The following is a 1,153,433-nucleotide window of genomic DNA, read 5'->3' as shown; positions in this document are numbered from 1 at the left end:
GCAAGGTGCAGGGTGGGCACTGGAGTGTGTCCCCATGGGGCAGGCATTGGAGACACAGAGCCACAAATGCCAGTGCCTGAACCTGTAACGTATCCCTTTAGTATCCAATGCCACAGAGAAATGCAGAGTGGCAATTTTAGGGCTAGCCATAGTACATTCTCAAAAAATATTTGTTCAGTAAATGAATATGCCAAGCTTTAGGGTGCTGAGGACACATCTCAGGGGCAGCTGTTGAAAGGCAGGCTGGCTGAGCTGAGCAGACACTCCCCCTTCACCAGAGCCCATCTGCTTTGATTTGTTTCATTTTTTTTTTCTGAGTTAGATTTCATTGAACCATAGGATTTTTTTTTGAGTGTAGAAACCACAGATGTGTTCTGATGTTTTCATATTACAGATAAGAGGAAATTGAAACTTAGGAGAGAGAAGGGACTTGACTTGGTCACACACAGTCAGTGAGAGAACAGGTGCTGGGGCCATGGCTGTGTGAGGTCTAGATTTCAGGCTCCCTAAAGCTGTCTGAGGGTGATCTTCACCAGCCCAAGCCTCCCTCACCCAAACTTCTGTTCCTCCATCTTCAGTCTACTTAGATAACCTGGGGACTGGGAAGAAAACATAAGGGAAGGAAAGGAAGGAGGGATGGAGAAGGAAGAGAAGGAAGAAAGGAAGGGTTCCCTGCACTGTGTTTTCTGAAAGAAGGGGAATTTGGGAGCAGAGTATTAGAAAAGCAGGGTTGCCTTGAAGAACAGCATAGCTCTTGGAGGAACTTCCAGAGAAATGCTGTTCTTCAAGGCTGGACTAGAGAGTAAAACAAGGTGAGACTAAGAAAAAAAGAATCAAACTTAATCCTGAAGGGTCCCAGGCTGAACTCCATAATGTCTCAGGGCACTTAGCAGTGCCTCTGCTGTGGTGTGCGAGAGTCAGGAGCCTTGGGCATCTGTGGACAAATAAGTCCATCTGTAGACAGATAAATTGGACTTCATCAAAATTAAACACCTCTGTGCATCAAAGAACATTAACAGGTAAATGAACAGATTCCTTATAGAGTGAGAGAAATAGTTGCAAATTATATATCTGATAAGGATTTAGTATTCAGAATAGAACACTTACAACTCAATGACAAAAAGTCAAATAACCCAATTCAAAAATGGGCAAAGGACGGGAACAGACAAATGGCAAATAAGCTCAGGAAAAGATGTTCAACACCACTGATCACTAAGGAATGTAAATCAAAACCACAGTGAGATACAACTTCACACCCACTAGGATGGCTATAATTTTCTTAAATAGGAAAACAACATGTGTTGACAAGCATGTGGAGAAATAGGAATCCTTGTACACCATTGGTGGGAATGTAAAATGGTGCAGCCTCTATAGAAAACACTTTGTTGCTTCCTCAAAAAGTTAAACACAGCATTAACATATGACTCAACAATTCCACTCCTAGATATATACCCTGAAGAATTAAAACCGGTATTCAAATAAACACTTGTTCACAAATGTTCATGGAAGCACTATTCACAACAGTCAAAAGGTGGAAACAACCCAAATTAACGAATTAACGAATAAAGGAATAAACAAATTGTGGTTTATCCATACAATGAATTACTATTCAGCCATAAAAAGGGAATGAAGTACTGAGCTATCTATCTATCTATCTATCTATCTAGGAAACTTGGATGAACCTTAAAAACATAAGCTGAGTGAAAGAAGCCAGACTAAAATTCACATAATTTATGATTCCTTTTATATGAAACATCCAGAATAGGCAAATCCATAGAGACAGAAAAGAGATTAGCAGTCACCAGGGGATGGAGGGAAGGGTGACTGAGTAGTGACTGTTTAATTGATATGGGATGTTCTTCTGGGGTGATAAAATTTTGAAATGCAAGAGAGGTAGTGGTTGCACAAAACTGTGAATGCACAAAATGACAGAGTTGTACATTTCAAATCGTTAATTGTATATTATGTGAATTTCACCTCAATTAAAAAATCATGAGAGATCACAGCTGTCCTCTGTGAATAGGTGACATGCCATCTGAGCAGTCAATTCCTCAGATCTAGTATTGTGTGGCCTTCTGAAGTCCTGAGCAACACATTTTCTTTTTTTTTTTTTTACATCTTTATTGGAATATAATTGCTTTACAATGGTGTGTTAGTTTCTGCTTTATAACATAGTGGATCAGCTATACATTTACATATATCCCCATATCTCCTCCCTCTTGCATCTCCCTCCCACCCTCCCTATCCCACCCCTCTAGGTGGTCACAAAGCACCCAGCTGAGTAATGACTTGAGGACATAGGGAGGTGGAAGGGTAATCTGGAAAGAAGTGAGAGAGTGGCATGGACTTATACACACTACCAAACGTAAAATAGATAGCTAGTGGAAGCAGCCACATAGCACAGGGAGATCAGCTCAGTGCATTTAGCAACACATTTTCTACACACTCCAAGCTTAGCTTGATAAGCAATAGCAGCTATAAGAGGCAAATAGTGTTCCCTAGTTAACCAATCTGGTTATATCCAATTCAAAGTATGAAAACTAGGGCCACCCGTGCCTTTCTCTTTGTTGTTGGAACCCCAATTTTGTTCACGATAGTCAACCTCCTCTGCATGGTCATGTGCTTCAAGAGATGGTTCTGATTGGTCTAAACCTATCATAGAGGCTTCAACCCCTGACCTATGATTGACTTAGCCATGGGCATGTGACACAGTTCAGACTAATGAGGTACTTGGGGAAGCCTAGTGGGGGCCCTTCTGGGGTTTTCTTGCTTTATAACAGAGCTACATGGGAAAAGATGATCTCTCCTGTCTTCTGTGGGTTGCTATTCTACTGGAAAGGATATCCAGAGCAGTGGCAGCCATCTTGCAACAAGACTCAGGATGAAGGTACCACATGGATCAGAGAGGGGCCAAAGAGAACCACAGGGAGATGAATCCTGAAATCATCTTGATACACACGCTCATCCTCTGTAGTAGACTGAATAATGGCCACCCACAGCTATCAAGTCCTAATCCCTAGACAAAGGATCTTTGCAGATGTAATTAAGTAAAGGATCTTGAGATGAGGAGATTACCCTGGATTATCCAGGTAGGCTCTAAATGCAACCATATGTATTCTCATAAGAGAAAGGCATAGGGAGTTTTGAGAGATACACAGAGGAGAAGGCAATGTGGAGACAGAGGCAGAGGTTGGAGTGATGAGGCCATAGGCTAAGGAACGGCAACATTTGCCTGGAAGTCGCTAGAAGCTAGGAGAGAGGCATGGAACAATTCACCCCCGGAGCCTCAGGAGGGAATGTGGCACTGCCAACACTTTGACTCCAGACTTCTGTCTTCCAGAGAATAAATTTCTGTTGGTTTAAGCAACCCAGTTTGTGGTAATGTATTATGACAGCCCTAAGAAACTAACATCCACCCCCACCCACCCACCCCATACACTCTTTACTTCCCTTGGGCTGATTCTCTACTGACTCATCCCAGCCTGAGTAGAGGTGGCCTCCCCATCAGCCCTGTCCCCTGGGCCAGTTTCCCTGGGGTTGCCTCCCCCAGCTCCTGCACTTCATGGTAAGCTGGACTGTGCCAACCAGGACTGGTGCGGAGGATTGTGGTGAATCCTTCCTGCCCATTCCCCCACCCTTAGCCAACCCGCCCAACCCAGGAGCCCCTGGTGGTTCCACCGTTTTATGTATGTACACACACTTAAGCTCCTGGCCTTCCACGGCCTCCCATTAGCTTCCTGGCACCTGACCCATGGACTATCTCCTTATTTGTTCCAAAAGTCCTGTTCCTCCATTTTCTCCCTCTCCCCACCTTTTGCCTCCCCAGAAACACACCTCACCAAATCCCAAGAACTGATCCTGTCCACCGATTAGAAAGGACTAGACACAAGAAGTGGGTTCTGGGGGTGGGTGGAGGGAATAGGAGTAGTCTGCCTTCGCCAACCAAATCTACCACCTCCCTTCTCTGGATCCCTGGCTCTTCATCAGTCACATGACAACTTTGGAATCAGGCCGATGTGGGGTTTAAATCCCACTTCCCCCATTTAGCAGCTGTGTAATCTTAGGCCAGTTCCCTAATCCCTCAGTGCCTCAGTTTCTTCATCTAAAAATGCGGATAGCAATATTGTTAAAAGATCTTTTATCTGGAGTGGCTGATCCTTCCTTTGCTGCATTAACAATATTTCCAGAGTTGAGAATGTTTACTCCATAACAGAACAATGTTTTTTTTTTTTTTGTAAGTGAAATAGGGAGCATTTTCTTTTTTTTTTTTTTTTTTTAAGGCTGTGTTGGGTCTTCGTTTCTGTGCGAGGGCTTTCTCTAGTTGTGGCAAGCGGGCGCCACTCTTCATCGCGGTGCGCGGGCCTCTCACTATCACGGCCTCTCTTGTTACGGAGCACAGGCTCCAGACGCGCAGGCTCAGTAATTGTGGCTCACGGGCCCAGTTGCTCCGCGGCATGTGGGATCTTCCCAGACCAGGGCTCGAACCCGTGTCCCCTGCATTGGCAGGCAAAGTCTCAACCACTGCGCCACCAGGGAAGCCCCAATGTTTTTTTAAGGAGACATGAAAAAATGTATTTATATATGCATAATTTTTGTTAACTGTGAAAACACATAAAGAACTTTTCACTGTCACCACTAAATATGCATTACCCATGAGACTGCCACTGTGGGATCACTGAGCTTGGGTGCCATCCACACTATTCTGTCTGCATTACATGAACTGGGCCACCGTGATTTTAACCAACATTACACACCATCATCGTGTAATGAATTACAGTGCTCAATAAATCATCATTGGATTATTGTGATGGTGTTGTTTCTTAAGAAAAATCGCTATCCATTAAAAACATCCCCTTATAACAAGTCTTTTGCCATTGGGTTTAGGTTCCAAATTGGTGACCTTCTACAGGGCTCCCTTCCTTCTAGGATGGTATCAAGGTAGAAGATTCAAGTTCCTGTCCATAAAGTCCCCAGTCAAGCACCAGGTCCACGGAGCCCCTTGGCACATGCGAACCCTTACACTGAGGAGGAAGGGAGGATCTGCCTGGGGCTGCCCATTCCCCTCACCCTCAGCGCTCCTCTTTCCTGTCTCCTCCCCAGTGAACAGCAGTGGCTGGTTCCGCCCTTCAGGCTTGATTCACAGAGTGAAGTAAGTATGAAAGTGGGTTATAGAGGACCAGCCATGCAATGAGTAACTCCCAACAGGAAAGGAGCCATAGGCTCACCTTCACCCTTTCCCTGGATGTGATAGTTAATCTTATGTGTCAACTTGACTGGGCCACAGGATGCCCAGATATTTGGTCAAACATTATTGTGGGTGTGTCTGTAAGGGGTCTTCGGACGAGATTAACTTTTGAATCTGTAGACTAAGTAAAGCAGATTGCCCTCCCTAATGTGGGTGGACCTCATCCCATCACTGGAAGGCCTGAATAGACCAAAAAGGTTGCCACACCCCCTCCCCTGCCCTGGGAGTAAAATGGAACTCCTGCTCAAAAGCTTGAGCTGGGACATCAGTCTGTTTTGGCCTTCAGACTTGAACTGGAACATTGGCTCTTCTTGAGTCTCAAGCCTGCCAGCTTTCAGAGTGGCACTTATATCATCAGCTCTCCTGGTTCTCAGGCCTTTGGACTCAGACTAGAACTACCCATTGGCTCTCCTGGGCCTCCATCTTGCTGATGGCAGATCTTGGGACTTCTCAGCCTTCGTAACTGTGTGAGCTAATTCTTTATGATAAATCTATCTACCTATCTATCTATTTATCTACCTATCCTATTGGTTCTGTTTCTTCAGAGAACCCTTACTAATATACCAAGTCCCCCATTTCCTCTAAGACATAGACTCCCTTCCACCTTGGCAGTCCTAGGATTTAGGATCAGGAGATCTGGGTTCAGATTCTGACTGTACCACTATTCTGCTATGGTTACTGGGACAATTCATTTGCTGTCCATCGCTGGCTTCAGTAGATTAGTCTGTAAAAATGGGAATAATAATACCTGCCCTGCCACCTTGGTGGGCTATTGATGCAGCCAGCCATAAGACAATGGCGGATCCACAATAATTGGTCTCATGGAGCCATCTTCCAGGGACTTGGGCCCAGATCTTTCCAAGCTCCAGCTACTAGGACATGATTCTGCACTGGGTTTGCCTAGCAGGCAACTCTGACCCTGTTCTCCAAATCAATTCATCATCTCTCTCTCTCTCCCTCCCTCCTTCCCTTCCCCCACCTCTTCAGAGATTTGCTCAGCCCTGTCACTCTGAGTGGGCCAGGTGGTCCAGCCTCTTGACTCACAAACCTGTGAATGAAGAGTATTTCCAGGCAGCCTATTTGCATTAACCCTCTCAGTAAGATTGTTATTTGCTTCTAATTGCCAAGAATCCTTCCTGGCTGTTTCTTATTAAAGAGACATTATTTGTTTAACACCCAGAAGGATCTGGGTCCAGGGAGCCCTGGAGGTGTTTCTAACACTTTATTCTTCTCCTCTTTCTCTCCATCTCTCTCCCCTTTTCTCCTTTTCCTGGGTCCTCTCTTCTGTTCCTTGTAAAAACCATCCTTGGCATCTGTAAAAAAAATGGCCCAGTGTTGGCAGTGGAGGGAGACTCACCTTGGGGACCTCTCACTAATTACTGCTACCTCTACTCTCTCTGGACTCCTTACACACACTGGTGAGACCCAGTTAATGCTTTGGCCTGTGGGGGGACCTACAGGCCAAAGCATTAACTAGCATTTTTAAAAATTATTTATTTATTTATTTATTTATTTATTTTTGGCTGCATTGGGTCTTCGTTGCTGCATGCATGCTTTCTCTAGTTATGGTGAGCGGGCTTCAGTAGTTGTGGCACACAGGCTTAGTTGCTCTGTGGCATGTGGGATCTTCCTGGACCAGGGATCAAACCTATGTCTCCTGCATTGGCAGGCAGATTCTTTTTTTTTTTTTTTAATTTATTTAATTTATTTATTTTTGGCTGCATTGGGTCTTCATTGCTGTGCGTGGGCTTTCTCTAGTTGTGGCGAGCGGGGGCTATTCTTTGTTGTGGTGCGTGGACTTCCCATTGCCGTGGCTTCTCTTGTTGGGAGCATGGTCTCTAGGTGCATGGGCCTCAGTAGTTGTGGCTTGCAGGCTCAGTAGTTGTGGCACACGGGCTCTAGAGCACAGGCTCAGTAGTTGTGGTGCACGGGCTTAGTTGCTCCGTGGCATGTGGGATCTTCTCGGACCAGGGCTCGAACCCGTGTCCCCTGCATTGGCAGGCGGATTCTTAACCACTGCACCACCAGGGAAGCCCCTTTATTTCCCTTCATTCTCTGCCCTCAGTGTAGATAGAATGTATAGCTAAGGCTTTCCTACAGGTGCATGGATAATAGCAGAGAAATGACATAAAACTGCATTATCTGGCTTACAAAAGAAGCTATCCCTGAGGCCCATGCCAGTCCCATTTCAGCTCCTTGCCTGCCTCCACAACATAGGTGCCACCCAAATGCCCATGGATCTGATAGAGCTAAAGAGGTTATGTCCTGCCAAAGGGCCATCTCTAGCAGTTTGTGTTTCTGTATCAGAATCTGCCACTTCCCCAGATCAATGACCCCAGAAGTGTCTTCTTTCTAGGAGAGAACACACCCACATATGGAGTACCTGAATGCAACACAGTAACCCACGATTCATACATTTAGCACACATTTGGCAGACAGAGGAGCTGTCCTTACATTTCTCTCCTTTTTCTCTCTCCTTTATCCCTCTCCTCACTGCCACCTTTTTACCCAGTATTTACCTTGTTTCTCGCATCTCACCCACAAGAGCAAGATCATTTCTGCTTCTGCCTTCTGATGGCCTTCCCAGTGCTGGGGTGGGAAAGCCTTTCCAAATGTCTTCTGCTGCCCTCACTGGGTGGCCCAGTTCAGGTGGTTGGCTTGCACCCCTTTCTCCAGGGTCACAGATCTGCCCTGTTCAGCTGATATTCCCAGTCATTTGCTCAAAAGCATGTGCTGAGCCCCCACCAGCCCAGGCCTATGCTAAGTGCTGGGGACTTGAGGAACTGAGTCCCAGTTCCTGCCTTTCAACAATCCATAGTTGAGAAGACAGGCACACAAACAGTCAATGAAAATGCAGTATCGCCCGTGTCATGTGAAGGCAACACAGGGGCACCTACCCCAGAATGGCATTGGGAGGAAGACAAAAGAAGGCTTACAGGAGGAAATGAATTCTGACTTGAGATCTGAAGAAGGAATAAGAGTTAGCCAGGAAAAAAGGAAGAAGAAGGGCTTTCCAGGCAGAAGGATCTGCGTATTCAGAGCCAAGGAAGAAAATGAAAGCACGACATATTACAGGAACTGCAAGAGGTCGAATGTGGCCGGAGCAAAGAACATAAAGGAGGGTAGTGATGGAGGAGTAGGCACCTGTGCAGGGGCCAGTTCTCGTATGTCACATCAGAAATCTGAGATTTTATCCTGAAGGCTTGAGGGATCCACTGAAGGACCAACTTCATGGACCCTTGACTTTGGTCCCAAGGCAGAGAGGGTGAGTGACCCAACTGGCCCTGTGCCCTTGAGAGTTGCGCACCCAGCTGACATGGCAGAATGGCCTAGAGATGAAACACCAGGGCTCTGGAACCAGACTGCCTGGATTGGAAAACCTGCTCTGCCACTTAATACATAAGTGACTCTGGGAAATTTCTTAAATCTCTGTAGACCTCAGTTTCTTCATCTATAACATGGGGATAATTATAGTACCAACCTCAGAGGACAGTTGTGAGGGTGAAATGAAATAATACATTTAAAGCACCAGGCACCTACGAAGTACTTGATACATAGTAGCTATGATTTTTGATTTATTACACACATAAATATACTCTCACTATATGCCAGGCACTGTTTTAATTATTAACTAAATATTAACTCTGTTAACCCTCAAAACAACTCTATGATGGCTGGCTAAAATGAACTGCAAAAGCTTCTGGGAAAATAAGACTGACAAGGACAGCAGTTGGCCTGAAACTGAACAGAGTTCCCATAAGGATGGGAAGTCAGGAGCAGTGTGACAGTCCCCTGAGAACAGAAGGTTCTGGCTAGACTGGTGTGACACGTGTGTGTGTGTGTGTGTGTGTGTGTGTGTGTGTGTGTGTGTGTGTGTCAGGGGAATGGCGCTGTCGTGAGAGACAGTGTCCTGTACCAGGCCGATCCCCTTCAGCCCCAGAGCCAGCTTGGCCCGCAAGTAAGAGAACAGCTGTGGAGCTGTGGAAGGGTCTCATGTGAAGAGTTTTAAGCTCTGGAAAGAAGAGGTCGCTTCCCTATATAACCTGGCTGGGCCTGGTCCAAGTGATGGGTGAAAGCATACCCCTAGCCCTGTCCCCTGTCAAATGTGGTCTGTTTAGAAGGCCTAACCTGGGAGCTATCTGGACCAACACCTCATTTCATCCTGGAGAGCACTGCCCTCCTGTCTCCTTCTCCACAGCCCTCAGCTGGCCAGAGGCCCAGGCCCCCTCCCTTCCCTCTCGCAAATAGGCTGCCTCCTTCTCTTACAAGGCAAGTGGCTGAAGACAAGGACGTTGCCAGGGCCCTGCAAGGGGCATGCAAAGCAGCATCCAACGTAAGCCCTGTCACCTCTGTTAGGGGGGCCGACCACATGTGTGATTTACCCCCGGGTTAGGGCTACAGGGTGGTCTGTGTCTGGACCCAGGTCTCCTGCCCTCCTTCAGCCCCACCAGCTCCCAGACAAGCAGTTCAGCCAGTACCCACGTTCTGAAGGGCTGTAAGTGCCTGCCTGCCTCTGCCCTTGCCCTGTGACTGGTGGACTGGTGTGCCCACCATACAATCTGATGCCAGCAGACGCACAACAGGACACACCACAACCCAGAGTTGCATAACCCAGTAAATGAGGAAGGGAAAGGATGTATGTTAGAGACTCCTGTGTGTTTGTGCAGGGACATGTGTGTCTGAGTGTGTGCACCTGTGTATTTGTGTCTGGGGTTGTTTTTCTGAGCCACTGTGTGGACACATGCTTGTGTTGCCCTATGTTTCCATGCATAACCGTAATCAGCACATATTTTCTTTTTCTTTTTTTTCTTAAGTACAGTTGAATCACAATGTTGTGCTAGTTTCAGTGTACAGCAAAGTGATTCATATATATATATATATATATATATATATATATGTGTGTGTGTATATATATATATATTCCTTTTCAGATTCTTTTCCATTATAGGTTATTACAAGATATTGAGTATAGTTCTCTGTGCTATACAGTAGGACCTTGTTGTTTATCTATTTTATATATAGTAGTGTGTACCTGTTAATTCCAAACTCCTAGTTTATCTCTCCCCCTGCTTTCCCCTTTGGTAACCATAAGATTAATTTCTATATGTGTGAGTCTGTTTCTGTACTGCAAATAAGTTCATTTGTATCATTTTTTAATTTTTATTTATTTATTTATTTTTACATCTATATTGGAGTATAATTGCTTTACAATGGTGTGTTAGCTTCTGCTTTATAACAAAGTGAATCAGCTATACATATACATATATCTCCATATCTCCTCCCTCTTGCGTCTCCCTCCCACCCTCCCTATCCCACCCCTCTAGGTGGTCACAAAGCACCGAGCTGATCTCCCTGTGCTATGCGGCTGCTTCCCACTAGCTATCTGTTTTACATGTGGTAGCATACATAAGTCCATGCCACTCTCTCACTTTGTCCCAGCTTACACTTCCCCCTCCCCGTGTCCTCAAGTCCATTCTCTACATCTGTGTCTTTATTCTTGTCCTGCCCCTAGGTTCTTCATAACTTTTTTTTTTTTTTTAGATTCCAAATATATGTGTTAGCATACGGTATTTGTTTTTCTCTTTCTGACTTACTTCACTCTGTATGACAGACTCTAGGTCCATCACCTCACTACAAATAACTCAATTTTATTTCTTTTTATGGCTGAGTAATATCCCATTGTATATATGTGCCACATCTTCTTTATCCATTCATCTGTCGATGGACACTTAGGTTGCTTCCATGTCCTGACTATTGTAAATAGAGCTGCAATGAACATTGCGGTACATGACTCTTTTTTTTTTAAATTTTTTAATTTTATTTTATTTACTTTTTTATACAGCAGGTTCTTATTAGTCATCAACTTTATACACATCAGTGTATACATGTCAATCCCAATCGCCCAATTCATCACACCAGCACCCCCAAACCCCGCGGCTTTCACCCTTCGGTGTCCATACGTTTGTTCTCTACATCTGTGTCTCAACTTCTGCCCTGCAAACCGGTTCATCTGTACCAGTTTTCTAGGTTCCACATACATGCGTTAATATGCGATATTTGTTTCTCTCTTTCTGACTTAGTTCACTCTGTATGAGAGTCTCTAGATCCATCCACGTCTCAACAAATGACCCAATTTTGTTCCTTTTTATGGCTGAGAAATATTCCATTGTATATATGTACCACATCATCTTTATCCATTTGTCTGTTGATGGGCATTTAGGTTGCTTCCATGACCCAGCTATTGTAAATACTGCTGCAATGAACATTGGGGTGCATGCGTCTTTTTGAATTATGGTTTTCTCTGGGTATATGCCCAGTAGTAGGATTGCTGGATCATATGGTAATTCTATTTTTGGTTTTTTAAGGAACCTCCATACTGTTCTCCATAGTGGCTGTATCAATTTACATTCCCACCAACAGTGCAAGAGGGTTCCCTTTTCCCCACACCCTCTCCAGCATTTGTTGTTTGTAGATTTTCTGATGATGCCCATTCTAACTGGTGTGAGGTGAAACCTCACTGTAGTTTTGATTTGCATTTCTCTAATAATTAGTGATGTTGAGCAGCTTTTCATGTGCTTCTTGGCCATCTGTATGTCTTCTTTGGAGAAATGTCTATTTAGGTCTTCTGCCCATGTTTTGATTGGGTTGTTTGTTTTTTAATATTGAGCCACATGAGCTGTTTATATATTTTGGAGATTAATCCTTTGTCCGTTGATTCATTTGCAAATATTTTCTCCCATTCTGAGGGTTGTCTTTTTGTCTTGTTTCCTTTGCTCTGCAAAAGCTTTTAAGTTTCATTAGGTCTCATTTGTTTATTTTTGTTTTTATTTCCATTACTCTAGGAGGTGGATCAAAAAAGATCCTGCTGTGATTTATGTCAAAGAGTGTTCTTCCTATGTTTTTCTCTAAGAGTTTTATAGTGTCTGGTCTTACATTTAGGTCTCTAATCCATTTTGAGTTTATTTTTGTGTATGGTGTTAGGGAGTGTTCTAATTTCATTCTTTTACATGTAGCTGTCCAGTTTTCCCAGCACCACTTATTGAAGAGACTGTCTTTTCTCCATTGTATATCCTTGCCTCATTTGTCATAGATTAGTTGACCATAGGTGCGTGGGTTTACCTCTGGGCTTTCTATCTTGTTCCATTGATCTATGTTTCTGTTTTTGTGCCAGTACCGTATTGTCTTGATTACTGTAGCTTTGTAGTATACTCTGAAGGCAGGGATTCTGATTACTCCAGCTCTGTTTTTTTCCCTCAAGATTGCTTTGGCTATTCGGAGTCTTCTGTGTCTCCATACAAATTTTAACATTTATTGTTCTAGTTACGTTAAAAATGCCATTGGTAATTTAATAGGGATTGCATTGAATCTTCAGATTGCTTTGGGTAGTATAGTCATTTTCACAATATTGATTCTTCCAATCCAAGAACATGGTATATCTCTCCATCTGGTAGTATCATCTTTAATTTCTTTCTTCACTGTCTTATACTCTTCTGTATACAGGTCTTTTGTCTCCCTAGGTAAGTTTATTCCTAGGTATTTTATTCTTTTTGTTGCAATGGTAAATGGGAGTGTTTCCTTAATTTCTCTTTCAGATTTTCATCATTAGTGTATAGGAATGCAAGAGATTTCTGTGCATTACTTTTGTATCCTGCTACTTTACCAAATTCATTGATTAGCTCTAGTAGTTTTCTGGTGGCATCTTTAGGATTCTCTATGTATAGTACCATGTCATCTGCAAACAGTGACAGTTTTACTTCTTCTTTTCCAATTTGTATTCCTTTTGTTTCTTTTTCTTCTCTGATTGCCATGGCTAGGACTTCCAAAACTATGTTGAATAATAGTGGTGAGAGTGGACATCCTTGTGTCATTTCTGATCTTAGAGGAAATGCTTTCAGTTTTTCACCCTTGAGAATGATGTTTGGTGTGTATCACATTGGTTGATATGCGTATATTGAAGGATCCTAGCATCCCTGGGATGAATCCCACTTGATCACAGTGTATGATACTTTTAATGTGTTGTTGGACTCTGTTTGCTAGTATTTTGTTGAGGATTTTTGCATCTATGTTCATCAGTGATATTGGCTTTTATTTTTCTTTCTTTGTGACATCTTTGTCTGGTTTTGGTAACAGGGTGGTGTTGGCCTCATAGAATAAGTTTGGGAGTGTTCCTTCCTCTGCAATTTTTTGGAAGAGTTTGTGAAGGATTTGTGTTAGCTCTTCTGTAAATGTTTTATAGAATTTGCCTGTGAAGCCATCTGGTCCTGGGTTTTTATTTGTCGGAAGATTTTTAGTCACAGTTTCAATTTCAGTGCTTGTGATTGGTCTGTTTGTATTTTCTATTTCTTCCTGGTTCAGTCTCGGAAGGTTGTGGTTTTCTAAGAATTTGTCCATTTCTTCCAGTTTGTCCATTTTATTGGCAAAGAGTTGCTTGTAGTAATCTCTCATGATCCTTTGTATTTCTGCAGTGTCAGTTGTTACTTCTCCTTTTTCATTTCTAATTCTATTGATTTAAGTCTTCTCCCTTTTTTTCTTTATGAGTCTGGCTAATGGTTTATCAATTTTGTTTATCTTCTCAAAGGACCAGCTTTTAGTTTTATTGATTTTTGCTATTGTTTCCTTCATTTCTTTTTCATTTATTTCTGATCTGATCTTTATGATTTCTTTCCTTCAGCTAACTTTGGGGGTTTTTTGTTCTTCATTCTCTAATTGCTTTAGGTGTAAGGTTAGGTTGTTTATTTGAGATGTTTCTTGTTTCTTGAGGTAGGATTGTATTGCAGTAAACTTCCCTCTTATAACTGCTGTTGCTGCATTCCATAGGTTTTGGGTTGTTTTGTTTTCATTGTCATTTCTTTCTAGGTATTTTTTAATTTCGTTTTTGATTTCTTCTGTGGTCTCTTGGTTATTAAGTAGTGTATTGTTTAGCCTCCATGTGTTTGTATTTTTTACAGTTTTTTTTCCTGTAATTGATATGTAGTCTCATAGTATTGTATTCGGAAAAGATACTTGATATGATTTCAATTTTCTTAAATTTACCAAGGCTTGGTTTGTGACCCAAGATATGATCTATCCCGGAGAATGTTCCATGAGCGCTTGAGAAGAATGTGTATTCTGTTGTTTTTGGATGGAATGTCCTATAAATATTAATTAAGTCCATCTTTTTAATGTATCATTTAAAGCTTGTGTTTCCTTATTTATTTTCATTTTGGATGATCTGTCCATTGTTGAAAGTGGGGTGTTAAAGTCCCCTACTATGATTGTGTTACTGTCGATTTCTCCTTTTATGGCAGTTATCATTTTCCTTATGTATTGGGGTGCTCCTATATTGGGTGCATAAATATTTATAATTGTTATATCTTCTTCTTGGATTGATCCCTTGGTCATTATGTATTGTCCTTCTTTGTCTCTTATAATGGTCTTTATTTTAATGTCTATTTTGTCTGATATGAGAATTGCTACTCCAGCTTTCTTTTGATTTTCATTTGCATGGAATATTTTTTTCCATTCCCTCACTTTCAGTCTGTATGTGTCCCTAGGTTTGAAGTGGGTCTCTTGTAGATAGCACATATACGGGTCTTGTTTTTGTATCCATTCAGCCAGTCTATGTCTTTTGGTGGGAGCACTTAATCCATTTACATTTAAGGTAATTATCGATATGTATGTTCCTATTACCATTTTCTCAATTGTTTTGGGTTTGTTATTGTAGGTCTTTTCCTTCCCTTATGTTTCCTGCCTAGAGAAGTTCCTTTAGCATTTGTTGTAAAGCTGGTTTGGTGGTGCTGAATTCTCTTAGCTTTTGCTTGTCTGTAAGCGTTTTAATTTCTCTGTCGAATTTGAATGGTATCCTTGCTGCGTAGAGTAATTTTGGTTGTAGGTTTTTCTCCTTCATCACCTTAAATATGTCCTGCCACTCCCTTCTGGCTTGCAGTGTTGCTGCTGAAAGATCAGCTGTTAGCCTTATGGGGATTCCCTTTTATGTTATTTGTTGTTTTTCCTTTGCTGCTTTTAATATTTTTTCTTTGTTTTTAATTTTTGATAGTTCGATTAATATGTGTCTTAGTGTGTTTCTCCCTGAATTTTTCCTGTAGGAATGGGACTCTCTGTGCTTCCTGGACTTGGCTGACTGTTTCCTTTCCCTTATTAGGGAAGTTTTCAACTATAATCTCTTCAAATATTTTCTCAGTCCCTTTCTTTTTCTCTTTTTCTTCTGGGACCCCTATAATTCGAATGTTGGTGTATTTAATGTTGTCCCAGAGGTCTCTGAAACTGTCCTCAATTCTTTTCATTCTTTTTTCTTTATTCTGCTCTGCAGTAGTTATTTCCACTCTTTTATCCTCCAGGTCACTTATCCGTTCTTCTGCCTCAGTTATTCTGCTATTGATTCCTTCTACAGAATTTTTAATTTCATTTATTGTGCTGTTCATCATTGTTTGTTTGCTCTTCAGTTCTTCTAGGTCTTTTTAAAAAGTTTCTTGTATTTTCTCCCTTCTATTTCCAAGATTTTGGGTCATCTTTACTATCATTATTCTGAATTCTTTTTCAGGTAGACTGCCTATTTCCTCTTCCTTTGTTTGGTCTGGTGAGTTTTTACCTTGCTCCTTCATCTGCTGTGTGTTTCTCTGTCTTCTCGCTTTGCTTAACTTACTGTGTTTGTGGTCTCCTTTTCGCAGGCTCAGTTTCGTAGTTCCCGTTGTTTCTGGTGTCTGACCCCAGTGGCTAAAGTTTGTTCAGTGGGCTGTGTAGGCTTCCTGGTGGAGGGGACTGGTTCCTGTGTTCTGGTAGATGAGGCTGGACTTTTTCTTTCTGGTGGGCAGGTCCACGTCTGGTGGTGTGTTTTGGGGTGTCTGTGGCCTTATTGTGATTTTAGGCAGCCTCTCTGCTAATGAGTGGGGTTGTGTTCCTGTCTTGCTAGCTGTTTGGCATAGGGTGTCTAGCACTGTAGCTTGCTGGTCATTGAGTGTATGTGGGTCTTAGCATTGAGATGGAGATCTCTGGGAGAGCTTTTGCCATTTGATATTACGTGGACCCAGGAGTTCTCTGGTGGACAAATGTCCTGAACTCAGCTATCCCACATCAGAGGCACAGGCCTGACACCCGGCCGGAGCACCACCACCCTGTCAGCCACACAGCTCAGAGTAAACGGGAGGAAAAAAAGAATGAAAGAAAGAAAAAAATAAAATAAAATAAAGTTATTAAAATAAAAAATAATTATTAGAAATAAAAGAATTAAAAAGTAATAAAAAAAGAAAAAAAAAGAAAGAAGAGAGCAACCAAACCAAAAAACAAATCCAACAGTGATAACAAGCACTAAAAAGTATACTAAAAAAATAAATAAATAAACTGACAGACAGAACCCTAGGACAAATGGTGAAAGCAAAGCTATACAGAAAATCACACAAAGAAGCATATACATACACACTCACAATAGGAGAAAAAGGGAAAATATATATATATCGTTGCTCCCATAATCGACTGCCTCAATTTTGGGATGATTCATTGTCTACTCAGGTATTCCAGAGATGCAGCATACATCAAGTTGATTGTGGAGGTTTAATCCGCTGCTCCTGAGGCTGCTGGGAGAGATTTCCCTTTCTCTTCTTTGTTCGTACAGCTCCCAGGGTTCAGCTTTGGATTTGGCCCTGCCTCTGCACATAGGCCACCTGTTCTTCACTCAGACAGGACAGGGTTAAAGTAGCAGCTGATTAGGGGTCTCTGGCTCACTCAGGCCAGGCGAGGTGGTGGAGGGATGGGTATGGAATGCGGGTGAGCCTGCGGCAGCAGAGGCCGACATGACAGTGTGACGTTGCACCAGCCTGAGGCACATCGTGTGTTCTCCCGGGGAAGTTGTCCCTGGATCACGGGACCCTGGCAGTGGCGGGCTGCACAGGCTCCCAGGAGGGCAGGTGTGGATAGTGACGTGTGTTTGCACACAGGCTTCTTGGTGGCTGCAGCATCAGCCTTAGCATTTCATGCCCGTCTCTCGTGTCTGTGCTGATAGCCGTGGCTTGCACCTGTCTCTGGAGCTAGTTTAGGTGGTGCTCTGGATCCCCTCTCCTCATGCACCCCTAAACAATGGTCTCTTGCCTCTTAGGCAGGTCCAGACTCTTTCCTGGACTCCCTCCTGGCTAGCTGTGGCGCACTAGCCCCCTTCAGGCTGTGTTCATGCAGCCAACCCCACTCCTCTCCCTGGGCTCTGACTTCCAAAGCCGGAGCCGCAGCTCCCAGCCCCCACCAGCCCCGGCAGGTGAGCAGACAAACCTCTCAGGCTGGTGAGTGCTGGTCGGCACCAATCCTCTGTGTGGGAATCTCTCCACTTTGCCCTCTGCATCCCTGTTGCTGTGCTCTCCTCCATGGCTCCAAAGCTTCCCCCCAACCACTCCCCCCACCGTCTCCACCAGTGAAGGGGCTTCCTAGTGTGTGGAAACTTTTTCTCCTTCACAGCTCCCTCCCAGTGGTGCAGGTCCCATCCCTATTCTTTTGCCTCTGTTTGTTCCTTTTTCTTTTGCCCTACCCAGGTACATGAGGAGTTTCTTGCCTTTTGGGAAATCTGAGGTCTTCTGCCAGCGTTCAGTAGGCATTCTGTAGGAGTTATTCCACATGTAGATGTATTTCTGATGTATTTGTGGGGAGGAAGGTGATCTCCACGTCTTACTCTTCTGCCATCTTGAAGCTCTCCCCCATATTGTGGTTTTAATTTGCATTTCCTTAATGACTAGTGATGTTGAGTATCCTTTCATGTACCTGTTGGCCTTTCATATATATACTTTGGAAACTGTCTATTCAGGTCCTTTGCACATTTTTTAATTGGATTGTTTGGTTTTTTGCTGTTGAGGTGTATGTGCTCTTTATATATTTTGAATATTTACCCCTTATCTGATATATGGTTTGCAAATATTTTTTCCCATTCTGTAGGTTGTCTTTTCACTTTGTTGATTGTTTCTTTTGATGTATAGAAGCTTTTTAGTTTAATGTAGTCAAAGTAAACAAGTCAAACTTGTTTATTTTTATTTTGTTGCTTGTGCATTAAGCGTCATATCCAAAAAATTGTTACCAAGACCAATGTCAGGATGATTTATTCCTATGTTTTCTTTTAGGAGTTTCACATTTTCAGGTATTACATTTAAGTCTTTAATCCATTTTGAGTTAATTTTTGTGAGTGGTGTAAGTTAGGGGTCCTGTTTCATTCTTTTACATGTGAATATCCAATTATCCTGGTACCATTTCCTGAAGAGACTATCCTTTCTCTATTGGGTATTCTTGGCTCCCTTGTCATATATTAGTTTACCATATATGCTTGGGTTTATTTCTGGCATCTTGATTCTTTTCCCTTTTTTTGGTCTGTTTTTATACCAGTACCATACTGTTTTGATGATTATAGCTTTATAGTACAACTTGAAATCAGGAAGTGTGATGCCTCCAGCTCTGTTCTTCTCTCTCAGGATTTCTTTGGCTATTCGGGGTCTTTTGTGGTTCCATATAAATTTTAGGAGTGTTTTTTCTACTTCTGTAAACAGTGTTATTGGGATCCTGACAGGTATGCATTGAATCTATAGATGACTTTTGGTAGTATTGACATTTTAACTATATTAATTCTTCCAATCCATGAACTCAGGATACCTTCCCATTTATTTGTGTCTTCTTCAATTTCTTTCATTAATGTCTTATAGTTTTCAGAGTAGAGCTCTTTCACCTCCTTGGTTAAATTTATTCCTACGTATTTTAATATTATTGATGTTATTGTAAATGGAGTCAATTTCTTTCTTTTTCAGAAAATATGTTGTTAGTGTATAGAAATGTTACTGATTTTTGTATGTTAATTTTGTATCCTGCCAAAATTATTGAATTCATTGATTAGGTCTAACAGTTTTCTGCATGAGTCTTTAGGATTTTCTATATATAAAATTATGTCATCTGCAAATAGAGGCAATTTTACTTCTTCCTTTCTAATTCTGATAACTTTTATTTCTTTTTTGCCTAATAACTCTAGCTAGGACTTCTCGTAGTATGTTGAATAGGAGTGGTGAGAGTGGACACACTTATCTTGTTCCTGATCTTAGAGGAAGAGCTTTCGACCTTTTACCATTGAGTAGAATGTTAGCTGTGGGCTTTTCATATATGGCCTTTATTATGCTGAGATATACCCCTTTTATGCCTAATTTGTTAAAGATTTTTTATCATGAATGGATATTTTATTTTGTCGAATGCTTTTTCTGCATCTATTGAGATGATCTTATGATTCTTTCATTCTATTAATGTGATATATCACATTGACTGATTTGTGTATGTTGAGCCATTCTTGCATCCCAGGGATAAATCCCATGTGATCATGATGCATGATCCTTTGATGTGTTGCTGAATTTGATTTGCTAGTATTTTATTTAGAATTTTTGTATCTATATTCATCAGGGATATTGGCCTATAGTTTTCTTTTCTAGCAGTGTCCTTTTCTGGTTTTGGTATCAGGATAATGTTGGCCTTGTAAAAGGAGTTTGGGAGTACTTCCTCCTTTTTGGTTTTTTGGAAGAATTTGAAAAAGATTGGTGTTAATTTTTCTTTAATTGTTTGGTAAAATTCACCAATGCAGACATTTGGTCCTGGGCTTTTCTTCATTGGGAGATTTTTGATTACTGATTCAATTGTCTTACTATTAATTAGTCTATTGAAATTTTCTATTTCTTCCTAATTCAATCTTGGTAAGTTGTATGTTTCTAAGTATTTTTCTATTTCTTTTAGGATGGCCAGTGTGTTGGCATATCATTGTTCATAGCAGCCTCCTATGATCCTTTGTATTTCTGTAGTATTAGTTGTAATGTCTCCTTTGTTATTTATAATTTTGTTGATTTGGGTCCTATCCCCTTTTTCCTTGGTTAGTTTAGCTAACAGCTTGTCAATTTTGTTTATCTTTTCAAAGAATCAACTCTTAGTTTGGTTGATCTGTTCTGTTGTTTTTCTGTTCTCTATTTTATTTATTTCTGCTCTCATATATATCAGTTCCTTTCCTCTGCTAACTTTGGGCTCAGTTTTTTTTTTTCTTTTTCTAGTTCCTTAAGGTGTAGGGTTAGGTTATTTATTTCGAATCTTTGTTGCTTCTTAATGTAGGTGTTTAATGCTATGAACTTCCCTCTCAGAATTGCTTTTGCTGTATCCAATAAATTCAGGTCTTTTGTGTTACCACTTTCATTCATCTCAAGAAAGTTTTTCATTTCCCCTTTAATTTCTTCTTTCATCCCTTTTTTATTCAGCGGAGTGTTTAACTTCCATGTATTCATGAATTTTCCAGTTTTCCTCTTATTAACTTCTACTTTCATGCTATTGTGGTCAGAGAAGATACTTGGTATGATTTCAATCTTCTTGAATTTGCTGAGTGGTTTTATGGACTAATATATGTTTTATCCTAGAAAACGTTCTATGTGCACTTGAGAAGAGTGTGTATTCTGATGTTGTTAGATAGAATGTTCTATATATGCATGTTAGATACATTTGGTCCATAGTGCTATTCAAATCTGCTGTTTCCTTATTGATTCCTTATCTGGATGATCTATCCATTGTTGAGAGTGGGGTGTTAAAGTCCCCAATTATTGTTGTATTGTTGTTTATTTCTCCTTTTAGCTCTGTTAGTTTTTGCTTTATATATTTAGGTGCTTTGATGTTGGGCACGTAAATATTTACAATTGTTACATCTTCTTGATGGATTTGACCCCTTTATCATTTTGTAATGACTTTGTCTCTTTTTACTATCTTTAAAGTCTATTTTGTCTGATATAATTAGAGCTACCCTGATTTTCTTTATCACCATTTTCTTGAAATGGCTTTTTCCATTCCTTCACTCTGTCTATTTGCATCTTCAAGGCTAAAGCAAGTCTCTTGTAGGCAGCATATCATTGGATCTTGTTTTTGTTTTTTTTTAATCCATTCAGCCATTCTATGTCTTTTGATTGGAGAATTTAATCCATTTACATTTAAAGTAATTATTGATAGGTAAGGACTTACTGTTGTCATTTTGTTCATCATTTTCTGGTTGTTTTCAAGATTTCTTGTCCTTTATTTCTTGTCCTGCTATCTTTTTTCCATGTTTTGATGTATTTTGGTATTAGTATGCTTTGATTTCTTTATCATGTTCTTTTGTGAAATGTTCTTTTTGTGTAAAAACCTGTAGAGGTTTTTCCCTTGTGGTTACCATGAGGCTTATATAAAACATCTTAAACTTGTAATACCCTATTTTAAGCTGATAATAACTCATGGATAACAACTAGCTATGGTTATACTTACTACATTCATTTTTTAACTTTTAAACTGGAGTTGGAAGAGAATTATGCACCACCATTACCAGTTACAGGATCTAACTTGGGATGTCCTATTCAAATAGAACTTGATAATAATACTCTTTTTTCAAGCTGAAAATGTAATGGTTTGATTTTAGACCTTATAAAAATATCTTTGTGTCAAATACACCCCATTAAAGCAGTCAGAACAAAATATTCCTGGTGTCCAAATGCATTCATCTAAGCAGCCAGGTCAAGATGTTATGTACGTGTGTGTGTGTGTGTGTGTGTGTGTGTGTGTGTGTGTGTGTGTGAGCCTCCGAGTGAGTATATGAGTGTCACTGGCTACATGCTCTCTTTTATGAACATTTGGGCCAGTCCAGGTACCTGTAGGCCTGGGGGCCTTGCTCAGTGTACGCAGAGTGTGTCCATGTGGAGAAAGGTGCCCATTTCCATTGCCTACAGCAATAGCCTGTCAGAGTGCCTCCACACTTGACCAGGGTGTGGAAGTGAGGCTAATTCATGGGAAGAAGAGCTACTATTTGTACCTCCCTCCTCACTGTCCAGCTAGCCTTCCCAACAAAATCCCTCCAGTGGGAGGTCATAAAATGCTTCATAAAAGAAAAGGAAGCCTGGGGCCAGTTGTTCTCAGACTGCAATCCTATTAGGGAGAAATGGAATTGAGGACTGTGGGCCTTGTGGGACCCCAGTCTTCCAAGATTTTGAGACGGAGAGAAGCCAGGAACCCAACCTCCTCGAGTGTCAGCACTGGCATCCTGGTCAGTCTGGAGGAGCTGGGGCTGGGAAGGTAGAATAGGGCTGGTCAGGGAGAGTGCAGGCAGACCTAAGGTAGGACTGGGCTGACAATGAGGGCTCAGTCCTGGGCTGAGGGTTCATGGACTGGGCCAATTCAAAGATGAGACAGGCTCCAATGCCCTTCACCATCCCTGCTGTATCCTTGCTATGGGTGGGACCCTTAATTCTCCTGCCTAGATGATTGCAGTATCTCCCCTGATCTCCCTGCAGCTCTTCTTGCCCTCTCCAGTCCACAACCCATACAAGCATCCAGAGTGAGCCTTCCAAAACACAGGCCCAATCTTGTCACTCCCAGCCTGAAACTCTCTGCTGGTTCCCTTGAGTCTATGGCAGCAGTTCCCAAATTATGTGGCCTGGGATGATCATTGGGATCTGGTGACAAAAGGGGTTCCAAGGGCAAATAAATTAGGAGAATGCTTCCTTCAACAAAGTAAAACAGGTGTCTTTATTGTAGAGCAGATCAGCATCTGTACTATGCTAATGTGTATATCATCTACCACATCTTTCTCATAGGACATAGTGTTCAGCAGAACGCAGTTTGAGAAACACTGGCAAACGCAGTTTGAGAAACACTGGCAAACGCAGTTTGAGAAACAATGCCATATACGACCCGGTGCTTGCATGTACCTCCAGCCCCCTTGTCTTCACTCATGCTGTCCCCTAAACTAGAATGCCTTCCTTGGCCCTCCCATTGCCTAATTCATACTCACCTTTGAAGACTCTTAGACTGTGCCTCCTCCAGGAAGCCTACCCTGGCTTTCCCCACCCACTCCGCATCCTCACTCTCCAGGCTGTGCTTATCTCTGGCTTGTGAATTACTACCATGTATTGAAACAATTTCCATATTTGCCTCCTTCATGGGATTTTGAGCTCCTTGTAGGCAGAGTCTGGGCTTTATTCAACTCTGGGCCCAGAGCCCAGCACAGGGCCTGCCAGTTCTCAGTGAACGCTGGATGGAGAGATGGGACAGAAAGAGCAACAGAGAAAGAGGAGAAAGAGAGCTTAAGAGGAGTAGAAAGAGGGAATGAGGGAGCAAAAGCAAGTATATGAAAGCTTTTGTCAGGAAGCACTCAGAATGCCGCAGGTTCTATGTGCCAAGCTAATGGACTTTAAACAGAAGAACAGTACATTATATAAGATGCTCTATGCAGCTTTGCTAGAAATGGCTGATTGCTCTTGGCTTATTGGCATCCAATGAGGCTGCAGCCCACACACAACCTTTCCACTCAAGCCAGCCCTCACGGGCCCTTCAGCACACCCACTGGCCACGTAAGCCTCAAGCTCAGCCCTGCCCTTGTCCCTGAGTCTGCTCTGGCCTTTGGGGCCTCTTTGGCTCTCCCTCCCTGGTTCTTTCAGGACCTTTCTCTGGAGTGGCTGTGAGTGGTTTCTTTCCTTCTGGATGCGGGAGCAAGACGGAGGGGAGATAAGAAAAGGCTCAGCGAGTGTTAGGAAAGGCAGTCTCCTGCAGCTGTCCGCCTCCCACCCCCACTGGGCCTTGGACCTGGAATACTGTGCTGGGCTTATGGCCTTATGAGGGGCTCTCTCTCTGTTCTGGGCTTGATGTAGATTCCTTTGTTCTGCTTAAGTTCCCACATCAGTGGTCCTCAGGCACGCCCCCAGCTTTCTGTATTTCAGACCCTGGAGAGGGAGAGGGGAAGGATGTTGTCCTTCTGCTACAGCACGAAGTGGGGCGCCTGTAGTCACATTGCATGAGTTGGCTGCAGAACAGAACTTCCGGCCCTGGGGGACCCACACTCTGCAAGTGCCTGGATCTTGTGCAGTGTCTTTCTCCTCTGTTGCTGTAAGTAAAACCTGGTGTGCCTGTCCTCTGTTCTCAGCAATCTGGAATCATGCACTGGCCTCCTCCCCCAGTGGCACTTATTTGCCTTTTAACCTTGGCCGCTCAGCCTGAGCACCCTGCGAACAATGACACAGTGAGACCCCTTCACACATTAGTTGGTGGTTTTCGCCCTTTGTATGTGGACGAACCAGGACAATACAAGGCTGAAGGCCTGGGAAGCCCCCACTCAGAAGGAGATGTCACCTCAGATGTCCACAAAATTCTTGGCTACATTGACAGGGCAAATCTGTGACACTTTCCTGGAGGCTGTCTAGGATGAGGGCTGCAGTCTGGGGAAAGGCTGGCAGGAGACCATGCCTCCGACTGCACCCCACCTGGGAGCTGGGTCTCCTGCCTGGGCAGCACCAGCCTGCTGCACCCCCTTGCTGAGGCTTACCTCCTCGCAGGAGGCTGGTTGGCAGTAAGCTCACGCAGCTGCTCCTGGACACCGTCTTGGGGCTGAGATCCTTGTACGTTCTGTAAGTTCTTGATCTTATCCACCCTTCTCCCCACAATTGCTCCAGCCAGGGAACAAAGAATCTGGAGTGTGTGTGTGTGTGTGTGACTTTGTGTGTGCCCACATGAGTATGTGTGTGCAACGCACATGTCCTTGGGCATGTGTGTGTTTGCACAGGCCTACCTGCACCCAGGAGAGGGCCAGGGTCTTCTTCCCAGGGAACAGGAGCCCAGAAGCCCCCAAGTCTACCCCTGGGACTGGTGGAGGGCGTGGAACACGTACCCTGGTTCAGCTTCCTAGACTCTGTGGGCTTGGAGGAAGAGCCGGGTGTGGGGGTCTTGCTCAGGGTCATATAGTTCAGAGCAGCAGAGCTAAGACCAGACCCCCCTATGGCTCCTGCTTCATGGAGCAGTGGTTTTTTCTACTACCCCAGAGCAGAGAGAAGCATCTTCATCCTGCCTATCCCTGGAGCACTGATGAAGCCCACAGGAGCCAGTGGACAGAGTGAGGCTTGGTTGGATGTAAAGGGCCATGTGGCTGTGAGAGGTGACTCTGAGGCACTGTGTCTCCCTGGGTGTCTGGCAGAGTGTTGAGCCCCAGGAGGGCACTCAGTCCTGTCTACTTGCTTGCCACCTTCTAGGCACCTGCTCGACAAGTCTCTCCCTACATACTGCCCCTTCTCTCTTCACCCAGCTGTCCAAGCTTCACTGTCTGGGAGGGCCGCTCCTTCAGAGCTCTGAGAGCAGGGCTGCAGGGTACAGTCGGTTCCCTACAGCCCTTCTTTTCTTCTCACTTCACCTTCTCACTCTTGATCTCCTGGCTTTACAGACTTTGGTCACACTGGCCTTGGCCAGTTAACCCCAATCACGGCTGGAAGGCTTTGGGTTAGACCAGGAGTTTTCAACCCTGGCACCACTGATATTTCGGGTGGGGAAGTTCTTTGTTGTGGACCGTGTCCCGTGTCCTAAGCAGCAGCATTCATGGCCTCTCATGAGGCCATGGCCTCATGGCCTCACAGCAGCACACGCCTCCCCTCTGCCCCCTAGTTGTGACAACCGAAAGCACTTCCAGATATTGTCAAATGTCCCCTGGGAGGCAAGATTGCCTTCCATTGAGAAGCACTGGGTTAGACTGAAGGCAGCTACTGTGGTTGTGCCTCCCTTTCCTGGGAAGGCCGCCATGTGGGTGGTGGGCTAGCCCAGCTGCAAAGCTCCCAGTACCTCTCTGAGGCCCCTTTCCTGCCACGTTCCTTGCCTGGTTGGCACTAAATCCCATAACTCCAGGGCCAACATTTGGTGGCTAGGCCTGGGCACTCCCATCCATACAAGTCCTGAGGACTCAGAGGTGGCCTGGGGTGAGAGCTGGTAGGGAGGGAAGGGGGCAGAGGCTGGCGGAGGACACTGGGACTCGCCAGTATAGCAGTAGCGAAATTGTATGTGTTTGTAATGCCAAGCCCTAGGCCAATGCACCACTTACTTTTTGTACCCCAGCGGGTGTTTTTAAGACTTTGCCTATCCTGCTAGGTGCTCACACCACGGCCGAGCCCGACAGCTCCTGGCTTTCTCCTCTCGAGGCTCTTTGCCATCACTGTGGGCAAGACCGGTGCCTCTGGGTGTGTCCCTGGGCTCCACCCTCCAACTCCTCTGCCGTCGGGGACCTGGAATGTGACAACGTCAGTGGCCCGAGCAACTCCATTCTCAGCCTCCCTGCCTTTACTGCCCACCCTGCTTTACTACCCCGTGGGCACCTTCACCTTTCCAGTCCTGTGCTCGCGTGGCAGGAGTAGCCAAGGTTTTGAGTTTGTTCTTCCAGGGAATCTTGGAGGGACCTTGGCAAGTCAGAGCTCTGGGATGTTCTGGCCGAAGGGCCCTTGGAGACCTGAAGCCCAAATCCCTTACTGTGCGGATCGAAACGCTGAGGCCGAGAGAAGGGGAGGGACAGAGACTCAGTGGTTGTGCTTTGTCGAGAACTGATGTCTCTTGGCTCCCTGGCCATGACTTTAACCTTCTCTTTCCCGGAGTCTTAGAAACAGCTTTCTCCTCGGGTTTTCTGCCTCCAGACCCTCCCCCTTCTCCCCTCCCCACCACCACGCTGCCAGGTTTATCTTCCTTAGGCACAGCTTTAGTCAGACTCCTCTCCTACTCAAAAACCTTCAGTGGCTCCTAGGGAGTTCAAAGCAAATCTCCCTCTGGGCATGTAGGGGCAAGTCTCTGCTCCAGACCCATCCCCTCCTCTCTCCCTGCCCCCACTGTGTTCTCCTGCGAACCCAGTTCCTCAAGTTCCTCAGGTTCAACCCCATTCCTCAAGTTCACCTCCCGTGCTTTCCTGACTCCAACCCTAGCTCACACTCTTCCCTCCTCCATGGTACCTCCTCCCATCCTCCTGGTATTGTCCCCACCTTTGCAGTTGTACCCACTCTTCTAGCCTCTTCCAAATGCTACCTTGAAATGAGGCCCCCTCTGCACTATTCCATTAGGATGAAACCTTGCCCTCCTCTAAACTCTGCCACTTGGCACGTCTCCTGTGTTTCCTTTCATGTTCTAGTCCTGTCTGAGTCTGTTTCCCTGGCCTGTATGATGGGTCTCTAAGCTCTCAGCACATGGGACTACTGTGAGACTCAGACCAAAGCGGCGTGTGTAGCATGAAAGTGTTTGACCGCGGTCTCCATCATCCTTCCTCATCTCACAATCCCCAGCGGCCCAAGGCCTCAGCTGGTGAGGTGCCTAACTCAGTGATCCTGCAGCTCTGTGCACTGTACCACCGCCCCCATCTCGTGGGGGGACAAGAGCGTGCAAATATTTCCGAGGGGCTGGGCCTCTCAGACCTGGACAGAGTAGGATGTAAGTTTGCCATTCAGGTGTAAACAGTGAGATACACAGTTGGGGACAGACCTGGCCTGGGACGGGGAAGACGGTGAGAGGAATCTGGTGCTTGGGGCTCAGACCCATTTCTTCTCCTTCCACCTGTAACTGGGAGCTGGTCTCCGAAGGAGGAACTCAGCCCTGCTGTTTGAGACAATTTGAGTCCTTGCATGTCTTCCCCAAAGTCTGATTCAATCTCCAAGCCTCAGGGGAATCATTTTAGACAGCCCCTGCTTCCAGGCAAGATGCTGCCAGGTAAGCGGTGCTTTAGTGATCCACAGAATGAGGAAGTGCTTCCCAACATCCAACCCCAATCTCTCCAGCCACTCCCTAGACCTACTTCCTCTCTTTCCTTCTGGAGATGGAAACTTCTAACCACCCCTCTGGGTGAAGAGCAGTCTCTGGCATTTGAGGCTCCTTCTTTGACTGGGCTCCGTCTTCAGCCCTCTCGCTCTGCCAAGTTTATTCCACTGCGTCAACGCCCACTGCCCTGCCCAACCCCAGTTCCTCTTTGGTCTTTAGAGTCTGACAAACCAAGGTTCAAATCCAGGGTCCCTCATTGGCTAGCTCTGTGACCTCAGGGAGGTCCCTTCACCTCTCTGGGTTTCAGTTGTCCTCATCTGTAAAATGGGGCTATTCATCACAGGAGTGTTGTGAAAAGTGAACGAGCAAATACACTTAAAGTACTCAACCCAGTGCCTGTCATAATCAAAGCACACTAAGCACTAGAGGAGGAGAGACATGTAAAGTATGTAAGCGGTGCTTGGCATATAGTAAACATCAGCTACTAGTGTGCTGATACCCACCCCAGAGTATTTTGGAAACAAATCAAGTGTACTTTATGGGAAACAGTGCAGATAAAAGGCTCTCCTGCCTCACTCACCCCCACCTCTCTGCCACCACCGAACTGACTGAGCTCTTCTCACCCACCCAACACTGAATCTCACAGACCCAATTTGTTCAAATCTAAAACTCCACCACTAACAGAGAATCCCTAGTTGAGTATAATGTTGGGCAAGTGCCCTCCTTCACCTCTCTAAGCCTCAGTTTCTGCACCTCAAAAGTGGGGATAAAAGTGTACCTACCTTCAGGGTTTTGTGAACACGTAATGAGAAAACAGGTAGGCGAGCTGTGTCAACCACACTGAAGAGGGAGGGGTTGGGTTTCATTTCTGTAGTTCCCCCTCCTCACCCTGGGCCCTGCCTCCCTTCTCAGCACCTTGCCCCCCCACCCCCCATCTTTCTCTCCCCTCATCTCTGCTTCCCCTCCTCATAAAGCTGTCACAGGCCAAGGCATGACCATTTCCTCTGCCTGCATAAGCAGTGCTTGTTTATGCTGGTGTTTTTCTGTGACCTCTACAACATGTCCCACTCCAGGGACAAGCTGGAGCCATCGGTTCAGCTGACCCCCCGGGGGGCTGGTTGGAAGGAGGCCAGCCTCAGGTTGGGCCCAGCTCTTCCCCGGCCCCTCAGAGGAGAGGAAACTGGGAACCAGGGGCTCTGCCTCCCAGTCAGGAGCCTGGGGCGATAAATCGCTCTCATTTGCCAGCAAGAAGTTGGTCCAAGGCCATAGGAGCCAGTTAGAGGCCCTGACAGGAACGTGCTTGCCTCTCTGGACTAGGAAGCATAGCTGGGGTGGAGCTGGGAAATGAGAAGGGGTGTCCACAGTCACTCGTGTTCAATGCGCCCAAAGTGAAGTGTAAAGACGGCCACCCAGCTGCCCAGGCCTCTGGACCTCTCTCCCCCAGAGCAGAGATGTTTTTACTCATTTATAGCTTCTGCGCTGCCCTCTGCCAGGGCCAGCTTATTGTTAGTTGTGTAGGTCCAGCATCTAGGGCCCAAGAAAATGTTTTAATTTTAATTTATTTTAACATCGGAAGAAAAAAAATGAATATAATAACAGTGAATATATAATGATTAGTTCAGCCCAGAGAATATTTGAGTTTATACCAATGTAGTTGTAAAATATATTTTAAAATATTGTTTAGGAAGGAAGGGCCCACGAAGGCAAAAGTAGGCAGAGCCATGAAAGCTCATATGCGGCCCTGGTCTCTGCTCAATCACAGACCTGCCCCGTTGGCTTGAGACACCATCTGCCTGTCTAGAGGCTGTAGCAGCCCAAGGCCACCCTAGCGCCCTTCCCGGGCAGGGCAGGAATCCTAGGGACAGGGCAGACCAACCCCCAGCAGGCTGCCCCAGGCCACCCCTGCCACTGGATGGCAGTGGGAAGAAGACAAGCTTGGGAGTCTAGGCGGAAGTTCCAGCTCAACTGCTTGCTTGCTGTGGACCCCAGGGCAAGTCTCCTTGCCTCTCAGACTCTCAGATCTCCATCCAGGGAAAGGGGATGCTAACAGCACACAGGGGACTTTTGAGGTTAAAGGATATCCTGCGTGGGAAATACATGGCACAGGGCCTGGTATAGAGTCAGCGCTCAGTATTCACGTGCTCACTCCTGGGTGGCAGGAGTTTGATGCCATCCTCACTCACTCTTTCCCAGGTTCCTTTGAGCTCCAGGGCCCCTTCCCATCCTCACAGCCCCCATCTCATGTTCTCTCATGTGTCCCTGCTCCTACACACAAATATTTAACTGCATTCAGCACACCCTCCCTGAGCTCCCTGACACTGGCTCTTCTAGACCAGATCCGGTGCTGGCCACTGGGGCTACAGAGATACCTCTCACCTGGTCCCTGTCCTGGATGTCGTAACCTAGATGAGATGAGCTTGTACATTTGATGTTAGTTTTATGTGACAAAATTCCACTCAAAAAGTACTTCGTGAGCTCAGGGGCAGGTTGGTTGGGAGAAGCTGGCTGAGCCTGGAAGGGGGCAAACCTAGTTGGTGGAGGGGCTTGTAGCGCAAGGGCTTGGAGTAAAGGAGGCTACACAATAAACAGTGATGACGTGCTCCCTTTCTGCCTAGGACTGTACTGGGCATTGTGCTGGGTATGTGGGTTCCTCGCAACACCCTAGAGAGGTAGGCATTCCTGTACCCATTTTACAGATGAGAAAACTGAGGCTCAGGGAGTCAAGTTCACACTGCCAAGAAGTGGCAGAACCAGGACTTGAACCCACTTCTGTGTCTCCAGATGCCTTCCCTGGGCCTCCCTGCCTCCTCGAGCTGGGCACTATGAAGGACTCAGTGATGAACCCCACCAGGATCCTGATCCCAGGTAATCCCAAACTACTGGGGATACTGGAAATGTGACTGGTGCCCAAAGAACCCTAAGAAGAGGCATCAGCAAGATGGAGGTGTTAGATGCAAAGGGCAATGACATCTCAGAGGAGGGATAGAACAAACCTTGCTGGAAGTTTTGGGAATGACTTCATGGTGGAGACATATTGGAATTGAGTATTATTGCCAGACTGGTGAGGTTGGACGGTGATAGCACTTTGCAATAATCAACCTACCTTGCTAAGTAATTCACACATCTCTCTGAACCTCATTTTAGTTATGTATGGGGAAACTGGGGCCCTGAAAGTTTAAATAACTTGCCCACAGCCCCACAGCTAACAACTGCCAGAGCTGAGACTTGAACCTGGGTCCTCTGAGTCCAAGACAGTCTTACTTTCACTCCTGGCAAAGGGAACTAAGGGAGCATGCCTGGAACACGGCTGGAGAACAGAGGGTAAGGGGGAAGAAACTTGGTGGACAGGTCAAGGCTGCATTGTTGGGGGAGGGGAAGTGGCGGCATTGACAGATTTTGAGTCAGAAAGACAGGGTGACACTCGACTTTAGAAAGATTGACCTGGTACTGGGTATAGGTGGAAAAGGGTGGGAGAGGAGAGACAAGAGATGAGGGCCTCTCCCGAATATCCAGGTGGAAAGGAATGCAGTGTGAACTGGGCTCCTGCAGACATTGGGGCAGGGGCTGGAAGGGGGGACACCGTGCGAGGAGACTCAACAAGACGTGGCTACTTCCCCATTAGGCCCACATGATCTGGCCCTACCTCTCTGACCCCATCTTCTCCCGCTCTCCCCTGCTCCTTGCACCCCAGCCACTCTGACCTGGGAATGCCAACTTTGTCTCCACCTTAAGGTCATTGTACTTGCTCAGTATTTCTTCTGCCCAGAACTCTTTACCTTAGATCTTTGCAGAGCCCATTCATTTTCCCCGGGTCTTGGCTTCCATGTAACCTGCTTAGAAAAGCCGTCTGTGACCACCCTATTGGAGTAAGTGCTCAGTCACTACTACCTCAGCCTGCTTTATTGCTTTCATCACCCTCCCTCCACTCACCCATCTACTAGAATGTGCATTAAAGGCAGGTGAGAATCTTATCAGTCTTGTTCACTGATGTGTTCTCTGTGCCTCAGCAGAGTCTGGCATAAAACAGACGTTCCACAACTACTTGTTGAATAGCAGAATGGGTGAGAATTGGAATGGATGGATGGATGGATGCATTGGTTGAGAAAGAAGGAGGGATCATGGCTGATTTGGGGATCTGAGCTGTGCAGCCAGGAAGATAACATGTACCACGAATTGAGACAGAGCAGGCAGCAGGGAGAAGACTGTGTGTGGGAAGATGGTGAGTTTGGCTTGGGCCTGTTAAGTTTGATATGCAGGTGGGGCCTCCAGGTGGAAAGGTCCATTCATGCAGTGATAAATACTGGCCAGAGCCAAAGGAAGTGATGGGGATCTTGGTAGTGACGGGGCAGGGACGGCATCTGCACGGAGGTGTAAACTGAAACAATGGATGTCAGCGAGGCCCCAGATGAGCAAGGTGAGGCAGAGAGGACAGGATAAGGAAGGAAGGCTTCAAGACGAAAGGTAAGGCCATGGGGCCAAATTCTCAAGGAGGAAGTAGAGTGAAAACCAATCAGTAGTTAGGATGTAAAGAGGTGACTTCTTAGATATTTAGAGCCTGGTGAAGAGGAAGGTGTGTCCAGAATGGTGAAAGCCGAGGTTGTGGTGGTCTGGGAGCCAAAAGGGTAAGTAGGGACTTGGTGCAAATCAGGAAATGATATGCATATGCACCCGACTCCTACCCACCCAAGCCCAAGCCTTCCACAGAGTCTAGCAGGGAGGCAGCAGGACAGGGGAGACTACCATTTATTCATGTCCGCCATGTCCTAGGCACTGTGTAGCCATATTCACAATCGCTTGCTCATTTAACCCTGATGACACGCTTGCAAGATACAAACAATCACTAGCCTTATCTTCTGTGAGGAAAACCAGATCAGAAATGTTACATGTGCCACTTAAGGTCACAGAGCCAGATGATGATATAGCTAGTTCTGAGCCTGGGTTTGTCTACCATCTACCCTCAGCCACTCTGGCAACAGGGCTCTGGAGACTAGAAAATAACAGATTGATGCTCGTGGACAGATCGTTCAGTTCCCATGTGGGATTCACCCACAGCCTGGTTTCACTGGGTCAGGGGAAGCATAAGAGTAGAACGTACAGGCAATGGGGTTGGGAACTTGAGGGTGAGAATTCTCTGGCACCAGGGAAAGGCCAACTCAAGGTGGATCAAGGTACAAGACTGAGGGTTAGAAATGGCCACGGGTGGTGCCTGCCATGTGTGGGAGTGAGCGGCCTGGGCGGCCTCATGATACCCACTCCGATGTCTATAAGCCATGGCAGTCCATTCACAGACTGCATGGTGGGCCAGGCAGAGATGCCAGGATGGAGGGATGGAAGCCTCTGCTTTATGCAGGGGGGTAACACTAAGGCCCAGAGAAGCTCCCCTGCTTGGTACTACCTCTCCTAAAATGCCAATCATAGAGGAGCCACACTGGGCAACTGGTCCAGGGCCTCAGAGTCCAGAGCTGAAACACGGGGAATTCTCTGGCCCTTCCAAGGACCTCCTCCATAACTCTTTTCTGTCTCCTGGCATTTTCATGCCACCCATGGACAGCATGCTCAACCGTATCCTCTGTACCATCACCACGGCCTCCTTCCATGACCAGGTGGGGCAGTACCTGTGCCAGAAGTTCCCCTGGCTGCCTGCCTTGAAAAGCACTGGCTCGAGCTTCACGCCAGTGTCCCCTAACACCAGAGCTGCTTGAGTGATCTCCCATCCTACATCACACACGGGGTGCCTTCGTTGTTTTCCCAAAGTCAAGGGGCTGACAGGTTCTCTGCTCCACCTCACTCCCTTCCAGGTTTAGCCAAGACCCCCAGGCAGCAGCAGTGAGGAAAGGCCAAAGGCATGTAGGTACAGCTGAACCCAGTAGAAGAGATTGGAAGAAGGTGACAGAGAAATGGGACTTGACAGACACCCTGTTCACACTTATTGAGCCAGACTCGTGATGCGGTGATCACTGGACTGTTTGGCCCAAGAGGAAGCTGAGGTTCGGAGAAAGAGAGAGAACAGGACTTGTTTGCCCCAGGCTACTGAACAGCACTCAAAGGATGCAAACAGATTGACTGCAAAGCCTGTACTCTCTCTAGCTGCCCCTCAAAGCTTGGGGATTTTATGGCTACAGCAATGTGGCAAAGAAAGCAGGAAGTCTATATGAGGGGCCTCTCTTTGCCGGCCACTGGAGCCAGACCAGGGGCTGCCTTGAGGCACTGAGACCTGTATCAGGCTGGCTTATGGGTAGAACAGGGTCCCCAAGCCTCTTGAGACTGGGTCTCCATTCTTCATCCTTCAGCTTGAGCCATGTGCAGCAGGGGAAGAAAGGACAGCATAGCGAAGGCATCCCTCCATAGGGCTATCGTCAGGATGCGTGAGGTCGTGTTGGGGGCTGCTCAGATAGGGGACCTGGTCAGGTCAGGGAATAGGGTTTGCGGCTTCTGCCCAAGCTCTGGCTTCTCGGAATCCTGCCTCTCCCAGCCCCAATCATCTCCTGAAGAGAAAGGCTGAGGCCCTTCCCCATTTCTCCTGCGGCCTCCCCCGAGTCCTACGTTGGTAACACTCACAACCTCTGACCCTAACACCGAAACTGCATTGTAATTTGCCCTCTGTCCCTGGCCCATCGTCTCAGCAAAGACAACCACACAGACAGAGTGCATCTGTAGGAATGCTTTATTGTTCCACTAGGGGGGGATCACATGGACCATGCTCTCCACCTCCCCTGTCTCATCTTAAATGCCCTTCCCGCCGAGGCTTTCCAGACCCCTGCCCCCACCCAACAGATTATGGTACACTCATGATAGAATACGTGTGTGTGTGTGTGTGTGTGTGTGTGTGCGTGCGTGTGTGTATATATAGATGTGTGTGTGTGTGTATATATATGTATCTATATATACACAAATACATTTTTTATATTCTGACTGTACAGTATTTACAGGTACAAATAAAATAGATAGGTTTAAACATTACAACTGACTGGCTGGAACCCATCCCACTCCAGTTTATTCAGCCAAAAATAATAATAAAGCACCAGCTGGCGTTTGGCATTTGACTTTGCACGTGAACCAAGATGGTTGGTGGGTGGGATAGGTCAGGTTTGGATCAAGCCCCAGCAGGCTGAGATGACATTATGCCCTTCCATCTGACTGGCTGGCTGCTTGAACCAGGGGCCAGGTCTCTGCTGGAGGAAGGGACTGTCATATCAGCCTGCTACCACAGGCAGGAAGAGCAGGAAAGGCGATGCGGACACAGATAGTGTCTCCTCACCACCATCTGCTTTTGCTCAGCCCGTGTGGTGGGAGCGAGGCTGTTTACCCTCTAGACATGGCAGTGCGTGGCCAATGGCTACACAGGACCCCAGGCAGTGGCAGATAAAGTATGGGGCCCGAGTCAGGGGAGATTGGTTCATTGGTCTCTTGAGATCTGAGAAAGGAAGGTTCCCCCCACTCTCACATCCCAAGCTATCCCAAATCGTCATGTCACCTACTGGGACCCATCAGTGCCCCCTCTTTAAATCAGCCTCATAAAAATCAGCATCATATTTACACAAATCAAACAGCTCATGGTGGCTGGGGCTGCCCTGTGCTCTGCCCCTGTGCCCATCCACTCCAGTCCAAATTCTCTGCAAAAACCAGTTTAGGACCAATGTTGGGCCCAAAGGCACTACCAGAACGTCCTGTCCACACTCAAAGGGACCCTAGCACCGAACAGGATGGCTTGGCCTCTCAGAATGGCAGAGAGCTAGGCGCACACACTACTCTCTGCCTCCTCACCCCGCAGGCGGAGGAGCTGGGAAGGCTTCAGACTGACTGGTGGCTCCTTGGACTTGAAGGGCAGTAGCCGTCTTCCTGCTCCAAAAATGACTCCTCTCTCTCGGGAGGGCAGAACACAGGTTTGCGGGTGGAGGTGGAGTGGAGACAGGACACTGAAATTCGCTTTTCCTTCCCTGTACATGTGGAGGAGCTTCAGGAAGTGAGGGCGACCGCGTGGCCTTGCCTCTACCCTTGGAAGCAGCATCCATCCGGGGGCTGCTCTGCTCCCGTTCCCCCTCACTGCGTTGGTGCCACTCTGGGGCCAGGCCAAGGCTCACAACTTTGTCTCAGGGCCAGCTGCCTGCAGGGTCGGGAAGGAGTCCCGGATCTTTGCCACCTCCATGGCACACAGGTGCCCGAAGACTTTGTTGTACCAGTCAGGAGAACGGCCCCTGGGGAAGTAGAAGCAGGAAGGCATGAGCCGTGGGCTCTTCCCTGGAGCCCTTGCCAGGGACAAGGAAGACAGGACTTGCTCCCCAGGATCAGGGGCACGGGGTAGAGGTTGGGGGGGGGGCGCAGGGCGGAGGTGGCCTGGTACCTGAGGTCAGCGCGGCAGATGTGAGTGAGCCGGGAGCGGCCCAGGCCGCAAGGTTCCATGAGGTACTGGGAGGTGAGCATGAGGGCCCGCACCCCCGACTCTGGCACGGGTTGCTCAGGATCCAGGGACTGAGAGACGAGGAGGCAGCCCCCACGGGGCAGGTCAGAGCGCCACATCCTGTGGGGAAGGGACACGCACATTCAGCTTCGTGGCGCCGGTTCCCACCCCACCTCCCCAGTGCCCCGAGTACAGCAGGGTGACAGCTCAAGCGCCTCACCGGAGCACCACAAAGTCGCGGCAGGGATGGGGTGCCATGCTGTCGGTGACGTAGTGGTACAGCTCCACACCCGGCATCAGGGCTTCCAACACCTGGGCCCGCAGAAGGTCCTCATCCCAGAGGGCCCTCTCCCGCAGGACACGCTGTAGCACCACGGCCGGGGGGGCAGCCACTTCTGCGGATGCCTTCCACACACACAGCGGGTGCCCGTCTGGTGCCTGCGAGCCACAGGAGTGGGGATGGGGGAAGCTGTCAGGGCTGGAGAACCCCCAATCCACCCCTGGGCCCCGGCCTGCCCTCACTCCAGCCCCCAGCAAGGGAAGGCGGCAGGACTGCTCCGCTAACCCCAGCCAGAGCCAGACAGGCCAGCCCTGTGCTCCCTGTCCTCTTTCTCCTTTCCAGATTTCTCTCCTCCGCCTGCGCAAGAGCACAGAGAGATGACAGGACACACATTCTCTGAGGCCTACTAGGCTCTACCAAGCAATGGGCACAGTGCTTGGAATTTCCGGAACTGAATATGGTGGTCATCCTCAAGGAACTCACCATCTAGTGTGGGAAGCGGAACACGTGCGTGGCAACAAAAGCTGCCACTTCCTGAGCCTTTTGCATGTGCCAGGCCCTGTGCAAGCTTCTCACCCTGACCCTGTAAGGAAGCTTTTACTATGACCGGTTTATCCATGGCAAACCTTGGGCTTGCAGTCTTACTTATAATCAGAATCCGAGAAAGAACATGGCTAGTGCCCAGAGAAGGACAGAGAGAAGTCACCTCCAGCCTGGGGCACGACTGGAGGCTCTGAATGGAGGAGGGGCATATCAAGCTGGGGCTGAAAGTGGCTGCGGAAATATAATGCTTGGGGCAGGTCCTTCCAGGCAGGAGGACAGCGACAGCAGGGGCAGAAGCACAAAGGTGGAAATGTGAGGAGCTCAGCGTGACTGCAGTGCAGGTAGGGATGGCAGGTGAGGCTCTAAAAGTAATGACATGTCTGGAGTGGGCTTTTGGGAAGATAATTCCGGTAGGTGCTCCCTGAGAGACAGCCCTAGTCTCATTTGCTTCTCACTTCCTTAAGGTCCTTGCTCTGCTGGCTGACATTCTCCAAGTATCAGGCGGAAGCACAGCGAGACAGGCGGGGGCAGCTCCTTCCTTGAGGATCCCTGCACACAGCCTGCACTCTGCCCTCTCCCGGCCCCATGGCCACCCTGGGCAGTGTGGTCCTCACCTTCTTGCAAGCCAGCTCCGTGTGCTGGGGCCCTGGCACACTCATCCAGCCCTTGAAGCGCTCAGCGGCATCGCGCAGCAGCTCCTGGATGCTCTCTTCCATGTAGAGGCTCAGGCTCATGCCAGAAGCTCGGGCCTGCCGCAGCTCAGCCAGCGCTGGGCCCGGAGGGCTGAGCTCAGCTGCGCTGTAGGAGCCACACAGTTGTAGCACCATGTCCTGGGGCACCTGGGAGAGCACACACACACCAGGCTGGGGGCCATGGGAAGCAGCAGCGTCAGGGACCCCCAGTCCCAGAGCCCACGGGGTCTGCCAGGTTCATTTTAAGGGAGCGGAGAGACCTGGCTACTGCGGTGTGGTAGATGAAAAACTTTGTAGGGGAAGAGCAGAAAGTAGGAGATTGAAGCATATGTGTCAAGATGTGCCCTATCCCTGACTTGGGGCGCAAAGGTCAGGCATGTTGGTTCCGCCGGGTCTGGGAAGTAGGCACCACGGCCTACAGTGACTCACCTGGAAAAGTTTCTTGCAGTCACTGATCATGTGTGACAGGCCCTGGGTGGCAGCCATGTTCTCACTCAAGTCCCTAGGGCCTGGCCGGCCAACCAGGCTGCGTTTGCTCTTGATCCTGGAGGGAAGGGCCAGGAAGAGAGGATGGCACGAGGGCACAAGACAAGCTCCCCAGAAGCCTGTTTGCCAGTCCTGAACACAAAACAACCTGCTGCCCTTTTGAAGACCCTGCTTCACAGCATCCAACCAGCCCAGGGCCCCTGAGGAGTCAGGCTGACCCCTTGTGGTGATGCCTGGGAACTGCAGCGCCAATCATCCAGGGCCCAAAAGCCAATGGGGGCCAAACCCTTCCTGCTTGGCCCTGCCATGCCTTGCCCTGTTTCACCTGGGGGAAGGGTTATCCTTCTTGGAGACGTTGAGGTGGAAGATGGAAGGTGCCAGGCACACAGCCAGGTTACCAGCTGTCATCTGGTTTTCCTCAGCAGAGGCAATGTCGCTTAGGAAATAGAGCAGGGTCTGTAGCACCTCTCGGTTCTCATCGGGGAGCAGCAAGGTGGCGGCTTGCGCGGCTGCCAACCATTGATCCTTGGGGAGGACTGTGAGGAAGGCAGACAGAAGGGCTTCCTTATTCCCCAAGAGCCTCTGGCAGCAAGCTTCCTGCTTCCAGGAATGCAGAAGGCACAGTGGTCCCAAGGGGAAGTTGGTGAGGGGGAAGGTGGACTCTGGGAGGTCTCTGGGTGCTAGATCAAGCCCGGCTGTAATGTGAAGCATGAGCTCGGGGAAGTCCCTGCCATTCCTCAGGGCCTCAGTCCATATAATGGGTTTGGGGAATAGAATGTGGTCTCTCTCTAAGGACCTTTCCAACTCGGCATAGTAAATCTTCCACTGAGCTCATGGGCGCAGCTACACTTGCCTGCACAAGGTTTATCTTCCACAAGCCCTAGGATTCAGGGAGGCCGAGAACCTGGCAGGTTACTGAGGATAGGTGCAGGCGACTCACGCTGGTAGATCTGTAGGAAAGTGGGAGTGAGCTTGCTGGTGAAGATTGGCTCAGGCAGGTCCCGGAAATACTGCTTCAGCAGGTCAGCCACATCATAGGCAGACTGGCCCTCATAGCAGACGTTGTCGGGGGAGGTCTCATTCATTTGACGCAGGTTCTGGATCCTGGACTTCACCCCGGACTTGCGGAAGATGCCCACCTGGCCCATGCAGGGGAGGGAGAGAGGGAGACATGCAGGGGTGGGAGGGAGACTGTGAGGCCAGCCCTAGACCGGGTGTTTTAGGAGTGTAGGCCACCCCAGAGACATCCAAGCCTGGCAAGCTTCCTGCTGGGCAGGGTAGGAGAGAAATGGCAAAACCAAAGAGAAGAGTTTTTATAGCCTTGGGACCAAGGAGAAAGATGGCTTTAGTGGAGATGAGTAGGAAAACAAGGACCTCGGCTAAGGCGGGCCCCTGGAAGGTGGGGGCTAATGCGCCTGGGCCAGAAAAAAGCTGGCACGGCGCCGGGCAGAAGGGAGCTTTGAGTCCATCCTTGTTGGGCCTTCCTGAGGATAGGAAAAGTCTCTGGTGGGCCAGCCCAACCCAGGGGGAAGGCCACAGCAGCTCCCCTCCCTAATCCCTCAGCCTTGGACTTCCTTCCCATCACCATCTCTCTTTGTGCTCCCCAGAAGGCCTCACCTGGTCCAGGCACTGGCTACGCAGGTAGCGCATGGCTTGCTGAATGCTCTGGGGTAGTGGCTGGCCTGTGCGCTGCACATGGATGAGGGGCGGCACCCCAAACACATGCTGACCCCGGTAGTCCGGTGTCTTGTTCCTCTTCATGAACTTGGGCACTGACCTGTTTGGGGGACAGACGAAAGATCAGGAACAAGGATGGGGTAGGCCCAGACACAGCTTGGAGACTCTGTCTGCAGTCTTGGGGGACTCAGGTGTGGGTGAGCAGGGTAAGAAACATGCCATCTCCCCAGAGTCAACATTCATCGAGCACCTGCTCTGGGCCCAGTCCTAGGGAGTCCCAGAGGAACACAGGGAGCTCTCAGTCTGGTCAAGGAGATGACTGCATTAACAGGCAGTGACAATACATGTGGCCAGAAGTGGGCCAAGAACTTAGGGGAGGACCCACGAGGGAGGGGAATTGTATGTACCTAGCGGGTCAGGGAAGGCTTCAGAGAGAAGGTGGAAATTCAGCTGGCTCTTAAGGGATGGGTAGCCCTTGTCCCAGAGGATAAATGGGAAAAAGACATCCCAGGCAGAGAGAACAGCATGGGCAAAGGCAAAGAGGCAGGAACAGGAGCATGGCGCATTCAGAGAAGGGCGACTAGTCTGCTGGCCTGTATGGTGGTGTCGCTTGGGTATGGCAGACTACAGAGCCTGACAGATGACGCGGGGTTGGAACGTGAAAGGATCATGATGGGAAGGAAACTGGACCGTATTCTTTGGCAATGGGGAGCCACAGGAGGGTATTTGTTAGGAGAGTGACCACCAAAGATGCGTGTTAGGACAATCTCCCTGGTGGCAGCATGGAAATTGGGATGGAGGAGGTATAGCTGGGGGGCCTGGGGTCCCGACCCCCACCCCACCCCTCCTCATTCGTGGCACACACTCATGTGAATCCTATGTGCATCCCTCACAGACATACATTTGCCACCCAGAGCCACGCTGACCTCTCCAGCCTCCTGACACATCCCACCACTCCATTGGCCTAGGGGCTCCACCTGCCTGCACCCACCTTCTGAGGGTGACCCTCCCAGGGCCCTGGAGTGGGGGCAGAGAGGGATCCAGGACTTGGATGAGCAGCTGGGCGCCCACCATGGCCCAGGACTCACCAGACCCAGCCCTGTTTGTGGGGGACGGTGTACTTCTCCATGAAGGCGGTGAGCCGCAGCAGTGAGCCCTTGTGCAAGAGGTGGATCTGGCTGGCAAACTGCCGGTTGATCTCCAGCGACTCCGAATTGAGGCTGGGCCGGTGGGAGTTCTGGAAGCTGTGCCAACGGAGCTTCCTGGTGAGGGGTGAGGGGGTAGAGAAGGCCAGAGGAGCAGGTTTCAGTCAACCTTAGTAACATTGTGTTCTTCTGGTCTTTTTATTTTTCCCCAAAAGAAAAAATATACAAGGAGAAGGGACCACTGTCAGCATTGATGCTGGGCCCCAGGGTGGAGAAAGCTTAGTCTTGGTTTCCAGGGCTGCACAGAGGCCAGATGCTGTCAGGAAGGGTGGCACAGAGCTCAGGCCCATCTAGTGCCAGCAAACAGTATCAGTCCCCCTTCCCTTCAAGACTGCAGTGGAGGGGCTGCTCTGAGAAACCCAGAATAGCGAAGCTGGGGATCAGAGACCATCTCCTGTGATGCCCTTGATTTACACATGGGGCAACTGAGACCCAAGAGGAGCCACAGTTTGCGCAAGGCCATAGAAGAGGCAGGTCCTGAACCTCACATCCCAGATTCCTGAGTCCCATTACTCTTTCTATTTCTCTTCTGGGACTGGCTGCCAGCTGGCAATCACTCAGCCCCTAAGAACTTGCCCCTGCGCCTTGTGATGAAGAAACTGGCTTGGGGGTGGGGGTGAGGAGGGAGAGAGGAAGGGAAGAGAGAAAGGGGGTAGGGGGAGAGATGAAGGGAGGGAGGGGACAGGGAGATGGGGGAAAGAGAGAGAGAGGGACAACAGAAGCCCTGCCCCACCCCTACCCTGAACTCCCACCTGCAGGGTCTGGTAAGTGAGGCCCCAACACCTGAATCTCGTCGTTCACGGGGTGCTGATGCCTGGAGTCCAGCCGGGGACCCTGTGGCCTCGGTCTCGTTTGTGGAGTTCCCGCTACTGTCCAGCTCACTGGAGGAGGCCACAGTGTCAGAAATGGAGCGTCCTTCTTCCACAGACAGACTGGAGGCAGAGGTGGGTTCCCCGCCTGAATTTGCCTCCTGCTCATGATCCTGGGCCAAGCCGGGAGCCCCGGCCTCTGCCAGTGCCAGGAGCTCAGCCTCAGCTGGGGCCTGAGCCTGAGCCGGGACTCCTGGCTGGACATCCGCCTGGCCCAGGGCTAAGGACTCCCTGAGGGCTGGAGCCTCTTCCTGGGCCTGAGCCTCATCGGTCTGGCCTTCCACTCCACCGGTGGCTATTTCTACCGATGAGGCGGCTTCCTCCTCTTCTTCCTCTTCCTTATCTCCAGGCCCCAGGTCTGGGTACATGGCCTGAGACCAGAGCTCCACCCGCTGCTGCAGCCCCCACACGTGCTGGAGGATGTCATCCAGGTGCGTGTAGCTGTCCCCACGCTCCTCCTGCTCTTCAGCCTCGGCACCAGCCAGGACAGGCTCAGCTGGGTACAGCTCAGGCATGTTGTCATAGGTGCTGGCGTGGCTGCCCGCGGAGCCACAGGAGCCCCGGCGCCCTTCATAGCCCCAGCAGCTACCTGGCTGCCGATCTGCCAGGTGGTGTCCATCCTCAGGGCACAGGCTCTCAATGGACAGGGAGCGAGGGAACGTGCCTGGTTTGTGGTCCCTGGGCACGTGCACCAGGCAGTCACCCCAGTGTGCCCGCCGAGGATGCTGGAATGTGGCCACAGGCCAGGCCTCCCAGGCCCTCTGAGTCTCAGTGCCACCGCCACTGGCTGAGGTGGCCGCCCGGTTCTTGGCCCTGTAGAGGAAGCCACGGCGACTTCGGAAAGAGGCGGCTTTGGTGGCCTTCTCCGAGGTGGCTGAGCTGCGCTCTGGCTCTGCTTGCCGGCTGCCACCCTTTTCCTTCCGCCTCAGAGACTCAAGGTGCTTGAGGAAGCTCCGGGAACGGTGCTTCTTGGCTTTGTCCTGTGGAGTCTCCCGGTTCTGAGTGGGGCTGAGGAAGGGCCGGCCACTTGGGCTGGGAGCACAGCCTAGCAAGGGCAGGTCCACTGGCCCGGGTGGTAGGCTCACAGTGATGGCTGGCAGGGAGATGGCACTAAGCTCAGTGAGGACGCTCTCACAGCTGGAGGTCACTGGTAAGCCAGGGCTTGGTGGGGCCAGCAGGTCAGAGGAGCCCACGTGAGACCAGCGCTTACTTTCTCGCTGGAAGGCCCAGTGGTTGCTGATGGTACAATGCTCTTCCTCCTCTGAGTCTTCATTCTGGGAAGGGCACCACAGGGTGGGGTCAGAGGTGTCCAGCCCACAAGCCCTTGCTTGGGCTCCACTCTCTGCCTCCAAACTCTTGGGGGACTTTGGGGCAAAGGGCCCTGCTCTCTGGCTGAGAACACGCCCTAGGAAGGGGAACTGGCTCTGGGATTGCCAGAAGAAGCTAGGAGTCATGGAGGAAGCCCAGATGGAGGGTAGTGGTCATCTGATCAATCAAATTCCTCCCCATTTTACAGACAGGGAAACCCAAACAAGTGAGAAGCCACTTGCCCAAGGTCATACAATGTCTGCAGCAAGTCAGTGACAGAGCCAGAGCTAGAATCCAAGCATCTTGACCTCCTGTTCTCAGCAGCCTCCCAGTGAGTCTCTAGGCTATAGTCTTAGATTAGAATCCCAGAATGGCAGAGCTAGAAAGGATATTTTAGATTTTCTAGTTTTCTAATTTGCAAAGTGGGGAAACTGAGGACCAGAGAGGGGAAGAGGCTTGTCCAAGGTCACTGAAAAGTCAGTGCAAAGCTGGGACCAGCCGCCAGGTGTCTCCTGCTTCCCGGGCCAGTGCTCTGGCAACTTGGAGATGGCAGGACTCTGGTAGAAAAAGCTCCAGAGAAAAGCCACAAAGCCTGACCCCAGGGAAGGATGGGTTCATCCGGTCCACATTCCAGGGCTACACGCAGACCAAGAGCCCTCTCCGTTTCTACAATCCCAGATTGGCCGAGTCAGAAAGGCCTTTGGAGGCTATTAATGCCACCCCCAATTCACTGCAGAGATGGAGAAAATGAGGCTCAGTGGGGTAAGACCTTGTGGGGTGAGGTTAGGGATCTTGACTTCTAAGACCATATAGGCCATGATTTTCCATCACATTATTCTGTCTTTGCCCCCTAGTCAAGGAATTTTTGCCATCACAGAGCAGGCAGTGTAAGCAGATGGATTTCCCTGAGGGACAGCCATCACTAGGTCAAGTTATTAGTAAATCCAGGAGGGAGGGGTGGGCTGAGGGGGGTGGGTAAGGCTGCGGGCCAGGGTACTTGTTCTCACACCCCAACTTTGAGACCAGGCTCACCAAAACCCAGCAGCCTCATACAGCCCCCTACACCCCACTCCCAGGCTGGAGCAAGGCACCGCTCCAGACAGCCCAGACTCACAGGACACTGGAGCTAGTTTCATAAGTGGTTTTTGTTTGACCTGGGTTCCCCATGGTACCACAAGACCACAGAGCCTACCCTTGTCCTAACTCACCTGCTTGCATTGAAAATGAACCTCCAGTTTCATCGAGGCACAACTGTTCAAGGTCATCAGCCTCCTGCAAGGAAACAAAGCAGGGTTCACTCAAGGGTCCCAAGCCCCAGAGCCTGCAGGGCATAGCCTGCCAAGACACTCCCAAGATGCCACCCACTGCTTTGCGTGCCCAAGACATCAAAACTTCTCACAAGTCCCCGTGTTCATGAAGGTTTCAGTGCCAGACATGATGCTGTGGAGATTATGGGCTCTGCCCTCTGGGAACATATAGATGTGGAAAAACCCACTACAGAGATGGGACATGTTCAAAAACAGAGTAGGCAGAAGGCACAGCAGGCACACAGAGGGTGGGACAAGGAACTTCCATGAAGGCAGGGGAATGCAGTCAGGGAAGACTTGCTGGAGAACAGAAATAGGATTCAGAGGGACAGAGAAACAGGGACTCCTATACCAGACTTCGATCAGAGCCTGTGACAATGTAGAGAGGGAAACGGTCAGTAAACAGACCAGTGTGTGTGTGAGGGGAGGACTGAGGCTGATAAGGTCAGTCAAAGCCAGGTTGCAAAAGGCCTCAGGTGTCATGCTAAAAAAGCTTTGCACTTCTCCCTGCAGACAGCGAGACATTTGAAGCAGAGGAGCACCCACTGGGAAGCTGACTCTGGTGGCTCTAGGGAGGCTGGATCAGAGCAAGGAGGGGAATGCAGAGCCGGAAGGCAGGAAGGCCAGTTAGGAGGATGAATCCAAGAAGTCGTGGTTTGGCCTCAAACAAGTAGAGAGGGGACAAATCAGAGGAATGTTTGGAGGCTCTAACTGAAGGGAAAAAAGAATCAAGGCTGGACCTTGGCTTTCTAGTGCCTGGGTGGGTGAGGATGTCACAGACACAGTAGACAGAGTGAACAGCGTGACTGCAGCAGATGAGCTTTGTTAATAGGCAGGCTCCTCCTCTGTCAGAGGGGACAAGGATTGCTTTTTCCCATGAGGAAGCCCCAAGCCAGGCCCTTGACCTCCCAGGCCTGGCCCTTAGCACCCCTACCTGCACAAGGCCCCCAAAGAGTCCTCGTCCAGAAAACCGTGGTCCTTCTTCACAGAGCCAATATCCACAGGAAACGAACCTTCTGTATGGCAGAGAAAAGCCAAGATGAGTCGAGGGTGGCAGGTTAGAAACTCAGTGCCAGCGACCCTTGAGCGAGAAGAAGGGGGCCCAGGAAGCGGGGAGGCAGGCAGGTGAGAGCTGAGCAGGAGAAAGGCTGCAGCGAAGGAGGGGCCCAGGGAGCTCATGGCTGGCCGTTGGGGGAAGGTCAAGGAAAGGATAGTAGAGTCAAGCTGGATAAAAGGACCCATCAGTCAGTTTTGGCAGGTCCATGGGGGACAGCAGGCTCGAGGCCCTGGGTGGCTGCCCAGAGCCCATCTGGGCTCCTCCAGTCCCCTCTGCATCTTGGGCTGCTCAGACAGGGAACCTCTTCCCTGACCCAAGGTGAACCGGGGAGACCAGGGAGAGAGCAAGGACAGCATGCAGCCAAACAACACCTCGCTTCCCCTACTGCTCAGAGCAACGGCACCCACTCCCTGGGGTCTGGGAAGAGGATAGGAAAGAGGAAGGAGTGGGGGAAGAGGAAAGAGCATCCCCCAAATCCCACACCTCTCTGCCTTACTGATAAAACAAGCCCATGGACTCATTTACTACTATTAATTGAGCATCGACTTAGTGCCAGGCACTGGGGACACAACAGTGAATGAGACTAAAATGATCCAAGCCTACATGGAGTTTACATTGTCACAGGGGCAACAGACAGTGAACAATATGTGAGAGAAACAAACTATGCAGTTATAAATGCTAGCAAAGACATGAGCCAGGGTGACGGGATAAAGAGAGGCCTTGCTAAGGTGGTGACTTCTGAGCTGAGCCCTGAAGAGCGAGAAGGGGCCAGCCGTGCAAAGAGCCTGGGAGAAAGTCCCAGGCAGGACCGAAACTAAGGCTCCAAGGAGGGCTAGAGCCTGGTGTGAGCAAGTGGTAGAAAGCAGCCCAGACAGTAGTGAGCAAAGCAGAGAGAAGTATGTGGAAGCTGGGTGATGCAGTCTCGTTGGCGGGAACAAAGTGCTGACGCTCACTTCATTCTGGGTGTGCTATGAAGCCAGCGGAGGAGTAACACAGAGCAGAGTAACCGAGTAATGTAGGCAGGCCTGCACTCCCAGGGTCCCTCCAGCTGCTGTGCATTCAGAGTAGAGGACGGAGCACAGAAAGGAGGCTGCAGCACTAGGCCAGGCGAGCGGGTCACACCGATGTGGCAGTGAAGGTGGTAGGAAGTGGATGGATTCAAGATATATTCTGGAGGGAGAAGGGACTTGCTGGAGGGTTAGATAGGTGGACAAAGGAAAAGAGGAACGGAGGATGATGCCTGGATGTGGGGCTTAAGTGGTGGCGGTGCCATCAGGCGGTGACATCTGAGACGTCTGTCAGACAGCTAAGCAGAGATACTGAATTCGGAGTCGAAGAGATGAATCTGGAGCTTGGGGCTGAGGTCTGGACACAGAGGCACTGGGGAGTCATCAGAATATACATGGTACTTGGACAAGGATCTCCTGGGAGAGAAATGTCGAGCGAGAAGAGGGGCCAGGACGGAGCCCTGGGACACCCGAACAACTAGGAGCAGTTAGAGGAAGCCGAGTCAGCTAAGGAGACTGAGAGCGGCAGCCAGAGAGACAGCCGGGAGAAGAGGGCATTCTAGGAGCTGGAGTGGCCAACTGTGCTGAATGCTATTGAGAGACTAAGTCAGGACTGAGAAGCCACCGCTGAATTTGACCACATGGAGATCCCTAGTGAGCTTGACAAGGGCTGTTTTGTTGGCGAGGTAGGGATGAAGCCAGGGTACAGTGGGGGTGTGGGAAGAAGAGGGGAACTGGAAACAGCAAGTATGAACAACTCTAGAGAAAAACAGAAAAATGAAGGAAAGCAAAGAAATAAGGCCATGCGGAGGGAAGGTGAAAGCAGGGCTGCCAGGGTGCACCCTCCATGTTGCATCTATATAAATAGCGTTCTCAGAAACAGTACAAAGCAGATGTGGTGGTACAAAGCAGCGGCCCGGCTTGAGACACGGTACTTTAACACATGGGTGACTGCAGAGCTTGTGAGAGCTGATGAGCATGCAGGAGAGAGGCCAGCATGGTGTAGGAGAGAGGTTGTAACTACGGGAGCAGGGCCAGGGTACGCAGCTTCTTGTGTGGTTGAAGAAAAGATCTGAGGGACCCCATTTTCCAGCTGAAAAATGGAGGGATAAGGCAAGTTTGGGGTGGGGGAGGCGGAGCCATTGAGTGGCCTTACCTTCAAAAAGCTGAGCATACTGAGGGAATCCTGTCGCTCGGAGCCACCTGCATGCTTTTTTGGCCTCAGCTTCTAAAACAGATGAGGGGGAGAGAGACAGAGAAAGGAGATTAGGGGGTGCTGGCGCCAAGCCACCCTGGTGTGCGCCCCTGCACCTCCAGTAGGGAGGTACCTATAGCTCTGGTGACCTAGCAATGACAACAAAAGCACAAAGGGGCTGGCACATTCACTCCATGTCACAGCTACGATTTCCCCTCTGTTCCCCAAACCCTACTCCCGGGATGTGCTGGGACACCGCTCTTATGCTTCATTACCTGCCTGTCCCAATCCCCCTCCCACTCTCCCACCCCTGCCCAAGAACAGGACCACCAGCAGCAGCAACTCCCAGGAACATCTGGGGTCAAGGAATACTGCCAGGGGAAGAAACCATTGCTGTGTCTTCACCTCCCACCACCCCCGGGGAGCTACCCCCTTCCATGACCCAGGCAGACCATCCTAGTACAGCTAGGGATACACAATGTTCAACAGCTATTATTCTCTCCTATCATCATACCTAACATTCCCCAGCACTCTGATAAGCCAATCTCATTTAACACACACCATAAGCTGTGCAGATTTTAATATGCCCATTTTACACATCTCCAAACAGGCTCAGAAAGGAAGGGCTCATCTACAAGTCTCGCACTTGACAAAGTACAGTGCAGGGGCCGGAGACCAAGCTCAGTCTGACTCCTGCTCAGGGTTCCGACCTCTTCTAACATGGCAGCTTCACCAGTGCGCTCCCTCCCCCACCATTCACCAAGTCCCAGCCCTCCCTCCCCACAGGGCCTCCCAGGACTGTTCCGGCACTCTCCCGTGGCTTGGCCTCTCTGTGGCACAACTCAATGCTGCTTGCCAAGCTGACAGTGCTGGCCTATGGGAGTCTTGGAGGGCAACGGCTGGGATAGCCTCCCACCTCTGCTCTGAGAGTGCCTGGCACAGGGTGGGGCACCCCTGCCAGCCTCAGTGGAGACTTGCAGTTGGACTGAAGCCACAAAGGAGGTCCTCCTGGCCATGGTAGGCTGAGTACCTGCAGCAGAGCCCTGGGACTGCCCAGTTCCCTACCCAGGTGGTACCAGGAAGCAGTGGGGCTGGGAACATGGGACGTGGCATTGTGGTTGGGGGCACAGAGAGGCTGCTGGCTCAGCAGAGCTTCTCTGCCCACGGAGTCCTGCCCCCAACATTTCTTCTACTTCCTTAGTGCCTGTGACCAGGAGACTCCAAGGAGACTGGTGGGATTTCTCCAAGACAGGAAGAGCTCTCTCCCCAGTGCTCTCTCACAAGGAAATCCAAGATGAGATTCTGGCAGCCAGGAATCATAAGTTAAAGGACAAGAAGGCATTTCAGAGATGCTAGGTGGGTAGACAAGGGAGGGAACAGCGCGGGAAGGTGGAAGTCGGTCAGAAGAAACAACAGGCTCCTCAAGGGTCGCACACTAATGAGGATTCGATGGGGAGAAGAGAAGGCTCTGAAGCTTCTGGAGCCCCTGAGGGCTTTGGGGGCAAACGGGTGGGGCGGGGATGAACACTTGTGCATTTCTGAAAGCATGTGCATTGGTCGCTGCTGTCCCAGCATCTGTCTCTGCATGTAACTGTAGCCAAGTTTGCTCATGTCCACGATCCACATAGATCAGCATGGGACCATGAACCTGTGCACACTCCCCCACAGGCCCCTCGGTCTGTGCACGCACCTGCACCTGCATCTGTGTACACATGCGTGTGTTTTATGTCACTACAACCTTCTAACCTATGATAGGAATCTAGGAATCACCAGGCCCTCTGAGAGGTACTGGAAAGTGTTTGTTCCCACAGAGCCCAGCTAGCAATACCTCAGCCCCTCTGGCAGGGGGCAATGCAAGCCCAGGAAATGATCCAGGTCTCTAGGCCGGTGATGATCTCGGAATGTGGTAAAAGTAGCTCAAAGGGACTTCACCCAGCCCAGGCAGCATTTGAGGGACATGGCTTTGCTGCTAGGACAGTTGAGCCGGCTGCCACAGCCACTTCCCTGTCTCCTGCTCCTACCATGCCCCCGGGAAAAGGCCCATCCCTGTCCTCAGAGCCCCTCCAGGCAACCAGCTCTGCTTTCCTGTCATTAGGACAAAGGGGAGGTGCCAAAGGAAGGACCAGGTCCGAGTTTCCAGAAAGGCAGACACAGAAGGAGACAGTGACCTCTAAAGGGCCACAGGTCTAGAATGGCCACCCAAGGCAGGGAAGCCAGTCCCCAGGAACAGGTCTGCATGTCAAGAACACACCCTTGAAGACCACTGCAGCCCTCGGTCACTCATGGCTAGAGGCAGAACAAGGAGGACGAGGGGGAGGAGAGAGGCATCTGACTGCCCTTCCTGAGCCTGGAGGTGGCGGAAGAGTGCAGTGATGAAGTCCTGATCTTACACATCTGTGCCTCCTGCCTGAGTCACAAGTCCCGTGGGAGAGGGGCAGGCTGCCCACTCCCCTAATGCTCGGCAGCGGCCCTGGCCAGGGTTGGTGGGAAGGGGACCAGCTCACTCAGGTGGGCGCCAAGTTTTTTCATTGCTATGTAGAGGCCTCTAGCCCCTGCTATTCAAAGCGTGATCCCTGGACCACCAGCACGGGCATCACCTGGGAGCTTGTTAGAAAGGCAGAATCCCAGACCTACTGAATCAGAATCTACACTTAACTAGGTCCTCAGATGACCTGCATGCACATTAAAGTTTGAGAAGCGCTGGCATAAATCACCTAGCTCAGGGCTTTTCACCCTTGGATGCACGTTAGAGTCAGCTAGGAAGCTTTGTAAAAATACCAATCCCCTGGGGCCCCGTCCCCGGAGGCCCGTTTAATTGATCTGTGCTGAGACTCTCCAAATCAGTATTTTGTAAAAGCTACAGTATGGACTGGAAAGGGCCCAAGGGACTTTACCAAGTCACAGAGTTAAGTGTCACAACTGAGACTACGACCCTGATCGTTTAATTCCATGCCCAGCGTTCTTTCCACTGCATTATGGCACCTTCCTTCACATGCCAGATAAACAAAGGGCTTAGACTCAAAGGAACCAACTCCAGGCCCCCAAACTTTTTTCTGCCCCTTCTGGTCTAGTGGAGTTGCAAGTCTGAGTTCCAATCCTGGTTAGTCACTAGCTCTCTGACTAGCCAGTCACTAGCTCTCTGACTTTGGGCAAGTTGTTTAACCTCTCTATGACTCAGTATTCTCCTCTGTAAAATGAGAATAATAGAATCCACTTCTAATAGCTACTGAGACCATTAAATAAAATACCGGAGAGAAAAAGCACCTGGCACATTGTACCAAGCATTCAACAGAGAGCTCCTTCCCCACACTGACTGAAGGGTCCCAAGGAAAAAGAGAAAATGGGAGAAAGAGACTCAGCTAGTGTTCTCTTCTGGGTCTGGAAAGTGGCTGCATCTATATCTCTGTCAGAATTGGAGCCAGATGGCTCAAGGAAGTGAGATTAAGAGGCAGAAGTTTCAAAGAGGCCACAATAGCTCCAAAAGACAAAGGAGCCAAGGAGTTAGAAGCAGGGCTCCGAATGAATCCCCAGCAGCCCTCCCTGGCAGGAATCTGGAGAATGTAGTGGGTTATTACCCAACAGGATGTCAGGGACATTGGCTCCTGACAATACACCACCTCGTGGAAGGCTGAGAGGCCCTGAGGCTCCCTCCCAGATGGAGCAGTCAAGGACGTAGGTCTTGGTGATTAAGGGCTGAGCTAAGGTGCTTTGCTTTGTCCCTCCCGCCCACCCAGCCTGCCCAGGCCGGGGCCAGGAGTGACCACCTACGCCCAGGAGAGTCAATCCACCTGGGGCTGGGGCCCAGGCAGCCCAGACTGAGGATTGCCTTATGTGCCTGGCGGAAAGAGTGACACTGGGCAGGCTGAGGCGAGTGATGGAGGAATGTCTGTGGCCCCTGGTCCTGCCTCTGTGTCCAGATGTGCAGATTCCAGCAGTTTCAACCACTATGTTCTGCAGGCCATGTGCTGGCCAAGGCTAGGGTGATATGCCAGGACAGGTCAGGGACAGCACTCAGCTGGCACAAGCTGGATTCCACTGAGATTTAACCCCAGACTCTCTCCCTGGGGAGGAGCCCAACTGATCCCCTTAAGGGTTGGGGGAGACAACATACTAGAAATCAGGCCTCAAGGGCCACACCCACAGGTCTCCCAGAGGGAGTGACAAAGAAGGAATAGCCGAGCAGCAGCGGATTGTCTCGAGGGTCAATGACAATATCTACACCTACACTTCCACAGGCCACGTCCAGGGATCCTCTTAGCATGGCACATTTTTCTATGCAAAGATGGACAGAATGAGGAGAAATGCAGGGCTTCTGTTTTTGAGAAATGCTACATGAATGAGGGCAGAGTTTATGCACCCAGGAAAAGGGCAGCAATGTTTTCCACTGAGGAAATACAATAATGCTCAAAGATGATAACTGAGTTGGAGAAAAAGCTTTTTCCAATCACACTGACTCCCCCACTTGCTGCCTAAGTCATCTTAGGCAAGTTGCTTTACTCTCTAAGCTTTGGTTTCCAAATCTATAAAATGGGGACTAACAACTTGCCTGCCTACCTCTGAGGTTACTGTGTGCATCTGGTTGGCTTCTGTCTGGTTTTGAAAGCAGCTCTATGAAAGTTATCATCCGAGAGGGCTGTTTTGTTAAGACGACTTGAACTTTGTATTCACAGTCTTTAAAGTCCAGTTCAGATTGTGTCCTAGGTGTAAAGTGAGAAAGTAAGTGAGCTAGAAGGAGAATAAAAGGCAATCGGCAACAAAGCTGCCAGAGCTCAGGCCTCAGCCAGCCACTCTCTTCCCTCACCAATCCCCCCCCACTTCTCTTCACACCACTATTGGGGAACTCAAGCCCTTTACACCTTTTGGTCACTCAGTGGGCTGTGAGACAGCTGCTGCCCAGGGCCCGGTTCAGCCTGCTCCCTCCCAACTCAAAGTCCAGCTCAGGCCTAGGGACCAGGCAAGATACAGGGCCCAGGACAAGCAATGGGCAGATGTCACAGAGGCCCAGATCAAAGTGTCCTTGTTACTGCTGGAGCAGTCACCTCTCGACTCAGGCTACACATTATAATCTGGGGAGATTTAAAATGCAGTGCCTGGGCCCCAATTAAATCATGACCCATTAAATTAGACTCTTTAGGGATAGAGTTAGTTTTTATGTTTTTGAGAGCTCTCCAGGTGATTCGAAAGCACAGCCAGGATCAAGAACCGCTGCCCTAAACAGACATGACCAGCTAAAAAGCCACAGCATAGGTCTTTAGGAAGATTCTAGCTGGAGGCTATACTCAGGCCCGTTCTCATCACTGGCCTGTGTTCTCTCTGGGCCCAGTGAACAGTGATCTTACTTACTCCATGAGGCAGCTTTCAACAAATGTGTTGGTTTCCTTTTCCTTACTTAGTTGCCTATTTAGAAAGGTGTCTCCCCCGTGGCCCTCACCGCAGGATGGGTGTCTCCAGCGTGATCTCTCTCACCTTCAGTGAACCCAGAAGGTAGAGCCAGTGTTCAGAGGGGTAAAGAAAGACCTGGGAGGCAGCTGTCTATGTGACAACCCAAGTTCCGAAGGTGGGCTGTGTGAGGCCAAGCTGGTAGCCAAAGTAGGCAGAGGGGCTGCCTACCACTCCAGGTCCTGCTGCTGCACCTGGGAAATGCCAGGTTCTGGCAAACAGCTTCTCAGATCATTTCTCTTGGTTGATGCAAGTCTCAGTTCCTCTGCCCACCCCCACTCTTAGAGAGGGACCCCGCTTGAGGAGGAGATGTTGGCCTCCCAGCAGAGGGCTCATATCTCAGTTGGCCCCAAGTGCTCACGACCAGCTCCTTCCACCCTCCCATAAGGTTACACTAAGGGGCCTTGGCCACGAGAAGAGTGCCCACCCCGCCCCGAGGTGGTGCTTCATTTGAATTTGCACAAAGGGGTCCTCGAGTTTGGTAGTGACCCTGGCATAGGTGCTGCAACAGGTGACCACCTGGCTATGCCACCTCTCTCTCTGGGAGACTGAAGGAGAGGGGTCTTCACAAGGGCTGGTACTAAGAGCTGTCATGGATGCCACGACTGCCAAGCCTTCCCCTCCTGCCCTTGAAGTGGACATTCAGGGGGGTCTACCATGCACTGTCCGCTGGGAGGTCAGGTGCACCCATCATCTCTCCTGCTCCTGCTGCTCTTAGCTGGAATCACAACTTTAACTAGATTGTTCCAGGGAAGGGAGGGAGAGGGAGGAAGGGAGACTGAGACCAAAATAGCTCTCATCCCACATTCCAACCCTCGCAGGAGGGGAGCCACAGCAAGGGCTGCCGATGTCAAGCGGCCGAGCTAGACAGTGCTGGACACTGACCAGCCTCTGGCTTGTTAGGTCAGAACTCGGGGCCCCTGCTGCACCTGTTCGGATGCAATCCTTGGTCTCTCATCTGGAGCTACGGCAGGATGACAAGGCCCTGGGCCCATGTGAGCAGCACTTTTGGAGCCTCCCCATCACAAGTGGTGCACCACCGAGGCAAAGGGCCCAGGAGAATACAGTACCGTGGGACTGGGTGGCAACAAAATGAAGACATCGAATCTTCTTACTCGCCAGTAGCTGGTTCACACATGCGGCCCTCCCTCCTTAACACTCCATATCCATGCCATGTCCACAGGGCCACAGGGATTCTCAACCAGAGACAATTTTACCCTCCCCCCGGCCCCAGGAGACCTTTGGCAATGTCAGGGGACATTTTTGGTCATCACAACTGGGGGAGGACGCTGCTAGCATCTGCCGAGTAGAAGCCAGGGATGCTGCTAAACATCCCACAATAAAAGAAAGGCTGACTCCAGACCTGAGGTGTGAGACCAGGAGGGGCAGTTTCCTTCCACCTTACCTGGGGGCCTCAGGTACCTCCAGGCATCCCCAGCCCACCTTGGGGATGTCCTGAGGAGTGAGGTGAAGAATGGATACAGTGTTCACTGGAGGTCCCTTGTCTTTGGACACTGTGGACCCCTTGCAGGGTCAGCCAAGGGGAGGTGACAGTTCTCGTTTTTGGAGTTTTTATAAATATGGAAGTGACATAAGGAACCCTCCACTGTGTTCCCACACACACAAACACAAACTGTGGCCTGAGCTCTAGTATGCAGCTGTAAATGGAGGAAGGTCATGAGGGCCCTGTGGCTAACCCAGACCTCTGGCTTGCTGGGGCTGCTTGACAATTTGGGTCCAGGGTTGGCCCAGCCTGTGGTCTCCTAGGCAAGCACTTGATGTAGCAGAGCCAAAGCAGGCAGCTGACATTCCTGCTTGGCCCAGGGCTTCCTTGTGAAAGCGAAGGTCAAAGCTGTCACGTGCTCTGCTGCAGCGGCTCCATTAGCTTTCTTGCCCTCAGGGGATCCTGTCCCAGGTGCTCTGACAAGGTCATGGTGACAAGGAAAGACAGGTGTTTTAATAATCCACGTGCTACTCCATCACTTCCAGTCTGGAGCCTGGAGGCAAGAGATGCCAGCCTAACCGGTCTGGGGCAGATGGAACCGCTCTCCACCGTGGTATGGGTGGAAAGAATATTGGATTGAAGGTCAGGAGAACTACATTCTGGCCTTAGCTCCACTAGGAACTTGTCGGGTGACCTTGGGCAAGCCAGTACCTCTGTCTAAGTTGCAGTTTCCCCATCTTCTAATGGCCACTCACCAAAATCTAGACCCGGAACAGAAGTATGTGTAATTGGCAGTGGCTGGCTCGGTAGAGAGGGGAGCCTCTCCTGCACGATCTCTTCTGGGAGACTCAAGAGAGGACCCTCTGTAGGGACCAAGAACAAACCCATCTTTCCCTCCCAATCCAGCTCTCCTGATTTCCTGCCTCCAAAGGCACCAAACATCGAGGCTTAAACCTCCAGTCAGCCTGGTCTGTCCTCTCTCCACTCGTGTATTTAGCCACCAACTTCTATCAGTTTTTCCATCCAATGGTCACGGTTTCCCATGCCCAACCATGCCCTAGACTCTCATGCCTGGATTACTTCAGCCCTGTAAGTTCCCAGCCTCCAGGCTCTCCTTTCAACAGGTCGTCCTGCCAGCTTCTTCTCCCAAGAGCCCAGCTCTGACCTGGTCACTCTCCTACTCTGCAACCTAATGGGCTCCCCACTGCCCACTGCCCACTGCCCAGGGCAGATGTCAGACTGTTTTGCACCTCCACACTCTAGACCCAGCCTGGCTTGAAGCTGAAAATTCCTATTACTCATCAAGATGGAGGTCAAACACCACCTCCCATGAAGCCTTCGTTCCCTGACCTCTCACCAGCCCCCTACCACCCAATGGCTTAGTTAAATTAAGTGGCCCCCAGGGCATTTCCCGTACCTTCTTGGCAGCATATAACTCTGTCTCCCCCATTCAACTGGAGCTCCACCGCACTGGGGTCCTTTGGGTCTCAGTATCCCCACTGCTGTGTGGTATGGGCTACTGAATATTCTTGCAACACCTAGATAAGAAGTCCTGCTTCCCAACTCAACAGGGTGCAGACCTCTGAATGCACCCCCTCCTCTGGTATCCCCATAGTGAGGACACAGAACTGAGCACACACCTGCGACCCAGCAGACTGGCTGACTGGCAAGCCACCTTGCCCCAGGGCAGAAACCACATAGCCAGGAACCAAGACCCAGAGATGTGAGAAGGGAAAATGAACTCTGCCTGAGGGTGGCGGCATTCTGGCCTCAAGGAGCACTTAGTTCTCCCATCCCAAGCTCCCGTGAGGGCATCCAAGCTCACTTGAGAGAAAGGCTTTGTGCCATCTCCTGCTTCCCTTTCCTGGCCTGCAAAGTCTTGGCGCTCGCCCGTTTTGACCCTGGGCCACCACATCTACATCCCACCCCCACTTCCTAGTCCTACTTCCCTTTCCTTTTGCTGAGGCCAAATATAAACTCCCGTGCAGGAAATGCCTTGGAGGAGCCTGGCCCCACCCTGAGATCCAGAGAAAATTGTCTCTGACAGAAAGGAAATGGGCTTGAGAGAAGTAGCCTCCTCAGGTGGGGCCTGCTCTCCCTCTGGAAGCCAGCAGACACAAGCCCGCCCCCGAGCCCCGCAGCAGCCAAAGGGAGGGCCAGGACGAGGAGCACAAAGGAGAGGGTTGGGGCAGGGGTGATGACAGGCATGCTCAGGCCATGGTGGGGTGAAGGGAAGGAGAACCCAAAACAGTGGTCTAATGGCTGTGTTAAGACCTCGGAGCATAGAGGTTCTGGGGTACAGTGAGTGGGAAGAGTAACAGGCTAGCGATCTGAAGACTTGGCTTTTAGTCTTGGCTCTGCTACTTCTCAGCTGTGGCTGTGATCATTATTGATAACAGTATTTATGATACTAAATGTAATTATTAAGAATAATTCATAATAGACACTAATATTTACTGAGTACTTACTATGTGCCAGACCCTGGGCTAAGGACCTTACACCGATCGTACTGTATAAGACTTAACTTCTCTATGTCTCAGTCTCCTCATCTGTCAAATAGCGTTATGATCATAGTACCGACAATATGAGGTATTTGCAAGTATAAAATGAGATAATAATAATAACAGCCAAAGAGTACAAGTCATCATTATGTCCCAGGCATTACTTTAGGTACTTTTTAGATGATTTACGTTACTGAATCTTTACAACAGCCCTGTGAGGTGAATGCTCTGACAATATCTCTATTTGACCAATGAGAAAATTGAGGCCCACAGCTATCAGGTAATTTGCCCAAGATCAGCAGTGAAGAAGTGGTGGGCCAGGATGCACATCTAGGCAGTCTGGCTCCAGAGTCAGAGCCACTAAGTTAGAATCCTCCTCATTAAATAGGAGAAATCGCCTAGGCTACAGACACAAAAAACATATACCAGGGTTTTTGCAGTATGAACCCTTAACCTGAAGTAAGTTCAGAGTAGTGGAGAAAGCACCTAATCATCCCATATCTCTTTGGTCTCCACAACAGCCCTGTCCAAAGCAGGTCTGCCGCACAAATGGGAAAACTAAGGCTATGGAAAGGTCAAGTGGCTTCTACTGGACTACGGATGGAGCCAGGAGCCTGCCTAAATACCCACCGCCCTCCTGTTGATCTGTTCCCATGTCAGCCTCCCCAGGCTCTCCCCTCCAAATCCACTCCCCCTTGGTTGTGTACTTATTCAACCACTATTACCTGAGCACCTACTCCACACCAGGCCCTATGGTAGGCACCAAGGTCTGAAAACTGGACAAATGTTGAACTCTCCTGGAGTACTTGGCCAGAGCTGCTACCACGCCCATCCTTCTCAGGGAGGCAGAGGCTAAGATGGAATGTCCTCTGAAGCACCCCCTGGAGCTTGTTTGGAGGCAAGTAACAGAGAATGAGCTCGAAAGCAATGGAGCTGGCAACTGGTACAGCCTGAGGGAAGGACGCCTGCAGCACCCAAGAGCCCTGAGGTGGGAACATTGTGGGGAGGACTAGAGTTTCCAGACAAAAGCCCACCACATACATACCCAATTTTAGCACGGGCCACACCAGCTGGAGGGCTCACAGAAGTGAATCCAGACAGCCTCCCGCCTGCCCCTAACCTTCTAAATAATGCAACCTGGTTGTGGAGATAGCTCATTAAAATGTCTCTTCTCCCCTGATGCCACCCAGCAGCCTGCTCTCCACCCTCAGTGCTGGAAAGTGCTAACCAGGCAGGCCTGCTGCTGACATCGGAACAACCCCCAAATCCCTCCTGCACACACTCCCCCACCCCAGTGCAGCTCTGCTTTAGAGCATGGATACCCAGCCCTCAGTGTTTTCTCTCCATCTGTCCACCTCGGGGGTCCGGGAGCAGGCAAGGACCTGGGGACTGTCTGCACAGCAGTGACTGATTGCTGGTGGGTGCGGGGAGCAGTCAGGGGTAGAAGGGAGACCCAAGCTTCAGGTCTTGCCTCCCAGCCAGGCATCTGGGAAAGGGAAGGGGGAAGCATGACACAGTCACTAAGGGTGTGGGTGGTTGACTCAGACTGCCTGTGTCCTGATCCCAGCTCCATCATTCCCGAGCCACTGGAGTGACCTTGAGGAAGTTCTTCTTTTAACCTCTCCTTGCCTCGGTTTCTTCATACATAAAATGGGGGTGACGACAGCAGTACCTACTTTGCTGAATTGTCATGGGAGCTAAGTAAATTCAAATGTGCCAAAAATTGAGAAGAGTTCACTATTATTCTTGGTGTTATCATCATTACTACAGCCTCTTGCAGTGTCATAAATGCCACTAAGGAGGCCAGAGGAAGGGAACCCTGTAGGCGGGCATGGCCAGGAAGAGCTTTTCAGGAGGAGGTGGAATCTGAAGTGACAGAAAAGTCCAGACCTATGCCCAGGACGTGGCAGGTCTGCACACAGCATGTCCCCAGGTCAGTGAGAAACAGCAAAGTGACAAGGTGGCAGAAAGTACTACTAAACAACAATAACAGTGAGAGTACTGTTTATATTATTGGATTTAATATTCAGCAACCCATGAGGTAAGTACATATCTCCATTTTATAGCTGACAAAATGGAGGCTCACAGAGATTACGTAATTTGCCCAAAGTCACCCAGCGCTGCATTATACCAGAGTCCCCACTCTTCACCATGACACTCTCCTTCCCCAGGCACCGTGTGTACAGTTCGGGGGGTGTTTTGCTTCGGCTCCACTCTGGCCACTTTCCCACATGCCCCTCTCTGTTGTTCCCATTTAGAAGGCCCTACTCAGGTGAGGGCGGCTCAGACCAGATGTTTGGGGCAAGGTGCTTCCCAAACTTGCTGCCCCTGTCCCTCCTGACTTGACTTCAGCCTGGAGCAGAAAAGGTGGCTGCAAGTGCCTATCTCACACCTCAGACAGGCCTGCCTTTGGCCAGCCCAGATAAAGGACAGGAAATCCTCAGGCACCTCCCCTGGAGGTCACTCCCTCTACCATGGGAACAGAGTTGCAGCTTGGGCAGAGGTTCCTCTGTGGTGGGGAAGCTGCCAAGTCAGCCCCAGCTGCCCTGGCTGCCGAGTGTGGTTTGGGGGAAACAGGGAGGGCTGAGCGTCAGAGACCTGGGTTCCAAATCCTCCCTCCCTGGAGACTGTGCCCTTCCTCTCTCTGGGCCTCAGGTGGGGATCAGCCAGGATCACACCAGGGGGCTCACACTGTCTATCTGACTGGGCTGCTCTGAGAACAGAATGGGATCGTGGAAGTGAAAGTGCCTTGGAAACTTTAAAGAAATGGGAGGACGTGTCAATGTCATCGTCATCAACTGCTAGAGGCGTGGCTGAGTTGGTGTTTCTCCCCGTCTGATTCACCCTTCTAGGCCCCACTGTGGGCATGGCTCGGACTCATTTCCAGTTTCGATGCTCCTTAAAATATCCCCTTCCTCCACCCCCCGACCAGCTCAAGAGGCAAAAGCAAGTCACAGGAAAGCGGGCTATACGGGCAGCCCCCACACAGTACCATGCAGTCGGCCCATCCCAGTGAGCACCTCCTCCCCTCAGGCTTGCCCTCTGCTGTGGGAGCACTGAGGAGAAGGCCCTACCCTCCCAGGGCACCACAGTCATGGGAGCTGGCTGGACCGGAATGACAAACAAATCAGAGAGAACCGTACGAGGTGTCTGCACCCAGGACTCCTGGGGTTCAGAATCTACCTGAGATTCTGGAGTCAACCAGGAAAAGGTAATGGAGAAGTCTTCTGGAAAAGTTCAGGCTACAGAAAAACAGACGAGAGTGAGGGACTTCCAGAGCCCCATTTCGTGCCCCAGAGGCACAAAGGGTAGCATGTGCAAAGGACAGTAATGAGGCTGGGAAGGGGACTGGTCCCAGGTCCCCTGAGGGGCACTTGGAGAAGCTGAGGCTGTTTGGCCTAGGGAAAACACAGGGGGACTTGGGCTCTGTCCTCAGACATCTACAGATCAGAGAGAACAGATAGGGTCTAAGTGGTCCCAGGGGGCAGAGCTGGGACTCAGGGGTAAAAGACATAGGGAGACAGAGATCAGCTCAACATCAGAAAAAACTTTTGGAGATTACATGGATGTAAGCAACTGCCTTGAAACATTGCACTCCCAGTTATTGAAGATGGGTGACAGGAGCTGCACAAGTACTTGGAGGGGGAAGACCCGAGCTTCAGAAAGAGAGTCAGACCCACTGCCCTCTAAAGGTTCTTCTTCCCCCAGCTCTGCCTGCTTCCTACCTCTGGTGTACTGTGGGAGAAGCATAAAGGTGACTGGAGCTGGCTAGGCCCTCGGCTGATTCCCACAGAGACCTGGGATCTCAGGAGCACCTTGGGCTGGTACTACCCAGGGGGAGCAGGTCACTCATTAACTTGTGGCTGAATGGGTCAGAGGGTGGCCACCTGAGACAGATGGAAACATGAGGAGGGGCGAGAGAGCAAACTGTACAAAAGCCCACGCTCAAGGAAAACCCAAGCTCTGGCAGTTCAAGGCCCGGCCAGCCCTAACTGACCAGCCGGCTAAGAGTATTTAGTGATTGGCCCTGGCAGAATTTGAAGCCAGCTCACCTTTGCCTTGTGGATAAGAAAATGCTCTTGACTGGAAACACATACTCTCATGGCTAAAAGGAAGCCTGGGAGACCACTGAGTCCATGCCATGGGCCCTGCATTTTAAAGATCTAGGCCCAGAGAAAGCAAATGTCTTCTCTGAAGTCACTCATGGAGAGGTAGCTATAGAGAGACACAACCAAAAGCCAGGTTTCCTGACCCTAACATAGGCCCACAGGGTTCACTAAATGTTGGTTCCTTCTCGTCTCACTGAAACTGCAGAAAGCTTCTTGTGGTCTAGAGCTTTCTAAATTGGACCTGGGTCCTAGCTTGACCCTTCCCAACTCCCACTGCTTGTCAAGATACAGGTTCTCTGAGGAAGGTCTCCTCCTCCACTATGGAGGTCTCAGGCCTCATGTCCCAGCCTGGTGTGAAGGGACCTACAGCGGACTGAAAACAAAAACACACAGCTCCACCCCACCCCCAGTAATGGCAAACCCTTTGGGTGGGCATTTCTTGCTCTTTTAGACTTTCAGATTGAATCAGGGAGTCAGCTGCTCCTGGAAACACCCCAACCCCCTTTTGACTCTGATGCCTAAAAAAACCCAAAAACCTCCTATCCCACTGTCCATCTGAATCCCTATTAACTCAACTCCCTGCCCCTCTCTATAATACCACCCAAGTTGCATATGTGTCCTTCAAGCAATGTGAATGACTACTTCTGTTTGCCCAAGGGAAAACAGAGGAGCAGAAGTTTAATTGGCCCCAGAAGTTCCCATGACTGAATGTTCGTTAATGTCCCCTTGGGGGAAGGTAAGGGCTCAGAAATGGGGTCCCTTTAAGGCCTGGGGTGGACAAAGAGTTAGTTAATGGCCATCCCTAGAGGTGACTTTCCAAAGTGGTTATTATGTGGCTCAATCATTAACCAAGCAGTGGCAGGACCCCAGGCTTGTTGGAAAGGAGCCACTCCTTTCCCAAGGACAGCCCAAGAGCAGGAGGCTCTGGGGCAGCGAGGCCTGGATGAGGGAAGCTCTCTCTCAGCTCCACACAGGGGTGGAGGAGGGCTGGCCCGGATATGGAGGAAGTCAGCACACCCTTACTGGAGTGGGAGGGAAAAGCGAGACAGTGAGGGTTTTTATCATGAATGAGAGAGGAAGCTCCAAGCTGGGTCATGGTGATTAGATGACAAGCTGGGAAAGACGCTCATCCTGAATGCATCCTGTTTTGCTCTGAAATGGAACTGGCCTCAGGGGCCAGGGGCAGGGGAGGGGCCAGGAGGCAAGCAGCCTCCCAGGAATTCTCCCAGGCCTGCCGACCTCAAGATCCTGGGTGGCCCTGGAACTGGGGAGGCCAGCAAGCGAGTCAGAACTCTCATTTACCACTAGAGAACCAAGGCACGCATGTACTTTCCACAAGAAGCCTCCACAAGTCAGCCTTGGGAGCCCGAGCCCCAGAGCCAGAGCTTCAGAGATGGCAGCAGGCACTGTAAAACAAGGGGCTAGGGCTCCATAATCCCTCCAGCTCAGACCTTTCCTGGGCCTCTCTTTCAAGGTTCAGCTCAAATGTCACTGCCTCTGTCAGTCACCTTCCCCTCAGTCAAAAGCCACTGCTCCCTGGTCAGGCCTCCCAGGGCAAAATATCCTCCTCAACAATTGGAAATATGAACACTGCTAGGATATTTGATGATATTAAGGGACTGTTTTAAAGTGTGATAGTGGTGCAGTGTCTATCATTTAAGTCCCTATCACTCATATATATATATATATATATATATATGACTATTTAAAGATAAATCAAAAGGTGTCTGGGATTCATGTCAAAATAACAAGAAAGAGAATGAAGTAGATGGAGGCATATACAGGGAAGGATTGGCCATGGGCTAACGGCTGTTGAAGTTGGGTGACGAGCACATGGGACCTTATTACATTAATCATCTCTACTTTTATGTATGTTCGAAATTCTTCATAATAATTTTTTAAAGCCCTCACCGAGGTAAAGACTTAGTGTGTCGTGTATCATTCATGCCACTCACCCCCATCTACTAGATGGTAGGTTCCCTGAAGGTGGAGGTTACACTTTGTGTCCTCCACAAGACCTAGTACCAAGAATTTAATGGCTAATAATTTATATAGCACTTGGTAGTTCACCAAGCACTTAGCCATGGATCCTCTTGTTTAATCCAGTAAAGTGGAAAAAGCGGGGAAAAACCAAGAGACTGAGAGATTGAGTGGTGCAGCAGAGCCTGGATTTAAACCTCCACGAGTCCTGCTCCCAGTCCCCAGTTCTTGGCCCCGCAACATGCTGGACTCCTGAGGAACTTAACCTCCAGTTCTGCAGTCCCTGAGAGGTCGCGGGTAAATAGGGACAGCAACAGTGGGCATGCAAGTTCCCAAGGTGGAAGGCTGGGCAAGAGGAGACTCAACACACAAACACAGCACTTCAGACTGGTGACAAGGGCCCAGACTGGTGCCTCCTGTCCACTGATTCAAATTTACTAGGACCCGCTCCCCCTTAATATACACACATAAACCAAGGCCCCGGGTCACAGATGAATAAAGCCGTAATAAACACTTGACACCAACAACTGTGTTTCCAGCCCTGTGCTCAACTCCTCTGTTTAGGGTTGTAGGGTGGGGGAGTTCACACATCCCATCCTAGAGCCCTTGCATCTTTCAGATCCCCTATCTTTACTTTATCTGATAACAGCCTCCCAAAGGCCCAGGGCCATGACACTCAATCTTACCCAAACTGGGAGTCCAAGAAAAAAGTTCTCCTTATCCTATTCAAGCCAGAGGCAACTCCTTCTTCCAGTGAGAGACCCCACGCCTCACCTTCCCCAAGAAGGTGGAGGCACAGCCTGCCTTTGTTAAACCTGTCATCTGTTGAACCTGAACTTTCCAAGGCTGGAACAGGGAGCTCCAGGAGTCTCCGGGCAGAAAAGCACTGACCGCTGCCACAGCAGCCCCATTAGAGACTCGATCCTCTCCTCCCTTCGGGACTTTCTTGCTTTTGTGTTGCTGCTGTTATCCCTATACCCGGATCCAGGGGTCCTCTGCTCCCTCCTCTCCAATCTATAGCCCTAAGAATGGAATTTTTAAACCTCAAGAAGACAGAGAGTGTCAAAGTTTGGACTTCTCTGTGCCACTTCCTTCACTCCTCTGTTCAAACTCAGGAAGTGTTGTCTTCTGTCTTCCCCGCAAGACTCATGCCACCCGCCCCCCCCCCCCGCCCAGGACTCACACAGGGTACACAGCCCTTTAGTGCAACTTCAGCCTCTCTTCTTGTCCTAAACACCTCCAGATATCATCTCCCTCTCCCCTCCAGATCAGGGAGAGGAGCTGCAGATGCACAGAGAGGTTTAGCATACTGCTCCAAGAATTGCTTACGGAGTGGAGAAAAGGCAAGCAAATAGGGGAAACCAGACTCTATCCATGTGGTGTTTTCTAACTACAGAGGTCCAGGGAGTAGAAATTCCAAATCCCAAATCCAGAAAATAGTTGGACAAAGGCCAAATCCTGGAAATGAGGACCAGCCCAGAATGTCCAGCGATATGGTAGCTGTAGCTTTAGGGTGAAAGAATCTTCCACCCCTAAAACCATCATTCCCATCACATTCTTTCCGTTCACTCCATCAACCACTCAGAAACCACCTGCAGTCACCACCTTCTCTACGCCCTTGGGCTGCCTGCCTTCTCATTCCCCCCACAAGAACTGTCTCTCTTCTATTCCAGGAGGATGAAAGTGAAGGGAAAATTCAGAGAGCAGTAAGACAGACGGTGGGTGGGGACATCAACCCCTAGAGTGGGGGCGGGAACAGGTCCACAGCAGGAGTCAGGGTTTGAAAATAGCCCTGGGTGTGATTCATCACCGTCTCCTTCGGGGTCGGCAGACATGGGTGCTCTGAGTGAGATGGAGACAAGCCAGGGCCCTCCAGCCCAACCTCTGGGGCCCAGGGCTCTGCGTTGGCCCCACCACTCCCCACCAGTCTGGCTGCTGTCCTGCTTGCCCTCCCCACCACCACTAGTTTTCCAGCTGGCTTAGCTGCATAATCACCACAAGGCTCTCCATCTGCATAGCTCCTGTCGCCCCAAGCATCTCAGAAACAACCCTTTACCTGCCAGTTTAAGAGCCTGGACAAGTCACCAGATGTCAGGGTGGAAGAGACTGGCCCTTTAGATACCGAAATCCAGCCCACCACCCAAGGTGCAGTTGAAAACTCTGTGGCCCACAGAAGTAGCATGACTCGCCTAAGGTCACATGAATTAGTGGCTAAGCCTTGGTTCCCTGAATCGTAACTCAGTACTTTAAAGAGTTTGGGAGAAGAGAAATGGAGGAGAGAACCTCAGACTATCTAATTGGGAAATCCCAAAAACTTCCACTAAAAGGCCTTTGCTCAGAGGTTCTCTAATCTAAACCCATTTTGGACTTCATGGGGAAACTGAGCCCTGGAAGAAACGACTTATCCAAAGGTTTTCGCTTGATCCCCGCTGCCACCTCAATACCAGGAAAGTCCGGGCGTTTCTCAGAAGGAAGGCAGTGGCCGAGGGGAAAGCCCATGCTGCCCAACCAGGGGCTTCCTGGAAATGCGCTCAAAGCAAAGGAAGGAGGAGAGGAGAGGAAAAGCGGCGTGACCCGACCGCAAAGCCCAAGCCCCGCCACCCCGCCCAGTTCCAGCCCGTCTCCGAAGCCCCTGAGCTACAGCTCCGGGCTCCAGTCAGGCCCGGGGGTAATGGGCGGACAGCCGCCTTCCACCACCCCACTCCCGAGGCTTCCTAGGGAGAAGCGCGGCTGGCGGGCTCCGGGGGTCCCCCAATTTCGGCTACACCGGCCTCTAATCCTGGGGACGCAAATGTCTCGGCTCGCTCCCTCCGCGTCTCCCGTGGACGCCGCGCAGCCGAACCGCTAAGAGCGGGGGCTGGAGCGCGCCGGAGAGGCGAGGGAGCCCCGGACCCCCGCCGGCCCCGACCTCCCCCGGCCGTCGCCCCAACTCCCACCTGGAGGCCGCGTCCGTCGCTTTGGGTTCGAGACCCCGACGCAGCTGCCAGCGGGCGGGAGGCACGCGCGGAGCCTGGGGTTGGGCGTGGGTAACGGTGCCAGCCAGAGGAGCAGCTGCCGCGGCTGCTTAGCTGTTGTCAACCCGCGGCCACTCTCTGCGCAGGTGGGGAGGGAGCAGCGGCGAGTCGGGTGGCGGGGACGCCCCGCCCACCTACAGGACCTTCGACCAATGAGGGCGCAGTCCGGCCCACCGAACTCCCCAGAGAGCGGCCCAAATTGTGGTGGGCGGGGCTTTGCCTTCGAGTTCTTCCAATCCCCGCGCTGCTGCCACTTCCTCCGGTCACACCAATGCGGGGGGGCTGGGACAAGGCACAAGCCCAGGGCCAGCAATTAAGGGTGAAGGAATGGGGTGACCGGGCACGCAGACTAATATCTATTGAGCTCTGTAAGTGACTGGCACCGTGGGCGGAGGGGGGGGATTTAAATACTTACGTCATGTGCACGGGAAGGTTCAGTGGCTTGCTGAGGATAATTTACAGGGAGTTCAGAAGACACAACTTTGGTGAGATCTCCGATTAGTTGGGGCAACCAAGAGAACATTAGATATTTGAGAAGGAAGTTGCCATTCCCACCTTGTTCAGGCCTCAGCATTCTGCAACTCCCCCACTCTGCCCCGTGTCCAAACTCTACCTCTGCGGAGAAATGCACGGAAAACTTGGGGCATTTGCATTAATCATAGTAGTAGAGGGCTCCCAAGAGTTGTGACAGCAAGTACCACCAGAAAGCCTGTTTAAATTCAGTAAGAAACCGAGTGTTAAGATTTGATTTCTCTCTTGCCTTTCCTCACAAGGGTCCAACACAAGTTCACACTTTGATTTCATTGTTGACTTGGGGACTCCTATTAGCCAGGGATGGAAATATCCAAGACCCCATGCCACTCAATCACCATCCTCCACATTTACAAATGCAGAAACTAAGAAGAGATGACTCACTCAAGTTTTCCCAGCAAATCCATGGCAGTAACAATACCTGCACACCGGTTTTCTAATAGATGGGAGATTTCATACCTAACAGATGGGAGAAATGAAGCTGAGATTCCTAGAAAGCAGGGACTGCATCCAACTTGTTGCCTAGAGTACCCAACACTGAGGAGAGCAAAAATTAATGTTTCTTAGGACTGAAACTTTCTTAAGGTCGTCCGAGGCAATGGCAGAGCCAGACCTAGCCCCAGGTGACCCCTCTTGCCTGGCCTTCAGTACACTTGGCCAAATTGGAATTCTTCCACCTTCCTTCCCTGCCAGCCCTGATGAGAATCAGAGGAGAAATGGTGAAGCAAGGGTACCTCCAGTGTGTACTCCTCTTTTCCTCTCAATGGCATAACCGCACACAGCTGGCACTTTGCTCAAGATGAGCCATGTCCCCTTGGGTCTTGGATGTGGATGAGGCCTGTATGCCAGAACTCACTCCTGGAAACAAAATCCTACCCAAAGTCAGAAACCTTTATGATGGGTGGGAAGAAACCTTTATGATGGGTCACTCAAGATGACCTTCCTGAGACTGGGTTGCTATATTTGTAAGTATCCCTAAGGCTCTGAGTTGGAGCCAAACTTATCTTGCTTCTGGAAAAGGCTAGAAGAATATAAGAGTGTGGGTCCTGCAATGATCCTAGAGCTTCCCTAAGGGCAGGAAACCATGTCAGAGCGGATTCCATCCACGCATGACACCAAGCACAGTGCCTACAGTAGCTTCTCAATAATGTTTGCTAATGGGTGAATGAATGTTAAAAGATACTCAAGGGACAACCATGAATAAATAGGATCAAACAAATGATGAGCAAAAAACCCAATTTACCTTTTTGGTATATACATTTAACTGAATCAGATATGATGGGTTCTGAGATACCCAATTCTTTAAAAAAAAAAAAAGGCAATCAAACCTGAAAACTGCAAAAGGGAAAACTACAGGAAGTACAAAAACTACAAAGAGTACAAAAACTACAAAAGGAGCAATTGCTATAAATAATGAGAACAAGAGCTTCACAGTGCCTGGCATAGACTAGGCACTCAATAAAAACATCTGGTAATGAGTGAACACAATAGTCAGCGAAAGCTACAATCCTAATATTTGCCATGCACATTGTGACATTCTGAAATGGCCCAAGCAATGTCTAGGCTATTTCTCTGCGTGTTTTTTGATCTTTCCCGTATCCCATGAGCTTCAGAAAAGCAAGGAGAGCTCAGCCTCATCAGAAAAACAAAGATAGTTCATCTCCTTCAACCACCAGCAGCCCTTGTTCTCCAAGCCCCCCACCCCCAACCTAAGCCAGAGTCTTGCATAGAACAGATATTCGGTAATGGTGCCTGGAAGATGAGAACATAGTACCTTTTCACAGGTTCCTTTCTGGGCTGCATCTTGAATGACTCTAGAGATAACTGGAGCCTCCAGGTCTTTGCCATCCCTTTTTCCATAAACCCCCCTATTTCCTGTGTGTCCTATAGTGCTGCTGCTGCCCTGGATGTCAGCTCAACCATCAGGCAGAGAAATGTAGAGTCTTCATGGGGGTAGGCTGAGGGCAGGTGAAAAAGCCTCAGGGTGAATGCGTGTGTTTCTATGCCTGAGGCACGGGGCTTCCCTCATTCTACCACTACCACAGCCCAACTGTGTCACACAAAAGGCAGTACAATGGATTCTGGAGGCAGACAACCTGGGTACAAAGTGCAACTCTGCTACTTACTAGCTGTGTGACCTTGGGCAAATTACTTTCCAACTTTCTGTGCCTCAGTCTCCTCATCTGTAAAGTGTGGACGATAATCATAGTCCTGACCTTATTCTGCTGCTAAGCAGATCCACTGGACTAAGTGACACTTAGAACATTGGCTGGCACCTAGACAGTGCTTCTAAGTGTTAGATATGGTGACAGAGGCACTGAGCAATGGTAGAGTGAGCCCTGGATCAGGAAGTAGGAGAGTTGGGTGCTAGTCCCAGTTCTACAGCTTTCTGGCTGTGTCACCCAGGGAAAGTCATTGTGCCACTCCAACCATCAGTTTCTTCATCTGTAAAATGAGGGGAGAGTACAATCCCTAGTGGGCAAAGTTGAGACAATGGATGTGAGGCTGTACTGTAAAGGGTGACAGGTGACAGGATGGCACTGAAGGTGTTGCAGAGCTAAGCTTTTTGCCAGGGCCAATCAGCTCTTTCCTTCTAGGCAGTGGCACAGAGAAACTCTGTATGCCCTTACCCTGAGCCTCATTCTGAGACACTTGCATCCCAATAAGCACCCATCTGAGGACTTACAACAGTCCCTACACCCCTCCCTGCCCAGGATGGGGATTCCTCAGGCTGTTGCAGGTAGACCCATAGCCCCACTCCAGAATGGCCCAGGGTAACATCAGGTAGGAACCCAACAGACTCTTCCACTACTCTTTTCCATGCGGCTAAAGGAGCAGCAGCAAATAATTCCAGGGAACTCAGTTGGGAAGAAAAAAAGAGGAGTAGGAGCTGCGAGGGGAAAATCAATTACACTCAGACCAGCCCTGCCCAGCACAAGACCATGGGTGCCCTGACACACGCACTCACACTTGCACACATATTCCTGCAGGCCTCATGGAAAGCCCACCCATCAGGCCTGGGAGGGTAAAGGACCGCTCCCTGGTGGTTTAGGGCCCCCACCCAGCCTCATGAAAAGGGGCTATTGATCAGGCTGCCACAACGTGGGATTGTGACAGGTTGTAAAAAAAAATAAATTCCTGAGGAGCTGTGGCCACGTCAGGGGGGTGTGCACTAAGGGGGCAGCTGGAGTAGGGCCAGATGTGGGGAGGGGAAAATGTAGTGGTGGGAGGGGCTTGCAAAGGTGAGGGGCACACAGACACCTCACTGAGCACTGCCAAGTGGGGGTGGGGGACAGAGAGCTATGCCCTGGGAGGAGCACAAAGACCCCCTGTCAGCTCACAACCCAGGGGACTGCCGTGGCTGTGCTCACCCCACACCCCAGAGCACTCCGCAGCGGGGAGCTCTGTGCTGGGCTGGGAGCCCTGGGCTGGCTGTGAGGGGAGCTGGAGCACTGGCCAAGCCAGGCACAGGCCAGGGGAGTTTCAAGGGTCACTTTTGCCCTTTCTGGGCTCTCCCTCCTTGAGCTAGGACACAGAGGCACTCATTCCCTCCCGCCTGCCTTCTGCAGCCATCAAGAGGAGTGTTGGGGCAGCTCATGACTGCCTCCAGACATTTGGACTAGGCAGCTGGAGGCAGAAAACCCAGGCCTACTCAGTCCCTGTCCCCGGCTCTTCCTCAGACATCCAAGAGCCTGTCTCCCTGTTCCTAACAAACACCAGATATAGTGTCAGCTTGATGGCATCCTGCAGCATCCACACAACAGACCCAGCGATGGGCCCCTTTCACACCCAGGATAGGACCCCTGCCTGGCTTTACTGGCCTACCTCAAAGGAGCTAGAGGTTTTCTGCTGCAAGCAGATGGTGCACCACCCCACAGCACTCTCCCCACCCCCCACCCCGTTCCCTGGGGGAAGTCGGCCTGCCTTGGGCCAAACGAAATAGGTGGGGTCACACTGGGCACAGACACCCGGAGCAGGATGTCCACCCCCAGCCCCCACACCCCACGCCATTCCTGTCCTTCAGAGGAAGGTCACGGTATGCTGAAGGGAAATGAGCAAAGGCAAGCCCACTTCCAGCTCGAGCCCCTCACCTTGCCCCGCACCCTTCCCATGCACACATACAAGCAGCTGAGGTCAGAGGAAAGTCCCTCTAACCTCCCCAACAGCTCCCTCTGCCTGATCTAGTTTCAGCCCTCAACTTGCTCCTTCCTGTCTAGGCTCAGTTTCCTCATCTGGAAAAACAGGGCTGGGTCCTGGTTTCTATGGTCCCTTCTTTCCAGATTATTCTCTGCTCCTGTGAGCTTCTCTGTGTGTCCCCAAGGGGTGGGGCTCCCAGAAGCCCTACATGCATGGGGCTTCTGCAAAGGAAGGGGTGGTGGGGTGTGAGGGTCCTCTGAGGATGGGGGTTAGCAGGCAGCCAGGTGAGAAAGAGCAGAAGAAAGTGCAACAAAGGAAGGGGTAGGGCTGAGGTGAAATGCAGAGAAAGCGAGGGGGCCGAGGCCAAGCTGGTCCAGATGGCTGGAGACCCGTCCTCTGCCTCCAGTGCTGTCCTCAGCTCACCCTGCAGCAGTAGACACCCAGAGCCCCTGAACAGAGCTCAGGATCCTGCCCCCTTGCCTGGGACCCTTCCACATGTCCCTCCCAGGAAGCAGCTCCCAAGACAAACTCTGGGAGGGTGAGGAGGAGATGAAGGAGGAGGAGAGAGGGGGCTCTTCCTTCCCACCCACAGGCTCCACCACCAGCCCACCACAGCCTGACCTCATGCTGCAGCCCACAAAGTTGGAGGGCTGCTGGGGTGAGGGGGAGGATGGGGGCGGAGAGTAGCTTTTACAGGTCCTGCCCACAGCCTGGCCCAGACCAACCCTGTGATTGTGGGTCTCTGGGGCTTGGCAATCTCAATTCAGACAGACAGTGCCTGTCCCCTGGCCACCCAACCACCCTGCCTCCTTCCCCTGAAGGATAGCCCTTAGAGGCCCCAGGATGACATCAGAGAGGGCATGGGATGTGTGATGTGGCTCGAGGGCCACTCAGCAAAGGGTGTGGGTTCTCCTTGGCCTTGGAGTCCCTATCTCATCTCAGTGGGCCCTTCGGCAAGCACAGCTCTCCCCCTCCTCAATAGCCCTACACACACACACACACACACACACACACACAAATAAAAGTTCTGATCTGACCCTGAGCCAGCACCAGGGCTCCCCTACGCATACACATCAACCTGTCAGTCAACATGGACATCCAGGCACTGACAGGGGCTTGCGTGGGGAACAGGGTAGATAGGCCCAACAAGGGTCCCTACCTTCCTGGAACTCCCATGCCAGTGCGGGAGGCAATAGCAGCCCCAGATGGAGAATGCCCAACCCAGGCAGGTGGGCAGCCAGGTTAGGTCCCAGAGGACAAGGAGACAGGAGAGGACAGCAAGGCTCCCAGGTTGCATATCTGATGTCTCTGGATCAACTGATCCCCAAGAAACACCAGGAAAGCAGCTTCTGGGTCCCACTCTCACCAAGGCTCCTGGATCAGGGGCCAGGACACTGCAACTCTGGCTTCTACCCTGCTTCTACCACAGAGATGCTGTGTGACTGGACTGAGAGTCTTGCCCTCTCTGGGCTTCAGTGTCCACATATATACAATCAGAGGGTCTGATCTGAGGATCTCCATAGCCCCCATCCTTCAATGCATTCAAGTTCCATGACAAATCTAAACCTGGTTTGCTATTCCCTATATGCCTTTTGAGTGGGAGCAAGGGGGAAATTACCAGGGAAAAGGAACAGGCAGAGCCTGGAAGGTTTTTTTCCGTGCTCAAAGAAACATATATTTTTTCCATTTTAAAAAAGACAAAGTGCCAGGCACTCTTGGAGGCCTGTTGGAGTGTTAACAGGCCCTGGGATGGCGCTTTTAGGCTTTACCAGCTGACTAAAAATGTGCTGCCAGGGTGGCTGGGCTGTGTCACACAACTAGGGGACAAAGTGGGGCAGGAAGGGGCCCTTGGGGTGACGGGGAGTGTAGGGAGCTACCGGCTAGGTAGTAAGACATGGAGACAAAACGTGGGCTAGAAGGATGGACAGATATTCGAACGAAGAGGTAAAAATACAGACCGAGGGTCAGACATATAGTGGAACAGGAAAACATAGAGGAGGGTGCAAGCGCCACACCAGAGGCAGCGACAAAGAAAGTGCTGGAGGAATAAGGGGCCAGGAACATACTGTTTATTAAAACTGCCTACTACGTGTTAATAACCATAGCAGCCTGTTTTTGTTCTTTCTGAGAGGAGGATGCCCACACAGGGAGAGAGGTGGGTAGGGACGAAGCCAGTCAGACCATAGGGATCAAAGGATGCTGCACCCAGGGACTGAGAGAGCTGGCTAAGAATTAGAAGCAAGCAGGCTGCGGGGGTGGAACGTCTGAAAAAGGGGGCTGCCAGCCAGGGGCGGGGTTTAGACAAACGGACAGATGAAATCCATGAAAACGGGACTGGAACAACAGACGAGGCGGCGAGGGGGCCGGGAGTGCGGAGCCGGCGGGTGGCAGCACGGGGACTCCGGGCTCAGTGCAGCCGAGCCCCGACCTCCCGCAGGGTCCGCCCGGCTCTGATCACCTGGTTTCCAGCTCGGCGGGTCCCAGCGGGTGTCCTTCACACCCCGCGGCGTCCACGTCCGGAGCTTCGGGAGCCGCAAGGCCTGTCCCCAGCCCTGCGCCTGGGCCATGAGTCCGCGGCGGCTCCGGCGCCTCGGGTGGAGGCCCCAGGACTGAGCCCGCGGCCGGGCAGCGCCGAGGAAGGGAGGGAGGGGCCGACCTAGCCCCGCCCCCCAGGGGCGACTAGAAAGTTCCACGCCCCCACCTTGAGCAGAAACTCCCCCTTCTCTGTCCTACACCAGCCTCAAGTCATTTAGGTCCACTACTCTGCCTCCCCATCGCCATCGGGCCTCCTCTCTGGGGTTGGAGTGCCCCTCCGGCCTTCTCCACCCGGGACCCCTATCTGAGAGGTGTCTCACAAGCCATAACACTTCTCCCACCCCAGTTCGAGATAGCGAGGGTCTTTTTAGTCACCAGGTCAGCCCCTCCGCCTCCTGTCTACTCGACATCTCACCAACCACGTGACATGACGGAAGACCTTGTGCAACATCCAGATGGAGAAGGAAACAATGGCTCCTGCCATCTTGGCCGACTGACTCACTCCTGGGCCTCCTCCACCCCCATAGTTCTCATTACCCCCCAACCCCGTTTTTTGTCTGTCTGACAAGAGCAACGGACCCTGGGTTCCAACAAGGACCCCTTGAAACCCTTCTAGTGCCAAGAATATCCTGGACCTTATGAGCAGAAGCATTCCTTAAAGACGTTCTTGTGTTACAAACCCAAAACTGAGGCCCAAGAATACAAATGACTTGGCCATCATCTAAGCAGGGGACAATTATCTCTCTGTTGCAGGACAGTTATGAGGATGTAAAGGGGCTGATCATGGTACCTGGCACAGAGTACAGTCTCCATAAAGAAAGGTTTGCTTTTATTCTCAAAGAGATCAGCACTGGGCATCCACCACCAAAAAAAGCCTGGACCCAGGACCCTATATTGCATAACCCATTCCCTTACCCCTAACCTCCATCTATTCAAGCAAACTTACATTACCTAACTTGGGAATGGTGGGGAGTCCTATCCCGCTTTGCTGACAATGGAGGGAAGGCAGTAAGATGCCAGCTCTCAGACCTGGCCATTTCCATTCCACTTGTGGTGGTGGCTAGTAAGGGAGTGGAGAGTCTAACAGTGGCAGAATAACCTGGGCCATTTTCCTCTCTGAGCCTCAATTTCCTCATCTGCAACATGAAGATAATAATCCCATGACACATGAGAATAAGGATAAGGGGATACACAGGTGAAGTTCACAGCCCCTCCCTCTACTGTCTCCTTCCCTTGTGCCACAAGACAAGGGCTGAGCAAATCCATTTGTGAGGGACAGGCTGGGAAAAGGAAGAGAGGTTTGTGAATTGATTTGTGCTTATTTGTCTGAAATTTGCGCCCATTTTTTACAGACTCAGTGGCAGAGCTGGAAGGGAATGCGAGATTAACATGTTGATGATCTCCATGTCATTTGCCCTTTCCCAAGGCAGTGCTGGCACACAGTAGGTGTTTACAAAATATTTATTGAATGAATTTATTCTTCACATGGGGAAGAGAACTTGCCCAAGGTCCCACAGTGAATTCATTTCAGAATCGAGACAGATCTCCTGTCTACTCCTTCCACTAGGCCATTCTGCCTCATGGAGTTCTTTTTGTTTTTCTCTCATATGATCACAAATCAGTGGGGAACCCATTCCTCTCTCCTAGCACTCTCTGGCCTATCAGGAGTCCCCATTCTGGATTAGCTCAGCCAGGATAAACAGCCATCAGGAGGCCCCTCTCGGTGCCCAGCTTAGTGCTGCCAAGCCTTTGACTTTTGAGTTTCCAGCAGCCACTACACAGCGCCTGCCACAGGGGCAAGTTCCCTTCTGAGGAAACGGAGGCCCTGGTCGGCTCCTTCCAAGCACAGGAGTTTCCCTTTTGCTCTCTGGTGGGGCGGGAGTGCAGGATACAGCCCCTTGCAGCAGCAGCCTAGAAGGAAGGGTGGCAGCAGCCATTTCCTACCCTGCTAAGGCATCTTCCTCCCTGGCCAGTCCCTCCCCTATTTCCTGAGTTCCACTTCTTGGGCTCCAGCCAGAACAGTAATATGAAAAGGCTCCAAAGTTTAACTTGAATCATAGGACCTGGGAACTGGGAAGGACCCCAGAGGTCATTTATTCCCACCTGCTCCCCACTGCAGTAATGCCCTCTGTTAATAAAGAGGAGGGGGCATCTGACTTAACCTCTTACAGCTTCAACTTCATGCCTCATTACATGGACAGGATGACACCCACCTGACAATGTTGTTGTGGGAGGAAATGTGAGAATGGATTTAATAAAAGCTAATGTGTATTGAGCACTAACTATATGCCTGCCATTGTTCTAAGTGCTTTTTGCATACTAATCTATTTAATTCTTACCACAACCAGATAAAGCAGGTAATCATAATCATCATCATCACCCCCATTTTACAGATGAAGAAACTGAGGGACGACAAAGATAATGTAACTTGCTAAGTTCACACAGCTAATAAGTGGCGATGGTAGAATCTGAACCCTGAACCTCAGTTTTCACCCATATGATGCAGTGATCATCCTTACCCCAGAGAATGATGCATCATAAAGGTCCCGTGAGCTCACATGTGTTTGTGTGGCTGGAACTCTTGTACCCAAGGACCCTTAAGGCTGAGGGGGAAGAATGTGAAGAAACCCCGGGGGCTGAAGATGTAACCTGAAGCTTTGTCTCCAAGCAGGGAATGTCTTTAAAATCCCTGCTCTTAAACATCTACTTGAATTTTCCAGTTAACTCCAGTGTACATCCATATTGTTTTCATATAAAAATGGGTGTTTTTCTCCTTTAAGCCTTTAAGGAAAGTTGACACTCCTGGAAGATGAGCCCCATTGGTCCTGTGCATCCATATGCCTCTAGGCCACTGCCTTTGACCCCAGGGTTGCCAGACACCTGACACATGGTAGCCCCTCAGTCACTGAGAATAGCTAACAACATTTATGAGGCACTTGTTATGTGAGTCAAAGTTCTAAGCACTTTCCACGTACGATTGTGCTTTAATCATCGTGACAACTCTGTGAGGAGGTCAAGTTATTATCGTTGCCCTCATTTTTGGCGGGAAAACTGCAGCACAGAGAGATTAAGTAATCTGCCTGAGGCCGCACAGTTGGGAAGTGACCACTGGGCTTTAAACCAAGACAAGCCTGTCAGCTTTGGCTAGTAATCACTATACATACTGCCTCTCCAGCCACAACAGAGTTTCTCACCCACACATCTCTACAACTTCAAACCAGGAAAATTCAGTTGATTCTTAGCAGAAGCAGACCTTATTCCAATGAGATGAGCAGCTCCTTGAGGGCAAAGATGTAGGGTCTCTCCCCCCAACCCAGCCTTCCCTAGATCGATGCTAAGCCAGGAGCTGGGCTGTGCAAAGGGCTGGCTCTCCATTCATGTGTGGCAGCTGACTGCTTCTTGGCTGGTGGCAGTCTCTTGGACCCAGAACCTGTTGGGCTGGTGAAAGAGCACTAGCATTTCACACAGGAGTCCTCTGCCACCCTCCATAGCAAAGATCCAACTTCAGAAAGGGCTGCCCGTCATCTACAGGGACAAGTTCACACTTCTAAGGTTGACATTCATAGTTCCACACAAGCTCACCCAGCCAAAGCAGCTGGCCTTCCCAGAACACACTAAACGTCATTAACCCTCCCAATGTGTTACATGTGCTCTTCTCTCTCACACACACACACAAAATGCTTATCCTTATTTCCTTGACTCATTTCACAAACGCTTACGTGGTGCTTTCAATGTACCTGGCACTACTCTAAGCTCTTTGCACATTTTAACTCATGGACTCATCACAGAAACCATGTAAGTACTATTATTATCCCATTTTACAGATGAGGAAACTGAGGTACAAAGAGATTAAGGTATTTGCCCTATCTCCTGCACCTGGCAAAGTCCCACAGATCCTTGTAGCCACTCCTATGAATAGCATAAGCCATTCCCTTTCCAATTGCTCCTTCAGCTCAGTTTCATCAGCAATAATTCTATATTGAGTTGAGTTATCTGTATGTCTTCCTGTCCAATAAGAGTTTGGATCCTCTGAGACCAGGGACTGTGTTTTATTATTTATGGCATATCCATTGATCAGGAAGGAGCTTGGCACAGAGTTGGCACTTAGGGAATATTTGTTCAAGGACTGAATGAATGACTCAGAAGTAGCCTTGCCCAAACTCAATGGTGGCAGAAAGATTTGGGGTCTCCTTGCCCAAACTCAATGGTGGCAGAAAGATTTGGGGTCTTCTTTCCCCAACATCACTGGGGTAGAGGAACGTCAAGATGGCTCAGTGACCAAGCATGAAATGCAACCACATTTGGTGAGAGGGGAAGAGAGAGAAGGCCTTTCCACCCTTTCGTGCCCTTTGTGTGGTTGACTCAAACCTGGCACCCTGACCACAAACCCATTTGGGCTGATGGGGCATCTACATCTAGCAAGCCACGAAAGCTGGCAGCTCTGGGGTCTGCTCCAGAGAACTGACCTCACTGGCTTCTGTGTTTCCCTCCCAAGGGCCCCATGACTCTGTGCAATTCGGAGGTTCATATGGAAAAGAGCAAAGGGTTTAAATGTCACCCCAGGGAGTTGGGATTTGCTGCTTTGGGTCTCCAACATTATGCTTCACCCAATTTGCTCTATCCTTCCCATGCTGGCCAAATGCACTCTGTGGACAACTAGAGGGCAGTTTGGGCACAACTCTGGCCTCAAGTCCTGGTTCCACCATTCAGTAGCTGTGTAACCTTTGGCAAGTTATTGAACCTCAGTTTCTTCACCTAGAAAATGGAAATATTTTTTTTTCTGCCCCACAAACCTCGAGATAATGGATCTGAGAGCACTTTTTAAGTGGAAAATGACCAGACGTAGAGAGAATAGCGGTGGAGTGCTGCTTGGAGCAGTGTTCTGCAGCTTCCCAACTGAAGGCAGAAAGGTGAAGGATGGAGTCTCAGTCTTTCCCGTCTCCACCTGGCTGTGTCTGACTATGGCCCAGTCATTAGCCTTTTCTGGGACTCAGTAAAATGGGAAGGATCATTCCTAGGTCCTTGCTGCCAAGTCTTAGAAGAGTTACTGGATGGGCAGCAACAGTGTATATGTTCTACAGATTTTATCAGCTCCAGAGAAGGGGCCCCTAAGAACGGCAACTCTCAAAGCAGCCTGGGGTTTGAACTCCAGCTTCAACACTTACTAGAAGACACATCATATCACTTTTCTGGGCCTCAGTTTCCTCACTATTAAAGGGAGACGGTAGCACCTACTCCCCGAAACTGTCATGTGACCCAAATGAGAAATCACTGATAAGATGCACTTGTCAGTGGCAAACTCACCCCTTAGCCTTTCGCCTGCCTGGCTATTTCCTTCCTGTCCTTGTGTCATGCAGGCTGCTCAATTTAATGTCTACTAATTCTTTTTGCCTTTTTCTGGGAAGTAGTTACAGCACCCACCCACAGCTGCCCCTACTCCCACTCCTGGGCCTTAGCACACACCCCTCACCCTGATGGAACTTGCAGAAAGCCTTCCTCCTCTCCCCATCACCTGGCAAGGTGCAGCACCACCCAACAGGAACACGGACTCTGCAGCCTGGCTCAGGGATCCAGGGCTCGGTCCATTTGAGCAGCTGGCCTGGCCATGAACAAAAGCAGCTTTTGTGTCAGAGAAGGAGTTTGCAATTTGGCGGCGGTGGTGGGGTGGGTCAGTCATCTGCCTCCTGCATCATCACTCTTGTGTGACTTGCCACGAGGGCTGGCAAGCCATGGCAGTGAACAGGCTTTGTCTGCATCTGTCACTTGGTGTGTTCCTTTGGGATTCCGGGCCACTGTGTGACAGAGTGCCCAAGTGGCTGGGACCTCCATAGAAGCCCAGCCTGGAGTTGATGGGCCCTCAGAGAGCATCTGCTCCACCCCCTCATTATACAGATGGAGATCCTGAGGCCTGTGCAGGGAGGGGCAAGCAACTCAGGGCCCTGCACCCAGGTTTTGCCCTTCAGTATTTGCCCCTGCCTTGCCCTGCCCTGCAGATTCAGTCATCTTCCAGAGGTCTTACGGGTCTGACTGGCTCAAACTATCAGGTCAGAAGGGACTCCAGAGAAGTCCCACAGTTCTCTAGGAGGAACATTTCTCCTCTGTGTGGTATCCTCAGGTAACCCATGCCAAAGTCTGAAAACAAAAGCTGGCCATGCGCAGGTTCTTAGATAAACAGTGGTGAGTCTTGAACAGAGGGGGGGCGTCCACACACATAGCGGTGAAAGGGATGGTGAGCCGGGCTGTCCCTCTGTACTTCCCTGACAACAATGCGTTGGAAGCCAGCCTGCTGTCCTGGAACCCTGAAGGAGAAGGAGCCTTGTGAAAATGCTCTCGCCCGCCAAGAGTTCAATCAGAAGGCCTGAATGGCAGGATTTAGCCCCACGTCAGATGCATCCCCCAGACTGGAGAGCTCAGGGGCAGGGACCACGTCCCTTGTCAAAACAGAACCCCAAACCCTCTGTAGTGAGAGGCTCCATGAGGACAGGGCCTTGTCTTGTTGTCTTTTTTTTTTTTTTAATTAATAGCTACTTTATTTATTTATTTATCTTTGGCTGCGTTGGGTCTTTGTTTCTGTGCGAGGGCTTTCTCTAGTTGCGGCAAGTGGGGCCACTCTTCATCGCGGTGCACGGGCCTCTCACTATCGCGGCCTCTCTTGTTGCGGAGCACAGGCTCCAGACGCGCAGGCTCAGTAGTTGTGGCTCACGGGCCCAGTTGCTCCGCGGCATGTGGGATCTTCCCAGACCAGGGCTCGAACCCGTGTCCCCTGCATTGGCAGGCAGATTCTCAACCACTGCACCACCAGGGAAGCCCTGTCTTGTTGTCTTGAAGTCTGGGTTGGTCCCAGCCTGATAGGAGGATCCAGAGGGGCTCTTCACACTCAGGGCCCAGGGGCAGGGCCTCTGGGTCAGGGTCCCCTCCCCTCCTGCTCACCCCTCCTTTCCTGGCTCTTCTCCGCCCAAGCCTGGATGTTCTATGTTCTAGTTTAACCAAGGAGGCTGTTCTCTTTGACCAAGTTATTGTCCTCCATGCCTGGTGGTGCCGCCCATGCCCCCTTCTGCCTTTGATTTGCTGTATAACCTTTGGGCATGTTACTTGCCCTTTCAAGTCTAATGATATCTTCATCTGAACATAAAAAGTTAGATGGACTAGGTTAGCAGGCTTGCAAATTGTGCCTCCCAGTGGCTGGGGAGGAGCCTCAAGGCCTAACTTGGGGATGTTGGGGGAGGGAAGAACAAGGGAAGGCTGAGCCTGGAAGCTCAGGTTCCCATCCCTACTCCACCTTGCTTCAATCAGAGCCATGCTGCTTTTCATATGTTTTATACATTGAGCTTCCACACAGGATTCGGTTTGGGGGAAAAAAAGTCTGCGTCTAAGAAAAAGCAAATGGACTAGACATGTCCTTACACCTGGGCCTCAGTTCCCTTCTGAGTGATCATTACAGGCTATAATACAAGTCAAACCTTTAGAGCAGTGCCCAGCACGTAATGATGATGACAATAATAGCTACCATTTATTGAGCACTGTATGCTGGGCATCGCTTAAAGGCCGTACCAGGGTCAACTCATTTGTTCCTTCCAAATCTTCTCAAGAAGGCACAATTGATATCTTCATTTTACACATAGGACACTGAGACACAGTGAAGTTAAGGAACTTGTCCAAGATCACACAGCTAATGGGGGGTACAACTGGGATTCGAATACAGGCATTTTGGCTCTAGTGCCCTCCTTCTTGATCGGTCCAACTATTGGTTCTCCATACATATTTAGTTATTTTTGTTATTCTTATGGTTATTTCCATTGGTATGTTCTCTTACCCTTCATCTGAAAGTTGCGCTGAGTTCACCTCTCAATGTGACTGTGCACCTAAAACCAGACCGTGGCTGTAGAGTGGGTGCATTCCTGTTCTGGCAGCCAGCCAGGCCAGGCTTCAGGGTGCCCTTGCCCCAAATCTGCAGAGATAAAGCCTATGGTCTGGGGCCACTTCCCCAAACAGTGGGCAGTGGGAAAAGACTGAGTTTGCTAAGAAAATAATGGACTTGAGGATATGGGGAGGGGGAATGGTAAGCTGTGACAAAGTGAGAGAGTGGCATGGACATATATACACTACCAAATGTAAAATAGATAGCTAGTGGGAAGCAGCCGCATAGCACAGGGAGATCAGCTCGGTGCTTTGTGGCCACCTAAAGGGGTGGGATAGGGAGGGTGGGAGGGAGGGAGATGCAAGAGGGAAGAGATATGGGAACATATGTATATGTATAAGTGATTCACTTTTTTATAAAGCAGAAACTAACACACCACTGTAAAGCAATTATACTCCAATAAAGATGTTAAAAAAAAGAAAAGAAGAACTGGGTCGCATGCTCAGAGCCTAGAAGAAGCCAGGGAGCAGACCGGCGGGAACCTGTAAAGTGGCTGGATGTCCCACAGGTGACAAGGCTCTGCTGACTTGCTCAGTTCAGCCCATACTGACCCATCACTCTAAATGTCCTCCATTCGCCCAGGTCAGCCTTCCTTCTTATATTTCTTCTCCTTTTCTGGCCCCCTCTGTTTTTCTCTTCCTCTCCCCTCCCTCTCCTTGCTCTGCAAGGCTGATAATAACTTGCTAAACCACAACCCTCATATTTCTTATATTTCCACTTCCCAGGGAAATTTCTCAGCTGGTCCTGACTGATTCTCCTAATTGATCCTCCCACTCTGGCCACATTCATCTCTTCTCGGGCCCCACCCATCTTCCCCAGGCTGGATCCCCTAACTTGAACCCTTCGGCCCAAAGCCTTGCTCCTTCTCCCTACCTTTACTTGGCTGTCAGAGTCACTAACTCCCTGGGTGAGTCCCTTCCCTTTTCTGGGTCTCAGTTTGTCCATCTGTTAAAGGGTGAAGGGGAGGAGTGATTGGACTAAATGGTATCCGAGGAGTTTTCTAGCTTTAATTTCCAACCCTTTTATATCTGGTCCATTTAGAAAATTGAATCTTCTTAGCCACTTTCCTCTCTCTCTCTCTCTCTCATTTATATCTATGTATATGCACACACACACACACACACACAAATGTGTCTGTGTGTGTGTCTGTGTGTGTGTGTGCTGAGAACTCTGAAAACACTACTTAGGGCCAGAATCCGAGGAACTGGGAGCTGAGGGAGGTAGAGGGTGGGAACAGGAGTTGCTGAATTTTCAAAGTAGAGCAGCATTTTAAAAGCCAAGTGACTTTAGAAAAATGGTCCTCTCGGTTGAGGTTGAGTTTGGCTCCAGAGGAAGCTCAGGGAACTATGTGCCCAGAACCGGGGCAGGAGCAAAGCACTGACTCCGCTGGGTGTGGTGCACCCCCTGGGCTTGAGCTCCATGCCTGCCCCCCGCCCCACCTGACAGTCACCACTTGCCTGTTCCAGACAAATCGTCAGAACTAGGGACAATGGTGACCCAGCCCCAGATGGGTCAAGGTTTCTGTTCTCAAGGTGCTTACAGTCAAATTGCAAAGACAAGCATGGAGATAAATAGAGCATCCCTTAGAGTTTCCAAAATGCTTTCATTTCTTTTGTCTCATTTGGTCCTTACAACAACCCTGTGAGATAGCAGGAGAGGAACTGTTATCCCATTTTACAGAGCAGAGGACTGAGAGTCAAAGAGAAGACAGAATTCACCCTAGCTGATCTGACCGGCAAGTGGAGAGCTGAGACACAGACCCAGGTGTTTAATTTCCAGAGCCAGTGCTCCCTCCAAAGCATCATGTTCTCTCGCATTTTCAATAGCTTTGACAATACAAGCTTTCTGGAAACTACCGGAAAAACTTCCTAACGGTGGCTAATTCTCAAAAGTGGGAGTGAGGAGTTATAGGACTTTGGCTCTCCATTTTATATCCAGATATTCAGGTTAAAGTTTTTTCCTCAGAGAATGTAGTTTATTTCGAATCCTTATGTGAAGGAAATAGCTCCAACGCAAGGCAGAACATGATCCATGCTCTAAGACAGATAAACAGTATGCAGAGGATTTGAAGGTGGTGGGGAGGGGACACTATTTGAACTGGCTGTCAAAGAATGGCAAAGGTCTGAACAGATTGAGATGGGGGTGAGGAGACTCAGAATCCCAGGGACCACAGCAGCTCTCCAGCCCAGCAGCTGTTGCTGACTTCTGCGACAGCAGCCCTGCCTAGAAGGAATTTTTCCTGAACAATTAGGTGCATAGAGTGGGCAGGATTTCCTGTTTTCTTTCCTTTCTTCATTTTATATTGTGAGGTACCTGGCCCTGAGTCCCAGCCTTGGGAAACACCTGCTTCACCCACCCGCCCCTCACCTGGAACGTGATCACAAATTGCCCTGGAGATGGGCCACTCCAGCCAGACCCAGGCAGAAGGAGCCATAGGGACCAGGAGGCTTACAAACAGAAGGGGGCCCAGCCAGGCCTCCCCACACTGCTTTTCACTAAGGTCCAGGATTCAGTATCAAACTCTCAGATGATCAGATTGATCACATTTTTGGAAAAACAAGGTCAAACAACTTTCTGATTAAGGGCCATACAACCACAGTGTGTAGGAGATGGAAGGGCCTTAGAGGTCACTCTATCCAATCCCCTCATTTTAATGATGGGGAAGTTGGGGCCCAGAAAGAGAAGACACTTGCCCAAGGTCACAGAGCTGCTAGCCACCAAGCCATCGTGCCTGATTGTAACTTTAGCCCAGCTGACGTGTGACCCTTGCTGTGTGTGAGCCAGGCCTCCACAGGGCTCATCGGCAGATATGAGAAAGCAAGCACATCTGGTCTTTGGAGACTGGAGGTATACAGAGACACATCTGATACTTCCATCACTCTGCCCGAAGCTGCCTATACACACTGCCTCCCTGGAGTGGGGGTGGGACTCCAGAGCCATCCAACCTGGGCCCTCCCCATCAGAGAGGCCCAGGGGCTCATTCTTGAGGCCTCAGCTCCTGCCTTCTTAATCTCAAGTCAGACTTCTGGACTGGAGAAAACATCTCTCCCTTCCCCCACTCTCCTGCTTGGACTGGTCATGATGGTCACTTTTATAATCATTTAATAACTATTATTTGTGTATTGCCTGGGAGCTTACAGAGCTGTCTCACTCCCACTATCACAGTTAGTTCCCACAACAACCCAGGAATTGGGTGTTTGGATCTTTATTTTCAAACTGAGAAAACTGAGGCTCAGAGAGGTGATCACACAGCTGATAGGTGACAGAGTCAGAATTCAGACCCAGAGCTGTCTGAGTTCTTCAGAAACTGAGCCCTTTTCATCAGCCTAAAGCCACCTTTTTCACTGGTTTCTTCGGAAGGATGGATGGGCTGATAGAAGGATGGAGCAAACAGTTCTTGAGCACTCTCTCTGTTGCTGGCTATGTATTAGGCGTGAGGATACAGAGAGGAATGAGACAAAGTTTCTGCCCTCAGGGAGCCTACCAGTTCAGTGAGTGCTTCTCAAACTTTTGCACCAGGGTTCCCCCAAACGACTGAACAGAATGAACTCATTCCCCACACAGCCCCAAGGAGCCGGGGAGCCCATGTAACCAGCCATAAGTGAGAAATTTCTTGGAAGTCTCCACTTTTATCTTACAAATTCATGTGAATTTTGCATGCTATTCCGTTACATATATTTATGCTTGTTTTAATTTAAAAATGACGTTTTTCCCCCAGATCTTTTAGGGAGAATGAGCTATTCCATACAGATGCTCTTGGAAACATCTGGGAAGAGGTTCTGCTTACCTCTGACCCAAGGGGACACAGAGACCCCTTTGAGAAGCAAGAGAGAGTAGCACGTTTTTGTGCGGTGAAGGTTAAGATTTTGGTGAAGAGGCTATATGTGTGTGTGCATGCATTCACACATGTGACACATATAGAAGCTTCAGAGGTGGCCAGAACTGTTTCCTTTGCAGGACCATGTTTCTTTGGCACCCAGATGATCCACACTTCTACCCTGCCAACTAGCTGTGAACTAGCCATGTTCCTCAGCCCAGAAACCAGAACTGGAAAGGACACTAGGTGTTCTGGAAGGTTTTGCTTTTTTCCAAAAGACCTTTTGCTTTGGCCATTTTGGTAACTGTGGTTGGGAAACAAGATGGCACAACCTCCCAGCAACAGAGAGCTGAGAGGGGAGAAAGTCAGGCAAATTTACAGCAGCTCATGTGGGGCAATGAAGTAATTATCCTGTGAGAGATATTTAGGGACTGGCAAAGTGCTTCCCTGCTTTTGCTGGTTTTCTCAAGACAAGAAGCATGTACTTTGCAAAGTCTGAATGCTGTTCTGCAATTTGCATGTTCTGTTAATGAATTCATTATTCATTCTGGTTTTTTTTTTTGCTTGGTTTTAAAGGAAGGTTCTAAGTGCCAGCCTACTTTGATGATCTTCAGGGAAACAAGAAAAGGTGCTTGGACCTTCTCTTGGGCCATAGGTTAAAGGGAACAGGGCATCTCTGGGGGCCAGATGTGCTGATAACAGCAGTGAGATCAAAGTATGATCAAAGCGCCAAGTGGTGGATGTGGGGGGCGGGGGGTGGTGGCGGGGAGCACTGGAGATTCTGAAACAACTGCCCCTCCCCTCCTTAAGGGTCTCCTTTGGCCGTTTTCTTTTTCCAAACGTTGAAGGGTTTTGTGTTTTGTTTTTAATAAGGAGACCATTCCCTTCCCCTGTGGAATGTATTCCCTGAAATATCCTGCTCCGGGGGCACATGGACACAGAGTTGGAAGCCTCTGTTCTCAGGAGCCCTACTGCCTATGTTTTCATTTTTCTTCTTGAAACGTAAACCAAATCAACTCTTCCTGTTTCTGGTTTGGGGATGTGGAGGGTCACACAGCAGGGACCCTCCAGCAAACAAGTCAGAAGGGGCCTCTGAAAGCTGCCGCTTGGCTGCCCTGCCATAGGAGGAGGGCTATAGGAATGGAATTTAGTCCCATGGAAAGAGGAGGAGAACAGCATCCAGGCTGTGATGAGGAAACAGCTCTGCTTCCGATGCCAGTTTGCTCTCCTTTGCCTTTGCCCTTAGCCCAGGCTGATGAAAGCCTGGACACCACGGAGCTTTCACCAGCTGAGCTGCTGATCTTCAGCACTTGGGTGCTGTCAATTGGGAGTAAGTTTAGGAAAGAATCATCAGGACTGTGAGAAATTCGGAGTGGGAGCTGTTCATTCTGTGGAAAGACAGATTCTGGGAGGACATTATACATGAGTGGGGACTTGGGTTCTGGTCTCAGTTTTACTGCTAAGTGCTGTCTGCTGTTTTGCAGATCACCTACCTTCTCTGAGCTTCAGGTTCACCAACTGCAATGGGAGTATTGGACTGTATGAGCTACAAGGTTCCTTCCATCTCAGACTTTGGGAAATTCTAAATGCCATCAGATTGGTCATAGGGGAAGAAGGAATAGAACAACTTCCATGAGACTCCAAAGGGTGAAAACAAGACCACTGGGTGGAAGTTGTGAGGCAGATTCTGGCTCCATATAAAGAACTTTCAACCAAGTACAGGATGAAAAGGGATGCTTGGCGTACCTGGAGAGCTTGGTCTGAGCCTGACCGGGCACATAGCAGGAATGGTATAAAGGGAGCCTGTTAGCAGGTGAGCACTGGACTAGAGCAGTGGTCTCCAATATCCACTTTTATGTGGCCAATTTCAGTCTCCAAATGAAACCTTTATGGAACTTCCAAGAGGTGAAATAGATTTGGTTGAGTGAAGCAACCCCCCCAAATCTGTCCTCTTCTCACATCTCCCAGTGAATCTCTGGGGACTCTAGAGTTCCTCGGGACTCAGTTTGTAAGCCACTGATTAATATGAATATGGTCCTTAACTGTCCTTCTTGCCTTGAGATGTAGGCAACCTCCAAGTTTCAAGGGTTTGGTGGAAACGTGTTTTACATGAATCTGTACCATTGGCTGCAACTGTTAAACCCCTCAAAGCCCTGTCTCAAGACAATTTGTCATCTGGAGCCAGTGGGGGCTCTGTGTTCATCTGTAATAGCTAGTTCAGAGCTGAAGTGATAGGGAAGAAAGTCTGCTGAGAAAGAAGTCACTAGTCTAATTACCAGAAGTTCCTTTGCTATGCCATCAAAAATAGAAGACAGTCCTTGGCAGATTCGTTGTTTCTGTGAGGCCCTGTGCTTAGTTCTGGGAATACAGAGGTCAGTCAGATATAGTTATTGTACACGAAGAGCTCATGGTCCATGGGAGATACAGGAAAGAAAAGAAGCAAATGCAGAACTGCATGATGTGTTATAATAGAAATATGGACAAGATGGGCTTGTCCAGAGGACCAGAAGACGGCTTGACAAGCCAAGTAGGGGGACTGGCAAAGACACCCACAGTGGAGAGTCCAATATGAGAGTTCATTGTATGCATAGGGAATTCTGAGTTGTCCCATGGGGCTCGGAAATGTGGGGATGTGGTGTGAGATGAAGAAAGACAGGTTATTAACTTGTGAAGAACTTTGATTGCCAACACAAAAAATCTGGACTTTGACCAAAGGCAGGGAACAATCAAAGGTTTTTGAGCATGACCAAATTTTTCTTTTAAAGAGAGAACTCTGGCAGCAGTATGGGAGGTGGATTGGAAGGGAAAGCATGCTGGCAGGGAGACCAGTTAGGAACTGTAGCAACCATCCATGTCAGAGATGCTAAGGGCCGAGATGCAGGGCTACGGCAGCGTGGGTGGAAAAGAAGGGGCAGATTTGAGAAACATTACGGAGAAGTTTCATGGGCATGATTTGGTGACTGCATGGTAGCGAATGAGATAGGGAGAAGCGCAAGCGATTTCCATGATTCTTGATTGAGTGACTGGGTGGATGATGGTACATTAACCATGCAAGAGAATCCTAGAGAAGGAGAAGGTTTCCAGGAGAATGATGAAGAACTATGCTCTTTAGTGTTGAGTTTGAAGGATACATGTGAGCTTCTGGTGGAAGCGTCCAATAACACTTTCCAGACCTGTCATTCCATCTGCAACTCCCATTCCCTCCCCAGCCCCTGGGTAGCTGTCCCATGCCACGCAGCCCTTGCTCTGATCTTCTGGATTGACCCAGGCTGTGAAAATGGCCAACTAAGCTGTGCCTCAGGACATTTGCTTGGCTCGTATCGGTAAGCCTGGGCTTGGCTTTCTGTTTTGTACTCCTGACAGCAAGCATCGGGGACCTGGACTTCCCAGCCCATTTTGACCCTAAAGGAAGCTGTTACTCTCCTCCGTGGGTCTGGAAATCCTTCCCTTATCCAAAAGAACATCTTGAAACTGCCCTTTTCACTGACCCTATCCCTGCCTCTCCCTCCTTTCAGCTTGACTCTGGCAGGGACAGGGGGTGGAGGACGACACAGAGTAGAGTGCAAAGGACCTTGGGACCTTCTAGTTCAACCTTCTCATTTTTCATACAAGGAAACTGAGGTCCAGGCAGGGGAGGCAACTAACTCAAGGTCACAGAAGGAGTTAATGTCAGACTTGGGATTAGATCTTAGAATTTTCAACTCACAGTCCAGTGTTTTTTACCTTGGCTGAATCCACTGCAGACCATGGTTGAAAGATTTCCTGTCTCAAATGATAATCAATTCCAGATACCCCCTAAGTCGGTTTTTATACTATTCCAAGTTGCTGGGTAAAATATCTGTCAAATGCTAGGTAAGCTATGCCCTGCAAGCGTTCTTCATAAAATGGCAAATGTTAAATGGCCAGATCTGTCAAGAATTAGTTACAGTAATGATTTGGTCATTTTCAAAAGAGAGGAAGTTAATTGAATTATTATTATTCTGATGATTTTCATAGACTCAGTGTTTTGGTCTACTGTCCTCTTGAGCCTTAGAAGTGACGTCTAATAGCAACTTAAATAAATGCATTTAAATAAATGTATTAGTTTCTATTTTTTCCCTTTTAAACTAGTCTCTCTGCCCTCTCAGAACTGGAGGGAGGGGTCTGGGCAGCTGATGGACAAAGTCTGGTGCTGAGTCCAAGCCTGCAGCCAGGCTGGAGCCAGTTGGGTTGGGGAGCCAGGGCTCTTGTTACAGGCCAACTATTACCCCACAGGTCGCCTCAGCCACTTCAACAAGAGAGCTTGAAGAGAAGCCCTGAATGGCTCCAGGCAACAAAAGGAGCCTTGTGCACTGGGAGCAAGGGGCCTCAGGGAGGATTTGGTGCAAGGGCAATGGGAGGGAAGGTCAGCCGCCTTCTCACCTCTGTGGACTGCTGGGAAGGGGAGCTAATGAGTTAAACAGAAGTGTAGGGTCTGCAAGTCAAGAAGTCGTTGAATTTCAGAGCAGCAAGATACCTTAGAGGTCATTTAGACCAAACTCTTCATATTATAGTTGGGAACACGAAGGCCCAGAGAGGGGAAGGGACAGGCCCAAAGTCACACAGCTGGTCAGGGGTAGAGCCAAAACTGGAACCTAGAACTTCTGGTGCCCTAGTCAAGTGTTCTCACTTCAGTACCTGTGAGGCAGTTCAGAATTGTGGATTTTGTTTGGAGGGAAGGGGCTCCTTTTAGGTTCCAGAACCTATTTCCATCTCAGGAGCAATTCATCCCTAAGTAACACAACATAAGGAGTATGGAGTGATGCAGGGAGCCCGGGAGCACCGAGTGAGTCTTGGCGTGAGCTCCAAAGGTCTAAAGGCCTTCTTGACCTGCCGGTTTGTGTTACCGCTACCTCTGTGGTTTCCAATGCTGGGTATATATGCATGGGATGGTTTGGAGTGATACACTGATGTTTTGAATTGTGATAGATATATGTTGAATTCAATATGCATTAGGAAAGCTGTAACTACTACCTCAACCCGTCGCTTCATAGATATTTACGGCTTAAAGTGAGGTTATTGTTTAAAATCGGGTTGAGTTAAAGAAACATAATAAGTACATAATGGCACAGGATGAAATAATGGCAAAAATTGTGAAGTTGGTTCACCAATAAGTGAAATTTGGGAAACATTGTGCTAGTAGATTCTTGGGCCATGATAGCAGGACCACCAAAGTTTATTCAGGCTATCCTCCTGGGCCTGGGCAGCATTACATATGTTGAAGCCAGTAGGACGTTCCTAATGTTCTCCTGTGCAGATGGTGCCGAAGGTTTGCTCTGTCGGTGAAATCACTAGGACAAAAGCAGTAGCATGGAGAGAACCCTTTGATTGACTAATCTTAATAGGAAGAAGATTACATATGCAAAGCATACTCAATTATCAGCTTTGAGTCAGTGTGCTGCCTTCTCCTTCTCTAAACTGTCCCTGGGCCGTCCTCCCCTCCACCACTTCTGCTCTACTCTGGTGGAACTTGTAAGAATGGCATATGAGAACACAGCAGGCTCAATGTACAGATAGAACACTGAGAGTTAGAAAGGGGAAGGTTCTTAAGATCATTCAACCATGAGTCATACAGTCAAGACTGGATCCCAGGTCTCTTGATTCCCAAACAAATGCTTATTCCACCAGTGCTCCACATTTCCTGCCCCACAATTCCTTCTCCATTGCCCTTTTTGCACACTCCCCTCAACCCTACTCCCAGCCCAAATCAGGCATCTACAGCCTCTACTGAAGTCTTGGCTAGTACAGCTCACTTCCTTTAGACCTTCAAAATTCATCAAGGGCCCAAGAAGCTGGTAACATTGGTCACATCCAAGAGGATTGCTGGGTGGTGGAGAGACAGAAGTGAGAAGATTTTTATTTTCATACCTCTTGAATTTTAAAACAGGTGAAGTCATTACCTAGTCCAAAAAAAATCAATAACTAAACAAACCAAGAGTTCTCTCCCTCCTTGAGCTATATCTCAAAAATAATCACATTTGCTCAGCACTTTGATGTTTTAACGCACTACCTCTTGCGATCTATGCAAGACCCCCATGCAATAAGCTCCACTTTACAGATGTGGACGTTGGTCCAGAGAGAGGAAGTTTCATGCCTGGGTCCACGCAGTGAATTGGTTATGAAATTTGGTATACAATCCAGGTCCTTTGATTTTCAGTGCCTCGCTGCTTCCACTGCCATATCCACATAAACTCTTAATTTGTGCCAGATTGTCTTTGGATCAGCCTGAGACAATGTGTTCACACTTGCCCTTAAATAGACATTTTCAAACTTTAACCTAAAGAAGTAGCACAAAAATCAGTCCCAGCTCATTTCTGCAGGTGGTAATCTCTTCTGCCTGACCCTGCCCTCTAAAAGACACTCCCCTTTCCTCTAGAAACCACAGGCCACTCAGGCACCTGGTGCCCACCCCCCCCCCCCCGGGATTCAGCACTGGCAACTCAGTCTGGCACAGACATTCTAATGAGGCAACTTGGCAGCCGCTGAGAGTGCTTTTGTCTGGTGGGGGGGTCACTATTTCAGGGCCTGAGGGTTTCTTTTTAGCCTTTGCAGCTGGTGTCTCTGAAATGGAGAAGTTTGTCCTTCCCCCGGTATGGGCAGCCCATAGATCTTGTGCCCCCAGAAGTCTCTGTTGCAAAGCAGGAACTGTGCTCAGCAAGAAGCCCTGGAATGGTGATAGGGGAGGCTTGGGAGGGGGTGTGGCACAGAGAAACAGATGTGTGCTGTATGCTGATCAAAGCAGTGTTCCTGCTCCAAAATAGGTCCCCTCTCATCTGCTGTCATGGCAATGTAAATAAACACCTCGCCCTGCTGGCTCTTCTTCTTTTTCAGCAGCCACCACCCAAGAACTCAGGGTCCTAGGTGGAAAAGTCCTTGAGAGGTAACCAGATCCCCTCTCTGCCTCCTGGTAAGACTGTGTCCAAACCAGCTCCAACAACTTGGGGAGGTGCTCATGAGCGAGGGCTTGGGTTGTCTCTTCCAACATCTTCCCAAGATGCCTCGCACAGGCGCTTAGTATGCCGCTCCTTAATTGGTGTCTTTCTGTTTCCGTGACCCCCCAGCCCTAATTGCTGTCTAGCAGCCATGCTCATTCAAGCCCTGAACTCATCCTGATGAAAACCTGAAGCCAGTGGAAATGGCTGAGATCGGGCTGGAGCCAGGAGGATGACCTAGATGACCTCAGCAGAGCCTGGTTGATGCCAGGAGTCCAGGCTCTGGCAGCAAATTCATTCCTGGCCAGTATCCTTCTTTCTCTTCCTCCCCAAAGAAGTCATCCCCCTCTAGACAACTGTGCCCTCTTCAATGGAAGGGAGTTGCTCCAGAATGCCACCCACTTGTCCACACCCAAGTAGGACACCAGAGGCAGAAGGCAGATAAGAAGCCAACCTCAAAGAAACTTGTTAGAGAGGAAAGGGAAAGATTTTTCTCCCTCAAGGCTATATATATATATATATCCCTTCAGTCCTAACTAACCCTCTTGGTAGACTTCCACACAAGGTAAGCATTGGAAATATCACACACTGAACTCCAAATGCCAAGTCTCTTTCCTTCACCCTCATCTTACCTGTTCCCTTTCCCAACATATCTCCCACCCTAATATACTTCCCAGTAGAAAGAAGGCATCTGAGAACAAGGGAAGCGTATGGGTGGCTGCCACTTGCTGATAGCTCTGTAGGGAGATCCTCCCCTGGCTCCCTGACTGGAGAAAACCTGAGAAATACAGAAGCTCTGCACACCCACTCATTTCCAAAAGACCAGGCTGAGGAGCCCAGGAAATGCCCACTGGAGGGAGACAGAGAACATCTCCAGCTTCAGCATCTAGGACATCGGCTCCACGGTCCAGGGACCCGATCAGCTAGTCTGTGAGGACCACTGAGAAGCTCAGTGCCATTGCATGCCACTTCTGAGCCCTACCTCATGCACTTACCGGCATTCTTCCTCCCCTGCAGCAATGGGAAGCACTGTAAAGGAAACAGAGAAGAAATTAAGGCATTGCAGAGCCCCACACGATATCAGAACTGGAAGGAATCTTTGAAATCAGCAAGTTCAATCTACCCATTTTACAGGAAGACACACGGAGGCCCACAGAAAAGGAAAATGAAGTACAAGTAGGGAGCAAAGTGGAGCTTAGAAGCCCAGACTCCTGACTGCCCACTCCATACTATTTTCTCCCACTCCACTGGCTGACTCCTCTGGTTCATGTCATTCTCATGGAATAAGAGCACCCCCAAGTCAGGAGATCAGAGGCAGTCTGTGCAGGTCACAGTACTGTTCCAATGCCTGACAATAAGAATTATCAAAGAATCAGTCAGCATTTGCTTGGAACATGCCATCCTTGGTATAGCATCAACCAGGTTAGAAGCAAGGTATGTTGGTGGGAAAAGCAGTATTTGGAACTGGAAAGCTGAAGTTCAGGGCCACCTTCCCCTATTTATTGGTTATATAACATTGGACATCACCCATAACCTCTTGAAACTCAGTTTCTGTATCCATAAGCCTAGGATAGTAATAATCCCAACGTCACAGATTTTGTGAGAAATTGATATACACAAAAGCATTTTTAAATGATAAAGAATATTATAAATTAATTCATTCAACAAAAATTTATAGAGCACCGATGCCCTACGAGGCACTATAATAGGATGCTAAGGATATAGCATAGATTTAGACAGATAAGGTCCCTGTCCTCATGGAGCAGGGACAAACAATAAATAGGTAAACAAATAAATCAATAAGGAAATCACAGACATCACTAAGAACCAAGAAGGAGAAACTTTAAAAAACATGATGAAGTAGAGAATGATAGGGTAGACAGAAGAGGCGGGGATTGCTTTAGAAAAGGTGACCAGAGAGCATCTCTCAGGGGAGCTGAACTTTGAGCAAGGCCTGGATGACAAGAAGGAGCCAGCGATGTGACAATCTGGGTGCAGAACATTCCAAACAGAGGTTAAGAGAGTCAAGGGCCAAATTATGCAGGATTTTGAAGGCCAGGGTGAGGATTTTGGCTTCGATTCAAACGATGGTAGGTAGCCATTGGAAGGCATAGAACAGGAGAATGGCAAGATCTGACTTCCATCGTAGAGAGATCACTCTGGCTGCTGTGTGGAGAATGGATTTTGGAGCTACAGAGGAAGCAGGGAGGTCTCTTAGAAGGCTTTTGCAGTGGTGCAGGTAAGCAATGTTGGTGGCTTGGGCTAAAATGATAGTGGTATAGATGTGAATTCAATAGTTAAGGAAAGAAAGAAGGGTTCATCTTAGAGGTAGAAGGGTTGTCTTGCCTATTCTCCTGCCTTCATGCAGCTAGTCTCTAAGCCAACCAAAATATTATAAGGAAAGGGGTTGCCATAGTACTTTTTATCTGTCTTATCCCTGCACAATGATTGCCACACCAGGTGCAGACATTTGACTACAATGATTTCTAGTCCCGGGAGATTAATCTCAGCTCTAGATCACTCTGAAACGACCAAAAGTCAGATCCACCCTTGTAGACCACAAGACAAAATCTGGTGAATCTCCAACCCACAATTGGCCACAAGAGAGTGTAGGGGTAGGAGGTGTCCCCCCTGAGTGTTCATTGGAAAAGTCCTCAAGGGATGTTAGTGTGAGGGAGATGGACAGTTCTAGAACGAGATAGGTGTGAAGAGAGGGGAAAGACCAATCGAGAAAGAAAGATATGAAATTCTCCTACAAACTCCAAAGTGGACCCATGATTAAGCAACTCAATATAATTCTCAGTGGTGGACAAAAGGGGAGTTAAAAAAAAAAAAGGCTGAGGGGGTGGGAGGGAAGGTGGAAGCAGGGCCTTGTGAGGTCCTAAATGTGACAGTTCTGGAAAATTAGGAGACGAACTGATGGGTAGGGCACACTGTTACTCTGCAATCCTGTTCTATTCTTATTAAATTCCCTCCTCTCCCACCCTACCCCCTAACGCACCATAGGTGTAAGAGAATTAAAAATCGTTCAGGAGCTAATTAAGCTTTAAATTTACACAGGGATTTACAGGTTACAAATAAGTAAACGTGTTTGACTATCACAGACATGGTAGGTTTTCTTATACTCATGTGACACATAAAGAACATGAGGCCCAGAGAAGAGAAATGACTTTCCCAAGGCCACACAGCTAGTACATGGCAGAACCAAGTTTACAGTTTAGGCTTATGGGGCTCCCAGTTTTATTGCATCCTATTCTTTTTTTCTCTGGGTCCAGTATAACCTGGCCTAGACCAGGACCATGAAACCCACTCGGCTTTGGGCCCTGATCCTGGTGCCGTTTTGGTAGCTGAGAGGCTTACAGGGGAAACTGAGGTATGAACTTTTACATCAGAGAATTTTGCTACCGGGGGCGAAGGTTCTTTTTGTTTCTGGGTTGTAGAACATATTCCTGTCATGTGGAGATTCTGGACAGAGGAGCCAGGAGTCCAGCAGTTGCAGAAATAGGCACTCTGGAACAAGGCCGGGATTGGTGGTGACAGTCTTCCCATCTAGTGGGTCATTCATTCATTCATCCATTCATTTACTATGAGCCTCTAAGGGCCAGGCCCTTTGATAGGTACCCAGGGATTCAGATAAATTAAACATGTTCCCCGCCCTTGAGGAATTCACAGCCAGGTGGGGGCAAGGGGGTAGGCCACAAGTACAAATCATCACAATTCCATGTAAGTACTGGAAAAGAGCATGGCCGGAAGAGCAGAGAAAAAGTCAAAGAGGTGTGGAAGCGTGAGGTTTAAGGAAATGTGTATAGTCTGGCTGGAGAGCAGAGTGCCAGACAGAGAGTAAGAACTATGTGTGGAGCAGCGGTCGGGGCCAGATCATGAAGAACCTTGTAGGTCAATGTGATAGAACTTGAACTTTATCCAGAGCCCAGTGGGGAGCTCTTGAAGGGGCCTAATCAGGGGAGTAACAGAGTCAGGTTTATGTTTCAGAACGTTACTCTATCTGTTGAGTGAGGAATTCATTGGGAATGGGGGTGGGGAAGGTTAGGCAAAACTTGACATGGGGAGGCTGGAGCAGATAGGGTCAGTGGCCTTTGGGACAGAAAGGAGGGGACCAATATAGGAACTGTCCATATAATGGAACCACAGTAAATGACAGGATGTGGGAGGTGAAGAGAGGAGTCAAGGATGAGTCCAAGCAAGGTTTCTGGCCTGGGCAACCAGGTGGATGGAGGTGCTATTAACTGAGGTCAGGAACAGAGGAAAAGGCCTGGTTGGGGGTAAGTGGCAGGGGAATCTTCCTTTTGTAATGAATCTTGCTCTGAATCTCTTGGATTTGAAGCCTGTGTGCAGCATCTGCTCAGAACTATGCAGTAGGCCCTGTGGTGGGCCTGCAGATACAAACTTGCACAGAAGCAGATATGGGCCTTACGCTTGAGGTGCTTGCCATCTAGTGGGAGACAGAGTGGCTAGACAGAAAGAGACAGATCCAGAGTTTTTGACAGAAAAAGGGAATCCTGTTGAAAGAGTGAAAAAGAGAGAGCCAGAGCCCAAAGGGGGATGGAAACAGGAAGCTGGTTGCTGGGTGAGAAGCTGCGGGATCTGAGAGGGGTGGTTGGAGTAGCAAAGGCTACTGACAGGCTTTGTCCAGACCTGAGGAGTCCTCAGCATCATTGGCGGGTTTGGAGCTTGTTCTCCCAGCATCCTCTATGCCCAGCCCTTACCCTGCTATCTGAGCGCAGGCTGGTGGGGACTTCTCCTCCTTTCCTTGCCTGGCTTCGCTGCTCCCCCTCAACCCCTGGCCAGCCCTGTGCCACAGGCCCCAGCCTGGGGCTGGTCATGAGAGCACGTTCTTGACATTCCAGCCTCCCCCAGCCCTCTCAGCTGGGCCACACAGAGCCCTATTCACAGCCTGACCCCTCCCTCCCTCCTGAGTGGGCTCTCACTGCCCTCAGGCCCAGCCTGTGTGTTCCCAGCACAGACTATGGCCACTGTGGGAGGCAGGCTCCCCTGATCCCTTGGTAGCTGATTCCTCTGTCTCTTGGGTTCTCTCCGCCGGGAGAAGGTGCAGTGGCTTTGGCTACTTGTATGTGCATGAGAGTACATGTATATTCTATGCACTCAGCCAACTTCCTCTAGGCTGGGCCTGAAATAGAGGCTGTGTCGGACTGGACACAGGGGTGGATAAGACACAGGTTGGGTCCTTAAAGGAGCTCACGGTCCAGCTTGAAGGTCGCTGGGTACATGGACTGCAGTGGGCGTGCTGGGGCTGGATTGAGCCTCAGTTGGAGCATTAGTGTCATGGTGTCACTTTTAAACCCCATTCCAGTGGCCTGGGAACATGTGCTCATGTTCAGGGTGTGATATCTGCTGCGAGTGAGGTGCTGCAGCCCTGAGGGATGCCAATCGCTCCCCTGGGAAGGACAGGGGAGACATGGTTTAAAGTGGGACTGAGTGACAGCAGGCATTCTGGGCCTGACCGTATGCCTTTGACGAGTTCTTTGCTGGGCCTCAGACTTGTTGCCTATAATAAGTGGGTCCCTGACCATTCTTATCCTTTCATCACAAGGAAGAGGGTGAGGGACAATCCCAGCTGGGAAAAGACACTGGAAGAAATGACTTCAAGAAGGCCTTTGTAGAACTCAATCTGGGACAGCACTTTGAGGAATCCCCAGAGGGGATTTTTTTCCCTTCTCTGGGGGTGCGAGCTGTCCCAGACTAGCTTGGAATGTGTGAGCCTCTCAGAAGTCCTGACTCTCCTTTCCCACCCACCAGAACTACCATGGTCTAATACCCCACTCACCCACCCCCAAGAGGGGATCTGACCTGTAGCCTTAAGAATGCTGATCTGTATATCATTTTATAACTCACCCTGTGACAGATAGCCTGCTGCCTTGGGCTCTTTTTGCCTTGATTCCTTCCTGCCAGTCCTGGTGGGGTGTCCTTTACTCCTTCCCCACTCCCCACTCCTCACCTGGCCTGCAGGGCCACTCCAGGCCTGGCTCCTTGCCTTTGGGCCCCTTTCCCCCCAGCCTTCTCCAGCCTCGTGCCCTACTGCCCTCCCCTCCTCCACAGCAGGCCGAGAGCCCGGCCAGAGAGAGGAGAGAGAGTGCAGCTGCAACCCCCAGGGGTTCTCTGGATAATCTCAGGAATGTCACATCCCAAAGACTTAACTTTCCCACCAGCCAACAGGGACCCTCCTTCCTGCCCAGAGCTTGGGAGTCCTTCTAGGAGAGGGGCCTTAGATGGGGTGAGTGCAGGAAGGGACTGGAGAGAGGAGACGCAACGATTCCAGGGTGGAATGGGGCCTCTCTTCCAGACTCTGAACTAGTTTGGCCTAGGGTGGGAGTAGGGGTGGGGATAGGAGGAGTGAGGGGAATGGCTTAAACAACTCACTTTCAAAGCCTCAGGGTAGTAACATCAGTGTTTCCTACTGTCTTTATCTCCACAGGATGTCCCCAAATCTAGGCTCTCCTCAGGCAGGTAGAATTTCTCCCTATTCTATGGATGAGGAAACTGAGGGCCCAAGCTATGAGCCCAGGATCACCTAGAGCAACCTGTAGACTATCTTCAAATTTAACTCAGATTTTCTGAGTACCTACTATGCAGCAGGCACTTTCACATATGTCACCCTTGCAATCAGTTTTGAAGTGGAGACTATTATCCCCATGTTGTAGATGAGGAAACTGAGTCTCAGAGAGGGAAAGAAGAGGCCGAAGCTGGGCTTGTGGGTCAGCATTCCATTTCCGGCAGCTACTACATTGTATCATTATACCGCATTCTTCTCTCAACTCTCAGGGGGACCCAAGCCAGAGTAGCTGGAAAGGCCAGGGAATGTCCTCAACCCATGCTCATTTCCAGGGCCTCAAGCCCTATTCCCCAAATGCAGAGCTTCCTTTCCTCTGTCCCTTGGCAGCTGCAGCCTTGGAGCTGCTGGTCTAGCTGGACTCCAAGGTCCCTAGCGGCAGCGGCAGCTCAGGGGTGGGCCAAAGGGATGCAGTAAGGAGCTCCACTCCCCAACCCCACTGTGAAACCTCTGACCCCACATCCCAGCACAGGCTGCCTGAGCCGCTGCTCCCTGTTATTTTTACTAGTGATTTGGAAATGCAGGCCAGGCCTCCAGCTCTTCTCCAGCCCTAGGAGCTGCTGGGAGGACCAGCCTCCAGGGCAGGTTCATTTCTCTGAACCTGGGCTCAGCTCCACTCCCCAGGGACCTTGAGTAGAAATCACTGACATTTGGGAGCAGTTCGTTTTTTCACTTGGCTTAAAGGTTCAGAGAAGAAACGCACAACCTAACAGTTGAGAATTACGTTTTATTTGGCAGTCTTTCTGAGGACTTCAAGCCTGGAAGACAGCCTGGAAGACAGTTCTGAAGGACTGTTCTGAAGAGGTAAGGGAGGACCCTGGATATATGGGGCTTTTGCCACAAAAACCAGGTAGTTGGAACATCAAAGGATTACCGTTAATTAAAGAAAACCAGACATCTCAAGTTAATGCATTTAGCACTTTTCTATGTATGGGAAGATGCAAGAGTCTTGCTTTTTTTTTTTTCAGTCGACAATATTAAATATAATGAGAGTACCGGAGCTGGAAGGACTTTCAGAGATAAATCAATCTAACCCCCTCATTTTATAGGTGGAAGAAACTGAGGCAGAGATTACATAAACATAGTGGATAGAACATGGGTTGTGGACTTCGATTTCCTGCGTTTAAAATCCCAAGTTTATCACATAATAGCTGTGTGACCTTGGATAAGTTTCCTAAAAGTTCTGTGTTTCAGTAAAATGAGGATGATGAGAGTAATAGCACTCACCTTGCAGAGTGATTGTGATGGTGAAATGAGTTAATATATGTCAAGGGCTTGGAACAGTGTCTACCACATACTATGTGCTCTATAAATGTAGCTAATATCAGTTCTAACTTTCTATAGGGCTTTGGGCAGGGAAAAAAAAACCCTGGCACTGCCAATCTGCAGGCTTTTCCACTTCTTCTGCCTCCACCAGCCATATCATCAGGCCTGTCCTCTACCCCCGGCAGCCCCCACTCATACTCCTTTTGGTACCAAAGAAGCTGAAGGCAAAGTAAGAATTTGTGTCCAACACATGAGCCAGAGTCAAAGCCTTGCTTCCTACTCCCCATCTTACCTTGCCAGTGCCCATTGCCACCTCTCCCACTCCCCAGAACAAATATTGTCCAATCTCAGATGGCTCTTGAGCAAACCTCACCAATTGTGCTGAGATGAGGCAACTGGAGAAGAGGGGGCAAGGATTAGGAGTCAAGATCAGGCAAATTCTGGAGGTCCCCACCCCCATCCCCAGGCTGGGCCCACTGTCAAGATTGTTCCAGCTGTGCTGTCGCAGGAAGTACCCTGCTCTCCAGTTTAGCCATCCTTTTGCCTTGAGGACTAGGCGGTTTTGCGCACACAGGAGGGGGTGCTTGAGAGTGTGCCCTTGGGTGAACTCAGGAGAGCCCTTGTGCACATCTGCAGTCATATGCCTGGCTGTGTGAGCACATGACTGGGGAAAAGCATGGTGTCGCTTGTTGGACCATAACTGGGTGGCCAACCTTGACAAAGCTTCCTAGTTTACAAGGGAATTTTCTATCTGTGATTTGCTTTGTCTCCCATAGAAGCAGTTAGGTGAGACAGGGTTATTACCACATGCCTTTATGTGCGTGTGTGTGGCATGTCCCGCTGGTATTGCTGTTATATTCTACCAGAGACGAGCTGTGTTTGGATTTTGCCACAGAGCAGTAGGGAGACTACAGTCTACTACACAGACCGTGTGTGGATCCAGCTATGTCCTGACACCGTGTGTGACCTTGGGCACATCTCTTCCCCTCTTTGAGCCTCAGTTTCCTCATCGGTAGTTTGGAGGGAGGAAAAAGGATGGAGGAACAGATGACCTCTATGGACCTTGCCATCTCTGATATTGTGTGACTATCTACCTCTGTTATAAGGGGAAAGAACTGAGGGCCAGCAGGGAGTATTGTCCCTCTCAAAGTCACCTAGAGGTCATGGCTGAGATGGAGCTCCAGCTGGATTCTCTACCTGTCAGGCCAGTACCCTCCAGGACTTGATAATCCCACCTGATACAAAGAGAGTAATATGAGAGAGTATCCATGCTCTAGGCACTCGTTATATGCATCACACCATGCTAGTTGCTGGAATGGGGCAGAAGGACACATCAGAGAAATGGTCCCGTGTGTATGCGTGAGAGTGTGAGGCTGGGGGGACTCGCATGCATATATGGTGCTCTGCTGAGAAGTCATGGATACCTTCTCAACCCTCATTGGTGTCCAGGGAAGATACATCAGACACGTACGGAACTATTTACACTGGGTTCATCTCACATACAAACGCCTTGCCCCTTGGCTACCCCTAACCCCAGTGCAGCTCAAAGCAGTTCTGGGCCTTGGCCTGACCTCTTGCCACCTTCCCAGTATCACTGAGGTGTCACCCTTCAGCTCCCAAACAGGTTGTTTCTGGTCCTAGAGTCAGACAGGGCCGGAGGAGAGGGCTGAAGGGGAGTTGTGGCAAAGGAGCAGGCAAGACCTGAGACCTTAACCCTGGAGTTGCCAAACATGGAATAACCTTGTTCTTTGCTTTGATGCCCCCGGTGTACAGTTCTGAAATCTGTTTCCAACAAGTCATGTGTGTTGACCACCTATCCCACGCCAGGCACTTTAAAGACACAACCTCCCCGAATTCTCATAGCATCTCTGTGAGGCAGTCCCCGAATAGTGTCATTTTGCAGACAAGGAAGCTGAGGCTCAGAGAGGACTTGCTCAAAAGCACACAGCTAGTATGTGTGCTTGTGTGTATGGGGTGGGGGGCTGGGATTCTAAGTTTCTCTGCTTCCTCCCTCCTCAAACCTCCTCAGCTGATGGAGAGCTCCATGTGGTGCAGGATGCTGGGGGCTTGGTTTCCCTATTAGGACCACAAGAAGGTCGAATGAGACGTCTGAGATGGCCCTTTCAGCTAGAGCAGGCTCGGCCACAGCCATGCCCCTCTCTGCAGGCAGCTCTTGCATTTGCCACAGCTCCCCTCCCGCACAGCCACGCAATTGCTCAGGAGGGGAGCCGGCTCAGAGAGGGAGGGTGGCTTAGAGCAGCCCATGCCCCTGAGGCCTCAAAGCAGCAGCGTTGGAAAAAGAGACACAAAACTCAAGGTGTGCGTTGGTCTGGCAGGCTGCCTCTTACCCCTGAGATCTAACCATGTGTTGATTCGCATCTGCCACAACACTGTGTGTGCACACATGCCTTTCCACTGTGTGCATGCTTCTGTATGCCACCATAATTTTGTGTGTGCCTGCAAGCTCGTGCATGGGAGGGTATGTATTTGTGTGCCTGTGTGCCTACCTCTGTATGTGCATGTGGGCACGTATATGAGTCTACATGCTTGTGGATATGTAATATCTGTGTGTGCATATGTGATTGTGTGTGTGTTTGTCTCTACGTGCATATGTGTGTGTGCACACGCTTGAATGGCATGTCTATGCATATGTGCGTGTAGCTGAGAGTGTGCAGAAACGCATGTGTAGGCTCCATCTTTGCGGACATGCACATGAGTGAATGTGTGCATGTGCGCTAGTGTCTGGGACCTGGGATAGAGGGCCCTGACTTTCTCTTGGGGCTGTCCGACCCCAACAATTTCTAAGAGGCTGACATGGGTTGGGAGCATTTGCTGGGAGTCTGACAGATTGGAGTAATGAGCGCAAAGGGATTTAAATCCATGCCAAGCACCCAGAATGGTTCTCCAGAGAGTGGACAGTGGTGCCAGTCTGGCATCCAACCTCACGGGTACTTTCACTTCCCGCTTGCCCTGTTCTTATCATTAGACCCATCTCTCATCATCCCCTCCCCACCCATCCCCCATCATCCCCTCCCCACCCATCCCCACTGCCATCGCAGCCACCTTCCTGGCCTTCGCATCACTACTTGGGCCCCTCCACACCATTTCCGTCCAAGGCTGCTGGAGTGCTTTTCTTAAAACTGTCCACTTAATTATATCCTTACTTTACTGAAATCCCCCCATTCCCTAAAACAGCAGTCCCCAGACTTTGGAATTTCATGAACGAGGAAGAGAATTTTTAAATAAATAAGGAGGGGAACAGTCAGAGTGTTGCAAACTTTTTTATTTTGCTGAGGACAGGTATTCTAAAAATCTCACACTCCTATTTCATAAAAGAAAGATCATTTGAACCCCATCCCTGTAAGAAGGTCATAATAATCTCTAAATAAAGAATAGTCCTTTGAGTTGAATTAATTTAGCTTTCTGAAAACTGCACTGCATCAGCCCCATTCTTCTCCTGTTTTACTGCAGATGAGTGAAAAGCTCATTTGGGCCCCTCACTAGGTGAGGACCATGAACCCAGAGATCAATTCCAAACTCTGTAGGAGGCAGCCCCTGGTCCCCTCTCTCTAGCTCCTCTCCTCTCGAACCCCGCACTTAAGGCACATGATGAAACCAGCCCCTCCCCCAACCCAGAACTTGACTGCCTCCAGACTCTTGCTTATGAAGTTCCCTCTGCCAGGCATGCCTGGAATGCCCTTCCCCCCTTTTTGGACTGACAAACTTTTCTCTTCCTTCAAGCTTCAAGCTCAGCCCAAATGTGACCTCCTGTGAAACCTTTCCAAGTCCCTCCAAGGATCCCAGCTTGACTTTCATCCTGTCTTCTATACAGTCAGGCTAGTTGTTTAAAAGTCTCCCTACTGAGTTCAGCTGTGGGAAGCCATATACTGTCAAGAAGAGTATGGACTTACTTAGGAGTTCAGATCCCAACTCTGCCAATCATATCTGAGTGACCTTGTAAATATTTCTTAATCATTCACAGTGTCCATTCCCCATCTACAAAAGCAGGAAAACAATGGCTTGTGGTGAAAATCACCACCACAGTTTACGAACTGAAAGTGCCTATGTCTGATACATACCAGATACTAAATAAATATCAGCTCTCTGGTTTTTTAGAGCAGAAATCATGCCCTCCACATCCTCATGGGTGCTGCTGTGCTCGTATGTTCCCCATGTCCAGGATATAGCAGGCACTCAACAAACATTTATTGGCCGACTAACTGTCTACCATAGTGTCTGGCATATGGTAGGTGCCTGATAAAGATTTGTCACTTTTCTTACCTCCTTTCTGAGGACAGAAGCCATGTCCCTTTTGTTTTTTTGTGTAAATCCTATGGTGCCTAGCACAGAGTAGGTACTTAATATATGTTGAAGGAAATTAGTAACAATAATCATAATAATAGTTACCATTACTCATATGGTATGGATGCCACATGCCACGCATTACGCTAGGAACTTTACACATATTATCTCTTATATTTGAATACATTTAATATGTAAACAATAACACCAACCTCACCACCCTATAAGGTTGGTGCCGCTATTGTCTTTATTTTAAAGCTGAGGAAACAGAGGCTCAGAGAGGTTAAGAATCTTGCCTTTGTGACAAGGCCAGGGAAGCAACAGAGGTAGGTTTTAGAAGAAGAGCCAGCTAGCTGACTTATTTTCGTAGGAAAGCAGCAGAAGATCACAGAGCTGGTGACAAACGCAAGACTTGAACCCAAGCCTTTCTAGCTCCAAGGTAGTCTCAGAAGCCCATCTGCCTTCCAGCCAGCACACAGTGGTCCCCAGCTGCCTCCTTCAAACCAGAGCAGTGGGCTGGGCCGGGTCTGCGTAGCCTCTTACCTTCACTTTCCTGAAGCAAGCCCAAAACACGTCCAACAGAGGCATGGTGGGGTGAGGGGAGCTCTCCGGGCCCAGCAGAGCTCTGCTGGGCACAGGCCTCTCCCTCTCTGGGGACCAGGCTACCCGGGACCAGGGGCTCGGCAAGAGCCAGCCCTAGCCCTGCGCTCCATCAGCCAGCTCAGCTCGGAGAGGGAGGAGGCGGAGAGCAGCGGCCTGAGCTCAGCTCGCCTGCACTCCAGGCGCCTCCTGGAGGGCCCGAGGGAGGGAGGAAGAGAGGCTGAGGAGGAGGGACCAGGAGGCGGGTCACTGATTCAAACTCGGCACCGTTAACCAGTTGGCTGGGACTGGACAGCAACGCCAGTTGAAATTCCCCGAACATTACAGTTCCTAAGCTTGGAGCGTCCAGCCCACTGTGGCTCACCCGCCGGTCCCACCACCTGCACGCTGCCTCCTGCGAATGACACAGCAGCCCTTCCTGGGGGCCTCTGGGTAGAACCCAGACTGCACAGGGGCATTGGAAAGAGTGTCAAGGAAAAGGACCCAGGGAGGAGAGCTCTCAACCTGGGCAGGACCCAGGCTGGTGTGGAGACAGTCATAGAAGGGGAAAGTCTGTGGCCTTAGGAAACCTTCTCTGACAGGAGGCTCTGGGCCCTGGATCCCAGGGTCATTCTCCCACCCTGCTCTAACGTCATGAATCATGAGTCACTCTGGCACTTTGGGGAGGCCCCTTCCTTTCTGGACCTCAGTTTTCCCAGCTGTACAATGAGAGGCAGGCTCACAGGTTGCTAAGCGTCAAGTTTGTTGTATGGCTCCTGTTTGGAGTTAGGTACAGGGCAGGTCTGGAAGAAAATCCCTTCTGGACAGCTACTGCTCCTCTCAGAGCTACTGTGCTGCCCCTGGGCATCCATAGGAAGTCAGGGAATGCCCCAAAGAGAATCCCAGCGCTCAAAGGTCATTTCCTCCATCTCCCTGCCTCAGGGCAACACAGCTCTCTCCCAGATCAGATAGCCTGGCTATACATCCTTTTCTGAACATCTTCTAAGGCGATGATGTCTTCCCTTCTTTATCTACTCCCATGCTCAGAACTCTCCATATCCAGTTTAGCCTGGAATCTGATCTTAAACCCTCTGGATGCACTGAAGTCAGCTCTTTCAGTGGAAACAGAGTTAGCACCAGGCACTTCTAGAGGCTTTCTGGGCAGGAAGCCATTAAGAAGCAGTGATCCCCCCTGCCCCCAAGCCTCAGCAGGCAGGGTGCCATGGCTGGCGGCCAGAAGGCTCTCAGGGACCCCATGGCAAAGGGCCAGGCTTGGGTCTCTTGGGGCACATGTCATCACAAGTCCCAGAATAACTTACTCCCTCTGGCCTCGCTTCCCTTTCTAAGACTCTAGCTGGTCAGGCAAAGGGCCAAATCCTGGGGCCCTAGAAGATCTTAAGCCTGCTTTGAGCTAAGCTCTGCCTATGTTTGAGGACTTTCCTCATCTGTGGTTTGGTCCAAAGGTTTGTCTTGAGGGTCTGTAAGGATCCCTCCACCTCTGCTTACAACTTACTCTGTGGCCCTGTGTCCTCATTTGTACCCTGGGGAGGTTGTGATAACGAATCTCTCACCTTCTCTCTAGCCTCTGGGCCGTCTCAGATGTTTGTTCTTTTGGGCCCTGTCAGAATGATAGTCAGTCAGAGGCAAGGCAAGTGGGTCCTTCCCACCTACCTCCAACTGCACACATGCTTATGAGGGGAAGCACCCTGCCTGGGGCAGGCGAGTAACACAAGGACCAAGAGTGGAGCAGTGTTCCCTCTTGGGAAGCGTATCTCCCCTTCCCCCACAGCCAGATGTTTGAGGATGGAGAGCCATGGAGGCTGCATGGCAGGAGCCCAGGCCTCCTAGAATGACCCCCTTCTTTAGATTCAGGCCCCTGGGGGGAGGTGCACCAGCTGTGCCTTTGGACATTCATTCAGGAGGCAATAATGCACAGCATACTGACCTGAGAGACCAGGAGACTTCGGTTTCAGTTCTGGGCCTCTCACACCGGTTCAGCCTTGAGGATGTTAGCATGCAGTGGTTAAGCCCACGAACTGTGGGGGTGGACTGCCTGGATTCAAATCCAAGTTCTGTTACCTTCTAACTGGGTGACCTTGGGCTGCCTTAGTTTCCCCAACTGTAAAATGGGGGATAATAATAGTACCTACCTGGTTGGGAGGTTTAAATTAAATGAATTAGAGCATTTAGTATAGTGCCTGGCATACAGTAAGTTCTCAAGAAATGTTATTTGGTATTATTGAAGAAGCTGAGGCTTTGGAACCAGACAGACTTAGATTTGAATGCTGGTTCTGCTACCTTCTAGCAGTGTGCCCTCAGGAAAGCCACCTCATTTCTGTTTCCTCATCTGTAAACTGTGGATCCCCCTTTTCCTCACCACAGAGGCCAGACACAAAAGACTGGGAATTCCCTATCCATTCCTCTCCCAAAGACAGAATACTACCATTTTAAACGAGGAGTTCTGGCAGATGAAAGGCAGCTAATCATCTCTTTGCTACAAAATGCTCCTTGCCTTGGCAGGAATTTCCTCCTGCCCAAGGGAGGGTCCCAGGGATGGTTGGGAAATGGCATGGACACTAGGGTTCTTTGTGTCACAGGACCATTAAGGGAAGCAGCCAGAGACTGAGGCAGGCCTGAATATGATCTCCAGAAAAGACATTAGATGCCCCTTGGAGAAGTGAAATTCCTGCTGATATATATGGAATCTAAGGAGAAAAAAAAAAAAGGTCATAAAGAATCTAGTGGCAAGATAGGAATAAAGACACAGACCTACTAGAGAATGGACTTGAGGATATGGGGAGGGGGAGGGGTAAGATGTGACAGGGTGAGAGAGTGGCATGGACATATATACACTACCAAATGTAAAATAGCTAGCTAGTGGGAAGCAGCCGCATAGCACAGGGAGATCAGTTCAGTGCTTTGTGACCACCTAGAGGGGTGGGATAGGGAGGGTGGGAGGGAGGCAGACGCAAGAGGGAAGAGATTTGGGAACATATGTATATGTATAACTGATTCACTTTGTTATAAAGCAGAAACTAACACACCATTGTAAAGCAATTATACTCCAATAAAGATGTTAAAAAAAAAAAAAAAGGAAGTCTGGTCTCCCAGTCACCAGGGCCTCGGGTGGGAAATACAGACTTCCCAGCTCAGGAACGCAGTGTCCCTGCCCACTGCCACAGTGGCTCTGCCCATAAGTAGGTCAGCTCGGCACCTCCTAGCTCCTGTGGCCCCTACCCCAGCCAGCTTGATAGGCTGAGAGTCAGAGGCAGGGCAGGGGACATGAAATTCCCCAAGGACCAAGCTCTGCTACATTTCCTAGCCAGGCCCAGCAGACCTCACCTTGGGCCAACACACTCCACCTCTCTGGAGAGGCCTTGGGTTTCATTTCTAAGTGTGATGGCCGCTCAAGGCCCCCACTGGCTTGGCAGGGCCTCACAGGAAATAGTAGCAACCAAGGGCTGAATCCCATGAGCATCTGATTATCAGCAGGGTTGTTGGTTATTATCAGCCCAGCACATGAGCAATTTCCTACATGAAGTAGTGGCTCCAAATGCTCTGACAAAAGGGCTGCTGTCTTGGCCCTCACAGGTCAGAGAGAACCTGGCAGGGCTAAGCACAGGGTGGGAAATTTGGCCAGCAAGGGAGGGGAGGGAAAGGGAGAAGGAGTCACAGATGGGGGTAAGGGGACTGAGAAACAGGGCAGGAGAAAGAAGAAAAGTGGCTTGGAACAAGTTGTGGGCCAATGACACAGCGGAGACCTCCTAGGGTTCCAGGATGGCCCGTGGACATGACTCAGGGAGACCCTGTGTTAGTGGCAGTGAATGCTTTAGAACTTCTTTGCCAGGCTTGGTGGGTGAATGAAATTCTTTGTCATGGGATAATGGCTTCAGCAAACCTGGATGCCCTGAGAGATGGTAGGACCTGGGCAGGCACTACAGGGTAAGCCTTGCTACACTTGCAGGAAGGCAGGCAGAAAGGGCTCTCTGGGGAGCTGAGACGACAACCAGGAGTGGGGACTTTCAGGGGGGCAGTGGAGGTCTTCAGTCTCATACAGTGTCTTGGGGGAGAGCATGGCAACTGACAAGGAGTCCACGGGCAGGTAATGCGAAGTATTCTAGGGGGCGACTAAAGATGTGGCAGCTGGAGTGGGGGGTCTGTCTGCAGTGGCAGGATTCCAGCAGGGGAAAAAGGGCCAGACTCTAGTCCGTGAGGGGACCAGTAAAGGCAAAGCAGGGCTCAGCTCTCAGGTCACCAAGGATGGAACCAGGGATCAAAGTGGGGACTTGGTCACTGTTACTAGTCAGAGCCCTGTGACTTGGACCAGGATGCAGGGCCAGGGCCAGGCCACAGCAAGGCTCTGATGTTGACCCCAGCAGGTGCGCCTGGGGCTGCCCAGTGCCTGGATGAATGCCAGAGATGGGGCTCGGCCTACAGCTGGGATCAAAAGGTCTCAGCTATGCAGGAAGGAGATCAGTAGTGGCCGGGTCCTGGGCAACATTAGATAATAGACCCCACAGCACCAAGTCTAGCCCAGAAGTATCTGTCTCCTTGAGCTTGACATCACTCAGCTTGTGCAGCTTGACCCAGAGTCTGCCACAGTGGCCAAAAGGTCTCCCAAGAGTCCCAGGCTCAGGGAAAGCAAGCCTTGAGCTAAGAAGCTGTGGTCTTCTTGGTAATTTGGTGAACTCTGAGACCTTGGACAAGCCACTGCTGGGCTTCTGGGCCTTCATTTCCCCATCTACCATGCATCCTTAGGGCTGGAGGAAGAAAAATACATGGAAGGAGAAGAAACCAAAATAAAAGTAATAATAATGATGATGAGGATGATGAAATAAAATAAATAACAATAGAAAAATAAGAAGAAAGTATAATGACAAGTTCTAACAAAATAACCACAATCATAGCTAACAATGCATTAAGCACTTACTTTGTGCCAGACACCCCTCCAAATGCTTTTCATGGATTGCTTCATTAACCCTCACAGAACTCCTGAGTGGTAGGTAGAAATGAGGAAACAGAGGCAGTTCAGTGATGTTTGCCTGAGGCCATATAGTTGGCAAATCCTGGCAGGTTGGCACCTGAACCTGCATAAGTAACTCTTATGCTCAGCGGTCTCCCACAAGGAGGCTCATGGGGAGAATAAAAAAAATTAAAAAAAAACCCAGTTCCTCCCTCTAGCCCAGCAGCAGTTAGTAGGTGTGTCTCCACCAGTGGGCATGGCTTGGTTGTCATCCATGTTTATTTGTCAACAATAAACAAGTAAACATGTAATAAAAATAAAATAAAATGCCAGGTAGTGAGAGGGGCTATAAAAATACAACAGGGGAAGAAGATGAAAAATGATAGGGCTGGGAGGGCGGAGAGGTGGTTGTTTTCACTAGGGCGGTCAGGAAAGCAGGGGGAGACGTGGGGATAATGGCCCCTTTAAGGGCTGTTGTTGAGGCTCAAAATATAAAGTGGTTAATGACTGTGGAAGCACTTTGGAAATTGTAAAACTGCCCAAAGGGGAGGAGTGGTTCCTACTTATCCTTAGTGCCAGGAGGGTCTGTTCTTTGCCTTTTACTTTTTGTCTTAACCGAGATCCTTTCTTTCTCCCAGCTCCGGTCTCAGGAATGTTTCCCTTCCCCTTGCCAGTCCTGTGATGGTTCCTTCCCAGATGCCTCCGAAGGTCTCTTTTATAAGAAGGACGCTTCCCAAGGAAGGAGGCAGAGCAGATAGCAGGGACCTGGGGTGTGCTGCCCGTGCGCCGGGGAAGTGGCACTCCAGGGCTTCCATCTGGCAGGGTCAGAGAGTCAGGGTGGGAGCAGGGAGGACAGCGGGGGGAAAGACCCTCCCTAGATAGCCAGCGTGACTCCCGGGAGTAGAGTAGAAGAGCTTGAAGGCAGGTATGCGGTGGGCTTGTCCTTCCCATGGGCAATGGGAGTCCCCTCGCTAGCCATTAGGAACAGAAGCTCAAGTTTGCCTGTCTTTCCCCTCCCTGCTCCCATCACCCTGGGCTCTGGGCTCATGAACAGTAGTACTGACCCCTGGTGGCAAGGCCAAGCAATGGGTAGAGAGACTAATTTTCTCCTAAGTTCCTGGAACTCACTAGCAGTGAGCTCCTCAGCTTACAGATGGGGGTGAATCTGTACCCTATTCAGAACGTCAGGCACTCAGCAATTTTTTGAGCATCAGCCACCGTGGGTTTACCCAAGATGAATAAGACACAATCCTGCCCTCAAAGAGCTTGCAATCTAGTCTCAGGAACAGAACAGACATTTCTATTGGAAGGGAAGGAGCGCTAGGCTGAGAGGCGATACACGTACCTTGTAGTCCTAGCACAGTCCCAAGAAGCTGAGTAATCTTGGGCAAACCTCTGCATCACTCCATGCCTTGGTTTCCACTTCTGAAAATCTGGATGACAATCTGTCTTGCTAGGATTATTTTTAAGATTAAATGATAGGATGGATGTCAAAGTACTGGGGATCTCTAAAGTGCCATGCAAATTGAAGGGGGTATTTATCCTGGTCTGAACAGCTAAGCTGGCTGTAGCTGAGGTTAACTGAGACAAGGAGAGTGTTGTGCTTTTCAACTCATTTACACTTTTTAGAAAAATTAAAATGGAATTCTTTATGAAAGCAGCTTGGCTTTCACAGCAACCTCTACTAAGTTAAACATTTAAATCAAATGCACAACTCACACATGGTTTTTAAATACACAAACAGATACAATTCTGTACTTTTCTCACTGGTCTTCAGCTGTTCTGAATCATGAGGATTAAAGTTAATGCATGTGAAATGTTCTTTGTAAATTGGAAAATGTGATGGAAATGTGCTATTACTATCAAGTGTAGGCTCTGTTACATCTCCTAGACTCCTCTAATTTGAAATTAGGCATTCCAGTAGGGCTTAATTGTCTGGCAGCTCAGGTCATTTTGGCATCAAAGGTGAGCGCATCTTGTCATAGTGTTAGGATGGGATGGGTTCCTTGGACCCCAAGCTGCTACCAAGCTGCAGTTGATTGGGTCATAGTGGGGAGGGGGACTGACTGCTTCCCCACAGACAGAGAGGCCCTCAGGAGGAGAAGGATTTTGATCTGGTAGCATAAAGAATATAAGACCTTCAATTCCCTCCTTGGCATTTGGAGTATAAAGACCAAAGAGTACAGGACCATCAGGCTTTAGAGACAACACACAGCTTCCTGTGTCCATGTCTGTGCGCAGACTTGTCTCTGTTGGGAAAGGATTGGGGAGAAGTGGAAGGAGACAGGTGAACTCTCAGGAGCTCCAAGGCTTCAGGAACTCCTCACTAATCTCTCCTGCTCAATTGTTCTCTCTGCTTGCAACTTCCCCATTTCTTCTGAGAAATTCTTCACCCTCCATTTTTTTAATGAAATCTGCCTAGTTCCAAATTAGAGGATTCTAGAGGGAAATGTAACGGAGTCTACATTTGATAGTAATAACACATTTCTGTCATGTTTTCCAATTTACAAAGAACATTTCACACTCATTAACTTGTTTCGTCTTCACGATTAAGAATAGCTGAAGGCCAGTGAGAAAAGAATAGAATTGTATCTGTTCATTTAAAAATTGTGTGTGAGTTTTGCGTTCTTAGATACCTAGTACTACCACTGCCTCTCAAAACATACTTTCTGACCATAGCTTATCAATCCAGAGATGGGTCTAGGGATGGCTAGCTGACCTAAGCCTGGACCATCTAATTCTACCCTTTAACTTTTCTAACTGGAGCTTGGGAAAGGGATTCAATCACTCTCAGGTTATGTGAGACACAGAGGCCATGTTATCATGTGAAGAGGGCCAGTCTTGTCTTCTGCAGGAGAGACTGAAGATGGCATGCAGAGAGAAGCTGATAAGTGAGATACAGCTAGATTCAGGTCCTGGCAGTGTTCAAGGGCTCTGATCCAGTGGTCCCTGAGGCCCAGCTGTATCCCTGTCTCTCGAGTTTGGTTGTTCAACCCTACATTACACTTTTTTGGCCTAAAGTTACTTTGAATTGAATTGGTCAATTTCTAACAAAATTCTCTGTCCTTGGTTTTTCATCCTCAAATCTTTTATAGGCAGCACTGTCAAAGAGCCCTGAGAGAGAAACCAAGGCAACTCACTTTTTGGTCATTTTCTTATTTGACATGTTTGCTACATTTGACTATTGATTACTTCCTCTCTCTTGAAACACTTCTTATGTTGAAGACTCTTCGTTTTCCTTAATCTCTTCTTCTGTCTCTGGTTCAGCCCTTCCCCATCTCCTTCAGGGAGACATCTTGCTCTGCCTATTCCACAACCACTGCTTTTCCCTAAAGTTCTATCCTAGGTTCACTCTACTCTCCCTAGATGACCTCACTCATTTTCAAGACATCAACCACAATTTATGTGCTGATGACTCCCAACCTTTGTTTTCAGGCCAGATCTCTCCCTCAGCTTCAGACCCATGTATACAGTTGTCTACTCAACACTTCTTCCTGAATGTGTCACAGGCACCTCAAATGCAACACATACAACATTGAACTCCTCATTTTGTACTTTCATTTATTCCTCACCTTAATGAATAGCACCCACACACAAAAACCTGGGAATCCTCCAAGCTTCCTCTAATATCCAATCACCATGTTCCATTGTTCCATCAGTTCCACCTGCTCTCTCAGTTTTTCAGTTGTTTTCCTTTACTTAGTGTTAATGGTAAGGGAGTTATCTGTACCAAATTAGAATTAGAAATGGTCCCCAAAATGCCTCTTCTTACTGACAAAATTGTAACACTTTGTAATTAGCTATCTGAGTTATTATCATGATTGGTCTACCAAACATACTACACACAACTAATTCTAGAATCTTCTCAGCCTCTCAATCCCTACCATCCTTGGGCTGGATCAGGCCTCAGCCTCTACCTGGGGTGGGCAGAAGGGTTCAAAGTGCTCTGATATGGAAGCATATCAGGCCACCATGAGGGGGAGGGAAAGTGTCAGAAGATAGGGCTCTAGACCCCACTCCTGCATCAACAGTGCTGATCAATTAGTTGATTCCTTGATTTATATACTGGGATCCAGGAAAATTTCATGGAGTAAAGAGTTCCTACTGCCCAAGAAAAAAGAGAGAGAGAAAGAAGAAAGGAAGGAAGGGAGGGAGAAGAAAGAAAAATGAAAACCATTGAACTAAATATTGTAACAGCTTCCTAACTGGTCTCTCCACCTCCAGTCTCTACCTTTCCAATCTGCTTTCCAATGTTGCTTATAAATTTTTGTTTATGCAATAATGTTTTTAAACATTTTTAAAGGATAAATACTACAGAATATGGCTCAGCACCATTGACATTTTGGGCTGGATTCTTCTTTGCTGTGGAAGCTGTCCCATGCCTTGTAAGTTGTTTAGCAACATCTCTGCCTCTGTCTGTTAATTGCCAATAGCACTCTCCCAGCTGCAACAACTAAAAAAAAAAAAAAAAATCTGGAGACATTGGCAAATATCCCCTGGGGTGCAAAATCTCCACCTGTTGAGGACCACTGCTAAAGAGTAAAAAGTGCATGTCCCCCTTCACCTCCTCCAATCTTACTCTCCTCCTCAGAGATGATTCTTAGTATCAGTTGATATCTGTCATTCCAGAACTTTTATATATGCAGTTGACCCTTGAACAACAGGGTTTGAACTGCACAAGTCCACTTATTCATAGATATTTTTCAATAGTAAATATTACAATACTACATGATCCACAGTTGGTTGAATCATTGGAACAGCACATATGGAGGAACCATGTATACTGAAGAATCACAAATGTGGAGGACCAACTATAAATTATACTCAGAGTTTCAACTGCATGAGGGTCGGTGCCCCTAACCCCAGCTCCCATGTTGTTCAAACTGTTACCGAACCAATCTTGGGTCTGCTCGCCTGCACCCAGTAAAGCCAATCTACTGATACCAGGTTGTGGTGAAGGAAAGTGCAGCATTTATTGCAGGGCACCAAGCAAGGAGTCCAGGCAGCTAGTGCTCAAAAGACCTGAACTCTCCGATGGCCTTCAGGGAAAGGTTTTTCAAGACAGGGTGAGAGAGGGAGATTGTGGGGTGCATGATCAGCTCATGGACCTTCTTCTGATTGGTTGGTGGTGAGGTAATTGGGAGTCAACATCATCAACCTTCTGGTTCCATTCGGTCTGGGGTCTACATGTTGGTGGGCAGCATACAGTTAACTTCTTCTACTTGTTGGGGCTTTCAGTATCTACAAAATAGTTCATAGGATATGGCTAAGAATATTATCTATCGTCTTTGAGGAGTAACTAAAGGTCCTTGACTTTGTTTAATGGCTAAACTATTATTATTTTGTCTTGCTTGACTGTTTTCCTTTCTGCATTTTTTCACTTCTCTGATTAAATTTATTCTTTGAAACTTGGGGAAGGCCTAAGTGGCTAAAGTTTTTCTACAGACAAGAGGCAGGCAGAGGATATTTGGGGGGTGGTTATTGTCCTGGGAAGGCCCCATAAGGTCCTTCTCAGTTACAAAAGGTCAACTGTGCTTGCGTACATATATATAAACATAGCAATGTGATCGTTCAAAAATGCAGATTTGATTATATTAGTTCTCTGATCCAGTTTCTCCCAAATAGTTTGTAGAAGAAAATGTAAAATACTTAGCCAGACATATAAGACTTTCAGAACCTGGTTTCTTCAGGCTCTTTTCCTGTCACCTCTCCCTGTGGAAGAGCCTCCCACTATAAAGTCTGAAAACTCCATATACTCACCTTCCCCGCCCCCCTTGCATTTAGGGCATGGGCAGGGGACTGGAAGGGGTGTCTGATGGGTAGCTTCAGGGAAAAGATTTCCTGCCTACTAAAAGGACACAAATGGAATGAAGTGGTCCTCCTGTTCTTCACTGGATGTAGCTATGCTTGCATGTGACAAAATAACCATCTTGCAATCCAGAAGAGAAATATTGTTGACAAAGCAAGGATGATAGAGAAGAAGGATAAGAAAGCCTCTGGGTCCTTGATGACAACATTGAACCACTGAACTTACCTGGGAACCACCTTTGGACTTTTTGTCATGTGAGATAATAAACCAACTATTGTTCATGTGTTCACGATACTTTTAGTTGGATATTCACTTACAATGGAAAGCATCCTAACTAATACACACCATACTCAACAATTTATAGTTGCCAGGACACACTAGTACGTGCCTTTGCGCATGCTGGTTCCTCTGCCTGGAGTGCATTCTCTTGTATGTGCATAACAAATACTCACATACCAAATCCCATCTTAAGTGTCACCTTCTTCACTATGAAGCCTTTCTAACCAGCCACCTATACCCAGAAATGGTGAACATCCGTCCTTCATGAATCTATTTAACCTTGCTCATATTTTATTATAAAATGTATCACACTGAATTGCAATTTATTTATGTCTCTCTCCCATTAGACTGAGATCCTTGAGGGATGAGATTATATCTGATTCCTTTCTAAATAAATGTGCTCATCACAAGACTAGGCATAGAGCAAGGTACTTAGTAAATGTTTACTGAGTAGATACATGGTTAGATGAATTAGTGAATGAATGAAGAAACAAATGAACTAACCAGGGAGGGGGGAATGGGGGATGGTAAATAGTCCATTTCTCTGAATTCCTTGCTTCAACCCATGCTGGTTGGGACCCTCAAAAATCAGGAGAGGGGAGGGGTCTATGGATAGGAGAGGTCCTTACAGGACCTCTGTCCGTTCATTCTGCAGCTCTGCCACCACTTCCCTGACCAGAGTAGGTCCCTATCCCTTTTATTCTCACTACCAGGCTCTGACTTTGAATTGAAGTAGAGGGGCATAGCAGTCAGCCCCTTGTTCCAGAAGAAGTAATCATTTCAAGGCACATGATTCCAACGAGGTCATCTAGCCACTTGTTCCTCAAAGTGCCCAGGAGTGTGTTAGAAATGCAGAGTCTCAGTCTCCACCCTTGACATTTGAATCAGAATCTGCATTTTAACAGGGTCCCCAAGTGATTCTTATGCACACTTAAGTTTGAGGAACTTAAGGAACATGGCATTTGCTCAAATGCAAGCAAGTAGGACTTCTCATATTCACCAAGACCTCTGTGGAAAACCATTCCATAACTTGTCTTCATCACAATCTTAAGATGTCTTTTCAACTTCTCTGTTCAAGGTGTTCTTCATAGCCCATCTACCGCCATGGTTTGCCATGCTCCAACCTGGCACTGTTAGGAACCGCCTGATAACTGCAGAGCCCAAAGGAGCGCACATGCCCAGCAATCGCTCTTTACATGTATCTGAACAAGCTGCCCTGGAAAGGAGTGAGCACTGGCTGAGGCATGACTCTCCAGGTCCAGAGAAGGAAAGTCTTCTAGGTTTTTCTAAGAGGATTGGCCTTCTAGAAATCCTGGGTAATACTAATAATAACCACCAGATAGTGATACTCTAAATATTCCACAACTGCTGTGGCACAAGCTCTGACCAATCAGAATGGACCCCATACCAGTGTGAACCCACTGAATATCAGACTTGACCATGAGTGATATTTATGGAGTAGTGAACACTGTTGTAACCCCTTTCACATATCTTCTCTTGCTTGATCTTTACAACATCCCACAAGGCAGAAGATATCCATGCTTTTTGACAAGTAAAGTAAGGCTCAGAAAGGTTATGCGACTTATTTAAAATCACAACAGCTGAAAAATGGTGGAGCCAGAATTTGAATCCATTTGTCTGCCTCTCAATTCTTTCTTTCACCCACCATGCCATAATTCTTCCTCCCTTCCTTGCCTGCACACATATACCTCATTCTTCTAAGGTACTTGCTCAGTTTCAAGGACAGGGCATTCACATGGTGCCTAATTGGGGGAGCTGGAGAAGGGGACAGGTGGGGCAGAAATGTCTCCTCATATCACATACCAAATGGAAGAATTGGAAGAGACCTCCTATTCTGTAACAAAGAGACTATACTCTTGAGAGGAAAGAGGCTGAGCATGGTCCATAGAACCAGAAAGGACTCAAACTGCTTTTAGTGAGTCTCACCAGTGGTTTTACATCTGCGGAGCACTGAAGACTGGGCTGACTTTTGAGAGAATTGAAATTGCTTTATTCTGTGATCCTAAATTTTATATTCACTGTATTCCCTAAAGTATACCTTAATAAATATTTTATGACCAGAAATTTTTAAAAAATCATTTAGTTTAACATCTTTTCCTGTCACTTCCATTTTATAAATAAGAAAACAGTGACCCAGAGAGAAATGACCTGGCTGACAGCGCAGGTTAATGACAGAGCTAGGGCTTAAATCCAGGTCTCCTTATGGATTCGAGTCACGGCTCGCCCTACAATTCCATTCTGATCTCCTAGACATTCATTTCGCATAACAAAACAGGAGACTCCATCTATGCCATAAGAAGTACTTTTAAAAGGAGTCTTGCTCATTGCTCAGCGTTAATTGGAAAGGAATATTGCTGAAAAGGTCCTGGTAGGAGAATAAAAAGAAAGAGAAACACACTTCACAAAGCCTTCCACTTTCTAACCTTTTGGAATTTTAAATCCATTTGAGCCTGCCTCATTTTTATTCCTCATCTGGAATTTTCAAAAGGGCATTTCACATTGCAGTCAATTATGTTACTTTTAATGCCACCTTGTATAGCAATCAGACCATTCCATTTTCCTTACCTGTGGAGAAATGCTGACTTTTGGACAGTTTGCAGCTTTCTTCCTTGAATTGTTTTCCATTCCACCTTTTCTATCCCCCTTTCCTCCCCAGCATGTAAGAGCCAGACCCAGGGCTGATCAAGGGAAGAGAGAGGAAAGGAGGAGAGATACAGACCCACAGCCCCAGCCTGGAGCCTTCTCATAGACCCAAGCCTCCTATTCTACGCCATAGGATAAGAATTCTCATATGGGGAGAGCAGAAGGGGCTCACAGGCAGCTGCAGAAAACCGTGCAGTATCAATCTCCCTCTGGCTCTGGAGCCTGGAATCAGGTTCATATGGCCTTGGAAATAATATCTGAGCTCTGCCACTCACATTCACCTCTCTGAACTTCCATTTCATCATGTATAAAATAAGAGTAAAAATGTGCATGGGGTTGCCATGTTGAGACATGGCAATAGCACATGTGAAAAGTATGTGGTGAATAGTATAAAGGAGTCACACTTCTGTGAGATGTGTCACATCTCTTGGTGTATATGTGTGTCTGCTGGAAGGGAGGTGGGATGGAACTGGGTCAAGGTTAAGTGAATCTCTTAGTCCTGTTCCAGGCTGACATACAAAAGGAGCAGTACCCTGAAACCTCACCTTACTGGGCTCGCTGCTGCCCCTAGGGGACCACTCCTAGTCCTCTGAACCAGCCCTCCTGGGGGGTACATTTATATTTGGAGGGATGGAGGAGGGAGGGACAGTCTGGCTATGAATCCCAGGACCCATTCTGAAACAAACACATACTGGAAAAATGGAGAGAGGCTTTCCCTTGGCTAGGTTGAGGGCAAATGACTTGTGTGAACTTTTTTAGATCTCTCTGCAGCCTTCTTGTTCCAGGAATTCCCTACCACCATTCTCCTTTCCCCCAGTTAGGCAGGAAGGAAACAGCACAGCAGACAACTATATAGAACAGAGTAGAAATGATCTAAATATTATCATCAACATGTCCATGTAAAAGTTAAACTACAGATGGCAAAGTTGGGAAGAAATCTGAAGTAAAAGGTAAGGGAGGATCTTTTTTTTTTAACATCTTTATTGGAGTATAATTGCTTTACAAAGGTGTGTTAGTTTCTGCTTTATAACAAAGTGAATCAGTTATACATATACGTATGTCCCCAGATCTCTTCCCTCTTGCGCCCCCTCCCTCCCACCCTCCCTATCCCACACCTCTAGATGGTCACAAAGCACCGAGCTGATCTCCCTGTGCTATGCAGCTGCTTCCCACTAGCTATCTATTTTACGTTTGGTAGTGTATATATGTCTATGCCACTCTCTCACTTTGTCCCAGCTTACCCTTCCCCCTCCCTGTATCCTCAAGTCCATTGTCTAGTAGGTCTGCATCTTTATCCCCGTCTTGACCCCAGGTTCTTCTGACCATTTTCTTTTTTTTTTTTTTTTTTAGATTCCACATATATGTGATAGCATATGGTATTTGTTTTTCTCTTTCTGACTTACTTCACTCTGTATGACAGTCTCTAGGTCCATCCACCTCACTACAAATAACTCAGTTTCTTCCTTTTTATGGATGAGTAATATTCCATTGTATATATGTGCCACATCTTCTTTATCCATTCATCTATTGATGGACACTTAGGTTGCTTCCATGTCCTGGCTATTGTAAATAGAGCTGCAATGAACATTTTGGTACATGACTCTTTTTGAATTATGGTTTTCTCAGGGTATATGCCCAGTACTGGGATTGCTGGGTCGTATGGTAGTGCTATTTTTAGTCTTTTAAGGAACCTCCACATTGTTCTCCATAGTGGCTGTATCAATTTACATTCCCACCAACAGTGCAAGAGGATTCCCTTTTCTCCACACGCTCTCCAGCATTTATTGTTTGTAGATTTTTTTTTTATTTTTACAAGAGATAAATAGACTGACACCAAGCATTGTACATGGATGACCACAACAAAAGCAACAATGATTGCAATTACCAAACATGAAACACACTCATACTATGTCATAATATTGACATTCAGTCCAGTAATCCTCCACTGTAACAGCTCCTTTACTTTGCAGTGAAAATTGGTTTGTATATTCTTTGCCTCTGAGTCCTTGTGGGATTTTTTTTTAATTCAAACAGAAAGTCACAAAAATTATACTCATCCTCATCAGTTCACTCAGTCCCATGTAATTAATTTCTTTTTTTTCATCTTGATCTTTTGTTAGCACTTTTATGAGTTCATCAGTTTTTCATTAGAGTTCTGAAAATGCTTATTCATTCAGTTCAGCAGTACAGTCAGTTACCAGAAACCTGTACTTGTCAGAGTCTTTTCCATGAATTTCTTGAAGATGAAACCCTTTTATAGGAACATATTTGCAAAATCATCAGAGTACACCCAGAACTGTCTGTAAATGACAAAAGACTTAAAAATGACCATGGTTAAAGATTTGATGAAAGTTCATAATAATGCAGTTGACAAGAAAATTAGTTATTTCTGAGATATACATTTTAAAGTAATAACTAGGATTATTACTTATAACATTATACCAGAACATATAAGATTTTTAGACGTTTCCTGTAATGTCTGAAACATTTATATTAACATATTTCCATACATATTTCCATACAAATACAAATATAAGATTTTTAGAAATTTCATGTAATGTCTGAAACATTTATATTAACATATTTCCATACATATTTCCATACAAATACAAATATAAGATTTTTAGAAATTTCATGTAATGTCTGAAACATTTATATTAACATATTTCCATACATATTTCCATACAAATACAAATATAAGATTTTTAGAAATTTCATGTAATGTCTGAAACATTTATATTAACATATTTCCATACATATTTCCATACAAATATAAGATTTTTAGAAATTTCATGTAATGTCTGAAACATTTATATTAACATATTTCCATACAAATAACCCAATGAAAGTTTAGTATTAGTTGTTTTGTTTGTTTTTTTATACTGCAGGTTCTTATTAGGCATCAGTTTTATACACATCAGTGTATACATGTCAATCCCAATCGCCCAATTCAGCACACCACCATCCCCACCTCATCGCAGCTTTCCCCCCTTGGTGTCCATATGTCCATTCTCTACATCTGTGTCTCAACTTCTGCCCTGCAAACTGGCTCATCTGTACCATTTTTCTAGGTTGCACATACATGCATTAATATACGATATTTGTTTTTCACTTTCTGACTTACTTCACTCTGTATGACAGTCTCTAGATCCATCCACTTCTCAACAAATGACTCAATTTCGTTCCTTTTTATGGCTGAGTAATATTCCATTGTATATATGTACCACATCTTCTTTATCCATTCGTCTGTTGATGGGCATTTAGGTTGCTTCCATGACCTGGCTATTGTAAATAGTGCTGCAATGAACATTCGGGTGCACGTGTCTTTTTGAATTACGGTTTTCTCTGGGTATATGCCCAGTAGTGGGATTGCTGGGTCATATGGTAATTCTATTTTTAGTTTTTTAAGGAACCTCCATATTGTTCTCCATAGTGGCTGTATCAATTTACATTCCCACCAAGAGTGCAAGAGGGTTCCCTTTTCTCCACACCCTCTCCAGCATTTGTTGTTTGTAGATTTTCTGATGATGCCCATTCTAACAGGAGTGAGGTGATACCTCTTTGTAGTTTTGATTTGCGTTTCTCTAATAATTAGTGATGCTGAGCATCTTTTCATGTGCTTCGTGGCCGTCTGTATGTCTTCTTTGGAGAAATGTCTATTTAGGTCTTCTGCCCATTTTTGGATTCGGGTGTTTGTTTCTTTGATATTGAGCTGAATGAGCTGTTTATATATTTTGCAGATTAATCCTTTGTCCGTTGATTCATTTGCAAATATTTTCTCCCATTCTGAGGGTTGTCTTTTCGTCTTGTTTATGGTTTCCTTTGCTGTGCAAAAGCTTTGAAGTTTCATTAGGTCCCACTTGTTTATTTTTGTTTTTATTTCCATTACTCTAGGAGGTGGATCGAAAAAGATCTTGCTGTGATTTATGTCAAAGAGTGTTCTTCCTATGTTTTCCTCTAAGAGTTTTATAGTGGCCAGTCTTATATTTAGGTCTCTAATCCATTTTGAGTTTATTTTTGTGTATGGTGTTAGGGAGTATTCTAATTTCATTCTTTTACATGTGGCTGTCCAGTTTTCCCAGCACCACTTATTGAAGAGACTGTCTTTTCTCCATTGTATATCTTTGCCTCCTTTGTCATAGATTAGTTGACCATAGGTGCGTGGGTTAATCTCTGGGCTTTCTATCTTGTTCCATTGATCTATGTTTCTGTTTTTGTGCCAGTACCATATTGTCTTGATGACTGTAGCTTTGTAGTATAGTCTGAAGTCAGGGAGTCTGATTCCTCCAGCTCCATTTTTTTGCCTCAAGACTGCTTTGGCTATTCGGGGTCTTTTGTGTCTCCATACAAATTTTAAGATGATTTGTTCTAGCTCCGTAAAAAATGCCATTGGTAATTTGATAGGGATTGCATTGAATCTGTAGATTGCTTTGGGTAGTATACTCATTTTCATAATGTTGATTCTTCCAATCCAAGAACATGGTATATCTCTCCATCTGTTGGTATCATCTTTAATTTCTTTCATCAGTGTCTTATAGTTTTCTGCATCCAGGTCTTTTGTCTCCCTAGGTAGGTTTATTCCTAGGTATTTTATTCTTTTTGTTGCAATGGTAAATGGGAGTGTTTCCATAATTTCTCTTTCAGATTTTTCATCATTAGTGTATAGGAATGCAAGAGATTTCTGTGCATTAATTTTGTAACCTGCAACTTTACCATATTCATTAATTAGCTCTAGCAGTTTTCTGGTGGCAGTTTTAGGATTCTCTATGTATAGTATCATGTCATCCGCAAACAGTGACAGTTTTACTTCTTCTTTTCCAATTTGTATTCCTTGTATTTCTTTTTCTTCTCTGATTGCCGTGGCTAGGACTTCCAGAACTATGTTGAATAATAGTGGTGAGAGTGGACATCCTTGTCTCGTTCCTGATCTTAGAGGAAATGCTTTCAATTTTTCACCATTGAGAATGATGTTTGCTGTGGGTTTGTCATATATAGCCTTTATTATGTTGAGGTAGGTTCCCTCTATGCCCACTTTCTGGAGAGTTTTTATCATAAATGGGTGTTGAATTTTGTCAAAAGCTTTTTCTGCATCTATTGAGATGATCATATGGTTTTTATTCTTCAATTTGTTAATATGGTGTATCACATTGATTGATTTGCGTATATTGAAGAATCCTTGCATCCCTGGGATAAATCCCACTTGATCGTGGTGTATGATCCTTTTAATGTGTTGTTGGATTCTGTTTGCTAGTATTTTGTTGAGGATGTTTGCATCTATATTCATCAGTGATATTGGTCTGTAATTTTCTTTTTTTGTAGTGTCTTTGTCTGGTTTTGGTATCAGGGTGATGGTGGCCTCATAGAATGAGTTTGGGAGAGTTCCTTCCTCTGCAATTTTTTGGAAGAGTTTGAGAAGGATGGGTGTTAGCTCTTCTCTAAATGTTTGATAGAATTCACCTGTGAAGCCATCTGGTCCTGGACTTTTGTTTGTTGGAAGATTTTTAATCACAGTTTCAATTTCATTACTTGTGATTGGTCTGTTGATATTTTCTGTTTCTTCCTGATTCAGTCTTGGAAGGTTATACCTTTCTAAGAATTTGTCCATTTCTCCCAGGTTGTCCATTTTATTGGCATAAAGTTGCTTGTAGTAGTCTCTTAGGATGTTTTGTATTTCTGCGGTGTCTGTTGTAACTTCTCCTTTTTCATTTCTGATTTTATTGATTTGAGTCCTCTCCCTCTTTTTCTTGATGAGTCTGGCTAATGGCTTATCAATTTTGTTTATCTTCTCAAAGAACCAACTTTTAGTTTTATTGATCTTTGCTATTGTTTTCTTTGTTTCTATTTCATTTATTTCTGCTCTGATCTTTATGATTTCTTTCCTTCTGCTAACTTTGGGTTTTGTTTGTTCTTCTTTCTCTAGTTTCTTTAGGTGTAATGTTAGATTGTTTACTTGAGATTTTTCTTGTTTCTTTAGGTAGGCTTCTATAGCTATAAACTTCCCTCTTAGAACCGCTTTTGCTGCATCCCATAGGTTTTGGGTCGTCGTGTTTTCATTGTCATTTGTCTCTAGGTATTTTTTTATTTCCTGTTTGATTTCTTCAGTGATCTCTTGGTTATTTAGTAACGTATTGTTTAGCCTCCATGTGTTTGTCTTTTTAACGTTTTTTTCCCTGTAATTCATTTCTAATCTCATAGCGTTGTGGTCAGAAAAGATGCTTGATATGATTTCAATTTTCTTAAATTTACTGAGGCTTGATTTGTGACCCAAGATGTGATCTATCCTGGAGAATGTTCCGTGTGCACTTGAGAAGAACGTGTAATCTGCCGTTTTTGGATGGAATGTCGTATATATATCAATTAAATCTATCTGGTCTATTGTGTCATTTAAAGCTTCTGTTTCCTTATTTATTTTCATTTTGGATGATCTGTCCATTGGTGTAAGTGAGGTGTTAAAGTCCCCCACTATTATTGTGTTACTGTCGATTTCCTCTTTTATAGCTGTTAGCAGTTGCCTTATGTATTGAGGTGCTCCTATGTTGGGTGCATATATATTTATAATTGTTATATCTTCTTCTTGGATTGATCCCTGGATCATTATGTAGTGTCCTTCCTTGTCTCTTGTAACATTCTTTATTTTAAAGTCTATTTTATCTGATATGAGTATAGCTACTCCAGCTTTCTTTTGATTTCCATTTGCATGGAATATCTTTTTCCATCCCCTCACTTTCAGTCTGTATGTGTCCCTAGGTCTAAAGTGGGTCTCTTGTAGACAGCATATATATGGGTCTTGTTTTTGTATCCATTCAGCAAGCCTGTGTCTTTTTTTTTGGAGCATTTAATCCTTTCACGTTTAAGGTAATTTTCGATATGTAAGTTCCTATGACCATTTTCTTAATTGTTTTGAGTTTGTTTTGTAGGTCCTGTTCTTCTCTTGTGTTTCCCACTTAGAGAAGTTCCTTTAGCATTTGTTGTAGAGCTGGTTTGGTGGTGCTGAATTCTCTTAGCTTTTGCTTGTCTGCAAAGCTTTTGATTTCTCCATCAAATCTAAATGAGATCCTTGCCAGGTAGAGTAATCTTGGTTGTAGGTTCTTCCCTTTCATCACTTTAAGTATATCATGCCACTCCCTTCTGGCTTGTAGAGTTTCTGCTGAGAAATCAGCTGTTAACCTTATGGGAGTTCCCTTGTATGTTATTTGTCGTTTTTCCCTTGCTGCTTTCAATAATTTTTCTTTGTCTTTAATTTTTGCCACTTTGATTACTATGTGTCTCAGTGTGTTTCTCCTTGAGTTTATCCTGTATGGGACTTGCTGCGCTTCCTGGACTTGGGTGGCTATTTCCTTTCCCATGTTAGGGAAGTTTTCCACTATAATCTCTTCAAATATTTTCTCTGGTCCTTTCTCTCTCTCTTCTCCTTCTGGGACCCCTATAATGCGAATGTTGTTGCGTTTAATGTTGTCCCAGAGGTCTCTTAGGCTGTCTTCATTTCTTTTCATTCTTTTTTCTTTAGTCTGTTCCGCAGCAGTGCATTCCACCATTCTGTCTTCCAGGTCACTTATCCGTTCTTCTGCCTCAGTTATTCTGCTATTGATTCATTCTAGTGTAGTTTTCATTTCAGTTATTGTATTGGTCATCTCTGTTTGTTTGTTCTTTAATTCTTTTAGGTCTTTGTTAATCATTTCTTGCATCTTCTCAATCTTTGCCTCCATTCTTATTCCGAGGTCCTGGATCATGTTCACTATCATTATTCTGAATTCTTTTTCTGGAAGGTTGCCTATCTCCACTTCATTTAGTTGTTTTTCTGGGGTTTTTTCTTGTTCCTTCATCTGGTATATAGCCCTCTGCCTTTTCATTGTGTCTATCTTTCTGTAAATGTGGTTTTTCTTCCACAGGCTGCAGGACTGTAGTTTTTCTTGCTTCTGCTGTCTTCCCTCTGCTGGTTGAGGCTATCTAAGAGGCTTGATGGGAGGCTCTGGTGCTGGGTAGAGCTGACTGTTGCTGTGGCGGTCAGAGCTCCATAAAACTTTTATCCACTTGACTGTTGATGGGTGGGGCTGGGTTCCCTCCCTGTTGGTTGTTTTGCCTGAGGCAACCCAACACTGGAGCCTACCTGGGCTCTTTGGTGGGGCTAATGGCAGACTCTGGGAGGGCTCCCGCCAAAGAGTACTTCCCAGAACCTCCGCTGCCAGTGTCCTTGTCCCCACAGTGAAACAGAGCCAGCCCCCACCTCTGCAGGAGACCCTCCAACACTAGCAGGTAGGTCTGGTTCAGTCTCCCCCAGGGTCACTGCTCCTTCCCCCGGGTCCCGTTGCGCACACTCTTCCGTGTGCGCCCTCCAAGAGTGGGGTCTCTGTTTCCCCCAGTCCAGGCAAAGTCCTGCAATCAATTCCTACTAGGCTTCAAAGTCTGATTCTCTATGAATTCCTCCTCTCGTTGCCGGACCCCCAGGTTGGGAAGCCTGACGTGGGGCTCAGAAGCTTCACTCCAGTGGGTGGACTTCTGTGGTATAAGTGTTCACCAGTCTGTGAGTCACCCACCCAGCAGTTATGGGATTTGATTTTACTCTGATTGCGCCCCTCCTACGTCTCACTGTGGCTTCTCCTCTGTCCTTGGACGTGGGGTATCCTCCTTGGTGAAGTCCAGTGTCTTCCTGTCGATGATTGCCCAGCAGCCAGTTGTGATTCTGCTGCTCTTGCAAGAGGGAGTGAGAGCACGTCCTTCTACTCCGCCATCTTGGTTAATCCCTCTGTTTGTAGATTTTTGGGTGATGGCCATTCTGAATGGTGTGAGATGATATCCCATTGTAGTTTTGATTTGCATTTCTCTAATGATTAATGATGTTGAGCATTCTTTCATGTGTTTGTTGGCAACCTGTATATCTTCTTTGGAGAAATGTCTATTTAGGTCTTCTGCCCATTTTTGGATTGGGTTGTTTGTTTTTTTGATATTGAGCTGCATGTGTTGCTTGTATGTTTTGGAGATTAATCCTGTGTCAGTTGCTTCATTTGCAAATATTTTCTCCCATTCTGAGGGTTCTCTTTTTGTCTTCTTTATGGTTTCCTTTGCTGTGCAAAAGCTTTTAAGTTTCATTAGGTCCCATTTGTTAATTTTTGTTTTTAATTCCATTTCTCTAGGAGGTGGGTCAAAAAGGATCTTGCTGTGATTTATGTCATAGAGTGTTCTGCCTAGGTTTTCCTCTAAGAGTTTGATGGTGTCTGGCCTTACATTTAGGTCTTTAATCCATTTTGAGTTTATTTTTGTGTATGGTGTTAGGGAGTGTTCTAGTTTCATACTTTTACATGTAGCTATCGAGTTTTTCCAACACCACTAATTGAAGAGGCTGTCTTTTCTCCACTGCACATTCTTGCCTCCTTTATCAAAGATAAGGTGACCATATGTGCGTGGGTTTATCTCTGGCCTTTCTATCCTGTTCCATTGATCTATATTTCTGTTTTTGTGCCAGTACCATACTGTCTTGATTACCGTAGCTTTGTAGTATAGTCTGAAGTCAGGGAGACTGACTCCTCCAGCTCCATTTTTCGTTCTCAAGATTGCTTTGGCTATTCGGGGTCTTTTGTGTTTCCATACAAATTGTGAAATTTTTTATTCTAGTTCTGTGAAAAATGCCAGTGGTAGTTTGATAGGGATTGCATTGAATCTGTAGATTGCTTTGGGTAGTAGAGTCATTTTCACAATGTTGATTCTTCCACTCGAACAACATGGTATATCTCTCCATCTATATATATCATCTTTAATTTCGTTCATCAGTGTCATAATTTTCTGCATACAGGTCTTTTGTCTCCTCAGGTAGGTTTATTCCTATATATTTTATTCTTTTTCGTTGCAATGGTAAATGGGAGTGTTTTCTTAATTTCATTTTCAGATTTTTCATCATTACTGTATAGGAATGCAAGAGATTTCTGTGCATTAATTTTGTATCCTGCTACTTTCCCGAATTCATTGATTAGCTCTAGTAGTTTTCTGGTAGCATCTTTAGGATTCTCTAGGTATAGTATCATGTCATCTGGAAACAGTGACAGCTTTACTTCTTCTTTTCCGATTTGGATTCCTTTTATTTCTTTTTCTTCTTTGATTGCTGTGTCTAAGACTTCCAAAACTATGTTGAATAATAGTGGTGAGTGTGGGCAACCTTGTCTTGTTCCTGATCTTAGTGGAAATGGTTTCAGTTTTTCACTATTGAGGATGATGTTGGCTGTGTGTTTGTCATATATGGCCTTTATTATGTTGAGGAAAGTTCCCTCTATGTCTACTTTCTGGAGGGATTTTATCATAAATGGGTGTTAAATTTTGTTGAAAACTTTCTCTGCATCTACTGAGATGATCATATGGTTTTTCTCCTTCAATTTGTTAATATGGTGTATCACGTTGATTTGAATATATTGAAGAATCCTTGAATTCCTGGGATGAACCCCACTTGATCATAGTGTATGATCATTTTAATGTGCTGTTGGATTCTGTTTGCTAGTATTGTGTTGAGGATTTTTGCATCTATGTTCATCAGTGATATTGGCCTGTAGTTCTCTTTCTTTGTGACATCTTTGTCTGGTGTTGGTATCAGAGGGATGGTAGCTTCGTAGAATGAGTTTGGGAGTGTTCCTCCCTCTGCTATATTTTGGAAGAGTTTGAATAGGATAGGTCTTAGCTCGTCTCTAAATGTTTGATAGAATTTGTCTGTGAAGCCATCTGGTCCTGGGCTTTTGTTTGTTGGAAGATTTTTAATCACAGTTTCAATTTCAGTGCTTCTGATTGGTCTGTTCATATTTTCTATTTCTTCCTGGTTCAGTCTCAGAAGGTTGTGAATTTCTAAGAATTTGTCCTTTTCTTCCAGGTTGTCCATTTTATTGGCATAGAGTTGCTTGTAGTAATTTCTCATGATCCTTTGTATTTCTGCAGTGTCAGTTGTTACTTCTCCTTTTTCATTTCTAATTCTATTGATTTGAGCCTTCTCCTTTTTTTTCTTGATGAGTCTGGCTAGTGGTTTTTCAATTTTGTTTATCTTCTCAAAGAACCAGCTTTTAGTTTTATTGATCTTTGTTATCATTTCCTTCATTACTTTTTCATTTACTTCTGACCTGATCTTTATGATTTCTTTCCATCTGCTAACTTTGGGGGTTTTTTGTTCTTCTTTCTCTAATTGCTTTAGGTGTAAGGTTAGGTTGTTTATTTGAGATGTTTCTTGTTTCTTAAGGTAGGCTTGTATTGCTATAAACTTCCCTCTTAGAACTGCTTTTGCTGCATCCCATAGGTTTTGGGTCGTTGTGTTTTCATTGTCATTTGCTTCTAAGTATTTTTTGATTTCCTCTTTGATTTCTTCAGTGATCTCTTGGTTATTAAGTAGTGTGTTGTTTAGCCTCCATGTGTTTGTATATCTTACAGGTTTTTTCCTGTAATTGATATCTAGTCTCATCGCTTTGTGGTTGGAAAAGATACTTGATATGATTTCAATTTTCTTAAATTTACCAAGGCTTGATTTGTGACCCAAGATATCATCTATCCTGGTGGATGTTCCCTGAGCACTTGAGAAGAATATGTATTCTGTTGTTTTGGGATGGAATGTCCCATACATATCAATTAAGTCCATCTTTTTTAATGTATCATTTAAAGTTTGTATTTCTTTTTTTATTTTCATTTTGGAGGATCTGTCCTTTGGTGAAAGTGGGGTGTTAATGTCTCCTACTATGATTGTGTTGCTGTCGATTTCCCCTTTTATGGCTGTTAGTATTTGCCTTATGTATTGAGGTGCTCCTATGTTGGGTGTGTAAATATTTACAGTTGTTATATCTTCTTTTTGGATCAATCCCTTGCTCATTATGTAGTGTCCTTCTTTGTCTCTTGTAATACTCTTTATTTTAAAGTCTATTTTGTCTGATGTGAGAATTGCTACTCCAGCTTTCTTTTGATTTCCATTTGCATGGAATATCTTTTTCCAACCCCTCACTTTCACTCTGTATGTGTCCCTAGGTCTGAAGTGGGTCTCTTGTAGACAGCATATATATGGGTCTTGTTTTTGTATCCATTCAGCCAATCTATGTCTTTTTGTTGGAGCATTTTATCCATTTACATTTAAGGTTATTATTGATATGTATGTTCCTATTACCATTTTCTTAGTTGTTTTTGATTTGTTATTGTAGGTCTTTTCCTTCTCTTGTGTTTCCTGCCTAGAGAAGTTCCTTTAGCATTTGTTGTAAAGCTGGTTTGGTGGTGCTGAATTCTCTTAGCTTTTGCTTGTCTGTAAAGGTTTTAATTTCTCCATTGAATCTGAATGAGATCCTTGCTGGGTAGAGTAATCTTGGTTGTAGGTTTTTCTCTTTCATCACTTTAAATATGTCCTGCCACTCCCTTCTGGCTTGTAGAGTTTCTGCTGATAGTTCAGCTGTTAATCTTAGGGGGATTCTCTTGTTTGTTATTTGTTGTTTTCCCTTGCTGCTTTTAATATTTGTTCTTTGTATTTAATTTTTGATAGTTTGATTAATATGTGTCTTCACGTCTTTCTCCTTGGATTTATCCTGTATGGGACTCTCTGTGCTTCCTGGACTTGATTAACTATTTCCTTTCCCATATTAGGGAAGTTTTCAACTATAATCTCTTTGAATATTTTCTCAGTCCCTTTCTTTTTCTCTTCTTCTTCTGGGACCTCTATAATTCAAATGTTGGTGTGATTAATGTTGTCCCAGAGGTCTCTCAGACTGTCCTCAATTTTTTTCATTCTTTTTTCTTTATTCTGCTCTGCAGTAGTTATTTCCACTATTTTATCTTCCAGGTCACTTATCCATTCTTCTGTCTCAGTTATTCTGCTATTGATCCTTTCTAGAGAATTTTTAATTTCATTTATTGTGTTATTCACCTCTGTTTGTTTGCTGTTTACTTCTTCTAGGTCCTTCTTAAACGTTTCTTGTACTTTCTCCATTCTATTTCCAAGATTTTGGATCATCCTTACTATCATTATTCTGAATTATTTTTCAGGTAGACTGCTTATTTCCTCTTCATTTGTTAGGTCTGAAGGGTTTTTGCCTTGCTCCTTCATCTGCTGTGTGTTTCTCTGCCTTCTCATTTTGCTTAACTTACTGTGTTTGGGTTCTCCTTTTCGTAGGCTGCAGATTCATAGTTTCCATTGTTTTTGGTGTCTGTCCCCAGTGACTAAGGTTGTTTCAGTTGGTTGTGTAGGCTTCCTGGTGGAGGGGACTAGTGCTTCTATTCTGGTGGATGAGGCTGGATCTTGTCTTTCTGGTGGGCTGGTCCACGTCTGGTAGTGTGTTTTGGGGTGTCTGTGGCCTTATTATGATTTTAGGCAGCCCCTCTGCTAATGGATGGGGTTGTGTTCTTGTCTTGCTAGTTGTTTGGCATAGGGTGTCCTGCACTGTAGCTTGCTGGTCGTTGAGTGAAGCTGGGTCTTGATGTTGAGATGGAGATCTCTGGGAGCTTTTCACCGTTTGGTATTACGTGGAGCTGGGAGGTCTCTTGTGGACCAGTGTCCTGAAGTTGGCTCTCCCACCTCAGTGGCACAGCCCTGACGCCTGGCTGGAGCACCAAGAGCCTGTCCTCCACACGACTCAGAATAAAAGGGAGAAAGAAAGAAAGAAAGAAAGAGAAAGAAAGAAGATAAAATAAAATAAAATAAAGTAAAATAAAATAAAGTTATTATAATAAGAAATAAAAAAATAATTATTAAGAAAAAATTCTTTTAAGTAATTTTAAAAAAGTGAACAGACAGAACCCTAGGACAAATGGTCAAAGCAAAGCTATACAGACAAAATCACACACAGAAGCATACACATACACACTCACAAAAAGAGAAAAAGGGAAAAATATATATATATATCGTTGCTCCCAAAGTCCACCTCCTCAATTTGGGATGATTCGTTGTCTGTTCAGGTATTCCACAGATGCAGGGTACATCAAGTTGACTGTGGAGATTTAATCCACTGCTCCTGAGGCTGCTGGGAGAAATTTCCCTTTCTCTTCTTTGTTCGCACAGCTCCTGGGGTTCAGCTTTGGATTTGGACCCGCCTCTGCCTGTAGGTCGCCTGAGGGCATCTGTTCTTCACTCAGACAGGACGGGGTTAAAGGAGCAGCTGCTTCGGGGGCTCTGGCTCACTCAGGCCGGGGGGATGCATGGGTATGGATGTGGGGTGAGCCTGTGGCGGCAGAGACCTGCATGATGTTGCACCAGCCTGAGGCGTGCCCTGTGTTCTCCCGGGGAAGTTGTCCCTGGATCACAGGACCCTGGCAGTGGCGGGCTGCACAGGCTCCCAGGAGGGGAGGTGTGGATAGTGACCTGTGCTTGCACACAGGCTTGTTGGTGGCGGCAGAAGCAGCCTTAGCATCTCCTGCCCATCTCTGGTGTCCGCACTGATAGCCGCGGCTCTCGCCCCTCTCTGGAGCTCCTTTATATGGCACTATTAATACCCTCTCCTCACGCACCAGGAAACAAAGAGGCAAGAAAAATTCTCTTGTCTCTTCGGCACCTCCAGACTTTTTCCTGGACTCCCTCTGGCCAGCTGTGGTGCACTAGACCCCTTCAGGCTGTGTTCACACAGCGAACCCCAGTCCTCTCCCTGGGATCCGACTGAAGCCGGAGCCTCAGCTCCCAGCCCCCGCCCACCCCAATGGGTGAGCAGAGAAGCCTCTCAGGCTAGTGAGTGCTGGTCGGCACTGATCCTCTGTACGGGAATCCCTCCGCTTTGCCCTCCACACCCCTGTTGCTGTGCTCTCCTTTGTGGCTCTGAAGCTCCCCCCCCCAACTACAACACCCACAGTCTCCGCCCGTGAAGGGGTTTCTAGTGTGTGGAAACCTTTCCTCCTTCACAGCTCCCACCGACTGGTGCAGGTCCCATCCTTATTCTTTGTCTCTTTTTCTCTTTTCTTTTACCCTACCCAGGTATGAGGGGAGTTTCTTGCCTTTTGGGAGGTCTGAGTTCTTCTGTCAGCGTTCAGTAGGTGTTCTGTAGGAGCTGTTCCACATGTAAATGTATTTCTGATGTATTTGTGGGGAGGAAGGTGATCTCCGCATCTTACTCTTCTGCCATCTTGAAGCTCCCCTCTGTCATATCTTAACTTGCCCTATTGCCATACCCCCTTCCCAGTTCCACAGTAGCGTGAAAACCAACAGCCCATTATCACAGTGAAACCAGAAGCCTGGCAGCCAGTGGAAGGGGCAGAACAGAGTTGGAGCTCTAGTCTCTACAGGAGTAACGTTTTTGTATACTATTAAAGTTAAGTAGACATTAATCGGAAATACATTGTTTTAAGTTAAGATGGAACTATAATCCCCAGGGAAAAAAGTAAGAAAATAACCCAAAACTATAATAAAAGAGATTACAAAGGAATTAAAATACTACACTGAAAATATATATTTAATATAAAAGAAGACAGTAATGGAAGACTAGATCCACAAAAAACACACAAGACACATAAGAAACAAATAGCAAAATGACAGATGTAAATCCTACCTTATCAGTACTTACATTGAATGCAAATGTTTAAAACACTTCAATCAAAGGCAGAGATTACAGAATGGATAAAGAGAAACATAATGCAACTATGTGCTGTTTATAAGAGATATATTCTTTGCCCAAAAACATAAATAAGTTGAAAGTAAAATGATGAAAAAGATACACCATACAAAGAGTAATCAAAAGAGAGCTGGAGTGGCTATGTTAATATCAAACAAACTAGAGGAGACAAAAATTGTTACTAAAGACAAATATTTTATAATGATAAAAAAGAGTTACTCTATCAAGAAGATATAATTATTATAAACATATATGCATGTAAAAATGAAGCCCCAAAAATACATGAAGCAAAAACTGATAGAATTGAAGAAATAGACAATTCAACAATACCTGTTGGAGATTTCAATGATCCACTTGCAATTCCATATAGAACAACTAGATAGAAGAGCAACAAGACCATAGAAGACTTGAACAATACTATATACCAGCTATACGTCTTACAGAACACTCCATAGAACAACAGCAGAATACAGGTTTACCTCAAGTGCACATGGAATATTCACCAGGATAGATCATAATGTTATGATATAAAAAGTCTCAATAAATTTAAAAGTATAGAAATCATACATAGCATATTCTATAACCACAATAGAATGAAATTTACAGAAAGAACTTTGGGAAATTCATAAATATGTGCAAATTAAGTAACATGGTTCCAAATAACCAATGTACCAAAGAATAAATCATAAGAGAAATGAGAAAAAAACTTTGAGATGCATGAAAAAAGGACAAAACTTATAAGATATCCTCTCTGGGGTTTCTTTTACAAGGACACTAATAGCATTATTGAGGACTTCACCCTCATGACCTAATCACCTCCTAAAGGTCCCACATCCTAAATAACATCACACTGGGGGTTAGGATTTCAACATATGCATTTTGAGAAGACAGAAATATTCAGTCTATAGCACGAAATGAAGCTAAAGCAGTGCTAAGAGGGAAATTTTTAGCTATACAAATCTATATTAAAAAAATAAAGAATGCAAATCAATAATCTAAATTTCCACCTTAAGAAACTGGAAAAAGAAGAGCAAACTAACCCCTGTCCAACAGAGGAAGAAAATAATAAAGATTAGATAGGAAATAAATGTTATAGAGAATAGAAAAACAATAGAAAAAAATCAGTAAATCCTAAAGTTGATCCTTTACAAACACCAAAAGTATTGACAGACATTCTAGACAGACGAGAGAGAGAGAAACTAAAATTATTCGAATCAGACATGAAAGAGGGGACATTACTACCAGTCTTACACAAATAAAAAGGATTATAAGGGAATACTATGAACAACTGTATGCCAAAAAAATACATAACTTAGATGAAATAGACAAATTCCTACAAAGACACAAACTACCAAAAACAACTGAAGAATAAACAGAAAATCTGAACAGAACTATAACAAAGTGATTGAGTTAGAAATGAAAAAAAAACCTGGCTATGGATGGAATTTTGTCCTCTCAAAATTCATATGTTGAAGCCCTAACCTCCAATGTAACTATATTTGAAGATAGGCTTTTTAGGAGGTAATTAAGTTCAAATGAGGTCATAAGAGAAAGGTCATAATCTGATGGGATTGGTAGCTTTATAAGAAGAGAAAGAGAGAGTGAGAACTATCCCTCTCCCCCTCTCTCTCTCTCTCTCTCATATTCCCCATAAACACACACACACACACACACACACACACACACACACACACGGAGGGAAGGCCATTTGAGCACTTAGCAAGAAGGTGGCCATCTATATGCCAGGAAGAGAACTCTCACCAGAACCTCACCATGTTGGCACCCTGACCTCAGACTTCCAGTTTTCAGAAGCATAAGAAAATTAATTTCTGTTGTTTAAACCAGTCTACAGTATTTTTTCATGGCAGCCCAAGCAGATTAAGACATGAAGACACATCATAGTCAAATTTCTGAAAACTAAAGACAAAGAAATATCTTGATAGCAGGGGGAGAGAAATGACACCTTACCTGTAAAAGGAAAATGATTGGAATGGCAACAGATTTCTCATTAGAAATCTTGGAAACCAGAATTAAGTGGGATAACATTTTTCAAGTGTTGAAGGAAAAGAACTGGCAAACATAAATTCTATCTGCAGCAAAACTATCCTTCAGGAATGAAGGGGAAATTAAGATATTCTCAGATTATGGAAAACTAAGAATATTCACCAGGAAACTTACCCTTAAAGAATTGCTAGAGACAGTTTTCTAAACAAAAAGGATATGATAAATGAAGAAATCTTGGAATATCAGGAAGGAAGAATGAAGAAATGGGAAAGTGAAAATATGGATATATATGATAGAGTTTTCTTTTCCTCTTGTGTTTTCTAATGTGTGATTGATGGTTGAATTGTGTTTAATGACTGAATGTTTCATGATTTAATGATTTGGTGAGGTTCTCCATATATGTAAGGAAATATTTAAGACAAGTATAATATAAATGAGGGAGGGTAAAGAGATTTAAACGGACTTCATTAAAATTGGTATAATGTCAACACCAAAAGCCTGTGCTAACTTAAATATATACAATGTAATATATAGAGCCAGCACTAAAAATGTCTACACAAAAGTATACATTCAAAAACACTAAAGATAAATCAAATGGAATTCTAGAAAAAATTAATAATTAAGAAGCCAAGAAAAATAAAACACTATAATAAAAAACAGGGGAAGCAAACAAAATAAAAAATAAAATAGTAAAATTTTAAAAATAGTACTGAGAGACCTTCAAGATGGCAGAGGAGTAAGACGTGATCACCTTTCTCCCCACAAATACATCAAAAATACATCTACATGTGGAACAACTCCTACAGAACACTTACTGAATGCTGCCAGAAGACCTCAGACTTCCCAAAAGGCAAGAAACTCCATACGAACCTGGGTAGGGCAAAAGAAAAAAACAGAGACAAAAGAATAGAGACAGGACCTGCACCTCTGGGAGGGAGCTGTGAAGGAGGAAAAGTTTCCACACACTAGGAAGCCCCCTCACTGGTGGGGATGGGGGGGCGGAGCCTCTGAGCCTCAGAGGAGAGGGCAACAACAGGGGTGCAGAGGGAAAGCAGAGAGATTCCTGCACAGAGGATCAGTGCCTACTAGCACTCACCAGCCTGAGACGTTTGTCTGCTCACCCGCTGCGGCGGGTGGGGGCTGGGTGCTGAGGCTCAGGCTTCAGAGGTTGGACCCCAGGGAGAGGACTGGGGTTGGCTGCATGAAGGCAGCCTGAGGGGGCTAGCATGCCACTTAGCCAGGAGGGAGTCCAGGAAGAAGCCTGGGCCTGCCAGAGAGGCAAGAGACCATTGTCTTGGGCTGCATGAAGAGAGGGGCGGGCCCACCATAGGAGCTTCCTGCTCTGTGTGTTGACAGATGGCAGGGCACTGCCTACATGAACTCCAGAGGCAGGCGTGAGCCATGGCTGTTATCTCAGACCCCAAAGGTCGGCGCAAAGACTACTGCTGCTGCCACCAAGGGTCCTGGGGGCAAGCACAGGTCACTGCCCACACCTTTCCAGGAGCCTGCACAGTCCACCACTGTCAAGGGTCCCGTAATCCGGGGCCAACTTCCCTGGGAGAAAGCACGGCGTGCCTAGGCTGTGGCAACTTCATGCCAGCCTCTGCTGCTGCAGGCACTCCACACACATCCCAATTGTGACTGCCGTATCCCTCCCTCTCCTTGGCCTGAGTGAGCAAGTGAGCCCTAATCAGCTGCCGCTTTCACCCCTCTCTTGCCGGGGCGGGGAACAGATGCCTGAGGGCAGCCCACATGCAGAGGCAGGGCCCAAACCAAAGCTGAACCCCAGGGGCTGTGTGACCAAAGAAGAGGAAGGGAAAATTCTCCATGCAGCCACAGGAGCAGAGGATTAAACCCCTGCCTGCAGTCAGCTTGGTAAGCCCTGCATCTGTGGAATATCTGAATAGACAAGTGTTCCCACAATTGAGGCTGTGAACTTTGGGGGCAACTGTGGACTTTGGAGGCAAGTACATGAAGTAGTAAGGCCAGCTCAGACTCTGAGCTGGCCCCACAGAGCCCACAGCAGGTCCAGAGACCTACCTAGAAGTATTGGAGGACTTCCTGGGTAGGCAAGGATTGGCTGTGGCTCACTGTGGGGGCAAGGACATTGACAGCTGAGGCAACAGGAAAATATTATTATTATTACTACTTTTTTTCATTTTGTTCTGTTCTTCTTTTATTATGCTTTTAATTTTTATTTTTATTTACTTTTTCTTTTCTTTTTTATGCTTTTATGTTTAATATATTTTTATTTTATTTTCTTCTTATTTCTACTGGACTTTTTTGTTATATTGGTTTTTCCTTGTTTTTGTTTTCTTTCCTTTGTTTTGCTTTGTTTTTATCTTATTTTTAACTATATTCTATATTTTTCTATTTTTACTTTTCTTTGTTGTTTTGTATTTTTTCTTTTGTTTTCATCTTTCTTTTGTCTTTCCTTTTTTTTGTTGAACATTTTTGTATGTTTTATGCTTTCTCTTTGCCTTTTTTTTAGTTTGCTTTCTGCGCTTGATTTGGTTTTGGTTTTATGTTTTTGTTAGTGTAGTTTTTAGTGTCAGCTTTTTTTGCAGTTTGTTTATTGGTTTGGTTGCCCTCTTCTTTTTTGTTTTCTCTTTTTTTCCTTTCTTTTCTTTTTGTGAGTGTATTTGTGTGTTTCTTTGTGTGATTTGCCTGTTTAGTTTTGCTTTTACCATTCGTTTTGGGGTTGTGTCTTTTCGTTTTTCTTGTTGTTTCTCTTTTTTTCTTCCTTTTCTTCCATGCCGGGAGGCTTGCAGACTCTTGGTGCTCCAGCTGGGGGTCAGCCCTGAGTCTCCAAGGTGGGAGAGCTGAGTCCAGAACATTGGACCACCAGAAAACTCCTGGCCCCACAGAATATTAATTGGTGAGAGCTCTCCCAGAGGTCCCTGTCTCAACACTAAGACCCTGCTCCACCCAATGGCCAACAAGTTCTAGTGATGACACCTCACGCCAAACAACTAGCAAGACAGGAAAACAACCCCACCCATTAGCAGACAGGCTGCCTAAAGCCATACTAAGCTCACAGACACCCCAAAACACACCACCGAACACAGCCCTGCCCATCAAAGGGACAAGATCCAGCTCCACCCACCAGAACACAGGAACCAGTCCCCCCCCATGAGGAAGCCTACACAAGCCATTGGACCAACCTCACCCACTGGGGGAAGACACCAGAAGTAAGAGGAACTATGACTCTGCAGCAAAGGAGACCCCAAACACACTAAGTCAAACAAAATGAGAAGACAGAGAAATATACAGCAGATGAAGGAGCAGGGTAAAAACCCTCCAGAACAAATAAATGAAGAGGAAATAGTCAGTCTACCTGAAAAAGAATTCAGAGTAATGTTAGTAAAGATTATCCAAAAATCTCAGAAATAGAATGGAGAAAATATGAGAAACATTTAACAAGGACCTAGAAAAACTAAAGAGCAAACAAATAGTGATGAACAACACAATAAATGAAATTTAAAAAATACTCTAGAAGGAATCAATAGCAGAATAACTGAGGCAGAAGAACGGATAGGTGATCTGGAAGATAAATAGTGGAAATAACTTAACTTCCAAGTAGCAGAATAAAGAAAAAAGAATGAAAAGAATTGAGGACAGTCTCAGAGACCTCTGGGACAACATTAAACGCACCAACATTCGAATTATAAGAGTCCCAGAAGAAGAAGAGAAAAAGAAAGGATCAGAGAAAATCTTTGAAGAGATTATAGTTGAAAACTTCCTTAACATGGGAAAGGAAATAGTCACTCAAGTCCAGGAAGTTCAGAGAGTCCCATACAGGATAAACACAAGGAGAAACATGCCGAGACACATATTAATCAAACTATCGAAAATTAAATACAGGGGGTGGAGTCAAGATGACAGACTGGGAGGATACAGAGTTCGCATCTCCACACAACTAGGGCATCTACCAGGCACTGGTGGGGGACCACGGACATCTAAGGGGATGGGAGGAATGCCAGCGACTGGTTGTTTCAATTATATTTTTATTTTTCATAGCATATGTTTTATCGTTCTAATTTTATTTTGCTTTTTATTCTTAGTTATTGTACACCTCCTTTTTATTCTTTTCTTTTACTGTGCCACATGGTTTATGGGATCTTGGTTCCCAGGCCAGGGTTCGGGCCTGAGTTCCTGTGGTGGGAGAGCTGAGTCCAAACCACTGAACTAACAAACAACCTCAGACCCCAGGGAATATTAATTGGAGTGAGGCCTCCCAGAGGTACTCATCACGGCACCAAGACCCGGCTCTACCGAACTGCCTGCAAACTCCAGGGCTGGACGCCTCAGGCCAAACAACCAGTATGACAGGAATACAGCCCCACCCATCAAAAAAAATGAGACGACAAAAATATATGTTACATACGAAGGAGTGAGGTAAAATCCTACAAAACAAAATAAATGAAGAGAAAATAGGCAGTCTACCTGAAAAGGAATTCAGAGAAAAGATAGTAAAGATGATCCAAAAGCTTGGAAACAGAATGGAGAAAATACAAGAAATGTTTAACAAGGACCTAGAAGAACTAAAGAGCAAACAGTGAAGAACAACATAATAACTGAAATTAAAAATACTCTAGAAGGAATCAATAGCAGAATAACTGAGGCAGAAGAATAAATAAGTGAGCTGGAAGATAGAATGGTGGAAGTAACTGCCACAGAGCAGAATAAAGAAAAAAGAATAAAAAGAATTGAGGACAGTCTCAGAGACATCTGCAACATTAAACGCATGAAAATTCAAATTATAGAAGTCCCAGAAGAAGAAGAAAAAGAGAAAGTGTCTGAGAAAATATTTGAAGAGATTAGAGTCAAAAATTTCCCTAACCTGGGAAAGAAGATAGCCACCCAAGTCCAGGAAGTGCACAGTCCCATACAGCATAAACCTTAGGAGAAACACACAAAGACACACATTAATCAAACTAACAAAAATTAAAATCAACGGAAAAATATTAAAAGCAGCAAGGGAAAAGTGACAAATAACATACAAGGGAATCCCCATAAGGTCATCAGCTGATTTCTCAGCAGAAACACTGCAGGCCAGAAGGCAGTGGCAGGATATATTTAACGTGATGAAAGGGAAAAACTTACAACAAAAATCAGTCTACCCAGCAAGGATCTCATTCAGATTCGACTGAGAAATCAAAAGCTTTACAGAAAAGCTAAGAGAATTCAGCACCAACAAACCACCTTGAATGTAAATGAATTAAGTGCTCCAAGCAAAAGATGCAGACTGGCTGAATGGATACAAAAACAAGACCCATATATGTGTTGTGTACAAGAAACTCACTTCAAACCTAGGGACCCATACAGACTGAAAATGAGGGGATGGAAATAGATATTCCATGCAAATGGAAATCACAAGAAAACTGGAGTAGCAATACTCATATTGCAGAAAATAGACTTTAAAATAAAGACAGTTACAAGAGACAAGGAAGGACACTACATAATGATCAAGGGATCAATCCAAAAAGAAAATATAACAATGATAAATATTTATGTACCCAACATAGGAGCACCTCAATACATAAGGCAAATGCTAACTACAATAAAAGGGGAAATTGACAGTAACACAATAGTAGAGGGGGATTTTAACACCCCACTTACACAAATGGACAGATCATCCAGACAGAAAGTAAATAAGGAAACACAAGCTTTAAATGACACAGTAGACAAGACAGACTTAACTGACATTTATAGGACATTCCATCCGAAAACAGCAGACTATATTTTCTCTCAAGTGCACATGGAACATTCTCCAGGACAGATCACATCTTTGGTCACATATCAAGTCTCGGTAAATTTAAGAAAACTGAAATCATATCAAGCATCTTTTCTGACCACAACGCTATGAGACTAGATAACAATTACAGGAAAAAAACTAAAAAATACAAACACATGGAGGCTAAACAATATGCTACTAAATAACCAAGAGATCACTGAAGAAATAAAAGAGGAAAACAAAAAATACTTAGACAAAAATACCAATGAAAACACGATGAGCCAAAACCTATGGGGTGCAGCAAAAGCAGTTCTATAAGGGACGTTAATAGCAATAAAATCCTACCTCAAGAAACAAGAAAAATATCAAATAAACAATCTAAACTTCTTTCCCTAGGAACTAGAGAAAGAAGAAAAAGAAAAAACTCAAATTTAGTGCAAGGAAAGAAATCATAAAGATCAGAGCAGAAATAAATGAAATAGAAACAAAGAAAACAATAGAAGGATCAATAAAACTACAAGCTAGTTCTTTGAGAAGATGAAGAAAATTGATAAACCTTTAGCCAGACTCATCAAGAAAAAGAGGGAGAGGACTCAAATCAATAAAATTAGAAATGAAAAAGGAGAAGTTACAACAGACACTGCAGAAATACAAAGCATCATAATACACTACTACAAGCAACTATATGCCAAAAAAATGGACGACATGGAAGAAATGGGTAAATTCTGAGAAATGTACAACTTCCAAGACTGAACCAGGAAGAAATAGAAAATATAAACAGATGAATCACAGGTAATGAAATTGAAACTGTGATTTAAAATATTCCAAAAAACAAAAGTCCAGGACCAGATGGCTTCACAGGTGAATTCTAGCAAACATTTACAGAAGAGCTAACACTCATCCTTCTCAAACTCTTCCAAAAAATTGCAGAGGAAGGAACACTCCCAAACCCTTTCTATGAGGCCACCATCACCCAGATACCAAAATCAGACAAAGACACTACAAAAAAAGAAAATTACAGACCAATATCACTGATGAATATAGATGCAAAAATCCTCAACAAAATACTAGCAAACAGAACCCAACAACACATTAAAAGGATCATACACCATAATCAAGTGGGATTTATCCCAGGGATGCAAGGATTCTTCAATATACACTAATCAATCAATGTGATACACTATATTAACAAATTGAAGAATAAAAACTATATAATCATCTCAATAGATGCAGAAAAAGCTTTTGACAAAATTGAACACCCATTTATGATAAAAACTCTCCAGAAAGTGGGCATAGAGGGAACCTACCTCAACATAATAAAGGCCATGTATGACATACCCACCGCAAACATCATTCTCAATTGTGAAAAACTGAAAGCATTTCCTCTAAGATCAGGAACAAGACAAGGATTTCCACTCTCACCACTACTATTCAACATAGTTTTGGAAGTCCTAGCCATGCAGTCAGAGCAAAAAAAGAAATAAAAGGAATACAAATTGGAAAAGAAGAAGTAAAACTGTCACTGTTTGCAGATGACATGATATTATACATAGAAAATCCTTAAGATGCCACCAGAAAAGTTTTAGAGCTAATCAATGAAGTTGGTGACATTGCAGGATGCAAAATTAATGCACAGAAATCTCTTGCATGCCTATACACTAACAACAGAAGATCAGAGAGAGAAATTAAGGAAACAATCCCATTCACCATTGCAACAAAGAGAATAAAAATCTCAGGAATAAACCTACCTAAGGAGGTGAAATATCTGTACTCAGAAAACTATAAGACACTGATGAAAGAAATCAAAGATGACACAAACAGATGGAGAGATATACCATGTTCTTGGATTGGAAGAATCAACATTGTGAAAATGACTCTACTACCCAAAGCGATCTACAGATTCAATGCAATCCCTATCAAATTACCAATGGCATTTTTCACAGAACTAGAACAAAAAAATCTTAAAATTTGTATGGAGACACAAAAGACCCCAAATAGCCAAAGCAATCTTGAGGGGGAAAAAAAGTGGAGTTGGATGAATCAGACTCCCTGATTTCAGACTATACTACAAAGCTACAGTTATCAAGACAGTATGGTACTGGCACAAAAACAGAAACATAGATCAATGGAACAAGATAGAAAGCCCAGACATAAACCCACACACCTATGGTCAACTAATCTATGACAAAGTAGGCAAGGATATAGAATGGAGAAAAGACACTCTCTTCAATAAGTGGTGCTGGGGAAACTGGACAGCTACATGGAAAAGAATGAAATTAGAATACTCCCTAACACCATACACAAAATTAAACTCAAAATGGATTAAAGACCTAAATGTAAGAGCAAATACTATAAAACTCTTAGAGGAAAACATAGGAAGAACACTCTTTCACATAAATCACAGCAAGATCTTTTTTGACCCACCTCCTAGAGAAATGGAAATAAAAACAAAAATAAACAAATGGGACCTAAAGAAACTTTTGCACAGCAAAGGAAACTATAAACAAAATGAAAAGACAACCCTCAGAATGGGAGAAAATATTTTCAAATTAATCAATGGACAAAGAATTAATCTGCAAAATATATAAACAGCTCATGCAGCTCAATATTAAAAAAAGAAACAACAGAATCAAAAAATGGCCAGAAGACCTAAATAGACATTTCTCCAAAGAAGACATACAGTTGGCCAAGAGGCACATGAAAAGCTGCTCAACATCACTAATTATTAGAGGAATGCAAATCAAAACTACAATGAGGTATCACACCACACTGGTTAGAATGGGCCTCATCAGAAAATCTACGAACAGCAAATGCTGGAGAGTGTGTGGAGAAAAGGGAACCCTCTTGCACTGTTGGTGGGAATGTAAATTGATACAGCCACTATGGAGAACAGTATGGAGGTTCCTTAAAAAACGAAAAATAGAATTACTATATGACCCAGCTATCCCACTACTGGGCATATACCCAGAGAAAACCATAATTCAAAAAGACACATGCACCCCAATATTCATTGCAACACTATTTACAATAGCCAGCTCATGGAAGCAATGTAAATGTCCACCGACAGATGAATGAATAAAGAAGATGTGGTCCATATATACAATGGAATATTACTCAGCCATTAAAAGGTACGAAATTGGGTCATTTGTAGAGGCTTGGATAGACCTAGAGAGTGTCATACAGAGTGAAGTAAGTCAGAAAGAGAAAAACAAATATCGTATATTAATGCATACATTTGGAATCTAGAAAAACGGTACAGATGAACCAGTTTGCTAGGCAGCAATAGAGACATAGATGTAGAGAACAAACGTATGGACACTGAGGGGGGAAAGGGGAGAGGGATGAATTGGGAGATTGGGATTGACATACATACACTAATGTGTATAAAATAGATAACTAATGAGATCCTGCTGTATAGCACACAGGGAACTCAACTTCACTGTACAGTAGAAACTAAAACAACATTGTAAAACAACTATACCCCAATTAAAAAAATAAAAATAAAAAATAAATGAATAAAATAAAAAATAATACTAAGCCCTAACATATCACTAATTGCATTGAATGTAACTGTTGTAAATACCCCAACTAAAAGACAGAGATTGGCAGAGTGAGTTATACATGATTCAACATTATGCTGCCTACAAGAAACTCACTTCAGGTACAATCCATAGGTATGTTGAATGTGAATTGATGGGAAAAGATATACTATGGAAACAATTGAAAGGAAGCAGGAGTGACTATATCAATTAAAGATAAATTAAGGACCTACTATATAGTACAGGGAGCTATACTCAATGTTTTGTAATAACCTGTAAGGGAAAAGAATCTGTAAAAGAATATATATATATGTATATGTATAACTGAATCACTGTTCTGTACACCTGAAATGAACACAGCATTGTAAATCAACTCTACTTCAATAAAAAAAAGATAAGTAGACTTGAGCACAATAAAATTACTAGAGATAGAGAGCAACATTACATATGATGAAAGGGTTGATTCACTAAGAAGATATAACAATCCTAAATGTGTATGCACCAAACAGAGCTGAAAAACATTTAAAACTTTCAAAGTAAAAAAGTCATTAACAGACTGATGACAGGAAAATCTCCACTCACTTGAAAACTGAAAAACATACTTCTAAATAGTCAATAGGTCAAAGAGTACGTCTCAAAGGAAATAAATATACTTTGAACTGAATAAAAATGAAAATACAACACTAAAGTTTGTGGGACCCAACTAAGTCAGTCTTGGAAAATTCATAACACTTAATGTTTATATTAGAAAAGAGGAAAAGTCTCAAATAAATAATCTACACTTCTCCCTCAAGAAATTAGAAGAAGTGAAAAATAATTCCAAAGCAGAGCAAAGTAAGGAAATAATAAAGAGTATAAATCAATGAAAGTGAAAACAGAAAAACAATAGAGAAAATTAATAAAACCAAGAGCTGATTTTTTTAACATCTTTATTGGAGTATAATTGCTTTACAATGGTGTGTTAGTTTCTGCTTTATAACAAAGTGAATCAGTTATACATATACATATGTTCCCATATCTCTTCCCTCTTGCATCTCCCTCCCTCCCACACTCCCTATCCCACCCCTCTAGGTGGTCACAAAGCACAGAGCTGATCTCCCTGTGCTATGCGGTTGCTTCCCACTAGCTATCTATTTTACGTTTGGTAGTGTATATATGTCCATGCCACTCTCTCACTTTGTCACATCTTACCCTTCCCCCTCCCCATATCCTCAAGTCCATTCTCTAGTAGGTCTGTGTCTTTATTCCCATCTTGCCACTAGGTTCTTCATGACCTTTTTTTTTCCCCTTAGATGCCATATATATGTGTTAGCATACTGTATTTGTTTTTCTCTTTCTGACTTACTTCACTCTGTATGACAGACTCTAACTCCATCCACCTCATTACAAATAACTCCATTTCGTTTCTTTTTATGGCTGAATAATATTCCATTGTACATATGTGCCACATCTTCTTTATCCATTCATCTGATGATGGACACTTAGGTTGCTTCCATGTCCTGGCTATTGTAAATAGAGATGCAATGAACATTTTGGTACATGACTCTTTTTGAATTATGGTTTTCTCAGGGTATATGCCCAGTAGTGGGATTGCTGGGTCGTATGGTAGTTCTATTTTTAGTTTTTTAAGGAACCTCCATACTGTTCTCCATAGTGGCTGATTTTTTAAAATGTCCAATAAAATTACCAATCCTTTGGCAAGACTGACAAAGAAAAAAAAAAGAGAAAACAAATTACCAGTATCAGGAATGAAACAGAGGGTATTACTACAAACCCTGTGGACATCAAAAGGATTATAAAAGAATACTACAAACAACTCTACACACATCAATTTGACAACTTAGGTAAAATTGATCACGTCCTTGGAAAAGAAATTACTCCAACTCACCTAATATGAAACAGATAATTTGAATCACTCTATAACTATTAAAGTAACTGAATTCATAATTTTAAAATTCCCCCAAATAAAATATGCAAGCCCAGATTATTTAACTTGAGAATTATACCAAGCATTTAAAGAATTAACAATTCTACACAACATCTTCCAGTAAATAGAAGAATTAACAATTCTACACAACATCTTCCAGTAAATAGAAAACACTTCTTAACTCATTTTATGAGGGCAGTATTACCCTGAATACAAAACCAAAGTACAAAAAAAGAAAACTATCGACCAATATTTCTCATAAATACAGACACAAAAATCCTTAATAACATATTAGCAAATAGAATTCAGTGATATATAAAAGAGATTATGCACCATGACTATGTGAGGTTTAATTAAGGACCACAGTGATACAAGACGGGTTCAATATTTGAAAATCAAATAATTTAATTCACCTCTTTAACAGGCTAAAGAAGAAATATCACAGGATCACAACAGTTGATGCATAAAAATCATTTAACAAAATTCAACGTCTATTCATGATTTTTTTAAAAAAAGCTCTCAGAAAAATAGGAATAGAGGGCAACTTCCTTAATTTGATACAGATCATCTACAAAAAACCTATAGCTAACATTATACTTAATGATGAGAGCCTAAATGTTATCCTTCTAAGACCAGGAAAACTCTTACCACTTATTCAACATAGTTCTAGAAGTCCTAGCAGTAAGGCAAGACAGAAATAAAAGGCATATGGATTACAAAGGAGAAATTAAACTGCCCCTATTTTCAGATGGCATGATTGTCTACACAGAAAATCCCACGGTATCTAAAAAATATTCCTAGAACTAATGAGTGAGTTCAGCATGGTCATAGGACATAAGATAAACATAAAAATCAGTTATGCATCTATATACTAGCAATGAATATGTGGAATCCAAAACTGAAAAATACAATACCATTTACAATTACTCAAATATGAAATACATAATTGTAAATCCAACAATGCCTGCCTTTTGTATAAGGCTTTTTTCCCCCCATTCATCATATTTTACAGATTTATCCATGTTGTTACATGTATAATTTTATTCCATTTTGTTGCTGAATAGTGTGTTATTGTATATCACAGTTTGTTAATCAGTTCTCATGTTACGGGCATCTGGATTATTTCCAGATTGGAGCTATATGAATAAAGCTGATGTGAGTATTCATGTTCATGTCTTTGTGTGGATATATGTTTAAATTCTTCTCGAGTACATACTTAGGCGTGGAATTGCTGTGTCATAAGGAATGCATATGTTTAACTCTAAAAGAACTGCCAAACTGTTTTTAAAGTGGTTGTATCATTTTCACTACCCGTTTATGAGATTTACAGTTGCTCTACATCCTTCAAAAGATTTGGTATTGCAGTGCTTTTAATATTAACTATTCTGGAGGGTGTGTAAAGGTATCTCATTGGGTTTCTTTAACTGAGATATAATTGACATAATATAAAATTCACAATTTTAAAGTTTGTACTTCAGTGATTTTTAATATATTCATTATGTGCAACTACCATCACCACCATATATACACGGAACATTTCTTTTACCCCATACGTATTAGCAACTAGTCCCAATTACCCCTCCCCACATCCCTTGGAAACCATTAATCTATGCTCTGTCTCTATGGATTTGCCTATTCTGAACACTTCATATGAATGGATCACATAATATGTGGCCTTTTTATCTGGCTTCATTTACTTGGCATAGTGTTTTCAAGGTTCATCCATGTTGTAGCATGTAACAATACTTCATTTCTTTTTACGGATGAATAACATTCCATTATATGGATTTACCACATTTTGTTTATTCATTCATCAGTTCATGGACTTTTCAATTGTTTCCACTTTTTGGCAGTTATGAATATTGCTGTTATGAACATTTGAGTAAGTTTTTTGTTTGAACATATGTTTTAAATTCTCTTCATATATATCTAGGCATGGAATTGTTAGGTCATGATGTAATTCTGTGTTTAATTTTTGAGGAATTGTCAAACTGTTTTACACAGTGACTACACTATTTTACATTCTTTCCAGCAATGTATGAGGGCTCCAATTTCTCAACATCTTTTCCAACACTTGTTATTGTCTTTATTTTTGATAATAGCTATCCTAATAGATGTGAAGTGGTATCTCATTGTGGTTTTTATTTGCATTTCCCTAATGGCTAATGATGTCAAGCATTTTTTTTAATGTGCTTACTGGTCACTTACATATCTTCTTTGGAGAAATATCTATTCAAATCATTTACTCATTTTTATATTGGGTTATTTGTCTTTTTATTTATTGTTGAGTTGTAAGTTTTCTTTATATATTTTGGTCACTTGATACTGATATATAATTTGCAAGTATTTTCTCCCATTCTGTGGGTTGTCTTTTCACTTCCTTGATAGTTTGCTTTGGCACACAAGTTTTTAATATTGATGAAGTCTAATTTATCTATTTTTTCTTTGATTGCTTTTACTTTTGGAGGCATATCTAAGAAACAGTTGCCTAACTCAAATTCATTCAGATTTGTACCTATGTTTTTTTTCTAAGAGTTTTATAAGCTTTAAATATTACATTTAGGTCTTTGATACATCATGGGTTAAATTTTGTATAGGGCATGAAGTAGGGATCCAAATTCATTCTTTTAAATCTGGATATCCATTTGTGTCAGCATCATTTGTTGAAAATACTATTCTTTCCCATTGATTGATCTTGGAACTCATAAAAAATCAAAATTTATATATTAAAGTCCTAAGCCCCAGTACCTCAGAATGTGACTGCATTTGGGTTTTTAAAGAAGTAATTATGTTAAAATGAGGTCTTAGTGTGGGCCTTAATCCAATATGACTGGTGTCCTTATAAGAAGAGATTTGGATACAGACATACACAGAGAGAAGACCATGTGAGGACATAAGTTGGAGATGGTCACCTACAAGCCAAGGAGAGCAGCCTCAGAAGAAGTCAATCCTGACAACACCTTTATTTCAGACTCCAAGCATCCAGACTCATGAGAAAATAAACTTTGGTTTTCAATCCATGCTTTCTCTGGTACTTTATTATGGCAAACTAATACAAGTATAAATATATAGATTTATTTATGGACTTTCAACTCTATTCCATCAGTCTATATATCTTTCCTTATTCCTGTACCACACTGTCTTGCTTACTACAACTGTGTAGTAAGTTTTGAAATTGGCAAGTCAGTGTCCCCCAACTTTGTCCTTCTCTTTCAAGATTGTTTGTCTATTTGGAATCATTTTCTATTCCATAAAAAGTTTAGCTTTTACAATATTCTATTATATGTATATACAACATTTTCTCTATCTATTCATTTGTCAATGGAGACTTAGGTTGTTTCCACCATTTAGCTATTGTGAATAATGCTTCAGTGAACACGGAAGAACAAATATATCTACAAGATCTTGTTTTCATGTCTTTTGGACAAATACCCAGAAGTAGGATTGTGGGATCATATGCTAGTTCTATTTTTATTTTCTTGAGAAACCTCCAGACTGTTTATCATAGCAGCTGCACCATTTTACATCCTCACCAACCAATTTCTCCATGTCCTCACCAACACTCATTGTTTTCTGTTTTCTGTTTTTTTTTTTAATATAATGGCCAACCTAACAAGTGTGAGGTGACATCTTGTGGTTTTAATTTGCATTTCCCTGGGGATTATTGATATTGAACATTTTTTCATATAACTGTTGGCCATTTGTATATTTTCTTTGGAGAAATGTCTATTTAAGACCTTTGGCCACTTTTTAATTGGGTTATTTGATTCTCTACTATTGAGTTGTAGGAGTTCTTTATGTATTTCAGATACTAACCCCCCATCAGATATATAATTTGCAAATATTTTCTCTCATTTCATGGATTGCCACTCTGTTGATTATTTTCTTTGCTGTGCAGAAGCTTTTTAGTTTCATGCAATCCACCTGTCTTATTTTTGCTTTTGTTGCCTGTGCTTTTGATGCCATATCCAATAAATAATTGCTAAGACCAATGCTATAGAGCTTTTCCCCTTTGTTTCAGAATTTTACAGTTTCACAACTTATGTTTAAGTCTATAACCCATTTTGAGATGTGTCTTAGTGCATTTGGGCTGCTATACCAAAATACTACAGGCTGGGTGGCTTATAAGCAACAGAAATTTATTTCTCACAGTTTTAGAAACTAGAAGTCCAAGATCATGGTGCCAGCATGGTGGAATGAGGGCTTCTTCTGGGTTGCAGACTTCTTGTTGTATCCTTACATGGTGGAAGAGGGCAAGGGAGCCCTCTCAGGCCTCTTTTGTAAGGACATTAATCCCATTCCTGAGGACTCCACACTCACGACCTGAGCACTTCCCAAGGCCCAGCTTCCTAATACCATCACACTGGCTATTAGAATTTCAACATATGAATTTTGAGGGGAAACATTCAGTCCATAACATTCTGTCCCTGTTCCCCATCCCCAAAATTCATGTCCTTATCACATGCCATCAATTCAAAAGTCGAAATACAAAGTCTCATCTAAAGCATCTAAATGAGATATGGGTGAGATTCAAGGTAAAAGTCATTCTGGGGGAAATTCCTATCCAGCTGTGAACCTATGAAATCAAACAAGTTATGTGCTTCCAAAATACAATGATGAGACAGGCATATGATAGACATTTCCATTCTAAAAGGGAGACATAGGAAAGAAGAAAAGGGAAACAGGTTCAAAGCAAGTCCAAAACCGTAAGGACCACTCAGGCAAAGGTACCTTCTGGACACACTTGAGCAGTGGTCCTCCACAGTTTTTAGCAGCCCTGCCCCTACAACTTTGCTGGGCACAGTTCACTCTGCAGCTCTAATGGGTTGGAGTCACATGCCTGTCACTCTCCCGTGCTAGAATCACAGACACACACAGGTCACCTACCAGTTTGCAGTTGCAGGGATAGCCTAGCCCTAGAGTTCCATTAGGAATTGCCTTAGCAGAGTATGTTTGCAGTAGCCCTCTGACTGGGTCTTGCACCTGTGGCTCCAGATGGCTCCATCCTTCAAAATCTAGGTGGAGGTAGCCATGATCCAATAGCTTATGCACTCTGTGCACTGGCAGAGATAGCACCACACCTATGCAGCCAAGTTATACCATCTACCTCCAAAGGGGTAGATGATTTTAGGACAGGAATGGGAGAAGTAGAGTCGTGAAATCATTCTACCCCACAGGCCCTTTCACTATGTGCCTATGATGGGAGAGGCAGTCCCAGTGGCCTCTGAAATGCCTTTGGGGTTATTTTTCTACTGTCTTAGACAACAGTAGATCCTAATTTCTGTTTAGATGTCTGACTAATCTCCCCATTTTCTTGATGAATAACACCTGGCTTGCATTGATATGCTGATGCATACTAATCTTATCAAATTTGGCCACAACCTTTGTGTTCTCTCTTGACAAGCTTTCTAATTCCTTTCAACATGAATAGGGAGATCAGTCTGGGAAGAACCAGCATCTTAATAATATTGAGTCTTCCAATCTGTAAATGTAGTATATATCTCCATTTATTCAGGTCTTCCTTAAGTTTTCTTAGCCATGCCTTGTAGTTTTCAGTGTAGAGATCTTGTATGTCTCTTGTTAAATTTATTCCTAAGGATTTTATGTTTTTGATACTATTGTATACAAAATGGTTTTGTATTTAATTTTCAAATTTTATACAAGTAGTATATAAAAACACATTTGATGTTCTTACATTAACCTTGTATCCTCCAAACTTGTTAAATTCGCTTAATAAGTCTAGTAGTTCTTCTGTAGATTCCTTAGGATTTTCCATGGAAACAATTATGTAATCTGCAGATAAAAACAGTTTAATTTCTTTCTTTATAATCTTTGTTCCCTTTATTTTTCCTGCACTATTGCACTATCTAGGATCTCTAGTGAAATTTTTAAAGGTAGTGGTAGAGTGGCATTGTTGCTTTGTTCCCAGTACTAGAGGGAAGCATTGACTAGTTTTGCTTTCCCTATTAAGCTTTTTGTTTTCACTACTATCATGTTCATTGTAGATTTTTCATAAATGCCCTTTACCAGCTTGAGGAAGTTCCTTCTATTGGTAGTTCGCAAGAGATTTTTATCATTGGTGGATAGTGAATTTTGTAAAACGTTTTATCTACATTTACTGAAATGTTCATGTGCTTTTTCTCCTTTATTCTGTTAATATGGTGAATAAGATTGGTTGATTTTCTAATGTTCAGCCAATGTTGTATTCCTGTGATAAACTCTACTTTGTCACAATGCAAATCCTTCTAATATATTGCTGAATTTGATTTGCTAGTACCTTTTTTTTCAAATGACCAAAACTTTTATGTTAACAGTACACTGAAAAGTTTACATTTACTGCCATATGTTTTGTGAGGAAAATCTCTACTTCTATTTCTATATAGGTGATCTAAAGAAAACTTACAATTTTGTTAGGTAAAGATGTTTCTAACTTCAAGCTGTATAATGGTTCTAGGTATTTAGAGAGAAAAAGAAATTTAAGTAACCTGAGAAACGACCTTTGTGAAAGTCCTGGACCCATTACTTCAACTTTAAACCATCTTTCACCATTATTCACACACTGCCTACAAAGGTGAATCAAATCTCAAACGACTTCATTCCTCCCCCCACTCCTCCCCAATCACAACTTTAGAAATCACTGTGGAAATTTAATCTTTAAAATGTAATAAATAAACCTCAACAGTGCTTTTCCTTCTCCTCTTCCCTTTGAAAGCGTCGAGAAACCTCGTGTTATTATAGACCAAACTCTACTGCCAGCAGTGGATGCCAAGGAGTCACGGAAGCAATGCAGAGGTTTAAGATATTCTTGGACAAAGTGGTTACTTCTTTCCTTTCAGTTCGTCTTTTACCTTCCATAGGACCAGTTCCATGCAGGCGGTTGCATTTTCACTTGAATTGTGACCATCATCCTGAATGATTCTCCTCAGGTAGTCAGGCACTAGACTCTTAAGGGATCTTTTGTGAGGTAAACCTAGCCAATGAGAAAACATAACTGTCGTGTCCACAACTGAAGTATGAGTTTTAAGTGCATAGAGACTATGTTCAAAGCTATGTCCAATTAGTACAGTGTCAGCACTGAACAGGTTCAACAAGATGGCTTGCACATCATGGATTGAGGTTTTTGTGTTCTTCAAGTCGTCTTCAACCACACCAGAAAACCTAGTGTTATAGTCAATGACTTCATCTGGTTTCACAAATGTATCATAGACCACCTGGAGGCTGTGATCAACCACTGTCACTCGAGTAAGTTCCAAACCTTTGACTGTATAGCACATCTCATAATTCACAGCTAATACACTGTGATACCTGTCGGGGTGTGGGAACTTAACAAAAGTCTTCACAAAGCCCTCTAGGTTTTCTTTTTGATCATGAACATGAAGCTTGGCAACCTGACACCTGGGGGATCCAAGGACCCCTTCAAAACAGCTGTACTGCCTTTCTAAGCCACCAAGGACTTTGTGACTCAACACTTGGCCAAAGTGGTAATGACATTCTTCTACCCTGCTGTGTTTGCCTGCGGAAGTCACGCCATAGATCTTCCCACATCGACAGCACATTCATACTAATCTTCTTAGAAGGATCATTTACAAGAATTTTTTGTCATGCCTGGGTTTAAAAGAACACTTCCTGGCTTGTCAGGGTTGGGTTGGGGGTAGCTATTTTCATGTAACTGTTCTTCAGTTAGAAGGTAGTCTTTAAGATGTCTGTAGAGAATAGTTCCTGTGAGCACATTTTTCTTTTCATTCTTTTTCAATCCAGTTGTCTTTTTGTCGTTACTGCTTCCAGACACATCTTGGCCTCTCAGCTTCTTAAGAATATTTATTGCTATGTTCACATATATATTTTGACTGCCACAGTGTTCATAAGTGGCCTTTTCTTCTATTTTAGCCTTGTTAAAAGCCTCATCCTCTGTTTTATAAAGTCTCAAATACTTCCCAAAAAAGGAGGTGGGCAGAGCGTTATCTTACTTCGTCGGGTACTTTGGACGAGGATTCTGATGCTCCTAAAGCCTGCTTCAGATGAGCCACCTTATATTTCAACATCTTTACAGAAAAAGAAGCAATACTTTTCACAGGAAAGTGTGATCTATTTGGCCTTGCAGTTGGATTTTCCTTTGAAGAACTACATCCACATGAGGGCTGTTTGATGTACATGAATTTTCTCCTGAGGCTTTCCTTTGGGTCTGTGAGGCTGGACATGCAAATGTACTTTTCGGGGCTTCCCTGGTGGCGCAGTTGTTGAGAATCTGCCTGCCAATGCAGGGGACACGGGTTCGAGCCCTGGTCTGGGAAGATCCCACATGCCGCAGAGCAACTAGGCCCTTGAGCCACAATTACTGAGCCTGCGCGTCTGGAGCCTGTGCTCTGCAACAAGAGAGGCCGCGATAGTGAGAGGCCCGCACACCATGATGAAGAGTGGCCCCCGCTTGCCGCAACTAGAGAAAGCCCTCGCACAGAAACGAAGACCCAACACAGCCATAAATTAATTAATTTTTAAAAATGTACTTTTCGTCTGTCCTGAAGTGGCAGCAACAAAAGCCTGCTCACCTTTAATGGCAGCCATTATCTGCACTGACTGTTGTTGGGCCTGAAGGATTCCAGTGTGACTAATTAGTGGTGGGACTGGTCCCCTGAATGGGCTAGTGATATCTTTACTGATTGGAACATCAAACTTGGCAGTGTGTGCCATTTCCCTTTTTGGTCCAGAAATTTTCTGGTAATACAGCATATCTAATTCTATTTCCTTTCCTGAAACCTACTTAGCAGTCTCTCCCTTATGAACTTTGCTTTGTGTGAACTCACTGAAAATTCGAAGACATTCCTTCATAGTGTCATCAGAATCAGAGAGAGTGTCATTTTCAGTACATTCTATTTCAAAATCAAATTCAACTAATCTGCTGTCTTCAAAAGTAGTGAAGCCCTTACTATCGTCTTGTATTCTCAGAATTTTGTCTTTCACATGGTTAGCTTGGTGAATATCACCATTCAGTTTCTTCTTTATGAGTATCAATTGTTTTTACACATCTTGTGCTGTTTGGATAACTTTCATTATGACTTTCCTTCTGTATTTCTTTGTCATTAAGAGGTGCATAAGATATACTTTCTTCTGAAATACAGACATACTTTTTCTCACTACCGAAGCTTCCCATCTTAGAAATGTGGTTTCTAACAGAACACAAGTTTTGTTACCTTTAATACCTACCTTTAATACCTTAATCATTCTTTTGGGAGCAGGCTATTTTCAGGAAAACCTTGTCTCACATTTGTGTCACTCAAGGAGGCCACAGGGCTTTGCAATAGCTCTTCAAGTGCTAAAGTAACCTGGAGAGCCTCTTCCACTTTTCTTCAACTTCAGTCTTGACTGACTCCATTTCTTTGTTGATACTTTCCAATTCTTCCATAGTTGTGCCCATGAATTCAACATGGCTCCTCTGCACCCCAAGCACCGCCAAGCTGCTGCAACCACCTGCCCCACTCAGTTCCCACCACATTTCCCGGTGTTTGAACTGGCAGTACAAACGCTAGCACCAATGTCCAGGGCTGTCAAAAGGACATGGAAAATGGCAAAACTAACACTCGGAGGGTAGCATGGGCCATTACTCAAGGCCACCTCCTCTGGCTCCGAAACTGTGCACACTGCTGGCAAAACCAGGCAAAGGTGAACACCCGCCCTGCTGATTTGCTAGTACTTTAATTATTTTTGCATCTATGATAATGAGTGAGATTGGCATCTAATTTTCTTTCAATACTTTAACCTGATTTTGGTATTAGGGTTATGCAATCTCATAAAACAATTTAAGAGTTGTTCCTCCCTCCCCTATTCTCGGAAAGAGTTTGTGTAATATTGGTGTTATTTCTTTCTGAAATGTTTGATAAAATTCAAAATCATCTAGACTTGTAGTTTGCTTTCTGAGATAAATGTTGATCTTTTTTTCATTCAATTTATTCGGAATTGGCAATACCTTTCAATTTAAATATTCATGTCTGTCTTCATTTCTGAGAAATTATCTTCTTTTTAAAATTTATTGCATCACATCTATTTTATCTGTCTTCTTTTTTAGGAATCACTATTTTAAAAAGGTTGAACCCATAGGAGCACCTCAATACATAAGGCAACTGCTAAAAGCTATAAAACAGGAAATCGACAGTAAGACAATAATAGTGGGGGACTTTAACACCTCATTTACAACAATAGACAGATCATCCAAACAGAAAACTAATAAGAAAACACAAGATTTGAATGATACAATAGATCAGATAGATTCAATTGATATTTATCGGACATTCCATCCAAAAACAGCAGATTACACTTTCTTCTCAAGTGTGCATGGAACATTCTCCAGGATAGATCACATCTTGGGTCACAAATCAAGCCTCGGTAAATTTAAGAAAATTGAAATCATATCAAGAATCTTTTCTGACCACAATGCTATGAGATTAGAAATCAATTACAGGGAAAAACAAAAAAAAACACACAAAAAAACTTGGAGGCTAAACAATACGTTACTAAATAACCAAGAGATCACCAAGAAACCAAAGAGGAAATCAAAAAATACCTAGAGACAAATGACAATGAAAACACGATGATCCAAAACCTGTGAGATGCAGCAAAAGCAGTTCTAAAAGGGAAGTTTATAGCAATACAAGCCTACCTCAAGAAACAAGAAAAATCTCAATAAACAATCTAACCTAACACCTAAAGGAACTAGAGGAAGAAGAACAAACAAAACCCAAAGTTAGAAGAAGGAAAGAAATCATAAAGATCAGAGTAGAAATAAATGAAATAGAAACAAAGAAAACAATAGCAAAGATCAATAAAACTAAAAGCTGGTTAGAGAGCCTCATCCACCAGAGGGCAGAGAGCAGAAGCAAGAAGAACTACAATCCTGCAGCCTGCGGAACAAAAACCACATTCACAGAAAGACAGACAAGATGAAAATGCAGAAGGCTATATACCAGATGAAGGAACAAGATAAAACCCCAGAAAAACAACTAAATGAAGTGGAGATAGGCCACCTTCCAGAAAAAGAATTCAGAATTATGATAGTGAACATGATCCAGGACCTCGGAAATAGAATGGAGGCAAAGATCGAGAAGATGCAAGAAATGTTTAACAAAGACCTAGAAGAATTAAAGAACAAACAAACAGAGATGAACAATACAATAACAGAAATGAAAACTACACTAGAAGGAATCAATAGCAGAATAACTGAGGCAGAAGAACGGATAAGTGACCTGGAAGACAGAATGGTGGAATGCACTGCTGCAGAACAGACTAAAGAAAAAAGAATGAAAAGAAATGAAGACAGCCTAAGAGACCTCTGGGACAACATTAAACGCAACAACATTTGCATTATAGGGGTCCCAGAAGGAGAAGAGAGACAGAAAGGACAGAGAAAATATTTGAAGAGATTATAGTGGAAAACTTCCCTAACACGGGAAAGGAAATAGCCACCCAAGTCCAGGAAGCGCAGTGAGTCCCATACAGGATAAATCCAAGGAGAAACACACCGAGACACATAGTAATCAAATTGGCAAAAATTAAAGACAAAGAAAAATTATTGAAAGCAGCAAGGGAAAAACGACAAATAACATACAAGGGAACTCCCATAAGGTTAACAGCTGATTTCTCAGCAGAAACTCTACAAGCCAGAAGGGAGTGGCATGATATACTTGAAGTGATGAAAGGGAAGAACCTACAACCAAGATTACTCTACCCAGCAAGGATCTCATTCAGATTTGATGGAGAAATCAAAAGCTTTACAGACAAGCAAAAGCTAAGAGAATTCAGCACCACCAAACCAGCTCTACAACAAATGCTAAAGGAACTTCTCTAAGTGGGAAACACAAGAGAAGAAAAGGACCTACAAAAACAAACCCAAAACAATTAAGAAGACGGTCTAGGAACATACATATCGATAATTACCTTAAACGTGAATAGATTAAATGCTCCAACCAAAAGACACAGGCTTGCTGAATGGATACAAAAACAAGACCCATATATATGCTGTCTACAAGAGACCCACTTTAGACCTAGGGACACATACAGACTGAAAGTGAGGGGATGGAAAAAGATATTCCATGCAAATGGAAATCAAAAGAAAGCTGGAGTAGCTATACTCATATCAGATAAAATAGACTTTAAAATAAAGAATGTTACAAGAGACAAGGAAGGACACTACATAATGATCAAGGGATCAATCCAAGAAGAAGGTATAACAATTATAAATATATATGCACCCAACATAGGAGCACCTCAATGCATAAGGCAACTGCTAACAGCTGTAAAAGAGGAAATCGACAGTAACACAATAATAGGGGGGACCTTTAACACCTCACTTACACCAATGGACAGTTCATCCAAAATGAAAATAAATAAGGAAAGAGAAGCTTTAAATGACACAATAGACCAGATAGATTTAATTGATATTTATAGGACATTCCATCCAAAAACAGCAGATTACACTTTCTTCTCAAGTGCGCATGGAACATTCTCCATGATAGATCACATCTTGGGTCACAAATCAAGCCTCAGTAAGTTTAAGAAAATTGAAATCATATCAAGTATCTTTTCTGACCACAACGCTATGAGATTAGAAATCAATTACAGGGAAAAAAATGTAAAAAACACAAACACATGGAGGCTAAACAATACATTACTAAATAACCAAGAGATCACTAAACAAATGAAAGAGGAAATCAAAAAATACCTAGAGACAAATGACAATGAAAACACGATGATCCAAAACCTATGGAATGCAGCAAAAGCAGTTCTAAGAGGGAAGTTTATAGCTATACAAGCCTACCTCAAGAAACAAGAAAAATCTCAAGTAAACAATCTAACATTACACCTAAAGGAACTAGAGAAAGAAGAACAAACAAAACCCAAATTTAGCAGGAGGAAAGAAATCGTAAAGATCAGAGCAGAAATAAATGAAATAGAAACAAAGAAAACAATAGCAAAGATCAATAAAACTAAAAGCTGGTTCTTTGAGAAGATAAACAAAATTGATAAGCCATTAGCCAGACTCATCAAGAAAAAGAGGGAGAGGACTCAAATCAATAAAATTAGAAATGAAAAAGGAGAAGTTACAACAGACACCACAGAAATACAAAGCATCCTAAGAGACTACTACAAGCAACTCTATGCCAATATAATGGACAACCTGGAAGAAATGGACAAATTCTTAGAAAGGTATAACCTTCCAAGACTGAACCAGGAAAAAACAGAAAATATGAACAGACCAATCACAAGTTATGAAATTGAAACTGTGATTAAAAATCTTCCAACAAACAAAAGTCCAGGACCAGGTGGCTTCACAGGTGAATTCTATCAAACATTTAGAGAAGAGCTAACACCTATCCTTCTCAAACTCTTCCAAAAAACTGCAGGGGAAGGAACACTCCCAACTCATTCTTTGAGGCCACCATCACCCTGATACCAAAACCAGACAAAGATACTACAAAAAAAGAAAATTACAGACCAATATCACTGATGAATATAGATGCAAAAATCCTCAACAAAATACTAGCAAACAGAATCTAACAACACATTAAAAGGATCATATACCATGATCAAGTGGGATTTATCCCAGGGATGCAAGCATTCTTCAATATACGCAAATCAATCAATGTGATACACCATATTAACAAACTGAAGAATAAAAACCATATGATCATCTCAATAGATGCAGAAAAAGCTTTTGACAAAATTCAACACCCATTTATGATAAAAAGTCTCCAGAAAGTGGGCATAGAGGGAACCTACCTCAACATAATAAAGGCCATATATGACAAATCCACAGCAAACATTCTTCCCAATGGTGAAAAACTGAAAGCATTTCCTCTAAGATCAGGAAAGAGACAAGGATGTCCACTCTCACCACTATTATTCAACATAGTTTTGGAAGTCCTAGCCACGGCAATCAGAGAAGCAAAAGAAATAAAAGGAATACAAATTGGAAAAGAAGAAGTAAAACTGTCACTGTTTGCAGATGACATGATACTATATGTAGATAATCCTAAAGATGCCACGAGAAAGCTAGTAGAGCTAATCAATGAATTTGGTAAAGTTGCAGGATGCAAAGTTAATGCACAGAAATCTCTTGCATCCCTATACACTAATGATGAAAAATCTGAAAGAGAAATTATGGAAACACTCCCATTTACCATTGCAACACAAAGAATAAAATACCTAGGAATAAACCTACCTAGGGAGACAAAAGACCTGGATGCAGAAAACTATAAGACACTGATGAAAGAAATTAGAGATGATACAAACAGCTGGAGAGATATACCATTTTATTGGATTGGAAGAAACAATATTGTGAAAATGACTATACTACCCAAAGCATTCTACAGATTCAATGCAATCCTTATCAAGTTACCAATGGCATTTTTTACATAAGCAGAACAAAAAATCTTAAAATTTGTATGGAGATACAAAATACCGCGATTAGCCAAAGCAGTCTTGAGGGAAAAAAACGGAGCTGGAGGAATCAGACTCCCTGACTTCAGACTATAGTACAAAGCTACAGTAATCAAGACAGTATGGTACTGGCACAAAAATAGAAATATAGATCAATGGAACAAGATAGAAAGCCCAGAGATAAACCCACACACGTATGGTCTAATAATCTATGACAAAGGAGGCAAGGATATACAATGGAGAAAAGAGACTCCTTCGATAAGTGGTGCTGGGAAAACTGGACAGCTACATGGAAAAGAATGAAATTAGAACACTCCCTAACACCATACACAAAAATAAACTCAAAATTTATTAGAGACCTAAATGTAAGACCAGACACTATAAAACTCTTAGAGGAAAACATAGGAAGAACACTCTTTGACGTAAAACACAGCAAGATCTTTTTTGATCCAACTCCTAGAGTAATGGAAATAAAAACAAAAATAAACAAATGGGACCTAATGAAACTTCAAAGCTTTTGCAAAGCAAAGGAAGCTACAAACAACACAAAACGACAGCCCTCAGAATGGGAGAAAATATTTGCAAACGAATCAATAGACAAAGGATTAATCTCCAAAATATATAAACAGCTCATGCAGCTCAATATTAAAAAAACAAACAACCCAATCAAAAAATTGGCAGAAGACCTAAATAGACATTTCTCCAAAGAAGACATACAGATGGCCAAGAAGCATATGAAAATTTTCTCAACATCACTAACTATTAGAGAAATGTAAATCAAAACTACGATGAGGTATCACCTCACACCAGTTAGAATGGGCATCATCAGAAATATCTACAAATAACAAATGCTGGAGAGGGTGTGGAGAAAAGGGAACCCTCTTGCACTGTTGGTGGGAATGTAAATTGATACAGCCACTATGGAGAACAGTATGGAGGTTCCTTAAAAATCTAAAAAATAGAATTACCATATGATCCAACAATCCCACTACTGGGCATATACCCTGAGAAAACCATAATTCAAAAAGACACATGCACCCCAATGTTCATTGCAGCACTATTTACAATAGTCAATTCATGGAAGTAACCTAAATGCCCATCAACAGACCAATGGATAAAGAAGAAGTGGTACATATATACAATGGAATATTACTCAGCCATAAAATGGAATGAAATTGGGTCATTTGTAGAGACGTGGATGGATCTAGAGACTGTCATACAGAGTGAAGTAAGTCAGAAACAGATAAACAAATATTGTATATTAACGCATATATGTGGAACCTAGAAAAATGGTACAGATGAACCGGTTTGCAGGGCAGAAATAGAGACACAGATGTAGAGAACAAACGTATGGACACCAAGGGGGAAAGTGGCGGGGGGGCAGTGTGATGAACTGGGAGATTGGGATTGACATATATACACTAATATGTATAAAGTGGATAACTAATCAGAACATGCTGCATAAAAAAATGAATAAAATAAAATTCAAAAATTCAAAAAAAATTGAAAAGTTTGAACCTACTGGATTGATTCTCCATGTCCTAATTTTTTCTATTTTTTAGCTTTTTGTGGTTTTGCTCTATGCTCCTTGACTTTTTGTTGTAAATTTATAATATAAATAATAAATATTTATATAATTATTTTTAATTTCCAAGAGGTCTGTCTCATCCATAGTTGCTCTTTTGTTGTGTCAGCTTGTTCTTGCTTTATCAATTTAATATACTCCTGAATCTATGAGTGTACAAATTAGAAGGTCATAAATGTTATGTTTCCTGAATGCTCATTCCCTCTCTCTTTCCGCCCCCCCCCCCCAATTTGTTCTGTTTTCTCATTTGAGAACTTCTATTTTGTGTTGATTTTTTTCCTTAAATATCAGGTAATCCTTGGTTGTCCATTCATATTTCTGACTGAAGATCTAAGGTGATTAAAATAGAGAGCAGAGTTTTGTAGGGTACAATCCTCCAAACGCCTCTCTTGAATGGGAGAGAAATCTAAGTTCTATGTATATGTGTGAGGTTTCACCTTTTGCAGGTAAAGAGCAAGCAGACACATCCGAGTCTTTCTAGGTGCCAACATAAGGAAGTCTTTATTCCGGTGCTCTAGTTTCCACTGTAGAAACCCTAGCTCGATTTAAAGGGTTAAATTTCTTTTTTTTTTTTTTTGGCTCTATTTATTTAGCCACCCATTCCAATAAACATGTATTCACTTTGTTAGATCCTTTTTTAAAATTTAAAGTATAGATGATTTATATATTATATTAGTTTCTGATATATAATACAAGAGATTCAATATTTTTAAAGATTATACTCCATTTAAAGTTATTATAAAATATTGGCTATACAATATATTCTTGTAGTTTATTTTATACATAGTAGTTTGTACCTCTCAATCTCCTACTCATATCTGGCCCTTCCCCCCAACCTCTTCCCACTGGTACCCACTAGTTTGTTCTCTATAACTGTGAGTCGGTTTCTGCTTTGTTATATTTATTCATTTGTTATAATTTTTAGGTTTCACATATAATTGATACCAAACAGTACTTGTCCTTCTCTGTCTGAATTATTTCACTAAGCATAATACCCTCCAGATTCATCCATGTTGCTGCAAGTGGCTAAATGTCATTCTTTTTTACGTCTGAGTAATATTCCATTGTGTATATATTTCTTCTTTATACATTCATCTGTTTGATGGACACTTAGGTTGTTTCCGTATCTTGACTATTGTAAGTAATACTGTTATAAACATTGGGGTACAGGTAGCTTTTCAAATTAGTGTTTTCATTTTCACTGGATATATACCCATGAGCAGAATTGCTGGATCATATGGTAGTTCTATTACGAATTTTTGAGGAACCCACGTACGGTTTCCCTTAATGGCTGCATATTAAGTATATCATGCCAGTCCCTTTTGGCCTGCAAAGTTTCTGCAGAAAAATCACCTGATTGCTTTAAGGGGGTTCCTTTGTTTGTGACTCTTTGTTTTTCTCTTGCTGCCTTTAAAATTCTCTTTAACTTTTGCCATTTTAATTATGATATGTCTTGGTATGGATCTCTTTTGGTTTATATTGTTTGGCACTCTGTGCTTTCCGTACCTGGAAATCTGTTTTCTTCTTCAGCTTCAGAAAGTTTTCAGCCATAATTTCATCAAATACTCTTTGGCCTCTTTCTCTCTCTCTTCTTCTTCTTCCAGGACCCTTATAATATGAATGTTGGTATGCCTGATGTTGTCCTAGAGGTTCCTTAAAATACTCTTATTTTTTAAAATTTGTTTTCCTTTTTCCTGTTCTGATTGGGTGATTCCCATTATTCTATCTTTCAGATCACTTATTCATTCCTCTCTTTCACCTAGTCTGCTGTTAATTCCTTCTAAGTGTATTTCTCATTTATTGTATTCTTCAGTTCAGACCAGTTCTTTTTTATATTTTCTAGTCCCATGTTAAAATTCTTATTGTGTCTTTTTTTTTAACTGCTTTATTGGAGTATAATTGCTTTACAATGGTGTGTTAGTTTCTGCTTTATAACAAAGTGAATCAGTTATACATATATATATGTTCCCATATCTCTTCCCTCTTGCATCTCCCTCCCTCCCACCCTCCCTTTCCCACCCCTCTAGATGGTCACAAAGCACCGAGCTGATCTCCCTGTGCTATGCGGCTGCTTCCCACTAGCTACCTATTTTATGTTTGGTAGTGCATATATGTCCATGCCACTCTCTCACTTTGGCACAGCTTACCATACACCCTCCCCATATCCTCAAGTCCATTCTCTAGTAGGTCTGTGTCTTTATTCCCGTCTTGCCCCTAGGTTCTTCATGACCTTTTTTTTTTCTTAGATTCCATATATATGTGTTAGCATATGGTATTTGTTTTTCTCTTTCTGACTTACTTCACTCTGTATGACAGACTCTAGGTCCATCCACCTCACTACAAATAACTCAATTTCGTTTCTTTTTATGGTTGAGTAATATTCCATTGTATATATGTGCCACACCTTCTTTATCCATTCATCTTTTGATGGACACTTAGGTTGCTTCCATGTCTTGGCTATTGTAAATAGAGCTGCAATGAACATTGTGGTACATGACTCTTTTTGAATTATGGTTTTCTCAGGGTATATGCCCAGTAGTGGGATTGCTGGGTCGTATGGTAGTTCTATTTGTAGTTTTTTAAGGAACCTCCATACTGTTCTCCATAGTGGCTGTATCCATTTACATTCCCACCAACAGTGCAAGAGTGTTCCCTTTTCTCCACACCCTCTCCAGCATTTACGGTTTCTAGATTTTTTAATGATGGCCATTCTGACCGGTGTGAGATGATATCTCATTGTAGTTTTGATTTGCATTTCTCTCATGATTAATGATGTTGAGCATTCTTTCATGTGTTTGTTGGCAACCTGTATATCTTCTTTGGAGAAATGTCTATGTAGGTCTTCTGCCCATTTTTGGATTGGGTTGTTTGTTTTATTGATATTGAGCTGCATGAGCTGCTTATAAATTTTGGAGATTAATCCTTTGTCAGTTGCTTCATTTGCAAATATTTTCTCCCATTCTGAGGGTTGTCTTTTGGTCTTGTTTATGGTTTCCTTTGCTGTACAAAAGCTTTTAAGTTTCATTAGGTCCCATTTGTTTATTTTTGTTTTTATTTCCATTACTCTAGGAGGTGGGTCAAAAAGGGTCTTGCTGTGATTTATATCATAGAGTGTTCTGCCTATGTTTTCCTCTAAGAGTTTGATAGTGTCTGGCCTTACATTTAGGTCTTTAATCCATTTTGAGTTTATTTTTGTGTATGGTGTTAGGGAGTGTTCTAATTTCATACTTTTACATGTACCTGTCCAGTTTTCCCAGCACCAATTATTGAAGACACTGTCTTTACTCCACGGTATATTCTTGCCTCCTTTATCAAAGATAAGGTGACCATATGTGCGTGGGTTTACCTCTGGGCTTTCTATCCTGTTCCATTGATCTATATTTCTGTTTTTGTGCCAGTACCATACTGTCTTGATTACTGCAGCTTTGTAGTATATTCTGAAGTCAGGGAGACTGATTCCTCAAGCTCCATTTTTCTTTCTCAAGATTGCTTTGGCTATTCGGGGTCTTTTGCATTTCCATACAAATTGTGAAATTTTTTGTTCTAGTTCTGTGAAAAATGCCAGTGGTAGTTTGATAGGGATTGCATTGAATCTGTAGATTGCTTTGGGTAGTAGTGTCATTTTCACAATGTTGATTCTTCCCAATCCAAGAGCATGGTATATCTCTCCATCAATTTGTATCACCTTTAATTTCTTTCATCAGTGTCTTATAATTTTCTGCATACAGGTCTTTTGTCTCCTTAGGTAGGTTTATTCCTAGAATTTTATTCTTTTTGTTGCAATGGTAAATGGGAGTGTTTTCTTAATTTCACTTTCAGATTTTTCATCATTAGTGTATAGGAATGCTAGAGATTTCTGTGCATTAACTTTGTATCCTGCTACTTTTCCAAATTCATTGATTAGCTCCAGTAGTTTTCTGGTAGCATCTTTAGGATTCTCTATGTATAGTATCATGTCATCTCCAAACAGTGACAGCTTTACTTCTTCTTTTCCCATTTAGATTCTTTTATTTCTTTTTCTTCTCTGACTGCTTTGGCTAAAACTTCGAAAACTATGTTGAATAATAGTGGTGAGTGTGGGCAACCTTGTCTTGTTCCTGATCTTAGTTGAAATGGTTTCAGTTTTTCACCATTGAGGACGATGTTGGCTGTGGGTTTGTCATATATGGCCTTTAGTATGTTGAGGAAAGTTCCCTCTATGCCTATTTTCTGCAGGGTTTTTATCATAAATTGGTGTTGCATTTTGTCGAAAGCTTTCTCTGCATCGATTGAGATGATCATATGGCTTTTCTCCTTCAATTTGTTAATATGGTGTATCACATTGATTGATTTGCGTATATTGAAGAATCCTTGCATTCCTGGGATAAACACCACTTGATCATAGTGTATAATCCTTTTAATGTGCTGTTGGATTCTGTTTGCTAGTAGTTTGTTGAGGATTTTTTCATCTATGTTCATCAGTGATATTGGCTTGTAGTTTTCTTTCTTTGTGACATCTTTGCCTGGTTTTGGTATCAGGGTGATGTTGGCCTCATAGAATGAGTTTGGGAGTGTTCATCCCTCTGCTATATTTTGGAAGAGTTTGAGAAGGATAGGTGTTAGCTCTTCTCTAAATGTTTGATAGAATTCGCCTGTGAAGCCATCTGGTCCTGGGCTTTTGCTTGTTGGAAGACTTTTCATCACAGTTTCAATTTCAGTGCTTGTGATTGGTCTGTTCATATTTTCTATTTCTTACTGGTTCAGTCTCAGAAAGTTGTGCATTTCTAAGAATTTGTCCATTTCTTCCAGGTTGCCCATTTTATTGGCACATAGTTGCTTGTAGTAATCTCTCATGATCCTTTGTATTTCTGCAGTGTCAGTTGTTACTTCTCCTTTTTCATTTCTAATTCTATTGATTTGAGTCTTCTCCCTTCTTTTTGTTATGAGTCTGGCTAATGGTTTATCAATTTTGTTTATCTTCTCAAAGAACCAGCTTTTAGTTTTATTGATCTTTGCTATCATTTCCTTCATTTCTTTTTCATTTATTTCTGATCTGATCTTTATGATTTCTTTCCTTCTGCTAACTTTGGGGTTTTTTTGTTCTTCTTTCTCTAATTGCTTTAGGTGTAATGTTAGGTTGTTTATTTGAGATGTTTGCTTTTTCTTGTGGTAGGATTTTATTGCTATAAACTTCCCTCTTAGAACTGCTTTTGCTGCATCCCATAGGTTTTGGGACGTCGTGTTTTCATTGTCATTTTTTTCTAGGTATTTTTTGATTTCCTCTTTGATTTCTTCAGTGATCTCTTGGTTGTTAAGTAGTGTATTGTTTAGCCTCCATGTGCTTGTATTTTTTACAGATTTTTTCCTGTAATTGATATCTAGTCTCATAGTGTTGTGGTCGGAAAAGATACTTGATACGATTTCAATTTTCTTAAATTTTCTTACCAAGGCTTGATTTGTGACCCAAGATATGATCTATCCTGGAGAATGTTCCATGAGCACTTGAGAAGAATCTGTATTCTGTTGTTTTTGTATGGAATGTCCTATAAATATCAGTTAAGTCCATCTTGTTTAATGTATCATTTAAAGCTTCTGTTTCCATATTTATTTTCATTTTAGATGATCTGTCCATTGGTGAAAGTGGGGTGTTAAAGTCCCCTACTTTGATTGTGTTACTGTCGATTTCCCCTTTTATGGCTGTTAGTATTTGCCTTATATATTGAGGTGCTCCTATGTTGGGTGTATAAATATTTACAACTGTTATATCTTCTTCTTGGATCGATCCCTTGATCATAATGTAGTGTCCTTCTTTGTCTCTTGTAATAGTCTTTATTTTAAAGTCTATTTTGTCTAATATGAGAATTTCTACTCCAGCTTTCTTTTGATTTCCATTTGCATAGAATATCTTTTTCCATCCCCTCACTTTCAGTCTGTATGTGTCCCTAGGTCTGAAGTGGGTCTCTTGTTGACAGCATATGTACGGGTCTTGTTTTTGTATCCATTCAGCCAGTCTATGTCTTTTGGTTAGAGCATTGAATCCATTTACATTTAAGGTAATTATCGATATAGTGTTAAATTTCTTTAGAAAGTAGGCCTCTGATTTTCACTCAGTCACTGACTCTGCAGCTTATATCTGTATGCATGAGGGCATTTACGGGGTGTGGGAGCATTGGGTAGCCCAGTTGTTCCATATATAGTCATTTAATTAATTAAATTAATGATTGGTTCATAAACCACTCATTTTCTGTTGTAGACTGAATGTTTGTACCCCCCACCCCACCAAATCCATATGTTGAATACAAAACCCCCAATGTGTTGGTATTTGGAGGCAGGATCTTTTGGAAGTAATTGGGTTTAGATGAGGTCATGAGAGTGTGGTCCTCATAATGGGATTAGTGTCCTTATAAGAAGAGACCAGGGAGCTTGCTCTCTTTCTTTCCTCCATGTGAGAACACAGAGAGAAGCTGGCCCTCTGCAAGCCAGGAAGAGGGTTCTCACCAGAAACCAAATCTTCTAGCACCTTGATCTTTGAGTTCCAGCCTCCAGCAGTGTGAGAAATAAATGTCTGTTGTTTAAGCTACTCAGGCTATGGTAATTTGTTATAGCAGAATGAGAAGACTAATACATTATCCATACACGCCAAATCAGTCACAATAGGTTAGGTTATACTGCTACAGCCAACCTCCAAATCTCAGTAGTTGAATATAACAAAGGTTGATTTCTTGCTGACACTACATATCCATCATAGGTTGATGGAGGAGGTTACTCTAGTCCTCTCAGTCATTCAGAGACCCAGTCTGAGGAAGCAGCCATCATCTCAAATGATGCTAGTTGTCATGCAAGAGGGGAACAGAAACCCTGAATCTGCTTTATAATAAGAGCAAAGAGAACCTTCATATGGGTGTTAACCACTTGAGATTTCAGAAATCAGGGTTTGACCAGAATACCTTTAATGTATTTCATCTCATGGTTGCTCATTCAAGAACCAGGGTCATATAGTGTATACAGTAAATCCATTCCACTTTCCTCATCCTATAACTGCCTCTGGGTGCTAACCAAAGCAGCTCTTGATGTTAATGAGAGCTCTCACCCACCAAAATAAACTTTCCTAACTCTTAATTTTGTATTATGCAAAAATTTAAACATATACAAACAAAGAATAGTGTAATCATTACCCAGCTTTAACAATTATCAACTCATGTCCAATTTCGTTTATCTTATACCTCCACCAGGATTATTTTGAAGCAAATCCCAAATGTCATAGAACTTCACCCATATTTATTTTAGAATTTTAAAATCATGATCATCATATCTTAAAAATTAACAATTTTAATATCATCAAATATCTTGCCAGTGTTCATGTTTCCAAGTGTCTCATAATATTATATATTTTTAAGGTTTCTTGGAGCAGAATTAAAACTACACACAGTGTATTTCATTAACATGTATCAAGTCTATTTTAATCCATACATTTCCCACTCCATCTGTCTCTTCCCTTTCTTTGAAGTGTATTTGTTGAAGAAACTGAGTCAGTTGTTTCTCACAGCCTCCCTGTCATTTAAAATATTTCTCTGGACTTCCCTGGTGGCACAGTGGTTAAGAATATACCTCCCAATGCAGGGGACATGGGTTTGAGCCCTGGTCCGGGAAGATCCCACATGTCGTGGAGCAACTAAGCCCATGTGCCACAACTCCTGAGCCTGCACACCACAACTACTGAAGCCCGTGCGCCTAGAGCCCATGCTCCACAACAAGAGAAGCCGCCACAATGAGAAGCCTGTGCACCGCAACGAAGAGTAGCCCACGCTTGCCGCAACAAGAGAAAGCCCGTGCACAGCAACGAAGACCCAACGCAGCCAAAAAAAAAAAATGTAAGCAAATAAATAAATTTAAATAAATAAATAAAATATTTCCCTGGCCCTGTATTTCTTGTAAATTGGTAGCTGATCTAAAGGCTTGATAAGATTGGGGTTCAGTTTTCTGTCAAGAATACCTCATTGGTAGTATTGGGTTCTTCAACAGGAGGCACATAATATCTAGTGTCTGAAGTAGAGCTGATATGTGTTGCTGATGGATTAGATTAGGAGTTTGTGGGAAAGAAAGTATTCAAAGATGTCTCTAGTCTGAGAAATTGGATGAATAGTGGCATCATGTGTCATTCGGATAGGCTGGGGAGGAGCAGGTTAAGGGTGGAGAAGTAAGGGTGATTTTCTAAAACACAGTTTGAGATGCCTACTAGATTAGATATCCAAAAGGAGATATCAAGTTAGACGTACAAGTCTGGAGCTTAGTGCAGAGGGTCAGGACTAAAGATAAAAATTTGGGAGTCATCAATGTATAGATATTTAAAGCCAGGAGACTAGTTGAGAGGGAGTGAATGTAGAGAGAAGAGGTCTGGAAACTGAACCCTGAATCACTTTAACATTCTGAGATCAAGAAGAGGATTTGGAGAAATTCAAGGAGACTGAGAAAGGGTGGGCAGTGAGAGGGGAGGAAAACCAGGAGAGTGTGGTTTCTTAGAAACCAAGCAAAGAAAGTGTTTCAAGGTGGGCAGAGTAATGAACTGTGTCAAATGTTTCTAAATCTATTGGATTTAGCAAAATGGTGGTCTTGGGGACCTTAATAAAAGCCTGGGAGGAAAGGGTTTGAAGAAAGAATGAGAGATGAGAAACTGGAGCCAGAAGGTACAGGCGATTCTTTATAGTGCTTCACCATAGGGGATAGCAGAGAATTAGAGAGTAGTTGGAAGTGGATGAGGGTAAAGAGGAGCATATTGGTAAGTGATGGGACTGATTCAACAGACAGGAAAATATTGATGATCACAGGAGAAACAGAGGGTTTATTTACAGGAGCAAAGTCCTTGAGTAGGCTGGAGGGAATGAGGTCCAGTTCACAGTGGAAGAATGGGCCTATGAAAAGGGCATAGGGAGTTCATCCTTTGTGTCAAGAAGGAAGGCATATAGTACAAGCATGGATGTCTGAAGAATGACCAATTTGGTTGTGGGAAGGTGAGCTACTTGTCTTCTGATTGCTTCTGTTTAGACAAAAAATAAGAAGTGACTTTATCACAAAGAGTGGGGAGACAGAAGGATGTTGGAGTTTTGAGGAGAGAGGAAAAGGTGTGAAATAGTGAGCTAGAAGAATGAGAGGGTAAATGGCTAAGAAAATGTATGGTTGTCAGGAAATTAGGGGCACAAATACTGTGGTTACAAACTTAAAGTGAGACTTGTCAACATAGTTTGTTTTTGTTTTTTTTTAATTTTCCCTCCAGCCATGTTCAGCTGTTTGAGTGCAAGCATTGAGAAAGGGGAGAATTTGGTTGAACTAGGGCACAGTGGAGGTTTTGGAGGGTCAGAGAGGGATGGGAGCTGGAGTTGGATTAGAGGGTGTACAGAGCCAAGCAAAGAGAATGGTGCAGGTGATAATGGGAGGTTTGGACTCTCTTCTTGTGGTAATTTAGATTAACCAGGAATGTAAGGCATGAGGGGTCTGATGGTCTTTTGAAGAGAACAGGAAGAAGGTCATTCTGGCCTTCTTCCTGTTCCTCATACACACCACACTTATTCATATCTCAGGCTGTTTGGCTTGTTGTCCCCTGTCCTGGAACACCCTTTCTCTTTGGCTTGCTACCTCACTGCATTCAGGACTTCATTCAAATGTGGGCATCTCAGAGAAGGCTTCCCTGACCACTCTTTTTTAAAAGAGCAACCCTTCTTCTAGCCATTCTCTGTCTCTTCACTCTGCTTTATTTTTCTTCCCAGCACTTACACCCATCTGACACTTCTTTGTTTAATTATTTGTTTATTGTATCTATTATCAGAGTTTCAGCTGCATGAGAGATGAGAGAGGGACTTTGTTTTGTCCACTGTGGTATCCCCAGTGCCTAGCACAGCATCTGCCACATATTTGGTGCTCAGTTAACATTTGTTGAATAAATAAATGAATGATTAGTCCTTATTATAGCCTCCTTCTTTGGCTTGGTCTCTTGAGGTGGGTAGTATTGTGACAGCAAGAAGCCAGAGTGGAAGGAACCCTGTGGACTGCTTTATATCCTGATGTGGGTAGGGTTGAGGCAGTAGGGAGGGTGGTTAATAATTTCAGAAATCTGGAATGGAGCCAGAAACAGGTCCTCTAGTTTCCATCACGGTTGCTTTGGGAAAGGTGAGGTAGGACATGGGGCAGGAGGAAAGCAAGATCAGCTTCCCACCATATCCCTTCCCCCATTCCAGTGAGCAGTATTACTGGTCATAAGCAACCTGAAGTTCTCAAAGGCTATGACCTGGAAGTACTGGGTGGTGCAAGAAAAGAGCAGAGATAGTGTCTTTTGTTACTTAAATGTTTAGGGGTTCTAGGTAGAAGTGTATAAGATGTCAAACTTGGTTATCAGGGAGGTCAAAGGGCTCAAGAGTCCTGTGTGTGGCAGGCAGAATGCCAGAGCATTTGAGGGTGTAGTTCAGCATATTTCATCTGACAATTTATCTGAAGGAGATGAGCAGTGGACAGGTAGAGTGGTAATTGGAGACCCTGGAAAAGGCACAGGATAGATGGGTTCTTGATTTAACAAAGTGTGGCAGTGCAAGTCAAGGAGCTGGGGCATCTCCTGCAGGTACAAATAAGGCAGCAGATAATGGAACTGAAGTGGCAGGGCAGGAAATGGACTATCTTATTCAGGGTGTCTGCCCCACAGCAAATGTGGCACTGTAGCCTTAGGAGGGGAGGGATAAAAGTATAAGATAAAATCTCAGGATTTCCTACTCTATCCTTGGTCCTGTATGTTCTTCTGTGTCATTCAGAACACTGGGCTAGATGCAGGCCCACCAAAAGCCTCAACAAGCAAGTTGATTGTCAGGCTGTCTGCCAGGGTGGCAGTGAGGCCTAGGCAGAATACCCTTGCTGGGATCTCCCAAAGGCTGTGCTGGTGTAGATGTATGCCATGAAATCTACCAAAGCAGAGTGCTCCTGAGGCTCTGCCAGACCCTGATCATCTTGGGTACTGAATTGTTGCTGCCTCCTGACAGAGCCTGTCAGCACAGTAAGAGGCAGGGAATTCAAAATATCACCAAATGAAGAATTTCCTAAGGTGGGAGGGACAGTATCTGATTTCCCTTAGTTTTTTATTTGTACCAGGATTACTCAGACCAGGGGCTCATTGGAAGCCATGTTTGAGTGAAACAGAGTATCTTAGAGATAGACAACCACTCCTTGGTCCAGGAGGTCACAGAGGACAATAGCCACAAGGCCCTAGAATTTGATTGGAGTACTGCACAAGCCAGAGAACATGTATTAATCACTAGCTGCTATAACAAACAACTCTTACATCTCAGGGGTTTAGCACAATAGAAGTTTATTTCTCTTTCAAGTCAATCTGTTGGAGAATCTGTGACTCTTCTCCAAGTGGTGACTCAAGAACCCAGTTGTTTCCATCTTGAGGCTCTACCACATTGTGGCTTCAAGGCCACCCTAGTATTCCAGCAGTAGATGGAGACATGAGAGTGGAGAATCACACACCCATTACTTAACAATATTGGCCCTGAAATGATGCACATCATGCCTACTTATTGCACTGGTCATTTGACCCTGCCTAGAAGTCGGTAGGGCTGAGAAATTGATGGGAAGCCTCCTCCCAGAAACAATTCTACACTATGGAAGGTAAGCCTGGACCTTTGGTCGCCAGCTAGTGCTGTCTGCAACAGGACAGCCCCAGGAACATGAACTGTTCCAGTCCAACTTGAAATGCTGTCTTTCCCTAGTCCTTCTCATGCATACAGATAAATGGCCCACTGAGTTCAAATTTTTCAAATTCCTGGATCTGCTGGAACTGTTCAGCAGGATGCAATTAAGCAGAAGTAGGCAGCAAACCTCCTGTCCTCTTTTTCATAAATAATGGGGCTGCCACCAGGAGAATCTGAGTGCCAGAGGACCCTACACACAAGTTCTGCTTGAGGTACTCCCTGAATCTCAAGATTCTGACTTTGAAATGGTACCTCCTTTTGCGAGGCTCATGACCCTCAAGTGAGATCAATGGCGTAGTTGTGATTACTGTGTGGAACAGCTATTCTCCATCCCTCTCAGGTAGTTCTTTTCCAGGGTGCTTATTTGCTGGGTGAGGCAGACTGGACAGCCATTGATATGACCCACAGTTTGGCCTAGGTGAAGGACATGGCAGGGTCCTTCTGAGCCATGGATGCATGAACGATTGACAGCACCCATGGCCCTGTATAGTCCCTATCCTGACCCGTAAGCGTAAACAGGGTTTCATGGGTTCATTCTAGCAGATGTCTATTTATCTCATCCATTCAGACTTACTGTAGTTTCAGGAAAGTTGCCTAGCTAAGTCTCTTGAAGCAAGGTTTCATTTAAAAAGTTGTAAAATACCACAGAATCCACCCTTGCCTAGATCCACAGGTGGGCCCCAGACAGTGGTATACTGGTACATGTGTAATAAAACAGCTCTCCTAAAAAAAAAAAAGCTTTGATGATTTCCATGGTGCAAATACTCTCACTATGGCTGATAACAAGCTATCAAGGTTATACCATTGAATACAGAGTTGAGGAGAGATGTACAGTAACACCATATGTATGTTTTGTATTTCTACCATACAGATTGAATGGACATAATAACTTAAGGAGTGTAGATAACAGTAAAAGGTAGTAAAATCATTAGGAAGTGTTTAGTTTTGGGTATTTCCTACCTACGTTTTAATATAACATATTTAATAGTAAGTTTATATAATTTAATGTTTAATAATGGCTGTGATTAATAACCAGCAAGCAAAATTTCTGAAAATTTAGCAATCAGCTTTTGTGAACTGCTACAAGCTGGTCTAGCACACGACTGGTCCCAGTGCTCTCACCCCTGTACCATTGTTAGCCAGTCAGAGTAGAGAGAGGAGAGGAAGAGTGAGACTGGAAATGGACAATTTCCTTTCCCAGTGGACTGAGAAATTTCCCATCAGTGATAACAGGGTGCCCAGGACAAAGCACACAACCTGTCCCAGGGATAGGCACAATTGTACATGCTGGTGGCACGTGTGTCTAAAAGCAGACTTTGAGGGAACACAGCCTAAGTAGCTTTGTGAGCTCATTTGCAGCCTTGAGAGTGACTCATGTAAGAGCCTGAGTCATGAGTTGTACTGGATGGCCCCCACACACACATTGAATCATCAGTTTAGTCAGGCTTCCATCCTACTGGTGGAGTGGCTTGGAAACTCCTAGAATTGTCCTTTCTTGGTATCATCATTCTAACACAGGACCTATGCTGGTTAATCTATTCCTTCCCCTAGAAAAGGTAGAAAATATATGTACTGATGCCCTCTACTGAAGGGAGCAGAAGTTTGGCCATCACCTCCCTGCTCCCCACCACCCTCACACACACACAGAGCTGCCAGAAATTGATACTGAGCAGGGCCCTGTGGTGTTCCTGGGCACAAAGCCTTTCTGTGTCCCCCATTTCTTTGATTACAGGAAACAGCCTTCATTCAGCCTCCATCACCTTCCCTGAGTTCCAATGGGCAGATCCAAGCAGGTGTTAATTAGGGAAGGGAGGGGATGCGAGACCAGGGAGAAACAGTCAAGAGCAGCCCTGGGGCAAGGTCCTGTTTCCCCATCAACAATACACACAACAATATCTTTGAGCTATTTTGCAGATACTGAAACCCCCTCCAGATAGGAGGAGTTAACTATTAACGATGGTATGCTGCCCACAAGCATGTAGACCCCAGGCCAGTTGGACCTGAATGTTGATGATACTGACTCCTACATACCTCACCACCAACCCATCAGAAGAATGTCCACGAGCTGATCACGCCCTCTTTGAACAATTACTATAAAACTTCTCATTATCTTCTCCAAGTGGGGACACACAGTTTTTCAAGGCAGGAACCCGCTATGTCCCCCTTTGCTTGGCAAAGTAATAAAGCTATCCTTTTCTACTTCACCCAAAACTCTGTCTCCAAAATTTGCTTCGGCACTGGTGTACAGAGAAGCTGAGCTTTCGGCACCAAAAGCACACAGAATCTTTTAATAAAAGGGTTGCCAGTCTGCCTAGACAGAAGTCTCATCTGTCAAATCTGCCACTTGTTCATCCTTTTGGAGAGTTGTGAGGCCTAGGTGTCCATGAAGCATTTCAACTGTATGAGAAAGCACGCTTCATCTAAAACCACTTGGGCAGAAGCAGTAAGGGTGTGGTGGTAGTGCAAGGGGTGGGGAGAGGGAACCTCCCCTCAATACCATCTTAAGCAGGTATAAGAATTCTCCAATACTGCAAGTTCTTCTATGGCTGTATAGAAGGTACCTTGGGAATCAAGGGCTCGTGGCCTGGCACTCACTTCCTGCTTCTCTACATTTTTGATAGTCTCCCATTCTACCCCACCATCTCAACTCAAAGCCTGCATTAGTTACCTATTACTGGTTAACAAATTACCACCAAAACAACAAACATATTGTCTCATGGTTTCTGTGGGTCAGAAATTAAGGAGCAGCTTATCTGGAAGGTTCTGACTCAGGGTCTCTAATGTAGTTGCAGTCAGGATATTGGCAGGGACTGCAGTCATCTGAAGGCTTGCATAGGGCTGGAGGATCCACTTTCAGGATGGCTCAGTCACTTGGCTTTTGGCAGGAGTCCTCAGTTCCTCACCACGTGGGCCTCACCATATACTACTTAATTGCCATCATAACATGGCAACTGACTTACCACAAAGTGAGTGATCCACTGCAGAGGGAGCTCAGAGGAAGGTGCACTGACTTTTTATGACTAGTCTCTGAAATCACACAGTTACTTCTGCTTTATTCTGTTCATTAGAAGCAAGCCACTAATGAATATTCATCCTATTCATTTGAAGCGAGACATTACAAGTGCTTCACCCTCAAGAGGCAGGAATTAGGCTCTGCCTTTGAAGGGAAGAGTAGCAAAGAATTTGTGGACACATTTCAAAACTACCACAGTTTTCCCTCTGTCCACAAATTATTGATATTCCTCCCACATACAACTTACACTCACCCCTCCCAAGGATCCCCAAAGTCTTATCCAATTAGAGCATCAGCTTGAAGCCCAGAATCTCATCATCTAAATCAGGTCCAGGTATACTTGAAGCTCCCCACTTGTAGTTTTTAAGTATAGCTACTTAAGTACAGTTCCTCTTAACTTGATGACCCGTCAACTAAAGAGACAAGTTATCTGGCCTCTCTACACCCACCCACACCACCTCCCGTCACTCAACATACAATGGTTAGAAAGCACAGGATAACCCATAAAGATATTGCTCTACAAAAAAGGGGGGAAATAGGAGGCACAAAGGAGTCACTGCTTCATAAACAATTCTGAAATCTACCTGTGAAAATGTTGGAAGTTCCTTGATTAGTATTCAGTCCTACTCCTGCCTGGGAATAATTCTCCGTGGCTCTTGGCTCTGCCCAGCTGGGGTCTTGCTTCCACCTTCTGGCTCATCTTTCCTTTTCCTTGAAAGATAGTCTATGTTTACACCTGAATAGTATTCTCAGATTTCTTCCTGCCAGTAGAGTTTTGGAGGTCCAAATGTCTCATTTCACTTTGTACTGTCTCTGTCCTTTTCCGTCCAAGCGGATAGTGTTTCTCTAAATATAATTCTCTTTAAAACTTTGTGAGGCTTCTGTGAATCCTATTAATGTTTACTCTGTTACACCAAAGACTCTCCCCCAAATATCTTTGAGTTAAGCCCTTCCTAGCATTGGGCTTCTGCTGAGACTACTGAGGGGGGGCTCCCTTAAGCTTCTTAGAAGTCCTATTGCTTGACTGAACAGCTCTCTGAGACATGATCTTGGACCTTTCTGAGATCTTAACAAAGGATTTTACAGTCATACCTTAAGCTTTATCTTTAGACCATGCTATCCTGAGAGTGCCCTGGATGTGATGTTTGCTCCAAATCCACTTCTTAATTTTAGCATTATTTACCACTTGGATGATCTAGAAATCTTCAAAACCAGCACATCTGGACTCCTTTTTGTTTAAAAGTCCTTCTTTTAGCTTATCTCTGTCCTTTCACATTCCACTATAAGCAGCATGAAGAAACCAGGCAGTGCCTTCAACACTTTAGCTGGGAGTTATCCTAGCTGGATCATCCAGTTCATTGGATACATTTTCTACTTTCCAAATAATTTCAGGTGACAGTGTTGCTAAACTTTCTGCCACTACATAACAAGAATCCCCTTTCCTTCATTCTCCAATAACATATTCCTTACTTCTATTTAAACCTTTGCTGGAAGACTCCTCAAAGTTTTAGACTTCTACTAACAGGCTGTCCAAGAAATATTAGCCTTTCATGAACACTCTCCTCAAAGTCCTTCCAGTTTTTGCCTGATTCTCAAGCCATTCCCACATTTTTGGATATTTGTTATGATGGCCTCCCACTTCCAGGTACCAAAATCTGTGTTAGTTATCTAATGTTGCACAACAAATTACTCCAAAACCCAATGGTTTAAAACACACAGACACAAAATCTCATAATTTCTGCAAGTCAAGAATTTGGGAGTGGCTTATCTGGGAGCACTGGCTTAGGGTCTCTCACGTGGCTGTAGTCAGGATATAAGCAAGGCTGTAGTCATCTGAAGGCTTAAATGGTGATAGAGGATCTACTTTGAAAATGGCTTACTCACTTGGCTGTTGGCAGAGGCCTCGACTCCTCACCACAAGGGCCTCTCCTTAGGCTGTTTGAGTGTCCTCATGACATGGCAACTAACTTCCCCCAGAGTGACTGAGCCATAAAAGAAAGCTCAGAAGTGGCCACAGTGCCTTTTTGACCTAGTCTCTGAAATTTCACAGTTACTATTGCTTTATGCTATTCATTAGGAGCAAGTCCTAAAGGGGAGGGGACTTAGGTTCCACCTTTTGAAGAGTGTCAAAGAATTGGTAGACACATTTTTAAATCATATTTTAGATCATCATACTCTTTTGTTCCCAGCATGTCATGACTGGGACAGGTGAGCAGAGTACTCTAATTTAAGCAAGAAAATAGAAAGGCTCAGAGAAATTAAGTGGCTTGACTGATACTCCATAATAGTTCTCATGGATTCGCAGGACTTTCAACCCAGCTACACAGAGAGATGGCCAAAATAGGGGTGAAGAGACAAGAATCAGACAATTCTATATCTTCTGAGAATGATGCTGTACATCTTCTGTCTTCTCAGCCAGAAAATATCTCATCTTTACTACATGCCAATTTTTACTATATGCCAGTCACCATGATCAGTGCTTTATATGCATTAGCTTAGTTAAGATTCACAAAACCCCAAGAAGTAAACACTTTTATCATATCAGTTTAGAGGTATGGAATCTGTGGCTCAGATTAAGGAAGAAGGAAGTAATATGATCACAGAGCTACTGGCACAAAAGCCAAGATTCAAACGAAGGTTTATCAAACAACTAGACTGCTTTAAACGGCACACAAGATGAAAATTTTACATCTTAAAGATCCAAGAGAAGTTTGAGTAAAGATGTAGAATACCTGTGATTAGCCTAACTAGCAGTAGTATTATCAATGTATTTTAAGAAAATATGACTTTTAAAGAACAAAAACTATCATTTATTGAGCACCTGTTATTCTCTAGATGCTTGATTCATGAAAGCTCACTTCATCTTTACAACAGATGTGTGGGGTGAGTATAATTAGTCCATTTTACAGAGGATGAGAAAGCACAAAAAGATGAAATGACTTGTTTTAAGTAGCACAAATATAGTCATGTGTGTTTCCAAAGCCTGGGTCCATGCCAGCGACTTTTTATGAGTTCCACATAGGCTCAACGTGGCCACTAAGGCTTAATGAGGCATTGGAAGGTGCTCAACCTCACCTCAACTGAGCTGATCCTCCTGTTTTAATCTAGTTTACATAGTTAGCTTCTGTACATTTTAATCAAGGGCATCTTGGTTTAAAAAGAGGAAAAAAACACAAAGCTATTGTCAAGTACACCATAAGGCTTTTTTTGAGTCTTCAGGCTTATGAAAACCTTACATTTATAGTTCATCCACTCTCTTCACTTCTAACATCGTCTTTATGTAGAACTATGACAAAGATTCCCAAAGGAAAGACATTAAACATGAGTTTAAGGAAGCCCAGGTCTTCAGGGAATAATCCAGATGGTGGTTTGCCAGTAATTTAAGAATTTTTAGTCTGTGTTTATGCAACCATCATTGTCTATTTCTGAAATAATATTAATCATTTTAAGTAATAATCATTTTAAAAAATAATAATTAGGAATTCTAGTTCTGGGTAAGCACATTTTATAATGTCTCTCCCACTGAATGCAGCTATAAAGCATGGTGGCATGAATGGAGCAGATAACTGAGGACTCTGAAAAGTAAATAGTAACAGGAGGATTGGGAAAGAAAACTGGAATTTGAAGTACCACTTCCACTGGCAATGAGTTTACTATTTTCTTCCCTCCAGCATTCCCCAGCCTGAATTCAGTACAGCCCAAAACCCAGAAGTGGGCATTAGTGTAGACAGAGTTCCAGGAGACCACTAGTTCTGGTGCAAGGAGCTGAAAGGGGGTCTCCCTAATGCTCAAAGACAGTGCAAAAATTCCCCATTTTCCTTTTGTGTTTTTTTCCTCCATTCTCTTGTGCTCCAGTCCCCTGTTGCAGTAGTGGTAGTCGTGGCAACTGTAGCCAATAGGAAGCAAAAACAGAGGGAGGGAAATATTCCTCTGGTGAACCTCCTTTGCATGTTTTCCTCTCTGTCCTCCTGCCACTTGGCCCTGAATATGGTTACAGTTGCTGAAAGTACATGGCAGAACAGAGTACCTAAAGTTCCAGCTTAATGGCTGGAGGACCAAAAAGAGGAGCTACAGAAACAGAAAGTAACAGGCAGGATCACGTAGAGGGAGAAATTCAGAAAAGTGATCTTTAAAACTGCTTACGAACTCCTGGGCTTGCATTTCCAATTGTGTGTACACGGATCTGATCCAAAATAACATACATAGATTTTGAAAACTGAATTAAGGGATAAAACACTAGCAAAGCCCTGAATTGGCCACTGGGTGGAACATACTTGGGCAGATCTGATTAGAACTGCAAAACCTTTGAACTAGCAAAAACTAAAAGAATTCAGCAATACTAAACTTACCCTAAAATAAATATCAAAGGGTCTTCTCTAAATAGAAAAGAAGTAAGAATCTATAGAAAAGGTAAAATCATAATAGGAAATGCAAATATATAAAAGGATTGAAGATCACTTAAATAAGCCAGTACGTATTAAAAGATTAAAAGATTAAAAAACAATTTAAAAACTTGTAAAACGATTATAACTACAATTAACAGCAAAAGGATAAGCATGAAGATGTAAAATAGAACATCAAAATTGAAAATGTGGGGGAGGGGAGTATAAAAATGTAGATCTTTTTGAATATGTTTGAACCTGTATGACTATCAGGTTAAAGCTAGTAGATAGAGTTATGGGTCAACATACTTGAATTCCATGGTAACCACAAATCAAAAACATACAATAGATTCACAAAAACCAAAAAGAAAGGAACTCAAGAATATTACAAAACAAAATCATCAGGGACTTCCCCACTGGTCCAGTGGTTAAAAATCCATCTTCCAATGCAGGGGACGTGGGTTCAGTCCCTGGTCAGGGAAATAAGATCCCACATGCCACGGGGCAACTAAGCCCACGCATTCTACAGCCCGTGTGCCACAACTAGAGAGAAGCCCATGCGCCGCAATGAAAGATCCTGCATGCTGCAATGATGATCCCGCGAGCTGCAACTAAGACCCAACACAGCCAAATAAATAAATAAATATTTTTTTTTAAAGAAAATCATCAAACCTCAAAAGGAAAAACAAAGAGTTAAAAAGAACAAAGAAGAGTTATAAAAATGACTGGAAAACAAGATTTAAAATGGCAATAAGTACATGCCTATCAAAAATTACTTTAAATATCAATGGACTAAATGCTATAATCAAAAGACATAGAGTGGCTGAATGGATACAAAAGCAACACCCAAATATATGTTGCTTACAAGACTCTCACTTCAGAGCTAAAGTCATATGCAGACTGAAAGTAAGGGATGGAAAAAGATATTCCATACAAATAGAAACAAAAAGAAAGCTGGAGTAGCAATACTTATATAAGACAAAATAGACTTTAAAACAAAGTCTATAAACAAAGATAAAGAAGGACATTATATAATGATAAAAAGATCAATACAAGCAGAGGATATTACACTTGTTAAAATCACATTTTCAAAAATACCTAGGAATAAACTTAACCAAGGAGGTGAAAGATCTATATGCTGAAAACTATAAAACGTTGATAAAGGAAATTAAAGATGATTCAAAAAAATGGAAAGATATCCCATGCTCTTGGATAGGAAGAATTAATATTGTTAAAATGACCATACTACCCAAAGCAATCTACAGTTTTAATACAATCCCTTTCAAAATACCCATGACATTTTTCACAGAACTAAGACAAATAATCCTAAACTTTATACAGAACTACAAAAGACCCAGAATTGCCAAGGTAATCCTGAGGGAAAAGAACAAAGCTGGAGGCATAACCCCTCCAGACTTCAGACTCTATTACAAAGCTATAGTAATCAAAACAGCATGGTATTGGCCCCAAAACAGACATATAGATCAATGAAACAAAATGAGAGGCCAGAAATAAAACCACACACCTACAGTCAATTAATTTAATGACAAAGGAGGTAAGAATATGCAATGTAGAAAAGACAGTCTCTTCAGCAAGTGATGCTGGGAAAGCTGGACAGCTACATGTAAATCAATGAAATTAGAACACTGCATCACACCATATACAAAAATAAACTCAAAATGGTTTAAACACCTAAATATATAAGACATGACACCATAAAACTCCTAGATGAGAACATAGGCAAAACATTCTGTGACATAAATCTTATCAATGTTTTCTCAGGTCAGTCTCCCAAGGCAATAGAAATAAAAGCAAAAATAAACAAAAGGGACCTAATGAAATTTAAAAACTTTTGCACAGCAAAGGAAACCACCAACAAAACGAAAAGATAACCTATGGAATGGTAGAAAATATTTGCAAATGATGCAACCAATGGTGGGTTAATATCCAAAATATACAAACAGCTCATATAATTAAATAACAAAAAAAACTCAAACAACCCAATCAAAAATTGGACAGAAGACCTAAATAGACATTTCTCCAAAGAAGATATACAGATGGACAACAAACACATGAAAAGATGCTGAATATTGCTAATTACTAGAGAAATGCAAATCAAAACCACATGTGATATCGCCTCACACTAGTCAGAATGGCTATCATCAAAAAACTTACAAATAATAAATGCTGGAGAGGGTGTAGAGAAAAGGGAACCTTCCTACACTGTTGGTGGGAATGAAAATTGGTGCAGCCACTATGGAAAACAGTATGAAGGTTCCTTGAAAAACTAAAAATAGAACTACCCTATGATCTAGCAATCCCACCCCTGTGTATATATCTGGAAAAGATGAAAACTCCAATTCAAAAAGATACATGCACCTGAATGTTCACAGCAGCACTATTTACAATAGGCAAAACATGGAAACAACCCAAGTGCCCATCAACAGACTATTGGCTTAAGAAAATGTGAGAGATATACATCTCATACATATATGCAATGGAATATTACTCAGCCCTTAAAAAAGAATGAAACATTGCCATTTGCAGCAACATGGATGGACCTAGAGAATATTATACTTAGTGAAGTAACTCAAAGAAAGGCAAATATTATATGATATCACTTATATGTGCAATCTAAAAAATAATACAAACGAATCTACATACAAAACAGAAACAGACTCACGGACATAGAAAACAAACTTATGGTTACCGAAGGGGAAATTAGGTGGAGGGAGATAAATTAGGAGTATGGGATTAACAGATACAAACTACTATACATAAAATAGATAAGCAACAAGGATTTACTGTATAGTACATGGAACTATATGCAATATCTTGTAATAACTTATAATGGAAAACCATCTGGAAAAATATATATATAACTGAATAACTCTGCTGTAGACCTGAAACTAACACAATATTGTAAATCAACTATACTTCAATTCAAAAAAAGAAAAAAGAAAATTGAATGCACACTGAAACTGCAACCCATATAAGGCTGGTCAGAATTCAACTAGTCAATTTTGTGCTAAAATAAAAACTATCAACATTTTCCTTAGGGTTTATACAGGATCTAGGATCTCACAAAATAATATTTTAAATGCCCAGGATACAATCCAAAATTACTTGACATATGAAGAGCCAGGAAAATCTCAGCTTGCAAGGGAAAAGAATTAACAGACACCAACACTGAGATATTTCCATAGATATTGGAAATATCTGCCAAATTTAAACCAGCTATTATAAAACTTCTTTATAATAAGTAAATGTAAATACTCTGGAAATTGAAAGCTAGAAATTTCAGCAAAGAAATAGAAGATATAAATGAAAACTAAATGGAAATTATTAGAATTGAAAAATAAAATAACCAAAATTCAAAACTTACTGAATGGGCTCACCAGCAGAATAGAGATGACAGAGGAAAGATTCAGTAAACTTGAAAATAGAATAGATATAAATTATCCAATAGGATCAGGACACAAGTGAGGCCATCACTTCAGGCACAAAGTTTACAGGTGTACAAAAACACTCAGCAATCAAGATAAATGATATTTTTAATTTATTTATTTATTTATTTATTTTTGGCTGTGTTGGGTCTTTGTTTCTGTGCAAGGGCTTTCTCTACTTGAGGCAAGCGGGGGCCACTCTTCATCGTGGTGTGCGGGCCTCTCACTATCGCGGCCTCTTTTGCTGTGGAGCATAGGCTCCAGATGCGCAGGCTCAGTGGTTGTGGCTCACGGGCCCAGTTGCTCTGCAGCATGTGGGATCTTCCCAGACCAGGGCTCGAACCCATGTCCCCTGAATTGGCAGGCGGATTCTCAACCACTGCACCACCAGGGAAGCCCGATAAATGATATTTTAATGCAATAATTTTTAAAAATCAAAATTAGAGCAAAAACTCCATGAACAAAATATCAAGGTTTTAAATAGATGCAGGATTAGCAAGAGTTCTATACTGAGCCATATTGGAGCCTGAGGCAAATATTAAGGAAAAATATTAAATATTAAGGGGAAAAAATCCCCTCAGGCTTCCAGCAGGGGGAGGGATAAAGGAAACATTTTTAAATAGCCAGAGCACTCTAGTCTTAAAAAGACCTACCCTCAAGAAAACTAGAACCTAACCTGCTGGGGCATTATCAGGGCCCAACTGTCACAGGGAAGGGAAATACCCAACTCCAGCTAACTCTAACCATCCTGTCCCACCTAAGGGGGTGGGAAAAAACCTGAGAAACACTTGTGGCATACATAGTTCAGAGGCACAGGCTCACTAAAAGACTGAAGACCTAATCATAAGACTATAGAATGCATCCCCTCTCCCCACACCTCACCACATTACTGAAGGCCTATTTACAGCAATTCCTTTTATACCTGGTACATCATGTCTGGCTATCAAGAAAATGTTATAAGGCATACCAAAAGGTGTAAACACAATTTGAAGAGACAGAGCAAACATCAGAACCAGATATGGAGGGATGTTGGAATCATCAGACGAGGAATTTAAAACAACTATGATTAATATGCTAAGCGTTCTAATGGATAAAATACATAGCATGCAAGAACGGATTGGCAATGTAACCTGAGAGATGGAAATCCTATGAGCCAAAACGATAGCCAAAAAGATAAAAAACACTGTAACAGAAATGAAGAATGACTTTGAGGAACTTATTAGTAGAATGGACATGGGTCAGGAAAGAATCTCTGAGCTAAAGGATATATCAATAGAATCCTTAAATACAGAAAAGCAAAGAGAACAAAGACTGAGAAAAATAGACCACACTATCCAAGGACTGTGGGAAAACTACAAAAGGTGTAACATATATGTAATGGGAATACCAGAAGGAGAAGAAAGAGGAACAGAAGAAATATTTGAAACAATAATGGACTGAGAATTTCAACAAATTAATGTCAGACACCAAACCACAGATCCAAGAAGCTCAGAGAACCCAAGCAAGATAAATGCAACAAACAAACAAGTAAACTATGCCTACACATATCATTTTCACATTACAGAAAATCAAAGATAAATTTTAAAATCCTGAAAGAAGCCAGAGGGAAACAAACAGCTTGACTACAGAAGAACAAAGATAAGAATTACATCCAACTTCTCCTCAGAAACCATGCAAGCAAGAAGAGAGTAGAAATAAAATATTTAAAGTGTTGAGACAGAAAAAAACCAACTTATAATTCTGTATCCTGGAAAATTATCCTTCAAAATGAAAGAGAAATAAAGACTTTCTCAGACAAACAAAAAAATAAGGGAATTTGTTGCCATCAGAAGTGTCATGCAAGAAATGTTAAAAGAAGTTATTTAGAGAGAAAGAAAATAATATGTCAGAAACTCAGATCTGTGTAAAGAAAGGAAGAGCACTGAAGAAGGAATAAGTGAAGGTTAAATAAAACTTTTATTTTTCTTATTTTTAATTGATCTAACGGATAACAGTATGTTCAATATAATAATAGCAACAATGTACTCTATTACATATGCTGATATATATGTCTTATGTACATGTACATACACTTATGTATGCTTATATATAAGTGAAAAAAATGACAGCAATGATACAAGGGATGGAAGAAATTAGGATTATTTTATTATTATAAGGCACTCACACTACCTGTGAAGTGATATAGTGTTATTTGAAAGTGGAGTTGGATTAGTTGTAAACGTATGTTGCAAATTCTAGGGCAACCACTTAAAAAAGTTTAAAAAAAGAAGTATAACTGATATGTTAAGAGAGGAGAGAAAATAGAATCATATAAAATGCCTGATTAAAACCACAAAAAACAGAAAAAAGAGTGGAAGATAATATTAGGAACAAAAAGAAGGGCAACAAATAGAAAACAGTAATGAATATGATAGATATTACTCCAACTACATAAATAATCACTTTGAATGTCAGTGGTCTAAATGCACCAATTAAAAGACAAATTTTCAGAATGGATCAAAAACCACAACCCAACTACATGTTGTCTACAAGAAACCCACTCTATTTTTTAATTTTTAAAAAAATTTTTATTGGCGTATAGTTGCTTTACAATGTTGTGTTAGTTTCTACTGTATAGCAAAGTGAACCAGCTATATATATATATATATATATATATATATATATATATATCCCCTTTTTTTGGATTTCCTTCCCATTTAGGTCACTACAGAGCACTGAGTAGAGTTTCCTGTGCTATCCAGTAGGTTCTCGTTAGTTATCTATTTTATACATAGTATCAATAGTGTATATATGTCAATCCCAATCTCCCAATTCATCCCACCCGCCCTTCCCCCCCGATATCCATACGTTTGTTCTCTACACCTGTGTCTCTATTTCTGCTTTGTAAATAAGACCATCTATACCAAGTTTTTTCAGATTCCACATATATGTGTTAATATACGATATTTGTTTTTCTATTTCTCACTTACTTCACTCTGTATGACAGTCTCTAGGTCCATCCACATCTCTACAAATGACTCAATTTCATTCCTTTTTATGGCTGAGTAATATTCAGTTGTATATATGTACCACATCTTCTTTACCCATTCCTCTGTTGATGGACATTTAGGTTGTTTCCATGTCTTGGCTATTGTAAATAGTGCTGCAATGAACATTGGGGTGCATGTCTCTTTTTGAATTATGGTTTTCTCAGGGTATATGCCCAGTAGTGGGATTGCTAGGTCACATGATAGTTCTGTTTTTAATTTTTTAAGGAACCTCCATACTGTTCTCCATAGTGGCTGTATCAATTTACATTCCCTCCAACAGTGCAAGAGGGTTCCCTTTTCTCCACATCCCCTCCAGCATTTATTTGTAGATTTTGTGATGATGGCCATTCTGACCAGTGTGAGGTGATATCTCAGTGTAGTTTTGATTTGCATTTCTCTAATAATTAGTGATGCTGAGCATCTTTTCATGTGCCTCTTGGCCATCTGTATGTCTTCTTTGGAGAAATGTCTATTTAGGTCTTCTGCCCATTTTTGGATTGGGTTGTTTGTTATTTTGATATTGAGCTGCATAAGCTGTTTGTATATTTTGGAGAAACCCACTTTAAATATAAAGACACATATACATTGAAAGTAAATGGATGGAGAAAAATATGCCACACTAACACTAATGAAAATAAAGCAGGAATAGCTATGTTAATTTCAGACAGAACAGACTTCAAACTAAGGAAAGTTATCAGGGATAAGAAGAGACATTATGTAATGATAAAGGAGTCCATTCTCCAAGAACACATAAAATTCTTTACATGGATGCACCTAACAGAACATCAAACTGTTGAAGCAAAAACTGGTAGAACTGCAAGGAGAAATAGATGAATCCACTATCATAGCTGGAGACTTCAACACACTTCTCTCAGAAATGGACAGATCCAACAGACAAAAATCAGTAAGGACATAGCTGAACTAAACAACACCATCAATCAACTTGATATAACTGACATCTATAGACTACTTCATTCAATACCAGCAGAATATACATACTCTCAAGCTAACATGGAACATTCACTAAAATAGACCACATTCTGGGCCATAAAACACACCTTAAAATTTTTAAGGAATGGAAATCATACAATATCTGTTCTTCAACCACAATGGAATTAAACTAGAAATCAATAACGGAAAAATAACTAGAAAATCCCAAAATAGGTGGAGAGTAAACAACACATTTCTAAACAACACAGGTCAAAGAAGAAATCTCAACAGAAATTAACATATATAACTAAATGAAAAACAAAACACAATTTATCAAAATCTGAGGGATGTAGTGAAAGCAGTGCTTAGAAGGAAATTTATAGTATTGAATATATATATATATATTAGAAAATAATAAAGATCTAAAATTAACAATCTAAATGTTCACCTTAGGAAGCTAGAAAAAGAAGAGCAAATTATATCCAAGGTAAGTAAAAGAAAAGAAATAATAAGAATTAGAGCAACAATCAATCAAATTGAAAACAGAAAATTAATAGAGAAAATAAATGAAGCCAAAACCTGGTTCTTTGAAAAGAGCAGTAAAATCAATAAACCCCTAGCCAGGCTAACAAAAAAAAAAAAAAGAGAGAGAGAGAGAGAGAGAGAGAGAGTGAGAGCATGCACACAAATTACTAACATCAGAAATGAAAGAAGGGACATCAGCACAGATCCTATGGAAATTAAAAGGGTAATAATGTAATACTATGAACAACTCTATGACCACAAATTTGATTACCTAGATGAAATGGACTAATTCGTTGCAAGATATAATCTGCCAAAGCTCACACAAATGGAAATAGAGGTTTAACTAGGCCTATGTCCACTAAAGAAATTGAATCAATAATTAATAACCTTCTAACCCAGAAAGCACTGGGCCCAGATGGGTTCACTAGTGAATTCTACCAAACATTTAAGGAAGACATTATACCAATCCTCTACAATCTCTTTAAGAGGATGGAAGCACTGGGAATACTTCCTAACTCACTTTATGAGGCCAGCATTACCCTAATACCAAAACCAGACAAAGACATTACAAGAAAAGAAAACTACAGACCAATATCTATCATGAGCACAGATGCAAAAATCCTCAACAAAATGTTAGCAAATCAAATAAAAAAGTATAAGAAGAATCATATGCCATAATCAAGTGGAATTTACCCCAGTTTGCAAAGCTGGTTCAACATTCAAAAATCAATTAATGTAATCCATCACATCAACAGACAAAAAAAGAAAAGTCATATGATCATATCAATAGATGCAGAAAAAGCATTTGACAAAATCCAACACCCATTCATGATTAAAAAAAGAAAAAAACCTCTCAGTAAACTAGGAATAGAGGGGAACTTCCTCAACTTGATAAAATAATATCTGCAAAAACCTACAGGTCACATCATACTTAATGGTGAGAAACTCAAAGCTTTCCCACTAAGATCAGGTACAAGACAAGGATATCCCTTCTCACCACATCTTTTCAAAATTGTGCTGGAAGACCTTGCTAATACAGTAAGGCAACAAAAGGAAATAAAAGTTATACAGATTGGAAAAGAAGACATCAAACTATTTTTATTTGCAGTGGCATGCTCATCTATGTAGAAAATCCAAAAGAAACAACAACAACAAACACTCCTGGAACTAATAAGTGATTATAGCAAGAACACAGAATACAAGCTTAATATACGTAAGTCAATTGCTTTCCTATATACCAATAATGAGCAAGTGGAATTTGAAATTAAAAATGCAATACCATTTACATTACCACCCCCAAAATTAAATATTTAGGTATAAATCTAACAAAATATGTACAAGATCTACATCAGGAAAACTATAAATTTCTGATAAATGAAATTTTTTAAAGAATTAAGTAAATGGAGATATATTCCATCTTCATGGGTAGGAGGACTGAATATGGTCAAGATGTCAGTTCTTCCCAACTTGATCTACAGATTTAATGCAATCCCAATCAAAATCCCAGCAAGTTATTTTATGGATATCAACAAACTGATTCTAAAGTTTATATGGAGGGGCAAAAGACCCAGAATAGTCAACACAATACTGAAGAACAAACTTGGAGGACTGACACTTGAAGTCTTGACTGACTTCAAGACTTACCATAAAGATACAGTAATCAAGACAGTGTGGTAGTGGTAAAAGAACAGACAAATCAATGGAACAAAATAAAGAGCCCAGAAACAGACCACCATAAATATAGTCACTGATCTTTGACAAAGGTGTAAAGGCAATACAATGGAGCAAATATTGTCTCTTCAACAAATGTTGCTGGAACAACTGAACATCCACATGCAAAAAAATGAATCTAGAAACAGACCTTACACCCTTCACAAAAATTAACTCAAAATGGATCACAGACCTAAATGTAAAACACAAAACTATAAAACTCCTACAGGATAACATAGGAGAAATTCTAGATGACCTTGGGTATGGTGATGCCTTTTTAGATACAACGTCAAAGACACAATTTATCAAAGAAATAATATTAAGCTGTACTTCATTAAAATTAAAAACTGCTCTGCAAAAGACAATATAAAGAGAATTAGAAGACAAGCCACAGACTGGAAGAAAATATTTGCAAAAAACACATCTGATAAAGGACTATTATCCAAAATATACAAACAACACTTGAAACTCAACAAGTAAACAAACAACCAAATTTTTAAAATGGGCCAAAGACCTTAACAGACACTTTGCCACAGAAGATATGCAAATGACAAATAAGCATATGAAAAAATGCTCCACATCATATGTCATGAGGCAAATGCAAATTAAAACAGCAATGAGATACCTCTACTAGAATGGCCAAAATCTGGTACACTGACAACAGCAAATGCTGGCAAAGATGCAGAGCAACAGGAACTCTCATATATTGCTGGTGGGAATGCAAAATCGTATAGACGGTTTAGAAGACAATTTGGCAGTTTCTTAGAAAACTAAACATGCTCTTACCATATGATGTAGCAATCACACTTCTATGTATTTACTCAAGGGAGTTAAAAACTTATGTCCACACAAAAATCTGGATACTGATGTTTATAGCAGCTTTGTTTATAATTGTCAAAACTTGGAAGCAACCAAGATGTTCTTCTGTAGGTGAATGGATAAATATTATGCAATATTATTCAGCACTAAAAGGAAATGAGCTATGAAGCAATGAAAGACATGGAGGAATCTTAAATGCATATTACTAAGTGAAAGAAGCCAATCTGAAAAGGCTACATATTATATGATTCCAACTATATAACATTCTGGAAAAGGCAAAACTATGTTAATATTAAAATGATCAGTGGTCGCTAGAGGGGTTGGTGGGGGAGGGGGAGAGATGAATAGGTAGAGTACAAAGAATCTTTAAGGCAGTGAAAATATTCTGTGTGATACCATAATGTTGGATACATGTCATCATACATTTGTCCAAACTCACAGAATGTACAACACCAACAGTGAACCATAATGCAAACTGTAGACTGGGTGATTATGATGTGTCAATGTAGGTTCATCAATGGTATCAAATGTAATTCTCTTTGAGTGATGTTGCTAATGGGGGAAGGCTATGTGTGTGTGGGGGCAGGGGGGATATGGGAAATTTCTGTGCCTTCCTCTCAATTTTGTTGTAAACCTAAAACTGCTCTAAAGAATAAAATATATTTAAATGTAAAAAATATAGCTGAAAAGTTCCCAAAATTTGAGAAATACATCAATCTGTAAATTCAAGAAGTTCATCAAACCACAAACAGGATAACCACAAAGAAATCCATGCCCAGACACATAATAATCAAACTGCTTAACACTAACAACAAAGAAAAAATCTTGAAAGCCTGTAGGGTTATAATGATCAAAATGACTGGATTGCTTATCAGAAACAGAGAGGCCAGAAGGAAGTGGAACAATCTTTTTAAAGCACTGAAAAAAAATAAAAATAAAAGTCATCCCAAAATTCTATGTCCAGTAGAAATATCCTCTGGAAATAAAAGTGAAGTAAAAATATTCTCAGATTGAAAAAAAAAAAACTAAGAGAACCCCTTGCCCACAGATGTGCTGTAAAATATTGATAATTACTAAAGAAAGTTCTTTACACAGAAGTAACATTATACCAGAAAGCAACTTAGAACATCAAGAATGAAGGAAGAGCAAGAGAAGTTGTAAATATCTGGCCAAATATAATAGATCATTCCCCTACTGAGTCCTTTGAAATATGTTTGACACTTGAAAGAAAAATTATAACATTATTTGATGGAGTTTTCAATTTATGTAGATGTAATTAATTAGGCAACTACAATATAAATGAGAGAAGATTAAAGGGACCTATGACATTATAAGATTTCTAAATTCCACTTAAAGTGGTAAATATTATTTTTTTTTTTTAATAGCTACTTTATTTATTTATTTATTTTTTTTTTTTTTTGGCTGTGTTGGGTCTTCGGTTCGTGCGAGGGCTTTCTCCAGTTACGGCAAGTGGGGGCCACTCTTCATCGCGGTGCAGGGACCGCTCTTCATCGCGGTGCGCGGGCCTTTCACTATCGCGGCCCCTCCCGTTGCGGGGCACAGGCTCCAGACGCGCAGGCTCAGTAGTTGTGGCTCACGGGCCCAGCTGCTCCGTGGCATGTGGGATCTTCCCAGACCAGGGCTCGAACCCGTGTCCCCTGCATTAGCAGGCAGATTCTCAACCACTGCGCCACCAGGGAAGCCCTAAAGTGGTAAATATTATTTAAAAATAAACTGATAAAAGTTAGGTATGTATATATATATATATATATATATATATTGTAAGGAAACACATGCTTATATATATATTTTTAATTTTTACTGGAGTATAGTTGTCTTACAATGTTGTGTTAGTTTCTACTATGCAGCAAAGTGAATCAGCTATACATATACAAATATCCCCTCTTTTTTGGATTTCCTTCCCATTTAGGTCACCACAGAGCACTGAGTAGAGTTCCCTGTGCTATACAGTAGGTTCTCATTAGTTATCTATTTTATACATAGTATCAAGAGTGTATATATGTCGATCCCAATCTCCCAATTCATCCCACCCCCCCTTTCCCCTTTGGTATCTATATGTTTGTTCTCTACGTCTTGTCTCTATTTCTGCTTTGTAAATAAGATCATCTATACCATTTTTTTCGGATTACACATATATGCATTAATATACAATATTTGTTTTTCTCTTTCTGACAGTTATGTATATTGTAATCACTAGAGAAATCTCTAAACAGTGCAAAGAGATATAGTAAAAAACATGATGTATAAATTAAAATGGAATACTAAAAATATTCAAAAGAAGGCAGGAAACAAAAAACAGAGGAATGAAACATAGAAAACCAGAACATAAATAATTAAATAGTAGTCCTAAACCCAAACAAGTCAATAATTACATTAAATTAAGCATACCAATTAAAAGACATAGAGTGTCAGATGGATAAAATTAATAATAACATGACTCAACTATATGCTTGCTAGAAGAAGCTCAGTTTGAATATAATGATACAGGAAGTTTAAAAGTAAAAAGATATACCATAAAAACACTAACCAAAATAAAGCCGGAGTAGTTACATTATTATCAAAGTACACTTCAGAGCAAAGAAAATTACCAAGGAAAAAGATGGACATTACATAATGATAAAAGAGTCAATTCACCAAGAAAGCATAACAATCCTAAATGTGTATGCGTCAAAAATCATGGTTTCAAAGTACATGAAACAAAAACTAACAGATCTAAAATGAAAAATAGACTAATCCACAATTAGAGTTGGAGACTTGAACACTCTTCTCTCAGTAAAAGGAAGACTAGTAGAAAGAAATCCTCATGGATATAAAAGAGCTGAACAACATCGTCAATCTGAACTTGTTTATTAGCTCAAATAAATTTTTGCTGATTCTTTATAGTTTTACTTCTTCGATTTTAATCTGGATGCCTTTTATTTCTTTTTCTTGCCTGGATTTCCTGGATAGAACCTCCAGTACAATGTTGAATAGAAGTGGCAAGAACAGATATCTTTGTCTTGCTCCTGATCTCGAGGGTGGGGAGATGGGAGGGAGGCATTCAGTCTTTCATCAGTAAGTATGGTATTAGCTGTGGATTTTTTTGTAGATGCCCTTTATCAGGTTGAGGATGTTCCCTTCTATTCCTCACTTATTGGGTTGTCTTTTTTTCTTAATCATGGAGTGTTGGGTATCTTTTTTTTTTGACATCTATTTAGATGATCATGTGATTCATGTGATTTTTGTCCTTTATTCTTTTAATATGGTATATTACATTAATTTTTGTATGTTTTTTTTTAGGCTTACATTTTTTTTTTCAAACATCTTTATTGAAGTATAATTGTCTTACAATAGTGTGTTAGCATCTGCTTTATAACAAAGTGAATCTGTTATACATATACAATATGTTCCCATTTCTCTTCCCTCTTGCATCTCCCTCCCTCCCACCCTCCCCATCCCACCCCTCTAGGTGGTCACAAAGCACCGAGCTGATCTCCCTGTGCTATGCGGCTGCTTCCCACTAGCTATCTATTTTACATTTGGTAGTGTATATATGTCCATGACACTCTCTTACCCTGTCACATCTCACCCCACCCCCTCCCCATATCCTCAAGTCCATTCTCTAGTAGGTCTGTGTCTTTATTCCCGTCTTGCCACTAGGTTCTTCATGGCCTTTTTTTTTTTTCCCTTAGATTCCATATATATGTGTTAGCATACTGTATTTGTTTTTCTCTTTCTGACTTACTTCACTCTGTATGACAGACTCTAACTCCATCCACCTCATTACAAATACCTCCATTTCATTTCTTTTTATGGCTGAGTAATATTCCATTGTATATATGTGCCACATCTTCTTCATCCATTCATCTGTCGATGGACATTTAGGTTGCTTCCATGTCCTGGCTATTGTAAATAGAGCTGCAATGAACATTTTGGTACATGACTCTTTTTGACCTATGGTTTTCTCAGGGTATATGCCCAGTAGTGGGATTGCTGGGTCGTATGGTAGTTCTATTTCTAGTTTTTTAAGGAACCTCCATACTGTTCTCCATAGTGGCTGTATCAATTTACATTCCCACCAACAGTGCAAGAGTGTTCCCTTTCCTCCACACCCTCTCCAGCATTTATTGTTTCTAGATTTTTTGATGATGGCCATTCTGACCGGTGTGAGATGATATCTCATTGTAGTTTTGATTTGCATTTCTCTAATGATTAATGATGTTGAGCATTCTTTCATGTGTCTGTAGGCCATCTGTATATCTCCTTTGGAGAAATGTCTATTTAGATCTTCTGCCCATTTTTGGATTGGGTTGTTCGGTTTTTTGTTATTGAGCTGCATGAGCTGCTTGTAAATCTTGGAGATTAATCCTTTGTCAGTTGCTTCATTTGCAAATATTTTCTCCCATTCTGAGGGTTGTCTTTTGGTCTTGTTTATGGTTTCCTTTGCTGTGCAAAAGCTTTTCAGTTTCATTAGGTCCCATTTGTTTATTTGTGTTCTTATTTCCATTTCTCTGGGAGCTGGGTCAAAAAGAATCTTGCTGTGATGTATGTCATAGAGTGTTCTGCCTATGTTTTCCTCTAAGAGTTTGATAGTGTCTGCCCTTACACTTAGGTCTTTAATCCATTTTGAGTTTATTTTTGTGCATGGTGTCAGGGAGTGTTCTAATTTCATACTTTTACATGTTCCTGTCCAATTTTCCCAGCACCACTTATTGAAGAGGCTGTCTTTTCTCCACTGTATATGCTTGCCTCCTTTATCAAAGATAAGTTGACCATATGTGTGTGGGTTTATCTCTGGGCTTTCTATCCTGTTCCATTGATCTATATTTCTGTTTTTGTGCCAATACCAAACTGTCTTGATTACTGAAGCTTTGTAATATAGTCTGAAGTCAGGGAGCCTGATTCCCCCAGCTCCATTTTTCGTTCTCAAGATTGCTTTGGCTATTCGGGGTCTTTTGTGTTTCCATACAAATTGTGAAATTTTTTGTTCTAGTTCTGTGAAAAATGCCAGTGGTAGTTTGATAGGGATTGCATTGAATCTGTAGATTGCTTTGGGTAGTAGAGACATTTTCACAATGTTGATTCTTCCAATCCAGGAACATGGTATATCTCTCCATCTATTTGTATCATCTTTAATTTCTTTCATCAGTGTCTTATAATTTTCTGCATACAGGTCTTTTGTCTCCTTAGGTAGGTTTATTCCTAGATATTTTATTCTTTTTGTTGCAATGGTAAATGGGAGTGTTTTCTTAATTTCACTTTCAGATTTTTCGTCATTAGTGTATAGAAATGCAAGAGATTTCTGTGCATTAATTTTGTATCCTGCTACTTTACCAAATTCATTGATTAGCTCTAGGAGTTTTCTGGTAGCATCTTTAGGATTCTCTATGTATAGTATCATGTCATCTGCAAATAGTGACAGCTTTACTTCTTCTTTTCCGATTTGGATTCCTTTTATTTCTTTGTCTTCTCTGATTGCTGTGGCTCGGACTTCCAGAACTATGTTGAATAATAGTGGTGAGAGTGGGCAACCTTGTCTTGTTCCTGATCTTAGTGGAAATGGTTTCAGTTTTTCACCATTGAGGACAATGTTGGCTGTGGGTTTGTCATATATGGCCTTTATTATGTTGAGGAAAGTTCCCTCTATGCCTACTTTCTGCAGGGCTTTTATCATAAATGGGTGTTGAATTTTGTCAAAAGCTTTCTCTGCATCTATTGAGATGATCATATGGTTTTTCTCCTTCAATTTGTTAATATGGTGTATCACATTGATTGATTTGCGTATATTGAAGAATCCTTGCATTCCTGGGATAAACCCCACTTGATCATGGTGTATGATCCTTTTAATGTGCTGTTGGATTCTGTTTGCTAGTATTTTGTTGAGGATTTTTGCATCTATGTTCATCAGTGATATTGGCCTCTGGTTTTCTTTCTTTGTGACATCTTTGTCTGGTTTTGGTATCAGGGTGATGGTGGCCTCGTAGAATGAGTTGGGGAGTGTTCCTCCCTCTGCAATATTTTGGAAGAGTTTGAGAAGGATAGGTGTTAGCTCTTCTCTAAATGTTTGATAGAATTCGCCTGTGAAGCCATCTGGTCCTGGGCTTTTGTTTGTTGGAAGGTTTTTAATCACAGTTTCAATTTCAGTGCTTGTGATTGGTCTGTTCATATTTTCTATTTCTTCCTGGTTCAGTCTCGGCAGTTTGTGCATTTCTAAGAATCTGTCCATTTCTTCCAGGTTGTCCATTTTATTGGCATATAGTTGCTTGTAGTAATCTCTCATGATCTTTTGTATTTCTGCAGTGTCAGTGGTTACTTCTCCTTTTTCATTTCTAATTCTATTGATCTGAGTCTTCTCCCTTTTTCTCTTGATGAGTCTGGCTAATGGTTTATCAATTTTGTTTATCTTCTCAAAGAACCAGCTTTTAGTTTCATTGATTTTTGCTATTGTTTCCTTCATTTCTTTTTCATTTATTTCTGACCTGATCTTTATAATTTCTTTCCTTCTGCTGGCTTTGGGGTTTTTTTGTTCTTCTTTCTCTAATTGCTTTAGGTGCAAGGTTAGGTTGTTTATTCGAGATGTTTCCTGTTTCTTGAGGTAGGCTTGTATTGCTATAAACTTCCCTCTTAGCACTGCTTTTGCTGTGTCCCATAGGTTTTGGGTCGTCGTGTCTCCATTGTCATTTGTTTCTAGGTATTTTTTGATTTCCCCTTTGATTTCTTCAGTAATCACTTCGTTATTAAGTAATGTATTGTGTAGCCTCCATGTGTTTGTATTTTTTTACAGATCTTTTCCTGTAATTGATATCTAGTCTCATAGCGTTGTGGTCGGAAAAGATACTTGATACGATTTCAATTTTCTTAAATTTACCAAGGCTTGATTTGTGACCCAAGATATGATCTATCCTGGAGAATGTTCCATGAGCACTTGAGAAAAATGTGTATTCTGTTGTTTTTGGGTGGAATGTCCTATAAATATCAATTAAGTCCATATTGTTTAATGTATCATTTAAAGCTTGTGTTTCCTTATTTATTTTCATTTTGGATGATCTGTCCATTGGTGAAAGTGGGGTGTTAAAGTCCCCTACTATGATTGTGTTGCTGTCAATTTCCCCTTTCATGGCTGTTAGTATTTGCCTTATGTATTGAGGTGCTCCTATGTTGGGTGCATAAATATTTACAATTGTTATACCTTCCTCTTGGATCGATCCCTTGATCATTATATAGTGTCCTTCTTTGTCTCTTGTAATAGTCTTTATTTTAAAGTCTATTTTGTCTGATATGAGAATTGCTACTCCAGCTTTCTTTTGATTTCCATTTGCATGGAATATCTTTTTCCATCCCCTCACTTTCAGTCTGTATGTGTCCCTAGGTCTGAAGTGGGTCTCTTGTAGACAGCATATGTATGGGTCTTGTTTTTGTATCCATTCAGCCAGCCTGTGTCTTTTGGTGGGAGCATTTAATCCATTTACATTCAAGGTAATTATCGATATGTATGTTCCTATTCCCATTTTCTTAAATGTGTTGGGTTTGTTATTGTAGGTGTTTTCCTTCTCTTGTGTTTCTTGCCTAGAGAATTTCCTTTAGCATTTGTTGTAAAGCTGGTTTGGTGGTGCTGAACTCTCTCAGCTTTTGCTTGTCTGTAAAGGTTTTAATTTCTCCATCGAATCTGAATGAGATCCTTGCTGGGTAGAGTAATCTTGGTTGTAGGTTTTTCTCCTTCATGACTTTAAGTATATCCTGCCACTCCCTTCTGGCTTGCAGAGTTTCTGCTGAGAGATCAGATGTTAACCTTATGGGGATTCCCTTGTGTGTTATTTGGTTTTTTTCCCTTGCTGCCTTTAATATGTTTTCCTTATATTTAATTTTTGACAGTTTGATTAATATGTGTCTTGGCGTGTTCCTCCTTGGGTTTATCCTGTATGGGACTCTCTGTGCTTCCAGGACTTGATTAACTATTTCCTTTCCCATATTAGGGAAGTTTTCAACTATAATCTCTTCAAAAATTTTCTCAGTCCCTTTCTTTTTCTCTTCTTCTTCTGGTACCCCTATAATTCGAATGTTGGCACGTTTAATGTTGTCCCAGAGGTCCCTGAGACTGTCCTCAGTTCTTTTCATTCTTTTTTCTTTATCCTGCTCTGTAGTAGTTATTTCCACCATTTTATCTTCCAGGTCACTTATCCTTTCTTCTGCCTCAGTTATTCTACTATTGATCCCATCTAGAGTATTTTTAATTTCATTTATTGTGTTTTTCATCATTGCTTGGTTCCTCTTTAGTTCTTCTACATCCTTGTTAAATGTTTCTTGCATTTTGTCTATTCTATTTCCAAGATTTTGGATCATCCTTACTATCATTATTCTGAATTCTTTTTCAGGTAGACTACCTATTTCCTCTTCATTTGTTAAGTCCAGTGTGTTTTGAGCCTGCTCCTTCATCTGCTGTGTGTTTTTCTGTCGTCTCATTTTGCCTATCTTACTGTGTTTGGGGTCTCCTTTTCACAGGCTGCAGGTTCGTAGTTCCCGTTGTTTTTGGTATCTGTCCCCAGTGGCTGAGGTTGGTTCAGTGGGTTGTGTAGGCTTCCTGGTGGAGGGAACTAGTGCCTGAGTTCTGGTGGATGAGGCTGGATCTTGTCTTTCTGGTGGGCACGTCCACGTCTGGTGGTGTATTTTGTGGTGTCTGTGGCCTTATTATGATTTTAGGCAGCCTCTCTGCCAATGGATGGGGTTGTGTTCCTGTCTAGCTAGTTGTTTGGCATAGGATGTCCAGCACTGTAGCTTGCTGGTCGTTGAGTGAAGCTGGGTCTTGATGTTGAGATGGAGATCTCTGGGAGATTTTTGCCGTTTGGTATTACGTGGAGCTGGGAGGTCTCTTGTGGACCAGTGTTCTGAAGTTGGCTCTCCCACCTCAGAGGCACGGCCCTGATGCCTGGCTGGAGCACCAAGAGCCTTTCGTCCACATGGCTCAGAGTAAAAGGGAGAAAAAGTAGAAAGAAAGAAAGAAAGAGGCTATAATATAGTGAAGTAAAATAAAGCTATTGTAAAGCAAAGCTATACAGACAAAATCTCACCCAGAAGCATATACATATACACTCACAAAAAAAGGAAAAGGGGAAAAATTAATATCTCCTGCTCCCAGAGTCCCCCTCCTGAATTTGGGCTGATTCGTTGTCTGTTCAGGTATTCAGCAGATGCAGGCACATCAAGTTGTTTGTGGAGTTTTAATCCGCTGCTTCTGAGGCTGCTGGGAGAGATTTCCCCTTCTCTTCCCTGTTCGCACAGCTCCCGGGGTTCAGCTTTGGATTTGGACCCGCCTCTGCGTGTAGGTCGCCTGAGGGCGTCTGTTCCCCGCCCAGACAGGACGGGGTTAAAGGAGCAGCTGCTTCGGGGGCTCTGGCTCACCCAGGCCGCGGGGAGGGAGGGGTACGGAGGAGGCGGGGCGAGCCTGCGGCGTCAGAGGCCGGCGTGACGTTGCACCAGCTCGAGGCGCGCAGTGCGTTCTCCCGGGGATGTTGTCCCCGGATCCCGGGACCCTGGCAGTGGCGGGCTGCACAGGCTCCCGGGAGGGGAGGTGTGGAGAGTGACCTGTGCTCACATACAGGCTTTTTGGAGGCGGCAGCAGCAGCCCCAGCGTCTCACGCCCGTCTCTGGGGTCCGCGCTGATCGCCGTGGCTTGCGCCCTTCTCTGGAGTTCGTTTAGGCGGCGCTCTGAATCCCCTCTCCTTGCGCGCAGCGAAACAAAGAGGCAAGAAAAAGTCTCTTGCCTCTTCGGCAGCTGCAGACCTTTTCCCGGTCTCCCTCCCGGCTAGCTGTGGTGCGCCAACCCCTTCAGGCTGTGTTCACGCCGCCAGCCCCAGTCCTCTCCCTGCGATCCGACCGCAGCCCGAGCCTCAGCTCCCAGCCCCGCCCGCCCCGGCGGGGGAGCAGACAAGCCTCTCGGGCTGGTGAGCGCCGCTCGGCGCCGAGCCTCTGTGCGGGAGTCTCTCCGATTTTCCCTCTGCGCCCCTGTTGCTGTGGGATCCGTGCTGATAGCCGCGGCTCGCGCCCTTCTCTGGAGTTCGTTTAGGCGGCGCTCTGAATCCCCTCTCCTTGCCCGCCGCGAAACAAAGAGGCAAGAAAAAGTCTCTTGCCTCTTCGGCAGCTGCAGACTTTTTCCCCGGACTGCCTCCCGGCTAGCTGTGGTGCGCTAACCCCTTCAGGCTGTGTTCACGCTGCCAGCCCCAGTCCTCTCCCTGCGATCCGACCGAAGCCGAGCCTCAGCTCCCAGCCCCGCCCGCCCCGGCGGGGGAGCAGACAAGCCTCTCGGGCTGGTGAGTGCTGCTCGGCGCCGAGCCTCTGTGCGGGAACCTCTCCGCTTTGCCCTCCGCACCTCTGTGGCTGCGCTCTCCTCCGTGGCTCTGAAGCTTCCCCCCTCCGCCCCCCGCAGTCTCCGCCCGCGAAGGGGCTCCTAGTGCGTGGAAACCTTTCCTCCTTCACGGCTCCCTCCCACTGGTGCAGGTGCCGTCCCTATTCTTTTGTCTCTGTTATTTCTTTTTTCTTTTGCCCTACCCAAGTACGGGGGGAGTTTCTTGCCTTTTTGGAGGTCGGACGTTTTCTGCCAGCGTTCAGTGGGTGTTCTGTAGGAGCAGTTCCACGTGTAGGTGTATTTCTACTGTATCTGTGGGAAGGAATGTGATCTCCGCGTCTTACTCTTCCGCCATCTTCTCTATCATCCTAATTTTTGTATGTTGAACCAACTTTGCTGGGATAAATCCCACTTGGTCATGGTCACTCTACTTAATTTCAGGGTTATGGTCGTGAAGATTGTGTTGTATTAGCAAAAGGATAGACATATAAATCAATGGAACTAAACTGAGTCCAGAAGTAGATGACACAAATATGATCGATTAATTTTTGATAATGTTATAACAGCAATTCCATAAAGGGTAGTCTTTTCAACAAATATATTGGAACAATTAGATATCCATATGTGAAAAAATGAAACTTGACCTAAAACTGACACTTTATACAAAATTAATTCATCATTTATAACCCAATAAAGCTGGGAAAAAACAAAATTAATTCAAAATCTGTCAGAGAACTAATCAGAATTTCTTGACCCACACAAAATTGCCCCTGGTTAAGAACCACTGACCTAAATATAAAATGTAAAACTATACAACTTTCAGCAGAAAATACAGGAGTAAATATTCATGACCTGGGGTTATGCAAATAGGTCTTAGACATGTCACCAAAAGTACAATCCATAAAATTAAAAATTGATCATTTGGACTGCATCAAAATTAAAAATCTTTGCTCCATGACAGATACTGTTAACAGGATAAAAAACAGGCTACAGACCAAAAAGAAAACTGACAACTAAAAAATAAAATATCTGTTCCCATTGTCAAATATGCTGGACAAAACAATACACTGTAAAATTTCATAGCACTTTATTACAAAGTGCTTTCACATACATAGTTCACTTAAACCTCATGATGAACTCAGAAATAGGGATACTATATTCCCATTTCACATATGGGGAACATGTGACTTAGTGGAATTGACTCTCTCCAAATTGTTTATATATTATATATACATATAATACAATAAAATAAACAATAATATATGTATATATAGCCAGTCTATATATCATATATATATGATATAGTCAGTGGCCAAAGCCAGGGTGAAACCCATTTTGTCTGATCCACAGTCCAGAGCTTTGTCCACTTTTCATGCTACCTCTTCCAACTCAGACTTCCAACCTTTTAGGTATGTAATCCAGGGCAAGTCACTTCACCTTAGTGTCTTAAATTGTAAAATGAAGATGATAAAGCTCACTTGACAAAGACGTAGCAACGTCTATTATGTTTTTTATTCCTCACGTCTCTTCCTATTGGGACCTGTCCCTCCTCCACTGTGTGATTCCTGACAGGTATCAATCTACAGGAGTCCATCTCCACCACCACAGAGGGATGCACTTAACCCAAAACAATCAATCGGATTGTTGCATTCCCCTGGACACAGAGTTCCAAGAGAGTGCAAATTAGCCAGGCAGGGTTCATCCTTAGGAGAGGAATGTTGCTGTGAGAGAGAAGGTCCCAGTACTTCAGAGAGATTGATTTGAGCCTGAACGTAGCCAGCCCTTTGGACTTCGAGTTAAGTGAATATATGTATAGCTTCAGTTAGTTGTTTTCCAGTTACTTGTAACAAAAAGTTTAAGGATATTGTAAAATTAAAGAGATTAGATATGTAAAATGCCTAGTTCAGTGCCTGGCACATAGTTGCCACTGAATGAATATGAGTCCTTTTTGTTCTCAATCCACCCCAACCACCTCCCCTAAATATACTAAATTAACAAATATAGATCAAAAGTTATGGAATTATTTTTCTCTTGCTATTCACCGAATCTGAGGACCATATTTTGCGTATCATTTTATAACATCTTTTTGGAGTATAATTGCTTTACAATGTTGTGTTAGTTTCTGCTGCATAACAAAGTGAATCAGCTATACATATGCATATATCCCCATATACCCTCCCTCTTCAGTCTCCCTCCAACCCTCCTTATCCCATCCATCTAGGTGGTCACAAAGCACTGAGCTGATCACCCTGTGCTATGCAGCTTCTTCATATTTTACATTTGGTAGTGTATATAGGTCAATGCCACTCTCTCACTTCGTCCCGGCTTACGATACCCCCACCCAATGTCTGCAAGTCCATTCTCTACATCTGCGTCTTTATTCCTGCCCTGCCACTAGGTTCATCAAAACCATTTTTTGTTTTTTAGATACATATATATGTGTTAGCATATGATATTTGTTTTTCTCTTTCTGACTTACCCCACTCTGTATGACAGACTCTAGGTCCATCCACATCTCTACAAATAACACAGTTTCATTTATTCTTAAGGCTGTGTAATATTCCATTGTATATATGTGCCACACCTTCTTTATCCATTTATCTGTTGATGGACACTTAGGTTGCTTCAATGTCCTGCCTATTGTAAATAGTGCTGCAATGAACATTGTGGTACATGTCTCTTTTTGAATTATGGTTTGTTCAGGGTATATGCCCACTAGTGGGATTGCTGTGTCATATGGTAATTCTATTTTTAGTTTTTTAAGGGAGCTCCATACTGTTCTCCATAGTGGCTGTATCAATTTACATTCCCACCAACAGTGCAAGAGGGTTCCCTTTTCTCCACACCCTCTCCAACATTTATTGTTTGTAGATTTTTTGTAGATTCTGACTGGTGTGAGGTGATACCTCATTGTACTTTTGATTTGCATTTCCCTAATGATTAGTGATGTTGAGCATCCTTTATTATATTTGTTGGCAATGTGTATACCTTCTTTGGAGAAATGTCTATTTAGATCTTCTGCCTATTTTTGGATTGGGTTGGCTGGTTTTTTTGATTAGCGGCTTGTATATTTTGGAGACTAATCCTTTGTCAGTTGCTTGGTGTGCAAATATTTTCTCCCATTTTGAGGGTTGTCTTTTCGTCTATTTTATGGTTTCCTTTGCTGTGCAAAAGCTTTTAAGTTTCATTGGGTCGCATTTGTTTATTTTTGGTTTTATTTCCATTTCTCTAGGAGGTGGGTCAAAAAGGATCTTGCTGTGATTTATGTCATACAGTGTTCTGCCTATATTTTCCTCTAAAAGACTTTTATACTGTCTGGCCTTACATTTAGGTCTTTAATCCATTTTGAGTTTCTTTTTGTGTATGGTGTTAAGGAGTGTTCTAATTTCATTTTTTACATGTAGCTGTGCAGTTTTCCCAGCACCACGTATTGAAGAGGTTGTCTATTCTCCATTGTATGTTCTTGCCTCCTTTATCAAAGATAAGGTGACCATATGTGCATCGGTTTATCTCTGGGTTTTCTACCCGGTTCCATTGATCTATATTATTGTTTTTGTGCAGGTACCATGCTGTCTTGATTACTGTAGCTTTGTAGTATAAGCTGAGGTCAGGGAGCCTGATTCCTCCAGCTCTGTTTTTCTTTCTAAAGATTGCTTTTGCTCAGTTCTAGGAGGGAAGTTTATAGCAATAAAATCCTACCTGAAGAAACAGGAAACATCTCAAATAAACAAACTAACCTTACCCCTAAAGCAATTAGAGAATGAAGAACAATAAAAGGACAAAGTTAGCAGAAGGAAAGATATCATAAAGATCAGATCAGAAATAAATGAAAAAGAAATGAAGGAAACAAGAGCCAAGATCAATAAAACTAAAAGCTGGTTCTTTGAGATGATAAACAAAATGAATAAACCATTAGCCAGACTCATCAAGAAAAAAAGGGAGAAGAATGAAAGCAACAGAATTACAAATAAAAAAGGAGAAGTAACAACTGACAGTGCAGAAATACAAAGGATCATGAGAGATTACTACAAGCAACTATATGCCAATAAAATGGACAAATGGGAAGAAATGGAAAAATTCTTGAAAAGCACAACCTTCTGAGACTGAACCAGGAAGTAATAGAAAATATACACAGACCAATAACAAGCAGTGAAACTGAGACTGTGATTTAAAATATTCCAACAAACAAAAGCCCAGGAACAGATGGCTTCACAGGCAAATTCTATCAAGTGTTCATAGAAGAGCTAACACATATCTTTCTCAAACTCTTCCAAAATATAGCACAGGGAGGAACACTCCCAAACCCATTCTACGAGGCCATCTTCACACTGATACCAATACCAGACAAAGATGTCACAGAGAAAGAAAACTACAGACCAATATCACTGATGAACATAGATGCAAAAATCCACAAGAAAATCTGGGCAAACAGAACCAAACAGCACATTAAAAGGATCATACACCATGATCAAGTGGGGTTTATCCCAGAAATGAAAGGATTCTTCAATATATGCAAACCAATCAATGTGATACAACATATTAACAAATTGAAGGATAAAAACCATATGATGATCCCAATAGATTCAAAAAAACCTTTGGCAAAATTCAACACCCATTTATGATAAAAAACCTCCAGAGAGTAGGCATAGAGGGAGCTTACCTCAGCATAATAAAGGCCATATATGACAAACCCGCAGCTAACATCATTCTCAATGGTGAAAAACTGAAACCATTTCCTCTAAGATCAGGAACAAGACAAGGTTCCCCACTCTCACCACTATTATTCAACATAGTTTTGGAAGTCTTAGCCACAGCAATTAGAGAAGAAAAACAAATAAAAGGAATCCAAATCAGAAAAGAAGAAGTAAAGCTGTCACTGTTTGCAGATGACATGATACTATACATAGAGAATCCTAAAGACGCTACCAGGCAACTACTACAGCTAATCAATGAATTTGGTAAAGGACCAGGATACAAAATTAATGCACAGAAATCTCTTGCATTCCTATACACTAATAATGAAAAATCTGAAAGAGAAATTAATGAAACACTCCCATTTACCATTGCAAGAAAAAGAATAAAATACCTATGAATAAACATACCTAAGGAGACAAAAGACCTGTATGCAGAAAACTATAAGACACTGATGAAAGAAATTAAAGATGGAGATATATACCATGTTCTTGGATTGGAAGAATCAACATTGTGAGACTGACTATACTACCCAAAGCAATCTACAGATTCAGTGCAATCCCTACCAAAATACCACTGGCATTTTTCACAGAACTAGAACAAAAATTTCACAATTTGTATAGAAACACAAAATTTCCCAAATAGCCAATACAATCTTGAGAAAGAAAATCGGAGCTGGAGGAATCAGACTCCCTGACTTCAGACTATACTACAAAGCTACAGTAATCAAGACAGTATGGTACTGGCACAATAACAGAAATATAGATCAATGGAACAGCATACAAAGCTCAGAGATAAACCCATGCACATATGGTCACTTTATCTTTGATAAAGGAGGCAAGAATATACAATGGAGAAAAGACAGCCTCTTCAATACGTGGTGCTGGGAAAACTGGACAGCTAAATGGAAAAGAATGAACTTAGAACACTCCCTAACATCATACAAAAAATAAACTCAAAATGGATTAAAGACATAAATGTAAAACCAGACACTTCAAAACTCACAGAGGAAAGCAGAGGCAGAACACTCTATGACATAAATCACAGCAAGATCCTTTTGGACCTACCTCCTAGAGAAATGGAAATAAAAACAAAAATAAACAAAGGGGACCTAATGAAACTTCAAAGTTTTTGCACAGTAAAGGAAACCATAAACAAGACGAAAAGACAACCCTCAGAAAGGGAGAAAATATTTACAAATGAAGCAACTGACAGAAGGTTAATCTCCAAAGTTTACAAGCAGCTCATGCAGCTCAATATCCAAAAAACAAACAATCCAATCCAAAAATGGGCAGAAGACCTAAATAGACATTTCTCCAAAGAATTTACAGATTGCCAACAAACACATGAAAGAATGCTCAACATCATTAATCATTAGAGAAATGTAAATCAAAACTACAATGAGATATTATCTCACGCCAGTCAGAATGGCCATCATCAAAAAATCTACAAACAGTAAATGCTGGAGAGGGTGTGGAGAAAATGGTACCCTCTTGCACTGTTGGTGGGAATGTAAATTGATACAGCCACTATGGAGAACAGTATGGAGCGCCCTTAAAAACCTAAAAATATAACTACCATACAACCCAGCAATCCCCCTACTGGGCACATACCCTGAGAAAACCATAATTCAAAAAGAGTCATGCACCACAAAGTTCATTGCAGCTCTATTTACAATAGCCAGCTCATGGAAGCAACCTATGTTCCCAACGACCGATGAAAGGATAAAGAAGATGTGGCACATATATACAATGGAATATTACTCAGCCATTAAAAGAAACGAAATAGAGTTATTTGTAGTGAGGTGGATGGACCTAGTCTGTCATACAGAGTGAGGTAAGTCAGAAAGAGAAAACCAAATACTGTATGCTGACACACATATATGGAATCTAAAAAAAAAAGGGTCATGAAGGACCTAGGGGCAAGATGGGAATAAAGAAGCAGACATACTAGGGAATGGACTTGAGGACAGGGGGTGGGGGAAGGGTAAGTTGGGACAAAGTGAGAGAGTGGCATGGTCATATATACATTACCAAATATAAAATAGATAGCTAGTGGGAAACAGCCATATAGCACAGAGAGATGAGCTCGGTGCTATGTGACCACCTAGAGGGGTGGGATAGGGAGGGGGGGAGGGAGGGAGATGTAAGAGGGAAGAGATGGGGATATATGTATATGTATAGCTGATTTGCTTTGTTATAAAGCAGCAACTAACACACAATTGTTAAGCAACTATACTCCAATAAAGATGTTAAAAAAATTTTTTTTAAATTAAACAAAAAAAAGAAAGCCCAGAGAAAAACGCAAGCACATATGGTCACTTTATCTTTGATAAAGGAGGCAATAATATACAATGCAGAAAAGATACCCTCTTCAATAAGTGGTGCTGAAAAAACTGGACAACTACATGTAAAAGAATGAAATTAGAACACTCCCTAACACCATACACAAAAATAAACTCAAAATGGATTAAAGATCTAAATGTAAGGCCAGACACTATCAAACTCTTAGAGGAAAGCAGAGGCAGAACACTCTATGACATAAATCACAGAAAGATCCTTTTTGACCCACCTCCTAGAGAAATGGAAATTAAAAAAAATAAAGAAATGGGACCTAATGAAACTTCAAAGCTTTTGCACAGCAAAGGAAACCAAAAACAAGACGAAAAGCCAACCCTCAGAATGGGAGAAAATATTTGCAAATGAAGCAACTGACAAAGGATTAATCTCCAAAATTTACAAGCAGCTCATGCAGCTTAATATCAAAAAAACAAAAAACCAAATCCAAAATTGAATGGAAGACCTAAATAGACATTTCTCTAAAGAAGATATACAGATAGCCAAAAAACACATGAAAGAATACAACATCATTAATCATTAGAGAAATGCATATCAAAACTACAATGAGGTATCACCTCACACCAGTCAGAATGGCCATCATCAAAAAATCTACAAACAATAAATGCTGCAGAGGGTGTGGAGAAAAGGGAACCCTCTTGCACTGTTGGTGGGAATATAAATTGATACAGCCACTATGGAGAACAGTATGGAGGTTCCTTAAAGAACTAAAAATAAAACTACCATACGGCCCAGCAATCCCACTACTGGGCATATACCCTGAGAAAAACATAATTCAAAAAGAGTCATGCACCAAAATGTTAATTGCAGCTCTATTTACAATAGCCAGGATATGGAAGCAACCTAAGTGTCCATCGACAGATGAATGGATAAAAAAGATGTGGCACATATATACAATGGAATATTACTCAGCCGTAAAAAGAAATGAAATTGAGTTATTTGTAGTGAGTTGGATGGACCTAGAGTCTTCTCATACAGAGTGAAGGAAGTCAGAAAGAGAAAAACAAATACTGTATACTAACACATATATATGGAATCTAAAAAAAAATGGTTATGAAGAACCTAGGGGCAGGAAAGGAATAGACAGTGACATAGAGAAAGGACTTGGGGACACTGGGAAGGGGAAGGGTAAGCTGGGACGAAGTGAGAGAGTGGCATGGACTTATATTTACCACCAAATGTAAAACAGATAGCTAGTGGGAATTAGCCCCATAGCATAGAGAGATCAGCTTGGTGCTTTGTGACCACCTAGAGGGGTGGGATAGGGAGGGTGGGAGGGAGACGCCACAGGGAGGAGATATGGGGAGACATGTATATGTATAGCTGATTTAGTTTGTTATAAAGCAGAAACTAACACACCATTGTCAAGCAATTATACTCCAATAAAGATTTTTTAAAAAAACGATTGCTTTGGCTATTCGAGGTCTTTTGTGTTACCATAGAAATTGTGAAATTTTTTGTTCTAGTTCTGTGAAAAACACCATTGGTACTTTGATAGTGATTGCATTGAAGCTGTAGATTGCTTTGGGTAGTATAGTCATTTTCACAATGTTGATTCTTCCAATCCAAGAACATGGTATATCTCTCCATCTGTTTGTATCACCTTTAATTTGTTTCATCAGTGTCTTATAGTTTTCTGCATACAGGTCTTCTGTCTCTTTAGGTAGGTTTATTCATAGGTATTTTATTCTTTTTGTTGCAATGGTAAATGGGAGTGTTTCCTTAATTTCTCTTTCAGATTTTCATCATTGGTGTCTAGGAATGCAAGAGATTTCTGTGCATTAATTTTGTATCCTGCTACTTTACCAAATTCATTCTTTAGCTCTAGTAGTTTTCTTGTAGCATATTTAGGATCCTCTATGTATAGTATCATTTCATCTGCAAACAGTGACAGGTTTTCTTCTCCTTTTCCAATTTGGATTCCTTTCATTTCTTTTTCTTCTCTCATTGCCATGGCTAAAAATTCGAAAACTATGTTGAATAATAGTAGTGAGAGTGGGCAACCTTGTCTTGTTCCTGATCTTAGAGGAAATGGTTTCAGTTTTTCACCATTGAGAACAATGTTGGCTGTGGGTTTGTCATATATGGCCTTTATTATGTTGACGTAGGTTCCCTCTATGCCTACTTTCTGGAGAGTGTTTTTCATAAATGTGGGTTGAATTGTGTCAAAAGTTTTTCTGCATCTATTGAGATGATCATATGGTTTTTATCTTTCAATATTTTAATATGTTTTATCACATTGATTGATATGCATATACTGAAGAATCCTTGTATTCCTGGGATTAACCCCACGTTATCATGGTGTATGATCCTTTTAATGTGCTGTTGGATTCTGTTTGCTAGTATCTCATTGAGGATTTTTGCATCTATGTTCATCAATGATATTGGCCTGTAGTTTACTCTTTTTTTGACATCTTTGCCTGGTTTTGGTATCAGGGTGATGGTGGCTTTGTAGAATGAGTTTGGGAGTGTTCCTCCCTCTGTTATATTTTGGAAGAGTTTGAGGAGGATAGGTGCTAGCTCTTGTCTAAATGTTTGATAGAATTCGCCTGTGAAGCCATCTGGTCCTGGGCTTTTGTTTGTTGGAAGAGTTTTAATTACAATTTCAATTTCAGTTCTTGTGATTGGTGTGTTCATATTTTCTATTTCTTCCTGGTTCAGTCTCGGAAGGTTGTGCTTTTCTAAGAATTTGTCCATTTCTTCCAGGTTGTCCATTTCATTGGCATAGAGTTGCTTGTAATAATCTCTCATGATCCTTTGTATTTCTGCAGTGTCAGTTTTTACTTCTTTTTCGTTTCTAATTCTGTTGATTTCAGTCTTTTCCTTTTTTCCTTGATGAATCTGGCTAACGGTTTATCAATTTTGTTTATGTTCTCAAAGAACCCGCTTTTAGTTTTATTGATCTTTGCTACTGTGTCCTTCATTTCTGTTTTATTTCTTTTTGATCTGATCTTTATGATTTCTTTCCTCCTGCTAACTTTGGGTTTTCCTTGTTCTTCTTTCTCTAATTTCTTTAGGTGTAAGGTTTGGTTGTTTATTTGAGATGTTTCTTGCTTCTTGAGGTGGGATTTTACTGCTAGAAACTTCCCTCTTAGAACTGCTTTTGCTGCATCCCATAGGTTTTGGGTCATCGTGTTTTCATTGTCATTTGTTTCTAGGTATTTTTAATTTCCTCTTTGATTTCTTCTGTGATCTTTTGGTTATTTAGTAGTGTATTGTTTAGCCTCCATGTGTTTTACAATTTTTTTACAGTTTTTTCCTGTAATTGATATCTAGTCTCATAGCATTGTGGTCAGAAAAGATGCTTGATATGATTTCAATTTTCTTAAATGTACCATGGCTTGATTTCTGACCCAAGACATGATCTATCCTGGAGAATGTTCCATGAGCACTTGAGAAGAAATTGTATTCTGTTGTTTTTGGATGGAATGTCCTATAAATATCAATTAAGGACATCTTGTTTAATGTATCATTTAAAGCTTTTTTTCCTTATTTATTTTCATTTTGGATGATCCGTCCATTGTTGAAAGTGGGGTGTTAAAGTCCCCTACTATTATTGTGTTACTCTTGATTCCCCCTTTTAGGGCTGTTATCATTTGCCTTATGTACTGAGGTGCTCCTATGTTGGGTGCATAAATATTTACAACTGTTATATCTTCTCTTTGGATTGATCCCTTGATCACTATGTAGTGTCCTTCTTTGTCTCTTTTAATAGTCTTTATTTTAAAGTCTATTTTGTCTGATATGAGAATAGCTACTCCAGCTTTCTTTTGATTTCCATTTGCATCAAATATCTTTTTCCATCCCCTCACTTTCAGTCTGCATGTGTCCCTAGGTCTGAACTGGGTCTCTTGTAGACAGCACATATACGGGTCTTGTTTTTGTATCCATTCTGCCAGTGTATGTCTTTTGGCTGGAGCATTTATTCCATTTACATTTAAAGTAATTATCGATATGTATATTACTATAACCATTTTCTTAATTGTTTTGGTTTTGTTATCGTAGGTATTTTCCTTCTCTTGTGTTTCCTGCCTAGAGAAGTTCCTTTAGCATTTGTTTTCAAGCTGGTTTGGTGGTGCTGAATTTTCTTAGCTTTTGCTTGTCTGTAAAGCTTTTAATTTCTCCGTCGAATCTGAATGAGATCCTAGCTGCGTAGAGCAATCTTGGTTGTAGGTTCTTCCCTTTCATCACTTTAAATATGTCCTGCTACTCCCGTCTGGCTTGCAGACTTTCTGCTGAAATCTCAGCTGTTAGCCTTATGGGGATTCCCTTTTATGTTATTTGTTGTTTTTCCCTTGCTGCTTTTAATATGTTTTCTTTATATTTAATTTTTGATAGTTTGGTTAATATGTGTCTTGGCATGTTCCTCCTTGGAGTTATCCTGTATGGGACTCTCTGTGCTTTCTGGACTTGATTAACTATTTCCTTTCCCATATTAGGGAAGTTTTCAACTATCATCTCTTCAAATATTTTCTCAGTCCCCTTCTTTTTCTCTTCTTCTTCTGGGACCCCTATAATTCGAATGTTGGTGCATTTAATGTTGTCCCAGAGGTCTCTGAGACTGTCCTCAGTTCTTTTCATTCTTTTTTCTTTATTCTGCTCTGCAGTAGTTATTTCCACTATTTTATCTTCCAGGTCACTTATCCATTCTTCTGCCTCAGTTATTCTGCTATTGGTCCCTTCTAGAGAATTTTTAATTTCATTTATTGTGTTGTTCATCATTGTTTGTTTGCTCTTTCATTCTTCTAGGTACTTGTTAAATGTTTCTTGTATTTTCTCCATAGTATTTCCAAGATTTTGGATCATATTTATTATCATTACCCTGAATTCTTTTTCAGGTAGACTGCCTATTTCCTATTTATTTGTTTGGTCTGGTGCATTTTTACTTTGCTCCTTCACGTGCTGCATATTTCTCTGTCTTCTCATTTTGCTTAACTTACTGTGTTTGGGGTCTCCTTTTCACAGGCTACAGAATTGTAGTTCTAATTGTTTTTGGTGTCTGCCCCCGGTGGGTAAGGTTGGTTCAGTGGGTTGTGTAGGCTTCCTGGTGGAGGGGACTGGTGCCTGTGTTCTGGTGGATGAGGCTGGATCTTGTCTTTCTGGTGGGCAGGACCGCCCCTGGTGGTGTGTTTTGGGGTGTCTGTGAACTTATTATGATTGTAGGCAGCCTCTCTGCTAATGGGTGGGGTTGTGTTCCTGTCTTGCTAGTTATTTGGCATGTGTTGTCCAGCACTGGGGCTTGCTGGTCGTTGAGTGGTGCTGGGTCTTAGCATTGAGATGGAGATCTCTGGCAGAGCCCTCGACGCTTGATATTACATGGGGCTGGGAGGTCCCTGGTTGGCCAATGTTCTGAACTTGGCTCTCACACCTCAGAGGCTGAGGCCTGACACCTGGCCGGAACACTAAGACCCTGTCAGCCACACGTCTCATAAAAGAAAGAAACAAAAATAAATAAAATAAAATAAAAGTTATTAAAATAAAAATAATAATAAATAATTTTTAAAATTTTAAAATAAAAAAAATTTTATAGTAATATAAAAAAGAAGAGAGCATCCAAACCAATAAACCAATCCACCAATGATAACAAGTGCTAAAAACTATAGTAAGAGAAACATAAAAATCAGAAACTAGTCTGTCGCATACAGCAAACCCCAAGCCTACAGTTGCTCCCAAAGTCCATCGCCTCAATTTTGGAATGATTAGTTGTCTATTCAGGTATTCCACAGATGCAGGGTACATCAAGTTGCCTGTGGAGATTTAATCTGCTGCCCCTGAGGCTGCTCGGAGAAATTTCCCTTCCTCTCCTTTGTTCGCACAGCTCCTGGGGTTCAGCTTTGGGTTTGGCCCTGCCTCTGCATGTAGGCCACCCTCAGGCCTCTGTTCCCACACAGACAGGACAGGGTTAAAGGAGCAGCTGATTAGGGGGCTCTGGCTCACTCAAGCTGGGGGGAGGGAGGGGTACGGAATGCGGGGCGAGCCTGCGGTGGCAGAGGCCAGCATGACATTGCAACAGCCTGAGGCATGCCGTGTGTTTTCCCGGGGAAGTTGTCCCTGTATCATGGGACCCTGGCAGTGGCAGGCTGCACAGGTTCCCGGGAGGGGAGGTGTGGATAGTGACCTGTGCTTGCACACAGGCTTCTTGGTGGCTACAGCAGCAGCCTCAGTGTTTCATGCCCGTCTCTGGTGTCCGTGCTGATAGCCGCAGCTCGTGCCCGTCTCTGAAGCTGGTTTAGGCAGTGTTCTGAATCTCCTCTCCTCACGCACCCCGAAACAATGGTCTCTTGACTCTTAGGCAGTTCCAAATTTTTTCCTGGACTCCCTCCCAGTTATCTGTGGTGCACTAGCCCCCTTCAGGCTGTGTTCACCCAGCCAACCCCAGTCTTCTCCCTGGGATCTGACCTTTGTAGCCCGAACCTCAGTTCCCAGCCCCCACCAGTCCCGGCAGGTGAGCAGACAAACGTCTCAGGCTGGTGAGTGCTGGTCGGCACTGATCCTCTGTGCAGGAATCTCTCCGCTTTGCCCTCCACACCCCTGTTGCTGCGCTCTCCTCCGTGGCTCGGAAGCTTCCGCCCCCCACCGCCCACCCCTCGTCTCTGACAGTGAAGGGTCTTCCTAGTGTGTGGAAACTTTTCCTCCTTCACAGCTCCCTCCCAGAGGTGCAGGTCCCATCCCTATTCTTTTGTCTCTGTTTTTTCTTTTTTCTTTTTCCCTACCCAGGTACATGGGTATTTTCTTGCCTTTTGGGAAGTCTGAGGTCTTCTGCCAGCGTTCAGTAGTTGTTCTGTAGGAGTTTTTCCACATGTAGATGTATTTTTGATGTATTTGTAGGGAGGAAGGTGATCTCCACGTCTTACTCCTCTGCCATCCTGAAGGTCCTCCTCCCTTAAAATTTATTTAAACAAATATTTGTTACAGAGATTGCTTGCTGCACTCAATAACTAGTCCCTCTTCTTATTTGGGGCAGCAATTCACTTAGCTGAAAGAATACATTTCTCAGCCTCCCCCACAGCTAGATATGCCTGTGTGACTAAGCTTCCTAGCAAGGAGATATAAGCAGAAGTGCTGTGTTTAAGTTCTAATAAAGTAGCTTAAAGGGAGCTGACTTACCTGGGAAAAAATTACTCTTTTATTTTCCCCTACTTCTAACTGCTGTTCGGTATGCAGATATAATGGATTGGGCTCAGCAGCCATCTTGGACCATGAGGTAACCTTCAGGAAGGAAGCTAATACTGAGGTTGGTGGCACCAAGCAATTGAAGCTTAGGTTCCAGGTAATGCCAGGGAATCACCATACCAACCCCTGACCTCCCACCTTTAGACTTTTTATATGAGAGAGAAATAAGCCTCTATCTTATTTAAACCATTCTTGTCTGGGATTTTTCTGTTATATGCAGTTGAATCTAATTCTAACTGATTATGTTCTCTAGAATCAGAGAGACCTGGGCTCAAGTCCCAGTTCTTCCACTTACTAACTGTGTGACCTTGGGTAAATAATTTCACCTCTGAGTCTCTGCTTTCTCATTATTAAAATGTTGCTGATAATACATAGCTTGCAGGGCTAATATGAGGTAGGAGTCTATGAAAGCATACCCTGAACATCCAGCATATAATCTCTCCCTTATAGAAGAGCAGAAGGCTTCCCCCTTCCAGAGAAGATTGCTAACTTACAGAGTGAATAGCCTCATGGGCCACCAACTTCACCTCAACACACTGCTTGAAAACACCACATCCCTGGGCTCCTATAGCCTCTATTAACGTGCTTTTCACATTGTAGTTAGATTTATCTCTTTATCTATCTTTCTTATCTCTCCTCCCCTGTCCACCTGGGGTCAGACCTAACCCTACTCCTGTTTTCCTCCTACCTGGTCTTCTGGAATGACCCTCCTGAGTCTAAATCATTCAACAAATATTGAGTGCCTATCATGTACCAGTTTTCCAGCCAGGTTCTGCGGGTAAAAAGGTAAATTAGTCATGATTTTTGTCTTTTATATCTCATGATCTAGCAGAAAAGACAGACAAACAGGTAAGTATAATTCAACTTAATTCACTGTAAAGTACAGTGACAGATATGAACTTTACCACAAGAGAAGGCAAGAAAATGTCACCTCCATGAAGGCAGAGACTGTCTTGTCCACTTTAATTGGCACTCAATAAATATTTATTGAAGGAATGAAGGGTATTATGGTAGCACAGAAGAGAATACCTAAACAAGGTGGAATAGGGCAGGGGGTAGGAAGTGGGGAGGGTAGTTGACTTCCTGGATGAGGTGAGGCCTGGCTGATTTTTAAAGGAAAATGTGGGTATAGAGGGCACTGCAGAGGAGACAGCATGAGCAATGGCACAGAGGTGAGAAATAGCACAGTGCATGCTTGGGAACAAGTAGTTCATTGTTGCTGGAGCACAGAATTTAAGGCCAGGGGTCGTGTAAAATGAGGCTAGAGAGGAAATCTAGGGTCAGGTAATAGAAGTCCTTGTAATCCATGTTATAAAGAGTTTCAGCTTTGTCCTGGAGAAGATGGGGAGGCAGTGGAGAGATTTAAACTGAGGAGAGATGTGGTCAAATCTATACTTAAAGTAGGTAACTCTGGCAACAGTGTGACAAATAGATTTGAGCGGGGCAACGTGGAAGCAGGAGATTACATAGGGGTTTGTTGCTATAGTCCAAACAACAAGAGGACTGGAACCAAACTGTGGAAGTGGGGATAGAGAGGAAGAGATGGAGTTGAGCTAGGTTTAGTGAGTAAAACTAGCAGTATTGGTGACAATAAATATAGGGAAGTAAGAAGGGAGTTTAGGGCAAATTCTTAGATTTTTAACTTGGGTAACTGGGTATAATGGTAATTCTGTTCTCTAAAATAAGGAACATAGGAGGAGGAGCAGGCTTTGGGGGGGCCAGTCAAGTCCAGTTAAGACATGATAAGCTTGAAGAGCATATGGGACTTTCAAGTGACCGTCTAGCAGGCAATTATTTCTATATCATGCTAGAAATCATAATCAAAATTCTGGACTGTAGATTTCAGAGTTATCAGAATTCCTGAAACTAATTATTGGCTCATCCATCCAGGAGTACAGCTTGTGCCTTCGGACATAGCTAGATTCAGGGCTCAAACATCCTGATATGTTGCTCAGCTGTCGGATTCTGTTTCTGTGACTCATTCTCTTTTGCTGCCTTCCTCCAGATGGCGAAAAAGTTGGCCACTGACCACCCTAGGCCTGTATCTTTACAACTCATTATCCAAAAGGAAGACAGTCTTTCCTACTAGTTCTAGCAAAAAAGACCTAGGGAGGCCTCTGATTAGGCCAACTTGGACAAATACTCATTCTTTCATCAATTACTGTGTTCAAGAAAAGGAGATAACATGATTGGCTGAGTCTAGGCCCCATGTCTACTCCTGTGGCAGGGAGGGCACAGAGCACCATGGATGACACCTCACCAGGACTGTATGGAGTAAGGGAGGAATTCTTCAAAAGAACTAGAAAGAGGATGGAAATGCACACCGAGCAAGCAAAAGCAATAGTTTGAATAGCCTATTGTGGTAGTTGAAATTATGAGAGTGGGTTTCACTATGTAGGGAGAGTTTGCAGATTGAGAAGAGCAGGAGGAAGAGAGAACATCTACTTTTGAAGGGCAGGTGGAGGAAGAGGAGCCCATTAAGAAGACATAGATGATTATGAGAACCAAGAGAGTTTGATGTCATGGACAACGAGAGGGAAGTGTTTCCAGGAGAGATTAGGAGTGATCGATAGTGTCAATGCAGTAGAGTAAGATAAGGACCTAGCAATTAGGAGTGAGAGCACTGAAGTGCGCATAGAAGCCAGAGTGCAGTTGGTTGAGGAGTTAAATGTGAGTGTACACAAGCTTTTTTGAGAAGTTTGGATGAGAAACTCTAAAGCTTAATCCACTAACTATATTCTGAATCACGGTCCTTTTCATCTCCTTTGGGGTGTTGCTCCCTCAATAAACCCTTTTCCTTGGAGCCTATGACTCTTTCTCAGGTGCTCCTTCCTTTTTCACTGTTAAATATGCCCCTATCCACTGGCCCAAAAAAGTGTTGGTTTTCTTTTCTTTCTTTTTTTCGCATTAGGTTATAGCCCTATTAGATACTCTACTCTCTTATGTTATAGAAAGAGCAGTGGACCAAAACTGAAGAAAGCTAGGTTTTATTCTGCTTCCTTCCAGTAACATTGGATAAATAATTTTCCCTCTCTGGGACACAGCTTTTCATTGGTAAAATGAGCAAACTGAATCAATTACCTCTTAAATTCCTTTCATCTCTAATGTTCTGTGCCTGATATGACTCTACAAATAAGGAACCAATACCCAGTGCCTCTATCTCCTATGTAGTACCTCTGGAAACACCTTTAAAAAGTTTTTTAATGACCTTTTGTATCCAGTTATCTACTGACACTATAATGCTGCATACCAAACCACTCAAAATTCAGTAGCTTAAAAACAGTAAGTATTTAGTTCTTGAGTCTGTGGGTTGGCAACTTAGGCTGGGTACAGCTGAGCAGTTCTTCTAGTCTCAGAGGGCTCACTCATTTGTCTGGCAGTCAGTTGGTAGTGGGCTAATCTAGGATGGCTATGGCTGGGATGAGTGGGCTCTGTTCCCTATGTCCCCCAGGCTAATTCAGGCATGTTCTCATCTCAGAGATGGCAGAGAAATAAGAGAGACAAATGTAAACGTACAAAACCTCAGGTTTCAGGGTCAGGCCTTGCACACCATTACTTTTGCCACATTTTATTAGGCAAAATGAACCATGAGGCCCACCTAGAAACAGAGTTTCTGCCTTTTACTAAGAGGAACTCCAAAGTCTCATGGCAAAGGGCAGGGATACAGAGAGGGTTAAAATATTGGGACCACTAATTCAATTGGTTTACTTTTAGCCAAATTTGGCTAAAAGGTTTGGCTTTTAGCCAAATACATTTTGTCAATTCTTATTTCTTATCATACCCCCCCACACACTTGGCATGTAATACCTATTTACTTACTACACACTTTTCTTTTAACTAATTCAACACATTTCCCCTGAATACCTACTTTGTGCAAGGCACTGGTCCCTAGGCTTTCAGAGTATAAAATTTTTTGCAAAGGTAGCACAGCATAGCGGGAAGTGCATAGGCTTTGGCATTAAGACAGAGCTGTGTTCACATTTCAGCTCTGCCACTAACTGAATCTAAACTGTTTCCTCCTCTACAAAAATGAAGGTAACTACCTCATATGGATAGTGTAAGACGAAGGTAGCATGTGGAGATCCATGGCACAGAAGGTATAGCTTCATTCATTCCTTCCTTCTCATCTTTCTTTCTACAGCTCTGCCCTCTAGCAACTATGGTTGTCATCAAGACTGAGACAACACATTCTCTCAACATGCATCACATCTGTCAGTTCAAATCTACATGTCTAGGTATGACTTATACCACTCTCCAGACTGCTATTTCCAGTTGTCTCCAAGATATGACAACTTTGATAGCCAAACTCAGCACCTCCACAACTGTTCTCAGAAACACACCATTTTTCCAGACCTATGGGGAGAATCTATTGGCATTCCTTTCTTCCCTCTACCCTTCTCCCAATCCAATTTCTCACGTTCTCACTTATTCCTGTGAAGTCACTTTCATCAAGATATTCCCCTGCTCCAGAACTTTTGGAGATGACCTATTTCTTACCGTAATAAGACCTAGTTTACAATTTCCTAGTTTTCAATACTTCAAATACTTTGGTCTCGCCTTATCCAACTAACTTCATTTCCCCAATTCAGTTGAATTCACTTCGGTATGTTAGTTGTTAGAAAAATAATTGTATTAACACAAAGAACACCTTTCCAATTGTGTTCTTGAGACTGGCTTTGTAACTCAAGGCATATTACTTCACTTCTCTGAGCCTATTTCCTTAACTACAAAATAAGCTTAGAAGTTTTACCTACCTCACAGAGTGAAATAAGATGTATAAAGGCAGCTAGAAAAGTGTCACAAAGCACTGTGATTGTGTACAGGAAAATGTGCTACACTCTCACACGTGCACACAAATGGCTTTACAGGCTTGCCTGCTCCCTCTCAGCTTTGCTCATGAGTATTCTCTGCCATTTGGAGTGCCCTTCCTCCTCTCCTCTTGGAAGATACAAACATTCCTAATATTTCAAAGACTTTCTCCTGTTCTTACTGATCACTCTGGCATCTTATGTGGTACCAAAAATAAGAACCACGATGTATTTCAACTATTATGTGTGTCAGGGGAGTAGGGAATATGGTATCTCCATGTAGATCGTAAACTGAGAGTGGGAGCAGGTAGTCTCCAGCACAAAGCTGAAAACCCAGTTTCCCACCATACTCTTAAGCTGCCTGATTGACCTGGCTTAGTTTCATTTGAGTGAGTAGACATTTTTAGTTGGACAAGAAACTGATATAGGAGACTATGGAGTCATAGAACCTGAGTTTCAATCCTGGTTGCACCACTATGTCACTTTGAGCAAATTTTTTAACCTCCCTGAGTCTCAGGTTCCTTGACTGTGAGATAGGGATAATACCACCAACCTCAAAAGGCTGCTGTGATTAGAGATACTGTTACAGCAGGCAGGTAGCTAGATATGAGCAGAGAAATGGGGGCAGGGGCCAGGTGGTAGGAAGTCACGCATCTTGTAAACAGCGAGGGCCCATGGGCAGACAAAGAAAAGCAGGAACCTCCAGACTGACAGGAAACCACACCTTTTAGGTGATAAGTGTCTTGGAAGCAGACAAAGAAAGGTGGGGAAAGACAGGAATCTCCTATGTCTGAATGTGACCTGTTGCTCATTATGCTCTCATTACAATAAAATTAGCCTTACAGATAAGAAGTACCCATCATGCACTGACATCATGATACTTCTGACCTCAGCTAAATAAGGACAAAAATCCCTCCTACCCTTGGGAAGATGGAGCTGAGACGAAAATCAGGGAATATGACCCCCAAACCCCTCCTTCCCCAGTGAATATTCTGCCCCTTCATTTGTATGCCCCTCATAACCAGCTCACCAGAGAAACCCAGGACAGCAGCTCCTCACCTGTGTGCTCGCTCTCCCTCTGAGAGCATATTCTTGCTTAAATAAATTCTCACTTTACTTTCTTAACCTTCCTGCTTCATCTCCAAATTTTTTCACAACGAGGCAAGAACCTTAAATTCACCAGGAATATATTGGCGAGCCAGCTAGGAGAACTCGGTAAGCCTTAGCCTCTTTCCTCCCTTGCGCTTGAGAGGCGTTAACTTACTTCCCGCCATTACTCTCCCACTCTCTCCTACTCGCTCCCTTACTCTCTCTCTCTTTTGCTTTCTTACTCTCTGTCGCCTTTTCAGACTTAGCCTCTCGCCTCCCTTGGGCTTGAGAGACACTGCCTTACTTCCCACTGTTACTCTCAAGAGGGAGAGGCATGGCCTTACTTCCAGCCATCTCCATCTCTCTTCCCCACTCTGTCTCTCTCCCTCTCTTTCTTATAGTTTGTCTCATCTTCAGACCTATTGCCGCAAAAATGTGGGTGCAAGACGAGTAGTTAAAAGCCATCAGGGTGCTCGCGATGAAAAAGAAGTCTCCTGTGAGAGGAAAAGTGGGTCATGGAACAGACTAGAGAGATGCTACGTCTGCCTGCCCACCTCAAGGCAATTTCCATGCAATGATTTCAGGCACACAGTTAAAAGCATAACACCACCTCCTCCTCGCGGCTACCCTCATAGGCTTATTATTGGTCCACCTATGCCTATCCATCCTTATCTCAACTCTGCATCCGTACCTCACTCTTAATTTCCACTCTAATCTCATGCCTTATTCTGCTGGAAATGGGGAAAAAGAAATCTGCCAGGCATTTTCCAACCTTGCTGCTAGGTCTTCCATTTCTTATTGTTACATATGCACAGGGCATGTCAGGGAAAGTTTCCAGCCATCCTCACAGGCAGCTAGGGACCTGAACCATAGGATCTTTGCCCTCTGGGTTTGCCTTATCCACCATTTAATTAACTGCCAACAGATCCAATTGTGTAAAAATATGAAATACAACCTTACTTAGAGTTTGTGCCATGGTTATGGTGGCTGCAATCTCTTTGGGAGCTCCCTCACATTGTAGGTGGTCTGTGCACATACCCCCGGGTGTTAGGAGGGGCATGGTCCTGCGTCACGTGGTTGGGACTCATGGTGGTGGGACCATTGTTCACCATCCGCCTCCTGGTGTTTGGCCAGCCCCCTCCAGGGTCTGCCCTGACCCCACCCCCACCCTGCCCTGTTAGGGCAGGGCAGGCAACTCAAGCTGGGTGGGTCATGCATGTGGCCGTGCCCTGGGGATACAGGCCCGAGCAATGACCTCCATTTGCTGTGCTTGCCTCCGCCAGGGTCACGCAATTGGGAGTGTCCTTCCAGGGTCGCGGGGTCCTCCATCCCCCTAACTACAGTCATGGTGCCTCCACCTCAGCTGCCATATCCACCCCTGCACCCAGCCGCACTGCCCGCTGGTCGGAGCATGTGTGGGAAGGGGTGAGGGTGAGAATGGCACCAAGGCCCCAGGGGTGCCACCCACAAAAAGGAAGGGTAAAGAGAGGGGTTTTTTTCTTTTTCACAAACCATCTCCCTTAATGGCCAGTGCCTGTTTTCTGAAACTTACCACCTTTTTAGAGAAAAAGTCTGGGACTTAGATAGGTCCTAGAACCATGAGGATGTCCGTTCCAGGGGAACATATCCCGGAACACAGGGATTAATCTACAGAGAAACCTTCAGGAAGGTCACTCATCCTGGGTACCACAGATGCCAGGATAGGACACAGGCCCCACGACGCTGGGGCCAACAGGACTGCCACATGGGGGAGTAGCTAACCCCCATTGTGGATAAAGTCGACAGGGCTAGGTGGACGGGGACGCTTGGAACCAGTCCTGTCTTAGAGCGCCCCCACAGGACCTCCTAATGCTAGTGCTCCTCTCTGTTACAGGAGCGCCCTCTCCCTGAAGGAATGATGGGAAACACCTCCTCCATCCCCAAGGACTCACCCCTTGGGTACATTTTGAGTCACTGGGACAAGTTTTCTCTAGATTCTTTAAAACGAAAAAAGCTCATTTTCTTTTGTAATGAAGCCTGGCCCCAGGATAAACTTGAGGACAATGAGGCCTGGACAGAAAATGGGAGCCTCAACTATAGTTAGACATCTTTTGCAAAAGGCAGGGGAAATGGACAGAAGTTCCTTATGTACAGGCTTTTATGGTCCTAAGAGAAAACTTGGAGCTATGCAAGTCCTATGTTAGGGAACCTTGCTGGCTGGGACCCATTCGGGCTGCACAAAAGCCCCTCTCTAGTGGCACCCCTGGAAGAACAGGAGCCCCAGACAGAAGACACAAGCCCCAACACTATTCCACCATCTTCAGCCTCTCCCCCGCCCTATAAGCCTCTTTACCCTTCCTTACCAGAAATGCAGCCAGAGCCTCTTTGCCCCCTTCAGGAAGTAGTAGGTGGGCCTTAGGGAATTACCAGAGTCCACACCCCTTTTTCCTTGTCTGACAATGCTGCACCTGCTTAGGCAGATTCTCGGAGGACCCTAGCCAGTTCACCAAAGAATTCTAGGTACTGACTCTTTCCTTTGACCTTACCTGGAAGGATGTAAATATTGTCATTTCTCACTGCTGCACCAGTGAGGAAAAGCCCCATATTTGAGCACAAGCTCAAACATATGCTGATGGATTACATGTTGCCCAAACACATTGACACCTTGTGGGCCTGACAGCAGTGCCTCTAATGGATCCCAATTAGGACTACCAACAAGGCCAAGCTGGTATCACTAGTAAGGATCACATGATCCTTTGCCTCATTGAATGGATAAAACAATGCATGATTAAACCTGTTAACTATGATAAGGTTAAAGAGATCACCCAAGGCCTAGATGAGAATCCAGCCCTATTTCAGGCCTGATTGGTAGATGCCCTCAGAAAATATACGAACATAGACCCAAATACTTTCAAGGGACACATTGTATTTGCAACCCACTGTATTAGCCAATCAGCCCCTGACATTCATTGGAAGCTTCAAAAGCATGCCAAGGGGCCCCAAACCCCTCTCAACCTTCTCACTGACACAGCCTTCAGTGTTTTTAACAATAGAGACCAGGTTGAGGAGGAAAAGAAGGAACAGCATGACTTAAGGAAGGAACGATGGCAAGCCAGGCTTTTGGCAGCTGTCATGACAAGACCTAACCCACCTCCTCGTCACTCCAAAAGTACTCCCAGACCTCCACCAAGGAAGGGAGCCTGTTTCAGCTGTGGGAGTCCCAGACACTGGAGCAAGGAATACTCAGGAAACAGGTCCCAGCCTACATCCAAAACACCATGCCCACTCTGCAAGAAGATGGGCCACTGGAAGAAGTAAAGCCCCCAGCTCCGAAGGGAGCAAGGAAATTCCCCTATGCCAGTCATGGCAGTGGCTGACTGACGGGACCCGGGGTCTCCCAAGGCTCCTGAGAAGACAGTCATCATCACACGGGAGGAACCGCAGGTGACCACTGACGTGGCAGGTAAGCTTGTCCAATTTCTAGTGGACACGGGAGCCACTTACTCTGTCCTGACTTCTCATGCTGGGCCCCTTGCCCCTGAAACCTGCTCTATTGTCGGGGTCAAAGGAAAGCCAAAACACAAACATTTCACCACCCCTCTAACTTGCACCTGGGGAAAGACTCGTATGACTCACAAGTTTCTTGTCATGCCTGAATGCTCCAGCCCATTATTCGGGAGGGATTTTCTCTCAGCCTTGGGGGCAACTCTTACTCTCCCTGAAGACCAAAGCCAAGGAGCGTTTTTGGCTGAACTATGTATTATACAAGACATGAACAGTCCAACCCCAAATATTCCCCCAGAAATTGAAAAACTTATAGATCCGCAGGCCTGGGGTCAAGGAATCCCAGGGAAGGCAAAGTTTGTCACTCTTATAAAATCACCTTAAAGGAAACTAATAACTGCCCTTCCAGGTGGCAATATCCCATAAAACCAGAGGCTCGATGAGGTCTCCAACCCCTAATCTCAAAATTCATTAGATAAGCGCTTTTGGTGCCATGCCAATCTCCCTGTAATACTCCAGTCCTACCTGTCCTCAAACCAAGTGTGGAATATTGAATGGTCCAAGATCTTCAAATCATAAATAAAGCTGTAATTCTCCTCCATCCAATTGTTCCCAATCCTTACAATCCTTACACAATCCTTACTCAGATTCCTGAGGACACAGCCTGGTTTAGAGTCCTTGATCTTAAAGATGATTTCTTCTGTATAAGTGTTCACTCTGATTCTCAATTCTTTTTTGCTTTTGAATGCACTGACCCAGACACTAATGAAACCAAATAATATACCTGGACTGTTCTTCCTCAGGTGTTCCGGGACAGCCCACACCTGTTTGGCAATGCCCTAGCTAAGGAACTAAGGGAACTAAAATTAGAGACAGGGGCATTATTACAATATGTAGATGACTTCCTTATCTGCAGCCCCTCAAAGGAAGCCTCAGACCAAAACACTGTACAGATCCTTAATTTCCTGGGCTCAAGGGGATAGAAAGTATCCCCATGGAAAGCCCAAATTTCCTCCCAGAGAGTCACTTACGTGGGACACGTTCTAAGCCCAGGGAAGCCAGCATAAGCAAGCAATCCTCAATTTACAACCACCACGTACAAAGAAACAGCTCAGAACCTTCTTAGGAATGGCTGGGTTTTGCAGGATTTGGATCCCCGCGTTTGGTCTCATGGCAAAACCATTATATGAGGCTTTGAAGGGAACAGACATGGAACCTCTAGGTTGGACAGGAAATTTACAAAGAGCATTTGATCAGATTAAGACTGCCCTGACTAGCACCCCAGCCTTAGGGATCCCAGATCTTAACAAGCCCTTTACTCTATTCACCTCAGGAAAACAGGGAATAGCCCTGAGAGTTCTCACCCAAAAAGTAGGGCCAATTCCATGGCCACTGGCATGTCTCTCAAAGCAACTGGACTCAGTGGCCTCAGGATGGCCAGACTGTCTGAGAGCTGTGGCAGTCACAGCCCTGCTAGTTGAAGAGGCCACAAAACTCACCATGGGTCAAGCCCTGGAAGTATTAACCCCACAACAGGTACAGGGGTTATTGGGAATTAAGGGACATCAATGGCTGACTGGAGGCCACCTCACAAAATATCAGGCCCTCCTTCTCAACTCTCCTGAAGTAACCGTTAAAGTATGTCAGACCTTAAATCCAGCCACCCTTATGCCAATAGAAAACCCAGAGGTATTATCTCATTCTTGTACTGAGACTATCGAACAGGTATACTCTAGCAGACCTGACCTTAGGGACCAGCCCCTCGAGGACCCTGATGCTGTCCGGTTTATGGACAGAAGTAGTTACATACATGACGGCATCCGGAAAGCAGGGTATGCCATAGTAGATTTACATGGGATCATAGAGGCTGGTGCCCTGCCTCCCCAGACCCTGGCATAAAAAGCTGAGCTTATAGCCCTAGCTCGAGTTCTAAGGCTAGGAAAAGACAAGAGGATCATTATCTATACGGATTCTAAGTATGCATTTTTGGTGTTACATGCACATGCTGCCATTTGGAAACACAGGGGACTCCTGACAGCACAGGGCTCCCCAATCCAGCACTGCCAGGAGATCTTAGAACTCCTGGAGAGAGTACAAGACCCTTGTACTGGGACGTGGCAGTTATCCAATGTAAGGAACATCAGAAGGGGAATTTGGACACAGTAAAAGGAAATAACCTGGCCAACAAAACGGCAAAGAGTGCAGCTCTTAAAACCCCTTCAACTCAGGCTGCCTTTCTTCCCCAGGTACCAACCCCCAGCCTGCTTTCGCCACCCCAGTATACAAACAAAGAAGTAAAGTGGGCTAAAACTAAGGGATATCAAAAGGGCCCCATTGGATGGTGGATTAAGGAACAAACAGTAACGCTGCCCAGAGCATTACAATGGAAAAGTTCAAAATCACTCCATGACTCTTCTCATCTGGGGAGGGATGCTTTGACAAGCCTGGTGGAAAAAGTTTTTTCTGGCCTAGGCCTTTCTCAAACTATCTTAGAAATCCCGAATGCCTGTAATATATGCTACCATAACAACCCAGGGGGAAAACTTAGGCCCCCACCCCTCCTTCAGCCCATCCAAAGAAGAGGAACTTATCCGGGAGAAGACTGGCAAAAAGACTACCCAGATGCCATCCTCCCAGGGACATAAATACCTCCTGGTTTTTATAGACACTTTCACCAGGTGGGGAGAAACCTTTCCAACAAGGACTGAGAGAGCTCAGGAAGTAATAAAGGCATTATTAAAAGAAATAAACCCTCAGTTTGGGCTTCCACGGTCTTTACAAAGTGATAATGGCCCCTCTTTTGTGGCTAAGGTAACACAACATATCTCTACTGCCCTAGGCATTTGCTACCATCTCCACGCTGCCTGGAGGCCTCAATCATCAGGAAAAGTAGAAAGGGCAAATCAAACTTTAAAAAGAATTCTGGCTAAGCTTTGTCAAGAGACATCAGAACCTTGGACAAAGCTTTTACCCGTAGCCCTCCTGAGAATCAGGGTGGCACCTAAAACAGGAATAAAGCTCAGCCCCTTTGAAATGACTTATGGCAGGCCCTTTTTATCCTTTGATATTCTAGTGGACACCGAAAACAGTGTGCTTATTAAGTACCTAATTAAGCTGGGACTAGTCCAAAAGGCAATTGCAGAATATGGAAATCAGGTTTTGCTGGCCTCCAGCCAGAAAACGGGCCCCATTCAGGTTCGGCCAGGAGATGTGTCCTCTGAAAACATGGAGGGAAGTGTCCCCCTCTGATCAATTACTGCCTAAGTGGAAGGGGCCTTACCAGGTCCTTCTCAGCTCTACTACTTCAGTAAAACTACAGGAGATCACTAGTTGGGTAAACCTTTCTAGAATTAAACCTCCCCCTCCCCCTGAGTCTTCACAGGGCACAGAGGACCTTGGACAGCCAGAAGAGTCTTACCATTCAGGGTACTTGGGGACCAGCTCACCCGCCAGTGGACCAGACCTCAGCGGCCGCAACCAAGACCATTTTGTCCCTGGTCTCCTCCTGATGCGGACGACTGGCCAGAGTGCCCCGACTGGGTAAGGAACAAGAGACTTTATTGACCTCTTTCCCATTCCCTCTCTCTTTCCTCTTTTCAACCCCTCCTATCTTACCCTTTTTTCTTCTGTCCTGGTCCTGGACACAGGAGTCTGGTTGAAGGGCCTCAGCCTGATCTGAGGGTCAGAGCCTGATCACCTCCAGTGAGCAGAGAATTCGAATTCTGCTCTGGTATCTGGTATCTGGTTTCTGGTTTCTGGTAGGCCAAGTTCCCATCCTCCCTTCCTGGAAGCCCAGGGAAATGTCCCCGTAGTGCCTGGGCATCTGCAGGTGGCAGGAGACGTCCGTAAGGCCACCCCTTTTGTCCCTCCTCCTTCCCCTCTTCTTTCAACCTGGCCTCGTTTCCTCCCTTTGAAAGCTTTGAAGACCTGAGATATTTCTGTTTACTCTGTTAGTACTCAGATCTGAAGTTTTGTGTCTCTGTAGGAGGTTTTCTGAGAGACTGCAATCTTGTATTTAAGGGAGTGCCTGATTAGGACAGCCAGGGCTGTGTGTGTTTTATACTTTGTGTTCTGTGTTGTGATTTGTGATGGCCATTCTGCCTTGTGAAATGGGAAATTCTGGTTCTGTTAAGCTATGAGATCTCTGGTTGTGTTTGTCTGTATGTCTGTGTGCATTATATATATGTCCTTACCTTATGGTAAGGTATTATCAAATACCTTTATCAAAGGTATTATCAAATACCTTTGATAATACCTTTAGGATGGTATTATCAAAATTTGTCAGTGAGCTCTACTTAATTGGCTTAGAGGAAGTTAAGTGCTTATATAAATTCTGGAAAATATACAATATAACTGGCCAGAATGAATTTCATGTTCACGTGAACGGGAAAACATTCAGCAATAAATTAATACCTGGTATTAATGTTTAAGTTTGTTGATCTAATTAATATAGACATGTCTTTTTTTTTTTTTAAACATCTTTATTGAAGTATAATTGCCTTACAATAGTGTGTTAGCTTCTGCTTTATAACAAAGTGAATCAGTTATACATATACAATATGTTCCCATTTCTCTTCCCTCTTGCATCTCCCTCCCTCCCACCCTCCCCATCCCACCCCTCTAGGTGGTCACAAAGCACCGAGCTGATCTCCCTGTGCTGTGCGGCTGCTTCCCACTAGTTATCTATTTTACATTTGGTAGTGTATATATGTCCATGACACTCTCTTACCCTGTCACATCTCACCCCATCCCCTCCCCATATCCTCAAGTCCATTCTCTAGTAGGTCTGTGTCTTTATTCCCGTCTTGCCACTAGGTTCTTCATGGCCTTTTTTTTTTTTTTTCCCTTAGATTCCGTATATATGTGTTAGCATACTGTATTTGTTTTTCTCTTTCTGACTTACTTCACTCTGTATGACAGACTCTAACTCCATCCACCTATAGACATGTCTTTATAGAGTCATCAACATTAACTGTAATACCTTTATTGTGCCTAGGTTTAATATAAGCTAAATAAAATCCTGTTATATCTGTTATAAATTTGTCAGCAAGGAAAGTAACTCAGTGTGAAGAAACTTTTAAGGAAAGAAAATGCAAATGAGATAAGAGCTTTGGGTGAACTTTTTAGGAATAATTATGTTTTAGGAATTGTCTATCTAAAAATAATCTCTCCAGATATTTGACAACTTGAAAGTTAGAATTGTGCTAAAAGAAGTTAAGTGATGGAAGGTTTGTGGAAAGTGGACCCCAAGAAAAGAGTTTTGTGCATGGTCAGAACTGGATAAGTTTAGAATAAATTTAATTGAGTAAATGAATTTTAAAAGTAAACTGGTACAAAACTTGAATTTGGCTTTTCTTTCTGTTAAGAGGACAAGTTTTCTTAAAATGTTGAACTGCCTTTGATAACGATTTTAAGTTTCTTTAAAGTAATCTGTTCTGCATTTGCCTTTGAAATCTCTTGTTACTTTGGCTAAGTAGAATAAATATTGTTTCACGGTGACCTATGATCCTATCAGACTGAGTGTTCTAAACCCTTTTGATATTTTTCTGACAAATTTCCCAAATATCAAATTTTAATTACAGCTCCTTTGACCTCCAGCTAACTTTGAGATGCTTTAGAAGGCCCATGAGGCATCTCAGAGAGAAATATTTAATTAGTATGTTAAATTACATGCAGAGCATTATTACATGAGTGATAATAAACCTTTTAAAAATATTGTATGGTAAATGTTATTAATATAGATAGTCTAGAATTTATACGGAGTTCCTAAAAATCTGATATGTCCCGGTAAAATGTTATTAGTCATAATTCTAGTTATTATCTGAAAGTGTTGTATGTCACAGCAGTAACCAAGTTACTTTGTCAATTGCATTGTAATTAGACTTAAACGTGCCTTCTTAAGTGTTTTGTCATTGTAGACAGTTATGGTTTCACTCTGATGCCTTTGCAAAAATGCTTCCTCTTCAAGAAGTTTTATAGAAAGGACTTTTGGATAAATACAGGTTTCTGACTTTCAGACCATAATGCTGAATTGGGTAAGAAATTAAAGAATCTTAACGAAAAACCTGATGGCTTCATAAAAAGTTAACAAGAGGATTAGTTACTGAGTGAACTGGTGAATATGGTTATAACTTTATGGTTTCTATCTGAAACATTACTAGCTTTTAACCTGTGTTTTCCAGATATAAAGAATCCCTTCCCCTCAAACTAATTATGACTTACAGCAATTTGGTAAATTACACCTTTATAAGCAGAATTGAAACATTTCTCTTTTCTCTCTACCTGACCCCTCCAGAGATTGGAAACTCTTAAGATTCCCAGTAGCTTTACCAGATGAATTAGGAAGGCCCCCTCCTAACAGGTGCAGGAATCTGAAGGTATTTTGTGGACCTCAAAAAGGGAGGAAATCACTTAAACCTGTAAGGCAAAATCTGTGACAAGCCCTTGGCATGGCTTTCCTGGTCCAGGGAAGCCTTTTATGAATTAATCAGACTTACTTTGCAGACAAATTAATCTTGATTTGACTATATTTAATAAAATGAGGGTAATTTTATTTTATTTTTTATTTTTTTTATTTTTTTAATTTTTTAATTTAATTTTATTTATTTTTTTATACAGCAGATTCTTATTAGTCATCAATTTTATACACATCACTGTATACATGTCAATCCCAATCGCCCAATTCAGCACACCACCATCCCCATCCCCCCGTGGCTTTCCCCCCTTGGTGCCCATACATTTGTTCTCTACATCTGTGTCAATGAGGGTAATTTTAGACAGAAAGAGATGTTTCAGTGGACATCAAAATCTAATTCTGTCTGTATTCACTAAGACTCACTTCTCAGATGGTTCCTTGCTGTTATGTTATATTGTTGTAAAGTTTAATTGAACTATTAAAAGGACACTCTAAGTTTGTTTCTGAAGCTTATCTCAGTAATCTATCTTTGGATAAAAATCAAATGTCCCATGACCTGCAACCAGGAGAATGTGCATACTGGAAAAGACATAAGTTAAAGGACTATCTCCAACCTGGATGGAAAGACCCTTATCAGGTAATCTTAACTAGCTCATGCACAGTGAAGCTGAAGGGAATTGACTCTTGGATTAATTTCCACTCACAAAGGGCCCCTGCACTGGACTGGCCTATGGAGTGGGTGGCTGACCTCAAAATCACCTCAAAACAATGCTCAAACAAAGGAGAAACTACACTCACACCAGGGCGAGAAGAAGACAACAGCAGAAGTAGACAGCTTGCCCAAGATCTTGCACCTGACTCATATGATCATTTATAATGTTTTCTTGACTTCTTGGACCCTTGCATATGAATCAAATGTTTTCCCATCATGGGCACGATCCTATGCTTGTTTTAAAAAATCAATCCAATTGTTGGGTTTGTGGCCAATTACCTGTGTCTAGTACTTCTGTGTTACCTTGGTGATTTCTCCACTTGAATGCTCTAATTGGTTGGCTCTTAGAAAATTTATTCTAGAAGAAAGAAATTATAGTCCTGTTTAGGCAACTAGTGATATTACTAGGTGGGATCCCTTCACCTAGCCAATTAATAATACCTGCTCCAACTCTGGCCATAAATATGAATTTTCCTCTATTACTCAGGCTCAATCAGAGCAACAAACAAAATTTCAGCCAAGGAATAATACCTCCCACAATTATGGGATGGATTTATGTAGTTAACACCAGGCTATGGTAATTTAAGTTTAAAGGCTCCTCTATATTGGGGACAATTAAACCCATACTAGGGATAACCAGCCTAGTAACACTAGGAAACTGGGTTGGGTGCCTTATGGACAATGCCAATATATAATTTCCCTTAAAGATAAGGATCGGTACAGAACAGAGTAAGTCAGACGACCTGGGATATACTGGGTTGCACCTAATGGAAGTTCTCGACTTATATTCTTACTTATGACCTTACTAATCTGCTAGCTATATTGTTTTTTATATTGCCTGTTTTACAGAATTGTTGTTTCTTACATTACCAAATGTGTGACTGAGCCTCTGATAAAATGATGATATATAGTTTCATGTAAGATCAATGATGGTAATGATGTAACTCTAAATATGGGAAGAAGCGACAACAGCAAATATTTTCCTGGACCATAAGAGACTAGTAAGACAGGTGGTCCAGAGACTTTTGGCTACTGTGAATAAGGCTTAGTCCAGTAATAGCACATTGAGTGACCCAGCAGCGAAATCTTCTCCAGACCTGGGAATGAGCATTCCTGGCACCATGGGATGAAATGGTCATGAAATGCCCCCCAAACCATGGTCAAGTTTATGACCCTGAAGGGGCCCCACCAACCGAAAATTGACACTTGCCATCTGCCTCTGCAAGGATTAGGTCAATGGGCACGGCAGCCACTGACCTTCAACACCCCCTGAAAGGAGCTCAGGGTGTAGATCAGGAATGAGGCACTCTGTGCTCTGGGAAAAACTGGCAGAACAGGTCTTCAGATAGTTGTTAGATACTTTCAGGAGAAGCTTTTATGACCCCAAGTTCTTGCATCTTCTCATATCTAAAAAAGCACTAAAATCATTAACGGTGACATCTGCTTTGGCCATTAAGGAGAGAAATGCAACTGAAAGTCAAAATGGAGTAGCTGTGGTTCAGACATCCAAGGAAATAACTAGGTGACACTATGGGTGTGATTTCAGACAAGTCAAGTCCTTGTATTGCTAAGAACTTGAGTTTTCTGAGCTGTGTCAGACTTGGATGCCACCTGCCAATCTCAAAACAATGTCCGCTGGCAGCTGGTAACTGCAACCTTACTTTTTAAAGGTGTCCTCTTGTAACTATTACATTTTTAGACAATGAAATTGCTTTAGATCATACATTAACAAAAAGAAGAAACATGTATGATGACCAATAGCACCTGTTATCTATGTGTAAATACCACATTAAAAGTTAAAACCTACTTAGATAAAACTAGACAACTGGTCACCTGGCTACAAGGCTCCCCAAAGCGCCAGGTCCAGACTGGGTTTCAGGCTTATTCTCCTGAAAAGAAATGAGATTTATTTTGTCTATTAAAATTCCAGTTGTCACTCCTCCAACTACTTTTAATTTGGTCTGTTACACCAAAATGGCAGACCAAGGGATTGAGATTTTAATCATATGAGACTAAGATCCAGGACTTGGAACTCAGAAATATTTCCAATTCAGTGTCTATTCTCCAAACTGAGGCAGCACTATGCCCCATTTTAGCAGGAAGATGCCAGAGCCGTCATTGCCCAGTTCCCTGAATTAAAACCGAGCAGGACTTTGTGGGGCTCCAGAGTACAAACCCTTTCTCTGTCCCCTGTTTTCTGTTTGTAGGATATAGACTTCATTCAGCCTCCTAGACCTTCCCTGAGTTCCAAAGGGCAGATTCAAACAGTTTCTAATCAGGGAAGGGAAGGGATGCAGAAACGGGAGGAGCAGTCAAATGGTGGTGCAGCCTTGGGGCAGGATCCTGGTTCCTCCTCAAGAAATATGCATAACAATACCTTTGAGTTCTTCTGCAGAACTGGGACCCCCACTCAGGTGGAGGATGGTAACTTCAGGCTGAGCACAAGATTCCTGGAGCACCACCCTGTTACCATGCCACAAACCAATCAGAAGAAGGTCACACACCCTGCAGTCCACATCCCAAATTTTGCCTTCCTTTTCTGGGCCTGGTGATGACCATCCTGTTAGGCCTCTTGTTTGGCCCCTGTCTGTTTCAACTGCTTACAAGGTTCATCTCCAACAGGGTCCAACAGTTTCAAGCTAAATTGTTACTACAAGGGTGAATGCCGGTTCCCCTGGTTTCGGGCACAGAATAACTCGATTTAGATCAGGTGGAGAGAGACTTCTACTCTACTAGGCAGGACTATGCCCACTCTCAGCAGGAAGTAGTTACAGAAGAAACAGACCTCCGTCCCAATTCCCAAGAAGTATCTTGAGTATGAAGTCTCAGGGGGGAGTTGTTAGAGGAAACACTGACTGAAACCGCCCACCCTGGCCAGCACTACAATAACCATTTGCATGAGTTATTTTATGACAGGAGGTCCTGGTAAGGAACATGGAACTAACAAGCCACCACCAACAGGAAGAATTCTGGAAACGTCAAAAGGAGACACCAGTCCATATGTCCTACCAACTTCCCAGAATCCGCCTCACTGGAATTCAGCTTGGCTGACTGATGTGTGCGCCACCAGGAAGGACCCTGAATCAGAATGATTGGCCAGAGACAACCTGAAAACTAACCCCACCATCATAAAACCTGAGACTGTGAGCCACGTGGAAGAGCAGTCCTCCTGGGTTCCCTTACCTTCCTGGTCTCCACCCAAGTGCCCCTTCCCAATAAAGTCTCCTGCTTTGTCAGCACGGTGTCTCCTTGGACAATTCATTTCCGAGTGTTAGACAAGCCCACTCTCAGGCCCTGGAAGGGGTCCCCCTTCCTGCAACAAGTCCAGATGGATGATCAAGCCTCTTCAGGACCTGAAGCTTTTATTCAACAAGGACAAAGAAACATCACAGATCCAAGAATGCAACAACTCCAGCTTCAAATGATGCTACGCCAGGGATTTCAACCCATCCCACCTGACGAAGGGGACCATCAACACCTGCTGGACAAGGTTGCTGCTTCCTTCTACTCCCCACTCTCCACCTCTGTCAACAATCCCAAGATCCCTATCTCTGACAGATAGTAAGGAGATCTGGACCCACAGGTAGGGACAACACCCATGCTCAGCTTGAAGCAGTTACATAAGATGGACCGTTGGTCCCTCTGCCTCTTAAAAGATTTTAAGGGTCCCAGACTCCTTGAGAGGGGAATGTTACAGCAGGCAGTAGCTAGATATGAGCAGAGAAATGGAGGCAGGGGCCTGATGGCAGGAAATCACACATCTTGTAAACAGTGAGGGTCCATGGGCAGACACCACAAGTACATACAATGGAGAAAAGACAGCCTCTTCAATAATTGGTGCTGGGAAAACTGGACAGCTACATGGAAAAGAATGAAATTAGAACACTCCCTAACATCATACACAAAAATAAACTCAAAATGGATTAAAGACCTAAATGTAAGGCCAGACACTATAAAACTCTTAGAGGAAAACACAGGCAGAACACTCTATGACATAAATCACAGCAAGATCCTTTTTGACCCAGCTCCTAGAGAAATGGAAATAAAAATAAAATTAAACAAACGGGGCCTAATGAAACTTAAAAGCTTTTGCACAGCAAAGGAAACCATAAACAAGACGGAAAGACAACCCTCAGAATGGAAGAAAATATTTGCAAATGAAGCAACTGACAAAGGATTAAACTCCAAAATTTACAAGTAGCTCATGCAGCTCAATATTAAAAAAACAAACAACCCAATCCAAAATGGGCACAGACCTACATAGACATTCCTCCAAAGAAGATATACTGATTGCCAACAAACACATGAAAGAATGCTCAACATCACTAATCATTAGAGAAATGCAAATCAAAACTACAATGAGGTATCACCTCACACCACTCAGAATGACTACCATCAAAAAATCTACAAACAAATGCTGGAGAGGGTCTGGAGAAAAGGGAACCCTCTTGCACTGTTGGTGGGAATGTAAATTGATACAGCCACTATGGAGAACAGTATGGAGGTTCCCTAAAAAACTAAAAATAGAACTACCATACGACCCAGCAATCCCACTACTGGGCATATACCCTGAGAAAACCATAATTCAAAAAGAGTCATGTACCACAATGTTCATTGCAGCTCTATTTACAATAGCCAGGACATGGAAGCAACCTAAGTGTCCATCGACAGATGAGTGGATAAAGAAGATGTGGCACATATATACAATGGAATATTACTCAGCCATAAAAAGAAACGAAATTGAGTTATTTGTAGTGAGGTGGATGGACCTGGAGTCTGTCATACAGAGTGAGGTACGTCAGAAAGAGAAAAACAAATCCCGTATGTTAACACATATATATGGAATCAAAAAAATAGTTCTGAAGAATCTAGGGGCAGGACAGGAATAAAGACGCAGACGTAGAGAATGGACCTGAGGACACGGGGAGGGGGAAGGGTAAGCTGGGACGAAGTGAGAGAGTGGCATGGACTTATAAATACTACCAAACGTAAAATAGATAGCTAGTGGGAAGCAGCCGCATAGCAGAGGGAGATCAGCTCAGTGCTTTGTGACCACCTAGAGGGGTGGGATAGAGAGGGTGGGAGGGAGATGCAAGAGGGAGGAGATATGGGGATATATGTATATGTATAGCTGATTCACTTTGTTGTACAGCAGAAACTAACACACCAATGTGGAGCAATTATACTCCAATAAAGATGTTAAAAAAAAAAAAGCAGGAACCTCCAGACTGACAGGAAACCACACGTTTTGGGTGATAAGTGTCCTGGAAGCAGACAAAGAAAGGTGGGGAAAGACAGGAATCTCCTATGTCTGAATGTGACCTGTTGCTCATTATGCTCTCATTACAATAAAATTAGCCTTACAGATGAGAAGTACCCATCATGCACTGACACCATGATACTTCTGATCTAAGCCAAATAAGAACAGAAATCCCTCCTCCCCTCAGGAAGATGGAGCTGGGATGAAAATCAGGGAATACGACCCCCAAACCCCTCCTTCCCCCGTGAATATTCTGCCCCTTCATTTGTATGCCCCTCATAACCGGCTTGCCAGAGAAACCCAGGGCAGCAGCTTCTCACCTGTCTGTCTGCTCTCCCTGTGAGAGCGTATTCTTGCTTAAATAAATCCTCACTTTACTTTCTTAACTCCCTGCTTGTCTCCGAATTCTTTCGCGACAAGGCAAGAACCTTAAATTCACCGGGAACAGTACTGTTTATAAAACGGCTATTATAGCATCTGGTAAATGTTATTTGCTCAGTAAATGTGACTTCCTAACTTGCTACCTGTGCAATCCTACACAGCATTCAATATTTTCTGATGACAATATATCTGAAAACAGTATGCAGGAAATATCCCATGCCTTTCAGCACAAGAACAGGCACATGCAAATTCTCCTTTTCCAGTGTTTTTTATTTGCACATTTAATATTCACAAATCATTTTACAGATTTATTCTTTTCACAGGTTCTTTATTTACAGGAAAGATCAGGATTAAAACAGCATCGAAGAGGACCAAGAAATTACCAGCAGAGATGGTGCAGAATACAAAGGCTCTAAAAGAGAACAGAGTGAACAAGAGCAGTGTGTAGCCACTTTCTACCAGGCTGGAACACTGACTTCATTAAGGCAAAGCCTTTATTTACTGTGTTATTTCTTCACCCCACCTAGTTTAACCCAAATAGAAAGGCATTCTATTTTCACACTACTGCTCTCTGAGGTCTTAGGAATATAGCTGGTACTACATGTGACCAGAGGCATCCCTTGACTATAAACACCTGAATAGACACGTTAAATTTTGATGTGTTAACCATCCCTCTGGGAGAATCTTAATGAAAGAGGCAGAAGCTGCTTGATTCTTAAGACTTTGAGAAAAAGGGGAGGGGTGTATGTGTCTGGTGGTGGGAGGAGGGGAAAGAACAGGGGCTCAAGGAGGAGTGAAGGCAGCAAACCTAACTCTTCCCAATGTACAACCACTCTTGTGTCTTTCTCAGATGCTACTAATATAGTATTCTAGTACTCAGAAAAAAACGAGTTATTGACCTCCAGTGAGCTGTACGTTGTAATGGCTAGTAACAGGGAACATACCCTGGGGAGGAGGTGTATTCATTTCATGCGTATAACAATGCAATTCAAAACTGTGTCCTACTATGATCTCAGTTAATGTGTTTTCCTATTTTAAATCAATTCACTGTGTGACCCTGGGCAATTTACTTAACCTTTCTGTGCCTCAATTTTCTACCAGTGAAATGAGGATTGTACCACTTTATGTTGAAGATTGGAGGAGATGCATGAAAAGCACTTAAGAATAGTGCCTGGCCAAATCCATAGAGACAGAAAGCAGACTGATGGTTGCCAGGGGCTGAGGAAAAGGGAAAAAGGGGATGACTGCTAATGGATATGGGGTTTCTCTGTGGAGTGATGGGAATGTTCTAAAATGAGACAGTGGTGATAGTTGCACAATTACATGAATTACACTGAATTATATATTACTTTAAAAGGGTGAATTTTATGGTAAAGTGTATCCCAATAAAGCTGTTACAAAAAATTCTTAAAAAAATAGAATAGTGTCTGGCACACAGTAAGTGCCCAATAAATGTTAGCTATTATTTGTAGTAATATTATTGTCACATTATTATTTAGCCATCTTATGACCTAAGTAAATCCCTAGAAATTCTTTATTTTTCATAAAAGCCCACAGAATCTAAAAAAGTATTTCTAATTTACATATATGCATTAACATTCACGCATTTATTTCTATCCAAATTGTCTCAGAAATGAACAGTTTAATTAAGAAGCATAATTTCAGTATTTTACTCTGGAATAAAACAACTGCATGCAATGGTTGTCTGATCATATCATGATAGGCTTTAGATAAATTCCAATGACTTGATGTTATCCAAGAATTGGAAATGATGGGAGATTTTCATTTTCATCTCCAGGAATAAACAGGAAGTTCAAATACAGTAAGTACCTAGATTATATAACGTACACAATTAAACCTTCAAATATAGGCTTGTTAGCCTTCTAATCACATTTTGGGGGACACTTTATAAAAAGACAAATACAGTAAACAGTAAAATGCTTACTAGCCCCATGCCCTGTGATCCCCTCACCTTGCCCAAAAGAAAATCCCCACCACGATGAAAAGATACAACTCAACTCATGTAATAAACCACTTAAGAGGCAAAAGACTTGACGATTAATGATTGACTTTTAAGACTACACTGCAAAAAGATGTTCACATCAATTGAGTATTTATAATCTGAACAGCAATTAAATCCAGTCTTCGCCTTTCCTATTGCTAAAGAATATGACAACGGAGTCTCAATCTCAGAAGCAGGAGCAGCAAGTGATAAGCCACGATGGCAGTAATGCACATTAGGCAATGATGCTCACATGCTTGAATTTCATCTAAAGTGTGAAACCTTCCAATTCCCGGAACAGGGTTTCCTTTGTTGGAGTCCCCTTCCCTTCTAGTCTTCCTTTCTATAATTAGCCACGTGCCTCTGTAGCAAATCAGGGAAAGCTGCGTTGAGGGTTACAACTTCCAGATACTCAGGTCTTCCATGACAGAAAGCAATGCACATTTTTGCATATAATAAGAAAATATTTATTTATACCCTCAAATTGACCACTCATTTTCAGAAAGATAATTAAATCTCCATTTTACCCGCCTTCATTTAAATCAAATAAAACCATTCCCTAAGTCACCCAAAAGCAACAGATTAAAACACAGAACAAGTTGCCTTAACACCCAATATGTATAACACCCCCCTCACACACACACAAACCCCACCAAAGTTGTGGCCTTAGGAATTTCTGACCAAATATTTAGCCTGAGTAAAATTCAGTGAAGATTTAATTCCCTTTTGAGAAGCATGATTACTTCTTTAATTTTACATTATAATCATTGGGATAGATTACAAAACAACTTTGGAAGAGAGATGTTTTTAGTGGGAAGTTAGAAAATTTCAGACAATGGAAATGGATGATAATTTAGGACCAATTTTAAAATCAGAACCAGTTTCAAAATATTTTCTTTATCAATTCAAGACTGAAACATTGGCTTTGTCCTAACAGGGTTTATTTTGAAATTTAAAAGGGAAATTGAAACAAATACAAATACATAACCAAAATATCTAGACAACGCTGGGACAGAGGGGACCAATTTTGTAATGCTCTGTAACTGAATATCATTCCAAGTACTCATTTGTCCTAGTATTGTTCATTTGGTTAACCTGGGGATGGAGAAAGTATATTTTAAAAATTATATATCTATGTGTAGGTCATCTTTAAATACCAGTGAATAAATATTTAAATTCCATGATAAAGAAAAAATGTGGAGTAAGAAATTCCTATCTTTATAAGTAACTATATTTACAATGAATGTTTTCTGCCTGACTCCTAATCTTTGTCTATTAAGAGTTTTTCACTGTGCAATTTATAGAAGGCAGCAGCTCATATTACCTTAAAAGAACCCTGATTAGCTCAGAATCAGCCTGTCCCAGACACTCTGCTCCCTGAAAAGCCTTCACACTTGTGTGCATAAATAGCTGAGAATACAAGTAGGTGCACATGTGCAAAAAAGTACTTCTCTAAAGGAGAGCTAATTGGCTTTACAAATAAAGTCTAAAACCAAGAAAATAAATTGCTATCCCCAACCCGAAAAACACACCTAATGAAAAAACTGCTAAGCCCACTATGAAAAGGCAGCAGCTGTAAACTCAACTCATCCTACCTCATGCTCTTAAGCATCTAGTTGTTCTGTGAAATCAGCCATTAGAACACTAAATCCCTCCATGTTTACATGGTTAAATGCAGCCTTTGATTTAACTTTACTTTTTAGTTAGAGGCCAGACTACACAGAACAGCAAGAAATTCCTTACAGCTATGCTGTATCCAAACTGCCTCATTCTACCCTTAAGAGAAGGTGCCCACATGATAATATGCATTAGGGACCTACCAATCTAAATTTCTGAGGTCTTCTACTTGGGTAAGTTCAAGCATTGGTCCACTGAGAGCTTCAGTCAAAGGAAAATTACAAGTTGACTGCTAACACCTTAGCTTGCATATGCAGAACTGGGGAGTAAGATTAAAAATTAAGAGCGTCCAGCCATAAAAATGAAACGAAATTGAGTTATTTGTAGTGAGGTGGATGGACCTAGAGTCTGTCATACAGAGTGAAGTAAGTCAGAAAGAGAAAAACAAATACCGTATGCTAACACATATATATGGAATCTAAGAAAAAAAAAAAAAGGTCATGAAGAACCTAGGGGTAAGATGGGAATAAAGACGCAGACTTACTAGAGAATGGACTTGAGGATATGGGGAGGGGGAAGGGTAAGCTGTGACAAAGTGAGAGAGTGGCATGGACATATATACACTACCAAACGTAAAATAGATAGCTAGTGGGAAGCAGCCGCATAGCACAGGGAGATCAGCTCGGTGCTTTGTGACCACCTAGAGGGGTGGGACGGGAGGGAGACGCAAGAGGGAAGAGATATGGGAACATATGTATATGTATAACTGATTCACTTTGTTATAAAGCAGAAACTAACACACCATTGTAAAGCAATTATACTCCAATAAAGATGTTAAAAAAAAATTAAGAGTGTCACTGAGGTGCTATTAAGCATGGCAGAAAGGTGACTATACAGAAAGACTAAAAAAGCCTATGTTTTAGATGTCCTTTGCTTTTTTTTAAGCAACAAGTGCAGAATTTTCTCTAATCAAAATCTGAATCTTGCTTAGTAGATGTTTTCTCCTCCCACATCTATGAACCCCTTTCCCAACCTCTGTCATTGTCTTTTTAAGCTTAAGAGAAGTAAAATAGACTATCCCTTATTATTTATGAAAAGAGAGGCATATTCTAATAGTCATAAGGCAATATGTTTAAGAGCTGCACCTGAACTGGTATTCTCAAAACTGAAAATATAGTTACCAACTCTATTCAACTTGTAGGATGTATCCATGTGCTTCCCGAGTCATTGGTTGTCACCCAAATGGACCACAGTGACCCCATCATGCCTTAAGGAGGCATTATACTGTGTGTACTATGCACACATATTTTAAAGAAATAACATTAAGAAGGAAAGGACGGCCTTTCAAACATCAGTTCCTTACATAAATGGTGATGGTGCTTTATTGTTCCCTTTTAATCTCCTCATATACCCAGTTACCAAATACCTCCAAAATTAGACAAAAGAGGGCCAGAGGCAAAACTCCACGGTGAATTGCATCTTTGAAATGAGCTTTGAATTCCCTGGTTTTTAATTTCCATTTCCTGATTTACTGAGGAGTGAAGGTGAGAATCATCCAACTGATGACAAAGTAAAACAAGAAAACAGGATAAACAGCAAGGGCTTTGCGGTTTGGAGGCTGGCTATCAGCAAGGAAAGCTGTAGAGGCTAAACAAAGCAAAACAAGACAACAAAAAGGAATATTTAATACAATAAGACTGTCACAACTACTAACATTTACTAAACTTGAAGGGGCCTGGCATAGTCTGGGACACAGAATTATATACTATAAGTTCAGTTACATTTGTGATCCTCAGAGAAAAAGGCATTTGGCAGCAGAGTTTTCCAGACAGCTGAGGGCTACCTGTTTCAAGTATGAAAGCTTTGAAAGGTTTCAACCATTTAAGATGGAAACCTTTCTAAAAGGGGTTTCTTACCCTTTTCTGAGAAGTTACTGAACTGTGCTAAATAGGCATTGTTCTTAATAAGTTATCAGCTCTTTTAGATGCCAATCCTCTTGTCTGTCCAGGAAACACCTACTCATCTTTTTACTCATCGATAATCACCCTTCAAGGAAATCTTTCCTGAACAACCATCTGGTATCCTGCCACCCCAGGTAGAACTGCCCACTTACCTCTTCTGTGTCCCCACTATACCCTGCATAGAGTTCCATTGCCCACCTGGAAAACTTTATTGCCCTTAAGTGTTTACATGCCTAGATTGTGAACTCGGAGGATAGAGACCATGCCTAGCACAATGCCTGACACACAGTCTGTGCTTAATACATATTTGCTGAATTACAGGAACTTCTCTCTCATCTAAGATTCTACTTGCTGAACCGCTGTGGGCCTGGACACTTGATAACTAAGCTATTCAGAACTACATGGATGTGTATGGTAAATTATCAGACTCTAAGTGAGGGAATGAGGGGCTCTTCCATGGGTAGTTAAAGCGCCCAAGCTTAATACAGTCCTTGGAATATCAATTCTGGCATTCTCAGACCTTACTTTTGGATTACTTCTTGGCTTTTAACCATGTTCCAGAGCAAAGAGATGTTATTGCACATAAAAATATTAGGCAGTCTGTCTATCCCATTAAAAAGAAGCTAGTGAACACTTCCAGTTTAAGGTGGAATTTTAAGAGAATTTTAGGAAAGTACAAACAATGAGCAAATAGCATTCATTGCCACTGCAACAGGCTCTCACTAATCTTTAGCAGAATTTTCTACTGAAGCAGACAAGTACTATGATACTTAACAACCTATACTGGGAGGTAGTATAGTACATTTCTAGACAGGTACGTGATCTGCTTGGGTTTGAAATTTGATTCCCCTATTCACTAGTTATGTGTCCTAGGGCAAGTTGCTTAACCTCTCTGGGTCCGTTCCTCATCTATAAAAATGGGACCAATAATAACTGTTTTTATTTATTAGGGTTGTTGTGAGGGTTAAATGAGATAATATATATGAAGTACTTATGACAGTGCCTGGCCTACAGTAAGCAATTGGTAAATGCTGGCTATTATGATTAATTTGTCAGGAAAAGGCTCAAGTCATTTCTCAAGTCACCTATGCCTCCTATATGCCAGGACTAAGCTAGGTCTAGTGTAATCTCCTTTTTCAACCCTATCCATTATTTAAGGATTGAAAAAAAAAAAAAGACGTGACTCTCCACATCTCGGAAGTCCAGATAGCCAACTCAGATAAGATGAACATTATCCCTACTGAGAGAAGACGGTTCTATGGATGACACTGGCAAGAATCATATCACTCACATGTAACTTATAAGTTACACTGCTCCTCATCTGATCTTCATCTCTAACTCATGTTTCGGTCTGCTCTGTTACTGTAGAGATAAGTACGTTCTTACCTACTATAGACCAGGCAAACATCACGATCACCACAAAAAGCCGGACCATGAAGTTTATTGGTCCTGGCTCGGCCAAAAGTACCAGCCGGCAAACCAGCATTGCCACCGTCAGGGGAAGTATACAGTAACCCAGCACACAGAGGCTCTGAAAAAAAGATCTTAAAAACAACATACATCCATAAAGATCATAAATATAGCTGATCTGTATCATGATACAGTTTATTACACAGATTTCTATGTATCACGGATCGTTACCTTCCTTCAGATACATAATACCTATACCCTAATGTTGATTTTATGAGGATAGGCCTCTGTATTAAACATGTGCTTTAGTTTTGCTCTCCCCATACTCTCCTCCTCTCTGCTTAAACTCCTTAAGAGTCAGCCATCTAGGATCTAGATGATCTGCTCTAATTCCTAGAGACCTCCTTCTCCCACTGAACCTCTAAGAATGGTGTTTCTTAATCTTTTCTGGTTTACAGACCTATTTCAGAATTTGTTGAAAACTATGGACCATCTGTTCCCAAAGACAGACATAATCTTCTAACACAAAAAATTCTGCCTACGATTTCAGGGGCTGGAGAGAGAGCACTGAAGCTTATCAAAGGACCCCAGATAATTTAAGGTAATTTAATTCAACTAGGTTATCTCTGTTCAGTGGTTTTAAGAGAACTTTCTTTTTGGCTCTCATTTATTTTGATTTTTCTTTTTGAAAAATACATAACTAGCCAGACTTCCTTAAAAATCTAAGATATGCAACCTGGCAAGGGAAAAATGATGCATTTTAATAATACTCACATGTTTCCTCCAAGAAGTTTTGAGTTGAGGGTGATGGTAACTGCACCAAACCAGACAATGACAAACACTTCTGCAAACTGGGGCCCTCCATCTTTTTCGCTATCTACAGAGCCTCTCTGAAGCATTCTGTGAAAAGGAAATGGCATGAGAATTGCCTAATCTTTTATTTAGAGCAACAAAGTTACGGCATGGGTTCTCAAACTTTGAATCAGGGAGCTGCCCTAAACCTCACCTGAAGATCTATAATATGTAGGCTGTACAAAAGGAAAATGCCTGAAGTATATGGCAAGGCTCCCTTATTTCAAATTCCAAATGCCTCAGGACTAAAAGAGGTGCTCCATTTGACCTCATGGGAATGCTTAAATGGATTACCAAAGACCTTTTTTGGTTAAGCAGAGGGTATAAACTGAAGGGCTAAATGTGGCTCACAGACATGAGGTTGTTGGTCCATGCAATACTTAAAATGGTCTTAAATTCAAGTTGATGTTATTTTAAAATTGGGAGGTATTTCTGGATTTTCTTGAAAAATCATAAGAGTTTCTAACACTGGACCTGCATTCCTACATGGCAACTCTCAGGTGCAGTTGACACAGCAGCAGATTCCTTCACGAGGGCTTCTGGTAACCAATTCGCAATGCATGCATGTACACATTTGAATTTGTAATCCTTGGGTTAAGGTTCTAGTTCTGGCATTTAAAAATGGAAACAGTCTATAAACCTATTTAGTTGTTGATTTTTAAAAATCAAAACATACAGATTATCACGAAAAGGCTTTGCTTTGAAACTGAGTAATTGAACAGTCACTTATATCCTCTCTAAAAATTTTACAGATGTAAACTGTTTTGAATTTTGGACTCAGAACACTTGTACTCTGTGTCATTTTTTCCAGTAACAGAATAAGTAACATCAAACTCACAACCTCTTCTTATCACAAAGTATAGAGAAGTCACACAGTAAGTCTTGCCCTGCTATGCTATTTGCCAGTACAGGCTTTTGTATTCTATGGTTCTGCATACTCCATTCCAAGTCCTGACAATCTAGTGCAAAGAATGCTGGCCCTCATCACTTGTTGTCTGGAACTCCTATTGCTTCAGCACGGTATGACGGAAAGAACATTAACTGGCCTGAAAGGCAGGAGACTCAGATATTGATCCTAATTCTGTCACTAGATATGGAAACTAGATATGGAGCAGATCACTTGATGTCCTGGGACTCCAATTTTCTTCTCTGCAAATAAGTGGGATTAAACTCCATAATCTCTAAGGTTAATCTTTCAAAACTAAAAAAGTATATGCTCAGAGCTTCTAATATAAACCCTTTCATCAAGGCACTGGATTGTTTCCCTTGATATGGTTATTAAAGGCATAAGATAGAGCACTCCACGTTTTTACCTAAATTACCATGTGCTTGACTTACATTTAAAAATGGGTAAAGAAGCCAGTAAGAAACTTGAATTTAAAATCATAAAAGGTTCGGCCTGGAAAGGACCCTCAACCATCTCCTTTTATAGATATGGAAAAGGAGACCCAGAGAGGTTAGGTGGGAAGAGATGTGTAATAATTGCAGAGGTAGAGAATGGGCAGTCAAGGAAATCTGAGGTTGAATTCCAGGTCTACCACTGAATATGTGACCTTGGTTCAGTCCTCAATCTCTTTGAACCTGAGCTTGTTTGTCAAAAGAGGAAAAATATTCACTTCTTGTTATGAGGATAAGAGAAGGTATTTAAAAGTTTTCTGTAAGCTGAGAAAAATCATTATACAAATTTTGGTTATTAGCGGCCGAAAGTCACTCTGCTGATAGCAAAGTTAGGATGAGAACTCAGAACTGAATCCTAGTGCAGTATTTTTTCCACTCTACCAGTGGTTATATTCCCCTCTCCAGCGGAACTATGCTTTCCTTCTTCTGTCCTTTCCCTTTACATACAATGCATATGGAAAACATAACACTTTGAAACATGATCTTGCTTTGAACTCTACCACTTCTACTCTAATTTACTCACTTATACTTTTAGTAAATTTTAAAAGAATTATGTTTGCAAATAAACAGTGCTTAAACCTACAGATACTTAATTCACTTAGCTTAATGAGGTACATGAGTGTGAATAAATGTTGAACAGAAATGGCTAAAACAGGATAAGAAGTCATTGGTAAATGAAGGTGGGCATAATTTTCACATCTTTAAATTCCATCACTCTTTGAATTGATCTAGAAAACTACTTGACTTTTTAGATTTAAATACATAAGGAGTACAATATGTCATAGAAGTCCTAAATGAAATATTCAGTCAAAATCCCCTTCAATTTTGAAACTCCATGAAAAAAGTCTAATCTATCTCAAATGACAAAGAAAGGAAATATAAGTACTTACAATGCAAGCGTCACACAAAGGATCAAAGGGCCCCATAAATCCCCTACAAGAAAAGACAGAAGACTGTTAAGACACAACCATGTATAGTGTTTTCTGTCTTTATTCCAATATGTACCTCTCCCACTCTTGGAATTCAGACATCAAGGCTCTCCCTGTCTGCCCAAGCCTTCCCACCTCTGCTATCCCTCTGCTGGCCCTCCCTGCTCCCCAATTCTGAATGCCCTTCTTCATATATCCTTTAAATTTTGTTCACTTCACATCCCACAAATCACCCCTCTCCCCACCTACTAAGCCACATTCCAGCATGCTATAGTTAAAGACCAACGAGCAAGGAATCAAAAGACTTAAGTGCCCTACCCTACACCGTCAAAAAGAAGACTAAAGCCAAGTCACTTTACCTATCTGAGACTACATTAGACAAGGCAAGTATAATCAGGTTTACCTCACAAATATGAAAAACAAAGCTGGGAAGAAGTGACGTGCCCAAGTTTCCGTAAACAGTTAAGTGTGGGGGTGGGACCAGAACCTAGAACCAAAACCAGAATCTTCTGATTCCTACTACAAAGTCCTTTCCACTCTGCAACTGTTTCCCTTTCATAATTACTACATTGAACTAGCACAGAATTGCTGTTCTTACAGGTGAAAAAACAGCCCAACACTGGTAATTTCATAGGGTTAAATGTTAACAAACAACATGAAAACCTTCTGAAAACTATAAAGGCTCTGTCAACATTAGGTCTAATCACTGTGGTTCTCAATCAATAGCTGTTGGGTGATTAATAAACCAACAGTTCAGTAACATACAGCTTAAAGCACAATTATCTTCCTCAAGTAATATGAAAAAAGGTACATATACCACTTCTAACTTTAACCTCACTTGTACATAACTTTACTTGAAAGAAGTGTGCATATGTACATACTTACGTCTTTTTCTTTTAAATTGTTTATTAAATAAACAATAAATTGTTAAAATTTATCAACTGAAAAGCTGAATTCAAGTACAATTGACATTAATATGCTGTTTTTTTTAAATGCAGTGAAGATTGTTTTTAATTTGTAAAAGATTCATAACAGTATTTTAAAACTATTCTTATTCTTGTGAAATACATAAAACACAAAATTTACCATTTTAGTCACTTTTAACTGTACAGGCACGGAGTATATTCATTGTTGTGCAAGCACCAAACCATCCATCTCCAGAACTTTTTCATCTCCCAAACTGAAACTCCAACCCATTAAACAATAACTCCTCAATACCCCCTCAGTCCCTGACAACCATCATTTAACTTTATGTCTCTATAACTCTGACTACTCTAGGTACCTAACAGAAGTGGAATCATATATGTCCTTTTGTGTCTGGCTTATTTTACTTAGCATAATGTCTTCAAGGTTCATCCATGTTGTAGCATGTATCAGGAATTTCACTCCTTTTTAAGGATGAATAATAACCCATTCATATATGGCATATACCATGGTGTATATAACACACTTCGTTTACCCATCCAACCACTGATAGACGTAAGAGTTGTTTTCACCTGCTGCTATGCACATGGGTGTGCAAATACCTGTCTGAGTCCGTGCTTTCAATTCTTTTGGGTATATACCCAGAAGGAGACGTGCTGAATCATGTGATAGTTCTATACTATAAATTTTATATACTATAAAGTTATGTGGTAATTTTTTGAGGAACCACCATGTTGTTTTCCACAGTGGCTGTACCATTTTACATTCCCACCAGCAATGCACAAGAGTTCCAATTTCTCCACATCCTCACCAACACTTGTTATTTTCTGTTTCTTTGACAATAGCCATCCTAATGGATCTGAAGTGGTATCTCATTGGATAAGACAGCTTTTCTGAGGAAGAAACTTCAACCTCAGAAAAGTTAACTGTCTTATCCAAGATCACACACTATTCAAACACTGATTTGCCCATGCTCTTTCCACTATATACGAGCTGTAGCAAATCATGTGTCAGCTTCAACCCACAATGTACTATGTTGAAAAAGATTCTGACGCTGCATCCAATTGCCACACAGTGATGGCACATTTGCCACATATTTGACATCCTTATATTACAGCTGAAATGCTGCCAAAGTAGAACATACACTCATGTACAACATCATTGTTACTATTCTCAAACAACAGATTCAATTTTTTTCTGACAAAGGGTACTAAGAAAAACCAAGAATGCTTGAAAAGAAAAGGTCTAACAATTTTAAGAATAAAATCTAAATAACAGCATAATTTTCTGCAAACACTGTTTTGGAACTCCTGAAGAAAGCAGTCAACAGACTAAATGATCATTCTGAAAATAGAAATGTCAATAAAATACTATTAATTTGTTAAACCTTTAATGGGTATTAGCTATTATTCTAATTTAACATTTACACATTTTGCCTTTCCCTTGGAAATCATTAGCTCTTTGGTTGAACAAAGTCCCTATGTCTTTGCCACTTCCAGAAATATTCTTTGCAGTGTCTATTATAGCAGGTGAGAATATACAGTCTATATTTATTGATGAGGACAATATATTCAGCAAAATCTTCCAATCTCTGAAATTCCATCCTAAATTTTTAACTTTTTTCAAAAACTTCATTTATATATTTTTTCATCCTGCAAAATGACATCAGTTTTATTACCACAGAGCCTTTGCCTTATAAAATACTTATGATAAGGTATAGCAAAGCCTCAAAATCCTTATATACTTACAATCTCTCAAAAGAGTATTGCTTTTCCTTGGGTACAAAACATGCATGAATTTTTTCCCAACAGCTTTTAGATCACGCATCTGAAAGACATAAACAACTTGTACTGTGATGACCAAGGTTGCCAAGCAGCTCCCTCACTTAATTTGCTAAAATTTCTTATATTTCAATCTCCTGGGAGCCCTTCATTGAATTTTAGAGCTATAACTCCAGTTTAATTCCTTCACTATACAAACAAACCAGAAAGGTGGGGTTTTTCTATTAACTCCTTTTTCTATTAACTTTTCCTATTAACTCCTTAAGCCAACATCTAACTCTTTACCACATTCATCAGTTCTGTTTTGATTTTTTAAACTCCACAAAAGAGAAATATAGCCCTCCTAATATGTTACTTAAAGAAACGAAAATAATAGCACTAGTAAAATCTCCTCTGCAAAACACAGCACCTAACTTTCAGTTCATACATGATGAGGTCACAAGGGGCAATCAGCCTGCTCCCAAGCTAACACATTCTTCACAATATGTAAAGTCAATTAATTTTCAACATTCCCATACATTCTGGCAAATGAATCCTAGAAGCCAGATTTTTAAAAATCAAGACATTTAAAGAAGGGTGCAGTCATATAAACATGACCTCTCAAAATATAGTTGAGGTAATTCTGTCCTAATTTTTTCAACCTAGAAATTTCTTCATGTCATTAATAGTTCTTCGTAAACATGACTTTTAATGGTTGTTTACCATTCTACCACATAGGTGTAACATAATTTACTTAACAGATTACTCTTCTTTGCAACTTTCTCCCATTATAAATATTGCTGTAACAAACATCTTTGTATAAATATTTTTCTGTATTTTTAAAAATATTTTTGTATTAAAATTTTTTCCTTATACCTAGAGAAGCGGAATTATCACCTCAAAAAGACTGGACATTTTAAGTTCCTTAATATCAATTACAGCCAAACTGCTTTCCAAAAAGGCTGTACCAAATTATTCTCTAGGGGAGAACCTTAAATTTCAATAAATAAAATACACTGAAAACCAGGGAACCAAACAAAAATATTACAAAGTGCTATTAGCTATTTAGCCCCATGACACTGAACAGAAGTTCTCTCAACTCGTCTAACTTACAATGGTATTCTGAACAGATTCATTCAATGTGGAGCTGTCAAATTCCCGAATGCGAGATCTCATGGGAATGGTGATTTCTCCTTCCACAGGGATGTCTTGTGAGATAGATATATCTGAAAGGCCTGCAAACTGAGAAGAGTTAGGGACAAAAATTTAAAGCCTGTAATAAACTGTAGGATTCCCCCAAAGACATCATCATTTCCCAGAAAGCAGGACTATGTCTTTTTGTAGGATTTTATACAGTTTTTAAAATAAGGTGTTAGCTCACCAGACGTCGAACAATGCAGTTAGCTAAAATTCTCAAATGCTTATTCCTTTTAACTTAAAGAAGGAGATGGCGAACAATGGAAAAAATTATAAAGTAAATGGCATAGACTTTCTTGCCCTCAAATATTTGGTTTCTTTCAAGCATGAAATCTTTTTTTTTATATCTTTATTGGAGTATAATTGCTTTACAATGTTGTGTTAGTTTCTGCTGTACAACGAAGTGAATCAGCTATATGTATACATATATCCTCATATCCCCTCCCTCTTAAGCCTCTCTCCCACCCTCCTATCCCACCCCTCTAGGTCATCACAAAGCATCAAGCTAATCTCCCTGTGCTATACAGCAGCTTCCCACTAGCTATCTATTTTACATTTGGTAGTGTATATACGTCGATGCTACTCTTTCACTTCGTCCCAGCTTCCCCATCCCCCACACCCGTGTCCTCAAGTCCATTCTCTATGTCTGCGTCTTTATTCCTGTCCTGCCCCTAGGTTCATCAGAACCTTTTTTTTTTTTTTAGATTCCATATATATGTGTTAGCATGCGGTATTTGTTTTTCTCTTTCTGACTTACTTCACTCTGTATGACAGACTCTAGGTCCATCCACCTCATTACAAATAACTCAATTTCACTCATTTTTATGGTTGAGTAATATTCCATTGTATATATGTGCCACATCTTCTTTATCCATTCATCTGTCGATGGACATTTAGGTTCCTTCCATGTCCTGGCTATTGTAAATAGTGCTGCAATGAACATTGGGGTGCATGTCTCTTTTTGAATTATGGTTTTCTCAGGGTATATGCCCAGTAGTGGGATTGCTGGGTCATAGGGTAGTTCTATTTTTAGTTTTTTAAGGAACCTCCATACTATTCTCCACAGTGGCTGTATCAATTTACATTCCCATCAACAGTGCAGGAGGGTTCCCTTTTCTGTACACCCTCTCCAGCATTTATTGTGTCTGGATTTTTTGATGATGGCCATTCTGACCAGTGTGAGGTGATACCTCATTGTGGTTTTGATTTGCATTTCTCTAATGATTAGTGATGTTGAGCATCTTTTCATGTGTTTGTTGGCAATCTATATGTCTTCTTTGAAGAAATGTCTATTTAGGTCTTCTGCCCATTTTTGGATTGGGTTGTTTGTTTTATTGATATTGAGCTGCATGAGCTGTCAAGCATGAAATCTTAACAGGATATAAGCTAGTAAGATTGCAGAACTTTTAGTGACCTTTCAGTGATCACATCTTAGCACAGCCACAATTCTGTTGCACTTCTGCTCCTTAGTGGGCTCCAGTCGCCTCTGCTGGCTAAAAAGGAGCATTATGTGAAATCTAAAGGGGAACTGGGAAGAACATGGCAATAGCAAAACACATCATTATTTACACTCTTTTTACCAGATTACTGGCAACCACAGATCAAATAACATTTCCAAAGTGAACTGCAAGACTGCAAACTTTTAAACTCTTACGTTCATGTGCCAAATTTGATTACTGTGACTGAAACTCTAGAATCTTCAAGTTCCTAAGAAAACAGAAGCAATCCCTTCTCATATGGTTTTTGGCCCAATGTTTAGTGGGCAATAGTTACAAGTAAATGAAATACAAGACAGTATACTAAAATTTTAGGAAGAATAAGGTTGTTCAAAGAACTTATGAAAAGCAGCTTGTCAATCACACTCTTAATAAGGGAAATGCAAATTAAAGCTACTTGAAAATTCTTCACCTGTTAGACAGGCAAAAATCCAAGTTTGACAACACATTCTGCAAGTGAAGCTGAGGGGTAAAAGCACTCACACACTGCTGGTGGGGAGGCAAAATGGTACTAGGCCCTATTGAAGATGAATCTGGCAATATCTAGTAAATTTATATATGGATTGCTCACCACTTTTAGGAGTCTAAAGTGGTAAAAATACAAAAAGACATATATATATACATATATATATATATATATGTATATATATACATACACATACACACAAGCCTCTTCATTACAACACTACCTGTAAAAGTGAAAAACCTGAGAATAGCCCAAATACCCATCAACAGAGAACCAGTTGAATAAAGCATGGTATGTCCACATAATGGAGTGCTATGCAGCTGTAAGAAGGAATGGGGATATCTCTAAAGAACTATTATGGAGTGTTAAATTAAAAAATAATGTTGAGGAAAGTCTGTATACATGCTACCACTTATCTGAGAAAAGAGGGGATACAAATATATATACATATCTGAATATCTTTTAAATATAAGAAATAAGTCATGTAATGTGACCTGTCACATGTAATGTAAGAAATGTCATAGATTTTTTTTAAAAGAGGCTTCCTAATTAGGAAAGGAGGGAATAAGGTGGAGGAAACAAGTAGAGAAGTTAGTCTTCTTGGAACACACATTGTTCTGTATATATAACTTGAAATCATATAAATACTTCACAGAATTATGAGACAAAATTAAAATTTAAAAGCAGTCCCAAAAACTGAAAGAATAATGAAACAAATAAACCTACTGAATTAAATACACAACGACACAGAGAGCAACTATTTCAAGTGACTTTACAACACTGTAATTTGACTTCCTATTAGGATGCAGAAAGCTGGAATGAGCATCCCATCCACTAGAACAATGAGAAAAAGCTAGATTAACTACAAAATCATAACTTTCCTTGAACCCATCAGAGAGCTGAGGTTGTAGGGCAACCAAGCAGCATGAATGAAATCTAAGGAAAGACAGGCACTTACTTCCAAGAAGAGATGGGACATGAGCAATGGCTCATCTGTGGCAAAGCACGAGAAGACAACACTGGGCATCACACAGATGGTTAAGAATTCAGCTAAAATTTAAAATGAATTGCTAAAGACCAAGTGTTGACTGGTATGAGAGTACAGCGTCCCTGGAAGCATTAGACACAAGAGGCATTCACACCCACTTGCAGGCTCTTCTCCACAGACTTCCATTGGTCCAGGTGTGAGGGGAGTAGCTGCCTCTTCTGAGAAAAGCACAGAGACCGGCTCAGACCCTTCTCCCGTACAGAAAAAGAGCCTTAAAGCTGCTGGGGGAAGATCAGCAAACTCTGTTGTCTCCAGAGCACATGTGAAAACCCACTGTGGCTGGGGAAAGGGAAAAGACAAACCTCACTACTCCTGGGGAGGGGTGGGAAATCATCCTGAGGCCAGACTATCAGAGTCTCCCTTCAGCTGGGGGAGAGACAGGATCACTGAGAAAAGTCTCACCCAGGAAGAGTCAGGGACACATGACCTACCTAAGGCAGAGGCTGGACCAAAACAACAAAGAATCTCCACCTCCCAGGTACCCACCACAAGGCTAGCAAGTATGCAGTAACAAGCAATAGCAGTCTAGTGCTAAGGGAGGGGCTAGAGCTTGGAGAGAAACCCACTATTTTACGCAGGGGCAAAGGGAATGCAGAAAACTAAGCATGGAGGAGGAACATTAAGAAAAACACTGGGAAAACCTAGTGCCCACCCTAAGCACAAGGTAATAGGAGAGGAATTTGAAGCTGATAATGCATTGAAGGTTCCCATATCAAGTACAAAACCCAAATACAGTTCAACTCCTTACTATATTGACTTAACCCCCATAGTAACAACTTAGCAGAAAAGATGTGCCATTTCCAGGCAGTCTCTACTGTTACACATGATGGGCAGCGATCAATAAAAAAATCACCCCTTCCCCATAAACACACACACACACACACACACACGGGAAAACAACCTTCTGTGACAAGACAAAGCAATTAAACCAGACTCTGAGGTGACCCAGATGTTAGAATTTCAGAAGAAAAAATTACCATGAATACAATTAATATGTTAAAAAGGCTCTAGTAGAAAAGATATATGCATGAATGATGGTGAATTTCTGCCAAGAGATGGAAACTCTAAGAGTCAAATAGTAATAATGCTAGAAGTAAGTGAATATAGTAACAGATGAAGAATGCCTTTGACAGCCTTATCAGCAGACTCAACAGAACCAAATAAAGAAATCGGTGATAGGTCAGTGAAAATTATCTAAACAAAAACAAAAAGAGAAAAGTTAGAAAAGAAAAAAATTACACACATCAAATCATTGTATTGTACACCTTAAACTTGTACAATGTTATATGTCAATAGTATCTCAATAAAACTAGAAAAAAACAAAAAAAGAACACCCCAAAACAGAACAGAGCATGCAAGAACTGTGGGTCGATATTAAACAGTCTAATTTGTATATTATTGAAATCCCACAAGAGGAGAGAGATAATGGATCTGAAAAAAATATTTGAAAAGATAACAACTGAATTGTTTTCCAAAAATAATGAAGACATCAAATGACAGATCCAAGCCCAGAAAACCCCAATCAAGATAAATACCTAAAGACAAAAGCAAAAATCCACAAACCTAGACACATTCACACGACTGAAAACCAAAGATAAAGAGGAAAACCTTAAAGGCAGCCAGAGAAAAAAGACATTGCAATCAGAGGAAACAGGTAACAGACATCTCACCCAAAACTACATAAGGCAGAAGAAAATGGACACACCTTTAGAGTGCTGAACAAATAAAACTGTCAACCCAGAATTCTAAACCCAGCAAAAATAGCTATTAAAAATGAAGGCAAAACAATGACTTTTTTCAGATGAGCAAAAGCTGAAACATGCACTACAAGAAATGTTAAAGGATGATCTTCAGAAAGGAATATGATATCAGAAGGAGATTTGGATTTACACAAGGAAATGAAGATATCCAGAAGTGGTTTAAATGAAGGTAAATATAAAAAATATTTTTTTATTTTTAATTATTCTAAAAGATGATTGCCTAAAGCAGAGGTCACCAAACTTCTTCTGTGAAGAACCCAAATAGTAAATATTTTAGGTTTTGAGAGCCAAATGGTTTCTGTTGCAACTGCTCAACTCTGCCACTGTAGCATGAAAGCAATCAAAGACAATACACAAAAAATTATGTTTGGCTGTGTTCCAATGAAACCTTATTTACAAAAATAGGTAGTGGGCCAGACTTTAAATTATAAAAATATAACATTTAGGAGACAACTGGAAATTTGAACACTGACAAGATATTTGATATTAGGGAATTATTGATTTTTTAGATGTACTAATGATATTGTGGTTATGTTCTTTAAAAACAGAATCCTTATCTTTTAAAGATACATATCAAATATTTACTAATGTAATGATGCTGGGGATTTGCTTCAAAATAGTATAGAGGGAAGTGGGTAGGGCTATAGAAGAAAGAAGATTGGCCATAAACTGGTAATTATTATTGAAGGTTGGGTACCTGAGGGTCCACTTTACTATTCTACTTTTGTGTGTTTGAAATTTTTCTTAATAAAAAGTGAAAAAATAAACAAAAAATTCCTAATTTTAGGGACCATCTAAGTTCTTTATTCTTTTTGCCTCCCCTCCCCAAGCCAAAATGAATCTAAATATAATCAAGCCTCTAGATCTTAGAGTTTACAGGAAATATGTGGACAGAGGCACATACTAAAAATACCACAAGGATACAATCAGCCAAATACAGAAAGTGGAGAATTCTACAAGAGAAATGACTGAATTTAAACAAATAAATTACATTAAAAAGAGGAGAACACATATATTAAAAGAGACTTATTGGGACTTTCCTGGTGGCTCAGTGGTTAAGAATCTGCCTGCCAACACAAGGGACACGGGTTGGAGCCCTGGTCTGGGAAGATCCCACATGCCGCAGAGCAACTAAGCCCATGCACCACAACTACTGAGCCTGCACAAGCCACACCTACTGAGCCTGCGTGCCACAACTACTGAAGCCCATGCGCCTAGAGCCCGTGCTCCGCAACAAAAGAAGCCACCACAATGAGAAGCCTGCATACTGCAACAAAGAGTAGCCCCTGCTCGCCGCAACTAAAGCCTGCACGCAGCAACAAAAACCCAACACAGCCAAAAATAAAATAAATTAAAAAAAAAAAAGGAAAAGAAATGTTCCTTTAAAAAAAAGAGAGACTTACTAACCAAATGCAATTTGTTGACCTTGTTTGGATCCTGATTTGGACAAATTGTAAAAACACATTTTTTCTTTTAGAAAATTGGGAGGTGAACAGAGATTAGATGATATTAAGGAGTGATTATTATTATGCTATGTGTGATAACAAAAAAAAGTCCTTACCTATTAGGGAAACATACTGAAGTATTATGGGTAAAGTGATATGTCTGGGATTTGCTTTAAAACACTCACAAAAGATCATGAAAGACAAGGAAAGACGGAAGAACGATTACAAACTGAAGGAAACTAAGGAAAAATAACAGCTAAAGGCAATGCGAGATCCTGGATAAGATCCTGGAACAAAAAAGGACATTCGTGGAAATCCTGATAAAATTTAAATAAGATCTGTAGTTTAATAGTGTTGTACCAACATTAACTTCCTGGTTCTGATCACTGTACTATGGTTATATACAATGTTAACACTAGAGGAAGCTGGGTGAGGGGTATACAGGAATTCTCTGTACCATTTTTGCAACTTTTCTATATGTCTAAAATTAGTTCAAAATAAAAAGGTTAAAATAATACTCCAGAAAAAAAATATGGTGGGGAAATAAATGAAATAAGAATAGCAGAATGTTGATAGATATATGGGATTCGTTATACTACTCTTTATTTTATTTACATATTTGAAAGCTTCCGTAATAAAATGGTAAAATACATCACTTCCTTGTTTCTGCCATTCCCTCAAACTACTCTCCTTCCTCTCCTCTTCTCTGATCAAACTGCTCTTCACTCTCCCACTCTCTTAATCCTTTGTAGTCTACACTAGTCTTCCCACAACTTTACTGACATTGCTAATAGTGACCTCATAATCAAGAAATACAAGAATCTGGGGACTTCCCTGGCAGTCCAGTGGTTAAGACTCCATGCTTCCAATGCAGGGGGTGCGGGTTCGATCCCTGGTGGGGGAACTAAGATCCCACATGCCGTGGGGCATGGCCAAAAAAATATAAAATAAATAAATGAAAGAAAACCTGCAAGCAAAAAAAAGAAAAACAAAAGAAATACAAGAATCTTTCCTCAGTTTCACCCTTTGAATATTCTTCAGCACTTAATGTGTAAACCAACCTGTTTTGAAATCATTATTCTCCCTTTACTAGTATGACACTGCCCTTTCAAGCTCCAGGATTGCTTGTTTTGAGCTTTCTTGCTGCCTGCTACTGCTAGGGTAGACAGGGCAGTGCAGAAGGAATGGGCTTTGAAGCCAAATGGGCCTTTGCCCTCCCTCGGAAACAACACTGCTACAAGAATTAGGTAACACCTGCATGTCACCTAGCACATAGTCAATGCTCAACATGTGGTATCTGGAGAGCCTTGGTTAAGAGTGCAAGCTCCTGGAGGCAGGCAGCCTGAGTTCAAATCCTAGCTCCATCACTTACTACCTGTGTGACAATGAGCAGGTTCCTTTTCCTCTCTGTGCCTCAGTTTCCTCATCTGTAAAATTGAGATAATCGTACTATCATCACAGGGTTGTCCTGAGGAAGAAATATATTAATACAAGTAAACCACTTAGTAGCAGGCTCACAGAAGGGGATAGATACATGTCAAGAGCTCAGGTTCAAGATTCCCAGGGAGTCAATTCAGGTTCTGTCACTGCTGTAGAATAAAGTATTTGGCTAGCCTTTGTCCTTTGCTCCTGGGAGGCAGCCTCTAAACTCCTGGGATTTCCTAAATGATAGTAATATTTTTGTTATTCATAGTGGGCCCTAATAGTTTAGCTAACAGGTGAGCCCTGGTACACCGCTAGTTTATGTTAATGAGATGACAGCATGGTGGCTAACCACTGCTAAAAGACCAAACACAAGATTAGAGGATTGGGGGTTTGAGTCCTGTGATACAAACCTGGCCTCTTGGAAGCGGAGGAGGCAATGATCCAGTCAACCACACCTACATAATGAAACCTCAATAAAAACTCTAGATATGTGGGTGAGCTTCCCTGGTTGGCAATACTCTGCATATTGTCACACATCGATGTATCAGGAGGGTAACAGTGTCCTGTCCTGACTCCACAGAGAGAAGACAAGGACGCTTTCTGTTAGGGACCATCTCAGACTTCAACCTACGCATCTCCCCCTTTTGCTGGTTTCTGTTGTATCCTTTTGCTATAATAAAAGTGTAATTTTAAGTACAGCATTGTCCTGAGTTCTGTGAGTCATTCTAGTGAATTACAGAGCCTGAGGGGATCACGGGAACTCCTGAATTTGTAGCCAGTAGGTCAGAAGTGAGGGTGGTCTTGGTCCTGCAGCTGGTATCTGAAGTGAGGACATTCTTATGGAAGACTGTGCCCTTAACTGGGGAAGTTTGGCCTAACTCCAGCTACTTGGTTTCAGAAGTCACTGCAGTCACTAAAGTGCCATGTGATTCCCACTCATCCCCCATCCCAACCCTTCCTCAGTATCTCTTCTCCAGAGAATCAGTGACATTGCTCAGCGAACTGAGCCAGGATCTGTGGCTCTCTAGCCCCATATATGAGACAATACCACCAGGACCTCAGCTAGTGGACCCTGCTCTCTGACTAGCCCCTCAGTGGGGATGAAAGGTGACTTGGACCCCATGTCCCTCCCCTTCCTCTGTGCAGGCAGCCTTGTGCACATACATACACATGTGTGCACATAAACACATGTGCACACTTTGCTGCCTGACTTGGGCCAATGAGGGGAGGAGATAGAGGCAGGGCCAAAAACACACAGTAAAAGCAGGGACTGCAGCCTTAAGAAAGTGGCTGGGAGCAGATGGCTCATACTATTGACCAAAATCCTGAAGAGAGAAAGGAGTCAACAAGGTGGAGGGAGGGGTGGGGTGGATCAAGCAGGAAACAGCTCAGTCCAAGAGGTGGGGGTGGGGGCTTAGTGGCATGGTCTCTAGCCAGCACCTTCACCTGGGACCAGCTTCCTTCCAGACCCCAGGCTACAGCGATTATTATGGCTCTTTTTCCTGCTCCTTAAACAGACAGGCAATAGACAGGCATTACCCAAGATTCTGTATTTTCAACTCTATGCAGATGACTCCTAAATCAACCTTTCTAGTCCTGACCTCTCGTGAGCCCTGAAGTCCAGATTTCAGTGTCCAACTACCTGTTGGATATCTATTGGATGGCCTGCCAATATCTCAAACTAAACATTTCCAAAAGTGAATTAATCAACTTTTAGGGCCCTCATTCTCCTCTTCTGTATTTCTGTTCAGGGTATCACTTCCTCCCATTTGTCTATAGCCTTGTTTTTCAAAATGTGATACTGGGAGGAGCAGCAGCAGCACCATCTGAGAGCTTATTAGAAATGCAGAATCTTAGGCCTCATCCCAGACCTACTAAATCAGAATCTGCAATTTAACAAAATACCCCAGATGACTGCTATGCACGTTAAAGTTTGAAAAGCACTATGTAAGACACATGCTCCCTAGCACTGCAAACCCTCGAGGATTCCACCTTACTCAAATCTTCACATCTGCCACTGCTGTAGTCCAGACAGTCATCACTTCTTCCTGGAACTACCGCAACAGTTGCACTGGTATCCTAGATTCCAGATACTCCCCATGGTAACTCTTCCTCTGTTATGTTGTCAAATTCATGATTTAAAACCCTTCCCTCCTCAAAACTTTCCAGTGGCTCCTTGTTGCCTATTAAACCTCCTGGCATAGTAGTCAATAAGAAGAAATAACACTACATGATTAGTATGTGCCAGGCACTCTACCAAGTGTTTTATGTGTTTTAACTCATTTAATCCACCAAACAACCCTGTATTACTTTATCTCCATTTTACAGACAGGGAAGCTGAGGCATGGAGGGGTTTGGTAATTTCCCCAATATCCCAGTTAGTTAAATGACAGAGCATAGAACCAAACCTAGACAACTTGACCCCAGAGCACACATCCATAACCACTGTTCCATATTGCCTCCCTAATTTAGTAGCCTTATCTTTTAAGGTTTACCTCCTAATACTTCCCTGTGCTTCAGCCAAAGTAATCTCTCTGTTGTTCTACAAATGCATTAGCACCTCCTAACCTCTGTACCTTCACCAATGAGAGGCTGTGTAGCATTACTAGAAACAGTCTTGGTTTCAGAAGCAGACCTAAGTTCAATTTTCAGCCTAGCCACCCTAGGGAAATCATCAGATCTCTCTGAGTCTCATCTCCTCACCTGCAAGTAAAACATAGTTCAAAAACCACCTAACTGAAATAGTTGCTGTGAAGTTTAGAAAATATACAGAGGATGTTTAGCACAATCCTGGCACATAGCAGGTGGTCAATCACTGATAGCTCTTATGCTCACCTGCAATTCAAATCCCACCCATCCTCTGAGGCCCCCTCAAATATAACTTCTACCATGTAGCTTGCTTCATCACCCCAACTAGACATGACAGCATCTTCTTTTAAATTTTGTTAATATTTTATGTGTAACTTTCTTATATAGTGTCTTATTTTAGCATTGTACATTTGTCTTATCCCTACAAATTAGACTGTAAGCACCATAAGGACAGGCCATTTGTATTTCCTAAAGCAAGTAGCATAGTGTATTACACACTGTGGGAGTTCAATAAACATTGTTGAATAGAAGTGGACTGGATACTGAGTAATGAGTAACCAGAACCACTAAAATTAATTGGGGGAAAGCTTCATAAAAGAGGAGTGGGGCAGTTTAGATGAAAGACAGGAACTAAAAACACCTAAGCACCTGTAACTACGTCATACCAGGCACTATGCATATATTAGTTCATTTAGTACTCTAATGCTGTGGTGACTTACTAGCCTCATTTTCCAAATAAGAAACTGGGGTTCAGAGTGACTTCCTCAAGGTCAGAAGTCTTCCATGAGAACTTGGACCTACTCACTCTCTTTCACTGTTGTATCTTCAGTGCCTAAAAGAGTGCCTGGAACATAGTGGATACTCAATAAATATCTGTCAAATGAATGAAGTGATGAACAGATAGAGCTAGTAAGCAGAACCAAAACTAGAATCAGTTTCACCGGACTCCCAGGTCAGTCCTCTACGATGTTAAGTTGCCAATTTAAAACAGAGAAAAGGGATGTACCATTTATTGAGCAACTACTATATAACTAAACACTATTTGGTATATAACTAAACGTTGTTTGGGAGGAGGGATTGGGGGACAGAATGTTGAGCTGACTACACTCAGTTATGGCACTGATTGTATTAGACACTTCACATAATTTGTCATTTCAACTTTGTAAAAACTCTTTGAGGCAGGTATTTTTATCTCCATTTTACAGATGAAAAAACACTCTCCATGAAATGACTTGCCCAAATTCACACAAGCGGCAGAGTGGGTGATAACTTTAACTCCAAGTTAACTTTAACTCCAAAGCCTGTGTTCTTAAATACTTGTCCAGGCTTTGGAATTGTAGTATTTGCAGTAGAAATCCTATCCTCTGCAGAGACAGGAGCAAGAGAGCATCATGAAGAGGACTGCAAGGAGCTGCGACAGGGAGGGCAGGGATAAAACCAAGACGACTGGGGGTCACTAAGCAAATCAATAGTCAAGTTATAACGTCCCATGGGAAGTAATCTCTCATTAATCCCAGAATGCTGCTACTCCAACAAGGGCTAGTGACAAGTCTCCATAAAATGAGGGGACAGCAGATGCAAAGATACTTAAATCGCCTAAAGCTCAGCATTTAACAAAATGCAGGGGACGAGGATGAAAAGGAAAGTGAATGAAAGTTTCCCAAGAAGGCGTGGAAACAACGCGGGTGGGGGGAAGCGGTTAGCCCAAAGAACAGGCGCAGTGTTGGGACCTGTTCTGGCATCGGGTACAGGAAGGACCTGCCGTGAGAAAGGGCTTCCGGCTCTTTCACGCCACGAGCCCGTCGCCCGACTTCCTTAAGGGGCATCTGCCTCACCCTCGGTCCCTTCTGTCGCAGAACCCAAGCTCACCAGGGGCCTGGGCGTTGCTGTCCCCGGGTCTCCTGGAGACTCCGCCGCTTCCGCCATCTTGGCCCTCCTTCTGCCGGGTCGCTCCCACAGGCCTTTGCGGAACCTGAGACGTGGAGGCCGCGGCCCGTCAGCGCGTCTGCGCGTGGAGGCTGCGTCACCGAAAAGCGCCTAGCAGCTGCTAGCGGCCCCGGCCCTCCTCCGTCGTCCTCTGGGTGTTGGGTAGGGGTCCGCGTCGCCTCGCTTCCCTTCTTCGGGGCCACGGGTCTCGCTAGACACGCTCCCTTTTTAACACTCCACCCCGATTCTCAGCGCACTCCCGTCGGCTGCGGGGCCGCCGCTTCCTTCTCTCCCCCCTTCCACCTCTTCGCGCCCCCCGCCCCCGCCAGCGTCTGCTTCCGGCTCTCTGCAGGAGGATCGGGGTGCCGCCTCCCACCCCAGCACTGCACCTTAGGGAAAAAGCCTGCGCCTCCCCCCAGCGGCCGAGAGATTTCCTTTCCCAGTTGCTGAATAAAGGGATGAAGCCCACCTTAACAACTGCTCCCTCCACTGTCACCCTCGCCTGGATGATTCCCTGCGCTTCTCATTCCGCTACCTAGCAGCTTCCCACTTACTGGACTGTTACAAGCTTTCATACTGTCTCCACAGCGACCTCCAAAATTGCTTTTCTCCCTCACCCCCTTGGGGGCGGGGTGGGGGGGAACTTCTCTGTATACATTGGCCAACATTTTAATCCCACCACAATTTACCACAGTTTACCAAGTTGCTAAGCGATTTAGGGCAAGTACTGAAGATGTTCAAGGCTGAAAGAGGGCAATTATTGTAAGAATAACTTTTTAAAGAAAACTCCTGCATGCCCCTGTCTCGTTTTCCTGTCCTATCTCGGGACTTTCTCTGTGTTTCAGACTCCAGTTCACCTCACCTCAGGCTAAAATGAGCTCAGGCAATACATCCATTGTTGATGCAAGCAATATGCAGGGTACTGAGTGCCCACTGGGGCAAGTAATTACCAGTTTTCCACTTTTAACAAACAGGGTAGGGGATGATGTGAACTAGCCTTATTTTTTTGGATGGGCAATCTAGGAAAGCACACAAGTAGTAAAATTAAGAAGAAAGAATGTGGCTGTGGTGTGAAGAAATTCCCAAACTAATGAGATGTGTGTGTGTGTGTTTGTTGTTCTGTTTTGTTTAAATATTCTTATAATTCTCCTTCTCAGAGCAAGCACAGTTTCAGTACTTGTTCAAATACTGATGGGAATAATATTAACATTTAGGCCAATAGATATGAAACTTTTTTTAATGTTACAAGAGATTATTATGTATTGAATACAATTCCCCAGGCCCAGCCTCAGCTTCCCACACCTGCTCCACCCCTCCCACTACCATTCCCACCCTCAATGCCACCCCTACCCATGTCCTGACCTCAGCACTCATTATCAGATTACCAAATCCGTTCCGGCTTCCCTGAGGCCATTAATAACCTCTTCTATTTCCTTGCCAACCTCCAAAATTAGTTATCTCTCCCCAACTGAAAACCACAACTTATACCACCCAGCCTCATCTCTTGGCCTCTTTACCACTCATTTCAAGATGGCCTTGATGCTGGCTTCAGAGGAGGACAGGCCATAAAACAATTGTTGAGGCAGTCAGTATTTGGCTTACCTAGGCATTATTTCAGTCTAAAAATGCCAGTTTTCCTTATTTAACTAATAGGGTACAGGTTGAGTGTGAGTTAATATGTTATGAAGAGAAACTCAGGAAGGAAGGTTATAGAGGAAGGGGTGGCATAGGGCTAAGCCCCTAAAATAGTAATTATTTTATGTTTTTAGTTGCAAGTATATCTCAGAAAATTGCCAAACTCACTCATCATTCTTTAATACACTACAATCATTACCCTCTGTTAGACTATGAACATTTACCACATAGCACGACTCACGGGACTTGCCCAAAATTGCTTAGAAAGTTTGTGTTAGAAGAGGGATTAACATTTAGACCAATAGGTATGAAGAACTTTGTTAGTTGTTCTAAATTACAAGACAATATAACGTACAACTCTGAAAACAACTGGAAAATATTGAGGAAACAGGCAGTTTCCTGGAGAAATGTTCAAAATTAACTCAAAAAGGAAGCAGGGTATTTCGTTAGGACAAAATTTTGGAAGAAAACAGTATATAAAAAGCAAGGTGCAGAACAGTTTATATTGTATGCTACCATCTATGTAAAAAAGTAGAAGGGAATATATATCCATATACTTGAATATTCACAGACTACGTCCCAATGACTACACAAGAAGCTGGTAACAGTGGTTGCCTCTGGGGGAGAAACTGAGGGACTAGCAATAAGAGATGAGAGGGACTATTTATTGACTTTCAAGGGAGGGCTATTCATTGTATGACCTTTCATGCAGTTTTAAATTTTTACTATATACATGTGTTACTTTAAAAAAAATTTGCCAAAGAGCTATCCTCCCCTCCCACCCCCAAGGTACTGGATGGTTTCCAAGGCTATCGTCAAGGAAGAAGAAATTTTCCTCTACCCATCTACATTCTTTTGGCTTGTCTAAGAATTAAATTGACATGAGAAAGATTAACAGGAGAAAATCAAACAAGATTTAATAACGTATACATGGAAGAGACCCAGGAAAACTGAGTAACTCACCAAAATGGCCAAAGCCCTCACCTTAAATACTATCCTCAGCTAAAGACAAAAGAGGATTTTGAGGGTGGGGAGCGTCAGTTATGGGAAGTTACCAGGAAAAGCACAGTAAGCAAGGGTGATTATGATGCAGATTTAAGTCATTCATATTTATGACCATGGTCAGAAGAAGTATGATTGATTGGCCAAGTGAAGGGGTCCCATCTAGCAATAACAAAAGTGGCTCGAACAAAACTATAACTTCTTTCTTCTAGAATAATTTTCCTAAGGACCATCCAATTAGAGCCTTGGAGAAATCCACCAAGAAGTACTTGACATAGGTAATTGACCATAAATCCAACAATTGGATTAATTTTTAAAGTCTACATGGGACTTGTGCCAATGATAGAAAAACATTTGAGTTATGTGCAGAAGTCAAAGAAATGAAAAAACACAATAAATAATCATATGGGTCAGGTCCAGCATCTTGGGATAGCTGTCTCGTTCTGATGTCTTCTTCTCATCCTGGGGTGGGAGTAGTTTCTCCTCTGTTTGAGCATGGTTTTAAGGTGAGTTTGAGGTGAGCAGTCCTCTCTATGGACCAGTCCAGTGCAGGGGCCCTTTCAAGTGGGAAATACGAATCCAAGAATCAATTCCCTTCAGTTATGCTGTGCAAGAGCTAATTAAGAGTATCTGACAAGGGTCCTGTAATCTAGGTAGGAGAGAGTCCTTTCAATGATGTCTTTTCCAGTGTACATCATCTCCTGGTTGCAGGCCATAGGTCACCTGATCTTCATCCAAAGATAAATCGATGTGATAAGCTTCAGAAACAATCTTAGTATGTCCTTTTAATAATTCAATTAAACTTTTGTCATAATGCAACATAGTAACAAGAAGCCATCCAGGAAGTGAGTCTTAGGCAGTAAATACAAAACCTCAAAGACAACAACACTAGAACCCAACATCTACAGAAACAATCTTTTTCTCTCTAAAATTACCCTAATTTCTACAAAATATAGCCAAGTTGACTAATTTGCCTGCAAAATAAGTCTGGTTTCAATAAACTTTGCCTGATTATTTGCATAAGGGTAATCGATCATACAAGCTCTTTTAAATTGGCTGTGCTGGAACGTTTCATAAGGAATCTCAGATTGAGCTTTAAAAGGCCTCTCAAGGCCAGTAAAGCCACGCCAAGGGCTTGTCATCAGATTCGCCTGTACTACCTATATATAGATTGGGTGAATGCCTCCCTTCTCAAGGTCCTCAAAATATTTCGAGGTTCCTGGCCCACCAGGAAGTGACCTCTCTTATTTACCTGGTAAGGCTGCTGGGCTCCTTGTAAGCAAGGTACCAGATTGTTTTTCCAAGGGGGTTTATGGCTCCATAAAGTTCACCTTAGTTCTTTAAAGCTATCTGGTCATATCTGATTCTGTGCAATTTCTCAAATATGACATTCCAGTCAAAAACATGGTAATATAACCAATGTTTCCAATATGTCCTGTTATAAGAACAGACTCTTATCGAACTTATGCAAATAACTACATTGCCATAAAAATAAGAATACTCACTGAGTTCCCAAATTCTGGAGGAATCAAGTAGTGAGAAAAGATGAATGTTACAATTCTGCTTACAAAGTTATAATTTACCAAATTGCTGTAAGTCATAATTAACTTAAGGTGAAGGGTTTCCTTATATTTGGGCAACCAAGATTAAAAACTAGTAATATTTCAGACAAAAAGTTATACAAACTAACATTCAGCCCTATGTAACTAATTCTTGTTGATCATGATCTTCTGTTAACAGTTTTATGAAGTCATCAGGGTTTCCATTAGAATTCTTTAATTTCTTTTTTTTAATTGGTGTATAATTGTTTTACAATGTTGTGTAGGTTTCTACTGTACAGTGAAACAAAGTAGAGTTCCCTGTCCTATACAGCAGATTTTCATTTGTTATCTATTTGTTATCTATTTTATACATATTAGTGTATATATGTCAATCCCAATCTCCCAATTCATCCCACCCCCCCTTCCCCCCTGGCATCCATACGTATGTTCTCTATGTCTGTGTCTCTATTTCTGCCCTGCAAACAGGTTCATCTGTACCATTTTTCTAGATTCCACATATATGCGTTAATATACGATATTTGTTTATCTGCTTCTGACTTACTTCACTCTGTATGACAGTCTCTAGATCCATCCACATCTCTACAAATGACCCAATTTCGTTCTGTTTTATGGCTGAGTAATATTCCATTGTATATATGTACCACATCTTCTTTATCCATTGGTCTGTCGATGGGCATTTAGGTTGCTTCCATGAGCTGGCTATTGTAAGTAGTGCTGCAGTGAACATTGGGTTGCATGTGCCTTTTTGAATTATGGTTTTCCCTGGGTATACACCCAGGAGTGGGATTGCTGGGTCATATGGTAATTCTATTTTTAGTTTTTTAAGGAACCTCCATACTGTTCTCCATCGTGGCTGTATCAATTTACATTCCCACAAACAGTGCAAGGAGGTTCCCTTTTTTCCACACTAGGAAAACTGGACAGCTACATGTAAAAGAATGGAATTAGAATACTCCCTAACACCATACACAAAAATAAACTCAAAATGGATTAAAGACCTAAATGTAAGACTGCACACTATAAAACTCTTAGAGGAAAACATAGAAAGAACACTCTTTGACATAAATCACAGCAAGATCCTTTTTGATCCACCTCCTAGAGTAATGGAAATAAAAACAAAAATAAACAAATGGGACCTAATGAAACTTAAAAGCTTTTACACAGCAAAGGAAACCATAAACAAGAAGAAAAGACAACCCTCAGAATGGGAGAAAATATTTGCAAATGAATCAACGGATAAAGGATTAATCTCCAAAATATATAAACAGCTCATGCAGCTCAATATCAAAAAAACAAACAACCCAATCAAAAAATGGGCGGAAGGCCTAAATAGACATTTCTCCAAAGAAGACATACAGATGGCCAAGAGGCACATGAAAAGATGCTCAACATCACTAATTATTAGAGAAATGCAAATCAAAACTACAATGAGGTATCACCTCACACCAGTTAGAATGGGCATCATCAAAAAATCTACAAACAATAAATGCTGGAGAATTCTTTAATTTCTTAACCAGTTCACTGGTATGAGCTGAAAGTTATCAGAAACCTGTATCTGTCAAAAGGTCCTTTCTATGAATCTTCTGGAAGATGAAGCATTTTTACAGAAGCATCAGAGTACAAAAATAACTGTCTATAAAAGACAAAAGACTTAAAAAGCAAGGTTAAAGACCTGTTTACAAAGCAATTGTCAAAGAAATTTGTTGTTTTAGTGGCATACAATCTTAAAACAATTTTTAGAATTATGACTGATGACATTACACGAGGACACATTTAAATTTTAGAAATTGCACATAATTTTTAGAACATTTATATTAATGACATTTATCTATACTATACAACCTAAGAAGGTTTATCACCACTCATTTAACAATGCTTCCCATGTAATTTAACATACCAAATAAGCCTAATTAGTTTAACGTCTTTCTTTGATAAGGAGAGAAAACAAATCTTGAGGTGCTGGGGGGGGGGCATTCTGGAAAACCTCAATGTTATCTACAGATCAAAAGAACTTCATTTAGAATTTGATTTTGGGGAAGTTTGTCAAATATATTAAAAAGGTTTTAAAACACTTGGTCAAATAGGATCATAGGTCACTATGTAACAGTACTTAGTTATCCACCCAAGCAAAGTGACAAAAGATTTCAAAGGCAAAATACAGAAAGTTACAACAGTTTACTTAAAAGGTAAAAAATCTTTACTACCTCTTATCAAGAGCCTATCAATATCCCATTAAAACTTTGTGCTCTTAACAGAGAGAAAACCAAATTCAGGTTTTGCACCATCTTACAATTTATTCTAATCTTAGCCAGTCTTGATCACATACAGAACTCTATTCTCAAGGTTTCTTTTCCACAAAACTTCTATAACTTACTTTTTTTTAACCTTTAGATTTTTGTCCTATGTTTTCCTTTTCTCTCTCTCTTTTTATAAGATTTCATTTTACTTTAATTTTTTATTTTAAAAAATTTATTGTATTCAAGTATAGTTGATTTACAATGTTGTGTTAATTTCTGCTAAACAGCAAAGTGATCCAGTTTTATATATAGTCTTTTTCATATTCTTTTCCATTATGGTTTATCAGAGGATATTGAATATAGTTCCCTGCGCTAGATAGTAGGACCTTGTTGTTTATCCATTCTATATATAATAGTTTGCATCTGCTAATAAAAATATAGAACGCTTCACAAATTTGTGTGTCATTCTTGCGCAGGGGTCATGCTAATCTTCTCTGTGTCGTTCCAATTTTAGTATATGTGCTGCGGAAGCCATCATTCTCTCTCTCTTTTAAACCTATCTTTAGGACAAAATTACTTTCTCTTCCCTGAACTAAGTGTATTTCCATTCCTTATACCTTCATTTTCCTTGCATACAAAGATGTTTTCCTTATTAATTTTTAGTGGTTTTAATTACATATTTTAATTAGAATTCTCAACTCTTAAAAGCCTTCATTTGTAGCAAAAACTAAGAAGTAAGCAATTATGAACTGTCTTTTACATTAGCATTCTGTAGATTGGCAAACTTCTAAATACTATTTATAATTTTTTTAAAATATGTGCTTTCTTGTAGAAAATATCTCCATGTGGAACCAAACATATTTATTAATAGTCCTAAATATCTTTAGTTTCTCTGTAAAAGGAAGCCTATGTTTAGTAATTAATGTTTCAGTATCTTATTTTATTTGGGAATGATCTAGATATTCAATAAAATTCCATCATTTAATTTAATTTAGCAAAACCCTAAAGTTTGAAGTTGCCAAAAAGATTTGGAGAAACTATTTCTAAGTAGACACACCATAAAACATGATTATTCTTAAAGAGTTCACCTAAAAAGTCTTAACCCACTTACATTTAATTTACTTATAAAAATTTTATTATATCAAGTCATCTTTCTGGCTGACAAATTTTGCAACAGATATAAGATCTTATTTAACTTCTAGTAAATCTAGGTACAATAAAAGTATTATATTTAATGCTGATGACTCTAAAGACATGTCTGTGTTAATTAATAAACTAACTTTAATACCAAATATTAACTCAGTACTGAATATTTCCCAGTTCATGTGAACCTGAAATTCATTTTAGTTTCTTTTATATTTCTGAGGATTTATCTAGGTGCTTAATTTTCTTTAAACCAACTAAATAGGACTCTTTTACAAATTAATTTTGGCTATACCACACGTCTACAACACACACATATATGTAGACACACACAAACATACAGAGACCCCTTAGTTCCCATTCCAAATTTTCAGCCTTAAATCAGGTACAATAACACAAAACCCATCAGTTACAGAAAAGGCTGGGTTCAAATTGGGTTTCTGGCAGATGGAACAAATCAAGGTCACTTATTTAGATGGCTAAACGTTTTCTTACTAATATTTATGGAGAAGACACTGAAGATTTATGTTTGTCCTTGACACGTCAAGTTCCAAATGATCTATCCCCCTTTTCAGTTTCTTTTGATAGGAGTTACCTTCCTGAAATTTGCATTTTAAAAAGATGGCCTAGAGAAGAGTTCCTCAAGAAGACTAGGTAGAACATTTACATCTCAAAGGCTCAGGGAGAGAAATGCAAGTGCCTCCTAGGAGGACTTTTGTTCCCATAAGGCCAGAATTTTTTTTCAATGCTTACAAGCCTCTTAAGATAAATAGGGGGAGGTTTCGGGGAGTGGAAAAAAAGATTGATGGGCTTTGAATTGTTTCTGGAGCTACATCTCTGGTCCTGGAAAGAGTAGACTGCTGTTTTTAATTCCTCAAGGAACTGGGTAGCCACATAAATGATATCAAAGGATGGACATACTGATCCACCTATGTTGGAATGTTTTTCCTCCCTCTGGGTATATTTAGCTTGGGGGAGAAAGCCAAAAAAATTCCTATCAGGTTCTGAATATCAGCTATGGTCACTTGTTTAGTCAGACCAATGGCCTCCCATCTTGGTAATCCATTTACAAAAACTTTTGAGGATCCTCTCTGGGTTTAAGAAATTCTTTAACTATGGCCCTCAGTTCAGCCTTTGACCTAAAGAGGATTGCCTACAGCCTCAAGTGGTCCCATTTCTAAAGGTAACTGTTTAATAGTCTCTTCAGAGTGGAAAAACAATTCATACAGAGGATTACAAGAATGAGTACTCAAATAAAGGAGGATAGAGGGGAGCATTAGGAACTATGTCAATCTTATAGTCTTTTGTTTTAGGTACCTTTTATATCTTTAATCTTTCATTAGCCTTCTACAACAAATCCGTCATTTAAGCTATTTTGGAAATTAGAAGCCTTTGGTTGTTTTGCATACCAACTAAAATAGGTACAAGTGTTTAAGATGAACCCTTTCTAAAATTTTAACAATTTTGAAGTCTTTCCAATTCAGAGGACTCATCATTTGTCTATTGATGAGTAGGATCCTAATAGTGACTCAAACCAATAAACCTTTTTATGGTTAAACCAAGTATGTAAGAGGTATCCTTCAAGAGAGTGCAAAGGATGCAGCCCTCATAAGATGCAGAAATTTCACTCCCAAGGACATTCTAAAGAAGTAGAGAACTTCATTGTACACATGGAAACAACAAAGGTTGAGATGACCAAGGCCCCTTATGGACTGAGATCCCTTATGATGACAAACTCCCCTGAGAGCTGACACTGTCAGACAAAGAACACTCAGTTTATCTGACTGACTGCCAAATGTACGCCAGTATATGTACCTTCTGTATGGTGGAGACCAGAAAGAATATTCTCATTGGTCAACAAGTCAAGTTCTCAGGATACCTAACAAGACTAAAGGAAAACCTAACCAGACCAAGCAGGACTGGTTTTCCTCCTTATGACCAAAGACACAAAAGACAGAAACAACAACAACAAAAATCAGTGACCATCTCTGGGAGGAAAAAGATTAACAAATCTAGAATACTCTTCCAAATTTCAAACCAAAAGTCACTGAGTCCAAGGAGCTAGCCCTACAGAAATTTATTCTCACTAATCTAATTTTAGAAAAAAGAAAAACTCTTACCACTCTAATTTCCAGCAGACCCTGCAGGCAGAGATCAAGGAAACTGACTGACATGGTAAGAATTCTTACCTTCTGAGAGGTTTCTCTAACTGTATGCACAGAAACCAGTTTTGGAATGTCGAAAGAGGCCCATCTTGGCCATTTCAGGGCAAGAGTTCCTTTAATTCACAATTTAAAAGGACTTGCAAGTATAAGTTCCAAATATACATAAACTCAGCTGGGGTGCTAAGTCAGAAGTTTTCTGACTCCCCTCATTTCTCTGTTTGGGAAACTCTTCCCCATTTTAAAGTTGGTTTGTTGGAATGAAATTGCTAATGAAATTATGTGGTGGACCCATGTGCTGTTTGTGAGTTTAAGTCCTCTAGGTGTCACCCTAGAGTCATTTCAGCTCTTTTATGTGTCTCAGCTTCTCCCTCTGTCAATCTAAAATCACATGGGTGCTCAGAGTACTGCTTGGCCAACACTTATATTGTGTGTCCCTGGGCGAGCAAGTTTTTAATTAATGAGTGGATATCCCTATTGGACCACTGCATGGTATGAGGACTTGCCTTCACCACTCCCATAAATTTCTCAGTTGTCTGAGAAAGCCATAACTGGCCAGGAGAAGTTGTGTCTCTTTTCTTTGGAGCAGAGAACTCCCATATGTATCTTCACTGTTATTCTGACAAATTCTGTTAAGGTAGCCAAATTGAGATAAGACATCAGACCAGTCTCCTACCTAATCACCCAGTCCAAACCACTCAGTGTCTTTCAACTGAGCAAATCTTCCCAGTGTTTCTCAACCAGGCCCTTTTCCCAGTGTCTCTCAACTGGGAAAATCCTCCTCAGTGTCTCTCAACTGAGGAGTCAGGTACCTTTCTATCCACAGCCAAATAAAACTCAGGATTGTCAACCAATAATCGGAAGATCTGAGACCAAGAGACACTTACTCAAATTCATCTGGACTTGCTAAGGCAGAGGATGGGCACAGGACCAAGGCTCCAAGTCCTCATAGAGTTCAGGTGAAGGAGAGAAATCTGCTCTGGGTCCCTTCATGGTTGCCAAAACTGTCAACAACAAAAAAACCCTGAACAATGTGAGAACTGTAAATTTCAGTTTTATTTTGGGACTTACTGAGGACTATAGCCTGGGAGACAGCCTTCCAGATAGCTGTAAGGAACTGCTCCAAAGAGGTAGGGGAGGAGCCAATATATATATATGATTGGGGGGTGTGCTGAGAAATACATGTAGTCAAGCATACATCTTGGTAAAAGGTTACTGCTAGTCACAAGCATCAGATATCTCAGTTAATGATTTTAGTGCTTCTCTAACTATGGGAAGATGCAAGAATCTGAGGTCATTGAAATTCTTCCTTAGATATGCATTTAACTGTCTAGGGGCCCATTCAAAACAAGGAATGCTTCATCCTGAATTCCTTTCAGTGTGTGCTGTAGGTCAGCCATTGCAACAGCTAATGACTTGATCCTTGTAGAACTCGAATGGTGGACAATATTTTTTGTTTACAAAATAAGTATATTAATAAAGTGTGAATAGAAGTGTACTTACTTAACATGGTAAAGAAATCTGTATCAAACCAGAAGCCAACCTCACGCTATACCTGGCATTCCCATTAAACCCAAGAAGAGGAGAAGAATGCTTATTATCACTATTTGACATTCTTTTGGAAGTGCTAGGCAATGCAATTAAGACTTTCCTCCCTTTGGGGCTAAGGCCAGCCTTGCTCATTCTCTCTGAGGCCATTGGTCCCCCTGGATATCCTCACCCATTAACCCCATCTTAACCCTCTCTCTCTAATATACAAACAAACTTCCAGCTGTATAAACTTCAGGCATGTTTCCCACTTTCAATATTTCCCTTTCTCGGCACTTGCCTCTCCCAAAGTATAGCATTTCTCTGTATAAACATTCCACCCTTCCTGATGTAAACATAGTTTCTCTCTTCTCCTGTTGTAAAGAATTAGTGATAAACCCCTCCTTAACCTCTCTATTTACCTCTACCTCTTTCCCTGTTGTTGTCCTGGCCCAGCCCTTCCCTTATTCCATTCTCTAATCCTCTTCCACTTCCCTGAGGTTTTTATAACTTTTATCACTACACCAGTCTCCAAAATAAATTCTCTCTCTAACTCCTCCACCATGTACTTTATCCCTGGGCTTTCTCAGAGCTTCTGACAATGGGCTAGGGAGAGGTCAGGTTATAATGCAATTGTAGATTCAGTCAGTATTCAGGTTACCTGGAGGCCCTTTCAGGCTACACACACCTGTTCCCTGTTTAACAAACAAGGTAGAAGATTGGTATAAGACGAACTAGAGTGCTTTATATTTTTGTATAGGTGATCCTTAAAAACTCCAAAGTTACTCTTAAGATAAAAAATGTGAAGACATGAACAAACTTACAGAATAGTAATTGCCATGATATCTTTTTTCAGTTAGAAGTATATCCAGCAACATTTATAAACGTGTATACCTACATTAATTATTCTGTTTCAAACCATGATATTTTCAGTAGAGCAGTTGACATTTGCTCCTTTAATCCATAAAATTACATTCAGACACTTAGTATGTGTCCTAATTGTAATTTTATAGCAAAAGATATTATTTCCAATTTATTTTTTAATACTTACACATTTGTACATATTATTCAATTTGACTAATACTTTCACCAGCATTTTACTATGAATATGTTCAAATATATAAAAATGTTCAAAGCATAGTAGACTAAAGTGTGAAAAAGTAGTGCAGTGATCAACCATATACACACCACCTGGATTCTACAATTCACATTTTGCTGTTTCTGCTTTATCACATCTCAATCCATATGTCCATTCATGCATCATTTGTTTTGTTTTTTATATGTTTCAAAGTAAGTTTCAGACATTAGTATACTTCATGCTTAAACATTTCAGCTTGCAGTTTTGAAAGGATAAGATAGATATTTCTGTACTGACATATAAAGATGTCCATGTTATAGTAAATGAAAAAAAACAGATTATAAAAAACACCATTTATGTTAAATGTAAGTATTATGTAGACATAAGAATTTAATTGCCTAAACAATATACATTTACATCTTATTCCTTCTTATCAGGACCCCACTTTAGTTCAGTGTGGCAATGTGCCCAGGCCCAAGTATTGAATTATAACTGATTCAAGTCAATCACGGCAATCTTATTTTCTAATTTTCCAGCTTCTTTCCCTACAGGAATGGCCATATGGCTACTGAGAACAAAAAAGAAGTCATCCAGGGAGGCTTCTTGGAAAGTGTTTGCTTGATTAGATAAAAGAGACAAATTCAGCTTGCATGGCTTGCCCCTTCCCACCAATCTTCTTGCCTTGAATGCAGACATCATATGTGGAGGTGCAACAAACATCTTGCAACCATGAGAAGAGAAAGATAAGGACAAAAGCCCATGAACTAAGGATGGTCTTCTCATACTCTTTGTAATATTTTTAAAGCAATCATTCACATGTATTATTGTAATATATGAACAAGAATATCTTCTTTAAAATGGGGATACAATATCAGCACTTACTTAATTCAAAGCAAATTTTGGAGGTTTAAATGAGGAAGTGTGTGAGAAAGTAGCAAGGTGTGAAAAATAAAGTTAAATACATCTTATTGGATTAGTAGTCTGTCTTATAGCAGAGCCTGAGACAAGGACTTTCATATACATGTTGATGTTGGGAAGTGATCCCAGGCAACAGGAGTAGGATACTGGGAAGAATGAAGCAGAAATGGAAGGAAAGTTATTAGAAGGGTGTTTTCAAGCTGCAAAACTGGGGGTAGATCCCACCGAGGAGCCACATAGAATGTACATGCAGAATCGTCCTTTGGAGGGACATGAGAGTGGGATGTTTCTCTACCACTGCCATATCCCATTGGTCAAGGGTCACTACATGGAGTGTTCAACCCCTTGCACTTCCAAACTTATGCATGCTTCAAAATGGCAGAACAGATTCCTACAGGCCTATGACAGAAAGTGAGATATATCACAGTGTAGACAAGTGATGCCAGGTTCAACCTGCTTGCAGAATGTTAGGGTTGAGAGGATGTGAGGCGGGGCATGAAAGGTGTTTGATGCCCAGTCCACACACAAGATGATAGACATCTGGAAAATAGTGGTGACAGTAGCAGTGCCAAGGAAGAAAATTTGCTTTCATTTTTCTTTAGTTTTAATATTTACATTTATAAAAAGAGAGGCAACTTTGTGAAGTAAATAGGCACTCAAACTCTGGAACCAGAATACCTGGGTATGAAATTCAACTCCAACATTTACTTTTCACTTGACTTTTATCAAGTTACAAAACTTCTCTGTGCCTCTGTTTCATCATCTGTAAAATGGATACAATAACAATAGTTACCTTATACAGTTGTGAGGATTAAACAAGTTAAATGTTAGCTACTAATATTTATAATAGAAATACAGTTTTGCTATAAAGAATCAGAATATATAGATATATAAAATACAAAGTTCTGTCCTTTATCTGTTAGAATTCTTTTGTTTTCAAGTAAGAGAAAATAAACCTGCACTGCCAGTGAGGGGTTGGAGAGAAAGGCCCATGAAAGGGATATTGAGATGGGACGCTTTGGGCTCACACAGTTGGAAGGGGACATAAAGCTATTCTGTCAGCAAAGTAAGGTCAAGAGATTAAGGGAAGCTGAGGAGTGAAATGGAACTCAGACAAATCGAGAGGTGAATGTTAGTATCTAGCTACCCAAGGGGAGATGTTCCTTCCCTTACCTCCTTCTGTTATTACTTCTGCCTCTTTTTCTGGTGCTTCACTATCTTGCTTCTTAGCAGCAATACCTCCTCTTTTGTAACAAGGACAATGGAGAATGTAGGGCTACTGTGGAAGAATTTATTGGCTCAGTTGACAAAAAGAACTAAAAAAAGTAGGATGTCTAGTCAATGTTTGCTCTGAATAATTTCATCTGAAAAATGCACTTTTGAAAAGAAAACAAAACCTATGCAATTAGATTGCCATTAAATTACAACAGAACAAAAAGAAATATGCGTGTAGGACTATGCATTTCTTCCCACCTTTCCCCAACATCTCTTTCTCAGAAAGGAAGATTGTGAATAAGGAAAGAAGGAGGAAGAAAAGAAAAGGATACATTGAGTAGTATGAAGCCACACCTCTTCTCTTACTTTAAGTAAACTACAATATGAAAAACACCATATAGGAATCATTTTAAAGTAGGTTCCCTCTATATCAAGGTTGAGAGAAGAGAATGGTGTGAGTGGACATAACAAAGGGGGACAGAGGCCACTGTTTTTCCTAGACTTTGTTGTCCCTTAGGATGAATACATGATTCACTAATATCTGACCTAGTGTATGTAAATTTAAAATATAGTTAATTCTTCACTCCAGCCCTCTAAATTATTTCCTACCTCTGTTTGTATGTGAATTATTATAAAAGGTCACTTCCCTAATGTATATGAAATGAGCAAGAAATTAAAGCTCAGGGAGAAACAAGACCAGCTCATTTCTTCTATTCTTTGATCCTGTTGGGAACTACAAATCATTGAACTACCAATATTTTACTGTCCTTCATCCAACTGATGTCCTCTCTTCCCTCCTTATTCAGTTTAAGTTCCATTGATAATTGCTACAGTCACTCCTTCGCAACACTCTCAACTCCTTTGCCTCACTTCTGCTTTATGACACTTACTTGGCAAAAGTCCAAACCTGGTTAAACCCAACACCTGCAAAGTCAGCTAAATGTGACTGAAACAAAGCGAAACTATATGGCCTGGTCTCACTTTAAATGGCTGCAAAGCTTCAGGGACCCTTAATGCTGCCTGGTGATCACACATATTTCTTATGTCCATTCACCAACCCACTCGCCTAGATCATACCTTCTTTCTCCTTAAAACTTCAACAATTCAAGAAGCAAGAAGAACTACAATCCTGCAGCCTGTGGAACAAAAACCACATTCACAGAAAGATAGACAAGATGAAAAGGCAGAAGGCTATGTACTAGACGAAGGAACAAGATAAAACCCCAGAAAAACAACTAAATGAAGTGGAGATAGGAAACCTTCCAAAAAAAGAATTCAGAATAATGATAGTGAAGATGATCCAGGACCTCGGAAAAAGAATGTAGGCAAAGATCAAGAAGATGCAAGAAATGTTTAACAAAGACCTAGAAGAATTAAAGAACAAACACCTAGAAGAATTAAAGAACACACAAACAGAGATGAACAATAAAATTACTGAAATGAAAAACACACTAGACGGAATCAATAGCAGAATAACGGAGGCAGAAGAACGGATAAGTGACCTGGAAGACAGAATGGTGGAATTCACTGTAATGGAACAGAATAAACAAAAAAGAATGAAAAGAAATGAAGAGAGCCTAAGAGACCTCTGGGACAACATCAAATGCAACAATATTCGCATTATGAGGTCCCAGAAGGAGAAGAGAGAGAGAAAGCACCCAAGAAAATATTTGAAAAGATTATAATTGAAAAATTCCCTAACATGGGAAAGGAAATAACCATCCAAGTCCAGGAAGCACAGAGAGTCCCAGGCAGGATAAACCCAAGGAGAAACACACTGAGACACATAGTAATCAAATTGACAAAAATTGAAGACAAAGAAAAATTATTGAAAGCAACAAGGGAAAAACGACAAATAACATACAAGGGAACTCCTATAAGGTTAACAGCAGATTTCTCAGCAGAACCTCTACAGGCCAGAAGGGGGTGGCATGATATATTTAAAGTGATGCAAGGGAAGAACCTACAGCCAAGATTACTGTACCCGGCAAGGATATCATTCAGATTCAAGGGAGAAATCAAAAACTTTACAGACAAGCAAAAGCTAAGAGAATTCAACACCACCAAACGAGCTCTACAACAAATGCTAAAGGAACTTCTCTAAGTGGGAAGCACAAGAGGAGAAAAGGACCTACAAAAAGAAACCCATAACAATTAAGAAAATGGTAATAGGAACATACATATCGATAACTACCTTAAATGTGAATGCATTAAATGCTCCAACGAAAGACACAAGCTCACTGAATAGATACAAAAACAAGACCCATATACATGCTGTCTACAAGAGACCCACCTCAGAACTAGGGACACATACAGACTGAAAGTGAACGGATGAAAAAAGATATTCCATGCAAACGGAAATCAAAAGAAAGCTAGAGTAGCAATTCTCATATCAGATAAAATAGACTTTAAAATAAAGAATGTTACAAGAGACAAGGATGGAACTACATAAATATCAAGGGATCAATCCAAGAAGAACATATAACAATTAGAAATATATAAGCACCCAACATAGGAGCACCTCAGTATATAAGGCAACTGCTAAAAGCTATAAAAGAGGAAATCGACATTAACACAATATAAGTGGGGGACTGTAACACCTCACTTACACCAATGGACAGATCATCCAAACAGAAAATTAATAAGGAAAGAGAAGCTTTAAATGACACAAGAGACCAGATAGATTTAATTGATATTTATAGGACATTCCATCCAAAAACAGCAGATTACATTTTCTTCTCAAGTACACACGGAACATTCTCCAGGATAGATCATATCTTGGGTCACAAATCAAGCCACAGTAAATTTAAGAAAATTGAAATCATATCAAGCATCTTTTCTGACCACAACACTATGAGATTAGAAATCAATTACAGGGAAAAAACCGTAAAAAACACAAACACATGGAGGCTAAAGAATACGTTACTAAATAACGAAGAGATCACTGAAGAAATCAAAGAAGACATCAAAAACTACCTAGAGACAAATGACAATGAAAACACGAGGACCCAAAACCTATGGGATGCAGCAAAAGCAGTTCTATGAGGGAAGTTTATAGCAGTACAAGTCTACCTCAAGAAACAAGAAACATCTCAAATAAACAACCTAACCTTACACCTAAAAGAACTAGAGAAAGAAGAACAAACAAAATCAAAAGTTAGTAGAAGGAAAGAAATCATAAAAATCAGAGCAGAAATAAATGAAATAGAAACAAAGAAAACAATAGCAAAGATCAATAAAACTAAAAGCTGGTTCTTAAAGAAGATAAACAAAGTTGATAAACCATTAGCCAGACTCGTCAAGAAAAAGAGGGAGAGGACTCAAATCAATAAAATTAGAAATGAAAAAGGATAAGTTACAACAGACACTGCAGAAATACAAAGCATCCTAAGAGACTACTACAGGCAACTCTATGACAATAAAATGGACAACCAGGAAGATATGCACAAATTCCTAGAAAGTTATAACCTTCAAAGACTGAACCAGGAAGAAATAGAAAATATGAACAGGCCAATCACAAGTAATGAAATTGAAACTGTGATTAAAAATTTTCCAACAGAGCGGGGAGCTTCAAGATGGCGGATGAGTAAGATGTGGAGATCACCTTCCTTCCCACAAATACATCAGAAATACATCTACATGTGGAACAACCCCTACAGAACACCTACTGAACGCTGGCAGAAGATTTCAGACCTCACAAAAGACAAAATCTCCCCACGTACATGGGTAGGTCAAAAGAAAAAAGAAAAAACAGAGACAAAAGAATAGGGACGGGACCTGCACCTCTGGGAGGGAGCTGTGAAGGAGGAAAAGTTTTCACACACTAGGACGCCCTTTGTGGGCAGAGACTGCGGGTGGCAGAGGGGGGACGCTTTGTAGCCACGGAGCAGAGCACAGCAACAGGGGTGCAGAGGGCAAATCGGAGAGATTCCCACACAGAGGATCGGAGCCGACCAGCACTCACCAGCCTGAGAGGCTTGTCTGCTCACCCACCAGGACAGGTGGCAGCTGGGAGCTGAGGCTCAGGCTTCAGAGGTCAGATCCCAGGGAAAAGACTGGGGTTGTCTGAGTGAACACAGCCTGAAGGGGGCTAGTGCACCACAGGTAGCCGGGAGGGAGTCTGGGAAAAGGTCTGGAGCTGCCGAAGAGGCAAGAGACTTTTTCTTGCCTCTTCGTTTCATGCTGCTCAAGGAGAGGGGATTAACAGCGCCACTTAAAGGAGCTTCAGAGATGGGTGGGAGTCGCGGCTATCAGCAAGGACCCCAGAGACGGACATGAGACGCTAAGGCTGCTGCTGCAGCCAACAAGAAGCCAGTGAGCAAGCACAGGTCACTATCCACACCTCCCCTCCTGGGAGCCTGTGCAGCCCGCCACTGCCAGGGTCCCGTGATCCAGGGACAACTTCCCCAGAACACATGGCGCTCCTCAGGCTAGTGAAACATCACGTTGGCCTCTGCCGCTGAAGGCTCTCCCAGCACTCCGTACCACTCCCTCGCCCCGGCCTGAGTGAGCCAGAGCCCCCAAATGAGCTTCTCCTTTAATCCTGTCCTGTCTGAGAGAAGAACTGACACCCTCAGGTGACCTACACGCAGAGGTGGGGCCAAATCCAAAGCTGAACCCCAAGAGCTGTGCAAACAAAGAAGACAAAGGGAAATCTCTCCTAGCAGCCTCAGGAGCAGCAGATTAAATCTCCACAACCAACTTGATGTACCCTGCATCTCTGGAATACCTGAATAGACAACGAATCATCACAAACTGGGGAGGTGGACTTTGGGAGCAATGATATATATATTTTTTCCCTTTTTCTCTTTTTGTGAGTGTGGATGTGTATGGTTCTGTGTGTGATTTTTTCTGTATAGCTTTGCTTTTACCATTTGTCCTAGGTTTCTGTCTTTCCTTTTTTTTTTGTAGTATAGTTTTTTGTGCTTGTTATCATTGATGGATTTGTTTTTTGGTTTGGTTGCTCTCTTCTTTATTTCTTTCTTTTTTGATTACTTTTTAATTTTTTAAAATAATTTTCTTATTTTTTACTTTAATAACCTTATTTAATTGCATTTTATTTTATTTTACTTTATTTTATTTTATCTTTTTCTTTCATTCTTTTTTTTTTCTCCATTTTATTCTGAGCTGTGTGGATAACAGGCTCTTGGTGCTCCACCCAGGGGTCAGGGTTGTGCCTCTGAGGTAGGAAAGCCAAGTTCAGGACATTGGTCCAGCAGAGATCTCCCAGCTCCACATAATATCAAACAGCAAAAATCTCCCAGAGATCTCCATCTCAACCCCAAGACCCAGCTCCACTCAACAACCACCAATCTACACTGCTGCACACCCTATGCCAAACAACGAGCAAGACATGAACACGACGCCACCCATTAGCATAGAGGCTGCCTAAAATCATAATAAGGTCACAGGCACCCCAAAACACACTACCAGACGTGGACATTCCCAACAGAAAGAAAAGGATCCAGCCTCATACACCAGAACACAGGCACTAGTCCCATCCACCAGGAAGCCTACACAACACACTGAACCAACCTAAGCCACTTGGGGCACACACCAAAAACAACAGGAACTACGAACCTGCAGCCTGTGAAAAGGAGACCCCAAACACAGTAATTTAAGCAAAATGAGAAAACAGAAAAGCACACAGCAGATGAAGGAGCAACGTAAAAACCCGCCAGACCAAACAAATGAAGAGGAAATAGGCAGTCTACTTAAAAAAGAATTCAGAATAATGATAGTAAAGATGATCCAAAATCTTGGAAATAGAATGGAGAAAATACAAGAAACTTTTAACAAGGACCTAGAAGAACTAAAGAACAAACAAACACTGATGAACAACACAATAAATGAAATTATAAATTCTCTAGAAGGGATCAATAGCAAAATACTGAGGCAGAAGAATGGATAAGTGACCTGGAAGATAAAATAGTGGAAATAACTACTGCAGAGCAGAATAAAGAAAAAAGAATGAAAAGAATTGAGCACAGTCTCAGAGACCTCTGGGACAATATTAAATGCACCAACATTCGAATTATAGGGGTCCCAGAAGAAGAAGAGAAAGAGAAAGGGTCTGAGAAAATATTTGAAGGGATTATAGTTGAAAACTTCCCTAATATGGGAAAGGAAATAGTTAATCAAGTCCAGGAAGCACAGAGAGTCCCATACAGGATAAATCCAAGGAGAAACACGCCAGGACACATATTAATCAAACTATCAAAAATTAAATACAAAGAAAAAATATTAAAAGCAGCAAGGGAAAAACAACAAATAACACACAAGGGAATCCGCATAAGGTTAACAGCTGATCTTTCAGCAGAAACTCTGCAAGCCAGAAGGGAGTGTCAGGAAATATTTAAAGTGATAAAGGAGAAAAACCTACAACCAAGATTACTCTACCCAGCAAGGATCTCATTCAGATTCGATGGAGAAATTAAAACCTTTACAGACAAGCAAAAGCTAAGAGAATTCAGCACCACCAAACCAGCTCTACAACAAATGCTAAAGGAACTTCTCTAAGTGGGAAGCACAAGAGGAGAAAAGGACCTACAAAAAGAAACCCATAACAATTAAGAAAATGGTAATAGGAACATACATATCGATAATAACCTTAAATGTAAATGGATTAAATGCTCCAACCAAAAGAAATAGACTGGCTGAACGGATACAAAAACAAGACCCATATATAGGCTGTCTACAAGAGACCCACTTCAAACCTAGGGACACATACAGACTGAAATTGAGGGGATGGAAAAAGATATTCGATGCAAATGGAAACCAAAAGAAAGCTGGATTAGCAATTCTCATATCAGACAAAATAGACTTCAAAACAAACACTATTACAACAGACAAAGAAGGACACCACATAATGATCAAGGGATCAATCCAAGAAAAAGATATAACAATTGCAAATATTTATGTACCCAACAAAGGAAGACCTCAATACATAAGGCAAATACTAAGAGCCATAAAGGGGGAAATTGGCAGTAACACAATCACAGTAGGGGACTTTAACACCCCTCTTTCACCAATGGACAGATCATCCAAAAGGAAAATAAATAAGGAAACACAAGCTTTAAATGACACATTAAACAAGATGGACTTAATTGATATTTATAGGACATTCCATCCAAAAACAACAGAACACACTTTCTTCTCAAGTGCTCATAGAATATTCTCCAGGATAGACCATACCTTGGGTCACAAATCAAGCCTTGGTAAATTTAAGAAAACAGAAATCGTATCAAGTATCCTTTCTGACCACAACGCTATGAGACTAGATATCAATTACAGGAAAAAGTCTGTAAAAAATACAAACACATGGAGGCTAAACAATACACTACTAAATAACGAAGAGATCACTGAAGAAATCAAAGAGGAAATAAAAGAATACCTAGAAACAAATGACAATGAAAACATGATGACCCAAAACCTATGGGATGCAGCAAAAGCAGTTCTAAGAGGGAAGTTTATAGCAATACAATCTTACCTTTAGAAGCAAGAAACATCTCAAATAAACAACGTAACCTTACACCTAAAAGAATTAGAGAAAGAAGAACAAAAAACCCCCAAAGTTAGCAGAAGGAAAGAAATCATAAAGCTCAGATAAGAAATAAATGAAAAAGAAACAAAGAAAACGACAGCAAAGATCAATAAAACTAAAAGCTGGTTCTTTGAGAAAATAAACAAAATTGATAAACCAGTAGCAAGATTCATCAAGGATAAAAGGGAGAAGACTCAAATCAATACAATTAGAAATGAAAAAGGAGAAGTAACAACTGACACTGTAGAAATACAAATGACCATGAGACATTACTAAAAGCAGCTATATGCCAATAAAATGGACAAATTCTTAGAAAAGTATAACCTTCCAAGACAGAACCAGGAAGAAATAGAAAATATAAACAGACCAATCAAAAGTAATGAAATTTAAACTGCGATTGAAAATCTTCCAATAAACAAAAGCCCAGGACCAGATGGCTTCACAGGAGAATTCTATCAAGCATTTAGAGAAGAGTTAACACCTATCCTTTTCAAATTCTTCCAAAATATAGGAGAGGGAGGAACACTCCCATACTCATTCTACACGGCCACCATCGCCCTGATAACAAAACCAGGCAAAGATGTCACAAAGAAAGAAAACTACAGGCCAATATCACTGATGAACATAGATGCAAAAATCCTCAACAAAATACTAGCAAACAGAATCCAACAGCACATTAAAAAGATCATACACAATGATCAAGTGGGGTTTATCCAAGGATTGCAAGCATTCTTCAATATATGCAAATCAATCAATGTGATACACCATATTAACAAATTGAAGTAGAAAAACTGTATGATCATGTCAATAGATGCAGAGAAAGCATTTGACAAAATTCAACACCCATTTATGAAAAAAAAACCATCCAGAAAGTAGGCACAGAGTTAACTTACCTCAACATAATAAAGGCCATATAGGACAAACCCACAGCCAACATCGTCCTCAATGGTGAAAAACTGAAACCATTTCCACTAAGATCAAGAACAAGACAAGGTTGCCCACTCTCACCACTATTATTCAACATAGTTTTGGAAGTGTTAGCCACAGCAATCAGAGAAGAAAAAGAAATAAAGGAATCCAAATCTGAAAAGAAGAAGTAAAGCTGTCACTGTTTGCAGATGACATGATACTATACATAGAGATTCCTAAAGATGCTACCAGAAACCTACTAGAGCTAATCAATGAATTTGGTAAAGTAGCAGGATACAAAATTAATGCACAGAAATCTCTTGCATTCCTATACACTAATGATGAAAGTGAAATTAAGAAAACACTCCCATTTACCATTGCAACAAAAAGAATAAAATATCTAGGAATAAACCTACCTAAGGAGACAAAAGACCTGTATGCAGAAAATTGTAAGACACTGATGAAAGAAATTAAAGATGATACAAATAGATGGAGAGATATACCATGTTCTTGGATTGGTTGAATCAACATTGTGAAAATGACTCTACTACCTAAAGCAATCTACAGATTCAATGCAATCCCTATCAAATTACCAGTGGCATTTTAACAGAAGTAGAACAAAAATCTTAAAATTTGTATGGAGACACAAAAGACCCCAAATAGCCAAAGCAGTCTTGAGGGAAGAAAAGGGAGCTGAGGAATCAGAGTCCCTGACTTCAGACTATACTACAAAGCTACAGTAATCAAGACAGTATGGTACTGGCAGAAAACTCTACAAGCCAGAAGGGAGTGGCAGGACATATTAAAAGTGATGAAGGAGAAAAACCTACAACCAAGATTACTCTACCCAGCAAGGATCTCATTCAGATTTGACAGAGAAAGTAAAACCTTTACAGACAACCAAAAGTTAAGAGAATTCAGCACCAACAAACCAACTTTACAACAAATGCTAAGGGAACTTCTCTAGGCAAGAAACACAAGAGAAGAAAAAGACCTACAATAATAAACCCAAAACAATTAAGAAAATGGTAATAGGAACATACATATCGATAATAACCTTAAATGTAAATGGATTAAATGATCCAACCAAAAGACATAGACTGGCTGACTGGATAAAAAAAGAAGACCCATATATATGCTGTCTACAAGAGACCCACCTCAGACCTAGGGACACATACAGAATGAAAGTGAGGGGATGGAAAAAGATATTCCATGCAAATGGAAATCAAAAGAAAGCTGGAGTAGCAATTCTCATATCAGACAAAATAGACTTTAAAATAAAGACTATTACAAGAGACAAAGAAGGACACTACATAATGATCAAGGGATCAATCCAAGAAGAAGATATAACAATTGTAAATATTTATGCACCCAATATAGGAGCACCTCAATATATAAAGCAAATACTAACTGCAAGAAAAGGGGAAATCAACAGTAACACAATCATAGTAGGGGACTTTAACACCCCACTTTCACCAGTGGACAGATCATCCAAAAGGAAAATAAATAAGGAAACACAAGCTTTAAATGATATATTAAAAAAGATAGACTTAATTGATATTTATAGGACATTGCATCCAAAAAAAACAGAATACACTTTCTTCTCAAGTGCTCATGGAACATTCTCCAGGATCGCTCATACCTTGGGTCACAAAACAAGCCTTGGTAAATTTAAGAAAATTGAAATCGTATCAAGTATCTGTTCCGACCACAACGCTATGAGACTAGATATCAATTACAGGAAAAAAATCTGTTAGAAATACAAACACATGGAGGCTAAACAACACAATACTTAATAACCAAGAAATCACTGAGGAAATCAAAGAGGAAATCAAAAAATACCTAGAAAAAAATGACAATGAAAACACAACAACCCAAAACCTATGGGATGTAGCAAGAGCAGTTCAAAGAGAGAAGTTTAAAGCAATATAATCCTACCTTAAGAAACAAGAAAAATGTCAAATAAACAACCTAACCTTACACCTAAAGCAATTATAGAAAGAAGAACAAAGAAACCCCCAAAGTTAGCAGGAGGACAGAAATCATAAAGATCAGATCAGAAATAAATGAAAGAGAACTGAAGGAAACGGTAGAATAGGTCAATAAATCTAAAAGCTGGTTCTTTGAGAATATAAACAAAGTTGATAAACCATTAGCCAGACTTATCAAGAAAAAAAGCGAGAAGATTCAAATCAATAGAATTAGAAATGAAAAAGGAGAAATAACAACTGACACTGCAGAAATACAAAGGATCATGAGAGATTACTACAAGCAACTCTATGCCAATAAAATGGACAACCTGGAAGAAATGGACAAATTCTTAGAAATGCACAACCTACTGAGACTGAACCAGGAAGAAATAGAAAATATGAACAAACCAATCATAAGTAATGAAATTTAAACTGTGATTACAAATCTTCCAATAAACAAAAGCCCAGGACCAGATGGCTTCACAGGCAAATTCTGTCAAACATTTAGAGAAGAGCTAACACCTATCCTTCTCAAACCCTTCCAAAATATAGCAGAGGGAGGAACACTCCCAAACTCATTCTACGAGGCCACAATCACCCTGATTCCAAAACCAGGCAAATATGCCACAAAGAACGAAAACTACAGGCCAATATCACTGATGAACATAGATGCAAAAATCCTCAACAAAATACTAGCAAACAGAATCCAACAGCACATTAAAAGGATCATACACTATGATCAAGTGGGGTTTACCCCAGGAATGCAAGGATTCTTCAATATATGCAAATCAATCAGCGTGATACACCATATTAACAAACTGAAGGAGAAAAACCATATGATCATCTCAATAGATGCAGAGAAAGCTTTTGACAAAATTCATCACCCATTTATGCTAAAAACCCTCCAGAAAGTAGGCATAGAGGCAACTTTCCTCAACATAATAAAGGCCATATATGACAAACCCACAGACAACATCGTCCTCAATGGTGAAAAACTGAAACCATTTCCACTAAGATCAGGAACAAGACAAGGTTTCCCACTCTCACCAGTTTTATTCAACATAGATTTCGAAGTTTTAGCCATGGCAATTAGAGAAGAAAAAGAAATAAAGATATCCAAATTGGAAAAGGAGAAGAAAACATGTCACTGTTTGCAGATGTCAGGATACTATACATAGAGAATCCTAAATATGCTACAAGAAAACTCCTAGAGCTAAAGAATGAATTTGGTAAAGTAGCAGGATACAAAATTAATGCACAGAAATCTCTTGCATTCTTAGACACCAATGATGAAAATCTGAAAGAGAAATTAAGGAAACCCTCCCATTTACCATTGCAACAAAAAGAATAAAATACCTATGAATAAACCTACCTGAAGAGACAAAAGACCTGTATGCAGAAAACTATAAGACACTGATGAAACAAATTAAACATGATACAAACAGATGGAGAGACATACCATGTTCCTGGATTGGAAGAATCAATATTGTGAAAATGACTATACTACCCAAAGCAATCTACAGATTCAATGCAATCCGTATCAAATTACCACTGGCGTTTTTCACAGAACTAGAACAAAACATTTCACAATTTGTATGGAAACACAAATGATTGTGAATAGCAAAAGCAATCTTGAGAAAGAAAAACAGAGCTGTAGGAATCAGGCTCCCTGACTTCAGACTATACTACAAAGCTACAGTAATCAAGACAGTATGATACTGGCAGAAAAACAGAAATATAGGTCAATGGAACAGGATAGAAAGCTATGAGGTAAACCCATGCACATATGGTCACCTTATCTTTGATAAAGGAGGCAAGAATATACAGTGGAGAAAAGACAGTCTCTTCAGTAAGTGTTGCTGGGAAAACTGGACAGTTACATGTAAAGGAATGAAATTAGAACACTCCTTAACCCTGTACACAAAGATAAACTCAAAATGGATTAAGGACCTAAATGTAGAGCCAGATACCATCAAACTCTTAGAGGAAAACATAGGCAGAACACTCTATGACATAAATCACAGCAAGATCCTTTTTGACCCACCTCCTCGAGAAATGGAAATAAAAACAAAAATAAACAAATGGGACCTAATGAAACTTAAAAGCTTTTGCACAGCAAAGGAAACCAAAAAGAAGACAAAAAGACAGCCCTCAGAATGGGGGAAAATATTTGCAAATGAAGCAACTGACAAAGGATTCATCTCCAAAACATACAAGCAACTCATGCAGCTCAATATCAAAAAAACAAACAACCCAATCCAAAAATGGGCAGAAGACCTAAATAGACATTTCTCCAAAGAAGATATACAGATTGCCAACAAACACATGAAAGAATGCTCAACACCAATAATCATTAGAGAAATGCAAATCAAAACTACAATGAGATATTTTCTGACACTGATCAGAATGGCCATCATCAAAAAATCTACAAACAATAAATGCAGGAGAGGGTGTGGAGAAAAGGGAACCCTCTTGCACTGTTGGTGGGAATGTAAAATGATACAGCCACTATGCAGAACAGTATGGTGGTTCCTTGAAAAGCTAAAAATAGAACTACCATATGACCCAGCAATTCCACTAGTGGGCGTATACCCTGAGAAAACCATAATTCAAAAAGTCATGTATCAAAATGTTCATTGCAGCTCTATTTACAATAGCCAGGACATGGAAGCAACCTAAGTGTCCATCACCAGATGAAAAGATAAAGAAGATGTGGCACATATATACAGTGGAATATTACTCAGCCATAAAAAGGAACGAAACTGAGTTATTTGTAGTGAGGTGGATGGACCTATAGACTGTCATACTGAGTGAAGTAAGTCAGTAGGAGAAGAACAAATACCGTATGGTAACACATATATATGGAATCTAAAAAAAAAAAAAGTGGTCAGAAGAACCTAGGGGCAAGACGGAAATAAAAATGCAGACATACTAGAGAATGGATTTGAGGATACAGGGAGGGGGAAGGGTAAGCTGGGACAAAGTGAGAGAGTGGCATGGACATATATACACTACCAAACGTAAAATAGATAACTAGTGGGAAGCAGCTGCATAGCACAGGGAGATCAGCTCGGTGCTTTGTGACCACCTAGAGGGGTGGGATAGGGAGGGTGGGTGGGAGGGAGTTGCAAGAGGGAAGAGATATGGGGACATATGTATATGTATAACTGATCCACTTTGTTATAAAGTAGAAACTAACACACCACTGTAAAGCAATTATATTCCAGTAAAGATGTTAAAAAATAAAAATAAAGAAAACCAGAAAACAAATCCTTGGCCCATTTAAAAATAAGTTATTTGTAATTTTTATTGTTGAGTTGTGTTATATATATATATATATATATATATATATATATATATATATATATATATATTTTTTTTTTTTTTTTGGCTGCACTATGTGGCATGCAGGATCTTAGCTCCCTGACCAGGGATCGAACCCGTGCCCCCTGCATTGGCAGTGTGGAGTCTTAACCACTGGGCTACCAGCTAAATCCTTATATATTATTGATACATGTTCCCTATCAGACATATGATTTGCAAATATTTTCTCCTATTCTGTGGGTTTTCTTTTCACTTTCTTTTTTTTTTTTTTTTTTTTTTTTTTTTTTTTTTTATTTTTGGCTGTGCTGGGTCTTCGGTTCGTGCGAGGGCTTTCTCTAGTTGCGGCAAGCGGGGGCCACTCTTCATCGCGGTGCGGGGACCGCTCTTCATCGCGGTGCGCGGGCCTCTCACTATCGCGGCCCCTCCCGCTGCGGGGCACAGGCTCCAGACGCGCAGGCTCAGCAGCTGTGGCCCACGGGCCCAGCCGCTCCGCGGCACGTGGGATCTTCCCAGACCAGGGCTCGAACCCGTGTCTCCTGCATTAGCAGGCGGATTCTCAACCACTGCGCCACCAGGGAAGCCCCTCTTTTCACTTTCTTGATAGTACTATTTGATGTACAAAACGTTTATATTTTGATAACATCTGATTTATATTTTATATTTTGTTGTTTGTGCATTTTGTGTCATAGCTAACCCAAAGTCAGGAAGATTTGCTTTTATATTTACCTTTAACAATTTTATAGTTTTAGCTCTTACTTTTAGTACTATGATCTATTTTACGTTAAATTTTCTGCATGATGTAGATATTTATTTTTCCACATTTAAATCTCACTTTTCTAAAGCCATTTGTTAAGTTCTGCCTTTTCCCATTGAATCACCATGCACCTTAGTAAAAGACCATTGACAAAAGATGTATGGATCTATTTCTGTGCTCTCTATTTTGTTCTATTTATCTATGTTTCTATTTTTTAATCAATACCAATTGTTTTTATTACTGTATGTTTATATTTAATCTTGAAACCATTACAGGTAAGTCCACCAACTTTGTCCTTTTTAAAAATGTGTTTGGTTATTCTAAGTGTTTTGCATTTCCATATAAATTTTAGAATTGTATGAATTTCTAAAAAATAAAAAGCCTGTGAAATTTTTGATTGGGATCTCACAAATTTATAGATCAATTTGGGAAGACTTACCATCTTAACAATATTGAGTCTTCTAATCCATGAATATCATATTTAGATCTTCTTTAATTTATCTTATCAATATTTTAAAGTTTCTACTGTACATATCTTAGGTGTCTTTTATTAGATTTATTCCTAGCCGCTAAATATTTAATATATTTGCATTTTGATAAAAACTTTCACTTTCAATTTGTTATTATATAGAATACAATTAATTTTTCTATTAATCTGGTATTCTATGACCTTACTAAATTCATTCATGTGAATTATTATTCTAATAGTTTTTAAATTTTTATTAGACTTTTTCCACTCTCATGGGTATGTAGCAGTATCTCACTGAAGTTTTGATTTACATTTTTGATAATTAATAATGCTGTGTACTTTTAAAATTTTACTTTCCTTTTATTTGTATATATTATGATTCATATTTATAATAAGCTTTTTTCTTCAGTTTTCTTTTCCAGTTTTATTGACATAAAATTGAGATACATCACTGTATAAGTTTAAGGTGTACAGCATAATAATTTGACTTACATATGCAGTGAAATAATTACCTCAATAAGTTTATTTAGCATCCATATTCTCATATAGATGCCAAAAAGAGAAAAAGAAAAAAATTTCCCTTGTGATGAGAACTCAAAATTTACAGTTTAAACAACTTTCATATATATCATACAATAGCTTTAGATATAATCATGATTTTGTACATTACATCCCATTCATAGATTTTTAAAAATTGAAGTATAATTGACATACAATGTTATATTAGTTTCATTTGTGTGACATAGTGATTGGACATTTATATGCACTATGAAATGATCACCAGGATAAGCCTAATTACCATCTGTCACCATTTAAAGTTATTATGATATTGTTGGCAATATTCCATATTCTGTATAGCATATTCCCATGAAATTTATTTTATAATTGGAAGATTGTGCCTTTTAATCCCCTTCACCTACTTCACCAGTCCCCCAACTCCCCTCCTCTCTGGCACCCACCAGTTTGTTCCCTGTATCTATTAATCTGTTTCTGTTTACTTCTGTTTGTTCATTTGCTATACTCTTCAGATTCCACATATAAGTGAAATCATATGGTATTTGTCTTTCTCTGTCTGACTTATTTCACTTAGCACATACCCTTAGGTCCATCCATGTTATTTCAAGTGGCAAGATTTCATTCATTTTTATGGCTGAGTAATATCCCATGAGTAATATATGTATATACATATCTTTAGCCATTCTTGTATCAATGGACACTTTGGTTGTTTCCATATCTTGACTATTGTAAATAATGCTGCAGTGAACAAAGGGGCACATATATCTTTTTGAATTAGTGTTTTCATTTTCATTGGGTAAACACCCAGAAGTGGAATTGCTGGATCATACAGTAGTTCTATTTTTAATCATTTGAGGAACCTCCATAACATTTTCCATAGTGACTGCACCAATTTACATTCCACCAAGAGTGAACAAGAGTTCCTTCTTCTCCACAACCTTGCAAACATTGGCTATTTTTGTCTTATTGACAATAGCCATTCTGACAGGTATGAGGTGATATCTCATTGTGGTTTTGATTTGCATTTGTTTGTTTTTGTATTAAAGTATAACTGATTTAAATATTATATTAATTTCAGGTGTACTGCATAGTGATTAAATATTTTTATAGATTATACTCCATTTAAAGCTATTACAAAATAATGGCTATATTTCCCTGTGTTATACAATATATCCTTGTTGCTTATCTATTTTATACACTAGTTTCTACCTCTTAATCCCATACCCCTATCTTGCCCCTCTCTCCTTCCCTTTCCCCACTTGTATCCACTTGTTGTTTTTCTATATCCACGAGTCTGTTTCTGTTTTGTTATTATGCACTTGTTCGTTTTATTTTTTAGATACCACATATAAGTGATAAAATACAGTATTTGTCTTCTTGTCTGATTGATTTCATTAAGCGTAATACTCTCTAGGTCCATCCACATTGTTGCAAATGGCAGAATTTTATTCTTTTTATGGCTGAATAATATTCCATTTTATATATAAAATATGTATATACATACACACATATATAATACATATATATAGCAGCATTATTTACAATATCTCATTGTGTTTTGATTTGCATTTCTCTATTAATTAGCGATGTTGAGCATCTTTTCATGTGCCTGTTAGCCATCTGTCTTCTTTGGAAAATGTCTATTCAGGTATTCTGCCCATTTTTTAATCAGGTTGGGTTTTTTTTTTTGATATTTATTTATAAGAGTTTTTTATATATTTTCGATATTAACCCCTTATCAGTCATATCATTTGCAAATATTTTCTCCTATTCAATAGGCTTTCTTTTGATTTTGTCATTGGTTTCCTTTGTTGTGCAAAAGCTTCTAAGTTTAATTAGATCTCATTTGTTTATTTTTGCTTTTATTTCTTTTGCTTTAGGAGACAGATCCAAAAAATACATTGCTACAATTTATGTCAAAGAATGTTCTGCCTATGTTCTCTTCTAGGAGTTTTATAGTTTCAGGTCTTACATTTAGGTCTTTAATTCGTTTTGGGGTTATTTTTGTATGTGGGTGTGAGGAAGTGTTCTAATCTCATTCTTTTACATGTAGCTGTACAGTTTTCCCAGCACCACTTACAGAAGAGACAGTCTTTTCCCCATTGTATATTCTTGCCTCCTTTGTCGTAGACTATTTGTAAGTGTTGGCTTATTTCTGGGCTCTCTATTCTATTCCCCTGATCTATTTGTCTGTTTTTGTGCCAGTACCATACTGTTTTGATTACTGTAGCTTTATGTTATACTCTGAAGTCAGGGAGGGTGATACTTCCAGCTTTGCTCCTTTTGCTCAAGATTGCTTTGGCTATTTGGAGTCTTTTGAGATTTCATAAAAAGTTTAGAATTATTTGTTTTTGTTCTGTGAGAAATTTCATAGGTATTTTGATAGGGAGTGCATTAAATCTGTAGGTCGTTTTGGGTAGTATAGACATTTTAACAATATTAGTTCTTCCACTCCAAGAACATGAGATATCTTTCCATTTCATCAATGTTTTATAGTTTTCAGAGTATAGATCTTTCACCTCCTTGGTTAAGTTTATTCCTAGGTATTTAATTCTTTATGATGTGTTTTCTTGCTTTCTCTTTCTGATATCTCATTACTAATGTATAATAAAGCAACACATTTCTGTATATTAATCTTGTATCCTGAAACTTTACTGAATTCATTTATTAGTTCTAACAGTTTTTGGTGGAGACTTGAGGGTTTTCTATATATGATATCATGCCATCTGCGAATAGTGTCAGTTTTACTTATTCCCTTCCAATTTGGATGCTTTTTGTTTCTTTTTCTTCTCTGACACCTGTGGCTAGGACTTCCAATACTATGTTAAATAGAAGGGGTGAGAGTGGGCATCTGTGTCTTGTTTCTGATTCTAAAGGGAAGGTTTTCAGATTTTCACCATTGAGTATGATGTAAGCTGTGAGTGTGTCATAAATGACCTTTATTTAGGTTGAGATATGTGCCCCCTATACCATCTTTGTTGAGAGTTTTTCATGAATGGATGTGGAATTTCTCAGATGCTTTTTCTGCATCTGTTGAGATGATCATGTGATTTTTATCCTTCTTATTGTTAATGTGCTGTATCACATTGATTGATTTGCAAATACTGAGTGATCCTTGAGTCCCTGGAATGAATCCCATTTGATCATGATGTATGATTCCTTTTACATATTGCTGGATTTGGTTTGCTAATATTTTGTTGAAGATTTTTGCATCCATATTATCAAAGATACTGATCTGTATTTTTAATTTTTGTAGTGTCTTTGTCTAGTTTTAGTATCAGGGTAATTACAGACTCATAGAATGAATTGGAGAGTGTTCCGTCATCTTCAGTTTCTTGGAATAGTTTGAGATTGCTGGGTATTATCTTTTCTTTATATGTTTGGTAGAATTTCCCTGTGAGGACTTCTGGTCCTGGACTTTTGTTTACTTAGAGTTTTTTAAATTAAAATTCAATTTCACTACTAGTGATCAGTCTGTTCAGATTGTCTGTTTTTTCATAATTCTGTCTTGGCAGGTTGTATGCTTCTAGAAATTTGTCCATTTCATATAAGTTGTCCAATTTGTTGGCATATAACTGTTCATAGTATTCTCTTATGATTTTTTTTATCTGTGGTATCAGTTGTTATTTATCTCCTCTTTCATTTCTTATTTTGTTTATTTGGGTCCTCTTTCTCTTCTTCTTGATAAGCCTGGCTAAAGTTTTATCAACTTTGTTTATTGTTTCAAAAAGCTGCTCTTGGTTTCATTAATCATTTGTATTGGTTTTTTTCTTTTGTCCCTATTTATTTCCTCTATGATTTTTATGACTTCCTTCCTTCTGGTGACTTTGGGCTTTGTTTGTTCTTCTTTTTCTAATTCCTTTAGGTGGTAGTTTAGATTGTTTATTTGAGATTTTTCTTGTTTTTTGAGGAAGGCCTGTATCGCTATCAACTTCCCTCTTAGAACTGCTTTTGCTCTATCCCGTAGATTTTGGAACATTTTGTTTCCATCTTCATTTGTCTCAAGGTAATTTCTGATTTCCTCTTTGATTTTTATTGATCCATTGGTTTTTAGCAGCATCTTGTTTGGTCCCCACATGTTTGTGCTTTTCCCTTTTTCCTTCCTGTAATGAATTTCTAGTTTCATATAGGTGTTGTTGGAAAAAATGCTTGATATAATTTCTATCCTCTTAAATTTGTTGAGTCTTGTTTTGTGGCCTAGTAAGTAATGTATCCTGGAGGACGTTCCGTGTGCACTTGAAAAAATGTGTATTCTGCTGTCTTTGGACGGAATGTCCTGTAAACATGTTAGATATCTATTAAGTTCAACTGGTATATTGTGTCATTTAAGACCACTGATTCCTTATTGATTTTCTGTCTGGATGATCTGTCCATTGATGTAAGTGGAGTGTTAAAGTCCCCTAATATTATTATATATTGTCAATTTCTCCCTTTATGTCTGTTGATATTTGCTTTATATATTTGGGTGCTTCTATATTGGTTGCATATATACTAATGAGTGAAATATCCTCTTCTTGTATTGATCCATTCGTCATTATATACTGCCTCTCTTTGTCTTTTGTTACAGACTTTGTTTTATTTATTTATTTATTTATTTATTTATATATTTTTTGGCTGTGTTGGGTCTTCATTTCTATGCGAGGGCTTTCTCTAGTTGCGGTGAGCGGGGGCCACTCTTCATCACGGTGCCTGGGCCTCTCACTATCACGGCCTCTCTTGTTGTGGAGCACAAGCTCCAGACACGCAGGCTCAGTAGCTGTGGTTCACGGGCCTAGCTGCTCCGTGGCATGTGGGATCTTCCAGACCAGGGCTCGAACCCGTGTCCCCTGCATTGGCAGGCAGATTCTCAACCACTGCGCCACCAGGGAAGCCCCTAGACTTTGTTTTAAAGTCTAATTTTCTGATATGAGTATTGCTACCCCTGTTTTCTTGTTGTTTACATTTGCATATAAATGAAATATATTTTTGAAATATATTTTTCCATCCTCTCTTTTTCAGTCTGTGTGTTTTAACTCTGGAGTGAGTCACTTGTAAGCAGCATATAGACAGGTCTTGTTTTTTTAAACAATCAGCCACCCTATGTCTTTTGATTGGAGCATTTAGTCCATCGACATTTAAAGTAATTATTGATAGGTATGTACTTATTGCTATTTTGTTACTTGTTTTCCAGTTGTTTTTGAGTTCTTCTCTGTTCATTTCTTCTTCTTTTTATTTCTTCCCTTGTAGTTTGATTATCTGCTTTAGTGCTATGCTTGTTTTCCTTTCTTTCTAGATTTTGTGTATCTATTGCAGGTTTTTTATTTGTGGTTACCATGGGGTTCATATATCTTGACCCATATCTATATCTACTAGTTTTAAATTGGTAGTCATTTACATTCAAACACATTCTAAAAGATCTACATTTTTTACTTCCTTCATCCACATTTTGTGTTTTTGATGTCATATTTTACATCTTCATGTTTATCCCTTCACTGTTTATTCTAGTTATAGTTACAGTGACAACTTTTTGTTTTTCAAGCTTTGTACTAGCTTAAGTGGTTGATCCTCAGCCTTTACTATATATTTGCCTTTCCTAGTGGGATTTTCCCTTTCCTATAGATTCTTCTTGTTATAGCCTTTTCTTTTCCACTTAGAGAAGATTCTTTATCATTTCATTTAGGGTAGGTTTAGTGTTGCTGAACTCTTAGTTTTTGCTTGTCTGAGAAGTTCTTTATTTCTCCTTCAATTCTAAATGATACTCTTGCTGGGTCTAGTATCCTAGTTTGCACGTTTTTCCTTTTCATCACTTTGAATATATCATGGCACTCCCTTCTGGCCTGAAAAGTTTCTGCTGAGAAATCAGCACATAGTTTTATGGAGTTTCCCTTGTATATGACTCTTTGTTTTTCTCTTGTTGCCTTTAGAATTTCTCTTTATCTGTAAATTTTGCCATTTAATTATGATATGTCTTTTTGTGGGTCTGTTTGGGTGCATCTTGTTTGGGACCATCTGTGCTTTCTGTATTTGGATATGTTTCCTTCTTCGGGTTTGGGAAGTTTATAACCATAATTTCATCCAATACAGTTTGACCCTCTTTTCTCTCTCTCTTTTCCTTCTGGGACCCTTATAATGTGAATGTTTGTATGCTTCATGTTATTCTAAAGGTTTGTTAAACTGCTCTCATTTTCTAAAATTTGTTTTTCTTCTTGCTGTTCTGATTGGGTAATTTCTATTATTCTATCTTACCGATCACTTATGTGTTCTTCTGTATCATTTAGCTTACTACTAACTCCTTCTAGTGTGTTTTTCATTTCAGTTATTTTATTCTTCATTTCTAACTCGTTCTTTTATTTTCTATTTACTTTTAAAATTCTTACTGTATTCATCTATTCTTTTCCCTAATTCAAATATCATTCATATTACTAATGCTTTGAATTTTTTATCTGGTTGTTTATTTCTGCTTCATTATTTATTTTTTCAGGGATTTTCTCTTCTTTTTTCAGTTGAGACCAGTTCCTCTGTCTTCTCATTTTGCTTAACTTTCTCCGTCTCTATGAATTTAGGTGAAACGGTTACCTATTGTGGTCTTGAAGGGGTGTCCTTAGGTGGGAGCATCCCTATGCAGACTGCTTGTGCCCAGTGCCTTTGGTGGGAGAGCTGCATTTGATGTGAACACAAATCATATCTTTCCTCATGGTGTGCTGGCAGCTATCACCTCGGTAGTAAGTTGGGCTGGAGATGAAGGGGTTTGTGCTAGAATCAGGTGTGAGGCAGAGCTTCCCCTCTGCCCAGTGGCTGTCACCATCCTATCAGGGGTGGGGTGAATCCCAAGTTGCTGGAGCAGAGGCCCTGAGTGTTGGGTCTAAGCTGGCTCTGTTCCCTTTAAGTGTATGCTCTAACCTTTTCCAGCACCAGCACCCTACAAGGAAGCAGTGGTGGAACAAGAGGGGCCTGAGTGGGCTCTTGGCATGGTCTGTGGCCAGCCAGCTACAGACAGAGGTCTGGGCTGCTTCCAATTTGTCACCTGTGTAAGTGACAGCAAAGGCTGCACCCGCTCTGCTAAGACATGGCTTCTGGACTGGGTCTTCTTTGTCTCTCACAGCCAATGACTCCCCCCAGCCTCTGCCACCACCCTTCCCCCCCACAATGTAGAGCCATGCCACAGGGCTGACGGGGTCCATGTGGGCCCTCAGCATGTATTAGGGCACTGATTGTGGAAGTCCAGCTGCCCTCAGAGATAAGGACTGTCCCTGATGCACTGCCTGTGTGAGCAACAATCGCTCTGCCTCAGGAGCAAGCCAGCATGCACTGCTCCTCAGAAGCGGAGTCCAGCCAAGGTGGAGATGCTGTGTGCTTTTTAATGTGCTTATCTCCCATTTCTATATCTGCATTTATAAGTTATCTGTTAAAATATTTTGTACATTTTAAGTTAAGTTGTTTTTCCTTTATTATTGAGGTTATTACTCCTCATATATTCCAGACATCATTCCTTTGGAAGGTATATGTTTTGTACATATTTTTTCCCAGTCTGTGGCTTGTTTTTTAATTTTCTAATATCTTTTGATGACACTTCTGTATTCTCACTATCATGGCTCTTGTTAAGTATTTATTTATTTTCCCTATTTGGGATTTGTGAGGCCTCTTGAATCTGTTCATTGACATACTCATCAATTCTGGAAGATCTCAACTATTATGTCTTTATAGTCCCAGTCTCTCTGTGTCGTCCCCATTTGTCGTCAAATTAAGCATAAGCTAATTTGACAACATTTAGTTCTCCATGTTTCTTACTTTCCCTTCTGCCTGATCTTTATGTACCACTTCCTTTTATTTTTATTTATTTATTTATTTATTTAATTTATTTTTGGCTGTGTTGGGTCTTCATTGCTGCGCACAGGCTTTCTCTAGTTGCCGCGAGCAGGGGCTACTCTTCATTGCAGTGTGCAGGCTTCTCATTGTGGTGGCTTCTCTCGTTGTGGAGCACGGGCTCTAGGTGCGTGGGCTTCAGTAGTTGCAGCATGCGGGCTCAGTAGTTGTGGCTCACGGGCTCTAGAGCACAGGCTTAGTAGTTGTGGCGCATGGGCTTAGTTGCTCCACGGCATGTGGGATCTTCCCAGACCAGGGATCGAACCTGTGTCCCCTGCATTGGCAGGTGGATTCTGAATGACTGCGCCACCAGGGAAGCCCTATGTGCCACTTTCTGTATAGTTTCTTCTAATTTGCTTCCAGATTACTGATTTTTTTCTTAACTCCTTAATCCGTTGTTAAGCCTGTTCATTGAGTTATTTTTTTCCCTTTCCCTTTTATTTTGAAACAATCTCAATCTTATATAAAGTTGAAATTACCGTAAAAGCTGTTTTTTCTGACCTATTTGAGGTCAAGTTGCCAACAAGATGCTCAACCAGCTGTCAGTGTTTTAGTGTGTTTTCATAAAAACAAGGACATTCTCTTACACAACCATAGTATAACCATTAAAATGCAGAAATCATCATTGATACATTACTACCATCTAATCCCCAGACCCATTTCAAATTTCTCCAGTTTCCTAATATTGTTCCTTAGAGCTAAATGATTCAGTGCAGAATCATGTGCTACATTATTTGTTTCTTTAGGTTTTTTTTTTTTCAGTCTGGAACAGTTTCCCAGTCTCTCCTTGATTTTCATAAGCTTGATAAGTTTGAAGGTTAATGAATGGTTATGGTATAGAATGTTCCCCGATATGGGGTTTTCTATTTTTTTTCATGATTAGATGTTTATTATGCATCTTTGGCAGTAATATCACAGAGATAATGCTATATTCTTATTGAATCCTATCAAGGGTCACTTGATTTTGAATTATTCCACTACTAATGATTAAAAAACTGAAAATAGAGTTACCATATGATCCAACAATCCCATTCCTGGGCATATATCCAGAAAAGATGAAAACTCTAATTCAAAAAGATTCATGCACCCCAATGTTCAGAACAGCACTATTTACAGTAGCCAAGACATGGAAGCCACTTAAATGTCCACTGACAGATGAATGGATAAAGAAGATGTGGTATATATACATGGTGTAGTACTACTCAGCCATAAAAAAGAATGAAATAATGCCATTTGCAGCAACATGGATGGACCTAGAGACTATCATACTAAGTGAAATAAGCCAGACAAAGACAACTACCATATGATATCACTTATATGTGGAATCTAAAAAATGATACAAATGAACTTATTTACAAAACAGAAATAGACTCACAGGTATAGAAAACAAATTTATGGTTACCAAAGGGGATAGCAGAAATGGGGGAGAGATAAATTAGGAGTTTGGGATTAGCATATACACACTACTATATATAAAATAGGTAAACAGTAAGGACCCACTGTATAGCACAGGAAACTACACTCAATATCTTGTAACAACCTATAATGGAAAAGAATCTGAAAAATAACATATATATGTATATATATATATATGTATAACTGAATCACTTTGTTGTACACTTGAAAGTAAGACTACATTGTAAATTAACTATACTTTAATTTTAAAAAAGATACCTTACAAAACTCTCCTGTATTTCTAATAACTGGTCAGTAGATACTTCAAAGTTTTTTTTATAGAGACAAATCATCTGCAAATAATAACAGTTTTATGTATTCTTTTGTAATCCTTAGCAATTCATTGATTTTTCTTGTCTTCTTTTGCTGGTTCGAACTACGAATAGGAAGTGGTGACTGTGGGCCTCATCGGCATTTTTCTAATTTTAGAGGCAATACTCCCAACATTTCTCCTTTTAAGACACTGTTTGTTGCATGATTTTTGTTGATTCCCGTTGTTCAGATTAAGAAAGTTCCCTTCTATTCCTGGTTTGCTAGAAGTTTTCAAGTAAAAAAAAAATGTGCTGAATTTTTATCAAATACTCTTGTATTTATAATCTTATGGCTTTTCTCATTTATTCTAACATGTAGTAAATGTCATTGAGAGATTTCTTATTATGAGTTTATCTTTGCATTGCTGGAATAAGCCCTGCTTGCCAATGGCATATTGTACTTTTAGACACTGTAAGATTTAGTTTTCTAAAATTTCATTTAGACTTGATGTATCTATATTCATAAGTTAAATAGGCTTTTGCTTTTCCTTTCTTGTACTGTTCCATTGTGGTTGTGATATCAAAACTATTCTAGTCTCATAAAATGAGAAACTGGAAGATTTTACATAAAATTGGAATGATCTTTTCCTTAAATGTTAGGAAGAACTGTCCTATAAAACTATCTAGTTTTGTGTTTTCTTTGTGGGACGATTTTAAATTCCTGCTTCAAATTTTAAATGGCTCTATAGATCTAGTTGGAATTTCTGTTTTTTTCTAGAGTGAGTTCCATTAATTTCTAAAAAGTGTTCCACTTCATGTGAGTTTTCAAATTTAACTGTAGTTAATCCCCTTTCTCATTCATATTATTATTTCTTCATGTCTCCTTTTTAATCTTTATTTTTTCAAAAAGTTTACATTCTTGGTTAATTTGTTTAAAAACCAAAATTTGGCTTTGTGTTTTTCTCTTTTATTACTTGTTTGCTGGCAGTTATTTAAAACATAAATTAGTCTAGAACTTTATTAAATGTATTATTAGAGTCATATGAGTTAACTCATTTAGACTATTAATACGTTAAATTGTATAGACAGGTTTCATGATATTGAATCATCCTTCTATTCCTGGGAAAACTCATAGCTGATCATAGTGAATGATTTTTAAAATATATACTCTGGTTGGTTAATTAATAATTTATTTTAAAATTTTGCATCTATACTCAGTGAATTGGGCTAACACTTTTTCTTACTTTGGTTATAGTTTTGGAATCTATAATATTAGTGCCTTATAAAATGAACTGGGCAGATTTTGCTCCATTTTAGTGGAACGACTTGTATATAATAGGAATTTAGAGATCTACAAAGCTTGGTGGAACTTGCTTGTAAAACAATATGGACCTGGAGATTTATGAGAGGGAAAATTTTTACTACCACTTCAGTTTTGTATGTGTTAGTTATCTTTCTTTTTGTGCCTATTTTGGCATTTTATAGATTTCTATGAGCTTATCTATTTCCTTTGTGTTTTCAAATCTATTAGCATGTAATTGTTCACAGTACATTTTTATTGTTTTTAATCTCTGTTGTATCTTATTTAATCCTCATTTTATTTACTTGAGCCTAATTTTTAAAAAAATTAGTTTTGCCAATTTCTATCTTCTTTTTTAAGAACCAATTTTCATTTTGTAAATCTTATATGTTGCTTTTCTCTATTTCATGTTTTTATTCTTATTATTTTTTCTTTTTATTTTCTTTATGCACTTTTTTCCAGTTTGTGAGTTGAATGTTCAACTTTTTTTTGTTTTTAACATTTCTTGTTTCCTGATCAAATAATTTAATACCATAAATTTTGACCTATATACCTATATAACATTTTCAAGTGTGGCCCCCAAATTTTGGCATGTACAGTTTTATTATCATTCTATTCTAGCATTTCTTAATTTTCTTTGTTTCCTTTTTAAACAAAGGGGTTATTTATTAATATGTAATTTTATTCCCAAATATATATGAAGCTATTTGCTATCTTTTAAAATTAATTTCTAATTTTAGTGCATGAATTTTCATAGCAGCATTACTCATAATAACCCCAAAGAGGAAGCAATCCAAATGACCATTAACTGATGAATGGATAAACAAAATGTGATATGTCTATACAATGGATTTTATTTGGCAGTAAAAAGGAATGAAGTACTGATTCATACTATAAAATAGATGAACCTTGAAAACATTATGCTATGTGAAAGAGGCCAGACAGAAAAGGTCACATATTATATGATTTTACTTATAGGCAATGTCCAGTATAGGCAAATCTATAGAAGCACAGTAGATTTATGGTTGACAGAAGCTGGGAGGTGGTGGGTTTAGAGGGAAATGGAGAATGACTGCTAATGAGTACAGGGTAATTTTTTTGAGGTGATGAAAATATTCTAAAATTTATTGTGGTGATAGTTGCTCAGTTTTGTGAATATACTAAAAACCATTGAATTGTACATTGTAAATGTATGGTATGTGAGCTATACATCAATAAAGTTGTTACATAAAAAAAGCCTAGGGTTGTTGCAGCAAAGTATTGGTTAGACATGAGAATGACAGAAGTTTTCAGTTATCTCAAAATGGTTATTTAAGGATCTGAAGAATGCACTGTTTCATATTTGTTTAAAGTTAAATTGTTCCAATTTACTGCTTATTGATAAAAGCAGGATAAAAACATTAAATATCAATGTTTTGTATTTTTCTTAATGTTTTATTGATTTATTTTTTGTTTTACTAATATAGTTTAACAAGGCAGTTTTACATAAGCTCACATGAACCACAAAAAGTAGTAAGAATTTTCTTAGACACATGGTGTAAAATTTTATATTTGGTTCCACTTAAATAGTCTAATGCCTCTTCCTAAATTTCCTGATCAACCAAACTCTCCCCACATTTTTGGGTTCAGTGAGTTTTTTTTAATGTTATTGCTGGCTACAGAAAAGCTTGGTTTTGCTTTGCACAATCTCAAAATAAATAAATCAGGAATATGAAAATTATTGTTTGAGTAGGGCAAATAAAAATTTAATTATGTGAACTAGTAGTTCATTGGGAATAAAACAGAAAAGTTGTATTAAAACGAATGAGCAAGAGACCCAACTTTTTTTTTAGTTCCCTAGTGAATTAGATCAGTTTTTGTCAAACTACAGATCATAAATCATTACTGGTTTGTTAAATTAAAAAATAAAGAGCAAAAACTGAGTGAAAAAGTTTTACTGCCAAGCAGGGAACCCAATTCAGTATAGTCTAGGTAGGTTCTGGGATATGAGGCTGGGAATAGGAAGAACGGGATAAATCTTTTAAAGTCAAAAAATCATAGACTGTATCATCTGTCCTATTTTAGGAAAGCAAAATCTCTGAGTGGTGTTGATTGGCTGGGAGTATCTGAGTTTGTGGGTTAGGTAAACACTGGACTGGCTGGAGATGGTCTGTTTGTATAAGTAGGCCCCCATCTGGATTATGGTGCTTAATGGGGTCTGTGCCCATGTCCGCAGGACAAGTCGAGGTTTACTTTGGGATGTGAAATCATTTTAGTGGGTAGTGATGAAAGATTTTTTAAAAAATGAAATAGAGTAGAATAGAAAATAGTAGAGCACAGTGTATGCAGTATTTTGTGAAACTTGTTTTAGTTATTTGTATGTATGTTCTGGTCTATGATGTACTGTATTTCTTACTATGTTCATGGTCTAAAAAGTTCTAATGGTACTGAATTAAATGATGCTTCTTGAGTTTTTGTTTTTGTTTCTTGTCTTAATTTCATTCTTAATAAGATATGCTCATAGTAACAATTCAAACTGTTCGGAAGGTGTAAAATGAAAAGTCCCACCCCCCCGATCCCATTTCCACTTCCCCAAATCAAGACCATTAAAATTATTTGTGAATAAATACATATACAAATGTACCCATTCCCATTTTTATTGATACAATTTATATATATTACAAATTATAATATATAATATAAAACACACAAAATGATCATACTCTAGATACTAATGTGAAACTAGTTTTCAACCAGTTTTATTCACTTACATACCTTGGACCATACTAATTCATTCTCTTTATGTGTGCATAATCTCCCATTGCATGGGTGTACATTATTTGTATATTCAGTCCCATAATGGTCATTTCAGGGATTTCCAGATTGGCTACTACAAAATAATGCTATAGTGAATATGCTTGTCCATATCTTTTCATGTTTCTGTGGTGAAATCTATAGCACAAATTCCTAAAAGTAGAACAGCTGGGTCAAGGGGAATATGCATTTAAAATTCTGGTAGATCTTTCCAAATTGCCTTCCAAAATGTTCATACCAGTTTCCATTCCCACAATCCGTCTACGAGAACGCCTGTCTCTCCTTGTCAGCACCAGTGTTTAGCAAGATTTTAAAGTTTGCCCAATGTAATGAAAATGATATATCAGCACAGAGGCAGGCTAACATGATAGTTAAGAGTGAGATGCTGGGGTCCCAGCAGCTAGATTTGATTCCCAGCTCAACCACTTACAAGCTGTGTGACTTTGGACAAATTACTTCATCTTTCTAAGCTTCAGTTTCCTCATCTGAAGAATGAGGAATGACATTCCTGCCTCAAAGGATGATTGTAGTTAGAATGGTTAAGTAGGTGTCTTGGACATAGTAAATGTTAATGTTTTCTCTACCTTTCAGTATTTAACATTAACTTAAAATTCAAAGTTGTTCTTCTTAAGACTAAGAAGTAGAGTAACATAGTGGCCTAATCAAGACTTTTGAAGGTTGAAATGTGAATTCACCCACAATTCATTTTTAGTAAGTTTCTGAAACCACTTTCCTTCCTGTGGTAATGTTGGTTTAACAAAGAGAGAAAATGAATGATTGGCATGTACTGGGTCCTTGCCGAGTATTGTCACCATACTGTTGCCTTCTTTAGACAACCACCTTGGTGTCCATTGTGTGCTGTGTCCATTTATAAAATTACTAACGTTAAATTACTCCTAATTTTGGGAAAAGAACAAATTTACATTGTTCTAGAGCACTTTATTAAAATATTTTATATCTTAATATTTTACTTTAAGTATGAATGCATATTCACTTGCAGTCAGTGACATGTTATTCTGAACATTTGTCTACTGCTTCTTTTATTGACGAAAAAAAGGAAGAGATTTAAAGATTCAAAAGAATTGCGTGTTTTATCTCATGTTGTTTACTTAAAGAGAAACTAAAAGAACTTTGCTAGGCTCAATTGTCTGAAGGCTTCTTCATGGCTTACCACCCTCGAGACCTGAAACCCGTTGGAAAATATTTTGATTGTTTCATTTTCCTCAAGTTATCATTCTAGCAATTCTGTTAAAAAGTATGTAAGGTAATATGTGCTATGAGTAAAAATGACCACATATAAAATGTTACACACACACAAAAAATATGTTACACAAATGCCACAGTTATTTAATCACGTTAATTTAAGTATTAGCTTAGAATCAGATGTAAGATGAACTAATATGGAAGGCAGAAAGCCTAACTGCTGCCAAAATGAGGAGTGGAAACTTCTACTCATGTTATTAATCAAAATCACTGTTGTATGAGGACTCTCATTTCTCAATCAGTGCTTAATAGATAAAACCCTATATCAATGCATAAGACTGGATGATTGGGTTGTGGACTCCCTTCATCAGAATCATGTGTGGTATTTGTTTAAAATTAAGATTTCCTAAGGACTCACCTAAGTTCCCCTTACCCCCATTTTCTTATTCCTTATTATTTCTAGGCCTCAGTCCATATTACCTGGCCTCAGCCCATACCTGAATCCATATCATATCATCAGACTCACTGTGAGAGACGGGTGTAGGAGAATCTACATTTTCAACAAGCACCTTAGGTGATTCTTATGCAAACCAAAATTCAAGGATCATTAGTAGAACATTATGATTTAGGTTCCACTATTCAGTAGGAGCTTCCAGGAATGGTTGGTAAGTTTCTGGCCCCTCAGAAGATCATACTACCTTCTAAGATGCTGGAAAATGGGATGTACAGCAGGCTGTACTAGGATGGCAGTATAAAAATAAAAGTATAGAAGTTTCTGGGAGTATAAAAGTATTCAGCCATGTTTTCACCATCCTTATAATGTAGCTAATTGGGAATCAAAATGGACACAGAAAATGGCCACAAGGAGAAAATCTCCAGGTTCTTACCAACAGACAGCTTTGATATGGACTTGCTAATATGAAAGTGTGATGAAAACAGTGAATCCTATGAATAAAAATTTTGGTGGATAATCACATAGATTAAAATAGATTACATTATTAAAGCTAAAATTGATGGATTTTTTTCACCAAAAAACATCATAAGGGGAGACCTGAAGGGGGAGGATAAGTGGAGAGTTGCATGTACAGAAACTATGAAAAAGAATTTTCCCCTCCTTCAACCATTTGTCACTTATAGCTCCTAAAATCTTGGCTTAGGCTAAGGAAAGAAACTAGGCCAAGTCTAGTCAAAGCAGAGAAAGGGCCAGAGTCAAGATTGGGGCTGGGAATGGGGCCAATAGTAGTACAGGATTTAGGCGAGGCTAGAACTAGGGGCAAGGCTAGCCATGTGGTGGGGTTGGGGGGAGCTGATATGCACATTGTCTTATGTTCTATGCATTGCAAGTCTGGAAATTCTAGAGGGTTGGACATATATAGCATGAGAGCCAGAAGTGACAGCTAGCTCTTCAGAGACGTTAAACATAATGCCCTTGTTAACTTTAAACCTGGGATAACTTAAAATAATTTGCTGCAATTATCAATGACCCTGAACTATTTTTTCCGTATTGTGGTACTAAGTACATAAGCAGGAGGGAATAGAGTCACATAAGCAGGAGGGAATAGAGATTAGATATTGATGTATTAGACTGGAAGGCATTATAATGCAATGGCAAAAATGGCTTCAGATTCAGACCTGGATTTAAATCTCTGGGATATCATATATTTTCTGGGTGACCTTAGCCAAGCAGCTTACTTTCTCTGAGTTTCAGTTGCCTCGTCTGTAAAATGAAGGTGACAGTAGAACCTTCCTCACTGAGTTGTTATGCAAAGTAAGCAAGATCATGTATGTAACATGCCTGGTTTAAGAGAAATCATCCATCCATGCTGCCCCCTCTCCCTCTACTTCTCATCCCTATTTCCCCTCAGTCTCTCTTCTTGTTACTGACATAGGCCAATTAACTTCTGTATCTTCTCTACTTTTTTGTGAAAGAAGGATTGTAACATCTTAGGACAAAAACCTTCAGGATTTGTTATAAGAAACACAGGGGTTATAATATATTACTTTGTGTCTTTAGGATAAAACTCTTTTTAAACACATCTCGTAAATTACTAAAGCCTAAAAAATGTCGTTTGGAAAATTACCTTTCTTTGCAGGCTCCCAGACCCTTTTAAAAAGAACTCATTTTAATTTTTCATGTGTGGAGAAGAGCAAATGATTAATGAGCACTGTAAAGAAATGTTTTAATGAAGCTAGCTGTGGTCTCAGATGGGAGAGATGAAACAGAAACCGGCATATTAAGTTAATATTGGATATTTATTTGGTTTTCTTGGGCAAGTACATTGCCTTTCCTAAAAATCTATAACATCTGGTTTCTTTACTTTCCCTCACTTCTGATTCCCTCTGGTTCTGATTCCAGCATGAAGGATGGACAGACAGACACATGAAGCTGATAAGCTCCTATCCTGGATGACCTGAGCTGAACATTGTTGAGACTTTCAGCTGTCCTGCAACTCCACCTCAGAGTAACCCACTAAAATGATTAACTCCAGGATTTCAGGTTCTAGTTCTTAAACCCTGAGAGTCTTGGCCATGTTGCAAAGCTGCAGGCCCCATGAGTGGCCTGAAAGTTGAGATAGCATATTAACTATACCACAAACTAGAGTAGAGTTTCTATGTGAGTTGAAATGTAAATTACTCTGGGGGACTTCGCTGGTGGCGCAGTGGTTAAGAATCTGCCTGCCAGTACAGGGGACGTGGGTTCGATCCCTGGTCTGGGAAGATCCCACATGCCGCAGAGCCCATGCACCACAACTACTCAGCCTGTGTTCTAGAGCCTGCAAGCCACAACCACTGAGCCCTCGTGCCATACCTACTGAAGCCCGCGTGTCTAGAGCCCATGGTCCGCAACAAGAGAAGCCACCGCAATGAGAAGCCTGCACAGCGCAACAAAGCGTAGCCCCCGCTCGCCGCAACTAGAGAAAGCCCACGCGCAGCAACGAAGACCTAACGCAGCCAAAAATAAATAAATAAAAGCAATAAATTTATTTAAAAAAAAGTAAATTACTCTGAACATGGCTTTTTAGTTTCCTATGATGATAATGAACAGGGATCAAGTTCTGCTATCATATACATAGTAATGTTTTTCTAGGAATATCATTGTGAGTAATCTGACTCCTCCGTGCCTCTGGTGCTGTCCATCAGAACAAGCACAATGAGAAAGCATTAGATTCAACCAACATTTATTGAGGAGTTATTATGTGCCAGGCACTTCCACATACATCATCTATGGTTAATCCTTAGAAAAATTTGTGAAGAAGACACTATTCCAAGCAGAGTTTACATGACTTGCTCCAGGTCACAGAGCTTCTAAAGGGTGGAGTCAGACTCAACTTCAGGTCTGTATTACCTGTATTTCTTCAAACTCAGTATTCTTTCCACAGCATCACAGCTTAAATAGAATGATTCTTTAGGGAAGAGATGTTTGTCCTGAATTAAGACTGTGGAGGTGGTGTTACCTTGACATACAAGAAGCAGGGGAAATAGAATTTCTGTCCCTCCACAAAATTTTAAAGTCTTTATTTTTGGAGCAGTTTTAGGGTTACAAAAATTGAGAGGGAGGTACAGAGATTTCCCATATACCCCTGCCTCCAACACATGCATAACTTCATCTCATTATCAAGATCCCCCACCAGAGTGGCACATTTGATGACCTACAATGAAACTACATCATAATCACTCAAAGTCCATAGTTTACATTAGGGTTCACTATTGGTGTTGTACATTCTATGGGTTGGACAAATGTATAATGAAATGTATCCACCATTATAATATCATACAGAGCATTTTCACTGCTGTAAAAATCCTCTGGGACTCCACCTATTCATTTCTCTCTCCCCTCCCCACAATCCTGGCAACCACTGATCTTTTTTCTTTTTTTAATTTTTCTTTTAACATCTTTATTGGAGTATAATTGCTTTACAATGGTATGTTAGTTTCTGCTTTATAACAAAGTGGATCAGCTATACATATACATATATCCCCATATCTCCTCCCTCTTGCGTCTCCCTCCCTCCTGCCCTCCCTATCCCACCCTCTAGGTGGTCACAAAGCACCGAGCTGATCTCCCTGTGCTATGCGGCTGCTTCCCACTAGCTATCTATTTTACATTTGGTAGTGTATATATGTCAGTGTTACTCTCTCACTTTGTCACAGCTTACCCTTCCCCCTCCCAATGTCCTCAAGTCCATCCTCTACGTCTGCATCTTTATTCCTGTCCTGCCCCTAGGTTCTTCATAACCATTTTTTTTTTTTTTTTAGATTCCATATATATGTGTTAGCATCCAGTATATGTTTTTCTCTTTCTGGCTTACTTCACTCTGTATGACAGACTCTAGGTCCATCCACCTCACTACAGATAACTCCATTTCATTTCCTTTTATGGCTGAGTAATATTCCATTGTATATATGTGCCACGTCTTCTTTATCCATTCATCTGCTGATGGACACTTAGGTTGCTTGCATGTCCTGGCTAATGTAAATAGAGCTGCAATGAACATTGGCAACCACTGATCTTTTTACTGTCTCTGTAGTTTTGCCTTTTTCAGAATATCACATAGTTGGCATCACACAGTATGTAGTCTTTTCAGATTGGCTTCTTTCACTTAGTAATATGTGCATTTAAGTTTCCTCCATGTTTTTTCATGTCTTGATAGCTCATTTCTTTTTTTAAAAAAAATTTTTACTGGAGTATAGTTGATTTACAATGTTGTGTTAGTTTCTGCTGTACAGCAAAGTGAATCAGTTATACATATACATATATCCACTCTTTTTTAGATTCTTTTCCCATATAGGTCATTACAGAGTATTGAGTAGAGTTCCCTGTGCTATACAGTAGGTCCTTATTAGTTATCTATTTTATATAGAGTAGTGTGTATATGTCAATCCCAATATCCCAATTTAACCTTTCCCCCATTTCCCCTGTGATAAGCATAAGTTTGTTTTCTACATCTGTGACTCTATTTCTGTTTTGTAAATAAGTTCATTTGTACCATTTTTTTTTAGATTCCACATATAAGCGGTATCATGATAGCTTATTTCTTTTTAGTGCTGAATGATATCCCATTCCAGGGATGTACCACAGTTTATTTATCTATTCACCTACTGAAGGATATCTTGGTTCCTTCCAAGTTTTGGTAATTATGAATAAAGCTGAAAGGTAACCAGTTTCCAAATCATCAAATTCCTTTAGTACTATTTGCTAAAAATGATTTGCCTTTCCCACCTCTTTTTCCCAGTCTCTAAAAAGAAAAGCATACTTTTCAAAGGTCAGGAATCTTACTGTGATACTTTGACCCAGCCTGTAAAAACCCTTGGGTCTAAATAAAGTAACAATTTCAAATATTCGTGTCCAGAAATCTTCTTTAACTAAAGGCCCTGTAACCTACCTCTTCTTCATCCATCTCACTAACAGATGTATTTCAAATAAAATTTTATGTTTTATGTTTAATAATAATCACAATGTATAATATCTTCATGCTATTTTTACCCATTATGTATGCATAATAGTTGCAACTATAACTCAATCCAGAGGACTTTTTATACGTGGAGACTTATGGTCACGAGGAAATAAAAATAATTCAATTTCTATTTATGGACATATTTTGTTGCAGAGAAATTCAATATGGAGATCAATAGAGGACTTTCAAGTATAAAAATATTATAGACTATGATTCTGTAGGGAGAATGTAATGGATATTTGATTTCAAGATGAAGAAAGAAACAATGTATATTTTCTGAAGGTTAAAGAAAAGTTTACACTTTTGTGTTTAATGTTTGATGGTGGGCATCAAATTGCCTTGGTTTCTAGAATCCAATGAATATCTTTAAACATGTAATATAACAGTTTTATTTTAAATTGTCAATATGTATAGTATGCTGGAAATTATACCTCTTGCAACTGTTTAAACAAGATGAAAAAAATCTAGATGTCAACTTAACATATGAGGGAGTACATAGCTTCTCAAAAAACCTTTAGGAGTTATGTGAATAAAAATTTGAAGACCCCAGTCCTATCATGTTGTCAGGTGTTGGGTATAACGTGTGCAAAGCATCTAGAATAACACTCAATTAATGCTGCTATTATCTGAAGGACTGAGTTCTAATTTTAACCCTCTTTCTTCCTTGGTATTTGGTCCAGGGCACTTGTGTTCCTCTGCACTTTAGTTTCATTGTCTAGATAAAGGATAACACGGATGACTGTAAAACACTTTTGAGTATAGGGAGGTAGATGATACCTAACATCGATAATGTCAATGATAATGTTCAGCATGATGAAAATATAGGCATAGGCTGTATAAGTCAAGGCATATAGCAGGTGTTCAATAAATGTTTGTTGAATTAGTTAATGAATGCTATAGGGAACTTTCCTAGAATGAAAGACCATGTACCCATTCATTGGGCATCTTCCCTTAGTACCTGCATTGGTGTTTATAAAGAAAATGGACATTTTCTCTTAAAGATAAAAGAGTAGGAAATAAAATCCTTTCCTGGTATGTGGCTGCCTACTAATGCTCAGAGATTGTCTCCTCATTGGACTCTTGACCATTACTGTGATATAGTGTAGTGGTTAAGAGCAGGGTTGGCTCAAGTTCAAACTAGCTGTGTATCCTCGGGCAAGTCACTTAACCTCTCTTCAACTCAGCTATCTCATCTTTAAATGGGTATAATAATAATAATAATAACCTGATAAGATTGTTTTGAGGAATAGTGAGGTGGGTTATGGGATTATAGATTGTGTGGAAGGTAAAGAATGTTACCCCCATAGTTGTCCATGTCCTAATCCGTAGAACCTGTGACTCTGTTATCTTACATGACAGAAGGACTTTGAAGATACAAGTTAAGGATCTTGAGATGGGGAAGATTATCTTGGGTTATTCGGTGGGTCGTTATAAGAGAAAGAGGGAGGCAGGAGAGTCAGTGTCAAAGTGATGCAGTGGGAGAGAGACTTGATAGGCCATTGCTGGCTTTGAAGATGGAGGAAGGGGGCTATGAACCAGGGGATGTGGACAACTTCCTGAAGCTGGAAAAGGCAGGGAAATCGGTTCTCCCCTAGAGCTTCCAGAAAGGAACACAGCCCTTCTGACATCTTGATTTTGGCCTACAGAGGTCTATTTTTAATTTCTGACTTCCAGCACTGTAAGATAATACATCTGTGCTATTTCAAGTCATCAAGGTTGTGGTAATTTGTTACAGCAGCAATAGGATACTAACACAGGTGGGGTAGCCATTAGTACTCTGTTTACAATCCCCTTCAGTTCTGGCTTTTCTTGGCTTTCTTCACAGGGCAATGTAATCTAAACACTTCTCCAAAATTAAAATGAATCTTTTTGCCCATGTACACACTATTTCCCAGCCCCTAGCTACTCTTAATCTCAAGGCATCCACCTGTAAAAGTAGCCCCAGTTCTCCTACAATAGACAATGGACAAGAGGCCTCTCAGGGAAGCTGCAAGACAATTTATAACATCCTCTTCATAGCTTTTTCACTTACATATGGAAAATCATGTGCTTTAATCAACAGCCGATGAGATGAGTTGGATCACAAAAACCACGCTCTGAGGTCCTATTCAGGGAAAATGAACTAGTTATGGCCTCCCTTTCTCTGGCAGGAGGTTCTGAGCTTAACATGGAGATCCAAGGGCAGGAGTCAACCCTTCAGGTAGAAGGCCCATGGGAATTAGAGCTCTAGGACCCGTAAAAATGGGAAAGGGAAGAGGAAAAGAAGTGGGTTGGTCAGAGGGAGTCTGGAAAGAGAGGAAGGAAAAACCACAAACAGTCCAGCCAAACAATGAGAAGTGAGAGACAGCCTCCCACAGTCGATCCCTCCCGGGTTCTTGCTCGCTCCAGTTTTGGAAGCTTTCCAGGTAGACTCTAGTGCGGTGCACCTGCCCCTTGATGCTGGGCCGGGACAGCTATTAGCTGGGGCGGGCTGGGAATGCCTTTCGGCGAGAGCCACCGCCCTGGCGGGGTGGTGGGGAGATCGCAGGGAGGAGTCACCGGGCGTGAAACGGAAAGACTACATCTCCCAGGCCGCCACGCTTTCCAGCTGGAGTCTAGGGCGCTGACTGCTCCCCAGTTTCCGTAGGGAAGCGTCGGGCTACTGCAGCTATTGTGCGTCGCGCCGTTGCCCTCCTCTTCCCGCTTGGGCGTCTTTGGAGGAAGGCTACGTTTCATTGCCGTCCCGGCTTAACCCTTCCGGAGCTTAACAGGACAGCAGGCCGGCTCCCTTGGACCAGGAAGAATTTTGGGAGACGGAGGACTCTGGTAACGAGACCCTAGGGTGCAAGTAAGATACAGTTGAAGGAACCCGAGTCCCCAGGCTCGGTACGAGGGCTTCACCGGGGCAGGGCGGAGGCGCTGGCTTTAAGAAGGGGGAGGGGACAGTGCAATTAGGGTTGCCCGCGGAGTTCGGCAAAGGAAATCTTCAGCTGGCTCCGCAGCTGGGAGCAGGGAGAGGCACCTCCCACCCCCGGCGCTCACCCCCGCCCACACCCTGGGCGGGCTGAAGTGTCACGTTTGCAATTGCTCAGGAAGGATCTGGCCGGTCTCCGGAGGAGAGCTGAGCTGCAGTTTCTGTCGCTGGTCAGGGGGGCGATGACTAGGGGGCCAGCTGCTTGCTAGGCAGCACCCCGCCGGGATCCGACTGCGTTAGTTAGCCCTCCCAGTCACCTGAAGCAATCGCCAGGCCGCCCGTTTCCGGTACAGACCAGCCAGCTGTCCGCAGGAATCTCATCTGAACAGGTACCTGTCCTCCAAAGGGAGGGAGGCTACAGCTTCCTGAGCGGGTCCTGCACTCTGCGCACCCCATCTTCTCCCTGTACTGTGCCACTGATGCTCTTGGTCTTTGTGTCTTTCCTCTCTCCTTCCAATCCCCGCCATCAGAACCATGGGGCACCCCCCGCTGGAGTTCAGCGACTGCTACCTGGACAGCCCTGATTTCCGCGAGAGGCTCAAGTGTTATGAGCAGGAACTGGAGAGGACCAATAAATTCATCAAAGACGTGATCAAAGACGGCAACGCGCTTATCAGCGCAATGAGAAGTAAGTGGAAGGCTTCGATGAGCAGTTTCCTCGAGTCGGTGGCTCTGGCCTTTGAGCTCTTCCACACCACGGGGAAAGGGGGGATTTAGGGTGATTCCCAGCCCAGGTGTCTGAGGCGAATGGGTTTCCGGACACTTTGGAGTGGGGTCAGTAGAAGTGAAAGGTGGTGGCTGCAACTAGAATTGGGGCTTTTCCCTTTAGTGTCCTTGGCTTTATAAGACAGGATCTGTAGCTGTCCCAGGGACCGTCTTGTTCTGCAACTATCCTTTCTTGTCAGACTGTTGTTCCGAAGGGACAGTCTGCTTGTACTGTCAGACATGTTTCTACCCATGTATGAGGCAGAGGGACATCCAAGCTGACTGAGGAACTGCCCTAGGACCTCCTAAAGAATTGGGAATTCAGGCCAGCAGCTTGAGTCAGGGTTTTGTTCCTGCCTGGCCTCTGGTTGCTATAGGTAAGTATGGGGGCAGTAAAAAAATTTCAGATGGCAAGTTATTTTCTAAGGAAAGCACCTTTGCCCCAGTGATTTTTTTTCTTTAAGTTACTGAGTTATGGTTCTGGTCAAGGTCGGTGTAAGTTCAGAATTATTAAATGACATCACATGCCACTGAATTCTCCTCGAGGGTGGAACAAAGACCTGCCTAGTCCCTGGCAGGAGGAACCCGGTCCCCTGGGAGCATAGTAGAGAGCTCAGGTTGGGAGTCATCTGGTTGAAGGAAACTCACCTAGCTTGGCTTTCCCAGTGGTCACGGTTAACAGCTGTGGGACCCTCCCCTGCTTCCCCACTGTGTATGGAGTTTTTATTTCTGCTAGTTGGCAGAAGGCTTGGAGTAGGAGAAAGAATAATAAACATCCCCAACAAGAGTGCAGGCAAACCAATCCATTGTGCCAAAGTATATACCCAGAAGAATGGAGGTTAGTGAATGGGTGGATATAATTCATTTTTTCTCTTCTTGGTTGAAAGATGATTATGAAAAATAAAGTCAAAGTCACTGGCAAATATATTCTGTATGCCTATAACTTTTTTCTGAGTGGATTTATCCCACAAATACTGTGTCTGGTCCAGCGTGGGGACCTTAAGGCAAATGCAGCCAACCAAGAGCAGAGAGAAAGGCTTGGGAGCCGCAGCGCAGGGGTGTTTGTTGTGTAGCTCTCCTGATTTGCCCCTTGGAGTCTGTGCTTTCCCTGCATATGTTGTCTGCCCACTTTGGTCAGAATAGAAGTTTTCCAAGTTCCTGCTGGTTGTTTGACTGAATTTGATCATATAATGGTTTGTCTTATTGCAATCTGAACAAGAGTAAACTCTTGGCAGCACCTGAAAGATGGGGTATTTGAAATGCTGATCCTTAGAAACTTTAGGCCAGGCTTTGGGGTGTGTTGCCACTTAATAGAGTTCATTGAGAGGTTAAAGATATGCAGGTTGTGCCACAAAAGTAGTTATAAAGGTGGGGGTTCCTGAAAGGAAAAGGGGGAATGTTTGGATTTTCTTTTTATTTACTTGTTTCAGTAAACTGCTTGGTGCAGTATTCATAGTCAAATGAAGCTCATCTAAGCCCCTGGAAGGGACTGGCTTTGTGAAGTGTAGGGTAAGCTGAAAGTGTTTGTGCTAAAAAATGAGCAGCTGAGGAATATCAGAGAGATTAGGATTCTTAAGAGAAAATAAACAGTTCAATAAAATGTTTGAGGAGGGGCAAAAGTTTTCTAACGAGGGGCAAGTTGCGGTTTTTATTCTTTCCTTTTCTGAGATGAAACGTGGTAAGAGTCAACAATTATGCAGGCTTAAACCTTTGCATATGGGCAAAAGATCCAAGAGTTATTTTGGTTCAGGGGGCTTCTTGATATTTATGGTGGTTTTCCCTTTCTGAGTATACATAGAAAGTCAAAAATAGGACAGTTAGGAAGTAAAACCCAGCAGCTAACCCACACTCCATTTCTTTCCTTTAAGTTGCATGATTCTAAAAATGTGATTAGCTAGAGGCAAAGGCGGGATGTTTCCCACTGTCTTGACCACAGTAATGTTTATACTCCCACTCTGTTTCCTCACACTGGGCTAGCTGGGCGACATTTTGAGAGTAAGTGAGGTAGATGCAAAACAAAGGTATACTTTTGCTTTGTGTGGAGGAAAAAGGAAGAGAGAGCACTGGAAGTGGATTTAGAAGACCTGGGCTACAATCTTGGCTTCACCATTTTGGGATAAGAAGGCACAAATCATTTACTTCATATATAAAATGGGGGTAATTATACGCACCTCACAGAGTTGCTATGAGGCTCAAAGGAGTTAATGGATTATGAAAGTATTTTGTAAATGGAAATGGCTAAAAATTGTAAGTTGTTGATAATACATCTTCAGGTTAATAATGTATCTGCTGGTGAATGTGTACTTTTCGGTAGATTTCTAAAGGGAAATACATAAGCAGAAGTAGTTGGAAACATATTTTTTGCTGTCATCTTGTTGGAAAATGGCATTCCCTACATTGGTGTGTCTCAGCAATTAATTTTGTATATATGTGTGTGGATTCATTTTGTCATTTGGAGTCTGGCATTAAAAGTAAAGAAGAATTATTGGCACCTTTTTATTTAACTTATTAAATTGATCATCAAATCAACTGGCTAGTGTTTCTAGGAACCAGTGAAACCTAGTGCATCATGCCACAAAAACCAGCTGCAGTCTTTGTTAAAGTTGTTAAGCTAGTTGGAACTTGATTTCCTGCTTGTGTCTGATTTTGTACAGAGCTCTGGATAAGGTTTTAGTCACAACTGTGTATGATGATTAACTTATTAAATATAGGTCCTGTTTGGATATTTAGATTTTCTTAGATCTGTGCTCAGAGGTAAGTGATGTTATGAATGATATTCAATATGTCTTCCTTGGGAAAGTGATTCATTCCCTCCCCCCCTTAAATGTGATCTATTCATAATTGTTGGAGTACAAAATGGTGATTATAACTTAAGCCAGTGTCAAATAAAAACACTGGCATTCTGAAAGGTGAATATACTGCACACTTTTCTGTTTGTTCTTTGTTTTTATATAGGCAGCTTTGGTCCCTGGTGTTGTTTGAATATTTTCTACACACTTAGGCTAGGTATTATTTAGAACAAGTGATATAGTCTCTGCTTATATCCCAACACAACATGATACACCTAATAAATGTTATATAGTTCAGTGAACACATATCATTCATTCCATAAATACTCATGCACATACTAAATTCAAGCCATTGTTCTCAGGGCTGTCACAGATGTGACAGAGTAAGTCACAGATGGGATCCTGCCCTCAAGGAGGTCCCAGACTAGTAGGGGAGGTAAGATATATGTAGAGATCACCATCATATAAGGTAGTAGATATGGATCAGAGCCATAGAGTGAGACCGGTGGACACCATGGTATACGACATTAGAGGGAGAGGTCATTTCCCTGTGGAAGGACAAGGAAAAGCAAAGGAGGAAGTAGCATTGTAATTGGACAGAATTAATAACACTTATCACTTGTTTAGTTGTTCCTATATGCCAGGAATTAAAATCTTGTAAGAGCCTTATGAGGCAAGGATTATTATTCCCACTTTATATATGAGAAAACTGAAGTTCAGAGGCGTTAAGTAACTTTCTCAACTGATAAGGGCAAGAGTGAATTAGAGCCCAGACCTGACTCTAAAAGCCCTGCTTATTTTACTGCATGGAACTGTATTCAGGACAGGGCATTTCATGTAGTAGGAATGACATAGAGAATGTAAAAGAATAGCAAATAATTCAAGTCATCTGGGATATATGGTACAGGAAGAGAAGTTTGGGAGATAAGGTTGGAATAGAAGGTTGAGGTCTTGACTGTGCAGGACCTGTTAAGTACTTCAGACTTTTCTTTATAGGCAGGGAGTATTAAAAACATTTTTGGTAGGAGAGAGACATGGTCTGAGCTGTGTTTTAGGAAGATTCATCTGAGAGTGATGTGTAAGATGTTCCAATTCTAAACAAATATTTGTGACTTTTTAGCAGTTTATTAGGAACTTTAAATTTTCTTTGATATAGCTCAGGGGTCAGCAGACCTCTTCTGTAAAGGGCAATATTTTAGGCTTTGAGGGCCATTCAGTCTCTGTGGCAATTACTTAACTGCCGTTGTTGTGAGAAAGCAGCCATAGGTAATACGCACATGAAATGAGAGTGGCTGTGTTCTAATAAAACTTTATTTATTGACATTGAAAAGTGAATTTCACATAATTTTCACATCACAAAAATATTGTTCTTCCTTTGAATTTTTCAACTGTTTATAAATATAAAAACCATTCTCAGCTCATCTGGGGCGGGGGCATACAGAAATGGCTGTGGGCTGGGTTTGATTCATTGGTTGTAGTTTGCAGACCTCTGATATGAGTAGTTAACCTAAATGGATTTTTTTATTGGTAAGGCAGTGAATATAGTTATTGCTAAAACATAATGCCATATTTCACATTTTCCATCAACTAATTTTACTCTGGTGTGCTGCTACTTATGCCTGTTCTGGATTCAGGGTTTGCAGGCCCAAATGCTGTCAGTGGCCAAGGAGAAAACAGAAAAGCATGAAGCTATTGGAAGTGGGTTAATAGGGCTGGAGTGATTGGGGTAAAATACAGCAGCCTCATCCCATGTAAAAAAGCCTTCGCTTTCTTTAAAAATGTGATAGCTAAATGAAATATATTTACAGCCTGGATTCAATCAGGTTGCAACTCCTGAGCTAGATGATCTATTTCTAACAGTCTAGGAGTCTTGGATTCTAATGGGCTAGGAAAATAGAAGGTGATAGTCTCCAGACAGAGCTTTCTCTAGGGAAGCACACTAGATGCTGCAAATGAACAGAGGCAGAATGATGGTATAGTGGGAAAAAACCCTAGACATGATGGGTATGGTGATGGTTCTGCTACTAATGGGGTCTGTGACCTTGGTAAGTCATTTGCTGGGGCCCTTGGTGAGGAGCCCAAAGGTAAGGGTGGGTAGGGGATCTATAAGCCCACTTTCAGATCTAACATTCCATGATTTTTTTTCATGCATATTGTAGTTTAACCATTTGGGAAAGGAATGAGTAACCTCATTATAGGATCTTAATTTATACCTACATAAATTTTTACATTATATTAGTATATTGACAACATTAATTAAATATAAAAATTTAAACAAAATTTTAAAATAGCCTTTCAAAAACCAAGGATAACATACTTTATATGTATGTATGTTTATATGTATAAAACAGATGTCAGAAAAAAGGAATTTTATCATTAAGCCCACACATACACATGCACAACCACAAATACACAGGCTGTCTTGGACTAATGAAAACTTATGTCTTAAAAGAATGCAAAAATGTCACTTTCTTACATTCTATACTTTTAAAGACAAGAGTTTTAGGTGTTTATGTTAAGGTTACTTTTTAGGGTACCTTTTCAGCTCTTGCTTTGGCAACCGGAGCACCTATTTGGTAAGTAATTGCTTTCCTGAAAGGATGGGTCAATTCCATCTTTGAGGCAAATTTGATATTGAATATATTTAGTGGAGCCATCTCTAGCTTTGCACACAGGGAACCTGGGTACTAGTTCCAACTGTGCCACTTCCTAGCTGTATGACTCTGAGTAAGTCTTTAGTTTTGCAAACCTAAGTTTTCCCATTTCTAAAATTAGAAGTTTGGTCAGTGAGCTTTAGGGTTCCTCCTGGCTTTCTCATTCTGTTTTCTGGGCTGCCACTGTCTTGCACAAATAGTCAAGCAACCTAAATTGATTCCATCGTAAACTTTGGAGCCAGTTCATCTTTACTCTGGGAGAGCGGGCAAAGGGAAAATCCAACTGATATGTCCAGTGTGAGTAGATGACTTGAATCATGCTAGCCTATTTGATTATCTGCTTGGTGAATGCTTCTTGAGAGGTGCCAACCTGGTGCCCTTCAGTTCTGTCCTGAATAGCTCTATAGTGAGGGAGACCAAAGCTTTTAATCCCTTTGGACTGAGTGTAGTGCTATGGTGTGCAGGGAGGAGTTGGTGATATAATATACATTCTCAGTCAACAGATATCCTGTCATTATCCTGGTGATAGTTAATCAGTGACTTGGAGGACATGAAGTTGCAATCGGCTCTCTGTATCTGCAGGTTCTGCATCTCTGGATTTAACCAATGGGGGATCGAAAATTCCAGAAAGTTCCCAAAGCAAAACTTGATTTACCACATGCTGGCAACTGTTTACATAGCATTTACATTATATTAGGTATTATAAGTAATAGGAGGATGTGGGTAGGTTATATGCAAATACTACACCATTTTATATAAGGGACTTGAATATTTGTGGATTTTGGTATCTGCAGGGGTCCTGGAACCAGTTCCCCACACATAATGAGGGAAGACTGTATTTTAGATATTCTGTAGAGTCGCTCAGATCAATGTAATGAGTATGTCGTATGGTACTGCTGTTAGTAGATATGAAGCAGTGTCAAATGGAATTTGGTGGAGGCAATATTACCATATTCATAGAAGGTCCTCAGAAGACTGGATTCCATAGTAGCTGGACTGGAGTGCTGTGGGGACTAGGGTGGAAAAGTGAACCAAGCCAGCCTTTCAGTGTGACCATTTACGAGAAGCTGGTAGGTTTTTTTCTTTTTTTTTTTTTATGGATGGTGAATGGTATAGGGTTAGGGTAGGGAAGATTATGGCTTGATCTTCTTATTAAGAAAAGTTTTTCAGAGTTAAGAATTATGAAGGAAAATTACTTTTCAGCTTCATTTTTATAGCATCATTTTTTAAAAGCATAACCCAAAACTTCTGTTTAATCTGGCACCTGCTTCTCTAATCAGTAACTGTAGAAATTTCCTAAAAGCCCACGATGATCTGGAAAGATACATGCTTTTCCAGGAGAGTATCCTGGAAATCTTGAGCTGATTTTTTTTCTAGTGGGGTGGAGGGCCCTCATGATACGTTATTGGGCTTGCATCAAGTGCTAAAGCCCTACACGATGTAAAAATAATTAATTTTAATTCAACAAGGATTTATGAAGCACCCACTATGTGTCAGACAACTGGGCAACTGGAGATATAATGGTGAATAAGGCTTATATGGACTCTGCCCTCTTGGAGCGTACGTTAAACATCTGATTACCCACTTAAATAATTTAATTACAGTTGTGAGAAGAGCTATGAAGAAGTTCAGGATATGATATATATTCTATCACATGTTATAAAGTGGGTCTTTGTGGGGGGAAAAATGAGCTAGACTGTGAGGATGCAACTGTCCATAGGAAAAAAAAATAAACTGAGAAGGAAGAGTTCCTAAGTCAAAGCTATCTGTTTTACTACTGTGGTAGTTAATGGCCCTGATAATGAGCAAGATTCTTTAAGTGAATGGAGAGTTTGTCAGAAATAGGGTGTAGTATATCTCCTGGGGTCTTTGGCTGTGCTGTGTGGCTTGCAGGATCTCAGTTCCCCAATCAGGGACTGAACCCAGGCCACAGCAGTGAAAGCCCAGGATCTAACAACTAGGCCACCAGGGAACTCCCCTCCTTCTTCTTTTATAAGTATATTAAAAACGTCTTTTGAGTAAGTAACACATGAACATGGTACAAAATTCAAAAGGTCCTCCTCCTGTGTCCCAGTTCCGCAGTTCTTCACACTAGAGGCAACAACTGGCAACTTTTTGCTTATCTTTTAAAAAGACTTTTCTTGGTGCTTTTTTCAACTTCTGCTTCCACAGGAATGTGTTCATTGTGGGCAAATTCTCAGCCACACTGGGGCAAGATTTCTTTAGGATTGTACTTGGAGCGAATGGTAAAGACCTCATAAAATCAGCTCCTCCATAAAAGCAAAAAGGACACTGGCAAAAATTGTCAAAATCAACTTTTTCAGAACTCTGTAAATTAACCAAAAGGCTTGCAACAATCTGAAGAATGTTTATTGATGGAAACATGTTGAACCTTTGTAACAGCAGGTTTTGTGGCATTTTAACTTACCCTGCCTCCCATTCCCTTCTCCAGAGCTTTGTGGTAGCCTTGAAAACCCACAGCCCCATAACCATAGTAGCTGTGGAAACCAGTAGCCTTTAGCATCTGAGGGAGAAGAATGGGTTTGTAGTTCCTCAAAAACTCACAGACCTATAGTCTTGTCACTATCTAACCTGTCTCAAAGCTACCTAGGAAAGCCCCATTCACACAGCTTCTCATTACTTCATCTGATTTAGAGCTAGCTCAGTGGGAAAAGTTCTGACCCCGAGGTGTTTAACATCACAGGTGACTGAGACTGAGACCAGTCAGGGCAAGCAAAAGCCTGGCCAAAAACATAAAAGGGGAATGAGATGTCTACTGGGGGCTTTGAAAAGCTCTGACATATTCCAGCAGATCTAGAAGGCCATGTGCATGCCCAGGGCTGTGCATGTGCCTAGAAAATACCTGAGAGGGCCCCAGTTTCTCTCCTATGGCTGAACTTGAGGCAGAGTTATAAACTGCTTGGCTGAGTGTTGAAGAAATGACCCAACATGCACACAGAACCCCTCAGAAAAAAGTGGAAGACTTAATGGTTCAAGACATTTAAGGAGATCTCTGAACAGCTACCAGCTGGCTACTAAACTAACCAAGCAGAGACTTTAGGGGCCACATACTACAAGGAATACAGACATTATAGAATTTGTCCAAGAAATATGATAAACAGCAACAAAAACAATGACAAAAACAACAATAACAACAGAACCTGGGGGAATCTGATTTCCAGAAGTACCACATTACATTGTCTAAAATGTCCCATTTTCTACAAAAAATGATCAGATATGCAAAGAAACAGAAAAGTATGGTTCATACACAAGAAAAAAGATGTCAGTAGAAACTGTCCCTGATGGAGCCTAAATGTTGGAATTTAGACAAAAAATTAAATCAGCTAATATAAATATATTCAAAGAACTAAAGGAAGCCATGTCTAAAGATTTAAAGGAAAGCCTGAGAACAATATTTCACCAAAGAGACAAGGAAAGCCTGAGAACAATGTTTCACGAAAGAGACAATATAAAAAGCTAAAAATTATAAAGAAGAGCCAGATAGAAATTCTAGAGTTGAAAAATAAAATAACTAAAATGAAAAATCCATTAGAGAGGTTCAACAGCAGATTTGAGCTAGCAGAAGAGTCATAGAACTTGAAGATAATCCAGTCGGGGATTATCCAATCTAAGCAAAAGAAAGATAAAAAATGAAGAAAAATGAACAGAATCCCAGAAATCGTGTGACACCATCAAGTGTATCAACATATGCATAATGAGAGTCCCAGAAGGAGAAGATAGAAAAAAGCAGATAGAATATTTGAAGAAATAATGGCCAAAACTCCCCCAATTTGATGTGCAACACTAATCCAGATCCAAGAAGCTCAAAAAACTCCAAGTAGGATAAACTGAAGAAATCCATACCTAGATACATTATAGTCAAACTGATGAAAACCAAAGACAAAGAGAGAATCTTGAAAGAAGGAAGAGAAAAACAACTCATCAGGTGAACAGAACCCTCAATAGGATTAAGAGCTGATTTCCCATCAGAAACCATGGAGACTGGAAGGCAGTGGACTGACATATTCAAAGTGCTGCAAGAAAAATAATGTCAATCAAGAATTCTTTATTCATCAAAACTATTCTTTTAAAACAAGGGAGGGACTTCCCTGGTGGTTCAGCAGTTAAGACTCCATGCTCCCAATGCAGGGGGCCCGGGTTCGATCCCTGGTCAGGGAACTAGATCCTGCATGCCCACAGCTAAGAGCCTGCATGCTGCAACTAAAAGATCCTGCATGCTGCAACTAAAGATTCCACGTGCTGCAACTGAAGATCCCACATGCCGCAACTAAAAGTTCCTGCATACCACAACTGAAAAGATCCCACATGCTGCAACTAGAGATCCCACATGTCACAACTACAAAAGATCCCACATGCCGCAACGAAGATCCCGCATGCCGCAGCTAAGACCTGGTGCAGCCAAATAAGTAAATAAATAAATATTTTTTTAAAAAAAGGGAGAATTAAGACATTCTCAGAATTAAAACAAAACAAAACAAAACTGAGAATTGGTCACTAGCAGAACTGCCTTACAGGAAATACTAATGAGAGTCCTTCAGGATGAAATGAAAGAATGATGTATGGTAATTTAAATCTGCACCAGTAAATGTAACTACATAGGTATATATGAAAGACACTATAACTCTTTGTTTTTTAGTAACTCATTTCTTCTCTAGTTGGTTTAAATGACAGCTGTGTTGTGTAATAGTTATAAAACTGTTGATCTTATGATATATAAAAATGCAATATACATGCAATACAGCACAAAGGATGTGGAGGAAACAATTATATTGTAACAATGTTTCTGTATGCTTTCTAAGTTAAGTTAAAATTAATCTGAACCATATTGTAATTTTAATCTTGAGGTCAGCCACTAAGAAAATAACTAAAAAATATATAGTGAATGAAATAACATGAGAATCAAAACAGTACATTAGACAATATCTACTTAACACAAAAGGTAGTAATGGAAAAATAGAGGGAAAAGATGACAGCTAGAAAACAAAGTAAATGGCAGACATAAATCCTATCTTATCAGTAATAGTAAATGTAAATGGAATACACACTTCAGCAGAAAGGCAGAGATTGGCAAAGTGGATAAATTGATCAAAAATGGATTAATTGATTGAAATATGTGCTGTCTTTTAAGAGCCACATTTTGTGTTCAAAGACATAAATAGGTTGAAAGTAGAAGGATGGAAAAATATACCAGGCAAATAGTAACCAAAGAGACTTAGGATGGCTATATAAACATCAGACAAATTATATTTTAAGACAAAATTTTTATGACATTCAAACAAAAACATTTTATAATGGTAAAACTGTCAATATATCAGCAAGATATCAAGTTATAAACATATACACCTAACAACAGTGCCCCAAAATACATGAAGCAAAAGTGGGCAGAATTGAAGGGAGCAATAGGTAATATAACAGTAATAGTTGGAGACTTCAATACTGTACTTTCAATAATGGGTAGAACTACTAGACAGAGCTCAGTGAGTAAATAGAGGAATTGAACAACACTATAAACCAAGTAGATCTTCTACAGACATCTGTAGAACACTCCACACAACAGCAGAATACACATTCTTCTTAAGTGCACATGGAACATTTTCCAAGACAGACCCTCTGATAGGCCACAAAACTTGCCTGAATATATTTATTTATACAAATTATGTTCTGTAGCCACAGTGGGATGAAATTACAAATCAATAGCAGAAGGATATTTAGGCAGTTCATAAATATGTGGAAATTAAATATCACACTCCTAAGTAACCAGTGGGTCAAAGAAGAAATCACAAGGGAAATTAGAAAATACTTTGGAATGAATAAAAATGAAAACACAATGTGCCAAAACTGATGGGATGCAGCAAAAGCAGTGCTTAGGGGAAAATGTATAGCTTTAAACACCTATGTTAGAAAAGAAGATCATAATTCAATAAGCTGACCATCCACATTAAGAAACTAGAAAAAGAACAAACGAATCCCAAAGCAAATAGAAGGAAAGAAATGATAAAGTTAGAGTAGAACTAAATGAAATAAAGAATAGGAAAATCTATTTTCTCTATTTAAAATAAAGAAAATTTAAAAAAAATCAAGATTTGTTTTTTAAAAATAACAACATTGAGAAACCATTAGCTAGACTGACAAAGACAAGAGAGAAAAGACTCAAAATATTAAAAGCATGAATGAAGGAGGAGACACTACTACCAAACTTACAAAAGTAAAAAATGAATAAATGGGAATACTATGAAAACTGTATGCTGATAAATTATATAATTTAGATGGAATGGACAAATATCTAGGAAGACACAAACTACCAAAATTGACTCCACAATAAATGGAAAGTCTGTGTAGACCTATAACAAATAAAGGCATTGAATTAGTAATCAAAATACTACCCACAAAGAAAAGCCCAGGCCTAGATGGCTTCACTGGTGAATTCTTCCAACCTTTAAAGAAAAATTAATACCCATCCTTCTCAAACTTCCAAAAGTTAGAAGAGAACACTTCTTAACACATTTTCTGAGGCCAGTAGTATCCTGATACCAAAACCAAAGATATCACAAGTAAACTATTGACCAAATTCCCTTAAGAATGTAGATGCAAAAATCCTCAACAAAATACTAGCAAAACCAAATCAAGCAACATATAAAAAGAGTTATACACCATAACCAAGTGGAATTTATTCCAGGAATGCAAAGTTAGTTTAACATCTAAAAATCTGTCAGTGTAATAGTATATATAATATACCAAATAACTAGAATAAGGGAAAAAACATTATTATATCAATAGATGCAGATATTTTTAAAAGTCCGCTACTTTATTATGCTAAAAACACTAAGCGAACTAGGTATGTCAGGTTAGTGATTGTCTAAGTTTGGGGGAGAGGATCGGGACATGTTGTGACTACTAATGGGCAAAGGATTTCTTTTTGGGGTTGTAAAATTTTTCTAAAATTAGATTGTGATGTTAGTTGCACAACTCTGTGAGTATACTAAAAACCACTTAATTGTACACTTTAATAAGTGAATTTTATGGTATGATTGTGCTTGGAGAAACAGAGGTGCTTGGTTTATGTACTGATACCTTCCTTTGGCTCTTCCTTATAGAACAACAGAACTGGGAAGTTGTTTAGAAAGCTTCACATCCACTCTGTTGAGTTTATATCCAGGGAAAGGAAGCCAAGAGAGAGAACTGACTCTTCCAGGGATCTAGAGCTAGAGTCTGAATTGGGACCAGAATCAGATTTTCTGGTTTCCCATTCCAAGGCTCTTTCTGCACTGTACTCTAAAGCAGGTACCTTGCATTAAAACCGTGTGGATGTTCTTTATTGGGGCTGGGGGTTCTTTTGTTTGAAGTGGCCCAGTTGGCAGTGAAGAACTGTGCTAGTGGAAAGTTTCCTTTCATTCTCTTTCCTCCATTATCATGGCTGGGATCAGGTGGTTTCCGTGTTGAGCAATCTAGCCCCATTTTAATTAGGGCCTGGTTATGTTTTATTTTTGTCACAGAAGAATGACAGTATATTACATCTTGGTGGTGTGCCACCTGTCCTCTTTGTTTCCTGCTCCAAGAACCTACACCAGCTGGTTGGGCAGTTCCAGAGGCCTCCCCTCTTCTCTGCTCATCTGTTGACTTCTTACGGCAAATGCAGCTGCTTTTCACATAGTGGATAGTGTATATTGGGAAATATGTGGCGTTACTAAAGGGTGACAAAGTCCTCCCCCCATATTATTTTTATCCCTAGGCACCATGGAATTTCTCACTAGTGGCAAGCAGTAGGCCTAGCACTATAGTACCGTATTAGGAACGTCAAGGCTGTTCTTTGCAAGAGGTTTTCATTAAGGACTTCCCAGAAGCAGGAGGGCCACATTTCAGCTTCCAACTCTCTTTCCAGCACCAGGCTCTCGTGGAAAAGCCTTTCCCTGTGATTGGAAAAGTATGTATTATGCATGTGGCAGTTGACAGATGGAGACTAATCCTGAATTCATCCATCCTGAATTCATTAGGTGGGGGGAGGAGGGTGGGTAGCAAGCCAGCGAGGTGTTTTATAGCTGCCCCTTACAACTTTTGCTTAAAGCAGGAAAAAAAAAAACTGGAAAGAGAGTTCTGAAGAGAATGTCTCTGTCACCATTATCACCATGCTGAATTTCTCTTGTTCTTAACATGGGAAATATTGATATCTTTCCATATTTGGTTTATCTGGAGTGATTTGTCTTCTAGAATCCAAGCCCAGTGTTTCAGGGTTTTTGGAAGGGGTACCAGTGTGCTAATTGGGTAACAGCTCAGCCAGGGAGTGTATGGCTGCACCAGCAGAATGAAAGGGGAGGGAAAGCTGGGGTTTCTTGGCATTTTGTTTGCGTTTTCTTTGTGAAAAGCAGATGCTGTTTAACTGTTCCCTTTTCTTTTTGATTAATGGGCAGTATCTTGCTGGGAATGGACTCATAGAGTTCTAAGGGACTTAAGAGGACATTTTGTTTAACTCTTCCATATTTCAGATGAGGAAACAAACCTAAGAGGGGTTGTTCCTTGTCCAAGGTCACTGAGACAGTTAATCACAGAGCCAGTACGGGAACCCAGTAATCAGTCCCACTCTTGGGCTCTGTGCAATGTCACTGTGCCTTACGAAAACAGTCTCTACCCTTCACCAATCTCTTTTTGCTGAGCCAGTGATTTTTTTCAGAATCACTTTCAGCTTGTGAAAGAAAAGAATTGTTTTCTCTTCACTGCCTCTGGCCAAGAATGCACCTCCAGTGTTGGTCTGAAGGCAGCCAAGCATTTCACAGACCTGCAGGAATGGAGTAGGGGAAGGTCAGGAAATCTGAAGTCACTGCTGTACTTTTTCTGGTTGGCCCTTGCCTAGTAGGAACTTGATGAAATAGAAGATCAAGAGACAGACCTTCTATAATAGAACACTTAACCCTAGATATGTGGAATTTAGAGAATGCAATTATGAATGAGGAAGAAGCAACTCTAATACAAATTGAGTTGGGATTTAGGTTTGGTACTGTTTGTGCTGGGCAACAGCAAGGCTGGGATCTGTGAACATGATCTCACTCAGGTTGACCAATTACCTGGATGCGGGCATAGATATAGATATGGGCATAAGCTAATATTTACAGAGCCCTTTATAATATACAAGGCACTTTCACATACATTATATAACTTAATCTGGGAAGAAAAGTGTTATCTCTATTTTATAGATGAGGAAACTAAGGCTTACAGAGTTTAAGAACTTTCATGCTACTAGTCAATAGTAGAGCTAAGACTTAGATTTTCTGAATATTTCCACTGTTCCACTTTGATTTTATTTCCTTTAATGATGAAAGAGAATATAAGTGCTGTTCAGAGGAACAGGTAGTTCAGAAAGTAGGGTTAATGAAGAAGAGATATGGGGTCTTCTGTAGAGAAATGGGAACAGCCATTAGTACGCATCTCCACAGGAAGTGGCCATTAGGAAAGGTTTGAAAGCTGGAGAACAGCAGTAGAGGAGTGGGTAGCTAACAGGACCGATACACCAGAGCTTGTGGTAGAGTTTCTGGCGTCATCAATCTTGGGCTATTCTGTGAGCTCCTGTGGAGAAGACTGTCTAGACCAAGGTAGAAGCCTTAAAAGCAGAATTCTCTGAAGCCAACGGAGGTGGCTAAAAGGAATTAGGGAAGCTTCATATTGTGATGAGGGAGAGGGTGACCCTAGGCCTTTTTAATTACATCTTTAGGATGGAGAATAAACCTAAAAATTGTAAATTAGTTAACAAGGAAGAAAAATAGGGGCATATTTTAATAGGCTGCTCGGTTTTTGATTCTGAAAGTTTCATAGGTGGTACAGACATTATTTAGCCCAAGTTATCTGTGAATGTTGAATTTTGGGGCTAATACACATCTTGTTTAAAACCAGTTTCATTCTTAGATGGAGTTATGTGTTTGCACTGATGCCATACATAATACTGCTTCATAAAAATAATGAAAGTATAACATCTTTCTTAGTATTTTTCAGTTCACCAAACAGTTTGACCTACAATCTCAATTTGATCTTTAACAACAACCCTATGAGCCAATCAGGCAGGGTACTATTAGCGTTCCTCTTATGTAGGTGAAGTAACAAAGGGCAGATAATGGTTTCACAGTTTTACAGATGAGGAAATTGAAAATCAGAAGTTAAGTGATTTGCTCAGAGTTACTCAGCAGTGTGTGGCAAATAGGGGTCAATACCCAGATCTTCTGGCTCCTAAGGGCAGCAAATTTTCTACTGTATTCTGTTGTATGCTCTGTTGAAGGGGGTCAGTGCTTATGCCTTGCAGGGTGAGTATGGGAGGTCTGTGCCTCTGGGCTTTCCTGTATGGTCCCTTCCTGTGGTAGTTACCTGATTCTTCCCGATGTCTGGCTCAGCTCTGACCTGGCTTTGCGCTCAGCCCTCTTCTGCTCCTTGAGCCTTTCCTCCTAACACCATCTCCTGTGCAGCTCACTCTCTGTAAAACCCTCTGTGTTGCCTGTTGCCAGTTGCCATCTCCTTCTCCCTCCCTCTCAGAAACCTTGCCTTAATGTGCCTTGTTTTTTTGCCTGGTCACCTGTCCTTGCTCTGATGACTCACCTGCCATTCTCCAAATTGTGATTTAAATTCTTTTGGACCCCCTCATGCCATGTGTTAGGCAGCCCCCATTCAAAGGAGCTCATAAATACTGGTGTGCCACGGCGATATTTAGGACCAATCCTTTTGCCTTTCTCTTACCCCTGTGCCTTTAATCAGCTTCTGCTCCCCTGCCAGTATGGAGATAATTGTCATGTTTCTTAGGCAGAGCCCATTATATAGATTTCCTTTACAGCAGGCAATTTTGCCCTAGTCCATATCTGGCATTATTACCAAAGCTATTGCTGTTGTTTTGTCAGGTCTAACAAGTCCAGCAGGATCTGGCTGATTGAAGCCTTGAACCAACCACTGGGTAAGGAGGCACTTGCTTGGCAAGTCTCTCCAGAGAGAATTCTTTTCTTTTGGTAATGGTCTCACCCTCAAGGAGTTAGTAGCCCCCTTCAGGACTGACTTTCCCAAAGTGTGGCCCTCCAGGAGCTTCTAGGTGTTCTGAAGGCTGCTGGCCAATTGTGGCTTTGATGTTTTTTATGGGATGCTGTCTGAGTTTCTGCACCAGGCAGGAATTAATAGCATGATGTTTAATAGAAACCATGTGTCATCCCACTGGCACACCAGAGAAAGTATCTCTGGTCTCTCCATTGGACAAGTAAAGATTTTTATTTTCTAATGGTGACAAGTACAAGTAAGTAGAATGGATATTCGCAGGTCTTGTTTACTTTGAAGTGTTTTGTAGCCTCTAATTTTGAGAATAAGTGATTGAAGGAAACTTTCTAGCCTTGCACCTTTGCTCTTTGTTCCTTCTCAGGAGTCCTGGGCAGGAGGGCGAGGGAAAAAGGAATAGTAACTTGGTTTCTCAAAGGGGTCTCCTTGCGTTATATGAACTACAGCAGGGGTCAGCATACTAGGGCTCATGGGCCAAATCCTGCCCACCATCTGTTTCTGTAAGTAATGTCTGTTTTTGTAAATAACATTTTATTGGCACTTAGCCACACCTACTTGTTTATATATTGTCTACAGCTGCTTTTGCCCTAAAATGGAGGAGTTGACAGCGAGTATAGCCCTTAAAGACTAGACTAGGCTGTTCATTAATTGGCTATTGTTGAGTACAGCAGGACATTGAGTTCCTTGAGTGTTCCTTGGACCTTCTTGTTGTCCAGCTTCAGCTGAGTGTGTGTAGAGAGGTATGCAAGGAAGTGGTTTTGGAAATAGCCTACTTCCTCATACATAATGAAGATTTTAGAATCCATATGGTGCTACTAGGTGTTTTCCTGTTTGAATGGGCAAAGTCTCCATTACCAGTGTTGCATCCCTTGTACCTACCCCAGGGCCTGACACAATTTCAGCTCTGGTATCAAGAAGCTATCATCCAGGGCTTGCGCTTTCCCCAGTGGCCAGTCAGAAACACACTGCTTTTCCAGTGCAGAAACAGTTTGCCCTTTTTGATTGTCTTTTGATATTTGGTCATGAACCCCTGTTTCTTTCCCATTGTAGACAGTCATTGGGATTTTTTACAAAGCCCTTGAATAGTTTATAAGCATTTGTTGATTTTGAATTTTGAACTGGTATATTAAGCCCTAAGGTATATGGTACAACTAAGTAATACATAAGTAATGTATGGCTCTGCTGGAAGGGAAACCCATGATTTCTGACGTTATTATTTATCATAAGAGATAAATAAGATAACAGGAATCTCTTTCTCTCTGCCAGATTTGGGAACTTCTGGTTCATTAAAGGGGCCAGACCAGCATTTCCCTTTATAGTTACCGATGATGTAATATACCAAGTGGTGAAGGCCACAGGACAGGAACCACAAAAGTCACAACAGGCCATGCTGTCCAGTCAGGCTTTCTCCAACTGGTCAGATATTTCACTGAGGTCTAAAGAAATGAAATGTTATGAACAGGAGTGCCTCTCAGCTTTCCTGGTTCTTATTTATTCCTTGTGATTGATTGGTATGATTCTGGTATTTTGCTATGATTATTTTGGTATGATTTAAAAGGAATTTTTAAAACGTGGCAGTTGTTAGATACAATTTCATGTTATTGGTGGTACTTTTACTAAAATGGATTAATTTGGCATCTAAAACCTAGTTTTATAGTTTTACAGGTTCTCCTATATAAGTAGGGCAAAGAGAATAAGAACTATAGTGTTAGAGGGGGTCTGGGAGTTCATGGAGTCAACTGCTTTGTTTTCCAGCCATCTAAACCAGCCAAGATAGGTAAGAACTAGAGAAAGAATGGAATTAGATTGTTGCCTTGGGGATGTTTTTCATCATTAACTTCTGTCCTTTGGGAGCACTAGAAACTAGTTAGGGAAAATATAACTTTTGGACCCCAGGGCTTTAATTAAGTCTCCTATTTTTTTTGTTTTCAATCTAACCTACATGACACTTGGGACTAAGTGGTTAAAGATATAGTCTTGGTTGAAGCTATGTTACTGAGTTTAGGTTTCAGCATATTCTCTATCTAGGAAGGAGAGCTCATCAGCAAGGCAGTATGGTGAAGCTTAGCACAGTGGTTGCTGCTGTGGGAATAAGTGTTGTCATTGGAGGAATACAGACCTGGTTTCGAATTCCATATCTGCCATTGACTAGTTGGGTGACATTTGGCAAGCTACCAGCCTCTTAAAGTCTCAGTTTCCTCAACTATAATTGGAGACGGTAATACCAACATTGGTCATTAAGTGTATTAATAAAATAACATATTTAAAAGTAACATGCCTTTAATAAGTCTCTGTTATCTAAGAGTTTTCTTAAAAAAACATATTTTTTATTAAAGTATAGTTGATTTACAATATCATGTTAGTTTCAGGGGGAAAGCACAGCAATTTGGTTTTTTATATATATATATATATATACACACACACACGTATATACACACACACACACACATAAATATACATATATATATATTCCTTTTCAGATTCTTTTCCCTTATAGGTTACTGCAAAATATTGAGTATCGTTCTCTGTGCTATACAGTTAAAAAACATATTTATGGCAATACTTGTGCCATAAATAAATTTTATCAGTAGTAATCAGCAACTTGGTTGGAGTTGCGACGTGGGTGATTTCTTGAGAATTCAAGAATACGTTTTACAAAGAGAAGAGCAAAGAATGCGTCACATTGCTTTCTGTCATACAGCTCTGCAGATACTCTAAATGTAGTAAAGTAGGGACTGATCAGAAAGCCTTCTAGGCTGGCTTATGAAAGCAGTTTCACTCACGAAGAAAATATCGGTGTGCCTGGTCTTGGTCTCTTTTTCTTTTTTTTTCTTTTTTTTTTTTTTAAACATCTTTATTGAAGTATAATTGCCTTACAATGGTGTGTTAGCTTCTGCTTTATAACAAAGTGAATCAGTTATACTCTTTTTCTATAATAACCATTTGAGAAAGATTAGCATTGTTATTTGTAGTGTCCTTCAGTGTGATGTTGTATCTTTGCTTTGATTCTACTGGCACTGAGAAAGGGAATACTAGTTAGGTCTGGTCAAAGTACCTAACACAGTGCCTGGCCCTCAGTATTCTCTAAGTATTTTATTTGAATTGAATAATGAGATCTTATTTTATAGCAGATAAATTGAGACACAGAACAGTTAAGTGGCTTATCCAGGGATTAACCTTGTGGCCTTGTCCATATGGGACCTGGTCTCCTGCCTTGGTTTCTTAACACAAATCCTTCCCTTTCCAGCCTTTCTCTTGCTCCAAGCATATTGTGCAGTGTAATGTAAAGACTTCCTTCCCCCTTACCAGCTGGTGATATGCTTCTACCTAAATTAGGAGAGTGGGTTAAAAATGCAGTGAGAGTGCCATATGGCAATTCAAATGTTTTATCTAGGATTTCAATAGTTGTTGAAATTACAACAAATAGGGAGGACTCTTTTTTTTTTTTTGTCTGTTTCATCAGAGCTGAAGTTGAACAAAGGGGCTTGGGTTGGGGTGTGGGGAAGGATGGATGGCCATGGCATAAATTTTATAGGCAGATGGTGTTGGCTTGGAGGAAAAACAAACTAACAGTGATGTGTGGGTGTGGGTATAGAGAATGTATCTCCTTCTACAGCCTGAATCTTTGAATCTGATTACATTCCCCAGGGACTTCACATTGATTAACAAAGTTCATTATTCTGATAGAGAAAGTCAGGGGGCAAGGCTAATGTACATTAGTGGAGCTGTGTGTGGAAATCTCTCCCTGAATATACAGACATCCACTGTCTCTAGAAAGCTGGCCTCTGTTTGAACTTCTCACTATGCCCCAGTTGTTGCAGAAGTAATATAGAAACCCCAGAAGAAATACGTAAACAAGGTCTATTACACACTGGGCTTAAACAAGTTGGAGAGGAATAATTTCACATTTAATGGCAGGCTGTTTGGTTTGTTTGTCTTTCCTCTCCTTTTGCTTCCTGTCTGGCGTTGAGTCACTGCAACAGCTCTTTATGATTGTAGGGAGCCTTGGCCAAGGAGGGAATAGAGCCCAGGTATTTTGATTCCTGATCTGACATCTGGACTACCTTTAGAATGCTTCTGGAACTTGTATAAATGAAGAAATGCTTTTAAGATTAATACTAGACAAAAAATAAACACTTCCACATGAAAAGCCAGCTTTAGTCGCTTAGTTGTTTTCTCCCCTTTTCAGGTCCCAAGTGCACAGCTGAGATGAGCTTATTATCTTTCTTTCTATGTACTGTTTTAGACAAGTTCTTCTCTGTTTATAAAATTTCCTTCTGATTATCAATACTCCTTGTGAGGTCAGGAAAGAGGTATGTTTAATAGAGCCTGAAAAATAATTTGAAAATTATTTTTAATTGTGGTAAAATATATATAACATAAAATTTACCATTGTAACCATTTTAAGGATACAATTCAGTGGTATTAAATAAATTCACATTGTTGTGCAACCATCACCACCATCCATCTCCAGAACTCTTTGCATCTTCAAAAACTGAAGGTCTATACCTATTAAATAGTAACTCCCATTCCTCATTGCCTCAGCCCCTGGCAACCACCATTCTACTTTCTGTCTCTATGAATTTGACTATTCCAGGTACTTCATATTATGGACTTATACAGTATTTGTCTTTTTGTGACTGGCTTATTTCACTTAGCACAATGTCCTTAAGGTTTATCCATGTTGTAACATGGATCAGAATTCCCTTTCTTTTTTAATTGAAGTATAATTGAATTACAGTATTATATTAGTTTCAGGTATATAGCACGGTGATTCGATATTTTTACACATTACAAAATCATCACCACAGTAAGTCTAGTTGCCATCTGTGACCATAGAAAGTTATCACAATGTTATTGACTATATTCTCTATGCCATACATTAATTACATCTCTGTGACTTATTTATTTTATAAGTGGAAATTTCTGCTTCTTAATTTCCCTCACCTATTTCATTCATCCCCCCACCCCACTCTCCTCTGTCAACTACCAGTTTGTTCCATGTATCTATTAGTCTTTTGTTTTGTTTTATTATGTTTGTTCATTAGTTTTGTTTTTTAGATTCCACATATAGGTGAAATCATATGGCATTTGTCTTTCTCTGTCTAACTTATTCCACTTAGTATACTACCCTCTAGGTCCATCCATGTTGTTGCAGATGGCGAGATTTCATTCATTTTTATGAGTGAGTAATACTCCACTGTATATATATTCCACATCTTCTTTATCCATTTGTCTGTTGATAGGCACTTAGGTTGCTTCCACATCTTGGCTATTGTACATAATGCTGCGATAAACATAGGGGTGCATATAGCTTTTGAAATCAGTGTTCTGTTTTTTTTTTGGAAAAATAGTGAGAAGTGGAATTTATGTATAGTATGGTAGTGCATTTTTAATTTTTTGAGGACCCTTCATATTATTTTCCACAGTGACTGCACCAATTTACATTCCCACCAAAAGTGCACGAGGGTTCCTTTTTCTCCACATCCTCGCCAACACTTATTTGTTGTCTTTTCGACAGTAGCCATTCTGACAGGTGTGAGGTGATATCTCATTGTGGTGTTGAATTGCATTTCTCTGATGATTAGTGATGTTGAGCATCTTTACATGCATCTGTTGGCAATCTGTATGTCTTCTTTGGAAAAATGTCTTTTCAGGTCCTCTGCCCATTTTTTAATTGTGTTGTTTGTAGTTTTGATGTTGAGTTGTATGAGTTTTTTGTTTATTTTAGATATTAACCCCTTATCAGGTATATTGTTTTCAGATATCTTCTCTCATTCACTAGATGGCCTTTTCATTTTGTTGTTTCCTTCACTGTGCAAAAGCCTTTTAGTTTGATGTAGTCCCATGTGTTTATTTTTGTTTTTGTTGCCCTTGCTTGAGGAGACAGATCTAAAAAAATATTGCCAAGAATGATGTAACAAAGCTGCCCATGCTTTCTTCTAGTTTTATGGTCTCAGGTCTTAAGTTTTTAATCCATTTTGAGTTTATTTTTGTAAAGTTTTATTTTGTGTATGGTGTAAGATAGTGGTCCAGATTCATTCTTTTGCATGTAGCTGTCCATTTTTCCCAACACCATTTATTGAAGAGACTGCCTTTCACCATTGTATATTCTTGTCTCCTTTGTCATAGATTGACCATATATGTGTGGGTGTAATTTTGGGCTCTCTATTCTGTTCCACTGGTCTATGTGTCTGTTTTTGTGCCAGTACCATAGTGTTTTCATTATTATAACTTGGTAGTACAGTTTGAAGTGATTCCTCCAGTTTTGTTCTTCTTTCTCAAGATAACTTTGGCTATTCAAGTTTTCTTTTGTGGTTCCATACAAATTTTAGGATTATTTGTTCCAGTTCTTTGAAAAATGCTATTAGTATTTTGATAGGGATCACATTGAATCTGTAGATTGCTTTGGGTAGTATGGACATATTAACAATATTAATCCTTCCAGTCCATGTGCATGGGATATATTTCCATTTCTTTGTATCTTATTTAATTTCTTTCATCAATGTCTTATAGTTTTCAGAGTACAGGACTTTTACCTCCTTGGTTAAATTTTTTTTCTTGAGGTATAGTTGATTTACAATGTTTCTTCAGGTGTACAGCAAGGTGATTCAGTTATACATATAAGTATGTATTTGGTTTCAGATTCTTTTCCATTATAGGTTATTACAAGATATTTAATATAGTTCCCTCTGCTATACAGTAGGTCCTTGTTGTTTATACAAACTTATTCTTTTTATGTAAAGAATTAGAAACAGTAAAAAAGAATTGTGATATAATCTAATTTATATATTTCTGCTTTGTACTATTATTTAAATGTTTCCAAACATCACCTCCTTGGTTAAATTTATTCCTCGGTATTTTATTCTTTTTGATGCAATTGTAAATGGGATTGATTTCTTAATTTCTCTTTCTGATAATTTGTTGTTAGTATATAGAAATTCAATAGATTTCTGTATATTAATTTTGTATGCTACAGCTTTGCCAAGTTCGTTGATGAGTTCTAGTAGTTTTTTTTTGTGGTATATTTAGGATTTTCTATGTAAGGTATGGTGTCATCTGCAAACGGAGACAGTTTTACTTCTTCCTTTCCAGTTTGGATTCCTTTTCTTTTTCTTGTCTGACTGCTGTGTCTGATTGATAGGACTTCCAATACTATGTTGAATAAAAGTGGCGAGGGTGGTCATCCTTGTCTTATTTTTGATTTTAGAGGAAATACTTTCTTCAGCTTTTCACCATTGAGTATGATGTTTCATGTAGGTTTGTCATATATGGCCTTTATTGTGTTGAGATATGTTTCTTCTATACCAAATTTGTGAAGAGCATTTATCATGAAAGGGTATTAAATTTTGTCAAATGCTTTATTATGCATCTATCAATAGGATCATATGATTTTTATCCCTTATTCTATTAATGTGTTATATCAGGTTCATTGATTTGCAGGTGTTGAGCCATCCTTACATCCCTGGAATAAATCCCACTTGATCATAGTGTGTGATCCTTTTAATATATTGTTGAATTCATTTTGCTAATATTTTGTTGAGGATTTTTGCATCTATGTTCATCAGGGATATTGGCCTGTAATTTTCTTGTAGTAATTGGCCTGTGGTGTCCTAGTCTGGTTTTGGTATCAGGGTAATGCTGGCCTCATAAAATGAGTTTGGAAGTGTTCCCTTCTCTTCAATATTTTGGAAGAGTTTGAGAAGGACTGGTATTGTTTCTTCTTTAGATGTTGGGTAGAATTTACCAGTGAAGCCATTTAGTCCTGCACTTTTGTTTGCTGGGAGGTTTTTGATTGCTGATTCAATCTCCTTACTAATAATCAATCTATTTAGATTTTCTGTTTCTTCAAGGTTCAATCTTGGAAGGTCCTCTGTGTCTAGGAACTTAAGACACTTCTTTTGGGTTGTTCAATTTTTTGGCATATAATTGTTTATAGTAGCCTCTTATGATCTGTGTATGTCTGTGGTGTCAGTTTTAATGTCTCCTTTTTCATTTCTGATTTTATTTATTTGAGCCCTCTCTTTTTTTCTTGGTGAGTCTAGACAAAGGTTTGTCAATTTTGTTTATCTTTTCAGGTCTCAGTTTCATTGATATTTTCTGTTGTCTTTTTAGTCTGTATTTCATTTACTTCCACTCTGTTCTTTGTTATTTCCTTTCTTCTACTGACTTTGGGCTTTGCTTGTTGTTCCTTTTCTAATTCCTTGAGGTGTAAAGTTAGGCTGTTTATTTGAGATTTTTTCTTCCTTCTTGAGGTAGGCATGTATCGCTATGAACTTCCTTCTTAGAACTGCTTTTGTTGTATCCCATAAAATTTCATATATTGTATTTCCATTTTCACTATTCTCAAGGTATTTTTTGATTTCCTTGTTGACACATTGGTTGTTTATTAGCATTTTGTTTAGCTCTGCATGTTTGCATTTTTTCCATTTCTCTTCTTGTAATTAATTTCTAGTTTCATGCTGTTGTGGTTGGAAAAGATGCTTGGTAAGATTTTAATCTTTTAAAATTTTATTGAGACTTGTTTTGTGGCTTAGCATGTGATCTGTCTTGGAGGTGCATTTGAAAAGAATTTGTATTCTTCTGTTTTTGCATGGAATGTCCTGTACACATCTCTTAAGTCCATCTGGTTAATGTGGTGTTTAAGGCCAATGTTTCCTTATAGATTTTCTGCCTGGATGATCTATCCATTGATGTAAGTGGGGTATTAAAGTCCCCTACTATTATTGTGTTATTGTCTGTTTCTCCCTTTAGGTCTGTTAATATTTGTTTTATATATTTAGGTGCTCCTATGTTGGGTGCATATATAATTACAATTGTTATATTTTCTTCTTGGATCGATGCTTTTATCATTATCTAATGTCCCTCCTTGTCTCTTGTTACAGTCTTTGTTCTGAAGTCTATTTTGTCTGATATATGTATCGTGACCCCAACTTTCTTTTGGTTTCCATTTGCATGGAATATCTTTTTTCCATCCCTTTACTTCAGTCTGTGTGTGTCCTTACCTCTGAAGTGAGTCTTTTGTAAGCAGCATATAGATGGGTCTTGTTTTTTGTATCTATTCAGCCACTCTGTCTCTTGATTGAAGGGTTTAGTTCATTTACACTTAAATTAATTATTGATCTGTATGTACTTATTACCATTTTGTGTATTGTTTCCTGGCTATTTTGTAGTTCCTTTCTTTTATTTTATCCTTTTCTTGCTCCCTTCCTTTGTGGTTTGATGACTTTCTTTAGTGGTATGCTTAGATTCCTTTCTCATTTTTTTTTTTTATATATACTATAGGTTTTTGTTTTATGGTTATCAGGAAGCTTACATAGAACAATCTGTTTTTATAACGGTCTGTTTTAAGTTGATAACATTAACTTTGAACACATTCTAAAACTACATGTTTACTCCCCTAACATTTTGTGTTTGTGATGTCACATTTTACATCTTTTTATCTTGTGTATCCTTTAACTATTTATTGTACTTACAGTTATTGATATTTTTACTACTTTTGTCCTTTAAGCTTCATACTGGCTTTATAAATGATTAATCCACTACCATGACCATGTTTATCTTTACCAGAGAGATTTATATTTTCATATATTTTCTTGTTAGTAATTAGCACCCTTTTTTTCCTCTTAAAGAAGTTCCTTTAAAATTTCTTGTAAGGCCAGTTTAGTGGTGATGAACTCCTTTAGCTTGCTACCACCATTTGACTATTGTGAATAACACTGCTATGAACATAGATATACAGATATCTCTTTCAGACCCCACTTTCAGTTCTTTTGGTTATATACCCAAAAGTGGGATTTCAGAATTATATGGTAATTCTATTTTTATTTTTTTGAGGAACCTGATAAATAATTTAAATATTTTCTTCAGGATCCATAATATTTTCATGAACTGAGTCATAAAAGCATTAGTAACACCACTTTGATTCAGACCCATGATCTGTTCAGCCAGAGGTTTCCGGACATTGGACATTTGTTTTGGGCATTAAGAGATGGTTTATGGGATGAGTGACATCACCTCACAGTTGTTAGATACTAAAAAAATCTAATTTCTCTATGTCTTGATCCCGTATTAATTTTTTCTTATAATTGCATTCCACATAACTTGGAGTAAAGAGTTCCCTAAGTCTACCACATGAAAATATTGATATGACATTCTTTAATTAGTCCATAAATTGATTATTTGAAACTTCAAGAGGATACCTCCTTAACTTTTGGGTTTTTAGACTTGCTAAGACACAGATATTAACATTTCCTTACCTTGTGTGACTCTAAAGATTTCTATTTTCAGCCATCAGCCCATATCTTTTCTGACAAAAGAATTGTAATTTTTCTATTAGCACCTCATTTTAAAACATATTAGTTGCTTGGTCAGTTTTTTGTCCTCTTTCTGGATCCTCTCCAGCTCTCATATGACATTCTGAACATTGTCCTTAGCATTCCAGCTCATTGCCAAAGCCTAGGGAAGAGATTTTGGTCTGCAAAGTTTATAATCCTCTGCCTGGTGATGATCACCATTTTGTTTGGCTTGTATTTTGGGGGAAAGAGTCCATACGTCCTCCCCTCCAGGATTGTAGCTGATAAAATGTTCTTCAGAGATACTGCACTTACAGATATGCTCCAGTGCGTTTATAAGAGTCAGCAGCATGAACACTGGCCTGGGATTCCTAGAACTGGGATTCAAGTCCCAAATCTTTGCTAACCAGATTTTAGGTACAGCTAATCTTTTAGAGCCTCAGTTTCCTTATATGTGAAACGGGATTTAGAACACTTGCACTGTTCACCCCTCGAGATTATTCTGAGAATCAAGTGAGATCATAGAAGTTAAAGTATTTTCTTATTAAGTGCTGTATGCTTGTAGGAAGTGTTGATTAACTGAGACTTAAATACTGTAGGGTGTATCAAATAATTTTGCTTTCCTGGCTTAATTTATTCTTATTTGTAAGCCCATGGACCAGTTGCTAATTAGAATAACAAATTTATTATGCATAACACTGCTCATTGCCTCATTACAGTAATAGTACTACGCATTTGAAGGTCATTTTTCTAACCTCAACATCCAGAATATAACTGGGAATCTACAGAGGTTAGCCCAAAAAGGTCTCAAATAGCTAAAGTGGTTTTCAATTGGCACTCTACTCCATGGTAGAGGATGTGGTTTCCTACCCCTGAGAAATTTAGAAGCAGAAACTAGGGATGTGAAGGTGAAGTGGGAAGAAGTCTAGAAATAGAACTTTGATATGAAAAATGATTGGCAATTGAAGTGAAGTTAGGGAGGAGACTGGAAATACCTGAAAAACAGATATAAAGTCTATAAAGCCTTGTGCTTTGGGCCCATTTTGTGTAGGAGTCAGTAGTTCTACATACCTGAACATTCAACAAGTATATGACAAACTCAGATTAATTGACGGTGTCATTTGATGAAATTGAGTTATCTAAAAGTCATTTAAGAAGGTAGGAGAGTATTAAATGTTAGCTTTCCATTAAAGTGGTTAAAATAAAAAAAAATTCTCAGTGCTTAAAAGGATAAGCTTTATTTAAGTTGAAAATTAATTTTCTTTAATGGTTTATTATCTCATAATGCTGAATAAATAGGCTATCACTATACTAATATTTTATTAATCATTATATTATAAAAGTATTTTTATTTCCCGCAGTTGGATAGTTTTGTATCATTTTACCTAACGTATAGGTAGAGGACATTGACGAGGTATTGTTATGCCAAATTTATAGCATCATTTATAGAGGAACACATGGTTCTTATCTCTAATGGTATGTTACCAAACTATAAATTGGATAGAGCTTTCCTATAGGCATAGTCTCATTTTACCTCCACAGCAATCCACTGGGGTACATATTGTTACTCCCATTTTACAAATGGGAATACTGAGGCTTATAAGATCAAAGCAATCTGATCGTATAAGTGGTAAAGCACCGGATTTAAATCTTGTCTTTTGACTCTATAGCATTTGTTTTTACCAAGTCTTCCACATGTGTACCATCTTTATGCTTTGTATTTTCGAACGCTTCTGGAAAGGAAGTAGGGCTTATAGGCATCATTACTCTCATTTTACCATCTGAGGAGATTGAATGGAAAGATGCCATGTGAATTGCCCAAGGGTCACATGATGGCTAGAATCCAGGTCTACTGATTTCTGGGCCATTAAGTATTTAAAAAAATAGTTTATTTTGAATTATTTTCAAACTTACAGGGAAGTTTCAAAATAGGACAAGAACTTCAGTATATCGTTCACTCAGATTCACTGATTGTTAACATGTTGCTAATTCTATCTCTGAATATTTTCATATTATTATTTTTTCTGAACCATTTGAGAGTAAGTTGCATGCATCATGACCCTTTCCCTTGAACCCTACAGCATGTATTTCCTAATAACAAGGACATTTATTACATACCCACAGTATACTTATTAAAATCAGGATATTTAACACTGATATAATACTGTTATCTAATCTAAAGTCCATACTCAAATTTCTCTAATTGTCCTAATAATGTCCTTTATGGCTATTTGGTTTCTGGTCCAGGACCCAGTCCAGGATTATGAATTGCATTTATTTATCACTGGATTATTATTCTTTATATAATATCTTGTTGCTTCCCTTAGCCCATTATGTCCTAAAAGTTTAGGAAAAATTTCTTGGATGAAAGACATACATAAAATGAATTAAAGGACAAAGGTGGGAATGTGGACACTCTTTCCTTTGCACTCATGCACTCACCTCAGGTTGCTTGCATCCTCTGTGAAACCTCACCTACCATCTAGATCTGATGAAGATAGAGATCAGTTATTCTACAGCAGCCTCTGCTTTCAACAAGGTCGGGATTTGGGCCCCTCCCAGCTCTTCTGCTGACATCTAGGAAATCCCAGGCATGTACAGTTCTGATCTCAGCTATAGTATAGGAGTGTGGCTGTGCCAAGATAGAGAAGAAAGAAAAGAATCTCAGAGACTGTAATGAGTGCAATAGGGGGATAGATGGTGGATAAGCAAATACTATTCATTTATGTACAACTTTATTATTTCAAACTAAATAATATGTATTACTTTTATGATCATGTTTGCATCTCATACCAATTCTTTGAAATAGGTATGGTTGTTATCATTAACCCTGTTGTACAGATAAAGAATCAAAATGACTTAAATATACACAGTTACCCAGTGGTGGAGCTGAGACTTAAATCCAGGTCTTCTGACTCTGCATTCAGTATCTTATTTCCTCCTTTTTAGTCCCCTGCTTGTGCCATCCCTTCAGTGCTCTTGAGATGTGATTATGGCACTTCCCTTTCAGAATTTTCCTTGATCCTACGTGGCACAGCTGTACCCTTTGCTCAAGAAATGCCCCACCCATCAGGCATTGTGTCTGGTACAGTTCCTGACTTTGTAGAGGTCAGAATGCTGCTGCAGTTGAGATTCATCACTGCTCCTTTGCCTTACGCTCTTGAGCCTGGGATTGCGTACAGGGCATATATAAGGAAGCAGCCAATTGGCATAGCTCTTTCAGCAATAGGGAGTTTTCCTTTTTTAGAGTTGAAAGGCACAATTGGTCTTTGATTTAGCTGCTGAGCACTGAGTCTCCCCTTAGATTTCTGCAGATTTAAAGCAGATATCATTTCAACATCAGTTCCTCCAAAAATATCTTACGTCTGCACTCATGCAAAGTGATTGCTGATCTGGAGGGAAGAGTGACAGTTTGAAAAAAAAAAAGCAAATGATTTTTATATTTCAATTTAATAATAAACACTATCCTTCTCTCTGGGAATGCTTCCTATGAGGAGTTGTGTCTCCCTGAGTTGAGTTTTTTAGATTTGGTTTTCATTTTATTTGGTGCCTTTTTCTCCTTCTATAAGGATCATCTCAGTAACCTATTGTGCTAAGGTTAAAGGCACTTGACACTGGTTCTGTATCTGGGCTCTGAGGCAGTGGTGTGAAAGCTTCTAAGATAAGACCTCTGAGTCATAGATTCCTGAATAAAGTGTCCTACTGGAGTCCACAAACTTGAAACATTTGGTGCTGTGCTCCTTTTCCTATTCAGCACACAGGAACAGTTGGCAGCTTGGATTGTATCTTAATTCTCTGTCCTAGACTTTGTTTTCTTCATCATCTTTCCACCTCACCCACTTCATGCTGGCCTGTTCAAGTTCCATCTTCTAGGAAACTGTCATTTTTCTAGGCAGGCTATCAAAATGTTGAATCTTTAGAATTTTGTGGAAATCCCCCAATTTTATATTTTAATGTGTGAATATGTGCTAATGTATGTTTTTCTCAGGGAGCAAGTCTATAGTGTTCAATCAATTTCCAAAGTTTAAAAACTACTGGCCATATTCAGAAGGGAGTGGTATGATATATGTAAAGGGATGAGAGGAAAAAAACCTACAACCAAGAATATGTACCCGGCAAGGTTTACATTCACATTTGAAGGAGAGATCAAGAGTTTTACAGACAAGCAAAAATTTTAAAAGGTCAGTACCACAAAACCAGCTTTATAAGAAATGTTAAAGAAATTTCTCTAAGCAGAAATGAACAGGCCACAACGAGAAGTATGAAAATTATGAAAGGAAAAATCTTCTTGGTAAAGGCAAATATACAGTAAAGGTAGGGCATCAACCACTCATAAAGCTAGAAGGAAGGTTAAAAGACAAAAGTGGTAAAGTCATCTATATCCACAATAAGTAGTTAAGGGATTCATAAAACAAAAAGATGTGAAATATGATGTCAAAAACATTAAACAGGGCTTCCCTGGTGGCGCAGTGGTTGAGAGTCTGCCTGCCAATGCAGGGGACATGGGTTCGAGCCCTGGCCTGGGAAGATCCCACATGCCGCGGAGCAACTGGGCCCGTGGGCCACAACTACTGAGCCTGCGTGTCCTGAGCCTGTGCGTCTGGAGCCTGTGCTCCGCAACAAGAGAGGCTGAGACAGTGAGAGGCCTGCGCACCGCGATGAAGAGTGGCCCCCGCTTGCCGCAACTAGAGAAAGCCCTCGCACAGCAACGAAGACCCAACACAGCCAAAAATAAACAAACAAAGAAACAAACAAACAAACAAACATTAAACATAGTTGGGGGGGCAGTAAGAATGCATTTGAACTTAAGAGATCAGCAATTTAAAATAATCACATATACATACAGATTGGTATATGCAAACCTCATGGTGACCACAAACCAAAAATGTATAATAGATACACACACACAAAAAGAGTAAGGATTTTAAAAATAACACTAAAGATAGTCATGAAATCACAAGGGAAGAGTGCAAAAGAAGAAGAGAGGAACAAAAAAGAAGTACAAAAACAACCCCAAAACAAGTAACAAAATGACAATAAGTACATACCTATCAATAATTACTTTAAATGTAAGTAGACTAAATGCTATAATCAAAAGACTGAATGGATACAAAAGCAAGACCCATCTATGTGCTGCCTACAAGAGACTCACTTCAGAGCCAAAGACACACACAGACTGAAGTAAAAAGATGGAAAAAAGACATTCCATGCAAATGGAAACCAAGAGAATGTTGGGGCAGCAATACTTATATAAGACAAAATAGACTTTAAACAAAGACTGTAGCAAGAGACAAAGAGGGTCATTACATAACAATAAAAGGATCAATCCAAGAAGATATGACAGTTGTAAATATATATACACCCAATGTAGGAGCACCTAAATGCATAAAGCAAATATTAGCAGACATAAAGGGAGAAACTGACAGTAACACAATAATAGTAGGGGACTTTAACATCCCACTTACATCAATGGACAGATAATTGAGACAGAAAATCAATAAGGAAATACTGGCCTTAAATGACACACTAGATGAGATGGACTTTTTATTTTTATGTATAAAACATTCCATCCCAAAGCAGCAGAATACACATTCTTTTCAAGTGCACATTGAACTTTCTGAAGAATAGATCCCATGCTAGGCCACAGAACAAGGCTCAATAAATTTAAGGGATTGAAATCATATTAAGCATCTTTTCTGACCACATTATGAGACCAGAAATCAATTTCAAGAAAAAAATTCCAAAAACACAAACGTGGAGGCTAAACAATATGCTATTAAACATCCAATGGGTCACTGAAGAAATCAAAGAAGAAATAAAAAAAATACCTGGAGACAAATGAAAATGAAAACACAATGATCCAACATCTAATGGATGCAGCAAAAACAGCTCTGAGAGGGCAGTTTATGGTGATGGAAGCCTAACTCAGAAAACAAGAAAAATTTCAAATAAATAACCTAAACTTACATCTAAAGGAACTAGAAAAAGAAGAACAAACAAAGCCCAAAGTTAGTAGAAGGAAATCAATAATAAGATCACAGCAGAAACAAATGAAATAGAGACTAAAGAAAACAGTAGTAAAGATGAATGAAGCTAAAAGCTTGCTCTTTGAAAGATAAAATTAAAAATATTTAGCCAGATTCATCAAGGAAAAAAAGAGAGTGGGCACAAATCATAAAATCAGACATGAAATAGGTGAAGTTACAACTGACACAACAGAAATACAAATGATCATGGGATTACTATGAATAATTATATGCCAATCAAATGGACAATGTAGAAGAAATGGACAAATTCCTAGAAATGTATGATCTCCTAAAACTGAACCAGGAAGTAATAGAAAATATGAACACACCAATTACCAGTGTGAAATTGAATCAGTAATAAAACAGCTCTCCAAAACAAATGTCGAGGACTTGATGACTTCACAGGTGAATTCAGAGAAGAGTTAGCACCCATCTTTCTCAAATTATTTCAAAAAACTGCAGAGGAAGTAATGCTTTTGAACTCATTCTGTGAGGCCAGCATTACCCTAATACCAAAACCAGAGAAAGATATCACAAAAAAGAAATTTACAGACCAATATCACTAATGAACATAGAGGCAAAAATCTTTAACAAAATACTAGCAAACCAAATTCAACAATACATTAAAGGGATCATACACCATAATCAAGTGGGATTTATCCCAGGGATGCAAGGATGGTTCAATAGCTGCAAATCAGTCAAAGTGATACACCACATCAACAAGTTGAAGAATAAAAATCATACGATCATCTCAATAGATGCAGAAAAATTTTTTGAGACAATTTGACATCCACTTAGGACAAAAACTCTCACAAAGTCAGTATACAAGGAACATATCTCAACATAATAAAAGCCATATATTCATTGCAGCTCTATTTACAATAGCCAGGACATGGAAGCAACCTAAATGTCCATCATTGGATGAATGGATAAAGAAGATGTGGCACATATATACAATGGAATATTACTCAGCCATAAAAAGAAATGAAATGGAGTTATTTGTAGTGAGGTGGATGGAGTTAGAGTCTGTCATACAGAGTGAAGTAAGTCAGAAAGAGAAAAACAAATATAGTATGCTAACACATACATATGGAATCTAAGGGGGAAAAAAAGGTCATGAAGAGCCTAGTGGCAAGACGGGAATAAAGATACAGACCTACTAGAGAATGGACTTGAGGATATGGGGAGGGGGAGGGGTAAGATGTGACAGGGTGAGAGAGTGGCATGGACATATATACACTACCAAACGTAAAATAGATAGCTAGTGGGAAGCAACCGCATAGCACAGGGAGATCAGCTCTGTGCTTTGTGACCACCTAGAGGGGTGGGATAGGGAGGGTGGGAGGGAGGGAGATGCAAGAAGGAAGAGATATGGGAACATATGTATATGTATAACTGATTCACTTTGTTATAAAGCAGAAACTAACACACCATTGTAAAGCAATTATACTCCAATAAAGATGTTAAAAAAAAGCCATATATTACAAGCCCACAGCTAACATACTCAACTATGAAAAGCTGAAAGCATTTCCTCTAAGATCAAGAACAAGACAAGGATACCCTCTCTAGCCACTTTTATTCAACATAGTATTGGAGGTCCTAGCAATCAGACACAGCAGTCAGACAAGAAAAAGAAAGAAAAGGAATCCAAATTGGAAAGGAAGAAATAAAACTGTCACTGTCTGCAGATGACACTATACTATATATAGAAAATCCTAAAGACGCCATCAAAAAACTTCTAGAAGTCATCAATGAATTTGGTAAAGTTGCAGGATACAAAATTAATATACAGAAATCTGTTAGTTTCTATGCACTAACAATGAAGTATCAGAAAAAGAAATTAAGAAAAAATTATCATTTACAATCACATTGAAAAGAATAAAATACCTAGGAATAAGTCTAACTAAGGAGGTAAAAGACCCATACGTGGATTACTGTAAGACACTGATGAAAGAAACTGAAGGCGACACAGATGGAAAGAAGTGATGTGCTCATGGATTGTAAGAATTAATGTTAAAATGACTATACTACCCAACACAATTACAGATTCAGTGCGATCCCTATCAAAATACCAATGACAATTTTAAGAGAACTAGAAAAAATAATTCTAAAATTTGTATGGAAACACAAAAGCTGCAAATAACCAAAATAATCTTGAGAAAAAAGAACAAACCTGAAGATATCATGCTCCCAGACTTCAAACTACATTACAAATCTACGTAATCAGAACAGTATTGTACTGGCACAAACACAGAGACATAGATCAATGGAACAGAATAGAGAACCCAGAAATGAACCCACACTTATGTGGGCAATTAATCTATAACAATGTAAGCAATAATATACAGTTGGGAAAAGACAGCCTCTTCTATAAGCAGTTTTGGGGAAACTGGACAGCTACATGCAAAGGAATGGATCTCAAACACTGTCTTACACCATATACAAAAATAAACTCAAAATGGATTAAAAACTTAAATGTAATAAATGAAATCATAAAACTCCTAGAAGGAAGCATAGGCAGTCAATTCTTTAAAATCAGTTTTACCAATACTTCTTATGATCTGTGTCCTCAGGTAAGGGCAACAAAAGCAAAAATAAACACATGGAACTACATCAAACTCAAAGGCTTTTTCACAGCAAAAGAAAATATGAACGAAATGAAAAGGCTCTCTACTGAATGGGAGAAGATATTTTCAAATGATATATTTGATAATGGGTTAACATCCAAAATATACAAAAATCTCATGCAACTCAACATTAGAAAGCAAACAACCTAATTAAAAATGGGCAGAAGAATTGAATAGACATTATCCCATAGAAGACATACATATCGTCAACAAACACATGAAAATATGCTTAACATCACTAATTATCAGGGAAATGGGAATCAAAAGCACAATGAGACATCACCTCACACCTGTTAGAATGGCTATCATCAAAAAGAAAACAAAAATCAAGTGTTGGCAAGGATGTGATGAAAAGAGAACCCTCATGATCTTTTGGTGGGAATGTAAATTGTTACAGCAATTATAGAAAAGAATATGGAGAATCATCGGAAAATTGAAAATGAACTACCATACTCTCCAGCAATTACACTTATGAGTATTTTTCCCAAAGAAAACAAAAAACACTAATTGGAAAAGATATATGCACTCCTATTTTCCTTGCAGCATTATTTACAATAGCCAAGATATGGAAGCAACATAAGTGCTCAATGATAGACAGATGGATAAAAAAGATGTGATAGGGAATTCTCTGGTGGTCCAGTGGCTAGGAGTCCACGCTTTCACTGCTCAGGGCCTGGGTTCAATCCCTGGTTGGGGAACTAAGATCCTGCAAGATGCACGGTGTGGCCAAAAGCAAAGAAAAGAAAAAGGATTAAGAAAAAGAAGATGTGATAAATGTATACAATGGAGTGTTACTTAGCCATAAAAAAGAATGAAATCTTGCTATTTGTGACAACATGGATGGACCTAGAGGGAATTATGCTTAATGAAATAAGTCAGACAGAGAAAGGCAAATACCATATATTTCACTTACATGTGAAATTTGAAAAAACAAAAGAGCTGAACAAGCATAACAAAACAGAAACAGAAAACAAACTGATGGTAGCCAGAGGGGAGCAGGATGGTAGAGGAGGTAAGTAGGCGAGGGAGGTTAAGAGGTACAAACTTTCTGTTGCAAAATACATGAGTCACAGGCGTGAAATGTACAACATAGGGAATATAGTCAATCATAATTGGAATATCTTTGTATGGTGACATGGTAACTAGACTTATCATGGTGATTATTTTGAAATGTATAGAAATATCAAATCACTATGTTGTGTAACAGGAACTAACATAGTGTTGTAGGTCAATTATACTTCAAAAACAAACAAACAAATTCATAGAAAAGAGATCAGATTTTTGGCTACCAGAGGCGGGATGAGGGGGAGGGGGAATTAGATGAAGGTAGTCAAAAGGTACAAACTTCCAGTTAAAAGATTAGTAAGTACTAGGGATGTAATATACTGAATGAGAAATATAGTTAACACGGCTGTTTGTTATATATGAAAGTTAAGAGGGTAAATCCTAATAGTTATCGCAAGGAAAAATACTTTTTTCCATTTCTTTAATTTTCTATCTGTATGAGATGATTGATATTCATTAAACTTATTATGGTTATCATTTTGTGATGTATAAGTCAAATCATTTTGCTGTACCCCTTAAAATTATACAGTGCTGAATATCAATTATATCTCAATAAAACTGGAAGGAAGAACCATAATACTAACCCCCCCACCCCCACTGGCTGTATGTGGAACCTATCTTGGCCCTTTTCATTATGAAAATGTGTGGAATTATTTGCAAACGTGATCTTACAAGAACTCATCTGAATATCTTATCAGGGCTTATTTCTTTGGTCTCTAGTTCTTGGTGTAGCACTATCTATAACTCTTATTGGGCTGTTTGAAGAGAACAGATCATGATGCCTGTCGACATAAGGTATGCAACAGGATTTATTTATACCTGGGGTTTAACGTTCTGATTTATGCTGACATTTACTCATCATTTACTTTGAGTTAAAACCCAGCTATGCATTTTCCCCACATCCTGCTGACTTCCTTATTTTGGTTCATGGCATCCCCAATCCTGCGAGTTGGCCAGATTTGAAACCTTAGACAGCTGCTCTTTCTTTCTCCCATGAACCTCACATCCAATAAATGGCAAAGCCTGGGAGGTTTATTTTCAGCAGTGTCTTTTGCATTTATCTCCACCTTTCTCTTGCCTTCCCCCTCACACCACATTTCAAACCCCTTTTTCTTTTTGCCTGAGCAAAAACTGGTCCCCAGCTGTTTATCTCTTTTTCGTTTAGTTCATCCTATAGCAGTTCCAGATGAATAATTCCAAAACAAAGCACCCATCATGCCGTTTCCTGTGCAGATACATTAAGTGGCTTCTCATTCTGTGAACTTCTTTTTTTTTTTTTTAAAAAAAAAGGAATGTTCAACCTGACCTTCAGGGTTTTCCAGATTATGCACTCAACTGTCTTTTTCAGCCTCATCTGCTACTTCCATTTCTATCCTTTGCTTTCAAGCTAAATTGGACTCCTCCGTGTTCTACAAACCTGTGCTCAGCTGTGTTCCACTTCAGTCCTTTTTGTTCAGGCCATTTATTTTTCCTGGAATGCTGTTACCTCCATCCATCTCTGTTGTAATCCTTCCATTGCAAGGCCCATCTCAAATCTCACCTTTTTGTATTCCTCCCAGGTACTCCCAACTGAATGTGATTTTTTCCTCATTTGAATTGACTCTCTATGTCACATGATGCTTGTGTGAGCCTTGATGTTAGGTATTTATATACTCATCTTCATTGCTACATTGGTTACTGTCCTTGGAAGACAAGAGTTATTTCTTAATAATCTTTGTATTACTGAACAGTATGAGGCCTAGACCTTGCATATATCCAGCTTTCAGAAATTATTTGTGCTACTGAGTAGAGTTTTCTTTATTGTTTCAATAGTCTACCTCGAGTCTTTGTAGACCAGTCCCCAATACCACCTTCCCAGTTGGAATAACCACTCCCCCCTTGATGGTCACTTATATGTTGTTTATACAGTCATCTATCTTGTTAGCCATATTTGTGAATATCTTCCCTACCTTCCTGCGGGGGGGGGTGGTTCTGACTAAATTTTGTATATCTCATGCCACTTAGCACAGTACCTGGCTCACAGAAAACATTCAGTGACTTAGTTGAATTGAGTAACTCAATACAATTATCTTAAAGTTTCTATTTTGTTCTCACGTTTCTTTTCAACATAGGTATTCTTGTGACCAATAAATTTAGGTGAAACAGTTACCTATTGCAGTCTTGATGGTTTGTCCTTAGGTGGGAGCATCCCTGTGCAGACTGCATGTGCCCAGTGCTTTTGGTGGGAGAGCTGGATTTGATGTGGACATAAGTCATGTCTTTCTTCAGGGTGTGCTCGCAGCGATCACCTTTGTAGGGGATGGGGCTGAAGATGGAGGGGCTGTAGCTGGATCTAGGTGTGAGGTGGGACTTCCCCTCTTCGCAGTGGCCATCACCACCCTATCAGGGTGTAATCTGATCCCAAGTTGCTGGAGCAGCAGTCCTGAGGGCCAGGCCCGAGCTGGCTCAGTTTCCTTTAAGTGTGTGCTTTCCCCTCTCCCAGTACTGTGACCCTTGCCCCAGAGTGAGTAGTGCTGAAGCAAAGGTGGCCCATGTGGGCTCTCCACTCATGTTGGCTGTAGACAGAGTTCCAAGCTGTCTCTGATGTGCTGCCTGTACAGGTGCCAGCAGTTGTTTCCCTCACTCTGTTCAGGTGCAGCCTTGTGTCCAAGTCCCCTTTGTCCCTCACAGCCAATCACTCCCCCCAGCCTCTGCCACCCCTGCCCTGTTTTGGAGCCGAACCACAAGGCAGGTGGGCCCCACGTGGACTCTCGGCATATAATGGGTCATGAACTGTGGTGACCGGCCACCATCAGTGTTCTGGGCTGTTGTTAGCTCTGCTTTGAGTATGTGCCAACAATGGCGGCTGCCTCCTCACCCAGATGCTACCCCAGTACTGAGTCGCCTCTGTGTTCCACAGCTGAGATTTTTCCTTGGTCATTGCAGTCCTAGATCCAGTGCTGTGCTGTGTTGTTAAGTAAGCAGAACTGGGGTGTGCTCCGAGGCAGTCACAGGTACCCTGGCAGCCACTAGAGCAGTCTTCAATCTGCCCTGTCTGCCCTGCTTCAGGGGGAAAGCTAGCACGTTTATGCTCCTCACAAGTGGACTCCAGCCTTCCACAGCCCTTCTGGTAGTCCCGGTGGCCCTCCAACCAGCCCAGGGAGCTCATCTCCCCTGTGTAGGACCACAGAACTGGGGCGCCCAATTTGTGGCTCGAACCAGTCACACCCCAGGGCGTGTCTCTGCCCGTGTAATCTCCCTTTTCCTCTGAGTCCCCTCCAGACAGAGCACAGGTGCCAACTTAATTGCTTTCCTTCTCTTCCTACCCGATTACTTGTGGATTTTTCTTGCAGCCTTGGTTGTACAGGAGTCCTTCTGCCAATTTCCAGTTAGTTTTCAGTGAGAATTGTTCCACATGCAGATGTATTTTTTTGATGTGTTTGTGGAAGGAGGTGAGTTCCATGTCCTCCTACTCTGCCATCTTGATCAATTTCCCCAAAGGTTTATTATTTTTTTTTATCATGATGCATGTCCTTGGAGGTTTGGCTGGGCACTCTGCTTATCAGGGACTGAGGCTGATGAAGCTCCATTTTTATACATGCTTTCATGATTACTGGGGCAGAGGAAAAAGAACATGAGGGTTTGCTTTGTGGCTCTTAAAGCTTCTACTAGAAATGACACATAATCACTTCTGCTCATATTTCATTGGCCAAAGTAAGTCACATGACCATATCTGCCTTCATAGGAGGTGGGGAAGTGCAACCCTAGCAGATGCCTTGATGGAGGAATCAGCAATATTTGGTGAATAGCACTAATATCTACCACATATGGTAATAACTTCATGAAAGGAATATCACGAAAACCTAATTCAGGATGCTTGGGAAGGGCAGGGGAGACAGATAAGAAGTGTTTAGCTCAGTCAGAACTAAGTCCTTAAGAAGTACTTATCGAGCACCTTTTATATACTAGGCGCTGGATAGTGTGGTGAACAAGACTAACATGGTCTCTGCCTTCAGGGAATTTATATTCCAGAGGCAGGTAAACAACAAATAAGCAAACAAATAAAATAATAGTAAGTTGTGATAAAATTGTGAGGGGAATAAACAAAGCCTGAGAGAATAACAGAGGGAGGCTTTCTTTTCATAGTGTGGTCAGGGAAGGCATCTTAGAAGAGGTGATGTATTTTTTAAAAAATATATTTATTTATTTTAAAATTTTGTCTATTTTAACCTTTCTTTTTCTTTTTTTAATATCTTTATTGGAGTATAATTGCTTTACAATGTTGTGTTAGTTTCTGCTGTATAACAAAGTGAATCAGCTATATGTATACATATATCCCCATATCCCCTCCCTCTTGCGTCTCCCTCCCTCCCACCCTCCCCATCCCACCCCTCTAGGTGGTCACAAAGCACCGAGCTGATCTCCCTGTGCTATGCGGCTGCTTCCCACTAGCTATCTATTTTACATTTGGTAGTGTATATATGTCCATGCCACTCTCTCACTTTGTCCCAGCTTACCCTTCCCCCTCCCTGCGTCCTCAAGTCCATTCAGAAGAGGTGATACTTAAGTTGAGAAATGAATGATAAGAAGGCACCAACCACACAAAGATCTGGGCAGGGTATTAGGAAGAACATTCCAAGCAGAGGGAACAGTGTATGCAGAGACTCTGAGGCTGCAAAGAGCTTGGGTTTTTTCCCTCTTCAAGATACTAAAAGAAAAGCAGTATGGTTGGAAGGGTAGGCCAGGTAGGGAGATATAGTATGATCCCATCAGAGGGTTTAAAGCAGGAATATTCAAGTGATGTCATTTATATTTTGAGCTTACTCTGGTTGCACTGTGGAGAGTGACTTTAGGATGGGCAAGAATGGATGAGGGGAGACTGTTTATTAGGTGGTAGTTGCAGTAGTACGTATGAGAGATGATGATGTCTTAGATTAGGGTGGAAATGGAGAAAAGTGTATTAGAGATATACTTATGAGTTTAAATCAATGGGATTTGCTGATGGATTGGATATGGAAGGTGAGGGAGAGGGAGATATCATGGATGACTACCTGGTTTCTAGATGGATGGTGGGGCCATTCTATGAGATGAGAGATTCCTAGAGAGGACCAGTTTTGTGAGGAAGATTGGACATTTGATTTTATATATATTGAGGAGTCTTCCCAAATCACAGTCTGAGGCAGAACACTGTCTCTTGGTTAGCACTGTAGCTCTCTGATACTGCATAAATGTTACCCTCATTCAAGGCAGGGGTACCAGAGCAAGTTACGTCTTTACAAGCCTGGCAGCCCTGTGTTCCTATGTGGTTTCTTTTCTACCATTAAATGCATCATCACCACAGGAATGGAACACATAGAAAGAGTTGGAGAACATTTTTGTGGGTTTGAAAATTTCAAGTGAAAAATGTTTTGGCTTGAAATATTTGGAAACCATTCCATAAGGTTATAGCTGCAGCTGACATCAATTAATGGAGCAGCAGATGAAAATCCAACACATCTAAAGATTGTTCAAGCACTGGGGCCCTGTTGAAGAGGGTGATCTTTAGGTGGACCTTTCTCCCATTGGATAGAGCATAAGTTGAGGAAAATGTATACACATGCAGTCATGAGCAACTGTAAAAGTATATCCTAAAAATAATAGCAAATAAAAGCTAGTAAATGGAGATGGAGAGAAAAGGCAGGAGGCAACATAAGATCAAAGTCAGCTCCAGTTTCTTTGCAGTACCTTGTGCCCCAATCTGGTAATTTTCGTGCACATGCTATATAGTCTGGAAACAGCTGGCTTCTCAGTCTTTCTTCAGATGCCCGCCTCCCCCTGCAACCCCAAGCAAAATCATTGAATTATAGTTTTGTTAATGTTACAGTGTAGAAGGAGCCTGATCTGAGAAGAAGAAAAAAAAAGTAGCAAGCAAGAGCAATGTTAGATATACCAGTGCTAAAAGAAAGATGGTGGTGATAAAGAAAAAAAAAGCCCTGGGAATTACGAAAGGGTTAACTAGTTAACCTAACATAGAAAAATAAAAAGCCAAAAGAAACAGGCTCTCAGGCTGTGTTGAGGCCATAGTGTGGAAATTTGTCAGGTTACCTGAAAACCTGCAGATTTGCAGTGAAATGTAATTGGCTTCACTGATAAGAGGCCTGGGGCACTGGGGGAAGCCTATTTTGTAAACTTGTTGGGAATCCTTTAGCAAAAACCTGTGGTCCCTAGTTTACAGCCAATTAGAAGTTAGAAGCAAAAAACCAAAAAATGAAGGTTGTTGACCTTGCTATGATTTTGTCTAAATAGAACTTGCATTACAGGTAGAGAGAAGATTAAAGAAATCTGGGTGAACTGTGCTGGAGGCTGTTCTAACACAGCTTTTGCTAAGCAGTCTTGGTATTGTGCCCAAGGTGAGAGCTACTCACAATGGGAAGATAGTTTTCACTAGCCACACAGAGAAGATTAACCACAGGATGGAGTTATTTGCACTTTCCATGAGCCCTTCAGTCTAGAGACAGTTACATGCCTCTGGGGGCAAGTTCCCCTGAGAAGGTGGGGAGTGATGGGTAACCTTCTAGCCAGTTACTATTGACCGGGTGCTCAACCTGCAAGACAAGGGTGTTCATTAGTATTTAGAGTCAGGAACTCCCTAGCAGTCCCTCACACAAAGTCTCAAGCCCTAGATATGAGGAGAAGGCATGTGGATTTACCTAGCCTCCCCAGCCTTGATGCTTATTGGCTGTACAGGGAAGTCCTGTCTTATCCTGTCTCAGGGAGGAATGGCAGAGGGTCCTACCAGCCAACCTCCACCCTCAGTAATCTTTTGGTTGAATCCTTGAAATGCCTTCAAAGAAGGACCCTAGACTCCTCAGGTATCCTGAAATCATCCTGAAATTGCCTTCATATAAAAGAGTAACAATCAGAACATATAATGGAAGGAAAGACCCCATTTAATTAGCAACAGACAGGAGAAAATACCTAAGAATAAACTTAACAAACAATATACAAGTTCTACATGAAGGAAAAAAATATTAGTGAGGAACACCAAAGAAAACTTAGACTAATAGAAAGATAACATCATATTCTTAAATGGAAAGATAATATAAAAATATCAATTCACTTAAGTAAATAGGATAAATTAAACTCAGTTCAAATAAAGATACATATTTTTGTTAATATGGTTGTAAAATTCATATGTAAAAACAAGCATGAAAACCTAGAGAAATTAGGAACAGGGGAGTAGTTAAGGGAAATTAGTTTTATCAGAGATTAAGAATAAAATGTCATTAAGCTGCAATAGTTAAAACAGTGTGGTACTGGTACATCTGATAAAGATGGCATTTCAGATTAGTGGGGAAAAATGAATTATTTAATAAAGGTTGTTGGGACACCTTGGTAGACATTTGGGAAGAAGAGTTATTTCCATACCTCATACTTAACACCCAAGTAAGTTACAGATAAATCAAATAATTAAATGTGAAATACAGGGCCATAAAACTACAAAACATGGGAATGGTTAAAATTAATTTTAGAGTGGGGAAGGATTTTTAAAATATGTTATAAAATTAGGAAGCAATAAAAGGAAAAGATGTCTCAGAGCATGAAACTCAAACTTCTGTATGGAAAAAGAGCATTATGAGTAAAGTCAAAATTGAAATGAGTGTCATTCATACATTGCTGCAGTAGAAATTGGCACAACCTCTGGGGAGGGAGTTTGGCAGTTTAAGTCAAAATTTAAAATGCACATACCTTAACCCAGGAATTCTACTCATTTGATTTTATTCTATAGCTATACCCAATATATCCATACATGTGCAAAAATATATATATGCAAAGATCATCTCCATTGCCACTGTAACAAATTACCACAAATTTAGTGCCCTAAAACAACACAGATTTATTATCTCATAGTTCTGGAGGTCCTAAGTCCAAAATTAGTTTCACTGGACTAAAGTCAAGGCATGAGCAGGACTGGAACTTTTTGGAGACTCTAAGGGGAGAATCTGCTTCCTTGCCTTTTTCAGCTTCTAATGGATGCCTGTATTCCTTGGCTTGTGGGCCCTACCTCCATCTTTAAAGAGCATCACTCCATTCTCTACTTCTGTTGTCACATCGCTGCCTTCTCTCCCATTAACCCTCCTGCCTCCCTCTTAAAAAGATCCTTCTGATTATATCTGGGCTCATCAATCAGTGACAATCAGTGATAAATGCCCCATCCCCAGATCATTGAATTAATCACATCTGCGAAGTCCCTTTTGGCATGTAAGGTAAGATATTAATAGGTTCTGGGGATTAGGACATGAACATCTTTGAGGGAACATTATTCAACCTACCATAGGCATGTTCTTGCATACCCTATCTCTAGAAGAAGAAGAAATTGCTAATGATAAATGCCTTTTGGAAAGAGGAACCTGGGGACTGAGGGACAAGAGTGAGACAAAGACACTTTACTGCATACCCCTTGTACTTTTTGTGTTTATGTATTTGTATTCTCTATTTTTAAAAAAGTGACATATGCTCATTGTAGAAATTGTAGAAATTGCAAAAAAAAGAAAAGCATAAAATATTAATCATAATCCAACCATACAGGCTGAACAACTGTTAATATTTTTGGTATATTTCCTTCTATCATTTTTTTCTATTCATAATTATGTCTGTGGTAAACAGAATAAATGGCTTCCCAAAGATGTCCAAGCCCTAATCTCCAGAATCTGTGAATATGCTGCTACACATGGCAAAAAGGACTTTTGTAGTTGTAAGTAGGGATTGTGAGGTAGGGAGATACTCCTGGATTATCTGTGTGGGCTTAATGTAATCACAAGGATCCTTATAAGGGTGGGGGCAGGAGGGTAAGAGAGGGAGAGAAGGTGATGTGTAAAGGGAACCAGTGGTCCAGTTATGCATCCAGGAGCCAAGGAATGTGCACAGCGTGTAGTAGATGAAAAATGGAAGGACTGAATTCTTGGACTTCTGACCTCTTTAAATGATAAGCATTTCCCCACGTGCTTTAATGTTTTTTGTGCACACTTTAATGACTCCTTACTTTAATGTTATTACTTATTTATTTATTAGCCTTCTTTTCTAGACTATAAGTTATACAAGGGCAAGGACCATTTATGTCTTTTCCCCCAGCTTTATTGAGATATTATTGACATATATGTATGTTTAAGGTGTACAACATGATGATTTGATACATGTATATATTGTGAAATGATTACCACAATAAGGTTAGTTAACACCTCCATCTTCTCACATATTTTTTTTTGGTGTGTGGTGATAACATTTAAGATCTACTCTGCTCACGGCTTTCAAGTATATAATACAGTACTGTTAATTACAGTCACCAGGCTGTCCATTAGATCCCCAGAATTTATTCATCTTATATCTGGAAGTTTGTAGTCTTTGACCAACATGTCCTCATTTCCCCAGCTCCTAACCCCTAGTGACCACCAATCTACTCTCTCATCCTTTTTTTAAGTGACACATCCAGCTGTATTAAGTCAGTAACAGGTGAATTCATATTCTGACACTTTTTTTATACCTAGTAGTTTGTACCTCTTAATCCCTTTCCCCTATTTTGTCCCTCCCCTCACATCTAAACCCACTGGTAACCATTAGTTTGTTCTCTATATTTGTGAGTCTGTTTCTGTTCTGTTGTATTCATTCATTTGTTGTATTTTTTTTTATGTTCCACATATAAGTGAAAACAAAGTATTTGTCTTTCTCTGTCTGACTTACTTTGCTAAGCATAATACCATCCAGGTCCATCAATGTTGTTGCAGATGGCAAAATTTTATTTTTTATGGCTGAGTACTATTCCATTGTGTGTGTGTGTCTGTGTGTGTGTGTGTGTGTGTATCACATCTTCCTTATTCATTCGACTGTTGATGGACACTTAGTTTGCTTCCATATCTTGGCTATTGTAAATAATGCTGCTATGAACATTGGGGTGCATATATCTTTTTAAATTTGTGTTTTCATTTTCTTTGGATATATACCCAGGAGTAGAATTGCTGGATCATATGGTACTTTTAGATTTTTGAGGGACCTCCATACTGTTTTCCACAGTGGCTGTACCAAGTTACATTCCCACCAACAGTGTACTAGGGTTCCCTTTTCTCCACATCCTTGCCAACATTTATTGTTTGTTGTCTTTTTGATAATAGCCATTCTGACAGATGTGAGGTGATATCTCATTGTGGTATTGATTTGCATTTTCCTGATGATCAGTGATGTTGAGCATCTTTTCACGTGCCTGTTAGCCATCTGTATTTATTCTTCGGAGAAATGTCTATTCAGGTCCTCTGCCCATTTTTTAATTGTGTTGTTTGTTTTTTGATATTGAGTTGTATGAGTTCTTTATATATTTTGGATATTGACCACTTATTAGACATATCATTTGTAAATAGTTTCTCCCATTCAGTAGGTTGTCTTTTCATTTGTTGATGGTTCCTTCACTATGCAAAAGCTTTTAAGTTCGTTAGGTTCTATTTACTTATGTTTGAATTGACTGAGGAGACAGATCCAAAAAAAATATTGTTAAGACTTAATGTCAAAGAGTGTGCTGCCTATATTTTCTTCTATGAGTTTTATGGTTTCTGGTCTTACATTTAGGTCTTTAATCCATTTTCAATTTATTTTGTATATGGTGTGAGAAAATATTCTAATTTCATTCTTTTACATGTAGCTGTCCAGTTTTCTGAACACCACTTATTGAAGAAAATGTCTTTTCCCTGTTGTATATTTTTGCCTCCTTTGTCATAGGTTAATTGATCATATATATGTGGGTATATTTATGGGCTGCCTATTCTGTTCCATTGATCTTTTGTAGGTATTTTATTCTTTTGATGTGATTTTAAATGGGATTGTTTTCTTGCTTTCTCTTTCTTATAGTTCGTTATTAGTGTATAGAAAAACAACAGATTTATGTATATTAATCTTGTATCCCACAGCTCTACTGAATTGGTTTATTAGTTCTAATAGGTTTTTGGTGGATACTTTAGGGTTTTATATATATATATATATATATATATATATATATATATATGTATATATAATCATGTCCTCTGCAAGTAGTGACAGTTTTACTTCTTCCCTTCCAATGTAGATGCCTTTTATTTCTTTTTCTTGTCTGATTGCTGTGGCTAGGACTTCCAATACTATATTGAATAGAAGTGGTGAAAGTGGGCATCCTTATCTTGTTCGTGATTTTAGAGGAAAAGCTTTCACCTTGTCACCATTGAATATGATGTTAGCTGTGGGTTTGTCATAAATGGTCTTCAGTATGTTGAGATATGTTCCCTCTTTTACCACTTTTGTTGAGAGTTTTTATCATGAATGGATGTTGAATTTTGTCGTGTGCTTTTTCTGCATTTATTATCATGTGATTTTTATCCTTCCTTTTGTTAATGTGGTGTATCACATTGATTGATTTGTGAATATTGAACTATCCTTGTGTCCCTGGAATAAATCCCACATGATCATGGTGTATGATCCTTTTTGTATATTGTTGAATTTGGTTTGCTAATATTTTGTGAAGATTTTTACTGCTATATTCATCAGAGATATTGGCCTCTAATTTTCTTTTTTGGTAATGTCTTTGTTTGGTTTTGGTGTCACGGTAATAGTGGCCTCATAAAATGAATTTAGGAGTGTTTCCTTTTCAATTTTTTTGCAATAGTTTAAGAAGGAGAGGTATTATGTTTTCTTTATATGCTTGGTATAATTCCCCTATAAAGACTTCTGGTCCTGGACTTTTGTGTTTTGGGAGTTTTTGGATTACTGATTCAATTTCAATCCTAGTAATTGGCCTGTTCAGATTATGTCTTTCTTTTTGATTCAGTTTTGGAAGATTGTATGTTTCTAGGAATTTATCCATATCTTGTAGGTTGTCCCATTTGTTAGCATGTAACTTCATAGTATTCTCTTATGATTGTTTGTACCTTTGTGATATCTGTTGTAATTTCTCCTCTTCCATTTATTATTTTGTTTATTTGGTTCCTCTCTCTTTTTTTCTTAATGAGCCTAGTTAAAAGCTTATCAGTTTTTTTTGTTTTTCAAAAAACCAGCTCTTGGTTTCACAGATTTTTTTTTTTACATCTTTATTGGAGTATAATTGCTTTACAATGGTGTGTTAGTTTCTGCTTTATAACAAAGTGAATCAGTTATACATATACATATGTTCCCATATCTCTTCCCTCTTGCATCTCCCTCCCTCCCACCCTCCCTATCCCACCCCTCTAGGTGGTCACAAAGCACAGAGCTGATCTCCCTGTGCTATGCAGTTGCTATACACTACCAAACGTAAAATAGATAGCTAAAGTGAATCAGTTATACATATACATATGTTCCCATATCTCTTCCCTCTTGCATCTCCCTCCCTCCCACCCTCCCTATCCCACCCCTCTAGGTGGTCACAAAGCACAGAGCTGATCTCCCTGTGCTATGCAGTTGCTATACACTACCAAACGTAAAATAGATAGCTAGTGGGAAGCAACTGCATAGCACAGATCTTTTTTGTTTTTTGTTTTGTTTTTTTTTTCTTTTGGTCTCTTTTATTTATTTCCACTCTGGTGTTATGTCCTTTCTTCTGCTGACTTTGAGCTTTGTTCTTCTTTGTTAATTCCTTTGGATGGTAGGTTAGGTTGTTTATTTGAGATAGGCATGTACTTATTGCTATTTTGTTACTTGTTTTCTTGTTGTTTTTGTAGTTCTTCTTTGTTTTGTTCTTCTTCTTTTAGTGTCGGTCCCTTGTGGTTTGATGATTTTCCTTTGTGTTATGTTTGTGTTTCTTCCTCTCTAGTTTTTGTGTATCTATTGTACATTTTTGATTTGTGGTTACCATGGGGTTTTAAACTGAAAATCCTTTAAGTTCAAACACATTCCAAAAGATCTACATTTTTTAGTCCTGCCCCACATTTTGTGCTTTTAATGCCATATTTTACATTCTCATGTCTATCCCTTAACTGTTTATTGTAGTTATAGTTGATTTTACAATTTTTGTCTTTTAACCTTTGTACTAGCTTATTTAAGTGATCGATCCACAGTTTTTACTATATATTTGCCTTTACCTGTGGGTTTTTTCCTTTCTTATAATTTATTTCTTGTAACCTTTTCCTTTTCACTTAAAGAAGACCCTTTAACACTTCTTGTGAGGTGGTTTAGTGTTGATGAACTCTTTTAGTTTTTGCTTGTCTGAGAAGCTCTTTATCTCTTTTTCAATTCTAAATCATAATCTTGCTGGGTAGATTATCCTGGGTTGTACATTTTTTTCCATTCAGCACTTTAAATATATCATGCACTCCCTTCTGGTCTGCAAAGTTTCTGCTGAAAATTCAGCTGATAGCCTTATGGGGGTTCCCTTGTATGTGACTTTCTGTTTGTCTCTTGCTGCCTTTAAAATTCTCTCTTTATCTTTATCTTTTGCCATTTAAATTATGATATGTCTTGGTGTGGGTCTCTTTGGGTTCATCTTGTTTTGGACTGTCTGTGCTTCCTGTACCTGGATATCTGTTTCTTTCTTCATGTTTGGGAAGTATCCAGCCTTAATTTCATTAAGTACATTTTCTATCCCTTTCTCTCATCTTCTTTAGGGACTTCTATAATATGAATGTTAGTGTGCTTGATGTTGTCCCAGAGGTCCCTTAAATTATCCTTCTTCAAAAATTTATTTTTCTTTTGCTGTTTTGATTGGGTCATTTCAAATATTCTATCTTCCAGTTCACTTATGCATTCTTCACTATTACCTAATCTGCTATTAATTCCTTCTTATGAATTTTTTAATTCAGTTGTTGTATTCTTCAGCTCTGACTGGTTGTTTTTTATATTTTCTAATTCTTTGTTAAAATTCTCACTGTGTTCATCTATTCTTTTCCTCAGTTCAGTTAGCTTTCTTATTGCTATTGCTTTGAACTCTTTATCAGGTAAATTATGTATCTGTTTCATTAGGGTTTTTTTCACGTATTTTCTTGTTCTTTTGTCTGAAATTATTCCTCTGTCTTTTCATTTTGTTTAACTTTCTCTGTCTCTATGATGTTAGGTGAAACAGTTACCTATCCTAGTCTTGAAAGGTGTTCTTTTGTGGGAGCATCCCTATGTAGTCTACATGTGCCCAGTGGCTTTGGTGGGAGAGCTGGATCTTAAGTGGGCACAGACTGCATCTTTTCCTGGGGTGTGCTGGCAGCAGGTAGGGCTGGAGTTGGAGCAGCCAGAGCCAGAGGCAGAGCCAGGTGTGAGTCAGAGCTTCTCCTATTCTCAATGGCCATTATTGCCATATTGGGGAAAGTGGCAGGGCCTGAGAGGCTGGAACAGGAGCCCTGAGGGAGTTGGGTTTCTCCTGGGTGTGATGGTAGTCTCTGCCTTGGTTGAGGTCCTGGTTGGGGCTTGAGGGCTTGGGGCTGCACTTTTGTGCTGGTTTCACTTTTTCTCTGGTGTGTGTGCCTTGGTTAGAGACTGGGTTGGGGCCAGAAGAGTTGGTGCCACACTAATGAGCTGGTTTCCCTCCTGCTGAAGATGGCGGTCTCTACCCTGGAGCTAGGTTTGTTTCTCTGTAATCTTGGTAGGGACACGTGCACTGGCAGTGGCTGCCTCTGCCCTGGTTAGAGGCAAGGCTGGGGTCTAAGCTGGCTGCATTCCCTTTAAGTGTGTGCACACTCATTGGCAAAGGCAGCCTCTGCCTTAGTTGGTAGCAACATCGGAGAAAGAGGGCTGGGGCAGGATCCTGGTGTGGGTTGGGTGTGTGTAGTGGGACAGTCCTAGCAAGCTGCCAGAGCCCCAGGCAGTTTTCAGCCTGCTGCCTCTGTGTGCACGTTCTTCAAGAGTGGAGTCTTAGTTTCTTCCAGCCTTTTGGTAAGCCTCACTGGTTTTCAAACCAGCTAAGGGGGCTCGCCTTCCCAATGTTGGATCCCAGGGCTGGGGTGCCTAATATTTGGCTCAAACCCCTCACTTCCCAGGGAGGATCACAGAGCCTGTGATATCCCCTTCCTCTTCTGTGTCTTCCACCATGGGTGCATGTCCTGACCAGATCACTTTTCTTCCCTTCTTACCTGTATGGATCTTCCTTTACAGTCTTAGTTGTAGAAGAGCTGTTCTGCCAGTACCCAGGTCAATTTCACATGTAGTTGTATTTTGGATGTGTTTGTGAGGGGAGGTGAGCTCAGCCTCCTCTTGCTCAGCCATCTTGATCTCTCTCCCCTACTCTCTATTTCTGAGTTCGCCTTTTTTAGATTCAGCATATAAGTGAGAGTATATAGTATTTGTCTTACTCTTTCTGACTTATTTCACTTAGCATAATGCCTTCAAGGTCCATCAATATCGCTGCAAAATGCAGGATTTCATTCTTTTTAAATGGCTGATTAATATTACATTATATTTATCCAGGCAACATTAGGTTGTTTCCATGTCTTGGCTATTGTGAATGAAATGAACATGGGGGTGCAGATATCTCTTTGAGATAGTGATTTCATTACCTTTGGAAAAATACCCAGGAGTTGAATTGCTGGATTGTATAGTAGTTCTATTTTTAATATTTTGAGGAATTAAATAATGTTTTCCTAAGTTGCTGCACCAATTTACATTCCCACAAACAGTGCACAGGGGTTTCCTTTTCTCTACATCCTCTCCAACACTTGTTGTATTTTGTCTTTTTTATAATCGCCATTCTAATAAGCATGAGGTGATATTTTATTGTGGTTTTGATTACATTCCATGATTAGAGATATTAAGCAGTTTTTTCATGAACATGTTGGGTATTTGTATGTCTTCTTTGGAAAAATATCTGTTCAGGTCCTTTGCTAATTTTTTAAGCAGGTAACTTTTTTTGCCTATTGAGTTGTTTGAATTCATTATACATTTTGGATATTAACTTACCAGATGTATACTTTGCAGATATTTTCTCCCATGCTATAGGTTGTCTCTTCACTTTTTTTGATTGTTTCCCTTGCTTTTGCTTTGCAAAACTCTTTTAGTTTGATTCAGTCACATTTGTCTAGTTTGCTTTTTTTGCTTTCAGTTTTATTGTCATATCAAAAAAATGTTTTTAAGACCAATGTCAAGAAGCTTTTCCCCTCTGTTTACTTCTAGTAGTTTTACAGTTTCAAGTTTACATTCAAGTCTTTAAGCCATTTTGAGTTAATTTTTGTGAGTGGTATAAGATAGGGGCCTAATTTCATTCCTTTGCATGTATATATTGTTTTCCCAGCACCATTTATTGAAGAGACTATCCTTTCCCCATTGAGTATTCTTGGCTCCTTTGTCAAATATTAGTTAACCACATATATGCATGGGTTTATTTCTGGGCTCTCAATTCTGTTCCATTGGTCTATGTGTCTGTTTTTATGCCAGTACCGTTCTGTTCTGATTACTATAGCTTTGTAATAAAGTTTGAAATCCGGTATTGTGATGCCTCCAGCTTTTTTCTTTTATCTCAGGTTGCTTTGGTTATGGGGATCTTCTGTTGTTCCATAGCCTAAAAACAATTTTAGGATTGTTTTTTTCTATGACTCTGTTTATGACTTTGGGTAGTATGGACATTTTAATAATACTAATTCTTCCAATCCATGAACAGGAGATATATTTCCATTTATTTGTGTTTGTCAGTTTTTTCATCAGTGTCTATAATTTTCAGTTTAGAGGTCTTTCATCTTCTTGGTTAAATTTATTCCTAATTATTTTATTCCTTTTGATGCTATTGTAAATGGGATTGTTTTCTTTATTTCTTTTTCAGTAGTTCATTGTTAGTGTATAGAGATGTAACTGACTTTTATGTAGTGGTGCACACAGCTGCCTTCTGTTTATGTCTTGATCAGCATTATAGTTCCACTGTCTTTTCCACAGTGGGCCCTTAATAGCTGTTCATTTAATAAGTCAATGAATTTGTCATATCTTACCATTATTTTAGATATTAAGATATTAGATATTTTTTCCAATGTTTTGCTTTTTTTAAGTAGCTCTAGCCAAATACAGCTGATACTACTACTACTACTATTATTATTAATCTCTTTAGTGCTTTAATTATTTTATTTCAACTTAATCTTTACAAAATCTCATGGGGGTAGACGCTATTATTCTCTCCCTTGTCCTGGGTCACAGAGTTAGTAAGTGGCAGAAACCTAGTTCTGTCAGACTCCAGATCTAGCACTATTGATTGCTCCATCCTACAGCCTGTACAAAAAATTGGATCATACTGTATATGCTCATTTTGATAACTTGCTTTTTTACTAAATTACACATCATAAATATCTCCCCATATCATTACAAAATTTTTACCATCATGTAAAAATGTTGCTTAATATTCCATTGTATGTATCTACTATAGTTTATAGGTCCAAGATCTTATTACGAAATATTTTAGATTTTTCCATTGCAAATGTAATGAAATTTGTTTCCAGTTTTAACACGGAAAATTTTTAATATACACAAAAGTAGAGAGGATAACATAAAGAACACCTATGTACCCATCAATCAGCTTCAACGATTACTAACATATGGCCTATCTATTTTATCTATAACCCTCACCCAGTACTTTCCCCCAGACCTGGATTACTTTGAATCAAATTTGCAGGCTGTTATTTCATCTGTAAATACTTTAGCATTAAACACAGTTTTTATACTATACAATTATAGTGATAGTATCCTAGTAGCTTACTAATTTAAGTTACCCTAGAAATGAGTATTCAGAGACAACCTGGAAAATGAGTAGAGCTAATGATCTCACTTGGGTTGGGAAAAGCACAGCTGGATGTCCATCATCAGTGATCTGCAAATTATAATTCTGTGTATTCCAAGAGGGGAAAAAGTCCAGATCTACGGTTCTTAAACTTGGCTGAACATTGGAAATACCTGAGGTACTTTCAAGGTACTGATGACTGAGCCACTCCCAGAGATTCTGATGGAATTGGTCTAGGATGGGGGCCTGGCACTGAGAATTTTTTGTAATTTTGGTAGAATATACATAACATAAAATGTATCATTTTAACCATATTTAAGTGTACAATTCAGTGGCATTTAGTATATTCACAATGTCATGCAACCATCACCAACCCACATTTCCAGAACTTTTCATTATCTCAAACAGAAACTCTGTACCCATCAAATAATAACTCCTTGTTTCCCTGTCCCCTCAGCCCCTTGCAATCACCATTATTCTTTTTGTCTCTATGAATTTGCCTATTTTAGGTATCTAATATAAACTGGAATCATACAGTATTTGTCCATTCGTGTTAGGCTTGTTTCACTTAGCATAATATTTTCAAGGTTCATTCACATTGTAGCATGCATCAGAATTTCATTCCTTTTTGAGGTTGAGTAATATTTCATTTATGTATCACCACATTTTGTATATCTGTTCATCTGTTGATGGACATTTAAATTTTTTCTGCCTTTTGGTTATTGTGAATAATGCTTCTTTGAATATTGGTGTACAGTTATCTGCTTGAATTCCTGCTTTCAGTTCTTTTGAGTATGAACCCAGAGTGGAATTGCTGGATCATATGGTAATTCAATGTTTAGTTTTTTGAGGAACTGTCATACTGTTTTCTACAGTGACTGCACCACTTAATTTTCCCACCAGTAATACACAGTGTTCCAGTTTCTCCACATCCCTGGCAATGCTTGTTCTTTTCTTTTCTTTTTTTGATAGTAGCCATCTTAATGGGTATGAGGTGGTATATCTGGTTTTGATTTGTATTTCCATAAATGGCTAGTGATGTCCAGAGTCTTTTCATGTAGTTATTAGCTATTTCCTATATCATTTTGAAGAAATATCTATTCAAGTCCTGGGCCCATTTATGAATTGGATTGTTACGTTTTTAAAAAATTTTTATTGGAATATAGTTGGTTTACAATGTTGTGTTAGTTTCAGGTGTACAGCAAAGTGAATCAGTTATACACATACATATATCCACTCTTTTTTTAAGATTATTTTCCCATATACACCATTACATAGTATTCAGTAGAGTTCCCTGTACTATACAGTGGGTTCTTATTAGTTATCTATTTTATATATAGTACTGTGTATATGTCAATCCCAATCTCCCGATTTATCCCTTCCCTCCTTATCTCCTCGTAACCATAAGTTTGTTTTCTGCATCTGTGACTCTACTTCTGTTTTATAAAAAAAGTTCATTTGTGCCCTTTTTTTAGATTCCACATATAAGTGATAACGCATGATATTTGTTGTTCTGTGTCTGACTTACTTCACTCAGTATGACAATCTCTAGGTCCATCCATGTTGCTGCAAATGGCATTATTTTGTTCTCTTTTATGACTGAATAATATTCCATTGCATACATGTACCACATCTTCTTTATCCATTCCTCTGTTGATAGAGATTAAGGTTGCTTCCATGTCCTGGTTATTGTAAATAGTGCTGCAATGAACATTGGGGTGCATGTATCTTTTAAAATTATGGTTTTCTCCAGGTATATGGCTAAGAGTGGGATTGCTAGGTCATATGGTACTTCTATTTTTAGTTTTTTAAGGAGCCTCCATACTGTTTTCCATAGTGGCTGTATCAATTTACATTCCCCCCGACGGTGTAAGAGGGTTCCCTTTTCTCCACACCCTCTCCAGCATTTATTGTTTGTTGACTTTTTGGTGATGGCCATTCTGACCGGCGTGAGGTGATACCTCATTGTAGTTTTGATTTGCATTTCTCTAATAATTAGTGATGTTGAGCATCTTTTCATGTGTTTGTTGGCCTTCTGTATGTCTTCTTTGGAGAAATGTCTATTTAGGTCTTCTGCCCATTTTTTGATTGGGTTGTTTGTTTTTTTTATATTGAGCTGCATAAGCTGCTTGTATATTTTGGAGATTAATCCTTTGTCAGTTGCTTCATTTGCAAATATTTTCCCCCATTCTGAGTGCTGTCTTTTCATCTTGTTTATGGTTTCCTTTGCTGTTCAGAAGCTTTTAAGTTTCATTAGGTCCCATTTGTTTATTTTTGTTTTTGTTTTCATTACTCTAGGAGGTGGGTTATAAAAGATCTTGCTGCGATTTATGTCAAAGAGTGTTCTGCCTATGTTTTCCTCTAAGAGTTTTACAGTGTCTGGCCTTACATTTAGGTCTTTAATCCATTTTGAGTTTATTTTTGTGTATGGTGTTAGAGAGTGTTGTAGTTTCATTGTTTTACATGTAGATATCTAGTTTTCCCAGCACCACTTATTGAAGAGGCTGTCTTTTCTCCATTGTATATGCTTGCCTCCTTTGTCATAGATTAGATGGCCATAGATGTGTGGGTTTATCTCTGGGCTTTCTATCCTGTTCCATTGACCTGTAGTTCTGTTTTTGTGACAGTACCATACTGTCTTGATTACTGTAGCTTTGTAGTATAGTCTTAAGTCAGGAGCCTGATTCCTCCAGCTCCGTTTTTCTTTCTCATGATTGCTTTGGCTCTTCTGGGTCTTTCATGTTTCCATAAAACTGTAAACATTTTTTGTTCTAATTCTGTGAAAAACGCCATTGGTAATTTGATAGGGATTTCACTGAATCTGTAGATTGCTTTGGGTAGTATAGTCATTTTCCCAGTATTGATTCTTCTAATCCAGGAACATGGTATATCTCTCCATCTGTTTGGTCACCTTTGATTTCTTTCATCAGTGTCTTATAGATTTCTGATTACAGGTCTTTTGCCTCCTTAGGTAGGTTTATTCCTAGGTATTTTATTCTTTTTGATGCGATGGTAAATGGGATTGTTTCCTTAATTTCTCTTTCGTTTTTAGTGTATAGGATGCAAGAGATTTCTGTGTATTAATTTTGTATCCTGCAACTTTACCAAATTCATTGATGAGCTCTAGTAGTTTTCTGGTAGCATCTTTACGATTTTGTATGTATAGTATCATGTCATCTGCAAACAGTGACAATTTTTACTTCTTCTTTTCCAATTTGGATTTTTTTAAAATTTCTTTTTCTTCTCTGACTGCCATGGCTAGGACTTCCAAAACCATGTTGAATAATAGTGGTGAGAATGGACATCCTTGTCTTGTTCCTGATCTTAGAAGAAATGCTTTCAGGTTTTCACCATTGAGAATGATGTTTGCTGTGGGTTTGTCATATATGGCCTTTATTATGTTGAGGTAGGTTCCCTGTATGCCCACTTTCTGGAGAGTTTTTTTTATCATAAATGGGTGTTGAATTTTGTTAAAAGCTTTTTCTCCATCTATTGAAATGATCATATGGTTTTTATTCTTCAATTTGTTAATATGGTTTATCACGTTGATTGATTTGCATATGTTGAAGAATCCTTGCATCCCTGGGATAAATTCCACTTGTGTTATTTTTTGTTGTTATTGTTGTTTTTGTTCTTGTCATTAAATTGTAGGAGCTTTTTATATATTCTGGATATTAATCACTTATCAGATAAATGATTTGCAAACAGTTTCTTTCATCCTATGGGTTGCCTTTTCAATATCTTGATAGTGTCTTTTAATATACAAAAGTTTTAAATTTTGATGAACTCTGTTTTATCTATTTTTTCTTTTGTTGCCTGTATTTTCTGTGTCATATGCAGGAAATTGTTGCCAAATCCAGTGTCATAAAGATTTCCCCCTGTGTTTTCTTCTAAGAATTTTATGATTTACGTTCTTACCTTTAGGTCTTTGATCCATTTTGATATAATTTTGTATATAGTGTAAGGTAAGGGTCTATCTTCATTCTTTTGTATGTGGATATCCAGTTTACCCAGCACCATACGTTGAAAAGACTGTTCTTTCCCCATTTAATGCTCTTGGCATTTATATTGAAAATCAGTTGACCATATATGCAAAGGTTTATTTCTGGGATCTGTATTCTGTTCCATTGGCCTATTTGTCTGTCCTTATGCATGTACCAGATGGTTTTGATTACTATACGTTTGTAGTACGTTTTGGAAACAGTAATTATGAGTCCTCCACATTTATTCTTCTCTTTCAAGAATTATTTGGCCATTTTGGGTTCCAAATTGAGGCCATTCAGATCTGTTATGGGATTTTTCTGTTTCTGCAAAAAAAAAACACTATTGGGATTTTGATGGGTCTTGCATTAAATCTGTAGATTGCTTTGGCTAGTATTGCTATCTTAGCAATACTACATCTTTCAATCCATAAGACTTATTGGTCTTCTTTAATCTCTTTCAGCAAGGTTTTATAGTTTTCAGTGTAGAAGTCTTTTACCTCCTTGGTTAGGTTTATTCCTAAGTATTTGATTTTTTTTGATGTTATTGTAAGTGGAATTGTTTTCTTAATTTCCTTTTCATCTTGTTCATCACTAGTATTTAGAAATGCAACTGATTTTTGCATGTAGATTTTGTATCCTGCAACTTTGATGAATTTGTTTATTAGGTCTAACATTTTCTTGTGTGGAATCTTAGGATTCTCTAGATATAAGATCATGCCATCTGTGAACAAAGATAATTTTACTTCTTCTTTTCCAATTTGGATGCTTTTAATTTCTTTTTATTCCCTAAATGCTCTGGCTAGAGCTTCCAGCATTACTTTGAATGGAAGTGGTGAAAGGAGACATCCTGGTCTTCTTCCTGATCTTAGAGGAAAAGCCTTCAGTGTTTCATGACTGAGTGTGACGTTAGCTGTGGGCTTTTCATATATGCCCTTTATCATGATGAGGAAGTTTTTTTCTACTCCTAGTTCTTTGAGTATTCTTATCATGAAAGGGTGTTGAATTTTGTCAAACTTTTTGCATCAATTGAGATGATCATGTGTTTTATTTCTTCATTCTGTTAATGTGGTGCATTGCACTGATCGATTTTTATGTGTGTTTAGATATCCTTGCATTCCAGGAATAAAACTTATTTGGTCATGGTGTATAATCCTTTTAATATGCTGTTGAATTTGGTTTGCTTGTGTTTTGTTGAGGAGTTTTGCATCAATATTCATAAAGGATATTGGCCTGTAGTTTTCTTGTAGTGTTTTTATCTGAGTTTGGTATCAGGTTAATGTTGGCCTCATAAAATCAGTTAGGAAGTGTTATCTCCTTTTCTGTTTTTTGAAGAGCTTAAAACGGATTGGTCAATGAGCATTTTAAAAGCTCCCCATGTGATTCTAATAGGCAGCCAGGGTTGATAACCAGTGCTCAGCAAAGTGTGGTCCCTGTGCCATTTGCATTGACATAACATGGGAGCTTATTAGAAATGTAGAATATTGGGTCCCACCCCACACCTACTGAGTCAGAATCAGTAATTTAAACAAAATCCCCAGGTGACTTCTATGCATATTAAAGTTTGGGATGCTGGTGTTTATTAGGATTGTGACAGGTGTCTCAGATTACCTGATAAGACTCATCGGGGTAATTGTTTCCCAGGCCAAGATAAGATTCACTGAATCAGATTCTGGAGAGGAGGAGCCTGCGAAGCTCTCTTTTAAAATATTTTAAAAAGCACCGCAGGCAATTCTTATTTTCTGTGAAATTTTGGAAAAACTGCCTAGGTGATGGAGCTTAGCAGTGCAGTGATTTTCAACCTTGGGCATTCTGGAGCAAAGGGACATAGTTGAGGGCAGGGTGGTGGGAGGTAGTGGGGGAGTGGTTGTAGTTCTTGATGCAGGAGATGGGAAGAGAGACATGCTTTTAACTCATACCCTTCTGTACAGGTTGAGTATTTTTTTCCCCCATGAACATGTATTGCTTTCAAAGTAAAAAAAAACACAAAACCTAAAAGATAGTTTTTTTGACTTATATTCTGAGAGGTTTAGATTCAATAGTTCTGGGGTGGAGCTAGAACTCTATGGTGTTTAAAAAAAAATCTCGCAACTGAATTGGTAGCAGTTTTCAATTGTTCTGCCTACCTCCAGTTTCTTCCCCACTTTAGTGCACTCTTGCCCCTGTTGCCTGGGTTAACTTCCTAAAAAACAAATCTGATCAGACACTCAATAGATATTTCTTGAATGGATGAATCCCTTTTACTCTTTGCTTGCAGTTGACTCCCCATTGTCTATAAGAATTAATACCATACTTTTTTTTTTTAAGGATTTTTTAAAAAATTTATTTATTTATTTATTCTTATTTTTGGCTGTGTTGGGTCTTCACTTCTGTGCAAGGGCTTTCTCCAGTTGCGGCAAGCGGGGGCCACTCTTCATCGCGGTGCACGGGCCTCACCACCGCGGCCTCTCTTGTTGCGGAGCACAGGCTCCAGACGCGCAGGCTCAGTAATTGTGGCTCACGGGCCTAGCCGCTCCGCGGCATGTGGGATCCTCCCAGACCAGGGCTCGAACCCGGGTCCCCTGCATTGGCAGGCAGACTCCCAACCACTGCGCCACCAGGGAAGCCCCAATACCATACTTTTTAATAAGGCATGTAAGACCCTTTATAATCTGGCTGCAGCCCACATCTTCAAACTTCTTTTCCTATCATTTTCTCATCTCTTTCTATATATTTTCTATTCCACCTACCAAACTATTTACTGTTTCCTGAACATAGCTAGAATTCTTGTGCCCCATGTCCTTGCTTAAGACTCCATTCTTTGCCTGTGCTGTTCTCTTTTCCTGCCATGCTACATCACACATTTTCTCAGTCTGGAAAATGCACTCACTCTTCAAGTTACAGCTCAAGTTTATTCTCACCTGTGTAGCTTTCTGCATCTCACCCAAACACAGTCAGGAGACTACTTTATTCTTCCAGTGCCTTCCAGTGATCTATCCTTTTTTTATTGCATTCACAGCATTCTACTGTAATTATTTAATGTCTATGTCCCTCCTATGAGCTCCTCCAGGTCATGGACCATGTCTTCTTTGTCTCCATCACACATAGCACCTAGCACAGTTTTGTCAGACAAGTGTTCACTGACAGTTTATAGAATAATCATTTATTCATTCATACTGAAAATATTTATTGAACATCTCCTGTATGCCAGGCACTGTTCTAGTTGTTGTAGATACAGTGGTGAAAGAGACAGATCAAGTCCTTTCTCTGTGGAGCTTGAATTTTAAAGGGGAGAGACATAAAATACACTAGTAAAAAATTAAGATATTTTCTGATAGTTATTAGTTCTATGAAGAAAATACAACAGGATAATGGGATAGGGAATATGATATATTTTATATTTTTAAAAGATAATTCTGGCTTCTGAGAGTTTAATGGATTATAGGAGTAAGAATAGAAGCAGGGAAATCAGTTCCAAGGCTATTGCAATAATCTGGACAGGAGGTGATGACGGCCTGGACTAAAATGCTGGTGGAGGTGGTGAGAAGTGCCTCGGGATTCAGGATGTACTTAGAAAGTGGAGCTATCATTGCTTATTACTTGCCAATGTATTAGATCGGGGGGTGGGGGGAAGGGGAGGGGGAGGGGGAGAGGAATCAAGGATGAGTCATAAGTTTATTTGGCTTGAGCACCTGGATCGTGTGTGTGTGTGTGTGTGTGTGTGTGTGTGTGTGTTTGTGTTTGAGAGAGAGAGAGAGGGAGAGAAGAAATATTGAGAGTTCTGTTTTAAAATTTGAGATGCCTATTTGAAATGAATAAAACAATGTTACCTTTTGTCAGTCTAAAATTTCTATCAGCTGTGTAGCATGAGCAAAACTTCATTCCCCTTTGCTTATTGTTCTCTGATTTGTGAGAGCAGAGGTGAGCGAAGTAAGCATATTGACAGTTAAAAATCAGTTTGCTGAGGCATGAAAGTTGCTAGAGTTTACCTAGGTTTTTCTTATATCGTACCCTTTGCAAATATTAGGTGGAGACAAGATGTTGTTTGCCCCTCCCCTTCCTTATTCGGTTTACAAAATAACCTGACCCACACAACTAGCCTTTAACAAGGGCTATGTATCAATAAGTCTGTGAAGGTTAATAACAGATGTGGATAGTATTAACTAGGATAGGTTAACTGGTGTGTGGCAAGGAAAATAGCTGAATTGTCAGAGTCAAATATGGGTATTATATAGTTACCCCAGTATAGATGAGAATTTACTGGTAGCAAAATATTCTTAGAAGTTAGACACTGCTAAACAGTAATGATGATTGTCCAGTATTGGGTTTGGCCTTATTTGAAACATTAGACCCTAGAGTTTGGATACCAGCCCAGTGAGGCCACTGGCAAAAACTACTAGCACAGACTCAGGAGTTTTAAATTTCTGGGACTCGAGGCTATATTCTAGGAGACTGCTGCCAAGGTGGGGCTGGCCACAGAGGTCTGCTTTTCCTACCACAGAAAATAACTGCTTTTTGAAATACATCCTTAAAAGGAAAGGATGGATTTTTTCACTATAACCTCTTGACTAGTTTCAGGAAGGGGTTAAATTTGGCTTAGATAAGCAATGGGTTTGGATGGAGTTACTACAATTTGTGTCCAGAAAAATCAGAAGACCTATTTTTTCTCAAAGCCATCTTCTCAAAAGATTCTGTTTAGCACTTGGCCCTTCTATTGGGGTGTGAGAGGCTTTGATGTTCTCTCTCTGGCTGCTGGTATTGTATCAGTGAGTTAATTGCCAGTTTACAACAGTTTGTAGTTAAGATCCTGGGATTAGAATTTTTATTCCAACTGATTTACTGTCAGATTGATAAGAATGAGACACAAAGAGTTCATTGTTTCTAATCCATAAGGCAGAGTACACTATGCAGATTTGTGGGAAGAATTTCAGAGCAGGCATTAAAAATAGTAAATTATATTAATAAGCAAAGCTTCTTCAACTCCACCCTCTTGACTCTTGGGATGAAGCTGATAAACAACCACTCACACTTTTTTTTTTTTCTGAAATTGGACTGAAACACATGGATCCAGCAGGGTGAACATTTTGCTGTTTTATGAATAATTTTCCAAACTTCTCTTACTTGCCCCTAACTCAGACTCACTTGGATTTCAAATGTGAACAAGAGTCTAATGGAATTCACTGTTTGTGTTTTTTTTAAACAAATGGTTGTTAAGGAACATCTGGTTACAGTTAATAAAGTTCCTTGTGTATGTGTGTGTGTGTAATATGTCTCCAGTTGTAAGGTTCATTTCATTGCCAGACTCAGATCTTCTTATTGCACTGGGTTCTAGAAAAGGTTTTGTTAGTTACACATTTTAGAGCATGATGAAATGCAGAGTAAAATTTTCTTTTTCTTTTCTTCTTCTTTACCAAGCAAAAGATGACTGATGTTTCCCCATTCTTCAGACTTAATAGGACAATCACAATGTAGCGGTATTCTTTGTTACCTTGGCCAATGGGACAAAGGATTTTAGGGGTTGATGAGATCTTAAATTATTTTATCCAGTTATTTCTGGGAGGGGGCGAGTAATATACTCTTGACATTTTGGGCAGCATAGTTCTTCATTGTGTTCGTCTATGTTCTGTACATTGCTAGCTGTCTAGTATCCTAGCTGTCCCTCCCTCCCCTGCAAAAAATGCCAGTAGTGTTCTCTGAGTCAGGATGCCAAACCAAATCACCTCCACACCTTTCCAGATGCCCCCTGGGAGTAATGCTACCTAGAGATTGAGAACTACTGCTCTACTTTAAACCCCTCATATTTCAGAGGAGGAGACTGAGGACCAGAGAGACCTGCTTAAGGTATACAGCTATTGACAAAACTGGACTGAAGCCCAGCTCCCCTGAATCCTCGCCTAGTGTCCTTTCTTGCAATGTATTTTGTAGGGCTCACTTGAATACTTTCATGCCGATGCCTTTAGTGGATTTAGGGAGTTTTGACTGGTGGTAAGGTATTCCTAGGCATACATATTGTCAAAGGACAGTAGAATCTGGAATTTAATTAAAGAATAATATACTCTAATTTTATTCATCAAAGAAATTTTGTGCATGTCTGTTGTGTGACAGTTTGGAAAAATGGTACCTCTCATAAGTCTCTACTCTTGAAATAATATAAATGGGAAGGGATGGTGATATGAAGAAAATTCCTGAAGCATCTAGACAGTGATCTATTTTAAGTTAATATGCAATGAAATGCTTACAATCCATTTTCTCCTTTCCTCTCCATAGGTCCTTCCCAGTATTCACTAGGAATCACTAGCATTTTTTCTTCAGTTATTCCTCCCCCATAAGTTGTAGATGATGTACAGATTTCTCCTCATTTTCTAGTTATTTAGTCCAGGTCAGAGTGTGGACTGATCAGGTGCCTGGCAAAGACTGTGGTTTCTGGGTCCTGGCTTTTTCACCAGTAAAACTGAGGCAAAAGGACTTCCCTGGTGGTGCAGTGGTTAAGAATCTGCCTGCCAATGCGAGGGACACAGGTTTGATGCCTGGCCTGGGAAGATCCCACATGCTGTGGAGCAACTAAGCCCAGCACCACAACTACTGAAACCTGCATGCCCTAGAGCCTGCACGCTGCAACTACTGAGCCCACGTGCTGCAACTACTGAAGCCTGCACTCCTAGAGCCCATGCTCTGCAACAAGAAAGAAGCCACTATAATGAGAGAGCCCATGCACCACAACGAAAAGTAGCCCCCGCTCGCCACAACTAGAGAAAGCCCACGTGCAGCAACGAAAACCCAACACAGCCAAAAAACAAAACAAAGAAACAAACAAACAAAAAAATTGAGGCAAAGAAGTAAACACAGAACAGTCTTCTGTATCATGAGGTTTCTGCCTGAGATTATTAAATGTGTTTAGATCTCTCATGGAGGAGAGAAAGAATTGAAAGTACAAGTTGGAGCTTTCTGAGGATCCCTGGGGACTTATCCTCTTCTGGACAGCCTGCTGTTTTTCTGTTTCTTTTTTCCTTGTTTTCCATGTTCAGCTTCCCTTTGGAGGATTTTTCTCTAACACTTCCTGTTTAATTCCTTTTTGATCATGCTGAAACTTTTCCTGAATGGACTTAGGCAGTCTGTATTTGGTCTGAGATGAGAGGTGATCTGTTTCTCCCCCTTCATCTCTGATCCCATTCAGGAGCATTTTCAATGTAAGTTCCAGACCATCATATGTTCCATAAGTTCCATCATACTTCAATGTAAGTATGATGACCCTCCCTCTTCCTAGGTGGGCCAAACACTACAAAGATCTTGCCTGCCACGAGAAAGGAGAGTAAACCTCATGGATTCTATAGGCTTTGAGCAAATAGTGTTAATAACTTGATTTTGAGGAGAGACCTTTTTATGTTCTACCTTCTGTTCCAACTCATCAATAGCTCCAAGGCCTATTCTTTTTTGGGGGTTAATTTTAAAATAGCTTTATTTAGATATAATTCACATATCATATAATTCATCTACTTATTGTATACCATTCAGTGGCTTTTAGTATATTCATAGAGTTGTGCAACCATCACCAATCTTAAAATATTTTCATCTGTCCAAAAAGAAACTTTGTACCCATTACAAAGGCCTACTTTTTAACCTAGGTCAGTGTCAATAGTAATAGCTAATATTTGGTGAGAGCTTATTCTGTGCACTGGGCTGAGTATGTGCATGTGTTATTTCATTTAATACTTGACACAACCCTGCAAGGTAGGGACTGATATTACCCCCATTTTACAGATGAAGAAACTGAGGCACAGAGACATTTAAAACAGTTTATAAGAATTCAAACCCAGGCCATCTGACTCCATAGGTTTTTTAAAAAAATAATTAATTAATTAATTAATTTTTGGCTGTGTTGTATCTTCATTGCTGTGCACGGGCTTTCTCTAGTTTTGGCGAGCGGGGGCTACTCCTCGTTGCGGTGCACGGGCTTCTCATTGCAGTGGGGCTCTAGGCGCGCAGGCTTCAGTAGTTGGGGCGCATGAGCTTAGTTGCTTCATGGCATGTGGGATCATCCTGGACCAGGGCTCGAGCCCGTGTGCCTTGCATTGGCAGGCGGATTTTTAACCAGTGCGCCACCAGGGAAGTCCTGACTCCACAGCTTTTAACAACTCATCACACTGTCACGTTTTGGTCATGTGATAGGACCAAGCACAGTTCTCCCTCCTTTTCATCAATATGAACTATGATTTGAGATGTTCTATCATAAACAGGTAAGTGATTCATTATTTATTGATTAGGCACTGTGACAGAAGCAATGTGGCATGCAGAGAGGACTAAGACAGAGATTGTGTCCTCAAGAAGCTTGACTGTTTTTATAACGTAGGGCCACACTTGAGAGATGCCATATATGCACCACAGATGGTCGATATTGTTAAGCTCAGTGGAAGGAGATATTAATGTGGACCGGAATGATTAAAGAAGACTTCCAGAAAGAAGTAGGTTCTAGCTGAATCTGGATGGGAATAAGATCAAAGGCATAGGGTTAGGAATGCCATGAAGCATGTTGGGAGGACCTTGAGATAGGTTGGAGATGGGGGAGGAGGGGGAGACCATTGTAGAAGTCAGACTATGAAGGGCCTTGTATGTCAGGCAAAGGGTTCATTCATTTATTTAACAGTTGTTTTCTGAGCACTTATTATTTACCAAGCACTCATATAGACACTGAGGGTAGAGCAGTGAGCAAAAGACAAAAAATCCCTGTCTTAAAGAACTTGAACTCTATTTGGGGAAGTAGATGAAAAACGAGTCAGTTTTATGACCAGATGGTGTGATCAATCAAAGAAAGGGGGATAGGGAGTGTCAGGTATAGTGGATGGTGGCTGCAGATTTAAAGAGTTTGAACTTTTTCCTTTAGGTAGCAAGCAACCATTGACAAACTTCACACCTCATATTTTGGCATAGCATTTATCCTTGGGATTGCCTAAGAGGAGAGTGCTTTAGAAGTGAGATGTGAGAGGCCTGGAGGCAGGTAGGAATGTCAAGGGCAAGTGGGAGCTAGGCCTGACTTCTCTGAGTCTAGCAGCTGTGGTATAGTGGAAAAAGCACTGGATTTGGATCCATATGGTTTAGACTCTGCTGGTAACTTTAGGTCACTTCACTTTTCTAAGCTTTTTTCCCCTTCGGTATTTTAGGGACAGAAATACCTAACTAACAAGAGTGTTATTAGGATTACTTGAGGTAATATGAATGAAAACTTCGTTAGTTGTATAATACTTTACAAATGTGAAGAGTTACTATTATGGATAGTGCCTGTGAAAACTGCATTTTTGTTCTTTTCAGTCATTCCAGGATTCTGATAGCAATTTAATTTTTTGTGTCAACTAAATCATAAATTAGGATTTAAAATAACAAAGTACAGTTTGTGCCAGGCGTTCTATAAGAGGTACTGTGCTAGACACTGGGAGTGCAGTGGTAACCACAACTGCGTTTACCCCAGAAAGTTTTCTTTCTGCTTTGTTCAAGACTGCCAGCATGAAAGAAGGGAAACTTCCCTGTGGAGGAGGTACTACATGTAGAACTGGCCACATTTCTCCTGCAGCCTTGCCCTGTATAGCAACCAGCCCTCCCACCACACACTAAACCGTGTATCACTGAACCCTGATATCTCTTTCAGTCTCTGTCTCTCAGTATTTGTCTCTCTCTGTCTCTCTCATTCATTCATTTGCACATATATTTCCTTCTGCCTGAAGTGCCCTTCCCTGCCACATTTTCCTGACAGACTCTTAATTCCACATCCTCAACTCATGTCTCTCCTCCTCTAGGAAGACTTCACTGATGTCTTTCACACTGTCAGTTACTGCGCTGAATTGCAGTTGTTCCATGTGAGTGTCCATCACCAGAATGAGCTCTTTGAAGCCAGGATTATGCTTTGTCTCTCTCTGGGTCGCTGGTGCATAGTACTGGGAGTAACATTAAGGAAATGCTTACTGACTGAATCATAACTATATAGATACTTAAACCTGACCTAGGAAATCCTTCAAGAGGTCTGTGTTTTAAAAAAAGTTTCCAAAGTGGTTGTATTATTTTATATTTCCACCAAAAATATATGGGAATTACAGTTGCTCCACATCTTCAAATTTACACTTGTTATTGTCAGTCTTTTTTATTTTAATTGAATACAATATTATATTAGTTTCAGATGTTCAACATAGAGATTTGATATTTATATACATTACAAATTGATAACTACAAAAAGTCAACTAGCCATACACTATACAAGTTATTATAATATTATTGACTGTATTCCCTATCCTGTACATTATGTTCCTGTGACTTATTTATTTTATAACTGGAAGTTTGTACCCCTTAATCCCCTTCACACACCCTCTTGCCCCCTTCCCCTCTGATGACCACCAATTTTTTCTCTGTACCAGTGGGTCTGTTTCTGTTTCTGTTTTGTTTTGTTTTTTAGATTGCACATGTAAGTGAAATCATATGGTATTTGTGTATCTCTGCCTGACTTATTTTATTCACTTAGCATAATATCCTCTAGGTCGATCCATGTTGTTGCAAATGGCAATATTTCATTCTTTTTTTCATGGCCGAGTAATATTCCATTGTATACATAAATACATAAATATCTTCTTTATCCATGCATCTGTTGATGGACAGTTAGGTTGCTTCCATATCTTGGCAATTGTATTGGGTTGGCGAAAAAGTTTGTTTGGGTTTCCCGTAAGATGCTATGAAAAACCCGAACGAACTTTTTGGCCAACCCAACAAATACTGCTACTATGAACATTGGGGTGCATGTATCTTTTCCACATTTTTCTGGATATGTACCTAGAAGTGGAATTTCTGGGTCATATGGTAGTTCTAGTTTTAGTTTTTTGAAGAACCTCCATACTGTTTTCTGTAGTGGCTGCACCAATTTACATTCCTACCAACAGTGTACAAGGGTTCCCTTTTCTCTACATCCTTGCAAACATTTGTTGTTTGTAGACTTTTTGATAATAGCCATTCTGACAGGGGTGAGGTGGTATCTCATTGTTGTTCTGATTTGCATTTCTCTAATAATTAGTGATGTTGAGCATCAATTAGTGATGTTGAGCACCTTTTCATGTGCCTGTTAGCCATCTGTATGTCTTCTTTGGAAAAATGTCTATTCAGGTCTTTTCTCCATTTTTTGATTGGGTTGTTTGTTTTGTTGATCTTATGAGCTGTTTATATATTTTAGATATTAACCCCTTTCTGGTGACATTATTTGTAAATATTTTCTCCCATTTAGTAGGTTGTCTTTTGAGGTTTATATATAGCAGTGCGTATACATGTAATATGTATATATAATCATATATGTACATACATGATTATTTTAAGTTGCTGATCTCTTAAGTTCAAATGCATTTTAACAACCCTACAGTTTTACTCTCCTCCCCTCAACAATTACCGGCATCATATTTTATATCTAATTTTTTTTTATCCCTTAACTCTTATTGTAGATATAGATGATTTCACTACATTTGTCTTTTAACCTTCCTACTAGCTTTATATGTGGTTGATGGAGATGGAGGGGATAGTGCCAGTGCCAGTGCCAGGTGTGAGCCAGGGCTTCCCCTCTTCTCAGGGGCCATTGCTACCCTATAGGGGCAGAGTAAGGTCCTAAGTTGCTGGAGCAGAAGCCCTAAATGGTCTGGTCTGAGCTGGCTCAGTTCCCTTCAAGTGTATGCCCTTCCCCTTCCCAGCACTGGCACCCTTGCCCCAGAGGGGCGCAGCAGTGGAGCAAGAGGGGCTGGTGTGGGTATTCACCATGGGTCAGGGCACATGCTGTGGCACTCTGGCAATAGCCAGTATTGCCCTCCTCCTCCCTGCTCAGATGCCACTTAGGGTTTAGCTTGGGTGATTTGCACTACTCTCTCTTCCAGATGGCTTATTTGCTTTCTGTATTATCTAATCTACCTTTGGTTCCCCTAGTTTCTTTTTCTTTTTCAGTTATTGCATTCTTCAACTCTGATTCTTTTTTATGTATAACTCATTTTTGAAGTTTTCACTGTGTTCATGCCTTCTCCTGAATTTGGTGAACATCTTTATGATCATTATGTTAAACTTTTTATCAGGTAGATTTATTTTCTTCAATTTGTTTAGGTCTGTTTCTGAGATTTTGTCTAGTTCTTTCGTTTGAAACATATTCCTGTCTCCTCATTTTGCCTAATTCTCTGTGTTTATTTTTATGTACCTGGTAGGTCTGTTATATCTCTCGATCTTGTAGACGTGGCCTTATATAGGAGACGTCATGTGGGGCCCAGCAGTATACTTCCTTCTGGCCACCAGAGCCATGTCCCCTATGTTGGCTGTGTGTGCCCTTCTGTTGTGGTGAGGCTGACTGCTGCAGGTATGCTGATAGGTGGGGCTGGCCTCTGGCCGAGGGTTGTGAGGCCCTCCTTTGCACAGTTGCTGCAGGCATGCTGGTGGGTGTTGCAGGCCCCTGGCATGACTGAATGTGATGCGTGGTGGCACACAACTCTCATGGGTGTGCTGGTGGGTGAGGAAGGCCCCTAGCGCAGCTGGTTGCATGACCTGGTGGTGCACGAGTGCCACAGGCATGCCGTTTGGTGGGCTACACTTCTGGCGCATCTAGCTATGCAGCCTGGTGGTGCGTGCGTGTTGTGGGTGTGCTCGGTAGGTGGAGCAAGCCCCCAGTACAGCTGATTGTGTGGCCTGACTGTTTGCAACTACTTTTTGTGCACTGGTGGACAGGGTAGGCCCTCGGTGCTCCTGGTTGCGAGTCCCAGCAGTGCGTGATTGTTGCAGGCATGCTGGTGGGTGAGGCAGGCCCCCAGTTCTAATAGATTAGAGAGAAGATTCCTAAATAGTGCCTACCAGTGCCAGTATGGTAGAATGAGATCAAAAAATGGCTGCTGCCAGCATCTTAGTCCCCAAGGGTAGTAGCAGCTGCCTCTTGTCTCTTTGGGAGGCTCCCCCAAATCAGCAAGTGGTTCTGACCCAGGTGCCTTTCAAACTGCTGCCTCTGTGTTGGGAGTTGGAACATGTGAGATTTGGGGTGGCCCTTTAAGAGTGGAGTCTCAGTTTTCCTACAGCTTTCCCAGACATAAGCACCACTGGTTTTCAAAGTGAGACGTTCTGGGGACTCATCTTCCCTGTGCAGAACCTCTGGGCTAGGGAGCCCAATATGGGGCTCAGATCCCTCCCTCCTCAGAGAGGACCTCCGCAGTTTGTGATATCCCTCTCTCTCTTGGGTTGCTGCACCGGGATTGCGGATCCAGAGTAGACCGCGTCTCCACCCCTCCTATTCATATTGTGTTTCCTTCTTTATAACTTTAGTTGTGGAAAATAGTTTCTACTTGTGTTCAGGTCATTCTCACAGATAGTTGTTCTGTAAGTAGTTGTAATTTTGGTGTTCCCATGGGAGGGGGTGAGCTCAGCATCTTCCTACTCTGCCATCTTGATCTCTTTCTCTATATTTATATGTCTTTAATGAATTTATACATAAATCAAAGGCTTAATAACTGAAAAACATATCATAGAGATGCTGTAGAATATAGTATTAAGGCTATATAACAGTGATCAGAACATAATTCTAGAGTCAGACTACACTATATCGCCTTCACCTGCTAGAGGTGGGACCTGGAAGCAAGTTCTTTAATCTCTCTCTGTCTCAATTTTCTCATCTGTAAAATGAAGATCATAATAGTCCCTACCTCATAGAGTTGTTCTGAGAATTACATGAATCATATATATAAAATGCGTAAGACAGATCCTTGTACATAATAAGCACTCTGTAAACATTAGCTCTTTTTACCTGAATCAAATAATCAGGCATATCATGGATAAGGCAGTTTGGGATAAGGCTGATGATCTCTTTAATTTCAATATTACTGAAAACAAACAATTCCTGAGTGCCCGCCATGTGCTAGGTACTAACGCAGAGTTGGATAAAACTTGCTGTGTGACGCCTTCAGGGGCCTTTCCTTCATGTTTTAAAAGATTTTCCTGGAGAAAGTCCTTGACATTTTAAGATTGTAGTCACACATCATATTAGCATCTCTACTAAGAGTTTCTTGTAAAAGTCTCAATAGTTCACTCAAAAAAGAATTCCTGTTATCTTTGCGCATATAGCTACAAGCATATTTCTAGGTTTTCCTTAGACAGGTCTCAATTTCAAAACCTTTCACCCCAGACAACTGATCTATTCTCTATCTCTAAATTAGAGAATACTATATAGATGGAATCATGTAGTATGTGACTTTTTGAGATTGGCTTTTTTTTCCACTTTTTTTAAAATGCCCTTTCGATCGATCCAAGTGTAGCAATAGTTTATTCCTTTTTATTGCTGACTAGTGTTACCTTGTAAGGATGTACCAGTTCGTTTATTCATTCTCCAATTGAGGGATGTTTGGATTGTTTCTCATTTTTGGTGATTACAAATACAGCTGCTTTAATCGTTATAATACAAGTTTTCTTATGAACAGAAGTTTTCTTTTCTAGAGGATAAATGCCCAGAAAGGGACTGTGGGCTCATATATATACATGTTTAATTTTGTAAGAAAATGCCTAGCCATTTTCCAGTGTGGCTGTTCCAATTTATATTCCCACTAGCAATGTATGATAATTCCAGTTTCTCTATATCCTTGCCAGAACTGGGTACTGTTAACTATATTTTATTGTAACCATGCTAATAAGTGTGTAGTGGTATCTCATCTGGGCCTTAATTTGCTTTTCCTTAATGGCTAATGAGGTTGAACAACTTTTCATGTGTTTGACATCTGTATATTTTCTTTGGTCAAATATCTGATCAAGTATTTTGCCCATTATCTATTGGGTTGTTTGTTTTCTTACTTTTTGGCTTAGTGTATCCTTTATATATTCTGGATATGATTCCTTTGTCAGATAGGTAATTTGCAAATATTTTCTTCCAGTCTGTAGCTTATCTTTTTAAAAATCCTCTTATTAGGGTCTTTCACAGAGCAAAAGTTTTTACTTTTATGTAGTCCAATTTATTTACTTTTTCTTTATGGATCATGCTTATGGAGTCATGTGTAAGAAGATGTCACATAACCCCATGTCACTAAGATGTTATGTTTTCTTGTAGAAGTTTTATAATTTTAGGTTTTACATTTAGATCTATGATCTATTTTGAGTTTATTTTTGTATAAGGTGCGAGGTTTAAGTTGAGCTTTTATTTTTATTTATTTGGGTTTTTTTGACCTATGGGTGTCCAATTGCTCTACACCATTTTTTGAAAACCTCTGCCACTTCTTAACTGTGACCTTTTGGGAAATGACTTAACCTCTCATGGCCTCAATTTTCTTTTCTCAAAAATGGGGATAATAATAGGTCCTACCTCCTAAGGTTGAAGTGAGGATTTCAGACTATATGTTTAACTGCCTAGTACACAGTAGATAGTAGTAGCCATTATTATTATTTATTTTATAGAGTTTCAAATTTTGAGATTTTACTTTATGATTTATAAAATTTGAGAACATATAATACATTATTCCTTTTAATCCCTTCAAAGGATGTTAGGGTGCATGGGTCAGTGCTGAGGTAGGGTTCTGGCAGATGGGTTCTATTGAGGTGATGACTGAAATCACTTATAGTCAGGAAGTGATAGCAATTTCCAGTTGGGAGGGGAGCTGAGCCCAAGGCCAGTTCAATACTGTATAAGGCAAGAGTGTGTAGTAAAAAACAGGAAATGAAAAGTGAATTCAGATGTTGTGGAAGTCAGGAGGAATTCAAGAAGTTCTTCCTGATTAAATACGTAAGGGCAAAGGAGTTTTGGACCCCGAGTATGACCAAAGCAGGATACTGAGGTACCCTCTTGTGGAGTGCTTGCCTCATAGCTTAGTTTAAGTGTGTTGGCCTTGGTTTTTCACTTTAGGATGGTTTTCACTAGCTATGTAGGAAGCATTTTGCCCTCTGTTCTCGAAACGAATCTAGTCCAAGACTGCATTTTGCTGTGAGCACAGTTTTGGTGCCAATAGCCTGGTGATGTGCATTTCTAAAACATACTGCTCAGGAGAGCTGAAAAGGCTGAAGAACCCTCTCAGGAAGCTGATTGTGCCTGTGGTAGGTCTTGGTCTGAGAGCCATTTCAAAAGCTGCATACCACTGCCACTTTGTTGATCCTTACTATGGTCTCTGGCACTCCATGCCATGTTGGCCCCCCAGGAAGTCTCCTTAGTCTCCCTGAGAAAGAGCTGGCAGCTTCAGTGTTTGTTTGTGTGTGTATGTGTGTGTGTGTATTTTACTTCCTCTTTGATCAGTGTTATGAGATCCTTAGGTGAATTAATCTTTTGTGACAAGCATGTGCAAGATGCCTTGAAAGAAAGTATGCTCTTAAATGGAAAAGTTGTAGTCACAACCAGTCTGACCAGAGATCCTTATCAGTCTGGTCAAGTGTAAAGTTTTACCGCTTGGAGTGGTGTCATTGGAAACTGACAGTGCTATTGAAATTACCTCTGAGCCCCAGGATATGACAAAACACATATGTTTTATTGCACAGTGCTGAAGACCAGCTTAATGTAATGGTTTATGTATGAATCTCCAAGATAATAGTAGCACTTGACTTTAGCCCTTTGCCATTTAGAAAGCCCTGTACTGTTCTTTATTTAATTTGATCCTTACAACAAGTATGAGAGAGGGAGGACAGGGATTATTATTTATATTTTACAGATACAGTGCTGTCAGTGTGTTCCAACTGGAGGGGCCTGGGATATCATCCACAGTTGTCAAGAGCATAGGCTCTCAGGCAGATTGCTTATTTAAAACATTTTAAAAATTTTGGTAAAATATATATATAACATAAAATTTACAATTTTGAACATAAGTGTACAATTCAGTGGCATTAATTACATTTGACATGTTGCATAACTATCACCACTGTTTCCAAATTTTTTTCATCACCTCAGACAGAAACTCTGTAACCATTAAACAACTTCCCATTGCCCTGTCCCCTCAGCTCATAGTAACTTCTGATCCACTATCTGTATGAATTTGCCTCTTCTATATATTTCATATAAGAGGAATCATATACTATTTGTTTTTTTAATATATGGCTTATTTCACTTAGCATAATGTCTTCAGGGTTCATCCATTTTGTAGCACACTTCTTCTTATTGCCAAATAATGGATATTTTATACACACATACCCATGCACCACATATTGTTTACCCATTCATCCATTGATAGGCATTTAGGTTGTTCTACATATTGGCTTTTGTGAATAGTGCTGCTATAAACATTCCTGTACAAGTTTTTGTTTGAATATGTTTTCAGTCCTTTTGGGTATATACCTAGCAGTATATTTGCTGGGTCATATGGTAATTCTATGTTTATGGTTCCTTAGCAGCTACAGCATTTTACATTCCCACCACCAATGTACAAGGTTTCCGACTTCTCAATATCCTCACCAACATTTATTATTCATTTATTTGATAATTACTGTAGTAGTTATGAGGGGGTATATTATTATAGTTTTAATTCTCATTTCCCTAATGATTAAGGATGAGCAGCTTTTCATATGTTTATTGGCCATTTGTATATCTTTTTTGGAGAAATGTCTATTCAAATCCTTTGCCCATTTTAAAATTGAGTTACCTACCTATTTGTTGTTGGGTTGTAGGAGTTCTTTACGTATTCTGGGTATTGACCCTTACCAGAATCATGATTTCCAAATATTTTCTCCCATTCTGTAGGTTTCCTTTGTACTTTTCTTCACAAGAAAATCACATTTTGTTTATTAATTTCCATTATTGATATAAAAGAAATGATTCATTGGCTTTTTTTTTTGGCACTTTCTTGATGATGTTCTTTTGTTACTGAGTCCAAACACATTCTGCTCACTGCACAACAGGCCAATAAATCGGGAGATGAGGTGTTGTGGCAAGGAATAACAACTTTATTCAGAAAGCCAGCAGACTGAGAAGATGGTGGACTAATGTCCTAGAGAATCATCTTACCCAAGTCAGAATTTAGGCTTCTTTTATATACTAAAAGGGGAGGGGGTGTGGTTGGTTGTTGCAAACTCCTTGGTGTCAGAATCCTTTGTTCTTGCAACTGTCCATGTAGGTCAGCTCAGGATGTTCCTGCAAACCTTCAACAAGACAAATGTTATTCTCTGTTCTGCAACTTTTTATCTCTATATGAATGGAAAAGTGTTACACCTCTAAAGGTCAGAGCCATGAGAATGGACTATCCTGTATATTTCAGGCTATAGGCAACATTCTTAACTGGAAGCAAAAGTGTTAGAATACAAAGGTTAAAGTAAAAGAAACAGATCCAATATGGAGTTCTTCCCTATTATACTTTGATGCATGAAAGTTTTAAAATGTGATGGAGTACAGTATATATATTTTAATTTTTTGCTCATAATTTTGTTACCATATTATTCATTTTTATGGATGAATAGATAGATCCATTGTAGATATATACCATGTCTTCTTTATGCATTCATCCATCAAAGGACACTTAGATTTTTTCCACATATTGGCTATCATAAACAATTTTGCAATGAACATGTGGTGCAGATATCTTTTGAATTAGTCTTTTCATTTTCTTCAGGTAAATACCCATAAGTGGAATTTGCTGGATCATATGGTAGTTCTATTCTTAATTTTTTACGGAACCTCCATACTGTTTTCCCTAGTGGCTGCACCAATGTACATTCCCAGCAACAGCACATAAGGGTTCCCTTTTTTTCACATCCTCACCAACACTTGTTATTTCTTGTCTTTTTGATAATAGCCATTGTAACAGTGTGAGGTGATATCTCATTGTGGTTTTGATTTGCGTTTTTCTGATCATTAGTGTTGTTGAGCATCTTTCCATTTGCCTGTTAACCATCTGTATGTCTTTAGAAAAATGGTTATTTAGATCTTCTGACCATTTTTTAATCAGATTGTTTGTTTTGTTTTTTTGCTGTTGAGTTATATGAATTCTTTATGTATTTTGGATATTAACCCCTTATCAGATATATGATTTGCAAATATTTTCTCCCAGTCAGTAGGGTGCCTTTTCATTTTGTTGATGATTTCCTTTGCTGTGCAGAAGTTTTTTAGTTTGATATAGTCCCACTTGTTTATTTTTCCTTTTGTTGTCTTTACTTTTAGCGTCAGATCCCAAAAATCATTTCCAAGATCAATGTCAAGGAACTTACTTCTAGGAATTTTATGGTTTCAGATCTTACATTCAAATCTTTAATTCATTTTGAGTTAATTTTTGTGAATGGTGTAAGGTAGTGGTTCAGTTTCCTTCCATCACATGTGGTGGTGCAGTTTTCCCAGCACCATTTATTGAAGAGACTGTCCTTTCCCCATTGTATATTCTGGGCTCCTTTGTCATAAATTAATTGGCCATAGATGGATGGGTGTATTTCTGGGTTCTCTATTCTGCTCCATTGATCTATGTGTCTGTTTTCATGCCAATATCATACTCTTTTGATTACCATTTACATGAATAACTTTTTTCCATTCTTTTTATTTCAATGGATCTATTTCTGTCTTTGGATTTAAAGGGAGTCGGTTGTGGATAGGATATAGCTGGATCCTGTTTTTCAATCCTTTCTATGAAGCTCTGCCTTTTTATTGGGGTGTTTAATCCATTTATACTTAAAAAATTTTTTTTTAATTTTTAAAAATTAAAAAAATTTGTATTGGAGTATAGTTGATTTACATTATGTCAGTTTCAGATGTACAGCAAAGTGAATCAGTTATACGTATACATATATCCACTCTTTTTTAGATTCTTTTCCCATATAGGCCACTACAGAGTATTGAGTAGAGTTCCCTGGGCTATACAGTAGGTCCTTATTAGTTATCTATTTTATATATAGTAGTGTGTATATGTCAATCCCAATCTTCCAGTTTATTCCTCCTGCTTAATCCATTTACACTTGAGTAATTATTGATAGGTAAGGACTTACTTCTGCCATTTTGATATTTATTTTCTGTATGTCTTACACGTTTTTGTCCCTCATTGTCTCCATTACTTCCTTCTTTTGTGTTTAGTTGATTTTTTGTAGTGAACCATTTTTATTCCTGTCTCGTTTCCTTTTATGTATATTTTTTACATATTTTATTTGTGGATACCATGGGAATTACATTTAACATCCTTAATTTATAACAAACAAGCTTGAATTGATACCACCTTAACTCCAGTGGCATACAAATTTCTGCTTTAAAGTTCTGTTCCTCCTCTGTGTATTGCTGTTGTCACAAATTACATCTGTATACACTGTGTATCCAATAACATACATTTATAATTATTTTTATGCATTTATCTTTTAAATTACATAGGTCATAAAAAGGTGGAGTTACAAATCAAAAATACCATAATTGTAGCTTTTATATTTTCATATAGTTACATTTACAGGACATCTTTATATCTTCAAATGATTTTGAGTTACTGTCTAGTGTCCTTTCATTTCATCCTAAAGCAGGGGTCCCTAACCCTTGGGCCATGGACTGGTACTGGTCTGCGGCCTCTTAGGAACTGGGCTGTGCAGCAAAAGGTGAGCAGCAGGCAAGCAAGCCGCTCCCCATCACTCCCTATCGCTCGCATTACTGCCTGAACCATCCCCCCGCCTCACCCCCCTCCCTGTTGGTGGAAAAATTGTCTTCCACGAAACCAGTCCCTGGTGCCAAAAAGGTTGGGGACTGCTGTCCTACAGGACTCCCTTTGGCATTTCTTATAGAGGAGGTATAGCGGTGATGAACTCCCTCAGCTTTTGTTTATCTGGGAATGTTTTATTTCTCCATCAGTTTTGAAAGATAGCTTTGATGAATGTAGAATTCTTGGTTGACAGTTTTCTTTTTGTTTTAATACTTTGTGTCATCCCACTGTCTTCTGACCTCCCTGGTTTCTGATGGGAAATTGGATGTTAATCATAATGAGGATCCCTTCTACATGACCAGTCAATTCTCTCTTGCTGCTGTCAAGATTCTCTCTATATTTTTGGCTTTCAGAAGTTTGATTACAATGTATCTCACTGTGAATCTCTTTGAGTTTATCCTTCTTGGAGTTTGTTGAGCTTCTTGGACGTACAGATTTATGTCTTTGATCAAATTTGCCATGTTTTTGGCTATTACTTATTCAAATATTCTTTCTGTACTTTTCTGTCTTTACCTTCTGGCGGTCCCATAATGCATATTCTCCTCTGCTTGATCATGTCCCACACATCTCTTAGACTCTGTTCATGCTTTAATTTCTGTATCTTTAATGTATTATCATTTTGTTCATACATCATACTCCTGATTTTCTTTAGTTCTGTATGTTTTCCTTTAGCATATTTAAGACAGTTGTTGTTTTGAAGTCTCTGTCTGGTAAATCTGATATGTGGATATCCTCAGGGACAATTTCTGTTGGTTAATTTTGTTCCTTTAAATGGGCAATACTTTTATGTTTCTTTGTTTTCCCTGAGATGTTTTTGTTGTTGTTGTTGTTGTAAACTGAATGTTTGAATATTATAAGGCAGTATCTCTGGAAATAAGTTTCTCTCCCTTCCACAAAATTTTCTTTTTCCATTTTTATTACTACTTTGGCAAAGACTATATCCTTTGTCCTTCTCCCGTGTGGTCACTGAAGTCTCTGTTTCTTAGCTTATGTTCAGCTAGCATTTTGATACAGATTTTCTTGTCTGCCAGGAGCTAAAAACAAATAAACAAACACCTCTCCAAGTCTTTCCATATTGGTTCTGTGCCTGGATCATCCTTCAGTGGTTAGGGAGGCTTCCACTGAGACTAGGGATTGGTCCAAGGTGAAAGCTTAGGGTCTTCTCAGTTTTTTTCTGAGTATGCATCTTACCCTGGGCACGCATGTGGTTTCTTAAATTCCTCATATACACAGTCGCTTTTAAATATCCTAATTTTCTTTTTTTTATACAGCAGGTTTTTATTAGTTATCTATTTTATACATATTAGTGTATATATGTCAATCCCAATCTCCCAATTCATCCCAACCCCCCCCACCCCCCAATTTCCCCCTTTGGTGTCCATACGTTTGTCCTCTACATCTGTGTCTCTATTTCTCCCTTGCAAACCGGTTCATCTGTACCATTTTTCTAGATTCCACATATATGGAATCTCTCTTCCCTTAATCTCTCTTTCTGATCTTTCATTGTTAGCATATAGGAATGCAAGAGAGTTCTGTGTATTAATTTTGTATCCTGCAACTCTACCAAATTCACTGATGAGCTCTAGTAGTTTTCTGGTGGCATCTTTAGGATTTTCTATGTATAGTATCATGTCATCTGCAATCAATGACAGTTTTACTTCTTCTCTTCCAATTTGGATTCCTTTTATTTGTTTTTCTTTTCTGATAGCCATGGCTAGGACTTCTAAAACTATGTTGAATAAAAGTGGCAAGAGTATACATCCTTGTCTTGTTTATGATCTTAAAGGAAATGCTTTCAGCTTTTCACCATTGACACCAATGAGTATGATGTTAGCTGTACGTTTAGTCATATATGACCTTTATTATGTTGAGGTAGCTTTCCTCTAAGCCCACTTTCTGGAGAGTTTTTATCATAAATGGGTGTTGACCTTTTTGTTTTACTGGAGTATAGTTGCTTTACAATGATTTGTTAGTTTCTGCTGTACAGCAAAGTGAATCAGCCTTACGTATACAGATATCCCCTCTTCCTTGGATTTCCTTTCCAGTAAGGTCACCATAGAGGATTGAGTAGAGTTCCCTGTGCTATACAATCTGTTCTCATTAGTTACCTATTTTATACATAGTATCGATAGTGTATATATGACAATCCCAATATACTAATCCATCCCACCCCTGGTAGCCTTCCCCCCTTGGTAGCCATATGTTTGTTCTCTACGTCTGTGTCTCTATTTCTGCTTTACAAATAAGTTCATCTATAGCATTTTTCTAGATTTCACAGATGTGCGTTAATATACGATTTTTGTTCTTCTCTTTCTGACTTCACTCTGTATGACAGACTCTAGGTCCATCCATGACTCTACAAGTGACCCAATTTTGTTCCTTTTTATGGCCGAGTAATATTCCATTGTATATATGTACCACATCTTCTTTATCCATTCTTCTGTTGATGGACAATTAGGTTTCTTCCATGTCCTAGCTATTGTAAATAGTGCTGCAATGAACATAGGGGTGCATGTATCTTTTTGAATTATGGTTTTCTCTGGGTATATGCCTAGAAGTGGGATTGCTGGGTCATATGGTAGGTCTATTTTAGTTTTTCAAGGAACTTTGATACTGTTCTCCATAGTGGCTGTATCAGTTTACATTCCCACCCACAGTGTAAGAGGTTTCCCTTTACTACACATCCTCTCCAGCATTTATTGTTTGTATATTTTTTGATGGTGGTCATTGTGATCAGTGTGAGGTGATACCTCATTGTAGTTTTGATTTGCGTTTCTCTTATAATTAGTGACGTTGAGCATCTTTTCATGTGTTTGTTGGCCATCTGAATGTCTTTTTGGAGAAATGTTTATTTAGGTCTTCTGCCCATTGTTTGTTTTACTAGTATTGAGCTGCATGAGCTGTTTGTATGTTTTGGAGATTAATCCTTTGTCAGTTGCTTCGTTTGCAAATATTTTTTGCCATTCTGAGGGTTGTCTTTTTGTCTTGTTTATGGTTTCCTTTGCTGTGCAAAGGCTTTTAAGTTTCATTAGGTCCCATTTGTTTATTTTTGTTTTTATTTTCATTACTCTAGGAGGTGGGTCAAAAAAGATCTTGCTGCATGATTTATGTCAGAGTGTTCTGCCTATATTTTCCTCTAAGAGTTTTATAGTGTCTGGCCTTCCATTTAGGTCTTTAATGCATTTTGAGTTTATTTTTTGTGTATGGTGTTAGGGAGTGTTGTAGTTTCCTATTTTTTACATGTAGCTGTCCAGTTTTTCCAGCACCACTTATTGAAGAGGCTGTCTTTTCTCCTCTGTATATGCTTGCCTCCTTTATCGAAGATTAAGTGAGCATAGGTGCGTGGGTTTATCTCTGGGCTTTCTATGATGTTCCATTGATCTATATTTCTGTTTTTGTGCCAGTACCATGCTGTCTTGATTACTGTAGCTTTGTAGTATAGTGTGAAATCAGGGAGCCTGTTTTTCCCAGCTTCATTTTTCTTTCTCAAGATTGCTTTGGCTCTTTGGGGTCTTTTGTGTTTCCATACAAATTGTGAAATTTTTTGTTCTAGTTCTGTGAAAAATGCCAGTGGTAGTTTGATAGGGATTGCATTGAATCTGTAGATTGCTTTGGGTAGTAGAGTCATTTTCACAATGTTGATTCTTCCAATCCAAGAACATGGGATATCTCTCCATCTATTTGTATCATCTTTAATTTCTTTCATCAGTGTCTTATAATTTTCTGCATACAGGTCTTTTGTCTCCTTAGGTAGGTTTATTCCTAGACATTTTATTCTTTTTGTTGCAGTGGTAAATGGGAGTGTTTTCTTAATTTCAATTTCAGATTTTTCATCATTAGTGTATAGGAATGCAAGAGATTTCTGTGCATTAACTTTGTATCCTGCTACTTTACCAAATTCATTGATTAGCTCCAGTAGTTTTCTGGTAGCATCTTTAGGATTCTTTATGTATAGTATCATGTCATCTCCAAACAGTGACAGCTTTACTTCTTCTTTTCCCATTTAGATTCCTTTTATTTCTTTTTCTTCTCTGACTGCTGTGGCTAAAACTTCGAAAACTATTTTGAATAATAGTGGTGAGAGTGGGCAACCTTGTCTTGTTCCTGATCTTAGTGGAAATGGTTTCAGTTTTTCAACATTGAGGACGATGTTTGCTGTGGGTTTGTCATGTATGGCCTTTATTATGTTGAGGAAAGTTCCCTCTATGCCTACCTTCTAGAGGGCTTTTATCATAAATGGGTGTTGAATTGTGTTGAAAGCTTTCTCTGCATGTATTGAGATGATCATATGGTTTTTCTCCTTCAATTTGTTAATATGGTGTATCACGTTGATTGATTTGTGTATATTGAAGAATCCTTGCATTCCTGGAATAATCCCCAATTGATCATGGTGTATGATCCTTTTAATGTGCTGTTGGATTCTGTTTGCTAGTATTTTGTTGAGGATTTTTGCATCTATGTTCATCAGTGATATTGGCCTGTAGTTTTCTTTCTTGGTGACATCTTTGTCTGGTTTTGGTATCAGGGTGATGGTGGCCTCGTACAATGAGTTGGGGAGTGTTCCTCCCTCTGCAATATTTTGGAAGAATTTGAGAAGGATAGGTGTTAGTTCTTCTCTAAATGTTTGATAGAATTCGCCAGTGAAGCCATCTGGTCATGGACTTTTGTTTGTTGGAAAATTTTTAATCACAGTTTCAATTTCAGTGCTTGTGATTGGTCTGTTCATATTTTCTATTTCTTCCTGGTTCAGTCTCGGCAGGTTGTGCATTTCTAAGAATCTGTCCATTTCTTCCAGGTTGTCCATTTTATTGGCATAGAGTCGCTTGCTGTAATCTCTCATGATTGTTTGTATTTCTGCAGTGTCAGTTGTTACTTCTTCTTTTTCATTTCTAATTCTATTGATTTGAGTCTTTTCCCTTTTTTTCTTGATGAGTCTGGCTAATGGTTTATCATTTTTGTTTATCTTCTCAAAGAACTAGCTTTTAGTTTTATTGATCTTTGCTATTGTTTCCTTCATTTCTTTTTCATTTATTTCTGATCTGATCTTTATGATTTCTTTCCTTCTGGTAACTTTGGGGTTTTTTGTTCTTCTTTCTCTAATTGCTTTAGGTGTAAGGTTAGGTTGTGTATTCGAGATGTTTCCTGTTTGTTGAGGTAGGCTTGTACTGCTATAAACTTCCCTCTTAGAACTGCTTTTGCTGCATCCCATAGGTTTTGCGTCATCGTGTCTCCATTGTTATTTGTTTCTAGGTATTTTTTAAATAATGTGATTTTTTAAAAATATTATTTATTTATTTATTTATGGCTGTGTTAGGTCTTCGTTTCTGTGCGAGGGCTTTCTGTAGTTGCGGCAAGTGGGGGCCACTCTTCATCACGGTGCGCGGGCCTCTCACTATTGCGGCCTCTCTTGTTGCGGAGCACAGGCTCCAGATGCGCAGGCTCAGTAACTGTGGCTCACAGGCCTAGTTGCTCCGCGGCATGTGGGATCTTCCCAGACCAGGGCTCGAACCCGTGTCCCCTGTATTGGCAGGCAGATTCTCAACCACTGCACCACCAGGGAAGCCCCTCTAGGTATTTTTTGATTTCCCCTTTGATTTCTTCAGTGATCACTCCGTTATTAGGTAGTGTGTTGTGTAGCCTCCATGTGTTTGTATTTTTTACAGATCCTTTCCTGTAGTTGATATCTAGTCTCATAGCGTTGTGGTCGGAAAAGATACTTGACACGATTTCAATTTTCTTAAATTTACCAAGGCTTGATTTGTGACCCAAGATATGATCTATCCTGGAGAATGTTTCATGAGCACATGAGAAAAATGTGTATTCTGTTGTTTTTGGGTGGAATGTCCTATAAATATCAATTAAGTCCATCCTGTTTAATGTATCATTTAAGGCTTGTGTTTCCTTATTTATTTTCATTTTGGATGATCTGTCCATTGGTGAAAGTGGGGTGTTAATGTCCCCTACTATGATTGTGTTACTGTCGATTTCCCCTTTTATGGCTGTTAGTATTTGCCTTATGTATTGAGGTGCTCCTATGTTGGGTGCATAAATATTTACAATTGTTATATCTTCTTCTTGAATTGATCCCTTGATCATTATATAGTGTCCTTCTTTGTCTCTTGTAATAGTCTTTATTTTAAAGACTATTTTGTCTGATATGAGAATTGCTCCTCCAGCTTTCTTTTGATTTCCATTTGCATGGAATATCTTTTTCCATCCCCTCTCTTTCAGTCTGTATGTGTCCCTAGGTCTGAAGTGGGTCTCTTGCAGACAGCATATATACGAGTCTTGTTTTTATATCCATTCAGCCAGTCTGTGTCTTTTGGTGGGAGCATTTAATCCATTTATATTTAAGGTAATTATCGATATGTATGTTCCTATTCCCATTTTCTTAAATATTTTGGGTTTGTTATTGTAGGTGTTTTCCTTCTCTTGTGTTTCTTGCCTAGAGAAGTTCCTTTAGCATTTATTGTAAAGCTGGTTTGGTGGTGCTGAAGTCTCTCAGCTTTTGCTTGTCTGTAAAGGTTTTAATTTCTCCATCAAATCTGAAAGAGATCCTTGCTGGGTAGAGTAATCTTGGTTGTAGGTTTTTCTCCTTTATCACTTTAAATATGTGCTGCCACTCCCTTCTGGCTTGCAGAGTTTCTGCTGAAAGAACAGCTGTTAACCTTATGGGGATTCCCTTGTGTGTTATTTGTTGTTTTTCCCTTGCTGCTTTTAATATGTTTTCTTTATATTTAATTTTTGATAGTTTGATTAATATGTGTCTTGGCGTGTTTCTCCTTGGATTTATCCTGTATGGGACTGTCTGTGCTTCCAGGACTTGATTAACTATTTCCTTTCCCATATTAGGGAAGTTTTCAACTATAATCTCTTCGAATATTTTCTCAGTCCCTTTCTTTTTCTCTTCTTCTCCTGGGACCCCTATAATTCGAATGTTGGTGCATTTAATGTTGTCCTAGAGGTCTCTGAGACTGTCCTCAGTTCTTTTCATTCTTTTTTCTTTATTCTGCTCTGCAGTAGTTACTTCCAGTATTTTATCTTCCAGGTCACTTATCCATTCTTCTGCCTCAGTTATTCTGCTATTGATCCCTTCTAGAGTATTTTTAACTTCATTTATTGTGTTTTTCATCGTTGCTTGGTTCCTCTTTAGTTCTTCTAGGTCCTTGTTAAATGTTTCTTGCATTTTGTCTATTCTATTTCCAAGATTTTGGATCATCTTTACTATCATTTTTCTGAATTATTTTTCAGGTAGACTGCCTATTTCCTCTTCATTTGTTAGGTCTGGTGTGTTTTTATCTTGCTTCTTCATCTGCTGTGTGTTTTTCTGTCTTCTCATTTTGCTTATCTTACCGTGATTGGGGTCTCCTTTTTGCAGGCTGCAGGTTCGTAGTTCCTGTTGTTTTTGGTATCTGTCCCCAGTGGCTAAGGTTGGTTCAGTGGGTTGTGTAGGCTTCCTGGTTGTGGGGACTAGTGCCTGTGTTCTGGTGGATGAGGCTGTATCTTGTCTTTCTGGTTGGCAGGTCCACGTGTGGTGGTGTGTTTTGGGGTGTCTGTGGCCTTATTATGATTTTAGGCAGCCTCTCTGCTAATGGATGGGTCTGTGTTCCTGTCTTGCTAGTTGTTTGGCATAGGGTGTCCAGCACTATAGCTTGCTGGTCGTTGAGTGAAGCTGGGTCTTGGTGTTGAGATGGAGATCTCTGGGAGATTTATGTTGTTTGGTATTACGTGGAGCTGGGAGGTCTCTTGTGGACCAGTGTCCTGAAGTTGGCTCTCCCACCTCAGAGGCACAGCCCTGATGCCTGGCTGGAGCACCAAGAGCCTTTCATCCACACGGCTCAGAATACAAGGGAGAAAAAAATAGAAAGAAAAAAAGAAAGAGGATAAAATATAATAAAGTAAGATAAATTAAAATAAAGTTATTAAAATAAAAAATAAAAAATAATTATTAAGAAAAAAAGAGAAAAAAAAATTTTTTTAAGTAAAAAAAAAACAAAAAACAAAGAAAAATGGACAGACAGAACCCTAGGACAAATGGTGAAAGCAAAGCTATACAGACAAAATTTCCCACAGAAGCATACACATACACACTCACAAAAAGCGAAAAAGGGAAAAAAATAATATATCTTGCTCCCAAAGTCCACCTCCTCAGTTTGGGATGATTCGTTGTCTATTCAGGTATTCCATAGATGCAGGTACATCAAGTTGTTTGTGGAGCTTTACTCCGCTGCTTCTGAGGCTGCTGGGAGAAATTTCCCTTTCTCTTCTTTGTTCACACAGCTCCCGGGTTTCAGCTTTGTATTTGGATCCGCCTCTGCATGTAGGTCGCCTGAGGGCGTCTGTTCTTTGCTCACCCAGGACGGGGTTAAAGGAGCAGCTGCTTCCGGGGCTCTGGCTCACTCAGGCCGGGGGGAGGGAAGGGTACAGATGTGGGGCGAGCCTGCAGCGGCAGAGGCCAGTGTGACGTTGCGACAGCCTGAGGCGCGCTGTGTGTTCTCCCGGGGAAGTTGTCCCTGGATCACGGGACCCTGGCAGTGGTGGGCTGCACAGGCTCCTGGTAGAGGCGGTGTGGATAGTGACCTGTGCTTGCTCACAGGCTTCTTGGTGGTGGCAGCAGCAGCCTTAGCGTTTCATGCCCGTCTCTGTGGTCCGCGCTGATAGCCGCAGCTCGCGCCCATCTCTGGAGCTCATTTAGGCGGCGCTCTGAATCCCGTGTCCTCGCGCACCAGGAAACAAAGAGGCAAGAAAAAGTCTCTTGCCTGTTCGGCCGCTCCAGACCTTTTCCCGGACTCCCTCCCGGCTAGCTTTGGTGCACTAGCCCCTTCAGGCTGTGTTCACACCGCCAACCCCAGTCCTCTCCCTGGGATCTGACCTCTGAAGCCGGAGCCTCAGCTCCCAGCCCCCGCCCACCCCGGCGGGTGGGCAGACAAGCCTCTCGGGCTGGTGAGTGCTGGTCGGCTCCGATCCTCTGTGCGGGAATCTCTCCGATTTGTCCTCTGCACCCCTGTTGCTGCGCTCTGCTCCGTGGCTACGAAGCTTCTCCCCTCCGCCACCCGCAGTCTCTGCCCACAAAGGGCGTCCTAGTGTGTGAAAACTTTTGCTCCTTCACAGCTCCCTCCCAGAGGTGCAGGTCCCGTCCCTATTCTTTTGTCTCTGTTGTTTCTTTTTTCTTTTGCCCTACCCAGGTACGTGGGGAGTTTCTTGCCTTTTGGGAGGTCTGACGTCTTATGCCAGCGTTCAGTGGGTGTTCTATAGGAGCAGTTCCACGTGTAGATGTATTTCTGATGTATCTTTGGGGAGGAAGGTGATCTCCGCGTCTTACTCTTCCACCATCTTCTCCTCTCTCCTTGATGCTTTTTTGGTGCATACACATTAAGGATTGTCATGCCTTCTTGGATAATTGACCACTCTATCATTATGTAGTACCCCTCTTTATCCCAGATAATTTTCCTTGCTTTCGAAGTCAACTTTGTCTGAAATTAATATAGCCATTCAGCTTTCTATTGATTAGTGTCAGCATAGCATATCTTTCTCCACACCTTTACTTTTAATCTATTTGTGTTTTTACATTTAAAGTGGCCTTCTTATAGACATGCATTGCGGACTCGTTTTTTGTTTTTCTATTTTTTAATCCACTCTTACACACTCTCTCTCTTTCTCTCTCTCTCCTGTGCAGCCTTCTCTGTCTTTTAATTGGTGAATTTACACCCTTGATGTTCAGTGTGATTATTTCGCTGGACTAATATCTACCATATTTGTTACTCTTTTCTGTTCTTCATTTCATTTTTGTCTTATACTTTTTCTGCCTCCTCTGGTTATAATTGAGCATTTTGTATGATTCCATTTTCTCTTCTCTCTTACCATATAAATTATACTTATTTTAAAACTTTATTTCAGTGGTTTCCCTGGAGTTTGCAATATATATTTATAAATAATCCAAGTCTACTTTAAAATAACACTATGGTTTCATATACAGTGCAAGTATATTATAGCAGAGTATTCCTAATTCCTCCCTCTGGTCCCTTATGGCATTGCTATGATTCATTTCACTTATACAGTATAACCACTTATACATTGTTCCAATTATTATTTTGAACAAACTGTTATGTTATATTAAGTACGAATAAGAAAAATAAGTTTTTATTTTATCATCATTTATTTGTTCTCTAATGTTTTTCCTTTCTCTTTTTAGACCCATGTTTTTAACCTATATCATTTTTTTTTCTTTCATTAGCTTCTTTTAACATTTCTTACAAGTCAGGTGTACTGGCAACAAATTCCCTCAGTTTTTGTTTTTCTGAGTAAGTCTTTATTCCTCCTTTACTTTTGAAGTATAATTTCACAGGGTACTGAATTTTAGGTTGGTGGGGTCTTTTCCCCCTCAACACGGTAAATATTTCACTGTAGTCTCTTCCTGCTTGCATGATTTCTAAGGAGAATTTGGATGTAATTTTTTTTCTTAAATTTTTATTGGTGTATACTTGATTTACAGTATTGTGTTAGTTTCAGGTGAATCAGTTATACATACACATATATCCATTGTTTTTTTAGATTCTTTTCCCATATTGGCCATTACAGAGTGTTGAGTAGAGTTCCCTGTGCTATACAGTAGGTTCTTATTAGTTATCTATTTTATACATAATAGTGTATATATGTCAATCCCAATCTCCCAATTTATCCCCTCCCCATCCCCCGGTAACCATAAGTTTGTTTTCTACATCTGTAACTCTACTTCTGTTTTGTAAATAAGTTATTTTGTACCATTTTTTTAGATTCCACATATAAGTGATATCATATGATATTCGTCTTTCTGTGTCTGACTTACTTCACTCAGTATGACAATCTCTATGTCCATCCATGTTGCTGTAAATGGCATTATTTTGTTCTTTTTTATGGCTGAAGTAATATACCATTGTATATATGTACCACATCTTCTTTATCCATTCCTCTGTTAATGGACATTTAGGTTGTTTCCATGTCCTGGTTATTGGAAATAGTGCTGCAGTGAACATTGTGGTGCATGAGTCTTTTCGAATTATGGTTTTCTCTGGCTATATGTCTAGGAGTGGGATCGCTGGGTTTGGATGTAATTCTTATCTTTGCTCTTCCATAAGTAAGATATTTTTATCCTCTGGCCCCTTCCTTCCTTCCTTCCTTATTCCCTCCCTCCCTCCCTTCTTCTTTCTTTCTTTCTTTCTTTCTTTCTTTCTTTCTTTCTTTCTTTCTTTCTTTCTTTCTTTCTTTCTTCCTTTCTTTCTCTCTCTCTCTCTCTTTCTTTCTTTCCCTTTATTTTGACTTTCTGTAGTTAATATGATTTGTCTAGGTGTGAAGTTTTTCTGGGTTTTTTTTTTTTCATTCATCCTGCTTGGTATTCATTAAGCTTCCGGCTGGATCTGTGGTTTGATGTCTGACAATAGTTCTGGGAAATTATCAATTATTGCTTCAAATATTTCGTATGTTCCTTTCTCTCTTTATTCTCCTTATGATATTCTCATTATGCATATGTCACACCATTTGTAATTGTCCTCAAATTCTTGGATTTTCTGTTTCTTTTTGTTTTTTTAATAAATTTTTCTCTTTTCATTTCAGTTTTGGAAATTTCTGTTGACATATCTTCAGGCTCACTGAAGACCTTTGCTTGGCCTATTCCAGTCTATTGAAGATTATTTAGGACTCTATTGAAGAGTCCATCAAAGGCATTCTTCATTTTTGTTTTTGATTTCTAGCATTCCCTTTTGATTCTTTCTGTGGTTTATATCTCTCTGTTTACATTATTCCTCCATTCTTACATACTGTCCACTTTTTCCATTAGAACTCTTGTTGTATTAATCATACTTGTTTTACATTCCTGGTCTAATAATTCCAACATTTCTGCAATTTCTGAATCTGGTTCTGATGCTTGCTGTGTCTCTTAAAACTGTTTTTTTTTTCTTTTAGTATGGCTTGTAATTTTTTGTCAAAAGCCAGACATGATGTACTGTATAAAAAGAACTGAAGTAAATATACTTTTAGTGTGAGGCTTTATGTTTATCTGGCTAGGAGCTAGTTTGTATTACTGTTTCCTGTTGCTGTAGGTGTAAGAGGCTAAATTTCCTCTCGTGTCCTTGTTTTAGTCTCCTCTTTTGTCTTTGGGTTTCCTTAGAGGCTTCTTCTTAAATTGGATTTGAAAGGTACAGTAATTTCAGTTGTATTTTCCTGGTATTATACATGAGCCCTATTGATGTGGTGGTAAGTGTTAGGGGGAGGGGCAGCTGAGAAGCATTCAGTAGTCATATGATTAGGTCTTAGTGTTTTAGTGAGCCTGTGTCCTTGGGCTGTGACCTTTGCAAGTCCTTCTCAGTTCCCCTACCTTAGGTTAGACAGGAAAAGTAGTAGAGCCTGGAATTGAGTATTTCCATTCCCCCATGTGGAAGACTAAAGGCAGCTGGAGTGGGGAATTTTCTTTTCTCCACATTGCTTGCTTAAGCTTCGGTAAATCCCTAGTCAATTAGGCTCTGATAAAATAGGTTTCTTTGAGTGCTGGTCTTGTGAAGAACACAGAATGCTCTGGATGTATTTCAAAATGGCTATTTTTCCCCTTCCCCCACTGGAATCATGAGGGGTTTTTTCTTTGATATTCATTGTGAGGACCTGGCAGGGTCCCTGGTGGTAAAACTCACAGAACTGTTGGGGGGCTCTCTACGACTGCCGCTCAGGCCTTTTAAATCTCAAACTTGTCCACACTGATCTTCCAGAAACTCATCAATTATAATTTTAAGTTTTCTTACTCTGATACTGGCTCCACTGGGGGTTTGTGCTCCTGAGCTTCTGCTCCACTAAGATGTGATTCTCTGTATTCACCTGTCTATCTCTCCAAATTTGGGGCAACAGTTTGCCCTGTAACCTCAATTTTCTAGTGAATCTAATAACTGTTGATTTCAGTTTGTTCAGCTTTTTTCTTGTTGTGAGAATTGTAGTGACAACTTTCAAGCTCCTCACACGTCTGACTGGAAACTAGGAAGTCCTCTCACATTGTCTTTTTTATAGCTTGAGACATTCATTTTAAGAGAGTTGATATGATTTACTCATGTCCCCCAAATAGATTGCAAGTTACAAGCACTTATTATATGCCAGGCACTGTTCTAAGCACTTTACACATATTAACTCATTTAATCCTCACCAAAAAACCTATAAGGTTAGTGCTAACATGATGCTCATTTTGCAGAAGAGGAGGCTGAAGAATGGAGAAGTTAAGTAACTTGCCTAAGGCCACACAGCTATTACCTTTCAGAGAGGAGATTTGAATTTAGGCAGTCTGGCTCTTCTCCTCTTTTAGATGATTCCTAGAGGATGAGGGTAGATATGCCATTTCTTGAGCCTGTCTGTAAATTATTCCAGGAGGCTTATGCCTCAAGGGTATTTCCTTTCAAGTCATCTCTTATATTTCCCTTCTATTATCTCTTGTGCTTCCTCACAAAAATAGAAAGCCACCCTGTTCCAAAAAAGCCATAAGACCTATGGGTATGAGCACCCTGGAGGCTTGCTTTTATTGTGAAGCATCTACAAATCCATATGTACTCCAGACTGTTTCTGCAGAATAATAGTGTGAGCACTATTTTAAAAGTTTATATAAATAATAAAATGACAATGTACTTGCATTTTCTTACTTGGCGGATATTATAAGTTACAACTACAATTACATGAGAAGGTCCAAAATTTGGGGGGCATCAAATATGGTTTTTCATACTTAAAGGGGGAGTAACCGTTGCTGAAGAGAGGGTGAATATGCGTGAAATAATAAAGCAGAGATAAGTAGAAAACAAAACCTTAGGTTAAAAAGGGAAACCCAAGCCCCATTGGCTCTTCCAGATGAGAAAACGGCTTCCAAATTGCAGACCAGGGCTGCCATTTGCGGGGAATAGGTGGTAATCAGAGCACTAACCCTGGGGTTTTTTTGCATCAGTATTCTTGGATTTGAATCACATTTCCACTATATAATAGTTGTATGATTTGGGAGAGATTACTCAATCTGAGTCTTAGCTTCCTTGTCTGAAAAATTTAATTCTTAACCTACAAGTTAAATCACAAAATAGATAAGGCAGCAAATAAAGTGGCTTAGAACTCAGGTTTTGATAGCATGAAATTGGATGGACTGGGATTCAAATCCTGGCTCTGCCACTTACCATCTCTTTGACCTTGAAGAAGTTACCTCACCTCTCTGAGCCTCAGTTTCTTCAAATGGAAGTAACAGTGGCTCCTATCACAAGGTGGTTGTGAGGAGTAATGTAGAGAATCCCTGTAAGCCACTTAACTTAGTGCTTGATGCGTAATAAGTGCTCAGGAAAATGATGGCTCTAGTCTTGATGATAATTATTATATTATTAACATGGATAAAGGCTGCCTAACATGTATTTGTAATTCTGCAAATATTTGTTTAAAGTTGAGAAATGATGGTTGTTTGTGGTTTCGTTGTAGGCCATTTATTTCTAAACTTATATACCTCTATCATGACCTCCTTTGACTTTGGGCTACCTCTAGCATGGGTTTTGGACTCCTTTTTGCTTTTACCTCTGACCTGGGATTTGATGGTAGAGACTATCACTTGTCTCCACTAAACCCCCTATAGCAAACCCTTTGTTTAGGGCCGTACCCTGGAAGACATATCTTTTTCCCTTCAACTGATCTACCTGTCAAGGGAGACAGCTGTTTGAGTAAGCCTCCTAGAAGCAGTAGTTCTTAATGTTGGCTATACATTGGAATCAGCAAGGGAATTAACAAATATTGATGCCTGGGCTCCACAACTAGAATTTCTGACTTAATTGGTCAAGGGTACAGCCCAGGCACTGGATATTTTAAAGCTCCCCAAGTGATTCTAATGTGCAGCCAGGGTTGAGAACCATTGCTCTAATGCATCCTTCTCCTCTGTTAAAACCTTCAGTGACTCCATTACTTACTCAATAAATGTGGACACCTGAGGCCGGTGTTCAAGCACCTCCATGAACTTGGCCTGTCCTGGTCAGCTTTTCTGAGCATTATTTTCCATTACTCCCCAACATTAGCCTGCTCTTGTTAATCTTGAAGACTCATTACTCCTTGAAAGTTGTATTTTTCCACATCTATTCTTTGGCTAATATATTTCCTTCTGCTGAGGACACCCTCCCCATTATTTAGCTGTTGAAATTTTACGGATCTTTAAAGCCCAACTCAAAAGGCACCTCCTCCATTAAGCCTCTTGTGATTACCCCAGTAGAAACAATCCCCCCTTTCTCTGCCTGCCCTTTGGCAGCATGCATGTTGCACTTACCCTATACTGCCTTGCATTTTAGATTAAATTTAATAGAAATTTGCAGTATAGTATACAATAAAATACAATACAATCTAGTTTATTTTATAAGACTTAGAGAGTATAGAATAATAGTAATATTAACAATAACTCAATAAATATTAGTTGCTATTATTGCATTCTAGGTACTATATTAAGTATTTTCTATAATATTAATTTACTTAATCCTCAGAACAATTGTAAGAGATAGGTATAATTATTCCCATTTTACAGATGAGGAAACTGAAGCAAAGAGAACTTAAAGAGCTTTCTTTGAAGTCAAAATGCCTGTAATGGGTAGAGCTGAAACCTAGACAAGCTATTTCTAGAGTCTACGCTATTAAGCTCTACACTATACTATCTGTTTAAAGAGAGCCTAAAGATGGTTTAATGGCAGTCTCCTAAGTGGTGAGTCTGTCTTTAGCGTAAGGGGTAGAGTGGGATTTGCATCCAGGCAGTCTTACATACTATTGTATGTCTAGATCTGCCCTGTGTATTATGGTAGCCACTGGCCACATGTGGTTGTTGGGCAGTTGAAATGTGGCTAGACTGAAATGAGATGTGTTATAAGCATGAAATATACACTGGCTTTCAAACAATTAGTATGATAAAATTAAAATAGAATATCTCATTTTTATACCTATAGGTATAGAATATCACCTTCTTATATTGACTACATGTTGAAATAATATTTTGGATATATTGGGTTAAAATAGAATGTATGAAAATTAATTTATCTGTTTACTTCACTTTTTTAGTGTGGCTACTAGAAAATTTAAAATTATGTATGTGGCTTGCATTTGTAGCACACATTATATTTATATTGGGCAGCATTGATCTAGAACGTGTGTTCATGAATGAGGTCATTTTAATCCTTAAGAAAGAATCATAAAGCAATAAGTCAGATGCTTTTATCCCCATTTACAATTTTTTGTACATTAGAAAACAGGCTTATAATGATTAAATGATTTGCCTAAGGTCATACATATGGAAAGTGCTGGTGATGGGACTTGAATGAAGGTCATCTTTCCAATCATGGGTACACTAAATGATGTTTGAATTTCATTTTATGTCATATTTCTTCATTTATGTAACTCTTTAGTGTATTATAGGATATACACATTTGGGTCTTGTGAACTTGATTCCTGATCACAATTTTAAATGGCTTTAAACCGTCTGACAAATTACGGTTGTATGTGGTAGGCAGAGATGTTTTAATTTGCAGTATTACTCATTCTTGTATCTCTATCATGTTATCAAACCAGATTTTGATTGAGAATGAGTTTTCCAGATCTATTTTTTGTTGTGTCCAAGAAAGCAATAAGGTATAGTATAAAATTGAATCCAGACCTTTGCTGTGTGTGAAATTTATTCCAGTGATGAGAACTCATGTCTGAGCCTCAGTTTCCTCATTTGTAAAATAGGATAATATCAACTTTCACATAAGATTGTTAGGATGATATGAGATGATGATATGAAGTACCCAGGACAGGACCTAATACATAATAGGAAATTAGTTAACAATAGTTCCTTTCCTCCCTTCAGATGGGCCACTTCCAAACCGGAAGTTTTTCATGAGCTACCCAGGCCAAGTTCATTATTCCTTTCTAGGTACTACCATAAAACATCTATCTTATAACCCTGATTTCATTCAGGATTGTGGTGGTCTCTGCTTTACTCCACTCTCTTTATTGTAAACTTCCCAGTGGCCAGAATCACATTTTATTCATCTTGTATCCCTGCATCCCCTGGCCCAGGGTAGGTGCTCATGACCAGCCTAGAAGTTAGGAATGGAGCTTATGACCTGGTGGTTAGAATGGGGTTCTGGGGTTACTCTTAGTCTGCATTGTTTATATCAATAATAGGTACCTGTTTGAAAATGAAAATGTTAAAATATTTATCATATATAAAGTCTCAAAAAGATTATGAAACACCTAAAATGCAAGTATTATACATATATATGTAGGACTTCTCCTTCTGGAAAGATGGAGGTACATTTTTCCTTATTCTTCCTGCTAAGTATAACTAAGAACCCTCGGCATTATATATAAAACAAATCTAAGAAGACTGTGAAAAGTGGAGACAAGTAGACAGACTGACTAGGAACCTTGACCTGAGGAACAAGATGGTTGTGAGTTTCCTGGATATTCTCTGGGCACCATATATCCCAGTCTGGGAGCTGTAGAAACTGGCAACCTCATAATGCCAATGGACACAAATAAAAAAAGCCCCAGGAAAATTCTGCTCTTTCTAGGGGAAGCCTAGCCAGAGAGAAAACTTTTAGACAGTAACCATTCTACTCAAGTCAGACATCTCAGAAAAGAGCTAGGGCTCTACTTCCATCACTACCAACAAAGAGCAAGTAGGGAATCTAGATCACCCTTGCCAGAATATAATGAACAAAGTACCCTACCTGCCTCTTCCAGCTACAGTGGTGTCAGTGGAGGCCTAGTGAAGCTCTGAGAAACCTGAACTCCCACCTGTATGTAGCGGTGAGAAAGAACCCTTCCTCTACGAGGTGTCAATGAAGGCTGACTAGGGATCCTTTATTTGCCCCCACACCTGGCAGTAATGGCACTTCCCTTCACCCATCAGACAAATGTCAGAAGAGTCCTGCTAAAACACAAACTTTAAATGAGATCAAGTGTCTCATAACAGAATACCCAAAATGTCCAGGATATAATAGAAAATAATCTGTTATATGAAGAATCATTAAAATCTTGTTTTAGTTTGCTAGGATTGTCATAACGAAATACCAAGGAATGGATGGCTTAAGCCATTAATTGATTTCCCCATCATTCTGGAGGCCAGAAGTCTAAGAGCAAGGTGTCAGCAGGTTTGGTTTCTCCTGGAGCCTCTCTCCTTGGTTTGTAGGTAGCCACCTTCTTGCTGTGTCCTCATATGACCTTTCCTCTGTGTACAGACGTCTCTGGTGTCCTAATCTCCTGTTCTTATAAGGACACAAATCAAATTGGAATACGGTAACCTAATGGCCTCATTTTAACTTAATTACCTCTTTAAAAGCCTATCTCCAAATACATTCTGAGGTACTAGGGGTTAGGGCTTTAACATATGGATTTTGGGAGAACACAATTCAAAACAAATCACAACTTGCTAAATAAGAAAAGACAATAGATGACACCACTAAGATAAGATGTTAGAATTATCTGAGAAGGACTTTAAAGCATCCATCATAAAAATGTTTTAATAAGCGATTATGAATATTCTTGAAACAAAGGAAAAATAGAAATTCTCAGTAAAAAATAGACAATATAATGAAAAATCAATGGAAATTTTAAAATTGAAAAATCAAATAGCTGATACTAAATACTCAATAGATAGAGCCAACAACAGAATGGAGAAGACAGGGGAAAGAATCAGTGAATTTGAAAATAAGACAATAGAAATTAGCCAATGTGAATAACAGAGAGAAAAAAAATGGACAAAAAAAAAAAAAAGAACTGAGCCTAAGGGCCCTTTGTGATGATAACAAAATGTTTAATATTTGTGTCATTAGAGTGGAGGGGAAAAAAGGACAGTGAGAGTGGGGCTGAAAAGTGGAATGTAAACCAGTAAAACCTGAACATAATCCTGACATTTGAATATTTGAGTTTCCAGCTGATAAATGTGGCTAAATCCCTCCCTCCCTTCCTTTCTTCCTTCCATTTAGCATAATGTTTTCAAGGTTCATCCATGTTACAGTGCCCATTCTTAGAAACTGTGTTTGGAGGCGAGACCTTGGTGTATTAGTCAGGGTTCTTCAGAGAAGTAGAACCAATAAGATGTGTATACGTATAGAAAGAGATTTATTTTAAGGAATTGGCTCACACTATTGTGGAGGCTTGGCAAGTCCAAAATCTGATGGGTGAGGCCAGCAGGCTGAAGACTCAGGGAAGAGTCACATTTTCAAGTGCAAAGGCAGTCTGCTGTAGAACCAGTATTGTAGTCTGTTAAGGCTGCTATAACAAAAATACCATAAGCTTGGTAGCTTATAAACAACAGATATTTATTTCTCCCAGTTTTGGAAGCTGGGAAGACCAATATCATGGTGCTGGCAGATTCAGTGTCTGGTGAGGGCCCGATTTCTGGTTCATAGATGTCACACGGCAGCAGGGGTTATGGGAGATCTCTAAGGCCTCTTTTATAAGGGCACTCAATAATCTCATTCATGAGGGTTCTGCCCTGATGATCTAAGCACCTCCCAAAGGCCCCACCTACTAACATCATTACACTGGGCACTAGGTTTCAACATATGAATTTTGGAGGGACATAAACATTTGATCTATAGTAACCAGGAAGAGACAATGTTGAAAATAAAGTCTGAAGGCAGTCTACTGGAGAATTCCTTCTTGCTTAAGGTGGGATGGGAGGGTCAGCCTTTTGTTCTATTCAGGCCTTCAACCTATTGGATGAGTCCCACCCTCATTATGGAGGGCAGTTTGCTTTACTTAGTGTCTACCAATTTAAATGTAAATCTCATGCAAAAACACTCTCACCAAGATATCTAGAAAAATATTTGACCAAATATCTGGGGACTGTGGCCCAGCGAAGTTGACATATAAAATTATCCCTTACATTTGGTCAGTCTATTTTGATCTGGGAAATAAGGTAAACAAACCTAATATTGAGGGTTGTCTTCATTTGAAGCATATACAATTCAAAATTAGCACCAGAAATTGCTGTATTTTGAATCTCTTTCTGTAACCAACTACCCTGAGATAAGACATGACTTTTGAAATGGCCCAGAAAGAAGAATATTGTTCTTCACAGCAGCCTCAAAGCTCAGCTAAGAAAGGACTTTTCCCCCCATCTCTTTGAAATAGGAAAATATTTCATCTTGAAAACATCTGGGCCTTTCTTCCTGCCATTGATAGCCTACTTCCAAATAAAACTGGAGAGGCAGAGATTAAGCCACATTTACTAGCTGGAAACTCAAATTATCAAGTGTCAGGACCATGTCCAGGTTTTATTGGTCTATGTTCCACAGCAGACATTAATCTTCCCCACTGGACAGATATAATATATTATGTACTTCTGTATTTTTATCCCTGCCTCTGTCTTATGCAGTTCCCTTTATTGGTTTCTTAAAACGAATCAATTTTTTTGCAGGTTCTAGATGCAGTTACTAGGTTTCCTGACACAGCTAGAAAGATTTTCCTTTGTCTCTGCATTTCAAAAGGAAGCTCTTGCAGTTACACTCATGTAAAATGTGAAACTCTTCAGGGTCTACAGATAAGGAGTTCTGTGGAGGTTGAATAAATATAGGCTGAATAATATGTAAGGAAACTAGTCTACTCCCTCAAATTCTCCAGTCTGATGCTGCTGACTTATGAGTACACTCCTGGGCCCAACAGTGTGTGTGTGGAGAAAGGGTTTGGCTGTCCATGGCTGAGAGGTAGGAATTATTAGGGATGAAGACAGCCTCAAGGTCACACATATGGTAAGAGGTATGGCCAGAATTTGAACCACGAAATCAGGGTTCTTTTTACCTCATCATGGCTTTTCTAACACTGCTCAACAGTGCCTTGTCCAGAGACATTACTAATGGCTAAGATGATTGCAGTGTTGTTTTGTCAAAATAGATATACTGAGTTTGCATAAATTATTGTGGATTCAAAATGTATATCTGTGAATCAGAAGCCTCATTCTTTGAAATAATGTACTTTCTCTTACTTTTTGGATTTGAACATCCATTTTGCTGATTCTTCATCACTGTAGTCTTGGATGTTGCCTTGATATCATTGAAAGATCTGGCTGCCTATTTTGCTTCAGGGCTAACTTTTTACAAGATTATATTTTATGAAGAAAAAGAGACTTACTGCATACCTTGTGGTATAGCTGTTGAGTGTATTTTAAAACAATTATGTACCTTGCCTTGAAGATGATGTACAATGAAAATTATTAGAGTAGAATAGAATCTTACAAATAATTTAGTTAGAGGGGGAATTATGAGTAATTATCATTTTGACATTATTTGATGATGTTATGCTTTAATGTTCCCACAAAATAGTGTAATTTGTTTTTAACTAGGAAACAAAAACAACATACATTTACTTTTTACACTTTAAATGGGTAAATTTTATTGTATGTGAAGTATATCTCAATAAAGGTGTTTTAAAAAGGCTACACTTAATCTTCCTTTTATTCTGGTTTTTCTTTATGTGCCTTTCTAATGCAGAAACTTTTCTTTCCCTCTATCAACAATCTTCTCTGTCCTTATCTCAAAGCATTGAGAAGCTCCTCCTGCCCTTGGATGCTGCTCTTTCCTATAACTAGTTTTAAAACATACTCTCTCTCTCTAATTTGTATTAAAACCCTAAGTCTGACATTGAAAGGACTTTATGAAATATTTTATACTTCAGTTTCATTAAAACCCCCAGTGAACCCCAAGTTGCTTTCCATTTTAGGCCTTGTGTTTATTTTAATGACTGTTTTCACATAGCTGGGGGAAGTGTCTAGGCCTCGTCCTCATCTTTTTGCTAGTAAATACTCACATTATAATTGCAGCCCTGGTGATATTATTTCTTTACATAGAGGTTAAATCTTATGAGAAATGCATGCATAGCAATTGAGTGGGCTCTACTGATAATCTAGTTTCTATCAAATGGTGATGTGGTTTGGAGAGGCCTTTTTTTATTTCATTTCTTTGATCATCTTCATTCAGTTTCCTTTATCAATGTTTTATAGTTTTCAGTGTATAGACCTTTCACTTCCTTGGTTAAATTTATTCCGAGGTATTTCTTTTTGACACGATTTTAAATGGGATTGTTTTTTGTTTCTGCTTTTTACTTTCTGATATTTCATTGCTACTGTAAAGAAATGCATGTTATTTCTGTATATTAATCTTGTATCCTGCTACCTTGCTGAATTCATTTATTAGTTCTAATAGTTTTTGTGTGGAGTCTATAGGGTTCTCTTATAGAGTATTATGCCATCTGCAAATAATGACAATTTTACCTCTTCCCTTCCAATTGGGATGCCTTTTATTTCTTCTTCTGATTGCTATGGCTAGGACTTCCAATACTATGTTGAAGGGAAGTGGTGAGAGTGGGTATCCTTCCTTTTCTTGTTCCTGAATTTAGCGGGAAGGCTTTCAGCTTTTCACCATTGAGTATTATGTTGGCTGTGGGTTTGTCATAAATGGCTTTTATTATGTTGAGATATATTCCCTCTATACCTACTTTAGGGAGAGTTTTTATCATGAATGGATGTTGAATTTTATCAAATGCTTTTTCTGTGCCTGTTGAGATGATCAAATGTTTTTTTGTCTTTTCTTTTGTTAATGTGATGTAGCACATTGATTGATTTGTGTATGTTGAACTGTCCTTACAACCCTGCAATAAATCCAGCTTGATCATGGTGTATGATATCGTTGGATTTGGTTTGCTAATATTCTGTTGAGGATTTTTGCATCTATATTTATCAAAGACGTTGGCCTGTAATTTTCTTTTTTGTAGTGTCTTTGTCTGGTTTTTGGTATCAGGGTGATGGTGGCTTCATAGAATGAATTTGGGAGTGTTCCCTCCTCTTACATCTTTTGGAATAGCTTGAGAAAGATTGGTATAAGTTCTTTGTATATTTGGTAGAATTCCCCCATGAAGCTGTCTGGCCCTGGATGTTTGTTTCCAGGGAGTGTTTTAAAAAAAATTATTATTACAGATTCTATTTCACTTCTAGTGATCGGTCTGTTCAAATTATCTGCTTTTCTTGACCCCATTTTGGCAGACTGAATGTTTCTAGAAACTTGTCCATTTCTTCTAAGTTGTCCAATTTGTTGGCATATAACTGCTCATATTATTTCTTATGATATTTTGTATTTCTGTAGGGATGGAATATTTTAAATTGGTGCTTTTTCATATTTTCTGGGACTATATACAGATAAATTGGAATTTTGCAATTCTATTTTGAGAGCACTCCTGAATGTACAGTCAGTGGTGAGAAAAGAGAAAATAATGCTACTGACTTCCTAGCCTCTATCTTCTCCCTCCTGTGACATATTCATGTGGTTGAAATCTGGTTGAGGGAACATGGAAAGAATCTCTGATAAATAAAGAAGTCAGTAAAATATAATATGTGGGCTAAGGGATATGAAAATATGGCAGAGGCAATCTTACACCTAGGTAACACTTCGCATGTTAATGGCTCTTCTACCATGAAAATATGATTTGGTTATTCTTTGGTTCATAAAAGCTTTTGTAGTTTGAAATTTAAATTTCTTTGTGTGGCATTCAAGGCTGTTCACAATTTTTCTTCTATTTATAATACTTCTCCAGTTTTATTTCCTGCTACTCCTCCCCATACCCCCTACTTGCCAACTGTGTTAAGTTCTCAGAATATTTCTAATTTTTTCCCCAGATTCCTTGTCTCTTTATTTGCTATTTTCTCTGCCTGTAATTTTGTCCTCCCAGATTCATTGTCTCTTTATTTGCTATTTTCCCTGCCTGTAATTTTGTCCTCCCTTTTCACCTGGGTGAATATCTCTTTATCCTTGAAGTCACAGCCAAATATAAATCACTCTTTTGTGAAGTCTCTCCTGTGCCAAAACAGTTGCCCTCTTGTTTATCTTTGCAGCCCTATTACCTGTCACAGTTCCTGACACAAAATAGATGCTGAGTAAATAAACATTTTGCATGAGGTATATTCTTTTTCCCACTATAATAATAATATTAATATATGCTCACTAAGAAAATTTGAAAAATACACAGGAGTATAAATAAGAAAGCAACAGTCATGGACAGTCTCAGTAAAAACCACTTTTTTGACATTTTCTTTCAGTCTTTTTCTCTATGCATATCATATATTTTGTAGACAGTTGGTGGTGATTATTTTGGTAAATGTTTAATAAACTGCTCCTTCTATTATTTCTTTTCAGTCTCATGTTTCATTATTCCCCTAATAGGTTTCTTGCTCTGGTCATGTTCATATAGCTACTTTCTTTCTTTCCTCTCTGTCTTCCACTTTCACATTTTCTAGTTCCCTCCTCAAAACTTAGTTAGATGCTCTTCTTTCTGCCAGCTATGCCCTCCACCTTAACTAGCCTTATTTTTCTTTAAAACCGGTTATAAAACCAACACTCAGAATAAGTTTTGCATGATTGAATCCATCTGCTTCTCTACCTTGTTCTGATAGAGATTAAATTTGGATGTTTTAGCTGGAAAAAATTTGGGGGAAAATAGTTCTCCCCTGACATTTTAGATAACTCATGTGCCTGGCACATAGTAGATGCTCAGTGAATGTTAGTGCCCTCCCTAATTCTAGCCTCTTGTTCCTATTAAGGTCACACAGCTGGTAATTGGCAGCCTCAGGACTAGATTCCAGGTCTACTGACTCCCAGGCCAACGTATTTCTTGACCGGTTACTCTGTTAAAGTGTTGTTTGGTTGTTTAAGATCTCTTTTATCTCCAAAATTCACGTGCCTTTTCCCTCACCAAAATTCCTTGCAAAATTAGTGTTCCCACATCTTAGCTTGACTGATCAACTGACCCAGTGTAGAATGGCTCCTTCCTTTGGAACTTCCTCAGGCACATCCAGAGAACTTTTTAGCAGCGCTAGTAATAGAGTTCATAACTTTGTACTCCTAGATTTTGAATTTAGGCCATGAGGGCCAGCTGCTTGCTCTGAGGAGGGTTCCTAATTTTCTCATAAGGAAATACACATTTGATTATGGAGGTGTTGAAGGTTTGATTATGGCAGTGTTAATTTAGTGTTCACAGAATGTGCAGCCCCCTCGTTTACTGATAAAGGAAATGGGGTGCAAGGTTACTTAGCTATGAATGGCAGAGACAGTACTAGGAGGTCAGGCCTCATGCCATTTGTACTAAAAGACACTAGAGAATATGTCTAGGTAGGAGCCAGGGGGTAGGTAAAAGACATGGGCTTTGGATATATGTCCTTCCTCTGACATATTATAGCAACTATCATATTGACAAATGTGAAGTGGTCCACAATTCTGCATTTGCTTCTTATACTCTGGTCCTATCTTGTATATACATATGAGAAATTATTGCAAGGTAAAGAAATTAGATTGTTTTCCCAGAAGAATTCTCTGGAGAGAAACTGAGATTACATTGCCAGATTTTTGTAATGAACACAATTTGGAGTATAATGGTTTGAGGGCTTTAGATATCCCTTGTAAAAATAGTAACATTCTCAGCATACAGCACTTTGGGGAAAGCAGCTGGTGTTTGTGGAAGAGATCTGGCCTGGTATTAGGTTTTAGAACTCATTAAGCCAGAACTCACTGTGGACTTTTCATAAGGCCCTTCCTCTTTTCTGGGCCTTGGTTTCCAATTGTGTACAATCAGAGGTTACATTAGTTACTCTCATGGGTCTTCCTGTGCTGATATTCTAGGTTTTAAGGGCATTTTTAGCATTCTGCTGAAGCAGCCACTTCTCCCAGCCACCTGCTGCATTCCAGTAAAGGCCCCCATTCTCTCCTTATTGCCTAACTTGATTGTTTCATGTTACAGACTATTGGACATGTTGTGCTTGTCATTTCTACAGATCCCTTTGTTTTCTCTTGAATTTCACAGTTGTTTCTTTGCTTGTTCATTTCTCTTCGGAGTCTATTGTTCTCCTATTAATAGTGGTTTGTCTTCTTGGTCACCTCTCTCTTCAGCTCATCAGTTCTGAGAACTATGCCTTTCATTCAGTGCTCAGGGTACTCCACTCCTTTTTCATTTCAGCTGGGATGGTTCCAAATATAACAATATGTGTGTTTCAGGGTCATGCAGTTTGCACCTCTGCTGATAATAGTCTCTGTGGTTTCTTTAAAAGGGGTATTTATTTATTTACTATTAAAATACTCGCAATAACAATGAAAACTATTTTTACCCATAAGATTAGCTTTTTTAAATTTTTTATGTTCTTATCTAATTTTACTCATATGTGTTTTATTATTTGTTTTTGAATGCTTTTTTCCCCCAAATAAGGTAATGTAGCTACATAAAAATTCTTGGAATTAAGAGGAGGAAAAGAAATCACCTCCGAATGCCACCACTCTAATTTAAACACTCTTGATATTATGGTATACCAAAAAAAAAAAAAAAAAAACAAACCCCAGTTAGATTAAAAAATGGGCAGAGGATCTGAAATAGACATTTTTCCAAAGAAGATATACAAATGGCCAATAGGTACATGAAAAGATGGACAACATCATTAATCATCAGAGAAATGCAATGCAAAACCACAATGAGATATCACCTCATGCCTCATAGAATAACCTTCATAAAAAAGACAAGAGATAAATGCTGCTGAGGGTGTGGAAAAAAGGGAACCCTTGTGTGCTGTTGGTGGGAATGTAAGTTGGTGCAGCCACTATGCAAAACATTATGGAGGCTCCTAAAAAATGAAAAGTAGAACTACCATAGGATCTGGAAATCCCACGTCTGAGTATTTATCCAAAGAAAACTAAATCACTATCTCAAAGAGATAGCTGCACCCTCCTGTTCATAGCAGCATTATTTACAATAGCAAAGGCATGGAAACAAACTAAGTATTCATTGGTGAAAGAATGGATAAAGAAGTTGGGGTGTGTGTGTATATATATATATATATATATATATATATATGTATGTATACACACAATAGAATATTATTCAGCCATGAAAAAGAAGAAAATTCTGATAGAGATTGGCCAAAATGGTAGAGTAGAAAGACACTGAGCTCACCTCCTCTCATGGGCACACCAAAATCACAACTATCTGCAGGACAATCATTGATGAAAAAGACCAAAAGCTACCAAAAAAGATCTTCTACAACTAAAGACATAAAGAAGGAAACACAATGAGACAGGTAGGAGGGGCGGACTCATGAAATAGTCAAGTGCCATACCCCCCGGGCAGGTGACCCACAGACTGTAGAATAATTACATTGCAGAGGTTCTTCCAAAGGAGTGAAAGGTCTGAGCACCATGTTAGGCTCTCTAGCCCAGGCGTACAGCACTGAAAATATGAGCCCCCAGAGCATCTGGATCTGAAGGCCAGCAGGTCTTACTTTTGGGAGTCCCAGAAGGTTGAGGGAAATAGAGATTTCACTCTTAAAGGGTGCACACAAAATTTCATACACTCCGTGACCCAGGGCAGAAGCAGTAATTTTAGAGGAGACTGGTTCAGACCTACCTGCTGATCTTGGAGAATCTCCTGGAGAGGCAGGAGGCAAGCTCACCTTGGAAACAGACACTGGTGGCAGCCATTACTGGGAGCTCCTTCTACCATGTGGACACTGGTGCTACAAGCACAATTGTGGAATCCTCCCTCTAACTCATTAGTGCCAAGACCTGGCCCCATGCAACAGCATGTAGGCACGAGTGCTGGGATGCCTCAGGCCAAGAAAATAAATGGCCAGGGACACAGCTCCACCAATCAGCAGACAGGCTGTCTTAAGACCCTCTGAGCCCACAGCCACCTATGGACTCAGTCCTGCCCATCAGAGGGTGCAGGACCCAGCCCCATCCACCAGTGAGCAGGCATGAGTCCGAGAATCCCCTGGGCCCTGACCCTGCCCTTCAGGGAGCCTGCTGAAGCCTCTGGACCAGCATCACCCACAAGGGAGCAGACACAAGACTGAAGAAAACCACAATCCTGCAGCCTGCCTGTCAGCAGGGCAGACCCTGCCCTGGGGCCAGCTGGGTCCTGGCCCTGCCCATTAGCAGGCCAACACAAACTTCAGGACACACTGGACCCTGTACCTCACTGTGTTGGCAGTCAGCCCCCCAGAGCAATGATCCAGCTCTTGGACCCCCGGATTCTGCAACCAGACTCCAGGACCCAGCTCTGCTGCCAGTAGACCAGTACTGAACCCAAGACGTGGCTTCACCCACCAGTGGGCGGGCAACAGCCTTGGAGTCTTGGGGTCTTGACTCTGCTCACCCGTGAGCCAGCATAAGCCCTGGGGCCCCCTGGGGTTTGGCAGTCACCTGCTTCGTGACCTGGTCCCATCAACCAGTGGCTGGCAGCCTCCGCACAAGGCAGGGCCTGGCAAACAACTGGACCGGGGGCCAAACAAGCCTACCAGACTGCCCACATAGCCTTTCACAAGAGAAGGATACGTGCAGCCCTCATAGGGGGAACCCCTACAGCATATAGCTCAGATGACGAGTGGGGAATGTGCTGCCGGGACGTATAGGATGTCTCCTACAAAAGGCCACTTCTTCAATGTGGATAATGTAACCAAACTACCAGATACATAAAAATAAAAACAGCATGTTCAGCAAAATGAGGTGACAGAGGAATACGTTAAAAGGAAGGAACAAGATAAAACCCCAGAAGAAGAACTAAGTGAAGTGGAGCTGGGCAATCTAACTGAGAAGGAGTTCAGGATAGTGATCATAAAGATGATCAAAGAACTTGGGAGAAGAATGTATGCACAGAGCAAGAAGTTAGAAGTTTTTAACAGAGTTAGAAAATATTAAAGAACGATGAAACACAGATGAAGAATACAATAACTGAAATGAAAAATACACTCGAAGTAATCACCAGTAGACTAAATGGTACAGAGGAATGAATCAGCGAGCTAGAAGACAGAGTAATGGAAATCGCTGATGCTGAACAGAAAAAAGAAAAAAGAATGAAAAGAATTGAGGACAGTTTGTGACCTCTGTGACAATATCAGGACTTATTTATATAAATAAAAGTAATCCAATAGCAATATTTTATAATAACTATAAATGGAGTAGAACCTTTAAAATTGTGAATCACTATGTTATATACCTGTAAATTATATAATACTGTACATCAACTATATCTCAATAAAATTAAAAAAAGAAGGAGTTACTGCCATTTGCAACAACATGGATGGATCTTGAGGCCATTGTGCTTAACGAAATAAGTCAGACAGAGAAAGACAAATGCTGTATGATCTTGCTTACGTATGGAATCTAAAAACCTGAATTCATCGGAATAGAGAATAGATTCGTGGTTGCCAGAGGTGAGGGTGAGGAGTGGGGAAATTGATGAAGATGGTCAAAAGGTACAAACAAATATATGGTGTGTTTCATTCCAGTTTTTTTAAAAAATTATGTAGTCATTGTAGAAATAAAATTTTGAGATTTTTCATGAATTTCACATTTAAAAAAATATATTTATTTTATTTATTTATTTTTGGCTGTGTTGGGTCTTTGTTGCTGCGCACGGGCTTTCTCTAGTTGTGGCAAGCAGGGGCTACTCTTCGTTGCGGTGCGCGGGCTTCTCATTGAGGTGGCTTCTCATTGCTGAGCATAGTCTCTAGGCACACAGGCTCAGTAGTTGTGGCTCACGGGCTCTAGAGCACAGGCTCAGTAGTTGTGGCACACGGACTTACTTGCTCCACGGCATGTGGGGTCTTCCTGGACCAGGGCTCGAACCCATGTCCCCTGCATTGGCAGGCGGATTCTTAAGCACTGCGCCACCAGGGAAGCCCCATGAATTTCACATTTTTAAGTAGTTGCAGATTTATAGAATATTTGCAAAAATCATACAAAGAATTCCTGTATAAACTTCTTACTCTTTACCTAGGTTCTTCAAGTGGTGACATTTCCCACACTTGTTAAAAATCATTCTCTCTCTCTTTTCTGAAACATTTGAGAGAAATTGCAGACATATTATGCCTCTTTGCCTCTAAATACTTCAGTGTGCATGTCCTAAAAACAATGACATTTTCCTATGTAACCACAGTATAATTATCAAAATCAGGAAATTATCATTGATACTATTATCTAATATACAGATTTTCTTCGAGTTTCCCAATTTTGAGTTATTTAAAACAAATTATTCTCATTTTGAAAACCCATCTCTGCTGAGATTATTTCTGAATTAATCTGTGTTTTTGGACATTTAGATTGCTTTTCATTTTTCATTTTGCTATTATGAGTAATGCTGTGATCAGTTTTGAATATATAGATTTATAATCTCCTTTCAAATTATTTCCTTAAGATGAAAATTGCCACTGAGTTTTATTGGGCCAAAGGATATAGACATTTTGGAGGTATTTGCTAAGCAGAACTTCACTGTCTTTAGAGGAAATTTGCCTAGTGGTTGGATGCAGGAGTGTTGTAGTGTAATATACCAGGGTTAGAGTCCTGGCTGTACCACTTACTAGCTCTGGGGCCCATGTCAAATGTTTCCCTTTTCTGAGCCCTACTTTCTAAATATTGATATTTATTTCATGAATGAATGTCATAGGTTATGATAATTCATAGTACCAGCGTTGATTTGAGTGTATATGTATTTTCCTGCAGTCTTGTAAGCATTGGATTTCCTTATTAAAAGAAAAACTGCTATTTCAGTGTGTTCTTAACTAATCTATATTTTATGTGCTTATTTATTATTTCTTATGTAAATTGTTCATACACTTCGCTTGCAGCTTTTTTAAAGTGTGCAGCTGAGGAAACAGCCATTGTTTGGTCAGCAAAAGGGGCTGGATTTTCATAGAAGTTCTGTCTTTCCATCCTTAGAATGATTTTTAAACAGGTGCAGTGTCACATAAATTAGACTACAAATTTTACCTTTCTATAATTAAGGTTAACCTGGCCACAACTTTGGAGAGTCGTCACATTCCTATGCTCTTGCCTCGACTTTCTCCACAACGATGAGCTGGCTATATCAGTGCTTTTTAAGCTTGAAGGCGTATACTAAACACCTGAGAACTGTTAAAATGAAGACTGATTCAGTAGGTCTGGGGACCACATGTTGAGTGAAGATATAGATCACTCTTAAAGGTGAAAAGGTGAGAAAGATCAACAGCTATAATAGGTTAAGGGTTAAGGGTTCTTTTTTTTTAGGATGAGAAATACTTAAGTATGTTTATTGGTCTGAAGAGGTGATAACTATGCTGTTGGTCCTCGAGTTACAAGAGCTAAATGATGTGGCAAATAGTGCTTCTCTATATACAAAGCACTTTCATAGCCATTGTCTGAGTCAGTGTTTCATAACCTTTTCTTCATTAGCATCCCCCTAAGGAGCCATGAATTTGTTTTAATATTACAGCTTTATTGAGATAAATTCACATACCATACAATTCACCTGTTTAAAGTGCACAATTCAATGGTTTATAGTATATCTAGATTTGCACAACTATCACCACAATCAATTTTAGAGCATTTTTATCTCCCCGAGCAGAAACTTCATACTCATTAGCAGTCCCTCTCTTTCTCTTCAACCCCCACAACCCTAGACCACCACTAATTTATTTTCTATCTCTATAGATTTGCATATTCTGGATATTTCATATAAATGTAATCAAACATTATGTAATCTTTGTAACTACCTTAATTTTTTTACTCCAACTTTAAAAATTTTTTATATATTTACATTCATTTATTTCAAAAAATTTTATTGTGGAAAAATTCAGACATATTCAAGTAGAGTTCACATATAGTGAACCCAATGTGCCCATCATCCATGTTCCATAAGTATCAACTCGTGGCCACTTTCATTTGTTGTACACTCAATTTTCCTTTCCCAACTGGATTATTTTGAAGCAAGTTTCAAGACAACATATTATATTTTAGTATTTACCTCACAAAATAAGAATTAAAAAAAACATAACTACAATCCCTTATCACACCTAAAATAATTAAAAATATTTCTTTAATATCATCAAATAAAGAGTAAATATCCACATTTCCTGATTGTCTTCTAAATTGTTTTTTTATAGCTAGCTTATCAAGACTCAAACAAGGCCCATACATTGCACTGAGTTGGTATGTCTCTTAATTATGTTTTTAAAATTCCCCTTTTTTTTCACTTACAGTTTACTTGTTGAAGAAATTGGTTGTTTGACCTCTAGCCTTTCTCATATTCTGATTCCATGGACTTTACTGATTCCATCACCATGCTGTTATTTAACATATTCCTCTAGGAATTCCTGTAGGCTTGCAGTTAGATCTAGATGTTTGATCAGATTTAGGTTCATTTTTTTGGGTGTATTGTATTTTCTGTTGCCTTACATCAGGAGGTACATAACATCTGGTTGCCCTTTTGTGTGTGTATAATTTTAAGGTTGTGTGTACAGGGGTTTTTCAGCTTGATACTTCCATTATAAAATTTATTATCAGCTTGTTCCTCACCCAATGGTTTTAGCAGCCATTGCCTAGATCTGTTATTTAATAATGGTTTGAAAAATGGTGATATTTTAATTGTCAGTCCCTCAATTTTTTTAGTTAGAATTTTTCTATAAAGAATAACTCGTTCTCATCACTATTTGGTTATCCTGAAATATATTTGTATTGAAAAGGCAGAAAAAGTGCTTGATTTTTTTCCCCTTTATTTACCAGTTTTCAGATAATGACTTGATTCTCTAGCATCCTGCAAAGGTGACCAATTAGGAGGATGGGCATTATAGAACTCATTATAGAACTCATGGATTTTCGTATTTGATGAGTTTCAATTCATTGAGATTATTATACCTTATAATGTTCAAATTGCCTTGCCTTTGGTTAGGGGGAACCCATTCAAGTTATTTCAACTTTGTTTTATAGAAGAACCAAATCTCAAAAAGTTGTAATTTAGTTAAAGAACTCTTTGGTGTACTTTGCCCTATCCTCCGTTTTTAAATCTGAAAGTCTTTTGGACTTTTCCACCTTTAGACCTTTGTTCACACTATTTTACCTATTAAAATCCAAGGCCTAATGAATTAGGTAATTATTGAATTTGGGGAAGTGAGGGCACATGGGGGTTTGTCATTCTAGTCTATTCACCGTTTAATAGCTTTATTGATATATGTCACATACTATAAAACTCAGCCATTAAATGTGTATAATTCATTGGTTTTTAGTATATTCCTGAGTGTATAACCAACTTTACAACATTTTCATCAACCCAAAAAGAAACCCCATACCATTTAGCATTCATCCCATGGCCCTAACCCTAGGTAACCACTAAGCTTAATTTCTGTCTCTAGATATTGGCCTATTCTGGATATTTCATATAAGTAGAATTATAAAATAAGTGACCTTTTGCCACTGAGTTCTTTCCTTTAGCCTAATGTTTTCAAGGTTTATCCATACTTTAGCATGTATCAGTACTTCATTTCCTTATATTGGTGAATAATATTCCATAGTATGGATAGACCACATTTTATTTATTCATTAGTTGATGGACATTTGGGGTGTTTCCATTTTTTACCTGTTATGGACAATGCTCCTATGAACATTCATGTACGAGTTTTTGAGTGACATACATTTTCATTTCTCATAGATATATATTTATATATACCTAACAGTAGAATTGTTGAGTCATATGGTAACACTATGTTTAACATTTTAAGGAACCGCTAGGCTGTTTTCCAAAGTGGCTGCATCATGTTATACTCCTACCAACAGCATATGAAGGTTTCAGTTTCTCCGCATCCCCACCAATGCATGTTATTATCTGTCTTTTTACTATAACCATACTAGTGGGTGTGAAGTGGTATCTCATTATGGTTCTGATTTACATTTCCCCATTGGTTTTTGATGTGAAGCATGTTTTCATTTTGTTATTGGTCCTTTTAATATATTCTTTGGAGAAACGTTTATTCAGATCCTTTGTTCATTTGTAAATTATTTTCCTTTTTATTACAGAGTTAGATAAAAGTTCCCTATCAGATACAGGATTTGCAAATAAATATTCTTTTCCATCATGTAGGTTGTGTTTTTACCTTTTTTGATGGTGAGCTTTGAAGCACAAAGGTTTTTAATTTTGATGATTTCAGCTTATCTATTTTTTCTTTTTTTGCTTGTGCTTTGAGTGTCATATCTAAGAATTCATTGCCTAATCCAAGGCCATGAAGATTTATGCATATGTTTTCTTTTAAGAGATTTGTAGACAGTTACAGAAAGACAGAGAAGATGAAAAGGCAGAGGGCTATGTACCAGATGAAGGAACAAGAAAAACCCCCAGAAAAACAACTAAATGAAGTGGAGATAGGCAACCTTCCAGAAAAAGAATTCAGAATAATGATAGTGAAGATGATCCAGGACCTCGGAATAAGAATGGAGGCAAAGATTGAGAAGATGCAAGAAATGATTAACAAAGACCTAGAAGAATTAAAGAACAAACAAACAGAGATGACCAATACAATAACTGAAATGAAAACTACACTAGAAGGAATCAATAGCAGAATAACTGAGGCAGAAGAACGGATAAGTGACCTGGAAGACAGAATGGTGGAATTCACTGCTGCGGAACAGACTAAAGAAAAAAGAATGGAAAGAAATGAAGACAGCCTAAGAGACCTCTGGGACAACATTAAACTCAACAACATTCGCATTATAGGGGTCCCAGAAGGAGAAGAGAGAGAGAAAGGACCAGAGAAAATATTTGAAGAGATTATAATCGAAAACTTCCCTAACATGGGAAAGGAAATAGCCACCCAAGTCCAGGAAGCGCAGAGAGTCCCATACAGAATAAACCCAAGGAGAAACACGCCGAGACACATAGTAATCAAAGTGGCAAAAATTAAAGACAAAGAAAAATTATTGAAAGCAGCAAGGGAAAAACAACAAATAACATACAAGGGAACCCCCATAAGGTTAACAGCTGATTTCTCAGCAGAAACTCTGCAAGCCAGAAGGGAGTGGCATGAAATACTTAAAGTGATGAAAGGGAAGAACCTACAACCAAGATTACTCTACCCAGCAAGGATCTCATTTAGATTTGATGGAGAAATCAAAAGCTTTACAGACAAGCAAAAGCTAAGAGAATTCAGCACCACCAAACCAGCTCTACAACAAATGCTAAAGGAACTTCTCTAAGTGGGAAACACAAGAGAAGAAAAGGACCTACAAAAACAAACCCAAAACAATTAAGAAAATGGTCATAGGAACATACATATCGATAATTACCTTAAACGTGAATGGATTAAATGCCCCAACCAAAAGACATAGACTGGCTGAATGGATACAAAAACAAGACCCATATATATGCTGTCTACAAGAGACCCACTTCAGACCTAGGGACACATACAGACTGAAAGTGAGGGGATGGAAAAAGATATTCCATGCAAATGGAAATCAAAAGAAAGCTGGAGTAGCTATACTCATATCAGATAAAATAGACTTTAAAATAAAGAATGTTACAAGAGACAAGGAAGGACACTACATAATGATCCAGGGATCAATCCAAGAAGAAGATATAACAATTATAAATATATATGCACCCAACATAGGAGCACCTCAATACATAAGGCAACTGCTAACAGCTATAAAAGAGGAAATCGACAGTAACACAATAATAGTGGGGGACTTTAACACCTCACTTACACCAATGGACAGATCATCCAAAATGAAAATAAATAAGGAAACAGAAGCTTTAAATGACACAATAGACCAGATAGATTTAATTGATATATATAGGACATTCCATCCAAAAACGGCAGATTACACGTTCTTCTCAAGTGCACACGGAACATTCTCCAGGATAGATCACATCTTGGGTCACAAATCAAGCCTCAGTAAATTTAAGAAAATTGAAATCATATCAAGCATCTTTTCTGACCACAACGCTATGAGATTAGAAATGAATTACAGGGAAAAAAACGTAAAAAAGACAAACACATGGAGGCTAAACAATACGTTACTAAATAACCAAGAGATCACTGAAGAAATCAAACAGGAAATAAAAAAATACCTAGAGACAAATGACAATGAAAACACGACGACCCAAAACCTATGGGATGCAGCAAAAGCGGTTCTAAGAGGGAAGTTTATAGCTATACAAGCCTACCTAAAGAAACAAGAAAAATCTCAAGTAAACAATCTAACTTTACACCTAAAGAAACTAGAGAAAGAAGAACAAACAAAACCCAAAGTTAGCAGAAGGAAAGAAATCATAAAGATCAGAGCAGAAATAAATGAAATAGAAACAAAGAAAACAATAGCAAAGATCAATAAAACTAAAAGTTGGTTCTTTGAGAAGATAAACAAAATTGATAAGCCATTAGCCAGACTCATCAAGAAAAAGAGGGAGAGGACTCAAATCAATAAAATCAGAAATGAAAAAGGAGAAGTTACAACAGACACCGCAGAAATACAAAACATCCTAAGAGACTACTACAAGCAACTTTATGCCAATAAAATGGACAACCTGGAAGAAATGGACAAATTCTTAGAAAGGTATAACCTTCCAAGACTGAATCAGGAAGAAACAGAAAATATCAACAGACCAATCACAAGTAATGAAATTGAAACTGTGATTAAAAATCTTCCAACAAACAAAAGTCCAGGAACAGATGGCTTCACAGGTGAATTCTATCAAACATTTAGAGAAGAGCTAACACCCATCCTTCTCAAACTCTTCCAGAAAATTGCAGAGGAAGGAACTCTCCCAAACTCATTCTATGAGGCCACCATCACCCTGATACCAAAACCAGACAAAGACACTACAAAAAAAGAAAATTACAGACCAATATCACTGATGAATATAGATGCAAAAATCCTCAACAAAATACTAGCAAACAGAATCCAACAACACATTAAAAGGATCATACACCACGATCAAGTGGGATTTATCCCAGGGATGCAAGGATTCTTCAATATACGCAAATCAATCAATGTGATACACCATATTAACAAATTGAAGAATAAAAACCATATGATCATCTCAATAGATGCAGAAAAAGCTTTTGACAAAATTCAACACCCATTTATGATAAAAACTCTCCAGAAAGTGGGCATAGAGGGAACCTACCTCAACATAATAAAGGCCATATATGACAAACCCACAGCAAACATCATTCTCAATGGTGAAAAACTGAAAGCATTTCCTCTAAGATCAGGAACGAGACAAGGATGTCCACTCTCACCACTATTATTCAACATAGTTCTGGAAGTCCTAGCCACGGCAATCAGAGAAGAAAAAGAAATAAAAGGAATACAAATTGGAAAAGAAGAAGTAAAACTGTCACTGTTTGCGGATGACATGATACTATACATAGAGAATCCTAAAACTGCCACCAGAAAACTGCTAGAGCTAATTAATGAATATGGTAAAGTTGCAGGTTACAAAATTAATGCACAGAAATCTCTTGCATTCCTATACACTAATGATGAAAAATCTGAAAGAGAAATTATGGAAACACTCCCATTTACCATTGCAACAAAAAGAATAAAATACCTAGGAATAAAACTACCTAAGGAGACAAAAGACCTGTATGCAGAAAACTATAAGACACTGATGAAAGAAATTAAAGATGATACCAACAGATGGAGAGATATACCATGTTCTTGGATTGGAAGAATCAACATTTTGAAAATGAGTATACTACCCAAAGCAATCTACAGATTCAATGCAATCCCTATCAAATTACCAATGGCATTTTTTACGGAGCTAGAACAAATCATCTTAAAATTTGTATGGAGACACAAAAGACCCCGAATAGCCAAAGCAGTCTTGAGGCAAAAAAATGGAGCTGGAGGAATCAGACTCCCTGACTTCAGACTATACTACAAAGCTACAGTAATCAAGACAATATGGTACTGGCACAAAAACAGAAACATAGATCAATGGAACAAGATAGAAAGCCCAGAGATTAACCCACTCACCTATGGTCAACTAATCTATGACAAAGGAGGCAAAGATATACAATGGAGAAAAGACAGTCTCTTCAATAAGTGGTGCTGGGAAAACTGGACAGCCACATGTAAAAGAATGAAATTAGAATACTCCCTAACACCATACACAAAAATAAACTCAAAATGGATTAGAGACCTAAATATAAGACTGGACACTATAAAACTCTTAGAGGAAAACATAGGAAGAACACTCTTTGACATAAATCACAGCAAGATCTTTTTCGATCCACCTCCTAGAGTAATGGAAATAAAAACAAAAATAAACAAGTGGGACCTAATGAAACTTCAAAGCTTTTGCACAGCAAAGGAAACCATAAACAAGACGAAAAGACAACCCTCAGAATGGGAGAAAATATTTGCAAATGAATCAACGGACAAAGGATTAATCTCCAAAATATATAAACAGCTCATTCAGCTCAATATCAAAGAAACAAACACCCCAATCCAAAAATGGGCAGAAGACCTAAATAGACATTTCTCCAAAGAAGACATACAGACGGCCACGAAGCACATGAAAAGATGCTCAACATCACTAATTATTAGAGAAATGCAAATCAAAACTACAATGAGGTATCACCTCACTCCTGTTAGAATGGGCATCATCAGAAAATCTACAAACAACAAATGCTGGAGAGGGTGTGGAGAAAAGGGAACCCTCTTGCACTGTTGGTGGGAATGTAAATTGATACAGCCACTATGGAGAACAATATGGAGGTTCCTTAAAAAACTAAAAATAGAATTACCATATGACCCAGCAATCCCACTACTGGGCATATACCCAGAGAAAACCGTAATTCAAAAAGACACGTGCACCCGAATGTTCATTGCAGCACTATTTACAATAGCCAGGTCATGGAAGCAACCTAAATGCCCATCAACAGACGAATGGATAAAGAAGATGTGGTACATATATACGATGGAATATTATTCAGCCATAAAAAGGAACGAAATTGAGTCATTTGTTGAGACGTGGATGGATCTAGAGACTGTCATACAGAGTGAAGTAAGTCAGAAAGAGAAAAACAAATATCGTATGTTAATGCATGTATGTGGAACGTAGAAAAATGGTACAGATGAGCCAGTTTGCAGGGCAGAAGTTGAGACACAGATGTAGAGAATGGACATATGGACACCAAGGGGGGAAAACTGCGATGAGGTGGGGATGGTGATGTGCTGAATTGGGCGATTGGGATTGACATGTATACACTGATGTGTATAAAACTGATGCCTAATAAGAACCTGCAGTATAAAAAAACAAACAAAACAACTAATACTAAACTTTCATTGGGTTATTTGTATGGAAATATGTTAATATAAATGTTTCAGACATTACATGAAATTTCTAAAAATCTTATATTTGTATTTGTATGGAAATATGTATGGAAATATGTTAATATAAATGTTTCAGACATTACATGAAATTTCTAAAAATCTTATATTTGTATTTGTATGGAAATATGTATGGAAATATGTTAATATAAATGTTTCAGACATTACATGAAATTTCTAAAAATCTTATATTTGTATTTGTATGGAAATATGTATGGAAATATGTTAATATAAATGTTTCAGACATTACAGGAAACGTCTAAAAATCTTATATGTTCTGGTATAATGTTATAAGTAATAATCCTAGTTATTACTTTAAAATGTATATCTCAGAAATAACTAATTTTCTTGTCAACTGCATTATTATGAACTTTCATCAAATCTTTAACCATGGTCATTTTTAAGTCTTTTGTCATTTACAGACAGTTCTGGGTGTACTCTGATGATTTTGCAAATATGTTCCTATAAAAGAGTTTCATCTTCAAGAAATTCATGGAAAAGACTCTGACAAGTACAGGTTTCTGGTAACTGACTGTACTGCTGAACTGAATGAATAAGCATTTTCAGAACTCTAATGAAAAACTGATGAACTCATAAAAGTGCTAACAAAAGATCAAGATGAAAAAAAAAGAAATTAATTACATGGGACTGAGTGAACTGATGAGGATGAGTATAATTTTTGTGACTTTCTGTCTGAATTAAAAAAAAAAATCCCACAAGGACTCAGAGGAAAAGAATATACAAATCAATTTTCACTGCAAAGTAAAGGAGCTGTTACAGTGGAGGATTACTGGACTGAATGTCAATATTATGACATAGTATAAGTGTGTTTCATGTTTGGTAATTGCAATCATTGTTGCTTTTGTTGTGGTCATCCATGTACAATGCTTGGTGTCAGTCTATCTATCTCTTGTAAAAATAAAATACAGTGTGTGTGTGTGGAAAAAAAAAATTAAATAATCTAAGAGAAGTCATTAAAAAAAAAAAAGAGATTTGTAGTTTTACATCTTGCATTTGGGTCTGTGATCCATTTTGACTTAACTTTTGTGTATGCTGTGAAGTGGGGGTCCAACTTCATATTTTTGCAGGTGATATCCATTTGTGCCAGTAGTATTTGTTGAAGAGACTATTTTTTCCGCATTGTGTTGTCTTGAGACCTTTGTTGAAAATCAGTTGACCACAAATGTGAGGGTTTATTTCTGGACTCTCAATTCTGTTTTATTCATGTTTATGTCTGTCTTTATGGCAAGACCACACAGTCTTGATTACTGTAGCTTTGTAGTAAGGTTTTAAACCTAGTATGTGAATCCCCAAACTTTGTTTTTCATTTTCAAGATTGTTTTGAATATTCTTGGTTTCTTGAATTTCCATATGAATTTTTGGATCAGCTTGTCAATTTCTGTAGGAAAGGAAATTTTGATAGAGATTGCAATGAATCTGTAGAACAATGTAAATATTTCCGTCTTAACAGTATTAAGTTTTCTGAACATAAACATGGACTGTCTTTCTACTTATTTAGTTCCTCTTTAATTTCTTTCAGCAATGTTTTGTAGTTTCCAGCATATAAATTGCATGTTAATTTGTTAAATTTAGTTCTAAGTATTGTTTTTGAGGCTATTTGTGATATTGTGATTTATAAGGAATATATAATTAGTTGGTCATTCAGATAACCAAAATATATTTATCACACATGTATTTGGTCTTCATGTGTGGTTCCTGGTTCACAGCTCCCCAAATCCTTCAAATTTCCTGAGTAATAAGAGCACTGGGAGCTTCTTTTGTTATAGTTTGTCTCTTATTCACAGTTCCTGAAATGCATGTCTTGTTATTCATAACAAAACCCTTTCCACCCAGTTGTGGAACATAAACATAACTGGGTTTATGTTAATGAGGTGACTTTTGGAAAGCACCTGAGGATGAGGTCTGGTTGCCAGGGGAACCTTCCATGATTAGAGCCTTAGAACTTTCAGTTTGATTTCTGGAGAGGGAAGAAAGGCTGGAGGTTGAATCAATCATAAATGGCCAATGATTTAATCAATTGTGCCTATGTAATGAAGCCTCCATAAAAACACAAAATGACAGATTTAGAGAGCTTCCAGGTTAGTGAACCAGAACACTTCCACATGGGGCACTTGTTGGGTCCCAACTTCCACCATGATAGAGGCTCCTTTGTTCAGGACCCCGCCCTATGTATCTCTTCATCTGGCTGTTGATTCATGTCCTTTAATATCCTCTGTAATAAACCAGTAGTCTAGTGAGTAAATGGGTTTCCTGATTTCTGTGAGCTGCTCTCGCAAATTAATCAAACTCAAGAAGGGGGTCATGGGAACATTTGATTTATAGCCAGTTGATCAGAAGTACAGATAACAACCTGGGCTTTGTTATTGGCATCAGAAGTGGAGAGTAGTCTTCTGGACTGAGCCCTTAGCCTGTGGAATATGATGCTATCTCCGGGTAGATAGTGTCATAATTAAATTCTTGTTGATGTGGGAAACCCCTCCAACACACACACACACACACACACACACACACACACTGAAGTTGGGTCCAGATTCCTTTACTCTTGTAAATTAAACTGTTTTCTTAATTCCATTTTTGGATTGTTCATTGCTAGTGTATAGAAATACAATTTGTTTCTATATATTGATTTTGAATCTTGCAGCCTTGCTGAACTTGTTTATTGGTTCTAATTTTTTTTTTTTACTGGATTTCATTGAATTTTTTGTATACAAGATCATGTCATCTGCAAATACAGATCATTTTAATTCTTCTTTTGCAATCTGGATGCCTTTTATTTCTTTTCTTTGCCAAAAATGCCCTGGCTAGAATCTACAGTTCAGCGTTGAATAGAACTGGTGAGAGTAGATATCCTTGTCTCATTCTTGAAATTAGGGGAAAGTATTTAGTTTTTCACTATTAGGTATGAAGTTAACTGTATGTTTTTCATAGATGCCCTTTATCAGGTTGAGGAAATTCCCTTTATTTCTAGTTTGTTGAATGGTTTAATAATGAAAGTTGTTGGAATTTGTTACTTACTTTATCTGAATCTACTGAGATGATCATGTGATTTTTTTCCCCCTTTATTCTATTGACATAATGTATTACAGTGATTTTCATATGTTGAACCAACCTTGCATTTCTGGGGTAAATCCCACTTAGTCATGATGTATAATATATTTTATATATTGCTGGAATCAGTTTGCTGTTTGTTGTTGTTACAGGGGTTTGGTTTTGTATTTATAAAGGGTTTTTTTGGTGGTTTTATATTTATAGAGGTTTCTTTTCTGGTGATGACTTTGTTTTGTTTTTATGCCATGGTAATATTGGTATTAGAGAAAGGGTTGGAAAGTGTTCTCTTTTCTTCAATTTTTGGGAACAGTTTAGTTAAGAATTTTTATGAATTATTCTTTAAGTGTTTGGTAGAATTTACCAGTAAAGCCATCTGGATCTGGGCTTTTCTCTATGGGAAATTTTAAAATTATAAATTTAATTTCTGAATATATCTGTTGTAGGTATATTCAGATTTTTAAATTTATTCTTGAGTTAGCTTTAACAGTATGTAATTTTCAATAAATTTGTGTGTTTCATGTAAGTTATCTAATTTTTGGCATACAGTTGTTCATAGTACTCATTAATAATTATTTTTTATTTCCATAAGATTGTAGTAATGTTCTTTCTTTTGTTCTTATTTTGGTTACTTGAACTTTCCTTTTCCTTGGTTAGTCTAGCAAAAGTTTTGTCAATTTTGTTGATTTCTTCAGAAAACTAACTTTTGGTTTTGTTGTTTTTCTCTATTGTTTTCTAATTATTTCATTAATTTCTGCTCTATTATTTAATACTTATTTGCTTCTACTTGCTTTAGGTTTGTTTTGTTCTTCTTTTCCAGTATCTTAGGAGGGAAGGTTAGTTTAAAAATTTGAGATCTTTCTTCTTTTTTAATATAAGCATTTGTAGCTACACATTTTACTGTAAGCACTGCTTTAACTACATGCCCTAAGTTTTTGTATGTTGTGTCTTCGTTCACAAAGTATTTTCATTCATCTCAAAGTATTTTCTAATTTCCCTTGTGATTTCTTATTTTACCCATTCACAGCTTAGTAGTGTGTTGTTTATTTTCCACATATTTTGTTAATTTCTCAACTTTATTTACATTATTAATTTCTAATATCATTCCATGTTGTCAAAGACATGATGCCTATTATTTCAGCTCTTTCAAATTTATTAAGGATAGTTTTATTCACTGGCATATAGTTTATCTAGGGGAATATTGTATGTGCACTTGAGAAGAATGTGTATTCTATTGTCATTGAATGGAGTATTCTATAGATGTTTGTTAGGTATAATTAGTTTGTGATATTGTCCAAGGCTTATATTTCCTTATTGATTGTCATTCTATTTCTAATCATTATTGAGAGTGAGTTATTGAATTCTCCAACTATTATTGTTGAATTGTTTATTTCTCCCTTCAATTTTGTCATTATTTGCTCCATGTATTTTGACGGCTCTATTGTTAGGTAAATATAGGTTTATAATTTTTATACCTTCATGATGGATTAGACCTTTTGTCATTTTATTTACTTATTTATTTATTTGGCTGTGCTGGGTCTTAGTTGCGGCACTCGGGATCTTCGTTGCGGCATGTGGGATCTTTAGTTGCGGCATGTGGGATCTTTAGTTGCGGCATGCGGGATCTTTTGTTGCGGCATGCAGGATCTTTTATTTGTGGCATGGGACCTATTAGTTGCAGCATGCGAACTCTTAGTTGCGTCATGTGGGATCTTTAGTTGCAACATGCGAACTCTTAGTTGTGGCATGCAAACTCTTAGTTGCGGCATGTGGGATCTAGTTCCTGGACCAGGGATCAAACCCAGGCCCCTGGCATTGGGAGCACGGAGTCTTAGCCACTGGACCACCAGGGAGGTCCCAGACCTTTTATCATTATAAAATGTCCCTCTTTATTTCCAGTATCATATTTTTTTGCTTTGAAATCTATTTTATCTGATGCTTATATAGCCACTAAGGCTTTCTCATATCTATTACATCTTTTTACTTTTGACTTACTTATATCTTTTAATGTAATATGTGTCTCCTGTAAACAGCATACAGTTGGATTTTTAAAATAATATCCAGTTTGTCACTCACTATCTTTTTTTATTTTTTTAATTTTATTTTTTTATTGACGTGTAGTTGATTTACAATGTTGTGCCAATCTATGCTGTACAGCACAGTGACTCAATTATACACATATATTCTTTTTTATATATCATTCACTATCTTTTGATTCAGTTATTTAATCAATTCACATTTAATGTTATTATTGATATAGTTGGATTTATATCTGCCATTTTACTTTTTTTATATATCTCATGTCTTTTTTGTTCATATATTCCTCACTTACTGCTTTTTATGTATTAAATGCTAGTATTGATATTATAGTTATACATGTTATATTTGTATATTTAGAAAACTAACAATACATTGTTATAATTACTTCTAAGATTTAATTAATGTCTTTTAAAGAAGTTGAGAGAAGAAAGGAGAATAGGCATAAATTTATGGAGCTTGTTATATTAATCATCTTGGGTGCAATTTCTGATTCTCTTCGTTTGTTTTTTTGGATTTAAGTTACCATTTTGTGTCACTTACTCTATTAAGGCTTTGCTTTCACCCTCCTTCTTTGTGATTTTATTCTAAAAGAGATGTTTCCTTATGTTACGGGTCCCAAAATGCAATTATATACATATAGTTTTATACAGTTGTGTTTTTATATCAGTTAAGAGAAGAAAGGAAAATAAATTATAAATGCATAATCATTTAAAATTACAGAATTACTATTGCAAGAGATCTCAGTTTTTCAAGTGAATTTGAATTACCTTTGATGGCCCATTGCCTTTTTTTAACTTTAATTTTAAAAATTCATCTAAAGATAAATATATATATATATTTTTTTCTTCCAGTTTTATGAGATGTAATGGACATACAGCACTCTTAAGTTTAAGGTGTACAGCATAATGATTTCACTTGCATACATCATGAAGTGATTATCACAGTATGTTTAGTGAATATTCATCATATCATATAGTTGCAAAACTAAAGAAATAGAAAGAAAACTATTTTCTTTGTGATGAAAACTCTTAGGATTTGCTCTTTTAACAACTTTCATATATAACATACAGCAGTGTTAAATATATTTATCATGTTGTACATTACATCCCTAATGCTTATTTTTGTGTGTCTGTTTATAATTAAAACTTTATTTGTAGAACAATCATGGTTTTATTTCAGTGACAAAGCATGCAGCAAATAGTATTGATTATAGACTAATACATAAAGTGTCACTTTATGTATTAGATATAAAGCATCTCCTTGGCATATTGTAGAAACTGGCCATGAATCACTTCCCATGAACATCAGAGATTAAGTCCACATTTATTTATTTTTTTAAGTAGTTGCTTAGTTACAGTATAGTTGATTTACAATGTTGTGTTACTTTCTGCTATACAGCAAAGTGAATCAGTTATACATATACATATATACTCTTTTTTATGGATTCTTTTCCCATATAGGTCATTACAGAGTATTGAGTACAGTTCCCTTTGCTATGCAGTAGGTCCTTATTAGTTATCTATTTTATATATAGTAGTGTGTGTACGTCAATCCCAATCTCCCATTTAACCCTCCCCCCCTTCCCCCAGTAACCATAAAATTGTTTTCTACACCTTTAACTCTATTTCTGTTTTGTAAATAAGTTCATTTGTACCACTTTTTTTTAGATTCCACATATAAGTGATATTATGCGATATTTGTCCTTCTCTATCTGACTTACTTCACTCATTGTGACAATCTCTAGGTCCATCCATGTTGCTGCAAATGGCATTATTTCATTCTTTTTTATGGCTGAGTAATATTCCATTATATATATACCACATCTTCTTTATCTGTTTCTCTGCTGATGGACATTTAGGTTGCTTCCGGGTCCTGGCTATTGTAAATAGTGCTGCAGTGAACACTGGGGTGCATGTATCTTTTCAAATTATGGTTTTCTTTCGGTATATGCCCAGGAGTGGGATTGCTGGATCATATGGTAGCTCTATTTTTAGCTTTTTAGGAACCTCCATAATGTTCTCCATAGTAACTGTACCAATTTACATTCCTACCAATGGTGTAGGAGTGGCAACCACCGTTTTGTTCTCTGAGTCTATGACTGTTTCTGTTTTGTTTTGTAGATTCCACATATAAGTGAAATCATACAGTATTTGTCTTTCTCTGACTTATTTCCTTTAGCATAATACCTTCTAGGTGCATCCATGTTATTGCAAATTGCAAGATTTCATTATTTTTGTGGCTGAGCAATATTCCATTGGATATATGTACCACATCTTCTTTATCCATTTATTTATTGATGGGCACTTAGGTTGCTTCTATATCTGGGCTATAGTAAATAATGCTGCAATGAACATAGGGGTACATATATCTTTTTGAATTAGTGTTTTGTTTTCTCCAGATAAATACCCAGGAGTGGAAGTGGATCATATAGTAGTTTCATTTTTAATTTTTTGAGGAATGCCCATACTGTTTTCCATAATGACTGCACCAATTTACATTTCCACTGACAGTGCACAAGGGTTCCATTTTCTCCACATCATTGCCAACATTTGTTGTCTTTTTGAAAATAGCCATTCTGACAGGTGTGAGGTGATATCTCAATTTGGTTTTGAATTGAATTTCCCTGATGATTAGTTATGTTGAGCATCTTTTCATGTGCTTGTTGGCTATCTATATGTCTTCTTTGGAAAGATGTCTACTCTTCTTCCCCTTTTTAAATTGGGTTTTTTAATTTGATGTTGAGTTGTATGAGTTCTTTGTATATTTTGGATGTTAACCGCCAAATTGGTGAGAATGGGCATCTCTGTCTTGTTCTTGATCTTAGAGGAAATGTTTTCAGCTTTTCACCATTCTTTATGATGTTATCTGTGGGCATATCATATATGACCTTTCTCATGTTGAGTTATGTTCCTTCTATACCCACTTTGTTGAGAGTTTTTATCATAAATCGATGTTGAACTTTGTCAAAAGCTCTTTCTTTATCCTTTGAGATGACCATATGATTTTTATTCTTCAATTTGTTAACGTAGTTATAAATCAAATCATAAAGGAAGAGAGTGAAAGAAGAAAGGAACAAAAAACAAGTTCAGAAACAACTCAAAAACAATCAACAAAATGGCAATAAGAACATACTTATCAATAATAACTTTAAATGTAAATGGACTAAATGCTCAAATCAAAAGATATAGAGTACCTTGAATGGATATAAATAACAAGGCCCATCTATATGGATACAAAAACGAGACCTGTATATATGCTGCCTAAAAGAGACTCGCTTCAGATCCAGCAACACACAGACTAAAAGTGAGGAGATGGAAAAAGAAATTTCATGCAACTAGAAAAGAAAAATAAAGCCGGAGTAGCAGTACTGCTATCAGAAAAAAAATAGACTTTTAAACAAAGAATGTAACAACAGCCAAAGAAGGACATTGCATAATAATCAAGGGATCAATCCAAGAAAAAGATACAACAATTATAAATATATATGCACCCATCATAGGAGCACCTCAATACATAAAACAAATATTAACAGACATTAAGGGAGAAATTGATAGTAATTGATAGATATTAACAGACATTAAGGGAGAAATTGATAGTAACACAATAATAATAGGAGATTTAAACACCCCACACATATAGATGTAGATATAGATACAGAAATGTGTACAGATTGATATACCCCACTTACATCAATGAATAAATAATCCAGACAGAAAATGACAGACATTAAGGGAGAAATTGATAGTAACACAACAATAATAGGAGATTTTAACACCCCACATATATAGATGTAGATATAGATATAGATACAGATATGCATACAGTTTGATATATCCCACTTACATCAATGGACAGGTAATCCAGACAGAAAATGAGCAGGGTGCTGATCTTTTAAATTCAAGTGCATATTAATAACCCTGTATTTTTGTTCCACCACCCCATTTACTGTTTTTGACATCATATTTTACATCTTCTTTTTTTGCGTATCCCTTATCAACTTATTGTGGATGTAGATTATTTTAATACTTTTGTCCTGGAACCCTCCTACTAAGCTTTATACATCCTTGATTTACAACCTTTACTGTGTATTTGCCTTTACCAATGAGATTTTTCCTTTCATAATTTTCATATTTCAAGTTGTGGCTTTTTGGTGTTGCTTGTAGACGTTCCTTTAGCATATGTTGTAAAGCTGGTTTGGTGGTGCTGAAGTATTTTAGCTTTTGCTTGTCTGTAAAATTTTTTTATGTCTCTGTCAAATCTGAATGAAAGCCTTGCTGGGTAGAGTGTTCTTGGTTGTAGATTTTCCCCTTTCATCCCTTTAAATGTATTGTGTTTCTTCCTTCTGGCCTGCGAGATTCTGCTTAAAAGTCAGCTGATACCCTTATGGGAGTTCCCTTGTATGTAATGTGTTGCTTTTCCTTTGCTAATTTTAATATTTTCCCTTTAATTTTTGCAATTTTATTTAGAATGTGTTTTGATTAGGTCACCTTTGGGTTGATCATGTTTTGGACTCTGTGATTCCTGGAACTGGATGTCTGTTTCCTTTCCCAGGTTTAGGAATTTTTCAGCTACTATGTCTTCAAATATGTTCTCTGCCCCCCTTCTCTTTCTGGGACCCATATAATGCAGACATTAGTAAACTTGATGTTGTCACAGAAGTGTCTTAAGTTGTCCTCATTTCTTTGCATTCTTTTTTCTTTTTCCTCTTCAGCTTCAGTGGTTTCCAGTACTTTGTCTTCCAGGTCACTGGTCAGTTCCTCTGTATCATTTAGTCTACTGTTTATTCTTTCTAGTGTATATTTTTAAAATGTCCATTATTATATTCTTCATTTCTGTTTGGTTCCTCTTTATATTTTCTAGCTCTTTGTTAAAACTTCTAACTTTCCCTCTGTTCCTCCCATCTTCTCCTGAATTCTTTGGATATCTTTATTTTCATTACCTTAAACTCTTTATCAGGTAGTTTGCCTATCTCCACTTCACTTAGTTCTTCTTCTGGGGTTTTATCTTGTTCCTTCCTTTTAACATATTCCTCCGTCACCTCATTTTGCCAAACTTGCTGTTTTTATTTTTATGTATCTGATAGTTTTCCAACCTTGGAGAAGTGGCCTTTTGTAGGAGATGTCCTATGCATCCCAGCAGTGCATTTCCCACTTGTCACCTGAGCTATATGCTGCAGCGATGACTCCTATGTAGGCTGTGTGGGTCCTTCTGTTGTGGTGGGCTGACTACTGTGGGTTGTCTAGTAGATGTGGCTGGCCTCTGGTATAGTTGATGCCAGGCCCCGCCTTGTGCAGAGGCTGCTGGCCACTGGTTGGTGGGGCAGGTCACAAGGTGGCTGGCTGTGGGGTCTTTGGTGGTCCCAGGGCTAGTGCTGGCCCATTTTTGGGTGGAGTTGGGTTCTGGGGTGGGTGGTTGTGGGTTTGGGGGCTCTGGAACTAGTGCCAGCCTGCTGGTGGGCAGGCTGATTTTTGATACCGCTGGTTGTGGAATTCAGTGTATCCCAAAACTCGTGAGTGGTGCTGGATCCAGGGGCAGATGACTGAGGTTTGCAAGGTGTTTCACAGCTGGTGTTGGCCTGCTGGTGGGCAGTGCTGGTTTCTGGGACCACTGGCTGAGGGTCCCAAGGTGTCCCAGAGCTGGTGTTTGCCTGCTGGTGCGTGGGGCCTGGGCTTGGTGAGTCCCTGGGCTGATGCCTGACTGGTGGTAGGTGAGACCACAGCTCAGTGGATCCTGGTGCTGATGCCCATCCAGTGGTATGTGAAGCTAGTCCTGGGGCTAGTGCCAACCCACTCATGGGTGGAGTCGGGTGCCAGGGTCTCTGGTTGCAGGACCCTTGGTTTCCCGGAGTTGGTGTCAGTCTACTTGTGGGTGGGTCCATGTCCCAGTACCTGACTGCAGATCCTAGGTGGTTCCAGGGCTGTTGCTTGTGCACTGCTCTGTGGGGCTGGGTCCTGGACCCTCTGGTCAACAGGGCTGGCTCCTAGTGTGACTGTGGGCTAAAAGGATCTTCAGGTTGGTGGACTGCTGGAGAGTTGTGCTGTGTCCCTGTCTGGATAGCTGCTTGGCCTCAGGTGGCCCACTACTCATGTTGACACACTAGTAGGCAGAGCCTTTTTCTTTTGCTAATAAGCTAGAGAAAGGATTTCAAAATGGTGATTGCCAGCACCAGTGTTCTCATGGTAGAACGAGCTCCCCAAAATGGCTGTCATCAGTGTCTCTGTTCCCAAGGTTAGCTCCAGTTTCCACCTTCTTATCCAGGAGGCTCTCCAAGATCAGCAGTTGGGTTTGACCCAGGCTTCTTTCACATTACTGCTTTTACCCTGGGTCCCAGAGCAGTGTGAGATTTTGTGTGCTCCCTTTAAGAGGGGAATCTCTATTTACTACAGTCCTCAGAATCTCCCAAAAGTATGTCCTGCTGGCCTTCAAAGCAAAACATTCTGGACGTTTTAACCTCCCCTGCAGGACACCTGTGTTGGGGAACCTGACATGGGGTTTGGTTTGGACCCCTTGCTCCTTGGGGAGAACATCTGTAATTTAGTTATCTTCCAATTGTTGGTAGCCTATCCAGGGATGTGGTTCTTGATCATACCCTGTCTCTGCCCCTCCTACCCATCTCCTTGTGGTTCTTTCTTTATATCTTTAGTTGCGGAAGATATTTTCTGCTAGTCTTCGGGTCGTTCTCATGGTTAGTTGGTCTGTAAATAATTGTAATTTTGGTGTGCCCATGGGAGGAGGCGACCTTAGGGGCTTCCTACTTCACCATCTTGGCCACCCCTCTCCTATGGTCAATTGCTTTTAGCCTGAAGAAACCCTTTAGTATTTCTTGTAAGGTGTGTCTGCCAGCAAAGGATTCTCTCAGTAGAACTTAAGTGTGCTCCTATGCAATTGAAATCACAATCTCTGAGGGTAGAGCCAGGCAAAGGTAATTTTTAGAAAATTGTATCATGTTATTCTAATAATAAACCAGGGGCCATAACCATTGGGCTAGATGATTTCTAGTTTTCCTTGTAGCTCTGACATTCTGTGATACTGTGGGCAAGAGAGATGTTTCCCATGAGATTCTTTACCCATGTTAGATCACATCTTCTTAACTTGTCAGTATGGCATAGAACTGTAGTTTTCAAAGTGTGGTCCCTAGACCAGCACCATTAGCATCACTTGGCAGTATGTTAGAAATGTGAATTCTCAGGCACCACCCCACATATACTGTATCAGAAACTGTTGGGGTGGGGCAGAGTAGACTGTGTTTTAACAAGCTCCATCTTTCCAGTTGATTCTGATGCACTTTGAAGTTTGAGAACCACTGGCATAGGGAGAAAACACTGTGGGCTTTGAGGTCTGAGGACTTCCTGTGAGTCTTGTAGCTGTCACTGGGCAGCTCTGGGCGATGCTTGGCAGCTTACTTATCTCCTCTGAGCCTCCTTTACCTTTTTTTTTTTTAAGGAAAATAAGAATATTTATTCTATCTAATTCACACAGTTGTCATGAGACTAATCAGAGAATTTATGTCAGTGCTGAAGCCAAATCCGACCTCTGTACCCTGACACCAAATTAAATCTTGGAGGCAGAATTTAGGGTGAAGTAGAAAAGAATAGCTTTATTGCTTTGCCAGGCAAACGGGGCCACAACAAGCTAGTGCCCTCAAAACTGTGTGTCCCAACCTGGAGGAGGTAGTGAGAAGTTTTATAGTAAGGTTCAAAGAGGGCGTAATCAGCTTGTGGGCATTCTTCAGACTGGTAGGTGGTGAGGTAAGTGGGAGCCAGCACCATCAACCTTCTGGTTCCAACCGGCCTGGGGTCTATATGCTTGTGGGCAGCATATAACTGTTAACTTCTTCCACCTGGTGGGAGTTTCAGTATCTGCAAAACAGCTCGAAGATATTGTTGTGTGTATCCCTTGATGGGGAACAAGGACCTTGCTCCAAGGCTGCACTATTGTTTCTCTTGACTGTTCCTCCCTTGTCTCCCCTCCCTTCCCTAATTAACAACTGTTGGTACTTGGTCTTTGGAACTCAGGGAAGGTCATGGAGGCTGAATGCAGCCTATTTCCTGTAATCAAAAAATGGGGGACACAGGAAGACTTTTGTACCCAGGAGCCCCGCAGAGTCCTGCTTGGTATCAATGCCCCTTTGTAAACTATTAAGCCTGTATACATATGTAAGACATCATTATGAACAAGAGAAAGTACAATTTATTGAGCATTTCTTCTGAGCCAGGAACCCTGTACATGTTATCTCATTTAGTCCTTAACCGCTTTATAAGTAGTGATAGAGTTATTTAGCAATCCAATTTATTTATCAACTGCATTGGAATTCCAATATTAAAATCCAATTATATCAACTACAACTGAAATCCATCTATATCAAAATCTAACTACATAAAAATTCAATTATATTAAAATCCAATAAGAGAGGTAGATGAGGAATGGTGTTTATTAAAATACTAAGAGCGTTAGTATTTTAATAATACTAACTACAACTGAATACCAAAAAATTCAATTATATTAAAATCCAATAGGAGAGGTAGATGAGGAATGGTGTTTATTAAAATACTAAGAGCGTTTTGTTGTGTTCTCCCACCTCCTCACCAAGAAAAGCACAAAATCATTTGCCTTAGCCTGTTAAAATTTAGCTCTGATACTACACTAATTATTTTTGTGATTTAGGGGAAATCGTGCTTCCTTCCTGGACTTCAGTCTTTTCATTTTAAAATAAGCAGTTTTACCAAAAAATCTTTAAAATATCCTTTATAATTTCATCTGTTAGTTTAAGATGTGCTGTTAGGTGTGAAATTTAGTGATTATTAAAAGCTATAAGAACTGCTTTCCTAGTGAACTTTAAGAATTAGAGAAGCAAGTATCTTTCTGGAATGGATTAACTATCAGCATCAATGTCAGATTAAGACTTATTGGATTGTATTGGACTGGAGTAGAAAATGACAGTTGAATTAGAGAAAATTTCCCTGTCGATACTGGTCCTTAGGAGTATGATTGGAGGCCCTTAAGAGTCAGAGGAGGTGGTTAGTCTCAAATTAATGATACTTGTTTTTTGATATAGAGTTACTCACTAGGAATTTACTGTCAATGTGAAGGTGCTTATTTTATATATTTTATCACAGCCCTTTCATATATAGGGTTGTGAGTGTGTGTACACGTGTGTTGTCGACTTAAAAAATTATTCACAACCTAAAAGTTGGGAGTTATGTTTTATTCAGCAGGAATTTTTAGGACTTCAAGCCCGGGAGGTAGCATCTCAAGTAACCCTGAGAGAACTGCTCCAAGGAGGTGAGGGGGGGAGCCAGGTTATATAGAAGTTTTGCAACAAAGGGAAGGTAGTCTAAACATCAAAATATTATTTTTAAAGGAAAACCAGATATCTCAAGTTAAGGAATTTACTGCTTTATTATGTATAGGAAGATGCAGCAGTCTGGGCTCACTGAAATCATTCCTTTGATATGCGCCTCAGCTATCTGGGGCCAGTATCCCCTGTTTTCACATCCTGAGTTTCCTCAGGGCCTACTGTATGGAGTGGCTGCACTCTGATGGCTGCTAGATGGCAGGTATTCTTTCCTTCCTTAGTTTCCTCAGGGATCACTGGGTCACGTTGCAGGGCTGCAGTCGCTGATGACTGTGACATCCTTTGTTTACTGATGTGGCAGGAAATATTCCATTTCTCTGTGTGTACACATGGATATATGCTTTGAGGTACCAGTCTTATTGGCTATATATTACTACTACATTATATGTAGTACTTTATGCATTTCTTGGCTACCATTATATATATGTAATGTAATTGTGATTTAACAGGGGCTAGAGTGTAAACTTGAAGTTTTAGCATTTTGGTTCCTTTCTCTGTAAGTTTGAATGGACTAGCTGATGATGGAGTGGTCAGTCGCTGAAGAATATTGTCTTCCTGTGTTAAAGAAACAAATTTGGCCTCAAGGGACATTTTCTATTGTTTCTGCATCCAGGCAGCAGAATCTGTTCACTTTACCTCCTATAGATCTGTATATAGGCATAGCAGCAGCCTATGTACTCATGATTTGAAGGGTTTAATCTTTCTGCTTTTTAAAAACAATTCTACAAGTGACCAATTAGAGTAGGAAAAATGGTAGCGTGGTTATAAAGATTTCCCCTGTCCTTTTTGGCCCAGAGGTCTACTGCTTTGTTTTCTCAAAGGCTGAGTCTTTTGCAGAGGCTCTGCTGAGGAGAATTGGAGTTTTCCCTTGGGAATCAGAAAAGGGACCAGTACTCAATAAATCTGAAAAAAGGAAAGCTTTTCAAATGTTAATAAGTCTAAGCAGGACCGAGGAAGCTCTGCATTCTGGGGGGGCAGATTAAATACACAGGCAATATAACCTTTCCCTGGCCTGTAGCCAGGTTCTTACTAGTGTTGGTGATAACTGTAAGAAAGGATCACAAAGGTAGAATTCCCCCCGAGGGCATCACTCTGAACTTGGAATTCAGTGCAACTCCCAGAAGGTCCCAGTGAGTGAAAAAGCACTGACAACAACAGGCACTTATTTGGGTGCCAAGTTTTCACATTTTCTTTGGTTTTCTCTGTGTCCCTAACCTTGGCTGTTAGTGAGTGCTGAACGGCCAATTGCTGCCACAAACATTATGTAGGAAACTTGGGAGAAAAAAATCTGCTTTGGAAAGAGCACAGGAGCCACAGGGAAAACCAAATTACTTATTTTATTATTATTATCACTACTTCTATTAATGCAAATTTTTTTTTTTTACTATCACATCCCTTTTGTTTATTTATTTTTAACATCTTTATTGGAGTATAATTGTTTACAATGGTGTGTTAGTTTCTGCTGTATAACAAAGTGAATCAGCTATACAGATACATATATCCCCATATCTCCTCCCTCTTGTGTCTCCCTCCCACATTCACTATCCCACACCTCTAGGTAGTAACAGAGCACTGAGCTGATCTCACTGTGCTAGGCAGCTGCTTCCTACTAGCTATCTATTTTACATTTGGTAGTGTATATATGTCCATGCCACTATGTTACTTCATCCCAGCTTACCCTTCCCACTCCCCGTGTCCTCAAGTCCATTCTCTACGTCTGCGTCTTTATTCCTGTCCTGCCTCTAGGTTCTTCAGAACCATTTTTTTTTTAGATTACATATATATGTGTTAGCATATGGTATTTGTTTTTCTCTTTCTGACTTACCTCACTCTGTATGAAAGACTCTAGGTCCATCCACTTCACTGCAAATGACTCAATTTCGTTTCGTTTTATGGCTGAGTAATATTCTATTGTATATATGTGCCACATCTTCTTTATCCATTCATCCGATGATGGACACTTAGGTTGCTTCCATGTCCTGGCTACTGTAAATAGAGCTGCAATGAACATTGTGGTACATGACTCTTTTTGAATTATGGTTTTCTCAGGGTATATGCCCAGTAGTGGGATTGCTGGGTCGTATGGTAGTTCTATTTTTAGGTTTTTAAGGAAATTCCATACTGTTCTCCATAGTGGCTGTATCAATATACATTCCCACCAACAGTGCAAGAGAGTTCCCTTTTCTCCACACACTCTCCAGCATATACTGTTTGAAGATTTTTTGATGATGGCCATTCTGACTGGTGTGAGATAATACCTCATTGTACTTTTGATTTGCATTTCTCTAATGATTAGTGATGTTGAGCATTCTTTCATCTGTTTGTTGGAAATCTGTATATCTTCTTTGGAGAAAAGTCTATTTAGGTCTTCTGCCCATTTTTGGATGGAGTTGTTCATTTTTTTGATATTGAGCTGTATGAGCTGCTTGTAAATTTTGGAGATTAATCCTTTGTCAGTTGCTTTATTTGCAAATATTTTCTCCCATTCTGAGGGTGTCTTTTCATCTCGTTTATGGTATTCTTTGCTGTGCAAAAGCTTTTAAGTTTCATTAGGTCCCATTTGTTTATTTTTGTTTTGATTTCCATTTCTCTAGGAGGTGGGTCAAAAAGGATCTTGCTGTGATTTATGTCATAGAGTGTTCTGCCTATGTTTTCCTCTAAGAGTTTGCTAGTGTCTGGCCTTACATTTATGTCTTTAATCCATTTTGAGTTTATTTTTGTGTATGGTATTAGGGAGTATTCTAATTTCATTCTTTTACATGTAGCTGTCCAGTTTTCCCAGCACCACTTACTGAAGAGGCTGTCTTTTCTCCACTGTATATTCTTGCCTCCTTTATCAAAGATAAGGTGACCATATGTGCGTGGGTTTATCTCTGGGCTTTCTATCCTGTTCAATTGATTTATATTTCTGTTTGTGTGCCAGTACCATACTGTCTTGATTACTGTACCTTTGTAGTATAGTCTGAAGGCAGGGAGCCTGATTCCTTCAGCTCCGTTTTTCTTTCTCAACATTTCTTTGGCTATTCGGGATCTTTTGTGTTTCCATACAAATTGTGAAATTTTTTGTTCTAGTTCTGTGAAAAATGCCATTGGTAGTTTGATAGAGATTGCATTGAATCTGTAGATTGCTTTGGGTAGTACAGTCATTTTCACAATGTTGATTCTTCCAATGCAAGAACATGGTATATCTCTCCATCTATTTGTATCATCTTTAATTTCTTTCATCACCGTCTTATGATTTTCTGCATACAGGTCTTTTGTCTCCTTAGGTAGGTTTATTCCTAGATACTTTATTCTGTTTGTTGCAGTGGTAAATGGGAGCGTTTTCTTAATTTCACTTTCAGATTTTTCATCCTTAGTGTATAGGAATGCAAGAGATTTCTGTGCATTAATCTTGTATCCTGCTAATTTACCATATTCATTGATTAGCTCTAGGAGTTTTCTGGTAGCATCTTTAGGATTCTTTATGTATAGTATCATGTCATCTCCCAACAGTGACAGCTTTACTTCTTCTTTTCCGATTTGGATTGCTTTTATTTCTTTTTCTTCTCTGATTGCTGTGGCTAAAACTTCAAAAACTACGTTGAATAATAGTGGTGAGAGTGGGCAACCTTGTCTTGTTCCTGATCTTAGTGGAAATGGCTTCAGTTTTCCACCATTGAGGACGATGTTGGCTGTGGGTTTGTCATATATGACCTTTATTATGTTGAGGAAAGTTCCCTCTATGCCCACTTTCTGGAGGGTTTTTATCATAAATCGATGTTGAATTTTGTCGTAAGTTTTCTCTGCATCGATTGAGATGATCATATGGTTTTTCCCCTTCAATTTGTTAATATGGTGTATCACATTGATGGATTTGTATATATTGAAGAATCCTTGCATTCCTGGGATAAACCCCACTTGATCATGGTGTATGATCCTTTTAATGTGCTGTTGGATTCTATGTGCTAGTATTTTGCTGAGGATTTTTGCATCTATATTCATCAGTGATATTGGCCTCTAGTTCTCTTTTTTTGTTACATTTTTGTCTGGTTTTGGTATCAGCGTGATGGTCACCTCGTGGAATGAGTTTGGGAGTGTTTCTCCCTCTGATATATTTTGGAAGAGTTTGAGAAGTGTAGGTGTTAGCTCTTCTCTAAATGTTTGGTAAAATTCGCCTGTGAAGCCATCTGGTCCTGGACTTTTGTTTGTTGGAAGATTTTAAATCACGGTTTCAATTTCAGTGCTTGTGATTGGTCTGTTCATATTTTCTATTCCTGGTTCAGTGTGAAACAGTTATGCATTTCTAAGAATTTCTCCATTTCTTCCAGGTTGTCCATTTTATTGGCATAGAGTTGCTTGTAGTAATCTCTCATGATCCTTCGTTTTTCTGGAGTGTCAGTTGTTACTTCTCCTTTTTCATTTCTAATTCTATTGATTTGAGTCTTCTCCCTTTTTTTCTTGATTAGTCTGGCTAATGGTTTATCTATTTTGTTTATCTTCTCAAAGAACCAGCTTTTAGTTTTATTGATCATGGCTACTGTTTCCTTCATTTCTTTTTCATTTATTTCTGATCTGATCTTTATGATTTCTGTCCTTCTGCTAAAGTTGGGTTGTTTTTGTTCTTCTTTCTCTAATTGCTTTAGATGTAAGGTTAGGTGGTTTATTTGAGATGTTTCTTGTTTCTTGAGGTAGGATTGTATTGCTTTAAACTTCCCTCTTAGAACTGCTTTTGCTGCATCCCATAGGTTTTGGGTCATTGTGTTTTCATTGTCATTTCTTTCTAGGTATTTTTTGCTTTCCTCTTTGATTTCTTCAGTGATCTATTGGTTATTAAGTAATGTATTGTTTAGCCTCCATGTGTTTGTATCTTTTACAGTTTTTTTTTTCCCTGTAACTGATATCTAGTCTCATAGCATTGTGGTCGGAAAATATACTTGATATGATTTCAATTTTCTTAAATTTCCCAAGGCTTGATTTGTGACCCAAGATATGATCTATCCTGGAGAATATTCCATGAGTACTAGAGAAGAAAGTATATTCTGTTATTTATGGATGGAATGTCCTATAAATATCAATTAATTCCATCTTGTTTAATGTATCATTTAAAGCTTGTGTTTCCTTATTTATTTTCATTTTGGATGATCTGTCCATTGGTGAAAGTGGAGTGTTAAAGTCCCCTACTATGATTGTGTTACTGTTGATTTCCCCTTTTATGGCTGTTAGCATTTGCCTTACGCATTGAGGTGCTCTTATGTTGGGTGCATAAATATTTACAATTGTTATATCTTCTTCCTGGATTGATCCCTTGATCATTATATAGTGTCCTTCTTTGTCTCTTGTAATAGTCTTTATTTTAAAGTCTATTTTCTCTGATATGAGAATTGCTCCTCCAGCTTTCTTTTGATTTCCATTTGCATGGAATATCTTTTTGTATCCCCTCACTTTCAGTCTATATGTGTCCCTAGGTCTGAAGTTGGTCTGTTGTAGACAGCATATATACGAGTCTTGTTTTTGTATCCATTCAGCCAGTCTGTGACTTTTGGTTGGAGCATTGAATCCATTTAAATTTGTAGTAATTATTGATATGTATGTTCCTATTACCATTTTCTTAATTGTTTTGGGTTTGTTATTTTAGGTCTTTTCCTTCCCTTGTGTTTTCTGCCTAGAGAAGTTCCTTTAGCATTTGTTTTAAAGCTGTTTTGGTGGTGCTGAATTCTCTTAGCTTTTGGTTGTCTGTAAAGGTTTTAACTTCTCTGTCAAATCTGAATGAGATCCTTGCTGGGTAGAGTAATCTTGGTTGTAGGTTTTCCCCTTTCATCACTTTAAATATGTCCTGCCACTCCTTTCTTGCTTGCAGAGTTTCTGCTGAAAGAACAGCTGTTAACCTTATGGGGATTCCCTTGTATGTTATTTGTTGTTTTTCCCTTGCGGCTTTTAATATGTTTTCTTTATATTTAATTTTTGATAGTTTGATTAATATGTGTTTTGGCATTTTTCTCCTTGGATTTATCCTGTATGGGACTCTGCAATTCCTGGTCTTGATTTAGTGTTTCCTTTCCCATATTAGGGAAGTTTTCAAGTGTAATCTCTTCAAATATTTTTTTGGACCCTTTCTTTTTCTCTTCTTCTTCTGGGACCCCTATAATTCCAATGTTGGTGTGTTTAATGTTGTCCCAGATGTCTCTGAGACTGTCCTCAATTCTTTTCATTCTGTTTTCTTTATTCTGCTCTGCAGCAGTTATTTCCATTATTTTAACTTTCAGGTCACTTATCCCTTCTTCTGCTTCAGTTATTCTGATATTGATTCCTTCTAGAGAATTTTTAATTTCATTTATTGTGTTGTTCATCATTGTTTGTTTCCTCTTTTGTTCTTCTATGTCCTTGTTAAACGTTTCTTGTATTTTCTCCATTCTATTTCCAAGATCTTGGATCATCTTTTCTATCATTTCTCTGAATTCTTTTTCAAGTAGACTGCATATTTCCTCTTCATTTGTTTCGTTTTGTGGGTTTTTACCTTGCTTCTTCATCTGCTGTGTGTTTCTCTGTCTTCTCACCTTGCTTCACTTTACTGTGTTTGGGGTCTCCTTTTTGTAGGCCGCAGGTTCGTAGTTTCTGTTGTTTTTGGTGTCTGCCCCCAGTGGGTGAGGTTGTGTCAGTGGCTTGTGTAGGCTTCCTGGTGGAGCGCACTATTGCCTGTGTTCTGGTGGATGAGGCTGGATCTTGGATTTCTGGTGGGCAGGACTGTGTCCGGTGGTGTGTTTTGGGCTGTCTGTGACCTTGTTATGATTTTAGGCAGCCTCTCTGCTAATGGGTGGGATTGTGTTCCTTTCTTGCTTGTTGTTTGGCATAGGGTGTCCAGCACTGCAGCTTGCTGCTCGTTGAGTGGAGCTGTGTCTTAGCGTTGAGATGGAGATCTGTAGGAGAGCTTTCGCCATTTGATAGTACGTGGAGCCGGGAGGTCTCTGGTGGACCAATGTCGTGAACTCGGCTCTCCCACCTCAGAGGCACAGGCCTGATCTGCAGCTGGGACACCAAACCCTGTCTGCCACATGGCTGAGAAGAAAAGGGAGAAAAAAGGAAAGAAAACAAAATAAAATAAAGTTATTAAAATAAAAAATGTTTATTAAAAATAAAAAAATTAAAAAGTAATAAAAAAAGAAAGAAAAAAAAAGAAAGAAAGAAGAGAGCAACCAAACCAAAAAACAAATCCACCAATGATAACAAGCCCTAAAAACTATACTTAAAATAAAAAAAACAAAAACAAAAACGGACAGACAGAACCCTAGGACAAATGGTAAAAGCAAAGCTATATAGACAAAATCACACAAAGAAGCATACCCATATACACTCACAAAAAGAGAAGAAGGAAAAAAAAAATTATCATTGCTCCCAAAGTCCACTGCCTCTCTTTTGGGATGATTTGTTGTCTATTCAGGTATTCCACAGATGCAGGGTACATCAAGTTGGTTGTGGAGATTTAATCTGCTGCTCCTGAGGTTGCTGGAGAAAATTTTCCTTTCTGTTCTTTGTTCACACAGCTCCGGAGGTTCAGCTTTGAATTTGGCCCCGCCTCTGCATGTAGGTCGCCTGAGGGCATCTCTTCCCTCCCAGACAGGAAGGGGTTAAAGGAGCAGCTGATTCCGGGGCTCTGGCTCACTCAGGCAGGGGGGAGGGTGGGGTACAGTATGTGGGGTGAGCCTGTGGCGGCAGAGGTTGGCGGGATGTTGCAGCAGCCTGAGGCATGCCATGTGTTCTACCTGGGAAGTTGTCCCTGGATCACAGGACCCTGGCAGTGGCGGGCTGCACAGGCTTCCGGGAGGGGAGGTGTGGATAGTGACCTGTGCTTGCACACAGGCTTCTTGGTGGCTGCAGCAGCAGCCTTAGCGTTTCATACCCGTCTCTGGTGTCTGCACTGGTACCTGCAGCTCGCGCCCATCTCTGGAGCTTGTTTAGGCCGTGCTCTGAATCCCCTCTCCTCCCACACCCTGAAACAGTGGCCTCTTGCCTCTTAGGTAGGTCCAGTCTTTTTCTCTGACTCCCTCCCGGCTATCTGTGGTGCACTAGCCCCCTTCAGGCTGTGTTCACACAGCCAACCCCAGTCCTCTCCCTGGGATCTGACCTCCGAAGCCCGAGCCTGAGCTCCCAGCCGCCATCAGCCCTGGCAGGTCAGCAGACAAGCCTCTCGGGCTGGTGAGTGCTGGTCGGCACCGATCCTCTGTGCGGGAATATCTCTACTTTGCCCTCTGCACCCCTGTTGCTGCGCTCTCCTTTGTGGCTCCAAAGCTTCCCCCCCTGCCACCCCTGTCTCCTCCTGTGAAGGGGCTTCCTAGTGTGTGGAAACTTTTCCTCCTTCACAGCTCCCTCCCAGTGGTGCAGGTCCCGTCCCTATTCTTTTGTCTCTGTTTTTTCTTTTTTCTTTTGCCCTAACTGGGTACATGGGGAGTTTCTTGCCTTTTCAGAAGTCTGAGGTCTTCTGCCAGCATTCAGTAGGTGTTCTGTAGGAGTTTTTCCACATTTAGATGTATTTCTGATGTATTTGTGAGGAGGAAGTTGATCTCCACATCTTACTCTTCCGCCATTTTGAACGTCTCTTATTAATGCAAATTTAAAAGTACAGAGGGTCATATAAAATACATTGTTGGACCTACCCCTGAAGATGAACATTTTGTCATATTTGCTTCATTGCTCTTGTTCACTTAAAAAAAAATGCACAACGTGAGAGTTACAAGTTAAGTTTTATTTGGGACAAAATGAGGACTGCAGCCCAGGAGACAGCATTTCAGATAGCTCTGAGAAACTGCTCCAAGGAGGTGAGCGGCAGGGAGTCTGGTTATATAGAAATTTTGTAACAAAGGGCAGGTAGTCTAAATATCAAAAGATTATTGTTAATTAAAGAAAACCAGATATCTCAAGTTAAGGAATTTAGTGCTTTTTCTATGTATGGGAAGATGCAAGGGTCTGGGCTCACTGAAATCATTCCTTTGATATGCACCTCAGCTATCTGGGTCCAGTATCCTGTGTTTTCACATCCTGAATTTCCTCAAGGCTCACTGTAGGGACTGGCTGCAGTCTGATGGCTGCTAGATGGCAGGTATTATTTTTGGCCTTGTGTTTCCTCAGGGCTTACCAGCTCACACTGGAGGGGTGCAATCGTTGATGACTGTGACATCCTTTGTTTAAATATTCCATTTATCAGTCCCTTCTCTTGGTTGGAAATTCAACCAATGTTTGGGAGACATTTCATGACCAAATTTTGTCCCACGGTACTGGGAGGCTCATCCTAGATCAGGCAAAAATTCTTGTTGATATCCCACACCAGGTGTTAATTTCTGGATTAGGCCCTGTTGACAATTAAAGATTCTCTGGATCCTCTGTCTTACTAGTCTACTATGACGTAGGAAATATTTTCCTTTGTTGCTTCTTCCCATATCTAGAATCACACTATTACAATTATTTTATGAGTCACAAATGTGATCTATTTTCTCAAGATGTTTAGCCATGATCAAATTTGTTGGAGGCCTGGTTACACATTGAGTACTGTAAGAGACAACCATCTTATAAAATAGACAGGCTATACGTAATGCAGTTAGTAATATTGACAAAGTCATAGTGCAGGAGGGAGACACAAATCATCAACAATTTGGAAACAAAGAGCAAATTAAAACAATGATTAGGGGACTTCCCTGGTTGCACAGTGGTTAAGAATCTGCCTGCCAGTGCAGGGGACAGGGGTTCAATCCCTGGTCTGGTAAGATCCCACGTGCTGCGGAGCAACTAAGTCTGTGTGCCACAATTACTGAGCCTGTGCTCTAGAGCCCATGAGACACAACTACTGAGCCCACACGGCACAACTACTGAAGCCCACACATCTAGGGCTCGCCTGCCACAACTACTGAGCCCACATGCTGCAACTACTGAAGCCTGCATGCCTAGAGCCCATGTTCCACAACAAGAGAAGCCACCAGAATGAGAAGCGTGAACACCTCAATGAAGAGTAGCCCCCCACTCGCCGCACCCAGAGAAAGCCCGCATGCGGCAACGAAGACCCAACACAGCCAAGAAAAAAGAAAAAAAAAGAAAAAAACCAATTAGTTGTAAATCAGTTGCAATAAACCATCAAGTCCATAGGAGAGCCAGGTGGAGAAACCAAATTCTGGCAGGGTCAGGTTGAGAGAAAAAGATAAATGTTTTATCTTTGTTTTACTTGTAGGTCATAGCGTAAGAGAAAAGGTTCTTCTGAAAAACAAACAAAAGATTAAAGCTAGTATATTTCCCAAAGTCATAAAGTTATAAATCATATTCATCAGTTCATTCAGTTCCATGTAATTGATTCCTGTTGTTCTGGATGAAGTATTCAGGTCTTCTGTCATTTGTTATACAGATCAGTGGTATTATCTAAAGGCCATCAGAAACTTATGTTTGTTACAAAAAAGTTCTTTTTATGAGTCTTCTTGAAAATCTTCATTTTGTAAAAGCATCAGGACAAAACTTAAAATAGCAAGGTTTAAAGATTAGAGTACAATGCAATTAGTAGGAAACCTGGATATTTCTGTGACATATAACATTTTAGAATAAATAGAATTATGACTGATAACATTATATCAGGGCATATCAAATGTTAGGAATTCCATATCAATTTTGGAATATCTATATTAATGACATTTATCCATACACTACAACCTAAGTTTCATCTCCAATCACTTGACAAATTTTCTGAAGCAATTAAACATACCAAATAAACTTAGTTTAACATTCCTCTTTAAGATGTCTCAGAGATGTTCCTTCAAAGCAGCCCAGAGTCAGCTGAAGGCTAAAAGAGCTTTAGTTGGATTTTAATATTTGGTAAGTTTGTTAAAAATATCAAAACGGTTTTAAAACACAACAGGTCACTCTGAAACAATACTTATTCATTTAACCAAAGTCTCAAAAACATTACATAAGGGTACAGAAACTCACAAAATCTGTTATCAAAAAGGAGCACTCTAAGAAACTCTGTTCAAATCCCAGTCTTGTACCAGCTTACTTAACAACAAAATCTATTTACTTAGTTAACTTCAATCTAAATTTAGTTAATCCTGACCATGCATAAAACTTTTTTTTCCCCTCATGGTTTCTTTCCACAATCTTTCATCACTTTCTGTATTCATATCAGCCTGTCCCTTGTTTTTCTATCCAAATAAACCAAGACATGCTTTCTTTCTTTTCCCTCAGTAAAATGTAATTCCATTCCTCATACCTTCTTTACTAAAAACACACATTCTCTTTTCCTACTGTACACTGAAATGTTTCCATATTATTCCTATTAACTTTAATTACGTGTTTAAATTAGAATCCTCAACTCTTAAAAACCTTAATTTCTAGTGAAAGTTAAGAAGTAAGCAATTATGAACTATCTTTTACATTAGTATTCTGTACATTGATGAACATAAATACCAGTGATAATTTCTAAAAACATTTGTTTTCTTATAGGGGCCATCTCAGGGTGGCACCAAACATTGTCATTAATAGTCCTAAATACCTTTAGTTTCTCTACTTAGTAATTGATGTCTCAGTATCTCATTTTTTTGGAAATTATCTAGCTATTCAATAAACTTTCAGCACTTAAATTAGCACAACTCTAGAAGTTATCAGATATCTGAAGAGATAATTTTAAGTAGACATTTCTAAAATCTATTTTTAAAGAGTTTACCCAAAAGCTCTTATCTCATTTACATTCAGAGTCTCATCATATCAAGTTATTTTTCTTGCAACAGATATAAGGTCTTATTTGACTTCTATTAAACCTAGGTACAATAAAGTATTATATTTAATATTGATGACTCTAATGGCATGTCTATATTAATTAGATCAACAAACTTTAATACCGGATGTCAACTTAATATTGAGTATTTCCCAGTTCACGTGAACCTGAAAGTCATTTTGTCCGGTTTCTTTATTCGTAAGTGCTTTTTAAAAAATATTAAATAGAGCTCTTATAAATTCAGTTTTCATAATACTTTCCAGAGGTAGAGATATCTCATATGTATAATGTGTACACAGACATAAACAGGCAAAACTAGAGATCTCATGGCTTCATTAAAAAAAAAACACTTAGTTATGAATCAGGTATTACAATAAAACTTACTAGTTTACAAAGAACAGTTGGAACACATTAAAGTTGCTTGCTTAGATGACTAAGGCTTTACTATTTGTAAAGATTGGCTGAGGGAGCATTCCCAGTGGTTTGAATTTTAAAAGTGCCACTTTGCCATTTTTTCCCCCTTGGTTTCAGGTCTTGCCAGATTGAGCTAATTAGGCTCAGTCTCAGGTCCTTGTGGCCTGTATTTACATTTCTGGTTTGTAGAGATTTGCAAGAGAAAGATGGTTGCTTTTAGTTTCCCAAAGAACAGGTCTGTCACCCATAAGATACTAAAAGATTTTGTCAGTGACAAGATTTCTAACTTATTTTTTGAGTTCTATGTTCTAGAACTTTAGAGTTTAATTTATCATGCCTTCAAAGGTTTGTATAAGGCATTCAGCAAAGACCTTTCTGAGTTTACAAGTTAAACCCAGAGCAAAATCACTATTTTTATTTTTATTAGCTCTTTAATGTTAGTTCCCAGTTTTCCTTATTTGTATGGCTCAAGTAACCCTACTGGTGTCTTTTAGTTCGTTCAATTAATATTTCCTGAGGGGAAGATTTATATGCCTTGTCTTATAATTCCATGCAGGGGAAGTATTTCCCAGTGAAACATGCCTATCCCCCAATATAATTAAACAAAAAAGATGTGTTCGTCTTATATAAAGCTCATTTAAATATACCAATTTTATATACTTTCATCTCATTTCCGTCAACTTTATACCTTTAACTTTACTTTTCATTAGGGTCCAATCAACAAGCTTACAGGAGGAGTTCTAGAAGTTTTTCTTCTTTTTGTTCCCTGTCCATTTTATCTATTTTTTTTTTTAAAGGCAAAGAGACATTTAATTAATTAATTTATTTATTTATTTTTGGCTGTGTTGGGTCTTCGTTTCTGTGCGAGGGCTTTCTCTAGTTGTGGCAAGCGGGGGCCACTCTTCATCGCGGTGCGCGGGCCTCTCACTGTCACGGCCTCTCTTGCTGCGGAGCACGGGCTCCAGACGCGCAGGCTCAGTAGTTGTGGCTCACGGGCCCAGTTGCTCCGCGGCATGTGGGATCTTCCCAGACCAGGGCTTGAACCCGTGTCCCCTGCATTAGCAGGCAGATTCTCAACCACTGCGCCACCAGGGAAGCCCCCATTTTATCTATTTTTATATAAAAGGCTTGTTACCGAGTCCTAGCTCGCTTTGCTTGTTGGCCTGGCACAACAGGCCAATAAATCAGGAGACGAGGTGTTGAGGCAAGGAATAGCAACTTTATTTGGAAAGCCGGCAGACTGAGAAGACGGCGGACTAGTGTACCCAAAAAAACCATCTTATCAGGGTCTGGATGCCAGTTTCTTTTATACAACAGAGAGGGAATGGAGGTGAGGCAGTAAAGTAAAAAGGCCATTTATCTTGCAAGATATCTCCTTGCTGGGTCTACACTGGTGAAGGGATATGTTAATTCCTTCTTTTCTGCAGCCATTCACAGGTGGGCAGGGTCAGAATGTCTCTCTGAGAGCTGAACAAAGGCCTTTTAGTTTAACAGTCAGGCAGGAGGGGCAAGGTTCCCTGTGGCAGGCCATTATGTATGCTGACAGCTATAGACAGTGATTATAATAATAACAAAAGCAACAAAAAGCAAAGGTTAAAGTAAAAGAAACAGAACCAACATGGACTCAGAATTTGCTCTTCCCCAGAGTGGGCTTGAGCCAATGAACTCAGACCCTTTGGCCTAACTGTTGTCCCAAATAATCGTTGGTCAGGTATCTTGGTGTAGAGAAAAAAATTTTTTCTAGCCCCTTAAATATATTTTAAAACTGGGATAAATAGAACAGACTTGTTTGGCTTTTAATGTTGGGGACCAGTATGGGGTTCCTTTTGGCCCATTTAACCTTAGGTAATGTAGTAATATCAAAACCTTGTGTTTTAATCACATAAATGTCCATTTTATTTATCCCATTTTAAATAACCATCTAAATATTTCTTTATTCATTTGAGATAATTCCTTTAAAATTTCTATCTTGTTGGAAATAGTATCTAGATTTTCCTTACAGGATTTTTCCTGTTAACATTAATTATTGTAATGCTTTTATTAGCATCTGTAAGACCCATTGAGGGAAAGCACAGACCACAAATGAAGCTTTCCAAACCAGTTTTTCTTACTTGTTTTAAACTAAAGAAGTTGTTAGGTTAATCATTAGATATATTTCTTTTTTCCACCTTTAATTTGATTTTTTTTTGTTTTTATAGGTACCAATAAAACAGCTGTTTATAATGAGAGCACTCTAGATTCACCAATTTGTTAGTTTCTCCAATTTTAAAAGGATCCATCATTTGGCCATTAATAAAGTATATATATTTATAGTGATTCAAACTATTAAGATGCAAGAGGCTTCCCCATAAGAGAGTGGGGAAGGATGTAACCTAAGTAAAATCTGGAGAGTTTACTCTCAAACAGTATGGCAGAGGTCAAGTTTTCAAAGCACATACATAAACACACACACACACACACACACAGGGAACGTATTAGGAAGATCAGGTAGAACATTTACATCTGAAAGACACAGGAAGAGAAATGCAAGTTTCCCCCTAGAAGGCCTTTGCTTATCAAGCCAGCTTTTTAACCTTAATTTAACTTAACTGTGTATGCAATAAAAGAGCCTCCTCATTTTTAGGGCGAGATTTCCTTTAATTTCCAATTAAGTAAATACCAATTGATATAAATTTGAAAACCCAGGCTTATAGGTCTGGATGGTTAACTCACATTCCTTAACAAATTCCACTGGATCCTGACTCAGATCGGGAAATTCTTTAGCCAAGGCTCTAGGCTCTGCTCGGGTCCATGGTGTGTACATAAGCACCGAGGATGGCTCACCTCTCCCTGTAATAGGTTTCTCCTTAAAGGGAGCTATAATCACCTCTGACTTTTTTATCTTCCTTTGTTGGGGAAGAGGGAGCAGCAGGAGGTGGAAGAGTTGGAAGAGAAAAAGAGATAGCATCTGGGCCAGGGAATTCTGATAGAAGAGGATATATGGGAGGAGCAGAGGGAGAGAGAGTCAGAGACAGGGTGCTAGCAGCCTTTTTTAGTTCTGATATAGCTGCAAAAAGTGACTCTATCATTTCCTCTATTAGAAGCTTCTAGGTATCAATCAAAATAAGCATTCCATTCAGTCTGTTTGATCTTGTGGCAGGCTTTTTTTAACTGTGTGCGCAAAAATAGCAATTTTGGAATATCAGAAGAACCCCAATTTGGCCATTTTAGGTTCAGATCTCCTTTAGTATAACTTCCCCAATTAACTAGGTACTTACAAGTATGAGATCCATACAGTGTTATACATGAATCTGTCTGGGGTGTTAGTTGGAGGTTGGTTTTCTGCCGCCCCTCGTTTCTGCGTTTGAGAGATTCTATTTCCCATTTTAAGTTGAATTTGTCAGGGATAATATTTACTAATGAAGTTGTGTGGTGGGCCAGTGTGCTGCTTGTGAGCTTGAGTCCTCTAGGTATCACCCTAGAGTCGTTTCAGCGCTCTTACGTGTCTCAGTATCTCCCTTCAGTGGTCTAAAACCACTGTGGGTACTCGGATTTCTGAATGGCCAATTCTTATCTGCAGCCCCTGGATGAGCAAGTGTTTTAATTAATGAGGGGGTTTCCCTATGGGACCACTGCATGGTATGAGGACTCTGCCTCCACCACTCCCATAAATTTCTCAGTTGCCTGAGAAAGCCGTAACCGGCTGGGAGGAGTCTTGTCCCTTTACTTTGGAGCATTGCTTTCATGTTATATCTTCATTTTTATCTTGACAAATTCTATTAAGGCAGCTGAACTGAGGAAAAGTGTCAGATCAGCCTCTTACCTAACCACTCAGCCAAGACCACTCAGTCTCTTACAACTAAGCAAACCCTGGTATCTTTCAACCAGCCCCCCCTCCCCAGTATCTTTCACCTGGGTGGGTATTCCCTGGTATCTTTCAGCTGCTCTCCCCCCAGCCCAGTATCTTTCAACTGGGCAGGGGCAGGTACCTGCTATATACCACCAAATAAAACTCAGGATCATCAACCAACATTGGAGATCTGAGAACCAGGAGAGACGTACCCAAATTCGTCTGGACTCTCCAAGTAGGCCGATGGGTGCAAGGGGCCTCTGCTGGTACCAAGGCTTTGGTTCCTCGTAGAGTTCAGGTGAAGGAGAGAAGGCCACTCTGGGTCCCTTCGGGGTTGCCAGAATTGTTGACAAAAAAATGCACAACGTGAGGGTTGTGAGTTAAGGTTTATTCAGGGCAAAATGAGGACTGCAGCCTGGGAGACAGCATTTCAGAGAGCTCTGAGAAACTGCTCCGAGGAGGCTAGAGGGGGGAGCCAGGTTATATAGAAGTTGTGCAACAAAGGGCAGGTAGACTAAACATCAAAAGATTATTGTTAATTAAAGAAAATCAGATATCTCAAGTTAAGGAATTTAGTGCTTTTTCTATGTATGGGAAGGTGCAAGAGTCTGGGCTCACTGAAATCATTCCTTTGTTATGCACCTCAGCTATCTGGGGCAAGTTTTCACATCCTGAGTTTCCTCAGGGCTCACTGGCTCACATTGGAGGGCTGCAATCGTTGATGACTGTGACATTCTTTGTTTACTGATATGGCACGAAATACTCCATTTATCACTTTCTTTCTCTCAATAAAACATTACAGAGATAGTGAAATCTGCTTTTACTCCTCTCTCCAGTATTCAGTATTCAATAGAGGCAACCACAATCCTGAATTTGGTGTTTGTCCTTCTTGGTCATATTCTAGGATGGATATATATATATATATTTATTTATTTATTTCTAGGATACACATGCATACACATATATCTCCTAGAATTATTTTATATATATGTAGATTTTTTTCACAAGAGGAATCATCAACATGTACCATTGAACTTACTTTTTTTTACTCAGCATTATTCCTTTTAGATATTTAGACATTTCCACATTGGTGTGTGTGTGTATATATAGATATGTAATTCCTTCACTTTTAATACTGATTAGTACTTCTGTTATGAATATTGTTAGGGAAAAATTTTAAAAAATAAAATTTCCTGCTAACCCAGGAAATCTTTTTCATAAATGTAGAAAAGAAAGAAAACCATTTTATGATTAAATAAGCATTAAACCAAACTGGGATGTAAGTGACAGGCAGTCCACTGAGATTGCCAAGACAGAAAGAAATCTTACCCTATTATATAGCTAACCAGATATAATCCATTATGTAGATGTTCCAAGATAAACCATAAATTGTCCTCAAGTAAAATGACTTGACAACACTATTTGCTATACATAGTTCATCCAAAATTCACCTGGCAATTGAGGTGGCCATGGATTAGTTAATTGCCTTTGTCCAAAGGAAAAAATGATACTTTTCTTATCTCTATGACAAGCAGGCAATTAAGGCTTAGCTAGGGGCCTAGGTTAAACTTCCAGGGTAACAGGGAAATAGGACCTATATTCCTGGATGTTAATATTTCAAAAAGATTGCTCCTGGGCTCTTAAGAAAAATATTCCTGGGTTGTAACATTGGCAAGAGGCTTGTCTAGCTTTTACAGAGATTTGCATACATATCAAAGGGGTAGAAGGCAGCTTTACAATTACAAATTTTCTTAAGGAAATAACTAAGAAAAGGGAGAGAGGAAAAGGTCTTTCCCTTGTGGCAACCAGGAACCTTCAATCCTATAATATACCACATATTTATCTATTCATTTTCTTATTAATGGGAATGTAGGCTGTTTCTTATTTTTCATCATTGCCAATCAACTGCCACCAATCAAGTGCCAATGAACATTCTCATATATGCCTTCCTGGGAAATGTGCAAGAGTTTCTCAGGTAATGAGCATTTTTAAAATTGCCAGATAATTTCTAAGTTGTACTCCTAATTGGTTATGCTCCTTTGTACTTCCACCAACAAATATGAAATTCTCTGTTTATCCACATCATCATTAACACTTGATATTGTCGTACCTTAAAAATTTTGCCAATCTGATGAGTATGAAATGGAATCTCATTATTGTTTAATTTTTATTTTCTTGAGAATTTTACAATATGTTTATTGGCTATTCATATTTCCTCTTTTGTGAATTGCCTATTTTTGTATCATTATCCCATTTTTCTTTTGGGTTGTTGGCCTTTATTATTGATTTATAAGTGTTATTTGTATACTCCAGAAGTTAATCCTTTATTCATGAAATATGTTACAATTTATTTCTCCTTATTCCTAGCCTCCTTTATTGCCAAAGATGACCACTTTGTTGACCTTCCTTTTCATTTTGTTTATGGTGTCTTTTGTCATACAGAAGTCTTAAACTGTTAAATATTTGGTATTTTCTTTATTATTTGTTCTTTTTGTATATTACTTAAGAAATTTTTTCGTACACTGAAGTTAGAAAGATATTTTCTTGTTTTTTATATAAGTTTTAAAGTTTTGCTTTTCACGTTTAGGTCAGAATCCATCTAGTTTTATTTTTGTGTATGGTGTGAATAGGTATCTAAATTTTTATATGTATAGACAATTGTCCCAATATCTTTTATGTAATAATATATCCTTTTTGCACTGATTTGTAGTGTCTCCTCTGTAATATACTGCTTTTCCATATATATGTGGATCATTTTCTGGAATTTCTATTTCTATTCCATCTAGTTATTTTCCTCTCCTTGCACTTATATTATCTTAATTATTATAGCTTGTAACGAGTCTAGCCTCTTGATAGGGAGAGTCTGACCGACTTGTCCTTAAATACTCTCCTAACTATTCTTGGATTGGGACTGCTGTATTGAATGACTGAGTTTATCAAGTTCCATAAAAATTCTACTGATTAGAATTGCATCGAACTTATAGACTGACCCCTTATGATATCATGTTTTCCCATGTATGGAAATGGATAATTATTTCCTTAATCAGGGGCTATTTGTGTCTTTCAATATTGTTAAAAAATTAAACATAAAATTTATGCACATCTTTTCTTAGATGTATTTCAAGGTAGCTTATTCTTTTAGTTGCTACAATCAATCCCTTTAAACTATATTTTCTAATCGTTTATTTTTGACATATAGGAATTCTATTGATTTTTTTGTGTTTATTTTTTAAATTTCTATTGAAGTATAGTTGATTTACAATATTATATTAGTTTCAGATATACAGCATAGTGATTCAGTATTTTTAGCTTATATGCCATTAAAAGTTATTATAAGTTAGCAGCTGTAATTCCCTGTGCTATACAATATACAGTATCCTGTTATTTTCTACATAGTAGTTTGTATCTCTCCCTCACATACCTCTAACCGGCCCCTCCCCCTTCCTCTTCCCACTGGTAACCACTAGTATGTTTTCTATAACTGTGAGTCTGTTTCTGTTTTACTGTATATTCATTTGTATTATTATTTTTACATTCCATGTATAGTGATATCACACAGTATTTGTCTTCTCTATCTGATTTATTTCACTAAGTATAATATTCCCTAGGTTCATCCACATTGCTGCAAATGGCAGAATTTCTTTTTTTTATGGTTGAGTAATATTCCATTGTATGTATGTATGTTTATATGTACCATGTCTTCTTTATCCATTTGTCTGTTGACGGACACTTGGGTGCTTCCGTATCTTGGCTGTTGGTGCTATGAACATTGGGGTGCATGTATCTTTTTGAATTGGTGTTTTAGTTTTTTTCAGATATATACCCAGAAGTGGAATTGCTGAGTCTTATGGTACTTCTATTTTTAGATTTTTGAGGAACCTCCATACTGTTTTCTGTAGTGGTTACACCAAATTACATTCCCACCAACAGTATACAAGGGTTCCCTTTTCTCCACATCCTCTCCAACATTTGTTATTTGTATATGTTTTGATGATAGCCATTCTGATAGGCATGAGGTGATATCTCATTGTGGTTTTGATTTACATTTCTCTAATAGCGACAATGAGCATCTTTTCATGTGCCTGTTAGCCATCTGTATTCCTTCTTTGAAAAAATGTCTATTCAGGTCTTCTGCCCATTTTTTAATTTGGTTGTTTGGGTTTTTTGGATATTGAATTGTATGAAATGTTTATATATTTTAGATATTAACCCCTTGCCAGTCACATCATTTGCAAATATTTTCTTCCGTTCAGTAAGCAGTCTTTTTATTTTGTCAGTGGTTTCCTTTGCTGTGAAAAAGCTTCGAATTTTAATTAGGTGCCATTTGTTTATTTTTGCTTTTATTTATTTTGCCTTAGGAGACAGGTCCAAAAAATATATTGCTACAGTTTATGTCAAAGACTGTTCTGCTTATCTTCTCTTCAAGTAGTTTTATGGTTTCAGGTATTACATTTAGGCCTTTAATCCTTTTTGAGTGTATTTGTGTATATAGTGTGAGGAATGTTCTAGTATTATTCTTTTATGTGGAGCTGTCCAGTTTTTCCAGCACCACTTACTGAAGAGACTGTCTTTTCTCCATTGTATATTCTTGTCTACTTTGTTATAGATTGATTGACCATAGGTGCATGAGTTTATTTCTGGGCTCGCTATTCTGTTCCATTGACCTATGTGTCTGTTTTTGTGCCAGCACCATGCTGCTTTGATTACTGCAGCTTTGTAATATAGTTTGAAGTCTGGGAAGTTTATATATGCAGCTTTGTTCTTTTTTTCTGAAGATTGCTTGTCAGTTGCAGTCTTTTGTGGTTCCATATGAATTTCAGGATTATCTGTTCTAGTTCTGTGAAAAATGTCATGGGTATTTTGAAAATGATTGCATTGACTCTGTAGATTGCATTGGGTAATATGGCCATTTTAACAATAGCCTTCCAATCCAAGGGTACAAGATATCTTTCCATTCCTTTGTATGATCTTCAATTTCCTTTATCAGTGTTTTATAGTTTTCAGATTATAAGTCTTTGTCTTCCCTGGTTAAGTTTATTTCTAGGTATTTTATTAGTTTTGATTCAATTTGTTTTTTCAGGTTTTCTTTCTGATAGTTCTATATTAGGGTATAGAAAATCAACACATTTCTGTATAATAAAATTGTATCTTGCAACTTTACTGAATTCATTTATTAGTTCTAGTAGTTTTTTTTTTAAACATCTTTATTGGAGTATAATTGTCTTACAATGGTGTGTTAGCTTCTGCTTTATAACAAAGTGAATCAGTTATACATATACAATATGTTCCCATATCTCTTCCCTCTTGCATCTCCCTCCCTCCCACCCTCCCCATTCCACCCCTCTAGGTGGTCACAAAGCACTGAGCTGATCTCCCTGTGTGCTATGCGGCTGCTTCCCACTAGCTATCTATTTTACATTTGGTACTGTATATATGTCCATGCCACTCTCTCACCCTGTCACATCTCACCCCACCCCCTCCCCATATCCTCAAGTCCATTCTCTAGTAGGTCTGTGTCTTTATTCCCGTCTTGCCACTAGGTTCTTCATGGCCTTTTTTTCCCTTAGATTCCGTATATATGTGTTAGCATACTGTATTTGTTTTTCTCTTTCTGACTTACTTCACTCTGTATGACAGACTCTAACTCCATCCACCTCATTACAAATACCTCCATTTCATTTCTTTTTATGGCTGAGTAATATTCCATTGTGTATATGTGCCACATCTTCTTTATCCATTCATCTGTCGATGGACATTTAGGTTGCTTCCATGTCCTGGCTATTGTAAATAGAGCTGCAATGGACATTTTGGTACATGACTCTTTTTGAACTATGGTTTTCTCAGGGTATATGCCCAGTAGTGGGATTGCTGGGTCGTATGGTAGTTCTATTTGTAGTTTTTTAAGGAACCTCCATACCGTTCTCCATAGTGGGTGTATCAATTTACATTCCCACCAACAGTGCAAGAGTGTTCCCTTTCCTCCGCACCCTCTCCAGCATTTATTGTTTGTAGATTTTTTGATGATGGCCATTCTGACCGGTGTGAGATGATATCTCATTGTAGTTTTGATTTGCATTTCTCTAATGATTAATGATGTTGAGCATTCTTTCATGTGTCTGTTGGCAATCTGTATATCTTCTTTGGAGAAATGTCTATTTAGGTCTTCTGCCCATTTTTGGATTGGGTTGTTCGTTTTTTTGTTATTGAGCTGCATGAGCTGCTTGTAAATCTTGGAGATTAATCCTTTGTCAGTTAATTCATTTGCAAATATTTTCTCCCATTCTGCTGGTTGTCTTTTGGTCTTGTTTATGGTTTCCTTTGCTGTGCAAAAGCTTTTAAGTTTCATTAGGTCCCATTTGTTTATTTGTGTTCTTATTTCCATTTCTCTGGGAGCTGGGTCAAAAAGAATCTTGCTGTGATTTATGTCATGGAGTGTTCTGCCTATGTTTTCCTCTAAGAGTTTGATAGTGCCTGGCCTTACACTTAGGTCTTTAATCCATTTTGAGTTTATTTTTGTGCTGGTTGCAGAGGGAGGAACACTCCCAAACTCATTCTACGAGGCCACCATCACCCTGATACCAAAACCAGACAAAGATGTCACAAAGAAGGAAAACTACAGGCCAATATCACTGATGAACATAGATGTAAAAATCCTCAAAAAAATACTAGCAAACAGAATCCAACAGCACATTTAAAGGATCATCCACCATGATCAAGTGGGGTTTATCCCAGGAATGCAAGTTCTAGTAGTTTTTAGTAGAAGACTTTAGGATTTTCTGTATATAGTATCATGTCATCTGCAAATAGTGACAGTTGTACTTCTTCCCTCCCAACTTGGATGGCTTTTGTTTCTTTTAATTGTCTGACTGCTGTGGTTAGGATTTCCAATATTATATTAAGTAGAAGTGGCAAGAGTCAGCATCCTTCTCGTTTTGCTGAATTTAGAGGAGCGGCTTTTCATTTTTCACCGTTGAGTAAGATTTCAGCTGTGGGTTTGTCATGGCCTTTATTATGTTGAGACATTTTTTCCCCTATACTCACTGTGATAAGAGTTTTTAACAGGAATGGGCGTTGATTTTTTTTTTTGGCGTTGAATTTTGTCCAATGCTTTTTCTGCTTCTGTTGAGATGATCAAGCAATTTTTATTCTTTCGTTTTTTTTTTTTTACTGATAATTATTGAAAAAATTTTATTCTCTCTGCCTGAAAGCCTTCCCTCTTACCTGTCAGTTATTCCAATGACTGTTCACTAACCTCCTTCACGGCTTCTTTTCCAATGTCATTTTATCATTGATGTCTTTCCTGAACTCTCAGCTTAAAATAGCAAACTTACTTATATGATGAAGTGTTCTCACAAGATGTCTGTTTTCCGTGGTTTTCTTTATTTTCCTTCTATTTTATTTGTTTATTTTTTAAGCAGCAGGTTCTTATTTGTTATCTATTTTATACACATTAGTGTATATATGTCAATCCCAATCTCCCAATTCATCCCACCACCACCACCTCCCACCACTTTCCCCCCTTGGTGTCCATACGTTTGTTCTCTACATCTGTGTCTCTATGTCAGCCTTGCAAACCAGTTCATCAATACCATTTCTAGATTCCACATATATGCCTTAATGTACTATATTTGTTTTTCACTTTCTGACTTACTTCACTCTGTATGACAGTGTCTAGATCCATCCGCATCTCTTCAAATGATGCCATTTCGTTCCTTTCCATGGCTGAGTAATATTCCATTGTATATATGTACCACATCTTCTTTATCCATTCGTCTGTCGATGGGCATTTAGGTGTCTTCCATGAGCTGGCTATTGTAAATAGTGCTGCAATGAACATTGGGGTGCATATGTCTTTTTGAATTATGGTTTCCTCTGGGTATATGCCCAGTAGTGGGAGTGCTGGCTCACATGGTAATACTATTTTTGTTTTTTAAGGAACCTCCATACTCTTCTCCATAGTGGCTGTATCAATTTATATTCCCACGGATAGTGCAAGAGGGTTCCCTTTTCTCCACACCCTCTCCAGCATTTGTTGTTTGTAGATTTTCTGATGATGCCCATTCTAACTGGTGTGACATGATACTTCATTGTAGTTTTGATTTGCATTTCTCTAATAATTAGTGATGTTGAGCAGTTTTTCATGTGCCTCTTGGCCATCTGTATGTCTTCTTTGGAGAAATGTCTATGTAGGTCTTCTGCCCATTTTTTAATTGGGTTGTTAGTTTTTTTAATATTGAGCTGCATGCGCTGTTTATATATTTTGGAGATTAATCCTGTGTCCATTCATTCATTTGCAAATATTTTCTCCCATTCTGAGGGTTGTCCTTACGTCTTGTTTGTAGTTTCCTTTGCTGGGCAAAAGGTTTTAAGTTTCATTAGGTCTCATTTGTTTATTTTTGTTTTTATTTCCATTACTCTAGGAGGTGGGTCAAAAAAGATTTTGCTGTGATTTATGTCAAAGAGTGTTCTTCCTATGTTTTCCTCTAGGAGTTTTATAGTGTCCGGTCTTACATTTAGGTCTTTAATCCATTTTGAGTTTATTTTTGTGTATGGTGTTAGGGAGTTTTCTAATTTCATTCTTTTCCATGTAGCTGTCCAGTTTTCCCAGCACCACTTATTGAAGAGACTGTCTTTTCTCCATTGTACATCCTTGCCTCCTTTGGCATAGATTAGTTGACCATAGGTGTGTGGGTTTATCTCTGGGCTTTCCATCCTGTTCCATTGTTCTGTATTTCTGTTTTTGTGCCAGTACCATATTGTCTTGAATACTGTAGCTTTGTAGTATAGTCTGAAGTCAGGGAGCCTGATTCCTCCAGCTCTGTTGTTTTCCCTCAAGACTGCTTTGGCTCTTTGGGGTCTTTTGTGTCTCCATACAAATTTTAAGATTTTTTGTTCTAGTTCTGTAAAAAATGCCATTGGTAATTTGATAGGGATTGCATTGAATCCATAGATTGCTTTGGGTAGTATAGTCATTTTCACAATATTGGTTCTTCCAATCCAAGAACATGGTATATCTCTCCATCTGTTTGTATCATCTTTAATTTCTTTCATCAGTGTCTTATAGTTTTCTGCATACAGGTCTTTTATCTCCCTAGGTAGGTTTATTCCTAGGTATTTTATTCTTTTTGTTGCAATGGTAAATGGGAGTGTTTCCATAATTTCTCTTTCAGATTTTTCATCATTAGTGTATAGCAATGTAAGAGATTGCTGTGCATTAATTTTGCATCCTGCAACTTTACCAAATTCATTGATTAGCTCTAGTAGTTTTCTGGTGGCATCTTTAGGATTCTCTATATAGTATGTCATCTGCAAACAGTGACAGTTTTACTTCTTTTCCAGTTTGTGTTACATTTATTCCTTTTTCTTCTCTGATTGCCATGGCTAGGACTTCCAAAACTATGTTGAATAATAGAGGCAAGAGTGGGCATCCTTGTCTTCCTGATCTTAGAGAAAATGCTTTCAGTTTTTCAGCATTGAGAAAGATGTTTTCTATGGGTTTGTCATATAAGGCCTTTATTTTTTTGAGGTAGGTTCCCACTGTGCCCACGTTCTGGAGAGTTTTTGTCATAAATTGATGTTGAATTTTGTCAAAAGCTTTTTCTGCATCTATTGAGATGATCATATGGATTTTATCCTTCAATTTGTTAATATTGTGTGTCACATTGCTTGATTTGCATGTATTGAAGAATCCTTGCATCCTTGGGTTAAATCCCACTTGGTCATGGTGGATGATCCTTTTAATGTGTTGTTGGATTCTGTTTGCTAGTATTTTGTTGAAGATTTTTGCATCTATATTCATCAGTGATACTGGTGTGAAATTTTCTTTTTTTGTAGTATCTGTCTGGGTTTGCTATCAGGGTGATGGTGGCCTTGTAGATTGAGTTTGGGAGTGTTTCTTCCTTGGCAATTTTTTGGACAAGTTTGAGATGGATGGGTGTTAGCTCTTCTGTATATGTTTGATAGAATTCACCTATGAAGCCATCTGGTCCTGGACTTTCTTTTGTTGGAAGAGTTTTAATCACAGTTTCAATTTCATTAATTGTGATTGGCCTGTTCATATTTTCTATTTTTTCCTGGTTCTGTCTTGGAAGGTTATACCTTTCTAAGAATTTCTCTGTTTCTTCCCGGTTGTCCATTTTATTGACATAGAGTTGCTTATAGTAGTCTCTTACGATAGTTTGTATTTCTGCAGTGTCCGTTGTAAATTCTCCTTTTTCATTTGTAATTATATTGATTTCAATCCTCTCCCTCTTTTTCTTGATTAGTCTGGCTAAAGGTTTATCAATTTTGTTTATCTTCTGAAATTACCAGCTTTTAGTTTTACTGATCTTTGCTGCTGTTTTCTTTGTGTCTATTTCATTTATTTTTGCTCTGATCTTTATGATTTCTTTCCTTCAATAACTTTGGGTTTTGTTTGTTCTTCTTTCTCTAGTTCCTTTAGGTGTAAGATTAGATTGTTTATTTGACATTTTTCTTGTTTCTTGAGGTACGATTGTATTCCTATAAACTTCCCTTTTATAACTGCTTTTGCTGCTTCCCTTGCATATTGGATTGTCTCGTTTGCATTGTAATTTGTCTCTAGGTATTTTTTGTTTTCCTCTTTGTTTTCTTCAGTGATCTCTTGGTTATGTATTGGTATTGTTTAGCCTCCATGTGTTTGTGTTTTTTACGTTTTTTTCCCTGTAATTGATTTCTAATCTCACAGTGTTGTGGTCGCAAAGGATGCTTGATATGATTTCAATTCTCTTAAATTTACCAAGGCTTGATTTGTGACCCAATATGTGATCTATCCTCAGAATGTTCCGTGCGCACTTGAGAAGAACATGTAATCTGCTGTTTTTGAATGGAATGTCTTATAAATATCAGTTAAATCTATCTAGTTTATTGTTTTATTTAAAGCTTGTGTGTCCTTATTAATTTTTTGTCTGGATGATCTGTCCGTTGGTGTAAGTGAGGTGTTAAAGTCCCCCACTATTATTGTGTTAGTGTCAATTTCCCTTTTTATAGCTGTTAGCAGTTGCCTTATGTATTGAGGTGCTCCTATGTTGGGTTCATATACATTTATAATTGTTATATCTTCTTCTCTTCTTATATGCTGTCCTTCCTTGTCTATTGTCACATTTTTTAAAGTCTATTTTATCTGATGTGAGTATTGCCACTCCAGGTTTCTTTTGATTTACTTTTGCATGGAATATCTTTTTTCATCCGTTCACTTTCAGTCTCTATGTGTCCCTAGGGCTGAAGTGGATTTCTTGTAGACAGCCTATATTTGGGTCTTGTTTTTGTATCCATTCAGTGAGCCTGTGTCTTTTGGTTGGAGCATTTAATACATTCAAGTTTAAAGTAATTATCCATAAGTATGTTCCTATTGCCATTTTCTTAATTGTTATGCATTTGTTTTTGTAAGTGCTTTTCTTTTCTTGTGTTTCCCACTTAGAAAAGTTCCTTTAGAATTTGCTGTAGAGCTGGTTTGGTGGTGCTGAATTCTCTTAGCTTTTGCTTGTTTGTAAAGCTTTTAAATTGTCCGTCGAATGTGAATGAGATCCTTGCTGGGTAGAGTAATCTTGGTTGTAGGTTCTTCCCTTTCATCTCTTTAAATATATCATGCCACTCCCTTCTGGTTTATAGAGTTTCTGCTGAGAAATCAGCTGTTAACCTTATGGGAGTTCCCTTGTATGTTATTTGTCATTTTTCCCTTGTTGCTTTCAGTAAGTTTTCTTTGTCTTTAATTTTTATCAATTTGATTACTATGTGTCTTGCTGTGTTTCTCCTTGGGTTTATCCTGCCTGGGACTCTACACTTCCTGCACTTGGGTGGCTATTTCCTTTCCCATGTTAGGGAAGTTTTTGACTATAATCGCTTAAAATATTTTCTCAGGTCTTTTCTCCCTCTCTTCTCCTTCTGGGACCCCTATAGTGCGAATGTTGGTGCATTTAATGTTGTCCCAGTGGTCTCTTAGGCTGTCTTCACTTCTTTTTGTTCTTTTTTCTTTATTCTGTTCCATGGCAGTGAATTCCACCATTCTGTCTTCCAGGTCACTTATCCGTCCTTCTACCTCAGTTATTCTGCTATGGATTCTTTCTAGTGTATTTTTCATTTCAGTTATTTTATTGTTCACTCTGTTTGTTTGTTCTTTATTTCTCCTAGGTGTCTGTTCTTTAATTCTTCTAGGTCTTTGTTAAACATTTCTTGCATGTTCTCGATCTTTGCCTCCATTCATTTTCCGAGGTTCTGGATCATCTTCACTATCATTATTCTGAATTCTTTTTCTGGAAGGTTGCCTGTCTCCACTTCATTTAGTTGTTTTCCTATGGTTTTTATCGTGTTGCTTTATCTGGTACATCGCCCTCTGCATTTTCATTTTGTCTGTCTTTCTGTGAATTTGTCTTTTGTTCCACAGGCTGCAGGATTGTAGTTCTTCTTGCTTTTGCTGTCTGCCTTCTGGTGGATACGGCTCTCTTAGAGGCTTGTGCAAGCTTCTTGATGGGAGGGACTGGTGGTGGGTAGAGCTGTGTGTTGCTCTTGTGGGCAGAGCTCAGTAAAACTTTAATCCACTTGTCTTCTGATGCGTGGGGCTGGTTTTCCTCCCTGTTGGTTGTTTGGACTGAGGTGACCCAGCACTGGTTCCTACAGGCTCTTTGGTGGGGCTAATGGCACACTCCGTGAGGCCTCACAGCAAGGAGTACTTCCCAGAACTTCTGCTGCCAGTGTCCTTGTCCCCATGGTGAGCCACATCCTCCCCCTGCCTCTGCAGGAGACCATCCAACACCAGCAGGTAGGTCTAGTTCTGTCTCCTATTGGGTCACTGTTCCTTCACCCGGGTCGTGATGCACAGACAACTTTGTGTGTGCCCTCCAAGAGTGGAGTCTCTGTTTCTCACTCCTGTCGAATTCCTGGAATCAAATTCCACTAGCCTTCAAAGTCTGATTCTCTAGGAATTCCTCCTTCCATTGCTGGACCCCCAGTTTGGGAATCCTGGCGTGGGGCTCAGGACCTTCAGTCCAGTGGGTGGACATCTGTGGTGTAAGTGTTCTCCAGTTTGTGAGTCACCCGCCCATCATTTATGGGATTTGATTTTCTTGTGATTTCACCCCTCCTACCATCTTATTATGGCGTCTCCTTTGTCTTTGATGTGGGGTACCTTTTTTGGTGAGTTCCAGTGTCTTACTGTCGATGATTGTTCAGCAGTTAGTTGTGATTCCAGTTCTCTCGCAAGAGGGAGTGGGTGCACGTTCTACTCCGCCATCTTGAACCAATCTCTTTATTCTTTCTTCTGTTAATGTGGCGTATCATGTGGATTGATTTGCGAATGTTGGACCATTCTTTCATTCCTTGAATAAATCCGACTTGATCATGATGTATAATCCTTTTGATATATTGGAATCAGTTTTCTAATATTTTGTGAGGATTGTTACGTCTATATTCATCAGAGATGTCGGCCTGTAATTTTCCTTTTCTGTACTATTTTTGTCTGGTTTTGGTATCAGGGTGATGGTGACCTCTTAGAATGAATTTGGGAGTGTTCCCTTCTCTTCAGTTTTTTGGGAATAATTTGAGAAGGGTAGGTATTTGTTTTTCTGTATATGTTTCATAGAATTCACCAGTGAAGCTGTCTGATCCTGGACCATTGTTTGCTGGACCATTGTTTGATGGAAGTTTTTTATTACAAATTCAATTTCACTACTAATGATTGGTCTGTTCCAATTCACTATTCCTCTTGACTTAGGCTTGGCAGGCTGTGTGTTTTTGGAATTTTTTCCATTTTTTCTAGATTTTCCAAATTGTTGATATATAACTTTATAGTATTCTTTCATGAATTTTTGTATTTCTGTGATATCAGTTCTTACTTCTCCTCTTTCATTTCTCATTTTGTTTAATTGGGTCCTCTCTTTTCTTGTTGGTCAGTCTGGATAACGTTTTATCAGTTTTGTTTTTCAAAAAACCAGGTCTTGGTGTCATTGATCTTTTCTATTTTTTAATCTTTATTTTCTTTACTTACTCACTGATCTTTATTACTTCCTTTCTCCTAACTTTGGGCTTCGTTTTTCTTCTTTTTCTGTTTCCTTTAGGTGGTAGGTTATGTTGTTTATTGAAGATTCTTGTTTCTTGAGGAAGGCCTCTTTCACTATGAACTTCCTTCTTAAAACTGCTTTTGCTACATCCCATAGATTTTGGGTGTTGTGTTTCCATTTTCATTTGTCTTGAGATATTTTTTTCATTTCCTCTTTGATTTCTTCATTGGCCCAGTCATCTTTTAGCATGTTTTTAGTCTCAAAGTGTTTGTGCTTTTCCATTTTTCTTTCTGTAATTGACTTCTAGGTTCACATTGTTGTGGTCGGAAAAGATCTTGATATAATTCCTATCCTCTTAAATTTGTTGGGAATTGCTTTGTGGCCTAGCATGTGATCTATCTTGGACGATGTTTCATGTGCAGTTGAAAACTGTGTATTCTGCTGTGTTTGGATGTAATGGCCTGTAGAAATATTTTAAGTCCAACTGGTCTTTTGTGTCATTTAAAACCACAGACAGAGACCTGATGCACTGCCTGTGCAGGCTCCTGCATCTCCCTTCAGAAGCAGCCTCTGATGCAACTCACCCCAGCCTAGGCAGTTGCTGCCTTGTTGTGGAATTGCTCTGCAGTCCAGACAGGGCCCGTGTCACCTCTCTGTGTTTGTTGGTGGTGGGTGAGCTGTTGTGTAGCCTCTGTCATAGATATTGGTTGCTTCTGAGGCACCGCTTGAGTGAGCAACAGCAATGGCTTTTGCTGACCTGTCCATGCTCTGCCCTGATTCCTAGCCACATGTTTGTCCCATGGTTGAGTCTTTTTCACAGTCATGTCCATCCCACCTCCCGTGCCATGCCGTGATGTGGAGTGACTGGGGCTTGTGCATTTGCTTGGCTTGGGCTAGGGGCGGTGAGGTTGTTGCAGGGAACCCAGGAGCCACCAGCACAGACCTCTCTTTCCCCTGCCTCAGGGGTAGGCATTCATGTGTATGCTCCTCATGAGCAGAGTCTGGGCTTCCAACAGCCCTTCTATTAATTTCAGCAGTCCCCCAACCAACCAATAGGGCTCATCACCCCCTGTGTAGGACCCCAGAATGAGAACATCCAATCTATGGCTCATACTGCTTATTCCCCTAGGTGGGTCTCTGCCTGTGTAAACTCCCTTTTCCTCTGAGTACCCTCCCAGGGGCACAGGACCCAACCTGATCTCTTCCTACCTGATTACATGTGTATCTTTCTTACAGTGTTGTTTGTACAGGAGTCCTTCTGCCAGTTTCCAGTTAGTTTTCAGTGAGAGTTGTTCTGCATGTAGATGTATTATTGATGTGTTCATTGGGGGGAGGTGAGCTCCATGTTCTCTTACTCCACCATCTTGATCATAACCCTGAATTCTATTGATTATTATATGTTGATCTTGTATGTCATAACCTTGATGAACTCTTATTAGTTCTATTTTATCATTTTTTTTTTGGCCACACCACACAGCATGTTGGATCTTAGTTCCGTGACCAGGGATCAAACCCACACCCCCTGCATTGGAAGTGTGGAGTCCTAACCACTGGACCACCAGGGAAGTCCCTATTATTAATTCTAATGGTTTGCCTGTAGGTTTGCTTGAATTTTCTATGTAGTAAACCATGTCACCTACAAACATTCACAATTTTAAGACTTCCCTTCCAACCTTTATACTTCATTTTCTTTTTTCTTGTCTAACTGCAATGGCTAGGATCACCATACAGTGTTTATTAGTAAGAGCTGTAGTGGCACCCTGCACTTGATCCACACTTATATGGTAATGCTTCTAAAATTTAACTATTAGGTCTGGTGTTTAATGCATTTGGTAAATAGTGGTTTTAAGGTTAAGGAAGTTCCTTTCTAGTCTGAGGCTGCCTTTTTTTCCCTTTTTGGTAATAATGATCATGAATGAGTGTTGCATGTTTATCAAATGCTTTTTTGTATCCATGGTCTTTAAATGTGGTAAATTACACTAATAGATTTTATGTTTAATTATTCTTGAAATCTTAGAATAAACCCTACTTGAACATAATATATAGTGACTTTCTTTTTTTCTTTTTCTTTCACTTTTATTGAGATGTAATTGATATACAGCACTGTATAAATTTAAGGTATACAGCATAATTACTTGACATACATATATTGTGAAATGAATATAGCAATAAGTTTAGTTAACATCCATCACCTTCTATATGTATACCACAAGATGAGAAACATACTCCTTTTGTGATGAGAGCTTTTATGATCTATTCTTTTAACAATTCTCAATTATACCATACAGCAGTGTTAACTATAGTCATCATGTTGTACATTATATCCCCAGTACTTATTTATCTTATAACTGGAGGTTTGTGTCTTTTGACCATGTTCATTCAGTTCCTCCACCCCTTACCTTTGCCTTTGGTAACCACAAATTTAATCTCTTTTTCTACGAGTTTTTTATTTTATTTTATTTTTTTATTCCACGTATAAGTGAGACCATACAGTATTTGTCTTTCTCTGTCTGACTTATTTCACTTTGTGTAATGCCCGCAAGTTCCATCCATATTATCACAAATGGCAAGTTTTCCTTCTTGTAGTGACTTTCTTATACATTGCTTATTCACCCATATTTTGTTTTGTTTAGGATTTTTGCATCTATATCCATGAGTGAGATTATTCTATAGTTTTTCTTTCCTTGTACATTTTATCATTCACTCATTTGACAAGTATTTATTGAGTATATACTGTGTTCCATGTACTTTTCTAATAAATTGGGTATAGTTGTAAATAAAATAGGTAAAAATCCTTGCTCTTTTGAAACTTGTAGTCTACTGGGAGGAGACAGACCATAAACAATTAATTAAATATATATTATGTTGCATGTTGGCAATAAGAAATAAGTAGGAAGGGGATAGGATGTGTATATGTGTGGGCATAGGAGATACGCAATCTTAGATAAGGATTTACAGAGAAGGCTCTCTGAGAAGGTGACATTTCAGTAAAGACATCTGGGGGAAAGAGAAGTTATAATGGCCCTGAAGTGAGCATGTTTCTGGTGGATTCAAGTAACAGAAAGGAAGCCATTGTAGCTAGAACTAGTTTTGCTATCAGGACAATAAATAATTGGAAAGCTTTCCCTCTTTTTAGAAATGTGTTAGTTTGAAATAATTATGGATTCACAGGAAATTGCAAAGATAGTACAGAAATATCTTTTGTACCTTTCATTCAGTTTATCCCAATGGTTACATCTTATATAATTATAGTGCAATAGCAAAATCTGAAAAATGATACTTGTACAATGTGTATGTATAATTCTATGCATTTTATCACATGTAGATTTGTGTGACTATAACCTCAATCAAGATTTATAATTAGTCCATTACCACAAAGCTCTCTTTCATGCTACCTCTTTATATTCACACCCAATCACCTCCCTGCCAACATGTTTATCTCCTGGCACCCAAGAATAAATTCTTTATCTCTATATTTTTTGTCATTTTGCGAATGCTACATGAATGGAATCATACAGTATAAAATCTTTTGAAATTGGCTTTTTTTTAATACTCAGCACAATTTTCTGGAAATGCTTCCTAGTTGTTGCATGTGTCAATACTTCATCTCTCTTTATTGCTGAGAAGTATTCCATGCTATGAATGTCCCACTTTTTGTTTAACCATTCATCTGATGAAAGATATTTGGGTTGTTTTCAGTTTTGGCTATAATAATGCTGCTATGAACATTCATGTAGAGAATTTTGGGCAGGTATGTGTTTTCATTTCTCTGGGATAAATGTCCAGTAATGTAATTGCTGGGTTGTATGGTAAGTTTTAAAGAAACCATCAAAATATTTTCCAGAGTGGTATTAAAATTTTACATTTGCAAGAACAATGTATGTGACATTCAGTTTTTCTGCATCCTCACCAGCATTTGGTATTGTCAGTATTTTTTATTTTAGCCTTTCTGATAGGTACAGTGTTATCTCATTGTAGTCTTAATTTGCATTTCCCCAATAGCTGATGATGTTGAGAATCCTTTCTTGTGCTGATTTGCCATCCATATAGTCTCTTCAGCGAAACTTCTCTTTATTTCTATTGTCCATTTTCTGATTGGACTGTTATATTTAATTTTCAATTTTGTCTATTCTTTATATATTCTAGATATGAGTCCTTTGTGAGATATGTGGTTTGTAAATATTTTCTCCCAGTCTATAGCTTATCTTTGCATCCTCTTAACAAGGACTTTTTGCAAAGCAAAATTTTAAAGTTTTGATGAAGTTCATTTTAAACATATTTTTCTCTTATAGATTGTGCTTTTGTTATCAAGCCTAAGAACTCATAAACAAGGACTAGGACCTAAAGATTTTCTCCAAGCTTTTTTCTAAAAATTTTACTGTTTTAGGTCTAAGTCTGTGATCCATTTTGAGTTACTTTTTGTATAAGGTATGAGGTCTGTGTTGAGGTTCATTTTTATGCATCATTTTCAATAGCTTCAGCACTATTTGTCGAAAAAGCTATCCTTCTTTCATTCAATTGCTTTTACACTTTTGATAAAAATTGGTTGGACAATAACTTATATAGATACCTTACCCTCAAGCAGGTGAAGCAGAACTCACCTCTACTTAAATGTGGGCTGCACGTAGTGATTTTTTTTCTAAAGATACAGTATGGAATGGAGGAAAGAAAGAGGAACTTTAGAGTGAAGAATTCTGACAAACACTGCCTCATCCAGGTTATTTATGTCAACATGAATGTTAACATCTGTGATAAGTCATGTTGATAGTGCGTACCCATGATATGATGTGATGAGGGTGGCACTTTACTTCTATGTCTTCCTCCCAGAAGCCTATAACCCTAAGCTAATCATTAGAAAAACCTCAGAAAATTCCAACTGGAGGATATGCCACAAAATAGCTGACTAGTACTTCTTAAAACTCTCAAGGTCATCAAAAAAAAGGAAAGACTGAGAAACTGTCAGAGGAACCTAAGGAGATTTGACTACAAATGTAATGTGATAGCCTCTGTGGTATCTTGGAAAATAAAAAGGACATTAGGTAAAAACTAAGGAAATCCGAATAAAATATGGACTTTAGTTAATAATCTTGTATGATGGTTGGCTCATTAATTGTAATACATGTACCATATAGTATACAATGTTAGTGATGGAGAATTGGGTGTAAAGTATATGGGAACTCTGTAGTATCTTTGCAATTTTTCTTTAAATCTAAAATTGTTCTAAAGAAATTTATTTTTAAAAGTTAGACATATTTATTTGGGTCTTTTTCTGGGTTATCTTTTATATGTCATTGATCTATGAATAATAACATACATTCTTGATTACTGTTGCTATATAATAAATTCTAAAATCAGGCAAAGTGATTCCTACCAGTTTATTGTTTTCCAAAATATTTTAACTATTTTATTCTCTTTGTCCTTCCATGTAAATTTTAGAATTATTTTATATATCTATTGAAAAATGTCTTGGTGGGAATTTTAATAAGAATTGCCTTAAACCTGTATATCAACTTGGGGATAATTGACATCTTTACTATGCTGAGTCTTCCAATCCATAAACATGGTAAGTTCCTTCATTTATCAGATATTTGATTTCTTTCATCACCCTTTTGTTTTCAGCATACAAATCATGTATATGTTTTGTTAAACTTATACCTAAGTATTTTTTTGAGCAGTTGTAAATAAAAATTATATTTTTAATTTTAGTATCTGCATATTCATTGCTAGTATATGGAAATACAATTGATTTTTGTATGTTGATCTTGTATCGGGAACCTTGCTGAATTCACTTAAAGTTCTAGGGTTGTTATTTTAGAGTACTTGCTGTTTTCTACATAGGCCTTCAGTTATCTGTCAATAGGAACAGTTTTGGTATGTTGTAATTTCATTTTCATTTGGTTAAATGCATTTTTTATTCCTTTTGAGATTTCCTCTTTGACCCATAAATTATATCAGAGTGTGTTGTTTAGTTTCTAAGTGTTTAGAAAATTTTCTGATATCTTTCTACTATTAATTTCTAGTTTGAGTCTGTTGTGACTAGACAACACTCTCTATAGAATTACAAATCATTTAAATTTTCTGAAGTTGGTTTTATGGCCCAGAATATGGTTGTGGTAGGCAGAATAATAACCCTCCAAACATGTCCATACCCTAATCCCTGAAATGTGTGAATATGTTATATTACATTGCCAAGGGGAGTTAGGTTGCAAATGGAGGTAAGATTGCTAATGGGATGACCTTGAGATGGGGGGGTATCCTGTATTATCCAGGTGCACCCAGTGTTTTTATAAGGGTCTTTATAACTTGAAGAAGAAGCAGGAAAGAAAGAGAGATATGGCAGTATCCAAAAGACTTGATGACTTGATGTGACATTGCTGACTTTGAAGGTGGAGAAATTGGGCCACAAGCTAAGGAATGTGGGTAGATGAAAAAGACAAGGAAAGAGATTCCCTCCTATAGTGTCCAGAAAGAATGCAGCCCTGCCAACACTTTGATTCTAGCCTGGTGAGACCTGTTTTAATCTTTTGACCACCCCTACTGTAAGATGATATATTTGTATTGTTTTAAGCCACTAAATTTGTGGTAATTTTTTATGGCAGCAAATAGAAAATGAATACAATGTTATAATATCAGTACATGTTTTATGGCTGTTTGAAAAGGATATGTGCTCTGCTGTTGTTGGGAGAAGTGTTTAATACTGTTGATTAGATCCTGTAGGTTGATGGTATTATTGAGTTCTTTTATATCTTTGCTGATTTTCTGTACAGTTCTATCAATTGTTGAGAGAGGGGTGATTTATCTTTTTCTTCTTAAGGTTCTATCAGTTTTTGCTTCATGTATGTTGAACATCTTGTGCATTCACATTTAGGAATTCTGTGTCTTCTTGGTGCATTTCTTTATCATTATTTAATGTCCTTCTCTGTCCCTGGTTTTTGAAAGTTAATGTTTGCATAGTATATCTTTTTACATCCCTTTACTTTCAACCTACTTACATATTTCAAATGAATTTCTTATAGATATCATATTCTTGCATTGTGTTATTTTCTTATTATATTCCACCAGTCTCTGTCTTTTCACTGGCATATTTAGATCATTTACATTAAATATAATTGTTTATATGTTAGGGTGTAAATCTGTCATTTTATTGTTTGTTTTCTATTTGTTCTTTCTGTTTCTGTTTCTATATATTTTCTTTTTCCTGCAATTCTCTGGGTTACTTGAACTTACTTTAGAATTCCATTTTGATTTATTTGCAGTGTTTTTCAGTGTATCTCTTTTTTAAAATTTAATTGTGATACAATTCACATAACATAAAATTTACCACCTTATTTTAAGTTCAGTAGTGTTAAGTATATGCACATTGTTGTGTAACCAATCTTGATAACTTTCATCTTGCAAAACCAAACTTTATACCCATTACCCAACAACTCATTTCCCCCTCTCCAAGCCCCTGGCAGCTACTATTCTACTTCTTGTTTCTGTGAGTTTGACTACTCTTGATACCTCATATGAGTGAAATCAAATATTGTCTTTTTGTGACTGATTTATTTTACTTAGCATAACGTCCTCAAAGTTCTTCCATGTTGTAGCATGTCAGAATTTCCTTCCTATTTAAGGCTGACCACTATTCCATTGTACATATATGTACTATATTTTCTTTATCCATTAATCTGTTGATGGACACTTTGGTTGCTTCTACCTTTTGGCTATTATGAATAATACTAATATGAGCATGGATATACAGATATCTCTTTGAGACTCTGCTTGAGTGTATCTCTGTATAGATTTCTTAGTGGTTGCTCTTGGAATTATATTTGTAAATATATATTTCCATATATACATATGTTTGTAAAATATTATGTGTATATAACATTTGTATATATACACTCATACTTTCTCACAGTCTATAGGTGTCCACATTTTACCATTTCTAGTGAAGTGTAGAAACCTTCCCACTTTTAGGTCCCTTTCCCTATTCCCATTTACAATATGATAATATGTACTAAATATACATTGAGATCTATAATAGACAGTGTTATAATTTTTGCTTCAACTGTCAAAAATAATTTAGAAAACTTAAGAGGAGAGGTAAATTTACTGTATTTAACCATATTTTTGCCATTACCACTATTCTTTCCTTCTTCATGTTCAAAGATTTCTTCGTTTTGCATTTCCTTTCTGTTTAAAGAACTTCCTCTACCCATTCTTTTAGTATAGGTCTGGTGACAAAATCTCTTAGTTTTATTTCATCTGCAAATGTCTTGATTTTGCAATGATATAGACTTCTGGGTTTACAGTTCTTTTCTTTTGTGCTTGCAAAATGTTGTGCCACTTTCTTCTTGCCTTCAATTTCTGAATGAGAAATCTGCTATCATTAGAGTTTTTTCCCTTATAGGTAAGGCGTCATTTCTCTCTTCCTGCTTTTGAGATTTTTTCTTAGTCTTTTATTTTCAGTGGTTTGGTTATGATATGTCTTGGCATGTATTTTGGGGGTTTATCTGGTTTGAGGTTCACTTCTTGAATCTGTAGGTTTTTGTTGTCAGATTTTTAAAAATTTCAGCTATTATTTCTTTGAGTACTGTTTCATTGCTCTCCTCTTTCTCCTCTATTTTTAGGACTATGATGTCATGAATGTGTGGTCTTTTGTTTTAGTTTCACAGGTCTCTAAGTACCCACCCTTCCCAGTTTTTCAAATTGAGTAAATTTTATTGTTCTATTTTCAAGTTCACTGATTCTTCCTTTGTCCTCTCTATTTTGCTGTTGAGCCTATCCACTGAGTTTTTAAAATCTTAGTTATTGTATTTTTCCACTTAATTATTTTTAAAATATCTTCTATTTCTTTATTGGCACTTTATTTCTTTGCTGAGACTTTCTATTTTTTTTAATTTGTTTCAAACATGTTTGTGATTGTTTATTTTTATGATTGATGGTTTACAGTCATTGTCAGATAATCCTAGCATCTGTATCATCTCTGTGTCTATTGATTGTCTTTTCTCATACAGCTTGAAATCTTCTCTGTTTCTGATATTACAAGTTCTTTTCAATTGAATTCTGGACATTTTGGGTATTATGAGAATTTGAATCTTATTTAAATCTTGTGTTTTAGCACACCATCATGACACCACTCTTCTGGGTGACACACACTACCTCATTACTGCCAGATGGGGGCAGAAGTCCAGTTTTCCTACTCTTCATCTTTTGTGGCCCAGAGATACTATACTCCTTTCTGCTGGGGTGGGGGGATAGATATTCAGGTTCCCACTAGGCCTTCACTAGTACTGTCTTTTCTGGGATGGGCAGGAGTGGCTCAGTACTGCTTCCCATGGGCCTCCATTTACATTATGGGGACGGGATGGCCTTGTTATTACTGGGTGAGTGTGGAAGTCCAGTCTTGGCTCTCCATTAGGTCTCCTCTCACACTACCCTAATGGGGAGGGTGATAGGTACAGTACTGCTGGGTGAGAGTGGATGTCCGGGCACATCTTTAGTCTACAATGATACCATGTGGAGTAGGTGGCTTGTTACATCCCTGCAGGGATGAGAGTCCCACTTGGCCTTCTCTGACATTGCCATGATGATGTGATTGGGGTTGGGGTACTATGTTACAGGCTCTCAGTTCAGCCTTTGGTGCTGTGGGGAGGGGGGCATGATTTTTTTTCTGTGGTGTTTCCTGGTATAGACTGGTTATTGTCTAAAGGTTTTCTGTCTTGCTAGGCTGCTTCTTTTCTGGTCCTTGGTCTAGAGAGAGCAGGTTTTTCATGGCCTGTATTTTGCTTGAATCCTTTGGCATTTCCAGATTGCTGGCTTCTTCAGCACCTAGGCTGGGATATATGAAGCCAAAATGTAACCCAGAGAACTCAACCCAGGGTCCTTTGTTGTAGTTGATAGAGTTTTTTTTTTTAATTTTATTTAATTTTTTTTTATACAGCAGGTTCTTATTGGTTTTCCATTTTATACATATTAGTGTATATATGTCAATTCCAATCTCCCAATTTATCACACCACCACCACCCCTCCTGCCACTTTCCCCCCTTGGTGTCCATACGTTTGTTCTCTACATCTGTGTCTCTATTTCTGCCCTGCAAACTGGTTCATCTGTACCATTTTTCTAGGTTCCACATATATGCGTTAATATACGATATTTGTTTTTCTCTTTCTTTCTTCACTCTGTATAACAGTCTCAGTTTTCTAATAGAGTTTCTATCAGGGTTTCTTGTTCTATCTTTTTTTTCTCTCTCTCTCTCTTTTAATATGTATTTTCCAGCTGTTTTTCTCTCTCTGTTGTACTCTGGGTAATTTCCTCAGATCTGTTTTCTAATTTACTACTAGCAGGTTGCTAGCTTTTCTCTTTCAGTACTTTAAACCTAGTACTATTACTTTTTTCTCTACTTTTCAGAGTCTTATGTTTGTTTCACATATAATATCCATGGTTTTTAACTTTACTTAGCAGGAGGAATAGGGAAAAGTATGTCTACTTTGTCATTCTAGAGACAGAAATCCTTTCCTCTTTTATTTTTTTAGTTCTCTGAAACAACTTGTAAAACATTTAGATTATTTGATTCTTGAAGTCTTGTTAACATTCACCTGTAAAACTGCCTGAATTTTCTGTCTTTGTTACAGGAAAATGGTAAAGGTGCCAGTGGGGTGACTAGTTTATACTGAATATTTAACTATTTTAGTGTTTATTTGTCCTATTCAGATTTCCTGGTTTTTGTTGTTGTTGTTGTTGTTAGTTTACATAATGATGATGTTGAATTTTCCTGTCTGTGAAAATGATTTACCTCAATGTTTATTAAAGTGAAGCTTTTTTTGAAAATTATTTTAGAATTTGTAAATGTATTTACCCCACTTTTGTCTGACTTATTCCTAGTTACTTTACATTTTTACTGCGATTGTTTGTCCTGATGTAAATAATTCTGTAAACAATTTTTAAGTGATTGCCCATTTTACTATTTTTGAAAGTATTTGCATAACTTTTTATATAATTATCTTATGCTTTTAAAAGCTCCCCTACATCTGTAGCTATATCCCCCTTTCATTTCTAATCTTGCTTATTTGTATTTTCTTGATCATTCTTGCTAGATGTTTGTATTTTTAGTCTTTTCAAAAACTAGTTTGTAATTTTGTTGGTCCTTCATATCTCTTTTCTTTTTCATTATTTTCTGCTTCTATATGTATTATTCCATTTCTTTTGCATTCTTTTGAAGACTAGTTTCTTTTCCTAGTATTTAAAATGGGATGCCAGTCTTTTCACTTATTTCTAATACATCCATTTAAGGTATAAATCTCTCATAAAAATCAGTTCAGCTGCATACTGCAACTTTTGGTATGTAGTGTTTTTGTCATTCATTGTATTTTGCAATTTTCATTTTTTAATTTTATTTTTTAAAGATTTATTTATTATGTATTTATTTATTTTATTTATTTTTGGCTGCATCAGGTCTTAGTTGCAGCATGTGGGATCTTTGTTGAGGCATGTGGGATCTTTCGTTGCCACATGTGGGCTCTTCGTTGCAGTGCATGGGCTTCTCTCCAGTTGTGGAGTGTGGGTTTTCTCTTCTCTAATTGTGGCATGAAGGCTCTAGGGCACGTGGGCTCTGTAGTTATGGTGCAGGTTCCAGAGTGCATGGGCTCTGTAGTGTGTGGCATGCAGGCTCTAGCTGAGGCACGTGAGCTCAGTTGTTGTGGTGTGTCGGCTTAGTTGCCCCATGGCATGTGGGATCTTAGTTCCCTGACCAGGGATTGAACCCACGTCCCCTGCATTGTAAGGTGGATTCTTTACCGCTGGACCACCAGGGAAGTCCCTGTATTTTGCAGTTTTTAAAATGATTTCTTCTTTAATGTATAAATTATTTAGAAGTTTATCTTTCTTATGTTGTATCTTTTTGCTATCTTTATTATTGCTTTCTGAATTTGTTACTTTGTGGTCCCAAATTTGCCTGGTAGTTTTGGGATCCTGTTGAGACTTTTCTGTGGTCTCTTATGTGGTCAGTTTTTGTTAATGTTACAAATACATTAAAAAAATAGAATGTTGGGCACAGATATGTATATATATCACACCAAAACAATATATGTATTTATTATTTAGATTTTGCTTGTCTTCGTGTTCAAATCTTTAAATATTCATAGAAATAATTTTTCTTTTTGATCTATCAACACAGTTAAATTCTCACATTATGATCATGAATTTGTCAATTCTTTTAATTCTGTCAAATATCTATATGTATATATATATATATATATATATATATACACGAGGACATTTTATTAGGTATATATAGATTTTAGACATATATTCTTGGTTCATTATTCCTTTTACTGAGTAAAATCTATATTTAGCCTTTTTAATATATTTATTTGCTTTATTTTTGTCTGATTCTATATTGCTATTTAAGCTTTCTTTTGGTTGGTATTTTCCTGGTATATTTATTTTCCATTATACTATTTTCAACCATTTTTAGTGTTTATGTTTAGTTGTACTTCCTATAAACAGGATATAGCCAGACTGTAACAAAAAAATATTTCTATCTCTGTTTCATTACGTGAGTTTACATTTATTGCCCTTTTTATATAGTTAGATTTACTTTTACCATTTTATTTTATTTTTATCCTATTGACCATACTTTTTATTTCCTTTTCTCTGACTCCTGCCTTCAATCTTATTGTATCTTATTTTTTTCCCACCAATTCCACTTGTTTCCTTTTAATGGATACACTTAAATATTTTATGACTAGACAAGGACATTAGAACACCTTAAATTGAGCTACCGTTTCCCATCTTCTGTTTCACTGATGACTGGTATTTTAGTTTCACTTTACCATTTACTCCCCCCATTAGATACTATTTATAATTATTAGAGTTAATTTTGTTTACAGTTAACATAACATCCTTGAATATTTTCTTGCCCTATTCTCTTTTATTGTGATAAAATATGTAAAATAAAATTTACCATTTTGATAATTTTTAGCGTACAAGTACATTCATAATGCGGTGCAATCTTTACCACTATTCATTTACAGAACGTTTTCATCATACCTGTTGAAACTCTGTACCCATTAAACAGTAACTCCTCATTGCCTTCTACCTTCAATGACTGGTAGCCTATATTCTATATTCTGTCTTTATGAATTTGCCTATTCTAGATACCTCATATAAGTAGAATCATACAATATTTGTCCTTTGGTTTATTTCACTTAACATTACGTTTTCAAGGTTTATCTATTTTGTAGCATGTATCAGAAGTTCATTGTGTGTTGTCAGGAATAATTATGTTACTAAAAATGTTTTTTTCCCTTACATCAGTCAGGTGCAAACGTGGAATAACACCAAGGAGAGTTGTATGAAAGTGAAAGAGATTTATTATCCTCACAGGACCTGGAATAGGGAGGCACTGTCCTCCATGGAGGGGCCATGTGAGAGTAGCTTCAAGTGAATGGGCTCAACCAAGCAGATGGGGAGCTGAGAGAGAGAAGGGAGGAGAGGAGAAGAGAAGAAAAACTAAGAGAAAAGTGGCAAATGACTTTATTAGGTTTAAGGTACAGTACACAAACAAAAGGCATGATGGGATTTCATTGATGTGACTGAACATTGCTAAGTCACAATCAGGGGAGAGCAAAAAGGGAAACTTGTGGTGGGGACCAGCTTTATAACACTGCGCCACCTTGTTGCATGGTCAGGGGGCTCACGGTTTGTGGGGATGTTGAGGCAGCAGGAAAATATGAAGTTTTAAAAATTTATAATATGCATTCCTTTTTTTCCCAGTTCTATTGAGATACAAGTGACATAACACATATAAATTTAAGATGTACATCATAATGATTTGATATATGTATATATTACAAAGTGATTACCACAATAAGCTTTGTTAGCATCCATCACCTCACGTATTTTAAATTTTTTTTTCTTGTGATGAGAAATTTTAGCATCTACTCTCTTAGCAACTTTTGAATATACAGTATGGTATTGTTAACCATATTATGTTGTACATTGCATCTTCCGAACTTAATTATCTTGTAACTGAAAGTTTGTTCTTTTTGACCACCTTCACCCAAATGATAGTTTCTAAATAACTTTTCCAATTAAAAAAAAATGTTTAAGACCAATTTAAGCATTTTTCCATCTCAGTTAGAATTATTGGCCAATCCTGTATCTTTTTTTTTTTAACATCTTTATTGGAGTATAATTGCTTTACAATGTTGTGTTAGTTTCTGCTGTATAACAAAGTGGATCAGCTATATGTATACATATATCCCCATATCCCCTCCCTCTTGCATCTCCCTCCCACCCTCCCTATCCTACCCCTCTAGGTGGTCACAAAGTAAATATTTTCTCCCATTCAGTAGGTTGTATTTTCGTTTTGCCAAAGGTTTCCTTTTCTGTGCAAAAGCTTTGAAGTTTAATTAGGTCCCATTTGTTTATTATTGCTTTTGTTTCTTTGGCCTTAGGAGACAGATCCAAGAAAATATTGTTGTGATTTATGTCAAAGAGTGTTCTGCCTATGTTCTCTTCTAGGAGTTTTATGGTTTCCATTATTACACTTAGGTCTTTAAACCATTTTCAATTTATTTTTGTACATGGTGTGAGGGAATGTTCTAATCTCATTGTTTTACATGCGGCTGGCCAGTTTTCCCAGCACCACTTTTTGAAGAGACTGTCTTTTCTCCATTGTATATTCTTGCCTCCTTTGTTATAGATTACTTGATCATACGTGTGTGGGTTTATTTCTGGGCTCTCTTTTCTGTTTCATTGATCTATGTGTTTGTGTTTGTGCTAGCAACATGCTGTTTTGATTACTATAGCTTTTCAATATAGTCTGAACTCTTGGAGGTTTATATATCCAGCTTTGTTTTTTTTTTTTCTCAAGATTGCTGTGTCACTTGGGGTCTTTTATGGTTCCCTATGAATTTTAGGATTATTTGTTGTAGTTCTGTGAAAAATGTCATGAGTATTTTGATAAAGATTGCATTGAATCTGTAGATTGCTTTGGGTAATATGGCCATTTTAACAATATTCATCCAATCCAAAGGTACAGAATATCTTTCCATTTCTTTGTATCATCTTCAATTTCCTTCATCAATGTTTTATAATTTTCAGAGAATTTGTCTTTCACCTCCTTGGTTAAGTTTATTCCTAGGTATTTTATTCTTTTTGATAAAATTTTAAGTGATATTTTCTTGACTCTCCCTTTCTGATACAGCATTATTAGTATATAGAAATAACAGTTTTCTGTATATTAATCTTGTATCCTGTAACCTTCCTGAATTTATTTATTAGTTCTAATTTTTTTGGTGTGGGCACTTTAGGGTTCTCTATATAAAGTATCATGTCCTCCTCAAATAGTGAGAATTGTAGCTCTTCCCTTCCAATTTGGATACCTTTTATTTTTTTTTTCTTCTTTGATTGCAGTGGGTAGGACTTCCAGTTAAGATAATTTTTCTTGATTCGGCCTTTGCTTGGTTGCAGTAAACCTTTGTTTTCCAGAGCTCCTTCAAAGTTGGTTTAGACAGATTCTGGTTATTTTTTTTTGTTTTTAATTTTTTAAATTTATTTATTTTTGGCTGCGTTGGGTCTTTGTTGCTGTTCACGGGCTTTCTCTAGTTGTGGCGAGTGGGGGCTACTCTTCGTTGTGGTGTGCAGGCTTCTCTGTCATTGTGGTGGCTTCACTTGTTACGAAGCATGGGCTCTAGGCAGGCGGGCTTCAGTAGTTGTGGTACACAGGCTCAGTAGTTGTGGCTCACGGGCTCTAGAGCGCAGGCTCAGTAGTTGTGGTGCACGGACTTAGTTGCTCTGCGGCATGTGGGATCTTCCCGGACCAGGGCTCAAACCCGTGTCCCCTGCGTTGGTAGGCGGATTCTTAACGACTGCGCCACCAGGGAAGACCCTGGTTATTTTTTGTTTGTTTGTTTGTTTTGATGTTCCTGTGGGGAACTAAGAGCTTGGAGCTTCCTAGGTTGCCATTTTACTGACCTCTACCCCTATGTCTTTTACTCCCTTCTTTTGTTATTCCTATTAGGGCCTCTTGTCCTTCTGTCTCTTTTATTTTCTTTTATGTTTTCTCATTGCTTATTTCTCTGTGCTGTTCTGGGGGTGATATCCTCAGATCTGTTTTCCAATTCAGTACCAGTAGGTTGATTGTTATTTTATCTCAGTATGTTAAAATTAATACTTCATTTTATTAACATTGGTTATTGCTGATGAGAAAATGTATGTCTGTTTATTGTCCCTTCTTAGATGATTGGATTTTTACTTCATCTCTGAATATTGTAAATATACCTATTAAAATACCTTTTGGATTGCACTGTAATTCTCATTCTCAAAGAAAGGAATCCACTCATTTATTTTGGCTCTCATGTTACCTTCCTAGTATTATTTGTAATTTCTGACTATTAAGTTCTCCTGGGTGGGAGTTGTTTCTTTGAGATTTCCTCATGTACCCTGGTTTGTGGAGGCATCCTTAGGGGGCAGTTTTTCTTTTACTTCCTCTTGAGCTTGCTGGTGCTGGTTCAGGATCAGTTTTGAAGTTAATTTCTTTTAACCTATGTGTGCAGTACAATTTTGAACTTTAATCAACAAAAGCTTGTGGTTCTGGGTCACTGTTGATTATAGCTCAGTGTGAGACTGACTGTCTGCTATATTCCCTGCAGCATCCTATGTCAGTGGGTTTCATGCAGGAACCTCATTCTAGCTCCCAACTCCAACAGAATGTTCCCCCTGCTTGTTGATAAAATCCCTACTCCTACATGCAGTCACTTCATTTTATTCATGGTAATTATATTTTTAAAGTCATTAGAAACACTGAATTTGTGAATACTGAACCATTGCTCCTTGAGGGAATACAGAGGTTTCTTTAAGCTTCTTGTCACAACATATTCATCAACTGATCAATACATAACCTTGTTTTTTGTGTTCCTTTTTAAAGACATTGAACTCATGACCAATAGTACTATAATGCATGCCTGATCTAAGCTTATCTAATGTATGAAATTCCTCTGTAAGGCACAGAGGAACAAGGCACAACCTTCTTATTTTTCAAACATGAGACAGCACTTAAGCAGTATGCTTAGGGGCAATATTAAACAGCTCAATCACCAACAAAAAGCACAAAAAATATGAAAATCATGACAATAAACAGACCACAAAAAGGACACTTGTTTAAAGTATGAGAGTTGAAACAAGAAAGCAGTGTTGATTTTCATGACCTCTGCTGGGAAAATATATGTCAGTGAGTAGGCAAATTCACAGACACAGAATCTGCAAATGATGAGAATCAGCTGTATCTAGTTCTCATACCCTTCCACTGGCTACTTGGTCTCAGCTACTGCTCTCTCCTCTGGTTTTGAATTTCCTCTTCTCCTCTTCATTTCTGGTAGTTGAGAGTCCCCCACCCAAAAATTTATTTATTTATTTATTTATTTTTGGCTGTGTTGGGTCTTAGTTGCAGCACATGGGATCTTTCATTGCTTTGTGTGGGCTTCTCTCTAGTTGTGGTGCATGGGCTCCCTAGTTGTGGTGTGCAGGCTCTAGAGCACGTGGGCTCTGTAGTTGCGGCATGTGGGCTTAGTTGCCCCACGGCATGTGGGATCTTAGTTCCCTGACCAGGGATCGAATGCACGTCCTCTGCATTGGAAGGTGGATTCTTAACCACTGGACCACCGGGGAAGTCCCGAGAGTTTTGCTTGCTTTCTAGGTCTGTTGGATATTTTAAAAGGCACACACACACACACACACACACACAACCACTCACTCACTTGTTGCATTTTACTTAACATTTCTATGTGTTTGGATTAGGAGGAGGGTTTATTGGTTGAATCAATCTGACTTATTGAGTGGGTACTTTAAAAGAGTCAAAGTCATACACTCAAGGCTGAGAGAGCTAGGAGAGACCTTAAAGATTTTCTTGTTGGAGAGTTCTTAAGTTGGACATCACGGCTTCTTGGAACTTGAGATTTTACAGATGTGTATATATATACATTTTTCTGGGAAGAAAATCTGTATATTTTATCATACTCTCAACAAGTCTTTAAAATGCAAGAGCCACTGTTTGTCTAATTCTATTTTAATTTTTATAGGACATTTTCATTAGATGTTTATAGCAGTCTTATTAATAGTAACAATAGCCCAATTTTAAAATAAAAATAGTTGGCATTTATAAAGTGATCTCTAGTTTTTAAAGTATGACATCTTAATCTCCCCAATAACCCTTTGAGGTAGACGATATTATAATTTTACATATAAACTGAAGGCAATCATAGTAGCTAGTAAGTAGTAAGGATTCTTTTAAATCAAGGCCCAGAGAGGCGAAGTAACTTGCCCATACCCACAAAGCTGATTAGTTCCAGAGCCAAGACTTAGAACTGCAGTCTTAGTGATCCTTCCACTACCTCATTCTGCCTTGGCAAAACACACAGCCCTACCAGGTGTTAATATGAGGATTCATTTAAGCTAATAAATTGTTGAGTGTAAAGGGATGATTATATTAAGGGAACAACTTTTTTTTTAACTGAAAGCAGCAAAAACCATCAAGCCTGGCAATCCCTTGGGCATTCCACTGTTTAATATGCTTAAGAAGTAGAATTGCATCCATCAGGTTTTGAGTCATAATGAAATTTGGCTACTTGAGTTTCATCCCAATTAAAATATGGGTGCAGTCTCTATTTCATTTATTTCTGCTCTGATTTTTTTTCCTTCTACTAACTTTGTGATTTGTTCTATTTTTCTAATTCCTTTAGGTGTAAGCTTAGGTTGTTTATTTGAGATTTTTCTTGTTTCCTGAGGTAAGCTTGTATTGCTATAAACTTCCCTCTTAGAACTGTTTTTTGCTACATCCCATAGATTTTGGATCATTGTATTTTTTGTTTTAATTTATACATCTATTTTACCACTCCCTGGCTTTGATTGGAATTTTTAGTACATTCATGTTTAATTTAATATTGACAAGGTGGGATTTACATCTACCATTTTGCTATTTATTTTTGGTGTGCCTTGTATCTCACTTATTCTTCTATTCTTCCACTATTGTCTTCTTTTGTGTAAAAAAATTTTTTCTAGTACACGATTTTAGTTAGTTTGTTGTTTATTTTACTATATATTTTCAGCTGTTTACTTATTGGTTGTCCTGGGAAATACAATTGATATCTAACCTTAATAATGTAGGACAGATTAGTACCAATTCTGTAATATATAAAAACTTTTCTCCAATATAGCTATGTTACCTCCCCTTTCTTTTGTGCTAGTATTTTCATACAAATTACACTTTATACATTATAATTTCATCAACATAGTTTTATAACTATTGCTATGCACAGTTTTCTCTTGACTCATACATAAAGAGAAAAGAGTAACAAACAAAATACATTTACTCTATCTTCTATATTTGCATATATTTCTTTTGCTGGTGCCATTCACTTCCTCATGTGCATCAAGTTACTGTTTAGTGTCCTTCGATTTTCACTTGGAAGACTCCCTTTAGTATTTATCATAATGCACTTTTGCTAACAACAGATTCTTTCAGTTTCTGTTTATATGGGAATATCTTAATTTTCTCTTCATTTTTGAAGGTTAATTTTGACAGATATGGAGTATTTTTGATACTTTTTATTCCCCCAGAACTTTGAGTATGTCACTTCACTGTTTTTGGGCCTTCGTGCTTTCTGATGAAAAGTCAGCTGTTAATCTTATTGAGGCTCTCTCTTGTACATAATGAGTCAATTTTTCTTGCTTCTTTTTAAGCTTCTCTTTCTTTTTCTTTCAGTAGTTTGTGATGTTTCTAGGTGTGTGTGTTTTTCAGTTTGTCTTCCTTAAAGTGTGTTGAGCTTGTTGGGAGTGCAGATTAATGTTTTTCATCAAATGTGGCAAATTTTATTTCTTTCCCTTTCTTTCTCTCCTCTTCTGGGATTCCCACTATGTGTGTAGCATCACTCTTGTTGGTGTCCCACAGGTCTCTGAGGCTCTGTTGATGTTTCTTCATTCTCTTTTCTTTCTGTTTCATAGACTGGATTATCTCAATTGACCTGTCTTCAAGTTCACTGACTCTTGTGCCTGCTCAAATTTAATCTTAAGCCATTGTAGTAAAATTTTTATTTCAGTTATTGTACTTTTTAAAAATATCTTTATTGGAGTATAATTGCTTTACAAAAATGTTGTGTTAGCTTCTGCTGTACAACAAAGTGAATCAGCTATATGTATACATATATTCCCATATGCCCTCCCTCTTGCGTCTCCCTCCCACCCTCCCTATCCCACCACTGGAGGTTGTCAGAAAGCATCGAGCTGATCTCCCTGTGCTAAGCAGCAGCTTCCCACTAGCCATCCACTTTACATTTGGTAGTGTATATATATATCAGTGCTACTCTCTCACTTTGTCCCAGCTTCCCCTTCCCCTGCGTGTCCTGAAGTCCGCTCTCTACATCTGCATCTTTATTCCTGCCCCGCCACTAGGTTCATCAGTACCGTTTTTTTAGATTCCATGTATGTGCGTTAGCATACGGTATTTGTTTTTTCTTTCTGACTTACTTCACTCTGTATGACAGAGTCTAGGTCCATTCACCTCATTACAAATAACTCAATTACTTTCCTTTCTATGGCTGAGTAATATTCCATTGTATATATGTACCACATCTTCTTTATCCATTCATCTGTCGATGGACATTTAGGTTGCTTCCATGTACTGGCTATTGTAAATAGTGCTGCAATGAACATTGTGGTACGTGACTCTTTTTTAATTATGGTATTCTCAGGATATATGCCCAGTAGTGGGATTGCTGGGTCATATGGTAGTTCTATTTTTAGTTTTTTAAGGAACCTCCATACTGTTTTCCATAGTGGCTGTATCAATTTACATTCTCACCAACAGTGCAAGAGGGTTCCCTTTTCTGCATACCCTCTCCAGCATTTATTGTTTGTAGATTTTTTGATGATGGCCATTCTGACTGGTGTGAGGTGATACCTCATTGTGGTTTTGATTTGCATTTCTTTAATGATTAGTGATGTTGAGCATCTGTTCATGTGTTTGTTGGCAATCTGTATGTCTTCTTTGGAGAAATGTCTCTTTAGTTCTTCCACCCATTTCTGGATTGGGTTGTTTGCTTTTTGATACTGAGCTGCATGAGCTGCTTGTATATTTTGGAGATTAATCCTTTGTCAGTTGCTTCATTTTCAAATATTTTCTCCCATTCTGAGGGTTGTCTTTTCGTCTTGTTTAGGGTTTCCTTTGCTGTGCAAAAGCTTTTAAGTTTCATTAGGTCCCATTTGTTTATTTGTGTTTTTATTTCCATTTCTCTAGGTGCTGGGTCAAAAAGGATCTTGCTGTGATTTATGTCATAGAGTGTTCTGTCTATGTTTTCCTCTGAGAGTTTGATAGTGTCTGGCCTTACATTTAGGTCTTTAATCCATTTTGAGTTTATTTTTGTGTATGGTGTTAGGAAGTGTTCTAATTTCATACTTTTACATGTAGCTGTCCAGTTTTGCCAGCACCACTTATTGAAGAGGCTGTCTTTTCTCCACTGTATATGCTTGCCTCCTTTATCAAAGATAAGGTGACCATATGTGCATGGGTTTATCTCTGGACTTTCTATCCTGTACCATTGATCTATATTTCTGTTTTTGTGGCAGTACCATACTATCTTGAATACTGTAGCTTTGTAGTATAGTCTGAAGACCGGGAGCCTAATTCCTCCAGCTCTGTTTTTCTTTTTCAAGATTGCTTTGGCTATTCAGGATCTTTTGTGTTTCCATATGAGTTGTAAAATATTTTGTTCTAGTTCTGTGAAAAATGGCATTGGTAATTTGACAGAGATTGCATTGAATCTGTAGATTGCTTTGGGTAGTATAGTCATTTTCACAATATTGATTCTTCCAATCCAAGAACATGGTATATCTCTCCATTTGTTTGTATCGTGTTTTATTTCTTTCATCAGTGTCTTATAGTTTTCTGCATACATGTTTTTGCCTCCTTAGGTAGGTTTATTCCTAGGTAATTTATTCTTTTTGTTGCAATGGTAAATGGGAGTGTTTCTTTAATTTATCTTTCTGATTTTTCTTTGTTAGTATATAGGAATGCATATATACTAACAATGTGCATTAATTTTGTATACTGCTACTTTTCCAAATTCATTGATTAGCTCTAGTAGTTTTCTGGTGGCACCTTTAGGATTTTCTATATATAGTATCATGTCATCTGCAAACAGTGACAGTTTTACTTCTTCTTTTCCAATTTTGATTCTTTTATTTCTTTTTCTTCTCTGATTGCTGTGGCTAAGACTTCCAAAACTATGTTGAATAATATTGGCGAGAGTGTGCACCCTTGTCTTGTTCCTGATCTTAGAGGAAATGGTTTCAGTTTTTCACCATTGAGAATGACGTTGGCTGTGGGTTTGTCATATATGGCCTTTATTATGTTGAGTTTGGTTCCCTCTGTGCCCAGTTTCTGGAGAGTTTTTTTCACAAATGGGTATTGAATTTTGTTGAAAGCTTTTTCTGCATCTATTGAGATTGTCATGTGGTTTTTATCCTTCAGTTTTGTTAATATGGTATTTCACATTGATTGATTTGCATATATTGAAGAATCCTTGCATTCTTGGGGGAATCCCCTCTTGCTCATGGTATATGATCCTTTTAATGTGCTGTTGGATTCTGTTTGTCAGTATTTTGTTGAGGATTTTTGCATCTGTGTTTATCAGTGATAGTGTTCTGTAATTTTCTTTTTTCATGACGTCTTTGTCTGGTTTTGGTATTGGGGTGATGGTGGCTTCATAGAATGAGCTTGGGAGTGGTCGTCCATCTGTATTTTGGAAGAGTTTGAGAAGGATGGGTACTAACTCTTCTTTAAATGTTTAATAGAATTTGTCTGTGAAGCCATCTGGTCCTGTGCTTTTGTTTGTTGGAAGATTTCTAATCACAGTTGCAATTTCAGTGCTTGTGATTGGTCTGTTTGTATTTTCTATTTCTTCCTGATTTAGTCGTGGAAAGTTTTGCTTTTCTAAGAATTTGTCCATTTCTTCCAGGTTGTCCATTTTATTGGCACATAGTTGCTTGTAGTAATCTCTCATGATCCTTTGTATTTCTGCAGTGTCAGTTGTTACTTCTCCTTTTTCATTTCTAATTCTGTTGATTTGAGTCTTCTCCCTTTTTTCCCTGATGAGTGCAGCTAATGGTTTATCAATTTTGTTTATCTTCTCAAAGAACCAGCTTTTAGTTTTATTGGTCTTTGCTATTGATTCCTTGTACTTTTTAACTACAGAACTTTGAATTGTTTCTTTTAAAAATATCTCCAGGGGCTTCCCTGGTGGCGCAGTGGTTGAGAATCTGCCTGCTAATGCAGGGGACACGGGTTCGAGCCCTGGCTTGGGAAGATCCCACATGCCGCGGAGCGGCTGGGCCCGTGAGCCACAACTGCTGAGCCTGCGCGTCTGGAGCCTGTGCTCCGCAACGAGAGAGGCCGCGACGGTGAGAGGCCCGCGCATCGCGATGAAGAGTGGCCCCCGCTTGCCACAACTGGAGAAAGCCCTCGCACAGAAACGAAGACCCAACACAGCCAAAATCAATCAATCAATCAATCAATCAAAAAACATACGCATCTGATTCAAGATCCTCATTAAAAAAAAAAAAAAAAAAAAAAAAATTATATAAAAATATCTCCAACCCTCTATTGTTGTTGTTTATTTGGTGACACATCATTCTCATTCTCTCCTTTAGTTATTAGTCGTGGTTTACTTTAATTATTTGAACATATTTAAAATAGCTAATTCAAAATCTTTTTTTTTTGAAAGTCCAGTGTCTGGGCTTCCTCCTGAATAGTTTCTATTGGTAACCCTTTTTTTCTTGAGTATGGGGAAGTATTCTCTGTGTGTCTCATAATTTCTTTTTGGAAAGGGTACATTTAAAATAATATAATGTGACAACTCTGAAAATTAGATCCTGTCTCCCTCCCAGGGTTTGTTATAAGTGACTGTTATTGTTCTTTGTTTTTTGACCTCTTGGACTAAATCTGTATTAAAGTCTACTTTTTGTTGTGTGAAGCCACTGAAGTCTTTGATAGGTTAGCTTAGTGTTCTGCTAATGATTGGACAGTGATTTTATTAAATAATTTTAACCAGTAAGTCTCCCAGCTTTTGCTGAAAGGCTTTGTGTGTGTTTTAAGGCATGCCTTCAACATTTGGGCAGTAAATTTACAACGCTGCCTTACTGTTCTCTCCCTGCTTGGGCAGGGCCTCAAATTCAGGCAGAAGAGAAAGATTAAGGCCTTTTCAAGTCTTCTGTGGGCAAACACACAACCCAGAGTGTGCATACATTTCTTTGCATGTATGTGTCTTTCTAGATTTCTTGGAATGGTTTTCAGCTTTGCAAAGACCCCTATGGGTATGTCATTCTCTAATTTGTCATTCTTTTTTTTTCTTAGCAGGTGTTTTGTTCAGCCACTTTATAAGTCCAATTTGTACATCACCTCAGGTCACCACAATCTTAAACAATTTCAGACGATTGTTTTTGTAAATGCTCCAATGGCAGCATACTTTACACAGAATGAACTTTGCGTTAAGAGAAGCAAAGACAAACTCTAAGAATGGAGCTTTCTGTACCTGTCAGACTGGACAAATAGTAATCATTCTCTGAGAGTGGGGCCTTGTGATCCTCCAACCCGCTCTGCCCTCTCCAGTGGCTGCTAAACTGTTGGTTTTCATAGATACTGTAGTTGTGAGGCTGTTGGTTTTTAGCGTTATTGCAGAGATTGCAGAGCTGGTGAGAAGGTGATTTGATTAGGATAACGTAATATGTCACAAAATTCACTGTTTTTATAGAGATTCACTCTTTTGTCTTGAATATACAGCCCTTAGATTGTTAAGCTTTAATTTAGATAGTACTTGATATATATATATATGAGAGAAAAAACTTGTATCCAGAATATATAAAGAAATTTTATAGCTCAATAATAAGAAAATAAACAACTCAACCATAGAACAAGCAAAAATTTGAACAGACCCTTTATAAGAAAAGTTATTACAAATGTCCAATAAGTACATGATAAGATACTCAGCACCATTAGTCATCAGGAAAATGCAAATTAAAACTATAGTGAAATACCACTACACACCCATTAGAATGGCTAAAATTAAAATTAAGAAGTAAATAACCAGATGCTGGAAAGTATGTGGATCAACTGAAATTCTCATACATTGTTGATAAGAACACAAAATGGTACAATGGCTTTGGAAGACAGTTTAACCTTTTCTTACATAGTTTAATATACATTTACCAACTAACCATAAAACGCATTCATTGAGCTCCTAGGGTGTACTCCTTGGGAGAAGTGAAAACATATGTCTCAGAAAGAATTTTACATGAGTGTTTATAGCAGTTTTTATTCATAATAGTGAAAAGCTAGGAACATCAGAAAAGTCCCTGAATAGGTGAATGAATGAATTATGGTATATTTACACAATAGGATACTACTTAGCAACAAAAAGAATGAATTACTGATTCATGAATTACCAAGACATCCTGCAGACTTAAATAAGTTGGAAATAAAAGAGGATATTCCGTATGATTCTGTAGAAAACTATAGTGATAGAAACCAAATTGGGATCTATATAATATGGATTAGTTAACTAATCGATCCCGTTTATATTCTGCCTCATTCCCCGGAAGCTTCAATTGCCCAAAAGGCACTATCCAACTACGTTCTAAAATGAGTTAGGAAAAGATGAGGGAAAAACATCATAGAAGACACACGAATAAATAAGAAGGGGATTGAGGGAGGACTGACAAAGATAGCTTGAAAAATTATGAGAGAGTGGCTTTGTGGGCGGGGGTGGGGCAGTATCAGGGAGGATATACGGATGAATTTACATGGTTTGGAGTGGTGCAGCGAATTTTAGGATGATAAGGAAATAAATGTCCCATCCATGATAAGCATTTCTAGGTTATCTGTTGATTCTTTGTAGTCAAGAAGTCACCCAACACATTTATCTAAAATATATGAGTCTTTCCTGGCATTTCCCTCAGTGCAGAGGCCAAATAAATGAGACCTTCTTTCCATGAAGAGCTGTTAATTTGTGTTTGTATTTTTGTGCATGTGATTTGCTTCATGGTCTCATTTTTTGGGTTTGTTTATAAGGTGAGGATAGTAATACCTACCTTTAGATACTTGGGAAGAGTAAATGAAAAGTGTTTGTGCAAAGTCCTTCATAAACATTTTCAAGCTCTGTGCAGATGTAAGGTAGTGTTTTGAAGTCCAAGAAATCTGGAGAAGAGTGTTGGTGCAAATAATGAGAAAGGGAATGAATATAACTCCTTTCTCACTCCATGCCTTTACTTACAAAATACTATAAGTGTTGAAAATCATAATATTTGTGGTTTCTAAAATGTTCATATAATTCTAAATGAGGAGTGATTTATAACTGTACCTTGCTCAGCTCAATTTACGAAATCCTGGTATTTGTGAAAGGACAGTACAATGAATATTATATTTAATTTCCCTGAGTAAAACAGTGCACATGGGAAACTCTGGCCTTGTTTTTTTTTTTTTTTTTGCTGCTGGCCAAAGAGTCCAGAGAAAAGTTTTCCAGATATGGAGCCAGTTTTGTGTTCTCTTTGTTGATGAAATGTGGAAGGCAGGGTGTGCATGCTCCTCTCACATTTATGTGGCCTGATTTGAAGTGGAAAATGTGATTCTAAAATGTGGAAATTTGAAAAGGAATGGTAACCTGGTCTGCAGTCTCCAATCTCTGTAAAGTATTATTATCATTGTTATTGTTGTTATTATTGCCAATGATGTGTTCAGAGGGTCAAGGATCTAAATACTAAAAATAAGTACTTCTGATAATGGGACATAGGCAAGAAGGTAATAAAATTCTTGGCATGTTTATGTGCTCCAGACAAACGCCTAAGCATGTTTTACTGTCTTTAACCATGATAACTTTTCATTGAAAGGACTATTGTTTGCATTGTCTCCCTTTCTGTTAGGGTGAGAGCAAAAACTTTAAGTAGTTTGTATATCTGATAGATATAAAGGTGGAGGATGGTGAAACTAAGGAGTGAAAGAAGAAATAGGAAAAGGGGACCAAAAATTACCAAGAAGCTTGATGTTTCCTAGAATATGGTCTTAATGTGTTACTTTAGTTGGTGAGAGCAGTGCTCCTCAAACTCTAAAGAGCATGTGAATCCCCTAGGGATTATATAAAAATGCAGTTTCTGATTTTGTAGGTCTGGGGTGTGACCTGGGAATGTGTATTTCTATCAAGCTCCCAGGTGATGACGATACTGCTGGCCTGAGAACCACTCTTGGCATAGCAAGATTGGAGGTTTGGCTGGATATACTGGTGAAAGTCATATTTTAAAAATTTCAATAAGGATAATTTGTCAAAAGGGTAACTAATTGTGATTTAATTTTATATTATCATTAAACTTCTGTGTAATAAAATTCAAAATCATTGACCAAAAATAAAAACATCTGTCTGGCCATACCACCCTCAATTTTTCATCAATTATCTCCTTATTTTAGGTCCCTTAGTGAATACTCTGTGAGCAAGTTAAATTTGTCCCTCTGCCAGATAGTATCTTAACCCAGGCTGCCATGTGGTTAATGTGTAAAATGTCCAGCTGTTACCTATGTTGTCATGGGAAATGCCCTAGAGATGCAGACAGACCACTGGACTTCTAGTTCCAGCTCTTCCAGATAGCTCTGGAACCTGGAGCTATTTTTTTCTTTGTACAATGATTGTGAATGTTTGTTTGGTAGAGGTAAGAAAGCATCTAGTCCATTGTCCATAATAGGCACTCAATAAAGCTTAAGGAGACTCTCTTAGGAGTACAACTAAGTAGCTTTAGGTCTTACAGGCTTTGGGTAGAACAGGTCATATAGGACAGGGATTGAAGATAAAACATGTACCATGACTTAAACGAAGGACTTCACTAAGCTGCCCTACTTCATCTTTAATGTGTGGTTTTAGTTGCTCAAATTTTCTACTGAAGGTCTGGTCTTTGGTTTAATGTCTTGTAATGCAATTTGCTACCTGCTAGGAGCACTTCCCTTTGTTTTTCTCCTGTCTGCTCTAACAGAGATGAGGAAATCAGACAAAAGGCAGCAGTATTGACCATTTCTCCTGTTTCCCTTCCTTTACAGATTACTCCTCTGCTGTTCAGAAATTTTCCCAAACGTTGCAGTCCTTTCAGTTTGATTTCATTGGAGACACTCTGACTGATGACGAGATTAACATTGGTAAGTCTTCAGCTACAGCTACATATGGCCATGTGCCTCTCATAGCAGGTCTGAAAAAAAGCAGCCTCCTTGGTCTGTGGGTATAGAAAACTTGGGCATCTTTATTCCCTGTTGTCCCCTGTTGTGCCAAGCTCCTGGGAGGCTGCTTAAGAAACATAAAGAAACATTCCCTCGTAGTCCCATTTCATCCTCACACAAAAGCAATCAAAAGATATCCCTTAAACCTCCATTGAGGTCTTTGACTCAGTCTGCAGGGGAATTTTTCTTTAAAGAATCCAACACACGAAAATAGATGTTTTTGTGAAGGATAAAGAGTGATTTTGTTTTGTTTTTTTTTCGCAAAATAATTCAGAGTAAGGTTCTTCTAAGGAACAAATTCCCCGAAAAAGTTTTAAATTAGCATTTATATATGTACAGCTTTTAAGGCAACAGGAGATTTGGCATCTCTCTTGGGAGCTGGATTTAATAACTCGCTTTGTGAGCTGCATGATGTTGGACAAGATATTTCCTCTCTCTGAGCCTTAGTCTTGTCCTCTGTAAAATGTGGTTAATATTTATCTCTCACGGATGTTACAATTAGGAGATTGAACAGTGGAAGTAAGAACTTTGTGTTTGTTATGAAGTTAATTATGGCCCTTGGGCCAATCTTCTCTGCCACATTTTTTTTGTAAATAAAGTTTTGTTGGAACACAGACTTAACTGCAACACAGTTAAATATTGTCTGTGGGTGATTTTGTAGTACAACGGCAGCATTGAGTAGTAGTGGCAGAGACTGAATGACTTTCAAAGCCTCAAATATTTGCCCTCTGGCCATTGAAAAAAAAAGTTTGGTAACCACTGAGTTAATTGTCGTGGTCTGAACGCGGGTTGGAAAAGAATTTCCAGACACAAGGCAGAATGTAAAGAAGGTAGAATTTATTAGAGGGAAAGGTCGCTGCCAGAACGGCAGGCTGACTTCCTAGTAGTCTGGGAGAGTCGAGCCGGAACATGTGCTATTGATCAGTTTTTATAGCCAGAAAACAAAGGAATGGTCCGAGGTGAAAATTTCATTTACTTATTGGTCGAGGCACATATACCTTCCTTCTATAGGGTGGGAGTGGGGCAGGGCATATGCCTTTCCTTATTTGGGACAGGTCCAGTTGCCCAGGTGGGCGTCGCCCAGGTGGGCTCAGGAATTTTGTAACCATCGTGACATGGTGGGGAGGGAAATTAAGAGTCAGGTAGGGGGTGTAACGCTGAAACTTTTTCAGGCAGTGTTGTCCTTTGTCCTTGAAGCACCATTGTCCTTGGAGCACCACATTAAAGAGTTAGTGTAAAGCATTTGCTAGATGAGAGCACAGAAGTAGTGTGAACGATCTAATTAATGTCACCAAAGCAATTATATTTATGAGCCCAAGAACTAAAATATAAAATGTATTACTATTATATTAAATGCTCTTTGCAGTAAGTATGAATAATATATAAAAGTATAAAGATACCTGTAATAATAAGATATTTCAGCACAGAAGCAATGTATTGGATGTATTGGCATATTGTCTTTTAACTCTCTTTTGTACATGTATCTGTTTTGTGTATGTGTAATTTAGTTCATACTAAATACATAATTTTATCTAATTTTAACCTAACATTTCATCAAGTATTTTCTCATGTCATTTAAAAATTTTCATAAGCTTCATTGGATGGGGCAAGGACATTGTTTTGTTCATTACTATTTCCCTAGCATGTAGAGGAGTACCTAGCATATAGTAGGTGCTCAATACATGTTTGTTGAATGAATGAGTAATGGATGCATTTGAGTTTCATTATTATAGGAGCTATACTTTATATACTCTTCAACTGTTGTTAGAAACTTAGCTTATTTCCGATTTTTCATGATTATAAATAATACTGCAATGAGTATTTTTATGAGGTTGATGACGAATGTTTTAGATAAATGTGGCAGTGTAACTAGTGAGGCAGACATTTGCATTTGGATTATTTCTTTATTCACTCCACTTCATTCTACTTCTGCAAATCTATCTTGGTCTAAGGGCATGGCTTATTTAAAAGTTAATAATGTGAGAGTCAGATAGTCCAAGTTTGAACACTAGCTTTGCAACTTATTAGCTGTGTAACCTTGGCAAGTGACTTCACCTCTCTGAGTGTTGCATTTCTCATCTGTAATACGGGGATGAGGTGATCAATGCCACGTGTGCACAGTGCCTAAATAAATGTTAACTATTTAATCTTTATTAATATAAGGTTTGGTTACTTTGTACCTTGCAATGGACTGAATGTTTTTGTGTCTTCCACAAATTCATATGTTGAAATTCTAACCTCCAATGTGACGGTATTAGGAGGTGGGGCCTTTGGGAGGTAATTAGGTCATGAAAGTGGAGCCCTCATGGATGGGATTAGTACCCTTATAAAAGAGACTCCAGAAAGCTCTCTCACCCTCTTTCCATCATGTGAGGATACAATGAGAAGTTGGCAGTCTGAAACCTGGAAGAGAGCTCTCAGGAGAACCTGACCTTGATCTCAGACTTCTAGCCTCCAGAACTGTGCAAAATTAATTTCTGTTGTTTATAAGCCACACAGTCTATGGTATTTTGCTATAGCGTCCTGAACTCAGTTAAACACGAATTGGTACTGAGAAGTCCGGGGTGCTGCTATAACAAATACCTAAAAATGTGGAAGTGGCTTTGGAACTGGGTAATGGGCAGAGGCTGAAATAATTTTGAGGTGCATGACAGAAAGCCTAGATTTCCGTGAGTGGAATTTTAAAGGTGATTCTGGCGAGAGCTCTGAAAGAAGAAAGAGTGGTAGAGAAAGCTACAGTCTTCTTGGAGAATACCTAAGTAATCATGGACAGAATATTGGTAGAAATATAGATGGTAGAGTCCATTTTGAGGAGGTCTCAGACAGAGATGAGGAACATGTTATGGGACAATGGAGAAAAGTGATCCTTGTTATAGAGAGGGAAATAATTAGGCTGCATTGTTTGTGTTCTGGTGTTTTTTGGAAGGTGAAACTTCCAAGCAATGAAATTGGATATTTGGCTGATGCGGTTTCTAAGCAAGTGTTAAAGGAGTGGCTTGGTTTACCCTGACTGCTTATACTAAAATGTCAGAGGAGAGAAATGAAGAGAAGGTGAAATTTTTAAGCAAAAAGGAACCAGAACTTAAAGATTCATCCATATTACAAAAAATGAGAAAGTGTATTTGGAAGAAAACACTAAAGGTATGGTAGTCGTACCATTTGATAAGGAGATTAATGTGGGTGTGAACCATGGATTTAATCAACCATCTCAACAAAAGCTAAGAATAGAGATGGGATTATACCAGCAGAAACACTGCCAGCTAGGACTAAAGGAAACAGAGAAAACAAGACAAAATGAAGGAAAACTTATTAGATCCTATAGGACCAGACCATAGAGCAATGTGAACCTGCACTATTCTTCTTCAAAACAAGGGAAGAAGGACCCTGAAGGTGATTCAGAGATCATCAGGGCTGCCACTCCCACCCCAGGCGTAGGGGTGGGGCCGCTCTGCAGAACCCTGAGGATACACACAAACCTCTCTCCCCATGCCTCCTCCAGACAGAGAACCAAAATGTGTGGGGCCACTGCAGAGAGCCACAGTGTGGGCAGCCCTCCACCAAACTGTGGGGGTGATGTTGCTACTCCAGTGGGTCCAGAAGGCTAGACTGCTGCCCCAGTGGGTCTAGAAAGCAGAGCATCAAGCCAAAGAGCATTATTCTCAAGACTTAAGATCATATGGAACTTACTTGCCTTGCTAGATTTTGGGCTTGCTTGGGACCTATCACTCCTTCCTTCTTTCTTTTTGGAGTGGGAATGTCTATCTTATGCATGTCCCATCATTGTATTTTGGAAGCACATAAGTTGTTTGTTTTCACAGGTTCACAGCTAGAGAGGAATTTTGCCTCAGTATAATTTGTACCTTGAGTCTCACCCATATTTGATTTAGATATTTAGATGAAATTTTGGACTTTAGACCTAAGAGTTGATACTGGAATGAGTTAAGACTTGTAGGGCTGTTGGAATGGAATTAATATATTTTACATGTGAGAAGGACATGAATTTTATGGAGCAGGGGATGGACTGCAACAGACTGAATGTTTGTCTCTCCCCCAAATTCATGTTAAAAGCCTGTTTCCAAAGTGATGGTACCAGGAGGTGGAGCCTTTGGGGAGCGATTAGATCATGAGAGTGGAACCCTCATGAATGGTTTTAGTGCCCTCGTGAAAGGGGCCCCAGAGAGCTCTCTAGCCCTCTTTCCATCATGTTAGGATACAGCAAGAAATCAGCAGTCTATAAGCTGGAAGAGGGCACGCTCCAGAACCCAGCCATGCTGGCACTCTGATATTGGACTTCCAGCCTCCAGAACTGTGAGAAATTTCTATTGTTTATACACCACCCAATCTATGGTATTTTGTTACAGCATCCCAAACTAAATACATTTCTTTCTTAAAAATAACTACTACTTGCCTATCAATTGGTAACCTTGAAGATTGCAGATGCATGGTATGTGGAATTTCGTAAATATGTCTTTTTTCTACTAAAAAAAGTCAGACTTTGAACAGATGCCCATTTTCCCTAAAGCCAACCAACAGATCTGAGATGTGTCCCATATCTTCTTTTATGTTGAACTTTGTGTTTCAACTCTCTCACCCCTCTGAAACCCACCATAATTGTCAACTAGTACCAGCAGCATAAAAGAGTGTGTGAGCTTGAGCATAATGGCTTATAAACAAAAATAAAAATGACGCCCTGGTGCTGCCAGGTTCTTGTGGATGTCTGCTGGCTGTGACACATTTGCTTCTTAATGTATGCTTTACAGTAACCCTTTGACTCAGTTGTCATTTGCCTGCCAATTCCAGAAACTCCTAGTTATCATCTGACCATTGCTCTTAGTGATGCTGACTCATGAACTGACCTTTATTGATGGGGACTGAAAAGAGATTTTGAGAATTTCAATGGCCTGTCATAGTCATTGGCTTTGTTGATTTTGTCATTTTGAAAGCTGGGACGTGTGGTGTTAGTGAGGCGAACAACCGATGCTCCACCGGCTGAGGTTGAAGCTCCTTAGAGGCTCTGAGAAGCAATCTTCGAGATCCTACTGGGAGGCTATTGTTGGGAAAGAACAGTTGCTTTGGAAGTGGAAAGAACAGAGTGTGCCATGCCCTCCAATTGCCAGCACTACTGGCCCTTCTGTTTCACTGGAAAAAGTGGTAAAGGTACAGTTAGGATGGAATTTTGGGCTGAGCTTTTAGATTTCACATTACATGTGAAGAGGGCCTTGCAGTTCTCCCCATAATAGATTTTTCATGGTTGCTGCAAGAGGTAATCAGTAGCATTAACCCCATTGTAGATTCCAGTTGTGTAACAGAGATGGTAGTGATTCCCAGAGGATGTAAGGGAAAGCCTGAAGCTTCTCTGAAGAATTCCTTCCCTTGATGGTCAGCTCTTGGACCTCACAGTGTGTGTACAACAGAGATAAGTGGGAGGAAGTATCTCACTGCCCTGACCATGACATTTGTCACTGCTTTAGAATGCGATATCTATGCTTTCAATTGGCATTGCCTGGCCTTTTCTCTACCTCTATGGCCCAGTAAGAAAAGGAAATTCAAGTGTTTAGGTAGTGTTGTATCTCCTTCAGATTTGAGTTTTATTTATTGGCTATGAGATCTTGGCAAAATTACTTGAGCTTGTTGGGTCTCTGTTTTCCTCATTTGTAAAGTAGGCAGTATAACCTACTTCCCAGAATTGTGAGGAATAAATCAGATAAATACATGTATCAGAGGGTGTATATAAATCATTTGTCTCAGTGCCTGGTGATCCTACTAGGAAGGTGGTAGAACCTAATTTTTGGAGAAAGATGTTAGTTTGAAACTATATTTCCCGAGTTAACTACAAGAAGAAAATGTAAAATGAGATGTCGGTGTTTACAGGGATCTAGTTCAGTTATTCCTAATATAGCTTTGTATCAGAATTACCTGGAGAGCTTGTTGATCCAGAGTCTCAGGACCTGTGTTAGGTGAAATGAATCAGTTTGTTTGTTTATGCCTGGAGAAAGAAAATGCTGTGTTTTTAGATCTCAGACTGCAAATCAAATTTCTAGTCTAGTCATCATAACATATTTGAAGAAACTCCTTTGTGGACCCAGCAGATTGATTTAAGGTCAAACTTGCAGGTAGAAAGTTCCATCAGCCACCCATTACTGCTTTATAGGAGCAGAGGACTCAGGTAAAGTTCTTCATTATCTATTCCCCCCAGCCCCCACACTTGTATTTAACATGAATATTATTCATTGCTGATAGCTCACAGGCAATCATAAACCTGATTGGGATACAGCAGGGCTTAAGAAATAGTCGCTTGAGGCCTTTTGTTGGTGTTTTTCTGACCACCTTTTGAGGTTGCAAAGGTCAGTTGTTTTAGGGTCCTGAAAATCAGACATCCTAAAAGAAGAGGTATACCCTAAATGAAAAAGAAAAATATTAATATAAAAGTTAAAAAATTTTTAAAAATTTAATTTATTTTTTATTGAAGTATAGTTGATTTACAATGTTGTGTTAGTTTCTGGTGTACAGCAAAGTGATTCAGTTTTATATATATATATATATATATATATATATATATATATATACACACACACACACACACATATATATATATATATTCTTTTTCATATTCTTTTCCGTTATGGTTTATTACAAGAAATTGAATATGATTCCCTGTGCTATAGAGTAGGACCTTGTTGTTTAACACAAAAGTTTGTATTAAAGAAAAGAGCCAGGAGTTGAACCCTGAGGATCCAGTGATTTCGAAGAGGTCAGTGGTGGAAATTTTTTTGATTATGTAGTGCCACTCATTGGAGTTTCTTGAAGCTCTCAAGGTGGGATGTCAGTCCTCTTTGTGACATTGTCCACAGTCCTGGCAATCTTTCATATAAGGGCATATATGAATTGAGCATTTCACCCAACTTCCTTAGTCCAGACAGTGGTTTGTCCAGGGAAAATTCTAGCCCAATGCATGGTCTGCTGTGGTGGTGAGCACTTAGAGGTTTATATCAAGTCATAAGGTTTCAGTTCACAGGTCTTCTTCATATCATGGGGAAAGGGTCAGTTACAAGGTGACCTGGAATCCTTATAGGGATCTGGATCATCAGGTCTTAGTTCTGCATTACTCCAGATCATATGGGAAGGGGAAAATTGGAATTGCTAGTTTGGAGGATTATAACTAGATATTGGAAAAAAAATAGAAGGGATTGAAAATTTGCTAAATATTTACAAATTGGGAAAGGTGGCTGGATCCAGTTCAATTTACAGATAGATACCAAAACTGTTTTTTTGACAGAAGGGGAGGAAGTCGTTTAAATCTCAACCAGACAAGACAGGGTGTGCATGTTTATAAGTTACCCTCAATTAACAAGAGATGCAAAAGTTCAACTAGCTCAAAGACAAAGAACAGGGCAAAACTCTGATAATCCAAAAGGGTGTGCTATAGACAATGCATCATTTTCCATTGAAACACAAAAATTCTCCCTTTTGATGAAAGTTAATCTCAAAGAAAAGATATTCTTGATTAAAAAAATAAGGCTGGGGGCTTCCCTGGTGGCGCAGTGGTTGAGAATCTGCCTGCTAATGCAGGGAACACGGGTTCGAGCCCTGGTCTGGGAGGATCCCACATGCCGCGGAGCGGCTGGGCCCGTGAGCCACAATTACTGAGCCTGCGTGTCTGGAGCCTGTGCTCCGCAACAAGAGAGGCCGCGATAGTGAGAGGCCCGCGCACAGCGATGAAGAGTGGCCCCCACTTGCCACAACTAGTGAAAGCCCTCGCACAGAAACGAAGACCCAACATAGCCATAAACTAAAATAAATAAATAAATAAATAAAAATTAAGAAAAAAAAAAGTTTAAAAAAAAATAAGGCTGGTCTCATGAGATTTGGCCTAATTATTTGTACTCACAACAAGGATAATTATTTGCCATATGGGTCTATTTAAGTTTGCTTTGCTGGAAGTTTTCAAAAAGATTCTGAGATTGGACTTTTAAAAGCCCTTTGAGGCTAAGAAGCCAAACCAAGAATTATCCACCAGATTTCACCTGCAGTACCTAAAAATTTGGGTGAATTCTTCTCTAGATGCCCAGCATATCCTAAAGATTTTGGGTCTGCCAGGAAGAGACTTTCCTTATTCACCTATAAGGCCAAGAACTCTGTAAGCCAGGTGTCAGCCTGGTTTTTCCATGAGGGCTTTGTAAGCATTGTTGGCTCCATAAAGTCAACCTTGCTCCTTAAAAGTATCTGGTCATATCTGATTCAATGAGCATCATTTTCATACATGTCATTCCAGGTAAGGCCTTGGTGCAAAAACCAATGTTCCAACCCTTTCCTGATAATAAAGAGGGCAGACTCTAATTAAACCTATGTAAATAATTATATTGTTATGGAAATAAGAATAATATGAGTTTCTGAATCCTAGATGGGATTAGGCAGAGATAATGTCACTTACAAATGTCATTTACAAATGAATGTCATTTCATTTCAAGTTACAAAAGCATAATCTTGAAAATTGTTATGAGTTATAGATAACTTACAAAATAAGAGAAATGGGTTCCTTATATATTCAAAACATAGAACATTATAACATCAATAATATTCCAAACAAAACCCTCAATCATCCTTCATTAGTTCATTCAGTCCTAAGTAGTTCTTGTTTTACTAGACCTTGCATTAGCAAACTCATGAATTCATCTGATTCTCAGAGTTCTCAGAATCCTGGCTCAATTCACTGGTATGATCTCAAAGGTCTTTAAAGGGTGCCGTCAGAAATCAGTACACAAAAGGATTGGTACAGTCCTATTCTCTGGGGTTCTGAGAAAGTCCTTCTTTGTTAACAATGAAGTACTCTGGCCTGTAGACAATTGCAAGTGCTTTCAGGGATGCATTAGAATAAAACATAAAGTATCTATAGATGAGGAAGAGATTTACATAGCTGTGACTAACTTACTACTGGTAATTTTCGAAAGTGAAAGATATGATGAGAGTTCATTATAAGAATAATAATGCAACTGACAAGGACATGTGGCTGTTTCTGTGGTACGCAGAACAAGATAAAAATTAATCCAAAAAAGGTTTGGGACAAAATATTTGTAAACATAATGATGTCTATGTCCAAAGAAGAGTGGATATTACATCTAATTTATAAAAATGGATGAATACAATCTTTACAAAAATCTTCAGATATACGGTAATTATACTGGCATAATATGCCAACCATATAGTTAGAATATACCAAGAATACATTAAGAATATTATGTAATGAGAAACAATAATCTGGAGTAGTCCTAAATATCTCTATATTAATAAGATTCCAAAGGTAAGAGAAATGAGTGCCCAATTAAAACCACTGATTTGAAGATGCTGATTTCAAGTTAAAGAATTAATATTACAATTAAGTTAACATTTAAAAAATAAATTGCAACTGATGACACTATACTGTTTTGTAATATCAGGCAAGGTAACACCAGGACTCTGATAAATAGAAACATATCATGGACAGTGAGGGCATTGACAATTTTCTAGGAGCTTCCTGTACAGCACATAGTATCTGAAATATGTGTATTAAAACATTTTACCTATACAGATTTAACCCAGGGAAGACTAAGAATTTCTTTTGATTTGACAGTGCTTCCTGTGCAACTCAAATGATAAAATCCAAAGTACCAAAACTGTGCATTAGCTAGTTTAAGGAGGTCATTGTATTCAGACTGTTACCATAGGGAAAACCTTCATTAATGAGGAATATTTTAAAGAAAAGGAAGGAAACTTGGGGCTATTATAGAGGCAGGTAAACAAGGAAGTCATCTGTGAGTCTTACGGGAGTCATGAGGGAGGATGGAGATGGTCCTTTGTGGTTTAGTTGTTTTTCAGAACATGAAAGGGTGTTTCTTAATAGTCTCTGCTGTCCTGGAGCCCAGGGTTCAAAGTAAGTTCAACATTGTCAGTGATCTAGGATTCACAAAGCAGGGCATAACCCAGAGTGCTTTCACAGGGAAGTGCCAGCTCCCAGGGCCCTCTGAGTTCTTCCCATGGAGGTGTTGATTGAAAAGATGACACCCATGCAGAATGAGGAGACTGCAAGGCATGAGTGTCACCATCTCCAGTTCTCATGGACTTTTCATACCCTCCTGCCATGCCTCCCATCTAACTTATCTGTAGACTGCTGCTTAGGTGCCAGCTAGCATTGAGTAAGTGGTCTAAAACAATCCCAACACATTCCTGATTGTGGACTGGGAGATTAGGTGAAGTGAATGTCAGTTTCCCAGGAACGTCCTTCAAGAGGCTCAGGCTTCAGGCCTACCTGCCATTCACTCCTGCCCCATCATAAAGGTCACATAGACTCTTGTAATTGCACACTCTGACCTTTCCTCTCTATCTTGTCTTTGCCACTATCTTATATCCCTGGTAATGACCCTTCTAACACCTTGGCTCACTGGTTCTCTATGGAGAGTTGATAGGAGTTAGGCACATGGTCTTTTAGGTGGCTGGATCTGGGTACAGATTTTGACCTATCCATTTGTTAGCTATGTGATCTTAGTTTTCATTTAAAAAAATAAATATTGAGTTTATTGGAATTTCTGCATTATAATAAAAATATGGAAAAAGAGAAAACATAATATTAAAAGTTTCATTTGCTGAGTACCTACTATGTGCAAAATGGTTTGCATGCATTATCTAATATTCAGAGCAATTCTTAAGAGGTTGACTGAGGCTAAGAAAGGTTAAGGAACTGTTTGCAGATGACATAGAAAGTCCTAAAGATGCCACCAGAAAACTAGTAGAGCTCATCAATGAATTCAGCAAAGTTGCAGGATACAAAATTAATATACAGAAATCTGTTACATTTCAATACACTAACAATAAATTATCAGAAAGAGAAATGAAGGAAACAATCCCATTTACCATTGCATCAGAAAGAATAAAATACCTATGAATAAACCTGTCTAAGGAGGTAAAACACCTGTACTCGGAAGACTATAACACACTGATGAAAGAAATTGAAGATGGCACAAACAGTTGGAAGTATATGGATTGGAAGAATTAATACTGTCAAAATGCCTATACTACCTGAGACAATATACAGATTCAATGCCATTGCTATCAAAATACCAGGGACATTTTTCACAGAACTAGAACAAATAATTTTAAAATTTGTATGGAAACACAAATAGCCAAAGCAATCTTGAGAAAGAAGGACAGATCTGGAGGAATCATGCCTCCTGACTTAAGACTATACTACAAAACTACAGTCATTGGCACAGTATGGTACTGGCACAAAAACAGACAAATAGATCAATGGAACAGTATAGAAAGCCCTGAAATAAAACCACGTACTTATGGTCAATGAATATATGACAAAGGAGACAAGAATATACAATGGAGAAAAGACAATCTCTTTAATAAGTTGTGCTGGGAAAACTGGACAGCTACATGTAAAAGAATGAAATTAGAACATTCTCATAACACCATATACAAAAATAAACTGAAAATGGGTTAAAGACCTAAATGTAAGACCGAAACCATAAAACTCCTAGAGGAAAACATAGGCAGACCACTCTTTGACATAAATCATAGCAATATTTTTTGGATCTATCAACTCCAGCAAAGGAAATAAAAGCAAGAAAAACAAATGGTCCTTAATTAAACTTAAAAGCTTTTGCATAGCAAAGGAAACCATTGACAACATGGAAAGTCAACCTACTGAATGGGATAATGTATTTACAAATGATATGCCTGATTAGGGATTAATATCTAACATATATAAACAGTTCATACAACCCAACATAAAAAAAAAATAAAAAATGGGTGGAAGAACTGAATAGACATTTTTCCGAAGAGGAAATGCAGATGGCCAAGAGGCACATGAAACAATCTCAGCATCACTTACCATCAGGGTAATGGAAATCAAAACCACAATGAGATATCACCTCACACCTCTCAGAATGACTATCATCCAAAAGAACACACATAACAAATGTTGGCAAGGATGTGGAGAAAAGAGAACCCTTGTACACTGTTGGTGGGAATGTAAATTGATGCACCACTTTGGAAAACATTATGGAGGTTTCTTTAAAAAATGAAAAGTAGAACTACCATATGACTCAACAATTCGATTCATGGGTATATATCTGAATAAAAAGAAAACACTAATTTGAAAAAGTACATGCACTGCAGAGTTCATAGCAGCATAATTTACAATTGCCAAGTTGTCGAAGCAACCTAAGTGTCCATCAACAGATAAATGGGTAAAGAAGATGTGGTGTGTGTGTGTACACACACAGAAACACACACACACAAAAAATGGAATACTACTCAGACATAAAAAGAATGAAATTTTGCCATATGCAGCAACATGGATGGACCTGGAGGATATTACGCTAAGTGAAATGAGTCAGAGAGAGAAAAACAAACACTATGTGATATTACTTATATGTGGAAGCTAAAAAATACAACAAATTAGTGAATATAACAAAAAAGAAGCAGACAGATATTGAGAACAAATTAGTGGTTACCAGTGGGGAAATGGAAGGGGGGGGCAATATAAGTGTAAGAGATTAAGAGGTACACATTATTAGGTATAAAATAAGCTACAAAGTTATATTGTACAACACAGGGAATATAGCCAATATTTTATAATAACTATAAATGGCGTATAACCATTAAAAATTGTGAATCACTGTATCCTACACCTGTAACTTATGTATTGTACATCAACTATACTTTAATTTAAAAAAAAGAAAAAGAAACTTGCACAGGATAATATAACTAGTAATTAGCTTAAGTGGGATTTTAAATCAGTTCTTCTTGCATCTAAAGTTTATATATATATATATATATATATATATATATATATATATATATATATAAACTTATGTTTTCCACTCAAAGAACCACAGTTGTGGTCTGAAGGAACAGCTGCGAGGCCTCTTCACATGGCTCCCTATGAGCAAGTGAAACTAGACTAAGAGCAAAGGAATAAAAGGACATCAGAGAGTCCAGGAGTCTATGTGACCTGGTGGGACCCCTTGCCCAGGAGCTCCCTTGCCTTGCTTATGCCTGAGAGAGGCTGGGTGCAGCACTTCTCCACACGGCTGCCCACAGAGCTGAGGTGTCAGCACAGCCATTTCACCGTGCTAGGAACTATGGTCTAAAGTTCCAGGGGCAAGGCTTCTGCACATAGCACTCTATAGGCAAGTGAAACTAGACGAAACACAAAGAAGAGAGGCCTTGGAAGTGACTGTCCTCACTCCTGTTTCCTGTGGAGAATCCCAGGATTTAACCAGCCCTCTGGCCAACTAAGCCTCTCCATGCAGAACAAGTGAACAACTGCAGGAGAAGCTGGTTATTTGGACCATCTGGATGTTTCACCTGAAGAGCAGTCAGATCAAGTTGGCCAAGGTCCATCTGAGTATAACAAGTCAGCTGACTGGGCCAAGCAAATCCTTCAGTTCAATTTTGCTTTCTGCATTTGATTTGTTTCTGGTTTTATGTATTTGTTAGTTTAGTTTTTAGTGTTTGTTTTTCTTTTTGGGTTTCTTTATTGGTTTGGTTGCTCTCTTCTTTGTTTTCTCTTTTTCTTTTCTTTCTGTGAGTGTGTGTATGTTTGTCTTGGAGTTTTGTCTCTGTTTATTTTTTTTCTTCTTCCTTTTATTCCACGCCGTGCAGCTTGCAGGGTCTTGGTGCCCCAGCTGGGGAAAAGGCTTGAGGTTCCGAGCTGGAAGAGCTGAGTACAAGATGTTGGGCTACCAGAGAACTCCTGGCCCCATGGATATTAATCATTGAGAACTCTCCTAGAGATCTCTGTCTCAACACTAAGACCCGGCTCCACCCAAGGGCTGGCAAGCTCCAGTGCTGGACGCCTCATGCGAAACAACTAGCAAGACAGGACCACAACGCCACCATTAGCACACAGGCTACCTAAAGTCATACTAAGCTCACAGACACCCCAAAATACACCAATGGATGTGGCCCTACCCATCAGAGGGAAAAGATCCAGCCCCACCCACCAAAACAAAGGCACCAATCCCTCTCACCAGGAAGCCTACACAAGCTTCTGGACCAACTTCACCCACTGGGGACAGTCAACAGAAGTAAGAGGAACTATGACCCTGCAGCCTGTGGAAAGGAGACACCAAACACAGTAAGCTAAACAAGATGAGAAGACAGAGAAATATGCAGCAGATGAAGGAGCAAGGTAAAAACCCACAAGACCAAACAAATGAAGAGGAAATAGGCAGTCTACCTGAAAAAGAATTCAGGATCATGATAGTAAAGATGATCCAAAATCTTGGAAATAGAATGGAGAAAAAGCAAGAAATGTTTAACAAGTTCCTAGAAGAACTAAAGAGCAAACAAACAATGATGAACAACACAAGAAATGAAATTGAAAATTCTCTAGAAGGAATCAATAGCAGAATAATGGAGGCAGAAGAATGGACAAGTGAGCTGGAAGATACAATGGTGGAAATAACTGCCACGGAGCAGAATAAAGAAAAAAGAATGGAAAGAATTGAGGACAGTCTCAATTGAGGACAACATTAAATGCAAAAACAATCGAATTATAGGGGTCTCAGAAGAAGAAAAGAGAAAGAAAGGATCTGAGAAAATATTTGAAGAGATTATACTAGAAAACTTCCCTAACATAGGAAAGGAAATAGTCAAATCAAGTCCAGGAAGTGCAGAGAGTCCAATACAGGACAAACCCAAGGAGAAATACACCGAGACACATATTAATCAAACTATCAAAAATAAAATACAAAGAAAAAATATTAAGAGCAACAAGGGAAAAGCAAGAAATAACATACAAGAGAATCCCCATAAGGTTATCAGCTGATTTTTCAGCAGAAACTCTGCAGGCCAGAAGGGAGTGGTAGGACATATTTAATGTGATGAAAGGGAAAAACGTACAATCAAGATTACTCTACCCAGCAAGGATCTCATTCAGATTAGACAGAGAAATCAAACGCTTTACAGACAGGTGAAAGCTAAGAGAATTCAGCACCACCAAAACAGCTTTACAAGAAATGCTAAAGGAACTTCTCTAAGTGGGAAACACAAGAGAAGAAAAAGAGCCATAGAAACAAACCCACAACAATTAAGAAAATGGCAATAGGAACATACGTATTGATAATTACCTTAAATGTGAATGGATTAAATGCTCCAACCAAAAGACACAGACTGGCTGGCTGAATACATATAAAAACAGGACCTGTATTTATGCTGTCTACAAGAGACCCACTTCAGGCCTAGGTACACATACACACTGAAGGTGAGAGGATGGAAAAAGATATTCCATGCAAATAGAAATCAAAAGAAAGCTGGAGTAGCAATACTCATATCAGACAAAATAGACTTTAAAATAAAGACTATTACAAGAGACAAGGAAGGACACTACATAATGCTCAAGGGATCAATCCAAGAAGATATAACAGTTGTAAATATTTATGGAAGCAACACAGGAGCACCTCAATACATAAGACAAATGCTAACAGCCATAAAAGAGGAAATCGACAGTAACACAATAATAGTAGGAGACTTTAACACCCCACTTACACCAATGGACAGATCTTCCAAACAAAAAATAAATAAAGAAACACAAACTTTAAATGACACATTAGACCAGATAAACTTGATTGATAGGACATTCCATCCAAAAACAACAGAATACATTTTCTTCTCAAGTGCTCACAGAACTTCTCCAGGATAGATCACATCTTGGGTCCCAAATCAAGCCTCAGTAAATTTAAGAAAATTGAAATCACATCAAGCACCTTTTCCGACCACCATGCTATGAGACTAGATATCAATTACAGGAAAAAAAACTGTAAAAAATACAAACCCATGGAGGCTAAACAAAATGCTACTAAATAACCAAGAGATCACTGAAAAAATCAGAGAGGAAATCAAAAAATGCCTGGAAACAAAAGACAATGAAAACACGATGATCCAAAACCTCTGGGATGCAGCAAAAGCTGTTCTCAGAGAGAAGTTTATAGCAATAGAATCCTACCTCAAGAAACAAGAAAAATCTCAAATAAACAAACTAAACTTACACCTAAAGCAATTAGAGAAAGAAGCACAAAAAAAAGCCCCCAAAATGCTAGCAGAAGGAAAGTAATCATAAAGATTGGATAAGAAATAAATGAAAAAGCAATGAAGGAAACAAGAGCAAAGATCAATAAAACTAAAAGCTGGTTCTTTGAGAAGATAAACAAAATTGGTAAACCATTAGCCAGACTCATCAGGAAAAAAGGGAGAATGCTCAATTCAACAGAATTAGAAATGAACAAGGAGAAGTAACAACTGATGCCTCAGAAATACAAAGAATCATGAGAGACTACTACAAGCAACTATGTGCCAATAAAATGGACAACATGGAAGAAATGGAAAAATTCTTAGAAAAGTACAACTTTCCTCTACTGAACCAGGAAGAAATAGAAAATATGAACAGACCAATCACAAGCAGAAAAATTGAAACTGTGATTAAAAATCTTCCAGGAAACAAAAGCCCAGGGCCAGATGACTTCATAGGCGAATGCTATCAAGCATTTAGAGAAGAGTTAACACCTGTCCTTCTCAAACTCTTCCAAAATGTAGCTGAGGAAGGAACACTTCCAAACTCATTCAACGAGGCCACCATCAGCCTGATATCAAAACTAGACAAAGATGTCACAAAAAAAGAAAATTAGAGGCCAATATCACTGATGAATACAGATGCAAAAATCCTCAACAAAATACTAGCAGACAGAATCCAACAGCACATTAAAAGGATCTTACACCAAGAACCAGTGGGATTATCCCGAAGAATGCAAGGATTCTTCAATATACACAAATCAGTCAATGTGATACACCATATTAAGAAACTGAAGGATAAAAACCCTATGATAATCTCAATAGATGCAGAAAAAGCTTTTGACATAATTCAACACCGATTTATGATAAAAACCCTCCAGAAAGTAGGTATAGAGGGAACTTAACTCAACATAATAAAGGCCATATATGACAAACCCACAGCTAACATCATGCTCAATGGTGAAAAACTAAAACCATTTCCTCTAAGATCAGGAACAACAGTGGGTGCCCACACTCACCAATATTATTCAACATAGTTTTGGAACTTTTACCCACAGCAATCAGAGAACAAAAAGAAATAAAAGGAATCCAAATTAGCAAAGAGGAAGTAAAACTGTCACTGTTTGTGGATGACATGATACTATACATAGAAAATCCTAAAGATGCCATCAGAAAACGATTAGAGCTAATCAATGAATTTGGTAGAGTAGCAGGATATAAAATTAATGCACAGAAATCTCTTCATTCCTATACACTAATGATGAAAAATCTGAAAGAGAAATTAAGGAAACACTACCATTTACCACTGCAACAAAAAGAATAAAATACCTAGGAATAAACCTACCTAAGGAGACCAAAGACCTGTATGCAGAAAAGTATAAGACACTGATGAAAGAAATCAAAGACGATACAAACAGTTGGAGAGATATACCATGTTCTTGGATTGGAAGAATCAGCATTGTGAAAATGTCTATACTACCCAAAGCAATCTACAGATTCAATGCAATCCTCATCAAATTACTAATGAAATTTTTCACAGAACTAGAACACACAATTTCACAATTTGTATGGAAACACAAAAGACCCCGAATAGCCAAAGCAAACTGGAGGTTAAAAAACGGAGCTGGAGGAGTCAGGCTTGGTGACTTCAGACTATACTACAAAGCTACACTCAACAAGACAGTATGGTACTGGCACAAATAAAGAAATATTGATCAATTGAACAGGAGAGAAAGCCCACAGATAAACCCATGCACATTTGGTCACCTTATCTTTGACAAAGATGGCAAGAATATACAGTTGAGAAAAGACGGCCTCTTTAATAAGTGGTGCTGGGAGAACTGGACAGCTACATGGAAAAGAATGAAATTAGAACACTTCCTAACACCATACACAAAAATAAACTCAAAACAGATTAAAGGCTTAAATGTAAGGCCAGATCCTATAAAACTCTCAGAGGAAGACAGAGGTTGAACATGCTGTGACATCCATGACACCAAGATTCTTTTTCACCCACCTCCTAGATTAATGAAATAGAAACAAAAATAAACAAATGGGACCTAATGAAACTTAAAAGTTTTTGCACAGCAAAGGAAACCATAAACAAGATGAAAAGACAACCCTCAGAATGGGAAAAGATATTTGCAAATGAAGCAACTGACAATGGATTAATATCCAAAATTTACAAGCAGCTCATGCACCTCAATATCAAAAAACCACACAACCCAATCCAAAAATGGGTGGAAGACCTCAATAGACATTTCTCCAAAGAAGATATACAGATTGCCAACAAACACATGAAAGGATGCTCAACGTCACTAATCATTAGAGAAATTCAAATCAATACTAAAATGAGGTATCACCTCACCCTGGTCAGAATGGCCATCATCAAAAAATCTACAAGCAATAAATGCTGGATAGGGTGTGGAGAATAGGGAACCCTGTTACACTGTTGATCGGAATGTAAATTGATACAGCCACTCTGGAGAACAGTATTGAGGTTCCTCAAAAAACTAAAAATCGAACTACCATATGACCCAGCAATCCCACTAATGGGCATATACCCTGAAAAAACCATAATTCAAAAAGAGTCATGTACCACAATGTTCATTGCAGCTCTATTTACAATAGTCAGGACATGGAAGCAACCTAAGTGTCCATCGACAGATGAATGGATAAAGAAGATGTGGCACATATATACAATGGAATATTACTCAGCCATAAAAAGAATTGAAATTGAGTTATTTGTAGTGAGGTGGATGGACCTAGAGACTATCATACAGAGTGAAGTAATTCACAAAGAGAAAAACAAATACTGTATGCTAACACATATATATGGAATCTAAAAAAATAAAATGGTTCTGAAGAACCTAAGGGCAGGACAGCAATAAAGATGGAGACGTAGAGAATGGACTTGAGGACACAGTGAGGGGGAAGGGTAAGCTGGGACAAAGTGAGAGAGTGGCATGGACATATATACACTACCAAATGTAAAATAGATAGCTAGTGGGAAGCAGCCGCATAGCACAGGGAGATCAGTTCGGTGCTTCGTGACCACCTAGAGGGGTTGGATAGAGAGGGTGGGAGGGAGTTGCAAGGGGGAGGAGACATGGGGATATATGTATACATATAGCTGATTCACTTTGTTGTACAGCAGAAATTATGACAACATTGTAAAGCAATTATACTCCAATAAAGTTGTATTAAAAAAAAAGAAATCAAACAATAGGAAATACCACACACACAGATAAAATAACCTGAACTATTTTGATGTATTTCCTTCCAGTGCTTTTTTGGGGGCCTGAACATAATTTTCTATACGTATTTGTAGTTATGTATACTTTTTGTGTACCTTTTTTTATTCTACTTTTTCATATAATTTTTCACCAGAGGCATTCTACTTTGTTCATAAAAGTTTGTGTACTGCTCCTTTTTGATGGCTGTAATAAAATCCATTAAATTGGTGTACTTAAGCTTTCCCCAGTCATTGGACATTTTATTTGTTTTCAATTATTCATTATCATTAATACTGTTGAATGCTTATCTTCGGGCATAAAGTTTTTCCCCTGTATCCAGGATTATTTTTCAGACATGGATTCCCAGAAGTGAGTTTACTGGCTAAAAGGAGATAAACAATAGTAACTGTTTTGGTCAGTATTGTTAGCCTTCATTGGAAATTTACAGCTCCTTTCAAAGACACTGTATTATTTGACCTTGCTGAACCTCAGTTTTCTCTTTAATAAAGTGATAATGATAAATAATAGAAGACTTGAGAAGCATCTACTGTAGTGCCTTTCCCTTCCTCTCCCCTTTCTTAAGTTTTTGCTCTTTTCTCCCTTGAAATTTTCTGAAGATAGTTAATTCTTGCTGGGCTCTCTTTTTAATGCTATAGGACTGCTAGACATTATTGAAGAGCATCGCATTCAGTTTTCTAAGCCATGCTTTTTAGTGCTGGTAGTGCAGGCAGTGTTCTTGTTGATGGTCGTGGTGATGACAGTGGTGGTTTTGCAGGCCTGTTTTCTTCCTTCTCTAGCCAGGTTTCTTAGTTACCCTTCCTGTCATCTGAAGAGAGGGCAAGCGTTCAACTCCTTCTCCCTGCTCTTTATTCTCTCCCACAGCACTCTAATGGATAGTTTGATCTTACTAAAGCTTTTGTTTTTATTCCATTGACTCTAGAGAGCCATTTGCAGGGCTGTCTCTCAGAAGGGGATGGAATAATCCATGAGTTTAGTTAAAAATATACCAGTAAGAGGTATTACAGGACTCCATGACTCTAAGGTATAAGTAACTATGGTCCAAACTTCTTGATTTAGCCCTTGAAGCATTTCTCAACTCACTATATATATGAGCAAAGAAGAATGAATATGAGACCTTTCGGGTAAGGAAAACACTATTTGTGGTGCAATTAGATAAGGAAAAGTATATCACAGAGGTACTTTGGTTGTGACTGGAGACACATTGTTATCTTAAGGCAGTTAGAGCAAGCATTGATTTAAGGTTCCTTTATGACTGTACAGCTAGTTGTGTGACCTCGGGCAAGTCAGTTCCCATCTCTGGACCCCAGTCTCCTTACAAATAAAATGAAGTAGGTAGAAAAAGGTAGAGGATCTGTAAAAGTCTGAGCCTTTTAGATAGTAGGGGACCAGAAGGCAGAAACTACCTTGACTTTGCAAATCCTTCTTGCCTGTTGTGATATACCTCAATGAGCTTTTTAAAATCTTCTGATCATCAATATTTGGCCTTATATTAAGGCCTTTTAGAAACCAGATATTGAACAATGATATTTTCCTTGACTCAGTAACTTAATTGATTTAACAATTATTGAAGTTCTTGTTAATTGAAAGTAAGGATCAAAAAGCTCTGACCTCAGTGGAATTGGTTAAGACATGACCTCTGAAAAGCTGCTCCTACATAAAAGCACTCAAAACACTGGCATAAATTGCCCCAAACAACTTTTTAAGACCTCTAGAAATTAACAGAAATTTGCAACAATATAAGGTGTGTTTATTCAGGAAAAATGCTAGATAATTGAAAGAACAGTGAACTCTGTGATGTTTTAATTTCCTTTATTCCCACCCCCTCTCTCCAGCTCCACAGCACCCTTGAAACTAACAGCTGCATAGTCATGGAAGCTGTAAAACCCATCACTCTAGCAGCCATTGGAGAGCGCAGAATGGGTTTGAAGTTCCTCTAAAGCTGAAAAGTATGATTGTAGGTCTTGTGTTATTTGAAATAACTCAGAGATGACTAACTGCAAACAGATTTTTTTCAGGGCATTTTCAAAAACGATTAGTGATAATTGTTTATCACCGCAGCTGCCTCAGGCAGCAAAAAGAATAGTAGCAAACATGAAGCTGAAAAATAAACCTGTCAGGAAAAACTGGAGAATGAGATGTCCATAGAGAGCTTGGAAAGTTGCAACATATTTCTGGAAATATAGAAAGTCATGCACACGTGTAGGGCTTTGCTCATGTACAAAGAGACTTGAGAAGGCTCTAATCTTTGACCTCTGGCTGACCTTGAAGCTCTGTACAAGCTGGAAGTTAAAACTAATGCAGTTATAAACCAACTGGGTAACTATTGAAGGTGTACAGCAACACACACACAGAGCCCTTCAACAAAGGCTGGGATCCTTATTGGTTTAAACCATTTTAATAAAACTCTGTCCAATCATTAGCTGACCACTAAGCCATCTGACTAGAGATTTCAGTGGCTTTACATGACAAAGAACACAGATTTTATAGAATTAGTGCACAAAGTCAGTAAGTGAACAGCAACAACAAGGAAGGAGGGGTGTTCTGATTTCTAAAGTTGTCACATTGTATTATTTAAAATGCTCACTTTTCAACAACAAAAACATGAGACATGCAAAGAAATACATCATGACCTATCAACACAGAAAAAAAATTAAATAGAGACTGTCCCTGAGGAAACAAAATCATTGGACTTCATAGAAAAAGATTTTCTTTCTTTTTTTAAAATTTTTTAATTTAATTTTATTTATTGTTTTATGCAGCAGGTTCTTACTAGTTATCCATTTTATACATATTAGTGTATATATGTCAATCCAAATCTCCCATTTCATCACCATCCCCCCCAACACTTTGCCCCCTTGGTGTCCATACGTTTGTTCTCTACATCTGTGTCTCCAGTTCTGCCCTGCAAACTGGTTCATCTATACCATTTTTCTAGATTCCACATATATGCATTAATATACAATATTTGTTTGTCTCTTTCTGACTTACTTCACTCTGTATGACAGTCTCTAGATGCATCCACGTCTCTACAAATGACCCAATTTCGTTCCTCTTTATGGATGAATAATATTCCATTGTATATATGTACCATATCTTCTTTATCCATCCGTCTGTCGATGGACATTTAAGTTGCTTCCATGATCTGGCTATTGTAAATAGTGCTGCAATGAACATTAGGGTGCATGTCTCATTTTGAATTATGGTTTTCTCAGGGTATATGCCCAGTAGTGGGATTGTTGGATCATATGGTAATTCTATTTTCAGTTTTTTAAGGACCCTCCATACTGTTCTCCAAAGTGGCTGTATCAGTTTACATTCCCACCAACAGTGCAAGAGGGTTCCCTTTTCTCCACACCCTCTCCAGCATTTGTTTGTAGATTTTCTAATGAAGCCTATTCTAACTGGTGTGAGGTGATACCTCACTGCATTTTTGATTTTCATTTCTCTAATAATTAGTGATGTTGAGCAGCTTTTCATGTGCTTCTTGGCCATCTGTAGGTCTTCTTTGGAGAAATGTCTATTTAGGTCTTCTGCCCATTTTTGCATTGCGTTGTTTGTTTCTTTAATATTGAGCTGCATGAGCTGTTTATATATTTTGGAGATTAATCCTTTGTCCGTTGATTCGTTTGCAAATATTTTCTCCCATTCTGAGGGTTGTTTTTTCGTCTTGTTTATGGATTCCTTTGCTGTGCAAAAGCTTTTAAGTTTCATTAGGTCCCATTTGTTTATTTTTGTTTTTATTTCCATTACTCTAGGAGGTGGATCAAAAAAGACCTTGTTGTGATTTATGTCAAAGAGTGTTCTTCCTCTGTTTTCCTCTAAGAGTTTTATAGTGTCTGATCTTACATTTAGATCTCTAATCCATTTTGAGTTTATTTTTGTGTATGGTGTTAGGGAGTATTCTAATTTCATTCTTTTACATGTAGCTGTCCAGTTTTCCCAGCACCACTTATTGAAGAGACTGTCTTTTCTCCATTATATATCTTTGCCTCCATTGTCATAGATTAGTTGACCATAGGTGTGTGGGTTTACCTCTGGGCTTTCTATCTTGTTCCATTGATCTATGTTTCTGTTTTTGTGCCAGTACCATATTGTCTTGATTACTGTAGCTTTGTAGTATAGTCTGAAGTCAGGGAGTCTGATTCCTCCAGCTCCGTTTTTTTCCCTCAAGACTGCTTTGGCTATTTGGGGTCTTTTGTGTCTCCATACAAATTTTAAGATGATTTGTTCTAGTTTGGTAAAAAATGCCACTGGTAGTTTGATAGGGATTGCATTGAATCTGTAGATTGCTTTGGGTAGTATACTCATTTTTACAATATTGACTCTTCCAAACCAAGAACATGGTATATCTCTCCAACTGTTTGTATCATCTTTAATTTCTTTCATCAGTGTCTTATCGTTTTCTGGATAGAGGTCTTTTGTCTCCCTGGGTAGGTTTATTCCTAGGTATTTTATTCTTTTTGTTGCAGTGGTAAATGGGAGTGTTTCTTTAATTTCTCTTTCAGATTTCTTATCATTAGTGTGTAGGAATGCAAGAGATTTCTGTGCATTAATTTTGTATCCTTCAACTTTACCAAATTAATTTATTGCTCTAGTAGTTTTCTGGTGGCAGTTTTAGGATTCTCTATGTATAGTATCATATCATCTGCAAACAGTGACAGTTTTATTTCTTTTCCAATTTGTATTCCTTTTACTTCTTTTTCTTCTGATTGCCATGGCTAGGACTTCCAAAACTGTGTTGAATAATAGTGGTGACAGTGGACATCCTTGTGTTATTCCTGATCATAGAGGAAATGCTTTCAGTTTTTCAGCACTGAGAATGATGTTTCCTGTGGGTTTGTCATATATGGCCTTTATTATGTTGAGGTAGGTTCCCTCTATGCCCACTTTCTGGAGAGTTTTTATCATAAATGGGTTTTGAATTTTGTCAAAAGCTTTTTCTGAAACTATTGAGATGATCATATTGTTTTTATTCTTCAATTTGTTAATATGGTGTATCACATTGATTGATTTGCATATATTGAAGAATCCATGCATCGCTGGGATAAATCCCAGTTGACATTGGCAGATGATCCTTTTAATGTGTTGTTGGATTCTGTCTGCTAGTATTTTGTTGAGAATTTTTGCATCTATATTCATCAGTGATATTGGTCTGTAATTTTCTTTTTTTTTAGTGTCTTTGATTTTGGTAACAGGGTGATGGTGGCCTCATAGAATGAGTTCGGGAGTGTTCCTTCCTCTGCAATTTTTTGGAAGAGTTTGAGAAGGATGGGTGTTAGCTCTTCTCTAAACGTTTGATAGAATTCACCTGTGAAGCCATCTGGTCCTGGACTTTTGTTTGTTGGAAGATTTTTAATCACAATTTCAATTTCATTACTTGTGATTGGTCTGTTCATATTTTCTCTTTCTTCCTGGTTCAGTCTTGGAAGGTTATACCTTTCTAAGAATTTGTCCATTTCTTCCAGGTTGTCCACTCTTTTGGCAGTCGCTTGTAGTATTCTCTTAGGATGCTTTGTGTTTCTGTGGTGTCTGTTGTAACATCTCTTTGTTCCTTTCTAATTTTATTAATTTGATCCTCTCCCTCATTTTCTTGATGAGTTTGGCCAATCGTTTATCAATTTTGTTTATCTTCTCAAAGAAATAGCTCTTAGTTTTATTGATCTTTGCTATTGTTTTCTTTGTTTCTATTTCATTTATTTCCGCTCTGATCTTTAAGATTTCTTTCCTCTGCTAACTTTGGGTTTTGTGTTTTCTTCTTTCTCTAGTTCCTTTAGGTGTATGGTTAGACTGTTTATTTGAGGTTTTTTTTTTTGTTTCTTGAGGTAGGCTTGTATTGCTATAAACTTCCCTCTTAGAATTGCTTTTGCTGCATTCCATAGGTTTTGGATCATCGTGTTTCATTGTCATTTGTCTCTAGGTATTTTTTGACTTTCCCTTTCATTTCCTCAGTGATCTCTTGGTTATTTACTAACGTATTGTTTAGGCTCCTTGTGTTTGTGTTTTTTACGTTTTTTTCCCTGAAATTGATTTCTAATCTCATAGCATTGTGATCAGAAAAGACGCTTGATATGATTTAAGTTTTCTTAAATTTTCTGACGCTTGATTTGTGACCCAAGATGTGATCTATCCTGGAGAATGTTCCATGCACACTGGAGAAGAAAGTGTAATCTGCTGTTTTCGCATGGAATTTCCTATAAATATCAATTAAATCATCTGGTCTATTTTGCAATTTAAAGCTTATGTTTTCTTATTAATTTTCTTTCTGGATGATCTTTCCATTGGAGTACGTGAGGTGTTAAAGTCCCCTAGTATTCTTGTGTTACTGTCGATTTCCTCTTTCATAGCTGTTAGCATTTGCCTTATATATTGTGGTGCTCTTCTAGTGGGTCCATATATATTTATAATTGTTATATCTTCTTCTTGGATTGATCCCTTGATCATTATGTAGTGTCCTTCCTTGTCTCTTGTAACATTCTTTATTTTAAAATCTCTTTTATCTGGTATGAGTATTGCTACTCCAGCTTTCTATGACATCTGTTTGCACAGAATATCTTTTTCTCTCCCCTCACTTTCAATCTGTATGTGTCCCTAGGTCTGAAGTGGGTGTCCTGTAGACAGCATATATATGGGTCTTGTTTTTGTATCCATTCAGCAAGCCTGTGTCTTTTGGTTGGAGCATTTAATACATTCACGTTCAAGGCAATTACTGACATGTATGTTCCTATTACCATTTTCTTAATTGTTTTGGGTTTGTTTTTGTAGGTCCTTTTCTTCTCTTGTGTTTCCCACTTAGTGATGTTTCTTTAACATTTGCTGTAGAGCTGTTTTGGTGGTGCTGAATTCTCTTAGCTTTTGCTTGTCTGTAAAGCTTTTGATTTCTCCATCGAACCTGAATGAGACCCTTGCCGGGTAGAGTAATCTTGGTTGTAGGTTCTTCCCTTTCATCACTTTAAATATGTCATGCCACTCCCTTCCAGCTTTTAGAGTTTCTGCTGAGAAATCAGCTGTTAACCTTATGGGAGTTCCCTTGTATGTTATTTGTCGTTTTTCCCTTGCTGCTTTCAATAATTTTTCTTTGTCTTTATTTTTTTCCAATTTGATTACTATGTGTCTCAGCGTGTTTCTCTTTGGGTTTATCCTGTATGGGACTCTCTGCGCTTCCTGGACTTGGGTGGATATTTCTTTCCCATATTAGTGAAGTTTTCGAGTATAATCTCTTCAAATATTTTCTCTGGTCCTTTCTCTCTGTCTTCTCCTTCTGGGACCCCTATAATGCAAATGTTGGTGCATTTAATGTTGTCCCAGAGGTGTTTTAGGCTGTCTTTATTTGTTTTCATTCTTTTTTTTTTTTCTGTTCCACAGCATTGAAATCCACCATTCTGTCTTCCTGGTCACTTATACATTCTTCTGCCTCAGTTATTCTCCTGTTGATTCCATCTAGTGTATTTTTCATTTCAGTTATTGCAGTTTTCATCTCTGTTTGTTTGTTCTTTAATTCTTCTAGGTGTTTGTTAAACATTTATTGCATCTTCTCGATCTGTTTCTGAGGTCCTGGATCATCTTCACTCTCATTATTGTGAATTCTTTTTCTGGAAGTTTGCCTCTCTCCACTTCATTTAGTTGTTTTTCTGGGGTTTTATCTTGTTCCTTCATCTGGTACGTAGCCCTCTGCCTTTCATCTTGTCTGTGTTTCTGTGAATGTGTTTTTTGTTCCACAGCCTGCAGGATTGTAGTCCTTCTTGCTTCTGCTGTCTGCCCTCTGGTGGATGAGGCTATCTAAGAGGATTTTGCAAGTTTCCTGATGGGAGAGAGTGGTGGTGGGTAGAGCTGGCTGTTGCTCTGGTGGGCAGAGCTCAGTAAAACTTTAATCCACTTGACTGTTAATGGGTGTGGCTGGGTTCCCTCCCTATTGGTCATTTGGCCTGAGGCAACCCAACACTGGAGCCTACATGGGCTCTTTGGTGGGTCCAATGGTGGACTGTGGGTGGGCTCATGCTAGTGAGTACTTCCCGGAACTTTTGCTGCCAGTGTCCTTGTCCTCTTGGTGAGCCACAGCCAGCCCCCACCTGTGTAGGAGACCCTCCAACAGTAGCACGTAGGTCTGGTTCAGTCTCCTATGGGGTCATTGCTCCTTCCCCTGGGTCCCGATGGGCACACTAGTTTGTGTGTGCCCTCCAAGAGTGGAGTCTCTCTTTCCCCCAGTCCTGTCACAGTCCTGCAATCAAATCACACTAGCCTTCAAAGTCTGATTCTCTAGGAATTCCTCTTCTCATTGCCGGACCCCGATGTTGGGAAGCCTGACTTGGGGCTCAGATCCTTCACTCCAGTGGGTGGACTTCTGTGGTGTAAGTGTTCTCCAGTTTGTGAATCACCCACCCAGCAGTTATGGGATTTGATTTTATTGTGATTGTGCCCCTTGTACCGTCTCTTTGTGGCTTCTCCTTTGTCTTTGAATGTGGGCTATCTTTTTTGGTGAGTTCCAGTGTCTTCCTGTCGATGATTGTTCAGCAGTTAGTTGTGATTCCGGTGCTGTCGCAAGAGGGAGTGACAGCACATCCTTCTACCCCACCATGTTAAACCAATCTTGAAAAAGATTTTCAATTAGCTAGTTTAAATATATAAATATATTTATATAAAAATTAAATTGTAATTTATTTAATTAGTAAAAAGGAACCACCACTGAAAAATTGTGTGGTTGAAAAGTACAGTAACTGAAATGAAAAATTCACTACAGGGTATGGGGAGAAAAGAGAATTGGTGCACTTATACACAGATGAATTGAGAATATTCATTCTGAGGTAAAGAAAGAAAAAATAATTAAGAAAATGAACAGAATTTCAGAGGTCATGGAATACCGTTAAACATAACAGCACATGTATAATGGGAGTACCAGAAGAAGCAGAGAGCGTGTAAGGGTACCAATGATTATTTGAAGAAGCAATGACCAAAAGCTTGCAAAATATGGTTCAAAAACATTAATATTCTCGTCCAACAAGTTCAGCAAACTCAAAGGAAGACAAACTGTGAGAGATACATGCTTACAGCCACCACAACCAAAATGTCAACAGACAGCAACAAAGAGAGAATCTTTTTAAAATTTTTTTATTTATTTAAAGAAATTTTATTTTATATTGGATTATAATTGATTTACAATGTTGTGTTAGTTGCAGGTGTACAGCAAAGTGAGTCAGTTTTACATATACATATATCTATTCTTTTTCAGATTCTTTTCCCATATAGGTTATTACATAGTATTGGGTAGAGTTCCCTGTGTTATACAGTAGGTCCTTGTTGATTACCTATTTCGTATAGAGTAGTGTGTATATGTTAATCCCAACCTCCTAATTTATCCCTCCCCCCACCTTTCCCCTTTGGTAAGCATAAGTTTGTATTCTATGTCTGTGACTCTGTTTCTGTTTTGTAAATAAGTTTATTTGTATCATTTTTTTAGATTCCCTATTTACGTGATATCATATGATATTTGTCTTTCTGTATCTGACTTACTTCACTTAGTATGATAATCCATAGGTCCATCCATTTTGCTGCAAATGGCATTATTTCATTTTTTTATGGCTGAGTAATATTCCATTGTATATATGTACCACATCTTCTTTATCCATTCTTCTGTTTATGGACATTTAGGTTGCTTCCATGTCTTGGCTATTGTAAATAGTGCTGCAATGAATACTGGCCTACATATACCTTCCTGAAGTATGTTTTTCTCCAGATACATGCCCAGGAGTGGGATTGCTGGATTGTATAGTAGTTCTATATTTAGTTTCTTTAAGGAACCTCCGTACTGTCCTCCATAGTGGCTGTACATTCCCACGAACAGTGTAGGAGGGTTTCCTTTTCTCCACACCTTCTCCAGCGTTTACTGTTTGTAGACTTTTTGACCAGTGTGAGGTGATACCTCATTACAGTTTTGATTTGCATTTCTCTAATAATTAGAGATGTTCAGCATCTTTTCATGTGCTCTTTGGCCATGTGTATGTCTTCTTTGTAGAAATGTTTATTTAGATCTTCTGCCCATTTTTTGATTGGGTTGCTTGTTTTTTTGATATTGAGCTGCATGAGCTTTTTGTATATTTTGGACATCAACCCCTTGTCAGTTACATCATTTGGAAATCTTTTCTCCCATTCTGTGGGTTGTTTTTTCATTTTCTTTATGGTTTCCTTTTCTGTGCAACAGCTTTTGAGTTGAGTTAGGTCCCCTTTGTTTATTTTTTTGTATGGTGTTAGAGTGTTCTGATTTCATTCTTTTACATGTGGCTTTCAAGTTTTCCCAGCACCTCTTATTGATGAGACTGTCATTTCTCCATTCTGTATTCTTGCCTCCTTTGTCATAGAGTAATTGCCTCTAGGTGTGTTGTTTTATTTCTGGGCTTTCTATCTTGTTCCATTGATCTAGAAGTCTTTCTTTGTGCCAGTATCATCCTCTTTTGATTCTTTTAGCTGTATAGTGTAGCATGAAGTCAGGGCGCCTGATTCCTCCAGCTTGGTTTTTGTTTCTTAAGATTGCTTTGGCTATTCGGGGTCTTTTGTGTTTCCATACAACCTTTAAGATTTTTTTGTTGTTGTTCTAGATCTGCAAAAAATGCCATTGGTAATTTGGTAGGGATTGCATTGAACCTGTAGATTACCTTGGGTAGTATAGTCATTTTGACCAAATAGATTCTTCCAATCAAAGAACATGGTATATCTTTTCATCTGTTTGTGTCATGTTCAATGCTGCTGGGTCGTATGGTAGTTCTATTTTTAGTTTGTTTGTTTTTTTTAAACATCTTTATTGAAGTATAATTGCTTTACAACAGTGTGTTAGTTTCTGCTTTATAACAAAGTGAATCAGTGAATTTGTCCATTTCTTTTTGGTTGTCCATTTTAATGGCATATATTTGCTTGTAGTTGTCTCTTATGTTACTTTGCATTTATGAGGTTTCAGTTGTAACTTTTTTTTCAATTCTACTTTTATTGATTTTAGTCCTCTCCCTGTTTTTCTTGATGAGTCTGGCTAAAGATTTATCAATTTTGTTTATCTTTTCAAAGAATCAGCTTTTAGTTTCATTGATCTTTTCTATTATTTTCTTCATCTCTAGTTCATTTATTTCTTCTCTGGTCTTTATGATTTCTTTCCTTCTACTAACTTTGGCTATTTTTTTTCTTCTTTGGTTGCTTTAGGTGTAAATTTACCTTGTTTATTTGGGATTTTTTTGTTTCCATAGGTAAGATATTATTGCTGTAAACTTCCCTCTTAGAACTGCTTTTGCTGGTGCCATAGGTTTTGGATTGTTGTGTTTTCATTGTCATTTGTCTCTAGGTATATTTTGATTTCCTCTTTGATTTCTTCAGTGATCCATCGGTTGTGAAGTAGCATATTTTTTAGCCTCCATATGTTTGTGTTTTTTACAGTTTTTTTATTGTAGTTGATTTCTGATCTCATAGCATTGTGATCTGAAAAGATGCTTGATATGATGTCAATTTTCTTAAATTTACTGAGGCTTGCTTTATGGCCCGTCATGTGATGTATCCTGTAGAGTGTTTCATGTGCACTTGTAAAGAATGTGCATTCTGCTGCTTTCAGATGGAATGCTCTATAAATATCAATTATGTCCATCTGGTCTAATGTGTTATTTAAGGTCTGTCTTTCCTTATTGATTTTTTGTCTGGATGATCTGTCCATTGGTGTAAGTGGGGTGTTAAATTCCCACACAATTATTGTTTTAGTGTGTGTTTCTCCTTTTATGGCTGTTAGCATTTGCCTTATATACTGAGGTGTTCCTATGTTGATTGCATATATATTTATAATCTTTATATCTTCTTCTTCTTGGACTGATCCATTGATCATTATGTAGTGTCCTTCTTTGTCTGTTTTAACAGTCTATATTTTAAAGCCTATTTTGTCAGAGATGAGTATTGCTCCTCCAGCTTTCTTTTGATTTATTTTTGCATGGAATACCTTTTTCCATCCCCTCAATTTCAGTATGTGCCCCTAGATCTGAAATGGGTGTCGTATAGACAGCATATATATGGGTATTGTTTTTGTATCCATTCTGTCACTCTATGTCTTATGGTTAGAGCATTTAATCCATTCACATTTAAGTTAATTACTGTTATATATGTTCTTATTGCCATTTTGTTAATTATTTTGGATTTGTTTTTGTAGGTTTTTTTCTTCCCTTCCTCTTTTTCTCTTCTCTTGTGATTTGATGACTATCTTTATTGTTGTGTTTGGATTGCTTTTTCTTTTTTGTGTGTATATCTATTATAGAATCTTTTTTGAAAGATAAATGTTTGTGTTTATTATAAATATTTAACTTTAGGTAAGAGACTGGATGTTTTTTAATGAAAGGTAGTCATGCAAGTTTCATTCTTAGTATCTTACATCCTTATTTTAAAAATAAAGGAAAGCTAGTCTTAAGGTGATTGTCAATTAATAGTTCATACACAGAAGATGAATGTTTTAGTTGTTCTTTTGTCATGAAGATCTTGAATATCAATTGATGTATAAAAACTTTATAGCATAAAAATGCAGCTCCCCTTCCCTTGGTAGCACTCTCTTTTCATCCTTTGTTTTTTTTTTTTAACATCTTTATTGGAGTATAATTGCTTTACAATGGTGTGTTAATTTCTACTTTATAACAAAGTAAATCAGTTATACATATACATATGTTCCCATATCTCTTCCCTCTTGCATCTCCCTGCCTCCCACCCTCCCTCTCCCACCCCTCTAGATGGTCACAAAGCACCGAGCTGATCTCCCTGTGCTATGTGGTTGCTTCCCATTAGCTATCTATTTTACATTTGGTAGTGTATATATGTCTATGCCACTCACTCACCCTGTCACATCTTACCCCTCCCCCTCCCCATATCCTCAAGTCCATTCTCTAGTAGGTCTGTGTCTTTATTCCCGTCTTGCCATTAGGTTCTTCATGACCCTTTTTTTTCCCCTTGGATTCCATATATATGTGTTAGCATACTGTATTTGTTTTTCTCTTTCTGGCTTACTTCACTCTGTATGACAGACTCTAGGTCCATCCACCTCACTACAGATAACTCCATTTCATTTCTTTTTATGGCTGAGTAATATTCCATTGTATATATGTGCCACATCTTCTTTATCCATGCATCCAATGATGGACACTTAGGTTGCTTCCATGTCTTGGCTATTGTAAATAGAGCTGCAATGAACATTGTGGTACATGACTCTTTTTTTTAAATTTTTTTTAATTTTTAAAATTTTTTAAAACATCTTTATTGGAGTATAATTGCTTTACAATGGTGTGTTAGTTTCTGCTTTATAACAAAGTGAGTCAGTTATACATATACATATGTTCCCATATCTCTTCCCTCTTGCATCTCCCTCCCTCCCACCCTCCCTATCCCACCCCTCTAGGTGGTCACAAAGCACCAAGCTGATCTCCCTGTGCTATGCGGTTGCTTCCCACTAGCTATCTATTTTACATTTGGTAGTGTATATATGTCTATGCCACTCTCTCAGCTCCCCCCCTCTGCCACCTGCAATCTCTGCCTGTGAAGGGACTTCTTAGTGTGTGGAAACCTTTCCTCCTTCACAGCTCCCTCCCACTGGTGCAGGTCCCATCCCTATTCTTTTGTCTCTGTTGTTTCTTTTTTCTTTTGCCCTACCCAGGTACGTGGGGAGTTTCTTGCCTTTTAAGAGGTCTGACGTCTTCTGCCAGCGTTCAGTGGGTGTTCTATAGCAGCAGTTCCACGTGTGGATGTATTTCTGATGTATCTTTGGGGAGGAAGGTGATCTCCACGTCTTACTCTTCCACCATCTTCTCCTCTCCATCCCTATTATAGAATTTTGTTTTGTTGTTACCATTAGGTTTTGGTATTGCAGTCTATATATATATACTGGATTTTTTAATGTTGTTGGTCTCTTAATTTCAAATTCATTTCCAGTGTCCTGCATTTGTACTCTCCTCATGATCGCTGGTTTTGATATCTTATTTGTGTGTGGATGATTTGCTACCTTTACTGTATGTTTTCCTTTACCTGTAAGCTTTCCCATTAATAATTTTCTTCTTTCTAGTTTGGCCTTTTCTTTTCTGCCTTGAGAAGTTCCTTTAGCATTTGTTTTAAAGATGGTGTAGTGGTGCTGAATTGCGTTAGCTTTTGTTTCTCTGGAAAGTTTTTCATTTCTCTGTAAAATCTGAATGAGAGCCTTCCATCCCTCCTGGCCTGCAAATTTTCTGCTAAAAATCAGCTGATAACCTTATGGGGCAATCCCTTGTATGTTATTTGTTGCCTTTCCCTTGTTTCTTTTAATATTTTCACACTTTCATTAAGTTTTTTCAGTTTGATTCCTATGTGTCTCAGCATGTTCCTCCTTGGGTTTATCCTGCCTGGGACTCTCTGTGCTACCTGAACTTGGGTGACTATTTCCTTTCCCATGTTATTGACGTTTTCAGCTATTATCTCTTCAATTATTTTCTCAGGCCTTTTCTCTCTCTCTTCTCCTTATGGGACCCCTATAATGGTGGGGGAGAACTTGTGCCTGTCCACTGGTTGGTAGAGCTGGGTCTTGTCCCTTTGGTGAGCAGGGCCATGTAATGGGGTGTGTTTAGATGCTGCTGTGGGCTCAGGAAGACCTAATGCAGCCTGTCTGCTGATGGGTGGGGCTGTGTTCCTACCCTGCTGGTTCTTTGGCCTGTTGCATCTCAGCACTGGAGCCTACAGCATGTTTGGTAGGATCAGGTCTTGCTGACAAAATTTTGGCCTCCTCAGGAGAGCTCACTCCAATGAGTACTCCCTGGTGCTTCCACCACCAGTGTCCTTTTCCCCCACAGCCACCCCCAAGCTCCCCAGGAAACCCTCCAAGACTAGCTGGTAGGTCTGGCCCAGGCTCCTACGAAGTCACTGCTTTTTTCCTGGGTCCCTGCACACACAAGACCTTGTGTGTGCCCTCCAAGGGTGGAATTTCTGTTTCACCCAGTCCTGTGGTGTTCCTGTGATTCAGCTCTACTGGCCTTCAAATAAATGCTCTGGTGGCTCTCTTCCTGATGCCTGACCCCCAGACTTGGGAGACTGATGTGGGGCTCCAAACTCTCACTCTTGTGGGAGAACCTCTGCTGTATATTTATTTTCCAGTTTGTCGGTTACCCACCCAGTTGGTATGGGATTTGATTGTATAGTGAGTGTGCCCTTTCTACCATCTCGTGGTTTCTTCTTTGTCTTTATATGTAGAATATCTTTTTTGGTAAGTTCCAGTCTTTTTATCTTGTTGTTCAGCAGTTAGTTGTGATTTTGGTGTTTTCATGAGAGGAAGTAAGCTCAAGTCCTTCTACTCTGCCATCTTGTCTCCAATCTTTATATCTTTTATTGTGTTAATGCTAGTCATTCTAAGAAGCATGAGTTGATATCTCATCATGGTTTTGATTTGCTTTTTCCTAATGATTAGTGACTCCAAGCATCTTTTCATATACCTGTTGGCTGTTTCAATATCTTCTTTGGGAAAATGTCTATTCAGCTCCTTCATACATTGTTAATTGAATTATTTGTTTGTTTTTGGTATTGAGTCGATGAATTCTTTATATATCCTGGATATTACTCCCTTATTAGATATAGGATTTGCAGATGTTACCTCCCATTCCACAGGTTGCCTTTTCATTTCGTTAGTCATTTCTTTTGTTGTGCAGAAGCTTTTTAGTTTGATGTAGTCTCACTTGTGAATTTTTTTAATTTTGTTGTTTGTGTTTTAGGTGTCACATCCAAAAACTCATTGCCAAGACCAATGTTGAGAAGTTTTCCCCCTATATTTTCTTCTAGGAGATTTGTGGCTTCAGTCTCACATTTAGATATTTAATCCATTACAGATTAAATTTTGTGAGTGGTGTAAGATAAGGTCTAGTTTCATTCTTTTACATGTGAATATCCAATTTTCCCATCACCATTTATTGGAGAAACTCTTTTCTCCATTGAGTATTCTTGGCTCTCTCGTCCAGTGTTGGCGTGGGTTCATTTATGGGCTTTCAAATTTGTCCCATAGGTGTCTGTTTTTAATGCCGTGTTGTTTTTATTACTATAGATTTAAAATATAGTTTGAAATCAGGAAGTGTGATGTCTTCAGCTTCGTTCCTCTTTCTCAGGATTACTTTGGCTATTTGTGGTCTTTTGTGGTGCCACACAAATTTTAGAACTGATTTTTCTACTGCTGTAAAAAAATGCCAGTGGGATCTTGATAGGGATTACATTGAGTCTATAGATGTCTCTAGGTAGTATTGTCATTTTAACAATATTAATTTTTCCAATCCCTGAACACAGGATGTCCTTCCATTTATTTGTGTCTTTTTCTTTTTTTTTTTGCAGTTTCTTTTAGTTTTCAGTGTAGAGATTTTTTACTTTCTCGGTTAAATTTATTCCTTCGTATTTTATTGTTTGATATTATTGTAAATGGGATCATTTTCTTTATTTCTTTTTCAGATAACTCATTGTTAGTGTATGGAAATTCTTCTGAATTTTGTGTGTTGGTTTCTATCCAGTAACTTTACTGGATTTGTTGATTATATCTAACAGTTTTTTTGTGGAATCTTTAGGATTTTCTATATATAAAATCATGTCATCTGCAAATAAAGACAACTTAACTTCCTCCTTTCCAATTCTGATGCCATTTATTTCTTTTCCTTGCCTGATTGCTCTGGCTAGGACTTTCAGACTGTGTTTAATAGGAGTGGTGAGAGTGGGCACCCTTGTCTTGTTCCTCATCCTAGAAGAAAAGTTTCAGACTTTCACGATGGAGTATGATGTTAGCAGTGGGCATGCTATACATGGCCTTTATTATGTTGAGGTATGTTCCTTCTGTACCTAATTTATTGAGAGTTTTTAATGACAAACAGATGTTGTACTTTGTCAAATTCTTTTTCTGTACCTATTGAGAGGAACATAATTTTTGTCTTTCATTCTATTAATGTGATATATCAGTTTTATTGATATTCATATGTAAAACTACTCTGGCATCCCAGAGATGAATCCCACTTGATCATGGTGTATTATGCATTTAATGTACTGCTGAATTCTGCTTACTAGTATTTTTTTTGAGAATTTTTGCATCTATATACATCAGGGATATTGGCCTGTAGTTTTCTGAGAGTTCTTTCATATCTGATATTTCATTTAATCCTCACAGCCACCCTTAGGAGTAGCTAGGATTTCTCCCATTTCATAGACAAGCAAAGATTGGGGGAGGTGTAATGGATGTGCTTTGTAAAGAAAAATGGTTCAAGAATCCTGGGAACTGAGTTTGGTTCCCTATTCCACACTACTCACCAACCTAGACAAATTACTCTCAATTTATCCATTTAATGCCTCAATTTCCTCACCCATAAAATGAGGATATTACTAATTGTTACTTCAGAGTGGTTATGGATATAGAATGAAAAAATTAGTTTCCAGCAGATTTTATAAAGTGTTAAGTGTCATTTTCCTTGTGTTAGAAGCACTGTGTTTGAATAAAAAGCACATATGACTTACTAGCTCTGTGACCTTTGGCAAGTTACTCAAATTCTCTGAGTCCCACTTTCCTTACCTAGAAATAATAATTCCTATTTCACAGGATTGTTTCATGATTAAATAAGATAATACATGCACAGCTCCAAGCACACAGAAAAGCCTTTTAAAAAATGTTAGTTTTGTTCCTTCTTGAATGTAAGGCAGATATACTCAACCCTGGCTACACGTTAGAATAATCTAGGGAACTTAAATAACAATGCTTCATCCCTCCTCATAACAATTAAACCCAGATTCACCTGCTAAGTGTCAAAAAGCCTAGTTGTTGTGACACAATACAATTGTTGAAGTGCACACCCAGAGGTTGAGTTAGGAAATAAAGCTTAAGTACCTGAGAGCGTGTTCTTATATTGAACAAAAAAAATGGTTGAACAAAGAAAATGACAACAACAAAACTATGTTTTTGTAGTACAGAGAGCAGTAAACCCCAGCTAGTCTCTTGTTATTACTTTTTTAAATTTTTAATTTTTTAACTTTAAATATTTAAAAAAAAATATTGACTTTTGTCCTTTTCTTATTATATTTCACTACCAGTTCCTTGACCCAGTTTTATCAGGATTTGGACAATAGGTCCAAAAACAAAAACAACAATATATATATATTGGTCCATAGTAACAGAGGGGACTCAGATGGTCGTAAACAACTCTTCATGCAACAGCCACCATTAGCAGCCATCCTGCTCACACACCTCTAGTGACAATAGTGGTAACCAACTTGTCTAGGTGTGCCCAGGGCTATCACAGTTATAAAACTGAACAACCCACATTCCAGGAAAACCTCCAGTACCTGTTTGCCCAGGACTGTTAGTCACCCTAAATGACAGGGGCGCACTCTCTCCTGAGGCAGGCCATTTCTCACTTTCAGTATCCATTAAAACCTGTTCCTTCATATTAATCCTAAAATCATCTCCCTGCATTCTGGTTTTGTTTCTCCTTGGGTTCCTGAAGAGCTTTTGTGGGACTGTAGATACGAAAGGCATGTGGTATGTTAGAAAGAACAATAGATGTGCTAAGAGATGAGGAGGATTCTAGTTTAGGGGACAGGATAGAGAAATATAAGGAGTATGACTTTTAGAGAGAGAAAGACCCGGATTTTTAGCCTCATTCTATCATCTTCCTGCTATGTGATATTTGATGAGTGACTTGACCCCTTTGGGCTTCAGTTGCCTAACTTGTCAGGTAGGCATGATGATATACCTGAGAGTGTTGTTGTAAGGACTAAATCTTTAAGAAGGTAAATGTAGAGTGCCAACACATAGTAGATAATAAGCATTATCCCTTCTCCCCCATCGCAAATTTCTGTTCTTCTAGTGTCAGTTCTGCCACTTACTGGAAAGGTGACTGGACAAGTCACTTCTTCCTCCTTGGACTTCAATTTATACATATATAGATAAGCTAAATATTCTTTTGTATCCCTTCAAACTCTAATAACTACTATTTTGAAGTCCCTAACATTTTACCACAAATAGGAAGTATATTCTCAAATGGTATATGAATTAAAGAGAAGATATTGAAAGCCTAGAAAAACAAATGCATTCATATTACTATTTTAAATCAAAAATAGGTTTTTCTTCCTAAGAGAACTAGACAACTAATCCAGCATTCCTAGTACCAAGGAAGCTAAGTTCACGATCAATACAGGGCATCAGACAATGGCATTTCTTTCTTCTGAGGATTAAGTTGCTGCACACACTCAGGAAAGTCACTGTTGCAAACACGGCAAATTAAAAGCTCAAACTCAGCATAAGGAAGAAAAATACCCTAATCAGAAAGAGTAAATAGGAAAAGATGAAAATATTCACTGATCTCCTGTCTCTAAATACTTTATCCTACAAAAGGAGTCAGAGGTATATTTTTGTTATTCTGGCACTTTTCCGGGGAAGATCAGTTTGCCTCTAAAGGAAATGTCACAAGTGCACATAATATAGGTACATTTAAAGGAAAAGTTTGACTTCGTGAAATATAAGCCTTTTGACTCAGGGTTTAATCCTCACAATAAATTTGTTAGGAACATGTAATTATCCCTAATTTGAATAGGAGAAAACTAAGGCTCAGAAGAGGCTAAGCAACGTGTTCAAGGTCACACAGAAAATAAATGGCAGAACTAGGTTTCAAATTCAGATCCATCTTGCTGCCAGAGCTAAGGTCTTGCCACTCTCACACTGCCCACACCTCTAGGTGGAGGTAACCAAAGAATAAGTTACTAAATAACATCTGAATAGATGATCAAACAGAGATGGGAGGAGCTGCTGCTACCGGAATCTAGGATCTTAAAATGAATCAGGCTTCATTATTCATGAGGTAAAAAAATTCAAAATTCAACAATACTAAGGATGCCTCTCAGTGAGCTTTGGCTAAATGATTACATTATTTTATAAATTGAGATATTATTTACACATAAAATGCACCATTTAAAAGTGTGCAACTCAGTGGCTTTTAGTATATTCACAGAGTTGTGCAAGCATTGCTGCAATACAATTCCAGATCATTTTCACACCCCCAAAAGAAACCACAAACCCATTAGCATCAATCCCCATTCCTACCTTCCCCCTACATTCAGTGAACCACTTGATTTACTTCTTGTCTCTCTGGATTTGCCTAGTCTAGACATTTCATTTAAACAAAATCATACAATATGTGGCTTTTTGTGACTGGCTTCTTTCACTGAGCATAATGTTTTCAAAGTTATTCTGTGTTGTACTGAGTATCAATCCTTTGTTTCTTTTCATTGCCACACATTGTTCTATTGTATAGCTGTATCACAACTGTTTAACCATTCAGCGATTGAAGAACACTTTCATTCTTTCCATTTACTGGCTATTACGAATAATGCAGTCAACAACACTTGTATATAATTGTTTGTGTGGATATGTTTTCAGTTCTTTAAGGAATATACCTAGGCATGGAATTGCTGAATCATGTGGTAACTCTATGTTTAACTTTTTTAAAATCTTATGCTCATTTATTTTTTTTTTAGCGTTTTCCAAAGTCACCTTAAACTTATACAGTGTTATATGTTGATTATATCTCAGTACAACTGGAGGAAAAAAATTGGGGTAGGAGCATTAGCAAAACAAAAACAAGAACAAAAACAAAAGAAGAAAAAGGAAATAAATATGCAGCAGGTACTGAACTCCTTCTTCTGTTGTCCTTAGATTTGACACCTTCCTCTAGTGCCCACATCGTCTTGGGGCACTGGTCTCTACCTCTTGTCCCATAGATTTCTGCCCACTTGCCTATTAAGTACCATGATTAATTTGGTTTATCTTTTATTCTGTCATTTCAGCCGAATCCTTCAAGGAATTTGCCGAATTGCTCAACGAAGTAGAAAACGAGAGGATGATGATGGTAGGTCATTAACACTGGGCCTAGAACCAAGATCATCTCTGATCTTGGGAATTTTTCTTGTCCTCATTGGTTGGAGTGACACTATGTTGTTTCAGTTTCTGTCTCATCATTACCTGGGTACTGTAAAGACAGGGAATCGATCTGGTTATTCTATCTCAAGTTCCCATCCTGAGAGTTTAGCATTAGGTAGAGGGAAATTAGTCTATTCATTTCAGTGAGATAAGATTTCAGAGGACATTAAATTCGACTGTTGAACATGTTGACAAAAATTGTGGTCTTTAGTGTTCTTAAACAAATTATCTATTTATTATTGTGTTTATGTGCTTTTAGAATTAATAATGTGGGCTTTATATTTGACATATGGTTGCTTTATTTAAATCTATGTGAAAACTTTTTTCCTTACATTTAAAGTCTAATTTATTAATATTAATAGACTTTAATATTTAGAGCAGTGTTCGTTTTACAGAAAAATTGAGTGGAAAGTGCAGAGAGATTTCATATACAGTTGTCCTTTGAACAACACAGGTTTGATCTGTGTGTGTCCACTTATATGTGGGTGCTTTTCAACGAATACTACAGTACTACATGATCTGAGTTCAGTTGAATCTATTGTTGTGGAACCTCAGATACTGAAAGACTGACTGTAAAGTTATATGCAGACTTTTCACTGCACAGTGTGTGTGGGGGGGTCAGTGCCCTTGACCTTTGCACTGTTCAAGGGTAAACTGTACTCCCTTTCTTCCCCCACCCCTCCCCATACAGTTTCCTCTATTATTATCTTGCATGTGTGGTACATTTGTTTCAGTTAATGAACCAACATCAACGCAATATTATTAAGTCCATAGTTACATTAGGGTTCACTCTTTATTGAATATTTTATGGGTTTTGACAAATGCTTAATGACATATATTCACCTTCAAAGGTTCATCATAAAGAATATTTTCATGGCCCTAAAAATCCCCTGTGATTCCCCCTTCCTTCTCTGACATCCAAACCCCTGGCAAACACTGATCTTTTTACTGTGTTTTGCCTCTTCTAGAATATCATACAGTTGGAGTCATACAGTATATAGCCTTTTCAGATTGGCTCCTTTGACTTAGCAATATGCATTTAAAGTTCCTCTGTGTCTTTTCATGGCTTGATAGCTCATTTCATTTTGCCATTGAATAATATATACGCATATATTATAATATATATTCCATCATATGGATGTACCACAGTTTGTTCATCCCTACACCTATTGAAGGATATCTTGGTTACTCCCAAGTTTTGGCAATTATGAAAAACCTACCATACACATTTGTGTGCAGATTTTTGTGTGGATGTAAATTTTCAACTCTTTTGATTAATTTCCAAGGAATCCAATTGCTAGATTGTGTGATATTTCTAGATTTGTAAGAAACTGCCAAACTGTCTTCCAAAGTGACTGCCATTTTGCATTCTCACCAGCCTTGAATGAGTTATTCTTTCTCCACATGCTCACCAGCATTTGATGTTGGCTGTGTTTTGGATTTTACCCATTTTAATATGTATGTGTAATGGTATATCTTTGCTGTTGTAATTTGTGTTTTCCTGATGACATTTGATTTGGAACATCTTTCCATATGCTTATTTGCCACCTGTAGATCATCTTTGGTGAGGTGTCTGTTCAGGTCTTTTGCCTAGTTTTTAATTGGTTTGTTTGTTTTCTTATTGTTCAGTTTTAAGATTTCTTTGTATATTTTGGATGCCAGTCCTTTATCAGAAATGTGCTTTGCGGCCACAGCAACAGTCAGCTCTACCCAGCACCAGAGCCTCCCATCAAGCCTCTGAGATAGCCTCAACCACCAGAGGGCAGACAGCAGAAGCAAGAAAAACTACAATCCTGCAGCCTGTGGAACAAAAACCACATTTACAGAAAGATAGACAAGATGAAAAGGCAGAGGGCTATATACCAGATGAAGGAACAAGAAAAAACCCCAGAAAAACAACTAAATGAAGTGGAGATAGGCAACCTTCCAGAAAGAGAATGCAGAATAATGGTAGTGAAGATGATCCAGGACCTTGGAATAAGAACGGAGGCAAAGATTGAGAAGATGCAAGAAATGATTAGCAAAGACCTAGAAGAATAAAAGAACAAACAAACGGAGATGACCAATACAATAACTGAAATGAAAACTACACTAGAAGGAATCAATAGCAGAATAACTGAGGCAGAAGAACGGATAAGTGACCCGGAAGACAGAATGGTGGAATTCACTGCTGTGGAACAGACTAAAGAAAAAAGAATGAAAAGAAATGAAGACAGCCTAAGAGACCTCTGGGACAACATTAAACACAACAACATTCGCATTATAGGGGTCCCAGAAGGAGAAGAGAGAGACAAAGGACCAGAGAAAATATTTGAAGAGAATGTAGTCGAAAACTTCCCTATCATGGGAAAGGAAATAGTCACCGAAGTCCAGGAAGCACAGAGAGTCCCATACAGGATAAACCCAAGGAGAAACACACTGAGACACATAGTATTCAAATTGACAAAAATTAAAGACAAAGAAAAATTATTGAAAGCAGCAAGGGAAAAACGACAAATAACATGCAAGGGAACTCCCATAAGGTTAACAGCTGATTTCTCAGCAGAAACTCTGCAAGCCAGAAGGGAGTGGCATGATATACTTAAAGTGATGAAAGGGAAGAACCTACAACCAAGATTACTCTACCCAGCAAGGATCTCATTTAGATTTGATGGAGAAATCAAAAGCTTTACAGACAAGCAAAAGCTAAGAGAATTCAGCCCCACCAAACCAGCTCTACAACAAATGCTAAAGGAACTTCTCTAAGTGGGAAACACAAGAGAAGAAAAGGACCTACAAAAACAAACCCAAAACAATTAAGAAAATGGTCATACGAACATACATATCGATAATTACCTTAAACGTGAATAGATTAAATACTCCAACCAAAAGACACAGGCTTGCTGAATAGATACAAAAACAAGACCCATATATATGCTGTCTACAAGAGACCCACTTTAGACCTAGGGACACATACAGACTGAAAGTGAGGGGATGGAAAGATATTCCATGCAAATGAAAATCAAAAGAAAGCTGGAGTAGCTATACTCATATCAGATAAAATAGACTTTAAAATAAAGAATGTTACAAGAGACAAGGAAGGACAATACATAATGATCAAGGGATCAATCCAAGAAGAAGATATAACCATTAAAAATATATATGCATGCAACATAGGAGCACCTCAATACATAAGGTAACTGCTAACAGCTATAAAAGAGGAAATCGAGAAGTAACACAATAATAGTGGGGGACTTTAACACCTCACTTACACCAATGGACAGATCATCCAAAATGAAAATAAATAAGGAAACAGAAGCTTTAAATGACACAATAGACCAGATAGTTTTAATTGATATTTATAGGACATTCCATCCCAAAACAGCAGATTACACTTTCTTCTCAAGTGCGCACGGAACATTCTCCAGATTAGATCACATCTTGGGTCACAAATCAAGCCTCAGTAAATTTAAGAAAATTGAAATCATATCAAGCATCTTTTCTGACCACAACACTATGAGATCAGAAATGAATTACAGGGAAAAAACGTAAAAAACACAAACACATGGAGGCTAAACAACACGTTACTAAATAACCAAGAGATAACTGAAGAAATCAAAGAGGAAATAAAAAAATACCTAGAGACAAATGACAATGAAAACACGACGACCCAAAACCTATGGGATGCAGCAAAAGCAGTTCTAAGAGGGAAGTTTATAGCTAGACAAGCCTACCTCAAGAAACAAGAAAAATCTCAAGTAAACAATCTAACTTTACACCTAAAGAAACTAGAGAAAGAAGAACAAACAAAACCCAAAGTTAGCAGAAGGAAAGAAATCATAAAGATCAGAGCGGAAATAAATGAAATACAAACAAAGAAAACAGTAGCAAAGATCAATAAAATTAAAAGCTGGTTCTTTGAGAAGATAAACAACATTGATAAGCCATTAGACTCATCAAGGAAAAGAGGGAGAGGACTCAAATCAATAAAATCAGAAATGAAAAAGAAGTTACAACAGACACCGCAGAAATACAAAGCATCCTAAGAGACTACTACAAGCAACTCTATGCCAATAAAATGGACAACCTGGAAGAAATGGACAAATTCTTAGAAAGATATAACCTTCCAAGACTGAACCAGGAAGAAACAGAAAATATGAACAGACCAATCACAAGTAATGAAATTGAAACTGTGATTAAAATCTTCGAACAAACAAAAGTCCAGGACCAGATGGCTTCACAGGTGAATTCTATCAAACATTTAGAGAAGAGCTAACACCCATCCTTCTCAAACTCTTCCAAAAAATTGCAGAGGAAGGAACACTCCCAAAGTCATTCTATGAGGCCACCATCACCCTGATACCAAAACCAGACAAAGACACTACAAAAAAAGAAAATTACAGACCAGTATCACTGATGAATATAGATGCAAAAATCCTCAACAAAATACTAGCAAACAGAATCCAACAACACATTAAAAGGATCATACACCACGATCAAGTGGGATTTATCCCAGGGATGCAAGGATTCTTCAATATATGCAAATCAATCAATGTGATACACCATATTAACAAATTGACGAATAAAAACCATATGATCATCTCAATAGATGCAGAAAAAGCTTTTGACAAAATTGAACACCCATTTATGATAAAAACTCTCCAGAAAGTGGGCATAGAGGGAACCTACCTCAATATAATAAAGGCCATATATGATAAACCCACCGCAAACATCATTCTCAATGGTGAAAAACTGAAAGCATTTCCTCTAAGATCAGGAACAAGACAAGGATGTCCACTCTCACCACTATTATTAAGCATAGTTCTGGAAGTCCTAGCCACGGCAATCAGAGAAGATAAAGAAAGAAAAGGAATACAAATTGGAAAAGAAGAAGTAAAACTGTCACTGTTTGCAGATGATATGATACTATACATAGAGAATCCTAAAACTGCCACCAGAAAAGTACTAGAGCTAATTAATGAATTTGGTAAAGTTGCAGGATACAAAATTAATGCACAGAAATCCCTTGCATTCCCATACACTAATGATGAAAAATCTGAAAGAGAAATTATGGAAACACTCCCATTTACCATTGCAACAAAAAGAATAAAATACCTAGGAATAAACCTACCTAGGGAGACAAAAGACCTGGATGCAGAAAACTATAAGACACTGATGAAAGAAATGAAAGATGATACCAACAGATGGAGAGATATACCATGTTCTTGGATTGGAAGAATCAATATTGTGAAAATGACTATACTACCCAAAGCAATATACAGATTCAATGCAATCCCTATCAAATTACCAATGGCATTTTTTATGGAACTAGAAGAAATCATCTTAAAATTTGTATGGAGACACAAAAGACCCCGCCTAGCCAAAGCAGTCTGAGGGAAAAAAACGGAGCTGGAGGAATCAGACTGCCTGACTTCAGACTATACTACAAAGCTACAGTAATCAAGACAATATGGTACTGGCACAAAAACAGAAACATAGATCAATGGAACAGGATAGAAAGCCCAGAGATAAACCCACGCATGTATGGTCAACCAATCTATGACAAAGGAGACAAAGATATACAATGGAGAAAAGACAGTCTCTTCAATAAGTGGTGCTGGGAAAACTGGACAGCTACATGTAAAAGAATGAAATTAGAATACTCCCTAACACCATACACAAAAATAAACTCAAAATGGATTAGAGACCTAAATGTAAGACTGGACACCATAAACTCTTAGAGGAAAACATAGGAAGAACACTCTTTGACATAAATCACAACAAGGTCCTTTTTGATCCACCTCCTAGAGTAATGGAAATAAAATCAAAAATAAACAAATGGGACCTAATGAAACTTCAAAGGTTTTGCACAGCAAAGGAAACCATAAACAAGATGAAAAGGCAACCCTCAGAATGGGAGAAAATATTTGCAAACGAATCAACGGACAAAGGGTTAATCTCCAAAATATATAAACAGCTCATTCAGCTCAATATTAAAGAAACAAACACCCCAATCCAAAAATGGGCAGAAGACCTAAATAGACCTTTCTCCAAAGAAGACATACAGAAGGCCACAAAGCACATGAAAAGATGCTCAACATCACTAATTGTTAGAGAAATGCAAATCAAAAGTACAAGGAGGTATCACCTCACACCAGTTAGGATGGGCATCATCAGAAAATCTGCAAACAACAAATGCTGGAAAGGGTGCAGAGAAAAGGGAACCCTCTTGCACTGTTGGTGGGAATGTAAATCGATACAGCCACTATGGAGAGCAATATGGAGATTCCTTAAAAAAGTAAAAATAGAATTACCATATGACCCAGCAGTCCCACTACTGGGCATATTCCCAGAGAAAACCATAATTCAAAAAGACACATGCACCCCAATGTTCATTGCAGCACTATTTACAATAGCCAGGTCATGGAAGCAACGTAAATGCCCATCGACAGACGAATGGATAAAGAAGATGTGGTACATATATACAATGGAATATTACTCAGCCATAAAAAGGAATGAAATTGAGTCATTTGTTGAGACGTGGATGGATCTAGAGACTGTCATACAGAGTGAAGTAAGTCAGAAAGAGAAAAACAAATATCGTATATTAACGCATGTATGTGGAACCTAGAAAAATGATCCAGATGAACCGGGTTGCAGGGCAGAAGTTGAGACACAGATGTAGAGAACAAACGTATGGACACCAAGGGGGAAAAACTGCAGTGGGGTGGGGATGGTGGTGTGCTGAATTAGGCGATTGGGATTGACATGTATACAGTGATGTGTATAAAATTGATGACTGATTAAAAAAAAAATAAATAAATAAATGAAAAAGAAAGAAATGTGCTTTGCAAAGAATTTTCCAGTCTGTGGCTTATTTTTTCATTTTCTTAACAATGTCTTTTGTGGAGCAGAAGTTTTAAATTTTAATGAATTCCAGATTATCATTTCTTTCATAGATCGTGCTTTTGGGGTTGCATCTAAAAAATCAGCACCAAACCAAAGGTCATTTAGATTTTCTCGTATGTTATCTTCTAGGAGTTTTATAATTCTATGTTATACCTTTAGGTCTATGACCCCTTTTGAGCTAATTTTTGAGAAAGTGTAAGGATTGTCTCTGGATTCTTTTTTTTTTTTTTTTCATGAGGATGTCTGGTTGTTTCATCACCATTTCTGAAAAGGGTGTCCTTTTTGCATTGAGTTACCTTTGCTTCTTTGGCAAAGACCAATGGACTATATTTGTGTGGATCTATATCTGGGCTCTCTATTCTGTTCCATTGATCTGTTTGTCTATTTGTTCAGCAATATTACAGAATTTTTTTTTACAAAATTTAAAAAATTATTGAAGTATAGTTGATTTAAATATTTTGTTAGTTTCAGGTGTAACAGTAAAGTGATTCATGTATATATATATATATATATATATATATATATATATATATATATATTTTCAAATTATTTTCCATTATCAGGTATTACAAGATGCTGCATATAGCTCCCTGTGCTATACAATAAATCCTTGTTGCTTATCTATTGTATATATAGTAGCTTGTATCTGTTAATCCTATATTCCTAATTTATCCCTCCTCCACTCCCATTCCCCTTTGGTAACTGTAAGTTTATTTTCTATGTCTGTGAGTCTGTTTCTATTTTGTATATAGATTCATTTGTCTTATTTTATAGCTTCCACATGTAAGTGATATCATATGATATTTGTCTTTCTCTGTCTGACTTAATTCACTTAGTATGACAATCTCTAGGTCCATCCCTGTTGCTGCAAATGGCAATATTGCATTCTTTTTTATGGCTGATTAATATTCCATTATGTGTATGTTTATATATTAAATATATGTGTGTGTGTATATATATTGATATGTGTGTATATATATATATATATATGTATCACATCTTCATCATCTGTTGATGTGCACTTGGGTTGTTTTCATGTCTTGGCTATTGTAAATAGTGCTGCTGTGAACCTTGGGGTGCATGTATCTTTTCAAATTAAAGTCTTAATTTTTGTCTGGATATATGCGCAGGAGTGTGATTGCTGGATCTTATGGTAGCTCTATTTTTAGTTTTTTAAGGAACCTCCATACTGTTTTCCATGGTGACTGCACCAATTTGCATTCCCACCAACAGTGTGTGAGGGTTCCCTTTTCTCACATCCTCTCCAGCATTTATTATTTGTAGACTTTTTAATGATGGCCATTCTGACCAGTGTGAGGTGATACCTCATTGTGGTTTTGATTTGCATACCTCTAATAATTTGTGATGTTGAGCATCTCTTCTTGTGACTATTGGCCATCTGTATGTCTTTGGAGAAATGTCTATTTAGGTCTTTTGTTCAGTTTTTAATTTTTTTTTTTGTATTAAGTTGTATGAGCTGTTTGTATAATTTGGATGTTAACTCCTTGTTGGTCACATTGTTTGCAAATATTTTCTGCTATTCCATAGGTTGTCTTTTCATTTTGCCAATGGTTTCCTTTGCTGTGCAAAAACTTTTACGTTTCTTTAGATCCCATTTGTTTATTTTTGCTTTTATTTCTTTTGCTTTGGGAGATTGATCTACGAAAATATCGCTATGATTCATGTCCAAGAATGTTTTGCCTATGTTCTCATCTGGAAATTTTATGGTGCCATGTCTTATATTTAGGTCTTTAAACCACTTTGTGTTTATTTTTGTATATGGTGTCAGGGAGTGTTCTAATTTAATTGATTTACATAGCTGTCCAGTTTTCCCAACACCACTTGTTGAAGAGACTGTATTTTCTCCATTGTATATTCTTGCATCCTTTGTCATAGATTAATTGACCATATGTCTGTGGATTTATTTCTGGGCTCTCTGTTCTTTTCCATTGATCTATATATCTGCTTTTGTGCCAATACCATGGTGCTTTGATTACTGTAGGTTTGTAATGTTGTCTGAAGTCTGGATGGTTTATACCTCCAGCTTTGTTCTTTTTCCTCAGGATTACTTTGGCAATTCTGGGTCTTTTGTGGGTCCATATAAACTTTAGGATTATTTGTTCTAGTTCTGTGGAAAATGTTAAGGGCCAATACCACACTATCTTGATTACTGTAACTTTGTAGTAAGTGTTGAAGTAGGTTATGAACTTCAGAACCTGTTTATCAATATCCACAAAACAAATTGCTTGAATTTTGATTGGAATTGCATTGAATCTATAGATGGGACAAACTGACATCTTAAAAATATTAAGTCTTACTATTCATGAATATGGGTTATCTCTCCATTTATTTAGACCTTCTTTGATTTCTTTCATCAGAGTTTTATAGTTTCCTCATGATGATCTTATAGATATTTTGTTAGATTTATTCTTAAGTATTTATATTTTTTTGTGAACTCTATTTCAACAGTTGAATAAATAATCTTTTTGTGTGGTCCCTAGACCTGTACCACCAGTGTCACCTGGGAAATTGTTAAAAATGAAGGTCCTTGGCCACACACCAGAGCTGAGACTTAAATGTAGAAGTACCTATGTTGGTCAATATTTATTTTTATTAGGAGCATGTGGGTCAAGTGGAAACAAGGACAACAAAGTGGTCTATCTTCCCTTTCTCTCGTTGGATGACTTTGTATTGGCAGCTCAGTTTTGTTAAACCCATTTATTCCAATAGCAAGAGTTCTTTAATCTGTAATCACTCTTCCTTTTCAACAGGGTGGTACTGGCTTCTCAGAATACTGCTACCGTTTCATCTCAGCTCCTAGAGAGTTAGGATTGAAGGTAGGGCCCTTAAATCTGGGAAATTAGATCTTTAGGTGCTAATAGTGGCTGTGCCACTAACTTATTTGTGACTTCACACTAATCACTTTATTTCTTCTAGTCTCTCTCCCTTTATATGTAGAATGAGAAAAAATTCCCACCTTCCAAGTTTGTTGTAAGTACTCCAAATGATAAAATGAATATGGTAGGGTTTTATAATAGCAAAAAGCACTGATTATATAAATGTTCCTAGTTATCTTTTGTTGCCCCCAAGATTTGGCTTGTGGAAATTTGACTTGGGAATTTTCTTCATTTAAGAGATTTGCTTCTAATGATAGTTAAGAGAGGCCAATATGGGTAGTTTTCCCAGAGCCTGTTAGATGCCCCACTAGCTAATCCACACTCTACTAAATATTTTCTTCTGTCATAAGAGTTTGTGGACTGCTACCGATGTTGATCTCAAAGGCATTCACCCCTATTTCATTCAGATACCACTAGAAATGTCAGCTGTACAACTCTTCAGCCCTAGTTGTTTCTTGATCTCTTTTATTTACCCAATTACAAAACTCTAAAATATTGAAGAAGGATTCACCTTTTGAGATGTTTTTCTCACCATACTTGCTGGCTGTTTTCCACAGGACTGACTCATTTTCTTCTGTCTTTAATTATGTTGTGCCCTTTTGTTCCCTCAATTCTTCAGTCATGTCTTGAGTATTGGCTCCCCATTTCCCATTTAATTACAGGAATGCTGTGTAGGTTAGGCTCAATGAAGGCCTTTTACAACATGCCAGGAATCATTGCTTGACTGCACCTCTCTCATTTCCTGGAACTGTGGTAGAAGGACTCCTGTACCTCAATATGGTAGATGTTAAATAGCTTTTTATCATTTCTATAAAAAGAGGCCCAAAGAAGCTTTAGTAGAACATGAAGGAAGTTCATAGCCCTAGCATGTGACAACTGCAGATGTCTAGTCATTCTCATAAATGAATTTTAAATTGTTGAGGAAACTATGGAGGGAATAAATGAAGAGGAGCATCCCTGCTTTTATTTCTTAAAAAGTACAGTGGGGGAGGTTGTAGTACCTCTGAAAGTGACCTTTAAAAGTCTGGATAACAGACTTTCTGTATGATTAACGATAGGAGACTTGCCTAGATGCCTTTCTAACTCTGAAGGGGACTCTGTTGGCAATGGTAAGGTCTTTCTTTGAGGATTGCCAAGAATGACCTAAAACAGTGTACCCTCAATGCCTTCTTTTGGTAATTGGTTAACCATAAAAGATTCCTGAGCAATTCTTCACTACTGGATTGAATGCCATCTCTATTTTAGTAAGTGGCCTATCTAGTTTGGTTTTATTCATTCGGAACCATATTTTAGATAAACTCACTAATGTGTTTAGAATGTCACTTATGCTGGGGCTTCTACTGTGATATAGTAGGCAGGAGCTTTTGTCCTAGAGAGCTCACAAAATGAATGCAGTGATCAGAAAGGGAATAAAGGCCAAGTTTACTTAAAAGGGCTTTTCTGAGTAATTATTATATTTCTAAGGAGTTTAAAGGTAAAGCTGAATGGGAAAGAAAGAAGAGCCAATCCTCAGTGTGACATTTCCCTACATTTCTAGCTCTATGTTCTGGCAGAAATTAGTATAATAACCAATGAATGTTAAAGAGAGGAAAAGGTTCAGAGTATCTATTTGTGTTGTAGGAGACAGGGAGCAGTATTGCCAATGCGATTAAGGAAAACTCTCGACTCCAATTTAAGTGAACCATGTACTACTTTTCTAGACTGGGACAGGGCCAAACGTAAAAATAGTAGCCTTATGAACACTGTGAGAAGTTACTGGCACACTTACTTATGCAAGAAAATCCCCCACGGAACATGAAAAACTGGCACCTGTACCATCCTTGGGGTGCCTGCATATGCAAGGGCTCAGCTGAATATCCATACAGAGGCTTGACACATATTACTCTCTTTAGAAGTGGCATGTTCACTTCTTATTCAAAGACAAACTTCCTCAATGTTTCCCAATTGGCTACTTTTGTGTTATCTTTGTGAAACTGGAAATAGTTTTTCTAATTACCTATTGCTACTTAACACCCTATTCCAAAACGTGGTGACTTAAACTAAAACTATTTAATTTTATCTCATGGTTTTGTGGGTCAGGAATTCATGCAGGGGTCAGCTCAGAGATTCTTCTGCTCTATGTGGTGGTATTCACCTTGGAGGTGGGGTGATATGGAGAGTCCAAAATAGCTTCACTCACATATCTGGCACCTTAGTGAGATGACTGGAAGGCTGGGCTCAGCGGGTCTTTTGACGAGAATGTCTACATTTGGCCTCTCTAGCTTGGTAGTCCCAGGGTAGTCCAACTTTTTACATTGTGGCTCAGGGCTCATGGGGAGTGTTCCAAGGGAACCAGGTGGAAGTTACTGGCCTTTTATGACCTAGCCTGGGATGTCATGTAGTATCCCTTCTGCTGTACTGTGTTTGTTCAAAGCAGTAACAAACCCATTCATATTCAAGGTAGAGGGGATGGAGACCTTCCTTCTCAATGTGAGGAGTATCATAGAATTTGTGGCCATGTTTTAAAACTTCCACAATAGTAAAGAAGAAAAATTATTCCCTGTATGTAATCTATGACACCAATAACTTAGTTTATTTCCAGGTGGGTACACAAAGTTGATATCACATAATTCACAATCCATGGAAATGTAGAGTGTATTGGGCAAAGGAGACAGGCTGGTACTTTTAGTAAGATAATTATTGTTTTCAATCAAGGATAGTCACTGGTGTCTATTTTTGACATCATGGAGCTTTGATTGGATGAGAGTTTGCCCATTTAGTTGAACGTTGAATCATACCTGGATAGAAAATAAGTGGTCCAAAGTGCCTGTAGGACTTGGATACAATATGTATTAATGCCTCAATTTGTGTTGCTTTTTGTTGGTAGTTTAAAAATTGCTTCTTACTCTGGAGAATACAGAACTGGTCAAAACTGGCTTTCTACTCTCTATTCTATTTTTGTTATAAAGACATATCTTGTCTTACTGACACTTTGTCTCATCTGATAACGAAGCCAGTCCCTCATTTTCTTGTCTTGTAATGGGTCCAAATTAAAGTGCAGCTAATTTGCACCTCTGAAGAAACAAACCCCACTTGTTGCATTGGATAGATGAAATCTCCCAAGAGGTTTACATGAAGACAAAGCTTTGTATATCTCTACCTGTCCACTGTGCAAGGGATTCAATTTGGATATGATATTTTTATTTTTCCAACACCATATTAATGCCAGTATTTTTAGTACCTGGACAGGCTGTTCCTGTCAGGTTCTGAACTTACAGTTAGGTTGTTAGAAGGCCTGGTCCAGTATTCTCTGTGATGCTGTAATACACTCCTAGTTCTGAGGGAAATGTTCTGGTTTTATGACACACCAGGGCAGGGCTGGAAACAATTTATACTGGGATTTTTCCTGATGCTATTCCTGCTAACTCATTTGCCTCCCATGAAATGATTTGCACTTGGTGCAATTGGACTTTTCATGTATTTTCCATTCCCTTTCTCTTCTCTTTTCCACATATACTTCAGGCTTCCTGTGTCTGTTTCTGGGCATGACCCTGGATATTTATCGATTAAAAACTCAGATCAGACTACCAGTAAAGTTACAGAGAAATGCCCCTAATGTTTCTTCTTTCATTTCCTCTCACAGCATTTGATTATTTTTTTAGGAGAAAAAGTTTATTTTTTCAAATTAAAACTTGATTCCACACCTCTCCAACTTTGGTATTAATATTATCTCTGATTTTCACAGATTTTGATTTCCATGTACAGTTATATTAATTCCCAGATACATCATAAACATTGAAAGATTTGAAAGCATCAACTTAATCCCAATTTGCCATTATATGTTTAATGACAGAATAAAGTTTTGGTGAGTAGTTAAGGAAATGAATCCAAATGTCTAATTATACCAATAGCTCCAACTTAAAACAAATTAAACAAAAAGCTAGAACAGTGCTTTTAAAACTTGAGTGTACACACAAATTACCTAGGGCCCTTGTTAAAATAAGGATTCTTATTTGATAGGTCTGGGGTGGAGGCTGAGATTCTGCATTTCTAACAAGATCCCAGGTGATGCTGCTGCTGCTGGTTAGTGGGCCATATTTTGAGTAGCAAGGACCCAGAAGATTTTTTGAAACCCTTGTTAATTTAAGCGAAATGTTCACTTTAACATTTCTTCATAAACCAGTTTGCATAAAGCTAGGTCAGTTACTCAACTGCTCCAGGGTTAGGGAGTAATTCCCTCATTAAATCCAAGATGTCATTGATTGTTAGATGAGTCATTATTTTATGTGCTGCTAAGAAGGGAAAACACTGACAAACTATGATGCATGGTGATTTCAGAAATGTTAAAATATGAATCTTAGAATTCAAGAGATCAGGTGGTTTCTCTGACTCCTTCCCAGTTTCCACAATGAGTGTTTACTCTGTGCTAGGTACTTTGTCTACAAGATAGGTGCTGTGATGATCCTATTTGACAAAGGTTTGGAGTGGCAAATTACTTTAAGTGGCACAGCTGGAATTTGAACCCTGGTTTCTATGACTGGAGAACCCACACTCTCATCTTCTCCCCCACAGGAAGGGCTCTTGTCCTTGAGAAAAATGCTCCCCTGTGCTGTCTCCCATGGTATTCACTTAAGGTAATCGTCAAAGCATTTGTTTTTAAAAGACCAATATGGGAAAAACAGTAACAAAACCCAACAAACCAGCAAACTAGTTAACATTTTGCAGGATGGTGTATTACAAGGAAATACCCTAGTAACGATGAATGTTGAATCTGAACCTTGCTAATCTACAAGTTATTTTGCGTGTTCTTTCTTTTTCTCTAGGTACACAATGCTAGTGATTTGCTGATCAAGCCCCTGGAAAATTTCCGGAAGGAACAAATAGGCTTCACAAAGGTACATTTTCTCTACATGTATAAGATATTTTTTATAGCAGTTGAGTAGTTGTTTGGGCCACCACCCTTCACTCTTCAGGGGTGAGGAGGATTCGTCTCTATAGGAAAACTCATTATCAAAAAAAGTGAGACAATCTGGATTTGGCTCCTGACTGTGCTTCCAACTAGCTCTGTAACTGTGGACAAGACACTTCTTTTGGAGCTTCAGTTTCTCCATATGGAAAATGGGGAGCTTGATAAACAGCTATTATTTAAAGGTGACTTATCATGTGATGAGCCCCGGGCTAGGTGTTTTACATTCATTCTCTAATCACAACAACCCTGTGAGGTTCTGGTATTAACCGCATTTTACAAATCACGCAACTGAGGTTTGAACAAGATAAAGAACATGATCAAAGTTATAGCTATATAGTTAGGAATTAACAGTTGACAAGATTTAAACCTGAGGATCTATTTAGCTTCAAATCCCACATTCTTTCCATTAAACTATTCTGTCTAGATCTATGCTGTCCAATATGGTAGAGACAAGCTATATAAAGAAAATAAAATTAACAACTCAGTTTCTCAGTCATGCTAGTCACATTTCAAATGCTCAGTGAGTCACATGTGGCTAGTGGCTACTGTATTGGACAGGGCAGCATTGTACCAGATAATGTCAGATTCCCATGGATCTCTCTGATTCCCCAGTGTCTCATGAAGGGGTATGAATAATTGTCAAGTTTATTCTTTACATCTAGGTGTAGGCCTATCTTGTGAGCTCCAATATGTATGTAACATGTGACCAAGACAGCCTACCAGAACTAAATGTAGATTCTTGACCAAGCATCTGGCCCTTTTAGGACTAAGAACACACTGCACAGTGGTTATCATATGGAATACCTTGACAAGCATTTTGGATGAGGCTATGAAAGTAGCAAGTTATGAGAAGAAAGAGCAGACTAGTGGATGTGCTTTCCATTGCCTGGTATCATCAGTCAGGTTGACATGGCATTATGTGAGTAACTGGCATTCAAGCAAAGTGAGTTCTCTGGATAGGCCAGCAATTCTGGATTCCACTAAGTTCATCATTAAATACTTAATTGGGAAAATGTATAATTGAAGGAAAAAAGAGCCTTTAAAATCACAAGTGTGGTATGAAAATAATTAGCTACTTGTTAAGTGACATGACAGTTGTTAACATAACACTGATTAAGGGGATGAAGAAGGACAGATGATGGGAAAACCCTTACATCTGGTTTTCTTTCATTCCCGGTGACAATAGGAAAAATGAAAGTAAGAATATGCTTCAGTGGTTGGCTTCATGTCATCTAAGGGAAAGGAAAAAAATTTCTGTTATGTAATTCCTATGTCCCATGCCTGGGCTGGGGATTTTACATATTCAGTCTTCCTTAATTCTTACAGTAAACCTGTGAGGTAGGATGTATATTATTCACTATCCCAATGAAGAAACTGAGCCTCAGAAAGGTGAAATTCCTATTAGTCTTTTTTTTTTTAAAGTGGCTACATACAATATAATATTCCATTAAATAGCTGCACTTCTCAATTGTTGGTCATTTAGGCTTTTTCTGTCTTTTTTTTTTACTATCATAAAAAAACATTGTAGTGAACATCCTTTTACATACAGATTTCCAAACTTGTCTAATCATCTCCTTAAGATACATTCCTGAAGTGATATTGATGGATCATATGAATGTTTCTATTTGTTTTTTCAAAATGCACCGTTTAAAAAAAATTTTTTATACAGCAGGTTCTTATTAGCTATTTCATACATGTTAGTGTATATATGTCAACCCCAATCTCCCAATTCATCCCCCCACATTCCCCCCTTGGTTTCCATACGTTTGTTCTCTACATCTGTGTCTCTATTTCTGCCTTGCAGTGCAGTTCATCTGTACCATTTTTCTAGATTCCATATATATGTGTTAATGTACGATATTTGTTTTTCTCTTTCTGAATTGCTTCACTCTGTATGACAGTCTCTAGCTCCATCCACGTCTCTACAAATGACCCAGTTTCGTTCCTATTTGTGGCTGAGTAATATTCCATTGTATATATTTACCACAACTTCTTTATCCATTCGTCCGTCAATGGGCATTTAGGTTGCTTCCATGACCTGGCTATTGTAAATAGTGCTGCAATGAACAATGAACATGTGTGTTTTTGAATTGTGGTTTTCTTGGGGTATATGCCCAGTAGTGGAATTGCTGGGTCATATGGTAATTCTATATTTAGATTTTTAAGGAACCTCCATACTGTTCTCCATAGGGGCTGTATCAATTTACTTTCCCACCAACAATGCAAGAGGGTTCCCTTTTCTTCACACCCTCTCCAGCATTCGTTGTTTATATATTTTCTGATGATGCCTATTCTAACTGGTGTGAGGTGATACCTCATTGTAATTTTGATTTGCATTTCTCTAATAATTAGTGATGTTGAGCAGCTTTTCACGTGCCTCTTGGCCATCTGTATGTTTTCTTTGGACAAATGTCTATTTAGATCTCCTATCCATTTTTTGATTGGGTTGTATATTTCTTTAATATTGAGCTGCATGAGCTGTTTATATATTTTGGAGATTAATCCTTTGTCTGTTGATTCATTTGCAAATATTATCTCCCATTCTGAAGGTTGTCTTTTTGCCTTGTTTATAGTTTCCTTTGCTGTGCAAAAGCTTTTAAGTTTCATTAGGTCCCATTTGTTTATATTTGTTTTTATTTCCATTTTACTCCAGGAGGTGGGTCAATAAAGATCTTGCTGTGATTTATGTCCAGCAGTGTTCTTTCTATGTTTTCCTCTATGAGTTTTAAAGTGTCCGGTCTTATATTTAGGTCTTTAATCCATTTTGAGTTTATTTTTGTTTATGGTGTTGGGGAGTGTTCTGACTTAATTCTTTTCCATGTAGCTGTCCATTTTCCCAGCAACAGTTATTGAAGAAACTGTCTTTTCTCCATTGTATATACTTGCCACCTTTGTCATAGATTAATTGATCATAGGTTTGTGGGTTTATCTCTACACTTTCTATCCTGTTCCATTGATCTATATTTCTATGTGTGTGCCAGTACCATATTGTCTTTATTACTGTAGCTTTGTAGTATAGTCTGAGGTCAGGGAGCCTGATTCCTCCACCTCCGTTTTTTTCCCTAAAGCTTGCTTTGGCTATTTGGGGTCTTTTGTGTCTCCATATAAATTTTAAGATTTTTTGTTCTAGTTCTGTAAAAAAATGGCATTGATAATTTGATAGGGATTGCATTGAATCTGGAGATTGCTTTGGGTAGTATAGTCATTTCTCAGTATTGATTCTTTCAATCCAAGAACATGGTATTCCTCTCCATCTGTTTGTGTCATCTTTGATTTCTTTCATCAGTATCGTATAGTTTTCTGAGTACAGGTCTTTTACCTCTTTAGGTAGGTTTATTACTAGGTATTTTATTCTTTTTGTTGCAATGGTGAATGGGATTGTTTCCTTAATGTCTCTTTCTGACCTTTGGTTGTTAGTGTATAGGAATGAAAGAGATTTCTGTGTATTAATTTTGTATCCTGCAACTTTACCAAATTCACTGATTAGCTCTAGTAGTTTTCTGGTGGCATCTTTAGGATTCTTTATGTATAGTGTCATGTCATCTGCAGTGACAGTTTTAGTTCTTCTTTTCCAATTTGGATTCCTTTTATTTATCTTTTTTCTCTGACTGCTGTGGCTAAGACTTCCAAAACTATGTTGAATAATAGTGGCAAGAGTGGATATCCTTGTCTTGTTCCTGATCTTAGAGGAAACACCTTCAGTGTTTCACCGTTGAGAATGATACTTGCTGTGGGTTTGTCGTATATGGCCTTTATTATGTTGAGGTAGGTTTCCTTTATGCCCACTTTCTGGAGAGCTTTTATCATAAATGGGTGTTGAATTTTTTCCAAAGCTTTTTCTGCATCTATTGAGATTATCATATGGTTTTTATACTTCAATTTGTTATTATGGTGTATCACATTGATTGATTAACGTATACTGAAGAATTCTTGCATCCCTGGGATAAATCCCAATTGAAATTGGTGTATGGCCCTTTTAAAGTGTTGTTGGATTCTGTTTGCTAGTATTTTGTTGAGGATTTTGGCATCTATATTCATCAGTGATACTGGTCTGTAATTTTGTTTTTTTGCAGTATCTCTGTCTGGTTTTGGTATGAGGGGGATGGTGGCCTCGTAGAATCAGTTTGGGAGTGTTCCTTCCTCTGCAATTTTTTGGAAGAGTTTGAGAAGGATGGGTGTTATCTCTTCTCTAAATGTTTGATAGAATTCACCTGTGAAGCCATCTGGTCCTGGACTTTTGTTTGTTGGAAGAGTTTTAATCACAGTTTCATTTTCATTACTTTTGATGGGTCCGTTCATATTTTTTGTTTCTTCCTGGTTCAGTCTTGGAAGGTTATACCCTTCTAAAAATTTGTCCATTTCTTCCAGGTTGTCCATTTTATTGGCATAGAGTTGCTTGTAGTAGTCTCTTAGGATGCTTTGTATTTCTGCGGTGTCTGTTGTAACTTCTCCTTTTTCATTTCTATTTTATTGATTTGAGTCCTCTCCCTCTTTTTCTTGATGAGTCTGGCTAATGGTTTATCAATTTTGTTTATCTTCTGAAGGAACCAGCTTTTAGTTTCATTGATCTTTGCTATTGTTTTCTTTGTTTCTATTTCATTTATTTCTGCTCTGGTCTTTATGATTTCTTTCCTTCTGCTAACTTTGGGTTTTGTTTGTTCTTCTTTCTCTAGTTCCTTTTGATGTAAGGTTAGATTGTTTGAGTTTTTTTTCTTTGTTTCTTGAGGTAGGATTGTATTTGCTATCAGCTTCCCTCTTAGAACTGCTTTTGCTGCATTCCATAGGTTTTGGATCATCGTGTTTTCATTGTCCTTTGTCTCTAGGTATTTTTTGATTTCTTCAGTGATCTCTTGGTTATTTAGTAACATATTGTTTAGCCTCTATGTGTTTGTGTTTTTTACGGTTTTTTCCCTGTGATTGATTTCTAATCTCATAGAGTTGCGGTCAGAAAAGATACTTGATACAATTTCAATTTTCTTAAATTTACCGAGGCTTGATTAGTGACCCAAGATGTGATCAATCCTGGATAAGGTTCTGTGTGCACCTGAGAAGAAAGTGTAATCTGCTGTTTTCAGATGGAATGTCCTATAAGTATCAATTAAATCATCTGGTCTATTTTGTAATTTAAAGCCTGTGTTTCCTTATTAATTTTCTTTCTGGATGATCTGTCCTTTGGTGTAAGTGAGGTGTTAAAGTCCCCTAGTATTCCTGTGCTACTCTCGATTTCCTCTTTCATAGCTGTTAGCATTTGCCTTATGTATTGAGGTGCTCCTATGTTAGGTGCATATATATTTATAATTGTTATATCTTCTTGGATTGATCCCTTGATCATTATGTAGTGTCCTTCCTTGTCTCGTAACGTTCTTTATTTTAAAGTCTCTTTTATCTGGTATGAGTATTGCTATTCCAGCTTTCTTGTGATATCCATTTGCACAGAATTTTTTTCCATCCCCTCACTTTCAGTCTGTATGTGTCCCTAGGTCTGAAGTGGGTCTCTTGTAGACAGCATATATACGGGTCTTGTTTTTGTATCCATTCAGCCAGTCTATGTCTTTTGGTTGGCACATTTAATCCACTTACATTTAAGGTAATTTTCGATATGTATGTTCCTATTGCCTTTTTGTTAATTGTTCTGGGTTTGTTTTGTAGGTCCTTTTCTTCTCTTGTGTTTCCCTCTTAGAGAAGTTCCTGTAGCATTTGTTGTAGAGCTGGTTTGGTGGTACTGAATTCTCTTAGCTTTTGCTTGTCTGTAAAGCTTTTGATTCCTCTGTCGAATCTGAATGAGATCCTTGCCAGGTAGAATAATCTTAGCTGTCGGTACTTCCCTTTCATCACTTTAAATATATCATGCCATTCCCTTCTGGCTTTTAGAGTTTCTGCTGAGAAATGAACTGTTAACCTTATGGGAGTTCCCTTGTATATTATTTGTCATTTTTCCCTTGTTGCTTTCAATAATTTTTCTTTGTCAAGTTTTGTCAATTTGATTACTATGTTTCTCGGTGTGTTTCTCTTTGGGTTTTTCCTGCCTGGGACTCTCTACGTTTCCTGGACTTGGGTGGCTATTTCCTTTCCCATGTTAGGGAAGTTTTTGATTATAATGTCTTCAAATATTTTCTCGGGTCCTTTCTCCCTCTCTTCTCCTTCTGGGGCCCCTATAATGCGAATGTTGGTGTGTTTAATGTTGTCCCAGTGGTCTCTTAGGCTGTCTTCACTTATTTTCGTTCTTTTTTCTTTATTCTGTTCCACAGCATGAATTCCACCATTCTGTCTTCCAGGTCACTTATCCATTCTTCTGCTTCCGTTATTCTGCTATGGATTCCTTCTAGTCTATTTTTCTTTTCAGTTACTGTATTGTTCGTCTCTGTTTGTTTGTTCTTTACTTCTTCTAGGTCTTTTTTAAACATTTCTTGAATCTTCTCGATCTTTGCCTCCATTCTTTTTTCGAGGTCCTGGATCATCTTCACTATCATTATTCTGCATTCTTTTTCTGGAAGGTTGCCTATCTCCACTTCATTTAGTTGTTTTTCTGGGATTTTATCATGTTCCTTCATCTGGTACATAGCCCTCTGCCTTTTCATTTTGTCTATCTTTCTGTGAATGTGGTTTTCGTTCCACAGGCTGCAGGATTGTAGTTCTTCTTGCCTCTGCTGTCTGCCCTCTGGTAGATGAGGCTATCTAAGAGGCTTGTGCAAGCTTTCTGATGGGAGGGCCTCGTGGTGGGTAGACCTGGGTGTTACTCTGGTGGGCCGAGCTCAGTAAAACTTTAATCTACTTGTCTGCTTATGGGTGGGACTGGTTTCCCTCCCTGTTAGTTTTTTGGCCTGAGGCAGCCCAGCACTGGAGGCTACAGGCTCCCTGGTGGGGCCATTGGCAGACTCGGTGAAGGCTCACGCCAAGGAGCACCCCCAGAACCCCTGTTGCCAGTGTTCCGTCCCTGTGGTGAACCACAGCCATCCCCCGCCTCGGCAGGAGAACCCACAACACTAGCAGGTTGTTCTGGTTCAGTCTCCTGCTTCTTCCCTCTGGGTCCTGATGCGTACACTACTTTGTGTGTGCCCTCCAAGAGTTGAGTCTCTGTTTCCCCCAGTCCTGTTGAAATCCTGCAGTCAAATCCCACTAGCCTTCAAAGTCTGATTCTCTGGGAATTCCTCCTCCTGTTGCCTGATCCCCAGGTTGGCAAGGCTGATGTGGGGCTCAGAACCTTCACTCCAGTGGGTGGACTTCTGTGGTATAATTGTTCTCTGGTTTGTGAGTCACCCACCCAGTAGTTATGGGATTTGATTTTCTTGTGACTGTGCCCCTCCTACCATCTTATTGCGGCTTCTCCTTTGTCTTTGCACATGGGGAATCTTTTTTGGTGAGTTCCAGTGTCTTCCTGTCAATGATTGTTCAGCAGTTAGTTGTGATTCTGGTGCTCTTCCAAGAGGGAGTGAGCGCCTGTCCTTCTACTCTGCCATCTTGAACCAATCCCATCTTCCTATCAGTCTTTTTTCCTACTTCTCTAACAGTGGGACCACCCTGCACACCTATAAGGAAGGTAAACAGCTCAGTGTGAGAGTAGTTTTCAAGAAACTGTCTAGAATTCTCCCAGTAGTGAAATTTAAGATAGTAGAAACAGCACTGAGGTAAGTACTAGAAACTGTAGCTTAGCTTCCAGTCTACCACTGTATGTTATCAATTTATGGCCTCTTAGCTCCAACCCTCTTCAATACCTGTTCTGTTAAAATGGACAGAAATCCTTTAAGCATCTCTCCTTTACTATAAGCAAGATATTAAGCATTCTCAGTAGAGGGTGCTGGAGGGATATTGCAGGAGGAGGGATTGTCCTGTAGTTTCTAGCTGCTGCATAGGTGGGTTGGTAGAGAGGGAGTGAGATATCCTGTGGGGCTCTGATCCAGGCATATACCCACAGTACAGGGTCCCTCAATGACCTTGAAACCTCCACCTGGCCTGGTGATAACCTTTCTATAGGTTTTTCAGTATATGTCTTTCCCTCAAGGCCTTTCCACTCATGCTATCCTCGAGCTTCCTTCTGTAGGACCAGCACATAGCCTACCTGCTGACTGAAGGTTTATAACAGAGGTGCTGGTCTCCACTTCCTCTGCCAGCCCCCATTACCGCCTGCTTGTGCTCTGGAAGGTTCCTACTGGCCCTATGAATCTTTCCTGAAACCTAGAGTGTTCCCATCCTCTCTGTCTGCTTCACTGGTTGCTGATTCTCTGCCTCCCACCCACACTCTGGACTTGCCTCCTGCTTATTTACTTAGTGACTGTGGACTACCAGGCCAAAACAGCAAACTTCTCTGCTGTTCAGTGGCTTCGATTATACCTCTTCCAGTGAGATCTGAACCCCTTCCAAATTTGTCCTTCTTTGAGTACCTTACTTCAGCCTTAGGGTACCATATATAGTTTCCTTATATCTTATGGTTAGTTTATTTTAGTTTAATAAGTTTGTAGCTCAGTAATTCTTTGTACTGGTTTCTACCTCTTGACTAGGCCTAGACTGATGCCCCCAGACTGATACACTGCTGCTAGCTGGCTCTGTGATTTTACTGGTACGTGCTTTATTAGGTCCTTACAAATATAATTATATGTTCTCATTTGAAGCCCCGGATAACCCTGTAAAGTACAGGTTATTATCCCTTGTTTATAGATGAGGAAACTAAGGTTCAGTGACCTGTGGCGTCTAAGGTCACTCGACAAGGAAGTGGCAGAGCTTGGATATGAATTCAGTTCTCCTGGTTGTAAGTCTATGTCTCCTTTCAGTGTATGAGAGATATCACTTCTCCCTGGGCCTCAGTTTTCTCATATGTACAATAAGAACAATGGACAAATAACTCATAATCTAATATTCTGTTTGAGATTCTAAAGGTAATTAACTAAATGTGCATCTATTGAGATGTACAAATTAGCTAGTCAGAATTTGGTGTGCCATAAATGTAAAATACACAGTCGATTTTTAAAAATAAAATTTTATTGGAGTATAGTTAATTTACAATGCTGTGTTACTTTCTGCTATATAGTGAAATGAATCAGTTATACATATACATATATCCACTCTTTTTTAGATTCTTTTCCCATATAGCTCATTACAGAGTATTGAGTAGAGTTTCCTGTGCTATACAGTACACCCTTATTCGTTATCTATTTTATGTATAGTAGCGTGCATATGTCAATCTCAATCTCCTAATTTGTCCCTCTCCCTCTTTCACCGGTGATAACCCTATGATTGTTTTCTACATCTGTAACTCTATTTCTGTTTTGTAAAAAAGTTCATTTGTACCATTTTTTTTAAATTCCACGTATAAGAAATATCATATGATATTTGTCCTTCTCTGTCTGACTTACTTCACTCAATATGACAGTCTCTGGGTCCATCCATGTTGCTGCAAATGGCATTATTTTGTTTTTTTTTTTACGGCTGAGTTATATTCTATAGTATAAATGTACCACATCTTCTTTATCCATTTCTCTGTCAATGGGCATTTAGGTTGCTTCCATGTCCTGGCTATTGTATATAGTGCTGCAGTGAACATCGGAGTGCATGCATCTTTTCGAATTATGGTTTTCTCCGTGGATTTGCCTCGGAGTGGGATTGCTGGGTCATATGGTAGTTCTATTTTTAGTTTTTTAAGGAACCTCCATAATGTTCACCATAGTGGCTGTACCAATTTACATCCCCGCGAACAGTGCAAGAGGGTTCCTTTTCTCCACACCCTCTCCAGCATTTATTGTTAGTAGATTTTTTGATGATGACCATTCTGACCACTGTGTGGTGATACCTCATTGTAGTTTTTATTTGCATTTCTCTAATAATTAGTGACGTTGAGCATTTTTCATATGCCTCTTGGCCATCTGTATGTCTTCTTTGGAGAAATGTTTAATTAGTTCTCTGGCCCATTTTTTGATTTGTGTTATTGTTTTTTTGATATTGAGCTGCATGAGCTGTTTGTATATTCTGAAGATTAATCCCTTCTTAGACACTTCATTTGCAAATATTTTCTCCCATTCTGTGGGTTGTCTTTTCATTTCATTCATGTTTTCCTATTCTTTGCAAAATCTTTTGGTTTTAATTAGGTCCCATTTGTTTATTTTTGTTTTTAATTTCATTATTCTATGAGGTGGGTCAAAAGATCTTGATGATTTATGTCATAGAGCAGGGGTCCCCAACCCCTGGGCCATGGACCAGAAACTAGGTTTATTCCTAGGTATTTTATTCTTTTTGTTGCAATGGTAAATGGGATTGTTTCCTTAATTTATTTTTCTGATCTTTCCATGTTAGTGTATAGGATTGCAAGAGATTTCTGTGTATTAATTTTGTATCCTGCAACTTTACTAAATTCACTGATGAGCTTTAGTAGTTTTCTGTTGGAATCTTTAGGATTTTCTATGTATAGTATCATGTCGTCTGCAAACAGTGACAGTTTTACTTCTTCTTTGTCAATTTGGATTCCTTTTATTTCCTTTTCTTCTCTGATTGCCATGGTTTGGGCTTCCAAAACTATGTTGAATAATAGTGGCGAGAGTGGGGACCCTTGTCTTGATCCTGATTTTAGAGGAAATACTTTGTTTTCACCACTGAGAATAATGTTTGCTGTGGGTTTGTCATATATAGCCTTTATTATGTTGAGGTTGGTTCCCTCTATGCCCACTTTCTGGAGAGTTTTTGTCATAAATCGGTGTTGAATTCTGTCAACATCTTTTTCTGTATCTATTAACATAGTCATATGGTTTTTATTCTTTAATTTGTTAATATAGTATATCACATTGATTGATTTGCATATATTGAAGAATTCTTGCATCCCTGGGATAAGTCCCGCTTGGTCATGGTATATGATCCTTTCAATGTGTTATTGATTCGGTTTGATAGTATTTTGGTGAGGAGTTTTGGATCTATGTTCATCAGTGATACTGGCCCGTAATATTCTTTTTGTGTGATATCTCTGTCTGGTTTTGGTATCAGGGTGATGGTGTCCTCGTAGCATGAGCTTGGGAGTCTTCCTTGCTCTGCAATTTCTTTGGAATAGTTTCAGAAGTATAGGTGTTAACTCTTCTCTAAATGTTTGATAGAATTCGCCTAGTGTCCATTTGGTCCTGGACTTTTGTTTGTTGGAAGTTTTTAAATCACAGTTTCAATTTCAGTATTTGTGACTGATCTGTTCATATTTCCTATTTCTTCCTGGTTCAGTGTTGGAAGGTTGTGCCTCTCTAAGAATATGTTCATTTCTTCTAAGTTGTCCATTTTACTGGCGTATATTTGCTTGTAGTTGTCTTTTAACATCCTTTGAATTTTTGTGGTGTCAGTTGTAACTTCTCCTTTTTCATTTCTATTTTTATTGATTTTAGTCCTCTCTCTTTTTTTCTTGATGAGTCTGGCTAAAGGTTTACCAATTTTTTTTTATCTTCTCAGCGAACCAGATTTTAGTTTCATTGATCCTTGCTATTGTTGTCTTTGTCTCTATTTTATTTATTTCTGCTCTGATTTTTATGATTTCTTTCCTTCTAATAACTTTTGGTTTTGTTTGTTCTTCTTTCTCCAGTTGCTTTAACTGTAAGGTCAGGATGTTTATTTGAGATTTTTCTTTTTTCCTGAGGTAAGATTTTATTGCTGTAAACTTCCCTCTAAGAACTGCTTTTGCTGTGTCTTATAGGTTTTGGATCATCATGTTTTCATTGTCATTTGCCTCTAGGTATTTTTTGAGTTCCTCTTTCAGTTCTTCAGTGATCCATTGGTTGTTTAGTATCATATTTTTTAGACTCCATATTTTTTTTTTATAGTTTTTTTTCCTGTAATTGATTTCTAATCTCATAGTATTGTGGTTGGAATGCACTCGATTTTGAACATAGTATGAAAAATGTAAAATATCTCAATATTTTATATTGATTACATGTTGAAATGAGACTATTTTTGAAATGTTGGGTTAAATAAAATATATTATTAAGTTTGCCATGGAGTGCAGTGTTGGTGCCGGCAATGCAGGTGGTAAAAGTATTTTCTTAGTTAGAAGCGAGTGTAGAAAGTGACATTTTTTGAGTACACTGCAAGGGAGCACCATATGAGACCAAGAGGGGGTTTGCCCCAGGGGAGAGAAACTGGGCTTCTTTTATGTTCCATTCTGGTCACCCTTAGGTTAATATTCCACCCATGTGGTGGTTTGGGCTGCGTGTGTTGTATCTCAATCTTCCTGGAATGCCAACTGCTTTTGACTGCTGGTAATTTCACTTGCGGGGAGGGTGCTATTTTCTTATCTTGAAAGGACCTCCCCAGCCTAAGATGGCTGTTCTATTCTTAAGCGCCACAAGTTAAATTCACCTGTTTTTCCTTTTTTAATGTGACTACTAGAAATTTTAAAATTTATAGATGTGGTTTGCATTTTATTTCTATTTGATAGCACTGAACTAGTCCAAGTAGCTACCTTTGGTAGACAGCTCCTGCCATTGCATAGGCTCTCTGGGTCTAAAATAAACCGGAGGCAGCATTTGAAGAAAATTATATATACATAGATATATAATTAATTAAATTATTTAACATATATAAAGTTCTTAGAACAGCACCTGGCAATAATAAGTGTTAAATAAGTGTTTCCTGTGGTCGTCACCGTCGTCCTCTTCCTCCTCCTCCTTATCATTGTTATTACTGCCCACAAAACAGGGAGAATAGAATATTCCCCATGAAATTATCCCATTGATGATGGATTTACTCTGATTTTAAAAATTCAGAAAAGAAATTTATGAATGAGGCAGAAAGAGAGGGGTAGGGGCAATGACTGTTTCCCAGGTGACTACTGGTATATGGAGAGATTTCATGTCACTAGGTGTTTAGATTTCTGTCTGGCTCCACAGGATGTGGTAGTTGTCTTTTTGTCATAGAAACAAAAAAAAAAAGATGTAGAATAAGAGTTCTGGGAAGTAAGAAGGGACACATTCTGAGTAAACTTATCCTGTCGTTCAAATGGGATTATCCTCTTCAAATGACACTGATGCTACAAACTCTTGAAATAATAAATGTCTTAAGTGTAATTTTTGGAAAAGTGATGGGGCAAGCATAACGGGGAGTAACTTTTGATACTCGATAATCTCCTGTTGCTCCTGTATGGACAGATTTTGAGCTGCTGTTCAGGGATGGTTTTGGTGCCTTATGCAAGTTGCCCTGTTTGCAGAGTTCATTTACAGGCCAGTCACATCTGTTGTTAGTTCAACTTGGGTGATTAGGCCCCAGTAGACAGGCTCTTTCAATAATCTGAATCTCAGAAGGCTATTTTGTAACTGAGTCATTTCATAAAGACAACAGTTCCCATCAGATTAGCCAATCGGTGATACCTTGGGCACTAGCTTCTGTTATACAATAGCTTATAAGTGGCTGTCAGATGGTTCACTTTCCTAGCATGGAATCATGGGCCAGGTGACGTCACAGGTATCATCTCTATCAGAGGGTTTTTCCCAGGGGGAAACTTTTGATTGGAGCTCCTAATTCTCTACTTCAGGCACAGCAGTTTTCTTTTGATCTGTTTTATATAGGGGATTTTTGGGGGTAATATTTCTTTTTAAACAGGACAATATTAGTTAAAAAGTTAGTAAACCACTTCTTTATGCTAAAACTTGATAGAGCTCACTTTTCCAGTTAAATACGATTTGTCTTTCAACTTCTGTGTGGTAGTTTGGGTATTTATGCAATTAGGTGGGCTTTTGTTTTCTTCTAGTTTTAATATGTAATCTACAGTTTTATCAGACTACTATTTTACAGTGCTTAGTTTTTGAAAACGTAGTGTTTGGTTTTTGCATTCTGAAGATTGAAATTATATACAGCATACACACACATATATAATTTAAAGTGAAATAGTATTGCCGACTGAAAAAATGTACCACCTAAAAGTTGAGAATTATGTTTTTTTGATGGACTTTCTAAGGACTCAAGCCCGGGAGGCGACCTCTCAGATAGTTCCGAGGGACTGCTGTGAAGAGGTGAGGGATGAGCCAAGATATACAGGGGTTTTTGCAACAAAAATCAGTAGTTGGAACATCAACAGATTACTGTTAATTAAAGAAAACTAGACATCTCAGGTTAATGAATTTAGAACATGAATTTTCTGTGTATGGGAAGATGCAAGAGCCTGGGCTTATTGAAATCATTCGTTTGACATGCATCTTAACTATCTAGGGCCAGTATCATGTTTTTCTCCATTCTGAAACCCCTCAAGGTACACAGTTGCGGGTGGATGCAGTGGCTGATGGCTGATGGCTTAATGGCAGGCATCCTGCCTGTTTCCATCCTGAGTTCCTTCAGGGCTCAACTTTGGGGTCGGCTGTAGTGGCTGATGGCTTGTTAGCTGCAACAGCCTTTGTTTGCTGATATGGCAGGTGGCATTCTTTGTGCATAGTATAATAGGATCTGTAAAGAAACTCAGCAGTCTCCACTCTTTACCTCCTTCTCACAGGCGTCTTTTTTTTCTTTTCCATTATGGTTTGTTACAGTGTTTTAAATATAGTTCCCAGTGCTATACAATAGGGCCTTGTTGTTTATCCATTCTATATATAATAGTTTGCATCTGCTAGTCCCAAACTCCCAATCCAGCTCTCCCCAACTACCCCTCCCTCCTTGGCAACTATAAGTCTGTTCTCTATGTCTTTGAGTCTATTTCTGTTTTGTATATAAGTTCATTTGTATCATTTTTAAGATTCCACATATAAAGTGATATCATATGGTATTTGTCTTTCTCTGTCTCACTTACTTCAATTAGTATAATAATCTCTAGGTACATCCATGTTGTTGCAAATGGCATTATTTCATTCTTTTTTATGGCCAAATAATACTCCAGTGTGTATGTGTGTGTGTGTGTACTGCATCTTCTTTATCTGTTCATCTGTTGGTGGACAATTAGGTTGTTTCCATGTTTTGGCTATTATAAATAGTGCTGCTATGAACTTAGGATTGCATGTATCTTTTCAAATTATAGTTTTGTCCAGATATATGCCTAGGAGTGGGATTGCTGGCTAAAATGGTAACTATATTTTTAGTTTTTTGAGTACCCTCCGTACCGTTCACCATAGTGGCTACAGGAATTTACATTCCCACCAACAGTGTAGGAGGCTTCCCTTTTCTCTACAGCCTCTCCAGCAGTTGTTATTTGTAGACTTTTTAGTTATGGCCATTCTAACCAGAGTGAGGTGGTACCAAATTATAGTTTTGTTTTGCATTTCTCAGAGGCATCTATTTTTAAACAGTTTAATTTGTATTCTTTAGTGGTTATTTTCCTATTTAAAAATATACTTGTATTGCTATTTCTTGATTTATCCAATTTAGAAATTACTTCTCCATGCTATGAATACAAGACAGCATTGTTCACACCTATCTTTCCCTCCCTTTCTAATTTTTGGAATAATTATAAAATCCTTTTACTTCTTCTATTGCTTAACTCTGTTACTTTATTATTTTTCTAACATGTTTATTGGAGTATAATTGCTTTACAATGTTGTGTTAGTATCTGTTGTATAACAAAGTGAATCAGCTATATGTATACATATATCCCCATATCCCCTCCCTCTTGCATCTCTATCCCACCCTCCCTATCCCTCCCCTCTATGTGGTCAAAAACCACCAACTGATCTCCCCATGCGAAGCAGCTGTTTCCAACTAGCTATCTATTTTACATTTGGTAGTGTATATATGTCAGTGCTACTCTCTCACTTCCTCCCAGCTTATACTTCCCCCTGCCTGTGTCCTCAAGTCCATTCTCTATGGCTACATCTTTCTTCCTGTCCTGCCCCTAGGTTCATCAGAAACTTTTTTTTTTAGATTCCATATATATGTGATAGCATATGGTATTTGTTTTTCTCTTTCTCACTTCTCTCTGTATAACAGACTCTAGGTCCATGCACCTCACTAAAAATACCTCAATTTCATTTCTTTTTATGGCTAATATCCAATTGTATATATGTGCCACATCTTTTTTATCCATTCATCTGTCGATATTCACTTAGGTTGCTTCCATGTCCTGGCTATTGTAAATAGTGCTGCAATGAACATTCTGGTACATGACTCTTTTTGAATTATGGTTTTCTCAGGGTATATGCCCAGTAGTGGAATTGCTGGGTCATATGGTAGTTCGATTTTTAGTTTTTAAAGAAATTTCCATACTGTTCTCCATAGTGTCTGTATCCATTTACATTCCCACCAACAGTGCAAGAGGCTTCCCTTTTCTCCACACCCTCTCCAGCATTTATTGTTTGTAGATTTTTTGATGATGGCCATTCTCACAGGTGTGAGGTGATACCTCATTGTAGTTTTGATTTGAATTTCTCTAATGATTAGTGATGTTGAGCATCCTTTCATTTGTTTGTTGGCAATCTGCTTATCTTCTTTGGAGAAATGTCTGTTTAGATCCTCTGCCCATTTTTGGATTGGATTGTTTGTTTTGTTGATATTGAGCTGCATGAGCTGCTTATATATTTTGGGGATTAATCCTTTGTGAGTTGCTTCATTTGCAAATATTTTCTCCCATTCTGAGGGCTGTCTTTTCGTCTTGTTTATGGTTTCCTTTGCTGTGCAAAAGCTTTTAAGTTTCATTAGGTCCCATTTGTTTATTTTTGTTTTTATTTCCATTTCTCTAGGAGGTGATTCAAAAAGGATCTTGCTGTGATTTATGTCGTAGAGGGTTCTGCCTATGTTTTCCTCTATGAGTTTGGTAGTGTCTGGCCTTACATTTAGGTCTTTAATCCATTTTGAGTTTATTTTTGTGTATGGTGTTAGGGAATGTTCTAATTTCATTATTTTACATGTAGCTGTCCAGTTTTCCCAGCACCACTTATTGAAGAGGCTGTCTTTTCTCCACTGTATATTCTTGCCTCCTTTATCAAAGATAAGGTGAATACTTGTGTGTGGGTTTATCTCTGGGCTTTCTATCCTGTTCCATTGATCTATATTTCTGTTTTTGTGCCAGTACCATACTGCCTTGATGACTGTAGCTTTGCAGTATAGTCTGAAATCTGGAAGCCTGATTCCTCTAGCTCCATTTTTTTCCCTCAAGATTGCTTTGGCTATTTGGGGATTTGTGTTTCCATAGAAATTGTGAAATTTTTTATTCTAGTTCTGTGAAAAATGCCCTTGGTAGTTTGGTAAGGATTTCATTGAATCTGTAGATTGCTTTGGGTTGTATAGTCATTATCAAAACATTGATTCTTCCAATCCAATAACATAGTATATCTCTCCATCACTTTGTATTATCTTTCATTTCTTTCATCAGTGTCTTATAGTTTTCTGCATACAGGTCTTTTGTCTCCTTAGGTAGGTTTATTCCTAGATATTTTATTCTTTTTGTTGCAGTGGTAAATGGGAGTGTTTCCTTAATTTCTCTTTCAGATTTTTCATCATTAGTGTATAGGAATGCAAAAGATTTCTATGCATTAATTTTGTATCCTGCTACTTTACCAAATTCATTGATTAGCTCTAGTAGTTTTCTGGTAGCATCTTTAGGATTCTGTATGTATTGTATCATGTCATCTGCACAGTGACAGCTTTACTTCTTCTTTTCTGATTTGGATTCCTTTTATTTATTTTCCTACTCTGATTGCTGTGGCTAAAACTTCCAAAACTATGTTGAATAATAGTGGTGACAGTGGGCATCCTTGTCTTGTTCCCGATTGTAGAGGAAATGGTTTCAGTTTTTCACCATTGAGAATGATGTTGACTGTGGGTTTTTCATATATGGCCTTTATTATGTTGAGGTAAGTTCCCTCTATGCCTACTTCCTGGAGAGTTTTTATCATAAATCGGTTTTGAATTTTGTTGAAAGCTTTTTCTGCATCTGTTGCGATGATCACATGGTGTTTATCCTTCAGGCTGTTAATATGGTATATCACACTGATTGATTTGCGTATATTGAAGAATCCTTCCATTCCTGGGATAAACCCCATTTGATCATGGTGTACGATCCTTTTAATGAGCTGTTGGCTTCTGTTTGCTAGTATTTTGTTGAGGATTTTTGCATCTATGTTCATCAGTGATATTGGCCTGTAGTTTTCTTTCTTGGTGACATCTTTGTCTGGTTTTAATATTAGGGTGATGGTGGCCTTGCAGAATGAATTTGGGAGTGTTCTTCCCTCTCTTGTATTTTGGAAGAGTTTGAGAAGGTTAGGTATTAGCTCTTCTCTGAATGTTTGATAGAATTCGCCTGTGAAGCCATCTGGTCCTGGGCTATTGTTTGTTGGAAGATTTTTAGTCACTCTTTCTATTTCAGTGCTTGTGATTGATCTGTTTATGTTTTCTATGTCTTCCTGGTTCAGTCTCGGATGGTTGTGCTTTTCTAAGAATTTGTCCATTTCTTCCAGCTTGTCCATTTTATTGGCACATAGTTGCTTGTAGTAATCTCTGATGATTTTTTGTATTTTTGCAGTGTCAGTTGTTAATTCCCCTTTTTCATTTTAGTTGTATCGATTTGAGTCTTTTCTCTTTTTTTCTTGATGAGTCTGGCTAATGGTTTATCTATTTTGTTTATCTTCTCAAAGAACCAGCTTTTATTTTTATTGATCTTTTCTACTGTTTCCTTCATTTCTTTTTAATTTATTTCTGAGCTGATCTTTATGATTTCTTTACATCTGCTAACTTTGGCATTTCTTTGTTCTTCTTTCTCTAATTGCTTTAGGTGTAAGGTTAGGTTGTATATTTGAAATTTTTCTTGTTTCTTCTGGTAAGTTGCACTGATGTAAATGTCCCTCTTAGGACTGCTTTTGGTGCATCCCATAGGTTTAAGGTCATCGTGTTTTCATTGTCATTTATTTCTATGTATTTTTTGATTTCCACTTTGATTTCTTCAGTGATCTCTTGGTTATTTAGTAGCGTATTGTCTAGCCTCCATGTGTTTGTATTTTTTACAGTTTTTTCCTGTAATTGATATCTAGTCTCATTGTTTTATGGTCAGAAAAGATACTTGATATGATTTCAGTTTTCTTAAATTTACCAAGGCTTGATTTGTGACCCAAGATATGATCTGTCCTGGAGAATGTTCCATGAGCACCTGAGAAGAAAGTGTATTCTGTTGTTTTTGGATGGAATGTCATATAAATATCCATTCAGTCCATCTTGTTTAATGTATCATTTAAAGATTGAGTTTACTTGTTTATTTTCATTTTGGATGATCTGTCCATTGGTGTAAGTGAGGCGTTAAAGTCCCCTACTGGTACTGTGTTACTGTCGATTTCCCCTTTTATGGCTGTTAGCTTTTGCCTTATGTATGGAGGTGCTCGTATGTTGGGTGCATAAATATTTACAATTGTTATGTCTTCTTCTTGGATTGATCCCTTGATCATTATGTAGTGTCCTTACTTGTCTTTAGTTGTAGTCTTTATTTTAAAGTCTTTTTTGTTTGATATGAGAATTGCTACTCCAGCTTTATTTTGATTTCCATTAGCATGGAATATCTTTTTCCATCCCCTCTCTTTCAGACAGCATGTGTCCCTAGGACTGAAGTGGTTCCCTTGTAGACAGCATATATATGGGTCTTGTTTTTGTATCCATTCAGCCAGTGTATGTCTTTTGGTTGGATCATTTAATCCATTTACATTCAACGTAATTATCAATATGTATGTTCCTATTACCATTGTCTTAATTGTTTTGGGTTTGTTTTTGTAGGTCTTTTCCTTCTCTTATTTTTCCTGCCTAGAGAATTTCCTTTAGCCTTTGTTGTAAAGCTGCTTTGGTGGTGCTGAATTCTCTTAACTTTTTCTTTTCTGTAAAGGTTTTAATTTCTCCATCAAATCTGAATGAGATCCTTGCTGCATAGAGTAATCTTGGTTGTATGCTTTTCCCTATCACCAGTTTAAATATGTCCTGCCTCTCCCTTCTGGCTTTCAGAGTTTTTGCTGAAGGATCAGCTGTTAATCTTATGGGGATTACCTTCTATGTCATTTGTAGCTTTTTCCTTGCTGCTTTTAATATTTGTTCATTGTATTTAAATTTTGACAGTTTGATTAATATGTGTCTTGGCGTGTTTCTCTTTGGATTTATCCTGTATGGGGCTCTCTGTGCTTCCTGGACTTTATTGACTATTTCCTTTCCCATATTATGGAAGTTTTCAACTATAATCTCTTCAAATATTTTCTCAGACCCTTTCTTTTTCTCTTCTTTTTCTTGGACCCCTATAATTCAAATTTTGGTGCATTTAATGTTGTCCCAGAGGTCACTGAGACTGTCCTCAATTCTTTTCATTCTTATTTTTTTATTCTGCTCTGTGGTCGTTATTTCCACTGTTTTATCTTCCGGGTCACTTATCTGTTTTCCTGCCTCAGTTATTCTATTGATTTCTTCTAGAGCATTTTAAATTTCATTTATTGTGTTGTTCATCATTGTTTGTTTGCTCTTTAGTTTTTCTCATTCCTTGTTAAATGTTTCTTGTATTTTCTCCATTCTATTTCCAAGATTTTGGATCATCTTTACTATCGTTACTCTGAATTGTTTTTCAAGTAGACTGCCGTTTCCTTTACATTTGTTTGTTCTGGTGGGTTTTTACGTAGCTCCTTCATCTGCTGAATATTTTTCTGTCGTCTCATTTTGCTTAACCTACTGTGTTTGGGGGTCTCCTTTTTGCAGGCTGCAGGTTCATAATTCCCCTTGTTTCTGGTGTCTGCCCCTAATGGGTGAAGTTGGTTCAGTGGCTTGTGTCGGCTTCCTGGTGGAGGGGCATGGTTCCTGTATTCTGGTGGGTGGGTCTGGATCTTGTCTTTCTGGTGGGCATTGCCATGTTTGGTGTTGTGTTTTGGTGTGTCTGTGAACTTAGTATGATTTTAGACAGCCTCTGTGCTAATGAATGGGGTTGTGTTCCTTTCTTGCTAGTTGTTTGGCATGGGGCGTCCAGCGCTGGAGCTTTCTGGCCGTTGGGTGGAGCTGGGTCTTAGTGTTGAGATGGAGATCTCTGGGAGAACTCTCGCCAATTGATATTACGTGGGGCTGGGAGGTCTCTGGTGGTCCAATACCCTTAACTCGGCTCTCCCACCTCAGAGTCTCAGGCCTGATACCAGGCCGGAGCCCCAAGACCCTGTCAGCCAGATGGCTCAGAATAAAAGGGAGAATAAAAGAAAGAAAAAGGATAATAAAAAATAAAATAAAATGAAATTATTAAAATAAAAAAAATTAAAAATTATTAAAATAAAAAAATTTTAAAGTAATGAAAATAAAAGAGAGAGCAACCAAACCAATAAACAAATGCACCATTGATAACAAGCACTGAAAACTATATTATGATAAACATAAAAATCAGAAACACGTCAGTCGCAGATAGCAAACCCCAAGTCTACAGTTGCTCCTAAAATCCACTGCCTCAATTTTGGGTTGATTCATTTTCTATTCAGGTATTCCCCAGATGCAGGGTACCTCAAGTTGATTGTAGGGATTTAATCTACTGCTCCTGAGGCTGCACAGAGAAATTTCCCGTTCTCTTCTTATTTTGTATAGCTCCTGGGGTTCAGCTTTTGTTTTGGCCCCACCTCTGCATGTACGTTGCCCTCAGGCTCCTGTTCCTGCCCAGACAGGTTTGGGTTAAAGCAGTGACTGATTAGGGGGCTCTAGCTTACTCATGCCAGGGGAAGGGAGGGGTTCGGTACTTATAACTGTAACGCAGGGCGAGCCTTCAGTTGCAGAGGCCGGCATGACATTGCAACAGCCTGAGACGCACCATGTGTTCTCCCAGGGAAGTTTTCCCTGGATCGTGGGACCCTGGTAGTGGCAGACTGCACAGGTTCCCAGGGGGCTTGGGTGTTTGGATAGTGACCTGTGCTTGCACACAGGATTCTTGGTGGCTGCAGCCGCAATGTTAGCGTTTCATGCCCATCTCTGCCATCCGAGCTGTTAGCCTGGCTTGCGCCTTTCTCTGGAGCTCGTTTTGGTGGTGCTTTGCCTTCTGTGGGCAGACATGGAAGGAATCCCCTCTCCTCACGCACCCTGAAACAATGGTCTCTTGCCTCTTAGGCAGGTCCAGATTTTTTCCCAGACTCTGTCCCAGTTAGTTGTGGTGTACTAGCCCCCTTCAGGCTGTGTTCACGCAGCCAACCCCAGTCCTCTCCCTGGGATATGATCTCTGAAGCCCGAGCCTCAGCTCCCAGGCCCCACCCACCCCGGCAGGTGAGCAGACAAGCCTCTCAGGCTGGTGAGTGCTGGTTGGCACTGATCCTCTGTGCAGGAATCTCTCCACTTTGCCCTTTGCACCCCTGTTGCTGTGCTCTCCTCGGTGGCTCCAAATCTTACCCCCTACTGTCCCCGCCAGTGAAGGGGCTTCCTAGTGTGTGGAAACTTTTCCTCCTTCACAGCTCCCTCTCAGAAGTGCAGGTCCCATCCCTATTCTTTTGTCTCTTTTTTTTTTCTTTTTTCTTTTGCCCTACCCAGGTATGTCGGGATTTTCTTGCCTTTTGGGAAGTCTGAGGTCTTCTGCTAGTGTTCAGTAGGTATTCTGTAGGAGTTGTTCCACATGTAGATGTATTTTTGATGTATGTTTTGGGAGGAAGGTGATCTCCACGTCTTACTCCTCCACCATCTTGAAAGTCCCCTGTTACTTTAAAAAATGTACTTAAACCCCTATTTCCTACTCATCAACTTCTCTTTTGTGTGTGTATCAATATTTATTATTTTTAAAAAAAATTTATTTATTTTTAAAATTTATTTTTGGCCGTGTTGGGTCTTTGTTGCTGTGCGTGGGCTTTCTCTAGTTCTGGTGAGTGGGGGCTACTCCTCATTGCCATGCATGGGCTTCTCATTGCAATGGCTTCTCTTGTTGTGGAGCACAGGTTCTAGGCACGCAGGCTTTGGTAGTTGTGGCATGTTGGCTCAGTAGTTGTGGCTCGCAGGCTGTAGAGCACAAACTCTGTAGTTGTGGAGCACAGGCTTCCTTGCGCCTCGGCATGTGGGGTCTTCGCAGACCAGGGCTAGAACCCGTGTTCCCTGCATTGGCAGGTGGATTCCTAACCAGTGTGCCATCAGGGAAGCCCAGTATTTATTACTTTTTAGTACCATTTTTCTTCCAGTTTTATTAAGATATAATTGACATACAGCACTATATAAGGTGTACAGCATGATTTGACTTAAATCATGAAATGTGTTTCACAGTAAGTTTAGGGAATATCAATCATTTCATATAGATACAAAATTTTAAAAATAGAAAATATTGTTTTCCTTGTGATGAGAACTCCTAGGATTTACTCTCTTAACAATTTTCATATATAACATACAGTAGTGTTAATTATATTTATCATGTAGTACATTACATCCCTACTACTTATTTATCTTATAACTGGAAGCTTGTACATTTTGACTGCCTTCATCCTCCCCGCGCCCCACCCACAGACTCTGGTAGCCACAAACCTGATCTCTTTTTGTATGAGTTTGTTTGTTTATTGGTTAGTTTGTTTTTGAAGTATAATTGACCTACACCATTGTCTTAGTTTGTGCTGGGTATTGATTTGATTTTTCTGTATGTTTCAAAATAATCACCACGTTAAGTCTAGTTGTCATCTCTCACCATACAATGATATTATATAGTTACTGACTATATTCCCCATACTGTACATTTACATGCCCATGACTCATTCATTTTGTAACTGGAAGTTTGTATCTGTTAATCTACCTCACCTATTTCTTTCCTCCTCCCACTTCCCTTCCCTCTAGCAACCATCTGTATGTTCTCCGGATCTATAATTCTTAATTTCTGTTTTCTTATGTTTTTTCATTTGTTTTGATTTTTAGATTCCACATATAAGTAAAATCATACAGAATTTGTCTTTCTTGGTCTGACTTACTTCACTTATTATAATACCTTCTAGTTCCATCCATGTTGTCATAAATAGCAAGAATTCATTCCTTTTTTTAACTAAGTAATATTTCATTGTGTGTATATACCACATCTTGTTTATCTATTTATCTGTTGATGGACACTTAGGTTGCTTTCATATCTAGGCTATTGTATATAACACTGCAAGGAAAATAGTGGTGCATATATCTTTTCTAATTAGTGTTTTCACATTCTTCAGATGGATACCCGGGAATGGAATTGCTGGATCATATTGGAAGCTCTATTTTTAAATTTTTGAGTTATGTCCATTCTGTTTTCCATAGTTGCTGGACCAATTTACGTTCCTACCAACAGTGCTTGAGGGTTCCCTTTTCTCCATGTCCTCACCAACACTTGTTATTTATTGCCTAGAACTCGTCAATGAATTTGGTAAAGTTGCAGGATACAAAAAATAATGTACAAAAATCTGTTGCATTTCTATACATTAACAGTGAACTATCAGAAAGAGAAATAAAGGAAATAATCTTATTTATAATCACACCAGAAAGAATAAAATACCTAGGAGTAAGTCTAACTGAGGAGGTAAAAGACCTATCCTGCAAAAACTATAAGAAGCTGATGAAAGAAATTGAAGATGATGCCAACAGAGGGAAAGATATTCTATGTTCTTGGATGGGAAGAATTAATATTGTTAAAATGTCCATACTATCCAAACCAATCTACAGATTCAGTGCAACCCCTATCAAAATACCAATGGTATTTTTCACAGAACTAGAAAAAATAATTCCAAAATTTGTTTGGAACCACATAAGACCTCTATAGCCAAAGTAATACTGAGAAAGAAGAATAAAGCTGGAGGCATCAGACTTCATGTTTTCACACTATACTACAAAGCTATGGAAATCAAAACAGTATGGTACAGGCACTAAAACAGACACAGATCAATGGAACAGAATAGAGAGCTCAGAAATGAACTCACACTTATATGGTCAATTAATCTATGACAAAGGAGGCAAGAATATAAAATGGGGAATAGACAGCATCTTCAATAAATGGTGTTGGGAAAACTGGGCAGCTACATGCAAAAGAATCAAACTGGAGTACTCTCTCACACCATGCAGAAAAATAAATAAATTCAAAATGGATTAAAGACTTAAATGTCACACCTGCAACTATAAAAGTTCTAGAAGAAAACATAGGCTGTAAGCTCTTTGGCATCAGTCTTAGTAATATTTTTTTGCATATGTCTCCTTAGGCAAGGGAAACAAAAGCAAAACATAAACAAATGGGACTACATCAATTTAAAAAACCACTATCCATCAGGGAAATGCAAATCAAACGACAATGAGATATCACCTCACACCTGTCAGAATGGCTATCATCAAAAAGACTACAAATAACAAGTGTTGCCAAGGATGTTCCATCAACTTTTGACTTGTGGCTTTATAAGATGAAGATATTAGCACTTCTCTCTTCCCTTAATACCTTTTAACTCTCAACTTCTGTCAGCCACACCTTCGCTTTTCACTTGGGGTTGATAACATTATTATTTTAGTCTGAACTTTAATTAAATCTTGTTGGTGGTTATTATTAGGCTCATTTTATAGTGGCAAAAGCAAGTAATAAATCCAAGATTTGAACTCAAGTTTCTTGCCTCTGAGTCAATGAAGTTTGACATTTCTTGCATTGGGTTAATGTCAGTATTAATTTCTCGTGGCTGAGACAGATCAAGAACGATCCCCTTCTTTACCTTTTTCTCCTAATTTCTTGTCTGCTAGGCTCAGAGTTCTTTGTCCACCTTCTCTAGACTCCTGTTTCGTTAACTCCTTCTATCCTTCTCACCTCTCAAAACTCCCAGCACATGCAAAGTTTGTGAGTCCTCCACCATGTCTATATTTTAGCTATTACTTGATTGGCAGAATCCTTCCCACCAGTATTCCCCTTCTCATCACCATGCAACTTACCCCTGCCCCTCTGCCCCAAGGTCAAGAGAGGACAAACAAGGCTCAGTCCAGCTCTTTTCATAATGGGTCGTTCATCCCACACTGTAGAATGCTGGGCTGTTGATTGGAGAGGACAAAATAAAGACTCAGTCATCCTCCATAGTCACATGACAGGGAGAGTATTTGTACCTTTTGATTCATATCTTTTTGGGTCATGTTAGAGTTGCCCACAGTATGATATTTTCAGTTCTCTTTCAAGTATGCCTTTGCCAGAGAAGAACCGCCATTGAATGGAGCCTTTGTGTACACTCTGGTGGGACCAGGGCCAAACTGTCTAAGATATCTGAGTCTACATTTAACCCATTTTTGGAGGAGTTCGAGCTGGTGTCGAAGCTATGATATAGTGTATTCTCACCCAACAGACAGTAGACAAGAAAGCATCGACAGCAAGACATCGGGTTTTCAGTCTTGTTGCTGTTTCTTCTCCACGAACAGAGATCAAAGAAAGAACTTTAGGAAAAGGGCCTATCCTGGAGGTAGATGGGGTTGAACAAATGCAGAAGATGGAAGAAGGCACAAAGCTGATATTCTGGGTAGATGAAGACAAGGATATTAGTGTGCCCTGCATTCCAAAGGTCAGTGTCCTGGGAGAGAGGGGAAGAAAGCAGCAGCAAATCACCATCAACAGCTGCAAATAAATTGAATTTTAGATGGCCCCTAGTCCAGTTTGGGTCTCAATGGCCACAGGAATACATTAGCAGGAAGGATCTAGTAGTCAGGGTGCCCAAGAGCTAAGCTTTCTGAGAGTAATCCATAAATGATTTTTGAGCCATAATTGAATATTTTACAAGCCTTATCATAATAATTACCACCTACTTGCTACTTGCTATATGTTATCTCAGTTAAGCATTATTATCCACATCCTATAGATGAGAAAGTAAAGACATAATAGTCAAATAGCTTTTCCGAGGACTCACAGTTATTAACAGAAGCAAGCTTCAACCAGATTTGTGTTGCTCCAGAAACTATATTCTTTCCACTATACTGCACTCTGAACCCGGCTTTGTGGGACTGCTATGGATGGATTAAAAAAATGGTCAATAATGTCTTTCAATAATTGAATGGGTGATAAAATTCATATTACTTTAGCCATGAGAATGAATGAACTAGAGTTGTTGTACACCACAATGGATGAATCTAACAAATACAAGGTTGCGAGGGAGAAAAGTCAGTCACAAAAGATTACTTGCTGCATGAACCCGTTTCTGTACAGTTCAAAAACAGACAAAACTAAGTGATGGTGTTGGAAGCCAGGATAAGTGTTCCCTCAGAGTGGGGTATTAGTGGCAAAAATAGGCACAAGGGGGCCTTTACCAGTGTTGATAATGTTTTCTTGATCTGACTGCTGATTACACAGCTGTGTTCAGTTGGTGAACATTTTTATTGAGATTTGTGCAGAGTATTTTTTCAGAGTATATGTTATATTTTTTTAAATTCAAAAACATTTAAAATATTAATATTTCCTGTAGCAAGTTTTCCACTGAAAGTCTTGAGTTGGCCAAAAGGTTCCTTCGGTTTTTAAAGTAAAAATGAAACACATATTTTTCATTTTCACCAAGAACTTTATTGAACAACGTATTCACCCTTTTGTTCTACTACCTTCTGCCATTTTTCAGGCAGCTTCATAATTTCATCTTCCCAAAACTTTTTATCTTTTTGAGCAAAGAACTCTTCCAGGTGCCTTTTACAGTCTTCCAGGGAATTGAAATTTTTCCATTAAGAGAATTTTGTAAAGACTGAAATAAATGGAAATCCAAAGGTGCAATGTTTGTTGAATACAGCAGATGAATCAGAACTTCCCAGCCAAACTGTAACAGTTTTTGCCTGGTCATCAGAGAAACACGGGGTCTTGCGTTATCCTGATGGAAGATTATGCATTTTCTGTTGACTAATTCTGGATGCTTTTTGTCGAGTGCTGCTTTCAGTTGGTCTAACTGGGAGCAGTACTTGTTGGAATGAAGCGTTTGGTTTTCCAGATAAAGCTCATATAATAGAGGACTCCCTTCCAATCCCACCATATACACAACATCACCTTCTTTGGATGAAGACCAGCCTTTGGTGTGGTTGGTGGTGGTTCATTTCGCTTGCCTCACGATCTCTTCTGTTCCACATTATTGTGCAGTATCCACTTTTCATTGCCCATCACAATTTGTTTTAAAAATGGAACATTTTCATTACGTTTAAGTAGAGAATCACATGAGGAAATACAGTCAAGAAGGTTTTTTTCACTTAACTTATGTGGAACCCAAACACCAAAGCGACTCACATAACCAAGCTGGTGCAAATGATTTTCAACGCTTGATTTAGACATTTTGAGTATGTCAGCTATCTCCCGTGTGGTATAGCATTGATTGTTCTCAATTAATGTCTTGATTTGATCGCTATCAACTTCAACTGGTCTACCCGACTGTGGAGCATCGTGCAGTGAGAAGTCTCCAGCATGAACCTTCGCAAACCACTTTTGACATGTTCGATAAGTCACAGCACCTTCTTGTTACACTGCACAAATCTTTCTTTACGTTTCAGTTGTGTTTTTACCTTTCTTGAAATAATAAAGCATAATATGCTGAAAATGTTGCTTTTTTCTTCCATTTTCAGTATTAAAATGGCTACACAAAAATTCACCAATTTTGATAAGTTTTATTTTAAAATGCATGCTGATATGACAGCTGTCACAGTACAGTTTAACAAAATTGTTTTGAATGAAGTTAAAGACAACTAAGCACTGCTAGAGCCATCTTTCGGAAGAATACAAATGAACTTTTTGGCCCACCTAATATATACAAGGAAGCAGTGGTTGAGATAAGCTCTGTGGGTTTATCCTCCTAATTATCTTTACATATGGACCTTTCTACCCTATTATGACTTTCCCTCCCTTTTCTCACATATGTGAATTTCCCTAAGCAACACATAATATTATTTTATATAGTATAATGGTTAAACTGTGGACTGTGGAGCTAAACTACCTGGGTTTGCATCCCAGCTTTTCAATTTACTAGCTCTTGAGCTTATGGAAGTCACTTAACTTCTCTGGGCCTTACTTTCCTTAACTATATGGGATAAGTAATAGTACCTACCTTATAGAATTTCCCTCAGGGCAGAGGTTGAAAGCCAGTGACCCAGTGTGTCTTGGTTGTCTGGGAAGTTGCTGAACTGTGCCATCTCCTTTTCCCTAATTTTTCCTTAATTTAAAGATGGTACTGAATCTGAATTTTGTATGTACTGTTGAAGGTGAATCTTACAGTATAGTTTTGAGTTTTCTAATTTGTTATATTTATTATTTCTTCTCTGAACCCCCAGAAAGAAATTATTAAATCTTTGCTGTTGCCCTTGTGAAGAAGGGCCTGAGTATATTGCTAAATGCCAGAGTCCCATGTCCTGTGGACAGAGTACTCCAGTTCAATTCTGTTGAACTTAGCTGTCCAGTTTTCCCAGTACCATTTATTGAAGAGACTGTCTTATCCCCGTTGTATATTCTTGCCTCCTTTGTTGTAGATTAATTGCCCATATAATTGTGGTGTCATTTCTGGGCTCTCTGTTCCATTCCATTGATCCTACGTATCTGGTGTTTTTTTTTTTTTCCTTCCAAGTGGGTGGAGGAGGTTATATAACTTAGCATCCACTTCCAAGTGGGAGGAGGAGAAGGTCAACAGCTGCCAGCTCCACAGCTGGTCTTGCCAGCCCAAGTAGTCCCAGCCTTATTTGGCCAGAAGAGCCTCCTCAGCATGTAGAGGGAGATTTGCTGAACCAGAACCAATGTCTTAAACCTGGCAATTTATGTTAACTTCCTCTAGCTAGGAAAGAAGATTATTTTGTGTTGATTATGTACCCTGCAACTTTGCTGAATACAGTTACTAGCTATTTTAGCTTTCCAGTGGATTCCTTAGGATTTTGTATATATAGGATCATGTTATCTATGTATAGAGATGGTTTTATTTCTTCCTTTCCAATATGGATGCATTTTATTTCTTTTTCTTGCCTAATTGCCCTGGCTAGAACTTCCAGTACAATGTTGAATAACAGTGGTGAAACCAGGCATCCTTGTCTTGTTCCTGACCTTAGGGGGAAAGCTTTCCGCCTTTTGCCATTTAGTATAATGCAATATAAATGCCCTTTATTATGTTAAGGAATTTCCCTTCTATTCCTAGTTTTCAGAGTGTTTTTATCATGAAAGGATTTTGAATTTTTTCAGATGACTTTTCCACATCAATCGAAATGATCATGTGTTTTGTTTTTCCCTTTCATTCTATTAATGTGGTGTATTACATTGATTTTCTTATGTTGAACCACCCTTGCGGTCCTGGGGAAACACCCACTTGGCCATGGTGTATAATCCTTTTAGTATTCTCTTAGCTTCAGTTTGTTAGTATATTGTTGAGGGTTTTTACATCTATATTCATAACTGATATTGGTCTATAATTTTATTTTCTTGTGATGTCTTTATCTGACTTTGGTATCAGGGTAATGTTGGCCTCAGAGAATGAAGTAGAATTCACCAGTGAAGGCCTGGACACTTTTTCATTGGGAGGTTTGTGATTACTGATTCAATCTTTCTACTTCTTATAGGTGTGTTACAATTTTCTATTGCTTCTTGAGGCAGTTTAGGTAATTTGAGTGTTTCCTGCAATTTGTTCATTTCATCTAGGTTGTCCAATTTGTTGGCATATAATTTTTCATAGTATTCTCTTATAATCCTTTTTATTTCTTTAAGGTTGGTAGTAATGTCCCCAGTTTCATTTCTAAATTTAATTTGTCTCGTCTCTATTTCTTTGTCAGTTTGCTTAAAGGTTTGTCAATTTTTTTTTCCAAGGCACCAACATTTTGTTTTTTTGGTTCTCTCTGTTGTTCTTCCTATTATTTCATTCTCTTTGCTCTAAGTGTTATTCCTACATTCTGCTAGCTTTGGGCTTAATTTGCTCTTCTTCTTCTAATTCCTTGAGGTGTATATGAAAGGTTTTTTTTTTTGAGTGGGAAGATGTATTAAATATATATATTAGGACTTTAAGGTATTTTAAATATACAACATGTTTTTACATTGATGTGGTTATGGGTTTTTTTCCTATAGTTTTATAGTTTTATTGAGATATAATTGACACATAGACTATAAGTTGAGGTATAGAACATAATGATTTGACTTATATACATCAGAAGATGATTATCACAATAAGTTTAGTGAACACCTATCATCTCATGCAGATACAAAATTAAAGAAAGAGAAATTTTTTTTTTTGATGAAAACTCGTAGGATTTTCTCTCTTAACAAATTTCAGGTAAAACATCCAGTAGTGTTAATTATATTTAATGTGTTGTACATTATGTTCCTAGTACTTATTTATCTTATAACTGCAACTTTCTATCCTTTGACTACCTTCATTCAGTTCCCCCTCCCCTCACCCCATGTCTCTGGTAACCACAAATCAGATATCTTTTCCTATGACTTTGTTTGTGATGTATAATTGACCTACAACACTATGTTAGTTCCTAGTGAACAACATAGTGATTCCACATTTCTATAGAGTTCAAAATTATCACCACCATAAGTCTAGTTATGATATATCATCATACAATACATTACATACAGAGAAAGCTTTCGACAAAATTCAACATCCATTTATGATAAAAACTCTGCAGAAAGTAGGCATAGAGGGAACTTTCCTCAACATCATAAAGGCCATATATGACAAACCCACAGTCAACGTCGTCCTCAATGGTGAAAAATTGAAACCATTTCCACTAAGATCAGGAACAAGACAAGGTTGCCCACTCTCACCACTATTACTCAACATAGTTTTGGACGTTTTAGCCACAGCAATCAGAGAAGAAAAAGAAATAGAAGGAATCCAGATCGGAAAAGAAGAAATAAAGCAGTCACTGTTTGCAAATGACATGATATTATACATAGAGAATCCTAAAGATGCTACCAGAAAACTACTAGAGCAAATCAGTGAATTTGGCAAAGTAGCAGGATACAAAATTAATGCACAGAAATCTCTGGCATTCCTATACACTAATGATGAAAAATCTGAAAGTGAAATTAAGAAAACGCTCCCATTTACCATTGCAACAAAAAGAATAAAATATCGAGGAATAAACCTACCTGACGAGACAAAAGACCTGTATGCAGAAAATTATAGGACACTGATGAAAGAAATTAAAGATGATACAAATAGATGGAGAGATATCCCATGTTCTTGGATTGGAAGAATCAAAATTGTGAAAATGACTCTACTACCCAAAGCAATCTACAGATTCAATGCAATCCCTATCAAACTACCACTGGCATTTTTCACAGAACTAGAATAAAAAATTTCACAATTTGTATGGAAACACAAAAGACCCCGAATAGCCAAAGCAATCTTGAGAGAGAAAAATGGAGCTGGAGGAATCATGCTCTCTAACTTCAGAATACACTACAAAGCTACAGTAATCAAGACAGTATGCTACTGGCACAGGAACAGAAATATAGATCAATGGAACAGGATAGAAAGCCCAGAGGTAAACCCACACACATTATAGTCACCTTATCTTTGATAAAGGAGGCAAGCATATACAGTGGAGAAAAGACAGCCTCTTCAATAAGTGGTGCTGGCAAAACTGGACAGGTACATGTAAAAGTATGAAATTAGAACACTCCCTAACACCATACACAAAAATAAACTCAAAATGGATTAAAGACCTAAATGTAAGGCCAAACACTATCAAACTCTTAGAGGAAAACATAGGCAGAACACTCCATGACATAAATCACAGCAAGATCCTTTTTGACCCAGCTCCTAGAGAAATGGAAATAAACACAAAAATAAACAAATGGGACCTAATGAAACTTAAAAGCTTTTGCACAGCAAAGGAAACCATAAACAAGACCAAACGACAACCCTCAGAATGGGAGAAAATATTTGCAAATGAAGCAACTGACAAAGGATTAATCTCCAAAATATACAAGCAGCTCATGCAGCTCGATATCAAAAAGACAAACAACCCAATCCAAAAATTGGCAGAACACCTAAATAGACATTTCTCCAAAGAAGATATACAGATTGCCAACAAACACATGAAAGAATGCTCAACATCATTAATCATGAGAGAAATGCAAATCAAAACTACAATGAGATATCATCTCACACCGGTCAGAATGGCCATCATGAAAAAATCTACAAACAATAAATGCTGGAGAGGGCGTGGAGAAAAGGGAACACTCTTGAACTGTTGGTGGGAATGTAAATGGATACAGCCACTATGGAGAACAGTATGGAGGTTCCTTAAAAAACTAAAAATAGAACTACCATACGACCCAGCAGTCCCACTACTGGGCAAATACCCTGAGAAAACCATAATTCAAAAAGAGTCATGTACCGAAGTGTTCATTGCAGCTCTATTTACAGTAGCCAGGACTTGGAAGCAACCTAAGTGTCCATCAACAGATGAATGGATAAAGAAGATGTGGCACATATATAAAATGGAATATTTCTCAGCCCTAAAAAGAAACGAAATTGAGTTATTTGTAGTGAGGTGGATGGACCTAGAGTCTGTCATACAGAGTGAAGTAAGACAGAAAGAAAAAAACAAATACCGTATGCTAACACATATATATGGAATCTAAGAAAAAAAAAAGGTCATGAAGAACCTAGTGGCAAGATGGGAATAAAGACACAGACCTACTAGAGAATGGACTTGAGGATATGGGGAGGAGGAAGGGTAAGCTGTGACAAAGTGAGAGAGTGGCATGGACATATATACACTACCAACCATAAAATAGATAGCTAGTGGGAAGCAGCTGCATAGAACAGGGAGATCAGCTCAGTGCTTTGTGCCCACCTAGAGGGGTGGGATATGGAGGGAGGGTGGGAGGGAGGGCAACGCAAGAGGGAAGAGATATGGAAACATATGTATATGTATAACTGATTCACTTTGTTATAAAGCAGAAACTAACACACCATTGTAAAGCAATTATACTCAATAAAGATGTTAAAAAAATTTTTAAAATAAATAAATAAATAAAAAGAAGACATTACATAGTTATTGACTGTATTCCCCACATTGTTTTTTATACCTGTGACTCATTTATTTTGCAAGGAGGTTTGTGCCTCTTAATCTCATCACCTATTACTTTCTACACTCCACTCCCCTACCTTCTGGCAACCACCTGTTTGTTCTCTGAATCAATGACTCTGTTTCTGTTTAGTTATGTTTGTTCATTTGTTTTGTTATATAGATTCCACATATAAGCAAAATCATACAGTATTTGTCTTTGTCTTATTTCACTTAACATAATACCCTCTAGGTCCACCCATGTTTTCACAAATGGCAAAATTTCTTTTTTTTTTTTATGGCTGAGGTATAGTCTATCGTATGTGTATATATATACAACATCTTCTTTATCCATTCATCTATTGCTAGGCACTTAAATTGCTTTCATATTTTGGGTATTGTAAATAGTACTGCTATGAACATAGGGATGCATATATATCTTTTCTAACTAGTGTTTTCGTTTTCTTCTGACAAATACCCAGGAGTGGAATTGCTGGATTATATGGAAGCTCTATTCTTAAATTTTTGAGGAATGTCCATACTGTTTTCCATAGTTGCTGCACCAATATACATTCCCACCAAAAGTGTACAAGGGTTCACTTTCCTCCACATCCTTACCAACACTTGTTATTTGTTGTCTTTTGACAATAGCCATTCTGACAGGTGTGCGGTGATATTTCATTACAGTTTTGATTTGAATTTTCCTGATGATTAGTGATGTTGAGCATCATTTTATGTGCCTGTAGGCCATCTGTATGCCTTCTTCTTTTTTTTTTAAGTCTTTATTGAATTTGTTACAATATTGCTTCTGTTTTATGTTTTGTTTTTTTGTCCACAAGGCATGTGGGATCGTAGCTCCCTGACCAGGGATCAAACCCCCACCCCCTGCATTAGAAGGCGAAGTCTTAACCACTGGACTGCCAGAGAAGTCCCTGTATGTCTTCTTTGGAAAAATGTCTTTTCAGACCCCCAGCCCATTTTTCAATTGTATTATTTGGTTTTATGATGTTCAGTTGTATGAGCTCTTTGTATATTTAGGATATTAACCATTTATTGGATATATTGTTTGCAAATATCTTTTCCCATGAAAGCAGGTAGCTTTTCATTTTGTTGATAGTTTCCTTTGCTGTGCAAAACCTTTTCAGTTTGATGTAGTTCCGTTTGGCTATTTTTGTTTTTGTCTCCCTTACCTGAGGAAACATATCAAAAAAATATTATTAAGACCAATGCCAAAGAACTTACTGTCTATGTCTTCTAGAAGTTGTATGATTACAGGTCTGACATTTAAGTTTTTAATCCATTTTGAATTTATTTTTGTGCATATTGTGAGAGAGCACTCCAGTTCGATTCTGTTGAACTTAGCTGTCCAGTTTTCCCAGTACCATTTATTGAAGAGGCTGTCTTATCCCCATTGTATATTCTTGCCTCCTTTGTTGTAGATTAATTGCCCATATAAGTGTGGTGTCATTTCTGGGCTGTCTGTTCAATTCTGTTGATCTTACATAACGGGTGTTTTTTTTTTTTCCATTACCATACTATTTTCATTACTGTTACTTGGTACAGGATAGTTTGAAATCAGCGAGCATTAAACCTTCAGTTTTGTTCTTCTTTCTTAAGATTGGCTTGGCTTTTTGGGGTAATTTGTGTTTCCATACACATGTGCAATAATTTGTTCTAATTCTGCGAAAAATGCCATTGATATTTTAATAGTGATTGCATTGACTCTGTAGATTGGCTTAGGTAGTATGTTCTTTTTAACAATATTAATAATTCCACTCCATGAACACAGTATATCTTTCCATCTTTTAACTCCTTAGATTTATTCCTATGTATTTTTTTCTTTTTGATGCAATTTTAAATGGGATTGTTTTCTTAATTTCTCTTTCTGATAGTTAGTTGTTAGTGTATAGAAATGCAATGGGTTTCTGTATATTAATTTTGTATCCTACAACTTCACCAAATTCATTGATCAGTTCTAATAGTTTTTTGGTGGCATTTTTATGATTTCTGTGTATAGTATCATGTCATTTGCAAACAATGACAGTTTTGCTAATTTCTTTCTTTCCACTTTGGATTCCTTTTATTTCTTTTTCTGGTCTGATTGTGGTGGCTAGGACTTCTAATACTGTGTTGAATAAAAGTGGCGAGTGTGAGCATTCTTGTCTTGTTCCTGATATATTGTTGTCCTCCTGGTAGATGGGGCCAGTTCCCAAGGCAGGTGGCTGTGGGACCCAAAGAGTCTCAGAGCTGGTGTTGCCCTGATGCTGTGTGGGCCTGGGTCCCAAGGCGACCTGGGGCTGGTGATGCCTATTGGTGGGTTATCTGGGTCCTGACATCACAGGCTATGTGGCTGGGGTGGTCCTGGGGCTGGTGTCTGCCTGCTGTTGTATGGGGCTGGGGCCCAGGAGATTTCGGGACTGGTTACCCACTCACTGGTGGGCAGAGCTCAGTGTTGGGGACTTTGTCTGTATGGCATAGGTATCCTGGAGTTGGTATTTCTGCTAGCTGGTTGGTGAGGGCAGGTCTCAGGGGATTCTGTCAATGGTGCCTGCCCACTGGTGGGTGAGACTGGCCCAGGTGCTAGTGCCAGCACACTGGTATGTGGGGCCGTGTCCTGGGCCCTCTGGTGGGCAGGGCTGGGTCCTAGAGTGTCTGTGAGCTCAGGGATTCTGTGGCAGCCAGCCTGCTGGTGGGTCAGGGCTGTTTTCCCACACTGCTAGTTGCTTGGCCTGAGCCATCTCAGTACTGGTGCCTAAAGGCTGATGGGCAGGTTTGTTTCCTGGTGCTAATAAGCTAGATGGAGGATTCCAAAGTGGTGCTTGCCAATACCATTTTCCTTGTGGTAGAACAAGCTCCCTAAAATGGTTGCCACCAGTGTATGTGTCCTCAGGATAAAGTCCAGTTACCTCCTACCTTTCTGGGAGGCATTCTCAGATTAGAATGTGGGGCTGACCCAGGCTCCTTTCAAATTGTTCCTTCTGCCCTGGGTCTCAGAGCATGTGAGATATTGTTTGCCCTTTAAGAGTGGAGTCTTTATTTCCCCTAGCTCATTGGCTCTCCCAAAAGTAAACCCCACTGGCCTTCAAAGGCAAACATTCTGAGGACTTGTCCTTCCAGTACCGGACCCCCAGGCTGGGGAACCCAGTCTGGGGCTTGGACGCCTCACTCCTTGGGGATAACCTTTGCAATTTTAATTATCTTCCTGTCTGTGTGTCACCAGGAGTATGGGTCTTGACTATACTGCATCTCTTCCCTCCACCCTTCCTACCTGTCTCATTGTGGTTCTTTATATCTTTAGTTGTAGAAAATCTTAACTGCTATTCTTCCAGTCTTTCTCATCAATAGTTGCTCTGTGAATAGTTGTAATTTTGCTGTGCCCATGGGAACAGGTGAGCTCAGGGTCTCTTACTTTACATTCTTGGCCATTTCTTTGACATCTATTGATTTTACATCTTTCTTCTTTTTTAATATATGCATTTACAACTTAAATTTCACTCTGAAGATGGCCTTTGTTGCATCCCATAAGTTTCTGTATGTTGCATTTTCATTATTATTTATCTCTAAGTATTTTCTAATTCCCCTTGTGATTCCTTTTTTGTTCCATTGATTGTTTAAGAGAGTGTTAATTTCCACATATTTGTGAATTTTACAGTTTTCACTTCTGTTACTGATTTTGAGCTTCATTCCATTGTGGTTGTTTATTTAGACTTATTTTGTGTCCTAACATATTATCTATCCTGGAAAATGTTCTGTGTATACTTGAGAAGAATGTGTTTTTTGCTGTTGTTATGTAGGGTGTTTTATATATGTCTGTTAGATGTAGATGGTTTATAATGTTGTTCAAGTCTTCTGCTTCCTTATTGATCTTCTGTCTAGATGATTTATCCATTATTGAAAGTGGGTATTCAAATCTTCAGCTACTATTGTAGAATTGTGTATTTCTTCCTTCTTTTCTGTCAATATTTGCTTTATACACTTGAGGGCTCTTTTCTTTGGTGCATATTTTGTAGTAATTTTTATATCTTCTTTATGAATGTCTGTTTTATTAATATATAATGTCCTTATTTGTCTCATAACAGTTTTTGACTTAAAGTTTATTTTATCTGGCATTTTACCCAATAAAGTCACCTCAGCTCTTTTTTGGTTTCTATTTGCATGGAGTATCTTTTTCCATTTGTTCACTTCCAACCTATTTGTGTCTTTGAAGCTGAAGTAGAGTCTCTGGTAGACAGCATATAATGGATCATGTTTTTTAAGTTTATTCAGCCAATCCATACCTTTTGATTGGATATTTTAGTCAATTTACATTTAAAGTAATTAATGACATGTAAGGACTTACTTCTGTCATTTTGCTATTTTTTTCTGTGTGTCTTATGTCTTTTTGTTCCTTATTTCCTCATTACTATATTATTTTGTCTTTGTTTGAATTTTGCAGTGAACCATTTTGATTCTCTTGTCATTTCCTTTTGTATTTATACAGGCATATCTCAGAGATATTGCAGGTTCAATTCCAGACCACCACAATAAAGTGAATATCACAATAAAATGAGTCACACAAATTATTGGTTTTCCAGTTCGTATTAAAGTTATGTTTACACTATACTGTAGTCTATTATGTGTACAATAACATTATGTCTAAAAAATCAATGTACATACTTTAAAAATACTTTATTACTAAAAAATGCTAATCATCATCTTGAGCCTTCAGCAAGCCATAATTTTTTTTGCAATAGTAGTATCAATGATCACTGACCACAGATCACTATAACAAATATGATATAGTGAAAAAGTTTGAAATACAGTGAGAATTACCAAAGTGTGACACAGAGACAGTTAAGTGAGCAAATGCTGCTGGAAAAATGGCACTGATAGACTTGTTAAATGCAGGGTTGCCACAAGCCTTCAATTTGTAAAAAAAAAAAAAAAGTGCAATATCTGTGAAGAGCAATAAAGCAAAGTGCCATAAAATGAGGTATACTTGTATTTTAGATATCTTATTGTTGTTACCATGGGGATTACCTTTAACAAAGTAAATTTATAACAGTTGAGGTTGAATTTTTACCCACTTAACTTCAGTAGCATACAAATACTTTGCCCCTTCTATTTGTATTGTCATTTTTAAAAATTACATTTTTTTACATTGTGTGTCCAGTAACATAGATTTATAATTAGTTTATGCATTTGTCTTTTAAATGATATAGTAAATGAATAATTGGAGTTACAAAACAAAAATGCAATAATCCTGGCTTTTATATGCATACATAGTTACTTTTACTGGATAATTTTATATTTTCATATGGCTTAGAATTATTGTCTGTGCCCTTCCATTTCAACTTGAATGGCTCCCGTTATTATTTCTTGTAAGGTAGTTCTACTGATAATGAATTTTCTCAGCTTTTGTTTGATTGGGAATGCTTGAATTTTCCGTAGTTATTGAAGGGGATTTTTGCCATATATCAAATTCTTGGTTGACAGTTTTTTGTTTTGTTTTGTTGTCAGCACTTTAATATGTCATTCCTCTGCTTTCTGGCCTCCATGGTTTCTGATGAGAAATTGACTGTTAATCTTATTGAGGATCTTTTTTACATGACAAATTGCTTCCTTCTTGCTGCTTTCAAGAATGTCTCTCTGTTTTTGGCTTTTGAAAAATTTTTTAAAGTGTGTCTCAGTGTATATATCTTTGAATTTATCCTATTGGAGTTTGTTGAGATTCCTGGATGCATAGATTCATGTCTTTCATCAAATTTAGGAAGTTTTTTGCCCTGAATTCCACATTAAGTGAAACAGAAATGGATGCTTTCATTAGTCCTTCAGGTAGTCCCCAGACAGTTTAGAATAGACATACATAATTATTTGTGAATGAGGTCTGCTCTGCTCCTTCCCTAACCAGGGACCAGGGTCCACCAGTGGCAATGTGGTCTGCCATCTTCAAGATGACCATCAATCTAACTAGCTGCTGTGTGGACAATGTATAGTAGGAGAGCTAAAGTGCTATCAGCTATCCCATTTAGGAAGCTACTACAGTAATATAGGTGAAAGATGATGGCAGTCTTGGCTTGAGTGGTAGCAGTAGAGATGGTGATAATCCTGCCTTTCTATCACTGTAGATGGGAAGTGAATCTATAATGCCTACAATAATTTAGTGATTTAGAAGTCTACCTGCTCAATCCCACCCACTTTCCTTCAAAACTTTTAGTATGAAGCAACTATCCCTTGCTATACTGAAAAAAGTAACTATTGCTAGAATTTTTATATCATATAATCAAATTCCAATGTTGAGAGGTATAGGCACAAAATATTTTAAAAATTATTTCTCTATTTCCTTTTAAAGAAATTTCTGTTTTTAAATGAAATTATATGTACTCACTGTTTAAAGAAAGGGCATATAGTATACTAGAAAATATATATCAGGGAAAAACCTTTTACCTGAAATCCTATTACCTAGAGATAAACAGGTTGACATTTTGGTGAACCTCTGTTTAGGCCTGATGCCCCGACCCCCTTTCTTTAAGTGGCCACTCCTCAGTTGCCTTTGCTTCTTTCTACTGTCTACCTGATAACTAAATGTTAACATAAAGTCTATATGAATTCCCATACACACAAATGCTGGCATATGTGCATAATTCTGTATAATTTTACATAAATAAGATCATATGCCATGCTGCTTTGTAACTTTTTATTCTACTTACCAATCTCATGGACATCGGTCTATGTTAATAAATATAAATAACTTATAATTTTTAATTGCTCGTTATTCTATTATATAAATAAATTATAATTTAGAAAAAAGCTGTTTTCAGGTTTTGTTTTATTTTTCTTATTAATAATGCAATAACAGACATCCTCATGGTAAATGACATTAATGAAATAGATAAGACAGCAACTGCATTGGAAAATTTTACATGTGCCTCTCAGAAATCGATTGTAATAGAGAAAAATAAGCAACAATACCAAAGTCTTAATAATACAGTAATGTTGAGATATTGGATATACATAGAGGATAAACAGAAGATATATATTCTTTTTGAGTATACAGGGAACATTTACAAAAATAGAGTACAAATTAGGCTATAAAGGAATCCTCTAAAATTCCAAAGGATCAATATTATATAAACTGTGTTCTCCAACCATGACAATAAAACTGAAAATTAATAATAAATATTAAAACATTCCATGTTTGGGAACTAGAACATCATGTTTAAAATTCTTTGAGTTAAAAAAAAATACATTTGAGGATGGGATAATGAAGTCACTATACATCAACATTTGTGGAACACACTTTATTTATTGCTTGAAATATATTGGTCATCAAAGACAGAAAACAAAAGTGATGAGGATTTAATTCAAGAAATTGGAAAGAGCAGAGCATACCCAATGTAACAAGACAGGCTCTTAACATATAAGAATTAAGGGTGGAAATTAAATAAATTAAAGGATAACTGTAACAACAATAAAAAATGGTAGAGATTATTAACAAAACCAAAAAATGAAAGACTGAAAAGGTTAACAAGATAAACCACTGGTAGGACTGATGCAGGAAAGAGAAGATGCAAAGAAGCAAAATACAGAATATAGAATAAAATAAATGGAATGTTATGGACACAACAGAGATTTTTTTTAAAGACAAAAGGATTATAAACAGCTATATGCTAATACATTTGAAGAATTAATTTCCTAGAAAATACAAAAGGCCAAAAATGGCATAAGAAAAAAAGATACTCAGTAGACTAATACATTTTATTTTATTTCACATTTATTTTATTTTATTTTTATTTTATTTTACTTTTATTGGAGTATAGTTGCTTTACCTGGTTGTATCAGTTTCTGCTGTACAGCAAAGTAAATCAGCAATACGTATACATAGATCCCCTTTTTTTGGATTTCCTTCCCATTTGGTCCACACCGAGTAGAGTTCCCTGTGCTATACAGTAGGTTCACAATAGTTATCTGTTTTATACATAGTAGTGTATATATGTCAATCCCAATTTCTCAGTTCATCACACCTCCCCTTTCCACCTTGGTATCGATACCTTTGTTCTCTACATCAGTGTCTCTATTTCTGCTTTGCAAATAAGATCATCTTTATTATTTATCTAGATTCCAGATATATGCATTAATATATGATATTTGTTTTTCTATTTATGACTTACCTCATTCTGTATGGTAGTCTCTAGGTCCATCCACATCTCCCACAATTTGGTTCCTTTTTATGGCTGAGTAATATTCCATTGTATATATGGACCACATCTTCTTTATCCATTCTTCTGTTGATGGATATTTAGGTTTCTTCCATGTCCTGGCTACTGTAAATAGTGCTTCAATGAACTTTGGGGTGTATGTGTCTTTTTGAATTATGGTTTTCTCAGGGTATATGCCCGGTAGTAGTATTGCTTCATCATATGGTAGCTATATTTTTAGTTTCTTGAGGAACCTCCATACTGTTCTCCATACGGGCTGTATCAATTTACATTCCCACCAACAGTGTAAGAGGGTTCCTTTTTCTGCACACCCTCTCCAGCATTTATTGTTTGTAGATTTTTTGATGATTGCCATTCTGACTAGTGTGAGGTGATACTTCATTATAGTTTTCATTTGCATTTCTCTAATAATTAGTGATGTTGATCATCTTTTAATGTGCCTCTCAGCCATCTGTGTGTCTTCTTTGGAGAAATGTCTATTTAGGTCTTCTGCCCATTTTTTGATTGTGTTATTTGCTTTTTTGATATTGAGCTGCATAAGCTGCTTGTATACTTTGGAGATTAATCCCTTGTCAGACACTTCATTTAGAAATATTTGCTCCCATTCTGTGGTTTGTCTTTTTGTCTTGTTTGTGGTTTCCTTTGCTGTGCAAAAGCTTTTAAGTTTCAGTAGGTCCCAGTTGTTTATTTTTGTTTTTATTTTCATTACTCTAGGAGGTGTGTCAAAATAGAACTTGATGTGATCTACATCAAAGAGTGTTTCTCCTATGTTTTCCTCTAAGAGTTTTATAGTGTCCGGTCTCTCACTATGGTCTTTAATCCATTGTGAGTTTATTTTTGTGTATGGTGTTAGGGAGTGTTCTAATTTCATTCTTTTACATGTAGCTGTCTAGTTTTCCTAGCACCACTTATTGAAGTGACTGTCTTTTCTCCATTGTATATCCTTGCCTCCCTTGTCATAGATTAGGTGACCATAGGTGTGTGAGTTGACCTCTGGGCTTTGTATCCTTTACCATTGATCTATATTTTTGTTTTTGTGCCAGTACCATACTGTCTTGATTACTATAACTTTATCATATAGTCTCAAGTCAGAGAGCCTGATTCCTCCAGCTCTGTTTTTCTTTCTCATGATTGCTTTGGCTATTTAGGGTCTTTTGTGTTTCCATACAAATCGTAATTTTTTTTTCTAATTCTATGAAAAATGCCATTGGTAATTTGATAGGTATTGCATTGAATCTGTAGATTACTTTGGGTAGTATAGTCATTTTCACAATACTGATGCTTCCAACGAAGAACATGGTATATCTCTCCATCTTTCTGTGTTATCTTTAATTACTTTCATCAGTATTTTATAGTTTTCTGAGTACAGGTCTTTTCCTACTTAGGTAGGTTTATTCCTAGGTATTTTATTCCTTTAGTTGCTATGGTAAATGGGATTGTCTCCTTAATTTCTCTTTCTGATCTTTTGTTGTTAGTATATAGGAATGCAAGAGATTTCTGTGCATTAAATTTGTATCCTTCAACTTTGCCAAACTTATTGATTAGCTCGAGTAGTTTCCGGTGGCATCTTTTGGATTTTCTATGTATAGTATCATGTCATCTACAAACAGTGACAGTTTTACTTCCTTTCCGATTTGGATTCTTTTTATTTCTTTTTCTTCTCTGATTGCCATGGCCAGGACTTCCAAAACTATGTTGAGTTACTAGTGGTGAGATTGGACATCCTTGTCTTGTTCATGATCTTAATGGAAATGGTTTCAGTTTTTCACCACTGAGAATGATGTTTGCTGTGAGTTTGTCATATATGGCCTTTATTATGTTGAGGTAGGTTCCCTCTATGCCCACTTTCTGGATAGTCTTTATCATAAATGGATGTTGAATTTTGTGAAAAGCTTTTTCTGTATCTAGTGAGACTATAATATGGTTTTTATTCTTCAGTTTGTTAATATGGTGTATCACATTGGTTTATTTGCATATATTGAAGAATCCTTGCATCCGTCTGGTAAGTCCCACTTGATCATGGTGTATGATCCTTTTAATGTGTAGTGGGATTCTGTTTGCTAGTATTTTGTTGAGGATTTTTGTGTCTAAGATCATGAGTGATATTGGTGTGTAATTTTTTTGTGTGTGACATCTTTGTCTGGTTCTGGTATTAGGGTGATGATGCCCTCGTAGAACGTGTTTGGGAGTGTTCCTCCCTCTGCAAGTGTTTGGAACAGTTTGAGAAGGATAGGTGTTAACTCTTCTCTTAATGGTTGATAAAATTTGCACGTGAAGCCATCTGGTCCTGGACTTTTGTTTGTTGGAATATTTTTTTTTTGTTTTGGTTTGTCATGTGTGCCATTTATTTGAACATTCAGAGCAGCTCCTGCTTGTCTGTGAGTTGATGGAGGGGACACAGAAACACTGTGGTGTCAGTGTTTTCTGGCTCATTCATGGCTTCATTTGACAATGCTGGTTGCACACCCACCACCTCACAAGGCAGGCATGACACTGGGTGATAGGTGTGCCATCAGACTTGTTCGGCATTTCGTCCATGCATCTAGCCATGCCTTCCACCGTGGCAAGAGTTACCTGTCTTTGAGGACCTTCTCTCCTTCCAGAATATTTTGGGCGATTAATGCCCTGTAATCTTCTTCAGAGCATTCAGCCTTGCAGGTCTGTCTTCCTGGCTGTAAGATCCCCATTGTGGGCCTGGAGCATGCCAGAGAGCAAGAGCAGCACGAGGAGCATGCTGCAACACCCGGTCATCTTCCCCGCTGTGCCGCGCCCTGGAGGCCACTCCCCGCTGCCGCTCCCATCGCGCTGGTCTGATCACCACCGCTGCCGCCACTCGAGCGGGCCCAGTACCTCCAGCCAGGATGTGCCACCTCGAATGCCACCCATCTCCGGGAGTGAGGCCAAGTCCGGCCAGCAGCGTGCTCCCTCAGGCTGGTGAGTCCACCAGCCTCGAAGCTGCCCACGCCTCTCAGTTGGAAGATTTTTAATTACAGTTTCAATTTCATTTCTTATGATTGGTTTGTTTATATTTTCTATTTCTTCCTGGTTCAGTCTTGGAAGGTTGTACATTTCTAAGAATTTGTCCATTTCTTCCAGGTTGTCCATTTTATTGGCATAGAGTTACGTGTGGTAGTCTTTTATCATCCTTTGAATTTTTGTGGTGTCAGTTGTAACTTCTCCTTTTTCATTTCTAATTTTATTGATTTGAGTCCTCTCCCTTTTTTTCCTGATGTGTCTGGCTAAAGTTTTATCAATTTTTTTTTGTCTTCTCAAAAACAGCTTTTATTTTCATTGGTCTTTGCTGTTGTTTTCTTCATTTCTATTTCATTTATTTCTGCTCTGATTTTTATGATTTCCTTCCTTCTACTAACTTTGGTGGTTTAATTTTTGTCCTTTTTCTTTCTCTATTTGCTTTAGGTGTAAGGTTAGGTTGTTTGTTTGAGTTCTTTCTTGTTTCTTGAGGTAGGATTGTATTGCTATAAACTTCCCTCTTAGAATGGATTTTGCTGCATTACATAGGTTTTGGGTCATCGTGTTTTCATTGTCATTTGTTTGTAGGTATTTTTTGATTTCCTCTTTGATTTCTTCAGTGATCTGTTGGTTATTTAGTAGCATATTGTTTAGTCTCCATGTGTTTGTGTTTTTTACAGTTTTCCCCCTGTAATTGGTTTCTAATCTCATAGCATTGTGGTTAGAAAAGATACTTGATACAATTTAGTTTTCTTAAATTTACTGAGGCTTGATTTGTGACCCACAATGTGATCTGTCTTGGAGAATATTCCATGTGCACTTGAGAGGAAAGTGTATTCTCTCACTTTTGGGTGGAATATCCTATAAATATCAATTAAGTCTGTCTGGTCTGTTGTGTTATTTAAAGCTTGTGTTTCCTTATTAATTTTTTGTCTGGATGATATGTCCATTGCTGTAAGTGGGGAGTTAATGTTCCCCACTGTTACTGTATTACTGCTGATTTCCACTTTATGGCTGTTAGCATTTGCCTCATGTATTGAGGTGCTCCTATTTTGAATGCATAAATATTTATAATTATTATATCTTCTTCTTTGATTGATCCCTTGATCATTATGTAGTGTCCTTCCTTGTCTCTTGTAACATTCTTTATTTTAAAGTTTATTTTATCTGATATGAGTATTGCTTCTCCAGCTTTCTTTTGATTTCCGTTTGCTTGGAACATCTTTTTTCTTCCCCTCACTTTCAGTGTGTATGTGTCCCTAGGTCTGAAGTGGGTCTCTTGTAGACAGCATATATGTGGGTCTCGTTTTTGTATCCATTTAGCCATTCTGTGTCTTTTGGTGGGAGCATTTAATCCGTTTACATTTAAGGTAATTATCGATATGTGTGTTCGTATTGCCATTTTCTTAATTGTTTTGGGTTTGTTTTTGTGGGTCTTTTTCTTCTCTTGTGTTTCTCACCAAGAGAAGTTCCTTTAGCATTTGTTGTAAAGCTGATTTGGTGGTGCTGAATTCTCTTAGCTTTTGCTTGTCTGTAAAGCTTTTGATTTCTCCTTCAAATCTGAATGAGATCCTTGCTGGGTAGAGAAATCTTAGTTGTAGTTTTTTCCCTTTCATCACTTTAAATGTATCTAGCCACTGCCTTATGGGCTGCAGAGTTTCTGCTGAAAAATCAGCTGATAACCTTATGGGGATTCCCTTGTATGTTATTTGTTGCTTTTCCCTTGCTGCTTTAAATTTTTTTTGTATTTAATTTTTGATAGTTTGATTAATATGTGTCTTTGTGTGTTTCTCCTTGGGTTTATCCTGTGAGGGGCACTCTGCACTTCCTGGAGTTCTGTGGCTATTTTCTTTCCAATTTTAGGGAAGTTTTCAACTATAATCTCTTCGAATATTGGTTGGTGCCGATAGATTTGCTTAACACAGGGTTGCAACAAAAATTCAATTTGTGAAAAACGTATCTGTGAAGCACAATAAAACAAAGCACAGTAAAACAAGGTATGCCCATAGTGGAGAATCCTCAATACTCAAGAATTGGCAGCAATGGAAACCTCTGGAAATGGGAGTAGTGGTAGGACTAAGGATAAAAAAAAGTTTAAATATTCCAATTTTCCTTAAAAATGGATCAGTGAAATGAAGCCCAGAGTTAACAATCCCCATATATGCAACTTGAACTTTCATTTAGCTATCTAGCTCCCCACTCTTCAGTCATCATGGGAAGTCCCTCACAGTCAAGCAAATTCCTGAACATGAAAGAAAGAGGCGAAAACAGATCAAAGGCAAGTAGAAGACAGTAGAGGGAGAGAAATACTTAAAATGTATAACTTTGCTCAAAATATATAACTTTATAAGTCAGACAGAGAATGACAAATATCATATGATACTGCTTATATGCATAATCTAAAAAAAAATTAAAAATGAACTTACGTACACAACAGAAACAGACTGACAGATGTAGAAGACAAACTTGGGTTACCAAAGGCGAAAGGTGGAGTAGGATAAATTAGGAGTTTGAAATTGACATATACACAGTACTGTATTTAAAATAGTTAATCAACAAGAACCTACTGTATAGCACAGGGAACTCTGCTCAGTAATCTGCAACAACCTAAATAGGAAAAGAATTTGGAAAAGAATAGATACATGTATATGTATAACTGAATCACTTTGCTGTGCACTTGAAGCTAACTCAAAAGGGAGCTTCAAGATGGCGGAAGAGTAAGACGTGGAGGTCACCTTCATCCCCACAAATACATCAGAAATACATCTACATGTGGAACAACAACTTCAAAACACCTACTGAACTCTGGCAGAAGAACTCAGACCTCCCAAAAAGCAAGAAACTCCCCACGTACCTGGATAGGGCAAAAGAAAAAAGAGAAAACAGAGACAAAAGAACAGGGATGGGACCTGCACCAGTGGGAGGGAGCTGTGAAGGAGGAAAGGTTTCCACACACTAGGAAGCCCCTTCACTGGCAGAGACTGTGGGTGGCAGAGGGGGGAAGCTTCAGAGCCACATAGGAGAGCACAGCAACAGGGGTGCAGTGGGGGAAGTGGAGAGTTTCCAGCACAGGGGACCAGTGCCGGCCAGCACTCATCAGCCCAAGAAGCTTGTCTGCTCACCTGCGAGGTGCTTGGGGCTGGGAGGTGAGGCTCTGGCTTCGGAGCTCGGATCGCAGGGAGAGGACTGGGGTAGGCTGCGTGAACACATCCTGAAGGGGGCTAGTGCGCCACAGTTAGGTGAGAGTGTGTCTTGAGAAGGTCTGGAGCGCCAAAGAGGCAAGAGACTTTTTCTTGCCTCTTTGTTTCACAGTGCGCGAGGAGAGGGGATTAAGAGCACCGCTAAAACGAGCTCCAGGGACGGGAGCGAGCCGTGGCTATCAGTGCGGACACCAGAGATGGGGGCATGAGATGCTAAGGCTGCTGCTGCTGCCACCAAGAAGCCTGTGTGCAAGCACAGGTCACTATCCACACCTCCTCAACTGGGAGCCTGTGCAGCCCACCACTACCAGGGTCCCGTGATCCAGGTACAACTTCCCAGGGAGAACACATGGCATGCCTTAGACTGGTGCAACATCACATCAGCCTCTGCCGCTGCAGGCTCACCCCGCATTCCGTGCCCATCCCTCCCCCTGCCTGAGTGAGCAAGAGCCGCCTAATCAGCTGCTACTTTAACCGCCTCCTGTCTGAGCGAAGGACAGACGCCCTCAGGTGACCTACATGCAGAGGCGGGGTCAAATCCAAAGCTGAACCCCAGGAGCTGTGTGAACAAAGAAGAGAAAGGGAGATCTCTCCCAGCAGCCTCAGGAGCAGTGGATTAAATCTCCACAGTCAACTTGATGTACCTGCATCTGTGGAACACCTGAATAGACAACGAATGATCCCAAATTGAGGAAGTGGACTTTGGGAGCAACGATATATATATATTTTCCCCTTTTTCTCTTTTTGTGAGTGTGTGTGTATGCTTCTATGTGTGATTTTGTCTGTATAACTTTGCTTTTACCAGTTGTCCTAGGGTTCTGCCTGTTTTTTTTTTTTTATTTTTTAGTATAGTTTTTAGGGCTTGTTATCATTGGTGGATTTGTTTTTTGGTTTGGTTGCTCTCTTCTTTCTTTCTTTTATTTATTACTTAAATTTTTTTTATTTCTAATAGTTATTTTTTATGTTAATAAGTTTATTTTCTTTACCTTCCTTCCTTCCTTTCTTTCTTTTCTCCCTTTTATTCTGAACCGTGTGGATGACAGGGTCTTGGTGCTCTGGCCAGTCATCAGACCTGTGCCGCTGAGGTTGGAGAGACGAGCTCAGGACTTTAGTCCTACAGGGACCTCTGAGCTCCACATAATATCAAATGGCAAATATCTCCCGGAGCTCTCCACCTCAACATCAAGACCCAGCTCTACTCAACAACCAGCAAGCTACAGTGCTGGATACGCTATGCCAAACAACTAGCAAGAGAGGAACACAACCCCACCCATTAGCAGAGGGGCTGCCTGCAATCATAGCAAGGTCAGAGACACCCAAAAACACCACCAGATGCGGACCTGCCCACCAGAAAAACAAGATCCAGCCTCATCCACCAGAACACAGGCATTAGTCCCCTCCACCAGGAAGCCTAGGCAACCCACTGAATCAACCTTAGCCACTGGGGGCAGACAACGAAAACAATGGGAACTACAGACCTGCAGCCTGTGAAAAGGAGACCCCAAACACAGTGAGTTAAGCAAAATGAGAAGACAGAGAAACACACAGCAGGTGAAGGAGCAAGGTAAAAACCCACCAGACCTAATAAATGAAGAGGAAATAGGCAGTCTACCTGAAAAAGAATTGAGAGTAATGATAGTAAAGAAGATCCAAAATCTTGGAAATAGAATGAAGAAAATACAAGAAACATTTAACAAGGACCTAGAAGAATTAAGAGCAAACAAACAATGATGAACAACACAAGAAATGACATTAAAAATTCTCTAGAGGTAATCAATGGCAGAATAAATGAGGAAGAAGAACGGAGAAGTGAAATGGAAGATTAAACAGTGGAAATAAATACTGCAGAGCAGAATAAACAAAAAAGAATGAAAAGAATTGAGCACAGTCTCAGAGACCTCTTGGACAACATTAAACTCACCAACATTCGAATTATAGGGGTCCCCGAAGAAGAAGTGAAAAAGAAAGGGTCTGAGAAAATATTTGAAGAGATTATAGTTGAAAACTCCCCTAATATGGGAAAGGAAATATTCAATCAAGTCCAGGAAGTGCAGAGAGTCCCATACAGGGCAAATCCAAGGAGAAACCCACCAAGACACATATTAATCAAACTATCAAAAATTAAATACAAAGAAAAAATATTAAAAGCAGCAAGGGAAAAACAACAAATAACATACAAGGGAAACCCCATAAGGTTAACAGCTGATGTGTCAGCAGAAACTCTGCAAGCCAGAAGTCAGTGGCAGGACATATTTAAAGTGATGAAAGGGAAAAACCTACAACCAAGATTACTCTACCCAGCAAGGATCTCATTCAGATTTGATGGAGAAATTAAAAGCTTTATAGACAAGCAAAAGCTAAGAGAATTCAGCACCACCAACCCAGCTGTAAAACAAATGCTAAAGAAACTTCTCTAGGCAGGGCAAACAACAGAAGGAAAAGACCTACAATAACAAACCCAAAACAATTAAGAAAATGGGAATAGGGACATACATATTGATAATTACGTTAAATGTAAATGGATTAAATGCTCCAATTAAAAGACATAGACTGGCTGAATGGATAAAAAAACAAGACCCGTATACATACTGTCTACAAGAGACCCACTTCAGACCTAGGGACACATACAGACTGAAAGTGAGGGGATGGAAAAAGATATTCCATGCAAATGGAAAGCAAAAGAAAGCTGGAGTAGCAATTCTTATATCAGACAAAACAGACCTTAAAACAAAGACTATTACACGAGACAAAGAAGGACAATACATAATGATCAAGGGATCAAACCACGAAGAAGATATAAAAATTGTAATATTTATGCACCCAACATAGGAACACCTCAATACATAAGGAAAATGCTAACAACCATAAAACGGGAAATCAACAGGAACACAATAATAGCAGGGGACTATAACAGCCCACTTTCTCCAATGGACAGATCATCCGAAATGAAAATGAATAAGTAAATAGAAGCTTTAAATGATACATTAAACAAGATGGACTTAATTGATATTTGTAAGACATTCCATCCCAAAACAACAGAATACACTTTCTTCTGAAGTGCTCATGGAACATTCTCCAGGGTAGATCATATCTTGGGTCACAAATCAAGCCTTGGAAAATTTCAGAAAATTGAAATTGTATCAAGGATCTTTTCCAACCAACACGCTATGAGACTAGATATCAATTACAGGAAAAAATCTATAAAATACAAACACATGGAGGCTAAACAATACACTACTTAATAACTAAGAGATCACTGAAGAAATCAAAGAGGAAATCAAAAAATACATAGAAACAAATGACAATGAAAACACGACAACCCAAAACCTATGGGATGCAACAAAAGCAGTTATAAGAGGGAAGTTTATAGCAATACAATCCTACCTTAAGAAAAAAGAAACATCTCAAATAAACAACCTAACCTTACACCTAAAGCAATTATAGAAAGAAGAACAAAAAAGCCCCCAAAGTTAGCAGAAGGAAAGAAATCATAAAGATCAGATCAGAAATAAATGAAAAAGAAATGATGGAAATAATAGTAAAGATCAGTAAAACTAAAAGCTGGTTCTTTGAGAAGATAAACAAAATTGAGAAACCATTAGCCAGATTCATCAAGAAGAAAAGGGAGAAGACTGCAGTCAATAGATCTAGAAATGAAAAAGGAGAAGTAACAACTGACACTGCAGAAATACAAAGGATCATGAGTGAGTAGTACAAGCAACTATATGCCAAAAAAATGGACAACTTGGAAGAAATGGACAAATTCTTAGAAAACCACAACCTGCTGAGACTGAACCAGGATGAAATAGAAAATATGAACAGACCAATCACAAGCACTGAAATTGAAACTGTGATTAAAAATCTTCCAAAAGACAAAAGCCCAGGACCAGCTGGCTTCACAGGCAAATTCTATCAAACATTTAGAGAATAGCAAACACCAGTCCTTCTCAAATTCTTCCAAAATACAGCAGACGGAGGAACAGTCCCAAACTCATTCTACGAGGCCACCATCACCCTGATACCAAAATTAGGCAAAGATGTCACAAAGAATGAAAACTACAGGCCAATATCAATGATGAACATACATGCAAAAATCATCAACAAAATACTAACAAACAGAGTCCAACAGCACATTAAAGGATCATACACCATGATCAAGTGGGGTTTATTCCAGGAATGCAAGGATTCTTCAATATACGCAAATCAATCAACGTGATACACCATATTAACAAATTGAAGGAGAAAATCCATATGATCATCTCAATAGATGCAGAGAAAGCTTTCGACAAAATTCAACACCCATTTATGATAAAATCCCTCCAGAAAGTAGGCATAGAGGGACCTTTCCTCAGCATAATAAAGGCCATATATGACAAACCCACAGCCAACATCGTTGTCAATGGTGAAAGACTGAAACCATTTCCATTATTATCAGGAAGAAGACAAGGTTGCCCACTCTCACCACTATTATTCAATGTAGTTTTGGAAGTTTTAGCCACAGGACTCAGAGAAGAAAAAAAAATAAAAGGAAACCAAATCAGAAAAGAGGAAGTAAAGCTGTCACTGTTTGCAGATGACATGATACTATACATAGAGAATCGTAAAGCTGCCACCAGAAAACCACTAGAGCTAATCAATGAATTTGGTAAAGTAGCAGGATACAAAATTAATGCACAGAAATCTCTAGCATTCCTGTACACTAATGATGAAAAATCTGAAAGTGAAATTAAGAAAACACTCCCATTTACCATTGCAAGAAAAAGAATAAAATATCTAGGAATAAACCTACCTGAGGAGACAAAAGACCTGTGTGCAGAAAATTGTAAGACACTGATGAAAGAAATTAAAGATGGTACAAATAGATGGAGACATATACCATGTTCTTGGATTGGAAGAATCAACATTATGAAAATGACTCTACTACCCAAAGCAATCTACAGATTCATTGCAATCGCTATCAAACTACCACTGGCATTTTTACAGAACTAGAACAAAAAATTTCACAATTTGTAGGGAAACACAAAAGACCCCGAATAGCCAAAGCAATATTGAGAAAGAAAAACGGAGATGGAAGAATCAGGCTCCCTGACTTCAGACTATACTACAAAGCTACAGTAATCAAGACAGTATGGTACTGGCACAAGAACAGAAATATAGATCAATGGAACAGGATAGAAAGCCCAGACATAAACCCATGCACCTATGGTCACCTTATCTTTGATAAAGGAGGCAAGAATATACAGTGGAGAAAAAACAGCCTCTTTAATAAGTGGTGCTGGGAAAACTGGACAGCTACATGTAAAAGAATGAAATTAGAACACTCTGTAACACCATACAGAAAAATAACCTCAAAATGGATTAAAGCCCTAAATGTAGCCCAGACACTGTCAAACTCTTAGAGGAAAACATAGACAGAACACTATGACATAAATCACAGCAAGATCCTTTTTGAACCACCTCCTAGAGAAATGGAAGTAAAAATAAAAATAAATGGGACCTAATGAAAGTTAAAAGCTTTTGCACAACAAAGGAAACCATAAAGATGAAAAGACAACCCTCAGAATGGGAGAAAATATTTGCAAATGAATCAACAGAGAAAGGATTAATATACAAAATATACAAACAGCTCATGCCGCTCAATATCAAAAAAACAACCAACGAAATCCAAAAATGGGCAGAAGACCTACATAGACATTTCTCCAAAGAAGATATACAGATTGCCAACGAACACATGAAAGAACGCTCAACATCACTAATCATTAGAGAAATGTAAATCAAAACTACAATGTGGTATCACCTCACACCTGTGAGAAAGGCCATCATCAAAAAAATCTACAAACAATAAATGCTGGAGAGGGTGTGGAGAACAGGGAACCGTCTTGCACTGTTGGCCGGAATGTAAATTGATACAGCCACTATGGAGAACAGTATGGAGGTTCCTTAAAAAACTAAAAATAGAACTACCATACGAGCCAGCAATCCCACTACTGCGCATATACCCTAAGAAAACCATAATTCAAGAAGAGTCATGTACCACAATGTTCATTTCAGCTCTATTTACAATAGCCAGGACATGGAAGCAACCTAAGTGTCCATTGACAGATGAGTGGATAAAGAAGTGGCACATATATACAATGGAATATTACTCAGCTATAAAAAAAAGAAACTGAATTATTTGTAATGAGGTGGATGGACCTAGCGTCTGTCATACAGAGTGCCGTAAGTTAGAAAGAGAAAAATAAACACTGTATGCTAACACATATGTATGGAGTCTAAAAAAAATAAAAAGAGAAAATGGTCATGAAGAACCAGGGGCAGTACAGGAATAAAGATGCAGACTGACTAGAGGATGGACTTGAGGGCACGGGGGGGGGGGGGAAGGGTAAGCTGGGACAATGTGAGAGAGTGGCATGGACATATATAAACTCCCAAATATAAAAACGACAGCTAGTGGGAAGCAGCTGCATAGCAGAGGGAGATGAGCTCGGTGCTTTGTGACCACCTAGTAGGCTGGGATAGGCAGTGTGGGAGGGAGGGAGATGCAAGAAGGAAGAGATATGTGGATATATTTATATGTATAGCTGATTCACCCCCTTATAAAGCAGAAACTAACACACCATTGTAGAGCAATTATACGCCAATAAAGATGTTTAAAAAAGAAAGAAAAAAAGAGAAACTAAGACAACATTGTTAATCAACTATATTTCAATGTAATATAAAATAATTAAATATATAAATTCAATATTTAATATTTTAATATTTTCAAGTAGATGACTGCATCTTAATCATGAACTTCATGTGTGTAACAGGGAATGAGTAAGAACGTTTAGAAATTTTAAAAAAATGATAGCAAAAATGAATAACTCTCTAGAAAGTTTGGAAGGGAACGTTAAGAAAAAATTTTTAAAGTAGGTCAAAAAGTGGAAGATATGGAGGATTAAAAACAAAATAGAGAAGTAAAAGTCCTGTCTTAGGAGGTCAAAATAAAAGGAAGTGTGTAACGATAAAATAGTGGGGAGGAAGTTATACATGAAACGACTGAAAGGATTTTCTCAGAACTGAAAGAGCTGAATCTGAGGATTTAAAGGGTCCTCCAAGTACCCACCAAGATGGATGGAGATAGACTTTTACTTAAAGACATCTTCAGGAAATCTGACATCATCAAAATCTCTGGAACCAAGACTCAATCCTGCCAATCTATAATTCTATATTTAGCTAAAATACCAATCAAATAGGAGGATAAAGAAATTTTTAGATATTGAAGGTCTCAAAAACTGACATATGTACCCTTTTCTAGAAAGCTACAGGTGAATGGGTTCAACATAACAAGGGAGCAATGAAAGAAAAATGAAAACAGGAAATATTGGGGGAAAAGTATACCAACATATTAGAGGTTCAAATGGAATACACCAGGATGAATGTGGAAGGATGTTCCAAAATGACAACCAGGAACTATGCATAAAAGGCAAAAATTTCAGGTTAGAGCTACCAGAAGGTTCCAGTTGATATTGAAATGAAATGATATGAATGCACATTTTGAGAGGAGATTTAGAGAACTGGAGTAGAATTAGAGATTTAGTTCTAAGTGCATTGAAAATTACCAACCAAATAAAGGAAAACAGAAAAGGTAATAGGCACCTTTAGGTTATATAAAAATTGTACAATAAAGTAAGATTACTCATATTCCACTATATGTATCAGTTATAAATAGTATTTAGATAGTCATAATAATGAATATGAGTACTTAATATGAATCAAACCAAAATTATAATAAGAGTATATTGGAAGTATGAGGAAGTGTGTTTGGGTAGGGGAGCAAAGGTGGTGGTTGTGGTAATGAGATGGTGAGAGGAAAGGGAGCTAAATTCTCATCTTCTTTACTGATAAATATGCTAATAGTTAATGCATAAAACTTAAAAATTAATAACAGCAATAAAACATTTATTTTGAGATACTAGAAATTTGGAAGGAAATTCTAGTATAATTGGCTTAAAGAGATGAAAGTGGTTGCTTCTGGGAAAGAGGAAGTAGGAGAAAGAGGACTGGGGATTGCTGCTTGTCTTAACTTACTACATGGAACTGGATGATTATTTGAATAACAAAAGAGTTTTAAAAAATGTCTTAACCTTGAATGCTACTTAAGTGGTCATGTGAGCATTATGCATGTAATGATGCAATCAAGTTCCCAGGCTCTGTTTCCTCTCTTCTGTCTGTGATTCTGTATAAATTTCTATTCAATATTAGAAGTTAAGAAATTAAACCTAGCATTCAGGGTTGATATGAATATTTCAATTAAATAACGTATATTGAAGAGCATCACATCCTGCTTGGCAAATGTGTCTTTTCAACATAGTAGATCTTTCCCTTATTCATCAGTCCAGAACTGTCTTAATGCAGCATTTTGACCTTAGTATAGAAGTGATTCTTGATTAGAGCCTCTGTTACACTTGGCACTTGCAGTCAAATTGACCCTGAAATGAAAGTTCTTCTTTATTTAACTGAAGTATATTTGAATTACAATATTATATGTTACAGGTGTACAATATAGTGATTCACAATTTTTAAAGGTTATGCCTCATTTATAGTTATTATAAAAATTGGCTATATTTCCAGTGGTGTACAATATATCTGAGTAGCTTACTTTATACATAATAGTTTGTACTTCTTAACCTCATACCCCTATATTACCCCTCCCCCTCCCCTCTCCCCACTGCTAAACACTAGTTTGTTCTCTATATCTGTGAGTCTATTTCCTTTTTGTTATATTCACTACTTTGTTTTATTTTTTACATTCCATGTATAAAGAGTATCATACAGTATTTGTCGTTCTCTGTCTGAAGAGGTAATACTATCTCTATTTGCAGATTACTTTATCTTGTATATAGAAAATCCTAAGGAATACACAGACATACATGCACATGTGCACACACACACAGTTAGAACTAATAAAGGAGTACAACGAGGTTGCAAGATACAAAATCAATATACAAAAATACATTGTATTTCTATACACTATTAATGAATAACCTGAAAACTAAATTAAGAAAACAATCCCATTTACAGTAGTATCAAAAAGAGTAAAGTACTGAGGCATAAATTTAACAAAATAAATTCAAGACTTGTACACTAAAAAGTACAAAACATCATTGGAAGAAATTAAGGAGGACCTCTAAATAGAAAGAAGTTCCATGTTCATGAATTGGAAGACAATATTTTTAAGATGGTAATACAAAAATATCTATAGATTCAATGCAAATCTCTAGTAAAATATCAGCTGACCATTTTGTACAAATTGATATGGTGACCTTAAAATCCACATAGAAAGAACCAAGTGGAAAAAGAAATTTGGGAAAAGATTCACAAGTTTTAATTTTAAAACTTACCACAAACCTATAGTAATCAACACAGTGTGGTGCTAACATAAAGATAGACTTATAGATCAATAGAATAGAACTGAGAGTCCAGAAATAAATGTATACATTTATGGCTAATTGATATTTTACGAGGATGGCAAAACAACTGAATGGGAAAGAATGGTCTTTTGAACAAATGATGCTAAGTCTACTGGATATTGACATGCAAAAGAATGAAGATGGAGCCCTAGATCATACTATGTTAAAAAAATTAGAACTGAAAATTGGAGTAGAGCTTCAAGATGGTGGAAGAGTAAGATATGGAGATCACCTTCCTCCCCACAGATACATCAGAAATACATCTACATGTGGAATTCCTCCTATAGAACACATATTGAACGCTGGCAGAAGACCTCAAACCTCCCAAAAGGCAAGAAACTCCCCCACGTACCTGGGTAGGGCAAAAGAAAAAAGAAAAAACAGAGACAAAAAATAGGGATGGGACCTGCACCAGTGGGAGGGAGCTGTGAAGGAGGAAAGGTTTCCACACACTAGGAAGCCCCTTCGTGGGTGGAGACTGCAGGTGGTGGAGAGGGGAAGCTTCAGAGCCATGGAGGAGAGCCAGCAATAGGGGCGCAGAAGGCAAAGCAGAGAGATTCCCACACAGAGGATCGGCACCGACCACCACTCACCAGCCCGAGAGGCTTGTCGGCTCCCCCACCGGGGCAGGTGGGGGCTGGGAGCTGAGGCTCTGGCTTCAGTCAGATCCCAGGGAGAGGACTGGGGTTAGCTGCATGAACACAGCCTGAAGGGGGCTAATGCGCCACGGCTAGCCGGGAGGGAGTCCGGGAAAAAGTCCGGAGCTGCCAAAGAGGCAAGAGAATTTTTCTTCCCTCTTTGTTTCACAGTGCGCGAGGAGAGGGGATTAAGAGCGCTGCTTAAAGGAGCTCCAGAGACGGGCGCGAGTCGCGGCTATCAGCGCGGACCCCAGAGACGGGCATGAGACGCTAAGGCTGCTTCTGCATCCACCAAGAAGCCTGTGAGCAAACACAGGTCACTATCCACACTGCCCCTCCTGGGAGCCTGTGCAGCCCACCACTACCAGGGTCCCGTGATCCAGGGACAACTTCCCCGGGAGAACGCACGGCGCGCCTCAGACTGGTGCAATGTCATGTTGGCCTCTGCCGCCGCAGGCTTACCCCGCACCGGTACCCCTCCCTCCCCCAGGCATGAGTGAGCCAGAGCCCCCGAATCAGCTGCTCCTTTAACCCTGTCCTGTCTGAGCGAAAACAGACACCCTCAGGCGACCTACATGCAGAGGCGGGTTCAAATTCAAAGCTGAACCCCAGAAGCTGTGCGAACAAAGAAGAGAAAGGGAAATTTCTCAAAGCAGCCTCAGGAGCAGCGGATTAAATCTCCACAGTCAACTTGATGTACCCAGCATCTGTGGAATACCTGAATAGACAATGAATCATCCCAAATAGAGGAGGTGGACTTTGGCAGCAAAGATATATTATTTTTTCCCCTTTTTCTCTTTTTGTGAGTGTGTATGTGTATGCTTCTGTGTGTGATTTTGTCTGTATAGCTTTGCTTTCATCATTTGTCTTAGGGTTCTGTCCATCCGTTTTTGTTTTTTTTTTTTGCTTTAAAATTTTTTTTTCTTAATAATTATTTTTCATTTTAATAACTTTGTTTTATTTTATTTTACTTTCTTTTATTTTACCCTCTTTCTTTCTTTCTTTCTTTCTATTTTTCTCCCTTTTATTCTGAGCCGTGTGGATGAAAGGCTCTTGGTGCTCCAGCCAGGAGTCATTGCTGTGCCTCTGAGGTGGGAGAGCCAACTTCAGGACACTGGTCCACAAGAGACCTCCCAGCTCCATGTAATATCAAATGGCGAAAATCTCCCAGAGATCTCCATCTCAATGCCAAGACCCAGCTTCACTCAACGACCAGCAAGCTACAGTGCTGGACACGCTATGCCAAACAACTAGCAAGAGAGGAACACAGCCCCATCCATTAGCAGAGGGGCTGCCTAAAATCATAATAAGGCCACAGACACCCCAAAACACACCAACAGACGTGGACCTGCCCACCAGAAAGACAAGATCCAGCCTCATCCACCAGAACACAGGCACTAGTCCCCTCCACCAGGAAGCCTACACAACCCACTGAACCAACCTTAGCCACTAGGGACAGACACCAAAAACAATGGAAACTATGAACCTGCAGCCTACGAAAAGGAGACCCCAAACACAGTAAGTTAAGCAAAATGAGAAGACAGAGAAACACACAGCAGATGAAGGAGCAAGGTAAAAACCCACCAGACCTAATAAATGAAGAGGAAATAGGCAGTCTACCTGAAAAAAAATTCAGAATAATGATAGTAAAGATGATCCAAAATCTTAGAAATAGAATAGAGAAAATACAAGAAACGTTTAACAAGCACCTAGGAGAACTAAAGAGCAAACAAACAATGATGAAGAACACAATAAATGAAATTAAAAATTCTCTAGAAGGGATCAATAGCAGAATAACTGAGGCAAAAGAATGGAGAAGTGATCTGGAAGATAAAATAGTGGAAATAACTACTGCAGAGCAGAATAAAGAAAAAAAAATGAAAAGAACTGAGGACAGTCTCAGAGACCGCTGGGACAACATTAAACGCACCAACATTCAAATTATAGGGGTCCCTGAAGAAGAGAAAAAGAAAGAGGCTGAGAAAATATTTGAAGAGATTATACTTGAAAACTTCCCTAATATGGGAAAGGAAATAATTAAGTCCAGGAAGCACAGAGAGACCCATACAGGATAAGTCCAAGGAAAAACATGCGAAGACACATATTAATCAAACTATCAAAAATTAAATACAAAGAAAACATATTAAAAGCAGCAAGGAAAAAACAACAAATAACACACAAGGGAATCCCCAGCTGATCTTTCAGCTGAAAGTCTGCAAGCCAGAAGAGAGTGGCAGGACATATTTAAAGTGATGAAGGAGAAAAACCTACATCCTAGATTACTCTACCCAGCAAGGATCTCATTCAGATTTGATGGAGAAATTTAAACCTTTACAGACAAGCAAAAGCTGAGAGAGTTCAGCACCACCAATCCAGCTTTACAACAAATGCTAAAGGAACTTCTCTAGGCAGGAAACACAAGAGAAGAAAAAGACCTACAATAACAGTCCCCAAAGAATTGAGAAAATGGGAATAGGAACATACATATCGATAATTACCTTAAATGCAAATGGATTAAATGCTCCCATGAAAAACACAGACTCGCTGAATGGATACAAAAACAAGACCCGTATATATGCTGTCCACAAGAGACCTACTTCAGACCTAGGGACACATAGAGACTGAAAGTGAGGGGATGGAAAAAGATATTCCATGCAAATGGAAATCAAAAGAAAGCTGGAGTAGCAATTCTCATATCAGACAAAATAGACTTTAAAATAAAGACTATTACAAGAGACAAAGAAGGACACTACACAATGATCGAGGGGTCGATCCAAGAAGAAGATATAACAATTTTAAATTTTTACGCACCCAACATAGGAGCACCTCATTACATAAGGCAAATACTAACAGCCATAAAAGAGGAAATCGACAGTAACACAATCATAGTAGGGGACTTTGACACCCCACTTTCACCAATGGACAGATCATGCAAAATGAAAATAAATAAGGACACACAAGCTTTAAATGATACATTAAACAAGATAGACTTAATTGATATTTATAGGACAGTCCATCCAAAAACAAAGGAATACACATTCTTCTCAAGTGCTCATGGAATATTCTCCAGGAGAGATAATATCTAGGGTCACAAATCAAGCCTTGGTAAATTTAAGAAAATTGAAATCATTTCAAGTATCTTTTCTGACCACAATGCTATGAGACTAGATATCAATTACAGGAATAGATCTGTAAAAAATACAAACACATAGAGGCTAAACAATACACTGCGTAATAACCAACTGATCACTGAAGAAATCAAAAAGGAAATCAAAAAATACCTAGAAACAAAGGACAATGGAGACACGATGACCCAAAACCTATGGGATGCAACAAAAGCAGTTCTAAGAGGGAAGTTTATAGCAATACAATCCTACCTTAATAAACAGGACACATCTCATATAAACAACCTAACTTTCCACCTAAAGCAATTAGAGAAAGAAGAACAAAGAAACCCCAAAGTTAGCAGAAGGAAAAAAATCATAAAGATCAGATCAGAAATAAATGAAAAAGAAATGAAGGAAACGATAGCAAAGATCAATAAAACTTAAAGCTGGTTGTTTGAGAAGATAAACAAAATTGATAAACCATTAGCCAGACTCATCAAGAAAAAAGGGAGAAGACTCAATAGAATTAGAAATGAAAAAGGAGAAGTAACAACTGACACTGCAGAAATACAAAGGATCATGAGAGATTCCTACAAGCAACTCTATGCCAATAAACTTGACAACCTGGAAGACATGGACATGTTCTTAGAAATGCACAACCTGCCAAGACGGAACCAGGAAGAAATAGAAAATATGAACAGACCAATCACAAGCACTGAAATTGAAACTGTGATTAAAAATCTTCCAACAAACAAAAGCCCAGGACCAGATGGCTTCACAGGCAAATACTATCAAACATTTAGAGAGGAGCTAACACCTATCCTTCTCAAACTCTTCCAAAATATAGCAGAAGAGGAACAGTCCCAAGCTCATTGTACAAGGCCACCATCACCCTGATACCAAAACCAGACAAAGATGTCACAAAGAAGGAAAAGTACAGGCCAATATCAATGATGAACATAGATGCAAAAATCCTCACCAAAATACTAGCAAACAGAATCCAACAACACATTAAAAGGATCATACACCACGATCAAGTGGCGTTTATTCCAGGAATATAAGAATTATTCAATATACGCAAATCAATCAATGTGATACAGCATGTTAACAAACTGAAGGAGAAAACCCATATGATCATCTCAATCGATGAAGACAAAGCTTTTGACACAATTCAACACCCATTTACGATAAAAACCCTGCAGAAAGTAGGCATAGAAGGAACTTTGCTCAACATAATAAAGGCTATATATGACAAACCCACAGCCAACATTGTCCTCAATGGTGAAAAAATGAAACCAATTCAACTAAGATCAGGAACAAGAGAAGGTTGCGCACTCTCAGCACTATTATTCAACATGGTTTTGGAAGTTTTAGCCACAGCAATCAGAGAAGAAAAAGAAATAAAAGGAATCCAAATCGGAAAAGAAGAAGTAAAGCTGTCAGTATTTGTAGATGACATGATACTATACATAAAGAATCCCAAAGACGGCTCCAGAAAACTACTAGACCTAATCAATGAATTTGGTAAAGTAGCAGGATACAAAATTAATGCACAGAAATCTCTTGCATTCCTATACACTAATGATGAAAAATCTGAAAGTGAAATTAAGAAAACACTCCCATTTACCATTGCAACAAAAAGAATAAAATATCGAGGAATAAACCTACCTAAGGACACAAAAGACCTGTATGCAGAAAATTATAAGACACTGATGAAAGAAATTAAAGATGATACACATAGATGGAGAGATATACCATGTTCTTGGATTGGAAGAATCAACATTGTGAAAATGACTCTACTACCCAAAGCAATTTACAGATTCAATGCAATGCCTATCAAACTACCACTGGCATTTTTCACAGAACTAGAACAAAACATTTCACAATTTGTATGGAAACACAACAGACCCTGAATAGCCAAAGCAATCTTGAGAACGAAAAATGGAGCTGGAGGAATAAGGCTCCCTGACTTCAGACTATACTACAAAGCTACAGTCATCAAGACAGCATGGTACTGGCACAGACACAGAAATATAGATCAATGGAACAGATTAGAAAGCCCAGAGATAAACCCACGGACATATGGTAAACTAATGTATGACAAAGAGTCAAGGATATACAATGGAGAAAAGACAGCCCTTCAATAAGTGGTGCTGGGAAAACTGGACAGGTACATGTAAAAGTATGAAATTAGAACATTCCCTAACACCATACGCAAAAATAAACTCAAAATGGATTAAGGACCTAAATGTAAGGCCAGACACTATAAAAAGTCTCAGAGGAATACATAAGCAGAACACTCCATGACATAAATCACAGCAAGATCCTTTTTGACCCAGCACCTAGAGAAATGGAAATAAAAATGAAAGTAAACAAATGGGACCTAATGAACCTTAAAAGCTTTTGCACAGCAAAGGAAACCATAAACAAGACCAAGAGAAAACCCTCAGAATGGGAGAAAATATTTGCAAATGAAGCAACTGACAAAGGATTAATCTCCAAAATTTACAAGCAGCTAATGCAGCTCAATATTACGAAAACGAACAACCCAATCCAAAAATTGGCAGAAGACCTAAATAGATATTTCTCCAAAGAAGATATACAGATTGCGAACAAACACATGAAAGAATGCTCAACATCATTAATCATTAGAGAAATGCAAATCAAAACTACAATGAGATATCATCTCACACCGGTTAGAATGGCCATCATTAAAAAATCTAGAAACAATAAATGCTGGAGAGGGTGTGGAGGAAAGGGAAGCCTCTTGCACTGTTGGTGGGAATGTAAATTGATACAGCCACTTGGAGAACAGTATGGAGGTTCCTTAAAAAACTAAAAATAGAACTACCATACGACCCAGCAATCCCAGTACTGGGTAAATGCCCTGAGAAAACCATAATTCAAAAAGAGTCATGTACCAAAATGTTCATTGCAGCTCTATTTACAATAGCCAAGACATGGAAGCAACCTAAGTGTCCATCAACAGATGAATGGATGAAGAAGATGTGGTACATATATGCAATGGAATATTAGTCAGCCATAAAAAGAAATGAAATGGAGGTATTTGTAGTGAGGTGGATGGAGTTAGAGTCTGTCATACAGAGTGAAGTAAATCAGAAAGAGAAAAACAAATACCGTATGCTAACACATATATATGGAATCTAAGAAAAAAAGAAAAGGTCATGAAGAACCTGGGGCAAGATGTGAATAAAGACACAGACCTAGTAGAGAATGGACTTGATTATATGGGGAGGGGGTAGGGTAAGCTGTGACAAAGTGAGAGAGTGGCATGGACATTTATACACTACCAAACGTAAAATAGATAGCTAGTGGGAAGCAGCCGCATAACATAGCGAGATCAGCTCGGTGCTTTGTGACCACCTTGAGGGGTGGGATAAGGAGGGTGGGAGAGAGGGAGTCACAAGAGGGAAGAGATATGGGAACATATGTATATGTATAGCTGATTCACTGTGTTATAAAGCAGAAACTAACACACCATTGTAAAGCAATTATACTCCCATAAATATGTTTAAAAAAAGAAATGAAAATTATAAAACTCTTAGACGAAAATATAGGTGTAAACCTTCATGACCTTAGATCAGCCAAGTTTCTGAGATATGACACCAAAACACAAGTAACCATAGAATAAAGTAGGCCAGTTAGATAGAGTTCACAAATTTAAAAATGTTTATGCTTCAACGGACACTACCAAGAAAGTGCCAAGACAACCCAAATAATCTTTTCATGTGCTTTTGTACATCTGTATGTCTTCTTTGGACAAGTAGATATAAAACCAAATTTAAAAATGGGCAAAATAATTCAATAAACATTTCTCCAAAGAATATACAGTTGACCCTTCAACAACATTGGTTTGAACTGCATGGGTCTACTTATACGTGGATTTTTTCAATAGTTAGTATTACAGTACTATGCAATCTGTGGTTGGTTGAATCTGCAGATGCAGAACTGTGGATATGGTGGATCCATGTGTACGGACATTGGACTTTAAATTATATGCAGATTTTCAACAATACGGAGGTTTGGCGTCCCTAACCCCCATGTTATTCAAGGGTCAATTGTATATGCAAAGGGTCAATAAACAGGGATAAATGTTGAAAACATTATTTTTAGTGTAAGAAGAGAGTCACCAAAGGCCACATATTGTATGATTCCAGTTATATGAAATGTTTAGAATAGGCAAATTCACAGAGACACAAAGTAAATCGTGGTTATTGAGGGGAAGGAGGGAGGAACAGGGAATGATTAGTAATAGGTATGTGTTTTTTTTTTTTTGAGGTGATGGAAATACTCTGGAATTAGATAGCAGTGATGGTTGTCCAACTTAATATACTAAAAAATGAATTATCCACTTTAAAATGGTGAATTTTATGATACATGAATTCTATCTCATAGTTTTTATTTTAAAAATGGAAGTGGAGGAGAAAGCGACCCACAGAACTTTATTCCTAGAGAAGTCACTGACATTTTCTGGCTCCCATGCTTTCTTCAAACAGTTGCTACTTTAAATAGATTCAGTACCTGAAGGAACAGTTTCCCCTACTATCTTTTGTGTGAAATTTTCTATCTCCAGTGTTCTGGTATCTGAGTTGGGGCTAAGGCTATAGCCAAGGCTCCCTGATTATTCATAAGCCTCCTGAGTATAATTTCTTGCATGATCATCTGGGCCCTATTTGACTATGTAGAATAAATCAGACCTATATGCTATATGACCTTCAGCAAGTTAGTTCATCATTTTTGAACCTTAATTTCCTTTACAGTATGTACTTCTCAGGGTTGTGAATACTAAATGAGACATAGATTTTAAGTACCTAACATGGGAGATTGGTTCAAGATGGCGGAGTAGAAGGACGTGCGCTCACTCCCTCTTGCGAAATCACCCGAATCACAGGTAACTGCTGAACAATCATTGACAGGAAAACACTGGAACTCACCAAAAAAGATACCCCACATCCAACGACAAAGGAGAAGCCACAGTGAGACGGTAGGAGGGGTGCAATCAGAGTAAAAGCAAATCCCATAACTGCTGGGTGGGTGACTCACAAACTGGTGAACACTTATACCACAGAAGTCCACCCACTGGAGTGAAGGTTCTGAGCCCCATATCAGGCTTCCCAACCTGGGGGTCCGGCAATGGGAGGAGGAATTCCTAGAAGATCAAACTTTGAAGGCTAGCGGGATTTGATTGCAGGACTTCAACAGGACTGGGGGAAACAGAGACTCCACTCTTGGAGGGCACAGACAAAGTAGTGTGTGCATCGGGACCCAGGATAAGGAGCAGTGACCCCATAGGAGACTGAACCAGACCTACCTGCTGGTGTTGGAGGGTTTCCTGCAGAGGCGAGAGGTGGCTGTGTGTCACCTTGAGGACAAAGACACTGGAAGGAGAAGTTCTGGGAAGTACTCCTTAGTGTGAGCCCACCCAGACTCCACCACTAGCCCCACCAAAGAGCCCAGGTAGGTTACTGTGTTGGGTTGCCTCAGGCCAAACAATCAACAGGGAGGGAACCCAGCACCGCCCATCAGCAGACAAGCAGATTAAAGTTTTACTGAGCTCTGCCCACCAGAGCAAGACCCAGCTCTACCCACCACCAGTCCCTCCCATCAGAAAACTTGCACAAGCCTCTTAGATAGCCTCATCCACCACAGAGCAGACAGCAGAAGCAAGAAGAAATACAATCCTGCAGCCTGTGGAACAAAAAATACATTCACAGAAAGACAGGATGAAACGGCAGAGGGCTATGTACCAGATGAAGGAACAAGTTAAAACCCCAGAAAAACAACTAACTGAAGTGGAGATAGGAAACCTTCCAGAAGAAAAATTCAGAATAATGATAGTGAATATGATCCAGGACCTCGGAAAAAGAATGGAGGCAGAGATCGAGAAGATGCAAGAAATGTTTAACAAAGACCTAGAAGAATAAAAGAGCAAAGAAACAGAGATGAACAATACAATAACTGAAATGAAAAATACACTAGAAGGAATCAGTAGCAGAATAACTGAGGCAGAACGGATTAATGACCTGGAAGACAGAATGGTGGAATTCACTGCTATAGAACAGAATAAAGAAAAAAGAATGAAAAGAAATGAAGAAAGCCTAAGAGACCTCTGGGACAACATTAAATGCAACAACATTCACATAATAGGGGTCCCAGAAGGAGAAGAGAGAGAGAAAGGACATGAGAAAATATTAGAAGAGATTATAGTCAAAAACATCCCTAACATGGGATCGGAAATAGTCAATCAAGTCCAGGAAGCACAGAGAGTCCCAGGCAGGATAAACCCAAGGGGAAATACGCTGAGACACATAGTAATCAAATTGACAAAAATTAAAGTCTCTTCAATAAGTGGTGCTGGGAAAATGGACAGCTACATGGAAAAGAATTAAGTTAGAACACTCCCTAGCACCATACACAAAAATAAACTCAAAATGGATAAGAGGCCTAAATGTAAGATCAGACACTATAAAACTCTTAGAGGAAAATATAGGAAGAACACTCTTTGACATAAATAACAGCAAGGTCTTTTTTGATCCACCTCATAGAGTAATGGAAATAAAAACAAAAAATAAACAAATGGGACCTAATGAAACTTCAAAGCTTTTGCAGAGCAAAGGAAACCGTAAACAAGACGAAAAGACAACCCTCAGAATAGGAGACAATATTTGCAAACGAATCAACGGACAAAGGATTAATCTCCAAAATATATAAACAGCTCATTCAGCTCAATATTAAAGAAACAAACAACCCAATCCAAAAATGGGCAGCAGACCTAAATAGACATTTCTCCAAAGAAGACATACAGATGGCCAAGAAACACATGAAAAGCTGCTCAACATCACTAATTATTAGAGAAATGCAAATCAAAACAACAATGAGATATCACCTCACACTAGTTAGAATGGGCATCATCAGAAAATCTACAAACAACAAATGCTGGAGAGGGTGTGGAGAAAAGGGAACCCTCTTGCACTGTTGGTGGGAATGTATATTGATACAGCCACTATGGAGAACAGTATGGAGCTTCCTTAAAAGACTTAAAATAGAATTACCATATGACCCAGCAATCCCACTACTGGGCATATACCCAGAGAAAACCATAATTCAAAAAGACACATGCACCCCAATATTCATTGCAGTACTATTTACAATAGCCAGGTCCTGAAAGCAACCTAAATGCCCATCGACAGATGAATGGATAAAGAAGATGTGGTACATATATACAATGGAATATTACTCAGCAATAAAAAGGAACAATATTGGGTCATTTGTAGAGATGTGGATGGATCTAGAGACTGTCATACAGTGTTAAGTAAGTCAGAGAGACAGAAACAAATATTGTGTATTAACGCATATTTTTGGAACCTAGAAAAATGGTACAGATGAACCGGTTTGCAGGGCAGAAATAGAGGCACAGATGTAGAGAACAAACTTATGGACGCCAAGGGGGGAAAGTGACTGGGGGGTGTTGGTGTGGTGAATTGGGAGATTGGGATTGACATATATACAGTAATATGTATAAAATTGATAACTAATAAGAACCTGCTGTAGAAAAATTAAATATATAAATTCAAAAATTCAAAAAAATAGTACGTACCTAATGTACTGCCTGGCCTGATGTATGCCTCAGTTAATGTTAGCTTTTCTTTTACTTTTTTCCCTCTGGTAAAAAGCACATTCCTTACAGATCAGAGGTCCCTCAGTTCTGTGCTGGCTTCTTGCCCAGCAACAGATTGCCTCTAGAAATAAACCATGGGTGAGGTATTTTTTTCTTTTTGTCTGTGTGTTCCCTGTGCTGCTTCTTCTAATACCTGGCACACTGTAAGGGCTCAGTGAGTTTAGATTTCCTATGTGACAACACAAGCCTTTTACGTGAATTTCCCAACGTGGTGCTGAGAAGATTGCAGAATGTTAACCTTAATCTGTGACAAGCTAGTATTCTTAGTGCTCCTTTGGAGACTGTGTGATTTCTCGTCGTGCTGAGAGGCAGAGAGCCTAATTAAATTTCATACTTGAAGAGAGTGACGACTGAGTACTCCATCCTTCATAAGGCTTTTCAGCTCTTTATTTTCAGTTAAACCTTCTGGGATTTTTTCCTCATCTTTAACATCATCTTTTAATATGCAATACTCAAATGCTTGAACAATATCAAAGAACTCATCATTCACAGAGGCAGTCTTAGGTTCCAATTGCGTTGGAGATATTTTACTTATTATTTGGCTGTCTAAATGCATTGTAGATTAACATTTAAAAGGTATATTCACTGTTCACTATTGTGTTCCTTCTTTCTCCTTTAAAAAATTAATGTACTTAATACATGTGAAAAATACTGAGGAGAAGAAAAGGTAACCTGCACACAGGTGCGTTTTAAGTGCCATTCTCTGAGCAGCAGGTCCCAGAGCCTTTAGCTATACCAGTAGAAACTACCCTTTGTGTAGGTGGAATTTTTCAAGTTTATGTTTGAGGAAGCCGAAATTACTGAGACCAATGCAGAAATTAATTCTCTCTTGCTTTTTTTTTTCCTTCCTGGGAACTAGAGAGATTGACCACATGAAACCTGACACTGTGTTATTCATTCTCATTTCTGAGCAGACTGAATTAAAATCGTAGACATGTTAATCTGTGCCTTCTCTCCCACCTCTAGGAGCGGAAAAAGAAATTTGAAAAGGATGGAGAGAGGTTTTATTCCTTGCTGGATCGGCACTTACATTTGTCTTCCAAAAAGAAAGAATCTCAGTTACAAGAGGTATGTTCAAACAGCCTGCCCTGCCTTCTATTGCCAGCTATGCCTTGGTACGTGGCAGCTTCCTATTGCAAGGTTTTCCTCATACCCTGCCTCAGCAGAGAACCATGTATAATAGTTGTGTTTGCAGATAAAACCATGGCCAATGACTCAGGAGCCCTGAGTTCTCAAGCCACCTCCTCCACAAACTCACAGTGTGACTTTGGATAAGATATTTCTTTCTTGTCCTCAGTTTCTCTATCTATCAAAGGAAGAGTGGTACTCAAAGATCCCTAGAGTCCTTTTCAGTTCTAAGTTTCTGATTCTAGATTACATATTAGGATAGAGTTAAACTAGCGCTGTATTTGATAGATCAGGAGTAGATCTACTTTTTTCCCATGAGGTGTTCCAACGGTAGGGTTTTTTTTTTCTTTTTGGTCCCACACTGGGACTACAGCTTATATGGCACTTCCACTGACTTCAGTTCAAAGAAGCCACTATTCAGTGAGCGCCTACCACATGCCAGGCACTATGCTGGTTGCAACAGGACTACAAAGACAGTAAGACGTACTTCCTGCTCTTCTGCAGCTTACAGTTGGGATGCTAAAATGAGAACACACATGACTCTTATACAAGTAGAATTTTTTTTTTACATAATGTAATGTGTATGTGGTGTCCTTGTAGGGATAGGAAGGTATTTGGAGAATAAAAAACTTACATTTGGACGTGGAGAATTGCCTTTGTGGAAGAATGTTGCCCTTCTAAATTTGAGGTGGTAATATGATTATATGTAAAGTGTTTGACAGATAGAAATATAGAAATGGACCTTTCAAGTGGAGGGCAGTGGCCCCAAGGATGGAAAACAATGTTTGGCTAAAGGTTTGACCGGAATTTGCATTACTGTTAGAGGATAGTGAAAGACAGGAAAGGATCAGGCAGGTTGTAGACATATTGTGGTGTAATAGGCTCAGGAGTTTGCTTTAATTCTGTTGACCCTGGAAGAATTATTGAAGGCCTTTGGTTGTGCAAGCAATATGAGTAGAATTCTATTTTAGGAATCTTAAACTGGCTGAAGTTGTAGGATGAATTAAATTCAGGAGAGATGTGAAGCAAGAAAACCAGTTTAGGAAACTATTGCGATGATCTAGGGGAGAAGTTCTGAGTCAGAAAAAGTGGCACTGGGGAAGGGAAAAACAGGAATTAACTGATTAAGACTTATTTCCTGGTAGAATGGATCTATGTTTTGGATAAAAGATCCAGTAAGAGAGAGAGATATTGAAGGTTCAAGTATAAAAAGAGATACCCAACTGAATAAAGTCATAGACACGAGCTTAGAAATCATCTTGTCCACGGTCACACAGACTGTGGCAAAGCTGAAACTCATCTCCTGACACCTGATTTAGTGAGTATCCATCACAGAATGTGAGGTACTTGAAGGTGATGAGTCAAGAGACTCAGTGGTAGATGGAGTTAGTGTTGAAAGGTGAAGGACTACTTCTCTTCCATAAACTGGAATGAAGTACTAGTCTGGGGTCATCTGCCATTTTCCTCTTGCACAATTTTGCTTTCTTCCTTTTCCTTCTATTCTGTGCCAGGGTTCCTATGCAGAAAAGAGTTAACATAACTGGCCCAAGACTTCTATGCTTAGAAAAGTCTACTTACAAGATTAGCTCTTGGCTGGTCTCTGGGAACTTGTCTGGTAAACAGTACCCTACACTGATATAAAAATTTCCCTAAGTGGTAAGAGTGACTCATTGTGCCTAGACTGCCTGTACAAACAATGTGGTTTATGCTAAACACCTTATTTTCTTCTAGGAGTCGAGAAGTTTGGTACATGCTCAGCAGAGGGAGCCTGTGTACAGCAACCAATATAAAACCTAGGGCACTCAGTATCTAATGAGCTTCCCTGGTACACAACATTTCATATGTGTTGTCATAACTTGTTGCTGGAGGAATTAAGTATTTCCTGTGTGACTGCACTAAGAGAGAACTCTTGAAAGCTTGCCCCTAGCTTTAGCTGGACTTCATCCCATGCATCTTTTCCCTTTGCTGATTTTGCTTTGTATCCTTTCACAGAAATAAATCTTAACCATGCGTATGACTATATGCGGAGTCCTTTGAGTCCTCCTAGAGAATTACTGAACCTGTGGGTTTTAGAAGCCCAGACACAGTCCAAACTTTATTCTTTTAGAGGCTTTTGCAATGAAAGCTTCTAGAGTGTCCTAGCAGTTTGGTGCTGTATCTAGATGTCCCTGGTGGCTTTCCTAATGAGCAAGAATGCAGCCTTTGTGTTTGTCTAATCAAAACAAAGCTGGGGGACCTTGGATCACTCACTTCTTTTTTAATATTGGGACTATTTTTAGAGCAGTTTTAGATTTAAAGAAAAATTGAATGATAAGTACAGAGAGTTCTCATATATTCTTAATCCCCTGCATACAGTTACCCCTATTATTAACATTTGCATTTATGAGATACATTTGATACAGTTGAAGAGCCAATGCGTTGCACATTCTATAGATTTTGATAAATGTATAATGACATGAATCCATCATTACACTATCACACAACATAGTTTCACTGCCCTAAAGATCCCTAGGCACCACCTATTCATCACTTCCTCGTTCCATACCCCCGCTGACCCCTGGCAACCAGTGATCTCTTTATGGTTTCCATATTATTGCTTATTCCAGAATGTCATATAGTTGGAATTATATAGCATGTAGCCTTTTCAGATTGGCTTCTTTCACTTAGAAATGTGCATTTAAGGTTCTTCTGTGTCTTTTCACAGCTTGATAGCTCATTTCTTTTTAGCACTGAATAATATTTCATTGTGTGGATGTATTACAATTTGTTTACCTATTCACCTATCAAAGGACATCTTGGAATCCTCCAAATTTTGTCAACTACTATTAAAGCTGCTATAAACATTTGTGTGCAGGTTTTGTGTATATAACTTTTCAAATAATTCAGTTAAATACCAAAGACCACAATTACTGAACTGCATGGTAAAAGTATATTTAGTTTTTTAAGAAACTGCCAAATTATCTTCCAAGGTGGCTGTACTATTTTTTTTATTTCTGCCATCAGTGAATGAGAGTTCTTCTCGCTCCACACCTTAGCCAGCATTTGATGTTGTCTATGTTTTGGATTCTAGCCATTCTAGTAGGTGTGTAGTGATACCTCATTACTTTTGTAATTTGCATTTTCTTAATGCCATGTGTTGCAGAACATCTTTTTATATGCCATCTGTAGATCTTCTTTGGTGAGGTGTCTGTTCAAATCTTTTGCCCGTTTTCAATTGGGTTGTGTGTTTTCATATTATTGTATCTTAAAAGCTGTTTGCATATTTTAGATACCTGTCCTTTATCAGATATATGTTTTACAAAGATTTTTTTTCCAGTCTGTGGCTTGTCTTTTCACTCAACAGAATTTTCACGGAGCAGAAGTTTGTAATTTTAATGAAATTAAACTTATCAATATTTTCTTTCATGGATCATGCTTTTGGTGTTATATCTAAAAAGTCATCACAAAATCCAAGGTCACCTAAAATTTCTCTTATGTTATTTTCTAGGAGTTTTATAGTTTTGTGTTTTACATTTACTTCTATAATCCATTTTGAGTTAATTATTATGAAAGGTGTAAGGTCTGTCTCTAGATTCTTTTTTTTTTTTTTTTTGGCATGGGGATATACAGTTGTTCCAGCAACATTTTTTGAAAAGACTATCATTTCTCTATTGAATTTTCCTAGATCCTTTGTCAAAGATCAGTTGAATATGTTTATTTATTTTAGGCTCTCACTTCCATTCCATTGATCTATTTGTTTTTTCTTTCACCAATACCATACTGTTCTGATTACTATAACTTACCGGTACTTTTGAAGTCAGATAGTGTCAATATTTTGATTTGTTTTTCTCCCCCAGTATTGTGTTGGCTATTCTGGATATTTTTGCCTCTCCATATAAATTTTAGAATCACTTTGTTGATATCTAGAAAATAGCTTGCAGGGATTTTGAATTGGACTGCATTGAATCTATAGATCAAGTTGTGAAGAACAGACATATTGATAATATTGTCTTCCTATCTGTATACATGGAATATCTCTCCATTTATTTAGATCTTTGATTTATTTCATTAGAGTTTTGTAGTATTCATCAATATATCTTGTACATATTTTTTGATTTATACCTAAATACTTCAATTTTTTTCTTCTAATGTAAATGGTATTGTGTTTTAAATTTCAAATTCTGAATGTTCACTGTTAGCATATAAGAAAACAATTGACTTTTGTATATTAACCTTGTATCCTGAAATTGTGCTATCGTTCATTAATAGTTCCAGGAGATTTTTGTATATTCTTTAGGGTTTTCTACATACATAATTGTGTCATGTGCAAAAAAAGACAGTTTTATTTCTTCCTTCCCAATGTATATACCTTTTATTTCATTTTCTTGTCTTATTGCAATAGCTTGGAATTCCAATATGATTTTAATAGTTGTTCCTGATCTTAGAGGCAAAGCACCTAGTGTCTCACCATTAGGTATGATGTTAGCTGCAGGATTTTTGCAGATGTCCTTTGTCAAGTTGAGGAAATTCCCATATATTCCTAGTTTGCTGAGAGTTTTTATCATGAATGAATGTGTGTTGGATTTTGTCAGACGCTTTTTCTACACCTCTTCGATCATATGATTTTTATTCTTTAACCTCTTGATGTGATGAATTACATCAATTGATTTTTGAATGTTGAACCAGCCTTGCATTCCTGGAATAAATCCCACGTGGTCCTGGTCTATAATTATTTTACACCTTGTTGCATTTGATTTGCTAATATTTTGTTGAGAATATTTGCCTCTATGTTCATGAGAGAGATTGGTTGTACTTCTCTTGTATTGTAATATCTTTGTCTGGTTTTGATAACAGGGTCATATTGGCCTCAGAGAATGAGTTAGGAAATATTCCCTCTGCTTCTGTTTTCTGGAAGAGAGTGTAGAATTTAGTATCATTTCTTCCTTAAAATGTCAGGTAGAATTCACCAGTGAACCCAACTGGGCCTAGTGCTTTGTTTTTTTGGAAGGCTATTAATTATTGATTCAGTTCCTATGTGCTGCTTTCACTGCATCCCACAAATATTAAATTGTATTTTCATTTTCATTTGAAAATACTTTTTAATTTTTCTTAAGGACTCCTCCTTGACCCATGTGTCATTTAGAAATGTGCTGATTAATCTCCAAGTATTTTGGTGCATTCCAGCTATTTCTGGTTCTTGATTTCTGTGTAATTTAACTGTGGTCTGAGAGCATACTTTGTATGATTCCTATTCTTTTAAATTTTTTCAGATGTATGTCCCAGAATGTGATTGATCTTGGCGATTGTTTTGTGTTAGCTTGAAAATAAGCTGTTGTTGGATGAAGTGTTCTATAGATGTTGATTACATCTACTTGCTGATGGGGTGTTCAGTTCAATTATGTCTTCACAAGCATACCTCAGAAATATTGTGGGTTTGGCTACAGACCACTGCAATAAAGTGAATATTGCAATATAGTGAGTCACATGAGTTTTTTGGTTTCCCAATGCATGTAAAAATTATCTGTACATTATCCTGTAGTCTGTTGAGTGAGCAATAGCATTATATTTTTAAAAATGTACATACCTTAATTTAAAAATATTTTATTGCTAAAAATTGCTAACTATCATCAGGCAATGCAGGGTTGCCATAAACCTTCAGTTTGTAAAAAACACAATATTTGCAAAGCACAGTAAAATGAAGCACAATAAAATGAGGTATACCTGTACTGATTTTCTGCTTCTTGGATCTGTCAATTATTGGTAAAGGAATGGTGAAGTCTCCAACTCTTAATAGTAGACTCATCTATTTATCCTTGCAGTTCTATCAGATTTTGCCTCACGTGTTTTGATGTTCTGTTATACATAATAAGGGTTGATATATATTCTTTCAGAATTGACCTATTTATTATTATGTTATGCCCCTCTATTTTCCTGATAGCTTTCAATGCTCTGAAGTCTCCTTTTTTGGAAGTTAATATAGCTACTCCAGCTTTCTTTTGATTTTTGTTGGCATGGAATATTTCTTCATACCTTTACTCTGAAAAATGTTTAAATTTTTAAAATTATTTTTTAATTGAAGTATGGTTGATTTACAATATTATATTAGTTTCTGGTGTACAACATAATGATTCAGAAATTTTAAAGTTCTACTCCATTTAAAGTCATTACAAAATAATGGCTATATTTCCCTGTGATGTACAGTATATCCTTGTTGCTTATTTATTTTATACATAGCAGTTTGTATCTCTTAATTCCATACCCCTATATTGCCCCTCCCCCTTTCCTGCTCCCCACTGGTAACCACTAGTTTGTTCTCTATATTAGTGAGTTTGTTTCTGTATTGTTACATACATCCGTTTATTTTATTTTTTAGATTCCACATATAAGTGATAACATAGAGTATTTGTCCTTCTCTGACTTATTTCACTAAGCATAAAACTGTCTAGGTCCATCCATGTTGTTGCAAATGGCAGAATTTCATTCTTTTTTTATGGCTGAGTAATATTCCATTGTGTGTGTGCGTGCGTGTGTGTGTGTGTGTATCACATCTTCTTTATTATTTCTTCTTCTGTTGATGGACACTCAGTTTGCTTCCATATCTTGATGGTTGTAAATAATGTTGTTATGAACATTGTGGTAGATGTATCTTTTCGAATTAGTGTTTTTGTTTTCGTTAGGTATATACCCTGCAATGGAATTGCTGGATCATATGGTAGTGGCAGCCTTCGGTCCAGTGTGGAGCTGTGACTTGAGGCAAATGATGCTGGAGTGTTCTCTTGGTTCAGGCTGGTGTGTGCACCTAGGTAGTCACAGGAAACTAGTCAGTGAGAAACACAGTTTCAGTCGGCCCTTTCTGCCTTGCTTTAGGAGCAAGCAAGCATTCATGTGCTCCTCAGGAGCAGAATCCAGGCTTGCTGCAGCCTTTCTGATAGTCCCACTGGTCATCTGACCAGCTAAGGGGGCTCGTCTTCCCTTTGTTGAGCTCCAGGGCTGTGGGGCCCAGTATGTGGCTTGAACCACTCACTCCCCAAAGAGAATCCCCACCAGTGTAATCTCCCTTTTCCTCTGAGTCCCCTCCCAGGGGCATCAGTCCTGACCTGATTGCTTCTTTTCCCTATCTACCAAGTTCTGTGTGTGTCTTTCTTATAGCCTTAGTTGTACAGGCGTTTTTATGCTAGTCTCCAGTTAGTTTTCAGTGAGAATTATAGATGTATTTTTGATGTGTTTATGGTGGGATGAACATACTCCTACTGTGCCATCTTGATTCAAGTCTCTTCATAACTTTACTTTTAATCTATCTTTGTCTTTTATATTTAAAGTGATGTCTTATACATAACGTATAATTAACTCTTATTTTTTATGTGCCCTCACAGTCTCAGCCTTTTAATTGGTGTGTTTAAAGTGATTATTGATATAGTTGGATAGATGTCTACCATGGTTTTTACTGTTTTCTATTCATTGCCTCTGTTCTTTGTTCCTTTTTTTGTCTTCCATTCTTGTTCTGCATTCTCTTTTTTTAAATTGAAAATTGTAATATGATTCCATTTTTTGTCCTTTCTTAGCATATCAATTGTACTTTTTTAAAAAAAACTTTCTTCCAGGTTATCCTAGTGTTTTCAATATGCATTTACAGTTAAGCCATGTCTACTTTCAAATAACATTATTCTACTTCATTGGTAGTACAGGAACTTTATAACAGAGTATTTCCAATTTCTCCCTTGAGTCCCTGATAATATTGCTGTCGTTCATTTCACTTATTCATAATCTCTAATCACCAAATACATTGTTGCAATTATTATTTTGGACAAACTCTTATTTGTAAGATCAGTTAAGAATAAGAAAAATATAAGATGTTATTTTACCTTCATTCATTCCTTCTCTAGTGCTCTTCTTTATGTTGGTACACATTTCTGACCTATATCATCTTCTTTCTTAAGAACTGTAACACTTCTTGGACTCAGAGTCTACTGGCAACCGAATCCTTCAGTTTTTGTGTTTTTTTGAAATTGTTTAATTTTCCTTCACTTCTGAAGGATAATGTCACTGGATACAGAATTCTAAGTTTGTGATTTTTAAAAATTTCAACCCCTTAAACATTTTACTCTACTCTCCTCTTTTTGCATTTTTTTTAAAAAAGAGAAGTCTTATCCTTACTCCTCTTTGAGTAAGGTGTTTTTTTTCTCTTGCTTCTTTCAAGATTTACTCTGTGCCTTTTACTTTCTACACTTCCAATATGTCTGCATGTAGATTTTTTGGTATTTATCCTGCTATTATTCTCTGAGCTTCCTCAATCTGTTGTTTGTATCTGTGTTTAACTTTAGAAGGTTTTCAGTCATCATTACTTTAAATATTTCTTCTGTTTCTCTCCTTCATTTCCTTCTGGCATTCCTAGTATGCATATCTTACACCTTTTATAATTGTCCAACATTTCTTGAATAATCTACTCTATCTTCTTTATTCCGTTTTGTCTGCCTTTCAGTTTTTGAAATTTCTATTGGCATATATTCAGTTCACTGATTCTTTCCTTAGCCTTGCCCAGTCTGTTGGTGAGCCCATTAAAGGCATTCTTTATTTCTGCTAGTGTTTTTGATTGCTATCATTTCCCTTTGATTATTTCTTCAAATTTTCATATGTCTGCTTATATTATCCATCTGTTCTTATGTATTGTCCTCTTTTCCATAACAGCCTTTAGCTGTAATCCCTGGATGTATGATTTCACCATCCACCCTCTCTGCCTCCTTTGAGTCTGATTCTGAGGCTGGTTCTTCAGACTGTGTTTGTTGGTTTGTTTTGCCTTTTTGCATGCCTCATAATATTTTGTTGAAAGCTGAACATGATGCCCTGGGTAAAAGGACCTGAGGTAAAAAGGCCGTTATTATGAGGTTTTATGCTTGTCTGACTAGGATTTAGGCTGTGCTTAGTTTGCTATAGCTGTTCTTGTCAGAGGCCAAAATTTCCTCTGGTATCTTTGTTTTTTGTCTTCCCTATTGTCTTTGGATTTCTTTAGAGAGATCTTCTTAAATAAGGTTTGATACTGGTTGCAGCGACAGGCTTCTGCTTCTGGGCTTCTGCTCTGGCAAGCTTGTATTCTCCATATTCAACTATCTATCCAATTTTTGAGGCAGTGGTTTTTCCTCTGACTTCAGTGCTCTGTTGATTCTAAGAAGAGTTGTTGATTCTCATCTTAGCTTTTCCTTGTATGAGGATGGGCACAATAGCTTCCAGGCTTCTTGCTTGTTAGGCCAGAAACTGGAAATCTTGCATCAGTCACTTTTTCTATCTTGGCTTCATGTTCCCTATCTGTAAAATAAAGGGATAAGATCACTGCTTGGTGGCATAATTCTCCTCCAGCCCTAACATTCTGTTGAATCCATAAGCACTGAATTGCATGAATGACTATGCTGTTATGTGACATTTGTTACCCTTCTTCTACAGGCAGACCTCCAGGTGGACAAGGAGAGACACAGTTTCTTCGAGTCATCCCTTGATTATGTTTATCAAATCCAGGAAGTTCAGGAGTCTAAGAAGTTCAATATTGTGGAGCCAGTAAGTTCTATCTGTTGTTGAATGGTCTAAAAATATTTACCAAATCTCAGGTAAATGTGGAGAACTTTGATTATAAAATTGGAGTCTCCAAGAATATGAAGGATAGTCAATGCTTAGTAATGAATGTCAAAGAAGTAGACACACTGGCTTATGTTATTCTTGCTCTCTCACTAATATTCTCTCTCTCACTCTTCCTTTCCCTCCCCCACACTCCTTCCTCCCCCATTTCTCTCTATAGCTATGATTTTTTCTTTATCTTTCTTTTCCTCCTCTCCTTCTTTCCCTTCCTTGATTTCTCTGTCACCTTTCATTTTACCTTGTTCTCCTCCCTTCCTTCCTCTCATACTTTCATAAGGTTTCTGAATGTACTCATCATATCCCAGACACTGTTCTAGGAACTCATGTTCCTTGCATTCAGTGACTTCCCATTCTACTATTTTTACTTCCATCTTTTGAAAATTTTTCTAATTAAATAACCTTAATTTATTATAAAAGATGACGGGCTGTGGTTTGACAACTATGTTGAATTTTAACAACTTTCTTTTTTATTATAAAATAATGTAGAAAACAATGTAAAAAACAATTGCAGAAAAGCTATAAAAACTTATATGTAGAACAAAAAAAATACAACAAATCTCCCATACAGAGATGATCACTGTTAATATTGTGGCATTTTTCCTCCTAAATTCCCTGTGTATCTGTTATAGTCCTTTCTCTGTTGTGCATGTGTACTTGTAGATGTGTGTACACATGTGCATGTGTGTGTACACATATTACACATGAACATGTATATATCTATGTACATGTGTATCTGTGCTCACAGTTGTATATATCTGCATATGTATATGTGCAAACAAGTATTTATTAATTTATCCAATAAGCATTTATTGAGCTTCTGTTATGTGCCAGGCACAGTGCTAAACACTGGGTATCCTATAGTGAAAAAGACAGACTCAGTTTCTTTCTTTATGAAGACTATACTTTCATGGGGTAGACAGAAGGGAAAGAAGGATACACATAAATAAAATAACTATAAGTTGTGATAAGGACTAAAAGGAAGAACAAGAACAGACAGCTACTTTAGATCAAGTGGTTAAGGGGCACCTCTGAAAGTGTCATTTAAAATGAGATCTAAAGAAAGAGAAGATGAGGCAATGTGAATAATCGGGAAAGGACATTCCAGGCACAGAAAAACACATGTGTACAGTCCTTAACCCACGCACATATGGTCACCTTATCTTTGATAAAGGAGGCAAGCATATACAGTGGAGAAAAGACAGCCTCTTCAATAAGTGGTGCTGGGAAAACTGGACAGGTACATGTAAAAGTATGAAATTAGAACACTCCCTAACACCATACACAAAAATAAACTCAAAATGGGTCAATGACCTAAATGTAAGGCCAGACACTATAAATATCTTAGAGGAAAACATAGGCAGAACACTCTATGACATAAATCACAGCAAGATCCTTTTTGACCCAGCACCTAGAGAAATGGAAATAAAAACAAAAATAAACAAATGGGACCTAATGAAACTTAAAAGCTTTTGAACAGCAAAGGAAACCATAAACAAGACCAAATGACAACCCTCAGAATGGGAGAAAATATTTTCAAATGAAGCAACTGACAAAGGATTAATCTCCAAAATTTACAAGTAGCTCATGCAGCTCAATAACAAAAAACACAAACAACCCAATCCAAAAATGGGCAGAAGACCTAAATAGACATTTCTCCAAACCAGATATACAGATTGCCAACAAACACATGAAAGAATGCTCAACATCATTAATCATTAGAGAAATGCAAATCAAAACTAAAATGAGATATCATCTCACACCGGTCAGAATGGCCATCATCAAAAAATCTACAAACAATAAATGCTGGAGAGGGTGTGGAGAAAAGGGAACACTCTTGCACTGTTGATGGGAATGTAAATTGATACAGCCACTATGGAGAACAGTATGGAGATTCCTTAAAAAACTAACAATAGAACTACCATACGACCCAGCAATCCCACTACTGGGCATATACCCTGAGCAAACCATAATTCAAAAAGAGTCATGTACCAAAATGTTCATTGCAGCTCTATTTACAATAGCCAGGACATGAAAGCAACCTAAGTGTCCATCATCGGATGAATGGATAAAGAAGATGTGGCACATATATACAATGGAATATTACTCAGCCATTAAAAGAAACGAAATTGAGTTTTTTGTAGTGAGGTGGATGGAGTTACAGTCTGTCATACAGAGTGAAGTAAGTCAGAAAGAGAAAAAAAATACTGTATGCTAACACATATATATGGAATCTAAGGGGGAAAAAAAAGGTCATGAAGAACCTAGTGGCAAGATGGGAATGAAGACACAGACCTACTAGAGAATGGACTTGAGGATATGGGGAGGGGGAAGGGTAAGATGTGACAAAGTGAGAGAGTGGCATGGACATATATACACTACCAAATGTAAAGTAGATAGCTAGTGGGAAGCAGCCACATAGCACAGGGAGATCAGCTCGGTGCTTTGTGACCACCTAGAGGGGTGGGATAGGGAGGGTGGGAGGGAGGGAGATGCAAGAGGGAAGAGATATGGGAACATATGTATATGTATAACTGATTCACTTTGTTATAAAGCAGAAACTAACACACCATTGTAAAGCAATTATACTCCAATAAAGATGTTAAAAAGAAAAGATAAGAAAAGAAAAGAATGATGTGCTCAAGGAATGAAAAGTTTAGTGCCTTTAGATACTGGTGAGAGAAAAGGAGAGTGGCAGGAAATAATATCTGACAGGAAGGCATAGGATCTGTAAGCATGGTGAAGGGGTTAGGTTTTAGTCTAAGTATAGTAGAAAAATCACTGACGGGTATTAAATAGGATATGACGTGCTGATTTTGTTGTGTGGAGAAGGGCTTGGAAGGGGGCAACAGTGGGAGTGAGGAAACCAGTTAGGAGGCTACTGCAGTGGTCTAGGCAAGCAAAGATGTTGCTTTGGGTTCGGATGGTGGTAGTAGAAACAGAAAAGAATGATTGGATTAGAGATATATTTTAGAAGCAAAACTGACAGGAATTACTGATTGATTAGGTTGAGATGTGAGTGAAAGAAATCAGAATTCTTTACTTTCTGGCTTGATTGAGTGAGTGGGTGGTGGTGTCATTTCCTGAGATGGGAAAGCTTGGAGAGAAACAGGAAGAATGTCTGTATAACTGTGTGTGTGGTACACACACTCATATGCATTTATATATATGTGTACATATATATGTACATATATATAACTATATATGTATATATACATATACACGTGTATAGTACATAAGTGTGTACATAGTTTTTATATGTTTATGTATATATACATATATATAGTTTGTGTTTATGTACATATATACACACATATTTATGTGTTTGTATTTATATATGTGTGTGCATATTTATATGTACTCACCTGTTTACTTTCTAAAAAGAACAGGGCAGTTTTTACTACTTCCTATTACACTTTACTATTGCCAGCATTGAGCATTGCTTTTAAAATGTTTGTATTTGATAGATGAAAATTGTATTTTCTTTTGTTTTTATTTGTGTATATTTGATTTTTATTGGGGTTGAACATTTTAAACATTAAAAATATATTTTATTGATCATTTCTATGTCTTCTTCTGCAATGTCCCAACCCCTCCCTGAAACATTTCTAACTTGAAAATTGGTTTTAAAAAAAAAAGATCCTTGGATCTTTTAGCATTATGGCAGTCTTCATTATGGTCATTTAGCCATTTAAATTTATTGAGTACCTATTCTGTGCCATTCCTGAGGATATAAAGACACAGTCTATTCCCACATTATGTCCATACTGTCCACATTATGAATGGTTTTATATGCTATCTGAAAAGGGTATTGATGAATACATTTGGTAATAGTTCTTATTTTGTAGATCTGAGTCCAGTGTTAATGTTTAACCTAATAAAAGAATAGCTATGTGTAGACCTGTTTGTGTTTGTGTTACTGCTTTTAACACTATACTCCACGGTGTGGAGTTTCTTTTTATGCATCTATTTCCTTTATTTGATTAATGAGAAGGTGCTGGTGATAAAGTTATTTTTATACATTTTCCCTAGGTCTTGGCCTTTCTTCATAGCCTCTTCATTTCCAACAGCTTGACCGTGGAGCTCACACAGGATTTCCTCCCATATAAACAGCAACTCCAGCTCAGTTTACAGAATGTGAGTTTACATGTGGGTTTCTTCACCTGTCTCTGCATTCCAATTGGATTTCAGCTCCAATATCTTGACCTTGGAGTTCTAGGTTATTACATCCCAGATAATTTGTCAGGACAGACTGGTATGGATCACAAATGTTTTAGTGTACTAGATTGTTCTTACTCTTCCAGTTTCAGCTCTTCCCTGTGTTTGAGGCTGACTGTTGTTCAAACCCACCCTTCTACCCACTGACGTGTCTATCTATCCAATATTTATTAAATGTTGCTAATTTGCTATATCTCTCCCAGATCAGAACCCACCTATGGGCTTTTTAAAGCACAGGTCTTATGCTACTTCCCTGCTAGTTAGTCAGGACACTCTCTTTGTAGGTTTTATTACCACAAATGCCCATTTTCCCCTCTTTTCCTTTTCTCACTACTTTTCTCATTACATTACTAGAGTTGAATAAATTATTTTTAAAGGTTGTCTCCACCTTCTTTCCCATGCTGTTTCTTATAGATGGGCATAGGCACACCCTTCCCTTCCTTGTCACACATATTATTTTTCTCATTTACTTATTTAACCCACATTTAACAAATACTTAGGGATATAATGAACATATACTCTGTGCTGGGCATTGTAAAATGCACTGGATATACCATAATGAGGCATGTTAGTTTTTGCCTTCAAGGAATATACAGTCTCTTGGAGCCGAGAGATATAAACAGAGATACATCATGATTACTTATGAAAAGTGCTAAAATACAGTTAAGACCAAAAAAGTTAAAGAAGCACAGAGAGTGGAATAATTGACTGTCTGGTACAGTAAAAGAAGGCATCACTGAGGTAGTGACTTTGGACTTGTTACATTGCATAAAATTTATAGTTGTATTTTTAGATGAAAACACTTGGTAAGTTGCAGTGGAAATAAACTTTACTTGGTTGTTTAGGAGAATCCTGATTTACAGGTATTGTTTTTATTGTTGTTTTTCTTTCTGGGTACTCTCCTTCACCAGAATGTGAGAGCCCCTCTCTTCTGCTGATTTACAAAATATTCCTATAACCAGGAATATTTCGTTGTGTACTTTTAAATATATTACTTCTTAACATTAGCTTTTGCTATTCATGAGCATGAAAACATAGGTTTTCTGTTAACCTATGTTCAAAGAGAGCACCCTGTCATATCCTTTATTCTAATGGCCTGGATTTGATTCAGAGTCAAGTAGGCAGTAGCTTTACTTGAGGCAGAATGTAGAAGTTGCCGTGATAATATTATCTTTGGGAACCTTCTTTATAGCCTCCCTTTTTGTAAGGCAGGGGTCAGTCTGATGCTCAGAATTCTTAGAGCCTTTATTTATTGGAGGCTTTTGTGATTTCCATTAGAAAATGTCTCCCAGATGTGGTTTTATGGGTACATTGGTATTTATGTTTCCCTCTCCCTTTTAGACTTTAGTACTGTTAAACTCCACTAAACTGTTCTCTAATTACTATGCCATTCAACATTTGTTTTTTTACTATGTTGTAGCACATGGTGAAAGCCAAGAAAACTCTGCACTGGGTCTCTGACCAGTGAATGCTTATTCATGATGATGGTGATGATGATAATGATTATGATGATAATGTCTTGACAGACAAGAAATCATTTCTCCAGTACCCGAGAAGAGATGGAAGAACTTAAGAAAAGGATGAAAGAAGCTCCGCAGACATGCAAACTTCCAGGACAGCCAACCATCGAAGGCTATCTCTATACACAAGAGAAATGTGTGTGGGAATACAGGGATAGCTACTCGGTTTCAGTAGGCTGACACCAGCTGCCACTTGGCTTCTCCAAACTCCAGGCACCCATATAGTTCATAGACCCCTGCCAGCTATACCTATTTGGAGAGTAGTGTGGGAATAGAGAAAATGAAAAGGAGGGAGAAATTGGAGGAGGAGGTTAAGGATTTGTCTTACAAAGGCTGTGGGATGATAAGACCTAAGGTTTTCTCTGAGATTCAAAATGGGGATTGTTAATTGCTTAATCCTTTCAATGACTCTTTGGGGCTAAAAGGGAGGTAGGGGAAAGGAGACATAAAATAATACTTATTATACCTACTATGTTCCAGGCATGGTGTTACGTGCTTTAAATATACTACTTCATGTAATCTTTGAAACCACCTTATCATACCCATTTTACACATGAAGCCACTGAGGCTTAGAGAGATGACTAGTTGAAAGTCACCCAACTATCATGTAGCAGGGCTAAGTGTAAACTCAGGTTTGTGAAATGCCAAAACCTATGCTCCTACAACTATACCCTATATCTTCCACTGCCTTAGGATCATAAACTTGCCCTTAAAGCACTACACAACCATTGCGATTTCAGTGAGCAACACAGTTGTTCATTGCCAACCAAGGAAAATGGGTTAACTTATCTGGTCACTGAATATTGCAGAGGGTTCAAGCTTTTCTACCTCCTAAATAACATTATGTAAACCTGTATGTGCTATTTGATTTTCCTTTTGAACTATGACCCAATGTCCCCAAAGCCTGTGATTTCATTTCCTGACCAGAATTATTCTACCTGGTGAGTAGGCAGATGAGACTACCCAGAGGTTACCAGTGGCAAAACCCACTGAAATCCACAAAACATGGTATTTCAGCAGTGATATTATCATGCTTTTCATCCCTTAGAGCAACTCACTTTGATGGTTTTCAAAGATGTGTTCTTCTATTTGCCAGGTTCATCTCTTCAACTCTCCATTGCAGGAACTCTCCGTCTCAGTGGTATTGACATTTCAGGCTGGCTAATTCTTTGTTTCGAGTGGTTATCCTATGCATTATAGGGTGTTTAGAAGCATCTATAGCCTCTCCCCACTTTATTCTAATAGCACTTCCCAGGTGTGATAACCTAAAATGTCTCTAGGCATTGCCAAATGTCCCCTGAGAGGCAAAATTGCCCCTACTTGAGAACCACTGCTATATTATAAGAGAGGCACAGAGTAATGAGTATGTAATCTTGGCTCTAATATTAACTAACTGTGATCCTTCTATGCCCTAGTTTTCTAATTTGTTAAATGGATATGACATTCCTGCTCAGTTGAATGTACGCTTACTAAGAATCCTTTTTGCCAGACAATATGCAATGCACTGGAGGTACAAAAAATGGATCAAACTTGGTTTTTGCCCTCAAGAAGTTCACAGTCTGATTAAGACACAAGTATATCAAGAACTATAATGAAATGTGTTGAGCACTGCATTTGGGGCATATATCTAAGGGCTTCACTGAGGAAGTGATATATGAACTGAAACTTGAATTATGACTGGGAGTTTGACAGGTAAAGAAAATGGCAAAGAAAATTCCAGGTGTATACCACTGCATGAATAAAGGCACAGAGGTGTGTGAGGTTATAGTTTGTTTGTAGGGTCTTAGTTTTCCAAGGACAGTCCTGGTTTATACTTGTTGTCCTGATATAATTAGTGATAGTGCCCTATCCACTCTTAAATATGTCTTGAGCTTGGTCTATATATTATATTGCCACCTATTTTTTTGGTAACTGAATATAATTCCATGAGACGAGCATAGAGGTGAGGGTGGCAAAAGACAAAGTTGGAAAGGTAAATACGATCACATTATAAAAGGCTTTGTGAGCCAACCTAAGGAGTTTGGAGAGAGTGGGAAAGCCATGGGTGGTTTATAATAAAAAGAATGATATAAATAAACCTATAATCTAAAAAAGTATTTCTCTAGCAAAAGAGTAGAGAATGGGCTAGAAAGGAGTGATCACAGATGGGGGAAACCAAAGAGAAGGCCACTGAAAGAATTAATTGGAGAAATAGTGAATTTTTATTTTGTTTGAAATAGCTCATAAAACATTTTTTTAAAAAAGTCAGAAATAGGGTCCTGAATGAATTCAGTTCTAAAAGGGGTGAAAGGAGAGACATGTAGGGGATAGAAGGGCAGGTTACAGGGAAGGAGGAGCAGAAGATTACAGATGTTTCCAGATCATACAATAGGATATATAATGGGAGCATTCACAGGGAACATGGCAAGGAGAGTGGTTTGGAGCAAGCCAGAGCAGATGTGGAAAGCAGTTGATGATGATTAGGCTATCCATCTGTGTAGTGGGCAGGTGGTACTGCACGGCTGGAGCTCAGGGGAAAGGTAGCACTAGATCTGGATCATGACCATGAAGAATAATCTGTACACAGCTTCTGTCTTAGGGGTGGACTGACCATGCAGCCAAAATACTTATTCTATCAGCTCACTGTTGCCTATCTTTGTAGGGGCTTTGGGAATATCCTGGGTGAAATACTACTGCCAATATGAGAAAGAGACCAAAACGCTCACCATGACACCTATGGAGCAGAAGCCAGGTGCTAAGCAGCAGGTCAGTTCTTTTATGGGCCACATTTTTTTGAAATGCATCTGTGACTGCATCTCAGAAAAGAGTATATGTTGACTTCGTGTCAAAGAATCAAGTCCACCACTGTTGTGTGAAGCCATGACTTCATATGTTCTCCGTGGCCTAAGTTTGCATTGGGCCAGGTACTACTCAGTTGAGTGAAAAATCTCTGTTAATGATTCCAGGCCTTCTGAAAGTGCCTGTACTCTTTTAGATCATTATTACAAGAGTCTATCACATTGTACAAAGAAAATTTGCAAAAAAATATGGATAAATTGGAGGAGAGTATTACTTGCTTTTAAGAGGGCTCTACTATAGGATTCCTTTAAATAGTTAAGAGTTTAAAATACAAAACATTTTCCAAAATTCCATTTTTAAAGGGGTATTCTGGTGCCTAAAGTTGGAATAATCTATACCCCACATTGTATGTAATGCTCAAATATCTTTAAGCAGTTAATGCCTCTTCTTCTGCCCTCCAAACTTTCCCCTACTCCCCAAATGGCAAGATGAGTTTAACACACTGAGAAGGTAGTTCACTTACCTGGAGGAACCTGATCTTATATATATATGTTATATTATGTTATACATTATATATTATTTTTTATGTATGACCACCCAGCTAAAAAGATTATTCTGTTATCACACTTTTGCCTATCTTTGTAGGGGCTTTGGGAACACATACACACACACACACACACACACACACACACACACACACACACACACACACACACACACACACACACACCTGAAGGTTTCTTAAGATAAAAGCTGATAGACTGACTATTCATATTCTAAAAGTAGTTCAGTGTGTCCCTTTAACTGTCTCTCAGACAGGGTCTTAGGGCATAATTTTTAAGGATTTCCCTTATTTACAAATTATTTATAAAGTGAAAAAAAGGTTTACTTGTTAGCATTGAAAGTTGTGGTGCATGAAGACCCAATTTCAATAGGCAGAAATTTGGAGACTTTTGGGGGCATTTTTTCTCCATTGCTGGTGCTTTCCATGGAAGATCTCTCTTATGTGGCTTGTTCATAGGAAATTAGTGATGATTGAGATTTGGTGGCAGGCTGTTGAAAAACTGCTTTTCTTTTTTGTCATTAACCACAAGTTTTGCCACTCTGCTTTGAATGTGGATTAGACATGGGATGCACCGCGAACAGAGCATACCAAATTGGGTCTCCACAACCCTCATCCATGTTTCTATGTGGGCCAGTTATTCATCCATGAATCCAAAACTCTCCTTAGTTTCCAGTCTGCCAATTGCCAAAGAACCTTTCAATGTGGTTCCAATAAATTGCGCTGTAGCACAGAATTTGTCCCATTTCTGTCAGAACTTAGCTTATGTATCTGACTGGCAAGTGCTTTTAAGTAACACTGTCCTGTAGTCTCTTTCTTTTCTTTTTCTACACACATTACTTTCCGAACTTTGGACTTCAAAGTTCCTTTCTTAGGCAGGTCCTACTGCAAAGCTGAGGCCAGAGGCAGCAGATACCACTTTCATAGCTTCTTAGCAGATGAGAGCAAGCCCTTCTTTTAGTTATTCTTTCCCCCTGCCCTTTTAATTGAGTGGCTACTTGCAAAACTGCAGTAAGTGTCAGCCTAAGCAATTTAAATATGGGACTCTTTATGGAATGGAAAGAGGAACTTGGTTGTCCATTTACAGCAAAGGGGAGGTGGAAGTAGTTACTTTAATTTCCTTAAACTGAATTGGAAATGGTTTCTTCTTATCATTTCTCTCAGTTCCTTTTACTAGTTTGTGTTTTATAAAGGTAAATAATACAAATAAGTGAGACTATAATAATGATAACACCATAAAAGCCACTATTTATTCAGTGTTTGCTGTGCACCAGGCTCTGAGCTAGACATTTGCTGTCATGTGCCTCATTTACTTTCCCAGCAGCACTGTGAAGTATCATTAGCCCAATTTGGAGATGGGAGAATTAGCTCTCTTTCTGACTGTGGTACTTACCAGTGTACTCTAGTAGTTCAGCCTATCAACTTCCATTTGGGTTGTACTGCTTACTTTACAGAGCACAATCCCAAATACTATTTTATAAGATTCTCATCCCTTCCCTTTCAGGTAGTTGTAAGAGGCAAGAGAGCTACATTTTGAATCACAATAACTAGTTTTACCTATTTATTCATTTACTTATTCATTCATTCATTCATTCTTCATATCAAATATTTTTCCATTCCAGTTATACTGAGATATAACTGACATACAGCACTGTATAAGTTTAAGGTGTACAGCATAATGATCTGACTTACATACAATATGAAAGTATTATCACAATAAGTTTAGTGAACACCCATTGTCTTATACAGGTACAAAATTAAAGAAAAAATTTTTTTCTTGTGATGAGTACTCTTAGGATTTACTCTCTTAACAATTTTCATATATAACATACAGAAGTGTTAATTATATTAATCATGTTATACATAACATCCCTAGTATTTATTTATCTTATAACGGGAAATTAGTACCTTTAGATGCCTTCGTCCAATTCCCTATTCCCCCAGCTTCCACCTCTGGTAAGCACAAATCCGATCTCTTTTTTCTATGAGTTACTTTGTTTGTTTGTTTTTCAAGTATAATTGACCTGTAACACTATGTTAGTTCCTGATGAACAACATAGTGATTTGGGATTTCTATGTATTATAAAAGGATCGCCGTGATAAGTCTAGTTATGATCTGTCACCATATAAAGATAGTACATAATTATTGATTATATTCTCCACACTGTACATTTCATATCCGTGATTCATTTATTTTGTAACTGGAAATTTATACCTCTTAATCTTTCTCACCTATTTTTCACATCCCACCCCCCCTTCCCCTCTGGCAACCACCTGTTTGTTCTCTGTACCTATGACTCTATTTCTGTTTCATTATGTTGGTTCATTTGTTTTGTTTTCTAGATTTAACATATAAGTGAAATCATATGGTATTTGTCTTTCTCTGTCTGACTTGTTTCACTTAGCATAATACTCTTGAGTTCCATCCATGTTGACGCAAATGGCAAGATTTCATTCCCTTGTATGGCTGAGTAATATTCCATGGTTTTTATATACCACATGTTTTTTAATCCAATTATCTACTGGTGTGCACTTAGATTGCTTCCATATCTTGGCTATTGTAAGTAATGCTGAACATAGGGGTGCATATATCTTTTCTAATTGGTGTGTTTGTTTTCTTCCGACAAATACCCAGGAGTGGAATTGCTGGATCATATGGAAGCTCTATGTTTAAATTTTTGAGGAATCTCCATACTGCTTCCCACAGTCGCTGCACCAATTTACATTCCCACCAAGAGTGTACTAGGGTTTCCTTTTCTCTACATCCTCACCAATATTTGTTATTTGTGGTCTTTTTGATGATAGCCATTCAGTCAGATGTGAGGTGACATCTCATTGTGGTTTTGATTTGCATTTCCCCAATGATTAGTGATGCTAAGCATCTTTTAATGTTCCTGTTGGCCATTTGTTTGTCTTCTTTCAAAAAATTCAGGCCCTCTGTCTATTCTTTAAATTGTTTTTTTTTAATTTTGAATTTTATGAGTTCTCTGTATATTTTGGATATTAACCCTTTATCAGATATATCATTTACAAATATTGTCTCCCATTCAGTAGGTGGCCTTTTCATTTTGTTTATAGTTTCCTTCGCTGTGCAAAAGCTTTTTAGGTTGAGGAAGTCCCATTTGTTTATTTTTGCTGTTGTTGCCATTGCCTGAGAAGACAGATCCAATAAAATATTGCTAGGCCTGATGTCACAGAGAGAACTACCTATGTTTTCTTCTAGGAGTTTTATGCTTTCAAATCCTACACTTAAGTCTTTAATTCATTGTGAGTTTATTTTTGTATATGATGTGAGAAACTAGTCCAGTTTGATTCTTTTGCATGTAGCTGTCTAGTTTCCCAACATCATTTATTGAAGAGACTGTCTTTTCCCCATTGTATATTCTTGCATCCTTTGTCATAGATTAATGGACTACATAAGTGTGGGTTCATTATTGGTCTCTCTGTTCTGTTGCATTGATTTATGTGGCTGTTTTTGTGCCAGAACCATAATGTTTTGATTACTGTATCTTTGTAGTATAGTTTGAAATCAGGGAGCATGTTAACTTTGGCTTTGTTCATCCTTCTCAAGATTGTTTTGGCTACTCAGGGTCTATGCATTTACATACAGATATTAGAATTACTTGTTCTAGTTCTGTGAAAAATGCCATTGCTAGTTTTCTAGTGATTACATAGAATCTGTAGATTACCTTGGGTAGTACGGTCATTTTAACAATATTAATTCTTCTAATCCACAAGCATGGAGTATCTTTCCATTTGTTTGTATCATCTTCAGTTTCTTTCATTAGCATCTTATAGCTTTCTGAGTACAGGCATTTTACCTCCTTAGATTATTCCTAGGTATTTTATTTTTTTATGGGATTATAAATGGGATTATTTTATTAATTTCTCTTTCTGATAGTTTGTTGTCAGTGTGTACAAGTGCCACAGATTTCTGTATATTAATTTTGTATCCTGCAACTTTACTGAATTCTTCAATGAGTTCTAATAGTTTTTTGGTAGCATCTTTAGGATTTTGTATATGTGGTATCATGTCATCTGCAAACATTGACACTTTTACTTCTTCCTTTCCAATTAGGATTTGGTTTATTTTTTTTTTTCTTGTCTGATTGCTGTGGCCTGCAATGCCAATACTATGTTCATTAAAACTGGTAAGAGTGGGTATCCTTGTTTTGTTTCTGGTCATAGAGGAAATGCTTTCAGCTTTGCACCATTGACTGTGATGTTAGCTGTGGGCTCATCATATTTGGCCTTTATTATGTTGAGGCATGTTCCCTGTATATCAATTTTGTTAAGAATTTTTTTATCATAATGGATGTTGCATTTTGTCAAAAGCTCTTTCTGCATCTCTTGAGATGATCATATGGTTTTTTAGTCTTCAGTTTATTAAGTGGTGTATCACATTGATTTGTGGATATTGAACCATCCTTGCATCCCTGGGATAAATCCCAGTTGATTATGGTGTATGATCCTTTTAATGTACTGTTGAATTGGCTTTGCTAAAGTTTTGTTGAGGATTTTTTTCATGTATGTTCATCAGTGATATTGGCCTGTAATTTTCTGTTTTTGTGGTGTCTTTGTCTGATTTTGATATCAATGTGATGCAGGCCTTACAGAATGAATTCAGAAGTGTATTGCCACTGTAATTTTTTGAAATAGTTTGAGAGGAATAGGTGTTAGTATTCTTTAAATGTTTGGTAGAATTTACCTGTGAAGCCATCTGGTTCTGTACTTTTGTGTGTTGGGAGTATTTCTTTTAATTACTCATTCAGTTTCATTACTGATAATTGGTCTGTTTGTATTTTCTATTTCTTCTTGATTCAGTTTTGAAAGATTGTACATTTATTTCTAGGAATTTCTCTTAAGTTGTCCATTTTATTGGTGTTTGATCATAGTAATCACTTACGATCTTTGGTATTTCTGTGTTGTTGGTTGTAACTTCTTTTTTATTTCTGATTTTATTGATTTGGGCCCTCTCTCTTTTTTCTCGATGACTCTGGGTAAAGATCTATCAATTTTGTTTATGTTTTCAACCAGCTCTTAGTTTAATCTATCTTTTCTATTTTTTGTTTTTTAGTCTCTATTTCATTTATTTCTGCTCTGATCTTATGATTTCTTTTCTTGTAGTGACACTGGCTTTTGTTTGTTCTTCTTCTAGTTACTTTATGTGTAAGGTTACGTTGTTTATTTGAGATTTTTCTTGTTTCCTGAGGTAAGCTTGTATTGGTGTAACATTCACTTTTAGAATTGCTTTTGTTGCATTCCACAAATTTTGGATTGTTTTGTTTTCATTTTCATTTGTCTCCAGGTATTTTTGATTTCCTCTTTGATTTCTTCAGTGATCCTTTGGTTGTTTGGTAACACATTGTTTATCCTCTACATATTTATGAGTTTTTTTGCAGTTTTTTTCTTGTAGTTGATTTCTAGTCATAGTGTTGTGGTTAGAAAAGATACTTGATATGATTTCTATCTCCTTAAATTTACTGACACTTGTTTTGCGTCCTAGCTTGTGATCTATCTTGGAGAGTGTTATGTGCACTTGAAAAGAATGTATATTCTGCAGCTAGCTTTTGAATAGAATGTCTTATATATAAAAAGAGGCTCCTCTTTTGGTGGGGCCTACTATTATGGGCACACTGGTGGGCACCCCCCCCCCCGTGGTTGGTTGCCAGGCCCTGCCTACTGCTGAAGCTACCACCTGCTGGTGGGCTGGTCTGAGTTCCATTGCAGTTGGCTGTGGGGCCCAGGGAGTCCTGGAACTGGTTATTGCCCCATGGTAGTTTAGGCTGTGTCCTGGTCCTTACCCACTGGTGGGCTTGGCCAAGTCACTGGTTGGCTTCTTGTGAAGCCCAAGGAAGGGTCCCAGAGCAGGTGTCAAGCTGCTGCTGGGTCAAGCTGGGGTCTGGGGGCTGGTTTCAGCCTGCTGTTTGGTGGGGCTGGATCCTGGGTAAGCTGGTTGTGGGGCACAGTATGTCTCAAAGCTAGTTTCAGCACACTGCTGGGCAGTGTTGGAGCCCAGTGTATCCTCGGGCTGTTGCCTGCCTGCTACAGGGTAAGGCCAGTTCCTGGAGCTTTTTCCCACTTACTGGTGAGCAGGGCTGAGCCCTGTGCTTTCTGTTAGATGGCACTGGGTCCTGGAGTGGCTGGGTAGTCCAGGGGGACCTATTGCTGCTGCTAGCCTGCTGGTGGATGGGGCTGTATCCCTCTGTGGCTGGCTGCTTGGCCTAGCATGTCCTAGGACTTTTGCCAACTAGCTGGTGGGTGGGGCCAGGTCTGACATTAATAAGCTACAAGGGGGACTCCAAAATGGTGCTTTCCAGCACCTGTTTCCTCATGGTAGAATTAGCTCCTCAAAATGGCTTCCACCAGTGTCTGTGTCCCTAGGGTGAGTTCCAGTTGTCTCCTGTCTCTCTGGGTGGGTCTCTAATACCAGCAGGTTGATTTGACCCAGGTGCCTTTCAAATTACTGCTTTTGTCCTAGTTCTCAGAGCATGTGAGATTTTGTGTGCACCCTTTAAAAATAGAATGTCTATTTCATACAGCCCTCTGGCCCTCCTGAAAGGAAGCCCTGGCTTTCAAAGCCAGATGTTCTGAGGCCTTGTCTTCCCGGGTCAGGACCCCTTGACTAGGAATCCCATATGGGGGTCAGTTTATCCCTTGCCCCTTAGGGATAAACTCTGCAATTGTAATTATCTTCCTGTTTGTGGATCATGTACCCAGGGTTGTGTGCCTTGACTATACCATGCCTGTGCCCCTCCTACCTGTCTAGTTGTGGTTCCTTCCTTATACCTTTAGCTGTAGAGGATCTTGTCTGCTAGCCTTCAGGTGATTCTCATCATTGATCATCACTCCATAAATAGTTGTAATATTGGTGTGCCCATGGGAGGAAGTGAGCTAAGGGTCGTCCTACTCCACCTCTTGGACACTCTTGTCTCAAGAACTAGTCTTAAATCCTAGTTCTGTGGCCTAGTAAACTGTGATCTTGAGTAAATTACTTAATGTTGCTCAGTATCATTTTTCTCAGAAAAAAATGGCAAGGATGATAATATAGTTTATATTTATTGAGCACTAACTCTTTACTAGGTACTAGAGATATAAAGATAAATAAGACACTGCCCACATCCTTGAGGAGATCTGTCAAGTGGGGAAATCAGACATGAAAAAAAGAAGCTTTAATACAATGCAGAAAACACATAGCAGACAGTATATTGTATTCGGGAAGGATTTTTGAGTAAATGAAAGCTGAACTACAAGTTGCAGAACAAGTTAAGAGTTTAGCCAATCAAAGAATATAGATAAAGTCACTTTGGGTGGAGGAAACAGTATATGCAAAGTTGGAGTTATGAAAGGGCATGATACATGTGTGAAATAAGAGTACTTTTGCACTGATGGGACATAAACTAGATGACGGTAGCTGGAGGTGAACCTGGAGTGGTGTTGTCCCCCAAGCTTTGACATCACCTCACCAAATCTGAAGGAGTTGAGAGTTTAAAGAGGGGGGGGTGAGTACATGATACTGTTAATTACTCTCATCTTGCAAGGCTAACAATGCTTGATATCCTAAGTGTTGGGGTTGGGAAGGCAGATTGAAAGGTGAATATAGAGTTTTGTTTCTATAGTGCAGGAACAGGTAAAAGGATAGACCTGCAAAGGGCTTGAGTGTGACAATGAGAGGGAAGTACTGGATGATCAGCTGTATGGACCAGTTTGGATGGTATAGTGCTTAGGCACAAACCTGGCACTTGGGCAGTATTTCTGAATTCGAGACAGCAAGGAGGATAGTATTATTCCTATTTAATAGGTTGTGAAGTTTATATTCAGAGAGGAAGAATATTTACCCTGGGCCACATAGCTAGTAAATGGCATAACTGAGACAAGACCCAAGGTTTTAAACTTCTTAGTTTATTACTATTTCTGCTATACTGACTTGGGTGACTTTGGGTAAGCCATTTTACCTCTCTGAGGTTCACTTCCCTCTGAGTGTTGTTATGAAGAAAAGTGGTTTAAAAATACCTAGCATAATATGTGGCACATAGTAGGTGATCAATAAACATTACTTCTCTTTCCTATACCCCACTGTCTCTGTTGAGATAATAGAGGGGAACTGAACTATGTTGGGATTTGGGGAATTTTAATCTGTGGACACAGTGGATTTCTATGGCCTTCTTACGTGCCCACAAGACAGGTGGGCCACACTATCCTGCACATATGAAATACCAAATGCCACCTTGACCATTACACAAATATGCCTATTTTCCCTACTCCTGCCCTATCTTTGGAGATATTGCTTTTGTAATTCCCATCATCTTAAAGACTCTGGAAGTGGGGAACCAAAAATGTTTTTCTTCCCCTCTTCTATCTGCCACTGTAATGGAAGGAAGATTGCAGAAAGCCACTTACCCATTGCAACCTCCCTACCTAGAAGCCTCACGAAATTTTATTTTGTACACTTAATGGCATTTGGGCATCCCATTTCTCCTAAATTCCCCTTTACATGTTGTATAATGAGTTTCCTATTTAATATATCATGCTTGGAAAAGAGCAATGTCTTATCCTGAGCATTTTCTCCTGAACTCAGCCATTGATTTTTGGAGCAGAGAGAAACCATCTGCCACCTTGCTGCAACTACCATTTGAGGGGACAAGGTTCTCAGTGAGGCTAAACATTGTTCCTGCTGCCCTGAGAGATGCCTTCCAAGTGACACTGAGGATGCTGCGGTAGGCAGAAGAAGCTTCTATGTATTTTTTTTCAAGCTGGCTATTAATCCTTTTCTTATATCAGGGACCCTTGGACTTAACCCTGAAGTACTGCGTGAGGAGGAAGACGGAGTCTATCGACAAGAGATTCTGTTTTGATATAGAAACTAATGAAAGGTAAGCTGTGCTGATATGAATTGACAATGTCCCCATGTGCCAGATGCTGAGCCTGGGTAGGTATTTTATTTTCCTCTGTCATCTCTTGTTGATAAAAATGAGCAAAATTATTCATGACATCATTGTCTTGGCTCTTCTGACTGCCCTTTCAGGGACCCCTGTTAGAGCTGGCCCAGAGCTAGTTCTCTCTATTCAAGGTTCAGTCAGCTTTGCCTCACTTGCTTTAGGCAGAACAAGTTACTCCTATGATTTAATTTGCTATTATATATGCAAAAGGTCAACATTTGGTGATGCTACAAAAGGACAAGGTAACAAAAATTCTTTTTTATTTCCTAATATATAAGAACAAATGAATTGGAACACATATTTAAGGGGAGGTAGATTGGATGGAGGGTGGTAGTGGTATTAGGGATTCTTTTTTCCCCATTTGGTACAAACATGATACAGATTTTCCTACTTTGCAGATATTTATGTAAAGTGGAAATAGTTTGGTTATCAACTTTCTATTTCAGCAAAAGCTTGCAAACTTTGGACTTCGTTGCATTTGTTTCTCTCCAGTGCCCTCTTTTTGTTTTTTCAACCTGGGCAATTTTATCAGAGGGGAATTTAACTTTTAAATTTTAAAATGAGAACATTTGGAGTTACTTTGGAAAAAGGCATGTTATATAGTTGGGAGGTTGATCCAAAGTTCAGTGAGTAAATGTGTTTATTTTATTTCAGTCCATTATTTCCATGTATTAGGCACTAAGTAATACAGTAGAATTTAACAAAATGATCAGATTACTAGAAAGGAACTTGAAGGTTGAATTACAATATCATATGAACAAAACTATTAGTGACTGGAATCATATAGATCAGATTAAGAAAATAAGGCATTTTTTTGTCTGGGAATAAGTAACTATTAGTCCATTTCCCCATTTTAAATTTCTGTTTGTGGAAGGGTAAGCTGGGACGAAGTTGAGAGAGTGACATGGACATATATACACTACCGAATGTAAAATAGATAGCTAGTGGGAAGCAGCCGCATAGCACAGGGAGATCAGCTCAGTGGTTTGTGACCACCTAGAGGGGTGGGATAGGGAGGGTGGGAGGGAGACGCAAGAGGGAGGGGATATGGGGATATATGTATACGTATAGCTGATTCACTTTGTTATACAGCAGAAACGAACACAACTTTGTAAAGCAATTATACTCCAATAAAGATGTTAAAAAATTCTGTTTGTGAATCTATATGCTTTCTTTGTTAAGCATGGATGGTCCTGGGCTTCCCTGGTGGCACAGTGGTTAAGAATCCGCCTGCCAATGCAGGGGACACGGGTTCAAGCCCCGGTCCAGGAAGAGCCCACATGCCGTGGAGCAACTAAGCCCGTGTGCTACAACTACTGAGCCTGCATACCACAGCTACTGAAGCCCGTGTTCCTAGAGCCCTTGCTCCGCAACAAGAGAAGCCACCACAACGAGAAGCCCACGCACCACAACAAAGCATAGCCCCCGCTCTCCACAACTAGAGAAAGCCCGCGCGCAGCAACAGACCCAACACAGCCAAAAAAAAAAAAAAAAAAATGGATGGCCTCAATCAAAGACGGCTGTAATTGTAAACATTGTTACTGATAACCATAAGGCTGTCACTCATTTTCCCCCACAGCTTCAGGCCCAGTAGGAAGGGGAAAGTGACTGTTGGCTGTGTCTTCCTTTTCATGAACCTTTAGTGTCTGGCTATGCAGCATCAATGTACATAAATGAAATTAAAATTTTCTGTGTCTAGTTCCATTCTGATTCACTTTTCAGCTTAAATTTGCCACCCACTTGCAAGTAATATTCCCATAGACTCAAAGCATTTGCAAACAGTTTGGCCCTAAGGTTAGGGGCTAAGACCAACTCATCTTTATATATCTTGCATCTAGTGCTATGTATAGCTCATGGTAGATACTGAATTTGGTATTCATTTTTAAATGTGTTTTTCCCTAACCAAGAATGCTGAGGAATTCTGAGAACAGAACCCAGGAATTAAAGTTACAGTGTATCTATGATTTTACTTGCCACATATTGGGCACTTTAAAAAACATTCCCTCATTTAACAGGTGAGGAGACTATTAACTTGTATATATTTAACTGCCTTGCCTAATCAAAGTCACATAGTAGCAAGGCTGTGCTCAAACCCTGGTCTGTAGGTCTCCAAACCCCATGTTCTTTTTAATTTTATTCCATTGTCTATTATAAGGAGAATAAATATGTTGTGAAATAGAGGGTCAAATATAATAATGAATAGATGCTGAGGTACCTCTGTGCATGTGGAGTTTTCTGAGTGATGTGACATCTGCATTTGCTTTCCTGGCTGGTCAATCAGATATAAGGGGCAGAGACAGGCCTCCCAGTAGACATCAGGCACCTTTACTCATGTTCCCTGTGGGATAGAACAAAGGAGTCTTTGAGTCCCTTTTTCTATTTCCAGAATAGAGGATAACTTTTCTATTAGTGTTCCTACCAATATTTGAAGCCACAGGCTCATAGGCCATCAGAACTTGAAGGGCAATAATAATAGTAATAATGACAACAGTGACGATGATGATGACAACAACAACTGCTAACATTCTCTGAGTACCTCTATGTGCCAGGCACCATTCTCAGCCTTTTAAGTGTATAATTTCCTTTAGTCTTCATCAGTCACATGAAGTAGGGGATGTTACTATCCCAATTTCACAAAGACAAGGAGACAGAAAGAAGTTAAGCACTTAGGTTATACAGCTATTAAATGTTAGAGCTAGGATCCAAATCCAGGAATACTAGTTTCCAAGTCATACTCTTAACCACTGAACTCTACAACAAATATGCTGTATATGCCTTTTTGTTTTAGATGAGTGACTCAGACCTCAGGGTGGGCAAAGGATTTGTCTAAAGTCATAATGGAAAAGCCTGGACTAGAAGTCATATTCTCTACTTTGTCATCTTGTTCTTAGCAGTATTTTTCTTTGAATTTGACTTTTGGTAGCACCCAAGAATCTCCAAATGCTTATTGAATAGTCACTTATTTATTCTTTCAGCTTCTCCATATGGTCAAGAGAGGACACATACCAGCTTATTGGTTTCCCAAGTAGGGAAACTGAGTCTAGAATGGGCTTAACATCCTATCTAGTCTACAGCATCTGCTTTTATGTTTGTTGCCCATTTGCTTGCTCTCCTTCCTTCTGGCTTCAGGATTCAGCTGCGTAGCTGTTTTTACAAAGATTTCTAGACTTTCTAGCCCCATAAGATATATCCAAAAGGTTGGATGTTTCTTAGAAAAAGTTAAACTTGAAAGAATCCAGTGCCCAAAGCCAAGTCCTGGTTTTCAATTGATTCTGGCTTAAAGATCATTTGGGGGGCTTTCCTTTTTTTTTTTTTTTACTTAAGGGTTTAGTCTTATTGAATAGTATAAATTGAGTCTGTGAGGAAAAAATTGGCATGGGTCGATAGGTGGTCACAATGCTTATAAGCTCCCGAGGACACCTAGAATTCAGAATTCCTTTTCATTAACTGATGACGATGTTAGCTAATATCCCTAGTTCAGTAGCAAATCCTGTAAAGTGTAATTGTGCCCAAACAGCTAAAGAGCAGAAAAAAGAACGATTCATTCTAGTTAATGACTTGCTTTTTCTTTTTTTTTTTCTTTCCTTTTTTAAGGAGTACTTTAATGGAATAAGAGACAGAAGGACAGGTAGAACAGGAATCTCATGATATCAGAACTGGAAAGGACCTCCCAGCTTGTCTGCTCCAACATTTTTATGGATAAAGAAACTGAGGCACAGTGACTTTTCCACTGAACTCTCTTGTAATTGCTCTTATCATTTCATGACTCTGAGAGAGGGTCTCATCTTAACGTAGAAGGAGTGAGAGTAACAAGCATCTCATGATGGCACAACTACGCAGAGAATGGAAGAGACCTTATACCTGCAACATTATGGTCAATCCCCAAATTCCAGTTTGGTTTTGAAGGTCTAAAAAGAACAGAGTATACCAAATTGGGGTATCTCTGGGTATGTAGTTATAGTTACTGCAAGTAAATAAAATAAAATTAGATTTGAAGTCATCTGCCATGCAGAAGAGGCCTTATAGTGTATTAGTTAAGAAAGAACATGGCTGCTGGACCAAAATTCCTAAATTGAAATCCTGGCTCTATATTTAACCACTGTGTGAATTTAGGTAACCTCTCTGTGCCTCAGTTTCCCCTTCTATAAAATAAGGATTACTATAGTCCCTGCTTTATAGCCTTCCTGTGTAGATTAAATGAATTAATACCTATAAAGTACTTAGAAAAGAACCTGGCACCTGGTGAGCATTCAATAACTATTAGTTGTCATTGTTATTCATAAGCTTGCTTAAATCGGCCAAAAGGCCTCCTCCCTGTGGCTGAGCCATTGTGCATGTTGTTGACTTATTTCCAACTGAAATGCTCCTTGGACATCCTAGGTGGTAGAAGTAGCAAGCCATTTTCCTGATAGATGAACGTGCCCGTAATGAACATGCTCAGAACCCCTAGAGCCCAGACCAAATGGCTGGCTTCCAAGAGAGAGAGGCAGGGTGAGCCTCAGTTTGGCTCAAGCACAGTGGGGCCAGTTTAAGTGTGTATTATGGTTAGGTGTCAGTATCTGCCTTCCTATTTCCTTGTCCAATTCTGGCATGAGGCCACCAAGATACCACCTCCACCAGTGTTTCCAAAGTTACTGTTCTCTAAGTTCCATTGTTTTTCTGAGTAAAACAGATTATGAGAAGTTGGAAATCTATATGCCTGTGCCTGCTCAGTTTGATATCTCCCAGGGCTGAGAGGGACCCTAGATCACAAGACTTCAATCTCTCAGGTGACTTTTCTGCTCTCAACTTGTCATTTTTTCCTTAGGCCAGGAACCATCACTCTGCAAGCCCTTTCAGAAGCTAACAGAAGACTGTGGATGGAGGCCATGGATGGGAAAGAACCTGTAAGTTATCCTGGGGAAACCTCAGCAACAGAATCCAGTATATGTGTCGCTCTAGTGGTAGCAGTGGGTCCAGAATAATTAAATGGTGATAGATCTTTGATACTCAAAATTTTAGAGGTAGAAGGAATTGTTGAGTTGACATTTCTTTTTTAACAAGTTAGGCAACTTGAGTTCCAGAGAGGGTGAAAGACTTCTCTAGGATCACTCTCAGAAAGGCATCACAATGGGCCTAGAATCCAGGTCTCTCAGCTTCTTGCTCTGATCTTAGATTATGCAGCCATGCCCACAAAATCTTAAGAAAGAAAATTAAGCCTTTTTGCAGTTTATAACATTAATATGTGTTCATATATAAGGATGGAAAATAATTTCCATGGTTGTGAACAAGGATTTATTAAGATTTTATTCAAAATGGTTTTGCTGCCCCTCCCTTACATCCCCAAGTCAGCTTGTTCTCTTTAAGGGCAGGAGATGGCATTGCCATCCTATATCCCAGGATGCACCACTCCATTTAGAACACTGTTACATATGATGACAAATAATACTTTTAAAAGGCTAGTGATTATCATAGAAAGACCAATATGAACAGTCAGAGGTCACTGAAAAGCATTTTCTCTCTTCAGTATCTTCTGCGTAGGTTTCTTCTCGTGGCATATGAAATAATATCAGCTTCCTAGTCTTGGAATCCCAAAAGGTTAGATTTGGATCTGGTTCTGCCATTCAATGATTGTGTGATCTTGAGATAGTTATTTAATCTCCGAGACTGTTCTCTTCTCTTAAGTAAAATGGCTTTAATAATGTCTGTTCTACCTACCTCACAGAGTTGATTTGAAAAATCAGTTGAAAACCAGTTTGTCAACCATAATGTACTATATTAGGTTGAGGTGCTTCTGACTGGTCTGAAGGTTGGGTACAAACCTGCTGAAATTCAACAGTGTTTGGATACAGTCCAATCTTCTTGCTTTATGCAAGGCAAAAACTTGCTAAGAGGGGAAATATATCACAGGGCTTTCTTTCTGTGTGTTTTCAGTGCCTTGGAGACTAAAGAGGAGTGCCCAGATGCCAGATTGCATTAATAGCAACCAAGATGGTAGCAGGAGAGAAGTGGTGTTGTGAGGACTGTCATCCAGAAAATAGGCCAGGGCCTTTCTCCCCTTCCTCCCCTCCCAGAAACCTGGAGCTTAACTATTACATGCCTGTGATATTTCTTTAGGAGGATAGTAGGAAGCTCAGCAAGGCATTTTATTCTTTTTTGTTGTTCATATTTCTTTCTTCTTACTTTTTAAAATTGATGTATAGTTAATTTACGATATTGTAAATCATTTTACTCTTAATTCCCTCTCTTGAAATTGCTCTTCCTTTAGGGTTTTAAAAATCAAAGGATACAGATGGCTTTTTGTGGAGAATGATGTTAGAACATGGGCCCACTGCATGTGGATCCTTACCAACTTGATTATGAGAGACGTTTCACAAATATCTTGTTTATAGCAGTGGTGAAAAGGGGCTGGCCAAGCACAGAAACCTCTCTCACTGAAATATCCATTGGCATACACACATAGGGAGAAAATTTTCTTTTAAAAGGAGAGATTGTTAAAGCAAACTATACAGATGGCATATAGAGGATTTATTTCCTGCAGCCTCACATTACTAATGTTGTCACTACTTTATTAACCCCCCCAATTCATTGATCTTATACATAGTATGCTTGCCTTTGCTTAAAGTGTCAAAGAAGATCAGGACTTGAAGGAACATCTACTCCAACCCTGATCATTTTAGAGATATGAATTTTGAAGTCTAGAGAATGAAAAGGACACGCCTAAGTTTCATAATGAGGTAGAGGTAGAGGTAGAGCCAAGACTAGGCTTCAAGGGTCAAGGATCTCCTCTTTGGTCTCTCACATAGATATCACAATGCATACTTCAAGATGGCTCAGAGAAATCTTGGTGAATGCATGGATCTCTTTCAGATGGGCACTTGCCTTTCTACAGGGAAACACCCATTAATGTCTCTGGGCGGGGAGGTTGGTATTAGGAATATTTAAATTTTACCATCAATGCCAATTACCCAGGTATCCATGAGAAAATCACTTTCTTTCTCTCATGCTCTCTTGCTCCATCAGAAAAATTCTCTAAGCTTTACATAAGTAAATGTCTAAGATGAGTAGGCTACAAGTGCAGTGAACTGTATGAAATCCAGTGTAATCTTCAGGGATTGTTAATCCAAGTGTTCCTAGGGACCTAGGCAAAGATGATTCTGTTTAGCCTACTTTCTTTCTTGTTAAAGCCTTAAAGTCGCTAATGGTTTTGATGGCTTATTTGGGGAAAGATATTTAGTATTTGCTGTACTTACCTATAGTGATTCACAATAACCATGGTTCTTTCTGTCTCTTTTTTTGTAGATCTATCACAGCCCTATAACGAAACAGGAAGAAAGTGAGTCAAATTTCTGATCTACTGACATTATGAACTGTTAGCTGTCCTAATCACAGTAAATGCTATCATCAATGATATGCAATATTGATGCAAGTGTATTTGTGGATACCTCTCTATATGGAATGAAATTCAGGCCTATTTTTTTTAAAAGGTGTTTATTGATTGAATTAAGGAAGTCACTTTATCTTAGCTTATGGGTGGGGTAGTAGTAGTAATATAGAGAAACACATTATATCCTTCTTTTTCTAGACACATGATAGAAATTGTGTGCATTTCCGGCCTCACATTTCACATTTGATGTAGCTCATGCCTAAAGCAGACATAATGCAAAGGGTCAAGTAAAAGCATTTTGTGTTATAAGAGTAAAAACTCTAACCACCCTCTCCCCTGAATGAGGAATCTTTCCACCTAAGGGTGATTGAAGAAGAGCAACCAAACCCCTAGTTTTCTCACTGCGGTCTCTTAGCAAGATCATTGAATGCTTGGTAGGTGAGGTTTATTACAGCAGAATCTAACTCTGCTTTCTTTTGCTTGAAACAGTGGAGCTGAACGAAGTGGGGTTCAAGTTTGTTAGGAAGTGCATCAATGTCATTGAGACCAAAGGTAAGATATGAACCATAGCCTTAGCAGTGTTTGAATCTGGTCATTCTTTTTATTATTTATTTATTTAATTTTTATTGATGTACAGTTGATGTACAATATTATATGTTACAGGTATACAACATAGTGATTCACAATTTTTAAAGGTTATACTCCATTTATAGTTATTATAAAATATTGGCTGTATTCCGTGTTGTACAATATATTCTTGTAGCTTATTTATTTTATACATAATAGTTTGTACCTCTTAATTCCCACCTCTATTTTGCCCCTCCCCTCCCCCCAACCCCACTGGTAGCCACTAGTTTGTTCTCTATATCTGTCTGTTTCTTTTTTGTTATGTTCACCAGTTTTATTTTATCTTTTAGATTCTACCTGTAAATGATATCATACAGTATTTGTCTTTGTCTGATTTATTTCACTTAGCATAATACCCTCCAGGTCCATCCACATTGCTGCAAATGGCAAAATCTGGTCATTCTGAATTTTTCCTGGGCAATTTCTCTAAAGGAACAATGATATCATCTATTAGTCAGGACCCATTTTAGGAAAGGAGACTGTTTATAAACCTTGAGTACTAGACACAATTTTTAAAATTTCCACAAATTGCCAATCAGTGGTATTTAACCATGTTTGGATAATTTGTGGTTTCCTGCTTTTAAAGATAAAGAGCTTCAAATGGCTTATAAAATATTCTCAAATACTATCTGGCACTCTTCAAGTAGTGTTATGATAGTTCCATCCTAAATAAACAAGAGTTCAGTTTCTGCCACAATACATATTGATTTGAAAATTTTGGTGGGCAAAGTTAAATTCAGGCAAATGTGGCATCAGCATTTTTCCAGGTTGACAATACTCTCTTGTTTCTCTCTGAGAATATTTTGAATGTAGGCAAGTGTAGTGTATGAGCCAGGCCTCTTTTTTTTTTTTTTTTTTTAAGTTACTTCAATCTTTCTTCATGTAAAAAATGGCTGTTTGCTTCACATCTGCCACACTGTAGGCCTCTCTTACTTTATACCACTGCTCAGGGGCAATTTGAAGGTTCATATTTCCTCCTTTTTCAACTAAACCCTAGTTCCTTGACAAGATGGTAACACCATTCTCAGCCATCCGCTGCTACTCAACTGAGCATTTTCTTCTATTTACTATAGAGTGTGTTCTTTTCTGTTCAGGTTAATGAGGGCTTGGTACAATCCAAATGAAAGTATGAAAAGAATAATTTGCAGAGATGTTTCAGGACTGTTCCCCTATTGCAGGGGAGGGCTGGAGAGATTGGAGAGAGTAGGGAGACCCTTTCATGTTTGAACTGACTCCATTGTGTAAGTACCTACTTTCTCTACCCTGAGGGAGATGAGAGCTCTAGCTATATAAATAAAACTGACTTGGTTTTCTTTCCCTAGGGATCAAGACAGAGGGATTGTACCGTACCGTGGGCAGCAATATTCAGGTTCAGAAGTTGCTGAATGCCTTTTTTGGTAACAATTTTTATTTCATAATTCTTTTTTGGAGTTGTCTGTGTATTGGGAAGAAATGTGGCTATAAGAGAAAGGAGACATTGCTAAAGAAGGTTGTAGAATATATTTTTAAAAATATTTTCAAACATAAAATGTACACTTATTTGCCTATCCTGAGTCAGAGGCCATCTTGCCTTGAAACATCTTATTCACTCCTCAAACCCTTTGCAATCTGGATTCTACCCCAACCTCTCCATTGGAACTACTCTGGCCAGGCTTAGAAGGCACCTTCTTGTGAAATCCAGTGGACTCTTTTCAGTCTCTATCTTGTTTGATATCCTTGTTGACCACTCTCTCTTTTTCGAAACTTTCTCCATACATGACTTCTGTGACTCAATGGTCTCTTGGTTCTTCTAACATCTTGTATTATTCCTTTCAAGTGACTCTTGTCAGGTCCTTTTTCTTTTTCTTACCTTTTAAATCTTGTCTGGGTATTTCCCAGCATGCTATCTTTGCCCCCCTTCATTTCTTCTTCTACATGTTTTCTTAATGATTGATTTTTATCCTGGCTATGGATCACATTTTTCTTTTATACATATGTCTAGTCATTTTTGTTGGATACTGGACATCATGACTTGAGTGTTTCAATTTCGTTGACTTCTTTGTAAGAGTGTTGAATTTTGTATTGCAGGCAGTTATTTGTGGAGCAGCTTGATCCATTTGAGGATTATTTTTAAGCTTGTTAGGATAGATATAAAGTATCCTTTCCTGGCTAGTTTAGCCTTATATCTAAGGTCTGACTTCTTTTGTCTCTTCATTCTTAGTTATTGGAACTTAAACATTTGCCAGCTTTGTGTGAGTTCTTGGTATTTCTTTGCCTAGACTCATGGATTTTCATCCTAGGCACTAGGATTTATATTCAATAACAGACTCAAGGGGACCCATAGCTAGGGGTTTTTCAGTTCTTTTTTTACATAGCTCCCTCTTCTCTGGTACTCTGCCCTGCAAATTCTAGTTTCCTCAGCCTCTCTGAACTTTGAACCTCTCTGAACTCTGAACTTTGATCTTTGTCTCTTCAACTGAGCAAGACTTGCATGCTCAACTTGGACTCTCACTCCCCATGCTACCATCCAGAAAGTGTTTTCAGGTAGCAAGCTATGGCTATGGTAGGGCTTATTCTTGTTTTTTCGCCTCTTTCAGAGTCATAGTCTTATACTGTATGTTAGTCAATGACTACAAACAGCTATTTCATATATTTTGTCCTGTGTTCTAATTGTTACAACAGGAGGGAAGTCTGGTCCCAGTTACTCCAACATGGCCAGGAGTGGAAGTTCCTCTTTGTGGTTTTTACTAGCACCTCTTTGCTTTCAGCACTCAAAAATCACTAGTCCAGACATCATCTCATGAGTTCTAAACTCATGGATTCAGTTTCCCACTGGACCTGTGCTTCTCAAACATACTTAGGTCATGGCACATATTGGAATGATCATATCTGTGTAGCACACTCTGATAAGTGGACAAAACTGATCATGGCTGAGGCAGTAAGCTCCAAAGGCTGAGGAAGTCAGTATTGGAATTTTTGCGCAAGATCTCTGTACATAGATGTTCCACAGGTACCTATGTTTTACATGTCCAAAACTAAACTCATTGTTTATCTCTTCCTGAAAACCTGCTCTTCTTCCTTTTGTGAATGGTGGTGAACTATCTGGTAAGCTCAGTTCTCATAAAGTGTCAGAGAACAAATTGAGTGTGGAAAGCTGCAGTTTGGATAAAGCATATATTTTTGGTCTTTTCTGTAATGCATAGCTTACCTTCCACAAACCTGCAGGCCTGACATCCTAATCTATTAACACTTGAGGGTGCTGCAGCATCCAGTAAGAACAGTTATGGAGATTTTGCATTGTGGATTACATCATTGGTACCTCAATATCTGTTTCTATTTATCATTTTACACTGTTGACTTTTAAAAATTTAAGCTGCGTTATTCATGGCCAATTTACATTGCATTTTATAAGCTAAGGACACTTTTCATATATAAAACAGTTGACAGCATGGCCCAGGATATTTAGTCTCCGAAAAATTATTGAACTATTTAGAATTCTGTTTCCAGTATCACTACATTCTCCTACCTGATGTATAATAAGCTAAAAGAACCGCCATGGTGGGCATCCTACTGATTCTGTTACAGGCTTCAATAGGACTGAAATGGTTCATTCAAATCACACATGACAGTGCAATTCAGTTAAAGTATCATGGAAAGTGGCTGGGCTGGTGTAGTGCATGTGTTCAACATCAACCTCCAAATATCAGTACTCATAAGAATATCTGAAAAATAGTAGTCTATTATATTCAGAATATTTATATTCTGAATAAAAATATTTATAAGTATTTTATAAAACAGTGTTAATTTACTTATGTATGCATAAAACTGGTAAACCCTGATCCCTGCCCCAGATCTAAGAAATTCTAGATCTGGTGATCCTCATTCATTTATTTATTCATTTAGCAAATACTTGAGTATCTACAAAGGGCCAGGCATTACACTCAGGGCTATAGATTAAACACTGAAGACACCACTTGTATTTCCTACCTTTGTGGGACTTACATTCTATGGAGAAGACTGTCTGTCAGCTAGCGTATAATCTGTAAATATGTAAAGAGACCTCCCTTCTAAGCTTCTTTCGTGTTATGTCTTCTGGAGATTCTCACTGGGATACTCAAAATTGCCCTGCTTCTTTTGACCTATCCTGATCTTTTCTCATACCACTACGAATTGGCTGTCTTGGCTTCATGTAGGCTCACCATGATTTATCCAGGAGAAAGAGCATTCATTTCCTTTTGCCAGCATGATATCTTTTCCTTACTTCTTTCCTTAGGTCTCATGCTCCTTGCTAGTCAAAAAGACACTTCCAGCCACTTTTTTAACCCAAACAATCTGCGGACTGCAGACTACTTTCTCTATGGCATCTTCTATAACACTTGACTGTGGGCTTTCTTCTGTTGTTTACTAGAGCCTTCCATACTTCCCCTACCTGAAAATCTGTCTTTTTGGCAAATATAATATAACACTAAGTTAAAGGGGATATATCCACAATTAATAATTATTTTTCAATCAGTCTGTTGGTTGGTCAGTCACAGTTCTCCCCTACCCTAGATTGTTGCATGATGCCCTATGTTAGTAGATCCTACAAACTGTGAGGAATAGTTTTCACTTGTGCTGGATCCATCAAAAACTACCTTGGTCACAGAGAAACTAATTTGATTACCTCAGAGGCAGTTTAGTACCACATCTAAGAGTTCTGCTTCTTCACCCTTTACCAAGTCATAGGCATTTCATTAATGATAATGCCTACTGTTATCCTTGTAATCTTGATAATCATAATTATGCTCATGATAATGCCAATGTACCTAGCACACTGTGGTAACTCAGTAACTGTTCCTTCAATGGAACTCTGAGATCATGTTGTGCTTCAGAGACTAAGTGTTTTACAATGACTGGAGCAGAGGGGTGAGATGGGGCATGGAGGGCAAAGAGACTGGATATATTAACAGAAGTCCTTGATGAAGTTGAACCTGGCTAGGAAACCATACACAGAAAAGCATTGTTCCTACAATACTATTACCATGACAGAGGCCTACTGAACTAAACAGAGGAGAAGTTGGCATGGTGAGTGAAGTAACTAATCACTAAGATGTTATTTAGGTATTTAAATTTCTCCTTTCACATTCATGCTATTAGAAGAAAATACATTTTATTTTCAGAAACCAAGTGGAATATCACCTAATATAATCATATGTAGAGAGTTAAATAGAGTAGAAACGTGCACACATGGATGATAGTAGACATTTTTTATTTCCATACTTAATGCAAAGTACTCAGCACCTGAAAACTTAACTTTAGTATTAAACTCATGTATATTTAGACAAATAGATAATAAGTATATATTAAACAGAAGCAACTTCAAATTATATGAGCTCTTTGGCTGAAGGAGAAAGAAGTCCATTAGAAAATAAAACAAAACCATGTTATACTCCACTTCAGTAGTCCCAGAACTTGAACTCTATGCATTAATCTTTAAAGCAATTCTATATGTTAATAATTTTTATTATACTCTAGAATAGTGTGGAGCTTTAACTTTCAATACATATCAAAATGCTTTATTCCTAAGTCCAGATCTGTGTGTGTACATATATTTAAAAAATTCATGTAGGTTCTATACATTAATAATGACTATACTTACTAACCTAGATACTTTGATTATTCTCAGATTATGCTTGCTTTGAACGAGTACTGCTGAAGGCCGAAAGAATTTACCATATATATGTAATGTTGTCCTTTAAAAATTATTTCTTGTTTTTCTTTAGTTTTGAAGCTGACTTCAAAAACTTTTAGAAATAAAGTTTGTAGACTGAATATTTTTTCTATTGTTTTCTCAAGATCTGAATATCTGAGGTCGAATTCATCTTTAGTTCCCAACGAACATATTGCCCTTTCTTAGCATTTCTGTCAATATATGAAAGGTGGGATAAGAATTTTTGTTTCAGGGGTATTTTAATGTACAGAAAATAAATTAAAGCTGACATATGAATCTGGCAACCCCCTCACCCAACTTGCTCCATGCTGCTGGGTTTCTGATATACGGACGGTCTTTCAGTTATCTCACCATGAGTAAGGAACCAGGGAATTGTTCACATTAGTGTCCTATTGCTGCTGTAACAAATTGCCACAAACATAGTGGCTTAAAACAGCACAGATTTGTTCTCTTACAGTTTAAGAGGTCAGAGGTCTAAAATCAGTCTTATGGAGCTAAAACAAGATATTGGCAGGGTTGGATTCCTTCTGGAGGCTCTGGAAGATAATCTGTTTCCTTGCCTTTTCCAGCTCCTAGAGGATGCCCATTTTCCTTGTCTCCTATGTGCTAAGCACTGTATTAGGTGGTCAGTACACAGCAGAGAACAAGGCAGACAAAAATTCCTTTCCTCACAGAGCTTAGAGTCTTGCAGCAGCTGTAGTTCATGGACATAGTCATACATTTTCCTCTCAGAGTAACCTCTGGAATATCCCAGATACAGGGTCCTGTTGATCTCTACTGGCAGCACAAGGACATAAAACAGTATAAAAGAGAAATCACAGTATTCCCCTTGGAATAAAATAGCCTGTTTCTTGAACCAAGATCTTTCATATATTTCTATGATGCATGTAAGGAAAATATATTAACTTAGGGATAATGTAAAAGTATTCAAAAAGAAAAAGTATTCCTTTTCCTGATGTGGAGTATATACCTCATTTCCTCTGTCTAAACTTCATTTGTTTTCATTTTCTTACAGGTCTTATTGTCTTCTGCCTCCTTCTGTCTTGACTTATCACACTTTTCTCCTTTTCTTTAGACCAGTCTTGCAATTCTCTCCATCTCATTCATTGATTCACCCAGTGTTTATTGAATGCATACTATGTGATAGACACTGGTGATTATGGCTAATGTTTATCTCTCTTTATTTGTTCTTTTATCCCATTCTTCATATATCCCTTGCTTTCTATTCTTTTTTTTATTAAGCAATGCTTTTATTTTTTTTTTGAATTTTTGAATTTTATTTTATTTTTTATACAGCACATTCTTATTAGTTATCTATTTTATACATATTAGTGTATATATTATCACTCCCAATCTCCCAATTCATCCCCCCACCCCCCCCCCACCCACCGCTTTCCCCCTTTGGTGTCCATATGTTTGTTCTCTACATCTGTCTCTCTATTGCTACCCTGCAGACTGGTTCATCTGTACCATATATCTACGTTCCACATATGTGTTAATATATGATATTTGTTTTTCTCTTTCTGACTTACTTCACTCTGTATGACACTCTCTAGATCCATCCATGTCTCTGCAAATGACCCAATCTCATTCCTTTTTATGGCTGAGTAATATTCCATTGTATATATGGACCACATCTTCTTTATCCATTCGTCTGTTGATGGGCATTTAGGTTGCTTCCATGACCTGGCTATTGTAAATAATGCTGCAATGAACATTGGAGTGCATGTGTCTTTTTTTTTTTTTAAACATCTTTACTGGAGTATAATTGCTTTCAATGGTGTGCTAGCTTCTGCTTTATAACAAAGTTAATCAGTTATACATATACATATGTTCCCATATCTCTTCCCTCTTGCATCTCCCTCCCTCCCACCCTCCCACCCTCCCTATCCTACCCCTGTAGGTCGTCAGAAAGCACAGAGCTGATCTCCCTGTGCTATGCGGTTGCTTCCCACTAGCTATCTATTTTACGTTTGGTAGTGTATATATGTCCATGCCACTCTCTCACCTTGTAACATCTTACCATTCCCCCTCCCCATATCCTCAAGTCCATTCTCTAGTAGGTCTGTGTCTTTATTCCCGTCTTGCCACTAGATTCTTCACGACCTTTTTTTTTCCCCTTAGGTTCCATGTATATGTGTTAGCATACTGTATTTGTTTTCCTCTTTTTGACATACTTCACTCTGTATGACAGACTCTAATTCCATCCACCTCAGTACAAATAACTCCATTTCGTTTCTTTTTATGGGTGAGTAATATTCCATTGTATATATGAGCCACATCTTCTTTATCCATTCATCCGATGATGGACACTTAGGTTGCTTTCATGTCCTGGCTATTGTAAATAGAGCTGCAATGAACATTTTGGTACATGACTCTTTTTGAAATATGCTTTTCTCAGGGTATACGCCCTGTAGTGGGATTGCTGGGTTGTATGGTAGTTCTATTTTTAGTTTTTTAAGGAACCTCCATACTGTTCTCCATAGTGGCTGTATCAATTTACATTCCCACCAGCAGTGCAAGAGGGTTCCCTTTTCTCCACACCCTCTCCAGCATTTATTGTTTCTAGATTTTTTGATGATGGCCATTCTGACCGGTGTGAGATGATATCTCATTGTAGTTTTGATTTGCATTTCTCTAATGATTAATGATGTTGAGCATTCTTTCATGTGTTTGTTGGCAATCTGTATATCTTCTTTGGAGAAATGTCTATTTAGGTCTTCTGCCCATTTTCGGATTGGGTTGTTTGTTTTTTTGATATTGAGCTGCATGAGCTGTTTGTAAATTTTGGAGATTAATCCTTTGTCAGTTGCTTCATTTGCAAATATTTTCTCCCATTCTGAGGGTTGTCTTTTGGTCATGTTTATGGTTTCCTTTGCTGTGCAAAAGCTTTTAAGTTTCATTAGGTCCCATTTGTTTATTTGTGTTTTTATTTCCATTTCTCTAGGTGCTGGGTCAAAAAGGATCTTGCTGTGATTTATGTCATAGAGTGTTCTGTCTATGTTTTCCTCTGAGAGTTTGATAGTGTCTGGCCTTACATTTAGGTCTTTAATCTATTTTGAGTTTATTTTTGTGTATGGTGTTAGGAAGTGTTCTAATTTCATACTTTTACATGTAGCTGTCCAGTTTTGCCAGCACCACTTATTGAAGAGGCTGTCTTTTCTCCACTGTATATGCTTGCCTCCTTTATCAAAGATAAGGTGACCATATGTGCGTGGGTTTATCTCTGGACTTTCTATCCTGTTCCATTGATCTATGTTTCTGTTTTTGTGCCAGTACCATGCTATCTTGATTATTGTAGCTTTGTAGTATTGTCTGAAGTCAGGGAGCCTGATTCCTCCATCTCCATTTTTCGTTCTCAAGATTGCTTTGGCTATTCAGGGTCTTCTGTGTTTCCATACAAATTGTGAAATTTTTTGTTCTAGTTCTGTGAAAAATGCCAGTGGTAGTTTGATAGGGATTGCACTGAATCGGTAGATTGCTTTGGGTAGTAGAGTCATTTTCACAATGTTGATTCTTCCAATCCAAGAACATGGTATATCTCTCCATCTGTTTGTATCATCTTTAATTTCTTTCATCAGTGTCTTATAATTTTCTGCATACAGGTCTTTTGTCTCCTTAGGTAGGTTTATTCCTAGATATTTTATTCTATATGTTGCAATGGTAAATAGGAGTGTTTTCTTTTTTTTTAATATATATTTTAATGAGATTCTTGTCTGCTTACATTCTTTTTATTTATGTATGTATGTATGTATGGCTGTGTTGGGTCTTCGTTTCTGTGTGAGGGCTTTCTCTAGTTGTGGCAAGCAGGGGCCACTCTTCATCGTGGTGCGCGGGCCTCTCACTATCGCGGCCTCTCATTGCGGAGCACAGGCTCCAGACGCGCAGGCTCAGTAATTGTGGCTCACGGGCCCAGTTGCTCTGCGGCATGTGGGATCTTCCCAGACCAGGGCTCGAACCCGCATCCCCTGCATTGGCAGGCAGATTCTCAACCACTGCACCACCAGGGAAGCCCCAGGAGTGTTTTCTTAATTTCACTTTCAGATTTTTCATCATTAGTTTATAGGAATGCCAGAGATTTCTGTGCATTAATTTTATATCCTGCTACTTTACCAAATTCATTGATTAGCTCTAGTAGTTTTCTGGTAGCATATTTAGGATTCTCTATGTATAGTATCATGTCATCTGCAAACAGTGACAGCTTTACTTCTTCTTTTCCGACTTGGATTCCTTTTACTGATTTTTCTTCTCTGATTGCTGTGGCTAAAACTTCCAAAAGTATCTTGAATAATAGTGGTGAGAGTGGGCAACCTTGTCTTGTTCCTGATCTTAGTGGAAATGGTTTCAGTTTTTCACCATTGAGGACGATGTTGTCTGTGGGATTGTCATATATGGCCTTTATTATGTTGAGGAAAGTTCCCTTTATGCCTACTTTCTGCAGGGCTTTTATCATAAATGGGTGTTGAATTTTGTCGAAAGCTTTCTCTACATCTATTGAGGTGATCATATGGTTTTTCTCCTTCAATTTGTTAATTTGTTGTATTACGTTGATTGATTTGCGTATATTGAAGAATCCTTGCATTTCTGGATAAACCCCAGTTGATCATGGTGTATGATCCTTTTAATGTGCTGTTGGATTCTTTTTGCTAGTATTTTGTTGAGGATTTTTGCATCTATGTTCATCAGTGATATCGGCCTGTAGTTTTCTTTCTTTGTGACATCTTTGTCTGGTTATGGTATCAGGGTGATGGTGGCCTCCATCTTTCTTTTAATTTCCATTTGCATGGAATATCTTTTTCCATCCCCTCACTTTCAGTCTGTATGTGTCTCTAGGTCTGAAGTGGGTCTCTTGTAGACCGCATATATATGGGTCTTGTTTTTGTATCCATTCAGCCAGTCTGTGTCTTTTGGTGGGAGCATTTAATCCATTTACATTTAAGGTAATTATCGATATGTATGTTCCTATTCCCATTTTCTTAAATGTTTTGAGTTTGCTATTGTAGGTGTTTTCCTTCTCTTGTGTTTCTTGCCTAGAGAAGTTCCTTTAGCATTTGTTGTAAAGCTGGTTTGGTGGTGCTGAACTCTCTCAGCTTTTGCTTGTCTGTAAAGCTTTTAATTTCTCCATCAAATCTGAAAGAGATCCTTGCTGGGTAGAGTAATTTTGGTTGTAGGTTTTTCTCCTTTCATCACTTTAAATATTTCTTGCCACTCCCTTCTGGCTTGCAGAGTTTCTGCTGAAAGATCAGCTGTTAACCTTATGGGGATTCCCTTGTGTGTTATTTGTTGTTTTTCCCTTGCTGCTTTTAATATGTTTTCTTTGTATTTAATTTTTGATAGTTTGATTAATATGTGTCTTGGCGTGTTTCTCCTTGGATTTATCATGTATGGGACTCTCTGTGCTTCCAGCACTTGATTAACTATTTCCTTTCCCATATTAGGGAAGTTTTCATCTATAATCTCTTCAAATATTTTCTCAGTCCCTTTTTCTTTTCTCTTCTTCTTCTGGGACCCCTATAATTTGAATGTTGGTGCATTTAATGTTGTCCCAGAGGTCTCTGAGACGGTCCTCAGTTCTTTTCATTCTTTTTTCTTTATTCTGCTCTGCAGTAATTATTTCCACTATTTTATCTTCCAGGTTAGTTCTCCATTCTTCTGCGTCAGTTATTCTGCTGTTGATCCCGTCTAGAGTATTTTTAATTTCATTTATTGTGTTTTTGTTCGTTGCTTGTTTCCTCTTTAGTTCCTCTAGGTCCTTGTTAAATGTTTCTTGCATTTTGTCTATTCTATTTCCAAGATTTTGTATCATCTTTACTATCATTATTCTGAATTCTTTTTCAGGTAGACTGCCTATTTCCTCTTCATTTGTTAGGTCTGGTGCATTTTTACCTTGATCCTTCATCTGCTGTGTGTTTTCTGTCTTCTCATGTTGCTTATCTTACTGTGTTTTGGGTCTCCTTTTTGCATGCTGCAGGTTCGTAGTTCCAGTTGTTTTTGGTATCTGTCCCCAGTGGCTAAGCCTGGTTCAGTGGGTTGTGTAGGCTTCATGGTCGTGGGGACTAGTGCCTGTGTTCTGGTGGATGAGGCTGGATCTTGTCTTTCTGGTGGGCAGGTCCACGTCTGCTGGTGTGTTTTGGGGTGTCTGTGGCCTTATTATTATTTCAGGAAGCCTCTCTGCTAATGGATGGGGCTGTGTTCCTGTCTTGCTAGTTGTTTGGCATAGGGTGTCCAGCACTATAGCTTGCTGGTTGTTGAGTGAAGCTGGGTCTTGGTGTTTAGATGGAGATCTCTGGGAGATTTTCATCGTTTGGTATTACATGGAGCTGAGAGGTCTCTTGTGGACCAGTGTCCTGAAGTTGGCTCTCCCACCTCAGAGGCACAGCCCTGATACCTGGCTGGAGGACCAAGAGCCTTTCATACACACAGCTCAGAATAAAAGGCAGAAAAAATAGAAAGAAAAAATGAAAGAGGATAAAATAAAATAAAGTAAGATAAAATAAAAGTTATTAAAATAAAAAATAAAAATAATTATGAAGAAAAAAAGAGGGAAAAAAAGTTTTTTTAAAGTAAAAAAACAAACAAACAAAAAAAAACGGACGGACAGAACCCTAGGACAAATGGTGAAAGCAAAGCTATACAGAAAAAATCTCCCACAGAAGCATACAGATCCACACTCAGAAAAAGTCGAAAAGGGGAAAAAATAATATATCTTGCTCCCAAAGTCCACCTCCCCAATTTGGGATGATTCGTTGTCTATTCAGGTATTCCACAGATGCAGGTACATCAAGTTGTTTGTGAAGCTTTAATCCGCTGCTTCTGAGGCTGCTGGGAGAAATTTCCCTTTCTCTTCTTTGTTCACACAGCTCCCGGGTTTCAGCATTGGATTTGGACCCGCCTCTGTGTGTAGGTCGCCTGAGGGCATCTGTTCTTTGCTCAGACAGGACGGGGTTAAAGGAGCAGCTGCTTCGGGGGCTCTGGCTCACTCAGGCTGGGGGGAGGGAGGGGTACAGATGCAGGGCGAGCCTGCAGTGGCAGAGGCCAGCGTGACGTTGCAGCAGCCAGAGGAGCGCTGTGCATTCTCCTGGGGGAAGTTGTCCCTGGATCACGGGACCCTGGCAGTGGCGGGCTGTACAGGCTCCTGGGAGGGGTGGTGTGGAGAGTGACCTGTCCTTGCACACAGGGTTCTTGGTGGCTGCAGCAGTGGACTTAGCATTTCATGCCCTTCTCTGTGGTCCGTGCTGATAGCCACGGCTCGTGCCCGTCTCTGGAGCTCGTTTAGGTGGCACTCTGAATCCCCTCTCCTCGCGCACCAGGAAACAAAGAGGCAAGAAAAAGTCTCTTGCCTGTTCGGCAGCTCGAGACCTTTTCCCGGACTCCCTCCCGGCTAGCTGTGGTGCACTAACCCCTTCAGTCTGTGTTCACGCCGCCAACCCCTGTCTTCTCCCTGCCATCCGATCGAAGCCTGAGTCTCAGCTCCCAGCCCCCGCCCGCCCCGGCGGTTGAGCAGAGAAGCCTCTCAGGCTGGCGAGTGCTGGTCGGCACCGCTCCTCTTTGCGGGAATCTGTCTGCTTTGCTCTCCGCACCCCTTTTGCTGCGCTCTCCTCTGTGGCTCTGAAGCTTCCCCCCTCTGCCACCTGCAGTCTCCGCCCACGAAGAGGCTTCCTAGTGTGTGGAAACCTGTCCTCCTTCACAGCTCCCTCCCACTGGTGCAGGTCCCGTCCCTATTCTTTTGTCTCTGTTGTTTGTTTTTTCTTTTGCCCTACCCAGGTATGTGGGGAGTTTCTTGCCTTTTGGGAGGTCTGAGTTCTTCTGCCAGCGTTCAGTGGGTGTTCTGTAGGAGCAGTTCCACGTGTAGATGTATTTCTGATGTATCTGTGGGGAGGAAGGTGATCTCCGCCTCTTACTCTTCTGCCATCTTCTCCTCTCTCATCGCATGTGTCTTTTTGAATTATGGTTTTCTCTAGGTATATGCCCAGTAGTGGGATTACTGGGTCATATGGTAATTCTATTTTTAGTTTTTTAAGGAAGCTCCATACTGTTCTCCATAGTGACTGTATCAATTTACATTCCCACCAACAGTGCAAGAGGGTTCACTTTTCTCCCTTACTTTCTATTCTAATGTACTATGACTGTTGATTCTCTTCCATAAAATCTCTCCCATCAGCTCATATTGGAAACGCTTCCAGATACAAGTAGCAAAATAATCAGAAATGAAAGATTAGTCTTCCCTAGATCAAACCTAGCTATCATCTGGGAAAATTGCATTTACTGAATGCTCAGGTAGACAGTACATGCTCTAGCATTTTTCTATCTATGTTTCTTCACCAGATGCCTGAATCTCTAGGAATGTAGTATGCAGCACAGTGGCTGACACAGGAAATATTTGTCAAATGAATGAGTGCTGTAGTGAATTAACTAATGATATCCCCAAACTAATGACATAATATAGACCACAGCAAAATCCAGCTATAATTCCATATTTGTATATTCCCCATGTATCCCTAATAATGGTACAAGAAATTAATTGCCATTTACATTGAGCAAAGTTCCACATACTTTTTCAATTAAAAGCAAAACAAAAATTAGAAACCAACACATTTGTAGAATAAGAATCCTCAGCGAGTCCCACTATCATGTGAATACATGTTCTAAATTGATTTCATGAGTTGATCAGTCTATACTTGCACTCACAATTTTGCATTCCATGGTGGGTATATCTACTGTTAAACGGTAAACTGAGTCATATTAAAGTTTATAAAAGTTTATTTGAGCAAAAATTGATTTGAATCAGGCAGCACCCATCTATCAGATAGAAAGGAGTTCCAAGGAGCTGTACAAAATGAAGACTTTTATAGGGAATGGGGAGCAGGAATAAGGAAATATTACTGGTAAAAAAGTGGATTTGCTATTGCAAGGTTACTTTCCTTTAGGGGATAACAGGGATCTATCAGGTAGATTACTTAACTAGTGTTGATCATGTGATTCCTGATTGACCAGATTAAGATTGCATTTCTGGGAGAGCAGAAATTGTAATTATGTCTTATTTTGATGACATGAGGCTTAGCATAAAAGACTCCATTTTGGGCCTGTTGTTTTTTAATAGTACAAGATCCTGTAAAATATTGAGAACAGAACAAATAAGTCATGAACGAAAGCAATAAAACCCATCAATAATGGACAAATTTAGCAATAAGGATTTTTTTATACCTCAGAATTAAAGTAAAACAATAAATGTTTCACTCTTTTATACTAATTCCCTATGTTGAACACATTTTTTGTACCTATCGCCTATCACGTTCTATTGAAATTATTTCTTCATGCATGTCTCTCCCATGATAATTCCTTTTTCTCAGAAACAGGAACCATTCCATATATGGCTTTACTTCATACTCTTGCACAAAGTTCCTACCTTATATAGTTTCACAAATTATAGCTGCTATGAATCTCTACAAAGAGCGTTAGTACCATTAAGTTATTTGAACTGACATGTAATTAATATTTGGGCATAACAGATAGTAATTACCAAGTCATTATTTCTTTTTTCGTATGGAGGCCAGAATTCTCAAAGATGCCTAAATCCCAATCTGAGGCAATTCTTCATTTAAACCATGTAGATGATAATGGGTGAAGGGGAACTGCAGCTCCTTTTCTCTATCTGAGGGCATCTTTTATTTGTTCTTCCTATTGCCCTCATCATTCCCTCATTGCTGTTCCTTTGCTGGCCAGATAATCACATCCAGCTTTCCTGTAGGCTCTTCTTACCTGGGTAGTTAGTTCAGTTTTGATTTTTCTCCCCATCCCATTCATGTTTTTTTCTTTTTTTTTTAAGCATCTTTATTGGAGTATAAATGCTTTACAATGTTGTGTTATTTTCTGCTGTATAACAAAGTGAATCAGCTATATGTATCCATATATCCCCATATCTCCCCCCTCTTGTGTCCCCCTCCCAAACTCCCTATCCCACGCCTCTAGGTGGTCACAAAGCACCAAGCTGATCTCCCTGTGCTATGTAGCTGCTTACCACTAGATATCTGTTTTACACATGGTAGTGTATCTATGTCAATGCTACTCTCTCACTTCTTCCCAGCGTACCCTTCCCTCTCCCCATCTCCTCAAGTCCATTCTATATGTCTGTGTCTTTATTCCTGTCCTGCCCCTAGGTTCATCAGAACCATTTTATTTTTTTTGATTCCATATATACGTGTTAGCATACGGTATTTGTTCTTCTCTTTCTGACTTACTTCACTCTGTATGACAGACTCCAAGTCCACCCACCTTACTACAAATAGCTCAATTTTGTTTCTTTTTATGGCTTAGTAATATTCCATTGCATATGTGTGCCACATCTTCTTTATCCATTCATCTGTCGATGGACACTTAGGTTGCTTCCATGTCCTGGCTATTCTAAATAGTGCTGCAATGAACATTGTGGTACATGTCTCTTTTGCAATTATGGTTTTCTCAAAGTTTATGCCCAGTAGTGGGATTGTTTGGTCATATGGTAGTTCTATTTTTAGTTTTTTAAGGCACCTCCATACTGTTCTCCATAGTGGCTGTATCAATTTACATTCCCACCAGCAGTGCAAGAGGGTTCCCTTTTCTCCACACCCTCTCCAGCATTTACTGTTTGTAGATTTTTTGATGATGGCCATTCTGACTGGTGTGAGGTGATACCTCATTGTAGTTTTGATTTTCATTTCTCAATTAATTAGTGATGTTGAGCATCCTTTCATGTGTTTGTTGGCAATTTGTATATCTTCTTTGGAGAAATGTCTATTTAGGTCTTCTGCCCATTTTTGGATAGGGTTTTTGCTTTTTTGATATTGAGCTGCTTGTATATTTTGGAGATTAATCCTTTGTCAGTTGCTTCATTTGCAAATATTTTCTCCCATTCTGAGGGTTGTCTTTTCGTCTTGTTTATGGTTTCCACTGCTGTACAAAAGTCTTTAAGTTTCATTAGGTCCCATTTATTGATTTTTGGTTTTATTTCCATTTCTCTAGGATGTGAGTCAAAAAGGACCTTGCTGTGATTTATGTCATAGAGTGTTCTGCCTATGTTTTCCTCTAAGAGTTTTATAGTGTCTGGTCTTACATTTAGGTCTTTAATCCATTTTGAGTTTATTGCTGTGTATGATGTTAGCAAGTGTTATAATTTCATTTTTTTACATGTAGCTGTCCAGTTTTGCCAGCACCACTTATTGAAGAGGCTGTCTTTTCTCCATTGTGTATTCTTGCCTCCGTTGTCAAAGATAAGGTGACCATATGTGCGTGGGTTTATCTCTGGGCTTTCTATCCTGTTCCATTGATCTATATTTCTGTTTTTCTGCCAGTACCATAGTGTCTTGATTACTGTAGCTTTGTAGTATACTCTGAAGTCAGGGAGCCTGATTCCCCCAGCTCCGTTTTTGTTTTTCAAGATTGCTTTGGCTATTCGGGGTCTTTTTTGTTTCCATACAAATTGTGGAATTTTTTTTTCTACTTCTGTGATAAATGCCAGTGGTAGTTTGATATGGATTGCATTGAATCTGTAGATTGCTTTGGGTAGTATAGTCATTTTCACAATGTTGATCTTCCAATCCAAGATCATGGTATATCTCTCCATCTGTTTGTGTCATCTTTAATTTTTTTCATGAGTGTCTTATAGTTTTCTGCATACAGGTCTTTTGTCTCCTTAGGTAGATTCATTCCTAGGTATTTTATTCTTTTTGTTGCAGTGGAAATGGGAGTATTTCCTTAATTTCTCTTTCAGATTTTTCGTTGTTAGTGTATAGGAATACAAGAGATTTCTGTGCATTAATTTTGTATCCTGCTACTTTACCAAATTCATTGATGAGCTCTAGTAGTTTTCTGGTAGCATCTTTAGGATTCTCTATGTATAGTATCATGTCATCTGCAGACAGTGATAATTTTGCTTCTTCTTTTACGATTTGAATTCCTTTTATTTCTTTTTCATCTCTGATTGCCGTGGCTAAAACTTCCAAAACTACGTTGAATAATAGTGCTGAGAGTGGGCAACCTTGTCTTGTTCCTGGTCTTAGAGGAAATGTTATCAGTTTTTCACCATTGAGAACGATGTTGGCTGTGGGTTTGTCATATATGGTCTTTATTATGTTAAGGTAAGTTCCCTGTATGCCTACTTTCTGGAGGGTTTTTATCATAAATTCATGTTGAATTTTGTCAAAAGGTTTTTCTGCATCTATTGAGATGATCATATGGTTTTTATTCTTCAGTTTGTTAATATGGTGTATCACATTGTTTGATTTGTGTATATTGAAGAATCCTTGCATTCCTGGGATAAACCCCAGTTGATCATGGTTTATGATCCTTTTAATGTGCTGTTGGATTCTGTTTGCTAGTATTTTGTTGAGGATTTTTCCATCTATGTTCTTCAGTGATATTGGCCTGTAGTTTCCTTTCTTTGTGACATCTTTGTCTGGTTTTGGTATCAGCGTGATGGTGGCCTTGTAGAATTGAGTTTGGGAGTGTTCCTCCCTCTACTATATTTTGGAAGAGTTTGAGAAGGATAGGTGTTAGCTCTTCCCTAAATGTTTGATAGAATTCACCTGTGAAGCCATCTGGTCCTGGGCTTTTGTTTGTTGGAAGGTTTTTAATCACAGTTTCAATTTCAGTGCTTGTGATTGGTCTGTTTCTATTTTCTATTTCTTCCTGGTTCAGTTTCGGAGGGTTGTGCTTTTCTAAGAATTTGTCCATTTCTTTCAGGTTGTCCATTTTATTGGCATATAGTTGCTTGTAGTAATCTCTCATGCTCCTTTGTATTTCTGCAGTGTCATTTGTCACTTCTCCTTTTTCATTTCTAATTCTGTTGATTTGAGTCTACTCTTTTTTTTTTCTTGATATGTCTGGCTAATGGTTTATGAATTTTGTTTATCTTCTCAGTGAACCAGCTTTTAGTTTTATTTATCTTTTCTATTGTTTCCTTCATTTCTTTTTCTTTTACTTCTGATCTGATCTGTATGATTTCTTTCCTTCTGGTAACTTTTGGGGTTTTTTTGTTATTATTTCTTTTTATTTATTTATTGTTTTCTTGTTCTTTTCTAGATTTTTTAAATAGATCATTATTGGAGTATAATTACTTCACAGTATTGTATTAGTTTCTGTTGCAGAACAAAATGAATCAGCCATATGCATAGACATGTCCCCATATCCCCTTCATATTGACCTTCCCTCCCATCCTCCCTATCCCACTCCTTTAGGTCATCGCAAAACAGTGAGCTGATCTCCCTGTGCTGTGCTGCTGCTTCCCAGCAGCCAACTATTTTACATTTGGTAGTGTATGTATGTCAATGCTTCTCTCACTTCTCCCCACCTTTGCCCTCCCACCCCATGTCCTCAAATCCATTTTCTTTGTCTGTCTCATTATCCCTGCCCTGTTACTAGTTCGTTATTACTTTTTTTTTTACATTCCATATATGTGTGTTAGCATATGGTATTTGCTTTTCTCTTTCTGATTTATTTCACTCTGTATGACAGACTCTATGTCCATCCACCTCACTACAAATAACTCAGTTTTGTTTCTTTTTATGGCTGAGTAATATCCCATTTTATATATGTGTCACATCTTCTTTATCCAGTCATCTATCAATGGACATTTAAGTTGCTTCCGTGTCCTGGCTATTGTAAATAGTGCTGCAATGAACATTGGTGAACATTTTCAGGTATTAAGGGTGGGAGGATTCTCTCTAAGCATACTTAACAGGATTCTTGTTAAAACTGAATTCTGCAAGGACAGACACTGAAGCCCAAAGCTGAAGCTTAGTTGAGAAGAGGTCTCAGAAGATCCTGACTAAAGTTTTGTCAAATAGAGAATCCACGGTGGTCCAGTGGTTAAGACTCCATGCTTCCACTGCAGGAGGCATGGGTTCGTTCCCTGATTGGGGTACTAAGATCCCACATGCCACACAGCACAGCCAAAAAAAAAAGATTTAAAAAGAGTCTTTGTCAGTCCCTTCTGTTGATCAAGGAAATAATAGACATTCTTTTATTTTATTTCAAAAATTTATTTTATTGAAGTGTTGTTGATTTACAATGTTGTGTTAATTTCTGCTACATAGCAAAGTGATTCAGTTATATATATATATATATATATATATATATATATATATATATATATATACACATTCTTTTTCATATTCTTTTCCATTATGGTTTATCACAGGACATTGAATATAGTTCCCTGTGTGGAATAGACATTCTTTTCTCCTTTGAAAAATACAGGTCCATTTCCCATTTGGTCACCTTTGGTTCATTAAGGAGTAGCTGAACCATCTGTTGTGATTTAGCAGTAGGGCAGCTAGTTTAGAAGATTCCTAGGTGTTGAACTCAAAGCATTCTGTATGGGATACACAGCAGCAACTCGATGTGAAGATTGCCTATACATCATCTGTTGTGGTGATTTCTTTGATGGTTTTATAAAGCCGCCCACCTTCAGCTTGCAGGACTTTGGGAAGAGAGCAGTTTTAGTCCTAAGTGATGCCAAGTCAGGAGGGTAGGAAAAATTGGAAATGTTAATTTACAGAGTTGTTAGCCAGATATTGAAGGAAGCTAGAAGAATTGAGAATTTGGTATGTACTGACAAAATGTGCATGATGGCAGAATCCAGTCCAAGTTATATAGGCTGATGAAATAGAAAGTAAAATGTAGTTTACCAAGAGGTGAAAAAATAGCTCAAAGATAATGAACAGGACTAGAATCTAATGACTCATATGGGTGTGCAATAATTTTCCATTGAAACATAAAATGTCTCTGTAGAGTCATCCCCCTTTTTGATTCTTGTTTAGAAAATAAGTGTAGTCTCATTAGATTTTGCTTGATTATTTACATAAATGCAGCAAGAATGATAATTGACTACATAGGCCTTTTTAAGTTTGCTTTGCTGGAACTTTCCATAAAGAATCTCATATTATGTGGATATCCAGTTTTCGTAGCACCATTTGTTGAAAAGACTGTCCTTTCCCCATTGAATAGTCTTGATACTCTTGTCAAAAATCATTTTACCACATATAGGAGGATTTATTTCTGGGTTCTCTATTTTTTTCCATTAGTCTATGTCTGTCTTTTTTCAGGTACCACACTGTTTTTTTCCCCAGAGTTATTTTCTTTTCTTGTGATGAGAACTTCTAAAATCGACTCTCTTAGTACCACACTGTTTTGATTACTGTGGCTTTGTCCAAGACAAGATGCACCAGACAATTAAGGGGATGGTTTTATTCAGGCTTTTGCAATAGCCAGAACCTTTATTAATGAGGAACATCTCAAATACATATCTTAGAAGAGGAGAGAAATTTGGGTTTTTGTAGAAGTAGGTAAACAATGGAGTCAGCATGAGTTTTGTGTGAATTCTGCAGGACAGGGATGTGTCTTATATACAAGGGCAGGGTGGTCCTTTGAAGTTAGTTGTTCTCCTGGACACAAAATTGATGAGGGTGATTTCTTAATCATCCCTGTTTCCTTGTATCACAGGGTTCAGGTAAAGTTCAACATTGTCACTGTACTTAACTCCTTTTTCTATGCCAGAATTTGGGTTAAAATACTATCCTGGATTTTGAACAGAAAATGTTTCAGTTTTTAAAGATATTTATTTAGATATTTAAATAGGAAAAACCCTGCTTTGGCTTAAATAGTTACATTTCTTTCTTAATCATGCTATAATTTATTTTTTCCAACCAAATACATTAAACATATAACCAATTATGTACTGAAATAACTGCCTTTCAAAATAATAGTTTGTGTGTGACTCAGAAGACAGTTTGGGTTTTTTTATGTACTTAGGTGACATAATTAGTAGGCTTACAGTATGAAGTTTGTTTTAAAAACTCTCCATTTTAATTGTTGAACCAATCTCACACATAGTGATGCTATTATCTACATTATGCAGGGCAGAATTTCTAATTTTTTCACATGATTCTGAATAGTTTATAGTTTCTTGGGGTTTTAGATGAATCATTCCTAGCAAGACAGAGCTTAATTTTTTCTCATCGTAAATATTAAAGTTCTGTTTTTAGAATAAGTCCAAAGGTAATCTTCATAACACATAAGGCAAAGTCTAATAACAATTTAAATGACAGGGCTATAACAAAAGAATATAACTGCATAGTTAGAAAGTGTGTCTTCAATAGGAAAAAAAGAGTCAGCCACTTCTGATAGTAAGAATGTGGTTTCTATGATTCAGGGATAGGCTTTGGGCTCTTATTCACCCATTTTTAAATTGAGGTACAATTAATGGACAGAAATATACACAGATCTTAAATGTAAATTTTAATGGACACTTTAAAAAATGTCCATTCATGCACTAAAGTGCAGAAATCTCAATAAATTTTCACAAAGTGAATAAACCTGTGTCACTAGTACTGAGATCAAGACAATAGAACATTACCTGCATACAGAAGTCCCCTTCTGACCTTTCGTAGTCACAACCCCATAACAGAGGTTAACCATTATTATGACTTCCAACAGTATAGACTAATATTCTTTATTATTGTTTTTATATAAATAGAATAATACATTATATACTCTTTTGTGCCTGGCTTCTTTCACTCAACATTAAGTTTGAGTGATTCATCTCTATCATTGTTTGTAGTTGTAGTTTGCTGTTTCTCAATATTGTATAGTGTTACAAGGTATTAACATATTATAATATATTTATCCATTCTGTGTTGGTAGACATTAGAGTTGTTTCCAGTTTGCAGTTAGCACTACTCTGATTATTCTTGTACATGCCTTTAGGTGAATACACACATGCATATTGTCACAGATATATCTGGGAATGAAATTGCTGGTTCACAGGGTGTGTATATGTTCAGTTTTTTAAACTCATTGAAGATATTTTTTTTCATATCTTAAAATCACTGATTTCAAGTGTACAATTCAATGGTTTTTACTAACTTTAGCCAGTGGTGCAGCCATACCATAAATCAGTTATAGAACATTTTTATCCCCCCAACAAGATCCCACAGATGCATTTATAGTCGATTCCTGTTCCTAACCTCAGCCCCAGGCAACCAATAAACTTCTTTCTGTCTCTATATATTGGTCTTTTCTGGGCATTTCATAAAAATGGAATCGTATGATATGTTTTCTGTCATGTCTGTTTTCTTTCACTTAAGGTAATGTTTTTGAAATTCATCTGTGATGTACCTATGCATCAGTAGTTCATTCATTTTTATTGCTGAACAGTATTCTATTGTGTGAATATACTACATCTTTCCATTCTTAAGTTGATGAACATTTGAGTTGTTTCTAGTTTTTCAATATTATAAATAATGCTGCTATGATTATTTGTGTCCAAGTATTTGTGTGGACATACATTTTCATTTCTCTTCGGTAGGTGACTAGGAGAGGAATTGCTACATCATACAGTAAATTAGTAAATTTCTATTTAACTTTTTGAGAAACTCTTCCAGCTTCTGTCCATTACCCAGTTCCATGGCCACTTCCATATTTTTCGATACTTGTTACAGCAGCACCCCATTCTTCTTACCAATTTCTGTCATAGTTAATTTGGGCTCCTCTAATGAAAATATCATATACTGGGTGACTTAAACAGCAAACATTTATTTCTAACAGTTCTGGAGGCTAGGAATTCCAAGATCAAGGTGCTGGTAGATGAGATGTCTGGTGAGGACCCACTTCCTGGTTCATAGATAGCTGTCTTCTAACTCTATCTTCACATGGTGAAAAGAAAGCATTCTCTGGGGTTTCTTTAATAAGGACACTATCCCATTCATGAGAGCTCCACCCTCATGACTTAAATGCATCCCAAAGGCCCCACCTCCTAATACTATCACATTGAGGGTTAGGAGTTAAACATGTAAATTTTCGGAGGAACACAAACCTTCAGTCCATAACAGTCTTCCAGTCCATGAAAATGGAATGTTTCTCCATTTATTTAGATCTTCTTAATTTTTTTAACAAAGTTTTGTAATTTTCAGTGTGTTAGTCTTGCACTTCTTTTGTTAAATTTGTTTCTAAATATTTCATTCTTTTTGATACTGTTGTAAATGCAGTTGCATTGTTCATTTTATTTTCATATTGTTCATTATTCATATATAGAAATACAGCTGGTTTCTGGATATTGACCTTGTTTCCTGTGACTTTGTACTGAACTCATGTGTTAGCTCTAATAGTTTTCTTGGGATTTTCTTCTATGTATACAGGACCATGCAGTTGGTGAAAAAAAAAATGGTTTGCTTCTTCCTTTCCAATTTAGATGACTTTTATTTGTATTTCTTGCTGCATAACACTGGCTAGACCCTTCTATCCTATGGTAAATAGAAGAGGCAAAAGTAGATATCCTCATCTTGTTCCCAGTCTGAGGAGGAAAGCATTTAGTCTTTCACCATTACGTCCTTTATTAGGTTGAGAAAGTTTCCTTCTAATCTAAGTTTGTTAATAGCTTTTATTATAAATGGATGTTGGTTTGTGTCAAATGCAGATGATCATATATTTTTTGTCTTTTATCCTATGAATGTGGTTTGTTACATTAATCAATTTTCAAATGTTAAACAAATCTTGCATTCCTTGAATAAATCCCACTTGGTCACAATGTATAATCTTTTAAAACATTTTGGATTTCTTTTCCTAATATTTTGATGAAGATATTTGCATCCATATTTATAAGATATATTGGTATATAGTTTTGTTCTTTCTTCTGATATCTTTTTTCTGGCTTTGCTATGATACTGTCCTTATAGAAAGAGTTGGGAAGTGTTCCATTTTCTGGAAGAACTTTTGTAGTATTGGCATTAATTCTTCTTTATATGTTTGATAAAATTCACCAGTGAAACCATCTGGGCCTGGGCTTTTCTTTATAGCAAAATTTTGAATTACTAATTAAATTTTATAATCTTTTTAACTTCTTAGGGGTCAGTGGTATTGTTTCCTCTTTCATTTCTTATTTTTGTGATCTGTGTCTTCTCTGTTTCTTACATAATCTAGCTAAGGATTTGTTGATATTTTCAAAAATAAACTTTCAGTTTCATGAATTTTCTCTATGATTGTTCTGCTTTTTCTAGTTCTTTAATTTATGCTCTAATTTTTTATTGTTTTATTGCCTTGGCTTGATTCAGTTTGATTTTGTATTCTTTTTTTCTAGATTTCTAGGATAAATGCTTAGATTAATAATTTGAGATTTTTATTATTTTCTAATATAAGCGTTCAAGATTATAAATATCCCTCTAAGCACCAGTTTAACAATGTTCAATAAATGTTGATATGTTGTATTTTTATTTTCATTCAGATATAAGTACTTTCTATTTTCTTTTAATTATTTTTTAACCTACAAATTACTTAAGGATATAGTATATAATTTCCAAATATTTGTGGATTTCCTAAATTTCTATCTTTTTTTTGGTGATGTAACTCCATTGTAGTCATATAATATACCTTTATGATTTAAATTTTATTAAATTTATTAATACTGGTTTTATGGTCTAGTATATGGTCCGTCTTGGAAAATAGTCCATGTGCTCTTAAAAAGAATAGGTAATCTACTGTGATTGGGTTTTTATATAAATGTCTGGTAGGTCAAGGTGCTTGATAGTTTTGTTCAAGTCTTCTATATACTCATTACTTTTCTGTCTAGTTAATCTATCAGTTATTGATGTGTAGTATTAAAGTGTCTAATTATTATTATTATGCTGTCTTATTTCACCCTGTACATCAGTCATGAATGTTAAAAATGTTTCTTGTATTTTGAGGCTCTGTGCTTAGATGCACCTATGTTTACAATTGTTCTCTCTTCCTGGTAAATTGATCTAATTATCATTGTAAAATGTTCCTTTTTGTCTCTAATGACAATTTTAAATCTATTTTGTCTGATATTATTATAACCATTATGGCTCTATATGTTTGCTATTTTTATAGTATTATTCCCATCCCTTTCCTTTTAACCTGTTTGAACATTCGCATCTAAAGTGTGTCTCCTGTAGACAGCATATCATTGGATGATATATTTTTGTACTTCATTCTGCAAGTTTTTGTCTTTGGTATTTAATTTATTTACATTTAATATAATTACTGGTAAGGTACGATTTATGTCTATAATTCTCTTTCAATTAACGGTATCACCAGTCCTTAATATCTATCAGACATTGAACATAGTTCCTCAATTCTATTATACTGTGAGTGCTTTTGGCTGGATTCTCTTACTGTTTGTCCTTGGGCACATTATCTAACATCTCTGAGCATGATCTCCATCCATAAAATGGGAATAAAAGTAATACCATCCTCATAGGGCTGTTGTGAGGATTAAATAACATTTTATATGGAAAACATATGCAGTAGATACTAAGGTAAATCGAAGAAGGAAGGCATATTTTATCTTTTTATAAATTCTATAAGTTTCAGGTGTACAGCATTATAGTTCAACATCTGTATACACTACAGAGTGATGACTACCATACGTCTAGTTACCATATATCACTATAGTTTCACTTTTCGCCCATTTAGCCCACCCCACCCCGCTTCTCCTCTGGTAACCACCAATCTGTTCTTTGCATCTATGAATTTGTTCTTGTTTTATTTTGTTTATTGGTTGATTTTTATTTTTGGTTCCACATATTAGTGAAATTATATGCTATTTGTCTTTCTCTGTCTGAATTATTTCACATAGTATAATACCCTCAAGGGTTATCCATGTCATCACAAATGGCAGGACTTTATTCTTCTTTATGGCTGAGTAGTATTTCATTGTATATATATACACCACACCTTCTTTAGCCATTCATCCATCAGTGAATACTTAGGTTGTTTCCATATCTTGGCTATTGTAAATCATACTGAAATGAATGTAAGGATGCATATATCTTTTCAAATTAGTGTTTTTGTGTTCTTTGGATAAATATCCAGAAGTGGAATAGCTGGATTGTATAGTGGTTCTATTCTTAATTTTTTGAGGATTCCCTTTACTGTTTTCCATAGTGACTATACCAATTTATATTCCCACCAACAATGTACAAGGGTTCCCTCTTCTCTACATCCTCTCCAACATTTGTTATTCCTTGTCTTTTTGATAATATCTATACTAACAGGTGTGAGGTGATATCTCATTGTGGTTTTCATTTACATTTCCCTATTAAATAGTGATGTGGAACATCTTTTCATGTGCCTGTTGGCCTTCTGTGTGTCTTCTTTGGAAAAATCTGTTCAACTCTTCTGTCCATTTTTTAATCATGTTATTTGTTTTTAGTTGTTGAGTTGTATGATTTCATTATATATTTTTTTATAAATTTATTTATTTTTGGCTGCGTTGGGTCTTCAATGCTGTGTGCAGGCTTCCTCTAGTTGCAGCAAGTGGGGGCTACTCTTTGTTGTGGTGTGCAGGCTTCTCATTGCAGTGGCTTCTCTTTGTTGTGGAGCACAGGCTCTAGGTGTGCAGGCTTCAGTAGTTGTGGCACATGGGCTCAGTAATTGTGGCTCCTGGGCTCTAGAGCACAGGCTCAGTAGTTGTGGTGCACAGGCTCAGTTGCTCCACGGCATGTGAGATCTTCGCAGAACAGGGCTCAAAGTTGTGTCCCCTGCATTGGCAGGCAGATTCTTAACCACTGCACCACCAGGGAAGTCCCTCCTTATACTTTTTGGATATTAACCCCTTATCAGATATATGATTTGCAAATGCCTTCTCCCATTCAGTAGGTGGCCGTTTTGCTTTGAAGATTGTTTCATTCACTGTATTGAAGCTTTTTAGTGTGAAGTAGTCCCATTTATTTTTGCTTTTGTTTCTCTTGCCTTTGGAGTCAAATCCACAGAAACACTATGATGACTGGTGTCAGTGAGGTTACTGCCTATGTTTTCTTCTACGAATTCTATGGTTGCAGGTCTTACATTTAAGTATTTAATTCATTTTGAGATAACTTTTGTGTATGGTGTAAGATAGTGGTCTAGTTTTATTATTTTGCATGTGGCTGTCCAGTTTTCTGAACACCATTTATTGAAGAGACTATACTTTCTCAACTGTATGTTCTTTGCTCCATTGTTGTAGATTAATTGCCCATATATTAGGGATTATTTCTGACCTCTAAATTATATACACTTGATCTGTGTGTTTGGTTTTGTGCTGGTACCATACTGTTTTTTTTTCCAGCAGCATTAACTTTTATTGAGCATCTATTATATACAAGGTCCTGATGGGAAATTTCAAATATGTTATCTCAGTTATCCTTATAACATTATGCAGTATTACCACAGTTTTTTTAATTAAGTTTTTAAATTTTATTTTATATTGGAACATAGTTGATTAACAATGTTGTGTTAGTTTCAGGTGTACAGCAAAGTGATTCATTTATACATATACATGTATATATTCTTTTTCAAATTCTTTTCCCATTTAGGTTATTACAGAATATTGAGCAGTGTTCCCTGTGCTACACAGTAGGTCCTCATTGGTAATCTATTTTAAATATATTACTGTGTACATGTCAATTGCTAACTCTCAATCTATTCCCCCCCGAGCTCTTTCCCCCCAGTAATCATAATTTTGTTCTCTAAGTCTGTGACTATGTTTCTGTTTTGTAAATTAGTTTATTTTATCATTTTTTTTAGATTCCACATATAAGTTATATCATATGATATTTGTCTTTCTGTGTGTCTGACTTCACTCAGTATGACAATCTCTAGGTCCATCCATGTTGCTGCAAATGGCATTATTTTGTTCTTTTTATGGCTGAGTAATATTCCATTGTATATATGTACCACATCTTCTTTATCCATTATTCTGTTGATGGACATTTAGGTTGTTTCCATGTCCTGTTTATTGTAAATAATGCTTCAGTGAACATTGGGGTGCATGTATCTTTTTGAATTATGGTTTTCTCTGGGTATATGTGAAGCAGTGGGGTTGCTGGATCATATGGTAGCTCTATTTTTAGTTTTTTAGGAACCTCCATAATGTTCTCTATAGTGACTGTACCAATTTACATTCCCACCAACAGTGTAGGAGGGTTCCCTTTTCTACACAACCTCTCCAGCATTTATTGGTTGTAGTTTTTTGCTGATGGCCACTGTGACTGGTGTGAGGTGATATCTCATCATAGTTTTGATATGCATTTCTCTCATAATTAGCAATGTTGAGCATCTTTTCATGTGCCTCTTGGCCCTCTGTATGTCTTCTTTGGAGAAATGTCCGTTAAGGTCTTCTGCCCATTTTTTGATTGGATTGTTTGGTTTTTTTGATATTGAGCCACGTCACCTGTTTGTAAATTTTGGAGACTAATCCCTTGTTAGTCACATCATTTGCAAATATTTTCTCTCATTCTGTGTGTTGCCTTTTCGTTTTATTTATTGTTTTCTTTGCTGTGTAAAAGCTTTTGAGTTTAATTAGTTTTCATTTCTTTATTTTTGTTTTTATTTCCATTATTCTGGGAGATGACTCGGAAAAGATATTGCTGCAACTTATGTCAAAGAATGTTCTGCCTATATTTTCCTCTAAGAGTTTTATAGTATCCGTGCTTACATTTAGGTCTTTAATCCATTTTGAGTTTATTTTTGTGTATGGTGTTAGGGAGTGATCTAATTTCATTCTTTTATATGTAGCTGTCCAGTTTTGCCAGACCATTTATGAAGAGACTCTCTTTCCTCCATTGTATAGTCTTACCTCTTTGTCGTAGATTAATTGACCATAGGTGCTTGGATTTATTTCTGTACTTTTTATCCTGTTCCATTGATCTATATTTCTGCTTTTGTGCCCTTACCAGACTGTTGTTATGACTGTAGCTTTGTAGTATAGTCTGAAATCAGGGAGCCTGATTCCTCTAGCTCCGTTTTTCTTTTTCAAGATTGCTTTGGCTATTCGGGGTCTTTTGTGTCTCTATACAAATTTTAAGATTTTTTGTTCTAGTTCTGTGACAAGTGCCATTAATAGTTCGATAGGGATTGCATTGAATCTGTAGATTGCCTTGGATAGTATAGCCATTTTGACAATATTGATTCTTCCATCAGGAGCAAGATAAGGATGTCCACTCTCGCCACTTTTGTTCAACATAGTTTTTGAAGTCCTAGCCATGGCAATCAGAGAAGAAAAAGAAATAAAAGGAATACAATTTGGAAAAGAAAAAGTAAAACTGTCACTGTTTGCAGATGACATGATATTATACATAGAAAATGCTAAAGATGCTACCAGAAAACTACTAGAGCTCATCAATGAATTCATTAAAGTTGCAGGATACAAAGTTAATACAGAGAAACCTGTTGCATTTCTATACACTAACAATGAAAAATCAGAAAGAGAAATTAAGGAAACAATTCCATTTACCAACGTATCAAAAAGAATAAAATACCTAGGAATAAACCTACCTAAGGAGACAAAAGACCTGCACTCCAAAAAGTATAAGACGCTGATGAAAGAAATCAAAGATGACACAAACAGATGGAAAGATATACCATGTTCTTGGATTGGAAGAATCAGTATTGTCAAAATGACTGTTTTGATTACTATAGCTTTGTAGGATAGTTAAAAATCAGGGTACATGATACGTTCAGCTTTGGTCTTCTTTCCAAGATTGTTTTGGCTATTCAGAGTCCTTTCTGTTTCCATACAAATTTTTGCATGATTTGTTTTAGTTTTGTGAAATATTCCATTGACATTTTGATAGGGATTTTACAGGATCTGTAAATTTTTTACCTTGGGTACTATGGACAATTTAACAATATCCAACTCATGAGCACAGAATATCTTTCCATTTTTTGTATCTTTATCCATTTATTTTCTCTGTGTCTTTTAGTTTTCAATGTATAGTTCTTTACTTCCTTGGGATAAATTTATTCCTACATATTTTAATCTTTTTGATGTAATTATAAATGGAATTGGTTTCTTAATTGCTCCTTATGACAGCTTATCATTAGTGTATAGAAATACCACAGATTTCTGCATATTGATTTTATGTCCTGCAACTTTCCTAAATTTACATATTAGTTTTAACAGTTTTTTGTGAAATCTTTAGGGTTTTCTATATATAATACCATGTCATCTGCATATAGTGACACTTTTCTTCCTTTCCGAGTTGGATGTGTTATTTCTTTCTCTTGCTTCATTGCTGTGGCTGTGACTTCCAATACTATGTGTATTAAAAGAGGTGAGAGTGGGCATCCTTGTCTTTTTCCTGATCTTAGAGGGAAATCTTTCAGCTTTTGGCCATTGAGTATAAAGTTAGCTGTGCGTTTGTCATATATGGCATTAAATATGTTGTTGTATGTTCCCTCTATACCCACTTTGTTGAGATTTTTTATTATAAATGGATGTTAAATTTTTGTCAAATGCTATTTCTGCATCTATTGAGGTGATAATATGAATTTTTAGCCTTCATTTTTTTAATATGATGTATCACATTGATTGAGTTACAGATGTTGAACCATCCTTGCATCCCTGTCATAAATCCAACTTCATCATGGTGTATGATCCTTTTAATGTATTGTTGAATTTGGCTTCCTAATATTTTGTTGAGGTTGTTTGCATCTATGTTTGCATCAAGGATATTGGCCTGTAATTTTCTTTTTTTGTGGTATCCTTGTCTGGTTTTGGCACCAGGGTAATGCTGGCTTCATAAGATGGGTTTACAAGGTTTTCCTCCTCTTCAGTTTTTTGGAAGAGTTTGAGAAATATAGGTATTAAATCTTCTTTGAATGTTTTGTAAAATTCGCCAGTGAAGCCATCTGGTCCTGGGCTTTTGTTTGTTAGGAGCGTTCTGATTATTATTTTAATCTCATTAATATTCTGTTTTTTCAGATTTTAAGATTTCTTCCTGATTCAGTCTTGGAATATTGTATGTGTGTAGAAATTTTTCTGTTTCCTTTAGGTTGTCCAATTTGTTGGCCTATTAGGATTGTAGTAGTCTCTAATAGTCCTGTGTTTTTCTTTGGTATCAGTTGTCATTTCTCCATTTTCATTTCTGATTTTATTTATTTGAGCCCTCTTTTTTTTCTTTGATAGTCTAGTTAAATTTGCCAATTTTGTTTATCTTTTCAAAGAATCAGCTCTTAGTTTCATTGACCTATTCTATTATCCTTTTAGGCTCTATTTCATTCATTTCCACTTTGATCTTTAATATTTCCTTCCTTTGGGCTTTGCTTCTTCTCCTTTTTCTAGTTTCTTAAGGTGCAAAGTTAGATTGCTTATTTGAGATTTTTCTTTGTTTGTTCCTTGAAGTAGGCCTGTAGTGCTATGAACTTTCCACTCAGAACTGCTTTTGTTGCATTTCATAGATTTTGGTATGTTGCATATCTGTTCTCATTTTTCTCTAGGTATTTTTTATTTCTCCTTTCATTCCTTCAATGACCCATTTGTTATTCAGTAGCATATTGTTTAATCTTCCCATATTTGTAGTTTTTCCCATGTTTTTCTTGTGACTGATTTTTAGTTTTATACCATTGTAGTTAGGGAAGGTGCTTCATATGATTTCAGTCCTCTTGATTATTTTCAGAGTTGTTTTGTGACCTAACCTGTGATCCATATGGAGAATTTTCCATGTGCACTTGAGAAAAAGGTACATTCTGCTGCTTTTGAATGTAATGTTCTATAATATATCTATTAAGTCTATCTGATCTAATGTGTCATTTAAGTCTTTTGATTCTTTATTGATTTTCTATCTGAATGATCTACCTATTGATGAAAGTGAGGTGTTAATGTCCCCTACTATTATTGTATTGCTTTCAATTTCTTAAGTCCATTAATATTTGCTTTGTACATCTTGGTACTTCTATGATGGGTGCACATACATTTATAAATGTTATATCTTCTTGCTAGATTGAACCCTTTATCACTATGTAATGTCTATGTTTTTTATTACATTCTTGGTTTTAAAAATCTATTTTGTCTGATATGACAAATATCAGCCTTCTTTTTATTTCTACTTGTATAGAATATCTTTCTCTATTCCTTTACTTTTAGTCTGTGTGTGTCTTTACTTCTGAAGTGAGTCTCTTGTAGGAAGTATATAGATGGGTCTTCTTCTTTTTATCCATTCAGCCAGTCTCTGTCTTTTAATTGGTGAATTTAGTACTTTTATATTCAAAGTAATTATTGATAGGTACGTACTTACTGCCATTTTGTTGACTGTTTTGTGGCTGTTCTTATGGTTCCTCTCTACTCCTTTCTTTTTCCACTTTCTCTCTTTCCTTGCATTTTGGTGGTTTTCTTTAGTGTTAAGTATAGATTATTTTATCATTTTCTTTTGTGTATTCACTGTAAGTTTTTTCTTGTGGTTACCATAAGATTCCAATATAAAATCCTATTTAAATAGCAGTCTATTTTGAATTGGTAGCAACTTAAATTGGAACACATCCCAAAGCTTTACCATTTTTCCCCCTCATATTTTATACTTTTGATGGCACATTTTACATCTTTTTAATTTTATGTGTCTCTTAACTAATTATTATACTTTTAGTTAATTTTATTACTTTTTTCTTTTAACCTCCATGCTTGCTTTGTAAGTAATTGATCTACTACCTTTATTACAGGTATACTTCAGAGATATTGCAGGTTCAGTCCCAGACCACCACAATAAACAAATATTGCAAAAAAACATGTCACACAAATTTTTTCATTTCCTAGTGCATATAAAAGTCATTTTTACACTAGTCTATTAAATATGCAATAGCATTATGTCTAAAAAAACAATTTTTGTACATTCCTTAATTAAAAATACTTTATTGCTAAAAATTACTAATCATCATCTGAGCTTTCAGGAAGTCATAGTAGCAACATCAAAGATCACTGATCACAGGTACATATATAACAAATATAATAATAATATATAGCAAATATAATAATAATGAAAAACTTTGAAATATTGCAAGAATTACCAAAATTTGACACAGGGACATGAAGTGAGCAAATGCTGTTGTAAAAATGGCACTGAAATATTTGTTGACACAAATATTGAAGGTTGCCACACACCTTCAATTTTTAAAAAATGTAATATCTGCAAAGCACAATAAAATAGATATGCCTGTGTATACCTTTTCCAGTGAGATTTTTACTTTCATATCTTTTCCTATTTTTTATTAATGTCATTTCTTTGCTGATTGAAGAAATCCCTTTAACATTTCTTGTAGTGCCAGTTTAGTGGTGGTGAACTTCTTTAGCTTTTATCTGTGAAACTCTTAATCTCTCATCAAACTCTGAATAATAACCTTGTTGGGTAATGAATTGTTGGTTTGAAGTAATTTTCTTTCAGCATTTTGAATATGTCATGCCACACCTTTCTGGATTGTAAGTTTTGTGCTGAAAAATGTGCTATAACCTGTGTGGTTTTTCCCTGGTATGTCACATGTTGTTTTTCTCTTGCTGCTTTTAGAACTCTCTCTTTATCCTTAACTTTAACCATTTAATTATAATACGTTTTAATTTTTTTCTCTTTGGGTTCATCTCATTTGGAACTCTCTGGGATTCCTTGACCTGAATGTATGTCTCCTTCCCCAGATTAGGGAAGTTTTCAGGCACTATTTCTTCAAATATTTTTTCAAACCTTTTCATTTTCTCTTCTCCTCTGATACTCCTGTAATGTGAATGTTATTCTGTAGATGTTGTTTCAAAGGTCCCTTAAGGTATATTCACTTTGTATTATTTCTTCAGTTTGCTTCTCTGTCTGGGTGAGTTCCATTGCTTTGTCTTCCACCTCACTGATTTGTTCTTCTACATCATCCAATCTCCTGCTGAATCCTTCTAGTGTATTTTTCATATCAGTTATTATCTTCCTCAGCTGTGATTGGTTCTCTTTAATATTGTATATCTATTTGTTGAAGTTCTCCCTGTATTCCTCCATTCTTCTGCATTTGGTGAGCATGTTTATGACCATTACTTTGAAGTATTTTCTGGAAGATTGCTTATCTCCCTTCCATTTAGTTCCTTTTCTGAGGTTTTGTCTTATTCTTTCAATTGGAACATATTTCTCCTCTTCATTTTGCTTAATTCTCTGTGTTTCTTTCTATTTATTAGATAAATATGCTACCTCTCTCCATCTAGATGTAGTAGCCTTATGTAGGAGATGTCTTGTGGGGCTCATAAGCACAATCCTGCCTGGGCTGCAGAGCCAGGCACTCAAGAGGTATTCCTTATATGGGCTGCACCCATCCTCCTGTTGTGGCAGGGCCGTGGCTGCTGCTGCAGTGTGCTAGTGGAAAGGGCTGGTCCCAAAGATGGATGTAGTTCTTGACCGCGGTGGCTGCGTAGTGCTGGGACAGCTGCAGACGTTGGCCACAGTGGCTGCTGTTTGCCAGTGGGTGGGGTTATTGATCCACCAGATGTGAGGCCCAGCCAAGGCACAGGGGTGAGTAGGACTCTCAGTGGGGCTCACCCAATGGTGCTAACAAGTTAGATGAATATTTCCAAAGTGGCACATGCCAGTGCTAGTTTTAGCAAGGTAACATGAGATCACAAAAATGGGTCCTGCTAGTGTGTCAATTATTTGGGAGTGTCCAAACTCTTCCTGCCTTTCTGAGAGAACCTTTAAGATAGTAATTGGGTCCCCTTCACGTATGGTCCATACGCTTTTCAATATGGTATTTGCGCTGGTTTTGGTTTCAAGTGAGTCTGTGCATGAGCTCTTTAAGAGCAGGTTTTCTGTTCCCTGTAGTTCTATAGTTTTCCTGGATATATTTTTCATTGGTTTTCAAAGCCAGGTGTTTTGGGGGCTCATCTCTCCTGTGTAGGCTCCAAGGGTTGGGGTGCCTTATGTGAACTCGAATCCCCAGATGCTCAGGGAAATTAACTATACATTTATGATCATTTCCAATTGTGGATCATCGTGGCTGAAATGTGTTTTTTTCCCTTGATGTGCCTATATCTCTGTTTCTCCTACTCACTTAAGTTATGTCCTTCTACGCTTTGTTGTGAAGATTCTGTTCCTCCAGTTTCAGGTTCCTTTCAGAAGAGTTACTTCATATGTAGTTGTAGATTTGTTGGGACTATGGGAGGAGCGGTGTTCAGCATCTTCCTACACCAATATCTTGCAACCTCCCACTACTTTTTTAATGGAGTTGATAAAACCACCATCATTATCTTTATTATTCATGCGTTATCTCATCTTCCAACTTTATTTTGTGATTTTACCTCAAAACTAGAGCAATAAATCCTAGATTTAATCACACTTTTTAGAACGTAGCTCCATTTTTCTCAATTCCTATGTCATTGATTTTTTTTAATTTTGAATTTTATTTTATTTATTTTTTTATACAGCAGGTACTTGTTAGTCATCCATTTTATACACATTAGTGTATACATGTCAATACAAATCTCCCAATTCGTCACACCACCAGCCCCACCCGCCACTGCTTTCCCCCCTTGGTGACCATACATGTGTTCTCTACATCTGTGTCTCAATTTCTGCCCTGCAAACTGGTTCAGCTGTACCATTTTTCTAGGTTCCACATATATGCGTTAATATATGATATTTGTTTTTCTCCTTCTGACTTCACTCTGTATGATAGTCTCTAGATTCATCCACGTCTCTACAAGTAACCCAGTTTCGTTCCTTTTTATGGCTGAATAATATTCCATAGTATATATGTACCACATCTTCTTTATCCATTGGTCGGTCAATGGGCATTTAGGTTGCTTCCATGACCTGGCTATTGTAAATAGTGCTGCAGTGAACATTGGGGTGCATATGTCTTTTTGAATTATGGTTTTCTCTGTGTATATGCCCAGTAGTGGGATTGCTGGGTCATATGGTAATTCTATTTTTAGTTTTGTAAGGAACCTCCATACTGTTCTCCATCGTGGCTGTATCAATTTACATTCCCACCAACAGTGCAAGAGGGTTCCCTTTTCTCCACACCCTCTCCAGCATTTGTTGTTTGTAGATTTTCTGATGATGCCCATTCTAACTGTTGTGAGGTGATACCTCATTGTAGTTTTGATTTACATTTCTCTAATAATTAGTGATGTTGAGCAGCTTCTCATGTGCTTCGTGGCCATCTGTATGTCTTCTTTGGAGAAATGTCTATTTAGGTCTTCTCCCCATTTTTGGATTGGGTTGTTTGTTTCTTTAATATTGAGCTGCATGAGCTGTTTATACATTTTGGAGATTAATCCTTTGTCTGTTGATTCATTTGCAAATATTTTCTCCCATTCTGAGGGTTGTCTTTTCGTCTTGTTTATGGTTTCCTTTGCTGTGCAAAAGCTTTGAAGTTTCATTAGGTCCCATTTGTTTATTTTTGTTTTTATTTCCATTACTCTAGGAGGTGGATCAAAAAAGATCTTCCTCCTTTATCATAGATTGGTTGACCATAGGTGCGTGGGTTTACCTCTGGGTTTTCTATCCTGTTCCATTGATCTATGTTTCTGTTTTTGTGCCAGTACCATATTGTCTTGATTACTGTAGTTTTGTAGGATAGTCTGAAGTCAGGGAGTCTGATTCCTCCAGGTCCATTTTTCCCCTCAAGATTGCTTTGGCTATTCGGGGTCTTTTGTGTCTCCATACAAATTTTAAGATTCTTTTTTCTGGTTTGGTAAAAAATGCCATTGGTAATTTGATAGGGATTTCATTGAATCTGTAGATTGCTTTGGGTAGTTTGGTCATTTTCACAATATTGATTCTTCCAATCCAAGAACATGGTATATCTCTGCATCTTGGTTGGTATCATCTTTAATTTCGTTCAACCGTGTCTTATAATTTTCTACATACAGGTCTTTTGTCTCCCTAGGTAGGTTTATTCCTAGGTATTTTATTCTTTTTGTGGCAATGGCAGATGCGAGGGTTTTGTTAATCTCTCTTTGAGACTTTTCATCATTAGTGTATAGGAATGCAAGAGATTCTGTGCATTAATTTTGTATCCTGCCACTTTACCAAATTCATTCATTAGCTCTAGTAATTATCTGTTAGCACCTTTAGGATTCTCTATGTATATTATCATATCATCTGCAAACAGTGGCAGTTTTACTTCTTTTCCAATTTGTATTCCTTTTATTTCTTTTTCTTCTGTGATTGCTGTGGCTAGGACTTCCAAAACAATGTTGAATAATAGTGGTGAGAGTAGACATCCTTGTCTTGTTCCTGATCTTAGAGGAAATGCTTTCAGTTTTTCACCATTGAGAATGTTTCCTGTGGGTTTGTCATATATGGCCTTTTTTATGTTGAAGTAGGTTCCCTCTATGCCCACTTTCTGGAGAATTTTTATTATAAATGGGTGTTGAATTTTGTCAAAAGCTTTTTCTTCATCTATTGAGAAGATCATATGGTTTTTCTTCTTCAGTGTTTTAATATGGTGTATCACATTGATTGATTTGCATATATTGAAGAATCCTTGCATTCATGGGATAAATCCCACTTGATCATGGTGTATGATCCTTTTAATGTGTTGTTGGATTCTGTAGAGGATTTTGCATCTATATTCATGAGTGATATTGGTCTGTAATTTTTCTTTTTTGTAGTATCTTTGTCTGGTTTGGGTATCAGGGTGATGTTGGCCTCATAGAATGAGTTTGGGAGTGTTCCTTCCTGTGCATTTTTAAGGAAGAGTTTGAGAAGGATTGGTGTTAGTTCTTCTCTAAACGTTTGATAGAATTCACCTGTGAAGCCATCTGGTCCTGGACTTTGTTGGAAGATTTTTAATCACAGTTTCAATTTCATTACTTGTGATTGGTCTCTTCATATTTTCTAGTTCTTCCTGGTTCAGTCTTGGCAAGTTATACCTTTCTAAGAATTTGTCCATTTCTTCCAGGTTGTCCATTTTATTGGCATAGAGTTGCTTGTAGTAGTCTCTTAGGATGCTATTTATTTCTGTGGTGTGTGTTGTAACTTCTCCTTTTTCATTTCTAAGTTTATTGATTTGAGTCCTCTCTCTCTTTTTCTTGTTTAGTCTGGCTAATGGTTTATCAATTTTGTTTATCTTCTCAAAGAAGCAGCTTTTAGTTTTATTGATCTTTGCTATCATTTCCTTCAGTTCTTTTTCATTTATTTCTGCTCTGATCTTAATGATTTTTTCCCTTCTGTTAACTTTGGATTTTGTTTCTTCTTCTTTCTCTAGTTCATATAGGTGTAAGGATAGATTGTTCATTTGAGATTTTTCTTATTTCTTCAGGTAGGCTTGTATTGCTATAAACTTCCATCTTAAACTGCTTTTGCTGCATCCCATAGGTTTTGGATCGTCGTGTTTTCATTGTCATGTGTCTCTAGGTATTTTTTGATTTCCTCTTTGATTTCTTCAGTGATCTCGTGGTAATATAGTAACGTATTGTTTAGCCTCCGTGTGTTTGTATTTTTTACCTTTTTTTCCCTTTAATTGATTTCTAATCTCATAGCGTTGTGGTCAGAAATGATGCTTGATATGATATCAGTTTTCTGACATTTACTGAGGCTTAATTTGTGACCCAAGATGTGATCTATCCTGGAGAATGTTCCATGTGCACTTGAGAAGAAAGTGTAATCTGCTGTTTTTGGATGGAATGTCCTATAAATGTCAATTAAATCTCTCTGGTCTGTTGTGTCATTTAAAGCTTGTGTTTCCTTATTAAGTTTCTGTTTGGATGATCTGTCCATTGGTGTAAGTGAGGTGTTAAAGTCCCCCACTATTATTGTGCTACTGTTGATTTCCTCTTTTATAGCTGTTAACATTTGCTTTATGTATTGAGGTGCTCCTATGTTGGATGCATATATATTTATAACTGTTATATCTTCTTCTTGGATTAATCCCTTTATCATTATGTAGTGTCCTTCCTTGTCTCTTGTAACATTCTTTATTTTAAAGTCTATTTTATCTTATATGAGTATTGGTACTCCAGCTTTCTTTTGTTTTCCATTTGCATGGAATATCTTTTTCCATCCTCTCTCTTTCAGTCTGTATGTGTCCGTAGGTCGGAAGTGGGACTCTTGTAGACAGCATATATACGAGTTTTGTCTTTGTATCTATTTAGCAAGCCTGTGTCTCTTGGTTGGAGCATTTCATCCATTCACGTTTAACGTAACTATCGATACATATGTTCCTATTACCATTTCCTTAAGTGTTTTGGGTTTGTTATTTTAGGTCCTTTTCTTTTCTTGTTTTTCCCACTTAGAGATGTTCCTTTAACATTTGTTGTAGAGCTGGTTTGGTGGTGCTGCATTCTGTTAGCTTTTGCTTGTTTGTAAGGATTTTGATTTCTCCATCGAATCTGAATGAGATCCTTGCCAGGTAGAGTAATCTTGGTTATAGGTTCTTCCCTTTCGTCACTTTAAATATGTCATGCCACTGCCTTCTGGCTTGTAGGGTTTCTGCTGAGAAATCAGCTGTTAACCTTGTGGGAGTTCCCTTGTATGTTATTTGTTGTTTTTCCCTTGCTGCTTTCCATAATTTTTCTTTGTCTTTAATTTTTGCTTATTGGATTACTTTTTGTCTTGGCGTGTTTCTCCTTAGGTTTCTCCTGTATGGGACTCTCTGTGCTTCCTAGACTTGGATGACTATTTTCTTTCCCATGTTAGGGAATTTCTCAACTATAATATCTTCATATATTTTCTTGGGTCCTTTCTGTCTCTCTTCTCCTTCTGGGACTCCTATAATGTGAATGTTGTTGCGTTTAATGTTGTCCCAGAGGTCTCTTAGGCTGTCTTCATTTCTTTTCTTTCTTTTTTCTTTATTCTGGTATGCCACAGTGAATTCCACCATTCTGTCTTCCAGCTCACTTATCCGTTCTTCTGCCTCAGTTATTCTGCTATTGATTCCTTCTAGTGTATATTTCATTTCAATTATTGTATTGTTCATCTCTGTTTGTTCATTAATTCTTCTAGATCTTTGTTAAACATTTCTTGCATCTTCTCAATTTTCCCTCCATTCTTTTTCCAAGGTCCTGGATCATCTTCACTATCATTATTCTGAATTCTTTTTTTGGAAGGTTGCGTATCTGCACTTCATTTAGTTGCTTTTCTGGGGTATTATCTTGTTCTTTCATCTGGGACATAGCCCTCTGCCTTTTCATCTTGTCTATCTTTCTGTGAATGTGGTTTTTGTTCCACAGGCTGCAGGATTGTAGTTCTCCTTACTTCTGCTCTATTTATATGTTACTTAATACAAAAATAACATATTCTTTAGCTTAAAAAATAAGTTTTATTTTTTAATGACCTCATGTGTTTTCTTTTCAAGGGAAATGACTGGTAAATACAATCAACTATGTGATCAACTCCTTTGTATTCTAAAGTAATAGTTTATGACCTAGGTGTTCATTTGATTAGGGAACTTAATTATCACGTTCACAGTATAAAACACATTTCTAAAACCATTTCCTATGAAAAATTGAAAAGGCACTATTTTCCATATAAGGACCGTTGAATTTACACTTTGGAAGGCATAATTTTAAATTATATGGCTATATTTTAAAAATTCTCGGCAATTAAAGTGTAATACTTTCACGAGAGAGATAATCCTTCCATTCTGCTCAGCTTATATTCTGTAATTGTATTACTTTCTTTTTTCTGTTTTAGCAGTCCTATCTATATCTTTTGTGCCATCTAGAGGGTTTGACTGTTTGGCTTTTAAACATATGCATATTGAATGCTTAATCATATTATTGAATAAAATGTAATTTTATTTTGTTATTTTATTATTAATACTTATTATGAAATTTGTTTTTTTATAAAGTACTTTAGAAACATATACAAAATACAATAAATAAAATAGTGAGCATTCGAGAACTCAGATTAAAAAAAAAAGAACATTACTAATAGAGTGAAAGCTCCCCATATATCCCTCACAGATCACATTCGTTTCCTACTACTTAGTAGATAACCAGTATCTGGAATTTCATATATAGCATTTTGTTCCTTGTTTTATAATTTTTATGGGGGTATAGCCGATTTACAATATTGTGTTAGTTTCAGGTGAACAGCAAAGTGAATCAATTATACATATTCATATATTCACTCTTTTTTAGATTCTTTTCCCATATAGGCCATTACAGAGTATTGAGTAGAGTTCTCTGTGCTATACAGTAAGTTCTTATTAGTTATCTATTTTATATATAGTAGTGTGTATATGTCAATCCCAATCTCCCAATTTATCCTTCCCCCTCTTTCCCCCGTGGTAAGCATAAGTTTGTTTCCTACATCTGTGACTCTGTTTCTGTTTTGTAAATAAGTTCATTTGTACCATTTTTTTAGATTCCACATATAAGCAATATCATATGATATTTTTCTTTTTTTGTCTGAATTACTTTACTTAGTATGATAATCTCTAGTTTCATCCATGTTGCTGCAAATGGCATTTTTTCATTCTGTGTTATGACTGAGTAATATTCCATTGTACCACATCTGCTTTATCCGTTCATCTGTTGATGGACATTTAGGTTGCTTCCATGTCCTGGCTATTGTAAATAGTGCTGCAGTGAACATTGGGGAACATTTTCTTACTTTTTCTTCTTTTCATAAGTGTATTAATTGTTTCAGGTGGTAACTAAATGAAATGGCCACTACTCAACTGTTTTTTTTTTTTTTTTAATTTTTTTTTATAGCTACTTTTATTTATTTATTTATTTATTTTTGGCTGTGTTGGGTCTTCGGTTCGTGCGAGGGCTTTCTCTAGTTGCGGCAAGTGGGGGCCACTCTTCATCGCGGTGTGGGGGCCACTCTTCATCGCGGTGTGGGGACCGCTCTTCATCGCGGTGCACGGGCCTTTCACTATTGCGGCCCCTCCCGTTGCGGGGCACAGGCTCCAGACGCGCAGGCTCAGTAGTTGTGGCTCACGGGCCCAGCTGCTCCGTGGCATGTGGGATCTTCCCAGACCAGGGCTCGAACCCGTGTCCCCTGCATTAGCAGGCAGATTCTCAACCACTGCGCCACCAGGGAAGCCCTCAACTGTTTTTGACCTACAAGTACAGCCATTTCATGTTGTTCAACTGAATACACACACACACACACACACACACACACACGGAGGCTTCTTTTTGAACATTATATAAAGGTTATCATGTAGTATTCTCCCTCCACTTGATTTTTTTCCTCAATTTTATATAATATTTAGATACACCCATGTTGCTATAAAAAGTCCTTTTTAATCCATTTTTGCTGATATATAGTATTCCATTACATGAGTGTTCCACCATACTTTATTCATTCTCTTGTTAATGTACATTTATTGTCACTTCTAATAGTTTTAATTTTTGACTTTTTTTACTTTCATGAATAATGCTACTATACTCATTCTTGCACATGTCCCCACAAGATTCTCTAGTTAAGTATATGTAGAAGTTGCAGAGAATTAGAGTATACATACATTTAATTTTTCTAGACAGTAGTAATTTTTTCCAAAGTAATAGACCACTAATATACTCTTACCAGAGTGTAAAGAGTTCCTTTAAACTATATCCTTACCAGCACTTTTTGTCATTTTCAGATTTTTAATTTTCCCCCATTTAGTGGATATAACGTGTTTTCTATTTGAGGTTTTAATTTGCATGTTCCTAATTATGAACAAAGTAAAGAATTGAAACTATTATTGCATTTATTTTCCATTCACTTTTCCTCCATTGTGATGTACCTGCTCATTGTCTGCATATGGTGTTAGGGTAATAGTGGCTTCATAAAATTAATTGGGAAGTGTTTCCTGTTTTTCAGTTTTTTGGAAGAGTTTGTGGAAGATTTGTATTCATTCTTCATGAAGTATATGGTAAAATTCACCAAATGATTAATTTTAATTAATAATTCAGTCTCTTTACTCATTATGGGATTTTTCAGATTTTTCTGTTTAGTTTTTAGTCAGTTTCAGTAGTTTGTATATTCTCTAGGAATTGTCCATTTCATCCTGTTTATCTAATTCGGTGTCATATGATTGTTCATAGTATCCCTTTATAATCCTTTTCACTTCTCCAAGGTCAGTAATAATGACCCCTCTTTCATTCCTCATTGTACTAAATTGTCTCTTTTTTCATGATCAGTGCAGCTGGAGGTTTGTCAATTTTGTTGAAATTTTCAAAGAACAAACTTTTGGGTTCATTGATTATCTCTATTTTTCTATTCTCTATTTCATTAATTTGCTCTAAAATCTTTATTATTTCTTTCTGTATCTTTGCATTTGGGTTTAATTTTTCTCTCTCCTGTGTCTTAAGGTAGAAGGTTAGGCTATTGAGTTGAGATCTTTCTTCTTTTGTAAGATTGGCATGTGCATCTATAAACTTAGCTCTAAACAGTGCTTTAGTGGTAGCCAAAATGTTTTTATATGTTGTGTTTTCATTTTTATTCATCTTCAGGTATTTTCCAAAATTTTGTGTGACTTATTCTTTGAGTCATGGGCTGTTTAGGAGTGTGTTGTTTAATTTACACATATTTGTGAAGTTTCAAAATTTCTTGGGTATTGATTTCTAATTTTATTCCATTGAAGTCATAGAACATACTTTGTATGATCCCAATCCTTTAAAGTTTTTTGAGGTTTGTTCTATGGCCTGGCATATGGTCTACTCTGGTGAATGTTCCTGGTGTGTTTGAGAAAAATGTGTATTTTGCTGTTTTTGACTGGAATGTCCTATGGATGTCTTTTCTGTCTGATTGGTTTATAATGTTGTTCAAGTCTTCTGTTTCCTTGTTGATCTTCTGCTTAGTTGTTTTATCTAATATTTAAAGTGCGGTGTTGAAGTATTCAACTATTATTGTTGAATCATCTATTTCTCCTTTCAGTTCTGTCAGTTTTGCTTTATACACTTTGGCACTCTGACATTAGGTGCATATATGTTTACAATTTTTGTATCTTCCTGATGGATTGATCTTTTATTGTTATAAAATGTCCCTGTTAGTCTCGAGAAGTATTTTTTTTAAAATATATTTTGTATGCTATCGGTATAGCATGCAACTTTCTTTTGGTTGTTATTTGCATACTATAGCTGTTTCCATCATTTCATATATATATTCCTAATTGAGGTTTTATTGGCATATAACATTATATGTTTCCATCTTTTTACATTTATTCTAATTGTATCTTAGAATTTAAAGTGTGTTCTGGCCTTGGTAAATTTAAGAAAATTGAAATCGTATCAAGTATCTTTTCTGACCACAATGCTATGAGACTAGATATCAATTACAGGAAAAGACCTGTAAAAAATACAAACACATGGAGGCTACACAATACACTACTTAATAACGAAGTGATCACTGCAGAAATCAAAGGGGAAATCAAAAAATACCTAGAAACAAATGACAATGGAGACACGACGACCCAAAACCTATGGGACGCAGCAAAAGCAGTTCTAAGAGGGAAGTTTATAGCAATACAATCCTACCTCAAGAAACAGGAAACATCTCGAATAAACAACCTAACCTTGCACCTAAAGCAATTAGAGAAAGAAGAACAAAAAAACCCCAAAGGTAGCAGAAGGAAAAAAATCATAAAGATCAGATCAGAAATAAATGCAAAAGAAATGAAGGAAACAATAGCAAAGATCAATAAAACTAAACGCTGGTTCTTTGAGAAGATAAACAAAATTGATAAACCATTAGCCACACTCATCAAGAAAAAAAGGGAGAAGACTCAAATCAATAAAATTAGAAATGAAAAAGGAGAAGTAACCACTGACACTGCAGAAATACAAACGATCATGAGCGATTACTACAAGCAACTCTATGCCAATAAAATGGACAACCTGAAAGAAATGGACAAATTCTTAGAAATGCACAACCTGCTGAGACTGAACCAGGAAGAAATAGAAAATATGAACAGACCAATCACACGCACTGAAATTGAAACTGTGATCAAAAATCTTCCAACAAACAAAAGCCCAGGACCAGATGGCTTCACAGGCGAATTCTATCAAACATTTCGAGAAGAGCTAACAACTATCCTTCTCAAACTCTTCCAAAATATTGCAGAGGGAGGAACACTCCAAACTCATTCTACAAGGCCACCATCACCCTGATACCAAAACCAGACAAAGATGTCACCAAGAAAGAAAACTACAGGCCAATATCACTGATGAACATAGATGCAAAAATCCTCAACAAAATACTAGCAAACAGAATCCAACAGCACATTAAAAGGATCATACACCATGATCAAGTGGGTTTTATCCCAGGAATGCAAGGATTCTTCAATATACGCAAATCAATCAACGTGATACATCATATTAACAAACTGAAGGAGAAAAACCATATGATCATCTCAATAGATGCAGAGAAAGCTTTTGACAAAATTCAACACCCATTTATGATAAAAGCCCTACAGAAAGTAGGCATAGAGGGAACTTTCCTCAACATAATAAAGGCCATATATGACAAACCCACAGCCAACATTGTCCTCAATGCTGAAAAACTGAAACCATTTCCACTAAGATCAGGAGCAAGACAAGGTTGCCCAGTCTCACCACTATTTTTCAACATAGTTTTGGAAGTTTTAGCCACAGCAATCAGAGAAGAAAAAGCAATAAAAGGAATCCACATCGGAAAAGAAGAAGTAAAGCTGTCACTGTTTGCAGATGACATGATACTATGCATAGAGAATCCTAAAGATGCTACCAGAAAACTACTAGAGCTAATCAATGAATTCGGTAAAGTAGCAGGATACAAAATTAATACACAGAAATCTCTTGCATTCCTATACACTAATGATGAAAAATCTGAAAGTGAAATTAAGAAAACACTCCCGTTTACCATTGCAACAAAAAGAATAAAATATCTAGGAATAAACCTACCTAAGGAGACAAAAGACCTGTATGCAGAAAATTATAAGACACTGATGAAAGACATTAAAGATGATACAAATAGATGGAGAGATATACCGTGTTCTTGGATTGGGAGAATCAACATTGTGAAAATGACTCTACTACCCAAAGCAATCTACAGATTCAATGCAATCCCTATCAAACTACCACTGGCATTTTTCACAAAACTAGAACAAAAAATTTCACAATTTGTATGGAAACACAAAAGACCCCGAATAGCCAAAGCAATCTTGAGAACGAAAAATGGAGCTGGAGGAATCAGGCTTCCTGACTTCAGACTATATTACAAAGCTACAGTAATCAAGACAGTATGGTACTTGGACAAAAACAGAAACATAGATCAATGGAACAGGATAGAAAGCCCAGAGATAAACCCACGCACATATGGTCACCTTATCTTTGATAAAGGATGCAAGCATATACAGTGGAGGAAAGACAGCCTCTTCAATAAGTGGTGCTGGGAAAGCTGGGCAGGTCCATGTAAAAGAATGAAATTAGAACACTTCCTAACACCATACACAAAAATAAACTCAAAATGGATTAAAGACCTAAATGTAAGGCCAGACACTATCAAACTCTTAGAGGAAAACATAGGCAGAACACTCTATGACATAAATCACAGCAAGACCCTTTTTCACCCAGCTCCTAGTGAAATGGAAATAAAAACAAAAATAAACAAATGGGACCTAATGAAACTTAAAAGCTTTTGCACAGCAAAGGAAACCATAAACAAGACCAAAAGACAACCCTCAGAATAGGAGAAGGTATTTGCAAACAAAGCAACTGACAAAGGATTAATCTCCAAAATATACAAGCAGCTCATGCAGCTCAAGAAGAAAAAAAACAAACAATCCAAACCCAATCCAAAAATGGGCAGAAGACCTAAATAGACATTTCTCCAAAGAAGATATACAGATTGCCAACAAACACATGAAAGAATGCTCAACATCATTAATCATTAGAGAAATGCAAATCAAAACTACAATGAGATATCATCTCACACTCGTCAGAATGGCCATCATCAAAAAATCTACAAACAGTAAATGATGGAGAGGGTGTGGAGAAAGGGGAACACTCTTACACTGTTGGTGGGAATGTAAATTGATACAGCCACTATGGAGAACAGTATGGAGGTTCCTTAAAAAACTACAAATAGAACTACCATACGACCCAGCAATCCCACTACGGGGCATATACCCTGAGCAAACCATAATTCAAAAAGAGTCATGTACCAATATGTTCATTGCAGCTCTATTTACAATAGCCAGGACATGGAAGCAACCTAAATTTCCATCAGTGGATGAATGGATAAAGAAGATGTGGCACATATATACAATGGAATATTACTCAGCCATAAAAAGAAACGAAATGGAGTTATTTGTAGTGAGGTGGATGGAATTAGAGTCTGTCATACAGAGTGAAGTATGTCAGAAAGAGAAAAACAAATACAGTATGCTAACACATATATATGGAATCTAAGGGGGAAAAAAAGGTCATGATGAACCTAGTGGCAAGACGGGAATAAAGACACAGACCTACTAGAGAATGGATTTGAGGATATGGGGAGGGGGAAGGGTAAGATGTGACAAAGTGAGAGAGTGGCATGGATATATATACACTACCAAACGTAAAATAGATAGCTAGTGGGAAGCAACCGCATAGCACAGGGAGATCAGCTCGGTGCTTTGTGACCACCTAGAGGGGTGGGATAGGGAGGGTGGGAGGGAAGGAGATGCAAGAGGGAAGAGATATGGGAACATATGTATATGTATAACTGATTCACTTTGTTATAAAGCAGAAACTAACACACCATTGTAAAGCAATTATACGCCAATAAAGATGTCAAAAAATAATAAAATGTGTTCTGTAAAAAGCATATCATTGTATCCTTTTTAAATGCAGTCTGAAAATCTTTTCCTTTTGATAAATTTGTTTAATCAATTCTCATTTAGTGTTACTTCTAATGTGGTTGTGTTTACATCTATGTTTTTTTCTTTTAAGCCGCAATGCTACTACTTCTTTTAAAATTAATTAATTAATTTTTATTTTTGGCTGTGTTGGGTCTTCGTTTCTGTGCGAGAGCTTCCTCTAGTTGTGGCAAGCGGGGGCCACTCTTCATCGTGGTGCACGGGCCTCTCACTTTCGTGGCCTCCCTTGTTGCGGGGCACAGGCTCCAGACGCGCAGGCTCAGTCATTGTGGCTCACGGGCCTAGTTGCTCCGCGGCATGTGGGATCTTCCCAGACCAGGGCTCGAACCCGTGTCCCGTCCATCGGCAGGCAGATTCTTAACCACTGCACCACCAGGGAAGCCCCCTACATCTATTATTTTCATTTTTGCTTTCTATATACCTCATTTCTTTGCTTTTCTCTTACTGTTACTGCTTTCTTTTACCTTAAGTTAATATTTTCTATTGTAACATTGTAATCTTTTAATGACTTTTTTCTCAATATATTTTATTTTTATTAGCTGTTGCTCCAGGGCTTACAATATACATCTGAATTTACCAGACTCTGTTTGATATTTATACTAACTTAATTCCAGTGAGATATAGAAATGGCCACTCTTATTCCTTCTATTCATATTTCCTCTTCCTTTTTTGTTGTATTATTATAATACCTATTAAGTCTAAATCCGATACAGCTTTGTACCAAGTGCATCCTTGTGCTGTTTTTGTGAAATGTAGTGCATTTCTGTTTGTTATAGATCTGAAAATATAATATTTTATACAATTGGTTTTTAAATCAGCTATGAGAAAAACAAAGAAATGCAGTTATACTGCTTTTAATAATTGTCTAATTACCTTTATTGGTGCTGTTTGTGTGTGTGTGTGTGTGTGTGTGTGTGTGTGTATTCAAATTATTGTCTTATGTCACTTGTATCATTCTCAAGAGGTTTCTTTGCCGTTTCTTGCAAGTTGGGTCTTCCGGTAAAGAATTCTTTCAGTTTTTAAAAAATCCTGGAATGTCGTTATTCCATCTTCATTTTCATAAGACAGATTGGCTCAGTGTAAAATTTGTGATTGAAGTTTTTTAAAACATTCCTTTCTGCACTTAAAATATATCATCTCATTGCTTTCTGTCCTGCATTGTTCCAAAAATGACATGAGCTGTTGATCTTTTTAGAGTCCCTTTGTACATGATAAGTCACTTTTCTCTTGCTGCTTTAAAGATTCTCTTTGCCTTTGTCTTGTGGCATTTTTGGTGTGATGTGTCTGGGTTTAGATCTCTTTCAAATTATCCTACTTCAAACTCACTGGGCTTCTTGGATGTGTAGATCAATAGTTTTCATCAAATATGGGATATTTTCAGGCATTATTTTTTAATATATTTTTCCTACTCCTCTCTTTCTCTTCTTTTTCTGATACTGCCATTTCATATATGTTAATGTGCTTAATGGTGTCTCATATTTCTTTGAATTTGTTTATTTTTCTTTGTTATATTTTATATATTTTTTCATTATATTTTTCTCTCTTCAGATTGCGTAATTTCTATTAGTCTATCTTCAAGTGTGCTAATTTTTCCTTCTGCCAACTTAAATCTGCTGTTGAAGCCCTCTAGTGAATTTTTTGGTACTTTTCACCTCCCAAGTTTGAATTTAATTATTTTAAAAATAATTTATTTTGCTTTACTGACATTCTCTATTTGAGGAGGCATTGCTGTCATATCTTCCTTTACTTTTTTTAAAGCAGGTTTTTCCTTAGTTCTTTGAAAATAATAAAAATATTTTCCTGCAAATTCAATATCCAGGCCTTTTCAAAGGCTATTTTCCCTGTGAATCAGCCACACTTTCTTTTTCCTTTGCATCTTATAATTTTTTGGTCTATAACCTGACATTTTAGATAATATATTATAGCAACTCTGAATTCTGATTTACTATCCCCTCCCTACATACACAGCTTGCTGGCTTTATTTTGCTGTTTATTGGTTTGTTTAGTGCCTTGTCTGTACTGTTTCAGTGAAGGCCATCTCCCCTGTAGTGTACAGCCTCTGATGTTGCTCTTCAAGGGCACTGCCTTGGGCATGTGCTCATTCACCCTGACACTAATAATAGTTTTACCAAGGCTATCTTTAGCTATCTCTTTCCCTGATCTCTCTGTTAAATTATCTGCCTTTTTTGGTATCAAACTAAGCTGTTAGCCCTGAGTAATTGTTAGCTGATTGCTACATTGACTTTAACAATACCCAGAGACATAAGTTGTTTCACAGTGATTCAATTTAATTTGGGTCCCTTTCAGTGGTAGTCTTTGGCACCAGTGTTTCAGCCTTGCTCCATCCTTCCATGGTGTCTTCTTAGCCACCTCTTTCCTTGTTTTTTTTGTGTTAAACTGGCTGTCCTATGGTTTAGAGAGCTCATGAAGATACCACCTTCCTCTTAATCGGTTACCATCAAAAACTCAATTATATTTGAGAATATCCTTAGGCTTGAACTTTCTCATACTCTCTTTTATTTTTATTTTTTTTATTTTTAAATTTATTTATTTATTTTTTTATGGCTGTGTTGGGTCTTAGTTTCTGTGCGAGGGCTTTCTCTAGTTGCGGCAAGCGGGGGCCACTTTTCATCGCGGTGCGCGGGCCTCTCACTATCGCGGCCTCTCTTGTTGCGGAGCACAGGCTCCAGACGTGCAGGCTCAGTAATTGTGGCGCACGGGCCTATTTGCTCCACGGCATGTGGGATCTTCCCAGACCAGGGCTCGAACCGGTGTGCCCTGCATTGGCAGGCAGATTCTCAACCACTGCGCCACCAGGGAAGCCCTCATACTCTCTTTTAAATAAAGTCAGTTCCTTTGGGGATAGATTTGGAACTCTGTTCTTATGGCCTGCTCCTCCCGCTTGGTAAAACCTCTGCACAAATGACCTGGGAGCTGGGGATGGGGTCAGTGACATGCTTCTCTCAGAATCACACCCATGCTTTAGGAACAGGGCATTCAGTGGAAGTAGAATCCCCTGGTCTTCTCAGCTTTTCTCTCCCTGCATGGAACCATTGCACTATGTGTGAGCAGGCACAGAGATGATTTGCGACCATTATTCTAGTGCCTGCTGTTTCTAGAGTCGAGATTCTGCTGTGTGAGTAGGGACTGTGTTGAGAGAGAGAGCTCCAGAACTCTTCGACATGCTTTCCTGGATAAAGCTTCTGCAACCTGGTGCTGAGTGTTGGATGAGAAATGCTGAAGACCTTCTTGGGGAGAGAGAGACCTATCTTCTTGGCTGCATCTGGCAGTAGCAGGGCTTCTATCTTGCTGAATTGGCAAGAAAAGATGCAAAGTGGCAGACTGTCGCTCAAATGCCCTAGACTTGCACTGTTCTCACTGACATTTATTAGATTTTACTAAATGTGTTTATCCATTTATGACATCAGGAGAGTTTCTAGAGATCATAAGTGGATGTGTTTTTGTTTCAATGATTTTCTCTATTTAAGGTTGTTTTGCTGGGGAGAGGATCCATGGAGTTCCTCTTGCTCTGATTTCACATCTCTCTCCTAACTCAGAGAATCACTTGATATATGAAAAATATACTGTATTAATAACAATCTAACCAAACTTTCTGAACACCATTAAGCCTTTTTCCTCTAAATCTATATTTCCTACACTATATTTTGGTCTTGCTCTTTTATATGTCACTGTCCTTTAGTCACAATAGCTGCCATGAAGTAGGAACCAGATGACTGATAAAGTTCATCAGTAGAAATCCCCATAAGTTATGGGCCCGGAGTGAGAAGAGGGGTACCCGCTGAGCGAGTTGATGGTTTCACATGGCCTGGTGATTAAGCTTATGGTCTAATGGACAGGATATGCATGTCGACTAGGACTGATTTGACTTAATGTACTATGTACGATTAATAATCTATATGTACTATGCAATATTTATAATAATATGTACATGCTTATAAGCATGGGGTAGATAATGTAATGCACGATTATACATATAATGTGATGTGTACGTATAAGATGTATGTACTTATTAATGTGATAATACAAATATGCACGATGTACATAGTAGTTTGTGATAAAATGGGCTGTTTTGATACTGACATAATACTTAATAATTCTGTAAATGTCTTATAATATAATTTCAGGGAATAGTTTAAGTAGAATTTCAGCTTTGGATGCTGGTGGCGAAGCTTGGGGCTTATTCCTTGAGTCTTAGGGAGGTGTATTGTTCTCCTCTTCTGGTTTACAAGACCAGGATACTGTGATATACTACTAAGACTCTTCATTTCAGGAGATTGTTTTCAATGATGCTAGTTACTGGTATTAGCACTAAAATCAAAAGAAAGTATAAAATAGATGCGAGTTGTCTGATAATGATGAAGGGAAGTTCTACAGGTTGTCCTCCAGTCCACGTTAGTGTTAGTAGGTCTGCCACTAACACTCAAAATAAGAACCGGCTAAGGAGTCAGAATGTTATGCTTTGTTGTTTGGATGTGTGGAGTACTGGGATAAATGCTAGATTTAGGATTGAGAATAATAGGGCTAAGTATCCTCCTAGTTTTTTGGGGATTGATCTCAGAATTGCATATGTGAATGGAAAATACCACTCTAGTTTAATATGTGGTGGTGTGTTGAGTGGGTTTGCTGAGGTGTAGTTGTCAGGGTCTCCTAGAAAGTCAGGTGAAAATAGGACTAGTATTAGTGAGGCTAGGATTAGTAGTAGAGCACCTAGAATGTCTTTTATTGTATAATAGGGGTGGAATGGAATTTTGTCTGTGTCAGATGGGTTTCCTGTGGGGTTGTTGGATCCTGTTTCGTGGAGAAATAGTAGGTGGACAGCTGCTAGTGCTGTAATGATGGAGGGGAGAATAAAATGAAAAGTGAAGAATCATGTGAGTGTTGCTTTGTCTATGGAAAAGCCACCTCAGATCCATTCAACAAGAGTGGTGCCAATGTATGGGATTGCTGAGAGCAGGTTTGTAATAACTGTTGCCCTCAGAATGACATTTGTCCTCATGGTAGTACATAGCTGAAGCATGCTTAGCCTATACTTGCTTCAAGCCTTTGCTCTACCTATTTTCTCTTTCTGCAATGCTTTCATATTCATAAGGCTCACTCCGTATTTTCTTCAGATCTCTATACAAGCATCACTTAATCATTGAGATTTTCCCAGACCGTTGTATCTAAAATACCATCTCCTCTTCTCGTTCCCTCACATTTTTCCATTTTATCACCATTTAATATATTCTGTGTAATATATTTTATTTATTTGTTTATCCTCTCTTTCCCACAATTGCACACAGTAGACTTTTCATTATTATTGTTTGAAGGAATGAATGGGTCATACTATGACAGTTTTATCTATCTCTAGAGCAGCATTGTCTAATAGAATTTTCTGCAATGATGGAAATGTTCTCTGTATGCATTGTCCAATATGATAGCTGCTCGCTACATTTGGCCATTGAAGATTTGAAATGTGGCTAGTGCAACTGTAGAACTATGTTTTAAATTTTAGTTAATTTAAATTTAGATTAAAATAGCCAAATGTGGGTATGGCTGCTTGCCAGCCCAGGTTCAGAGAGTCATATGCCTTGCTATGGGGTCTTTGCAAGGCTTATTTTTAATCTTCTGTTTTCATTCATAATGTTAATTCCACCATTCCTGACACTGTTATCATTTATCCTACATACTGTTATAATAGCTGTTAATAAACAAGGGTGGGAATTCTGTAAAATTGTCTACAAATGAAATCAAGTCCTCAGTTATGCTTGATTTTGGAAATGAGCATCTAATTTTCTCCTCATTGCTTTTTTCATATGAAATAATTATTTAAGATGCACAATTTTGTATACATATTCAATACCATATTTTCTGCAATTAAATGGGATAAATTACTGATACATGTTACAACATGGATAAATCTCAAAAACATACTAATTGACTGGGAACGCACTTCCTGGGATGCAGAGAGGGAGATGCTCTAAGAGGTTCTTCAGTGTGGGCGAGTAAAATGCCCTGGATGTGAGAAACAGGTCCAGATAATCTGTGCTGTGTGTTCAGATGTGCATATATTTCTTCTAAGTTGATTAAAGTTGTTTTAGAACTATCAAGTACCTCAAAGAAACTCAATTCTACATTGACGTAAGACCACACACAATTTACATTCCTTGTGGGACTGCTCCTGTGTGTAATGAATAGATAACTAAAAAGCTAGATCGTCCAAGAGAGAAGAAGGAAGTTCTTCAATGTTGTGTGGCTGACAGGGTCTTCGTACTCCAGCCGGGTGTCAGGCCTGTGCCTCTGAGGTGCGAGAGCCGAGTCCAGGACATTAGTCCGCCAGAGACCTCTCAGCTCCACGTAATATCAAATGGCGAAAGTTCCCCCAGAGATCTCCATCTCAATGCTAAGACCCACTGAGCTCCACTCAACGACCAGCAAGCTGCAGTGCTGGACACCCTATGCCAAACAACTAGCAAGACAGGAACACAACCCCACCCATTAGCAGAGAGGCTGCCAAAAATCATAATAAGGTCAAAGACACACCACCAGACATGGTCCTTCCCAACGAAAGAAAAGATCCAGCCTCAACAACCAGAACACAGGCACCAGTCCCCTCCACCAGGAAACCTACACAACCCACTGAAAAAACCTTAGCCACTGGGGGCAGACACCAAAAACAATGGGAACTAAGAACCTGCAGCCTGAGAAAAGGAGACCCCAAACACAGTAAGTTAAGCAAAATGAGAAGACAGAGAAACACAGGAGATGAAGGAGCAATGTAAAAACCCACCAGACCAAACAAATGAAGAGGAAATAGGCAGTCTACCTGAAAAGGAATTAAAATAATGATAGCAAAGATGATCCAAAATCTTGAAAATAGAATGGAGGAAATACAAGAAATGTTTAACAAGGACCTAGAAGAACTAAAGAGCAAACAAACAATGATGAACAACACAATAAATGAAATTAAAAATTCTCTAGAAGGAATCAATAGCAGAAGAACTGAGGCAGAAGAACAGATAAGTGACCTGGAAGATAAAATAGTGGAAATAACTACTGCAGAGCAGAATAAAGAAAAAAGATTGAAAACAATGGAGCACAGTCTCAGAGACATCTGGGACAACATTAAACGCACCAACATTCAAATTATAGGGGTCCCAGAAGTAGAAGAGAAAAAGAAAGGGACTGAGAAAATATTTGAAGAGATTATAGTTGAAAACTTCACTAATATGGGAAAGGAAATACTCAATCATTTCCAGGAGGCACAGAGAGTCCCATGCAGGATATATCCAAGGAGAAACATGCCAAGACACATATTAATCAAACTATCAAAACTAAACACAACGAAAAAATATTAAAAGCAGCAAGGGAAAAACAACAAATAACATACAAGAGAATGCCCATAAGGTTAACAGCTGATCTTTCAGCAGAAACTCTGCAAGCGAGAAGGGAGTGGCAGAACATATTTAAAGTGATGAAAGGGAAAAACCTAAAACCAAAATTACTCATTCAGCATCTCATTCAGATACGATGGAGAAATTAAAACCTTTATAGACAAACAAAAGCTAAGAGAATTCAGCAGCACCAAACCAGCTTAACAACAAATGCTAAAGGAACTTCTCTAGGCAGGAGACACAAGAGAAGGAAAAGGCCTACAATAACAAACCCAAAACAATTAAGAAAATGGTAATAGGAACATACATATCGATAATTACCTTAAATGTAAATTGATTAAATGCTCCCACCAAAAGACATATACTGGCCGAATGGATACAAAAACAAGACCCGTATATATGCTGTGTACAAGAGACCCACTTCAGACCTAGGGACACATACAGACTGAAAGTGAGGGTATGGAAAAAGATATTCCATGCAAATGGAAATCAAAGAAAGCTGGAGTAGCAATTCTCATATCAGACAAAATAGACTTTAAAATAAATACTATTACAAGAGACAAAGAAGGACACTACATAATGATCAAGGGATCAATCCAAGAAGATGATACAACAATTGTAATTATTTATGCACCCAACATAGGAGCACCTCAATACATAAGGAAAATGCTAACAGCCATAAAAGGGGAAATCGACAGTAACACAATCATAGTAGGGGACTTTAACACCACGCTTTCAGCCATGGACAGATCATCCAAAATGAAAATAAATAAGGAAACACAAGCTTAAAATGATACATTAAACAAGATGGACTTAATTGATATATATATATAGGGCGTTCCATCCAAAAACAACAGAATACACATTTTTCTCAAGTGCTCATGGAACATTCTGCAGGATTAATCATATCCTGGGTCACAAATCAAGCCTTGGTAAATTTAAGAAAATTGAAATCATATCAAGTATCTTTTCTGACCACAGCTCTATGAGACTAGATATCAATTACAAGAAAAAATTCTGTAAAAAATACCATCACATGTAGGCTAAACAATACACTACTTGATAACCAAGAGATCAATGAAGAAATCAAAGAGGAAATCAAAAAATACCTAGAAACAAATGACAATGGAAACACGACGACCCAAAACCTATAGGATGCAGCAAAAGCAGTTCTAAGAGGGAAGTTTATAGCAATACAATCCTAACTCAAGAAACAAGAAACATCTCAAATAAACAAGCTCACCTTACACCTAAAGCAATTAGAGAAAGAAGAACAAAAAACCCCCAAAGTTAGCAGAATAAAAGTAATCAAAATGATCAGATCAGTAATAAATGAAAAAGAAATGAAGGAAACAATAGCAAAGATCAATAAAACTAAAAGCTGGTTCTTTGAGAAGATAAGCAAAATTGATAAAGCGTTAGCCGGACTCATCAGGAAAAAAAGGAAGAAGACTCAAATCAATAGAACTAGAAATGAAAAAGGAGAAGTAACAACTGACACTGCAGAAATACAAAGGATTATGAGAGATTAGTACAAGCAGGTATATGCTAGTAAAATGCACAACCTGGAAGAAATGGACAAATTCTTAGAAAAGCACAACCTTCCGAATCTGAACCAGGAAGAAATAGAAAATATAAACAAACCAATCACAAGCACTGAAATTGAGACTGTGATTAAAAATCTTCCAACAAATAAAAGCCCAGGACCGGATGGCTTCACAGGGGAATTCTATCAAACATTTAGAGAAGAGCTAACACCTATCCTTCTCAAAATCTTCCAAAATATACCAGAGGGAGGAACACTCCCAAACTCATACCATGAGGCCACCATCACCCTGATACCAAAACCAGACAAAGATGTCACAAAGAAGGAAAACTACAGGCTAATATCACTGATGAACATAGATGCAAAAATTCTCAACAAAATACTAGCAAACACAATGCAACAGCACATTAAAAGGATCATACAGCATGATCAAGGGGGTTTATTCTAGGAATGCAAGGATTCTTCAGTATACCCAAATCAATCACCGTGATATACCATATTAACAAATTGAAGGATAAAAACCTTATGATCATTTCAATAGATGCAGAAAAATCTTTTGACAAAATTCAACACCCATTTATGATAAAAACCCTCCAGAAAGTAGGCATAGTAGGAACTTGCCTCAACATAATAAAGGCCATATATGACAAACCCACAGCCAACATTGTTCTCAATGGTGAAAAGCTGAAACCATTCCCACTAAAATCAGGAACAAGACAAGGTTATGCACTCTCACCACTGTTATTCAACATAGTTTTGAAAGTTTTAACCACAGCAATCAGAGAAGAAAAAGAAATAAAAGGAATCCAAATCAGAAAGAAGAAATAAAGCTGTCACTGTTTGCAGATGACATGATACTATACAAAGAGAATTCTAAAGATGCTACCAGAAAACCACTAGAGCTCATCAATGAATTTGGTAAAGTAGCAGGACACAAAATTAATGCATAGAATCTCTTGGATTCCTATACACTAATGATGAAAAATCTGAAAGAGAAATTAAGGAAACACTCCCATTTACCACTGCAACAAAAAGAATAAAATACCTAGGAATAAACCTATCTAAGGAGACCAAAGACCTGTATGCAGAAAACTATAAGACACTGATGAAAAAAATTAAAGGTGATAGAAACAGATGGAGAGATATACCATGTTCTTGGATTGGAAGAATGGACATTGTGAAAACAACTATACTACCCAAAGCAATCTACAGATTCAATGCAATCCCTATCAAACTACCAATGGCATTTTTCACAGAACTAGAACAAAACATTTCACAATTTGTATGGAAACACAAAAGACCCAGAATAGCCAAAGCAATCTTGAGAAAGAAAAACGGAGCTGGAGGAATAAGGCTCCCAGACTTCAGACTATACTGCAAAGCTACAGTAATCAAGACAGTATGGTACTGACACAAAAACAGAAATATAGATCAATGGAACAAGATAGAAAGCCCAGAGATAAACCCACACACATATGGTCACCTTATCTTTGATAAAGGAGGCAAGAATATACAATGGAGAAAAGACAGCCTCTTCAATAAGTTGTTGTGGGAAAAGTGGACAGGTCCATGTAAAAGAATGAAATTAGAACACTCCCTAACACCATACACAAAACTAAACTCAAAATGGATTAAAGACCTACATGTAGGGGCAGACACTAAAACTCTTAGTGGAAAACATAGGCAGAATATCTATGACATAAATCACAGCAAGATCCTTTTTGACCCACCTCCTAGAGAAATGGAAATAAAAACAAAAATAAAGAAAGGAGACCTAATGAAACTTAAAGTCTTTTGCACAGCAAAGGAAACCATAAACAAGATGAAAAGACAACCCTCAGAATGGGAGAAAATTTTTGCAAACGAAGCAACTGACAAAGGATTAATCTCCAAAATTTACAAGGAGCTCATGCAACTCAATATCAAAACAAACAACCCAATCCATAAATGGGCAGAAGACCTAAATAGACATTTCTCCAAAGAAGATACACAGGTTTCCAACAAACACATGAAGGAATGCTCAACATCACTAATCATTAAAGAGATGCAAATCAAAACTATAATGAAGTATCATCTCACCTCTGTCAGAATAGCCATCATCGAAAAATCTACAAACAATGAATTCTGGAGACGGTGTGGAGAAAAGGGAACCCTCTTGCCCTGTTGGTGGGAATGTAAATTGATACAGCCACTGTGGAGAACAGTATGGAGGTTCCTTAAAAATCTAAAAATAGAACTACCATACGACCCCGCAATCCCACTACTGGGCATATACCCTGAGAAAACCATAATTCAAAAAGAGTCATGTACCAAAATGTTCATTGCAGCTCTATTTACAATAGCCAGGACATGGAAGCAACCTAAGTGTCCATCAGCGGATGAATGGATAAAGAAGATGTGGCACATATATACAATGGAATATTACTCAGCCATAAAAGGAAACGAAATTGAGTTATTTGAAGTGAGGTGGATGGACCTAGAGTCTGTCATACAGAGTGAAGTAAGTCAGAAAGAGAAAAACAAATACCATTGCTAACACATATATATGGAATCTAAAAAAAAAAAAGTTTTGAAGAACCTAGGGGCAGGACAGGAATAAAGACACAGACGTGGAGAGTGCACCTGAGGACATGGGGAGGTGGAGGGGTGGGCTGGGATGAGGTGAGAGCGTGGCATGGTCATATATACACTACCAAGTTTAGAATGGATGGCTGGTGGGAAGCAACCACATAGAACAGGGAGATCAGCTTGGTGCTTTGTGACCATCTAAATGGGTGGGATAGGGTGGGTGGGAGGCAGACGCAAGAGTGAGGAGTTATGGGGATAGTTGTATATGTATAACTGATTCACTTTGTTGTAAAGCAGAAACTAACACACCATTGTAAAGCAATTGTACTCCAATAAAGATGTTAAAAAAAACATACTAATTAAAAGAAGGCAGTAATAAAAGAACATGTGTATATGATTGATTTTATATAGAATTTCTGTAATAAACCAATCCATAGAGAAAGAAAGTAGATTAGCATTTGCCTAGGGTGGTGGGGGGAAGGGGAAAGAAGGAATTGGGTAGTGACTACTAAAGGGTATGGGGTTTCTTCTACAAATAATAAAAATATTCTATAATTAATTGTGGTGATGGTTGTACAATTCTGTGAATCGACTAAAAGTCACTGAATTGTACAGTTAAATATTTATATATGTGTGTGCATGCAAGTACTTCTGTATGTTTTTTTCTTGGCTTCTTCCCTCAGATATTCTGATTTAGTAGACCTAAGATGGGAGTCTGCATTTTAAACAAGGAACCAATTTGATTCTAATGCAGGTGGCCAAAAATTATTAGTTGAGAGACACTGTCTTAGGCAAGATTGTATTCCTTATTTCACTTTGTTCAAGAAATTTGTGATGAAGTACAGAGGATGCATATCTTTATCCTAGGTATATGCTAATACCTTGGCCTCCTTTATACCATGGTTATATTTTGAGCTAAAATTTTCAGATCATGGTGATGTTGACACATTTTCTTTGTATGACAGGCCATTGCTACTGTAGGCAGATTATGACAGTTGCAGTGGGGTACTCAGATGGCTTTATCTTCTCAGTTGAAATTTTTTTTTGCATTTTTTTTCAAAAATAGAATTGGTATTTTCCATAGTATTCCCTCTGCCATAGGTTTCAAAGTAATTGTAAAACCTCTTTCTCTACATTATCCTACTCCTCCTATTTCATGATATACATCTCAGATGGTTGGTTGGCTTATCTAGTGAGATATTTGAAAGATAGCCTACATAGGCCAGTGTATGTCTACATGTGGTGGTAGGCAACCTGTGTCTGAATCGTCTGGAATGTTTGTTAAACTTCCTGGGGCCCAAGATTCAAAGTCTCTGAATGTGGAGCCTAAGAATCTGGATGAATATTATGCATACTAAAGTTTGAGAACCACTGACTTATGTAGTGATCTTTGTCTTTGAATTTTCTAATATACAACTTGAGAACAGTTTTAAATTTCTTCTAATTTTTCTTATATTATTTATTATATTTGTTATTCCTGGAAAGGTTAGAATTTTGCTTCCGCACTTGAAACTCCTGGGGTTTTTTTTCGACTTGATCTTTCTGTTTCAATAAAAACTGTACTTTGCACTTTCTAGCTATGCTTTTGGTCCTTCCCACTCCCTTGCCCTGATTTCCACACTGATTAACTTGGTCAGTATGTAATTCATCTTGTTCTATGGACAAAAAGTCTATAGTGTGTGTGTGTGTGTGTGTGTGTGTGTGTGTGTGTGTTTGTGTGCACTATTGTTGCTGCTAAATTTTTACTCATCTTTGGTTGTTCCTGGAAAGCCCTAAAACTATAGGGATAGCAATATTAGAATTTTAAGAATCTGTAATACCTGGTCTTTCATAGACTATGTGCAAGTTATAGTAATACTGACCTGAACATATCTAAATTGCTATGAATTCTGACAACTCCCAAGAATCTGAAAAGGTATGGGACTTTTTATGGCATTTGTAAAGCAGTGACTAAGAGCTGTGATTTCAAAATAAGAATTGTAATAGACTGATTACAAAATGTACACTCTGAAAAGCTAGGCATCATAATTATGGTCACACTATGTGCATTCTCTATCAAATGTTAAATATGAGAAAATTGCCCTAAAAGAGATGAAAAAGAATTGATATAATTTTAACCAGTAGAGTATACTAATATAACTGTTTATTGCTCCTAACAATGGTGTACTGTCCTCTAGTTGTTATATTTATTTGGATGCTATTTTTATTTATATTATTAAAATAATAATAATCATTCATGAAGTGATTCTATGAGTGAAGGGATTTTATAAGCACTTAACATATAGCATCTCATTTAATCATCAGAAATTCATTAATCATATCAATTTTATAGACAAGGACACCAAGCTTCAGAATGATTACATAACTTGACAAAGATTAATAGGTAGTAAGTGGCAGTGCAGACATCAGGCACCTGGTTTGCCTTAAAGAAAATCCTGTGCTGTTTTTTTCTTCCAGTTTTATTGAGATATAATTGACATACAGCACTGTATAAGTTTAAGGTGTATAGTGTAATGATTTGACTTAAGTACATCATGAAGTGATTATCACAATAAGTTTGTTGAACATCCATCATCTCATACAGATACAAAATTTAAGAAATAGAAAAAATATTTTCCTTCTGATGAGAACTTTTAGGGTTTATTCTCTTGACATCTTTCATCTATAAAATACAGCCATGTTAATTACATTTATCATGTTGTACATTACATCCCTAGTACTTATTTATTCCATAACTGGAAGTTTGTACCTTTTGAGTGCCTTCATCCAATTCCCCCTCCCCCAACCTCCCACCTCTGGTAACCTAAAATGTAATCTCTTTTACTATGAGTTTCTTTGTTTGTTTATATGTTTTTGAAGTATAATGACCTATAACACTATGTTAGTTACGGTACAACATAGTGATTTGATATTTCTGTACATTTTTAAAATGATCACCATGGTAAGTCAGTTAACACACATCACCATACAAAGATAATACATAAATACTGACTATATTCCTCACACTGTATTTTTCATACCCATGAAGTATTTATTTTGTAACTTGAAGCTTACACCTCTTAATCTCCCTCACCTATTTCTCTTCCACCCCCACTCCCTCCCCTCAGGCCATCAACTGTTATCTGTATCTATGACTCTTTCTATTTTGTTATGTTTATTTGTTTTTTGGATTCCACATATAAGTGAAATCATGTAGTATTGTTTTTCTCTGTCTGACTTATTTCACTTATCATAATACCCTCTAGGTCCATTCATGTTGTTGCATATGTTAAGATTTCATCTTTCATGGCTGAGTAATATTCCATTGTGTGTGTGTATACATATATATATATATCCCATCTTCTTTATTCATTCAATTATTGATGAGAACTTAGGTTGCTTCCATATCTTGGCTATTGTATCAATACGTACAGCTGCAATGAACATAAGATTGCATATACCTCTTCTATTTAGTATTTCTGATTTCTTAGGATAGTAACCAGGAGTGGAATTGCTGGACCATATGATAGGTCTATTTTTAGTTTTTTTGAGGAATCCCCATTGTTTTCCACAGTGGCTGCACCAATTTACATTCACGCCAACAGTGTACGAGGGTTCTCTTTTCTTGGCATCCTTGCCAACATTTGTTATTTGTAGACTTTTTGATGATAGCCATTCTGACAGGTGTGAGGTGATATCTCATTGCGGTTTTGACTTGCATTTCTCTAATAATTAACAGTGTTGAGCATCTTTTCATATGCCTCTTAGCCACCTGTGTGTGTTCTTGGAAAAATGTCTATTCAGATCCTCTGTCCATTTGTAAATCAGTTTGTTTGTTCTTTTGATGTTGAGTTGTATGAGTCCTTTGTATATTAACACCTTATCAGATATATTGTTTGCAAATATTTTCTCCCATTCAATAGGTGGCCCTTTCATTTTGTTGATAGTTTCCTTCACTGTGTAAAGGGTTTTTAGTTTGATGTATTCCCATTTGTTTATGTTTGCTTTTCTTAGTTTCTTTTGCTTGAGGAGACATATTAAAACACATATATTACTAAGACTGATGTGAAAGAATATACTGCCTCAGTTTTCTGCTAGAAGTTTTGTGGTTTCAAATCTTAAATTTAAGCCTTTAATTCATTTTGTATTTATTTTTCTGCATGATGTTAGAGAGTGGTCCAGTTTGATTCTATTGCATGCAACTGTCCAGTCTTTCCAACACCAGTTATGAAAAAAGACTGATTTTTCCCCACTGTATATTCTCACCTCCTTTGTCATAGATTAATTTCCCATTGGTTCTGGTGCTAGTGCCTGCTCACTGGTGGGCAGATCCGTGTCCTGGGGTCTCTGGTTGCAGGGCCCTGGGGCTCATGGAGTTGGTGTCAGCCCACTGGTGGGCAGGGCTGGGTAACCATGTCTGGCTGCAGTACCCCAGGGTGTCCTGGGGCTAGTGTTAGTGCACTGGTTTTCAGAGCCAAGTTCTGGGCCCTCTGGTGGATAGGCTGGTCCCAGGGCAGCTGTGGGCTCAGGGCGTCTTAAGCCTAGCTGCTTGGCCTGAGGCATCCCAGTACTGGTACCAACAGTCTGTTGGGTGGGGCTGGGTTCCAGCACTAATCAGCTAGAGGGAGGATACCAAAATGAAGCTTGTCAGCACCAGTCTTCTCCTGGTATGAGGTCTCCAAAACAGCTGCTGCCATTGTCCTTGTCCCTAGGGTGAGGTCCAGTTGCCTCTTGCCTCTCCAGGAGGCTCTTCAATATCAGCAGGTGAGTCTGACCCAGGTTCCTATCAAATTACTGCTTCTGCCCTATGTTCTGGAGCATGTGGGATTTTGTGTGCACCCTTTAAGAGTGGAGTCTCTATTTCCCAGAGCCCTCTGGTTCCCCTGAAAGTAAGCCCCGTTGACCTTCAAAGCCAAATGTTCTGGGAGTTTATCTTTCCAGTACAGGATATCCAAGCTGTGGAGCCAAGTGTGGGCTTCAGATTCCTTGCTTTTGGGGAAGAATATCTTCAATTGTAATTATCCTCCTGTTAGTGGGTTGCCCACCCAGGGGTATGGGTCTTGACTCTGCCACATCTCTATCCTGCCTACCCATCTTGTTGTGGTTCCTTCTTTGTATCTGTAGTTGTAGAAAAATATTTTCTCCTATTCCTATCTTTCTCATCAGTAGTTGCTCTGTAAATAGCTGTAATTTTGATGTGCCTGTGGGACAAAGTGAGCTCAGCGTCTTCCTACTTTGCCATCTTGGCAACTCCTCGAAAATCCTGTGCTTTTAAACATTATTATAGCTTGACACCAAGTTTAATGAATAAACCTGTGGTGTGTGAATAAACACCCACTTCATAACACCTTTTAGTTATAACATTAGATATTAGCTGGTAAGGATATAAACCCTATTATCTCCAATTATCTGTATGAAGTTAGAGATGACAAAGCACATTAGGTAATGGAGGACTGTGCCCTGGAAAGAACAGTGAGCTTGACTACTAGCTAGCACAATGAAATAATAAAATTAAATAAAAAGTAAAACGGGGAATAATGAAACATTTTGTCATAATTTACAATACTATCCTGAGATCAAATCATTTTTTAATTAATATTTTATTGTGGTATGAACACTTCACATGTGATCCATTGACTTAAATTTTTAGGCGTACAGTGCAGTATTGTTAATTATAAGTACTGTGCTGTACAAGCAGATTTTAAACACATACTCATCATGTAAAGTTGAAACTCTATAGCCATTGAACAATGACTCCCCATTTCCACTTCTTCCTAGCCCCTGGCAACCACCATTCTACTTTCTGCTTCTATGAGTTTGATTATTTTAGATACCTCATATAAGAAGGATCATGCAGTGTTTGTCTTTCTGTGTATAGCTTATTTCATTTTGCAAAGTGTGCTCTAGGTTCATCCATGTTGTCACTTACGGTGGGATTTCCTCTTTTTTTAAAGGCTAAATAATATCCCATTGTGAGTATATACCACATTTTCTTAATTCATTCATCTGTTAATGTACATTTAGGCTGTTTCCATATCTTGGATACTGTGAATAATACAGCAACGAAAATGGAAATAAAAATATATCTTTGAGAGTTCCCTGGTGGCCTCATGGTTAGGATTCTGGGCTTTCACTGCCATGGCCCAGGTTCAATCCCTGGTTGGGAAACTGAGATCCCACAAGCCATGCAGTGCAGCCACAAAAAAAAAAAAATCTCTTTGAGCTTTTGATTCAAATCTTTGAGATATATATCTATAAGTGGGATTGCTGGATCCTATAGAAGTTCTATTTTTAATTTTTTGTGGAACCTCCATATTGTCTTCCATAGTGGCTTAACCATTTTATATTCTCACCAATACTATATAAGGGTTACAATTTCTCCACACCCTTACCAACATTTGTAATCTTTTTTTTTTTTGTAGTAGTCATCTCAACACGTGTGAAGTGATAACTCATTGTGATCTTGATTTGCATTTTCCTGAGAATTAATCATGTTGAGCACCTTTTGTATACTTGTTGGCCATTTGTATATATTCTTTGGAAAAATGTCCAGTCAAGCCTGTTGCCCATTTTTTAATTAGGTTATATGGTTTTTGCTATGGACTCAGAGGACTTCCTTATTATTTTGGATATTAACCCCTTATCAGATATAGGGTTTGCAAATATTTTCTCCCATTTCATAGGTTCCCTTTTCATTTTGTTGTTTTTTTTTCCTTTGCTGTGCAAAAGCATTTTAGTTTGATGTTGTCCCACTTATCTATTTCTGTTTTCATTACTTGTGCTTCTGGTGTTATATTCATACAATCATTGCCAATACTAATGTCAAGAAGCTTTTCCCTTATGTCTTCTTCTGGAAGTTTTAAGATTTCAGGTCTTTGGTTTAAGTCTCTATTGCATTTTTTTTTCAAATTTGAAATAATCTATGTATTTTATTTTATTTTTTTAACATCTTCATTGGAGTATAATTGCTTTTCAATGGTGTGTTAGTTTCTGCTTTATAACAAAGTGAATCAGCCGTACGTATACATATATCCCCATATCTCCTTCCTCTTGCATCTCCCTCCCACCCTCCCTATCCCACCCCTCTAGGTGGTCACAAAGCACCGAGCTGATCTCCCTGTGCTATGTGGAGACAATTCTTTGCCTGTTGTGTATTCTTGGCTCATTCATTGAAGATCAGTTGACTATATATATGTGGGTTTATTTCTGAGCTCTCTATTCTGTTGCATTAGTCTGTATGTCTATCTTTATGTCAGCACCATACTGTTTAATTACTGTAGATTTGTAATATATTTTGAAATCAGGAAGTGTAATGCCTCCAGCTTTGTTCTTTCTCAAGATTGCTTTGGCTATTTGGGGCCTTTTATGGTTCCATTTGAATTTTAAGATTGTTTTTTCTGTTTCTTTAAAAACTGCCACTGGGACTTTGATGAGGATAACATTGAATCTGTAGATCACTTTGGGTATTATGGACATTTTAACAATATTAGGTCTTCAAATCCATGAAAAATATGTCTTTCCACATATTTGTGGCTTTAATTTTTTTCATTTTTTAAAAATTTTCCGTGTTCAAGTCTTTTACCTCTTTTGTTAAGTTTACTCCTAAGTACTTTAAATACTTTATTCTTTTTGGTGGTATAGTAAAGGAGATTGTTTTCTTTATTTTTTGAAGTATAGTAGCTGTACAATATTATATAAGTTAGAGATGCACAATATAGTGACTCACAATTTTTAAAGGTTATGCTCCATTTATAGTTATTATAAAATATTGGCTATATTCCCCATGTTGTACAATATCTCCTTGTACCTTATTTATTTTATACCTAATAGTTTGTACCTCTTACTCCCCTACCACTATATTGCCCCTCCCACTTCCCTCTCCCCACTGGTAACCACTAGTTTGTTCTCTATATCTGTGAGTCAGCTTCTTTTTTGTTATATTCACTAGTTTTTTGTACTTTGTAGATTCCACATATAAGTGATATCATACAGTATTTGTCTTTCTCTGTCTGACTTATTTCACTTAGCATAATGCCCTCCAATTCCATCCATGTTGCTGCAAATGGCAAAATTTCGTTCTTTTTTATGGATGTGTAGCATTCTATTGTGTGTGTGTGTGTCTGTGTGTGTATCTCACATCTTCTTTATCCATTCATCTGTTGATGGACACTTAAGTTGCTTCCATATCCTGACAATTGTAAACAATGCTGCTATGAACATTAGGGTACATGTAAGTTTTCGAATTAGTGGGTTTTTTTTTTTGGATATATACTGAGGAGTAGAATTGCTGGGTCATATGGTAGTTCTATTTTTAGCTTTTTGAGAAACCTCCATACTGTTTTCCACAGTGGCTGCAGACCAATTTACATTTCCACCAACAGTGTACAAGGATTCCCTGTTCACCACATTCTCACCAACATTTATTATTTGTGTTCTTTTTGGTGACAGCCTTTCTGGCAGGTGGGAGGTGATATCTCATTGTGGTTTTGATTTGCATTTTCCTGATGATTAGTGATGTTAAGCATCTTTTCATGTGCCTGTCAGCCATCTGCATTTCCTCTTTGGAAAAATGTCTATTTAGTTCTTCTGTCCATTTTTTAATTGGGTTGTGTGGGTTTTTTGATGTTGAGTTCTATGAGCTGTTTATATATGTTGGATATTAATCCCTTATCAGTCATGTCATTTGCAAATATTTTCTCCCATTCAGTAGGTTGTCTTTTCATTTTTTCAGTGGATTCTTTTGTTGTGCAAAAGCTTTTAAGTTTATTTTGGTCCCATTTGTTTATTTTTGCTTTAATTTCCTTTACTTTAGGAGATAGATCCAAAAAAAATAGTGCTGTGATTTATGTTGTAGAGTGTTCTGCCTGTTTTCCTCTTGGAGTTTTATAATATCCAGTCTAATATTTAGGTCTTTAATCCATTTTGAGTTTATTTTTGTATATAGTGTTAGAGAATGTTCTAGTTTCATCCTTTTACATGTAGCTGTCCAATTTTCCCAGCACCACTTATTGAAGAGACTGTATTTTCTCCACTGTGTATTCTTGCCTCCTTCATCTTAGATTAATTGACCAGAATTGCATGGGTTTATCTCTGGACTTTCTATCCTGTTCCATTGATCTATATTTCTGTTTTTGTGTCAGTACCGTCCTGTTTTGATTACTGTAGCATTGTAGTATAGTCTGAAGTCAGGGAGCATGATTCCTCCAGCTCTGTTCTTCCTTCTCAAGATTTTTTTTTTGGCTATTCAGGTTCTTTTGTGTTTCCATACAAATTTAAAATTATTTTTTCTAATTCTGTGAACAATGCCATTTGTATTCTGATAGGGATTGCATTGAATCTATAGATTTCCTTGAGCAGTATAGTCATTTTAACAATATTGATTCTTCCAATCCAAGAACATGGTATATCTTTCCATCTGTTTGGGTTTTTTGCCTCCTTAGGTAGGTTTATTCCTAGGTATTTTATTCATTTTGATGTGATGGTAAATGAGACTGTTTCCTTAATTTCTCTTTCTGATCTTTCATTGATAGTGTATAGGAATGCAACAGATTTCTGTATATTAATTTTGTATCCTGCAACCTTACTGAGTTCATTGATGAGCTCTAGTAGTTTTCTGGCAGCATCTTTAGGATTTTCTATGTATAGTATCATGTCACTGTAAACAGTGACAGTTTTACTTCTTGCTTTCCAATTTGGATTAAAGGAGGTTGTTTTATTAATTTCCTTTTCAGATAGTTCCTTGTTAGTGTAGAGAAATTCAGCTGATATGTTTATTTGTATGTTGATTTTGTATCCTACAACTTCGCTGAATTAGTTTATCAGTTCTAACAGTTTTTTGGTGGAGTCTTTAGGTTTTCTGCACATAAGAAGATGTCATCTGCAGAGATAGTTTTTCTACTTCCTATCTGTTTTGGATGCTATGAATTTCTTTTTCTTGCCTAATTGCTCATCTAGGACTTAGAGTACTATTTTGAATAGAAGTGGTAAGAGTTGGCATCCTTGTCTTTTTCCAGATCTTAGAGAAAAAACTTTCAGATTTTCAGCATTGAGTATGATGTTAGCTGTGGGATTTTCCTATATGGCCTTTATTTTGTTGAGTTACTTTCTATACCTAGTTTCTTAAGAGTTTTTAATCATGAAGGTGTGTTGAGTTTTGTCCAGTGCTTTTTCTCTGCATGTATTGAAATGATAATATGATTTTCATCTTTTATTTTGTTAACATGGTGTATCACATTTATTGATTTGTGTTATATTGAACCATCCTTGCATACCAAGGATAAGTTCCATGTCCATCACAACTGAAGGGAGCAAGGTGCATTCACATAGAGAGATTATAAGAAAAATTATACTGGTCGAAAATTGTGAGCCTTCAGGTCACTGGCTTCATACCTGCCATGAACAATACGACTGGAGGTTAATTTCATGCATGTTGGCTACAATTTTGGTATAGCCTCTCATAAGTTGGTTTCTTCTACATTCATTAGAGCCTACCACTCAAGGATATAATAATAATTATTTTGACTATTTGCAAGGGATTTGGAAAGGTAAGCATATGTGGTGATTTTTCATTTGGCTGAATCAATTATTTCAATTGTATGGGTTCCAAGGCTGAAGCTGTAGGAGCAAGGAATTATTTAGTGGCGTGAGTCTGGCAGTGTCTTAATCATCAATCTCAAATGTGGTTTTGTTAGTCTTCATAATAATATTCCTAAATTTGGGAATTTTCACAAAGTATCTGCAGGGCCAAATTATGGTTTCCAATGCCCGTATGTACTTTTGCTTTAATAAGCCACTTCTTCCATACAAATATTAAAAGTTCTATTTTATGACTGTTTTAGTATCAAGACAAATATTATACAGACTGGATTATATTAATGTTTTATTTTCATTTTAAAAGAAATTAAAACATTTCATGAGCCCCCAAAAGTATCATGAGCCCTAGACATAATGCTTACTGTGTGTAGTGGATGTCAGCCCTGGGTATTTGGACACATTCCTCAGGATATTTTATAGCCCTTTCGGATTTTTATTGTCATTGACTTATGAATTCTTAACAGTTACAGTGATTACTTCCTCGTAATAATATTCTTTACAACTACTTTGAATTGTCTACCTTTTATAGGTCATATTAAACTTGCCTTTTTTCATCAGTTTCATCATGGACTCAAAACTATTTTACAGTCTCAGCTAGTTCTATTTCATTTTCATTTTCTATTTAATACCCTGCTTGTCACCATTTGAGCTCTCAGAAGTTGGGAAGACCTTCTCAGATCAGGCCTTTGGGTTAGCATATTACTTTTTGGTTAAATATATTTCAAAGGATTAAGTTCAGTGTTCATTTGATGTCCACTGGCAGCACTGAGGAGACATGACAACACAGGCTGGAAAAGAAAAATTCACACAAGGTTTTTTAAAATAGTGAAAAAATGGAAGAAATAAAAATGTCTATCAGTATGTTATAAATTCACACAATGAAATACTATGCAGTGATTACAGTGAATGAACTGTTACAAGAGTTGGCAAACTCTATAAAGGGCCAGAGAGTAATAGTTTAGTTATTTACAGCCATATCATCTCTGTCTCAACTACTCAACTGTGCTGCTGTAGTTAGAAAGCAGCCGTAAACAATATGTCAGCTAATGAGAGTGGCTGTGTTCCAATAAAACGTTATTTACAAAAACAAGCAGCAGGCTGGTTTTGGCCCAAGGATAATAATTTGCTGACCCTTAAACTAAAGCAGGATATATCAACATGTATAAATATCAGAACTGTAATTTAAGTAAACAAAGTAAGTTGTAGAAGGATTCATATATTTTATTGCCATTTGGATAAAGTTTAAAGACCTGCAAAATATTATGTTTATAGATGTGTGTGTGTGTGCGAGTGCGTGTGTGCATGCACTTGTGTGTGCACGCATGTGCATGTGCATGGGGATGATGACCATTGTATTCATGACAGCTGTTATTTAGTAAATAGAGTCAATTTAATTAATTTCTTTATAAAAGCTATCTGATGGAAATATAGTATAATATTAAAATATGATTAGTACATGGGTGTTTGCTTTATTTTTTCTTTGTGTTTTCATGTTTGAAATATTTTACAATTAAAAAACAACACTGGCAAAGCCAATCAAAACATGTTTTCAGGCTGAATTTGACTGATATTCCATCACTTTACCACCTCTGCTGTTTATGCATCCAAGCGTTCTAAAGAATATCAACATGGTAGAAAATGATGAGTCTTTATGTTAACACCTTGGAATCTATTCCATATATATCTGGAGGCTTTTAATGCAATAGCAGTTCATGATAGGTGATCTGGATATTAACCAGCATGTAAGCTGCTTTTCCTCAACATCAATATAACCTTTCTCTTTCTTTGCAAAATCGTTGCATAACTTCTTGACCATATATATATATATATATATATATATATATATATATATATATGCCATAATTCCTTTTTTATGATCTTGTTCTCTAGGATAATTCTTATTAGCTTTCCATTTCCTGTGTCATTTTGTGGACTCTTAGACTCAGCTTGTTCCAGTTAGAACTAATTATTTCATAATACAATTGACCAACTCTCCTCATCATGGAAGCCTTTCCTCAGACTTGCCTCTAGACATCCCAGCACTATCCTAGAAAACTTGGAAAGCACTGTGCCTTTTTAACAATATGATGTTCTATAACCTTTCTTTTTCTTGTTTCAAGATCAAGGCTGGCATGCTTTTTTGTTGACCTTGAACTCATTAAGTAAAGAGTCATGAAATGATCTATATATTGAGCTCTATGAGGGCAGAGATTTTGCTTTATTTCCTGCTATCTTCTTAGCACTTTGAAGCAGTATTTGGCACAGAATAACTATTCAATAAACATGTGTTGCATGAAAAAAATTAATGATGTTATTCCTTTCAGAGGATATAGTTCTACATGGTTTCTGGTGGGATGTGGGTTTATTCCAAAGGCAGCTTTAGATACCACAGTGGAAGAGGGAACCTTTCAAAGTCCTGAATTTTTGATTGATTAACTTCAGTTTCACCCCAGTTCCCTAGCTTTTTACTTCTTATTTTAGTATAATTTTATTTCTAAGATCCCAATGTTTCCTTTTTACTTTTTTTCATATACAACATGCATATATCAGATTATATATAGTATGCTATGTGTTACTTCACCCAATTTCATGTATTGAATATGTTTTATAAACCTTAACATGTAAATGCCAACTTGTGGTTTCTTAACTGAAACTTGCTTGTGTGACTACGCAAACTTTCTTTATACTTAATGCTTATATCTGTGATATTGTCATTTCAGTATCATTTTAGTACATTCCTTTCTATAATTGCCACCCATTATGGTACAGTGCACCTAGTCAGTGTCAGTTGAGTTACCTAAAGACTAAAAAGGAAATTCTATCTCTCCCTGAACAAGTCCTGAAAATGTACCACCTATATGCATTAGGGGTCTCAAAAACCACCCCCCGTTTGGTCATTTGCTAGAAGAATTCAGCATACAGTCATACTTGTAGCTATGATTTATTATAGTCAAAGGATATAAAGCAAAATTAGCAAAGGGAAAAGGCACATGGGGTAACGTCTGGAGAAAACTTGGCACAAGGTTCCAAGAGTTCTCTCCCAGTGTAGTCAAACAGTGTGCACTTAATTCCTCCAGTATTGAATTGTGACAATACATGTGAAGTGTTGTCTACCACAGTAGCTCATTAGAGACTGAGTGCCTAAGGTTTTTATTGGTGGCTGATCATGAAGGCAACCTCTGCCCAGCATGTACCAGAATTCTAGATACCCGGAGGAAAGCAGGTGTTCAGCGTAAAGCACAGTGGTTGTACAGGCAGTCTGCACACAATGAGCCACTTTTATCTGTTCTGGAAATGGTGGGAACACTTCCAAAATTCCAAGTTCCCAGACACCAGCCAAGAACACACCCTGCGAGCAGGGCTTTCTAAGGATAGGAGTCTCAGGCCTGCTATGTTAACTTCTTTCTGGACACCATATGAATACAATTCTATATGGGTTTCCCTAGGTGACTAGCATAATAGAATAAGGCTATTTTGGCATACTGCCTACCCCAGCATTCTTGGGACGATAAGTGAAAGGGAGAAGATAGAAACTCATAACACACAAAAATGTTTGTAAGGTAAATGAATATTAAATAACATTGATTGGTTTGTCGGATTATGAATCTATCCAGGCCCTTTCTCCCATGTTTTAAAATTTCAGGGACTTCCCTGGTGGTCCAGTGGTTAAGACTTCACTTTCCAATGCAGGGGGTGTGGGTTCGATCCCTGGTCAAGGAGCTAAGATCCCACATCCCTCGTGGCCAAATAACCAAAACATGAAACAGAAGCAGTATTGTAACAAATTCAATAAAGACTTTGAAAATACAGAGTTGAGGTGCACTCCAGGAACTTTCATTTTAAAAATAAATAAAATTTCAGAAGTGGTGATTATCTGTCAGCTTCCAGTGGCTGAAGATGTAGGTATACTTTAATTTAGATGACACTGATTCTCCCATTTAGGTGCTGTCAGTATGATCCCAGCAATGGTACATTTCCTGACCTTTCTCAGCTGCAGATGGGCCCTTGTCATCACCAAGCACCAGTTTCCCAAAGATGAAGAAATCCAATTTCATTTTGTTGTCACTTAGTGTCTTTTCCTTTCCACCCCCACCACCCCGGATAGCTTCAGCTCTATGCCTTTACCCCTAAGCATAACTTCAAACTTCCTCTAATGAGCATCTGTCTTTAACTAATGTGAAGATTCTTTTTCCTACCTCCTGTCCCAGAATGCAGCTTGTTGGTTTTATATTTAGCACATCATTACATATACAGTATGTTATTTAGAAAGTTTCCACTGAGGCCCAGCATTGAGCAGTTTCTCTCTGCACTCTGGTTATGTACCAGAGATAGGGTACGATTCCAAAAAATATTAACATATCTTGTTTTCTGTAGGTACTCTTGGGGCTTCCAGAATCTTCATTGATAGCCCAGGTTTCCTGAGCAAAAGAGGAGGTTTTTCAAGTTTGAATCCAAGATAAAGGAACTTACAGAGAAGGCTTGTTCTATAGGGGTCTTAATATAGAGAATAACAGGCCACAAACCATGTCCATCAAATAATATGGGGAAGCTAAGCAATTGAAATCTGGCAAGACAGAAAGATCCTTACAGGAGAATGTGTACCAAGAACAGTGCCTAACTCTTCAAGTTTTTGAATGAAGTTTTGAATAATCCTTTCTCATTTCCATTTGTGTAACACCTAAACACCTGTGCAAAAGCCAGCATGCTTTTACAAGAATTTCCCAGGGTATTCGTGACCTGGAAAATTGCTGTTTGTGTCCTAAGTCCTGTGTTAGCACCATCTAAAACATGGACTAGGCACACTTAGAATTCAGTCAGCTGAATAGATGTTTAATCAACATTTGAAAAACCATGGAAGAGAACTAGGGGCAGTGGACAATGTCAGGACTTGAGGTCCTGTTTGCCAGGGGCAAAGTTGTGGGCATCGTCTCCAGGACTGTCCACACTCACAGGCAACTTTCTGCCATTTTTAACTCTTCCGAGCTTGCCTCTCGAATTCCTTTTTTCTGAGCAGCACCATGTTTTCTGCTATTAAATTGTCACCAACTTCATCTTCTCTCCCTCTTTTGGCTTTTCCTTTCCTGGCCAGAATGTTCTTCTGGTTTCTTCTATGGACTTTCTTGTCCAGAATTCTCAGCCTCTGACCCTCTTTATGAGATACTATATCCCCAGAGGGAAAGAATCAGTCCAAACAAACATAAACATCATATTTCATTGAGTCTAAGAATCACACTTTTTTCACATTTTAAATTTGGATTCATCTCGTAATTTGAGGCATGTCACAGTATAATTGGCAGAGTTTTTCTTTCTTAATAGTATAAAAATGATGGTGGAAATTACAATTAGAGGCATCTTAGATTTGAAGTAGCAGTGATTTAAGAAAGTATACAAAGTCACACTGGTAACCTACACACACAAATTTTGTTTGCATGTAGTTTCTATTTTCTTCCCTGACCTCACCACATTGCTTCATGCTGGCCTGTTAAATCAGAATGACAAATAGCCTTCATGCTGGCCTCTAAGTGTTCTCTGTTATATAGGTCTCTCTTGAGTCCGCCAGTTTAATGTTTATTGCATATCTACTACGTGCCAAGCATGGTGGTAAGTGCTAGGGAGAGAAAGATGAGAAAAATCAGACATAGTTTTTGCTTTTTTGATTATAGAGTCTTTTAAGATAGTGTTATCCATTAGCATTATAAATTGGTCTGATCATAGGCCAGATCATTCAGTTGTTCCTGTGGTGTCTAGATTCCTCAATCTTTCCATCTTTCATAAGGAAGGAACTATTCTGGGTGATCATTTCGGACTTGTGTCCAATGAACCTGTAAAGATACAGCAACAGTTTGGGTTGACCACTTCAAGCTGATTTATCTCTTCCATGACATCATCAGTTACCTCTCTAAGGTTTTCTTCCTAGTGTGCAGATACAATCTGTTTCAGCTGTCTTTGTTAAACTTCCAAAGGAAATATAACGAGTTCAAATGAAATTTGCTTAGGGTTTAATTTTTCTGTTTATGCATAATAATTATTTTAAATAGTTCCAAGGAAGATTGCACTGAGAATGTGTCAGCTGGCACTTGCTCTGCCCTACAGGGAAGCTGTTACTTCCTTCTTTGTAGTTAAGTTGTCTTCAAGAGGTTGGTGTCTGTATAGATATACCTCAGTGCCCTACCTGTTTTCTTAGGCTTCTATGCTTGAATGTATTAATATAACCACCTCATCTTGAGACAGCAAGTAGCCAATATGCACTACCTTGGTATGGCCTTACCCTTGATGAAGTTTTGTCTTTTTCATCTTTTTAATTGAGATATAATTAACATATAACATTGTGTTAAGTTTAAGGTGTACATTGGTTTTGATACATTTATGTATCACAATATGATTACTACAGTAACATTAGCTAACAACTTTATCATGTCACATATTTATCATTTCTTTTTGTTGTTGTTGAGAACAGTTAAGATTTAGTCTCTTAGCAACACTGAAGTTTATAATACTGTACTGTTGACTATAATCACTATGTTGTGCATTAGAGCTCCAAAACTTATTTATCTACTAGTTGTAAATTTGTACCCTTAAACATCTCCCCAGTTCCTCCACCCACCAGCCCCTGGTAACTGTCATTCTACTCTCTGTTTTTATAGGTTCCGTTTTTTTAGATTCCTGTTAGGATGGCTTTTATCAGAAAGGCAAGAGATAAATGCTAGTGAGGATATGGAGAAAGTGGAACCCTTATACACTGTTGATGGGAATGTAAATTGGTATAGGTATTATGGAAAAACAGTATGTAGTTCCTCAAAAAATTAAAAATTGAATGACTGTATGATCCAGCTCTCCCACTCCTGTGTATATATCAAAGAAATTGAAATCAGTATCCTGAAGGGATATCTGCACACCCATGTTCATTGCAGCATTATTCAGTATAGCTGAGACATGGAAACAACTTAAGTGTCGTCAACAGGTGAATGGATAAAGAAGATGTGAGATATGTATAATTCAGTCATGAGAAAGAAGGAAATCCTGTCATTTGTGACAACATGGATGGAACTTGAAAGCACTATGCTAAGTGAGATAAGTCAGACAGAGAAGGACAAATACTGTATATCACTTATATGCAGAATCGAAAAACACTGAATATGTTTTTCTTTTAAAAACTACAAAAGGTAAACTGTGTAAAGGAAGTTTCACCCCAGTCTCCAGCCACCTAATTTCCATCCCAGGAAGCAAGTACAGTTACTGATTTCTCTACCTCTCAGTTCTTTTTAAACAATATGGAAAATTTCAAACACATATGGAAGTAAAAAGTACAGTATATTGAACCTCTCTGTATCCAGCACCTTGCTTCAACAAGTATCACCAAGTGGCCAGCCTTGTTTCAGCTATATCCTCACCCACTTTCTCTTCCACCCACTGGATTATTTTGAAACAGATTTTAGATGTCCTATTATTTGATCATAAATATCTCTGTATCACTAAAAGATAAGGAATTTTAACATAGCCACAATACCAATTTCACACTTAAAAAGCAACAATAATTTCTTAATATCATCACATTCAAAAATTTCCCAGTTGTCCCATTTTCTTTTTTACAGTTTGATTGTTTGAATCAGGATCCAAATCAGGTCTACTATATTGTATCATTGCATTTAGTTAAAACTCGTCTCTTTTAACCCATAGCTCCCCCACCCCCAGTTCTTTTTTCTTTCTTTCCATTTATTGTGGAAATAACTGGGTCGTTTATCCTGTAGAATATTCCATATTCTTCAAATTTCATCACCAAATACAGTGTGTCTATAACCAAATACAACCTGCGTTCTATAAACTGGTATTTTGATTTAGAGGTTTGATCAGTGTGGTAGGTTCAATTTATGACATATGCTTTATAAGTGTCTGTATTCAGTTTTAATATTATAGATAAACCAGGCAAATTCCCTGTTTTTGTTTTATTTTTATTTATTTATTTTTTACAACATATTGGTTAAATACGTAGGCTCTGTGACCAAACTGCCTGGGTTTGTATCCCACTGCCACAGCTTAGTGACTGTATAATCTTGGGCAAGCAATTCCACCTCTCATTGCACTTTTCCTCATTTGTAGATTGGGGATAGTAGTAGTACCTAATTCATAGTGTTATTGTGAGGAATAATGAAGTTAAATATGTGTACTGCATTTAGAATAGTGCCTTGCCACAGGATAGATGTTTAATGCATATTAACTATTATGTTATTATATTTTTATTTTGGTATCATCTGATATGGTATAGCCAGGACTTCCATATTGCCACACTCCAGGGATCACCATTTGTGTCCTGGGCATTGTGAATCATGGTCATCCTGGTGGAGTACATTGCACAGTCTGTGTGGCCATATGTGGCAGCCCTAGGTGTACCCTCACATCTTTCAGCTCTTTTATGCTTTTTGGTAGCAAGATTTTGTAAACAGGATTTAGTCTCCATCTGGATTTCCTGTTAGCAAGCATGTATATCACCTACCTCTTTGTTTCTATCCTCCTCTTCCCTGAAATGTGCATGTGTATGCACCCACAGATACATATCACATACACCTTTAAAGTCAGAGCTAAACAGTAGTCCTCATACAACCTCTCTCCCAGTCTAGTGATATTAAGATCAAATGTCTTTTGGTGTATGCCACTTAGCACTCCATAGTACACATCCATGGGGAGTTGAGGATCTCAGTCAGATACCCACAAACCAGAAGTCAGTCAAGTAGCTTTATTCCTGGGGGCCATGTCACTTAGCACTCCATAGTACACATCCATGGGGAGTTGAGGATCTCAGTCAGATACCCACAAACCAGAAGTCAGTCAAGTAGCTTTATTCCTGGGGGCCATGTAGGCATGTTCAGCAATCTCATGATTTTTTTCTGTATCTGTCCTTGGAATCTGGCCAAGGGTGCTTATATTTTAAACAATACAAGATAGATGCCTTCAGAATGAAAACCCTGTGGAGTGACCTATAAAAATCTGGACTCCTTAATTGTTGCCAGGCTTAATAGTTTCTCTGGGAACAATTTCCTTTTTTGTTTTTCCTCAGATCTGGCATGGAAGCCATGAATGGAAAAGTATATCTTTCTAGATTGCTCTCAAGAGGGCGGATGAGAGGGGAGAAGGAATTATTCACTAATAAAATGTTAGTCATATCCTTTCTAATTTAATAAAAAGGCAATATAATTTCCATAGATGTGATACCAAATAATTAAGGAATACAGAATTCTGATTTTTGAAGTTTTCTAATTCACAACTAATTCCTCATGTACACACACATACATACATACATGCCCAACTACCCAAATAATACATAGTTACAATAATCCTTTCATAAATGGTACAGACGAACCAATTTTCAGGACAGGAATAGAGACACAGATGTAAAAAACGGACGTGTGGACACAGTGGGGGAAGGGGGGGATGAATTGGGAGATTGGGATTGACATATATACATTACCATGTGTAAAATTGATAGCTAGTGGGAATCTGCTGTATAGTACAGGGAGCTCAGCTTGGTGCTCTGTGGTGACCTAGGTGGGTGGGATGGGGGGTGGTTGGGAGGGAGGTCCAAGAGGGAGGGGGTATATATATACATATAGTTGATTTGCTTCATTGTACAGCGGAAACTGACACAACATTGTAAATCAACTATACCCCAATTAAAAAAAAAAAGTCAGCTGTGGTCTTAGTTGAGCTAATAGAAGATTTAGCTTATGGGGTGGTTTAGATGGAATGTGCCTAGAAAGGTCCGATTACACAGAGCCTTTAGGAAGAGCCCAAGAAGCCTCTCTGGTGATTTAATTATCCTATTCTGTCTAATTAACATTAACCATCAATCAGTGTCAGATTGGACCAGAATATGCTTGATCTTGAAGTAGGGGTTGTATTTGTTAATCTGTATTCTCTAAGGTCACCAGACTGTTGACTGAGGTCTGCTAGTGGGTCATGAGCCAATCAACTCTTTACCCAAGCTTATCCAGGTAAACAAATGCAAATTCAAATTCTAAGATGCTCTTTATAAATCAGCCCCTGTTGTCTTCCTTTCCCATGATTTAATTCATTTTTTAGTGATATAGGCTTAGTTAGTACTGAATATTACCTATAACCATTCAATCTACCAAAGATTTGCTGTTGTGCTTTGTCAATACAATGGAAATTGACAGTTAGCCCTGGCAAATATAGAAATCACTGTAATGTCTTGGCCCATCCTGCCTCATATTATATCACCCTCCTCCCAATAACACACCTCATATTCATAGTAGATATATTATTACTCAAGAAGTTTTATACAGCATAAAGTTTTTATACATATTTACTCATCCATCATAGCAGTGGCACTGGTACACACATAGACAATATACTGAAAAATTCTGAGCCTCCTTCAAGACATTGGCTTGAAATCTTCCAAGCACATGGTTCTCAGAAACTTGTTGTAAAACATTTATTTCTTTTTATTTATTCATACTCTTTTCCCTGATTCAGGTTCAGTTGTTGGCATCTAGTGACATATTCAAAATATAATCAACCAATTTGCCACTGTGATTTAACAACACAAAGAAATAACACTGATTTAGCACTTACTATATGCAATGATCTGTGCTAAGCATTTTGCAAATGTAAACTCATTTAAACCTCACATCATGTCAACGAATCAGATTTTATTATTATCCCATTTTGTAGATGAAGTAACTAAGGCACAAAGTTTAAGTAGGTTCCAGAAGTTAGAACCAGGATTTGAACCCAGCCTTTCTGAGTCTAGTGTACATGCTTTTAACACTACCTTATATAATATACTGCCGCTTTTACTTCTAAAATTGTGACTTGTTAGGCTTGCCTTTATTTCTTTCTATTACATCTTGGCCAATAGGATCTAGTACAGCATGGTCCAAAAGAACTTTCTGTGCAGATGGAAATGTTTTTTATCTGTTCTGTCCAATATGGAAGCCACTAGGCACATGATGCTATTGAACATTTGAAATATGGCTGGTGAGAATAAGGAACTGAACATTTAACATGCCACATGTGGCTAGTGGTGACCATATTGGACAGCACAGGTTTTAGCACAATACCTGGCATACAGATGACATGCAATAAGCATTTGTTGAATGAAGGAATGACTCCCAGATTTATTTCTCCAGCCCAGATCTCTCCCCTGAAGTTCATACTCATGTATCCAATTTCCTATTTGGCATCTTCCCTGAGTTTCTATTAAACACTTCCAAGCTTATCATGTCTAAAGTTAACTACAGATTTACCCCTCCACATCTATTCTTTCCACAGTTTTCTCCATTTCAATTTCTTTACTCACTCAAGCTAAAATCTTTAGAGTTGTCTTTGACTTCTCTTTTTTTTCTTCTCACATCTAATCCGTGAACAAATTCTGCAGCTCTTACTTCAAAATCTTTCTATAATCTTACCACTTCTAAGCACCTCCACTTTTGTATGGCTGAATAATATTCCATCATATACCCACATTTTGCTTATCTACTCATCAGTTGAGGGACATCCGGTTTGTTTCCACATTTTAGCTATTGTGAACAGTGCTGCTATGAAGCCTGCTGTGATTCTGAAAGGGATCACATTGAATCTGTAGATCAATTTGTGAAGTGATGTCATATTCACAATATTAAGTTTTCCAATTGATGAACATGGCCTGTCTTTCCATTCGTTTGGGTATTATCTTTTGACAATACTTTGCAGTTTTCAGAAATAAGTTTGGTACTTTTTTATATTAAATTCATTCCTAAGGATTATATTCTTTTTGATGCTATCGTAAATGGAATTGTTTTCTTAATTTTTTCAGTTTAATAGTCACTTTTTACTTAAAAATATATTTACATTTTTTTCAATCTTGAAAAAGTATAGATTTCAAAAACAATCTACATTTTTTTCCCTGAAAATTGATACATGATTCTTTTATGTGTTTTAAAGGAATCCTTAATTTAATAACCTTAATTGACTAAGTAATTTCTACCTGATATATAGATGGTTAAAATATTGGGCTTAATTTTGAATAATAAGCATAGTATTCTTCAGTAGGTGAATTTATTCCATTCACATGTATTGTGATTCCTGAAAAGTTCTACCATTTTATTTTTTCAATAAATTGCTTTCTTGTATTCTTTTTCTTTTTCTCACCTTTTGATGGTTTCATTGTCTTCTGTGTTCCATTATTTTTTCCAGGTTTGAAAAATTTACATAATATTCTATTCTGTTAGTGGGAACCCTTATATTTTCCCCAATTTTTATTATATTGGTTGATATTTTGCCACATTTGCAAGTGCTGTCTCTATTTCTGTCATGCTATCTATCTATATTATTTATATGTTTATGCATCTATGTCTTCTTTTATATTAGAGGGAGAGAGAACATATATACATACACACACACACACACACACTTCACTCTTAAATACTTCAGCATGGAACTCCTAAGAATAATTCGCTTACATAACCATAATATCATTAACTGAAAAAATTATTTCCAGAAGATAATCCGATATCAAGTTCATAATCAGATTTACCCAGTTGCACAAAAATTTTTGTTTCATCTGTATCTCTTTTAATCTAGAACAGTCCCTTTACCTTTTTTTCTATGACATTGACTTTTGGCAGAGTCCGAACCAGTTTTCTTGGAGAATGTCCCATGTTCTAGATTTTTCTGATTACTTCATCATTTTATATAACTTGTTCTTATATCACCCATGTTTCCTGCAAATTGGAAGTCAGGTCTAAAAGACGGAATATATCAGCATAAACATTTTTGGCAGGAATGCTTAATGGGTGAGATTGTATACTTCTCATTGTATCATATCAAGAGAAACCTTCTTTTACCTGTATTAGTGATGTAGTTTGATCTCCTGCATGAGGTTGTGATTGCCAGATATCTCCATTGTAAAAGTGCATTTCTCTTTTGTAGTTGGTAATTAATTTATCAGGTGATACTCTGGCATCATATAAATAGTCTGCTTCCCAACAACCTTATTCCCAATAGCCTTATTATCCACTCATGATCCTGGCTTGCCTGAATCAATTATTATATTGGGGGTGGTACTCATATATTCTTAACCCACTTACATAAACTTATATTTTTGATAGGTTTCAAAGAATATTAAGTCCTTTTATCTAAATTACTCAATTGCTCATATTTAAAAATTAACTTCTTCCTAAGGAGTCAGTAAACTTCACCTGTGAGCTGTTGGCTCCTTGGTTACATGGAGATATGTTTTTTTCTTTTACTTTTCTAATAGGTATCCCTTAAATCAGCAGTATACCATAATGATTGAGGGTGCAGATATTTTCAAATCATAGTTCCTCTACTTACTAGTTGTGTGTTCATAGCAAGTAACATAATTTCTCAGAGCCCTGGTTTCTTTATGTGTAAAATGGGACATTTAAGATTACTTGTTTCATAGAGTTTCAAGGATTTAATAAGGTAACATGTAAAATACTCAGCAAATTTTCTATCTTATAGTTAAACTCTCAATACCTGTTAGCTATTAAAAATAATTGGTTATTAGCGTTATGATTTGGATTATAATGAACATTGTAACTCCCTCCTGATCTTCTCTGGCTTGTTTATAATCTTTCCTTTCCCAGAACAGGTATACTTTTTCTTTTCTTTTCTTTTTTTTTTTTCTTAGAGACTCATTTACCTTTACTTTCTGTTTTAGGTCATAGACATGTCTCTTAAATATTTTGAGCTTCTTTATCCTCTGATTCATTCTAGTGATCCAGAATGTAATATATATATTGAAATGTTAAGATTCTGTTGCTAACTCCAGTACTAACTCTGATAACCTCCCTAGGGTCCTGGGCGATGTAGACAAGACTAGTCTGCTTTTTAGTTTCTTAGAAAAATTTACTGACTTCCTGCATGTCTTACAGAAAGGTTTATAGAGCTTATACCTCTGTGTTTATTACAATAACTTTTTTCAGTTCTCTCCCAATTCAACCCCATCTGGCATCATAAGAGTAGCAAAATAAATGGTGATGGAGAGAGGTTGACATCTTTCTTGAGATTCCTCTTATCTTATAGACTTCTTCTATCTTGTGATGTAAGTCATCTGCAGTTAACACTAACAGATGGAACTGAATGCTTCTCAATCTAAGTTCCTAAGGATGTTACTTAGATTCATATCTGTTCTGCATGCAGATATCAGAATGAAGAGTGCCAAGTGACAGGAATTCTTCTGAGAAATTAGTGAAAAATCTAACTAGGTCTAACTATCTAAGTAGAATCAAATGAGGAGCCTGAAAAGATATGGTAAGGCAAAATAGAATATAAGGTCAAGATGGCAGAATAGGAGGACATGGAGTTTGCCTCTCCACACAAATACATCAAGAATACATCTACAAATGGAACAATTCTCACAGAGCACCTGCTGAACACTAGCAGAGGACCTCGGACACCTAAAAGTACAAGAAAAATTCCCTTGAACCAAGTAGGATGAAAGAAAGAAAAAAAGAAAAGAGGAAACGGGACAGGACCTGTACCCCTGGTGGGGGAGCTGAAGGGAGAGGAGAGGTTCCTGCACTCAAGGAAACCCCCTCACCAACTGGAAGATTGGCTGGGATAGAGAGGGATCTTCAGGGCATTGGAGGAAAGTGCAGCAATTGCTCTGTGCCAGGCAGGACAGAGTAAGACCTACGTGGATGGTCTGTGCCACACCCCTGTGCACTCCAGCCTGAGTCATGTGTCTCCTGTTGCAGAGGGAGTCTGGGTGCTGGAATGTGGAGTTTGGAGCATGGACCCAGGGAGGGGACAGCTGTTGGCTGCGAAGAGACAGCCTGAAGGGATGAGACTAAGGAGCTCCACAACTGGGAAAGATTGTGGAAGAAGCCCAGGCCACAATAGAAGCAGGGCACCATTGTGGAGTGGCACAAAAGGTGCAGGGCCACCATTGCAGCCCCCTTCCCTATGTGCCAGCCCCTGCCTCCATGGGCACTAGGAGGGGAACCCACCTGAGCAGGCTCACCTGCCCCTCCAAAGCCTCCTCCACCCAGGCTGGCTGAGGTGCCCATGCGGCACTCCCTGCCAAAGCCTCCTCTAACCACTCTGGCCCTGGGGGTGGCCACGCCCCACACCCATCACCACCTTTACCCCTGCCAGCCCGGGTGGGCGCCTGTGCTCTGGAGCAGACGTGAGTGGGAGGAACACATGGAAAGGTGGGGCTGAAACCACAGCAGAGGGCCATGCAAATAAGGAAGAAGAGCTGAAATCTCTCCTCATGACTGGAGGAACCACGGATTCACACCCCAAATGCTGGCTTTGTAAAATCAGCACCTGCAGAACATCTGAATGGATGAGTGCTCCCACAGCTGAGATGGGTCTAGCTTTAACAGCTGTGGGCTTTGTGGGCATGCACAGGTGGAGATTGAACTAGGTCAGAATCGAGCTGCCTCCATAGCTCACACAGGGAGTTCAGGTACACGATTACTGCAGTCCTGGGACCTGAATTCGGTAGATCTGCACTGGTGGCCTGGTGAAAACAACACCTGAGAGACACCAGGGCCAATTACCAGCATACCCACAGCTAAGGTGGAGCTGAGAGCAGTTCCAACAACAGTGTAATTTGTGGGCCAGCACAACGGGTGAAAAGTGACACAAGAGAGCACAGTCACAGGTGAACAGCTCCAGAGGAGGAAAACTCAGTGGCTTCTCTCAGTGGGAGTGTTCCAGTCCCACCTACCTCACACCGCAGAGCAGAAACACAGCTCTGAAACAGATCTGGGAGCCTCTACCCCAGCAACTAGGGAACAGACCCTGCCCTGACAGGGCTGTAACAACCACAGAACAAAGGGGAGGTCCTGCTCAATATCCAGGGCAGGTTTAGGTCACCACATCATCAGTCGCACCTCCAATCAAGGGTATAACACCCAGCATACACTGAAGAAAGAGGTGTCCGACATCCATACTAAAAACAGCCCTTGTACCAAAAATATAAAACACACAAGGACTACACAGGGATGTTCCCACATAAAAATATCCCTCTAAGACAGTCTGAGGGTCAGGCATGGGGAGAAAGAACCCCAGAGCATGTGCTTTGAAGGCCAGCAGGGCCTGAGTGCAGGAGCTCTGAAGGGCTGGGATAAACAGAGACTCCACTCTTGGAAGGGGCACATAAAACCTCACATGCATTAGGACCTAGCACAAAGAATTACCTCTGTAGGATCCAAGAATAGACCTAACTGGCAGCCTAGGAGGGTCCCTGGGGAGGTGGGGGTAGACTGTAGCTCACTGTGGAGGCAAGGACACTGGTGGCAGAAGCCCCAGACAATACTGATCAGCATAAGCTCTCCCAGAGGCCCCTATTTTGACACCAAGACCAAGCTGCACCCAATAGCCTACAGGCTTCAGAGCTGGAAAGTCTCAGGCCAAACAACCAGCATGATAGAAACACATCCCCACCCAACAGCAGGAAGGCTGCCTAAAGTCATACTGAGCTCACAATTACTGCAAAACATACATCTTGACACAGCCCTGCCCACAAGAGGGACAAGACCCAGCTCCACCCACCAGAGGGAAGGCACCAGTCCTTCCCATCAGGAAGCCTGCAAAAACCCCATGACCAACCTCACCCAACAGGGGGCAGACACCAAAAGCAAGAGGAACTACAATCCTGCAGCCTGTGGAAAGGAGACCACAAACACAAAAAGTGACACAAAATGAAATGACAGAGAAATATGTTGGAAACGAAGGAACAAAATAAAAACTCACAAGAACAACTAAATGAGGAGGAGATAGGCAATCTACCTGCAAAGAATTCAGAGTAATAATAGTAAAGATGACCCAAAATCTCAGAAAAAGAATAGAGGCACTAATGGAGAAAGATACAAGAAATTTTTAACCAGCAGCTAGAAGACTTAAAGAACAAGCAAACAGAAATGAACAATACAGTAACTGAAATGAAAAATACACTAAAAGGAATCAATAGCAGAATAACTGAGGTAGAGGAATGAATAAGCGAGCTAGAAGACAGAGTCATGGAGATTACTGCCACAGAACAGAATAAAGAAAAAAAGAATGAAAAGAAATGAGGGCAGGCTAAGAGACCTCTGATACAACATTGCACACACCAACATTCACAATATACGGGTCCCAGAAGAAGATGAGAAAAAAAAAAAAAAAAGAGGCTGAGAAAATATTTGAAGATATTATAGCCGAAAAATTCCCTAACATGAGAAAGGAAACACTCAAGTACAGGAAGCACAGAGAATCCCATACAGAATAAACCCAAGGAGGAACACACCAAGACGCATATTAGTCAAACCAACAAAAATTAAAGACAAAGAAAAAATATTAAAAGCAACAAGGGAAAAGCAACAAATAATATACAAGAGAATCCCCATAAGGTTATCAGCTGATTTTTTTAAGCTGAAACTCTGCAGGCAAAATGTAGTGACACGATATATTTAAAGTGATGAAAGGGAAAAACCTACAACCCAGAATACTCTACCCAGCAAGGCTCTCATACAGATTTGATGGAGAAATCAAAAGCTTTACAGACAAGCAAAATCTAAGAGAATTCAGCACCAGCAAAATAGTTTTACAACAAATGCTAACAGAACTTCACTAGGTGAGAAAGAGAGCAGCAACTGAAAACAACCTTGTACATATACAAACTGCTATATCAAAACCTCATGGGAAAAGCAAACCAAAGAACTCAATGGATACACATACAAAAAAGAAAAAGCAACCCAGACACAACACCAAAGATAGTTATGAAATCACAAAAGAAGAGAACAAAAGAGGAAAGGAAGAAAAAAGACCTGCAAAGACAAACACAAAACAATTAAGGAAATGTCAGTAGGAGCATACATATTGAAAATTACCTTAAATGTAAATGGATTAAATGCTCCAACCAAAAGACATGGACTGGCTGAATGGATACAAAAACAAGATCCATATATATGCTGTCTACAAGAGACACACTTCATATCTAGGGACAGATACAAACTGAAAGTATGGGGATGGAAAAAGTTATTCCATGCAAATGGAAACCAAATGAAAGCTTGAGTAGCAATACTCACATCAGACAAAATAGATGTCAAAATAAAGACTGTTACAAGAGACAAGAAAGGACACCACATAATGATCAAGGGATCAACCCAAGAAGAAGATATAACAATTATAAATATATATGAACCCAACATGGAGCACCTCAGTATATAAGGCAAATGCTAAGAGTCATAAAACAGGAAATCGACAGTAACACAATAATATTGGAATGGACTTTAACACCCCAGTTACACCAATGGACAGATCATCCAGAAAGAAAATCAATAAGGAAACCCAAGCCTTAAAATGACACATTAGAAAAGAGAGAGTTAATTGATATTTATAGGACATTCCATCTGAAAGCAATAGAAAACACTTCTCAAGTGCACACGGAACATTCTCCATGATAGATCACATTTTGGTCCAAAAATCAAGCCTTGGTAAACTTAGGAAAATTGAAATCATATCAAGCATCTTTTCTGATCACAACACTATGACATTAAAAATCAATTACAAGAAAAAACCTGTAAAAAATACAAACGAATGGAGGCTAAATATGTTACTAAACAGTCAGTGGATCACTGCAGAAATCAAAGCGGAAATGAAAAAATACCTAGAGGAAAATGACAATGAAAACACAATAATCCAAAACCTATGGGACACAGCAAAAGCAGTGCTAAAAGGGAAGTTTATAACAATACAGTCTTAACTCAGGAAACAATAAAAATCTCAATTAAACAACCTAACCTTGCACCTAAAGCAACTAGAGGAACAAGAAGAAACAAAACCCAAAGTTAGTTGAAGGAAAGAAATCACAAAGATCAGAGCAGAAATAAATGAAATATAGATGAAAAAACAATAGCAAAGATCAATGAAACTGAAAGCTGGTTCTTTGAGAAGATAAACAACATTGATAAAGTTTTAGACAAACTCATCAAGAAAAAAAGTGAGAGGACTCAAATCAATAAAAATAGAAATGAAAAAGGAGAAGTTACAACTGACACCACAGAAATTTAAAGGATCATAAAAGAATACTACAAGCAACTGTATGCCAGAGAAATGGACAACCAAGAAGAAATGGACAAATTCTTAGAAAGGTACAATCTTCCAAGACTGAACCATGAATAAACAGAAGATATGAACAGACCAATCACAAGTAGTGAAATTGAAACTGTGATTAAAAATCTTCTGACATACAAAAGTCCAGGACCAGATGGCTTCACAGGCGAATTCTATCAAACATTTAGAGAAGAGTTAACAACTACCCTTCTGAAACTCTTCCAAAAAAATGCAGAGGAAGGATCATTCCCAAGCTCATTCAACGAGGCCACCATCACCCTGATAACAAAACCAGACAGAGATATCACAAAAAAAGAAAATTACAGGCCAATATCAATGACGAACATATTGAGATAATCAAACATCTATTTGATTATCTCAATAGATGAAGAAAAAGCTTTTGACAAAATTCAACATCCATTTATGATAAAAACTCCCCAGAAAGTGGACATAGAGGGAACCTACTTCAACATAATAAGGGCCATACCTATACGACAAACCCACAGCAAACATCATTCTCAATGATGAAAAACTGAAAGCATTTCCTCTAAGATCAGGAAAAAGAAGGATGTCCACTTTCACCACTTTTATTCAACATGGTTTTGGAAGTCCTAGCCACAGCAATTAGAGAAGAGAAATCCAAATTGGAAAAGAAGTGAAACTGTCACTGTTTGCAGATGACATGACATTATACACAGAAAATCCTAAAGATGGCTACCTAAAGGAAACTACTAGAGCTTATCAATGAATTTGGTAAAGTTGCAGGATACAAAATTAATAAACAAAAAACTCTTGCATTCCTATACAGTAGCAATGAAAGATTAGAAAATTAAGGGAACAGTCCCATTTACGATTGCATCAAAAAGAATAAAATAGGAAGGAAGCAAGATGGCAGGCCTTTAAGATTTGTTAGAAAGAATACCCAACTGCAACTGCTGGATTGCTGCAAGGTTGAGGGACGAGAATGAGGCTGGCCACCATTCAGCACCAGACCATCTCAAGATTGTATACTTGCCCTTGCTCCTGTTAAGTAACCATGGGTGGAAGCAGGAGATGGGCTCAGAAGCAGCCAACAAGCCATGATCTAGGAGGCACAGTGAGGGATAGAGCTGCTGCTGTGTGGCTGACAGGGTCTTGGTGTTCCGGCCGGGTGTTAGGCGTGAGCCTCTGAGGTGGGAGATCCGAGTTCAGGACGCTGGACCACTGGAGATCTCCTGGTCCCATGTAATATCAATTGGTGAGAGCTCTCCCAGAGACCTCTGTCTCAATGCTAAGACCCAACTCCACTCAACGACCAGCAAGCTCCAGTGCGGGACACTCCATGCCAAACAATTAGCAAGACAGGAACACAACCCCGCCCATAAGCAAAAAGCTGCCTAAAACCATAATAAGCTTACAGACACCCCAAGACACATCACCAGACACGGTCCTGCCCACCAGAAAGTCAAGATCCAGCCTCTTCCACCAGAACACAGGCACCAGTCCCTTCCACGAGGAAGCCTACACAAGCAACTGAAACAACTTTACCCACTGGGGGCAGACACCAAAAACAAAGAGAACTACAAACCTACAGCCTGCGAAAAGGAGACCCCAAACAGAGTAAGTTAAGCAAAATGAGAAGACAGAGAAATACACAGCAGAAGTAGGAGCAACGTAAAAATACACCAGACCAAACAAATGAAGAAGAAATAGGCAGTCTACCTGAAAAAGAATTCAGAGTAATGATAGTAAAGATGATCCAAAATCTTGGGAACAGAATGGAGAAAATACAAGAAACGTTTAACAAGGAACGAGAAAAACTAAAGAACAAACAAACAATGATGAACAACACAATAAATGAAGTTTAAAAATCACTAGAAGGAATCAATAGCAGAATAACTGAGGCAGAAGACCATATAAGTGACCTGGAAGATAAAATAGTGGAAATAACCACCACCGAGCAGAATAAAGAAAAAAGAATGAAAAGAATTGAGGACAGTCTGAGAGACCTCTGGGACAACATTAAACGCACCAACATTCGAATACTATGGGTCCTAGAAGAAAAAGTGAAAAAGAAAGGGACTGAGAAAATATTTGAAGAGATTATAGGTGAAAACTTCCCTAATATGGGAAAGGAAATAGTCAACTCCAGGAAGTGCAGAGAATCCCATACAGGATAAATCCAAGGAGAAACATGACAAAACACATATTAATCAAAAATTAAATACAAAGAAAAAATAGTAAAAGCAGCAAGGGAAATACAACAAATAACATATAAGGGAATCCCCATAAGGTTAACAGCTGATCCTTCAGCAGAAACTCTGCAAGCCAGAATGGAGAGGCAGGACATATTTAAACTGATGATAGGGAACAGCCTAAAACCAAGATTACTCTATGCATCAAAGATCTCATTCAGATTAGACAGAGAAATTAAAATCTTTACAGACAAGCAACGATTAAGACAATTCAGCAGCACCAAACCAACTTTACAACAAAGGCTAAAAGAACTTCTCTAGGCAAGAAACACAAGAGAAGGAAAAGACCTACAATACCAAACGCAAAACAGTTAAGAAAATGGTAATAGGAACATACATATCCATAACTACCTTAAATGTAAATGGATTAAATGCTCCGACCAAAAGACATAGACTGGCTAAATGGATAAAAATACAAGGCCCATATATATGGTGTCTATAAGAGACCTGCTTCAGACCTAGGGACACATACAGACTGAAAGTGAGGGGATGGAAAAAGATATTCCATGCAAATGGAAATCAAAAGAAAGCTGGAGTTGGGCTTCCCTGCTGGCACAGTGGTTGAGATTCTGCCTGCCAATACAGTGGACACGGGTTCGGGCCCTGGTCTGGGAAGATCCCACATGACGCGGAGCAACTAAGCCCGTGAGCCACAACTACTGAGCATACACGTCTGGAGCTTGTGCTCCGCAACAAGAGAGGCCGCGACAGTGAGAGGCCCTCGCACTGTGATGAAGAGTGGCCCCCGCTTGCCACAACTAGAGAAAGCCCTCGCACAGAAACGAAGACCCAACACAGCCAAAATAAATAAATAAATAAATAAATAATAATAAAAAAAGAAAGCTGGAGTAGCAATTCTAATATCAAAAAAAATAGACTTTAAAATAAAGACTATTACAACAGACAAAGAAGGACACTACATAATGATCAAAGGATCAGTCCAAGAAGATATAACAATTGTAAATATTGATGCACCCAACATAGGAGCACCTCAATACATAATGCAAATGCTAACAGCCATAAAAGGGAAAATCGACAGTAACACAATAATAGTCGGGCACTTTAAACCTCACATTCACCAATGGACAGATCATCCAAACTGAAAATAAATAAGGAAACATAAGCTTTAAATGTTACGTTAAAACAGATGGAATTAATTAATATTTATAGGATATTCCATCCAAAAAAACAGACTACATTTTCTTCTCAAGTGCTCATGGAATATTCTCCAGCATAGATCATTTCTTAGGTCACAAATCAAGCCTTGGTAAATTTAAGAAAATTGAAATCATTTCAAGTATCTTTTCCAACCACAACACTATGAGCCTAGATATCAATTACAGGAAAATAACTGTAAAAAATACAAACACATGGAGTCTAAACAATACACTACTAAATAACCAAGAGACCCCTGAAGAAATCAAAGAGGAAATCAAAAAATACCTAGAAACAAATGACAATGAAAACATGACGACCCAAAACCTATGAGATTCAGCAAAAGCAGTTCTAAAATGGAACCATATAGCAATACAATCCTACCTCAAGAAATAAGAAAAACCTCAAATAAACAACGTAAATTTACGCCTAAAGCAATTAGAGAAAGAAGAAGAAAGAAAACACAAAGTTAGCAGAAGGAAAGAAATCATAAAATTCAGATCAGAAAAAAATGAAAAAGAAATGAAGGAAATGATAGCAAAGATCAATAAAACTAAAAGCTGGTTCTTTCAGAAGTTCAACAAAATTCATAAACCAAAAGCCAGACTCATCAAGAAAGAAGGAAGAAGACTCAAATCATTAGAATTAGAAATGAAAAAGAAGTAACAACTGACACTGCAGAGTTACAAAGGATCATGAAAGATTACTACAAGCAAGTATATGCCAATAAAATGGACAACCTGGAAGAAATGGACAAATTCTTAGAAAAGCACAACCTTCCGAGACTGAACCAGGAAGAAACAAAATATAAACAGACCAATCACAAGCCCTGAAATTGAAACTGTGATAAAAATCTTCAAACAAACAAAAGTCACGGACTAGAGGGCTTCACAGTTGAATTCTATCAAACATAAAGAGAATAGCTAACATCTATACTTCTCCAACTCTTCCAAAATGTAGCAGACGGTGAAACACTCCCAAACTCATTGTACGAGGCCACCATGACCCTGATAGCAACCCAGACAAGGATGTCACACGAAAACTACAGGCCAATATCACTGATGAACATAGATGCAAAAATCCTCACAAAATACTAGCAAACAGAATCCAACAGCACATTAAAAGGATCATACACCATGATCAAGTGGGATTTATCCCAGGAATGCAAGGATTCTTCAATATACGCAAATTAATCAATGTGATACACCATATTAGCCAATTGAAGGGGAAAAACCATATGATCATCTCAATAGATGCAGAAAAAGCTTTTGACAAAATTCAACACCCATTTATGATAAAAACCATCTGGAAAGTAGGCATAGATGGAACTTACCTGAACATAATAAAGGCCATATATGACAAACCTGCAACCAACGTCATTCTCAGTGATGAAAACTGAAACCATTTCCACTAAGATCAGGAGCAAGACAAGGTTGCCCACTCTCACCACAAATTTAACATGATTTTGGAAGTTTTAGCCACAGCAATCAGAGAAGAAAAAGAAATAAATGGAATCCAGTTTGGAAAAGAAGGAGTAAAATTGTCACTGTTTGCACATGACATGATACTATACATAGAGAATCCTAAAAATGCTACCAGAAAACTACTAGAGCTCAACAATGAATCTGGTAAAGTAGCAGGATACAAGATTAATGCACAGAAATCTCTTGCATTCCTATACCCTAATGATGAAAAATCTGAAAGGGAAATTAAGGAAACACTCCCATTTACCACTGTAAAAGAATAAAATACCTAGTAATAAACCTTCCTAAGGAGACAAAAGACCTGTATGCAGAAAACTATAAGACAGTGATGAAAGAAATTAAATATGATACAAACAGATGGAGAGATATACCATGTTCTTGGACTGGAAGAATCAACATTGAAAAAATGACTATATTACCCAAAGCAATCGACAGATTCAGTGCAATCCCTATCAAACTACCAATGGCATTTTTCACAGATCTACAACAAAAAATTGCACAAGTTGTATGTAATGACAGAAGACCCCGAATAGCCAAAGAAATCTTGAAAAAGAAAAACGGAGCTGGAGGAATCGGGCTCCTTGACTTCAGACTATACTACAAAGCTACAGTAATCAACACAGTATGGTACTGGCACAAAAGCAAAAATACAGATCAATATAACAGGATATAAAGCCCAGAGATAAGCCCACGCACATATGGTCACCTTATCTTTGGTAAAGGAGGCAAGAATATACAATGGAGAAAAGACAGCCTCTTCATTAAGTGGTGCTTGGAAAACTAAACAGCTATATGTAAAAGAATGAAATAAGAATACTCCCTAACACTGTATACAAAAATAAGCTCAGAATGGGTTAAAGATATAAATGTAAGGCCTGCTACTATAAAACTCTTAGAGGAAAATGTAGTCAGAACACTTTATGACATAAATCAAAGCAAGATCCTGTTTGACCCACCTCCTAGAGAAATGGGAATAAAAACAAAAATAAACAACTGGGATCTAATGAAACTTAAAGGGTTTTGCACAGCAAAGGAAACCATACACAAGATGAAAAGACAACCCTCAGAATGGGAGAAAATATATGCAAACAAAGCAACTGACAAAGGATTAATCTCCAAAATATACAATCAGTTCATGCAGGTCAATATCAAAAAAACAATCGAATCCAAAAATGGGCAGGAGACCTAAATAGACATTTCTCCAAAGAAAATATACATATTGACAACAAACACATGAAAGGATGCTCAACATCTCTAATCATTAGAGAAATGAAAATCCAAACCACAATGAGGTATCACCTCACACTGGTCAGAATGGCCATTATCAAACAATCTACAAACAATAAATTCTGGAGAGGGTGTGGAGAAAAGGGAACCCTCTTGCACTGTTCGTGGGAATGTAAATTGACACAGCCACTATGGAGAATAGTATGGAGGTTCCTTTAAAAACTAAAAATAAAACTACCATACGTCCCAGCAATCCCACTACTGGGCATATACTCTGAGAAAACTGTAATTCAAAAAGAGTCACGTACCACAATATACATTGGAGCACTATTTACAACAGCCAGGACATGGAAGCAACCTAAGTATCCATTGCCAGATTAATGGATAAAGAAAATGTGGCACATATATACAATGGAATATTACTCAGACCTAAAAAGAAATGAAATTGAGTTATTTGTAGTGAGTTGGATGGGCCTAGAGTCTGTCATACAGAGTGAAGTAACTTAGAGAAAAACAAATACCATATGCTAACACATATATATGGAATCTAAAAAAATATATTGCTCTGAAGAACACAGGGGCAGGACAGGAATAAAGACACAGGCGTTGAGAATGGACTTGAGGACACGGGGAAGGGAAGGGTAAGCTGGGACGAAGTTTGAGCATGGCATTGACATATATACACTACCAAATGTAAAATAAATAGCTAGTGGGAAGCAGCCACATAGCATAGGGAGATCAGCTCTGTGCTTTGTGACCACCGAGAGGGGTTGGATAGGGAGGGTGGGAGGGAAACTCACGAGGGAGGGGATATGGGGATATATGTATATGTATAGCTGATTCACTTTGTTATGCAGCAGACACTAACACAGAATTGTGAGGCAATTATACTCCAATAAATACGTTTATTAAAAAAAGAATATAATACCCAGGATAAATCTGCCTAAGGACGGAATATATCTGTACTTAGAAAACTATAAGATACTGATTAAAGAAATCAAAGATGACACAAACAGATGGAGAGATATACCATGTGCTTGGATTGGAAGAATCAATATTATCAAAATAAACATACTATCCAAAGCTGTCTACAGATTCAATGCAATCCCTATCAAATTACCAATGGTATTTTTCACAGGATTAGAGCAAAAACATTTACAATTTCTATGGAAACACAAAAGACCCTGAATAGCCGAAGCAATCTTGTGAAAGAAAGATGGAGCTGGAGGAATCAGCTCTCCTGGCTTCAGAACATACTACAAAGCTATAGTAATCAAAACAGTATGGTCCTGGCCCAAAAACAGAAATATAGATCAATGGAATAGGAGAGAAAGTCCAGGGATAAACCCACGCACCTATGCTCAACTAATCTATGACAAAGAAGGCAAGAATATACAATAGATAAAAGACTGTCTCTTCAGTAACTGGTGCTGGGGAAATTGGACAGCTAAAGGTTAAAAATGAAATTAGAACACTCCCTAGCACATACAGGAAAGTAAACTCAAAGTGGATTAAAAACCTAAATGTGAGGCTGGATACTATAAAACTCATAGGGGAAAATACAGGCAGAACACTTTCTGACATAAATCACTGGAATATATTTTTTGACCCACCTCATAGAGTAATGGAAATAAAAGCAAAAAGAAACAAATGGGACCTAATTAAACTCAAAAGCGTTTGCACTGCAAAGAAAACCATAGAGAAAACAAAAAGTGAACCCTCAGAATGGGAGGAAATATTTGCAAATGAAGCACCTGGCAAGGGATTTATCTCCAAAATATACAAACAGCTCATGCAACTCAATAACAAAAAAACCAACAACCCAATCAAAAAATGGCTGGAAGACCTAAATAAACATTTTTCCAAAGAAGACATATAGATGGCCAACAAACACATGAAAAGGTGCTCAACATCACTAATTATTAGAGAAGTGCAAATCAAAACTACAATGAGGTATCATCTCCTACCGGTTAGAATGGCCATCATCAAGAAATCTACAAACAATAAATGCTGGAGTGGGTGTGGAGAAAAGGGAACCCTCATACACTGTCCATGGGAATGTAAATTGATACAGCCACTATGGAAAACAGTATGGAGGTTTCTTAAAAAACTAAAAATAAAATTACCATATGACCCAACAATCCCACTACTGGACATATACCCTGAGAAAACCATAATTCAAAAAACACATGTACCCCAGTGTTCAAAGCAGCACTATTTACAATAGCCAGGACATGGAAGCAACTTAAATGTCCATCAACAGAGGAATGGATAAAGAAGATATGGTACATATATACAATGTAATATTAGTCAGCCATAAAAAGGAATGGAATTAGGTCATTTGTAGAGATGTGCATGGACCTAGAGAGTGTCATACTGAGTGAAGTATGTCAGAAAGAGAAAAGCAAATATCGTATAATAATGCATATATGTGGAATCCAGAAAAATGGTATAGATGATCTTATTTGCAAAGCAGAAATAGAGCGATAGATGTAGAGAACAAATGTTTGGATACCAAGAGGGAAGAGGGTGTGGAGGGAGGAAGTGGGGGACTGGGATTGACACATATACATTATTGATACTATGTATAAAATTGACAACTGATGGGAATGTACTGTAAAACCAGGGAACTCTACCTAATGCACTGTGATAACCTAAATGGGAGGGAAGTCCAAAAAGCAAGGGATATCTGTATGTGTATGGCTGATTAATTTTGTTGTGCAGTGGAGGCTAACACATTGTAAAGTGATCATACTCCAATAAAATTTTTTTAAAAATAGAAGAATTAACTCCTTTCCCTCCACCAGTTTGGAAGGTATATATTTTATTCCTTTTGTTTTATTGATCATTCTTAAATTTTATAGTGCATTTTTTGTTTCAAAATTATTTAATGTATTAATTGGGTATAATTAACATACAATAAACTGCACATATTCAAAGTACAAAAAAATGCTTAACATCACTAATTATCAGAGAAATTCAAATCAAAACTACAATGAGATATCACCTGACACATATCAGAATGGCCATCATCAAAAAAATCTACAAACAATAAATGCTAGAGAGGGTGTGGTGAAAAGGGAACCCTCCTACAGTGTTGGTGGGAGTGAAATTGGTACAGCCACTGTGGGGAACAGTATGGAGGCAACTGAAAATAGAGCTAACATATGATCCAGGAATCCCACTCCTGGGTATATACACAGAGAAAACCATAGTTCAAAAGATACATGCACCCCTATATTCATTGCAGCACTATTTACACTAGCCAGGACAGGGAAACAACCTAAATGTCCATTGACAGATGAATGGATAAAAAACAGTTGATACATATATACAATGGAATATTACTCAGCCATGAAAAAGAATGAAATAATGCCATTTGCAGCAACATGGATGGACCTAGAGATTTTCATACTAAGTAAGTCATACAGAGAAGGACAAATATCATATGATATCACTCATATGTGGAATCTAAAAAATATTATAAATGAACTTATTTACAACACAGTAATAGAGTTATAGATGTAGAAAACAATCTTATGGTTACCAGGGGTGAATAATGGGAGGGAAAATTGGAGATTGGGGTTGACATATACACACTATTATATATAAAATAGATAACTAATAAGGACCTATTGTATAGCACAGGGCACTCTACTCAATACTTTGTAATGACCTATATGGGAAAAGAATCTAAAAAATAGTGGATATATGTATATGTATAACTGACTCCCTTTGCTGTAAAGCAGAAAGTAACACAACATTGTATACCAACTATACCCCAATAAATATTAAAATAAAAGATAGAATGTAAAATGCCACCGACTAACCTCATCTCGATGGAAGGGACTATCCATCAAAAGGCATGAATCAGAAAAAGGAAAATAAAGATTATTACAGACAATGTTTTCTCTTCATTAGGCAGCACAGCTTATTCCAGTTCACTTCTGTTTTTTTCAGGCTCCCCTCTCAGATATCTTTTTTTTTTTTTTTTTGAGTGAGGCAGAATATGGAGTAGAGTGTTCACATTCTGATGACATACTGCTTGTCTTTAATCTTGTCTGCAAGCCTTCACTCTTCAGGAGAAGGTTCACACCAGAGTTCAGGGTTCCCTCCTGACTATACGGTATTATGCTGAGTGGAGTGACTGGTTTACAGTGAGAGTATGTCTCCATCTTTCCTACCAAATTCCATGTGGATATTTTCTCATTTGCCCAATATGTAGGAGTCACTTAGCTAGTTTCTGGATTTCTCTCAGAGGGAATTGTTGTGTGTGTCTGTGGGAGGAGGGACATTTAGTAGACTCTTATGTCACCATCTTGGTCTCCTCTAAATCTGTATTTTTTTTTATCTTTATTTTATATTGGAGCACAGTTGATTAACAATGTTTTGTTAGTTTCAGGTGTACAGCAAAGTGATTTAGTTATATATATACATGTAGTTATTCTTTTTCAAATTCTTTTACCATTTAGGTTATTATAGAATATTGAGCAGCATTCCCTATGCTATACAGTAGGTCCTTGTTGGTTATCTATTTTAAATATAGCAGTGTGTACCTGTCAATTCCAAATTCCCAATTTATCCCTGCTCCCCTTTTTTCCCTAGTAACCATAAGTTCGTCTTCTAAGTCTGAGTCTGTTTCTCTTTTTTGTAAATAAGTTCATTTGTATCATTTTTTTTAGACTCTGCATATAAGCGATATATATTTGTCTTTCTCTGTCTGACTTACTTCACTTAGTATGATAATTTCCAGGTCCATCCATGTTGCTGAAATGGCATTATTTCATTCTTTTTTTATGGCTGAATAATATTCCATTGTAAAATTGTACCACATCTTTTTCCATTCATCTGTCAATGGACATTTAGGTTGCTTCCATGTCCTGACTATTGTAAATACTGCTGCAATGAACATTGGGGTACATGTATCTTTTTGAATTATGGTTTCCTCAGGGTATATGCCCAGTAGTGGGATTGCTGGGTCATATGGTAGCTCTATTTTTAGTTTTTTAAGGAACCTCCATACTGTTTGTTCTCCATAGTGGCTGTATCAATTTACATTCCCACCAATAATGCAAGAGAGTTCCCTTTTCTCCACACCCTCTCCAGCATTTATTGTTTGTCGATTGTGTGCTGATGGCCATTCTGACTGGTTTGAGGTAATATCTCATACTTTTGATTTGCATTTCTCTGATAATTAGTGATTTTGAGCATCTTTTCTTGGGCCTCTTGGCCATCTGTATGGCTTCTTTGGAGAAATGGCTATTAAGTCTTCTGCCCATTTTTTGATTGGGTTGTTTGTTTTTTGATATCGAACCACATGAGCTCTTTGTAAATTTTGGAGATGAATCCCTTGTCGGTCGCATCATTTGCAAGTATTTTCTCCCATTCTGTTGGTTTTCTTTTCGTTTTGCTTGTGCTTTCCTTTGCTGTGCAAAAGCTTTTGAATTTAATTAGGTCCCATTTGTTTATTTTGTTATTATTTCAATTAATCTGGGAGACAGATTGAAAAAGATATTGCTGCGAATTGTGTCAAAGAATGCTCTGCCTATGTTTTCCTCTAAGTTTTATAGTATCTGGTCTTACATTTAGGTCTTGCAGTTTTTTTGTTTTTTTTCTTTTTTAAAATTTATTTATTTATTTATTTATTTTTGGCTGTGTTGGGTCTTCGTTTCTGTGCGAGGGCTTTCTCTAGTTGCGGTGAGCGGGGGCCACTCTTCATCACGGTGCGCGGGCCTCTCACTGTCACGGCCTCTCTTGTTGTGGAGCACAGGCTCCAGACGCGCAGGCTCAGTAGTTGTGGCTCACAGGCCCAGTTGCTCCGTGGCATGTGGGATCTTCCCAGACCAGGGCTCGAACCCGTGTCCCCTGCATTGGCAGGCAGATTCTCAACCACTGCGCCACAAGGGAAGCCCAGTCTTGCAGTTTTAAATTGCATTTTCTTACTATGAGAGAGATTGGTCTTCTTTTCATATGCTTAATGGTACACACACATACAGATGTATACATACTATGTATGAGAATTGTCTGTTCATGTCTTTTGACATAAGTTTTTATTTTTTAAACATCCTTATTGGAGTATAATTGCTTCACAATGGTGGGTTAGTTTCTGCTTTATAACAAAGTGAATCAGCTATACATATACATATATCCCCATATGCCCTCCCTCTTGTGTCTCCCTTCCCCCCTCCCTATCCCACCCCCCTAGGTGGTCACAAAACACTGAGCTGATCTCCCTTTGCTATGGTGCTGCTTCCCACCAGCTATCTATTTTAGATTTGGTAGTATATATTAGTCGATGCCACTCTCTCACTTCATCCCAGCTTACCCTTCCTCCCACCCCATGTCCTCAAGTCCATTCTCTACATCTGTGTCTTTATTCCTGTCTTGTCCCTAGGTTCTTCATGACCTTTTTTTTTTTTTAGATTCCATATATATGTGTTAGGATATGGTATTTTTTTCTGACTTATTTCACTCTGAATGACAGAGTCTAGGTCCATCCAACTCACTACAAATAACTCAATTTCATTTCTTTTTATGGCTGAGTAATATTCCATATGTGCCACATTGTCTTTATCCATTCATCTGTCGATGGACACTTAGATTGCTTCCATGTCCTGACTATTGTAAACAGAGCTGCAGTGAACATTGTGGTACATGGCTCTTTTTGAATTATGGTTTTCTCAGGGTATATGCCCAGTAGTGAGATTGCTGGGTTGTATGGTAGTTCTATTTTTAGTTTTTTAAAGAAACTCCATACTGTTCTCCATAGTGGTGATACATTCTTTTTGTATCTCCATAGTGGTGATACATACATTCATACATACATTTACATTCCCACCAACAGTGCAAGAGGGTTCCCTTTCCCCACACCCTCTCCAGCATTTATTCTTTGTAGATTTTTTGATGATGGCCATTCTGATCGGTGTGAGTTGATACCTCATTGTAGTTTTGATTTGCATTTCTCTAATGATCAGTGATGTTGAGCATCCTTTCATGTGTTTGTTGGCAATCTGTATGTCTTCTTTGGAGAAATGTCTATTTAGGTCTTCTGCCCATTTTTGGATTGGGTTGTTTGTTTTTTTGATATTGACCTGCAAAAGCTGCTTGCAAATTTTGCAGATTAATTCCTTGTCAGTTGCTTCATTTGCAAATATTTTCCCCCATTCTGAGAGTTGTCTTTTTGTCTCATTTATGGTTTCCTTTGCTGTGCAAAAGCTTTTAAGTTTCATTAGGTCCCAGATGTTTATTTTCATTTTTATTTCCATTTCTCTATGAGGTGGGTCAAAAAGGATCTTGCTGTGATTTATGTCATAGAGTGTTCTGCCTATATTTTCCACTAAGAGTTTTATAGTGTCTGGCCTTACATTTAGGTCTTTAATCCATTTTGAGTATATTTTTGTGTATGGTATTAGGGAGTGTTCCAATTTCATTCTTTTCCATGTAACTGTCCAGTTTTCCCAGCATCATTCATTGAAGAGGCTCTCTTTTCTCCATTGTATATTATTGCCTCCTTTATGAAAAATAAGGTGACCATATGTGTGTAGGTTTATCTCTGGGCTTTCTATCCTGTTCCCTTGATCGATATTTCTGTTTTTGTGCCAGTACCATACTGTTTTAATTACTGTAGCTTTGTAGTATAGTCTGAGGTGCAGTAGCCTGATTCCGTCAGCTCCATTTTTCTTTCTCAAAATTGCTTTGGCTATTCGGGGTCTTCTGTGTTTTCATACAAATTGTGAAATTTTTTGTTCTTGTTCTGTGGAAAATGCCATTGGTAGTTTGATAGAGATTGCATTGAATCTGTAGATTGCTGTGGGTAGTAGAGTCATTTTCACAATGTTGATTCTTCCTGTCCAAGAACATGGTATATCTCTCCATCTGTTTGTATCATCTTTAATTTCTTTCATCAGTGTCTTATAGTTTTCTGCATACAGGTCCTTTGTCTCCTTAGGTACGTTTACTCCTAGGTATTTTATTCTTTTTCTTGCAATATTAAATGGGAGTGTTTCCTTAGTTTCTCTTTCAGATTCTTCATCATTAATGTACAGGAAAGCAAGAGATTTCTGTGCATTAATTTTGTGTCCTGCTACTTTACCAAATTCATTGATGAGCTCTAATAGTTTTCTGGTAGCACCTTTAGGATTCTCTATGTATAGTATCATGTCCTCTGCAAACAGTGACAACTTTACTTCTTGTTTACCAATTTCGATTTCTTTTATTTCTTTTTCTTCTCTGATTGCTGTGGCTAAAACTTCCAAATCTATGGTGAATAATAGTGGTGAGAGTGGACAACCTTGTCTTGTTCCTGATCTTAGTGGAAATGCTTTCATTTTTCACCATTGAGAATGTTGTTGGCTGTGCGTTTCTCATACATGGCCTTTATTATGTTCAGGTAAGTTCCCCCTATGCCTACTTTCTGGAGGGTTTTATCATAAATGGGTATTGAATTTTGTAGAAAGCTTTTTGTGCATCTATTATGATAATCATATGGTTTTTCTCCCTCAGTTTGTTAATATGGTTTATCACATTGATTGATATGCATATAGTGAAGAATCCTTGCGTTCCTGGGATAAACCCCACTTGGTCATGGTGTATGAACTTTTTAATGTGCTATTGGATTCTGTTTGCCAGTATTTTGTTGTGGATTTTTGCATCTATGTTCATCAGTGATATTGGCCTGTAGTTTTCTTTCTGTGTGACATCTTTGTCTGGTTTTGGTATCAGGGTGATGGTGGCCTCGTAGAATGAGTTTGGGAGTGTTCCTCCCTCTGCTATATATTGGAAGAGTTTGAGAAGGATAGGTGTTAGCTCTTCTCTAAATGTTTTATAGAATTCACCTGTAAAGCCATCTGGTCCTGGGATTTTGTTTGTTGGAAGATTTTTAATCACAGTTTCAATTTCAGTGCTTGTGATTGGTCTGTATATATTTTCTGTTTCTTCCTGGTTCAATCTCAGAAGGTTGTGCTTTTCTAAGAATTTCTTCCAGGTTGTCCATTTTATTGGCATAGAGTTGCCTGTAGTAATCTCTTATTATCCTTTGTATTTCTGCAGTGTCCGTTGTTACTGCTCCTTTTTCATTTCTAATTCTATTTTTTTTTAATTTTTTAATTTATTTGTTTATTTATTTATGGCTTGTGTTGGGTCTTCGTTTCTGTGCGAGGGCTTTCTCTAGTTGTGGTAAGCGGGGGCCACTCTTCATCGCAGTGCACGGGCCTCTCACTGTCGTGGCCTCTCTTGTTGCGGAGCACAGGCTCCAGACGCGCAGGCTCAGTAATTGTGGCTCACGGGCCTAGCTGCTCCGCGGCATGTGGGATCTTCCCAGACCAGGACTCGAACCTGTGTCCCCTGCATTGGCAGGCAGATTCTCAACCACTGCGCCACCAGGGAAGCCCTCTAATTCTATTGATTTGAGTCTTTTCCCTTTTTTCCTTGATGAGTCTGGCTAATGGTTTATCAATTTTGCTTATCTTCTCAAAGAACCAGCTTTTAATTTTGTTCGTCTGTGCTATTATTTCCTTCATTTCTCTTTCATTTATTTCTGATCTTTATGATTTCTTTCCCTCTGCTCACTTTGGGGCTTTTCTGTTCATCTTTCTCTAGTTGCTTTAGGTGTAAAGTTAGGTTGTTTATTTGAGATGTTTCTTGTTTCTTGAGGTAGTATTGTATTTCTATAAACTTCCCTCTTAGAACTGCTTTTGTTGCATCGCATAGGTTTTGGGTCATCATGTTTTCAATGTCATTTGTTTCTTGGTATTTTTTTATTTCCTCTTTGAATTCTTCAGTGATCTCTTGGTTATTTAGTAATGTATTGTTTAGGTTCCATGTGTTTGTAGTTTTTACAGAGTTTTTCCTGTAATTGATATCTAGTCTCATAGCGTTCTGGTCAGAAAAGGTACTTGATACGATTTCAATTTTCTGAAATTTACCAAGGCTTGATTTGTGACCCAAGATATGATCTATCCTGGAGAATGTTCCATAAGCACTTGAGAAGAAAGTATAGTCTGTTGTTTTTGGATGAAATGTCCTATAAATATTAATTATGTCCATCTTGTTTAATGTATCATTTAAAGTTTCTGTTTCCTGATTTATTTTCATTTTTGATCATCTGTCCATTGGTGAAAGTGGGGTGTTAACGTCACCTACTTTGATTGTGTTACTGCCAATTTCCCCTTTGATGGCTGTTAGCATTTGCCTTATGTATTGTGGTTTTCCTATGTTGGGTTCATCAATATTTACAATTGTTATATCTTGTTCTTGGGTTGATCCCTTGATCATTATGTAGTGTACTTCTTTGTCTCTCGTAATAGGCTTTATTTTAAAGTCTATTTTGTGTGATATGAGAATTGCCACTCCAGCTTTCTTTTGATTTCCATTTGCATGGAACATTTTTCCATCCCCTCACTTCCAGTCTGTATGTGTCCCTAGGTCTGAAATGGGTCTCTTGTAGATAGCATATATATGGCTCTTGTTGTGCTGTCCATTTAACCAGTCTCTGTCTTTTGTTTGGAGCATTTAATCCATTTACAGTTAAGGTAGTTATGGATATGTATGTTCCTATTACCATTTTCTTAATTGTTTTGAGTTTTTTATTGTAGGTTTTTTCCTTCTCTTGTGTTTCCTCCCTAGAGAAGTTCCTTTAGCATTTGTTTTAAAGCTGGTTTGCTAGTGCTGAATTCTCTTAGCTTTTGTTGGTCTGTAAAGTTATTAATTTCTCCCTCGAATATGAGTGAGATGCTTGCTGGGTAGAGTAATCTTGGTTGTAGGTTTTTCCCTTTCATCACTTTAAAATTGTTTTGCCACTCCCTTCTGACTTGCAAAGTTTCTGCTGAAAGATCAGTGGTTAACCTTATGGCGATTCCCTTATAAGTTACTTGTTGTTTTCCCTTGCTGCCTTTACTATTTTTTCTTTGTATTTAGTTTTTGATAGTTTGATTACTATGTGTCTTGGCATGTTTCTCCTTGGATTTATCCTGTATGGGACTCTCTGCGTTTCCTGGATTTGACTATTTCCTTTCCCATATTAGGGAAGTTTTCAACTATAATCTCTTCAAATATTTTCTCAGTCCCTTTGTTTTTCACTTTTTCTTCTGGGAACCTATAGTTCGAATGTTGGTGCATGTATTGTTCCCAGAGATCTCTGAGACTGTCCTCAATTCTTTTCATTCTTTTCTCTTTATTCTGCTCTGTGGTAGTTATTTTCACTATTTTATCTTCCAGGTCACTTATCTGTTCTTCTCCCTCAGTTATTCTGCTATTGATTCCTTCTAGAGAATTTTTAATATCATTTCTTGTGTTGTTCATCATTGTTTGTTTGCTCTTTAGTTCTTCTAGGTCCTTGTTAAACGTTTTTTGTATTTTCTCTGTTCAGTTTCCAAGATTTTGGATCATTTTACTATCATTACTCTGAATTCTTTTTCAGGTAGACTGCTTATTTCCTCTTCATTTGTTTGGTCTGGTGGATTTTTACCTTGCTCCTTCATCTACTGTTTGCTTCTCTTTCTTCTCATTTTGCTTCACTTACTGTGTTTGGGATCTCCTTTTCACAGGCTGCATGTTCGTAGTTCCCATTGTTTTTGGTCTTTGCCCCTAGTGACTCATGTTGGTTCAGTGGGTTGTGTAGGGTTCCTGGTGGAGGGGACTGGTGCCTGTGTTCTGGTGGATGAGCCTCGGTCTTGTCTTTCTGGTGGCAGGACTGCGTCTGGTGGTGTGTTTTGGGGTGTCTGTGACCTTATTATGATATTAGGCAGCCTCTGTGCTAGTGGGTGGGGTTGTGTTCCTGTCTTGCTAGTTGTTTGGCATAGTGTGTCCAGCACTGTAGCTTGCTGGTCGTTGAGTGGAGCTGGGTCTTAGCGTTGAGATGGAGATCTCTGGGAGATCTTTTTCCGGTTGATATTACATGGAGCTGGGAGGTCTCTGGTGGACCAATGTCCTGAGCTCAGGTCTCCCACCTAAGAGGTAAAGGCCTGACAGCTGGCCACAGCACCAACACTCTGTCAGCCACATGGCTCAGAAGAAAAGGGAAAAAGAGAGAAAGAAAAAAATTAAATAAAATAAAGTTATTAAAATAAAAAAAATTTTAATTATTAAAAGTAAAAAAATTAAATATTAATAAAGAAAGAAAACAAAGAAAGAAAGAAGAGAGCAACCAAACGAAAAAACAAATCCACTAATGATAACAAACACTAAAAACTATACAAAAAAAACCCCAAACAAACAAAACTGGACAGACAGAACCCTAGGACAAATGGTAAAAGCAAAGCTATACAGACAAAATTACACAAAGAAGCATACACATACACACTCACAAAAAGAGAAAAAGGAAAAAAATGTATATATCTATATATATAAAAAAAGGAAGAGAGTGACCATATCAATAAACAAATCTACCAGTGATAATAAACTCTAAATTCTAAACTAAGATAAACATAAGACCAGACACAAATTAGATGGAGAAAGCAAACCCAAAGTCTACAGTCGCTCCCAAAGTCCACTGCCTCAATTTTGGGATGATTCATTGTCTATTCAGGTGTTCCAGAGATGCAGGGTATATGAAGTTGATTGTAGATGTTTAATCCACTGCTCCTGAGGCTGCTGGGAAAAATTTCCCTTTTGCTTCTTTGTTCGCAGAGCTCCTGGGGTTCAGCTGTGGATTTGACCCCGCCTCTGCCTGTAGGTCTCCTGAGGGCATCTGTTCTCCGCCCACACAGGACAGGGTTAAAGTAGCAGCTGATTAGGGGGCACTGGCTCACTCAGACCAGCGGAAGGGAGGGGTACAGAATACGAGGTGAGCCTGCAGTGGCAGAGGCTGGTGTGACGTTGCAACAGCCTGAGGCACGCTGTTTTTTCTCCCAGGGAAGTTGTCCCTGGATCACAGAACCCTGGCAGTGGCAGGCTGCACAGGCTCCCGGGAGGGGAGGTGTGGATAGTGACCTGTGCTTGCACACAGGCTTCTTGGTGGCTGCATCAGCAGCCTTAGCATGTCATGCCCATCTCTGGTGTCCACGCTGATAGCTACGGCTCGCGCCTGCCTCTGGATGCTCATTTAGTTGGTGCTCTGAATCCCCTCTCCTCACGCACCCTAAAACAATGGTCTCTTGCCTCTTAGGCAGTTCCAGACACTTTCCCGGACTCCCTCCCGGCTAGCTGTGGCACACTAGCCCCCTTCAGGCTGTGTTCACACAGCCAACCCCAGTCCTCTCCCTGGGATCTGACCTCCGAAGCCCAAGCCTCAGCTCCCAGCCTCCACCCGCCCTGTCGGGTGAGCAGACAAGCCTCTCAAGCTGGTGAATGCTGGTCAGCACTGATCCTCTGTGCAGGAATCTGTCTGCTTTGCCCTCTGCACGCCTTTTTGCGCTCTCCTCCGTGGCTCCAAAGCTTCCCCCCACACCCCTCTGTCACCGCCAGTGAAGGGGCTTCCTAGTGTGTGGAAACTTTTCCTCCTTCACAGCTCCCTCCAACAGGTGCAGGTCCTGTCCGTATTCTTTTGTCTCTGTTTTTTCTTTTTTCTTTTTGCCCTACCCAGGTACGTGGGGAGTTTCTTGCCTTTTGGGAAGTCTGAGGTCTTCTGCCAGCATTCAGTAAGTGTTCCGTAGGAGTTGTTCCACATGTAGATGTATTTCTGGTGTATTTGTGGGGAGGAAGGTGATCTCTACGTCTCACTCCTCCATCCATCTTGAAGGTCTCTCTCAAGACTGCCTTTTGAAGACTGCTTAGAACACCTTTCGCTAAGTGCTCTGGTCTACCCTGACTGTTTTTCAGTATTTTTACACTTTGTGTAGACTTTGTCTTTCTGGTGCTAGCTTTAGATTAATCTTAGACCTCTAGTCCTCTTTGTTTCTCATGAATGAACTTTTCCCAGCATTGCCCTTGCTTCCTGCGAAGGTTTGTGGAGGGGGACTATGAGTGATACCTCACTGGGATTTGGTGTTTATTTTCCTACTTACAATTAATTTGGAATTTGGGTGTTCTCTGTGTTTTCATGTGGAGGGCATGGCTTTGTGTACTTTTGTGTTTCTAGTGGTTCTGTGTTGTTTTATGGAGGATGTGTAGGGAGATTTAGATTTTACATGGCCACAATTACCTCAACATAAGCATTTCCCATATGATTAAAAATGCTTTGCAAATATTTAATGGCTGCATAATATTATGATAGACAAAAGAACCAAAATTTATCAGATCATTTCCTTCTTATTGAGCATTTCATTTGTCTCCTTTTTTGTGATTACATAATTTGTGGATGAATTCGTTCTAATGTTTACTTTGCATAGATTTGCCGAAGTAGAATTATTGTCTCAAGGTTATAAATATTATTAATAATCTTGATATAATTTGAATCCAGGGAGAACCAGTAGATCATGTATGGATTTATTTTAATCACCTAACTAAGGTTGCTTCCACCTTTTTTTCAGGTAGCACCCCTGTCTTCTACATATATAGCAGGAACCAGGTCTGAAATAGCTGGGAGGCATCAGTGTGGCTATTTCTGGTGTTTACAACCAGTATCTCTGCCTATTGATGGAACCATGTGCCATTATTGGTTATGAAATATTTGAAGATCTCCTGCAGCCGTAGTTTATAATATTTGTTTTCCTATGAGTGTATTGTCTTTTATCACTCTACTTGGGACACATACATATACAGCAACAACAAAAGGACAAGTGACCTTTATTTCAGCTCTCCTTTCGTCTGCCATCCCTGGGTTTTATAAGTGAAGAAGGGAGATAAGCAAGAGACTGAGCTGGCAAGGCTGTAACTTGGTGAAACTGATCAATCCTCACATTAATCATTACTGCCTTCACGACTTGTGTCAGAGACTGATAGTCTCATTTTTCCTCCACTTTCTGTTAGTGACTTCTCTTTCTTCCTCTCACTCGATCAGTTTTATCAACTGCAAGTAATCAAAGCTTATCTTACTGTTAATGCAACCAGAAATTTCACAGTAATATCATATTACTAATGTTTTCTTCATTAGTTCGTACACTCTGACATGACTCGTGTGTTTTAGAGGAGCCACTATGACCTTCTTGCTGTTGTGGGGGTATTTTTGTTGTTGTGTTTTTGTTTTTGTTTTTCTGCCTCTAAATGTGAGGGAAAAAACATTGTGCCCTCATTTGGAGTGGTGGTTAGAACTTTGACCAAGATATTCCTATGATTATTTTTACTCCCAGTCTTATTATCTATCACATAACAAAACATGACAGGAAAACAGCCTCACCCTAGAATCACATTTGAGAAGTTGTTATTCAAAAACAAAACAAAACAAAACAAAACAAAACTTCCCAGGCCTAATCCTGGACCCAATGAAACAGTCTCTTGTCTTGGGATCCAGGAATTTGTATTTCACAAAACTTCCCTAATGTCTCTGATGCAGTTTGTCAACTGACTATAGGCTCATTTTGGGGATGCATAGTTTCAGTGCATATTCTACATCTGACGATGACCCCAATATAGCTCTCAAATGGTCATCTCTGTTCCAGTTTCTAGAACTTGTTAACCTGGCTATATATTCATGACGTGCTCTAGGGTGCATACAAAACTTCATTTTCTAATATGCTCAGAATGTCATTCCCAAACCAAGAGCCTATAAAAATTCATTTGGTTTTCTGTGAATTGAATGGTTATTTTTTTATATTTTAATTCTTCTGTTAATTTGAAATTGAATATGTTTGGTGTGAAATAGGGATCTAACTGAATTTTTTCCAAATTGTTAATTTTCTATGCTCCATTTATTGAATGTCTTCTTTTTTCACTAATTTATAATGCTGCTTTTATTGTATATTAAGTTCTTATATTTACATGATGATCTTTTTATGAGCTCTTCACTTTTTCCACCTGTTATTCTTGTACGAGTATGACCTTGTTACTGTTGTAGCATCTTTAATCATTTTCCTATCAAGTAGCACAAATTCTCCCCAATTATTCTTCTTTAAAAAAATGTTTAAGCCATTTTTGCCAACTCATTGTCCCATGTAAACTTTTTATCATGTTCCAGAAAACATAAGCTTTTTGACATTTTTATTTGAATCCTATTAAATCTAAAACTTAATTGAAGTCAAGTTGATAACTTTTCAATATTTAGTCTTTCTGTACAGAATCACAGTATATGTTTTCATTTATGCAGTTTTCTTTTTATATTTTGTACTTTTTTCTAGATAAGTCCTAAATGTTTACGCATATTTATTCCTAGGTTTGATTATAAAAATAACATATACACACACACATGCACAGAGTGCCAGTTTTTCCTATTATCAATAAATTTTTGAACTGATTATTGCTAGTATATAAGATGCTTATGATTTTTGTATCTTTATTTTCTGACCAAGGATTTTAACAAGCTTTCCTGTGAGTTTTAACAATTTTTTAATTGTTTATCTTGGGTTTTTCGGGTGGACAGTTATGTCATTGATAAATAATTCTTACTCTATCTCCTTTCCAACAGCTTTAAGTTTCCTGTTCCTTGTTTAATTACATTAAATGTCCTAGCTGTTCACTGCCTTTGCCATTCATTAAAATCACCTGGAGAATTTAAAAAACAACCAAGACTCACCTCCAGAGGTTCTGATTTACTTTACATAGAGAGGAGCCTGGGCATTGTTATTTTCAAAGCTTCTCAGAGATTTCTAGAAGTTAGGTTTGAGAATCATTGTTCAAAACACTCTGATCCAATGATAAGTAGTAGTGGTGAAAGAAGGATTCCTTTCTGGCTTCTGATCTTAAGCTTTAACTATGATATCAACTGATCATTTGAGACAGATTCAATGGTGTACTGGATGCGCTCATACTGGCTCATGAGACCTGACTTTGCACATCTTTTCCCAACTTCAAGTTTATTGACATCATGTGGTAGCTTGGAATTGGCCCCACTCCACAGAATTTGGCAAATGCTGCAAATCAAGGCTCCCCTCCTCTCCCAGCATACCATTGCAAATATTTCCTTCTATTCCTAGTCTAAGGATAATTTTTATCTTCATTACTATTTGAGTTTTATTGAAGCCACCTTTCATCATATTGACAACTTATCACCAAAGTTTTAAAACTTTCTATTTCTTGCAGTAATTTTTTTTTAGAGGGATGCCTGTATTCTGATTCTTCAGAGTGTTTCCCTTCTTTTGAGCTACATTGACTTTTCCTGGCCCTAATAACTTTTCAGTTTGTTGTTTCTATTACATTATAGACAAGGAGGAGTCAAATTTGGGTTTCTAAGATATTGGTTTGAGTTCTTGCTCAAAAGTTTCAGGTCCAAATGATTAGAAAAGCGAAACATTATTCCAACAATCACTGCTGTGGTAAACCTCAGATTCAGAGGGTAGTTCGTTTGGGTGGAAAAGAAAATCTCAGTCACTAACTTAGAGGAATATCTTGACTGCATGTTTCTCCAATAATTCTCTATAAATACTATCTTGTCACAAAGATGTGCATAAGAATTAGGCAATATAAAGCTGAAATTGGCATTCTCTGAGAAGTAATTGGAATTCAGAAACCATAGTCATGTCAGTTACATGCAGACCCATATGTTTTACAATCAAATGAGCTGAAATTTGGGTAGATAGATTCTTTTGAAGATTAAAAAGCCTAAATGCAACACATGGCTAAATTGATGGCCACTTTACTTTCGCTGAGAATGGACAGGCCTTGGGCAGGGCCAAGATTTTACACATATAAGGCTGCAGTAAGCTTCAGAATATACCAATTACCAATTTATATAGGAGGATATTATTCTCAGTCAAGCAATTGAAATGTTGGTTCTATAGCTGGGAATCTTTTGCCTTTACTTAGTGCAAAAGGATGAAGCTTACCTACTTTATGCCAGACACTCTTCTGAGAGAAAAGGATTATATAAGGGGAAGCACAGGCACAGGCTTAAAGTGGTTGCCCCTCTGGAGGGCATAGGCACTAGACCTTGTGGGCATCACTACAGCACCTTCTCTGCCAGCATGCAGAGTGCAAGAGCTATGGAGGTGTGACTACTTCCACATGTATTTTGATGGGTGGAGGCAAAGGGCTGTTGTAAGCCATGGCCACCACAGAGAGTCCCCACTGGTGCAGTGCCCAGTGGAGCTGTGGGAATGGGGCTGCCTCCATTACCCCAGACTAGTAGAACCACATGTACGCAGTTCCAGCCTGGGAGAGTCACCCGCACTGAACTCTGACCCAGGAGAGCTGCAGAATGTGCTGTGCCGACCAAGCCATGGGAGCAGGGCCACCCAAAGCCTTGGGGACAGGACCACTACCCCAGTGTGTCTAGAAGGCAGGATCCCCAACCAAACTGGCCTTAAGATTTGGGACTTGCTCAGTACCAGTACCGCTTTCTATTTTCCTATTTCTTCCTTTTGGAATGGGAGTGTTTGTTCTATACCTGTCCCATATTTGTATTTTGGAAGCACCTAACATGCTTGATTTCGCAGGTTGCCAGCTGGAGAGCAGTTTGCTTCAGGATGAATTATCTCACCAGTATCTGATTTAGTTGATATTTAGATAAGACATTGAACTTAGGCATTTTTTAAATCATAAACTTTATTTAACCCTGTATATTAAGAATATTACCAATTTAATATGTAATATAACAAATTATTACTGAGATATTTTACATTCCTTTTTGTACTAATTCTTCAAAATGTGGTGTCTATTTTATACTTACAGAATATCTCAACTCCAACTAATCACTATTTTTCTTTCCATTTTTATTGAGATATAATTGACATATATATGTTTAAGGTGTACAAAATAATGATTTGACTTACATACATCATGAAATGATTACCACAATAAGCTTAGTAAAAATCCATAGTCTCATATAAATATAGCATAAAAGAAATAGAAAATAAGATTTACTCTCTTAACAACTTTCATATATAACATAGAGCAGTGTTAATTATCTTTGTCATGTTGTAAATTACATATCTAGTACTTACTGATTTTATAACTAGAAACTTGTACCTTTTGACTACCTTCATCTAATTCCCCCTTCCCTCATGCCCTGTCTCTGATAACCACAAAGCTGATCTCTTTTTCTCTGAACTTGTTTGTTTGTTTTTGAAGTATAATTGACCTACAACACTGTGTTAGTTCTTGGTACACAAGATAGTGATTCAATATTTCTGTACATTTGAAAATGATCACCATGATAAGTATAGTTGTCATCTGTCACCTTACAAAGATATTACATAATTATTGACTATATTCCCCACACTGTACATTTCATAATGTAACTAGAAGTTTAATCTCCCTAACCTATTTCTCTCCTCCCCTCAACCACTACTCCACTGACAAGCACCTGTTTATTCTCTTTATCTATGACCCTGTTTGGTTATGTTTACACGTTTGTTTTGTTTTTTTTAGATTCCACATGTAAGTGAAATCATACAGTATTTGTCTTTCTCTGTCTGACTTGTTTCACTTAGCATAATACCCTCTAGGTCCACCCATGCTGTGACAAATAGCAAGATTTCATTCTTTTTTATGGCTGAGTAATATTCCACTGTATATATATACCATATATTCCTTATCCATTCATTTGTCAATGGACACTTAGGTTGAACCTCCTTACCTTGGCTATTGTAAATAATGCTGCAATGAACATATGGGTGCATATATCTTTTCAAATTAGTGTTTTCATTTTCTTTGCATAAATACCCAGAGTGGAGTTTCTGGACTTTATGGTAGTTTTATTTTCAATTTTTTAAGGAATCTTCATATTGTTTTCCATAGGGGCTGCACCAGTGTACATTCCTACCAACAGTGAATGAGGGTTCTTTTCTCTACATCTTCACCAACACTTATTATTTCTTGTCTTTTTGATAATAGCCATTCTGACAGATGTGAGGTGTTAGCTCATTGTAGTTTTGATTTGCATTTCCCTAATGATTTTGAACATCTTTTCATGAGCCTGTGGCTATCTGTATATCTTCTTTGGAAAAATCTCTATTCATGTCCTCTGTCATTTTTTAAATTGGGTTGTTGGTTTCTTTGAAGTGGAATTGTATGATTTCTTTTTTATATTTTGAATATAAAAATAATATATATATATTATCCTTGTTGGATATATCCTTGTTGTGTGTGTGTGTGTGTATATATATATATATATATTCTTGTTGGATATATCATTTGCAAATATCTTCTCGCATTCAGTAAGGTGGCTTTTCATTTTGTTGATAGTTTCCTTTGCTGTGCAAAAGCTTTGTAAGTTGATGTAGTCTCACTTTTTTTTTGCTTTTATTTTCCTTGCCTGAGGAGACATATTCCAAAAAATATTACTAAGACTGATATCAAAGAGCCTACCGCTTATGTTTTCTTCTAGATGTTTTATGGTTTCAGGTCTTGTATTTAAGCCTTTAATTCATTTTGAGTTTATTTTTGTATATGGCATGAGAAAGTAGTCCAGTTTGATTCTTTTGCATGTAGCTAGCTGTCCAGTTTTCCCAAACCATTTATTGGAAAGAGGGTCTTTTCCCCATGGTATATTCTTGCCTCCTTTGTCATAGGTTAATTGACTATATAAACATGGGTTTATTTCTGGACTCTCTATGCTGTTCCATTGATCTATGGGACTGTTTTTGTGCCATTACCATACTATTTTTATTACTGTAGCTTTGTAGTATAGTTTGAAATCAGGCCATGTGATATGTCTACTTCTGTACTTCTTTCTCAAGATTGTTTTGGCTATTTGGGGTCTTGTGTTTCCATACAAATTTTAGAATTTTTTGTTCTACTTTTGTGGAAAATGCCATTTGTATTTTGATAGGGATTTCATTGAATATTACTTATATTACTGTTATTTCTTTCTAGTTCAATTTCATATTGGTGTAAGGTTTTATTCTTTTGAATTTATTAAGGTCTGTTTTATGGCCCAGAATGGGGTCTATCTTAGTGAATGTTCTGGATGAACTTTAGAAGAATGTGTATTCGCTTTTGTTGGATGAAGTAGTCTATAAATGTCAATTAAATCCAGCTGATTGATGATGCTGTTCAGTTCAATTACTTACTGATTTTTTACCCGTTGTATCTGTCAATTACCATAAAGGGGTGTTGAAAAGCACATGTTTCAGTGCTTTTTTGTTGGATGCATATCTTTTAAGGATAGGTATGTATTCTTGGAGAATTAATCCTTCTATTTAATGACCCTCTTTATCCCTGATAATTTCCTTGATCTGAAGTCTGCTTTGTTTGAAATGAATAGAGCTACCTCAGCTTTGTTTTTGATTAATGTTAGCGTGGTATATCATTCTCCATCCCTTTTTTAATCTATATGTCTCTTTATATTTGAAGTTGGTTTCTTGTAGATAATATATAATTAAGTCTTGTTTTATAATACATTCTGACAGTCTATGTATTTTCATTGGTGTATTTATACCATTGACATTTAAAGTGATTATTGATATAGTTGGATTAATACCTACCATACTGGCTACATTTTTCTGGTCATGGTCCTTGTTCTTCGTTTCTTTTTTCATTTTCCACCCTTTTTCGGCCTTCTCTGGGTTTAACTGAGTATTTTTTATGATTCTATTTTTTCTCTTTGTTAACATATAAATTATACTTTTTTAAAACTCTTTTTTAGTGGTTGCCCTTGCATTTGCAACATACATTTACAGTTTATCCAAGTCCTCTTTCAAATAATACCATACCACTGCACTGTTAGTGCCAGTACTTTATAACAGAATGTTTCTAATTCCTCTCTTTAATCCCTTATAACATTTTTGTCATTCATTTCACTATCCATAAGCTATAATCACTGAATACATTGTTGCTATTATTTTAAACTTTTACCTCTTAGACCAGTTAAGAATAAGAGTAATAGTGTTTTGTTTACCATCATTTATTCCTCCTCTAATACTCTTCATTTCTTTATGTAAATATGAATTATTGACATATAGGTTTCTCTGTGAAGAACTTCTTCTAACGTCTCTTGCAAGGGAGATCTACTGGTGACAAATTTTCTCAATGTTTGTTTATTTGAGAAAGTATTTCTCATTCACCTTTGAAAGGTAATTTCTTTCTTTCAGGCTGGTCTTTTTTTTCTTTTAACACTTTAAATATTTCATTCCACTCTCTTCTTGTTTACATGGTTTCTTGAGAAAAGTTGGAATAATTCTTATTGTGCTCTTCCTTCAGTAAGGTGTTTTTTTCTTCTGGCTTCTATCAAGATTTTTTCTTTGTCTTTGGTTTTATTCAGTTTGACTGTGGTATGCTTAGGTGTAGATTCTTTTGATATGTATCCTGATTGGTGTTTTCCAAGATTCCTGGATTTGTGGTTTTGTGTTTATTATTAGTTTTCAGAAATTCTCAGTCATCATTGCTTAAGATATTTCCGCTGTTCCTTTTTCTCTTTCTTCCCCTTCTAGTATTCCCATTGCATGTATGTTACACCTTTTGTTATTGTCCCACAGTTTTTGGATATCCTCTTCTGTCTTTTCCTTTCTTTTTTTTTTTCTCTTTGCATTTTATTTTTGGAAGTTTATACTGACATTTCTTTAAGTTCACTGATTATTTTCTCACCTGTGTCCATCAAAGGAATTCTTCATTTCTGTTATGGTGTTTCTGATTTCTAAAATTTCCTTTTGATTCTTTCTTAAAGCTTCTATCTCTCTGCTTACATTAATCCAACTCCTTTTTTTAATGTTGTCCACTTTACCCATTACAGTCCTTGGTATATTAATCGTAGTTGTTTTAAATTCCTAGTTTGATAATTATAAAGTATCTGCCATATCTGAGTCTTATTCTGATGCTTTCTGTGTTTCTTGAAACTTTTTTTGTCTTTTAGTGTTTTCTTGTAATTTTTGTTGCAAGCCAGACATTATGGGTAAAAGGAACTGAGGTAAATGGGTCTTTAGTGTGAGGTTTTATTTATCTGGCTAGAGTTTAGCCTGTGTTTTTTGGTTGCTGTATCTGTAGGTCTCAGGGGCTAAACTTACCTCTGGTGTCCTTGTTTTTATTTCCTCTACTGTCTTTTGTTTTCCCTAGAGACTTCTTAAATATTGTCTGAGAAGAATAATTCTTTTAGTCATATTCCCTTGTTATTATCCAGGAAGCCTGTTGATATGGTGGTAAGGTGTGAGGGGAGGGGTAGTGTTCTACAATTCTACAATTATGTCTCAGTATTTTAGTGAACCTGTGCTTCTGGCCTGTGACTTTCACAAGTATTTCTCAGTTTTGTTTCAGTTTTCCCCCTTAGAAGAGACAGGAAGGGATTTCATTTCTGGAATTGGGAATTTCCCCCTTCCCAGGTCAGTTAAGCTCTGGTAAAGTAGTTTCTCTTGAGGGTAGGCCTTATTAAGAAGAATGAAATGCTCTGTGCATATTTTTAAATGGCTAATTTTCTTATCTCCTTCTCAGAATTACAGTAACATGAGGGAATTTTTCTCAGATCTTCACTCTGAGGACCTGATAGGGCTCCTGGAGGTAAAACTCACAAAAGCTTGGGAGTCCCCTAGGACTGGGCCTTCTTAAAATTTTTAACTCTCAATCTTGTCCACACTGAGCCGCTAGCAATTTGCCAATTACAGATTGGATTTTCCTAGCCCTGTACTGTTTCCCAAGGAGTTTTCTACCCTTGGGCTTCTGCTCTATAAGTTTTGATTCTCTGTATCTGCCTGTCTGTTTCTTCAGTTTGCCTTATGACCTCAGTTCTCTGATGGAACTAAGAGGAGTTGACTTTCAGTTTGTTCCATTGTTTTTTCTTATTGTGTGAATGAAAGAGGTGGCTTCCAAGCTCCTTACATCCCTAGTTCAATATAAGGGAATTTTTGAGACCTCAAAGACATGTTTGTTGTAAAGTTTTCATCTTTTGAAAACTGGTCAGAGTAACCATCTTTTAATTAATGCACTTTATTTTTCTTTTAAAGGGATAAAATGTAAGATCTTGTGGAATGTTAACTTTTTTATCATTTTTTTCTTCTCAAATAGATCCTAAATGTCCAGGAGATGTTGATTTTCAAAATAGTGACTGGGACATTAAGACAATCACCAGCTCCTTGAAATTCTACCTCAGGTATATCTGATATGATTTAGACCATTCCTTTTCAGAGTTGATGAAATATTTCTGGATGGAGATTGGAGTTAATGTGGTCCCAATTTTGGGAGGTTGGGTAGGATTGCTAAAGAAAATAATAGTGAAAAAAATTTCTGTCAAAGAAGAATGTGCATTAGGAGACTTTTTAAAATTTGGGAATTTAAGCAAGGGAAGCATCAAAATAATAGAATAGTTATTGAAATATGGCTTTTTTGAAGAAAATTGGCTTTAAAAAAGATTATTTAAAAATCACGCCCTTAAAATAATTGAAGTTTTGCCATTGTGCACAGATAGGGTGATGTCACAAATGGGCTCACTAGTAAAATCAGGAGTTGTGACATTTCAAGGTTGTTAACATGTTTTAGTGGATAATAACCATTTTGAAACATTAAATTGCATTTACACAAACATAATTTGTGTATTTGTATGTCTTTTGTTATAATGGAAATAAAAACCAAAAAACTACAACCATAAAAATGTTAGAACTGAATGAAGTGGTGGCAGTCGGGAAAGAAATTAACTTACAAGCAAAATTTGGGGATGCACAATGATGATGAATATATCATTCAGTTTATTGGCATAGATTTATATTACATAAAAATATTTGTGACATATACACTTTTTAAAGTCATTCATTTCTTACCATTTTCTGTGTCCCATGTATGCACCATACTTTATGTGGTAGAATGTCTTCTTTTCAATTACTGTACTCTTTAGACGTTAAGATAGGTACATTAGCTATGGGAAATATCATTAATCCAAAATAGATTGGGTCCCAGATATTGCTATTAAATGACCTTCTGCTGTAGCATCATCTTAGAACTTTAAGTAAACATGAATGCTCTTTCCAGGAGTATTTCTCCTGCATATGCCAAAGAAGAAAAGCACTGGCGTTGGAGGGTTTATTCCGTGCTAGGCTGTGTTCTAGTTGCTTACGTTGACAATATCATTGTTTTTTTCTCACAATAATCTTATAAGATAGGTGTTACCATACTCATTTTACAGATGAAGAAATTAAATCATACCCCTCCCCCATTAAGTAATATTCATGATCATGGCTCATATTATTTGAACCTAAGTATCTCTGACTTATAAGGCCACTGGTATTGGAGCACCTTATTCCCCTATTCCCCACTGCCCAGGGGCTGTGACCTTCTTGGAGTTGCTTGGGTAATTTAAGAAAGACAGAGTAATCTGCTATGCATACTTTCAGGAGACTCGTGATGATGAGAATAGTGCAAGTAAATAACTCTGTGTCTCTAGCCTACTTAAAAGGAGTTATTTTTTTTCAGAGATTTATATAGAGTAAATCCCTCCGACATTACATCTTTCCCAGCTTATCCCATAACAAGCAGTGTAGCTCTTTTGAAAGATGAGAAGATCGAGCCTGAAAGTTTGAGTGGCCTGTAACCCCAATAAGAGATATTTGTTCTTAAGTGTCATATCCATGAACATTTAATATGTACTAGCCAGTCAGCACCCTTTAGATTTCTTAAATGTGTCAGTATTTTCATAGTGGACTTCCTCCATCTGTGTTCTAGGCACCTAACTCACCCCTTGTCTCCAACATTTCTAGAAAATTACTCTAAAAACCATCCCTTCTCTCTTCTGTATCTTTACCCTCTCTCATTCAACAGGCTCTTTCCTCTCAGCATGTAAATATGCTCCAACATTACACATCTCTTTGCATTCATTTATTCTACCATTCACTAAACCATTCAGTAAACATTTCCTGACCTACTCTATGCCTAGCATGGTGTCTGGCAGTAGGCATATAGCTGTGAGTAGATATGACCTTAAAAAGGTTATAGTCCAGTGAAGTGGACAGACAAAAGACAAATAATTATACAAATATAATGTGCTATGATTAGTGCTCTGAAGGAAAAGTGCAAGGTGCTATGCAGTCATATAATAGGAAGGCCTAACTTATTCTGATTTTTAGTTTGGAATGAGGTTTGAATTATAACTTGGAGTCAACTGGGGGTGGGGGGAGGCAGTTCCAGACAGAAATAACTTCATATGCAAAGACCTTGAAGCAAGAGGAAGACCCTTTTAAGAAACTACATGTACCAGTTTATGTGGAGTATTGAGTGTAGACAGGGAGGGAGAGATATGTAGGGGCCAGATCATGCAAGGCCTTTTAGGACATTTTAAGAATTGGGGTATGAATTTATATTAAAAGGAATGAGAATATATTGAAATATTTTTAAGCAGGAGGTTATATGATGAGATTTGCATTTTGAGAAAAACATAGAGAGAGGCAAAATAAGTAGAGGTGGAAACCAATTAGCAAGCTATTGCTGTGGTCCCGGAAAGAGATGATGCTTCTGTGTGGACTAGGGAGTAGTGGTGGGGATAGATAGAAATAAGCATATTCTAGAGATTTAGCGAGTAAACTTGGATATGAAGATGGAGGAGAGGGAGATAAAAGAATGGCTTCCACATTTCCGGCCCATACAACCAAATGATGGTCATACATTTACTGATTTGGGAAACATAAGAAAATGACTAAATTTGAGGGATATGACAAGTTAGGTTTGGATATGTCAAATTTGGGTGTCTGAAGAAATCAGGACAAGAATTTTAAGTAGGCAATTTGATATATAGGAAATATATAGGAATGAAACTCAAGAATTCTGGGCTTGAGCTAAAAAATTGAGAATCATCAACAGTGTAGATGATAATTGGAGGCAGGAGCTTAGATGAGATTGCCTAGTGAGATATTTCACCCCTTCCCAATCTAGCTTCAGTGTATGAAGTAATATACACTCCCTGTCTCTGCTTCTTAATGTCCCAGTTTACTCCTTAACCCACTGCAGTCTGACTCCCGCCCCCTCTGCTCTACTGAAGCTGCTCTTGCCAAGGTCACCAGTGATTCCCTCAATTCTAAACACAATGGACAATTGTCAGCCTTTACCTTATTTGACCTCTTTGTAGCATTTGAAGCTGTTAACAAGCCCTCCTTGAAACTTTTTCTTCTTTTGGATTCTGCTAATCCATTGCTTTTGGATTTTCTCTCACCTCTTTGACCATTTTTAGAAGTCCCTTTTATGGACTTTCTACCTGGTATTTCCTAAGGCTTTCCTCTCTTTTTACTACACTGAGGGGATGGAAAATTCAAATATCCACAAAAGCCAGGACATGAAAATGACTGAAGTAGACTGCTTTCATGTTAAACTTGTTGCATATAAAACCTTTACTTGCATAGCAATCCCTTTGTTTATATATAAACAGCAATATTCTTTACTTCCACAAATAACCATATGGACCCAATATAGACAGATCTTTCAGTTTTTCAATAGAGGCAGACAATATTGATTTTTATGTGAAATACACAATTTTTTCATATTCTGATGACTCATTCAATTCCATTTCTTTTTTACACACTACTCTGGACAGGGAAGAAATGTTGAAAGGTCTCATGTAGCTGTTGGCTGCCAGTTTGTCATCTTTCCTTGAGCAGTGGAATCTGTTCTCATGGTTCTAATCACCCTCCTAGGTTCATGATTTCCACATCTACTTCTCAGATTTAGAAAGGCACTCCATCCATCTTCCTAATAAACATCTGCCTTTGGCTATCCCAGAAACCCTTCTGACATAGCATCTCCACTTCCCTCTCAATCAATTTCTAATCTATTCAGTCACCCAAACCAGATTACTCTCTCCGTCACCAACATATGCAATTGTTGATGGAGCTCTGTCTTTAATGTCTTTCAAATGACTCTCCACATTTTCTTTCTATCCCTAATGGCACTATTTTTGTTTAGGCCTTTATTATTTCTCACCTAGATTACTACAATAATAACAGTGGCAAGCAGTATAACGTAGTGATTAAGAACATGGACTTGAGACAGACTGCTAAATTCTGCCACTTACTAATTGTGTGGTCTAGGATGAATTATTTAACTTTTCTGAAGCTCAGTTTCCTTATCTATAAAATGGAGATAATAACAATATCTACCTTACAGGGTTGTCATGAGAATTAAGTGAGTAAATATATATAAACCACTTAGTGGATAGTTTGTTATTATTATTATTATTAGTGTATTACTTCCTTCCTCTGAGCCATGCATCACCTACATTTTGTATATGGAACTCTCCTCAACTAGACTATTAGCTCCTTGGAGGTCTAGACTTTGTCTAACTCATCTGGATCCCCAATACCTGGCACAATGCCAGTCACAAGTAGGGGCTCAGCCAACATTTTTTTTTTTTTGGCTGCAGCACACAGCAAGCGGGATCTTAGTTCCCCAACCAGGGGTCGAACCCGTTCCCCCTGCAGTGGAAGTACGGAGTGTTAACCACTGGACCACCAGGGAAGTCCCTCAGCCAATATTTTTTGACTAAATAAAGAAACCTATTTGAGGCTCAATTTCCTTCTCCATTAAATGGGGATTTGAATTACTGCTTCACCTCACAGGATCTTTGGAAGGATCAAATGGGAGGACAGATATAAAAGCACTTTGGAAACTGAGGAAGTATCCAACTGTAAGGACTTCATAGTAGCATTCATAGTGGGTCCAATTTGGAATTTTGCAGGACTGATTTGTGCCTCTTTTCACTTTGGGGAACTAATTGGAGACCCTGCACAAGGTCTCAGCTCATACTTTTATAGGTCTTCTGTCGAATTACTAGCAACTAGGATTCCTCTGACCAAGTTTCAGATGAAGAGAGAAATGTATGTAGTCGTTAATCTGTGGAGCTCAGAAACTTCAGGCTTGCTGCTCACAGAACTGCGCATCTAAGGCCTTGCTACTCCCTCCCCAAAGGAACTTACAGTCTTCATTTATTTCAGGAATCTTTCTGAACCTGTCATGACCTATAGACTTCACAAAGAGCTGGTCTCTGCTGCCAGTAAGTATTTATGTTACTTAGTTAATTGTGTTGTCCTCGCTTCTAAGTAATGTTTACAGCAACAAGCCTAGAAGACTGCTTGAGGGAAAGTGAGGGAAAAAACAAACATATACACAGATTTTGTCCACTGTCAAATGAGAGTATTCTTACTTGCTAACTCAAGTGTTGTATTATTTTTCATAAATCAATGTTAGTTGAGTGAATTGGAGAAAACTGGCTAACGAGGGATATGACAGGTCTGAGGACTTTATTGATTGATTTGCCTCTTACATCAGAACAAGATGGCTCACATTGCCAGGGGACAGCAAAATGTTTCCATTACAGTTACTATTTCAGCATTTTTTCAGCACTTTGCCTTTTCAAATACTTTTCAATTGTGTTGTGAATTATTACTCCTAATCTTTTAGTGCTAGCATCACATTTTTTTAGATGATAAGACCGATGGTGAGGGTGGAGGGGTACATAGGAAATAAGGCATCTAGAATCACTCAAAAAGTTGGCAGCTGAAGAAGCATTAAAAGTTTTGGCTGAGGCCACTGTATGAGTATCCCTCCCTACCTTGATGTGACTCTTCTGCATTATGCCTTGTATGGTATTTAGGAAAAAGATTCAGGGGATTTGTCTTCATAATGAATCTTTGTTGAGGCAAGAGAGCTTTGATCTTTACTCTGAGGTCTCTCAGTGATTTTCATAGGAACCTAGAGGCAGAAGCATACCTCCTAGTTCCACAAGGAAAGTGGGTGGGCAAGGGATTCCAGCTGGAAGTTTGCATGTGGAACTTTAGGAGCAACCTGCTGTATCCAGAATTCTGACTTGCTCTGAGACAGTCTCGTCTTCTCTACTCATATTTCTTTTCTCTTCTCTCTTCTATTTCTTCATCTTTCTAGGCCTATTTCTTTGTTTTCAATCTATGTTTTTATCTTTTAGTCAGTCTCTCTCCCTCCCTCTCTTTCTTTCAGTGTCTTTGTTTCTTGGTCTCTCTTTGTCATTGTGTCCCTGTGTCTATATATATCTCTCTCTTTTCATCTCTTTGACTCTATGTGTCTCTGATTGTCTGTGTCTGTGTGTGCACATGTGCGCCTGTGTGTGTGTGCCTGTGTGTATATGTATGAGAGTTTGCTTGATCCAATTGCCCAGAAGGCAAAACTATCTCTCTGTTCTCTCTCAGAGTCTGACAACCTGGATTATCGGCTGGGAGCTATTCATTCCTTGGTATATAAGCTACCAGAAAAGAACCGAGAGATGCTGGAACTTCTTATAAAACACTTGGTCAAGTAAGTAACTTCTAGGTTTTCAGGAAGAGTTCCTATTAGAGGGCTGGCCCACATGGTAGCACTGCAGATAAACTGTCTGTCAGCTCATTAAGTCCCAGCCCCCAACTGCTTCATCCTGGGCAGTCTGAGTGCTCTGTGAGAAAGGCAGTTTTCCCTTTACCCTTATATATATCCTCTCAGGGTCATCATGCATCTTAGTTGAGGGGTTGTCTCAGTTGAATGGTAACACCAGGTAGAATGGTGGCTGAATACAGGCTTTGCTGTCAGATAAACGTGGGTTCAAATCCCAGCTGTGTAATATTAGGAAAACCTCTCTTAACCTGTTTGGTCATCTATAAAATGAGAGTAGTATTCCCTACCACATAAGACTGTTGTGTGGATTTGAATGAACACAGGTGAAGTACGTGGCACATAGGAAGTTCTCAAGACATGTGAACTATGATTATGGTCACCTTCTTTGCTTGGGTGTGGCATGTAGGAACAGATAGCAGCATTCCAGAGAGTAGGTCTGGTGATGGGCTCTAAGATGGGTGGGTGTAAGGGGCATGTGTGCCCGACTGTAGTGCTTCCTGGCATGAAGGTTCAATGTTGTGAATAAAGATGAATTTACTTGACTCATAAGAGGCTAGCTGCTCTAAGGAAACAGTATGGTGCAGCAGAAAATACTCTGTCCAGGAGTCAGCAAACCTGGGTTCTAGTGTCAGTTCTGCTACTAGCTTTCTTGAGGACCATGGGCAGGTCACTCTTAAGACCACTCCTGGTGTATTAAAAAGTAAATAAGTGAGACAACAAGCTTAGAAAAATTGTGATGCATTTTAAGTGTTTGTGTTTAACAAAATAAAGCTATCAGCACACTCATTAATGCATTGATGAGATATTTTAACCTCATTTGGAGAATATCTCAAAACACCTAAAATTGAGGCCCTTAGTGAAGGTTAAATGGCCCTCTTTGCCTCCTGCTGTAATAAATCCTGATCACTCTGCACCTCTGGACCTCAGGTTCCCCTGTGATATGATAATATCTCTCCAAGATCTGACCAACTCTGACATTCTAAGTTTTTTGTTTTTTGGGTTTTTTTTAATACGTCTATAGCCAATATTGCAGACAAATAGGCAGAATTAGCAAGACAATGGCTTTTATACTTATTGCCAATGCTTGTAATTTGGGCTAATAGCAAACATTAAAAAGCATTTTCTTTCCAAAAAATTGTTTATGATAATCTCCGTAAAGTACAAAAATCAGCACATGTTGTTAATTTGAAGTTGCCCAGGGAAAAGGGACTTTGGATCCAAATTTCAGCTTTATTGCTAATTTGCTATGAACCTAAAGAAAGTCCATCCTACTCTCTGGGCCTCAGTTTGGTCATCTATAATATGAGGGGACTGGAATAGCTAATCTCAAAGGGTTCTTCCAGCTCTGACTTTCTAAGAGTCTTAATATGTGACATGAGCTAAGGATTCAGTTGAAGATTCTCCTACTAGCAGTTAGTGAGAGACACCTACCTCCCTCCACCCAAAGGCTAGCCATCTATCTTACTTGAAGAATCTTGCTCCTCAAAATCCTTAGAACAAAAGGAGCAATAGACACAAACACACAAAACACAGAACTAGAAAGACAAATAACCTTAAATATGTGAAAAACTGTGCAAGTTCACTTGTAATAAGAAAAATGCAAATTAAACCTACATTGAGATACCATTTATTGGCAAACCCTAAAGCTTGACCACATTCTGTTTATGAGACTTTGGGGCACAGGGAGTCCAACACATTGCTGGTGTTAATGCAATACAAATACAGACCTACAGGAGGGGAATTTGGCAATATCTAAAAAAATCTGCATCTTCAGTTATCCTTTGACCCAGCAACTCCACTTTTAGGCATCTACTCTGAAGACATACCTCCACAAATACAGAACAACATATGCACAAGTTTGTGTCAGTGCAGTGTAATTTTTAGTAACAAAATATTGGAAACAACATAAATGTCCAACAATAAGTGACTAGTTATGTAAATCATGGTATATTCAAGCAATGTGGTATTATATGGTCATTAAAAAGAATGAGGAAAATATGAATTTTGTTTTTGAAGTGATTTCCAGATGCATTACAAATTTCTGCCAAAAACTTATACACAAATATTCATAGCAGCATTATTCATAATTGTCCAAAGGTGGAAACAGCCCATATGGCCACCAAATGCTGAATGGAAAAAACAAAATGTGGTATAAACATACAATGGAAAATTATTCAGCCATAAAAAGAATCAAGTACATGGATGAACCTTGAAAACATTATGCTAAGTGAAAGAAACCAGACACAAAAGGCTACATATTACATTACTCCATTTTTATGAAATGTCCAGAAAAGACAAATCTATAGAGGCAGAATGTAGGTTAATAGTTGCCTAGGACTGAGACATGGGAAGTAACAGCTAATGGTTACAGGGTTTCTTTCTGGAGTGGTGAAAGTGTTCTGGAACTAGATAGTGATGATTGTTGGACAACTCTGTGAATATATTAAAAACCATTGGGGCTTCCCTGGTGGCGCAGTGGTTGAGAGTCCGCCTGCCAATGCAGGGGACATGGGTTCGAGCCCTGGTCTGGGAAGATCCCACATGCCGCGGAGCGGCTGGGCCCGTGAGCCACAATTGCTGAGCCTGCGCGTCTGGAGCCTGTGCTCCACAACAAGAGAGGCCGCGATAGCGGGAGGCCTACGCACCGCGATGAAGAGTGGCCCCCGCTTGCCACAACTGGAGAAAGCCCTCGCACAGAAGCGAAGACCCAACACAGCCATAAATAAAATAAATTAAAAAAAAAAAAAAAGATGGCTAGCAGGACATCAGAGCCGTTTAGAAAAAAAAAAACCATTGAATTGTACCTTTTAGAAGGGTAAATTTTATGGTATATGAAATATATCTCAATAAAGCTGTTATAAAAACAAACTAATGAAAATGGTTACTAAGGGGTTGTTGACCTGAAATAGACTATCAGATATTTCTTCAGCAAAGATGGGTTTATTTGGGATGAGCAGAGATTTGTAATTTGGAATCTGCAACCATGCCAAACAATGGGCAAGTCCCCACATGATGAGGGAAGGACAACACTTTTATAGAGGGGAAAAGAAAGTTGGGAGGGCTATAGTAAACAAAGAGTCCATGGCTTTTCATTGGCCTGAGTCCTTGTCAGGAAAGAAAAATCTGTTTTCTTCCTGTTGGGCTCTGCTATCATGGCAGGGTATGAGAGCTCCCCCTTCTGGTCTCCTGACTTTATTTAATTGAGGCTTCTCTTTTGTTTTCTTTTTTACAGGGGATAGGTGGTGACTAGGGTGGAAGGGACAAGGATGAGAGCTAGATTCCTCTGAGTCCACCTCCTTCTATGGTTTTGACTTTTGAGCCATATTAATATTTTAGGTATCCAAACAGTAAAATTAAATCAAAAGGAAAACATTACAAACCCTAAAATGGAATGCAAAAAAGCAAATGAATCTAAATGTTTATCAAATTCATAGCATAGTCATACAGAGAAAGCAGTTATTTCATCTAACTTGTCAACACAGCCTCTGATTCATGCTAATGAAATATATTCTAAAAACAGGAAAAACTGCAAAAAAAAGTTGTAAGCATCACCCAGTAGGTTTATTAGTACTAGTAATATTATAATTATAACTTGAAATTATTTTATGTATATGTATCTCATAAGGATAAAGTAAAAAATAGTAAATATATTAATATTTTCAGAAGCCAAGGTTTATGGTGTAAGAAAAAGAGATATGGATACAAAATTCAAGATGTAAAGAAAAAAAATTCTATAATGGTAAAGTTGAATTGAGAATGCCACTATGAACTCATGATTTAAAAACAAAACAAAAAATAAAAAAAATAAAAAATAAAACAAAACAACAAAATCTTCTATTCACTTAACCAGTCTTGAAATGATTCTACCCAAAAAAGCAATAAACACATGTAATGCCCAGATCTTTTGTCTCTAAATAACATTCCCTTCTCAAAAGTGCCAAGTCTTCTTAGAGAACTGGCTGATTCCAGGTCTGGGGCAAGGAAAATACAAGGTGAGCCTTGGATCAAGTATACCTTTGTAAGCAAAGAAGAGCTCATGCACTAATAGGGTCATGTCACAAAGATTCAGAATCTGCTTGAAAAGGCTGACACTGATTACATCTGGAGCAACCGAAACATCAAAAACAATGAGTGCTGTATTTGATAATAACATTTTGAATAAATAAAAATCCATGGGAGGTAGTTAGAGTAAGGAAAGCCCTTTATTACTGAAGAATACCAGCTAATAAATGTGGGAGGAATGATATAATTAGAAAAACTAGTTTTCAAAAAGCTACAGTAATCAAAACAGTGTGTTATTGGCACAAAAACAGACACATGGATCAATGGAACAGAATAGAGAGCCCAGAAATAAACCCACGCACCTATGGTCAGTTAATCTATGACAAAGGAGGCAAGAATATACAATGGAGAAAAGACAATCTCCTCAATAAACGGTGCTGGGAAAACTGGACAGCAACATGTAAAAGAATGAAATTAGAACATTCTCTAACACCATACACAAAAATAAACTCAAAATGGATCAAAGACCTAAATGTAAGAGCCGATACTGTAAAATTCCTAGAGTGAAACATAGGCAAGACACTCTTTGACATAAATTGTAGCAATATTTTTTTGATCTGTTTCCTAAGGCAAAGTAAACAAAAGCAAAAAAAAAAAAAAAGAACAACAACAACAAAAAAAAATGGGACCTGATTAAACATAAAACCTTTCACACAGCGAAGGAAACCATTGACAAAAAGACATTCTACCAAATTGGAGAAAATATTTGTAGAAGATATGACCAATAAGGGGTTAATATCTAAAATATATGATCAGCTCATGCAACTCAATATTGAAAAAACAACCCGATTAAAAAATGGGAAGACTTGAATAGATATTTTTCCAACAAAGGCATACAGATCACCAGACACATGAAAAGATGCTCAACATTGCTAATAATCAGAGAAAGCAAACAAAACCGCATTGAGATATCACCTCACACCTGTCAGAATAACTGTCATCAGAGGGGGGGGGGTGGTGGGATGAATTGGGAGATTGGGATTGACATATATACACTACTATGTATAAAATAGATAACTAATGAGAACCTACTATATAGCACAGGGAACTCTACTCACTGCTCTGTGGTGACCAAATGGGAAGGAAATCCAAAAAAGAGGGGATCTATGTATACGTATAGCTGATTCAGTTTGATGCACAGCAGAAACTAACGCAACACTGTAAAGCAACTATACTACAATGAAAATTAATAAAAAACACATGGACAGCACCGGATTATTTTGATGTTGTAAATGGTAAGGACAAAGTGTCATGCAGTGTTGATTAAGTGAAAGGTACTCATTGCAAAAGCAAGGGTGTAAGGGTGAGTAAGAGGAAAATAATGTTTAATTGATAGCTCAGAAAAGTATTAATTTTATAATCTCATGTTTTGAATCAATCAAATGTGACACATTATAACCTGCTACCACTTTTCATACAGAGAAGGTAGCATTTGGCAGAGTTTAAAAATCAGAATTCAGCTTTTATAGAAAAATAAATAAGGCTTTGGATATGAGTATAAGCTTGACATAACTAAATGTTTTTGAGAAAAATTAATAAAAAGGAATTTTAAATGGATGCTCCAGTTCCTACATCATTTGTAAGTTTTTTTTCCTAAGTTCAACAGTATATCATAAGAATAAGTGGAAACATCCTGGAGCTAAGGGATAATTTTGACGATGCTCTGCAAGTAAACACTACTGATCTGCTACCAAATGAGGCCAACTCCAAGGAAACCTTTGCATTCAAACCAGGAAATATCTCAGAAGAAAATGCAACCCACATATTCATTGCCATTCATTGCCATTCAAAGTGTGGATAAAAGCAATTTGACATCCAAATTGTAATGTTGAAGTATCCAACATTACACAATTTGACATCCAAATTGTAATGTTGAAGTATCCAACATTACACAAGTAGCTTTGTTTATTTCTCAAGCAGATCACAGTCCTGGTGAAAGTCATCCAAATCCCAGAGTTAACATTTCTACCTTGGTATCGTCAGTGGTTGGATCTGTTGCAATTGTTAGTGTTATTTTAAGTGCCACTATTTATATTTTAAAGAAGAAAAGAAATGCAATTAGATCGAGGACTGGATTTTAATAAAATAAACAAAATTGAAGGATACTGTGAATTTTTAAATTCTGTGTGGATCATTAGCTCATGAAAATAATTTTAAGAAGTCTGAATGGATATGTAGATTAAATATAAACACCCAGAGATATTTGAAATACTGTAAATCAATATTAAAAGTATAATTTTATTTACTCATTGTTTCATTTATCATCCATAGTGATAAATAAAACTCTTTTCTTCTTTCTAAACAAACAAATAAACAAAAGAATGACTGTCATCAAAAAGGAACCCTAGTATGCTGCTGGTGAGAATGTAAATTGGTGCAGCCACTATGGAAAATATTTGGAGGTTCCTCAAAAAACTAAAACTAGAATTACCATATAATCCAGCAATTCCACTCCTGGGTATATATACAAAGAAAACAAAACACTAATTCAAAAATATACATGCACCCAAGTGTTCATAGCAGCATTATTTACAAAAGCCAAGATGTGGAAGCCTAAGTGTCCATCAACAGATGAACTGATAAAGCAGCTGGTATATATACATACAATGGAATATTACTCAGCCATAAAAGGAATGAAATTTTGCCATTTGCAACAACATGGATAGACTTGGAGGGTATTATGCTAAGGAAATAAGTCAGGCAGAGAAAGACAAATACTGTATGTTGTCACTTATATGTGGAATCTAAAAAATAAAACAAACGAATGTACATAACAAAACAGAAACAGACTCACAGATGTAGAGAACAAACTAGTAGTTACCAGTGGGGAGAGGGAAGTGGAGAGGGGTAAGAAAGATAGTGGTAGGGGACTAAGGTACAAAGTACTATGTATAAAATAAATAAGCTACAAAGATATATTGTACAACACAGGGAATATAGCCAATATTTTATAACTTTGAATGGAGTATAATCTATAAAGATATTGAATCACTATGTTGTACACCTAAAACTAATATTGTAAATCAACTACACTTAAGAAAGAAAACAAAAAGAAAAACTACGAGTTTGCAACCTCAGCGCCCTGTTTCAGGCATGGATCAAAACCACTGAGTAAAAGATTTTTCAGGAACAAGATACTCATATAGTTTCAAAGTATTACCCACAGATTACTTACTAATTACAAATGGAAACTGTATCTTTACAATGAAGTTATCTGGCAAATACCACCTTAATTAATTGATCAAATTTAGCATCACTAATAATGATACAAACTGACCGTATCTACCTCCTGATGGGATACAGTAAGAAGTATACAACATAAACAAATATTTTTGCCAAGAATGTTTAACCCCAATCAAATTTAGCCTTTTAAGTTTACAGGAAATACAGGGTATAGAAAAATGCAGAATGTTTGACATTCTTTGAGACAACTGGCTTGGAATTTTTATAAAAGTCAATGTCCTGGGGATAAAAGGTAGTGGTACTGTTTTGTATTAAGAGGCTAAAGAAATATAAACAAATGCAGTGTATGAACTTTGGATCTAGATTTGAAACACCCATCTATAAAATAATTTTTTCATGACATTTGAGAAAATTTGAATATGGACCAGATATCGGGTGATATGGAATTATTATAAATTTTCCTTGATATAAAAATATTATTGTGGTTTTGTAGGACAGCATGCTTATTATTTGGAGATGAATACTAAAGTATTTAGGGTTGAAGCAATTTACTTTTAAAGGGCTCAGAAAAAATATATACAGAGAAAAAGCAAATGTAGGAAAATGTTAGTTCCTGAATTTAGGTATAGACAGTATTAATGTTCATAGTACCATTCTTTCAATTTTTTTGTATCTTTATAACCAAGAGTTATAGGGAAAATGCAAATAAAAATAGGCTTAGTTCCAACAGGGAAATTTACACAGGAGAAGAATATCTATGTGCTCTCAAAATTCACATAATTTTCCTGCCTGCCAACCACTGCTTTCATAAGCTATATGATAATTATAACTTATGCCTTCATAGTGTGTTCCCACTGCTGGCCCATTTTCTAGGCTAATAACAGGCAAACACAAACTGACATCAGCCAATTTGAGATTCCCAATTATTCCATTCTTTTTGCTTTTTACCTATTGCTTCCATTAATCTGAAGTAGGAGAATGGTACAGGTTACCTCCCCCACAATCTCACGACCAGTGGCATATACAATGCAAGCAAGCCTCAGGCCTAATTCTGCCACTCATGCAGGTATTTATCTCGAAGCAGATTCAAAACAGTTGTACAACCTGTTCTGTAAACTCAGTGAAGTCTCAGCTCTCTTTCCTTTCAGTTGCTCTGACTGCATCACGCATTAAAGTTTAAATTGAAACAGATGATATAATATTACAGCAATGCAGTTGTAGTCAGGCAATAAAATCCCATGATCTAATGCCCAAATGCAAGACCCCTTTGCAATCCTAGGCTTGGGCTACCATTCTAAAGGGTGTGAGCTCTTAGGCTTATTAGAATCTTCTTATTTTTGTAATAATAGCACTTCTGTTATTTCTGAAGCAATACCATTGCATTGTAGAGATTGGAAAATATAGAAGAGCAAAAAAAGTCAATAAACAAAAATAAAAGCTTTCTATTCTCAGCATCTAAAAATCACTACTATTAATATATTTGTGCTTTTTCTTCTGGATCTTTCTGTGAGTGTGTGTGTGTTTATGTATACACACACACCCCACACAAACACATTTACATTTTTTACCAAATTGAGGTTATGCTGTTCAGTAACACCAAACTTTTTTCAGTTCAACAGTTTCCACCTTTTTTCAGTTCAACAAGTTCTACCTCTCCAGACCATATTAACATTTCCTTAGTTGACCCCAAAATTAGTTGTTCTGTAGAGTCTTTTTTTTTTAACATCTTTATTGTAGTATAATTGCTTTACAATGGTGTGAGTTTCTGCTTTATAACAAAGTGAATCAGTTATACATATACATATGTTCCCATATCTCTTCCCTCTTGCGTCTCCCTCCCTCCCACCCTCCCTATCCCACCCCTCTAGGTGGTCACAAACCACCGAGCTGATCTCCCTGTGCTATGCGGCTGCTTCCCACTAGCTATCTATTTTACGTTTGTTAGTGTATATATGTCCACGCCACTCTCACTAGTTTTGTCTACTTTCTTCATTGTATTTTTCAGCTTGTTCCCCTATTTTCTTTATTTCTTATAAAGTAGAGGTTGTATTTTAAGGCTAGATGGGTTCAAGTTAACTATTGTGGGGGTAGAACACATCATAGGTGATTTTGTGTACCTTATGCTGCATCACATCTGAAGATGAGTAATATTAGTTGACCCACCTTACTGATGTTAAGATTGATCATTGCTCTATTCTAACCTGTCAATGAAAGCTTGAGAATGTCTATACAATATTTCTAGCCAATCCACAATCCATTTATCTTGACACATCTAAGCAATGAGAAGTCAGTTTGCCCCCAACCATGCTAATTAACAGAGCCATTGGTTTTGATTGGAGATGAGGTTAGCTGAAGCTTATAGTAGCCCCTCTGGCTTCTGATTAGAGCCTTTTAAATACTAATTAATCAGCCCTAGAGTATGTAAGTATGCATTTAAAATTAGAATACTACAACCATAACTGACCTGTCCTAGAGTGTGCATGAAAACTAACAAACACATATATCAAATTTCATCCATTCTAAGGGGCACTTGTCTTTTTCAAATTGTAACCTGAATTCTGGATGCATCTTAGAATCAATTGTTTCTTAAAATCACTGTTGTCAGGTAGCAGTTTTTATGTAATTATCATAACCTCTACATGCATGAACATGATGATAGCTGCTCATGTTGTAGTCATTTTAGTTAAATTATATTCATTGTTGAGTTTATTTTCTATTTAAAATGTCTTCAAAAATATTACATAATGATTTGACAGTGAAAGTTTCTTCTTTCTTAGTGGTACATAATAAAATAATGGTGTGATTGCAATTGATGACATTGATGAAATTTAGGACATTGCACTGGCTATGTTGAAGTATTTAAATTATGGATAATATAACACCAATGGATGAAACCAAAGCTGTCTGCCCTTAAGGGCATCATCTTCAGGGATTGGGATGTTACCAAAAGCTCAGCTTCTCTGTACACCAGTGCCGAATCAAACCTTGGAGAGAAAGTTTTGGGTGAATAGAAAAGAATAGCTTTATTACTTTGCTAGGCAAAGGGGGACACAGCCAGCTCCTACCTGAAAAACTATGTGTCCCAACCCCAGAGGATCTGATGAAGTGTTTTATAACAGTGGTTCAAGGGTGGGGTCTCTGACAAGATTAGGGTATGTGTAGGGCCTGCACTCCTCTAATCTGGTCTCAGGTAATCTTCTTGATGAGCTTCTCTGGTTCCTTTAGTCTTTCCTCAGGTGGTTTCCTGGCTGCTTCTCCCTTGATTAGCAGCTGTTCAAATCCGCCCTTTGGAACACAGGGAAAGTCATGCAGGCTGGAGTCTTGCCCCTACAAGAAATGGGGAGTCCTGGGAGCCCCACAGGGCCATGCTCAGTCTCACTCCCCCCTTTTTCTTTGATCCTCCTCAATCTTGAGGAGAACAGATATTAGATGAGAAAGGGAACAATCATTTTGGATAGAGATGTTAATCATAAACTCAGCAGAGGAACTCGGTTTTAGGGGAGCTCGGTTTTAATCCCCACTTTGGTTTTATCTTTACCCAAATCTTTCAGGGAACTGGGTGACGACCATTCTGACTACTTCCTGCTGAGATGGGATGTCTAAATTTTGGGGAGTAGATACCAAATTTACAATATTTGAGCTCCAAGTCCTGGATCCGAGTCTTATGTGATTAATATCTCAATCCCTTTGTCTGCCATTTTGGTGCAACAGGCCCAGTTAGAGGTAAGAGGAATGACAGCTGGAACTTTAGTAGACAGAAAAGATCTCATTTCCTTAGGAATTCAGGGGAATAAGTCTGAAGCCCAGTGTGGAACTGGTACTTCAGAGAGACTTGTTGTAGCCAGTTGTTTCCAAACCATTTCCTGTATGGGGAAAACCCATCAAGGCAATCCTGAAGACCCAGAAATAGGAAGCTGACCACATATCTGGCAGTTAGAATTATCAAAAGGATCAGCATATGGATCTATAGCTTTGTACATAAGAGGTATGAGAAAGGATAAGAAAACAGAACTTTCATTCTGCTTGTCAGAACAAATACTTAAAGTTTCTGAGTAGTAAGAAGAATGTCATAGGATCCCTTCCATTTTTCTTTAAGCTGCTGCTCAGATCCTTGCTCTTTTTTTTTTTTTAAATTTATTTATTATTTTTGGCTGTGTTGGGTCTTCGTTGCTGCACGCAGGCTTTCTCTAGTTGTGGTGAGCAGGGGCTACTCTTTGTTGTGGAGCACAGGCTCTAGAGTACGTGGGCTTCAGTAGATGCGGCACGTGGGCTCAATAGTTGTGGCTCGTGGGCTCTAAAGTTCAGGCTCAGTAGTTGTGGTGCACCGGCTTAGTTGCTCCGCGGTATATGGGATCTTCCCGGAGAAGGGCTCGAACCCATGTCCCCTGCATTGGCAGGCAGATTCTTAACCACTGTGCCACCAGGGATGCCCCCTTGCTCTTTTTTCACACTTTCAGCAGCACTGGGTCTCCTGCTTTAAAGGGACGCAAGGGAGCTTCCAGGTGAGGGGGAGACCTGTAGAACACAAGCTCATGCAGTGGTTAACAATTGACCAATCTGTTGTACATACTGTTTAATTTTTGCCTCCTGTGTTAGAAGTGATGCTCTTTCTTTACTCTTAGGAGGTAAGGGTGGTCTCCTGTATACCTAGCCCACTTCTAGGGGCCACCAGTATACAAAGGAGAGCAATCAGCAAGACCTTGTTCCATTTTAGATGAGTTTCCTGGCATTGCTTGGCAAGCATTTTCTTCAGAGTGTGGTTCATCTTCTTAGCCTTTCTGTAGATTGGGGTCTCCATGCTGAGTGAAGTTTCCATTTTATACCTAAACCTTTATTTGCTGTTTGCATTATTTCTGTGATGCAAGCAGATCCATTGTTGCTCTGAATAGTAGAGGGAAGGCCGTACCTAGGAATAATGTCCTTAAGAAAGGTTTTTGTCACTTCAGATGCTTTTTTCCATTCTGGCTGGAAAGGCCTCTACTCAACCTTGATCCAGGTATAATCCTCTTAAATCTTTAGCCAAAATTTTGTTGAGTAGGGTGGGGGACTTTTTAAATCCTTGTGGCATCCTGAGTCTGAAGGAATAGTATAAGGAACTCTCATGGGCCTATAAGGAACTCTCATGTGCCTATCACCCAGCTTCAACAATTTTCAACATGTAGCAAATCTTGTTTCATCTATATCCCTATTCATTTCCCCTACTCCTATATTATTGTGAAGCAAATCTAAGACATTATTTTATCCATAAATATTTCAGTATGTATATTGAAAAATGAAAATTCTTTGTACATATAAACACAATATAATTATCACATCTGAAAACAAACTGTTAATAATTACTTAATATCATTAAATATTCTGTGTTAAATTTTCCAGTAGTCTCAGATATGTCATATATATATATATATATTTTTTTTTTTTAATAAGGATCCAAATAACGTCCACACATAGGAATCTTTTCAGATGCTTTTTAAGTCTCTTTTAATCTCTAGCAGAGGTCAGCAAATGTTTTCCAGAAAGGATTAGATAATACATATTGAAGGCTTTGTGAGCTATATGGACTCTGTTGCAGCTACTTAGTTCTACCTTTATAATACAAAAACAGCCATTGATGATATGTGAATGAATAAGCATAACAATACTCCAATAAAACTTTATCTACAAAAACAGGTTGGATTTGGCCCAAGGGCCGTAGTTTGGTGATCCCTTATCTATAGCAGTAGGTCTCAATCTTTTGTGTGTATCAGAATCACTTGGAGGGCTAATAAAGAACACAGAGGCCAAAGTTTGATAGGATAGGGCCTCTGTGTTTTTACCATGTTCCCAATCTGTAAGTTTCTTCTTCATCTCTTTCTTTTTTCTTATAATTTATTTGTTAAAGAAAACAGGTCATTTGTCCTTTAAAGTTTCCCATATTTTGAATCAAGAGGCTTGCTCTGATTCAAGTTCTTTTTTTGATTTGTTTTTTTTGGATTTGAGGTGGTTTATTTTGGTTATTTGGGGTTTTTTGGGGGGATCTTTACAGTGGGGAGAGCAAACATACTTAATAAATGGTTCTATGTTCTTCCAACAGTAGACACGTAATGTGTGACTGTTTCTTTTTTCCATTATTTTCAAGGGAAGGACTTCCTTAGAGTCACTGAATGGCAGAGCTGAAAGGCTCTTTAGATTACCCAATAACCACCTCATTTTATAGGTGAGCGAACAGATACCTAGGGATGGAAAAAGATAGCCCCGAAGTCATACAACGCGTTAGTGATGGAACCAGTTTAATGAACTTATTCAGTTTTTATTTTTATTTTTTCATATTTGTTGAGGTATAATTGACAAATAAAAATTATATATATTTATGGTATATTACTTATATACCATAATGATGTTTGGTATATGTATATATTGTGAAAGAATTGCCACAATATAGCTAATTACTATATCTATCACCTCACATAGTTACCATTTTCTCCCTTCCTTCCTTCCTTCCTCCCCTCCCTCCCTCCCTCCCTCCTTTCTTCCTTTCTTCCTTTCTTTCTTTCTTTCTTTCTTTCTTTCTTTCTTTCTTTCTTTCTTTCTTTTCCTTCCTTCCTTCCTTCCTTCCTTCTTTCTTTCTTTCTTTCTATGAAGAACACTTAAGATCTACCCTCTTAGCAAATTTCAAGCACAAAATACAGTATCGTTAACTATATTCATATTGCTATATATTAGATCTCTAAAACTTACTCATCTTATGTAACTGAAAATTTGTACCTCTTGACCAACATCTCCCCCAATTTCCCCTCCCCCAGCCCCTGGCAACTACTATTCTACTCTCTGTGTCTGGCTTATTTCACTTAACATAATGTCCTCCAAGTTCATCCATGTTGTTGCAAAAGGCAGGATATCCTTCTTTTTTAAGGCTTATTGATATTCCATTGTGTGTATATGTTTATCTGTTTTTCCATCTAAGGACACTTAGGCTATTGTGACTAATGCTGCAATGAATATGGGAGTACAGATATTCTCTTTGAGATACTGATTTCATTTCCTTTGAATATATACCTAGAACTGGGGTTGCTGGATCATAAGGTAGTTCTGTTTTTATAGGCATTTTAATTTATGACCTCTGATCTAAACCATCTAATCAAAATTATTTTTTCCTAAACTGGAGGCTTTTTATAACCTCTCTCTAATACCTGTTTCTTTGGTTTAAATTTTGATGTTCAAGAAGTTGTATCCATTGAGGACATGGGGAGGGGGAAGGGTAAGCTGGGATGAAGTGAGAGAGTGGCATGGACTTATATATACTACCAAATATAAAATAGATAGCTAGTGGGAAGCAGCCGCATAGCACAGGGAGATCAACTTGGTGCTTTGTGACCACCTAGAAGGGTGGGATAGGGAGGGTGGGAGGGAGACGCAAGAGGGAGGGGATATGGGGATATATGTATATGTATAGCTGATTCACTTTGTTATAAAGCAGAAACTAACACCATTGTAAAGCAATTATATTCCAATAAAGATGTTAAAAAAAAGAAGTTGTATGTATTTTCTTTAGTCTAAGTGGACTAGAGAATTTAAGATTTCTTTGCTTCCAAATCATATTACAAACTCCCACCTAATTAATTACTCATGATGCCCTTATTTTTGGTTTCATTCATCTTATTAACCTACAATTATGCCTCTTAATGATTTTCAAAATGTATAATAAAAGGAGAGATGTCAAATGGAAAGAAACCTCCCCAAAGAATAGATTACCTTTCAAATCTCATAAGAAGACTAAGAATGAAAAGAGTGTCCTAAATGGAATACCTCGAACCTCCATCAGAGAAATAGAAGGTGGCTTTAGCTTAAAGGGGCCCCCATAGGGGCTGATTTCTTGACAGGAACTAGACAAGCAGGCAGTGGGATGCAATGGGATGACTGTAAGACTTGGACCCCAACAGATATGGGTTTGAATCCCTGTATTGCCATGTATTCACAAACTGTTCGACCTTAACTAAGTTCTTTACCCTCTGTGAAACTAGGCTTCAGCAATAAAATACTCTGCCTTTTGGAGTTATGCAGATTAAGTGAGCTCTGGCATATTCAACCAAAGTCACTTTCTTTCAAAGCTCAAAAAAGGAGATACGCATTTACACATGCTGGAGGCTGTTGTCTCACAAGTGTCCTTGCCTTGTTACTAGTGGTTTAGCCATTCTGGATCTTGGTGGCAGCATGGAGTTGCTTTTCCATTTTAACATCTGAACTATTCTGTCACTAAAGAATAAGGGTTAATTGCAGAAGTATTTAAACTGTTAAAAGGGATCCATCACCAGTCCAGCAATACCAAAGGCCTGTGAATAGTTGCTGTTCATTATCATCTGAATGGCACCCAGCCTTTGTCATGGGCTTAACAGATTTCATTAGGATTTGTCTAAGGATTCTGTCCCTGTCAATTACCTTGTTAGTGACTGGAACCTGCCTCTTAATGGGGTCAGTCTCTCAAGGACCTTGACCTGGGCAGGTTTTGAAAATTAGTGTTTGCGGTGGGCTGTTCCATTCCCTTATCTCCCCACTCCCACAGCCAAACTGACCAAAGGGCTGTACACCTTTTACTTAGCTGCCTCCAGTACTACATGAAAGAGTGCTAGAGGCTCTCAGTTCTATTAAAAATAATTAATTAGTATCTGCTCTGTGTGAGGCACACACACTTGGAAGTTGTTTACCACCTAGTAGGAAAGGCAGATAAGAAACAGAAAATTGCAATATATTCGACTTGCCAATGGTGTCAATCAAGATGAGGACAGTGGGCTGTGAGAGCCCTGAAGGAGATGTCACCTAAAGTGAATCTCAAAGGATAGACATTCTTTGGATCTAGGAGGATGAAGACATTCTAAACAGAGGGAATGGCATGAACAAAGATACGGAGATCTGAAACAGCATGATATAGCCAGAAAACTTTATCTAAGCAGTGTAGTATATAAGAGTGTCAGACATCAGCAGTGCCTAGATGGAGGCTCCTGGAGAGGTCATTATAACAGCAGATACTTCTAATGGAATATTTCCAGGATACCATGCTAAAGCAATTTAGCTCTATTTATTTCACAACCGTCTGAGGTGGATACTATTTTTGCAAGTGGGAAAACTGAAGCCCAGAGAGGTTAGGTCAGCAACATTCACTGTTGCACGGCTAATGGGTGGCAGAGTTGGGATTCAAACCCAGGTCAGCTTCAGAGCCCAAGCTGTGCATTGAGATTGGAAATATGTGTCAAGTTACTGAAGACTTTAATTGCTACTTTGAAGAGAATTGGCAGGGTCCTATAAGTGATAGGAAGCCCCTTAAGGTAATTTAAGTAAGGAAAGTGACCAGGGACCAGAAGATTTGGGATTACAGGCCCTTCTTTAATCAGGCTAACTGACTGTGGCTTCAGCCAAATCTCTTTCCTTCTTTGGACCTCTGTTTTCTCATCTGTAATGTGAGGGCGATGATAAAGTGCTCATCTTAAGGATCTCTTTTGGCTCTTTGAGTTTTTTGCCTCTCTAGCTAGGGCTGGGGAAGAGACTAGATTCCTGACTGGTGAGACTGGTAGGCACTTTCTCTATGTGCTTTGTTCTTCTTTATATATGCTTTATACATGCTGTACCTCTTGCCCTGGAATACCGTCTTGCTTCCCTCCTGTCTTTCCAAATGCTATAGCCATCCACCCCTCTTCTCGTGACTTCTACAGTGCTACAAACTAAGTTAGCTATGGCTCACTTTGGCCCCTAATTATATGCTATCTTGTATTCTTTGCTAGTTGCTTCCTTTATAATCTTTTCTTCCCATATATATTTTGGGCCTCTCCTTTTCTTCTACTTTTTAGTTTCTCTTACCCCCTAAAGCATCTAACACAGTCTTGGTTACAGTGGGGTCTTGGAGAAAATCTTGTTAATCATTTTCTTTCTCTTCTGGCAGTGTGTGTGAGCACAGCAAAGAGAATCTTATGACCCCCTCTAACATGGGGGTGATCTTTGGGCCCACTCTCATGAGAGCTCAGGAGGACACTGTGGCTGCCATGATGAACATCAAATTCCAGAACATTGTGGTGGAAATCCTAATTGAGCACTTTGTCAAGGTATGTATTTCCTATCCTCACCATCACTCCTCCAACCATGTGACACTTTCCCCTAGCCAATTTTTAGAGTTGTGTCTTGTCTCTGGTCCAAGTTATAATGGAAGGAAATTCCATATGACACAATGACATTTAATAGCATTTCTGACCCTGTGAAATTCATTCGTTCAGCAAACATTGCTTGACCATGCAACTATTTTATTATCAGACCCCATGCAAGATGGTATAGAAGAAGAAAAATATCATTGTACATGCCTTTAAGGAGTTAATAGTATAATATGGAGACAACCATGTAAACAAAGGAAAATGATAGGTATAAAAGTGGTATATGTACAAATAAACCATAAAGAAAGCAATACTTATTAAAACCCCATCACATTCTAAAGAATTTAAGGTGTTATATTTATATGGTATGTAAAATATGAAGTAGTGTACATTGTAATTAGGTCAAATGAAAAATGAAAAATCATGATACAGATAGAAAATGAACCCAGGAATGAGACTAGACAAGAAATATTTAATGACAAGTCCTATACACTTGCTACGGATGGCCCTACATTTGACTCTAGGCTTTCTAGCAGCCAATGCCATCCTAGCAGAGCATAATTCAATAAAAACTTTTCTTCAGGGGGAGGGGACTGGTGATATAGTCCAGGTGGTATGCACAGTTCAAATCCAAGCTCTTCCACTTACTAGCTGTATTAGGTAAGATACAGGTTAGGCTGCTAAGATACCACAGTGGCTCCAACACAAGAGACATTTATTTCTTGGTTTGGAACAGTTCAGCAAGGTGGTCCAGGCCTGATACAGTGACTTGACAAAGGCTAGAACCCAGCTTACTTCTTTGTTGTTGTTCCGTCATCCCTAAGGTGCTGCTTCATCTGCATGACCAAATATCTTCTACATTATATCAATTGGGAAGTATGAAAGAAAGAAAGCTGAGGATATAACCCTTTCCTTTAAGGCAATGACCTGGAAGTCACACATATCACTTTTATTTACATACCATTTATCAGAATTTAATCTCATGGTCAGATCTAGCTGTAAGAAAAGCAGGGAAATTTAGTTTTTGTTTGGGGCAGCCATGTGCCTAGCTAAGACTTTAGTTCTTTTACTAAAAGAAGGAGAGAATGGATATTGGAGAACAATTGACATTCTCTGCCATATTATCTGTGTTACATTGAGCAATGTAACTTCTCTGATAGTCATTTTGTTTCAGCTGAAATGTGAAGATGATAATAAACACATGCTATGTGACAGTTACATGCCCAAGGCCATTTAGCTAGTGAGAGAGCTAGAATTTAAATCCATGTACCTGGCTCAGAGTTGAAGTACTTAATCACTATACAGTGCTGCCTTACCAACCATTTTGGTACAGTGATATTATTGGGTATATACAGGGCACTTTGGGATTATCAAGGATGGGTACTTGCAGAGAAGTACAACCTATGTCAATACTTAAAGTGGGAAAGAAAGGGAAATAGGGAAAAGAAATTTCAAGGAGACGGTTCAGCATGAACAAAGGCCCAAGGACCTAAAACCCCAAACCATTTTATATTGTTGGAACATGAAATGGAAATAGGAGTGGCAGGAGATGTGATTGGAGGCAGACGGTGGCCATGTCCTAAAAGGACTAGGCTTTGTCTAATTAAGGAGTTTGGAATGTTTGAAATTGTTCTTGCAGGCTTGGGAAAGCCTTGCTTCAAATTAGAGTAGTATGATGAATAGAGTTACATTTGGGAGACTGTGTGGATGGGGCTCTACTTCATACATATAAGAAATACAGAATGGGAAAATTTTAGAAAGATGGAGAAAAAGCTCAGTTTGGGGCAGATTGGATTTGAGATTTCTGGAATGTATCCAGAGAGCAATATCTAGGAAGTAGTTGACTATGAATCCAAAGCAGGGATTGGCGAACTTTTTATTGAAGAACCATATAATAAATATTCTAGGCTTTGCAGGTCATAGATGTGTGTCACAACTACTCAACTTCACCTTTGTTTTGGGAAAGCAGTCATAGATAACATATAAACAAATGAATGTTCCAGTAAAACTTTATTGACAAAACTGGCAGCAGACCTGTGGGCTGTAATTTTCTGACTCTTGGTCTATAGCCCAGATATCATTTATTGATTAACTGATTGGTTTATTCATTCAGAAAATATGTTTTGAGTATCCACATTTGCCAGGTACTGTTTTAGGCATGGGGATACAGCCCTCGTTTAATTTAGAAAAACAGTATCAATATAACTAAAATATATAATATGTTAAATGGTAATGAGCATTAAGATGAACAGTAAAGCAGAAAAGGGGAATAGGAAGGGTTGAGAAGTGGTTTTCACATTTTAAATACAGTGGCCAGGAAGACCTCATCGAGAAGGACTTTTGAGCAGAGACCCATAGGAAATAAAGGAATTGTTCATTCAGATATCTGGGGGGAAATCATTCTAGGCTGAAGAAATGGTAAGTGGAAAATCCCTGCGGCAGAAATGTGTATATCATGTTCATGGTACAAAAAGGAGGCCAGAAGGATTAATCAAAAGAGGAAACAGAAGAAGATGGTTCAGAGAGGAAATGGAGAGGGAAAGCTAAATAGATCCTATAGGGCCTTAGAACTCATTGGAAGGATTTTGACTTTACTATCTGAGTAGGATAGAATGAGGTTTTTGACTAGAGAAATGACATGATTTGACTTATATTTAATAGGACTATTCTGGATGCTTTGTGGATAATAGCTGTAGGGGAACAAGGGTAGAAGCGAAGAGTCTAATTAAGAGCCTGTTTCAATAATGCAATCAAGAAATGGTTTGTACCTTGGATGACGGTGGTAACAGTGGAGATGGTGAGAAAGTGGTCAGATTCTAAATAATTTTGAAGGCAGAGCTGACAGGACTTGCTAACAAATCATGTGGAATGTGGGAGAGAGAGAGGAGTCATGGATAACTTCAAGGTTTTATATCAGAGCAACTAGAAGGATGAAGTTTCCATTTACTGTGATGGATAGGCTGAGGGAGAAGAAGATTTGAAAAAAAGAGCAGGAGTTCAGTTTGGGACTAGTTAAGATAGATATGCCTATGAGACATCTGAGATCAGAGAATAGAACAGGATTAGGGAAATAAAGTTGGCCTTCCATAGCATAGAGGCAGTGGTTAAAACCATGCGAGTTTTGCCTAGGGATACTTGTAGCAAGACAATAAATGTTAGACCAAAGATTGAAATCTAAGGAGTGCCAATGTTTTAAGGGCCATTAGAAGAGACCACAAAACAGATCAAGAAAGAATGTTCAGTAACATGAGAATGAGGAGATAGGGGAGCCATAGATTCCTGGAGAGGAGATAGTTTTTGGAAGAAAGAGTGGACAGTGGTTTCCGTTTCCCAAGACAAGTCATCTAGGGCAGGAACTGAAAAGTATTTACTGCTTTAAGTGTTTTTTTAATTTTTAAATAAAAGCAATACATATACATGGTAAAAATTTCCAACCATGAAGAAAGTATAGAATGAAAAGTAATTCCACCCTTTACTTATTATCAACTCCTAGTTCCAAACATCATTTCAATAATTTATTCTTTGTCATTCTGGCAAAGAAAAACAATACATATATATACATACACATGCATTAATATAGTTGATAGATTTTAATATGCATATTTTATTTCTCTACTGAGAAAGCCTAAAAACCCTAGACATTATATATAAAAGCAACACAAAACAGAAAAAGACTCACAGACTTAGAGAACGAACTTATGGTTACCGGGGGGAAGGGTGGGGGGACAGGGATAGATTGGGAGTTTAAGATTGACATGTACACACTGCTATATTTAAAATAGATAACCAACAAGGGCCTACTGTATAGCACAGAGAATGCTGCTCAATATTCTGTAATAACCTAAATGGGAGAAGAATTTGAAAAAGAATAGATTACGTGTATATGTATAACTGAATCACTTTGCTATACACCTGAAACTAACGCAACATTATTAATCAAGTATGCTCTGATATAAGATAAAAATATAAAAAAGAAAACTTTAAAAAAAACAAAAAAAGAAGACTCTGAAACATGAAGGGAACAAGGCACACCAGACCATGTACGGACCTTGGGACCTGAGGAATGACATGGCCACAAGTCATCAGGGTTTTGATTTTGCCTCAGGTCTTCCAGATTGGGTAGTGTAGAAGCTGACAACCTAAGAACACCAACGGGTACAGTCAAAAGAGGTCCCAGCAAAAGCCTGCTCTCTCTGTCCAAAGGAACTGGAAAGGAACAGCCTAATGACAAAAAAAAATTAGAAAATAACCCCTTCACCACAAAATGCCACCAAAAACTTGAGGCCTCACCCCCACCCTCAGCAAATGCTGAGTGGAAAGCCTAGACTTCTATCTTTGCCAGTCTGTAACAAGGCACCTCAACCAACCTCTTCCTGCCCCATGTGGTTGTGTCAAGGAGGCCAAGTGGGGAACCAGGCTTTCATCCTCACCTGGTGGTAATGAGATACCTTCCCCCACTCCCAATGGTGTCAGTGGAGACCACATAAAGCACCTGGACTCCCATGACCATTTAGCACTAGAGTAGTGTCAAAGGAGGCCTGGCAGAAATACAGGACTTTACCATTACTCTGTGGTAGTAAGTCCACTACACTGTGGTATCAGTTGAGAGGAGACCATGTGGGGAACCGTAATGAGACACCCTTCTTCTCCAGCCAGAGTGGTATCAGCAGGGCCTAGTGAGGAGCCTAAACTCCTACATTTGCCTAGCAGTAACAAGGTAGTGTTTCCTTCCCTACCTACTCCTAACAAGGAGTCTTTCCTTCCCTTTGGGATGTCAATGGAGGCCAAGGGGAAAAACTGGACTTCCACTCCATCCTCGCAGTAATAAGGTAGTGCACCTCCTCCCCTGCAGTGGCACTGTGAGAAGAGGCCTGCTCTAACAGAAGGTATAAGTAAGAACAAGATTCTCATGATACCCAAAATGTGCAGGCTTCAGTTGAAAATTATTTGTCATACCAAGAACAAGGAAGATCTCAACATGAATGAGAAACAGAGACCATCAAAAGACATCAACATCCAGATGACACAGATGTTAACTATCTGACAAGAATTTTAAAGCAGCCATCATAAAAATGCTATAATGTGCAATTAAGAATACATTTGAAACAGATGGAAAATTTTCAGCAAAGTAATAGAAAATTTCTGCAGAGAAATACAAAGACTCGGCGAAGAAATAGAAGATATAAAGAAGAAACAAGTGAAAAATATAGAACTGAAAAATGCCATAAGTGAAATTTTAAAATTCACTGGATGTACTCAACAATACAATAGAGAGGACAGGAGAAAGAAACAGTGAACTTACAGAATAACACAAATTTTGCAATCCAAGCAACAGACGACTAAGAGAATTTGTTACAGCAGACCTATCCTAAAATAATGGCTAAAGGAAGTTCTTTAAACAAAAAGGGCACAATTAAAGAAGGGATCTTGGAATAGCAGGACAGAAGAAAGAACAACAGAATGAGCAAAATTATGAATAAACTTCATAGACTTTTATTCTCCCATTTCGATTTCTCAATTACATTTCTTTTTTTTAAACATCTTTATTGGAGTATAATTGCTTTACAATGTTGTGTGAGTTGCTGCTCTATAACAAAGTGGATCAGCTATATGTATACATATATCCCCATATCTCCTCCCTCATGCATCTCCCTCCCACACTCCATATCCCACCCCTCTAGGTGGACACAAAGCACTGAGCTGATCTCCCTGTGCTATGCGGCTGCTTCCCACTAGCTAGCTATTTTACATTTGGTATTGTATATATGTCCATGCCACTCTCTCACTTCATCCCAGCTTACCCTTCCCCCTCCCTGTGTCCTCAGGTCCATTCTCTACCTCTGCGTCTTTATTCCTGTCCTGCCCCTAGGTTCATCAGAACCATATATATATATTTTTAGGATTCCATATATATGTGTTAGCATATGGTATTTATTTTTCTCTTTCTGACTTCACTCTGTATGACAGTCTCTAGGTCCATCCACCTCACTACAAATAACTCAATTTCGTTTCTCTTTATGGCTGAGTAATATTCCATTGTATATATGTGTCACATCTTCTTTATCCATTCATCTGTCGATGGACCCTTAGGTTGCTTCCATGTCCTGACTATTGTAAATAGAGCTTCAGTGAATATTGTGGTACATGACTCTTTCTGAATTATGGTTTTCTCAGGGTATATGCCCAGTAGTGGGATTTCTGGGTCGTATGGAAGTTCTATTTTTAGTTTTTTAAGGAACCTTCATACTGTTCTCCATAGTGGCTGTATCAATTTACATTCCCACCAACAGTGCAAGAGGGTTCCCTTTTCTCCACACCCTCTCCAGCATTTACTGTTTGTAGATTTTTTGATGATGGCCATTCTAACTGGTGTGAGATAATATCTCATTGCAGTTTTGATTTGCATTTCTCTAATGATTAATGATGTTGAGCATTCTTTCATGTGTTTGTTGGCAACCTGTATATCTTCTTTGGAGAAATGTCTATTTAGGTCTTCTGCCCATTTTTGGATTGGGTTGTTTTTTGATGTTGAGCTGCATGAGCTGCTTATATATTTTGGAGATTAATCCTTTGTCAGTTGCTTCATTTGCAAATATTTTCTCCCATTCTGAGGGTTGTCTTTTGGTCTTGTTTATGGTTTCCTTTGCTGTGCGAAAGCTTTTAAGTTTCTTTAGGTCCCATTTGTTTATTTTTGTTTTTATTTCCATTTCTCTAGGAGCTGGGTCAAAAAGGATCTTGCTGTGATTTATGTCATAGAGTGTTCTGCTTATGTTTTCCTCTAAGAGTTTGATAGTGTCTGGCCTTACACTTAGGTCTTAAATCCATTTTGAGTTTATTTTTGTGTATAGTGTTAGGGAGTGTTCTAATTTCATTCTTTTCCATGTAGCTGTCCAGTTTTCCCAGCACCATTTATTGAAGAGACTGTCTTTTCTCCACTGTATATTCTTGCCTCCTTTATCAAAGATACGGTGACCATATGTGTGTGGGTTTATCTCTGATCTTTTTATCCTGTTCCATTGATCTATATTTCTGTTTTTGTTCAGTACCATACTGTCTTGATTACTGTAGATTTGTAGCATATAGTCTGAACTCAGGGAGCCTGATTCCTCCAGCTCCGTTTTTCTTTCTCAAGATGGCTTTGGCTATTCGGGGCCTTTTGTGTTTCCATACAAATTGTAAAATTTTTTGTTCTACTTCTGTGAAAAATGCCATTGGTAGTTTGATAGAGATTGCATTGAATCTGTAGATTGTTGTGGGTAGTATAGTCATTTTCACAATGTTGATTCTTCCAATCCAAGAACATGGTATATCTCTCCATCTGTTTGTATCATCTTTAATTTCTTTCATCAGTGTCTTATAGTTCTCTGCATACAGGTCTTTGGTCTCTTTAGGTAGGTTTATTCCTAGGTATCTTATTCTTTTTGTTGCAGTGGTAAATGGGAGTGTTTCCTTAACTTCTCTTTCAGATTTTTCATCATTAGTGTATAGGAATTCAAGAGATATCTGTGCCTTAATTGTGTATCCTGCTACTTTACCAAATTCATTGGTGAACTCCAGTAGTTTTCTGGTAACATCTTTAGGATTCTCTAGGTATAGTATCATGTCATCTGCAGACAGTGACAGTTTTAGTTATTTTCTGATTTGGATTCAGTTTATTTCTTTTTCCTCTCTGATTGCTGTGGCTTAAACTTCCAAAACTATGTTGATTAATACTGGTGAGAGTGGGTAACCTTGTCTTCTTCCTGATCATGATGGAAATGGTTTCAGTTTTTCACCATTGACAACAATGTTGGCTGTTGGTTTCTCATATATGGTCTTTATTATGTTGAGGTAAGTTCCCTCTATGCCTACTTTCTGGAGGTTTTTTATCATAAATGGGTGTTGAATTTTGTCAGAAGCTTTTTCTGCATCTATTGAGATGATCATATGGTTTTTCTCCTTCAACTGGTTAATATGGTGTATCACATTGATTAATTTGCATATATTGAAGAATCCTTGCATTCCTGGGATAAACCCCACTTGATTATGCTGTATGATCCTCTTTATGTGCTGTTGGATTCTGTTTGCTAGTATTTTGTTGAGGATTTTTGCATCTATGTTCATCAGTGATATTGGCCTGTAGTTTTCTTTCTTTGTGACATCTTTGTCTGGTTTTGGTATTAGGGTGATGGTGGCCTCGTAGAATGAGTTGGGGAGTGTTCCTCCCTCTGCAATATTTTGGAAGAGTTTGAGAAGGATAGGTGTTAGCCCTTCTCTAAATGTTTGGTAGAATTCGCCTGTGAAGCCATCTGGTCCTGGGCTTTTGTTTGCTGGAAGATTTTTAATCACAGTCTCAATTTCAATGCTTGTGATTGGTCTGTTTATATTTTCTATTTCTTCCTGGTTCAGTCTCAGAAGGTTGTGCTTTTTGAAGAATTTGTCCATTTCTTCCAGGTTGTCCATTTTATTGGCATACAGTTGCTTGTAGTAATCCGTCATGATCCTTTGTATTTATGCAATGTCAGTTGTTACTTCTCCTTTTTCATTTCTAGTTCTATTGATTTGAGTCTTCTCCCTGTTTTTCTTGATGAGTCTGGCTAATGGTTTATCAGTTTTGTTTATCTTCTCAAAGAACCAGCTTTTAGTTTTATTGACCTTTGCTATCGTTTCCTTCAGTTCTTTTTCATTTATTTCTCATCTGATGTTTTTGATATGTTTCCTTCTGCTAACTTTGGGCGTTTTTTGTTCTTCTTTCTCTGATTGCTTTAAGTGTAAGGTTAGGTTGTTTATTTGAGATGTTTCTTGTTTCTTGTGGTAGGCTTGTATTGCCATAGACTTCCCTGTTAGAACTGCTTTTGCTGCATCCCATAGGTTTTGGGTCGTCGTGTTTTCATTGTCATTTGTTTCTAGGTATTTTTTGATTTCCTCTTTGATTTCTTCCCTGATCTCTTGGTTATCTAGTAGTGTATTGTTTAGCCTCCATGTGTTTGTATTTTTTACAAATTTTTTCCTGTAATTGATATCTAGTCTCATAGTGTTGTGATCGGAAAAGATACTTGATATGATTTCAGTTTTCTTAAATTTACCAAGTCTTGATTTGTGACCCAAGATATGATCTGTCCTGGAGAATGTTCCACACGCACTTGAGAAGAATGTGTATTCTATTGTTTTGGATGGAATGTCCTATAAATATCAATTAAGTCCATCTTGTTTAATGTATCATTTAAATCTTGTGTTTCCTTATTCATTTTCATTTTGGATGATCTGTCCATTGGTGAAAGTGGGGTGTTAAAGTTCTCTACTATTATTGTGTTACTGTTGATTTCTCTTTTTATGGCTGTTAGCATTTGCCTTATGTCTGGAGGTGTTCCTATGTTGGGTGCATAAATAATTACAATTGTTATATCTTCTTCTTGGATTGATCCGTTGATCATTATGTAGTGTCCTTCTTTGTCTCTTGTAATAGTCTTTATTTTAAAGTCTATTTTGTCTGATATGAGAATTACTACTCCAGCTTTCTTTTGATTTCCATTTGCATGGAATATCTTTTTCCATCCCCTCACTCTCAGTCTGTATATGTCCCTGTGTCTCTCTTAGACAGTATATATACGGGTCTTGTTTTTGTATCCATTCAGCCAGTCTATGTCTTTTGGTTGGAGCATTTAGTCCATTTACCTTTAAGGTAGTTATTAATATGTATGTTCCTATTACCATTTTCTTAATTGTTTTGGGTTTGTTATTGTAGGTCTTTTGCTTCTCTTGTGTTTTCTGCCTAGAGAAGTTCCCTTATCATTTGTTGTAAAGCTGGTTTGGTGGTGCTGAATTCCCTTAGCTTTTGCTTGTCTGTAAAGCTTTTAATTTCTCCATCAGATCTGAATGAGATCCTTGCTGGGTAGAGTAATCTTGGTTGTAGATTTTTCTCCTTCATCACTTTCAATATGTCCTGCCACTCCCTTCTGGCTTGCAGAGTTTCTGCTGAAAGATCAGCTTTTAACATTATGGGGATTCCCTTGTATGTTATTTGTTGCTTTTCCCTTGTCTCAATTACGTTTGCTGCTTAAAGCAAAAAATAATTTTTTCCAACTTTATTGAGATGAAGCAAAAATTATGGTATGATCTGATGTGGTTCTCAGTGTATGTGAAGAAAATGCTTAAGACAGTGGTATTAACAGAGCATAAAAAACATCAAGTGAAGAGAGATTTAAATACATTTCACCAATGACATGAAATGTTCACACTAGTAGCCTATGATGTTATGTATATACAATGTAATACCTAAAACAACCACTAAAAACCTATAAAAAGAGATGCACTCAGAACAGATAAATCAAATTGGAATTCCAAGAAATGTTCAAGAAATCATAGCTATCCTAAATGTTTATGCACTAAACCAAAAAAAAAAACTAAATAAACTTCAAATTAGATGATGCAAAAACTTGTGGAACTGATAGGAGAAATATAAAATCCATAATTATACTTGGAGACTTTAACAACCTTCTCTCTCAAGAACTGAAAATGCAACTAGACAGAAAATCAGAAATAGAAGAAATCAAGAGCACCATCAACCAACAGGATCTGATCAACACTGATACAATACTACACCCAACAGCATCAGAATATACATGATTTTTAAGTGGCCATGGGGCACATACCAAGATAGTCAATATTCTAGTCTATAAAATAAACTTCGAGTAATTTTTACAAATTGAAATCATGCATGTGTTTTCTCTGACTGCAATGGAATCAAACTAGAAATCAATAACAGAAAGGCAACATGAAGCTTGGCAGAAAAAATGGTGATGTTAGAGAATCCAGCTTCCCTGTCCCCACACAAGAACAATGATTGGATAGCTATCCATGAACAAAAACACCTCTAGGAGGCTTCTATAGTCTCCTTCGGAAGTTTAGCAACACATTGGAGCAACAACAACAACAACAACAAAAAGAGGATAATTGCACAAGAAAAGAAGGAAGAAATTGCATTTTGTTTTCATCATCCCCATCCTTCAAGTCAACATTGTTTAGTGCCAAGAAGGAACTTCCCAGCTAGGAAAAGTTCCTCTTGCCCAGAAGGGAAGAAGGGAGTGAATGACCATCTTCTCCAGCCTCTCAGGGCACTATGTTAATGTCCCACTTCAGTTTCGCACCACCCAGACCAGCAAAGCTGAGATGTATATAGCTGGCTAGGAACAAAGAAGAAAAGCAGAGGCTATTATTAGCAGACATGCAGTGGGACTGGTCAAAGTCCACAGAGACCTGCTCTGCAGACAGACTCAGCAGATTTCACCACTGATGAAGCCAGTGGCCAGCACAGCTGCTATGAACCCACCGCAGATCTCGACCAGCTTTTTCCCCACAGGTATTCATGTTCCCTAATGGCAGCCAACTGAGTCCATCTCCACTCTCTCTACCCACTCACTCCTGATGGAGCCCAGGAACCACCTGGGCAGCCATCCAAAATCTCTGCAGCTGCACAAGTGTAAAAGACAAGCTGCCCGAGACCCTCCCTACCCCCACTGGAGCCCAAGAGCCATGCCCGCAGGCAGTGTGGGCCTCTGCAGCTGTGTGAGTAAGGCTGGTTTAGGACACCAACCTACAGACACAAGGCTCACCACCACTACTGTGCTAGTAGTGGGCTAGCCTACCCAGCTGTGCACCTGCACACCACTGGCCTGACAACCATCTTTGGCCTCTACCATAGCACACACATCCTCAGGGGAGAGCGTGCAGCCATGGATGACAACCACTTGTGCACCTGGCTCAGGCTCTGCCTTCTGTCACTGGCCAGCACCACTGCCCACCCATAACTAGCCCCTCCAGCTGTGTGCCTGCATGCTCCCAGCCCAACTCCCATCATCAGCCACCACTGCAGTGTGAATGCCCAGGAGGAGAGTATGCAGCTGCAGGAGTGTACACCAACAGCCAGGGACCCCACAGCTGCATATGGGCTCAGATCAGGCCATGCATTCTGTCACTGGTCAACACAACAGCACTCATCCTTCCATCTGTGTGCCTGCACGCCTCTAACAACTCTGTCACCAGCCTCCTTTGAAGTGTGCATACCTGGGGAGAGAGTGTGCAGCCATAGAAGATCATTCTGACATCCAGGGCCTCTGCAGCTGCCAGTGTGCTCATAGTTGGTCCTGACCTTTGCTACCTGCCCTGGTTCCCATCACTATATGTCTGTCTGCAACTAGCCCTTGCTTATAAACAGGCATCTGCAGTTGGCACCTATAGCTGAGTGTGTGTACACCACCAGCTCCAGCCACCACAGCTGCCTGCCCTGGTCCCTAGCTTTTGGGCCTGGAGGTGCCACTTAGGACCCCAACAGCCCTTGCAACTACTGTTGACCCCCCACAGTACCCACCAAGGACCATGCAGTTGATGATACTGTGGACCCCAGTAACCTGAGCCAAAGAGACATCATGCCCCCATGGTGCCTGACACATGCTTCCAAACTTAGCACCCTGTACTACCAGACTGAGGGTTGTAGGGCAACTCAGCATGCCCCCACTCACAGGAGAAAGGCTTCCCTTACTGAAGTCAATCCATAAAGTCTGGAAGTTGTGACTGCTTCTTCAAATGAGCAGACATGTATGAAAGGCTATACAGGATCATGAATCTGAGAAACATGTCTCCACCAAAAGAATATGGTAAACCTCCAAGAGTTGGCCCCAAAGAAATGGAGATCAGGAATTGCCTGACAAAGAATTCAAAATAATTGTTCTATAGTGCCCAGAGAGCTACAAGAGAAAACAGACAAATAATTTAACAAATCAGGGAAACAATATGAGAACAAAATGAGAAGTTCAATGAAGAGATAGAAAACATAAAAAAGAAACACATTTTGGAGCTGAAGAATATAATGACTGAATTGAAGAATTCAATCGAGAGCTTCAACAGCAGACTTGAACATGCAGAAGAGAGAATTAATGAGCTAGAAGACAGACCAATTGAAATTATCCAATCAGAGGAGCAAAATTTTTTTAAAGTATGAAAAGTAATGAAGAAAGCCTACAGGACTTATGAAACAATATCAACAAAAATAATGTACTAATGATTGGAGTCCCAGAAGAAGAGAGGGAGAAATGGATTTAAAGTTTATTTAAAGAAATAATGGCTGAGAACTTCTTACACCTGGGGAGAGATTTGGACATCCACGTTCATGAAGCTAACAGATCACCTCGAAATTTCAATCCACAACAGTATTCTCCAAGACACATAATTAAAAAACTGTCTAAAACCTAAGATAAAGAATTTTAAAAGCAGCAAAAGAAAAGAAATTCTCTCATACAAGGAAATGCCCATAAGGCTGTCAGTGGATTTCTCAGCAGAGGCCAAAAGATAATGGGATGATATATTCACAGTGCTAAAAGAAAGAAACTGCCAACCAAAAATACTTCACTCAAGAAAGTTGTCCTTCAGAATTGAAGGCAAAGTAAAGATTTTTCCTAATAAACAAAAGCTGAGGGAATTCATCATCACTAAGCATGCCTTACATGCTGAAAAGAGTTATTCAAGCTGAAACAAAGGTTGCTAATTGGCAACATAAAGACATTTATATGAAAATATACAATGCACTGGTAAAGGTGAGCATATAATCAGATTCATAATACCCTAACACTGTAATGTGGTGATGTGTGAACTACTTAATTCTAGTACAAAGGTTAAAGGACAAAAGTACTAAAAATATCTATAGCTTCAACAATTTGTTAATGGATACACAATATAAAGAGGTGTAAATGGTGACATCAAAAACATAAAAGGGGGAGGGGAGTAAAAAGTATTTGCGTGAGATCAAACTTAAATTGTTAGTGTAAAATAAACTGTTATATAAGATGATTTATGTAAAATTCATGGGTAACCTTACAAAACAAAAACTTGCAGTAGATTCACAAAAGATAAAGAGAAGGGAATCAAAACATACCACTGTGGAAAATCATCAGTTTACAAAGGAAGGCAGCAAAGAAAGGAAGAAAGAAAAATATAACTAGAAAACAGCCAAAAAACAGTAAGATGGCATTAGTTAAGTCCTTACCGGTCAGTAATTACTCTAAATGATAATAAAATTCTTCAGTCAAAAGGCATAGAGTGGCTGGATGGATTAAAAAAAAATAAGACCCAACCATACACTGGCTAAAAGAGACTCACTTCAGCTTTAAGGACACACACAAGCTCAAAGTGAAAGGAGGATAAAAGATATTCCACGCAAATAGGAACCAAAAGAGAGCATGAGTATCTTATACTTATATCAGACAAAATAGACTTTAAACCAAAAATGGTAAAAAAAAAAAAAGACAAAGATGGTCATTATATAATGATAAGGGGGTCAATTCATCAAGAATATATAACAATTATGAATAAATTTTCACCCAAGAGTGGAACACCTAAATATATTAAGCAAACACTAACAAATCTGAAGAGAGAAACAGACAAAAATACAACAATAGTAGAGGACTTTACCTCACTTTCAACAAAGGATATATCATCCAGGCAGAAAATAAACAAGGAAATGTTGAACTTGAACCATACTTTAGGCCAAATGGAACTAACAGATATTTATAGGCATTCCTTGGAGGTATTGTGGGTTCAGTTACAGACCACTGCAATAAAGTGAATATTGCAATAGTGAGTCACACAAACTTTTTGTTTCCCAGTGCATGTAAGTTATGTTTACACTATACTGTAGTCCATTAAGTGTGCGATAACGTTATGTCTAAAAAAAATGTACATACCTTAATTTAAAAATTATTTATTGCTAAAAAATACTAGCCATCATCTGAGCCTTCAGCAAGTTGTAATCTTTTGGCTAGTGGAAGATCTTGCCTCGATGTTGATAGGTGATGACTGATCAGGGTGTTGGTTGCTGAAGGTTGGGGTGGCTATGGCAATTCCTTAACATTATGACAACAGTGGAGTTTGCCCCATCAATTGACTCTTCCTTTTACAAACGATTTCTCTGTAGCACGAAGTGCTGTTTGATAGCACTTTACTCACCTTAGAACTTCTTTCAAAATTGGAGTCAATCCTCTCAAAATCAGCCACTGCTTCATCAACTAAGCTTATTTGTAATATTCTAAATCCTTTGTGGTCATTTCAACAATATTCACAGCATCTTCACCAGGAGTAGATTCCACCTTCAGAAATTACTTTCTTTGTTCATCCATAAGAAGCAACTCCCATCCATTAAAGTTTTATCATGAGAATGCAGCTATTCAGTCATATCTTCAGGCTCCACTTCTAATTTTAGTTCTCTTGCTATTTCTATCACATTTGCAATTCCTCCTGCACTGAAGTGTTGAACCCCTCAAAGTCATCCATGAGGGTTGGAATGAACTTCTTTCAAACTCCTGTTAATGTTGATATTTTGACCTCTTCTCATGAATCACAAATGTTCTTAATGGCATCTAGAGTGGTGAATTCTTTCCAGAAGGTTTTCATTTACTTTGCCTGGATCCATCAGAGGAATCTCTATCTGTGTCAGCTATAGCCTCATGAAATCTATTTCTTAAATCATGAGACTTGAAAGTTGAAATTACTCTTTAATCCATGGGCTGAAGAATGAAGGTTGTGTTAGCAGGCATGAAAACATTAATGTCATTATACATCTCCATCAGAGCTCTTGGGTGACCAGGTGCATTGTTAATGAGCAGTAATATTTTGAAAGGAATCTTTTATTCTGAGCAGTAGGTCTCAAGAGTAGGCTTAAAATATTCAGTAAACTATGTTGTAAACAGAGAGTAGATTTAGCATAATTCTTAAGAACCCTAGGATTTTCAGAATGGTAATTGAACTTTGGCTTCAACTTAACGTCACCAGCTGCATTCACCCCTAACAAGAGACTCGGCCTGTCCTTTGAAGCTTCAAAGCCAGGCATTGACTTCTCCTTTCTAGCTGTGAAAGTCCTAGATGGCATCTTCTTCCAACATGACTGTTCTGTGTATACTGAAAATCTGTTGTTTAGTGTAACCACCTTCATTCTCTCAGCTATATCTTCTGGATAACTCGCTGCAGCTTCTACATCAGCCCTTGAAACTTGATGTTTCACCTTGCCCTTTTATGTTATGGAAACAGTTTCTTTCCTTAAACCTCACAAACCAAACTCTGATAGCTTCAAACTTTTCTTCTATAGCTTCCTCACCTCTCTTAGCCTTCTCAGAATTGAAGAGTTTGGACTTTGCTTTGGATTAGGCTTTGGCTAAAGGGAATTTTGTGGCTGGTTTGATCTTTTACTTAAACCACTAAAACTTTCTCCATATCAGCGATAAGGCTGTTTCACTTTCTTTTTTAAATTATTATTATTTTTTATATTTAATTTGTATTGAAGTATAGTTGATGTACAATATTATATTAGCTACAGATGTACAATATAGTGGTTCATAATTTTTAAAAGCTATACTCCATTTATAGTTATGATAAAATATTGGCTATATTCCGTGTTGTACAATATGTCTTTGTAACTTATACATAATAGTTTGTACATCTTAATCACCTCCCCCTCCCCCTTCCCTCTCCCACTGGTTACCACTGGTTTGTTCTCTATATCTGTGAGTCTGCCTCTTTTCTGTTATATTCGCTAGTTTGTTGTATTTTTTGGATTCCACATATAAGTGATAGCATACAGTATTTGTCTTTCTTTGTCTGACTTATTTCACTCAGCATAATACCCTCCAAGTCCATTTGTGTTGCTGCAAATGGCAAAATTTCATTCTTTTTATGGCTGAGTAGTATTCTGTTGTGTGTGTGTGTGTGTGTGTGTGTGTGTGTATGTGTATATATATCACATCTTCTTTATCCATTCCTCTGTTGATGGACACTTATTTTGCTTCCATATCTTGGCTATTGTAAATAATTCTGCTATGAGCATTGGGATGTGTATATCTTTTCAAATTAGTGTTTTTTGTTTTGTTTGGATATATACCCAGGAGTGGAATTACTGGATCCACTTTCAATCCTGAGAAACAAGAGCAAAGCTGATGGCATCATACTATTTGATTTCAAACTATACTATTTTAAAGCTATAGTAATCAAAACTCTATGATACTGGCATAAAAATAGACACATAGACAAATGGAACTGAATCAAGAGCCCAGAAATACCCATACGCACATATAGTCAACTAGTATTTGACAAGAATACTCATTGGGGATAGGATAGTTTCTTCCATAAATGGGGTTGAAAAACTGGATTACCACATGCAGAAGAGTGAAATTGGAACCCTATCTTACATTTAACTCAAAATGGAATAAAGACTTAAACATGAGATCTGAAACTGTAAAACTCCTAGAAGAAAACATAGGGAAAATGCTCTTTGACATTGATCTTTGTAGTGATTTCCTGTATATGACACCAAAAGCATAAGCAACAAAAGAAAAGATAAGTGGAAGTACATCAAACTAAAAAGGTTCTGCACAGCAAAAGAAATAGACAATGAAATGAAAAGGCAACATATGGAATAGGAGCAATTGTTTGCAAACCATATATTGGGTAAGGGGTTAATAACCAAAATATATAAATGTACAGTTCAGTGTTTTTCTTTTCTTTTTTGTTTTGTTTTGTTTGATAAATTTATTTATTCATTTATTTTTGGCTGCATTGGGTCTTCATTGCTGCTCACGGGCTTTCTCTAGTTGTGGCAAGGGGGACTACACTTCGTTGCGGTGTGCGGGCTTCTCATTGCAGTGGCTTCTATTGTTGTGGAGCACGGGCTCTAGAGCGCAGGCTCAGTAGTTGTGGCTCACGGGCTTAGTTGCTCCACGGCATGTGGGATCTTCTCGGACCAGGGATTGAACCGGTGTGCCCTGTATTAGCAGACGGATTCTTAACTACTGCACCACCAGGGGAGTCGCTAACCAAAATATATAAAGAACTCATACAACTCATTAGTAAAAAAACAAACAACCCTATTGAAAAATGGGCAGAGGAACTGAATAGACAGTTTTCCAAAGAAGATATACAGTTGGCCAACAGGTACATGAAAAGATATTCAACATCACTAATCATCAGTGAAATGCAGATCAAAACTACAATGAGGTATCACCTCACAACAGTTAGAATGGCTAATATCAAAAAGATAAGAGATAACAAGTGTTAGCAAAGGTGTGGAGAAAAGGGAACCCTTGTGCACTGTTAGTGGGAGTGTAAATTGGTACAGCCACTATGGAAAATAGTATGGCGATTCCTCAAAAAATTAAAAATAAAACTACCTTATGATCCATCAATCTCACTCCTGGGTATATATCCAGAGTAAATAAAAACTGATTTTGAAGGGATAGCCACACCCGCATGTTCATTGCAGCATAATTCACAATAGCCAAGATATAAAAACAACCTAAGTGTCCATCACAGATGAATGAATAAATAAGTTGTGAGATTTTACATAATATGAGTGAATGAAGAAGTTGTGAGATTAAATATAACATATATTCAGCCATGAGAAAGAAGGACATTCTGCTGCTATGCAATAACTGGGTGAACCTTCAGGGCATTATGCTAAGTGAAATAAATAAGACAGAGAAAAACAAATACCATATGATATCACTTATTTGTGGAATCTAAAAAAGCCAAACTCAGAGAAATAGAGAGTAGAGTGGTGATTACCAGGAACTGGGAGGTAAGGGAAATGGGGAAATACTGTCAAGGGGTACAAACTTCCTGTTATAAGATTAAGAAGTTCTGGGGATCTAGTGTACAGTATGGTGATTATAGCTAATAATACTTTATTATATATTGGAAAGTTGTTAAGAGAGTGGATCTTATATGTTCTAACCACAAAAAAGAAATGGTAGTTATGTGATGGGATGGAGGTGTTAGCTAATGCTATGGGGGTAATCATTTGCAGTATACAAATGTATCGAATCAGCACACTGTACACCTTAAATTTACACAATGTTATATGTCAATCATAACTCATGAAGCTGGAAAAAAAGAAGGGCAACGTGAAAAATCTCCAAAGACTTAAATATTAAACACACTTCTCAATAATCTGTGAGTAGGTAAGGAGTCTCAAGAGAAATAAGAAATTACATTGAACTGAATGACAGTATAAATATATCAAAATTTATGGAAAGCAGCTAAATCAGTTTGTTTGAGAGGGAAACTCGTAGGATTGAATGCTTGCCTTAGAAAAGAGGAAAGGTCTGAAGTCGATAAACCAAAATGTCACTTCAGGAACTTAGAAAAATAAGAGCAACATAAATCCAAAGCAAGTAGAAAGAAGGAAATAGTAAATATAAATAATGAAGATAGGATAAAAATCCCTGGAATTGAAACCATAAAGACAAAAGAGAAAATCAATGAAAGAGTTGGTTACAGAGAACCAATATCCAAAGATCAATAAAATTAACAATCTTTTAGAAGGCTAACAAAGCAAAGGAAGAGAGTAGACACAAATTACCAATATCAGGAACAAAATGGAGGATATCATACTAATCCTGTGGATCTGGAAAGGATAATAAGGGAATAATATGAACAAATCTATGTGCATAAATTTGATAACTTAGATGAAATGGACGAGTTCCTTAAAAAGTACAAACTACTAAAACTCACCCAATATGAAATTGATCATTTGAATAGCCCTGAAACTATTAAGGGTATTGAATTCATATTTGAATACTCTCTGAAAAAGAAGTGTTTAGGCCCAGATAGTTTTACTGGAGAATTATACCAAGTGTTTAAAGAAAAATTAACATCAATTTACAAAATCTCTCTTAGAAAACAGAATAGGAGAAAACACTTCCCAACACATTGTATTAAGGCAGTATTTGCCTGACATAAAAACCAGGCAAAGAAGATAATACAGAAAAAGAAAATTATAGACCAATATCCCTCATAAATATAAGTGCAAATATCACTAACAAAAAGTTTGAGGATAGAATTCAGAAAAATTAAAAAAAAAACCACTATACACCATGATCAGATGGGATTTATTCCTGGAATGCAAGGTGGTTCAGTTGATTTTAAAATCAGTGAGAGAGTGGCATGGACATGTATACACTACCAAATGTAAAATAGATAGCTAGTGGGAAGCAGCCGCATAGCACAAGGAGATCAGCGGTGCTTTGTGACCACCTAGAGGGGTGGGATAGGGAGGGTGGGAGGGAGGGAGACGCAAGAGGCAAGAGATATGGGGATATATGTATATGTATAGCTGATTCACTTTGTTATAAAGCAGGAACTAACACACCATTGTAAAGCAATTATACTCCAATAAAGATGTTAAAAAAATTTCCATATTAACAGGCTGAAGAAGCAAAATTACATAAACATATCAATTATATCAATTTATGCAGAATAAGTATTTGAAAAAATCAACACACATTTATAAAAACAAACAAACAAGAAAAACTCAACAAACTAGGAATAGGGAATAATCACCTCAGCTTGGTAAAGAACATCTTTAAAAAAAAAAACCTGTAGCTAACATCATACTTAATGGCAAAATGCTGAATGCTTTTCCTTTAAGAAGACTGAGAATAACACAAGAATGCTTGCTCTTGCCACTGCTATTCAACATAGTAATGGAATTTATGGGAAAGGGTGGGGGAGGGATAAATTAGGAGTTTGGGATTAACATATACACACTACTATATATAAAAAGATAAATAACAAGGACCTACTGTATAGCACAGAGAACTATACTCAATATTTTGTAGTAACCGATAAGGGAAAAGAATCTGAAAAGAGTATATATATATGTGTGTATATTTCATATATAGTACTTCATATATATATATATATATATATATATATATATATATATGAAACTGAATCACTTTGATATATACCTGAAACTAACACAACATAAATAAATCAACTATATACTTCAATCAAAAAATAAAGTAACTTTAGAAAGTTAAAAAAAAAAGGAAATAAAACACATATGGTTCAGATAGGAGGAAATATAACTTTCCCTATTTGCCGATGACATGTTCGTCTGCATAGAAAATCCTAAGGAGGATATAAAAAAAAATTTCCAGAAATAATAAGAGAGTTTATCAAGATTACAGAATACAAGGCCAACATTCAAAAATCAGTTGCATTTTTTATACTAGCAATGAAGGTGTGGAAAATGAAATTAAAAGTACAATACCATCTACAATCTCTCAAAACAACTGAAATGCTTAGGTATATGTCTAATAAAACATTTAGAAGATTTATATGCTGAAAATTACAGAATGCTGATTTAAAAACTCAAAGAAAATCTAAACTAAGAGACATATTGTACTCATGGAGTAGAAAACTCAACATAGTAAAGATTGTAATTTCTTTCCAAACCTATATATATAAGTTTAAGGTAATTAATATCAAAACCCCAGCAAGACTTTTTGTAGATAGGGACAAGATTATACTAACGTAGGTGTATATATACATAGATACACATACATATGTATATATATATGTGTGTGTGTGTGTGTGTGTGTATAATACACACACATACATACACATACACAAAAGAACTAGAAGAGCTAACACAATTTTTAAAATGAAGAATAAATGGGGAGATACTGTTAATGCTTACTATATTGCTTCAGTAGTCAAACAGTGTGATACTGGCAGATGGATAGACACATAGATCAATGGAAGAGAATAGTCTATAAATAGCCTTGCAAAGTATGGCCAAATTGCTTTTGACAAAGGCACAAAAGCATTTCAAGGGAGGAAGGATAATCTTTTCAACAAATGATGGAGGAGAAATTGCATGTCTATAGGCAACGAAAGTGAACATTGACCTAAACCTCACATCTTATACAAAAATTAACTTAAAATCATCATACATATAAATGTAAACTATAAAACTTTTAGAATATAACATAAGGAGAAATATGTGGACCTACTGAAGAATCTTACTGAGCAGTTTTTAGACATTACACCCAAAGCACAAACCATTAAAGAAGTAAATTAATAAATTGAACTTCATCAAAATTAAAAATATTTGCTCTATAAATGACCCTATTAAAAAGATGAAGAAACAAGCTACCAACTTGGAGAAAATATTTGCAAACTATGTATCTGATACAGGACTCATATCTAGAATATACAAAGAACTCTCAAAACTGAACAGTAAAAAAATCAGACAATCCAATTATAAAATGAACAAAAAACATGAAAAGGATGTATGTATGACAAATAAACACATGAAAAGATGTTCAGTATCACTGGCCATTAGGGAAATGCAAATTAAGGCCTCAATGAGATATCACTGCATATCCATTAAAACAATTAAAATAAAAAATAGTGCTAACACCAAATGTTGACCAGGGTACACAGAAATTGGAGCTCTCCTACATTTCTGGTAAGAACATAAGATGATACAGTTACGCTGGAAAAGTTTGGCAGTTTCTTAAAAAAAAAAGAAACGTAACTATGTACTTATTATACAACCTATCATTTACACTCCTGGGCATTTATCCCTGAGATATGAGAACATGTTCACACAAAACCTCTACAGGTATGTACATAGCATTTTTATTTGTAGTAGCCAAAAACTGGATACAACCCAGATGTCCTTCAGTGGGTGAATGGTTAACAAATTACAGTAATTCATATTGTGGAATACTATTCAGTAGTAAAAAAAGAATGAATTATTGATGCACACAACAACTTGGATGGATCTCAAGGGTATTATACTGAGTGAAAAAGCCTATCTCAAAATGTTACATACTGTTTATTCCACTCATATAACATTGTCAAAATGAAAAAATTACAGAGATTTTTAAATAGTAATTTTAAACACTAATCTGTTCTTTTTAAACAGATTAGTGGTTGCAAGTGTTTAGGTGATGATAGGGGTGGAGGGTGGTGGGTATGACTATAAAGGGGTAGCATGAGAGATAATTTGAGTGGTGGAATAGTATCTTGACTGTAGTAGTGGTTACATGAACCTACACATGTGATAAAATGGCATAGCACTATTTATATACATTGTAGTAATGTTATTTTCCTAGTTTAGATATTGTACTATAGTTATGTAAGATGTCCCCTTTTGGGAGAAACTGGGTGAGAGGTATGTGCAACCTCTCTGTGCTATCATCTCTGCAATTTCCTGTGAATCTATTTTATTTCAAAATAAAAATTTGGAATATGTAAACCAACTCAAAATTTTCATACTTATTACATGTGGGAATGATAATGTTTTGGATATTTTGGGTTAAATAAAGTATATTATAAAAATTTTTAAATGAAGATCTCATATGGAATGCTTTCTATTGTATACTCTCAAGTTAAAACAGCAGAGAGCAGAAATGTATCTATACTGTGCTACCCTTATGTAAGGAAGAAGGGGATATAAGGAAATTGAAATGGATCTGCTTATTGTGAAAAAGATATACAGGACAGGTAAACCAGAACCTAATGAATGGGTTACCTATAGGTGTTTGGCAGGTATGGATTGGTAAGGATGGGATAATGACAGTGGTGTAGCAGGAATGAGAGAGGAGCAACTCTTTGAATATACTTTTTTTTTGGCATAGGTCTGACTTACAGAATCATAGTATTGTTTCATGTACTCAAAACTAAATAAATATGTAAGTAAAATCAACCTGACAGTTAGAAGAACCCAAAGTGAAATACAAAGAGTAACAAATGAACCTAATTGTATTACAAATGAGGAACATAGCCATATAGAAGGGGATAGGAAGAAAAGAACTAACAAAAGTAATTTTGGAAAACAGTATTTCTACTGTATATTTTAGGACTAAAAATGAAAAAGAACTTTATACAAACACTACTCTCTTTGGTAAATGTATTGCTCACAGGGGTATGGGTTAGCAACTCTGAAATTAATATACTTATATTGTAGGATTAAATAAATAAGTAAATATATTTTGAATAATGAAAACTAAATTTCTTGCTATTGAAGAAGAACATTACAAATAAGCAAAGGAGGAAGGCTAAAATGATCACTGTGGTATTGGATTGGAATGGAAACAGTCGATGTTTTTAAAACTCATATTTTAAAAATATACAGATAGATACAGAAGTAAATATAGATAAGTGTTTGTGTTTCCATAGAATACCTAGAAGCAGTGCCACTCTAGTAACAATGAGCACACTTAGCACCCAGGCCTTGGTTTCTAAATACCATTCTCCTATAAAATAACGAGGGCTTCTTGGAGAAATAGCCGATTCCAGGGCTGGGACAGGGAAAATACAAGATGAAACTGGAATATCTTATGGTGCCAAAAAGTAAGGAAGGGCTAAAAAAAATTATAGGAATGTGATGAAAGAACGTGGGAGCCAACATGAAACTGATCCCAGTGGTCAAAATGGGAACATTTGAGCAACAAATTAAATAATGATATTATTGGATTATAACCCATAGAATAAAATAAATATCTATGATTCCAGACTGATATAAACCAACAAATGCACACACACAATGGAGAAGGAATAGCTCTTTCTTACAGTAGAAGTTTAATTAACAAATGTAAAAGAAATGAGCAAAATAGAAAATTACTACAGTAAATACTACAGTAATTTGCAGGCAGGAATCATTAACAAATACTAAAATTAGTGGGTGAAAAAATGTGGCAAGAATCAGGATGTCTGCATAACCTCAAATATCTCACCATAAGATATTTATTAATGATAAGGGGAAAATAATATCTTTACAGTGGAAAAGTCTGGCATCACCAGTAATAAGATATAGCAACATCTTGTATCACTAGAATGATGCACTGAGAGGGGTACAGCATCACTTCTTCCTAAAAATGTTTGTTTAACCTAAATCTAATCATGAGAAGACATCAGAAAAACCCAAGCTGACTGAATCCTACAAAATAACTGACAAGTTGTATGTACTTTTGCCGTGTAGTTTAACATGTTTACAGGTTTGGGGGATTAGGACATGGACATCTTCAGGGTCATTATTCTGTCTACCACAGTTCACTCTCTGGCCCCAAAAGATTTACATCTATCCCACATGCAAAATACATCCATCCTATTTCAAGCTCCCCAAAAGTCTCAACTGATTATAGCATCAATTCACGTCCAAAATCTCATCTAATTATCATCTGCTCAAAAGTCCCAAATCTCATCATCTAAATCATCTAAGTTAGGTATGGATGAGTCTCTTGCTGTAATTCATTGTAGGGTAAAATTCCTTACTACCTATTCACCTGCGAATCTAGAAAACAAGTGATTTGCTCACAAAACACAATGGTAGAATAGGTACAGGATAACAGTTATAGATATTTCCATTCCAAAAGGGAGAAAATGGAAGGAAAAAAATGAGTCACCAATACCAAGCAATTTTGAAATCCAACTGGGCAAATTCTATTAGGTCTCAAGGCCTGGAATATCCCTCTTGGCTCAATCCTTTGGGCTTGCACCTCCACTTTCTGAGTCATCCTTCCTTTTTTGTGAAAAGTAGCATGTGTTTGAAGCTGAGTAGTTTTATCAGCCTGTTTCCTGCTTGTAGATTTGTGGAGGTCTGACAGCCTTCTTTTATTTCCTCTTCTCTCTGTCCCTTTTAGGCCAAGCTGACAGTGTTTATATTGGTATAACATCCTCAAAATTTTGTGGGTCTCCCAGGTATGTCACTAAGATTCATTCCGTTAGGCAAGAGGATCCTCCACAAGTCATTCCTAAATAATTGCCTTAACCATCCCATCTCTAATTCTGGCTTCTACTGAGACAGCTAAGGGGATCCATGAGTCACATACCTAATCTCTTTAAAGACCCCCCTGTATAACTGAATACTGTGATCTCTTGATCATTCTGAACCACTAGCAAAAGGCTGTCCAGCCACACCCTTGGATTTCTCTTCAGAGCATGCCTTCCTGACAGTGAATCTCCTAATTTTAGCAATTTTTGCAATCCTCATAGGCTGAGAATTTCCTAAATTAGATAGTCCTAGAAGTCCTAGTTCCTTTTTGCTTAACAGTTCTTTCCTCAATTTATCTCTTTCCCCTCACATTTTATTATAAGCAGCAAGAAGAAACAACTCAATACCTTTAATACTTTGGAAATCTCAGCTAAATAACCAAATTAATTGCTTACAAGTTCTGCTTCCCACCTAACTGTATAACACAATTCAGATGCACTTTCTGCCACTATATAACAAGGATCCCCTTTCCTTCAGTTTCTAATAACATGTTCATTATTTCCTTCTGAGTCTTCATCAGCAGCACCTTTAACATCCATATTTCTACCAACAGTCTGTTATAATGATTTAAGTGTTCCCTAAGACACTATACGTTTTCTCTGCTGTGCTCCTCACTTCCTTCTGAGCCCTCACTAGTGGAATTGTTAATATACACATTTTTACTAACAGTTTGTTCAAAGCAGTCAAGGCTGTTTCTATCACATTCCTCTAAATTCTTCCAGCATCTTCTCACTGCCCATTACAAAGCAACTTCCACAATTGTTTTTAAGTTTTCACTACCACAATTTTTTTTAACATCTTTACTGGAGTATAATTGCTATACAATGGTGTGTTAGTTTCTGCTTTATAACAAAGTGAATCAGTTATACATATACATATGTTCCCATATCTCTTCCCTCTTGCATCTCCCTCCCTCCCACCCTCCCTATCCCACCCCTCTAGGTGGTCACAAAGCACCGAACTGATCTCCCTGTGCTATGCGGCTGCTTCCCACTAGCTATCTATTTTACGTTTGGCAGTGTATATATGTCCATGCCACTCTCTCACTTCGTCCCAACTTACACTTCTCCCTCCCCATGTCCTCAAGTCCATTCTCTACATCTGCTTCTTTATTCCTGTCCTGCCCCTAGGTTCTTCATAAACATTTTTTTTCAGATTCCATATATATGTGTTAGCATATGGTATTTGTTTTTCTCTTTCTGACTTACTTCACTCTGTAGGACAGACTCCAACTCCATCCACCTCACTACAAATAACTCAATTTCGTTTCTTTTTATGGCTGAGTAATATTCCATTGTATATATGTGCCACATCTTCTTTATCCATTCATCTGTCGATGGACACTTAGGTTGCTTCCATGTCCTGGCTATTGTAAATAGAGCTGCAACGAACATTGTGGTACATGACTCTTGAAATTATGGTTTTCTCAGGGTATATGCCCAGTAGTGGGATTGCTGGGTCGTATGGTAGTTCTATTTTCAGTTTTTTAAGGAACCTCCATACTGTTCTCCATAGTGGCTGTATCAATTTACATTCCCACCAACAGTGCAAGAGTGTTCCCTTTTCTCCACACCATCTCCAGCATTTATTGTTTCTAGATTTTTTGATGATGACCATTCTGACCGGTGTGAGATGATATCTCATTGTAGTTTGACTTCCATAATTTTTAAGTATTTCTTACAGCAGCACACTGCTTCCAGGCATCACAATTTATATTAATTTCCTATTGTTGTTGTAACAAATTAGCACAAACTCTGTGGCTTAAAACAAATGCATTATCTTAATAGTTCTGGAGGTCAGAAGTATAAAATTTGTTGGCGGTGCTGCATCTCTCTTTCCTAGTCCTTTCCACCTTCTAGAAGCCTCCTGCATTCCTTGGTTTGTGGACCCTTCCTCCATCTTCAAAGCATATAATCCGCCCCCCCTTATTCTTATTCACACTATTGCTGTCACTGTCTCACTCACTTACTCGCCTTTGCCTCTGTCATCACATTGCCTTTTCTCTCTGAACCTCCTGCCTCCCTCTTATAAGGACCCTTGTTATTACGTTGAGCATATCCAGATAATCCAAGATAATCTTCCAATCTCAAAATCCTTACCTTAATCATATCTGCAAAGTCTCTTTTTCCATGTAAAGTAGCATAATAACAGGTTCTGGGGATTAGCACATGGACATCTTGAGTATCATTAGTCTGTGTACCACACCAGTACTCTTCGAAAGTCTTATAGTCATGAAAGACAGAGAGATTGAAGAACTATCACACAGTGGAAAAGACAAAGGTAACATGACAATTTAATGACATATGGGATCCTGGATTATATCCTAGATAAGAAAAGAAGGACATTAATGTGAAAACTGATAAAATTCAAATAAAACCTATGGATTAGTTAATATTATTGTGCTAATGTTAATTTCCTGGTTTTGATAATTGCACTCTGGTTATATAAGATGTTAACATTAAGGGAATTTGGATGAAGGTTATACAGAAAGTCGTTGTATTATTTTTATTATTTTGCAATTTTTCTGTAAGTCATTTAAAAATAAAACATTAAAAAAAGTTTTATTGATGTATACTGGCACCATCAATATTTGGCATGTTTCCTCACATAGTCAATAAGTTCCATATTCCCAAATATTTTAATATCATTCAGCTCGTAAGTGAATAATTATATTTCCCTTTTTTCAAATAAATTTTTAAAATTATGAATGAGATTGGGTATCTTTTCATACATTTATTGGTTGTTGTATTAGTTTGCTAGGGCTGCAGTAACAAAATGCCGTATATTAGATAGCTTAAACAACAGAAATCTAGTTTTTCAGAGTTCTAGATGCTGGAAGTCCAAAGTCAAAATACTGGGAGGGTTGGTTTCTCTTCAGGCCTCTCTCCTTGATTGATTTCTCACTATGTCCTCATGCAGACTTTCCCCTGTTTGTGTGCCTCCCTACTGTCTCTCCCTTATCTTATTAGGACACCAGTCATATTGGATTAGGGCTCCACCTTTGTGACCTCATTGAACCCTGATTACCTTTTAAAAGTAATTTGGAGCCCCAATCTCCAAATACAGTCACATTAGGGGTAAAGTCTTTAAAATATGAATTTTGAGGGGATACATTTCAGTCCTTAACAGCTGTCCATTTCAGTTGAGAGATGGGGTGGCACACTTTTTATTTGGTTGACATTTGAATGTGTGCCTATCCCTCTGATGCACCCATTTAACCTTCAATCACTGAAAACTCCACTTTAGGATAGTGGATACATCTGTGAGAGGAAAGGGAGTACAATTGGTGAACATTGTTGATCTTAAAGTGAGTGGTAGTTACACAGAATATTTTAATCTTCTTATCTATATGGAATATTTCATAATAAATCATTTAAAATATTTAATGGGAGATGAGGAAATGAACATCAAGTAGTTTGGTTGTAAAGGAAAGAAAAATTGGAGGCAATGGCTTTAGAGGCATTGATTCAAGAGAGAATCGTTTTAGGGCTAGGAAACATGTGCATGTTCATAAACCAGGGACAGTGGAGCTCATATGGAGGAAGAGATTGAAGATCCAAGTGAGAGAGAAAATAATTGATGGAGGAAGGTCCCTGAGGAGTTTTGAGCAGATGGCCTTCAGATTATTTTATGACCATTTAGGGAAAGAGGAAAATAAGAATAGATGCATATAAGATTGCAATCTGTGGGCATAAGGAAGCAATGTCTGTGAAAATTGAGGAGGATAATGATTGCTGCACTCCATTATCTCAAATACAATGTAAGTTTGTCTTATCTGATGAGAATAAAGGAAAATGGGTGTAAGGCTGGAGGCTTGAGGAGAATAAGAGAAGGTTTAGAACAGTCTATGAAGGGAATGGAGAGAGAGGTGACCAAGGACGTGCTAAAGGGCTGTTATTAAAGGACAATGCACACCATAAATCTAGAGTGGTACCATCCCTGGTGGGGCTTCACGCCTCCCCCCAAACACTGCTCAAAACCCAGTGTGTAAATATTTCTCCCATTCTCTGGGTTGTATTTTCATTTGTTTATGGTTTCCTTTGCTGTGCAAAAGCATTTAAGTTTAATTAGGTCCCATTGTTTATATTTGTTTTCATTTTTATTGCTACAGGAAGTGGATCAAAAAAGATTTTGCTGCAATTTCTGTCAGAGAGTGTTTTCTCTATGTTTTCCTCTAATGGTTTTATACTATCCAGGCTTACATTTAGGTCTTTAATCCATTTTGAGTTTATTTTTGTGTACAGTGTTAGGGTGTGTTCTAATTTCATTCTTTTACATGTAGCTGTCCAGTTTTCCCAGCACCACTTATTGAAGAGGCTGTCTTTTCTCCATTGAATATTCTTACCTCCTTTGTCATAGATTAGGTGACAATAGGTGTGTGGGTTTATCTCTGGACTTTCTATCCTGTTCCATTGATCTATATTTCTGTTTTTGTGCCAGGACCATACTGTTTTGATGACCATAGCTTTGTTGTATAGTCTGAAGTCAGGGAACCTGATTGGTCCAGCTCCGTTTTTCTTTCTCAGGATTGCTTTGGCTATTTGGGGTCTTTTGTGTTTCCATACAAATTGTAAAATTTTTTGTTCTAGTTCTGTGAAAAATTCCATTGGTAATTTGATAGGGATTGCCTTGAATCTGTAGACTGCTTTGGATAGTACAGTAATATTTTTTTATTATTGTTTGGCAATAAGCTATTTTATTTTATTTTATTTTTTAAATTTATTTGTTTAAACATCTTTATTGGAGTATAATTGTTTACAATGTTGTGTTAGTTTCTGCTGTATAACAAAGTGAATCAGCTGTATGCATACATATATCCCCATATCCCTTCCCTCTTGCATCTCCCTCCCACCCTCCACATCCCACCCCTCTAGGTGGTCACAAAGCACTGAGCTGATCTCCCTGTGTGATGCAGCTGCTTCCCAGTAGCTATTTATTTTACATTTGGTAGTGTATGTATGTCAACGCTATTCTCTCACTCCATCCCAGCTTGCCGTTCCCCCTCCCTGTGTCTGCAAGTACATTCTCTACATCTGCATCTTTATTCCTGTTCTGCTCCTAGGTTCATCAGAACCATATATATATATATATATATTTTTAGATTCCATATATATGTGTTAGCATACGGTATTCGTTTTTCTCTTTCTGAATTACTTCACTCTGTATGACAGACTCTAGGTCCATCCACCTCACTACAAATAACTCCATTTCATTTCTTTTTATGGCTGAGTAATATTCCATTGTATATATGTGCCACATCTTCTTTATCCATTCATCCGATGATGGACACTTAGGTTGCTTCCATGTCCTGGCTATTGTAAATAGAACTGCAATGAACATTTTGGTACATGACTATTTTTGAATTATGGTTTTCTCAGGGTTTTTGCCCTGTAGTGGGATTGCTGAGTCGTATGGTAGTTCTATTTGTAGTTTTTTAAGGAACCTCCATACTGTTCTCCATAGTGGCTGTATCAATTTACATTCCCACCAACAGTGCAGGAGGGTTCCCTTTTCTCCACACCCTCTCCAGCATTTATTGTTTGTAGATTTTTTGATTATGGCCATTCTGACTGGTGTGAGATGATATCTCATTGTAGTTTTGATTTGCATTTCTCTCATGATTAATGATGTTGAGCATTCTTTCATGTGTTTGTTGGCAATCAGTATATCTTCTTTGGAGAAATGTGTATTTAGGTCTTCTGCCCATTTTTGGATTGGGTTGTTTGTTTTTTTTTTGATATTGAGCTGCATGAGCTGCTTATATATTTTGGAGATTAATCCTCTGTCAGTTGCTTCATTTACAAATACTTTCTCCCATTCTGAGGGTTGCCTTTTCATCTTGTTTAGGGTTTCGTTTGCTGTGCAAAAGCTTTTAAGTTTCATTAGGTCCCATTTGTTTATTTGTGTTTTTATTTCCATTTCTCTAGGAGGTGGGTCAAAAAGGAACTTGCTGTGATTTATGTCAAAGAGTGTTCTTCCTATGTTTTCCTCTAAGAGTTTTATAGTGTCTGGCCTTACATGTAGGTCTTTAATCCATTTTGAGCTTATTTTTGTGTATGGTGTTAGGGAGTGTTCTAATTTCATTCTTTACATGTAGCTGTCCAGTTTTCCCAGGACCATTTATTGAAGAGGCTGTCTTTTCTCCATTGTATATTCTTGCCTCCTTTATCAAAGATAAGGTGACCATCCGTGCATGGGTTTACCTCTGGGCTGTCTATCCTGTTCCATTGGTCTATATTTCTGTTTTTGTTCCAGTACCATACTGTCTTGATTACTGTAGCTTTGTAGTATAGTCTAAAGTTAGGGAGCCTGATTCCTCCAGCTCCATTTTTCTTTCTCAAGATTGCTTTGTCTATTCGGGTTCTTTTGTGTTTCCATACAAATTATAAAATTTCTTGTTTTAGTTCTGTGAAAAATGCCATTCCCAGTTTGGTAGGGATTGCATTGAATCTGTAGATCACTTTGGGTAGTAGAGTCATTTTCACAATGTTAATTCTTCCAATCCAGGAACATGGTATATCTCTCCATCCATTTGTATCATCTTTAATTTCTTTAATCAGTGTCTTATAGTTTTCTGCATACAGATCTTTTGTCTCCTTAGGTAGGTTTATTCCTTGGTATTTTATTCTTTTTGTTGCAATGGTAAGTTGGAGTGTTTCCTTAATTTCTCTTTGAGATTTTTCATCATTAGTGTATAGGAATGCATGATATTTCTGTGAATTAATTTTGTATCCTGCTACTTAGCCAGATTCATTGATTAGCTCTAGTAGTTTTCTTGTAGCATCTTTAGGATTCTCTATGTATAGTATCATGCCATCTGCAAACAGTGACAGCTTTACTTCTTCTTTTCTGATTTGGATTCCTTTTATTTCTTTTACTTCTCTGATTACTGTGGCTAAAACTTCCAAAATTATGTTCAATAATAGTGGTGGGATTGTACACCACTATTGTACAACTGTATTTACAGTTGTATTGCTGTAAACTTCCCTCTTAGAACTGTTTTTGCTGCATCCCGTAGGTTTTGGATCATTGTGTTTTCATTGTAAATTGTCTCTAGGTATTTTTTGATTTCCTCTTTGATTTCTTCAGTGATCCATTGATTGTTTACTACCATATTGTTTAGCCTCCATGTGTTTGTGTTTTTTACAGCTTTTTTCCCTCTAATTGATTTCTAATCTCATAGTGTTGTGGTCAGGAAAGATGGTCTATATGATTTCAATTTTCTTAAATTTACTGAGACTTGATTTGTGACCCAAGATGTGATCTATCCTGGAGAAAGTTCCATGTGCCCTTGAGAAGAAAGTAGATTCTGCTGCTTTCAGATGGAATGTCCTATAAATATCAATTAAGTCTATCTGTTCTAATGTGTCATTTAAGGCTTGTGTTTCCTTATTAATTTTCTGTCTGGATGATTATAAATTGGTGTATGTGGATGTCGAAGTCCCCCACTATTATTGTGTTACTTTTGATTTACCCTTTTATGGCTGTTAGCATTTGCCTTATATGTTGAAGTGCTCCTATGTTGGGTGCATATATATTTACGATTGTTATGTCTTCTTCTTGGATTGATCCCTTGATTGTTATGTAGTGTCCTTCCTTGTCTCTTGTAATAGTCTTTATTTTAAAGTCTATTTTGTCTGATATGAGTATTGCTACTCCAGCTTTCTTTTGATTTCCATTTTCATGGAACATATTTTTCCATCCCCTCACTTTCAGTCTGTATGTGTCCCTACATCTAAAGTGAGTCTCTTGTAGACAGTATATATACAGGTCTTGTTTTTGTATCCATTTATCCAGTCTGTGCCTTTTGGTTGGAACATTTAATCCATTTACATTTAAGGTAATTATCAATATGTATGTTACTATTGCCATTTTCTTGTTTCTTTTGGGTTTGTTGTTGTAGTTCTTTTTATTCTCTTGTGTTTCCTGCCTAGAGAAGTTCCTTTAGCATTTGCTGTAAAGCTGGTTTGGTGATGCTGAATTCTTTTAGCTTTTGCTTGTCTGTAAAGCTTTTGATTTCTCCGTCGTTGCTGGGTAGAGTGTTCTTGGTTTTAGTTTTTTCTCTTTCATCACTTTAAATATATCCTGCCACTCCCTTCTGGCCTGCAGAGTTTCTGCTGACCAATCAGCTGCTAATCTTATTGGAGTTCCCTTGTATGTTATTTGTTGCTTTTCCCCTGCTGCTTTTAATATTTTTCTTTGTATTTAATTTTTGATAGTTTGATTAATATGTGTCTTGCTATGTTTCTCCTTGTGTTTATCCTGTATGGGACTCTCTGTGCTTCTTGGACTTTGGTGAATATTTCCTTTCCCATATTAGGGAAGTTTTCCACTATAATCTCTTCAAATATTTTCTCAGACCCTTTCTCTTTCTCTTCTTCTGTGCCTCCTATAATTCGAATATTGGTGCGTTTCATGTTGTCCCAGAGGTCTCTGAGACTGTCCTCATTTCTTTTCAGTCTTTTTTCTTTATTCTGTTCCATGACAGTGATTTCCACCATTCTATCTTCCAGCTCACTTATTTGTCCTTCTCCCTCAGTTATTCTGCTATTGATTCCTTGTAGTGCATTTTTCTTTGGAGTTATTGTGTTGTTTATCACTGATTGTTTGTTCTTTAGTTCTTCTACGTCCTTGTTAAACATTTCTTGTATCTTCTCAATCTGTACCTCCATTCTATTTCCAAGATCTTGAATCATCTTTACTATCATTGCTCTGAATTCTTTTTTAGGTAGATTGCCTATGTCCTCTTCGTTTAGTTCGTCTGGTAGGTTTTTACCTTGCTCCTTCATCTGCAACATATTTCTCTGTTGTCTCATTTTGTCTAACTTACTGTGTTTGTAGTCTCCTTTCTGCAGGCTGCAAATTCGTAGTTCTTCTTGCTTCTGGTGTCTGCCTCCTGGTGTGTGAAATTGGTCCAGGGGTTTGTGTAGGCTTTCTGGTAAGAGGGACTAGTGTCTGCGTTCTGGTGGGTGGAGCTGGGTCTTGTCCCTCTGGTGTTCCTGGCTTTGTCAACGTGTGTGTTTTAGGGTGTCTATGAGCTTAGTAGGGTTTAGGCAGCCTGTCGGCTGATGGGTGGGGCTGTTTTCCTGTCTTGCTGGTTATTTGGCATGAGGCATCCAGCACTGGAGCTTGCAAGCAGTTGGATGGACCTGGGTCCTTGTGCTGAGATGGGGACCTCTGGGAGAACTCTCATCAGTTAATATTCCCTGGGGCTGGGAATTCTCTGGTGGTCCAGCCGCCAGGACTCAGCGCTTCCACTACAGGGGCTCAGGTTTGACCCCCGGCCGGGGAGCCAAGACTCTGCAAGCCGTGCTGTGCAGCCAACGGAAAAAAAAAAGGAAAATAAAACAAACAGAGAAAGAGAAACCAAGGCAAACAATAAAAACAAAAACATAAACAAAAAAAACACAAAGAAAATAAAAATGAAGAAGACAACCAAACAAAAAAACCCCAAAACCAAAACATACAATAAAAGCAAAACTAACAAAAAACAATAAACAAAACTAAAACAACAAAAAAAGCAAAGAAAGCAAAAAATAAACACAAAAATGACAACAAAACAAAAACAAATAAAAGGAAAAGAAAACAGATAGACAAAAACCAAGACAAATGATAAAAACAAAACTGAACAAGCAAAAACAAACAAAAAATACAAAGAAAAAAAAAGGAAGAAAACATCCAACCAAACAAAAATACCCCAATACCAAAACAAACAATAAAAACAAAACTGGTTATGTGGGGATCATTTCTTTTCATTTTAGGTGTTCAGGGTCCTCTGCTAATGTTCAGTAGGTGCTCTGTGCAAATTGTTCCACTTGCAGATGTATTCTTTATGTACTTGTGGGGAGAAGTGAATGCCAGGTCTTCCTATTCCGCCATCTTGACTGCTTCCTCTTACAACTGGTGGGCAGTACCAGGGGCCAATGGGGTTTCAGCTGGTGAGGTCCCTCCCAAGTATGGCAGAGGTGTGGTTGTGGGCAGGGTCGGGAGTTGCACTGCTCTCCCCTTGGGCTCTGATGCATCTCAGTGATGGTGGAGGGAAAAGACGCTGAGCCAGGAGTTCCAGCTCTTCAGGGACCCATACTCCAAGCCTGGCAGCAGGGCTGGGCTGCTTGGCCCTTAATCACTCGGGGAGGGAGGTGGAGGTGCTATGGACAGAGCTGCCAGGAGTGCAGTGTGCCACCTTGCCCCAAGGATGGTCCTGGAAGGGTGTTCTGGATGGGGTGGGGGCACCCACTGTGACCACAGCTCCAGCCAAACAATACTTAAACATCTGAGTTTGGAGCAGAGAAAGGCTTATTGCAGAGCCATGTAAGGAGAAGTTTGGCTCATGCCCCCCAAAACCCAAAAAAAGTCTTTGTTGTTATTCTTTACAGTTTTTAGGGGAACTGCCAACTTCAATTTTATCAAAAAATCCATTTTTCAATGAATGACCTCAATCCCTACTGAGTTCATAAAAGTGTGATTTTGGCCAGGATATCAAAAGTGTATTCTGTTGGGTAATTTGAAGAGCAATTAAAGTGCTAGTTATATGTTATTCCTCTGATCCAATAGGAGGTTACTTCTGCTAACCTTTGGTCAGCTTTTGAGTGAAGTTGTTATACCCTTGTAACTTATAAATATGTGTTAAGTGATTGAAGTCCTGACCTTTGTATGATACTAGAGATGTACTCTGATCATGTTTTCCAAACAAAGACATGGTAACCAAGGATCTTTTCTGATTTATGAATTTATTCATATGAAACATCTTAGATGGAGATATAAAAAGAAGTACCAATTTATTATACATTTATCAAGTTGTGTGTTTTGAAAAAGAGCCAAATGAAATGTGGATGAGATTGTTCCAGAAATTCTGGACCTTATGTAGGTGTAACCTCATAGGATGGTTGTGGGGATTAAAAGAGATAATATATATGAGAGCTGATGCTGCTTTATAAATATCAGGGATTATATGTTCCTGCCAAGTTGTTCAGTTAATGGGATATGATTTTTCAGTTGACATATATTATAATTTCAGTAATGTGAGTTTTTTTTTCCATTTACACTTGCTCTTTATTAGAAAAGGGCCTAAACACATTGATTTTGAGTTTCTGTCATTCTCTTCCTTTGGCCTCTCTTTTTAAGAACATCCAGGGTCTGTAAATAAAATTTAAGTGCATCAGAAGTATTGATACTTAAAGGAGTCCATTCCTAAGTCTTTCAAAAAGAGTATTCTAAAACAATTTGAATCATCATCTCTAAATTATTGATTTTCTAAGTTGGTACCTAGGTAAATTATGGAACAAGAAGATCTACCTCTACACTGATCCCTAGACAGTGTCAGTGATTCTTAAGTTCTCTCTCTTCCCATCACACTGAGCAGTATCTATCCAGGGTGCCTGAACCTAAGCTGCTGCCTTGAGACACAGAGGCTATTTGGACTGACAGAGGAAAGTTGACTTCTGTTTTCTGAACATTTTGTTTTGGAGAACTGTGGTGAATTACAGGGGAGGAGAGAGAACAGGTCTGAAGGCAGTTCTTAGCAATTTTGTTTTAAGGACAGTGTTTTATTTTGAAGTTAAGGGGACAAAATGTGGGACAGATCCATTTGAATATTAGGACTATAAAGGGACCCTGAAGACCTTCTGGTCGAGGCTCTTCATTTTACATAAAGTCCTTTTGTGCATGCTGCAGTAGTGGTAACAAATTTGCATTTCTCTAACTCCATTCCCACTCATCTGCTCTTTGGAACTTTTGTCCGCCACCACCAACCTATCCCCACAGTTCTTGTTGTCTCACTTGTGCTTTGCAAACTCATCTTCTTAGTTATACAATCTGGCATTGGCCATTTCCCTCCTTTATTACTGCTGAGATCATTGTATTGGGGCTAGAAACAAGCAGGTCTGCCTCTTAAATTTAGATCTGTATTCAGGGAACATGGAATCAGGCTATGTGCCAGTATGGGGCAATGTACTTTTATCTCATTCAGTCATTATTCTAACTCTGTGAATGATGGATATTATTATTTCCATTTTTTTTGGATTAGGAAACAGAGGCACAGAATGTGGTAAGTGACCAAGCTGACACTTAAATCTAGGTCTGTTGGGTTAAGTCTGCACCTCAGGGAATGGGGACCTGTTTTATGTGAGATGTTAAAGACAACAGCAGGTTGTACTTGTCTTTACATCACTGATGTTGACTTAGCTCTTCTAACCTCTCCTGAGTTCCTTTGTTATTGACAATCTTTCCCTTCTACTGGGTGGTAAGCTGCTTTTTAATCCTACAGGATCTTGCTTTACTGCCTTAAGTACAGTTTTCTGGGTGAATAATTATTTTCAAAATAATTGGAAAATCTATTATCAATGTATGTGAAAAGGGATTTTATTCTTATCTTTAAAGATGTATGGTTGGAAACCATGGTTGAGGGAACTGAATGGTACAGTCTTTGCTGAAGATATAGATGGTTAAGGAAAGTTATTCCTGTAAATTGGCCAGAGAAAGCTGGGTTGTTCTCAATGCAGAGTTTGTGGGAACTCAAATGCTGCCTAGGTTCCCAAATGTCCAAATGGGATCTTGTCCAGGAAAAACAATGTAATGGATCTTGTCCATTACATTGTAGCAATGTAATGGATTTGGGGAGGCAAACAAGAGTCCCTTTTAAGGAACAACTCTGATTTATGTATTTTTCAGGCACCCAGTTTAGCAACCCAGAGGAAACCGAACCTTCTAGTCCTGGCCTATGCCTCCTGTTTTCTCTGAAATGTGGCTTCTGTGAATTTTGGGCTGCCACCAGAGGGCAGCAAAGGAATAGATAAATGTTTCCCTCTACCTCTGCTTTCTGGAATGATAGGTAGATAGATAGATAGATAGATAGATAGATAGATGATAGATATTTTAAAATATAAGTAACTATAAATATAGATCTATACTTAACAGATTTATATTTTATATATTTAAAAATATATCTCTATGTATCTATCTACATATATACATATAGGTGCATACACACATGCACGCACACACACAGAGAGAGAGAATCTAATTAAGCCAGGTTTATATGTCATTGCCTTTAAATTCTGAAATGATAGAGTTAAGCTAAAAGTTATTAAAAATAACATTTGTATTAGCCTGTACATGTGAGGATAATTTCAGAGTATAATATCCAGTTAACTGGGGATTTGACAAGCATTTCAAATGAATCTTCAGAAAAAAATATCTTTAAGTAGTGAATATTAAAAGCAAAGTGCAACCTGAAGAAAAATGTCTTTGTGCAAAGAATTATCAGATTGAGAAATTTCAGATATGTTCATTAGTCATAGTGAATCTTTGAAAACATAGATTTAAGCTTTAAGTTTTCAATTGTAGCTAAATCAAGAAGATCTTCACACATTTCCCAAAAGACTAGTTCTCTTCATTTTGAAGTGAGGTCAGGACCTGTTTGAAGTGAATAAGCATGCCCAAGCCTGATGAGATAGTGTGATAAGTGTAGGATACAGCTGTGAGCTGGCGTTTACCCCTCAATGTTCAGAGAGCTGAAACATTCCCCATGAGTCACCCTTTTGATTCTTGTCAACCTAAGAATTATTCTCAAGACTCAGCAAAAGGCGGGAATACCCTCTCCTTTCCTTTTCCTCTTTCCAGCTGGCACTGAAACAAAAATTACAATACAATGAACAATAGTTGGCATTTATCTAGAGCTTGCTATGTGCCACAGACTGTGCTAAATGTTTGACATTCAACATCTTCAACATCTCATTGAATCCTCATAACTTTTATGAGGTATTTCCTCATTTTACTTAGAGGTAACTGAGGTCTAGAGAGATTAGATTTGTTATGGATATCGAAGTCAAATATCTGTTTTTATTGTATTTTTGGAGGCTTCTGATTTGCTTGAGAGAGAGAGAATGAGAATGAGAGAATGAATATAGAATCAGAGTTTTTTGAGAATTTTAAAAGCTCTCCAAAATCATATAGCCCGTTCCCCTCAATGGCCAATGATTTTCTCTTACCATATACTTTTGCCTTTGCTATTCTCCTTTGGGTGTTCTGAGTCTCAGCTTTGAACATCAGAGTCTGGATAATACGGTTAAGACTGGGGCCACTGTGCTAGCGGGTCAGGTATGTGTACTTTGAAGTAGACTGAGTTCCTCAGTCTGGTGATACTGCCTATAGGGATTTTGGGAACGAGGAATCAGTGGAGGAACATTGAGATTGGGTGAACTTTTTCTTTGCTCTGAGATTTTGGGACTGATGGCTGAGTCACTGCTACTTTTTTGGATTAAGACTTTTTAAAATAACCCTGAAAATGCCTAGGCCACTTCTGTAGGTTTTCCAAATATCCCTACAGGTGAGAATATTATAGAAAGAATGGAAAAATAGCTTTGGAAGCAGATGACTCTGAGGTTGAATCCCAGCTCCGTCCTTTGCTAGCCGAGTAGTCTTCAACAAGCCAGTCTACCTCCCTGAGCCTTGTTTCCTTCATTTTAAAAATGGGGCTAATAATTAGGCTTACCTCAGTTGTTGGGAGGGTTCAACGAGATAAATATACCAAGTACTTTGTACATAGTATTGCCCACCAAATTCTAATGCCTTCCCACCCCTTTATTATATTGACAGGAGATTAACTTTATCTTAGTGGTGACATTCTTCCATAATCCCTGGTATATATTAAATCTTCGTAGTCAAAGTGGTGTTTTCTAGAAGTCCTTAGATCATTGTTAATTCATGGTTGTTAGATGATGCAGAACTCTTCACTTCTCCAGCCTGAAAGTGTCCTAAGTAGGTCTAAAAGGAAAACTCCACTTGAAACCTATCATTCCACTCTTAGTAGAAAGCATAAATCCATGCCAAGCAGATGGAGGTGTCCTTAGCAGTATCTGACTTCATTCTTTCCTCAGTATCCTCTTCCCAAGGCAACTGGCCAGAGGAATGGACTGACAGAGCATGGATTATAGACATATTAGATATAATCAGTGGGAGTATAAAAGAGTTTCATATAGGAGGTACTGTGTTTTAAGGGGATAGGACACCAGATTGGGGATTAGAATTCTTGGGTTCTAGTCTAAGTTCTACCACCTACTAGCTTTGGAGCCTTGGGCAAATTGCTTCCTCTCTTTGGACATCAGTTTTCCCTTAAGTATATTGTATGTGTAAGACTAGATAGGATTCTAGAATGTGTCATGTAGAAGAACCTTAAAGTCTACGTGTTGCAGAGACCAAAGACAGGCCTGGTGACAGCCCTCTTTAAAAAATGTTGGCTCTTAGTAACAACAGACATGACATTTTCAAAGTTCTGTGCATACTCTAAGATAACTTGGTGACACACTTGATGTTTAAAGTGGTCTCTGCCAAATGCTAAGAGCTCATTATTTTTGACCCCATCACCAACTTTGTTTCTAATGAAGTTCAGAGTATAGTTTTTCTAATATAACCAGACCTCAGAAAGTGCAACACAGCCTCAGCCAGAGTGTAAATGGAGACTCAGTGGAAAGCTGAGATTCATCGGGGCCAAGTCTTATATCTTTGATTTATAGAAAGGCGAGATGCTTTTTGTACAATCTGATATTTGCAGCCCTGAAGAGGCATCTGGGGAGAATCTGGATAGTTACTCAGTTCTGCCAAAATTTCCAAGAGTTTGGATGACTGTGGATCTCATGGCTTTTGGCAATTGAAAAATGATTGTGTTGCATTAAATTTCTTCTCTTTTTCACGCCTAAAGACTTGACATAGAAGAAACTGGGAGGGGGTTAATATGTGATCAAACTCAGGCAAGAGTTTCATGAACCCCCTTCCCAGTGAAGGTGATACTTCTCCTGTCTGTGCCTCAAAGCCCAACAAATGTTATCGTCCAGCTTTAGTCCTCAGGAACCTTCAGAAGAAGGATTTCCAGGAGTTGGACTCCTGACCACCCCAGACAATAACCAAGGCCCAACGAGTGAAATAGTATCCCTTGGTTATTGAGTTCTCTTAGCCCAGGCCTTTAGAATTCAACTCAGCTAATATCCACTCAGGGCTAACCATGTTCCCAGAAAAAAATATCATTGGTTTTCCCCCAGACTCTGCACTGGCTACCCTCTGTGATTTTTCCTGAAGTCACTATCAAAGACCACAAAATTCTACGTGTTCTTAACCAGTCTACAGAAAGCCAAATCAGTCTGCCCTCTTTCCGGAGATTTGGAAGGTGGGAAAATAAGTTTGGCTTGATACTGTTTCCACCCAAGGAATTATTTTTTAAACTTAAAATGTTTCCTTCTATGTTATATAGTGGAAAGAGTGTTAATCTTGAAGTCAGACAAATCTGAGTTCATACCATAGCCCTGCCACTTATGCCTTCTCCTGCTACTGCTATCACTTCCCCTTTACAATGACTGCATGAGATACAGAGGAGCTAGTTTTGTATCCTGTGCCACCTGGTATTTGGCTCCATCCACCCCTATAAGAAAGCCCCACACATTATGACTGTCCTATTCCTTTAAGATTTATTTCTTCTATCTTCAGAGGGTATATTGTTATTCATTTCTCAGAACATGCTTTTCATGGATACTCAAGAAGTCAAAAGAGAATTAAGTAAAACAGACAGAGTTTCTTTTATTGGGCCTCTCTTAACACCTTTTCATTTCTAAAAGTTTCCCCCTCATTAAAATTGGGTTGTCAAAATTAAGTCCAGAGATCTTGGGCCCATCATCTATTCTTCTTCCTCTCTTAAGAGAAACTGTAGATATTTTGCCAGGTTTTCATTCCCAAGCCACTAGTTATATCTTAGTTTGTAGTCCTCTTTTCAAAGAATTGATGATACAAATTAAGTTTCATAAATACTAAATTCTTTTCACATACTAGGCAAAGTTCTAGGCACTGGGGATACACTTGTAAATAAAGCAAAGGCCTTTATTTCATGGATCTTATATTCTATCGGGGAGGGACAAATGATAAACAAGTCAATATATTTGTCAGGTGGTGATAAGTGCTCTGCAGAAAAAACAAGGTAAGGGATGGATATCTTATAGAAGGTGGTGTTAATATGATAATTAGGCAGAAAATTGAATAAAATAAGGGTATTAGTCATGGTGGATATCTTGGGGAAGAGCAATTCCAAGAATAGTAAACAATGAGTGCAAAGGTCATGAGGCAGAAGTGTGCTTGGCATGTTGAACAGCAAAGAGGCCAAAGTGGCTAAGATTGAATGAGCAAGGAGGACATATTTACTCCATTTCTTTTCCCAAAGGGAATAGCAGTAACACATAGGTTAAAAAGAGATCTGATGTGGGGCATTTGGAGGGTCCACAGAACAGAGAGCGAAGTAAGTGGATTCTTCCTACTATAGTAATTGCCAGTATTTCCGCATTAAATCTTGGCTTACAAGGTTTACATCTGTAGGCCAGCTTTGGGGAGGATGTTGCAATCCATTTTGACTGTAGGGTTATCCAGGCCATGTTTTAATTTTAGAAGGACACACAACAGGAAGTATCCCCTCTGTTTTTCTAGTCTTTTCTCATTTAGAGAGACTGTGGTTTTAAGCCTACTGAGCATCTTCTCTGAACACTGCCTATGGGCCCATTGGCAGAACTGTTCTCAAAATTTTCTCAACCAGTGTCTCAGTCTACCCGGAGGAGACAGAGCCTGTAGCGATGGTACCCTGTTCAGGTGGATTTGGTAGCTCTCATTACAAACCCCCAAAGTTAGTGACCCCTTATCCTTCTTGGGGCCTGGGTAGCTCCTTGAAGATGAGCAGGCTGCAAGGAAGGAGTTTGTCAATGAGAAGCAAATAATTGGTGTAACTAGAGGAGAGAAATAAAATAATTTAATCTGGCAGAGACCTTGAAGAGCCATCACGTCCACAACTTTTGATTTGCATAGCACATAACCACTTCATCCCTTATTGCTTTAATCTCAACCTCCCTCTGTCCCCCAATTTCTTCCCCTTCCATCTCGCCTCTCCCTCCCTCTCTCCCTGCTTCTCTCCAAGGAAATGTGAGTTTAAGTCCTTTTTAGGGTTGCAATAGTTACCATTTATAGAATGCTTAATATGTTCCAGACTAGGCTCTTTACATACATCGTCTCATTCAATCATCACAACAACCCTATGAGGTAGATGGTATTATTATCACTATTTTGCAACTGAGATTTACAAAATGCAAACTGAGCCTCAAGTTTGAGGTTCATATAGTTTAAGTACTTTGCCCAAGGTTGCATAGGTAGTAAGTGGCAAAGCCTCTACACAGCTGATTCTGACTCAAAGCTAGTTCTTTAATCTCTATATTATACTCTATTTCCCCAATTCCAGTTGGAGAAGAAGCAAGTGAGAAAAGTCTCTATTGTTTAATAGGCCTTGAGGTGCCTGGCAGCCAAGATCCATCCATTCATTCTAAAAAATATCATTGAGCTGCTTCCTCTTGCCTGGTGTCCTAGTAAGGGCCTAGCTTGTAGAGATGAATGAGACAAAAATCTCCAGTGGCAGGAAGCTCATGATACTGGCAGGGAATTTGGAGCAACTAACACTCAGGGTACAGTGTAATAACTACTGTGATGAAGATGTACATCAGATGCTATGGGAGCAAATGGAAGTGGAACATATCTCTGTCATGGGAGTCAGCTAAGGCTTCACACAGTGTTAATGAATGAGTTGAGACCCAAAAGTTAAAAGGGAATGAATTAATTAAGGTACAGGCTAACTTCGTGTAACAAAGACCACAGCAAATTCAGTGGCTTAAATAAGAGAGAAGTTCATCTTGCTTTCATGTAAAAGTCCAGAGGTGAACAGTCCAAAATCGGTGGAGTAGCTCTGCCGTCCTTACCACTTGGCCTTAATGTTTGGGTCCTACATACCTGTTCCATTGGTCTTCACCAAAAGGAAGGGGAAAAGAGACAATGGAATGCAGACAATTTCTTTATAAAAACATGATCCAGAAGTTTGCATACATCACTTCCACTTATATTTTATTGTTTAAAACTAAAATGCATGGCCTTACCTAGCTATAAGGGAAGCTGGGAAATGTAGGTATGGGTATTCAGCTAAAACTCAGTGACTTCTATTATTAAAAGGAAGAAGGGCAAATGGATACTGTAGTATAGGGTGAAGGTAGGAATAAATGGAAGATGAGACTGGAGATTGTAGGCAGTGGCCAGATTATAGAGCACCTTGTATACTAACAACAGAGTTTGGACTTTGTCCCAACAATATTGTGGGGTCACTAAAATATTATAAGCAGAGGAGTAAGACAATTATATTTTGAGTTTAGTTATTGATACTTTGGTAGACAGATTAAAGAAAAGAGTGACATGAGGCACAGAGAACAGTTAGAAGACCACTGTAGTAATATTAGAGAGACATAATGAGACTCTGAACTGAGGCAGTGGCAGGGAACAGAGAAAACAAATTAGAGAGATATTAAGGAAGTATAATTGATGGAACTTATTGACTTAATGGATATGGGATGTGAGACAGAGGGAGGATGCTAGGATAATAATGCCCAGATTTCTGGCTTGGACATCAGCATTATTTTAAGAAATAAACAGTTACAAGAAAAGAGTTAAATATATTTAATTTTAGAAATGTTGAGGTTGAGGTACCTCTGGGATATCCAGATGGCAGTATTGAGTAGGCAATTATATATATCGGTATAGAAACTATTAGAGAAAACTGATAGTGTAAGCCATGAGAGTACATGAAATTGTTGAGAGAGAATGAGTCTAGATTAGTGAGATCATTAGAGGACTGAGAATACAATACTGGGGAAGATCAACATTTAGGAAGAGCCAGTAAAAGAGACTGGGCAGTGTTCAGAGATGTAGAAATATAGTTATTCAGAAAGGTAAACAAGGATAAAGAAGATGTGGTACATATATACAATGGAATATTACTCAGCCATAAAAAGAAATGAAATTGAGTTATTTGTAGCAAGGTGGATGGACCTAGAGACTGTCATACAGAGTGAAGTAAGTCAGAAAGAGAAAAACAAATACCATATGCAAACACATATATATGGAATCTAAAAAAAAAAAAGGTTCTGAAGAACCTAGGGGCAGGACAGGAATAAAGACACAGACATAAAGAATGGACTTGAGGACACAGGGAGGGGGAAGGGTAAGCTGGGACGAAGTGAGAGAGTGACATGGACATATACACTACCAAATGTAAAATAGATAGCTAGTGGGAAGCAGCCACATAGTACAGGGAGACCAAATTGTTGCTTTGTGTCCACCTAGAGGGGTGGGATACAGAGGGTGGGCGGGAGACGCAAGAGGGAGGAGATATGGGGATGTATGTATATGTATAGCTGATTCACTTTGTTATACAGCAGAAACTAACACACCCTTGTAAAGCAATTATACTCCAATAAAGATGTTTAAAAAATAAATAAATAAAATCACCCAGTTAGTTCTCCCTTCTCACTTGGGAGAAGGGAGAACTAACACAATTTAACACATCATTTTATTCAGATATGATTTAGACACAGCATGAACATTAGCTCGAAAATTTTATTATTCCTGTATTTTTTCCAAATGACAAGTATTTAAAAATAAAATCACTCAGTTAGTTCTCCCTTAAAAAAAAAAAAGAAAGGTAAACAATAAAGCATTCTTAGATCAGGAATGTCAGCTTGTATCAAGTGCTGCAGCAAAGTAAAAGTAAGGATTGAAAAGTGCCCATAGATTTGGGAATTAGGAGGTTAGTGGTGATTGTTACGAAAACAGTTACAGAAGAGCAGTGTGGACAGAGACCAGGTTGAACAGCAAATGGGATACAAAGAAGTGGAGGCTGGGGGATTGTGGAATAACATCAACAAGATGGCAGTGTAGGAATTTCTAGCACGGCTCCCCTTCCCAAAATAACAATTTGAACAACTATCTGCACACAAAAGTATCTTCACAATAGCTAAGGAATCCAGGTGAGGGATTATAACACCTGGTGAAGCACAGAAATAAGAAAAACAATGAGGAAGAAAGATAGAGTCACCTGTCTTTCACCCCTCTCCCAAGCTCCAGCAGCCCATTATGGAGAGGTACACTCATGGGAGAGGAGAGTGAAGTGAGCATCTGATTTCACTGTTAACCCCAGTACTGGCCGGCCCCAGCATCAGACCTACTACTGCAGACTTAGGTGTCTCCCATGGCCCCAGGCTCCCAGTGGGCTCCTGCAAACCCAGGCCCCTAGCCCACCCAGTTATCCACCAGCTTCTGTGGCCCCAGGCAGTTCCCACAGTCTCAGACAGCTTCTGTAGCACCAGGCTCCCAGCAGGTTCCTGCAAACCCAAGCTCCCAAAACACCCAACATCACCCAGCACCTATATTCCCAGGCAGCTCCCAAGGCATGAGGCAAAAAGTGGGCTCCCACAAACCCAGGCTCCTGGCCCACCCCATTGTCAGCCAGCTCTGATGTCACCAGGCTACTGGTGAGTTCCTATGAATGCAGATTCCTGGTCCATTCCAGAATGGGTCAGCCCCCATAGACCTAGCTTCTAGACCAGCTCACATAGACCAAGGCTCCCAGCCTAACTCTATGCCAGGATTGCTCCTATGTCTCAGGGTCCAGGCAGGCTCCTGTCGACCCAGGCTTCTGGCCCACCTCAGTGCCAGGCAAGCACCTGTGGCCTCAGCTTATAGGCTGGCTCCCAGAGAACCAGACTTCTGGCCTGAACTAGCAACAGGCTGACCTCCATAGACTTAATCTCCAGGCTGGCCCTTGAGACCCCAGATTATAGGCCACCTTCCATGGAGCTAGGCTCCAGGTTTGCCCAAAGGGCAGGCTAGCCCCCATCGCCCTAGGTTTTAGTCCAGTCCCTATGAAATCAGCCTCCTGGCCCATCTGGCACCAGAATAGTCCCCGTGGACCCAGATGGTAGGCCCACCCCAGTGATCCCCTGAGCCTGGTCAGCCCCCATGGACCCAGATCCAGATTCATCCACATGAACCCAGATCACAGGCCCATCACTGCAGACTCAAGTGTCAGGCCTACCTCAGTGAATCCAAGCCCCACATCCATACCCTCGGATCAAAACACCAGGCCTGCCTGCCTGCTGACCAAGGCGCCAGACCTGCCTGCCCAAGAACTCAAGCAGTAAGTCTCCTGCTGGACACCACCATATGGCCCACCCAGAATCTCAGGATGAGAATGTGGAGAAAAGGGAACCCTAGTACATTGTTGGTGGGAATGTAAACTGGTGCAGCCAATATAGAAGGCAGTATGGATGTTTCTTTAAAAAACTAAAAATAGGACTACCATATGATCCAGCAATTCCACTCCTGGGTATATATCTGAAGAAAATGAAAACATCAATTTGAAAAGATACATGCACCCCAATGTTCTTCACAGCATTATTTACAATAACCAAGATATGGAAGCAACCTAAGTGTCCATCAATAGATGAATGAATAAAGTGGCTGTATATATATATATATATATATACACACAATGGACTATTAGCCATAAAAAAGACTGAAAATTTGCCATTTACAACAACATGGATAGATTTAGAGGGTATTACACTAAGTGAAATAAGTCAGACAAAGACAAATGGTGTATGTTATCACTTATATGTGGAATCTAAAAAATAAAACAATTGAATAAAATATAACAAAACAGAAACACTCACAGATATAGAGAACAAACTAATGGTTATCAGTGGGGTGAGGGAAACGGGGAGGAGCAATATAGGGGTAGGTGATTAAGAGGCATGTATGTATACTATATATAAAATAAATAAGCTACAAGGATATATTGTATAACACACAGAATATAGCCAATATTTTATAATAACTTTAAATGGAGTATAATATGTAAAAATATTGAATCACTATGTTGTATACCCGAAAATAATATAATATTGTAAATCAATTATACTTTCATTAAAAAAAAGAAATTCAATGGACTATAAGAAAATAAAGATAAACAAGTAAATGAAATTAGGAAAGCAATGCATGAACAAAATGAGAAGTTCAACAAATGAACAGAAACCATTAAAAAAAAAACCCCAGAAATCCTAGAGTTCAAAAAACAATGACTGGACTGAAGAATTCAATAGAGAGCTTCAATATCACACTCTACCAAATAGAAGAAAGAATTAGTAAATTAGAAGTCATTTGAGATCATCCATTCAGAGGAGCAAAAAGAAAAGAGAATGAAAAAGAGTGGAGAGAGTCTATGTGAATTATGGGGTCCATTAAAAGAAAAAAATCGATGCATTATTGGAGTCCCAGAAGTCCGAGAAGGAGAAGAATGGGAGAAAGCTTATTTAAAGAAATAATGGCTGAGAACTTCTTAAATCTAGGGATACACTTATGAAGCTAACTATCTCAAAATGTCAACCCAAAACAGTCTTCTCCAAGACACATTATGATGAAACAGTCTAAAATCAAAGACAGAATTTTAAAAGCAGCCAGAGGGAAAAAAACCGTCACATATGAAGGAACCATTATAAGGCTATCAGCAGATTCCTCAGCAGACACCTTGCAGGTCAGGAGAGAGTTGGATGATATATGCAAAATGCTGAAAGAAAAAAAAACCTTCCAACCATGAATATTTTACCCGGTAAAGTCATCTTTCAGAAATGAAGGAGAGATAAAGACTTTACCAAACAAACAAAAGCTGAAGGAGTTTATCAACACTAGACCTGCCTTTCAAGAATACTGAAAGGAGTTCTTCAAGCTGAAATGAAAGGACACTAATTAGTAATGCAAAAATATATAAAAATATAAAACCTACTGGTAGAGGTAAGTATATAGTGAAATTCAGAATACTCTAATACTGCAATATGGTGGTGTGTTAATTATGTAACTCTAATATAAACTCATTCTTCTCAAATGCACATGGAACTTTCTCTAGGATAGATAATAAGTTAGGTCATAAAATAAATGTAAGCAAATGTAAGAAGATTGAAATCATACCAAGTATTTTTCTGATCACAATGGTATGAAACTGGAAATCAATTACAGGAAGAAAACTGGAAAATTTACAAATATGTGGGAAACAACACACTTCTGAACAACCAATGGGTCAAGCAAGAAATCAAAAGGGAGGTCAAAAAATATCTTGAAAGACATGACAATAGAAAAACAACCAATCAAAACTTATGGGATGCAGGAAAGGCAGTTCTAAGAGGGGAATTTTACAGTGATGATAAACACTTACATTAGACAAAAGAAAGATCACAAATAAACGTTCTAATTTAACACCTCAAGAAACTGGAAAAAGAACAAACTCAGCCCAACGTTTGCAGAAGGAAGGACATAAAAAAGATCAGAGCAGAAATAAGTGAAATAGAGACCAGATAAACAATAGAAAGATAAATGAAACTAAGGTGAGTTTTTTAAAAGATAAATAAAACTGAAAACCTTTAGCTGGACTAAGAAATAAAGAGAGAAGATGCAAGTGTATAAAATCAGAAATGAAAAGGGATACACGACAGAAATACAAAGGATAATAAGAGACTACTATGAATAATCATATGTCAACAAATTGGAAAACCTGGAAAAATGGATAAATTCCTAGAAATATACAAGCTACCAAGACTGAATCATGAAGAAATAGAAAATCTGAGCAGACTAATAGTGAGTGAGGAGATTGAATCAGTATTCAGAAGTCTGCCAAAAAAGAAAAGCTAAGGTCCAGATTGTTTCATTGGTGAATTCTACCAAACATTAAAAGAAGAATTAATGCCAATTATTCTCAATTCAAAAAATTCGAAAAGAAAGAAACACTCCCAAACTCATTTTATGAGGCCAACATTACCCTGATGCCAAAGCCAGATAAGGACTCTACAAAAAAAAAGAAGGAGGAGGAGGGGGAAAGAAAGAAAACTATAAGCCATAGGCCAATATACCTGATGAATATAGAAGCATAAATTCTCCACAAAATACTAGCATACTTAATTGAACAGCACTTTAAAAGAGTCATAGACCATAATCAAGTGGAATTTACCCCTGGGATGCAAGGATGGTTCAACATATGCAAATCAAAAACTGTGATACACCACATTAATAGAATGGAAAATTAAAATCTCAATATATGCAGAAAATGCATTTGCCAAAATTCAGCATCCTTTCATGATAAACACTCTCAGCAAATTGGGTATGGAAAGAATAAACTTCAACATTACCAAGACCATACAGGAAAAGCCCACAGCTAACATCATACTCGATGACCAAAGGTGGACAGCTGTCCTTCTAAGATCAAGAACAAGATAAGGATGCTCATTGTGACCACTCCTATTCAACACAGAACTGGAATCCTAGCCAGAGCAATTGAGCAAGAAACAGAAATAAAATACATCAAAATTAGAAAGGGCTATGAATTTCTGATAATTCTTTATTGGATGCAAGACATTGTTAATTTTACCTTCTTGTATGATGGCCATTTTTTATTGCTATAAATAATGTTCTTGAGCTTGTTTCTGGGGTGCAGGTAAGTAGCCCAAGAACAGCTTGATGCTTTCAAATATTTCCCTTAGGCTTTTTTAGGCAGAAAATGAATAGGATTTAGTCTAGGGTTAATTTTTCTTCATTAATGAGGCAAAATTTGTCTGCGTACTGTACTCAGTGCCCTATGAATTATTTAATAATCCACTGTGGCTGGTGAGAACAGGAATTCTTCCAGCCACTCTGTGATCTTAGGTAATTGCTTCCTCTAATTCTTTCATGTGGTTCTTGCCTCACACATAAGTATTGATTAGTAAGCAGCTAAATTCGTTTGTTTTTTTTTTAACATCTTTATTGGAGTATAATTGCCTTACAATGGTGTGTTAGTTTCTGCTTTAGAACAAAGTGAATCAGCTATACATATACATATATCCCCATATCTCCTCCCTCTTGTGTCTCCCTCCCACCCTCCCTATCCCACCCCTCTAGGTGGTCACAAAGCACCGAGCTGATCTCCCTGTCCTATGCAGCTGCTTCCCACTAGCTATCTATTTTACATTTGGTGGTGTATATAGGTCCATGCCACTCTCTCACTTTCTCCCAGCTTACCCTTCCCCCTCCACATGTCCTCAAATCCATTCTCTACGTCTGAATCTTTATTCCTGTCCTGCCCCTAGGTTCTTCAGAACCGTTTTTTTTTTTTTTTTTTAGATTCCATATATATGTGTTAGCATATGGTATTTGTTTTTATCTTTCTGACTTCACTCTGTATGACAGACTCTAGGTCCATCCACCTCACTACAAATAACTCAATTTCAATTCTTTTTATGGACGAGTAATATTCCATTGTATATATATACCACATCTTCTTTATCCATTCATCTGTCAATGGACACTTCGGTTGCTTCCATGTCCTGGCTATTGTAAATAGAGCTGCAATGAACATTGTGGTACATGACTCTTTTTGAATTATGCTTTTCTCAGGGTATATGCCCAGTAGTGGGATTGCTGGGTCATATTATAGTTCTATTTTAAGTTTTTTAAGGAACCTCCATACTGTTCTCCATAGTGGCTGTATCAATTTACATTCCCACCAACAGTGCAGGAGGGTTCCCTTTTCTCCACACCCTCTCCAGCATTTATTGTTTATACATATTTTGATGATGGCCATTCTGACTGGTGTGAGGTGATATCTCATTGTAGTTTTGATTTGCATTTCTCTAATGATTAGTGATGTTGAGCATCCTTTCATGTGTTTGTTGGCAATCTGTATATCTTCTTTGGAGAAATGTGTATTTAGGTCTTCTGCCCATTTTTGGATTGGGTTGTTTGTTTTTTTGGTATTGAGCTCCATGAGCTGCTTGTAAATTTTGGAGATTGATCCTTTGTCAGTTTCTTCATTTGCAAATATTTTCTCCCATTCTGAGGGTTGTCTTTTCATCTTGTTTATGGTTTCCTTTGCTGTGCAAAAGCTTTTAAGTTTCATTAGGTCCCATTTGTTTATTTTTGGTTTTATTTCCATTTCTCTAGGAGGTGGGTCAAAAAGGATTTTGCTGTGATTTATGTCATAGAGTGTTCTGCCTATATTTTCCTCTAAGAGTTTTAGAGTGTCTGGCCTTACGTTTAGGTGTTTAGTCCATCTTGAGTTTATTTTTGTGTATGTTGTTAGGGAGTGTTCTAATTTCATTCTTTTACATGTAGCTGTCCAGTTTTCCCAGCACCACTTACTGAAGAGGCTGTCTTTTCTCCATTGTATATTCTTGCCTCCTTTATCAAAAATAAGGTGACCATATGTGCGTGGATTTATCTCTGGGCTTTCTCTCCTGTTCCATGTATCTATATTTCTGTTTTTGTGCCAGTACTATATTGTCTTGATTACTGTAGCTTTGTAGTGTAGTCTGAAGTCCGGGAGCCTGATTCCTGCAGCTTCGTTTTTCTTTCTCAAGATTGCTTTGGCTATGGTGTTTCCATACAAATTGTGAATTTTTTTATTCTAGTTCTGTAAAAAATGCCATTGGTAGTTTGATAGGGATTGCATTGAATCTCTAGATTGCTTTGGGTAGTAGAGTTATTTTCACAATGTTGATTCTTCCAGTCCAAGAACATGGTATATCTCTCCATCTGTTTGTATCATCTTTAATTTCTTTCATCAATGTCTTATAGTTTTCTGCATACAGGTCTTTTGTCTCCTTAGGTAGGTTTATTCCTAGGTATTTTATTCTTTTTGTTGCAATGGTAAATGGGAATGTTTCCTTAATTTCACTTTCAGATTTTTCATCATTAGTGTATAGGAATGCAAGAGATTTCTGTGCATTAATTTTGTATGCTGCTACTTTACCAAATTCATTGATTAGCTCTAGTAGTTCCTGGTAGCATCTTTAGGATTCTCTATGTATAGTATCATGTCATCTGCAAATAGTGACGGCTTTACGTCTTCTTTTCCGATTTGGATTCCTTTTATTTCTTTTTCTTCTCTGATTGCTTTGGCTAAAACTTCCAAAACTATGTTGAATAATAGTGGTGAGAGTGGACAACCTTGTCTTGTTCCTGATCTTAGAAGAAATGGTTTCAGTTTTTCACCATTGAGAATGATGTTTGCTGTGTGTTTGTCATATATGGCCTTTATTATGTTGAGGTAAGTTCCCTCTATGCCTACTTTCTGGAGGATTTTTATCATAAATGGGTGTTGAATTTTGTTGAAAGCTTTTTCTGCATCTTTTGAGATGATCATATGGTTTTTCTTCTTCAATTTGCTAATATGGTTTATCACATTGATTGATTTTACACAGCTATATTCTTAAAAAGGACCCCTGCAAATCTTCAGAGCTCTCTGTGCAGCTATCTTCTTTCTGGTACCCTGCCCTGAAAACTCTCTTTTCCTTGCCCTCCTCATACCTGCAACACAGTGTCTTCAGCTAATGGAGACTGCTGGGCTGCTCTGGGTTCTTCTTCCTGTATTATGGCCCAAAGAATCTTTCCAGGCTATAACATGGGACAGTCATGGGGCTCACCTCACCTCATTTATTTTTCCTGTCTCTCATGGATCACTGTCCTTAATTGCCAGATTTCAAATGCCTTCAGAATCATTGTTACATTTTTTCTAGTTTTTTAATTGTTTCATGTTGAAGATGTAAATCTAATTTCTTTTGCCGTATTTTGGCTTGAAGTGAAAGTAGCTGTTATGGTCTTTTCAGAGGATAATTTGGCCTTTTATACCAGAATTTTAAATGTGTTTGTTTTTTGGTCCAGCAATCCTAGTCACTCTTCTAGTTGCTGGAGTTACAGCAGTGAACACGATGATATACTTCAGTATAGTATACAATCGAGTGGAGAGACAGAAAACAAAAAACTGAATAAGTATTGAATACAATATACTATGTTAGAAAGTGATAGGAAAAAATGTTAAATAGGGACGGGGGATAGGAAGCACTTGGTAGAGGGAAGCATGTCAAAGTTCTGATACATTTGCCTGGAAGGACTCACTGAGAGGGGTATATTTGATCGTTAATCCTACTGGAATCAAGAGAGCAAGCTATATGGATATCTGGAGGAAGAGCACTTCAGGTAGAAAAACACTCAGTGCAAAGTCCCTGGTGTGTTTGATGAATAGCAAGGAATATTTGTAATAGCTACTATAGTGCCTAAGCAGATGCTCACAAAATGGTAGCTATTTAGAATATTATTACTAATGGTGGTGGAACCAGAAATATGACCTAAAAGTATATGACCTCAAAGCTCATCTGCTTGCTACTATGTCATATTCTGTTTTCCATATACCATGAGACATTGAGACATATACTGCCTTATGATTCTTCTTACCTTGTTCTCTATCATTGTGCAGCTTTTACACAGGCTTGCCTTGTGTTCCCATTCATGTAAGTTTTGTGACTGTGCAATCTATGTTGACTCTTGCCTGATAGAATGTTGGGCTGTGACATTTCTCTTTGCACTAATCATTGGGGTTGCTTTCATTATTGCAGTGGACACTGGCCCCCTTCCTCCATCACCACATATGTGTGTCTTCCCAAAATATTTTCACTCTGCCCAAAAGGTCATTCTCCCCAGGGACAGGAAGATCTTAAGTACATATGAGACATTATATACAAATTCTAATCACAGCTCCTCCCTCACTTATCCAGCACTTTTTACATCTTCCAAGGCACTTTGTTTTTGCCCTGTCTTTTTTGAATAAGTAATGCATACATGGTATGAACATTTTAAAGATCAAAGTGATATAGGGGTGAAAAATAAGTTTCCTCCATCCTTCCCTTAGCCACTCATTAGTCCTGTCTTGGGGCAAACAATGTAACCAGGATTTTTTTTTGGAGGGGGTATCTTTTCAGAAATATTGAATGAATGTGGGTGTTTTTAATCATTCTTCACACCCCACCCCTACCCATACAATGTACCTTGACTACCCTTTTCACTTGATTCTCACTCACCACACCCTGTGATAGGTGGTGTTCCCTGCAATTTACAGATGAGGAAGCTAAGGCTCAGAGATGTGAGATGACCTTTTTATGGGTTTTGTTGGCGGGAGTAGTGACTTTTTTACAGTTTCCCAGGCAGTAAGTGGCAAATCCAGGACTGATGTTGCAGGTTTTTTAAAATAATGATCTAATTGGTTTTATTCAATGATCCATGTATTGGGCAGCATCCCATCTAATAAATAGAAGGGTGCTCTCCTGATGTTGCAGTTTTTGTCTGCATTCTTTCCTCCACACTGAGAAGTACCAGGTCCTGCACCTCAAACATGATAGGAGATCTCTAAACACTTGCTGGTAGCTAGAGTGATTAAGAAAATCCCCACAATTCCTTTAGTCATATTAGAATTGCTATGGCAGACTTTAGGTGTAATGCTGATGGGCATCAACTGGTAGTTAGCATTAGGGATACAAAAAGTTGATCTTTCTAATTGTTTTCTGGAAATATTCCCCCTCTACAGATTTATTCAGGTCCACCTGAGGAAAGTACTGCACCCCCAGTGCCTCCACCTCGAGTGACAGCAAGAAGGCACAAACCAATCACAATTTCGAAGCGCTTGCTGAGGGAAAGGACAGTTTTCTATACTTCTTCCCTGGATGAAAGTGAAGGTCAGTACTAAAGTTTACCCTTAGCTTCTTAATAGTGATTGGAGACAAAGAGGATATTGAAAGGCAGACGTGGAGGCATAACCATCTTTTCTGGAAAGGTAAACTTTTTCTGGGTCCTGGGCCAGGCAAGCCAAGGTTTGTAAAATTTGTGCCCAGAGAGTGAATTATTCTTTTGGCAGTGGATAGGACAGAGATGAACCTGTAAAATCAGCTACCATTTTCCCTTAGCAGACCAGTGAAGGATACAAGGTGTTCTTAGATCTGTACCTCAGTACATTGAGATGGGTGAGCAATGTGTTTTCTGAATGTTCTGAGATTTTAAATATAAATTCAGCTAACATAGAGAACTGATGGCTGAATAGGAGTTTCTAGTGCTTGTCCCTTCACAGTAATATGAATTCAAACAACCATCCATGCATGAAAATCCCTTCATGAAAGCTATGGAATCCAGATGAGAGGTCAGAGCACCTGGGTTGAGTACAGAAATAAGAAAAGGTACATTGCAGATGCTAGAAAGGACATTTTCATATTACCCACGTCACCCTTCCCCCAAGCTCACACAGTGTAGTTCAGGGAGAAATCCCCTCCACGTGGAGGAAGGAGAGTGAGATGAGCACCCAACTTTACCTTGGACCCCAGCAACAGGCCCACCCCAGTAAACCCCAGCACCAACCCATCCCCCATTTTTCCAGACTCCAGGCCAGCCTCCACCAACCCAAGCTCCAGACCTGCCCCAGCACTAGGCCATTCTCTGCAGCCCCAGGCTCCAGGCCTGCCCTTGAAGACCCAGAATCCAGGCCCATTACATGCCAAGCTGGCCTCTGTGGCTCTAGTCTCCAAGATGTAACCACAACTCAGCATCCAGTCCAGCTTCCTGTGGATCCCACCTCCAGGTCTGCCTCAGCGCCAGGCTAGCCCCCTGGATCCAGGCTTCAAGCTCTCCCCTGTAGATCCAGGATGAAAGCTTGCCCATCCACTGACCCAGGCACCAGACCACCCTACCCAAGGACTCCAGCAGCAAGCCCACTTCTGGAGCATGCCAGGTGGCCTAACCAGAATCTCTGGTTGTGCTGCCTGATCAAAGGCTTTCCTTGCCAAAGCCAGGAAGATGTGCCTGCTTCTTCAAATAGGTAAACACCCACTCAAGGCCACAAGGATCAGAAATAATCAGGGAAGCTTAACACCACCAAAGGAACAAAATAAAGCACAATGAACTGATCCTAATGAAATGGAGATCTATGAACTGTCTGAAAAGGAATTCCAAATAATCATCTTAAAGAAGCTCAGTGAGCTACAAGAGAACTCAGACAACTAAACAAAATCAGGAAAATAATACATGAGAAGTTCAAGAAAGTCATAGAAATCATAAAAAAAAGAGAACCAAAAAGAAATTCTGGAGCTGAAGAACACAATGACTGCATAGAAAAATTCAGTAGAGAGCTTCAACATCAAACTCGAACAAGCAGAAGAAAGAATCAGTGCAGTCAAAGACAGGTCACTTAAAATTATCCAGTCAGAGGAACAAAAAGAAAAAAGCTTGTAAAAGTGAAGAAAACCTAAGAGACCTATGGGACACCGTATACAAACCAATATACATATATGGGAGTCTCAGAAGGAGCACAGAAAGAGAAAGGGGCACAAAGCTTATTTAAAGAAATAATGACAGAAAAATTCCTAAATCTGGAGAAGGAAATGAACATCTGGATCCATGAAGCCCAAAGAAACCCAAATAAGTTAAACATAAAGAGATTTTAACCAAGACACATTGTTATAAAATTCTCAAAATTCAAAGACAAAGAGAATTTTGAATGCAGCAAGAAAAAAGTAAATCATCAAATAAAAGGAAACCCCCATAATACTGTGAGCAGATTTCCCAGCAGAAACCTTGCAGGCCAGGAGAGAATGGGTTGATATATTCAAAATACTGAAAGGAAAAAAACTGCCAACCAGGAATACTATACTGGACAAAGCAGTCCTTCAGAAATGAAGGAGAGATAAAATGAAGGAGTTGACTACTATTAGACTTGGTTTAAAAGAAATGTTAAAAGATATCATACTAAGTGAAGTAAGCCAGACAGTGAAAGACAAATATCATATGAAATCGCTTATATGTGGCATCTAACAAAAAAAGATACAAATGAATCTATATACAAAACTGAAATAGACCCACAGACATAGAAAACAAACTTATGGTTACCAAAGGGGAAAGTGGGGGAGGGATAAATTAGGAGGTTGGAATTAACACATATACACTACTATATATAAAATAGATAGCCAATAAGGACCTACTGTATAACACAGGGAAATATACTCAATATTTTTAATAACCTATAAGGGAAAAAAATCTGAAAAAGAGTATATGTATATATGTGTATATTATATATATAGATATATAGATATATATAACTGAATCACTGTACTGTATATATAACTGAATCACTGTGCTGTACTCCTAAAAATAACAGGACATTGTAAATCAACTGTACTTCAATTAAATAAATAAGTAAGACATGCTAAAAGAGGGTATTCAAGTTGAAATAAATGGACAGTAACAACATGAAAACATATGAAAGTATAAAACAAATTGGTAAACATAATATAGCCCAATTCAGAATATTCTAATACTGTAATAGTGATGTGTAAACCACTTGTAATTCTAGTATGAAAGTGAAAATACAAAAGTATTAAAAATAACTATAGCTACAATAATTTGTTAATGGATACACAATCTAAAAAGTTATAAATTATGACATCAATAACATAAAATGTAGGTGTAGGAGTCGTTAAAATGTACAGTTATTGTATGTAGTCAATGTTACTTTGCTAGCTTTAAACAGACTGCTATAACTATGTTTTATGTAAACTTCATAATAAAAGACCCCAAATAGACAAAGCAATCTTGAGAAAGAAGAACAAAGTTGAAGGCTTTATGATTTCAAAATATACTACAAAGCAATAGTAACCAAAAGAGTATAGTACTGGCATAAAAACAGACATATAGACAAATGAAACAGAATAATGAGCCCAGAAAAAGTACACACATTTATGATCAATTGACCTTTGATAAAGGTGTCAAGAATACACAGTGGGAAAGTATAGTCCTTTCAGTACATGGTGTTGGGAAAAATGGATATCCACATGCAGAGAAATTTTATCCTTATCTCACACAATGTACAAAGATCAACTCAAAATGGGTTAAAGACATACATGTAAGACCTATAGCTGTAAAACTACAGGAAGAAAATGTGGGGGGAAAGCTACTTGGCATTGTCTGGTCTGGGCAGTGATTTTTTCAGATATGGCCCCAAAAGTATAGGCAACAAAAGCAGAACGGACAAATGTGATTGCATCATGCTAAAGAGTTTCTGCACAGCAAAGGAAACAATCAAGAAAGTGAGGAGACAACCTACAGAATAGAAGATATTTGCAAATCATATGTCTGTTAAGGGGTTAATATTCCAAAATACATAAGGAACTCATACTACTCAATAATAAGAAAAGAAATAACCCAATTTTTAAAGGTCAAAGGACCTAAATAGACATTTCTCAGAACAAGGCAAATAAATGTCCAATAGGTATATGGAAAGTTGTTCAACATCACTGATCATCAGGGAAATGCAAATCAAAACCATAAGATATCATCTCACACCTATTACAGATAGTTATTACAAAAAAATGACAAAAGATAACAAGTGTTGACAAGAATGTGGAGAAAAGGGAACCCTTGTACATTGTTGGTGGTAAGGTAAATTAGTACAGCCATTATGGAAAGCTGTGTGTAGGTTTCTCAAAAAATTAAAAATAAACTACCATATAGAGTTGTCAACTGCCTGGCTGAGTGTTCAAGGCATGCTCAAACATTCATACAGAGCCCCTTTGCAAAGACTGGGAGTCATATTGGTTCTTAGTGTTTTAAGGCAATCTCTGTCTAATCATTAGCTGACCACAAAGCTAACTAAGCAGTGTCTTTAGTGGCCACACTCAACAAAGAATACAGATTTAACATAAATGGGTGAAAAAAGTCAGTAAACAAACTAACAATAATAACTAAAATAAACAGCAACAACAACAAACCTTGGGGAGAAGAGAGAATCTGAATTTCAGAGTTGCTATATTACTTAAACTGTCCAGTTTTCAATAAAGAATTATGAGATATCTAAAGAAACAAGAAAGCATGACCCATACACAGGAACAAAAACAAAAAGCAATCAAGTAATTGCTACCACATAACCCAGCAACTCCACTCTTAAGTATGTACCCAAGAGAAATGAAAACACAGCTTCACAAAGACTTACATTTGAATATTTATAGCAGCTTTTTTCATATCAGCCAAAAACTGTGAGCAACCTAAATGTTCATCAACTGATGAATGAACAAATTGTGGTATATGCGTACAATGGAGTACTACTCAACAACACATAGGAATGAACTACTGATACATGCATCATGCCCATCCTCCAGGTATATCAGGTTCTTTCAGGACCTCAAGCATGCCCTCATAATCCAGGTCTTTGCACCTGCTATCCCCTTTGCTGGACACTCTCCCTCGGCACCTTCACATGGCTGGGTCATTCTCATGCTTCAGGTCTCAGATAAATGCCACCTCCTCCAAAAGGCCCTCCTTAACCACACCCAAAGTGGCTCTCCTTGGTTGTTTGCCTCTGCCCCTAGTTTGTTTCACTCATACCACTTATTAACAGTCCTTCATATTTTGTGATCTTGTTACTTCTTTTTGGTTGCCCACAGAATAAAAGTTACCAACTGTGTCAATGAAAAAATATAAATTACCATATGATCCAGTAATTCCACTTCTGGGAATATATCCAAAGGAAATGAAGTTAATATCTCAAAAAGATATCTGCAATCTCATGTTCATTGCAGCATTATTTACAGTAGCTAAGATATGGAAGTACCAAAGTGTTCATCAACAGATGAATGGATAAAGAAAATGTGAGCGATATATAGACACACACCCAGAAACACACACATGCACGCACACACACACACACACAAAAAAAATGGAATATTATTCAGCCTTAGGTACAAAAGAAGGAAAGCTTGTAATTTGTGACAACATGGATGAACCTGAAGGACCTTATGCTAAGTGAGATGAGATAAGGGCAGAGAGATAAATGCTGCATGATTTCACTTATATGTGGAATCTAAAAAAGTCAAACTCATAGAAGCATAAAGTAGGATGGTGGCTGCCAGGGAATTAGGGGAGAGCGAAATGGGGAGGTGTTTGATCAAAGGGTGCAAAGGTTCAGTTATTCAGGATGAATATGTTCTGGAGATATGATACAGCATTGTGACTGTAGTTAATAATACTCTATTTGTATACTTGAAGTTTGTGAAAAGAGTAGATCTTAAATATTCTTACCACACACAAAATTGGAAACTATGTGAGGTGATGGATATGTTAATTAGATTGATTGTGGTACTCATTTTACAATGTATTCATATATGAAAACATCACATTGTATACCTTAAATATATACAATTTTTATTTGTCAATTATATCCTGATAAAGCTGGGGAGAAAATCAGCTCACATGGATTAAGTACCATGCTAGGTGGAATTAAGACACAGTTCCTGGCCTCAAGGAGTTTATAGGCTAAATGGAGATAGATAGATAGATAGATAGATACATAGATAGATACATAGATACAGATAGATAAACAAATAAATGCCATTTAGTTGAATAATTGCTTAGTATGGATCCTGCACCCATTCTAAATGGGCCTCTCTCCTCACTACTCTGTTGAGACCTTTTTTGTCAAGATTACCAACAATATCCATGTGCCACTCCACTATTCTTATCATTCTCAGCCTGTGAGAAGCATTTCATTTTACTGACTCTTCCTTCTTGAAACACTTATTCACTTGGCTTTCAGGACACCAAACTCTCCTTCTACCTCACTAGACATTCCATTTCAGTCTCCTCTTGGTTTTCCTTCTCTTCTCAATTTCTACATGTTGGAAGGTCCCAGAGTTTTGTTTTGTTTTGTTCTGTTTTGTTTTTCTCAGTCCACTTCTCTGTCTATATTTTTTTCCTGCGTGATCTCATTCAGTCTAATGGTTTTAAATATCTTTTCAATATGAGGATGATTTGCAAATTTATATATCTAGGAGTGCTATCTCCCCTCTTCCCATCTCAAACTCCCTGTTCAACAGCTCTCCTTAGATGACTCATGGACATTTCCAATTCAAAATGTACAAATACTCTTGATTCCCTATTCCTCCTCAATCTGCTCTTACTCTGGTCTCCCTCATCTAAGTAATTGGCAGTACCAGTCACCCAGTTGCTAAGGTCAAGAACTTTGGGATGATCCTTGATTACTCTCTTTTCCTTTTACCTTACACCTAATCCATCAGCAATTCCTCTTAGCTCTCCATGCACATTGTATGTTGAACCTACTAATTCCTACTGCTACCTTCCTGGTAGAGCCACCATCATCTCTTACTTGGGTGGCTACAGGAGCTTCCAAACTATTATCCTTGCTTTTCTTCTTGCCTGACTATAATTTGTTCTCCACAGCAGCCAGTAAGATGTATATTCTTTTAAAAATGTAAATCAGATCATATCATTCCCTCTGGTCCAAATTTCCAGTGACTTCATTTTTAGAAGAAAATTTACATTTTATTCTGCATTGTATGATCCTCACTTACCTTTCTGATCTCATTTTTGAACTTCACTGTCTCTCTGTACCCTTTGTTCTCTCTGCTCTAATCTCATTGGTTTTGCCATTCCTTATACATGTCAAACTTACCCAAGGGCCTTTATATTTGCTGTTCTCTTGGTCCTAAACATTCTTCCTCCAGAACTTTGCAAACTTTACTCCTTCATTCAGATCTCAGCTAAATGACATCTCTTCATAGACACCTTCTCTGAGTACTCTATTTAAATAGATCTTTCTCCTTCTCCATTACTCTCTATCCTTTTACACTGCTTTATTTTATTCCTATCACTTGCTACTATTTGTTCACATGTTTATTATCTGTCTTTCCCATTAGAATGTCAGAGCCACTTTTATCACCAGCCTCTAGAACAATTCCTATATATTCCATGTGTTCAGTAAATACTTGTAGAATAAATGGCTGGGTGTATAGGGAATAATGAAGGGAAAGAGATCACCCAGTTTAAGGGATCATCTCCTTAGGAGGTGATCTGGCATTTAGGAGAAAGTAGAAGGGAACACTGAATGCCTACTCTGTTGTTCCATACTCTCATTTTAATTGGATAAACTCATTTATTTGTCTATTTACAATCTCCCCAAATACACACCAGAAAATATAATCTCTATGCCAGCAGAAATTTTTCACTCTGTATCCCTAGTGCCAGTATGGTATCTAGCATATCATAAATCCTCAATAAATGTGTGTAATAAATGAATGAACTGGGTGTTAGTAGACCTGAGATATAATTTCATCTTGGCCACTAGCTTACTGAATAACTTGGGCTAGTCACTTCCCTATTCTGGGTCTTAATTTGCCCCCTCTGTGTGATGAGTTCTTTGTGCCAGAAGATCACCAATGGGATCACCCACTCTAGACAATTTTCTAACTTTTTTTTAAACTGAGATATAATTCATATGACATAAAATTCACCCCTTTCAAGTGTAGGTCAGTGGTTTTTAGTATATTCACAAGCTTGTGCAAACATCTAATTCCAGAACATCTTCTTCATGCTTTTTCTGCGTCTATTGAGATGATCATATGTTTTTTCTCCTTTCGTTTGTTAATATGGTGTATCACATTGATTGATTTGCGTTTTTTGAAGAATCCTTGCCACATGCCCAATCTTGTTTCATCTATACCCCTACCCATTGCCCCAACTCAGACATCATGTCATTTCATCCATAAATGTTTCAGTATGTACCTGTAAAAGATAAGAACACTATTTTAACCAAAATCTCAATTCCATCATCATACGTAAAAGAAAAGAACACTAAACAAAATAGTAATTCCTTAAGATCACTATCTAGTCAGTATTCAAATTCTCCTATTTTTACATTTTTTTTGAAAAAAATCAGGATCCAAATAAGACCCATATATTACAACTGGTTGACATATCTCTCAGGTCTCATTTAGCTGACCAGAACCTCTGTTCTTAACCACTACACTCTGATCTAGGTTTTCTATTACCAAGGAAGGTGATAATTTCCTTAGAGCAGGAGTTCTCAATCGGGGGTTCATTAACAGCTTCAGGGGGTTCCATGAATCTCTTAAAATTAGTTTTCAAAATTTTACATGTATTTGTGTAGGTTAATTTTTCTAGGGAGAATATCCTTGGCTCTCATTAGAGACTCAAAGCTTTAATTAAGAAACAGGACAACTGAAAAGCATATACTATTGTCACAGGAAATTGTAGACCACAAGAGCTAAGGGAAAGCCATAAAGTGGTGAGTTGAGGATGTCTTTATGAGGATGGAGAAAGAAGTTAAATTCTGTTAAGTGTATTACCTTGAAATTTGAGAGATCTTTATAAATTACTTTTGAGAGAAATAGAAATAGTTAATGATTAAATGGTGCCTTATTTAAAAGTAATATAATGTACAATTGATTGGGGGCTCTTAAGTCCCTTTTTTACATATCCCTTTAAATAAAGTATCTTGGCATATTGTGGTTTTGCTGAATTGTGGTCATGAAAATAATACTCAGATCTTAAATTGAATTCCCTGTTTTATGAGACTTGTGACTCCACGTGAACTGCAATGGGTAGAGACTGATTTTGTGGGATATCATTGATTTGTTCCATGACAGTAGCTCCTTTGAATATGTGTATAACTTTGCAATATTATGTATACAAAGGTTATCATTAATCTTTCCTCTTTGCACCATCTTTTCCTAGATGAAATCCAACACAGAACACCAAATGGTACTATCATCAGCAGTATAGAACCCTCCAAGATGCCACAACACCCAAAAATGCCTATGCAGAGAAGTGGGGAAGCAGATCATGGGAGGAAATCCCCAAGCAGGCCTGTTTCAGACGGCAAGTTGGAGTCCTGCCTCGAGGTGGATGTGGGGAAGTTGGTATCTAGGCTGCAGGATGGAGGGACCAAGGCCATACCAAAGGCCACCAATGGACCTGTGCCAGGCCCTGGGCCCACTAAGGCCTCCTCTTTCCATGTAAAGAGACCAGCTCCTCGACCCCTGGCTCACCACAAGGAGGGTAAGTGCTTGGGTATCCCACGGGGAAGAGAAATTACCTCAACTATTTTGTTTTTAATATTTCCCTAGAAATTGTTCACTTTAATAATTTCATTATAATAACATAGAATTATGCATAGGATCTTACCAATTAAAAATATTCTCCATTGAATGGACTTTGTAATCTCTTACTTAGGTTTCATTTTTTTTTTAATCCCACCACCACCCCGCCACTCCCTTTCCCCCCTTGGTGTCCATAAGTTTGTTCTCTACATCTGTGTCTCTATTTCTGCCTTGCAAACCAGATCATCTGTACCATTTTTCTAGATTCCACATATATGCATTAATATACGATATTTGTTTTTCTCTTTCTGACTTACTTCACTCTGTATGGCACTCTCTAGGTCCATCCACGTCTCTACAAATGACCGAATTTCGTTCCTATTTATGACTGACTAATATTCCATTGTATATATGGACCACATCTTCTGTATCTATTCGTCTGTCAGTGGGCATTTAGGTTGCTTCCATGACCTGGGTATTGTAAACAGTGATGCAATGAACATTGGGGTGCATGTGTCTTTCTGATTTATGGTTTTCTCTGGGTATATGCCCAGTAGTGGGATTGCTGGGTCATAGGGTAGTTCTATTTTTAGTTTTTTTTTTTTTTAATTTATTTATTATTTATTTATTATTTATTTTTGGCTGTGTTGGGTCTTCGTTTCTGTGCCAGGGCTTTCTCCAGTTGCGGCAAGTGGGGGCCACTCTTCATCGCGGTGCGCGGGCCTCTCACTGTCGCGGCCTCTCTTGTTGCGGAGCACAGGCTCCAGACGCGCAGGCTCAGTAGTTGTGGCTTACGGGCCTAGTTGCTCCGTGGCATGTGGGATCTTCCCAGACCAGGGCTCGAACCCGTGTCCCCTGCATTGGCAGGCAGATTCTCAACCACTGCGCCACCAGGGAAGCCCTATTTTTAGTTTTTTAATGACCCTCCATACTGTTCTCCATACTGGCTGTACCAATTTACTTTCCCACCAACAGTGCAAGAGGGTTCCCTTTTCTCCACACCCTTTCCAGCATTTGTTGTTTGTAGATTTTCTGATGATGCCCATTCTAACCAGTGAGAGGTGATACCTCATTGTAGTTTTGATTTGCATTTCTCTAATAATTAGTGATGTTGAGCAGCTTTTCATGTGCCTCTTGGTCATCTGTATGTCTTCTTTAGAGAAATGTCTATTTAGGTCTTCTGCCTGTTTTTTGATTGGGTTGTTTGTTTTTTTAATACTGAGCTGCAGGAGCTGTTTGTATGTTTTGGAGATTAATCCTTTGTTCATTGATTCATTTGCAAATATTTTCTCCCATTCTGAGGATTGTCTTTTCGTCTTGTTTATGGTTTCCTTTGATGTGCAAAAGCTTTTAAGTTTCATTAGGTCCCATTTCTTTATTTTTGCTTTTATGTCCATTACTCTAGGAGGTGGGTCAAAAAAGAAATTGCTGTGATGTATGTCAAAGAGTTCTTTACATAGTTCTTCCTATGTTTTCCTCTAAGTTTTATAGTGTCCAGTTTTACATTTAGGTATTTAATCCATTTTATTTTTCTGTATGGTGTTAGGGAGTTTTCTAATTCATTCTTTTACATGTAGCTGTCCAGTTTTCCCAGTACCACCTTATTGAAGAGACTACCTTTTCTCCATTGTATATCCTTGCCTCTTTTGTCATACATTAGTTGACCATAAGTGCATGGGTTTATCTCTGGGCTTTCTATCCTGTTCCATTTATCTATATTTCTGCTTTTGTGCCAGTACCATATTGTCTTGATTACCGTAGCTTTGTAGTATAGTCTGAAGTCAGTCTCATTCCTCCAGCTCCATTTTTTTTCCCCTAAAGATTGCTTTGGTTATTTGGGGTTTTTTGTGTCTCCATACCAATTTTAAAATTTTTGTTCTAGTTCTGTAAAAAATGCCATTGGTAATTTGATAGGGATTGCATTGAATCTGTAGATTGCTTTGGGTAGTATAGTCATTTTCATAATATTGATTCTTCCAATCCAAGAACGTGGTATAGCTCTCCATCTGTTTGTGTCATCTTTGATTCCTTTCATCAATATCTTACAGTTTTCTGAGTACAGGTGTTTTACCTCCTTAGGCAAGTTTATTCCTAAGTATTTTATTCTTTTTGTTGCAATGGTGAATGGGAGTGTTTCCTTAATTTCTCTTTCTGATGTTTCATTATTAGTGTATACGAATGCAAGAGATTTATGTGCATTAATTTTGTATCCTGCAACTTTACCAAATTTACTGATTAGCTCTAGTAGTTTACTGGTGGCATCTTTAGGATTATCTATGTATATTACCATGTCATCTGCAAACAGTGACAGTTTTACTTCTTCTTTTCCAATTTGTATTCCTTTTATTTCTTTTTCTTCTCTGATTGCCATGGCTACGACTTCCAGAACTATGTTGAATAATAGTGGCGAGAGTGGACATCATTGTCTTGTTCCTGACCTTAGTGGAAATGCTTTCAGTTTTTCACCATTGAGAATGATGTTTGCTGTGGGTTTGTTGTACATGGCTTTATTATGCTGAGGTAGGTTCCCTCTATGCCCACTCTCTGGCGAGTATTTTATCATAAATAGGTGTTGAATTTTGTCAGAAGTTCTTTCAGTATCTATTGAAATGATCATATCATTTTTATTCTTCAATTTGTTAATATGGTGTATCACATTGATTTATTTGCATATATTGAAGAATCCTTGCATCCCTGGGATAAATCCCACTTGATCATAGTGTATGATCCTTTTAATGTGTTACTGGATTCTGTTTGCTAGTATTTTGTGGAGGATTTTTGCATCTATCTTCATCAGTGATATTGGTCTGTAATTTTCTTTTTTTGTAGTATCTTTGGTTTTGGTATCAGGGTGATGGTGGCCTCGTAGAATGAGTTTGGGTGTGTTCCTTCCTCTGCAAATTTTTGGAAGAGTTTGAAAAGGATGGGTATTAGCTCTTCTCTGAATGTTTGATAGAATTCACCTGTGAAGCCATCGCATCCTTAACTTTTGTTTGTTGGAAAATTTTTAATCACAGTTTCAATTTCATTACTTGCGATTTATCTGTTCATAGTTTCTATTTATTCTTGGTTCAGTCTTGGAAGGTTATACCTTTCTAAGAATTTGTCCATTTCTTCCAGGTTGTCCATTTTATTGGCATACAGTTGCTTGTAGTAGTCTCTCTTAGGATGTTTTGTATTTCTATGGAGTCCTTTCTAACTTCTCCTTTTTCATTTCTAATTTTATTGATTTGAGTCCTCTCCCTCTTTTTCTTGATGAGTCTGGCTAAAGGTTAATCAATTTTGTTTATCTTCTCAAAGAACCAGCTTTTAGTTTTATTGATCTTTGCTCTTGTTCTCCTTGTTTCTATTTCATTTATTTCTGCTCTGATCTTTATGATTTCTTTCCTTCTACTATCTTTGGGTTTTGTTTGTTCTTCTTTCTCCAGTTACTTTAGGTGTAAGGTTAGATTGTTTATTTGAGATTTTTCTTGTTTCTTGAGGTAGGATTGTATTGCTGTAAACTTCCTTCTTTGAACTGCCTTTGCTGCATCCATAGGTTTTGGATCATCGTGTTTTTGTTGTCATTTGTCTCTAGGTATTTTTTGATTTCCTCTTTGATTTCTTCAGTGATCTCTTGGATATTTAGTAATGTACTGTTTAGCTGCCATGCGTGGTTTTTTTTTTACGTCTTTTTCCCCGTTAATTTATTTCTAATCTCATAGCCTTGTGGTCGGAAAAGATGCTTGATATGATTTCAATTTTCTTAAATTTACCAAGGCTTGATTTGTGACCAAAGATGTGATCTATCCTGGACAGTGTTCCGTGTTCACTTAAGAAGAAAGTGTAATCTGCTGTTTTCAGATGGAATGTCCTATAAATATCAGTTATATCTATCTGGTCTATTTTGTCATTTAAAGCTTGTGTTTCCTTATTAATTTTCTGTCTGGTTGATCTGTCCATTGGTGTAAGTGAGGTGTTAAATTCCCCCACTAGTATTGTGTTACTGTTGGTTTCCTCTTTTATAGCTGTTAGCATTTGCCTTATGTATTGACGTGCTCCTATATTGGGTGCGTATATATTTATAATTGTTATCTCTTCTTCTTGGACTGATCCCCTGATCATTATGTAGTGTCCTTCCATGTCTCTTGTAACATTCTTTATTTTAAAGTCTATTTTTTCTGATATGAGTATTGGTACTCCAGCTTTCTTTTGATTTCCATTTGCATGGAATATCTTTTTCCATCCCCTCCCTTTCAGTCTGTATGTGTCCCTAGGTCTGAAGTGGGTCTCTTGTAGACAGCATATATATGGGTCTTGTTTTTGTATCCATTCAGCAAGCCTTTGTCTTTTGGTTGGAGCATTTAATCCATTCATATTTAAGGTAATTATCGATATGTATGTTCCTATTACCATTTTCTTAATTGTTTTGGGTTTGTTTTTGTAGGTTCTTTTCTTATCTTGTGTTTCCCACTTAGAGAAGTTCCTTTAGCATTTGTTGTAGAGCTGGTTTGGTGGTGCTAAATTCTCTTAGCTTTTGCTTGTCTGTAAAGCTTTTGATTTCTCCATCGAATCTGAATGGTATCCTTGCTGTGTAGATTAATCCTGGTTGTAGGTTCTTCCCTTTCATCACTTTAAGTATATTATGCCACTCACTTCTGGCTTGTAGAGTTTCTTTTGAGAAATCAGCTGTTAACCTTATGGGAGTACCCTTGTATGTTATTTGTCATTTTTCCCTTGTTGCTTTTAATAATTTTTCTTTTTCTTTAATTTTTGTCAGTTTTATTACTGTGTGTCTTGGGGTGTTTCTCTTTGGGTTTATCCTGTATGGGACTCTCTGCGCTTCCTGGACTTGGGTAGCTATTTCTTTTCCCATGTTAGGGAAATTTTCAACTATAATCTCTTCAAATATTTTCTTGGTTCCTTTCACTCCCCCTTCTCCTTCTGGGACCCCTGTAATGCAAATGTTGGTGTGTTTAAGGTTGTCCCAGAGGTCTCTTAGGTTGTCTTCATTTCTTTTCATTTTTTTTTCTTTACTCTGTTCTGCGGCAGTGAATCCCACCATTCTGTCTTCCAGGTCACTTATCAGTTCTTCTGCCTCCCTTATTCTGCTATTGATTTCTTCTAGTGTATTTTTCATTTCAGTTATTGTTTTGTTCGTCTCTCTTTTTTGTTCTTTAATTCTTCTAGGTGTTTGATCTTTAATTCTTCTAGGTCTTTGTTAAACCTTTCTTGCATCTTCTAGATATTTGCCTCCATTCTTTTCCCGACGTCCTGGATCATCTTCACTGTCATTATTCTGAATTCTTTTTCTGCATGGTTGCCTATCTCCACTTCATTTAGTTGTTTTTCTGGAGTTTTATCTTGTTCCTTCATCTGGTACATCGTCCTCTGCCTTTTCATTTTGTCTGTCTTTCTGTGAATGTGGTTTTTGTTTCACAGGCTGCAGGATTGTAGTTCTTCTTGCTTCTGTTGTCTGCCCTCTGGTGGATGATGGTATCTAAGAGGCTTGTGCAAACTTCCTGATGGGAGGGACTGGTGGTGGGTAGAGCTGGGTGTTGCTCTGGTGGACAGAGCTCAGTAAAACTTTAATCTGCTTGTCTGCTGATGGGTGGGGCTGGGTTCCCTCCTGTTGGCTGTTTGGCCTGAGGTGACCCAACACTGGAGCATACCCAGCTCTTTGCTGAGGCTAATGGCAGACACTGGGTGGGGTCACGCCAAGGAGTACTTCCCAGAATTTCTGCTGCCAGTGTCCTTGTCCCCATGGTGAGCCACAGCTGCCCCCCGCCTCTGCAGGAGACCCTCCAACACTAGCAGGTAGGTCTGGTTCAGTCTCCTATGGGGTCACTGCTCGTTCCCCCTGGGTCCTGATGTGCACACCACTTTGTGTGTGCCCTCCAAGAGTGGAGTCTCTGTTTCCTGCAGTCCTATTGAAGTCCTGCAGTCAAATCCCACTAGCCTTCAAAGTCTGATTCTCTGGGAATTCCTCCTCCCGTTGCCAGACCCTCAGGTTGGAAAGCTTTACGTGGGGCTCAGAACCTTCACTCCAGTGGATGGACTTCTGTGGTATAATTGTTCTCCAGTTTGTGAGTCACCCACCCAGCAGTTATGGGATTTGATTTTATTATGATTGCGCCCCTCCTACCATCTCATTGCAGCTTCTCCTTTGTCTTTGTATGTCAGGTATCTTTTTTGATGAGTTCCAGTGTTTCCTGTCAATGATTGTTCACCAGTTAGTTGTGATTCCAGTGCTCTTGTAAGAGGGAATTAGCGCACGTCCTTCTACTCTGCCATCTTGAACCCATCTCCACCTCAACTACTTTGTACCTTGAGATCTTTCTGAAATTGTAGATATTTAAGTAGAAATCTGTTCCAGTTTATTACCACTAATATTGGAATGGTGGGCAAGAACATAAAAACCATTCATAATAATCATGGCTCTTCTCTTACCTACATTTCCTGTTTTGGTTTGTTCATTTATTTTGGTTTTTGGTTCTTTGATTTTTTTTTTGTCTGTTTGTTTTTTTCCACATGAGTTAAGTCACTTGGTATTTGTTTTTCTCCATCTGACTTCTTTCACTTAGCATAATACACTCAAGGTTCATCCATGTTGTTGAGAATGGCAGTATTTCATCTTTTTATGGCAGAATAGTATTCCTTTGCATATATCACATCTTTATTCATCCATTGCTGAGCACTTAGGTTTTTTCCATATCTTAACTATTATAAATAATGCTGTGATGAACATAGGGGTGCATATATTTTTTTGAATTAGTGTTTTCATGTTATTTATATAAATGCCCAGTAGTAGAATACATGGATCATATGGTAGTTCTATTCTTAATTTTTTGAGGAATCTCCATACTGTTTTCCAAGGTGCTGTACCAAGTCACATTCCCACCAACAGTGCATGAGGGTTCCCTTTTCTCCACACCCTCTCTAACATCTGTTATTTCTTGTCTTTTAAAAAATAGCCCTTCTAATGGGCATGATGTGCTATCTCACTGGGGCTTTGATTTGCATTTCCCTAATAATTAATGATGTTGAACACTTTTTAATGTTCCTGTTGGCCATCAGTATATCTTCTTTGGAAAAATGTCCACACAGCTACTCTTTCCATTTTTAAATTAGGTTGTTTGGGTTTTTTTGTTGTTGAGTTTTATGAGTTCTCTAAATATTTTGGACATTAACCCCTTATCAGTTATATGATTTGAAAATATCTTCTCCCATTCAGTAGGTTGTCTTTTCATTTTTTTTAAAGTACAAACAGATTATTTTTAAATTTTATTTATTTATTTATTTTTGGCTGTGTTGGGTCTTCGTTTCTGTGCGAGGGCTTTCTCTAGTTGTGGCAAGCGGGGGCCACTCTTCATCGAGGTGCGCGGGCCTCTCACTATCGCGGCCTCTCTTGTTGCGGAGCACAGGCTCCAGACGCGCAGGCTCAGAAATTGTGGCTCACAGGCCTAGTCGCTCCGCGGCATGTGGGATCTTCCCAGACCAGGGCTCGAACCCATGTCCCCTGCATTGGTAGGCAGATTCTCAACCACTGTGCCACCAGGGAAGCCCTGTCTTTTCATTTTTTGTGGAAGTTTTCCTTTGCTGTGCAGAAGCTTTTTAGTTTGATGTAGTCCTATTTGCTTATTTTTGCTTTTGTTTCTCTTGCCCAAGGAGAATATTCAAGAAGATATTACTAAGATCAATGTCAAAGAATGTACTCCCTATGTTTTCTTCTAGGAGTGTTATTATTTCAGGCTTTACACTCAAGTATTTATTTTTTTTAAAATATTTATTTATCTATTTATTTGGCTGTGCTGGGTCTTAGTTGCAGCACGTGGGATCTTTTTTTTCTTTTTTTTAAACTTTTTTTGGATTTATTTATTTATTTAATTTATTTATTTATGGCTGTGTTGGGTCTTCGTTTCTGTGCGAGGGCTTCCTCTAGTTGTGGCAAGTGGGGGCCACTCTTCATCGCGGTGCGTGGGCCTCTCATTATCATGGCCTCTCTTGTTGCGGAGCACAGGCTCCAGACGCGCAGGCTCAGTAATTGTGGCTCATGGGCCTAGTTGCTCCGCGGCACGTGGGATCTTCCCAGACCAGGGCTCGAACCCGTGTACCCTGCATTGGCAGGCAGATTCTTAACCACTGTGCCACCAGGGAAGCCCCTCAAGTATTTATTTTGAGTTGATTTTTTTGTATGTTGTGAGATAGTGGTCTAGTTTCTTTCTTTCTTTTCTTTGTGGCTGTCCAGTTTTCCCAGCACCATTTATTGAAGAAAATATCTTTCTGCATTCTGTGATCTTTGCTCCTTTGTCATTAATTAATTTTCCATGTGTGCATGGGTTTATTTCAGGGCCCTCAATTCTCTTTTTTTGATATATGTGTCTGTTCTACCAATACCATGCTGTTCCATTACAGTAGCTTTGTAATATAGTTTAAGATCAGGGAATGTAATACCTCCAGCTTTGTTCTTTTTTTTCTAAGAATTGCTTTGACTTTTCAGCTTGTTTTTTGGTTCCATATAAAGTTTAGAGTTTTTTGTTCTATTTCTGTGAAAGCTGTCCTTGGGATTTTGATAGGGATTGCACAAAAACTTTAGATTGCTTTTGGTAATATGAGCATTTTAACAATGGCAATTCTTCCAACCCATGAGCATGGAATAACTTTCCATTTATTTGTGTCTTCTTCAATTTCTTTTAACAATGCCTTATACTTTTCAGTGTACGGGTTTTTCACCTTCTTAGTTAAATTTATTCCTAGGTATTTTGTTATTTTTGCTGCAATTGTAAATGGTATTATTTTCTTAATTTTTCTTTCTGGTAGTTCATTGTTAGCATATAGAAACACATCATATTTTTGTGTGTTGATTTTGTACCCTTTAACTTTACTGTATTTGTTTATTATTTCTAATAGTTCTTTGATGGAGCCTTTAGGGTTTTCTATATATAAAATAATACTATCTGCAAATAGTGACAGTTTTACTTCTTCCTTTCCAATTTAGATTCATTTTATTTCTTTTTACTGCCTAATTGCTCTGGCTAGGGCTTCCAATTCTATGTTTAATAAGAGTGGTGAGAGTGTGCACCCTTGTCTTGTTCCTGATCTTAGAGGGATAACTTTCAGTTTTTCACCATTGCGTATGATGTTGCCTGTGAGTTTGTAATATATGGCCTTTATTATGTTGAGGTACTTCCTTCTATACCCATTTTATTGAGAATTTTTATCATATGTGGGTATTGAATCTTGTCAAATGCTTTTTCTACATCTATTGAGATGATACATTTTTTAGTTTTCATTTTGTTAATGTGTGGTGTATACATTGATTGATTTGTACATATTGAACCATCCTTGCATCCCTGGAGTAAATCTCACTTGATCACGATGTATGATCCTTTTAATGTATTGTACTGTATTTGCTAATATTTTGTTGAGGATTTTTGCATCCATGTTCATCAGAGATATTGGTCTGTAACTGTGTGTGTGTGTGTGTGTGTGTGTGTGTGTGTGTGTGTGTGTGTGTTGTCCTTGTCTGGTTTTGGTATCAGGATAATGTTGGCCTTGTGAAATCAGTTAGGAAGTTTTTCCTCCTCTTTAAGTTTTTAGAAAAGTTTGAGAAGGATAGGTGTTAAATCTTCTTTGAATGTTTGGTAGAATTCACTTACAAAGCCGTATCGTCCTGGACTTTTGTTTGGTAGAGGTTTTTGTTTACTGTTTTAACTTCCTTGTTAGTGATCAGTCTATTCAGATTTTCTTTCTTCACGACTTAGTCTTGGAAGGTTGGGATTCAAGAATTTGTCCATTTCTTCTAGGTTGGCCGATTTGTTGGCATATAGCTGTTCATAACATTTTTTTATAATTATTTGTATTTCTGTGGTATCTGTTATTATGTCTGTTCTTTCATTTCTGATTTTACTTATCAGAGACTTTTCTCTTTTTTCTTAGTGTCTAGCTAAAGTTTTGTTAATTTTGTTTATCTTTTCAAAGAACCAGCTCTTAGCTTCATTGATCTTTTCTATTGTCTTTTTGGTCTCTATTTCATTTATTTCCACTCTGATCTTTATTATTTCCTTTCTTGTACTGACTTTGAGCTTCATTTTTTCCTTTTTTTTCTAGTTCATTTAGGTGTAAGGTTAGATTGTTTCTTTGAGATTTGTTTCTTGTTTCTTGAGGTAGGCCTGTGTTCCTATAAACTTCCCTCTTAGTACCACTTTTGTTGCATTCCATAAATTTAAGTATGTCGTATTTTCATTTTCATTTTTCTTCAGGTAATTTTCGATTTCTCCTTTGATTTCTTTGTTGTCCCAATAGTTTTTCAGTAGTATGTTGTTCATTCTCCACGTATTTGTAATTCTTGTAAATTCTTGTAGTTGATTACTAGTTTCATTCCATTGTGATTGGAAAAGTTGCCTGATATGATTTCAATCTTCTTAAATTTACTGAGACTTGTTTTGTGTCCCAACATATGGTCTATCCTTGAGAATGTTCCATGTGCACTTGAGGAGAATATGTATTTTGCTACTTTTGGATGGAATGCTCTGTACAAATCTATCAAATCCATCTGGTCTAATGTTTCATTTAAGACTGCTATTTCCTTGTTGACTTTCTGTATGGATGATCTATCCATTGATGTAAATTGGGTGTTAAAATCCCCTACTATTATTGTGTTGCTATCAGTTTCTTCCTTTAAGTCTGTTAATAATTGCCTTATATATTTTGGTGCTTCTATGTTAGGTGCATTATATTTACCATTTATTAAGTGTCTGCTATGTTTCTGGCACTGTACTAGGTACTAGCATAATATTTCTGATCCTCACAAACTTACTGTGAATAATATATTATTATTATTATTATTTTATTTCTACTAGAAAACTGAGGCTCCCAAAGGTGTTAATTGCCAAAGGTTCATAGTGAGTAACTGACAGATCTGGGATCTAAGTCTTAGTAAGTCTGGCAGGCATCAAAGTCTGTGTTCTTTCCAGTAAGGCAGAACTATCACTTTACCTTCCTATAAGAAGCTTTGAACCTGTGAACTATTGTTTTCTCATTCTTACTTTCCAGTATAGTAGAAATAGGGACAAGAGGGCACAACTTCAGCAAAACTATGGGCTTTTTAAGTTACAAATTACAAATTCAAAATGTGGCTGACTTCTGCAAATTTAATTGGCTACTGGATGTGGAGACTCATGTTGGGAGGTTGTGACTAATCTAGAGGGGACTAGGGGGAATATAATTCTATGAAAAAAGAGACTTTGATATCACAAAGGCTTAGATCCAAATCCTGACTCTTTTATTTTCTAGCTAGATAGCCTTTTAAAAATGTGCCTTATGTTTTATATCATGTCCTGTTCCAAAAAAGATTTAAGGCATTTCACAATATAGAAAAATATAAGAACTTAAAAATAGTAAGAATAATTGCTGTGTACCTGGCCCCTTTCTAGGTGTTGAAGACATAAGAATGAATAAGACATACAGGGTCCCTACCCTCTTTAGGCTTTTATAAGGACTTAGCAAACCTAAGCCTTAATTTGTTGAAAAAAAAATCAAAAGAAAAATATGACATGACACGAAAATTATATGAAATTCAATTTTCCATGTCCATAAACAGAAACATGCTCCTTCATTTACATATTGTCTAGAGCTACTTTCATGATGTGGATTGTTGCATGTAACAACCTCATTATGGGTTGATGGCATTGTCTCAGAGCACAATTCAGTAAAGCTATTCTATGGAACTCTGATAAGATTTCTACTGAGTAACTGACTATGAATTCTGTAGCTTGACACTGATGCATCTGTATGATTACAGTTAAGTTATTTAACCTCTTTGCACCTTGGTTTCCTTATCTGTAAATGGGAGAAACAGTTCCTCCCTCAGAATTATTGCTAAGGTTAAAGGGAATAACAAATAAAGTATCTGCTATATAATCAATATGCAGAATATGTTCTTAATTCCTTCCCCTTTTCGTCCCCTTCATAAGATTTGCCTCTTCTCGGAAGTAGCAAGTTAGGCCAGACTTCTATGTAGACAACTGCTTCAATTTATAAGTCGTATGTTGACCTTCACATCAATCTGGTGGATAATTGAATAACTCAACTTACATTCATCACAGTAAAGTTTGTCTTGCCTGTCGCCAAGCCTTGGGGTCAGTCAGATCTTATCAGCTCAGCCCACACAGTAACTTAGCCCTCCCTATCAGTTCCACTTTCACCATCTTCTGCTGCAAAGCTAAATCCCAACGACATTCCACTCTTCCCCTTCCTCCACAGTCCTGCCTCAGGCTGCTGGCGGCAGCTGCTCTGATCTAATGGTTTCAGTTAATGTGAGTACTCATTTGACTGTCCAGTATCAGTCAGACTATCTAAATCTGGGCCACAGCACTCCCTGGCTTTGCTTTCTGCCTTAAATCAGTTAGCAACAGGCCAGTGTGATGCAGGTTTTTTCAAAGACCCATGCCTCCAGCCTTGGCTACAGGAAGTAGAACTGAGGTAGTACTCCTGCCCTTGGTGAAGAATTAGCCAAACCTCTGGTGTAGTTGCCTCTTTGAACTTTCCCTACTCCCACCTCCTCACGTCTTATTACCTCCCTTCCTCCCCATTTGGTTGTCACTCCAGTGACAGATTTCGGGCATCAGAACAAATATCAACTAAACAAAAACTGCAAACAGCTCTAACCCCAAGCTATAACTAATAGTTGTTAGCCACAGGTTCTAGCCCACAGCCTGAAATGGCAGTGTCAGAGGGAGAGAGCTGTCACCTTATCTTACCCACTCTGCATCTTGTCGTTGTCACTTCAATTCAGCTCCTTCTTCAGAGCTTTGCCTGCCATCCTGAGGATCAATGCATAGGTCTCTTTGCTTTAGTGATACAACTGTGCCACTGTCCTATCCACCATCTTCACTCCTTGCATTGATCCAACATTTGAATGGACTGGATGTGCTCCACATATTTTCTTAGTAATTAAAGATCGCAAAAACAAGGTGCATGTTAAATTGCTTTGTTCCATGACACTCAACTTGATAACGTAACCAATATTGTTTGCTGATGTAATTTTGTCAAGGGCCCTTTTCTGTTCCACACATGGAACTGGACACGTCTCTTCTTCTATTGCATCTAATCATTCTGATAGGCCTTTGAGATAGGTTTTATTTTCCCCATTTCACAGATGGAGAAACTGAGGCTCAGAGAAGTGAAACAGCTTGCCCAGAGTCACCCACATTGTAAGATGTGGAGATGGGGGTTGAACCTCGGCTCCCTGGGTATCACATTCTTATTTCTTAAGCGGCTTTAGCTACCTTCCCCTTTCTGTTTTCTAAGAAGCATTCACTTTTAGAGGAACAAAATTATACAAGCCAAATTTCCTGCCTTCCTTTGATGTTGCTGCCTCTTCCCAGACCTGGCTTTGGAAAGGGCATTTTTGTAGCTTCTACAAAGGGACTTAGGACTTTCCTTTGGGGAACGGAGAGGAAGGGCATCTACTTACATGTATTTGTTCATTTATTCAGGCACAATGCTGTGCAATTAGAGAGACAAAGATGAAAGGCCATGTTCCCTGCCCTCCAAAGGTTCATGGCGAGGCTGGCATGTAAGCAACCAGTCCCAGTCCAGTGTCATCCATGTTCTAGTGGGAGTTAGATATACATTCCAGTAGGAGCATGGGGTAAAGAGCCCTTCACGGTGCCAGAGGTTCTGAGATAAAAATGGAGAATACATCCACACTGAGACCCTATGACATATGGGCTTAGGAGCCTCTGTCTTGACTGGAGAGAGAAGACTGCATTCTGGTAGCATGCTTTTGGGCTTGGGGAAAGGGTGCTTGTAAGGCCCTGCTCAGCCACAGGGCCATCAATTCTCCACTGGGGTGACTAATGCTATGAGTAGCATTTGCATCTGCTCTAAAAGTATTAGGCACAGACTTGCTCTTGCAGTAATGAGCTTTATGGCCATTATCCACATTTTCTTGTTTGGACTCATTACCCTTTTAATAATGTACTGTGTTTAGTTATCATTCTCTGGATTTCCTGGAGCCTAACTCCAAGTTGATCCACAGGGGTCAGAGGCTTTAAGGTGATCATGGGGGAATGTCGTAGAAAGAAATAGATGATTCTAGAAGGTTGAGGGTATCTACAAGTCAAAACAGCCTCCCTTTACTCTGTGCTCTTGGGTAAGGTGTAGATGGATGTAAAAAAAGGTGGAAGAAATTGGCTTAAGGTTGAATACTGATGTTCATCAAGTCCTAAGAAATCTATAAATGCTAAAATTCTTTAGTTATGGTCATTTGATAGAGAATGGGGAGGGAGGGAACAGGTTGGGCTGGAGAGGGAGGTCCAGAGAGTCAAGTTGTGGACCGAGGTTAAAAATAAATTAAAAGGAAGTACAATTTGGTAGAAATACCAATAAGCTCAAAAGGCTTAGTGGAGTCTCAGATATGACTTAGGCTCCAGAGTCACTGAGATGTGAGTTTGAATCCTGGCTCTGCCTCATCCTAGTTGTGGGACCTTGGGCAAGTCACAACCTCTCTGAGCCTTAGTTTTCTAATTTGTAAAATGAAGATATTTGTGCCTATAGGATTGCTGTAATGATGAAATGAGATACCAATGTACTTGGCACATAATGAGTACTACGTAAAAGGTAGCAGTTGTTTTGCTTTTACAGGAGGCTAATTACTAACTACACAATCCTAATTAGGTAAACTTCACTTCTCTGAGCCAGTTTTCTCAACTGTAAGTGGGGACAATGCCTATATTGCAGTAAGGTTTTTGTGGGGATTAAGTAAGGTTAGGTATACAGAACATCTGGTAGTATAATAGAAGTTCAAAAAATGATAGTGGTACTGGTTGGGTAATGACCTCTCAGGAAATGGCAGGCATGGAAGATGGTAGATATTTACTCTTCTATATTCTAGAGCCTATGAGAAGCCTCAAGCTTCAAATGTAGGTGTCATAAAAGAGCTCAGAACTACTCTTTCCACCCTCAACCTATCTCTGACCATGCCAAACACTCAGAAATAGGAGGACTGTTGATAAGGGGAAGGGGCAAGGAAGGATTCTTAGCCACCCCTCAAAGTCCAGCTAAAGTCCTATTGCCTCCATGAAGCCTTTTGACAATCCTACCCCAGGGAACTCTCCCTTACCTCACTTCTTTTGGCACCCAAGTTTGACCCTTTAATTGTGGATGCTGAGTTACTGTATTCATGCTTTTTCCCCATGAGTATGACTTCATTCTTCAACTCAGTTTTAAGCCCCTGGATGGCAAAGTCAATGTCAAATCATTTGTCTGCATCTGTTGTGAGAGCATAAGGCCGGGCACAAAAGCCCTCAAGAAACACTCAGTCTATTGAACACCTTTCAACTTAGATTTTAGAATAGCCCTGAAATTTGGGTATATCATGTTTGTGTGTGTCATAGATGGCACAAATGGGGACTTCAAAAGGGAAAGCTTTTCCTGTTGTCCTTCTAATGGGCTGAACTACGTTTTTCTTTTCTCAATGAGTATTTATTGAATACCAGTTACATGCAAAGCAATTTACTTGGGCCCCTGGTGAATACACAGAGGAATCCCACTTAGATCTAGCTCTCAGGTTGCTCCATTCTAATAGGGGAGATAGAGCCACCAAAACAAAGAGCCCTGATTCAAAGTACAAGGTGGTTGGTGCCGTAAGACTAAGAGAAAGGAACTTGGAGCATATTAGGCTTCTAAGAGCTGTGGCACTTAAGCTGAATCTTAATAGATGATGCAAATTTGGGCATATTAGATGGGGTAAAGGGCATCTAGGAGAGATGATTAATTGTAGGATGTGTACATGGAACAAGAAATAATACTGTTTCTGTGGACTATGGGATATGTAAAGAGGAAGGGTAGAAAGTTAGACCAGAAACATCAGTTGAAGCCAGGTGGAAGAAGGTAGTGAATTCCAGGTTAAAAAATGTTTGAATTTATTCTGCAGGCAACAGGGAGCTGTGAAATCTAAATCTAACTATTATCTATCTATCTATCTGGAGATTTTTTTCAAGCTGGTTAGATACATGATCAGAACTGGCTTCTAGAGTATTCCACTGTAGCATATAATAGTCAGCGGGGAGAGATATAGGCCTATAGACTTATATCATGGACCTACTGATCTGGAAAATAGTCCAAGTTCACATTGTACAGGTAGGGAAGTGATCTGCTCAAGGTCACACAGCAAGTTAGTTTTAGTATTAAGACTGGAATCTAGGTCTTTTGACTCCCAGTTATTATTACTCTTCCATCCCTGCCTCCTCAGTTTGACATTGTGGCTATACTGTCGCAAATTAGAGGCAGGAGAGAACAACACTGGGGTCTTTCAAACAAGAAAGTCCTTTGCTACTACTTCAAAGTTTGACTTATAATGAATCATCAATTTGCAGCACACAATAAAGAGCCTAGGAGGATGCAAGGCTGATGACATTTGTTTTCCAAGGCCTTGGGTTGATGTCTATTTGGATGTGGCTGCAACTGGGAAATGAATGGGTTTCATATTTCAGGGGTTGTCATCTGGTTCTCTCACCAAAGGAAACAATAGCCTTAGGGTGGACACAGCTTCAGGTAGAAATGTTTTCTGGCTCTGACTGTAGCATATGCTTCCTATCCAATACCTCCTCCAGTGACCAGTAGAAATGGAACAGCATTGTCAGCTGTTATAATCTGATCTGCAGTGAGCAAGCAGCATCATGTGGCCTAGTGGTTCTCAACTCTGGCTATACATAGCATCACCTGGGAAGCTTTTAAAAATACCCATACCAAGGTGCTACCCCAATCAATTAAACTAGACTCTCTGGGGATGGGTCCCCAGTACTGTATAATTTCAATGTTCCCAATGTATAGCCAAGGTTGAAAACCACTGGTACTTCTGACTACTTGGGCTTTGGAAAGCAGATGGACCTGAATCTATTGCCAATTAACTATGGGGTTATACTTCTCATCTCTGTGTCTCTGTTTCCTCAACTGTAGAACAGACGTAATGCTTCTTGTCTTTCAGAGTTAGGGCCAATGTTAAATGAGAATATATGCATAAAGTACTGAGTATATTATCATAGTACCTGGAACAGAGCAAGTATTCAATAAAAAAGGTAGCTAAAGTTTTTTACCAGTTATTTTATTACCATTACCATTGTTATTGTCATTTATAACTTTTTATATTACTACTAATAACAACAAAACAGCAGACACTGGGAAGAACAGAGGATGCAGAAACAGGAGATATGAGTTTTAGTCCTCACTCTACCACTTACCTAACTGTATGATTGCGGGTGAGTGAGTTCACCTTTCTAAACCTTAGTTTCCTTCTCTATAAAATGGGAAAGATAAGACCCATCTGCTATTCTTTCCTCCCAAGCTTATTGTGAACATCAAATAGTTAATTGGGAGAGTGCTTTGAATATTATAATGTGTTAGAAAAATTGGATTATTGTTATTATTTTGGTCACTCTTTAGCTGCAATTCTGTGTACCCAACCTGGTGCTAAGGGGAATGGCATGTCCAGAAATGTAAGATATAGCCTAGATTGGGAGCCAGAATTTCTATGTGTGTAAATGAATAGTACTTGGTTCATACCTCCATTAGAACACCAATCACACTGTATTATCATTATCTTTTTTCATATCTGTCTCCCTCACCAGAATGACTAGCTGGAGGAATTAAAAAAACCCATGGAGCAATATATAAGTACTTCATGAGTGTTTACATGGATGGAAATTACCAATGCCAGCTCAAGTGTTCAGAGGATTGAGATTTGAGCTGACTGTTTAGGGGTGGTTACAATACAGATAAGACATGAGAACAGGGGCATATATCGGGCAAGAAGCAGGACAGAGTCTAACACTTACTTATCCCTGCTACATGCTAGGTATTCTCTAACAACCATCTAATTTAGTCCTTACAACCACCTTGTGAGGACGGGTTATTACATCCATTTCCCAGATGAATACCTTGATAGTCAAAGAGTTGAAATAACTGCACAGGGTCCCACAGTTTGGAAGTACCAGAACAAGGCCTGAAAGCAGGGTCTGCCCAACTCCAGACTCTTACTTTCCACACTGTACCATACTGTCTCATCTAGAAGAGTCAAGGGCTTGCTGCTTTGATAGGGCCAGTGAAGAGACCCGTTTAACAAAAGTAGAGCTGGTATTTAAAGTCTAGCACTAGTACCTGGTTTAATAATTTGGGACCAGCTCATAGAGGGCCTTGAATTTATGTTAAGGAGTTTGAACTTATCCTGTACATTTTATAGCCACTGAGAAAATCTTTAAGGAGAAGAAATACAGCATGGAAACACTTAAGGTAAATCTTACAACAGTATTATATGGATTAAAGTTAATATTTTTTACATTTACCTTAAAAAGTTTTGTAGCAGAAAGCAATGAATATCAAGGTTTACTGAACAAAAATTAAATGAATATCAAGATCTACTAACACCCTTGCATAGTTGCAAACGTGTCTATTTCCAGATGGTGTTCATCAGGCCATGAACATTTTTTGTGGACTTTTTTTCACTTAATATTATTTTATATGAATACATTTTTTGACCTAGCCTAAATCCTTGTCATTTCATGCATAATATGTATTGGTTAAATGCCTGTAAGAATTGAATTGTTTGCTTATCAGCCTTTGTGGTTGGGTCTGAATTTTTGCTGTTAAGAAGCATGTTTTTGTGCTAGTTGTTTTCCTTATTTTTTGTCTTTTGGGTTAATTTCTTTGGGCCTGTTCCCCAAAGTGGATCAACTGGATCAATGAGCATGAACTGTCTCATATATATCATTTTGCATTTCATTCACATTGTTCCAGAATTCTTTTGTTGTTTTGTTTTGTTTTTTTTGTTGTTGTTTTTTTATACTGCAGGTTCTTCTTAGTCATCAATTTTATACACATCAGCGTATACATGTCAATCCCAATCGCCCAGTTCAGCACACCACCATCCCCACCCCACTGCAGTTTTCCTCCCTTGGTGTCCATACGTCTGTTCTCTACATCTGTGTCTCAACTTCTGCCCTGCAAACGGACTCATCTGTACCATTTTTCTGGGTTCCACATACATGTGTTAATATACGATATTTGTTTTTCTCTTTCTGACTTACTTCACTCTGTATGACACTCTCTAGATCCGTCCACGTCTCAACAAATGACTCTATTTCGTTCCTTTTTATGGCTGAGTAATATTCCATTGTTTATATGTACCACAACTTCTTTATCCATTCGTCTGTTGATGGGCATTTAGGTTGCTTCCATGACCTGGCTATTGTAAATAGTGCTGCAATGAACATTGGGGTGCTTGTGTCTTTTTGAATTATGGTTTTCTCTGGGTATATGCCCAGTACTGGGATTGCTGGATCATATGGTAAATCTATTTTTATTTTTTTAAGGAACCTCCATACTGTTCTCCATAGTGGCTGTATCAATTTACATTCCCACCAATAGTGCAAGAGGGTTCCCTTTTCTCTGCACTCTCTCCAGCATTTGTTGTTTGTAGGTTTTCTGATGATGCCCATTCTAACTGGTGTGAGGTGATATCTCATTGTAGTTTTGATTTGCATTTCTCTAATAATTAGTGATGTTGAGCAGCTTCTCGTGTGCTTCTTGGCCATCTGTATGTCTTCTTTGGAGAAATGTCTATTTAGGTCTTCTCCCCATTTTTGGATTGGGTTGTTTGTTTCTTTAATATTGAGCTGCATGAGCTGTTTATATATTGTGGAGATTAATCCTTTGTCCGCTGATTCGTTTGCAAATATTTTCTCCCATTCTGAGGGTTGTCTTTTCATCTTGTTTATGGTTTCCTTTGCTGTGCAAAAGCTTTTAAGTTTCAATAGGTCCCATTTATTTATTTTTGTTTTTATTTTCATTACTCTAGGAGGGGGATCAAAAAAGATCTTGCTGTTATTTATGTCAGAGTGTTCTTCCTATGTTTTCCTCTAAGAGTTTTATAGTGTCTGGTCTTACATTTAGGTCTCAAATCCATTTTGAGTTTATTTTTGTGTATGGTGTTAGGGAGTGTTCTAATTTCATTCGTTTACATGTAGCTGTCCAGTTTTCCCAGCACCACTTACTGAATAGACTGTTTTTTCTCCATTGTATATCTTTGCCTCCTTTGTCATAGATTAGTTGACCATAGGTGCGTGGGTTTATCTCTGGGCTTTCTATCTTGTTCCATTGATCTATGTTTCTGTTTTTGTGCCAGTACCATACTGTCTTGATTACTGTAGCTTTGTAGTATAGTCTGAAGTCAGGGAGTCTGATTCCTCCAGCTCCGTTATTTTCCCTCAAGACTGCTTTGGATATTCGGGGTCCTTTGTGTCTCCATACAAATTTTAAGATGATTTGTTCTAGTTCCGTAAAAAATACCATTGGTAATTTGATAGAGATTGCATTGAATCTCTAGATTGCTTTGGGCAGTATAGTCATTTTCACAATATTGATTCTTCCAATCCAAGAACATGGTATATCTGTCCATCTGCTGGTATTGTCTTTCATTACTTTCATCAGTGTCTTATAGTTTTCTGCATACAGGTCTTTTGTCTCCTTAGGTAGGTTTATTCCTAAGTATTTTATTCTTTTTGTTGCAGTGGTAAATGGGAGTGTTTCCATAATTTCTCTTTCAGATTTTTCATCATTAGTGTATAGGAATGCAAGAGATTTCTGTGCATTAATTTTGTATCCTGCTACTTTACCAAATTCATTGATTAGCTCTAGTAGTTTTCTGGTGGCATTTTTAGGATTCTTTATGTATAGTATCATGTCATCTGCAAACAGTGACAGTTTTACTTCTTCTTTTCCAATTTATATTCCTTTTATTTCTTTTTCTCCTCTGATTGCTGTGGCTAGGACTTCCAAAACTATGTTGAATAATAGTGGTGAGAGTGGACATCCTTCTCTCGTTCTTGATCTTAGAGGAAATGCTTTCAGTTTTTCACCATTAAGAATGATGTTTGCTATGGGTTTGTCATGTATGGCCTTTATTATGTTGAGGTAGGTTCCCTCTATGCCCACTTTCTGGAGAGTTTTTATCATAAATGGGTGTTGAATTTTGTCAAAAGCTTTTTCTGCCTATATTGGGATGATAATATGGTTTTTATTCTTCAATTTGTTAATATGGTGTATCACATTGATTGATTTGCATATATTGAAGAATCCTTGCATCCCTGGGATAAATCCCAATTGATCATGGTGCATGATCCTTTTCATGTGTTGTTGGATTCTGTTTGCTAGTCTTTTGTTGAGGATTTTTGCATCTATATTCATCAGTGATATTGGTCTGTAATTTTCTTTTTTTATATTATCTTTATCTGGTTTTGGTATCAGGGTGATGGTGGCCTCATAGAATGAGTTTGGGAGTGTTCCTTCCTCTGCAGTTTTTTGGAAGAGTTTGAGAAGGATGGGTGTTAGCTCTTCTCTTAATGTTTGATAGAATTCACCTGTGAAGCCATCTGGTCCTGACTTGTTTGTTAGAAGATTTTTAATCACAGTTTCAATTTCATTACTTGTGATTGGTCTGTTCATATTTTCTGTTTCTTCCTGGTTCAGTCTTGGAAGGTTATACCTTTCTAAGAATTTTTCCATTTCTTCCAGGTTGTCCATTTTATTGGCATAGAGTTGCTTGTAGTAGTCTCTTAGGAGGCTTTGTATTTCTGCACTGTCTGTTGTAACTTCTCCTTTTTCATTTCTAATTTTATTGATTTGAGTCCTCTCCCTCTTTTTCTTGGTGAGTCTGGCTAATGGTTTATCAATTTTGATTATCTTCTCAAAGAACCAGCTTTTACTTTTATTGATCTTTGCTATCGTTTTCTTTGTTTCTATTTCATTTATTTCTGCTCTGAACTTTATGATTTCTTTCCTTCTGCTAACTTTGGGTTTTGTTTGTTCTTCTTTCTCTAGTTGCTTTAGGTGCAATGTTAGATTGTTTACTTGAGATTTTTCTTGTTTCTTGAGGTAGGCTTGTATAGCTATCAACTTCCCTCTTAGAACTGCTTTTGCTGCATTCCATAGGTTTTGGATCGTCGTGTTTTCCTTGTCATTTGTCTCTAGGTATTTTTTGATTTCCTCATTGATTTCTTCAGTGATCTCTTGGTTATTTAGTAACGTACTGTTTAGCCTCCATGTGTTTGTCTTTTTTACGTTTTTTCCCCGGTAATTCATTTCTAATCTCATAGTGTTGTGGTCAGAAAAGATGCTTGATATGATTTCAATTTTCTTATATTTACTGAGGCTTGATTTGTGACCCAAGATGTGATCTATCCTGGAGAATGTTCTGTGCACACTTGAGAAGAAAGTGTAGTCTGCGGTTTTTGGATGGAATTTCCTATAAATATCAATTAAATCTATCTGGTCTATTGTGTCATTTAAACCTTCTGTTTCCTTATTTATTTTCATTTTGGATGATCTGTCCATTGGTGTAAGTGAGGTGTTAAAGTCCCCCACTATGATTGTGTTACTGTCGATTTCCTGTTTTATAGCTGTTAGCTGTTGCCTTATATATTGAGGTGCTCCTATGTTGGGTGCATATATATTTATAATTGTTATATCTTCTTCTTGGATTGATCCCTTGATCATTATGTAGTGTCCTTCCTTGTCTCTTGTAACATTCTTTATTTTAAAGTCTATTTTATCTGATATGAGTATAGCTACTCCAGCTTTCTTTTGATTTCCATTTGCATGGAATATCTTTTTCCGTCCCCTCACTTTCAGTCTGTATGTGTCCCTAGGTCTAAAGTGGGTCTCTTGTAGAAAGTATATATATGGGTCTTGTTTTTGTATCCATTCAGCAAGCCTGTGTCTTTTGATTGGAACATTTAATTCATTCATGTTTAAGGTAATTATCGATATGTATGTTCCTAGGACCATTTGCTTAATTGTTTTCGGTTTGTTTTTGTAGGTCCTTTTCTTCTCTTGTGTTTCCCACTTAGAGAAGTTCCTTTAGCATTTGTTGTAGAGCTGGTTTGGTGGTGCTGAATTCTCTTAGCTTTTGCTTGTCTGTAAAGCTTTTGATTCCTCCATCGAATCTGAATGAGATCCTTGCTGGGTAGAGTAATCTTGGTTGTAGTTTCTTCCCTTTCATCACTTTAAGTATATCATGCCACTTCCTTCTGGCTTGTAGAGTTTCTGCTGAGAAATCAGCTGTTAACTTTATGGGAGTTCCCCTGTATGTTATTTGTCATTTTTCCCTTGCTGCTTTCAATAATTTTTCTTTGTCTTTAATTTTTGCCAGTTTGATTACTATGTGTCTCAGCGTGTTTCTCCTTGGGTTTATCCTGTATGGGACTCTCTGTGCTTCCTGTACTTGGGTGGCTATTTCCTTTCCCATGTTAGGGAAGTTTTCGACTATAATCTTTTCAAATATTTTCTCTGTCCTTTCTGTCTCTCTTCTCCTTCTCGAACCCCTATCATGCGAATGTTGTTGCGTTTAATGTTGTCCCAGAGGTCTCTTAGGCTCTCTTCATTTCTTTTCATTCTTTTTTCTTTAGTCTGTTCTGCAGTAGTGAATTCCACCATTCCGTCTTCCAGTTCACTTATCCGTTCTTCTGCCTCAGTTATTCTGCTATTGATTCCTTCTAGTGTAGTTTTCATTTCAGTTATTGTATTGTTCATCTCTGTTTGTTCTTTAATTCTTCTAGGTCTTTGTTAAACATTTTTTGCATCTTCTCTATCTTTGCCTCCATTCTTTTCCGAGGTCCTGGATCATCTTCACTATCATTATTCTGCATTCTTTTTCTGGAAGTTTGCCTATCTCCACTTCATTTAGTTGTTTTTCTGGGGTTTTATCTTGTTCCTTCATCTGGCATATAGCCCTCTTCCTTTTCATCTTGTCTATCTTTCTGTGAATGTTGTTTTCGTTTCACAGGCTGCAGGACTGTAGTTGTTCTTGCTTCTGCTGTCTGCCCTCTGGTGGATGAGACTCTGTTCCAGAATTCTTGATGGCTATCTGGATAGAATAATCCCAGTGTACAGTGCCACCAGCAATGTGTGCATGCATATGTTTCACCATATTCCATATTCCATGTTTCAAATGATTCCAGAATCATTTTTTTAAAAAATTATGTGTATTTATTTTGTACTGAGTGAGCTGGAAACTAGAGACATAGAGGCAGAAAGGTGAGTTTGGAGACTGCCACAATAGTTAAGGCTTAAGTGAGAAGAGACTAATTTTTTTGATGATGAATATAACAAATTTATCATCAAACGTTGACTAAGCACCTGCTATGTGCCAGTCACAGTACTAAACATATTACTACCTAAGTAAATCCTCTCAATGTCTCTGTAAGATAATATATTATTAGTCTTGATTATATCGTTGAGGAAACTGAGACTGAGCAAATTGATGTGACATACCCTAAGTCACACAAATATGAAGCTCCAGAGCTGAGGTTCAAACATAGACTTTCTGATAGGACAGCTGCTGGAAGAATATTTTTTTTAATCCAGAGTTGTTAGTTACCAAAAAGAAATGGGGACCAAGGGAGGTGGCCAAGATAGCTGCAATATTGGGTACCTGCTGAGGAGTAGTGTTCCATTTGGCTCACTGTCCAAGTTCTTGTTGTTCTCTTTTCCAGGAGACTCTGACAGTTTCAGCATAGTGCGGCCTCCAGGAGAAAAGCCAACCATCATCCGACCCCCAGTGAGGCCTCCAGATCCTCCCTGCCGGGCAACTACTACCCAGAAACCAGAACCAAAGCCAGATATAGTGACTGGCAATGCAGGGGAAATCCCATCGTCTGTGTAAGTAGGGTTGTTTTTCAACCTTGACCTAAAGCCCACCTTAGACCACTAAGAATGCTTTCAGGATCACCGTTATGGTTGTGAAGGGTGTACAATGCACAACTCCAGGGTATCATTCACTTCATAGTGTAGGGGACTGTTGCAGACCAGCTCTGTTCAGAGTGTTCTACTCAACACTTAAAGCTGGGAGATTTTTCCTAAAGCTGAGGTGTTTAAATCTTAGTACCCAATAGGAGACCCATTTTTCTTAGTCGCCCTGATCTCTCTAGGGTGATAAGATTACTGGCTGCTTTCATGCTTCTTTGCCTCTGGAAATTTGTTTTTCTTCTTATTACTACTGGTTTTAAAAGTAATTTAATGAACAGATTTGGTCATTTTACGTGTGCTTTGAGGCTTTTTTTTTTTAAAGAGAGGGTATGATTTTTAAAAATCTTCCAAAATGGCTCAGATTCTCCAGAGAGCCTCTTACAGGATAGTAGCAGAGCTAATATCCAACAGGCCTTCCTGAGGCTAGCCTGTAAGCCAAGGAATCAGGGATAGAGCCGCTAAGGTGGGGCCACAGCACCTCTCAGGGACCAGCTTTTCTTGGCCACAAAACTAGCCCGGCCGGCCTCTCCTCAGCCAGTGCCTGGGATCCCTCTCAGTATCCTGCCTCCTAGTGTTCCTTTTTCTTGTGTCTCTTATTTTCCATAATTGTAAAATTGAGAAAATAAGAAAAACAGAGCCTCTACCGTTTGGACTAATTAGCTAAGTGTATTTACACTTAGCCAAAATTGCCAAAATTACACTTAGCCAAAAATGCCAAAAATTATACTCTGAAACCAAGAACTTGTTTCACTTATTTCTCCCAAGAGTAGTCTGAATGGGCAACATACTTAGACCATTCTGAACCAAGGGGGAGCAAAGGGTATCAGCCATAGCCTTGGGGGTGCCTATGGTCTCTGAGCCATTTCACATTCTGATACTTGGGTTTATCCTCAGAGCGAGATCCTTTGCAAGCTAAGGCAGAGCCTGGCATTGGTGGCCTATCTGGTTCATATTTTCTTTTCCTTTCCATTGGCCATTGGTTCCCACACATATTCCAGAGCAACTCATGGGACTTGGTTGGCTTCTCTTTGCAGGGTGGCTTCCAGGACCAGGTTCTTTGAAACAGCTTCCCGGAAAACAGGAAGGTAAGAGATGCAGGTGACAGAAATGAAACCAAATCACTTTTTAATAAATATATCATGAGCATGTCATTTGCTCTCTTAACATTCTATTTTTCTGTTTCTCTGTAGCTCTGTCTCTTTCTCTCTGTCTGTGTTTGTTCCTTTCTCTCCCCCAACACTGTCTCTCTGTCTCCCTGTCTCTTACCCTGTGTCTCTGTCTTTGTCTCTATACCTGTCTGTCTCTGTGCCTTTGTCACTCTTGTCCATTTGTCTCTTTGAACACTGTTTCTTTCTCTGTCTCTGTAATTCTCAGTCTCTTTATGTCTCTCCTTGTGTTTTTCTACTTATATCTCTGTTTCTTTGTCTCTGTTTCCCTATCTCTTTGACTCTTTTTCTGTCTCTCTCCATGTCTCTCTTTCTTTGTCTATCTCTGTATCTGTTGTCTCTGCCTCTCTGACTCTGTCTTTCCATCTCTTTCTCTCTTTCTCCTCTCTCTCTCACTCACACACACACACATAGAGTACTCACATGCCAAGTGGTATTGCAAAAACTTTATGCTTGATGTAGGTCTAATTTTTTTTGTTAGTTTACTTATTTAGACCCTATTATATTCTAAAAGGGCAGCTGATAGGAATATATAGGAAGCAATATTCTAACATAAACAGCCTTAGAATAAGCATAGCCCTCATTTCAGAGGTAAACATTAGACTTAGGTGGTTGTTTTCGAACTGGCTGAATATATAAATCACCTGGAAAATTTTGAGGGAAAATAAAATGAACACAGATTCCTGCCTTCTGCTCTAGACCCACTAAAACAGAATCTCCAGGAGTAGGGCCTGGGAGTCTGGGTTTTTAAAATTTCCTTCCTTTATTTCTTTCTTCCAGTTAATTTGTTTTTAAAATTCCTCAAGTGCTGGTACAGGCTTTCCAAGGCCTATCATTTGGGACCCTTTAGACTAGAACACCTGGAGAAATGATTGCTTAGCCTTCAGGCACTCTTCTGTGAGTTTATTCAATGTTGCTTATCAGAGAGTTCAAAATTGTGCTTCCTGATGGGTGATAGGCATGTAACTCTTCCAGGTATTCAGTTAAAAGCAGAACAATGTGCCTTTACTAGCACTGGAGCTGGGATAGGTTTGACATCATCTAGTTAAAACTGTGGGACCTGACTCACCAGGACATGATTCTGAACAGCAGGTCACCCTAGTTCTGCTTGGCAGTCAGCCACAGGGAACTCTAGACTAGGCCAAATTCTCCTTAGACAATAATTTACCATTTATTCTACCATAACAAATGAAAGTGAGGTCAAAGCCCCAGATTTCTCTTACTGATAGAATGAAGATAAAGTTTTCACCTAGGACATTTTTAAAGCAGGCTTAATCAGATAGGCTTGAGGGAAAAAAAGAAAAACAGAAAGAGAGAGAATACTTTATATTCTTAATAAAGTATCTGCTTATGAGCAGGACTACTTCCTACTTCCTGGTGGTCCTTCCAAACTCCCTAGGATAAGCCATATGAGAATAAATACCAGGGAAATAGAATGAAGCAAACTAGAATTAACAGAATGAACTGGGCATATCTAAAGGAAAACTTTTTAGAGGAAGTGATATCTGAGATGGGGCTTGAAAGATGGGTAGAATACACTGAAAATGTGAGGGATTGATCTGTAGCTTTGGACAGGGAACCAAGGCATTGAGAGGGATACATACTAGGCATGAACAAAGTCCAACAGAATCTTTAAGGCAGCCTGACGTTTAATAGGGAAACTATAGCCAACCTGGTGTTGAAAGTGTGGAAAGATTGGTAACCACTGCCTGGGCTTTGTCATTTAGTGCTCAGGGAAGTCTTGGACCAACTGCAACATAGGGCACTGTGGTCAAAGCAGACACTTCAGGCTGGAGGACGACCTGACCAATCCTATGTCCAGGCCTCTGGAACCTAAATTTAATCCTGTTCCTTATCCCCAGATTCCATCTTGGCAGGATTGTGGGTAAGACCAAGGTGGGTACACCAGTCCTCCAATATGTAATAAGCCACCTTCCTAGGTACCCACAGGTTCCTCCCACTCAGCATCCACATAAGGAAAGCACCCCTTCTGTCTAGGCCCCGATTCTGTAACCACCACTTGCATCAGTGCACCTACATGCTGGCTACTGGTCAAGATTCTTAGACTAGCCACAGTCAATCCCATCTCATCTCTAATGAAAATGATCTGTTTAACCTTTTCTCTGCCCCTTTTTGCTTCCAGTTTGTACGCCTGACTCTATGTAACCTGACATTTGAATGACCTCACTTCTCATTCATCTCCCTTCTACAATACAACAATTAAAAAAATTAAAAACTCAAAAGAAAATGAGAAGTGGCTCATCAAGAAGAGAAGGGAGGGGAAGACATTTCAGTAAGGCAGAATAGCTTATGCAAGGCAGGTTCACAAAGTGATTAGTGTTCCACTTTGGCTAGAATGTGGGGGTGAGAAGAAGGAAGCTTAGCTAGAGTTGAGGCCAAGAAGATGGATTGGGGCCAGATTGTAAAGGCCTTATATGACATACTAAGGAGTTTGGTCTTTATTCTGTAGTCCATGGGGTGTCATGGAAAACTTTTCAGCATGACAATGCATATTCTAAGCTGCCTGAGTTATTTTAAAACACACACACACACATTCTGCTGGTAATGAGGAAGATAGTTGGGAGAGTAAAACCTGGAGGCAGGGAGACCAGTTAGGAGGCTAATCATCCTGGCAAGAGTTGATGAGGTCCTGATGTATGGCATTGTCAATAGGAATGGAATGAAAGGACAGACTTGAGGTAGACTCAGTAAGACCTTGCTGACTTTTCAAACATGGAGCATTGGAGAAAGATTAAGAGAGAAAAAAGTCTAACTTGGGCAGTTAGGTAGATGGTAGCAATAATTAATCATGGAGGAACAGGTTTTGTGGGAAAGTTTCTCTGCTCAATTTTGGACACAGTGTGTATGAAGACTCTTTGGGACATCAGATAGAGATGTCCAGTGGGTAACTGCAACTTAGACTAGTAATTGGGGCTGGATCTACATAGGTTTAGAGGTAGAACTGTTAAGTACAGCCACTGTACAAAGTTATAGGGGCATTCACATATACTACAATGTGAATAGTAACCTTGTGGGGGGGGGGTTCAGTATTTGATGGGGATTGAAATCATGGATGGGAATAAGATCACTCAGGGAGTAGGTATAAATAGACTTAAGAGAGAAGAGAAAAACAATGTTCAGGATATAGCCCTGGGGCAAGATGTTGTCTGGGATTTTCTGGCCAAATTATAGGGAGCTTGATTCTCCAGAATTGTCTCTTGCCTCCAACCATCCCCAGACAAGGCTACTTTAGGACCAATCTAAGCACATCAAGAGGCTGGTTTGGTCTTCAAGGCAAAGAAAGATTCATGTTTCACAAGGCACTTGCCTTCCCTCTTTGCCCTTTTCCCATTGGAGATAATCACAGAATGTAGTCTTTGGTCTTGGGCCAATTTCTCTGGTCTTCCCTTGCCTCCCATAGTATGGCACTCGAAGGATTGTGCTGGCACCTGAAAGATGTCTTTGTGTCTGGGATACTGGGCTCTCTAAATCTGGCAGAGAGGTAGCCCAACCTATAAGCATGGAGTGAGATGTTTTGAAACATCTGGATGGAATCACTTCCTCGTTTTTCAAATGGCCTAATTGCCACCGTCCTGGAAGGGTCACCCATCCACTTGCTTTCCTTTCCAGTTCTGATTTCTAGAGTCTTAGTGAAATGTCTTTCCTCCTTTACCCACAGTTCTCAAGGCAGACTTCCTGGAGATGAGAGTTGAGGCCTCAGGTATGTAGTATCCATCCCTGATTACAAAACCTTGTTACACATATACCTTCTTTATGAGATCTGAGTTTTTGAGGACTGGAGTGCCATGTAGGTCCAGAGGGTGGGAATTCACCTCCATGCCTCAGTTCACTACCCTGTAATTACTTGACCCTTAAACTTACTGCCTTTTAATTATGAGGCTCTCTGTGTTTTAAGTTTCCTTTCTTTCTTGCTCAGCCAAACTACAGTATAGTTTTACAAATTGCCTTTGAATCAAGGTCATTAGGAATCCTAAATCGTGACATTTTGGGCAATTACATTTCCTTCTCTGGGCCTCAATTTCCCAATATGTAAGATGAAGTGTTTGGAACCTTTTAACTCTGACATCCTTTGGGTCTATAAGAATATCAGTAACCTCTCATTTGATATTATAGCAGGTCCCAAGAGTCTACCTTAGTAACTGTAGGGGAACTTCATTCCTTCAGATCAAATCACAATTTCAGTCTTACCCCTTGAACCTTCATCCTTAGTTCTTTATATTTATCTAATGCAAAGCATTTTCACGTCCATTATATCATTTAGTCCATATCAAATGCCAGAAATAGGGACGTTAATGTGTATTTTCACTCAACAAATAAAGGAACTGAGGTTCAGAGGGGATAAGTAACTTACTGAGATCACCAGAACCATGGAGATCATGGAAATTTCTTTCTCTACTAGGAGTTCTGATTGACAATCAGATTGCTGGCATGACATGAACCAATACACACATAAATCAGATCCAGGTATCTGGAGCAGAGCTTTCCATGTACTCCTCAGCCTTCCTTTTCTTCATATCACTGCCAGTCCTCAGAGGTCTATGGGTAGAAAAGCATTTTCTTATCAGCTCTCATGAAGGTGAAGTCCCAGTAAAAGGAAGTTTGGAGTTATTGTAGGGCCATAAAGGCAGTGGCCATTCAGCAAGGTGGGTAATCTCAGAGGTATCAGGCATCTGTGTCTTCTGTAGACTTTTTGGGGATTAGAGTTCAGGCTTAAGGCACACAGTTTCAGCCCTGATTTTAGCACCGTATTAGGACAGTTTCATGGGATCTGAGTTATAAGGGCCTTTTTCTACCCAGCCGCTATTGCTCGGAAGATTAGCTACCTACCAAGAGAGGGCCTACTGCTCAGTGGCTGTTAAGTGTTTAACCAGTCCTAGCTAATTCCTTACTCTCTTCTTTCCCTTTCAGGTTTTAAAAGCCTTGGCCTCAGGGGACCCTTTCCAGGTTCTAGAAGAGTCTTCTTCAAACCCTTGTGTGCTGAAGAGCAGATCTTTCCTGGCCCTGCACCTTCAGGCTCTGGGATGCTATAAAATAAGGGACACACGTCCTAGACACAAGTTTATTTCTCCTTTGTATTCTGTCTTCATTCCCTCAGAAGGTCTATCTTGAGCTCCTATAAGACTGTGAATGGCTGAACTCCCTCAAGCCAGACTGCAGAAACCAAGCTATCCACCGACCTGAGTCGAAGAGAGGAGCTCAGTTTTCAACTCTGCTCTGAACTTCCTGCCTTCTCAAAAGGCCACCTAGCTCTGAAAGATTTGGGACTAAAGATTTATCTCAGAAGTCTTACCCTGAACCAGAAGTTACTTGAGTTGGGTCCATTGCTTACCTTGGAAGTAGGGGAGTAGGAATGTTTGCTGAACTTTCGAGACTCTTAATATGTCTCTTACTGAGGATATGGACCCTGGTGCCAGTTTGGAGCTTTGGCGCTGTAATATATTGCCAAGAATGTGTCTGCTCTTATGGGACCAGACAGAATGAGTGATGCCCCCACAATCCCTCCAAGTGGACTCAGGCCTTCCTGCTTTTGCATACAGCCGCTTAGGACAAATCTGCAAAGCATGTTTTACATGTCAAAGCCTAGGTCTGTTTGAATTATTCCTCCTCCTGTTTTCTCCTGACAGCTTCCTTTCCAAGCAATCAAGAAAGAAACAAAAGCTGAAGACAGTTCTTTTAAAAAAGGCAGACTGTGTTTGTTCTGCAGGAGTTCCATTTTTGGGTCAAATGCTGGGGAGAATTGTTAAGATGGATTGAGGCCAGGCAGTTGTCACTGTTGCTTCATGTCTGCCTTATGCAGATAAGCTGTTTTATCACCTGAAAGAAACAGTTCTTAACCCAATATCTGTGGATTCAGGAACTTCATAAAGCCTCTGAAATGGTATGCCTTTTCAATGTGCCTTTTCTGAGGAGATGGTCCATAACATTCTAGTGAATTTCAAATTGGGCCTGTGACACAATAAAGGTTAAGAACCACAGCCTTTGAGGTAAAAGACTCTTTTTATGACCTATAAAATATTTGATTAGAAAGGCCTTTCAGAATTATTTAGTCTAACTCCTTAGTTTACCGTTGGGGAAACTGAGGCAGAGCAAGTTAGCAGCCATGTGTAAACAAGATACCACATCCCTGGGCACCTACACAAGGTTCTTTCCATTACACCATGCTTATCTAGCAAGGGGCCTTATGATTGGTCGCTTTAATGGCCATCATTTTGAGGATCTGGCTTTTACCCTCTTTCTTGGGCCACACATATTTGCCACCAAATGGGACTTCCAGACATAAGCTCCTGGTCTTCCTCATTTGCTATTTCAATCATTGGAAAGGAATTAAAACACAGTTAGTGTAGTGAGTCAGAAATCTGACGAGTAGACATTTCTGATTCCTGTTTGTTGAAGAGAAGCTGCTGGAGAAAGTGTCATCTCTTGTTTCCACACAGGTGCCTTGGCTTTAGGGTGGGCTTTAAGATAGCCTGTCTTTAGGGTCTGTGTAATTATAATGTGGTCCAGTGTGAGAGAAAGGACTTTCCTATTGGACTCTTATAGCCAGGCCCCACTAGTGCACTGACTATAGTACTGAGAAAGAAGCATAGACATGGGGAGAGGGGAGGCGAGAGAGAGGGTAAGGGAGAGGGAGGTGAGAAAGAGAATGCACCCATGCCCAAACCAACTCTGAGATGCCTTTGGAACAGTGTTACTGAAAGGCAATAGCTACTTTCAAGATTGAACTCTAAATATGGCTTATTGATGAGTTAGTAACATGTAAGCTAAACACACTGAGAGCCTTTGTGGAAGTAATTGAGTAGCAATTTGATGACATTCTTAATGACGATGTACCCAGGTGGCCATATTGAACTCTCAGCTCTACCCAGTCTCAAAGGCAAAGTTGCTAAAAAAAACCAGGAGAAAGTAAGCCAAGTGGGCACCATTCTACCTGCTGCTCACCCTCAAAGGGAATCTCTGTGAGACCTACTAGCCTCACTCAGGAAGTACTCATTGAGCCACAGTCTCAGAGCTGTGGCCTCTCTGCTCTGTCCCATTAGATGACTAGCTAAACAAAGCAGGTGTGCAGATTTTAGCCACAGAAGCAGTGGCCAATGGGGCCTCAGTACCTTTGAAGATATTAGAGACATGATTTCACTCTGGTTTCCTTGGGGGGAAATTCCACAGTCACCGCTACAAATATTGAGAGGTTATTGAGAACCAGAGAAAGCCACCACAATTCCAGTAGAATATGTGTCCCAGAAATGTGGCTGTGAGATTGCTCTGTGTTTCCTGGGACACAGATCTTTAGGCCTGGCCTAAAGAGTTGGGATCACCAGTCTGACTGGAAGCCAAGGAGCAGTGCCTGGCTGGCTCTACCCCTGCCCTGGGCTATACCCAAAGAATGAACCTCAGCACCTACCCTTTTGTTCTCTGATTTAAAGAGCAAAAGCTTCTGTGGAATGAGACTGGCTTGTCCTAGGCTTGATGGATGGATAGTCATTCAGAAGAGGCTATGGGAAGGGGGTGATAATTGAAGCGTGTCAATTGTAGGAAATTATCTGCATACCTCGGCCAGCAGGTAGGAGAAACTGGCAATGGATGAACTGTAAATGTTGAGCTGTCAGTGATAACATTTATTAAGCACCTACTAAGTGCTAGATGCTTCATATACATTATATCATTTAGTCCCTACAATAATCATGCAAGTGGATGCTATCCTCCTCATTTTACAGATAAAGGATTTATGACCCAGCAGGCTAAAATTAACTGGCTCAAGGTCACACAGAAAGTAAATAACAGAATTATTATTCTAATCCAGCTTTCTCTGACTCTGCACTCCATGTTGTTTTCCCTTTGCCATATAAAGGCCATAATACTGGAGCTGACCTACTTAACAAAATATTAAAAGGCAAGTATTTGAGGGGAAGGAGGGGATGAAGGTCCAGTTTACAGGGGAATAAAAACTGGGCTGAAAGAGATTTCTGAGTTATGTTTTCTCCTCACCTTCAGAATGCCCATTTGATAATGTCTTAAAACGGATCATTTACTTTTACCTTGTGACATGAAGGATTTATATTTTAGTTGGTAGTTGTCAAGTCCTTGGCTTAGCTGTTTTTCAAAGAGAAAAAGGTCCTTGTATATGTCTGTTACTTCACCAAGGTTCTAGCATGTGCAGTTTTACCCCAAGAGACGGGCGGCATCCACACATGGTTTGAGAAATAGAAATGGTCTTGGTGCTTCTGCAGGACTTGATGCCTTGGGATCAAATCCCTATTAAGGGTTTTCTGTGGTGATGATAGCAAAAGTTAAGAAATGATTTAGAATAATAAATATTATTGATGTTTTTGTTTAAAAAAAGATGGAGTGTGTTGCCCAGCCACTGAGGGGCAAAACTCAGCATCCAAATTGAGTAATAAAGTGGTGTCATGTAGAGTATTTCTAAAATAAGTTGCAATTGTGGGAAAGAATCCTTCCCTTTTCAAGAAGTTCCTTAATTCTGTAATAGCTAGAACAAATAAAGTAATAGAAGTATTTCTGTGACTAGAAAAATTGCTTTTGAGAGAATGTAGATCAATGATACTATTTTTAATGTGGCTACAGACAAATGGCCTTGACACATTACAAGCCCAGAAAAAGCTTCAGAAGCATTTAAAAATTTCAGAGAAAAGCAAGATACCTTGAAGAGATGTTTTTGAAGAAAAACCTTCATTTTCATAGGGAAAAGAATCACTTGATACCAAGGACATTAATAGATGCTAGAAAGACACATTTGTGAAATACATATGTAACATCAGAAGAAAAAGAATTAGATCCTGGGGTCCATTAATGTGACTTTTAATAAAGTATGCAGACTGTCTAGTATTAATGGCCTCCACCTACAGTTTTGTCATGGAAACAATCTTTGGGCATATTTTGCATGATCCACTGCTCATGTTGTCTTCTGCAATTCTAAGGAAATGTAGGCCCAGCATCTTTTTGTACCTAGGCATCTCCATCTACAGTCTATTTTGCACCAAGCCCAGTTATTCCCTGAGGCCTCACAACATCATTGTGTGGCAGCTGACAGCCCCATTCTACAGATAAGGAAACTTGAGGCTAAGGAAGATGAGAAATGATTTGCCCAATGTCACACAGTTAGGGATTGATAGAAACCCAGGACTAGAAGCTACAGGGCCGTTCCTGTTTCTAATACACCATACTACCTCCAGTGGTAAAGGAATGTTGACAGTAAATGGAGAAGATGTTTAGAAATGAGACTAACAACATCTGCAAGTCGTGCTACTCCAAATGTGGTCTATAAACAGCCTCAGCATCAGCATTACCTGGGAGCTTATGAGAAATGCAGATTCCTGGGCCCCATCCCAGACATCTGGAATCATAATTTGTATTTTAATAAGGTCTCCAGGAGATAGCTATGCACATTAAAGTCTGAGAAGCACTGATTGTAAGGCATTTAAGACAACAAAGCAGGTTGAGGAAGGAGACCTCTTTGTGAGGCAAAGACCAAAAATGGCAGATAAGGCCAATCTGGTAGGTTGGAAGTGTTTACAAAGATTGTGTCCATAGCTGCCTGCTTCTTACATTGCTTTGTACATGGCATTATACTTTGATGACATATAAATTAAGTTTTTCTACTTCAAAGAATAGTGAAACCAGCCTAGGAAATAAGACTGGAAGTTACTTGACTTTCAAACCTCTGAGCATCAAAGGCAATAGAAAGGCAACATGGAGCACTGGAAAGAGCTCCCTTCAGGAGCGTTTGGGGTCCACACTCACCTCTGTCACTGCCTCTCTGTAATGCTGAGCAAGTCCCTCCCAAGTTGTCTGTCTTTAAACCAAAGGGCCTTTTCAGCTTTGACATTCAGTTATTCTCAGCTATGGCTTTTACTACAGTCAACATTGTAATGAAAACATGGACAATTCTACCGGGTTTTGTCTGGCCAGAGATTAGTATCTTTAGTTCACATGAGAAGGAGTATTCTGGGAGGAAATATCAGTCATAACGAAGCAACATTAATGGGAATTGCAAGGAACTGGGAGGAGCATGACTAGTTAACTGGTTTGAAATTGGCCGGTATTTTAATTGAAGTGTAACAAGGCATCCAGACTCCTTTGAGAACCAGCTGCTTCAAACCACATACTTGGGAATCAACTCCTATATCCTGAATAGGGCATACTTTACATGAAACTCCTACATACTTTAATAAAGCTCCTCTGATTTGGGCTTTGGCGGGGGGATAGTTTATTGGGGGTAGGAGAGACTTGTAAAAAAGAGAAAATTTTTGCTCGTCCTTCATCTGCCATCTCTCCAGGTGATTCTGATGCCCATTAGCTGAAGACAACTGACTATAATCTAAACTTTTAAAATGAAGAAACAGACTCAGAGAGGAGAAGGGACTTGGCTAAAGTCACACACCAGAGCCAATGGCAGAAAACAGGTGCTCAGAGTACCACCCCAAGGGTCTTTCAACTCTACTTTCTTTGGGTGACTAGTTTACCAGAATCAAGATATCTGCTTCCAGCAGTAAGGCACACACTAGGGAGGATGAATAGGCCTTCCATCTGAGTACTTTGTTTCCATGACATGTTCACACTCATTTCTTCAGTTGAGCATCATACAGCCATATCACCTAGGCAGAGCAGGGATGATTACCCACATTTTATTGAAGCTCAGAGAGATGACATAACTTGCCCAAGGTCACACAGATAAGAAATAGACTTGTACCTAGCTTTTCTGATTTCAACTATGCTGCACTACTTCTCCAGGAGAGGAGAATCAGCCCTCCGACCCTCAGCATTTCTCCTGGGAAATGTCAGGCGCTCTAAGCTCTTAATTGCTTCAATCCAATTGTTTCAAAACAGATCGATTTTTTTCCCTATTGGAGAATATCCTAACAGTTTTATAACTTGAAACTCTGCAGAGCACACTTACGTCCATCATTTTGTTCTCATAACAGACCCATAAGGTAGGTAAGACAAGGTATTTTGCCCTCATTTGACATGTACAAAGTGAGGCCCACAAACATTGTATTAGTTTTATATTGCTGCTGTAACAAATGACTACAAATTTAGCGGCTTAAAACAACCTCCATTTATTCTCTCACAGTTTCTGTAGGTCAGAAGTTTGGCATAGTGTGGCTGGATTCTCTTCTTAGGGTCTCACTTAACTAAAATCAAGATATCAGTCAGGGACATAGTTGTCATCTGGGGCTCAGGATCATCTTCCAAGCTAACTGGTTGTTGGCAGAAATCAGTTCCTTGTTGTAGGACTGAGGTCCCCATTTTTTCAACATATGGCCCCCTCTATCTTCAGGCTAAATACTTTTGCTTCCTTTTCTGTATCTAACTTTCTCTTCTGCCTCTGCTCTTCAAGTCTCGCCCTTTCATTGGGGTGATTTCATTGGGCCTGCACAGATAATCCAGGATAGTCTCCCTATTTTAAAGTCAGTAGTAACCTTAATCACATCTTCAACATCTCTTTTGCCATGTAATCACAGTCCTGGAGATTAGGATATGGGATCTTCATGGGGGACCATAATGCTGCCTACAACAAGCACGGAGCAGCTCCCTACAGAAGCACCCCTTTTCAGCATAAAGACACATGGTTGTCCCCCACTAAATCCTGGGGAAGAAAAAAATTACCATTTACATGCCACCTACATGGGAAGTTAAAAATTCGTGTTGTTCAACTTCACCCATTTCTCAAACACACACAGACACAATTAGGCAGCACACCAAAAAAGTGGTAGCTGGAGTGCAAGGGGGACTCTTTGGAAGCTGATGGTATTCCTAGATGGCACATTAATGCTGGTGACCAGTCCCTTAACTAGTAACATTCTACCTAAGATGAGGAGGGGGCAGAAGTAGTTTTCCCAAAGGCCCAAGATAAGACATGTATTCCCCATATCACCTGACCAGAAGAGCTAACACTTACAGCATCTAGTACATGCCAAATGTTTGCCTAAGTGCTTTGCATGGGTCTACTGAATTTGTCCAGATAATATTTCTCTGAGGTAAGTACTGGTATTAGCCTCATTTTACCGATGAGAAAATTCAGGCACAGAATAGTTACATCATTTGCTCACATTCCCACAGCCAGGAAATGGTGAATTCAGGATTCATACCCAGACAAATTCCTAAACTAATCCCCTGTGGCTTCTATCAGACTGGGAAAATTCTCCTAGAGGGGAGATAGAGGCCAAGTTAAAGTCCCTTGCACCTTTGATCCTCTAAGCTTGCCCTCAGAGTCCTGGCATTCTGATAACCCAAGTCAGCACAGCTGAGCATCCTGAAGGAATCAAATTTAGAGACTTGCTGGGTTTTATGGGGCCAATGGAGTGCAAAGTGAAGGTGCCCAACATTTTCTCAGTGGCTGGAAGAAAAGGAGACTGTCAGTCCAGGTAGGTGGGGTCAACATGGGTCGGCCCCAGGAATGCCCTCGCAGAGCAGGCGGGCCTCCCTATTTTGGTTTGCATTCAAGTTGTATCATTACCTCTGAACCTCTGTGAGGTCCATTTCTTGAAGACCCAGGCCCTGAGCATATCCAAAAAAAGTGCCTAAAATTAAGGCTGCAAAAGAGGGTTTTTCTGGTTTTGGAGAACAGGGCTAGGCAATGGCCTTTACTATGTCCTACATTTCCCAGCCTTCGGCAAGCCTGTGAGAACTAAGTTTCCGCTAGTGTTGTCAGCCCTGGATTTATTCCTCTTATTTCTGCTTCCTCAGCTGTTCTCATCTAGGTACCATGATGCTGGCAGGTGCCATCCTACTGTAACTTCCAAAGCCATCAGGATGTGAGGTAGGTGGGGTATGGACAAGCTCAGTCCTAACTGTCACTCGCCTCTTCTCCACCCCTGCTACCATCCTGCAGGACTCAGAATTCTGTCTCCCTTCTGGGGTTGAGATCTAGAGGGACTCAGTAGAGGCTGAGTTCCTCTGTTCTCCATGTCTCCTTTGCTAGCCCTGGCCTCTAACCCCACTGAAAAGAACTCAAACACCGTTATCCATATTCATGCCTCAATCACCATAGGCAAGTTACTTCACCCAAATAACCATGGTTGGCCCTTAATAAGTAAGTGCTCAATTGATATTAACCAGTGGTGGTAGTAGTAGTCGTCGTCGTCGTAGTAGTAGTAGTGGCTGCCTCAGTTACTCTCCAGGAATGGAATCTTCTCTATCCATTCAGGGCTAGTGGATCATGCTCTGCCATTCAAAATCTTCCCAGATGTTATCTATCTACCACCTGATTCTTGGATTCCTCAATACAATGACCTGATTATCTGGAAACTGTCATGTTCCTTGGCCCTGTAACTAGCCACCCTGAACCCCAACACCCTATGGAAGCTGTCCTCATGCATGGCTCAGTCCCCCCCATACTTAGTCTCTCATGCAGGAGTTTCATGCCAATAACCCAGACCCAGCTACTCTGCCCTGTGCAGTTTCCAACAGTATGGTCTGAAGTCATTCCTATGACTTGAGGAATAGGGGATCCTTCCTCCTATGACGGTTAAGCTCCTGGTGATGTCGCTTAGGTACCTTCACCCTCATGAGGACCCTTTATACTATTCTGGGAAGCAGCTGTCTTTCCAACACTCCCTTACTCTCCCTTCCTCCTACATTTTTCACTCCTACTGTCATTACAATAGTGCTTATTGTGTTTCCTCAAAGGTATTCTGTAAGGGGGTACGTAGGTCCTGAAGGGGATATAGAAGAGAAGCACTATTCTGCTGCTGGCTGATTTCACACTTAACTAGAAATTAACCTTGGCTCTTGGCTGTCCAGGGTATATTTATATTCAGTAAGAAATCACATTACTTTCCCTGAAGTGAATAAGACATCACAAAATACCTTTGGAAATGGGTCTAAATATCCTTTACATGAATTTGAAGAGCTCTGGGAAAGAAACATAGGCAGCTAAGTAGCCAAACTGGTCCCACTGTGACAAAGGGGGAAAGGGACTCAGCCCTGACCAAAAGTGAACAATTTATAAGAATCATATCCAGAGCCTTTGCATAATTTGTGCTTCTAGAATTCAGGGCCTTGGAAGTTGAAACAAGCCCCACAATGGAATTGGGGTTCCCCTGGGACCAAGGGAAGGAAATAAACATTGTTGAGCATCTATTGTGTGTCAAGCATAAAGTGGGAGAGACCTGAATCCTTGAGCTTTCCCAGTAGATCTGGCATAAGAGTTAGGGTGGTAACTGGGTAAAATTTTTAAAAAGTACTACCACCTGGCAGGCACATTGTATACGTTTTATATACATTGTCTCATCTGAGCCTCTTAACCACCTCATTTTAGTCCCATTTTACAGATCAAGACTTGAAATTCAGAAAGATTGTTACTTGCGCAAAGTTACATAGAGAGTAAATGGTGAAAGCCTAGATAGGAATGGACTCCTGAGTCTGTACAAGCATAGCATATTTTCATTACTGAAACATTCTCTAACACAGAAGACCCCAATACCCAGTGCTGAACCAGTTTTCTTGTTTTTTTCTTGATAAATTTATTTATTTTGTTTTATTTATTTTTGGCTGCGTTGGGTCTTCGTTGCTGCGCGTGGGTTTTTCTCTAGTTGCTGCGAGCGGGGGCTACTCTTCGTTGCGGTGCACGGGCTTCTCATTGCGGTGGCTTCTCTTGTTGCAGAGCACGGGCTCTAGGCACGTGGGCTTCAGTAGTTGTGGCTCGTGGGCTCTAGAGAGCAGGCTAAGTAGTTGTGGCACACGGGCTTAGTTGCCCCATGGCATGTGGGATCTTCCTGGACCAAGGCTCGAACCTGTGTTCCCTGCATTGGCAGGCGGATTCTTAACCACTGCGCCACCAGGGAAGCCCTGAACTATTGGGAAAGAAACTTCTCATTGTTGTTGCTGTGATGCTGGAGGTGGAGCAAGGGGAGAGTAAATAAGGGTGTGGCCAGTGCCTGAAGCAAGTTGGGATAGGAAAGTTGAAGGACTACTTCTAGCTTATATGGAGCCTTTGTGTGAATTAGAGAAAGCACCCCTTGGTCAAGATACTTTATGACCATCTGCCAGAAAATTGTAATAAATACATAAATGTCTGATTAAAATGTGAGAGGCATCTCTAGATGTGGCCATCTCAACTGCATTCGATGGTCCTGGGGAGGTGACCAGAAGTGCAAAGGAGGTGAAATAATCATGGGACTAACTGAAGCATTAATGGGTGTGCCTCAGATCCATGTAAAGACTAGAAGGTCATTCTACAGATCATGGCCTAAGCAATTCTAAATGAGAAGGAATTATGGAGCTTAGTTATTGGGAAGGAAGGGCTTTGAATTTATAGTATTAACTTACATTTTCAAAGCCCTGAAAGTTTTAGGATGCTGACTGTTAGCTGAGAGAAAGAATTGGGCAATGGAGGAGGGAAAGGCCCTCTGCAAGACATTTTTACACTGAATTTCTCATATATTCCTCACAACAGCCATGGGAGAGATAGTGTTGTCCTAATTTTAGATATGAGAAAACTGAAGCTCTAAGGTTAAATAATTTACCTTAGATCACACAGATATTAATTGGTGGTATTAGGATTTGCCCCTGGGTGTGTCTAACACAAGAAATAGTACATTTCTCCCTTCACAATGTAACTATTGGGCATTTGGGTGTGTGTTCAATCAGCGAGAAGCATTAGGCTGGTGGCAGCCTTAGAGAATAAAGAAGTTGCAAAAACCATGTTAAAGGGCCCATGATCCTTGGCTGAGCAAAGGGTAATAACCAATACCCAGACCATGATGATGAAGGACATACCTATACAGGGCAGCTAGGGTCTCCATGGTTATCATCAACTTTACCCCACTCACACAAGGGTCTTCAGTGGTAAGTGGAGATCATATTTTCCCCCCTTCCCACCCCACACTTCCAGGAAACCCTAAGGCATCCACTGACATATACACATCTATACCTGATATATATCTTTATCAATTCTGGGTCAGGAAGGTATGGCCATGGAACCACCTCCTTGCCCTTGCTAACTTGACAGTAGTGTGAAGGAATCTGAAACATATGTAGGTTTTTTTTTTTGAGCCAGACAGTGTTATGATCCTCAAGCCCAGCTTCCATAACCTATAGTCAAGGTTCCAGTCCTCCAGATGACTATCTGTCCATTCTTGCTATCATCTCAGCAGCCATTTCCAGATCTGAAGGTAAAAGGGAGGTCAGAGAGAGCTGGCCAAGCAACATCCAGCTGCAGTGAGGGAACAAGGGAGGGTGGGCACAGAAATTCACCATAAGACATGGACACCATATACTTTCTCTCAAGTTTTGCAGGTTGGGTCTCTCCAGTTCAGTCAATAGCCTTAGCCTTTCTCCAGCTTTAGTAGAAAATCTGATTTCCTTCTAGGGAAGTCTGCCTCCTGATCTAGTTCCTTTCTTTTCTTCTCCAGGCCTGAGAATGGAAGAATTAAGAGATTTTAAAGGGATAGAAATAGCTCTATATTTATTTTAAAAATATATGACATTGACTCTGTATCAGGCACTCTTCTCAGTGCTTTACAAATATGAATGCATTTAATCCTCACAACAAGACTATGAGGTAGATATTATTATTCCTACGTTAAAGATGAAGAAGCCGAGACACAGAAAGATTAAGTGACTTACCCATGATCATACAGCTAAGAAGTGGTGGAGCTAGGATTCAAAACCAAGTTCTCAATTCTGAGGGGTTTTTTTTTCCTTCCTATTTATTTATTTATTTTGGCTGCATCAGGTCTTAGTTGTGGCACGTGAGATCTTTTGTTGCGGTGGGCGGGCTTCTCTCTGGTTGTGGCACGCAGGCTCCAGAGCACGTGGGCTCTGTAGTTGAGGCGCGCGAGCTTAGTTGCCCTGCAGCATGTGGGATATTAGTTCCCTGACCAGGGATCAAACCCACGTCCTCTGCATTGAAAGGTGGATTCTTAACCATTGGACCACCAGGGAAGTCCTCAATTCTGAGGTTTTAACCAGTATATTGTGCTGGTCACATGATACAGTAGCAAAGAATATTGGCTTTAGAAGTCAAGTAGAGTCTGGATTCTGATGCCTATTCTGACACTTGTCAGCTACCTTACACCCTGGCAAGTTACTTCCCCTCTCTAAGCCTTAGTTTCCTCACCCGTAACATATGGGTCATGACACATGCCTCTCAGGGTTGTAGTGAGGAATCAATGGAAAGTGCCCAGCCTGGAGTAGGTATTCAAAGTTGTTTCCTCTTTTCATTTTCCTAAAGCTTGATACCAAACTATGATTTGATATCCAAACTCAATAGCCACATCAACTTAGACTGTGCCAGTGCTAAATTAAGCAAGCACTGGTTGGCACTACGGGTGGCACTCACTCCTGCTGGAGCGCCAGATTTCCACCAGAGGAGCTGATATAACTAGCATTTCTAAAAATGGAATTCTGTCAGAATTAATTAGCTATATGGTTCTGTTTCTGCCCAGACATGGGGAAGACATGGCCAGCAGGAGGGACATTTGCAGGAAATGAAGGCATTGTGCCCAACCAAGAAGTCTCATTCACACCACTGCATGTACCCCACAAGGTGCCACCTGCACCTTTAGTTAATGGATGGGCCAATGAGCTTAGTTGGAGATGCCTGCTTACCCCATAGAGTATGAAGTCCTAGGGCTGAAAGACACCCTAAAAGTTATATAGACCAATTCACCATCCAACTGGGTCTAGTGAAGAACCTAAACTCTAGACTCAGGCAGGCATAGGTTCAAATCCTTCCTCTTCTACTCATTAGCAATCCAGTAGGCAAGTTACTTCTCTTCTCTGAGACTTAGTTTTTTCACTTGTAAAATTGAGATCAATAAGTGCTCACATTTAGGGGTTGTGAGGATTCAATGAGATAATGAAGATAAAGTGTCTGACAGAAAATATTCAATAAATGGTAACTATTAATTCTGGAATCATTTGTGTAACAGATCAACAAACCTCAGGAGTTCCCAATTGAGAACAAAATTGGTTTGTAAAGGCTCTTCATGACCTACTCACACAAGGTCTTTCATAAAAAAGGGTCATACAAGAGTCTGCCATGTAGACTCTGTCTCATCTTCTTCCCGTCCTCCCTCACCTTACCCACAACTTTACATTCTGTGAAAACTAGACCTGTGGATGTTCTCAGCTGTATTTGCAAGGGTCCCGCAGGAAATGAAACTGACAACTTTCAAAAATGTGGGCAGGGTTAGTGGTATCAACAAGAGATGGTGAAACATACAGGGTCTCAGAATAACAGGAAGCCATTACACCCTTGAACTGGAGGGGTAAATCAATGGAAAATTGTTACCAGCACCTAGTGAGAGCTGGAGCTGTGGAGAAGTCCCTAGTAGGAACTGTAATCAGGGAAAATTCCAGTCAGTGTCAGAAATGAGACCTAAAGCAGAGAAAGAGTGAGGAAGAAATAACAAGACTTTCTTCTTCTCCCACTCTTGATCTGTCAGTGCCAAACCCAGCCAGAAGCCAGCAGACAAGTTGATGCAATTCACGAGGTCAGCCTCTTGGGACACAAGAGGAGGGAAGAGAAGGGCAGAGAATGGATCTGGAGGTGGCAGATGATAGCCAAAATATAACAACTAAGCTCAGCCTTCCTACCTCCATGCCTTTCACATTTGGTTACCTAAAACTGTAATGATCTTTGTGAACAAGTGAATACCTGTTCATCTTAAGGCCCTGCTCACATATCACCTCCCTAAGAAAGCCTTCTCTGTTTCATTATAGTCACTCCTTCTCCAGTCATACTGATTCCAGTACTGATAATACTATGTTGTAACTATGTGTATTTTTGCCTGGCTTCCTGAAGAGAATAAGAACTTTTCAGGGGCAGGGGCTTAGTTTTATTCAACTCTGTATTCCAAGCTCTTAGCACAGCATCTGGCTCAAATGTGCCCCAATAATGTGGGTTAAACTGAATGGATCAACTCCACCCTAAAAACTTTACCATAGGACAGTGTTTTCAAGACATCAGACACCAAGTTAATTTTCATTAACCTTCTCTAGACCCCTGTCCCTGGGGGTAGCCTTTCCTAACCAGCCAGATGCTATAGAACAAGCAGTATCCCTTAGGGTTAGCTTCATTTGGAGCCCTCACAGAAACTATCTCTTGACAGTTACCAAAAGCTTTTAAAACTAATTTTTTTCCAAAGAGAGTATTCCCAATACCTGCCATTTGACAAATTATAGGAAAAGCAAAGTTCTCTGAAACAGGCAATTACATTTTCCACCAAATCCTGAATGTTGCATTAGGCCTTACCTAGAGTTTTTATCCAAGCCTAGGGAGCCAAATAAGGGCAATTGGTGTAGCAGGCAGTGGTGACAGAACAACATCAACTCAAATACTCTTCTTCAGATGGGAGCAGTGTTCTTCAGGTGGCCTCCAGAGTGCCTGCAAGCCCCTCAGACATTCCATTTAAGGATAATGACTGATGTGATGGTTTGGATAGAACTGAAGAAGCTAAAAAGGACAAGGATATTTCCCATGAGTTGCTTTTCATCTGCTGTCAACATAGGTAAAGACTGATTGACTGCTCTTGGACCAGGCCAAAGTCAAGGGTTACTTCCTTTAAGAATGTTCCAACCCAGAACTTTTTTAAAGCTCAGTTTAACTAATTCCCCTTCCTTCCAGAGCCTTCAATACTTTCTGATCTCTGTAGCAGCTTCCATGAAGAGAAGTGTGAAAAGAATGCTGGGAATTTAGGCTGTAGCTCCGCCACTCACTTGCTGTGGAACTTAGTCAAGTCCCCTTCTTTTTCTGGATTTCAGTTTCTTTATTTGCAAAAGTGAGGAAAATGGCAGTTTCGAAATCAACCTCATAAAGTACATTGGAGAAAGTAAGAAGAGATCAGTAAATCTGCCAAGCAGGAAAGGAGAATCCACAGAAAATGTGATCTTTGAATTGGGCTACATGTGCTGGGCATGGAGGTGAGAATGAGCATGGCAGGTTGAAGGACTAGCAAGCTACCTGATGCAGATGCAGCTGATGTGTGGAGGGGAGTGCATGGAGGGGAGTGACATGAAATGAGACTTAAAAGGAAGCTTTAAGCCTGTCTATGAAGGACTTTGAATGCTTGAAGGCCATTGAAGCTTAAGAACCAGGGGGATGACATGGGTAATATAGAGGAATTGTTCTCAAATGTTTTGGTCTCAGGACCATTTTATACTCTTAAAAATTACTGAAGACTTCAAAGAGGTTTTGATATTGTGGTTGATATCTATTGATGTTTACCATACTGCAAGTTAAAAATGGGAAATGTTTAAATTTTTGATTACTTCATTTAAAAATAATAATAATAAACCAATATTTATTAACATATTTTATTAAAAATATTTTTTCTTTTTCTTCATTTTTAAAAATTTTTATTGGAGTATAATTGATTTACAATGTTGTAATAATTTCAGCTGTACAGCAAACTGAATCAGTTATACATATACATATATCCACTCTTTTTTTTTTAGATTATTTTCCCATATAGGCCATTACAGAGTATTGAGTAGAGTTCCCTGTGCTATACAGCAAGTTCTTATTAGTTATCTATTTTATGTACAGTAGTGTGTATATGTCAGTCCCAATCCCCCAGTTTATCCCTCCCCCCCTTACCCCCTGGTAAACACAAGTTTCCTTTCTACATCTGTAACTCTACTTCTGTTTTGTAAATAAGTTCATTTGTACCCCTTTTTTTTTTAAGATTCCACATATAAGTGATATCATATGATATTTGTCTTTCTGTGTCTGACTTACTTCACTCAGTATGACAAACTCTAGGTCCATCCATGTTGCTGCAAATAGCATTATTTCGTTCTTTTTTATGGCTGAGTAATATTCCAGTGTATACATGTACCACATCTTCTTTATCCATTCCTCTGTCGATGGACATTTGGTTGCTTCCATGTCCTGTTTATTGTACATGGTGCTGCAATGAGCACTGGAGTGCACGTATCTTTTCAAATTATGGTTTTCTCTGTGTATATGCCCAGGAGTGGGATTGCTGGATCATACATTAGTCCTATTTTTAGTTTTTTAAGGAAACTCCATACTGTTCTCCATAGTGGCTGTACCAGTTTACATTTTCACCAACAGGGTAGGAGGGTTCGTTTTTCTCCACACCTTCCCCAGAATGTATTGTTTATAGATTTCTTCATGATGGCCACTCTGACCAGTGTGAGGTGATACCTCACTGTAGTTTTTTTGTGTTTTTTTTAAACATCTTTATTGGAGTATAATTGCTTTACAATGGTGTGTTAGTTTCTGCTTTATAACAAAGTGAATCAGTAATACGTATACATATGTCCCCATATCTCTTCCCTCTTGCGTCTCCCTCCCTCCCACCCTCCCTATCCCACCCCTCTAGGTGGTCACAAAGCACCGAGCTGATCTCCCTGTGCTATGCGGTTGCTTCCCACTAGCTATCTATTTTATGTTCGGTAGTGTATATATGTCCATGCCACTCTCTCACTTTGTCCCAGCTTACCCTTCCCCCTCCCGATATCCTCAAGTCCATTCTTTAGTAGGTCTGTGTCTTTACTCCCGTCTTACCCCTAGGTTCTTCATGACCATTTTTTAAAATTCCATATATATGTCTTAGCATATGGTATTTGTTTTTCTCTTTCTGACTTACTTCACTCTGTATGACAGACTCTAGGTCCATCCACCTCACTACAAAAAACTCAATTTTGTTTCTTTTTATGGCTGAGTAATATTCCATTGTATATATGTGCCACATCTTCTTTATCCATTCATCTGTTGATGGACATTTAGGTTGCTTCTATGTCCTGGCTATTGTAAATAGAGCTGCAATGAACATTTTGGTACATGACTCTTTTTGAATTATGGTTTTCTCAGGGTATATGCCCAGTACTGGGATTGCTGGGTCGTATGGTAGTTCTATTTCTAGTTTCTTAAGGAACCTCCATACTGTTCTCCATAATGGCTGTATCAATTTACATTCCCACCAACAGTGCAAGAGTGTTCCCTTTTCTCCACACCCTATCCAGCATGTATTGTTTGTAGCTTTCTTGATGATGGCCATTCTGAAGGGTGTGAGATGATATCTAACTATAGTTTTGATTTGCACTTCTCTAATGATTAATGATGTTGAGCATCCTTTTATGTTAATGTTGGCAATCTGTATATCTTCTTTGGAGAAATGTCTATTTATGTCTTCTGCCCATTTTTGGATTGGGTTGTTTGTTTTTTGATATTGAGCTGCATGAGCTGCTTGTAAATTTTGGAGATTAATCCTTTGTCAGTTGCTTCATTTGCAAATATTTTCTCCCATTCTGAGGGTTGTCTTTTGGTCTTGTTTATGGTTTCCTTTGCTGTGCGAAAGCTTTTAAGTTTCATTAGGTCCCATTTGTTTATTTGTGTTTTTATTTCCATTTCTCTAGGAGGTGGGTCAAAAAGGATCTTGTTGTGATTTATGTCATGGAGTGTTCTGCCTATGTTTTCCTCTAAGAGTTTGATAGTGTCTGGCCTTACATTTAGGTCTTTACTCCATTTTGAGTTTATTTTTGTGTATGGTGTTAGGGAATGTGCTAATTTCATTCTTTTACATGTACCTGTCCAGTTTTCCCAGCACCACTTATTGAAGAGGCTGTCTTTTCTCTACTGTATATACTTGCCTTCTTTATCAAAGATAAGGTGACCATATGTGCGTGAGTTTATCTCTGGGATTTCTATACTGTTCCATTGATTGATGTTTCTGTTTTTGTGCCAGTACCATACTGTCTTGATTATTGTAGCTTTGTAGTGTAGTCTGAAGACAGGGAGCCTGATTCCTCCATCTCCGTTTTCCTTTCTCAAGATTGCTTTGGCTATTCGGGGTCTTTTGTGTTTCCATACAGATTGTGAAATTTTTTGTTCTAGTTCTGTGGAAAATGCCAGTGGTAGTTTGATAGGGATTGCGTTGAATCTGTAAATTGCTTTGGGTAGTAGAGTCATTTTCACAATGTTGATTCTTCCAATCCAAGAACATGGTATATCTCTCCATCTATTTGTATCATCTTTAGTTTCTTTCATCAGTGTCCTATAATTTTCTGCATACAGGTCTTTTGTCTCCTTAGGTAGGTTTATTCCTAGATATTTTATTCTTTTTGTTGCAATGGTAAACGGGAGTGTTTTCTTAATTTCACTTTCAGATTTTTCATCATTAGTGTATAAGAATGCGAGAGATTTCTATGCATTAGTTTTGTATCCTGCTACTTTACCAAATTCCTTGATTAGCTCTAGTAGTTTTCAGGTAGCATCTTTAGGATTCTCTATGTATAGTATCATGTCATCTGCAAACAGTGAAAACTTTACTTCTTCTTTTCCGAGTTGGATTCCTTTTATTTCTTTTTCTTCTCTGATTGCTGCGGCTAAAACTTGCAAAACTATGTAGAATAATAGTGGTGAGAGTGGGCAACCTTGTCTTGTTCCTGATCTTAGTGGAAAGGGTTTCAGTTTTTCACCATTGAGGACAATGTTGGCTGTGGGTTTGTCATATATGACCTTTACTATGTTGAGGAAAGTTCGCTCTAGGCCTACTTTCTGCAGGGCTTTTATCATAAATGGGTGCTGAATTTTGTCGAAAGCTTTCTCTGCATCTATTGAGATGATCATATGGTTTTTCTCCTTCAATTTGTTAATATGATGTATCACGTTGATTGATTTGCGTATATTGAAGAATCCTTGCATTCCTGGAATAATCCCCAATTGATCATGGTGTATAATCCTTTTAATGTGCTGTTGGATTCTGCTTGCTAGTATTTTGTTGAGGATTTTTGCATCTCTGTTCATCAGTGATATTGGCCTGTAGTTTTCTTTCTTGGTGACATCTTTGTCTGGTTTTGGTATCAGGGTGATGGTGGCCTTGTAGAATGAGTTGGGGAGTGTTCCTCCCTCTGCAATATTTTGGAAGAGTTTGAGAAGGATAGGTGTTAGCTCTTCTCTAAATGTTTGATAGAATTCACCTGTGAAGCCATCTGGTCCTGGGCTTTTGTTTGTTGGAAGATTTTTAATCACAGTTTCAATTTCAGTGCTTGTGATTGGTCTGTTCATATTTTCTATTTCTTCCTGGTTCAGTCTTGGCAGGTTGTGCATTTTTAAGAATCTGTCCATTTCTTCCAGGTTGTCCATTTTATTGGCATAGAGTTGCTTTTAGTAATCTCTCATGATCGTTTGTATTTCTGCAGTGTCAGGGTTACGTCTCCTTTTTCATTTCTAATTCTATTGATTTGAGTCTTCTCCCTTTTTCTCTTGATGAGTCTGGCTAATGGTTTATCAATTTTGTTTATCTTCTCAAAGAACCAGCTTTTAGTTTCATTGATTTTTGCTATTGTTTCCTTCATTTCTTTTTCATTTATTTCTGATCTGATCCTTATGATTTCTTTCCTTCTGCTAGCTTTGGGGTTTTTTTCTTCTTCTTTCTTTAATTGCTTTAGGTGCAAGGTTAGGTTGTTTATTCGAGATGTTTCCTGTTTCTTGAGGTAGGCTTGTATTGCTATAAACTTCCCACTTAGCACTGCTTTTGCTGCATCCCTTAGGTTTTGGGTCGTCGTGTCTCCATTGTCATTTTTTTCTAGGTATTTTTTTATTTCCCCTTTGATTTCTTCAGTGATCACTTCGTTATTAAGTAGTGTATTGTGTAGCCTCCATGTGTTTGTATTTTTTGCAGATCTTTTCCTGTAATTGATATCTAGTCTCATAGCGTGTGGTTGGAAAAGATACTTGATACGATTTCAATTTTCTTAAATTTACCAAGGCTTGATTTGTGACCCAAGATATGATCTCTCCTGGAGAATGTTCCATGAGCACTTGAGAAAAATGTGTATTCTGTTGTTTTTGGGTGGAGTGTCCTATAAATATCAATTAAGTCCATCTTGTTTAATGTATCATTTAAAGCTTGTGTTTCCTTATTTATTTTCATTTTGGATGATCTGTCCATTGGTGAAAGTGGGGTGTTAAAATCCCCTACTATGATTGTGTTACTGTCGATTTCCCCTTTTATGGCTGTTAGTATTTGCCTTATATATTGAGGTGCTTCTATGTTGGGTGCATAAATATTTACAATTGTTATACCTTCCTCTTGGATCGATCCCTTGATCATTATATAGTGTCCTTCTTTGTCTCTTGTAATATAGTCTTTATTTTAAAGTCTATTTTGTCTGATATGAGAATTGCTACTCCAGCTTTCTTTTGATTTTCATTTGCATGGAATATCTTTTTCCATCCCCTCACTTTCAGTCTGTATGTGTCTCTAGGTCTGAAGTGGGTCTCTTGTAGACAGCATATATATGGGTCTTGTTTTTGTATCCATTCAGCCAGTCTGTGTCTTTTGGTGGGAGCATTGAATCCATTTTCATTTAAGGTAATTATCGATATGTATATTCCTATTCCCATTTTCTTAAATATTTTGGGTTTGTTATTGTAGGTGTTTTCCTTCTCTTGTGTTTCTTGCCTAGAGAAGTTCCTTTAGCATTTGTTGTAAAGCTGGTTTGGTGGTGCTGAACTCTCTCAGCTTTTGCTTGTCTGTAAAGCTTTTAATTTCTCCATCAAATCGGAATGAGATCCGTGCTGGGTAGAGTAACATTGGTTGTAGGTTTTTCTCCTTCATGACTTTAAGTATATCCTGCCACTCCCTTCTGGCTTGCAGAGTTTCTGCTGAAAGATCAGCTGTTAACCTTATGGGGATTCCCTTGTGTGTTATTTGTTGTTTTTCCCTTGCTGCTTTTAATATGTTTTCTTTATATTTAATTTTTGATCGTTTGATTAATATGTGTCTTGGCGTGTTTCTCCTTGGATTTATCCTGTATGGGACTCTCTGTGCTTCCAGGACTTGATTAACTATTTCCTTTCCCATATTAGGGAAGTTTTCAACTATAATCTCTTCAAATATTTTCTCAGTCCCTTTCTTTTTCTCTTCTTCCTCTGGGACCCCTATAATTCGAATGTTGGTGCATTTAATGTTGTCCCAGAGGTCTCTGAGACTGTCCTCAGTTCTTTTCATTCTTTTTTCTTTATTCTGCTCTGCAGTAGTTATTTCCACTATTTTATCTTCCAGGTCACTTATCCGTTCTTCTGCCTCAGTTATTCTGCTATTGATCCCGTCTAGAGTATTTTTAATTTCACTTATTGTGTTTTTCATCATTGCTTGGTTCCTCTTTAGTTCTTCTGCGTCCTTGTTAAATGTTTGTTGCATTTTGTCTATTCTATTTCCAAGACTTTGGATCATCTTTACTATCATTATTCTGAATTCTTTTTCAGGTAGACTGCCTATTTCCTCTTCATTTGTTAGGTCTGGTGTGTTTTGACCCTGCTCCTTCACCTGCTGTGTGTTTTTCTGTCTTCTCATTTTGCTTATCTTACTGTGTTTGGGGTCTTCTTTTCACAGGCTGCAGGTTCATAGTTCCCGTTGTTTTTGGTATCTGTCCCCAGTGGCTAAGGTTGGTTCAGTGGGTTGTGTAGGCTTCCTGGTGGAGGGGACTAGTGCCTGTGTTCTGCTGGGTGAGGTTGGATCTTGTCTGTCTGGTGGGCACGTCCACGTGTGGTGGTGTGTTTTGGGGTGTCTGTAGCCTTATTATGATTTTAGGCAGCCTCTCTGTTAATGGATGGGGCTGTGTTCCTGTCTTGCTAGTTGTTTGGCATAGGGTGTTCAGCACTGTAGCTTGCTGGTCTTTGAGTGAAGCTGGGTCTTGATGTTGAGATGGAGATCTCTGAGAGATTTACGCCATTTGGTATTACGTGGAGCTGGGAGGTCTCTTGTGGACTAGTGTCCTGAAGTTGGCTCTCCCACCTCAGAGGCACAGCCCTGATGCCTGGCTGGAGCACCAAGAGAGTTTCATCCACATGGCTCAGAATAAAAGGGAGAAAAAATAGAAAGAACGAAAGAAAGAGGATAGAATAAAATAAAATAAAACTATTATAGTAAAAAATACGAAAAAAATTATTAAGAATCAATTTATTAAGAAAAAAATTTTTTAATTTTTCAAAATAAAAAGTATGAAAAAACTTATTTTAAAATTTTTTTAATTTTTAAAAATAGAAAATAAGGAAAAAATTACTAAGAAAACATTTATTAGGAAAAAAAAATTTTAAGTAAAAAAAAAAAAAACAAAAACGGACGGACCTAACCCTAGGACTAATGGTGAAAGAAAGCTATACAGACAAAATCTCACCCAGAAGCATACACATATACACTCACAAAAAAAGGAAAAGGGGAAAAATTAATATATCCTGCTCCCAAAATCCACCTCCTGAATTTGGGATGATTCTTTGTCTATTCAGGTATTCAACAGATGCAGGCACACCAAGTTGTTTGTGGAGCTTTAATCCATTGCTTTTGAGGTTGATGGGAGAGATTTCCCTTTCTCTTCTTTGTTTGCACAGCTCCTGGGGTTCAGCTTTGGATTTGGACCCGCCTCTGCATGCAGGTCGCCTGAGGACGTCTGTTCACCACCCAGACAGTATGGGGTTAGAGGAGCAGCTGACTAGGGGGCTCTGGCTCCCTCAGGCCAGGGGGTGGGAGGGGTATGGATGCAGGGTGAGCCTGAGGCAGCAGAGGCCGGTGTGACATTGCAGCAGCCTGAGGCACGCCATGCGTTCTCCTGGGGAAGTTGTCCCTGGATAACGGGAGCCTGGCCGTGGCGGGCTGCACCGGCTCCCGGGAGGGGTGGTGTGGAGAGTGACCTGTGCTAGCATACAGGCTTCTTGGTGGCGGCAGCAGCAGCCTTAGCATCTCATGCCCGTCTCTGGGATCCGTGCTGATAACCGTGTCTTGCGCCCGTCTCTGGGGTCCGCGCTGATAGTCGCGGCTCGCGCCCGTCTCTGGAGCTCGTTTAGGCGGCGCTCTGAATCCCCTCTCCTTGCGCGCCGCAAAACAAAGAGGCAAGAAAAAGTCTCTTGCCTCTTCGGCGGCTGCAGACTTTTTCACTGGCTCCCTCCTGGCTAGCTGTGGTGCCCTAACCCCTTCAGGCTGTGTTCACGTCGCCAACCCCAGTCCTCTCCCTGGGATCCGACCAAAGCCCGAGCCTCAGCTCCCAGCCCCCGCCCGCCCCGGCGGGTGAGCAAACAAGCCTCTCGGGCTGGTGAGCGCTGCTCGGCGCCGAGCCTCTGTGCGGGAATCTCTCTGCTTTGCCCTCTGCACCCCTGTGGCTGCACTCTACTCCATGGCTCCGAAGCTTCCCCCCTCTGCCTCCCGCAGTCTCTGCCCGCAAAGGGGTTCCTAGTGTGTGGAAACCTTTCCTCCTTCACAGCTCCCTCCCGCTGGTGCAGGTTCCATCCCTATTCTTTTGTCTCTGTTATTTCTTTTTTCTTTTGCCCTACCCAAGTACGGGGGGAGTTTCTTGCCTTTTGGGAGGTCTGACGTTTTCTGCCAGCGTTCAGTGGGTGTTCTGTAGGAGCAGTTCCACGTGTAGATGTATTTCTACTGTATCTGTGGGAAGGAAGGTGATTTCCACGTCTTACTCTTCCGCCATCTTGCCCAGACCCTGGAAGATTTCTTATCTCTATTTTGTTTAATTATTTTTCTTAGGTTTTGTCTTGTACTGTTTTTGAAACATATTCTTTTATCTCTTCACTCTTCCTAACTCTCTTTGTTTTTGTCTGTGTATTAAGTAGATCAGCTATGTCTCCCATTCTTTTTATTTTCACACACACACACTGTATTTTATTTTTACAAGAGATAAATAAACTGACACCAAGCATTGTAAATGGATGACCACAACAAAAGCAACAATGATTGCAATTACCAAACATGAAACACACTTACAGTATGTCATAATATTGACATTCAGTCCAGTAATCCTCCACTGTAATAGCTCTTTTACTTTGCAGTGAAAATTGATTTGTATATTTTTTGTCTCTGAGTCCTTGTGGGATTTTTTTTTATTCAAACAGAAAGTCACAAAAATTATAATCATCCTCATCAGTTGGCTCAGTCCCATGTAATTAATTTCTTTTTCATCTTGATCTTTTGTTAGCACTTTTATGAATTCATCAGTTTTACATTAGAGTTCTGAAAATGCTTATTCATTCAATTCAGCAGTATAGTCAGTTACCAGAAACCTGTGCTTGTCAGAGTCTTTTCCATGAATTCCTTGAAGATGAAACACTTTTATAGGAATATTTTTGCAAAGGCATCAGAGTACACACAGAACTGTCTGTAAATGACAAAAGACTTAAAAATGACCGTGGTTAAAGATTTGATGAAAGTTAATAATAATGCAATTGACAAGGAAATTTAGTTATTTCTGAGATATACATTTTAAAGTAATAACTACAATTATGACATAACATTATACCGGAACATATAAGGTTTTTATAAATTTCATGTAATGTCTGAAACATTTATATTAACATATTTCCATACAAATAACCCAAAGAAAGTTTAGTGTTAGTTGTTTTGTTTGTTTGTTTGTTCTTTTATACTGTAGGTTCTTATTAGTCATCAATTTTATACACATCAGTGTATACATGTCAATTCCAATCGCCCAATTCAGCACACCACCACCCCCACCCCACTGCAGTTTTCCCCCCTTGGTGTCCATACGTCTGTTCTCTACATCTGTGTCTCAACTTCTGCCCTGCAAACGGACTCATCTGTACCATTTTTCTAGGTTCCACATACATGCATTAATATACGATATTTGTTTTTCTCTTTCTGACTTACTTCACTCTGTATGATACTATCTAGATCCGTCCACGTCTCAACAAATGATTCAATTTCGTTCCTTTTTATGGCTGAGTAATATTCCATTGTTTATATGTACCACATCTTCTGTATCCATTCGTCTGTTGATGGGCATTTAGGTTGATTCCATGACCTGGCTATTGTAAATAGTGCTGCAATGAACATTGGGGTGCTTGTGTCTTTTTGAATTATGGTTTTCTCAGGGTATATGCCCAGTAGTGGGATTGCTGGATCACATGGTAATTCTAATTCTATGGAGGTGTTTTAAGGAACCTCCATACTGTTCTCCATAGTGGCTGTATCAATTTACATTCCCACCAACAGTGCAAGAGGGTTCCCTTTTCTCCACACCCTCTCCAGCATTTGTTGTTTGTAGATTTCCTGATGATGCCCATTCTAACTGCTGTGAGGTGATACCTCATTGTAGTTTGATTTGCCTTTCTCTAATAATTAGTGATGTTGAGCAGCTTTTCATGTGCTTCATGCCCATCTGTATGTCTTCTTTGGAGAAATGTCTATTTAGGTCTGCTGCCCATTTTTGGATTGGAATGTTTGTTTTTTTAATATTGAGCTGCATGAGTTGTTTTTATATTTTGGAGATTAATCCTTTGTCCGTTGATTCATTTTCAAATATTTTCTCCCACTCTGAGGGTTGTCTTTTCGTCTTGTTTATGATTTCCTTTGCTGTGAAAAAGCTTTGAAGTTTCATTAGGTCCCATTTGTTTATTTTTATTTCAATTACTCTATGAGGTGGATCAAAAAAGATCTTGCTGTTATTTATGTCAAAGAGTGTTCTTCTTATGTTTTCCTCTAAGAGTTTTATAGTGTCCGGTCTACTTTAGCTCTCGAATCCATTTTGAGTTCATTTTTGTGTATGGTGTTAGGGAGTGTTCTAATTTCATTCTTTTACATGTAGCTGTCCAGTTTTCCCAGCACCACTTATTGAAGAGACTGTCTTTTCTCCATTGTACATCTTTGCCTCCTTTATCATAGATTAGTTGACCATAGGTGTGTGGGTTTATCTCTGCGCTTTCTATCTTGTTCCATTGATCTATGTTTCTGTTTTTGTGCCAGTACCATACTGTCTTGATTACTGTAGCTTTGTAGTATAGTCTGAAGTCAGGGTGTCTGATTCCTCCAGCTCCGTTTTTTTCCCTCAAAACTGCTTTGGCTATTTGGGGTCTTTTGTGTCTCCATAAATTTTAAGATGATTTGTTCTAGTTCCGTAAAAAATGCCATTGATAATTTGATAGGGATTGCATTGAATCTGTAGATTGCTTTGGGTAGTATAATCATTTTCACAATATTGATTCTTCCAATCCAAGAACATGATATATCTCTCCATCTGTTGGTATCATCTTTAATTTCTTTCATGAGTGTCTTATAGTTTTCTGCATACAGTTCTTTTTTCTCCCTAGGTAGGTTTATTCCTAGGTATTTTATTCTTTTTGTTGCAATGGTAAATGGGAGTGTTTCCTTAATTTCTCTTTCAGATTTTTCATCATTAGTGCATAGGAATGCAAGAGATTTCTGTGCATTAATTTTGTATCCTGCAACTTTACCAAATTCATTGATTAGCTCTAGTAGTTTTCTGGTGGCATTTTTAGGGTTCTCTATGTATAGTATCATGTCATCTGCAAACAGTGACAGTTTTACTTCTTCTTTTCTAATTTGTATTCCTTTTATTTCTTTTGCTTCTCTGATTGCCGTGGCTAGGACTTCCAATACTATGTTGAATAATAGTGGTGAGAGGGGACATCGTTGTCTCATTCCTGATCTTAAAGGAAATGCTTTCAGTTTTTCACCATTGAGAATGATGTTTGCTGTGGGTTTGTCGTATATGGCCTTTATTATGTTGAGGTAGGTTCCCTCTATGACCACTTTCTGGCGAGTTTTTATCATAAATGGGTGTTGAATCTTGTCAAAACTTTTTCTGCATCTATTGAGATGCTCATATGGTTTTTATTCTTCAATTTGTTAATATGGTGTATCACATTGATTGATTTGCATATATTGAACAATCCTTGCATCCCTGGGATAAATCCCAATTGATCATGGTGCATGATCCTTTTCATGTGTTGTTGGATTCTGTTTGCTAGTCTTTTGTTGAGGATTTTTGCATCTATATTCATCGGTGATATTGGTCTGTAATTTTCTTTTTTTATATTATCTTTGTCTGGTTTTGGTATCAGGGTGATGGTGGCGTCATAGGATGAGTTTGGGAGTGTTCCTTCCTCTGCAATTTTTTGGAAGAGTTTGAGAAGGATGGGTGTTAGCTCTTCTCTAAATGTTTGATAGAATTCACCTGTGAAGCCATCTGGTCCTGGACTTTTGTTTGTTGGATGCTTTTTAATAAGTTTCAATTTCATTACTTGTGATTGGTCTGTTCATATTTTCTGTTTCTTCCTTGTTCAGTCTTGGAAGGTTATACCTTTCTATGAATTTGTCCATTTCTTCCAGGTTGTCCATTTTATTAGCATAGAGTTGCTTTTAGTAGTTTCTTAGGATGCTTTGTATTTCTGCAGTGTCTGTTGTAACTTCTCCTTTTTCATTTCTAATTTTATTGATTTGAGTCCTCTCCCTCTTTTTCTTGATGAGTCTGGCTAATGGTTTATCAATTTTGTTTATCTCCTCAAAGAACCAGCTTTTAGTTTTATTGATCTTTGTTATTGTTTTCTATGTTTCCATTTCATTTATTTGTGCTCTCATCATTATGATTTCTTTCCTCCTGCTAACTTTGGATTTTGTTTGTTCTTCTTTCTCTAGTTCCTTTAGGTGTAAGGTTAGATTGTTTACTTGAGATTTTTCTTGTTTCTTGAGGTAGGCTTGTATAGCTATAAACTTCCCTCTTAGAATTGCTTTTGCTGCATCCCATAGGTTTTGGATCGTCGTGTTTTCATTGTCATTTGTCTCTAGGTATTTTTTGTTTTCCTCTTTGATTTCTTCAGTGATCTCTTGGTTATTTAGTAACATATTGTTTAGCCTCCATGTGTTTGTGTTTTTTACGTTTTTCCCTATAAGTCATTTCTAATCTCATAGTGTTGTGGTCAGAAAAGATATGATTTCAATTTTCTTAAATTTACTGAGGCTTGATTTGTGACCCAAGATGTGATCTTTCCTGGAGAATGTTCTGTGTGCACTTGAGAAGAAAGTGTAATCTGCTGTTTTGGGGTGGAATGTCCTATAAATATCAATTAAGTTCATCTTGTTTAATGTATCATTTAAAGCTTGTGTTTCCTTATTTATTTTCATTTTGGATGATCTGCCCATTGGTGTAAGTGAGGTGTTAAAGCCCCCCACTATTATTGTGTTACTGTCAGTTTCCTCTTTTAGAGCTTTTAGCCGTTGCCTTATGTATTGTGGTGCTACAATGTTGGGTGCATATATATTTATAATTGTTATATCTTCTTCTTGGATTGATCCCTTGATCATTATGTAGTGTCTTTCCTTGTCTCTTGTAACATTCTTTGTTTTAAAGCCTATTGTATCTTATATGAGTATAGCTATTGCAGCTTTCTTTTGATTTTCATTTACATGGAATATCTTTTTCCATCTTCTCACTATCAGTCTATACGTGTCCCTAGGTCTGAAATGGGTCTCTGGTAGGCAGCATATATATGGGTCTTGTTTTTGTATCCATTCAGCAAGTCTGTGGCTTTTGGTAGGAGTATTTAATCCTTTCACCTTTAAGGTAATTATCGATATGTATGTTCCTAGACCGTCTTCTTAATTGTTTTGGGTTTGTTTTTGTAGGTCCTTTTCTTCTCTTGTGTTTCCCACTTAGAGAAGTTCCTTTAGCATTTGTTGTAGAGCTGGTTTGGTGGTGCTGAATTCTCTTAGCTTTTGCTTGTCTGTAAAGCTTCTGATTTCTCCATCGAATCTGAATGAGATCCTTGCCGGGTAGGGTAATCTTGGTTATAGGTTCTTCCCTTTCTTCACTTTAAGTATATCATGCCACTCTCTTCTGGCTTGTAGAGTTTCTGCTGAGAAATCAGCTGTTTGTTAACCTTCTGGGAGTTCCCTTGTATGTTATTTGTCATTTTTCCCTTGCTGCTTTCAATAATTTTTCTTTGTCTTTAATTTTTGCCAATTTGATTACTATGTGTCTCGGCATCTTACTCCTTGGGTTTATCCTGTATGGGACTCACTGCACTTCCTGGACTTGAGTGGCTATTTCCTTTCCCTTGTTAGGGAAGTTTTTGAGTATAATCCCTTGAAATATTCTCTCTGGTCCTTTCTCTCTCACTTCTCCTTCTGGGACCCCTATAATGCAAATGTTGTTGCGTTTAATGTCATCCCAGAGTTCTCTTAGGCTGTCTTCATTTCTTTTCATTCTTTTTTCTTTAGTCTGTTTCACAGCAGTGAATTCCACCATTCTGTCTTCCAGGTCAGTAATCTTTTCTTCTACCTCAGTTATTCTGCTATTGATTCCTTCTAGTGTAGATTTCATTTCAGTTATTTTATTATTCATCTCTGTTTGTTTGTTCTTTAATTCTTCTAGGTCTTTGTTAAACATTTCTTGCATCTTCTAGATCTTTGCCTCCATTCTTTTTCTGAGGTCCTGGAATGTCTTCACTATCACTATTCTGAATTCTTTTTCTGGAAGATTGCCTATCTCCACTTCATTTAGCTGTTTTTCTGGGGTCTTATCTTGTTCCTTCATCTGGTATATAGCCCTCTGCCTTTTCATCCTGTCTATCTTTCTGTGAATGTGGTTTTTGTTCCACAGGCTGCAGGATTGTAGTTCTTCTTGCTTCTGCTGTCTGCCCTCTGGTGGATGAGGCTATCTACGAGGCTTGATGGGAGGGATTGGTAGTGGGTAGAGCGGACTGTTGCTCTGGTGGGCAGAGCTCAGTAAAACTTTAATCCACTTGACTGTTGATGCGTGGTGCTTGGTTCCCTCCCTGTTGGTTGTTTGGCCTGAGGCAACCTAACACTGGAGCCTACCTGGGCTCTTTGGTGGGGCTAATTGCAGACTCTGGGAGGGCTCACGCCAAGGAGTACTTCCCAGAACTTCTGCTGCCAGCGTCCTTGTCCCCATGGTGAAACAGAGCCATCCCCCGCCTCTGCAGGAGACCCTTCAGCACTAGCCGGTAGGTCTGGTTCAGTCTCCCCCGGGGTCACTGCTCCTTCCCCTGGGTCCTGATGCACACACTACTTTGTGTGTGCCCTCCAAGAGTGGAGTCTCTGTTTCCCCCAGTCCTTTCGAAGTCCTGCAATCAATTCCCACTAGGCTTCAAAGTCTGATTCTTTAGGAATTCCTCCTCCCGTTGCCAGACCAGGTTGGGACGCCTGACGTGGGGCTCAGAACCTTCACTCCAGTGGGTGGACTTCTGTGGCATAAGTGTTCGCCAGTCTGTGAGTCACCCACCCACCAGTTATGGGATTTGATTTTACTGTGATGGCACCCCTCCTACCATCTCATTTTGGCTTCTCCTTTGTCTTTGGATGTGGGGTATCTTTTCTGGTGAGTTCCAGTGTCTTCCTGTTGATGATTGTCCAGCAGCTAGTTGTGATTCTGGTGTTCTCGCAAGAGGGAGTGAGAGCACGTCCTTCTACTCCACCATCTTGGTTCCTCCCTTCCATTCTTGAAACAGTGGCTTTTTATAGAAGGTATCCTGTGGGGCGCGGTAGTGTGTTCCTCCCTTGTTGCCAGATCCAGGTGCACCCAAAGTGTGCTGCACATGCACATGTGCTGCATGTGCCCTCTTTTGTGGATGGGCCATGATTGCTGCAGCCATGCTAATGTGTGGGCCTGGCTTCCTGTGTGGTTGGTGATAAGGCCTGGCTGCAATTGTTGTGGGCAATCTGCTGTGCAAGACTGACCACTGCGAGATGCTTTGGGAGCACAGCAGTGCTAGCTGAGGTCACCTAACAGGTCTGGCAGGGTAGGGGCATGCTTTGGAAAGGCTCTGGTGTTGGCAAGGGGCACCAGGCACCTACTTGGTCTGAAGCAGTGGAAACCACTTTTTCAGGATGACGATGCTGGCCAAAGGCCCTCACAAGGTCTGATGACACAGGGAATGCTGCTTTTGGGTATTGCCAGCTGGGTTGTTCCATGGGTGAACCTGTGGTGGGGCAAGCATTGCTAGCAAATTCAATGGGAAAAGTCAGAAATAACACCTGCCAACCCTGGACCAGGTAGGTAGAGGGTGAGCCAAAAAAAGAAAAAAATCGTGCCCATTATATCTCTGTGTGCAGAGAAAGTTCCAATAGATCTCTACCCTTTGAGCACATGCCCTAAAATTAGTCAATCCGTCTTCTTCATGTATGACCCAAGCTCTTTTCAAACTGTTGCCTCTGTGTTGGGAGTTGGAGTGAATGAGTTTGTACCATGTACCCTGTAAGAGCGGATCCTCAGTTTCATATACTCTTTGGGATCTCTTAGACATAGGCCCTGCTGGCTTTCAAAGCCAGATATTTTGGGGACTCATCTTCCCAGTGTAGATTCCCTGGGCTTGGAAACCCAATGTTGGATTGAAGCCCTCACTCCTCAGGGCAGACCTCTGAGGCTGTGATATTCTTCCTACCTGTGGTTTGCAGCACTGGAGGTATGAGTCCTGGATAGACTGTGTCTCTGTTGCTCCTATCTGTCTCAGTGTGGCTTTTTCTTTTTATCCTTAGTTGCAGAAAACTTTAGGTCATTCTCAGAGATAGTTCATCTATATGTAGTTGTAATTTTAGTGTGTCTGTGGGAGGAGGCAGCCCAGGGTCTTCCTACTCCATCATCTTGTCCCACCCCCCACAGTTGGAGTTAATGGCCAGATTAGTAGTAGAGTAAAGAGACAGGAAAGAGTGTTGAAGTATCAGAAAATTAATACTGTTCCACTGTTTTGGACAAGGGAACAGAGGGAAGCTGTCCCTCTCTGAAGTCAGTAGGTTCCAGGGGATTTCTAAGAATCCTGTTTAGATTTCTAGATAGAATGGACGTTCAGTAGTCAGGAAGAAGGAATGTAGGTATTTTGAGCTGGAAATATGAATGTAAGAATCTACACCTTAAAGTTTTAATTCTGTGTCAGTTGTTAACAGTATCTGATAAGGCCCTTTTCATTAAGCCTCTAAGGCAGTTTTTTTCCGGTGTCTTTTCCAAAAGATTACATCTCAAGGTTGAAGATCATGTAAAGGCTTATTTTCATGCATGTTTTGGAAATGGAGCTCATACTTGTTGATGATAAAGCTGGAGATATCACATGAGTCCCTTGAAGTAATTACATCTGCTTGCAATATAAAATTCATGGGGTGGCCTATTGTTATTTTATAAGGAGATTACCTGCAGATCCCAGAGGGGGTTGATCTTCTATACATTAAAGGTAAGGGCAATACTTTAGGGTATGAGATTTCAAGGATTTCTGAGAATATCTTTAATTTTAGTTTTAGAATTCCGTTAGTCCTCTATTTTTCCTAATGATGGTGGATGAAAAGGCCAGTGACTATTCTGGGTAAAAGTTAAAATTTTACAGATTTTCCTGATAATAGTTCAGTAAAATGAATATCTCTGTTGTAGATAAATGGGAATTCCCTGGGATGGAAAAAGGAAATCAAGCAGATTTGTTGGGGTTGGGGAGCTGTTCACTGTAGCTCTCCAGTAAGGAAAAGATTTAACCAACCCTAAGAATAAACAAAAAACAACTGAATATATTCATAACCTATTGCAGAAAACATTTGTATGAAATCAATTTGGAGGTGTTTAAAGGGGCTTTGAGGCTTTGGTTTCTGTCCATGTCCCACCTTTCCAGTTTTACCAGGATTGAGTTGTTGGCATTAGGACACATTTTGGGTCTTCCTTGGCAATAACTCTAACATTGCCCCACCAATGATGCTTTAATGTTGTTGCCAGGTTATCTCTGCTATTATAAGTAATGACATGAAGCATTTTTACTAAATTCCATTTTAAATTATTTGATGCTATCAGTTGGCCATCCTGAGAGTGCCAATTATTATCTTTGTGCAAAGAGCATCCTGACTTTTCTCATTTCATTTTCTCTAAATCAGGGACTTGTCTCTGACCATTAATATACAGCCTCTTTGAATTTTTCCAAGGTCTCTCTTTTCTGTGTGATTACAGGAGCAATTATCTTGGTTAATGCTACTTGTTTAGCATAGTGGTCCTCTGAAGCATTACCATAAGATTCTGAGTCTTTGTATTTTGAGTGGCCTTTTATTTATTATAGCAATGTCCTTAGGTAACAGCAAAGCATCTAGAAGTTCTTCAAATTGCCATCCTTTTTTTCCTTAGGTTTTTATCAAGGTTAAAAACCTCTTTGTTACCAAATCATCCCAAATTGGTGGACTACCCCAAAAGCACATCTGCTATCAATATAAATATTTGCTTTACTTTCTTCCAGCTGACAGGTTTGGGTAAGGGCAATTATTTAATCATCTAAGATGAATTAATTTCTGGGAGCAGTCTATATTTTGAGTGACTTTAGGTGTGTGATGACATTTTTTAAAATGAACAAGTGAAACTAAGTCAGTGCTATCCAAGGGACTCTCTAATAGAATGATTTAAGACTATGCTCGAAGCACTGAGAGTTAACAGAATAATTTGGTGACAAAAAGGAACCTCTACTAATTTGGGCATTTTAGAGGAAAAATCTAAATTATAATTTTCTTCCTTTGATACATTATTTAACAAATTGTAGTAAAAGCTCTATGAATATAACTTTATTTATATGCATTTAGGCATACACAGGTATAAGAACAAACAAAGTAATAGTGTAAAGCTTTAAGTATAGCTTTAAATTTTAACTAATTAGTTGGTCTACTTAAAGTAATATATGTCATCTTAAATTATCATTTGAATGATCTTTAATAACTTTTATACTAAACAGAAAATCACATCTCTTATTCTGCTCACATACCTCTAACTGCGATTACTGTACCTAGTACAATTGTTTACATTTATTAACATCTTTAATTAAAGTAAACAATTTGCTCTTTTTTCTCGAGACACAAAAAACCCTAGAGAACAGAAAGTTAAAAATCATCCAGTTACTTCTTCCATCTACATTTATCTTATATTGTTCAAAAAATTTGAGAGTCAAGAACAGATATATACACAATATTATCCAAAACCATTTGCATATTTTGTTAATCTACTGACATTTTAAGAAATGGAGAAAAATAAAATTTTAGTTTAGTAACCAGTGTTTTTGTATTTTTTTCTTTTTAGAAATTGTTCAAGCATTTAGAGATTATTTACTAATTTACTTAGTAAGGTTAATTAATCTAGAAATTACAGTTTAGTTAATGCATTAAATCTTTATTAATTGTAGCTTTTAAAAATTAAACCCTTTAAATGACATCCATTACAATTATTTTTAGTTAAATACAATTTTAGAAATATAATTTTTATTTTTAAAGAAGTTATGGAAATAATGAAATATTATTTAACTCATAAAACTAGGTGCAGGCTATTTAGGAAGTTTAAATCATGAGAAATTTAACCTTAGTTCTGAACAAACCAAAATATTATGGTAACATTTTAGTTTTGGTAAACTAATTGTTGATAGCAGAATCATGTGAAAACTTATGTCTTGAAATTGAAGCCTCTTCATATTACTTAATATCTATAGTTAAAATGGTTATTATATAAAAATATACTTTTTATTGTCCACAAAAAAAGCATAATCGTTTTGTTAATAATTTTTCTTTCCTTTGACAAGTTTTACTGCTTATCGGAACTAAATATTCCTAGAGTATGTACATAACAATTAAATAATTTTAATCAGTTAATCTTTAAAGTCTCATAAGAGAGGGAAAGAGGAGAGAAAATGATACAGAAAGATGAAGAGGAGCCAGATTTAGACAAATAGTTATGTTTTCTCTGTAAAGTAAGAGAAGAAAGTTTAGATGTAGAAAAAGATATTTTTGACATGTACACACAATAGAGAGAGTATCATACAAATTTTGATGTAATTTGGGTTCTTGAGAATTTTATCAAGTTATATAACTAAAAAGCCTGCACTTATTAACCCCCAACATATGGAAATGAAGGAGATATTTCCCCTGCTAAACAAAATGACCTATATCTTTTAGACAAACACATTTCTTATGAATTTTTTTATTTCTGGTATGTAAGTTTTCTTTAAAATGTTAAGCCGAATGTTGAAGTTCATGTAACGGGATGACTTTCTAGTCAAATTTTTGTTTACATATCGTATCTGCAATTTTAGGCTTTAAATAATCAACAAAAAGTGGGAAAAACATTAGGAATGTCAACATCAGAAGCTAATCCTAAGTACTATTTAGGAGACAGCCTCTCATATTTTGCAATAGCCTTAGCTAAATAATATTTTAGGGAAGCAGTTTTTGAGTCTGAATTGCATTTAGAAGCCCCTTCATACCAATTAAAGAAAGTAGACTATTGGACAGTCAGAGTTTGGTTTCCTTTTTGTTTTAAGCATCTTTCAAAGAACATTTGTCCATATCAAATTTCTCCCAAAGTGACCACTGTAATTCCAAATTTTCCTTGGTGAGATTGTGCCAGATTGCAAGATATGCATATTAGCATTCTAGTTAGAAAACAAAGGAAGCAGGTGTTTGGCCTGAAGGTGGTGCAGTTTTAGATGGAAAAGGCTCCACAAGAATTACACCATGTCCATAAGAAGGTACTTGTATGACCTGTGTATCCAGAGCTTGGTCAATGACCAGGAGTCATTGATCAAGGGCTGGACAAAACGTCCCGATTTTGGACAGACTGAACTAAATACCAGAAGTTCTCAAGGACACAAAAACAAGACTGAAGAAGTCCTTGTAAGGTTTTGAAATGGTGACCTGGGGTAAAGTTTGTCCAAAGGACACTGGTTTGAGAAAAAATTTTTTTCTGAACTTCTCAGCCCTAAGGCTAGCATGAGGACAGACTTATTGGACCAGTACTCCTCCTCTCCCTATAGACTTTTCCTCTTATAAGCAAGCAACAGCCAAGACACTAGACAAGAATACAGACAGAAAAGGGGGCATTAGACAAACAGATGTTAGATGCTAGAAAATATTTCACAAAAGAACAATACAAATCTAATCAATAACCAAAATCTCAAAGAGGGACTTATTCCTAGGAAAACAAAATAAACCCAATGTTGAAAGGCTTCAGTGAAATAGTGGAGCCCAATTTAGCATGGATTTATCACTCAGTCAACAGCATTTGGAACATTGTTCCGATAGAGACACAAGTGATCTCAAATGTACAGATTGTTATATATCAATACTAAAAGTCTCAGTCCAAGGGAATGAGTATCTCAGGGAAATCTTTATTGGTGCCTCAAATTCTGTCAATGCACTTCAACCAAAGACCACCAGGGACACCTTGTAGTTAAACAAGTTGGATCTGTTACTCACTGGAGCAAGAGAGAACACACACCATGTAGACCCATGGAGTATCTCAGTAAAATGATCTTAGAAAGAAACTATTATAAGATTTGGGTTTTTTGTGTGATTTTGGAGAGGGTCAAAGAAAGTGGAGGTTTGCTTTAGATGTTATTGAAAATATGGGGGGCAATTTTATGATTGGGTATGTTATAGGTGACACAGTCACCTTGATTTTGTCCCAGACAAAATTATGACACAGCCTTGTTTTGCTTCATTTTGCCTTGGTCTCAGAGTAATCTTGTCTGGGATGGTATCCTATAAGATTGTTTATATCCAACAGGAGAACAAAATGGCCTGGCTGTGAGTGTCTGACTAGCTTGTAATAATATTGAGGTTGAATTGTGAATACGAAATCAGTTATGGACATCAGGGGCAGTTTTTTTCTTGATCAGTGTCAAGTATTATTCAATGCGCTGGCACACAGAGGTTAAAGAAAAACAAATAAAAACACCCCGATATTCCCATTTTCATGGAGCCCAAATTCTAGTGGTGGAGATAGGGAGAAAAATAATGCTGGGTAAGGAGAAGAAAGAATGATAAGGTTGGGGTACTATGTTAAACAAGGTAGTCAAGGATGGCCTATTTGACAAGACTACATTTGAGCAGAGATGTGAAGAAATTGAAAGAGACGTATATTAAAGATGATTCTAGGCAGAAGGAAACTGGGATGATCTAGGCAAAGGCTCTGAGGAGGACACACACGTGGTGAGGAAGAGAAAGCATGCCAGTGTGGTTGGAGCACAGTGAGGGGGAAAATAGTAAGAGATGAGGTCAAAGAGTTTCTATGGACATTTTAATGACTTTGGCTTTTCTCCTCAATGAGTTTAGAAGACATTCACGTTTCTGAGCAGAGGAGTGACATGATTTTTGTGTGTAAAGGAATGGAAGACACTTGATTTTGTTTATAGACTGAGGGAAAGGAATAAGTGGAGAGAAAGTCTGGGGATAAAGGAGAGATGGAGAGAATGAGAGAGAGAGAGAGAGGAGCTGTGAAATTTTCAGAGATGCTTTTTTTTTCTAGCTGAGGATGTTCCTTTATATTCCTAGTTTATTGAGTGTTTCTACCATGATAAGGTGGCAGATTTTTGCCAAATGTTTTATCTGTATATATGGAGATGATAATGTGGTTTTTGTTTATTATTCTATTGATATGGTATATTACATTAATTGATTTTGGGGGGATGTTGAACCAACCTTGCGTTCCTGAGATAAATCCCATTTGATCATTTTGTATAGGTTTTTAATGTTTCTGGATTTGGATTGTTAGTATTTTTGCATTTATATTTGAAGGATATAGTGATCTTAGTTTTCTTATCTTGTGATGTATTTGCTTTTGGTATCAGGGTAATACTGGCCTCACAGAATTAGTTGGAAAATGTTCCCACCACATCTATTATCTGGAAATTTATATGTATTATTTTTCAACTTTTGATAGAACTGAATGGTTAAGGTATCTGGGCCTGGGCTTTCCTTTGTAGGTAATTTTTTGATTACCAATTCAATCTCTTTACTTGTTATAGGTCTATTCATGATTTCTATCTCTTCTTGAATGAATGTTGCTAGTTTGTGTCTTCCTAAGAATTTATCCATTTCATTTGGTTTCTAATTTATCGGCACACAATTTTTCATAGCATTCCTACTTTTAATTTCTGTAAGACCATTAGTAACCTCTCTTTCATATCTGGTTCCAGTAATTTGAGCCTTCTCACTTTTTTGGGGGTCAATTTAACTAAAGCTTTGTCAATTTTGTTGATTTTTTTTCAAAGAACCAGATTTTGATTCCATCAATTTTCTCTATTATTTTTGCATGTTCTATTTCATAAATTTCTTTTTTAATCTGTATTATTTGGTCCATCTTGCTTTAGGTTTAATTTTTACCATTATTTTTCCAGTGTCTTATTGTAGAAAATTAGGTTATTGATTTGAAATCATTTTTCTTTCTTAATATAGGCATTTACAGCTATAAATTTCCCTCAAATGCTTTATGGTATTATTCAAGTCTTCTATTCACTTGTTGATATTCTGCCTAGTTGTTCTATCCATTATTGAAAGTGAAGTATTGAAATCTCCAACTATTATTGTTGAATTGTATATTTTTCCCTTCATTTCTATCAGTTTTTGCTACATGCATTTTAGTGTTCTATTGTTAGATGCATATATACTTATAATTGTTATATATTCTTGATGGATTAACCCTTTTATCATTCTAAAATGTCCCCTTTTATGTCTTTAACACTTTGTTTTAAAGTCTGTTTTGTTTGATATTAGTGTAGTCACTTCAGTTTTCTTGTGGTTGCTGTTTGTGTGATATTTCCTTTTCCATTCTTTGACCTTCACTATATTTCATTTTTAAATCTGTAGTATTCCTCCTGTAGAAAGCATATAGTTGGATCTTTTCTTAATCCATTCTAATAATTTTAGTATTTTGAATGGATTATTTAATCCATTCACATTTAATATTATTATTAATATACCTGGATTTACATCTGCCATTTTACTTGTTGTTTCTATGTGTCACATATCTTTATTCTTTCTCTATTCCTCATTTACTGCTTTATTTTGAATTAAGTGAATATTTTCTAATGTATCATTTTAATTTATTTAATGATATTTTTATTATATATTTTTGAATTATTTCCCTAGTGGTTACTGTAGAGCTTAACATATACATTTATACTGATCAGAATCAGCTTCAGATTTTCCTCATTCCAGTGTGATATAGAAATATGCACATATATTTCTATTCCCCATTATCCCTCATTTACGGTATTATTGTAATACATATCACATCTATAAATGTTGCAAATTCAATAAAACATTGTAACAATTATTACTTTATATAATTTTATGTCTTTTAAAGAAATTGAAAGAAGAAAGGAGAATAAGAATATATTTTTATCTTTATGTTAACCTTCTTATTTATTATTTTTGGTTCCGTTCATTTATTCTTTTGTGTTTGAATTGCCATATAGACTCATTTAATTAGCAAAATACTCCTTTTTCTCCACACCCAACCTTCTTTGTGCTGCAATTGGCAAATATGTTACAGTTCTTCATGTTATAGGCACCGAAAATACATTATATACATATTATTTTATACAACTGTTTCCTAAATCAGTAAAGGAAAGAAAGAGGAAATGATATGTATTTATATAATCTTTTATAATTACAAAGTTTCCTTTACTAGTGCTTATCATTTTTTTAAGTGAATTTGAATTACTATCTGGGGTCACTCACTTTCAGACTAAAGAACTTGCTTCAGTAATTTTTTTTTAAAGCATCTTTATTGGAGTATAATTGCTTTACAATGGTGTCTTAGTTTCTGCTTTATAACAAAGTGAATCAGTTATACATATACATATGTTCCCATATCTCTTCCCTCTTGCGTCTCCCTCCCTCCCACCCTCCCTATCCCACCCCTCTAGGTGGTCACAAAGCACCGAGCTGATCTCCCTGTGCTATGCGGTTGCTTCCCACTAGCTATCTATTTTACATTTGGTAGTGTATATATGTCTATGCCACTCTCTCACCCTGTCACATCTTACCCCTCCCCCTCCCCATATCCTCAAGTCCATTCTCTAGTAGGTCTGTGTCTTTATTCCCGTTTTGCCACTAGGTTCTTCATGACCTTTTTTCCCCCTTAGATTCCATATATATGTGTTAGAATACTGTATTTGTTTTTCTCTTTCTGACTTACTTCACTCTGTATGACAGACTCTAACTCCATCCACCTCACTACAAATACCTCCATTTCATTTCTTTTTATGGCTGAGTAATATTCCATTGTATATATGTGCCACATCTTCTTTATCCATTCAGCCGATGACGGACACTCAGGTTTCTTCCATGTCCTGGCTATTGTAAATAGAGCTGCAATGAACATTTTGGTACATGACTCTTTTTGAATTATGGTTTTCTCAGGGTATATGCCCAGTAGTGGGACTGCTGGGTCGTATGGTAGATCTATTTTTAGTATTTTAAGGAACTTCCACACTGTTCTCCATAGTGGCTGTATCAACTTACATTCCCACCAACAGTGCAAGAGGGTTCCCTTTTCTCCACACCCTCTACAACATTTATTGTTTCTAGATTTTTTGATGATGGCCATTCTGAAAGGTGTGAGATGATATCTCATTGTAGTTTTGATTTGCATTTTTTAATGATTAATGATGTTGATCATTCTTTCATGTGTTTGTTGGCAATCTGTTTATCTTCTTTGGAGAGATGTCTATTTAGGTCTTCTGCCCATTTTTGGATTGGGTTGTTTGTTTTTTTGTTATTGAGCTGCATGTAAATCTTGGAGACTGATCTTTTGTCAGTTGCTTCATTTGCAAATATTTTCTCCCATTCTGAGGGTTGTCTTTTGGTCTTGTTTATGGTTTCATTTGCTGCACAAAAGATTTTAAGTTTCATTAGGTCCCATTTTTTAATTTTTGTTTTTATTTCCATTTCTCGAGGAGGTGGGTCAAAAAGGATCTTGCTGTGATTTATGTCATAGAGTGTTCTGCCTATGTTTTCCTCTAAGAGTTTGACAGTGTCAGGACTTACACTTAGGTCTTTAATCCATTTTGAGTTTATTTTTGTGCATGGTGTCAGGGAGTTTTCTAATTTCATACTTTTACATGTATCTGTCCAATTTTCCCAGCACCACTTATTGAAGAGGCTGTCTTTTCTCCACTGTATATGCTTGCCTCCTTTATTAAAGATAAGGTGACCATATGTGCGTGGGTTTATCTCTGGGCTTTCTATCCTGTTCCATTGATCTATATTTCTGTTTTTGTGCCAGTACCATACTGTCTTGATTACTGTAGCTTTGTAATATAGTCTGAAGTCATGGAGCCTGATTCCTCCAGCTCCATTTTTCGTTCTCAAGATTGCTTTGGCTATTCGGGGTCTTTTGTGTTTCCATACAAATTGTGAAATTTTTTGTTCTAGTTCTGTGAAAAATGCCAGTGGTAGTTTGATAGGGATTGCATTGAATCTGTAGATTGCTTTGGGTAGTAGAGTCATTTTCACAATGTTGATTCTTCCAATCCAAGAACATGATATATCTCTCCATCTATTTGTATCATCTTTAATTTCTTTCATCAGTGTCCTATAATTTTCTGCATGCACGTCTTTTGCCTCCTTAGGTAGGTTTATTCCTAGATATTTTATTCTTTATGTTGCAGTGGTAAACGGCAGTGTTTTCTTAATTCACTTTCAGATTTTTCATCATTAGTGTATAGAAATGCAAGAGATTTCTGTGCATTAATTTTGTATCCTGCTACTTTACCAAATTCATTGATTAGCTCTAGTAGTTTTCTGGTAACATCTTTAGGATTCTCTATGTATAGTATCATGTCATCTGCAAACAGTGACAGCTTTACTTCTTCTTTTCCGATTTGGATTCCTTTTATTTATTTTCTTCTCTGATTGCTGTGGCTAACACTTCCAAAACTATGTTGAATAACAGTGGTGAGATTAGGCAAACTTGTCTTGTTCCTGATCTTAGTGGAAAGGGTTTCAGTTTTTCACCATTGAGAACAATGTTGGCTGTGTGTTTGTCATATATGGCCTTTATTATGTTGAGAAAAGTTCCCTCTATGCCTACTTTCTGCAGGGCTTTTATCATAAATGGGTGTTGAATTATGTCAAAAGCTTTCTCTGCATCTATTGAGATGATCATATGGTTTTTCTCCTTCAATTTGTTAATATGATGTATCACGTTGATTGATTTGCATATATTGAAGAATCCTTGCATTCCTGGGATCAACCCCACTTGATCATGGTGTATGATCCTTTTAATGTGCTGTTGGATTCTGTTTGCTAGTATTTTGTTGAGGATTTTTGCATCTATGTTCATCAGTGATATTGGCCTGTAGTTTTCTTTCTTGGTGACATCTTTGTCTGGTTTTGGTATCAGGGTGATGGTGGCCTCGTAGAATGAGTTTGGGAGTGTTCCTCCCTCTGCAATATTTTGGAAGAGTTTGAGAAGGATAGGTGTTAGCTCTTCTCTAAATGTTTGATAGAATTCGCCTGTGAAGCCATCTGGTCCTGGGCTTTTGTTTGTTGGAAGATTTGTAATCACAGTTTCAATTTCAGTGCTTGTGATTGGTCTGTTCATATTTTTTATTTCTTCCTGGTTCAGTCTCGGCAGGTTGTGCATTTCTAAGAATTTGTCCATTTCTTCCACGTTGTCCATTTTATTGGCATAGAGGTGCTTGTAGTAATCTCTCATGATCTTTTGTATATCTGCAGTGTCAGTGGTTACTTCTCCTTTTTCATTTCTCATTCTATTGATTTGAGTCTTCTCCCTTTTTCTCTTGATGAGTCTGGCTAATGGTTTATCAATTTTGCTTATCTTCTCAAAGAACCAGCTTTTAGTTTTATTGATCTTTACTATCGTTTCCTTCATTTCTTTTTCATTTATTTCTGATCTGATCTTTATGATTCCTTTCCTTCTGCTAGCTTTGGGGTTTTTTTGTTCTGCTTTCTCTAATTGCTTTAGGTGCAAGGTTAGGTTGTTTATTTGAGATGTTTCTTGTTTCTTGAGGTAAGCTTGTATTGCTGTAAACTTCCCTCTTAGCACTGCTTTTGCTGCATCCCATAGGTTTTGGGTCGTCGTGTCTCCATTGTCATTTGTTTCCACGTATTTTTTGATTTCCCCTTTGATTTCTTCAGTGATCACTTGGTTATTAAGTAGTGTATTGTGTAGCCTCCATGTGTTTGTATTTTTTGCAGATCTTTTCCTGTAATTGATATCTAGTCTCATAGCATTGTGGTCAGAAAAGATACTTGATATGATTTCAATTTTCTTAAATTTACCAAGGCTTGATTTGTGACCCAAAATATGATCTATCCTGGAGAATGTTCCATGAGCACTTGAGAAAAATGTGTATTCTGTTGTTTTTGGGTGGAATATCCTATAAATATCAATTAAGTCCATCTTGTTTATTGTATCATTTAAAGCTTGTGTTTCCTTATTTATTTTCATTTTGGATGATCAGTTCATTGGTGAAAGTGGGGTGTTAAAGTCCCCTACTATGATTGTGTTACTGTCGATTTCCCCTTTTATGGCTGTTAGTATTTGCCTTATGTATTGAGGTGCTCCTACGTTGGGTTCATAAATTTTTGCAATTGTTATACCTTCCTCTTGGATCGATCCCTTGATCATTATATAGTGTCCTTCTTTGTCTCTTGTAATAGTCTTTATTTTAAAGTCTATTTTGTCTGATATGAGAATTGCTACTCCAGATTTCTTTTGATTTTCATTTGCATGGAATATCTTTTTCCATCCCCTCACTTTCAGTCTGTATGTGTCTCTAGGTCTGAAGTGGGTCTCTTGTAGACAGCATATATATGGGTCTTGTTTTTGTATCCATTCAGCCAGTCTGTGTCTTTTGGTGGGAGCATTTAATCCATTTACATTTAAGGTAATTATCGATATGTATGTTCCTATTCCCATTTTCTTAAATGTTTTGGGTTTGTTATTGTAGGTGTTTTCCTTCTGTTGTGTTTCTTGCCTAGAGAAGTTCCTTTCGCATTTGTTGTAAAGCTGGTTTGGTGGTGCTGAACTCTCTCAGCTTTTGCTTGTCTGTAAAGGTTTTAATTTATCCATCAAATCTGAATGAGATCCTTGCTGGGTAGAGTAATCTTGGTTGTAGGTTTTTCTCCTTCATCACTTTAAATATGTTCTGCCACTCCTTTCTGGCTTGCAGAGTTTCTGCTGAAAGATCAGCTGTTAACCTTATGGGGATTCCCTTGTGTGTTTTTAGTTGTTTTTCCTTTGCTGCTTTTAATATGTTTTCTTTATATTTAATTTTTGATCGTTTGATTAATATGTGTCTTGGTGTGTTTCTCCTTGGATTTATCCTGTATGGGACTCTTTGTGCTTCCTGGACTTGATTAACTATTTCCTTTCCCATATTAGGGAAGTTTTCAACTATAATGTCTTCAAATATTTTCTCAGTCCCTTTCTTTTTCTCTTTTTCCTCTGGGACCCCTATAATTCGAATGTTGGTGCGTTTAATGTTGTCCCAGAGGTCTCTGAGACTGTCCTCAGTTCTTTTCAGTCTTTTTTTTTATTCTGTTGTACAGTAGTTATTTCCACTATTTTATCTTCCAGGTCACTTATCCGTTCTTCTGCCTCAGTTATTCTGCTGTTGATCCCATCTAGAGTTTTTTTAATTTCATTTATTGTGTTGTTCATCGTTGCTTGTTTCCTCTTTAGTTCTTCTACGTCCTTGTTAAATGTTTGTTGCATTTTGTCTATTCTATTTCCAAGATTTTGGAACATCCTTACTATCATTATTCTGAATTCTTTTTCAGTTAGACTACTTATTTCCTCTTCTTTTGTTAGGTCTGGTGTGTTTTGACCCTGCTCCTTTATCTACTGTGTGTTTTTCTGTCTTCTCATTTTGCTTATTTTACTGTGTTTGGGGTCTCCTTTTCACAGGCTGCAGGTTCGTAGTTCCCGTTGTTTTTGGTATCTGTCCCCAGTGGCTAAGGTTGGTTCAGTGGGTTGTGTAGGCTTCCTGGTGGAGGGAACTAGTGCCTGTGTTCTCGTAGATGAGGCTGGATCTTGTCTTTCTGGTGGGCATGTCCACGTCTGGTGGTGTGATTTGGGGTGTCTGTGGCCTTATTATGATTTTCGGCAGCCTCTCTGCTAATGGATGGGGCTGTGTTCCTGTCTTGCTAGTTGTTTGGCATAGGGTGTCCAGCACTGTAGCTTGCTGGTCGTTGAGTGAAGCTGGGTCTTGATGTTGAGATGGAGATCTCTGCGAGATTTTCGCCATTTGGTATTACGTGGAGCTGGGAGGTCTCTTGTGTACCAGTGTTCTGAAGTTGACTATCCCACCTCAGAGACACAGCCCTGATGCCTGGCTGGAGCACCAAGAGCCTTTCATCCACACGGCTTTTGGGAGGTCTGACATCTTGTGCCAGCGTTCAGTGGGTGTTCTGTAGGAGCAGTTCCACATGTTGATGTATTTCTAATGTATCTGTGGGAAGGAAGGTGATCTCCACGTCTTACTCTTCCGCCATCTTGCCCTATCCCTTCAGTAATTTTTGGAAACCAGATTGTTAGAAACAAATTCTCAGTTTTTGTTTATCTGGGAATGCCTTTATTTTGCCTTCAGTTTGAAAGAGTAGTTTTGCTGGGGTAGGTTTCTTGACTGGCTTTTTTTTCCCTTTTGTACTTTGAATGTGTTATCCCACTGCATTTTGGCTTCTATTGTTTTTGATGAGAAGGCAGCTGCCAACCTTACTGAGATTCCCTACACATCCAGGAAGTTCAACTATTCCAAGTAGGATAAACATAAAGATACCCACAAATAGACACATCATATTAAAAATGCTGAAAGCAAAAACCAAGAAGAGAATCTTAAGAGCAGCAAGAGAAGAATGTATCTTATAGTGAAGTCTTCTTTTACACATGGATATCCAGCTTTCACATGTACAAGGGATGCTCAGTTAAACTCGTCAAATTCATTCTTATATTTAGCTGTTACATTTTGCAGTTTTAAGATTTCCTTGTGACTGTTTTTATGAATTTCAAATATCTGAGGAAATTCTCCTTTTATCTATTTTATTCACCTACTCCTCTCTTTTTTTGAACTTAATAATTGTAATCATTTTAGTGTTCTTGTCAGTTAACTCTAATACTTGGACCATCTTTGGGCATATTTTTAATGTCTGTTCTCTCCACTTTTAGTCATGTGCTCCTTTGTTTTACCTTAACGCAATTCTTTTATAGTGAATGCCAGATATGGTATAAAAATATTGTTGAAAGTCAAGTTGGGATTATCTTCCTTTAGAAAAGCTTCAGCCTTCACTCTATTGGGTAGATAGATAGCACTGTGGCTGATGACCTTTATCCAATCAAAAACTATGCTATGTTACCTATGGGTTGCACTTCTCCTGGTAAGGCTCAGTATTCATCGGGTTTGCTGCAGGACTTCAAGGGCTTTCAACACAGTGCCTGGTGTAATTTGTATGGCCACTCTTCTAGTGGATCCTTAACTATAATTTTTGATTAATGTTAGTGCCATAACTCAGTGCTTTACTTTTTAGGATCTCATAGGATTTTGCCTCCTGCCCCAAGTATCCCTAGTATTTATCAGTTATACGAGGGGATACAGGCCATACATTTGAGATCTCTCAGCCTCCACCAAAAACTCTGCTAGTTTCTACATCCCCCAGCAGCAGCCCACACTACTGACAATACTGGATTGCCAGCTTTTCACCCATGCCCAGAATAAGCAAATACTACCAAGGTAAAAGTGGCTATAGAACTTTGCTCACTTCTTTAAGGTAATATTATCTCTGTATTTTTATCCCCCCCTAGTTCTTGTTGCCTCAATAGTTCTCTGTTTCATTCAAATAGAATTTTTTTTTTACCCAGCTTTTCTGGTCATTCTAGATAGAAGTACTAGATTCTATGGTCTGCTGTATGCAGCTATGAATATGACCCAGTGTCTGCTCCATTCTTTTCTCTATATCTTTTCTTTACTACTAACTTTTGCTCCCTAATATACTCTACTCTCTCCTAACTTTGGCTTGCAGTTAGCTTGTCATAGCCCTTCATGGTTCATCCAGGCTTTCTTCATCATGATCTTTCAGCTTTAGTTCCTGTTGCAAACTGATTTCTTCTCTTGGGACATCCTAATTCAAATTTCTGTGAGAGAACTTAGTTGGCTTAGGTCATTTTTTGATGCCAGATTACATCTGTAATGCCTCATCTTTGGCTAGCCTATGTATAGATTGTCTTCCTTTAGTTAGGTGGCCACCTCGGTTCAATTAGTTATGGCTAAGGTGGGGAGGGGGCACATTATGTGATCCAAAGCATGGATACCTAATAGGACTTTGGAAGGGCATCTTCCCTTAGAAAACACTATGTGTGTGTGTGACAGATATTACAATTGACATGTGTAGGACAGAGCCCTAGCCTGCCAGTTTATCCTAGATCCCAATATCCATAGAAAAGGAAACATAGTAGCTTTCCTTTTGAAATGTCCTGATACCAAGACTACAGGGCATCTGTCATGTCAACAAGAGGATCTAGTGCAGGGATGTTGACAGCTGTGTGTAGGTTGGGCTAGATGTGGGAGAAGGGCTAGGAACTAAGCTGCCTTCTGTTGCTCTGAACTGTCATATCACTAGTTTTGGCAAATACTAATGCTCAGTCACCAGACTTGTGTGGGTGAGGAAAGTAGATAAATATGATTCATTTATTCATTCAACAAATACATACTAAGAACCTACTGTGTTCCAGGCACTGTTCAGGTGCTGGAAAACAGCAGTGAATAAAGCAGGCTAAAATTCCCTATATTTATGGAGTCTATATTCCATTAAAAACTCCATAAGTATATATGGTGAATGAGAATAGTAGCAATTATTGAGCACTCACTATGTGTTTGTTATCATTCTAAGCATTTACACGTATTAATTTATTTGTCTCATATTGGATAGATACTAGTATTATCATTATAATTATTATCCCCATTTTAGAGTTGAAAACAACTAGTAAGCAGCAGGGTTGGAATTCATGGTCAGGCATGGTGGCTGCAGATGCTCTACCTTAAGCACAAGGCTCAACTGACTGAATCATAAACTACAATAGCCTGTACCTAGAAGTTCCCCAACTCTTGTCTGTGATGGAGAGGTAAATATATATTTATTCATTCAGTCATTATTTGCCAAATGCTTTATAAGTCCCATTTCATTTGGTCCTCACAACAACCCATGAGTAATGTACTGTAATTCCAATTCTATAAACCTAGAAATGGAAGCTTAATGTCTGGCCCAAGGTCACGCAGCTAGTAAGTGACAGAATTTAGATTTGAACTGAAATCCTATTATCCAAAAGCCAATAATTCTCTTTTCACTAAACAGTGCTACCTTCTATAGCTGTCATTTTACCTGAGAGAGATTGGGAATTAAAACTTTCTGAATTGAATTGAAGCAGCAATTGGAATTGACTGAGTTATCAGGAGGACAGGTGGGAAAGGGACATGTGCTTACTACTCTGACAACAAAAAGGATGAGATGTGTTGTGGAGTGGCTTTGCATCACCAATATTCACAGATATGCTTAAGCCATGTTTTTAGACCAAAGAAAGGTGTATCTTTTTGTCTGTTTCTCTGTGGTCACAGGATGTAAGTAGGGGGGACAAAAGGTATTCTGAATCACATTGACTGCCCTCAGCCACCAAGTTCCCTTTCTCTTCCTTCCCACAGGCCCTAAGTACTTGGCTTGATTTTCTCTCCTCTAAACTGCCCCTACCACTCTGTCCCTCAAGACACCACTCCCCACAGAGTTGGCAGTGTAGTGAGCCTTCCCCTCCTTTGCTGCTCTCCCTTAGAGAAGACCTTTGTGGTTGTAGGATTTTACAGTTATTCATTCCAAGTGTGTGGGTGGGCGGTTGGAAAACAGAGGGTTAGCATGGGAGAACATCATGAGGTGAGGAAAGAAGGAACACTGCAAGGAAACCAGAAGGAAACTATGCAAAGAGGGCCACAACTTCAAGAATCTAATTACCTTGTTTTAACTGGGAGCTCTGCTTTACTCTCCCTGACTCCTTTGCAATACTCATGGTGGCCTTTTTGCATTATAGCCCTTTCTTTTTATATCTCTGAGGGAAAGTTCATCAACCACCCTCCCATCACCCTGTGCCTGCGGTTAAGGTTAACCTCTTTCTCCATGAAACAGAAGGAGAAAGGGTGATGGGAGAACTAGTATTTATTGAGAACATACCATGTTCTAGGCCATTTGATTCTTATATTAGAGGAAGCTAAAGCTCAGAGAACTAAACTTGCCTAATTTCCTATAGCTAGTAAGTGATATAGTCAGGATTTTGATCCAGGACTTTCTTACCCTAAAGTCTCTACTGTCTTTCTAGTGTGCCATAGGGCCTCTCAGTATTTAGACCTACAAATACATACAGACTAGAAGAATGATTGTCAACTAGATGATAGAAATAGTGATCTTACATTTCTTCACATCTTGTGTGAGATATGAGTGACCTCGTTGGTCTTATTGGGAGAGTGAGGAGACAACCTTCTGGTCCCTGGATGTAACTAAGGGCTATTGTCCTCAGAACTTAGCATTCATAAACCTGATTGGTGGGAAGGAAGTGGGTGGGGTGCAATGAGCCAGGATCTGTTTAAGACCAGCCTCCCGGGGTAGAACAAGAGTTGCTGGACCCAGTCACAGATATTAAGTATAGAGAAGCTGTCAAGCGGTTAGCACTAGGGGAAGGAAGGCTTAAATACATATCAGTGATACTTGTTCAACTTTGTTTTTCCTTTAATATTCACATTTTATATATGAGTAAACTGAGGCTCAGAGAAGTTGTCACTTGCTCATAGGCATACGGCTTGTTAGTGGCAGAGACAGATTTTTAACTCAGCTCTTCCTGACTCTAGGGTTATATAGCCACTGCTATACTGTACCGGGGAATGTGAGGTAGGAAAGCTTCAGAAGTCCAGTCAATTATACAGATCACTGGTCACTTTATAAGTGGCCACACCCCGATATAACTTATCTAAAGTTAAACCCTTACAACCCAATCCATCTGAAAAGTAAAAGGGAACTAGCCTGGCAGGAAATACGGTTTCTTAGATTGCAGAAGTTGATTGCCACTGGTGAAGAGAGCCAGAGCAGGTGCTGGAGTTATCAAAATATGGAACCAAGTAAGAAGCAGTGGAGAGGAGGCACTACTAGGAATTGAATGATTCCTTAGAACCAAATGGGGTGATTCTTTGCTTTATGACCTGGTAGGGGTATATGATGTATAGGTAGGTTGGCTCAGATTAAAGGGCTCAGGGAAAAAAGACACCTTCCCCTCCTACCCTTCACTCTCACTCCATTCCTCTGGAGGATCATGTTTGGGGTGTCACTAAATTTGCCTACTAGGAACTTTAAACATTTATCTTGGAGTTATTGAGTTGGTAATTGGCAGCTTCACTCTCCTACTCATATCCAATGAACTGGAGATTTGGCGCAGCCCAACGATACTCACAGAAGTCCAGAAGTCCTTCCACAACATGGTCCAGTGTCTCATATTATATTTATGGGGCTGGGTGTGTCAATATGGAGTAAAAAGCAAAGTCCTTGTTGGGCTAGGCAAAGGAGGAAGTGATTGAAAATGGGATGAATCAGTTGGATATTTAGATCTGAGATCTACAGGATTGAGGACTTCTGAAAACTTTACACAATCCTAAATAATGAATCTCCATGGTTGCATTGAAGAAGGAAGTTTGGTTAAAAGAGAATAGACAGCTACCCTAGGCAAATTCTTCAGTGGGAAAATAGATGAATTCATTATTATGTCTGTAGGAGCTGTAGCAAATATTCATCACAGTGCATCTAGCTGTCAATTTCCACATGATGAGCTGTGGACAGGTGGAACAAGAAGTGGTAGGGATGAGTGTATGTGAAGAGAAATCACAAACACTAGGATATGTATTAAGAATTAGATCATTTTTTAGAATAGAATGGTGCTGGCACAAGCAAATGGGAGTCTAAAGCAGGAGCTAACAAGAATAATTAGGATAAGGTTTCCACCACCAACAGGATGGCATCATGACCCTTGGCAGGTAGCAAGCTCATAATTAAGTTTGTCTTAACCTTCAAGTATGCCAGTGCTGAGTGAATGAGACTCCACCGATAGTCCCCTTTGAACTATAGTTAGGGCTTTTAAAGGGTGGACTAGAACTCTTAATCTCCCAACTTTGTTAATAAAGAGGAGTAATGGGATGAAACTAAATTACATTTAATATAAATGTAAAGAACAGCATTTAAATTCAAATAATCAATTGCTCAAAGACCAATATGGGTAAGACTTGGATTAGTAGTAGCAGATTTGAAAGAGACTTACGAGTTTTCTTTGACTATAGTTATATTTTCTTTAACTTATAAGCTCATTGAATGTTCTGTGGGCAAGGTTGTCAAAAGGGCCAATGCCAACCTAAGCTGCATTAATAGAAAAATAGAATCTAGAGCCAGGGAGGAGATGGTTCTGTTTCCTGTGCCCTGTGCCCTGCTAAGACCAAAGTAGAATATATGTTAAGTTCTGGGCTGTCCACATTTCCCAATTAATTTGTGTTTTCTTTTGAGGTAACAGGAACGCCAAAACCAAGTCAAAGGCAGAATAAAAATTTGTGTGGGAAAACCAAAGTCCAGAAAGCCAGAAGTGTTCCCAAACTGAAAGTATACACGAGAGACAAGGTTTGGAGCTGGAAAATCAGGGCTGGTATGATAAAATCGTGCACAAAGGAGTTGGGAACAATGCCCATTGATGTTTTTATTGATTGACTGAGGCATAGCAAGTGGGTTGTTGAACCTACTTAACTCCAAAGCTATAATAGTCACTAAGCTGGGTTATTTTTTCAGGGAATATGTTGAAATACAAGTAAAAATGGGTAGGTAGAAATTCATAGTAAGGATAAAAGCAGAAGACAGAGCCCATAGATCCACTAAATTGAGAGAAAGGGAAGAGCCTGATGTAGGCACCCATGACTGGCTTTGGGAGATATCCCAGGGGCTCCAGATCTAGCTGGAGGTTAGTATTTGGGGACTATGTAGGAGCCCAGTGCCAACCATTGTGCCAGAAGATACCAGCCTGAGAGGGGAACTTGGGAAACTGCATAGGATTGAGCTTAAAGATGGATCTATCAGAGGGCTCAGATGTTAGGGATCTGGAAAGGTCTGCATTTATGCAGGGGTGGTGATGTCAGTTGTGAAGTTAACTCATTGCTCCTTTCTATACCTGTAAAAGGCGGATATTTGTAAACCCAACGCAGACTATCAGGTCTCAAATTAGTGAGTGTCCTGAGCCCATTACTCTGGAAAGCACACATACCCGGAGGCTGGGATCTTAGACCCAGGACATTTTGCATATATCTTTTGGAATCCTGGGACAATTAGGAACCTGTCTGAGAGCATCTGGGGCCCAAAATAAGAATCTTCAGACTTTACCACCTCTGACCATTTGCATGGAATTGGGAAGTTAAGAGGAATTAAATACATCTGCCAAGGGCTTGTCCTGAATCCTCTGACTCATTCAGTTGCAAGGGAGATGAAAGTGTGTGTTTTGTTTGTATGTGGAGAGGAGGGCTTGTGTAGAACAGAGACCACAATGACAGAGAGATAATCACAATGATTACAACAAAGATATATGCACACTTAGGGCTAATTTTGCCCTATAAAAGCAGGCTTGCATGGAATGGAGGAGAAAGATGAGCCTACATAGAAATGCATATGACCTTTTTATGCATAGCAACAACTCCCACTAGTGAATATGACCCAATCAATGTCATAGGCTTCTTTCACTGATATTAGCATTACCTCCTCTTTGCGGAAGAGAGGGGGCAGAGGATAAGACAAGGGTGGAAACTTTTCCTCTACATAAGTACTCATCTGCACTATTCAATGCTTGAGCATACCAATGTTCAGAGGCATTACGTAAGTTTCTAAGATCAGAGTTAATAGGTATAGTTAGTCTTCAAACACAGGTCTGTGTTATTCTAGACCCCAAAGTCTTAAACATGATGCTATACTTCTTTCATTGGGTCTGAGGGTGTCAGATAGGAAAGAGAAGTCCTGAGAAATCCAGGGGACGACCAAGATTTGCAGTTAGATCAATAAAGGGAGGGGCAGAGATGGTTGTCAGAAAGACCAGAAAACACTCAGAGGTACTAAGGGCTTTACATATGTTATTTCTAAGTTCCACTGCAACACAACAAGGTAGGTGTTAGGATAACTAACTCTTCTTGTGTGCCTGGGATTTATATGGTTTTAGCTCTGAAATTCCTGTGTCAAGGAAACCCCTCAGTCTCAGGTAAACCAAGACTGTTTGTCATCCTGTTAACTCACTTTACAAATGAAGACCATGAGTCTTATAGAGGTGAATAACTCGTTCAATGCCATGAAATTAGTAAGAAACATAGAAAAGACTATCAACTCCAACAGCCAAGTCTTTTGGATTCAATATGCTGTCTCTCCAGTAGTTCAAGAAGGCTAAAGAGGTGGTCTGGTAGAGTTTGGATGGCTTTGGCTTTGACATCATTTATTCATTTAGTAAACACTCATTAAACACCAATCATTATAAAAAGTGCTGGAAATGGCTTCAGGGGAGAGACGGACAGTAAACTGATTATAGTAAATTAAATAAAAACATCACATAATGACTATATGGACAAGATACCCTAGCAACACAGAGGGAAAGTGTGTATTCTTCCTGGAGGGATCAGAAAAAGGCTTCTCAAAGGAAGTAATATTTGAAGTGAGTCTTGAATGATAACTAGGAACTTATCAGGAGGGTGATTCAGTCTTAGGGAATCCTAGAAAGAAGAGGAAAAGGCAAAAAAGAACATGGAAATTTCTGGAATTTTCACAAAACTGAGAGCAGGGTGGGAAAGGAAGTGATAAGAGGAGAAATTGGAGATGTAGGAAAGGATAATTTATCCATTTCACAAATATTTACAGAGTATTTATTGTGTTCCACACACTATTGTGAGCACTAGGAATAGAGTAGTGAGCAAGACAGGCAAAGTCCTTAATCTCATGGAGCTTATGGTCTAGTGTAAGAAGATAAACAATAAACAGACAAGAAAATAACAGATAGTTATGAGTGTTGTGCAAAGAATAAGATTAGGTGATATGATAGGTGGATCTTGACTTGAGTGGTCCAGGAAGGCCTCTCTGAGGAGATGACATTTAAGCTGAGACATAAATCATGAGAAGAAACCAGGCATGAGACATTAAGAAGGAAGAGCATTCTGGGCAGAGGAAACTGCTTAGGGAAAACCCTAAGATGGGAATGAACTTGGCATGTTTGAGTAACAGCAAAGAGAGATAGTAGGGCAAAGGGTTAGCAGGGGGTAGGAACAGATTATTTAGAGTCTTATATGTCATTTTCTTTGAATAAGATAGTAAATCATTGGAGGTACTGAGCAGATGAATACCATGGTCTGATTTGGATTTTAAAATGACTACTATGGCTGTCATGTGGAGAATAGGCTGTAGGGAGGCAATAATGAAGCAGTTAGGAGGTTACTGTAACAGTCTAAGTGACAGATTATGGTGGCTCAGCCAAGTGTGGTAGCTGTAAATGTGGAGCAAAGTGCACAGATTCAAGATGTGTTTCACAGGTCCTTGTAGACAGAATTTACTGATGGACAAAGAGAGTAGAGGAAACAGGAAAAGCAAGGATGAATCCAAGGCTTTGCCCTAAGCAACTGTGTGGTGTCACGAAGTGCCTCATGTTTCATGTTCAGTTTGGACTTCATTCTAAAGACAGTAGGAGTTTTGAAGATGTTTAACAAGGGAAGCAATATGGTCAGATTTGTGTTATAGAAAGAATACTACAACTAGGTGAAGAGTGGATTGGAGAGGCAAGAGACAAGAAGCCAGGAGCTCTTGTCTGGCATATGCAATAGGCAATTGCAATAGTCCAGAAGATAAATTATGCGTCTGAATTAAGACAGTGGCTATGGGAATAGAGAGGAAGGGATGGATTGCATATCTCCTAGCCAAGTGGAAACCAGAGGACTTATCAACTAATGATAAGGGGTTGCTGAGTAAGGCAGAAATAGGTTTGAGTCCCAGATCCACCACTTACCAGTTGTGTGAATCTGTGTTGTATAAATGATGAAGGAATAATTGTGATTTTAGGCAAACTTTACCTCTCTTGCCTTAGTTTTACACCTATAAAGTAAGGATATGCTACATCAACGTGTTGTCATGAGAATTAAAAGTCTATCTATGAACTGGAAAAAAAATGGAAAGAAGAAAATAAAGTGAGCCCCTTGTAGGCAGCATATAGTTGAAAAAACTTTTTGTAATGCCACCTTTGTCCCCCACCTGTGAGCCTAATACATAGTAAGTACTCATAAATGTCTCTATCCAATGTGGGGCAGGATTATGCAGACAACTTATGAGGAGCTCAGTGTCTATTGGACACATACCACAAGGGGAGAGGCAGGTTATGCCCTTGGGATGATTATTTAATGACTATGAACTGGTCCTCAGATATGTCCCTTACCAACTTTTCATGCTGTTGCTTGACTGGGCTTTGCAGAAATCTTCACCTAGTAAATTTATCCTTTGGATAAGCCAACCACACGTGTGCTCATTTTTCTGAGGTGGTTATAGAGAACTTCTACTACTTAATCAAAACATGTTAAGATTAGATTGGTCCTAAAAACTCTTTAGGTAAGTCGTTAAAAACGTTTTTTACTGGTTAATCCCTTTGTTCCAATGCAGTTTTAGTTGGAACCTCCTTATACTACAGATAACAGCAGAGTTGCTCTGGTTGAAGTGAAGTGTGTTGGGCCCAAAGTACTGTAGATCACAGTTAGAAAACCATTTACTTAGAACTTGTTGCTAGATCGCTCTTCTCCATATATCATTTAAGGAAAGTAACTTCAGAGAAGTTAAGTGACTTAATTAGCTAAGATCAGACATCTAGAAAGTGATATAGTCAATTCTATTCATTTGCTCCTCTACCAGCTGACTATTCCTCATTAATATAAAGCTTAGCTTGGCCCTCAGTTTAGCCGGCTGCCTCCCTGAGCCCCAGAGAGCAGATATCTGCTACTAGAAGATTGATTTTTAGGGGTTAGGAAAGATATGGAGGCTAAAGCACTGAGTAGGAAGAGAGAGATAGAATCTTAGCATCTGTCCTAATACTTGGGGATGGTCCTAGAAAGGAAGGAATCTCTATTCAAGACAAGAGTGTATTAACATGTCTCTGTTGTGTGAGAGTGAGAGAGTGAGAGTGAGAAACAGGAGAGGAGAGGAGAGGAGAGAAGAAGGCAGGAGAGAGTCCAGACACAAGACTCTAAAATCCTGTCCTCAATCAGCCTATGAGGTCCCAGAAGGAAATTGCCTAGGGGGAAGTGTGAAAAAAAGGAAGACTTGATGACCAAATCTTACTGTTGAACTCTAGTCCTGTTGAGATAGGCTAGACCTTATAGAGCCAGGAGAGCTCTATTTTTTCTCTAGAGTAGGCAAGTCTATGTGGCCTCCCTGATAGTTCCCACGTGGCTTTCTGAAAGATAGGCAGAGCAATTGATCCTCCAAGTAGATGGCTATATGTTTTTTGAAAGAGGAAGCTGCAAAGCTGGAAGAGTCAAGCTTGATGGGCACTTAAAGCAATACTTCTCAACAGCTGATCTGCAGATTCTCCTTAAAATGATGGCATGTGTTTTAACTCTCTCACATTTTTTTGGATCCATGGGAGGTAATAGAAGTTTCCCTAGATTAATAGGGAAACCAAGGCCTTGGATGATAGAACACTAGTCAGCTGAAGTACGTATCATATTTGGAGAGAAAGTCACTTTCACATTGGGTCAAAAAGAGACACAATGACATGGATTACTTGGGACTCATGCAAAAACAAAACAAAACAAAAGAGTTGAAAATAATAACAAATATTAAGGTTCCCTGTAAGCGAAATACCAGAAATGAAAGTGTGTGGGAACTATAGCCAAACACCTCTGAGATTATCCTTTAGCCTGTCATGACTCCCTAGCTGAAGTGGCCCATAATAAGGAATATGAGCTCTTAAAAATGATGTAATTCAAACGCCTAGGACCACATGAATATTCCTAGGATATTTCAGGCACTGTACTAAGGGGAGGAGACACTAACTGGCTAACACTGATAGGTAGACAGGGTATTATGCAGTATTTGCCATTTTTCCTGTTCATAAGAAACACATGGGAGGCCCTTTAAAGACCCTTTAAGGAATTCCTCCCTGGGGATTCTGATAAAAGAAAACAGGGCTTAGGAATGTGCATCACAATAGGCATCTTGGGTGAAATACTATTGTAGGGAAAAGAGTTTGAGACTGGAAAGTGGGATAGACAGGGATATCAGTTCTGGCTTCATTGCTAACTAGCTGCACATGTCTGAGTAAATAACTTTTCTGAGCTTCAGATTTCTCATCTATAAAGTGGATGTAATTATAATTGCCTTTCCTACCTCACAGAGCTATTAGGAAGATATCATGCAATAATGTAAGTAAAAGCCACTTTACTAGAATTGCTAGAATGAAATGATGATGATGATAATGATAATGACGATGACTGTAGCAGTGGAAAAGATGTCAATAGATCTGTAGCATAATTTGTGTAGGCTCACTAAGTGAGGGGTTTGTTGACAGCAGTGAGAGCCCAGATTGCAGACAAGTCATATTATCAAGGCTCTATCTGACAGGAGTGGGTAAAAAACAGTTGGTAGTAGCCCTGGAGGGCATGACTAGACAGAACGGGGGTCATTCAGAGCAGAGTCTAGATTCAATAAGTAACTGGATTAAAAACTGTCGAAACCAAAGCAGGAAGGAAGACTAATCCCACCCCCTAACCTACTTATTGAATTTTCCTCCCCAGTTCCAGAATTAGGTGAGGCAGGCAGAAGGAATTCATGACTTCAGCTAGAAGTGGCTGGGGGAGGGCGGAAGCTCACAGCTATCAGGATTTGATATTCTCCTTCAAAATATTCACGCTCTATGCTCTGACTGCATTTACTCTGGGAGTTTGATCTTGATTTACTTTCCCAAGTGTGTTTCCCTACTGAGAGGAGAATAAGCTGATATAAGTTCTCATCTTGCTCAGGAGTGAGATATTGCTCATTGAAAATTAATAAATAGACTCTGGCTTATAAATTAGTCTCTGGTGGCTCGGTGAACATAAATCAATTCCTCGGGGTCCGATTCATCCCCAGGAAAGCTGTTGCAATGGTATTTATGAATCTGTAAGTAAGTCTTAAATGGGATCTCTCAAGATAGAATGGGCTATCCAAAGGTAAACTATTGGGTGGGCCAAAAAGTGCCTTCGGTTTTTAAGTAAAAATAAAAGACACATTTTTCATTTTCACCAAGAAATTTATTGAACAATGTATTCACCCTTTTGTTCCACTACTTTCTGCCATTTTTCAGGTAACTTCATAATTTTCCAGGGAATTGAAATTTTTTCCATTAAGAGAATTTTGTAAAGACCGAAATAAATGGAAATCTGAAGGTGTAATGTCTGGTAAATATGGCAGATGAATCAGAACTTCCCAGCCAAGCTGTAACAGTTTTTGCCTGGTCATCAAAGAAAGACGCAGTCTTGTGTTATCCTGATGGAAGACTATGTGTTTTCTGTTGACTAATTCTGGATGCTTTTCATCAAGTGCCACTTTCAGATGGTCAAATTGGGAGCAGTACTTGTTGGAATTAATCGTTTGGTTTTCCAGAAGGAGCTTATAATAGAGGACTCCCTTCCAATCCCACCATACACACAACATCACTTTCTTTGGATGAAGATCGGGCTTTGGTGTGGTTGGTGGTGGTTCTTTTCGCTTGCCCCATGACCTCTTCCATTCCACATTGTTCTAGAGTATCCACTTTTCATCGCCTGTCACAATTTGTTTTAAAACAAATTTAAAATCGCATGAGGAAATATGGTCAAGAAGAGGTTTTTTTCGCTTAACTTATGTGGAACCCAAACATCAAAGCGATTCACATAACCAAGCTGGTGCAAATGATTTTCAGTGCTTGATTTGGATATTTTGAGGATGTTGGCTATCTCCCACGTGGTATAACGTTGATTGTTCTCAATTATTGTTTTGATTTGATCGCTATCAACTTCAACTGGTCTACCCGACCATGGAGCATTGTCCAATGAGAAATCTCCAGCACGAAACTTCACAAACCACTTTTGACATGTTCGATCAGTCACAGCACCCTCTCCATACACTGCACAAATCTTTTTGTGTGTTTCAGTTGTGTTTTTACCTTTCTTGAAATAATAAAGCATAATGTGCCAAAAATATTGTTTTTTTCTTCCATCTTCAATATTACAATGGCTACACAAAAATTCACCAACTTTGATAAGTCTTTTTAAATGCACACTGATATGACAGCTGTCACATACAATATAACAAAATTGTTTTGAATGATGTTAAAGACAACTAAGTGCTACTAGAACCATCTTACAGAAAAAAACGAATGAACCTTTTGGCCTACCCCATAGCTTAGGGTCAGTTCAACCATGGCTTGACCACCATACTGTGCTCAGTGGTAGGCATGTCTCAGAAGCATCTGAGAGGGCATCTGAGAAATTATATCAAACTAGAAGCATCATGAAAATTCACTTGGAAACTCATTTTAGTATCAATGGTGTGTACTCTTTGTGGGTATTGTTTGAAAACTGTTGTACAGTGGAAAATAAGAATTGATTTTGAGGGTAGAATATACCATGTTGTAACTACATGACCTTGGGCATAACGTTTGTTTATAACCATAAATGTTTATTTTAAATTTACACAGTACTTCTTCCTGTGTGGAGGAATACGTTCCTAATAAATCAACCTTCCTGAAGTGACAACAATAAACTCTGGGCCAAATGCAATAAAACAACTACCCAAAGTCTCTGGGGAACAAACAAAAGCAATTATATTCTGTAGGGGAATCTAAACTTGGAGGAAGTGATCAAATGGGGTAGGTTTCCCATTTTTATTACTTTGAACTGAGGGAAGCCAAAATTGTGGCACAGCACAGGATAGAGAAAATTCTTATGAAGGACTGCTGTCTTTCTGGCTAGAAAGACTAGGGGAAGGAGCTCAGGGTATAGGGCTTCCAAAGACTGAGGGGGAACCCAAAAAGAAAAATCCAGAGAAGAATCCACATTCTGTGTAAAAACTCTGCCAAGTCACTGGCTGAACCATGCAGTTTGAAACCGGTCTTAACTGAGATCTTAGCTGCCTCCCACAGCAGGCGTGACAGCTTGAAATTTGACTCTAACCAAATTTGAGTAACCTTCTGATAACTATTAGTAATAATTTGAGTCTAGCCAAGTTAATTGGTGGCCTAAATATTCAACACTATTAAGAGGCATATAAGAGAATCCAGAGCTCTACAATATAACATTTACCATGTCCAGGAAACAAGCCAATATTATTCTACATATAAAGAGCCAGAAAAGTATGAGCCACTTTCAGAAATAAAGGTGGCAATTCCACGATCACCTGTATGTTAGAATTATCAGACAAGGACTTCAGAGCAGCTGTTAAAACTGTGTTTGGTGAGTTAAAAGAAAATAAATGAATGAAAATGTAGGTGGTATTAGCAGGTATTAGACATGTAAGATGAAACTAAATGATAATTTCAATGGAAAAACACAAATTTTGAAATAAGAGTTACTATGGAGCCAATAGCAAATGGAGATGATATAAGAAGAACTGAGTGAACTTGCAGACATATCAATTGGAATGGTCCAATTTGAAAAATAAGAAAAAAATAAACAAATTTAAAAAATGAAGAGATTCTCAGTGACCTGTGGAACAGTACAAAATTTTAACAGATGGGAATGAGAGTACTAGAAAGAGAAGAAAGAGAAAATGGGACAGAAAAAGTTATTTGAAGAGAAAATGGCTGAGAACTTACAAAATTTGGCAAAGGAAATCAAGTTACAGATTCATTCACCACACCAGACCACAAAGAAGATAAATATGAAGAAACCATGCTTAAATACATACGAGTCAAACTTCTACAAATGAAAGATAAAAAGAAATCTTGAAAGTAGCCAGTGCAAAATGACACCTTATATACGGGGGAACAATTCAAATCATGATATACTTCCATCAGAATTCATGAAGGCCAGAAGAGAGTGGAGCAGTATCATTAAAGTGCTGAAAGAAAAGCTGTCAGTTTAGAGTTCTATATCCAGTAAAAATAACCTTCAAGAATGGAGGTAAAATAAAGATATTCTCAGATAAAGGAATTCTGAAATAATTAATTGCTAGACTACATAAAAGCTATATAGGATTCTTTAGGCTGGAGAAAAATCATGCTCGAGGGAAACCCAGATCTTCCAGACTAAATGAAAAACATCACAAGTATAAATAGGTGAATATCAAAAACTATTTTTTCTCTTAATTTTTAAAAATATCTTAATTTCTTTAAAACACACCTTACTGTATATGTATGTGTAACATTGTCTGAAGTGTACAACTTATGTAGATTAATATACATATGGTATAAAAGATTGAGGATTGCTGTGGTGATGTATGTATATGGTTGCAAGTTTTATATTTTCTGTGAGGTGGAAAAATATTAACTCCAAATACATGGTGAAAAGTTAGTTATGCATATCACAGTCCTTTGGGCACCCACTAAAAAAATGCAAATATGAATAGCTAAAAAACCAATAGATACAATAAAATGACTCTCTAAAAGATATTTACATTGAAAAAATTCATAAATCCAAAAAAAAGACAGGAAAAGGAAATAGGACATAAACTAGAAGAGAGAAATAGGAAAAAATAAGAATAAAATAATACACTTAAACCCAACAATTTCAATAATTGCATTAAATGTTGATAGGCTAAGTGCTCCAACTGAAAGATAACGATTATCAAAATGCATTAAAAAAAGCAAACCAAACTACAAGAGGCACACTATAAATGTAAAGACACAGAAATGTTGAAAGTAAATGGATGCAAATGGTTATACCAGGCAAATAATAAGCATATGAAGGCTGACATTGCTATATTAATATCGATAAAATAGACTTCAGAATAAAAAATATTACCCTAAAAGATAGCTATTTCAAAAAGGTAAAAGGGTCTATTCATCAGGAATAAATAAGTATCATAAACATGAATATGATTAATAAGAAAGCCTCAAAGTACATAAAGGAAAAACTGACAGAGTCAATTGGACAAATAGGCAATCAAACCATTGTAGTAAGAGGTTTTAACACTCTTTTCTCAGAAATTTATAGTAAAAAGAAACAAAAAATCAGTAAAGACATAGAGGATCTGAACAACACTATCAAACACCTTGACACTTATATTTATATAATAGACTATGCAAAATCTTCTGACTACATATTCTTTTCAAGTGCTCATTGTGCATTCACCAAGAGAGACCATATACTACTGGTTCATAAAACAGTCTTTATAAATTGAAAGAGATTGAAATCATTTAGAGAATGTTCTGTGACCATAATAGTGTTAAACTACAAATGTTATAAGATAGCTAGAAAGACAATACATAGTTAGAAATTAATCAACATAGTTCTAAATAAAAAAGAAATCACGAAGAAAATTAGAATATAGTTTGAATAGAACAATGAAAATACTGCATATCAAAATGTGTGGGATGCAGCTAAAAGCAGTGCTTATATGGCAATTTATAACTTTATATGCTTAAATTGGAAAATAAGGGATGCCTGAAATTAATGAACTAAATCTTCACATTGAGAATCTAGAAAGAGAGAAACAAAGCAAACCTAAACTAAGAGAAAGAAATGAAATAATAAAAATAAAGACAGAAATAAATAAAATACAATAAAGGCAAATGATAGAACAAATTAAGAAGGCCACTAGTTAGTTCCTTCAAAAAATTCAACAAATTGATAATACCCTAGCTAGACTAAACACGAAAAATGAATATCAGCAATGAAAGCAGGATTACTAATACATTTCTTACAAACACTAGTATAAAATAATATTATGGACAACTTTATTCAAAAAACTCAGCAATTTAGAGGAAATGAAGAAATATATTTTTAAAAAACTCACCAAAATTGATATATTAAACACAAAATCTGAATAGTTTTATGTCTATTAAAGAAAGTGGATTTGCTTTGTAGTATAGTCTGAATACAAGGAGCCTATTTCCTCCGGCTCCGTTTTTCATCCTCAAGATTGCTTTGGCTATTCAGGGTCTTCTGTGTTTCCATACAAATTGTGAAATTTTTTGTTCTAGTTCTGTGAAAATGCTATGAGTAATTTCATAGGGATTGCATTGAATCTGTAGATCGCTCTGGGTAGTATAGTCATTTTCGCAATGTTGATTCTTCCAATCCAAGAACATAGTATATCTCTCCATCTGTTTGTATCATCTTTAATTTCTTTCATTAGTGTCTGATAGTTTTCTGAATACAGGTATTTTGTCTCCCTAGGTAGGTTTATTCCTAGGTATATTATTCTTTTTGTTGCAATGGTAAAAGGGAGTGTTTCCTTAATTTATATTTCAGATATTTTATCATTAGTGTATAGGAATGGAAGAGATTTCTGAGCATTAATTTTGTATCCTGTCACTTTACCAAATTCATTGATTAGCTCTAGTAGTTTACTGGTGGCGTCTTTAGGATTCTTTATGTATAGTTTCATGTCATCTGCAAACAGTGACAGTCTTACTTCTTCTTTTCCGATTTGGATTATTTTTTATTTTTTTTCTTCTCTGATTGCTGAGGCTAAAACTTCCAAAGCTATGTTGAATAATAGTGGTGAGAGTGGGCAAACTTGTCTTGTTCTTCATCTTACAGGAAATGGTTTCAGTTTTTCACCACTGAGAACGATGTTGGCTGTGGGTTTGTCATATATGGCCTTTATTATGTTGAGGTAAGTTCCCTCTATGCTTACTTTCTGAAGGGTTTTTATCATAAATGGGTGTTGAATTTTGTCAAAAGTTTTTCTGCATCTATTGAGATGATCATATGGATTTTCTCTTTCAATTTGTTAATATGGTGTATCACATAGATTGATTTGCATATCTTGAAGAATCTTTGCATTCCTGGGATAAACCCCACTTGATCATGGTGTATGATCCTTTTAATGTGCTGTTGGATTCTGTTCACTAGCATTTTGTTGAGGATTTTTGAATCTATGTTCATCAGTAATATTGGCTTGTAGTTTTTTTTTTTTTTTTTTTTAGTGGCATCTTTGTCTGGTTTTGGTACCAGGGTGATAGTGGCCTCATAGAATGAGTTTGGGAGTGTTCCTCCCTCTGCTATATTTTAGAAGAGTTTGAGAAGGATAGGTGTTATCTCTTCTCTAAATGCTTGATACAATTTGCCTGTGAAGTCCTCTGGTCTTGGGCTTTTGTTTGTTGGAATATTTTTAATCACAGTCTCAATTTCAGTGCTTGTGATTGGTCTGTTTATATTTTCTATTTCTTCCTGGTTCAGTCTCAGAAGGTTGTGCATTTCTAAGAATTTGTCCATTTCTTCCAGGTTGTCCCTTTTATTGGCATAAAGTTGTTTGTAGTAATCTCTCATGATTGTTTGTATTTCTGCAGTGTCAGTGGTTACGTCTCCTTTTTCATTTCTAATTCTATTGATTTGAGTCTTCTCCCTTTTGTTCTTGATGAGTCTGGCTAATGGTTTATCAATTTTTTTTATCTTCTCAAAGAACCAGCTTTTAGTTTTATTGATCTTTGTTATTGTTTCCTTCATTTCTTTTTCATTTATTTTTGATCTGATCTTTATGATTTCTTTCCTTCTGCTAACTTTGGAGTTTTTTGGTGCTTCTTTCTCTAATTGCTTTAGGTGTAAGTCGAGGATGTTTATTTGAGATGTTTCTTGTTTCTTGAGGTAGGATTGTATTGCTATAAACTTACCTTTTAGAACTGCTTTTGCTGCACCCCATAGGTGTTGGGTCGTCGTGTTTTCATTGTCATTTGTTTCTAGGTATTTTTTGATTTCCTCTTTGATATCTTCCCTGATCTCTTGGTTATTTAGTAGTGTATTGTTTAGCATCCATGTGTTTGTATTTTTTAGAGGTATTTTCCTGTAATTGATATATAGTCTCATAGCATTGTGGTCAGAAAAGATACTTGATACGATTTCAATTTTCTTAAATTTACCAAGGCTTGATTTGTGGCCCAAAATATGATCTATCCTGGAGAGTGTTCCATGAGCACGTGAGAAGAAAGTGTATTCTGTCGTTTTTGGATGGAATGTCTTATAAATATAAATTCACTCCATCTTGTTTAATGTATCATTTAAAGCTTGTGTTCCATATTTATTTTCATTTTGGATGATCTGTCCATTGGCAAAAGTGGGGTGTTAAAGTCCCTTACTATTATTGTGTTACTGTCGATTTCCCCTTTCATGGCTGTTAGCATTTGGCATATGTATTGAAGTGCTCCTTTGCTGGGTGCATCAATATTTACAACTGTTATATCTTCTTCGTGGATTGACCCCTTGAACATTATGTAGTGTCCTTCCTTTTCTTTTGTAACAGTCTTTATTTTAAAGTCTATATTGACTGATATGAGTATTGCTACTCCAACTTTCTTTTGCTTTCCATTTGCATGGAATATCTTTTTCCATCCCCTCACTCTCAGTCTGTATGTGTCCCTAGGTCTGAAGTGGGTCTCTTGTAGACAGAATATATATGGATCTTGTTTTGGATCCATTCAGCCAGTCTATGTGTTTTGGTTGCAGCATTTAATCCATTTACATTTAAGGTAGTTATCAATATGTATATTTCTGTTACCATTTTCTTAATTGTTTTGGGTTTGTTATTGTAGGTCTTTTCCTTCTCTTGTGTTTCCTGCCTAGAGAAGTTCCTTCAGCATTTGTTGTAAAGCTGGTTTGGTGGTGCTGAATTCTCTTAGCTTTTGCTTGTCTGTAAAGGTTTTAATTTCTCCGTTGAATCTGAATGAGATCGTTGCTGAGTAGAGTAATCTTGGTTGTAGGTTTTTTGCTTTCATCACTTTAAATATCTCCTGCCACTCCCTTCAGAGTTTCTGCTGAAAATTCAGCTGTTAACCTTATGGGGATTCCCTCGTATGCTATTTGTTGCTTTTCCCTTGCTGCTTTTAATATTTTTTTCTTTATATTTATTTTTTGATAGTTTGATTAATATGTGTCTTGGCCTGTTTCTCCTTGGATTTATCCTGTATTGGACTCTCTGCACTTCCTGGACTTGATTGACTATTTCCTTTCCCATATTAGGGAAGTTTTCAACTATAATCTCTTCAAATATTTTCTCAGTCCCATTCGTTTTCTCTTCTTCTTCTGGAACCCCTATAATTCAAATGTTGGTATGCTTAATGTTGTCCCAGATGTCTCTGAGGCTGTCCTCAATTCTTTTCATTCTTTTATCTTTATTCTGTTCTGCAGCAGTTATTGCCACTATTTTATTTTCCCGGTCACTTATCTGTTCTTCTGCCTAATTTATTCTGCTATTGATTCCTTCTAGCGAATTTTTAATTTCATTTATTGTGTTGTTCATCATTGTTTGTTTGCTGTTTAGTCCTTTTAGGTACTTGTTAAACGTTTCTTGTATTTTTTCCATTCTATTACCACGATTTTGGATCGTCTTTACTATCATTACTCTGAATTCTTTTTCAGGTAGACTGCCTATTTCCTCTTCATTTGTTTGTTCTGGTGGGTTTTTACCTTGCTCCTTCATCTGTTGCATATTTCTCTGTCTTCCCATTTTTGTTTAACTTACTGTGTTTGGGGTCTCCTTTTTGCTGGCTGCAGGTTTGTAGTTCCCATTGTTTTTGGTGTCTGCCCCCAGTAGGTAAGGTTCGTTCAGTGGGTTGTGTAGGCTTCCTGGTGGAGGGGACTGGTGCCTGTTTTCTGGTGGATGAGGCTGCATCTTCTCTTTCTGGTGGGCAGGACCGTGTCCAGTGTTGTGTTTTGAGGTGCCTGTGAACTTATTATGATTTTAGGTAGCCTCTCTGCTAATGGATGGGGTTGTGTTCCTGTCTTGCTATTTGTTTGGCATGGGGTGTCCAGTACTAGATCTTGCTGGTCGTTGCATGCGCTGGGTCTTAATGTTGGGACAGAGATCTCTGGGAGAGCTCTCTCTGATTGATATTACGTGGCACCATGAAGACTCCAGTGGTCCAAGGTCCTGAACTAGGCTCTCCCACATCAGAGGCTCAGGACTGACACCCGGCCAGAGCACCAAGAACCTGTCAGCCACACAGCATAGATAACTGTGGTCAGAGTATACTACAAAGCTACAGTATACAAGATAGTATGGTACTGGCTTAAAAACAGAAATATAGATCAATGGAACAGGATAGAAAGTCCAGAGATCAACCCATGCATATATGGTCACCTTATCTTTTACAAAGGAGGCAAGAATATACAAATGAGAAAAGACAGCCTCTTCAATAAGTGGTGCTGGAAAAACGGGACAGGTGCATGTATAAGAATGAAATTAGAACACTCCCTAACACCATACACAAAAATAAACTCAAAATGAATAAAGACCTAAATGTAATGCCAGACACTGTAAAACTCTTAGGGAAAAAAGATAGGCAGAATACTCTATGACATAAATCACAGCAAGATCCTTTTTGACCCCCCTCCTAGAGAAGTGGAAATAAAAACAAAAATAAGAAATGGGACCTAAAGAAACTTAAAAGCTCTTGCACAGCAAAGGAATCCATAAACAAGACCAAAAGACAACACTCAGAATGGGAGAAAATATTTGCAAATGAAGCAATTGACAAAGGATTAATCTCAAAAATATACAAGCAGCTTATGCAGCTCAATATCAAAAAAACCAACAGCCCAATATAAAAATGGGCAGAAGACCTAAATAGACATTTCTTCCAAGAAGATATACAGATTGCTGACAAACACATGAAAGGATGCTCAACATCACTAATCATTTGAGAAATACAAATCAAAACTACAATGAGGTATCACCTCACCCTGGTCAGAATGGCATCATCAAAAAATCTGCAATTAATGCTGGAGAGGGTGTGGAGAAAAGGGAACCCTCTTGCACTGTTGGTGGGAATGTAAATTGATACAGCCACTATGGAGAACAGTATGGAGGCTCCTTAAAAAACTAAAAATAGAACTACCATATGACCCAGCAATCCCACTACTGGGCATATACCCTGAGAATACCATAATTCAAAAAGAGTCATGTACCACATTGTTCATTGCAGCTTTATATACAATAGCCAGGACATGGAATCAACCTAAATGTCCATTGACAGATGAATGGGTAAAGAAGATGCGGCATGTATATACAGTGGAATATTACTCAGCCATAAAAAGAAACAAAACTGAGTTATTTGTAGTGAGGTGGATGGACCTAGAATCTGTCATACAGAGTGAGGTAAGTCAGAAAGAGAAAAACAAATACTGTATCCTTACACATACATATATATGGAATCTAAAGAAAAATAAACAAGGAATTCTGAAGAACCTAGGGCCAGGACAGGAATAAAGATGCAGACGTAGAGAATGGACTTGAGGACACAGGGAGGGAGAAGGGTAAGCTGAGGCGACGTGAGAGAGTGGCATTGACATGTATACACTACCAAATGTAAAATAGATAGCTAGTGGGAAGCAGCCGCATAGCACAGGGAGATCAGCTCAGTGTTGTGTGACCACCTAGAGGTGTGGGAAAGGGAGGGTGGGAGGGAGACACAAGAGAGAGGGGATATGGAGACATATGTATACGTATAGCTGATTCACTTTGTTATACAGCAGCAACTAACACACAATTTAAAGCAATTATACTCCAATAAAGATGTTTTTAAAAAAAGCGGATTTATCATTAAAAACTCATTCATATATTTTCACTGTTGAATTCTATCAAACATTTAAGGAATAAATAATACCAATTTATTACAGAAAAGTTTTCAGACAATAGAAGATGAGGAAAGATTTCCCAACTCATTTTATGAGCCCACTATAACCCCAATAAGAGAGGTGATAAAGACCTTAGAAAAAGAAAAAAAGAGGAGGAGAGGGGAGGGGGAGGAAAGAAGGGGATGGTGGGAGGAAAGGTGGAAAGGAGGGGAAAAGGGAAATTACAGATCAATAAAACTCGTGAACATAGATCCAAACATCCTTAACAAAAAATTAGCAAATCAAGTCCAACAGTATGCACAATGGCAATACACCTTGACCAAGTGGGGTTTATCCCTGGAATACAGCTGAAATTGACCTGGGGACTAGGAGAACAGCTTTTCTATAATACAACCAAAACTGTAAAGAAAGATCCACGTGGAGTCTGATAGGAAGGGAGGAGAAGCAATCTGGTCAAAACCCAACCTCTTGTGGGAAACACAGAAGAGGAAGGGAATATCACAGGCTTGGGAATACAAGGTTGACTTTGCATTTTAAAATTCAATGTAATTCACTATATTGATAGAATAATGAGAAAAAACATAAAAATTATTTTCATAGAGAAATAGCATTTGACAAAATTCAAGACCCATTCATGATTAAAGTCCCTCAGAAAAATAGGAATAGATGTAACTTCTCCAATCTGAGGGAACTATTAGTGAAACTACAGCTTAGATTATTCATAATGATGAAATACTGAGGACTTCTCTCTTGATATCAGAAAAAAAAAAGAATTTCCACTCTCACCACTTCTCTTCAAGATTGTACTGGAGGTCCTACTCATCATAATAGTGCAGTGGAAAAAAGGCATAAACTTTAAAAAGGAAGAAGTAAATCTTTCCCTGTTTGCAGATGACATAGTGCTTACATAGAAAATCGTAAATAATCTACATTTAGAAAAGCCTAGTAGAACTCATAAGATTTAGCCCTGTCACAGGAAAAAATGCTAATATGCAAAAATGAATCACATTTTCATATAACTGTGTTAAACAATTTGAAAATGAATTATTTTAAAAAGATAAAATTTAAAATAGCACCAAAACCGCAATACACTTAGGACTTAATTGAACATAGGAGGTGCATGAACTCTTACTAAAAATATGCAGTGTTGCTGATAGTAATAAATGAAGGACTAAAGAAATGTGGAGATGTACTATTTTATGAATCGAAAGCCTCAGTATTATTAATATGTTAATTCTTTCCAAATTGTTTTATAGATTCAACATAATTTGAATAAGAATTTCAGTCAGTTTTTGAAGAAATTGTCAAGCTGATTCTAAAATTTATATGGCAATGCAAACAACCTAGAATAATTAATTTCAAAAATGGAAAAACAAAATCAAAGTTGGAGAATTTACATAATCTGATTTCAAAACTTAATCTAAAGCTAAAATAATCAAGGCAGTGTGGTAATGGTGAAAAGATATAGAGATCAATGTAATAGAAGAGAGTCCAGAATACATACGTTCTCTCTCTGTCTCTCTCTCTCTCTCTTTTTTTTTTTTTTTACAAAGGTGCCAAGGCAATTCAATTGGGAAAGTAAAGTCTTACCAACAAATGATTCTGGCGTTCTGGAACAACTGGATATATGTATGGGAAAATGAACCTCAACTCTTCACACTATATACAAAACTTAACTGAAAGTGGATCACAGACCTAAATATAATAACTAAAATTACAAATCATTTAAAAGAAAACATAGAACAAAATCTTTGTGACTTTAGGGTAGGCAAAATTTTCTTAGATACAACACCAATGTATGATCTGTAGAAGAAAAAAACCTGATAATTAGGAGTTCATCAAAAAAAAATTCTCCTGTCTTTGAAAGACACTGTTAAAATGAAAGCCACACACGTGGAAAATATATTCAAAATAGCAAATGACTTGTATCCAAAATATATAAAGAGCTCTTACAACTTAATAATAAGAAATGAAGAAACCAGAAGGAGAGTTCAAAATGGCAGAGTAGGAGGACGCTGGGTTCAACTACCCTCACAAACACATCAAAACTACAACTATATATAGAGCTGAAATTGGCCTGGGGACTAGGAGAACAGCCTTTCTATAATACAACCAAAACTGTAAAGATCCACGCGGAGTCTGGTAGGAAGGGAGGAGAAGCAATCTGGTCAAAACCCAACCTCTTGTGGGAAACACAGAGGAGGAAGGGAATATCACAGGCTTGGGGATCCTTCATGGCAAGTGAGGGGTCCAAGCCACATATTAGGCACCCCAGCCCTTGGGTCCAACATTGGGAAGATGAGCCCTCTTAGCTGGTTTGAAAACCAGTGAGGCTTACTGGAGGGCTGTAAAAATCTAAAACTCTTGTCTTGAAGTGCACTTGCACAGACTTGCTTACTCCTAGTCACAGAAGAGAGGCAGCAGATTGAAAACTACCTGGGGCTCTGGCCAGCTTGCCAGGACCACCCCAGTGCACTCTCCAGCCTGTACTGTGCTCATGCTTCAGACCCAATTGCTCTGGTGCCTCTCTTGACTAAAGTGGAGGCTGTTGTTGCCAACAAAAGTGCACACACTTGGGGCAAATGGAGACAGCACAAATCCCAGCCCTCCCTCTGGCCAGGGTGGAGGCAGCCATTACCAACCATTCTTTGGTACACAAACTCAGAAAGGAATGAGGCTAGCTCCAGGACAGAGACCACCATTGCAAGAGTGTCTTAGTGCACACTTGGGAGGGGATGGGGCCAGCTCAGTGGTGTGGAACCAATGCCTCCAGTCCCAACCCAGCCTCTAACCAAGGCATGCACACTGGGGAAAGTGTCAGACCTGCACAGAAGTGCAGTCCCAAGCCCTCAGACCCTGGCCACATCCCAAACTGAGGGAGAGACTGCCATCACATGCTGGAGAAAATCAAGTCCCTCAGGGATGTTGCTCTAGACCCTTAGGCCCTGCCCCTACCCCAGATAGGACAGTGACAGCCATTGAGCATAGAGGAAGCTCTGGATTACACCTAGCTCTGGTTCTAACCCCTCCAACTCCATCCCTACCTCCCACAAAGGTTGTGGCTGCCACAATACCCCAGGGGAAGATGCAGCCTGTTCTCACTTCATCCAGCTCTCCCAAAAATGCCATTGGGCACCAGCAGACTGCATAGGGTTGCCCCTACAAAGGGACACACCTTTAAGACCAGTAGAGATAACTGTTTCACCTAATTTCATATAGATACAAAAAGTTAAACAAAATGAGAACACAGAGGAATATGTTTCAAAAAAACAACAAGGGAAAAAAACTGAAAAACCCCTAATGAAACAGAGGTAAATAATTTACCTGATAGAGAGTACAAAGCAGTAGTAGTAAGAATGCCAACTGAAATGGGGAAAAGAATAGATGAACACAGTGAGAATTTTAACAAAAAAAATATGTATATATAAAAGAAACAGTCACAGCTAAAGAGTACAATAACTGACATGAAAAACACACACGGAATGAATAATAGATTAAGTAATACAGAAGATCACATAAGTGATTTTGAAGATAGAAATGATAGCTGTTGGGAAGCAGCTGCATAGCACAGGGAGATCAGCTTTGTGCTTTGTGACCACCTAGAGGGGTGGGATAGGGAGGGTGGGAGGGAGGCTCAAGAGGGAGGGGATATGGGGATATATGTATATATATAGCTGATTCACTTTGTTATACAGCAGAAACTAACACAACATTGTAAAGCAATTATACTCCAATAAAGATGTAAAAAAAAAATCTTAAATACGTGATTACAAAAAATAATAAAAAATAATAAAAGGAAGAATATTAAAATAAATGTATCCACATCCTTATGTATATTTCATGAATAGAAACTTTAAATGGGTTCCATTTCTGTCATTTTTAATTTTTTAATTTTATTGGAGTATAGTTGATTTACAATGTTGTGTTAGTTTCTGCTGTTCAGCAAAGTTAATCAGTTATGCATATATGTATATCCACTCTTTTTAGATTATTTTCCCATATAGTTCATTACAGAATATTGAGTAGAATTCCCTGTGCTATACAGTAGATCCTTATTAGTTATCTATATTATATATAGTAGTTTGTATATGTCAATCACAATCTCCAAATTTATCCTCCTCCCCCTTTCCCCCCTGGTAACCATAAGTTTGTTTTCTACATCTGTGACACTATTTCTATTTTGTAAATAAATTCATTTGCACCATTTTTTAGATTCCACATATAAGCGATATCTTGTGATATTTGTCTTTCTCTGTCTGACTTACATCACTCAGTATGACAATCTCTAGGTCCAACCATAGCATTATTTCATTCTTTTTATAGCTAAGTAATATTCCATTGAATATATGTATCACATCTTCTTTATCCATTCCTCTGTCGATGGACGTTTAGGTTGCTTCCATGTCCTGGCTATTGTAAATAGTGCTGCAATGAACATTAGGGTGCATGTATCTTTTCTTTTTTTTTTTTTTTTCTTTTTTTCTATTTATTTATTTATTTATTTATTTATTTATTTATCTATTTTTGACTGTGTTGGGTCTTTGGTTCGTGCGAGGGCTTTCTCCAGTTGCGGCAAGCGGGGGCCACTCTTCATCGCGGTGCGGGGACCGCTCTTCATCGCGGTGCGCGGGCCTTTCTCTATCGCGGCCCCTCCCGTCGCGGGGCACAGGCTCCAGACGCGCAGGCTCAGCAATTGTGGCTCACGGGCCCAGCTGCTCCGTGGCATGTGGGATCTTCCCAGACCAGGGCTCGCACCCGTGTTCCCTGCATTAGCAGGCAGATTCTCAACCACTGCGCCACCAGGGAAGCCCTATCTTTTCGAATTATGGTTTTCTCTGGATATATGTCCAGGAGTTGGATTGCTGGATCATATGGTAGCTCTATTTTTATTTTTTTAAGGAACTTCCATACTGTTCTCCACAGTGGCTGTACCAATTTACATTCCCACAGTGTAGGAGGGTTCTCTTTCCTCCACAGCCTCTCCAGCATTTATTGTTTGTAGATTTTTTGATGATGGCCATTCTGACTGGTGTGAGGTGATATCTCATTGTAGTTTTGATTTGCATTTCTCTAATAATTAGTGATATTGAGTATCTTTTCATTTGCTTTTTGGCCATCTGTATGTCTTTGGAGAAATGTCTATTTAGATCTGCCCATTTTTGGATTGGGTTGTTTGTTGTTTTTGATATTGAGCTGCATAAGCTGTTCATATATTTTGTTGATTAATCCCTTGCTGGTTTCTTCATTTGCAAATATTTTCTCCCATTCTGAAGACACACAGACTTAAAATGAGGGAATGGAAAAAGATATTCCATACAAATTGAAACTAAAAGAAAGCTGGGGTAGCAATACTCATATCAGACAAAGGATACTTTAAAACAAAGTCTATTAAAGACAAAGAGGGGCATTATATAATAAGGGTATCAATATAAGAAAAGGATGTAATGTGCATAAACATATATGCACCTAGTATAGGAGCACCTACATATATAACAGAAATATCAACTGACATAAAGGGAGAAATTAACAATAATGAAATAAAAGTGGGGGACTTTAACACCCCACTTCCATCAATGAACAGATTATCCAGACAGAAAATCAGAAAGGAAACTGTGGTCTTAAATGACACATTATACCTCTTGGACTCAAGGGATATCTACAGGACATTCAATCCAAAAGCAGCAGAATACACATCATTTTCAAGTTCACATGGAAGATTCTCCAGGATATATCACATGCTAGGCCAAAAAATAAGTTTCAATAAATTTAAGAGGATAGAAATTATATCAAGCACTTTTTCCAAAAACAACAATATGAAACTAGAAATTAATAATGGGAAGAAAAATGGGAGAAACACAAACACGTGGAGAATAAACAACGTGCTATTAAAAACCAATGGGTCAACAAAGAAATCAAACAGGAAATCAGGAAACACATCAAGAAAAATAAAAATAGAAACACAACTTTTCAAAATCTATGGGAGATAGCAATGACAGTTGTAAGAGGGAAGTTTGTAGCGATACAGGCCTACCTCAAGACATAAGAAAAATATCAAACATTCTAACCTACCATGTAAAGGAATTAGAACAAAAAGAACAAAAAAAAGCCTAAATTCAGCAGAAGAAAGGAAATAATAAAGATCAGAGAGAAAATAAATAAAACTGAGACAAAAGAAAAAAGACTAGAAAAGATCAATGAAACCAAGAGCTGGTTTTTTTAAAAGATGAAATTGATAAGCCTTTAGCCAGGATCATTAAGAAAAAGAGAGATGACCCAAATAAACAAATATGAAATAAAAGAGGAGAAATTACAACCAATACTACAGAAATACAAAAAGCATAAGAGAATATTATGAACAGTTATATATCAACAAATTGGACAAACTAGAAGAAATGCATAAACTCCTAGAAACATATAACCTTCTAAGGATGAACAGGAAGAAATAGATAATCTGAACAGACTGATACTAGTACTGAAATTGAATTAGTAATCAAAAAACAAACTCAACAACAAAAGTCCCAGAAAACCAAAGTCCAGGACTGGACAGCTTCACAGGGGAATTCTAGCAAACATATGAAAAAGAGTTAATACCTATCCTTCTCAAACTATTCCAAAAAATTAAAAAGGAAGGAGTATTCCCAATTTTATTCGATGAGACCACCATTATCCCTGATACCAAAACCTAAGACACTACAAAAAAGAGAAAATTACTGGCCAGTATCCCTGATGAATATAGATGCAAAACTCCTCAAAAAAAATTTTAGCAAGTCAAATTCAACAGTATATAAAAAGGATCATACAATATGTTCAAGTGAGATTTATTCCAGGGATGCAAATCAATCAATGTGATCCACCACACTAACAAAAGAAAGGATAAAAACCACATGATCATCTCAATAGATGCAGAAAAAAGATTGGACAAAATTTAACACCCATTCATGATAAAAACTCTCAGCAAAGTTGGTCTAGAAGGAACATATCTCAACATAATAAAGGCCAATTATGACAAACCAACAGCTAACATCAAAATCAGGAACAAGAAGAGGATGCTTACTCTTGTCATTCCTATTTAACAGAGTATTGGAAGTCCTAGCCACAGAAATGAGACAAGAAAAAAATAAAATTCATCCAAATTGGAAGGGAAAACTAAAAGTGTTGTCATTTGCAGAAGACATGATACTACATGTAGAAAACCCTAAAGTCTCCACCAAAAACTCTTGGAACTAATAAAGGAACTCAGTAAAGTTGTAGGATACAAGGTTAATGTATATAAATCTGTTGCTGTTCTATACACTAATAATGAACCATTGGAAAGAGAAAGCAAGAAAAAAAATCCCGTGTAAAATTGCATCACAAAGAATAAAATACCTAGGAATAAACTTAACCAAGGAGGTGGAAGACCAATACTCTGAAAACTATGAGACATTGATGAAGGAAATTGAAAATGATACAAAGAAATGGAAAGATATCCAGTGTTCATGAATTGGAAGGATTCATGTTGTTAAAATGTACATGGTGCCCAAAGTAATCTACACATTTAATGCAATCCCTATCAAAATACCCACGACACTTTTCACAGAACTAGAACAAATAATCCTCTAATTTGTTTGGAACCACAAAAGATCCAGAATAGCCAAAGTAATCTTTAGATAAAAGAAGGTTGGAAGTATTACACTCCCTGACTTCAGACTGTACTACAAAGCTAAGTAATTAAAACAGTATGGTACTGGCACAAGAATATACACATAGATCAATGCAACAGAATAGAGAGCCCAGAAATAAACCCATGCACTTATGGTCAATTAATCTACAACAAAGGAGGCAAGAATATACAATGAGGCAAAGACAGTCTCTTTAATAAGTGGTGTTGAAGAAACTGGGCAGCTACACATAAAAGAATGAAATTAGAATGTTTTCTCATACCGTATACAAAAATAAACTCAAAAAAAATAAACAAAAATAAACTCAAAATGGATTAGATACCTAAATATGTCTGGAAGCCATAAAACTCTTAGAATAAAACATAGGTAGTACACTCTTTGACATAAGTTTTAGCAATATTTTTTTGGATCTATCTCCTTAGGCAAGGGGAATAAAACCCAATAATAAACAAATGGGACCTAATTAAGCTTAAGAACTTTTGCACAGCAATGGAAACCATTGACAGAACAAAACGACAACCTACTGAATGGGAGAAGATATTTGCAAACTATATGTCTGATGAGGGGTTAATATATAAAATATATAAATAGCTCTTACATCTCGATATCTAAAAAACAAACAACATGTTTAAAAAAATGGGTAGAAGACTTGAATATTCATTTTTCCATAGAGGACACAAAGATTGCCAACAAGCACGTGAAAAGATGCTCAACTTCACTAAGCATCAGGGAAATGGAAATCAAAACCACAATGAGATATTAACTCACATCTGTCAGAATGGCTATCGTCAAAAAGACAACAAATAATAAATGTTGGTGAGGACGTTCAGAAAAGATACCCTAGTACACTCTTGTGGAAATGTAAATTTGTACAGTCACTGCGGAAAACATTATGGAGGTTCCTCAAAAATTTAAAAATAGAACTATGATAGGATCCTGCAATTCTACTTCTGGGTATATATTTGAAAAAAAAAAACCAAAAAGATTCATTTGAAAAGATAAATGTTCATATGTTCATAGCAGCATTATTTACAATTGCCAAGATATAGAAACAAACTAATTATCCATCAACAGAAGAATGGATAAAAAAAGATGTGATTATATATATATGATATATATATAATATATATATATAATATATATATATATTCCATTGTGTATACACACACACAAAATGGAATGCTACTCAGCTATTAGAAAGTTGTGATTTTATATATATATATTCCATTGTGTATACACACACACACACAGACACACAGACACACACACACACAACGGAATGCTACTCAGCCATAAAAATGAATATAATTTTGCCATTTGTAACAACATGGATGTACTTGGAGGGCACTGTGGTAAATGAAATAAGTCAGACAGAGAAAGACAAATACGGTATGATATCACTTATATGTGGAATCTAAAAAATAAAACAAACTAGTCAGTATAAATAAAAAGAAACAGACCCATTAGTCAATATAACTAAAAAGAAGCAGGCTCACGGATACAGAGAACAAACTTGTGGTTACCAGAGAGGAGAGGGATTACATGATGAGCAAGATAGGGGTAGAGGATTAAGAGGTAAAAACTACTATGTATAAAATAAACAACCTACAATGATATGTTGTATAGCACAGAAAATATAGCCAATATTTTATAATAACTATAAAAGGAATATAACCTTTAAAAATTGTGAATCACTACATTGTACACCTGAAAATTATATAATATGGTACATACTCAATTAAGAAAAAATATATGAAATGCCAATAAACACTTGAAAGGATGCTCATCATCACTCTCTCAGAAAAATGCAAATTAAAACTACTAGTAGATACAGTTTACTCATTAAAATGTCTAAAATTAAAAAGACCAAGTATACCAAGTGTTGGTGATGATGTAGAGGAACTGAAACTCTTATATACTGCTGGTGGGAATTAAAATAGTATAACCACTGTGGAAAACTAGAACTTTTAAAAACTTGTTATTTTTAATAATTTTATACACTCATAAAGTTGCAAAAATAGTACTGAAGATTTCATGTACCCTTCACCCAACTTCTCCCCAGTATACAATTATCAAGGCCAAGAATTGACATTGGTATAATACTATTAACTAACCACAGACCTTATTTGAATTTCACCAGTGTTTTCCTCTTGTGTGTGTGTGTGTAATACTAGTTTTTTTTTTTACCACATGTATAGATTTGTTTAATTACTACCATGATGAAGAACAGAATTTTTTATCACCCCCAAAATCCTCCCTCAAGCTATCCCTTTCCCCTACTTCAATCCCTGGGAACAACTGATCTGTATTTCATCAGTGTAATTCTGTCATTTAGAGAATGTTACATAAATGTCATGAGACAGAATGTAATCTTTTGATACTAGCTTCTTTCACTCAGCATAATTCCAGTGAGATCCATCCAAATTGCATGTATCAATTGTACATTCCTTTTTACTGCTGAGTATTATTACATTGCATGGATGTACTACAGTTTATCAGTACATATTAGATATTATTATCCTTCCAGACCTTTTTCATGCGTTTACAGACATATATATTTACATGTATGTGGCACACATAGAGATTTGTCATACAAATCCCCCTTTGATAGAACTTGCTGCTGGCAGTATATTTGACTGACAGCTCCAGCTGCAGCACCTTTGGATCCAATGCAGCATGAAAACTGAAACCATGCTTCTTCCAGGCTGCTCTAAGCCAAAGATTGCCATGATAGAGATACTAGAGGTGAGCCAGTCCTGTTTGATGTGTGATCTCTCTAACAGACAAGTGTTGCTCAGGGACTTGCCATTGGTCTGGCCAAGACTTTCTCGTATTTTCATTCTCTCTCTCCTTTTACACTTGCCAGACCTGCATAAAGTCTGAAGGCTGTCCCTGACTATTCCTGATACATCTACCTTTATCCTTCACAGGAGTTTCCCTAAATGAATCTCTTGCACATCTAATCGTTTCTTGGCATCTGCTTCTATGAGGACCTGAATGAACACAATCTAGAAATATAATCTTTGGTTCTGTGGGTTTAAAAAAAAAACATAAATGGTGTCATGGTGTACATATTGTTCTATAACTTGGCTTTTCAATCAAAAATATGTTTTTGAATGTTTTCCAAGTTAGTATCTCCTCCTTTTTAACTCTTGAATGATATTCCTTGCTACAGATATGCCATAGTTTATTTTGCCATTTCAGTATGATTGTTTCTAGATTTTCCCTATTACATACAATAGTGAAACCAACATTTTTGTACATGGTTCTTATACATGCTTCTTTATGAACAAATATTTCTCTTTTAGTCATTTAGAAGTGGCATTACTTCATTAAATGGTACATAAAATTTTTATTTTAATAGACACTACCTGCCTTCCAAAAAGGCCTGTATGAATTTATATTTTCATCAACAATGCATGAGAGTATTTTTTCCTACACCTTCATCAGTATTTTATATTATCATTATTTAAAATTTTTGCCATTTTGGTGGGCAAATAGGTCTCATTTTAATTAGATTAGAATTGCCAATATTATAAGTGACACTTGAGCATCATTTCATATGTTTATTGGCCATTTGGATTCCCTGTTCTGTGAATTGCTTATCTTCTTTCTCCATTTCCAAATGGATTGTTTCTCTTTTCTGTTTTGGTTTGTAAGTGTTCTTTTTATATTACAGATATTAATTCTGTGGAAATATTTTTTCCAAATCTATCACGTTTTATTTTGTTTATGTTGTTTTTTGTTGTAAAAAGTTTTTGCATTTTGATGTTGTCAGATTAAGAAATCTCTTCCTTTAAAGTTTTGTACTTTATATCTTATATAAAAAGAAGTTTCATACTCCAAATTTACAAATATTTGCTAAAATAAATAATTGTTTTCCACATTAAACTATTTAGTTAATGTGAAATTTACTTTTGTAACTAATATCAGATAGGGATCTTTCTTTTTTCCAATAATATGACCAATTGTTCCCAATCTATCTATTAAATTCAACCATCATTTCCACACTAATATGAAATACCATCTTTGTCATATATCACTTCATATCTTTATCTATGTTTATGGCTATATATCTATAGTCTGTTCCTAGGCTCCATTTTGTTCCATTGATTTGTCTCTTCTTGTGCTGATTATACTTTTTCAATAATTATAGCTTCATAACACGTTTTGATATCTGGTGGGGAAATTTTTTCTTTGTTACTTTATTTTCAATAATATTTTAGCTATATAGGTGCATTTCTTCTTCAAAATAAATTTTAAAATGAGGTTTTTAATTTCTGTTTAAATGAAACATATTAGATTTCATTGAGATCCCTTTGAATTTACAGAGCAATTTTGAGAGAATGGTCACCTCTTTAATACTGAGTCTTTTTGTCTATGAAATGGACATGTCTCTCCACTTACGTTTTTTATATTCTTAAGTAATGTTTCATTGGTTTTTATTCCATATATGTCTTACACATTTCTGGTCAGGTTTATTCCTAGATATTTTGTAGTTTTGGTTGGCATTATAATCATTATATATTTTTTCTGTCACATTTTCTGATTGGTAACTACTGATGTATGTTTATTTTATATCTGAACTCTATTATTACACAGTGGCTGATCAGGTCTATGTTATGCAGTTTCTTAAACCCTCACATACTCCTCACATACTTGGGAGAATGATGTTCTATCAGTCAACTGGCATGTCAAAATCCTGACTCAGCTCCTTTTAACCCTCTTCTGTAGTAGGCTGGATCCAATTTTCTTTCCTGTGTAAAGAAAACTGAATTTCTGTTTTTTCTGAGAATGGTCAATGGCCAATAGCATCCTCTTCCTACCCTCATTCATGTAGCACTTTACCCCCACTGGATCCCTTTAGATCCCAATGTTTATTATGTTTACATGGACGCTCACTGCCTTGGATTTTTCAGTGCTGGTCTTTTTCTGGGAAGTAGATGCCTACTTCTGCTATTGTTTTATGTTCTCTGTCTCATCCTTATCTGGAATACTCTCAGCTCATTCCATCATGCTGTATGTCTAAAGTTTTTGACACAAAATAGATGCTCTGGAAGTGTTGGTTCTCTTCATATTAAAAAATAAAGTAAAATATAATCCTAAACAGCACTCAAGTACCCAAATGAAGCAGATTTCCTAGTTTCCTGTCTTATAGGACCTCCACATTATGTGAAGAGTAATAGTGGCATTCTCTAACCCCTTGGGGGAGTCCAAAGTGTCTCTTATTTCTCTCTCTTTTTTTTTTTTACCAAAGAGACAACAGCAAAATAGACTCATTTAGGACACAGAAATATTCAGGAAATCAAGGACATATGAATTAACCAGAAACTCTTTGGGCTCAGTGTTCAGGGGCCGAACTAGCAGTTAGAGCAATAAGATCCAGAAGACCACAATCTCTGTAAGATTCTGAGGGCCTTCTGAGGGATAAGGGCATAGGACAGGCTTCTTAGCCCTGTATCTGGTCCCTGACAGCCCAATCTGATTCAGCCTGACCTTGGTGATAGGAAGCAACACTGGGGTTTGGGTCTAGACCCCTGACATGGAATAAAAACTCTATGTTGGCCTAAAGTGTCTGTCTGTCCTCTGAGCATTATGTTCTTTGGGGATTTAGTATGATGGCCTGCAGCTGTTCAAGAATCAGAGTTTTAGAGTCCCAGCCAACATCTCTTCCCATCAGAGACACAACTAGAGTCAGAGCCAGTATCTCTTCTAATTGTTGGCAGATGTGGGCAGATATTCATTTTATTTTTAGTGTTTAACTCGAAGTTCTGAAATGTGAAATGTGTTCACTGTAGCTTGGAAAGGGTCACAGATATTGAGAGCCCAGCTCTTCAGATCCCAGCCCAGTTCATAATAAGCCCCCCAACCCCACACTTACTCTTACCTGTGATTCTCCACTGCCTATGGACAGACGTTCAAGACGTTGCCTGAATCTCTGGGTAAATTCTATTCCAGGTCTCTCCATCACTGTGCTCCATATGTCCACTAACTCTTCCATTACTAACTGCTGGATATTTTGGAATCAGCTGATCATTTGGATCAACACCTGTTGCTGTTCTCTGTATTTTCTGGGTATCATGTACTCTGAAGAACTAGACTTTCTGTTAGTACCTGCCAGAGAGAGGGAGAAAGCAAAAAGAATGGACTTTGAGTTAGATTGACCTCAGTTTAATTAATTGTTGTTATTTCAAAAATATATATTTTATGGGTTTTGGATATGTTTACCTTATGGGAAATTTTTTAAAGTACAGAAAAGTACAAGAAAAATAGAACAAACATCTCTTTATTAATCATGCAGAATTGGCAATTAATATTTAAATAATTAATGTTACTATTTTCCATTTTATCATATTTGTTTCAAGTGTTTTCTGTTTAAAGAAGTATATTATTATAGGTAAAATTAAACCTCCCTTTCTTCCTATCCTCATTCCCATTTCACTCCCTTCCTCCCTAGAAGTAGCTGTGATCATTAGTTTAATGCATGCTTTCCTGGTTTTTTTTTTTTTTTTTACATTTTTCTATATTTACAGCTATGTATCCATGAACAATATATGGTAATGTTTTGTGTGTGCTTTAGAAATGTACATCAATGTTATTATATTATATTATATTATATTATAGAGATCAACTGATATTGATGTGTTTTTATGTTGACTGGTTATATGTGTTTAAAAATGTATAATGCGTTTCTTATTCTATATAGTCTATCAAGTACATATACCACATCTATAAATGAACATTTAGGTTTTCTCCAAATTTTCTCTAATACAAATGTTACTGCAATAAACATCCTTGTATATGTGTCCCTCTGTACAAAAATTAGCTAGGGATTAAAGAAATACAATCACTGGGTCCTAAGGTATGTTGATTTTCAATTTTTCCATCTACAGTCAAATTGATTTCTTAAGTGATTATAGCAGTTTTCACCTCCACCAGGAGTGTATGAAAGTTTCTATTTCCTCACATTCTTGCCAACACTTAAAATGATAGTCTTTACAATTTTTGTCCATCTAATAAGTGAGAAGTAAATCTTACTGTTTTAATTTGTATTTTCCTGACCACTAATGTGGTTGAGTATTTTCTCATATGTTCATTAGACATACAGTTTTATCTTCTGTGAAGTGTTGATTCATTTCCTTTGGTGACTTATTTCACTTTTTGAAAAGTCGATGAACAGAGGAAAAAAAAAACATGGCATAAAATGATATACAATTAAAAGTAATTCTGACTTCTCCCTCTAACCCCAGTCAACCAGTTCCCCTTTCTTGATGCAACTGTTACCAGATTTTGTGTATCCTTCCAGAGATCTATGTATTCACACACATACACAATATTTTTTTCTTTACAAATATTAACTTAATTTTACATTTTTCTATACCTTGTAATTTTAACTTAATATATCTTGAAACTCTTTCTGTGTAAGGCTGCCTTGTGTTTTTTAAATTTAATTTAATTTTTGGAAACTAATTTTTATTGGAGTATAGTTGATTTACAATGTTGTGTCAGTTTCTCCTGTAAAACAAAGTGAATTAGTTATACATATACATACATCCACCCTTTTCAAGATTCTATTCCCATATAGGTCAATACGGAGTACTGAATAGATTTCCCTGTGCTATACAGTAGGTTCTTAATAGTTATCTGTTTTATATAAAGTAGTGTGTATATGTCAATCCCAATCTCCCAACCTATCCCTCTGCCCTTTTCCCCCTTGGTAACCATAAGTTTGTTTTCTACATCTGCGACTCTATTTCTGTTTTGTAAATAGGTACGTTTGTACAATTTTTCAGACTCCACATATAAGCTATATCATATGATATTTGTCTTTCCCTGTCTGACTTTCTTCATGCAGTATGACAATCTCTAGATCCATCCATGTCTCTGCAAATGGCATTACATTGCTCTTTTTATGGCTGAGTAGTATTCCATTGTATATATGTACCACATTTCTTTATCCATTCCTCTGATGATGGACATTTAGGTTGCTTCCATGTCCTGGCTACTGTAAATAGTGTTGCAATGAACATTGGGGTGCATATATCTTTTTGAATTATGGTTTTCTCTGGGTATATGCCCAGGAGTGGAATTGTTGGATCATATGGTGGCTCTATTTTTAGTTTTTCTTTTAAGGAACCTCCATACTGTTCTCCATAGTGGCTGTGTCAATTTACATTCCCACCAAAAGTGCAAGAAGGTTCCCTTTTCTCCACACCCCCTTCAGCATTTATTGTTTTTGTAGACTTTTTGATGATGGCCATCCTGACCAGTGTGAGGTGATACCTCATTGTAGTTTTGATTTGTATTTCTTTGATAATTAGTGATGTTGAACATCTTTTTATGTGCCTACTGGCCACTTGTATGTCTGCTTTGGGGAAATGTCTATTGAGATATTCCACCCATTTTCTGATTGGGTTGTTTGTTTTTTTGATATTGGGCTGCATGAACTCTTTGTATATTTTGGAGATTAATCCCTTGTCAGTCACTTCATTGGCAAATATTTTTTTCCCATTCTGTGGTTTGTCTTTTCATTTTGTTTATGGTTTCCTTTGTTGTGCAAAAGCTTTTAAATTTAATTAGGTCCTATTTGTTTATTTTTGTTTTTATTTGCTTTACTCTAGGAGGTGGATCAAAAAGCCCTTGTACTTTTATAGCTGTTGCATTGTATTTTACTGTATGCTGTGAAGGCATTTTTAACTGATTCTTCAACTAATAGATAATTTTGAGGAATGTTTATGTGATAATTAATAATGTACTTGAACACATAAAACAAAATTTCAGTAGAGATAAAAACTAAGACCTGGAATAGCCAAAGGAATCTTGAGAAAGAAAACGAGCTGGAGGAATCAGGCCTCCCTGAATTCCGACTATACTACAAAGCTACAGTCCTCAAAACAGTATGGTACTGGCACAAAAACAGAAATATAGATCAATGGACCAGGATAGAAAGCCCAGAGATAAACCCATGCACCTGTGGTTACCTAGTCTATGACAAAGGAGGGAAGAATATACAATGGAGAAAAGACAGCCTCTTCAATAAGTGGTGCTGGGAAAACTGGACAGCTACATGTAAAAGAATGAAATTAGAACACTCCCTAACACCATACACAAAAATAAACTCAAAATGGATTAAAGACCTAAATGTAAGACCGGACACTATAAAACTCTTAGAGGAAAACATAAGAAGAACACCCCTCAACATACATCGCAGCAAGATCTTTTATGACCCACCTCCTAGGGTAATGAAAATAAAAACAGAAAAAAATTGGATGTAATTAAACTTAAAAGCTTTTGCACAGCAAAAGAAATCATAAACAAAACAAAAAGACAATCCTCAGAATGGGAGAAAATATTTGCAAATGAAGAGGCTGACAAGGTATTAATCTCCAGAATATACAAACAGCTTATGCAGCTCAATATCAAAACAACAAGCAACCCAATCAAAAAATGGGCAGAAGATCTAAATAGACATTTATCCAAAGAAGACATACAGATGGCCAAAAGGCACATGAAAAGATGCTCAACATCACTAATTATTAGAGAAATGCAAATCAAAACTACAAGGAGGTATTACCTCACACTGGTCAGAATGGCTATCTTCAAAAAATCTACAAATGACAAATGCTGGAGAGGGTGTGGAGAAAAAGGAACATTTTTGCACTGTTAGTGGGAATGTAAATTTATACAGCCACTATGGAGAACAGCATGGAGGTTCCTTAAAAAACTAGAAATAGAACTACCACATGACCCATCAATCCCACTACTGGGCATATACCTTGAGAAAACCATAATTCAAAAAGAGTCATGTACCACAATGTTCACTGCAGCACTATTTACATTAGCCAGGACATGGAAACAACCAAGGTGTCCATCAACAGATGAATGGATAAAGAAGATGTGGCACATATATACAATCGAATATTACTCAGCCATAAAACAAAACGAAATTGAGTTATTAGTAGCGAGGTGGATGGACCTAGAGTCTGTCATACAGAGTGAAGTACGTCAGAAAGAGAAAAACAAATACTGTATGCTAACACATATATATGGAATCTAAAAAAGAAAAAAAAATTGTTCTGAAGAACCTAGGGGCAGGACAGGAATAAAGATTCAGACGTAGAGAATGGACTTGAGGACACGGGGAGGGGGAAGGGTAAGCTGGGACGAAGTGAGAGAGTAGAATTGACATGTATACACTACCAAATGTAAAATAGATAGCTAGTGGGAAGCAGCTACATAGCACAGGGAGATCAGCTTGGTGCTTTGTGACCACCTAGAGGGGTGGGATAGGGAGGGTGGGAGGGAGATGCAAAAGGGAGGGGATATGGGGATATATGTATACATATAGCTGATACACTTTGTTATACAGCAGAAACTAACACAATATTGTAAAGCAATTATACTCCAATAAAGATGTTAAAAAATAAAAGACACATGCACCCCAATGTTCATTGCAGCAGTATTTACAATAGCCAGGAAATGGAAGCAACCTAAATGTAGAAGATGTGGTACGTATATACAATGGAATATTACTCAGCCATAAAAAGGAACAAAATTGAGTCATTTGTAGCGACGTGTGTGGACCAAGAGACTGTCATACAAAGTGGAGTAAGTCAGAAAGACAAAAACATATATGGTATATTAACGCATATATTTGGAATCTAGAAAAATGGTACAGATGAACCTCTTTGCAAAGCAGAAAGAAAGACACAGACGTAGAGAAAAGGTATGGACACCAAGGGGGGAATTGGGAGATTGGCATTGACATATATACACTACTATGTCTAAAATAAGTAATTAATGAGAACCTGCTGTATATCCCAGCGAAGTCTAGTCAATGCTTTGTGGTGACCTAAATGGGAAGGAAATCCAAAAATAAGGGATATATGTATATATATAGCTGATTTATTTTTCTGTACAGCAGAAAGTAACACAACATGGTAAAGCAACTATACCCCAATTAAAAAAAGAATAATGAGAACATTAGGTTAGAGAGGTTAATTAACTTATCCCACACTGCAAGCCTAGTAAGTGGTATAGAGCTGAATTTAGATCGGGCAATCTGCCTTCAATGATGATACTCACAATACCCACTCCGAGAGTTCTTAGTGTGTGTGTGTGTTTGTGTGTGCTATTATACTGAAATGTAGTTATCAAAATGTGCTATGAGGACACACAGTTTGGGGTTTAACTGATTCCGCAGGAATGGGCTCTACCACCAGAAATGCCCAAGTATAGCTAGATATACGTTCTACAGCTTCAGGGATATCTTAGCCAGGTGAAATATCTAAATTGATGCTATAATTTTATGGTTCCAATTTTAACAATTTCCTGAACAGTACCATATCTTCACACAACCATTTCTCATATTTTCATAAATCTATCATATCTCCACATAAACAATTCCCTTATATTTTCATAAATCTGCACAAAGTCTTTCTATAGTTGAAACATTTAATAATGTACTATATATAAAGTAAATAGATAATTGTCACCATTCATTCCCCAGTTAATATTTTTAGTAAATCCAGGTATATAAGAATAAAAAAAGAAGAAATACAAATTTTAATATAATTCAGTTTTTGACGGGTCAAGTAGACAAATGTTATTAAGGCTACAAGGCTTTGTAATTACTAATAACCAGATATTGAAAATTTTACCCCATCAATAGAGACCAAATCTTATTTTCCACCACTCTTTGCACATTCACAAAAATTTTACAAATATGAAGTTTCAAAATTTTCAGAGCAAGTCTGAAAGGTTTTGAAATAACTAACAAATTTGATTTAATTTAAATATAGAATAAGTTTACAATATTTAGTTTACCATTCATTTTTTAAAAATTTTTATTGAAGTATAGTTGATTTACAATGTTGTGTTAGTTTCTTCTGTACAGCAAAGTGAATCAGTTATACATAAACATATTCCACTCTTTTTTTTAGATTCTTTTCCCATATAGTAGTTTACCATTCATGAACATGTTCTATCTCTCCATTTACTTAGGTCATCTCTAGGTGATCACAGTTTTCTCTATAAGAACCATAAGTATTTCTTATACTTATTTCTAAGTACTTTATTTTTATGTTGTTATTGTGATTTTAAGTTATGTTACTCTTTTTTCGTTTTTAATTTGCAATAATGGTTTTTAGGAAAGCGATTATCTTTTACATTTTGTGGCTATATATTGAATATTTTATTAATATGATAGTTGTTCCTCTTAGAACACATCTTTATTCTTTTTGAATCTGTTTATCTCTTATTTGTTTTATTGTGATTTTTGTCAGCGAAAACCTGTGGAATAATGTTGTCTATTAGTGGTGATATTGGACATCTTGGTCTTCCTGACATTAGTGGATATACTTCTAATGTTTCACCACTAAGATTTATCTTTGTTGTAGGTTTACTTGGATATTCTTTCCTGGCTTTGATGAAAATGATTTTATTATTTCAACTTTATGCTTCATATGTCCTGCAAGTTTCTTGAACGACATTTTTTCAACTTATGGAAGTTCTGTTATAATGTTAGATTGCCAAGATTTTTTTCTGTGAAATAATAGATGTGAGATTTTTATCAACCACATTTTCCACATCTGTTGAGATGATCAAATGATATTTTGTCCTTTAATCTGTTATAGATAGACTTCCTCATTTTCTGTCCTTGTATTGCTGAGATAAACCTCACTTAGTTATGCTCTATTATACTCTTAATATGCTACTGGACATAATTTGCAAATATTTTATTTAGATTTTTTTTCCATTTGTGTTAATAAGCAGCAGTATAGCATGTTGGTTAGAAATATGGACTCTGTAGTCAAAATACCTGAATTTGAATTATGGCTTAATCATTTATTAGTCCTGTGATCTTGGACAAATTACTTATTTCCTTTCCTCATTTGTGAAATAGGGATAATAATAGAACTTATTCTGTATGGTTATTAAGAAGATTAAATGTATTCATATATGTTCTAGTTATCTCTTACTGTGTAACAAATCCAATATGTATATGTCTGCATTGGTTAAAACCTATTTAAGTGCCAATTTGTGTTCCTGTTATCTTTTTTTTTTAACATCTTTATTGGAGTATAACTGCTTTACAATGGTGTGTTAGATTCCGCTTTATAACAAAGTGAATCAGCTATACATATACATATGTTCGCATATCTCTTCCCTCTTGCATCTCCCTCCCTCCCACCCTCCCTATCCCACCCCTTTAGGTGGTCACAAACCACCCAGCTAATCTCCCTGTGCTATGTGGCTGCTTCCCACTACCTATCTATTTTACGTTTGGTAGTGTATATATGTCCATGCCACTCTCTCACTTTGTCACAGCTTACCCTTCCCCCTCCCCATATCCTCAAGTCCATGCTCTAGTAGGTCTGTGTCTTTATTCCCGTCTTACCCCTAGGTAATTCATGACCTTTTTTTTTTTTTTCTTAGGCTCCATATATATGTGTTACCATACGGTATTTGTTTTCTCTTTCTGACTTACTTCACTTTGTATGACAGATTCTAGGTCCATCCACCTCACTACAAATAACTCAATTTCGTTTCTTTTTATGGCTGAGTAATATTCCATTGTATATATGTGCCACATCTTCTTTATCCATTCATCTGTTGATGGACACTTAGGTTGCTTCCATGTCCTGGCTATTGTAAATAGAGCTACAATGAACATTTTGGTACATGACCCTTTTTGAATTATGGTTTTCTCAGGGTATATGCCCAGTAGTGGGATTGCTGGGTTGTATGGTAGTTCTATTTTTAGCTTTTTAAGGAACCTCCATACTGTTCTCCATAGTGGCTGTATCAATTTACATTCCCACCAACAGTGCAAGAGGGTTCCCTTTTCTCCACACCCTCTCCAGCATTTATTGTTTCTAGATTTTTTGATGATGGCCATTCTGACCGGTGTGAGATGATATCTCATTGTAGTTTTGATTTGCATTTCTCTAATGATTAATGATGTTGAACATTCTTTCATGTGTTTGTTGGCAATCTGTATATCTTCTTTGGAGAAATGTCTATTTAGGTCTTCTGCCCATTTTTGGATTGGGTTGTTTGTTTTCTTGTTATTGAGCTGCATGAGCTGCTTGTAAATTTTGGAGATTAATCCTTTGTCAGTTGCTTCTTTGCAAATATTTTCTCCCATTTTGAGGGTTGTCTTTTGGTCTTGTTTATGGTTTCCTTTGCTGTGCAAAAGATTTTAAGTGTCATTAGGTCCCATTTGTTTATTTTTGTTTTTATTTCCATTTCTCTAGGAGCTGGGTCAAAAAGGATTTTGCTGTGATTTATGTCATAGAGCTTTCTGCCTATGTTTTCCTCTAAGAGTTTGATAGTGTCTGGCCTTACATTTAGGTCTTTAATCCATTTTGAGTTTATTTTTGTGTATGGTGTTAGGGAGTGTTCTAATTTCATACTTTTACATGTAGCTGTCCAATTTTCCCAGCACCACTTATTGAAGAGGCTGTCTTTTCTCCACTGTATATGCTTGCCTCCTTTATCAAAGATAACGTGACCATATGTGTGTGGGTTTATCTCTGGGTTTTCTATCCTGTTCCACTGATCTATATTTCTGGTTTTGTGCCAGTACCATACTGTCTTGATTACTGTAGCTTTGTAGTATATTCTGAAGTCAGGAAGCCTGATTCCTCCAGCTCCGTTTTTTACCCTCAAAACTGCTTTGGCTATTCGGGGTCTTTTATGTTTCCATACAACTTGTGAAATTTTTTGTTCTAGTTCTGTGAAAAATGCCAGTGGTAGTTTGATAGGGATTGCACTGAATTGGTAAATTGCTTTGGGTAGTAGAGTCATTTTCACAATGTTGATTCTTCCAATCCAAGGACATGGTATATCTCTCCATCTATTTGTATCATCTTTAATTTCTTTCATCAGTGTCATAATTTTCTGCATACAGGTCTTTTGAATCCTTAGGTAGGTTTATTCCTAGATATATATTTTTTAATTAATTTATTTATTTATTTATTTATTTATTTATTGCTGTTGGGTCTTCGTTTCTGTGTGAGGGCTTTCCCTAGCTGCGGCAAGCGGGGGCCATTCTTCATCGCGGTGTGCGGGCCTCTCACTATTGCGGCCTCTTGCTGCGGAGCACAGGCTAGAGACGCGCAGGCTCAGTAGTTGTGGTGCATGGGCCCAGCCACTCCATGGCATGTGGGGTTTTCCCAGACCAGGGCTCGAACCCGTGTCCCCTGCACTGGCAGGCAGACTCTCAACCACTGCGCCACCAGGGAAGCCCTATTCCTAGATATTTTATTCTTTTTGTTGCAATGGTAAATGGGAGTGTTTTCTTAATTTCAGTTTCAGATTTTTCATCATTAGTGTATAAGAATGCCAGAGATTTCTATGCATTAGTTTTGTATCCTGCTACTTTACCAAATTCATTGATTAGCTCTAGTAGTTTTCTGGTAGCATCTTGAGGATTCTCTATGTATAGTATCATGTCATCTGCAAACAGTGACAGCTTAACTTCTTCTTTTCCGATTTGGACTCTTTTTATTTCTTTTTCTTCTCTGTTTGCTGTGGTTAAAACTTGCAAAACTATGTTGAATAATAGTGGTGAGAGTGGGCAACCTTGTCTTGTTCCTGATCTTAGTGGAAATGATTTCAGTTTTTCACTGTTGAGGATGATGTTGGCTGTGGGTTTGTCATATATGGCCTTTATTATGTTGAGGAAAGTTCCATCTATGCCTACTTTCTGCAGGGCTTTTATCATAAATGGGTGTTGAATTTTGTCAAAAGCTTTCTCTGCATCTATTGAGATGATCATATGGTTTTTCTCCTTCAATTTGTTAATATGATGTATCACATTGATTGATTTGCGTATATTGAAGAATCTTTGCATTCCTGGAATAAACCCCAATTGATCATGGTGTATGATCCTTTTAATGTGCTGTTGGATTCTGTTTTTTAGTATTTTTTGAGGATTTTTGCATCTATGTTCATCAGTGATATTGGCCTGTAGTTTTCTTTCTTTGTGACATCTTTGTCTGGTTTTGGTATCAGGGTGATGGTGGCCTCGTAGAATGAGTTTGGCAGTGTTCCTCCCTCTGCAATATTTCGGAAGAGTTTGAGAAGGATAGGTGTTAGCTCTTCTCTAAATGTTTGATAGAATTCGCCTGTGATGCCATCTGGTCCTGGGCTTTTGTTTGTTGTAAGATTTTAATCACAGTTTCAATTTCAGTGCTTGTGACTGGTCTGTTCATATTTTCTATTTCTTCCTGGTTCAGTCTCGGAAGGTTGTGTAGTTCTAAGAATTTGTCCATTTCTTCCAGGTTGTCCATTTTATTGGCATAGGGTTGCTTGTAGTAATCTCTCATGATCCTTGGTATTTCTGCAATGTCAGTTGTTAATTATTTTTCATTTCTAATTCTACTGATTTGAGTCTCTCCCTTTTTTTTTTTCATGAGTCTGGCTAATGGTGTATCAATTTTGTTTATCTTCTCAAAGAACCAGCTTTTAGTTTTATTGATCTTTGCTATCATTTCCATCATTTCTTTTTCATTTATGTCTGATGTGATCTTTATGATTTCTTTCCTTCTGCTAACTTTGGGACTTTTTTGTTCTTCTTTCTCTAATTGCCTTAGGTGCTAGGTTAGGTTGTTTATTTTAGATGTTTCCTGTTTCTTACGGTAGGATTGTTTTGCTATAAACTTCCCTCTTAGAACTGCTTTTGCTGCACCCCATAGATTTTGAGTCGTCATGTCTCCATTGTCATTTGTTTCTAGGTATTTTTTGATTTCCTCTTTGATTTCTTCCGTGTTCACTTCGTTATTAAGTAGTGTATTGTGTAGTCTCCATGTGTTTGTATTTTTTTCAGATCTTTTCCTGTAATTGATATCTAATCTCATAGCGTTGTGGTCAGGGAAGATACTTGATACGATTTCAATTTTCTTAAATTTACCAAGGCTTGATTTGTGACCCAAGATATGATCTATCCTGGTGAATGTTCCATGAGCACTTCAGAAAAATGTGTATTCTGTTGTTTTTGAATGGAATGTCCTATAAATATCAATTAAGTCCATCTAGTTTAATGTATCATTTAAAGCTGTGTTTCCTTATTTATTTTCATTTTGGATGATCTGTCCGTTGGTGAAAGTGGGGTGTTAAAGTCCCCTACTATGATTGTGTTACTGTCGATTTCCCCTTTTATGGCTGTTAGTATTTGCCTTATGTATTGAGGTGCTCCTATGTTGGGTGCATAAATATTTACAATTGTTATATCTTCTTCTTGGATCGATCCCTTGATCATAATGTAGTTTCCTTCTTTGTCTCTTATAATAGTCTTTATTTTAAAGACTATTTTGTCTAATATGAGAATTGCTACTCCAGATTTCTTTTGATTTGCATTTGCAATGGTATATCTTTTTCCATCCCCTCACTTTCAGTCTGTATGTGTCCTTAGGTCTGAAGTGGGTCTCTTGTAGACAGCATATATATGGGTCTTGTTTTTGTATCCATTCAGCCAGTCTGTGGCTTTTGGTGGGAGCATTTAATCCATTTACATTTAAGGTAATTATCGATATGTATGTTCCTATTCCCATTTTCTTAATTGTTTTGGGTTTTTTATTGTAGGTCTTTTCCTTCTTTTGTGTTTCTTGCCTAGAGAAGTTCCTTTAGCTTTTTTTGTAAAGCTGTTTTGGTGGTGCTGAACTCTCTCAGCTTTTGCTTGTCTGTAATGGTTTTAATTTCTCCGTCGAATGTGAATGAGATCCTTGCTGGGTAGAGTAATGCTGGTTGTAGGTTTTTTTCCTTCATCACTTTAAATATGTCCTGCCACTCCGTGCTGGCTTGCAGAGTTTCTCCTGAAAGATCAGCTGTTAACCTAATGGGGATTCCCTTGTGTGTTATTTGTTGTTTTTCCCTTGCTGTTTTTAATATGCTTTCTTTGTATTTAATTTTTGATCGTTTGATTAATATGTGTCTTGGCGTGTTTCTCCTTGGATTTATCCTGTATGGGACTCACTGTGCTTCCTGGACTTGATTAAGTATTTCCTTTCCCATATTAGGGAAATTTTCAACTATAATCTCTGCAAATACTTTCTCAGTCCCTTTCTTCTTCTCTTCTTCTTCTGGGACCCCTATAATTCGAACGTTGGTGCATTTAAAGTTGTCCCAGAAGTCTCTGAGATCGTCCTCAGTTCTTTTCATTCTTTTTTCTTTATTCTGTTGTACAGTAGTTATTTCCAATATTTTATCTTCCAGGTCACTTATCCGTTCTTCTGCCTCAGTTATTCTGCTATTGATCCCTTCTAGAGTATTTTTAATTTCATTTATTGTGTTGTTCATCGTTACTTGTTTCCTCTTTAGTTCTTCTATGTGCTTGTTAAATGTTTCTTCCATTTTGTCTATTCTATTGCCAAGATTTTGGATCATCTTGACTATCATTATTCTGAATTCTTTTTCAGGTAGACTGCCTATTTCCTCTTCATTTGTTAGGTCTGGTGGGTTTTTACCTTGCTCCTTCATCTGCTGTGTGTTTTTCTGTCTTCTCATTTTGTTTATCTTACTGTGTTTGGGGTCTTCTTTTTGCAGGATGCTAGTTCGTAATTCCCGTTGTTTTTGGTGTCTGTCCCCAGTGGCTAAAGTTCGTTCAGTGGGTTGTGTATGCTTCCTGGTCGAGGGGACTAGTGCCTGTGTTCTGGTGGATGAGGCTGGATCTTGTCTTTCTGGTGGGCAGGTCCACGTCTGGTGGTGTGTTTTGGGTTTCTGTGGCCTTAGTTAATTTTAGGCAGCCTCTGTGCTAATGGATGGGTCTGTGTTCCTGTCTTGCTAGTTGTTTGTCATAGGGTGTCCAGCACTGTAGCTTGCTGGTCGTTGAGTGAAGCTGGGTCTTCGTGTTGAGATGGAGATCTCTGGGAGATTTTCATTGTTTGGTATTACGTGGAGCTGGGAGGTCTCTTGTGGAACAGTGCCCTGAACTTGGCTCTCCCACCTCAGAGACACAGCCTTGATGCCTGGCTGGAGCACCAAGAGCCTTTTATGCACATGGCTCTGAATAAAAGGGAGAAAAATAGAAATAAAGAAAGAAAGAGGATAAAATAAAATAAAGTAAGATAAAATAAAGTTATTAAAGTAAAAAATAAAAAATAATTATTAAGAAAAAATTTTTTGAAAAAGCAAAAAAAAAAAAACCAAAACAAACAAACAAACAAAAACAGATGGACAGAATCCTAGGACAAATGGTGAAAGCAAAGCTTTACAGAGAAAATCTCACACAGATGCATAGACATACACACTCACAAGAAGAGGAAAAGGGGAAAAAATAATATATCTTGCTTTCAAAGTCCACCTCCTCAATTTGGGATGATTCGTTGTCTATTCAGGTATTCCACAGATGCAGGGTACATCAAGTTGATTGTGGAGATGTAATCCGCTGCTCCTGAGACTGCTGGGAGAAATTTCCCTTTCTCTTCTTTGTTCACACAGCTCTCTGGGTTCAGCTTTGGATTTGGCCCTGCCTCTGCATGTAGGTCGCCTGAGAGCATCTGTTCTTCGCTCAGACAGGACGGGGATAAAGGAGCAGCTGATTCAAGGGCTCTGGCTCACTCAGGCTGGGGGGAGAGAGGTGTACGGATGTGGGGCGAACCTGTGGTGGCAGAGGCCGGCCTGAAGTTGCACCAGCCTGAGGCGCACCGTGCATTCTCCCGGGGAAGTTGTCCCTGGATCACAATACCCTGGCAATGGTGGGCTGTACTGGCTCCCGGAAAGGGAGGTGTGGATAGTGACCTGTGCTTGCACACAGGCTTCTTGGTGGTGGCAGCAGCAGCCTTAGTGTCTCATGCCCATCTCTGTGGTCTGCGCTGTTAGCGGCGGCTCGAGCCCATCTCTGGAGCTCCTTTAAGCAGTGCTCTGAATCCCCTCTCCTCGTGCACCAGGAAACAAAGAGGGAAGAAAAAGTCTCTTGCCTCTTTGGCAGCTCCAGCCTTTCCCGGACTCCCTCCCGGCTAGCCGTGGCGCACTAGCCCCCTTCAGGCTGTGTTCACGCAGCCATCCCCAGTCCTCTCCCTGGGATCCGACCTCCAAAGCCCTAGCCTCAGCTCCCAGCTCCTGCCCGCCCCGGCGGGTAAGCAGACAAGCCTCTCGGGCTGGTGAGTGCTGGTCGTCAACGATCCTCTGTGCAGGAATCTCTCCACTTTGCCCTCCACACCCTTGTTGCTGTGCTCTCCTTCATGGCTCCGAAGCTTCCCCCCTCCACCACCCAAAGTCTCTGCCCGTGAAGGGGCTTCCTAGTGTGTGGAAACCTTTCCTCCTTCACAGGTCCCTCCCACTGGTGCAGTTCCCATCCCTATTCTTTTGTCTCTATTTTTTCTTTTTTCTTTTGTCCTACCCAGGTACGTGGGGAGTTTCTTGCCTTTTGGGAGGTCTCAGGTCTTCTGCCAGTGTTCACTGGGTATTCTATAGGAGCAGTTCCACGTGTAGAAGTATTTCTGATGTATCTGTGGGGAGGAAGGTGATCTCCACATCTTACTCTTCTGCCATCTTCCTCAACTCCTCCTGTTATCTTTTGTTGCATAACAAATCAAAAAATTTAGTGGCTTAAGAGAGTGATTATTCTTATTATATCTTGTAATTCTCTGGGATCAGCTATGTAGTTCTCCTATATGTGGTATTGGCTGAGATGTCAATCAGCTGGGAGCTCAGTGGGGCTGGAATGTCCAAGATGGCTCACTTGTATGACTCTCAGTTATTCTACAGCTGAGGCTATCTTTGGGAGTTCCTACATGTTATCTAACTATGTGGCTTGGCCTTCTCACAGCCTAGAGCCTGAATCTTGAAGAAGAGTTCAAAAGAGAGCATTTCAAAAGAACCAGATGAAAGCTGCAAAGCTTCTTATACCTTCGATTTTGAGGTCTCAGAATATCACTTCCACTGGAGCTCAAGATTTTCTTCCAAGCTCATGGAGGATATTGGCAGAATTTATTTCCTTTTGGTTGTGGAACTGAGTATCCATATTCTTGCTGTCAACTGGGGAGGGAAGGGTTTCTCTATACTCTTAGAGGCCACCCTCAGGCCTAGGCTATGTGGCCCTCTCATAACATGACAGCTTACTTCTTCAAAGTCAGAAGGAGAATCCTTTTTCAGTATGCTATTTCAAAGTCTTATACATAACATAATCGTGAGATTGAATATCTCATCACCTTGTCATATAGCATAACCTAAGAGTGACTATCCCATCATATTCATAGGTCCTGCCCACACTCTTGTGAAGGGCAGGTACACTAAGGACTGAGAATCTTGGAAATTTTCATTTTAGAAATTTTCCTATCACAAAGGGCAAAAGGCATGAACAGGGAAACAATGAGAAATAGAAATGGCCATTAAAGACAGGGGAAATGATAGTAATAAAATAAGTGGATTTAAAATGTTGCCATTTTTCCCTTTGTCAGATTGGTAAAGAGTTAAAAAGACTGATAACTCAGTATTGGGCAGGATGTGGGGAATTTGTTGTTTCTACATACTCTCCATGACAGTATACATCAGTACAGTCTTTCATAAGGACAATTTGGAAGTTAAAATTATTATTACTTGTATTTTTATAGTTTGGTATTCATTGAGGCCCTGTTTGTAATAGGAAAACAATTGGAAAGCACCTAAGTATACAATAATGTGGGATTAGTTAATTAAATCAGATTTTCAAATAGATAGACTTTGTAACCATATTTAATTACTTAGGGAAATGTTCATTAAAAAGCAGATGAAAATGTCCAGAATTATCTCATTAAAAAACAATAAGTTTCCCATGTGCTGGTGTTAAGGGCTCCTTGGGATTGGGAGTGGTCAGACACAAGGATATTTCATTTCACATAAGATGCAACTGCTCCACACTTCTCCAACCATTCATTCTCTGAGTGTAGGGTTACATGAGGTGTATGTGAAGAAGTTTGAGTGAAATGGCAGTGGTGGCATCATGCCATATAGAACCAGATATGTGTAATTCTTTGAGGGAACTCAGAACTGTACGTGCTTTCTACTTTGAGAAGCTGTGTGGAACACTAGAAAAAGTATGGGATTAGGAATAAGAAGACTTATACTCTAGTTTATTTCACTCACTTGTTATGATATCTTTGACATTTCTTTTCACCTCTGTGAGCCTCAGTTTGCCCACCTATACAATGAAAAGATTGGACTATATCCGTGTTCCTCAACCCTGACTGCACATTAGAATTACCTGGGACTTTTTAAAAATACTGATGCCTGGGGCCCCGCTCATGACCAATTAAATATGAATTTCTGGGGATAAAGCTAAGAGGACTGATATTTTTGTAAAGGTTCACCTCCCTCCCTCGAGATTCTGATGTTTAAGTCAGGGTTGAGAGCCATCCAACTAGCTGATTTCTACAGACCTTCCCAAGTCTGATATTTGAGATCCTATGATTCTTCGAGAGGTCAAGACCTGACATTGAGGTGGTTCTGCCAGTTCTACCCCCAAAAAAGGACACGGAAGTTATACGTGGATCATGGGATTCAATGAGAGAGCTATACAGCCAGCTCCCAAGTACTGGTGGGAGAGCAAACACTGGATAGGATGGAACTGATGTTAATAGGTGTCCTCAACTTTACCTCTCATGGATTTTCACCTCTCTCTGTGCCCAAGTTCTCTAGATTTTTCAAGATGCTAAACTTAGAAAGCTTTGGCCACTTCTGATCTCACCCCTCTCTTTAGGTCAGTTGAAGTGTGACCAAATCCTTTTCCCTTTAGCTCAGCTATAAGTGGGTTGGAATATTTTAAAAGGGATATTTAAGATGAAACAATTACAAAAGCAGAGAGGCCATGGTGTTCATGGAGAACAAGGTTTTTAGTTCTCATGTAACCACTGCACAGACTAGCTGACTCATAGCATATAAGGCATCTGGCCCCAATTCTGACTCTTTACCTCAAAATCGAAATTGATTTGTGTTGTTGCCAAGATGTCCAGACTTTAGCCCAGGTAGGTTCAGGCAGGCTGTTATTCTAGATCTTCAGGTTATCATCCCTGATTCTCAGAGAGTTCCTTTTGTCTGAGGCGTGTGACACCTTCTGGTCCTGAAGCTGCCTTGGACCCAAGACTACCCCTACACCTAGGAGACATGCTTCCCTTACCTGAGAGCTGGGTAGATGACCTCTACTGACTGGGCATCCATATCCTGCTACACTTCCTTTGGAGGGCCCAATGGACTCATTTCACAAAAGTCTGATTATATGCCTGGGACCAGATCTTTCAATGAATATCAATTTGCCTGATGTGCATTCCCTTCCCTGTGTTAAGAATCTGCTGTCCCTCTGTGAAACTGGATTCCACCTGTTGATTGTAGCTGATGCTGGCCTTGTAATCAAGATAACTTTGCATGGAAAGATCCAAACGTTGGTGGGGTCCCTTGAGGAGAGCTAGCCTGCCCATGGTGGTTCTAAAGCTGTCATTCAGAGAAAAGTCACAGAAAAGGCAGCACAAGGTGCATTCTGAAAAGGGTCAGCAGTCAAACCTAGGAGGTCATATTCTTTCATCAGATTCAATGAACAAGAGTGATATCACCAAGATGATGACATAGGTCATTTCTAACTTTATTGACCCTCACACACACACACAAAACCCAGCTAACAACTATTCATGGAAAAGACACCACTGAGAAAATACTAGAACATGGGGGGGAGGACGAAGCATTCCCCCCGTACCACAGAGACCAAGACAGACTACATTAAAAGAGTAAGATGAATGGCTACATGCTGACCACGTTGCCCCTCCCCCAGGCCAGTGCAGCAACACACTGAGAGATCTCCTCTGAGCCTATAATTCCTCCAGTGGGAAAATAGAGCTCAGTGTGGACATCTAGCTTACCCTAGATTGTAGGTTGCTTCCTGGTAGCCCCCACTCTGGTCTCACCCCATGGGGATTATAAGGGAAGCTGAATGACTTGACCACTAGGAATCTGATTGTGACAGAGAAGGGGGAAGGGGCTTGCAACAAGCAGCACTTGGATCTTGGCAGACCAATCTTATACCTGCAGCAATCAAGTAGTAGTCCCAACCAGCAGTTTCTCTCATATGCAGATCCAAGACAGTGGCACAGTCTGAACATGGAACTTGGTGGCATGAAGGTCTGCCTGGTTTGGGTCTTCCCATGAAGAGCCTTGCTAGTCCTGTAGCCTGGTCTTCCCTGACTCATGCAGGATAGTCCAGACCACTGATGAGTGTAGCTCCTGGTGCCACTCAACCAGAAAGCCTGGTTGGAACACCTGAAAATCTGGGTAGCACAGCAGTACTTGAGCAGAGCTGATCATCAGCAGACCAAAATCAGTGGCCCTGTTTGGCCACAGAACTGGGGCTTGAGTAGTCTTGATTTAAGACCACAAACAAAAAATGTTGCTGGACTTGGAGCCAAGTTTCCTGCTATGCCTAGGCAGGGAAACTAATTCATACCCTTGCCTATTGCTAAATACAGACTTCAGTCTATCCAACCAGGGCACCTAACCAAAGCACACGGGTAGCTTCATGGCTCATGCAATGGCTGTGCTTACACTTGAATAGAGAGCATAGCCCATGGCTTTGCCCATGTGCAGAGTAAAACAAGTGGTCTTGTCTGGCCAGGGAATTCAGTGCCTAGTCTTTCCTGATTTGGGGCTCCAAACAACAAGCTGTGCAGCCTTGGGGCCCAAGGCACTTCCCTGCCAGGGCAGGGAAGCTTATTCATAACCCCACCTATTACTAAGTATAATAGAGTCCCAACCACCTAGTAAGCTTAACCAGAGAACCCACGCAACCACAGAGCTCATTCTATAGGTATCTTTGGTAAGAAACCAAGCCAGCAATTCTAATTTCACCCAACTCTTCTCAGCCTGCAGCACTCCCCAAACTCAGAGCTCAGGCAGTGACCTTGCCCCAAAATAGACCCTGATAGCAAGCCCTACTTGCCCAAGAGCATTACCAGCACACACGTCCAGAAGACCAAACTGAGCTAACTGGTGAAGAACTATCTCTGCCAAAGTGAACCTATAAAGTCTGGAAGAGGAGACCACTTACTCAAATGAGCAGATACCAGTCTAAGGAATCAAGGATCACAAAAATATCAAGTAAACATGACACCATAAAAGAAAACTAATGAAGCTCCAATAGCTGGCCCTAAATAAATGGAGATCTATGAACTGTCAGACAAAGAACTTAGAATATATCTCAAAGTTTAGTAAACTACAAGAACACTCAGACAACCAAATCAAATTAAGGAAACAATGCATGAACAAAGCAAGAAGCCCAACAAAGAAATGGAAACCATCACACACACACACACACACACACACACACACACACCAAAGAGAAATTGTAGCATAGAAAAATACAATGACTGAACTAAATAACTCAACAGAAAGCTTCAGAAGCACACTTGACCGTGCAGAGAAAGAATCAATGATCTAGACATAGGACATTGGAAATTATCCAGTTAGAGGAGAAAAATTAAAAAAGATGAAAAAGAATGAAGACAGCCTATGGTATTTATGAGACACAATCAAAAGAACAATATCCACATTTATAGGAATTCCAGAAAAAGAGAAAGGGACAGAAAGTGTATTTAAAGCAGAAATGGCTGAAAATTTCCCAGACTTGGAGAGAGAAATAAACATCAAGGTTCATGAGGCCCAAAGTTTCCCAAATAAACTGAACCTGAACAGAAATACACCAAGACACATTATAAAATACAATTGTCAGAAGTCAAAAAGACAAAGAAAACAATTTTGAAAGCAGTAAGAGAAAAGAGAGAAGCTACATACAAGGGCACCACCATAAGACAATGGGATGATTTCTCAACAGAAACCTTTCATGCCAGAAGATAATAGAATAATATATTCAAAATGTTGAAAGAAAAGATGTCAGCTGAGAATTCTATACCTGGAAAATCAAGCAAATGGAGAGATAAGAATTTCCTGAACAAACAAAAAGGTAAGGGAGTTCATCACCAACAGATATGCCTTACAAGAAATGCTAAAGTGAGTTCTCTGAGTGGAAGTAAAAGGGTGTTAACATCATAAAAACATAAAAAGTAGTGTAAAACTCACTGGTAATGGTAAATATATAGTCAAAGTTAGATTCTGTAATTTGGTAATGGTGGTGCATGATTTACTTACAAATCTAGTTTAAAAGTTAAAAAATAAATGTAGTAAAAATAAACATAACTACAATAATCTGTTATTGGATACAAAATAAAAATATGTAAGCTGTCATATCAATAACATAAATGTGAAGAGGAGGAGAAATAAAAGTGTAAACTCTAGGAATGCTATTAAAGTTAGGTTGTTATCAGTTTAAAATAGGGTGTTATATTTTAAAATATTTTATGTAAGCCTCATGGTAGCCATAAGGGAAACCCCTCTAGTAAGTACACAAAAGAACATGATAAAGAAGTTAAAGCCTACTGATACCAAAAGACATTAAAACACAGACAAAAGAACAGCAGGATAAAGCAAGGAAAAATGGATCTACAAAACATCCACAAAACAATTAACAAAATGGAAATAGTAAATCCTTACTTATAAAATGATTACTTTAAACACAAATGGGTTAAATTCTCCAATCAAAAGACAGAATGGCTGAATGGATTAAAGAATGATCCAGTGAGATGCTGCCTACAAGAGACTCACTTTAGTCTTAAAGACATATATAGACTGAGAGTGAAGGGATGGAAAAAGAGACTTTAAGCAAATGGTAACCAAAAAAAAGTGGGGTAGTTATACCAGGGAAAAGAGACTTTAAACTAAAAATGGTAAAAAGAGACAAAGAAGGTCATTATATAATGATAAAGGGGTTAATCCATCAAGAAGATATAATAATTGTAAATATTTATGCACCCAGCATTGGAGCACACAGACATACAAAGCAAAAACTAACAGAATTAAAAGGAGAAATAAACAGTAACACAATAATAGTTGGGGGAGTTTAATACCCCACACTCAACAATGGATAGATCACCCAGACAAATAATCAATAAGGAAACAGTGGATTTGGACAGTACTCTAGACCAAAAGGACCTAACAGATATGTATGTAGAACATTCAATCTGACAGCAGCAGAATACACAGTCTTATCAAGCACTAATGTAAAATATTCTAGGATAGACCATATGTTAGGCCACAAAACAAGCCTTAGCAAATTCAAAAAGATTGAAATAATACCAAGTATCTTCCCTAACAATTTCTAGTTTCTAGTGTGGAACTATAAATCAATAACTGGAAGAAAACTGGAAAACTCATGAGTACATGGAAATTAAACAACACTTTCTGGAAGAACCAATGGATCAAAGAAGAAATTAAAGGGGAAACAAAAAAGTATCTTGAGACAAACAAAAATGGAAACACAAGGTAACCAAACTTATGAGCTATAGCAAAAGCAGTTCCAGAGGGAAGTTCATAGCAATAAATGCTTACATAAAGAAACCAAAAATATCTCAAACAACCACCTTCTGTGCTTCAAGGAACTAGAAAAAGAAGTACAGCCCAAAGTAAACAGAAGGAAGGAAATAATAAAGATTAGAGCAGAATTAAATAGAGAACAAGAAAACAATAGAAAAGATTAACAAAACTAAGATTTAAAAACATGAACAAATTTGACAAGCCTTAGCTAGACTAACCAAGGAAAAAAGAGATAGGACTCAAATCAACAAAATTATAAATGAAAAAGGAGACATTATACCTAACACCACAGAAATAAAAGGGATCCTAAGAAGATATTACATCTATACACCAACAAGCTGGAAAGCCTAGAAGAAATGGAAACACTCTTAGAAACACAGTATCTACCAAGACTAAATTAGAAGAAATAGAAAAATCTGAAGAGACCAAATGTTAGCAAGGAGATTAAATCAGTAATCAAAAATTTCCCAACAAAGAAAAACCCAGGACCAGATGGCTTCACCAGTGAATTTTACCAAATTTTTAAAGAAGAATCAATGCCAATCCTTCTCAAATTCTTCACAAAAGTTGAACAGGGAGAACACTTCCTAACTCATTTCATGAGGCTAGCATTATCCTGATACCAAAGCCAGAAAAGGGCACTACAAGAAAATAGATCTACAGGCCAATATTCATGATTAATATAGATACAACAATTCCCTATAAAATATTAGCAAATAAATTTAACTGAACATTAAAAGCATAATTCACTATGATCAAGTGGGATTATTGCTGGGATGCAAGGATGGTTCAACATGTGCAAATCAATAAATGTGATACATTGTGTACATAGAATGAAAGAAAAAAATCATATGATCATCTCAATAGAAAAAAAGCATTTGACAAAATTCAATATCTGTTCATGATAAAAAAAAATTAGATAGAGAAGGAACATACCTCAATGAAATAAAGGTCATATATCACAAGCCCACAGCTAACATCATATTCAGTGATGAAAGGTTGAAAGCTTTTCCTTTGAGATCAAGAACAAGACAAGGGTGTCCACTCTCACTACTCCTATTCAACACAGTTCTGGAAGATCTAGTCAGAGCAATCAGGCAAGAAAAAGAAATAAAAGGCATCAGAATTAGAAAGGAGGAAGTAAAATTGGCTCTATTTGCAGATGACATGATTTTTTTTAAAGGAATTCCTTTATTTATTTATTTATTTATTTAATTATTTTTGGCTGTGTTGGGTCTTCGTTTCTGTGCAAGGGCTTTCTCTAGTTGTGGCAAGCGGGGGCCACTCTTCATCGTGGTGCGCAGACCTCTCACTATCGCGGCCTCTCTTGTTGCAGAGCACAAGCTCCAGACGCGCAGGCTCAGTAGTTGTGGCTCATGGGCCTAGTTGCTCCACGGCATGTGGGATTTTCCCAGACCAGGGCTCAAACCCGTGTCCCCTGCACTGGTAGGCAGATTCTCAACCACTGCGCCACGAGGGAAGCCCGACATGATTTTATATAGAGAAAATCTAGAAGACTCCACCAAAAAAACTGTTAGATCTGATCAACAAATTTAGTGAAGTTGCAGGGTACAAAATTGACATACAAAAATCAGTAGTGTTTCTATACAACAAATTATTTGAGAAATAAAGAAAACAATCCATTTTCAATATTATCAAAAACAATAAAATACTTAAGAATGAACTTAACCAAAGGAGAGTTACAAGATACTGATGACAAAAATCTAAGAAGACACAAATAAGTGGAAAGGTATCCTATGTTTGTGGGTTGGAAAATTAATATTTTTTAAATGTCAATACTACCCGAAGCCATCTATAGATTCAGTTCAATGTAATCCCTATAAAGCGTCCAATGTCATTTTTTACAGAAGTAGAAAAAACAATTCTAAAATTTAGATGGAACCACAAAAGGATCCAAATAATCAAAGCAATCTTGAAAGAGAAGAACAAAGTAAGAGGCATTACACTTCCTGATTTCAAGCTTTGTTAGAAAGCTATAGTAATCAAAACAGTATGGTACTGGCATAAAAACAAACACATAGACCAATGGAACAGATTAGAGAGCTCAGAAGTAAACCTATTCACATCTGGTCATACAATATTTGATGGGGGAAGCCCATAATACTCAATGGAGAAAAGACAGTCTCTTCAATAATTAATGCTGGGAAAATTGGATATTCAAATGTAAAAGAATGAATCTAGACTCCATCTTATGCCACTCTCTAAAATCAGCTCAAAATTGTTAAAAGACATAAATGTAATATTGGAAACCATGAACTCCTAAAGAAAACACAGGAAAAACCTCCTTGACATGGGTCTTGGCAATGATTTTTTGGAAATGATACCCAAAGTACAACCAACAAAATTAACCAACAATGTACAACCAACAAAATAAAAAACAAACTAGTGGGGCTTCAACAAACTAAAAAGCTTCTGCACAGTAAAAGAAACTAAGAGAAAAATGAAAAGACAACCTACCTACAACATGGGAAAAAAGTATTTGCAAACCATTTATCCGATAGGGGTTAATATCCAAAATATATAAAGAACACATACAACTCGATAGCCAAAAAAGCACACAATCCAGTTAAAATGTGCAAGTAGATGTTTTCCAAAGAAGACATACAAATGACCAACAGGTACATGAAAAGGTGCTCAAAATCACTAATCATTAAGGAAATGAAAATCAAATACACAATGAGATATCACCGCATGTCTGTTAGAATGGCTATCATCAAAAAGACAAGAGATAATACTAGCAAGGTTGTGAAGAAAAGGGAACACTTTGAATTGTTAGTGGGATTGTAAATTGGTACAGCAACTATGGAAATCTGTATGGAGGTTCTTCAAAAAATTAAAAATAGAACTACAATAGGATTCACCAATTCCACTTCTGGGAATATATCTAGTGGATACAAAAACACTGTACTGAAGAGCTATCTTCATGAATTGACACATGTTCATAGAAGCATATAAGCATTATTTACCATAGTCAAGACATGGAAATTACCTAAGTGTGCATCGATGGATGAATGGATAAAGAAGTTGTGTGTGTGTATATATCTATATATCTATATATCTATATCTATCTATCTATCTATCTATCTATCTATCTATCTATATATATGAATATTATTCAGACACAAAAAGGAAAGAAACCCTGCTATTTACAGCAACATGGATGGACCTTGAGGGCATCATGCTAAGTGAAATAGATCAGAGAAGGACAAATACTGTATGATTTCACTTATACGTGGAGGCTAAAAAATGACATAGGAAAAGATATCATATTTGTGGTTGTCAGAGGCAGGGGGAAGGGGAGGGAGAATTGGAAGAAGGTGGATACAAAAGATACAAACTTCCAGTTATAAGATAAATAAGTACTAGGGATGTAATGTACACTGTGATTACTACAGTTAACACTGCTGTATGGTATATTTGAAAGTTGTTAAGAGAGTAGGTCCTAAGAGTTCCCATCACAAGGAAAAAAACATTTTATTCTTTTTCTTTTTTTTGTATTAATATGAGTTGATAGATGTTAACTAAACTTTTATTGTAATCATTTCAAAATATATGTAAGTCAAATCATTATCCTGTACACCTTAAACTTATACAGTGCTGTATGTCAATTACTATATCTTAATAAAACTGGAAAAAAATCAATGAATGAACACAGTCAAGGATTATAGGAAAAGCCAAAAGGTCAGAAGTATGGTGATTCTGTAATGAAGCCATGAACGAAGATGGCAGCAGTGAAGTAAGAGGGCAAAATAATTACCTTTAATGGGACTGCAGTAGTGACCAAGGCTCATTTTATCTTCTGCTTTGTGGGGGGCTTGGCCTTATTTAGTTTTCTTTTTCTTGGTAGGATGACCTGTTGCAGGCTGAGTTTAAAGCTTCTTCCTCATAATCTTGGTGTCTGCCTTAGAGTTCAAACGCCCTTGACTCTCCTGTCTGAGGGTCACTGACTTCCTGGTCTAGTGAGTGGTCCTGAATAATCCTACATCTTCCCTATCATTACCACCTCCCCCACACCTCTTCCTGGGACTGACTATTCAGAAGCCTAACATCAAAAGATCAAAACTGAAAAATATTTCACATTCCCCGCAACAAAATAAATAATTGGCAAAAATATGAAGAGGAGTTCACTCTCTCCTAGTTGGGAATGGAAGGCAACAGTTGTTGAGCTCTTGGCTGGGAGAGCAACGATAGCAGGACTTGACCTTGTACTTCCTCTGGAATGGAGACAGAGTAACCAACTAGTCTGAGAGGAAAGGCTAAGCACTGGATTTGGAAGGATGGAAGTCTGAATTCCATTCTTAACCTCTCTAATGACAGAGTGATTTTAAGAACATGAGATTTAGAGTTAGGCACACTTTGATGTCCTGATTTAGCAGTTTAGTAGCTGTGTGGCCTTGGGCAAATTACTTCATTTCTCAGAGCTTCAGTGTTCTTATCTGTAAAACTGAGACACTAACTGTACTCATCTTCTAGGATTGTTGTGAGGCTCAAATGAGGTAATGTACATGAAATGTCTGGCAGAGTGTGTGACTTAATAGATGGTAGTTATTATTATTGTCACTTTTTGTTGGAGTCTTGATTCCTGGGCATCAATTCCTTCAACTACAAAATGGGATAACAAGGCCCAGCCTGCCTACCTCACCAGATTGTGGTGAGAACCACAGATGAAAGCATTTACTATCTCCAGTGCACTGCTACACGTTTACATTAACCAAGTATTGTCACAGACTACTGGAATAAGTCAGCATCCAGCCATCTCTCTACATGAAGAACCAATACATAAGGATATTTTCCCTCATGTATTTTCCCTGAGAAACTGGATTCATGAATTTCTGAGTGCGGCTCTATCCAGAGGGCAATTAACTGATTTGTAGAAAGTGGGGATAAATCTCCCCTTTGCAGACAATCAAAAACATTTGAGGAGAGTGAACAAGATTCTGGATGTGATGACAGCCAGAACATGGCTGCAAAAATACTACATAATGAGTTTTTTCTGTTTTCTTCTTAATTTTTATGAGAGAAGGTAAAGTAATATCAGTTATTCTGGCTTGGGTGCTAACATCTAATAGCAGGGAGTCTCTGGCTGTGTACCCAGTAGCCATATCTCTGTAGCCACAGTTCTTGGATGAGTTTCTTTTTGAATGAATGTAACTACAGAGATTCACACCAAGGAGCCTGGACATTTTAATAGAATGTAATAATGGAATTACAAAGTTGTAGCATGTCAGAGTAGGACAGACACTTAGATTAAAAAGAAACTTGTATCTCTCATCTGGGTAGATAAACCATGGTGACATTTGAACTGATCTTTTAGTTCAGTTCCTCAAGAAGCACCTGTTGTGTCCCTACAATGTGGCAGGAATGTGCCAGAACTTGGTGTATATTTGTGAGTACGAAATATCTCTCCCCTCATGGACTTTAGTAGCCTAGTAGGGGGGACAGAGACTATAAAAGTAAATAAATGAATAAATAAAAATATACATACATAATTTGAAATACTATAAAAGATAAAGTGCTTCAGGACTTCCCTCGTGGTGTAGTGGTTAAGAACCCGCCTGCCAATGCAGGGGACACAGGTTTGAGCCCTGGTCGAGGAAGATCCCACATACCGCAGAGCAACTAAGCCTGTGTGCCACAACTACTGAGCCTGTGCTCTAGAGCCCGCAAGCCACAACTACTAAGCCCACGTGCCACAACTACTGCAGCCCGTGTGCCTAGAGCCTGTGCTCTGCAACAAAGAGAAGCCACCGCAATGAGAAGCCCACACACCACAACATAGATAGTAGCCCCCGCTCACCACAACTAGAGAAAACCCGCACACAGCAACGAAGACCCAACACAGCCAATAAATAAATAAATAAATTTATATTAAAAAATTTAAAAAGTGCTGAGAGAATAATGTAGTGGTGGAAGACAGGAAATTTATTAGCATTGTTTGTAGATTGTGTGTTCAGGAGAAACCTCAGAGAGGATTTAACTTTTAAGCTGAGACCTGAAAGACAAAAAGGAGTAAAACTTTTGAGAAAGAGCATCAAGAAACGGTAACAGCATGTTCAAAATTGCTAAAGCTAGGAAGAGTTCAAAGAGCTGAAAACTGGTGGAGCAGAATAAATTAGGGGGAGATATAAAATGAATTTGGAGGGGTAAGCATGGGTTAGTTGATGAAGGACCTTGTTAGCCAAGGTGTAGAATTTGGATTTTATTCCAAGAGCAATGGGAAATCACTGTGGGGTTAAAGCAGAGGAGTAATATCTGATTTATATTTGTAAAAGTTTACTCTGCCTACAGTGTGGTAATTAAGTGGAGAGAGCAGTAAAGGAAGTAGGACCAACTAGTTCAGGCAAGAAATGATGGTAGCCTGGAATAAGGTAGTGGTGGTGGAAATGGAGCCAAGAGCATGGATATGGCATACATTTTGTAAGTAGTATCACAAGAAATTACTCATGAAAATGAAAGCACAGAGAAGGAGAAGTCAAGAGTATTCCCAAATTGCTGCCTTGAGCAACTGATGGATAGTTGTATCATTTACTGAGATTCAGAAGATAACGTAGTTTTGAGGGGGTAGTGGTAATCAAGGGATCCCTTTGGAATATATTAAGATTAACGACATTTGCAAGACTTTCAAGTGGAGGTGTCAAATAGGCGATTGGATATATAATGCCAGAAAAGAAGTATAGGCTAGAGATTTAAATATCGGTGTTGTCCACCTACAGATGGCATTTATAAGGCCATTGGATGAATGAAAGCAACTGGGAAAAACATGTAAAAAGAAAAGAAAAGAAGCCATACTAGGAAATTAAACCCTAAGGAACCCAGGGGGGAAAAGTCAAAAAAGATGTTGATAATGAGTGACCAGAGTGATAAAAGAGAATCCACATGAGGGGTGTTCCAAAAGTCAACTGTTTCTAAGAGGAAGGGTGTAGTCACATGTGCCAAATGCTGCTGGGAAGTGAAGTCAGACGAGGATAGTAACGTGTCCATTGAATTTGACATCTTGAAAATCACTGGTGACCTTCATAAGAGTAGTATCAATAGTTGATAGAAGTGGAAATATGATTGGAGCAGCTGTAAACATCTCTTGCAAAAAGTTTGACTGACTGTGACTTAGAGCAGAGAAATGAGGTAGATAGCTAAAGAAATATGATATCAACTTTTTTATTTCGTTTTGTTTTTAAGATGGGAGATACCAAATAATGTTATGCTGATAGGAATGATCGATGGTCAAGTAGAGTGGAAGAGGTTGGTGATGCAGCAAAATGAGAGAATAACCAAAGATATGGAGTCTTTAACAAGGTGGGAGGATATGGGATCCAATGGGAATTGTAAAGGGATTGACTTTTAACACGATGGATACTTCATCCATTGGGATAAAGGGGGAAAAGGAGAAAGTAGAAGGTGGTTGTAAAATGAAGATAGATTTGCATATTTTGTAATTAGAAGATGTAGGCACTCCCATATGATTATTTCTATTTTCCCAATGAATTTGAGGCTAAATCACTTGCTAAAAGATGGAGGGGTTGGGAGGGTTGGAAGAAGACTTGAAGAGTTTATAGAAATTCACCAGAAGGAGAAGGTGGAGAAAGGAATTCCAAGGAGAGAAGAGTAGAAATTTGTTGTATTTGCTGCCCAGAAAACATTGCTTCTCCTAGTGAGAACACCCCAATTTTACTTTTGGGGGAGGATACTCCCCTCACATTGGATACAGTTTGGTGGGGCTGTCAATAAATGTTTCCTGCTCTCTTCTAGTTAAGGAATGGACAAATGACTGAAGCAAGGCAGACTGCATACAAGTTTTCTGAGTTTTGAATATTGAAGATTTGAAGCAAAGACATAAAAGAGTGGGAGCCGACTCATCACAGATGAACAGCTTTGAACTGCTCCTTCATTTTTGTGAGATATCTCATATCATTCAAGGAAATCCCTTTTTTGCTTAACTTAGATAGAAACTGTTCCAGTAATTCATTCAACAAACATTTATTGAGTGTCTGGTATATGCTACTCACTATTCCAAGAGCTCAAAATACAACAGTGAACAAAACAGAAAAACATATCTGCCTTTATAGAGCTTACATTCTAGTGTGCAGAGAAGACAAAAACAGTAAACTGAATCAATCAGTCAACCAAGCATGTATGCTAGAAAGTGATTATGTGCAATGAGATCACAGTAAGGGGGACTGGGAGTTCTGAGACAAGGGAATATTGTAATTTAAATAAGGTGTTTGAGATAGACCTCACTGAGTAAATGAAATTTGAGCAACAAGAAGGAGGTATGGAAGGCAGACATTTCATTTTCTAAGGGAATTGTCTGCCTCCCAGACATAGGGAATAATCCATGCAGAGGCCTTAAAGCTGCAGTATGTTTGAAGTGTCTGAGAAATAGCAAGGAGACCAGTGTGACTGAAGCAAAGTGAGCAAGGGAGAGAGAATAGGAGAGGAACAAGATCATGCAGACCCTTAAAAGCCATAGTAAGTCATTTGGATTTTCCTCTGAATAAAATGGTGATCCACTGGAGAGTTTTTAGCAGAAGAATGACTTGATTTTACTTATATATTAAAAGAATAACTCTGGCTGCTATAATGTGAAGGTTGTAGCTTACTTTTTCTGCTTACAATCAAAGAACACTAACTAATATAGAGAGACCATAAAAAGAATATTAAAGGCACAGAAATCAGAAATATCATACTTTTTTGGGGGAACACTTTGGAGAAGTAGCAGGGGTCATATGATAGGCAATTTTGCATTTCATGGTTTTCATCTTGTAGGAAATTGGGGGCCATAGGAAGTTTTGAGTCAGGTCATAAAGTGGTTTAATTTGTATCTTTAAAGTGATGCTACTCTAGTGGATGAACTGGAGTAGGAGATCAGAGCCCAGAGCTAAGAATCTTCCTGGACTCTCTCATTTACCCCTTTGGGTGCTTCTGAAAAAATAATATTTCCATGTGCCTGGTCTCCATTTCAGCAGTTGCTACAGTCTATTCCCTCTGTGTCTTGTTCTGTGGAAATGGAGAGCAGCTGGTCCTCTTCAGCTGTATAGCCAGCCTTCAGCTCATCCAAGTACTGTGGGATGTAGGAGGAGCCTTCTAGTTGAGGTAGTAAAAGGAAATTTCAATCCCTCCTGCTTTTTATTTTTTACTTTGGGCCTTGTAACTGGATCTATCAATGGTTCTACTGTGTTTTGAGTTTCCTAAAAGAAACAATCCCTTGCCTTGGAATTGTCTGCTGGCCCCATGCACTCCAGAGGCTCTCTTCATTCAGAAGTGCATGAATCTTACACTACATATTCAGCTGTACAAGAACTGTCACATATACTTGAAGTGAAACCCATTTGGGGTGATGGGAAATTCACCCTCAGTGCTAGAAAGACCCCTTCTCCTCCCTAAGGTCTCACAAAAATCCAGGAAGTATTCATGGTATCTACAAAATGGGTGAAAACATTTCAGTCTTCAGTCCATCATTGGTGGCAAATCTTCATGCTCCAAGCTCACAAAGTCCCTATGCCAGACAGCATGTAAAACCTTACTGAGGCTGAGCATCCTTATATATAAGGTCCAGCCTTCCAGAGTGCTCCATGCCACCATTCACTTATGATGTTCTGCAACAACTGTAAAGCTCAGCCAGCGAGCAAGGTGTAGATCCTCTCTACCTAAGGGAAAACAGACTTAATCCCTTTCCTAGCCTAGGAGGATTTCTCTCTTTCTTAGTGCTTTTACTCTCCCCACACAAGTCACTTATCTCACTCCTCACTTCCCCTACCCAAATCCTTCCCCACTGCAAAGCATTTAGGATGATGAAAACCAGAAAAGTGAATTCTCTGCAGATAACTTCTTTTTGCCCAGGAACACAACTTCCTTTGACACAGGAAAGAACACATGATCATGATACTTCTTGGAGACTATTCAGACTGTAGTTAATCTTCAATATCAATTCTCCCATTTTTCCTTTATTAATAGAATCCCCAAATTTCAGCTGGGCAAATGCCTGCCCAATATAAATGATATATTTCCTAGCCTTCTTGTCAGCTGTGTGTAGATCTCAGGCCAGTAGACTGTGAGCCAAATCAATATGTGCAACCACCAGACCCTCTCTTAAAGGAAAAGAGCATTCCCCTCCTTCTTTCTCCTTCCCCCTCCTCATGGCTGAAATGTAGGTGTGATGATGGAAGCTGGAGCAATCATTGGAACCATAATATGAATACTTGGGCATTTTTAAGAATAGAAGAATAATTATATAGAAAGAGCCTGGGTCTTCAACTGTCCATAATCCAAGTGTTCAACACTATCAAGTGTCCATACGAGCCCTGGACCCCTGACCTGAATTTATAAGAAATGATTCTATTTTTAAGGCATTATATTTTCGGGGTCTCTTTGTTAAATCAACCAAATATGTATACTCACTGATACAGAATTTGGTACCAGAATTGAGGTACTGCCACAGTATTTATCATGAGTAGCGTGCATAGAGAACACAGACAGTGCAATCTAGAAAGCTACTAACCCTAGTCATACCATGGCAAAATACTTGTTAATTATATTACGACAGAGTCCTTGTAAACCAGGTCACATTCTAACAGAGCCTTTAACTGTAGTGGTACTGATTGTAAAATATCATGTTGGTATGTGTTAGTTGCTTCATGCCACTTTTTAGCAAAGTCTTGTGAAAGAGACACGCTTAAGCTGATTTAAATGGTGACTTTGAAGAAGCAGCTTCAGCAGGAGATAATCATGTGGCCCTCAAACTTGCTCAAGCCAGTCCTCTTAAAAATTTTCAGTCAGACAGTGGTAGCCAGCCCAGCACCAAATGTCAGGTTGTTTCAGATAGCTTTGAGGTAACTGACATTAAGATAAGAGGTAGGGGGTATAAACAGAATACATACGCAAATAATTAATTAGAGTAATTAGAGTTTTAAAGTGTAAAAACTATTTCTTGGATGTTGAGAAAAATTACAGATTAGGTACCTCCAAAAATTCTCTGCTCCAAAAAAGTCAATGAGAAAACTGGCAAAATTGCCAACTTCAAGTTTTCCACAACTATGGAAATTAATCAAAGGCTTGTAGCAGTCTGGGGATCATTTATTCAAGAAAAATGGATGAATCTTAGTAACAGTGAACAGTGAGCTTTGCAGCAGTTTGAGTTGGCCTATTCCCATTCCTCTCTTCCCAGCTCTGTTGTAGCCTTAAAAACTAAGAGTCTAAAATCACAGTGAAAACTATCAGGCTGGCAGCTACTGGAGGGGGCAGAATGGGGTATGTGCTCCTTCAAAGTCTCATTCCCAGAGAACTGTCATTATTTGACCTGTATGGTGGTTCTCTGGAAGATCCTACCTGAAAGGATATCTTTATTTGAACTGACACAGCTTGCCCTGTGTGAAAAGACTTTTCACTGAGGGCATCAGTCAAAAATATTTAGAGGTAATTTAACTTCACTCCTGCCTAAGGAGAGGGATAACAGTGAGGGCAAACAATAGGATAACCAAAATTCTTCAAGGAAAAGCTGGTGAATGAGATATCCATAAGGGCTTTGAAAAGCTATGACATATTCCTTGGAACTTAGAAGATCACACACATGTCTAAGGCTGTGTGCATGTACAGGGGGGTGGTGTGCATGCTTACGAAAAACACAAGAAGACCCCAATTTCTCATCCCTGGCTAACCTTGAGGTTCTGCACAAACAAGAAGTGAAGGCTAAGGCACAGCTGTTAGCTACCGGCTGATTGTTGAAGTCATATCCAATACATACATAGATCCTCTTGGCAAAGACTTGGAGACTCATTAATTCCAGATATTTAAGAAAATCTCTGTTCAATCATTACCTGACCACTAATCTAACCAAGCAGAGACATCAATGGCCATAAGAACAAAGAATGCAGAATTAGTTCAAAAACTCACTAAGCAAAAAAACAATTAATTATCACAACAGACATCAACAAGAACAAATCCTGAGGAGGAGGAAAATCTGATTTCCAGAGTTGCCAATATTATTTAAAATGTCAGTTTTCAACAATAAATGTTATAAGACAAAGAAACAAGATAATATGACCTATGTACAGGGGGAAATTAGTAGAAACTCTTCCTGTGAAGGCCCAGATATTGAACTTATTAGCTGAAGACTTTCAATCATCTATTTTAAATATGCTAAACCAAAGAAAAATATGTCTGAAGAGTGATGTCTCACCAAATAGAGAATTTTTAGACAGATGGAAAATTTTAATTTGATAGGGATCACATTGAATCTTTAGAGTGCTTTGGGTAGTATTGCCATTTTAACAATATTAGTTCTTCAAAACCAAGAAAATGGGATATGTTTCCATTTCTTTGAATCTTCTTCAATTTCCTTCATTAATGTTTCATACTTCTCAGTGTATAAGTCTTTCACCTCCTGAGTCAGGTTTATTCCTAGGTATTTTATTTTATTTTATTTTATTTTATTTTATTTTATTTTATTTTATTTTATGGTATGATTGTAAAAGGGATTTTTTTTACATTCCCTTTCTGATATTTCATTGTTAGTGTAAAGGAATGCAACTGATTTCTGAATGTAAATCTTGTATCCTGATACTTTGCTGAATTCCTTTACTAGATCTAATATTTTTTGTGTGCTGTCCTCAGAGTTTTCTCTATATAGTATCATGTCATCTGCATATAGTGTCAATTTTACCTCTTCCCTTCCAATTTGGGTATCTTTTATTTCTTTTTCGTGTCTAATTGCTGTGGTTAGGACTTCCAATACTATGTTGAATAGAAGTGGTGAGAATGGGCATCAGTGTCTTGTTCCAGATTTTAGCAGGAAGGCTTTCAGCTTTTCACTGTTGAGCATTTTATTGGCTGTGGGTTTGTCATAAATGCTTTTATTGTGTTGAGATATGTTCCCTCTTTACCCAATTTGGTAAGAGTTTTTATCATGAAAGGATGTTGAATTTTGTCAAATGCTTTTTGCATCTATTGAGATGATCATGTAGTTTTTGACTTTTGCTTATGTGGTATATTACATTGATTGATTTGTGTATGTTGAACCATCCTAGTGAGCTGGGGATGAATCCCACTTGGTTGTGGTGTATGACCTTTTTTATGTGTTGTTGGATTTGGCTTGCTAATATTTTGTTGAGAATTTTTGCATCTATATTCATCAAAGATATGGCCGGGAATTTTCTTTTTTGGTGGTATCTTTGTCTGGTTTTGGTATCAGGGTGATGGTGGCTTCATAAAATTTCTTTGGGAACATTCCCTCTTCTTCAATCTTTTGGAAGAGTTTGAGAAGGATCGGTATAAGTTCTTCTTTGTATGTTCGGAAGAATTCAACTGTGAAGCCATCTGGTCCTGAACTTTCGTTTGTAGGGAGTTTTTGTTTTTGTTTTTATTACAGATTCTATTTCACTTTTAGTGATCAGTTTCTTCAAATTATCTATTTCTTCTTGATTCATTTTTGGTGGGCTCTATGTTTCTAGAAAGTTTTCCATTTCTTCTAGGTTGTCAAATTTGTTGGCATATAAATGTTCATAGTGTTCATAGTCTCTTTTTTTTGTATTTCTGTGGTATCAGTTGATATTTCTCCTTTTTCATATCTTATTTTGTTTATTTGCATTCTCTCGCTTTTCTTCTTGGTGAGCCTGGTCAAAGGTTTGTCAGTTTTGTTTACCCTTTCAAAGAACCAGCTCATGGTTTTATTGATTTTTTCTATTGTTTTTTAATCGTATTTTATTTATTTTCTCCCTGATCTTTATTATTTCCTTCCTTCTGAGGAATTTAGGTTTTTATTTGTTCTTTAGTTCTAATTCTATTAGGTGGTATGTTAGGTTGTTTATCAGAGATTTTTCTTGTTTTTGAGGAAGGCCTGTATTGCTATGAACTTCCCTCTAAGAACTGCTTTTGCTGCACCAAATAGATTTTGTATGGTTGTGTTTTCATTGTCATTAGTCTCAAGATAATTTTTAATTTCCTTTTTGATTTCCTCATTGACCCATTGTTTTTTTTTCAATTTTCTTACATAGTTTTTTTTAACATCTTTATTGGAGTATAATTGCTTTACAATAGAGTGTTAGTTTCTGTTTATAACAAAGTGAATCAGTTATACAGATACATATGTTCCCATATCTCTTCCCTCTTGCATCTCCCTCCCTCCCACCCTCCCTATCCCACCCCTCTAGGTGGTCACAAAGCACCGAGCTGATATCCCTGTTCTATGCAGCTGCTTCCCACTAGCTATCTATTTTATGTTTGGTAGTGTATATATGTCCCTACCACTCTCTCACGTTGTCACAGCATACCCTTCCCCCTCCCATATCCTCAAGTCATGCTCTAGTAGGTCTGTGTCTTTATTCCCGTCTTGCCCCTAGGTTCTTCATGAACAGTTTTTTTTCTTAGATTACATATATATGTGTTAGCATATAGTATTTGTTTTTCTCTTTATGACTGAACTTCACTCTGTATGAAAGAATCTAGGTCCATCCACCTCACTACAAATAACTCAATTTCATTTATTTTTATGGCTGAGTAATATTCCATTGTATATATGTGCCACATATTCTTTATCCATTCATCTGTCAATGGACACCTAGATTGCTTCCATGTCCTGGCTATTGTAACAAGAGCTGCAATGAACATTTTGGCACATGTCACTTTTAGAATTATGGTTTTCTCAGGGTATATGCCCAGTAGTGGGATTGCTGGGTCATATGGTAGTTCTATTTTTAGTTTTTTAAGGAACCTCCATACTGTTCTCCATAGTGGATGTATCAATGTACGTTCCCACCAACAGTGCAAGGGGGTTCCCTTTTCTTCACACCCTCTCCAGCATTTATTTTTATAGATTTTTTTGATGATGGCCATTCTGACTGGTGTGAGATGATATCTCATTGTAGTTTTGATTTGCATTGCTCTAATGATTAATGATGTTGAGCATTCCTTCATGTGTTTGTTGGCAATCTGTATATCTTCTTTGGAGAAATGTCTATTTAGGTCTTCTGCCCATTTTTGGATTGGGTTGTTTGTTTTTTGATATTGAGCTGCATGAGCTGCTTGTAAATATTGGAGATAATTCCTTTGTCAGTTGCTTCATTTGCAAATATTTTCTCCCATTCTGAGGGTTGTCTTTTGGTCTTGTTTATGGTTTCCTTTGCTGTGCAAAAGCTTTTAAGTTTCATTAGGTCCCATTTGTTTATTTGTGTTCTTATTTCCATTTCTCTAGGAGCTGGGTCAAAAAGGATCTTGTTGTGATTTATGTCATAGAGTGTTCTGCCTATATTTTCCTTTAAGAGTTTGACAGTGTCTGGCCTTACATTTAGGTCTTTATTCATTTTGAGTTTATTTTTGTGTATGGTGTTAGGGAGTGTTCTAATTTCATACTTTTAAATGTAACTGTCCAGTTTTCCCAGCACCACTTATTGAAGAGGCTGTCTTTTCTCCATTGTATATTCTTCCCTCCTTTATCAAAGATAAGGTGACCATATGTGCGTGGGTTTATCTCTGGGCTTTCTATCCTGTTCCATTGATCTATATTTCTGTTTTTGTGCCAGTACCATACTGTCTTGATTACTGTAGCTTTGTAGTATACTCTGAAGTCAGGAAGCCTGATTTCTCCAGCTCCGTTTTTTACCCTCAAAACTGCTTTGGCTATTCGGGGTCTTTTGTGTTTCCATACAAATTGTGAATTTTTTTGTTCTAGTTCTGTGAAAAATGCCAGTGGTAGTTTGATAGGGATTGCATTGAATGTGTAGATAGCTTTGGGTAGTAGAGTCATTTTCACAATGTTGATTCTTCCAATCCAAGAACATGGTATATCTCTCCATCTGTTTGTATCATCTTTAATTTCTTTCATCAGTGTTTTATAATTTTCTGCATACATGTCTTTTGTCTCCTTAGGTAGGTTTATTCCTAGATAGTGTATTCTTTTGGTTGCAATTGTAAACGGGAGTGTTTTCTTAAATTCACTTTCACATTTTTCATCATTAGTGTATAAGAATGCTAGAGACTTCTGTGCATTAATTTTGTATCCTGCTACTTTACCAAAGTCATTAATTAGCTCTAGTAGTTTTCTGGTCGCATCTTTAGGATTCTCTCTATATAGTATCCTGTCATCTGCAAACAGTGATAGCTTTAATTCTTCTTTTCTGATTTGGATTCCTTTTATTTCTTTTTCTTCTCTGATTGCTGTGGCTAAAATTTCCAAAACTATGTTGAATAATAGTGGTGAGATTAGGCAACCTTGTCTTGTTCCTGATCTTAGTGGAAAGGGTTTCAGTTTTTCACCATTGAGAACAATGTTGTCTGTGTGTTTGTCATATATGGCCTTTATTATGTTGCGGAAAGTTCCTTCTATGCCTACTTTCTGGAAGGTTTTTATCATACATTGGTGTTGAATTTTGTCAAAAGTTTTCTCTGCATCTATTGAGATAATCATATGGTTTTTCTACTTCAATTTGTTAATATGGTGTATCACATTGATTGATTTGTGTATATTGAAGAATCTTTGCATTCCTGGAATAAACCCCACTTGATCATGGTGTATGATCCTTTTAATGTGCTGTTGTATTCTCTTTGCTTATTTTGTTGAGGATTCTTGCATCTATGTTCGTCAGTGATATTGGCCTGTAGTTTTCTTTCTTTGTGACATCCTTGTCTGGCTTTGGTATCAGGGTGATGGTGGCCTCGTAGAATGAGTTTGGGAGAGTTCCTCCCTCTGGTAGATTTTGGAAGCGTTTGAGAAAGATAGGTGTTAACTCTTCTCTAAATATTTGACAGAATTCGCCTGTGAAGCCATCTGTTTCTGAGCTTTTGTTTGTTGGAAGATTTTTAATCACAGTTTCAATTTCAGTGCTGGTCATTGGTCTGTTCATATTTTGTATTTCTTCCTGGTTCAGTCTCGGCAGTTTGTGCATTTCTACGAATTTGTCCATTTCTTCCAGGTTGTCCATTTTATTGGCATAGAGTTGCTTGTAGTAATCTCTCATGATCCTTTGTATTTCTGCAGTGTCAGTTGTTACTTCTTTTTCATTTCTAACTCTATTGATTTGAGTCTTCTCCCTTTTTTCTTGATGAGTCTGGCTAATGGTCTATCAATTTTGTTTATCTTCTCAAAGAGTCAGCTTTTAGTTTTATTGATCTTTGCTATCGTTTCCTTCATTTCTTTTTCATTTATTTCTGATCTGATCTGTATGATTTCTTTGCTCCTGCTAACTTTGGGGTTTTTTCTTCTTCTTTCTCTAATTGCTTTAGGTGTAAGGTTAGGTTGTTTATTTGAGATGTTTTTTAAGGTAGCACTGTATTGATACAAACTTCCCTCTTAAACTGCTTTTGCTGCATCCCATACGCTTTGGGTCGTCGTGTTTTCATTGTCATTTGTTTCTAGGTACTTTTTGATTTCCTCTTTGATTTCTTCAGTGATCTCTTGGTTATTAAGTAGTGTATTGTTTAGCCTCTATGTGTTTGTATTTTTTACAGATTTTTTACTGTAATTGATATCTAGTCTCATAGCGGTGTGGTCAGAAAAGATACTTGATACGATTTAAATTTTCTAAAATTTACCAAGGCTTGATTTGTGACCCTAGATATGATCTGTCCTGGAGAATATTCCATGAGCACTGGAGAAGAATGTGTATTCTGATGTTTATGGATGGAATGTCCGGTAAATATCAATTAAGTCCACCTTGTTTAATGTATTATTTAAAGCTTGTGTTTCCTTATTTATTTTCATTTTGGATGATCTGTCCATTGGTGAAATTGGAGTGTTAAAGGCCCCTACTATGACTGTGTAACTGTCGATTTCCCCTTTTATGGCTGTTAGTATTTGATTTATGTATTGAGGTGTTCCTATGTTGGATGCGTAAATATTTACAATTGTTATATCTTCTTCTTGCATTGATCCTTTGATCATTATGTAGTGTCCTCCTTTGTCTCCGGTAGTAGTCTTTATTTTAAAGTCTATTTTGTCTGATATGAGAATTGCTACTCCAGCTTTCTTTTGATTTCCATTTGCATGGAATATCTTTTTCCATCCCCTCACTTTCAGTCTGTATGTGTCTCTAGGTCTGAAGTGGGTCTCTTGTAGACAGCATATATATGGGTCTTGTTTTTTTATCCACTCAGCCAGTCTATGTCTTTTGGGTTGAGCATTTCATCCATTTACATTTAAGGTAATTATTGATATGAATGTTCCTATTCCCATTTTCTTAAATGTTTTGGGTTTGTTATTGTAGGTGTTTTCCTTCTCTTGTGTTTCTTGCCTAGAGAAGTTCCTTTAGCATTTGTTGTAAAGCTGGTTTGGTGGTGCTGAACTCTCTCAGCTTTTGCTTGTCTGTACAGGTTTTAATTTCTCCATCAAATCTGAATGAGATCCTTGTTGGATAGAGTAATCTTGGTTGTATGTTTTTCTCCTTCATCACTTTAAATATGTCCTGCCCCTCCCTTCTGGCTTGCAGAGTTTCTGCTGAAAGATCAGCTGTTAACCTTATGGGGATTCCCTTGTGTGTCGTTTGTTGTTTTTCCCTTGCTGATTTTAATATGTTCTCTTTGTATTTAATTTTTGATAGTTTCATTAATATGTGTCTTGGTGTGTTTCTCCTTGGATTTATCCTGTATGGGACTCTTTGTGCTTCCTGGACTTGATTAACTATTTCCTTTCCCATATTAGGGAAATTTTCAACTATAATCTCTTCAAATATTTTCTCAGTCCCTTTCATTTTCTCTTCTTCTTCTGGGACCCCTATAATTCGAATGTTGGTGTGTTTAATGTTTCCCCAGAAGTCTCTGAGACTGTCCTCAATTCTTTTCATTCTTTTTTGTTTATTCTGCTCTGTAATAGTTTTTTTCCACTATTTTATCTTCCAGGTCACTTATCCATACTTCTGCCTCAGTTATTCTGCTATTGATCCCTTCTAGATAATTTTAAATTTCATTTTTTGTGTTGTTCATCACTGTTTGTTTGCTCTTTAGTTTTACTACATCCTTTTTAAGCCTTTCTTGTATTTTCTCTATTCTATTGCCAAGATTTTGGATCATCTTTACTATCATTATTCTGAATTCTTTTTCAGGTAGACTGCCTATTTCCTCTTCATTTGTTAGGTCTGGTGGGTTTTTACCTTGCTCCTTCAACTGCTGTGTGCTTTTCTGTCTTCTCATTTTGCTTTACTTACTGTGTCTGTGGTCTCCTTTTTGCAGGCTGCAGGTTTGTAGTTCCTGTTGTTTTTTGGTGTCTGTCCCCAGTGGTTAAGTTTGGTTCAGTGGGTTGTGTAGGGTTCCTGGTTGAGGGGACTAGTGCCTGTGTTCTCGCGGATGAGGCTGGATCTTGTCTTTCTGTTAAGCAGGTCCACGTCTGGTGGTGTGTTTGGGGGTGTCTGTGGCCTTAGTATGATTTTAGGCAGCCTCTGTGCTAATGGGTCGGGTTGTGTTCCTGTCTTGCTAGTTGTTTGGCATAGGGTGTCCAGCACTGTAGCTTGCTGGTTGTTGAGTGAAGCTGGGTCTTGGTGTTGAGATGGAGATCTCTAGGAGATTTTCACTGTTTCATATTATGTGGAGCTGGGAGGTCTCTTGTGGACCAGTGTCCTGAACTTGGTTCTCCCACCTCAGAGGCACAGCCCTGATGCCTGGCTGGAGCACCAAGAACCTTTCATCCACATGGCTCAGAATAAAAGGGAGAAAAATTAGAAAGAAAGAAAGAAGATAAAATATAATAAAATAAAGTAAAATAAAATAAAATAATTAAAAAGAAAAATTAAAAAACAATTATGAAGAAAAAATTTTTAAAAAGTAAAAAAAAAAAAAAAAGGACAGAGAGAACCCTAGGACAAACAGTAAAAGCAAAGCTATACAGACAAAATCACACGCAGAAGCTTACACATACACACTCAGAGAAGAGAAAAAGGTAAACACATATATATATCTTTGCTCCCAAAATCCACCTCCTCAATTTGGGATGATTCGTTGTCCCTTCAGGTATTCCACAGATGCAAGGTACATCAAGTTGTTTGTGGAGATTTAATCGTCTGCTCCTGAGGCTGCTGGGAGAAATTTCCCTTTCTCTTCTTTGTTCGCACAGCTCTCTGGGTTCAGCTTTGGATTTGGACCCGCCTCTGCATGTAGGTTGCCTGAGGGCGTATGTTCTTTGCTCTGACATGGCGGGGTTAAAGGAGCAGCTGATTCGGTAACTCTGTCTCACTCAGGCCGGTGGGAGGGAGGGGTATGGATGTGGGGTGAGCCTGCGGCTGCAGAGGCCAGCGTGACATTGCACCAGCCTGAGGCGTGCCGTGTGTTCTCTGGGGGAAGTTGTCCCTGGATCACGGGACCCTGGCAGTGGTGGGCTGCACAGGCTCCTGGTAGAGGCGGTGTGGATAGTGACCTGTGCTTGCTCACAGGCTTTTTGGTGGTGGCAGCAGCAGGCTTAGCATCCCATACCCGTCTCTGAGGTCCGCGCTGATAGCCGCGGCTTGTGCCTGTCTCTGGAGCTCCTTTAAGTGGCACTGTTAATCTCCTCTCCTCGCACACCAGGAAACAAAGAGGCAAGAAAAAGTCTCTTGCCTCTTCGGCAGCTCCAGTCATTTTCCCCGACTCCCTCCCGGCTAGCTGTAGTGCACTAGCCCCTTCAGGCTATGTTCATGCAGCCAACCCCAGTCCTCTCCCTGGGATCCGACCTCCGAAGCCGAAGCCTCAGCTCCCAGCCCCTGTCTGTCCTGGTGGGTGAGCAGACAAGCCTCTTGGGCTGTTGAGTGCTGCTTGGCACCAATCCTCTGTGCGAGAATCTCTCCGCTTTGCCCTCTGCACCCATTATGCTGAGCTCTCCTCTGTGGCTCCGAAGCTCCCCCACTCTGCCACCCACAGTCTCTGCCCTTGAAGGGGCTTCTAGTGTGTGGAAACCTTTCCTCCTTCACGGCTCCCTCCAGCTGGTGCAGGTTCCATCCCTATTCTTTTGTCTCTGTTTTTTTCTTTTTTCTTTTGCCCTACCCAGGTACGTGGGGAGTTTCTTGCCTTTTGGGAGGTCTGAGGTCTTCTGCCAGCGTTCAGTAGGTGTTCTGTAGGAGCTGTTCCACACGTAGATGTGTTTCTGATGTATTTGTGGAGAGGAAGCTGATCTCCGCGTCTTACATTTCCACCATCTTGAAGCTCCTCCGACCCATTGTTTTTTTAATAGAATATTGTTTAGTCTCCATGTAATTGTTTTTTTCTCAATTATTTTCCTGTGCTTGATTTCTAGTTTCAAGACTTTGTGGTCAGAGAAGATGCTTGAAATAATTTCTATACTGTTAAATTTGTTGAGGTTACTTTTGTGCCCTAGAATGTGGTCAATCATAGAGAATGTTCCATGGGCACTTGAAAAGAATGTGTATTCTGTTTTCTTTCTTTTGGATGTAATGTCCTGAAAATATCAGTTAAGCCTAACTGTTCTATTGTACTATTTAGAATCTCTATTGCCTTATTGATTTTTCTGTCTAGAATATCTGTCCATTGATGTGAGTGGGGTGTTATAGTCTCCTACTATAATTGTATTCTCATCAATTTTTCCTTGTATGTCTGTTAGTATTTGTTTTATGTATTTAGGTTTTCCAATATTAGGTGCATATATGTTGATGAGTGTTAAATCCTCCCTTGTATTGATTCTTTTACCATTATATAGTGTCCTTCTGTATCAACTACAACAAATAATCCAAAAATTTATATGGAATCATAAAAGACCCAGATTTGCCAAAGCAATCCTGTGGAAAAGAACAAAGCAGGAGGCATAACTCTCCCAGACTTCAGACAATACTACAAAGCTACAGAAATCAAACGAGTGCGGTATTGGTACAAAAACAGACATATGGATCAATGGAACAGAATAGAGAGCCCAGTAATAAACCCACACACCTTGGGTTAATTAATCTTAGACAAAGGAGGCAAGAATATAAAATGGGAAAAGACACTCTCTTCAGCAGTTAGTGCTGGGAAAGTTGGACAGCTGTATGTAAATCAATGAAATTAGAACACACCCTTACATCATGCACAAAAATAAACTCAAAATATCTTAAAGACTTAAACATAAGACAAGACACCATGATACTCCTAGAAGAGAGCAGAGGAAAAACATTCTCAGGCATAAATCATTCCAAGGTTTTCTTAGGTCAGTCTCCCAAGGCAATAGAAATAAAAACAAAAATAAACAAATGGGACCTAATCAAACTTACAACATTTTACACAGCAAAGGAAACCATACAAAATGAAAAGATAACCTATGGATTGGGGGAAAATATTTGCAAATGATGCAACCAATCAGAGCTTAATCTCCAACATATACAAACAGCTCATACAATTCAACAACAACAACAACAAAAACGAACAACCAAATTGAAAATTGGGCAGAAGACCTTAAGAGACATCCCTCCAAAGAAGATATACAGATAGCCAGTAGGCACATGAAAAGATTCTTAACACCATTAATTATTAGAAAATGCAAATCAAAACTACAATGAGATACCACCTCACAGCAGTTAGAATGTCCATCATTAAAAAGTATACAAATAACAAATGCTGGAGAGAGTGTGGAAAAAAGGGAACCCTCCTATACTTTTGGTGAGAATGTAAGCTGGTGCAGCCACTATGGAAATGAGTATGGAGGTTCCTCAGAAAACTAAAAATAGAGTTACCATATGATCCAGCAATCCCACTTCTGGGCATATACCCAGACAAAACTATAATTCAAAGACATGAATCTTCAAAAAAATACATGCACCCCTATGTTCATAGCAACACTATTTACAATAGCCAAGACATGGATCTAAATTTAGATCCCAGGGATCTAAATTTTCATTGACAGATGAATGGATGAAGATGTGGTACATATATACAATGGAATACTACTCAGCCATAAGAAGAACAAAATAATGCCATTTGAAGCATCATGGATGCTACTAGAGATTTTCATGCTAAGTGAAATGAGTCAGGAAGAGAAAGACATATATCATATGATATCACTTATATGTGGAACCTAAAATATGGCACAAATGAACCTATCTACAAAACATAAACAAACTCACAGACATGGAGAACAGACTTGTGGTTGCCAAGGGGGAGGGGGAGAGGGAGAGGGATGGACTGGGAGTTTGGGGTTAGTAGTTGCACACTATTACATTTAGAATGGATAAACAACAAGGTTCTACTGTACAGCACAGGAAACTATATCCAATCTCCTGGGATAAAACATAATGGAAAAGAATATAAAAAAAGAATGTAAAAAAAAGCAGATGTAAAATTTTAAATGAACAAAATAAAAATTATGAAGCTGAAAAATACAATAAATGAAATGGAAAAATCACTGGAGGGGCTCAGTAGCAGATTAGCTCTTTGAGGTGGCAGCAAAAGAATCAGTGAACTTGAAGGTATTTTGTTTGGTTTGAAATTATCCAGTCTGAGAAGCAAAAATAAAAGGGAATGAAAGAAAGTGAACAGAGCTTAAGGGACTTATGGGACATCATCAAATATACCAACATACATATAATGGGAGTCCCAGAAGGAGAGAAGGGACAAAGGGGGGCAGAAAGAATACTGGCCAAAATGTCCCAAATTTGATTAAAAACATTAATCTACACATCTAGGAAACTCACTGAATCCTTATAAGGCAAACTAAAAGAGTTCCACACATAGATACAAAATAAACTATCAAAAGTCAAAGACAAAGAATGAATTTTGAAAACAACAGGAAAGAAGCAACTCGTCACATACAAGGGATCCTTGATAAGATTAACAACTGTTTTTTCATCAGAAACTATGGAGGACAGAAGGATGTGGAATGACCTGTTCAAAATGCTGAAAAAAAAATTGTCAATTCTATATCCAACATAGCTATACTTCAAAAATCAAGGAGAAATAAGGACATTCCCAGATAAACAAAAACTGAGAAAATTCATTGCTGATAAACCTGCCCTATAAGAAAAACTAGAGGGAGTCTTTCAGGCTGAAATTAAAGGACACTAAAGAGTACCTCAAATCCATATGAAGAAATAAGGAGGAATGGTAAAGGTAACTACATTAATAAATATAAATTTACTATAGATGGTTTTTTTGGTAATTCTTTTTTTCCTCCTGTCTCATTTAAAAGACAACTACATAAAGTAATACTTATAAATCTGTGTTTATGGGCATACAATGTATAAAGGTATAATTTTATGACCATACCACCACAAAGAGGAGGGAGATAATAGTGATATAAGTTTTTGAATGAATTGTATTGCAAAAGGATTCACATCCTGGCTTGCAAAAACCCATTATCATTTAATATCTGAATCAACTATGGATTCCAGAACTGAATCAGGGGGATGACTACAAATGCTGAATAATCCAGAAGAAGGAATACTCTCCAACACCCACTTCAGAACTTACACAGGTAATAATGAACATCGAAGAACCAGAGACTGCAGAGAACAATAGACCAAAGTGTCACTCTCAAGAAATAGCCAGGAACCTCCAGGCTAAACTACAAACTTACTTACACTGCCTTGGCAGGGAAGTTTTCCAGTTCCTGCCCACTGAGACTTGATAATTTCTTTGTACCAGTGACTACTGTGTGTTTCTCATTCTTCCCTTTTCCAAATGAAAAGTGTTATTAAGAGGTAGATAATATATATCATAGTTTATAGATCACTAGACTTTATGAAGATGCACTCAAATCTGATGGAGAGGACTGTGTATCATCCAGAGATTCTGAACTTTGAGCCATATTTAGCAACTGGGGGAAACTTTGGCTTGTCTTCCCTGGGAGAGGGTGATTGTGCTCTCTGTTTTGAAAGAAGAATTTGGGTGTTCAAGTCAAAGGAAAGTATCCCTAAAGAATTTTAGTTGCTTCCCCATTATCCATCTCCCTCTCATGATCTCCCATTTTCCATGGTTGGAACGCAGACATGATGGCAGGAACTGGAGCAGTCATCTAGGACTATAAGATGAAAGTCATGGTTTTTAAAATTGACAGAGAACAAGGTACAAGAAGCTTGGGTACCTGTCACTGTCAAATCCCTATACCTATGATGTCCTGGTATAAATATAAGTAGTGTATCATGTGAGAGATAAATAAATATCTATCTCATTTAAGCCATTGTATTTTGAGGTTCTTTCTGTTAGTCAATCATGCATTCTAAATAATACAGTGTATGTGTGTATGAGGAGTGCAGTTTGGAATCAAGTGGTGAGGGAAATTATACAGTGAACACAAAACACAAAGTAATATCTCAGTCAATCATCCTGCCACAATCCTCCACGGAGTAGGAGATGTACTGAGTTCTGACAAGTCTCTGAGGAGGTTTCCTCTAATGGCTCTTCTCTTTTTTCTGGGATCAAAATGGTTTATTTACCAATTGTTTATCCAGAGTAGGAGTAGAATTGTGGTTTTATTTTGTGCAGTGAGTTTTGGCAATTGGACTTGGAAATTTTAAAGAGGAACCCCACTGTCATCTCCTTTCCTCTGCTCCTCCTTTAGACTGGGTCCTACAGGGCTCAAAGAGATTAAGTTATTTGCTGAAGTTACACATCTAGGGAGACACAGAAGCAGAATTGGAACTCAGGTCTGCCTGATTCCAAATTCTTTTCTCTTAGACTCTATGCTTTCCTAACTTGTGACTGCATTCCACCACTCACTGACAGACTTCCTGGATGGGGGGGCAGCTCTTTCTAAGTAGTGGGCACTGCCTTGCTGGGCTGTCTGCCTGATTGAATCTCAACTGAACCATGACTATGTCTCTTCCCTCTACCATTGTGTTTGGCTTGCCTGACTGCACATCTGGAATTGGCCTCTTTTTTCTTAGCAGGTGGGAATCATGTTAGGTACCTATGCCCTCTTCTGCATTGTTGCAAGAAGATATCATGCCTTGCATTCTGATATCAAGCAACCCTTACATTCTCATATGCCCCAAGCTGTCTGGGCATAGAGGTACAAGCAATGCTTATCTTATAGAAACATATGTAGATTGATATGAAGGGTATAAGGAAGGTCTTCTGCTGTGACATATCAGCTCCCCTTGCTTCTCAGACTGAAGTACAGAATTATCCTGTGAATGTACGATTCCTTTGGTTTAACAATATTATTTTCTTACATATTGTTTTAAAGTAAATATTTTAATAAACTAACATTGAGTATGTCTTATGTGCCAAGCCCTGTGCTTAGGACATTACGTGTGTTATCCATATAGCAGTCCTCTTGTAGCCAAGATTGGTGATTGCTTCTACACTAGCAATTCCCTCCTCCTCTTTGCTGTCAGATCCCTAATGGACTCAGTGGTAAGTTCTGATTTGTCTACATTAAAAGTGGTGTCAGTGAGTGGTTTAAAGATGGGCCTGTAACCCAATTTTGAAACAGGACGAGCCTTCTCAGAAGCATAAGGGAAAGTATAACTCCTTTTCTTTTGCTAGATCAGGGTTTCTGAACAGCTGGGTTAACCAATGACATTTGAGACTAGATAATTCTTTGTTGTTGGGAGCTGTCCTGTGTGTTAGAGGAGGTTTAGCAGCATTCATAGCCTCTAACTTCTAGATGCCAGTAGCAAACCCCCTGATTTGTAACAATTAAATAATGTCTCCAAGCATTGTCAAATATCTCTTGGGGGGGCAGAGTTATCACTGTGTGAGAGCCAATCTTCTGTATGTTATTGGCTCTAAATATGATGCCTGAAAGTGTGGCATCAATTTGATTACTGAAGGGAGTGAAACTAAAGAAGAGCTGACACACTGAGAATGTGATAGTAGAAAGGTGGAAAGAACCTGGGATCTTGTATTTGTAAAGCCACTGAAATACCAACCTTTGAGTTGCCTTACCTAGGACTTCTTGCTATGAAAAATTGTACAGTCCTTACTATTTGCATCAGTTGGGTTAAGATTTTATGGTTAATTGCAGATATTCCCCTCATCTTCCTCTTTAAGTTCTCTCTCTCCAATAGAATATTTCTGAACAAAAGAATTATTAAAGAATACAAATTTTGACTGAAAAAAATTTAGGGGAGATGAAGGAATGAGTTTATATGACACACACCTCAGCAAAGGAATTCAAAATTACCAAAAATGACAATGTTTAATATCTCAAATTCATCTTTTCTCTACTTAGCCATAAATTTCTCTGACATCTCCCTCCTTTTTTTCTTTTACCAACATAGTGTTCAGTGTTCACATGCTCCTTTCTTATGTAATATGCAAAGAAGTTCTGCTCTACCCTAAACTTGAATACTTTCCTCATCTCAATGCTCAGAAAAAAATACTCTTGAGGTTAAATAGACCCATCATCCTCAGATGGATAGAACATTTCTTTTCACTTCAGCATACACCCAGGGGGCTCAGATAATGGGTAGAACAGTTTGGAAGGGAAGTGTTGAAGGGAAAAGCAAATTCTCATGGGTAGAGGGGTTGATGGACAGGCTTCCAGTCTGTCTCAAAACTCTCTATTCTAGTTTTCCATTTCTTTTCTCACATGGTTTAGTGAAAAATAGGACAATAGATTGAGACTCAGGAGATGTTACAGTTCCAGGTCCATCACCACGTCATTGTTTGCCTTTAGGAAAGCTAACTGACTGCTCTAGAGTCTCAGTTTCACCACTTGTAAGATTATCTGAATAATTGATAAGGACTGTAGCACTGATATTCTGTCATCTTATAATGCAAGATGTCTAGTTCCTACACGAGCTATAGGGAAAGATATAGTTCTGTAATTTGAAAGAAGGAGAGAGAGAGCAAGAACTAGAAGAAAAGAGTGAGGAAGGAGATGGAACTTAGCAACAGGCTGAGGAGTTGAGAAGGATACATACAGAGCAGCAAATAAAACATCTTTGGAGAAAACCAAGCTAACATATTCTTGGGACTCCAAAAAGGCCTACTACCAGAAGACCAGCTCAAGGCATTTGTCAGGACTGAAAATGCAGCTGAAGTGCTCATGAATTATTTGGTCTCCACTTCCATCAGCAGGACTTTTTACATTGCTGAACCATTGTCTGTGATTGAGGCAACATAAAGTATAACGATCATTATAAAGGTAATGCTTGAATACAGGACCCTGGGTAGTGTGCTGGTGAGAGTTCTACTGCCCAGGCTGTTTATATAATTACTCTAGAACCCTTGAAAGACCCCAAGGGGGCCCCATGACTCTATCGTTTTTCTCTTAGCATATTCACTTCATTCGATGATTCCTTAGCATCAGTTGGCTTTTAATAAGCTGCATTTTTCACTTTGCCATTATGCAATTCAGTGGTTGTAGTGGAAATGAGAACATTTACATTCTAGCACTGAATATTTTTGGAAATGGATGGGGACTGAATTAGAGCTTAGGGATAGAGGCAGAGAAAGAAGAAAGGTGTTAGAAAGGATTGGGACCTGGGCTTGACGCTGCCATTGAATCTCTGAGGAACTTTGGCTGGTCAAGATCTTCCCCTCCTTGAGTCCCAGTTACCTTAACAATAAAATGGGAGTGCTGGCCTGGACCAGAAGACATGAAAATGTACTCCTAAGATCCTGTAGTTCTGTGGAGTACTTCAGGGAACACCTGGAATAAATATGTCTATGTATATCTGTGTGTTTATATTCTTTGTGAGACTTCATTTTTTTTTAAATAATTTTCTTCTTTAAAAGTTAGAAAACCAGTAAGCCAGATAAGAATTTTGGCTGCTTTGACATTCTAGAATTATCATGTTTTAGCACTGAGCCTCATCTCTCTCTCCCAGAATCCACCTAGCCATAGAAAAGTATAATTAATGGAAGGGGTGGTAGTGGTGAAAGAAAGAGAGTTTATACAATACACTGGATTATGTTGTAATTAGGGAGAAAACATTTCTAAATTCAAGACAGAAGAAAATTAAAAGGAAGAAGGAGACGCTGGAGACAAGGGTAGATTTCCATAACTGTGCATAATATGTTGTTAGATTATCTATTAAGCTATCACAATGAACTAGGAAGCCTCTTTCTTTTTACCACCAGTGTCCTCCCTACCTTTCTTCTTTCTGATACAGCTTGACTACTCGAGAAAAATTCCTTTAGAGGTACTCTATAAGGCTATCCCATTTTTTAAATTTTCTTTTTGTTCTAACTGGAAAAAAAAGTTTTTTCTTATTAAAAAGTAATTCGGAGAGGAGAAGATGGTGGAAGAGTAAGACGCGGAGATCACCTTCCTCCCCACAGATACATCAGAAATACATCTACACGTGGAACTGCTCCTATAGAACACCCACTGAATGCTGGCAGAAGACGTCAGACCTCCCAAAAGGCAAGAAACTCCCCACGTACCTGGGTAGGGCAAAAGAAAAAAGAAACAACAGAGACAAAAGAATAAGGATGGGACCTGCATCAGTGGGAGGGGGCTGTGAAGGAGGAAAGGTTTCCACACATTAGGAAGCCCCTTCACGGGCGGAGACTGTGGGTGGCAGAGGGGGGAGCTTCGGCGCCATGGAGGAGAGTGCAGCAACAAGGGTGCGAAGGGCAAAGTGGAGAGATTCCGGCACAGAGGATCTGTGCTGACCAGCACTCACCAGCCCGAGAGGCTTGTCTGCTCACCCGCCGGGGCGGGCAGGGGCTGAGAGCTGAGGCTTGGGCTTCAGTCGGATTGCAGGGAGAGGACTGGGGTTGGAGGCATGAGCACAGCCTGAAGGGGTTAGCGCACCACAGCTAGCTGGGAGGGAGTCCAGGAAAAGGTCTGGAGCTGAGGAACAGGCAAGAGACTTTTTCTTGCCTCTTTGTTTCCTGGTGTGCGAGGAGAGGGGATTCAGAGTGCTGGCTAAATGAGCTCCAGAGACAGGCGTGAGCCACGGCTATCGGCACGGACCACACAGACGGACATGAAACGCTAAGGCTGCTGCTGCCACCACCAAGAAGCCTGTGTGCAAGCACAGGTCACTCTCCACACCACCCCTCCTGGGAGCCTGTGCAGCCCACCACTGCCAGGGTCCCGTGATCCAGGGACAACTTCCTCGGGAGAACGCGTGGCATGCCTCAGGCTGGTGACACCAGCTTCTGCTGCCGCAGGCTTGCCCTGCATCTGTACCCCTCCCTCCCCCAGCCTGAGTGAACCAGAGCCCCTGAATCAGCTGCTCCTTTAACCCCGTCCTGTCTGAGCAAAGAACAGACGCCCTCAGGCAACCTACACACAGAGGCGGGGCAAAATCCAAAGCTAAACCCCCGGAGCTGTACGCACAAAGAAGAGAAAGGGAAATTTCTCCCAGCAGCCTCAGAAGCAGTGGATTAAAGCTCCACAAACAACTAGATGTAGCTGCATCTGTGGAATACCTGAATAGACAATGAATTATCCCAAATTGAGGAGGTGGACTTTGGGAGCAAGATATATTATTTTCTCCCCTTTTCCTCTTTTTGTGAGTGTGTGTGTGTATGTGTATGCTTCTGTTTGAGATTTTGCCTGTATAGCTTTGCTTTCACCATTTGTCCTAGGGTTCTGTCCGTCCGTTTTTCTTTTTAACTTAAATTTTTTTTTTCTTTTATTCTTAATAATTATGTTTTATTTTCTATTTTAATAACTTTATTTTATTTTATCTTTATTTTATTTTATTTTATCCTCTTTCTTTTTTTCTTTCTATTTTTTCTCCCTTTTATTCTGAGCCATGTGGATGAAAGGCTCTTGGTGCTCCAGCCAGGCGTCAGGGCTGTGCCTCTGAGGTGGGAGAGCCAAGTTCAGGACACTGTTCCACAAGAGACCTCCCAGCTCCACGTAATACCAAACAATGAAAATCTCCCAGAGATCTCCATCTCAACACCAAGACCCAGCTTCACTCAACAACCAGCAAGCTACAGTGCTGGACACCCTATGACAAACAACTAGCAAGACAGGAACACAACCCCATCCATTAGCACAGAGGCTGCCTAAAATCATAATAAGGCCACAGACACCCCAAAACACACCACCAGACGTGGACGTGCCCACCAGAAAGACAAGATCCAGCCTCATCCACCAGAACAAAGGCACTAGCCCCCTCCACCAGGAAGCCTACACAACCCACTGAACCAAACTTAGCCACTGGGGACAGATACCAAAAACAACAGAAACTAGGAACCTGCAGCCTGTGAAAAGGAGACCCCAAACACAGTAAGATAAGCAAAATGAGACGACAGAAAAACACACAGCAGATGAAGGAGCAAGGTAAAAACACACCAGAACTAACAAAGGAAGAGGAAATAGGCAGTCTACCTGAAAAAGAATTCAGAATAATGATAGTAAAGATGATCCAAAATCTTGGAAACAGAATAGACAAAATGGAAGAAACATTTAACAAGGACGTAGAAGAACTAAGAGGAACCAAGCAATGATGAAAAACACAATAAATGGAATTAAAAATACTCTAGAAGGGATCAATAGCAGAATAACTGAGGCAGAAGAATGGATAAGTGACCTGGAAGATAAAATAGTGGAAATAACTACTGCAGAGCAGAATAAAGAAAAAAGAATGAAAAGAACTGAGGACAGTCTCAGAGACCTCTGGGACAACATTAAACGCACCAACATTTGAATTATAGGGGTCCCAGAAGAAGAAGAGAAAAAGAAAGGGACTGAGAAAATATTTGAAGAGATTATAGTTGAAAACTTCCCTAATATGGGAAAGGAAATAGTTAATCAAGTCCAGGAAACACAAAGAGTCCCATACAGGATAAATCCAAGGAGAAACACGCCAAGACACATATTAATCAAACGATCAAAAATTAAATATAAAGAAAACATATTAAAAGCAGCAAGGGAAAAACAACAAATAACACACAAGGGAATCCCCATAAGGTTAACAGCTGATCTTTCAGCAGAAACTCTGCAAGCCAGAAAGGAGTGGCAGAACATATTTAAAGTGACAAAGGAGAAAAACCTACAACCAAGATTACTCTACTCAGCAAGGATCTCATTCAGATTTGATGGAGAAATTAAAAGCTTTACAGACAAACAAAAGCTGAGAGAGTTCAGCACCACCAAACCAGCTTTACAACAAATGATAAAGGAACCTCTCTAGTCAAGAAATAAAAGAGAAGGAAAACACCTACAATAACAAACCCAAAATATTTAAGAAAATGGGAATAGGAACATACATATCGATAATTACCTTAAATGTAAATGGATTAAATGCTCCAACCAAAAGACACAGACTGGCTGAATGGATACAAAAACAAGACCTGTATATCTGCTGTCTACAAGAGACCCACTTCAGACCTAAGGATGCATACAGACTGAAAGTGAGGGGATGGAAAAAGATATTCCATGCAAATGGAAATCAAAAGAAAGCTGAAGTAGCTATACTTATATCAGATAAAATAGACTTTAAAATAAAGAATGTTACAAGAGACAAAGAAGGACACTACATAATGATCAATGGACCAATCCAAGAAGAAGATATAAGAATTATAAATATATATGCACCTAACATAGGAGCACCTCAATACATAAGGCAACTGCTAACAGCCATAAAAGAGGAAATCGACAGTAACACAATAATAGTGGGGGACTTTAACACCTGACTTACACCAATGGACAGATCATCCAAAATGAAAATAAATAAGGACACAGAAGCTTTAAATGACACAATAGACCAGATAGATTTAATTGATACTTAAAGGACATTCCATCCAAAAACAGCAGATTACACTTTCTTCTCAAGTGCGCACAGAACATTCTCCAGGATAGATCACATCTTGGGTCACAAATCAAGCCTTGGTAAATTTAAGAAAATTGAAATCGTATCAAGTATCTTTTCCCACCACAACATTATGAGACTAGATATCAATTACAGGAAAACATCTGTAAAAGATACAAACACATGGAGGCTACACAATACACTACTTAATAACCAAGTGATCACTGAAGAAATCAAAGGGGAAATCAAAAAATACTTAGAAACAAATGACAATGGAGACACGACGACCCAAAATCTATGGGATGCAGCAAAAGCAGTTCGAAGAGGGAAGTTTATAGCAATACAAGCCTACCTCAAGAAACGGGAAACATCTCGAATAAAAAACCTAACCTTGCACCTAAAGCAATTAGAGAAAGAAGAACAAAAAATCCCAAAGTTAGAAGAAGGAAAGAAATCATAAAGATCAGATCAGAAATAAATGAAAAAGAAATGAAGGAAACAATAGCAAACATCAATAAAACTAAAAGCTGGTTCTTTGAGAAGATAAACAAAATTGATAAACCATTAGCCAGACTCATCAAGAAAAAAAGGGAAAAGACTCAAATCAATAGAATTAGGAATGAAAAAGGAGAAGTAACAACGGACACTGCAGAAATACAAGCGATCATGAGCGATTACTACAAGCAACTCTATGCCAATAAAATGGACAACCTGGAAGAAATGGACAGATTCTTAGAAATGCACAAACTGCCGAGACTGAACCAGGAAGAAATAGAAAATATGAACAGACCAATCACAAGCACTGAAATTGAAACTGTGATTAAAAACCTTCCAACAAACAAAAGCCCAGGACCAGATGGCTTCACAGGCGAATTCTATCAAACATTTAGAGAAGAGCTAACACCTATCCTTCTCAAACTCTTCCAAAATATTGCAGAGGGAGGAACACTCCCAAACTCATTCTACGAGGCCACCATCACCCTGATACCAAAACCAGACAAAGATGTCACAAAGAAAGAAAACTACAGGCCAATATCACTGATGAACATAGATGCAAAACTCCTCAACAAAATACTAGCAAACAGAATCCAAAAGCACATTAAAAGGATCATATACCATAAAAAAGTGAGTTTATGCCAGGAATGGAAGGATTCTTCAATATACGCAAATCAATCAACGTGATATACCATATTAACAAATTGAAGGAGAAAAAACATATGATCATCTCAATAGATGCAGAGAAAGCTTTTGACAAAATTCAACACCCACTTATGATAAAAGCCCTGCAGAAAGTAGGCATAGAGGGAAATTTCCTCAACATAATAAAGGCCATATATGACAAACCCACAGCCAACCTCGTCCTCAATGGTGAAAAACTGAAACCATTTCCACTAAGATCAGGAGCAAGACAAGGTTGCCCACTCTCACCACTATTATTCAACATAGTCTTGGAAGTTTTAGCAACAGCAATCAGAGAAGAAAAAGAAATAAAAGGAATCCAAATTGGAAAACAGGAAGTAAAGCTGTCACTGTTTGCAGATGACATGATACTATACATAGAGAATCCTAAAGATGCTACCTGAAAACTACTAGAGCTAATCAAGGAATTTGGTAAAGTAGCAGGATACAAAATTAATGCACAGAAATGTCTTGCATTCCTATACACTAATGATGAAAAATCTGAAAGTGAAATTAAGAAAACACCCCCATTTACCACTGCAACAAAAAGCATAAAATATCTAGGAATAAACCTACCTAAGGAGACAAAAGACCTGTATGCAGAAAATTATAAGACACTGATTAAAGAACTTAAATATGATACAAATAGATGGAGAGATATACCATGTTCTTGGATTGGAAGAATCAACATTGTGAAAATGACTCTACTACCCAAAGCAATCTAGATTCAATGCAATCCCTATCAAACTACCACTGGTATTTTTCACAGAAGTAGAACAAAAAAAATTCACAATTTGTATGGAAACACAAAAGATCCCGAATAGCCAAAGCAATCTTGAGAACGAAAAATGGAGCTGGAGGAAACAGGCTTCCTGACTTCAGGCTATACTGCAAAGTTACAGTAATCAAGACAGTATGGTACTGGCACAAAAACAGAAACATAGATCAATGGAACAGGATAGAAAGCCCAGAGACAAACCCACGCACATATGGTCACCTTATCTTTGATAAAGGAGGCAAGAATATACAGTGGAGAAAAGACTGCCTCCTCAATAAGTGATGCTGGGAAAACTGGACAGGTACATGTAAAATTATGAAACTAGAACTCTCCCTAACACCATACACAAAAATAAACTCAAAATGGATTAAAGACCTAAATGTAAGGCCAGACACTATCAAACTCTTAGAGGAAAACATAGGCAGAACACTCTATGACATAAATCACAGCAAGATCCTTTTTGACCCAGCACCTAGAGAAATGGAAATAAAAACACAAATAAACAAATGGGACCTAATGAAACTTAAAAGCTTTTGCACAGCAAAGGAAACCATAATCAAGACCAAAAGACAACCCTCAGAATGGGGGGAAACATTTTCAAATGAAGCAACTGACAAATGATTAATCTCCAAAATTTACAACAGCTCATGCAGCTCAATAACAAAAAACAATGCAATCCAAAAATGGGCAGAAGACCTAAATAGACATTTATCCAAATAAGATATACAGGTTGCCAACAAACACATGAAAGAATGCTCAACATCATTAATCATTAGAGAAATGCAAATCAAAACTACAATGAGATATCATCTCACACCGGTCAGAATGGCCATCATCAAAAAAATCTAGAAGCAATAAATGCTGGAGAGGGTGTGGAGAAATCGTAACTCTCTTGCACTGTTGGTGGGAATGTAAATTGATACAGCCACTATGGAGAACAGTATGGAGGTTCCTTAAAAAACTAAAAATAGAACTACCATACGACCCAGCAATCCCACTACTGGGCATATACCCTGAGAAAACCATAATTCAAAAAGAGTCATGTACCAAAATGTTCATTGCAGCTCTATCCTCAATAGCCAGAACATGGAAGCAACCTAAATGTCCATCACCAGATGAATGGATAAAGAAGATGTGGCACATATATACAATGGAATATTACTCAGCCATAAAAAGAAACGAAATGGAGTTATTTGTAATGAGGTGTATGGAGTTAGAGTCTGTCATACAGAGTGAAGTAAGTCAGAAAGAGAAAAACAAATACAGTATGCTAACACATATATATGGAATCTAAGGGGGAAAAAAAAGGTCATGAAGAACTTAGTGGCAAGACGGGAATAAAGACACAGACCTACTAGAGAATGGACTTGAGGATATGGGGAGGGGGAAGGGTAAGATGTGACAAAGTGAGAGAGTGGCATGGACATATATACACTACCAAACGTAAAATAGATAGATAGATAGTGGGAAGCAACCGCATAGCACAAGGAGATCAGCTCGGTGCTTTGTGACCACCTAGAGGGGTGGGATAGGGAGGGTGGGAGGGAGGGAGATGCAAGAGGGAAGAGATATGGGAACATATGTATATGTATAACTGATTCACTTTGTTATAAAGCAGAAACTAACACACCATTGTTAAGCAATTAAAAAAAAATAAAAAGAAACTAATTTGGAGAAGTGATGTCAGAAGCAATGGCAAGACCTGGGAAATTCAGAGCTTGTCCTTCCACAGAAACAGTGGAAAAACTGTCATAATCAGCTTATTGGCTGAAACCTAGTAGGAATTCTTTGTGATATTTTACCTTACACTTTCTATATCACTCCCTCCCTGGTTTGGTGGCAGCTTGAAGATGGCATCCTGCATTTCTGATGTTGCTTCTTGGTACCAGAGGGAGCAAAGCCACGCTTATTCTCAAAGAACTGTAGTTCCTTGTTTTGATGTGGTTGGTGGCTCCCTGAAAGACTAATGCAAAGGTCTTACCTTTATTTCACCTGACTTGAAGTCTCTTGGGTTGATAAACACAAAAGGTGTTTGCCAAAAATATTTAGACAAATGAATCAGCCATTGCTGCTTGGAACAAAGATATCAATTGGGGCAAAGAGTAGACACACCAGAAGCCTGAGAGGAAATATGGGGAGTGGGATGCTCTGGGGAATAAGGGCTTTGGAAGCTTCCACATATCCCTGAGCATCTAGAAGTCCACATGCATGTCCAGGCCAGGGCATACACTCAAAAAATACCTAAGAAAGCCCTCAGTTTTTTGTTTTGTTTTTGTTTTTTTACCTCTGTATGACATCCAACCTCTGGACAAATGGGAAATGAAGGTGAAAGCAGTGTTGTAAACAACCAAGCTGAATTTTGAGGCAACCCATGCCTTACAACACATTTAGAGCCCAGCCACAAAACCCGGGAGGTTTTATTTTACTTCAGTCCTTTAAGAAAATCTTTGTCAATTCACTTGCTGACTACTAAGCTGATAGAACAGTAACCTAGTGATCACAGAAGAGAATTAATATAGTAGAAAAAATGTAGAAAAGTCACTAAACAAACAACTACAATCTACAACAAACAACAACAACAAACCCTGGGAAGGGGGAGAACACCATGTTTTTCCACATCATGATATTCAAAATGTCCTGTTTCAAACAAAAACTTAGGAGGCCTGCAAAGAAATAAGAAAGTGCAGTTCATTAACAGAAAAAAAGAAATTAATAGAAATTATCCCTGAGGAGGCCCAGACATAACACTTAATAGATAGACTTTAAATCAGTTATCTTAAATAGGCCCAAAGAGCTACAGAAAACCATGTGCAAAGAAAATAAAGGAAACCAGGAGAATGATGTCTCATGTCTCACCAAATAGATAATATTAAAAAAGACATATAAATTATAAAAAGGAAGCAAATAGATATTCTGGAGCTAAAAGTAAAACAAGTGAAATAAAAATTTTACTAGAATGGTTAAACAGCAAACAGAAGATAGAATCAATAAACTTGAATGTAACTCAATTGAAGTTATCTAGTCTGAGGAGCAGAAAGAAAAACTAATTAAGAAAAATGAACAAAGCCTGAGGGACCTGTGAGACACCATCAAGCGTACCAACATATACAGGATGGGAATTCCAAAAGAGATAGAGAGAAAGGGGAAGAAACAATATTTGGAGAAATAGTGATGCCCAAACTGAACTTCCCAAATTTGATTAAAAACATTAATCTGGGACTTCCCTGGTGGTCCAGCGGTTAAGAATCTGCCTTCCAATGCACGGGACGTGGGTTCGATCCCTGGTCAGGGAACCAAGGTCCCACATGCCGCTGGGCAACTAAGCCCGCGAGCCCTCATGCCACAACTAGAGAGAAGCCCACGAGCCACAATGAAGACCCGACACAGCCAAAAATAAATAAATAAATAAATATTTTTAAAAAAACATTAATCTACATTTCCAAGAAGCTCAATCATCTCCATGCAGGATAAATTCAAAGAAATTCACTCTGAGACACATTATAATCAAATTGTTGACGGCCAATGACTAAGAGAGAATCTTGAAAGCAGCAAGAAAAAGTTGACTCATCACGTACAAATGGTCCTCAGTAAGATTAACAGCTGGTGTTTCATTATAAACAATGGAGGCTAGAGGGCAAACATAGGAAATATTTCAAGTGCTGAATGAAAAGGCTGTCAGCCAAGAATAGTACATCTTGAAAAACTGTCCTTCAAAAATGAAGGAGAAATTTAGATAATTCTGATAAACAAAAGCTGAGGGACTTTATCACTAGTAGGAATGCATTACGAAACATGCTAAAGGTAGTCTTTCTGGCTAAAATGAAAGAATGTCATACAAAGAAATGCAGAACACCAATATATAACAGCAAACATTAGTGTATTTTTTATTTTAAACTCTTTTTTCTATATTATTTAAAAGAAGGTACATAAAACAATAATTATAAATATGTTAGTTGGCACACAATTATAAAGATGTAATTTGTGATGATAATAACAGCACAAAAGAGGAGGGATAGAGCTGAAAAGTAGCAGAGATTTTGTGTACCAATAAAACTACATTGTTATAAATTTAAGATGTTAATTCTAATCGCTGGAGTAACCACAAAAGTAACTAAGAAATATATAGAAAAGGATTTCAGAAAGGAATTGAAATGATACACTATGAAAAACCAACTGAATTACAAAAGAAAGCAGTAATGGGGAAACGGGAGAACCAAAAATATGAGGCGTACAGAAAATAAACCAAAATGGCAGAAATCAGTCCCTTAATAATTACTTTAAACTGTAAATGGATTAAACTCTTAATTTAAAAGGCAAACACTGGAAAAATGGATTTAGGAAAACATGACCCAAGTATATGTGATCTAAAGAAACTCACTTTAGATCTGAAGAAACAGAGAAGTTTAAGGTGAAAGGATGGAAAAGATATTCTATACAAATAGTAACTAAAGGAGAGCTGAGGTAGGTATACTAATATCTGACAAAATAGACATTAAGTAAAAAAATGTTACAGGAGACAAAAAAAAAGAAATTATATGCCAACAAAAAGTTCAATACATCATGAAAATATAACAATTATAAACATACACACAACAAAAAAACTCCTAAGTATGGACAGAATTAAAAGAAGAAATAGAGAATTTTACAGCAGTAGTTGGAATCTTCAATACCCCACTCTCAATAATGGATAGAAACTATAGAGAGGAGATAAATAAGGAAGTATAGAAACTATAGAGAGAAGATAAATAAGGAAGTAGTGGACTTTGAGCAACATTATGAACCAACTAGACCTAACAGATATATATAGAACATTCTAATAAAAAACCAGCAGAATACACATTTTTCTCAAGTGCACATGGAACATTTATCAGGATAAAATGTATATTAAGCTATAAAACTGGCCTAAAATTTTCAAAGATTGATGTCATACCAAGTATCCTTTATGACCAAAATGGAATGAAACTGAAAGTGAGTAAGAAAGAAGCCTGGAAAATCGGAAGGAAAACTGGAAAATTTATAAACATGTGAAAACTAAACAACACACTCTCCAAAAATCAGTGGGTTGAAGGAGAAATCAAATGAGAAAGAAGAAAATATCTTGAGACAAATGCAAATGAAAATGTAGAATATCAAAAATTATGAGATGCAGCAAAAGCAGTATTAAAAAAGAAGTTTATGGCAGTAAATGCCTACAATAAAAAAATGAAGAAAGATCTCAAATAAACAATCTAACTTTACATATAGAAAAAGAAGAACAAACTAATCAGAATGAAGAAAATTATAAAGATTAGAGCAGGAATAAATGAAATAGAGAGTGGAAAAACAATAGAAAATTCAACAAAAAATGAGTGTTTTTAAAATAAAAAATGAACACATCTTAAGCTAAACCAAGAAAAAAGAAGACTCAGATAAATAAAATCAAATTTGAAAGATGAGATTTTAAATTACAGCTGATTCTACAAAAATAAAAAGGATTATAAGAGATTACTACCAATAAATTGGATAACCTAGAAAGATGGACAAATTCCTAGAAACATAAATCTACCAAGACTGAATCATGAAGAAATAGAAAACTTGAACAGATCTATAACTAGTAAGGAGATTGAATCAGTAATCAAAACTTCCCAACAGTGCAAAGCCCAGGACCAGATGGCTTCACTGTGAATTCTAACAAACAGAGAAGAATTAAAGCTAATCCTTCTCAAACTCTTCCAAAAAGTTAAAGAGGAGGGAACACTTCCAAGCCTGTTTTATGAAGTCAGTATTACCCTGATATAAAGCCAAGCAAAAATACTATGAAAAAAGAAAGCTATAGGCCATTCCTTATGAATCTGGTGCAAAAATCCCCAGCAAAACTCAAGCAATCCAAATTCAACAACACACTAAATGGATCATATACCATGGCCAAGTGGGATTTATCCCTGGGATACAAGGATGATTTAGCATATAAAAACCAAAGTAATGTGATCTACAACATTAACAGGATGAAGGATAAAATAAATCTAGAGATCTGTGTTATAAAAATGTGCATATTAACAAAATGTACTGTACACTTAAAAATTTGTTAAGATGGTAGATCTTGCATTATGTGTTTTTTATGACAACAATTAAAAATACTTTACAACAAGGAATTTGAAGAAAAATTAGTGACTCAATCAAACAAGATTCCTTTAATCTTAAAAGTTTTACAATTATACAAGTAAGAATTGTATTATTTTTAAATGAATGAGCCATGTTCTTATCAAAATTATTTAAAAACTCTACTACATATCAGTTTCATTATATAAATTTAAACTTCTCTGGATGAAATCAAATGAAAGTGTTAAAAGAACATGACTACGGAAAAAATAAACCTAAAGGAATTAGAGAACTGCCAAGGTAGCCAGAACTTGAGCATATAAGATCCTGGAGAGACAGAGAAGAAGTAAGTCTGACACACAGAGAAATAAATCTGACATTTATATCTCCTCTTTTCCTCTTAAGGCTACTTTGTAACAGGCACAAATTTGAGAGGTTGAAAAGCTCATCAGAAAGCACAACTAAGAGTTTGAGAAGATGGACTAGAGCTTCAACTGTCTCATAGAGCTGAGGAGACAAAATTTTACCTCAAAACCTATTAAGTTTGAGAGGAGACAACCTGAGGGACAGGAATGAGGAGCTCAACAACTAGGAATGCCCCTGGAAGAAGCCCGGAGCACCATAGAAGCAAAGCAGCATTGTTAAGTGATGTGCAAAGGGTGGGGCCGCCATCACAACCTCTCTCCCCACAAACCAGCCCCTGCTTCCACAGTTACTGGGGGTGGCTTCTGCCAGAGAGAGCGCACATACCCCAGTTGTTGCTGCTTTATCCTCCTCCAGCCTGAGTGAGCACGTGCGCTCCAGTTGGTAGCCGCCTCCTGCCAGGCCCTGCCTCTGCGGGCACTGGGAGGGGCTCCCAGTCAAGTGAGTGTGCATGCCCTTCCTGTCCCACCAGATGAGCCAGATTGCCCCCTGTTGCTGCCTTTGCCCCCTCTCGCCTAGGCTGGGAGTTCATGCCTAAGGATGGCCCACACACAGAGGTGGGGCCCAAACCAAAGCTGAACCCCAGGAGCAGTGTAACTAATGAAGAACTGAAGTCACTCCTTGCAGCTGCACAAGCCGCAGATTAAACACTCGCAATTGGCTTGGTAAACGCAGCACCTGCAGAACATCTGAATGAACAATGAGTGCTCCTGCAACTGAGACGTGTTTAGCTTTTTTTTTTTTTTTTTTTTTTTCAAACATCTTTATTGAAGTATAATTGCCTTACAATAGTGTGTTAGCATCTGCTTTATAACAAAGTGAATCTGTTATACATATACAATATGTTCCCATTTCTCTTCCCTCTTGCATCTCCCTCCCTCCCACCCTCCCCATCCCACCCCTCTAGGTGGTCACAAAGCACCGAGCTGATCTCCCTGTGCTATGCAGCTGCTTCCCACTAGCTATCTATTTTACATTTGGTAGTGTATATATGTCCATGACACTCTCTTACCCTGTCACATCTCACCCCACCCCCTCCCCATATCCTCAAGTTCATTCTCTAGTAGGTCTGTGTCTTTATTCCCGTCTTGCCACTAGGTTCTTCATGGCCTTTTTTTTTTTTTTTTTCCCTTAGATTCCATATATATGTGTTAGCATACTGTATTTGTTTTTCTCTTTCTGACTTACTTCACTCTGTATGACAGACTCTAACTCCATCCACCTCATTACAAATACCTCCATTTCATTTCTTTTTATGGCTGAGTAATATTCCATTGTATATATGTGCCACATCTTCTTTATCCATTCATCTGTCGATGGACATTTAGGTTGCTTCCATGTCCTGGCTATTGTAAATAGAGCTGCAATGAACATTTTGGTACATGACTCTTTTTGACCTATGGTTTTCTCAGGGTATATGCCCAGTAGTGGGATTGCTGGGTCGTATGGTAGTTCTATTTGTAGTTTTTTAAGGAACCTCCATACTGTTCTCCATAGTGGCTGTATCAATTTACATTCCCACCAACAGTGCAAGAGTGTTCCCTTTCCTCCACACCCTCTCCAGCATTTATTGTTTCTAGATTTTTTGATGATGGCCATTCTGACCGGTGTGAGATGATATCTCATTGTAGTTTTGATTTGCATTTCTCTAATGATTAATGATGTTGAGCATTCTTTCATGTGTCTGTAGGCCATCTGTATATCTTCTTTGGAGAAATGTCTATTTAGATCTTCTGCCCATTTTTGGATTGGGTTGTTCGTTTTTTTGTTATTGAGCTGCATGAGCTGCTTGTAAATCTTGGAGATTAATCCTTTGTCAGTTGCTTCATTTGCAAATATTTTCTCCCATTCTGAGGGTTGTCTTTTGGTCTTGTTTATGGTTTCCTTTGCTGTGCAAAAGCTTTTCAGTTTCATTAGGTCCCATTTGTTTATTTGTGTTCTTATTTCCATTTCTCTGGGAGCTGGGTCAAAAAGAATCTTGCTGTGATGTATGTCATAGAGTGTTCTGCCTATGTTTTCCTCTAAGAGTTTGATAGTGTCTGCCCTTACACTTAGGTCTTTAATCCATTTTGAGTTTATTTTTGTGCATGGTGTCAGGGAGTGTTCTAATTTCATACTTTTACATGTTCCTGTCCAATTTTCCCAGCACCACTTATTGAAGAGGCTGTCTTTTCTCCACTGTATATGCTTGCCTCCTTTATCAAAGATAAGTTGACCATATGTGTGTGGGTTTATCTCTGGGCTTTCTATCCTGTTCCATTGATCTATATTTCTGTTTTTGTGCCAATACCAAACTGTCTTGATTACTGAAGCTTTGTAATATAGTCTGAAGTCAGGGAGCCTGATTCCCCCAGCTCCATTTTTCGTTCTCAAGATTGCTTTGGCTATTCGGGGTCTTTTGTGTTTCCATACAAATTGTGAAATTTTTTGTTCTAGTTCTGTGAAAAATGCCAGTGGTAGTTTGATAGGGATTGCATTGAATCTGTAGATTGCTTTGGGTAGTAGAGACATTTTCACAATGTTGATTCTTCCAATCCAGGAACATGGTATATCTCTCCATCTATTTGTATCCTCTTTAATTTCTTTCATCAGTGTCTTATAATTTTCTGCATACAGGTCCTTTGTCTCCTTAGGTAGGTTTATTCCTAGATATTTTATTCTTTTTGTTGCAATGGTAAATGGGAGTGTTTTCTTAATTTCACTTTCAGATTTTTCGTCATTAGTGTATAGAAATGCAAGAGATTTCTGTGCATTAATTTTGTATCCTGCTACTTTACCAAATTCATTGATTAGCTCTAGGAGTTTTCTGGTAGCATCTTTAGGATTCTCTATGTATAGTATCATGTCATCTGCAAATAGTGACAGCTTTACTTCTTCTTTTCCGATTTGGATTCCTTTTATTTCTTTGTCTTCTCTGATTGCTGTGGCTAGGACTTCCAGAACTATGTTGAATAATAGTGGTGAGAGTGGGCAACCTTGTCTTGTTCCTGATCTTAGTGGAAATGGTTTCAGTTTTTCACCATTGAGGACAATGTTGGCTGTGGGTTTGTCATATATGGCCTTTATTATGTTGAGGAAAGTTCCCTCTATGCCTACTTTCTGCAGGGCTTTTATCATAAATGGGTGTTGAATTTTGTCAAAAGCTTTCTCTGCATCTATTGAGATGATCATATGGTTTTTCTCCTTCAATTTGTTAATATGGTGTATCACATTGATTGATTTGCGTATATTGAAGAATCCTTGCATTCCTGGGATAAACCCCACTTGGTCATGGTGTATGATCCTTTTAATGTGCTGTTGGATTCTGTTTGCTAGTATTTTGTTGAGGATTTTTGCATCTATGTTCATCAGTGATATTGGCCTGTAGTTTTCTTTCTTTGTGACATCTTTGTCTGGTTTTGGTATCAGGGTGATGGTGGCCTCGTAGAATGAGTTTGGGAGTGTTCCTCCCTCTGCAATATTTTGGAAGAGTTTGAGAAGGATAGGTGTTAGCTCTTCTCTAAATGTTTGATAGAATTCGCCTGTGAAGCCATCTGGTCCTGGGCTTTTGTTTGTTGGAAGGTTTTTAATCACAGTTTCAATTTCAGTGCTTGTGATTGGTCTGTTCATATTTTCTATTTCTTCCTGGTTCAGTCTCGGCAGTTTGTGCATTTCTAAGAATCTGTCCATTTCTTCCAGGTTGTCCATTTTATTGGCATATAGTTGCTTGTAGTAATCTCTCATGATCTTTTGTATTTCTGCAGTGTCAGTGGTTACTTCTCCTTTTTCATTTCTAATTCTATTGATCTGAGTCTTCTCCCTTTTTCTCTTGATGAGTCTGGCTAATGGTTTATCAATTTTGTTTATCTTCTCAAAGAACCAGCTTTTAGTTTCATTGATTTTTGCTATTGTTTCCTTCATTTCTTTTTCATTTATTTCTGACCTGATCTTTATAATTTCTTTCCTTCTGCTGGCTTTGGGGTTTTTTTGTTCTTCTTTCTCTAATTGCTTTAGGTGCAAGGTTAGGTTGTTTATTCGAGATGTTTCCTGTTTCCTGAGGTAGGCTTGTATTGCTATAAACTTCCCTCTTAGCACTGCTTTTGCTGTGTCCCATAGGTTTTGGGTCGTCGTGTCTCCATTGTCATTTGTTTCTAGGTATTTTTTGATTTCCCCTTTGATTTCTTCAGTAATCACTTCGTTATTAAGTAATGTATTGTGTAGCCTCCATGTGTTTGTATTTTTTACAGATCTTTTCCTGTAATTGATATCTAGTCTCATAGCGTTGTGGTCGGAAAAGATACTTGATACGATTTCAATTTTCTTAAATTTACCAAGGCTTGATTTGTGACCCAAGATATGATCTATCCTGGAGAATGTTCCATGAGCACTTGAGAAAAATGTGTATTCTGTTGTTTTTGGGTGGAATGTCCTATAAATATCAATTAAGTCCATATTGTTTAATGTATCATTTAAAGCTTGTGTTTCCTTATTTATTTTCATTTTGGATGATCTGTCCATTGGTGAAAGTGGGGTGTTAAAGTCCCCTACTATGATTGTGTTGCTGTCAATTTCCCCTTTCATGGCTGTTATTATTTGCCTTATGTATTGAGGTGCTCCTATGTTGGGTGCATAAATATTTACAAATGTTATACCTTCCTCTTGGATCGATCCCTTGATCATTATATAGTGTCCTTCTTTGTCTCTTGTAATAGTCTTTATTTTAAAGTCTATTTTGTCTGATATGAGAATTGCTACTCCAGCTTTCTTTTGATTTCCATTTGCATGGAATATCTTTTTCCATCCCCTCACTTTCAGTCTGTATGTGTCCCTAGGTCTGAAGTGGGTCTCTTGTAGACAGCATATGTATGGGTCTTGTTTTTGTATCCATTCAGCCAGCCTGTGTCTTTTGGTGGGAGCATTTAATCCATTTACATTCAAGGTAATTATCGATATGTATGTTCCTATTCCCATTTTCTTAAATGTATTGGGTTTGTTATTGTAGGTGTTTTCCTTCTCTTGTGTTTCTTGCCTAGAGAATTTCCTTTAGCATTTGTTGTAAAGCTGGTTTGGTGGTGCTGAACTCTCTCAGCTTTTGCTTGTCTGTAAAGGTTTTAATTTCTCCATCGAATCTGAATGAGATCCTTGCTGGGTAGAGTAATCTTGGTTGTAGGTTTTTGTCCTTCATGACTTTAAGTATATCCTGCCACTCCCTTCTGGCTTGCAGAGTTTCTGCTGAGAGATCAGATGTTAACCTTATGGGGATTCCCTTGTGTGTTATTTGTTTTTTTTCCCTTGCTGCCTTTAATATGTTTTCCTTATATTTAATTTTTGACAGTTTGATTAATATGTGTCTTGGCGTGTTCCTCCTTGGGTTTATCCTGTATGGGACTCTCTGTGCTTCCAGGACTTGATTAACTATTTCCTTTCCCATATTAGGGAAGTTTTCAACTATAATCTCTTCAAAAATTTTCTCAGTCCCTTTCTTTTTCTCTTCTTCTTCTGGTACCCCTATAATTCGAATGTTGGAGCGTTTAATGTTGTCCCAGAGGTCCCTGAGACTGTCCTCAGTTCTTTTCATTCTTTTTTCTTTATCCTGGTCTGTAGTAGTTATTTCCACCATTTTATCTTCCAGGTCACTTATCCTTTCTTCTGCCTCAGTTATTCTACTATTGATCCCATCTAGAGTATTTTTAATTTCATTTATTGTGTTTTTCATCATTGCTTGGTTCCTCTTTAGTTCTTCTACATCCTTGTTAAATGTTTCTTGCATTTTGTCTATTCTATTTCCAAGATTTTGGATCATCCTTACTATCATTATTCTGAATTCTTTTTCAGGTAGACTACCTATTTCCTCTTCATTTGTTAAGTCCAGTGTGTTTTGAGCCTGCTCCTTCATCTGCTGTGTGTTTTTCTGTCGTCTCATTTTGCCTATCTTACTGTGTTTGGGGTCTCCTTTTCACAGGCTGCAGGTTCGTAGTTCCCGTTGTTTTTGGTATCTGTCCCCAGCGGCTAAGGTTGGTTCAGTGGGTTGTGTAGGCTTCCTGGTGGAGGGAACTAGTGCCTGACTTCTGGTGGATGAGGCTAGATCTTGTCTTTCTGGTGGGCACGTCCACGTCTGGTGGTGTATTTTGTGGTGTCTGTGGCCTTATTATGATTTTAGGCAGCCTCTCTGCCAATGGATGGGGTTGTGTTCCTGTCTAGCTAGTTGTTTGGCATAGGATGTCCAGCACTGTAGCTTGCTGGTCGTTGAGTGAAGCTGGGTCTTGATGTTGAGATGGAGATCTCTGGGAGATTTTTGCCGTTTGGTATTACGTGGAGCTGGGAGGTCTCTTGTGGACCAGTGTTCTGAAGTTGGCTCTCCCACCTCAGAGGCACGGCCCTGATGCCTGGCTGGAGCACCAAGAGCCTTTCGTCCACACGGCTCAGAGTAAAAGGGAGAAAAAATAGAAAGAAAGAAAGAAAGAGGCTATAATATAGTGAAGTAAAATAAAGCTATTGTAAAGCAAAGCTATACAGACAAAATCTCACCCAGAAGCATATACATATACACTCACAAAAAAAAGGAAAAGGGGAAAAATTAATATCTCCTGCTCCCAGAGTCCCCCTCCTGAATTTGGGATGATTCGTTGTCTATTCAGGTATTCAGCAGATGCAGGCACGTCACGTTGTTTGTGGAGCTTTAATCCGCTGCTTCTGAGGCTGCTGGGAGAGATTTCCCCTTCTCTTCCCTGTTCGCACAGCTCCTGGGGTTCAGCTTTGGATTTGGACCCGCCTCTGCCTGTAGGTCGCCTGAGGGCGTCTGTTCCCCGCCCAGACAGGACGGGGTTAAAGGAGCAGCTGCTTCGGGGGCTCTGGCTCACCCAGGCCGCGGGGAGGGAGGGGTACGGAGGAGGCGGGGCGAGCCTGCGGCGGCCGAGGCCGGCGTGACGTTGCACCAGCCTGAGGCGCGCAGTGCGTTCTCCCGGGGATGTTGTCCCCGGATCACGGGACCCTGGCAGTGGCGGGCTGCACAGGCTCCCGGGAGGGGAGGTGTGGAGAGTGACCTGTGCTCACACACAGGCTTTTTGGAGGCGGCAGCAGCAGCCCCAGCGTCTCACGCCCGTCTCTGGGGTCCGCGCTGATCGCCGTGGCTTGCGCCCTTCTCTGGAGTTCGTTTAGGCGGCGCTCTGAATCCCCTCTCCTTGCGCGCAGCGAAACAAAGAGGCAAGAAAAAGTCTCTTGCCTCTTCGGCAGCTGCAGACCTTTTCCCGGTCTCCCTCCCGGCTAGCTGTGGTGCGCCAACCCCTTCAGGCTGTGTTCACGCTGCCAGCCCCAGTCCTCTCCCTGCGATCCGACCGCAGCCCGAGCCTCAGCTCCTAGCCCTGCCCGCCCCGGCGGGGGAGCAGATAAGCCTCTCGGGCTGGTGAGCGCCGCTCGGCGCCGAGCCTCTGTGCGGGAGTCTCTCCGATTTTCCCTCTGCGCCCCTGTTGCTGTGGGATCCGCGCTGATAGCCACGGCTCGCGCCCTTCTCTGGAGTTCGTTTAGGCGGCGCTCTGAATCCCCTCTCCTTGCCCGCCGCGAAACAAAGAGGCAAGAAAAAGTCTCTTGCCTCTTCGGCAGCTGCAGACTTTTTCCCGGACTTCTTCCGGGCTAGCTGTGGTGCGCTAACCCCTTCAGGCTGTGTTCACGCTGCCAGCCCCAGTCCTCTCCCTGCGATCCGACCGCAGCCCGAGCCTCAGCTCCCAGCCCCGCCCGCCCCGGCGGCTAAGCAGACAAGCCTCTCGGGCTGGTGAGTGCTGCTCGGCGCCGAGCCTCTGTGCGGGAACCTCTCCGCTTTGCCCTCCGCACCTCTGTGGCTGCGCTCTCCTCCGTGGCTCTGAAGCTTCCCCCCTCCGCCCCCCGCAGTCTCCGCCCGCGAAGGGGCTCCTAGTGCGTGGAAACCTTTCCTCCTTCACGGCTCCCTCCCACTGGTGCAGGTGCCGTCCCTATTCTTTTGTCTCTGTTATTTCTTTTTTCTTTTGCCCTACCCAAGTACGGGGGGAGTTTCTTGCCTTTTTGGAGGTCGGACGTTTTCTGCCAGCGTTCAGTGGGTGTTCTGTAGGAGCAGTTCCACGTGTAGGTGTATTTCTACTGTATCTGTGGGAAGGAATGTGATCTCCGCGTCTTACTCTTCCGCCATCTTCCCAATTCCCTAGCTTTAATAGATGTAGACTTTGTGGGCATGTACACGAGGGAGTTTGGCCATTTCAGAGTCTGAGCTACCCCCACAGTGCCCACATCAGGTACAGAGACCTACCTAGAGGTTTTGGGTGGCCTCCTGGGGAGGCAGCATTTGGCTGTAGTTCACCATGGGGGCAAGGATACTGGTAGTGGAGGCTCCAGGGGCATTTTTTGTAGGTGTTGTTGTTTTATTTTTTATTTCATTTTCTTAAAAAAATTAATATATTTTTTATTTTTCTATATTTTTGAAATTTTATTTTGATTTTGAATTTTTTGGGTTTTGTTTTGGGGTTTTTTATTTTTGTTGTTGTTTTTGTTTGCTTTTTGTTTCTTTGATTTTTTTTAAACTTCTTTATTGAAGTATAATTGCCTTACAATGGTGTGTTAGCTTCTGTTTTATAACAAAGTGAATCAGTTATACATATACAATATGTTCCCATTTCTCTTCCCTCTTGCATCTCCCTCCCTCCCACCCTCCCCATCCCACCCCTCTAGGTGGTCACAAAGCACCAAGCTGATCTCCCTGTGCTATGCGGCTGCTTCCCACTAGCTATCTATTTTACATTTGGTAGTGTATATATGTCCATGACACTCTCTTACCCTGTCACATCTCACCCCACCCCCTCCCCATATCCTCAAGTCCATTCTCTGTTAGGTCTGTGTCTTTATTCCCGTCTTGCCACTAGGTTCTTCATGGCCTTTTTTTTCCCCCTTAGATTCCGTATATATGTGTTAGCATACTGTATTTGTTTTTCTCTTTCTGACTTACTTCACTCTGTATGACGGACTCTAACTCCATCCACCTCATTACAAATACCTCCATTTCATTTCTTTTTATGGCTGAGTAATATTTCATTGTATATATGTGCCACATCTTCTTTATCCATTCATCTGTCGATGGACACTTAGGTTGCTTCTATGTCCTGGCTATTGTAAATAGAGCTGCAATGAACATTTTGGTACATGACTCTTTTTGACCTATGGTTTTCTCAGGGTATATGCCCAGTAGTGGGATTGCTGGGTCGTATGGTAGTTCTATTTGTAGTTTTTTAAGGAACCTCCATACTGTTCTCCATAGTGGCTGTATCAATTTACATTCCCACCAACAGTGCAAGAGTGTTCCCTTTCCCCCACACCCTCTCCAGCATTTATTGCTTCTAGATTTTTTGATGATGGCCATTCTGACCGGTGTGAGATGATATCTCATTGTAGTTTTGATTTGCATTTCTCTAATGATTAATGATGTTGAGCATTCTTTCATGTGTCTGTAGGCCATCTGTATATCTTCTTTGGATAAATGTCTATTTAGGTCTTCTGCCCATTTTTGGATTGGGTTGTTCGTTTTTTTGTTATTGAGCTGCATGAGCTGCTTGTAAATCTTGGAGATTAATCCTTTGTCAGTTGCTTCATTTGCAAATATTTTCTCCCATTCTGACGGTTGTCTTTTGGTCTTGTTTATGGTTTCCTTTGCTGTGCAAAAGCTTTTAAGTTTCATTACGTCCCATTTGTTTATTTGTGTTCTTATTTCCATTTCTCTGGGAGCTGGGTAAAAAAGAACCTTGCTGTGATGTATGTCATAGAGTGTTCTGCCTATGTTTTCCTCTAAGAGTTTGATAGTGTCTGGCCTTACACTTAGGTCTTTAATCCATTTTGAGTTTATTTTTGTGCATGGTGTCAGGGAGTGTTCTAATTTCATACTTTTACATGTAGCTGTCCAATTTTCCCAGCACCACTTATTGAAGAGGCTGTCTTTTCTCCACTGTATATGCTTGCCTCCTTTATCAAAGATAAGGTGACTATATGTGTGTGGGTTTATCTCTGGGCTTTCTATCCTGTTCCATCGATCTATATTTCTGTTTTTGTGCCAGTACCAAACTGTCTTGATTACTGAAGCTTTGTAATATAGTCTGAAGTCAGGGAGCCTGATTCCCCCAGCTCCATTTTTCGTTCTCAAGATTGCTTTGGCTATTCGGGGTCTTTTGTGTTTCCATACAAATTGTGAAATGTTTTGTTCTAGTTCTGTGAAAAATGCCCTTGGTAGTTTGATAGGGATTGCATTGAATCTGTAGATTGCTTTGGGTAGTAGAGTCATTTTCACAATGTTGATTCTTCCAATCCAAGAACATGGTATATCTCTCCATCTATTTGTATCATCTTTAATTTCTTTCATCAGTGTCTTATAATTTTCTGTATACAGGTCTTTTGTCTCCTTAGGTAGGTTTATTCCTAGATATTTTATTCTTTTAGTTGCAATGGTAAACGGGAGTGTTTTCTTAATTTCACTTTCAGATTTTTCGTCATTAGTGTATAGGAATGCAAAAGATTTCTGTGCATTAATTTTGTATCCTGCTACTTTACCAAATTCATTGATTAGCTCTAGGAGTTTTCTGGTAGCATCTTTAGGATTCTCTATGTATAGTATCATGTCATCTGCAAATAGTGACAGCTTTACTTCTTCTTTTCCGATTTGGATTCCTTTTATTTCTTTGTCTTCTCTGATTGCTGTGGCTAACACTTCCAAAACTATGTTGAATAATAGTGGTGAGAGTGGGCAAACTTGTCTTGTTCCTGATCTTAGTGGAAATGGTTTCAGTTTTTCACCATTGAGGACAATGTTGGCTGTGTGTTTGTCATATATGGCCTTTATTATGTTGAGGAAAGTTCCCTCTATTCCTACTTTCTGCAGGGCTTTTATCATAAATGGGTGTTGAATTTTGTCGAAAGCTTTCTCTGCATCTATTGAGATGATCATATGGTTTTTCTCCTTCAATTTGTTAATATGGTGTATCACATTGATTGATTTGCGTATGTTGAAGAATCCTTGCATTCCTGGGATAAACCCCACTTGATCATGGTGTATGATCCTTTTAATGTGCTTTTGGATTCTGTTTGCTAGTATTTTGTTGAGGATTTTTGCATCTATGTTCATCAGTGATATTGGCCTGTAGTTTTCTTTCTTTGTGACATCTTTGTCTGGTTTTGGTATCAGGGTGATGGTGGCCTCGTAGAATGAGTTTGGGAGTGTTCCTCCCTCTGCAATATTTTGGAAGAGTTTGAGAAGGATAGGTGTTAGCTCTTCTCTAAATGTTTGATAGAATTCGCCTGTGAAGCCATCTGGTCCTGGGCTTTTGTTTGTTGGAAGGTTTTTAATCACAGTTTCAATTTCAGTGCTTGTGATTGGTCTGTTCATATTTTCTATTTCTTCCTGGTTCAGTCTCGGCAGTTTGTGCATTTCTAAGAATCTGTCCATTTCTTCCAGGTTGTCCATTTTATTGGCATAGAGTTGCTTGTAGTAATCTCTCATGATTGTTTGTATTTCTGCAGTGTCAGTGGTTACGTCTCCTTTTTCATTTCTAATTCTATTGATTTGAGTCTTCTCCCTTTTTCTCTTGATGAGTCTGGCTAATGGTTTATCAATTTTGTTTATCTTCTCAAAGAACCAGCTTTTAGTTTCATTGATTTTTGCTATTGTTTCCTTCATTTCTTTTTCATTTATTTCTGACCTAATCTTTATGATTTCTTTCCTTCTGCTGGCTTTGGGGGTTTTTTGTTCTTCTTTCTCTAATTGCTTTAGGTGCAAGGTTAGGTTGTTTATTCGAGATGTTTCCTGTTTCTTGAGGTAGGCTTGTATTGCTATAATCTTCCCTCTTAGCACTGCTTTTGCTGTGTCCCATAGGTTTTGGGTCGTCGTATCTCCATTGTCATTTGTTTCTAGGTATTTTTTGATTTCCCCTTTGATTTCTTCAGTGATCACTTCGTTATTAAGTAGTGTATTGTGTAGCCTCCATGTGTTTGTATTTTTTGCAGATCTTTTCCTGTAATTGATATCTAGTCTCATAGCGTTGTGGTCAGAAAAGATAGTTGATACGATTTCAATTTTCTTAAATTTACCAAGGCTTGATTTGTGACCCAAGATATGATCTATCCTGGAGAATGTTCCATGAGCACTTGAGAAAAATGTGTATTCTGTTGTTTTTGGGTGGAATGTCCTATAAATATCAATTAAGTCCATCTTGTTTAATGTATCATTTAAAGCTTGTGTTTCCTTATTTATTTTCATTTTGGATGATCTGTCCATTGGTGAAAGTGGGGTGTTAAAGTCCCCTACTATGATTGTGTTGCTGTCGATTTCCCCTTTTATGGCTGTTAGTATTTGCCTTATATATTGAGGTGCTCCTATGTTGGGTGCATGAATATTTACAATTGTAATACCTTCCTCTTGGATCGATCCCTTGATCATTATATAGTGTCCTTCTTTGTCTCTTGTAATAGTCTTTATTTTAAAGTCTATTTTGTCTGATATGAGAATTGCTACTCCAGCTTTCTTTTGATTTCCATTTACATGGAATATCTTTTTCCATCCCCTCACTTTCAGTCTGTATGTGTCTCTAGGTCTGAAGTGGGTCTCTTGTAGACAGCATATATATGGGTCTTGTTTTTGTATCCATTCAGCCAGCCTGTGTCTTTTGGTGGGAGCGTTTAATCCATTTACATTCAAGTTAATTATCGATATGTATGTTCTTATTCCCATTTTCTTAAATGTTTTGGGTTTGTTATTGTAGGTGTTTTCCTTCTCTTGTGTTTCTTGCCTAGAGAAGTTCCTTTAGCATTTGTTGTAAAGCTGGTTTGGTGGTGCTGAACTCTCTCAGCTTTTGCTTGTCTGTAAAGGTTTTAATTTATCCATCAAATCTGAATGAGATCCTTGCTGGGTAGATTAATCTTGGTTGTAGGTTTTTCTCCTTCATCACTTTAAGTATATCCTGCCACTCCCTTCTGGCTTGCAGAGTTTCTGCTGAAAGATCAGATGTTAACCTAATGGGGATTCCCTTGTGTGTTATTTGTTGTTTTTCCCTTGCTGCTTTTAATATGTTTTCCTTATATTTAATTTTTGACAGTTTGATTAATATGTGTCTTGGTGTGTTTCTCCTTGGGTTTATCCTGTATGGGACTCTCTGTGCTTCTAGGACTTGATTAACTATTTCCTTTCCCATATTAGGGAAGTTTTCAACTATAATCTCTTCAAATATTTTCTCAGTCCCTTTCTTTTTCTCTTCTTCTTCTGGGACCCCTATAATTCGAATGTTGGTGCGTTTAATGTTGTCCCAGAGGTCTCTGAGACTGTCCTCAGTTCTTTTCATTCTTTTTTCTTTATCCTGCTCTGCAGTAGTTATTTCCACCATTTTATCTTCCAGGTCACTTATCCTTTCTTCTGCCTCAGTTATTCTGCTATTGATCCCATCTAGAGTATTTTTAATTTCATTTATTTTGTTTTTCATCGTTGCTTGGTTCCTCTTTAGTTCTTCTACGTCCTTGTTAAATGTTTCTTGCATTTTTTCTATTCTATTTCCCGGGTTTTGTATCATCCTTACTATCATTATTCTGAATTCTTTTTCAGGTAGACTACCTATTTCCTCCTCATTTGTTAACTCTGGTGTGTTTTGACTCTGTTCCTTCATCTGCTGTGTGTTTTTCTGTCGTCTCATTTTGCTTATCTTACTGTGTTTGGGTTCTCCTTTTCACAGGCTGCAGGTTCGTAGTTCCCGTTGTTTTTGGTATCTGTCCCCAGTGGCTAAGGTTGGTTCAGTGGGTTGTGAAGGCTTCCTGGTGGAGGGAACTAGTGCCTGAGTTCTGGTGGATGAGGCTGGATCTTGTCTTTCTGGTGGGCACGTCCACGTCTGGTGGTGTATTTTGGGGTGTCTGTGGCCTTATTATGATTTTAGGCAGCCTCTCTGCTAATGGATGGGGCTGTGTTCCTGTCTTGCTAGTTGTTTGGCATAGGGTGTTCAGCACTGTATCTTGCTGGTTATTGAGTGATGCTGGGTCTTGAAGTTGAGATGGAGATCTCTGAGAGATCTTTGCCGTTTGGTATTATGTGGAGCTGGGAGGTCTCTTGTAGACCAGTGTCCTGAACTTGGCTCTCCCACCTCAGAGGCACGGCCCTGATGCCTGGCTGGAGCACCAAGAGCCTTTCGTCCACACGGCTCAGAGTAAAAGGGAGAAAAAATAGAAAGAAAGAAAGAAAGAAAGAGGCTATAATATAGTGAAGTAAAATAAAGCTATTATAAAGCCAAGCTATACAGACAAAATCTCACCCAGAAGCATATACATATACACTCACAAAAAAAAGGAAAAGGGGAAAAATTAATATCTCCTGCTCCCAAAGTCCACCTCCTGAATTTGGGATGATTCGTTGTCTATTCAGGTATTCAACAGATGCAGGCACATCAAGTTTTTTGTGGAGTTTTAATCCACTGCTTCTGATGCTACTGGGAGAGATTTCCCCTTCTCTTCTCTGTTCGCAGAGCTCCCGGGGTTCAGCTTTGGATTTGGACCCGCCTCTGCATGTAGGTCGCCTGAGGGCGTCTGTTCCCCGCCCAGACAGGACAGGGTTAAAGGAGCAGCTGCTTCGGGGGCTCTGGCTCACCCAGGCTGCGGGGAGGGAGGGGTACAGAGGAGGCGGGGCGAGCCTGCGGCATCAGAGGCCAGCGTGACGTTGCAGCAACCTGAGGCGCGCAGTGCGTTCTCCCGGGGAAGTTGTCCCTGGCTCACGGGACCCTGGCAGTGGTGGGCTGCACAGGCTCCCGGGAGGGGCAGTGTGGAGAGTGACCTGTGCTCGCACACAGGATTTTTGGAGGCGGCAGCAGCAGCCCCAGCATCTCACGCCCACCTCTGAGGTCCGCGCTGATAGCCGCGGCTCGTGCCTGTCTCTGGAGTTCGTTTAGGCGGCGCTCTGAATCCCCTCTCCTTGCGCGCCGTGAAACAAAGAAGCAAGAAAAAGTCTCTTGCCTCTTCGGCAGCTGCAGACTTTTTCCCGGTCTCCCTCCCAGCCAGCTGTGGTGCGCTAACCCCTTCAGGCTGTGTTCACGCCGCCAACCCCAGTCCTCTCCCTTTGATCCGACCGAAGCCCGAGCCTCAGCTCCCAGCCCCGCCCGCCCCGGCGGGTGAGCAGACGAGCCTCTCGGGCTGGTGAGTGCTGCTCGGCGCCTATCCTCCATGTGGGAATCTCTCCACTTTGCCCTCCGCACCCCTGTGGCTGCAGTCTCCTCCATGGCTCTGAAGCTTCCCCCCTCTGCCACCCACAGTCTCTGCCCACGAAGGGGCTTCCTATTGCGTGGAAATCTTTCCTCCTTCACAGCTCCCTCCCACTGGTGCAGGTGCCGTCCCTATTCTTTTGTCTCTGTTATTTCTTTTTTCTTTTGCCCTACCCAAGTACGGGGGGGAGTTTCTTGCCTTTTTGGAGGTCGGACGTTTTCTGCCAGCGTTCAGTGGGTGTTCTGTAGGAGCAGTTCCACGTGTAGATGTATTTCTACTGTATCTGTGGGAAGGAAGGTGATCTCCGCATCTTACTCTTCCGCCATCTTCTCCCCAACCCCCCTGATTTTTTTAATTTGATTTTTGTTTCTTGCTAGTTTTGTTTCTATTGTTGGTTATGATTTTGTGTTTGGTTGTTTTCTTGTTTCGTTTCTTTCTTTTATTTTTATTGTTTGTCTCTGTTTTTGTTTTTCTGTTTGTTTTGTGTTGTCTTGTTTCCTTTTTTCTTCTGCCTGTGCTGTGCACCTTGTGAGGTCATGGTTCTGTGGCTGGGGGTCAAGCCCAAGCCCCCATGGTGGGAGAACAGAGTCCCAGACCCAGGCAATATTAATTGGCATGAGCTCACCCAGAGGTCCTCATCTCGGCCCCAAGACCTGGCTCCACCCATTTGCCTGTATGTTCCAAGGCTGAACTCCTCATGGCAAACAAACAGCAAGACAAGAACACAGGCCCACCCATCAGCCGATGGGCTGCCTAAAGTCATACTAAGCTCACAGACACCCCAAAACACATCCCCCAAGGTGGCCCTGCCCATCAGAGAGACGAGACCCAGCTCCATCTACGAGAGGGCAGGCACCAGTCCCTCCCACCAGGACGCCTACACAAATCCCTGGACCAACCTCACCCATTGGGGGCAGACATCAGTGGCAAGAGGAACTTTGACCCTACAGCCTGTGGAAAGAGACCACAAACACAGTAAGTTAGACAAAATGAGATGACAGAGAAATATGTTGGAGACAAAGCAGCAAGGTGAAAACCCACAAGCCCAAATAAATGAAGAGGAGATAGGCAATCTACCTGAAAAACAATTCAGAGTAATGATAGTAAAATTGATCCAGGATCTCGGAAATAGAATGGAGGCACAGATTGAGAAGATACAAGAAATGGTTAACAAGGACCTGGAAGAACTAAAGAACAAACAATCAGTGATGAACAACACAATAACTCCAGTGAAAAATACAGTAGAAGGAATCAAGAGGGGAATAACTGAGGCAGAAGAATGGATAAGTGAGATGGAAAATAGAATGGTGGAAATAACTGTCACAGAGCAGAATAAAGAAAAAAGAATGAAAAAAATGAGGACAGTCTCAGAGACTTCTGGGACAACATTAAATGCACCAACATTCAAATTAAAGGGATCCCAGAAGAAGAGAAAGAGAAAGGGACTGAGAATATATTTGAAGAGATTTTGCTGAGTCACTTGATGCTTCTGTGTGGCAGGTCCTCCTTTGAAAGAACTTGGTGGCAGATCTCCAAGTCCAGCAAAGATAGTCTCATCCACCAGAGGGCAGACAGCAGAAGCAAGAACAATCCTGCACCCTGCAGGACAAAAACCACAATCACAGAAAGTCAGACAAAATGAAAAGGCAGAAGATTATGCCACAGATGAAGGAAAAAGATAAAGCCACAGAAAAACAATTAAATGAAGTGGAGATAGGCAAACTTCCAGAAAAAGAATTCAGAATAATGATAGTGAAGGTGATCTAGGATGTCAGAAAAAATGGAGGGAAAGATTGAGAAGGTGGCAGGAAATATTTAACAAAGACCTAGAAGAACTAAAGAACAAACAAACAGAGATGAACAATACAATAACTGAAATGAAAAATATACTAGAAGGAATCAATAGCAGAATAACTGAAGCAGAAGAACGGATAAGTGACCTGGAAGACAGAATGGTGGAAATCACTGCTGTGGAACAGAATAAGGAAAAAAGAATCTAAAGAAATGAAGACAGCCTAAGAGACTTCTGGGACAACGTTAAATGCAGCAACATTCACAATTTAGGGGTCCCAGGAGGAGAAGAGAGAGAGAAAGGACCTGAGAAAGATTTGAAAAGATAATAGCTGAAAACTTCCCTAAAATGGGAAAGGAAACAGTCAACCAAGTCCAGGAAGTGCAGAGAGTCCCAGGCAGGAGAAACCCAAGGAGGAACATGCTGAGACACATAGTAATCAAACTAACAAAAATTAAATACAAAGAAAAAATGTTAAAAGCAACAAGAGAAAAATGACAAATAACATAAAAGGGAACTTCCATCAGGTTATCAGCTGTTTTCTTTCTGCAAGCCAGAAGGCACAATATATTGAAAGTGAAGATAGGGAATAACCTACAACCAAGAATAATCTACCCAGCTAGGCTCTCATACATATTTGATGGAGGAATCAAAAGCTTTACAGGCAGGGCTTCCCTGGTGGCGCAGTGGTTGAGAATCTGCCTGCTAATGCAGGAGACACGGGTTCGAGCCCTGGTCTGGGAAGATCCCACATGCCACGGAGCAGCTGGGCCCGTGAGCCACAGCTGCTGAGCCTGCGCGTCTGGAGCCTGTGCCCCGCAACGGGAGGGGCCGCGATAGTGAAAGGCCCGCGCACCGCGATGAAGAGCGGTCCCCGCACCGCGATGAAGAGTGGCCCCCACTTGCCGCAACTAGAGAAAGCCCTCGCACGAACCGAAGACCCAGCACAGCCAAAAATAAATAAATAAATAAATAAATAAAATTAAAAAAAAAAAAAAAAAAAAAAAGCTTTACAGGCAAACAAAAGCTAAAAGAATTCAGCACCACCAGATCAGATTTGCAACAAATGCTAAAGGAACTCCTTTAGGAGGGAAAGAGACTAGAAACTTAAAAAACTTGTACATATATAGGCTGTTATCTCAAAACCTCATGGGAACAGAAAACCCCAAAACTACAATAGATACACATGCAGAAAAGAAAAAGCAAGCCAAACACAACACTAAAGATGGTCATCAAGCCACAAGAGAAGAGAACAAAAGAGGAGGGGGAAAAAAACCTTACAAAAACAAACCAAAAACAATTAAGAAAATAGCAATAGGAATATACATGTAGATAATTAACTTAAATGTAAATGGATTAAATGTGCCAACCAAAAGACATAGACTGGCTGAGTGGATACAAAAAAAAAAAAAGAAAGAAAAGTGTATATATTCTGTCTACAAGAGACCCACATCAGACCCAGGGAAACATAGTAACTGAAAGTGAGGGGATGGAAGAAGGTATTCCACACAAATGGAAATTGGAGTAGCAATACTCATATCAAGAAAAATAGACTTTAAAATACAGACTTTTACCAGAGACAAAGAAGGACACTATATAATGATCAAGGGATCAATCCAAGAAAGATATAAAAATTGTAAATATATATGCACCCAACACAGGAGCACCTGAATATATAAGGCAGATACTAAAAGCTATAAAGGGAGAAATTGGCAGTAACAAAATAATAGTGGGGGACTTTAACACCCCACTTTTTTCAATGGACAGGTCATCCAGACAGAAAATCAATAAGGACACAGAGGAATTAAATGACACATTAGACCATATGGACTTAACTGATATTTATAGAGCATTCCATCCAAAAGCAGCAGAATACACATTCTTCTCAAGTCAACACGGAACATTCTCCAGGATTGACCACATGTTGGGCCACAAGGAGAACCTCAGTAAATTTAAGAAAATTGAAATCACATGAAGCATCTTTTCTGATTGCAATGTTATGAGATTAGAAATAAACTATAAGAAAAAAACTATAAAAAAACAAACACGTGGAGGCTAAACAACATGCTACTAAACGACCAATAAATCACTGAAGAAACAAAAGAGGAAATAAAAAAATACCTAGAGAAAAATGAAGATGAAAGCAAAATGATCCAAAAGCTATGGGGTGCAGCAAAAGCAGTTCCAAGAGGAAAGTTTGTAGCAATACCGTCTTACCTCAGGAAACAAGAAAAATCTCAAATAAAAAACCTAACATTACACTTAAATCAACTAGAGAAAGAAGAACAAGCAAAACCTAAAGTTAGTAGAAGGAAAGAAGTCATAAAGATCAGAGCAAATCAATCTCTATAAATGAAATAGAGACAAAGAAAACAATAGCAAAGATCAATGAAACTAAAAGCTGGCTCATTGATAAGATAAACACAGTTGATAAACATATAGCCAGATTTATCAAGAAAGAAAGGGAGAGGACTCAAATCAATAAAATGAGAAACGAAAAAGAAGTTACAACTGACACCACAGAAGTACAAACGATCATAAGACACTACTACAAGCAAATATATGCCCCAAAAATGAAAAACCTGGAAGAAACAGACAAATTCTTAGAAAGGTACAGCCTTCCAAGACTGAACTAGGAAGAAATAGAAAATATGAACAGACCAATCACAAGCACTGAAAATGAAACTGTGATTAAAAATTTCGCAACAAGGGGCTTCCCTGGTGGTGCAGTGGTTGAGAATCTGCCTGCCAATGCAGGGGACACGATTCGAGCCCCAGTCTGGGAAGATCCCACATGCTGTGGAGCAACTGGACCCGTGAGCCACAACTACTGAGCCTGCACGTCTGGAGCCTGTGCTCCGCAACAAGAGAGGCCGCGACAGTGAGATACCCGCGCACCGCGATGAAAAGTGGCCCCCACTCGCCACAACTAGCGAAAGCCCTCGCACAGAAACGAAGACCCAACACAGCCAAAAAAATAATAAATAAATAAATAAATAAAAATATTTAAAAAATCTCCCAACAATAAAAGTCCAAGACCAGATGGCTTCATAGGCAAATTCTATCAAACATTTAGAGAAGAGTTAACACCTACCTTCTGAAACTTTCCCAAAAAATTACAAAGGAAGGAAAACTCCCAATCTCATTCAATGAGGCCACCATCACCCTGATACCAAAACCAGACAAAGATATCACAAAAAAGCAAATTACATGCCAATATCACTGATGAACATAGACACAAAGATCCTCAACAAAATACTAGCAAACCTAATCCATCAACACATTAAAAGGATCATACACCATGAACAAGGGAGATTTATCCTAGGAGTGTAAAGACTTTTCAGTATCTGCAAATCAAACAGTGTAATACATCACATCAAAAAACTGAAGAATAAAAACCATATGATCATCTCAATAGATGCAGAAAATGTTTCTGACAAAATTCAGCACCCATTTATGATTAAAAAAACTCTCCAGAAAGTGGGCATAGAGGGAACATACCTCAACATAATAAAAGGCATATATGACAAACCTGTAGCTAACATCACACTCAATGGTGAAAAGCTGAAAGCATTTCCTATAAGATCAGGAACAAGACAAGGATGTCCACTTTAGCAACTTTTATATAACATAGTTTTGGAAGTCCTAGCTATGGCAATCAGAGAAGAAAAAGAAATAAAAGGAATCAAAATTGGAAAAGAAGTAAAACTCTCATGGTTTACAGATGGCATGATACTATACACAGAAGATCCTAAAGACACTACCTGAAAACGACTAGAGCTTATCAGTGAATTTGGTAAAGTTGCAGGTTACAAAATTGTTACACAGAAATCTGTTGCATTGCTATACACTAACAACCAAAGATAAGAGAGAGAAATTCGAAAAACAATCCCATTTACCATCACATCAAAAAGAATAAAATACTTAGGAATAGACCCACCTAAGGAGACAAAAGACTTGTACTCCCAAAAAGGTAAGACGCTGATGAAAGAAATCAACAAAGACACAAACAGATGGAAAGGTATACCATGTTCGTGGATAGGAAGAATCAATAATGTCAGAATGACTATACTACCCAGGCAATTTACAGATTCAGTACAATCCCTATCAAATTACCAATGGCATTTTTCACAGAACTAGAATAAAAAATCTTAAGATTTGTATGGAGACACAAAGGACAATGAATAGTCAAAACAGTCTTGAGAAAGAAAAACGGAGCTGGAGGAATCAGGCTCCCTGACTTCAGACTATACTACAAAGCTACAGTCATCAAAACAGTATATTAATGGCAAAAAAATAGAAATATAGATCAATGGAACAGGATAGTAAACCCAGAAATAAGCCTATGCACCTATGGTCAAATAGGCAAGACTACAAAAATCATGGAAAGACAGTCTTTTCAATAAATGGTGCTGGGAAAAATGGACAGCTGCATGTAAAAAAATGAAAATATATCATTCTATAACCCCATACACAAAAATAAGCTCAAAATGGATTAAAGACCTAAATGTGAGACTGGACACTATAAAATGCTTAGAGGAAAACATAGGCAGAAAACTCTCTGACATAAACCACAGCAATATCCGTTTTGATCCATCTCCCAGAATAATGGAAATAAAAAGAAAAATAAACAAATGGGACCTAATTAAACTCAAAAGCTTTTGCACAGCAGAGGAAACAAAACAAAACAAAACAAAAATCGAAAAGACAAACCACAGATTGGGAGAAAATATTTGCAAATTATGTGACTGACAAAGGATTAGTCTCCAAAATTTACTAACAGCTCATGAGGTTTAGTATCATCAAAACAAACACCCCAATAAAAAATGGGCAGAAGACCTAAATAGACATTTCTCCAAAGAAGACATACAAATGGACAAGAGACACATGAAAAGATGTTCAACATAGCTAATTATTAGAGAAGTGCAAATTAAAACTACAATGAGATATCACCTCACACCAGTCAATGGCTATCATCAAAATATCCACAAACAATAAATGCTGGAGAGGATGTGGAGACAAGGGAACCCTACTACACTGTTGGTGGGAATGTAAATTGGTATACCTACTATGGAGAACCATGTGGAGTTTCCTTAAAAACCTAAAAATAGAGTTAACATATGATCCTTCAATCCCACTCCTGGGCATATATCCAGAGAAAACCATAATTCAAAAATATCCATGCACCCCAATGTTCATTGCAGCACTATTTACAATAGCCAGGACATGGAAGTAACCTAAATGTCCATCAACAGAAGAATAGATAAAGAAGATATGGTACATATATACACTGGAATATTACTCAGCCATTGAAAAGAATTAAATAATGCCATTTGCAGCAACATGGAAGGACATAGAGATTCTCATACTGAATGAAGTAAGTCAGAGAAAGAAAGAGAAATATCATATGATATCCCTTATATGCAGAATGTAAAAAGAAATGATACAAATGGACTTATTTACAAAACAGAAACAGATTCACAGACATAGAGAATGAACTTATGTTTACCAGGGTGGAAGCATAGAGGGAAGGGATACTTAGGGAGTTTGGGATCAACATGTACACACTGCTATATTTAAAATAGATAACCAACAAGGACTGTATAGCACAGGGAAGTCTGCTCAATGTTATGTGGCAGGCTTGATGGGAGAGAAGCTTGGGGAAGAATAGATACATGTATATGTATGCCTGAGTTTCTTTGCTGTGCAACTGAAACTTTCATAACTTTGTTAATTGGCTATACTCCAATATAAAATAAAAAGTTAAAAAAGAAAACCAGTCAATTTTGAAAAATATTTTTCCAGAGAACTACTTTATCTAAATTTTAAAATTTATTAGCTTCAATTATTAGTAAAATACTGCATTTGTTTTAAAATATTGGTAAACCTATAGCCAGACTCATTAAGAAAAAAAGGGAGAGGACACAAGTCAATAAAATTAGAAATGAAAAAGGAGAAGTTACAACAGACATCATGGAAATACAGAGGATCATGAGACTACTACAAGCAAGTATATGCCAATAAAATGGAAAACCTAGAAGGAAAGACAAATTCTTAGAAAGGTACAGCATTCCAAGACTGAACCAGGGAGTAATAGAAAATATGAACAGACCAATCACAAGTACTGAAATTGAAACTGTGATGAAAAATCTTCCAACAAACAAAAGTCAAGGACCAGATGGCTTCACAGGAGAATTCTGTCAAACATTTAGAGAAGAGTTAACACCTACACTTCTGAAACTCTTTCAAAAAATTGCAGAGGAAGGAACACTCCCAATCTCATTCGATGAGGACAACATCACCCTGATACCAAAACCAGACAATGATATCACAAAATGAGAAAACTACAGGCCAATATCCCTGATGAACACAGACGGCAAAATCCTCAACAAAATATTAGCAAACCTAAGCAAACAACACGTTAAAAGGATCATACACCATGACCAAGTGGGATTTATCCCAGGGGCGCAAGGATTTTTCAATATCTGCAAATCAGTTAGTTTGATACACCACATCAACAAATTGAAAAATAAAAACCATATGATCATCTCCATAGATGTAGAAAAAGCTTTTGACAAAATTCAAGAACAATTTATGATAAAAACTCTCCAGAAAGTGGGCTTAGAGAGAACCTACTTCAACATAATAAAGGCCATATATGAGAAACACACAGCAAACATCATTCTTAATGGTGAAATACTGAAAACATTTCCTCTAAGATCAGGAACATGACAAGATGCTACCAGATAACAACTAGAGCTCATCAATGAATTTGGTAATGTTGCAGGATATGAAATTAATACACAGAAATCTCTTGCATTCCTATACATTAACAATGAAAGATCAGAAATAGAAATCAAGGAAATAATCCGATTTAGCATCACATCAAAAAGAATAAAATACCTAGGAATAATCCGACCTAAGGAGGCAAAAGTCCTGTTCTCAGAAAAGCATAAGATCTTGATTTTAAAAATGAAAGATGACACAAAGAGATGGAGAGATATACCACGTTTTTGGATTGGAAGAATCGATATTGTGAAAATGACTATACTACTCAAAGCAATCTACAAATTCAATGCAATCCCTATCAAATTACCAATGACATTTTTCAAGGAATTAGAGCAAAAAATTTTACAATTCGTTTGGAAACACAGAAGACCAGGAATACCCAAAGCAATCCTGAGAAAGAAAAACAGAGCTGGAAGAGTCAGACTCTCTGACTTCAGGCTATGCTACAAAGCTACAGTCATCAAAACAGTATGGTGCTTGCACAAAAACAGAAATATAGATCAATGGAACAGGATAGAAAGCCCAGAGATAAACCCACACACGTATGGTCACCTAATCTATGACAAAGGGGGCAAGTATATACAATGGAGAAAAGAAAACCTCTTCAATTAGTGGTGCTGGGAAAACTGGACAGCTACATGTGAAACAATGAAATTAGAACACTCCCTAACACCATACACAAAAATAAACTCAAAATAGATTAAGGACCTAAATGTAAGGCCGAATACTATCAAACTCCTAGAGGAAAATATAGGCAGAACACACGATGACATAAATCACAGCAAGATCTTTTTCGATCCACCTCCTAGGGTAATGAAAATAGAAAGAAAAATAAACAAATGGGACCTAGTTAAACTTAAAAGCTTTTGCAATGTAAAGGACACCATAAAGAAAACGAAAGGACAACCCTCAAAATGGTAGAAAATATTTGCTAATGAACCGACCAAAAAGGGATTAATCTCCAAAATATACAAACTGCTCATGCAGCTCAATATCAAAAAATCCCACAATCCACTCAAAAAATGGGTGGAAGATCTCAACAGACATTTCTCCAAAGAAGACATTCAGATGGTTAAAAAGGACATAAAAAGATGCTTAATATCACTAATTATTAGAGAAATGCAAATCAAACCTCACCCCAGTCAGAGTGGCTGTCATCAAAAAATCTACAAGCCATAAATGCTGGTGAGGGTGTGGAGAAATGGAAACCCTCCTACACTCTTGGTGGGAATGAAAATTGGTACAGCCAATATGGAGAACAGTACATAGCTCCCTTAGAAATTAAAAATAGAGCTACTGTATGATACAGCAATCACACTCCTGGGCATATACCCAGAGAAAACCATAATTCAAAAAGCAACATGCACCCCAACGTTCATTGCAGCACTATTTAAAATAGCCAGGGAATGGACGCCACTTAAACGTTTATTGAAAGAGGAATGGGTAAAGAAGTTGTGGTACATATATACAATGGAATATTAGCCATAAAAAGAACTAAAAAATGCCATTTGCAGCAACAAGGCTGCACCTAGATATTGTCATACTGAGTGAAGTGAGTCAGACATAGAAAGACAGATAGCATAAGATTTTGCTTACATATGGAATCTAAAAAATATTGTACAAATGAACTTATCTACAAAACAGAAATAGAGTTACAGATGTTGAAAATAAACTTGTGGTTACCAGGATGTAAGGTAGGGGACGGATAAATGGGAAGATTGGGATTGAAATATACACACTACTATATATAAAACAGATAACTAATAAGGACCTACTGTATTGCACAGGGAACTCTACTCAATACTCTGTAGTGGCCTGTATGGGAAAAGAATCTTAAAAACGTGGATTTTATATATTTGTATTTGTATAACAGATTCACTTTGCTGTACACTTGATACTAACACAACATTGTAAATCAACTACACTCCAACAAAATTAAAAACAAAAGTTGGTATATTCAAACACAAATATCACAGTCATTACATTAAACGTAAATGAGTTAAATATTCCACTTAAAAGACAAAAATTGTCAGGCTACCTTAAAAATTAAGTGAATAATGCTTATAAGAAATGCACCTTAAATATAAAATACAGAAATGTTGTGATAAAAAGCTAATATTGTTAGCACTACAAAAGGGAAAGGAAAATCTACCATCATAATAGAAAATGTTAAGATAATTCTTTATTTGTGTGTATGTGTGTCCATTTCCTCTAGGTTATCCAATTTGTTGGCCCATAACTGCTCATAATATTCTCTTATGATTTTTTTGTATCTCTGTTGTATCAGTTGTTATTTCTCCTCTTTTATTTATTATTTTGTTTATTTAGGTGCAAAAGATTTTAAGTTTAATTAGTTCTCTCTCTTTTTCTCTTTTTCTGCTTTGAGATAGAGTCAAAACTATATTGCTACTGTTTATGTCAATGAGTGTTCTGCCTATGTTGTCTTCTAGGATTTTTATAGCTTCCATGATTACATTTAGGATTTTAAACCATTTTGAGTTTATTTTTGTACATGAGGTAAGGGAATGTTGTAATCTCATTGTTTTACATCTGACTGTCCAGTTTTCCCAGCACCATTTGTTGAAGAGACTGTCTTTTCTCCATCCTGTATTCTTCCCTACTCTGTTGTAGATTAATTGAAAACGGATAGGTACATGGGTTTATTTCTGGGCTCTCTATTCTTCTCCTTTGATCTATGTGTCTGTTTTTGTGCCAGTATCATGCTGTTTTGATTAATATAGCTTTGTAGTCCACTCTGACATCTGGGAGGGTTATACCTCCAGCTTCGTTTTCTTTCAAGATTGCTTTGAAAATTTGGGGCCTTTTGGAGTTCCATATGAATTTTAGGACTATTTGCTTTGGTCCTTTGAAAAATGCCATGGGTATTTTGATAGGAATTGCATTAAATATATGGAGAATACTTTGGGTAGTATGGCCATTTTAACAATATTAACTCTTCCAATCAAAGAGCTTAAGTTATCTTTCCATTTCTCTGAATTATCTTCAATTTCCTTCCTCACTGTTCTGTAGTTTTCAGAGTAGAGGTTTTTTATATCCTTGGTTAAGTTTATTCTTAGATATTTTATTCTTTTTGATGCAATTTTCAATTAGATTTTTTAACATTCTCTTTCTGATATTTCATTATTCATATGTAGAAATGACAGTTTTCTGTATATTAATCTTGCATACTAGAACCTTGCTGAATTCATTAATTAATTCTAATAGTTTTTGGGTGGATACTTTAAGGTTCTCTATACAAGTATCATGTCATCTGCAAATAGTGACAGTTTTACCTCTTCCTTTCCAATCTGAAGAATTTTCTTTCCCTTGTCTGTTTGTTGTGGCTAATACTTCCAATACTATGTTAAATCGAAGTGGCAAGAGTGTATATCCTTGTCTTGTTTCTGAATTTAGAAGGAAGACTTTCAGTTTTTCACAATTGAGTATGAGGTTGGCTGTGGGTTTGTCATAAATGGCCTTTTTATATTGAGGAAAGTTCCCTATATACCAACTTTGATGAGAGTTTTCTTCATGAATAGATGTTGAATTTTGTCAAAGGCATTTTCTGTATCTACTGAGATTATCATGTGATTTTAATCATTCTTTTTGTTAATGGGGTGTATCACAATGATTGATTTGCAAATGTTGAACCATTCTTGTAACACTGGAATAAATCCAACTTGTTCATGGTGTATGATCATTTTTACATATTGTTGGATTCTGTTTGCTAATATTTTGTTGAGTATTTTTGCATCTATATTTCTAAAAGTTAGTCAGCTGTGATTATTTTTTGTAGTGTCTTTTTCAGGTTTTGGTATCAGGGTAATGGTGGTCTCATAGAATGAATTTGGGAGTGTCCCCTCCTCTTCAATTTTTTGGAATAGCCTGAGAAGCATCAGCATTATTTCTTCTTTATGTGTTTGGTAAAATTCTGTTCAGTCCTGGACTTTTGTTTGCTGAGATTTTTTTTTATTACCAATTAAATTCACTTCACTGTTGGTCTGTTTGAATTGTCTACTTCTTCTTGACTCAGACTTGGCAGGCTACATGTTTCTAGAAATGTATCCATTTCCTCTAGGTTGTCCAATTTTTTGGCACTTAACTGCTCACAGTATTCTCTCAGGATTTTTTGTATCTCTACTGTATCAGTTGTTATTTCTCCTCTTTAATTTCTTATTTTGCTTATTTAGGTCCTCTCTCTTTTCTTCTCATTAAGCCTGGTGAAAGGTTTATCAATTTTGCTTATCTTTTTATTTTATTTTTTATTTTTTTAAACACCTTTATTGGAGTATAAGTGCTTTACAATGATGTGTTATTTTCTGCTTTATAACAAAGGGAATAAGCTACACATATACATATATCCCCATATCTCCTCACTCTTGCATTTCCCTCCCACCCTCCCTATCCCACCCTTCTAGGTGGTCAGGAAGCAATGAGCTGATCTCCCTGTGCTAGGCAGCTGCTTCCTACTAGCTATCTATTATAAATCTGGTAGTATATATAAGTCCATGCCACTCTCTCACTTTGTTCTAGCTTACACTTCCCCCTCCCCGTATCCTCAAGTCCATTCTCTATGTCTGCATCTTTATTCCTGTCCTGCTGTTAGGTTTCTCAGAACCATTTTTTTAGATTCCATATATATGTGTTAGCATATGGTATTTGTTTTTCTCGTTCTGACTTACTTCACTCTGTATGACAGACTCAAGGTCCATTCACCTCACTACAAATAACTCCAATTTCGTTTCTTTTTATGGCTAATATTCCATTGTATATATGTGCCACATCTTCTTTATCCATTCATCTGTCGATGGACACTTAGGTTGCTTCCATGTCCTGGCTATTGTAAACAGAGCTGCAATGAAATTTCTGGTACATGACTCTTTGAATTATGGTTTTCTCAGGGTATATGCCCAGTACTGGGATTGCTGGGTCATATGGTAGTTCTATGATTAGGTTTTTAAGGATCCTCCATATTGTTCTCCATAGTTGTTGTATCAGTTTACATTCCCCCCAACAGTGCAGGAGGGATCCCTTTTCTCCACACCCTCTCCAGCATTTACTGTTTGTAGATTTTTTGATGATGGCCATTCTGACTGGTGTGAGGTGATACATCACTCTAGATTTGATTTGCATTTCTCTAATGATTAGCGATGATGAACACCCTTTCATGTGTGTGTTGGCAATGTGCATATCTTCTTTGGAAAAATGTCTATTTAGGTCTTCTGCCCATTTTTGGATTGGGTTGTTTGTTATTTTGATAGTGAGCTGCATGAGCTGCTTGTAAATTTTGGAGACTAATCCTTTGTCAGTTGCTTCATTTGCAAATATTTTCTCCCATTCTGAGGGTTGTCTTTTGGTCTTGTTTATAGTTTCCTTTGCTGTGCAAAAGCTCTTACGTTTCATAAGGTCCCATTTTAAAATTTTTGTTTTTATTTCCATTTCTCTAGGAGGTGGGTCAAAAAGGATCTTATTGTTATTTATGTCATAGAGTGTTCTGCCTAAGTTTTCCTCTAAGAGTTTGATAGTGTCTGGCCTTACATTTACTTCTTTAATCTATTTTGAGTTTATATTTGTGTATGGTGTTAGGGAGTGTTCTAATTTCATTCTTTTACATGTAGCTGTCCAGTTTTCCCAGCACCACTTATTGAAAAGGCTGTGTTTTCTCCATTGTATATACTTGCATCGTTTATTAAAAATAAGGTGACCATATGTGTGGGGGTTTATCTCTGGGTTTTCTATCCTGTTCCATTGATCTATATTTCTGTTTTTGTGCCAGTACCATACTGTCTTGATTACTGTAGCTTTGTAGTAGAGTCTGAAGTCCGGGAGCCTGAATCTTCCATCTCCATTTTGCTTTCTCAAGATTGCTTTGGCTATTCGGGGTCTTTTGTGTTTCCATACAAATTGTGACATTTTTTGTTCTCGTTCTGTGAAAAATTCCATTGGTAGATTGACAGGGACTGCACTGGATCTGTAGATTGCTTTGGGTAGTATAGTCATTTTCACAATGTTGATTCTGCCAATCCAAGGACATGGTCTATCTCTCGATCTGTTTGTACCATCCTTAATTTCTTTCATCAGTGACTTATAGTTTTCTGCATACAGGTCTTCTGTCTCTTTAAGCAGGTTTATTCCTAGGTGTTTTAGTCTTTTTGTTGCAATGGTAAATGTGAGTGTTTCCTTAATTTCTCTTTGAGATTTTTCATCATTAGTGTATAGGAATGAAAGAGATTTCTGTGCATTAACTTTGTATCCTGCTGCTTTAACAAATTCATTGATTAGTTGTGTGGTAGCATCTTTAGGATTCTCTATGTGTAGTATCTTGTCATCTGCAAACAGTGACAGCTTTACTTCTTTTCCGATTTAGATTCCTTTTATTTCTTTTTCTTCTCTGATTGCTGTGGCTAAATATTCCAAAGTATGTTGAATTATACACGTGAGAGTGGGTAACATTGTCTCCTTGCTGATCTTAGAGGAAATGGTTTGTTTTTCACCATTGAGAACGATGTTGGCTGTGGGTTTGTCATATATGGCCTTTATTATGTTGAGGTAAGTTCTCTCTATGCTTACTTTCCGGAGGGTTTTTATCATAAACCAGTGTTGAATTTTGTCAAAAGCCTTTTCTGCATCTATTGAGATGATCATATGGTTTTTATCCTTCAAGTTGTTAATATGGTTTATCACTTTGATTGATTTGCATATATTGAAGAATCCTTGCATTCTTGGGATTAACCCCACTTGATCATGGTGTATGATCCTTTTAATGTGTTTTTGGATTATGTTTGCTAATATTTTTTGAAGATTTTTGCATCTGTGTTCATCAGTGATATTGACCTGTAGTTTTCTTTCTTTGCGACATCATTGTCTGGTTTTGGGTTCAGGGTGATGGTGGCCTCATAGAATAAGTTTGGGAGTGTTCCTCCCTCTGCTATATTTTGGAATAGTTTGAGAAGGATAGGTGTCAGCTCTTCTCTACATATTTGATAGAATTCGCCTGGGAAGCCATCTGGTCCTGGGCTTTTGTTTGTTGGAAGATTTTTAATCACAATCTCAATTTCAGTGCTTGTGATTGGTCTGTTTATATTTTCTATTTCTTCCTGGTTCAGCCTCAGAACGTTCTTCTTTTCTAAGAATTTGTCCACTTTTTCATGTTTGTCCATTTTATTGGCATATAGCTGCTTGTAGTAATCTCTCATGATCATTTGTATTTCTGCAGTATCAGTTGGTACTTCTCCTTTTTCATTTCTAATTCTATTGAGTAGAGTCTTCCCCCTTTTTTTCTTGATGAGTCTGGTTTATCAATTTTGTTTATCTTCTCAAAGAACTAGTTTTTAGTTTTATTGATCTTTTCTATTGTTTCCTTCAATTCTTTTTCATTTATTTCTGATCTAATCTTTATGATTACTTTCTTTCTGCTAACATTGGGGATTTTTTGTTCTTCTTTCTCTAATTGCTTTAGGTGTAAGGTTAGGTTGTTTATTTGAGATGTTTCTTGTTTCTTGAGGTAGGATTGTATTTCTATAAATTTCCATCTTAGAACTGCATTTGAGGTGTCCCATAGGTTTTGGATCGTCATGTGTTCATGGTCATTTGTTTCTAGGTATTTTTTGATTTCCTCTTTGATTTCTTCAGTGATTTCTTGGTATTTAGTAGTGTATTGTTTAGCCTCCATGTGTTTGTATGTTTTACAGATTTTTTCCTGTAATTGATATCTAGTCTCATAGGATTGTGTTCGGAAAAGATACTTGATACAATTTCAATTTTCTTAAATTTACCAAGGCTTGATTTGTGCCCAAGGATATGAGCTATCCTGGAGGATGTTCCATGAGCACTTGAGAAGAAAGTGTAATCTGTTGTTTTTGGATGGAATGTCCCATCAATATCAATTAAATACATCTTGTTTAATATATCATTTAAAGCCTGTTTTTCCTTATTCTTTATTTTATTTTGGATGATCTGTCCATTGGTGAAAGTGGGGTGTTACAGTCCCCTACTATGGTTGTGTTACTGTCTATTTCCTCTTTTATGGCTGTTAGCATTTGCCTTATGTATTGACGTGCATATGTTGGGTGCATAAATATTCACAATGGTTATATCTTGTCCTTGGATTGATCCCTTGATCATTATGTAGTGTCCTTCTTTGTCTCTTGTAATTGTCTTTATTTTAAAATCTATTTTGTCTGATATGAGAATTGCTACTCCAGCTTTTTTTTGATTTCCATTTGCATGGAATATCTTTTTCCATCCCCTCACTTTCAGTCTGTATGTGTCCCTAGATCTGAAGTGGGTCTCTTGTAGGCAACATATATATGGGTCTTGTTTTTGTATCCATTCAGCCAGTCTATGTCTTTTGGTTGGAGCATTTAATCTATTTACATTTAAAATAGTTATCAATATGTATGTTCCTATTACCATTTTCTTAATTGTTTTGTGTTTGTTATTGTACGTCTTTTCCTTTTCTTGTGTTTCCTGCCTAGAGAAGTTCCTTTAGCACTTGTTGTAAAGCTGGTTTGGTGGTGCTGATTTCTCTTAACTTTTGATTTCTGTAAAGGTTTTAATCTCTCCATCGAATCTGAATGTGATTCTTGCTGTGTATAGTAATCTTGATTGTAGATTTTTCCCTTTCATCACTTTAAATATGTCCTGCCCCTCCCTTCTGGCTTGAAGAGTTTCTTCTTAAAGATCAGCTGTTATCCTTATGGGGATTCCCTTGTATGTTATTTGTTGTTTTTCCCTTGCTGCTTTTAATATTTTTACTTTGTGTTTAATTTTTGATATTTTGATTAATATGTGTCTTAGCGTGCTTCTCCTTGGATTTATCCTGTATGGGACTCTCTGTGCTTCCTGGAATTGACTATTTCCTTTCCCATATTAGGGAAATTTTCTTCTATAATCTCTTCAAATATTTTCTCAGTCCCTTTCTTTTTCTCTTCTTCTACTGGGACCCCTATCATTCGAATGTTGGTGCATTTAATGTCCCAGAGGTCTCTGAGACTGTCGTCAATTCTTTTCATTCTTTTTTCTTTATTCTGCTCTGCAGTAGTTATTTCCACTATTTTATCTTCCAGGTCACTTATCTGTTCTTCTGCCTCAGTTACTCTGCTATTGATTCCTTCTAGAGAATTTTTAATTTCATTTATTTGCTGTTTATCATGGTTTGTTTGCTCTTTAGGTCCTCTGGGTCCTTGTTAAACATTTCTTGTATTTTCTCCACTCTATTTCCAAGATTTTGTATTAACTTTTCTATCATTATTCTGAATTCTTTTTCAGGTAGACTGCCTATTTCTTCTTCACTTGTTTGTTCTGGTGGGTTTTTACCTTACTCCTTCATCTGCTGTGTGTTTCTCTGTCTTCTCATTTTGCTTAACTTACTGTGTTTTGGGGTATCCTTTTAGCAGGCTCCAGATTCGTAGTTCCCGTTTTTTTTTTGTATCTGGCCCCAGTGGCTAAGTTTGGTTCAGTGAGTTGTGTTGGCTTCCTGGTGGAGGGGACTGGTGCCTGTGTTCTTGTGGATGAGGCTGGCTCTTGTCTTTCTGGTGAGCAGGACCACATCTGGTGGTGTGTTTTGGGGTGTCTGTGACCTTATTATGATTTTAGGCAGCCTCTCTGCTAATTGGTGTGGTTGTGTTCCTGTCTTGCTAATTGTTTGGCATAGGGTGTCCAGCACTGTAGCTTGCTTGTCGTTGAGTGGAGCTGGGTGTTAGTGTTGAGATGGAGATCTCTGGGAGAGCTTTCGCTATTTGATATTATGTGGAACTGGGAGGTGTCTGGTGGACCAGTGTCCTGCACTTGGCTCTCCCACCTCAGAGGCACAGACCTGACACCTGGCCAGAGCACCAAGACCCTGTCAGCCACACAGCTCAGACGAAAAGTGTGAAAAAAAGACCAAAATGAATAAAGAAAGAAAAGAAAAGAAAAGAAAAGAAAAGAAAAATGCCATTAAAATCCGAAATTTAAAAAAATTATTAAAAATTTAAAAAATTAAATAGTAGTTAAAAAAAGGAAAAAAAAGAAAAGAAAGCAAAAAAGAGGAGCGCAACCAAACCAAAAAACAAATCCATCAATGATAACAAGTTGTAAGAACTATACTAAAAACAAACAAACAAACAAACAAAACTGACAGACAGGATCACCAAGACCCTGTCAGCCACAAGGCTGAGGTCACACAGAAGGTAATTATCGGAGCTCAGATCCCAGCCCTGTTAGCAGACTTCACTGGAATTCTACCTCCTCACCAAGGGCAACCCTGGGAGCCTGAGACTGAAAGCAGGTATCATCAGGAGCACTGTGCATGACTAGTCTGATTAGCTTTGTAAATAACTAGCTCTTGATTTCATTGATCTTTTCTAATTTTTTTTAATCTCTATTTTATTCATGTCCTCCCTGATCTTTATTATTTCCTTCCTTCTGCTGACTTTGTTCTTCTTTTTCTAATTCTTTTAGGCAGTAGATTTGTTTGTTCATTTGAGATTTTTGTTATTTCTTGAGTAAGCTTTATCACTATGAAATTCCCTGTTAGAACTGCTTTTGCTGCATCTCATACATTTTGGAAAATTGTGTTTCCATTTTTCATTTTTCTCGAAGTTTTTTTTGATTTCCTCATTGATTTAATCATTTACCCATTGACTTTTTTAAAAAAAATAACATGTAGGTTAGTCTCTATGTGTTTGTTCTTTTCTAGTTTTTCTTTCTCTATTTGATTTCTAGTTTCATACTCTTTTGGTCAGAAAAAAAATGCTTGATATAATTTCTATTCTCTTAAATTTGTTAAAGTTTGTTGTGTGACATATTATGTGATCTATCCTGGAATACACTCCATGTGTACTTGAAAAGGATGCATATTTTCCTGTATTTGGATGTAATGTCCTGTAGATACCAATTCAGTCCAATCAGTCTACTGTTTCATTTAAGACCACTATTGCCTTATTGATTTTCTGTCTCAATGTCCTTATTAATTTTATGTTCATTGATGTCAGTGGAGTGTAAAATTTCCCTACCATTATTGTGTTATTGTCAGCTTCTCCCTTTATGTCTATTAGTATTTGCTTTATACATTTAGATGCTCCTGTATTGGGTGTGTATATATTAATAAGTGTAATATCCTCTTCTTATACTGATCCTGCTACTATTATATAATGCTCCATTTGTCTTTTGTGATAGCCTTTGTTTTAAAGTCTATTTTGTCTTTTATGAGTATTGCTACCCCTGCTTTATTGTCATTTCTGTTTGCATGGAATATCTTTTTCTATCCCCTCCCTTCCAGTCTGTGTGTTTCTTTAGCTCTGAACTGAGTCTCTTGTAAGCAGTATTTTGAAGGGTCTTGTTATTTTTATCCAATCAGCCACCCTATGTCTTTTGATTGAATCCTTTAGTCCATTGACATTTAAAGTAATTATTGATATGTATGTACTTACTGTCATTTTATTACTTGTTTTCCAGTTGTTTTTGTAGTTCTTCTCTGTTCATTATTTCTTCTTCTTTTTTTTCCCATTATGGTTTCATTGTTTTCCTTAGTAGTATGATTGGGTACCTTTCATTTTAGCTTTTTGTGCATCTATTTTCAGTTTTTTACTTGTGGTTACCATGGGGTTCAAATATGTTGAACCATAATTATATGTACTTGATTTAAACTGGTAGTCATTTAAATTCAAACACATTCTAAAAGATCTACATTGTTTACCCCCTCCCCCACATTTTGTGGTTTTGATGTCATATTTTACATCTTCATGCTTATCCTTTGACTGCTTATTGCAGTTATATTTGCTTTTACAATTTTTTGCCTTTTAATCTATGTATTGGTTTATTTAAGTGACCTCCAATCTTTGCTATATATTTGCCTTTCCTATTGGAATTTTCCCTTTCCTATATATTTTTACCTATTTTCCAATTAGAGACGATCCTTTAATATTTCTTTTAGGGTAGATGTACCCTAACACACCACTCCCTTATGGCCTGCAAAGTTTCTGCAGAGAAATCAGCTGATATACTCATGGGGATTACCTTGTATTTGACTGTTTTTCTCTTGCTAATTTTAGAATTCTCTCTTTAACTTTTGCCATTTAAATTATGACATGTCTTGGATAACTTTATCCTTCTTTAGGTTTGAGAAGTTTTCAGCCATAATTACTTCAAATACATTTTCAACACTCTTTTCTCTCTCTTTCCTTCTGGAACCCTTAAAATGTGAATGTTAACAAGTTTGTTGTTATCTGAAAGATCTCTTATATTGCACTCCTTTTTAAAATTTGTTTTTATGTCTGCTGTTCTGATGTGTTCTTCTGTGTCATGTAGTCAGCTATTCATTGCTTTTAGAGTGCTTTTGATCTCAGATATTGAATTATCTATTTTTGATTGGACCTTCTTTATATTTGCTAGTTCCTTGTTAAAATGATCTTTGTTTAGATCAATTCTCTTCCCTAATTCAGTTAGTATTTTTATTACCAACTTTTTGAATTCTTTGTCTGGTAAATTATTTATTTCTGTTTCATTATTAATTTTTTTAGGGTTTTTATCTTGCTCTCTCAATTGAGAGCCTTTTAATTTTACTTAACTTTCTCCATCTCTGAATTTAAGTGAAACACTTACCTATTGTGTTCTTGAATGGATATTCTTATGTGGGAGCTTCCCTACATAGACTGCATATACCCATTGCCTTTGGTGAGAGGGCTGGATTTGATGTAGTCACCAGTCACATCTTTCCTCAAGGTGTGATGGCTGCTTTCACCTTGGTAGAGAGTGTGGCAGTGATGGGACAGCTAGAGCCTTCACAGGGTGAGGTGGGACTTCCTCTCTGCTCAGTGTCTGTGACCACCATGTCAGTGGCAAGATCTACTACCAAGTTGCTCGAGCATAAGCTCTGAGGGTCAGGCTCAAGCTGCCTCTGTTCCTTTTAAGTGTGTTTCCTTCTTCCGACACTGGGGCCTTTGACATAAAGGAGGGGAGTGTTGAAGCAAGTGGGGCTCATTCACTTACTCAGGTCCAATGCTCTGCCTGTGTAGGCATCTGTGGCTCTACTCAGAAGAAGCCCATTGTTGCATCTTTCCCCCTTTTGTGGCTGTCCCAGACACAGTGTTAGGCTGTGGCATGGAGTGAGTGGGGTTGAATCATTTGCTCTACTTGGGCTGGGGCACACAGCTAGGTGGTGACAGGAAATTCAGCAATAGTGTTGCTGTCAGAATTCTGGACTGTTCCTGGGGAACAACTTGAATAAGCACCAAAAAAGGCCACGACTGCCTTACCTGGGCTAAGCCCCAGGGCCTCCAGGTCACCTGTGCATCCTTAGGTCAAGTCTTTTCCCAGGTTCCAACCTCTCTAAATCCAGTGTCAAGCTCAAACTGGGGAGCACAGTGAGGTGGTCATGGGAAAATATGAAAGGCAAAACATAATGTTTGTAGAAGAAAATGTAAGAAAATATCATCATGATTTCTTTATAGGACACAAATGCTAGGCATAAAAATTGGTATATTGGACCACATTGCAATTATAAATGCAATTACTACATTAAGAAGAGGGTAAAAATCAAGATACACAGTGGGAGAAGATATTAGCAACAAATATATTGTTGACAATGATATATTTAGAATATATAAAAATCTATAATTCAATAAGAAAAAAAAACAGCCCAATAGAAAAATAAGCAAAAGGCTTAAAAAACTTCAGAAAAGAGAATATTTCAGTGTCCAATAAACATACAAAAACTGTTCAATTTCCTTAGTCATTAAGGAACTTCCTTCATTAAGGAAGTTCAAATTGAAACTACAAAGAGTTCTCTGACCATAATAAAGTCAAGCTAGATATCATAACAGAAAGACAATAGTAAAATCACCAAACACTTGTAAATTAACAGCACACTTATAAATAAATGATACATAAGTCAAACAGGAAGTCTTAAAGGAAATTTAAATGAATACTTAGAACTGAGTGAAAATGAAAATAAAACATATCAAAAATTGTGGCAGGCAGCTAATGCAGTGCTGAGAGGGAAATGTATGATACCAAATGTTTACAATGGAAAAGAAGAAAAGTATCAAATCAATAACTTAAATCCCTACCTAAAGGAACTTGAAAAAAAGACCAATATAAAAACAAAGCTAGCAGAAGAAAAGAAATAAAAATGAGAATAAAAATCAATAAAATAAAGGTGATATCACCATCATGGCAGCATAAGACATCACTCCTTTCATTCTCCTTCCCTTTTAACAACTAAAATTCTCCATGTTCCATGAACAGTTGTGCCTCTGTAGGAGTTATAATATCACTCCCACATGTGCATCAGATAATATGCAGACAGATCTCAGTATGGGTTGTGGAACCAGCAGGGGATTGTGAACCAGTTCCACCCCTCTCACTGCAGTCGGGGAAAACCTGTAGAGTACTGACTTGGGCTAATACCCACCTACAAGTGAGCCTTTGTAGAAGTCCAGGTTTCCTGAGGAATTTGAACATTCCACTGAGCAAAAAATATGAGTTTGGATGCATTGGGCAGGGTAAGAGGAACTTTGCCCCCAAGGTGGCACAGTGTGAGGCTGGACAAGCCAGTAACTACCATACTTTGGAGGAAAGATAGAATGGGGAGTGAGGGCCTGGCTGTCCCAACAGTGTAGGACATTGTGAGAGAAACTCATTTCTCTGCCACAGCACCCAGAGTATTGAGGTGAGACTTCCATTACTGGAAGGATAGAGGATATCCAGAAAGAGGAAGAAAAGAATATGGGGGCATTAATGAGATGCCATTCCTGCTGACTGAGTTTAGGACTTGAGGAGGTAGCCCACCCATGAGCCACTGGTTAAACCTCACCTGAAGATTCCCGCACCTGTCCAGTGGTCACCCTAACGCTCAGAGAGTTAAATCCACACCTTCCCCCACTCTGCAACGAGTTTTTGTGCAAGTGCAGCCTCTGGTAGACAAAGAGTGCATGCAGAAAATAGACCAGGGTCTGTGGGTAAGGGAGAAACCACAAACTTGAGCGGTAGTGTCACCTTCTGAAAACAAAAAATAGGTTTCCAACAGCCACCCTGGTGAACTGTAAGGTTGAGAGAAGTCATGCAATATTAAGAATTCTGCTGCAAGAATGAACAAGAAGTGTGAAACAGATATATCCACACAGTCAGAGAAATCCCCAGAACCAGTGAAAAGTATCTCCCACCTGAAGGCAACTAGTAAAGAGTGGAGGATGTGGTTGCAATGTTAATTGCAAAATCAGAAATGTAAAACACTAAGGAGCATGTAGAATGAAGGAAACATAAAAAAAATACCAATAATCCTCCAGTAACTGAACTCAAAGACACAGAATCCTGTAATTTACCCAATAAAGAATTCAAAATAATTGTTTTGAGGAAACTCAGTAAGATACAAGAAAATACATAAAGACAGATCAACAAACTCAAGAAAAAATACATGAACAAAATGAGATATTTAACAAAGAGATAGAATTCATAAAAAAGAGTAAAACAGAAATTCTGGAGCTGAAGAATTCAATGAATGAAAAAAAAACCCTGCAATAGAGAGCATTAGAAACAGAATAGACCAAGCAGAAGATAGAATCTATGATCTAGAGGACAGGAACTTTGAGATAACCCAGTCAGGAGAGAACAAAGAAAAAAAGAATGAGACAAAACCATACATGATTTATGGGACATCATCAAATGAAAAAATATCACAATCACTGGAGCACCAGAAAGAAAATAGAGGGAAAGGGGGGCGGAATTTTTATTGAAAAAATAGTAGTGAGAACCTCCCAAACCTGGGGAGAGGCTTGGACATCCCAGTTTATGAAGCAAATAGATATCACCCCATTATCAGAATTTAAAATAACCTCTCCAAGTAGAGTCACAGATGTAGAAAAAAGCCTTATGGTTACCAGGGAATAAGGGCAGGGAGGGATAAATTGGGAGATTGGGATTGACATGTACATACTACTATGCATAAAATAGATAACTAATAAGGACCTACTATATAGCACAGGGAACTCTACTCAATACTCTGTAATGGCCTATACAGGAAAAGAAACTAACACAACATTGTAAATCAACTATACTTCAATAAATTTGTTTTAAATCGTATAAAAACCCAAAAAACAAAATAACCTCTCCAAGACACATTATAATGAAACTGTCAAAATGCAAAGATGAAAAGAGTATCCTAAAAGCAGCATTAAAAAATATTGTAACCTACAAATGACACAACAAGAAAACTTTAGACCAATGTCCCTGGTGAATATAGATGCAAAAATTCTCAACAAAATATTGTCAAAATGAATTCAACAACACATTACAACACAGAAACAAACTCACAGATATAGAAAACAAATTTATGGTTACAAAAGCAGAGATGGAAGGGGAGAGAAGCAAATCAGGGGTATGGGATTAACAGATATAACTATTATGTATAAAATAGATAAGCAACAGGGATATACTGTGTAGCACAGGGAATTATAGTCATTACTTTGTAATAACCTATAATGGAGTATAATCTGCAAAAATACTGGATCACTATGCAGTACATCTGAAACTAATATAATATTGTAAATCAACTATACTTCAATTAAGAAACCACATTAAAAGAATCATGCAGTATGATCAGTGGGCTTTAACCCTGGGTTGCAATTATGGTCCAAAATAAGCAAATCAATAATGTGATACATCACATTAATAGAATAAGTAATAAAAATTATATGATCACCTCAACAGATAAAGAAAAATTATTTGACAAAATGCAGCAACTTTTTGTGATAAAAACCTTCAACAATTTGTTACTTCTAGGAATACACCGCAACATAATAAAGGTATGTGTGCCAAACTCACGGCCAACATTATATACATGATGAAAACTTGAAAGCTGTTCCTCTGATATTAGGAACAAGACAAGGAAGCCTACTATTACAATCCTTATTCAACATAGTACTGGAAGTCTTAGCTAGAGCAATGAGGCAAGATAAAGAAATAAAATACATCCAAATCATAAAGGAAGAGGTAAAATGTTTGTTATTTGCAGATGATATAGTTTTATATACAGAAAATCCTGAAGACTCAACAAAAAAAACTGTTGGAACTAATTAATAAATTCAGTAAAGTTGCAGGATATAAAATTAACATGCAGAAATCAGTTGCATTTCTATGCACTAACAACAAAATATCTGGAAAGAAACAAAGAAAACTATATCATTCACAATAGCATCAAAAACAGTAATATACTTAGGAATAAATTTAACCAAGGAAGTGAAAGATCTGTACAATAAAATCTACTGATGAAAGAAACTGAAAAAAATGCAAACATGTTGAAAGATACCCTTGTTCATGGCTCAAAATAATTAATATTAATATCACTTTCCTGATTTCAAACTATACTACAAAGCCTTAGTAATTAAAACAGTATGGTACTGGCATAAAAATAGACACGTTGTAGAATGGAGTGGAATATAGAGCCCAGAAACAACTTCCACACACGCATATAAGGTCAACTAATATTTGAAAAAGGGAGCCAAGAATACTCAATGGGAAAGGATAGTTTCCTCAATATATGGTGTTGGGAAAACTGGATAATCACACGCAAAAATGTGAAATTGATCCCTTATCTTATGCCATTCACAAAAAATGACTTGAAATGGATTACGTACTTAACCATAAGCTATGTTACCAAAAACTTAGGAAAACATTGGAAAGAAGCTCCTTGACATTGGTCTTGGCAATGATTTTTTTGGACATGACACCAAAAGCATTATCAACAAAAACGAAAATCAACAAGTGGGACTACATCAAAAGCTTCTGCCAATAAAAGAATCAATCACCAAAATGAAAAGGCAACCTGCAGAATGGGAGAGAATATTTGCAAACCATATATTAGTTGAGTGGTCAATATAAAGTATATGCAATATACTCATACAACTCCATAACTACAACAAGAAAACAAACAATCCAATTTAAAAATGGACAGAGAAACTGATTAGACATTTTTCCAAAGAATATATTCAAATGGTCAAAAGGTACACCAAAAGATGTTCAACATCACTAATTATCAAGGAAATGCAAATCAAAACCAAAATGAGATATCACCTCACACCTGTCAGAATGGTTATAATAAAGAAAAAAGAGATAACAGGTGTTGGCAAGGATGTGCAGAGAAGGGAACCATGTGCACTGTTGATGGGAATGTAAATTGGTTCAGCCACTACAGAAAACAGTATGAAGGTTCTTCAAAAAAAAATACAAGTACCATATCACGCAGCAATCCCAATTCTTAGCATATATCCAAAGGAAAAAAAACCAGATATTAAAAGTGTATCTGCACTCGAATGTTTATTGCACCTTTAGTCACAATAGCCAAGATATGGAAAAAACCTGTTTCCATCAATGGATGAATGGATAAAGAAGATGTGGTATTTATTTATACAATGAAATATTATTCATCGATGAGAAAGAAGGGATTCCTGCCATTTTGATGACATTTATGGAACTAAAGGGGATGATGTAAGTGAGATAAGTCAGAGAAAGACAAATACTGTGTAATATCACTTATATGTGGAATCTAAAAAAAAAAAAAAAACCTTGTAAAGACAGAGAGTAAAATAATGCTTACCAAGGGCTGGAGAGTGAGCCAATTGGGTGGGAGATGTTACAAACTTACATTTAGAAGATGAATAAGTTCTGAAGATCTAATGCACAGCATAGTGTTTATAATCAACAATACTGTATTGTATACTTCAAAGTTGCTAAAAAGCAACATCTTAAATGTTGTGACCACAAGAAAAGAAGATAATTATGTGATGTAATAGAGGTGTTAACTAATGCTACAGTGGTAATCATACTGCAATATATGAATGTATCAAATCAAAATATTGTATACCTAAACTTACACAATTATCAAATAAATAAAGAAATAACTAAACCTCCCAAACTCTAGCCTAGACCTACTGCCACTTGTATTTTTAAAACAGTTCTATTGAGCTATTATTGATATTTAAAAAACTGGACATTTTTAATATATACAACGTGACAAATTTGGAGATATGTATACTCCATGAAACCATCATCACAAAGCAATAAATATATCCTTAACCTCCAAAAATGTAAGAAATCAATTCAGTAAGAAATGCGAAAACTATAGAGAAAATCAGTGAAACAAAAAGGTGCTTCTCTGAAAAGATCAATAAAATTGACAAGCATCTAGTGAAACTGACAAAGAAAAAAAGAAAGAAGACACAAGTTATGAATATCAAGAATGAAACAAGGCATATAACTACATATTGCTCTCATTAAAGTGAAAAAAAGGGAATACGAGAAAAGCTCTATGCATATAAATTCAACAACTTAGATGAATGGGCCAATTTCTCATAATCCACAAGTTACCAATACTCATCCAATATGAAAGAGATAAGCTGAATAGTCCCCCTGCATTTGATTCCAAAATTTAAAAGAATGTGAAAAAAGTAGTCTTCAGGTTCAAATGGTTTCATTATACCAAACATTTAGAGAGGAAGTTGTACCAATTCTACATGGAATGTGGAAGGCATTGTTTTTGCCTTCTTGGATTTTAGAGCAAATCATGGAAAATAAATAATAAACAAATAATTATAAGTATAATGAGTATTAGGAATTCTCTATACACTCCCATAATACCTTGTACTTCTAAATACTCATCCATAAGAAGGATCAAACCTTTTCTGGGTAGGTATGGGAGCATCATGGGACTAGGGAGTAAGTATAGGGAAGGTGTTCCTAAGGAATGACATGTAAATTGGTTTCTTAAGGATAAATAGGAGTTAATCAGGTAAAGAACAATGAGAGAATATTCAGATGATAAATAATGTCACATTTACAGCTGTGAGACAGAAGAGGGCATGGTATGTTCAGGGAATTGAGAGAGGTCTAATGTGGCTGGAATTGAAACAGGGAGAATGCAAGTAGATATAGATAAAGCTGGGAAGCTAAATTTGACCTTGTGGTCCAGTTAAGGATTTGGGGACATTAGCCAAGGTGCACTTGGAAGCCATTGAAGCAGGGAAGAGAAACAATCAAATGTTCATTTTAAAAAGATCACTTTACTAACGTGTGGAGAAGGATTACAGGGGCATGAGAACACTTATAAGGAGATTGGCTAAAAGATTATTTCATTAGGCCAGACTAGAGGTTATAATGGACTGGCCTAGATTCATAACTGAATGTATGGAGGGAGGAAGATGGAATAAAAATATTTTGGAGATAGAATAAGATGATTTCCTGATAGACTGTCTGTAGAGGGTGATGGAGAAGGAGGAAGACAGGAAGACTTCTACATTCCTCTCTTTGCCTGAGAGGGTGGTGTTGCTATCAACTAGAACATTCCCAGTATATGTAAAATGCCTGACACAGCACCTGATATGTAGGAGGTGCTCTGGAAATGTGAGTTCCCTTATCCTTTAGTAATAACATAAACAAAACCAAACCTAAACCCTAGCTCTCTCATTCATTGGACAGCAATTGCTTCACTGAAGGGAACCTTGGGAGACAATCAGCCTCTGAGGCTTTCTCTTCATCCTACTTAATTTCCACTGGTCTTATGAGAACTACCCATGAGTATACTGAATACTTGATCTGGGATGAGATCTGGGAGAGCCTTTCCACAGGAAGAGGTTTGTCCTGAAGCAGGTGGTAAGTTAACAACCATGCTATGATGAGACCTTTAGGGACTTATGGAATACTCTGACATTTGCATAACTTTAGACTTAGGTCAAAGGAAGAGGCCCCAGGACACAGTCTTGATTGTCCCTATGATCTCATCAGCAAGAAGGTCCCTATGCTTGGTGAGAGATATTTTGCCAGAGGCTTACTCTAAACTAGGGTAAACCACCATCCCTTTCCTCTTGGACTGCTGCCCCCACGCAGAGAGAGAAATGACTTGGAAGGGATCCAGAGTAGAGAAAGCTGAGGGAGGAATGCATGAAGAATGGCTACCTGGAAAGAAAGATGAAATCAGGGAACACAGTGGCCTGCCCGAGAGGCAGAGAAGGAAGCTGGGTAACAGAATAAACAGACTTCAAGGAGAACAAGGGCGAGAGTAAACACAGATGGGGAAGAAAAATAACTTATCTCTAGAGACCATTATTGCCTGGTCTAAGTTGGAACCCTGAGAGGCAAAGCCAAAAGGGAGCTATGAATCCTACGGACAAGCATTTTCTTTTGTGTGAGAGATATATTCGTTATCTGCGTGACCTTGGAAACATTCCTTCCCCTCTCTAGACTTCAGGTTGCCCAACAATAACATGACAGATTGGAACTAGAATACTTCTGAACTCTGGAAGCATATGATGTTAGATAAAGAATCAAGTGGGCCATATAGGATAAATGAAGTGACTTAGTTATTAGAGAGTTGTCTCTGCCAGTGGAGAGAGTGAAGGGTAGACGGGTGCAGAAGACTGAGACTCCTTTCAAAGATACCATGCATAAAGCACATGCCAAATTCTGGCAAGTAAATGTAAGGCTTACTTGGGCACCCACCAGTAGATGCCTTGATTTCCTGAGTACAACCCAAGCCTGGAGTTTGACTCTGGCCATAGAGAGCCTGTCCTGATGCCTTGTAACACATTTATCATCTCTGTCTGTCTGGTTTGGAAGCTTTGTTTACTTAAATGATGGCTAATGTCCTCATTAGAAAGATACACACAAAAAAGATAATTTTGTGATTCTATGTATAAATTCTAGACAAACAAATTGGAAAACATAAGTCTAATACATCGCTTTAATGACTTTAATAACATCACTTAATTAGGAGAGGTACAGGATCTGTGGGTGGGAGCTTGATAAAATAGATTTGAGCTTAATATAAGAGAGAACAGTGTAGCTGCCTCTGGGTGAGGATGGGGACCATCACCACAGGTGACCACAGAATATTTTGGAAGGTAAACTTATACCTTTCATAGTACTTATTCTCTGTTCATGTTATATATATTAGGCAGTTTTAAGTTGTAATGAAAATGAGTACCTGGATTGGCTTAGGTCAGATCTTGTTATGTAGAGGTGCCTTGGGGGGATATGGAGGTCATGGTGAGATAGAAATGTGTGACCTCAGGGAGAATGAGAATACTGACACCATCATTCAAAATATAACTACAGTTCCAATGACTCAGATAACTGATCCCTCTAAAGAATATCACCATTTCTCCTTAGGGTCTTCTCTTTGTTAGACTTCCATCTTTAGACTTCCAAAGTGAGGAAGAGGCTCCGATTGGCTTGATTTGTCATCGGGAATCACATAGGATTTATCATATAGGTTTCTGAGTTCGTCAAACTGCATTTTTTGTTTGTTTTTTATTTTTATTGGAATATAGTTGATTTACAATGTTGTGTTAGTTTCAGGTGTACAGCAAAGCGAATCTGTTATATATATACATATACCCACTCTTTTTAAGATTCTTTTCCCATATAGGCCATTACAGAGCATTGAGTAGAGTTCCCTGTGCTATACAGTGGGTCCTTATTAGTTACCTATTTTATATATAGTAGTGTGTATATGTCAATCCCAATCTTCCAATTTATCCCTCCCCTCCCCCTTACCCCCGGTAACCATAAGTTTGTTTTCTACATCCATGACTCTATTTCTGTTTTGTAGATAATTTCATCTGTACCTTTTTTTATTTAAAGATTCCACATATAAGCGATATCATATGGTATTTGTCTTTCTCTTTCTGACTTACTTCATACTCAGTATGACAATCTGTAGGTCCATCCATATTGCTGCAAATGGCATTATTTCATTCTTTTTTATGGCTGAGTAATATTCCATTGTATACATGTACCACTTCTTTATCCATTCCTCTGTTGATGGACATTTAGGTTGCATCCATGTCATGGCATAAATAGTGCTGCAATGAATATTGGGGTGCATGTATCTTTTCAAATTATGGTTTTCTCTGGTTATATGTCCAGGAGTGGGATTGCTGGATCATATAGTAGCTCTATTTTTAGTTTTTTAAGGAATCTCCATACTGTTCTCCATGGTAGCTGTACCTAGTTACATTCCCACCAAGAGTGTAAGAGGGTTCCCTTTTCTCCACACCCTCTCCAGCATTTATTGTTTGTAGATTTTTTGATGATGGCCACTCTGACCCGTGTGAGGTGATACCTCCTTGTAGTTTTGATTTGCATTTGTCTAATAATTAGTGATGTTGAGCATCTTTTCATGTGCTTTTTAACCATCTGTATGTCTTTTTTGGAGAAATGCCTATTTAAGTCTTCCACCCATTTTTTGATTGGGTTTTTGTTTTTTTGATATTGAGCTGCATGAGCTGTTTGTATATTTTGGAGATTAATCCCTTGTCAGTTGTTCCATTTGCAAATATTTTCTCTAATTCTGAAGATTATCTTTTCATTTTGTTTATGGTTTCCTTTACTGTACAAAAGCTTTTAAGTTTTTTAGGTCCCATTTGTTTATTTTTGTTTTAATTTTCATTATTCTAGGAGGTGGATCAAAAAAAGATCTTGCTGCGATTTACATCAAAGAACGTTTTGCCTATGTTTTTCTCTAAGAGTTTTATAGTATCTGTTCTTACATTTAGGTCTTTAATCCATTTTGAGTTTATTTTTGTGTATGGTGTTAGGGAGTGTTCTAATTTCATTCTTTTACATGTAGCTGTCCAGTTTTCCCAGCACCACTTATGAAGAGACTGTCTTTTCTCCATTGTATATTCTTGCCTACTTTGTCATAGATTAGGTGACCATAGGTGTGTGGGTTTATATCTGGACTTTCTACCCTGTTCCATTGATCTATATTTTTGTTTTTGTATCAGTGTACGTCATACAGCATTTGGATCAGAGGGATATTGAGGCTCAAGGGTATCTTCAGGAGGTCCACAGACTCCCATAAAATATTTGGTAAAGTATAATCAATGTGCAGTTTTCTCAGGAGGAAAGAATTTCATTATCCCCAATTGGTCAAGAAACCCTCTTTAAGATTTTTTTTGGATTTTGCATAGATCCCTGATTCAATTACTTGTGGCCATGATATCAGCATCCCATATCACATGGCATGACAGTTTTATACAGAAACAACTGCCTAAGGCTGCTTGTCCAGAAGGGGTCAGTGTAAGAAGCAAGCATGTAGAGCTTCCTATATTATACATCTGCTAAACAGGTTACTGTCGAATCTTCAAATTCTAAACTTATAAATCTTCATCATCATCATCATCATCATCAACAACAATAACAACAATATAACATCTTTATTGCTATTTATTGAGTATTTACTATGGAACAAAAACACTGACACCTTCTGAAACAAGTGTTATTGATTTTCATTGTATGTGTAAGGAAACAGGCTTGAAGAAGTTAAATAAATTACTCAAGGTCACATAGCTAAGGCATTAGTAGAGCTAATATTTGAATGTATGCAGTTTCTGACTTCAGAGCTAGGTCTCTTAACTGCTAAATTGTAAATGTCTACAATACATGATCGTTTATAGACATAACAGCTTCTGTTGAAAACAACACTATCAATCAAAATAACAGCTCATTAAATTGAAACGAGGTCTGCCCAAGAACCTGAGGTGAAATACTGGCCACCTTCTAACACCCAGGACAGCTCCCTGATGAAAGATAATCCAGTGGGTTCATTGTCTGGGAAAATACACCATTTTTATGAAGATCTTAAAATGTGTGCAACATTTGTTCAGCAAATATATTTCTAGGAATATTTTTAGGCAAGCATTAAGGATGGCCACAAGACTTGGCTGTGGTGGCCCTTCCTAAATTTATATTTTAAATTATTATTTTAAAAAAATTTGATACATTAAAATTTACTTTTTTGGTGTGTAGATCTATGAAACTTTGCAATCACTTGCACAATTGGGATGTTAAAGTTCTTTGAAAAAATTATTTTGTGTTGCAACTTTGTAGTTCAGCCTTCTGTTCACCTCCAACCCAAGAAAACCATATCTACAGTTTTGCCTTTTCCAGAATGTTATATAAATGGAATTATACAATATGTAGTCTTTTGTGTATGACTCCTTTTGTTTAGCATAATTCATTTCAGATTAATCTACATTTTGAATGTTTTATTGCTGAGTATTGCCACATTTTATGAAATTACCAGTTTGTTTATCCATCATCACCAGGTAAATTGCATTTGGATTTTGTCAAGTTTTGGTGATTACAAATAAAACTACTATAAATATCGACTGTACAGTTATTTTGCAAATATAAGTTTTCGTTTCTCTTAGGTACATGCATAAGAGTAGAATTACTGAGTTATATGGTGAGAATATGTTTAATATTATAAGAAACAACAGTTTCCCTAACAGTTGGCTCTAGCAATTTGCATTCCAACCAGCAATGTATGAGAGTTCCAATTGCTCTTACTTCTCCTCAGCACATAGTATTGTTGCTTTTAAAAAAATCTTTCACCATTCTCATAGTTGTATAGTGGTGCCTCACTGTGATTTTAGTTGAATTTCTCTAATGAACAATGATGTTAATATCTTGTTTTTAACAGTGAAGAAATTCAGGTGTGAAACTGTAAACTTTAATATTGACAGGTCTTTTGAACAGTTTTATTGACATATAATTCACATACAAAATACTGCACATATTTAAAGTATACAATTTAATGTGTGTGAACCTGTGAATATATAGATCTTTATCTTTCACCAACTTTAGGCAGATTTTGGACATAATTTCTTCAAAATTTTTTCCTGCACCAGTACCTTTTTCTCCCCTTCTGGAACTCAAGCAACCTGAATGCTATACCTTCGGATTTTATTCCATACACTTATGAACCCCAGTTTACTTTTAAATGTTTTTCTCTCTGTTCTGCAGATTGGATAATTTTTATTGACTGTTTCCTCTGCCATCTCTATAATGATATTGATCCCATCCAATGAATCATTTAATAAAGTTTGATACATTCATATATTGCAATATGATTGCCATTGTAAAGATAATTAGCATCTTTATCATAGTACATAATTATCTTTTCTTTGTATTTATTTTTATTGGAATATTGTTGCTTTACACTGCTGTGTCAGTTTCTGCTATACAGCAAAGGGAATCAGCTATATGTATACATATATCCCATAACTTTTGGATTTTCTTCCCATGTAGGTCACCGCAGAGCACTGAGTAGAGTTCCTATTAATGAGTAGTTTCTCATTAGTATCTATTTTATACATAGTAGCATATATATGTCAATCCCAATCTCCCAATTCATCCCACCTCCCCTTTCCCCCTTAGTATTCATACATTTGTTGTCTACGTCTATGTCTCTATTTCTGCTTTGCAAGTAAAATCATCTCTACCATTTTTCTAGATTCCACATATATGCATTAATCTACGATATTTGTTTTTCTCTTTCTGACTTGCTTCACTATGTATGACAGTCTCTAGGTCCATCCACGTCTCTGCAAATGGCACAATTTCGTTCCATTTTATGGCTAAGTAATAGTCCATTGTATATATGTACCACATCTTCTTTATCCGTTCTTCTGTTGATGGACATTTAGGTTGCTTCCATGTCATGGCTATTACAAATAGTGCTGCAATGAACATTGGGGTGCATGTGTCTTTTTGAAGTATGGAATTCTTTGGGTATATGCCCAGTAGTGGGATTGCCGGGTCATATTGTAGTTCTTTTTTTAGTTTTTTAAGGAACCTCCATACTGTTCTCCATAGTGGATGTATCAATTTACATTCCCACCAACAGTACAAGAGGAATCCCTTTTCTCCACAACCTCTCCAGCATTTATTGTTTGTAGACTTTAATGATGGCCATTCTAACAGGTTTGAGGTGATACCTCCTTATAGTTTTGATTTGCATTACTCTAATAATTAGTGATGCTGAGCATCTTTTCATGTGCATTATGGCCATCTGTATGTCTTCTTTGGAGAAATGTCTACTTAGTTCTTCCACCCATATTTTGATTGGGTTGTTTGGGGTTTTTTTGATATTGAGCTGCATGAGTTTTTTGTGTACTTTGAAGATTAATCCCTTGTCCGGTACAAATATTTTCTCCCATTCTGAGGATTGCCTTTTAATTTTGTTTATGGTTTCCTTTGCATTGCAAAAGCTTTTAAGTTTAATTAGGTCCCATTTGTTTATTTTTGTTTTTATTTTCATTACTTTAGGAGGTGGGTCAAAAAAGATCTTGCTGCAATTTATGTCATAGAGTGTTCTGCCTATGTTTTCCTCTAAGGGTTTTATAGTGTCTGGCCTTACGTTTAGGTCTTTAATCCATTTTGAGCTTATTTTTGTGTATGGTGTTAGGGAGTGTTCTAATTTCATTCTTTAATTGTAGCAGTCCAGTTTTCCCAGCACCACTTATTTAAGAGGCTGTCTTTTCTCCATCATATACTCTTGCCTCTTTGTCATAGATTAGGTGACCATAGGAGCATGGGTTTATCTCTGGGCCTTCTATCCTGTTACATTGATCTATATTTCTATTTTTGTGACTACTGTAGCTCTGTAGTATAGTCTTGATTACTGTAGCTTTGTAGTATAGTCTGAAATCAGGGAGCCTGATTCCTCCAACTCTATTTTTCGTTCTCAAGATAGCTTTGGCTATTCAGGGTCTTTTGTGTTTCCATATAAATTGTATGATTTTTTGTTCTAGTTCTGTGAAAAATGCCATTGGTAACTTTATAGGGATTGCATTTAATCTGTAGATTGCTTTTGGTAGTATAGTCATTTTCACAATATTGATTCTTCCTGTCCAAGAACATGGTATATCTCTCCGTCTGCTTGTGTCATCTTTGATTTCTTTCAACAGTATCTTATAGTTTTCTGCATACAGGTCTTTTGCCTCCTTAGGTAGGTTTATTCCTAGGTATTGCACTCTTTTAGCTTCAATGGTAAATGGAATTGTCTTCTTAATTTCTCTTCCTGATATTTTGTTGTTAGCGTATAGGAATGCAAGAGATTTCTGTGTATTTTGTATCCTGCAACTTTACTAAATTCAGTGATTAACTCTAGTAGTTTTCTGGTGGCATCTTTAGGATTTTCTATGTATAGTATCATGTCATCTAAAAACAGTGACAGTTTTACTTCTTCTTTTCCAAATTGGATTCTTTTATTTCTTTTTCTTCTCTGATTGTGGTGGCTGGTAGTTTCAAAACTATATTGAATAATAGTGGTGAGAGTGGGCACCCTTGTCTTGTTCCTGATCTTAGAGGAAATGCTTTCAGTTTTTCAACATTGAGACTGATGTTTGCTGTGGGTTTTTCATATATGGCCTTTATTATGTTGAGGTAGGTTCTCTGTATGCCCACTTTATGGAGAGTTTTTATTATAAATTGGTGTTGAATTTTGTCAAAAGCTTTTTCTGCATCTATTGAGATGATCGTATGGTTTTCATTTAATATGGTGTATCACATTGATTGATTTGTATATATTGAAGAATCCTTGCATCCCTGGGACAAATCCTACTTGATCATGGTGTATGATCATTTTAATATGTTGTTGGATCCAGTTTGCTATTATTTTGTTGAGGATTTTTGTGTCTATGTTCATCAGTGATATTGGCTTGTAATTTTCTTGTTTTGTGATATCAAGGGGGATGGTGGCCTCATAGAATGAGCTTGAGGGTGTCTCTTTCCCTGCAATTTTTTGGAAGAGTTTGAGAAGGATATGTGTTAGCTCTTTTCTACATATTTGGTAGAATTTTCCTGTGAAGCCAGCTGGTCCTGGACTTTTGTTTGTTGGCAGATTTTTAATCACAGTTTAAATTTTATTACTTGAGATTGGTCTGTTCATATTTTCTATTTCTTCCTGGTTCAGTCTTGGAAGATTCTGCTTTTCTAAGAATTTGTCCATGTCCTCCAGGTTTTCCATTTTATTGGCATATAGTTCCTTGTGGTAGTCTCTTATGATCCTTTGTTTTCTATGGTGTCAGTTGTAACTTCTCCTTTTTCATTTCTAATTTTATTGATTTAAATCCTTTCCATTTTTTCTTGATAAGTCTGGCTAAATGTTTATCAGTTTTGTTTATCTTCTCAAAGAACCAGCTTTTAGTTTCATTGATCTTTGCTATTTCATTTATTTCTGCTCTGATCTGGATAATTTCTTTCATTCTACTAACTTTGGGTTTTGATTGTTCTTCTTTCTCTAGTAGTTTTGGGTATAAGATTAGGTTGTTTATTTGAGGTTTTTCTTCCTTCCTGAGGTAAGTTTGTATTACTATAAGCTTCCCTCTTAGAACTGCTTTTGCTGCATCCCATAGGTTTTCTGTCATTGTGTTTTCATGGTCATTTTTTTCTAGGTAGTTTTTGGTTTCCGCTTTGACTTCTTCAGTGATCTCTTGGATATTTAGTAGCATACAGTTTAGCCTCCATGTGTTTGTGTTTTTTAGTTTTGTTTTTTTCCTGTAACTGATTTCTTATCTCATAGCATTGTGGGCAGAAAAGATGCTTGGTATGATTTCAGTTTTCTTAAATTTACCGAGGCATGTTCTGTGATCCAAGATGTGATCTATCCTTGGAATGTTCTGTGTGCACTGGAGAAGTGTATTCTGCTCTTCTCAGAGGAAATGTCCTATAAATATCTATTAAGTCCATCTTGTTTAATGTGTCATTTAAGGCTTGTGTTTCCTTATTAATATTCTGTCTGGATGATCTATCCATTGGTGTAAGTGGAGTGTTAAGGTCTCTCACTGTTATTGTGTTAGTGTCAATTTCCCCTATTATGACTGTTAACATTTGCCTTATGTATTGAGTTGCTCCTATGTTGGGTGCATAAATATTTCTAAATGTTTTATCTTCTTCTTGGATTGACCCCTTGATCATTATGTAGTGTCCTTCCTTTTCTTTTGTAACAGTCTTTATTTTAAAGTCGATATTGACTGATATGAGTATTGCTACTCCAGCTTTCTTTTTTTGTTTATTTGCATGGAATATCTTTTTCCATCCCCTCATTTTCAGTCTGTATGTGTCTCTAGGTCTGAAGTGGGTCTCTTGTTAACAACATATATATGGGTCTTGTTTTTGTATCAATTCAGCCAGTCTATGTCTTTTGGTTGGAGCATTTAATCTATTTACATTTAAGGTAATTATTGACATGTATGTTCCTATTGCTGTTTTCTTAATTCTGATCAGCTTGTTATCGTAGGTCTTTTTCTTCCCTTGCTCGTTTTTTCCTCTTCTCTATTGTTTCCTGCCTTTAGCATTTGTTGTAGAGCTGGTTTGGTGGTGCCTAATTCTCTTAGCTTTTGCTTGTGTGTAAAGCTTTTGATTTCTTCATGAAATCTGAATGAGATCCTGCTGGGTAGAGTAATCTTTGATTTAGGTTTTTCCCTTCCATCACTTTAAGCATATCTTGCCACTCCCTTCTGACCTGCAGAATTTCTGCTGAAAAATCACCTTATAACATTATGGGATTCCCTTGTATGCTATTTGTTGCTTTTCCCTTGCTGCTTTTAATATTTTTTCTTTGCATTTAATTCTGTTAGTTTGATTAATATGTGTCTCTGCGTGTTTTTCCTCGAGTTTATCCTGTAAGGGACTCTCTGTGCTTCCTGGAATTGGGTGGCTATTTCCTTTCTCTTGTTTTGGAAGTTTTCAACTATAATCTCTTCAAATATTTTCTCGTACCTTTTCTCTTTCTCTTCTTCTTCTGGGACCCTATACTTTGAAATCTGGTGTGTTTACTGTTGTCCCAGAGGTCTCTGAGACTTTCCTCATTTCTTTTCAATCTTTTTTCTTTATTCTGCTCCATGGCACTTATTTCCACCATTCTATCTTCCATCTTACTTATCCGTTCTTCTGCCTCAGTTATTCTGCTCTTGATTACTTCTAGTGTATTTTTCATTGGAGTTATTTTGTTCATCACTGATTGTTTGTTCTTTAGTTCTTCTAGGTCCTTGTTAAACATTTCTTGTATCTTCTCAGTCTGTGCCTCCATTCTATTTCTGAAATGTTGGATCATCTTTACTATCATTACTCTGCATTCTTTTTCAGGTAGATTGCCTATTTCCTCTTCATTTATTTGGTCTTGTGGGTTTTTACCTTGCTGCTTTATCTCCAGCATATTTCTCTGTCATCTCATTTTGTCTAACTTACTGTGTTTATGGTCTCCTTTCTGCAGGCTGCAGGGTCATAGTTCCTCTTGACTCTGATGTCTGCCCCCTGGTGGGTGAGGTTGGTCCAGAGGCTTGTGTAGGCTTCCTGGAGGGAGTGACTGGTACCTGTGCTCTGGTGGATGGAGCTGAGTCTTTTTTCTCTGATGGGCAGGGCAATGTCAAGTGGTGTGTTATGGGGTGTCTGAGAGCTTAGTATGAGTTTAGGTAGCCTTTCTGCTGATGGGTGGGTCTGTGTTCCTGCCTTGCTGTTTGTTTGACGTGAGGTGTCCAGTACTGGAATCTGCAGCCAGTTGGGTGGAGATGGGTATGGGGGTCAAGATGGATACCTCTGTGAGAGCAAATGCTGATTAATATTCCCTGGGCCCAGGAATTCTCTGGTGGTCCAGCATTCTGGACTTGGTGCACCCACCCTTGATGCCAAGGCCCAACCCCTGGCCAGGGGACCAAGAGCCTACAAACTGTGCAGCATGGCCAGAGAAAAGTAAGATAAGAAAAAAAGGGGAAAAAAAGAAGTAAAAGAAAAAAAAGGAAAAAAGAAAAAATAGAAGAAAGCAAACAAACAAAGCCCAAGACAAATAGCAAAAACAAAATCAAACAACAGAACAACCACACCAAACACATTAAAAAATGAAAAAAGAAAACAGACAAAGCAAACCCAAGACAAATGGTAAAAACAAAGCCAAACAAACAGAAACAAAGAAACAGACAAAAAATACAAAAAACAAATGATCAAACAAAAGAATTCAAAAATGAAGACAATCAATAAAAACTAAATAAAAATAAACAAGCAAACAAAATAAGCAGAAAGTTCTTCTCTGGTGGTGTAGTGGTTAAGAATCTGCCTGCTAATGCAGGGGACAAGTTTTTCAGCCCAGGTCTGGGAAGATCCCATATGCCACGGAGCAACTAAGCCCATATGTCACAACTACTGAACCTGTGCTCTAGAGCCTGTGAGCCACAACTACTGAGCCCACATGCCACAACTACTGAAGCCCACGTGCCTAGAGCCTATGCTCCGAACAAGAGAAGCCACCACAATGAGAAGCCTGTGCACCACAACAAAGAGTAGCCTCCACTTGCCGCAAATAGAGAAAGCACATGCACAGCAAAGACCCAACACAGCAAAAAACAAATAAATAAAATAAATAAATTTATAAGAAAAATAAATAAATAAAAAATAAAGTTAGATAAAAAAATAAAGAGAAAGCAAACTAAAAGAGCAAAGAAATCATAAAACACACAAAGATGATCAAAGAAAAACCAAGAAAAAATTACAAAACAACAAAAAAGTAGAAAAATTAAGAAATATATAAAAAACAAAAAAATAATAAAACAAAAACAACTGAACAAAGTGTAACAAACTAATAGAGAATAATAGTAATATATATAGTATATATTATATTATATTATATAATTATATAATATTATATTATATTATAGTATATTATAGTATATATAGTATATATAGTAATAGTAATAATAGTAATAAGAGACCTGAGGTCTCTGCTGTCAGACTCTGCTGTCAGAGTCCTTGCTCTCACAGAGAGCCACAGGCAACCCCCACCTCCCCACAAGGCCCTCCAATATTTCTAGATAAGTTTGTGGACTCGCTTTTGGCACTGTGGGGCAGCTCAGACTCTCACCTGGCCCAATTTCCACGTGTACTTGCCTGCAAAGTCTACTGATGTTAAAGCTAGACTGGTCTCAGTTGTGGTAATACTTGTTGTCTATTCAGATATTCCACAGACGCAGGATTTACCAAGTGGATTTAATCCATGGTTTGTGCAGATGCATGGAGAGATTTCTGTTCCTCTTCCTTAGTTGGACTGCCCCTGGGGCTTAGCTTTGGTTTTGGCCCCACCTCTGAGTGTGCGCCACCATCAGGTGTCTGCTCCCCACCCAGGAAAGAGGGAGCAAAAGCAGCAGCTGATTGGAGCACACCTCCTCACTCAGGCTGTTTGTATATTTTGGAGATTAATCCCTTTGTCTGTTGTTTCATTTGCAAATATTTTCTCCCATTCTGACGGTTGTCTTTTTGTCTTGTTTATGGTTTCCTTTGCTGTGCAAAAGCTTTTAAGTTTCATTAGGTCTCATTTGTTTATTTTTCTTAAGTTATTTTTTATTTATTTATTTTAATCAGTCATCAATTTTATACACATTAGTGTATACATGTCAATCCCAATAGCCCAATTCAGCACACCACCATCCCCACCCCACTGTGGTTTTCCCCCCTTGGTGTCAATACGTTTGTTCTCTACATCTGTGTCTAAACTTCTGCCCTGCAAACCGATTCATCTGTACCATTTGTCTAGGTTGCACATACATGCGTTAATATACGATATTTGTTTTTCTCTTTCTGACTTACTTTACTCTGTATGACAGTCTCTAGATCCATCCACGTCTCAACAAATGACTCAATTTCCTTTCTTTTTATGGCTGAGTAATATTCCATTGTATATATGTACCACAACTTCTTTATCCATTCGTCTGTCGATGGGCATTTAGCTTGCTTCCATGATCTGGCTGTTGTTAATAGTGCTGCAATGAACATTGTGGTGCATGTGTCTTTTTGAATTACGGTTTTCTCTGGGTATATGCCCAGTAGTGGGATTGCTGGATAATATGATAATTCTATTTTTAGTTTTTTAAGGAAACTCCATATTATTCCCCATAGTGGTTTTTTCAATTTACATTACCACCAACAGTGCAAGAGGGTTCCCTTTTCTCCACACCATCTCCAGCATTTGTTGTTTGTAGATTTTCTTATGATGCCCATTCTAACTGGTGTGAGGTGATACCTAATTGTAGTTTTGATATGCATTTCTCTAATGATTAATGATGTTGAGCATCCTTTCATGTGTTAGTTGGCAATCTGTATATCTTCTTTGGAGAAATGTCTATTTAGGTCTTCTGCACATTTTTGGATTAGGTTGTTTTTTTTTTCTGATATTGAGCTGCTCGTAAATTTTGGAGATTAATCCTTTCTCAGTTGCTTCATCTGCAAATATTTTCTCCCATTCTGAGGGTTGTCTTTTGGTCTTGTTTAGGGTTTCCTTTGCTGTGCAAAAGCGTTTAAGTTTCATTAGGTCCCATTTGTTTATTTTTGTTTTTATTTCTATGTCTCTAGGAGGTGGGTCAAAAAAGGATTTTGCTGTGATTTATGTCATAGAGTGTCCTGTCTATGTTTTCCTCTAAGAGTTTTATAGTGTCTGGCCATACATTTAGTTTTTTAATCTATTTTGAGTTTATTTTTGTGTATGGTGTTAGGGAGTGTTCTAATTTCATTCTTTTACATGTAGCTGTCCAGTTTTCCCAGCTCCACTTATTGAAGAGCCTGTCTTTTCTCCATTGTGTATTCTTGCCTCCTTTATCAAAGGTAAGGTGACCACAAGTGTGTGGGTTTATCTCTGGGCTTTCTATCCTGTTCCATTGATCTATATTTCTCTTTTTGTACCAGTACCATACTGTCTTCATTACTGCAGTTTTGTACAATAGTCTGAAGTCAGGGAGCCTGATTCCTCCAGCTCCATTTTTCTTTCTCAAGATTGTTTTGGCTATTCGGGGTCTTTTGTGTTTCCATACAAATTGTGAAATTTTTTGTTCTTGTTCTGTGAAAAATGCCCTTGGTAGTTTGATAGGGATTGCATTGAATCTGTAGATTGCTTTGTGTAGTATAGTCATTTTCAAAATGTTGATTCTTCCAATCCAAAAACATGGTATATCTCTCCATCTGTCTGTATCATCTTTAATTTCTTTCAGCAGTGTCTTATCGTTTTCTGCAAACAGGACTTTTGTCTCCTTAGGTAGGTTTATTCCTAGATATTTTATTCTTTTTGTTGCAATGGTAAATGGGAGTGTTTTCTTAATTTCTCTTTCAGATTTTTCATCATTAATCTATAGGAATGCAAGAGATTTCCGTGCATTAACTTTGTATCCTGCTACGTTACCAAATTCATTGATTAGCTCTAGTAGTTTTCTGGTAGCAACTTTAGGATTCTCTGTGTATAGTATCATGTCATCTGCAAAGAGTGACAGCTCTCCTTCTTCTTTTCAGATTTGGATTCCTTTTATTTCTTTTTGTTGTTGTTGTTCTTCTTTCTCTAGTTCCTTTATGTGTAAGGTTAGATTGTTTACTTGAGATTTTTCTTGTTTCTTGAGGTAGGCTTGTATAGCTATAAACTTACCTCTTAGAACTGCTTTTGCTGCATCCCATAGGTTTTGGATCGTCGTGTTTTCATTGTCATTTGTCTCTAGGTATTTTTTTTATTTCTTCTTTGATTTCTTCAGTGATCTTTTGGTTATTTAGTAACGTATTGTTTAGCCTCCATGTGTTTGTGTTTTTTACGTTTTTTTCCCTGTAATTCATTTCTAATCTCATAGCGTTGTGGTCCGAAAAGATGCTTGATATGATTTCAATTTTCTTAAATTTACTGAGGCTTGATTTGTGACCCAAGATGTGATCTATCCTGGAGAATGTTCCATGCACACTTGAGAAGAAATTGTAATCTGCTGTTTTTGGATGGAATGTCCTATAAATATCAATTAAATCTATCTGGTCTATTGTGTCATTTAAAGCTTCTGTGTCCTTATTTATTTTCATTTTGGATGATCTGTCCATCGGTGTAAGTGAGGTGTTAAAGTCCCCCACTATTATTGTGTTACTGTCGATTTCCTCTTTTATAGCTGTTAGCAGTTGCCTTATGTATTGAGGTGCCCCTATGTTGGGTGCATATATATTTATAATTGTTATATCTTCTTGGATTGATCCCTTGATCATTATGAAGTGTCCTTCCTTGTCTCTTGTAACATTCTTTATTTTAAAGTCTATTTTATCTGATATGATTTTAGCTACTCCAGCTTTCTTTTGATTTCCATTTGCATGGAATATCTTTTTCCATCCCCTCACTTTCAGTCTGTATGTGTCTCTAGATTTGAAGTGGGTCTCTTGTAGACAGCATATTTGTGTGTCTTGTTTTTGTATCCATTCAGCAAGCCTGTGTCTTTTGGTAGGAGCATTTAATCCATTCACGTTTAAGGTAATTATCGATATGTATGTTCCTATGACCATTTTCTTAATTGTTTTGGGTTTGTTTTTGTAGGTCCTTTTCTTCTCTTGTGTTTCCCACTTAGAGAAGTTCCTTTAGCATTTGTTGTAGAGCTGGTTTGGTGGTGCTGAATTCTCTTAGCTTTTGCTTGTCTGTAAAGCTTTTGATTTCTCCATCAAATCTGAATGAGATCCTTGCTGGGTAGAGTAATCTTGATTGTAGGTTCTTCCCTTTCATCACTTTAAGTATATCATGCCACTCCCTTCTGGCTTGTAGAGTTTCTGCTGAGAAATCTGCTGTTGTCATTATGGGAGTTCACTTGTATGTTATTTGTCATTTTTCCCTTGCTGCTTTCAATAATTTTTCTTTGCCTTTAATTTTTGCCAATCTGATTACTATGTGTCTCAGCATGTTTCTCCTTGGGTTTATCCTGTATGGGACTTGTTGGGCTTCCTGGACTTGGGTGGCTATTTCCTTTCCCATGTTAGGGAATTTTTCGACTATAACCTCTTCAAATGTTTTCTCTGGTCCTTTCTCTCTCTCTTCTCCTTCTGGGACCCCTATAATGCGAATGTTTTTGCGTTTAATGTTGTCCCAGTGGTCTCTTAGGCTGTCTTCATTTCTTTTCATTCTTTTTTCTTTAGTCTGTTCCGCAGCAGTGAATACCACCATTCTGTCTTCCAGGTCACTTATCCGTTCTTCTGCCTCAGTTATTCTGCTATTGATTCCTTCTAGTGTAGTTTTCATTTCAGTTATTGTATTGTTCATCTGTGTTTGTTTGTACTTTAATTCTTCTAGGTCTTTGTTAAACATTTCTTGCATCTTCTCGATCTTTGCCTCCATTCTTATTCCGAGGTCCTGTATCATCTTCACCATCATTATTCTGAATTCTTTTTCTGGAAGGTTGCCTATCTCCACTTCATTTAGTTGTTTTTCTGGGGTTTTATCTTGTTCCTTCATCTGGTATATAGCTCTCTGCCTTTTCATCTTGTCTGTCTTTCTCTGAATGTGGTTTTTGTTCCACAGGCTGCAGGATTATAGTTCTTCTTGCTTCTGCTGTCTGCCCTCTGGTGGTTTAGGCTATCTAAGAGGCTTGATGGGAGGCCCTGATGGTGGGTAGAGCTGACTGTTGCTGTGGTGGTCAGAGCTCAATAAAACTTTAATCCAGTTGACTGTTGATGGGTGGGTCTGGGTTCCCTCCCTGTTGGTTGTTTTGCCTGAGGCAACCCAACACTGGAGCCTACCTGGGCTCTTTGGTGGTGCTAATAACAGACTCTGAGAGGGCACACGCCAAGGAGTACTTCCCAGAACTTCTGCTGCCAGCGTCCCCGTCCCCATGGTGAAACAGAGCCACCCTCTGCCTCTGCAGGAGTCCCTCCAACACTAGCAGGTAGGTCTGGCCCAGTCTCCCCCAGGGTCACCGCTCCTTTCCCTGGGTCCTGATGTGCACACTATTTTGTGTGTGCCCTCCAAGAGTGGGGTCTCTGTTTCCCCCAGTTCAGTCAAAGTCCCGCAATCAATTCCCACTAGGCTTCAAAGTCTGATTCTCTATGAATTCCTCCTCCCGTTGCCAGACCCCCAGGGTGGGAAGCCCGACTTGGGGCTCAGAACCTTCACTCCAGTGGGTGGACTTCTGTGGTATAAGTGTTCGCCAGTCTGTGAGTCACCCACCCACCAGTTATGGGATTTGATTTTACTCTGATTGCGCCCCTCCTACTGTCTCATTGTGGCTTCTCCTTTGTCTTTGGATGCGGGGTATCCTTTCTGGTGCGTTCCAGTGTCTTCCTGTCGATGACCGTCCAGCAGCTAGTTGTGATTCCGGTATTCTCGCAAGAGGGAGTGAGAGCACGTCCTTCTACTCCACCATCTTGGTTCCTCCCATCTCCTTTTATTTCTTTTTCTTCTCTGATTGCTGTGGCTAAACCTTCCAAAACTATGTTGAATAATAGTGGTGAGAGTGGGCAACCTTGTCTTGTTCTTGATCTTAGAGGAAATGGTTTCAGTTTTTCACCATTTAGAACAATGTTGGCTGTGAGTTTGTCATATATGGCCTTTATTATATTGAGGTAAGTTCCCTCTATGTCTACTTTCTGGAGGGTTTTTATCATAAATGGGTGTTGAAATTTGTTGAAAGCTTTTTCTGCATCTATTGAGATGATCACATGGATTTTATCCTTCAGTTTGTGAATATGGTTTATCACATTGATTCATTTGCATATATTGAAGAATCCTTCCATTCCTGGGATAAACCCCACTTGATCATGGTGTATGATCCTTTTAATGTGCTGTTGGCTTCTGTTTGCTAGTGTTGTGTTGAGGAGTTTTGCATCTATGTTCATCAGTTGTATTGACCTGTAGTTTTCTTTCTTTGTGACATCTTTGTCTCTTTTGGGTATCAGTGTGATGGTAGCCTCATAGAATTTAGTTTGGGTGTGTTCCTCCATCTGCAATATTTTGGAAGAGTTTAAGAAGGATAGGTCTTAGCTTTTCTTTAAATGTTTGATAGAATTCGCCTGTAAAGCCATCTGGTCCTGGGCTTTTGTTTGTTGGAAGATTTTTAATCACAATTTCAATTTCAGTGCTTGTGAGTCATCTGTTTATATTTTCTTTTTCTTCCTGGTTCAGTCTCAGAAGGTTGTGCTTTTCGAAGAATTTGTCCATTTCTTCCAGGTTTTCCATTTTATTGGCATATAGTTGCTTGTAGTAATGTGTCATGATCCATTGTATTTCTGCAGTGTCAAGTGTCACTTCTCCTTTTTCATTTCTAATTCTATTGATCTGAGTCTTCTCCCTTTTCTCTTGATGAGGCTGGCTAATGGTTTATCAATTTTGTTTATCTTCTCAAAGTACCAGCTTTTAGTTTTATTGATCTTGGCTATTGTTTCCTTCATTTCTTTGTCATTTATTTCTGATCTGATCTTTATGATTTCTTTCCTTCCCAAAAAACTTTGGGTTTTTTTTTGTTCTTCTTTCTCTAATTGGTTTAGGTATAAGGTTAGGTTGTTTACTTGAGGTGTTTCTTGTTTCTTGAGGTAGGATTGTATTGCTATAAACTTCCCTCTTAGAGGTGTTTTGGCTGCATCCCATAGGTTTTGGGTAATTGTGTTTTCATTGTCATTTGTTTCTAGGTACTTTTTGATTTCCTCTTTGATTTCTTCAGTGATCTCTTGGTTATTAAGTAGTGTATTGTTTAGCCTCCATGTGTTTGTATTTTTACAGATTTTTTCCCGTAATTGATATGTAGTCTCATAGCATTGAGGTCAGAATAGATACTTGATACGATTTCAATTTTCTTATATTTCCCAAAGTTTTCATTTGTGACCCAAGATGTGCTGTATCCTGGAGAATGTTCCATGAGCACTTGATAAGAAAGTGTATTCTGTTGTTTTTGGTTGGAATGTCCTTTAAATATTAATTAAGTCCATCTTGTTTAATGTATCCTTTAAAGCTTGTGTTTCCTTATTTATTTTCATTTTGATTGATCTGTCCATTGGTGAAAGTGGGGTGTTAAAGTCCCCTACTATGATTGTGTTACTGTCAATTTCCCCTTTTATGGCTGTTATTATTTGCCTTATGTATTGAGGTGCTCCTTGTTGGGTGCATAAATATTTACAATTGTTATATCTCCTTCTTGAATTGACCCCTTGATCATTATGTAGTGTCCTTCTTTGTCTATAGTAATAGTCTTTATTTTAAAATCTATTTTGTCTGATATGAGAATTGCTACTCCAGCTTTCTTTTGATTTCCATTTGCATGGAATATCTTTTTCATCTCCTCACTTTCAGTCTGTATGTGTCCCTAGGTCTGAAGTGGGTCTCTTATAGACAGCATATACACAGGTCTTGTTTTTGTATCCATGCAGTCATTCTATGTCTTTTGGTTGGAGCATTTAAACCATTTACATTTAAGGTAGTTATCGATATGTATGCTCTTATTACCATTTTCTTAATTGTTTTGTGTTTGTTATTGTACGTCTTTTCCTTCTCTTGTGTTTCCTGCCTAGAAAAGTTCCTCTAGCATTTGTTGTGAAGCTAGTTTGGTGGTGCTGAATTCTCTTACCTTCTGCTTGTCTGTATAGGATTTAATTTCTCTGTCGAATCTGAATGAAGTCCTTGCTGGGTAGAGTAATCTTGGTTGTGGGTTGTTCTTCATCACTTTAAATATGTCCTGCCACTCCCTTCTGGCTTGCAGAGTTTCTGCTGAAAGATTAGCTGTTAACCTTATGGGGATTACCTTTTATGTTATTTATTGTTTTTCCATTGCTGCTTTTAATACTTTTTCTTTGTATTTAATTATTTTGAGTTTGATTAATATGTGTCTTGGCATGTTTCTCCTTGGATTTATCCTGTATGGGACTCTCTGTGCTTCCTGGACTTGATTGAATATTTCATTTCCCATATTAGGGAAGTTTTCCACGATAATCTCTTCAAATATTTTCTCAGTCCCTTTCTTTTTCTCTTCTTCTTCTGGGACCCCTAAAAGTCGAATGTTGGTGCATTTAAAGTTGTCCCAGAGGTCTCTGAGACTGTCCTCAATTCTTTTCATTCTATTCCTTTATTCTGCTCTTTGTAGTTGTTTCCTCTGTTTTATCTTCCAGGACACTTATCCATTCTTCTGCCTCAGTTTTTCTGCTATTGATTCCTTCTAGAGAATTTTTAATATCATTTATTGTGTTGTTCATCATGGTTTGTTTGCTCTTTAGTTCTTCTGAGTCCTTGTTAAATGTTTATTTTATTTTCTCCTTTCTATTTCCAAGATTTTGGATCATCTTTACTCTCATTATTCTGAATTTTTTTCCCGGTAGACTGCCTATTTCCTCCTCATTTGTTTGGTCTGGTGGGTTTTTACCTTGCTCCTTCATTTTGCTGTGTGTTTCTCTGTCTTCTCATTTTGCTTAACTTACTGTGTTTGAGGTCTGCTTTGCACAGGCTGCAGGTTCGTAGTTCCCTTTGTGTTTGTTTTTTGCCTCCAGTGGCTAAGGTTTGTTCAGTGGGTTGTGTAGGCTTCCTGTTGGAGGGGAGCTGGGTCTTAGCATTGAGATGAAGATCTCTGGGAGAGCTTTTGCCATTTGATATTACGTGGAGGCGGGAAGTCTCTGGTGGACCAATGTCCTGAGCTCGGCTCTCCCACCTCAGAGGCACAGGCCTGATACTGGCTGGAGCACCAAGACCCTGTCAGCCACACGGCTCAGAAGAAAAGCGAGAAAAAAAGAAAGAAAGAATGAAAAATAAAGTTATTAAAATAAAAAATTAAAAAAATTATTAAAAATAAAAGAAAATTAAAAAGAAGGAAAAAAATTAGGACAGACAGAACCCTGGGACAAATGGTAAAAGCAAAGCTATACAGACCATATAACACAAAGAAGCATACACATACACACTCACAAAAAGGGAAAAAGGAAAAAATATATATAAAAAGAAGAGAGCAACCAAATCAATAAACAAATCTACCAATGATATTAAATTCTTAGTACTAAACTAAGATAAAAATAAAACCAGAAACAAATTTTATGCAGAAAGCAAACGCCAAGTCTACAGTTGCTCCCAAAGTCAACTGCCTCAATTTTGGGATGATTCGTTGTCTATTCAGGTATTCCAGTGATGCAGGGTACATCAAGTTGATTGTGAGAATTTAATCCGCTGCTTCTGAGGCTGCTAGGAGAGATTTCCCTTTCTCTTCTTTGTTCGCACAGCTCCTGGAGTCAGCTTTGGATTTGTTCCCACCTCTGCATGTAGGTCTCCTGAGGGCTTCTGTTCTTCGCTCAGACAGGACGGAGTTAAAGTAGCAGCTGATTAGGGGGTTCTGGCTCACCCAGGCCAGGGGTAGGAAGGGGTACGGAAAGCGGGGTGAGCCTGTGACGGCAGAGGCCAGTGTGATGTTGCAACAGCCTGAGGTCCGCCGTGTGTTCTCCTGGGAAAGTTATCCCTGGATCACAGGACCCTGCCAGTGGCGGGCTGCACAGGCTCCCCAGAGCGGAGGTGTGGATAGTGACCTGTGCTTGCTCACAGGCTTCTTGGTGGCTGCAGCAGCAGCCTTAGCGTTTCATGCCCATCTCTGGTGTCCATTCTGATAGCCGCGGCTCGCACCCATCTTTGGAGCTCGTTTAGGCGATGTTCTGAATCCCCTCTCCTCGTACACCCCAAAACAGTCGTCTCTTGTCTCTTAGGCAGGTCCAGAGTTTTTCCCAGATTCCCTCCTGGTTAGCTGTGGCACACTAGACCCCTTCAGCCTGTCTTCACCCAGCCAACCCCAGTGCTCTCCGTGGGATCTGACCTTTGATGCCGGAGCCTCAGCTCTCAGCCCCCACCTGCCCCAGCGGGTGAGCAGACAAGCCTCTCAGGCTGGTGAGTACTGGTCGGCAATGATCCTCTGTGCAGGAATCTCTCTGTTTTGCTCTTTGCACCCCCTGTTGCTGTGCTCTCCTCCGTGGCTCCGAAGTTTCCCGTCCCCGCCAGCCCCTGGCTCCGCCAGTGAAGGGGCTTCCTAGTGTGTGGAAACTTTTCCTTCTTCACAGCTCCCTCCCAGAGGTGCAGGTCCCAACCCTATTCTTTTGTCTCTGTTTTTTTCTTTTGCCCTACCCAGGTAGGTGGGGAGTTTCTAGCCTTTTGGGAAGTCTGAGGTCTTCTGCCAGCATTCAATAGGTGTTCTGTAGGAATTGTTCCACATGTAGATGTATTTCTGATGTATTTGTGGGGAGGAAGGTGATCTCCACGTCTTACTCCTCTGCCATCTTGAAGGTCTCTCAGGTTTCTTCACTTTTAAAAGATCCTACTACTTTCGCCTCTTCTCACTGAATTATTTCTATCTTCCAAGTCACTAATTCTTTCTTCCATCTGGTTTCTTCTATTACTGAATTGCTCTGTTACATTCTTCTCATTCATCAAATCCTTCTGTTCCAGAAATTCTGTTTGGTTTTTTTTTATAATTTCAATCTTTTTCATAAGGAATTCCCTCTCTTCATCAATTTTATTCCTGAGTTCATTGAATTGTGTTCTGAGGTTTCTTGTACTTCACTGAATTTCTTCATAATAGCTATTTTGAATTTTTTATCCTGTTAGATCCAATATTCTGTGCCTTTGAGTTCAGTTGTTGGATAATTATCATTTTCTTTCTTTGGTAACATATTTTCTTTATGTTTTTAATGTTTGTAGGTATGCACTTTGGATTTAGCATTTGAAATAACAGATAACTCCTTAATTACATTTTTGATACCTTCTTTTGTTCTTACAATTCAACAGCCTGCCTATTAGGAATCTTTCTTTTGTATTCCAGAAGGTGGCATTATAGCTCATGTTTGTGATTTCTCTCTTGCCCATGGATCTTGCCTATTACCTGAGTTCTTCTGTGTCTACCAGACCTTACACTCATGAGTGCACTCAGGAGCATTATAAGGGCCTGCACAGTGGGGAGAGGTGTGGATTTAGCTCTTGAGATTTTCATGGTGCCCATAGGCCTGGTGGAGGCATCCTTGAGTGGGGTACTCCCAGAGTTTTCTGAGCAGAGTTCCTGTTGAAGTCCTGAAACAAACATCAAGAAACATATTCCTTTAATGCCCTTTGATATTTTTATCTGCTGCCCTCCCTTTCTCCTCACTCGCCCCAGTCATGGAGACCCCTCCTCAGCATCTCAACCAGCTTCTGGAGTGAAATGGGTTACTTCAGTTACAACCTGCACAACTGGGAGAGCTGGGCAGTCACTTACCATTTTCACTTTCCACCTCTTCCATGGGAGAGTTCACCACTTTCCACCTCCTCTGCCGAAGAGGTTGATGCTGATGTTGCCAAAAGCCCAGCCTCTTAAAGTGTCATCCTGGGGAGGGGGGCTGCCTCGGTGTGTTCCTCTCTCTCCCCTGCATCCAAACTTGTCTCTAACCCATTGTGGTAGTGTGCTGGAAACTCTCTTCAAGCAGGCTGGACTTCCACAAATTCTCTCTTGCCCATGGATAGCTGCTCAGTTTTGTACCCTCTAGGTTCTTTTATCCCCCTCCCCCCATACCTAATTGCCTTAAGTGAGAATGTGGCAGATATACGGACTCCCTTGGATTTACAGTCTAGTTATAAAGATGGTCTTTCTCTCAGAGTTTTATCCACTCATGGCACCATACAGATATGTACATCTGAGGCCATCCTCAGAGGAAAACATTAAGAGAAAAAGATGTAAAAAATAAAAGAAATTTGTATAGACATTCTTTGGACCACAGGGTCCCCTTTTCCTTTTTCTTCAACAAGGAAGATGAGTTTTCTCTTGTGGTTTTAGGTAACTGTACCACTGCTGCTGCAGTACAACTCCGTGACTGAAGCTACTCTTGATTCAGGGCCTGGAGAGAAACAGAGAAAAAAAATGAATAAAAACGAGGCTTACCGGAACACTATCTGGCTCAGGATGGTCTTCTTTCCCAATTCTATTGACAGCAAGACATGTTTCTTTCAGAGTTTTTGCTTTCCCTGCCTGCTGTGCAGTTCTGCACTAGGACTACCCTAAGGACAAAGCGAAGAAATGAAAAAGGGGAAAAACCCCAGTAAGCTCACTCCCATAGGGATCATTCTTCTGGGTTTGATTTCCTCATGAATCTGCCCACTATTGTTAACTTTTCAAAGTCTTCAGATAGTCGCTTTTTGTATTTTTGTCCAGAGATTTTGGTTGAAATCGTAGGTGAGATAGACTGTTTTGGGCCCACCAGAAATTTTCTTAGGATGATTTTTAATTGAAATTTTCAATTAATTGTAGATTTACATGCAATTGTAAGAAACAATACAGAAAGATCCCTTGTGCACTTTGCCTAGTTTCCCCCAATGGTGACATTTTGCAAAACTAGATATATTGTTCTATAATATTAGAACAAGGATACTGGCATTGATACAATCTATAGATCTTATTCAGATTTCCCCAGATGTTCACTCATTTGTGTGTGTGTGTCTGAGTGTGTACATTAAGTTCTATAATATTATGTCAACTGTATAGATTCCTGTATCCATAGCACAGCCAAGTTACTGATCCAGTTCCAATTATTCATCACATTGCCCTTTTATAACGAGACCTACCATCCTCCTGGCTCCCTCCTCCATTCCAAACCCCTGGAAACTACTAATCTGTCCTACATTTCTAAAATTTTATTTCAAAAACATTATTTAAATGGAATCATACAGTATGTAACCTTTTCTGATTGACCTTTTTTCACTCAGCATAATTCCTTGGAGATTCATCCAAGTGATTGCATGTATAAATAATTTGTTCCAACTTATTGCTGAGTAGTACTACACAATACATATTTACCATGGATTCTTTAATCACTCACCAGTTGAGGCACATCTGGGCTGATTCCAGTTTTAGGTTATTACAAATAAATCTATGCTATGGTCATTAGTGTATAGGCTTCTGTGGGAACATAAGTTTACTTTTTATTTTCTGGTATAAATGCCTAGGCGTCCAATTGCTGGGTCAAGTGATGGTTGCATTTTAGTTTTTAAGAAACTGTCAAACTATTTTCCAGAGTGGCTGTAACACCTTACAGTCCAATCAAAATTGTATGAGTGGTTGACACATCTGTGTCTGCATTTGGTGTTGTAAATATTTTTTATTTTAGCCATTCTGGTGCATGTATGGTGATATGTCATTGTGTTTTTAATTTGCATTTCCCTGACTGAAAATGATATTGAACATCTTTTCATCTGCTTATTTGCCATCTGTATATCTTTGGTAAAATTTCTTTTCATATCTTTTCCCCATTTTCTAATTGGATGTCTTTTTCACTGTTCAGCTTTTTAAAAGAGTTTCTTTGAGATAATTCACATATCATACAATTTACCCACATAAAGTATGTAACTCAACGGGTTTTCTTATATTCACAGACATGTACAACCATCATCACATTCAAATTTAGAATATTTTCATCAATTAAGAAAAAAATCTTATATTCTTTAACTATTTCCTCCTATTCATCTTCCTATTCACCTGCCTTACCTCACTTAGCTCTAAGCAGACACTAATCTACTTTCTGAGATACTACCTTTCTTGCTTCATCGTAGCTTTAAAAAAAAATTTTTTTTTTTTTGGCCGGCCTCGCTGCATGGTGAGGCGGCATGAGTGATTGTAGTTCTATTGAACTAAGTGCCCCTTGCAATGGAAGCATGGAGTCTTTTTTTTTTTTTTTATAAATTTATTTATTTATTTATTTTTGCTGTGTTGGGTCTTCGTTTCTGTGTGAGGGCTTTCTCTAGTTGCGGCGAGCGGGGGCCACTCTTCATCGCGGTTCGCGGGCCTCTCACTAACGCGGCCTCTCTTGTTGTGGAGCACAGGCTCCAGATGCGCAGGCTCAGCAATTGCGGCTCACGGGCCCAGCCGCTCCGTGGCATGTGGGATCTTCCCAGACCAGGGCTCGAACCCATGTCCCCTGCACTGGCAGGCAGATTCTCAACCACTGCGCCACCAGGGAAGCCCGAAGCATGGAGTCTTAACCGCCAGGGAAGTCCAATACTAATCTACTTTCTGTCTCTATATATTTCTCTATTGTGGAATTCCTATGAATGGAATTACTTAGTATGTGGTCTTTTGTGATTGACTTCTTTCTTTAAGGAAAATCTCTAGCAAAACTTTGTTTTAATGCCCGTTTGTCTGATATTAGTATATCCACTTCAGTTTTCCTGTTGTTGTGGTTTGCATGATATATATTTTTCAATCCTTTTAGTTTCCATCTATCTGTGTTTTTGAATCAAAAGTATGTCTCCTATAGACAACATATAGTTGGATCATGTTTTTATCTACCTTTTGGTTAAGACAGAGTGAATACTCATCCTTCTCAAGCTATTCCAAAAAATTGAAGAGGAGGGAACACTCCCAAATTTTTATTATGAGGCCACCATTACCCTGATACCAAAACCAGACAAAGACACTACCAAAAAAAAATTTGCAGACCAATATCCCTGATGAACATAGATGCAAAAATCTTCAACAAAATACTAGCAAACTAAATTTAACAATATATATTAAAAGGATCATGATCGGGCTTCCCTGGTGGTGCAGTGGTTGAGAATCTGCCTGCCAATGCAGGCGACGTGGGTTCGAGCCCTGGTATGGGAAGATCCCACATGCCACGGAGCAACTAGGCCCGTGGGCCACAACTACTGAGCCTGCGCGTCTGGAGCCTGTGCTCCGCAACAAGAGGCGCCACGATAGTGAGAGGCCCGTGCACCGCGATGAAGGGTGGCCCCTGCTTGCCGCAGTTAGAGAAAGCCCTCGCACAGAAACAAAGACCCAACACAGCCAAAAATTAAAAAAAAAAATTGCTTCAGTCAAAATAAATGTAGCTAAACTAAAAATATTTACCAATCCTCAGCATTAAAAAACATTCTTACATTTAAAAAAAAAAAAAAAAGGATCATGATCAAGTGGGATGTGTTCCAAGGATCAAGGATGGTTCAATATCCACAAATCAATCCATGTGATACACCACATCAACAAAAGGAAGAATAAATATCACATGATCACCTCAATAGAGGCAGAAAAGGCATTTGACAAAATTCAACATCCATTCATGATAATAACACTCAATAAAGTTGATATAGAGGGAACATATCTCATCATAACAAAGTCCATATATGACAAACCCATAGCTAACATCATACTCAATGGTGACAAGCTGAAAGCTTTTCCTCTAAAATCAGGAACAAGACAAAGATGTCCACTCTCACCACTTCTATTTAACATAGTACTTGAAGTTTTTAGCCACAGCAATCAGACAAAAAAAAGAAATGAAAGGTATCCAAATTGGAAGGGAAGAAATAAAACTGTGTCACTATTGGCAGATGACATGATACTATATATAGAAAACCCTAAAATCTCGACTAAAAATCTATTAGAACTAATAAATGAATTCACTAAAGTTTAAGGATACAAAATTAATATATAGAAAGTTGCTTTTCTATACACTAATAATGAACTAGCAGAAAGAGAATATGAAAAAACAAATCCATTTAAAATCCTACCCAAAAGAATAAAATACCTAGGAGTAAATTTAACAAAGGAGGTGAAAGACCTGTATTCTGAAAATAAGACATTGATGAAGGAAACTGAAAATGATACAAAGAAATGGAATAATGCCCCATGTTCATGGATTGCAAGAATGAAAATTGTTAAAATTTCCATACTAAACAAGCAATCTACATATGTAATGAAATCCTTATCAAAATACCCATGACATTTTTCACTGAACTAGAATAAATAATCCTAAAATTTATATGGAACCACAAAAGACCCTGAATTTCCAAAGCAATCTTGAGAAAAAGAACAAAGCTGGAGGTATCATACTCCCTGACTTCAGACTATATTACAAACCTATAGTAATCAAACCAGTATGGTACTGGAACAAAAACAGACTTATAGGTCAATGGAACAGAATACAAAGCCCAGAAATAAACCTACCCATTTATGGTCAATTAGTCTATGACAAAAGAGGCAGGAATATACATTGGGGAAAAGACAGTCTGTTTAATAAGTGGTTCTGGGAAAACTGGACAGCTACACGTAGAAGAATGAAATTAGAACGTTTTCTCACACCATATGAAAAATAAATTCAAAATGGATTAAAGACCCAATTATAAAACTGCGTCATAAAACTCCTAGAGGAAAACATAGACAGAACACTCTTTGACTTAAATTCTAGCAATAATTTTTTAAGTCTCTCTCCTAAGGCAAAGGAAACCAAAGCAAAAATAAACAAATGGGACTTAATTTAAATTAAAAGTTTTTGCACAGCAAAGGAAACCTTAGACAAAACAATAAGACAATCTACTGACTGGGAGAAAATATCTGCAAATTATATAACCTATAGGGGTTAATATATAAACAGCTCATAAAGCTCAATATCAAAAAACAAACAACACAATCAAAAAATGGACAAAAGATCTGAATAGACGTTTTTCCAAAGAAGACATACTGATGACCAACAGGCACATGAAAAGATGCTCAACATTGCTAATCATCAGGGAAATGCAAATCAAAACCACAATGACATACCACCTCACAACGGTCAGAATGGCTATCATCAAAATGTTCACGAATATCAAATCCTGGTGAGGACATAGAAAAAAGGGAACCCTAGTACACTGTTGGTGGGAATGTAAATTGGTTGAGCCACTATGGAAAACAGTATGGTTGTTCTTCAAAAAAGTAAAAATAGAACTACCATATCATCCAATTCCACTCCTAGGTACAGAATCTAAAGAAAATGAAAACATTAATTTGAAAAGATGCATGCACCCCAATGTTCATAGTAGCATTATTTACAATAACCAAGACATGGAAGCAACTAAAATGTCCATCAACACATGAATGGATAAAGAAGGTGTGGCATATATATATATATATATATATATATATATATATGAATATTACTCAGCAGTAAAAAAAAAGAAGAATACAATTTTGCCATTTACAACCTTGTGATGGAACTGGAAGGCATTATACCTAGTAAAATATGTCAGACAGAAAAAGACAAATACTGTGTTATCACTTATAAGTGTAATCTAAAAAATGGAATAAATGAATAAATAAAACAAAAACAGTCTCACAGATATAGAGAACAAACTAGTAGTTATCAGTAGGGTGAGGGAAGGGTGGAGAGGCAAGATAGGGGTAGAGGATCAAGAGGTACAAACTACTCTATACAAAATACATAAGATACAGGGACTTCCCTGGTGGTGCAGTGGTTAAGAATCCACCTGCCAATGCAGGAGGCACGGGTTCAAGTTCTGGTCCAAGACGATCCCACATGCCACGGAGCAACAAAGCCCATGGACCACAACTACTGTGCCTGCACTTTAGAGCCTGCGAGCCACAACTACTGAGCCTGCGCAGCAGAACTACTGAAGCCCACTTGCCTAGAGTGCATGTTCCACAGCAAGAGAAGCCACCACAATGAGAAGCCCGTGCACTGCAACCAAGAGTAGTCCGCACTTGCCGCAACTAGAGAAAGCCCACGCACAGCAATGAAGACCCAATGCAGCCCAAAATAAATAAATAAATAAATAAATTTATTAAATAAATAAGCTATAAAGATATATTGTATAGCACAGGGAATATAGCCAATATTTTATATTAACTTTAAATGGAGTATAATCTATAAAAGTATTGAATTACCTTCTTGTACACCTAAACTAATATAATATTGTAAATCAAGTATACTTCAATAAAAATGTATATAATTTATATATAATTTTATATAATACAATATATAATATACAGTGTATAATTTTAGACAGCTATATATGTAACAACAACTACATATGATATATATATATATAATTTTAAACAATTGCTGTTTAAATGAATTAAGAGAAAAAATGAATAAAATATGCATTAATAGTGTCTACTACAATTACATAAGTGCACCTACAGCCATCTTCTTTTGGTTCATTTAAATTTAAATCACCAAATTATCATCTGAGGTAATTTCTTTTCAGCCTGAAAAGTTTTTTAGTGTTTCTTGTAAGGCAAATCTAGCAATGAGTTTTCTCAATTTTTATTTATCTGTGAAGTCTTTCTTTTGCCTTAATTTTTTAATATTAATTTTGCTGTATGTAGGATTCTTGCTTGACAATGTTTTTCCTTGAGCAGTTTGAATATGTTATCCTACTGCCCTTTGGCCCCCACTGTTTATGCTGAGACAACAGCTCTTAATCTTATTGGGGATCCTTTGTAAGAGACATATCATTTTTCTCTTTCAGTTTTCAAGATTTCCTTATTGCTGATTTTCAGCATTTTACTATCATGTGTCTGTTTATGAGTCTCTTTGAATTTATCCTACTTGGACTTCATTGAGCTTCCTGGATATGTGTGTTACCATTTTAAAAATAAATTTTATGGATTGGGATATTGGGATTGACATATATACACTATTGATACTACGTATAAAATAGATAATTAATGAGAGCCTACTGTATAGCACAGGGAACTCTACTCAATGCTCTATGGTGACCTAAAAGGGAAGGAAGTCCAAAAAAGAGGGGATATATGTATATGTATAGCTGATTCACTTTGCTGTACAGTAGAAACTAACACAATATTGTAAAGCAACTATACTCTAATAATTGTTTTTTTTAATTTGAGAAGTTTTCAGCTAGTATTCCTTTGGATAATTTTCTTCAACTTATTTCTCACTTCTCCTTCTGGTATCCCCATTATGTACATGTTAACGTTCTCAATGTTGTCTTACATTTCTTTGAAGCTCTGTTAGTTTCTTAATTCTTTTTTTTTCTCTGTTCTTTAGCTTGCATAATCTCTGTCAGTTTGTGTTCAATTTGCTAATTCTTTATTCTGCCAGTCAAATCTGTTGTTGAGCCCCTCTAGTAAGAATTTTACTTCAGTTATTGTACTTTTCAAGTCCAAAATTTACCTTTGGTTCTTTCTATTTTTTCCTTTTTTCTTTAAAAGAAAAAAAATTTTTAATTGGAGTATAGTTGCTTTACAATGTTGTGTTAGTTTCTGCTGTATAGCAAAGTGAATCAGCTATACGTATGCATATATCCCCTCCTTTGTGGATTTCCTTCCCATTTAGGTCACCACAGAACACTGAGTCGAGTTCCCTGTGCTATACAGTAGGTTCTCATTAGTTACCTATTTTATACATAGTAGCGTATATATGTCAATCCCAAATTACCAATTCATCCTACCCCCCTTTCCCCCCTCTATGTCCATATATTTGTTCCCTACGTCTGTGTCTCTATTTCTGCTTTGCAAATAGGTTCATCTCTACCATTTTTCTAGATTACACATATATGCATTAATATATTATATTGTTTTTCTCTTTCTGACTTACTTCACTCTGTATGACCGTCTATAGGTCCATCCATGTCTCTGCAAATGGCACAATTTCATTCCTTCTTATGGCTGAGTAATAATTCCATTGTATATATGTAACATTTGGTTTTTTGTAGAAATTTGGTTCTTTTTAAAACTTTTAAAAATTCTTCTATCTATTTATGATCTTTTTATTGAAGTATAGTTGATTTACAATGTTGTGTTAATTTCTGCTGTACAGCAAATTGACTAGTTTTACACATATACACATTATTTTTAAAATATTCTTTTCCATTATGGTTTATCCCAGGAGATTGGATATAGTTCCCTGTGCCATACAGTAGGACCTTGTTGTTTACCCATTCTAATTGTAATACTTTGCATCTACCAACCCCAAATTCCCAGTCCAGCCCTCTCCCTACCCCACTCCCCTTTGGCAACCACAAGTCTGATCTCTATGTCTGTGAGTCTGTTTGTTTTGTAGATAGGTTCATTTGTGCCATATTTTAGATTCCACATATAAGTGATATCATATGGTATTTATCTTTTTCTGACTTAATTCACTTAGTATGAAAATCTCTAGTAGCATCCATGTTGCTGCAAATGGCATTATTTTGTTCTTTTTTATGGCTGAGTAGTATTCCATTCTATATATGTACCACATCCTCTTTATTCATTCATCTGTTGATGGACATTTAGGTTGTTTCCATGTTTTGGCTATTGTGAATAGTGCTGCTATGAACATAGAGGTGCACGTATCTTTTTGAATTATAGTTTTGTCCAGGTATATGTCCAGGAGTGGGGTTGCTGGATCATATGGTAATTCTATTTTTAGTTTTCTGAGGAACATCCATACTGTTTTCTATAGTGGCTGCACCAACTTACATTCCCACCAACAGTGTAGGAGCGTTCCCTTTTTTCTGCACCCTCTCCAGCATTTTTTATTTGTAGATTTTATAATGATGGCCATTCTGACCAGTGTGAGGTTGTACCTCATTGTAGTTTTGATTTGCATTTCTCTAATAATTAGTGATGTTGAGCATCTTTTCATGTGCCTACTGGCCATCTGTATGACTTCTTTGGAGAAATGTCTATTAAGGTCTTCTGCCCATTTTTTGATTGGATTGTTCATTTTTTGTTGTTGTTGTTGAGTTGTATGAGCTGTTTGTATATTTTGGAGATTAAGCCTTTGTCGGTGGCATCATTTGCAAATATTTTCTCCCATTCTGTAGGTTGTCTTTTCATTTTGTTTATGGTTTCCTTTGCTGTGCAAAAGCTTGTAAGTTTGATTAGGTCCCATTTGTTTATTTTTGTTTTTATTTCTATTACCTTGGGAGACTGAACTAAGAAAACATTGGTACGATTTATGTCAGAGAATATTTTTTCCTCTGCTCTTTTCTAGGAGTTTTATGGTGTCATGTCTTATATTTAAGTCTTTAAGCCATTTTGAGTTTATTTTTGTGCATGTTGTGAAGATGTGTTCTAACTTCATTGATTTACATGCAGCTGTCCAATTTCCCACAACCACTTTCTGAAAAGACTGTCTTTTCCCCATTTTATGTTCTTGCCTCCTTTGTTGAAGATTAATTGACTGTAGTTGTATGGATTTATTTCTGGGCTCTCTATTGTGTTCCATTGATCTATATTTCTGTTTTTGGACAAATACTACACTGTTTTGATTACTGTAGCTTTGTAGAATTGTCTGAAGTCTGGGAGAGTTATGCTTCCTGCTTTGTTTTTGTTCCTCAGACTTGCTTTGGCAATTCTGGGTCTTTATGGTTCCATATAACTATTTGGATTATTTGTTCTAGTTCTGCAAAAAATGTCTTGGATAATTTGATAGGAATTGCATTAGATCTGTAAATTGCTTTGGGTATTATTGCCATTTTAACATCATTAATTCTTACAATCCAAGAGCATGGGATATCTTTCCATTTCTTTTAATCCTCTTTAATTTCCTTTATTAATGTTTTATAGTTCTCAGCATATAAGTCGTTCACCTCCTTGGTCAGATTTATTCCTAGGTTTGTTTTTTTTTGGTACAATTTTAAAAAATATTATTTTCTTTGTTTATTTGTTTTGTTTTTGTTTTTTACATCCCCTTTCTGATATTTTATTTTAGTGTAAAGAAATGTAAAGAAATCAATTTCTGAATGTTAATCTTGTATCCTGCTATTTTGCTGAATTCATTTATTAGATCTAGTAGTTTTTGTGTGTTGTCCTTAGGGTTTTCTCTATATAGTATCATGTCATCTGCATATAATAACAATTTTACCTCTTCCCTTCCAATTTGGATACCTTTTATTTCTTTTTCTTGTCTGATTGCTGTGGTTAGAAATTCCAATACTATGTTGAATAGAAGTGGTGAGAGTGGGCACCTGTTTCTTGTTCCAGATTTTAGTGGGAAGGCTTTCAGCTTTTCACCATTGAGTATTATATTGGCCGTGGGTTTGTCATAATAGCTTTTATTATCTTGAGATATGTTCCCTCTATACCCACTTTGGTAAGAGATTTTATCATGAATGGATGTTGCATTTTGTCAAATGCTTTTTCTGCATCTACTGAGATGATCATGTGGATTTTTACTTTTCTTTTGTTAATGTGGTGCATTACATTGATTGATTTCCGTATGTTGAACCATCCTTGTGAGCTTAACATGAATCCCACTTGGTCATGGTGTATGATCTTTTTTATGTGTTTTTGGATTTGGCTTGCTAATATTTTGTTGAGAATTTTTGCATCTATTTTCATCAAAGATATTGGCCTGTAATTTTCTTTTTTGGTGGTATCTTTGTCTGATTTTAGTATCAGGTTAATGATGGCTTCATCAAATGTCCTTGGGAGTGTTCCCTCCTCTTCAATCTTTTGGAAGAGTTTGAGGAGAATTTGTATAAATTCTTCTTTTTATGAACTTTAAAAAAACCTGTAAAACCATCTGGTCCTGGACTTTTGTCTGTAGGGAGTTTTTTAAATTACAGATTCTATTTCACTTCTAGTGATTGGTTTGTTCAAATTATCTGTTTCTTCTTGATTCAATTTTGGTGGGCTGTATGTTTCTAGGAAGTTGTCCATTTCTTCTAGGTTGTCAAATTTGTTGGCATATAATTATTCATAGTATTATCTTGGTTTTTTTTCTGCAGTATTTGTTGAGATTTCTCCTCTTTCAATTTTTATTTTGTTTATTTGGGTTCTCTCTCTTTTCTTCTTGGTGGGCCTGGCCAGAGGTTTGTCACCTTTGTTTACCCTTTCAAAGAACCAGCTCTGGGTTTTATTGATTTTTTCCTATGTTTTTTTAAATGTCTATTTTAGTTATTTCCTCCTTGATCTTTATTATTTCCTTCCTTCTGCTGACTTTAGGTTTTGTTTTTTCTTTTTTTTCTAATTTATTTTTTATCATTTTTATCAATATTTTCTCCATACCTTCCTCTACTTCTTTAATCAAACTTTTCTTTGTTTCTGTGAACACGTTTATAATGGCTACTTTAAAAATATTTTCTTAAATCTTACATCTGGGCACTCTAACAGGTAGTTTCTGTTGCTTTCTTTTTCTCTGGTCACACTTTCCCATTTCTTTGTATTCTTTGTAATATTGTTTTGTTGGAAACTAGAAATTTTATATAATACATTGTAGCAATTCTGTGTACTGGTTCTCCTACCCATGGGGCTTGTTATTATTATTAACTTGTTTAGTGAGTGGCTGGGTTATTTTAGTGAAGCCTACTACCCTCCAACTTTTCACAGTTTTAAATCTCTGATATTCCTCAGTGAGATGAAACTTGAGTATGTCCACAGTCACCAGGGGATGATAGTGGTAATGGTAGAGCTCTCTTCCACTCTTTCTCTGATAACATCCAGCAGTTAAGGTCCACTAATTGGTCATTTATTGCTCTATTGTTTACATAATGTGGTGGAGCATAAAATTCATCTAGAAACTAATATAATAAAATTGTGCTCCTTTTATGGAAAGGTTTCAGTGGTCATTATTTGATATTTGTTCTGACATCAGCAGAGCTCCTCCCAGATCTCTTATTTCCTAGTTTTCTCCTCCAAGTTAGCCAGTCTACATTTTAGATTGTATCTTCATTAGATATATGAATTTCCTCTCAATTCCCTTTACCACAACTTCACTGGGTTTGAGAGTACTCTTAGATTTAAACTTTTCCATACTCTCATGAATGAAGTCAGCTACTTTAGGAAAGGATTAGGAGCTGTCAGTTTTATGTCCTGCTTCTCCACCCATGCAAAAACTCTGAGCTAGGACTCTAGAGCTCCCACAATGGCAAGCATCTCTATGAGTGACAATCCTATTCTAGGAGCTGAGTGCTCAGTGGTGGTGAGGAGGCTGGGCAGTAGCCTGAAGACCTCTCATCTTATTCCTCTTAGTGTTGAACCAACATCTCACATGCTGCAGTGAAAGCTATTGGTGCCTCAGTATACTCAACATGTCACACTCAACGTATAGACTCCATTTCACATGTAGAGGTTTCGCATAAGAAGGAACCCCCACCTCTAGACTGAACACCACTGGTATTTAGCCTCAACAACAATCATCTGGGGGCAATGTGAGAAATGCTGTTTCCTGAAGTCCTGTTCCTCCAGGGAAGAATGCCCTCCTACTGGTAGCTGGGGGAAGAGGGATCCCTGTGTTCTTAGCTGCAGCTGTTTGGGGTGGAGTCTTCACCTTATTAATCTGGTAGCAGGATGGGAATGGGAATGTGTGATCTTGGTTCAAACAGACTCTTGACTTTCGTATTTAATTTTTATATATCTTCTTGAATAGATATTGCTTCATCTGCTGTTTGCCCTTGAGACCATTTCCAGAGTCTTTAAATGGTTGATTTTAAATAATGCTCACAAGTTTCTCTGGGGACTTGGTCAGTTCTGTCATGGCAAAAGTAATTCTATCATTGAATATGTGTGTATATATATATATATATATATATATATATATATATATATATATGTCAAGTCAAAAAACTCATTGCTTAACTTTAGATTCCAAAGATTTTCTCCTATTTTTTCCTAAAATTTTTAATGTTTACGTTTTATATTTAAGTTGATGATAAAGTTTGATTAATTTTTGTATAAGGTGTGAGTTTAGGCCAAAGTTCCTTCTTTTTGTCCATGAATATTCAACTGCTCCAGCACCATTTGTTGAAAGAGCTCTTCTTCTTCCATTGAATTGTTTTACACATTTTAAAAAACTCAGTTGAACATATTTGTGGGGTCTATTTCTGGTCTCTTTATTATGTTCCACTGATCTTGTGTCTATCCCACATACAGTACCACAGTCTTGATTACTGTAGCTATATAGGAAGACTTCATATCTGATAAAATTATTACTCTCACTTTGTAACTCTTTTGCAAAATTGTTTTAGCTATTCTAGTTTCTTTGCCTTTTATCCACATTTTATAAAAACCTTTTCTGTATATACAGAAAATCTTGCTGGGATTTTTACAGGAATTGTATTAAACATGTATATCAATTTGGGGAGAACTGACATCTTTTCTATGCTGTTTCTTCCAACCCATGAACATGGTTTTCTTTCCACTTATTTAGGTTTTCTTTGATTTCTTTTATCAGCATTTTGTAATTTTCAGAATATGGATCCTATAAACTGGAGAAGAAAGGAAACTGTTTAAATATCCAATAATAGGGAATTGTTTAAATAAATATGGGACATATTTACAATGAGATACCCTGTAGCAAGTTCAACTGACAATGTAGAAATGTAGTTGACATAGATATTCATTGTTAAATATCAGAATGCCATTCATCTTTTTTTGTTTCTCCAGATTTATGACAAATGGGAAACATACACAAAGATCACTAGCCAAATGGGAAATAAGTGCTCATTTTATTCATTTGGGCAAGATTATTATAACCCTCAATGTAGAGCTATGATTTAGGGAAAGTAGTGCAGGTTTGAATCTGAACTGTGACATTTTCCCTCTTTTGAATCTGCAAAAATTGGCTTGGGTACATTTACTCAGCCAGTTCTATGGATGAGGATGAAAGTCTGCCACATACTTCAATTGCAGGCAGAAAAGAGTTAGGAGGACAGCTAAACGGCAGGTTCTGGACTCTTACCTAGTGCCCTATCTTATAGAGACAGGATGTGGAGGAAGGTCAGAAGTACCTAGACACAGGAAATGAAAGGAAATAGGGATAGTTTTTAAGTATGGTAACATTGCTGATGTATCATCTATCTATCTATCTATCTATCTATCCCAATTTTTAAAATTAACAACTACTCTAATGGGAAGGAACAAACAGGGAGTTAGTGAGATTTTGAAGAAATGGGTAATAAGTCCCTCTCTAGCATGGACCTGTATGGTGAGAAAGAACAGAGGTCTCCTGCATTTTAAATCCGCAACATGAAAAGAGTGGCATACATTTTCCACCTCTGCACAACATTCACGATGCATTGTGAAGTGAAAGAAGTAGATTTCAAAATAGTCTGTGTGGCATGATTGTATTTTTTAAAAATTCAAGCACAATAAACATAGACAAATGTGCATAGAAAAATGTTCAGAAAGGTAGATAGCTCTCAATTTTAACAATAGTTATCTCTAAGCAGTGAAATTCTAATTGATTTTTTCTTTTATTTTTATGTTGTTTACATTGTCCTATTGTACAGTGAACTTGTATAATTTTTAAAAATTAAATTTTTTCAAAATTCTTAAGTCTGTATGATGGTACAATGGAGGCCCAAAGGAATCTTTCAGAAATAGAAAGGCCCCTGGATACTAGCTAATCCACCTCTTTATGGTCTAATGTGGAAGCTAAGGCCCAAAGAGGAGAAGAGACATTTGAACCAATCCTGATCCTTCATGGCCCTGCACTGGAAGAATAGACAGCCTCTCCTCCTCCTCAGAGGCAACAGAGAGTTAAATTACTACCCAAAATTCACAAAGCTAGTGGGAGGCGCATTCAGGATCTGAAACCAGCCAGAACACCCTCCTCCAGACATTTAGCTCTGAACAATCATGAGGCTTTCTAGCTTATGTATCAGGTAATGAGCTTGCCAAGACTAGGTTGTTCTTTATTTCACTTACAGAGTCACCTTATTAGAAATCTCTTCCTTTGGGTATCTGAGTGAGACACATTATCAATCACTTGTTATGAATTATTAAATAATATAAAAGTGATATAAAATGAGCCAGCCTGAAAACCAGCAGGAACTGCTTCCCTTCTGAGCATACTGGAAGCAGGAGCTTTCATCTTCTCTCATCATACATGCAGAGCAAACCAGTCATTTTCCCACTGCTCTCTACTTCCTCCTCACCAAGTTTCTCTTGGGAACTTGAAAGTTGAGCGTCTTAGGCATTGACTCAAGGGAAGGAAGAAAGCGAACGAGAACAGGAAGATTTCCTTTGAGGGCACCTAGCATGACAGCGTGGTACAGTGGTGAGAGTACCAGTTTTGGGGCACACAAACTGAGTTCAAATCCCACCACTGTCAGGTATTAGAGTAGAACCTCAACTAGGTCCTTCCATCTTTTAAGTCTCAGTGTTCCCTCATCTGGGAAAATGGTATATAGTGGGTTTCAATGATGCACTTTCTCACTTACTTCCATCTCGTTAGTTTCTGTTTTGAATACGTCTTCCTTGTCTTCTTCCAAGAATCTGGCACTGGAAATGTTGCCCTTTTCTTGGAGTGTGGGCCTACTCAAGCATTCTCATGCCTCTTGAGCCCCAATCCAGTGCTTTGGGGTTTTCAAACAGCAAATGCAAAGCAGATTTCTGCTGCATACTCACATACTGCAGAGCTTTGCGTGACTCCAGCAGTTCAGACAGAATGCTCCTAATGGAGTGGACTGGAGGGTGGGGCTTGTCACCAATCACTGAAAGCTTCATCCACTGGAGACCAGATGGGCTCTAAGGCCGCCAGCTCCTTGGCCCTGGATATAGGGGCTTGTCAGGGGAAAGCTGATCCCACTGTGGGTGTAAGCTACCCTGATCCAGAGGCCCATGGCAGAGCAGAAAGAACATTAGAGTGGGAATTACATAGTTGTACAATGTGGCCTTGCAGAAGTCATAACCCCTCTCTGGAACATAGTTTTTTCATTTTGAAAATGGGGATAATAGCCTCTGATCCGTTTATTTCACAGGGAAGGATTAAAATAAATCATAAGCATGCGTGCCTTAAAAACTTTACTGCTCTATTTACACATGTGTTATTATTATTATTGCTTAATCTACATACCCACCTCTGGAATTTCGAGTTAGTAGAGCCTAAGACCAGGAGAATCAGTTAAACCAGGGTCTAAGCCCTCCTGGGAAATATAGTGAAGGCGACTTTGTAACTGATAATAAACATTAGACTCTGGCACAAAAAGAGAGGACAACAAATGAGCCAATTTAGGCATGGGGGCAACAATTGCTCCAGGAGAGTAGAATGTCCATCCTGAGGGAGTACAAAAAATCAAAGTACCTAATCTTAGAACCACGGGTTACTCATTTTGTGAAAGATGTTTGGGACATAACAAAGCATGCTGCCCTGTCTCTAAAGAGCTTATTTTGACAGGTTTCTGAAAAGAAAACTTGAATGCTTTTTGGGGGCCTCCAAATAACTGTGGTCTCATAAATAGGGACTTTCCCAAGGTTAGCCTTGTGAACTAAGTCCGTTCAGGGAAACATCCTTCTGAGGAACAGCTGAGCAGATTCTGTTTTTCAGAATCAGCCTTGGAGCTTGAAAACAGAATGAGAAAACAACATAAATAGGCCCCAAAGAATCTGAAGGAAGAAAACTTATAAAACAGCCTTATAGCAAGGACCCAAGAGTATATGACCCAGTTCAGAGAGATTTTGAGGAAATAAGAACATTTAGGTCATAGGCCAGAGTCCAGTAAAGGCAAGCCAGAGGCAGGGATGGGATGTTTTAACTCCTAGAAAACTGAACCAAACTTAGGCTAGAAACCTAGAGTCGTCTTTTCTTGTTTCCTTTCTCTTCTCCAAAGTCCCAGTATCACAGTTCTCTGACTCGACCTTCAGCCTTGCATTCCCCACAGGCCTTGTCTCCTGAAGGTTCCTGTAAGACAGTGCTGTTTAAATGCTCCTGTCTAGGCTGAGCCAGCAACACTAGCAGTTTTCTCCTTCCCTTGCCTAATCCTCAGTTACCTTCCACAAAGCTTCTGTATGTACCCTCTCAGGCTCAGTTGATTTCTGAAGGCTACATTCCTGTACTCTATTTTTAATAGTTCTGCTTTTGTCTTGATCCCCATTTACCACCTCACTGCTTCATGTTCAGATTCTCCCTTTCTATCCAGTCCCAGAGTGACACATAGATAACATTTCATGGAAAATCAATTAGTTTTGACTGCTTGGAACACCATGTTGGGAAGTATTATGTGGCTCTATCTGGGCTTGGGGGGAGAGTACTATGACTGATTAATACAGTATATCATAAGAGAGTGGATTGATGGGGAATTGTTTATGACAGTATATGGTCTGTATATTTGTTGGCTGGGATGAGCCACTTTGGATAAATGTTTTGAGAGCACATTTGGCTTTAATTTTGGTTTATTTGAGATACTGACTTTTAGATCAATCCCAAGCTTCACCCTCAGCCTTACTTGTCCCACTCACTTTGGGACAGCCTGTAAGAAAGTATTCTTGAATACTGACTATGCTCTCAGGACTCCATGATGTAGTCAGTACTAGGACTTTGGGCTTCTGTCTAGGAGACAGAAGTTGGGAGAACAGGGAGGAAGTGCAGGATGCAGACGATAGGAAAGTTCAACCACTCTGTATTTTCTGGCTTGTGTGTGCCCAGTCCAGTGTCAGGACATGACTGATAGGATAAAGAGAACACAAAGATGCTGCCTTATGCAAACTCTTGGTCTACCTGCCTGGGCTCAAATACCTGTTGGGCCATTATCAGAGCTCATCATTCCAGCAATACATTTTTTTTCTTTATCAGCATCTTAGAGGGAAGGAAACTCCTAAGAAATAATTTATTTTACATTTTTCACAATCAAGCCTGACAGTCCCTCCCCAATTTTCAAATAAGCACTTCATATTCTTCAGGAAAATCCTTTTATTCCCCAAGTGTCCAGAAAAAGATATGGATTTCTTCTTGTCCTGTCCATTATGGCCCTCCCCAAGGAGCCCTGATAGTTATGTAAATTAAACATTGTATTTACCTGTGAATAACAGAAAACAGTGGTTTTTATTATGGGTTTTATTTTTCTCACATAGTGATAAGTCCATTGTAGGTGACTCCTTGATGTTCTGAGAAATCTAATATGCTTCCGGTCTTCCACTCAGCCTGGACTGCCACATTGGGTTGTGACAATTTTCACTCTCCACTGATGCCCAGTGAAGTGGTAAGTGAAAGCTGAAATTGACCCTGACTTTGTGTGGAGGTATTACCTTTTTCTCTTTCTCACAAACGTGCTATACGGTTTGGCTATGGTTAGCCATATCATCTCAAGACAATAAAATGGCTACTTTACTTCCTGTATCATATACATTTAAAGATAAGAAGAAATGAAAAGGCAGAGAGTGAAAGAATTATACAATATGAGTCATCCTGACAGCATTTCTAGAAGCCCGATCTGGAGCCTTGCATCTCAATGACCTGAACTCTATTACAAGCCCACTCCTAATTGCATACAAGGCTGGGAAATCTATGTCTTTTTCCAACTGGAATAACTATAACACAAGAACTCAGAGTGTTCTTACTAAGAAGGAAAGGTTGAATAATGCACAGATAGAATGTATTTTTCACAATAATCATGAGTCAATAATTTTTTAAAAATTGAGGAGAGTTACTATGTGCCAGATACTGTTCTACACAATGAGGATGCAGCAGTGACTAGGACAAGAATGTTCTCTATTTTAGGCAACTCACCTAAGCTCTATGAACCTAACTTTTCTTACTTAAGAGTGATGATAATACCTAACTTGCATGATTGTTGTAAATATTAGAGATACAATAGACAAAAGGCCTAACACATAGCATATGCTCAACAAACTATAGTCATATATATGTATACATATATATAAACAATGAATAAATTGTCTTAGTACCATTTGTTCAGTAATCTATACATTCCCTATTGATATGGAAACTGCCTAATTCCACACTAAATCACAATATATTATCTTTTTTTCCCCAGTTTTATTGAGATGTAATTGACATATAACATTGCATTAAGTTTAAAGTGTACAACATAATGATTTGATAAATGAATATATAGCAAAATGATAACCACAATAACTTTGGTTAACATTTATTATCTCACATAGATAAAATTTTTTTCTTGTGATGAGAACTTTTAATATCTACTCTTAGAAATTTCCAAATATACAATGCAGCATTGTTGACTATAGCCACCATGCTGCGTATATCCCTGTAACTTTATCTCATAACTGTAATGTGTGCATTTTCACTTCCTTCAGCCATTTTCCTCACCCCCATCCCCAACTCTGGCAACCATCAATTGGTTCTCTGTTTCTATGCGTTTAGGTTTTTTAGTCCCATATATAAGTGAGATCATGCAAAATTTGTCTTTGTTTGACGTATTTCACTTAGCATAATGCCTTCAAGATTCCTCATGTTATCACAAGTGGCAAGATTTCCTTCTTTTTATGGCTGAATAATCTTTCATTCTCTATATATACAACACATTTTCTTTATCCATTCATCTGTCAATGGACACTTAGGTTATTTCCATGTCTTGGCTACAGTAAATAATATGGCAATAAACATGGGGGTGCAAATATCTCCAGATAGTGATTTTATTTCCTTCAAATATATACCCAGAAGTGGAATTGCTGTATCATATGATAGCTCTATTTTTAATTTTTGAGAAACCTCTATATTTTTTTTTCCACTGTGGATATACCAATTTATGGTCCTTCCAACAGTGCCGTATAGTTTTTTCTGCATCCTCGCCAACACTTGTTATCTCTTGTTATTTTTGGTAATAGCCATTCTAACAGGTGTGAGGTGATATTTCATTGTAGTTTTGATTTTCATTTTCCTGATACTTAGTGATGTTGAGTACCTTTTCATGTACCTCTTGGCAATTTGAATACCTTATTTGGAGAAATGACTATTCAGGCCCTAGGCCCATTATTGAATAGATGATGATGATGATGATGATGATGATTTTGCTATTATATGAATTCCATATGAATTTTGGATATTAACCCCTATCACATATTTGGCTTGCAAATATTTCTCCCATTCCATAGGTTGCCTCCTCATTCTGTTGATTGCTTCTTTTGCTGTGCAAAAAAAAAAAGAAAAAGCTTTTCACTTTGATGTAGCCATGCTTATTTATTTTTGCTTTTATTGCTTGTGCTTTAGGTGTCATATGCAAAAAATCACTGCCAAGACCAATGTCAAAGATATTTTCCCCTATTTTTTTCTAGGAGTTCTATAATTTAATGTTGTACATATAAGTCCTTAATCCATTTTGGGATAATTTTTGAGTGGTGTAAACTAGTTTCATTCATTCATGTTTAAATATCCAATTTTCTCTAGACCATTTATTGAAGAAGTCATCTTCTGCATTAAATATTATTGGATTCCTTGTCAAATATTAGTTGAACATATATGCATGGGTTTATTTCTGGGCTCTTGATTCTTTTCCATTGTTATATGTGCTTATGCCAATATTATATTTTTAAAATTACTATAGCTTTGTAATATAGTTTAAATTTAGGAAGCGTGATGCTTCCTGCTTTGTTCTTCTTTTCAGGATTGATTTGACTGTTCAGGATCTTCTGTGGTTCCATACAAATTGTAGGATTGTTTTTTCTATTTCTATAAATATTTCACTGGAATCTTGATAGGGATTCCATTGAATCTGTAGATGACTTTGGGTAACATAAATATTTTAAAAACATTAATTCTCAAAGCCATGAATATGAGACATCTTTTGCTTCAGTTGTGTCTTATTCAATTTCTTTCATCAATGTCTTATAGTTTTCAGTGTAGAGATCTTTCAGCTCCATGGTTAAATTTATTCCTAAATATGTTTATTGTTTTTGATGCTATTGCAAATGGGATTGTTTTCTTTATTTCTTTTTCTGATATTTCCTGTTAATGTAAAGAAACACTACTGATTTTTTATGTTGATTTTATGTCCTGCAACTTTACTGAAATTCATTGATTATATCTAAAAGTTTTTTGGTGGAATCTTTAAAATTTTCTGTATATAAAATAGTGTCATCTTCAAACAAAGACAATTTTACTTCTTCCTTTTTGATTCAGATGCCTCTTATTTCATTTTCTTGTCTAATTGCTCTGGCTAGGACATCCAGTACTATGTGGAATAGGAGTGGTGAGAGTAGGCACCCATGTCTTATTCCTGAACTTTTAAAAATAAAAGTTTTCAATCTTTCATCTTAAGTATGATGTTAACTTCAGGTTTGCATTATATGATCTTCATATGTTGAGGTAATTCCTTTTTTTAATAGAACTATAGTTGATTTACAATATTATGTTATTTCAGATGTAAAGAAAAATGATTCAATTATATATATATACATATATATTTTTCAGATTATTTTCCATTATAGGTTATTACAAGAAATTGAATATAATTCCCTGTGCTATACAGTAAAACTTTGTTGCATATCTATTTCATGTATAGTAGTTTGTATCTCTTAATCCCATACTCCTCATTTGTCCCTCCCCCAATTCCCTTTCCCCTTGATAACCATAAGTTTTTTTCCTATGTTTGTGAGTCTGTTTTTGTTTTGCATATACATTCATATGTATTATTTTTTAGATACCATATATAAGTGATATCATATATTTCTCTTTCTCTGTCTGACTTACTTCATTAAGTATAATATTGTCTATGTCAATCCATGATGCTGAAAATGGCAATATTTCATTCTTTTTTATGGTTGAGTAATATTCCATTGTATATATATACCACATGTTAAACCAATCATCTCTTGATGGGCACTTGGGTTGTTTCCTTGTCTTGGCTATTGTAAATAGTGCTGCTATGAATATTCGGGTGCATGTATCTTTTCATTTAGAGATTTTATTTTCTTTCCAAATATATACCCAGGAATGGGATTGCTCAATCATATAGTAGCTCTATTTTTAGTTTTAAGGAACCTCCGTACCTTTTTCAAAAGTAGCTGCACCAATTTACTTTTCCAGCAACAGTGGACAAAGGCTCCCTTTACAACATCTCCAGAATTTATTAGTTGTAGATTTTCTGATGATAGCCATTCTGACAGGTGTGAAGTGATACCTCATTGTGGTTTTGAGTTCCATTTCTCTAATAATTAGCAATTCTGAGCATGTTTTCCTGTGCTTGTTGGCCATCTGTATGTCTTCTTCGGAAAAATGTCTATGTAGGTCTTCTGCACATTTTTTGATTGGGTTGATCTCTTTTCTTTGATAATGAGTTGTATGAGCTGTTTATACATTTTTGATATTAATTTCTTGTCAATAGCATAAATTGCAAATATTTTCTCCCATTCCATAGGTTGTCTTTTCATTTTGTTGATGGTTTCCTTTGCTGTGCAAAAGCTTGTAAGTTTGATTAGGTCCCACTTGTTTATTTTTGCTTTTATTTCTTTTGCCTTGGGAGATTGAGCTAAGAAAATGTTGCTGTGATTTATGTCAGAAAATATTTTGCCTATGTTCTCTTTTGGAAGTTTTATGGTGTCATGTCTTATATTTAGGTCTTTAAACCATTTTGAGGTTATTTTTGTATATGGTGTGAAGGAGTGTTCTAATTTCATTGATATACATGTAGCTGTCCAGCTTTCCCAACACCACTTGTTGAAGAGAACTATCTTTTCTCCATTGTATATTCTTGCCTCCTTTGTCATAGATTAATTGACCATGAGTGTGTGGATTTGTTTCTGGGCTCTCTATTGTGTTTCATTGATCTATACGTCTGTTTTTGTGCCAATACCATGCTGTTTTGATTACTGTAGCACTGTAGTATTGTCTGAAGTCTGGGAGGGTTATGCCTCCAGCTTTGTTCTTTTCCCTCAGAAGAGCTTAGGCAATTCTGGGTCTTTTATTGTTCCATATAAATTTTAGGATTATCTTTTCTAGTTTTGTGAAAAATGTCATGGGAAATTGATGGGGATTGCATTAAATCTGTAGGTTGCTTTGTATGGTATTGCCATTATAACAATACTAATTCTTACAACCCAAGAACATGGGATATCTTTTCATTTCTTTAAATCATCTTCACTTTCCTTGATCCATGTTTATAGCTTTCAGTGGATAGGTCTTTCACCTCCTTGGTTAAGTTTATTCCTAGGTATTTTATTTTTTTGTCATGATCTTAAACAGGATATTTTCTTTCCTTTCTGATATTTCATTTTTAATGTGAAGAAATGCAGCATATTTCTGTGTATTAATCCTGTATCCTGTTACCTTGTCGAATTCACTTATTAGTTCTAATAATTTTGTGTGGATCCTTAGGGTTCTCTGTATAGTATATCATATCATCTTCAAATGGTGACAGTTTTAATTCTTTCTTTCCAATGTGGATACATTTTATTTCTTTTTCTTGTTTGCCTGCTGTGGCTAGGACTTCCAATACTATGTTGAATAGACGTGGTGAGACTGGGCATCCTTGTCTTGTTCCTGAATTTAGCAGAAAGGCTTTCATCTTTTCACCATTGAGTATTATGTTGGCTGTGGGTTTGTCATATGTGACCTTTATTATGTTGAGATATGTTCCCTCTATACCCACTTTGGTGAGAGTTTTTGTAATAAATGGATGCTGAATTGTGTCAAATGCATTCCTGCATCTATTGAAATGATCGTGTGATTTTCGTCTTTCCTCTTATTAATGTGGTGTACCACATTGATTGATTTGCATATGTTGAATCATCTTTATGACACTGGAGTGAATCCCACTTGATCATGGTGTATGATCCTTATTACGTATTGTTGAATTCAGCTTGCTGGTATTTTTGCATCTATATTCATCAAAGACATTGGCCTGTAATTTTCTTTTTTTGCAGTGTCTTTGTCTGGTTTTGGTATCAGGTTGATGGTGGCTTCACAGAATGAACTTGAGAGTGTTCTCATCTCTTCAATTTTTGGAATAGTTTGAACAGGATAGGTATAAGTTCTTTTTTGTGTGTTTGGTTGAATTCCCCAGTGAAGTTATCTTGTCCTGGACTTTTGTTTGGAGGGAGTTTTAAAATTACAGACTCTATTTTGCTTCTAGTAATTGATCTGTTTCAATTATCTGTTTCTTATTTACTCAGTCTTGATAGGTTGTATATTTCTAGAAACTTGTCCATTTCTTCTAGGTTGTCCAATTTGTTGGCATATAACCGTTTATAGTATTCTCTTATGATTTTTTGTATTCTGTGGTATCGGTTGGTTGTTATTTCTCCTCTTTCATTTCTTATTTTATTTATTTGGGTCTTCTCACTTTTCTTCTTGGTGAGCCTAGCTAGAGGTTTGCCAATTTTGTTTATCTTTTCAAAAACCCAGCTCTTCTTTATATTGATCTTTTCTGTTTTATCTCTATTTTATTTATTTCCTCTCTGATCTTTATTATTTCCTTCCTTCTGATGACTTTGGGTTTTGTTTGTTCTACTTTTCCGTATTTCTTTAGGTAGTAGGTTAGGTTGTTTATTTGAGATTTTTCTTCTTTTTGAGGTAGGTCTGTATGGCTATAAACTTTTATCTTAGAACTGCTTATGCTGTATCCCATAGATTTTATAAGGTTGTGTTTTCATTTTCATTTGTGTTGAGATATTTTCTGATTTCTTCTTTGATTTCATCATTGACCCATTGCTTTCTAATAGTATGCTGTTTTGTCTCCATGTGTTCATTCTTTTCCCGTTTTTCTTTCTGTGGCTTATTTCTAGTTTCATACCATTGTGTCCAGAAAAAATGCTTGAAGTAATTTCTGTCCTCTTAAATTTGTTAAGGCTTTTTTTTGTGTGACCTAGTTTGTGGTCTATCCTGAACAACATCCCATGTGCTCTTGAAAACATTGTGTATTCTGGGTTTTTTTCAGATATAGTGTCCGGTAGGTATCAATGAAGTCAAACTGGTCTATTGAGTCAGTTAGGACCTCTGTTGCCTTATTGATTTTCTGTCTGCATGATCTTTTCATTGATGTCAGTGGATTGTTAAAATCTCCAGATATTATTGTCCATTTCTCCCTTTAGATCTGTTAGTGTTTGTTTTATACATTTAGGTGTTCGTATTTTGGGTGTATTATTTGGGTATTAATGAGTGTAATATCTTCTCCTTGTATTGATCTATTTACCATTATATAATGCCTGTCTTTTTCTTCCTTTATGGCATTTGTTTCAAAGTCTATTTTGTCTGATATGAGTATTGCCACCTCCACTTTTTTGTCCATTCTATTTGCATGAAATACCTTTTCCATTCCCTCACTTTCAGTCTGTGTGTGTCTTTCTCCTTGAAGCGAGTCTCTTGTAAGCAGCATATTGTAGATTCTTTTTTTTTTAATCCAATCTGCCACTCTGTATCTTTTGATCAGAGCAGTTAGTTCATTGACATTTCAAGTAATTATTGATAGGTATGTACTTATTGCCATTTTAATCTTTGTTTTCTAGTTGTTTTTGTAGTTCTTCTTTGTTCATTTCTTCTTCTTTTTGTTTTTCCCTGTATGGTTTGTTGATTTTCTTTTGTAGTATGCTTGAGTTCCTTTCTTTTTGATTTTTGTGAATCTATTTTATGTCTGTGATTCATGGTTACCATGGAGTTCAAGTATATTAACCCATAACTATATCTACTTGCTTTAAACTGATAGTCATACAAATTTAAACACATTCTAAATGATCTATATTTTTATACTCTGCTCTCTCATATTTTGTGATCTTGATGTCATATTTCATTTTCATGCTTATCTTTTGCTGTTAATTGTAATTATAATCACTTTTACAATTTTTTTTTATTTTTTTAAGTCTATGTACTGGCTTTTAAAGTGATCTTCAATCCTTTTATATATTTGCCTTTCCTATTGTGATTTTCCTTTTCCTATAGATTCCTGCTTCTTTTCTATTTAGAGAAGGCCCTTCAATATTTCTTGTAGAGTAGGTTTAGTATTGCCGAATTCTTTTAGTTTTTGCTTGTCTGAAAAATTCTTTATCTCTCCTTCTATTCTATCATAATCTTGCTGGGTAGAGTATCCTAGGTTGCAGGTTTTTCCCTTTAATGATTTGAATATATCATGCCACTCCCTTCTGGACTGAAAATTTTTCACAGAGAAATCAGCTGATAGCCTATGGGGATTCCCTCGTAACTGACTCTTTTTGTTTTTCTCTTGCTGCCTTTAGAATCCTCTCTTTAACTTTTGCCATTTTAATTATGATATATCTTGGTGTAGGTCTCTTTTGCTTCATCTTGTTTGGTACCCTCTGTGCTTCCTGTACCTGGATATCTGTTTCCCACTTTAGGTTTTTGAAGTTTTCAGCCATAATGTCTTCAAATACATTTTGATCCCCTTCTCTCTCTCTTATCCTCCTGTAAACCCTATTATGCATAGGTTGGTATGCTTTATATTATCCCATAGATCTCATATGCTGCTTTCATTTTTTTTTTCATTTGTCTTTCTGTCTACTGTTCTGGTTGGGTGATTTCCATTTTTCTATCTTTCAGACTACTTATTCATTCTGTGCCATTAATCTGCTATTCAGTGTTTCTAGATTGGTTTTTATCTCAGCAATTGAATTGTCTATTTTTTATTGGTTCATCTTTATAATTTCTAATTCCTTGTTACAGTAATCTATATTTCTATCAATAATCATTCTTAATTAAGTTAACATTTTTAATACCTCATTTTTGAACTCAGAGTCTAGGAGAATGGTGAGGTCTGTTTCATTATTTTTTTCTTTCAGGGGATTTCTTTTGTCCTTGTAATTGGGAGTAGTTCCTCTGCCTTTTCCATTTTACTTAAATTTCTCTGTCTCTATGATTTTACAAACAACAGTTATCTACTGTGGTCTTAAAGGGGTGTTTTTGTGTTGGGGTGTCCCTGTGTATACCGTGTATGTCCAATGTTTTTGGCTTGAGATCTTGCTCTGATATGGATGTCAACCATGTCTTTCCTCAGAGTGTGCTGGCAGTTATCCCATTGATAGGGAGTGTGGTTGGTGTTGTAGTATCTAGACCTGTACTGGATATGAGGTGGGGCTGCTTCTTTGTTCCATGACTGTCACCAACATGTCAGGGGTGGGTCTGCTCCCAAGTTGTTGGAGTAGAAGTCTTGAAGGTCGTGTTTGATCAGGCTTCATTGCCCTTGAGTGTGTGCCCTGCCCCAAAGATGTGATTGCTGAAGCAAGTGAGGCCTGTGGGGTCACAACAAACCTACACACCACCTGTGTAGGAGTCCACATTTCTGCTCAGAAGCAGCTCAAGGCTATATCCTTTTCTCTCTTTTATTCTTCCCAGATCTAGTGCAAGGCTGTGGTGTGGAGTAGGCTGGGGCTGGGAGTCAGGGTATTGTACCTGCAGGAATTGAGGTGGCTGTGTTTCTGTCTGAGATCTGGGCTGCCTCTTGGCAGACTTCTCCCAGGACCTGTCTGTCCCAGATCTAGCACTATGCTGCAGTGTAGAGTGGGCAGAGTTGGGGCACTCTCGCTGGGAAATGGACCACTGCATATGCCTGGCTGAGGGCTGTCTGCCCAAGATTTAGCATTTAGATGCCACGTGTTCTTGTAGTGCTGCCTGCTGTGAGTGTTAACATTATCTCCTGTGGCTAAACCCTCTGCCACCATGTGTGTGCTGGCAATGGGCACTGCAACTCCACCTGGATCACACCCCAGGCCTTCTGGACTGTCCTGAATAGATAGATCAAGTTCTCTCCTATGGCCTGTCTGCCTGATATTCAGTTCGTAGCCTCTGCATATTCTTGTGGCACCACCCAGTGCACACGGTGACAATGGTTTATGCAGCTCCTTCTGGATCACACCCCAGGTGACCCAGTCTGTCTCTGTGTAGTTAGACAGAACCTTTACCCTGATCTCATGCCAGGCTGTGGTGTGGAATGAGCGGGTCCAGGATGTTAGTCTCTTCATATTGGGAAGTGCAGCAAGGCAGAAGGTGTCAGTGCAAGGCTCTCTCTGTCCTGATTGCTAGCATGTCAGCATGCGTGTACTCTTCAAGAGTAGATTCTAGGCTTCTTCAGCCCTTATCTCTGTCTCAGCAAATTTTCCAGCAGGCTAAGGGGCATGTCTCCTCCATGCAGGACCCCAGGATTGGAATTTCCAGATTATGAGTTGATCTGCTCACTCCCCAGGGTGAGGCTCCACCTGTGTGGACCTTCTCTCCCTTACAGATCCCTCCCAGGGGCACAGGTCCTGACTGATGCCTTTTTGTCCGTCTTACCCTGTTATGTGGTGATCTTTTTTGCAGTGTTGGTTGTATAGGAGCTCTTCTGCCAGTTTCCACTTAGTTTTCTGTGAGAATTTTCCATAAGTAGATGTATTTTTGATGTGTTTGTGAGGGGAGGTGAGCTCCACATTCTCCTACTCTACCATCTTGATCCCCCCTAAAGTAATTATTTTTAAACCGAGTTTGTTGAGAGATTTTTTTAAAATTATGAATGAATGTTGAATTTTGTCAAATGGTCTTTCTGCATCTATTGAAATGATAATTTGATTTTTATCTTTTATTCTATAAATGTGATATATCACATTTATTGCTTTGGTTATGTTGAACCATCTTTGTATCCTAGGTATGAATACCACTTGATCAAGCAGTATGACCCTTTTAATGTGCTGTTGAATTCAGTTTATTAGTATTTTGTTGTTGATTTTTTACATCTATATTATCAGGGATATTAGCATACCTTTCTCATATTGTCTTATCTGCTTTGGTATAAGGGTAATGCTGGCCTTGTAAAATGAGTTTTGGAGAATTTTCTCATTTTCAATATTTTGGAAGAGTTTAAGAAGAACTGGCATTAATTTTTATTTAAATGTCTGTTAAAATTCACAAGTGAAACCACCTGTTCCTAAGGTTTTCTATGTTGGGAGGTTTTTGTTTACTGATTCAATATTATTACTCTTTGTTGGCCTGTTTAGAGTTTTAATCTCCTTACTCATTACTGTTCTGTTCAGAGATTTTATTTCTTCACTAATCAGTTTTGGAATCTTGCATGTTTCCAGGAATTTATCCATTTCTTCTAGGTTTTCCATTTTGCTGGCATATAATTTTCCAAAGTAATTTCTTATGATTCTTTGAATTTCTGTGTTTTCAGTTGTAATAACTCCTCTTTCATTTCTGCTTTTATTTATTAAATTGCTCTCTTTTTCTTAGTCTAGCTAAAGGTTTTCAAATTCGTTTATCTCTTCAAAAAAAAAAAGCCTTTACTTTCGGTGATGTTTAGCATTGTTTTCCTTCTCTATTTTATTTACTTCTGCCCTAATTTTGTTATTTTATTACTTCTGCTAGCTCTGGGCTAAGTTCCTTATTTTTCTAGTTCTTGAAGGTAAGTGAGATTGTTTATTTGAAATCTTTCTTTTTTCTTGATGTATGCAATTATTGCTATAAAATTTCCTCTTCCAGTATCTCCTGGAGGCGAGCTTGTTCACACCTCTTGTGCCTTGTTTTTTATACCTGATGGTCTGGTTTTTGTGTCTGCCACCTAATGGAAGTCCCCTGTTTGCTGCTCTGGTGATCAGCAGGGCTAGTTTGTGGGTCCCATGGGAATACAGCAAATGGAGAGGCAGTTCTTGTCTGGCTACCACCCACAGGGCACAACACAAACAGCAGAGTGAAACACAACATTGTTTTTCTGTGAAGGAGACATATTTGCTGGCCCTGGAGTTTTGACCTGAAGGGAAGGCTACTGGTTTGGCATACATCTAGGGACCTACTAAGGTGCTTTCTGGGGACAGAGGGCAGTGGATGCCATCTTTGCTTATCTCTCTTCCTTGCTTCAAGTCACTGGTATCTTCCAGAAAGGAACTTCTAAATTTATCTGCCACCCCAATTTTTGCAGCTCCTGCCCAGGGGACAACTCTATATCTTCTGGATCTGGTGACCAGCAGGGATTATGCTCACAGTCCCACAGCACTGTGCATATTTCCATACTTTAAAAGCAGCTGCCTGGGGGTCTGGATTCCAGTCTGCCTGAATCTCAGTGCTGACTCAGATCCTCCCTATTGGGACATTGACTGGTCTTGGCACACCCTAAACTACTGACAGCCACTAAAAATAAAGTAGTCTGCTTGTATAATCATGAAGGTTTGAGGGACAACACAAGGCTTGGGCAGGGTTGAACAATAACGTTCATCTCCAACATGAAGCCACTCCTTCAAGACTGGGAGCAGTGGCTGTTTTATTCAATTCATGGAAACCAAGACAGAAGGTCAAGGAAAAAGGAGAAACAGACGGATGTGTTCCAAACTAAAAATAAATATAAAACCTCAGAAAAATAACTTGATGAAAGATAGGTAATTTACCTGACTAAGAGTTTAAAATAATGGTCATAAAGATGTTACTGAGCTCAGGAAGAAAAATGGATGAACAAAGTGAGAATTTCAACAGAGATAGAAGATATAAGAAAATACCAAGTAGAAGTCACAGAGCTGAAGAATATAATAACTGAACTTAAAAATACAATAGAGGGGTTCAACAGCTGACCAGATGAAGCAGAAGAAAGAATCAGTTAACTCCAAGACAGGGCAGTACTCACCCAATCAGAGTAGCAAAAAGAAGCAAGAATGAATAGAGCTTAAGGGGCTTGTGGGACAACATCAAGTGGACCAACATTCCCATTATATGGGTCCTAGAATGAGAAGAGAGAGAGAAAGAGGCAGAAAACTTATTTGGAGAAATAATGGCTGAAAACTTTCTTAACATGAGGAAAGAAACAGATATACAGATCCAGGAAGCCCAGAGAGTTCCAAATAAGATGAAAACAGAGACCACCACACATATTATAATTAAAGTGTCAAAAGTTAAAGACAAGGAGATAATCTTAAAAGCAGCAAGAGAAAAACAACTTGTTATGTACCAGTGAACTCCCATAAGACTATCAGCAGATTTTTCAACAGAAACTTTACAGTCCAGAAGAGAGTGTCACAATATATT

General features: G+C 38.8%; 4 protein-coding genes and 1 non-coding gene across 15 annotated transcripts; 1 reads left to right on the top strand and 4 right to left on the bottom strand.

The window, feature by feature from the left end:
- Positions 1-34,427: 34,427 nt before the first annotated feature.
- On the bottom strand, positions 34,428-105,114 carry STARD8 (StAR related lipid transfer domain containing 8). 6 transcript variants are annotated; one of them, XM_057538764.1, is made up of 16 exons: positions 104,878-105,114; positions 93,176-93,209; positions 52,360-52,502; positions 47,767-47,838; positions 45,481-45,562; positions 44,448-44,511; positions 41,815-43,205; positions 40,946-41,119; positions 39,798-39,957; positions 39,121-39,319; positions 38,506-38,716; positions 38,124-38,238; positions 37,617-37,841; positions 36,400-36,617; positions 36,123-36,299; positions 34,428-35,976 (listed from the first exon to the last, which is right to left on the bottom strand). In XM_057538764.1, the coding sequence occupies exons 3-16, from the start codon at positions 52,427-52,429 to the stop codon at positions 35,859-35,861; spliced, it is 3,276 nt and encodes a 1,091-aa protein (XP_057394747.1). In that variant the 5' UTR covers positions 52,430-52,502; positions 93,176-93,209; positions 104,878-105,114; the 3' UTR covers positions 34,428-35,858. The 6 variants fall into 6 exon arrangements, with proteins under 6 accessions (XP_057394747.1, XP_007183585.2, XP_007183581.2 ...); XM_007183523.2 differs by lacking the exon at positions 52,360-52,502; XM_007183519.2 differs by lacking the exons at positions 93,176-93,209; positions 104,878-105,114 and adding an exon at positions 66,215-66,354.
- Positions 105,115-154,183: 49,069 nt separating this feature from the next.
- On the bottom strand, positions 154,184-156,053 carry LOC130706253 (RNA exonuclease 1 homolog). The gene is given in 3 exon segments (XM_057537641.1): positions 154,184-154,945; positions 154,948-155,273; positions 155,912-156,053. Coding segments are annotated over 3 exon segments (1,230 nt in total).
- An 83,855-nt stretch (positions 156,054-239,908) lies between these two features.
- YIPF6 (Yip1 domain family member 6) lies at positions 239,909-266,145 on the bottom strand. 2 transcript variants are annotated; one of them, XM_007189931.3, is made up of 7 exons: positions 265,800-266,145; positions 253,618-253,746; positions 252,493-252,571; positions 249,782-249,824; positions 247,416-247,541; positions 246,618-246,775; positions 239,909-244,917 (listed from the first exon to the last, which is right to left on the bottom strand). In XM_007189931.3, exons 1-7 carry the CDS (start codon positions 265,854-265,856, stop codon positions 244,799-244,801), a joined length of 711 nt encoding a protein of 236 aa, XP_007189993.2. In that variant the 5' UTR covers positions 265,857-266,145; the 3' UTR covers positions 239,909-244,798. The 2 variants fall into 2 exon arrangements, with proteins under 2 accessions (XP_007189993.2, XP_057394598.1); XM_057538615.1 differs by having other exon boundaries at positions 265,766-265,885.
- A 6,578-nt stretch (positions 266,146-272,723) lies between these two features.
- On the bottom strand, positions 272,724-272,826 carry LOC114238823 (U6 spliceosomal RNA). Its single transcript, XR_003624093.1, has one exon. It is a non-coding gene; the product is annotated as a U6 spliceosomal RNA (small nuclear RNA).
- A 45,931-nt stretch (positions 272,827-318,757) lies between these two features.
- OPHN1 (oligophrenin 1) lies at positions 318,758-913,294 on the top strand. Of its 5 annotated transcripts, none has more exons than XM_057538771.1 (26): positions 318,758-318,925; positions 319,192-319,402; positions 319,544-319,701; positions 510,147-510,242; positions 550,442-550,503; positions 565,162-565,233; positions 635,336-635,437; positions 644,912-645,022; positions 649,130-649,234; positions 650,842-650,971; positions 653,477-653,580; positions 662,957-663,048; positions 667,922-668,000; positions 670,396-670,429; positions 670,970-671,032; positions 672,430-672,504; positions 790,483-790,567; positions 795,384-795,442; positions 796,611-796,716; positions 813,944-814,103; positions 870,005-870,152; positions 879,004-879,327; positions 903,899-904,064; positions 905,186-905,236; positions 908,997-909,038; positions 910,247-913,294. In XM_057538771.1, exons 3-25 carry the CDS (start codon positions 319,548-319,550, stop codon positions 909,028-909,030), a joined length of 2,412 nt encoding a protein of 803 aa, XP_057394754.1. In that variant the 5' UTR covers positions 318,758-318,925; positions 319,192-319,402; positions 319,544-319,547; the 3' UTR covers positions 909,031-909,038; positions 910,247-913,294. The 5 variants fall into 5 exon arrangements, with proteins under 5 accessions (XP_057394754.1, XP_057394755.1, XP_057394756.1 ...); XM_057538772.1 differs by having other exon boundaries at positions 318,758-318,947; XM_057538773.1 differs by lacking the exon at positions 319,192-319,402.
- Positions 913,295-1,153,433: the final 240,139 nt, after the last annotated feature.

The sequence above is a fragment of the Balaenoptera acutorostrata genome, chromosome X, assembly GCF_949987535.1.
Source record: "Balaenoptera acutorostrata chromosome X, mBalAcu1.1, whole genome shotgun sequence".
Lineage (NCBI taxonomy): Eukaryota > Metazoa > Chordata > Mammalia > Artiodactyla > Balaenopteridae > Balaenoptera > Balaenoptera acutorostrata.
Note: the sequence above shows the minus strand (reverse complement) of the source record. Positions and strands in the feature narration are given on the sequence as shown.

Excerpts from the sequence above, each read along its gene's own strand:
- YIPF6 (XM_007189931.3), bottom strand. The coding sequence starts at position 265,856 with ATGGCGGAAGCGGCGGAGTCTCCAGGAGACCCGGGGACAGCAACGCCC. Across the intron at positions 246,776-247,415 it reads AAACTTCTTGGAGGAAACAT|ATCTTTTTTTCAGAGCCTCT; the intron begins GTGAGTATTATT and ends GTTGTTTTTAAG. Across the intron at positions 244,918-246,617 it reads GTTTGCCTGGTCTATAGTAG|CCTCTACAGCTTTCCTTGCT; the intron begins GTAAGAACGTAC and ends TGCTTTGTTTAG.
- STARD8 (XM_007183523.2), bottom strand. The coding sequence starts at position 104,922 with ATGCCTCTGTTGGACGTGTTTTGGGCTTGCTTCAGGAAAGTGAAG. Across the intron at positions 47,839-93,175 it reads GCAGGGGAGGAAGAATGCCG|AAGCTGAGGCCAAAAAAGCA; the intron begins GTAAGTGCATGA and ends CATCTGTTTTAG. Across the intron at positions 36,300-36,399 it reads CGCGACTTTGTGGTGCTCCG|GATGTGGCGCTCTGACCTGC; the intron begins GTGAGGCGCTTG and ends CCTTCCCCACAG.
- OPHN1 (XM_057538773.1), top strand. The coding sequence starts at position 319,548 with ATGGGGCACCCCCCGCTGGAGTTCAGCGACTGCTACCTGGACAGCCCT. Across the intron at positions 645,023-649,129 it reads AGTTCAATATTGTGGAGCCA|GTCTTGGCCTTTCTTCATAG; the intron begins GTAAGTTCTATC and ends CATTTTCCCTAG. Across the intron at positions 790,568-795,383 it reads TCCTTGAAATTCTACCTCAG|GAATCTTTCTGAACCTGTCA; the intron begins GTATATCTGATA and ends CATTTATTTCAG.